Consider the following 1,098,856-nt stretch of genomic DNA (forward strand, 5'->3'; position numbering starts at 1 on the left):
CATTTAAATATCAAAAAATAACACTCTATGATATATTTAAAAAAAAAATGTTTTATCACGTTTAAAAGGGTTGGTCTTTTTATATTTATGTACGTGATATTCCACAACCATTTCTTTTGTTTAAGTTAGATCATACGTTATTGCCTAAGTACTTTGATGATTATATAATGAGGAATAGAGATAAACATAAACAAAATAAGGACAAACTAGTTGTAAGTAGAGTAAGAAAAAATAAGACAGCTGGGGGTGTTTTTCACAGGGGTGTGTATAATGCCCTCCCTGAGTGCATCAGGTCTGCTAAGACCATGGATGCATTCTTGCGAGGTGCGAAGAGACACCTCTGTGAGGGACAGTACATATACTGAGTTAAGTAATTAAGATGTATTTTTAAATTAGCTTGATAGCTAAGATAATATATAAATAAATAAATAAAATAGCCGTGCTATGATAGGAGTGTGAGTCAAATTTGAAATCCCGATGCATACATAGTCTTTGGATGCGGTGCATCCGCTCTAAAATCGCCAGACAAATTGAACGACAGATTAACGGACGGCTGCTTTAAATGCAATTCTCATCTTCTCGAATGATAGATTGCACATCAGATGACGGGTAACCTTTCGATGTGCACAGATGCAATTATTAAAATGGTGATTATTAAAATTGAGTTGGATCTTTCAGGCGAGTTTAATAAGGCAAGATTCGATAAGTTCCAAATATAATTGCATCTGTGCACATCGAAAGGTTACTCGTCATCTGATGTGCAATCTATCATTCGAGAAAACGAGAATTACGTTTAAAGCTGGCGTTCTGTTAATCTGGCGATTTTAGAGCGGATGCACCAAACCCATAGTCTTTGGTTAGTTCAAGCCTTAATTCAAAACAAAATCATTATTGTTTATTCAATGGAAACTGGTTTGGACAGACGCGTAGTAAAAGTGTCAAGCGAACGTGAGCGAATCGCGAATAGTCGTGATCGCACCGAACTACTTTTCGCGAAATCTCACCCGGAGACAAGTTGGCGAGCGAGTGCAACGGCAAGCGGTGCAAGTCCGATGCAAAAGCGCAATCGTTGCACAACAAACCCAGGTGCTGTTACATGCAGTTTCGCAGCGGATCGACCTGGCTGAGGCCGCTTCTGGGCCACTCTTCGACCCACAAGTGCACTGCTGTGGATCAAACGCACATTGCAAAACGCACCCGTTTGCAAAACAATGAAGCGAAATTATTAAGGGCAATCGCAAACTCAGTGTCAAACGGACAACAGGTGTCTCGCAATAGGACAGCTTTGGTACACACCCTCGTCGAACGACGCCAAGGATATGCCGCGTATAAAAAGCGGCGAGATGTTGTAATTGGTGTCAATATCTGCACCATTATGACTTGGCTAGAAAAAAGCTCAATCACGGTTCATAGGTTCGTATCGCTAAAAAAATATATATTACAAATTAAATTTTCGCATTGTAATGTATTAATATAATGGCATTTGTTGAAATGTTATTAATTCGTCGCAGCGCCCCTGACATTTTTCGCGTGTCACAACTTCACAAGCTTGAAGTTATCGATACATTTTCGGTTTTGTTCACAGATTGGAGTTCAAAGCAATACAACGATTATTTATTCAAACATTGTTTTGAGTTTTTGCTTTATAAGTAATCAGTTATTTTTTTTATTATATATTATATTATTAAATATGCACGCAGATTATATTATTAAAAAAATGACAAAATAAGTTGGTGTACTTTGTAGGTTAAGAAATTTATTAAGTATAAAAAGTAAAATATTGATATATAATTGTATTGTACGGCCTCATACTATATATTGCGCTACAGTGCTCAATCTGTTTAGTGGATTGTGTATTGATAAACTGCAGAAAGTGCAGAATAGAGCAATGCGTGCAATTTTTAATGTGAGGAAACGTAAGAATGTAAGAAGTATGTTAGATGAATTGAAATGGTTGGATATTAGAAATAGTCTCAAATTAAGCACTTTAAAATTTGTATATAAGCTAGATAAGATAAGAAGCCAAATATTTTAATAATCATATAATTAGGAATAGAGAATAAAATAATTAAAGGTAGAGTTAAGAAAGCTAAAACTGCAGGAGGTGTTCACATATATAATGCCTTTCCTGAGAGCATTAGAGGTGCAAGTAAAATTGGTGCTATCTTGAGGGGTGTTAATGGATACCTCTGGTAATAATATATGTTAGTTTGATAAAATGTTTTATTATAGTTTTTAGTTTAAGTTTGAAATTGTTAATTGTAAATAATTCATTAGCAATTTGCTATTTAATAATAAATAAATAAATTAATATGTATAAGTGAATCGGAAATTGGAACAGGAATTCGGAACGGAAGCAGGAATCAAGAACCGGAATTGAAAAAGGAATCGGAATTCGGAACTAAAACAGAAATCCGGAACCGGAACTGAAAAAGGAATCGGGATCCGGAACTAAAACAGAATTCGGGATCTGGAACTCAAATGCAGGCTGTAAAAATAATGCCGATTCAAAGTAAAGCAACTCGAAAATGCGTTTTACAAAAAAAAAAAAAATATTTAAGTAACAGTTTTTTGCTTAAAATCAGAAAAAAATTAAATTGTTGTGTTTTTTTATTAACTGATTTAAAATATAATTTATTTACTTTAAAGTATTACATAACATATATTTTCATTCAAATTAAATATCATTTAACTAAAAATTTCATTACAGAACTGAATAAAAGACAAGATTTTTTTTACCAATAGCACTTATGTACTTGTTCTGTAATCCTTCAAAGTGTTAGAGTTGAAGAGTCCTATTAGAATCACTAAACTTTAACTTAGTGTAGTTTGCCATCATGAAAGAAATGAAAGAAAAAAGCAAACGCGTCAATTTAATTTTAATTTTATCAATTCCAAAGTATACACAAATTTGTTTGAAAAATATACATAGATAGTTGAAAAATATACGAAACTCAACACCCGAAACTTCGATCTGAAATGACGTACTAGTGGAAAAGAAGAAAAAGCAAAAATAAATAAAAACGCACGCAACTAAATATAAAAAGTCAATATAAAAAACTGTTTTATTGGGTTTGCAAATTTATGAGACTCTTTGTCCAAATGTTGAAGGTTGCATCCGTGTGAAAATCAATAACGTGTTTGAAAATTTGAGCCCACTCTGAAGTGTCCCATTATTGAGAATTATTTACATATCCATATTAATAAAAAAAAAGAAGCGCGTTGCATAAAACCAGTATAATTAATCACGTCTCGAAACTAGCAAAGTTCAAATTTAAACGCAGAATGTGACATTGACTTTCTAGTCGGGGCGATCGATCGAATAGTGCGTCGTCTTATGTAATTTCACGAAAAAAAGAACACAGTTGTGAATTGACCTTTACTTTCTTGAATTCGCTCAGTGCGTTTGTTATTTAATAAAATTGCAAAACGAGCTTTTATACCTACTTCGATTGATCTTCAAAACTTATCTTCACGAGCGTGGCTTATTACAAGTTTCTATCATTTTGCGTGATTAAAAAGTGGAATGTAAATGATTTGGTATACTTATTGTGTATGCATATATCTTGATATAATTAATAGCCGAATAGTGAATAGTGAATAAAAAAATCATCACATATAAATACGTAGTACTACTTTATCTACCTATATAATATTATATATGTATGTTACAGTGTAAGAGTGTAAAGCTCGAATCAGTATACACTGACTAGTAAGTATATGCATCATCAAAATCACACAATAACAGTAATACTGTTACAGTATACACGTAAGAATTAATGAACACGTTTACTAGTAAATTCATACACTAGCTATTCGTACGTAGTAAATGCTTAGTAGTGAATAACAAGTTGACATTCTTAACAAATATGTATACATAAAATTAAACTAAAAACTGAAAGAATACGGAATTATTTCGAAGAACATATTATGTATTAATGAACAAAATAAAATGTAACATAACCTTAGTAAACTTTTTTTATATATGTTTAAGCTAACACACATACATATTTAATTTAATTTAACACATACATATGTATATGTATGTATATGTACATACATGATACAGTAATAGTGTAAAGCTCGAATCAGTGTACACTGACTGTTAAGTGTATGCATCATCAAAATCATCCAGTAACCATATACATGGGAGAATGAATGAACACGTTCACTAGTAGATTCATACACTAGTAGATTCATACACTTTCAGTACGCAGTAAATTTAAAATTAAACTTAAAACTGAAAGAATGCGACATTATATCAACGAACATATTATTAATGAAGAAAATAAAAGTAGCTTAACCTTACCCAACCTAAAATCGTAGGTAATATGGATGTACGTAATTGTAAAACTTCTGCAGTGGATTTAACCTTGTTAATTATTGTCCATTTCGTATAAATTCAACAATAAATTAGTTATTTGAACACAACTAGTTACATATACATACATATTCTTCAGCATAAAATTCATTGGAAGAGCGACGTCAAACTTTGGTCAGCTGTCAAACCACTAAAATTTCATTCGTTAGCAGATTTACTAACGAACAGCAGAAATTGCACGAATTTGCGCGTCAGTGTATACTTTTTCTAGTAAGAGGATCTGCGGAATATATCATCGTAAGCTTTAGCTAAAAACTAAAGCTAGTGTACACACCTAATAGTCAGTGTATATTTAGTTATTTTTTAAATATGCTCGGAAGAACATAGTATATGTGCATCATAATCAAGTACATACATATGTATATGTATGTCATCATAATCTTTATTCATTGAATTATCAGACTGCAGTTATAAAATAATTAAATATATAGAAATTAATACAATACACATTTAATATGATATCTTACCGTTATTTTGTTAGGAATTTTGGTCAAAATATAAACTAATTTAAAAATTTAATTGGATTATGACTACATGTATGTTACAATCAGACTTTGTGTCGAGGTTTCAAAAAAATTACATCGATAATAGACTTACATATCTATGTACATAATATGTACATTAGAGCTCAATTGGCTGCAATATTTGACACATTTTCTTGGCCAATTTTAAACACCGTGAATGTGTTTACATCGATTTCTTCAATATGAAGTAATTATCATGACTTTGTAGTATTGTTTGTTTAGTATAATTTTGCAAATAAACGAGTGTCATATTATTTAACACCCCAATAATGAAATAGCATCAAAATTTCGACGAAATTCAAACGAATGCGGCGTGCTAATGTTAAAGTAGCTTTCAAATGATACCTCTATTTGAATACAAAATTTAATATGTGTAAAGTATCGTTATGACATTGATCTTTCAATCAGCGCTCAATTACATATTCGAGTAAACGGTTTTCAATTTCAAAACTATTCACTAAAAATTTCAGATTACCAAACGTGTTGATTCAAAACATAAAACGTCAGAATTTGAATTTCACCAGATTTAACGCATCGTCGCTAAAGATCATATGAAAATAAGTCAACAAATATATCAATGCTGCTTTCAATATACTTTTAAATCGTGACAGATAATTAAACAAACACACATGAAGGAAATTGTGCATTAAGCGGACAATAATTTTAAATTTAGATAATTTATTCACATGAATGCAATTCAACTTGCGATTTTGTAATCGAGCGAGTGTCTCTCGAGATTGTGACACAAAACAACACTAGTGTTGCGCCAATTACGTCATACAATTTCGGTGAAAAAGGCCATTTTTCATAATGTCGAATTTTCCACACTTGACCTTCGCGCTATGTGGCTTTTGATTTCAATCAAAATCGCAACACATCTTCGACAGGCTCTCGACATAACTTCAATGTGTAGAAAAATACACAAAAATCCACTCCAAACTTATCGTAATTGCAATCGCATTGAGTAAGTTTGCAAATTTGGACGACTTGTTTGATCTTATCGTTTAACATTCGCGCGCGAATTAGACAATTCTAACTGTCGTGTTATACATACATACATAACAAGTCATAAAAGATATTAAGTGCACTTTTTTAAAAGGATTTTTTATATAATTTTATTAATGACATGTAATATAATATTGTCATATGTTCATTTGTCATTCAAATTCATAATAATCAATAATGCAGATAGTGTATTTATTTACGTACAAACATGATTGAAGTTATTATACATAATTAATCTTCTTGTTTACAAAAGTACAAAATCCACATGAAGTTTAATCAACCTGTAATTTAGTTGAATTGATAATTTTACAACGTTTCCTTTGAGATAATTTCAAAATCTCGGGATAGGGAGAGTTGTGCAATTTCCATCGTACATATAAATTTATTTTATTTATTTATTTATAGTTTTGGACCATTGTGGCATTACAGGAGTTCCTAATGCGCCACAATGGTCGAAAAAATACATATATACACGGACAAAAAATACATGTATACATAATCTTAAAAAACAATAGGATAATAATAATAGTAGATAAAGTAAAAATATCAAATAATAAAATACATAGTAGCGAATATCTTGCACCTATAGCCAGCACCAATATATGTATAATATAAGAACCAGCCGCAAATACAAAACATCCCTGCGAGGCCCAAATGGAAGAGATACGATCAAAACTTCACTCATACATCACATTAAATTATGAAAATAATGATGAGCGCAAGCTACCAGACAAACAGGTTAGAACAATCTCCGATAACCTACGCTCAATAAGGTGAAAAATATCACATTCAGGCTCAGCAGCAACAATTTCAATGAAAAGTCGGATAGCTCTTGGAATAGGAGCCATTCGATAATGTCAATTAATGGTGATCGGTGGAGTAGCTCCATCCAGCGAACATACAGAGAAGAGCGGAAATTAAAAGACATGGCAGCGAGCAAAAAATTTGACGATACAAATACACGATGACGTAGGGAGGCTGCTCTCATCCTAAGAATGGCCTCAAAGTAAGGCACGTACCCTTTTTCAAACATCTGTGATACGCTGCAACCCCTCGGTAGCCCGAAAAGAGCCCGGTAGCAGTTGTTACATTGTAACTTTATCCTCTTCATTGTCTTCTGCTTGTATTTCGTCCTTATGTAGTTCACCAGTATATGTAGAGACTAGTACAAAAATACATAAATAATTGTATGTTCCTCTACTCTGGAGTGATAAAACCGTCTTTCTAGCATATTTGCTCTTCTATTCTACATATGTATGTAGATAGTCGGAGATATTCAGATTTTAATTATGATTTGGATACATGGATTACATATATCAATATCCAATATTGTTATGATCCAGAGATCCGTGCACAAAATCTAAAATAATTCAGTCTCCTTTCAGTTGAATCAATGATTTTGAGTGAAAATTTCACACTACTGAAACCCACTCACTTTTTCAGTTGGGCCCTTCCTTAAATTCTCTTATAATGTTTTGGGTACCATTCAAAAATATTTTCTCCCACATGAGCTACTCTAGTCATATGTGTATTTTGTTCACATATTTCATTTCCTGTCTCTCCTCGTCATACCAAGTTTACAACATTCCAATACTTATCTGAATGCATTAGACTTTATGCAACATGTCGACGTTCAATACCCAAGTTCTGCATCCACACGTCATTACTCGCAAAATACATTGATCAAAAACTTTCTTTTTCAATCAAAGCAACTGGCATTATGCATCACATTATTGGATATTTTTGTAGTGTTAAAAAAACAGATCTATTCAAAACTTTCAGCTCTATCTGCCTCATTTTCGCATCAGAGCAGTATTTATTTGCTGAAATACATTCTTTAATCTCTTTATTATTTCAAGACACGTCGATGACTCTCTTTACTGTACAATTAGAATGTCTGTCTGACTCCTAAACCACGGAACTTTCAGGATTTGTTGTATGCATGTACGGGAGGATTATTGTTAAAAAAACGCCCAAAAATGGGAAAAACGGGAATGAGTGTCATTGCAACGCAATAATTTCAAATGTGTGCCTGCGTTTTTTCGACAAATGGGAACGGGAACGAGAACGGGAAAGGGTTTTTGTGGCATTGCAACGCTAGCCGGGTTCAACTACTATACATATACATATATGTATATAAAATATTTGCTGAAATACGTTCGTCCATATCTTCCTTGTTTCAAAGCACGCCGATGACTGGCCTTACTATGTAATGACTTTCATTGAATCTTTTCGTATAGCAACATCTGATCACTCTCTCTCTCTCATAGGCCTACATATGTACATATGAACACATGCGTATAGTACATAGACCGCAAAATATCACATCTGCAAAACGAGTGAGCGTCATTGGCCACTGTTACGTTGGCACAAATTATCTCTCCACATGTTGCAACCACTCATGATGTTGCCACCGGTTCCTCCTAGGTGTGCTCAACCCTTTCAAGGAGATTTGCGAAGGTCGGGCCTCCTCCTATGTATGCCACTGTCACGCATCTCAACACCACTGGTCCATCTCGTCGAACTTTGTGCAGTTGCACAATTGGATGAGCTGCGGGCGTAAACATGTATGTACATATGTACATACATATTATATTTGGCTTTCGTCACCGGACCGATGTTCCCTCGGACATGAGGTGTGTGCAATAGGCAATAGTGCATTTCATGGGCGACAACTTGAACGGTGACACTATGGGAAATATTTTAATAGACATTTCGAAAAACAATAGCAACATGTAGGTGGACTTTGACTTTTGTTTGCTGTTGTAATCAACTTTAAAAGTACTTTTGCATAGTGTGCTTCTCGTAATGAGTTTGTGCTAATCCCAAAAAGAAGCAGAACACTGTTTACTTGCATTCAATACGGTGACCGGAAAAATTCACTCGAGATAGTTGCACTCTCGAGACATCCAAACTTTCAAAGATGCTCAAGGAGAACTAACGCAGTAGAATTTCACAAAAAAGCGTCAAGGGGTATTTGTATGTATCCGAGGGTGCTAAACTTTTGTTTTTTATGGAATTCTATTGCATAAGTTCTTTTTGAGCGCCTTTGAAAATTATGACTTCTCGAAACTGTGATACTATTCAGTGCAATTTAGTGCATCTTTCCGGGAACCGATTTTCAACGCTTTTATATATGTACATACAAAACACATACTGAACATATGTAAAGATAGACACGAGATTGAGTTTATTCAAAACATTGAGCAGGAAATTTCAAAACTGGCTATTCAGATACACTTGCGATCATCGTGCTGACTTATTAATTTGGAAAACGTGCTGGATTACACTGTTCGACAAATGACGACTTTTTTTTGGTACAGAGACGAGTTATTTATTTTATTTTATTTAAATAGGCACACATACAGAATAAAATATAAAAAGAAAGTTGTATAATGAGACAAAAAATAATAATAAACATAAATAAAAATATAATATTCCATTTAAAGTGAGCACCACATGGTGAAATATTATGATATTATGAAAGTTGGTTTCCCGGAAAGATGCACTAAATTGCACTGAATAGTATCACAGTTTCGAGAAGTCATAATTTTCAAAGGCGCTCAAAAATAACTTATGCAATAGAATTCCACAAAAAAAAAGTTTAGCACCCTTTCCTGCTTTCCTGCATAGTTTCCTGCTAGATGTTTTGAATAAAGTCAATCTCGTGTCTATCTTTATGTTCAGTATGTGTTTTGTATGTATGTATGTATATAAAATCGTTGAAAATCATCTTGTAGAGATACGTAGTGATTAACGATAAAGTAAAAATTAATTTATCAAGATTATTGACTTCTTTCAGAAAGGAATAGGATAGATTTTGTATCAATACAGCTTCTTTTTCTGTAAACTTGTGGAAATACGGTTTAAATGACTTTCAAAGAACTCAAAATACCTAGGAATTTCCTATTTATTTTTGAGTGTTGTATGCTGGAAGATATATGTAATGTATATAATACATATGAACTTTAGACTGGAGTGAAAAATGTGAATTTCAGATTTTTCGACGGATCTAGTGGAAAGATTTAATCATATCAAGGGAACATTTGTTTTGACGCCAAATGTCAATTTTTACGTCAAAACATTTCATATTGGCCTCTTAATATTTCATAAAATTCTTAATTTTTTGTGTTAAGATTAAAGGTAGTATACTCAAGAAAGCTTTAAATGATTTTTATTTTCAAAATAATAACGGGAACATTAAAAAAAAGACGATTTTTCTAAAATACCGCTTTGCCATATATCTACATATGTAAACACCCATTGCGAGGGCGAATTTGAATTCTCCTTAATCAGTCAAAATTTATTACAATCGATTATCATAATTTGTAACTACAAACAATATTAAGCGTTATTTTTTTAAATAATAAAAAATCGAAACTCTTCTTGAAAAAACCCAGTCATTATAAAAATTTGCCGACATAAATCGATTGGTACAGGACATTGTTTAAAATTAATGATTTTTTTTTATTTAACGTTCCTTTGATACGACAAAAGTTTTCCACTGGGAAAACTATTGAAAATCCAAAATTAGCATTTTTCGTTCCGGTCTAATGGTCATACATATACACATACATATGCATGTATCATAATAACGTAGTTGGTGACTCTGGTGAAGCAATTAGTGAGCTGTTTGCAGACTATTTCTATTCAACATTCTTAAATGTATGTACTCCCAGTGTCCCGAATTTAGATGATTTCAATGATGTTATGGAGAGTTAGGTTATATGTTCCCTTAATGATATCTCTGTTTCACATAATCATGTGAAATCATTATTATCAGCTCTCGATACAAACAAATCTGCAGGATCTGACGGCATTCCTCCGTTGTTCATGGTGAAGTGTTCGCATGAACTAGCCTACCCCCTAACGCTACTGTTTAAACGATCAATGCGGGAAGGCGCTATGCTAAATATATGGAAATCAGCATTTGTTAGTCCCATACACAAAAAAGGACCCAAAAATCACGTTGGAAACTACAGACCATTTTCCAAAATATGCATGTTTGTCAAAACGTTTGCAAGAATCGTGTATAAACAACTGTTTGCCACCTTCAAACAGCATTTTAATCCAAGCCAACATGGGTTCCTTAAGAATAAATCAACAGTCACTAATCTGACTCTCTCTAATGACTTTATTACTGAGACAATGGACAATGGAGGAGTCGTTGACGTAGTTTTCACGGACTTCAGCAAAGCATTCGACAGGCTGGATCATGTTATCCTGCAAACTATATAAAGCAGGCATTCATGGTAATCTTTTGAGATGGTTAGCATCATATATTGACCAGAGGTGCCAAGCTGTGGTAATAAATGGATTTCAATCCAGCTGGCGACAAGTCCCCTCGGGCGTACCTCAAGGCTCACTTCTTGGTCCTTTACTTTTTGTATTCTTTATAAATGATATTGGTGATTGCTTCAAGAATTCCGTTTACCTCTTATTTGCCGATGATATGAAAATTCTCAAAACTATTGAGTCGATTACGGATGTCATTTTTACAAGAAGATCTAAACAGACTTACTGACTATTGCCTATGTAATAAATTATATCTTAATGTTTCCAAGTGTGCCATAATGACTTTCTCGCGCAAAAAAGGTGCTCTTAATTATGTCTACTATCTAAATAATCTAGTTATTCGACGAGTTGATTCTTTTAAAGATTTAGGTGCTATACATGATTCTAGAATGCTTTTTGATATGCATGTTGATCAAATCGCTGCGAAGGCATCTAAAGCATTAGGTTTTATTATCCGATGCTCTAAGGAATTTAGATCAATTAAAACCATCAAAATTTTATACTGTGCGCTAGTTAGAAGCCATCTTGAGTATGCCAGCCAAATTTGGAACCCTCATTGCATTATTTATATTGATCGTATTGAAGCTATTCAAAAACGTTTTCTTAAGTATATATCATTAAAATTTGTATTATCGACGCAATGTGGCTGATGTAACTTTTCTTTCACGGATACTACGAGGTGACATCGACTGCTCTGCTATCTTAAGTAAATTTTATTTATATGTACCAAATCGGTACCTACGCAAATGGTCCCTTTTGCGTGCTTCCATTGCCTCCACTAATTATCGTCGAAACTCTTATATCGTCAGAGTGTGCAATTTTTACAATGACTTAGATGAGAATATTGACCTATTTTACGATAGTTCAATTACTATTAGGAACTTATTTGCAAGATTGTTTTTTTTTAACCCGTTCTTTCTTCTTTTGTTTTGTTTTTTTTTTACCTTAATGCTTTTTGATTAATTTTCTACTGTTATTCACCATAATCTATGTACTATTATTTACAAATTTGTCACCATTTTCTTTTTGTATTGTTATTTTTTTTTTTTTATTGGCCTTCATAGCAAGTTCCATTTTTCATTTTTATGCTATTTGAAGAAACTTTTAATTGGCTTATGTTGAACTATTTATTTTATTATCTTTGTTGTAGCTGTAAGTTTCTCTCTGTGTATTAAATAAATAAAATAAATATAAAATATGTATATATGTAGATAGAAGTATGACAAGTTAGTTTAGATAATAGATCGATTGATAAGAGATTGAAATGTCAATGGACAAAAGGTAAACACCATAATCACTCGAACAGTACCTAAGAGAATTTAAAATGAAACAAAGCACTCCATTTTGGACGAAATAAGTTGTTGCCCAGAATATATAATATAAGAATGGAAATATGTTTATAAGATACGCTTATGTTGGTATATTGACCAACTCTGAATTGTGTAAATATGTATACAAGTAAACAAGCAAACACTCTCGATTGATCAAATATACCTGTTTCATACCCACTATTAATAATAAAAAATGCTAAATCTTAATCTCATAAACTGAAATCTTTTTTGACCATTTTACGACAACTAAGCACTTTTTGTATTTTTACAAAATTCTTCGACCGAATAAATGGTAGAAATACATACAGAAAAAGATTCATTCAATTTTAATTAGCAGAATGTGACAACACCATTAAAATCCACAAAACTATGTATGTAGTCGCCTTGTGGGAATTGGCACATACAAAAAATTTACGAACCGTCAAGTATTTACATATGTACATATGCATCATTAGAAATATATTTCATCTTCTCAAATATTACAACGTTGACTCAATTTTAATATGAAAAAAATCATTATTTTTTTATCATTCCATACATACTAGATTAATTAGCCGTTTAAAACGTTTAAATATCCACGCACGTCCTTCGGCATCTCTCGAATACAAATCTGTACAGTCAAAAGTACAAGTTTTACTCGTGTATAAATACGAATGTGTATTCTAATAAGTGCTAATATGCGAAAGTTGCGTACGGACTCTCAAATAAACATATTATATTTAAACGCATTATGTTAGAGCAAATATTTAAAATTACGCTCAGACACAAGGATGATCCAGACGATTGAATGAATATTAGTTATATATTAGCTCTGGTTGCTTTTTTTTGATATCCAAGGTCCAAATTGTGCTACGCCAAACTTTCTAGGCAATCTGTGAACCACTCATGCAGTCATTTATCATAACTATTATATAACATTTGAAGAGTAACGCTCATCGTTTTTGTTCAGACGGTCGATCTTTTTATTTTTTTTCGCGCATGTGCGTGTATATGTTATGTATATTTTTTGTGAAAGCGAAATTTTGTCCAAATGCCTTTCGAAAAATAGATCGGAGTAAGTCCAACAATTCGGTTAATATTTTGCGAATTGTTTTTTTTTTATTATTTACATACATACATACATGGTAAGTAATTCTAAACAATTGCAAAAAAAATATCCATGCATGCGTGCGGATAAGAAACAATCACAAAAATTGAAAAGATTAAAAAACATTAACATAGATTATATTTACAATATTATTTCATTGCATAATTTATATAAATTGCAAAATAAAGTATCCCCGAAACACATATATAAACGAAAACAAACACAAAAAAAAACATGTTTACCAAACTATGTTTGTATTTAAGAAATCCATTTGAAAGTCAGAAACTCACTGACTTTTTTTAGTCATATTTTAAAACTTTCGTAGGTTGTAAAATATAGTCTTGATTTTACATGATTATATGGTTTTTTGTTCTTTTAACTACAGATTTTAAATGCACATGTAAATGTAAAAACCAGTTGCATAATTATTATAAAAAGGGAAAATACGTATTCAAATAATACATAGGTAGAAGGAATTTAATTTGTTATAATTATATAATATTATATCAAACTCATCCCATGAGCCGTTATATTTGAAAGTGATGGAAATCCAATTTTCATTTCCAAAAAAACGATTTCTGTTTGACTTATTCATAAAATGTTATCACCTATTTTAATTTGATATCTCCAGAATCTCGGAAAAGAAAAATAAATGTATTACAGGCTACCAGTATCTTAAATATTGTTAAACGCATAACATTATATTAAATGTTTTGTAAAATATTTCTCGAAATGAATAAAAGTGGACATATACGTGGATTTCGGTGATTTTTGTTTTACCTATTTTTCAGTTTTTTTTATTCAAAATCATGGTTAAAAAAAGCTATGAAAAGTTACAGTTAGGTAATTATTTCAATCTAATTTTCCTGATACTTAAAGTCGTCTTAAACAAGCAAAATACTAAAAAAAACTTCAAAGTGTGTCATGTCCAATTTTTTCTTGTGCACTCATTCGCGAGTAATATTTAACATCCTAAATTTCGTGATATTTTTGCACAAAATATTGTAAAAATAATTATATTAACAGTAAGTAACGATATAGCGTACTGTTTTTTAAAGGAAATATTATTTTAAACATGATTTTATATTGTACAAAAAATACGCCGGGACTGAAATACATAGATTCGCCCCACTTATTTAAACGTAAAATTACTTTGGATTGAAAAAAAAACCTATTTAAATGATTAGAACTTTATAATGATTTATTTGCATCACCTTTGTCTTGTACACTTATTACGTGAATGTCATTGGAATAAACAAGTTTAAACCTCATAAAAAATTTGCAGTTCAAGAATTGACCGCCAATCCACAACTGAATACTCCCTAATTATTTTCATTAAAGCATTTGTTATAAAAAGTATTTTATTTATGATGTTTTTTTTTTACTAGGGGGTAGCATTCTGAACTTTACATAGTGCAAATTTATAAATTGAAATTGACAAAATGTTTAAGTGATAAACACAAAAACTATTAGATCACTAAAATTTCCGTTCCAACAAAAAAACAAGCTCAATGTTCGTATTAAATTTTGTTATACATACATATATATATTTTTTAATATCTCTGATTTTCTATTTATTATCTATATAAATATTAATATGTTTATATTTAATTTTTGATTGGGATAATACACATATTTTGTTATTTGCCCGACAAATGGTGAACGACAAAAAAATCTAGTGCCGCGACATTAAAATATCATCAGCGCCCATCATTTGACCCAAACTGACCTTCATAGTACTTAAAAATATTCCAATTTGGTCCTCAGCCTAAAGAGTTTGGGGACATCACTGCATGCAATATGTACATATGCTCACTACTTCCAAGATCCTAGTATAATCCTAGCTTTATTGTTCGCTTGTCCGGAGCATATTAGAGTTTGGGTCTGTAATTTGGAGTCCCACTGAAATAAAATTCTCTGTCTTGATAGAAAGAGTTCAAAAAAAGTTTCTTAGATTCCTTAAATGGGGAAATATAAATATTACCCCACTGCCTTTTCACAAGGTATGCTCACTATCTTCGAGAAGAATTATTGCCATTTCCAAATATGTCTTTGGAGTATTAAAGGGAAGAATCGACAACCCTTCGATTTTTATTTTTTATTTATTTTATTATATTATATTTTATTAATTGAAAAATCAACAGACAGGATATACATAGATATGTATAAAAAAACAAATAGTAAATAAATAATATATGTAACATCCGAGTCCAATAATAGATTTTTACAAAAATGAAAAAGATAAATATAAGGAAAACAAATTAAAAAGTAAAGAATAAAGGCATGACAAAATATGTAGAACATTGCATAATTAAACTATAGTATTAAAATATTTGGAAAAGGTTATAAAATAGAATATAAGAAGAAATTGAAATTTACAAATATAAAACAAATGAAAAAGGTAAATACAAAATAAACAAATGAAAAGGAAAATAATGAAAGCTATAATATGATTAAATAGCACATTACATAACTAAACTAAAGTATAAAAATATTGAAAATATTGGAAAAATAGAATAGGAGAAGAAATGAATCAATCAGTCAATTTAAATTTTCGGCACCTGAATGTGGTAGACCCTTTTGTCATCATTTACTTTTCCAACCTATTCCTGCGGAAACGTCTGCTTTCAATAACTGGTCTCTTTTAAAGGCTTTCCGGTTCCTTAAGTTCCTTAATGATGAACATTTGGGCCTGTTCAATTGTCATGTTGATGAGCTGGTCAGTTTCATAAGATTCAACACAAGCCTATTTGAATGAGATGAATGATTGGTAATTTTATTGTTCTTTTCTTTTTTTGTAAGACTAGTGTGACACTTTGGGGCAACCTGTCAGGTCACATTGGTCATATTATTGTCATTATTATTATAAAAATAATAAATTAATATGTACATACATCCGATTGCAGACAAACCACACAAAACAAATGGAAAGCTCACATCTCAATTGACATTTCATTGCTAAGATGAGATGAAATTCGCGACAAAGAGAATCATCAAAGCGTGCCAGTTGTCCTTGATTCGGCATAGGCGTACGTGTTTGCACTGAAGAGACGCTGTGACGAAACGGCCTGAGGAGCGCCTGTTGTGAAAACGGCCAGTTTTCACTGAAGACATACACACACATCATTACGCCATTTTGGGGCGGGGGATGTCGACAATGGCCACGGCGACAGCAGCAGCAGCAGCAGCAGCCGCTGACCGACAGCAATCAGTCGCCTCGGGTGCGCCGTGCACATTGGTTTACCTCAGCCGATCCTTTTCTATCCGCGAAACTTGTAATAAGTTTGTTTTGTTGAATTTCATAAATACAAAAACCGTCAGTTGGTTCAGTTTATAATTGCCGTGCCGAGGAATGTGACGGTCGTGTCGGCCAATTCAGGTGAATTGCCATCACTTTATCATTACCTATTCATTTAAATAATACCTCTTTGTAACGTTGCGGTTATCGTGAGGAATCACATTATTAGAAGTGTCACAAATACAAAAGGTCATAACCATTGCATTGAAAAAAAAACATGGACACTAAATATAAAAATGGCAAAGTTTCAAAGCGATTTGAAGACTGTAGGAATTTTAAAACATAGAAGAGGCTTGTAAAAAAATGATAAGTTTTGATTCACTTCAGTTAATTATCTTTTATTCATACATATTTACATATGGTACATACATACATTCATATATTCCTGGATTTCAACATTTCAATGAATGGTTCTGTAAAGGAATTGATAAGAGATTTTGCATATTATTTTTCTTGTTTAGTATTCATAATCTTATTTTAATCTTAGTGCTTAAAGCATAATAGAAAAAAAGGACAGAAACCTATTAACAAATAATTCTTATTCGTAATACATTTTATATTATTACGTCAACATTTTAAAGTTGACGATCTAAATCAAATAGTATTTTGTATTCATACCTGAAATGTATAGACATTTTATTGTAATCACCGAGACTCTTCACAAGTTTATTAGTATGTTTATGAGTGATTATTTTATAAACTAAATATAAAAATGGTAAAGTTCAAAACGATTTGAAGACTGTAGGAATTTTAGATCAATGTTTTGCGAAGTAAAACATAGGAAGAGGCTTGTGAAAAAATGATAAATTTTGATTCAATCCAGTCAATTGTCTTTCATTCATACATATGGTTTGATTTTGATTTTTAAATGCTTTTTATTATTACGAAATTATGTTCACAATACATCTTATATCTATTTTAATAGCTACTGATCTACTGATCATTTTCTATTTTACAATTTAATTTAATTTGGTTAGTAATCATAGTACATACTACATATGGTATATATATACATATATTCCTGGCTTTCAACATTTCAATGAATGATTATTTTTCTTGTTTAGTATTCATAATCTTATTTTAATGTTATTGTTTAAAGCATAATAGAAAAAAAGGACAGAAACCTATTTACAATAATTATTATTCGTAATACATTTTATATTATTACGTCAACATTTTAAAGTTGACGATCTAAAGCATGTAGTATTTTGTATTTATACCTGAACTATATAGACATATTATTGTAATCGCTGAGACTCTTCACAAGTTTATTAGTATGTTTGTGAGTGATTATTTTATAGAATCTCCTAGTTAATTTGTTAGTAATATCTACGACTAAAGGAATGTTATTTCGGGACTATCTTTTCAGATTAGTATATATGAGCGTGTTATAAACGATTTATTTTTGATCACTTGGAGCTAGTATTGGAGGTATTATTCCATACAGATGCAGCATTAGTTTTATATGGATATATTTTTTTTTCTATTTTGTGAAATAATAAGCTTTGACGAATAAACATTGAGTTTATTAAAACCATACCAAAATATGGATACGAAAACTTCATTAATAACTCAATTTAGTGGAACTGTGGTAAAATAACCTTTGCCCTCAAAGGGCGTAATGTGTGCTAAAATTCAGTGTCATTTATGAGTGGCTTTTTCTGTATTGAGTAATGTACATATGTATATATAGTACATACGTAAGGCGGTTTAGTTTATGAAGTGGTCCAAAAGAAATACATCGACAATTTCAATTATTAAAATTAAATTACATCGAAGATTTCTGAAATAAATTGTATATTTATTGCAACGTTATCTACCTTAGATATCAACTTTGCTCTCTGAGTAAATTCAAATCCGTATACATACCGCGTGGGTTTAGTTAAATATCCTTATTTTATTATATTTAGAAAACTTAGCTGACTCTCCATTCTGAAATCATTGTCTTAAATTATCGTATGAAAACATGGAAAATTGGAATTTAAAAGATCATCTTCATTCAGAATAGATCTTCGTTTTTATATACATATGTACATCCGGTTATAGTGTTTATCTTACACAGTATATAAAAACTAACAATGTATACTTATTATATATGTATGTGTGCATGCACGCCTTGAACTTGAATTTGAAATTATCACTACAAATTCCCAGTGTTTAAGTAGCCTTTTATGTTTTTTCGCAGCTTCTAATGATTCAATTATCAGGCATTTAATTTAATTTCTAACCATAGATATAGAATAACATTATTCTATATCTATTTTTCTAACTTCAAGAATACACGAGTAAATATAATACTACTACAAAGTATGTATGAATATACAATCGCTCTATTATCGAAACACTCACGATAAAGTATTTAAATATTTATAACAATAGTGGATCCCATGTAGCGTGATACTTGCGAGAACAAGCTGAGAGCAAGCAACATTTTAATTAAATTATTTCTTATTTAATTACATATATAATATTATTACAATATAATTCAATGCAAGGTCTTTAATAATATTACTGTAAGTTTTGCTGTCCATAATGTGATATTGACAATTTATTTTATCGTCTAAAAAATACATTTTTCCATTAATATAAAATATATACGTATTCCATGAATAAATTAATAATATCAACAAATTATGTATTTTATATTAAAATTTTATTTATATAAATATTTCAAAACACAAAACACAAACTCTAAACTTTCAAAAAATATAAGTTATATTCTTTGGAAAGCTATAGGCATGAACAATGTTGTATTTCTTGACCAAAATGGAATGCGAAACGAAACGAAATGTAATTGGCTATCGCGGGTCGAGTGGGGGAGGGGGGGGGGGTGAATGCGATAGCATATATAAAATATACATATTATAAAATATTCTACGATGACTTTGATTGAATCTCAAAATACAATGTATTTGCAGTAATTCTATAATAATCTAAACGCTACATCGTGATCGCTGTAATGAATTGACGTGAATGTGACGAGTTCCTTGGGCGTTTGAAAATCAAAACAATTTGTTTGTCAATAAAAGGAAAAAAATAACACAAATTCTAATGCGGAACAGAAAAATGCAAAATAGCATTTTTTGGATGACAATTAGATAAATATTCACATATATGTATGTAGCTTGCGATTGGTTGGTTTTTTTTACATATTTTATTCGATGGAAATCCTTGAGCTTTAAATTTAAAATTTTTATATTTTTATAAGCTATTATTTTTATGTATTTATTTATGTATCAAAATACACCTTTTCCGTAACTATACATATGTATAATAATCAAATTCAGAACAAAAACAACGTGAAAACGATCGCTTTTAATTACAGTTGATCTGTACCTTCAAAATAAATGGTCAGTAAACATATACTAATTTAATCAGATCATTCACCAGTTTGCTCAGTAATAAATACTCGATTGAATTATATAAAATATAAACCATATAAGAAAAATCATTTCACTATGCCTAATAGCACAATTGAACTTTTCGTACGTAAAATCACGAACCAACTGTGAAAATAAAGTGACCAATTATTATAGTGACTCATCAAAAGGATTTAAAATTACTTACCAATCATATTATATATAGGTCAAAACGATTCATGTCTTATATATAATACATACGTAGTGACTTTAATTAATTTATAAATGTGAACGTGAACACATGTAGTACGTATTTACATACATACATACGTATGTACTAAAATTTATATTTTCCACCCCCATAAGACATAAAAATACATATGCTATTAACATAATACCATTTTGCATATATAATTAGTACGTATAAAATATTAATGATTCAGATAACCGTGAAAATATATCGTAGCAATTTATTAGATCCTAATATTTAATACTATATAATTTTTACAATTAAAAGTGAATCATTACAAATTTCCACTATTATATTACAGACGTAACTTATTAATTGACATGATCCGTGTTCACCGAACGATGCAATCACTCATTTGTTATGCACACAATGCAATATGCAAATTTTCCGGTGATTTTTCACAGGGGATTCCTCGGGTTGGAAAAACGCGTCGCGTGCCGTCAAAATTGACGGACACTTACGTACACAGCCATTATGTCAGCTCTCCTCAACCGTGAACTAACGAATTGGAATTTTTCAAATTTGTAGAAAAAAAACCCGCTAAAATATGTTTGAATCGACTAGGGGGAAAAAAAGTAACGATTCTTTGGTGATTCAAGTTGTTGCGGTTAACTTTTACTTTTCACCGAGCTCGCCGAAAACGCTGTCCCACATACGACCGGTTTATTGGCTACCGGAATCGTTATGCAACCGGCGAATACCTGTCGAATAATGCAAAAACCGGATTTATCGGATCGGCTAGTGCATCGCTGCATTTCTCGCTATGCGTCGGCCTACAAATCCATGCCATTTTCATACGCTGACCTACATGCATGAGTCGCCTACTTCCAAACTACAATAAATACATAACATATTCATAAAAAAAAAACGAAAAAAAATTATGTTAGATCCTAGGAATGTCATCCTATGACACATAGTACTTGGATCGTTCTTAATGTTGCTAAATATGGTTCCATGACAATTCAACTGCACACATGACAACCATGTAAACACAACAAAACTGAACCAATATGATACTGTATCTCTATATTTTGTTTATTATTGATGAAATGAAGTGTTAATTAGTTAATAAGACTGTTCAACACGAAAAATGGTTCAGAGACGAGATATGACTATTATTATAGATCTATACCCAGTAAACACGAATCTGGTAATAAAAAACGTTGATTGGCTGGAGATTCGGATATATGTGTTTTTAAATAGCGGGATTTTTATATACATATGTATATTGGTGTTGTTCGGTCATTATTTATTGGGATAGTGTTTTGGCGTTTATTTTATCGAGGTAAGCCGGCTATCAATAGAATTTTTGTTATTAATCCACAAGAATAGTCGAAATATGATGTGGAATTTTATTTAATTCTCATATAAAGACAAGTTAATATATTATCCCTATTAATTCAATTTAGATTCGTGTAAATACTAGTACGAGCTTTTAGCTCGCAATTTTAGCGATTTAAAATTCAGTACACTTCCAATTAACCCTTTTAAATGAACAAAAAAATAGTGTGGCCAGAACATTACCCTAATAAACATGTTTCAATAGAAAAAACTCAATATAAAATAGTATTAACAGTGGGAAAAAATCCCAAGTGAAAATACGTACTTTTGACTTGTGATTTGAACTGGACGACTACTTAGAGAGATTTGAAAGCTGAAAAGTACTACAAATGAAAGATAAAATACCCGACTATAGATTCCAATATTCATTTTGAACAGGAAATTGACAGATTTTGAGACATCGACCGAACAACACCAAGATATACCTTAAACAGATCAAGAAGATCTTTAATTCTGTACGTTTGATCGTAAGCGGCTAATTCTTGAAGATCACCGTGGGTCATAATTATTAGAATCAAAGCGTCATATTTTTCCTGGTTCTTTAACACTATTCATTTTAAAATTAATATATTGACATATATATATATATATATATGTACATATACGTATATAATGTAGATATTTATACAACCTGTATGTAATTTTAAATCATATTGACAAGTGCTATAATTATACATTATATTTTGAAAATACTCCGTAATATACAAATGTACATAATAGAACAAGCTATTTTATGCTGTTATATTAATTACGGTATGTAAAAATAACTTAATAATTAAATAATAATGAGTTACATGCTCAGATTTTGATACAGAACATTTTCATATTGAATATATCTCGGATTATTTACTAATAACACTGTCTGACACGAAAAAACAGTGGGAAAAAATCCCAAGTGAAAATACATACTTTTGACTTTTGATTTGACCAAGATATAGAAAAATCCGGCGATTTAAAATACATATATATCTCCGAATCTTGAGCCAATCAACATTTTTTATTACCAGATTCGTGTTCACTGGGCATAGATCTATAAGAAAAGTCATACTTCGTCACTGAACCAAAAAAAAGTCGTCATTTTATATCTTATATCATATTATATGTGTAAATTTCAATTTCTTCTTATATTCTATTTTATAACCTTTTCCAAATATTTTAATACTATAGTTTAATTATGCAATGTTCTACATATTTTGTCATGCCTTTATTCTTCACTTTTTAATTTGTTTTCCTTATATTAATCTTTTTCATTTTTTTAAAAATCTATTATTGGACTCGGATGTTACATATATTATTTATTTACTATTTGTTTTTTATACATATCTATGTACATCCTGTCTGTTGATTTTTCAATAAATAAAATAAATAAATAAATAAATAAAAAAATATCATCCATTGATATAATATTTGATGAAAGCCGACAAAGTAATACATATGTATGTATCAGAAAAAATTCTTTCCCACAAAGTGGGTGATATGGATTTATTCAAATTGCATTGAAATTGTATTTATCGCGTTTTGAATTTAACCGACAGTAATCCCTGAGTTGGTAGGACAGTCGGTATTTTCCAAATACGGTTATTACATATGTTGTTTTCTAATGTTAATAAGCGGAAAGCGATTAAATATACGTACATATTTCTTAATGCACAATATTTATAGTTCAATTGAGGATTCTATGATGAGATTTGCGCGTATACATTTTCCGAATATTTGAGTAATTAATTATAATATATAATTAATAAATCATTTCAAATGTGCAATCACAAAGTCATAATCATAATACGTCATCATTATTAAATTAAAAAAATATAATTTTAGTAATTGAATCTAAAGTCACTAATACACTAATCTTCTTAGTAATAAAATCTAAGATTTTCGTAAATAATAGAAAAAAATCTTTACCTATTGAATACCCCTTAAAGCTTCTCATTTGTAAAAGATAATTCGTTTTAAATTTGAAGATCATTAAATAAAACAAAAACTATTTAGAAAACTTTAGATTTTACAATACAATACAGTTTATTATATTTTTTTGCGTAGTTAAATAATTATTAAAAATGCTCTATCTAAAAATAATACTCTCAATATCAGTGAATAACTAACTAAAAAAATAATAAAAAACACGAAGTGTATAAAAAATCTTTTGCAATATTTTGTTATTTTTTTAAAGTTCGATACCTTTAAGCCTTCTTTCAACATTTAATAATATATTTTAATGCGCAATATACTCTTCTTATACGTTGCATGTTTACATCACAATTTGATCTACAATTTGTTTACAATAATAAATCAAACGTTGTATTCATTTACATAATATTGCATGCATTCTTTGTTTAATCTCGTTTTCTTAGTAACGATTGCCAACATACGTATTTTTATTATTGCATTTCGAATATATTAAATATGTATGTTGAACTTGTCTGTCAAAAGGTAAAATAAAAAATAGCTAATAAACATATTGCGTGTCTCCGAAAATTCCTACAAATATTTTCATTCAATGACATAATACCGTAAATACAACGTTAGGTTTTCAATGATACATTCTAAATACATAATCAACACTTTTTATATTGGGTTCGAAGCACTCATACTTGACTATCGCCTTGTCAGTGACTAAACACAATTAAAAGTGACCAACCACCGTATCAGAAGTGAAAAAAAGTGAAATCTACTTGTGTGATAGTCGATTTTTAACGATAGTGCGCTTAAATTAACAACTCTTAATAAAAGTGTGTTGATAAAATGCATTATTTTCCATGTCGATCACTAAATTTTCCCCTTTTTAAAAAGACATTTCAAAATGATAATTGCGCTATAGTAAAAATATTGCGAAAAATAATCATTTCTCGACACGCTCCAACCTTGATGTTGTAATATATACTTCTTTCATGTTAACTGGCATAGCATCGCGTTTTCATCGTATTTATTCTGTTGTGTTTACTTTATATATTAAATAGGCGGTTAAAAGAATAACATACACATAATAGTATTTATATGTATTTCCGAAAATAAAATTTCCCCGTATAGATTATTTTAAAATTATCAGCTTTTCATTCTTCCTTGTTGAATAATTTGATAATAGCGACTATATGTATGAATATGTGTAATAAATGAATGATGATGCATTGAGAAAACATCGAGTAAAATTCGTACAAAAACTTTTATGCAATACTTTCAAGTACTTTGCCAAACAGCCGTCATCATTACTTAATTATTTGAGTGACTTTCTCCGTTAGAATTCGGGTTTTACTTTCGTTTCAGTTAAAATTATTTTCTGACGCGTAATCTATGACGTATGTGTTTTTAAATAAATCAAATGCAAAAATTATGCGTTTTCTATGATTATAATATTTTTTAAACTTATTTAAAGCTTCTCACTTTATTTATTTATTTAAATATTGGTCACATATTTTTAATATACTTACGAAACTTTGTATATTGTTATTCTAATACACGAATTTCTTCTAATTGAATAATAGATTTCACTTTCACCTTCTCCTTATTATATTCAATTACATACATATAATTCTCATTGATTTTTTTTTAACAGATATGCATCTTTAATATACAAACGTTATATCACAGTTCAATAACCATAAAATCTGATATAAATGTGTCCACCAAAACCAAATATCTTATTTTTAATTTTTAATTCAATAATTGAAAGGATGTAAGCTTGAAGTCGAATTAATTTTAAGTACATAATTATTGAATTCGTCACGGAATGTTTTATTCATATGTGACTTTTGCATCTAATAAATATACATAAATATAATAATAATGCCTCTGTTTTTATACTCAAATCAAATGCCATTGGAATTCAAAAACACATGTTCTTCGATTTTTGTTAATTACTTACACTTTCGAAATACAATGAGTGACAATCAGTGACTACACATACCTTAGGCTATTAAGAAAGTGAAGTATCTTTTCCTAATTCTGTTTTATTTATACTATTTAAATAAAATCAACATTACCGTTCTTCCTCTTCTACACGTTGATGACCACATTCACCTTCATCAAGATTCGTTCGAATTGCACAAGCGATTTGAACGGTCAAAAATGATGAAAAAAAAAAACAGCAAACAAACCGCATCTCCGATGAGAATCGGTTGCATAACGATAATTTTCCGTCACCAAAATATATTTATTTGAAACTTACGATTACCTCTTCTTTTACGATGTTAAATAAAACGTGCGTGTATAATGTGAGGATTGCGAAGGCTAAATGTGTGACCTTTGACTTATCTTTGACACTCTCTGTACAGAGAAGCATTAATAAGGATGGTGTACTTATGAATTTATTTACATAATATTCCAATTTTTTAAATCATACTTTTTTGACATATAAATAATCTCTTAGTTAAGACATTTATACAAAAGACTTTTATTTGTTCCTTTTACAATGCTATGCCGTTCTACCGATCTCAACCAAATTTTGAACTGTTTCCGAGTTAGTTTTAACCATTACTGGCCATATAAAATCTAATTCACCACCCTTATCTCCAGATGTAATCCAGGGATAGAAGTGAAACGATTGCCTAAAATCTGAAAAAAAATATGTAACCCAAAATGATAAAAACTATATTATAAAACACCGAGAAAAGTCGTACCCCTCTAGGTATGTTTAAATATGCGTACATACAAGTTTAAAGTTTTAAATGTATTTGTATGTTTTAAAATTATTTTATTTTAATTAAAATATAAAACAATACGTACGTGTATAGAGGGGGCTTAATTTTGCTGAAAAATAAAGTTTGTTTAAACTTTTCAATAAGTACTAGCCTATTTATAAAGGTCTTGTAGTACAATATTAAATTTTAACTTTATTTGTTTTAGTATTGTAGAATAAGGAAAATTATATATGCATAGTATATTTTGACTCTATATTGACCATAAATTTTGATTTTTTAAGAAAATCACTTCTATTTAGAGATGAGATAGTATTATTATTATGCATATTCTCAATCTCAAAACGAAATAAAAACTATAATACTTTCACAAAGAGAATAGTCCTTATTATATAACCGAAAACGTGTAGGCTAAGAATAGTACATACATACAAATATGCAAGACCGTATATTTATATATAAATTTTATTATTTTTAAGTATATATTTGCTTGTTGTAACAGAGCCGTACCAAGGCATTGACAACGGGACATTTTCCAAGGGCGCAAAAATCTATATGGCCCAAAAATGATCGATGGTTTTGAAAATTGTTATATAAATTGATATTTTCAAAGCAATGTCATTAAAAATGATTTCGAATCTAAAATACATGATCGCATTCATACATTGACGACATTCGTTATTCGTTATTCGACAGTTTTGATAATCAGTTAGATCAAGTGCGATGAAAAATACTTTTAAATATTTGTGCGATGAAAAATACTTAAAAATATCACTGGATAGCTTCTTTTTAACAATTTATCCATAAATATTTAAATGATTATGCGAATAAACACTATGAATCATATGGTTATTTGAAATGTACCGAGCTAGTGGGATTTCTACTAACGAGAATATTATTCAAGTATTTTACAAGCTATATGCATATTTCTGACAAAGTCGGCGACTATAACCTCGGCTAAAGAAGTTTCAGCAAATTGTATTTTTTGTTAGCATTCTACATATTTTACATCTATGATATTTATTTTATTTTACATCTATGGTATTTATTTTATTTTACATCTATGGTAAAATTTTAAAATTTGCAGCATTTTAAACAATTCAGTAAATACATATCAATTAATATCCACAGAGACATTTATGGTCAATTTTTTTATACAAAACCCGAGATTTTGCGAGAAAATGGGTAAATTTGCCAATTTGTTGGAACCGTTTCAACGAAAATCAGATAAATTGGCAAACGATCGACCTGGAGTCACAAATCCAAGGTCTCGCCAGCAGAAACCAGTGGATTTGAACCCGTGACCACTCCGTTCAAAGCATTATATGCTAACCACTAGTCTAATCCGCTGATTGAGAATAATAAATTGAGAATAATCCAAAAATATTTTAGATATATAAGTAATCAAGCTCGCACTTATGATTTAAGCCTTTTGTCAATATAACATAAATTAGTTAGTGATTTAAAATTTCACGATATTGCTAATTTAAAAGCGAGAAAAATAAAACTATAGGTGCGGTTTTTGTTTAAATTTTAAGTATTGATTTAGATTTTTAAATGCTTTTTATTATTACGAAATTATGTTCACAATACATCTTATATCTATTTTAATAGCTACTGATCTACTGATCATTTTCTATTTTACAATTTAATTTTATTTGGTTAGTAATCATTGTATTATATTATTCTAATGTTAATCTACAGCATAATAGGAAAAAGAGCTCAAAAACCTATTTACAATCCTTATAAATGTTCATAATACATCTAATACATAATATTAATTAAAGACTCTCTAAAGTCGATGACTTAAAGCAGATTGTGTTTAGGTAATCTGTGTTTAAAATTTTAAGTATGAATAGTTTAATTCGTACCACTAATAAATATTATGTTTTATTATAAATTTATATTTTACATTTCTATTGTTTTAAAAAAAGCAATTAATTAAGCCCGTAATTTTAATACAATAAATAATTTTCATAATAAAATGGTTTATTTAATTATTTTTTTGTAATTTAGCTCTTGTCTCTGTGTACATGCATACATACTGAATTAATTTTATTATTATTTTTATTTATTTACATATTAATCACAGTGACAAAAAAGAATACTCAAACGCGTCACTGTGACGAGACATATAAGCATAATACAAATACTATATATGTATAAGAAAATTAGCAAGACATCCATGTTATCGATAATACATTTTTGAAATCATATTCAAATAGTGGTGACATAATGGGTAGGATGGTTTTGGCCAATTTGATGCAGGAACCGCTTCAATAATGAAACCAGACAAGTCTGGCCAGCAGCATTAAAGATTATACTCAGAATAAATTATTTTCAATCCAGGTCAGCTCACGGGATCGAACCCAGCGACCACTCAGTGCTTAAAAAAATTAGGCATGCAATTCCCGTTCCCGTTCCCGTTTCAAGTGATGGTTGGAGCTCTACTAACGTCTCTTCAAACCAACTGGTATCGTGGTTACCAACAAACACATTTCCTTAACTACACAATGGCACTTCATACTTTCGCTTCGGTGAAATCGTAATTACGAATATTTTTATTAAGAGGATTTTTCCCGGTTTTTTTTTACAGTTATCTTCCCGGACATGCATATAACAAATCTTTCCTGGACATTCATATAACAAAAGTTCCAACGTAATCGGTTGAGTGGTTTAGGAGTCTATACGAGATAGACAAACAAACAGATATTCAATTTTATATATATTGACAAGTTTTGTGCCCGTTGAAATTTCAACGGGTGGTTTCGGAAACAAATTGATACATGATTAAAAATAAAGTTACAATTCGTATAGTAATAATTAATCGGAAGCGGAACTAAAACAGAAATCGGTATCCGGAAATGAAAGGAATCCAAAACCGGAAATGAAAAAGGAATCAGGATCTAGAAACGGTAATCGGGATCCGAAACTGAAACACCCTGGCCGCCGCCACCCCTAGATGGCTGCCGCCCTTGGTTGAAATGAAAATCGAAATCGAAATTAAATACGAAATTAAAATCGAAATCGCATTCGAATTTGATTCACTCGATCCGCGACAGTCGAGGACTGCCGACAACTGACGAAGATACATGACTACGCACCGAATACTCGGCTATGATTGGTTCCCCATACGTTCTGTACGACTATTAAATATTACTGCGTAGGACACACACACGCAGATTACCGTCTTTATATATATAATAATAATAGATTCAAAATGACTATTACTATCGAAAACATACATATTTTGATAATTTATTGATTTTCATCGGGCGCTTTCGGGTGTGCGTTAGCTTTTTCCCGCATCCGGGATTTTCCACCTTCACGCGATTTTCCCACCCCAAAAAGATCTGCACACGCGCACAAACCACCCTTTCAGATGTCCCTCAGTCGACTGTGCGATCCAGTTGAAATCGCACGCGATTCACATTTTACAATTTCTGACATGTTCGCGAAACCAACGATCCGTCCGGCGATACCGATCAGCACGCGATGACAGTTTTCGACAGAAATTCGCGCAATGAGCCGGATCCGACAATAATAAAAATATGCGAAAATCAACACTGCCTCCACACAAGTCTCTGGGTACGTCAGTCTCGAAATCTTGCCGATTTTTTAGCCGTGTCGACATTAAACTGCGGTACCGTGACCCGTTTCGGTCGGATAACGATCGCCAGTCAGATAAGTTCTGTATTATGGCCCGTTTTGCACGCAATAAAACGCCAACAACTACCAAAAGCTTGGTTTTTTTTTTGTGGTTTTAGATACTGGATTAGGTTAAAAATGTCGAATTGCGTGTGAATTTGTTGCAACGATCTGAAGATCGTTGCAACAAATTCACATTAGGAGTAATAACATTACCGTTTTCATTCAAGGCTAACGAACAATATGTGTATTTAGTTAGTTTGTTGCGGTATGATTGCAAAATTGACGAATCGCATGTAATTCCTTGAGTTGTACTAATTTAATTTTAATACGTATCTGAATATACAACTGATGTTATTATAATCCATATAAAAATGTATACAATTGCAAAGGAGTAAAGGTTACATAATTGAGTATTCCAGTAGCCAAATCAACACCGTTTTGCAAAAAGGCTTCGGATATTCATATGTATGTATGTATATATGTATAATCAATTGTTCGTTTAAAAGAAACATACTGTCAACATAGTATGTAGTAGTGTGTATGTATTTTTTTTTACTTTATACTTAATAAAATCAATCATATGCTGTTTTCAAGTCTCAATTTACCTTGAAAATGAGATTTGTCTGCAAACAAATTGGCAATTTGTCTGTCGTAGCTATTTCTCCGAGATTAGCAGCACGTCTGCTAACAGATAGAACTTTTGTTTACAACATAAAACAATAAATTGGGTGTTATAACAATAAAAGTTATATTGGGCTTCGTCTTTCGTGACACAAAATTCATTTTGTTTTACAATGAAAATATATTTTTTAATATGTACATACCTATACATGATACATATGTAACGATAACTTTTTGTTTTTTTTTTTGTATCCCAAATCGTATCAAACAAAATTATTTTTTCATTCGATAAGATTCGAAAGATATTTTTCTTCCATACGGTTTGTCGTAGGGTCTATTGCTATAAAAAAAATATGGTAACCAGAGACTCTACCCTAGACTTACATATTGACTGGCAAACCTTTCCGTCAATATTCACTTTAACATACGACCTTCGCCACATTAGCATAATGTGGTGTTTTATTAGGGTGTAGAAAACGCATTAAAATATATTTCATAGTATAATTATGACTGAATTAAATTCGAACAATGGATTTGATTTTATTTTTAAATATATGTATGTATATATAATATATATGTATGTATACCACGAAGATCTAAAAGGTAAATCGATTGCGCTTTTACTGAATCGATAAACATTTATATGTATATAGTATACTAGTGGATTTACCCGGTTTAAACCGCTTAAACATGGTTAATCTAATAGTATACAGTATTTTGTTTTTTATTAAATTTATTTGAATCGAAAAAAAATTAGCATTCAACGATCTTCATAGTAACTTCGATTTTTTTTCGATGCTCTCAACAAACCTTACATAGTTACAAAGCCTCTTTCGAAATTATATATTAGATATAGAGATTAGCGAAGCGGAGGCCGCGTTAAAAACTGCAAAGAACGGAAAAAACCCAAGGGAGGATAATATTCCCATTGATTTGCTTAAATGAGGAGGCTCTCCCCTAAATAAAATCTTAGCTAGGCGTTTCAGCAAATGCATCCAGAACCAAACCATACCAGAAGAATGGAACAACGCGACGATAATTTTAATCCACAAAAAGGAGATAAAAGTGACATCAAAAACTTCCGAAACATTAGTCTACTTTCAGCGGTTTAGGAATGGGATACAGCATCAACGGTCGCTTCTTGAGTCATCTTCGGTTCGCAGACGATATAGTCTTAATAGTTCGTGATCCAGATGACCTACTTAATAGACTAACACAGCTGGATAGGGAAACTAGAAAAGTAGGATTAAAAGTTAACGTAGATAAGACCACACATAATGTTCAATAGCATCACAATAGATGAATAAAATAGTAATAGTCGCTAGTTATTTATATTTAGGACAAATAATAGACATGTCCTGTAGTAATAAAGAAGAAATAAAAAAAAGACGTATGAAAATAGGATGGAGTGCATTTGGACGAATGAATGCGGTTTTTAAATCAAAATCAATGTGTTTTGCCAGTGATGACGTATGGATGCGAAACTTGGACATTGAACGCTAACAAAGACGCTACACAAAGTCCAAGCACTCAAAGAAGTATGGAACACTGTATGCTTGTAATAACGAGGAAATACAGTAAACAGAATACGTGGGTGAGAAGTATGACAAGAGTAGTGGATATATGTAGTGAATAGAGTGAAGAGATTGAAATGGCAATGGGCGGGCTACGTGGCTAGAAGAATAGACGAAAGTTGGACAAAAGAAGTCTAGAATGGTACCCGAGAGAATGCAAAAGGGTAAAATAAAGACTGCAGGGAAGATGGGTAGACGAAATTAGGAAAATGTGTGCGGTGAGATGGATTAGAGTTGCGCAAAACAGAGATGAGTGGAAGCGTGTTGGAAAGGCCTTCATCCAGCAGTGGATGGTGGACGGTTGTAGATGATAATGCTGTTGATGAGTATATAGAGACATCTATGGAAAAATTCAATAGTAGTAACTAATATTTCAAAAAATATATACATAAAGTTTACAGTGTGGGTAGCATATTTTTATATCATAATCAACAAATTCGAAACAGTATAGGTTGCCAATTTCGGTGGAACCGTTTCAACAATGATATTAGATAAATTTTCAAACTCTTATAAGAAATGATCGACCTGGAGTATCATATATCCAAGGTCTGGCCAGCAATACCGGCCCAGGGAATGAATCCATCAGTTGAAAGCATTACATGCTAACCACTGAGCAATTGTGCTGGTTTTGTACTGATGAAGGTTCTTTTCAATATACTCATTAGTCTTTCAAATTATTATTATGCTAAATATCTAGGCACTGATTAAACACAATTGCTTATATAGCATTTAGCATTGGAGTTGATATTCTTTTCATTTTACTTTTTATTTTTTGGTGACTGGTAGCTAGCAGCTCATGCTATTATAGACCAAATGAATAATTTTATTGGCATTAATTTTTTTTCATTATTGAAATGTATGTAATATTATATTCTCAGGTAATAAAACTGATTTATTACATCTTACGCGATACATATTGCATATGAATAATATCTACATACATACATATGTATGTAATAGACTAAGTTGTACAGATTTATTAACGTTTATTAATTCTAAATTTTGTGTAGTTAAATTTATGTAATAATAATATTCAATTAATAGCTAAAGAGCTTAAAAAAAAAACAATACATCATATAAATTTGGAACATGCATATGTGCATATTTGGATGGTCTGTAGATAAAATAATGTTTACATATTAACATGAAATCTAACAATATATTACATGAAATATTATTTATTTTTATAACAGTTGCTTTAGTGTTTTAAATCGATAAATTTGATCGATTGTTTGGTTTGAAAAAACTTGCATAATGTGATTGCAGAATTTATTTGCCACTGACAGGTCATCTTTGCAGTTTAGCTGTCGAACACACGCAATGTCGAAATGCATAAAATACCTTTGTTAAACCGATGCATTAACCTAAATTTCTATATAATTCACATTAATATTCACGTTTAATATAAACATTGATATGAAAGATATAAAATACTAAAAAAAAAAAATGTTTATTATTTTCAGATACCCAAACAGTATTCAAGTAGTCATGAGAAGATAAAACAAATACGATATCTTGGATTTGAAATAGAATACGATCCATCAAACAATTCCATTAAATAGACTGAACATTTGTAAGACTTAAAGAATCAACATGACGTCGTTATATAATAATTCGGTTACAAAATTCTACGACTTCGTATTCACAGATTTATCTGGTAAGCTAAAGCTTTTTCCAACCTTTCATATACATGTGTGTACAAAACTGTTATATACCTTTATATAATTTATGACTTTGAATTATTTCAGATACCCGGACAAATCATTGGTTCCTCATAGGTGATCCGATGCCGGGATTGACAATACTAGGTGCCTACCTTTACTTTGTAAATAGCTGGGGGCCAAAATACATGCAACACAGAAAACCATACTCATTAGAAGGCTTACTTATTGTCTACAATTTTCTTCAAGTTTTAGTCAGCACCTACCTATTTTATGAAGTGAGTATTTTGCATTTTTCATATCTAAACATTATTATGTATATATTTTTTAATTTTCATAGTTGAGTAACAGTTTCATTTTAAGTAATTTATTCTGTATAAATCTTTAATAGAAAAAAAAATAGTGTTTAAGATGTATGTATAGTGAATTTAAACTTTAACATATGTATGTAAGTATGTAGTTAATCAAATCAACGAGCAACTATTTCACAAATTAAATGTAAATACTGAGTTCTTTAAAACAAGTAGTAAACTCTCTCTAAAATATATGTAAAGCTACATGCATAGATAAATGTATAATCTGTTAAAAAGCACTCAGTATAAAATTTGTGCTTAAGTATTTATACATATATGTATATATATATATATATATATATTTTTGTAAAATACTTAGCTTTTTACTATTATAATATAAAGTAAAAGTATAATATTGACTGTTAAACTGGAATATTTGTTACATTTCAGGGCTTAGATGGAGCATGGTTAAATAAATACAGTTGGAGATGTCAGCCGGTGGATTTCTCGGAAACTGAAGAAGCTATGCGGGTAAGTGGATGTATTCATATATTATTCTAAATATATACAATACTTCAATCAACATAAATATGAATTCATACATAAATAAGATCACAGATTTTGCAGTAAAAATCAATAGTACGTGTTTCTGTTGCTGTTTAGGTAGCCCGAGGTTGCTATGTTTACTTCCTAGCAAAGATATCAGAGCTTCTTGACACTGTATTCTTCGTGCTGAGAAAGAAAGACCGTCAAATAACATTCTTGCATTTGTACCATCACACTGTCATGCCGATGATATCGTGGGGTGCCACCAAATACTATCCCGGCGGACACGGAACATTAATCGGTGTCATAAACTCTTTCGTACACATCGTCATGTACAGTTATTATATGCTCGCTGCAATGGGACCTAAATATCAAAAATACGTATGGTGGAAGAAGTACATCACCACTCTCCAAATGGTAGTTTGAAAAAATAATTTAATAGAAGAAAAGTTTTGAGGTTATATATTGGATTTTCTCATGTATTGATTTTATTGTTTCAGCTGCAATTCTGCTTAACTTTCATACATTCATCCCAACTTATCTTCAACGATTGTGGTTATCCTCGTTGGTCTGTATTTTTCACGATGCCAAATGCAATCTTCTTCTACTACTTATTCGCCGACTTCTATAAGAAATCATACAAATCAACGGTACCAAAGGAAGGGCCAAAAAAGATTAACGGTCATGCAAATGATATTTCGAATGGATTAAATAATAAGTATGACAATGATGAAAATAAAAAGGATAAGCAATCATAATTTTACATGAAATATCTAAATGCAAATATTACAAAATGTACAATTTAATTTTTGTATTGTATGCTATTATTCATCTCGAAACTTAAACGTTTCATCAAGTACAATATTATTGCAATATACATAGAAGTATAATAAAAATTCTTATATATTTTTAACTTTCATTATTTTTTCAATAAATTTTATTTGAAAAGAAATCAAATTTAAGAATTGTAATGTATGTAATATATTATTCATATAGAATATTAATCTTTTGCTCAAGTCTGTGAGAATTTAAGAATGAACAATAAGCAAAGTAGTGTACTTAAATTCTAAATAGCTCACATGTTACCTTTTTGTATAATACAATACAATATTATGCGATGCGTATTTAAATAAGTATAATTTAGCGTTATATTTATAACGTCATAAGCTTCTGTCTTCCAAATAATTGATAAAAGACTTGATGCGCTTTTGCAGTTATTGTTATGACAATTTTAACAGTATGTATACATAATTATGTACGTCTGTTTTATGCCTGAATCGACTGTTGAAATAATTAGTGCTTCTAGTGATAAAATGTTACAAGGTTCAATACAACACGTACTACTTCCATTTACCTTATATTTATATAGCATATAAGGAGCAATTGTGGAACTTTTATAAATAAATAGTAGATATATTTGATTTATTGAAATATGTATGGTAGCTATCGAATTACAATAATTTATTTTAAAAATAAAAAAAATCTTTTCGTTACATATTATATTTATAATTGAATAAAACAAAATATTTTTATCATATAAATGTTGTATTTCTCATACACATGTAAACTATTCGCAATCATGCTTTGAATCCACAGTTCTATTTCCACACAAACACCACATCCCAATCCCAGGCTGTAAAAATATGTATGTAACTTTAGAAAAAAGTATAAATACAATTTTTGAAGTATCGAGCAAAAAACCCACACACGTATTTAATCATTTAAAAAAAAACAATATCAATTCATATAAATATTTATTCAACCCTTATAAACTAGTCACAGTTTTTCTTAAAACTATCATATAAATAAAATGAAAAATAAACTGTACATGTACTACTTACATTATGTAACTTTTTTTATTAAATTAAGCACTAATTAAATTTATTTTACTGTCTATTTCTTATTTGCATATCTTCGTTCGACATGGCTACATCATTTGAAATTTTGGAATAAATTTCTTCATCAGCATTCGACGACTTGAGTATAACCTTTTCTTCAATTGGGTCATGTTTTTTAGTATCATCGACGTTCTTAGATTTTTTGTACGATTTTCGGTAAAAATCAAAGAATAGATAAAAGAATATGGAAGTGTTCAAGATAAACAAATATGAAATCGTACGCGAAAATCCACACTTTGAGAACATCGAAAGTCCCAAATAAGCTATAATAATACTAAATTGAGTCTAAAAAAGATAATAATATTCAGTTATAAAAAAGTAGTAATTTTTAAATAACATTGCATTATATATGTATGTAAAACTCACCAATTGCATGACGGTAATATATCTTTTCCACCAAATGTACTTTTGATATGAAGGTCCAAGAGCTGACACCATATAGTAGAAGTACATTATAACATGAACACCGGAATTGATTAAACCAATCAAGGGTGCTTGCGGAGTTGGAGAATACTTCAGGAAACACCAAGTGAAGAATGCCATACTTGCGTGATGATACACGTGAAGAAACGTCACTTGGTTCATTTTTTTCCGCAATACGAAAAATACCGTATCCCAAAGCTCAGATACTTTCGCCATGAAATACCACCAAGTTCCATCTAAGAACTGTCAATATAAAAATATATCAATATATGTATGTACATATGTTCATATAATACTTACAAACAAAATTAATTTTATAAAACATATTATTTGATTGATTTCTATACAAACTAGGACTGAAAAATTTTGAAAATAAACACTTGAAAAATAAATTTTCGCTAACTAAATTTCAAAACTTTTTTATCAACTATTTACTATAAAACTTACAGCCAACTTGAATTTATTGCTTTGAAACGTGTGTGCACAGGACGACGAAAAAAGCGAAAGGATTGGAATTTCTGTGAATGATATCTAAAAATTAAAAAAATATATATATACATATATAATAATCAAACGTATTTCAATGTTTTTATATGATATATATGTATAATATTCACCTTATAAACGAGGTACATAGAGAACAATACTTGGATACCATTATAAGCCACTAGAGTCTTCTTCAAGCCTAATGGCTCTCTATTTTTCATAAAATCTGGCCCAACTCTGAGCACAAACACTAAATAAGCCAAAACAATACCCGTGATTGCACCGGGACCATCCATAAGCGACCAACCATCGACTAAGGTATCTTAAAATATATATTTTTTATTAGTAAATGCATAATTATATTAAAAATAAATAAATAAAACATCAACTCACGAGCTCCGATGCGCCAATCCTTATAATTCTCTTGGAATGATTTAATTAAGGAATACATTTTTGTACTATTGAGTCGAATCAAAGCTGAAACAAAAAAAAAGAAACATTTACCTACATTCATTGATCAAACTGATTTTGTTAAAAAGAAATTGTTTGAATCTTTTGCATGCGTTCATTATTAATTCGCTATATTATCAGTTGATTCTCCAAATTTACGACAAAGCACTCTACTTAAGAGGGCTGGACAGCAGCGCCTTGTCCATACAAACGTACTATACTTCTCCCTTCCTCAATTATGGCACTAGAGAAATTATTTTTTAATATGCTATGGATATCCACCATTGGGGTGCATCTATCGTTTTATTTTTTTGATTAATTATTTTTTATAGGAGCCAGGAGCCGCCAAACATCTATAAAATCACCTCTTTTTTACACCCACGAAACGAGTCCAGCGTGCTTATTAAACGGTCGATTTAAAAAAAAAATACGCCAATAGATGCACAGAAAGTATCTTTCTCATACCGATGGTGAATTTTTTTTAAAAATTGGTCCAGTTTTGGAGGAGAAAATAAGAGAATACGACACCTCGATTTTGTCAATTTAAAATACGTTTTATCTGGTCGAAGCGCAACTGTCGCATTCACTCAATATATATATTGATATATATTGTCGCATTCACTCAATATATACATACACTCAATATATATATCGAAGAAAGGAACGGTAACAAAATTAAGGTTTCGGGTGTACAGCCCTCTTAACCATTGAGCGCAACTGTGAAAAAAAGTGGCCCGGTTTTTACATATATTAAATTTTGTCTCTTTTATTTCACTACCCAGCACGTGTTAATCGGAGTGCTAAATGTATGCAGGCTCGTGCGAATTCAGTCAGCCGAAAAGCTTATTGATATTAAACGAGATAGTTTAATTTAGAAATTATCGCATTGATTTAACCCACATACGAAACAAGCGACAAAAAAATCCTAATCTATCACTCAATCATTTCCACTAGTGACACACTTGACTGACACTGATGCTTCTTGCAGGTTTGCATAGCACTACCTGTCCAAGCACGGAAACACGAAAAAAATGCTTCCTTCAAGAAGTAGTTCAATGAACAGAAAAAATTCGAACAACTACTCGGTGATTTTACCTCTCGTTACATTTTATAACCGGCACATGCAGTTCGAGATGAGCTTTAACCGCACACGTGGGTGTAACGACCAAAATTCGATCAAATTATTCAGAATTAGAGAGGAAATTGTGCACTTGTGACACCGGTCACGCAACATTCACCCATGCACAAGTACCACTTGCTGCATGGTCATACCTAAATTGTACAGTTTCCGGTTTTTCCTCTTCCACAGCCTGTCCCGTTTCGTCTAATGCCCAGCAGTACATCAAATTCAACTAGTTTTTTTTTTGTTTGTTTTTTAATATATACGAACATGAGCAACCGCAACCGTGAAAGCACTCCAAAAAGATACACTCTAAAATTCCACTGCACATGTGGCGTACTCAATGACACTTTATTGATGTTTAAGCATGTGAAATATCAAATAATTATTATTTTTAAACTTTCACCTGTCACCTTGTGAGAAAGTTCATACTATTGTACTCGACAACAACGCAATAAGCAAGTACACCATGTCCTAGATAAATTAATCGGCGTGTGTGCAGTACCGTTCTGAATACATTGACAATGAACTTGATTTTCAATGTATCTATTCAGATTCAATGATTCTTAAATTTTAATTTAATATACGAGTTACATACATATATCTAAACTTTCTTTAGTGTGAAATGTATAGTTACTTAATTCCACCACCAATCTATGTACTCATAGCATTTACTAGTAATAAAACAAAATTTCCATTTTAAACCGATTCATACTTATGTATTTACACATTTGCTTCCATAGCAACATGGCAGATTTGTACAAAACATTCGCATGACCAATTTCTGTTCTGTGCAATAACCATCTATGTACATATCTACCTGAAACATTCATCATATACTTGAATATATCCAGACACATTTTTTTTTAAATTTTTATCAGTACTCGGGGTATGATTCGAGCAATTAGGTACAAGCAGATATACATTTGTACATATGTACATACATAACTGGAGCTGCGATGTTCTATAAAAGAACACTATGCTAATAAGAAATGGACACTAACATTAGACTAATCTACCACTGTCATAAAAATGCTATGCATGAATTGTTTACACCATTTTTAAAGTCAAATAACCCTTTAATCGCTCCACTATCTCCACATCTCGTAACCATATGCTTCCCATTATATATTCTTCTCATTAAATCGAGCATATTACATTCCACCCTTCTGTAAGCGTATTAGACCTTATGCAATACTTTGGCGTTCAATGACCGAGTTTTGCATTCATGCGCCATTGCTGTAAAAACATTGATCGAAAACTTTATTCATGAGGCAAAACGGCATTTTTTTTATTTAAAAAAGAATTCATTCGCCCAATTTACCTATACATATATCTGGGAGCTAAGGGCTTAGAAATTAGGGCTCTAAGTGCTATAAAACCCCGTCGTTTTTAATAAAGAATTATCAAATTTGGTATACAATCTCATGAACCGTATTCGTTTTTTTAATGTTTTTAACCGCCTAATCTAATTTTAACCTCCTGAGTAACGCCGGGCAAAGCTCAGAAATTTCCGGCTTCACCTGGTAGTGCTATGTAGTACATATTTACATACATATGTTCGTATGTGTATATGCCATTAATAATAATTAATATATCTACCAATAGCATGCCGTGACCTATGAAACAGTGCATGTGGTCAACCGCAAAAACATAAACAGCATATTATATTATCTATTCTTTGAAATTTTATTTCACCCCAAATTAGTATAAGCAGATATGGTTGTACTTAAAAGGATCAATTATGTATGTAATACACTTTTTTTCCATTCCAGCTTAGGCTTAAAACCCAAAGTTGATAGAGACACACGTTTCTTATATGTGTATGGAAAAAATGAATTGTGTTAATTTAATTCAAATACATACAATATTAACTGAGTTTTCTGAATTGAAATTCAGAAAACTCAGTTCATAAGATGAAGATTTAATAAATACCCCGATAAAATATCCCAAATCTAAATAGTCCCGAATAAAGAGCACGATTATTTACTCAAATAATCATTTCATATAAAAATGTTTTTGAAAGTAACATGTAAAATAGTGCAAGGTAAAATAGCCCCAATAATAAAATATCGCAAGACTAAAGAATTCCAATCATTGATTTAAATACGAATTTCATGAGTATCTTACATGTTTACAAAAAATCTTACACCGATTGTATATTCTATATTTCGATCTCTTATCAGACTTTTAAATAGGATTGTTTAAAAAATTAATCCAAATTGTAATACGATGATTAAAATTATTTACGATTATTATATATGAACATGGTTACACGATTTGTTTCGTCCTATTTAAAGCACTACATGAAATGCATATTTCATTATAACTATTTAAACTTAATTAATAAGATTTGAGCGTTGATAATGTGGAACATATTTTTAAAAATTAAAAATAGTACCCCGACAAAATATGCCAAAACGAAATAGCTCCGAACAAACAAAACAATTATTAATTGAAATGATCATTTAATTTCAAAACGTTTGTGGATTTGGCATTTCAAAATAGCCCCAGCAAAATTTCGCAAGACTAAAGAGTTCAAATCATCGGTTTACATTTATACGAATTTCATGAGTATCCTACATGTTTGTGAACAAAGCAATAGTATATTCTATGTATTGATCTTTTATCGGATTTTTAAATAGGATTGTTTAAAAAATTAGTCCAAATAATAATACGATACAATGATGAAAACAAATATTTACAATTCCTATACATACACGGTTACCCGATTTGTTTCGTCCCATATAAAGCACTAGATAAAATGCATATTTCAATATATAATTATTTAAATTTTGGCTATGTATTTTATCATGCTATGTGTGTATTAGGAGTGTACTGACCTGAGTGTACTGAGTGTTCACCAAATTTTTCAAACATTGTCAAAATCAAGCGCTATACGCATGCAATTAGCCCCATTGAACCGATAAATAGCATTATTAATGGGACTTTCAATTACTCTATCTTAGTCACACTTACATATATTAGCTTAATTGGCTTAAACCACACGTTTAAAGAACGCACATTAATTTTTTTCTCGCAAACTATGTATATAGGTCCGGGTGCACAGTGCGTGAAGCGATTACGCTAATAGATTAGTATTAGAACACGCTTAAAGCTCGTTTACTGCAGAATTGTTTAGTTTAATTCAATTGAAATGACTTGTCATACAACCTCCTTGAGCTTAGACGAATTTTAAATAGGTGGAGAAATGACACAGTTACAATTATGTGTGTTAATCCTCTCATACCTTTCACTACTCCTCCCCCTACCGCCCCTTATACCCTCGATATAATTCGCACGTTCAAACATATAAATTAGAAAGTATGCATTATGTTGCATGCAATATATTTAAATAGTTATTTTATTGTTAAAATATATAAATATACATAATATTTCAAATACACTTTGCGCTGTTGATTTACCTGAAGCAATTGGACATGGAATCCGGATAATCCAAAAAGTGGCTGAATTATGTAAATAAAATAGCATCTGAGACATAACTGAGAAATAATTTTCCCGAGTACATTGCAAATGATGGGTGATGATATAAATTTGTAAAAACATAAACGAAAAATATAAACGATATGACGAAAAGTATAAACGAAAAATATGAAATATAAACGAAAAAATATGTAAAAAAATTATTATTCATAACAATTTATATGCATATCATATTTTTCATTTTTAAATAACGTTTTTAAATGTAGGAGTAACGTTTGATAAAAGAATGAGATGGGCACCTCACATTGAGGCAGCGAAATGCAAGGCGATGCGGGGTATATCCTCAATATATCCAATATTTAATCACCATAGTTCTTTATCAACGCTAAATAAAATAAAATTATATCGCGCGCTCATATTACCATTATTAACCTATGCTTCACCTGTATGGAATAACGCCTCGAATACTAACCTTTCCAAGCTCCAAGTAATACAAAATAAATCCCTAAAAATAATTTATGATACACCCATATATAATAACCTGAAAAAACTGCATGCCATATATAATATTCCGTTTGTTACAGACATTACTAACAAACTAACCAGTAGATTCTATGACAGAATCACTAATAACCATACTAACACACTTGTGAAGAGTCTCGGTGATTACAACAAAATGACTATACCCTTCAGGTATAAACACAGATTACCTAAACACAATCTGCTTTAGGTCATCGACTTTAGAGAGTCTTTAATTAATATTGTGTATTAGATGTATTATGAACATTTATAAGGATTGTAAATAGGTTTTTGAGCTCTTTTTCCTATTATGCTTTAGATTAACATTAGAATAATATAATACTGTGATTACTAACCAAATTAAATTAAATTGTAAAATAGAAAATGATCAGTAGATCAGTAGCTATTAAAATAGATATAAGATGTATTGTGAACATAATTTCGTAATAATAAAAAGCATTTAAAAATCAAATTTTTAAATAAAGTCTAGACGAAATTTTTATCTATCATACACACAAAAAACTGAACATATCTTCAGAAAATGTAATTTCGTTCAAAAGGCACGATAAATTGAAAAAAAGCTCGTGATAGAAGTATTAAGCTGACAATTAAAGTAGAAATTCATTTATAAACTAGCTGAACCCGGCATGCGTTGCAATGCCACAATAACGCATGCAATTCCCGTTCCCGTTCCCATTTGTCGGAAAAAACGCATTTGAAATTATTCAATTATTTGTTTATTTTACCCTAAAAACATTTGAAATTATTGCGTTGCAATGCCACTCATTCCCGTTTCCGTTTCGATAAGTGAATGTTTCAGTTTCAAATGAATACTTAATAATGAAATTAAATTATAGTTAAGTATAGGAACATTATAGTAAAGTTGGCAATGCGTGCGCGCAAGTTGGTTACCAACGTAAACATTTCCTTAACTACACACTGGCGCTTCATACTTTCGCGTCGATAAATCGCAATTACGAATGTTTTTATTAAGAGGTTTTTTCCCTTTTTTTCCACAGTAATCTTTCCGGACACGCATACAACAAATCCTGAAAGTTCCATCGTAATCGGTTCTTTGGTTTAGGAGCCTATTCGAGACAGACAGACAAACATTGATTTTTATATATATATTACATATATGTATAGATTGAATGTCATGACAGTTTTTGCTTTTGCTCACTACAAAATACAATCAATCCTAATTGCATGCATAGGTTTTACGCATAGGTTTTATTTGTTTTTTATATATCAACGGTTGTATTAAATATTGGACCATACACTGTAATCATGTTGCTTTATTTACATATATATTTAATGACGAAGTTTTGTTTGATTTAAAGTTTTTTGATTTGAAAGATGATATATTACAAATTTCTGCAATAACGTTCTACATACATATATAGAAACTAGCACAATTAAAGAACAAATCGAACAACGGGCAATTGTTAAAGCAACGTATGCAAAGGCGGAAAACGGATTATTCTAGCATTGACCCAGGATTAACCCAGCTGCTATTGAACTTTCCCATGATTGACATTGAATAGTGCATAGTAGTTGCACTCTCCACACAATTAACCATTATGCGGACATCTAAGACCTGTCGTACGAAATTGCAATCGAATTGTGCCAGTAATGATGATGACAGTAGATACATAATAGAGGAACGCAACGGAAAAGTGGACCAACATCCAAGATGCATGATTTAACCGAAAATCTCTTATAATTACCAATGTGAATAGATTTCGAAATATTGACCGAATTTCAGACCGACAACATGTGTTCGACTCTAATACTCTAAACCGATTAATTATAACAGTTGTCAAACGGCGAAATTCGGTTAGAAAACAAAATGAAAACTTTTTCCTTGACGCAATATACATATGTATGTATGTATGTATAATTCATCGAGAATATTATAATTGTTAATTTTCTATCATATTATCGGTATTATAAATTCAATTTGTTATTAATTTTTGCCGCGACCGGTATTTAATGTATTTTTCGCGAGGTGAAAAGTTCCAACCACTTCATCACTATCATTCTTTTTTTATTGTCCTATAAATCATAAAAATTATCTTACTAAGTATGAACACTATTTTTTGTGTGAAGCATTAAATTTTAGAATTTTCAATGAAGGAATACAAAATGTTCATAAAAATAATAGACGACGGGATAAAATAAGCTCATTAAAATGCTCGATCTTATTAATATCACTTTCATTCATTCTGTCTATAATCAGAAAAAATAAAATGAGACAAACACTGACAAAAAAATCACCTCACAAAAATTGGCAAGTTCACAAACATCTAGTGATACTAATAAAATGCTTGTACATAAAACTGAAATATCACTATTAGCTGACTCAATGAGTATAACATAGCGAAGATTATACACTTTTGAACAATTAAAGAAACTTTTATAAATCAAAATTAAATCTATATAAAGTCAAGATTCATTCATTGTACGTTTTTATATTAAACAAATACAAACTAATTTGGCTTATTCTGTAAGTACATGTGACATAAAATGTATTACAAAACCGTCTTTCTCAATAGTGAAATCAAAATCAGTACAAACAGTAGGAAATGAAAAGTTTCAATGTACATATATATGTATGTATGTACGTGACGTTTAAGTTATTAAGACATGTTATATTTGGAAAATTCATAACAATTAGTCACAATAAATACAAAACACTAAAATTTTAAACACTTTAAAATATTTTGTTTTTATATATAATATATGTATATGCATATATATTGTAGGTTATATATGTTTGTATGTAGAAGAGATACATACATATACGTAGGCAAATTTAACGATCGTCAAATCGAACAGTTAAGAATAGAACGAAATGTTGACTCTGTGTTGTGAAAACGCTATGTATGCGCGCGTATAACTCAAGCTGTATATTGATGCGGAAAACTGTAACGAGTCACGAATTTTCCGACAACGCATTAATGTTTCACGAAACTTTTTCATACATACACTGAAAATCAATAACGAAAATTAGATTTGATATCAAGTCGAGCCTAAAATTAGAATCGGTTCGCAATATTATTTTCTGACGGCTTACTTTTATTCACTAGGGGTCTGCGGGGGTTGATTCCTCGGCGTCAGACAGACAGAGGGTGGGTTGTGGAGCTCGTTTCCAAAGCGAGGGTGTCACTAGTGCTCCGTGTCCATCAGACCAGGTCTACAGTCACCAACAGACTAACTCTGATGACCGCATCATCCGCTCACCAAGCTTACGTTACGTTTGCACGCTTTATTTTTCCACGCTTGAAGCACTTTGCCTGCCAAATTTTATACACGCTTCATCCGACGGCCAGCTGTTGTCAAACTGTGACACGCGTGATGTCCCCCATCGGCACGTCTGCCAAATTAAATATTGAAACTTACTATTTTCTCTGTATAGCTTTACTTGTGTTCCATATTTAATTTTTTCGACTTACATACATACATACATACGCCAATACCTCCAGTGATGAAATATTCATACATTCTTGAATGGAAAACGAAATTAGGAATTTCTGATAAGAAAAATAAATTTTCAAATTTCAATTTTGACTATACGATAATGAAATATGAAATAAATTTATATTTGTAAATATTATTTTTAATTTTCTTTATTTACTAGTGGCCTGTATGCACATAATTGTGCACTCGGTAAAATATCGCAATTCGGACCAACGGAATTAATAATTTATTAAAAATTTTATTAATTAAAAAAAAAAAAATTAAATGTTATGCCGCGTCTCTTTCCATGATATACGATTCCAAGACGAGAATGAGAGACGGTGCATGGTGAGTGAGTACTTTGTGCACACTCGCCATGATCCGTCTCTTTCCACGATATACGATTTCAAGGGGAGAAAAAGAGATGGAGCATGGTGTTAACAGCAAGTACTTCGTACACACGCACACACGCACGCACGCACGAATTTCATAATTATTATATACGATTAATTTAATTTTACTTTTTAACTATTTTTTATTTACACTATTATATTTTTTTTTAAATTTTAAATTTTTAAATTTTATTTTCATAATACATATAAAACTGTCCATTAATAAAAATAAGTCTGCCGATATATCTCTGGCTACGAAAATCGCCTTAGCGATAATACTACGAGGGTAGCACTCGATTTAGTTTATAAAAATCTTTTCTGAAATACAATCATTGAGATCAAAAAAAAAAATTATAAAAAGTTTTCAAGACATTATTTAATTATATTTATAATAATTTTTGAGAATATTTCTCCCGATGAAACAAAATATGTTGGCAAACATTTTATTCGTCTGTTTAGAAACATCTACAACATAATTGTCGGCAAACTTGTCTGTCATTATACAATTTTTATTATTGTTAATATAAATTTTTATTATTGTTAATATTAATCTCTTGTTTATTGTTAATGCTTAAAGGCATAAAAGGAGAAAATTTGTTAAATGCTATATTATTTTTTACTTTTCTTTTTTTTTTGTTTTCTCCCTCTCTTGTTTTATTATTTTATTATGTAGGCCATTGTGGGGCATAAGGTTCTTCCTGTAAAGCCACAATTGTCAAAAACGTCAAATAAATAAATAAAATGCTCTAAAACTAAGTTCTTACAAATTGTTCATAAAAATTAGAATTCTCTTCAAATGTTCTAAAAGTTATAAAAGACTCTTTCATTTCTCAAAATAAAAATATAAATATTTACAGTTAAATTATTTTTAAAATAATAAGCATTAAAAGTAGCAGTAAATTTTGAGTGACTTCACATTTTAAATAAGAGATATAAAAAATGACCACTAACACGAAAACCATGTGAACTGTATAAGAGGTAAGTAAAAAATGACAATAAAACATACCTTTTTTTCCTTTAGTGCGTAATTTATCGAGTCAAATTCCACGAATAGAGTTTTTCTCGTAATATTTCGAAAAAAATTTCATTTTTTACATTTTTCTCGTTTATTTATTGATAAAAAAATTTAGTCTCAATGGACCTAATATCTGTAATCAGAGATGTTCAAAATTTCAGTTGCATGCGTAATTGTCATCGTTGGAAATTTGGCAAGTATGTATAATTTCAAGAACAAGACTTATTGACTCATCGAGTTTCATATCGAAATTACTAATTATGTACCTGACTTTTGAATATCCAAAAATGAGTCATGTGCATATGGGCATTTATTCCATTTGTTTAGTCGAACTACATATTATACATACATAAGTACATACATATAACGAGGCTAGTCTTTTCAAACATAATCTGTCAACTGAAAATGATGGCAACTTAAATTTAGATAACAAGCAAGCCAATTAGATCATAAACTTATACATAAACATGTATGTACTTCTTATAAATCCAATTTGGTATATTTTCAACTTTGAACTTTTGTTTCATTAAAAAATCCGATTTGCCTTATATGATAGGTACATTATTTTGCAATTTTAACCCATTTTGTATTATATGTATGTATATAAATTTCAAAAGCAATTATTTCAGTCTTTTAGCTCAGATATTTATAATGCATTCAAAATCAAAGGAGCCATTTATTCCTATAGTTTAATATTCAACTTGAGGTCTCACTGTCATCCTGTAATGTTTTTATATCTTTTCCGAGAGATTTTGATTTAGTAGCGTAGCTTAAGTATGTAAAATATTGTTTATATTCTTATAAAATATTTAATAGTTCCCATAATCGGCAGTCTATTTTTTACCGTTTTACTTGAAATTTTGTGATCATGCGAATTTGAACTCGAGATTTTGACTGATTTGATCTCGGAATCGATCACTAATCACGTTTTCATGATCTAGAAAAAATGTGTGTGTGTGTATTTTGGGGATTTTTTGAACACCGTTTGTCCTATCGAACTGAAACTTAGTATCGGTTACTGAAATTCTTATCGATACGACGTTAATTTTTTTCTAATTTTTAAGTTGACCAGAAAGGGTACTTCCCCTTATAGGTGTGATCGTTTTTTTAAGTTTTTGAATTCAATTATCTCCCAAACTGCTAAGCAAATCAGACAGATATTTTTATACATGTAATATAAATTATAAATCTTATACCTTAATATTTTTACCTCAACCAGAAGTAGTACTTTTACTCTAAAGAATGGGGGTTTTTTATGTCTTCCTCAGAAACCTTTTAGTTTATTGAACTAAAATTTCATATCTAGAAGCTTAATCTTAATACCAAGTTACATATAAAATTTAGAGAACACCCATCAACCGGAAGTGGCAGTTTACTCTTGTTCGATTTTTCTTCCACTATTTTTTTCGACCATTTAAGCATGTGTGCTCTTCTCAAGAAAATTCAAGTATGATATTTGTATCAATGTGATGAAAAAAAAAAAATTAAATTTAATAAACTGGAAGTGGGATTTTTTCCTCTTAGTCAAAAATTTTGTGACCACACGTTTTTTTCTACACCCCTGAATGCATCAAGCTGAACTTCTTATGTACTAACTTATGTAGAGTTGATAAGGTTTTGGTCAGAATTCATAAACCGGAAATAGTAATTTTTATTAAACAATATTTCATTATTTTATTTGGACCTTTTACATTATTTTTATATTTTTGATATTTATTATGTATGTATAATACTGATTCTAAGTAATAAAAACAAATTGAACAAAATCCAACAACCGGAAGTAAAACTTTTGTCCTGTGTAAGTTTCCATACATTTGTGCTCAATTTGTATCAGAAATGCTGTAATAGCTAGTAGTATTTCATAATGCTGCCGGTATGTGTGTATGTTTTTGTACGGTTAAATATCTAATTTTGTTTTGTGAACTCCTTATATTCCTCAAATATATAGATAAAGTAATGGGTTGGTCACATCCGAATTTTTTGCAAAATGTGTTCTTTTGATGGTGACAATTGAGCGTTTATTTTCATTGAAAATAGTAAAAAAAACTATTCTAAAAAGAATATAGGTTTAATTATCGAATTTTGTTTTTTTTTGATTTTTATATTCCTCAAATACATAGATAAATTCGTGGTTTGGCCACATCCGAATTTTTTATCATAAATACTTGCAGTTATCCATTCGTTGGATGAAGCAGTCCGATCGGACGATCGATTTCAGAACAACACTCCTTACGATGACGTCACTTATATTATTAATCATTCATTTCTGCGTTAATTTAAGGAGTCGCCGCTGTTAATAACAATACGTATTTGTTGTTACGAATTAATTAAAAGTAAGGATGTAACGTAAGGTACGTTTCTTGCATACAGAACGAATTACATAGGTAGTACAATTTGTCATTTGACGCACGCTCTTTCGTAGGAATTCACGTTTGAATTTTTTCAATCGAGTTTTACCAGAAGACCTTATTCACAATCTGTAATTACAATCTTAACTCTACGCTCAAATTAAATTAGAGCGTTTTGCGTTTGCACTTGTCTCGCCCAACACAGTTCTTCCGATTTATGAAGTTGTTCCACTTTTCTCCGCAAAGTGAAAAAATAATAAAACCAAACTGTAATATCGTGTAACATACAATTGTTTGCCTTTATTTAGAGAGCACGAATTTTTCATAGGATATTCGGCAATAACTGTTGACCTGAATGTATATATCAATATAATTGTTTTCAAATAGGCCGGCAATAATTTATTGCCCCTTTAGAAAAGGTTTAAAAAATCGCAATCAAAACGAAGAGTAGCGTAACCTTCTTCCAACTTGATAGATGGTCTTCGATCTGTACGATAGTTACTTAGAAAGTAACTTCTACTAGTCACGTTACTTACTAAAGCTTTTTTATTTATATTCATTTTATATTCTATCGAATTTTAAACGTCAATAATCGCCCGTACGAAAATACGGATTCTACACGGTACAAGTTCTATAATTCAAACTGTATAGCAACTAGGCAGCAAATATTTACAAATTCAGACCAAACTATTGCAAACTATTGATATTTCAGATTTTTAAAGGTAGAAATTCACAAAGAGATTTGTTTCCAGACAAGTATCCTTCTATGTCAAAGCTTCTATGTAGCTATGACGTTTGTCGTAGATAGAAACATCTAAAGACATCTTCTTTTTAAGAATATTTCATTATTATTTGCTCAAATATAATTTAAGAATTGTATTTAAAAATACCAAACTTTCTCGTTATATAATATAATACCAATATATAAAACTCATTATAAAAATAACATGTTTCGTCCATTTTTTAGTAATATTTTGTTTTTTCGTCCATTTTTTAATAATAACTGTTTGTTATGTTTCAAAAAAAAAAAACTTATCTTTTAACAAACAAGTTGTTGGTCTTTGAGAATCGATTATTAGAAATAAATTGCTTTGGAAATTATTCTTCCCGAAGTGTTTCTAACTATGACATTTGTCATAGATAGAAATGGTACGACAGACATTACGAAAAACATCAAAAGACACCTGTTTTTGTCAAATACAATTTAAGGATTGTATTTACAAAAAAACTAAACTTTCTCGTTATATAAATATGTAAAATATATTAAAAACATTTTTGGTCCATTTTTTAGTAACATTTTGAGTTCTTAAAAATCACCTAACTGTTTGTTTTGTTTCAAGCAAGTAACAAGTTTTTGGTCTCTGAGAAAAGAATGCGAGAAACAAATCGCCGTAGGCTTTTCTCCCGATTTACATCCAGAAAAATATTTTTTTTCATTTCAATCAATATTTGGTGGGTTTCTCCTTCAACGTTGATATATTATATTTTTAAATAAAATTTTCAAATTAATTGATTGCCAAATATATTATTAAAAACTATTTTTTCAGGGTGATTAATCATTTATTCAATTTGCGTTTGAATCTTAAAACGCTCACAGAAAAGAAAGTGAAAATTGTAAGAATAAAACTTAAAACTTGTTGGTAGAATAATCAATGGTAAACAACTTATGGGCAGAAATCAAAATCTATGTCAGACTTGTATATAATACCAAACTTTTTTGGGTAATTTGGTGGAATTAACTTCTTATAAAATCAGTAGTATGCAGATATATAATCCGTATTATCCGATGACTACAAAAACTAATAAAGAAATGAGACGCATTCATCATAAAAGCCATTATCTAAACATCCACGCACTGCAGACCCGCATATATGAATAAATTACATACATACTGCAATTGTTCAACGCTTACTATCCTATTGCTAGCTAATTTGGATTTTGAAAGTACTAGCACATAAATATTTTTTTATGCAAGTGGGAAGATATTAAAGTGTCGATGAAAAAAACATCGGGAAACTGGAACATGGAAATATAATATGTAAAACACATCGCCTAAGGAAACGCATTGCTTTGGGTGCTAATATCATACATATTTTGTTCTTGAAGCCGCTCCGATAAAATAAATTACCAGAAACTATTAAGATGCTAACTTATCGCCGAATCGTTACACTAAACGATTAAAAACATCAATTAAGTATGTCGAGCACATACACACTCTTACCGAAATCTCTAATGCCTTCATTTCGTGTCCATCGCCTTATTTTATATTAAAAATTAAGATTTCATTGCTGATTTATCAATGGAAACATGTTGTGTACGTTCAGTATTCATTATATGTATTCATTTAATTCAATACATGTGTTGAATACCTTTTATACGACTCACGACTTAGTCCGAATCCAAATTATCCAGTGCGTTTATAAATCACAAGGAAAATCGTTAATTCAATCATTAAACAGCAAATGCGTCAGTGATATGTAAAATATTTGTCAGTCATTAAACGTGGACATAATTTAATTATAATGCAAACTAGTGAAATTTGCTTATTGAAAAATTATGTAAATTTTATATGCAAAAAATTTGCATTTGTTTCGATAATCAAATGATTGTAAAGTTTAATGTAATTTTGTCAGTTTTGGAATTACAACTTTGACACACTTTCTTTTATTATAAACGACGATGATATGAAATAGATTCTGAAACTTTTTTTAATATTTACATACATATTTGTGTATACATATTAAAATGTATTTGAAGGAAAGCCCTTATTTCACTGTCGTAAATTAAATAAATAAAACCAGCTAATTCAAACATGTGCTTTCACTATTCTTGACAACCGTTAGAATATGTACGCTCCTCATTACCACTTTCTTTTAATCTGAAATTAACAAATAGCCCGGTATTTGTAGATCGTAAAAAAAAAAAAAAATAATTAAAAAAAAAAAAAATATATATATATATATATATATATATATATATATATATATAATATTATATTTACTATCAAAATATTATTTACATATATGAACGATATCATTGCAATATTCTTATTATTATTATACATATTATTTTAATACTAATTTTGGGATGGGAAAAAATTTAAAAACCCGATTATTTTATTAATGGAACAAATTTCATTGCAAAGTTCAAATAAAGTAACAATTGATGATATACTGTAACCATTTATAAATAATTATCATAATTTGCATTTCTGGATTTGTCCATCTTTTTCCATTCATTTTCACTATTTTTTGCCTTGATAGCCTTGATGTTTTTACTGCATCATACAGTTCTGTCAAGCAGCATATTTTAAATGACTTCTTGCTACATATTTACACATGTTGTATTCATTTTGTAATATTATCATTTAGCATAATGTGTATGTACATATGTTGGTTTTATCTTTATTTAAATATGTATGCTATTTTTTATTTTTATATAGGTAGGTACAGTCGCGGTTTCGGAAACCGGAACACCATAGAAAAATGTGATTTTGCGTGAAATTTCAGTGATCTTAAATAAAATAAACACCCAAAGTCATTAAAATGGTAGATTATATCATAGTGCTTTATTTTAACGACAATCGTTAAGAAAATAAACAACAAAAAAAAGGTGAGGAGAATTTTAATCTGAGCCGGTTTTTATGACCAAACGCAGTCTCCACAGTTGAATGAAATTTTGAATGAAAAAACACAGTTGAGCGTAAACTTTTAATTTTATTAGTCACATGGTATTATTTACAAATTATAAAAACTTAATTAATATTTTGTTGCGGCTCCTATTAATTTTATGACGGCTTTTATACGGTAAGGCATCGAATCTATTAGGTTTCTTAAAATGTCGATGGGGAAGTCTTCATACCATACTTTTTCAATGGTCTCTTTTAATGATTGATGGCTAGACACATTTGTTTTACTAACCCTATATTTAATAGCCATCCATAAATTTTCAATTGGGTTTAAATTGGGACTATTCCCAGGCCATGTTAATGTCTTTACACCCAATTCCTGCAAATAAACCCGAACCTAAAAAAAAGTAACAAAAATATTTCAGTTTTTTGATCGAAGTATTATTAATTACATTCAATATCATTAAATAAAACTAATACTCACTAATCTGGCTCGATGACAAGGGGCAGAGTCATCTTGGAATATGACATCATCAGAATTTGAAAGATGGTTTTCCATTGATGGGATAAAACTTTCTCCTAGAATTTTTTTATATGCTATTCCGTTAATGGAACCTTGCACAAACTGTATTCGACCAATTCCATAATAAGAAAAACATCCCCAAACCATGTGGCTTGGGGGATGCTTCACTGTCTCAGGGTACATTTTTGGTCGAATCTTTCTCCAACTTTTCTTCGAACATACGGAAAACCATCGGAGCTGAAGAGGTTAAATTTCGACTCATCAGAAAAAATGACTTGTCGCCAATCCGATGTCATCCAATTTTCGTGATATTTCGACCACTATAATCGGTTTTTCATCATTTTCTTCGTAAGTAATGGTTTTTTCGCAGGTTTCCAAGCGTGCAGTCCAGCTTCTCCGAGTCGTTTTCTTAAGGTTAAATCACTAATTTCAATTGAAAATTGATCCGAGATCTCTTTTATTATCTCTACAGTAGTTTTGAACCGTTGCCGTAATGATAATAGAGCTATCAGGCGATCTTGTCTCTCGGATGTGCATCTTTTCGGTCCTGTCCCCTTCTTACGAGCAAAAATTCCAGAATCCTTTTTATTTTTCATTGTTCTTGACACAGTAGATACAGAACTTCCCATTTGTTGAGAAATTGATCGCAATTAAAGTCCAGAGTCTGCCAAAGCCGCAATTTTTATATTCTCCTCCAATGATAGTTGAGTGTATTGTTGCATGGTATTTTTATTTTCAACGATTTCGATCCGTACACCTCGAAAACTCACACTAAACTGAACTCAAATCGTAGAAAACAATCATATTTAAAAGACCCGATCGTTAAAAACCACACACCTAAAGGGACAATATTTTTATTGCCCAAAAATCGTAAAATCCCAAGTCTTCCGGTTTCCGAAACCGCGACGGTATATGAGTAATTTATCTTTATATACATATGCGTATTTATGTGTTTATATGTATAATGTATGTATGTATATGGATGTATGTATTTGTATGTGTATGTATGTATGTGTAGGTGTGTATGTATGTGTATACACATATATATGTGTATTTTTATATTTATGTATGTATGTATGTGTATTTGTGTATTTGTGTATACGTGTAAGTACAATTTGTGTATATATGGATGGTGTACATATATGTTTATATAATTGTCTTTGGCCAGGAAGGCGCATTGGGTTTATCTGTTAGGTCTTCCTGGTATAAATTAAATAAAAATAAAAAATAAATAAAAATAAAATAAATGTGTACTAACTATCAAGTCACAGTATAGATTTTGAGTTACCTATAATGTCTATGCTCCAATTTGAAAAAAAAAACTGTTATATGGATTATGTGAATTAATCCGTTTCCCAATAATACCTTAAGCCTTGATAATACCAAAAACTTTTTGTTTAAAATTTTAATTAAAGTATTATTTATATAAAAAAACATTTCTTTAAAAAAGTAATATTTTCGAAATACGTAAAATGTAATCGACAAATTCAAAGGCCATATTATAATGTGTAATTTTTTCAGTCAAGAACAACAAGTTGATTGAAATTTTAAAAAATTAATCCAAGTAACTTTGTGTTTATTCAATTAATTTTTTTTTTAATTTTTAATGAGCAACTATTGTACAATGGACCCGAATTTCTCCGCCAATGGTAATTTGCCGCCTTTTCACGCCTAATGATATTTGGACGCAAAGATTTAGCGGAATCCGACACGGATTGCACTGGAGGTCATCAGCTGTCAAAAATACATAAATATATAATCTTACGACTTGAATTTCTCTTCTAAAAAAAATTAGAATGTTTAGTTATCATTGTGAACTTTTGAACACGAATTATCATCATTAATTTCTGCTCCTAGCCAAAATGATGACCGAGTGTAAATAAGTACAATTACATTCACCGCTTTTTGTAGTCGTTTATCAGTAGAGAGTTCAAAAAAATAAAAGAACTAATCAAGGTTAACGTGAACAAAGACCCATTTCGAGTACGATGAGTGTCGAGATAAAGTTCGGTTAAAAACGATATCGATGAATTAAAAAATTCCATCAGATTTTTATTTCTACTAAACTTTCGTATTTATTGACTTTGTATATAGTACCGTTTTTGAAAGAGTTCTGGAATTGTGTCATGTTGTTAAAAAGTAAGATAAACCACTTTTAGTACTTCGCATTAAATATTCGACTCGTTCATTCAAAATATTCATATTTTTTTCAGTCAATATAAAACATAACTTTTTTCTTTACAAAAACTTTTTATCGAACTGAATTTTTTCGCCATTCAAAATTATGGTCATTACTTTGAAATTTTAAAACCTGTATTTATACATATGTTTGTACTTACATATACATATACAAATACACAGAAAAAATTAAGTAAATATGTGCTTACACTATTGTCAATAGCAAATATAAGTTATTTAAGATTGTACATACTTATTTTAATAAAAAATTAGCAAAATAAAAACGTGTGAATTTATGGGTACACACACATACTTTCGCTTCATTTTCATGAATATAAATGTTTATTTTATGCATGTAATACGATAGTGGTAACTTGTTTTCTAACTGTTATTATGAATTCATTTTTACGTATGAAGAAATTTAATTTTTATTATTTCGTGTTAATCCTATTAGACATGTTTAGATATCAGTGACTTGTCGGTTGTGTTCATATACATAATTCGCAAAATTTTTCGGCATTTTGTGTTTAAAATAAAGATACAAACCTAAAGAAACTTTCTACAACCTTTATTTTTAAAATAATGAGAGAAACACGAAAAAAAACATGGTTTTCTGAAAAGACATGATGGCCGTTTTGAGCGTGTCGCGCTTTGTATTGGAGTTTCTGGCATAACAGCGACTTTGAATTATCGTTAATCAGTCGAAACTCATCATAGTCGACTTGATTAAACTGCAATAGGTAACTAGCTTTTAAGCGGCCATTTAAAAAAAAAAATCAAAACTATTCTGAAAAAAAAAGACAAATAAAAAGGTCACTTTTTCGAAAATTTCGTCGAGATATATAGATTCTTAGACAAAATGAAGGACATTTCTTTTTGTTTATGAATCGAATGAATCTATGAATCCCTTCTCAACACACGATATTCCATGCTTTTCAACAAAATTGACATTAGCATTTTATGTCCATGTTTGGCATCCACACATCATCAAGACCATTACTCTTGTATACATATATAATGAACTTTCCCTTGATAATTAGTACTAATGATACTTACATTTTATAATGTCGATAATTTATTTTAAAAACAATACTTAATAAGTTTCCACTCAAATAGTCATCAAACTCACAGCAGAAAACATATGTACATATGTAGACCAATATATTTTAGATTTAATTTGTCATTGATTATCAATATTAGTCACCTAATTTTCCAATCATATACATATTATAGTTGTATCGTTTCCTCGTATGATTTTTCAGTCACTTTGCATTTGAATGAAATCGAACGTGGTGCAATCGAGTCATTCGAGACCATTAACACATTGTTCATTGTTTGCGAACAATGATCATATTTAATCATCACTATATGTATATGTTCATATCTGAAGTACACAGTTGTATGTAGTTATTGTTCCAAACTGACCCGTCGCCGATCGCAATACAGATTGGCCCACTTTGTCGATCCGACTTTGATGTAATCATGTCAAATTTTACCGCACACTTTTACATTGATGATTTTTTTTGATTCGCAAATTTGTTAACGACATACGCCGGTTTGTTTTTTCCTAGTATAATTTCGTGGCTTTCTATTGAACAAAGTAAAAAAAATAATCTCAATTTCGAGCCATTTGAATATAATTCGAATCTAATTGGCAATCATGTGTGAGAAATTTATCGGAAACGTACACGATTCCGTTGTGTTGTCATAAAGTCGATAATTTTTATGTAAAATTTCGAATTTCGATAAGCTCAAATTTGAATATAAATTTGCACAGATGACATTAAATTATTTTCATACAAGTTTCACTTTTTTTTAATATTAAACAAGTTGAGCTTGTTAAATTAATTAAAAATGAAATTAAATAAGGCAAGTAATTACACCTTATTTAGGTCAATTATTTGTGATTTGTAATAAAATAAAAAAAGTAATAAAAGTAAAAGTACTGGTAATGGCGATTTAAATTATTTTAAATACTTACATACATATGTATGATACGGTTCGGTGATTACAGGTCACAAAGTCACTAAAATCTCTATAAGGCAACATCTGGCAGCCGAAAAGTCCGTCATACTAACGAGAACTTGAGTGCCAAATATTGTGTATTCGAGATTTTCATGGCAATTTCATGTCTTTGTGACCACCGCAATGTGACGAATAGTCCAATTACCGTATGATATATGTATCAAGATAGGTGAAAATTGAAAAAAAAAACGGAACTTTTAAATTAAAAATTGTAGTGTACGGCCTTAAATACCGTAAAAAAAAGTACGGTTAAAATACCTTGCGATAGTATACCAAATTTGGTGATTCTGAAATAAATAAAATAACTAATGATTTGCATATCGAACAAAGAAACATTCGTCTTTATATAGTTGATATGCATATATTATCTTCAACTTCTTTCAAAATCAAAATTGCATGACTGATGAAATAAAATAAAATCATAAAAGTGACTAAACATCAAAATACATTTGAATATCATATTATGTAAATGTAGGTCAAAAGACTGCAAGCATAAAAAGTATATTAACAAGATCAATTTGATTGATCGCAAAATAAGTGTAGGTTCGTTTCGAATACAATTCGAGCAAATTCAGACTTTTAATGAATGGAACGTGTCTAATCGATTTTCCTCCATTTTTCATTGGACGACATCCCCAATTATTGTTAGATTTTAATCTGGAACTACTGCGTCAATGGCCTCAAAATATTTTATATTTACAGGCCAGACTAATTAAAGCAAAATTAAGAACTCGTAACAGTGCTTTCATAGTGTGAAAACCTAATTTATTTAACTTTCTGATTTATAAAGAAGCACTTGCTCAACAAGTATAACATAAATGTAACGCATACTGTTTTTTTTTAATAAAATAAAATTAAAAGCGATAGTTATTTGTATATATAAAGATAATTATTTATTTACATTAGCATATTACAATTTAATCTTAGTTCAGAATACATTTCAAATAAACATGAATAATATATTTAATAATAAAATACATTTTAATCATCGTAATGACTGAGCAAAACTTTTCGTCTGTGTTGCTTGTCTCCATAGCCGTTTTTGACACTAGAACTGTTTTCATTTTTCACATCATTCTCCGTAGATGATTTTCCAAAGTAGGCTTTCCTATAAAAATCTCCAAAAAGCATAAACATGAAGAGATTCTGCGGTATAATCACAGCCGCTAACCAAGGAGGATATTCGCAATCCGGAGTTATAGCCAATGTACTGAAATGCACCACGTTAAACAAAAACTGCAACTGAAACGATTAAAATAGTATATAGTATAGACAGACTGGAAGCCTCCGAGATGATTTATAACTGCAAATGATGATGATGACTATAAAAGTATATTCAAAAGAGAGAATTACACATTTGGGAGAGCGACTATTGACACGGTTACATTCATCGTATGGCGTTTCTTTCCAAACGAATTTTTCATTCGAAATTGGGTATGTGATGATTTGCAACAATGTCACGAGTATTTATCTCAGTAAATCATCATAATTCCTTTCGCACAACAATACCCCTAAATATAATATTAGCGTATGACAAATTGCAACTTTCTAAACGATGCACTTACCATCTGTAATTGGGTGATGTGCTTCTTCCACCAAGGTGAATTCTTGTATTTGGAATCGATCAAGCTCAGCAGGTAATAGCCATACATGACTATGTGCACCATGCTATTTATGACACCCAGAGAAGTTCCGTGTCCTCCTGAAAACGAAAATTTTAATCTCGTTAACTTTTTGGTGCAATTATTGTGCATTACATAGAATCGTGTCGCGTGACTTTTTCGGTGAAAGTGACCGATCAAAAACGAAACCTACTTCGCAGTGCAATGCAAAAGACAACTTTCAAAATTTAGGGCCGGCCTCCCAATTAAATGGTGAATAAAAACCTAACGGACAATTCGACCCACCATTGTATATAAAATCATCGACGGCGTATCGAGACAATGGTTCGATGATGGTTTCGCACGCAACAAAGATACGTGTGATGCTTTTGTCGAAGATACGTTTCCCTTTTACGTGTACATACATAGATGGATTAACTTGAATTGATCAGATCGTGCCAGTCACTTTGTTATTAATTATATATAATAAATCTAATAAAACGTATTTGTATTTGAAAGCGGCAATGATATATTTGTCAATGGAGCAATTGTGATAATACTGATCCTATATTTCGTTTGACTGCTTACAGTAGGGAGAAAAATCAGTCAGAACGAACATATTCAATGATTGCATAAATTCGTGCCTAATTTTCATACATGGCGGTAAACATTTTTTAGCAGTAAAAGGGTATTAACTTATGGATTCAGCTTATATTTACGGTTTATTGGAAAATATTTCAACTAATAGGAATCTATATTTAAAGCCTCCCTATTGAAAAGACTACTGAAATGAATTAAATACCTATAAGGGAAGGTACATATGTTGACCGTGTCCCGGCCTATAGAAACACTGTGTTTGGAAGAGGATCTTCATTGTTCAGTTAATACAAGTGCTATTGCATGTACGTCGAAGGAGATAGTTGCTTGGCTTCGGATGAGCGAGCAGGCTGAACTACTGAAGCTCACTGGCATCCGGGGATGATGCGATGGTTTATATTCTAGTTGATTATGCAACGGTGAGATCATATTCTGAAAGATTCCTGGGGGGTCGAGGTTATCCTTTGTGTAGCTGTGCCTCAAAGTTTGGTTGGTGCGTAGCTATGTGGTGAGATCATCGTCTCTGTTGACTTAACGTGTTCCTACAGGACGCGATGATGTATGTAATAGTACAGCGCGAGTTCGATGGGGAAATTGGTGAGAACATCGGATTCGATTCGGGATAGTACAAGTTGTGCTATATTCCTACAAACTCAAGTTGTCATTATTTTTTTTATGTTTTGGTAAATAAAGGCATTCATATTACATATCAAGCACATTTCAATCTGTCAAGTAGTGATATGTCTAAGAGGAAGTAGTGAAATGTCGCAGTGGGCATGGAGCGGCGTTGTGACGTAGAGTGGCGCGATTCGTGTCGACGACGCACTATCATCCAACTGTCAAAAAATATAATTTCACAATACAATAACCAAAAGTGGTTTGATGATAATATTGAAGAATGAAAAGTATACATACATAGGAGACATAAAAATTATGAAAAAAATATATTCATATATGGCAGATTTTAAATTCTCATTCGCGACACTGGCTAGATCGTAAAATAAATTGTCTACATGAATTTTTTTTTCAAATTTCGTTCACACCATATAATCTTAGAAAATAGATTCAACGATGCACCTATTTCGAAACATTCATAAAATTGAAGCTGTAATCATTTGAACTCGACCGGTATTTTCTTCTAATAACAGGCCTGTCGTTCAATACCATACTGGAAAAAAAGCTGTATAATCAAACACTTTGTAACTGAAATTTTCTTTTCGATACTAACCACAAGCACGATTCAAACATAAGCATAATATGCGATTCAATTAAGTCATTTTACCTCAAGCGTCACGATCGCTCAACGTCATTAAAATTTACACTAAATACACCCACATAATTAAAGCGTATTTTGACCATTCAATAGGATATCTAAATATTATATTTTTGCACCATAATTTCGACCGACGATATATTTAAACTTGTCAAACTTTCACGCTGAGCTATTTTCCTTTAGCAAACAAACAAAAAAATTATAAGTTGTTATTTAAACGATCACTTCCGAGATGGCGATAGAAAATGGTTTATAATACCTACATACATACGTACATAGATACATACATAATTTTAAAATTTCGTCAATTTATTCGTTTAACATTTGAACACATCATTAAAATCAAAATTTGATATACGATTCTTAAAATGTGTATATGATATACATATATATGTATGTTGATTTATGCGTTTAACAGCATTATTAGACGCTACTTTTGGCCTTTTTGTAGAAAACCAATTTAAAATAACTGAAATCTACATATGGTAATTTGACCATATGAATTTTGTATTGACTTATTTATGCGTAAAAGAGTTACTTGTAGGGATTGAATTACCGGTTTACTGTTTTACAGATTTACCAGTAAATCTCCAAAATTTCTACAGGCATAATACTGCATTAAAAATCGATTAAGATAGCGAATTGTGGAGTAGGTAGTCTGAAATGTATTTATCTTCAATATTAAATGTCGAAAATGACAAAAATAGGATGTATACAAGGCTGTAAACTCATCATATTTCTCTTTTGTTATAGGTCTTGAAGTTTTATACAGTGGTAATCGGAGCCTTAATATATTTTCATTACATTTAAATAATTTAGAATTTCATTTTAAAAAATACACATTTATTGAAATATTTAAATTAAACATTTTAAAATGCAAAATTGTCAATGTGGGACATTTATAATATAAATAATAACTATTTTTTTTTGGAATTTTATTTTAAAATGTTTAATTTAAATAAGTATCATATTATAAAAGGAATCGGTGCAATTAAAACACAATTAAAATTTGATGATTTTTATTTTGTCGTTTGTTTATCATTTATTTTAATTTTTATAAATGGTTGTTTCAAATAAATTTTTCTTTATCTAAAACCATATACATAGCTGTCTTGACCGGTAACCAATAACATTTTTAACAAATTAACTATTAATTATTACAGATATAAAAAAGTAAAGACGAATTTGGTGTTAGCAAAGTCTGTTATTCTATTATCAAAATTTATATTTATTTAATTTATATTATTGTAATATATATTATAATATATTTATAATATGTTGTAATATATTTACTCTACATATTGTTATATATTTTTTATTAAAATATTTTAAAATTTATTTTATTGTTATATATTTTTTATAATAGTATACGTAGATATTTTTTATAATTCGATATAGAATGTTCAATAACTTTTACATAAACTATTTACTCGAAAATTCCTAAAATCACTATCGAGCCCCTGAATTAATAACGATGATCTCTAAATAAATTTGCTCTTCACGAGAAAATTCAAGTACATATAGCCGTTGTATCAATGTGAATATAAAAAACAAACAAACAAAATCCGATAGCCGGAAGTAGAACTTTTGACTTGTGAAAGATTCCTTACATTTGCGCTCAATTTGTATCGAATATGGTCTCATAGTCAATATTTGTGAACGTTTGTGTATGGTTATTTATCGAATTTTGTTTTTTATCCTTATTATATTCATTAAATACATAGATTAAGTCGTGGATTGGTCACATCCAAGTTTTTTTACATTATCTACATATGTACATACATACGTAGTAACAATAGATTAAGTTTTGTGATCATGCGAAAATTCGAACTTGTTTTATATACCCTATAGGATTTATATACCTATATACTATATAGGTATATACATGAAATTGCTGAAGAAAATAAATTTGAAGAATATGGTGAAATTATCAACGATTTAAGTGGTGAGTTTCCATGAAGATTTGGCGACTTCCGAAAAATTGAGATAGGCTTGGCAATTATACGAAAACAATTGCAATATATATTGATAGCGTATCGACGGAGATATAAATTAAGATTATATATTTACAGTGGGATGCTAATTTAAGAGAATTACACCGTCATGAAGAAATTTGAAAAATTTTACAACACCCTAATACGGAAAAATTCGACAAACTTAGAGATTTTGGTCAAAAAATGCTGGTGGTTTTTTGATCAACCTACATATGTAAACAAACATTTTCAATCGTGAATATTAATAAAAATTCACGGATGAAAATTTACAAGCATTTTTAAGAATTTCAACTACAAAATTTTCTCCTGAAATTAAAAAACTGTTAAAGATGTAAAACAGTTTCATTCGTCAAATTAAATTATTTTTTTGTATGTATCGTCAAATTTAAATTTAAAAAAAAAATGTTTTAATTCCTTTCACTGTAATGTACATATATCTAAAAATAGCATTTTACTTGCGGCCCGCTGCTCATTTTTAATTTCTAACGTGGCCCTTCATCCAAAAAGTTTGCCCAGGCCTGTTATATAGAATTATACCCAATAAAAAAAGTTATGCATAACTTAGACCACTGTCTGTTTATGCCCTTAATTACGTCGAAAAAAATCAAATTAATTATTGTAGACAACCATTTAACACGCAATTATTTAATTAAAAAAAACCATCAGCACCTACGAATAAAAGGCAAATCAGATACCCAAAGAAACAGTTATCCAATGTTATGAAGCAATTATTATAATTAACGAGCCGTCAACAAGCGCATCACTGAGCAAGTGTGGATGTCCGTCAACGGCCTATAGCCCTGACTCAAAAGTGCATCATCTCTCATTGGACGGAAATGCACTTATGTACTTACACACCTCTGATAAAAGTCACATTATGTCCCTAATCCAATCAATGATGACCGTATAAAAGCAAACACTCGCACGTCTAGCGATGACCGGTTCCGCTTTGACTCGAGTTTAACAACACCGACCTTACACTTGACACAGTTTAATTTCACTTGATCTTCAACGTGTATCGTTACGCCTCTGTATACAGCCAATGACGTTCACTGTCAATTTGACGTCATACACTCCCATTTTATTGACAATCGGTCGGGTGAAATGATATTTATACAATTAAAATCAAATATTAAATAAAATTCGATCAAAATCAGCTCACATGCATGAGACTCGCATGCAACAGCTTCGATTAAAATTTTGAATTGATATTATATTTATTTAATCTTTAGAATTTTTACATACTCGTACCACTGGCCTACAGAGACGTTGAACAATTATAGCAGTAATCAAATAAAAGCGTCGTTAATCTTATTTTTTTCGCTACTTAAACGTAAATGGAGCACACGTGAAAAAACCTGTATTTTGACTCATGCTTTTGCGTATTCTTGAATAACGAAATTTGACTGGCTACTCTTCCTTCAATTAAAATATAACTCTTAACTTTTTATGGCTGTTTATTCATGTGTGATAAAAATATTTATTAAATAAAACTTCTGTTTTAAAAACATGCCTAGAATAGTTTCAAAGAAGAATTGCAAAAATGGCTTCCGAGTTTAAATCAATATTAAATACTATATCAAAATAGATTTAAAAAATAATTTAATTAACACAGATTATAGAAGGCTGAGATATGATTTTACAGATGTCTACAATATTATTAATAAAAACCTGTTGATGTTTAATGAAAAAACTCATCTGCATATGTAAATGGTCGTATTCCAAAGTCGTCGATTTTTTTTAACATGCTCATGACATACCCAGTTTGATCATAAGATTAAGGAATATTTAGTTAAAAAACACCAATAAATTCAAACTAATGTCATATATTATAATAGCCTAGAGAATCTTAGATGGAAATCAAACAAAGTAGACACTTCAAATAAAGTGGTTAACCCAATTTGAGATCACGACTATTGTAAGACGTGCTGAAATATTGCAGATTCCACAAACAAAAAAAAAATCTACATTTGAATTGCTTGTCAGAGATTTAACCTTTTTTTCCAGCCGAATACAAGATATTTTTTGCAAAAGCCTTATGGTTTAACAAATTAATGATATCTTCATATGTAGCGGTCGAGCCAGGTTCGACCCCGCGATCTGAAATTAATTAGCCAGCAGCATAGCTCGGTCGTTAAGCTTCTACCTAACATCGAGAGGCGCCTGGTTCGATCCAATGAGCTGACCTCGATTAAAAATAATTTTTCTGAGTATATCTGTAGTGCTGCTGGTCACACTTGGATATTTCTGCTCCAGGTCGATCGTTTCCTATCAGAGTTTGCCAATTTTTTTGATTCCATTGTTGAAACGCTTCACGATTAACTTGGCTAAACCCTTCCTACCTACTATGTCACCACTATTTGAGTATGATTAATGTACAATTCATAGATGTCTCGTTAATTTGCAAAATTTCAGCGTGTAATTTTTTTTTTGATTTTTAAATGCTTTTTATTATTACGAAATTATGTTCACAATACATCTTATATCTATTTTAATAGCTACTGATCTACCGATCATTTTCTATTTTACAATTTAATTTAATTTGGTTAGTAATCATAGTATTATATTATTCTAATGTAAGTAAGATTAGTAATCACGGCATAATAGGAAAAAGAGCTCAAAAAAATATTTCGACTTGCGTAATAAAAATGCTGCATTGTTTGTAATTGGCCAATAAGGCGCATTGGGGTTTACGTGCAAGGCCTTCCGGGTATTAAATGTAATAAAAAAAATTTGCTTACATTATATGTACAATTTCGTAAACAAATTTAATTTTATCACGTTTTTATTTATTTTTGTTACATATTAAGTTCTTTAGATGTGACAGATTCCTTACGCTCAAAGTCAGCTGTTAATCCAGCTCAATAGTTCGTTAAATTAATAAATATCCCCCGACGATTCACATTGATTTTTGAATATAACAAATAATAATTTACGAAGCTGTAGATATCTTAAATGAAATTCAAGTGTGAAATTAAATTATCGAAATCGTCTTTTACGTGCTTAAATTTTCATATTACATTACAAGCGTTGTGCAACAGACAAAGAATGGAATCAAACTTAAGGTGTTGTCACCACGCACCGCGAATGCTAATCAGGACAGTGTCCAATTATGAAGATTGGCAAAGTGTCCTCGTGTTTCATGGTCACAGGAAACGACCGGGTCAGACTCAAATCGTTGCCACACGAACCCAGTGCTAAAAGTCCCCAAAAATATTGCAAAATATTACATTCAAGTACATACATACATATGGATGTATAAACCGGTGAAATTTGCATTATTACATTATTTTCAATTTTTGAAGCACCTGTATGTATAGGTATATTAGACCGGAGTGAAAATGTGACTTTTACATTTCCCACGATGGACCTAGTGGAAAACTTACATACGTCATATCAAGGAAACGTTAAACAAAAAGTGTCAATCGATTTTTTTTTCATATATGTATACCTATACACACATGCATACATACATATGTATGTATGTCATGACAGGTCACCCTAAATCGTCACTATGGGAAACTGTGTACATATTTGTACAGTGTGTGCTAGTGCTTCCAATCCCGGAAGATTACTTCAGCAACGGGATTGCGGTGCTAGGAATTTCCGATCCCGGGATCAAATGTATAACAAAAAAAATGTTCAATTGCATTTTTTTTTAATTTCAAAACCGTTCAATTGCATTTTTCAAACTCTCTCAATGTTTCACGCAAAAAATACTCCTCATATTGGCGTTCTTGTTTTGAGAGTTGGGCTACATTCTTTAAATTTTCGGTTCGAATTCATTTCTAGATTTCTAAGATTAAATAAAAAGCATCCTTTAATGTAATCAAATAAAGCAAAAAACATCACTTTGATTGAATGATTCGTTTTTTACAAATAGTTTGTACCGTCTAGTAATTATTCATAGAAACAATCCACCTAATATAAAAACTGCAATTACATTGATTTTATGTAAAAAAATTCGGATGTGACCAACCCACGACTTTATCTATGCAATCACACATATTGGCTATGAGCATTTTCGATACAAATTGAATACAAATGTTGGGAAACTTACGCAAGATAAAAGTTCTACTTCCGGCTTACGAATTATGAGCAAAACCTTATCAACTCTACATAAAGAATACACATATAAATTTTCAGCTTAATATGTTCAGAGGTGTGAAAAGAATCGTGGTCACAACATTTTTGACTTTTCTAAGAGAAAAAATCCTTCCTCTGGTTTATTGAATTTAGTTTTTTCGCAAGCCGGCGTCGAAACGGGTCAGAGAAAACAAATCTAGTATGATTGTCATTGTTCATCCCACTATTGTTCATTATATGTAGTTTTACGTTTTTTCCTTATTATTTTTGTAAAAATAATAGTTTTAAAGAAATTTCGCTACCACCGTAATCCCAGTATTCAGACTAGTTTCAGCACCGGGATTCACGGTACCAGAAAACGCTGGGATCCCGGAATTGGAAGCCTTAGTGTGCACAGTGTATGTAGGTATACAGATATTAATTACAAACCGCGAGCATACATACGTATGCTTCCAACAACCAACAAATTTAGACTAACTAAACTAGCGAGAAAGGCAGGGGATGTCAATTTTATTGGAAACGTTACCACAATTAAGTTAGATAAATTGGAAAATTCTAAGAATAGATGTTAGATCTGGGTTTAAAAATCATCCAAATCTTGTCAGCAGCGATTGACGTACTTGTAATCATCGAGAAAATCGAATATTTTTTTCGATTCTGGCTGAGATTTGACCTGCGTTTTTCTAAAAAACCTTTTGGTTTATTGAATTGAAATTTCTTATCTAGAAGTTTAAGCTTAATACCAAAATATTTATAAAATTAAGTAAGCGTCCGTCAACCGAAAATGGCAGTTTACTCTTGTTCGATTTTTCTTCCACTATTTTTTTCGACCCTTTAAGCATGTGTACTCGTCATGAAAAAATTCAAGTGTTCTTGTATCAATGTGATGAAAATAAAAAAAATCATTGAATTTTATAAACCGGAAGTGGGATTTTTTCCTTTTAGAAAGGTCAAAAATGTTGTCGGCACTACATACTTTGTCCACACCCCTGAATGTTGAAAATTTATATTTGTCTTTTTTATGTACTAACTTAGAGCTGATAAGGTTTTGGTTAGAATTTGTAAACCGGAAGTAGTATTTTTTTATATTATATATTTTTTTTTTTTTTTTTTTTTTTTAATTATATACCAGGAAGGCCTTACAGGTAAATCCCAATGCGCCTTCCTGGCCAATTACAAATACAAATGCAGCATTTTTTTATTATAAGTCGTTGAATTGCGAGACACGAAAAAACTCGCAAATTAACGAGACATCTATGAATTGTACATAAATTTTTATTGTACATCCATCAAATTTCAAATAGTGGTGACATAGTAGGTAAGAAGGATTTTTAGCCAATTTTTTTTTCCGGGAACCGTTTCAACAATGAAATCAGAGAAAATTGGCAAACTCTGATAGGAAACGATCAACCTGGAGTCACAAATCCAGGTCTGACCAACAGCATACTCTGAAAAATTCATTTTTTCATTCAGGGATAGAACCCGGCACCTTCTTGACGGTAAGCAGAAGCTTAACGTCCGAGCTATGCTGCTGGCATAGCTCGGACAATATTTCAAACAATATTTCACTATTTTATTTTGACCTTTCAAATTATTTTAATATTCTTGATATTTATTATGTATATTTAATACTGATAGTGATTCTAATAAATAAATTTTTTTTTAACAAAATCTGACAGCCGGAAGCAGAACTTTTGTCTTGTGCAAGTTTCCATACATTTGCGCTCAATTTGTATCGAAAATGCTGTCATAGCTCGTAGTATTTCATAATGCTGCCGGTATGTGTGAATGTGTTTGTACGGTTCAATATCTTATTTTGTTTTGTGACCTCCTTATATTCCTCAAATACATAGATAAAGTCATGGGATGTTCACATGCGAATTTTTTTTTCAATATAAACAGAGCAAAATGTATTTTTTGATGGTGACAATTGAGCGTTTATTTTCATTAAAAAACTATTCTAAAAAGAATATATAGGAAAAAAATTAGCTTTTTCGTGATTTGTCAGATGTATAATATTATATATCAGGTTTTACAGGTATATGTTTTTGTATAATTGAGCATTCATTCTCATTTGGTAATAAAAGTTTTGACGGTCCTGAGATCGCTAATGCTTTTGCTTCATTTTTTAGCTCTGTCTTTGACCAGAGAAAACCATCCCTTAATGCTAGTTTGGCTTCACAAATTGGTACTGAGGGTTTTGGTATTGACATTCCGCGGGTCTCGCTTGGAGATGTTAGGGTGGCTATTATGAAGCTGAAGGGGTCTGTTGGGCCTGACGGTGTGCCCCCTGATGTATTAAATGCATGCTGTAATTCGATTTTAGAGCCTCTTCAGTTTATTTTTAACCTTATTCTTGCTTCTGGTAATTATCCTGAAAAATGGAAATTATCTAGAGTCATTCCTATTCATAAAAGTGACTCTAAAAATGAGGTTTAAAATTATAGACCTATTGCTATTATCTCGGCTATTCCCAACATTTTTGACATCATCCTTCACCGTTTGATTCTTACGCAGCTTAAAAGATTATTGTGTGATGAGCAACATGGTTTTACACCATGTCGTTCCACTACCACTAATCTCGCCTGCTTCACACATTTGATCATGTCTAAAGTTGACGTTGGTCAGCAAGTTGATGTAGCCTACTTTGACTTTCGTACAGCCTTTGATCAAGTCAATAATGACGCTCTTTTGATCAGGTTATCTGAAGTGGGCTTTTCAACGCGTCTTCTTAAACTCTTTGTTTCTTATCTTAGTGATAGGAAGCAATTTGTTAGATATGTTATTTATGAATCTCCTTCATTTTTTACTCGTTCTGGTGTTACTCAGAGGTCCACTTTAGACCCATTACTATTTACAATTCTTATTAATAACCTCCCTAGAGTTTTATGTAATGCATCATGTCTCTTGTTAGCTGACTAGTTCTAGTTTAGGCCTTGAACTTAATTTAAATAAATGTGCAATTATGAGCTATGGACGTGCACATTCGCTCTATTGTCACGGATATTCCATTAGATCCGTCTTGTTGAAGCGTGTGGAATCTATGGTCGATTTGGGTATCACTTTTGATCCTCAACTCACCTTTCACAACCATATTAAGATAGTCGATGACGTTTCCTTTCGTCGACTTGGATTTTTCTTGAGATATTCTAGGTTATTCTCCAATCCTTTGTCTTCTCGATTGCTTTTCAATTCGCTTGTGAGAAGTAAGTTAGAGTATAATGCGATTGTGTGTAATCCGCATGAATCAAATTACTCTCTGATGATTGAGAAAGTGCAAAAAGCATTTCTTAGTTTCCTATATAGGAAAAAATATGGGTATTGGCCATATCTCTACCCTACTCCTTTCCTTTTGGACATGCTTGGGTATAATTCCCTTGAACTTCGGAGAAACTTCTCATTAATTCGTTTCGTTCTCCAGCTCCTACGTGGTAATACGTCATGCCCGTTGTTACTGGAGCAGTTGGGACTTTATGTCCCTAATCACTATGTGCGTGGTAGACATAATCATTTGATGGCTGTACCTCCTGCCTGCACAGTTCTTTTTCGAATGGCTCCTATTCCAAGAGCTATTCGACTTCTCAATGAAATCGTTGCTGCCGAGACTGAATGTGATATTTTCCACCTTAGTGAGCGTAAATTGTCGGATATTACTCTAACCCATTTATCTGGTAGTCTGCGCTCATAATTGTTTTCATGATTGATTGTGATTTATGAGTGAAATTTTGATTAACTCTCTTCCATTTGGGCCTCACAGGGATGTTTTGTATTTGTAGGTGTTTCTTATTTATTGGAACTGGCTGTAGGTGCAAGGCATTCCTTATGCTATATTTTTTTTATTTGATATTTTTACGTTATCTGTTATTATTAAATGCTATTTTTTATGTTTATGTATGGATGTATTAATGTTTATGTTCAAATGTATTTTTTTTTATGTATAATTGATTTGTATATTATTTTCGTTATAGGAATTCCTGGAATGCCACAATGGTCTGTTTAGAATAAAATAAATAAATAAATAATTGAATCATTGCTTACAGAACAGACTTCTTTAAGTAATTTTTTATTTCAAATTAAATTCACTTTTTTAATTTATTTTGGTCTGGAACTGAATGTATTGCGTCATTGGAAATTTCCACTGATTACAAATAATATTTAAAATAAAATTAATGACCTTGTCGAATTGATGCTGACGATAATATTTTCATAATTTCTCAAGTTTCCGAAATAAAAAATTCATTTGCAGAAATTATTTTATTTTTACACATTTGTGAAATGAATAGTATTTAAATTTTTGCGAGTGAAGGTCTTTTATTGACCCTGTTAATAAACACGTTTAATTTTGCCCATACATAAAAAAAATGTAAGCCTATATTATGTGGCCAAAATGGTTGAATATCGCCGATTTAAGTAATATGTCACACAGATTACCTAAACCCAATCTGCTTTAGATCGTCTACTTTAGAAAGTATTTAATTAATATTATGTATTAGATGTATTATGAGCATTTATAAGAATTGGAAATAGGTTTTTGAGCTCTTTTTCCTATTATGCTGTACATTAACATTAGAATAATATACATAATACTATGATTACTAACAAAAGTAAATTAAAATTGTAAAATAGAAAATGATCAGTAGATCAATAGCTATTAAAATAGATATAATATGTATTGTGAACATAATTTTGTAATAATAAAAATCAAAGTAATATGTCATAATTTTTCCAAATCACACAAAACGAGTGTAAGATTTCCTGTCGAAAAGTGTTACATATTCATAATATGAAAAAATTATATATCAGTTCCTATATTTCTACCACAGTCAATTGCCATATAATTTGTGCTAAATTTTTAAATTGCAAGAATTAAATTAATTAAAAATAATCGTACTGTAAGACTAATTGAGACTACACACAATTGACAACATACATATGTCCTTTTACTTTTGTTAGTTTTACGAACGCGTAATTGCTTGTATAAAATTGTAATTAAGACTGTTAGTGTGGATATTGAATTTTTTTAAGTTTATTAATTTTGAATGCTTTCCAAACTCATAAATTCGCCCTTTTTGTTATTAAAATAAATGACATTCATCTTTTAAAACTACGTATATATATTTTTATAGCTATAACCATGATAGCCTTCATTGATATTTCTTGAGCGTTATGCATGTTTGTAGGTATATCTCATCAGCAGTTATAATTTTATTCGAATATTTTGAAATTCGAATAATATCATATTACTGACTGATTTCGGGTTTCTAAATAGCCAAGGTCAAATAATTTGCAACTTCATACAACTCATTAGATATTTGGTAATGAAATTATCATAAAAAGCCAAAAAATACCGTACGTTCAATACTTCTCAAACAACATGAAGAATCCAGTGCAGTATTTTTTTTTTAAATTTAAGAAGTATTGTAGAACAGATTTCATTCAAATATACATTAAGATACATATACATACACATAATAAAGTGGTCTTCACTAACTTCACGAAATGCTTTTATTTTTTTAATTTTCTTGAAGTGTTTTGGTCAAAGTCCTATAGTCTTCGTTTTCTACATTCTAAGTAACAATTCTTATATGTATGTATGTATAGTACTGTATTCTTTTGTAGGGAATTCCTAGTTAGTGGGAAATAACGTTTACGGGGATGGCCTGTTGTTGGCCTGATGATCTGTTTGGACTACTGCATGTCCGAACACCCGGCTACCTGCCTTTAAAATTAGGATACGAGCGGTGTGGACCTCCTGAGTCGTAGAATAAATGCTGTGAACTAACTTTAGCTTATAATTTGGATCCCTGAACCTACCCCTACGCAACAGTACCAGTTGTATTTTGTTCGTTAAAAATTTTGACTAATACGTACTCGGTATTGATTCCTGATCTCATTTTATTGGTTTTTAGAAAATGAACCTTCATATTGGTAAATAAACCTAAATCGTTGCATTTTTTTCTCTTTTACGGAATTACATATGTACCTTTACATTGATCTATGTACATACATTTTAACCAAAAGGAAACAAGCACTTTTTTCAAAAAACAATAAAATATTTCCTAATATAACTGAGATAAAATTTTTTCATAATTCTACTTTCTTTAAAATTAAAAATTCCGTTATGAGCCTTTCATCAAGAGACTTGTGCTTTTTGTAAAATCAAAGTGCAACGTGAGGACCATTATAATTGAATATTGATAGTAATTTCACTAATGGTGTCCCGAAAAAAACACACGGGACAAAATCGCCTGGACGAAACCGCGCAGCGACAAAATCACGCAACGCATATATGTATAAACAAATATAAGCAAGATGATATATACAAAAACAAGTTATATGAATATTAAAAACAGGTCTAATGTATAATAAAAATCCCATAGAACACAGTTATAATAAAATAAGAATCGTTTATTTATTTTGAAAGTCTACTTTTGAATTTGTGCTGATCCTTCGATATTATTTTAAACTTAGAACATATAATTAATTATATTTAATATGTCGATTATTGTTATTCAAGTTTAAAAAATAAAGTGTGAATAAATTTAAAAGTACACTAAATTCTATATATTTTTCTTATATGTACATAAGACATGTTTTTAATATTTATATTAGGGTACCATTTATTGGGATGGCAAATAAAAAAATGCCCCTCTCTATAATAGCTCGCACGACAGATTCCGTTTTCGCCCGGCAAATCAAACTTCAAATGCGTTGCCAGTAACAAAAATAAATATCGACCCCAACAACCAAATCTCAAATGAATAGGGCCAACCCTAACTTAACCTAACCTAACCTAGTTCTTAAATAAATAAGTGTTGGCTGGTAAGATGTGTTTGGATGGATATTACGACGTGTGGACCATGAGGCGAGTGGGAATGGACAGGAGAGGGGCAACGCGCTGTCATCATGATTTCACTGAACAATACCCACTGAAAATGTAACTGTTTATGATTTCACTGAAACGTCAAATTTCATTTTTGTTACTGGCAACCCATTTGACGTTTTATTTGCCGGGCGAACGCCGATTCTGTTGTGCGAGTGTATTTTAGAGATGTTAATTTGACATTTGCCGTGTAATTTATTTTACAGCCATGCCAAAAGAATTATACCTTTATATTACTTGTTTTTATATTATTTACTTTCTTGTTTATTTTATTTATAGAAAAATCAACAGACAACGGATGTACATAGATATGTATAAAAAAACAAATAGTAAATATATAATATATGTAACATCCGAGTTCAATTACAGATTTTTACAAAAATTATAAAAAAAAATGAAAAAGATAAATATAAGGAAAACAAATGAAAATTTATATTCGTTTATATATGCGTTGTGCGATTTTTTTGCCGCGCGATTTGTCCAAGCAATTTTGTCCCGCGCGGTTTTACAACAATGCCTTAACTTATATAGATTGACCGAATTTTACTCAATTAAGCAAATAACAAAAAATTATCGTTTTAAATGTAGGAAAAGTACATACACATATATGCGAAATTTATGTATGCCAAAATTTAACAAGAAGACATCTGGTTAATTCCTAAGCCTCAAGCGTCCATTGAAAACAGTCGTGCAGGTTTTAAGCTGTAGGCTTAGAACATCTATTTGTCGATCCATAAATTGGACGTACAGACATATAAAAACATAAATAAAAATTCAAACGAAAAAGGACAGTTTTTTTGCATACGAATAAGACTTCGATCACAATAAACTAAAAAAAACAAAAATATTTTTATTTGTACGTAATTGAGTTTGATGTCAACTCGCAATCTCATTCGCTATTCACAGGCCAAAGGGCGACACATAAAATATTTATACAATACACATGTATTTAAAAAAAAAATGTATATGAATACAATCGAATTTCAGCCACATTACGTGCAAAGGTGAAAAATAATGTCATTTTCATACGTTACTACACATAAACAAAAATAATACAATTCGCATAATTCATAATACTATTCATATTCATTGACTCGCGATATTATTTTGACACTATTATATACAAATGTATGCGTTTTAAAAAGTACGAACATATGAATGTACAAATATCATGATATACGCATATCTTATCAATCGATAAGATACAATTTCGCTCACCATTCTTTATGCATTCATCGAACAGAAATAGCTTCAAAATAACGTCTAGAAATACTAGTAGTAAGTTCTTGTTTTACTTATTTTTATATAATTATTTAACCGTTCATTTGAAGTATATTACTCAAAATGCCAATGTGGAACTCTATACTAAAATGATAAACGGTTAATTCTAACCAGTGCATGTAAAATGATTCGCATAACCTTATCATTTACGTATATTTGTCAACCAAATCGTTAGGTGGGCCAATTTTTAAATACCTCTAGCTTATAAATATTAATAAATGATTTAAATACGGCATCGGAGTCGGGGTCGACTCCGATTCTAGCTAAAAAGTCACAACTCAATCTACGCTGGCTTGATATTGACATTTTCAAATATACGGTTAGGATTTAATGCTTTCAAACCAAACGGTTACGAGTTCAATCCCTGCCCGGTGCTGCTGGCCAGACCGGGCCGGGATTGAATATGATAGATAGAATATGTAATCCCAGGCCGATCGATTTCTATCAGAGTTTGCCAATTTATCTGATATCATTGAAATTTATTTATCTGATATCAATTTGGTTCCAACAAATTGGCAATGTTCTATTTCTCGCAAATTTCGAGTGTTCAGCATCACAAATTCGCTGATTTATAAAAATTGTTGTCAAATTTGTCCATAGATGCCGTATAAAAATTGTGTCTCTATGATGCTGTGTAAAAATTACTCTAATTGTTTATTAGAGTAATTCTGGCCATTCCTGGCCAGAAAGGCGCATTGGGGTTAGACTAAATAAAATATGAGTTTATAAAACAGTTCAAAGGAAAGTTAATTGTAATTCTTTTTTTTTTTTTTGAAAGGTTAACTATTACTAAGTTAGGAAACGATTTTTAAAAATGACTCGGGTCACCTTTGTGAAATTTAGATATTTTAGCACATGAACTCAAAATAGTTTGGCTATCGATGAAACAAAATGTTTATTTTTCGAATGGTATATTTTAATGTTGTAATAATTTAAATTATTTTTCGATTCACCTTTTTAATAAATGTCTACAAACATATGTATATGTATTAAAATATACAGAATTTTCCAAAATTTATCATTATGTTAATAAAACTAAAAATGTATGCCATAAAAGTTATTTTTCCGAAATAATATTTTTTTCAGTGCGTTTCTTATCATGTTGACAAAATTATTTTCGATAATAGCTGTTGATTTTACAAACAATTAAGATGTTCCTTATACAATAGTAGAGATTCATTTTGTTTGATTGTTTTGTTTATATGTAGTACAGTTTTCGATTTAGAATAACTTAATTTAGTAATACTTTAACTTATGTAGACTGTAGCCTAAAACTCTTTATTTACTTTTCACTTCAAATTTCATATGCCTGAGCAACGCCGGACAATTCAGGTCGTTGTTTAATTGTTTTTCAAAGCAAAAAGCTTTTCATTTCATTTAAGTTTCAACAATACTTTGATCAAATGTATCAAATGTTCTTAATAAAACCACTTGCTCATTTCAGTTCAGTTCAGTTTCAACCTACTCTGTATCATACATATATGTATTTTGAATTTATAAATGAATTTGAAAATTGTAATAATTTTGCTTTTTAGTTAATTTCACCTTATTGATGTTTAATTTCACCGTCTTGATGGTTGCGGCAAAAAAAATGCTCCGGATATGCATAAACCATAAATTACCTACCACAACTGAAATAATTTAATGATTAAAACAACAAAATCATACCTGGTAAATATTTCGAAGCGCACCAACTCAAAATCACCATCCCAGCATGATGATATACGTGTAAGAACGATATGTGACTTTGCTTCTTCCGAAAAACAAAGAAAACCTGAAAACGACAAACGCCCAATTTAGCACACGACTTTTTATACATCATCGATCATTTTCATTCGGCCTCACCGTGTCTAATAGATCAGTCAATTTAATGACAAAGTACAAATAAACAGTCCTAGCTACTTCTATGGCGTGTTCGCTGTTGGAATAGTCGACTGGTTGGCATACCAATTTGTAATTGCCTCCCCAAGCTAATCTGAAAGACTGGAAAGCACGTTACTAATTTTTTTTTTCAGTTCCAAATTATTGAAATATTAACGAGTCTGCATATTCAATGGTACAAACCTTCCATACTAAAAATGAACAAGCTAATATTTGTATTGCGTTGTACGCCATCATTAGTTTGCGCAATTTGAACGGTTCTCGGTACATCATGATTTGGGGTCCGATTCGTTTCACGAAATACAAATAAAATATCAAAATGCCCAGAACGGGAAACAGTGAGCCCATGAGTGACCATCTGGAGGTTCTCGGATCTGAAATGTAATTGGAAAAAAATAGCATAATAACAATATCCAGTTTACCTATATGTACATATATATGTATGTATGTGCATAAATAAGTTTTGATACAGATATGTGCGATGACGATAAAATATTCAGAATAGATTGTAACCACACACATACACGTGTGTTGGACTAAATTACATATAAATTTTTAGATACATATGTGTAGGTTTATGAACGTTTTACGATACAAAACCAAACGAAAAAACGTTTGTACTAAATAGCATATATTCGATTTTTGGCTGATTGTGTATAAATATTTTATAGGTACACGTGAAATTTGAAACAAAAAAATTTAATACCACAAAATCACTAAATCCTGGTGTAGAAAACACAAAACAATAAAATATGTGTACCTATAAAATGTTCCAAATACAATTGAGCCCTTATATTTGAAAGTGGCATAAGTCTTTTCTTATTATTATATCGAGAAATATGAAGGACTTAAAATATTGAACAAAGCATCGGACGTACTAGACTAAAACTGTAACCGTCATAACGCTTTATAACGGTTGTAGTTTTAAATTTTTGAATTTGATAAATTTTACAAATTTACCAAATAAATTTTATAAATTTAACACTTTCACCAAATAAATTTAATAAATTTAATAAAAATTGAACTCACGATAGTTTAATTTTGGCATTTTGTCGGCACTTACTTTATATTCCCCTATAAGTAGTTTTTGATACACTTTGAAAAAAAAAATTCTAATTATTTTGATTGTAATCGAAAACTTTCACAAAACTACTATTTTACAATTTTGTGAAATGTATAAAGCCGCCAATTAGGCTTTAGCTAAAAAAAGTTAATTTTGCGCCCACGTGACCCTGATGCCTATGAGTATGTCTTAATTTTTATGTATACATACATATATACATAAATCAATGTTTGTCTATATGTCTGTCTGTCACATATGCGTTCCCTAACCATTCAACCGATTGCGATGAAATTTACATGAGTTATTGTGTGTATGCCCGCGATGGTTTCTGTAAAAAAAATCGCCCAAAAACGGGAACGGGAACGGGAAAACAGAAATGAGTGGCATTGCAACGCAATAATTTCAAATGTGTTCAGGTCGCTACCTGCGTTGTTAGGTTAAAATCAAAAAAATATTGAATAATCAAATTATCATTACTGTTATTTAATTTGATTATTAAGTATTCATTTGAAACCGAAACATTCACTTATCGAGAAACGGGAACGGGAACGGAACAGGAACAGGAACGGGAACGGGAACGGGAATTGTATGCATTAGGGCTGCATTTTTAAACAATAAAAGCTTGAAATCCTTAATGTTATTTTAATTTCGTACGATCCTATTATTTCAAATATGGGATACACTGTTATCGATCACTGTCAAGCAAGGATACAATTTTATCAAAAATGGTCCAAAGGGTCGTTTTGGTATAGATCACTGTCAAGCAAGGATTAATACTACCATACAATTTCAACGAAATAGGTCGAAAGTGTCGTTTTGAAACGACGCGTTCCACCACGTGCCATGCATCCGTACCATGAACGTCAAATTTTTTCCATACTATCTAAAAATAAATCTTTAAAACTGGATAAACGTCAGGCACTTTCAAATTTCAAACGCGTCAAAAACGATATCTCCATCGTAATGGCGGAGGATACATTTAATTATATTGATGATCAAAATGAGCAATATGGCAAAGTATGAAAACGATCGGATAAGAGGCAATTTTTTTCCTGAATTTTGTTTTTTAAAAATATACCAGGAAGGCGTAACTGGTAAACCCCAAATGCGCCTTCCTGGTCCACATAATTATTACATAGATACATGTAAATCCAAACAATATCTGACATCTATGGTCAGATATTACAAACATTATATGAATACGATAAATAACGATGAATAACTTTCATGTAAGAATACGAATTTTATATTCGATAAACAACCACAGAGACATCTATAGTGAGCAATATGGCGAAACCTAAGATATAGCAATAACTAAAGGTTCGCAACAGAAAATTGGGAAGAAAACGCCAATTTTTACAGGAACCGTTTCAATGAAAATCAGAAAAATTGGCAAATTCTGATCGACCGACCTCGACAAACCAAGGTCTGGCCAACAACGAGACTTAGCGGGAATCGAACTCGTAACATCAAGTACGAAATAATTCACTTACGATTACAATTAACCACGCTGCTGGTTAATTGTAATCGTAAGTGAAGCTAAAAGGAGGTATGCAAAAACCACGTGCCACATTCACCGCTGTGTTATTCCGCCCTTATTGTGGCATTGCAACGCATGTCGGGTTCAGCTAGTTGGATTTAAAATACAATATATAGGAATTTATTTTTGTCCTGCGCGTCTATATCAGCGCGATATTGTCGTGCGCGGCTTTGTCGGGAGGATAATGAAACAAGATTTCAAAATAAAATATATACAAGGAATTCCTGTAATGCCACATTGGTCCAAACTTTAAATAAATAATATGTAGTTCTAGTCACGATAGTTATTGAGGAATTCATTACCACTCACTGATCTAAACGGGCACAAAACTTGATCACAGAAGATGACCAATTGTACATATGTATGTTCATTCAATTCAATTCAATTATTCTTCGACTAAAATTTAGTATACAAATATGAAATCTTACCGGCCCAAACGTTAAGCACCGTATCGTATCCGACGAGTAGCTTTCTCAATACGAGCATCATTTCACATGTGTCGATGACAGTATATTATAATAGCAACAGTGAACTTTTGTGCCTGAATGGCATGTCGACATGGCAGTGCTATTGGACACTTTCAGCCATCGATTGCGGAACAATCACAACGAATGTCTGCCTAAAACAGGCCCATTTCTACTCCATTATTCATGACCGTCATGACCCCCAGAATGTTCAATTCATTGTTGTCTCCCGTTTTTATTGTCGCCGAGGTCAAATCCGCATCGCAAAATGTGTTCCTTTCCTAAATTTCAGTTTTTACCATATCCACCTCATTCTTTGCATTTAAGCTGAATTTATTAAGCCAGCATTTAAAAATTTTAGCTATACAATTTCGTATCTAATGAAATTCAATGTCCCCGCTATTTGCTTTTTTTGTTTTCTTAATTAAAAATTCGGAAAAATCAAAAAAATGTATTTTATTTCAGACAGCCGCTATTTTGCGAAAAAATTTTTTTTAACTTTTCTATAGTTTGGACGATTGCAGCATTTGTTTGGATTAAGAATTTATTTTGGTTTTTTGATATCAGATTAATAGGAGGGTTGCAATCGTGACAACCAGGGCGCGCCATTTTTTTGAGAGTCCTCACTTCATCAGCCTGTAACTTTTTAGATTTTTAATTTTTTCCTTTGATTTTTTTTGATGTAATGGTTGCTAAAAATATTTTTTTGGTTTTTTTTTATTGCATCTGAAAAAATACCTTCAATTCATGCCTCTAGACTAGAATACTTCCTTAATTATTTCAATAGTACTAAATATCGATTACATATCGTGAACAAATGTTATTCATTTTTGTATTTAACAAAACGTTATTCAATGTTAAATGTCTTTCTTAAACTTTTAAAAATGATTTTTGTATTTCTTCTTTTTCAATTATTGTTCTTATCCAACATCTTTTCCATATTTTTGTTTTCTTTTAATTATTATGTTAACGTTCCAGATATCTTTATTTTTATCTTTTGATATTTTTTCTTATTTCATATTCACTTTTTACTTTATCTATGTACGTAGTAACAATAGATGAAGTTTTGTGATCATGCGAAAATTCGGACTCGAGATTTTGACTGATTCGAACTCAGAATCGATTACTGATCACGTTTTCATGATCTTGAAAAAATGTGTGTGTGTGTGTGTGTCTGTGTGTGTGTGTGTATGTGTGTCTGTGTGTTTTGGGGATTTTTTGAACACCGTTAGTCCTATCGAACCAAAACTTGGTATCGGGTACTAAAATTCTTATAGACATGATGAAAATTTTTTTCAAATTTTTAAGTTGACCGGAAATGGTACCTCCGCTTATAGGTGTCCTCTTTTTCTTAAGTTTTTGAATTCAATTATCTCCCAAACCGCTGACTAAATCGGATTTAATTTTTTTTACATGTAATAGAAATAATAATTTCTAAAACCTTATATTTTTTAAATATTTTTATCTGAACCGGAAGTAGTAGTTTTACTCTGGAGAATCGAGGTTTTTTATGTTTTTCTCAGAAACCTTTTGGTTTATTGAACTGAAATTTTATATCTAGAAGTTTTAGCGTAATAAAAAGTTATGGATAAAATTTGGTAAGCATATCTCAACTGGAAGTGGCAGTTTACTCTTGTTCGATTTATCATCCACTATTTTTTTCGACCCCTTAAACATGTGTGATCTTCACGAAAAAATTCAAGTATAATTTTTGTATTAATTTGATTAAAATAAAAAAAAATCATTAAATTTAATAAACCGGAAGTGGGATTTTCTCCTCTTAGAAAGGTCAAAAATGTTGTCGCCTGGATCCTGTCCACACCCCTGAACGTATTAAGCTTAAAAATTATATTTGTATTCTTTATGTACTAACTTAGACTTGGTAACGTTTTGGTCAGAATTTGTAAACCGGAAGTAGTATTACCTTTTAAATTATTTTAAGCGTCTTGATATTTATTGTGTATTATAAAAATACTGATTTTAAGTAAAAATAAAAAATAAAATCACCAAATTTAGTGAACCGGAAGTGGGATTTTTTACTTTTATCTTACGTATATTTTTATTTTTATTTTATTATTTATATTAAATCAATCCCCGAGGATCTATATATGCATCGGCTTTTCCGCCTTCCCCATGTACATATGTAATTTAAATAAATAAACAAATAAATAAAACATTACCCAACCATATATTTCTTATTTTCGAATAAACATATTAATGGTTTGTCGAATAATCAGGGCTTCAAATTCAAAAATATACATATTTTTTATTTTATTTTTATTTATATCAGGAAGCCTAACAGGTAAACCCAATGCACCTTCCTGGCCAATAACAATTACAGAAACTTTTATATATATGTATTCATATATGTATTCATATATATATATATATATATATATATATATATATATATATATATATATATATATATATATATATATATATATATACATATATACATATGTAAAAATATATATACGTAAGTAAAGTAGTCAAAATTAGTTGAATTTTTAATGTATCCGACTTCACAACCTTATTGGCTTATTTTATACCTGATTAGATTTGTTTCTGAATTGTATGTACAAATAAAATATGTTTATCAAGAAAAATTATGCTCGAAATACAGCAAGATAAAGAAGAAGATTGGACAATTTTTGAAGTGTCCACGTCATCTTTTCAATCATCCACTATAACGCGGCCAATATAAAATCGCTTGAATATGTATGTACATATGTTATATGTAAATCAATTTTTTACGTTTAGTAAAAGTGAAAATTATGGATTTCTACGATGAAGAAGTATCTGACGCTGCAGTAATGCCTAGAGGAAATAGAATACCAAGAGTACCTATCATCGCTAACCACACTCAACCGTAAAAATATAACTTATATTATTAGTAATAAATATGTATACTAAAATGTTTAATGCAATTTATATCTATTCCAAATACTCCAGTCTCACAAATTAATGAATAATTGTTTTTTTTTCTTATCTTAGCACAACATATTCGAACATTGATGCTCAATGGGAGGAAGAATTTAAGTTATCGGAACCATTAAATTTAGACAAAGAAGAAGAATCATACCCAGGCCAAAGATATAAAGTGATGATTTTTAACAACTTTAAATTTTTCGAGGGACTAGAACTCGGTTAGTATTTTGTAAAAACATTGTTTTATTCGATGCGATTACCCAAATATTTATCGATCACTACGAGGTCAATCACAGAATAAAATGAATCATTAATTAAGTTTTAAGCGGATAAGCTCCACACGAAACTGCAAACCAGAAGTTTTCCATTTTACCAAACAATTTATCAATAATATATATATATATATATATATATATATATATATATATATATATATATATATATATATATATATATATATATATATATATATATATAAATGTATTTATATTACATAATATCATAATAATTAAAAAAAAATAAACAAACAAAATTTCAGACGAACGGTCAGGATCAATAATAGACAGGGATGATCTTGAAAAAAAATTCAGTGCACTTAGCTCTGATATAAAAACACACATGCATTCTGAAGGTGATTTTACAAAAGAAAAGCTATTCAACACCATTGAAGAAGGTAAAATTTTTCCACACGAAACTGCTGACTTGATTAGAATATCAGAAGTTTTCCATTTTACAATATAATTTATAATAGCATAGATGAAGTAAAAAATAAATAAACAAACAAAATTTCAGAAGACTTGAAAGGGTCAAAAGAAGATATGGATGATCTCAAAAATAAACTCCCCGAAATAAGATATGACATACAAACACACAAAGAGGAATTAGAAGGTGATTTAACAAAAGACAAGCTATTCAATACCATTGAAGAAGGTGATATAAACCATTATTTTTCAGTTATCGGACAAGAGACTCTTGTGGAAAATATTTGTTCAATTTTCCATCCATCAGTTCAATTTTTACTTTATCTGTGTACGTAGATTTAGATGAAGTAACAATAGATGAAGTTTTGTGATCATGCGAAAATCCGAACTCGAGAATTTAGGTCAGAATTCATAAGCCGAAAGGAGTAAATTTTTTTAAAACAATATTTGATTACACTGTTCGACAAATGACGCCTTTTTTTTGATTCAGACACGAGATATGACTTTTTATATAGATCTATGCCCAATGAACACAAATCTGGTAATACAAAATGTTGATTGGCTCGAGATTTGGAGATATATGTGTTTTTTAAATCGCCGGATTTTTCTATATCTTGGTGTTGTTCTGTCGATGTCTCAAAATCTGTCAATTTCCTGTTCAAAATGAATATTGGAATCTATAGTCGGGTATTTATCTTTCATTTGTAGTACTTTTCAGCTTTAAAATCTCTCTAAGCAGTCGACCGGTTCAAATCAAAAGTCAAAAGTACGTATTTTCTCTTGGGATTTTTTCCCACTGTTAATACTATTTTATATTGAGTATTTTCTATTGAAACATGTTAATTGAGATAGTGTTCTGGTCATATTATTTTTTGTTTCCGTTGAAAAGAGTTAATTGGAAGTGTGCTGAATTTTAAATCGGTAAAATTTCGAGCTAAAAGCTCGTACTATTATTTACTCGTATTTACACGAATCTGAATTGAATAAATAGGGATAATATATTAAATTATCTTTATATGAGAATTAAATAAAATTAAACTTAGAAAAATCATATTTTGACTATTCTTGTGGATTAATAACAAAAATTCTAAAAACAGTGTTATTTTATTATGACATTTCCAATTGTTTTTATTTTCTTGATATTCAATGTGTATATTATTTGAGTTTGGTGCATCCGGTCTAAAATCACCAGATTAACAGAACGGCAGCTTTAAACGTAATTTTCGTTTTCTCGAATGAAAGATTGCACATCAGATGACGAGTAACCTTTCGATGTGCACAGATGCAATTATTATTAAAATTGAGTTGGATCTTTCTGGCGAGTTTAATTAGGCAAGATTCGGAACTTATCGAATCTTGCCTTATTAAACTCGCGTGAAAGATCCAACTCAATTTTAATAATTACCATTTTAATGATTGTATCTGTGCACATCGAAAGGCTACCCGTCATCTGATTTGCAATCTATCATTCGAGAAGACCATAATTGCATTTAAAGCAGGCTTCCGTTAATCTGTCGTTCAATTTGTCTGGCGATTTTAGAGCGGATGCACCACATCCATATTATTTATAGTATAAAAAAATTTGAACAAAATCAGCCGAAAGTAGAAATTCTGTCTTGTGTAAGTTTCCCTACATTTGTGCTCAATTTGAATCAAAAATGCTCTCGTAGGCGATATGTGTGAACGTGTTTGTATGTTTAATTATTGAATTTTATTTTATAACCTTCTTATATATTCCACAATTACATAGATAAAGTCATTTTCGGTCACATCAGAATTTTTTTATTTAATTAATGATCTCTATCTACCTACATATTATAAAGAGATTATCTCACAGAAAATGAATATTTTCCACAAAGTATTTTCGTCTCACAACTGATTTACAATTCATATAATATTAGCATATTAATATATAAAATTTTATAATTCAACAGTCGTTAGGGAACACGAAAAATTCGACGCTTTTATACTCGTAATAATGACACATGGTAATCTTAAGGAATTAGCCGCTCACGATCAAATGTATAAAATTACAGACCTTCTCGATCTGTTCAAGAGTAAAATGAATGACAAACCAAAACTAATCGTCCTGAATGTTTGTATCGTATTTTATTATTATCGCAATACAATATATGTGTATATATATATATATATATATATATATATATATATATATATATATATATATATATATATATATATATGTATATATATATATATATATATATATATATATATTTTATATGTATGTCTATGTATTTTATTTGACGTTGCAGGCGTGTCGAGGACAACAAAACTACCACAGCTTCCAAAAACAAAAATCGGGATTTTTCTCTGATCTATCAGTGAATAACTGCATGGTGGTTTACACTGCCTACCCTGGATTTCTTGGTTATAGAAAGGTAGATAAAGGCAGCCGACTTATTCGTTCACTACGAAAAGCTCTCCAAGCGCTTGCTGATCAGAAAAAACAACGACTATTGATCGATCTGTTCACAGATATTAAAAGGCATGTGTCCACAAACCCGAATCCAAATAACCCGCAAATGCCGATCGTTCAACACAATTTGGAAAAAAGGTTTTTCATTGGATAAAAAAAGACATTTATTAATATTTATTTCAATAATAACGTGTGATTTAGAGACATCTATGTTTTGATTGTGAATGTTTCATACGTTATTTGCCACGTAACGAAATATGTAGGTCTTCAATTGAAGCATTTCTCTTTTTTCGAAAATACATAAATACAAAAATTTTACTTCTCGATATCCATTTTCGAGTCTAAAATAATAAATAGAAAAAGTGTTTTATTTTTTGTTTTTCACTATGCTCCCCTTCATTTTCGGAATGCAAGTACACATGTGAATGCACAATATACGTGATTGATAAAAAATAAATCTGTTTGTCAAAAGAAATTATTATTTATTCAGATACGTAAATTGTAAAGCTATGTTATATTATAGTTGTTAGTTTTAGTTTAAAATTGTTAGTTGTGTAATAATTCATTAGCAATTTGATATTTAATAAATAAATAAATAAATAAAATAAACATATACATATGTATGTAGATACTGGTCCAGTTTTATTTGACTTGTAAAAATAGTGGAAAATAACACAAAAACATTCGATATATGAAGTATAAAAAACAAAATTCGATAATGAAATTAATTTAAGTAAATACACTTTCACACATACCGGTTATAAGACCATTTTCGATATGCATATGTATGTACCCACAGAAATTGAGCGCAAATGTAGGGAAACTTACACGAGACAAGAGTTCAACTTCAGTAGTCAGTATTTTTTCCAAATTTTTGCATTATTTAACATTACTATAAATATTATAAACATAAAATATCAAGACGATAGAATTAATTCAAAACATTAAAATAAAATAATGGAATATTGAAATAATGAAAAACATAATAAGTGAAACGTAAAGGAGGTTTGTAAAATACCTCGATTCTCTGGTACTAATAATAGGTAAAAAATGTATGAAATTTATAATTTCTATTGCATATAAAAGAGTTTCAGTCGAATGCGTTGAGCAGTTTGGAAGATAATTGAATCCAAAAACTTCAAAAAAGAGGACACCTACATATGTATGTATTCATATATGTACATATATGTAATACATTGGGAGGTACCATTTCCGATCAACTTAATCATTACATCTTATCGATTAGCATTTCATAAACCGATACTAAGTTTCAGTTTGACTAACGGTGTTGAAAAAATTTTGGCTGTATTGATGTACATTAAAATATATGGAAATTATCAAATTATATATTAAAAAAATATGTAAAATGTGATTAATAGTTTGACATAATTTCTGAGAACGATTTCGATATTGTTGGTTATGATGCATTTGATAGTTTTTATTCTAACTGCATCGTATCAATTTACAACTAGTAATTTGTAATCAATGTTTATTTTTTATAATAAATTCACTGTCAAATTTTATTTTTGTTACTGGCAAACCAATTTGACATTTGATTTGATGGGCGGACCCCGATTGGATCGTACAAGCTATTTTAGACACTCTTTTTATTCGCAGGACGAAATGTTTTAGAGATGGTTATTTGCATTATGTCGTGATAAATACCTAATTTGTCTGGAAAGAGGGCTATTTTGCGCAACCGATTATTGCTACCCGTTTTTTTTTAAATATATGTACATAAATACATACATACATATCTATTTTACTCAAACAAAAATATTTGCTTTAAATACAAATTTTGGCTTCCTGGGTACTAAATAAATTAATTAGAATAATTTATATATCAAAAACAGCCACATATTATCAATTTTTCGTTTATTGTATATTAGTTTACTGGAAATAGCGAATTCGATAAGATAATCGATAAGACGATTTTCAAGTGTCGTATTTATAGCTTTAAAATATATTCGCTCTACAATATTCATACAAAGATGTCGTCAGGAAATGGTAATTATATACTTTTCTAAAATTATTATTTCATGTTACAGTTAATATTGTGTATTTGTTTTTATCAAAATCCAAAACATTAAATTATAAGTTATACAACTATGGGAAACATGATCGTTATCGCTAGACTAACCCTAACCTAATTTATCAATATGAAATGATTACTCATTAATATAAAACTGTTGATTTATAGATCCATTCAAATATTCAATTAAAATTTTCATTTGTTAGTTTCACATTTAACAACACTGACAACTACATTTTTTAATTATTTATAAACACTGACAAGTACATATTAACAACACTGATTTATAGTATTTGTTTCATTTTATTTTTATTATTAAACAACATTGACAATTTTTATTGTTTAACATTTTTGACATATTTCAACATTAACATTTTTCACATATTTCTATGACTTAACAACACTGACAAAAGTACATTTTTTAAATGTACAAATTACATTTTTCTGAAAACTGTCAATATTTGATTCAATCAAATTTAGAATACTATTTCGCTATTTTGGAATTGCATAAAAAATACATATGGCAGATTTTTTTTTTTGTTGTTCACATTAATCCTAAACTCGCTTTTCACCATCACATTACAACATTTGCAGACTTTTCCTTTCGTCAATCAATTGAAATATGTATTATCCCATTTGTCTGATGAATGAACTTTTTTGGAATGGCTTGATAATTCAACCCTATATGTTTGTCTCGTCTCTTTGTCGCTTTTCTTAACCTTTGTATATTTTTATTTCGAGCATTGAAACAAAGTACAATTATCCGTCTGCCGCAATGGTCAGAACTTTTAATGGTTTACAGTTTAATGGTTTTTATTTTAAGAAGAAAAGCTATATGATATTAACAAATGGATGGAAGGATTTAAGTTGTCTAAACTACTAAATTTAGACGAAAAAGAATCATACACTATCAATAGATGTAAAGTGATGATTTTTAATCATAATAAATTCAAAATCCAGGGATTAGGTTAGTATTTGTTATACTCCTCGTTTTATTCTATGTGATTAACCACATATTATCGATCGATATGTGGTTAATCACTGAGTAAAATTAATCAAATTGCTTTTTCACATGTTTTAAGTGGGCTGTTCCATTCGAGACTGCTGATTTGATAAGAATATCACAAGTTTATCATTTCAAAATACCATATCTATGTATTTAATATATGTACATACGTAAGATATCATATAATATTTCAGACGAAAGGAAAGGGTCTATACTAGACAGGGATGATCTTAAAAAAAAATTCAATAATCTAAATTATGACGTACAAACACACAAAGAGAAACCAGGAGATGAATTAACCAAAGAAAAGCTGTTCCAAACCATTGGAGAAGGTAAAATAAATCATTATATTTCAGTTAGATTTTATTTTTATTTTATTACATTTTATACAGTTAGATTTTATTTTTATTTTATTACAAGGAAGGCCTTACAGGTAAGCCCTAATGCGCCTTCCTGGCCAATTACAAACAATACAGCATTTTTTATTATACAAGTCGCTGAATTGCGAGACACTGAAAATTCGAATATTAACGAGACATCTATGAATTGTACATACAATTTTATTGTACATTAATCATAGTCAAATCGTGGTGACATAGTAGGTAGGAAGGTTTTTAGCCAATTTTTAATCGGGAACCATTTCACCAATGACATCAGAGAAAATTGACAAACTTTGATAGGAAAAAATCAACCCGGAGCACAAATATCCAGGTCTGACCAGCAGAAATACAGATATACTCAGAAAAATTATTTTTCAATCGAGGTCAGGTCAATTTTCAATCGCCTCTAGATGTTAGGCAGAAGCTTGATGACCGAGCTATGCTGCTGGCTAAATATACATATAAGTTAATGATCAAGAAAATCTTATGGAAAATATTTGTACATTTTTCCATATGTGAGTTCGATTTTTTATTAAATTAAACGTCAGTATGTATGTAATGAGACTATATCAGAGAAAATTTATATTTTCCAAAAATGTGTACTTCCTGTTCCATATCTGGATTTATATATTAGGAGCATATATTTGAAGGATGTTTAGTTTATACGGATGCGTGTTGAGTTTTAAGTGTATAAGTCTGTCACTTATGGGGTTGTAGCCAATTAGTGCACTGGTTAATTTAGATGCTAAGATCACCGCGACACCGCTATGTGACGAATCTTGGTTACCAGAAAAATATATCGTATTTCCATTTGAAGTTTTATAATGGCCGTTGTTCTTCCAGTGCGTTTCCGAGATTCCGAGTATATCTAGCCCATGACTGTACATCTCTTTCTCAACAACCAGTGTTTTCCCAGGATTCAGGAGTCCTCTAACGTTCCAAGTACCTATTTTGGATTTGTTCCGTAAAGTTTCTCCAGTCGCATATTTTCCACATGATGCCTGGTGAGTCACATGCATGTGGCCAGTAGCCAATTTCACACCGTGAGACCTGGAACCTCGAAGGCGCCGGGTGTCAGCCGGAGAGTCAGACTTCTTCACACTTTTATTTTTGTACATCATAGTTATCTTGGGAGAATACTGCAGTGGATTCCCACTTCCTTCTACAGAGATATTAAAATAAATGCGTTCTATGCTTCACTACTCGATACATTGTCAAATATCTCAAACAAAGAAATGACCATCATTCTTGGTGATTTTAATGCCAAAGTCGGTAATAATAGCAACATTGATAACATAGTAGGTAAATATGGATTGGGTATTCAAAATGAGAGAGGAGAGAAACTTATAAGTTTCTGCATTGAAAATAAAATGTCCATTATGAATACTTGGTTTCAACATCATCCTAGGCGATTGTACACTTGGATATCTCCTGGGGATCGTCACCGCAACCAAATCGATTATGTATTAATAAATTCTAGATGGAAATCATCGATACATAACGTCAAAACATATCCAGGTGCAGATTGCGGATCGGACCATAACTTACTTGTTGCTAAATTTCGACTGAAATTGAAAATGATTAAAAGACATCAAAATAAAGCAATTAAACTCACCAATGATGATGTAATTAATTTTGGCAATGTAATCAGAGAAAAAGATGCAGAATTCCAAATAAATCCTAATGTAGATGTAGAAGAGTCTTGGAAAATTTTTAAAGATCTCATAATTCGGTATGCCAGAAAACATCAAACACCGCAAAATGAACATCGTAAGTCTTTTATCTCTGATTCAACTTGGGTTAAGATAAAAGAACGTAAAAGACTTAAACAAACTGGCATAACATCGACAGAATATCTTGAAAGGTATGCAATATTACATAAAGATATTCAAAGGAGTTGTAGGCGGGATAAAGCTAAATATATAAATGACATATGTGAGGAGATAGAAAAACACGCATTAAAGAATCAGGCAAGGGATATTTTTCACAAAGTAAAAATCGTCACTCAAAAATTTTCACCCAAAACTTGGACAATAGATGATCAATTTGGAAACACGCTTACAGATATTGATGTGATACTCAACCGATGGAAAGAATACTGTTCGGAATTGTACAGTGGTAGTTCGTCGACCTCAATTGTTTCCCTAATTGATGATGTCAGGGAGCCTGACATCTTGACATCTGAAGTTGTAAATGCCATAAAGAAACTGAAATGTAAAAAGTCTCCTGGCAGCGATGGTATACAAGCTGAACTTCTGAAAGAGATTGGTGAAACTGCGATAAAGGCGCTATGTAATATGTGCAACAAGATCTGGGTAAACGGAGTATGGCCGAAAGATTGGGTCAATTCAATATTCATTCCCTTACACAAGAAAGGATCTACAAAAAAATGCGAGAATTACAGGACCTTAGCCTTAATATCGCACTCTAGTAAAGTATTGCTGTATATAATTAAAGATCGTTTGAGCAGTTACCTTGGATGGCAAATACCGAACGAACAAGCAGGGTTTGTAAAAGGCAAAGGGACGAGGGAACAAATACTGAATATACGTCAACTCATTGAAAAATGTCGGGAGTTTCAAACTCCAGCCGTTCTTTGTTTTATAGACTATAAAAAAGCTTTTGACTTTGTGAACTGGGACTATCTGTGGAAAGTTCTACTGGACATGGGAGTCCCCATGCATCTTGTAAAGATAATACATAACTTGTATAATGATAACAATGCAGTAGTTCGAATCAATTCGCTAAATTCGACAATTTTTCGAGTACAACGTGGAGTAAGGCAAGGGTGTATATTATCTCCAGACCTATTTAATATATATGGAGAGTATATAATGCGTAGAGCACTGGATGGTTGGAAGGGTGGAGTGTCCATTGGTGGAAAAAAACTATCCAATCTTCGGTATGCGGATGACACAACGCTCATAGCTAATAATCATGAAGAAATGGCCGAACTGATCCGTCGTGTTGAGACAGAGAGTAATGTGCTTGGCCTCCAGCTAAACCGCCCCAAAACAAAAATTATGATAATTGACCGTCACCAACAGCTGCAAAACAACAACTCAGCTTTAAACGGTATAGATGTGGTTGATAATTTTGTCTATCTGGGGTCACTCATATCTAACAACGGCGGCAGCGAATTGGAAATACGGCGCCGGATTACATTAGCAAAATCGGCAATGTCACAACTAACGAAGATTTGGAAGAATAGAGCCATTACAACTGCTGTCAAAATCCGTCTCGTGAAGAGTCTCGTTTTTTCTGTCTGCCTTTATGGTGTCGAGACGTGGACCATGAAGGCGGCGGATAGACGGAGAATCGATGCCTTCGAGATGTGGTCCTGGAGACGGCTACTGCGCGTGCCTTGGACCGACAAACGCACGAATGTGTCTATTCTTGAAGAATTGAAAATCAAGGATAGATTGTCAACAATATGCCTGAAACGTATATTGCAGTTCTTCGGCCACATTGCACGAAGAGGTGAGGAGAGCCTGGAGCGGTTGGTTGTGGTTGGTAGCGTCGAAGGCAGAAGAGCCAGAGGCAGATCCCCCGCACGCTGGACTGACCAAGTATCTGCAGCGACGGGCGCTTCCACGGTAGCAAGTCTTCGCCTGGCCGAATTTAGAACTGAATGGAGGCAGCTGGTTGACCGCACATCATAGTCACGATCCTCAGTGATGAGGGAACCGACAGCAATATATCTGGATTGACTGATTTACGGTCAATTTAATATTTACATAATAGTACACTGAATTTTATATTTCAACAGTCTTAAACAAACCTGAAAACTTCGACGCTTTGGTACTCGTAATAATGACACATGGCAGACTTGGCGAATTGGCCGCTTACGATACACTGTACGAAATCAAAGATCTTCTCGGTCTATTCAAGGATAAAATAAAGGACAAGCCAAAGTTCATCATACTGAACGTTAGTCTTAGTGCCATACTTGATTATTATCGCATCTCATTTCAGTATTTTTCATTAAAATACGAATTATATTAATTGAAATTTCAGGCGTGTCGAAGACCCTCTCAAACAAAAATACCTCTCGAAAAACTGCGAGTAGAAAATTGCTTAATTTTATATGCATCTTATCCGGGGGAAATTGCACATAGGGGAGAAAAAGGCAGTCGACTTATTCGCTCGTTACGAAAAGCTCTCGAAGAGCTTGCTGTTCAGAAAGAACCACGACTATTGATTGATGTATTAACTGATATTAAAAGACATGTATCCTTTTACCCATCTCACGATCGCCAGCAATTGCCAGTCGTTCAACACAATTTGGAAAAAAGGTTTTTCATCGGAAAAATAAACAACAATACCGCGGGAAAGTGATTTTTACTTTATTTTAAGTTTTTCGTGGGTATTAAAAATTCATCGTGATTTCTAAAATAATAATGTATTATGAACATGCAATAACATTAGAATAAGATAATACTATAAATACAAACAAAAAAACGAAATAATTTTTGAATAATTAAATGATCACTGGATCTATTAGAATAGACCTAAGATCATAAATTAAAATTGTTAAAAAATCAATATAAATCTTAGTACTTTAAAAACCTGTTTAAAGTTGTTGTCAAATGTTCACTATACTTGAATATTGTTGATTGTTAAATGCTTTTTATTATTACGAAATTATGTTCACAATACATCTTATATCTATTTTAATAGCTACTGATCTAATGATCATTTTCTATTTTACAATTTTAATTTAATTATTTTAATGTTAATGTACAGCATAATAGAAAAAAGAGCTCAAAAACCTATTGAAAATTCTTATAAATGCTCATAATACATCTAATACATACATAATATTAATTAAAGACTCTCTAAAGTCGATTACCTACAATAGATTGTGTTTAGGTAATCTGTGTTCATATATACCTGAAGGTTATAGACATTTTGTTGTAATTACCGAGACTCTTCAAAATAATTTTAGTATGGTTATTAGTGATTCTGTCATGGAATCTACTGGTTAGTTTGTTAGTAATGTCTGTAACAAATGGAATATTATATATGGCATGCAGTTTTTTCAAGTTACTATATATGGGTGTATTATAAATTATTTTTAGGGATTTATTTTGTATTACTTGAAGCTTGGAAACGTTAGTATTCGAGGCGTTATTCTATGCAGGTGAAGCATAGGTTAATAATGGTAATATGAGCGCGCCATATAATTTTATTTTATTTTGAGTTGATAAGGAACTATGGCGATTAAATATTGGGTATTTTGAGGATATAATACTTGAATTTGTAATAAATGTATATTATAGAAATGAGTTTGTACCGTTTATTTTGTAAATTACGAATTTTCTAGTACTTAAAAAATTATATTCATAATTTCTTTAATCAAAGCGATCAAAATAATCCATTTTATCGAAAAAAAATCATTCTGTTATTTCATAAAGTTTATGCCATAAACATATCGAACGAAAATATTTGATTTTGATTTTTAAATGCTTTTTTATTATATTATTACTAAATTGTGTTCACAATAAACCTTCTATCTATTTTAATTGCTGCTGATCTACTGATCATTTTCTATTGTACAATTTTATTTTTTTTAGTAATTATAATTTTAATAAACTAATGAACTCTTTTATGTACACAAATTAACTATTCAAATTATGGAAGAGGTTCATTTATCTGGCATGCAAGTTCCAACATTAATACACTCAGTACTGCTACTTATGACTTTGATATATTTAATGTAAACGCAAACCAAGCTAGAATGATTATTACCAATTTATTGTAATATATCAGAGTGTTGTTAATTCAGTTGATCACTTGAATTGTAAATTTAAATTATTTTACATACTCTAATGTGTTTTGTTTCATTTTTTAAAATTATTTTACTGAAATATGGAATTTTAATAATTATTAGTATTTTTTGTTTATTGTTATAATTGTAATCTACGTTATTATTAATATTATTTTTTACTGATCATTAGTCCTACTGTTATCAATATTATTATTGTTGTTATTTTTTTAATATCTAATTTTTTTTTCTTATCTACATATGTAAATGTGAAATTTTTTAAAAATGGTTTTCTTTTGAATAGTTATATTTTATTATAACTGTAAATTTTCCAAAATAAATAAATGAATGTACAGTATAATAAGGTAAAGGAGCAAAAACCTACATATTTACAATTCTTATTAACGCTCATTATACATTTTATACATAATATTAACTAATGACTCTCTAAAGTAGACGATCTAAAGCAGATTGTGTTTAGGTAATCTGTATTCTTTATTTTTATTATACATACATATGTATGTAGTTTCATTGTCTCATTTATATTATATTATTCAAGTATATCTATTGTAGGCTTCGAATATAATCACAATATGTATTGAAAATTTAATATTTAAAACAAATCTAATTCTAAATCGGTCAAATTAACTTATATATTTTATCTATTATAATATACATAGGTTAGATGTATCAGTGAATGGCCTCTAAATAAAAATGATGGTATTACTTTTGTGTCTATTAATTTCATTACTTCATATTTCACAATATATTTGACATATCGTTAATCGTATTTATAATATTCTGAAATACCCCGTTATAAAACAGCCTTTTATTACATTGGTCGAAATTCACAATTCGTTAGCTTAGATTTTTACAAACCTCCTTTACGTTTATCTTATCTTATCTTATCTTTATATTAAATCTTATATGCTACTTGGTACTAATTTTAAACTTCTATATGTATGTAGGTATTTGAAATTTTAGTCCAATATACCGAAAGGTTTCGGAGAAAAACTCAAAAAACCTCGATTCTCCAGAATAAAAGTACTTCTTCCGGTTGGGGTAAAAAGATTCGCTCATGTAATTTATTATACCTATTGTATTTGAACTGCTAAAACTCACCTGTCAAAGGTAATATATACATACATTGGTTTAAGTAATTTAGTTGATTTATGTTCGAATTTGAATTATCTAAGATGCCAGATGAAATATATTTCAACTGGTAATACACTATGACGGTAGCATATATATATTTATGTATGTATTTACATTTACTTATTTTTACATATATACCAGGAAGGCCTTACAGGTAAATCCCAATGCGCCTTCCTGGCCAATTACAAATACAAATGCAGCATTTTTATTATAAGTCGTTGAATTGCGAGACACTGAAAAAACTTGCAAATTAACGAGACATCTATGAATTGTACATAAATTTTTATTGTACATCAATCAAATTTCAAATAGTGGTGACATAGTAGGTAGGAAGGATTATTAGCCAATTTTTTTTTCCGGGAACCTACATACATACATATTACATATATCCAGTGGCGGCTTGTGGATAAGATATCTGGGGGTGCTGCGGTTGATTAAAAATAAAAATAAAATGTTTATTTGGATTATATTTTACTATTAACATCAAAATTAAACATTATATGTATTTTATTTCATTAAAAAATTGATTCTTCTGATCACCTATTCGTTGAATTTTTCACTGTTCATAATCATTTTTTTCAATTAACAGCATAGACAACTCCGTCAATCTTTCCTGAACCATTGTGTTTCTTATATATGTATGTATGTCTTTATTCTATTTATTGATGAAAAACACCGTTCTGGCTCTGAGGTAGTTGAAGTTGTAAGCAGAATTTGAATAAGTTTTTTTATTTCCACACGAACTTTACATAAATTGATTGCAAAAATAAGTTTTAAAAATATTAATAAATCATTAATACTATGCATTTCTTTCCTTGAGTAAAACACTTCTAATTCAGTTTGAAGTTTTTCTTTATCTAGCATTGGATATGATTCGACGGTTAGTAGTAGATATTCCATTGGCATTTTTTTTAGTACTTTTCAAAATTTTCTTTATTAAATAATTTCACAGCTATTAATCGATTAGAAAAAGTATATTTCTCTGTTATATCCTTAATAATAACATCGCACATATTTTTGGCTTCTTGAGACTGAGATGAAGACAATTCGCTGTAATAATCTCGTATTTACATATATAATGGCATTAGTAAAGCATTTTGAATAAAAGTTTTCTTTGATTCAAAATGCATCGATATTACTAGATTGCATTTGGTTGTAAATAATTTCTACGTGCGGTATTAATTTGTAAAAAAGTTCTAACCAAAATAAAAAATTGTCATCATTTAATGTATTCAGTAAATTGGTAGAATCTGTTATTGTTTTATGGGCATTTTCGGAAAAAGATTTAAGGTCTTGAAAATATTGCCTCAACTTCTCTTGATTTTGATACACTTAATTAGCCATGATTCTGTTAAAAAAATTAGTTTGCCAAATAAATTAGAAGAAATAAAACTGTTACAGTGAGGTTTAGAAGGAAGATTAGAAATGTAGAAAGTGTAAGAGGTGTAGAAGGAAAGACGAAAGCAGAAGGAATGACGAATAGTGAGAGGTGTCGGGCGCGCGCATACGACGCAAAATACGTCTCGTAAAGCCGGGAGTGGCAGGCAGTACAAGAAAAAGCTTCTAGCGCGAGCTCCCTCCCCGCGCCCCTCCTTCGCCCAATCGGCATATTCCAACGAAAACCGTACTGCACAAAATCATAAACGATGCCTCACTTTCTGATACTAGTACCGCGATGTATGATCATTATTGGATGTATCGGTGTGTGGGCGAGCTTAATACATGCTTAAATAATATTAATATGTTCATATAATATACATACATTTATGTACATATATAATAATATTAATTTTTCTCAATTTCCTTGGGGGTGCTGCAGTACCGCAGTGCGTATGGACGAGCCGCCACTGCATATATGTATCTATATGAAGTATGAAACACTTGGGTAAATACATATGTATGCGTATATCAGCAATATTGAATAAAACATATAGATTGCTTATCAATTGAGTAGATAAAAGTACATATCTACACATGTATAAAAAAATCATTTAACAGTTTCATTTTCATCGCACAAATATGTCGGACGAAAGTAAGTTTTATTATTACATTATTACTACGTATAGCTTCCAAATTGATTATGGAAAAACTTGTTTTATAATTTATTTACTATGTTTGTAAATAGTTACTGAACAGTTATGAATTTAACTACTGACCAAATAATAACGTATCTTTATTATCATAAAAGCACCACTCAAATATAAGTTAATCTTTAAAAAAGGTTACGGAATACGTTCTATTTGGTATAATTTTCTATTATATTTATTTTACTAGTGTATTTTTATTTAACAAGGGGAAATAGCAAAAAACACCGATGAAGCACCATCACACGCCAACCCATTAAGGTAAAAATATAATATTTTATTCGATCAAATCCAAATACGTGCACTGTATGACATAATTTTTTCAGTAATCTCGATGCTGAATGGGAGGAAAATTTTCAAATATCAAAACAGCAGCCACTTGACAAAGATACAGAGACATATCCCACTGAAAATTTTAAAGTTCTTATTTTTAATCACAAAGAGTATTCGAAAGATTTACTACTTGGTTAGTATTCACAGTTTATGTATATTATTCATTAATTTGTTAAATTTCCCATAACTTTATTGAATATTTAGTGCAAAGAAATGGATCAGAGAATGACATAAACGATCTTGGAAAACAATTCAATGAACTTAAATATGACGTACAGACATACACAGATAAACCAGATCGTTTAACGAAAGACAAACTTTTCAGCATTATAAAAGAAGGTAAACTGCCATATATTTCAATTGCGTAAAATACAGTCAAATTTTACAAATGGACAAGAGAATCCATCAATCTCAATGAAGACTTTTTTTGGTTGAGAGACGAGATATGATTTTTTATATAGATCTATGCCCAATGAACACAAATCTGGTAATAAAAAATGTTGATTGGCTCGAGATTTGGAGATATATGTGTTTTTTAAATCGCCGGATTTTTCTATATCTTGGTGTTGTTCTGTCGATGTCTCAAAATCTGTCAATTTCCTGTTCAAAATGAATATTGGAATCTATAGTCGGGTATTTATCTTTCATTTGTAGTACTTTTCAGCTTTCAAATCTCTCTAAGTAGTCGTCCAGTTCAAATCAAAAGTCAAAAGTACGTATTTTCTCTTGGGATTTATTCCCACTGTTAATACTATTTTATATAGAGTATTTTCTATTGAAACATGTTTATTGGGATAGTTTTCTGATCATATTATTTTTTGTTTCCGTTTAAAAGGGTTAATTGTCAATATGATTTAAAATTACATACAGGTTGTATAAATATCTAAATTATATACTTACATATGTGTACATATATAAATGTCAATATATTAATTTTGAAATGAATAGTGTTAAAGAACCAGGAAAAATTTGACGCTTTGATTCTAATAATAATGACCCACGGTGATATTCAAGAATTAGCCGCTTACGATCAAACATACAAAATTAAAGATCTTCTTGATCTGTTTAAGGATGAAATGATAGACAAACCAAAGCTCATTATACTAAATGTTAATATCGTGACTCATTATGGTTATATAATATGACTTACATATGCTATGGTTATTCATTGGAATATTTTAAATATTGCAGGCGTGTCGGATACCAAAGACGGATATAAGTACAGAAATTTTCCCTGAACTGAAAGTGGAAAATTGCATGGTGGTATATGCGGCTTACCCAGGACAACCAGGAAATAGATCAACCAAAGGAAGTCGACTTGTCCGCTCGTTGCGAATAGCTCTCAGGCAATTGGTGCAATTGAGAGAAAAGCGACTAGTACTTGATATTTTCACTGATATTATGAGACATGTCTCCACAAAAAGTATTCCAGGCAACAGACAAATGCCCATGGTAGCATTTAATTTGGAGAAAAATTTTTTTATTGGAATTGACAACGATGATATTGTACAATAAATAAAAATAAATTCGGGCGTGACTAACCCTTGACTTTATCTATGTATTTGAGGAATATAAGAAAGTCACAAAAAAAAATCCTATGTTGAACCGTACAGACACATTCACACATACCGGCAGCATTATGAAATACTAATAGCTAAGACAGCATTTTCGATACAAATTGAGCGCAAAAGTATGGAAATTTGCACAAGACAAAAGTTCTACTTCCAGTTGTCGGATTTTCTTCAATTTTTTTTATCACTTAAAAACACTATCAGTATTATACACAATAAATATAAAAAAGATTAAAATAGTGAAATATTGTTTTAAAAAAAAATATTACTTCCGGTTTACGAATTCTGACCAAAACCTTATCAGCTCTAAGTTAGTACATAAAGAATACAAATATAAATTTTCAGCTTGATACGTTTAGGGGTGTGGACAAAATAGTGGGCACAACATTTTTGACCTTTCTAAGAGGAAAAAATCCCACTTCCGATTCATTAAATTTTGTGATTTTCTTTTATTTTTACTTAAAATCACTATCTTTATTATACACAATAAATATCATGAATCTTAAAATTACTTAAAAGGTCAAAATAAAATAATGAAATATTGTTTAAAAAAAAAATACTACTTCCGGTTTACGAATTCTGACAAAAACCTCAGCAGCTCTAAGTTAGTACATAAAGAATACAAATATACATTTTCAGCTTAATACGTTCAGGGATGTGGACAGAATCGAGGCGACAACATTTTTGACCTTTCTAAGAGGAAAAAATCCCACTTCCTGTTTATAAAATTTAATGATTTTTTTTTATTTTCATCACATTGATACAAGAATACTTGAATTTTTCATGACGAGCACACATGCTTAAGGGGTCGAAAAAAATAGTGGAAGAAAAAATTTAGGTACTTTTAATTAGATATTATTTATGGAAGAGCTAATACCGGTGTGAATGGGTCATCGATCGACAACGATCGACGGCGAACTATTTTAATTTTTAATATGAATCGTGACATCTATGTATGTTTTAAATATTTCTATTTTAGCACATTATTAGAAGTTTATATATAAATCTACAGATGGTAGTAAAACATTTATTTTCTTCAATAGTTTTTTATAAATGAGATTCCTTGTATTTAAGGATTACAATTTACCGTCAAATTTTATAAACCGGTAAACGGTAAATGATTATTCCTACTACCGGTATACCGGTATTTACCAATAAATAAAAAAATGTTGTTTTTTTGTGTATTAGATATAATATAACTGTATGTGGTTTATTTTACTAAAAACGTTAACCTAGATTGAATCATAACCAGGGACCCGAACCGTTACTTTTTTCGTTCCGGTTCGATAAATATATCAATCTTAGTTCAACTTTCGTATATACATATGTACATACATACATATGTACATATAAATATAATTATAATAAGATAAATATTTAGTATTACTTTTGGTTTATAAGATCCATTCAAAATATTGTTTTTCAATAATATTATGATTTTACTATCTTTCTTTTCTTTACTTTATGTTTTTTTGTCATATAAGTGTGTCATGTGATAAAAACACATATTATTTTTTTCACTACTTTTTTATATTGATATTGTTTTCTTTTAATGTTAATTTTTATATTAAAAGATTTATATTTTATATTATACGATTTACTTAAATGGGTTTTTACCTGTACAAATAAATAAAAAAAGATAATAATTTTTTTAGGATAACCTAGTAAAAAAATATATAATAGGATATTTTACTGAAAGAACATACATATGTATGTTATATGAACTTACTTTATGTTATTTTTCCATTTCTAGTTGAATACACTCATTTTCGCACATTAAAAGAAATATGTCCGAAAAATTAATTTAATTTATTTACTCAATTAAACACCTTTATTTAATTCTCAACTCATTGGCAACGATTTTCAATATTTCAAATTCATTTTCAATCAACTCACAACATATTGAGTAAGGCTTCCAATCCCGGGATCCCGGAATCCCGGTGTTTTCTGGTACCGTAAATCCCGGTGCTGATACTGGTCTGAATACCGGGATTACGGTGCTGGTAAAAATTTCTTTAAAAATATTATTTTTACAAAAATAATATGGAAAAAAAACAAAAAACGACATTATATAATGAACGATGGTGGGATGAGCAATGACAGTCACAGTCCATTTGTTTGTCACCCGTTTCTTCCACCCGCTTCTTCCACCCGTTTCGACGCCGGCTTGCCGTTTCCACGAAATGGTATGAACGGCCTGTATTGTGTCGCAGATATTGTGCTCAACCACAATGATATTTGAAGCATATTTTAACTGATTTGAACTCAGAATCGACCACTGATCCCGTTTTCGTGATCTAGAAAAAATTTGCGTGTGTATGTGTGAGTGTTTGTATATTTATTGTGTGTCAGTGTATTTTGGGGATTTTTTGAATACTGTTCATCCTATCGAACTGAAACTTAGTATTGGTTACTGAAATTTTTATCGATACGCCGTTATTTTTTTTCAAGTTTTTAGATTGACCGGAAATGGTATCTCCCCTTATAGGTGTCCTCTTTCTTTTTAAGTTTTTGAATTACATTATCTCCCAAACCACTCATCAAATCAGACTGAAATTTATTACTTGTAATAGAAATTATTAATATTATACCCCAATATTTTTTCCTAAACCGAAAGTAATACTTTTAATTTAGAGAATCGAGGTTTTTTATGTTTTTCTAAGAAATCCTTTAATTTATTGAACTGAAATTTTACCTATATGTATAAAAGTATATTTACAATATATTTACAACTATATGTATAAAAGTTGATAAGCACCCGTCAACCAGAAGTGGCAGTATACTCCTGTTCAATTTTTTCTTCCACTTTTTTTTTCGACCCCTTTAATATGTGTGTTCTTCACGTAAAAATTCAAGTATAATTGTTGTATCAATGTGATGAAAATAAAAAAAACACTAAATATAATAAACCGGAAGCGGGATATTTTTCCTCTTAGAAAAGTCAAAAATGTTGTGACAACGATTCTTTCCACGCCCTGAACATATTTAGCTGAAAATTTTATTTGTATTATTTTTGTACTAACGTAGAGTTGATAAGGTTTTGGTCGGAATTCGTATGCCGGAAGTACATAGAGCTTTAGTCTTGTGGAAGTTTTCCTACATTTGTGTACAATTTGTATTGAAAATGCTCAGAGCCGGTATGTGTGAACGTGTATGTAAATACATATGTTCGATTATCGATTTTTGTTTTTATCCTTCTTATTTTCCTCAAATACATAGATAAAGTCGTAGGTTAGTCACATCCGAATTTTTTACATAAAGTAAATGTAATTGGAGTTTTTTTTTATATTAGGTGGATTGTTTCGATAAATAATTACTAGATGGTACAAACTATTTGTAAAAAACGAATCAATGAATCAAAGCGATGTTTTTTTTACTTTATTTACATTTTATTTTATTTACATTAATTACATTTTCGGATGTGTTTTATTAAATCTTAGAAATTTATGGATGCGAACCAAAAATTTGAAGAATGTAGCCAAACTCTCAAAATTAGTATGCCAATATGGGAGTATTTTTTGCGAGAAACATCGGGAGAGTTTGCAAAATGCAATTGAACGTTTTTGAAATATTAAAACATGCAATTGAACTTTTTTTTCTTATATGTACATTTGAAATCCCAGTGCTAGCACCGGAATCCCGGGATCGGAAATTCCCAGCACTGCAATCCCGGTGCTGAAGTAACCTTCCGGGATTGAAAGCAGTAATACTAAGTATTTAAAATGAACATCAGATTATTAAAGGATTTTTTTTTAAATCATTGAAAACGAATAATAAAAGTTCACAATAGATAAAGTTTATCAATGGGATGAATTTAAAAAAATAATGATGATTTTTTTTCAAAAATATTTATTTAATTTTTTTCCTTTATTTTATACGATGTTTTCTACTTATGTAGATTATTAACTTGTTTCAATCACTAATAAGGAAATTATTATATAAATATGTATCTACATATTATGCTGATTCCTTTGCTGCATTTAAATATAATTTTTCTGTTTTATAAAAGTAAACAATATACATATAATCGTCATACATACCATTATCCATTTAATTTAAATATTTCCTTCTACTAATAAACACATGATTTGACAACATAATTTGCAAACCTTTTATTACCCAACTATGCAACTATCAAGCTAAGACTAGATTAAAAACTAATAAACAGAATTCTTCATATAATATGTACGCCGAGTGGGATTTTCTACATACTTAATTACTTATTTAAAATGTATGCAAATACTCGTGTAGTTATTTAATTTTTTTAATGTACATAAATGTAAATCCTTATAAATATAATGACAATAATTTACAAGATGTCTTAAATACTCATTTGAATATTAACATGTAATGGTTTGTGTTCGTTTATTTACAACATTGGTGTTTATTTAAAAATAAAAATATTAATAATATACACTTAGATCAATTATCAGTTTTGTTTGAGCCTCTGCAGCTCTTCGGTTCTACCTCTCGATTCTTCTTTCTGACGATTGTTTTCGATTTCAGCCTTTTTTGAAGCGTCCAATGCTTTTTTGTACGTCCTTACGTAAAACGAGCCGAACAGGTAAATGAAAAGTACGGCATTGATCGTCAAAAGCGTGACAATGAACTTTGGATAGTTGCAATCCCTCGGCAAGATTTGTAAATTGTGTATCAAAATTATCGAGAATTGTACCTAAAATTGAATAAAAAACTTTTCATACACGTATTTTGTATATTACATTTAGAAATCCGAAAAAATAACCGTCGATCGACTTACAAGTTGCAACCGAGTTACATATTTTTTCCACCACAAAAACTTTTGATATTGAGGTCCTAGTCCTGCTATCAAATAGTACGTATACATAATTATATGTATGAATGAATTAATTATGCCTAAAAGAGTTCCATGTCCTCCTGCAAACAATATACGATCAGTGAACTTGATCTAACTTCGTGTGCATATTATTAAATCATATAGAAAATGCATACCTGGTAAAAACTTGACACCAATCCATGAACAGATCGGCATCATAGTATGGTGGTATACATGTAGGAAAGTTATTTGGTTATTCTTCTTTCGTAAGACAAAGAAAACTGTATCTAAAAGTTCTATAATTTTCGCTAAAAAGTACCACCAAACGGCTGCAGCCATCTACAAGACAAGTTTGTCATAAGATTATTCAATTATTTTAAATATAAACATGAGATAAAGCAAAATTCAAAATACTCACCCTGTCACCTGTCGGACTGTAATCGACAGGTTGACAAGTAAAACTATAATCACGCAACCATCCAGCTTGCAAGCCCTAAAAAAAAGTGAAAATCAAATAACGAAAAAAACCGTTATTTTAAATAAAAAAATATCCAGGCAAATTGCCCTGCGTTGCTTGTGCCAATGAATGAAATAAAAAAATAGCCTTGTAAAAAAAAATTGTTTACAAACAAACCTCTTTTTTAGTTTTGTATATAATATTAAGATATATAAATTATTATTTTGAAGAAAAATACCAATAATTTTATTTTACTACCACCATCTATGTATAAAACAAAAGACTTCATAGACGTCACCCAAATTTCAAATTTGCAAACTTCAAACGCGTCTTAAACGATATTTTATCTCTATCGTAATGGCGGAGGATCAATTTACTTATATTGATTACCAAAATGAGCAATATGGCAAAGTATGAAAACGATCGGATAAGAGGCAATTTTTTTCCTGAATTGTAATCGTAAGTGAAACGTATAGGAGGTTTGTAAAAATAGAAATCGTTCAGAAAATAATTTATGTATAAGGTAATAAAATACCATCAGGTTGGTTACTAAATTTGACGGTTTCAAATTGAAAACTGAAGATTTAATAGCGAGCACACGAATTATAAAATTGTTGTATTTAAATTAAAGGTATTGCCCAGCATTGCTCAGGTAAATAAAATTTAGAAAACATCAATTTCAAACAACTAAAAATTCAATCAAAAGTCGAGGAATGTCCATTGTTTTTCACTGGTCAAACTATAATATATTATGCAAAACGTAATACTTCTCAGCTATTCAAAAACTTCTAATACTACTTACCTCGTAAACGATATAGATGCTGTACAACACTTGAGTGGCATTATAAAATATCATGATATTTTTCAGATCATATGGCTTTCGATCTCTCATATATTTTGGCCCAACGGATACCGAAAAGTATACGTAAGTAATAAGCAGAGTAATTAACGGTCCAGGACCGGACATCATCCACCAGTCTTTAGTTCTTGGATCTAAAATATATAATCAATAAATACACATCAAAATAAGAACATGAATTTTACATTTCATCTTGAAATGTATGTAAATTGATACAATTTTTGATAAACATAACGCACAAATGTTCAATTGTGACGTAAACTGAATGCAGACATACACGCTTTATTATAATATAAGTAATAAATCGCAAAAGAATAATCAATGAATTACGTCAAGGAATTAATTATTACGCCATCGGTGTCCTTGTGATTACACTTGCATATGCAATTTGTATGCACTCACTGAATCGCATCGAAATACACTGCCAATCGCATTACCCTAAAAAAGACCTAATAGTATGTATCTATTACGTGTATAATTTACATCAAAAACTACACTCGGATGGATTATTTTGTTGATATCTGTTACATAAATGGAACACATTCGTAATAACTAGAGTACGGATAGCCAAGGTGCCGCTTATTGTTGAATTGTTGTAAATTGTTTGTAAAAAACGTTCAACAATGCATTTACAACATTTGAACAATAAACGGCACCTTGGTTATCCGGGCTCTAGTAATAACCCAAAAATCCACTTTTATCCATAAAGCCAGGGACCTCTCATATAGCCTTATTGGAAATCAGTCAATTTCGAGTTTTTGCTCTCATACTTAATTTCAAACCCAGATTAGACTTCTGTCAGGGAATATCAAAATTACCCAAGACTTTTTTTGTAAAACTATATATAGATATATATGTATATATCTTAAATTCGACACATTTTATAACGTGAAAAGGGGATTACGGGCCTATAGCTTATAATATACAGTTTTGTAATATTTCTAAATGCTAACAGGTGGGTGTTCCCAAAACCGAATTTGAAACCAAAACCAAACCCAACCGAATGTAATTGCACGTGCAGAATGCATATGTTTGGGATGTCGCACGTGTATGCATATCCATATGCAACCGACAAGTTTATCCTACATTTTTTCAAATATGGGATTCACCGTTATCGATCACTGTCCAGCAAGTACAAATACAAGGATAAAATATCACTGAAAACATTCCAGGGGGTGATTATTGGGACTGTGTACCATGTATATGAGCTAGGGATGCTGCTTTTTTTCGCATGTTTAAAAATATCTACAAAAAAACACGTACCATGTCCCATTCAGTGTGTTTTCTCTCTTATTATCATCTGGGATCTGGTGGACAATCCACTCCTATTCCTTCCGGTCCAATGCCAAATGCAAGGCTTTAGGGAATCTGTTAGTCAGTTCTTTGATTTGATCTTATTATCTTGTGAAAGACCTTTCTCTCGTTCCCTTTAGTGTTCCAGTAACTACCAGTAACTTCTCGAAACTCTTCAAATTCATCCTGACAATATGACCAAACAAGGAAATTTTTCTATATGTTGTGGATGTTGAACTCTTTGTGGGTGGTGATTTGCAGTCCATGGAATACGCAACATCCGCCTCCATCACCACATTTTAAAGGCATTTAAATTCAGTTTTCAGCTTGCATGTCTCAACTCTATACAATGCGATAGAGATCGCCAGAGATCGCACCATATGGATTTCTTCCATATCTTTGTCAAACTGATCAGCCCTGATTTCGCCATTCCTGTTCTACTGATTGAGATCAAGGCACCTAGGGAAATAAAAGCGTTGACTTTCTCAATGCATTGAACTTTGTGAGTGACTCGAATCTATCAATGAATAAGATTTTCGTTTATCTCTAGACTCGGATGTTAACTCCTTATTTCTATTCTACGAAGTATTTCAGCCATTTCTTCCTCACTGCTGGCCATAAGTGTCTTGTCATTCAATATAGTGGAAATCATTGTCTTGTCATAAGTGTCTTGTCATTCACTATAGTGGAAATCAGTGTCTTGTCATTCATTATAGTGGAAATCTGGCTCCTTTTCCATTGTTATACCACTTTTCCATCCATCCAGTAATCTTCTTATTAACGGTACATATTCACGTACATACTCACTTAATTTGCGCGAGCAGAATACAACAGGAACAAGAGGAACAGGCTTTTCCTCCCGTATTCTGCGCGCGCACATTAATACGGGAGGAAAAGCCTGTTCCTCTTGTTCCTGTTGTATCCTGCTCCCGCAAAATAAGTGAGTATGTACCGTTTACCATGCACCCTTTTTTTTGATCTTTCGACTTAAGATCTTTCGATTTTCGATCTTTGCCTTCCGATATCTGGTTTTTCGTGCATTTCACATTCGATCCCGTGAGGTGCACCTATGTACATATGTATAATATATATTTTCTCCATCTTAGCAAAGCATTTCCTCCAACCTTGTAAAGTATGAACATAAACCCCTGGAATATTTCCATGGACCCCAAAAGATCCGTGGACCATACAATTGTATGTACATATATTGTATTTTTGAGTCTTGATGATATTGTAAAATGTTAACAACTAATTAATAGAATTTAAGAGTGTTCAGTGAAAATTTAGAAAACTTTGATTTGTTACACTGTTGTCACAAACATATGTTGAAATTCGGTATTACAAGTCTTTTTATACTTAGATATGATGATTAAATTTAACTAGACTTTTCTACAATTTAATGGGAGAAAATGAATAGCGGAAATTGCCATATGTCTAACAAGGTCGATGTTTATGTGCGTTTTCTTGAATGCGATTGATACCTTATAATTATTCATTGTATACGTAATATTAATTATTCATGCTCTTATGTCTTACGTAAATGACGTTTTGTATTATCATTTTATTTATTCGATGCGAGTCCGTTGAATTCATTATTATTATAAATACTATATATGAAAATTAATATATGTGTGTAGCATTTTCTTTGTTCAGAAAATTTTCCAGTCCATATATATTATTTATGTACAACATTTTTTTTCTACGTATTGCATAATTGAGTATATGTCAGTATAAATTTAATTATAGTTTTACTCACCGCTTTTCGTTTCCATAAAATTCCTATACGACTCCATTATGTTAGTCATTCTGTTGCTATTCCTGTAAACATATTGTAATTATCAATAATTACATAGAAAATAGGCTTAAAAACAAAAACAAAGTATTACGTTTATTTTACTTATAATTGAGTATTGATTTTGTTTGCTAAATTTTAGAATATTTGCGCAATGCGTATCCTTAATATTTATTCAAAAAATATGCATATTTACATTTCTTTTTCGATCAACTCTCATTTGACACGGGTATAAAATTACAATTTAAAATTTTTTTTAAAATCCTGACTAATTCACAAAATACATTCCTTCAAAATTCTTACTTAAAAATGAGTTTTAATATATTCACTTACGGAATAGTGCAAATACTAGAAAATAATTATTTTCCCTTGCTGTATACAAATGTATAAAATATATACATACAAATAAATAAGCTATTTTTTATTTCTAAAAGAATATAAGTTTAAATCATTATACATAATTTATACATAGAAATATGTACACACATACATATAAATATTAAATATATATATTTTTAATTTAACTTTGCTACCTAACCGATGAACTATCTAAAATATTTCTATTAAGGTTGAATTTTAAAATGTAATAATCCAAAATCTAAATACACGAAATTTCCCAAATCTCACAACACACATTATCGTACACTCGCCACGATTCCCTCAGTACAAGATTTCTATACAAGAAGACATACAAATATGTATATACATATGTAGACATATTGGACGTATCACAGTCAGTATCTGTACACATTCAACGATTGAGAGTGTAATCAAAATACCGTAACAAGCGAATCAATATAAAACGTACACGTAGCCGTGGAACAAGTTCGGTTAACGCTTTTCTATGACGAAAAGTTGTGAATAAAAAGCATACGTATGTATGTATATACATACATAAGTGGGTTAGTGTATCGCCTAAAAGTAGAAAAAGCATTGTGTGTTCGAAAATATGCACAGACACAAATGAAAGTAACGACTTCTAAGCGAATGATCGTTTTCGATTTCCACTCGTTGTCTTTTAATCTAAATCAATTTTATAAATGTGTGACAAAAATTCAAAAAAATTCAGTATAGAAAATACAGTTCGATTTTTTCAGGATTTCATTCCACAAATTGATATGTTTATATGTATTAGAATTGTGTTGATGCCTTCAAGATAAATCTTGAAAGCTTGATTTTACCGAGATATAAAAACCGAAGTTTGATTTGTTGAGAACAACAACACAATTTGTATGTGAATCAAATCTCAACTTCAGGTCGATGAGTTAATGAATGCCATTTGATATTTTTAAGATTTCTAAGGAACAGATGGTGTCGTTAAATTCGATGGAATTTCCATTTTAATTTTAATTATTTTTTGTACCTGTATATTCAAAAAGAAACTATGATAAATGCAACTAACTTTCGAAAAGTTGAAATCTTTAACGTTACAATATGAATGATGATTTCTCTTTAGAAACACCATTTTTTTAATGATTTTTAAAATTTCAATTATTTTTTTGAAAGGAGAAACGTTCTCAACTTTAATCCTCCTTTTCTTCAAGCTAAATTGTAAAAAATCGTTTAAAATATTTAAAATCCATAGTTATCTTGTCTATCCCGATTGAAATAGACATACATCAGTATGTTATTTTAATCAACATCTATTCGATTTTATCAATAAATGCAAAATGAGAACAACACTGATTTAAAGTAAGTGCAAAAATAATTGATTTTATCGAATCCAATTTTTTAAAATACAATAAAAATAGTCATATTTACATATGTATATTCATTCAAAGTAATTGGCAATTATTTCAAACACTTCATCGTTTGCAAGTTTATTCAAATTGACATACTATGCTGGAATATTACAATAACAAACTTTATTTTTGAGAGCAAACAAATTTTTGATTTTTATTTCAAACACGCAAGATGTTTGCATTCAACTAACAGCTTAAATACGCATCTAAATTTTTTTGCAAATTTTACTAGAGAACACAGTATATGTATATGTTTAATATTGCAAACAATAGAGCTACTTATCAATTTTAGACAATAGAAATTGTTTTGCCGTTTTTCAATTAATATCCATATATGTATGTAGTACCCACCCTTGCATAGTATAATTAAACTAAGCACATTAAGTTACTGTTTAGGTGATTCATAATAAAAATTCCTTTCGTTTTACACTTTGCACTTGCACTTATATATGTACATACAGCTGCATATTTGCCAGTTTCCGTACATAATGAGATAATTATCGACGCAATAATGCACCATTATGCACACGATCTGAGAAAAAGCATGCAGTTTGCAATTGCATCATAATATAACCAGATCAATTTCTAATCGAGGTTGCGATCGCACATTTCATGTGATTTATTCAACATGCGAAAACGAATTTTCTCAAACTATCATCATCTTGGAATATTTTAATTACACTCTATTCGTGTCAAAATTTGATTATTCATTATTTTGTCGCAATAAGCAAACGAATTAACATAAGCAATTACATCTGCTAGTTTCATAATTGATAATTTATAAGTGATGCTTTAACATAATATGATACATATGTAAAAATTACTATTATAGTATTTTGTAATATGATTAAATTTAAAACAAAGTCACTTTCACTCATTATATGTAAATTCGTTATTTTTTAATTGAAATATTTAAAACAACCATTTTATTTCTGACGATACTATCAACATGATGATTAAAGTGTAAATTAATACATATTACTACAATGATTTAAATGTATAATTTGAAGCTCATAAACGATTAAAGAATTCGTATTGAAACATTAATTTTCAGTAGCGAACAATATAATGACAATTTTCGAATATATTTAATTACAATTAGTATTATTGATCGAATGCCATCATAAATGACATGATTTTCATCGTCAAACTAATCACCCATCAGTTGAAAATATGCATCTTAAGTGAGTGTAAATGTGTTTTAAATTACGCACGCCGTGTAATATCACTCAAGTATGATACATATCTTACAGTACTTAATAAATATTATGTATTATGAGCATTTATAAGAATTGTAAATAGGTTTTTGAGCTCTGTTTTTCCTATTATGCTGTACATTAACATTATAATAATATAATACTATGATTACTAACCAAATTAAATTAAAATTGTAAAATAGAAAATGATCAGTAGATCAGTAGCTATTAAAATAGATATAAGATGTATTATGAATATAATTTCGTAATAATAAAAAGCATTTAAAAAAATCTAATATCTTACAGTAAATTTCGAATGCTGTTATTTATTACCTGTTGATGATATCGGTCCAAAAATTAATCACAAATCACAAAAATCACACACAAAACACAAGACACGACAATTCTTATTGTACTGTATTTTTTTTAATATAAACAATCCGCTCGAATAGTCACAATGACAGGTGATAGGGGTAGTTTCGCGCGCAATGGTGATACATCATAACAAAGCCGCAGCCAGGGCTGGCTATCACCATAGACTGAACTACACCAGTTGTGTTTTACATCTGATATGGTCCCCCTACCACCCACCGACACCACAGCCTCTCAACCTGCCCACTTGCGTCAACGATGCCTACCAATGTTTGGCCATGAGAAACTCGTATCAATGAACAAAACAATCGTGAATGTTTACATTGGTATCCGCACCATTGACGATCCAAGGGGATGAACAAGCCGGCCATGACCACCCCCTTGAACATACATATATATTTACATAGATACTTTTATATATTCAAAAGTACTTTAATATATTCAAAATATTTCGTCCATTTCGTACCAACTTTTGTCAGACATCGCCAGAATGAGAATCTAATGCTCAATCTCAAGAGAAGGGTCCACGTGTTAGAACTCCAATATGAAACCTTTTTAGTGGCCTGTATTTAACCCTTACAGACCCAGTGTACATTGCAATGTACATACAATAATTTGAACGTTGGTTTTGAAGGTTATTTTTCGTTTTATTATCACTGGGACCTTTTGCACATCGTAGTGTACACACTATTTATTCATCTGGTGTTGCCAGTGCTGCTACGGTATATTTGTTACATGACAATTTCCCTATGATTCCGCGGCCCACCAACGCTTCTGCTTGTATGTCACATTTATCTTTATTGTTTTGTTATGAAAAAATCAAATATATTACATTGTTTTGTTATATTCTTATTCAAAAACACTTCTTTTATTGATTGAACTCAATATTTTATTGGAAGTTGTGAATTTTTATACTGTAATTTGAGGTTGAAGTTTGTATACATCACAATGTACATACGGTTTGTAGGTTAGTCATATGTCAGTTTGTAAATTTTTGTTGTCGTCAAAAATTTAATTGTTATATTGTAATGTAGATTATTTTCATAACAAATTTTAAGAAAACTATTATTATTTATCCGTACATTTCAATTAAATCTTTTCATATTTTTTATATATACATTTTGAGGCCCTTCAAATCAGATGACGATGGAGAAAGATGATATTTGGGGGCAATTGTTGATTGGGGATGTTTCCGAGGTTGAATCAATCGATAGCGACGATGAAGACTTGGAAATGCCAATTAATTCACATGTATACTGTGGAAAATGCAAAATTCATTTGTTTTACTAGAAAAAATTGTTTCACTAATTTCCACTCTACTAATACTGGTTTTAATATTTTTAATAAAAACTATTAATGTTTTATTTATTATTACTATTTACTTGTCATTTCAGGATTTTTATAAACTGCTTAAAATTTTTGGTAAGATAATTTTTACATTTGTAAATTGCAATGTACATACTGTATTTTCCAAAAAAAAATCAAAAATTTTTTTTTTCTCATCTGTGTTGTCCCGCTTAATAGAGTTCTACAAAAAATAATTTTTTCATCCAAAGATAAAAAGTCAGGCCTGTAAGGCAGTCATAATTAATCCTTTGAGTATTGACGTATTTTCTGTTGAAAGGCTGCCACGCTGAAAATTTCGCCAATATATCCAACTATAATTATTTAGAAATCCAATGAAAAGCAGATATAAACATTGTAGCTAATCCAAACAAACCCTAGATCACTACCGCTGAGGATATCGAGTTTTATAAGGTATGTTTAGACACTCTAATATACCTATATAATGCAACAATATAAAATAAGCAAAAGAAGTCTATTGATGAATATATTTTTTCAAAACTAGTTACATCTTCTTCATTGTTGTTAAAATGTAATTATCACAATGGAAATGCCAAACCATAATCTAAAATACTATCGGGTTATTCTGCTATGGTTATCAATTCAGAAATTCCGGTGAAAACGTATGTTTATAAACGTTGACAAATGAATGACATGGATTACATGTTCAATATTTTTTTTTTAATACTACCTTTAAATGCTTAGCAGGTAGTATTCTTGTTTACCTTACTTTATTTAAAAATATTACCTTCTCAATATACAACGCCTATCAGCATTTTGCAGGCCCATGTACTTGTTACGTATATTTAATGAGATGATTGTATACGGTGATAAAAAAATATTTTTTATGTAAATTTTAAATTTGGAAAAAGTAACCTGTCTCTGTCAGGTTTTTCAAATTTCACCGAAAATATTAACTGCTCCTCATTCGAAAAAATTTCTATAAATAATTCACATTAAAAATTGAATTAAGGAAAAATTAACAAGGATTAGAAAAAAATATATAATTTTTCCGAACTTAATACAAACTTGATAAAATCCCCTTATTAAAGATAATCAGCTTTTTTATCATCACAAACGTACTCACGCGGCCCAAACCTCTTAGTAATATATTTAATTACATTAGTTTAAGCCGGGATCATAATTTTGATTGAAATTTTAATCATGAAATGTTGTTGAAATATTGTTTAAATTGCCTTTTCCTTTATTCAATCATTTTATTTATATTTTAGTACATTATTTTTTCACTACAGTTATTTTAAATACATTTATTTTTTCACTACAGGTTTTTTTTACTTGAGTTTTTTAATTGAATTTTTTTTAGATATTTACATATATATTGTAATAATTTTATATACAAATTATAGAAGAGGTATGTTTTTAAAAAACTTTTTTTTTATTACTGGTTTTTTTTAGCTTTTGCATCATTTTATCTAGATGCACACATATCTACATATGTACATATGTGATAAAACTATTATGTTTAAACTGATACTATATAATTTTCGTGGGGATTTTGTATTAAATAAAATTTTACATACTTACGTTCAAATATACATACATATCTATATAATTATCAAAAAAATCGATGTCAATTTATGATGCATTTCTTCTAAATGCGAATGCAAATAAATTTAAAACATAAATAATGCATCATTTTTTTGTTTATATATAAAAAAGCCGTCTATAACTTTAAATAAATGAATATCTGTTGATTTTATAAAATCTTATTCTGATTTGGAAACCATTTTTAAGTCTGATTCTTCTTTGACGTGCACAAATATTTACTATTCAAATTTACATTCATTTGTAATATAATACACAGCGAAAATGTCTTTATTTATTTTTATAGACATTAATTTCCTAGCTTAACACATTTTTTCGTTGACTATGTATTTACATAGCAAGTATAATAATATATGTACATATGAAAGTAATTATAACATGATGTTACGTATAATTTCATCAGAAGAATCTTCGCTATCGTATCGCTAGAAATCGAATCTACTTTTAAAGTTTCCCTAGCGTTTTTTATTATACAAACATAAAGAACAGATTCATATTGAACGGAACCTGATTACATATGGGTTGATTTTGATCGCCAAAACTATGTATGTATGTATGTATGTATACTGGAGAGATTATCTAAAAATATTCAACCCACATATTGCGTGAGTAATGGTTTTTGTTTCTCGTTTCTATTCGCGAATAAATTGATGATACAACTCAAAATAAACTAAAAATTATATTATAAGTAGAACAACAAACGAAAATATACTAATTTAATTTAGAAATATTCACCAATTCAATATGTGAATAAGTTTAAATAGGATTTTTATTATTAAATGTACATATTGCTTCATAAAATTACATGATGATTAATTAATTAAATAGTTTATCCAAATTTATTTAAAAATTACTTCAATTCAATTAAAAAAAATTAAGCTCTCTCTGAACGTTTATTGGAAACTACAACGAGTAGGCTCTAATGAAACCCATATTAGATTTAATTGTCGATTGCAAATTATTGTATTAAATCATAATTTAGTCAAATAACCTTAATCGTTTAATACTACGTTATTATACAGAACTGTACAATACAGAGTTAATAGAATCTAACATATGCACAGTGGTAAAATTTTAATGTGTTACTTTCTCTGCTAATTTTCATACACAAAGAAAGTGAAAATATTTCGACATAAATAAAACCTTCAATATAAAAAATAGCATGAGATCGACTCGACCTTAATTTCATTGAATCGTTGCAAGTTATTTATATGTCATATTTTTTAAATGTAATAAAAACAGTTTTCGATCATTTTATACATATAATAACGAGGTTGTAAAAACAAAGCACTTCGTAAAAATTGGGTCATTCGTTCGCCCTTTCAGTGAATTATGATTTTCATCTACCAATTTATTCATGAAGTACAGAGTTACCCACAAAAATTATTCAAAATCTTGCGAAACCGTTTACAATGCGGCAATTAGTCACAATTAGCTCATATAACATGCATTAAGCCACAACATCGTTTCGATTCTGAAATTCAGTCGTATTCTGAAATTGTAAATTTCAGCAAAGGATAAACGAAACCAGTGCATTGTGAAATTTAGGTAAATTTGTGGTCAAAATACGACCAGCAGTGAGATATAAATTATTTTTAACGAATTACAATTGTGAGATGAGACCATGTGCGAAATTGTGTTTTACTTTCTAGTTTTTTCAAACGTGAACGCGGTACTTAATATAATAGCAACCTGTTTTCATTACTTTTACCTTCATTGTGCGCAATTAAAAATAAATTAATGTCACTCAATCATTTCCGGAATGATTGATTAATCTGCGTGGAGGATGATGAGATTAGCCTATTTTATTAAAAATATTTATACTTCAAATGTTGATTATGAGTTATAATTAACACAAATTTTGAATAGAGACAAATTAAAGTCAAAAACATTCGTTATTTACATTTGAAAGGTTCACTTAACACTAATTCAATTTACGAAATCGTTTTTATTAAACACTTTATTTGTTGATGCAACATATAACATTTTCGTTTCGTATCATCTGTTCAGTCAATATTGGAGTTCAATGTTGTTTTTTTTTTTTCAATTGCTGTGAAGTGGCAGTTGAAAGTAAAACTTTCGTATGAGCATTAAGTACTTATATTATTCGAATGCTTAATTCAAACACTCATCTGTCATTCATTCATACAAAATTGAAATAAACCTTTTCATTTTAAATGTCGTGCGTTTCTTCAAATTCTAAAACCTTGTCATTCTTGAGCTATGCTATTACGAATTTTAATATAAAGTCCATATAGAATCTATTATATTGTAATATAATCTTCGTTTTCTAATATAAAAATTCAATTGCAAAATCTTATATTTAAATATCATTAATTGTGACGATAAAAATCGAATTAATAAGTCATTGTGACGATATTAAACGAAAGTAAATACCAATATAATACAGGGAAATATCATATGTAGTTAAAAATTTAATAATAAAAAATATTATTAGAAATAGAATTTCGATACCGGAATCTGTGCAACAGATCCACTTTCCTCCTTTTGAATACAAGTTTTTTTTTGTCTCAGTAGAAAGAATTTTCAAACCGGTGTGTTTTAGTTTTTTGCATTGGATGAAATTTGGTGAAATTATATGTAGATGTTTATAACATACCGTCAACAAAACGAAACGTGCATTATTCGTTCTGTTTTTTGTTTTTATATAGGATATCTTTTAAAAAGCAAATCTAAGCTTATATTTGCTTTAGTATTTTATGAATCAAATACAATATTCTTAGGTAATATGTACAAACATACAATTGTATGTATGTATGTACATATGTACATCATAATACTATAAAGTATCCACAGATATTTTTCAAACGCTTTTCGGTTCTGAAAATTTATACCAGTACATAATATAATTATATGTAATTATTGTATAAATTGCAAATATACAAATCTTATACTCATCAAACATCTTTAACTTTTCACCATGTATACGACGATGTGATGATGAGAAGACACTCTTCCGTCTTGATTACAAAACGGTACCAGTCCTACGCGTTCATGACCGACTTTCGCATTCGGCCTAAAAATTTCTATGCTAGAAAAAAAAATTTAATCAGTCTGCTCGGCAAACGGACAAAAACCATATGGAAGATGCAAGTAGTTTGACCAAACCTGTTTATCCTAGGAATATATATGTGTATGTTGAACTTATAGGATATACTAGCTGTATTACCCGGCTTCGCTCAGTGTTTATAATATAAACCGCTTAAACATGACTAAGCTAATTTAATTAAAAAAAAAAAAAAAATTAAAATTTAACCCTTTGACTGCTACAACAACGATAAATCGTTGTTTTGAAATCGGCGAAGATTGCTACGACGATCGTTGTTGACGTCATTAATTGTCGTATTTCGATACTTTCTTTGAGCCACCAGCGCATCAGTGGCACGAAACATTTTTTTTATATACGTATTTATATTTATTTTTCAATCAAGCTTTATAAATATTTATCAATTTTTTAAATAAAAGCTCTTCAATTTCGGGTTCATCATCAAAGTAAATTTCGGGTTCGTTGTCAATGTCATATAAGGAGTTATTACTTGGGAATTGATTATTATCGATAAATTCATTTTCAGAATCAGTAGAGCTGCTGATTTGTCGAGTTCCTCGGCGAGGAGCTATTATTTCGCTTTCATCACTTTCACTGTCCGATATCATTTTGCAGAGTTAAAATAAATGGCAAAAAACAATAGAAATCCGCTTTCAATTATATAGGTCACGAGACGTCACGAATTCATGCAATCAATCAAATGCAACTGAAATGCATACAAAATGTTTATGATACATGTTGAAAAATTATTTGATTATTAGAAACTTCGCATCCTTGTGTGTCTCGCTCATACGTACACAATTAAAACCAAGAAAGAAAGAGAGAGAGACCGCTAACTGTTTCGAATATATCGCATGTTGTAAGGATACATCGATATCTAAAAATAGATTATTGAAAAGAATAAAGCCTCGGAAAACAATCGTCAAAACTTATTTAGTGTATATATGTAGGTATCTCTTTCGCACGCACGCATGTAAAAGCAAGACAGAAAGAGAGAGCACGAGTCCACGACTGCTTCTTAAAAATGTATATAAAGTATTATAAAAATTACGAGTGTTCGGCGAAGTAAGTATGTAAAAAAAAATATTATATTAATTTTTTTCAAAATAATTACAAATGTTAGCATTTTTCGCTTGGACATTGAAAAACCTCGTAGCAGCCAAAGGGTTAAAAAAAAAAATTTAAAAAAAAATTTAAAAAAAAATTTAAAAAAAATAAAAAAAAAATAAAAAAAAAATAAAAAAAAAATAAAAAAAAAATTTAAAAAAATTCAAAAAAAAAAAATCAATTTTTTTTTTTTGCCTTCTAGGGCTTCGCCCTCGGCACCCCCCTGAGCCTTTGCCTTCTAGGGCTTCGCCCCTCCACGCCCCATGAGCAATTGCCGTTTAGGGCTTCGCCCCCATGATCAGTTGCCTTTTAGGGCTTCGCCCCTCCGCGCCCCCATGATTCAAAGCCGTCTAGGGCTTCGCCCCCCTTAGTTAATGCCTTTTAGGGCTTCGCCCCCCGCACCCCCAAGATTAATTGCCGTTTCGGGCTTCGCCCCCCTTAGTTAATGCCTTTTAGGGCTTCGCCCCTCCGCACCCCCATGATTAAATGCCGTCTAGGGCTTCGCCCCCCCTAGTTAATGCCTTTTAGGGCTTCGCCCCCCGCGCCCCCAAGATTAATTGCCGTTTAGGGCTTCGCCCCCCTTAGTTAATGCCTTTTAGGGCTTCGCCCCTCCGCGCCCCCATGATTAAATGCCGTCTAAGGCTTCGCCCCCATGATCAGTTGCCTTTTAGGGCTTCGCCCCTCCGCGCCCCCATGATTAATTGCCGTCTAGGGCTTCGCCCCCCTTAGTTAATGCCTATTAGGGCTTGCGCCCCATGAGGCTGGGCCCCCCGGGCCCCCTTCGGGGCCCCACGGGGCTGCGCCCCTTGTGGCGCCCCCTTTTGAGCCCCATGGGGCTGCGCCCCATGAGGCTGGGCCCCCCGGGCCCCCATTCGGGGCCCCACGGGGCTGCGCCCCTTGTGGCGCCCCCTTTTGAGCCCCATGTGGCGCCCCCTTTTGAGCCCCATGGGGCTGCGCCCCATGAGGCTGGGCCCCCCCGGGGCCCCACGGGGCTGCGCCCCTTGTGGCGCCCCCTTTTGAGCCCCATGTGGCGCCCCCTTTTGAGCCCCATGGGGCTGCGCCCCATGAGGCTGGGCCCCCCCGGGGCCCCACGGGGCTGCGCCCCTTGTGGCGCCCCCTTTTGAGCCCCATGGGGCTGCGCCCCATGAGGCTGGGCCCCCCGGGCCCCCTTCGGGGCCCCACGGGGCTGCGTCCCTTGTGGCGCCCCCTTTTGAGCCCCATGGGGCTGCGCCCCATGAGGCTGGGCCCCACGGGGCTGCGCCCCTTGTGGCGCCCCCTTTTGAGCCCCATGAGGCTGGGCCCCCCCGGGGCCCCACGGGGCTGCGCCCCTCGTGGCGCCCCCTTTTGAGCCACAACTACCACCATCAACCACATCTATACCGTTTAAAGCTGAGTTGTTGTTTTGCAGCTGTTGGTGACGGTCAATTATCATAATTTTTGTTTTGGGGCGGTTTAGCTGGAGGCCAAGCACATTACTCTCTGTCTCAACACGACGGATCAGTTCGGCCATTTCTTCATGATTATTAGCTATGAGCGTTGTGTCATCCGCATACCGAAGATTGGATAGTTTTTTTCCACCAATGGACACTCCACCCTTCCAACCATCCAGTGCTCTACGCATTATATACTCTCCATATATATTAAATAGGTCTGGAGATAATATACACCCTTGCCTTACTCCACGTTGTACTCGAAAAATTGTCGAATTTAGCGAATTGATTCGAACTACTGCATTGTTATCATTATACAAGTTATGTATTATCTTTACAAGATGCATGGGGACTCCCATGTCCAGTAGAACTTTCCACAGATAGTCCCAGTTCACAAAGTCAAAAGCTTTTTTATAGTCTATAAAACAAAGAACGGCTGGAGTTTGAAACTCCCGACATTTTTCAATGAGTTGACGTATATTCAGTATTTGTTCCCTCGTCCCTTTGCCTTTTACAAACCCTGCTTGTTCGTTCGGTATTTGCCATCCAAGGTAACTGCTCAAACGATCTTTAATTATATACAGCAATACTTTACTAGAGTGCGATATTAAGGCTAAGGTCCTGTAATTCTCGCATTTTTTTGTAGATCCTTTCTTGTGTAAGGGAATGAATATTGAATTGACCCAATCTTTCGGCCATACTCCGTTTACCCAGATCTTGTTGCACATATTACATAGCGCCTTTATCGCAGTTTCACCAAGCTCTTTCAGAAGTTCAGCTTGTATACCATCGCTGCCAGGAGACTTTTTACATTTCAGTTTCTTTATGGCATTTACAACTTCAGATGTCAAGATGTCAGGCTCCCTGACATCATCAATTAGGGAAACAATTGAGGTCGACGAACTACCACTGTACAATTCCGAACAGTATTCTTTCCATCGGTTGAGTATCACATCAATATCTGTAAGCGTGTTTCCAAATTGATCATCTATTGTCCAAGTTTTGGGTGAAAATTTTTGAGTGACGATTTTTACTTTGTGAAAAATATCCCTTGCCTGATTCTTTAATGCGTGTTTTTCTATCTCCTCACATATGTCATTTATATATTTAGCTTTATCCCGCCTACAACTCCTTTGAATATCTTTATGTAATATTGCATACCTTTCAAGATATTCTGTCGATGTTATGCCAGTTTGTTTAAGTCTTTTACGTTCTTTTATCTTAACCCAAGTTGAATCAGAGATAAAAGACTTACGATGTTCATTTTGCGGTGTTTGATGTTTTCTGGCATACCGAATTATGAGATCTTTAAAAATTTTCCAAGACTCTTCTACATCTACATTAGGATTTATTTGGAATTCTGCATCTTTTTCTCTGATTACATTGCCAAAATTAATTACATCATCATTGGTGAGTTTAATTGCTTTATTTTGATGTCTTTTAATCATTTTCAATTTCAGTCGAAATTTAGCAACAAGTAAGTTATGGTCCGATCCGCAATCTGCACTTGGATATGTTTTGACGTTATGTATCGATGATTTCCATCTAGAATTTATTAATACAATAATTTATATATACATATAGGTATATACATATGTATGTATGTACATACATACGGGTCTACCTCACGGGCCCGAAAGTGAAACGCCCGAAAACGCAAATATCGGAAGGCAAAGATCGAAAATCGAAAGATCTTAAGTCGAAAGATCAAAAAAAAGGGTGCATGATAAACGGTACTATGTATATATATAATATATGAGTGGCATGCGGTGAAATTATCTCTCTTTTTGTCATACAGCCTTGTTGAATACGGGAGGAAATGTTGAATCGTTGAATACGGGAGGAAAAGCCTGTTCCTCTTGTTCCTGTTGTATCCTGCTCGCGCAAATTAAGTGAGTATGTACGTGAGTATGTACCGTTTACCATGCACCCTTTTTTATCTTTCGATTTTCGATTTTTGCCTTCCGATATTTGCGTTTTCGGGCGTTTCACTTTCGGCCCCGTGAGGGAGACCGCATATGTACATATGTACATACATACATACATATATTTCATGATCAAAATGTGTCATATTTATTTATTTATTTTTGAATCCATATCTGCAATAAATGAATTAATATATCAATTCGTTTTCGTTGTTAAATGTCCATATGTTAAAATTTACCTCAATATTATTATGTACTAGTGGTTTTACCCGGCTTCGCTCGGTATTTGTAATATAAACCGCTTAAACATGGCTAATCTAATAGTAAACAGTTTATTTAATTTATTCGAATAGTTTTATTTTATATAAATTTATTTGAATGTTCGTTTGTTTTTCTTTTACAAATGACTGTCACGAACAAACAAAAACATATAAACAATAAGTCTCTTTCGAAATTATATGTATACCAGAATCCGGCGCCCCCCCCCCCCGGCACCCTCGGTGCCTTCGCCCCCTAGGCCTTCGCCCCCTAGGCCTTCGCCCCCTGGGTCTTATCCCCGGGGCCTTGGAATCCTTTGAATCGAAAAAAAAACGAATGTCTTGTTTCCAACCAACCAATCAATGTAACATATATGCATATATACAAAGTCTCTTTCGAAATTATATGTATATTATATTATTTCTCAAAAAAGTTTATAATACTTAAAAAACAACCAGATACAAAATTATCAAATCAAAATAATGTCTTTATCTTATACACAAATTTAAATCCTAAAATTTATATTGTCCTCAAAAATGTCTACATACATATGTACATACATCTATACATAATCTCAAAGTTAACGTAAGTAGTTTATACATTATTAAACTTTATGATTACACCAAAAAATGGAAAGTATTATTGCACAAAATGTCAAGGCGATGAAATGTCATTTATTTCGTGTCGAAAATGATCAGTCAAAATGTTACAATGGTGGCTGTAGACATATGCATACATATGTATGTACCATATACCTATGTATGTATGTATATATATATATATATGTGTATATATATATATATATATATATATATATATATATATATATATATATATATATATATACATATATATGTATATGTGTGTGTATGTGTACATACATTCTATGTGTAGATGACTTTCATTGAAATCTATGTTAATAATAAAATTAATATATATGTATGTACATAAAACTTTTACAGGCATTATTATATGAAAAATTTACTTCAAACGAGACATTATCCCCGTATCAAAAAACTAAATAGAAAATTTTACTTTTTGAGGTGCCTACTCTCAAACAGGTTTGATTCAGCGTTTGACAAACTGTTTTTGATTACTGAGCACTAGCAAGAATTTCAATATGTATTTTGGAAATCGTTTAAAAACTCCATTTTCCACCCACAACACTTTTTTTTTAAATTGAAATTTCCCAAGGGTTTCATTTAAATGTTAAAAACGTGCCGCATGATTTTTTACATACATACATACCTCTTCTTATGGTCTGTACGCACCAAACCAACGACGATTTTGGGCCAACTTTTAAAACCAGTAGCGTACAAAATATCGAAATAAAAATTAAATTAAAAAGTTGAAATTAAATATCAAAATTAAGCTAAAGAGCGAGATTGAGCTAAAATTAGATCATCGTTGATGTTTTGAATTACAACAATGTTTTGAATTACAACAATGTTTTGAATTACAACAATGTTTTGAATTACAACAATGTTTTGAATTACGACGATTCGCATTTAAAACCAGAGAAATATTATAATTTCATCTTGTTATAATTTCTTAAAAGTCGTAACGATATGTTACTGTATTTCGACCATCGATAATCGATAAAAAAAAACAATTCATAAAAAACCGCTGTGTCGGTTGTCGGTGATTTGTCCGATAAATTTTACCTCTGAGATGGATTTAATTATTTGATTTATTTCGACGAGAGAAACAATTGAAGACATTATCCGATAAATTTTACCTCTAAAATGATTTAATTAATTGATTTATTTCGACGAGAGAAACAATTGAAGACTAAAAAAATTTCGATTGATGTACCGACAACGCAACGGATGGGCGACAATCGTTGGATCACCCATACTAATACATGAAATATTCTCAGTAACTGCGCATTATGGGGAAGTAAAAATAATAATTCTTTGATTTTTTTTTTCGATCTTAGTGCGTATCTTCGTAAGTCAAAACATTTTAAGTCGAGGATTACCTGTATGTGCTTGTTGATAATCTAATTTTAGGTCAATCTCGAAAATTTATTTGAATTGGGCATGTTCTGTTTTAACTTTCAATATTTTATTTTAATTTTAATATAATGATTATAATTTTATTTTGATATTTGAATTTAATTTTAATATAATAATAATAGTTTTAATTTTGATATTTAATTTCAATTTTTAAATTTAATTTTTATTTCGATATTTTGTACGATACTGGTTTTATCCTGCTGGTTAAAAAGTTGGCCCAAAATCGTCGTTGGTTTAGTCCGTAAGCACCATTAGCTTGCAAATGATTTGGTCGTGTGACAAAGTTTGGGTTTTTATCCGATCGTTTTCAAACTTTGCCATTTTTATTAATTATCAATAAAAAATATACGCATTTTTCCGTAAACTCTTGATCAATTGAAACATCCACATTTTATAAACCTATGCAATATGCAAAACATTTGTGAAACGCATTTTGATTCTGGGTGATGTTTTTTGTTTAAATCTCGCTTTTGATACATCTCCATCTGCCAAAGGAGAAGTTTCATTCACCGAACCAATACGCCCACCAATATGGACATTAGAAGGCATGGTAAACGGATGGCCGACCGGTGGTGTCGAAACCCAAAGTCACCGGTACAAGTTTGATTTGAGGTTCCGGTTCAAGGACACGTGGCGCAACGCGTGCACGTGTATCTCAGACAAGGCCACCTGGAAACGGTCACTTCTGTTCTGTATTCGGGTAAAGCCTAATGCCAACGCTTCGGAAATGATGCAACCAGCCGTTTGGCTACATCTGGCCGAAGCTGCGTTGACCGTCTGCGAAGTGTACCAAGATCAAACTGTTGCACAAAACCCCGAATGTCGGTCCCGAGCAATGCCACGTTCCTAGCACCCAAAACACACGGCTCTTTCCCAACGCAAGTTTTCTGAACTTGATTGATCTATCAGTGCGGACCACTTGTGCAACGGTCGATCGCGTGCACACGTGTGCAATACGCACGAGAGATTAAACCTCATTAAAATATCTCAAAATACACGTGTTATGATGTCAGGGTCGGATCGAGTGATTTGTAAACCCCTATGCAAAATCAAAATGCAATAACCCCGTTTATTTAAATTGATTTTGATTTTTAATTGCATTTTATTACTACTAAATTATGTTCACAATACATCTTATATTTATTTTAATAGCTACTGATCTACTGATCATTTTCTATTTTACAATTTTATTTCATTTGGTTAGTAATCATAGTATTATATTATTTTAATTTTAATGTACAGCATAATAGGAAAAAGAGCTCAAAAGTCTATTTACAATTCTTATAAATGCTCATAATACATCTAATACATAATATTAATTAAAGACTATGATCTATAACAGATTCTGTTTGGGTAATCTGTTTATTTAAATAATATTATTTGTATGTATATATGAAAACCAAAACATATGCATACATGCAATTTATATCGAATGGCTCCTATTCCAAGAGCTGTCCGAATTATCAATGAAATCGTTGCTGCTGAGCCTGAGTGTGATATTTACCTCTATGAGCGTAGTTTATCCGAGATTATTTTAACCAATTTGTCTGGTAGCCTGCGCTCATCATTATTTTCATAATTGAATGTGATGTATGAGTGGAATTTTGATCTTCGTTCCATTTGGGCACCGCAAGGATGTTTTGTATTTGCAGCTGGTTCTTATATATGTATTAGTGCTAGCTTATAGGTGCAATACATTTTTATTTTATTATTTGATATTTATCTGCTATTATTGTAATGCTATTATTTTTTATGATTATGTATAAATGTATATTTTGTCTGTGTATATAATTTTATTTTTCTCATCTCTCTGTATTTTTTCAACCATTGTGGTATTTTATTATTTGTTATGATTCTGCTATTATTATAATGATACTTTTTTATAATTATGTATAAATGCATTATTGACTGAGTATAGATTTTTTCGACCATTGTGACGCATTAGGTGCAAACGTAAACTAAAATAAATAAATAATTACAGTTAGAATCGAGATGGGTTATGGGTAAATGTTTGTCGGCATTAATTGCAATGCAAATTATAAAATTATTGTGCAAAAATGAGCCGCAGGCATTTTTTTTTAAATTGCATTAAAGTACAACCATTAGATTCAATCGTTTTTAGATATTACACAGCGAAATAAATTTCGTAATATTTTTACATGTATTAACTACAACCCGTGCCATATACATATGTATTTATACACATATTATTTATAAAACCCAATATAAATCATGCTATAAGATCGATCACGAAATACTTTTATTCGTCTAGTATATGCAATTTAAGATAATTAAAATTGCTTTTATTTTTATACTATGCATTAATATAACTACTGTATGTGTCAGTCTCGTATTTAAGAAATATATATGTGGCTTCTGTACCGTGTTTATAGTATAAATACATCGTAAAATATCATGTTCATATTTTAAGAAATTTAAATATCTCACAGGGGAATTTTGAACATTTCAAACTTATAGCTAATTTCAGATTTAGCCATTTAGGTCATCTAGAAAATGTGTGAATAAAATTTCAAATACGATTCAAATAGTCATGAAACCCCCTAAAATACGAATTTAAGTTGTATTAGAACTTATTTGCCTATTACATAATATGAATAATTCCATTTATGATGCATTTTAATTTTAATATTATTTAATTTAATTTTTTAAATCTGCATAGTTTATATTTATACTCTCAAAAGAGCGGAATAATTAAACACAGGAAATAATGTTTATTACAGACGAAAGAATCGATTTCGTTTAATGTACATACATAAATAAGTGCAGCCTAAATATAAAAGTAGGTATGTATGGAAGAAAGATAAAAAAAAAATGACGACAAATAGAAAAAAGGAACGACAGATCTTATCTAAAATATTTAACACGAAAATATAATATTTAAATAGATTGTTATTGATTTATTTTATTACAATGAATACAAAGTACTTGTTTATTTCTTTTATTGTGATTTATTTTTTCAAAATACATATTATATTTTATAATGAAAACCCCTGTCAACTGCATATATAGATAAAAATAGGCCAATAGGATAATAATGGGAAAACAAACTACGCCAAAAATTGCCCGCGTGGCCACCACTGATGTACACATTATGTGTCTATTTACATATATGTACATATAAATTTATAAATATGAACTAATAGGGATAGCATACAATACATATGTAATAGAATCAAGTTTATTATTATCTTTTTTATCACAGAAACCAGTCAAAAAAATTAGCTGAATCTTTTTCACATATGTATTTTGTGGTGTAAACAGATATGTACATATGTACATACATATATAAAATTGAATGTCTGGTTTGCCTGTTTGTCTGTCTGTCTGTCTCGTATAGACTCCTAAACCACTCAACCGATTACGATGGAACTTTCAGGATTTGTTGTAAAAGTTCAGGAACGGAAAAAAATTTCTTAATAATAATAATATTCCTAACTACGATTTTACCGACGCGAAAGTTTGAAGCGCCATTGTGCAGTCAAGGAAATGTATTTGTTGGTAACCACGTTACCAGTTGGTATATGACGACACGGCGTTGAAGAGGCGTTAGTTAAGCTCCAACAATCACTTGAAACGGGAACGGGAACGGGAACGCAACGGGAACGGAAACGGAAACGTGAACAAGAACGAGAATTGTATGCCTTGGGGCGAAATCACACAGCGTGGGATGAGGGATGTGGTTTTTTTTTAGATAAACACTACTATACAATTTCAACGAAACAGCTCAAATGTTTCGTTTTGAAAAGACTGTACCAAGTATGGTACCATGTACACCACATTTTTATCTATATGTTTAAAACATGCTGTGTGATTTCGCCCTAATTCTGTCATTGCAACGCATGTCGGGTTCAGCTAGTTAATCATAAAATCATATTTAAAAAGTTATAAATTGACATATTCATCTCAACTTCATTTCATATGCACATGAAGAAGATAATTGACCATACATGGTAATTTCAGATGAGTTTGCCGATTTTTCTGATTATCATTCAAACGGTTCCTGTAAATTGGCATCTACTTGCCAATCTCTCTTGCAACCTCAAGTTATTCAGCGTCTTAAGGTTCGCCGTTTTGTATAATAAAATACTAAAAAAATGTATCCACAGATGTCACTGTGGATGATGTGTGTATGCATTTGCATTGTATAAATGGTTGTGTTTATTGTATTGTATCTGTATTAGGACACTCGTCGCTTTGGAGCGATCTGTAAAGGCGAGTGTTCGATTTAAATAAAAAAATCAATTGAAAACCAATTAAATTGGAATACCAACCGCAGATAAAATGACCTCATACAAGGCATATTTCGCACTGAAGATGATGCAAGGCAGATGACCGTCAGTGTGCATTAGAAAATCGAAAAGTTCCTGCATACATACATATTTATACTAAGATCATTTGACGCATAATTTCTTATTATTTGTTATTCATTCTCGATTACCAGTAGTTGAGTGTCATCGTAAAACGCCAGAACAATAACAATAATTTACAATTTATAAATATAATTTAGTAAATATAAATATAAATTAAAATAAATATGAATATAATAATTTATAACACACCCATATATACTAACTTGAAAAAACTGCATGCTATACATAATATTACTAACAAACTAACCAGTAGTTTCTATGACAGAATCACTAATAACCATACTAACACACTTGTGGTTACAACAAACTCTCAGTCTCTCTATTCCAGTGATTACAATAAAATGTCTATACTCTTCAGGTATAAACATAGATTACCTAAACACAATCTTTAAATAATATTATGAGCATTTATAAGAATTGTAAATAGATTTTTGAGCCCTTTTTCCCATTATGCTTTACATTGACATTAGAATAATATAATACTATGATTACTAACAAAATTAAATTAAAACTATAAAATAGAAAATGATCAGTATTGTGAACATAATTTAGTGATAATAAAAAGCATTTAAAAATCAAAAATTAAAAGCCGAGAAAAATTACCGATTCGTATTTTATTTCGAAAATCAGGCACATGAAAATTGAGATCGGCGTTAGTAAAAATGAAAGTAAGTATGCACTTTCATTCGCAAGCGATTCTGAAGGTTCGTGTGGTATTATTTTTCGCCAATTACATATCATCAACGATCGTTAGCCTTTGTATTTGAGCATCGATCGCGAAACGGTTTGGCAATGTCTTGGACACGCACTACTATCCATAAATGTTAATTTCTCAGCGACTCGCATACATGTAAAGTGCTTTATTAAAAGACAAGAATGCTCAGAATCAAACTCAACCTTTGCTTTTGTTTACACTTCCTCAAAATATGCCTACCTGTGCTGGACATTCTGATTGTCTCATTATTGGGTTTGAACTCTTTGTTCGCTTGTTTTCTTTCTGTATATTGTATACTGTTTTTAAGCCTTTGCAATTCATTCGTCGATTTAAAATTCTTATCGCGTGAATCATAAGATATTGCGTTTGTTAATCGACATATGACGTCAATCATTATTGTTGTAAAAAGTCGATGCTTTCGCACAGAACTGGTTTATCTGTTATTATTTTGTAAACTGCATATGTATGTGATAAATGTCTTAAAAGGCTTGCGAGGAAATTTAATCAATTTAACACAACATTGTGTAATACGTATTGAACTCAAATGGGACAAGGGTATAAATTGATTGAATTGAACTTCAAAAGAAAAAAAGAAAAGGTGTCAGAAATGAACTACTAAATGACGAAAATGTTTCTCAAACAATTCCACGTATTCCAGTATTATAGAACATCCGTGTTTCTTCACTACGAAGAAACGTAAGCCTTCATTATGAAATTACGAAAAATTTCAATACATTATCATTATCATTATACATATTTTAAATTCTTAGCCCTTTTTATATTCCTCTTTAGAAGCACCTTGACTGATACCAAAAAATGGTAAGTATGATATGTAATAACTAACGCATTGCTCACAAAAGTGTGTGTAAAATTAATCTATATTCCATGTATTTCGTACAACAATTTTCAGTATAAGCATATGTTTGGAAATGTAATTTTTTTTTATTAAATATTTATGTTAATTTTTCGGAATAGCTTTTTCAATTTATTAAAAAAACAAGTATCATCTCCTTTTTAAATGAATGTTCAATGCCAAATAGCAGTAATACTCAACCTACGGCCCTTGGAATTGATCATTGATCTTATTTATAATACTTATTTTTTATTTTTTATTTTTTTAGATAGATATATACCAGAAAGGCCCGACAGGTTGACCCCAATGCAACATTATAAACATTGCAACATTTTTATTACATAAATCACTGTATTTCGATAGGCTGAAGTACACGAAATTAAAAAATTAATCAATTAATTAATTAATCCATTGAGACATATATGGATTAAGACTTGTAAATACATTTTTACATATTATACATAAATCAAATTCAGATATTTGTGACAGCAGGTAGGATAATTTAGTTTGCCAATTTGAGGAACCGTTTGAATGGAAATCAAATAAACATATGTGATATTGTTTAATAAAAGAGGTACTTTCTGGGAAATTTATAAACAAAATAAAAAAAAACTTTCCTAAACACAAATAAATAAATAAATAAAAAAAAATTAAGTTTCGTAATGTCGTAATTTTTTGTTTGACTTGTCTACTTTCTTACATGAATTTATTTTCTGACTAATTAACAATAGAACCTAAGTTCACAGACTCCCGAAGATGGGCTTAAAATCCGACATAATTTTTTGTTAAATGTAATACTTAGTGTTGTAGTACCTTTTAGGCATTTTTTTTATATTAAATTTCCAGTTTTATACAAAAATAAAAATCCCGCATTGTAAGCAGAGAGCCGGTTTTTTAAACACTTCTCAAGGCATCACCGTATCAATAAACATTTAAACTTTTTTTGAAAATTCCAGTGCTCGAACCCATCATCCATACATATTCATGAGAAATCTAGCCGACGAAACAATTTTAGCTGATATTCAATAACCACTAAAAAATAAAAGCAAACCACAATTCGACACTAGCATTCTGATCCCTGTCAAATATTCACAACAATAAAACAGCAGTGGGTGTATATTAAAATTGGCAATAGGAAATTACCTGTCGTGTTAACGCATAATAGATTATCCCACGCAATGAGGAAAACGATCAGTACTCTTCGTCAAATAAATCTAAATAAAATTCATTATTAATCAAATAAATATATATTTATATTACATCGACGCGTACCGAGGACATTCACTGATATATGTATATTTAATATATCTACACATACCAATCAAGTTGATATGGAAATATTTGGCAGACTTGCTAAAGTTCGCATATTCGTATAACGTGTCGAAAATTGTATTCATAGGCCATAAAATATACGATCACCGAAAGTTGTGTTGAAAATAAGATCGAGGAAAACCAGTGTCGTACAAAATGGTCAAAAATATAAAATATTTATAATATGCGTACATTAATTAGGAGGCCAATACGCACTGGATAATAACATTATATTATTGTAGTGTCTAATGGACGCATTTGAAATACTTTATTTTGGAAATAAACGCAGATAGCGATTATTGAAACGGGCTAGAAATTTTGAATTTATTATAATATATTATAGGCATATTACACAAATACACATGATATATAAAATTAGTCAATTTGTATGTGTGATTCTTAAGGTGATGACCATAGATTTTTCTCAGGGACTGAAAATTTGCTAGCCAACAAGATTTGCTATCATACTACTTTTGTTCAAAGACACAATGCAGTCAGTCGGATAATCCAAGTTGTAATTGTCACTGTTTGTCAACGACTCAAAATATGGATTATTAAAAAACAGTAGTACGGGCATTGTGATCGCAATACTTCGTTTTACAATGAGCTTTATTTATTTTATATATGTATTATATATAAAGACCAGATTCATTCTCAAAAACGCAACATCTATATTCGGAGCTTCTCTTGCTACGACGAATTTCGTAGATAAAAGCTCTATGAGTAGCATGAAGTGGTTGAAAAATCTCCGAGTGAATGCCTACTTGTATATAAACATCATTGAATTAGACCCTTGTTTTATTTTATTTTATTTATTCAATCGAACATGTAAATACACTCGTCTTTACAGATTGCTCCAAAGCGACGAGTGTCCTAGTACAGGTCAAGAAACATTATATTTTATATAAATACATAATTATATTAATACAAGCATTGATGTATATGTCACAGTGAAATTATATGTCAAGTGAAAATATATTTTCACCGACGTTTCAGTGTAATCAAAACCGGTTACATTTTCAAGGTTGGTTTTATTCATTTAAGATAAGATTGTAAGGGTTGGTATTGGGTGGGTGGAGGATCCAAGTAAAAGGCCAAAGTCGTGTCACAGCATTTATTGATGATTAAGGAGATACACACACTGGCAGTGCTCCGTCCAGAATGTCTTGATATCGCCTAAGTACCTCCTTATAAAGGAAAGGTCTCTCAGGGCATCTTCGACGTCCGGCTACTTCCGTATTGTTTAGGCATGTACCCGGATATGTATCCCTACGACACTCAGTCCCACTCTATCGGTCACTTCTGAGAACTCCACGGGAATGCGACCGAGTGCCGCTACTACGCCAATTCGGTGGCCATTGTTTAGCCTACTTGCACTTAATCTGCAGATAATCCTCGAAACCAATTATAACGGTCCAACAGTGTCAGGGATGCGCCTCGGCCTAATCCGATTGCACTTAACCGGCGGCTTTTTATAGTATACGCTACAGTATTATTTAAGGGTTAGGATAGGTTAGGTTAAGTAAGGGTTGGCCCTATTCATTTAAGATTGGGTTGTCAAGGCTAAGTTTATAGAGTTAAACGTTGTAAATTCATTATTTGATACAGTTTCAATGCTTGAATTGGTGAAATTATATTTTCACTTGAAATATGCTTTCACTGTAACATATTGCCTAATATACATAATAGATATACAACATATTGCAAACAGCATAGCTCGGTCGTTAAGCTTCTGCCTAACACCGAGTGGCGCCGGGTTCGATGAGCTCAACTCGATTGAAAAAAAAATTTCTAAGTATATCTGTAGTGCTGCTGGTCAAACCTGGATATTTGTGACTCCAGGTTGATCGTTTCCTATCAGAGTTTGCCAATTTTCTCTGATTTCATTGTTGAAACGGTTCCCGATTAAAAATTGGCTAAAAACCTTCCTACCTACTATGTAACCACTATTTGAGTATGATAAATGTACAATAAAATGTATGTACAATTCATATATGTCTCGTTAATTTGCGAGTTTTCAATGTCTCGTAATTCAGCGACTTGTATAATAAAAATGCTGTATTCTTTGTAATTGGCCAGGAAGACGCATTTGGGGTTTACCTGTAAGGCCTTCCTGATATAAAAATGTAATAAATATATATATAAACATCATTGAATTATGTTATTTTATTTTATTTATTCAATCTAACATGTAAATACTCTCGTCTTTACAGATCGCTCCAAAGCGACGAGTGTACCAATACAGATCAAGAAACATTATATTTTATACTATCTGAACCCGGCATGCGTTGCAATGCCACAATAACGCATGCAATTCCCGTTCCCGTTCTCGTTCCCGTTCCCATTTGCCAGTAAAATCAGGCAGTGAACACGTATAGATAAATACATAATTATATGTATACAAGCATTGATGTATACAATGCGAATTCATACAAAACATCATCCACAGAGAAATCTAGTCAAACGTAAAAAAAAATGGCTAACTCTGATAGGAAACAATCGACCTGGAGTCACAAACCAAAGTCTGGCCAGCAACCACTAGTGTGAATCGAACCGTGACCACTCGTGCTTGAAAGCATAATATGCTAACCACCAGTCCACGCTGCTGGTTGAATTATGAACATGAATTGCATTTTGATTTTATAACATTTGATGATAATTATATCAATCAAATTATCGTCATCATAATCTACAGCCGCTCACCATCCACTGCTGGATGAAGGCCTCTCCAGCACACTTCCACTCGTCTCATCCTTCTCACCCCACATATTGTCCTAATTTCGTCTACCCATCTTCCCTGCCATCTTCCTTTTACCCTTTTGCATTCTCTCGGGTACCATTCTAGCACTTGTTTCTTCTAGCCACGTGGCCCATTTCCATTTCAATCTTTTGATCTATCCACTATGTCCACTACCCTTGTCATACTTCTCACCCACGTGTTCCGCTTCCTGTCTTTCCTCGTTATGACGAGCAAACAGCGGTCCATACTTCTTTGAATGCATTGGACTTTGTATAACATCTTTCGATGACGTTCAATGTCATCACTGACAAAACGCATTGATCAAAGATCTTTTTCTTCGGACAGAGTGAAATTTTGGCATTTTTTATTTAAAAATATCAATCATTTATATTTACATATATTATTTTATTTCAACAATTCCAATGAAGACACAATAGCAATTCCATTTTGTTCGTTTTTTTTTTTAATTGAAACAGTTTATGGCTTGTTGCAAAAAAACTATGAAGAAAAAGCTTTAAAGGGATAATACTATGTACACGTGTTGAGAAATGAACGATGAACAAAAATTTTAAAAGCTTCCAATTATACACCTTGAAATTTATTAGCTACATTGTTTCACCAAATCGCAGTTGCAATTCGAACAAAATTGCGTAATGTTTTGTTTCATAATTAACCATGAACTCTAATTTGCACTCTCGCCCAATTCAACATATTTTATGAGATTTTGTTTGTCTGCCAGTACGCCAAAACACGGTGTTAATTTACCGTGTTAATTTTTCAATACATCGTCCAATTAACCGGTGCATTATTTGCATTGCCAAACTTGAACCGTGAAAGCATACGTTTAACTTTCGCTTCAGTATTGTTATCATATACATATGTACGCTTGTATTACGTTTTCATGTGGTTTCTGGCTGATTGACACGTCACGGTCACCAATAGAAATCACTCTAATAAATAATACTGATAAATTAGCACATCACTTCTGCGATGTTGTCGCAAATCGTTATGCCGAAATATGTTAATACGCTCTCAAGGAGTACGTACTGGGATTTTTGTTTTGAAAATTTTGCCTACTCATCCTAAGGTCGTGGATAAATTATTTCAATGACTACATTGCTGTTTTCGCGGAACTGATATGTGCTAGGCTAAAGTTGAAAATGCGTATTCGCATTTGTAGAATATTCAAAAGACACGTTCTTACCGTGTATGTACCTATCTTAATATAATATAAAAATATGAATGTTTTTATATCAAGTATTTAACATACGTTTAAGCCACTAAATTTGGTAGGCTACTTTTATTTCATAATAACACCAATTTAAACTGACAACTGTTTTTACATATTATGTAAAAGGGGTCACTTAATATTTATATATAATATATGAACCGTAATATTTCAAAGTGGCGGAAGATCAATTTTCAGTTCCAAAAATACTGTTTCAGTTTAACTTAATTCACAAAATGTTATCACTACTTTTAATTCCGATATGTTCAGAATATTTTGTTTAGCCATAATGGCGACTTGGAACTACTCTGTAATGTCACTATGGCAAAATTGTAAAATATAATAAATAAATAAATACATAAATGCATACATTGTAGGTATATCATATAATACTTCTCACGATTAACTCATTCATAAGCTCTTTATTAACAAAATACCAAACTTCCTAATTCTCATCATCAAATTATACCTAACTCGTAGAAAGCTAGTGGTTAACGTAAATAATGAATTATCGTCTCCGAAAATAATCGCAGCTGGCGTTCCGCAGGGGAGCTTGCTTGGCCCACTCTTGTTCTTCATATATATATATATAAATGACATACCTATTCCAAAAAACTGTCACATAGCCCTATATGCAGATGATACCGCTTGCTTCCCAAGTAGAAAAAAACCAGACATAATTCGTAAAAATCTTGAATTTGCAATTAAAACAATGACGGAACACTTCTCTAAGTGGAAAATTCAAATTAATCAAACCAAAACATTCTTTAGTGTTAGAAAGCATACGCCAAGTTCAGATCTGAAAATCCCCTCTGGAGAAAGTCTGAAATAGCATTCAGTATAAAATATTTAGGAGTAACATTCGATAACAGAATGAGATGGGCACCTCACATTTATTCAGCGAAATGCAAGGCGTTGCGAGGTATATCCTCAATATATCTAATATTTAATCGCCATAGTTCTTTATCAATTCAAAATAAAATAAAATGATATCGCGCGATCATATTACCATTATTAACCTATACTTCACCTGTATGGAATAACGCCTCGAATACTAACCTTTCCAAGCTCCAAATAATACAAAATAAATACTAACTTGAAAAAACTGCATGCCATAAATAATATTCCGTTTGTTACAGACATTACTAACAAACTAACCAGTAGATTCTATCACAGAATCACTAATAACCATACTAACACACTTGTGAAGAGTCTCGGTGATTACAACAAAATGTCTATACCCTTCAGGAATAAACATAGATTACCTAAACACAATCTGCTTTAGGTCATCGACTTTAGAGAGTCTTTAATTACTATCGTGTATTAGATGTATTATGAGCATTTATAAGAATTGTAAATAGGTTTTTAAGCTCTTTTTCTTATTATTCTGTACATTAACATTGAAATAATGTAATACTATGATTACTAACAAAATTAAATTAAAATTGTAAAATAGAAAATGATCAGTAGATCAGTAGCTATTAAAATAGATTGTATTGTGATGTATTGTGAACATAATTTAGTAATAATAAAAAGCATTTAAAAATCAAAGTGTTTCTCATGAATCGCATATGAATCTCATAATATATATGTATTCATAAAATCAAAAACTCTATATACTTATATATACGATCAAGAAACACTGATTATGGTGTTTCGATTTCGATTGTGCAATTAGTCCACGTGTCCCTCCGACGCGACTAGACAAACAACATTTCCAAAAAAGTCGACGTTCCATTGCAAAACTACAAATTCAGTTATATGTATATAGGTATCCAAGAGTCCTTGATGTATTTTATAATGTGTCGAAGAATTTTGTAATCGTCGCACAGCCTCTTTCAATTCAAATCATAATTGGCCGAGGAAATCTGTAATGACCGCGCCATTTTGTGACCCCGCGAAAAAAATATCGAAAAAACTAATGCATTCACAATATTAATCACACACTGGCTGAAAACTCCCTATAATTTATTTTCAAGATGAGCTCGCAGACACTATTAAAATCTAAATCAAGATGAAACGAATTAAATCACTGCAACTATACATACATAATATCGATAGCAAAATTAAGCCCCGTTCAAATCGGTCTTTTTTTCTTCTTATGTGTCGAATTAGTCTCAAATCCGAATCAAACCAATTTTTGATCAAAGTAAATCAACGGCCTTTGATTGGTTGCGTTTCAAAACGCCTCGTATGACACTCGGCAAAAGGTTTTTCGATTAAATTTATAGGGCCTGCTTAGTTTGACACGAATTTATGGACGTTTCGCGTGAATTTCTAACTACGACATACCTTAGTCAGCCTTGACCGAAACTGAATGTATTCGGCAAATGTCAGCCCGAAAAGTAGATATGTTTGGATCATCGTCGGATCGTTTCAAAAGGAAAACCTGTTCAAAATATTCGAATTCCTGCTTTGAAAAATATATGTAATTCCGTAACAATCTACTCGAAGGCAGGGTCGTCGATGTGAACTTTGTACGGTTCGAACACGTGCAAAACTGGTATGTGAATTTGCATAGTTGAAAAGTATCATTATAAGGAAGAAAACGTATCCTAAATATGTTTAATACCTAATAATATTTTTTTTTTAATTTTAAGTCGATTCAATGTACATAAGATAAATTAGAAAGAAGTGAAGAATGAAGATTTGAGCTAGGAATGTTACAATTGGCCATAAACTTTTGAAATAAAATGTCTGTATTTTATGGTTATTATTAACTACTGTTGTACCCGTTGATTTAAACGTTATTAAAATATAGTTATATCTAATTTATAATTTCGAAAAAGTCTTTGTATGTATGTATGTATATAAGTTTTGGTTCGTAGATTCCGTGACGTCAAATTTAATAAAAATACATTTTATTCAAATAAATTTAAATAAAATAAAAATATTCAAATAAATTTAATAAAACGTTAACTGTTAGATTAGCCACATTTAAGTGGTTTATATTACAAATACCCAGCGAAGCCGGGTAAAACCAACATAAAACAATAAAAACTAGTGCATATGTTGTAAATTGCGTTTATGTTTAGCAACTAGAGGTTACCGGGTTCGATCCCGTGCTTATCTTTAATACTGGTGGTCAGACTTGGATATTTGTGACTCCAAGCCGATCGTTTCTTATCAGAGTTTGCAAATTTATCTAATTTTATCGTTGAAACGGTTCCTCCATCAAATTGGCATAGCTATGTCACAAATATCTGGATTTGATTTATGTACAATATGTAAAAATTTATGGACATGTCTAAATCCATAGATGTCTCTATGGATTCATTAATTGTTAATTTCTTGTTCTTCAGCCTATCGAAATAAAGCGATTTATGCAATAAAAATGCAGCAATGTTTGTAATTAATTGTCTAGAAAGGCACATTGAGGCCTACCTGTTAGGCCTTCCTGGTATATATCTATTTAAAATAAAAATAAATATAATATAAGGTTATTTATGGCTGCGCGAGCGTATTATGTAATACTTTCACCGTTATCGATCACTGTCAAGCAAGGATAAATACAAGGATAAAGTATCACCGAAAACACTCCAGGGGTGATTTTTGAGACTGTATACCATGTATATGGTTTAAAAGTATCTAAAAAAACACGTCCCAAGTCCCACTCTGTGTGTTTTCGCCCCTAGTGTGTACGCTCCCACGCATTTGGAAGCGCATCTGACGCTGACGCCACCCGTTTCAACTCAGGCGCTCAATATCAGGAGCACATGTCAGACGCTTGGTCCCCACTTCCCCGCTACCCCGCTTCCCCGCGTCTCCTCGACACGATCGGTCATCACGCCACATCCTTATGTATAACGTATACTTCTGGCATTCTAAAATTTGTGTTTTTGAAATCTCCATACTTGTGCATCTGCCACATACATGAATACCCACATGTATGATCATCTAATATATAATTTCGAAAGAGACTGTATGTAAGTATGTATACATATATGTATGTACGTAAATATCTTTGGTTGGGAACTACGTAAACAAAGCAAAGTTTCTATGACGACAATTCAATTGGTTGAATATTATATTTATTTCGATTCAAATAAATTTAATAAAAAAAACAAATGAATATTTACTATTAGATTCACCATGTTTACGCTGTTTATATTACAAATACTGAGCGAAGCCGGGTAAAACAACTAGTTGATTATATGTATGACAAATTTAGATGCGTAACTTTTGATATCGATTGTTGATAAACAAGGCCTTGCAATTTCCGTAGAATTGAATATTTAAGATACATACATCAATATTGCAATATTATCATAGAAACAGGTTATATTTATTCACAAGTAAAATAACATGTTATAAAGCAAACATGTTTCTGGTGTTCTCATCTTTTTTTTAAATGTACCTAGTATTTATTTATTTATTTATTTACAAATTTGCCATAGTGACTTTACAGATTAACTCCAAATCGTCACTATAGCTACATAAAAAGAAAATTAATTATTATCATTTATTATTTATTTATTTATTTATTTAATAGTTTTGGACCATTGTGGCATTACAGGAAGAACCTAATGCGCCACAATGGCCTACATTTGAAAAAGATATAAAAACATGATATAAAAACAAGTAAACTGTAAATAAAGGAAAAAAGCAAAAGCAGAAAACATGGTAAAATAAAATAATAAAAAAAAGTAACAAAAGGAAAATAATACATCATTCAGAGAGAAAAAAAAAATAACAAAAGTGTAAAAATTAAAAATAAAATCCATAAATCCCATTCTTTGTTTACACTGAGCAAAATTAAAATAGTATATAAAAATGTACAAAAGAGAAAGAAAAAATAAAATAAAATAAAACAAAATATGAATAAAAAATAAAATCACAGCGAGGCCCAAATGGAAGAGAGTAGATTAAGATTCCACTCATTCATCACATTCAAATTAAGAAAGTAACGATGAGCGCAGGTTACCAGATAAATATGTTAAGATAATATCTGACAATCTACGCTCCCCAAGGTGGAAAATATCACATTCAGGGACAGCAGCAACGATTTCATTGAGAAGTCGAATAGCTCTTGGAATAGGAGCCATTCGAAAAAGAACTGTGCGAGCAGCAGGTACAACCATTAAATGATGATGTCTACCACGCACATAATTATTAGGGACATAAAGTCCCAACTGTTCCAGCAACAACGGGCATAACATTACCACGTAGAAACTGGAGAACAAAACGAATTAATGAGAAGTTTCTCCGAAGTTCAAGGGAATTATACCCAAGCATGCCCAAAAGGAGAGGAGTAGGGTAAATATATGGGTAATACCCATACTATTTCCTATAAAGGAAACGAATAAATGTTTTTCGCACTTTTTCTATCATCAGAAAGTAATTTGCTTCATGCGGATTCCACACAATCGCATTATACTCTAGCTTACTTCCTACAAGCGAGTTGAAAAGCAAGCGAGACGAGAAAGGGTTGGAGATTAACCTAGCATATCTCAAGACAAATCCAAGTCGACGAAAGGAAACGTCAGCGATTGTCTTGATGTGGTTGTGAAAGGTGAATTGAGGATCAAAAGTGATACCCAAGTCGACCATTGATTCCACGCGCTTCAACAATACGGATCCAATGGAATATCCGTGACAATAGAGCGAATTCGCACGTCCATAACTCATAATAGCACATTTACTAGTATTCAGTTCAAGCCCTAAACTGGAACTGAACTCTAAAACAGCGTTAATATCAGCTTGAAGGAGAGAGGCTTGCCTCTCATCCTTAACAGCAAAGAATAGTTTAACGTCGTCAGCAAACAAGAGACATGAAGCATTGCGTAGTACTTTTGGGAGGTTATTAATGACTATTGTAAATAGTAAAGGGCCTAAGGTGGACCCCTGAGTTACACCAGATCGCGTAAAAAATGAAGGAGATTCATAAATACCATATCTAACAAATTGCTTCCTATCACTAAGATAAGAAGCAAAGAGTTTAAGAAGACGTGGAGAAAAGCCCACTTCAGCTAATCTGATCATAAGAGCGTCATTGTTGACAAGATCAAATGCTTTTCGAAAGTCAAAGTAGGCTACATCAACTTGTTGTCCACGGTCAACTTTAGACATGGTATAATATGAAAAGCAGGCAAGATTAGTGGTAGTGGAACGACATGGTGAAAAACCATGCTGCTCATCACACAACAATCTTTTGAACTGCAAAAGAATCAAACGGTGAAGGATATTATCGAAAATTTTGGGAATAGCCGAGATGATAGCAATAGGTCTGTAATTTTCAACCTCATTTTTAGAGCCACTTTTATGAATGGGAATGACTCTAGATAATTTCCATTTTTCAGGATAATTACCAGAATCCAGAATAAGGTTAAAAATAAACTGAAGAGGCTCTAAGAGCGAATTACAGCATGCCTTTAATACGTCAGGGGGCACACCGTCAGGCCCAACAGACCCTTTCAGCTTCAAAATTGCTATCCTATCATATTATATTATTATTACATATTAATTAAAAACAAATATGGATAAAACAAATATAAAAATATAAAATTGTAAAAATATGAAATATAAAAATATAATATGTTATAAGGTGCTACGATCTCAAACTAAATAATACTTCAACCAGATCAGTATATTTTAGATTAAACAAATCCAATCTAATAGAAATCCGGTTGAGAAGCTTGATGCCCCTGGCGACAGGGGACGAAAGCATTAAATTGGAACGTGCCTCAGGTGAGAAGAACAATTCGCGGTATCTTGTAGATCTGAGTTTGCTGGGAACATTGAAGTTCAACTCAACAAGAATACGAGGATCGCATATTAATCCAATCAGAAGTTTATAAAAATGTTTCCCCAGATATACTGTACGCCGTCACTCGAGGAAATTATAGCCTAGTGCTCCCAGTAGATAGGCACTTGGATAGAGCCAGGGATAGCGACCATAAACAACCATGTAAGCATATCTGAGAAACCTTTTCTGCACTCTTTCGATTCTCAAACAATGAACCCTATCACTAGGGCTCCATATAATTAGATGAGAACTCGAGAATGCTTCGTACAAGTGAATTATATAGGATACAGAGTACCAAGGCACTCTGGAACAGTTTACTTGCCCGGAGTATGAAACCCAACATTTTTAGAGCTCTAGAACAAATATTATCAATGTATGTATGTATATATGTATATCAAGTATGTATATACATATATTGATTTTGATTTTTAAATGCTTTTTATTATTATAATATAATATTAATTAAAGACTATTTAAAGTCGACGATCTAAAGCCGATTGTGTTTAGTTAATCTGTGTTTATACCTGAAGGGTATAGACATTTTGTTGTAATCACCGAAACTCTTCACAAGTGTGTTAGCATGGTTATTAGTGATTCTGTGATTGAATCTACTGGTTAGTTTGTTAGTAATGTCTGTAACAAATGGAATATTATTTATGGCATCCAGTTTTTTCAAGTTAGTATATATGTATATATGGGTGTATTGTAAATTATTTTTAGGGATTTATTTTGTATGATTTGGAGCTTGGAAAGGTTATTATTCGAGGCGTTATTCCATACAGGTGAAATATAGGTTAATAATGGTAAAATGAGCGCGTGATATTATTTTATTTTATTTTGAGTTGTTAAAAACTATGGCAATTAAATATTGGGTATATTGAGGACTAGCTGTATTACCCGGCTTCGCTCAGTGTTTATAATATAAACCGCTTAAACATGACTAAGCTAATTTAATTAAAAAAAAAAAAAAAATTAAAAAAAAATTTAAAAATTAAAAAAAAAAATAAAAAAAAAATAAAAAAAAAATCAAAAAAAAAATTAAAAAAAAATTAAAAAAAAAATTAAAAAAAAATTAAAAAAATTTTTTTTAAAAAATCAAAAAAAAAAATCAAAATTTTTTTTTGCCTTCTAGGGCTTCGCCCTCGGCGCCCCCCTGAGCCTTTGCCTTCTAGGGCTTCGCCCCTCCACGCCCCATGAGCAATTGCCGTTTAGGGCTTCGCCCCCCTTAGTTAATGCCTTTTAGGGCTTCGCCCCTCCGCACCCCCATGATTAAATGCCGTCTAGGGCTTCGCCCCCCTTAGTTAATGCCTTTTAGGGCTTCGCCCCCCGCGCCCCCAAGATTAATTGCCGTTTAGGGCTTCGCCCCCCTTAGTTAATGCCTTTTAGGGCTTCGCCCCTCCGCGCCCCCATGATTAAATGCCGTCTAAGGCTTCGCTCCCATGATCAGTTGCCTTTTAGGGCTTCGCCCCCCACGCCCCCAAGATTAATTGCCGTTTAGGGCTTCGCCCCCCTTAGTTAATGCCTTTTAGGGCTTCGCCCCTCCGCGCCCCCATGATTAAATGCCGTCTAAGGCTTCGCCCCCATGATCAGTTGCCTTTTAGGGCTTCGCCCCCCGCGCCCCCAAGATTAATTGCCGTTTAGGGCTTCGCCCCCCTTAGTTAATGCCTTTTAGGGCTTCGCCCCTCCGCGCCCCCATGATTAAATGCCGTCTAAGGCTTCGCCCCCATGATCAGTTGCCTTTTAGGGCTTCGCCCCTCCGCGCCCCCATGATTAATTGCCGTCTAGGGCTTCGCCCCCCTTAGTTAATGCCTATTAGGGCTTGCGCCCCATGAGGCTGGGCCCCCCGGGCCCCCTTCGGGGCCCCACGGGGCTGCGCCCCTTGTGGCGCCCCCTTTTGAGCCCCATGGGGCTGCGCCCCATGAGGCTGGGCCCCCCGGGCCCCCTTCGGGGCCCCACGGGGCTGCGCCCCTTGTGGCGCCCCCTTTTGAGCCCCATGGGGCTGCGCCCCATGAGGCTGGGCCCCCCGGGCCCCCTTCGGGGCCCCACGGGGCTGCGCCCCTTGTGGCGCCCCCTTTTGAGCCCCATGGGGCTGCGCCCCATGAGGCTGGGCCCCCCGGGCCCCCTTCGGGGCCCCACGGGGCTGCGCCCCTTGTGGCGCCCCCTTTTGAGCCCCATGGGGCTGCGCCCCATGAGGCTGGGCCCCCCGCGCCCCCTTCGGGGCTTCACGGGGCTGCGCCCCTTGTGGCGCCCCCTTTTGAGCCCCATGGGGCTGCGCCCCATGAGGCTGGGCCCCTTGTGGCGCCCCCTTTTGAGCCTCATGGGGCTGCGCCCCATGAGGCTGGGCCCCCCGGGCCCCCTTCGGGGCCCCACGGGGCTGCGCCCCTTGTGGCGCCCCCTTTTGAGCCCCATGGGGCTGCGCCCCATGAGGCTGGGCCCCCCGCGCCCCCTTCGGGGCTTCACGGGGCTGCGCCCCTTGTGGCACCCCCTTTTGAGCCCCATGGGGCTGCGCCCCATGAGGCTGGGCCCCACGGGGCTGCGCCCCTTGTGGCGCCCCCTTTTGAGCCCCACGGGGCTGCGCCCCTTGTGGCGCCCCTGGCGGGGCCCCATGAAACTACTCGCCTTGCGCCCCCGCGGGGGTGAATCCATTGAATCGAAAAAAACAAATCGGCGCCCATGGATCGAAAAAAAAAAAAATCGAATCACGTGTTCGATGACGTCACCGATCTACGGACGACGACGACGACGACGACCAAGGATATTTACATACATACAAAGTCTCTTTCCAAATTATAGATTAGATGGGTGCACCTCACGGTATCGAATTAGAAATGCACGAAAAACCAAATATCGGAAGGCAAAGATCGAAAATCGAAAGATCTTAAGTCGAAAGATCAAAAAAAAAGAGTGCATTGTAAACGGTACATACTTACGTACATCCTCACTTAATTTGCGCGAGCAGGATATAACAGGAACAAGAGGAACAGGCTTTTCCTCCCGTATTCTGCGCGCGCACATTAATTTCTAATTCGATCCCGTGGGGTAGACCCATTGAGGATATACCTCGCATCGCCTATATACATACATATATGTAAATCGTTGTAGTATGTACCGAAAATGAGTGCCAATGCAATATTGAAAAAAATATATTTTGATTTTCACAATAGCAGAGCCATAAAAAATCAAGGTAAGATTTTTCCAAGACAACGTTATCTATAAATACCAATCAAACAAAACAACAAAATCGACACTCGGATGAATACTCATGTGTATTTTTTTTTTGGTTTGAAATCTGCTCGCGTTCTCTTCTACAAAGGTGAAAAGGTCAGATGTGACTTGTTGGAATATTAAAATTAGTACTGAATTATAAAGAAGTCCTTCAGAGTGCTGCAACTACATAGTACTAAATTGGTGCGAGGCGTATATATTTCATCACGTTTTAACGAATTTCAAAATTTGACCAAATATATTAAGCGTTTCCAAACGGCACGAAAGAGCCACAAATCAGTATCATACATACATTTATTTGTGAATATAAAAATTCATTATCATATCATTTTAATCGTCGGAATAACCAAGTATTTGCATATAAATTTCTCGATTTATTTATTATCTGAATTGTGTGCATATTACATGCGTTAAAAAGCCGATCAAATTTTCTCATATATCATATTTATTTATATAGGTGTGTAAATGAACATTAAAACGAGGCTGTTTCATGAGAAACTATTTCACAATTCCGTTTGAAAGTCGCAATCTATAATATTGTATCTTGAAAAAAATGTGTGTGTGTGTGGGAAAGAGTTTTTCTTTCGCCGCGTTCGCTTTTCTTTCCTACTCACTTGCAATTATTAATTTTCTTTCCCCACACATGACAAAAAAACAATATGTACAAAATAACTCAAAGCAATTTGTCGCACTTTTTAAATGAGCACATAAATGCAATGATTTCAAATTAAAACGGTTTTACATTTTGTTTTAATTTAATCCCTGCTGAAATTTAAGTACTTACGTATATAACAAGTAATTGAACAGTGATTTTTGTGGAATATTTTTTACTTGGGCAACGCTGGGTATATCCGAAGTAAGTCCAAACAATACCATTACTAAGTAAAACCTTCTATAACTATGACATGAACTTTTATTCAACCAAAAATTGATGATTGATTGATCACGCACGAGTTTAGGTTTGACGCATTGTGATCACACCGTACTTAAAATGATTGCGTGTGTGAATATTATATCATTACGAAATGGTTGATTATCTTTAAGGCATGATTTAGACTTGATGTATCGATGATAATTTAAATTCCTTCACGCAACAGGATATAAATCCACTTTTTAAAATTTACTGGTATTTTCAAAGTTGAACGATAAAATTTTACATACGTATCTCTTTTTTTCCTTTAAAGTATAAAAAGGAATTCGCCAACATTTTACATATTACGTTTCAAAGGTGACATTTTATATTCAACTTTACGTCATCGTTGGTATTTTAATTTACGCCTACGTCCAGTGATCCTACTGAGGTACCCCTCAGACCTACATATAATAAATGTATAAAATGTGTTGATTCTATCAAGAAGCTATTTTTTTTAATTACTACATCAAAGCAATCAGAATTTATCATCGTTGCATTTTTTAAATGATTATAATATGAAACGTGCGCTTATCGCGCAATTTTGTACGCCGAAGGGAAAATTTTTGATCGTGATTTTCAACAAAAGAATAGTCATCGCAAATTATGAACAATGCACGAAAGAAACCGCAAAGTGCAGTCGTCTTTTAGATAAAATCCTTGACTTTCGTCATGCAGAATTCATCTGCAATCTTAGGTTTAAATGTATGTATAATTTAAATTATATATGGCCACAAATAGAAAATGAGGCATGAAAAATCCCATTCCTGAGGTCAACAATCATCGAAAAAAACGCTTGCCATATAATAATATATTAAATCAACTATACTAAATTATTGTAGAACAGGTATATGTATACAGGATGGCGTGAAAACAGTTAGATGATTCTCATCTTTAAAATTGAAATGAAATAAATATAAAAGTTCTATTTTTTAAGACGTCATTCAGAATAGGTCAATGAACGCTATATAATGAATGGGCTTTGGTCAATTGGTCAAATAGTCAACTGAGCGTAAGATAAAATAAATCAAATTAAATCACATTTTATTTCAACAAGTAGGCTGGCCAAATATGTATAACATCGATAAACAATTAGATTTATACAATAGCATAGAGACATCTATGGACAAATTCGATATACAGCAAGAATTACATATTCAAAATGCAATAAACTTGAATTTGCGAGAAACGGAATAGGTTGCCAATTTGGTGGAACCATTTCAATAATGAAATCGGATAAATTGGTAAACTCTAATTGGAAACGATCGACCTAGAGTCACATTCATACATATATCCAAGGTCTGGCCAACAGCACTGGGCCAGAGAATGAACCCATGATCCCTCAGTTGGTCGGTTTATCAATGTTAATATATATATATATATATATATATATATATATATATATATATATATATATATATATATATATATATATATATATATATATATATATATATATATATATATATATATATATATATATATACACCAGCAGTCACATAAAACGGAACGCATGTGAATTTTACGACTTCGAGGCCATTAAAGGATTATCCCTTTATGTGTAGGGTTTTTAACGACCAAATATTCTAAATATGATTGTTTTCTAAGATTTGAGTTCAGTTTAGTGTGGGTTTTCGAGGAGAAAGCATCAAATTCGAATTTTAACACGTCAACATGAAAAAACGAGCTCAGTTATCATTGCAGAAGAGTGTAAGAATCGCGACATTGGCGAGTTCAGGATTTTCCTTTCGGTTAATTTCCAAGAAAATGGGATGTTCTATATCGACTGTTTCGAGAATACTGGAAAAAAAAAAGAGAATCTGGAAGTTTTGATCGTAAGAAGGGGACCGGACTGAAAAGATGCACATCGGAGAGGCAAGACCGTGTAATAACCAGATTATCTTTACAGCAGCGATTCAAAACTGCTGTAGAAATAAGAACAGATGTATCTTCACAATTTTCCATGGAAATCAGCGACTCAACAGTAAGAAGTATGTATATATATATATATATATATAAAGACGGTAAACTGTGTGTGTGTGTGTCGTAACGCTAGCCGACCATAATGAATGAATCGATAAAAAGCCTAAACATTTTGTATAAATTCATTCGTCGAGATTTTGCCGCGGTATCGAACCAGTCAAAATATCCTCCTATAGGTATATCTGAGTTCAATGGTCTCAACCACGAAGCCAAAAGTCGATTCTGAAAATGGCCTTTTTTTAAACATTAATTGAATTTTTCATTCTCGCCATATGAAAATACATAATTATAATAATTTTACTTAGCGAGGTTTTGAACCATTTTTTTATTTTCATATTAAACAATTAAATATATATTTTTGATTGAAATAAATTTATGTTTAATGATATTTTAAAAATAAAATTAATTTCAGATAGCGGGATCGAACCTACATACAACCTGCGATTCTAGAGCACTCTTCGCTTCAACCGTTTTATCTATTATAGTGGCGATAAACAAAATACTTTATATAACACAATTTAATTGCGATCTACATATATATATATCACGCTTCATCTGGTGTACCACAAGGGGCCAACCTTGGTCCATTATTGTTTCTGTTGTTTGTTAATGATATTGGTGTGTCGATTGATCACTCTGGATTTCTCCTTTTTGCAGATGACTTGAAGATTTTTAGAACGATCAGTTGTCATTCCGACTGTGTGGGATTGCAGGATGACTTAGATTTACTATCTGAATGGTCTTAAAATAATAATCTACCATTCAGCTTGACTAAATGCCATTTTATTTCCTTCTCAAGGTCTCTTTCCCCTATTTTATAGCCTTCAGAACTATCAGTTAACGCGAACTGACTCAACTGTTGATATTGGTATACTGTTTAGGAGTGACTTCCAATTTTCGACTCATATTTCAGATATGTGCTGTAGGGCTACCAAAATGCTTGGATTTGTTTTGCACAATTCTCACTACTTCCAAGATCCGAGTATAATGGTGTTACTTTATTGTTCGCTTGTCCGGAGCATATTGGAGTTTGGGTCTGTAATTTGGAGTCCCACTGAAACTAAATTCTCTCTCTTTATAGAAAGAGTTCAAAAAAAAAAAATTCTTAGATGCCTTTATATGAAGAAATATAAATATTACCCTTATATATTTCCCAATGCTTTTTTACAAGGTATGCTAGGCTTTGACTCTCTATCTTTGAGAAGAATTATTGCCATTTCCAAATATTTCTTTGGAGTGTTAAAGGGAAGAATCGACAACCCTTCGATTTCATTGGAATTTAAATTTTCGGTGTGGTAGAGTTTTGCGTCATCATTTACTTTTCCAACCTATTCCTGCGAAAACGTCTGCTTTCAATAACTTGTCTCTTGTAAAGGCTTTCCGGTTCCTTAATGTGATAGATGAACATTTGCACCTGTTCAATTGTCATGTTGATGAGCTGGTTAGTTTCTTGAGATTCAATACGAGACTGTTAGAATGATTGGAATTTTTATTGCTTTTTCTTTGTTATTTTCTTTCTATTTTTTTTGTAAGACTGGTGTGACGCTTTGGGGCAACCTGTCAGGTCACACTGGTCATTTTATTATTATTATTATTTTAAAATAATAAATTAAATTAAATAAATAAATATATATATATATATATATATATATATATATATATATATATATATATATATATATATATATATATATGTATATATATATATATATATATATATATATATATATATATATATATATATATATATATGTGATTTAAAATATTCAAGGTTGCGAGGTCAATGACCGGGGTTTGTTTATACATAATTGTGGGTATTGGGTTTTGTAAATTGAATATATATTTTTGCTTACGTCAAGTGATGTAAAAATACATATTTTTTTCATATTATCCTTCCGATTCCGATTTCGACTTCGATGTTTTATAATTTTATTATTAATTTTTATTGCATAATTTAATTGGCATAACTGATTCCGATTTCTGTTTCATTTCCGATTCCGATAAATTATCACTATTTATATTGTAACTTTATTTTAAATCATGTATCAATCCGATAGCACCCGTTGAAACTTCAACGGGCATAAAACTAGTATATCTATAATATAACACTCAATTCTCTAATTTAAACCAACAAATTCTCAATATTTAAAATGATTGGTTCCAACAGAACATATGTATATACATTATTAACAAAATTTCATCCAAGGTTTATAAAAAATTCAAAGATTATGTTGATAAAAGAGATGGACAACATTCTGAGTTCACCTAAATTACATTATCTACCAAAAATGACTTTCTGGTTTGCGCTATCCTATGCTTAGTCGTGTTTACCTGAATTTATTTTCAAAATACCAATCGCACAATTGTTTCCGTCCCACCCTATACATATGTATATAATATTATATTATAAATTAACATATATACATGACTATCAAAAGATCACAATTTATACACATGTATATTTTTTTATTCACACGAAGAAGCATCAAAACAATACCTCTATTATAAAACCTTTTTTAAATAACATTGACGACAAGTTTTCACGATGTGATGATTTAGCAAACCTTGACAGTTTAGCAAGGTCAGGTCGAGTCATCCAAAGCTGATTAATTAAATACATTGTTTATAATCGCACATAATCGTTTACAAATCCGTTCAAGTCCGGGAATATAAGCTCCCAGCCTCGGTTGAATCAAACTCATTTTCACTGAACCTTGTGTAGAAGCTATTGAACTTTGAGATTAATTATATACATATAGACTGGTCGAATTAACCTTGCGTCGAAAAAGTTAACTATGAAATATGTATGTTGTTTAGAAATACATATGTGTTGCCTCACATGCAGTTTGGAAACATTCAAATTAGGCAAAATTCGATCGCCGGGTAAAAAAATTTGATAAACCTATGTATATTTATAAATTTCTAAAATCCAGTTACACATTTATTAGCTTCAAAAATAATAAGTTAAGGTGCATGGTAAACGGTACATACTCATTAAATTTGCGCGTGCAGGATACAACAGGAACAAGAGGAACAGGCTTTTCCTCCCGTATTCTGCGCGCGCACATTAATACGGGAGAAAAAGCCCGTTCCTCTTGTTCCTGTTGTATCCTGCTCACGCAAATTAAGTGAGTATGTACGTGAGTATGTACCGTTTACTATGCACCCTTTTTTTTTGATCTTTCGACTTAAGATCTTTCGATTTTCGATCTTTGCCTTCCGATATTTGCGTTTTCGGTAATTTAACATTCCGGCTCGTCACGTAGACCCATATAATTTACATGTATTATATGTATTTCGTAGCAATATATGTACAGAAGGTTCTTAAAGTTGGTCAAGCCGAAAATTATTTCTAAACTATCGTCAATTTCAGTATTATATTACTAAACTTTTGTGCATATATGCTTAGTGGCAAAAAAATATGCCTATGTATGTATGTATAAATGACATACTATAGACAAATTATTCTATATTAATCGCGATTTTTTTTTCTGAATTAACATATTACCGACATATCTTTATGTATGAACCATTTGAATGTCATACTTGTATTTTATGTGTTTACTACAGTATATACAATATATGTTGAAAGGAGGAAGCTTTTTATCGAATGTTGTAATATAACTTATAGACTTGAACGCATAAATACTTGATACAATTAGGTTGTATGTGAAGATTATTAGATAGAAGTATAGGTACATGGAATAACAAAAATAGTTTCGTGTTAGAGAAGCGTGACCAAAGTCCATACCAGATATATGTAGCTGAACAAGTAAATAGGTTAATGTGGCAATATGCGGGATTTGTACACATCGTGTGCAATGAAAGACGAAAGAATGGATAAAATTATATAGAAAAATAATCATGGAAGCTTTCATCTAGCAATGGATGAAAAGCTGAAAATGATAATTAATTTTTAAAGAGACATCTATGTGAAAACGTATTCACTATTTTGAATAAAATATTTAAAAAAAAGTTTTAAAAGTTTAGTTTTAATTTTTTACAGAAGATGTCAGGACTACAATTTCAATTTGTGGTTGTTTTAAACAGTACCTCGTATAAATTTATAGCAATTATTACAGCTATCGTTTGATGTATTGTTAATAAAATTTTATTTAGTAGTGTCAAAAGCCCGTCAAACAGATTTGTACTGCGTGCGTTTGCTACATCCAGATTGTTGTTCAATTGTGGTCTAATCGAAGGCTTTACTGATAAATTTTTGATTGAATATTATTCAAAAAGGTATTTTCTAAAACATTTAATTAAAATGTTAATAAAAATACAAACACTTTTGTACAAATTTTGATTAAAATATCCAACCCCCCCGAGTTTGATATTTTTTGTAATAATAAAAAACTTCCCGAAAGTTTTCAAAGTAGACCAATGATTTTAATCAATTATTAAAGTTGAACTATTCAAATATAAGACAAAGAAAAAATTCTCTGCCACAAATTGACGCAAAGTCTTAATTTTTTTATGTTAAACTTGCATCTTTATTTTGTCAATTGTTACACCGATAAACAAATTTTGGCCTTTTTACAAGCCTCTTACCAGTTTTCAATTAAGACCATTATTATTTCAATTCCAAAGTGATAATACAAAGCTAAAAAACGCTGGTCATGTAAACTCTTAAAAAATTTGGAGCGTATAATTTTTTAAATATAATTTGAGCATTTATTTTACATTTTTTTCTGAGCCTGATACCGCAAACGAGCAACGAAATTCATCTTTTTATCCCAATTTAAAAATCGTCTCGCATACATTCACTTAATTTTTTTATTATTTTTGAATATCTTATGATTTCACCGTTTTAAAGAATTTTTTAAACAAAACAAGACTGATTTTTCTAATACTACTTTTATTTATTTGAACGCACTCACCAAATATTTTTGCTGCTGGATTGATGCTTATTAGAAATAAATACAAGTAGCATAAAAACTAAATATTCCCATACTCGTTTCATATTTTCAATACCTACTTATGTATTTTGTTTATACTGAAGTATACCATCAATCTATTATTGTGTCAAATGTATCTGTTTATAGTTGAAAATTTATATTATAATAATATTGTAGATTTCCTTCATTTGTTTATACTCTTTCCTTACTGTTTTCTTCCATATAGTTGTCATTAGATATTTTTTCATTTACTACATTAAAAACAATTTAAATAAAACAATTAACGATAACGTTTATTTGTATAAAAATAAAATGATTTCGGGATCGAGTCCTTGTAAATTTTACAAAGCCAATCCAATAAATAAATACATTTACAATAAATAAATAAGTAACACTCAGCCGTTATATTTGGAATCTTTGTTTCTGTGAACACCTCTCCTGAAATTGTTCACTAGATTCGACCCAGAACGATCGAAACTGTCCCCTCCAAAGTGCTGACCAAATTGTGGGTGAGAATTGTGACCAAATTGGCCTTCTTCGTGAAACTCTTCTTCACCACCAAACTCCTCATATCCTCCATTAGACGCGTGGGGAAACTGAGGTGGTCCATGGAACTTATGCTCGTGGTGTACATTCGGAGATGGTTTCTTCTCGTTCTTATAACCACTGTTTATGTAGATTACCTTCTTCTCGTAGGTGTCTTGGAAAGCGTTGTTCCTCATAAGTGTGAAGACGGCCCCGACCAAAGCCATCTGGTTTAACATTCCCACCCCTAAGACCATCATCTTCATGGCTGGCAGGACGAAAGGCAATACTGCCGACATTATTAGAGGTGGTATCAAAAGCATAGGTACAATTCTGTAAAATGCCTTCTTTGGAAACTTCATCCCTCTAGGAAGCTGTAGCTCTGGATCTGAAAAAAAAACGATCGGATAAAAACCCAAACTTTGTCTCACGACCAAATCGTTTGCAAGCTAAGAAGAGGTATGTAAAAAGAGTATTTGGGTTAGTATTTAATATTTTGATGTCACAAAATTCAATCTTTTTCAATGTTATTTACGATTTGTATACATATATATTTCTATAGATACATATTTCTAAACAAAACAGGAGAAGCCCTTTATACAATTCAATAACGACACAAGTTTTATGTGTTCAAGCCGTATTTGATTGAAATTTTTGCAATAACTTATTCATTTTATATGCCTTGGAGTTAGTAGAAGCTCTGAAGAAAATCCAGGATTGATTCAGAGACATTTTTATTGAGATTTTAGCCAAATATTTACATAAACCATCAGAATAGACAAGTGGATAGCATATAATGCTTTGAACAGAGTGGTACGCGTTCAAATCCCACTGGTTTCTGCTGGTCAGACTTCGGATTTGTGACTCCAGGTCGATCGTACTCATTTTCTCGCAAAATCTCGACTTTTCAGCAATCTCGAATTTCGCTGAATTGAATAAAATGCTGCAAATTTTCAAATTTAACCATAGATGTCTCTGGATATTAATTGAAATGTATTTATGTACTTTCTAAAATACTTATAATATTTGTATCAAATGTACAATGTTTCTGACCAAGAAGGCGCATTGGGCTTACCTGTTAGGCCTTCCTGGTAGAAATTAAAAATAATTTTTTTTTTTTTAATAATTTTTCATTGTTTATTTTAATGCATGTTCAGCATATTTTATACAAATGCTTTAAGAATATTTTAGGTTATGTTAATTATTTTTATATAAACTGGATACTATCAAACTTTTGCATAAAAATACTGATCTTTCTCGAGAAAAGTACTAACCTAATAAATATACATATATGCATATTTTAAAACACTTATAATATATAATATTTAATAAAATTTAATATTATACAAACTTTCAATGAAAATACATTGTATTAATAATAAAAAAGTACGTATGTTTTTCAAAATGAAAAGTTAATTCGTTTTAAAACGTATTTTATTTTACCATTCAATTCAAATTTAAATATATGTACATACCTTCGATCGTGCAAATATTTTATTAAATAAATAAATATCAATAAAATTATTTAAAAATACACTCACCCTTTTTGATATTCAACATCAGTGTTCCATTCTTATCAGGAACGACTTCAACATCAATTCCAGGATGTAAGACCAACCTCGTCCTCTTGCCTTCGAACACACTTTTAATACTCCTGAGCATACGACTGTCAATATCATTTTCGCTCATAGCACTATAGCTTTCCCACGGAAAACCATGTTTGATCTCATCAACGACATCAAAATCAACAGACACGTCATTCCCACCGGCCAAAACACTCGACACCCTATCGATCCTATTCATCAAGAATATCTTCAGACATTTCTGCAAGCCAGTGGTACCCACACAATTGAACACTTTAACGGGCCACAGGTCTTCGACAGAGTCCTCCCTGGTTTCGTTCGCCGTTCTTTGTGTGGTCGATGTGGTATAGTCGGCTTCCTTATACTTCGAGGAGTATTTGGCAGATTCTATCGTGGTCAGCAGCAGCAGCAGGAGCAGCAGTAGGGGCTGTTGTTTAGACATGTCTTCGGAAACATTTGAGTGGTATGACTTCTGCGGCCGTCTCGGTCGAACTGGTCCAGCGTCCTCCGAAGCGAGACGACCAAGTCTGTTTACCCTTTTTGCCGATCCACTTGTGCTTGGTTTCGTCGTCGATGGTGGACTGGTATGGACTGCAGCCAGAGATGTTGCCAACGCTATCGCTCGTCTTAATTGTACAAGAAATGCTTTCGAGAAAAGCCTCCCGTCTCCGATTGCTCGACGTCGCGTGCAAGTCTCTAAATTAAAAGTTTCACTGACAATTGTATCGTCTTTTATTGTATCGTGGATTTTCCCTGCCATGAATATGAATAAATGTGAAACTTTGGAACGTAGAAAATGTTGCAAAATACATATACACCGGTAACTTATTTTATTTCATAGAACATGAACACTCGCCTTTACAGATAGCTGCAAAGCAGCGAGTGCACTTATACAGACACAATCAATCAATACAGTCGATATATATTTCCACTAGTGTTGTGCCTGTTGATTTCAACGGGTGGCTTCAGAGAGGATTTTATTTCTATTTTACATAGATATATACCAGGAAAGTCTAACAGATAGACCCCAATGCGCCTTCCTAGATAACACTGAGCAACAAAAAAAAAATACTAGAGCGGAGATTAATCAATCTTTACTAAGTTTGATCCACTGAATTCGAATATGATAATGACGTTTTGTAGGGTCGCTTTCATTTATGAGATATAAGCGATTTAAAAAATGTAAAAAAAAAAAACATTTTTTTTGGTTATTGCGGTCTTTAACTCTGAATCTAGTATTGCTGTGTTGAAAATGAGTACTGGAATCAATAGTCGGATATTTTTCCTATTGATTATGATATTTCTTTCCTTCAAATACTTATAATTAATTATCTAGTCAATTTTAAAAGTCAAAAATATATTTTTTTTTTCATATTATTATGTGTTTATTTGGCCAGTTTTTTATTTCACCACGTTTATTTTATTTTATTTTATTTTACAAAATCAATTAATCAAGCACACTCGTCTAACAGATTGCTCCAAAGCGACGAGTGTGCTAAAAAGATTAAGAAGTACAAAAGGAAATAATACAAGTTAAATAAACAAATTATTTATACAAATATACAAATTAAATAAGGAAAGGATAACTAAATAAAACATGAAATCATAATAAAATCATAATTAAAAACACTAGCTCAACCTTTCTAAATGGTCGCGACCTCCATAACTTAGGAAGTGGTGCAGATAATGAAGAGAGACGTGACAAATGTCAATGGCATATATAAGGATTGGTTTTCTAACTCAATATTTTTTATCCAAACGTACTAAATCGAGCAGCATTAAAGATTAGCACGGGATCAAACCCGGTAACCTCTCGGTACTAAACATAAACGCAACCAGAGAGCCATGCTATTGGCTGATACATGAATCAAAATAAAGTTATATGTAAATATACATAGGTAATATGTAAAAAATAGTCTAAGGTAAATTATAGGCGTGCGCAAGTATTAATGCGATATTCGCCCAGGTCGAAATGATGAATGAATGTGTGTGTGTGTGTCTTCGTGGATGTATGTATGCTTCCGCGCAGCGCATCTGAAGCTGGCGTCACTCGTTCTAAGTCAGGTATGGTGATAATAACATCCAATCCATTATTTAACAATGTTTTAATTCCTTGAAAAACATTGACCACTACAACTAAGATTACCCGTCTGGTTGTATTGATTAAACTCTGATTAAATCTCGGGATTTTGCTGTAAATATGTATAGTCACGGTCACGGAAACCGGAACGATCAGTTTTTCGATCTCTGGGTAATAAATCCTACATATGATCGTTTATTATTTCAGTGTTTTACTATGTTATTACTTAAATAGACATCCCATCTTCGATTTGAGCTCATGTTACTATTATAAAAATAAGTATTGCATTTTATTTTATACGTTCAATATTGCGGCAAGAAGAAATCTAGTAGTAAAACATCCTTCACATATAATCTGTTCCAGTTTTTTTTGTGATCGCTACATTAGGTCACAAAACAAACAAACCCATAGATCGCTACATTAGAATACTAACCACCACTTTCATGAATCATTTTGGCGTGCTTTTGAATCCAAATTTACGCGTAACTTCGTATGTTTGTAAGTCGTTCCGTTTTCCGTGACCGTCACTGTATATTTAAATAAAAAATCAAACAATAATTATATTTTGACTAATATTTATCAGTTTTTTTTTTACTTTTTCTTTAAACCAACACACAACCTAATCCAATAAATTTTAACACGTGAAAGCTTGAATGATTTTAAATTTATATTACACTGTTCGACAAATGACGACTTTTTTTTTGGTTCAAAGACGAGATATGACTTTTCTTATAGATCTATTTCCAGTGAACACGAATCTGGTAATAAAAATGTTGATTGAATCGAGATTCGGAGATATGTATATGTATGTATGTGTTTTTTAAATCGCGCAATTTTTTATATCTTGGTATTGTTCGGTCGATGTCCCAAAATCTGTCAATTTCCTGTTCAAAATGAATATTGGAATCTATAGTTGGCTATTTTATCTTTCATTTGTAATAAATTCTATTGATAACTGGCTTACCTCGATAAAATAAACGAATTTTTGTTATTAATCTACAAGAATAGTCAAAATATGTTTTTTTAAGTGTAATTTTATTAAATTCTCATATAAAGACAATTATCCCTATTAATTCAATTCAGATTCGTGTGAATACGAGTAAACACTAGTACGAGCTTTTAGCTCGCAATTTTACCGATTTAAAATTCAGCACACTTCCAATTAACCCTTTTCAACAAAAAACAAAAAATAGTATGACCAGAACACTATCCCAATAAACATCCTAATACGAACACTATCCCAATACGAATAAATTTCGCTACTTGTATATATGTATGTAATTGGATTATTGTCCAAGCTTTTCCAACAATATTTAAAATTAAAATTATAAACATTAAAAAATACTGTAAAGTAAATGATCAAGACGTCGAGCCGAGCTTTGAGACATATTGAATCGACTACTTTTCTATATCAGACGCAATTTCCGAGCAAAACTGCAACAACCGGTCGAGTCAGCTATGCATTAGCCGACTGCACATGCACTTGACCAGTTTGATTTCAACGATTCGATAAATACATGTATCTGTAATTTCTGCCGGCACATTCGCATTCGCACTGGCACAGTCGTTCGCAGAAGTCACATTTCTAACGGTTGATTTTATTAAAGAGAAAAAACAAAACACCAGTGGGTCAAACCGACAAAATACATAACGACTCCAGCGAACGATCCAGATCGTCAAAATTGGAACTGTTTTCCAACAATTGATTTTTCTGACTTTATTTTGATTTCTTTTCCCTTTACATTTATGTACATACGCGTGTTTTTTTTTACGTAGTAACAATAGATGAAATTTTATGATCATGCGAAGATCGGAACTCGAGATTTTGACTGATTCGAACTCAGAATCGATCACTGATTGCGTTTTCATGATCTAGAAAAAATGTATATGTATGTTGCTGTGTATTTTGGGGATTTTTTAAACACAGTTAGTCCTATCAAACTGAAACTTAGCACTGGTTTCAGAAATTCTTATCGACATGACGTAAATTTTTAAGTTGACCGGAAATGGTAGCTCCCCTTATAGGTGTCCTCTTTTTTTTAAGTTTTTGAATTCAATTATCTCCCAAACCGCCAACTGAATCGGACTGAAATTTTTTACATGTAATATAAATTATAAATTTTATAGCCTTATATTTTTTAAATATTCTTACCTGTACCGGAAGTAGTACTTTTACTTTAGAGAATCAAGGCTTTTTATCTTTTTCTCAGAAACCTTTTGGTTTATTGAACTGAAATTTCATATCTACAAGTTTAAGCTTAATACCAAGTTACGTATAAAATTTGGTAAGCGTTCGTCAACCGGAAGTGGCAGTTTGCTCTTGTTCGATTTTTCTTCAACTATTTGTTTCGACCCTTTTAACATGTGTACTCTCCACGAGAAAATTCAAGTTTAGTCCTTGTATCAATGTGATTAAAATAAAAAAAAAATCATTTAATTTAATAAACCGGAAGTGGGATTTTTTCCTCTTAGAAAAGTTAATAATGTTGTGACCACACGATTTTTTCCCCACCACTTAACCTATCAAGCTTAAAATTTATATTTGTATTATTTATGTACTAACTTAGATTTGATAAGGTTTCGGTTAGAATTTGTAAACCGCAAGTATTTTTTGTTTTTAAAACAATATTTCATTATTCTGACCTTTTAAATTATTTTTATCTTCTTTATATCTTATGTCAATGATATTTATAGTAATCTGAAGTAATAAAAAAATCTTTTGAAAAATCTTCTGAAGTAATAAAAAAAAAAGACCTTTTATTATATTATAATCAGAATTTCCTCACAAGTTACGTGCTGGTGCCCACATACCACTCATCATCTCCACGACATTGATCTAGGAAATGGTTGCTATGCAGACCGATTTTCACGCTTGGACAGTTTCCTTTGACCTGATAGAACGAATATTTATGTATTATATGTTCTAGTAATTGACTCCCCTATATACATACATTGTAGATACATATCTACAGAGTGGAGCGGAAAAAATACATGATTAGAATATTGAATATTTATTTTATTATTTTTATTTTTACATAGATATGTATATAGATATATACCAGGAAAGCTTGACAGGAAGACCTAAATGCGACTTCCTAGACAATTAATTACAAACAATGCAGCATTTTATTATTACATAAATCACTGTCTTTCCAGAAGCTGAAGAACACGAAATAACAATTAATTAATTATATAATACAATAATTAAGCCATTGAGACATCTATGGATTTTAGATTTGTACATATTTTTTACAAATTGTACATACAATAAATACAGAAGATTTTTTGCCAATTTTGATGAACCGTTTTAACAATGATCAGATAAAATTGGCTAACTCTAATAAGAAACGATCGATTTGGAGTCACAAATACCCCCAAATCTATGAAAACTTTAACTAGATATACATATACCAGGAAGGACTTACAGGTAACCCTAAATGCGCCTTCCTGGCCAATTATAAACAATGCAGCATTTTTATTATACAAGTCGCTGAATTACGAGACGCTGAAAAACTCGCAAATTAACGAGAGATCTATGAATTGTACATTTATCATACTCAAATAGTGGTTACATAGTAGGTAGGGTTATCATACTCACATAGTGGTTACATAGTTTTTAGCCAATTTTTAATCGGGAACCGTTTCAACAATGAAATCAGAGAAAATTGGCAAACTCTGATAGGAAACGATCGACCTTGTATCACAAATTTCCAGGTCTGACCAGCACACACTACAGATGTATTCAGAAAAAATCTTTTCAATCGAGGTCAGCTCATGGGATCGAACCAGGTGCCTCTCGGTGTTAAGCATTAGCTTAACGACCGAGCTACGCTGCTGGCGATATGTATATTTAATTTAAAGTTCGGATCATAGTGGCATTACAGGTAGTTCCTAATGCGACAAAATTGTCCAAACAAAATCAAAAAAATATATAATACTGAATATGAAGATAAATAGTAGTATGAATAATAAGTTATCTTAGCTTCTTTTATTAAAATTTATATTTTACTATGATTCCATTGCGGTTTTACCCTTGAGCGACACCCATGGTATTGAACTTGCACAACGAGCAGCGTGGACTAGCGATTAGCATATCATGCTTTCGAGCAAAGTTGTCACGTTTAGATTCCCACTAGTTGCTGTTGGCCAGACCTTGGTTTGTCGATCGTTTCCTTTCAGAGTATGCCAATTTTTCTGATTTTCATTGAAACGGTTCCTGTAAATTGGCATCTCATTTCCAATCTCTCTTGCAAATCTCAAGTTATTCGGCGTCTTGAGATTCACCAATCTCTATAATAAAACGCTGCAAAGATTTCGCTGTCGATGATGTTTATATGAATTCGCATTGTATAAAATGCTTGTATTGATTGTATAATTGTATTGTATCTGTTTAGTACACTCGTCGCTTTGGAGCGATACGTAAAGGCGAGTGTACATGTTCGATTGAAATAAAAATAGATAAATTTAAAATCATATTCAAATAGTGGGGACAAATAGTAAGTAGGATAGTTTTGCCAATTCGATGAGGAATCTTTTCAACGATGAAATCAGATAAATTGGCAAACTTTTTTTATCGAAAACGATCACAAATATCCAAGTCTGACCAGCAGCACTGCAGAAATACTCTGAATAAATTCCCTTCAATCAAGGTGAACCCAGGGCTTGAACGAGAGAACCTTTTAATGTTTAGCATTAACACGACCACTAAGCTATACTGCCGTAGTTTCAAATTAACAAAGTGATTCATCACTTTAAACATCACTCAATTATATCATTAACACAATATCCGGATAATTTTTAAATCAAAATTCTGGTAATTTGGAATTCATTTGGTTCAATGTCATCCGAATGACATCATCTTCAAAAAATGACTCTGTGGTGTAATGGTATACTACACAGTTCGGATTAGCTTCAGTAGTGAATATTTATTACTTAAATATTATGTGTATTTTCAATATATTGTTCGTCTGATTGTTTTTGCATATACCTATATAATGTGTGTACAAATTTACTGGCGTGCTCCACATTCCCAACACGTTATAATATAATATAAAAAAGTCCCACAATTTCACGTCAAAACAGTTTTCCTTTGACAGCTTCTGTATGTATATTATACTCGTATGTTGCTGTGATCGTGCACGTCAAAGACACGTTTTGCATCATTAAGGTTGCGAGTCGATGATCTTTTAATAGCGTGTTATTTGAAGCACGATCTTGTTATACATAATTTCGACCCGTTATATATAATATAAAAATTATCATTTAAGTAATCGAATCAAAGCCGTACGTTAGAAATAAAGTGAAAGGCCAGTTACTGACCATTATATCAACTTGAACTGTTGAAATTTTCTCAACGTTTGTAGTAATGCATCATCAAAACTAAATTTAGCATATTTACATTTTAAGATTCATAAGACATTACTTATTATATGACGTTTATATGCCCAACCTGTAACACCTGAGAAAAAGCCGGATACTTCATCGATTATGAAACAAAACTTATTACAATTTCCTTATGAAACAAAACTTATTACAAGCTTAATATAGAGTACATTTATTTTATGCCGGGAAGGCCTATCAGGTAACCCCAATGCGCCTTCCTGGCCAGAAACGTTGTACATTTGATACAATTATTATTAGTACATCAATTACATAATATCCACATATACATTTAAGGTCAAATTTGTAAACTTGCAGCATATTATACAATTCAGCAAAATTGCTGCAAACTCAAAATTAAGAAGAAAATGGGTAAAATGGCCAACTTGTTGGAACCGTTTCAGGTTCCCGGGTTCAAGCCCCGAGCTGTTCTCGATTGAAGGGAGTTTATTCGGAGTATTTCTGCAGTGCTGATGGCCAGACTTGAATATTTGTGATAAATCAAGTCGATCGTTTCCTATAAAAGTTTGCCAATTTATCTGATTTCATTATTGAAAAGGTTCCTTGTCGAATTGGCAAAACCATCCTACTTATTACATATTTGTCATCACTATTTGAATATGATTTCAAATTTATCCTTTTTTATTCACTCGCCTTCACAGATTGCTCCAAAGCGACGAGTGTACTAATACAAATTCAAGACGATCAATACAAGCATTTTATAAAATGCGAATTCATACAAACATCATCGACAGTGAGGCGTGTAGAAATTTTTGCAGCATTTTATTAATGAAACTGGTGAATCTCAAGACGCTGAATTACTTTAGATTTGCAAGAGAGATTGGAAAGGAGCGTTTAAATGAAAATCATAAAAATTGGCAAAAAACTCTGATAGGAAACGATCGACCTGGAGTCAATATTCTGTTATATAAAAATCAAAGAGCATTGTTTTTGTAAAAATTACACACTTATGTATGTAAAACCATTTGACAATATATAAACCAAATATTTTAATAATCATATAGTTAGGAATAGAGATATATGTACATAATTATAAAACTAGAAATAGGAATAAATTAATTATAGGTAGAGTTCAAAAAGCAAAAACTGCAGGAGGTGTTTTCCACGGAGGTGTTCAAATATACATACAATGCCCTTCCTGTGAGTATTAGAGGTGCTTTACAGGTAACATTGGTGCTTTCATGAGGGGTTTTAACCTGTGTGGAAGATGACGTAATTATATATTAAAAAGTGCAAAAAGCATTTCTTCGTTTTCTTTATAAGAAAGAGTATGGGTACTACCCATATATCTATCCTACTCCTTTCCTTTTGGGCATGCTTGGGTATAATTCCCTTGAACTTCGGAGAAACTTCTCGTTAATTCGTTTCGTTCTCCAGCTATTGCGTGGTAATACGTCATGCCCGTTGTTGCTGGAACAGTTGGGACTTTATGTCCCTAATAATTATGTGCGTGGTAGACATCATCATTTGATGGTTGTACCTGCTGCTCGCACAGTTCTTTTTCGAATGGCTCCTATTCCAAGAGCTATTCGACTTCTCAATGAAATCGTTGCTGCTGTCCCTGAATGTGATATTTTCCACCTTGGGGAGCGTAGATTATCGGATATTATTTTAAAATATTTATCTGGTAACCTGCGCTCATCATTACTTTCTTAATTTGAATGTGATGAATGAGTGGAATCTTAATCTACTCTCTTCCATTTGGGCCTCGCTGTGATTTTATTTTTATTCATATTTTGTTTTATTTTATTTTACTTTTTCTTTCTCCTTTGTATATTTTTATATACTATTTTAATTTTGTTCAGTGTAAACAAAGAATGGGATTTATGGATTTTATTTTTAATTTTTACACTTTTGTTATTTTTTTTCTCTCTGAATGATGTATTATTTTCCTTTTGTTACTTTTTTTTACTATTTTATTTTACCATGTTTTCTGCTTTTGCTTTTTTCCTTTATTTACAGTTTACTTGTTTTTTGTATCTTTTTCAAATGTAGGCCATTGTGGCGCATTAGGTTCTTCCTGTAATGCCACAATGGTCCAAAACTATTAAATAAATAAATAAATAAATATATGTAAATTTAATGAAATGCTATGTTTGGAATTATATTATATTATTTTATGATTACTAATTATAGTTTTGTTAATTTTTTTAACTGTGTTATTGTTGTTAGTTTTAGTTTAAAATTGTTAATTGTGAAATAATTCATTAGCAATTTTCTATTTAATAATAAATATACTTCGAACTGCTTTGTCTCCAAAACTTTCCTTCGATTTCTACTCATACGCGTACCACATATGATACATAATCAACTAAATGTAGATCACAACAATGCGACAGTACGAAATAACATGAGAATATATTATCATTGTGACATCTGAGGCACACATATGTACATAGACGATTCCGTTCAATCTCGAATGCAATTTCTCAGAACCGAATGGAGGCGCATCCGCTTATTGCCTTATATAGTAGACAGAGTGCATGTTGCATTTTTCAACAAAACGACCGATTGCGGCGATAAGTGCAGTGTAATTTTGGCATACAACCAGTGCACCTGAGTAAGTAACAATACTCCATAATACCAGTGAACTGCTGGGAACGCTTTCTTTACATACATGCGAAAGGTCATGGATATACATACATACATATATAAACTGCATGAGTGCATTGTTGCGGTGTAGCGGATGCTTTCGTTACGCGAGCGTGACAAGTGCGTGATGGACAGCTACAATGGTAGCAATTAAAAGGTTAACCCACTTGTTAAACGTATCGGCTTTTATTCAATTCATCATTTTAAGAGCATAAAGAAGTGGCTCTCAAACTAGAGGCATGCCATTGTCTGAAGACCGTGCATGCATTTTTTTGTTCATAGGAAACCTTGTTAAACGGTTTTAAACATCTGTTAACTTGGTGACTTCAAATCTCGATAGTCTCTGTATTCAATAGAATAAACTAGTACTGGAAATTACCGTAAAATATTTTGGCATAGTTCATTCCGTTGTATGTGGTCCATTTTGAATGTTCACAACGCGAAGTAATGGCGAAAGCACACAGAATAGTACGGAACGTCGCGTCCTTGGCTCTACGCTGTGACATTGGGTGTTCCCCAAACTGAATTCGGGTATAGTTACACGTGCAGAGTGCATATTTTATTTCTCCTACATTTCTTCAAATATGGGATTCACCGTTATGGATCACTGTCAAGCAAGGATAAATAATCAAGGATAAAATATCACCGAAAACACTCCAGGGCGAAATTTTTTGGGCTGTTTACCATGTATGTATATCGGTGCTGCTTTTTTTTCGCATGTTTGAAAGTATCTAAAAAAAAAACACGTACCACTAAGTGTGTTTTCGCCCTAAGAGATATGTAGCAGTGGCGTGCCGTCATTGGACTAGATAGAGACAAGGCTAGTCCCCAAAAATCTTTAAGCTAAAATTTTAAAATATCAACAATGCAATTTCAATAAATTCAAATTGCTATCTATATTGATATTGTTCACTCGGATAAGCAACATTCACAAACCGGAATCTGTCCTACCTGAGATAGTGGTAGTGGATTGGTATAGTATGGTCCGCCGCGTCGTTTGCTTGCACGGACTTGATGTCTCAATTCTGTTCCCTTCGCTGTACTGATTGTTATTTATGGGCGTTCCGTCGAAGTCAAAACATTTTTTAATTTACAAAACGTCTTTTCAAGCATCTTCAAGTAATTTTCTCTAAGAGTATTATGATTTGTGTCTACCAAACATCATTCTGAACTTTTTTTTTTTAAATAACAAATATTTACACAGAAATTTTTGAGAACAAATCTGGTAAGGGACTCGGCTTGTGAAACGATTCCCTCAGAACAAATCAGAGCGAAATGTACGTTAACAAATAACGACACCTTGGAATGTTGCATTCTCAATCTATTGTGCGACAAATCATTCAGAAGATTCAGTTTTGATATATTTTCAATCAATATGTCATTAAGAAAGGTAGGGTACTTAAAGGTAGGGATATTTTTGTTAGACTTCACAATTCATACTACACTTCAAGACAGATTATTATAATTCAAAAATATTTTTTTTCCTTTACGTTTACGTTTCACACGGTCTTCGTTTAAAACATAATTTTTTATTCAGTCACGGCCCACCACTGTTATGTAGGTAAATTTTTGGGTACGATATTTTGATGAATTAAAAGAAATAAATTATAACAAGAATTTCGTAATAGAAATAGGAATGTTCTTAAAACATGATTTTTCAAGAGTACAAGAAATATTAGGAATTTAACTGTCGCCTCTTCAGAGTAGATCCATTAGTAAATACTTATGAATTTCAATGAAATGTTTACTTTATTAAAATAAAAACAGCCTCTTTGGAGAACTTTTCGAATATATTAGTGGTTAATGCTATTTTTTTATTAATTCAAAATTATATATACATATATATATATATATATATATATATATATATATATATATATATATATATATATATATATATATATATATATATATATATATTGTTTTAAAGTTGACCATATGCGACACCATGCTAAAAATAAATATTTAAATGTAAAAAATAAAATTAATTAATTCGTCTGAAATAAAAGTGAATTTTTAATTGTCTAACCATTTAATGTTAAATAAACTACACAAATCACACTCAAAACTTAACCAGAGACAGACGAAAGATTGAGAAGTCTTAAAAGATTTTTCCGAGATATATTTTAAAGTACCATAATTTCAGACAGATAAAGCAGGTGCTCAAAAAATTCCACTAACTCGAATTGCGTAATTAAAAGCGTTGTTCACCTGAACGAATAATGTAGTTTGAAAATGAAAGCATTTCCGTTCAATCGACTCCTTTTACTTTATATGTATTCTGAACGTGCTAATTGTTTAGGTATCTGGGTCACTAAGGAAAATTAGATTTTAGCATTGCGGCTGAAACGTGCAACTATTTTCAAACGCCTAGTAAAATGACAATTAATATAATTTTTCTATAATAGATCAGGTTTCTCTTCATAAGTAAATAATAAATGTACCTTATTAACGCGATCTCTAATCGGAGAATTCCACATTTGAGCCGATTAATCATCATCGCATGGATGAATCTTTTTGCAACATAATCTAATGGAAATTTCTCATCTGATTCTAGGTTGCGTTGAAATCTTCATACTAAGTAACAATTTAATGTATTATTAGTCGAATTACCGGGCGTTGCTCGGGTAGGTGAAAGTCGCAAGTAAACATAACAAAATGAACTATTTCAGAAAATTTTGTAATCAGCGGAAGGTATACATCAAAACACTGTAAAATTTCTAGTGCTTCACAATTTCTAGTGCTTCACAACCCCTTATGTAATAACATTGTACTGAATTACAGAAAATGTAATTTTGGTAATTGCAGAACTAATTTATCATTAATAGATTGGTCTGATCTTTTTAATAATTTGAGCATTGATGAATCGGTCAGTGTATTTTACAACACATTATACAGTATTATTGGTGACAATACACCTACAAAGAAAATTGTATCTGACACTGGCCGATATCCAATCTGGTTCAGTAGATCATTGGTGAAATGTCTCAAGGAGAAAGCCAAAGTACATAAAAGGTACAAAGTCTTTGGTAATCCCAGAGATTACGACACCTTTGCATTATTAAGAACTCGCTCCAAGAGACTGTTGTCCAAATGCCATACTGACTACTTGTCATATATTGAATCCCGCATTTCATCGAACCCTAAATGCTTTTGGTCTTACACCAAGTCTAAATGCAAGGGTAATTCTTTGCCCGAAACTTTAAGATTTAATAACATTTGTGCCTCATCCGGCTTAGATATGTGTGAATTGTTTTCTGAATATTTTTCATCTGTGCATAACAATGATGATTGCTCCCTTTCATATGTGGACGCTCACATTGACAATTGCTCGTACTGCCTTGATAAAATATATGTTGAAAAAAAGGAGATTACTTATGTCCTATTAAATTTAGATGTAAATAAGGGTGCTGGACCTGACGGCATACCTCCATACTTTATTAGAACTTGTTATTTGGAACTTGTAGAACCCTTATTTATAATTTTTAACAATTCTTTATCTGCTGGTGTATTCCCTTCTAAATGGAAACTAGCCAATATTGTACCTATTTTCAAGTCTGGCGATAAATCACTTTGTAATAACTATAGACCAATAAGTATCTTATCCTGTTTTGCTAAAATTTTTGAATGTTTAACTTATAATCATATTTATTCTCATGTAGTGCCTAAAATTGCACAGGAACAACATGGATTTGTTAAAAAAAAATCAACCGTTTCTAATCTTATTGAATTCACTACCACAATTTATAAATATCTTAATACTCGTACACAAGTAGATGTTATATATACAGACTTTCAAAAGGCTTTTGACAAGGTTAATCACGGTTTGCTAATTCGTAAATTATCTAAATTTGGAATTCATGGAAATTTACTTAGATGGTTAACTTCTTATCTTAATTTGAGAAGTCAATTGGTTACAATTAAAGGTTTCTCATCTGCCCCTAAAATAATCCTTTCAGGAGTTCCTCAAGGTTCTCACCTTGGACCACTTCTGTTTATTATTTTTATTAATGACCTAATCCCCCTACTGAAGTGTCAATGCTTACTTTATGCCGATGATCTTAAGGTTTTCCATCCTATCAATAGTGAGTCGGATTGCTTAAAATTACAATCCGACATTGATATAATATCTGAATGGTGTAATGTAAACCTTATGCATCTCAATATTTCTAAATGCTTCTCAATGACACTTTCCAGAAATCGTAACCTAATTGACTTTACTTACAATATTAATAACGTAGATCTTACAGCAAAAAATTGTGCCAGAGACTTAGGTATACTTATAGATTCCAAACTATCATTTAATGAACATATTAATCATATTGTTACTAAATCTTATAAACTATTGGGATTTATTTGCCGAGTTGCGAAGCCCTTTAAGAATCCCCATACTCTGATTCTACTCTATTACAGTCTAGTTCGTAGTAATATGGAGTATGCCTCAATCATATGGTCTCCCTATTACCAAACTCACATTGAGCACTTAGAAACAATCCAGAAGCGTTTTCTGCGCCATTTATCCTATAAGACTGGTCTTAAAAAACTGTTACCATCTTATAATGACAGACTTTCTTTTTTCCATATTGCAAGTTTGTCTCAGCGTAGAAGGGTTTCTGATTTGTTAATTTTATATAAGATTGCTAATGGTATTCTTGACACGTCTGTTTTAAGCGAGATTAATTTTAACGTTAATGCCCGATTCACCAGATGCACAAATCTTTTTTATCCACCTATTTGTCAAAGCAACACCTCTTTCAATAGTGCAATCGTTCGTATATGCCGTATTTACGATAGCTTAGATGATTGTCCTGACCTCTTTAGAGACTCTTTTAGTATTTTTAGGACAAAGGTGAAGAAAATAATATGTGGTTGATTTGCTTCTTCACCCTTATAGTCTTTCTTTTTCTTTTTTACTATATCTGTATCTTTTTCTTTATCTGTTTCTTTTCTTTTTTTTAAAATCTTGATGTTTTTGTAATTTTACTTTTTTATATCACCATGTGGTGCTCACTGTAAATGGAATATTATATTTTTATTTATGTTTATTATTATTTTTTGTCTCATTATACAACTTTCTTTTTATATTTTATTCTGTATGTGTGCCTATTTAAATAAAATAAAAAAATAAAATAAAATTGGAAGTTGTATATTTGAATAGCAGACAATCAAACATTAATTTCTTATTTTAGGCTAGTTAAATTTTGAAATTACACTTTAAAACCCTTCAATTTATGCCGAAGTCAGGATCACCCAACCAATAAGAATGTCGCTTTTGATTTTTGATTTTTAAATGCTTTTTTTTATTACTAAATTATGTTCAAAATACATATTATATCTATTTTAATAGCTACTGATCTACTGATCATTTTCTATTTTACAATTTTAATTTATTTTTTTTAATAATCATAGTATTATATTAATCTAATGTTAATGTACAGCATAATAGGAGAAAGAGCTCAAAAACCTATTTACAATTCTTATAAATGCTCATAATACATCTAATACATCATATTTATTAAAGACCCTCTAAAGTTGACGATCTAAAGCAGATTGTGTTTAGGTAATCTGTGTTTATACCTGAAGGGTATAGACATTTTGTTGTAATTTTGTGTTAGTGTGGTTATTAGTGATTCTGTCATAGAATCTACTGGTTAGTTTGTTAGTAATGTCTGCAACAAACGGAATATTATTTATGAAATGTAGTTTTTTCAAGTTAGTATATATCGGTGTGCTATGAATTATTTTTAGGGATTTATTGTACATTATTTGGAGCTTGGAAAGGTTTAGTATTCGAGGCATTATTCCATACAGGTGAAGCATAGTGGTAATATGAGAATGTCGCTTAGAAACAAACAAGGATATGCCGGTTTGTCTGCAGATAAATATCTCTATACGTGCCAAATTTAAGTAACTTAAAATTGTTGTTTTACATATCAAACCGAAAGACATCAATTTTTATATGAATAATGCTAGCTAAACTTCCCTACACCGCTCTAACGAATTAAATTGAAAAACATATGTAATATTCCAAATTTGGTGAGCCTAAATTAATAACATTCTTCTCGAAAACTGTACCGATTCAGATTGCTTTCGTTACATGTATGTGTTTAATGTATTTTTTTCTTATTTCCACTGGTTTTCCCGATCCGGAAAAATGGCACTGTCCCTATGTTTCGGGGTCAGGGTCCGGCTGTGTGCCAAACGCGTCGTGACACTGTTCCGGTGTCCGACACACCGACGAACCGGGCAAATCGAGAAATAAGTGGGTTAAGCCCGGACACAAACCGGTACCGAGTGACCCGCAAATGCATTCCTGATTATGCCCGTTTCGAGGGGAAAAAGTCTCGAGCGAAAGGTCAACCCCAACACCATAAGAAACTTGAACGAAAACAGCTCCAACGTCTATTATCTTCATCAAAATCATCTCTCAATTGTACATATGTACATACATACATACATATGTAATCGACTTGCAAATTGTTTTTCGAGATAAATTTCCTTCAAACGCTTTCCCTATATAATTTAATATAATTTAAATCTATTTTTGATACTATTCACTAAGTACATGGAACTTAAATTCGACTACTTTACACTTAAAATAGATACTATTCACTCAGTACATATTAACCTAAATTCCAATACTTTGCACTACTTTAAATTTAAATAATTCTTACATAGTATCACGAACGCTTAGTTGAATAGTTTTCAGTTGGAAATTTAATGTTTCAAGATTTTTTTTAGAAAGATAATTTTATATTTTATTAGCTGAACCCAGCATGCGTTGCAATGCCAGATTAATGCATGCAATTCCCGTTTCCGTTTCAAGTGATAGTAAGTGATCAAATAACGTATCTTCAAACCCGTGTCGTCATAAACCAACTGGTAACGTGGTTACTAACGAACACATTTCCTTGACCTCACAATGGCGCTTCAAACTTTCACGTCGGTAAAATCTTAATTGCGAATATTATTATTAAGAGTTATTTTTTCACAGTAATCTTCCCGGACAAGCATACAACAAATCCTGAAAGTTCCATCTTAATCGGTTTAGTGGTTTAGGACCCTATACGAGACAGACATACAAACCAACAGATATTCAATTTTATGTAATAAACATATGTATGTATATATAGATTATTGATTTGATTTTTTGATTTTTAAATGCTTTTTATTATTACGAAATTATGTTCACAATACATCTTATATCTATTTTAATAGCTACTGATCTACTGATCATTTTCTATTTTACAATTTTAATTTAATTTGGTTAGTAATCACAGTATTATATTATTCTAATGCTAATCTAAAGCATAATAGGAAAAATAGCTCAAAAACCTAAATATAGATTATTGAGTTATCAAGGATCGTAAGGAAAAGTAAAGAAAAAATATGGTTGGTTTAAGACTATTTTTATTAGGAAAATTACAACCATGACAAGAAAAAAATAGGCAACTCAAAAATTACATGGAAAATTAAAATTACAATTTGTGTCCATAATTTTTGATACATTTGTAAAATAACAATTTGTGTCCATGGTTTTTGTTAAATTTTTAAAATTACAATTTGTATCCATTACTTTTGTTACACTTGTCAAATTACTTAAAATACTTTGTAACAAAAATATATAGACACAAACATGCAAAGTATCCGTTTTAAAGTTTAAATAAAGTAATAAAAGTGACAATAATTTTGGCTCGGGTGCAATATATTTGTTGAATTTTGAAATTTATTTAATGTTGAATACATTTAACTGAATTTGAATAATTTAATTTTTGTGCGATATACGTATGTATTTATTTTGAAAAAAATCTGGGCTGTTATGATGGCGTGAAACAACAAAATGAAATTAGCAATAAATTTTTGAAAATGATTTTCGGAGAATATTATTTTTCCGCAAAATTAAAGCACATTTAATAAAATGTTCATATACATACATATATACATTTCTTAAACATAACATACGTGTAGTTGAATTTTTATATAAATAAAATTTAATCACACTGAATGAAAATTATTAGAAAAAAAAAACAAAATCAAAGTAATGCTCGACTTTATTAAAGTTGTCTATACAAATTGTAAAATAGCTTGAACATACATACATATGTACATATACCTAACATATGGTAAAAATATTAAAATTTTAAATATAGTTTTTCCCTTTCAATGCATTTCCCCAGATTTTTATAAAATTTCTCCCAATTTTTTTTTTAATAATGATTTTAACCATTTTTTGTAGAATTTCGGAGTTCATAGTGTTCTGAAACTAGCTATTATATAATATATTAAATATTTTAAATGTAATTGAAGGATTGAGAATATCTATGTACAGTTAAAAAAAAGATGATGTATTTTCAGGAGAAAAATTTTGAGTTTTTTCACCATTAAAATAAAATAATATATCTATGTATATAATAAAACGATACGCAAAATGAGTAAAACATCAAATTATCACGTTTTGTGAACTTATGAACAATAGAAATCCATCATTTACAATAAGATATGTAAGATTCTTAAAGACATTTATTTATTTGTATTATAAAATGCTTATAGATTCCTAAAAAGTTTTGTTTTGTTTCATATTACACATTATGAAAAAACTATTTGTTCTACATACATACATAAATGCTGCTTTGGGTAACTTGAATATGTCGCTCTACTTTTTGCAAGAGCAAATTATCAATTCCGGTTTATTTTTTATTAATTCCAACTGAAACACGTTCAGTTAAAAAAAACATATGTAAAAAACTTTGGAAAATTAACACAATAACCACATATATAATGTAAGACAATATATGGTAGATCTCGTGTAGTAAAAATCCCAATATTCAATTAAAACTTGTCCATTTTAAAACCTCTTATGCTGGCACGATATCAAAATTAATTAAATTCAATATCTTTGAACATGTCTGTATTGGAACTTATCACGATCAAAACTGCGTACGTGATTTGCTTACAAATTGAAAGCATTGTTAAAGTTTACCTCACGCAAGCGGTAAATCAGTACAATTTTAATTTGATTTATTTAATTCAAAATAAATAGACAATTGAAATAATTGGAATATCATCAACATTTATACAGCATATTCTTCTTACAAACATTCCCAAGACAATGTAGGAAAATGGTTTTTAATTATTTAACCAGTCAATTCAGAGTATGGCATGCATTACCGGCTTTCGGTAATCCGGTTTACCGGTAATTATGACCAAATTCCATTACCGAATAATTTTTAAATTCCTGGTAATACCAGTAAAATAATAATCTCAATAAAAAAAAGTCTTAGCATTAGTTTTGGAATTTTCAATAAATTCCAATAGTAAAATATTAAGCAGTAACTCGCCAAAACAATATTTTTATTTTTAAAAGCTTAAGAAATTCGCAAATGAGCATACATATATACATACATACATATGTTCATACGTACAGAATATTATCAATGAAGATGTTAAGATGGTTCGTTATTTAGCTTTGAACGTCAAATTAAGAAAGAAATTCAGGTTTGTATATGGGTCTACGTGACGAGACAGAATTTTAAATTACAGAAAACACAAATATCGGAAGACAAAGATCGAAAATCGAAAGATCTTAAGTCAAAAGATCAAAAAAATGGTGCATGGTAAACGGTACATACTCACTTAATTTGCGTTAGCAGGGTACAACAGGAACAAGAGGAACAGGCTTTTCCTCCCGTATTCTGCGCGCGCACATTAATACGGGAGGAGAAACCTGTTCCTCTTGTTCCTGTTGTATCCTGCTCGCGCAAATTAAGTGAGTATAAACCGTTTACCATGCACCATTTTTTTTTTTTTTTTTTTGATCTTTCGACTTAAGATCTTTCGATTTTCGATCTTTGCCTTCCGATATTTGCGTTTTCTGTAATTTAACATTATGTCTCGTCACGGAGACCGAATATAATTTTATAATATTGTTACGTACGCCGCGGATTGAGCGAATTGCACTTAGACTAACGGATATCTGTTATCGGATTAACTAAATGCATGCACTTACTTCCGAAGATTATATCTGGACTCTAAGTGCATTTAGGCTAAACAATGACCGTTATTAGTTATTTCTCAGAATCAGTACGGGAAGACCCAATGTCTTGGAAATACATATCTGAATACGTGACTATACAACAGATAAACAGATTAGGCGTCCTGAGAGATCTACCCTTTATAAGGCGGTACGTAGGCGATATAATTCATTCTGGACTTAGCCGTGACACTGCGTGTATCTCCTGAATCATCAATAAATGCTGTGAAACGACTGTTGGCCTTTTACTTGGATCCTCCACCCACCCCTACGCAACAATATTAAATTTTTGATATTTTCACATTCTCGGCAAATTACCGATAAATAACCGGTAAACCGGTAATGAATAATATTTCTTACCGATTCCATTTTCTGGTAATTTGCATGCCCTAATTGAGTGCACACTACATATACATACATATGTACAAGCACGAATTAGTTTACACTTATTTTTTATTCGAATTTGTCTTTGCAAATTTTTCATATACCGTTTTATCATAAAATCGATAGTTACAATAATACTTCCAGTTTAAGTATCTTAAACAAATTTTGTTTTAAAAACCTACTCAAGCGAACACGTAAACTATACCTACATATACAATAGCGATTTTTATTTGTTTGATTTCCTTTATTTTTCCGTCGATTGATAAACAGATGCGAAATTCGGTTCCTTTCAAACAGTCATTCTAACGGTATTGCTAGTCGAATTTCAATACAGTGCGTCGAGGAATGCTTTGACAAATTACTACAGAAGCAGTTCAATGCGCTTTCGATGCAAACATTCGAGTCACTTTTTGCTTCCACCAAACCATTTGTTCCTATTACAAGAAGTCAAATGTGCAAATTCTCAATCAACAAAGGCTTCCGACACAATTTTGATGCATACACTTCTTACCTATGAGTGAAATTTTTTTTTGGTATTCGGCACATCATAAAGTATGACTAGTGGCACCCTTTCGTCGCCGCATTAATTAATAACGTTCGTTTTGGCTGACGTGAATTCTAATCAGCTGGAGCCTTTATATCGGCGGGTGCTCCTAGCAAAAGGATCAGTGCAATTTTGACAATCGTCTAGCGAACACTAACTACCGATTCGAATAATTCGAGGAAGATGGCCAACATAAAGGATTTGAGAAGGTTGTTAGTTGTAGTGCTAGTGGTTTTGGCAGTCACAGCCCAGCCAGCAAATTGTGACGAGTCCCACGAGGAGAGCCAAGATGTCCAAGATGGCAAGTTCAAAACCTTTTCCTAAATCATCAACATCAAACTTAAAGTTCCTACATTTTTCGTACTTCTTATGGCACTCGTTTCCTTCTACACACATTCAAGTATCTCGCACATTCCACTGAAAGCACATTCATTCACTTTTGTCTGATTTACAATACATATGTCCTTATACATATCTGTATATTCGGTGTTCAAATTTTACATCAATACCTCATTGATGACTTTGCTTTTGAAATAATACACAAATTTTAACCATTTGACGCAACCAAAGTCATTTCTAGTATATGAGTAATCATATAAAAGTGGTTCACTTTTATTGAAACTATCAACCTAAATATTTCTGTATTATCATATAATCTATTGCTATTATACATTTCTTACTACCTACATACTTAGTTTGTACAATTTTCATATGTATATTTCGGCATCTTCTTACTATTTGTACCATTTGACCTATTCTTTTGTACTTCTGTCCATCATACATTTTTAACTAGCTTTTGCCATTTTATTATATATGTATGTTAGAGTAAGAGTGTAAAGCTCGAATCAGTATACACTGACTAGTAAGTGTATGCATCATCAAAATCACCCAGTAACAGTATTCATGAAAGAGTGAATGAACACGTTTACTAGTAAATTAATACACTAGCTATCCGTACGCAGTAAATGTTCACGAAAGGAATAAGAAGTTGACATTCTTAACAAGTATAAAGTCGTCCAATGATGGATTTAACTAAAAACTGAAAGAATGCTACACTATATCGAAGAACATACATATGTATTATGTATTAATGAACAAAATAAATTGTAACCTAACCTAAAATCTAAATAATACGGATATACGTAGTTTTAAAACTTCTACAGTAGATTTAACCTTGTTAATTATTGTCTATTTCGTATCAATTCAACAATACATTCGTTATTTGAACACAAACAGTTATATTCTTGAGCATAAAATTCATTGGAAGAGCAAAGTGAAACTTTGGTCAGCTGTCAAACCACTCAAATTTCATTCCTTAGCAGATTTACTAATGCACAGCAGAAAGTGCATGAATTTGCGCGTCAGTGTATAATTTGTCTAGTAAGAGTATCTGCGAAATCTTAATCGTCGTAAGCTTTAGCTAAAAACCAAAGCTACTGTACACACTTACTAGCCAGTGTTTACTGATTCGAGATTTGATGCTCTTATTGTGACATATATGTATGTATATGTAATAACTAGACACCGGATAGTCACAGTGTTATCCATTGTTGTAAATCCTTTGTAAAAAAGGTTCGGCAAACCTTTAACAATGCATTTACAACCTTTGAACAATACGCGGCACCTTCTGGGTCCGGTGACTAGTAATAACCAAGGTACGGATATTTATTAGCGAAATATGCTTGTGAAGCATTTTGGTATACATAGCGTCAACTTCGTAGAAACCCTTTTTATCTTTTGTTTTCAGCACTGTTGAAACGTGTATTGTTGTTTAGGATTATCATAACGACTATCCTTAGTCTACTTATAACTCTCTTACATTGAATATAATTATCTTCTTAGTGCACTTGATAGACGGAAAATTTTATCTGAAACAATTCTCTCATAGACCATAGGACACTATATTGTTGCACAAAAATTACTTTGCCAGATATAAGTGAAATTGGAATATATTGTGATTAAAATATACATACAATTGCTAACATTGCAATATTTAATTAGGATTGTTTATAACTCAATAATGGTCTTAATATAATGACATTACCTTAGTGTAATTTGGTATAACTTGAATAATAAGCAAAATAGTATATATAAATAAAAATAGTGTATATAAATAAAATAATATCAACTTCAAAAGTAATTTGAGGCAGAAAATACATAGTTAGCCAAAATTTCATATCAATTTGAATTGTAAATAGGTTTTTGAGCATTTTTTCCTATTATGCTGTACATTAACATTAGAACAATATAATACTATGATTACTAACCAAATTAAATTAAATTGTAAAATAGAAAATGATCAGTAGATCAGTAGCTATTAAAATACATAGATATAAGATGTATTGTGAACATAATTTCATAATAATAAAAAGCATTTAAAAATCAAAATCAAAAGATCACTTTGACGATTGGTCAAAGTGTCAAAGTGACCCAACTCGAGACCTAGCTTTTAAAAACTATTAACTAACTACCCATATAAAACAGCTGTCAATTGTTAAATAATACTATATCTATTGGCAGACCAGTTGGTGGTCTCTATTTAAAAAAAACACTATAGCAGACAAAGTGATAGACATTCGTCTATCCATTTCGTAGCATCATTGTCGATGAACTTACTTTAAAAAATGTTTTTATATATATGTATGTATACACACTTGAATACTTTTGATTGAACTCACATTTTGAATACTTCAACAGAAGGCAGGACATTCGGACATCACTTCTTGAAGAGAATAAGCTTCGCAATGATACCGATGGTGTTCAAATTGGGCATGATGACTACTCTATTAGTTACACTGACCATCATGTCAACTAAAGGATTAGCAGTGGGTGTACTGCTTCTGATCTTAGCTATCAGCCAAGTGAGTTTCTATTTTGACACATTTTAACCATTGCATTGACTTTAAATAAAAATCATCATCATCGCCTCCTTTCAGATGATTTCGAGAACGTTCACAGTCCAAGCTGCAGCTCCAGCAATAGCTTACCAAGCAGCTCCAGCTATAGCTTACCAAGCAGCTCCAGCAGTACAGCCCGTGATTCAATACTCTCAAGCGCCTATAGTGCACAAAACTATCCCACATGTGCATGTACAGCCTGCACATGCACATGTACATTCAGCACACACCCATGCATACCCCCACGGTTGGGAAAACAGTCCTTATGCACGTGAAGACACCGGAGAAACTGAATACGAAAGAAAGCAATAAAAATTTCGATATTTTAGCTAATTTAAAAAATGCTCTATGATTAAAGAAGCACAGAAGATCTCTTGAAAAAGATAATGGGACTTGCGAAGTATTTTTCTATGACTTTCTTAAATGTGCCATTGAGAAATCAAGTGAAAATATTCTTCAAAGTAAGACTTCTTATTGTAATTTTTCAAAACAGGTGACTTTCATACATTAATTGTAACGATAGTGCACTTGCGTCAGAACAATGCAATTCTTTACACTTTCACACATTTGACGTGTATTATTTATTTATTTATCACCTTCAACGTCCTATTTTCATTTTTGAATGATCTTCATAAAAAATTGCACGTCGTTCAATTTCTAATTTTATTTATTTATTATCAATGAAATTTGATAAGAAAACGCATCGTCAAATTTTGAATCTTTAAATCGTCTTGAGATTGTGATACACTATATTCATTATGTGCGTTACAATCAAAACTACAAATGTACGATATATTATATATTAATAATAAATTATTTATTTCGAACCGCTTATTTTTATTAATAATAATTGCATGTATTTCCATTGTCCAGCTTTGCATGCACCGTTTAAAATTCAACCGTTATATGTACATACATTCATATATTACGTAGCGTGTATTTAAAGCCACTTTCTCGAGTTAAATTTAACAAGGGCTCGTTCTGATTTAACAAGGATAAGTAGGCTAACTTTGAATGCACTTTGGTGCAATTTTAACGGGTGTGACCCCCTTTTTTAAACGAATCAAGTGCATGCGAAAGTTTTTATAGACCTTAAAGGTCGAAAGGTTCGAGACAATGACAAACGATGAAACTTTAACAAGATCACAAATATACATACAAAGTAATGAACAACTTATAAGTAACAGGACCTTTAGATTGGATCAAACGGTATCGAGTAGCGTCTTTATGGATCAAATACGTATTAACCAGTCTGATTCAGATAGTATGTATAACCTCAATAAAATGCGCTTTCGAAGAACGAAGTCTTACAACAGTACACTCTCGATTATCCGGGCTAATGCTAGGGAGAAAGGGCACGGATAATCCGAATCATTAAATCTTGACTTGGTTTCGAATATAATATTATATTTACAACACAAATTTTCATAATTTTAATACTCATTATTTATTAAGAAAAACGCTCATAGTTAAGCAGTAAGTGCCTGTTAGTAGTTAGTACTACTCTTTTACCGTTTTATGACTTATTTAACCACTGGTATCTTCTTCATTTGTAGTGTCACTCTCATTTTCTTCCTCTTGAGAAACAAAAGAAACGATATCTGCATCATCCATGCGTTTAAAACCTGGATCACTTAAATCATGACTGAGCCACTCCTCGATGTTTTCCTTATCTACGTTTTCAAAACATTTTAAATTTTCCAATAATCCACATATTTCAGATATATCATTTGCTTCATTCCTAATATCAATATCGTCATTTTTTCTAGAAATTGATCAGGTTGTCATCTTCCTCAATAAGAGTTTTTAGAAGAATTTGATAAATATAAAGATGTGTCATTGATGATATAACACCTTCGTCCATGGGCTGAATCAAATATGTCACATTAGGGAGTAAAAATTTTGTAACTATAAGTCTATCGTTTGTTTTCAATATGCTTTCGTTCGGATGAGAAGGAGCATTATCTTATAATAATACTGCTTTCTATGGCAATCCCTTATTTTTATTAAAATCTTGCACTTCTGAAACCTATTTATTTTTTAACCAATTTTCAAAAATCTCTGCATTATACGTATGTATAGATTTGATCGGATTGCAAATTTTCTCTTTGCAAATATTCTTGAAATTCGATGCAGAATTCATCAGCAAATGAAAATAATTGAAAATAATTAAACATAGTTATGTTAAGAAAAAATCTGCTCTGAATACACGCACTTGTTACTTCTTCGCTGATCAAAAGCGACTGAAAGAATCACCGCAATAGTAAAAGACATTTAAAAATGGAACGAAAAATATTTATTTGTGACATCATTTGTTTCAAATAACACGCGTGTTTACGGTCGCAATCAATCTCATAATCATATAAGAAAAAATATAAATATTTTTCAAGCACAATAATCCGCAAACCACATAATCCGCGCCCAGATAATCGAGAATCTATTGTATATAATTTCGAAAGAGACTTTGTATGTAAGTTTTGGGTGGGAAAAACCGAAGAAATCAAATTGTCTATGACGACGAACGATATCGATATCGATTCCTTTTTCAGCTCCGGTTCCAGATTCCTGTTTCAGTTCCGGTTCTAGATTCCTGTTTCAGTTCCAAATTCCAATTCCTTTTTCAGTTCCGGATCCCGATTCCTTTTTCAATTCCGTTTCCGGATGCCTTTTTAAATTCCGGTCACCGGTTCCTGTTTTAGTTCCGGATCCGGATTTGAGTTTGTTCCACTTCTCGATTCCTTTTTCAGTTCCGGATCCCGATTTATTTTTCTGTTCCAGATCCGGATTTGAGTTTCAGTTCATGTTCCATTATATTTATAAAAAAAATCATTCGTTGTGTGTGTCTGTAATTCATTTCTGATTGGCTGTCATTATATAATACTTTTTTTCGATTCAAATAAAATGAATAAAAAAACAAATGAATGCTTACTTTTAGATTAGCCATGTTTAGGCGATTTTTATTAAAAATACCGTGCAAAGCCGGGTAAGACCACTAGTGATTCTAAAATTACTAACAAAATGAGAATCAACTAACAAAATGTTACAAAAAAGTAGTAAGCTTCATCCTAACTTTGACGGGACTACATATGTATGTATATACATAATTAAGAAAAACAGAAAATGAAACAAATCTGTAGGTGAGAGATATGACTAGAATACATTGCTAAAATAGAGCAAATGAAGAAACTTGAAAGAAACGGGGACAAGAAAAATACTCGAATGGTACCCAAGAGAATATAAATGCTTACAAGAAAAGCCATGTGGACGAAATAAGGAACAGAGATGAATGAAAATAATGCTGTACCAATTATAGGTACACATTATGTTACAACGCTAATGATTATAGGTATACATTATGTTACAACGATTATATTCTATTTTATAACCTTTTCCAAATATTTTAATACTATAGTTTAATTATGCAATGTTCTACATATTTTGTCATGCCTTTATTCTTTACTTTTTAATTTGTTTTCCTTATATTTATCTTTTTCATTTTTGTAAAAATCTATTATTGGACTCGGATGTTACATATATTATTTATTTACTATTTGTATTTATATACATATTTATGTACATCCTGTCTGTTGATTTTTCAATTAATAAAATAAAATAAAAATAAAATAAAATAAATCGCTCATTGAAAAGTGAAAAGAACTAACGCTCAATATGAAAATAGTGTCTGAATTTGGGGCTGCAAAAAAACTGCTTTCTCTGGAAAAAAACTGATCTTCCACACGTCTGTTCAACTTGGGCCGAGCATAACTTACAGCCTCGGCATTCGCTGTGTTCTCTCGTCGACTTTTCCACGGTTTATTTCTTGTTGGCTTCGCCTCTGGTTGGGCATCTGGTTCAGCGACAGCCAGTTCTGGTCGAACTGCCGACGAAGACGGTGCACACAGCATGCCATCTTCAATTTGACCTTGAATCTTCAATCAGAATGTCCCCTCACCTTCGTCCCTCTGGCCTGGCGCTCATCACCCTAGTCCTCGTCCACAGACGTGTGGTGTTTTGCGCCAACACCGAAGGAAAGCTCACAGATGCCATCGCGCCAGGAGGAAAAGCTCCCGAGGAAAACTTTGAACTGATTGACGGGGTGAATTTGAACGTCAAAAATGACAGCTCCATGATGCTAAACCTCAACTTAGGCCAATTAAAAGACAGATTTGAAGGTAAATTTATTTATTATTGATTGCTTCATTTACAGCTAATGCCTGAAACTCATGTTTAATTTCCTTTTGATAATATACGGTGATCGGATAAATGCACTCAAGAGAGCCGCACTCTCGGGACGTTCAAACTTTCAAAGATGCTCAAGAAGTACTAACGCAATAGAATTCTACGAAAAAGCGTCAAGGGATATTTATACATATGCTATCCGAGGGTGTAACCCTTTTTTGTGGAATTCAATTGCGTAAGTTCTTTTTGAGCGCCCTTGAAAATTAGGATTTCTCGAAACTGCGCCACTATTCAGTGTAATGTAGTGCATTCTTCTTGAAACCATAATATGCATACATATGTATTTAATCAAAGTTTATTTTTATTATTATATAAAATTCATTCACCCAATTTCGTTCAAATATGTATATGTATATACATATATGTAGACAATCAATCAAATATTTTTCATAAACTCTTTTTAACGATCAGTATGTTATTATATTATACACTTGCTGTATTACCCGGCTTAAAAAAATTAAAAGAAATGTGACGGTCCTGTGTTTGATCCATGCACTCTTAGTTTTTACTTTATCTATGTGCGTAGTAACAATAGATGAAAGTTTTGTGATCATGCGAAAATTCGAACTCGAGATTTTTTCAAATATCTTTTAAATTAATATTTATATTTAATTGTTTAATATGAAAAAAATGGTAAAAATACCTACCTACATATAAACAATATAAAACACAAAAAGAAAAATTAATTATTTAATTAAATAAATTTTCAATAGATGGCGCTAAATGCTTATGTCCCTAGAGGAAACCTTTACCAATGTAAACAGTATATATAGAAGTTTTTTTATCTGTTATTATGTTCGTGCGTGTTGTTGGCATGTTATAACTGTGTCGTACATATGTCGAATTATTTCACACGAATTATCTCACACGAGCGTTATCTCACACAGACACACAGTCTAGCGTGTCTGTTTGTCTATGAAATATTATATATGTATGTATGTATATCATATTATATTTCAAATCAATTTTTGCAATTTAGCAATTCAATATGTAACATTTCCGATATGCATGATCATTTCCGTTACTCTTAGTAATTAAATAAATCATTTACAATTCAGTTTTTACATATGTACATAACAGATTGACCATGCAAAGTAGCGGTAAATCGTAAATTTATACATATTTGCATATTTGCACCGTGGAAATTGAAACGTAAAAAATATTATTATTAAATGAACATAGGCTCAACCTGAATCATATACTGACTTATAAATAAGAGCTTCACATATATTAACCCTTTGATTGCTGACGTCTTTTCTGTTGAAAGCCCGCCACGCTGAAAATTTCGCCAACATATCCAACTAGAATTATTTAGAAATCCAATAGAAAGCAGGTATAAAAATTGTAGCTAATCCAAACAAACCCTAGATCACTACCCTAGATAAATACCGCCGAGGATTTCGAGTTTTATAAAGGTGTGTTTAGACTCTCTAATATATCTTGCAACAATATAAAACTATTAATGAATGCATTTTTCCAGAACTAATACCATCTTCTTCACTGTTGTTAAAATGTAATGCTCACAATCCAAATGCCAAGCCACAATCTAAAATACAAAGCAGCTAGGGATTTCCATCGAGAAATTCTGCTTTGGTTATAAATTCAGAAATTCCACTGTAAACCAGTCTTTGTAATCATTGACACGAATTCCACGACCCATGTTCAATGCATTTTTTTTCAATGCTACCTGAAAAGGCTTAGAGGGTAGTGTTCTTGTTTACTTTGTACGTACTCAAAATACAACGCCTATATACAACGACTTGTTGGCACAACGCCGATCGGCGTTGGTGAGCATTGAAAGAGTTAAAGAGGTTTTACTTAGGTCAGCATTCAAAGGCAGCTTGGGATTTCCATCGAGAAATTCCGCTATGATTGTAAATTTAGAAATTCCGCTGTAAATCAGTCTTTGCAATCATTGACACGGATTACACGACAAATGTTCAATGCATTTTTTTTTTCAATGCTACCTGCAAAGGCTTGGCGGGTAGTATTCTTGTTTACTTTGTACGTGCTCAAAATACAGCGCTTATATACAACGACTTGTTGGCACAACGCCGATCGGCGTTGGTCAGCATTCAAAGGGTAAAAGAGGTTTTACTTAATCGATTTTTAAAATTTAACTTTCAGGTAGGCGCAAAAGTGGTGGTGGTGGTGGGGGTGACAAGAAATTGCTGAGACGCATCCTCCCATTGTTCATAATGCCATTTTTGATACAATCCGCAATCATACCGATGTTCTTGAGCACGCTGAAGATGATGCTGGTAAAATCAATGATGGTGGGTAAATTGGCGCTACTTCTGATCGCGTTCAACGCTTTCAGGACCAGTAACGCTTTCAAAAGTCGAGGAGATGAGAGACTGGCCGATTCTCATTACGGATACCATGGATCTGGCATGGAAGAATACGGAGCCTACGTCAACGGAAGACACCTGAAGTTGACGTGAAACATAGACTGACACATCCCTATTCTATACTTATTTATTGTATAATTTTAACAGTGCGTACTCTTATGTTACCTGTTGCTACATACATATAAGGTTTATGTATTATTTATTTATATGGAGCATGTAGGGGTGGGGCAGAAGCAATTGAACGGTTAATAGCTTGATTTAAAAATAAATATTCACCAGCTAAATAAAAGTAAACTATGTATTTAAGATTGCATTATGTCACAGAATATATTTTGTAAATAGTGGCACTTGCGTGAGCTGTCAAACTTTGTCCATTACTTTCTTCAGCTCTATCTCTGTTATTCGTTAATTTCTTCTCAGATGCTTCTCTCCAACTATTGATTAGTAAAAAAATCAGTGAATGTGCACACTAGAAATTGCAAAAATACCGAAATTTCCGATATCGGTATTATCGAAAGAAAAAAATAATAATGCCAATATTACCTGGAATTTATTTTATTTTTAAATTAATTATTAATTTATAAAAAAAACAGTGCACCGCTTGAATGTGAACATGTTTATTGAAAAATACGCCAAACCCAAACATTCAAATATAGGATATTCGGGTACAAAACTGTGAAGTAGGTACGTCCCAGGTATAGAGGATTATAATGTTTTGTGTTTTTTTTTTTTTTTTTTTTAGTTTATGTTTTTTGCAATTCCGACTTAAGTCTATAAGATATCCAAGCATCGCTCACTGGAGACGCAAAATCAAAAAAAGGCATCAGATTGAGAATGGGGAATAAATTATGAAAAAGACGCATATGGACTATATTTCAAAATTAAATTGCCAGTTAAAATATTCATAGAGTATCTCTATTTTAATTCATGCTATCGGTATTGCAGTCCCTATCCCACACACATGAAAAACTCGCACATTGATAGATCTGATGAGATAATGTCATCAAATTGAAACATTTTTTGGAACATCTATTAGAGCCCATTCTTCTTTGAACAAAACCATTCCTGAATTTCGGAAAAAAGCCAAAGAATACACTATGGTAAGTGATGAACTATGGTTAAGAATGTTTAGAAATTTAATTGTCCAATAAAGCTGATCTGGGCAATGCTATCCTATGTATGTAGGTATATCTAATATATAATTTCGAAAGAGACTTTGTAACTATGTAAGTATGTAATGTTGGTTGGTAACATCGAAACAAATCAAAGTTTCTATGAAGACGATTCGATATGGTTTCCAATCGATCCTTTTTTTTTTCGATTCAAATAATTTTAATAAAAAAACAAATTAATATTTACTATTAGATCACCATGTTTAAGCTTTTATATTATATTAATATTACAAATACTGAGCGAAGCCGGGTAAAATAACTAGTAGTATACATACATATATACACTAAGTGCTCATTTTCAAAATATTAATCATCGAACCCAGTAACTGATCCGGGAATTTTTCAAGGGGTGGGCGATATTTAAAAAAAAACATATAAAACAGGGTTGCTAACTGAGAATTAAAAAAAGAGAACATTTTTGAAAAAAATATTTAATTTTATACGAAAAATTCAAAATGGTTTAAAAATTAGAAAAATTCAGATATTAATAAAAATTAGTGGCAGTTTTATTTAATACAAACTCAAAAAATATTATAATACAGCGCCACAGGCGAATTTTTTTTTACTAATTCTTGAAGTCTCATCTTAATTCAAATCTTATATTTGCTGGTGTAATCACTTTCACTTTACCATTAGAAATATCTAATCTACTAAGAAGCGTTTTGTTTTACAAAATAGTATAACGTAAATCATACACATACATAGTTAACACTCATAAGTCCAAAATAATCAATAAAAATAAATATTGAATCAGATTTTAATTTTTGGTAAATGCTTATTCAATACTTACAAAATGTATTTGAAAAAATAAAGAGAACAAAAAAAGGGGGGCGATTTTCCCCCTCTCCTCCCCCCTTGGATCCGTCCCTGAGTCCCCAGCTTGTATTGTAAATTGATATGGTTCAAATAGTTATTAACTTTTTTCGTATATTTTGGAACTTATGAAGATAATTATAGAAAAATTTCAAAATTGGCTAATCTAATTATAAAAACTTTTTACGAAAATGTGGTTCAGTAGAATCATAAGTTCTTTTTTACATCATTTTTGGATAAAATTACAACTTTTCATGTTGAATTTGGCTTGAAACTGAAGATGACCTCAATGTGTGGGGTGTAAAAGTAGGATCTTGTTGTCAGGAGACGTAAACGGTACAGTAAATAATACTCGGTCAATTATTTTAATCGTTCTTTATCTCTCGAGACGCCATGACATACTCTCGTACATGTACAAGATTACAACCTAACTATTCTTCAACTCATACATACCAACCATTCATATATGCATTCTTCTACTTCAGAAAAACTAAATTTTAATAATTATTAGTAATATTTTTCAAATCACTGTAAAACTTTTATATTATTGTTATCGACTATTTAAACCATATACGCAATGTAAATACACATATATTCATATCCGCCACCATATATCTAGTGTGAAGAATTAAATGAATTATTTCAATATTTATATTTGTATGTATGTATGTATTATATTTTACAATCAACAAAATGAAGAATATCAATGTTGTTATTAAACTTAAATACACGATATCCTTTCCTTAAAGTTTGCTCATTATTCTAGTCTCGAGGCAAGCCAGAAGATGTGAGGTACTTATCAGAGAAATGGTTATCAAAACAAACAAACTGGCTTTTTTAAAATAAGAATTTAAAAAATTAGTGAGATTATTTGATAGACCAAAATTGGACAATTTCTGAATAAGAATTGAATGATCAACTTCATCAAAAGCCTTCGCAAAATCGGTATAGACCTACATAGGGTTCCAAAAAACCGTCCGAAAGAAAAAGCCGGTTTTCGGGCTTTTGGGCTTTTGAGCAAAAAATTTAGTAGGCTTCCAATTCCTTCGAAGAAAAATCATTTATATTCCGGAAATTCCCATGCATTATGTCTCCTTTTTTTGTTGATGTCAAGTACAAGGTTTTGCGATATTAAAGTTTTCTAAACTTTTATACCTGAGTTTGTGTAGGTCATTGAAACTATTTTCAATAATATTTTATTGGTTTCTGACCTGGTCTTCATCCATTACTAAATCTCAAAGAAAGGGCTACGTGCTGTACCTTTTTTTTGATGTTCAAAGAAATATACGCCCATTACCTAAGAGAGTTTAAATTTTTGATCTTTCATAGAAATTTGAAATTCATAATTGTTGGTTTTAAGGAAAAAAAACATTAACTGAAGAAAACTTTAAAAAGCCGGTTAGTTTGAGCCAAATAGCCGGCTTTCAGTATTTTTGGAAAATGGTCAAAAAGCCGGTTTTTCGGTTTCGGTTTAACGCCGGCTTGGAAGACCTAGTACATACAGACCACATCAACTTGATGCCCTGAATCCAGAGACTTAGTAACAAAGTTCGAGAAAAACAAAATATTAGTTGTCGTAGAGCGTGCTGAACGGAAATGTTGTTTTTGTTGGAAACGGAGCATGTTGATCAATGAGAAACCGATCACAATGATTATAAAGTAATCTATGCAATATATGTAGTTTCAAACAATTTGGCTGGTGCCTAAACGATAGCTACCGGTATGTAATTATCAATACAGGATTTATCGTCTATTTTATGAATAGGAGTGACTTTTGTGCACTTCCAAGAGTCAGAAAACAGAGAAGACTTCAAAGATAAATTATAGATATGTAAGTAAAGGATATAACAAACTGGACCTTCATCCCTTTAATACAAAATCAGGAATTAAATCAGGACCAAAAGATCTATTAGGTTTCAGATTGTGGAACTCATAGTCCACTGATTTCTAATTCGAATATTGACAGAATAGAGGAATAACTTGATTGAAAATTGCTATTCGAAGATTGAGTGAAGGAGTCTACAAATATAGATTTAAAATGCTTAGCAAAACCCCTAGCAACGTCTTTCGAATCTGAAAATGACTCATCACCATTAAACATCATTGTCAATTTCAAATTGTTAATTCGTTTAGATTAAAAATATTTGGAACATTTGTTCAAGGTTCCAAAATATTTTTGGAACCTTGAACAAATGGATTCTTTGCATATTTTAACGAAGTCAGTGTCTTTAACGACACATTGAAATTTACTTTTTGGATTGAGAACGCAACAGACAGAATTCATCGTAGTCATGCGAGTCCGTAGTAAACTTCCAACGTTTGTGTAAGGAACATACATATATGTCGAATCGAAACGACTATTATAGTACGGCAAGCGTTATCTCACACAGACATACACACACAGAATATCATTATTACATACATGATGATTAACTAAATTTCTAAACAAATTGCTCTTTGCTTGGTGAGGTTTATTCAAATACTTGAAACTATAATAATACCCATTTATATGTAAAATAATTTGAGTGTTTGATTGTATTTGATGAAGGTGGAGTTAACATAAACAACACCCATTAGATGATGTTTTAGAATATGATAATTAAAATAATATTGATAACATTCCGAGATATAGATTACCCTAATCTGCATTTGTAATACCATACAATTCTAAAATTTTATCTATTTTAAGTAATTGTTATCTTCAAACAAAATAAAATAAATTAATTATTTCTTAATGAACCATGTTTATATGAAAATTTACTTAATATAGGTATATATATATATGTACATAAATACTATTAAAAGTAACTTTTTTGCATAAGTAAAGAAACGCTTAATTTCATTTATAATTAAATAAACAACGTAGTAGTTTATAGTACATTTAAAGTTAAATCAAAAATGAAACTTAATTTCATTAAATTCGTCTGTATAATAAATTGCATAATATCAGGCGCTTCACACAGAGCAAATTGCGACTTAACTACATTATTAGATTATTAGTCACATTGCGATCGCCCAAAAGACAATTTTTGGCACTCGAGTTCGCGTAAGTATGTAATTATTGTTAGTATGATGGACTTTTCGGCTGCCAGATGTTCCGTTATAGAGATTTTAATGACTTTTGGGCGAGCGCTTTGTGACCAATAATCACCGAACTATCTACATATGTATACACATTAATAAATCCCCTCATTAATAGATAACAATTTAACTAATATTGTATTAATACCTATGTATATTTTTAATAATTTGTATATAATAATACCTACTACATACATATATAATCGTACTACATTGATCCCGAGTATATTAAAATATTATATTATTTCACCTGGCAACACGCATCAATTAATTTCATTCAAACAAAATCATAACCAAAATAATATTCATATGTAAATATTAATATAACAGAAACTTACTCTATGTAATCTAATCAATATATATTTTTAAATGTTCTTAGATTAAATATCTAACAGAAAACTCGAATAACGTATCAAATTCGTGACTAGACAATAAAATCATTCATAAAACTGATTATTTTCAGACAAATTAATTAAACATACGTAAATTACCGTTTAAACAACAATCCTGAGGCAATGATGCGCACAATACAAGTGCTACAATAAAACAATTACACCGAACAAATATTTGATCTCAGAGATAATCCATATGAATTTTACATGTACCAGATTACATCAGCATACACTGTTCAAAAATTACTAATTCAACAATTGCTTTCAAATAATATAAAATGCTTATAATATAATAATATAAAATGCTTTCAAATAATAAAAATAATATAAAATCCTTACTATTTAAAGTATATGTACTGCTATCTGTTAGGAATACTTTGAAGATACTCTTTAACTCAATAAGATGGTATGAAAGAGATCAGGGGCGGTTCGTGACCTTAAAATCAGGTGGGGCACGAGAAAACTAAAGCCGCCCCCTATGAACTATATTTTTTTCCAAAAAATCAAACTTTATATATTTTTAGTAAAATTATATGCTCTATTCAGCAAATTATCAACTTCGTTCATTATGCGTTCTAAAAAAATCAAAAATGTAATAAGTAAAAAAATATTTAATGATACAATTGAAAGAATTGACATATTGTGATTGACAATTTAAGCACAACTTGCAAAATATAGTTGAAATATCGAAAAAAATTCGAATCGTATGGAAAATATAGACGACCGGGTCTGACGTATTCTGCCCCAGATACACCTTTACGTAGCCAACTAAAAGCAACCCTCTGTATACGGAAATACGGATCATTTTTCTCTGTCTCGACCGACAGTCTACACACAGTACCTCTCGCAAGTGTCAGAGTAGTTAGCAAACCGAAGCTGGCGACCACGGGACCACGGCAGATAAACGACTGCCCCGGACAGAATTACGACCGGGTTCAACTCATCGCATGGAAAGCGGGATAAATAAATACTTCTTGATTCGGGTCACCAACAATATACAAAATTTCTTTTCTTTTTTTTATTTAGGAGAAATTTGTGTGGGACATTGACCCGGTTGCCCTTAAAGACGAGCCGCCCCTGAAAGAGATACTCAGGACTAATTAGGCTATATTCATTATTCTATTGAATACACATATTTAGTGATCTTATAAACGAGTGATATTCGTGTGATTATACAACAGCGTAGCGTTAACAACACAGGTATTTCTATCTTCTATGTATATCTGGGTACAATAACAGAACACGCAACTTCTTCTTATACAATACTTAAACGACACTCTCTAACATGTGCTTATTTATTATGCAATGATTTTCATCAACGAAAATGGATCAAATTTCAAGTGGAAATTTTTCGAAACACCTTATATCCACGTTATCGATAGATAGCGAGCACTTCAATCTATTTACCATTTGACCATTGTTATCACAATGATGGTTTTTAACAATACCTACAGAAGGCAGGTGGACGAGCGAGTGGTAGCACCGTCGCCAAGATGTTGCAGTCGATCCTTCAATGGATCCTAAACAACAAGCTGGTCACCTGTTTGAGTGTGGTGTCCTTTTCGTTCATCATAGCCACGATTGCCGTAGCCGTCGAGAAGTCCAACCTCCAGGACGATCTTAGTCTATGCCGAAGCCAACTTAATTCAATTACAACTCTTGCGACAGACCTTCCACCAACTACACCAAATACACCAACTACACCAAATGGAAGCACGGTAAATTTAATATTTGTTTATCTTGTATGTATGTAAATGTATAAGTATAGAAATTAATGTTTGTTTGTGATCTTAACCTGTTTGTTGGCTATGCAATTCAGGACAACCAAATTTGGTAAATCAAGAATCACGATGCTCTAATTTATAGGTAGACCGTAGAAGCTCTGAAATCTGAGATCTTGGTCAAAGGGCATATAAAATGATCTGAAACAGTTCAATTACTTATTTACAACTTTCAACCCGCCCAAACAATGCCGGGCAGTTCAGTCGGTTTTCTACCACATATGTAAACATAAATGTTTGTTTAGTTCTTCTATAGAAATCTACAGATTTCAACTTATAACAAAACAAATTTGTTATTCCAACTTAAACTATCTCGCAGTTTTCTAATATCTAAAGAAATCATTTAGATACCATGCATTTTTTCAACAAGTCAACTACACAGTCCAAGCAATTCAACTAGTCTACTATTACGAGTTTTTTGTTTGCACATCTAAAATTTGGTAAATGTTTCTACTACGTTGTAGGAATATAGCACAACTTGTACTATCCCGAATCGAGGTCGATGATTTCATCTATTTTCCCATCGAACTTCAGTTGTCCAATTACATCATCGCGAACACGTAAACTCTACATTGGCCGAAATACCCTCGTTCGAACTACATAGATCAAAAACACCATCAACTCGCTCCAGATACGCAATAACGAGTACACGGAAACCCTGTGTACTGGTGATTGCTGATGATCACTAACGATGATCTCACTACATAGCTACGCACCAACCAAACTTTGAGGCACCACTACACAAAGGATAACCTCGACCCCGTAGGAATCTTCCAGAATATGATCTCACCAGCCAAGCTACGCGTTGCACACTCAACTAGTATATAAACCAGCGCATCATTCCCAGATGACAGTGAGCTTCAGGAGCTCAGTCTGCTCACTCCTCCCAAGCCGATAGTCTACCTCCTTCGCCGTACATACAAACACACCTGTATTAACTGAGCAATAAAGATCCTCTTCCAAAAACACACGTGTTTCTATAGGCCGGGACACGATGAACATACTTTTCTCATTTTTCAACTTTCAGCCGCCTGATCAATGCTGAAAATTACATACATACGTGTTCGTAAATACTGACTAGAATCTTTGTAATGTATCAATTACATACATTCAACAAAGTAATCATTGACTTATTTTACAGGACTACAGACTGCCCTTAAGCGTGGAGCCGAAACATTATCTCGTTCATTTGAACCCCAATTTGAAAAATGAAACATTTGAAGGCTGGGTCGACATTGAAATAGATGTTCTGAGCCCAGTTGACCAAATTATCCTGCACAATAATGGGCTTGAGATTGTAACAGTGGCACTGGCTACGTTGATCTCCAACCCTATACCGATGGAATTTGAATTGGCTGAAAATGACACAGAGTTCTTCTACGTGTTTCTGAAAGAAAAAATCGAAATCGGGTCGTATACTTTGAAAATATCGTTCAAAGGCAGCTTGGAGGGCATCGTCGGATTCTATTCGAGCGTATATGGAGAAAACAGGTGAGACTCGTTTATTCAAATATGTAGCTGATATATAACAATTAGATAGTGCTAAAGTTTACATGTAAACAATTAAATGGTGACCATTGTCGAATAATTTATTTCGCTTGGACGAAGTCGGATATACATACATACTATGTTTCTGCGTATAAGATAAAAACCATCCTGGGATCATGACTAAAGATAGGCGTTCGATGGATGCTTTTCAAATAACAATAGATCGCTCCATTAGTGTTCAAAGCAAGAGAACAAAAAAGCATGGTTTTCTAATAAATTGACAATAGTGAACTATTTTGTGTGCGAAAGCATCCATTGAACGCTGATCTTTGATCATGACGTAGTGTCTTCTACAAAATGCAGTGGTTACCAAACTTTTTTTATTCGTATACCTTTGGTAACTCATTTCTATTTACTTAAATTAACACCTCTTATCAAAATACATATAATTTATTCGATTGTTGATATTTCAAACAAAAGATATAAATCGTTTAAGCATGTGTTTGGCACAAATTTAAACACGGTTTTATATTTTTCACCATGATCGTAATAGAGAATATCGTAAGAGTCGTAAAATGAATGCATATGTAAAGGAAGCCGTCCTATGCAGCGTTTGGCAAAAAATACGAAAGTAAACAGTAAATATAGAGGTTCGCAAAAAATGTTCGCACTATTTTGATTTATATATACTTTTCAACGTTAATATCTATGTATTTATTTTTTCGCAATTATTTGGTGTTATATGTACCATCAGTTTGGAATCGCTATTATAATATAATCACATTCGTATTTATGTATGAAAAATTGCATTGAGTCGCATTAACAAGTCAATTTCACAAAATATGTCAGTTGATAAATAATCATTGAATATATGTATTAATTTCAATTTGGGGACTTTTTTGAGAATTATCATAATATTTTTTTTTATCAAGAAGTCGAAATATGCTTGCGTAAATGTACATAACATATGTATATGTAACTACTTACCGGAATTATGACAAATTCATTGGACTTACAGTGCGGTAAAATCAATAAAACTCCTGAAAAATACGCTGTCAATAATACATTATTAATATAAATGCAAATCAATCACCTGAATTGTGGATTTACAAGATAATCTGCTTATCAGGTATCAACCATCTCTTCTTAGCCCTACTGTATGATAACCGTACCTAATCAGAAAACGTATAAAATGGTTGTATATTTTATTCAATCTAGTGATAAATAGCAGATGGTTAAATTGGATTCATACTATCATCTAATTGCCCTACTAGTGCAATATTATGTACATATAGACTAATATTATAATGAGATTTTTTTTAATAAAACATCTATCTGAAAGTTTCATTCATGGCAGGTACTTATGTACATTTGGAACAAGATATTGTATATATGATCACCATACGTTTCATATATGTATGTATGTATATAAATAAAATCATAATTTTTTGGGCATAAATTCAAAGCAATGGATGCAAATCTGCTTGTGTATGTGTGTAATAGTCATCAAACAAATACTTCATCATGCTCGAAGTTTAATGATCTCATCGTTCTCAGAAACTCCAAAATCATGCTATAAATTGATATGTTAGATAACCAATGTGTATTCTTATAGTCCACATCCACAAATACCTGAAAGATAACCACAAACCACTGATAGACTTTGACACTTGCCGTATTGTGATGAATAGTGAGTGACCAGGACTTATATTTTATTTTAATTCTCCAAATATACTGAATGCAGGGACTTCATATTTTATGTATTCCTCGACAAAACCTCTATGATTCGAATGATGTCATTTCTAAACAAATACATTAATCCAATATCAACATAAATAATTATTTTTGCGGGAATCCCCTTGTACACGTGCCTCGCAGATGCGAGAGAGATAGAAGTGAGAATAAGTACGCGCCGCACTCAACGCTCAGTGTGAGAATGATATCTCCCTTGAAATGAAGGCTCTTCAGCTATTATTTTGTTCATTCCTTGCACTTGTTTTATATTATTCGATGTTTAATACATGATAAAATTATTTTTATGGCTAATTACAATAATGAACTTCGTAGATTTTGCATTATTTTAGTTTAAAACACACATTTTTAGCTGGGCGCAGTGGCTAGCGGATTTTTTTAGACAATAAGAGTAAAAACACACTGAGTGGTACATGGTACGTGTTTTATTTTTTGATCATTTTAAAGATGCGAAAAAACGCAGCACTCGTAGCCCATATGTATACATGGTTCATAGTCCTAAAAATCACCCCCTGGATTGTTTTCGGTGATATTTTATCCTGTGTTTTTTTATCCTTGCTTGACAGTGCCCGATAACGGTGAATCCCATATTTGAAGAAATGTAAGAGAAACTTGTCGATTGCATATGGATATGTATACACGTGCGACCTCCCAAACGGTTAAGTGATTACTGGTCACAAAGTCACTAAAATTTCTATAACAGAACATCTGGCAGCCGAAAAGTCCATCATACTAACGAAAACTTGAGTGCCAAATATTGCGTATTCGCTATTTTAATGGCAAAAATTGTCTTTGTGACCACCGCAATGTGACTAATAATCCAATTACCCTCCCAAACATATACATTCTACACGTGCAAGTACACCCGAATTCGGTTTGGGCGACACCCATTGTTTACGGTCACAACGGGAAGCCAAGAACACGTGACGTCCCATACCGCTCAGTGTGTTTTCGCCCCAAGGCATGTGTTAAGCCATGTCAGTTATTTGAAAAATATTATGCTCTACATATATGTACATAACTATCATAAATCAACATGTATATATGTACGATGAAAACTTCCGATGTTCATTTATAAAATGGGTATTTTAGCCTTGTAAAAACATAATGAAATAGACTATAAGGTATATAAAGTTATCAAACACGTGTTGCCGAGATAAAATCAAAAGAACAATTTTAATTGTTCACGATAGCCAGAAATGTAATTGTATCCTCATAAAATTGTTAAATATTGGTACCTTAATATAACATATTGTCGTATTGAAAAGATAAATTGTTTTATATCTTACGATCGAAGATTAAATGCCGTCATTAATATATCATCTTAGAATTACTGATAGTAAATTTTGAATCAACTATTAAAATTCTAATCATAATTGATGGATACAATCTGTCAATAAATTTTGTTATCAATATTTATTGTCATTTTTAAAAAATCCCCATTTGCCCGTATATTATTTTTAATTACTATTAGTAGCCGTCATCAAATATTTGGGTTAATCATAGGCGTATTTGCATATTATAATATTGTTCGTAATAAATATACTATCGAGTGATATATAAATAAGAACACAGTTGAAGCTAATGAATAAAAGGCAGATAAAAATGTTTTGCATTTGTATTTATAGGTTATCGCCGGTTAATTAAACCTAAAGATATAATGAATATACTTTTTTCAAAACGTGTTCCGTAAAATCTTCGAGTTGTGGAAAATTCAATGTTTTTATCATAATTAGCGATTTTTATTACGAAAGATAAACGTCTAGACTGTTATTTAATAACAAGTGATAATTTAGATGAAACGTCATCGGGTGCATTATTAGAATAAAATTTTAAAATTTAGATGCATATGAACAAACAACTTCTTAAACTTTAATCAAAATATGTTTTACTAATAATATACATACAAATGAACGAAAATAATATACATATGTATATTATTAACTTAAGGCCGTGATTATGTCAATGGTAACGCGTTCGAGACCTACCCAAGGCGAATATTTTTTCTATGGTTTTTATATCATACCGTATATCATAGTATGTATCTAAGGCCGAAAACACACTGAGTGGTATGTGGTACGTGTTTTTTTTAGATACTTTTAAACATGCGAAAAAAACGCATCACCCTAGCCCATATACATACATACATGGTACACAGTCCCAAAAATCACCCCCTGGAATGTTTATTTTACCCTGTGATATTTTATCCTTGCTTGACAGTGATCGATAACGATGAATCCCATATTTGAATAAACTTGTAGGTTGCATATGGATATGCATACACGTGTGACCTCCCAAACATATGCATTCTGAACGTGCATCCGAATTCGGTGTGGGGAACAATCACTGTTTACACGCCAGGGACGTGACGTCTCATACCAATCGGTGTGTTTTCGCCCTAATGGTGGAACGCCATTTCAGTGCGTTACATTAAAAAAATGCCATGGTTATACAACTTACTGACGTACAAATTTACAAATAAAATTAATTGACTTGTTTGTTTGAGTATACTACGTTCTTTTTATTCGAAAGTTTATATTTTTACAATATAAAATGACAATGACGAAATTGATTTTTTTGTACAAGTGAAAACAAAATCATGACATACATTTTGTGAAAATCCACGTATACATTTGAAAATCTTAATTCAGCTGCTTTCATACTAAGATGAAGGCCATCATACATGATGTGAGACAATAGAGCACATATCTTCTACGAAAGTTGTGACTTTACCTTAAATTTGTTACGTTAAAAAATAAATTATTTGACATGTGTATATGTTTGAAATATATGGGTCTGGCTCGAGGGTATATGGCGTCCCTAGGTAGATTTATTTTCAGCCCCCCCCCCCCTTAATTTTTTTAAACAATAATTTTAATAAAAGGTGTTGTAATGTTGGTGATATGTTGGTGATATTAAGAAAAAAATTAAATTACATAAATTAAAAAATGTATTTAACATTAAAACATGTTCTAGTGGATACTTGACAGTCGACTTCCTGCGTTCCTCGAAATTATACTATTTTATACTCAGTATTGTTCCAAAATTTGGTTGAATATAAAATGTTTTATAAGTTCAAAGAAAGCTAAACTTATTTATAATTTGAAATTTATAAGTTATAACCAAATTAAGAATTTAATTTAAATGTAACATGGGGAGAAGATCGAAGCCATGATATTTGTATCTTTCCCTTAAACATTTAGTCTTATTTGAGTTGTTTCAAATCTACTGTACAAAAAGATATCGACATGCGTATAATCAAATTATTATATCTTCGATTATATACATATACATGCATACACACATGTTTATAATGTAGGTAGAATATATGTATACATATGTACAACCTTATACAGTTATATATCGCGAAAAAATTAAACAATCAAAATGAACTCTCTGAAACAGATAACTGAAACATCATTAAAGGATTTTAAATACTACATACATATGAATACATATATATTTAACCAGTAGTATAGACTAGTGGTTAGCAGTGATCGGATAAATGCACTCAAGAGAGTTGCACTCTCGAGACATTCAAACTTTCAAAGATGCTCAAGAAGAACTTAACGCAATAAAACTCCACAAAAAAAAAACAACAAGGGGTATTTAGATATCATCCAAGGTTTCTAACCCTTTTTTGTGGAATTCTATTGCGTAAGTTCTTCTTCAGCGCCTTTGAAAATTAGGATTTCTCGAAAGTGCGCCACTATTCAGTGCATTCTTCCGGGAACCGTGGTTAGCATATAATACTTTGAACAAAGTGGTCACGGGTTCAAAGCCCTCTGGTTTCTGCTGGTCAGACATTGAATTTGTGACTCCAGGTCGATCGTTTCCGAGTTCAGAGTTTGCCAATTTATCTAATTTTTATTGAAACGGATCCAACGAATTGGCAACCTTACCCATTTTCTCGCAAATCACGAGTTTTCAGCAGTCTCGAATTTCACTGAATTGTATAAAATGTACAAATTTAACCATAGATATAAATTGAAATGTATTTACTTTGTTTATAGGAATTCATAATTTCGGTTTTTATATACAGGAACTTCATAAAAACAGTAAGTGAGGGCTAAATTTAAATAAATCAGACTTCGTTTACACGAAAATTTCTATATATATATATAAAAAACTCTTATATAACATAGAATTTAAAAAGGTTTAATTCATCAAAGCAATCGTTAAAACTGTATATACAACAAGCAAACTGACAAAACGAGATAGAAAGTGAATTACATACGTATAACTGACCGTTTTTGCATTGCAAGCTGTGTGTTGCAATTTGTTTCATTGATTTTATACGCTATACAATTTAAATACATATAATTTGATTTTAAATTTATATACATGTATGTATGTACATCCATATTATGTATACTCGATCAAATCAAAGATCCAACGTTTTAATAATAATACAGGTTTAATCATTCCAAAAACATATCCCTATACTAAAATATTTAAATTTTCTTGAAATTTTCGAACCGTTTCGAGAAATTCTCTGGGAAATTGACTTAGGCGTTTTATTTTACTTTTATTTAGTTATGTATATAGAATTATATGTATGAATATAGAAATATATGTACTAACATAGCTCTAGCAAAGCTGCGCATTCACAAAACATTTGTCGTGCAGTGTAGACGTGTCGTTTTCAATTTTCGAAATGTTTTTGAGTGAATTGTTCTGATTTTTTCCGAAAACATAAGAAAGGAAATAGTGTTTGTGTATATATTTTTAAACCTATCCAAATTGTGTTATTTTATATATGACTTGTTGTGCCTTATCAATCGTTCAACGCTAGTTTAGTCTATGACTGGAAAACTTTCGATTTTGTTCTATAACACACTTTTATTATGTAACACACTTCGAAGATTTCTCGCAAGTTTCCGAAGTTTACTTCAAATTTGGTTGAAGAAAAACAATTAATCGTATTTTGAAAGTGGAGCTGTTTAAAACGATTTCAAATTCAATTTTTAAACATCCATACACAAGTATGGCGAACGGAATAAATAATACGTACAAAATTTGTCAGACCACTTTCTTTGGCCTAGATTTTTTCATCTTATTTTCTCGCGAATCTGCATTAGATTGTCAATTTATTAGGTTTAATTAGGTGTCAATTTTATGCGTGATGATTATGTTTAAAATCTTTCAATTGATTCAATATGACTGAAATGAACCTTCATAAATAAAATTTGCTCTCGCTTTTCTGAAAATCATTCAATTTTATTAAATGAACCACTCTATAATATTCATAAGTCATATATATTTTGTAAAATCATTGGATTTGATTTACATTAATCTGCTTTACATCTTGTCGGAACGATTTTTAGCCCATCACGTGCTTAAAGTTACGAAATACATTGGTTTTTAAGAATTCCAAAGGCGTACGAATTGTCATTCAAAGCAAAAATGGAACAACGCTTTGTTTATGTATCCATCATGGCCGTTCACCTTTTATGATGTCTTAAATTCGCAATAGTATTTTCCTTCGTTTATATACATATTTATTTTAAAAAGTACTATACATCTAAAGTCGATCCGATGTAAGACCTACGAAAACCGAACATGCTGTCGCATTCGTGCACTGTGATGTAACATTGTAAGGACGTAAGATAATTTCTTTAAATTATTTCTTATTTAACTATATAATATCATTACAATATAATTCAATGCAAGGTCTTAAGTAATATTACTGTAAGTTTTACTGTCCGTAACATAACGTTGACAATTACTTTCATCGGCTAAAAAATATAAATTTCCATTCATATAAGTATTCCATCACATAATTAATAATATCAATAACTTGCTTTTTTATATTAAAAATTTATTAATGTAATGGTGCGTACGCACCAAGCCAACGAACGGCCCACAGGCCAACTTTTAAAACCAGTAGCGTACAAAATATCGAAATAAAAATTAAATTTAAAAATTGAAATTAAATATCAAAATTAAAACTATTAATATTATATTAAAATTAAATTCAAATATCAAAATAAAATTATAACCATTATGTTAAAATTAAAATTAAATATTGAAAGTTAAAACAGAACATGCACAATTTAAATAAATTTTCGAGATTGACCTAAAATTAGATCAACAACAATCACATACAGATAATCCTCGACTTAAAATGTTTTGACTTACGAAGATACGCACTAAGATCGAAAAAAAATCAAAGAATTATTATTTTTACTTCCCCGTAAAGCACAGTTACTGAGAATATATCATGTATTAGTATGGGTGATCCATTGTTTCTCTCGTCGAAATAAATCAAATAATTAAATCATATCAGAGGTAAAATTTATCGGATAATGTGTGATTATTAATTTTATTTCGACGAAAGAAAAAAAAACCCTTTGGCAAAACACCGACCGCAGTTTTTTGTTGTTTTTTTTTTTTTTAGATCATCGACTGCCGAAATCCAGTAACATGTCGTGACGACTTAGAAGAAATAATAACAATATATTTTTTCGCTCGTAAGCAGAGAAATTATAATATTTCTCTGGTCTTAAATGCGTATCGTCGTAATTCAAAACATTGTTGTAATTCAAAACATCAACGATGATCTAATTTTAGCTCAATCTCCCTCTTTAGCTTAATTTTGATATTTAATTTCAATTTTTTAATTTAATTTTTGTTTCAATATTTTGTACGCTACTGGTTTTATCCTGCTGGTCGTTGGTTTAGTCCGTAAGCACCATAACACGAACTCAAAACTAACAAAAAATAAAAGTCAAATTCTACCACCCGCTATAATACGCACGAACAATGTTGTATATCTTGACCAAAATTGCAATGCGAAACTGAAACGAAATGTAATTGACCATCGCGGGTCGAGGAGGGGGGAGTGATTGCGATAGCATGTACATTTTACGTAAGTCTAATGTTGGATCGATTAGAATATATCTTCATTGCTTACTCATTTGGGTATTTTCACTTATAAACTCGTTAAGCTCACCATACACAATATGCATGTTAAATTGGTTACTTCTTTGGCAAAATTTATATTGTTTTGAACAACAATATAAATTTGGTCAAGATCTATTAACCGGAAGTGACTGTTTATTCTTGATCACATTTTCTTCTATATTTTTTGAACTTCTTTCATACAAAATATTATATCACAATCCCTATAACAAAATGAACAAAGTTGGTATACCACAAGTGAGTTCTTATTTCTATTCAAAAGGTCAAAAAACGCTGATACCATACAATATTTCCGAAAATTCTTACTGTAACAAGCTGAAAATTGATATCCATGTTCTTATCAATTTCAAATCTTCTGGCTAGTTTTATTATGTTGTGAATAAAATGTGGTTGCTCATCGTTAAAAATATCGACGAATGGTCGGTGGTGTCCTGTAGTGTCGCTTGTAGCATTGCCTGCAACGATAATCAGCGTAGCGATCTCGTACACGTCACTAAAATTTCGAGCATGGAACATCTAGCACCCGAAAATTCCATCCATCGAGAGTCACGCACGCGAACTATCATAATAACGAGAACTCGAGTGTCAGATATTCCGTATTCGCGATCGCAATGTGCGAAATAGTCCGTGTACCGTTCTTATCAGGGCTGTAGAGTCGAAGTCGGAATCGTGGAGTCGGAGCATTTCAAGTGGAGTCCAAGTCATTTTATTTTTTTTTTCAATTAATGGTATTACGGTATGCGTCAAATAGAGCCTCTAAGTTAATGACTAATAAATTTAAATTTAATAATTTCTTCATAAAAATCATACATTTAAATTACATTATTGAAACGGTTCCTTGCATCAAATTGACAAAAACCATCCTACCCGCTATGTCACAAATATCTGAATTTGATTCATGTATAATATGTAAAAATATATATACAGGTCTAAATCCATTAAAGTTAATTAATCAATTAATTGTTAACTTCGTTTTCTTCAGACTCTAGAAATACAGCAATTTATGTAATAAAAAATGCTGCAATGTTTTTAATTAATCGTCTAAGATAGTGTCAAATCAAGTTATATATTTATTGGAGCGCTAACGGAGTAAATTTAAAAATGCACTCCAAAATCTATGCCGGATCCCAGGAAAACGGTAGATTTTGCCAGATTTTCGATAATCGATAGTACATATTGACGTCGACTATGATTAGTTAAGATGGTGTTTATTAATTATATAAATATATTTCTATTTTTATGATTGTAAATCATTCATTCCTGCATTTCCACCATTACTGATTTTTTTTCGCATACCACTAACCATCAACCGCGTACCACCAATTTTGGTTGCCACAGGTTGGTACCGCTGGTCTAGGAAGACGCATTGGGGTTTTCCTGTTGCCTTCCTGGTATATATCTACGTCATCATCATCATCATCTACAGCAGTGGTTCTCAGGCGAAATTTTACCGTGGCCGCACAGGTGATAATAGTGGTCCCATGGAAATGTCTGGTGGCCGCACCAAATTTAATCAAATAAATTAAAGTCACAAAAAAAGTGGATCAATTTATTCATAAAATAAAAGAAATTTTAACATTTTGGTATCTATTTATTTAATAATAATGCAAATGGAAATTGCTCAATACTCCTTTCTTCCAATGCAAGCCGCATTGCTGCTTCTAAGTTTGTGTCTGTCAGCTGGTTTCTAAATTTGTTTTTAATAAAGTGCATTACACTGAATGATCTTTCGCAATATACGGTAGTGGGAAAAATAGACAATATTAATAAAGCAATTGTTGCCAAATATTTATATTGGTTTGTTTCATTGTCAACGTATATTTCCGACCAAAATTTTTTAACCGAAATATTATTAAAGATGGAAATGGTTATTAAGTACTTGATCATGACAAATTTCTAATAATGCATATTTTACGTTAGCCCAGTTAATTAATCTCAATACTGAAAACGATTTTAATCTATTTTGTAGTACTATGAAATTTTCATTTGTCATAATAAAAGGGGAAGATACAAAAGAAACAGTTTTAAAAAAAAATAATTTAAACCTTTTATCAAGTTCCAGATTCAGAGATTCAAGACACTGTATTATTTTAAATTTAAATTTAAATTTTGAAGTTGTGTCTGTCATCTTATCTATCAAATCACTAACAGAAGATAAATTTGTAAAAATTGTCATTTTCTACTTCTATCACAAGGCTTTTCTCTATATTTTTACATACCTCCTTTACGTTTTTAGTTTGTCAATGATGAGCATGGTTTCTATTATTGTTAAGTTACTTTTTTGTAGTTTTTAAAATATATTTAATTTTTTTTAAATATTAGTATTATTTACTATTAAATCGCTGGTGGCCGCAGTAAAATCCACTAGTGGCCGCACTTGAGAACCACTGATCTACAGCCATTCACCATCCACTGCTGGATGAAGGCCTCTCCAACACACTTCCACTCATCTCTGTTTTGCGCCACACTCATCCATCTCACCCCAAACATTTTCCTAATTTCGTCCACCCATCTTCCCTACAGTCTTCTTTTTACCCTTTTACATTCTCTCGTGTATCATTCAAGCACTTATTTTATCCATATTTCGTCCATTCTTCTAGCCACGTGGCCCGCCCATTGCCATTTCAATCTCTTTACTCTATCTACTATGTCCACTACCCTCGTCATACTTCTCACCCACGTGTTCCCCTTCCTGTCTTTCCTCGTTATGCCGAGCATACAGCGTTCCATACTACTTTGAGTGCATTGAATACGTCATCACTGGCAAAACGCATCGATCGAAGATCTTTTTCTTGAAATTAGGATGGAGTGCATTTGGACGAATGAATGTTGCTTTTGAACTGTTAACCCTTTGGCTGCTACGAGGTTTTTCAATGTCCAAGCGAAAAATGCTAACATTTGTAATTACTTTATAAAAAAATAAATATAATATATTTTTTTACATACTTACTTCGCCGAACGCGCGTAATTTATTTAATACTTTATATACATTTTTAAGAAGCAGTTGTGGACCCGCGCTCTCTCTTTCTGTCTTGCTTTTACATGCGTGCGTGCGAAAGAGATACCTACATATATACACTAAATAAGTTTTGACGATTGTTTCCGACGCATTATTTTTTTCAATAATCTATTTTTAGACATCGATGTATTTGTCGTTGTTAAAACATGCGATACATTTGAAACAGGTAGCGGTCTTTCTCTCTTTCTTTCTTGGTTTTAATTGTGTACGTGTGAGCGAGACACACAAGGATGCGAAGTTTCTAATAATCAAATAATTTTTCAACATGCATCATAAACATTTTGTATGCATTTCGGTTGCATTTGATTGATTGCACGAATTCGTGACGTCTCGTGACCTATATAATTGAAAGCGGATTTCTATTGTTTTTTGCCATTTATTTTAACTCTGCAAAATGTTATCGGACAGTGAAAGTGACAAAAGCGAAATAATAGCTCCTCGCCGAGGAACTCGACAAATCAGCAGCTCTACTGATACTGAAAATGAATTCCCAAGTAATAACTCCTTATATGACTTTGACAACGAACCCGAAATTTACTTTGATGATGAACCCGAAATTGAAGAGCTTTTAAAAAATTGATAAATATTTATAAAGCTTGATTGAAAAATAAATATAAATACGTATATAAAAAAAAATGTTTCGTGCCACTGATGCGCTGGCAAAGAAAGTATTGAAATACGACAATTAATGACGACAACGATCGTCGTAGCAATCTTCGCCGATTTCAAAACAACGATTTATCGTTGTTGTAGCAGTCTAAGGGCTAAATAATATATAAATAAAATATCGGGCCGATAATTCAATCTTTATTTCAATCTCAATTCAGTTGATTTGACTTTTTAAGTCGTCCAATAAAGCATTTCATTTAATCGAATAAAAATCAGGATCAAGACAGTATTTTTTTATTGTTTATTTAAAATTGAAATATGGCGCTGAAAGTGCGCGAAGATAAGCCGGCGACGGTGGCGCCATTGCGCAGAGAGCGGCGACGAGCGAAAGATGGCGGGCCAATAGTGACACTAGGAGTAGTCGTAGTGTTGTCGTTCGCGTCGATCATGTCTGCCGTCACCTGTCAAATGACCAGCGCTAACTTTAGACTGGACGAGAGGGTGCGTCCGCTGGCGTATCGGCTGCGGCTGCATCCAGACCTGAAAACGGGACTGTTCAGCGGTCACGTGGACATCGACCTGGAGATCGACGGCCGGCCCGGTCGCCATTTGCGACTGCACTCGGCCAACCTGACCGTGTCTTCGGCTCGACTGACCAATGGAAGCGGCCAGATCGCGGTCTCGGAGATCCGCTCTCTGCCCGTGCAGACGCTCGAGCTTCAGCTCGACGAGGAGTTGGAGTCGGGGCGGCACACGCTGCACCTGGAATTCTCCGGAGACCTGAGGAACCGCATCGTCGGTATCTACCGCAGCACGTACCGGGACGCCGGCGGCCGTGACAGGTGAGCCAAGTCTGCCAACATTGCCTTCACACTGCTGCCAACTATTGCCCTCGCTGCACAATAATCATTAGAGGTAGGACCGGAAGCGCGCCGTCTATTGTTCCATTATTGTAAATGGTTTGTAAAAAAGGTTCGGCAAACCTTTAACAATGCATTTACAACATGTGAACAATGAACAGCACGCTCTGGGTCCACTCTTTAAATTAATCACAGATTGCAATTTAATACATACTTCCAGTGCTTTTTTTTCTGTTCATACCTATCCAGCACGACCCGTATCCTGCAGGTGTCATGCAAGTGCGGATAGGCATTCTTTGGTACATTCTATATGGACGCGCATGAATGCGTAAATGCGCATGCGCGAATGGAGTATGAATGAGGCAAACCTTTAACAATGCATTTACAACATGTGAACAATGAACAGCGCGCTCTGGGTCCACTCTTTAAATTAATCACAGATTGCAATTTAATACATACTTCCAGTGCTTTTTTTTCTGTTCATACCTATCCAGCACGACCCGTATCCTGCAGGTGTCATGCAAGTGCGGATAGGCATTCTTTGGTACATTCTATATGGACGCGCATGAATGCGTAAATGCGCATGCGCGAATGGAGTATGAATACGTCCATACAATGTACCAAAGAATACTATCCGCACTTGCATTGACACCTGCAGGATACGGGTTGTGCTGGATAGGTATGAACAGACCTTAACGCGTTCCGGCCCCCCTTTTTCTCGGCATTTTTTATGCTTCAAACGAATATTCTATATAATATAATTTGAATATAATTTTTTTCTAATAAAAAACTTGATGAGAAGTGAGTTCCGGCAGCTTTTTTTGGTTCGGTGATTACTAGTCAAGTGTGAACCGGTCACAGGATAACCGGTCGCTTTAGATCGGTCACACGTGATCACCCGTCACGAGAAAATTGGTCACTCCCTAAAATCGGTCAATCAGTTTTCTCGTGACCGATTTTAGGGTGTGACCAGTTTTCTCGTGACCAGTTTTAGTGTGACGGGTGATCACGTGTGACCGATCTAGAGCGACCGATTATCCTGTGACTGGTTCACGTATGACTAGTAGTCCGTTTACCCTTTTTTTTTTTCAAAAAAAAAGCCCTGCATACTTCCATTATTAAGGTCTGACCGCACTATGCGTCAACCGAACGATACGACCCGACACAACAATGTGCGACAATATGAGGTAAACCGCACTTGAACGAAAGCGATGCGACACTACGCAGTAAATTATGTCAATCATTCGTTCGGTACCTCGGAGCAAGATGGACGAAACGGACGCTATTATAGTATCTTTGATATGCGAGGAAGAAGAACAGTCGAAAAACAGCAGAAGATTTTGGCTACATGTTATTTCAAAGTCACGATATGAAGAAGGAGAGCACCACAAACTTTTGCCACGGCTTAAGGAAGCTTAATTTACTTTTGAACTTAATAATTGTCGCAAGGCAACCCGCAATCCGACGACACTGCGTCACATTGCGAACGACACCTTGCGTCAAAGTTGGTCCTAAAGTATCATACAATTTCATACAAACAATATTTGGTCGCGTACTGTTGTGTCGGGTCGTATCGTTCGATTGACGCATAGTGCGGTCAGACCTTTACACTCATTATATGGAGTTTACGAACGAGGCGGCCCTTCTCCACTCGCTTTCCGCTGCTAGCGGACCCACTGGCCGCTGTCATTGGCTGCTGTATGAGAGTACTCGAGTATTGCCGTGTCGTGATTAAAACGGTGCGCAATTATTATAACGGTGCGCAATTTGTTCGGGCAGTTACTGAGTATCGTTAGCCTAATCTGGGGGGGGGGGGGTCTCTATTGTTTACCCACGAATTCACTTAGACAGTGGATACTCTCTCTTATGTTCCCACGTTACAGTATATTTACTAAAAGTGACTCTGATACCCAGTGTGCGCATATCTGAGACAGTGTTTCTATATTTGTCTTTTTCTCGTGTTTACATCAAATTGGGGAGAAAACCGATATTTAATAAATACGTATATTTTATTAGTTTCCCGTAAGTACATGTAAGTAACGGGTCTGTTACTGAGAGTTGGCGCGTTCTTAAACTCACACAGAAGCGCGCGAAAGGAACAGAGCGTGTTTTTATTATTGAATCGACACAACACAAGCGCATTTGTTCGCGCCAACTCTCGGTAACAGACCTGTAGATATGTATATTTTGCCATGATCTAATGTCATTAGATCATGGCAAAAAACGCAAATTTTGGATATCCATCGATGGACCTAATGGAAAACTTGCGTCGTATCAAAGAAACGTTACGCATGTACAAAAATACTTGTTCTCTTGTCTAAAAATGACATTTGATTAAAATCGAAACTAATCTGTACGTTGCCATCATATGTACATATGTACATTAATCAACCATTAGATAAGTCTATCTTTGATGTAAAAACCAAAACTTATCTCATCAAAACCTACTTAAATTCAAGGTTCGACAGATATGTAGAATCGCTTTCAGCGAAGTATGAAACACTAATCAGGAATATTCAAAGTATTAAAATCAAGAAAATATATTATATTATCATTTCATATACATTTGTATATAATATGACTATTTAGTGTGTCTGTGTGTGTATCTGCGATAATGCTCGCCGTACTATAGTCGTTTCGTTTCGACATACATATGTACGTCACAGCTAAAACACTGCCAACAAAATGTACGAATATAATAACGAAAGAAAAAAACTTCTATATATACTGTGCTACCAATGTTTCCTCTACGCAAGCCTCTGAGAATTTAGCGCCATCAATTTAAAATGTATTTAATAAATTAATTTTTCTATTGGTGTTTTATATTGTTTATATGTAGGTAGGTAGGTATTTTTTACCTTTTTTTTCATATTAAACAATTAAATATAAATATTAAATTAAAGGTATTTGAAAAAAATTTTACCGCGTGCGGATCGAACACAGGACCGACAAATCTCTTTCATTTTTTTTTTTAATTAATAACTTAATTTGCCCATGCGATGATATTTCATCAGGTACAACACTAGTTTAATATATAAGTATGTATGTACAATATAAAAAGTCGACTTATTACTGGAGATCAGACTGGAAGCGTGCCGTGAGTTAATAGTTCGCTGGGCTTTGTCCAATTTTATGAAGAACCTTTTTTTTTGCACTCTAGCTTTGTAAATAGACCCAAAACGCCCTGGTTCCTGGAAAAAGCACGCTTCCTATCCGCCCTTTACTTATTACTGTAAAATATACCAGAAATTATTATTTTCATTTTATTTTTTTATTATAAAATACTAGTGGCGCTACCCGGCTTCGCTCGGTAAATGGAAATAAAATAAAAACCTTGAAAAAATATTAATTTATTTTATTATTAGATTTATATATATTTGAATCGAAAAAAATTAATATTATTTAACGATCGACCAATTACAAACGTCACTGACCGATCCAGCCAATCAGAAACGACTTTAACGACAGCCAATCAGAAACGACTATGACGACAGCCAATCAGAAATGAATTACAAACACCGTTTCAGTTTTATACCTATATATGTATATAAGATAAGATAATCTAATAAATCATTTTATACATATATTTATATATTTCAGAGTCATCGCAACATCCAAGTTTGAGCCGACCTATGCGAGACAAGCCTTCCCGTGCTTCGATGAACCAGCAATGAAAGCTAAATTTACCGTAGAACTGATAGCACCACCTGATTACATAGCTCTTTCAAATATGGAAGTCGGTTACATTTGTCTTGAAATATATTATAATATTTTAAAAACCAAATAATTATGTTCATTAATCAATTTTTTCTAGGAATCGGATAATATAATTCAATCAGATGGAAATCATCTAATTAAATTCACTGAAAGTGTACCCATGTCGACGTATTTAGCTTGTTTCATTGTGTGTGATTTTAAGTTCAAAAATAAAACTGTAGCAAATATCAACGGTACATTCCCGTTTAAAGTTTATGCTACTGCAGATCAACTCGATAAAGTGGATTTCTCTTTGGATGTTGGAGTAGCTGTAACTGAATACTATATTCAATATTTCGGAATTGATTATCCACTGCCAAAATTGGGTAACCTTTATTTGTGTAACCTTTCTATGCTTGCATATGAGATAAATATTTGTATGCTGATTTTGATTCACATTTTAGACATGATTGCAATTCCTGATTTTGTATCTGGGGCTATGGAACATTGGGGTCTTGTGACTTACAGAGAAACCAATTTGCTTCATAGCGATTCAACGACGTCGCCTGCAAATAAACAAAACATAGCACGAGTGGTCGCACATGAAATTTCTCATATGTGGTTTGGAAATTTGGGTATGTTTTTTATTCACTTGGTTAATTTAGTTTACTTTCCAGATTAAATTATTATTTATTTTACTACACACATACATACATCATATGTGCCATGATAGGAATTACCCTAAAGCGAAATATGTGATTAGGTTATTTTTATACCGAGAATTTTTCAAACAATACAATAGAGACATCTATGGACAAGCCACAAATTTTTGATACACAGCAAATTTGCAAGAAATTCATTATGTAGGTAGCATATTTTTATAAGATTCAACAGATTTGAGGTGCTAATAACTCGAATTTGCTAGAAACTGAGGGGGAGAATATCGATTTATTGAATTTGTCACAAAAATTAAGCTAGAACAATCGGAAAATCCTAACTCTCGACCCCTCTACTGGTATGCAATAAGCTCTACCAGTGCCCTACGCTGTGTCTTAAAAAGTTTATTATATCAATTTATCGTTAGCGAAGTCTAGATAGGTGGGATATCTTAACCCTTTGCCCGCGGCAATAAATATAGCGAACAAGCTTTGTATGTGGTACCTTTTTCGCGAATTTGGCAATCGAGTTTTCGACCTTAAATATAGATTTTAATATTTACTCAAGTAACCAGATATGTTAATTAACATAAAAAGTATTATTTTAAACAATAAAATACATAATATATCTCGTAGTTTTGGATTAATTGTCAAATAAGCATTCTTCATAATTGTATGAAGACGTGACGTCACATAAACGAGGTTTCAGTATGTTTCCACAAAAAACTAATTTTTGACTGGTATATATTCATTTTAAGCAAATTGAATAGATGGCATTCAACTCACTAATATATTCAACCAATTTTGAGCCTTAAAACAGTCGAAATAGGCGCATATAAGCCTCAAAATCCCGTGCAAAGTTCAGAAATTCTATGGAAGACAGCCGCGCTACAGACTTGTCGCCCAAAGCTTCCATAGAAGACAGCCGCGGGTAAACGGTTAATTACTTTATTTTATTACGCGTTTAATACATACTCGATGTGGTGATTTGAATGGATTAGACTTGGTATTGTCCGAGCATGAGTCTGTTTTCAATTTGAATCGGGCCTGAGATGGAATGTGAACTGATCTTACTTACGTATTTTAATGGTATTCTGGTCTTATAATTATGCGTAATTTACTTTCAGTCACTATGAAATGGTGGAACGACCTATGGCTGAATGAAGGCTTTGCATCGTACATGCAATACAAAGCATTAGATGTTTTGCATCCGGAATGGAAAATGGTTTAAATCTTTCAATTAAATTTTCAGTTAATTGTATTGTTCTACATACAACATATAAATAATCAATAATAACTTTCAGCTTGACCAATTTCTTACTTCGAACACACACAGTATACTCTCGTTAGATGCAACGTTGAATTCTCATCCGATCGTTCAAACTGTTGACACACCAGATGAAATCACAGCTATTTTTGATAGCGTCACTTATAATAAGGTAACCTTTAAAACATGCGAATCCAAAATAATTAGTGAAAATATATTTGTAAGATTTTTTTTACGATTCCAGGGTGCGGCTATCATTCGAATGTTGGAAGAATTTATAGGTGAAGATAAATTCAGGGAAGGTATCAGTGCATATCTCAAGAAACACAAATACCAGAATACAGTTACCCAAGATTTGTTAGACGAACTTGAAAAAGTGTTTGACAATACAGCGGTAGCTCCTCAAACTGTAACGTTAGTGCTTTTCGTGTGAATTTTCTTTTTTCTTTTTCATATTATGTGTATGTATGTGTACTTTTTGCCATTAGGTACATTATGGATACATGGACGAAACAAATGGGATTTCCAGTGGTGCATATAAAATACAACACAGCAAAATCTGGATACGAATTGACCCAACAAAGATTCTTAGCAGATCCGGATACCAAACCGGAATCACCTTCACAATTCCAGTATTTAAAAATATATATTATATAATATTTAATATCAGTATAGAATATTCTAATCGATGTTATTTAAATTTCAGTGATAAGTGGTCTATCCATGTGACGTATCTCTCAAAAGACAAAAGTACTGGTTCCGTTTGGTTCCTAGATAATCAAGATAATGGTAATTGTTTTTATGCTTTCATTTGATATTATTTTCATTTATTTACGACACTGTTTTTATACTATTGTTATATTTTTTAGCCTTAATAGAAAAACCTCAAGGATCCATTTTAAAGTTGAATAATGATCAAATCGGATATTACAGAGTCAATTACGAAGAAAGTATGTGGAACGATATTAAAAATGAACTTAAAAATTTGACCACATCCGTTGTAAGTATAGACATGTGTTATTGCAAATCACATTTAAAAATGTATATGGAAGCAAAATTGTGTTTTGTTTTTCCAGTTGACACCTTCCGATCGAACAAACATAATAAACGATGTTTTCACTCTCGCACAAGCCAAAGTCAATTCGTACAATTTAGCCCTTGATATATCCACATATTTAAAAATTGAGAAAGAATATGTTCCATGGTCTGCTGCCTCTTCACAATTCTCATCGCTGAAAACGATAATGTCCAATTCAAATGCCTACATAGAATTCAGGGTATTTTTTTTATTATTTTATAATAAAATAAAATAAAATATGTAATTAATTGTAAATTTTTAAAAACCTAAATTTCAGAAATTTGTTAGAGGCCTCTTAATGGATGTGTACGATGAAATGACAAAAATTACAGAAACTGATGATCAAGTTGAAAGGTTTTTTCTTTATTTGATTGTATAAATATTAAGAAGACCAATTTTCGCTTGATAAAAGGGAAATATGTAGTTTCAAATTTATATAATTCGTTTACTTTAAAATTTTACATCAATTGTTTGTTTATTAATGATAAAGTTATTCATTATAATAATAAAAATAGCTATTTTGAGCCTAAAAAAGGTAGTAAGTGTAATTTTAACAAAGCCTTTGTGCTTTGAATTTTACAAGAATTGCTTATTTACTTCAGGGGTTTCCAAACTTTATAGGACAGAGATCAAATAGGAATCTTTTAAGTACTTAAAGGAGCTGGACCAGAGTTTAGATTTTGTCAGACATTCTAGAGATTTTGTATAGTTTATGTTTACTATTAAGTTTTTGTATAGATTCGTGAAAATTTTGATTCAATTACAAGCCGGACAAAAAGCAACCACATGTACTAATTAATGAAAGATAAACTAATACTTAATTGTGGTTTTTAATTGTATTGATTATTCATCGCAGGTTACTTCAGTCTACTATTTACAACTTAGCTTGCTCAATGGGTCACAGCCCATGCCTACAAGTGGCTGAAACAACTTTCTCAAAATGGCTAAAAAGTACAACAGACACTATTGATCCCAATTTAAGAAACACCTTTTATTATTATGGTATATTTTTTTAATTCATTTAAAACGTATTAATTGTTTATTCATTTTCATTTTGTTTCATAATATGTATTATTTTCAGGTGTGCAACAAACGGGTGAAAATGAATGGTTGGCTCTTTGGGATATCTTCGTCTTGGAAGATGATGCTCAAGAAAAATCAAAATTAATGCAAGCTTTAGCAGCTTCGACCGATCAAGCAATTTTGAAAAGGTTTAAATATAATGTGAATATGTACTCATATGAGTTGAAAGATATTAATATCTGTATTTATGCTCAATTATATTGCAGATACTTGAACTTAGCATGGGACGATCGCTACATTCGCTCTCAGGATCATCTCAGTGTCATACAGTACATATCGTCTAATCCTGTTGGAACATCTCTGGTTTGGGATCATGTAAGGGAAAATTGGCCAAAACTTGTCGAAAAATTCACATTAAACAGTCGTACACTAGGCACCATGATACCTGCCATTACAAGAAGCTTTGCCACAGAGCTAAAACTTCAAGAAGTATGTATAAAATTAATTTTAGTTATAGCTAATATTAAAAGTGTGCTGATTTCGGAAATTTATTCTTTAGATGGATGTATTTTTCACACAATATCCTAATGCTGGTGCCGGAGAGACCGCCAGAAAACAGGCCAGAGAAAACGTTAAAAACAACATCAAGTGGCTGGCAACACACGAAGAAACTGTCAGATTATGGCTTGAGAGTCAAGAACAAACAAAAACTAGCAAATAATAAATAAATTTGTGTATAATTACATTGCATTTTTAATTTCATGTGTTTAAATTATTTTCAATGTATGTATGTATTTACAATTGAATATTATACGTGAACAATCTCAATAAGAACGAGTATTTTTATTTATAACTTCAACTTCCTAATTTATAAATAAATAGTTATATAAATTAAATTTAACATAATCTATAAAAACTTCACTGATTTAAAGTAATGCAGGATGACATCTCGTAATTCGTTGAACTACAATTCCTCAAACTCGAACGCCATACTATACTTGTATATGAATGTGTACTATTTTATATATATTCTACATACAGTCTATATCACGAGCTATTTTTGGTTAATATACAATATGTACATCAAGTAATTTCAGCTTTGATACAACAAATTTAATAATAGTTATTTGATTATTCACTAAGCCTGTCGCACTTTAGTAGCATGCTTCATTTAAAACAAACATTACTTTTCTCCATTCAAAATTAAAACACTATCGTTGTCTTCGGTAGTCATGTCTTTATCACCGTAGCCCCATATTTGGTTTTCATGCGAATGATGCTTGCTGCTCTCATGTGATCCGTCTCCAGTTCTTAACGCTCTCTTTTTGATAACATGTGAAGGAACACATTTCAAATCGTGAGCCCAACCTGCAACAACGATCCACTTGTTAATTTAACATTATCATATATAATAATACCGTACAATGAGAATCAAATTAAAAAAAAACATGCCTATGTAAGAAAAGAAGTCTATGAAAGCAGTCGTAATGTTTGTTTTGTAATTGCCAAACTCTCCAGCTTTGTAATCCCATGGAAAAACATGATGATAGTTATGCCATCCTTCGCCGAAAGCACCGAGAGCCACCTTCCAATTGTCAGTGGGTCCGATGAATCTGTAGTACGATAAAATCGTTGATTCAAAGACAAAAACTTGAAATATTTACTCAACTCGTGCAATAGTTACCTGTCATAAGGTTTGTTGCCCCATAAATGTGCCGCACTATTTACTAACCACGTCATGTTAAGAGATAATGTGAACCTTAAGACGGCTGCCACGTACCAAGATACCCAAGGGTCCTCGTTCCACAAGTAGCACGGTAGCCATGTCGGAATCACAAAAGATAATAAGGGCATCAATAGAAGATACGTCCTAAAAAATATCATGAGAATTATAAAGACATTCATTCAGTTTAATTATAATACTTTCTCAAGGTAGCGTTTGGAGTGCGTACTTCTTTTGAAACATAACAATGGGATCTGCTTCTAAGTCGCTCATGTCGATAGTTTGTCCTTTTTCTTTCACTTCCTTTTGTTTGCGTAACATAAGCCAGCCTATGTGTGCAAAGAAAAAGCCTCTCTTTGCATTGTGAGGGTCTGCATCCGTTTCAGCAAATTTGTGATGTACTCTTAAAGTTATATTGAAAATTTAAATTAAATTATATGCATACGTACATATAAATTTTATTTTATATATGTATATTATATATTATGAAAGCTTTATATTATAGCCGTTTTCTTTATCTACCTGTGATCGCGAACCCATTCGTATATATGATTTTGAAATGCCATTGTTTGTAATAGTGTTAAAAATAATCGCAATTGCCATTTGGCTTTATATGCTCTGTGTGCCCAAAGTCTATGAGCTCCAGCTGTTATTCCAATTCCGCTGAGACAGCCGAATGTCACCGCTAGAATAGATATTTTTGTTTTGAATATTATTATAAAGATATCAAAAATAACATTATTACATATGATTTTAATTTAAATACTTAAATCTTACCAAAAAGAGAGGTTTGCCATTTCGCATAGGTATATGCCAGATATATACCATAAATCGTTCCTAAATGCAAATATATAAATGCTATCGTATTCCTCCACACGATTTCCCATCTAAAAGCAATGCAAATATTAGAAGACGAACTATACATACATTTTTAAATCAATATTTCACTTTGTTTGCATTTCTCAAACTCACTTGTATTCTTTGGTCGATGTTCCTATAAAAGTATTTTCCGTTATATTTTCATCCTTTGCGCTATTTTTCGTTTTGACTTCTTTAACTTTCAAATTACTTGAAAACAATGGGAAAATCATTTTTAAAGTTGACATATCTGAAAGGTTGTTAATAAAAAAAAATTATGTTGTAAAATAACCAATGATTTTGCCAGTATGAATTTCATTTGAATTTATTTCAAAATTTCAATAATTTATTTGGTGTTATGACAATGTTTATACAAAAAAAGTCTTCATTGAATTTTCTTTTTAGGTATTATGCTTAAAAAATGCAGGAAAATTCTAAATAAAGCATTTTTCAGTTGTACAAAATTAAGACCATTAAATTATGAGAATTTTTTTTTTATTTATTTCATCATATCTTCAGATGTGCGTGGTTTACCCTAGATACATTTGTAAATGATGTTTGAAAAATACGTTTGTTTTCTAATTAAAAAAAAAAACAACATAAATTGTCTTCTATTCAAATCATGAAAGTAGAAATTGCAGTCAATGAAATTAATTTTTATTAAAAAAAAATCCGAACAAAATTCAGGCTGTGAACTAAAATGATGAAATAAAAATCAAAAATCCATGTACCTATACACAAGGCTGAAAGGGGGGGGGGGGGAAGCTGTAGGTAAAGTTCGAGGGTCTGGACTACTCGAGGGGCCCCTTATCGGGATGTATGACTGACCGATATTGATTATTTTATATTATTCTACATAAAAACACATGTATTTATTTAATGCTAAATGTTTATTATTTTTCGATCCGTGCATTCTTCATTCTTTGTAAAATCGTACCTGTTATCATACTTTCCTATTCAATTATTTTTAAAAATAGCAATCAATATATAGGTATTTTTCTAATAGTTCTCATAGAATTTTCGCATATTAAAAATATATCTGTAAGGTATTTTTTTAAGTTTGTCAAAGGGCCCGGAATTAATTTTCCAGGGCCCGGGATTTCTCTCGGTGGCCCTGCTTAAATATATATATTATACATATATCTGAAGTAGATGGCATGCAATAATAAAAGAAACGACAGTTAAATTGTCATTATGAATCAACTAATACATTAAATATCAAATTGTAAATTATGTTAATAACGACACGTTCTATTAAGAATGTCTTCAATAATAAAGTAATTACATACTATATATGTACATAATTACATGTAATAATACAAAAATTGAATAGTATTCATTGTTTACATTACTATTACATTCTCGTAATGGTGACCGGAAAAATGCACTCCAGATAGTTGCACTCTCGTGACATCCAAACTTTCAAAGATGCTCAACGAGAACTATCGCAATTGAATTCCACAAATAAACGTCAAGGGGTATTTGTATGTTGTCCGAGGGTTCTAAACTTTTTTTGTGGAATTCTATTGCGTAAGTTCTTTTTGAGCGCATTTGAAAATTATGACTTCTCGAAACTGCGCTACTATTCAGTGCAATTTCGTGCGTCTTTCCGGGAACTTCTCGTAATATACATATAATCTATTCATTTATTTATAGTTTTGGACCATTCTGGCATTACAGGAAGAACCCAATGCGCCACAATCGTCTAGATAAAAAAAATAATAAAAAATATAGTAGGGAATGTTTTGCATTCACAGACATATGTACATATTTATATATAAGAAACAGCCGTAAATAAAAAACATCCCCACGAAGCTCATATGGAAGAGAGAATATCAAAATTCCCCTGAAACATCACATTCAACTATGAAAATAATGATGAGCGCAAGCTACCAGACAAATAGGTTATACATTATATCATATATACATATATAATAATATTATAATCAGAGCCGCCAAGAGAAAATCCGAGCCCTGGTTAGTATCGTAACTACAAACACCCTGTTTTTTTTTATTGCACATACGTAAGACAATTTTATTTATGTTTTCAATGAGTGCAAGTTGTTTCAAATTTTCCATGTTTATTAATTACTAATGGTTTTACCCGGCTTCGCTCGGTATTTGTAATATAAACAGCTTTAACACGACAAAACAATCTAATAGTAAACATTCATTTGTTTTTTTTTTATTAAATTTATTTGAATCGAAAAAATAATAATATTCTACCATAGTCAATAGTCAACCAAGTCATAGAAACCTTGATTTGATTTCTGATGATGCTCTCACCCAAACCTTTAAACCTTATATATGTAAAAATTCTCTTTCGAAATTATGTATATATTATACATATATTAGAGTACTTTTTTAGAAAAGAAATTCACCATAATTCAAATTTTAAAATATGACCCGGGCCCTGGTTACTAGCATCGGGCCTGATTATAGTATAATATATGTACTGTACGTTAATTTTCCAACGGAATTTTCAAGTAATTATTAAGATTAATCATTTTAAATTGAATTACTTCATACTATGAACATTTGAATATGTTTCAAATGAAGCACAACGTGACTTTAATAGCCTTATAAATTTGAATATGATATTTTATTAACAAAACGTATCAAATCGAATTTATGTAAAAGTACAAATTATTTTAGTGATTCACAACCAAATGACAACACAAAGACTCTCAAACCTTACCATGGTTAATTTCCTAAGACTACAAAGATTAAATCGTTAAGAGGGCTGTACCCTAGCGCCTTGTCCATACAAACGTATTAGACTTTATTTTTTAACACACCATAAGCGGGTCGCGTAGCACTACGTTTCATATGAGCATGACGAGAAATGCGGGATACTTAGTATTACGTTTGATATTGGTTCATCGCGGAAGGCGGGATACGTAGTACTACGTTTATTTTAATAGAAAATGGAGAGTTTGAATGTTAAACGATTTTTATAATCTATTGTATTTATTCGCGCAGCCTTGTGATTTTACCCGCTACCGCTAGTCGCCGCAAAAAAAAAATTCGCCCGCCCAAGGTGATATCCATCATAGGCATGGTTCTATTTTTTATTTTTTTGATTAATTTGATTTTTTGATTAATCAAAAAAATACAACCATGCCTATGATGGATATAAATAGCTTATTAAAAAATAATTTCTCTAGTGCTATAATTGAGGAAGGGAGAAATCTAATACGTTTGTATGGACAAGTAGCTGGGGTTCAGCCCTCTTAAACATGTATGATTTATGGTTCGAAATTTTCTTTGCTTTGATAAGAAAAAAAATTTCATTGATAAGAAAAAAAACAAAAATACAAAAAATATCCATGAGAATTATAAAAAAATAAAAATTGTATCTTTGTATGTATGTATATACATAAATAAATATTTAAAAAAATTCAAATACAGTACTTACATCGTATATCTAACAGTCGTTCAGCAATATATAGATGAAAAATCTCATAAAAATGATTCCATCAAGGTACATATGTATATTGAAAAATATACTGTTCCTATTTTGAATCCACACTTGTCCACTTTCGACTTATTCCAACGGCTGTCCTAAGCTGAATGACGAATTTCAATTGTAAATGCGTTTTCACAAAAATGTGAAAACTAGACACATCATCATACACTCATTGGTCAATCGATGCAAATCGCCCGATGACAATATTTTAAATCACGTACCGTTTAATTTTGCACACTGCGTACTTCATAGTGAATATCCATTGTAGAAACTCGAACAATGGACCGTGTCTTCGAGGCGATTTCGCATCGTCAAATGAATATTGGAAACTTAAATACCCAGAAGTTGTATAAAACGAACGGTCAACATTTACTCGACCGGATACTGCGATGTTTTCCTAATCTTTTGAACACACACACCTCTTCATACGTGCCATTATAAAAACAAAATTGATAATTTCAAATTGGGTTTCGCAATGATCCCGCTTTTTTAGTGGTCTGCTTCGAATATATATCGCTCCCTTATGAATCGTTAGTCTTGATTTATAGTTGATTTCTTCACAACCTTCGCCGAAACTGCTTTATGGTGTATCGAAGAAATGTCTACAATAAATTCAACCTATCAGCAATTTGTGTAAATAATTGATAGTCGTTGTATGCCGTAAAACGATCGTTGACAAGTTTCTCTGCAAAAAAATGCAATTTTATGATTCAAAAATTTAAAAAAAAAACCTTTATTTAGATACATTTATATTCTCTAAATTAATTACATATTTTTTTTATAAAAATACACATACATTTTAATACATATTCATTAATATTTTATTTAAATTACCATCGATGACTAGAAAATCAAATACATTTATATATTTTATGTACATAAATATTACACTGAGCAACAACAAAAAATACCGGAGTGGATACTAATCAATCGTCACTAAATTTGATTCACTGAATTCAAATATGACAATGATTTTTGTTGGATCTTTTATCACTTATATAAGCGCTTAAAAAAATGCGCAAATTTTTGGCTTTTGCTGTCTTTAACTCAAAATCTAGTATTGTTGTGCCAAAAATGAGTATTTAAATCAATAGTCACATGTTTTTTCTATTGATTGTGATTTTAAATTGATTTTAAAGTACTAAATGAGCGGCCCCACCTAGAAAGTTTCATAATTTAACAACTACTTATCGTCAACGTAGTGATATATAAAACTGGCCCAATAAATGCATGATAACTTATGAAAAAAATGTGTAAAAAAAAGTATATGTTTGACATTTAAAATTCGCTAGATAATTAATTATACGTATTTTAAAGCAATAGAAAATTAAAATCAATAGAAAAAACATCTGACTATTGATTACAGTACTCACTTTTGGCACAGTAATACTAGATTTTGAGTTGAAAGCTGCAAAGCCAAAAATCTGTAAAATTGCGCATCTCTTTAAACCCTCTTATCTTATAAACGTAAAGAAACCAATAAAAACCATTTATAATTTAAAAAAATAGATTATTCTCCGCTCCGGTAAGTCAAAAACATGATTTTTTGTTGCTTAGTGTTATTAAAGATTTAATCGTACTTTATTTTTTGTTAAATATATTCTAAATTTAATAAATACATTAATACATACATGGAAGATGAAGGGGGCCGAGGGCATACAAAATTTTAAAATAATTTTATAATCAATTGATTCGTATTAATTTTAATAATGTTCACCTTCGTTTAGTCTTAAAATGGGATTTCACAAAGTCGACACCTATTTCAATCGTTACTTTTTAGGACAAAAAGGGGTAGTTAGGTTAATTTCATCAAAATCGTAGGGTTAGTTTAAGTTAAGTTAAAATTGACAAATATACTAGAGTTGTTTGTTTAATGTAATTACATATATGTAGCATAAGATACACAATATTTATTACATGTTTTCAAACTACGTATGTAACGCTGAGCTATTAAACTATGTATACATATACATATAGTCGTTGGGTAATTTTACACTTAATTGTAATCAACACTATTCAAAACTGAGTTTCGCGTGCATTCTTCAATTCACAATCAGTCGATTGCTAAAATTAATATCATTGACAGATATTATTATTAACTTGTTCCATGAAAGAAACCAACTCCTTCCCAGTAAACTCTTCCCCTTCCATGTCCTGCAAGCTGGAGTTACTTATAGAATGGCTTCTTCCACTCTCTGTGGACTCGCATTGTATCCTCCTCGAGGTGTGTTTGGAGCTTGGAATGCTGCTGACGTCATCTATTTTAGGTTTGAAAACAGCCCTTGTGCTTTTGTACAACCTGTCCGATATAGAATTTAATATCCCCGACTCTTTAGACTCGTGCAGATCGTTTTGAATCATGGATATGGTGGCAGCTCGATCGGCCAGCTCGTGCTTTTTCATATTGTTGTTGCCCTCTCCTCTCTGACCCTTGGGAAGGACGTTCAATATGGTCAACCTTGTGCCTGAATTCCTCAAACGACCGTTTTTGTTTCGATACACACTCTTTGACAGGTTAAAAGTACGCTTCTTTCTGCCCCAGCAACAGCGATGCGCTATAGTGCTCTGAAATCATAATAAAAACACGTCACAAAGTCGTATATATTATTATAGGCCTCTATTTAACCGATCAGTGAAAAAAAACATTTGGTAGGTAAAAATAATGGATTGATCAGTGAATATAATAAATGATCAGTTTGTATTGATCAATTGCTATGCAATTAGTTAATAAATAGAATGATAAGTATTGAAATAATATGAGCAACAATTAAACTAAAATGATCAGTTTATAAAACGAAATGATAAGATTTTAAAATAAATGATCAATTACACTTTTCGACAAATGACGACTTTTTTTTGGTTCAGAGACGAGATATGACTTTTCTTATACATAGATATATGCCCAGTGAACACGAATCTGGTAATAAAAAATGTTGATTGGCTCGAGATTCGGAGATATATGTATGTGTGTTTTTTAAATCGCGCGATTTTTCTATATCCTGGTGTTGTTCGGTCGATGTCTCAAAATCTATCGATTTCTTGTTCAAAATAAATATTGGATTCTTTAGTCTATAAAATATAGTATTATATAGAAAGATAAAATATAGTATTTAATCTTTCATTTGTAATACTTTTCAGCTTTCAAATCTCTCTAAGTAGTCGTTCAGTTTAAATCAAAAGTCAAAAGTACGTATTTTCACTTGGGACTTTTTCCCACTGTTAATACTATTTTATATTGAGTATTTTCTATTGAAACATGTTTATTGGGATAGTGTTCTGGCCACAAGATTTTTTATTTTCGTTTAAAATGGTTACTTGGAAGTGTGCTGAATTTTAAATCGGTAAAATTGCGAGCTAAAAGTTCGTACTAGTATTTACATGAATCTGAATTGAATTAATAGGGATGTGTGTGTGTGTGTCTTTTTGGATGTGTATATTTTTATTTTATTTTATTTTATTTAACATATTAGCCACAGTGACATTACAGAGAGCTCCAACGTATCACTGTGGCCAGTCATTCAATAATAATAACATGATAACAATAATAATAGCTTATAATAATAACAATATCTATGTACGCTCCTGCCCATGAATCTGACCCTGACGCCATCCGTTCCAACACGATCAATATCAGGAGCACATCTCAGACACTCCACAACCTCCCACTTCCCCGCTACCCCTGTCCCCTGCTTTACCTCGACACGATCTGTCGTCTCGCCACATCCCTATGCATAACGTATACTCCTGGTATTCTAAAATGTTTGTTTTTATGAAATTCCCATTCCTATATACCGCAGATACATACATACATACAAACATCGCGTCTTTATATACTTACATATACATATATTATTGAAAAAAACTTTTATAAGCAAAAAATTTCGTAAACATGGAGTTGAAGCTTTACCTTGACAACTCGTTTCTACTCTAACATACATACATATGAGAATGAAACACGCATAACACTACATAAATTTCACTCAAACGTACACCATAACAAAAATATGGTCGAGAGAATTAGAGGAAATACGTGATGTGCAAGCGAGAGTCCTGATTGAGTGTTTTCATGTTAGTAAATATATATACATATGTACATATATTTATGTCAAATGTGTGTGCTACCAAATTGCGATACACAAACTTCGTGAAATTTTCATGAAAAAAATTACGCTTTCAACCAGCGTTTCAGAATCGCAAACTTCGGTTTCGTATGCAAAAATATCCACTTTCCCTTTTTCAGATATAAATATTTTTCCAAGCATCGTTACAATATCTCACAAAACGTGATAAACTCGGTCAAATCGTGTGTGCATAACGAATTTTCACATCACACGTTTTCAACTGTGACACTTGGTATTCTATGTACGTGGCGGTTGAATTTGGCGAATATTGGCCATTAGCTCTGTCCGTCGTCGTAACTTTAACGTAATTCAGTTACGGAAGTTCCATTGTGAAAAAGCCTGGCATTTCGGACTTCCGTGGGTAGATATTGCGATGATTTAAGTACTTTATTATATATATATAACATGTGACTATTATTACCAACTAAAATATATAAAATAACAGTGAGAATGATGGCCATTTCATTTTGTACGTAATATATACATATATCTCGGTTAAAACAGTTCTGCAGATGCCGTGGAACTGTTTAGCTTGGGAAATCTTTTCAATATCGCGGGTCATAAGTCATATCAATGGATTCGTCATGAATCATGACATATTTTGTAATATAATGGTCTTAAAATAAGCATCTCGTATAAATTAACCTAAAAATACATTCGTTCTGGCAAGAACGGAAACTGTTTTATCGACATACATACATATATAATATTATATGTCTACCCTTTTTTTCTTTTTTATTACATTTTAAGACCTTATTTACGGTTATAATTTTAAATGTTTAACAGAAAGCTAGGTTTTAAACAGTGGCGTAACTACTATGTAGCAGGGGTAAGCAATGCTTACGGGCCCACGGAGATAAGGGGCCATAAATCGACAAAATAACTGTTCAATTTAAGACACGTTTTGCGGAAGTACAATATGTAGTGAAAAACTATTTCGGTTTTCTTGAACCTAGGAAAATTATTAATATGCCACAAAAAGATATTCCAGATCATTGTTTCAATCTCAGAAAAAAATATTCATAAGTTTTCTCAGATCAATTCGAATCTCAATTTACACATGTACTTTTATTAATAAAGAAAGATCTTTCTGAAACAATAACCATAAAGCAATTTTCAGAATTACTTATTACCAAGTACAGTTGTTTGGAGAGTGATTTTTCGGAAGTACACACATATATACCACATTCATATTATTTTTTACTCTTGCGGTAACTGTGGCTAGTGTAGAATGAACATTCAATAAATTAAAAATAATTCTGTCAATGAACTATCTTTGCTTACAATTGAGCACAAAGAAGCAGCCAAAATGGACCTCAAACAACTAATTCATGATTTTGCAAACAGTTAGGTTTGAAAGGAGAAATTTTAAAATAAGCGTTAAATTAAGAAAAGAGTTAAATTAAGAAAATTATTATGTACCTACATATTAACAATAATTAAATTTATATTAATACTGCGTTGTGAAACCAAAAATTTGGCATTTCGATTTAAATATTCGAGGGGGGGAAGGGCCCTTGATGATTTTTTGCTTACGGGCCCAAAATTTCTAGTTACGCCACTGGTTTTAAATAGTTTTTCAACTAAAAATTGGCCAGAAAAGCGCACTGGGGCTTACCCGTTAGGCTTGCTTGGCATATACGTATATGAATAAATAAATAAATACCGATATACATTAATAAATAAATAAATACCGATTATGCATGTATTCGTCTTCCAATGAATTTTTGTTTTTTGGCTGCGCAAATGACGTTTTCAAATTAAAAAAAATTGGTTATAATTCGAACATAGTGGTGACGGGTTCTAGTCCCATTGGTTACTGCTGGCCAGACCTTGGTTTTTGACTCCAAGTCGATCGTTTCCTATCAAAGTATGCCAATTTATCTGATTTTTGTTGAAATTGGCAACCTTTACCCATTTTCTTGCAATTTTCATTGAATTTTCAGCATTTCGAATTTCGCTGATTTGTATGAGAAATGGTACAAATTTGTCCATAAATGTCTCACAAATTTCGAGTGTTTCAGTATATCGAAATTTGATCATTTATATAAAAAAATACTCCGAAAATGTAATTTTATCAAAAAACTAATCCATCTCTATGATGCTTCGTTAAAAATTATTCTAAAAATTGTATATCGACGTTTGTAATTGACCAGGTAGGTGCATTGGGGTTTACCTGTGTCCTGGTATGTATGTAAAATAAGAAAAAAATAACATATTTTTTTGTATATGCATATTAACAGACTATGTATCTTTTCATATACACATTATTATATTTTGTTCGGATAAACCAAAAATGGTTTTTGTACGCCGTTTTTTTCTACTATATGTATTTTATTAAATACAATGAATAAATAAATAAAAAAATTGTATAAAATTCCAAAAAAAATATATACATATAAATAAATGTTCAAATATATTCATATACATATGAGCCATTATATTATATTTGAAAGTGTCCAAAGTCCAATTTTCAGTTCCAAAAACACTATTTCAGTCTTAATTCACAAATTGTTATCGCTTAATTCGTTTAATTCGATATGTCCACAATCTCGGAAAAGCAGAATAAACTGAAGGCCATGAATATTTAAAAATTTTGTTAAATGCAAAACATTATAAGATATTTCCCGAAATGAAGAAAAGTGGACTTCCAATTATGTATAACGGCTCATATGTTACATACATGTATATAATTTGCTGGGTTTTACATGAACTACAATAAAACTAACAAAAATACAAAGACATTTTAATTATACGTATATTATTAAAATCAAAAATAAAAAAAAAACAACGGAAAATTGTACAATATATGTAACTATGCGATTGTTTCGTTCGTTTTTCGCGAATCCAAACCAACCCCAACAATTTAGATAACAGTTCTGAAATAAGGTCACGTTGTTTTCTGTACACAAGTACGAAAGTTATTTCATATATTCCAGTTATCCATTCGTTATTTTTTCTTCGTCCGTATTAGTCAAGAAAATGCACCGGAAACGGATGCAATCTCAGTGGTTTCCATTTTCCGACGACAACTTCGCATTCTCAACGGCGACGAATAAATACATATTCAATAAGACAAGATCGGATCCGATCGAATTTTAAAGAATAGACCGACGAGCAAAGAATCCAAACCTTATTTGTAAAATAAATACATAAAAAATAATACTTCGATCGAATTATTTATTATTTATATAAAAAAATATTTTTCGCTCTATCAAACTTTGTACATGTGTATATTTCTTACGTAATTTTTCTGCCTCATCTGTATTACATGAATGTTATTACCTCTCGTGCTCGTTTACTGCCATATACAAGTTATCATATCATATAGTATAAGTGGAATAACTACACTGTTCGACACGAAAAATGGTTCAGAGACGAGATATGACTTTTCTTATAGATCCATGCCCAGTAAACATGAATCTGGTAATAAAAAAATTTGATTGGCTCGAGATTCGGAGATATATGTGTTTTTTAAATCACGCGATTTTTCTATATCTTGGTGTTGTTCGGTCGATGTCTCAAAATCTGTCAATTTTCCGTTCAAAATGAATATTGGAATCTATAGTCGGGTATTTTATTTTTCATTTTTAGTACTTTTCAGCTGTCAAATCTCTCTAAGTAGTCGTCCAGTTCAAATCAAAAGTTAAAAGTACGTATTTTTATTTGGGATTTTTTCCCACTGTTAATACTATTTTATATTGAGTATTTTCTATTGAAACATGTTTATTGGAATAGTGTTCTGACCACAATATTTTTTGTTTTCGTTCAAAAGGGTTAATTGGAAGTGTGCTGAATTTTAAATCGGTAAAATTGCGAGCTAAAAGCTCGTACTGGTATTTACTCGAATCCGAGTTGAATTAATAGGGATAATCAAATAAGATTCCACATAAAAAAATCATATTTCGACTATTCTTCAGATCTCGTCTCTGAACCAAAAAAAAAAGGTCGTCATTTGTCGAAAAGTGCTATCGGCCCAATACGTGTAGTACATATGTATTACATATACCAATATCATCCACATTGCTGAGTATGCCTATTATATTTATGTACGTATAAAATTCTTGTCCATTGATCGAACATTCTTATGGAATTTTGTGTAAGTCTCTAGTAATTTGTGGTTTTTCAGAGACCTGCAACTTTTCTGCCAACAGGTAAGGATTTTCTTCACAATACGATACAGTCGTATTTTGTTATTATTATGATTAGAGTTATTATTATTATGATGTTATGATTGTATGACTAGCCATAGTGACGCGTTAGAGCTCTCTGTAATGTCACTGTGGCTAGTATGTTAAAAATAAAATAAAATAAATCAGTCGGGTGATCCTAGTTGTCGTCTTCGCCACCTTTCGAGGATTAAAAATATTACCAAATAATAGATTAGTTATTATAGATACATATGTATGTAAGTGCATAGGTATAAAATTTAAGCATGGAGCTATTCCTTCAAAGTGATCTCGAAATTGCATTTGATAAAAAGAATTACACTGACCCACAAAAAAAGTTATCGGAACGGAAACTTATCAATATTCACTAAGCTTGAACCACTAAATTCGTATGTGGCAATGATTCTTGTTGGCTTTCTCTCGTTTAAGAGATAAAAGCGTTTAAAAAAATGGACAATTTTCGCAGATTCTTGGCTTTTTCAATCGTTTATTAAAAATCTAGTATTGCTGTGCCAAAAGTGAGAATTGAAATAAAATCGAATGTTTTTTCTATTGATTGGTATTTTTTACTGCTTTAAATAGGTACTTATAATTAATTATAAAGCAAATTTTAAAATACACATTTCTTTTGTTATATTTTGAGCTAATTTCGCTAGTTTTTTACTTTATCACGTAATGAGGGATTGGTTTTTTATATCAATATTTTTTTTTTTAATTCGAGATGTAAATGATTTTAAATTGAGTTTAAAAATGCATACAAATGGATGCTGCAAAAGTGAGATGAAAAAGGGAGAGCGCATCACTCCATCTCACTCGCTCACGCTCGCTAACTCTCAATTACGAGCGATGAATGATGAGCGTACTATATTTCATATTGTAATTTAAAATCATTTATCGGTTGAATTAGTAAGTTTAGATATTGAGATTGAAAACCAATCCTTGTAAATGTAGCGATATATAAAACTGGCCCATAGGATATACCTATACACTACTATAGTAGCTCGAGATAGAATGTGTAAAGAAAAGTATATTTTTATCTTTTAAAATTCGCTAGATAATTGTAAGTATAATATTTTAAAGCAATAAAAAATCACAACCAATAGAAAAAATATTCGACTATTGATTCCAATCCTCACTTTTGGCACAGCAATATGTACTATGTGGATTTTGAAAAATGTGTAAAATAAAATGCCCATTTTTTTAAACGCTCTTAACTCTCAAACAAGATTAAGCCAACAAAAAATATCGCCATATTCAATGGCTTAAACTTAGTAGAGATCGAATAGTCTCCATTCCGGTCAGTAAAATACGTGATCTACGAGACATCTGCCGATGAATCTCTTTATGTTCAGTCACATTTGACTATTCGTCAAAATTACAGATTATTATTATTATATATGGCAAAAGATCTATACCAAATTTATAAAATGTAGTAATACTAAACAGTAGCAATGATATACATATTGTTTATTTTTATATAATTTTTTCAATTTCACTTTCAAGTCAGGGATGTTTAACTATTTTATAAACGAAATTTTTAGCAACATTTTAGTACGTTTTTAACAGGTTTTTTTAATTGCTACTAATAGCATCATGAATCACAAACGTACACATTTGCTGTGTATTATCATTCAAAGCACTATCGTATTTTGTACATTTTTCAAATAAATTGTGCTAAATGTTATGCAAATCTGTTTTTTCTTCCACTCGTAGTAGAAGCAGTGATTCTAAATCGATATTGATTCAATCAAATAATACGTTTTTTTTTCGATATAATATTATTATAGTAATATTCACGAGTGTTTGATGTTAATATTTCATAATGTACATACATATGTATTTCAATTGACGTCTCACATATAAATAATCGTAAAATTTTGTTTGCGTGTGCAATTTATGTGAATTTATGTCAATTTCGTTCATTAGTTTCGTCATATTTTCAAATTATTTTTATTATATTCATAGTAAACAAATAGTACACGAAAATATAATAACGAAATACATGATTTTTGTCAATGTTAAATTATTAATCGGAAAATTGTTCCGTGAACTTAATATCAAATTTCACTGACGACTCATAAAAATATTACATATTTTCTGAAAGTCATACTGCAATTATATGTACTTCGTAATACCCCTTTATTCGATATATATTGTTTGTGATTCTCAAAGGCGATTTTTTATTATTTTTTACCGTAGAAAGTATTTCATACAAAATAAAACGATAAAAACTCTGAGATTAATTACCTATTGTTCTTAAATTTTAGCAGTGTAGCCTCGTATAAAAATCCTTTTGGTAAAAATCCAAACAGTCATCGTTTTCGTAATTATATAATTCACTAGCCGACTTGCCTGGCGTTGCTCAAACGGGTGAACGTTATAAAAAATACTCTTCCAAAAACCGTCTAAGATCCATATTAACTAAAAAAAACTGCAGATTCATTTGACAAAATATTAAATATTAACTTTATATACTAGATATATTTTATGGCGTTGAATCTTGCACCATTAAGAGGGCTGGACACCAGCGCCTTGTCCATACAAACGTATTACACTTCTCCCTTCCTCAATTATGGCACTAGAGAAATTATTTTTTAATATGCTATGGAGATCTACTATAAGCATGTTTCTATCTTTTTATTTTTTTGATTATCTATTTTTTATAGGAGCTAGGAGCCACCAAACATCTATAAAATCGCCTCGTGTTTACACCCACGAAAAGAGTCCAGCGTGCTAATTTACCGGTTGATTTTTAAAAAAATACGAAGACACAAACATAGAAAATATCTTTCTCATACCGATGATGAAATTTTTTTTTAAATTGGTCCAGTTTCGGAGGAGAAAATTAGAGAATACGAAACCTCGATTTTGTCGATTTAAAATATGTATTATCTGGTCGGGGCGCAACTGTCGCATTCACTCAATATATATATTGATATATATCGTCGCATTCACACAATATATACATTCACTCAATATATATATCGAAGAAAGGAACGGCAACAAAATTAAGTTATCCAGCCCTCTTAAGGCCAGAGAAATAAAAAATATAATTATGTTTAAATATACAAACGTACATATTTCAACATTTAAGTTTAATGGAACGGACACATGTATATGTACATACATATATACATACATATGTCAAATATGTGTATACACATCCTCTGTATGCACATTAAGATTAATCCATATTATGTATAATCCTCAACAGCTGGCAGTACGAATTGCACAATAAATTGCAACACAACATACGTTTCAGGACGAAGCGCATACCGCAAAAGTACATACATAATTAGATTTACCGATGGCAATATCCTGTCACAGACGAAAAACCACCGTTTCCCATAAATAAACCACCGGCTTAAAGTCAAACAGTGATTCTCAATTTCAAATTAACAGATGCTTCACATGTCCAAACCGCAAATCCATTTGGCTTTGACCTGGATACACAGTCGATGATGTTATATATATTTAAAATTGAAATTCTGTTTGTCTTTATTTTTTAAATATCAATCAAATTTTATTTTAGCCTCAACATACATAAAATAATACGTCATGATCGCAAAAAGTTATGAAGTAACACTACATTATGTTATGAAGTACTACATTATGAAGTAATACTACATATATACATACATACATATGTATGTATGTAGAAGACAATATATTATGTATGTAGTTTTTTTTTTCATTTTTGCCATAGCTTGTACAAATGTATATATATATACATATGTAACGTAGGAATTCTGAAGCAAAGCAAAGTAAAGTAGAGAATTCCAAATTGATAAGGAGTTCCTAGTTTGTGAGAAATAACGTTTATGGTAAGTGCCAGGGCTGTTCGGACTACTGCATGTCCGAGCACTCGGCTACCTGCCTTTAAAAAGAAGTGCACACGGTAGACTCGACACTGTTGAGTGAGCGGTGGTTCCGATTTGACCCTTTAATCGTAGAATATATTCTATGAAGCAGCTTTGGCCTATCACTTGGATCCCTGAACCCGCAACACGTGTAAACTATAAATTTTGAATTATATTCAAACCGGAAGCATTGATCAGTGGTTAGCATATATTTATTTCAACTGAGTGCCCGGTGCTGCTGGCCAGGCCTTGGATATGTGACTGCATGTTGATCGTTTCCTATCAGAGTTTACCAATTTATTTGATTTTATTGAAACGGTTCCAAAAAATTGGCAACCTTGTTGTTTTTCTCGCAAATTTCAGATTTTCAGCATCCCGAATTTGCTGATTTATTAAAATGATCCAAAAATGTTTGTCAAATTTATCCATAGATGTCACTGTGATGGTAAAAATTACTCTATAAATTGTTTATAAATGATTATATTATTTATACTTACATATGTTTATAATCTCCATCTAACATATGGATTTAACAAAATTCCTATTTTTCAATTTTTAATGTTGTATTATTTTTATTGTTTCTTTACTTTTTCCAAATTATTTTATTAGTATTATTTTATCACTATTTTTTTATGAATCTTTTTAAAATGTTTCCGACGCTTTGAAGTAACCTATTAGGTCACTATGGTCTAAACTTAATTTTAAAATAAATAATAAATAATTGGCCAGAAGTCACATTGGGGTCTTCCTGTTAGTGACAAACAGAGGGTTACAGCATAACTAGAGGTAGGACCGGAAGCGTGCTTTTTCCAGGAATCAGGGCGATTTGGGTCTATGTACAAAGCTAGAGTGCAAAAAAAAGGTTCATCATAAAAATGAACAATGCACGGTGAACAATAAAAAAAGAACGGCACGCATCCGGTCCTACCTCTAATCATAACCAATGGCGTGGACTAATAATTAGCATATTATGCATTCAAGCAGAGTGGTCATTAGTTCGAATCCTACTAGAATCCCACTACTGGCCAGACCTTAGTTTGTGACTTTTTTATCAGCGTTTGCCAATTTTTCTGATTTTTATTGAAGCAGTCCAGTAAAATTGGGATCTGCTCTGCTATCTCTCTTGCTTATAAAATGCTGCAAAATATTTTTATAAAATGCTGCAAAAATTTCTCTATATATGTTTTTCCCAATTTGACGAGGAACCATTTCATCAATGAAATCAGATAAATTGGCAAATTCTGATAAGAAACGATCCATTTTGAATCACAAATATGTAAGTCTAACCAGCAGCACTACAGATAACACTCGGAATAAATTATTTTCAATCGAGGTCAATCCACGGGATAGACAGTTCCTGTAAAATTGACATCTCATTTCCTATTTATCTTGCTAATCTCAAGTTATTCAGCGTCTTGAGGTTCGTCAATTTGATTATAAAATGCTGCAAAAATTTCTCCATAGATGTCACTGTGGATGTTTGTATGAATTCGCATTCGCATTGTATAAAATGCTTATTGATATTAATTGATTGTATTGTATCTGTTTAAATGTACCCGATCGCTTTGGAGCGATCTGTAAAGGCGAATGAATGTTCATGTTCTATGAAATAAAAAAATAATAATAATTACCAAATATTATGAAACCGTTCGGAAAAACATTATTATGTGGACGCCATTACTCGGAAATTAGCTGTATATGTGTATGTATGTAGCAGTTTATTGTTTAGCTTTGGCAACGTGTATTATGTACATATATTATATACTCGGGCGACGCCGGGCTTATCTACCGGCGTAATAATAATACGTCGAGACGTCGCGTCAGGTTGAGCTGTAATAACTTCATACAAGTCACTAAACGTATACGATATGCAAGATAGATGTTTCTGCTACAAAATCTAATTATTGCACGGATGCTGGGTCGTAATTAAATTGGGATAACATTGAACGACTGCCACAATTCCCAACGACTAAATTAAATTTACGGAAAAAGGGCGCGTGTTGTGCGTTATGAAGCCTCAAAAAGGGTCCCAAACCTTTACGGCGATATGCAAATTAGATGGTCTCACTAGGGGGAACAAATTGTCCCGGCTCCACGTTTTTCTTTAACGTTTATTACATCTGAGTAAGATTATAATGCATCGAGGTTAATGTGCTTTTTTTCGCGCACGAAAAAAACGCTGGAAAATTCACACTGGGTATACACACAAACTGTGTGTATGCTTTTGCGACTATGTTTATGTACATAAATGTAAATATCGTGAAGACCGAGCAGCTTTTCTCGGTAAATAGGTGATTAGGGAGAGGGTGATTTATTTGCAACATACGCAATTCATAATAACATAATAATGGCCGAATTTTCGTACCTTAAAGCCTCTCTAACATCCTGCAGCACGCACACCCACCAGTAAGGCACGGTGACACGACAACTCGTTCACAGATTTTCCGTAAACCGAGGATGCGCTCCTGGCATTACGTATACGGCCATCTCTTTCTCACCCCGTCTGTTCACTAAAATCTCGTTTACTATGCCATTGCGTATGCAGCCATCTCTTTCACAGACCGTCTGTTCACCGATAACACTGTCTAAGTGTATTCATCCACGAATACACTTAGACAGTGTATACTCTCTCCCATGTTCCCACGTTACATTATGTATACATAGTTCTGTGAAAACTACTAAATGATTCCAATCCAGACCAAACTTTCAATATATTTACATTATATGATCTTCTTAATGCGTCAATTATGAAATTAAATTAATATAGTATTGTTGCGTAGGGGTGGGTGGAGGATCCAAGTAAAAGGCCAACAGTCGTTTCACAGCATTTATTGATGATTAAGGAGATACACGCAGTGTCACTGCTAAGTCCAGAATGAATTATATCGCCTACGTACCGCCTTATAAAGGGTAGATCTCTCAGAACGCCTAATCTGTTTACCTGTTGTATAGTCACGTATTCGGATATGTATTTCCAAGACATTGGGTCTTCCCGTACCGATTCTGAGAAATAACTAATAACGGTCATTGTTTAGCCTAAATGCACTTAGAGTCCAGATATAATCTTTGGAAGTAAGTGCATGCATTTAGTTAATCCGATAACAGATATCCGTTGGTCTAAGTGCAATTCGCTCATCCGCGGCGTACGTAACAGTATAATAGTAAATAAAATTATATTATTTTACGTGCTTGTATTTTGAAACTGAAGGTTCTGAAAATATATTAAAGAAATTTAAATATGGGTACCAAAAGATTTTTAATCTCTGAGTAAGTCAGTAATTGTAAGTAACCTTCAGTTAACCTTACATATAATATATGATGATTAAATATCCAAAAAATACACAGATTTTTGTAGAAAGAAAAAAGAACAAAAAGTTAAAATTTTACTTAAGAAAAAATTTTAATTTATAAAAATCTTCGCTAACTTACTTACAAAATGTAAGTTTAAGACATAAATTTTTATACCCAGGCTCGAATAAGTTGATATTTTCTTGATTCTTATTGAAAATAAGGAAATGAATCAAAGTACTAAAATTCAAATGTTTACTGATATAAAGTAAATATTATAGGAATAATAGTTTTTGGCACGGCTGTAAAATAAACCACACGACAAATGTCAAATTAACATCTCTAAAATAGCTCGCACGACAGAATCAGTGTTCGCCTGGCAAATCAAACGTCAAAAGGGTTGCCAGTAACAAAAATAAAATTTGACGTTTCAGTGAAATCATAACCAGTTAAATTTTCACTGGGTAATCGTAATATATTAGAAGTCGACACATTTATTTAAGGGTTGGGTTAGGTTAGGTTAAGTTAGGGTTGGCCCTATTCATTTAAGATTCAGTTGTTTTTATTGCTGTTACTGACAACCCATTTGACGTGTGATTTGCCGGGTGAAAACCGAATCTGTCGTGCGAGCTAATTTAGAGAGGGGCATTATTTTTATTTGCCGGGACGATAAATGGTACCCAATATTATATAAAATATTGTAAGTTCCAATAAAAACAAAATTGAATGCCAAATAAACAACTTGAATCATTTCAATATATTTGAAATATTTAATATCGAATTACTTATACTTGACTGAATATAAAAATTCAATATCTTATACTCATATATTATACATATTAGTATACTAAAAATGCCTTTCATGTATATTAAATTCTGTCGTATAAATTGAGAAATCAAATTTTCACGAGTTTCTAAATAAATAATTTATTATTTTGTTCGACATATTAGAATTTTTCCGAACAGCCCGACCAAATTTAATTTCACTTTTTATTCTCACCGTCGACAAAAGTTAATAAATTCATTTCGTCTTGTTCGAGGACAAGCAAACCGTACTATCGAGAGCAAAAAAAAATGCCAGAGGGGGTAGAAAAAAGCTAAATTCTCAAAGCATAAAATTCGGGGACAACGTGATTAAATTTAATGGGTTATTCGATCGAATGACTCGACTTTATGGTCACCGGGTTCCAAACCATTAAACATAACTCTAGAAATATATACCCTTAATTCAAAATATCAAGAAAAAAAAGTGATATTATATACAGAAATTAAAAAAAAAAAATAACGAAAACTTAATTTAATCTCACGAAAAGCTTAGCTTGAAACTCTTTAAAGTATAAAGTAAAATTATTTCATTCGCGAAAAATCGTATTTTAATTTAATTTTGTACCAGACTTAGTTACAGCTTATCTTGTAGAAGTTTCTTACTCCAATCCAGACAAATGCTTAAATTTATACACTGAAAATAATCCCACAAAGTTATTAAACCTCATATTAAACACACACACACATACACCTAGTTGAATTATTTATACTCGCAAGTTATCATAATTTGACATGCGAAATTTATATATATTTTTTTTTTTTTACACATATACCAGGAAGGCCTTACAGGTAAATCCCAATGCGCCTTCCTGGCCAATTACAAATACAAATGCAGCATTTTTTATTATAAGTCGTTGAATTGCGAGACACTGAAAAAACTCGCAAATTAACGAGACATCTATGAATTGTACATAAATTTTATTGTACATCCATCAAATTTCAAATAGTGGTGACATAGTAGGTAGGAAGGATTTTTAGCCAATTTTTTTTTTCCGGGAACCGTTTCAACAATGAAATCAGAGAAAATTGGCAAACTCTGATAGGAAACGATCAACCTGGAGTCACAAATCCAGGTCTGACCAACAGCATACTCTGAAAAATTCATTTTCATTCAGGGATAGAACCCGGCACCTTCTTGACGGTAAGCAGAAGCTTAACGTCCGAGCTATGCTGCTGGCTATATATATTCTTATATTTTAGTTTCGTAACCTGAAAGGTCACATCTTTACGATTGGAACAAATCATTTTGAGTATTACATTTAACGGCAAAGGACTCCATTGCTAACAACTGTCGTATGAATTTTATATGTACTTTCCGGATAGATTATCGACACAACAATCTCTCATAGAGTCTGCTTACGAATTTGTCCCAGCTAGAGAATTTTTTTCATGAATGAATCCCATTTTGAATTTTCAAAAGCGATATTGACTCATACAATACATACATATTTACGACTGGGTTATATAAGTAATATGTATATTGGGCGTATTATTTGTCGCATAAATACGTACACATATTTGCATGGAAATCCGTTCAAAAAGTAAACAAACCACATTTCTAAACAGAACACTTCATATACCTACATACATACTTACTATAGATATGCGTAGCGTGAATATTCAATGAGTTTCCCGAGAGCTTTTTTCCGAAAGTTTCCTCGCACACACACACACATACAATATAGAGGAACGTTGTCCCATTGGCAAACACAGATATTGAGTTCCAAGTGTTCCAAGGTCCTGCATATCATTTATAATATATAATTTAACCCCAGAACAAAAACTAGTTCATTCGAGAAATGAATACACGAACAATGCACATTCCAATATATAATCGTGTAGAATGTAGATCATTGAACACCGATTTATAACTAACTTTTATATGTACGAATATTGAATTTGTTTCTGAATTAATCCGAACAAAAATATCGGACACTTAATATAATCAGTTTGTTATTTAAATGAAAGCTCTTTGTGCAGAGCACACACAAATACTCGTAAGTATCAAATTTACATACTATATATGTAGGTTGTAATCCCATCTTATGACAGCTTTAAGAATTGTAAATAGGTTTTTGAGCTCTTTTTCTTATTATGATGTACATTAACATTACAATAATATAATACTACATATAATTACTAACATAAAATAAAAAAATAAATTGTAAAATAGAAAATGATCAGTAGATCATTAGCTGCAAAAAAACATATATGAATTTGGTATTAATGAAAAACATTTAAAAACCAAAATCAATGACAACTGATGTTTAATATTTTTCACTTTTTGAAAATGTTATCCCTTGTTTTAAAAAAATTGGCTTTAACTCTCATCAACGGATCTAATTTCAAACCTTTCATACATATGTACATAAATGCTTCTCGTATGAAAGCCAAACCAACATTATAAAATTTCCCATTTTTTTAATATATTTAAGCTCAAATACATACGTATTTTATTTTATTTAACACATTTAAGCCAGCAGTATGGCTTAATGGTAGCGTGTATATTTAGCACCAAGTGATCAGTGGGTTCGATCCGCCATACTGCTGGTTAGATTTGGGGGTATTTGTGACTCCAAATCAATCGTTTCTTAACGATCGATTTGGACGATTGTTGAAACGGTTCCTCAAAATTGGTAAAAAATCATCTTTCCTGTTGGCACAAATCTTCTGTATTTATTGTGTTTATAATTTAAAAAAAAGTATGTACAAAATCTAAATCAATAGATGGCTCAATGGATTAATTCTGTAATTAATTAATTTTTATTTCGTGTTATTCAGCTTCTGGAAATACAATGATTTATGTAATAATAAAATGCTGCATAGTTTATAATTAATTGTCCAGGAAGGCGCATTGGGGTCTTCCTATCAAGCCTTCCTAGTATATATCTATGTAAAAATATAATATATGTATATACCAGGAAGGTCTAACAGGTAAACCCCAATGCGCCTTTCTGGCCAATTGTAAACGTAATTTTTACAGAGCGCAATAAGACATGTATAGGTATATGGATAAATTTGTATTTTATGAATCAGCGAATTTTAGATGCTGACAAACTCAAAATTTGAAAGAAATAAGTCAAGGATGTAAATTTGTTGAAATTTTTTCAATGAAAATCAAATAAATTCGCAAACTCTGATAGGAAACGATCGACCTGGAGTCACATATCCAAGGTCTGGCCAGCAGCACCGGGCGGGAATTGAGCCCGTGAATACTCAGTTTGAAAGCATTACATGCTAAGCATTAATAATTTTATTCTACTCCTGCACGACTAGAGCAGTGTGCGCAGACCGTTCGACTTTAGTTGAGATAGAGAGAGTGCTTTAAATAACACAATTTGATTGCGATCTACATGTGTAATTTATAATATTCAAGGTTGCAAGGTCAATGACCGGGGTTTGTTTATACATAATTGTGGATATTGGTTTTTGTAAATTAAACATACATCTTCGCTACGTCACGCAATGTAAAAATACGTACTTCATATTATCCGATTCCGATTCCGATTTCGACTTTGTTGACTTCGGGTGTTATAATTTACTATTATTTTTTATTGCATAATTTAATTTGCATAACCTATTCCCGATTTCTGTTTCAGTTCCGATTTCGATTAACTATTACTATTCATATTGTAACTTTATTTTAAAACACGTATCAATCCGAAAGCACCCGTTGAAATCCAACGGGCATAAAACTAGTTTTAAAATAAAATCCAAAACTCCTCACGAATTGGAGAGAATGCAAATTCGAACATACGACAATATATATGTACATACAAACATACATGCAGTATTTACAATCGTTCCAATAGCAAATATTGGAATATGAAGTTCGCATGAACTTTTTATATTATCATATCTGCCAAAAGCATACATAACAAAGCTCACTCGAGCTTTCACATAATGCACGTGCTCAAACATACATACATACATATGTACATATGTACATATATTTACACACGTTTCAAAAGCATTTATTTATAAATTCGCAATTGTTTTCAGTTATCGCGTTTCCCTGTTGACAACCCTCATCCAAGCATGAGAGGACAATAAATGTATATTACATATATAATATGAACATAGAATTTTATACAAATACAAAATACGAGTAATTTTATAAATGCACTAGCTGAACCCGGCATGCGTTGCAATGCCACAATAACGCATGCAATTCCCGTTCCCGTTCCCATTCCCGTTCTCGTTCTCGTTCCCGTTCCCGTTCCCGTTCCCGTTCCCATTCTCGTTCCCGTTCCCATTTGTTGGAAAAACGCAGACAGCGAACACATTTTAAATTATTCAATTATTTGTTTATTTTACCCTAACAACGCATGTTGCGATGTGAAAACATTTAAAATTATTGTGTTGTAATGCCACTCATTCCCGTTTTTCCCTTTCCGTTCCCGTTTTTGGCCAATTTTTTTTCACAGTAAGCTTCCCGGACATGCATACAAAAAATCTTGAAAGTTCCATCGTAATCGGTTCAGTAGTTTAAGAGCCTATTCGACACAGACAGACAGACACACATTCAATTTTATATATGTATGTATATAGATTTACTATATTATATTTTAAATATTGAATTTACGATGTGTGTGGATATGTATGTGCATATGTAGTGTCAAGGAAGGAAAAATCGATACATTACAGTTTATTGCCCTATCAAAGCCTGTCCTTTCCGATTGACGACCCCCCAGCATCCCATCAGAAAATATTTTAAAATATATATTCACTCATACTTTACATGTATGTATAGGCATTATGTAAAAGAGATTGATTCCAGAAACCGAAAAGCTTACTGAGCCGAAAATATACGCTGCAGTTTAAAATTGTGTAGTTTTTCTGTATAAAATTATATAAACTGAAAATATTCATCAAATAATGGATAAAATTGTATCGAAGAAGATACATTTTGGAGTGGTTTATTTTATTTTCAAGAGTCTATCGATGTTTCGGAGAAAATTTCAAGTATGACGAAATGTTGAAAAATAAATATTGAAACAAATGAACGTTATTTTTATTTTCAAAAATGATATAATTATTAAAATTTTCACTTCGTACATTCGGATTTGAAGTTCAATTTCATTTTTTTTAATTATTAAAAAAACCTTCAGACAAAAATGCACTGAATCTAACGGCACGGGCACGTTCTTGGCCTCCCGTGGTGAAAAACGCAGGGGTTGATATGTTCGACAAGTTTTTCCTACATTTTTTCAAATATATAAATCACCATTATCCATCACTGTTAATACAAGAATTTAAACCTGGGTGCCATATTATAGATTATGTGTGCTAGCGTTTTTTTTACATGTGGAAAACTATCTGAGGAAAAAACAAGAACCACGTGTTTCTCTGTGTGCGCCAAAATGGTCTATATAATAATAAAAAGAAAAAAGCAAAAGCCAAAATATACGATAAAAAAAAAACAAACAAATGAAAAATAATACATAAAAATGGACAAAAAAAGAAAAATTTAAAATAAATAAAATAAAATTCAAAGAAACATAATAAATAGTAGGGAATGTCCAACAGCCAGCACCAATATATGAGCCGTTATAATTGAAATTGGCATAAGTTCACTTTTATTTATTTAAAGAAATATCTCTCCAAACAAATTTTTTGTGTTTAACAATATTTAAAAATACTGGTGGCCTGTAAAAATAAGTTTATTTTGCTTTTCCTAGATTCTGGACATATTGAATTCAAATAAGTGATAAAATTTTGTGAATTATGTTAAACAGAAGTAATGTTTTTGAAACTGAAAATTGAACTTCCCCCACTTTCAAATATAATGGCTCATATAAGAACCAGCCCGTAATACAAAACATCTCCACGAGGCCTAAACTATAACATACAATTGTGAAAATAATGACGAGCGCGGGCTACCAGACAGATAGGTTAAATTAAAAAAACCATTACTTAAATTTTTCAGTGTATTGTGTATTCAATAAGACTATCAATAACATTCTTTATTGCATGAATTAACACTACTTATTCATCAAAAAAATCTAATCATGTTTCTTACTTGTTCAACTGAGCAAAACATTGATCTATTTGAAATATATTACTGAAAGGGCAGGAAAAGACTAACATCAGTTGAATAATTTACGAAATTTAAAATTAACTAATTCTAAATTCATTTTATGTCGGAACAAAAATTTCATGCGAAAATTATGTTTGGCTGTTTGTTTCTACATACTTGGCAGGTATATATTAAAACTTCAATATACCCATATACATATGCATGTATGTATGTATGTGTATCATAAATTATAATCATAATTTATTTATTTTTATATATTATACATATATTGAAATTTTTCGTCAAGTTGCGAGCGTCTACTTTTAAGTTTAAGAGCATCTCATCGGTTATGTATACGATATTAGTTGACAAGATTACGATTCGCGAATGACAAACTGCCACAATCTGTCTTCGCAATGTCCCACTTCGCCGAGAGACTTGACATAATTTGCCAAATAAATTTGAAGCGAAAAATATATCTAAAAAAAATACTCAATCAAATAAAATAAAGTGAAAAAAAACCCGCTCGGTGCGAAAACAAATCAACGCGTACACATTTCAACATTTCTCAAGACGCGCGTATCGTTTTTCTAATTTTCGCGAAACGCGTGTTTATATTTTATTTGACACCGCGTCAAAAAGAAAATTCCGGAAAACCTTTCGGTCGAAGCACTCGCATTTCAAACGAGCCGTTTGCACACAGACAAGTGTACGTGTTTGCGTATGTAAATGAGGTTCTAGAACGTTTACAATTTTATTAATTGCTCCCACGTACATGTCCGAATGAGGGTGTGTTTATTTTTTCGCTCCAAATCTAGGCGAATGGGTGTTTTGGTACAATTCCCAATGGGCTGACACCAAAAAAACACACACACACACAAATGTCTTCGCATCACAACAAGGGATACCCATAAATCTTAGTCTCATGCTTGTGTTTACCTACCCGAGTCGACTATTTTCGATATAAAAAATTGTTACTACGTACTTACTTTAAGAACAAACTCTACAAGCCCAAATTAAGTACTCTGCAACTCCAAAACTAAGAAAAAAAATACGCTTCATAATGGACTTACTTCTGTTAGGTAATTTTACATTATATACGAATGTAGGTATAATCTAATAATTAATTTCGAAAGAGACTTTGTATATATGCATGTATGTATGTAAGCTTCGTTCGTTGGTTCGTAACGTCACATTCGATTTTTTTTTTCGATTCATAGGCGCCGATTCGATTTTTTTTGTCCCCGGGGGCGAAGCCCTAGCGAGCAAAGGCACAGGTACAGGGGCACAGGGGCACAGGTGCCAGGAGTGTAGGCGCCGGATTCTGGTATACATATAATTTCGAAAGTGACAGTATATATGTTTGTTTGTTCGTGATAGTCAATTTAATAAAAAAACAAATGAGTATTCAAATAAATGTATATAAAATGAAACTATTCAAATAAATTTAATAAAATGTTTACTATTAGATTAGTCATGTTTAAGCGGTTTATATTACAAATACCGAGCGAAGCCGGGTAAAACCACTAGTGAAGAAATAAAGAGACGTGTGAAATAAGGATGGAGTGCATTTGGACGAATGAATGCGGTTTAACAATATTTAAATATACTGGTGGCCTCTAATACGTACATATATTCTGTTTATCCGAGATTCTGGACATATCGAATTATAAGAAGTGATAACAATTTGTGTCAAACAGAAATAGGGTTTTTGGAACTGAAAATTGGGCTTCAAATATAACGGCTCATATGTTTGTAAAGATCTAGCACATAAGAGTTGTTGAATTAATGTAAAAATTAGATTGTAAACTTGAGTTATTCATAAGTAAATTAATAACCAAGTCGGCATATCCTGAAAATGGTTCCCCACAGAGTAATTTTTGGATATTTGTTCCTGTGCTTTAAATTTTATACCTTTGTATATATAACTAGCCGACGTTTCTCAATAAAGTCAAACATTTCCATTAAACAAACATTAAAAATGGTAAAGGTTGGGAAAAACATTCAAAGATTCTCGCATTCTCGTCCAAAATCAAAATAAAATGTTTTAAACTGTAGATTAGCATCACTGACAAACAAAAATAATGAAATACAAATATACACCTATACATACATACATTGTATTTGTATACAATAGATCATTTTCAACATTTGAAACTTTTCACAACATATGAAAAGTTTCATCTCAAACAAAAATTTCTCATCTAATCACATTCTCATTTTTAAAAATGTTATTCTCACTACTTTCGTATATAAATATGTACTTATTTATATTTTGAAGTGCTGTATTTATATATTAAATGCAATTAGGGGCATTGAAACTTTCCCGTGATCAATTTACTTCGCAAACAACATACAAAGAGAACAAGTTGCAAAATTTACTTTGAGAATTAGATTAATCAGCAGAAAGCAGCCGATCTGGATTTATGTAGTAGTAATGAAATATGTATACGTTTTTCGTACATATGTACATAAATAGTTATTACACATTGGTTCGTTAAAAACTAATAATTGAATACTTTTTCTTACGAACTTTTTCGTTCAAAAAAATTATAACTTTGCTTTAATCAACAGCGTCGAAGAAAATATTTTAATTATTTATTCACTACTAGCATACGTTGCAATGCCAAAATAAGGCATGCAATTCCCGTTTCCGTTCCCGATTCAAGTGATGGTTGGAGCTCAACTCGTGTCTCTTCAAAGCCGTGTCGTCATAAACCAACTGGTGACGTGGTTACCAACGAACACATTTCCTTGACTACACAATGGCGCTTCAAACTTTCGCGTCGGTGAAATCGTAATTGCGAATATTATTATTAGAGGTTTTTTCCCGTTTTTTTAACAGTATGCTTCCCGGACATGCATAGGTACAACAAATCCTGAAAGTTCCATCGTTATCGGTTGAGTGGCTTAGGAGCCTATACGAGACAGACGAACAGACAAACAGACATTCAATTTTATATGCATATATATGTATATATATATATATATATATATATATATATATATATATATATATATATATATATATATATATATATATATATATATATATATATATATATATATATATATATATATATATATATATGTGGGATTTTATGTGTGTGAGTGAATTATGTAATGAGTAATGTTGAGGAGTGATGTACAAACAGTGGTACACATGAGTGTACACGGTTTGGGAGTTGGCAGAAGTGTGACGCCAACTGACAGTTGGTAGTAGAGCCGCTGGCCGGACGGCCACCGGTAGGTGCATACGCGCACGTGTGTATACTTAACGTACAATAAACGTACATTGATGGACCAACATCGTCTTTGATTATCTCTCCCGCAACCCTCCCTATATCTCGAACTCTACACATATATGTGTAGATTTATAATGAGCGTAAATTGTCGGATATTATTCTAACCTATTTGTCTGGTAGTCTGCGCTCATCATTACTTTTATGATTGATTGTAATTTATGAGTGGAATTTTGATTTGCTCTCTTCCAAATGTATTTTTGTCTGTATATATACATATGTTTATATTTATTTTTCTTTCTCCTTTTTCTTTATAAGACATTATTATTATTATGATTGTGTTAAATGTGTTTGTGTATATGTTTTATTTTTGTCATGTCCAATTTCTTTAGTTATTATTTTGTTTCTTTTCTGTTATATTTTTGACCATTGTGGCGCATTAGAAATTCCTGTAATGCTACGATGGTCCAAACTTTCAATACATAAATAATAAAAAGAATACCGACAGATAATATATTCGGATTGCGGTGTATGTAATGCAATATAGTATCCAACAGTATCATACACCAAAGTTCGAAAACACCTTACGAATTTATCACCGTCGACAAAGTATCTTTCTCACCGTTGCGGGAGAAACGATCGTTTATCAATCCACCGCGACAGATAGAACCGGTCGTTAAAAACTCGCAACACAGTTTAGGAAGCGGTGCGCGGCTAGCCTTTTGGTGGAAACGAATTAATTTACAAAGTACACGCACCTTAAAAGCCTCCCTAAACTTGTTCGACATGATGCTGTACAGGAAGGGGTTGATTGTAGTCGACAGGAAGTACAGAACACCAGACAGATACGTCAGCACTTTGTAAACCTGAAACACACAAAGGGACAACGTCGATTACAAACTCGGGTACATGTGTGCTATATACAGGGTAGGTGAAAACAATTACACAATTAGGTAGGGAATTACAGTATGTTAGTGATTGGTTATGTGAGAATAAACTGAAAGTGAACTTAAGTAAGACTAAGATGAAGTGGATGAATAATAAAAGCGTTCTGAGTGATGTGATTGTGGATGGGAGAGTGGTAGAAGTACATAGTAGGTGATATTAAATATTTGTGCATTTATTTGGATTGTAAATTAAGTTTTAAGGTGCACGCAGTTTATGTTATTAAAAAAATGGCAAAAAAAGTTGGTGTACTTTGTAGGTTAAGTAATTTATTAAGTATTAAAAGGAAAATACTAATATATAATTTTATTGTACAACCTCATATTGTAATATATAATTGTATTGTACAACCTTATATTGCGCCACAGTCTATTTAGTGGATTGTGAATTGATAAACTGCAGAAGGTGCAGAATAGAGCAATGCGTGCAATTTTGAATGTGAGAAAACGTAAGAATATTTAGGGTTGTCTATTTCATGCAAGTCATACCGGGACACCCCCCTCCCCCCCCCCAAAAAAATTAGATCTTTGACTTTTCTATAGATATACATATTTTCAATTGAATTGATAAGGATTGTAAATAGGTTTTTGAGCTCTTTTTCCTATTATGTTTTAGATTAAATTAGAATAATATAATACTGTGATTACTAACCAAATTAAATTAAATTGTAAAATAGAAAATGATCAGTAGATCAGTAGCTATTAAAATAGATATAAGATGTATTGTGAACATAATTTCGTAATAATAAAAAGCATTTAAAAATCAAAAAAAAAAATTGAATTGATAATATTTAGAATATCTATAATTGATTTTTTACCCTTTTATTTATAATATATGTTAATTTAAAGTGCTGCAAACACAATGAAGAAACCAAAGATAGACTTCACTGAGAAGATTAGTGAAATAATCTAATAAGGTTTTTGGCACTTTTTCTTCAGCTAAAAAAAAGCTTTTAAAGCTTCATATAGCTTTATAGTGCGTTCTATTGCAGGTAATAGTGATAGCCACCTAGTTTTGAATGTGAGAGTAAATTTTTATATTCAATATTAGCAAAATCACAAAAACCTTTTAGTATTTCTGTTCTGACAGTGTATTCCGCATCTGCATTTGATGAATCATTCTAAGTGTGAGAAAATTATCGTTTCAAGATAAATTGATTGATGCCTGATTTTTGTCTCTCTTCTACACACTACTCCAGAAAGTATAAGGCAGAGACAAATAGTTCATTATTGAATATTGCTGTGTTTACTAGACTGCCTGGTCCAGACATAGACTTTTTGTTTTAATAGAGTTAAAAACTTCTGCAGGAATTTAAAAAGTAGTAAATCGGGACATTTGGGCCACCCGAAAGGTTTGTTCGGGACACCGGGACACGAGACTTCAAACTGGTTAAACTTCCCGATTAATCGGGACGTCTGACAACCCTAAGAATATTAGATGAATTGAAATGGTTATGTATGTTAGATGAATTGAAATGGTTATGTATGTTAGATGAATTGAAATGGTTGGATATTAGAAGTATGTTAGATGAATTGAAATGATTGGATATTAGAAATAGTCTTAAATTAAGCACATTAAAATTTGTATATAAGCTAGATGAGAATCTATTACCCAAATATTTGAATAATCATATAGTTAGGAATATAGATATACATAATTAGGAATAGAAATAAATTAATTATAGGTAGAGTTAAGAAAGTAAAAACAACAGGAGGTGTTTTCCACAGAAGTGTTCAAATATAAAATGACTTTCCTGAGAGCATTAGAGTTGCTAGTAACATTGGTGCTTTATTGAAGGGTGTTAATGCATACCTCTGTGGAAGATGACGTAATTATATACGTAAGTTTAATAAAATGCTATATTAAATTATATATTATTTTAGGTTTACTAATTATAGTTTTGTTAATTTTGTTAAGTATGTTATATTATAGTTGTTAGTTTAATTAATAAATTAGTAACTTGCAAATGAACACCCTGGCTAAATAAAATCAAATTATTCTACGAAAATATGAACCTGAATTTAAATTGCACTATTAAATTAAACTAGATGTGTAACTATTCTATCGCATAAACAGCCTATCATTTTTTTCAGCATAATCTCTGTATTTTGATTAATTTTCACTCGGATATTATCCTAAAACTCTTAGATTGTTTGCAATCGGAAAATACAATTTATCTATTGAAATAAATCGCACGGTAATAAATCAAGCAAGAGGACTATTCAGTTGTATCTCATCCTGTTGGAATCAAACCATTCCAAAGCTTCCATTAATAATTTTAGAAGTTACAGTTATGAAAAGTGATTTATTATGATTTAAATCGTATTGAGCTCACATGCCTATTTATGTATGTTGTTTGATTTTTATTTTTCAATATACTTTACATATGTATATGTAGTAGAACCGATCTGACATTGCATTTTGGTCAAGAAATACAATATTGTTCGTACGCATGGCGGTCGGTATAATTTGATTTTTATTTTTTGTTAGTTTTGAGTTCGTATTTTATATTTTGAAATATGAAATATGTAAATATAATTTTAATATAAAACAGTAATATTATTTTTTAATATATTACAATAAATATATAGTAATATTATTATAGACCTTGCATTGAATTATATTGTGATAATATTATATAGTTAAATAAGCGACATTTCAAGTCTCATGGTACATCGTATCAACTATAGTATTTCTGTATAAGCTTTGGTTTGCTAATAATATGTATTGAAATTTGCCATAAAACTATTATAATAATCTGCATTCCATCTGAATGACGATGTAAAATCGATAGCTTCACGCTGAATTGCATTGTGTATACATTCACTGAATCCGTTTTCAGATAAATAGTATATATATACAGTTTTTCGTATACGTAATATATGTATGAATCGGATATGCGATTGTGAATATGAAATTTTCCATATTTTTCCTATGTCGAAACTCGTGTATCCAATAGTGCGATTTAGAAAAATAAGAAATACATATTTTCATTCGCCGAATCAGCATGGTGAAATGGAAAATTCTTAATGGATTGGTGCGGGAGGAAAAGCCCTGACGGAAAGCCAGCCCTTCGCCGTGCTCGGATTCCAATGTGTGTTTTCGTTTGTATCTATCTGTGAAGCACGCGAAAAGCTCAAAGAGCTTTTCGCGAAGTTTCAACGCGCGAAAACTTTATAGTTTTCCCGAATGGAATCTAATTCAATTTTATGTTTCGCTCCGAATCCCCCCTTTTACTTCGATCTTTATTCAAAAAATTTAATTTACTTTTACATTTTCGTGTCACATCGGAGCAGTTTGGTAGCTTTTCAAAATTTAACTATTGAAAATAGTTTTCCTTACAACACAATTTTTTTCTCACAAATTACTATTTTCATTTTACACATGATGCTTATAATTATATAAAAAAATATGTAACACCAAAAATTTCTAATTAGAAAGCAAATTTTTTTTTGGTTAAAGTCGCAGTCTTTTAATAATGTATACAGAATGAGCGTTAATTTTTAAAAATGTGTATAAAAAGCGAAATTATTTGTTTTCTTCATAAAGACATTAAAAAAAATGCTGTATTCAAAGAAAAGTCGTTGTAAAAATAAACATAAAAATCATTCAGTTGAGATAAAATTTTTAAGTTTTATACACTTCTTTTACTAAAATATTAAACTACGAAGCTTTCACTGAAAGCTTATTTTTCCCTGTTTTTTTAAGACCCCTATAATATTAAAACTTTATATACAGAAAATATATATTTTATACACGCATAAAATTCATATCTATTCCTACATAAATAATATGTTATCTATGAAAAAAAAATGGCAATCTTAACTTATTACAGTCGACAATTTTGCATCAGATACCCATTGTATTATAATGGGGAAAAGATGTTGTATCTCCATAAATATAATATGATATATTATATTCAGATTGACATTATCAAAAATATATATTTGCTTTGACAGAAGACTCGTACCCTCATACGTTTTCATTACATCTTCACGTAATATTCGCATTACTTTCTTGTACATATTTTACAAGCTTAATATAAATATACACACATATGTACATATAATAGAATATTCGATTTGGAGTTTTTTTACAGATCACAATTTAATGAAAAATATATTCAGCAGATTTGAATACCAATTTCAATGGAGACATCTCAATATCTAAATATTCTAATATAAAAATATACATACATACATTGTACATATGTATGTGTGTATAGGTACATACAACTGCCACTAGGCAAAACTAACCGCAAAAGCTATTCAAATAAGTATGTAGATGGCCGATCTGAGCTTAGTCAGCAACTATTGAAATATTTTATGCCATCGGAAAAGTGGAATACATTTTCCGGACACAGGTGGAAATCAAATAAATTACCTGCATTAATAAATGACTCGGTTCATCCGTATTTTTTCCGTAGACGGCCAGCAGACGTTGTGCATGAAACGGAGCCCAGCAAATGAAAAATGATACAGCAACAGCAACTGAAAGATGAAATTTATTATTAACATATAATAAGGTTCCAATCTGGATATACACTAAATATTCTTAGACTATCGATCTCTAAGGAGTCTGGGAATTTTCTAATAAAATAAATTCTAGTAACAGCGTAGAGTGGAGCATCTGTTTCTCCTCGAAAATAAAATAATTACAAATAACACCAAATATATGTACATGCATATGTATATGACAAATTCATTATTGCAAACTTTTATACAAAATTTGTTAAAAAACCGAGTGTCAACCACATGTGTCATTTTATTTATTAATATTCACGAAATGGAAATGTGCTTTAAGAGGGCTGTACACCAGAAACCTTAATTTTGTTGCCGTTCCTTTCTTCGATATATATATTGAGTGAATGCGAAATATATATATATCATCATTTACAGCCATTCGCCATCCACTGCTGGATGAAGGCCTCTCCAACACGCTTCCACTCGTCTCTGTTTTGCGCAACACTCATCCATCTCATTCCGCACATTTTCCTAATTTCGTTCACCCATCTTCCTTGCGGTCTTCCTTTTACTCTTTTGCCTTCTCTCGGGTACCATTCAAGCACTTCTTTTGTCCACCTTTCGTCCATCCTCCTAGCTACGTGACTCTATCCACATTGCCATTTCAATCTCTTCACTCTATCCACTATGTCCACTACCCTTGTCATATTTCTCACCCACGTGTTCCGCTTCCTGTCTTTCCTCGTTATGCCAAGCATACAGCGTTCCATACTTCTTTGAGTGCATTGGATTTTATTTTGCATCTTGGCGTTCAGTGTCCAAGTTTCACATCCATACGTCATCACTGGCAAAACGCATTGATCAAAGATCCTTTTCTTCAGGCAGAGTGGCATTTTTGATTTAAAAACAGCATTCATCCGTCCAAATGCACTCCACCCTAATTTCATACGTCTCTTTATCTCTTCATTTTTACTACCAGACATGTCAATTATTTGACCTAAATATAAATAATTATTTACTACTTCTACTGGTTTATCATCTAAGGGGATGCTATCAGGCATGCAATAACTATTGAACATTAGTTTAGTCTTATCTACGTTAATTTTTAATCCTACTTTTCTACTTTCCCTGTCCAGCTGTGTTAGTCTGATAAGTAGGTCAGCTGAATCACGAGCTACTAAAACTATATCGTCTGCGAACCGAAGGTGACTCAAAAAGCGACCATTGATGCTTACTCCGGCTGTATCCCAATCCAATTTCCTGAAAACTCCCTCAAGCACCGCATTGAATAACTTGGGCGAGATTGTATCTCCTTGTCTTACTCCTTTTCCTATGCTAAATCTATCTGTACCTGAAAAAATTTTAACCGAAGCTGTGGCATTCTTATATATTGCAGCTAACAGTCCCACATAGGGTTCCGGCACTCCCTGTGTTTTTAGAGCGTTAAGTACTGCATTATGACTAACTGTATCGAAGGCTTTCTCATAATCGACGAAACCTAGGCACAATGGCCGTTGATATTCGTTGGCGCGCTCGATTAGTTCGCCAACTACTTGGAGGTGGTCCATTGTGCTGAAATTTGCCCTAAACCCTGCCTGCTCTATAGGTTGGTTCTCGTCGAGGATATTCTTCAGCCTTTCTGTAATAACCTTCGTGAAGAGCTTGTAGACCGCTGAAAGTAGACTAATGGGTCGGTAGTTCTTGATATCGCTTTTGTCGCCTTTTTTGTGTATTAAAATGATAGTTGCGTTATTCCATCCTTCTGGTATAACTTGGTTCTGGATGCATTTGCTGAAAAGCCTAGCTAAGATATTAATTAGGGGGGGGCCGCCACATTTTAGTAAGTCAATGGGAATATTATCTTCCCCTGGGGTTTTACCGTTCTTTGCAGTTTTTAGCGCGGCCTCTACTTCGCTAGGCAATACTGCAGGAACCCTTTGGCCGTGTGTCGATTCCAGAGCGGGGAATTGGCCGTTGTCGTTCTCGTATAGTTTTGCATAGAACGTGTAAACTCTGTCTATGATTTCTTCTCTATTCCTAATTATTACTCCGCTCTCTGATCTGATTGCGATCATTTGGTTTTTGCCTAAGAAAAGATCCTGTTTGCACTTTTTCAGGCTACGGTTATTCTTAATGGTATTTTCTATTAGCTTGCTGTTAAAATCCCTGACATCCCTGACTATTCTCTTTTTAATTTCCTTATTTACTAGATTGTATTCTTGCTTATTATTATCCCTATCTAAATTCCTTTTATGCTTAATTAGGTTTTTTGTTTCCGCTGAAATTTTGCTTAATTTAATCTGTTTCCTGAATCCACCTAATTTCTTACCTGTTGAGGTTAGAACCGAACTAATTACAGTGTTCAATTCCTCGATGTCTGCTTCTGGGTTTAATTTCCCGTATCGATTTCCAAGTTCGAGTTCGAATTCCTTTTTCCTAGACCTTAGTTGAGCGAAATCTGGAGAGTTACTGCATCCTTTTATTAATTTCCTACGTTCGCAATTTATATTAATGGCCATCTTGGCACGGACTAATCTGTGATCGCTACCTATATCTACTTTACTTAAAACACTAACGTCTTTAACGGAGTGCAGGGCATTTGTTAGGATGAAATCGATCTCGTTTCTGTCTCCTTTAGGACTCTCCCAAGTCCACTTATTGTTGGTGTTTTTCCTGAAAAATGAATTAGTGATAAAGAGCCTGTTGTGTTCTGCGAATTCTATGAGGCGATCGCCTCTGTCGTTTCTTTGGCCGGTACCAAAATTGCCTACTGCTCTTTCAGTATTTGCCTTTTGTCCTATTTTTGCGTTAAAGTCGCCCATGATTATTTTAAAGTGGTGACGGCTATTATCGTATGCGTCCTGTATTTTTTCGTAGAAGTCTTCTATTTCCTCGTCTGGGTGGCTAGATGTGGGGGCGTACACTTGGAAGATTTGACAAGTGTACCTGCTCGAGATTCTTAATACTATATAGCATATACGTTCCGATATGTCGCTTATTTCTATAATATTTCTTTCTATTCTCTTATTGATAAGAAACCCTACTCCTCCTATTCTACCATTTGGTAGCCCTCTCCAGTAGAGACAGTTACCACTTTTTAGGATTATTTGGTTTTGCTGTTTTCGTCTTACTTCACTAAGTCCTATTATATCCCATTTGATATTTTCTAATTCATTCTCTAATGCAAGCACACTTCCTTCACTCGATAACGTTCTTACATTGTACGTGGCTAAATACAGGTTTCTATTAGCTAAGCTATCATCCATCGTCCCTCTTACCTTGTTGGAGGTTTGGATATTATTTTTCTCGCATTTATCCAAGATGTGTTGAGAAAAAGGCGGTACTTGAGAGAGATTTCCATTCAAGGAGTGAGTTCTTACCGCCATAGACTCTTCTCTGTGGTCAGCTTTGACAGATAGTCATCCTAGGTATCACTTGGATCACTTATGAGTTATTACATGCCATTTAACAGGGTTACTTTGTAAGTGAAAGTAGTTAGTTATGATAATAATAGATTAGCAATTGTTATACTACTTTTTTACAGATCTTTATCGTGAGACGCCTCTTTGGAGACAACGGATTTATATATGTAAGTGCGGTTTGCAATTTAATATTTTAATAATAAATTTAGTAAAGAATATAAAATTACACGAATTACTTTAATATAAATTAAATATGAAAAAGAACTATTAGACAGTTGGGAAACACCGTTTCTGTTTGCTATTATTCTATTAAGTAAAGTTCGTTAAAAATTTTTGTCTGAAAGCAATTATGTGGAAGATTTATTGCTTCTGTGGGACCGAATTTTGACTGGCGAGCAGGGACCCTTATTTTTTTTTTTTGTATTCAGGTAGGGAGATGTATCTCGTTCGTATACGCTTTTGTAACTGACACAAAATTAACACAAAATTTTTCGCAATCACTGATATTAAAAACGCTGTTAACGGCCGATCGTCTGTTTATTTTTACACTTAAATTATACTAGGATGCAATTAGTAAAATAAGTGATTAGATGGTTAAATTTTTAGATTAAATTTCGTGCAATAGCCGGGTTTAAGCGAGTAATAGCGGGAAGAACGCAGAAGCACGTCTTCCCCGCATGACACGAAAGACCGAACTCATATATATATATATATATATATATATATATATATATATATATATATATATATATATATATATATATATATATATATATATATATATATATATATATATATATATATATATATATATATATATATATATATATACATATATATATATTTTATTTTATTTTATTTTAAAAAATCAATACCACAGAGACTTGACAGGTTGCCCCAAAGCGTCAATGTGATTTTAATACAAATAATAAAAATCATAAAAATTACAAAAAAAACATCATAAAAAAAATAATAAAAATCATAAATAAAAAAAAACATAAGAAAATAATAAAAATCATAAATAAAAAAAAAACATCATAAAAAAATAATAAAAATCAAGTAAAAAATATGTACACAAAATAAAAACAAAGAAATAAGATTGAAAAATTTATATCGTGCTATTTAGGATGTGTTCCACCAACTCAACATAACTGGCATCGAATAGGTCCAAGTAATGTGCCAGTAAGTTAAGGAGTCGAACAGCTCTCGAGAGGGGGGAGTTCATGAGCACGTTTGATTTAGCCCTAATTGGCAAAAATATATCATGTTTTCTTAAAACTCTACGATTTTCCGGGGCCCAGAATTTTAGTTTCTCCAGGATAGTGGGATTGTGAATCTCTCCTCTAAGTAATTTTACGAAATGTTTCCCAAGAAATAAATCTCTTCTCTTTGCCAGGGAGTTGAAACCCAAAGATCCCAAGACAAAGGCACTAGGGAACAGATATGGATAAAATCCAAATGTCTTCAGATATAAAAATCTAAGGAATTTCCTTTGGACTCGTTCCAACATTAGAGAGTAACGAAGTTGATAGGGAGACCATATAATGGAGCCAAACTCGACCACACTGCGAACTAATGTACAATATAAGAGACGAATGGCAGTGAGCCCTAGTTCGGACGAATTACGGATTACGAATCCAAGGATTTTTGTTGCCCTATCACAGATATTCTCAATGTGAATGTTGAAACTCCAACTATTTTCGAAGACTATTCCCAGATCAGATATAAATAATTCTCTCTGAAGAAGAGAATCATGAAATTTATACGGATATTTAATAGGAGAACGAGAACGAGAGTAAGAAATGACCCGACACTTTAGGATATTGAAGGGAAGTTTATTAACATTAGCCCATTCATAAATAGAATTCAAATCCTCTTGCAAATAAAGAGCGTCAGGTAAATCAATTATTCTCTTATAGATTTTTAAGTCATCCGCATATAATAAAAATTTAGAATGGTGAATAGAAGATTGAATATCGTTGATAAATATTAGGAATAATAAAGGGCCAAGATTTGATCCTTGGGGAATCCCAGTAGTGGCAACATACTCATAAGAAAAGCAACTCCCAAACTTAACGAATTGACGTCGATCCTGTAAATAAGAAATAAAAAGACCAACAAGATTATAAGTAAATCCAATAAAACTTAATTTACTAACCAAAATTTTATGATCAACTTTATCAAACGCCTTCTCAAAATCAGTATATATTACATCCATTTGATTATTACAATCCAAAGTGCTGGTTATGTCATTAGAGAAACATAACAAGTTGGTAATAGCTGATCTGGCCGGACGAAAGCCATGCTGCTGATCAATGAGCATACTTTGAAAGTGATTAAAAATGTATCTGTGTAATATTACCTCAAACATTTTGGCTGGCGCTGACAAGATAGTTATAGGTCTGTAGTTCCTTACACAAGATTTATCGTCCTTCTTATGAATAGGAGTTACTTTAGAGCATTTCCATAAATTGGGGAATGAAGAGTTCCTTAGAATTAAATTAAAAATGAATTTTAAAGGTTCTAAGAGACTAACCTCACATCCTTTTAGGATGTAATTAGGGATGGAGTCAGGACCGGAAGAATAAATATTTTTTATCTTTAGAAAGCCATATTTCAGATCGGAAGAGTCAAGATGATTAATCGCTAAAGTGGGGAAAGTAAATTCCGAGTCATTGGTAGATATATATATATATATATATATATATATATATATATATATATATATATATATATATATATATGTCTATATATATATATATATATATATATATATATATATATATATATATATATATATATACACTACCGTCCATATGTTTAAGACCAAACCTATAACTCGATTTCTAATGTCCATTAAAATAATTTAGCGTAAAATAGTTCAAAGAAATGGGTATCATTTGTTTCCCTACACCCTTGGATTTAATTTGAGCAAAAAAAAGCAGGGATTATCCCATTGGTTTGTTGTTTTTTTTATATAAGGGTTCAAAATGGGCTCAAAGACGCCGCGTGACGAATCGACACATGTTGCAATTCGACAACTCTACTATACGCAGTTTAAGTTACGAACTTTTTTTGTTATTTTATCCTGCTGATATGACATCGAAACAGTTCAAAATAATAAACCCTAAATGAATTTGGTTCAGTTTAATCTGACCAGTCAGACTTTGAAGTCGTATTAGCGAAAAATTTATAATACATAAAGAGGACAAAAATTTTTGAAGAAATATGGGAAAAAATAAAAATCTCACCATGGAAACTCGAGGAGCCATTATTGCTCTTTACAAACAGCAAAAAACCCAACGATATATCGCCGAAAATCTGAATATTTCGAAGACTGCAGTACAACAGACGATAAAAAAATTCCAAAATTCTAACAACATTATGGATTTATCAAAATCAGGACGTCCCAGAATCACAACACAAGCATTGGATCAACAAATTATATTATTGAGCAAGCGAAATAGAAGGATAACGGCACCAAAAATCGCCTCTGACATAGAAAAGACAGCCTTCAAAAAAGTATCGGTCACCACGGTTAAACGTCGGCTGATGGAAGTGAAGCTGGGAGGGCGCATAGCAGTAAGAAAACCATTATTAAGAAGAAATAATAAAGCGAAAAGACTAGCTTGGGCTCTTCAGCATCGTAATTGGTCAATTGAAGATTGGTCAAAAGTGATTTGGTCCGATGAATCGAAGTTTGAATTGTTCGGTTCGAAAAGACGAGTTTACGTCCGGCGCACTCCCCAAGAAAAAATGATGCCAGACTGTGTGCTGCCAACAATCAAGCATGGTGGTGGATCCATAATGATATGGGGATGTTTCTCAAGAGCTGGAGTTGGGAATTTAATCAAAATTAATGGAATTTTAAAAAAAGAAGGGTATTTGAAAATTTTAAAAGAACAAGTTTTGCCGTGCGGCCGGAACTTATGTGGGCATGATTTTATATCCCAACAAGATAATGACCCAAAACATAAATCAAAGCTATGCATGGACTTCTTACAACAAGAAGAAGAAAAAAATAATTTAAAAATCATGAACTGGCCTCCTCAATCCCCCGATTTAAACCCAATAGAACTTTTGTGGGACGAATTGGACAGACGAACCAGAATCCATCGCTCAACATCCATAAATAAGTTTTGGAATCATCTACAGGAAAGTTGGAAGTCCATACCTCACATCACACTTCAAAATTTAATAAATAGAATGCCGAGACTATGTGCAGCAGTGATTAAAAGTAAGGGTGGGTTTTTTGACGAAAGTTCAGTTTGACGTTTTTATTTTTTTATAATTTTATGTTTATTAATTGTTGTAATATCTTTATTTATTTTAATAAATGCGTATTTTTTTAACATAACTGAGTTTATATTTTTTAAATTGGTCCAAAATTGTGTAAAATATGCTCCAAAAACACTTTGGTCTTAAACATATGGACGGTAGTGTATATATATATATATATATATATATATATATATATATATATATATATATATATATATATATATATATATATATATATATATTGAGTGAATGCGACAATATATATATCAATTTACATATTGTTACGTACGCCGCGGATTAAGCGAATAGAATCCCAGAGACTATGTGACCGTTCAAGGGTTATCTGTTAACGGATTAACTAAGTGCTTGCACTTAGACCAACGGATATCTGTTAACGGATTAACTAAGTGCTTGCACTTAGACCAACGGATATCTGTTAACGGATTAACTAAGTGCTTGCACTTACTTCCAGGATTATATCTGGACTCTAAGTGCATTTAGGCTAAACAATGACCGTTATTAGTCCTTTCTCAGAATCGGTACGAGGAGACCCAATGTCGTGGGAATACATATCCGAATACGTGACTATACAATAGGTAAACGGATTAGACGTCCTGAGAGATCTACCCTTTATAAGGCGGTACATAGGCGATATCAGGTTATTCTGGACTGAGCACTGCCAGTGCGTGTATCTCCTTAATCATAAATAAATGCTGTGAAACGACCATTGGCCTTTTACTTGGATCCTCCACCCACCCCTACGCAACAATATATATATATTGAGTGAATGCGACTTTGCGCTTCGACCAGATAATACGTATTTTAAATTGACAAAATCGAGGTTTCGTATTCTCCAATTTTCTCCTCCGAAACTGGACCAACTTTTGAGAAAATTTCATCATCGCTATGAGAAAGATATTTCCTATGCAACTGTGTGCGTATTTTTTTTTAAATCGACCGTTAAATAAGCACGTTGGACTGTTTTCGTGGGTGTAAAAAAGAGGCGATTTTATAGATATTTGGCGGCTCCTAGCTCCTATAAAAAAAAAGTAATAACTAATCAAAAAAATAAAAGCACAGATGCATGCTAATGGTAAATATCCATAGCAGATTGAAAAATAATTTCTCTAGTGCCATAATTGAGGAAGGGAGAAGTGTAATACGTTTGTATGGACAAGGCGCCGGTGTTCAGCCCTCTTAAGGTTTTATGATTGCCATACAAAGTATTCCAGAAAGAATTCCAGAAAGAAAGATTGGAAAAATCCATGAAAACGTGAATTGAAAATATTGTACGCCATTGCCCTAAATTTCTCTCACAATTTAATATATGTACAATCAATTTATCGCTTACCGGCTAATAATGTAATGGCATTTAAACTTCATGTAATTTTAATATAACCGATTGATTTACTTCTTATCGTATATCCCATCGATTAATACAAAATTGGACTTTTATCCAAATCTAAAAAGCGTATTCATGTAAAATTTCTTTTTTTTTGTTATTTTTCCCTTCACATATTGAAGGGATTGACCTATTCTCGGGGGATTGTTCACTTTATTTATTTCCAAATAAAAATGTAGATTTGAGCACAGTATTGCGGATAACGTTCACGGCACATACGAAGGTATTCGCACATACAGGATGGGTCCAAATACACCGAATCAAAAACCCACGGTTTGAAATGAAATGCCTTCGATGAAAATCGGCATCTCGGTGCGAAATTACTCTATTCATTCGAACGAATCGCGATTGATTAAGTCGTGGAGACGTTTTGCAAGACAAGTTTGCATTCCTTGGGGGAATTTAATTACTTACGGTCGGATCGCGAAAATTTATTCATTTATTTCGAAACGCGTCTCGGCCGTCCTTTATGTAATGAAAGTGATCAGGGACGATACACACATTAGATAAAACGTTATTACAATAACCTATTTTATTTTATTGCATTTCATATGGGCTTACTACACAGCCGTCGCGAAATGTATGTAACCTTCGAAATGATGGTGGAAATCTTATTTGCTCGCTTTACTGCAATCTTGTTTGCGTCGTAACGTTTAAGTACATTATAACGACTTTAGCAGAGTACGTGCACTATTCGTTCCGATTATGCTTAAAATATATAATTCAATTTTTATATTTTATTATTTACCGCATGCGAAATATATCGAGTCAGAATACCGAACGTTACAGCTCTGGTTAGGTACAGATGGGTTCAAAATAACTTATTTTATTTTATTACATTTTATACCAGGAAGGCCTTACAGGTAAACCCCAATGCACCTTCCTGGCCAATTACAAACAATACAGCATTTTTATTATACAAGTCGCTGAATTACGAGACACTGAAAACTCGCAAATTAACAAGACATCTATGAATTGTACATAAATTTTATTCTACATTAATCATACTCAAATAGTGGTGACATAGTAGGTAGGGAGGTTTTTAAACAATTTTTAATCGCGAACCGTTTCAACAATGAAATCAGTCAAAATTGGCAAACGCTGATAGGAAACGATCGACCTGGAGTCACAAATATCCAGATCTGACCAGCAGCACTACAGATATACTCTCAGTCTAGTCCGCTCATGGGATAGAACCCGTCGCCTCTCGGTGTTAGGCGGAAGCTTAACGACCGAGCGATGCTGCTGGCTAAATAATAAAATATATAAAATAGCTCGCAATCCAGCTGATCTATTTGACATAATAACGCAGCTGAAAAGGTAGACGATAAAGCCAAAGATACCCAGCATTGCTCGAGCTGAAAAAAATCGAAAATAAATTGATTTGTAACTTTGTAATTTGTAACCAGCAGCGTAGACTTGTGGTTAGTATAGTATGCTTTCAAGTAGAGTAGTCACGGTTCGATACTCACTAGTACCTGTTGGCCAGACCTTGGTTTGTGACTCCAGGTCGATTGATTTCTCCTTCTCGCACAGTTCTTTTTCGAATGGCTCCTATTTCAAGAGCTATTCGACTTCTCAATCAAATCATTGCTGGTGAGGGTAGATTATCGGATATCATTTTAAAATATTTGCCTGGTAAGCTGCGCTCATCATTGTTTTCTTAATTTGAATGTGATGTATGAGTGGAATCTTAATCTACTCTCTTCCATTTGGGCCTCGCTGTGATTTTTTTTTCATTATGTACATTTTTATGTACTATTTTTCTTTTGTTTTATAGTATTTTTCTGCCTTTACCTTTTATTTCTTTTTAATCTATGAATTTATATTACTATTATTATTATGATTTTTATTTTTCTCTCTTATTTTCTTATGTAGGCCATTGTGGCGCATTTGGCTCTTCCTGTAATGCTACAACGGTCCAAACTAATGTTTAAATAAATATTATACTCGGTTTATATTCAATGTGAAACTATGAATAGGATTAGAGGATTTTATTTATTCTTTTATTTGATTTTTTTTCACCTTATCTTCATTTTTATGTATTATTTTTCTTTTGTCTTTTTTCGTTTACAATTTTTTTATCGTGTTTTTCTACTTTTGCTTTTTTCTTCATATTTTATGCATGTTATTGTATTTTATTTTTGTGTTCTTCTCTTTTTCAAATGTAGGCCATTGTGGCGCATTAGTTCTTCCTGTAATGCCACAATGGTCCAAAGCTATAAATGAATATAAAGTATGACTAACGTAGATGAAATAGTATAAAAATTTAAGTGGCGGTGTGATAAGAAGATCATGTGAACTAGAGAAGTGCTCGAATGGTACCCAAGAGAGTATAAGGAAGGTCACAAAAGAGATGAGTTGCTTAAGTAAAGAAAATGTGTAGGGTTGGAACAAGGACCCCTATTATTAGGTATTAAGGATCCCTAGGTATTACCACAAAATAAATTTTTTTCATGACGAAATCTGATTTGAAATGAGATTTTTATTCTAAAGATTTCGGTAAACTCACTCAAATAATAATAATAACTTTTTATTCCAAACGATAGGGAGAATAGTGCAATCCCCATCGTCCATATAAATAATATATAGATAATACATATATTTATTATTAATAATATATGTACGTTTGATAATTATATTAAATAATTACAATAATAATAATTAATTAATTTATCAATTTATGGCGGTTAAAATTTATAATACAATGTATTGAATATATGTATGTATTTGTAAAGAGACTAGTCATAGATTTCAAAATGATATACGATATGTTTGAAACCTGATTGTTTACAAAATCTTCATTTTCACTCAATTTGGGATAATTTACCTCAGATTCGAGATCCTTTATGTACGAATGTTTCTCAGAACAGAGAACAATAAATATGTACATCGTAGAAGCCTCGAAACTATGTATGCATATTGTTGTACATATGTACATATGTACTTTGATAACAATTTATTGATTGAAATTCTCGTTTTACCGTAATTTTTATATTAAAAACCCTATTATAACTAATAATTATTAAAACCGCAGAAAAAATTTCAATGTTTCAAAGTTAAAAAAATACATTAAAACTTGATGTCTAATTTTTGGAATACTTTGATTATTACAGCTATCGTAATCTAGACGGAATATATTATATGCAATAATTAGAGACACGTATTTTGGGCATTTTGCTATTAATGCTTAATTGATGCTAAAATTCGGAATAGATGCTAATAGATACTAAATTCGTAAAATATGCGAATAGATGCTAAAATAACAAGCAACAGTGAAATTTGCATAAAATTTATAAAATTAATCGAAAATTTAGAAGGGTCTTCCTATTTCTTTGCCCATTTATTATGTGAAGAAATTGAGGGGATAAAACAGAGCTTGCAGTTTACCATAGACAGTGTTTTCCTGTAAAAATCAACCTACTGCTTTTGTCTACTATCTAGCTGTGTATCCAAAAGGCTGCTCAAAAAAGCGTCTTAAAACTAGACTCGCACTCAAGACTAAATGAGACAAATATATTCCTCCAAACATTGAGTAAACTATTCAATCCATCTGTGGCAGGTACAAAATCTAATATTAATTTTCAATAAACAGTGTTGTTTTTTAGAAACCTGCCATTGTTTAATGTATGAGTATGTAATGAGCCTCTGTTTAATGTAAACAGAGGCTCAATGTTTGGAAGGATATCAGCACTTTTTTAGACAATTAATAGAGAATATAAAAAGTGAATCCACGCCGGATATATTTCTATTATTGATGGCAACAAAAATTAAATATGAAGAGTTTGGTTGTGCAACTCTAAAATCTATTTGGTGTCCCGTCAATATTGTGCATGCTGAAAGGTATTTTAGTAAATACAATATAATTGTTACCGATCGTCGCACGAATCTCAAAAAAGAATCTTTAGAAATATGCTCCATGTTGAGTTTTAATAAATTTTAATTGGTATTATATTTTTATATTCATATTTTTTGTCTTTGTATTTTTATATTCATGTTTTTTTCATTGTAATTTTAATTCCAAAACATTTTGAATTTTTCTATTATTTTTTAATTGTTGTGTTGTCTTTAAATTGTATATACATACATATGTATATGAATTTTATTAAAATTCATCGAAATTTTTTATTATTTAAAATTAAACTCTTCATAAAAATAGATGCTAAAATTGAACATTTGAACAATGCCCTAAAACGCTAAAATGCAAAATGAAAATCCTAAAATTGACAAAAATAGATGCCCAAAATACGTGTCTCTAGTAATAATTAACAACAAATGAGCAATATCAATTTAAAAATCTGCTTACTTACTGACGTATCGACGACATTATTCGATCGTAATTTTATCGTGACAATTTTCTATTTACTAAGAAATTGCGCTTTTCCATTCGGAGCTTAACTAAATATTATATAAGCTACGACGTAAAGGAAAGTTCAATAATCCCGACTGTTCTCACTAAATGTTTTCATCTCGAAATTTAATTCGATAACAGAAATCGTCCTCTGGAAATATTTGTTTTGATGAAGTGTCTGAAAATCTTGTTCACAACGCTTTAAATCTCTTAAATGGAAGCAATTAAATTTTCAAACTCGTCGCTCGTACGAAACTCAGTTAAAAAATTCCCAGACATATTATGTATCTATTAATCATACACAACCCGACATCAATTTCACTTACAATATTATAATCATATTATTTATATATATATGTATGTATGTATGAGCATATTATACATACGTATGTACATGTTAACAAAGGTTACAGTTACGAGACAATTTATTCTGCGACAATCTCGGAATCGGTCGTACATTTTCCGAATAATATCTCATCCTTTGAGAAAACGCCGGTTTAATTATAGCGGAAAATGAGACGATCTCTTCCGGAGAGAAAAAGCTGGATAGATTAATCACGAAATCAAGCATTCAGCTGTCTTCAGCAACATTTTACTGAAACGCTTCTGAAAACCTCTACAGAATTCGTTTGCATCGCAATGCCATTAACTGCGCACGACTTGTCAAAAGTTTACTCTAACAATTTACTACCAAAGCCATTTATATGTTGAACCGTTTTTAATAAAACGTCAATTCGAAATGCATTCATAATATTTTGCCTTGCGATTTACGGCTTTCAACCGAGTTTGACATTCAAATCAAACCAAAGTATATCGCGACATTGAATTGGGTTTTCTCTTTGAAATTAAATCTTATTATTAAATTTCGTTGGAAATATATGAATAATTTGATTTGATTTTTAAATGCTTTTTATTATTACTAAATTATGTTCAAAATACATCTTATACCTACTTTAATAGCTACTGACCTACTGATCATTTTCTATTTTACAATTTTAATTTAATTTTGTTAGTAATCATAGTATTATATTATTCTAATGTTAATGTACAGCATAATAGGAGAAAGAGATCAAAAACCTATTTACAATTCTTATAAATACTCATAATAAATCTTATACATAATATTAATTAAAGACTGTCTAAAGTCGACGATTTAAAGTAGATTGTGTGTTATACCTGAAGGGTATAGACATTTTGTTGTAATCACCGAGACTCTTCATAAGTGTGTTAGTATGGTTATTAGTGATTCTGTCATGGAATCTACTGGTTAGTTTGTTAGTAATGGAATATTTTTTATGGCATGCAGTTTTTTCGAGTTAGTATACATATATGGTTGTATTATAAATTATTTTTAGGGATTTATTTTGTATTATTTGGAATTTGGAAAGGTAAGTATTCGATACAGATGAAGCATAGGTTAATAATGGTAATATGAGCGCGCGATATAATTTTATTTTATTTAGAGTTGATAAAGAACTATATCGATTAAATATTGGGTATATTGAGGATATATCCCGCATCGCCTTGCATTTCGCTGCCTCAATGTGAGGTGCCCAACTCATTCTTTTATCGAACGTTACTCCTAAATATTTTATTACTGACTGCCATTTCAGACTGCAATATATGAGCTATTTTTCCTATAATGCTGTACATTAACATTAGAATAATATAATACTATGATTACTAACAAAAATAAATTAAAATTGTAAAATAGAAAATGATCAGTGGATCAGTAGCTATTAAAATTGATATAAGATGTATTGTGAACATAATTCAGTAATAATAAAAAGCATTTAAAAATCAAGTGTATTTTCTAGTTGTAATATATTTTTACTAGTTGGAATATTTTGCATCTAACCTGGTACCAACTAACGTTATAGTTGAAGTGTATTTTCAGTTGTAATATATTTTGACTGGTTGGAATATATTCGGTCTAACCCACGCAAATTGATTCATATGGTGAATATTCCAACTGGTAAAATATATTACAACTGAAAATACAGTTCAACTTTAAGTTGATACCAGGTAAGATTAAGACTAGTAAATTGAGCGGGAAAGTCACATTTTTGTTTGGAACACATTCTTTGAGTTATCCTAATACGATACTCATTACTTTATTCGTAATATCTAGCAAATATTAACGCATTATCGGATTCGAAAACATTCTTAAAAAAATCAGAGCTGTCAAAACTCAACTGTTATATTACAACTGGCGCACATTGTTGAAAGTGTATTTGCACTTATTATATCTCTACAAAGTGTATTTGTAGAGATATAATTCAATGGTTGAATTGTATTCGAATATGAATGACCTAAAACGTCAGTTGGAATATATTACATGTGAAAATATACTTCGACTGTAGCATATACATTATAAGTATATAATATTATTAATTTTTTAAAACATTAAACCAGCAGCGTGGACTAGTGGTTAGCATATTATGCTTTCGAGCGGAGTGGTCACGGCTCCATTCTCACTAGTAGCTGTTGGCCAGACCTTGTTTTGTGACTCCAGGTAGATCGTTTCATTTCAGAGTTTGCCAATTTTTCAGATTTTCATTGAAGCGGTTCCTGTAAATTGGCATTTTCTTTCAAATCTCTCTTGAAAATCTCAAGTTATTCAGAGGTTTGCCAATTTATATAATAAAATTCTACAAAAATGACTCAATAGAATAGATAAAAAAGCTTGTATTATTGTATTGTATCTGTATTAGTACACTCTTTGCTTTGGAGTGATATATTAAGGCGAATGTACGTACATACATGTTCGATTTAAATAAAATACATCAAAATATGATAAACGGAAACTAAGGTTTTATTGTATATAATATTATTCTAACAATACAAATTCTACTCTAATGTTATTCAATTTTGATAGCATCATAAAAGAATGTTTGTCTAACCTGTCAATAATGAATAAAGCTATACTATATCAATCCATATACCGAAAATAGCTGTAACAAGCATATACGAGAGTGTACCACAGCATTGTGTTAAAGAATTGTTTGAGTCCTATCAAATATCTCATCTCATTCAAAGCAAGAAAAAAGCATCTCACGGACGCTCCTCGGATTTCTACGTTAAACTTTTTCGCAAATAAATATGAAATAAGCACGCCGAATAAACAGCGCTTTTCATTTGATTTTCCGGCCAATAAACCGGTATCGCTGCCTACACGAAAAACAGCGACGGGCGATAAACCAAAACTACGATTAAAACTAAAATAAAGGCCTGCCACGAAAGCGAATTTCCCGTCATATTTTCACGTCGTCCTTTGTCTTCAAATCAGACTTCGAATTCACTCGATTCGAAAGTTTCCAACCGGATGAAACTACCGGTCGAAGTTGCGACTCACCACAAAGTGCCATTATCGTTAACCATAAATTAAAACGGCACTAAAAGGGTTTATACTCGAGGTTTCAATCTTACATATTGAAAATTGTTTGCGCGATAAATACTCGCTAGTCTTCTTTCCGGAACTCGACTACATACATATCCGGCCAATCGTGAAACATTAGCTTCGAGCAATTGGTCTAAATATTACACATACATACATATATGTACGGGTTGTGAAGAAAGTCTAGAATGCCAAAATGAAATCAAAGCCTATATCACGGAATAAATAAATACCTAAATATATCCTATAACACGGCTGATTGCGTATCAATTCCATATGTTTTTAAGCATTCCGGGGATACTTTATCGAGTAATGCGAGCAATTTTTATTTTTATGCTTATTTTATATCCCTTAAATGATCAATCGAATTTTGTTACTTTCATTAATTAACTTCCGCTTTTTAAAAAAACCAAATAAAATTAAAACTTCAGCAAACTAAGAACCACTATAACTCGCACTACTGGCTAAAACTTTAATTTCGCTTATATTATATTTATATTTTCAAAGTAACATTATTAAACTATTTTTTTTTAATCCAACATAAATTATCAAGTCTTTAGCTTTAGCTTTAGTAAATAAATAAACGAATAACTTTTACCACTGATCAAGTTTTTAAGTTATGAGTTACAAAAGGGAGGTAGAAAACCGTATTTGGATAACTAGCTGTCATCGCTTCGATCTGACACAAGATTCCGATGTAATTTTTAATGATTTCGTTAATGATTAAGCACCTTTAGCTTCATGTTAGAGACATTAGCTTAGTACAATGCTAGCTAACGCCCCGTATGTCGGTAAAATATAAAAGCACTCTAAAGAATGGCAATCATCCAAAATCAGATCACAATTTTTTGATGGGCAGGAATTTCATGGAACAAACAGAGTGAAGCTAATAAAAAGATTGTAAATAAATAAATAAATAACTTTTACCACTGATTAAGTTTTTAAGTTATGAGTTAGAGTTATGTTAGAAAGCCGTATTTAGATAACTAGCTGTGATCGCTTCGATCTGGCATAAGATTTTGGTGTATTTTTTAATCAGTTCGTTAATGATTAAACTCTTCCAACTTTATTAGTTTACTTCAATGTTAGCTAACCCCGTATGTCGGTGAAATATCAGATTGAAAGTGATTTAAAATCAGATCACAAATTTTTGACGGGAAGTCAAAATTTCATGAAACTAAAAAATATTTACTTATATTATATATTATACAACATTTTTAAAAAGCTTGTAAAAATATGGGATATTGAGTTTTAAAATAAAATACTATATCTATAGAATGTCAAAACACATTTAATTCAAGAACAGTGCAAGCCCGTTACTTTTTTATGAACCTGTCAAAATCTGTTTTAAGAACCTGCAAAAAGTATGACATTTCACCCAAAATTAAAAAAGAACATAAGGGTATAAAATTTACAATTTCTATTACATCTAAAAAAAATTCAGTCCGATTCCGTTAGTGATTTGGGAGATAATCGAATTCAAAAACTTAAAAAAGGGGATGTACCACTTCCGGTCAACTTAAAATTTAAAAAAAATTAACGTCGTAGCTATAAAAATTTTAGTAACCGATACTAAGTTTCAGTTCGATAGTGCTAACGGTGTTCGAAAAATCCCCAAAATTCAAAGACAATTTTTTTCTAGATCATGAAAACGTGCAGTGATCGATTCTGAGTTCGAATCAGTCAAAAACTCGAATTCGAATTTTTGCTACGTACATACATAGATAAAGTAAAAAATCTGTCCTTTTAGTGACGATCATTTCAACTTACGTAAGTCTGCAATATGACGTTCATGAACTGAGATTTTTTTTGTAAATAGTAAAAAATTCCTATCATCCATTATATACATAGTTTTTTTAATCAAATATTTGCGATTTTTTATATTTTTAACATTTTAGATGAAACAGTAATTTACATATAACCAAATATTTCCAATACTGTACTATTACATGTACTGGCAGTAAATAAACACAAACTAATATAGAATTTCCATGTCCGGGTATAACATTATTAAATTTCCATGAAAGCGCCAAGTTACACACAGTACATGTGTACGAGCACTCTGCAATAATGCACACATAGAAACGAAACGCTTGCCTTTTGCTCAAGACCAAGTTTGCCAATTTTTTCCGACCTTCGAAAGTCAATCGCATCGCTTACAAACCAATCCATTTATATAACCCGCACTCGACGTCTCAATCAAAGGGACTTTGTACAGAGAACACACGTTATGACACACGACAAGCAATAATAACAGCGATCAAAGCATACGACCTTTGCATCGAGAACTTAACGAACTGCAATCCAAGCACCCCATCAGAATATCGAGTTGCACTTGAACCTCCCACACAACCCAACGTAATCGAATATCATGTAAAGCAAACAAAACACTGACCCAATTGTAATTTCAAATCCTCACCTAGCATTTTAATGGCACGACTCTGCGACACTCCATTCTTGTAACTCTTGGCACTTCCGTTCTGCTCCTGCTGGCTGCTCTGCGACGGGGTCTTGGGAGGCCTCAACAGCCTAGACCTCTTCAATTTGATCCCGATAAGTACATACAGAACGGTTATAGCCGTCATTGGGCCTACGAAGAAGACGAACCCTGATATTTCAAAAGCATGCTCCATTATAGTCTCCTTAACGGTGCAGGAGCTTACAAGTCGTCCGTTTTCTCTAGAATAGACGACTCCAAATTGGATGACTTGAGGCACGGCCAAGCACAAAGCGACCACCCAAATGGCTATAATGAATTTAACCACCCTGGACAACTTGGACATGGTGTGCGACAAAAATGGATGACATATAGCGATGTATCTCTCAATTGTGAAAGCAGTTATAGTCAGAACGGTAGCATTAGCAGACGTTTCAGAAGAAAGGCTCAACAGCCTACAAGCAGCTTCGCCAAATATGTATACATCCGGATACCACATTCTATACACGTCAGTTGGTAGCCCACTTAGCAAGAGTAGCAGATCAGATATGGCCAAACTGAACAAGTAGTAGTTGGTTGCAGTGTGCATGCTCTTGTTGCGGACTATCACCGTGCAGGTGCTCACATTCCCAACGATCCCAGCTAAGAAGATTAAGATGTACAGGGCCGTGATGGGTATGACTATGTACAACTCGTCTCTGTCAGGAGCCGACCTATTGTTTCTGAACAACACGTCGTAAAGTTCGCCATTGTTGAACAGTGTGTGCACGGTTGAGTTCAACTTTTGAAAGGTGTCGTAGTCCAGGTTGGTGTTGAAATGCAAAGGGAACATGGAGCCAAAGTAGAGTGAGGCGAAGTCGCTCAAATTGTGCGATTCCATCTCCCGTTTCAGACGTGATCGTATCTACGGTTTGAGAATCGCTGTGCACAGTTGCACGGCGACGGGTTCAATTGTATGCTGTTGTCGTGCTCCATTAAAGTTTCGATTCGCATCTCGTCCCTAGTCCTGCTCTCAGATCTCGTGCTCCTCCGGTACGTGTTTCCTGAGACCTCTCGTATCTGTAATACTGCCAGTGATGAGTTTCATTCTCGCGCAGCGTCGAAGCCTTAACCTGTTGAACATACAAAATATGTCTGTTAAATACGGCACCAAAGTACATACGTATATAATCAGCTTTTAAGCGAGGGGAGTAGTCAATACCGGATGTGAAACAAAACGCTTTGACTTAGGGCAAAATCAGACAGCGGCATTGATGTATAATACACTAGATCCGCCCTCACGCTTTATACTGGTCTCCCTTTTGGCGCATGCAAAATACATGGCGCATGCACAGTTTCTCTCAGTAGGTAGGTACTTTCCCAACTTCCCCGCTAGTTAAACCCCCCGCACCCCTCAGTTAGTGAAGACAAGATCTCCGATCAAAATCACGCGTCAGGGCCCATCTAGTGTATTATATATTACTGGTACTGGTACTGGCTGTACCTCCTGCCCGCACAGTCCTTTTTCGAATGGCTCCTATTCCAAGAGCTATTCGACTTCTTAATGAAATCGTTGCTGCCGAGACTGAATGTGATATTTTCCACCTTAGTGAGCGTAAATTGTCGGAAATTACTCTAACCCATTTATCTGGTAGTCTGCGCTCATCATTGTTTTCATGATTGATTGTGATTTATGAGTGAAATTTTGATTAACTCTCTTCCATTTGGGCCTACAGGGATGTTTTGTATTTGTAGTTGTTTCTTACATATTTATTGAAACTGCCTGTAGGTGCAAGACATTCCTTATGCTATATATTTTTTTATTTGATATTTTTACTTTATCTGTTATTATTAAATGCTGTTTTTTATGTTTATGTATGGATGTATTTATGTTTATGTTCAAATGTATTTTTTTTATGTATAATTGATGGGTGTATTATTTTCGTTGTGTATTGATTTGTGTTTAATTGTTATTTTGTTTTTTTTTTGTGTTATGTTTTTGACCATTGTGGCGCTTTAGGAATTCCTGTTATGCCACAATGGTCTGTTTAGAATAAAATAAATAAATAAATATATCTATGGGCAGCGGTGAATGTAGCACGTGGTTTTTTTAGATAGTTTTAAACATATCTATTACTATTTCTCTATTTCTGCCTATTCGGGCCAGAACTAATGTGTTTGATGACTCGCCCCTTTCAAGGGCCATTCGATTATTTAACCTGCTTTCTGGGAGCCTTGATGTGTTTACTGCATCATACAGTTCTGTCAGGCAGCATATTTTAAATGACTTCTAGCTACATATTTACACATGTTGTTTTCATTTTGTAATATTATTATTTAGCATAATGTGCATGTATGTTTGTTTTATCTTTATTTATATATGTACGCTATTTTTATATATAACGGGCTGAAAACCCGACTGGTACAAGTGACACTTTTAAAAAAAGCTGGTTTAAGTGCTAAAAGAATAGCATTTCATATATGTGCTAAAATAATAGCATATATGAAATGCTATTATTTTAGCACTTAAACCAGCTTTTTTAAAAAATGTCACTTGTACCAATCTGGTTTTCAGCCCGTCATATATGTATGAGTAATTTATCTTTATTTATGTGTATTTATGTGTTAATGTGTATATGCATGTATAATGTATGTATGTATATGGATGTATGTATTTGTATGTGTATGTTTGTATATGTATATATATATATATATATATATATATATATATATATATATATATATATATATATATATATATATATATATATATATATATATATATTTACATTTTATACCAGGAAGGCCTTGCAGGTAAACCCCAATGCGCCTTCCTGCCAATTACAAACATTGCAGCATTTTTTTTATTATACAAGACAATGAATTATGACACTGAAAACTGAATGTAATTAAAGAGACATCTATGAATTGTACATTAATCATACATATATAATTATATAACGGAATAATCATACATATATATATATATATATGTATATATATATATATATATATATATATATATATATATATATATATATATATATATATATATATTTATATATATATATGTATATATATATATATATATATATATATATATATATATATATATATAAAATGTGACGTTCATGGCACGCGTGCATGGGATATTCCTTTCAAAACGACACATTGAACCGGAATCGAAATCAAAATTGGAACCAAAACCGGAATCGAAATTGGAATCGACCGGAATCGAAAGTGAAATTGCAATCGAAATCGCAATCGATATCGATATATAAACTTAAATTTGGTTTTTTTTAAATCTCCATACTTTGCACATATGTACATCTTTTCCATTTTTATATATGTATATATTATTAATATCAATATTTTCAGTTACTGTGGGATTGCAAGGATAAAAATTACATAAATAAAAAAAGACAAAATAAAATATGACCCCTGAAGTAGTGAATAAAAAAAATAAGTGTCTTCGGTCATATTATTAGGTAAAGAGAAAACAAAAAGAGTGGCGATGGCATTGATGAAATATATCCAATTCTCAATTAATGGTATTGAACAAGTGTGGACGGTTGATTGCATGAGAAACGCATACGCCGTAAGGCATGTATCATGTTGAATGTTTGCAATGAAAATTGAAAGCGAATGTTGAAAACGAAAATGACTAATTGGAGACAGCTAATCAACAGCAGACAAATCACGTATAAAACATGTTGGATACAATCTCTATTTTTCTAAATTTACAACAAAAACGAGTAGGCACTTCTATCGAGCGTTGCCTTTCATACTTTTTATGTGGTTTTATTCGACTTAACAGTTCTATTGATGGATCGGGATTCTCAGCATCAATTTTTGCATCACGTGCAATTTTTGTCGTAAATTCTTCCATACCTCAATATTTTTTATGAACACCAAAAGAGTTACATCTTCATATACATCGGTAATATTCAATCTTAGGCGGTCGATGGATGCTTTTCGCACAAAAAATGGTTAGTTATTATCAATTTCTTAGAAAAACCATGCTTTTTTGCTCTCTTGCTTTGAACACTAATGAAGCGGTCTATTGTTATTTGAAAAGCCGGTCTTTGGTAGTATCAAAGTGACAAATTCTTTTCCCAATATATTTGTTCCTATTTGCAATTTTTGCGGTATTGCAATCTCTATTATAGCAAGTATAAATTTAAAACTTCAGACAACAAACTATTTTCTAAATAACAAATTAAGAGCAATATCCAGCAGTATAGCTCAGTGGTTGCGTTAGGTCAAACCACCGAGACGTTCCCGAGTTCAAGCCCTGGGTCGACCTCGATTGAAAAGAATTTATTCCGAGTAATAATCTATAGTGCTGCTGGTCAGACTTGGATATTTTTAACTTCAAGTCAATCGTTTCTTATCAGAGTTTGCCAATTTATTTTAATTTCATTGTTGGCACAGTTACTGATAAATTGTCAAAACCATTGTACCCACTATGTTACCACTTTTGTTTGAATATGATTTCAAAATGTATAATCTATAAATTTATATATGTACAAGTTTAAGAACATATAATTTAAAAAGTAAATAAATTAATTAATAAATAGGCAAATGAAATAATCAGATTAGCCTGATTAACAACATATATTGAAATACATTATATTATACATCTTCAATCAATTTCGAGTTCAAAAATTCTAGTCCTTTATATGTACATATAATTTTGTATCTAATACTTTATGTCTTTCCTTCAGAAGTGCTTTTCAATTACATATGTACATACATATAATAGAATAGGCATTAAAATAGATTATGAATAAATTTTCACAATATAAAATATGAGAAATACTCACTTAATTACCTTCAAAAGCATTCGATCTGTGATTAATAAGCCGTTCGTAATTAGAAAGCTGTAACCATTGTATAAGAACACATTCATTTTTTGTCAAGTTTAATCTGAAATCAGACCTTTTTAGCTTCGAGTGACTAATTAGTAAATTAGACACATCTGAGCTTTGTTTTCGCCATTCAAACTTCTCATTTCGAAGCCTATTTTTCCCATTAGCAAGACCACTAAGTCTGGGTGCTATCTGATGTAATCTTAAAGCCGCACTATGTTTGTATGTACGTAATTCGAATTTAACCGAGCTTTAGTAGAAAATCGCACACACGCAAGATAATACGTCTACGGTGAAATTATGCTTGAACAAAGACAATTTCCCAACTTTAGAGTATCCAGTGCGAATTAAATTAACCACACATTAAACTAGCACTTTAACCAAAATACATAAACTTGAACTGAAAATATTGTGAAACACTCCAGTGGCTAGAAACATACATATTACAAACATCGCAAACAATTCGATACGTTAACCGAAACCGATCCTTTAAAAACTCGTAAACTCGTCGAACCGGAGTGCAATATTGCAGTGGTAAACAACTGCAATTCGATCTATACATGCAAAGTCACATCATGGCAAACTGCTTCGGTCAAATCGATGTTTGCTCATTTGTAGAAAGAGTCTAAATGTTAATATATGTACGTATGTACATATATTAAAATACATGTGTGTATTTTACAGGTAAAATTTTCCCGACTTCAAAAGCCGTCAGCTTCAACGTTGATAAGACTATCACCCGAGGGAACAGAGCCTGTCTTTATTTTGGGCATCTATTAACTTGAAAATGGAATGAGATACGAAGCAAAGCACCCCAAGACTCTAAGGCATGCACGAACTATGCATAACATATCGCAAGTCCTAAACTTAATTAACTTTTAGTGGAAATAAAGCCTAACTCAAAAACGTTAATGGTAATATCTAAAAATAAAAATAAAAAATTTCAAAAAATTTGCTGTCAAATATACAGCAAAATGTACATATATTCGACTATTGGTTGAAAAATTAAAGACTCAAACTTTAATCAAAAACATTTTTTTTAAACGCAATTTTCTTTAATAATATATACTAATATCCGAGTGAATTATTCATATGGTTTTTTATTAACCAAAATAATGACTAAAGTCAAATGAAAGGGTTTTTTTTCATCCAAAAGGCAAGGGGGTTCCACTGGATATAAACTTCTCCAAATATACTGTTGCGTAGGGGTGGGTGGAGGATCCAAGTTAAAGGCCAACAGTCGTTTCACAGCATTTATTGATGATTCAGGAGATACACGCACTGTCACTGCTCCGTCCAGAATGACCTGATATCGCCTACGTACCGCCTTATAAGGGGTAGATCTCTCAGGACGTCTAATCTGTTTACCTACTGTATAGTCACGTATTCAGATATGTATTCCCACGATATGAGAAGTGCAATCATTGTTTAGCTTTCATGCACTTAGCTTGTCGCTAATCCTTAAAACCACTTACACCGGTCACACGGTCTCTCAGGACGCTACCCGGCCTAATCCCATCGCAATTACTCGGCGGCTCTGTTTAGTATACGTTACAATACTTTAATATTATATACATTGGCATGTATTATATATGAAGTAAAAATTACATGGGGGAGTAATCTACATATAATAAAATATATATTACAAGAAAAAATCATTGAACATAATGATTTTCTTTCAATCACTTGTCAAGAATAATCAATTACTTATAATCTTGCCGAGAAAAAGCAATAATTAGAAATCAATAAATCAACCAAGTCAAGTCGATTTTCGATGATAGCATTATTTAATCACCGAAGGTCAGTTCAGTATATTTTAATGAAATTTAAATGTATTTATTAATTAATACATAATCAAATAGCTGTATCCTACCAAATTTGCTGAAGCAGTTCCAAACATTATTAATAAATTACATAATTGGAAGTGGAACAAGTCCACTTTTCTTCATTAAGAGAAATATCTCGCAAAACATTAAATATAATGTTTTGCGTTTAACTATATTTAAAAATACTAGTGGCCTATAATACGTTTACTCTGCTTTTCCAAGACTCTGAACATATCGAATTAAAATATGTGTTAACAATATGTGAATTAAATCAAACATAAATAATGTTTTTGGATCTAAAAATTAGACTTTCAAACGGCTCGTATAATATTTAAACTAAGTAGAATTGAATAGTAACAATATAATATGTATGTATGTATATACTTATTGATACTAAAATAATATAATATAATAAAAATGTATGCGAACTCAACTGCATACTATGTAGTTTGAAATTACAAACATATATACACACATATGTACTTTCAAAGTACAACTAAAACATTCTTGTATTTCGTATTGATTTAGATTTCAACATTTCAATACTACATAGATATACAGCTGTAAGTACATGTAAGAAAGTCTACATTCGTCATTGAACAATATGAACGAGAAACCAACAAAAAATAAATTTCCCTGGATACTTCACGGTAATCTGTAATGAATCGACAAAAAAATCAACCCTTTTCTTCAAGACTGTCTATTGTATGACAAATTTCACCTTTCGGTTTTATTTTTTCGCAAAACGAAAAAGCAACTCACGAACTCCATTACATAATGTATAGGTACACACATACATATGTATCTAAAAATTAAATTCAATCTAATGAAACATACCTGTTTTTACGACATTTTAATATACACACATATGTACATACATACATCTGTGTAATTTAATGTCTCAATTCTCGAAACGATATACGTATGTATTATACATACATTCGTACTATAAAAATAAACAAATGTCGTTATGCAACTGTACTAAAGTAGGGTAAAGAGCATTCAGTTTTAACTACATATACTTGTACAGTACTACAATTAGACGAAACTTTAGTGCAGAGGTCACGTCGTGCAAAATGCAACAAATTGCAGTCGCATGGCCAGTATAAATACACACGGTGAGATGCACAAGACCATTTCGCTTTCCAAACAGACGTCGTTGAAAAATCGCAACTCGACTTGCGAATGCGACCTCGAAAAATTAATTTGCAAAACTCGAGCGAAAAATTTGAAACGAAAAATTCATGTGATTCGATTAAATTTTAAACCGAGAAACGGAAAACTCCGAGTTTTATATAAAAAAAAAATCAGATGTGACCAACCCACGTCTTTATCAATATATTTGAGGAATATAAGCAGGATATAAAACAAAATTCGTAAATGAAACATATGTACATATATACATACACATTCACACATACAGGCTATGAGAGCATTTTCGATACAAATTGAGCGCAAATGTAAGGAATCTTACACAAGACAAAAATTCAACTTCCGGTTATCGAATTTTGTTCAAATTTTTTTTATTACTTAAAATCACTATAAATATTATACACATTAAATATCGAGAAGATAAAAATAATTAAAAAGGTCAAAATAAAATATTGAAATATTGTTTGAAAAAATATTACTACTTCCGGTTTACGAATTCTGACCAAAACCTAATCAACTCAAATTTAGTTAAATATAGAATATAAATTTTCAGCATGATACGTTCTGGGGTGTGGAAAAAATCGGACATCCGGTTTATTAAATTTGATTGTTTTTTTTATTTTTTTCATGGTATTGATACAAGGATTATATTTGAATTTTCTTGTGAAGAATACAAATGTTTAAGGGGTCGAAATAAATTGTTGAAGAAAATTGAACAAAAGTAAACTGCAACTTCCGATTGACGGATGCTCGCCAAATTTTATATAAAATATAACTTGGTATTAAGCTTAAACTTTTAGATATGAAGTTTCAGCTCAATAAATCAAAAGATATCTGAGAAAAACATAAAAAGCCTCAATTCTCTAGAGAAAAAGTACTAATTCCGGTTGGGGTAAAAATATTAATGTGAAAAATTTATAATTTCTATTACACGTAAAAAATTTCATTATGATACTTAGAGTCTTTTGGGAGATAATTGAATCCAAAAAAAAGGACACCTATATATAAGGGGTGGTACCATTTCTGGTCAACTTAAAAATTTGAAAAACATTTACGTCGAATCGATAAGCCTTTAAGTAACCAATACTAAGTTTCAGTTTGATAAGACTAAAGGTGCTGAGTTCGAATCAGTCAAAATCTAGAGTTCGAATTTCCGCATGATCACAAAACTTCATATATTGTTACTACGGACATTGTACATATGGAGATAAAAACATAATTCGATAATAATTTAAATACTGAAAGATATTTCGAGAACCTTCTTTGTTTGAATATATGATATATGTACATATGAATGTATCTTATAAAATCGCACTGGCGCTTTCTCATTATTTGCTAAATCTTTTAATGTTTTGCGTCTGTCCCATGGCAAATTAATTCCCGTCAAAATTTAGACGTAATCCGTTTGAACATTAATTCATATCCCGAGTTACATTAAATTTTCCAAGCTCCAAATAATACAAAATAAATCCCTAAAAATAATTTATAATACACCTATGTATATATACTAACTTGAAAAAACTGCAAGCTATATATAATATTCCGTTCGTTACAGACTCTACTAACAAACTAACCAGTAGAATCTATGACAGAATCACTAATAACCACACTAACACACTTGTGAAGAGTCTCGGTGATTACAACAAAATGTCTATACCCTTCAGGTATAACACACAATCTGCTTTAAATCGTCGACTTAAGACGGTCTTTAATTAATATTATTTATTAGATGTATTACGAGCATTAATAATAATTGTAAATAGGTTTTTGAGCTCTTTCTCCTATTATGCTGTACATTAACATTAGAATAATATAATACTATGATTACTAACAAAATTAAATTAAAACTGTAAAATAGAAAATGATCAGTAGGTCAGTAGCTAATAAAATAGATATAAGATGTATTTTGAACATAATTTAGTAATAATAAAAAGCATTTAGAAATCAAAATCCCGAGTTACATACAATAATACGGTGGATTTGTAAATAAAATAATTCAAACACGACTTTCCTTTGTGGGAAAATCAAAAAGACATACGCGACTTGAATACTATAATGTTATACTCCATTGGGTCTAATCAGTTCACGGCTTTAATCCAACGAGCAAACCTTCCAATTTCTTTTCAGGATGTGTCCAAATTTCAAAGAAAAGAACGGCTTTTGTTATTTTATAAAATTAACCGCACATTCGTTGAATCTTTTGCATGGTAGAGTGGTCTTACATACCTATGTACATACTTTCACCGATATTTTTTTTATATTTTACAATTAAATACAAATATCATAATATATCCTTTATTAATTTTCCTATTACGTAGATAATTGTCAAAATGATTGGCAAGTATCGAGTTGAAAACAAAAAGGTTAGTTTTAGATTACTAAAACATAATCATAATATCGACTATCGTTAAAAATTTACGTCGAAATATTTAAAGATACAATTTATAAATTTTATCACACATGTATTGATTTCACCGCGCAACAAAAAAAAATTATCGAAGCGGTAATTTATCAATCTTTATTAGTTTGACCCACTAAATTCGAATATTACAACGATTTTTGTTGGTTTATTTTTGTTTATGAGATGAGAGTGTTTAAAAAAATGCGCAATTTTTACAGTTTTGACTTCTACAGCATTTAACTCAAAATCTAAGACTGGTATATATGTATGTAGGTACAAAAAATGAGTATTGGAATCAATAGTCAGATGCTTCTTATATAGGTTGTGACTTTTAAATGGTTTAAAATACTTATAATTGATTTTAAATGTAAATAGCTTATTTCGATATTTTTTCGCTTACTACGTTTATATCGCTCAATATCGCATCAGTTTTTATATATATGTACATATACTACAAGTGTTGTACCCGTTAATTTCAACGGATAGCTTCAGAAAGGAATTCTTTTTTTATAATATATAAATATAATGTAAGGTAATTTATAAGCCCGCGCACGTACTAGCAATAAAAAGTTGAGTGCACGCATTACACGCTCGCCGATCCAACCCGTTCATCCGTTCGAAATGATGAATTAACGTGTGTGTTTCCTCGTGGATATGAGTATGTGTGTACGCTTTCGCGCAGCGCATCGGACGCTGACGCCACCCATTCCATGTCAGGTGCAACTCAATATCAGGAGCACATGTCACACGCTCCACACCCCACCCACTTCTCCACGTCACATTTCACACATTCGCGTAATGTATACTCCTGGCATTATAAATAATTTTTTTTTGAAATCTCCATACTTGTCCACGTTTCTGCCACATATGTTCATACCTACATACATCGCGTCCGTTTTTATATGTATACTAGTGAATAGCCCGATGAAATTTCATCGCATGGGTATAAAATTATTATATACTCGTATAAAACTAAAAAAAAAATCCGGAACCGGAACTGTTATTTTCGTAGACTCTCATAAATACTTTTCAATTCTATATTTGTAATAATTTTCAACAAAATTTTAATTAAAGTTAACAAAATGTAATATTTTCCGATTATACACAAACGGTCATTAACCTCGTAACGTTGAATATTATTATTACACATAACAAATTACGTGCATATATGTACATATGATGTGTATTTACAACACGTATTCTGAGCGAGGATATGGCGTGCGGCGCGGGCTCGTGAGAACATTTCGTTTGGATCGAAGGGTCCGAGGTTCGATTCCCGGCGCCCGCGGTGAAGGAAATCAATTTTTTTCTCGAATATCGTCAAAATATAAATAATTTAAATTTAAATTTAAATTTAGATAAAAATAGATATATAAAAAAAATGGTTCAAAACCTCGCTAAATGAAATTATTAAAATTACGTATTTTTATATGGCGAGAAGGAATATTTCAATTCATGGTTAAAAAAAAAAGGCGAAATGAATAATTGGATTTGGCGTGATGTACGGGGCTCAATTTAAACCTACATATATTCAGGCTATTTGGGGTGATCGGTTCGAGTCGCGACAAAGTCGTCTCGTCGAAAAATTAATTTATCGATTCATTCATTATGTTCAGCGAGAGTTAGGACACACACACACCCCCCCCCCACACACACACACACACACACACACACACACACACACACACACAAACACACACACACACACACACACACACACACACACACGCGCGCGCACGCACACACACGCACACACACACAGATTACCGTCTTTATATATATGATTATTATTGTACCTCACACAACTTATACAGTGGACGACAAGATTTATTTTTTTCCAACTTTCACCCGCTCGAACGACGCCGATCAATTCGGCTTTATTATATACACATGTATGTACATATGTACAGTCGAATGCTCCCTCTTTACGTTTTCTTTAATTATGTTAATTTTATTTCACTGAAAAAAAAATTAAGGCTTAGAATTGTGAGCCTTTGTGCGTCATTCGGGGAACGGCTTTCAGCAGACGGCTTAATTCTGAAGGACTTTTTCATTCTTTAGCAAACGTACATATTATATTTCCGAATCATGTCGAAACTTTTGTTTTTTTTTGCGAGCAGGAAGAGAATAAGTTTCATAGAAAAACGATAAAATCACGGAAAAGATCGCTACTTGTATTAATCCAACAAATTGTATATATATGTATATATATATATATATATATATATATATATATATATATATATATATATATATATATATATATATATATATATATATATATATATACATATATATATATATATACATATATATATATATACATATATATATATATATATATATATATATATATATATATATACATATATATATATATATATACATATATATATATATATATATTTTTTTTTTTTTTTTTTTTTTCCGACGCTCAACTTTTTTAGACGTGTATTTAAAAGAATCGTTCAATATTTGATGTAAACAGTATCGGACAGTGTAAATTATAAAATTTGATAATTCAGTAAAGAAATTCATTTTTCAAAGTACATATGACTGTTCAATTATTTGATTTTTTTTTGCATTTTTTAAATAATAATGAACAGTATAGTATATGTCACAGTGAAATTATATTTCAAGTGAAAGTATATTTTCACTGACGTTTCAGTAAAATCATAATCAGTTACATTTTCAGGGTTGGTTTTATTCATATAAGATTAGATTGTTAGGGTTGGTATTATTTAAGGCTTAGGATAGGTTAGGTTACGTAAGGATTGGCTCTATTCATTTAAGATTGGGTTGTTAGGGTTAAATTAATAGACTAAAACTGCTTGAATTGGTGAAAATATATTTTCATTTGAAATATGTTTTCACTGTAACATACACATACATACATACATATGTATATATTCAAGGCTGGATTGAGTCTGAGTAATATTATATTAAAAGCAATCATACAATTGGGTTAGTTATTAAATACGGTTGATATTTAATAACTGGTATCAAAATAACCATTTTATAAAATTGATCATTTCATCAAAAACAGAATTATCATGTCAAATTATGATCCAATAGTCAAAATAATAATTTAATTAAAATTCTGACCAATCGTGACTGATTATTATATATTTATATAACAAATAACTTACTTAAAAAACATTAAAAGTTACTGAGCAGTTAAAATAATCCACTTCTATCCAATACTGAACAAATAAATATACTCCATAGTATGAAAAAAATCACTTTTCAATACCATATGTATGTATGTATGTACATATGTACACACATATTATATATTAAAACTGAAACAACAATATTAATTACAAACATAAATTTAGCATATTTTTAATCAATTCAATAAAATCGATTAGAACTTCACATCAGATATCAACATACGAAAGTTTTAAACGGAAAAAGTTTAAATTAAAGCAAAGTTCACAGTTTATACGACATAATTAAAGTTAGAATGTTAATTAAAACTTTATTTTATAATATACGTATAATATCATATTAATTAAAGTGCGTAATCTTAGAACTTCATTACCAACTTTACATATATCGATGTAAAATGCGATAAACATAATATCGTAACATCCGTTATCCGAATTTGAACTACTTGTAACGTTACATATAAAACACATAAATCAATTGTAATACTATTATATATTAGAAATATTGCTAAACTTTTTCCGTGATTTATTTTCGACAAAGCCATGGTGGTTTAATAACACAATACACCCATTGTATTTCATCTACAAATCGCAATAAGATGTGGCGAAACCCATTTAAATTTCATATCATGAAGTTAAACTTAGGCATGAATTATACATGGACATAACCAAAGTTTAGGTGACTAAATGAATAATGTATTTCATTTACAATAAAATTTAATTTCATATTGAATTAAAAATTCGCTTCATTTCCACTCGCGTCTCGCATTATTTCGCCCGAATTTATTTATCATATTTATTTATCCGACGCGTTGTGTTCAGGATAAGGTCAAGTTCATCATACTTTATTGTGGTTTTATATTTTTTAGCCAAAAAAATACCCCTTTTCTAATAAAGTTGGACGGAAAAGTTTAACCAAAACACACATTACTAGCTGGCGACTCGGCGCAGCATTCACTGAAACAAATAAGCAAGTACCACCATAAAACGAAAATAAATTTCTTTCATTATTTTTCATCCCCATAAGAGAAGTCAACAGGAAAAAGAAAAGTTTGTTAGCCATTCAGCGAACAACTTTTCTTTTCGATATTAACTTTTTTTTTTACTAAAGACGAACAACAGTAATTGTTAATCAATATGACTAATACAACGTAGCGAGTGTGCATGAAAAAACCTTTGACACATATGGATCGTTTTCGTTAAGCCTGACGATTTTTTTCGTATAAAAGGCGTTATCGAGTCGATCATGTCATTAGGTGGTATCTCAGGTGCCACTTTAGAATATTGCTCGATAGATAAGAGAGGATAGAAATGGAAAGGATCGTGAAAATCTAAAATATAAAGTAAAAACGTCTCAAATATCCACAGTGTTCGGTTTGAATCTCTATACTTAATGTTAAATCGTTAATCAGTAATTGGCGTAATAAATGGGAAAAAGCATTTCGATAATGAATATGATAGAGGCATTAACTTTAATTTTCCGGTAATGCTTTTTATTGCTTATTATCTAACTGTTTCCTAATTGAATTGTGAACAATCTTTACCCCCCTATAAGACATCCTAAAATTACCTACATAACCCAAAACAGTATTCGATAAATTGACTAACCATTTTATCAGAAAGCCAATGATAATTGAGTAAATGTAAAACAAATAAAACTGAATTAAAATACGGATGCGACCAATTTTTGAACCCGTGAAATTATCTATGTATTTGAGAAATATAAGAAGTATAAAAACAAAATTCGATACTGAAACATACCTACATAAAAGTACTACTTCTGGTAGAGGTAAACATATAAGGGTATAAAATTTATAATTTCTATCTATACACATATGTATATATACAATTGAATGTCTGTTTTTTTGTCTGTCTGTGTCGTATAGGCTCCTAAGCCACTCAACCGATTACGATGGAACTTTCAAGATTTGTTGTATGCATGTCCGGGAAGCTTATTGTGAAAAAGAAACGGGAAAAAACCTCTTAATAATAATATTCGTAATTACAATTTTAGCAACGCGAAAGTTTGAAGCGCCATTGGGTAGTCAAGGAAATGTCTTCGTTGGTAACCACGATACCAGTTGGTTTATGACGACACAGCTTTGAAGAGACATTATTTGAGCTCCAACCTTGAATGCTTGAAACGGGAACGGGAACGGGAATTGCATGCGGGTTCAACTAGTTACATATAAAAAAAAATCAGTCTGATCTGTTGAGCGGTTTGGGAGATAATTGAATTCCAAAACATAAATAATAAAGAGGACACCTATAAGGAGAGGTACCACTTCCAGTCAACTTAAAAATTTGAAAAGTATCGATTAGCATTTCAGTAACCGATACTAAGTTTCAATTCGATAGGCCTAAAGGTGTTCAAAAAATCTCCAAAATACACAGACACACACATTTTTTCGAGAACATGAAAACATGATCAGTTAGTCGTGAGTTTGAATTTTCGCATGATCTCAAAACTTAATATATTGTTACTATGTAAATATGAAGATAAAGTAAAAATCATATGATTTATCTTTTGGTAATATATAATTTACAATAGATGTATATTTCATATTTAATTTGTAGTCTGGTGCACTTGATAAAAAGCTATCATCGTCTAAAGAACTGTCGGCTGACAGAAAATTGCATTTTACCTGTATGTACATATAACATTTCAATTTTCTTTTCAAACTATCAATCTCAATTTCCCTTCGTCAAAAAGCTTTTCTGTGATCTTCTAACATACAAACGCGAACATCAAAATACGCTATTTATTCATCAGAATTTTTCAACTGACAAATAAGAATCGCATATATTTTTCTCTACTGCCAACAGCCATGGAAAAAAATATAAGAAATTAAGAATATATATATATATATATATATATATATATATATATATATATATATATATATATATATATATATATATATATATATATAGTGAAACTAATTTTATATTTTATATACATATGTTACTGATGAAACTGTTATTGTCAGTGAAATAACTTCACTGACTTAAGCAGTGAGTACGGATATAACAATAGAATTACAAATTCACTTCTCAATTACAATGATTTTGTAATTCGAATTACAACGTACTACCAAACCTAACAATGCTAATCTATATACAATATATAAAAATCAATGTTTGTCTCTCTGTTTGTTATGCATTCCTATACCATTCAACCGATTGCGATGAAACTTACAAAAGTTATTGTGCGCATGTCCGCGATGGTTTCTGTAAAAAAAATCCCCCTAAAAAAGGAACGGAAACGGGAAAATCGGGTATAAGTGGCATTGCATGGCAAATAATTTAAAATCAGTTCGCAACCTACGTTGTTAGGGTAAAATAAACAAACACTTGAATAATTAAAAAAGTGTTCGCCGCCTTCTATTGTTTTTTTTTTTAGTCAAGTCAAATTGTGTGTCAAATTGTGTGTCGCCGCCTGTGTTTTTCCGACAAATGGGAACAGGAACGAGAACGGATTTCCTATCAGAGTTTGACAATTTCTCTGATTGTTGAAACGGTTCCTTACAAATTGGCTACCTGCCCTCTATTTGTCACCACTATCCGATTGAATATAATTCCAAATTTATATGTATAAATACCTAATACATACATACATATGAACAATTTTTGGCATAAGTGTGATTTAGACCAACCTATTTTGGCACTAACGTAAAAATGAAATAAATAATATAAATAAATGTATCATTATAAACTTATTCATATTCACGTACTTCTAATTGTGTCTTTGAACCAATACCAAATCAACAAAATTTTCAAAGCTTCTCGAAAAGTTATAATTAATACCAAGAAGATTTTTTAAGCATCGAGTTTTTTTATAAAACGTCCATTAAAAACTATTTAAATTTAGCAATTCATTTTCAGAGTCTATACTAAGGATCTAGTTAGAAGGCATGTATAATGAACGACATTATTTATAGTCGAAGCTTCAAGCTTCAACCCTTTTTCACGGTCGAACTTTTCTTAATTACGGGCCGATGCAAAGCTCCCGTTTCATCCCGTTCATTAGGTACAAAAAGCTCAACGTGGGGTCATAATCACCCCGGTCGTGATCTGGTTACCAGGTGAAAACATTTCCCACTCCAAAAAAAAAAAAAAACATTTTTGTCAATCACCATAGTACCACCCACATAACATCACCATAAATAAACAGTTCCATGATTTCATTTTATTTATTTTATTTTTCAATTAATCATGCACACTGGCCTAACAGATTGCTCCAAAGCGGCGAGTGTGCTAAACAGATTAAGTCTAAACAGAGTGTGCTACACATGTAAATCGAAGCAATACCTGACATCTATGATCAGATATTACAAACATCGTATACAATAAGATCAATAACATTATTCATGTAACAATACGAATTTTTACATTCAATAAACAACCACAGAGACATCTATGGAGAGAAATCTGGCGAAACCTGATATATAACAATAACTCAAGGCTTACAATAGAAAATTGGAGAGGAAAAGCCAATTTTACAGGAACCGTTTCAATGAAAATCAGAAAAATTCAGGCAAATTCTGATAAGAAACGATCGACCTCGACAAACCAAGGTCTGGCCAACAACGAGACTCCAGTGGAAATCGAACCCGTGACACTCTGCACGAAAGAATACAACACTCACCACTAGACCGCGCTGCTGGTTAGTGATAAAACCGAAAATGCTAACACGAAAGAGGCGCACATACCAGAGAATTCATTGATCAAAATTGTTACGGAAACGGTGTAACAATAAAATGTGCGTATTATTCGTGTACGGTTTTATCCGATCAATAAATTAGCGCGGCACGTCAAAGTGCGGACGTACACTTGAGTCAGAAAACAGTCGGGAAATCGACTCAGTTTTCTTGAAATTGATTAACAGTTATGTCGATCGATTCTGTCGATGATCGATTCGTATCAATAACATTTACGTTCGCGTTCGCTTTAACAATGCAATCTATTGCACAACAGCGCAAAGCACGTGCACCATAACAAACGCGAGTAATGCACTAACAATTGTAAATTTTAACGACAAAATCGCTCATTCAATTAACCATACATCCTATTTCCTACATAATCGGCAATCGGTGTTCTTATATAGATTTTTTATAGCCAATCTAAAACAAAATTTTGATATTTTCAGATATCGCCAAAAATATACCAAGTGATTTCACGACAGGATTTTTAAATGCTTTTTATTATTACGAAATTAGGTTCAAAATACATCTTATGTATATCTATTTTAATAGCTACTGATCTACTGATCATTTTCTATTTTACAATTTTAATTTAATTTTGTTAGTAATCATAGTATTATATTATTGTTCTAATGTTAATGTACAGCATAATAGGAAAAATAGCTCAAAAACCTATTTACAATTTTTATAAATGCTTCATAATACATCTAATACATAATATTAATTAAAGACTCTCTAAAGTCAATGACCTAAAGCACATTGTGTTTAGATAATATGTGTGACATGACAGGATCACCAATAACTACATATGTATGTACATTGATCAGATATTTTTGGAGAAAATAAAGGACGCATAAAGAATCGTTTTATAACTAAAAAAAATGCTTATAGAATTATTATACACTAGTGGTCTTACCCGGCTTCACTCGATATTTACAATATAAACCGCTTAAACATGACTAATCTTATAGTAAACATTTTTATTAAATTTATTTGCTATAATAATAGCTTTATTTTATATGAATATTCACTTGTTTTTTTTTATTAAATTGACTGTCACGAACAAACATACATATATACTAAGTCTCTTTCGAAATTATATGTATACCAGAATCCGGCGCTTGCACACCCTGGCGCCGGAGGCGTTTGTCATCATGGAAACTTTGAATTGTTTTCGTTCCCCACCCAAACTATAGTTACAAAATCTCTTTCGGAATTATATATTAGATTATTGAAATTTCAAGAAATTTGCCGCTAGAATTAATACGTTTAGTTAAAAAAATATTGAGATAGAAAACCAATTTTTATAAACGTGGTTAACTGAAAAATTAGCGAAATGACCAGCAGCGTAGACTAGTGGTTGGCATATATGCTTTTGAACATAGTATTCACGGGTTCGAGTCCCACTGGTTGCTGCTGACCACACCTTGGTTTGTAGCTGATTCAGGTCGATCGTTTGTTATCAGAGTTTGCCAATTTATCTGATTTTCATTCCAACGGTTCCAACAAACTGGAAACCTTTACCCATTATTCGCAATTTTCGAGTTTTCAGCAAATCGAAATTCGCTGATGCGTATTAAAATTCTGCAAATTTGTCCAAAATTGTCTCACATATTTCGATTGTTTCATCATCTCAAAATTTGACGATTTATATAAAAAAAAGTACTGTGTTAAAATTATTCTAAAAATTGTATATCGATGTTTGTAATTGGCCAGGAAGGCGCATTGGGGTTTACCTGTTACCTGGTATACGTATATGTACGTATGTAAAAATAAAATAAAAATGTACAAAAAAGTTTATTTTAGACTTTTAAAATTCACTAGATAATCAATTAAAATTATAAGCATTAAAAAGTGACAATCAATAGAAAAAACATCTGACTATTGATGTCAATACTCACTTTTGGAATAATTTTTCGAGTCAATACTGCATTTCGAGTATAAAGCCAAAAAATTGTAAAAATTGCGTATTTTTTACACGTATATATATATATACATATATATATATACATATCTCATGAACAAAAAGAAAGCAACAAAAATCATTGCCATATTCGAATTTAGTGGGTCAAATTTAGTTGATTATTAATTAAAGATTGATTTATCTCCGCTCCGGTAATATTTTTGTTGCTCAGTGTAATTTATGAATTGCATCTTTAAATATTTCGGCGCTAATAATTTCAGCCATAGTCTATATTACAATATAAAGAACAAAAGGGCAATTTTAGAATGTAATAAATATAAAATTCTTGTCCTTTATTGCAGTGCAATAAAGGACTGTCCTCTTAAATAAAGGACGTATGGTCAGCGTACCAATAACCACGCTAACAAAATGTATATCTATCTAGCCTTCAGATACAAACACGTATTACCAAATCGTTACATGTTTTAGACGTCTATCCATAATAACTTTAATATCCATATTATCTGGTACACAGATTACCTAAACACAATCTGCTTTAGGTCATCGACTTTAGATAGTCTTTAATTAATATTATGTATTAGATGTATTATGAACATTTATAAGGATTGTAAATAGGTTTTTGAGCTCTTTTTCCTATTATGCTTTAGATTAACATTAGAATAATATAATACTGTGATTACTAATCAAATTAAATTAAAATTGTAAAATAGAAAATTATCAGTAGATCAGTAGCTATTAAAATAGATATAAGATGTATTGTGAACATAATTTCGTAATACTAAAAAGCATTTAAAAATCAAAAATATTATCTGGTGGTACCCTAACTTATTCCATAGACGAGTTTTTTAATAGCTTGGAGCTCAGGGTTGAGGGGCTCTCATACAAAAAGGCCCGGGCAACGCTGGACATGTTTATTCGTTCGCTATGCAATTCCACAGTTTTCAATACCACCAAATTCTGTTAACTATTTCTATAAATTCACACCTATGTAGGCATAAGACGTATTATGACTAGAAAGTTTTTAAAATCAATATCAATTTATCGCCAATCTATTACAGTTTTATTATTCATTCTCTACAAAAATACTTCATGGTTTTTCTAGCGGGGGAAAATGCTCTGTTGGAAATTTTCAAATCGGTAAACAAACTAATCTCGTTACAACTCGAGCGGTCGGTCGAAGAATATAAATTGACAGTTTATTCATTTTTGAATTGAAGCGACCAACTTTTCCGTACAAATTCACAGCGACATGATTTACGACTCCTGAAATCCTTTCCGTGTCATCGACGTAGAATTTTAACAAGAATTATTTGGGACTTCGTCAATTCTAAAATATGCAAAACGCTTTTGAACCAAAACAAACGAGCCACTAAACCATGGCAATTTTACCGAAACATTTTCATCACCAATCGAACAAAACTCCAATATAAACCGCCTGAACAAAAAGACCGAGGAAATTAAACAACGCTGATCGTAACCCATAAACAAATTAGGTTGCCCAACAAAACCGCGCGGCACACCACGCAGCGAAAAAGTCGCGCAAGCCAAAATAGCGCGGCGACAAAATCACAAGACGCATATATAAACAAATATAAGGAAGAAAATACATACACAAACAAGTAATATAAATATTAAAAATAGGTTTAAAGTCAAAGAAAAATCATATAGAACAGTGCTACTCAAACTTTTTCAGTTGGCGGACCAGCATATATTTTTCAGTAATTCTCACGGACCAGCATCATATTTTTAAATAAAACGGTTATATATGTATGTATGTATGTACATACATATATGAGTCAAATATTGTATAACAAATAAAAAAAATTTGGATGTGACCAACCCATGACTTTATCTATGTATTTGAGGAATATAAGAAGGTCACAAAACAAAATTCAATATTGAACCATACAGACACATTCACACATTCCGGCAGCATTCTGAAATACTAATAGCTATGACAGCATTTTCGATACAAATTGAAGGCAAATGTAAGGAAACTTGCACAAGACAAAAGTTCTACTTCCGGTTGTCAGATTATGTTCAAAATTTGTCCAGAATTCAAAAACATAAATAAAAAAGACATCTATCTATATCAATTCTGGTCAACATCAAAACATCAAAAGTACACTTTCAAAATTAATAAACGCTTCTTATTTTATCATTACTGTGTTCTATCGGATTTTTATTATATATTAGTAATATACCTGTTTTTTAATTATTTTTATTACCTTTTTTATATTTACTTTATTGCTTATGCATTGCATTTGTATGCGTTTATTTACTTTCTTGCTTATGTATGCGTTGCGCGATTTTGTCGCCACGCTATTTTGTCCCCGCGATTTTGTCCGCGATTAATGATAAAATATGATTCGTTTATTAATTTTGAAAGTGTACTGTTGAATTTGTGATGATCTTTCGATATTATTTTTAATTTAGAACACACAATTATATTTAATATGTCTATTCTTGTAATTTAAATTTCAATAAAGTGTGAATAAATTCAAAAAGTACACCTTCAAAATTAATAAACGATTCATATTTTTATCATTACTGTGTTCAATCGGATTTTGCTTATACATTAGACGTGTTATTAAATTATTTTTATTACCTATTTTTATATTTACTTTCTTACTTATGCATGCGTTGCGCGATTTTGTCGCCACGCTATTTTTTCCCCGCGATTTTGTCCGCGATTAATGATAAAATGAGATTCGTTTATTAATTTTGAAAATGTACTTTTGAATTTATTCACATTTTATTCAAACTTGAATATCAAGAATAGACATATTAAATTTGTATAATTACTATATGTATATGTATGTCCTAAATTTAAAATAACATCAGCACAAATTCAAAAGTACACACTCAAAATAAATAAACGATTCTTATTTTAACATTAGTGTGTTCTATCGGATTTTTATTATATATAAGACCTGTTTTTAATATTTACATTACTTGTTTTTGTGTTCATTTTCCTGATTATATTTGTTTATCGTTGCGTTGCACGATTTTATCGCCGCGCTATTTTGGTTTGCGCGATTTTGTCCCAGCGGTTTTGTCCCGCGCGGTTTTGTGACGACGCTAAATAAGCCGAAAAATTTAAATTTTCCATCTTTAATAGACTTTGGTTCTATGTATATTTTCAAAACCACACTCTATCCTTCAATTAAGACACGTACCCAATATTCGAAAGCAAATTATTCACACCAAATGAATCCTAATAGTGTTCAAAGATAACGACCTTAAACAAAGTAAAGGACAAGCAAAGAGTAAATAACAACCATCTCTGGTATATTAACAATTTGAATAATACATATCTCATTTAATACACAAGGACATGCATTAGCATTGAAGTGTCCTCGTTCAAATTTGCCGATTGATAGCACATTTATGAAAGTGGATCATTGAGGAATTATGTAGACGTCAAAACGTATTAGCATCTCATTAAGTGTACAAATTTCCACACAACTCACCTCAATGTATACACGAAAGTACATATGTATATACTTTTCGGATTATAATTTTATACTACGTGAGAGGACATAACCCAAGGAACACTTTCATTTTACGCCGTATTAACCAATTCAATTCGGGATGCGAATAATTTATCTACAACGATATTTTACACGTACAATATACTCTCGATTAGTCTGGTGAGGATTATCCGTGCAAGAATCCAATATTAATTTAATTAAAAGTATATTAAAAGCGTGTTGAAAAATAGCGACTGCCACATGCTAGAACGATTTTACTTTAATTTCAAACTACGGATCAATGAATTATTTCATGATTTCAACAACGCATTTTTTTAACAAATTTTACAGCGAACAAACGTGCCCAGCATTTCTCGGGCACTTTTATATGAAAGCACTTGGTTCCCAAGCTCCGAGCCTTTCCAAAAATCGTCTATAATCTATGTACAAAAGTTGTGGTACCGCGAGATAATATACTAAATTTTATGGCATCTAAAGTAAGTTATGCTTTGGTAATCTTTTAATATGCCCGAAGGGTAGATATATATTTTTATTTTTTTGTATTTTTATTTATGCTTATGATTATTTTTATTTTACCAGCAGCGTAGTCTAGTGGTGAGGGCTATATTCTTTCGTGCAGGGTGTCACGGGTTCGATTCCCACTAGAGTCTCGTTGTTGGCCAGACCTTGGTTTGTCGAGGTCGATCGTTTCTTATCAAAATTTGCCAATTTTTCTGATTTTCATTAAAACGATTCCTGTAAAATTAGCCTTTCCTCTCCAATTTTCTATTGCAAACCTTGAGTTATTGTTATATCTCAGGTTTCGCCAGATTTCTCTCCACAGATATCTTTGTGGTTGTTTATTGAATGTAAAAATTAGTATTGTTACATGAATAATGTTATTGATTGTATTTTATACGATGTTTGTAATATCTGACCATAGGTGTCAGGTATTGTTTCAATTTACGTATGTATGTATGGGTCTACCTCACGGCACCGAAAGTGAAAAGGTCGAAAAAGCAAATATCGGAAGGCAAAGATCGAAAGTCGAAAGATCAAAAAAAAGGGTGCATGGTTAACAGTACTACATATGTATATATAATATATATATATATATATATATATATATATATATATATATATATATATATGCGGTGAAATAATCTCTCTTTTTGTCATACAGCCTTGTTTAATGTGCGCGCGCAGGATACGGGAGGAAAAGCCTGTTCCTCTTGTTCCTGTTGTATCCTGCTCGCGCAAATTAAGTGAGGTTGTACGATGGGGGGGAGAGAGAGTTTTACCGCACGCCACTGATATACATATATACTAACCGTTTTTCATATGTATGTATGCATGGTAAACGAATATTTTCAACTTTTTCACTGTTGACTATTTCACGGTCACCCAGAGTAATGTAATATTGTTCCAAAGTAAGGCAAGCAACACTAAGGGCGAAAACGCACTGAGTGGTACGGGAGGTCACGTCCTTTGGCTCCCCGCTGTGGCCATTTCACAGTGGGGGTCCCCAAACCGAATTCGGGTGTAGTTGCACGTACAGAGTGCATATATTTGGGAGCCCGCACGTTGCATATCCAGTTTGCATATACATACATATGCAAACGAGATCAGACAAGTTTCTCCTACATTTCATCAGATATGAGATTCACCATTATCGATCAGTGTCAAGCAAGGATAAATATAAGGATAAAATACCACCGAAAACACTCCAGGGAGGTGTGTTTCGAAAACACTTTTGGGACTGTCTACCATGCATATGAGCTAGGGGTGCTGCGTTTCTTTCGCATGTTTTAAAGTATCTAAAAAAAACACGTACTACGTTCTACTGGTACAAGTGTTTTCGCCCTAATTCAATCGTGAAATTCGTTTTCCAAGTGTAAAAAGAGATTTATTGGATTCTAGTGAGCCTGAAACGAGTAAAAATACTGAAAAGTGTGAATTCACATACAAGGCTTTGAAAATTTCGATAAAGAAAATATTTACAAGAGTTAAAAAAACGACTGAGATACTGCAACACCCCAATCAAACCAGTTTTGCATGAAAAAACCAAAGAAGGGTATTTACAGTACACCCAAAAACATTTTCTACTCGAATGTTCACTTGTAACCGCCACTGGTTACAAGTTAACATTCGACATATGTACGTACAAGTAAAGGAAAATCAATTGCATTGGTCACAACACGACACGTTTTCTGTTGGCAATTTATTGTAGCGAATCGATCAATAGAGATTCGAATATGGCAGATTAATAGCACTTCGGAAAATTGACATTGACATACGAAAATCTTTAAATGAAAATATAACAGACCTTTTAAAAATGTTACGCAGTAAAGGTGTAAACCTGTCATCTGCACTAAAATTGGGTTATTGTACCTACTCTAAATCGAAATAAGAATTAACAGTTGGGTTTATCCACGTTTTCGATTATCCGTGCCCCCTTTCCCATTACTAACCCCAAATAATCAGGAGTATGCTGTATAATTTACGTTTCATTAAGAATAAGAAATTTATTTGAATTCGTCGCTTTTTCCAAAGTTCAAACAAATTAGTAAATACGTTTGGCGTCGTTAATTTGAATTTTGTCTTTGACGAAAACTTGAAACGAAACCATCGGTTAAAATTAGCCCTTTCTTGAACAGAATTAGACGTGTGTATCGCGGAACGGGTGTTCTCGTTGTTTCTAAATTAATTCTCAACGACGATAATTCAATTATCCGTGTATGAAGGACGAAATGGTTGATTTGTCAAGTGTTCATAATTTCGTTTGCCTCCTACCGAATCGTCTACTTCAAATGGAAAGTTAATAATTTCGTACATAATATTTCTTTTATACAATAATCCCAAATTGAATTGTATTGGACTCTTTTAAAGAAAATTGCAATTACCTTATGAAAAGATTTCTATCCATTCGTTTTTTTTCTTTTTAATTTAAAATAAAAGCTGCAAGGCGCGTGCAATTAACGATTTTTACCGTATTAATTTTTATGACGCTCGAAATGGAACCAATCTGTTTTAATTAAATTTGACTTCCAATGTTGACGTTTAATTAATTTAAAAATAAAACGATCTTATAAATGCGAAATTTTTTCAAAATCATTACCCGGTCTCTTTTTTTATTTCCAATATCGAAATAATACAACATAAAAAATCAATTTCAAAGTTTATCGATTTCTCATTCTTTTTATAGCGATTATTTAAATATTTCAACCAATTTTTTTTTGCATAACACATCATCGTAAATAAATATTATAATTCACACATACATACATACTATGTAAATATAAATAAATTCACAAAAAATTTCCTTGATGTTAATATATAAAAGAACTTCCAAAACTACATATTAGGTTTTTGAGCTAATTTTATTCCTATTATGCTGTACATTAACATTAGAATAATATAATACTATGATTACTAACCAAATTAAATTAAAATTGTAAAATAGAAAATGATCAGTGGATCAGTAGTTATTAAATAGATATAAGATATATTGTGAACATAATTTCGTAATAATAAAAAGCATTTAAAAATCAAAAATCAAAATAACTACATACAATGAAATTTACCTAAAATGCGTTTTTAAATTTTAAGCATACATACATACATATAATACTGTAAATACATACATATATATTACAAACCTAATCACGCATACAAACCCCCTAAATTCATCCCCCCCTCCCCCTTTCCTCTCCCCAAATCAAAATAAAAATATACAAGAAGTTTTTCCATAAAACTATCAACGATCGAAATCAAGTGCATGGTAATAGTAAAACTAAGATTTTTTAAATAGTTTTTTTTAACCACGAAATGATTTTTATTAAATTTGAAAGATCATCAACGCAATTAAACCGGACCTTCAAATTAAAATTCGAACTGATTCAATTAAAAAATAAATAAACTTCATATTTACAGAGCAAAAAAATATATAAATATGTACGTACATAAATAAATTTACCTTGTCTTCTAGTTGAATCCTCAATTTTAAAACAAATTTGTCAAATAATGTTCAAAACTACTCATATACACTGAGTAAGTACATACATATACTCGAAGTTAGTTTTACAGTCTGTCTTAACAGGTCACCAAAACCGTACACATTCATTAACTTTCACATTTTCACAAGTTTGAATGGCCGTCGTTAGTTCAATGTTGGATTTTGAGTTGCAAAAGTGTGGGTCGAGTCGGTGTCGCAAGTGTGGTGCGCGCGGTCGTCGGAAAACCACTGAACGTGAAAAGCTATCGGCGCGCAGCTTCACCGCACCGGAAATCACTTTTCCGACGAGCGTTTCCTTATTCTGGCAACTTTCCCGGCACGCAGGGCACGTCGTTATAACAACGATATTTTCCCTTACAATTGCATAGCTAACTTCGTACACTATGCCTTCCTGCAATTTATCGAATGTAAAGCCAATTGTTATACCTGTCAATGTGTCGCATAAAACTAGGAGAAAATCTCTATTGCATACATATATACATACGTACATACATACATACATAGCCAGCAGCATAGCTCGGTCGTTAAGCTTCTGCTTAGCGTCGAGAGGCGCCAGGTTCGATCCCAGGGCCGGGCCTCGAATGAAAATGAATTTTTCAGAGTATGCCGTTGGTCAGACCTGGATTTGTGACTTCAGGTTGATCGTTTCCTATCAGAGTTTGCCAATTTTTTCATTGTTGAAACGGTTCTCGGAAAAAAATGGCTAAAATCCTTCCTATACATTAATGTCACGTATAATTTGTAATTGATTAATGTGCAATAAATAACTTTGTGTACAATTTGATAGATGTCTCATTGATTTGCGAGTTTTTCAGTGCCTTGTAATTCAGTGACTTATATAAAAAAAAAATGCTGCATTGTAATTGTAATTTGTAATTGGGCAGAAAGGCGCATTGGGGTTTACCTATAAGGCCTTCCTGGTATATATGGAAAAAAATACATTCATTCATGTAATTTATCGAACCAAAACAACAAAACGCGTCAATAATCATTCCTTAAATCATCTACAAAAAAATATCAAGTGCCATTGCAACGCAATAATTTCAAATGTTTCCGCGTCTCCACCTGCGTTGTTAGGGTAAAATAAATAAACAATTGAATAATTTCAAATTTGTTAGCCCCTGCGCTTTTCCGACAAATGGGAACGGGAACGAGAACGAGAACGAGAACGGGAACGGGAATGGGAATTGCATGCGTTATTTTGGCATTGCAACGCATGCCGGGTTCAGCTATTAGCTTATAAAATACACTATAAGTCCAATACCATTTTTTTTACAAAATGTTAAATTCAAAAAATCATACGTAATTTCAAAGCATTATCTCAATCCGAACAATCTTGATTCAAACAACAAGAGTATTAAACGTTTTTACCAACGAAATTTTGAATTTTACTTTTTTTCTAGTATTTCACACATTTTTCTGCATTTATATTTACATAGGTACATATGTACATATATATGTATAATGTTTAGGTGTCTGAGAAAAAAATTTTCTTGCCAAATTCTATCGGTGCCAATTTTTTATAGAACTATCATAATTTAAAATCGACAAATCCCGACACATATGTAATTATGCAATATAAAGTTATAGACATACACAAATCTATCAACAATATGTATTTACGTACTTAAAAGTATTCCCATTACTTTTCAAATACCCACAAAGAAGTTAAATCGCTAAATTTTATTATCAATTTCTGGAAATTTTGTGATGATTGACCTTCGAACGCAATAAAGCGATCCTTTGATGACTTGTAAGGGATGTGACACAAATTTGTTGAATCCAGAGCAGATGTCATTAAATTAACGTATAATATTGGTTTCACTTATTATAATCGTTAATTAAAATTAACGACAATAACCGTTGGATCGCCTTTCGTAAATGACTTGATTGCATAATTACTACAGACTCATCATTTTCTTTGCTCGTCGTCGATTAATTCTAAATTAGGTAATTTGTCTGGGTAAGTTACCTAATTTAATCAATCCCGCTGAATCAGGATATTTAACAATAAGTCCGGTCGATGACTTGTTACATTATATGTATAATAATTCCAAAAGGGTCTAGTCCTACTTTCGTATCAATGATCCTTTTTGGGCCAATTAGCCTTTCCCCCAATTTTCCCTTAGATACGCACCGTCTGTTTATTGTTTCTATTTGTACCTGAATCAATTATACAACAAATGATAATATAATAACATATCAAAGCTTTCCTCAATATATTTTTATTATTAATTATATATGTACAAAAGTTTCATAATTTCCGATATTATGTACATGTATAAAGGAAGCTTATTCTTTTGAATTAAATAAGGGAAATCTAATGGGTTGAAAATTCCGAATAGTTATCTACACAGATGATGTCTTATGCACATGTGTATTTATATGCATATTGATCTCAAAAAACCACCTAACATTCAGTATTTAATTATTAGTTTTTAAATTAAGCCGTAGTCAAATTACTAAGTCACTGCGGCCATTCAACCACGAAATATAAATTTAATTTAATATAAAAACTCTTGAAAAAATATTTTTAAATTTCGTCATAATTGGTATATTTTAAAATTTACATACATATAACTAACATTCATATTTATAAAAACAAAACACTCAAATTACATACATATTAAAGATATAAAAACGAAGCCGTCATAAATTTTTCGTCACAACGGCTTGGAATACAACATAATTTATCTATTTAAGTAAGTTTTGCACCATTGTGGGATTACAGGAGTCCCTATTGCGCCACGATGGTTGGAAAAAATAATTTATACATTATCATAAAAAACAATAACATTACAATAATTGCAGATGGAGTAAAAATATCAAGTAATCTAATATTTAATTTCGAAAGAGACTTTGTATGTAAGTATGTATATATTTAAGTATCTTTGGTTGGGAACTTCGTAAATAAAAAAAAGTTTCTATGACAACAATTCAATTGCTTGAATTTTATATTTTTTTCGATTCAAATAAATTTAATAAAAAAACAAATGACTATTTACTATCAGATTCTCCATGTTTAAGCTGTTTATATTATAAATACTGAGCGAAGCCTGGTAAAACAACTAGTAAAATATAAAGTAGAGAATGTCTTGCACCTACATAAAGCTAGCAACCAATATATAAGAACCAAGCGCAAATACAAAGCATCGCTGCGAGGCCCAAATGGAAGCGAGAGGATCAAAATTCCACTCATACATTATATTCAATTATGAAAATAATGATGAGCGCAAGCTAACAGACAAATAAGTTAAAATAATCTCCGACAACCTACGCTCACTTAGTTGGAAAATATCACAATCAGGCTCAGCAGCAACGATTTCATAGAGAAGTCGGATAGCTCTTGGAATGGGAGCCATTCGATAAAGAACTGTGCGGGCAGGAGGTACATACGGGTCTACCTCACGAGCCGGAATGTGAAATTACCGAAAACGCAAATATCGGAAGGCAAAGATCGAAAATCGAAAGATCTTACATACTCACTTAATTTGCGCGAGCAGAATACAACAGGAACAAGAGGAACAGGCTTTTCCTCCCGTATTCTGCGCGCGCACATTAATACGGGAGGAAAAGCCTGTTCCTCTTTTTCCTGTTGTATCCTGCTCGCGCAAATTAAGCTAGTATGTACCGTTTACCATGCACCTTTTTTTTATCTTTCGACTTAAGATATTTCGATTTTCGATCTTTGCCTTCGGATATTTGCGTTTTCGGTAATTTCACATTCCGGCCCGTCACGGAGACCGGGTACATACAACCATCAAATGATGATGTCACATAATCATTAGGGACATAAAGTCCCAACTGTTTCAGCAACAACGGGCATGACGTATTAACAAGTAGAAGCCGCAGAAAAAAACGAATTAATCAGAAATTTATCCGACGCTCAAGGGAATTATACCCAAGCATGTATAAAAGGATAGGAGTAAGGTAGAGATATGAGTAATAACTAAGGGCCGGATAACCAAGGTGCCGTCTTGAAAAAAACGGACCCAGAGGGTGCTGTGTATTGTTCATTGCATTGTTAAAGGTTCACCGAACGTTTTTTCTTTGGACTCTAGTTTTGTAAATAGAACTAAACCTCCTCGATTCCTATAAAAAGCACTGTGACTATCCGGTGTCTAGTAATAACCATTCTCTACATAATAAATACAATATGCAATTTTCGAAGGATCTTGAAATATCCATTAAAAATCTACTCTAGCTTACATATACATTACATATATACATATATATATTTACATATCCAAAATAAAGCACTATAAAGATAAATATACAGACATATATAGCTTCTAAAGAATATCACACTGTCATAGTGCGTTCACGATCGGCCCGCGGGCAAACCAGCGTTTGTAAACACGTGTGTCGCCCAACTTTCCCTACTACAAACAAGGGAGGTCCTCGCCGAAAATACGACACCCCCGGGGGAGTTTTTAGCGCAAAAACGTCGATCCATAATAAGCCCGGCAAAGAGTGTCACCCTACTGAAGTGACAGCGAACCTTTTTCAGTCCGAAAATCCTAATTTTGAGTTTGAAATGGTACAGTGCGTCGTATAAAAAATCACAAACAGTACAAATCAGCCAGCAGTATAGCTTTATGCGTTTAGCAGCAAGAGATTATTGGGTTCGATCCCGGCCAAATATTTAATGTACTGCTGGTTAGATTTGGATGTTTGTGAGTCCAAGTCGATCGTTTCGTATCAGAGTTTGCCAATTTTATCTGATCATTGTTGAAACAGTTTCATAAAATTGGCATACAATAATACAAATCTTCTGTATTATTGTATGTACAAGTCTAAAAATCCATAGATACATATCTCATTGGATTAATTAATTAATTAATTGTTAATTTCGTTTTCTTCAGCTTCTCGAAATACAGTTATTTATGTAATAAAAATGCAGCATTGTTTGTAATTAATTGTCCAGGAAGGCACATTGGGGTCTTCCTGTCAAGCCTTCCTGGTATATATCTGGGTTTGCTATAAATCGCTGCAAAGGACGCGGCTGCATGCATGCAACGAAATTCGCGATTGTTTGAATTTAAGCATTTACGAAAGACGCGAGATATTCATTGGGTTGCGCAGATGATATTTTGATGTGCATTGATGATTTGCAATTATTAAAATTTGAGTTGGATCTTTCTGGCAAGTTTAAAAAGTATGAAATGTGCATTCAGCCGCTATCGGACAATCACTCGTCTTATTTATTTATTTTTTTAATTAATCATGCACTCACCTAACAGATTGCTCCAAAGCGGCGAGTGTGCTAAACAAATTAAGACTCGAGAAATTATATATTACATACACAATTATTACATACATGCACATGTAAATCGAAACAATACCTGATATCTATGGTCAGATATTACAAACATCATATACAATACGATCAATAACATTTGTCACGTAACAATACGATTTTTTACATTCAATAAACATCCACAGAGACATCTATGGAGATAAAAGTCAATTTTTACAGGAATCGTGTCAATGGAAACCAGAAAAATTGGCAAATTCTGATAAGAAACGATCGACCTCGACAAACCAAGGTCTGGCCAACAACGAGACTCTAGTGGTAATCGAGCCCGTGATACCTTGTACGACAGAATACAACACTCACCACTATACCACGCAGCTGGTTAGCTGGTCTTAGAATAAAACAGTGTATTTTCTTTCCATCATTTCCATAACGATATATCCATAAGTAAATCGTTCTCAAAGAAGTTTGCATTTCAAAAATGAATACAATAGTTGAAAATTCGAGTGCCGAAAGTATTCTCCGTCGTGCCACAGGTTCACCACAGATGCTCCAGTGGAAAGCATACCCAAGGGTTGCTTATTTGATCCTGCCATAAACATCACTATTTTAAGGGCCCGGCCCCTAAAAGATCTTCGATCCTGGTGAATACAGACGATTCCATATAGTGTCGAATTTATTTAGTCGCGTAATAATCTGGAACGCATTGTTTCCTTAGGACACAATATGTGTATATGTATGTACGTACATAGGTATATAATACATATTGGATCTTTGGTCAGATCTGTTCTTCTACTTTTTTTTTGTTTTTCGTATATTTTTTGCCCTCTCTAGATATACCTATACACGAACGCTTCGGTGAATTTGGACGGTGCGATTTTCCTCAAAATCAATTAATTCGAACGGTCTGTCGACACTGACTGAATACCCTCGTCAAAATGAGAAAATGGTAGATAGAACGTTTTCAATGCACAGGGTGGGTTAAAAAAACAGATGACATGCTCAAAATAAAGTGTGATGGTCGTAAGAAAAATTCTTTCTGCGTTAGATGGAAAACGAAGTAGATACTATATTTATAATATTTCTATTTAATGTTTATTATATTTTTAAAACAAAAACTACTTTCGGGTACCCTTCGTACGTATAATAAATATCAAAATACCTACGATCATGCATATGTACATACCAACATATGTACATACAGTAATCGTTCCATATAACGAGATTTGACTGTATCGTTTAAATTTAATAAAAAAATATATATAAATATATATATATATATATATATATATATATATATATATATATATATATATATATATATATATATAATATAGGGAGAGGTAGTGTATTAGTTCTAAGAATAAGTATATATTTATGTATATGTGGATATGCAAATATGTAAAAATAAAGATAAATATTCTAAAAAAATTGAAAAACGATACTTGTACTATATTCAGGCAATATTAAATGAATAAAATCTTCAAATTTGATTTTACGACAGTGATGTACAAAAAAGTTCATAATTCACAATCATATCACATATTCTGTGTGTCTGTCTGTCCGTCTGTCTGAGATAACGCTCTCCGTACTATAATAGTTGTTTCGATTTGACATACATATGTACGTCACAGCTAAACCACTGCCAACAAAACGCATACGAATATTATAATAAAAGAAAAAAAGTTCTATAAATACTGTTTGCTACCAATGTTTCCTCTAGGCAAATAGACGGCGCTATGTCTCTTACTTATTTAAAATTTATTTAATTCATTAATTATTTTTCTATTAGCGTTTTATATTGTTTATATATAGGTAGGTAGATAAACAATTAAATATAAATATTAAATTAAATATATTTACAGGGTATTTGAAAATAATTCGACCGCGTGTGGATTGAACACAGGACCGACACATTACTTTTTTCTTTTTTTTTAATAACTTTATATACCAAGAGACCAAAAAAATATCAAATGAAGCTGTCCTCGGCATGATATGGAGAGGCAGAGAACTTGTTTCTGTCATCAAGCGGAGAAAGTTGGAGCACCTCGGACACGTAATACGGGGTCCAAAATACGAATTTCTCCGTTTGATAACCATGGGGAAAATAGAAGGTAACAAATGGAAAAAGTTATCTTGGCTTCGAAACCGATATGAGCGCCGATGAGGTGTTCCGAGCCGCTGAAGACCGATGCGGATATCTTCAAATAATAAACGAGGTGGTCGCCAACGTTATTGAGAGGACGAAGGATATACCAACACTAGTAGATATATTATATTTGCATATGTTTTTATATTAGTACATAATGTCTACTATGAAGTGTTTCAAAGACAGGGTAAAATTTTCAAAAAGGGTGAAATGTTTGAAAATCAACCGTCGTATGCACAGCTAACTGCCTAGTTAAAATATACATATAAAGCGTACAAATAATAAAAGTATACATATTCATATTAGCACACTGCGTACCGGCAACTGCACGAAACCAGCAGTATGAAAAAGATTCATTGATACATTTTATATGGACATATTCAGATCAGACAGCAGTAAATTAACATAGAAGTAACAGCAAGAAACGGGAGAAACCGACAAAATCTATTCATGCTATGCAGCAGTACGTGTCACCGTAACGTATCAGGCAGAACCAGGTTTCTTTGGTCACTTGCTACTATGACATCACGCACGACGTCATGTCATAGTAGCAAGTGCATGCGCACTCATGAAAGTGCGCATGCGCTTATGAATATTTTCAAAGACGTCATATTGTAACAATATTGACTCGATGATACGACGTAAGCAGTATTGTGCCGTATCGTCGCACTCGCAGCTAGCTAGCAGCATGGCTTGGTGGTTGGAATTTTTAAACTTGAATATTTGTGAATACAAGTCGATCGTTTCCTTTCGGAGTTTGCCAATTTTTCTGATTTCATTGTTGAAACGGTTCCATTAAATTGACTATAATCCATCCTACCTATTATGTCACCACTATTTGAGTATGATTAATGTACAATAAAATTTATGTAAAAGTTCAAAATGTATACATATCTCGTTAATTACAAGTTATTTAGTGTCTCATAATTCAGCGACTTATGTAATAAAAATGCTGCACTTTTGTGTAATTGGCCAGGAAGGCGCATTGGGGTTTACCTGTTAGGCCTTCCAAGTATATATGTATAAATAACGTACCGAAACTTGCGCTGCTGTATAGTGTGAATAGAAGCTGTCGTTTACGTGAGCTCTTGTGCTGTGCTGTTGCCTTGAACTGCTGGATAGTATGAATAGACCTTAATACGGCGAAGTATAAATATTTATGAAAACGGCATAAGAAACATGATTAAAAACTTGGAAATTGATTTTAATGCAAAAAAATGTTGACTTTTAATTAATTTTGTTTTGTGATTTATAAAAATCGCATTATTCAGTTTTAAAAATGTGCGTCTGTTTCGCATCCTGCATAATTTAATATTATATATGTTTATTTTTCCATCTCCCTCTCCCCTTCTACAATAACAAACAGAGATAATTAATTTTGTGCAATCATTTTTTTGTAATAAAGCTAACACATTATTGGATTCGACGAAATAAATTTTCGAATATAAAATTACAATTTTTTATTAAACCGACTACACGGTTCATTGCTACTTTTTGTTAGAAGAAATGTATCATTTATTTTATAAAAAGTTATACAGACGAATAAATTTATCGTATTTTGATAATAGCAAAAAAAATCATGCACCATGTATAAAAGAGTAAAAAAATACCATAAAACTGTAAAAAATAACACTATAAAACTCCTTGAAAAAATACTTCGACAGACAAACAAATTTATTGCTTATCTTCGACGATTTTTTACGTGAGAATTCGTCTTGAAAATCAGATAATGAAAAATCAATCGACACATTTAGCTCCATTATTGCGCAATCGAAGGTTATATTGCCAAATCTGTTCACTTTCAACATCTATAAATATGGGCAATGGTCTGCGATGAACTCTTATCAGATTTCTATCAAAATGAGTTTCGTTCGTTTCAGTGAAAATCTATGTATATCATCTTAAATTATTCATTTTTAGAAGAATGAAACTCAACGTACAAAAATATATACACAGTTTGAGCTCTTTTCCTATTATTCTGTACATTCACATTAGAATAATATAATACTATGATTACTAACAAAATTAAATTAAAATTGTCAAATAGAAAATGATCAGTAGATCATTAGCTATTAAAATTGGTTGTGGCTATTTGTAGGTACTATATCTGCGAATTATTGGCTATTTGCAGGTACTATATCTGCGACAGGCGCAAAGCCTTCTGCGCATGCGCGTGAACTTATAATCCGATTATAATTTCTTACATTTAATGTATGCTAGACTTGTTTAATCAATCGTTAATTATACATGACGCAAATAATTTTCACACTTTATTATAATAGATTTATATCATTTAGCTAGTTCGCGGATTGTACTTGTATGTAGGTATTATACGTTGTATATGATAATAATTTTTTAACAATTAATAATATTAACTAATTTGGATTATATTTTTTACTCTACGTCACTTTACGAGTTCTAACTAAATTTTAAGAGGTTTAAAACAAATTTTAACAGTAAACTCGCTGACAGTGACAGTTCACGCGCATGCGCAGAAGATTTTGCGCCTGTCGCAGATATAGTACCTGCAAATAGTCAATAATTCGCAGATATAGTACCTGCAAATAGCCACAACCATTAACATATACATATATAAGAGGTATTGTGAACATAATTTAGTAATAATAAAAAACATTAAAAAAAAACACAGTTAAAACGTTAAAAGTAATGGTAATAAACAACAACCCCAAATAAACCCCAACATAATCTAATATATAATTTCGAAAGAGAATTTGTATATATGCATATATGTATATTATGTAACATTGGTTGGTTGGTTGGTTGGAAACAACACATTCGATTTTATTTTTCGATTCATAGGCGGCGATTCGATTTTTTTTTTATTCAAAGGATTCGAAGGCCCCGGAGGGCGAAGGCCCAGTGGGCGAAGGCGCCGAGGACGAAGGCGCCTTCACGTCGGGGGGGAAGGCCCCGGAGGGTGCCGAGAGGGCCGCCGGATTCTGGTATTCATATAATTTCGAAAGAAATTTATTATATACATATGTTTGTTTGTTCGTGACAGTCAATTTAATAATAAAAAAAAAACAAATGAATATTCAAATAAATTTATATAAAATAAAACTATTCAAATAAATTTAATAAAATGTTTACTATTAGATTATTCATGTTTAAGCGGCTTATATTACAAATACCGAGCGAAGCCGGGTAAAACCACTAGTTAAATATATTTTTTTAAATGTATCTATATATGTATGTACATATATTTTGGTAATTGATCTTCTTGATACATATAGATACATAAATACGTATAAAATTATATGTATGTATGTATTAACATTGTACCGCAAAATTGGCGAGGCTTGGCACAGAAACATAAACTTGTATAATAGATATATGTATGTAGCTTGTGCAGGCGAATGCAATCTAAGTGCAATTTCACCTTCTGTCGCTAATAGCAGACAAAATGGCGGTCGTTTTAATGGCGACTGTGACCCGGAAGATGCTCACATCCGGAACATCAGCTTCACTGATTCTTATTTATGGAGAGCAATCTGAAAATGAAGCCCTTCTTACTAAACCTATTATACCCGTTATTGCTACCATTAAAAACAGTTCATGCCTACCACTCAATATATAAAATGGCCTAATTTAATCGCCCAGTTTCGCTCGGTTAAGTTTTTTAGAAAATATTATAACACTGGAATCTGATCCATTCCAAATACCGTCTATTTACACATTTGTCTTACCGTAATGAGTATTATAAAATAGAATTCCAAAATCGGTACATAGTTCTAAATTGAAAACTATAGATTTACATAGCGAAAAAATCTTTTAAAAATAAATAAATTGATTTTATAAAAAAAATAGCAATCACTAATATGATTGGAATTTTTTTAAGCGTGTCATAATGCACATTTTTTAAATAAGATTTTAAACATTAAGGTGAGTATTCACGAAGGCATTTATTGTTAGCAGGTAAGTCTCTTTCTGATAAGCTATTATAGAAATTTCATATCTAGAAGCTTGAGCTTAATACTGAGTAATATAATATATTAAATGAGTGAAGATCTGTCAATCATAAATGGCAATTACTCAATTTTTCTTCCACTCTATTTTCGACCCTTATGTTATTTTAACAGCGGTGTCATCCCAAGCTCGAAACAACGGGTTTCCGATCTATGATATGTACATATGTACATTAGAATTATAGTTAGTCATACAACAAACAAACAAATTCGACAGTTACCATAAAAAGACGTGAAATCAGTTCATACAAGCATTAAAGATTTAACGTCTTAAATTTTATATACATAAAATCTAAATCTATGTAAATGTATACATATTTTAATATATTTAAATGAAAATATTTAAACAATTCAATGAAATAAAACTGAAATGAAAACACGTCCGGTTTGAATTGAATAATATGCCAAACTGAGAGATGCATAAAGTTTGCGAGTTTTAAAAAATGTCGAGTTTTCGGCTTCCTTTGGGTATTTCCAGTTATAGGCAATAAAGTTTATGACTTTTTACCAAGAAGGATATCGAGTGCAGCTGTGCAGTTCATATTGAATGGCTAGCAGTTATTTTTTCAAGTGCATAACGGAAAAGAAGGTCCTTCTTGATACCTGCTATGTATTCGACTACGGATAAAACAATATTTTCGAAGTTGTTTGAAAATTTGTATATTTTTTAGCAAAAATTGCATGATTTTTTATTTCAAACTAGCTGAACCTGGCATGCGTTGCAATGCCAGAATAAGGCATGCAATTCCTGTTCCCGTTCCCGTTTCAAGTGATGGTTGGAGCTCTACTAACGTCTCTTCAACGCCGTGTCGTCATAAACCAACTGGTAACGTGTTTACTAACAAACACATTTCCTTGAATACACAATGGCGCTTCAGTAACTTTCGCGTCGGTAAAATCTTAATTACGAATATTATTATTAAGAAGTTTTTTCCCGTTTTTTTTCACAGTTCGCTTACTGGACATGCATACAACAAATCCTAAAAGTTCCATCATAATCGGTTGAGTGGTTTAGGAGCCTATAAGAGACAGACAGACAGAGACAAACAGACATTCAATTTTATATACATATGTATATAGATAATGGGTTTCCGGTAACACTCAGCATTTTACTATTAATACGTGTGCGGGCCTGTAAATTACCTTACATTATATTTATGTACTAGCTGAACCCGGCATGCGTTGCAATGCCACAATAACGCATGAAATTCACGTTCCCGTTCCCGTTTGTCGGAAAAACGCAGGTGGCGAACTTGACTTGACTTGACTAAAACAAACAATAAAAGGCAGCAAACGCTTTTTCGATTATTCAATTGTTTGTTTATTTTACCGTAACAACGTAGGTTGCGAACTGATTTGAAATTATTTGCCCTGCAATGCCACTCATTCCCACTTTTTCCGTTGCCATTTTTGGTGGATTATTTTTGCATAAACCATCGCGGACATGCACAGAATAACTCTTGTAAGTTTCATCGCAATCGGTTGAGTGGTATAGGAACGCATACGTGACAGACAAACAGACAAACATTTTTTTTTCATAAAGAGATGTACATATAACATGTAACTTTATTTTAATTCGTGTATCAATTCACAGATTTGAAATCAACGAGCGCAACAATAGTATATAAGATGTATATACATGTAACCCATTTATCTGGTAGTCTGCGCTCATCATTGTTTTCATGATTGATTGTGATTTATGAGTGGAATTTTGAGTTCTCTTCCATTTGGGCCTCACATGGATGTTTTGTATTTGCAGTTGGTTCTTATTTATTGGAACTGGCTGTAGGTGCAAGGCATTCCTTATGTTATATTTTATATTTGATATTTTTACGTATCTACTATTATAATTGCTATTGTTTTTTATGATTATATATAAATGTATTACTGTCTGTGTATATATGTATGTACATATGTTTATATTTATTTGTCTTTCTCTCTTTTCTTTTATAAGACATTCCCTTCTTTGTAGTTTTTTTATAATTTGTAATTATTATTATCAGTTGTTTGTGTATATACATATATGTTTTGTTTTTGTTATGTCTAATTTCATTATATTATATCTAATTTCATATTGTTTCTTTTCTTTTCTGTTATATTTTTGACCATTGTGACGCATTAGGAATTCCTGTAATGCTACAATGGTCCAAACTTTAAATAAATAAATAATTTAAAAAAAAAAAATATATATATATATATATATTTAAATGTATATATAATAAATATATTTAAATGTACATATAACTTCCCATAATTGAAACAATCGATTGATTCAAATGTGTTGATATATATATGTATGTACGTAAATGTGATATAAAAATGAACAGTAAGCAAATTTATTTTATGCAAACTTTAAAATTGCACGTTTTGATTTATTTGTACGCTCGTACGAATGCACTCGTTCTCAAGAAAATGGCACGATAAGTACACAACACGCCAAATTTCCTCTCATCTTCAGCACGATTACCCCAGTTTAAAACTGCAGCAGTTAGTTTTAAACTGGCTCCTCTTGCGAGAACAACGAATATTACTACTATGACAACTCCGACAAACTACGGTCATATTATATATGTATGTACGATACGAACTGATCGACGCATTCATTTCGGAAAGGCCTGCTCGGCGAGCGGTCGTGTCATTATGACGGCAAACTCGAACGTGTTCGGAATTTTGTTATTCGAAGACTGCATAAATTTGGCTCGTTTAGAATTTTTGTCCTTTGTCAACCATTTCGATTTTCAGACAAGCGTACACTACAAATGTGTGCCAAAAGTTACGACAGCGTAATAAATATAATGCGCGTGTTGCTTCCACAGTGTTTTCCATCGTAAAGGTCTGAGTTTGCGCTTTTTTTGCGGCAATGTCGCAAAACGGCTTACGATTCTAATAAAATATTCACTTAACACTTCGCCGCTGCAATAAATTACAGCTGACTTTGTATTATTCCCAGACGTTTCTGTTATTGTTACTAATGCTATGTGAAAATGACTATGTCAAGTCTCAACCAATTTATACATAATAGGGGGGGGGGGGATTATTACACGAGTAGTATCTTGAAAATGAACACTTTAAATTTTTTGTAGCAAAATAAAACCAAACTGTATAGTATAAAATTATACTATAAAGTCGCTTATTTTAGATAATGTCACTCGGGAGAGGACAGCATTTTGCTATACATTTTCCATAACTTCGTTAAATTTCCACTCGGGTGCTTATTGTGCCTTCAACTCCTGGATAGTGCTCAGACAGGTTCCACGACAAAACGTCTATGGACACAACGTCTACGACAAAATGATAACGCGATACAATGTCTACGAACAAAATGATAACGTGACATAATGTTTACGGACAAAATGATTTCGCGACGTAATGTATGTACATACACAAAACCTCATATAGATTTTTATAGATGTTTATTTTATACCAAGAATCCTAATGAACCTTCCTGGCCAGAAACATTGTACATTTGATACAAGCAGTATTATATAAATAAAGTAAATACATATTAATTAACATCCACAAAGACATTTATGGTCAAATTTGTAAATTTGCAGCATTTTATACAATTCAGTGAAATTTGAGATTGCTGAAAACTTGAGATTTTGCGAGAAAATCGGTAAGGTTGCCAATTTGTTGGAACCGTTTCAATGAAAATCAGATAAATTGGCAAACTCTGATAGGAAACGATCGACCTGGAGTCATAAATCCAAGGTCTGGCCAGCAGAAAACCCATGACCACTTTGTTCAAAGCATTATATGCTAACCACTATTGTATTCTGCTGGCTATACGTTCTAAAACGAATGTCTACGGACAAAATTTTTTTTTATATTTTTAACTAAGATCAGTGTTCGACTTTTATTAGTTTGTTTGATTGTTGCTTCATCGTGTGGACGATATCTCCCATTGGAGATACCGTCCTTTATATAGGATTTAATTATTATTTATCAAAGGCTGTTTCTTTTTAATCTTTTCATTGATTTCTTCTTTAGCACACCATACGCCAAAGGATTTGGGTGGCACGCAAGACGCTTTCTATAACCGATGTTAAGTTTCACGGCTACTACCTTGATAGTTGGAGTATTAAGATACTCGTGTATCTCAGTATTTTTTGTGAACCACGGGGCTCGAGCCCCGTGGTTCGCAAGGTTTTGTTCTGGAACCGTTGTAGGATTTCAATGTTGGAACTGCTAGCGGAGCCCCAGAGTTGTATTCTGTAGGTCCATATGATTATGTTATACACGAGTATCTTGTTTTCCAATGATAAAGCAGAGTTTCCACCTATTAGCCAATGCATAATTTTAGTTCTTAGACTAAGTTCATCGCGTTTTTTCTTGATGTGAGTTTTCCAGACAAGGCATCTATCAAAGTGTATTCCCAGATACTTAACTGTCTCTATGCGGAAGCATTATGTTTTTCATCATGAAGGGTAGGCAGTTCCCTTTTCTCAATGTAAATGTTACATGGACCGATTTACTAGTGCTGGCTTTCACTCTCCACTTCATTGGCCATTGGACGCACTTATTCAACTGAAATTGAAGGATTTTAGAGGCTCTTCTGCATTTTTGCTGCTGGCGAGTAGGGCTGTGTCATCTGCAGAATTACATAGTTGTCAGTACATCTTTTGATACAGGGACGTCTGCCATATATAATGTATATATGTAGTACTGGTCCCAATACAGATCCCTGTGGTACTCCGACTTTGATCTCGTGAAATTTAGAGTAGTCCTCCTGGTGTTTTATTCGTAAAATTCTATTTTCCAAGTACAAATTGATGATAGCATAAAACGTGTTCGGAAGGTTTTTCTTGAGCTTATATGTATTTCAATCCTTCAATTTATGCCAAACCTTGTCGAACGCCTGTTGGATGTCTAAAAAGACTGCAGAGCAGTATTCTCAAAACGAATTAATGTCTACGGACAAAATGATAACGCGACATAATGACTACGGACAAAATGATTACGTAACATAATGTACAAACACAACAGATTCATATGTTCAAGGACAATTTTTGTTAAAGACTTCATAACATTCACACTAACATTATAATAAGATAATACTATGAATAATACAAGAAAAATAATATGTAGAATAGATAATTATCACTGGACAACTACATATTAAAATAGACTTACTGTACTGATATATTGATATATTGTGTATATACCTATATGTATAGAGTCATTGTGAATATAAAATATGAAATTTCTATGTAGTTTTATTTTATTTAGCTAGCGAATATTTACTTTTCAAGATACTAATATTCGAATTGTTTCCAACCCACTCTGCAAAAAAATTGAACAGTAATAAAGATGTCTGGATATGAAATTTCTATAAAGAAAAAATACCTAAAGATTACTTTTGAAAATTTGTTTTGGCCCCTGCGTACAGAAAGTTTCAATCGTGAAATTTCCAACGACCAGTTTATATGTGAATATGAGAGTCTGGAAAAAACTATTTTCCTCTCGCGTAATCCTAGAGCTCGCCACCTTTTGAAACTTTCCATGGCTTTATTGAAAAACCGCTCTATTTTCTCGCCGTCGTACATTTAAAACATTTCATTTATCTTTCGACTACATTTATTATTTTCTCGTGTATTCGCGTTTTCATTCGCGTCGATAAAAGAAACGCTTTCCCGACGCGAAGATAAATAAGCACCGTGGCTCTTTATAAGCGACCGCAACTCTGGTCAACAAAAGGAAGCAAATAAAATAAAAAAGACCAACAACAACACCCAACGATAAGGAAAGGGACTTTGAGCATAAGCAAAAAAGTCCTTATTTATGCTGTCCGAATGTATTTATCTGACGTTTTTATGGCGTGCACGCAACAAACCCAGTGCGATTTTGAATTGATTTATTGAAACTCAAGGCAATTTATGGCTTTAGAAAAAGCCACTCGTGGTCATCTATCGATGAATGAAATCCTACTTGATAAATTTATTTATAAATACAATCATAATAAAACGTTCAAAAAAAAGTCCAGTTTCTTTCTAATCGAACATAAACTACCATACACATACATGTATGTACATCATGGATTTAACAAATTCTTAAATAAATACTGTCACACGTTTATTCTTCTTCTTCTTTAATTAATATTATGTATTATGAGCATTTATAAGAATTGCAAATAGGTTTTTTAGCTTTTTTTCCTATTATGCTGTACATTAACATTAGAATAATATAATACTATGATTACTAACAAAATTAAATTAAAATTGTAAAATAGAAAATGATCAGTAGATCAGTAGCTATTAAAATGCATCAGTAGATCAGTAGCTATTAAGATGTATTGTGAACATAATTTCGTAATAATAAAAAGCATTTAAAAATCAAAAAAAATTCTTCTTCTTCGTCATAATCTTCACATTTTTATGTGTATCTACATAAAATACTTTAAAATAAGCACTATTACATTATAAATTAATGAAAACTCATGAACATAGGTACTGTAAAAAAATGTAAAATGTAATGGCCTATTTTAGAATGATTTAGGAACCGTTAAACATGAATCTAAGGATTGCAATACCGGTATATTGGTTTTCCGGTAAATACCGATAAATCAAAAAAAATACCGGTAATTACCGGAAAGTCAAATATTTTATCGCAAATTAAGTATTTATAATATATGTACGTGCATTTAAATGCATATTATTACATTAAAAATCGATGGAAATGACGTATTGTGGATTAGGATGCCTGGAATTTGTTTATTTTCAGTATCAAGTGTGATAATTTTATATTGATAAATTCACTGGCAACACAGACCAACCAAATCGTAATAAATGTGATCAGATTTAAATTATGGCCCAAACTTTTTTCATTTTCCCGTAAATACCGGTATACCGGTAGTAGGAAAATCAATTTACCGTTTACCAGTTTATGAAATTGAACGGTAAATTGCAATCCCTACATGATGCTTTTATGGTCCATCCGTTGTGGGATGACACTGAGTAGTCATTCCGCAATATCATCTCAAAATGCATAGTTTGATAGAAGGAGGACTGAAGTATTATATATGTATGTAGTTGGTCCGTTGTAGGAAGATACTTAGAAAAAACGCACCTGCTGTCCCTTTCACCTCCTCTTGACCAATATCACTTTGTACGTACAATTTTCTATTGTCTACACAAAATTCTATTGGTTGAGAGACGGTGAAAGGGATAGCATGTACATATGTACGTTTTTCTTAAGTGTCTTCATAAAACGGACCAACTACATAATACAAGATATTATATTTTAGTCCTTCTTCTATTAAACTATGCATTTTAAGATGGTATTGCAAAATGACTACTCAACATATTTACATAATTTCAAAATCACCAAAGTAATCGCGATTTTGAACTGTAAAATTATTGCAAATGAACAAAACTCCATTATTTTTTTCGCTGTTCGATTTAATCATTACACTGACTCAGCTGAACTGACTAATTATAAGAAAATAATGGATATGATTACACGTTTGAAATTTTATATAACAGACTGTACTATTAAAATAGCAAGCAAAACTTCAAATAGCAAATTGTTAGGTAGCCTATCAATAGCTATTTATATAATAAAAAAATAATAGAATTGAAATAATTATTTTTTAAATATCGTACACAAATATAATACAATATGGTACATTCATTTCTGATATATATTGATATTGTAGTGTTTTGTAGGGAAACAAATATATTCAAGTTAATTAAGATTTTTAAACTACATATATGTACTTATAAAAACGCTTTGATATAATAAATATTTATATTTAATGGTACATGCTTTATAGTTTACATATTATAATACTATAGTAAAAAGTGACATCTATGAAAATTCGAATTAAGTGCTTCACCTTATTCAATCAACAGCTAACAATTAATATAAAAAACTCAAAAAATATTTTCAATGCTGAAATTATTACAAATGCAATCGACTTAAATGTAGCAATGCAAAAATAATTTTTAAAAGTGACACCTATGAATTTTTTTATATCAATATTTTTTATCGGCAGATGTCACTTGTCATTTTATTTTTTTATTAAAACTAAGCTTTTTAAAATAAATTACAAGGAAATTAAATACTACTTAAAAACAATATGGTTCATGCTTGTCTTCATAGAGGACATTTATGCGATCATTTTTATTTGAATTTATTCCAAAATCTAAATGATTTCATGATTTTTTTTATTATTACTTAAAAAAAAAAATAAAAAAAATTGCAACGCTACATAGTTTACACTATTTCTTATCAAACAAGTAAGTCCTCATATCCAGTGCTTAGTGATCCATCAGGACGACGATTCCTAGGTGAACTAGAAGTACGACGACGAGACCTTCTTCCGACAACCCCAGGCAATTTATAACGTTGAGCTCGATCACTACAAATCCCATACCTAAAATCAAATTCAAATATAAACCAAACCATACATAAAGTGACAGCACATTTTCTAAGAAATACCTGTCCAGTAAGAGATATAAGTCCTTTCGGAATTGATGAGTCAGTATGGCGTATAAAAACGGATCTGCAAGAGCGTTCAATGGATATATGAGAACGAGCAAAAGCTTGGCACCATGTACACCAAGTATAGGATGACCTATGAGAGCACCAAAGCCAACAACTGCCACAGGAACACAGCACGACATGTGAATCAAGATCTAAAATTCAATACGTCTACAATCTATCTCAATATTTTAGATATGATCTATTCAAAGCTAATTTCCATACTAGTATAGCCATTTTATTGGCAACGCTTGCATCTCCAGATCTAGCTGAGCAACTCGAATCTTTGGCCAGCGTGAAGTAGATGTGGACATAACATCCTATGACTGCAAATAGGCAAAAGAGACCACCACACAAAAGACTGCTCAAATAAAAAATATCTGGCCAATTTTGACGTCTCATAGGTAGGCAGATGCTATAAATAAGAAATATCTTAATTTTTGACAGTTTATAATCAAAATATTTGAAGTATATTGAATTTACCTCGTTGCTGAAAAGTGACTAGCGCCAAAGAGTGGAGCAGACGCTACTAAGATTGAGTATAAAACGGAAGCTACAAGAATCATTCGTGCTCCACGTTGAGATAGTCGACCTTGAGGAAGCATAGCCCTTGTAATAGCCAACCACCTTTCTAACGTCAAAGCAGCCAAGGCTAACAAAGACGCTTGAGCACCCCAGACTGCTAGAAAGCCGGCGATACGACATCCTAAGCCTGAAAAATGGTTGAAATTTAAACAGCTGACTCACTAATCAGTGCTCCTTTTAATTGTTTTGAACTTTTAGTAAAATTTTACGAACCGTATTGCCAATCATAAGCATAATTGAAGTAGTTGTCTGCTGTGTATGTGTCAACAGCTGCTACCAACAGTAAATATAAGGCAGTAGCCAAATCAGCAACAGCAAGCAGAAGAAGCAACAATCTAGGAGGTGCTAAAGGTCTCGTCAAAAGCACAGCAGCCACTCCTAAGTTGCCAAAAGTCGCTGCTATACTTGCTCCCCAACCTATAACTCTTGCACCAACACTCCCCAGGACATCCTCGCATGGATTCAGAGCATCTGCCTCGGGCCAACACTTCACCTCTCTCCATCTGTTCAAACTAAAGTAACCAGTTCCCTTTGAAATGTATGCATAGTTCGTTAATAATAACTAAATAATGCTAAATTACTTTGTAAATTTTTCAGTTTCATTGTTGCACAGAAAAGTCACGTTGTTATCTGCTGGAGCTGCAGCTGGAGTTTGATGAAATACACCATCGTCGTAGAAATCATCGACGTCATCGTATATTTCAGTGGCTTCGTCAGCTTCTCCATTATCACTAGGATCTATCACTAATTCGCTAAAATAAAAATAAATTGTTAAAATCTTCTCAATCGTATCAAACTTTTTCTGGGATGAAATCACACCTCCAAGGTCCAAACAAATCGTCCTGCAAATTGATTGGAGGAAAGTCTATCTCTGTTGTTGTCCTTAAGGTTGACGTGCTTTCGGCGATCCTCTTGGCACTTCTTCTTTTCCGAATGCTTTCACCTTTCCTTAAACACAACTGAGTTTCTGGCTTATTCAACTTAATCAACAAAGTACAGAGCATCGGCAGAAAGCCTTGCTTTACACTCCTACTTTAAGTTTTAGCTCTTATATTATTTTAATTGTTAATAATACCTTTTGAAGCTCCATAACATATGCTAAATGCTGTTCGTGTCTTTGAGGATTGTGCAGTTCCGGATAATGAAAAGCACAACAGTGGAAGTGATGGGTCAATCGAGCCTCTCGTAAATGCTAAAAATATAATTTTATAGTCACCAATTATTCATTAAATCATTTTAAATATTTTATGTACATAGAAAATGATCGGTTTGGACTGGAATTTTCATATGATTCAAAGTAAAAAGTAAATTTAAAAAATCAAAGAAAATATGTAACTACATAAATTGATTAAAACTCTGACCAATTAACCACCTACAATAGATTCTAATTTTCTATTTAATTATATTCAATTATATTAACCTTAAAGTCGTGAATGGATGGTATTGTTTTCATTGTAATCACATTTTCCACTCTCAAAACTTCCATAGAAGAGAGTCCATTTGCTGGAAGCATCGTTATAGAAGTACCACTAACGTCTCTGAAAAAAAATTAAATTTTTACCGTACATATTGGGTACATTCGAATTCTAGCCGTTCAATTTCTAATTTGGAAGCACTTACAACTCTCGAATGCTTACAATCCCCGCAAAACTATTCTCATGAAGTATCTTCAAATTATAGTTGCCTTTCAAACTTCTAAAAATGAGAGTAAAAGTTGAAAAAACGAACAATAAATATTCTATGGTAAAAAAAAATCTTACAATTCAGCCAACTCTGAACCTTCAAAGGCAAAATCCTCAACTTCTTCTATCTCGTTATTATCTAAAATACTATAAAATTCCGTTAATGAGTTAAATATATATGTAGCAATGACTATTGGATTCATAATAATTACAGTTGATCTGCTCGTACACGAATTCCACGAGTTTTTATCTTCTGCAATTTATTCCCCTCAAAATCTCTACAATAAATAAATATAAAAATACTGCTTAGAATAAATATCAAATGGTTATATGACAATTTAAAAAAACCTTCACGAAAAATCCGTGTATGATTTTACTATATCTTAAATATATTCACATTATGTGCATTAATTGTCCTTCATCAGCTAAAGCAGTCAAATCAGGCAACTCTTCCAGTCCACTGTATATAACTCTCCTGAAATTTAAAAATCATATTTTAATTTTTTATTTATAACAGAAAGGCCTAACAGGTACCCCCAATGCGCCTTCCTCGCCAGAAACATTGCACATTTAATACAAGTACTCACAAAGTAAATGCATATCAATTAACACCCACAGAGACATCTGTGGTCAAATTTGTAAATTTGCAGCATTTTAAAACAATTCGAGATTTCTGAAAACTCGAGAATTGTGAGAAAATGGGGAAGGTTTCAATCAAAATCAGATAAATTGGCAAACACTGATAGGAAACGATCGACCTGGAGTCACAAATCCAAAGTCTGGCCTGCAGAAACCAGTGGGGTTTGAACCCGTGACCACTTTGTTCAAATCATTATATGCTAACCACTAGTCCATTCTGCTGGTTATCAAATTCATAATGCAACTTATTTAAAAACTTACAAAGACCGAAAAAGAACAGGAGCTGGTCTAAGGAGATTGTACGGTAGTTTTTGCAATTTGGGAGCCCTCCAAATGTATCTGTAAGTTATGAAAACAAAACGTCTCGATGAGAAAAGCACATGTGTATTATTTACTGAAAATATAAACCCAATACTTAACAACGAACGCAAAAGTGACAAATCTTGCAGACAGTCGGATTCAACTCCATGTAATTCTGGAACATCCACAAGAGATCTGAAAATCGACGAAAACGATTACATAAGTCTATTTTGGATTCCCAAACCCGGTAAGAGGATGCTAAACAAAACGAATTTCACATGCAAATCGTCAAGTTGGGTCGTATTTTTATTTAAAAACACGTGACTGTTTTAGAGAGCATTTTGACTTTTGAATCATCCATAATGATTATAAGAACGTCACGTACAAACCCAGTTACGAAACGTGTTTCAATTATGTATATGCCTTTCAAATTAGCACAATCACAAATTCCGAGTGATAATGTGCATATACATATTATTAGAAGCACTTGTGTCATATTTAAGTTCGGATGCTTTTACCGAATCATATGTTATATGTATATAAATTTTAGCCCAGTCTTCCGCAGTAAGATTGAACATCAAATATAATATTAAAGTAAAATTATATAGTATATAATAAGTTTGCATTTTAAGAAGAATGTTAAATGCTAGTTTTACGACATACTATTCGTGCAAAACTTAGAAAAGATAGTTGAAGCTTTGATTAGTTTTGTGCAATACATTAAATAATTAATGCAATACGTGGAAAATGCATAAGTACGGGTGATGATATACAATTAGAGCTAAGTTTTAAATATGCAGGGCTTTTTTGTAATTTAACGCACTGGAACGACGTTCAGGAACCTTTTATTATTTTAAAAAAAAATTAGATAAATTATGTTTAATTTTTTATTCGTATGTAAGCCCAACCGGCCTTGTTTTGTGCAAACTCTGGCCGCAGTGACTACAACGTGACCCAAACCAGGCGAGATTAAACATTCTTGAGCGATTAACCACTATCCCTCCTTTCCAAACTGACCAGCACAATCGAACGTATTCCCATTTTCTCTTGAAAATTATGGAACGTAAGTATTTTATATGTAAGCCGTGTTTTTTATGTGGTATACCGTGGATCACATAAAAATATCAATGTGATTTTCCAGTTATGACGTAAGGATGTGAAACTTGGACATTGAACGCCAAGTTGCTACACAAAGTGCAATGCACTCGAAGAAGCATGAAACGCCATATGCTTAGTATATTGAGGAAAGACAGGAAGAGGAATACATGGGTGAAAAGTATGACAAGGGTGGTGGATATGGTGGATAGAGTCCAGAAATTGAAATGGCAATGGGCGTGCCACGTGGCTAGAAGAATGGACGAAAGGTGGACAAAAGAAGTACTAGAATGGTACCCGAGAGAAAGCAAAAAGAAGACCGCAGGAAAGATAGGTAGACAAAATTAGGAAAACGTACGGGGTGAGATGGATGAGAGTTGCGCAAAACAGAGACAAATGGCCTTCATCCAGCAGTGAATGGTGAATGTATGTACGTAGATGATGATTATGATGTATGCACAATTGATGCACGAGTTCACATAATGAGTCAATAACATACAAAATTTGTAGAAAATAGGATCAAATTTTCAAAATAGCCAAATTTTTCGATGAAGGTAAAACGTCAAAGCAATAACCGTAGTATGACGAGTAAGCAATTTGGTGAAAAATTCAAGAAATAATTATTGTATGAAAAACTATATAGCGATTCATTATACTTACAGGTGTTGCAAATCTGCATCGTAAGACTTTAAGTGATGTCGTGTAAGAAAGTGAAGATTGGGTCCTCGCACCAATAGTTCTGAACGAGGATGCTGACCTTCTGCAGTAGGACTCCATAAAATGCAACCACATAGACATATGAAAAATCTGAAATTATGTAAGAGTGGTATGCAATGGGTAAGGTCAAGTTGAAAACTAAGCATCAAGTTTAGAAATTTTGGACAAATGTACTCAAAAATGCTTATATCAAAATTTAACCAATCATATCAGATGTGGGAGGCACGACTTAAACGAGTGAACCGCGCGTGGATTCATCAGCTTGACGCAATTGACACGGCAACTTAACTTGAGCAAGTACAGAAAAAAAAGAGAACATCCCCACATTGCATGTAACTTGATTAGCCTTGATCATGGGAAATAAACTGCCTCTCTACTTGCATCGTTGATCAATTATTATCCTATGTATTTTGCATTATTTATTATGCATCGTTGAATAGATTTCCGTTCAAAATAAACACAAATAAAACCCACTTAACGCGTGCAATAATATTTATGCCACCGCAAAGATTTTTAGGTAAGCGTAATTTCGAGAATAGAATAACTATTTTCGAAAAATCGCTTCTGCTCGTAAACATCACTTTTTATATTCGACAATATCGTAAAAAAATCAACTATAAACTTATCATCGGAATAATCTCACCACGCCAAGCGAGCCAACCTCAAACGCTCATTTTTAAATCATCGTTGTTGCTTTTATGCATTCGTAATAAAAAATTCAATAAACAGACAATACTTGGTTGTAATAAAAACGTATCATAATATAAATAAACACACCTTCTTAAAATAAAACCGCACTGAGTTTCAAAACGATGATGTTCTTATAAGACATCACTTCTACAGACTGTAGAAGTGAATTTACATTGGACGTTACACATTTATATACATTTAAAATTGTCACTAGGCAGACCCTAGTTCTACATTCTTATTGGTAGACGAACCTTGTAGGTAAATTTTATTTTTATTTTATTAATATATAACCAGCAGCATTAACTAGTGGGTTGCATATAATGCTTTGAACAAAGTGGTCACGGGTTCAAATCCCACTGGTTTCTTATGGACAGACCTTGGATTTGTGACTCCAAGTCGAAATTTTTTGCCAATTTATCTGATTTTAATTGAAACGGTTCCAATGACTTGGCAACCTTACCCATCTCGAAATCTCGAGTTTTCATCAATCTCGAATTTCACTGAATAAAATGCTGCAAATTTACAAATTAACCATAGATGTCTCTGTGGATGTTAATTGACATGTATAGCCAGCAGTATGGCTTAACCGTAGCGTATATATTTACCACCAAGTGATCAGTGGGTTCGATCCACTATACTGCTGGTTAGATTTGGGGGTTCTGTGACTCCGAATCGATCGTTTCTTATCAGAGTTTTCCAATTGTATCTGATCATTGTTGAAACGGTTCCTTAAAATTGTCAAAAAATCATCTTTCCTGTTGTCACAAATCTTCTATTTATTGTATGTACAATTTGTAAAAATTATGTACAAAATTTAAATCCATAGATGTCGCAATGGATTAATTCTGTAATTGATTAATTAATTGTTATTTTGTGTTCTTCAACTTCTTAATACAGTGATTTATGTAATTATAAAATGCTGCATTATTTGTAATTAATTGTCCAGGGAGGCGCATTGGGGTCTTCCTGTCAAGCCTTCCTGGTATATATCGATGTAAAAATAAAAATAAAAATAAAATAATACTTGTATCTAATGTTTCTGGCCAGGAAGACGCATTGGGTTTACCAGTTAGGCCTTCCTGGTATATATGTATAAGTGTAAAATAAATTACACACAAAAGTACATATATCGTATGTGCTATAACAAGAATTACCTCAAGGCGACACAGATGATTCAATTATTTTTGTGCATAAGTACTAACAGTTTTTCAAACTTAACAGGACATTTAATACAATAAAGACATATATGGACAGTCATAATTTTTTTTGATACAAATCAAATTTGTGAAAAATACATTATGTAGCATTTTATAAGATTCAACAAATGTAAGATGGTAATGGCTGGAATTTGCGAGAAACTGAGGGGGGAGGATACCGATTTATTACTGAATCACAACAATTAAGCAGATAAATTGGAAAATTCTAACAGGAGATCGATCTATGTTTTAATAACCCCAAGATCCAGCAGCATATTTGGCCGGCACTTGAACCTATGACCTCTCTGCGGGAATGCAATGCACTACACGGTGGCTGGTAGAGCTATTGGAATGAAGTCAATAGGGTGAATAAAGAAGAATATGACAGCACTATTAGATAAAGCACATGTGTTCATTTGACATTTTATAAAAAGTGCGAAAAGGACAGAGCTAGCGTATTTCCACACATGTTAGAAATAAACAAAACGCACTTTCCACTGTCATGTCTGCAACCAATTCTGTAAAGTTGCATCAAAATTAACACAAAGACACAAAGTACGCACCAAGACACTGTAAGATGTATGCCTTGTGCAAGACGCGCACAGAAACACAACTCGCCGTGTGTCTCCATGCGCACCATGTATCCGTGGGCGCGTTGTGTTTCCTTGTGTATAATTTGAACGCAACTTGCACCAAATCGCTAAAAATGAGAAGCTCAATAATTTTAGGAATAAGTGTAACTTTCCTCAGCCTCCTTAACCCTTTGAGTGCTGACGTCTTTTCTGTTGAAAGCCCGCCACGCTGAAAATGTTGCCAACATTTCTCACTAAAATTATTTAGAAAGCAAGTATAAAAATCGTAGCAAAAATATCAAACACACCCTAGATCACAACCCTAGATAGCTGTAATGCTCACAATCTAAAGGTGTGTTTAGACTCTCTAATATATCTTGCAACAATATAAAATCAACAATAGAAGTCTATTTATGAATGCATTTTTCCAAAACTAGTACCATATTCTTCACTGTTATTAAAATGTAATGCTCACAATCCAAATAACAAGCCACAATCTAAAATACTCAGCAGTTAGGGACTTCCATCAAGAAATTCTGCTATGTTATAAATTCAGAAATTCCGGTGTAAACAAGTCTTTATAAACATTGACACGGATTACACGACCCATGTTCAATGCATTTTTTTTCAATGCTACCTGGAAAGGCTTAACGGTTAGTATTCTTGTTTACTTTGTACATGCTCAAAATACAACGCCTATCGGCGTTTTTCAGGACCATGGACTTGTTGGCAAAACGCCGATCGGCGTTGGTCAGCATTCAAATGGTTAACAATTTCATTGTGGATGAATAATATAATAAGCTGATAATTTATTATCGCGGTCCTGTTTTAAATTCTAATAAGATATATAAATTATGTTTTTGAATAAAAATAACAATAATTTTATTTTACTACCGCCATCTATGTATAAAACTAAAGACTACATAGACGTCACCCAGATTTAAAATTTGCAAACTTCGAACGCGTCTTAAACGATATTTTATCTCTATCATAATGGCTGAAGATCCTTTACTTATATTGATGACCAAAATGAGCAATATGGCAAAGTATAAAAACGATCGGATAAGAGGTAAATATTTTCCTGAATTGTAATCGTAAGTGAAACGTAAAGGAGGTTTGTAAAAAATGACATAAATTTATAGTTTCAAAAAGATTTGTACGATCAAATTTGTTGTGAACACAAACGAATCCCACTCATCATCACCTCTAAACGCTTGATGAAATTTTGGCTGTCATAATAATAATAATTGATGGTAATTAACCGCTCGACCGGTCGCCAATTTTACCACTTACAGCCAATTATTAACAATTTAACAGCTCTAGAGCACTTGCCCCATTATTTATAGTAGCACGCGTAAAACGTTTCACAAAATCCCAAACAAAAAAAAAAAAACCTACAAACAGAGAATTGCAAATCAATCGCATCAATAATTCTGAACACCGTTTGTCAAAGTATTTACGACGTGTTTAAAAACGTCAGGCGTTGATAATTCCGTGTCAATTGGGGGTGTTTGTTCGTAACGCGATCCGTTTCCGCTTCAGTGGAAAATTTTCCAACCGGAAGTGCGTCATTCGTATCATCGTCTGTGAACGCCGAGCGATTTTGAACTTGTTTGCCCGCGTCCCTGAGGTTGATTGATTTATCATTTAATACGTATAGTTTTGTTGGCCAATATTAACCAGATGGTATTTTCGGCGCCGCTTATTTATCGGCATTTATAGACGGAGAATTTTAAAAAATTCCACTCTGAATCTAAATATGTACCTATGTATGTAGTTTAGTATCGATTTTATGTTGTTTTGATTTTGTTATTGAAATTTATTTCAATTGCCTGACTTTTTTATTATTTTATAACAACATACAAATGTGATGTTTAAAAACTCCGATGTTTCATAATTTTGAAGTGCTTATTAATAGAACTTAAAATTTACCATATTCACATGTACAATCATAACAAATATGTTTAAATGTATTCTGCATTCAATAAATTATTACCACATTCAACAAATCCATACGTATATGTATTGCACATGAGAAAAATTATTATCACGTGAATTTATTTATTTACACTTTAAAATCACTAAATCACACAAAGTCGTCAGTATTTCTTCTAACCAGGATTGTATTTTTCCTACTTAGATTAATTTAACTGTGATATTTGTTTATACCGTGCTTGTTTTTTATTCATCAATATTTTTTTAACCTTGTTTGAATGTTTTCTAATAAAGTTAGTTTGTATAAGATAATGTGTTAAAGTATTCAAAATAAAGTTAAGGTATACCAAATGAAGAGATCTTAATTCTGTCGTGAAGTAGATGGATTAAAGTTCAATGTACTTAGTGAATACTATCTAAAATAAAGTTTAATTATATATTCCCCTTAGAAGAGCTGAGAAATCAATTTTCCAAGACATTCCAAAAGTGTTCTCGATTTTCCGTTATACATTTTTTATTTCGTTTAAAATCTTTAGTGATTGCATAACAAGATACTTTTTAAAACATTTTTCAAATTCAAAACTATTTTTTCTCTCTTCTATTCGTGTTTAAGGTGAGTTTCCGTAGATTAGAACTTGACTTTTTTTGCATTGCAACCATTTTCTTTTTCATAGATAACTAACATTTGACATATAGTTCAATATGTCTTGATAACCTGAATTGCCACCCCTACAAAAATGATTGCAATACAAAAATATAGATAGTAAAGTAAAAATGCTCCGGGAACCCCAGAAGATTTATAAGGCAACTTATAGTCGCAGACTACTTAAACGAATTGCTATTGTATATTCGGCAAATATATGAATGATAAATATCTATTTTTTAAATTATTCATCATTTTTTACTCGTAAATGTATCCGAATTCTAATGGGTGTTTATTTCGAAATGCAATGACTCAAATTAAATTTTTGCGTCGGGTTTTAATTTTTAAAACCTCCCCGATATTGTTTATAAGATTTAAAATATTTCGGGTTAAATATTAAATATTTTGTCCAAAACAAAAATACAAACACATCAGTTACTTTCACTTTCTATTGAACAAATCCTTAGTTAATTCAAATTTAGTATTTTTTTTATTATCTTAAGTTACATACGAGTTAACAGTTATTTTATCTCACAGTGGCGTATTTTATTCCATAATTTGCATTATTTAAGGTGGTGTCTTTTCTCCCTTCAAATAAATTATTGTTGTTTGAGGTGTTTACAGTAATGTCACTAACACAGTTTCAATGTGCACATAATTATGTTTACCATATGTATGTATATCAAACAGAATTTTTAAAATACGCTTTTGTGAAATAAAACCACTGCAACTAATATTAGAAATCTTTGATCTATAAATTCATTCAAATTTAAAAATTGGAAGTTATTACATTAAAACTATACCTTGTTGACGTACGTTTCGATACGGTGCTTGGCACCTCCATATCTCCAGATGACGTCTCTGTATCCAATGATTCCGGTGATGTTGTGATCCAGACGGATGTTTGGAGCAGACTGATAGACGCGTCAGTCAATCGCCAGAGCAGGCTCAGTAGAATCAATCAATTAAGAGTAGCAGTTGACACAAGCTAAACACCCAGACCCCACCTCCAACTGCGAGGTGCTAAATTTGGAAGACGCCGATAATTACATTACGGTCAAGTTGACCAAACAAACATCAATGGTTTAAGCCTGAAGAAGAACCAGTCAAATGCAATCATGAATAAAAACCAGGCGAATGGGATAAAGAAAAGATGCTCCAATTTCGTACCCACCAGAAGAGTATGCTTTCGTGGAAACCCTTGTTAAATAAAGTTTCGCTTCGCTTTGGAATAAAACATGTCTACCTGAGTGCACGATAGGTATTTATTTACAAAAGGAGTTTGCGTGCGTAGCTATTTAAGGATATGGCCATTAGTAAACAATAACATTACGCACATAATATGGACTATTGTGTGAGCTACCTTAATTTGTAGCAAATCTATTTAATATCATTTTGATGTTCGTAATATACATAAGAAAAAATATGGACGCACTCGTAAATACTATTGTAGGTATTATTTGAAAAATAAATCCTATACTGTTAAACGAGCTATAGTCGCATTAGTCTAGCTTGAGGCTTCAAATGTATGTATGTACATGCTATCGCATTCGGTAATTGGACTATTCGTCACATTGCGGTGGTCACAAAGACAATTTTTGCCATTAAAATCGCAAATACACAATATTTGTCAATCAAGTTCTCATTAGTATGATAGTTATCGTTAGTATGATGGACTTTCCGGCTGCTAAATCTTCCGTTATATAGATTTTAGTGACTTTGTGACGAGTACTTTGTGACCAGTAATCACCGAACCATCGCATTCACCCCCATTCGACCCGGGACGGCCAATTACATTTCGTTTCAGTTTCGCATTGCATTTTGGTCAAGAAATACAACATTCATGCGTATAGCGGTCGGTAGAATTCGTCTTTTATTTTTTGTTAGTTTTGAGTTCGTGTTTCGTATTTTAAAATATTTATATTAATAAAATTTCAATATAAAATACGTAAGTTGTTGATATTATTAATTTATTTATGGAATACGTATGTATATATTTTATATTAATGGAAATTTATATTTTTTAAACGGTAAAAGTAATTGTCACCGTCATGTTATGGACAGCAGAACTTACAGTAATATTATTACAGACCTTGCATTGAATTATATTGTAGTAATATTATATAGTTAAATAAGAAATTATTAAAAAAAATATGTAAAGAAATTATTTTACGTCCTTTCAATGTTACAATACATTGCACGAATGCGACAGCATACTTGGTTCTAGTCTCACGCTACATCGGATCGACTACGTATATTGTTGTATACATTTGGCAATTTTTCCTGTAAAACTAGCGATTTTGATGAATAAAGTCTAAAAGGGCGAAATCACACAGCGCGGGATGTGGTATGTGGAACGTCGACAAGTTCTCCTACATTTCTTAAAACCATTATCGATCACTGTCAAGCAAGGAAGAATACAAGGATACAATTTTACCGAACACACCCAGGGGATCTTTTTTTGGACGTTTTCAAAAGAATATACCTTTTACGCATCCCATGAACGCGACATTTATTCTATATGCTTAAAACTATCTAAAAAAAAACCCACGTCCCACATTCATCGCTGTGTGTTTTCGCCTAAAATCTCGATGAAATATGTAGGTGTAAATTTTGGGAAAAACTCATTTAGGGGGTGAAATTACCCAATCCATTCTCATAACAAATAGCGCCATGGCAATGAACAAGATACTCGTAAAAAAAATATTATCAGTTTGAAAAAATACGAATTATTTATTGCATAATCTATCTGTCTATCTTTAGGCTTCAGAATGTAGACTACAAAATTTTCTGGGAAAGTTAAATTTCTTACATTATTTTTCAACTGTCTCTCGCCCGAACAGCGTCGGGAAATTTCGCATATAATACGTATGATATTTACATTAAAAATTAACATACAATAAATATAATTATTTATTAATTTCATGAACAACGGGGTTGGTCCGCTACAGCCCCACGCCACGCCCAATTACATCACCACGCCTCTCATCCCGACTACCAACGTTAGTCATTCTCAAACATTTAATAAAAATATGTATTCATCAATCGCTGAATTTTCAGTCGTTAAAAGTATTCAATCAACTCATTTCAATATTCTAATTTTATTACAAACATACTGGGTCGATGCGAACTTGTTTATTTACTTAACGATATCTTTGAGTCCATAATTATGTTTGTTTTGGAAACCTCATATTTCCTAAAACTAACATTCCACTTGAAGAAACATGCTCTATTTCGGTTGAAATTGCTTCATTCCGAATAACTTCTTAGTTTTGCTATACCTATATTATGTAAGTAGTTGTCTTATAGATTAGCAGTTTCTAAACTTTTGTGACAAAAATGTTTTTCCAATCATTACAATTTTTTGCATACCCCTCTCTCATAGTTGACAATCGCAATTTAAGAATAGAAACAATAGATTAGAATTAACAGTACAAATAATGTGAATTAGTTGGAGCTGGCACTCCGACAAAGCCGCGCAGGACAAAAGTAAATTCCTTTTATTATAATATTATATATATTATATTATATATCCAATAATAATTAAAACATATTCATAATCAGACATTGGAATCATAGGTGAAATAATTTAAAATTAAATTTATTAAAAATCTGTTTTCGAATTTTGAACATTAAGCGTTTTTTAAAACCGACAAACCCAAGTTATCTAATTTATTTATTTATTTAAAGTTTGGACCATTGTAGCATTACAGGAATTCCTAATGCACCACAATGGTCAAAAATATAACAGAAAAGAAACAAAATAATAACTAAAGAAATTAGACATAACAAAAACAAAACATATATGTATATACACAAACAACACATTTAACACAATCATAAAAATAATAAGCTATATAATAGCGGATAATAATAATAATTACAAATTATAAAAAACAACAAAGAAGGGAATGTTTTATAAAAGAAAAAAGAGAAAGAAAAATAAATATAAACATATGTATATACACGGATAAAAATGCATTCATACATAATCATAAAAAAAACAATAGCAATTAATAATAGCAGATAACGTAAAAATATCAAATATAAAATAACATAAGGAATTCCTTGCACCTACAGCCAGTTCCAATAAATAAGAAAAATTGCAAATACAAAACATGTCTGTGAGGCCCAAATGGAAGAGCTAGTAGCTCAAAATTCCACTCATAAATCACAATCAATCATGAAAACAACGATGAGCGCAGACTACCAGGCAAATAGGTTAGAATAATATCCGATAATTTACGCTCACTAACGTGGAAAATATCACATTCCGATTTCATTAAGAAGTCGAATAGCTCTTGGAATAGGAGCCATTCGAAAAAGAATTGTACGAGCAGGAAGTACAAACATCAAATGATTATGTCTACCACGCAAATAGTTATTGGGGACATAAAGTCTCAACTGTTCCAGCAACAACGGGCATGACGTATTACCACGTAGTAGCTGGAGAACAGAACGAATAAATCAAATAAATCCTAATCAAAAATCAAATAAAGCCGAACGAATAAAACCAACTTCTGTTTTTATTTATTTATATAATTTTAGCTATCTAACTAATTTAACTTAAATTTGTTTTGTTTTGCGCGACAATGTCGTGCAGCGGCATTGTCGTGCGTGGCGTTATCGTTTGCGGCATTGTCGTACGTGGTGCTATCGTGCGACATCCAGAAATTTCAACACCGCTAATTTTACAACTTTCCACCGGTATTTTTCTGACTTTTCCGTATCTGAATACTGGAGCGAAACCTAATAAAATTTAAAACAGGTATATTTTTTATTTTATTTTATTTTACATAGATATATGCCAGGAAGGCTTGACAGAAAAACCCGTTGTGCCTTACTGGACAACTAATTACAAACAATGCAGCATTTTTATTACATAAATCACTGTACATTTTTCAAGAAGCTGAAGAGCACGAAATTAACAATTAATTAAATTAATTAAAGAATTAGTCCATTGAGAAATATATGGATTTAAGACTACAATTTTTTTTTATATTTTACATAAATTTTTACAAATTGTACAAACATAATACAGAAGATTTGTGAAAACAGGTAGGAAGATGCGTTTCAACAATGATCAGATTAAATTGGCAAACTCTGATAAGAAACGATCGACTTGGACTCACAAACACCCAAGTCTGACCAGCAGTATAGTGGGCTCGAACCCAATAATCACTTGGTGCTAAATATACACGCTACCACTGAGCCATACTGCTGGCTGACCATATAAAAACAATTCAAACTTAAAATAGGACCCCCACAGTGGATAGCATTCAATAAAACCAGGAAAGTAAACAAATTCATTTTCAAATAAATTGAGAAGTTTGAGAATCGAGGCGTCAAGGATAACAATGTAGGCGTGTCGAGGATTACTCGGAGGGGCAAACAAACGGCAGCAGGAAGAGGAGCCCTCACAGTTTATCCTACGAGCCCTCAATCAGTGACCACCTGACAACAGAGACACCCGGTGACATCCACGACGCACGTGGCATGTACATAACAACTTAAACCTCAAACTCGACCATGATTACACCAAAAGCCATCGCCTACCCCTTACCAGAAACACAAGCCACCATAATCAGCAACCAAACTACCCAAAAGACCCCACTCGTGACACCAACACCATCATCTCCACGAGAGTTCTTCGCCAGGATATACGGACACTTGGAGTCCGAGAAGCCGAAAGTTAAAGAGTTAAAGTGCGCCAATGTTGAAGATGAATCCACGCGTTGTAAGAGTGTTTCGAACACAGATTCCTCGTCAGATTTTGACGTGAACGATGCACACAATCAATTAAGATTGTCCGATGTGAAGACTCCCGATGATGCATTTCAAGAGAAGCCCGCTTCAGCAGCTCTGGTCCAGTTGGCTGCTGGAAGTCTACCACTTCAACAAGCACCACCGATCATCCACAGGATCCCGGGATTTCCCGGAATGTCCGGATTTCCTGGTCTGGGAGCTTTACCCGGAATTATTCCACCCCGACCGCCGCTTCTCTTCACAGGAGATATTCCGTTTCATTCAGGATTTTCCGCTTTTCGTGAGTACATTTTTTTTATTTATTACCAGTGATCTGTGTGCACATAATTGTTCACTAGGTAAAATATCGCAATTCAGATCAACGGAATCAATAATTTAAAATTTAATTAATTTTTGATAATTTTTTTTGGCGGCCGATCATGTGAATGAAGTGATATGCCGCGCCTCTTTCCACTATATACGATTTCAAAGGAAAAACAGGGACGGAGCGTGTTCGCGAATATTAACACGCACTTTACACGCACGCACGCAATAGACAATAGACAAAGTTAAATAAACATACATATTTATATTTATTTAACTTGACAATTCTATTGGTGGAGCTGGATTCTTGGATCAATTTTTAAACAACTCAAACCGACCCACATTTTTTTTTTAATTTTGCATATATGTAGATTTCCAATGTCAGTAGTACATATTCAAAATTTGAGTTGACTCCTTGTATTTACAATAAGTTATTTTAAGTCTTTGAATCATAAGCAAAATTGTATAAGAGCTAAGTAGGATTTATCCATTTATAGTGTATGTTTATTTGATTACCATCTAAATTGATCTACGTATGTAAATTCAGTACTTGCATGATAGTTTATGGACAAAAATTAATCTTGATGTATGTAACTTAAAAAGTATTTTTACACTATAATTATACCTTACTAGTGGTACTACTCGGCTTCGCTCGGTAAATGGAAATTAAATGAAAACAATCTTTATTTGCTTTTTTATAAAATTTATTTGAATCGAAAAAAATTATATTATTTAACAACCGAACAATCACAAACCAATACAGCCAATCAGAAACGATTTTTAAGGACAGCCAATTAGACATTTTTTTTTATTTTTAAATGCTTTTATTATTACTAAATTATGTTCAAAATACATCTTATATCTATTTTAATAACTACTGATCTACTGATCATTTTCTATTTTACAATTTTAATTTAATTTTGTTAGTAATCATAGTGTTATATTATTATAATGTTAATATGTACAGCGTAATAGGAAAAATAGCTCAAAAACCTATTTACAATTCTTATAAATGCTCATAATACATCCAATACATAATATTAATTAAAGACTCTCTAAAGTCGATGACCCAAAGCAGATTGTGTTTAGGTAATTTGGGTTCAATTAGAAATGAATTACAGCCACCGTTTCGGTTTTATACATAAGATTACACTGTTCGACACGAAAAATGGTTCAGAGATGAGATATGACTTTTCTTATAGATCTATGCCCAGTAAACACGAATCTGGTAATAAAAATGTTGATTGGCTCGAGATTCGGAGATATGTATATGCGTTTTTTAAATCGCCCGATTTTTCTATATCTTGGTGGTGTTCGGTCAATGTCTCAAAGCTTATTGTTCGGTCGATGTCTCAAAATTTTTTTAGCTTTCAAATGTAGTCAAATGTAGGCTTTCAAAAAGTAGTCGTCCAGTTCAAATCAAAAGTCAAAAGTACGTATTTTCATTTGGGATTTTTTCCCACTGTTAATACTATTTTATATTGAGTATTTTCTATTGAAACGTGTTTATTCGGATAGTGTTCTGGCCACACTATTTTTTGTTTTCGTTTAAAAGGGTTAATTGAAAGTGTGCTGAATTTTAAATCGGTAAAATTGCGAGTTAAAAGCTCGTACTAGTATTTACTCGTATTTACACGAATCTAAATTGAATTAATAGGGATAATATATTAAATTGTCTTTATATAAGAATTAAATAAAATTCCACTTAGAAAAATCTTATTTCGACTATTCTTGTGGATTAATAACAAAAATTATATTGATAACTGGCTTACCTCGATAAAATAAACGAATCTCGAGCCAATCAACATTTTTTATTACCAGATTCGTGTTCACTGAGCATAGATCTATAAGAAAAGTCATATCTCGTCTCTGAACCAAAAAAAAAGTCGTTATTTGTCGAACAGTGTTATTATTATTTTTATTTTATTAAAAATATAAATAAATCGAAGTAAAATTTTACATTATAATAAATAAACATAAAACATTCATCAATTTAACAACACAATATTTAATACTAATAAAATATCATAATTAAATTTTTAATTTATGTACACATGTGAGTACCTACATACGGGTACATATGTAAAAGTACTATGAATATAAATTCATCATTTATATTTAATTTTGTCTATTATGTAAGGATTATTGATTTTTTCACGTAACCAAAAGAAATACCCCTTTTTAATAAAGCTTCGCCATTTTTTGTTGAAGTTGTGATAATTTTTATTTTTTTATTGTATTTTATAATTACAGATTTGCTAAAAATATATAAATAGATATTACGCCAATTAATTAACATTTCATTATTATATGTACATACATATGTACATATATGAACGAAAATAACTATTAAAATAAAACGACTTAAAAAGACTTCCAAAATATCAAAGAATATCTTCTATTAGAGTGAAGCTCGTATGAAGGATCAGATTATTTTTTGTCAATTATATCGCTCTATTTATCGTAAGAATTAAACATATAATAGATAGACATTTAATAAAAAAAAATTCAAGAAGTGCCAATATATTCTATGCAAGTGCTAATTTAAGAAATTAACCGTGTACATTAAATTAATATCTCGTATTAATAGTTTGACATTTAAAATATCATATTTTACATCATCCATACTAACTGAATAAAATTTTAAAGATATATAATAGCAATAAAAACATAAATCAAGTTCTTTGCAATTGTATATAAAGACCCGAAACGATTTCGTCTTGAAGAAAAATAATAATAATATGGATATTTTATCATCAAAGAAAAAGGGAACAATACCGACTGATTTTATTATGTATATGGATATAACATTTTATGAATTTTCGTTTGAATTGGTATTTAATACCGTTGTATGTATATCTTGATATACCATTGAGTGGACAGATAAATACGCCGGACCCTCAACATCAAACGCAATACGAAAAGAAAAATGTGCTTTTCACCTGAAAATTTCCATAGAAACCTTTTACCCAGCTTATCTCCAATCTTATTACAATTAAATAGGCAAATATTACGCGAGATCTAGCGAACGCCTTAAGCATGTCTTATTCGTATTAAAAGAATTCGATTACATCTACAAATTTCTATTGAATTTATTTTTTTGTTTATAAATATGAACAAAATTATTCGAATACAAAATCATCTTATACGTTAATACATTTCGAATATTAAATTACACACAACCACCCCACCCCTCCCCTTGTTGTTGTCGAATTATAGGGTTGTAATAAAAACCATATTTTACACATAACATTAACGAGGGTTACACCCCAAGCATGGGATCACTTCAAATCCTAAATAGGCATGAAGTGATTCTGAATAATCATCACAATTAATTATAATAAACAGATTAAAGTGCTCATGAGAGTATTTATACAAATAATTTAAATTTTTTTCAAAAACAAATGAGACTTCATTTATTCAAATCCCTTCTCAAAATGGCGCTTTGAAACTTCCTCTTTCGAATACCGAAAACGTATTATGCTAAATTTACATAGAAAATATGCGAAATACGCCAAGTGATATATTATCATGCGCTCGCTAATTTTAAACACTCAAAAAACATCAGTAAACAAATGTAGACTAATCGCTTTTACAAATAATACTGAATAGTTTGTGGCCATGATTTTAAGACTAAAAAAATTCAAATAATACATTTTTAACAATATTTTAAATAATAATAACAATATATATTTGATTAACAATTTTAGTGACTATGCTATGCCCGTTCCTTAAGAGGGCTGGACAGCAGCGCCTTTTCCATACAAACGTACTATACTTCTCCCTTCCTCAATTATGGCACTAGAGAAATTATTTTTTAATATGCTTTGGATATCCACCATTGGGGTGCATCTATCGTTTTATTTTTTTGATTAATTATTTTTTATATGAGCTAGGAGCCGCCAAACATCTATAAAATAGCCTCTTTTTTACACCCACGAAACGAGTCCAGCGTGCTTATTAAAAAAATACGCCGATTGATGCACAGAAAGTATCTTTCTCATACCGATGATGAAATTTTTTTAAAATTGGTCCAGTTTTGGAGGAGAAAATTGTAGAATACGAAACCTCGATTTTGTCAATTTAAAATACGTTTTATCTGGTCGAAGCGCAACTGTCGCATTCACTCAATATATATATTGATATATATTGTCGCATTCACTCAATATATATATCGAAGAAAGGAACGGTAACAAAATTAAGGTTTCGGGTGTACAGCCCTCTTAAGTCTGTTTTTGTATGCAATTACTGTTAACAAGATTCTTTTTTCTCTAAGCAAGACATTATTTAGCTGCCAGCAGGGATGTTCATTTTATTTAAAAATATTACTCTCAAAGGAACCGAATAGTTAAAAACAGGAAATAATGTTTATTACGGATGGACGGACCAATGTCGTTAATTATAAATGCAAGCTTAAATACAAAAGTAGGTATAAACATCCCCCGATAAAAATGAAAAGGAAACGACATTTTTATTAATTTATTTTATTACAATACATAGTATTTTTTTTTTTTGTTTATTAAAATACATATATTTTACATTGAAAACCCTGTCAACTGCATCTATAGAAAAAAAATACCAATAGAATAAGACTAAAAAAATCAACTATCCCCCAAATGTAGCTCGCGTGACGAACACTGCCTTAGAGTCTAAAATCAGTCAACAATTTTATAAAATTAAAACAGAATCTTCCAGAATATGAGAGGCAGAATAATCACATAAAATTTCCAACTGCGGAACATGTTTAATAAGTGCGTTCAATTTGAAAGATAAATAAAATCATATTCGATCAATAAGAGCATTGCTAAAGTCACCGGCAAGTATTGTTATTTTAAATTCCAATGAAGCTTAACAAACGACCAACATGTTGAAGAATGCTAATTTGTTTGACAAAATTAAAAAAGGAATATGATGGAATGACTTAAGCCCATAACTATATAATTTATCAGTTCAATGTAATTAATGTTCAGCTTGTTCAATAACTATCTGCTAAGGCTCATTGATCACATTTGTTTATAGAAATTCATTCCAACCCATTATATGATACATATACACATTATAATAATTCTCTCTATAGTAAACTCTACCCCATAAAGATTTCCTAGTTATTTCTTTAATAATACCGCCAGATGTCGATGAGGTTCGTCCCATTGTTTCCTTGTTAGAATTTCGAATTGCCCAAGTGTGAAATATCGCCAAAATGTTTGTTAAGTCTCCGAACGACAATGGCTCGAGTTTTCCCGCCTCGAACATAATTATTGTTGTGTCGTTTTTCCGCTCGCTTTCACTTCAACAACTTAAAATATTTGCGTTCGACTCGCGGCGTACTATTACGCATCAGGGACCAAATATCGGTGGGTTTCCACGACGATGGACCGCACAAATGGGACTCAAATAACAATAATAAACGGGAATATATTTATTGGAGAGTGTCGTAAGTCCCTAGGAGAGGGTCACCCTAATAAATTAATATAGATATTATAATACATATGTACACATGTAATACCTTCAACGTGCAAAAGTACTCAGTTAGTTACCCAGACTAGTTAAGAAAAAAAATATTTCAAAGAATGTAGCGAACTGTTCTAACACACTGAAATGTAGTGAACTGTTCTAACACACGTCACTAAAATCTCGATCACGGAATATCTGGCCCTCAAAAATTCCACCCACTGAGAGTCATCCACGCGAACTATAACATTAACAAGAATTTGATTGCCAGATATTCCGTATTGGTGAGAACGATTGCGGTGTGGCAGATCGCCATGTGCGGAATAGTCCGTATCGAACACATTTAAAAGATAAAAGATGTATGGGTAACTTTCTTATATCCATTTTAGCCAGATCGTTGATTTATCACCAGTGTGGTCTAAGGAAGCGATATACTCGTTGGTTGTAGGCGGTATCGATGACGTCTAGGCACATGGTATTCAAATACACATTTACATATGTATATTTTACATATGAACCGTTATATTTGAAAGTGGTGGAAGTTCAATAATCAGTTTCAAGAACACTTTGTCTGACTTAATTCACAAATTGTTATAAATTCTTTCAATTCGATATGTCCTGAATCTCGGAAAAGCAGAATAAACGTATTTTATGCCACCAGTATTATTAAATATTGTTAAACTCAAAACATTACATTTTATTTTATTTTTACATACATATATATTCCAGAAAGGTCTAACAAGTAAACCCCAATGCGCCTTTATGGCTAATTACAAACATACAATTTTTAGAATAATTTTAACAAAGCAACATAGAGACATCTATGGATAAATTTTTGACTAACTTACATTTTCGAAGCATTTTCTTTAATATCAAGTTTTGAGATACTGAAAAATTCGAAAATTTGCAAGACATTTATAAGACAATATGCAGCGAAATTTGAGATGCTGACAACTCAAAAATTGCGAGAAACGAATACAGGTTGTCAATTTGTTGGAACCGGTAAAATTTAAAACAAGTAAATTGGCCAACTCTGATAGAAAACAATCGACCTGGAATCATAAACCAAGGTCTGTCCACCAGCAACACAGCAACCATTATGTTCGATGGCATATATGCTAACCACTATTCCACGCTGCTAGTTTTATGAGATATTTCTCGAAATTAACAAAAGTGGACTTATGCTACTTTCAGTTATAACGGCTCATATGTACCATGACAGGAATTACCCCAAGTCGACGCACATGGTTAGATTATTTTTGTACATAAGTAGGTACTAACAATAATTGAAACATAGCAGTAAATAGAATTCAACAAATTCAAGATGCTTATAACTCAAATTTGTGATATAAGGAGGATGCCAATATATTGAATCCGTCACAATAATTAAGCTAGAAAAATCGAAAAATTCTAACAGGAGACAGTCGATCTGTCTTTCAATAATCACAAATACTCACCAGTAGCTTATTTGACCGGGACTTGAACCCACGACCTCTCTACTGGTATAAAATAGCTCTACCAGTGCACTTCGCTGTGGCTATATATAAATATATATAAGCCATGGCTATATAAATGTATATATGCAAATTATACAATGTTTCCAAGCATACGAAACCGTCAAGTGGCGCTGCAAGCAACCTAGCGCCGCCATTTTGTTTAATTGTACACCTATACAATACCATATCGTACACATACAAAGGTAATAGAGTCCGAATTGAAATGCTAACTATTATAACATCCCTCACAGTATACCAGGACCGTGCTGGGGTGTTCGTGTCGTCCCATTGTAACGCGAGGGAGGAGAATCGTGTTTTCCCGCATTTGATGCGATTAAGTACACATACACCGTCACTATTGTGTTCAACACTCATCTGTAAAAATATCTTGAGACAATCTTCAATTATTATTACTAACTAGCTATTTTTGATGGCATCTACACTAATATTTAAATGTAATAAGCCTACAATTACTATATGTATACATTGTAAATTCCTATACAAAATACGCGATTCCTACTGATCGTTAAATTTTATTAATATTTTCTTCCTACTGCAGCCGAAAATTTAAATTAAGTCGATCATAAAAGCTTGCATATTTTGCTATAAATATGCCTAGAAGTTGTAATCATAATTTAAATATAAACTTAAACATGATAAAACACGCCTTGAGCAATACACGACCAATGTCCATCGAAAAGGAAAATTCTGTCATTTTTCCAATTGGAAAATTTTCCGGAAGCAATTCCAATAAATAACACTCGAATTCGCCACAAAAGAATTGGGACAGCTTATTTCACATCAACATTTACTCTAACCACAATATTCACATTTTTCAATGAATCGGTGGTCTACACACACATCACATATGAGTGGTTATATATTTTTATTTTGCATATATATTTGTTTAGGTCTATTTGTATTAGCGCAGCACATACCGTCAACTGCACGTAACCAGCAGTACGAAAAGTAGTCGTTGGTACATTTTATATGGACAAATTCATGTCTAACGTGGCGTAGATATTACAGCGGTAGCCGACAAAGTCTATTCAAACTATACATATAACAGTACATGTCACCGTTATGAACTTGCCGAAATTGTACCTTACTGTATAGTATGAATAGAAGCTGCCATTTATGTGAGTTGCTGTGCTGTGCTATTGCCGTGAACTGCTGAATAGTATGAATAGACTATTATTCGTTAAAACTAAGCTATTTAGCTAGCATAAAATGAATTCGGCTTTATTTAAATATGTAAAACATGAACACAAACGGGAACGAAGCAAAGTTCAAATTAGAATAATGTGTGTTCCAGTAAGCACGTATGGCCATCAGATTAGAAATCATACTCGGACTCGTTCTATCATCTGATCATTGATCCCTGCAAATACGCATCCAAAAACGTATTCATGTGATCAGCAAATAATGGATGGAGTGCGTCAAAATAGAGTGACAAAACTACTTTCCAATACCAGGTCTAGCCTTTGCCGGAAACATCTGCTAAATCGGACTAAGTCTTGCAGACATTTCAACAAATTTGGCAGTATGTTTGTATGATACGAGGTTCATAATCAAAGATCGGCGTTGGGACGATGCATTTTTCACAAAAAAATGGTTCACTATTGTCAATTACTATTTTCAGCCATGTTTTTTTGCTCTCTTGCTTTGTACGGTAATAGAGAGGTCTATTAATTCAACGCCGAATCCCATTCATAACAAGGCAGTAGTATTCTATTGGTCGACAGTAGTGTCACCCCAATTTTGGAACAACGGATTTCCAAAATAAAATTATTTTGAAAATATATATGTATATATACATTTTTTTTCGTCCAAGGCATTATTACATGAAAGTTCATTAAATTTTCAAGACTTGTACAATGTTTGACAATTATATGAATTTTAGATTAAATAATGATTTTTAACAACGGGTTTCCGGAAACCTATGGAAACTATTAGGGTAACACCACTGCCTGTCGACCAATAGAAATCAAGATCTAGAGTTTGCTTATCGCCAAATCGACTTGGATAGGTGTAATATTTATTTTATTTATTAATAGTTTTTTGGAATATTATGGCATTACAGGCAGAACCTAATGCGCCACAATGGTCTAAATTAGAAAACAAATACATAAAAGAAAAATAGCACAAGGAAAAAAAAGAATAAAATAAAATGTATAACATAGTATATGACAAAACATCCCTGCGAGGCACAAATGAGAAGATCAAATTTCCACCCATACATCACATTCAATTATGAAAATAATGATGAGCGCAGGCTACCAGACAAATAGGTTAGAATAATATCCGATAATCTACGCTCACTGCGGTGGAAAATATCGCATTTAGGCTCAGCAGCAACATTTAATATACAATTTGTGTGATCAGCAATGAGCTGATGGTTCAAATCCGATTTACCACATTTGCTAGGCTGATAGCTCTACATAGAAGCTGGTTTTAATTTTATAAGAATTGCTTAAATCATTAAGTCACTGAACAAATAACCGATGATAGATATACATACTATGGTTGGGTCTTCGCCTCTTTGCCCATGGGTCCTTCCTCTCCTCCGACGGGAACCCCGTCAGCTGTTGTCAGGATTACCTACAGGGCGAACCCAGAGGGTGGGGGGTGGGGGGGGGGGGCGGAAATCCCTTTTTATGTTGTTGCCTGTTTTACTTTAACTCGCATCGCCGTTTTTTTACGGCATATTGAACGGGCTTGCATACAATGCGGTGGATTATGTCGCGGATCCGTTTTGACGCCAAATTTGGTGTCCGTCCGTCCGTCCGTGCCTGTTAAACGGGGATTTGTCGAAATACAAATTAGCCATGCTCCATCAGACGCATTGTGCGTTCGCACTACTCCGAGCGCGTTTATTTAATTGACAGAGGATTTTGCACGCACTATAAGCATAAATATTATACGTAATTTGTCATACGAATCATTTACGCAAAATAATGTAGATAATACATAATTATATTTTGTAACAAATATGATATATTTATATGTATTCCAACAAAACGATTGATTGTTTATTCATTGAACGTATATAAACAGTTCTTAGTTAGTTGAGAATACAATGAACATTGCCCATTTTCATCCAAGAAAAATCGTCCTTGAATCAATTAATGCTTTTTATGTACTCTTTTGTTTGTATTGTTTCTTTTCTCATTATATTCCAAATTAAATATTATTTTTATTTTTTATACCAGAAAGGCCTGACAGGCAGACCCCAATGCGCCTCCCTAGACAATTAATTACATGCAGCATTTTTATTACATAAATCACTGTATTTTGAGAGGCTGAAGAACACGAAATTAATTAATCCATTGAGACATCTATGGATTTAGACTTGTACATATTTTTTACATATTGTACATAAATCAAATTCAGATATTTGCGACAGCGGGTAGAATAATTTTTGCCAATTTGAGGAACTGTTTCAACAATGAAAATTAGATAAATTGGCAAACTTTGATAAGAAACGATCGACTTGGAGTCACAAATATCCAAGTCTTACCAGCAGTACTAAAGATTAGCACGGGATCGAACCCAATAATCTATCGGTGTTAAACGTAAACGCAACCACCGAGCCATACTGCTAGCTATTTCTATTTTATTATCTTAAAGCATTTTCAGTGTGATCCTGGAAATATAATTCTATTTATGTATCTCATTTTTAATTTCATTAATAATAATAATTGGTTCCGATTTCAAAATGTAATATTACTTTCTAGTGCTTACGCACATAAAATAAACATTTGTCGAACTCAAACCCCAGTCATCGTTAACAGATATCAAAGGGTGCCACGCAAAGTTTCGTGCTACAAATATTTGCCAAATCGAACAATAATATATACAGACAATGGCCATCGTTTCGCTCGTTATCCTCCCACTCCTATTTATCAGACCAGGTGTTCTCATCAGGGGAAGAAAAACGCGCGTGACGAACGCTTTGTAGGACAAACATTTGGCATATTCCCACAACCCTTAAAAGGGATTTGTAACCGAATGCACTTAAATAATACAAATTGCAATATGATGAGTTCGACGACAAAACGGACAGGATGAGGAAGTGTTCTCAAGTGGAGAGATGCCCCTCAACATCTGTTGAACGTCCTGCAATCCTTGAAAATCGCAATGTGTAACAAAGCGAAAAATAATCATCGGAAGCACCAGCAAAGATCTATTAAAATAGTGTTTTAACTTAAAAAATAAAAATAAAATCTGTTACTACTGGTAATAACTACATAATTTGAATATCGAACATATTAAAATGAATTGAGATTTAGCTCTGCATGGTATATTGTATGTAGACATTTTTTTTTTTTTTTGTGAAACCCTAATTTAAGTGCAGAAATTCCCAAATTTATGGGGACGTTAACAAAACAGGGCATAAACGAATCACTTAAAATGTAATAAGGGTATCAATCACGAGAAATCGTACAGGGGACTAAGCGACATGCGATACGGCTCAAGTGGCCGTAATTAATTGGAACAGGCATGCCCCGGATAAAAGGTTTCGCCGCACTTCCTCATACCCTTGCCGACATATGTTGCACTGACTAAGTTGACCTGAAGTCCTTTTTCCCACAAAAATTAGCACAATTGATTGCCCTTACCAAATATACCTTTCTTTTACGTCATTTATTCCCTATGTCCTTTATTTCCAAGATTACTGCATTGCGTACCTACATATATAGACACATGGTATTTAGTTTGGTAATTTCCTCAACGAATATTAATTACTCGCAGTATCCTGACTCGAGAGACACCGGTCAAAGTTACATGATCTTGAGGGGTACCAAACCATAACGTTTAATAAAATAATAATAAAAGTGACAAATATGCTCGAATGCGTTTTACTCGTGATTTACATTATGTGTCGCCTTCACTCGCACCCTTAAAATCATTTTGAAATGCCGTCTCTTAGGGGTAAAAGCTTGAAGTGCCGACTCATAACGTTGTTAAGTATTAGTTACATTATCACATTTACTGTCAGTATCTTAAAGATGGATATATGTACAGCAGTGGCGGACTGGGACTGAAATTAGTGCATGCCAGGAGTTAAAATTTGTCCACTCTGTCCCCCCCCCCCCCATATAACAAAATTTTCTTCTTTCCATCACGCTAAAAATCAAGGGTAAAAAATAAATAAAATTTTCAAAAATGGGAATAAACAAATTTAGGTACAATAAAAACGGCAAAAGCAAAATAGATCCATAAATTACATTGTATATTTCGTTTTAACCCTTGTCCTAGGTAAATACAATGCATCATAAAATAATGCGGCATAAAACCGGCTTTTACTTTCGGTAGAAAACAATCAGGGACGTCATTTCAGCTTTTTCTTGGGGAGGGCAGGCAAAGATTTGTCAAATTGAATTTTTTTTCAAAAAACATTTTTTATATCGGAATAAAAATGGAAAATATTCTTTGCATACACCTTATTGAGTTATAAATATGAAAAAAATAAGTTTATGTTTGAAAAAATAATTATAAAAAAATATTATGCAAAGCGAAAAAAGCGCCGCAGACGAAAATTTTTTTCCAAAAATCTTCACATAATCGATCACTGATCACGTTTACATAATATAAAAAAATGTGTGCGGCTCTGTGTGTCTGAGTGTGTTTCTGTGTGTCTTTTTATTATTTTTACTATTTTATATATGGATATGTATGTAAATAAAAAATTATTTTTATCTCAACCAGAAGTAGTACTTTTACCCTATAAGATCGAGGTATTTTTATTTTTTTCTCGGAAACTTTTCGACGTATTGAACTGACATTTCATATCTATAATTATAAACCTAATGCCAAGTTATATAAAAAATTTCGTGAACACCCGTTAACCGAAAGTGACAGTTTACTCCTGTTGGCAGTTTACCGGATTTTTCTTCCACTATTTTAATCGACCCTTTAAATATGTCTGCTCTTCACGATTTTATGTATAATTCCTTGTATCAATGTGATGAAAATATAATTAAAAAAAATCGTCAAATTTAATTAACCAGAAGTGGAATTTTTTCCTCTTAAAAAAGTCAAAAAAATTTTTTAGCACACCCCTGAACGTATCAAGCTGAAAATTTATATTTGTATTCTTTATTTACTAAATTTGATAAGGTTTTGGTCAGAAAGCAATTTTATTAAATAACTAAAACTTTTTTTGGACCGAATCTGTTACACATGAAGTTTAAATTCATCTCATTCATTGTTTCGTGAGAGAATGGACGTCTGCAAATACATAAAATAAAAATACGACAAAAAATAAAATCAATTGTGATTGAACCGATTCAGTAAAATATTAATTTAAAATCTTTCTTGAAAACAAAAAATATACAAACTTTCGAAAAAATAAACGTTACACATCTGTTTTTGTGGCGAAATAAAGTAAAGGGGACCTTTCTATAGAATGAACAATTTCTAAGAATTTTACCCACGGCATACCACTTAAAAACCAAAATATACTTGCTTTGAAAATTTTTTTTTTTCAAAGCACATAGCAGCGATTATTTTATTAGTTACCCAAAAGTAACATACATAAGAAATAAACGTAGCATTCATAGATCCATAGAATCTCATTAATCATTAAATTCATAATATTTTCTAAATTCACACTATTCCTTAACTTAGGGGGGTGAGTGCCCTCCTATGCCCCCCCCCCAAATTACGTCCCTGAAAAAAATGCATAATATTTTCAATTAATGTTAATCGAAAATCGGGATTTTGGGGAGGGGGCCCCTATCCTATATTTCTATATACATGGATGTGTGGATGGAAACTGTTTAAAATTGTGTATTTAAATCTTACTACATATATCGTCGAAGTATAATCAAATGTTATTTTTAAAGTATGAACTTAATTTAAATCGCTGGTTGATGATGAGTTAATTTAATAAAAAGTTATTTAATTTTACTGAGGGCCCATATTTTCTAACAGATAGTGGGGCCCACATGCCATCGGGCATGTTCGCTTGTATGGCCAGTCCGCCACTGTATGTACATATATCATTATATTTAGTCCTACGACATTCTGCCATTGCATGAATACTAATATCTTAAGCCACCATCGTCAGGGTAATATCTGAGAGTTGAGAAAGATGACGCTATAGAAGTTGTCCATTTATTATTATGAAAGTGATACATACAACATTGTTATGGCACTTAATGACACTGAATAAACGTTTTGATCTTTTTTTCTAATATTTATTTATTTCTCACTGAATGATTATAATACCTCACTGAAGAATTATAGTTTATTAATAAATGTTGCAAGAATGACTTTATGCATCATTTATTTATTTAAACAGTTTTAAGTCTTGAAACGTTATGGTTTGGTACCCCTCTTATTTTTATTTTATTTTATTTTATTGTTACAATCAATATACACTCGTCATTACAGATCGCTCCAATGCGACGAGTGTACGATAACGGTCAGAAATATAATAATACATATACAATCAGAATACATAGCGTATAACAATTAATCAGTACAGAAATAATAATCATAGAGACATCTATGGATTATTTTTAGATTTTTGTGTACAATTATTATTACAAATTTTATACATATAATAAACTCGAAATTATAGAGATATCTATAGATTTCAGATTACTGTGCATATTTTTTACAAATTATACACACAGATTTTGTGACAACAGGGAATGATCTAATACCAATTTTCAGGAACCGTTTCAACAATGATCAGATAAAATTGGCAAACTCTGATAGAGAAACGATCGATTTGGAGTCACAAAACCCCCAAACCTAACCAGCAATTTGACGAGGACTCGAACCTTCGACCTCAGTGGTGCTAAATATATACGCTACCATTAAGCCAAACTGCTGGTATGTATGTATGTATGTAGTAGTATGCTTTAAAAATATAAAGTTAAATAAGGGCCAGGGGGCACAAAGTTTTTCAAGGAGCTTTTTCAATGTATTTTTAAATGCTATTCAAATTATTTCATTGTCTCATTTTAACTTAGACGCGAATGTTGACTGACGCAATTTTACCATCAGCTGGGGACGATAAATTAATTCGCTGCTCTCCTATTCATGTAACAAAATAGCACTTCAATGTTTTAGTCTCGCGAAGGTATATTTTAAAAAGTATCTTATATATTGAGAAAAATTATGGAGATTTTTTTCGGAAAACTAAAATACGCCCCTTTTACGAGTTTGAATCGTCGTATTAAATAAGCCTCCATGAGATAAAAATAATGTACGTTTTTATTCCTAAAATGAAGAAACGTGGTTATGTATGTAGAACTACATATGTACAGTGACTTACCGTGTTTAATAACTTTTAATATGTGATATTTTCAGTGTCCAGACGTCGTCGTGGATCTGGAAGAGCTCGAAGACAGAGAACAACGTTCAGTGCAGCACAAACTCTGAGATTGGAAGTAGAGTTTCGACGTGCAGAATACGTAGGAAGGCCGAGAAGATTGGAGCTAGCGGCCGCTTTGAGACTTTCAGAAACCCAAGTAAAAATTTGGTTTCAGAACAGACGCGCCAAGGACAAACGAATTGAAAAAGCACACCTAGACCACCACTACCGGTAAATTCAAAACAGTGACATCCTCAAAACAAAAATTTCAACTTCAAAATCTAAATTGCATTATTTGACTTCAGGGCTTTGGCCGGATTGCCGTCGGAGTACTACACTGGATTTGCATCCGGATCGTGCGGTCTTTGCCTGTACAAAAGAGAACCTTGTGCGCATTTTCTCGTCCAAGGAACGAAACCCAGGGATTCTCCTAGCTCTGAAGCGCACTGTTCGAATGAAAAAAATCCCGAGCAGACGGAGGCTATCATAAATTAAATAGAGATCATTGTGTATATCTAGTCATTGCGTAATGAAAAACGGACGCCCCCTCGGCGCAAGACACGGTCAGGTGGACGTGAATTGCGCGAATTATTAAGGAAACAAATCGCTTCCGGTCCAAGTATAAAATAAATACGATGGGTGAATTGCTTCTTCCAGCATCTCAGATCCCACTGATTAAGAAATTCAACGAGCGTGAACCCTCCCTCCCGTTTCACTTCGATTGTTTGCATGCTCGCGTCTGTGATGAAAACAGTATATTTATTCAATATTACTAAAAGTCGTTCATGTTATCATAATTTAAAATAAAAATTCATATAAATCAAACAAATAGAAAATAAAAGGACCATAAATTTATTATTTTCTCAAATTCAAAATTCAGTGCAAAAAATACCAAGCACGGTAAGGGCGAAATCACACAGGAAAGAACGGCACGTCGTATGCTTGGCTCCCCGTTGTTGTGTTCTCCTACATTTCTTCAAATATGGGATACACCGTTATCGATCACTATTAAGCAAAGATAAAAAAATTGATAAAATTTTACCGAAAACACTCCAGAGGGTGATTTTGGGTGTGTGCAGGGCGACTGCATGAATATGTGCAAGGCATGCTACATTTTTTTCGCATGTTTAAAAGTATCTAAAAAATACCATGTGCCACGTTCCTTCCTGTGTGATTTCGCCCTAATACCTCAGTTATCATTAAAGCCCGGATAACCAGCGTGCCATTCATTGTTCAAATGTTGTAAATGCATTGTTAATGGTTTGCCGAACATTTACAACAATTGAACAATGAGCGGCGCGCTTTAGGTCCGTACTCTAGTTACCATTATCAAAGGTAATCCTACTAGCTCAGCGGCCCCCAACCTTTCTTGACTCACGTACCCCTTTGCAGCCTATTTCCAAAAAATGTATCATTAATATTAGAATTTTTGTAACTAAATAAGCCCTCTAACGCTCCCCAACCCCTAAATACACTTACGGGCTCATACATATTTAAATTTTTACTATACATGTGATTTAACAACGGTCATCGATAAAATATACCAGCGGTTCCCAACCTTATTTTGGTGTTGGACGCATTCGAGATTTAGAAAAAGTGGCGGGTGCAAGCCAGATTTTAAAAAATAATAATTAACATTTTATGTATATATTTGAGTGTTTTATTTTAAATTAAGTTTTAAATAAAAAATAACATGGTACAATTAGTGCAATCATTGACATTTCATTTCACTTGCTAATTTCTCAGTTGTAAAATTAAATTAAAGGTTGGTATTGGTAAATCGAGATCTGATTTTTCATTTTATGTTCATGTCCAAGGTGGAAAACGAAGATTGTGAAACCAAAACAGAATTTGATTTTGTAGACTCCTTTTCAAGAGTGTACTTTATATGGTCAGCTAGATTCAGTGGCGTAACTAAGAATTTTGGGCCCGTAAGCAAAAAGCCATCAAGGACCCCCACCCTAAAATTTTTAAATCGAAATACCAAATTTTTGGTTTCGCAACGCAGTATAAATATAAATATAATTATTGTTAATATATAGGTAGGTACATAATATAATTTTCTTAATTTAACTCACCTATTTTAAAATTTCATCTTTCGAGCCTTACTGTTTGCAAAATCATGAATTAGTTGTTTGAGGTCCATTTTGGCTGCTGCTTTGTGCTCAATTGTAAGCAAAGATATGTAGCTCATTGAGTCCGGTTTGACCGATCGAATTTCGTTTTTAATCTTTAATTATTTTTAATTTATTGAATGTTCTTTCTACACTAGCCACAGTTACCGGAATAGTAAAAAAATAACATGAATGCGGTATATACTTCTGAAAAATCACTCTCCAAACAACTGTACTTTGTAAGAAGTAATTCTGAGAATTGCCTTATGATCATTGTTTCAGAAAGATCTTTCATTATTAATAAAAATGCACGAGTAAATTGAGATTCGAATTAATCTGAGAAAACTTCTGGATATTTTTTCTGAGATTCAAACAATGTTTATCTGTTTCCGGCATATTAATAATTTTCCTAGGTTCAAGAAAACTGAAATAGTTTTTCACTAGTTGCATTTCCGCAAAACGTGTCTTAATTTGAACAGTTATTTTGACGATTTATGGCCCCCTATCTCCATGGGCCCGTAAGCATTGCTTACTGGCTAGATTCCAAAAGTTTTCACCCGCAAACGTGAGTTTTGATGTAATTTTAAATTTCCAAAAACTATTCTTCAATATTTGATGTATCTGTTATGTATATACAGTGCCGGTTTCAGGGGGGGCTGGGTCGGGTGGCGCCCGAGAGTGCCGAGTTATTCACATTTATATTCGATGCTTTCATATTTTATATTTGCTTTTATATCACGTGCAATTATATTCCTTAAATAATTCCTTATTATCTGACACACGATGGGAAACGAAAATGGCAAGTGTCAAACCAGTTCGTAATCAAATTTTTGACGTTCGTAATGCTTTAATTACTTTATCTTAAACTGAAAGAAAGGATCCAGGTGTGTCGTGAAGCAACCGCATTAGCGGATCAATTAAAAGATTTCAGCTTTCTTGTTTCATGAATTGTTTAGTACAATATTATTTTTCAATTAAATTCATTTTTTATTCTTAGATACAACATTAGTATCAATGAAAGAGAGATTCGAACAGTTGTTCAAATATTCAGAGACGTGGGTGGGGGCTTTGTATATTTTGTAAACAATCTACCGGAAAGAACCGATCTTCAAATTAAGCTCACCACGAATCAAAAATCTGACATTATTAGTAATGAACTTAGCGATGAACCTACATATTAATTTAAAAGTCTTCCTTTCAAATAAAGTTTAAGGTAAAATTAATCCACTCATTAAATTTTATAAAACAGCATAATTTACAAGAATTGTATCCGAACATTTGGGTCGCTATGCAAATTTTGCTGACACTGCCTGAAACTACTAAGTGGTGAACGTAGTTTTTTGAAACTCAAAACTTATATCCGGTCTACAATGTCACAAAATAGACTTTCCAGTTTTGCTATATCTACTGAAAATAATATCGCTGAAAATCTTGATTTTCCACCTTTTTATATATTTTGCTGAAAGAAAGGCTCGGAAAGTTTACTTCTGAATTATCATTTTATTTGTTTATTTTTAACTCTACCTGGAGTTGGGAAATCTTGTTAACCACTTTGCGGCCGGTCCCAAGCCCGGAAAAAGAGGATAGTAACCCATTTTTTTAAAAATATTCTAGGAGCGATTAAATACATCGCCACGGGTTCGATAATGTTAAATTGCTGGAATCTATGTACGTTCAAATTGTTCCAAAATGCTGCGTTCACCAATCCCTTTTTCATAATTGGAAAGTGTATGTATGAGAGAACGTTTTGAAAAATTATGTTTATCCAAAGCTGCATATTAGCTTTGAATGCTCTTCCAGAACGAATTATTAATCGGGCACAGGCCAGGGAATTCCTGAAATATACGAACCATGGATAAAAAAATAATAATAGAAAATTCTCATATATTGAAACTAACCTACAAATTTGAAGCCAGTTTGTCATACTTGATGTCAGTGACATATTTTCTTTTCTTTCTTTACATGTGCAAAACTATCCAAAAAACGAATTTCGCGTACCCCTCTGTGCGCCTTTGCTAGGTAAACCGGATGGCCAGAAACGATGTTTTTCGTTTACCACCGGTTGGGAAACGCTGAAATAACTTAATCAAAAATTTATGTGACTTCATAATCAGCCCTCTTTTAAGTACCAATGCGAATAAAACCACCATAGCAGTTTCCTTACTATGTACACATCAAGACCGGTCAGGATTATTTTTAAATGGGGAACTGAAATAGGTGTAGTTGATTTCAAAAAAATATTTCATTTAGCGATTTAAAAAGAATGCATAAGCTTATTTTCGTTCCTAAAATTTGCCAGAAATTAGAATTAGTGTAAATAAATATTAGGTAAATAAATAAATGTACATACATACATATGTATTCTTCGGCACATTTAAAAGAAATATTTATTCAGGGAATTACGGGTTTCTCCTTTATTCAATAAAATAAATAAAACATGCGTGCAAAGAATTCATTCACGATCTTGATATAATTAAGATAAACATATGTATCCACATACATATACACTTGTGATGCTACTGGGGATTGCAATACCGGTATACCGGTAAATCTGTCAAAAGTTCACCAACGGTAAATTTTAATATTTACCAACAATTTTATTGCGAATATAAAGTATATTATATTATAATTTATAATATACTTTTATAATCTATGTACACTACATTAATTAGCTCAATCTTTTGCGAAGTGAAACATGCTTGTATCCATGCAAATGGAGTATTGTGGATTCGATTATCCGGAATTTGTTTATTTTCAGTATTTAATGTGGCAATCTCAAATTGATTAATTCAACACAGACTTAACTAAAACGTAATAAATGCGATCAGACGGTTATTTCAATTATGATCGAAACTTTAAAACGGTTCAAACTTCAAATAAACGATTGGTTAAAAATTTAATTTAATTATCATTACGCATTTACCTAAGTGGGTTTGACATTATTACCAGATTGATTTATAATTATTCACGATTGAATCTAGGTTAATTTTTACAGGAAAAGCAACCAGCTTTTTTTTCATTTACCGTTCACCACCGGGTTCATAAAATCTGACGGTAAATCGCAATCCCTAGAACAAATCATTTTATCTGACCGACAATACAATACTGAAAATTTAATTTCCATACCGAATCGCTTACCCATTCAATGATGGTTACAATTACATAGATCAATATCTGGAAATACTATGAATCTCATCCTCAAAATGTCTGCCTATTGATTGTTGGGCTCTCATGTAAAAGATCAATTATCCGCACCTAACCAACTGAACGTCAAAATGCAATATGTATTCCGATTGAAGCGACGCGCTCATCTTACAAGCGTAACGCATAACTCTATCGACCTCTAGTATTCCCTTGACTCTCACCCTTGACCCTCAAAATCCAATCCACGCAAGACCTCGTTCGCTAGGCCGTCGATTTTATTCTGGAAATGGCTTACCACTCGGGATCTCATTGTTAAGAGGTACACATATGTGAATAATAAAAAGACAGTAATTTCGATAAATGATTTATTAAAAATGTTATCAATACATTGTAATGATAAATAAACGTAACAGTTGCATTCAGTCACCAACTGCAAAATTAACCTAAGGACACAACCAGTTTTATTCCCAGACACACTCGACATACTTTGGTACCACAATGACACTTCACACAAACCAACGCCAGAGTCATTCGTCAGACCCGAAGCACCACACACCATTCGTATGAATAAATTGAAATGTAACTTACCATGCAGAAACCAAAATTCCTGTTGGGGATCATGATCAAAACCAGTGATACAAGTGCTCTGTATTCTTGGCGGATAATCGAGGACATAACCACCGTTAAAGAAAATGTACGTAATTCCAAAAGCGGCACAAACAAACTGCACAATGTGGATGAGGGTGGGTGGGTGGGAGCGTAGGAGGATCGTGGAATGGAGTACCGAGTAGGATCTCGTGATCGGATATATGTATATATTAATTTGGGCGCAAACAAAACATTAAAGTTCAAACACCCCAGTGCAGCGTTTACTTACCCAAGAGTGCAGCGCACGACAACCTCTGATGTTAAAAGGCCGCGGCCAGGTTGCCTCATGCAAAATAAATAATATTAAATTCGATCGATGCAAGACAACTAAGGATAAAGAAAATTGAACAAGCAGTTTTGTGTGTTTTTCCTGAGATCTCTCAATGTTTCTTTTTTTATTCATAATATTACATAACTAGTTGACATATTACTAGATATCCTACCTATAATTAAATACGTAATGATTAACAGTGTTAATTAGTTCTCATCTTTCCATTGAACTCCTTAGCTACCCAGAGAGAAAACTAATTATACTTACACTATGAAATACAGTTTAAAAATATATTATAAAAGATTTTTTAAGATTACAAATTTAAAGTTACATTATTCATTAGTGTGTTTATTACTTTATAACTCGTTAAATTATCCGTAACAGAAACAAGAATACTGGCTCGGAAAACTAACTCGATGCAAAATAACTAATCGGTATAATGCAGTGTTCCTGTCTTCGTTTACGGGTAACTGACTTTTGCGAAAGTTAACCTGCAAGTTAGCCTTAATCAATTTATAGTATATAGTAATTCTAACTGGACAGTTTAGTACATCTGCCTAACACAGAAATAGTCACATCTGAATACAACAGACAATTTCACAAACACTATTGACACTTTTTATCCCTACACTGCTTAGGCAATTGTTCTCAAATTCTGTCATGTAGTCAAGCTTTCCTATTTATTCCTCTACTGTTCGAGATGTGCTTCACTAGCCGCGTTATTGAGGAGCGAAGAACTAGCTTGATTCCTGATATTCATTCCACTAAACTAGATGTTTCTAAACCATAGCTGAACTTCTGACTGCCTGACTAGCCTTTTAGCAAACGGGACCTATAGGTTTAAGAGAGCTATTAGTCACATGAAAATACATAATAAAGCGAAACAAGAATAAATTCTACCATAGATTAAATATAATTAATTCTTTTTCTAATGGGTGAACAACTCAATGCTACAAATTCTATTAGATTATGGTGGAATGTGTTCATTAAAAATTAAAAGAAATAAATCAAAATGTATCACAATTAAACAACGAAAGCGTATACTCACGTAATATAATTTGTAGTAACTTAGTATCGTCTTCCACCCATGTTGCCTCCCATATTACCCCCCATGTTGCCGTAACCGCCGCTGTTTCCAGATCCGTAGCCACCGCCACCACCACCTCCGCCGCCGCCGCCACCACCCATTTGATTATTTCCCATGGGGCCTCCGTACGGAGCAGATCTACTTTGGTTGTATTGGTTGCGTACTGGACCACCCCCGTAACCTTGCTGGTAACTTCCGCTGAAGTTATCTTGGTTTCCCCAACCACCACTCTGTCCGCCACCACCATACCCGCCGCCCCCTTGGCTTCCGCCCCACGAACCCCCCGAATTGTTCCCAGATTCCCATGGATTCTGATTGCTCCAACCTTGGCTGTAACCTGGGAAAGAAAATTCATCGATTAGACTCCATCAATCGAATCGAATCGAATCGAATCACCTTAAAAACGTTATCGAAAACTGAATGTCGAAAGGCTGCGTATTGCAAAGGATATATGATCCCAGACAACATAGTAAGCACTTTCATTCTATCTCCACAGCAATAAAGGAAATCATCACACAACATCCAGTCGTGTATGAGGCAAGTTCTGTGGAAACTTCACAATAGTGAAATTCAGACGCAACAAACATACCTTGATTGGAATTATTCCAGTCTCCATTGTTTTGATTGTTTCGGCCGCCCCAGCCGCCGCCACCGCCACTCCTAGACATGCTGCGGCCTCCGCCGCCCCCTCCACCCCCGCTGCCGCCGCCGCCCCCACCCATGCCACGCCCGCCGCCCATCCCACCCCCTCCACCGCCGCCGCCTCCCCTTTCCATTTCCTGTTTGGAGATGGCTTTTTTCACGTCCACAGTCTTGCCACGGATACAATGCGAGGTCTGAACTGAAAAATTACAACCGTAATAAATACACAAGCGCCAACTCTAAGACTGATTAAATTAAATTACATTACATTAAACAAGAGATGTCGCTACTGACAAGTCTGTTCAAGAACAGATGTTCAAAAACATTCCTTGCTACACAGCTTTAATTTATGCAGCATAAAACGATATTTTGAAAAGAACATATTCAAAATATAGCTGGACTGCAAAATTAAACTGAAAAATACACGCATTTGATGACGTATATTAATAACTTACGGCATATTTTATCGACTGGGTCGTAGTCGGTGAATTCCACGAATCCGAATCCCCTCTTCTTGCCGGTTTCCTTGTCGGTCACGATGCTCACGTCGATGATCTCGCCGTAGCATTTGAAATACTCGCGGAGATCCTCCACCTCGTGCTCCTCTCGCAGACCGCCGACAAACAGTTTCTTAACTGTGGCGCCGGCTTCCGGCCGCTTGATATCCTGCCTGGGCACAGCACGCTTAGGTTCCACGACCCTACAACAACGAACATACAAAGATAAGACACACACGCTCCGACAAACAGCAGGTGGAAAGTTATCAATTTGTTGCAAGGCATTGTATTGTTAAGGATATTAGATCCAAACCAACATAGCGAGCGATTGCCTACGATCTCCACAGCATTAAATAGGAAAACATCACAGGTTACATGAACCTGCATGCGGCAAATCTGTGGTAAAAGAGTGAGAAGCTGCAGCGAGTGAATTACCTGCCGTCCACTTTGTGAGGTCGGGCATCTTGAGCGGCGTCGACCATGTGGGCTCGGGAATACGTGATGAAGCCGAAACCTCGTGAGCGTTTGGTTTTCGGATCTTTCATCACTACAACGTCGACGATTTCTCCCCAATTTTCGAAATGCTTCTTCAACGAGTCATCAGTGGTGCGGTAGTCCAAGCCACCGATGAACAATTTTCTAATATGTTCTGGCTCCTTATCCTAGAAAAATAAAACGATTGTTAGAGACCTGTTAGTTTAAAATTTGAAATTCATCAAACGTAACCTAAAAAAAAAACCACGAGGTTGTATGCATTTATTTCAATTGAAAAAACGTGGTTTTTTTTTATTTCAAAACAAATGAATCGCGTTTCATATAAAAAATAATTGAAAAAAGACCCGCCATTACAAAATCGATATCTGAGACGAGCCGGCCGGCTTTTGTAAAATTTGAGAGCCGGCGGCAAAACACGTGCGAGTTTACAATTAGGTTTACGTGCGCGAATCGAATCAAATTAAATCAAATCAATAATGGCGGCTTAATCGAAGCGTCGGCGTCGGCGTGAAGGCGCGTAAGCGTCGGGTCGCCATTTTGGAAAATCGGCCGACAATGGCGTCGGTGGCGGTGGCGGTGGAGGCGTCACTCGGAAACGAAAACGCGTCGAATCCGCTCTAATCTTCGCCATCGGAGACGGAACCAACGCCCGCCCTAGCGGAAATACATGTCTGATGGTAAAATGGCAAGATGGAGGCATCAAAGCTTCGAGGGACGCTTCGCATCTTTATACCATACCAAACAATTCCGACCTGGGATGTGGAGATGTGGAGTTGTATGTCGTGCGGTGCGCGATTCCTTCGGATTCGATTGGATTGGATTGGATTCGGTACTTACATAGTCGTTGTCTCCGTTCTCTCCCTTCATGGTGGCTGGCGTCGAGAAGTCGGCCCAGCAGAGGTAGGTTAGAGAAGATGAGCACGCGACCGACTCGTACGACCGGCAGCCGGCGAATGATGGAGCTACGATCGCCACTCAGAGTCGTGCGCAAGCGCTTCCGCCGGAAAAGACGCCCGACGCTCGACCATAGACACGCTCTCTCCTCTTCTCTTTTCTATCTATGGTGCATGCTACACAATCAATACGACTCGTGATTTTAGTGGTAAATTGATTATTTTAGCCAGCAGTATGGCCAGTGGTGTCACCCTAATGATTTCCAGAAACCCGTTGTTAAAAATCAAAAGTTTCCAGAAACCCGTTATTTAATCTAAAAATTCATATAATTTGTATCAAAAATTATACAAATCTTGAGAATGTAATGAACTTTCATGTAATAGTGAATTGGATGAAAAAAAATGTATATATTTACATATATGTACATATATTTTCAAAATAATTTTATGATAATAAAATTGGGGTGACACCACTGCGTATGGCTCGGTGGTTGCGTTTATGTTTAACACGAGAGACTACCGGGTTCAATCCCGTGCTGATCTTTAATACTGTCAGTCAGACTTGGTTATTTGTGACTCCAAGTCGATCCTTTCTTATCAGAGTTTGCCAATTTATCTGATTTCATTATTGAAACGATTCCTCCATCAAATTGGCAAAAATCATCCTAACCTCTATGTCAGAGCATCGTAACCTTTGGATATTCGCGGCACACATTTTTTACGACTCGTAGAGTTTGTCAGCTACGTACATATATATATAGTTCATCGGCAGTCGCTAGTTATTCCGTATATGCGTAGTGACAAAACACTTACTAACATCGGTTTTCTCCCTCACACGCAATCTCAATCGCACGCATTAGGCCGAAGTGCTGTTCGGAGATCACATATTACCGCGGTGCATAGGTTACGATGCTCTGCTCTATGTCACAAATATCTGATTTTGATTTATGTACAGTATGTAAAAAATGACGTACAAGTCAAAATCCATAGATGCCTTTATGGTTTAATTAATTGTTTAGAAACTAAATAAGCTACTCGTTTAGGTTTTAAATTTAAAACCCTATCGAATAAATAACTCACTAAAGTCGTCAGTCATCTAAATTTAAAGTTGAGATTCGCATTATTTAAATTAGCTAAAAATCCCACCGAATGATTATTTTTTATGAACAATATGAAGTTCAATGATAAAATGTAATTGAATGATAAAACTGTAAAATTTTTACTAATCACTAATTATAATTTTAACCAATTTGGGTAGAATTTTATAAAATCATTCAAGAAAATTAATAGATTTTTCCGCAAAATTAAATATAAAAATTTAAAGGACGGCATCGAGAGTTTCGCACGTAGACGTCCGACAATCTTCTTGAAACGGGCCTAAACACTGAAAAAAAAATTTTATATATAAATATAAAAAGCTTTATAATTTATAATTTAAATTTGCGTTTATAATTCTCTAACGATCGTTAACTAATTAGAAGCCTCATTTACTAATTAAAGTATATATATAGTTAGAAATATTTTTAGAATAAATGCCCTTATTTTAAATTAAAAAAATGGTCACCTTAGTTTTGTTTATAAAACACATTCAAACGAACATTATCGGGGACCCGAAATAAAATCCAAAAAAAAAACCATTATTTTTGCCAGAACAAAAATTGTGTTCGAACCGATTTTTTCTTTTAATTTTTTCGATACACGAGACTATTAGAAAAAATAAATAGTTAAATTGTGTTTTTGTCTTTATTTAAGCTACATACATTAGGATCTGCCCTATGTTCCAGCGGCAAGCCGCACATACTAGAATTCTCCTTGGAATTCTCCTTGGACAAGTATTCTCCTTGGACATTTTAATTTCATCCTCCATAAATTATATGAACACCTCAAGTTATAGCGAACTGAACCGATATGATTTTTTTGTTGACGAATCGGTACGAAAACAACGGTTCGGGTCCCTGGATATTACAATCGTTGGCTTCGGTTTGCAAACCGGTCGAAATTATCATTCCAACCGGTACCATTTTCTATCCAGTGAGTAAGCGAGTGCCTTCTTTTTTGTCAACATATCGATGGCCGAAATTATAGCGCTTCTGATCAAAAACTGAAATGTCAGTTGTCGACGCCGCTGTCATGGAAGGCTTGTATTATTTTTAATTTTTCTCGAATGATACAGTATAATATTTTATAAATTTGGAAACACCATTTTTGCAGGACCCGATGTTGAACTTCCCGCCCAAAATAACGTCAACACTGAAACCCTAGCTCACGAAACCGACACTGGAACTGAAAACGTTTCCATGCTCCCGGGAAATCCAGTACGGGAACTTTATCCCGTTGATAATGTGACAGATATTCCAGAACGAGGCAATCCGCAGGAACTGATCGACAATCAAGTTATTCAAACTACCGCGGAACCCACCGGACTTCCGTCTTCCGTTCCGACTGCACACACCAAACCTGAGGAATTCTCAGTTGAAAAAGTATTAGACAGAAGAATAAGAAACAGTCGGGTAGAATACCTTTTGAAATGGAAAGGATATTCTGAGTAAGTTCATTAAAACCAGAATCGGTGTATGAAGAGAATGTTTTTAATGTTAATGTCATCATTTTTTAGTGACGACAATACTTGGGAACCCGAAGATAATTTAGACTGTCCAGAATTAATATCGGCTTACGAAGAAGCTCGTACTAAAAGAGAGGCCATTGAAAAGAAGGAAAGAAGAAAACGAAGCTTTGCTGAAGATAAGTTCAAAAAAAATAATTCAATTGAAGTTAGTAAAAAATAACTGTAAATATTACATTTTTTTATAATAAAACTTCCATTTAAAAAATTTTTTTAATTTTATATAGGAAGTCATAAAACCTCGTGGATTTGATCGAGGACTTGAACCAGAGAAAATCGTCGGTACAACCAATGTAACTGGAGAACTTATGTTTTTAATAAAATGGTATGATTTCCTTAATTTAAAACAATTATCTCACTTAATATTTACATGATGATGTACATATTGGTTGTATGCATTGTTTTTTTAGGATTAATTGTGATGAATTGGACCTTCTTTCTTCGAAGATTGTAAATCAACGTGTGCCAGGATTTGTAATTAATTATTATGAAAATAAGTTGGGTTGGCAGGGAATTAAAACCAACGCACGCATTCCAAAAGAAATTCCAGATTTACCTCTGGAAGCCGCAATACCCAAAAAAATTGAGGATGCCATCAGTAAGCAAGAAGTGAGTGCAATTACAATGTTAAATATTAAAATACAACGATGTAACAATGATTTTTCATTCATTTTTAAGGCTGCGGTTGACGCGGATGAAATGGAATCCGCCCCAACAGATATCGACGGTGTGGATAATCACATCGATAATTCAACAAATTTACCAACGGACCACTTAACACAAAAAGAAGACGTTTTATAACTCATAAAATATTTGTTTCTTATGATGCAGCATGTTGAACTATTTAAATACATGTGTACAGGGCTTTTTTTTTTTAAAGAAAAAGGTGCCAGGACTCACTTATTGTCAAGTTTTTTATTAGAAAAGATTATATTAAAATTATACTATACAGAATATTCGTTTGAAACATTAAAAATGGTGCCAGAACGCCGTTCCACCGCATTACATTTGTATATATAAAAAAGCCCTACATGTGTATATATAAAACTTATTTTATAATAATTTTCTTCATTTCGAACATTATATATAAAATAATAATTTTTGACTGAATATTTGTTTTGGAACTGCTTGTATTTTTTTTTGTTTAATAAAAATTTATTATATTTTTACATTTTCTATGTTCACCTTTTTTTTATTTTGACTTCACTTAGCAACGAATTTATACAAACCAGTTTTGAATTAAACCAAAAAAACCACAATTATTGCAATTTAGCTGTTCCACTAAAAACTACCCATTATCATTCATGTCATATTTTGAAAAAAATTCAAAACAATACAAATGTGAGAAGTCAAAAGTTTAAAAATATTTTGGATGATTTACAAATCCATTTAGATAGGTAGAAATTTATACTTCAATGGCGTGCCGTGGAAATCTGAAAGGGAATAGTACTTGTTTTCCATTTCTACTTATTCTATTTTAGACACATTAGTATCAATTGGTTACGGTCAATAATTAGTGCACTACATAGAATCCTTTATGCAGAAAACATCTTTGTCTGTTTATTTATGAATGGTATGTGTCGTTTCAAATGAGTATTTAATTCTTAAACCCAACCGGAAATATTAGTCAATTGTTGTTTACAAACGGGATACTTGTTTATCTATTTTTGTTAATTGTTTACTAATTAACTTTAAAACTGAATTATTAAACAATAAAAGCTTGAAATCTTTAATGTCATTATTATTTCGTAAGATCTTATTATTTCGACAAGTTCTCCTACATTTCTTCAAATATGGGATACACCATTATCGATCACTGTCAAGCAAGGATAAAATTTTACGGTGTGTGCTTGGCGTTCCATGAATATGTGCTGGGCATGCCACATTTTTTTCGCATGTTTAAAAGTATCTAAAAAAAACCATTGCCACGTTCCTTGCTGTGTGTTTTCGCCCTTACGTGCGCGCTAGCACGATACAAAGGGACTCAGCATGACGTCACATAGTCCCTTTGTATTCTGATCGCGCACACTGAAACCTGTGTAATGAAAACTGGGAGATTTCCACGACACGTCACTGAATTACTTATTATAAAATATAACCATATATTATACTTATTATAAAATATAACCAGTGGCGGCTTGTGCATATGAGCTGTGGCGCTGCAGCACCCCCAGAAAAATTAGGAAAAATTCGCATTTACCGCTTGCATTTAAATATTTGACATACTTATTAATAATGCGTATGTTAAAAATGTAATCAATTTTATTTTAATCATATTCACAAGTTATAAATTAATACAAATGCGACTTTTTCTTAATTTTTCTGGGGGTGCTGCAGCACCAGAGCTCCTATGCACGAGCCGTCACTGCTTATAACATTAAAAAAACTGAAATTATACTAAAGCTATGCACATATTTATAATAATTTCGAAGCATCAAACTCTCAAAATTTCTCTTTTCAAAAATGTATCCCCTCATTTAAGTTAAAGTTTCCTATTCATTTAAGAGATTTCACACTCGCTCCATGCATTATCTAATAGTTTTGAACGCAAATTACATAACGACCTCACCAAATTTCTCCCACCATTTTCGAAGGTCGTAATGAAGTACGTGTTGAAGTTAGGCGGAAGTAGTGAAGGGGAACGGAAGTGTACAAAGATTTAAATTTGGCGCCATTGGGCCATCTGACAAGTTGACGTCCGAAACGTCAAAGTTTACAAGGTGACCTTGCGACTTGGGCAGATAACAGTAGAGTTGGTGTCGTCGTGCGAGCTCTCCAAGTCTCCAGAGGTCTCCAGGCTGCAACCCACCTCCAGACCCTCGATCTTCCACCAGGTGCTGACTACCTTTCACAACTGCTCGTTACCTAATACTAAACTTCATATCTAAACGCCGATTACATATACCTACATACATTAACAGCATAATATTTACATACATACATCATGTTTATCTACTGCAACTGGTGCAAATTTTCAAGAATGACCTTTGATATAGAAAAAATACGCGATTATTATATATGCACTTGTTGTTTCTGCATTTATCGCATCAGTACTTAATTGAGTAATTAAAATTTGAAATTATGTTATTAATTTGCACATGCAATACAAAAGTGATCCAAATTCATATATGATTATAAAAGTAATATAAATATTCGTAAGACTTTTCTTATTTTAATCAAATATATGCAATATCCAGAAGCTATTCAAGGAAAATTTTAACAAATTTAAAATTATGAAAAAATTTAATCTTAGATTTTTAATAAAATCGATGTAATCATTTATAAAATTTTACTATTTAAATTCTTAAAAGATATTTTTGATTTTATTTGCATACTTACATACATACATCAAACCAGCAGAATAGAACGGCATATAATGCTTTGAACAAAGTGGTCACGGGTTCAAATCCCACTGGTTTCTGCTGGCCAGACCTTAGATTTGTGACTCCAGGTCGATCGTTTCCTATCAGAGTTTGCCAATTAATGTGATTTTCACTGAAACGGTTCTGAATAATTGGCAACCTTACCCATTTTCTCACAAATCTCGAGTTTTCAGCAATCAGCAAATTTACAGATTTGACCATAGATGTCTCTGTGTGGATGTTAATTGATATGTATTTACTTTGTGTAATACCAATAATACTTAACAATGTTTCTGGCTAGGAAAGCGCATTGGGGTTACATGTTAGGCCTTCCTGGTATAAATTTAAAAATAAAAATAAAATACATACATATATATGCATACGTGAAGAATCAATAGATGAAGTATCGTGATCGTGAGTAAATTCTACCTCGGGATTTTAATCGATTTGTAATCAGAATCGGTCGCTGATCACGATTTCATGGTTTTAAAAAAATTTGAGTGTTTGTGTGTATTTTGGAGATAGCTCAAACACTGTTGATATTGCACCGAAACTTAGTATTGATTAATGAAACTCTAGTCGTTATGTTATAATTTTATATTTTATTAACAATATGTAAATATTTTAAATCTAAAATAAGAAGTATATAGGTATGTTTGTAAAATATCAAATATATATGTACATTTGTGATATGCAACTAACGAATATACCCAGCGTGAAACATTCAATTTCAAACTTTATCATATCAATGCCCTCAGTAGGGTTTTAGTTGTATTTTTAAAAGCACCCAGCGTCACAAAATCCCAAATTATTCTCATAATGAATATTGTTTAAACGTTTGCATGTTTATCCGTGGCCTGTAAATTTTTTTTTTACAAACATATGTAATATATTCTTCAATTTTTGGTTGAATCTTCATAATAAGACTTGGTTCATTTTTTCACGTTGCGTGTGAGTTTTATAAATAGTGATTACTTTCTTTAGAACATACCATATGTATTTCTTGGCTTCGATCACAAGTCGTCGTAGCGGTACAGTATTATTATTTTCACTTGATATCGCTTGTTTCTAGCCAAAAGGGGGTCAACTTAATCATTTTAGTACCTCTCCATTTATCAACAACATTAGGAATTTAAACAGTGCCTATATGGTATGAGATATCGTTATTTTTAAAAGCCTTTTTTACCATGATTTAGCACTAATTCTTTTTCCCAGAAATTTTCTGATTTTACTTAACCATTTTTGGCTGTGAACATTCGTTATTATAACAAATTCTTTTTAATAACTTAATTTACCTTCCTTTATTTTTTAAAAATTATATTTTCTCTTAAGAAAAATTTTTAAATTCAAGAAATTAGATTTTTTTTTTCTTTGGTAACATCTTCAAAAACTCGATTTTACTTAAGAAAATCCGATTATTTTTGAACAATTTTGCAATTTCATTATTTTTTATGAGGAATTTGGCATTTCTTTTTTTTATTGCCATATTCTTAGAGAGCTTTGAAATACACATTTAAATACTTTTCAATGGATGTGTGAATTAAAGTTCAAATGAAAAACAAAAGGTTTGTCTAAAACTTTGTAATTTTACTATTTATGATTTTGATTTTAAATGCTTTTTATTATTACGAAATTATGTTCACAATACATCTTATATCTATTTAATAGCTACTGATCTACTGATAATTTTCTATTTTACAATTTAATTTAATTTGGTTAGTAATCATAGTATTATATTATTCTAATGTTAATCTACAGCATAATAGGAAAAGAGCTCAAAAACCTATTTACAATCCTTATAAATAATCATAATACATCCAATACATAATATTAATTAAAGACTCTCTAAACTCGATGATATAAAGTCGATGACCTAAAGCAGATTGTCTTTAGGTAATCGGTATTTATACCTGAAGGTTATAGACATTTTGTTGTATTTATGTATATAAGACAACGTGAGATGATCATACCTGTTCATACTTCCGAATATACCTGATCAATGCATCACCAAATACATACATATATTCAGAGTGGAAGTCATTCTGCTTGGCAAACATTATTTAGATAATTCTAAATAAAATTTAATTTATATATAGAATAATCACGCAACTGATGCATGTTTTTACTTTTATACATATCTAACCTCGAGCCTTTTAAACGTTTACAAAACAATATCAAATATCGTACCATTGTACTCAAAGCGACACAATCTGGTTTTAATTGTCAAACAAACCAGTTTTATATACAATGGAGTAGAGAATTGTTGAAAATCTTCAAAGTATAATGTTTCATGCAATTGTTTCAATGTATTCTCACTAAATGGACTTCTAATGCGAGTGAGTTTAATATAACTGCATTCATTTTGGCAAATTAGGGTTCAGATTAGCCAAAATTAGATACCATTAGAGCTTCATTACCAGATATGAAATCTTTCTTGATATTACTAACAGATATACCCAGCGTTGTCTAACTAAATGTAATATTATACTTATGTATAAAATCATATTGTTGCTAAAGCTAAATAATGGACAACCAGTGATATCACATAGAGGGCTTCGACAAGTTTAGATAACGTTTTAAATTGTAAAATGTGTTTATTAAAAATATTTCTTTACCCGAGATGTGTTTTTAAGTTATTGACAGTGAAATATTTCTGAAGAAAGATAAATGCAACGTGTTCTTGAATCTAAATGGGGGATCTAGATCTTGAATATTCCCTTATTATTAGTTTTTCATTCCCGAAATTACACAGATTACCTAAACACAATCTGCTTTAGGTCATCGACTTTAGAAAGTCTTTAATTAATATTATGTATTAGATGTATTATGAGCATTTATAAGAATTGTAAATAGCTTTTTGAGCTCTTTTTCCTATTACGCTGTACATATTAACATTATAATAATATAATACTATGATTACTAACAAAATTAATTTAAAATTGTAAAATAGAAAATGATCAGTAGATCAGTAGCTATTAAAATAGATATAAGATGTATTGTGAACATAATTTAGTAATAATAAAAATCATTTAAAAATCAAAAAATCAAATTCCCAAAATAGCTTGTGCTAAATTGTAGATGAATTTATAAGAAATTGAACTCAATGTGAACCACGCCGAGCATCATCCATAAAAAAATCAAGTTTCTAGGGATATTTTGGTATTTTTATAATAGAATACGATTAAAAAATGTATAATCAATAGCTTTTAATCCAATTTTATATTCATATACCTGTTCATTCAACAACGATCATTAATAAATTATAATTTAATTACAAAAATGTAAGTAGTGATGATTTTATGTACATACATACATGGATATGACTGCCCCCACTTATGCATTTACTTCAGTCACGGTACAGCTCTTTCATTGTTAATAAAAGGGCTTTCATTTATTCTCCGGGAGTTATTCAACTCGGGATCATTGTGTGTGAAGTATCCTCTCGCCGCATTTCGACCGAAATCGTTGATTCCACTTAAAAATGTTCAATATTTCCAACACTTTGCACATTTCCAACTGAAACATTCATTTTTAGATCGTTGTACTCGCCTACGTATCAAAATGAAATCCAATCTTTCGTTCACCAAAGTTTGTGTTCTACCAACCACTTGCAACTTTTGGTTAAACTACCATTACCATTTTTTGCTCATTTGGATTTATTCATTGGCAGATGCAGAGTGATATGCTGGAGTGCCGAGGTCGGACCAGCCCCGTGATGCTCGGCACGAAAATTCCAGCGCCTCAATCGAGCCCTGCACTTTTAACTTCCAAACAGCAAGGAAGTCAAATCAGAGTTCTCACTTTGAATCATGGAGAACACTTGGATTCTACTCTGTTCAGGTATATTTTTTACAAGTTTTATCATAGCTTTTTTAACTTTATAATAATACATTTTTAATAACATTTCAGACTTGAAAAGGGATGGATTTTACATCTATCGCCAGGTCCTAGTCTAATGGGTCACAAAGTGTTAGTGTATTGTAACTATCCAGACCAATCAAGTAGTAAGTGGACTTTTTTCAATCTTCCTTTCATGAAAGTCATTGTGTTCAATCTTTTTATAATACAGTACACTCTCGATTATCCGTGCTAATGCTGGGGAGGAAGGTCATGGATAATTGAAAAACACGGATAATCCGAATAATCAAATTTTGACTTGGTTTCGAATATAATATCATATTTACAACGCAAATTTTTGTTTCATAATTTTAATACTCATTATTTATTAAGAAAAACGCTCGTAGCTAAGCAGATATGTGGCCGTTAGTAGTTACTACTAGTGTTGCCAAAATATAAAAAAGTGTATACGAGTATAAAGACGTTTCATTGATGATATAAAACCTCGGTCCATGGGCTGAATCAAAGATGCCACATTAGGGGGCAAAAATTTTGTAACCATACGTCCATCGTTTGTTTTCAATATGCTGTCGTTGGGATGAGAAGGAGCATTATCTAATAACAACACTGCTTTCTGTGGCAATCCCTTATTTTTTAAACAATCTTGCACCTCTGGAACCCATTTCTTTATGAACCAATCTTCAAAAATCTACCTGCCCATCCATGTCCCTTTTTTACTATGTATAATAATATCGACGGAGAGATTTTTCATTTCAGTTCCCTTAAAAGATCTAGGTTTCTTTATTTTCCCAATCACCAAAAGTTTCATTTCATAAGTTCCTGATGAGTTTCAGCAACATATGACAGTTAACCTTTCTTTGGACGATTTATGTCCAGGAGCGGACTTTTCTCTCATGGAAGCCAGCGTTTTTGTCAGCAAGCTCTTCTAGTACAGGCCTGTTTCATCTGCATTACAGATTTGATCGGGTTGCAAATTTTCTCTTTGAAAATATTCTCGAAATTATACGCAGAATTCATCAGCAATTGAAAACAATTAAACATACGTATGTTACGAAAAAATCTGCACCGAATACACGCACTTGTTACTTCTTCAAAAGCGACTGAAAGAATTAACGCAATCGTAAAAGACGTTTAAAAAGGGAAGTAAAAACATTTCTATGTGACATTATTTGTTACAAATAACACGCGTGTTTATGGTCGCAATCAATCGGTATGTCTCATAATCATATAAGAAAAAAATTAAATTCATTTTATAAAAATAATTAATATTTTTCAAGCATGGATAATCTGCAAACCGGATAATCGAGAGTATACTGTACATTTAAATTGAAAACCAACATTTTCAGACAATGACCAATTCGAATTCATCCGTAATCAATATTACGCATTGCAATGGAATCGAGCCCATCCAGATAATCCATTCGGCCCACCTACCGTTCTCGGCACAGGAATCATCGTTCAAGATACTGACATATTTTGCGAAATAAATGCCACCAAAGCGGGAACGTATCATTTTTACTTCATATATGATCATAAGTAATTTTACAACTTTTTTTGCTATAATTAATTACTTCAAGAACATTTTGAATCATATATTTTTTCAATTTTAGCGAAAGCAGAGTCGGACCACAAGGTTCTGGATTCTTCCAGATTGCACCGACTCTTCGCCTCGGAAGAAATAATCAAGAGACTCTACCTCTAGACTGCATTCAATGCCAAACAGTACTTTGTAAATCATTAGGACCGTTCATTACATGGGAAAACAAACTGAGAGTAGCTAAAGAGAGTGGATATAATATGATTCATTTTACTCCAATACAAGTATGCATCTTTTGTATATTCTGTTATAATTATATCTAAGCGAAAACTAACTACAACACATATTTAAAAAAAAAATAGGAATTAGGTGGATCCAATTCTAGTTACAGCATCTCCGATCAATTAGGTTTGAATCCACTATTTAGCGCTGAAGCAGGAAGAGAAATATCCCATTTGGATATTGAAAATTTGATAACCAAGATGAGAACTGAGTGGAAGGTAAGCTCTTATACCATTAAAACAATTACATGTTAAACTCTATTTAAATTTAGAAACACTACATTTTTTTAAAGTTCTATTTATTTCTGACCAAATAGCTTGAGCAACGCCGGACAATTCAGTTAGTGATTAATACATTTTATACTTTAGGTCCTATCTTTGTGTGATATTGTGCTAAATCACACAGCCAACGAATCTCCTTGGCTGTTAGAACATCCAGAAGCCACTTACAATGTCTACAATTGTCCTCATTTGAAGCCAGCTTTCCTTCTAGACGCTATTCTTGCTAAGTTGACAGACGATGTTGGGCGCGGTGATTATGAATCGTGGGGCATACCGAGCAAAGTCACCCAAAATCAACACTTGGACGTAAATATTCATCAATAGATATAAATGTATACATACATATGTACATATAAGAATAAAATAAAATATTTTTCAGTCGATTAAACAATTATTGATGAGCCAACTATTGCCTGAAGCCAAAATTCACGAACTGTATCTATGCAATGTCGCTGATATCGTACAAGAATTTTTCATTGTTGCTAGGAACAAGTATACATTTTGATTCTTCCAAATTTTTTTTTCACTTAATAATAAACGTTTAATTCAACTTTGATCAATTTTAGAGTTCCTCCGATTAAAGCTTCAGACGAAGAAGGAAAGGAATTGAAAATCGTTCAAGATTCGCAATATCGTCGTCTCAAATCTACAGTCGACATGGAATTGGCACTTCAAAAATTTAATACATATAGGTAAATATTTTGTTTTATCAATGTGGTTAGAAATAATATAATTAATAATTTATTTATTTTCAAATTCAGATCCGAATGTTTCGATGAGGATACTCGTCTCAAAAAGTGTAGCGAAGATCTTAAAACTGAATTGGAAGCGCTCAATCACAAGATGTATGAAGAAATACAAGCTCATTTAAATTATGCCGTCGATAATTGTCTGGCTGGAATGAGGTATAAAATTTTCTAACTTATCTCACATTTGTTGCATAAATGCCACATGTATTTTATTGTGAAACATTCATTGCAGGTATTTCCGTATACAAGCTGACGGTCCAAAAATCGAAGAGGTGACAATTAAAAATCCACTAGTACCCAGGTATTTAAATATACATAGGTAATATGTTCAATAACATCATAAGTACTCGATCTAATGCACATTAAATTGAAACTCCAGGTATTTTACATATCATGGCATCGTCGGCAACATAAAAGAAATAGAGAGTAAAATGTACTCTTTCGATGCACGCTTCATGATGGCTCACAACGGTTGGGTAATGAATGCTGATCCTCTTAAAGATTTCGCCAATGTGAAAGACGGAACCGCAAATGTTTATCTTCGGCGAGAGCTCATTGCTTGGGGTGACAGTGTAAAATTGAGGTGCTTTTTTTAACATATATTAAACATAAAATATTTAATATAAGAATCAAATTTCAAAAAACACACCTTTTCAGATATGGTGATAAGCCTGAAGACGTTCCTTTCTTGTGGAAACACATGAGAGAGTATGTTGAAATGACCGCAAGAATATTTGATGGCGTTCGTCTTGACAATTGCCATTCAACACCATTGCCTGTAAATTTAACGTCACAATTATATTTCAGTCATTGTGATGATTTTAATTAATCAATTTTTATATTATAGGTGGCCGAGTACTTATTGGATTGTGCACGAAAAGTAAAACCTGATCTTTATGTCGCTGCAGAACTGTTCACCAACTCGGATCAAACGGATAACATTTTTGTCAATCGACTCGGAATCACGTCTTTAATAAGAGGTCAAAAAAATATGTTTTCTTATTTATCATTGTCGTTGACAGTAATTTACCATATACTGCCGTACAAAGTCCTTTCTTTCTATCCCCTATTCTGGACTATACTTGCCTATCTAGCTCCACACACCTTTCTTACTTCATTACATCAGCCTGACAAACTTGTGGCTTACTTTACTTCCTTTTGCACTCTTCAAACTTGCTTTTACATTCTCTCGAATACATACCATCCTTTTGCTTGTTTGTAATAATAATATACTACTAATGATAATTTACAGAAGCACTTTCTGCTTGGGATAGTCATGAATTGGGACGTTTGGTCTATAGATATGGAGGCAAACCTGCAGGAGCATTTATACAACCACCTCAAAGACCCGTCACTCCGTCAATTGCTCATGCTCTATTCTTAGATCTAACTCATGATAACCCATCACCTGTTGAAAAAAGGTATCTCTCACTTCTTTCGATCTAATGTACATATCTACATGATTCTTTACGTATATATATATATATATATATATATATATATATATATATATATATATATATATATATATATATATATATATGTATATATATAATTTTTTTCCTATCAGATCAGTGTATGATCTATTACCATCAGCAGCATTAGTTTCGATGGCATGCTGTGCTTCGGGAAGTAATCGAGGATACGACGAACTTGTACCACATCATGTAAGAGCACTTAAAAATATAAACATCTATATTTCTTAGCTTCTTCTTACATTTTTTTATGTATTTTGTTCAGATACATGTTGTCGATGAACATCGTCAGTACTCCGAGTGGTCTTCGGAATACGGTGTGTCTAATCCAAAGGATAGCTTGACATTGCAAGTTAACATGCAAACTGGGATTATATCAGCCAAGAAGGCTTTCAATCAATTACATTATGAACTTGGATTTAAAGGATTTGATCAAGTATGAAGCTAGTTTTATTTTATTTTTGCTTTTTAAATGTTTAATTCAATGTATATGATGCCGATTTTATTTAAGGTTTACGTCGACCAAATGGATACAGATATTGTAGCAGTTACGAGACACAATCCAAGATCTCATCAAGTATGCGTTTTCATCTATCAATTTGAAATGTGTTATAAATTTTTATATTAATCTGTGTGTTGTATTATTTCAGACTGTTATACTAGTTGCATTTACTGCATTTTCTCAACCAGATCAAAATTATGCAGGAAGGTCAATCAAACCTCTTCGATTTGAAGGCAAACTTGATGAAATTATATTTGAAGCAAGCATTAATCACGTTGAATCTAGGTTAGAATATATCCTGAAATATTTATAGTTGATGTATGTAATTTAATTAAATTCATATATGCATAATGAAATTTTGTAGGTTTGGTGAACGTGTCTTCCATAAGCCGAAGATGTATTCCAAAAATTCGACTTTTATAAATGGATTGAATGAGTATGAGACGACGGTGAAAGAAAACATACAACTCAACCAATCGACTGTATTCCAAAATCATGAAAGACATGAGGGAACTTACACCATCCTAGAATTTAAGGATTTTACTCCTGGAAGCGTTGTAGCTATTCGTGTATCTACACAAGAAGAAATTAAGACCGCATTCTTAAAGCTACATCAAATCGCAGACGCTTTTCACGTGTTGCCTTATGAAGGTATCATCAATCAAATAGGACTTTCAAGCATCATATGTAACTTGAGTTTGTCCGACTTGAACGTTTGCCTATACCAATGCGACCAGGAAGAGAAAGACAACGGTGGATCTGGAGTTTACGACATACCTGGATATGGCCCATTATTTTACTCTGGTTTACAAGGATTCGTTTCCGTCCTTAGCGAAATTCGTCCAAATAACGATTTGGGTCACGCATTCTGCAATAATCTTCGCGAAGGAAACTGGATGATCGACTATGTCTGGCAAAGACTCGAAAAGTATCCAAACTTATCTGAACTTTCCAGGTGGTACCAGTCAAATTTGCAAACTTTGAAAGAAATCCCTCGATTCTTAATCCCCGCTTACTTTGATATGATGATAACTGGTATATATCAGGTGTTGGTAAAAGCTTGCTTCGCTCAAATGGCGGATTTCGTCAAGCGCGGTACTTCTTTTGAAAAAGCACTCGCACTCGGAAGTGTGCAGTTCACCGGCGAAGTAAAATCAGTAACGTTGCCTCCAATGTCTCCACATTTGCAAATGCCCCGACTTTCTCAACACCCGGCTACGATGTCTGCTGGACTTCCACATTTCACAACGGGATATATGCGTTGTTGGGGCCGTGACACGTTCATAGCATTAAGAGGAATGTTGATCCTCACCGGAAGATATCAAGAAGCACGTCAACACATTCTTGCATTCGGATCTTGCCTACGACATGGTCTCATTCCTAATTTGCTCGATGGAGGTAAAAACTCTAGATTCAACTGTCGAGATGCAGTATGGTGGTGGTTGTACAGTATCCGCTGTTATTGCATTGAAACACCGCAAGGCTATAACATTTTACAAGATCCGGTTTCCCGCGTGTTTCCGACTGACGATTCTCAACCTTGTGGTCCAGGACAGGTCGATCAGTTGTTACAAGACGTAATTCAGGAAGCTCTGAACGTCCATTTCCAAGGAATTATGTTCAGAGAACGAAACGCAGGACGAGCAATCGATGCTCACATGTCAGATAAAGGTTTCAACAATCAAATAGGTGTCAATCCCGAAACAGGCTTTGTTTTCGGCGGCAACGAAGCTAACTGTGGAACGTGGATGGACAAAATGGGCTCATCGGATCCTGCTGGCAATAGAGGAAAGCCAGCCACTCCGAGAGACGGTAGCGCCGTTGAAATAATAGGTCTATCTAAAGCCGTAGTAAGCTGGTTAGCTTTTGCACACAGTGATGGTAAATACCCCTATTCCGGAGTTCAAAGAAAACATCGCGATGGCGCAATAACATCATGGACGTTCATCCAATGGGCAGAACGAATTCAACAGAACTTTGAGCGATACTTTTGGATTCACATCACTCCAGCGGCCAACGATATAAGACCTGATCTAATTCACAGAAGAGGAATTTACAAAGATTCCTATGGCGCCACTCAAGCATGGGCTGATCATCAATTGAGATGTAACTTCGCAATAGCTATGGTCGTCGCTCCTGAATTATTTGACCCTCAACATGCCTGGATCGCTCTTGATAATATGAAAACTCTGCTTGTTGGGCCGTTGGGTGTGAAAACTTTAGACCCAGAAGATTGGGCTTACTGTGGAGACTATGACAATTCGAATCAAAGCACCGATCCTAAAGTTGCACATGGTTTCAACTATCATCAAGGTCCGGAGTGGGTTTGGCCTATTGGATTTTTCTTGCGTGCCCGTTTGCATTTCGCCCAAGAGAACAACTGCTTGAGGAAAACTGTTGCGGAAACACAAGCTGTTCTGTCTCGACACTTGGCCGAGCTTCAAAGCACGCATTGGAGAGGTTTGGCCGAGTTGACCAATAGCGCTGGTGCTTTCTGCTCGGACTCGTGCCGTACTCAAGCTTGGAGTATGGGATGTGTCTTGGAAGTTTTGTATGAGATCAGACAGTGGGAAAATAAACAACCCGTCATCCTTTGCGCTGAAGATAACTGACGCAAACACCGCATCGTAGTCCACACCGTAGCATATCCTCGGAATGTAGCTCGTAAGAGATACCATAAAAAGAGTAAAAGGGGCGATTACTCACCACAACGCAGCAGTAGTGAACATAGTTTTATAAGCGAAGGTGAACATTTTTATTCAGAACCCTACCCAGCACTTAATGGAAAGAAAAGGAAATTAAACAGCAAAAAGAAAAGAAATAAAAAGTATTCAACAGTTGATGAGTTCTGTACAAAAAGTGAAAACAAAAGAAACTTTTTTTGTTTTCGCAAAAGAAACAAGATCAAATCTAAAAAATTATTTCCAGACGCCAGAGATTGTAATGCTAAAAATGGATCCGATAGAGTTTCATCGACCTTTCAAAACATGTGCCAAAAGCATTATAAGGCTGCTAAAGACGTATCCAAAAACATTTACAATAAGTTGTTGCACCATTATAACTTTACTTACAGTTTTTCAACTGTTGTTTACAGTGATAGGTATTTTGTATATGATTTAACACTAAATACTAAAATCGTTCCAGCAAAGGGTCTGATGATAGATGACTTGAACAATCTCACTCTCTACAAAAGATTCGCCCGGAACTGTAACAATTACGTCGACGTGCTCAATTTATGTGAATCAAAAGATACATACACAAAACATTACATGCCAATGTTCACTAATTGGTCTATCCAACCGTACTCTCCGTCTTGTGGTATCTTGTACGACTTCAACGATCGTCTAAATCCTTATTTAAATGCCGATCGTCGCCACTACTGCTACTCTATTATGGAAAACATTCAACACATGTACGAATTCAACCGTTCAATATGCCCCGGCTACAGATCAGCAATCGATATGATGTCCTGTAGCAAAGATCTGCTGGACTACGATGACTATGCGTATACGCATTCTAAAGTAAACGAAATCACACAAAACCAAATCAAATCATTCTTCTATTGTGAAAGAAGATCTTTCGAATATAGGCTGTCGTCCAAAGGAGCCTCACCTCTCAGCAGGTTCACCGACAGCGAAATAAAAAGCAATAAGAAAGCTTTCAAAAAGACTAGTTCTTACGGACAGATTTATAATGTTAAATATATTTCTAAATTTCCAGTGCCGGATTTTGCGCTGTCGCAAGATGAGATCGTTAACAGATGGAGTAACGCTATCTACGAAAAGAGCAAAGCTCTCGACGGCAAGGAAATATATGAAAAATTATACAAATCAGATAGACACATTTCAATATCCAACTTGGTTCGATCTGAATCCGAGTTGAAGACAAAAATATACTCGGATAAAAAGAAAGCTCTGTTCAATGAGAATCAAAATAAGGTGAAAAATAATAAGCAGAATTTTGATTACGAAAATAGCAAGAGTAATAATTTCGATATGAGAAAGGATTTGAAAAACACTGACATTACTAGCTTAAGTAGAAACATGAACAATATGATCAGAACTTCGTACCAAGACAGAAGCAACGTATTAGTCATGGAGCCGTTGCTTTTTATACGGAATATGAACGAAGAACGTCTTAAAAATAAGATGATTGCATCGAAGAAAGCCCAGAGGCTTATGGTCCATGTAATAATCGGTTATACTATTTCATTTTTAATTCTATCCCTCATTTCTTTCTATGTATTGTACTTTGCATGATGACTCACAAAATATTATATGCACTGCCATTTTTTTAGATTATATTTTATCGAGTGCCATATATTTATAATGTAAAAGAGTTACATTGATTTGTATGTCTTTTAAATATTGATATAAAACTATATTTAGAGATTTTTATTAATATACTAGGATTTGTGATCATTTTGTGTGATAAATTTGATGTTGCTTTGATTTGCATCTATATCTTTTATATATCAGTTGTGCTTACAAGCTTTTATACAACTTTCAGTGAAAAATTTTCACTTGAATATTTTGAAGGCCGCTTTCTTTATTGTGTTAGCTTTAAAAAAATCGAAATACATATTTACATATGTATATGGCAAGCTATTGTTGTTATTTTTTTACTATATAATACATAAATTTATGTAATCAGAATTATAAAATGTTGTATATGGGCTAATAATAAATGTTGAGTATTTAAATATTTTTTTTATATAAAAGTGTACTTCCTTATTTCCTTAAATAGTTTTCATTTTCCTACTTTAATTTGTATAAAACACTAGCTGAACCTGGCATGCGGTGCAATGCCACAATAACGCATGCAATTCCCGTTCCCATTTGTAATTATTCAATTTTTTGTTTATTTTACCGTAACAAGGCAGGTGGAGACACATTTGAAATTATGGCGTTGCAATGCCACTTATTCCTGTTTTCCCATTCCAGTTCCCGTTTTTGGGTGATTATTTTTTTACAGAAACCATCGCGGGCATACTCACAATAACTCATGTAAGTTTCATCACCATCGGTTGAATGGTATAGGAACGCATACGTGATAGACAAACATTGATTTTTATATACATAGATAGATAAAAGATAAATATATATGTATATATATTTATCTTTTATGTATAAATACATATACACAAAAAAAAACACAATATCCCAACTACTTTAACATACATATATAGGAAAAATGTGTATATCTGCTAGTTGTTAACCGTTTGCCCACGGCCCTCTTCTATGGAAGCTTTGGATGACAAGTCTGTAGCGCGGCCGTCTTCCATAGAATTTCTGAACTTTGCACGGGATTTTGAGCCTTATTTCAACTGTTTTAAGGTTCAAAATTGGTTGAATATATTACTGAGAGTTGAATGCCATCTATTCAATTTGCTTAAAATGAATATATACCAGTCAAAATTAGTTTTTTGTGGAACCATACCGAAACCTCGTTTATGTGACGTCACGTCTGTTGAACAATGACGGCGATACGTCTCAATTGTATGAAGAATGATTATTTGACAATTAAGTCAAAACTACGGGAAATATTATGTATTTTATTGTTTAAAATAATACTTTATGTATTAATTAACATATCTGGTTACTTGAGTAAATATTAAAATTTGTATTAAAGGTCGAAAACTCGATTGCCAAATTCGCGAAAAAGGTGTCTCGTACAGGGCTTGTTCGCTATTTATTGCCTCGGGCAAAGAGTTAAGGGAAAATAAAAGCCATTATCTAGCAATGAAATTTTTATAATAATTTATATTATAAAGTTGAAAAGTATGTAATCAATAAAAGCTGGCACAATTGAAAAGAAAAATAATTAAAAAAATATAGACAGACATTCAATGAACATGTGTATTTAAGAATATATATTACACATTTAATTAGATGATTCTTTTTTAATTTTTTTCTTTTTAATAATAGGTGAATCAAAGAGACTCTTTTCAATCGAAGTTTCTGTCTCCCACATTTTTTGAGCCATCTTCATTTTCTTTGATTTAACAGTATCGTCTAATAAACCGGGAGAGCCCTTCCTCTTTTTATGTTGTTTAGTCACCGTCGTATCATGCACTTCCTCCTCCTTCACCACGGGCTCTTGGACCGTTTTATATTTTTTATGACTCTTCAAAGATCTAGTCGGAGGATTAGCTAGCCTTTCACACACAACACTCGGCAATTTAATATGTTTTTTATAATCCCCACCGAAAAGTGGATGTCGAATCTTCAAATTATCTGGAAAGGGTACAGTGGTTGTTTGCTCTTCTTCAGGTCTTACTGAAATGGCAGTTTTCATTCTTTCCCTAACAACATATTTTCCTTTTATCGTGTAATTATTTATTGTGCATGGCCTTCCAGCAGTGGCAGGTAATATCATAGTGATGTCTTGATTCGAATCTTTGTCAATGTTAACGCATTCAAGTTTCGAATTAGGTATTTTAAGTTTACTCTTGTCGTGGTCTAAGATTCTCAGTCTCACCAACGAATCTACATCGAAACGAGGGGGACATTGTATCAGCCATAGATCGTCGTTTTCCGTTATTAAGTCGGTTTGTGAGACGGGTGTTGGTCTCAAATTTGGATTTTCGTCTAAAAATTTTTTTAATACTTCTTGATCCAAAGCATTTTCACCATCTTCGATACTATTGTCTGCTGAACGTTTAAATGAATATCCATTTGAAATATCATGTCCGTTATATGTTTCATTGTAAAAAGACTCATCGACTGGTGAATCCTCTCTTTCTTTCTTGACCATTATATTTGCAGGTGTAAATTTTTCACTTGAACGAGATACTATATTTGAAGATTCTTCCTCATCACTATTTCTGAAAATTAAAAAAAATAAATTAATACATAAATATGTGCCATATCATATCCTTAAAGCTCACTGGTGACCAATCTACGATTCAGCTAAATTAAATTTCTTTCTATTTTGATTTTCTACGTAAGTACACTGGTATATTTTCAGGAAAGAATACAATAATAAGCAAAATTAAATAAAGATTTATTGTTAAAAAAAAATTAAATATGGTCTCAAATAATACTTACGAGTCTTTTTCATCATCGGAAGTCCAACCAAAACTATGTTCACCGTCAGACATGTGAGAAGCTAACAAACACGTGCCTTCCAGCTAAACGTCAAACTGACGTTTGGCCGTAACCGAAAATATGTGATTATTCGTTTTTATCATAAGCAACCAAAAAACGGCCATAGAGATTCAATTTTTAAAAACCATTTAAGCAAAAGCGCAATCAGAAAAGAGTGCAAGAGTGTAATTTTTTCGGCCCTCAATAAACTAAGGAAAATATTAACTTCATATAGAAATAAAATTCATAATTAAAAATAATAGAAATTTTATGGGGAAAAATTCAGGGCTCCATGCTAACTAGTCATTGCCCACTTGAATTTTTATTTAAAAAATACGATCCCTGTGACAATACCGAGTTCTTTTTGTGCCTTTAGTGATACTCCTGCTTGAAAAATTGTTATACAATTATTTTCCATGTTTTCGCGACGGTAAATGAATTATTTCGCATACAACGGTTGCCACAAAAATCGTGAATACTGAATATCTAGCACTCGAATTCTCGTTAGTATGATAGTTCGCGTGGGAAGCCTTCGATGGATGGAATTTTCAGGTGCCAGATGTTCCGTGATCGAGATTTTAATGAGGTGTCAGATCATTGATGTATAATACACTAGATGGGCCCAGACGTGTTATTTTGGTCGGAGATCTTGTCTTCACTAACTGAGGGGTGCGGGGGGTTTAACCACCGGGGACGTTGGGTTTTTTTCCCTACGACGCAGTGGTACCTACCTACTTACTGAGAGAAACTGTGTGGGCCCCAAAAGGGAGACAAGTATAACACGTGAGGGCGGATCTATTATATTATACATCAATGTGTCAGATCCCTTTGTGCGGAATAATCACAAAACCTTTGGCGACATAGGTACTAGCATATTCGACCAACGAACTTTTCAACCTTGAAAACAAATGTAATGTAACCTCAGTTGTATCGTACATTACATCCACCTAACATATTCAATAAAAAAATATCTCCAGTGAGTTCGTGATACATTACCTTCAACGTCGATCTCTCTTAAGAAATTAGCCAATAATTAATTGCAATGCACTTATGTATTTGTTTCTGTTGGGAACACTTTCGACACATTACTAAGCAAAGCAATTAATTATTAACTCTCACACAACGCAAATAATAATAAGAAGCAATAAAGTAATCATAACTTATGTATAATAATTTATTTGACTAATGAACCAGGCAATGCATTTCAGACAAACTCCATATTTTTAAATAAATTTAAAAATCTGACTATTGCGATAACATGTAATATTTTATATTACAGGTTTTTTTTTGTCAACATTATGTAAATATAAATATAATATGTGTAGGTACAGTACAAATACAAATTTGTTATATAAAAATCAATATTATATAAATTAGAAACTTTAAAACAATTAAAGTCATACAAATATCCAACAATGTTTACAGAAAATGCACACATTTGGATACTCTTCCAAAAGTCAAAGTGAAAACAATTTATTTTATTTTGTCAACGTCACCACAACACAATTATCATTATTCATAAAATATTTAAAATTGAACATCGGACTCAAATAATTTATAAAATATCTTTCTAATATGAAACATCATATATTAAACTTAATTATCTATAATAGTGTTGCTGAGGCGGGGGCTGGTTCGGTTGAGGAGGCCACGGCGGTTGTGGACCTCCTCCTCCGACATTAGTGGGGCCACCGTACGATTGATCATACACTCTAGGATTTGAATTATTCGAAACTATCATATTCCCAACTGGTGGAACTCCCATTTGATTGTTTTGCGATACGTAAACCGGCGGGACGGGATACACAGGCGGACCATTGGGAGGACCCGAAGCTACACCATAAAATGAAGATAATGGCACTGGCATATTGTGTCCAATTGTCGACTGGACCGTGTTGATTTGCATTGGAGGTGCAGTATTCGGCGGCATCGAATTGATCTGAGGGCTGGACATAACCGGAGGTGGTATAGTGGTCGTCTGCGGCGGATAATATCCATGAGGCGGGTAATGATAGTTCTGAGGCATGCTCATATCAGACATGTTATGTGAAGGTGGCGGAACACTGTGATTGTCTTGAATGGGAACAGTGATGAGGTTAGTCCGTCCAACTGGGGGGGCTAATTGCCGCACTGGTAAATGAGAAATTCCCTGTTGCATCGGATGACCGAGTCCATGAGATCCAGCGTTGACGGATCCGACATTGGATGCGCCCGGAGGGATGTGAGTGTTGATACTTCCAGAGTTGTGAGGTCCCATGTTTTGGGGCGGGCCTTGAAGACCAGGCGTAGATGTGTGACCCACACCATGCGAACGAGGATCAGAAGCATTGGAGAGCTGAAAAATGGAGGTAAGAATATAATAATGAACAAACATTGAAAGAGAACTTAACATATGTATATTAATACTTACGCCTAGAGGTTTAACAATGGCGATCGCTCCCTGAATGGACGACACTAACGAATTTCCGATTGAGGATTTAGTTTGTAAATCTAAATTTGTACAATTTGCTTCTGAAGACAATACGGAAGACAGTTTGTTATTGAAATCCAAGTGTGGATTCTGTTGATTTCCAGAATTCGCATTCGAACCTGCAATTCCACTCGATGACAAGTGTCTATGATTTATGTGTGCTTGTAGATCTCTCTAGAATATAAATAAATATCAAATATCAAAAACAATTTGTATATTAAGAGGAGTTTGTTTTATTCGTATAAGCGAAAAATTAACTTAAAAATCCTCCACTAAATATATTACTATTTTATTGCATTGAAAGTATGAAACTTTCATTGCAATTCTAATTTATTAAATTAACTATTGAAGTGAATTTGAAGCTTAAGAGGGCTGGACAGCAGCGCCTTGTCCATACAAACGTACTATACTTCTCCCGTCCTCAATTATGGCACTAGAGAAATTATTTTTTAATATGCTATGGATATCCACCATTGGGGTGCATCTATCGTTTTATTTTTTTGATTAATTATTTTTTATATGAGCTAGGAGCCACCAATCATCTATAAAATCGCCTCTTTTTTACATCCACGAAACGAGTCCAGCGTGCTTATTTAACGGTCGATTTAAAAAAAAATACGCCGATAGATGCACAGAAAGTATCTTTCTCATACCGATGATGAAATTTTTTTAAAAATTGGTCCAGTTTTGGAGGAGAAAATAGTAGAATACGAAACCTCGATTTTGTCAATTTAAAATACGTTTTATCTGGTCGAAGCGCAACTATCGCATTCACTCAATATATATATTGATATATATTGTCGCATTCACTCAATATATACATACACTCAATATATATATATCGAAGAAAGGAACGGTAACAAAATTAAGGTTTCGGGTGTACAGCCCTCTTAAGAAAGTAATACATATGTAACCTTCCAAAATAGACAGACTGAGAAAGTACAACTATTCATATCATAGATAGAGCTCACGCTTCATTATGTAAACTAAATAGAAAAAAAATACGATTTTAAACGCAAATTTCTCAGTAACTTGGAGAGCCGCATATGTAATAATACATAATGTATAATTAATAATTACCTGAGATAAATACGTGCGCCGGCATCCGGCATTTCCATACCGTGTTCCGGCATGAGTGCACATAAACACAGTTCCGAGACCTGTTTGTTCAACTCTATTCACCTGAATATAACAATTCAACAAATTAATATTGAAATACTTGAATAAAATATTCACATTCACACCAAAATAACAAACAAACCTTTTCTCTACATCGTGGACAGTGAGTGTGATCTGCACGAGCACATTGAAGACAAAAAACGTGCTTGCAAGGAATCTGAAATTGCATTAACAAAATATTAATAGTTAGTATAAGTTATCGTTGATATACCAAGATTAAGCAGAAAACGAACCATTCTTCCATATATAAGAATGGGTTTTTGACATGTGTCACAGCAATATATCATAGGGTTCAACACTTTTTCGCCGATCAGCGTCGCGCGATGGTTCCAATGTAACCTCAGCATGGGTTCTGGAGGTCCTCGATGCAGTGTAGTGAACACTGGCGGCTCCAACTGAGATATATCCGTAGGAACTTCCACTGAAACAACGATATACACATATAAATTGCGAGATTATACTATGAAATTAACCTGTCTTGTGCATGTTTGCTTCAAAAACTCGATTATTTTTGAACCAATAATAAATTTAGTGAGTCCTTAGAAAGTTACATGTTGAGTAATTCTTGTATTCAAATGCAATCACCAGAACATGCTCAATTTTAAATACAGTAAAACCTCGATATAACAGACAAAATCTTCGGTCATCTATCTATCGAGGATGCCGGGTTCACTTTCATAAACTTTTTTACTTTGAAAACTCGAAAAATATACAATGTACACATCCCATATATAACATCAAACTTCGCTGAACAATAACAAATAAAGCGAAGTATGGTAACGCAGGACTCACTGTTGGGATATTTAATGAATCAAATCAGTAACGAATCACTTTTTTTATGAATTGAATTAACATTCCAAATTGAAATATTTGAAATTGGTACAGCCGTCATGGCTAAGTTCTACTACATGTATATTGGGATACTATTATATATGTATGTGGATGTACATAGAGGTTAAATAATGCGTGCTCACATTTAGGAGGTTCGTTCTCGTCGTTGACATGCTGGTGATGGGTGGAGTGAGGGTCTGAGGGGTTTGGGGGGGCGTTGTTGACGGGGGGGGCGGCCTCTTCTTCGGCTTCGGAATTGGAGTCTTCGTGGTCCGGCGGTGAAGTCGCCTCTTCTTCGTCGGAAGAGACCACCTTCAGAGCCTTCTTGGCGCGCCCCCTGCCCCTCCCCCTGCCGCGGCCTCTGCCCCTGCCGCGCCCCCGACCGCGACCCCTCTTTTCCCCGTTCATCACCCCTCCTTCGCTTCGCCGCCAACCGGCTGCAACTCCCGCTAACTTGACAGCTATCAAGAGTATTGCCGGCTGAGGCCCCAGCACCTCAGAACACATCCATACTCGTACATGTTTAAAAAATATATCTGAACGAAACTTTTAATTTATACACTATTATTAATACCGTTTACTTATCTAGAGAGTGCAGAAAAAGCTTCTTCACTACTTATATATGAATGAGTATGGTAGTTCTTCTTCTTCTAAGAAGCTGTAGGACCGTTTCGTTCCTCACATGGTATTTACGCAGTGCCGGTTTTAGGAGGGGGCTTGGTCGGGCGGCGCCCGAGGGCGCCAAATAAGTTAGGGTGCCGCTCGATGCGTCAAAGGTGCTTTAAAATTTAAAATTAGAGCGCCAAAAGCCATACAAAATAGAGTCATACAAAACAAAAGCCATACAAAGGCGAATTTTTTTTCTAAGGGTGTTTAGAAAAAATTGCCCGAGGGCGCCATTGGGTGTAAGGCCGGCACTGTATTTACGCATATGCATATGATATCAATTATATCCCACTGCATTACTATTAGCAATGCTGGAATATAGATCATTGGAAACTCGAAGGGGAATTTGCTTAGTGAAACATTTTATCGGAATATTAAAAAGCCAAGTAGACAATCCACAAATTCTCGAAAAACTCCGTTTGTGAACTCCAGAATGTTCCCATATATCTCGATTGGGCTGTCTCTTCTTGCCTATTCGGGTACCTGAATGCTTCCTCCAAAACTTGACGGCATCATGTGCGATATGTCCAGTGCCGGTTTTAGGGGGGGGGGGGGGCTGGGTCGGGTGGCGCCCGAGGGCGCCAAATAAGTTGGGGCTCGATGCGTCAAAGACGCTTTAAATTTTAAAAATTAGATTATAGCGCCAAAGGTGAAATTTTTTTCTCAGGGTAGAAAAAATTGCCCAAGGGCGCCATTGGGTGTAAGGCCGGCACTGCATATGCCTTCTCAATGAAATAGCAATCAATGTTAGCCTTTTTTCATCTCACATGTGGACTTCTGTTTTAAAATGTTTAATATTGTATTATTGTTTTTTAATATTCTTTCATTGTTATTATGTTTCATTTTTATTTTTATTTTTTTCATATTATTGTATTGTTTTTTTACTATTTTTTTTTAATAAATATTGTTTACATGTTTCTACCGATAGTGGCGGCTTAGGGCAACTTATGAAATCATTATGGTCTGGATTTGATTTGAAATAAATAAATAAATTTGCCTAACAATTCAATCCAAATAAAATTAACTATATACTTTTGAAAAGTTGGATTAGTAATTTAACTGAAATTTGAGTGTAAAATATCTTAGTACATACAATTCTCTAGCCTAGTAACGTAAATGTTACACTAAAGTAATTAAATATCTTAAAGTTGTTTGCCACTTCAATTTTAAAATTAACCGCCAATTTTAAAATTAAATTAATTAACCGTCACATTACTAAATATCTTTTATAATTTCAATGAAACTCATGTTAACTATTAATCGTTAAAAATATATTAATTGAACGTCAAATGACCAACGAATGTTTCCTCTACCTTTTGTTGGCAATTCTGTTACGTGAAAATTTTTTGCAATGTGTCCGATGTAGTTTATCAAATCAAATAAAATTTCACAGAATTCACCAGATGTCGGTATATTTAATGAAATTGTTTTTAAATTTAAAAACTGATAAAGGCTTTATTTACAGTCAATAGTTTAATCTACGTAAGCATATGCATTACTATCTTAGCCGATAAGTAACACGATTAAAAAAAACGAGGTCAAGGAATCGTGCTGAAAGAAATATTTATAATAAAATCATCCGCATTACAAACTAATCTGAATTAAATTTAACGTGCATTAAATTGCACTGTGTATTTGAAACTCAATTTTTGAGGTCATAAAACCAGGAACACGTAGTATTGCCAATTTTTTTATAATTTACTAATATAGTCTAACTAATGAACTGAAAAAAAATTGTGTGCCAAATTGTAGTTAAAAACAAACAGAATTTATTGTAACATTTGCCATAGCTTTGTGTTTTCAAGAAACCGGCGTTATCCAAGAGTAAACAATGGAAGTTTTGGGCCATCAGCAGACAGTCATTTTATTTTTATCATTTAGCACTTCTTCATTGCTCACCCTCTTTAAATACTACCGAAATTATAAACATAAAACTTAAAACCATTATTCTGAAAAACATGCCCTTTAACGGTAGATTCCACTGACCGCTCAGCTAAAATTAATCAGATTAACAGTAAAATTCGGCAACAGAAAAAATATTTACGTTTTTGTATGAAGGCCCAATTCCCCCATAAAATATTCTTAAAAATCATCAATAGTTTCTGTCACAGAGATTAATAAACCAAAAGTGGGCCACGACCAAAGGACGATTCAAAATGCTATGCTACAAAGTTTTCTTTTTAAAATCATGTGTTTTCAAGCCTTTTTCTTCTATTTTTCACATAGATAGTCGAACAGCAACATTACAAGCACTTGGAGAAAGTGTTAGTAGGTGGGGGTGCTGTCATTGTCATGACTCATGACTCGTTGACATTGGTACCCACGTCTTCCAAAGATTAGAGACCAGTTTAAAACGAATAATCGTGACACTGTTATTTGTGTGATATCCAACAATTTGCAAGCCGAGAATGCAATTCGTCTGACAGTCTAAACATGTGGTTAGTGGTTAGTCTATTTAAGAGGTCAAAGCGAAATTTTCGAGTCTGACCTCAGTGGTACGATGCTACGTTACAAAACAATGTCTTCGCATAGATTACCGTAAGTGCGCTCTTGCACTAGATTTGCAACGAATAAGTGTAACTGGTTGAATTTCAAGCATCGTGTTGTTGTTTTGATATTTTATTTTAATTGAATTCAATCGTAATTTAACTGTGTGATGATTTTCAGCATGTCTGACCTTGATTCACCGCTCGAACGTCCCAAATAAATTGATTTGAACCAATTTAAACCGTAGATCTTAAATGCGATGGACTAATTTGTCTGACGGCACACTCGTTCGATAGCGTTAGGTCACATTGATAGCTGTCTGTATGACTAAAAAAGTATTATATTACAAAATAATAAAAAAATGAACTGCCGTCGCGATGACGTACACTACTCAGGATCGTTCGAAGCCATTGTGATAGAAACACATTAATGTAGATAGACCCACTCTGCTAGAGCTGTCAATTTAACAGCATTCGTGCAACAGCATTCACAAAAATTGGTTCACTTTTTTCAATTACTATTGTCCTACAAAGCAAGAGAGCAAAAAAAAGGTTGACAATAGTGAACCATGATTAGTGCATAAAAGCATCCTCGACACCGATCTCCGTTTATAATACATGATATCATATATATAATATCGCTATTCTGTGTGTCTGTGTATCTGAGATAACGCTCGCCATACTATAAGGGTGAAATCACACAGTAAGGAACGCGGCACGTGGTTTTTTTTTAAATACTTTTAAACACGCGAAAAAATGAAGCATGCCTTGTACATATTCATGGCACGCCCAGCACACACCGTCCCAAAATCACCCCCTGGAGTGTTTTCGGTAAAATGTTATCCTTGCATTATTTGAAGAAATGTAAAAGAACCCCCACAGCGGGGAGTCAATCACACGACGTACCGTTCTTCCCTGTGTGATTTCGCCCTTGCCGTGCGTGGTATTTTTCGCACCGAATTTTTAATTTGAAAAAATAGTAAATTTATGGTCTTTTTATTTTCTATTTGTTTGATTTATATGCATTTTTATTTTAAATTATGTGTGATTTCGCCCTAATAGTCGTTTCGATTCGACATACATATGTACGTCACAGCTAAAACAATGCCAACAAAACGTACAAATATAATAACAAAAGAAAAAACTTCCATATATGTATATATATATATTGTTTTGCTACCAATGTTTCCTCTAGGTTAATAGATGGCGCTAAATTTATCCATCGATTGAAAATTTATTTAATGAATTAATGAATTAATTAATTTTTCTATTGGTGGTTTATATTGTTTATATGTAGGTAGGTAGTTTTTATCATTTTTTTTCATATTAAGCAATTAAATATAAATATTAAATTAAATATATTTAAAAGCTATTTGAAAAAAATTCGACTGCGTGCGGATCAAACACAGACCGACACATTTCTTTCTTTTTTTTTTAATAACTTAATATGTCAATACCCATGAGATGATATTTCATCGGGTACAACACTAATATTTATATGTACAATATACATATGTAAGTGCATAGCATGTATTCGAAACATTTTTTGTTGAAGGAAACGCTGTTACAAAAATTGGATAACATCACTTCTTAAGTTACATATATCACATGACTTATCTGATAACATACATATGTATATACATATGTACATATATGAATATGAGATCCTCCAAAGAACATAAAAAATGCCAAAAATAAGGGACTGAATATCTTCAGTTTGAAGTCGTAGTGATGGTAGTATAATCGCTATATAAAAACCCCTTTCATCCAAACTTGTATTTGTATAAAAAAAAAACAGACTTTAACAACGTCGCAAGTTCCCCAAATTCTTAGAACACGCAGGTGTATCGTTTAGTAGTTTAGTTCACTTTGAGCCAGATGTAAACCAAAAAAATAAAAGTTTAAACATAGACAATCTTGAATTGGAATGAGCTTATTACGCCGTTGGCTCTCATTTGAAAGCGGTGGCACAAATTGATCAATGGAGTACGAGCCCATTTAGCTGTGATTCAACTCTTGAAATCCGGACAAAGGAACTTGGGGCCTCTGTTTGTGTAGATTGCATCACATTTTCGAGATCGGTAACTGTGCACTTTCACAAAGAATCACAAAGGTGCGCCCTTTTGCAAAAACCTATCAAGGATCCGTAGATTTTATCTGCAGTATTAGAATCGAAAAGGAATGGATCCGAGCTTGCGTTTTATCCGGTAGTATTATAAAATCTACATATGTACATAAGGTCGTAAGATTTAAATTCGTATTTACAAATACATACATAGTGAATTCTCCGGTCAAAGAATATCTCAAAGAAATTAACGTCACATACACATTATCTGCAAAAAGTGACGTGCGTTTCAAAATCCATTTTAAAATATGCGCAGTTAATCAGTAAACATACTTTTTTATCTGTTATTTGGTTTCTTTCGGTTCAGATTTGTGGTATTTCCTAACACATATATTGTTTTTAAGCTTCAAAGGTAACGAATTACTTGGTGACACTGTAGCGCTAATGTTTCTCAAGATACAACGATGCCCAAAAACGAGCGATTTGTCCGACAATTTATTATTCATAGACTTGTATTTAATGACAAATTATACGGTAGGTAATAAGCAGTGGGTCTTTCAACGACTTCAAATATTATTAATCATTAAAACAGATGTTTAATTGGTTAATTGAAAATCTTCAATTAAAATTGCAATTAGCAGAAAAATCAGCAAGAATTTTAAGTTCCTTATGTAAAAAAAAGAGGACACCCATAAGGGGAGGTACCATTTCCAGTCAACCAAAAAATTTAAAAAAAAATTGCGTCGTGTCGATAAGAATTTCAGTAACCGATACTAAGTTTCAGTTCGATAGGACTAACGGTGTTCAAAAAATGCCCCAAAATACACAGACATATAGACACACACACACACATTTTTTCTAGATCATGAAAACGTGATCAGTAATCGATTCTGAGTTCGAATCAGTCAAAATCTCGAGTTCGAATTTTCGCATGATCACAATACTTCATATATTGTTACTACGTACCAAGATAAAGTAAAAATCTTTAGACGTTTGTTTATGTAAACAGTAAAAAGCCTTTAGAAAATCCAAAATTCTAAAATTCTTTCATTGAAATTGTTTCCTATCTCTGGTTTGTATACATTAAATTTTATTGTTGTAAGAATTGCGTAGCAGTCGGTTTGAAGAGATTCGTTGAATAACAATCATAATAATGGCTCTGTGCTGTTTTATTTTTGACCAAATTTTATTTTGCGTTTCTAGGAGTGCCATCTCCATGTATTTTTTGGCCGCTTTGTCCACGACGTTCATATCATAGTTCAAATAGTCTTCAAAGTGGCGTAAATTTTTATAAAAATACCTATATTTAACATATTACATACATATTATGTATTATAACAAATAGATATGCAAATATGCAATGTATAAATGACCCAGGAGGATTAAAAGGGTCTTTTATTTCCTATCTGAACGACAAATCAAAACGAATCGAACTATTATATTTCCTGATATGTTATAATATTTTATTAAATAATAAAACTATTAAAAACCTTGTTAAAATGGTCACAGTGCAAAAATAATCTGTGGAATTTTGTGAGTGAAAACAAACCCTATGTTGACTATTATTATTAATGTGGTTGTTTGACAATTATATATACATATCACGGCTGTGGAGAGGGGAGGGGGAGACGGTGGGGGTGCCAAATAATACATTATATAAAATTTACAAATTTATAAATGAAATATGCCCTAATCCTAATTTTCCGCGAATTCTAGAGGTTAAAAGCAGCATATATTTTTTTTAATAAACGCTTTGAGGGGGTGTGTGTCTATGTTTCAGCCCCCCCTTAAGATTCAACAATCTAATGGTATAATTTTGAAAAAGAATATACATACATACATATATTTACGTTAATATGTACATATTTGTTTGTTAGTTTTTTCGATATACAAATTACAGATTTCAATTTAGGACTACCTAATTTGGTATACTATCTCACAATCCATACTTAGTTATTAAGTGATATCATAGATTTTTTTCGAAAAAATATCATTACTTTTTTTTGTATCAACTTTCATTCGTCCGAGCAACGCCGTGCAATTTATTTATTTTTTTAATAATAAAAAATAAAAGAAGTCATTACGTAATTACATATACTACATTATATTAGTGTTGTACCTGTTGATATCAACGGGTGGTTTCGAAAAGGAATTGATACACGAATTAAATTAAAGTTATATGTTATAAATAAATATAATGTTAGGTAATTAATAGGCGCGAGCGCACGTATTAATAGAAAAAGTTGAGAATGCGCATTACACACTCGTCGATCCAACCCATTCACCCGTTCGAAATGATGAATGAACGTATGTGTGTACCCTTCCGCGCAGCGCATCTAAAATCCCCATACTTGTCCGTGCGCCCGCCACATACATACCCATATACACACATTGCGTCCGTTTTTATAAATATTATTATTATATAATCAACAGATATATGTACATATGTATATAAATTTATAATATTATTATAAACTTGAAATTAAATTCAATTAATAGTGACAAATGAGAGTAGTAGGCCAATCGGGTAGGAATCGTTTCAACAATGATATCAGAAACGATCGACCTGGAGTCACATACTCGTACATAGCCAACATCCAAGATCTAGCCAACAACACTGGATCAGAGATCGAACCCGTGACCCGTCAGCTGTTAGCATCATATGTATCCGTATCCGTTACGTATCCGTATTTTTACTGTTTTTTACTTTTTATTCAATTTAAACTATTTATATATTTGATTTTTCAATTTTTTTTAATTCTCAATTTTTCAATTTTTAATTTTTATGTACAATTTTTTTAATGTTTTATTTTATTTGTTTTTCTATTATTGTTGTTTTATTTTTTCTTATGTTTTTGATCTTTTATGTATTGTCTGGCCACAGTATCATATTGGGGTGACCTGTAAAGACACTGTGGTATACTTGTATATTAAAATAAATAAATAAATATGCTAACCATTGAGCTACGTTGCTGTTTATTTGACCACTAGTGTTCTGCCCGTTGTTTTCAACGGGTGGTTTCGGAAAGGAATGATACACAAATTAAAATAATGTTATACAGTGTAAGGTAATTTATAGGCGCGCTCGCGCACATAATGTAAGGGCCGCACCGCTCAACTCGCGAACAACTTGGTTGAGGGCTATCAGACCAATGCATGCAGGTAGATGGGACATGCCACACCCGTCAACTTGTTTGTCGCACACATTTCCATACATTTTTTCGTGTCGCGCGACTAGTCGGCCGACAAAGTTGCACGGTGCGGCCCGGCCCTTAATCGTCATAATAAGAAGAGTCTAGTAAAAAGTGCGCGAATCACACATTCACCAATCGACCCCGTTCGAAATGAGGAATGAAGTGTGTGTGTGTGTGTGTGTGTGTGTGTGTGTGTGTGTGCGTGTGTGTGTGTGTGCGTGCGTGCGTGCGTGCGTGCGTGCGTGCGTGCGTGCGTGCGTGCGTGCGTGTGTGTGTGTGTGTGTGTCACCCATCGCTCAACCCGACGTCACATGACGTGACACCCCCCCCACTTCCCCGCTACCACGTTTCTTACGGCGAGCGTTATCTCAAACAGACAGACACACGGACGGAATAGCGATATTATATGTACATATATATGATTTCACACCAAAATTAAGTGGGATACGTTTGAACAAAAACTCTAACGTACACTAACAATGGTACGAAACTCCATGGTGCCTTTTGAAATATGCAAGATTCAACCAAACCAAAAATAGGCCAGACCCCCGATTTAAAAAAAGTGTCATGCAGCACTCTTTCTCTCGGTTGGACCGCCCCAAAAAAAAATCCTGCGCGCGCCCATGCATACCGATTTTCTTCACGCATAGTAATTTATTGTGAACTCACAATAAAACAAAAGACAGCTTAGGAAATGCATTGTGGTCAATTTGTTGCTTGAAACGGTAAAATCTTCTAGTCACATTTGCCATTGACGCACATATAATGTTAAAGTGCGCAGTACCGGCGACCGCAAGCTGACTCGAGGACGCCGGGTGTGCTGTGTGTTTGTTTACTAACACCAGAACCGATTGGCCTTCGACGGGAGCAAGATGGACTAAAAGCTCCAGGAGCATAATGGACTAACACCAATTCACGACTTTTCAAAACGAGATATAATGCTGATGAAAAGAATAGCATTTTTGAGTGCCTACTCGCAGGGGTCAGCCGCTCTCTGCCCCTCAATTGATAGATCGTACGGAACCAAGCTTACTATCATCGCTGTATAGTTTTGAAACATCCAAAAGTACTTTTAGATTATACGCATTGAAGTATAATGTATAGAATAGTCATTCCTAACAAAAGTATCGCTTAAAAGCGAGCCATCGAAGAGAGAGACGGAAAGTCAGAAGAGAGACAAAAGAGTGAGGAAAAAAAATTCGTGGAAGTGATCGTCCCTTACAACAACTGGACAAAACAGCTGACATCTCCGGGCACACGGATTTTTTGTGGCAACATTTTTAGGGGCTGAGAGCAATTCTATGCATACTACTTCAATGTAGATAAAGTAATAATTAGAGGTAGGATAGTCACAGTGCTATCCATTGTTCGGCAAACCTTTAACAATGCATTTACAACCTTTGAACAATACACGGCCCCCTCAGGCTCCGGTGACTAGTAATAATAACTGTTTTTCAATGAGTGAGGATGGTCCGAACATCTAGCACGTGCACATACAGATGTTCGGACTTTGTCGAACTAATACTACCACACAATTTCACTAGTAGAGCCTATTTCAAAGAGATCCTACTGTTACAGAGATCCTACTGCAACTGAGAAAAACAGCCGAAATCTCCGTCTGCACGGAGTTTTAGTAGTAACATTTTTGGAAACTGAGAGCGCTTCTACCCATTCTACTTCAATGATTATACGGTATTTTGTATACAATTGTATCATGAATGGGTGTGCCTCTACCGACGAGATGAATGTGCTGGGTGGGCGGACTGCGACTCTATTAGCTATGTAGCGGGTTTGCGTGTTGTGTCTACTTCTTGTTTTCAAAACAAAAAATAACAATTAAATTATTGAAACATGTTTTCTCCAATGAACTCACACTGTGAGTATAAGAAAAGCTATGTCTATTCAATCGCACGTATCGTTAATCTTAACGACAGTTTGAAATATACAGTAGCACTGACCAAGTATTAAATTCACAAATACATTCTCTGGTTAATATATAATATGTGTCGGTATATATAATATATTGTTATATACATACAGGGCTTTTTTTCCCCATGTAACGCGGTGGAACGGCGTTCCGGCACCTTTTTGTTTCAGCATTTTTTTATGTTTCAAACGAATATTCTATATAATATAATTTAAATATAATCTTTTCCAATAAAAAACAAGAAGTAAGTTCCGGCACCTCTTTTTTTCAAAAAAAAGTCCTGTATTCATACATACTTATGTATATTTTATTTATTTATTTTACATACATGTATACATACAAATATCCGAGTCTGGCCAGCAGCATTACAGATAATATACTCTTAATATAAATTCTTTTCAATCGAGGTCAACTCACGGGATTGAACCCGGCGCCTCTCGCTGATAGGCAAAAGCCTAACCACCGAGCCATGCAGGGTGGACGAGAGGGGGGGGGGAGAGGCTGGGGTAAAGTTCCAGGGCCTGGACTATTCGAGGGGCCCCGTGTCGGAACGTTCGACTGACTGATATTGTTATTTTATATTATTTTACATAAAAATACATATATTAATTTAATGCTAAATGTTTATTATTTTTCGATCCACGCATTCTTTGTGTCCATGTGAAATTGTACTTGTTATATCATACGTTCTTATTGAAAAAAATAACAACCAACATATATGTAGGTATAATAATAATAATATACATATATAAAAACAGACGCGATGTTCGAATGTATGTGGGTATGTGCCAGACCGTGGACACACAGCCAATCAAAGTCAAGTGGTCGAGGAGATGCGGCGAAGCATGGTAGCAGGGAAGTGGGGGGGGGGGCGTGTGGAGCCAGAGAAATGTTATAATAATAGAAGCGTCTTTACCAATACATTTCTTGTGTCAATAACTACAGATGCACGCACGGAATAGAACCGGGGTCATCACATATTCACTACAGAAATAAAAGTTTTATTTTGATATAAATTTATTTACAATTTGAGCATATGGCGGTGTTGGGCATTGGTAGCCAATCCGTTCTTTTCTCAATTGGCGGATTATTTTTATCCACTTTTTTGTCTTTGGGAACTCTTAAATTAACGTGTAATGTATAGTTTCAACAAAAATATGTATAATATAAAATGAACGATGTTTATATAATTATTAAACTTAAATAATTGGTTATTAATATAATTGAGTATTCGGTGCCAACAAGAGAAATGTTTTTACATTTATTTACAATTTTTTTTTTTAGTGCCACCCCTGAAATTGTATGTATACTGCATGCAGTCGCCATGACACTTTTAAAAACTGTCAAACCACGATGTTAATTGAATAATATGTTACTTGAATGATTAATTTATTGTATCTGTACTAAAATGTATCCCATGTTGTTTATTGTGTGTTTTTTTAACGATGCACTTGCCCATCTTGCGAGTAAAATTAACAAACAATCAGACATACGTCGAGCACTAAGTCTCCACAGACCTTTGCCACTTGACAAAATACGAAGCCTAACGCCACTTCTATTATTATAAAATTTCTGTGTGGAGCGTCATGTGACGTTAGGCCGAGCGACAACAGGCATGTGCGAAGTCAGGTCGAGCGACGGGTGAAAAACCATACTTTTTTACTCTCTTGCTTTGAACACTTATGGAGCGGTCTATTGTTATTTGAAAAGCATCCGCGCATTGCCGATATCTGCATATAATAATATTATAGCCCACATCTCCTGAATCTGTATATAAGTCACGAGTCATAGGAAACTCGCCATAAGTATGAAACTCATAATGTGTATCATAAAAATAATCATAAAGATAATCATAATGTGTATCATCACGCTAATCATTAACAGAAATCATTTTTCACATGCGGTAATCTTAAATACATTAAATTTAGTGTTGTTTTCATATTTACAATAAAATGTACATTGTATGTACATATGTACATACTCACGTGTTGACACGTGCTATTTTTATCCGTTACAATAACAACTATTGCACGCATTTTTGCATTTTAATGAGAGCAAAGCGTAAATAAGTGTATAAACCGGCATGATTTGCATTTTGAAAGTGACATTCCCATTTAAAAACCCAAAACAGAAATTAAAATTTTGTAAAAAGTACACCGTCATTCGATTTCATTAAATATTTTGATAAGATTTTATTTAAATTTCCGAATGGAAAATCAATATCTTAAGTACATATTTTAAACATGTGACAAACTTTGGAACAATGGAAAAACTTTTCCATTTCTTTTTATTATCTTAGTCTTCGTGAGAAAAGGCACGTACATATTTCATTCAACGAAGGCTGCCAAGATGTATTCTTGAACTAATGGAATGATTTCCTTGCCATTGCTAACCTTCTGTTTCTTAGACAGTTTTTTTAATAAATGTCATTGTCATGAAAAAATGTTAAATAGGTAGATACATAGATATCAAGGTAGCCGACGTATCAGTATGGATAGCTGTAGAGAATTTGGTTGTTTTTTTTACCAATGCTTTAAATTGTGCAAGTTTATGTTATTGTATTCATAACTGTCAGATATGTATAAACATCGTCGTCCAAGGACAACCGTTAAATATAGACAGTCAAAACATTAATACAATCTGGGCGACGCTGGGTATATTTGACAACTCTCCAGATCATCAATCTATTGATGTTGATGATCTGGATGATCTGGATGATTTGATGAAATATGCTATGGGGGGAGGGGGGGTGGTTGGAGTGTAACGAAGGAATTGTTGGAGACACGACTTTTTAACCACTTACGCCACGCGTTTGTAGAAACCAATTCGTCATGTGTTTTATGTCAACCCTTGACACTACCACTTGAATATATCACAAACTAATGAAAAATATTGACATTTTTCAATTTCATTAGGATATTTTTAGATGTCACTGTGAAGAAACCAAAATTAATTTCGAGTCATAGCCTTAAATACGAAGGAGCTCGCACCGGTGCGCTTATGGCGATGAAGTGGTTAATATGACGAGCGGGAAGGAAGTAAAGTAGCTCCACCAACATAGTCAAATCGGTCCCGACTCACAGGACGGTGACCCAAACTCGACTATGTCGTGGGGCTCCTACAATGGGGTCTACCTCACGGAACCGAAAGTGAAAATTTTGAAAAAAGCTGATATCGGAAGGCAAAGATCGAAAATCGATAGATCAAAAAAAAGTATGCATGGTAAACGGTACTATGTATAATATTATAATATACATATATAATATTTTCGACTTTTTCACGGTCACCCTACTATACCATTCATAGATAGTACCGTTTACCATGCATAATGTACATTCTTTTCGATCTTTGCTTTTCTATCTTTCGGCTTTCGACTTTCGATGCAGTGACCCAGACCCGTAGTACGAATTTTTTTTTAACACAAGCATATTTTTAACACAAGCATATTTTTTTAACACAAGCACAAGAACTTTTATTCTTTTTTTTTAACACAAGCATATTAAGAGGCCGTACACCCGAAACCTTAATTTTGTTACCGTTCCTTTCTTCGATATATATATTGAGTGTATGTATATATTGAGTGAATGCGACAATATATATCAACATATGTATTGAGTGAATGCGACAGTTGCGCTTCGACCAGATAAAACGTATTTTAAATTGACAAAATCGAGGTTTCGTATTCTACTATTTTCTCCTCCAAAACTGGACCAATTTTTATAAAAATTTCATCATCGGTATGAGAAAGATACTTTCTGTGCATCTATCGGCGTATTTTTTTTTAAATCGACCGTTAAATAAGCACGCTGGACTCGTTTCGTGGGTGTAAAAAAGAGGTGATTTTATAGATGTTTGGCGGCTCCTAGCTCATATAAAAAATAATTAATCAAAAAAATAAAACGATAGATGCACCCCAATGGTGGATATCCATAGCATATTAAAAAATAATTTCTCTAGTGCCATAATTGAGGAAGGGAGAAGTATAGTATGTTTGTAACAAGTTTGAGAAGTATAGTATGTTTGTTTGTACAAGGCGCTGCTGTCCAGCACTCTTAACATCAATCAAATGTTGGTGCACTGATTCAAGACAAGTAAGTTTAAAGGTAGATATTGTAAACTCATCAATGACGTTGAGAATTAGCTATTATGAGGAAATGTTGACAGTTCCTTAAGTCTCGTAATAGCCGTGTTTATAAACAGTAGTTTTTACACAATTTTTAAATCCAGTTTATTTACAGAAAAATTCCGCGTAGTTTTTTTTATCTAGATATTGTTTATGCACATTTCACTGTTTTTATCAGCAAATATGTAAGGCCATAACTGTATAATACATAAACAGTTCTAAAAATAAATTAGTAAATTGGCAATAAATAAAACACAATGATATCTAAAACGACTTTATTATAGACTTTGACTCAATATTTAATTTATTTCATTTAAAATGCTATTATATATATTTTGCATATTATGTACATATGTACATATGTATGTAATAGGCAATGTTGAATGATATCAACAATCGCAGACAATTTCATCACAAGACCGGTTTTTTATACCCCTTTTTGTATGTCCATTTTTTTTTTGAATTATTTTTGCAAACTTTGTTGTCATTCTCTGAGAACGTGGCCTTGACCAGAAAATATATTGCGAACGTTGACAGATAATGCGCAAAAAATATTCTTCCTGAAAACCACGATTCTACAGAAATATATGTAGTAAAATTTTCAGAAAGAACATTGTATTGAATGATTATATTCCTAGTAAATTTATGAAACATATTTGCAAATATAAATGATATCTTGTTTAACGTTTAATGAAGTTTAATTATTAATAGATAGTTATAATACTAATAGATAGCGACTGCTTACATTATGACAAAGTAGTCTTAATTAGTCATTTATATGTATATTCAGGTCATAAATACAATATAATTATACATAGTTTTAAAATAAAGATACAACATTTACAGAATTTCCGGTTTGCTTTTAAATCTGCATTTTTAGTGCAACATCATGTCTTAATATGTACGTAATTGCATAATAAATTTTGAATGGAATTTAGCCCAGTCTAATTTTGGTGCCCTCTAATTATTTTTGACCGTATGTACGCACTGTCATTGGTTCACCTTTTGGTCTTGTGTACACATGATGTGTGCAATGTTGTTTTTATCAAACTTTTTTGATTACCGGATACTTTTTAATTACAATAAAATATAGACTTTGTATGTATGTTGTAAGTATGTATATACATATATATTTTGGTTGGGAATTTCGTAAACAAGTCAAAATTTCTATGACGATGAGTCGATTTTTTTTCGATTAAAATAAATTTAATAAAAAAACAACTGAATATTTACTGTTAGATTCGCCATGTTTACGCTGTTTATATTACAAATACTGGCCGAAGCCGGATAAAACAACTAGTAGCGTATAAAATGGCTAGTGCAACTAATAATAAAAATCATGGAAAAAAATAAGTTTTTTAAAAACTATTTTTTGTATACAAAAATATAAATCTCGTAAAATTTTGCAGATCGGTCTCTTCGAAGAACAACCAAAATCAGATAGTTGTAAACAAACTCCGACTGTCAGACATGAATGTCAACAATAAAGTCTCAACGTTGGGCCATAAGACGAATATCGAATTATAATATAAACATTTTAACATTCATTATACAACCTATTAGTGAAGTATAAATATATACATATGCCTATAATGCATATTTTATAAGATATAGTGTGAAAAAGATGAAGTTGTAGGCGTTTAAACAATTAAAATCTGACAAAATGAGAGGGTGGTGGGGGAAAGTCAAGCATATAAGGTTACTGACAACTAAACGTCAAGATGTCCAAAATCTTTGCATTATTAAACGTGTCTATTACGATTATTTTTCACCATCGAACTCATATCTCGAAACGCTCATATCTCGTAAACGATCACCCACCAACAAAAATCAATATCATATTCGAATTCAGTGTGTCAAACTTAGTAAAGATTGATAATACGCTCTGGTAACTCAAAAACGTGATTTTTTGTTGCTCAGTGTTATTTATTACAGATAAGCAGCAACAATTTTAATTGGGTAGGTATCCTAGTTTTCGGTAGCTTTAAAAAATCCACGTCTTTGATCTCATTATTTTTTTAAATGTCTTTGAATCATGAATTGAGGACATTGCAGACAATATTTTAAGCTGTGCGTCAAATTTGCTCTAATTATTTTATTTTTTCCTATTCATAAATTTATTTAAAAAAAATTTTAATTCATAATTATTACAAAAAAAATTATATACATTTATACATTCTTTTATAAATGAATTCGGAGTTCATAAGCTTATACGAGTACAATTTGAAAAGCGCTGGAGAGTCACAGAATGTGCGCAGTTCCGACTTACGGAAACGTGATTTATCAACAACTTTTCAACAAAACAAAATATGTATGCAAATCAGAAACGTGCGATTACATCAGGTCTTGAACGATATTATGTGCGTAACAAAAACAACAGAGTGCAATGACGTGGCCTTAAACTGATATTGTTGTACTCGAAGATTATTTAACAAATAAACTACTTATACAGTAAACCTCAAAGGTCAAGATATAATAATATAATTAGCAATCTGGTGTGAAATATCAAATATTAACCAACGCGATAAATCAACACTGTAACGAACGGATTTACGCGCGCTTATCTGACCTCAGTGCAGGAGTGCAGAGGGCGTTTACTCCGTTATTCTTCCAAGGGTCGGGTTATGTAGAAACGTGGACTAACCTTGGGATAGTGATATATATGTATATAGTCGGGGAGGTTCCTGACTGCAAGTCGTCTTCGTTGATAACAGCTTTCTGGTCGTCTCACGACTGAGGTATCTCCGGAAACAGCGTGAGGAATGCAGGGGAAGTTGTGCTGGAACTCAGGGGAGGGAGTGATGCTACACTCTACCTCGCAGCGGTTCTTCAGCACTGATGGTGGATCTCTGGGCCCCGTCTCCCCCTGGAGACGTGCACAGGAGAGATCTTTCTTCAGCGGTGGATGGCGGGTGAGAGAGCGCGCTCTACATGTGCGCGCGCCTACGAGGCTTTTTTCTGGGTTGCCACTCGAAATAAAAGGCGAGTGTTGCCCTATGGGACGATGGGGAGAACGTCGTGTTACATCCTCCCCCTCGAGTTCAGAGGGAAGCGTCCCTTTCTCTGGACTTGAAGAGTCATCGCCGATTACAATTGTGCAATCGGCGCGTTGGACCGATTATCTCTTCTTCGTCTCGGCACGCCCGGTGTTGGAACGCCAACCAGGTGTGGCATCCGCTCATCGGCCAGCGTATTGACAGCTGTCTTGACGAATGTTGATGGTCTTCGCGGCCTTCCTTTTCTTCGCCTCGGCACGCTCGGTGCTGGAACGCCGACCAGGTGTAACATCCGCTGATCGACAGGCGTGTTGACAGCGGACATGATGAAGGTGGTGGGACTCAGGGTCTCCCTGATCCAAAAGGGCCCCTCTCGTACGGGGGCGAACGTAGCGCTCCGCCCCTCTTCAGCGGGGTTGATGTATGGCGGCAGCAGCACCAGATCAGCGGTTCGGTATCTGGTGTGGGCTCTTCGGTCTTGGTCCGCGTATCGTCTACTCTGGTCCGGGCGCTTCCTCCAATCGAGGATCGGTGTCTTCGAGGGAGCTGGTACCTTCGTGGCCTTCAAGACAGACGATAGGTGGGTCACCGGGGGGTTACAGGTGCGACAGTTCACCTAGGTCACACCTGCTGCTCCGCATCCGTAACACGCGATCGGTGGTCTCGCCTGTGTTCTTTGTCTTTTCCGGCATTCCTCAGAAACGTGTCCGCGCCGCTGACAGTGCGAACAGGTGTCTATTGCGCGAGGTTGCACGGCATTTATTTCTCGAACAAGATCCAACTTGTCTCGAGCGGTAGTGTACTGTGGAATGTCGGGTCCCATTGTTCCACGCTCGGCTATTGTCACTCGGGTATCTTCGGTTTGCATCTCTTCTATGATGCGTGCGCGGAGACATAATTCTCGGAAAATTTCTACCTGCTCTCGGGATATTCTCTGGCGTAAGAAAAAGGACAATAAGCCGTACACCATATCTAGCTGCATCTCTTCTGGAATGCGGTACGGTATCTTTGCGAACAACGCGCGTTTTTGATTAATGAAGAGGTCCGTCGATTCTCCTTCCTGTTGTCTCGTAGCGCTAATGTCGAGGAATAGTCTGTAAGCTGGTCTACGTTCGCCGTAACTGCTTCGTAGCGCCTCTATCGCCATGGACCAGATGGGGATGGAAGGTTTCATACCAATCCACCAAATCGCTGCGTCTCTATCGAGTAGCATCGGCAAACCTCGAAGCGCGTCCTCGTCTCGGATGTGGCAACAGTTTTTATAAAGCTCGATGGCGTCAATAAACGCTTCTACTGATTCGAATGAGTCGCCAGCAAACCGAGATTTACAACTCGCGAAATTTCCCGCCGCGACCGGGGCAGGTAGAATGACGGGGGGGGGGAACAGATACGGTTCGGGAAGCTATAAGCTGCTCCATCATCAGCTTCATCATCTCCAACAGCACTGCGCCGTCTACTGAAACTGGTGATGGGGGAGTCGACTGAACTTCCGGTGGGGAAGTCGACTGACCTTCCGGTGGAGAAGTCGACTGACCTTCCGGTGGGGAAGTCGACTGTGAAGAAGACGCATCTGTGGCCATCTTCGTGATGAGTCGACGTGAACGGACGAGCGACTTGCTAATCAGGCCCCACGTTGGGCGCCAATGTAACGAACGGATTTACGCGCGCTTATCTGACCTCGCTGTGGGAGTGCAGAGGGCGTTTACTCCGTTATTCTTCCAAGGGTCGGGTTATGTAGAAACGTGGACTAACCTTGGGATAGTGATATATATGTATATAGTCGGGGAGGTTCCTGACTGCAAGTCGTCTTCGTTGATAACAGCTTCCTTGTCGTCTCACGGCTGAGGTTTCTCCGGAAACAGCGTGAGGAATGCAGGGGAAGTTGTGCTGGAACTCAGGGGAGGGAGTGATGCTACACTCAACCTCGCAGCGGTTCTTCAGCACTGATGGTGGATCTCTGGGCCCCGTCTCCCCCTGGAGACGTGCACAGGAGAGATCTTTCTTCGGCGGTGGATGGCGGGTGAGAGAGCGCGCTCTATATGCGCGCGCGCCTATGAGGCTTTTTTCTGGGTTTCCACTCGAAATAAAAGGCGAGTGTTGCCCTATGGGACGATGGGGAGAAAAGCGTTACAACACTTATATATCTCCATTATAAACAAGCAATTAAAATAATATATGATTATTTAATACCATCTATTACTAAAAGATGATATACAGAAAGTACGCTCAAGCATCAACCGTCGTATGACGAGCTAAACATCTAGTTATATGCAGTGGTGTAGTCGGGCCAGGTCGCCGCCCTGGTACTTCTTTTTGAGCCAGGTCGTCAAAATATAAAAAAAACATAATAATTTCAACAAGTAAGACTATTTGTTAATTAGCATTTGATTTTTTTTTATAAATATTTGAACTACCAATATTAGGACACATATTTTTTAAGTAACATGAAAAAGTGGGAGGGGGGGGGGTTGTAAAAAATAAACACCGTCCTGGTTCTTTTTTTATTTAGCACTACACCACTGGTTATATGATGACTCAATAATACCAACAGGTGTTAACTTCCATCGTACGATTTCATATGACGTCATCTAGAGCAGATTAAATCTTCGCAAGTAGTATTGAAAATGGTTAAATAAAGTTGCTAAACAAGTTAAATCGTTTTCAGAAGTGGGGGGAACGACTTAAGCCAGTAGACAGTGTGTGGGTACATCGACTTGCCTTGACTGATATTGTCATTTATACAGTTCCACTTAACTTTCCTCTTTTTAGTAATCGTTGGACTTTTTTTTGGTTTTTGAACAGGTTGTTGATCAAATTCAGCAATTCGATGATTCATAGGATTTGCACAATGTGTAATGAAAGAAGGATCATTAACCATTTTATCATCGGCTGTCTCAACGGTATCTGAAAGACCCACGCGAAAATCCAAGGCAGAATGAGTAAATTAACATAAACTCGACTTTTTGTGCAAATCAAACTACCAAACTAGGCAGTGGCGCTGTAGAAGTTTAGAATACCGCTAATTCATGTTTATTCCGCTTCATACATACAAAATTAATTCTATTCAATGACATCGACAGTGAAAAACCTTCTGTGTCATCAGAAGGCGTTCGTTTCCAAATCCGAGTGGATTCGAATCGTTTGAAGCAATTTTACGATCAAAAAGTTTGGGGACATGAATAATGACATGCAATATTGCATTGAGCGCATAATAATAGCGCAAGTTGCATATTTTCATCGACAGCTATTTTCGTTCGAAAATCTTTGGCTTAGCACACGCCAGTGGACATCTCGAGCTTTCCCAAACAGTTCAATCACTGCTATCCGACGAAAACACGTTCTCGTTTGCGTCACAGCATTTTTGACTGATAATCGAAATCGTACCACAAAATAAACTATCTAAGCATTAGCATATGCAAATATGAGAGAGGCAGATGTACTTTATGACCACACGTATAATAAGTACATGTGTATATATTTGTATATCTCGTTTTGATGCGCGTTTATGATCACCTGCTCCACTACAGGAGATGCAGCTGTCATATTTCTACTAGAAAGGTGAATTAAAAATACTACAATTTAACATTTCAACTTGAGTTTTACTATAATGAATGTTTTCGTTGATAAAAAAATTGAATGTCTTGGAAATGGCCTGATCTGGGACTTAAGTCTGGACGCTATGCATCTCATGGAATTAGGGAAGTCTGAAATTTTCACCAAAATCTAAAATATGTAAATAAATATAAGACAACTCAAGTGCTTTGGTCAAATTATGGCACATGGCAATAAAAGCACAAAAAGCGACTTGCAACAAGATGCAAGAAGTATTCTAGGAGGTCGCCAAATTTAAAGAGTATACTTCAAAAAAATATTGACTATGATGAAAAGTTTACGTTTGGTCAGTGTACTTTTAGAAGAATCTGAAGGTGAACTTACTGAGAATTTAAAAGAGGAGTTTATTGAGTACCTTGGGAATCTGTTCGGAAGGAATTTCAGTGGTACTTCCTTGAGCTTGCAAAATACGTACTTTTATGTACTTTTTACTTCGACTTACATACTTCTGTAAGAGTAGATTTTTAACTCTTCTACATATGTATAGTACATACATATATACATATCAAAACCAAGACCTGAGGTTAACCCTGTAAATTTTGAAGTAATCGAGCAATACTCAAAGCATTAGGCAGTACTCGAAGTAAAATCATTATTATGATCACCAAGCGTCAATAGAAAAACAAATTTGAAATTTGAAGTAAACTGGCCAATTTAAATCCAAGAAGAAATGAATATTTCATTACTTTTGTGAATCGGCTCAAAAATCCTTACTAATTTGGATCAGATGACTACTGATTTCAAGACTCATTTTGACAATATGAAATCACACCACCCAGTGGCGTAACTAGGAATTTTGGGCCCGTAAGCAAAAAATCAAGGCCCCCCCTCGAATTTTTGAATCGAAATACGAATTTTTTGGTTTCGCAACGCAGTATTAATATAAATATAATTATTGTTAATATGCAGGTACATAATATAATTTTCTTAATTTAACTCGCCTATTTTAAAATTTCTTCTTTCGAACCTTACTGTTTGCAAAATCATGAATTAATTGTTTGAGGTCCATTTTGGCTGCTTCTTTGTGCTAAGCAAAGATAGTTCATTGAGTGTGGTTTGACCGATCGAATTTCTTTTGTAATCTTTAATTATTTTTCATTTATTGAATGTTCTTTCTACGCTAGCCACAGTTACCGGAAGAATTAAAAATAACATGAATGTGGTATATACTTCTTAAAAATCACTCTCTGTACTTGGTAATAAATAATTCTAAAAATTGCCTTATGGTTATTGTTTCAGTACGATCTTTCTTTATTTTAAATCTTTTCGACCGATAGGAATCGAGATATTATTTTTATTTTTTATTTTATTCAGTCAATCAATCCATGTACACTCGTCATTACAGATCGCTCCAATGCGACGAGTGTACTATATAGATCAAAAAACACACCAAATTATATAGACAATTATTACATAATTCGAAATTATACATAATATCTATGGTCAAACATAGCAAAGTGCATTTCAAACATCTTATACGATCAATAAATATTTATACGAAAATACGAATTTTTATACAACAATCATCCACAGAGACATCTATGCAGTAGAGAAACCTGGTGAACCTTGAGATATAACATAATAACTCAAGATTTTGCAAGAGAAATAGGGAGGGAAAGCCAATTTTGCAGGAATCGTTTCAATGAAAATCAGAAAAATTGGCAAACTCTGATAGGAACCGACGGTTCGGTGATTATTGGTCACAAAACGCTCGCCCAAAAGTTACTAAAATCTATATAACGGAACATCTGAAAAGTCCATCATAATAACGATAACTATCATACTAACGAGTATTCTAGTGCCAGATATTCCATATTCGCGATTTTCATGGCAAAAATTGTCTTTTGGGCGATCGTAATGTGACTAATAATCCAATTACCGAAACGACCGACCTGGTCACAAAACAACGTCTGGTTAGCAGCAATCAGTGTGACTCGAACTCATAACCACACTGACCATAGCAAGATCTGCTAATCACTAGTCCATGCTGCTGGTTATGACTGGAATACAACACAAATGATTCCTACATGCATAGATCGCATCCGCCAGATAACACGTCCAGTTTATAAATAAATCAGAAATGGCAAATGACATTTGATAAGGCATCTCGTTGATATCGAAGAGGATTGACCTCCATGGTTACACAGCAGTTCACCAGCATCCAAAAGCCCTCGGACTAGGTATAACCGGATCGAATCGAACCGCTGATGCTGTGGCGACGTCAGCAGATTGGCCAGTTGTAAAATCACACGGCCATGTGCGAAAGTGAACGTTTTCACAGAGGAAATCTCTGTGGCCACGTGCTTACTACGCCCACGCTTGGCTGTCGCCCACGAACGCCACTGGACTGAAGTTGTCCATGCGGAAGTCGTATACTCGTGAAGCTGAAGTCGCCGAAAACTGAACAGTAGACTAACCCGTAAAATGAAAACTCAGAACTGACAAATTGTATTTTTAGGCAATTTCTACATAGAGCGCGCGTCAGACCTCGTGGCTTCCGATACAGTCGTCTGAGACAATCGCCACCGACCGAAATAGCACTAGCCTAAACTTTTCGCCGACACTTTTTCTTTTTTTCGAAAATTTCCACTGGATTTTTCCGAATGATGGCATTAAACCAGGCCTCGACAGACCTTTGAGTTCACGAGATAATTCTAACAATAGTATTCCAAGAAACCGTAGCAATACACTAAATATTATCTTATGAAAATCTTCAAATCATCATTACAGAGACTATGCTAGTCCCCTGAAATTTTTTAGCTAAAATTTAAAAATACCAACAATTCAATTAAAAAAAATTCAAATGGTTGTCCATATTTAGTGGTTAGCATATAATTATCACTTTATTTTTCCCTTGTAAGGACAAGGGAAAAATAAAGCACCTTGAATTTGCCTCAATTATCTGGTCACCTTTTTATTTATCCTATATTAATTGTATTGAAAAAGTACAAACGTTTCATCAAAGAAAAAACATTTTTTGATTTACCCCTGTCTTCAAGCATTCTGTGTATTCAGACTTTGTGTATCAAGTGTATTCTGATTTTTAACTATCAAACATCATTCTGAAATTATTTTGTTGTTAAAATAACACATTTATTTATTTTTGAGTAATAATATGGTAAAGGGACTCGATTGGCAAAACGATTCCCTGGCAACAAATCAGTCCGGAGAATGTTGCATTCTCAATCGATTGTTCGACAAATTCAGAAGATTAAGTTTTGAAGACAAGCAAAATGTTATTAAGAAAGGTAGACTTCTTAGGATGTTTCTTTAAGCATAAAAATATACACTAACATTCATGACAGCTTATTATTGTAATTCAAAATAAAAAAAAATATTTTTTGTCCATTTCTAATCTATTGGTTCACATCCTAATTTATATGTAAATTTTTTATATCGTCACACATCACACTGTTCGCACAGGCGTTATATCGACAATGAGCATGCGCAATATCAACTGACACATTAATTAATTCATCAAAGATGAGTTTCAACGTTATATTTTGCACTTGTTCACGGATATGTGTTATGTAAAACATATCAAATAATACAGTATGTATCATGGGTTAGTCAAAGTAACGGTCAGGTGTAATTGTAGAACGATGTGTCATGGGTTTACCGCGAAGTTAAAAGATCAAGATTGCGCATACATATGTATTATACAGTTATATGTTGATATAATAAATAAAATTGTACATAAAATCATACGCTGTGCAAATTAGACAAAAGTTTTTATGTATACATACATAATTTTGTAAACATTTTTTTTGTACGCCGTGAACATTTTCTACGCAATAAACAGATACGAAAATAAAATTTTGGGACGCAATAAAAAGTTGTTACTTATAATCATGTTTATGAATAAAATTCGCATTATTTAATAATGTTAACTCATACATACATACATACATAGGATCGTCGTTAGTATCGTTATTTTTTTACGTTTTAAGCCGAAGTTTGTTTATATATTTTTTTTAGTTTATATTCGAAGTACAAGTATCAATAGATAAAGTATTGATTCAGCCAGATATGTATTATTAAGTATCGATCCCTGTACATATTACATATACTGTAAATTATTTTACCTGAAATGTAACATTTTCGAGAAAAGAATGAGCTTACATTCAATATTTAAATTTCAGTCATCGTTTATGCAATAACGCGTATAAACATACAAACTCATTGCCATTCTCGTTCATTTTATCATAATTTCCAATTCAAGGCCTCTTTATCGGCCTCTATATCGTCACTGTTCAGGTTATTTTAACTGTTTTCAATCGATGTATGTACATATGTATATACTTACTGAACGAATTTGAAAGATTATATTTAAAAGAATTAATATATGATCACATCGAAATTTCCCTACTAATGTTTATATTTTTAGACGTGAGGCATTCCAATATTTTTCGAAAGCGACTCTTTGTTTGTCCTGAAATATCTAGCTGAATTTTACTCGGCTCTTCGACGATTTTGTTTTCACGAAAGCAGAAATTATTTCAGTGCAAACAAATAATGCGTCCAGTTGGAATCTCATAACGTTTTATACTCTTTCTATTAAAACGGGATTCTATTTATAAACGAACGCATACAAATTCAACTTCCCCTTGAGTTTACCATGTGCATAGGGGGGTAGTTGACAATAGCTCCCCATATAGAACTTGCGCAATACACCGTCGAGGGACGACTTTCTAGAAAATATAATGCGATTCTGGTACAATCCAGCTGTGTAAAAAGTATACTAACCTAACTTAACTGGTCTTCGATATAACCCGAAATGAGAGCAACGTGGTGCCCGTGAACATAACATTACAAACTCTGCCTACATTTATGGTATGAAAATCACACTTTCTAACAAATGAGAAAGGTGCAAAGTGTCATAAAAGCTTTTTTTTCTGGCACTTCTCCAAGTACATATTTGAATTTTCTTTATTCACAATGTTCTGTTCTGATCAAATTCCACCTTCACTCAAAGCCGTTCCATGTTAGATTGCCGTTCGCAGCTCAGCAACTTCTTGGATCTTCCTCAACTGGACTTCCTTCCAGACTCTTCTTGTACCTTTCTAACAAGAGATATCTGATTTATCGTGTTTCTGTTTAATTTTGTCTAATTTTATAATACACAGATGCCATAAAAGTATACAGAAGAAGAAGCTGAACATCTTTGAAGCTGATACTCCGCTATTAATTATGTGTTAATACCCTATTAAATCACCATTGTAAATTACTACAAAGAACATTTGTCTTTATCTATCTCTACAAATAAAATATATTATATATAAAACGCTTATTTCATCACACAGATTTTGTTCTTACAGACATTACACCGACAATGTGCATGCGCAGTCTGTCAACTGACATTGCTGATTAATTATTCGTACAGACATGTCACAACGACAATGCACCGTTTTTAATGAATGTATTTTTCTCCAAAACTAGTTTCATCTTCTTCATTGTTGTTAAAATGTAATACTCGCAATCTAAATGCCAAGCCACAATCTAAAATACTCGGCAGTTAAGGATTTCCATCGGGAAATTTTGTTATTGATTTTTAAATGCTTTTTATTATTACTAAATTATGTTCACAATACATCTTGTATCTATTTTAATAGCAACTGATCTACTGATCATTTTCTATTTTACAATTTTAATTTAATTTTGTTAGTAATCATAGTATTATATTATTCTAATGTAAATGTACGGCATAATAGGAAATAGAGCTCAAGAACCTATTTACAATTCTTATACATATGAATTATATGTACTATGTCTTGTAGAATACGTCGTAGCATCTCTAGCTTTGTATGTATGTAACGTAACCAGAGACCCTGCGAGATAATTGTGTACTGATTAATCTCTAGGGTAACGATATCACTACTTTACACTAGTTATTGCTTTCTAATCACATTATTTAATTTTAAGACATCAATTAATCAAGCACACTCGTCTAACAGATTGCTCTAAAGCGACGAGTGTGCTGAAAAGAAAGAAAGGGTACATGAAATACAAGTAAAATAAATAGAAGTACATGAAACACAAATAAGTACATGAAATACAAGTAAAATAAATAAAAGAAAAGTTCTTAACTGATCAACTCAACCGTTCTAATTGGTCGCGACTTCCGTAACTTAGGAAGTGGTGCAGAAAATAACGAGAGATGTGACAAATGTCAATGGCACCATCCAGTGAATTTAAGAAACGGAGGCCACGAGGAATGGGAGAATTACTATAAGCCACAGTTCTAACCAGAGGAGTGTGAAAAAGGGGACGATGGCGGGTCCATATCACACTCTCCGGAGCATGAAGGCCCAACTCAGCCAGGATAGACGGACAGGAGATATGTAAAGCCTCTAAATATGGAAAACAAGAACTTGATGAGGGCAGCATTCCTCCTGTGTTCAAGAGAAGTGTAGCCGACCATACCCATGACGAATTGTGAAGGAAATAAATATCGGTAAATCCCATATTGCTCCTTATAAAGCAGTCGAAGAAAGCGTCTTTGGATAAGTTCAAGATTGATAGATAGAGTTTAGTGGAAGGATTTCAGATCATAGAGGCCAGTGGAAAGATTCCAGATCATTATAGTTTACAGATTAAGAACAACATTTTTAAAACACAATAATTTTATTTAAAATGTATGTCCAACTGTTCGACGCCACGCTTTAGTTTGAATAGCCATGTGGCCGTTTTCCATTGGTTGAAATTTTCCGGAAGGGTGAGAACGCACTGGAGGACACACAAAGGGGCGGAACGAGGGAGGGTATGACGTCAGCCATGCTCTATTGAACTTGAACTTGGCCCTAGTTACTCTCGGTTCTCCCTCCTCCCTTTCGCCTCCTTCACTATAATACATGTACATACAGTAATATGTAGTACGAACGATTCGATACTGGGTACGCGTGCACTCTCAAAATAATGCGCAATAACCGACACGCACACCTGACTTCATCATTATTTTCCATAAACGATTCCAATGATCTAATATGGCGATTTCACGCAAGCCAGCAGAAGAATCGCGTCAAAACACGGCGCTGAGAAAAAAAAATTCATACGAAGCAATTAATTGTGAGATGAGAATAAACACTTCCGAAGTATAGCCAAGGTTTGTTATTTATCGATATTTGTAAATTCATACAATTTATTCCTACTGCTCATATTCTACTTTTTCGACGCAAATAAACAAACAAACCAATTCGCAAACATACACATATGTATACAAAATTCAGATTCTAAAAGAGGAATAATTAAATGTCCACGAAGAGTGATTGAACAGGAAGTTGACAGTAAAATTACACATTGCTATAGCCAAAATTACATATTATTTCATATAATTCAACAGTGGCCAATAACGAATAACAATTTCAGCTTGGGCGACGCCTAGTATACATATCCATAAAGAATCCAAGAAATGTAAACCAAAAATCATATAATTTATTGTTCTTCTCATCATATTTGCAAAACCATCCTACCCACTGTCACCACTATTTGAATACGATTTCAAATTTATAATCTATAAATTGTCGCTCAGGTGCAACCCGTAATAGCATCATGGGAAAATATAAATTGAAATGTATTTCTAAATAATTTTATCTTGGGCGAAACTCAAAAATGAAACGGTCAAATGTTAAACCACATCAGAACACATGTCAAACTTGTCGTGCTGAAATTTTCAATATAGGCTTAACACTACAGTTAGTTAGGTTAGGTTATCAGTTATTAGCATACATATGTATGTATGTACATAAATACATGAAAACTGGTAAACAGATTATTCCGCAAAAAGCGATCTCGCGCAAGTCACTAAAATCTCGATCACGAAACATCTGGCACTCTAGTTCTCGTTAGTACAATATTTCGCGTGGCCAACTTTCGATTGATGAAGTTTTTGGGTGCCAGATGTACAGTGATCGAGATTTAAGTGACTTGCGCGAGATCGCTTTTTGCGGAATAATCACCGAACCATGAAAACCATCGAGGGCAGAAAATATTCTCTATATAATAGGGTTATCATTTAAGTTTAAAATCCATTGGCCAATAAGTGTACATACGCTGGTCAACAACTGTGGCATTTCCTTTATACATATGTATATATATGAAATTTTTTAATTAATTTTGTTTTAAATTTATAAACTACTAGCTGTATAATCCGGCTTCGCTCGGTATTTGTAATATAAACCGCTTAAACATGACTAATGTAAACATTTTATTAAATTTATTTGAATATTCATTTGTTTTTTTTTATTAAATTGATTGTCACGAACAAACAAACATATATAGTTAGTCTCTTATAAAAAATGATATGTATACAAAATTATATGTATACCAGAATCCGAAACCTGCGCCCCCCGCGGCTGTTCCCCCTAGGGCTTCGCCCCCGGCGCGAAGGTGGCTTCGCCCTCGGCGCCTTCGAATCCTTTGAATCGAAAAAAATCGAATTATTTGTTCGATGACGTCACGGATTTACGACTCAACGAACAAAGGTTATATACAAAGTCTCTTTCCAAATTATATATTAGATGGAACAAATATTTATATATTTATTTAAAAACATTTTAAATATTTTTATTCAATTCAAGTTAAAGTTAAAACGAACGAAACATTTTATTTTGTGTAAAAATTTATATTTCAATTTGAATTTTTTTTTATTTAAAGGTAATAACAAAATGATAATATGCTGTTTTTATTTTGGCATGTTAAACTCAAATATGTATTTACAGATTACATATTATCATACATTTACCTATTAAAGAAGAGCATCGTTACAAAATATCCGGATTTTGAAAAACCGAATAAACGGCTTAGGTCGAATTAATCCTTCATTAAATAGATAAGGTATGTATGTGAAGCTTTCGTGATAATCCAGCGCGATTTGATGTTATTGAAACGACAACAAGAGGTTTTCAAAATATCTCGATTTTTATCAAGAAAGCAAACAAATAACATCACGCCATTTGCGTCAGCTCATTGTTGACGTTTTGGATATAATTTCAATATTTGCTGAACCACTTTATTTTCGATACTTGCATACACAGCAACTGATGCATTATCCAACATAATAAAGTAAATTTAACCAGTACTGTTTTGAATTTGATATATTGCTTTGTTATTTGAATGAAAATATTGATTATAATCACGTGGGAACTGCCAATCAGTTAGTGCAGTTGCACTTAAGTTTGATTATCTTATCACAACAAACTATATATTGATCGTTAGGTAGAGGTCAATTCAGCTTTGCATATGAACGTACACGTAGCGTACTACTTTCTAGCAATAGGAATCCCCCTTCCTAGTTTTGATCTGATCTGATATAAGACTTAAGGGTTAAGACTTAAAAATTATTTTCTTGAAATTTTTCGCCGGAATTATTTTTTACAAACCACAATTTTTTTCACGAAAAAGCAATTTTTAAATCATGTTGACAGTTGATTGATAAACTATCGGCAAAAAGGCGTTTACCGTAATAAAGATAAAAAATCCGATATATGTATTATTTGATAATATTTTGATAATATTAAGATCTGTAACGATTAATTTATAAGAACGAGCGATAAATCGTTCAACTTATTGTAAAAATAAATTTGAAAAGGCATTTATAAAAGTAAGTTCAGATAAATACTGAGATTGATAATCAATCAATATAAAACTGGCCCGATGGAGAAAAAAGTTCGAGAAAAAAATGTGTGAAAAAAATATTTTTGACTATTAAAATTCGTAAAAATTGATAGTAATGTTTTCGTGAGAAATTACAACCTCGAGACTAACTGATATGCATTCAAATTCGTTTTTAAAATTGTTTTTAAAATATTTATTTCGGTAATCGTTACAATTGGGTACCATTTATTGGCCCTGCAAAATAGCCCCATTTCCAGACAAATTAGGTATTTATCATGACATAATATGCAAATGACCATCTCTAAAACAATTCGCACTGCAAATAAAAAGAGTGTCACTTTCTAAAATAGCTCGCACGACCTAATCGGGGTCCGCCCGGCGAACCAAACGTCAAATGGGTTGCCAGTAACAAAAATAAAATTTGACAAAAATAAATACCAACCCTAACAACCCAATCTTAAATTAATAAAACCAACCCTAACCTAACCTTAAATAAATAAGTGTTGGCTGCTAAGATATTAGCTGTAAAATACAATTTTTATTTTTAATTATGACATATGCATGTCATAATTAAAAATAAAAAAAACCGATGGGAAATTTCATCAAACTGTCAAATGCATCATAACCTACATACAATGTCAAAATTGTTCTCAGAAATGAACTATTAATCACATTTTATATATTGTTTTAATATATAATTTGATTATTTTCATATATTTTAATGTAATATAGCAATTTACAATTAAAAAAATATATTTAATGTTTAGTTTTTATAATAAGTTAACTGTCAAATTTTATTTTTGTTACTGGAAACCCATTTGACGTTTGATTTGCCGGGCGGACCCCGATTGGGACGTGCGAGCTATTTTAGAGATGTTAATTTGACATTGTCGTTTTGACATATGTACATATGTAGTGTAATTTATTTTACAGCCGTGCAAACAATATTATCCCGTTACAATTGTTATTGACACATTTTTCGTTTCATTTCTCATGACTTATATCTAATATTTTTATTAAATTTATATTGTTTACATACATAAATACTTCAGAATCAAAATATTTTCAGCACTCGTACTAATTTTATCACTTTATCAATCGAGATAACCATGTTTATATTTTTTTCTCAGTAGACAAAGTGTTTCGAAAGTTATCGCTAGTTAAGTAGTATTTGTGTTGTTGTCTACGTATAATTTCAGCTCATTGAAAATTTATCGATTTTATCTGTGTATCTGTATTCGGAATAACAAAGCATTCCATTATTTATAGCAATTGAATACAAATATGAACACACATATAATCACTTGATTTTGCCGACTGCTTATTTGTGTGTAATTACTACGGAAAACTGATTAAGAAAAATATGTATATATGTATGTATATGCAACTATGTAAATATTTCATTGTATATCAAATGACTGATAAATTGAGACCACTTTAAAATCGCATTTTTTTCAAGGTATTAATTACATTAAAAAAATATACGACAAAAGTGCAGTGGTGTGATTTCTATTTAAAAATAAAATTGTATTTAAAGGGTTTCTTCAAATCACACGAAGTGTTCACATTTATGGACACACGAGTGGATAACGAATAATAAATTGTATGTAGAGCCACACTTGTTTACACACTGAACGTACAAGTGTACTTGTTCACGTAAAAATGGCGGTTTTCGAATCAAAAATAAACATTTAAACTAGAGTAACGAAAAAACGTTACCACCGGACATTTCCACTCGTGTTACAGCTGAAAATTTAATTGAACATAATATAAATTCAGTTAAAATTAGCTTGCAAATGAGCGTGGCTAGCAGCACGTGGCTGAAACTTACGTATTTACATACATACAGACGAGAGCACGTTTGCTTTTAAAATCCATTTTAACACTAGATACTGTTGTATTATATTTCATATATCAAGTTCACAACGCGTGTTTTCCGAGCTTATAAACATTTAACCTAAAAAAATATCGATTTTCCAATTTTCCACCAGGAAACGTCAACATAGATCAGCGTTGACATATGTGTGGAAGCATACATTTGTAGAAAATTACATCGAATGATTTAATGATACCGGAAGAAATGCTTACGCGATATGATATAGCGTGTCGTTCGTGATTGACCGTAACACAAAACACGTTGTGTTACACATTTACATAAATACAAAATAAACGTAACACTCGACTATAGATAACTCCTGTCAGCGATAACTTCTAAACCCCTAAAAATACACATTTGTGGGTCAACGCAGAAAAGATTGCTAAATGCAGACGACATACCGGTGATCTACATTTTGCTGACGGATCTCTCGAAGACAATTCCATCGACGAGGACAACAGGAGACAAAATAAATAAATTTTGAAACTATTGACTGTGAACGAGATCTTTTTTCGAATCTTGCACAAGACTAGTCCGAAAAAATGTTAAAAAATTTTATATTTTTTTTGTTTAGAACCAATTTCATTATCTATTTTTTGTTTATACGTATGTATTTATATCGAAAATTTATGACTATTTTTGTACACATCTATAAATCTTGATAAATTTCAACAATACAAACACATGATTTTGTACAATTGATAAGGCTATAAACAACATTCAATCTCAATAACATCCGGTTAAACCAAAAGATGCCTTTGTATAAATTTTAATATTTTACGTATGCATGAAATTAAGATTTGCCATTTACATATGTAATGTATATATTAAGTATTAGTTGTACTTGGGGATGAGAAATGAATGTGCCATTTTCTCTATTTTTCTGTATTTTTTTTATGAATTTATTATCAAAAGCAAACACATTGAAAAAAAAGTTAAATACAAATGTATAAGTAGCAAAGCATCGAAAAGTTTCAACTCCATCAACACAAAAAAATAGAAGGGAATATACCTATAATAATAGCGCTATTCTGTGTGTCTGTGTGTAGGCGATAACGCTCGCCGTAGTATAATAGTCGTTTTGATTCGACATACATATGTACGTCACAGTTAAAACACTGTCAACAAAATGTATCTACGGATCAAGAAAAAACCTGTATATATACTGTTTGCTACCAATATTTCCTCTATGAAAATAGTTTCACATTCATTGAAAATTAATTAATTAATTTTTCTATTGGTGTTTTATATTGTTTATATATAGGTAGGTAAGTAGTTTTTTACTTATAATACATCCGATTAGATTTTCATCGGGTCAATCACTGTATTACAGGTCTGTTAGCGAGAGTTGGCGGATGTTTTTATTATATGTATACAAAAAGTTTTACTCTGAAACAGATCCTTTAAAATTATTGAGTCAGCATAAAAAGTTTCATAGGCATTAAATGTACATAGGTATTCTTGTTGTTTCTCATAATTGCATCAGCTGGAGATAGCACACTGATCTATTGCTCCTCGCTTATCTTAACAAGGCCGATGTATGATAGTAAGTCTGAACGAAAAATATTTAATCAATTATCACCCATTTAATGAGTCGAACCAAATTGAATGGAAAAAAAAACTCTAGTATGTTGTGACAATATGTTTTCTAGAACGAAATAAAAGCACCTGCTTCCGCAGCACCCACATGTTTTTTAAACACATATGCATACTTAATGACGTATATAAAATAGTTTGTAGTTTGTCCGCTATTTAAATTAACAGTTTTCAATTTATGACTACCACATTTGGTATACTACATATCTCGGAGTACTCTAACATAGACTTTAGACGATTTTTTAAAAGTGTCGGAGCTCTTTGAAAGGTTTTTTACTGACTTTCATCTGCCTGAGCAACGCCGATTATATTACCTAAAATTCAATGCACAAGTATTTAACGGTAATTGGATTATTAGTCACATGGCGATCACCCAAAAGACAATTTTTGACATGAAAATCGCGAATACGGAATATTTGGCACTCGAGTTCTTGTTAGTATGATAGTTATCGTTAGTATGATGGACTTTTCGGCTGCCAGATGTTCCGTTATATATGTAGATTTTAGTGACTTTTGGGCGAGCGCTTTGTTACCAATAATCACCGAACCTATTTAACATTGTTCAGAGGAGATACAAGAAGCTATGTAAACACATAGGTGATAAATGTGAGTTGTTGACATATTGAATCGAGTTTACAGATTGAATTGGCCATGTCGCTAAAAAAAATGAATGAAGAGTAGTGTTCGAATGGTACCCAAGAGAGTGTAAGATGTCACAAGTGAGAGGGGTGGAGGAAAATGAAAGCGTAATTGATAGGCTTTTGTCCAGCAATGAATGATGAACGGCTCCTAATAATGATGATGATGATACCTAATATCCAAAATAATAGATACCAGTGAGTGTAATCTCTATAATTAAATGTGTGTACCAATGTACTTGCAGGAACTCTTGGCGCAGTTCGGATAAAAATTTCTTGGCGCCTCACGTGCACCGACCCAGTTTTGGGTCGCGACCCAAAGGTTAACAACGTCAGAATTTCGCAGACAAAAAACCCAAAAAAATTATCAAAATTTGAGACGGCTGACGCAATATGCGTCGTCGTTTCAATCACACCTATGTATAATCAGGACCGAGCCTAACCTGCGTACTATGCGTGCGGGCGCACACAGGCGGCTGATTTTAGAGGCGGCAGGAAATTTTTTATAAAATGTACATATACATACATATAGTATAATTTTCCGGGGGCTCGTAATAACTACCAACTTGCTATTTCTCGAGACTCGTTTTCTCAACTTTTCATCTGCTTGAACAGGAGTTTGTATATTGTATACAAAATTGTATACATGTATTAATATACAAGACATATTGTAACCATTTATAGGTTTTAAGTTATGAACACAACACGCCATTAAAATATTTAAAAACGTTTAAAAATCAATTCTTACTATATTTTTTTATAGTTATAGTCATCTCGTAAAATAAGTCTTTCACTATATAAAACATTTTCGTATAGGTATGTAGTATTATACAAACTCGACGATGAAATACGCCGAGAAAGTTGGGCAAACGAGTCTCGAGAAGTTTCAAGTTGGTAGAACGAGATAGACCCATAATTTTATGTTTGCTTACTTATTTAATCTAAAAAACTGAAACATCAAGCGTATTAAAAAACTAGGTTAAAACCTTATTTGACACCATGTTTGTTTTCCTTTTAATGGATTTTTTTCATAAATTTTTTTGAACTTTTTTTTCTGTTTTTTTTTATTTAATTTTTTTGAATTTTTTTTGTATTTGAACTTCAATTGCAATTTTTTTATATTTATTTTTATACTTTATTTTTTAACTGGACAACAGTCTGAAAATAAATAAATAAATTTTAATAATTAAATTTTTATAATTAAATGTACATTGCAAATATTTTTTCTTTAAATATCTCGTAAATAACCCCCCCCTCCCCCTTGATAAAATCCTAACTACGCCACTGATATTCAGTACCCGCATAAGCATTTTTATTAAAAATAAAGGAGTTGCATATTTAAATATTTTTTTATAATACGATGCATCGCGATGAGGGAATTAATTCAAATTTTAAAAAAATCTAAATAATATCAAATAAAATATCAAAATAAAAAAAAGGATTGAGAAGTAAATAAAATAATATGTACATTTGTCTCCTTTTAAATCTCGGTTCTGATTTTATGCTTTTTTTTTTTTAATGAATAAACCAATGAGGGGGGGACAGTCGTTCAAAACATATTTATGTACACACAGGCGATCGAACTTCGAAGTCGCGGCTCTATCTGTAATTCGTAAAAACTCAAAATCATAACAAAAATACACAATTAAAGGTGGCATCGCAGACCGGAACGGACGCGATAGCGAAACCTTGACCTTCGTTGTCCAATTAAACTTTTTCGCTCAGCTATTTTGGCGAACTGGCCGCACTGGAGCATGACCGATACGCGTTCGATATTTTTATTTTCCCTGACAAGTGGTAATTTTAATCCACGATCAGAAAGTGGTGAGCATTTCCACACGCGGAACCGTCCACGGCAACCTTGGACTGCGAAGACGACTTTATTCCGTGTTGGGGGCCCAACTGATCGACCAAAACTGAACGTCGACTTTATAAATAGCATCATACCAGAATTGAAAATAAACCCAAGAGGAGATTCGAAAAGTCATCTTGAATTGATCAGTATTGAACTTGAATTTACGTTGACGTAGCTCTCTACAATGATCGCAAACGTTCTGTAGTCCTAAACTTCGGAATTGAGTAGGTATTATGCAGTGTCTCCTGTCTGATGAGCACATACGTATGTACATATGTAAAAATTTTCTCTAGATTTAATTTTCATTTTTTTCTAGATAAACGGCCTGTCATTGATCGAATTTTGTCAGTCCAATGTGTCAAAGATATGTACATACATACATACATATGTCCCTTCTTTTCTTCTTCAATATCATTATTTATTTACTAGTGGTTTTACCCGGCTTCGCTCGGTATTGGTAATATAAACCGCTTAAACATGGCTAATCTACATAATATTAAACATTCATTTGTTTTTTTATTAAATTTATTTAAATCTGGAACTGAAACAAGAAAAAGGAATCCGGAACCGGAACTGAAAAAGGAATCCGGATCCGGAAATGAAACAGGAATCCGGATCCGGAACTGAAACAGGAATCCGGATTTGGAACTGAAAAAGGAATTCGGAACCGGAACTGAAAAAGGAATCCTGAACCGGAACTAAAAAATCAAAATCGAAATTGATTTTTGAAAATTATTTTTTTTCGATAACGTCACGGATTCTACGAACCAAAACTTCATACATAAATACAAAGTCTCTTTGGAAATTATATATTAGAGACTTGATATTCGGTTGTTCATTGATTATTATTGATCCAATCTCGATTTTTGAAGTTCAATTCAATCTTTTCAGTCCATATTATAATTTCTACGGTTAAAGGTAAAATGATAAGAAGAACGATCCCTTTCCTGAGTCTGTGGACTAAAGTTAATATCCATTCATATTTATGTTTCTATGTATTTAAAAATAAAGGCGACAAAGTCGGTGAATCCAAAGGGTGTTCGTCACTCGTTAATAAACAAAACAAAATTCAATAAAATAACAATAGTATAAATATAAAAAAAAAAACAAAGGAAAACAGCAAATAAAATTTGCAAATGAAAAATTAATAAAATTGAAAAATAATAATAACAAGAAATAAAAGAATAAAATTTGATTTACCGAAAAATTTATGTATAGGTCAAATTATAATTGTTATTATTCAGATTGTATATGTAAATATTGGCATTGTATCTATCACAACTAACGAGCAATTACTGGTTTCATTAATCAACAAAAATTACTCAATTGAATAATTTTTTATGTCATTACGTGTGTGATAAATTCAAACGAAAACAATATTGGTGCCATGTTTACGAGACGCCATTTTAATTATGCATTTGACATTATTGTTTTGTGTCGGTGGCGATCCGATACGGAAAACAGGAGTTACGGTTCTGTAAGCACACCATTTTGAAAATGTGTATGTACTTGTATGTATTACTATCAAATCTATCGATAAAATTCAACTCGACTCAACATCACTGTTTATTTCATTCGTAACTGAGTAAACTCCTCAAAGGACAGCGTGAGCAAACACGTGGTATTAACGAGCTACATACATATTAAAGTGTCTCGCCATGTTGTGTCAGATGGTTCCATGTTGTTTGCCATGCCGATTATAATGTTATTACCTCGAGCGCATTTTGAATTCTTTACATTTTTTCACTCTTTCAGTTTTGATTCAAAATTGCTAATGTTTTGTAAGGTTTCGCAAACAAAGTGTGAATAACGAGGCCAACAGACGAAGAGATTCATTCTCTAACTACAATGTAGTTGTTTTATCGCCTGTAGACTTTGTTCACTCATAAGTTCTAGTAATACAATGAATTATAAATGTAGTAGGTAACAAATATTTCAAGTCCTAAAAAGCTAACTAATGAATTACAAAAAATGTAAAAAATTGGACAATTTAGTGTTAGATAGTTCCAGTCGCGTAACTAGAAAAATTGGACCCGCATGTTAACAAAAGGCCCCCTCTTTAGCATTTTTTTTTATTAAAATTAAATTGATTATCTTAATTAATAGTTTTATCGATTTTTTCGACGCTTTCTTCAATTCTGCGTTGAAATTTTTTTTCTTCAACTTTCACTTAAAATTGATCAAGTTTTGGAAATATTATTAATAAATACATACATGTTGTTGTTTCATTTGTCTTTTCTGTGCTCCACTCAATGTTTTTTCAAACTATACATTTTGAATTGTTGCAATTACTTTTATATCACAATTGATTTATTTATTTACCCAATTTTATTCGTAAACTTAATTAATTCAAAATGTCCGATTAAAATTGAAGAAAAGGAATTCAAAAATTATGTTCTAAAAATCACGTTATCGAATATTTCATTTAAAATTTAATAACAATCCTAAAATATCGAACGATATCAAATGCCAGAAAGTGTCTTTAGCCTTTCTGAAAGAAAACTGGAGATGCTCAATACACAAATGAAACGAAGATATTTTACTAATTGTTTTTTTTCCACATAGTTTTTATAGATCATTGCAATTATTATTACTGTAGTATAACGAAAAACTATTAAATGTCGTGCGAAGGAGTACAAAAACGTGAAAATTCGACACGCAAAGTGTTGCGTATTAAATTTGGATTATAAACTTTTAACTAGTAATTCCTATTAGTCATATGAATAATTTTTATGACTTCCAAGATTTTTATTTGAAATATGTCAAGTGTTTTTATTTAAAAACCTTTCCCCTAAATCTAAAAGGCCCGCATGTACCGCATGCACGTGCGGCATAGTATTTACGCGCCTGGTTAGTTCTAAAACATGCAACAAAAATAATATTTTGGCCAAAACTGGATTTACGCACTTTACAAGACAATGGTAACGATAAAGGTCTGTTCATTCCTATCCAGCATGACCCGAATCCTGCAAGTATCCTGCAAGTACGGACAGTATTCTTTAGTACATTCTATATGGACGCGAATGAATGCGTAAATGCGCATGCGCGAATGGAGTATGAATACGTCCATATAATATACCAAAGAATACTATCCGCACTTGCAGGACACCTGCAGGATACGGGTCGTGCTGGATAGGTATGAACAGACCTTAAATCGGTTATCCTCTGTCCTAGAGCGGTATCAAACTTGGCCACGTGTCAGAGAAATGTACACGGTTCCCTAAATAGTAAATACCTTACCCGTTGTAGTTTTATCTCATCAGTTGCGGCACGTTTGCCTGAAATTATCAAGTAAAAAAAAGCACACATGTCGCACAAATCGTGGTGAATCAGCGCGAGTCGCGAACTGTTTGCGAACGTACTCCGAACCGTGACGCTGTTCCGCTTAGCAAATGCGCATTTTGTGCAGAACAGAGATACCAATTATTACGAGTCTGTTGTATGCCTGGATATTGAAGTGTTTATAATATATAATAATAAAAAAAATCGAACACACCGACTGTTATCTCCAGCCAAACTCGAAAGTTCGCGCCTTTTTAGCGTGGAATCATTCCAGCGGTCTCCCCTTCTTGATGGAATCTTGATGGATATGTTGAAGGTTAAAATTCGTGTAAGAAAAGGATGAAAATCAAGGTCGTCGTTGGCAAAATGTGATCTTCGATTGTAAACATCAGTGAAAGAGTTCATTCGCAACACTTAAATATGTAGCTATATCAATACACTCAAATACATGTGGTATGTTTACTGTTTTGAAACAACACGTTCAAGGTCAGCGAAAAATGTATCCATGCTTAATGAGAGCGAAAGAGATGCCGATACGATTTTGGATTACTATTGGACTTGAATACTCGGGGATTAATTTATAGACGATATTTCTATGGCGAACAATTACTCTAATTGACAAATTAAAGTAATTAGGGTATTGATTTTGCTATGAAAACATCGAAGTAGCGACCGGTGGCTTGAATTGCGTATTACTTTAAAATAATTGATTTTTTACTACATTCCTTGTTTTCATATTTACAAATATGTACATACATACATAAATGGATTCCAATTCGAAATAAATTCTGCATTTTGCAGACGGGTGTGTAGACTGGATTGACATGCTTTCAACGAACTTACATACTTACATACATACATAGATCCAATAAATATGGTCAATACAGTAGATACATATTTGATTAGTTTCATTCATTTGAAGGTTTGATAACCTTCAAATCAAATTAACAAAAAACTAAACTTTGTTATTATATGCATTTTTTAAATCTATTTGGTCCTTAATATATAGCGACCACTACAAATGGATCACCCGACCGTTTGCATAAATAAACCTTTTTAATTTTTAAATAACCCTTTGAATGCTGACAAACGCCGATTGGCGTTTTGCCAACAATTCCATGAGCCTGAAATACGCCGATAGGTGTTTTTTTTGAGTATGTAAAAAGTAAACAATAATATTACTCGCTAAGCCTTTCCAGGTAGCATTGAAAAAAAAATGCATTGAACATGGGTCGTGTAATCCGTGCCAATATTGATAAAGACTGGTTTAAACCGGAATTTTTCAACTTATATCCATAGCAGAATTGCCCGATGAAAATCCCTAACTGCCGAGTATTTTATATTGTGGCTTGGCATTAAGATTGTGAGCATTACATTTTAACAACAATGAAAAAGATCGAACTAGTTTTGGAAAAATACATTCATTAATAGACTTCTGTTGCTTATTTTATATTGTTGCAAGATATATTAGAGAGTCTAAATACACCATTACAAAACTCGAAATCCTCGGCAGTAGTTATCTAGGGTTTGTTTGAATTAGCAACAATTTTTATAACTTCTTTCTTTTGGGTTTCTAAATAATTCTAATTGGAAATGTTGGCGAAATTTTCAGCGTGGCGGATTTTCAACAGAAAATACGTCAACACTCAAAGACTTAACTCTTGCCAGTTATAATAAATATTTTGTCGCTGAAGAACAATTACAACAAAGAAATTATTTGGCGTATTCTATTATGGTGATATGTTATCTCTTGAGAATTAATTCTCTGGTGATATGTCTACAAGAAAATCTTTCCGTCAGAAGACAACTTATGTAAAATTTGGAAAAAATAATGAAAAATGATTTTTTTTTGTAGATGAAAGTTTAAGTGCGTTTGTATTTTCATGCGATCCATTTTACATAAAGTAAAAATCATTTGGACAGACAATAAAAACCTAATTAATTATTGATGTTTCGACTATTTGAATTTTTCGTTTAACTGTTCATTGATTCCTTATTTAGTCCGGATAGTTGGAATTTTACTGTATATATGTGTATGTAACTACATGTGCTTTGGCGTGTTTATTCGCCAGACGATAACGATTTTTCAAAGTGTCGTATTTGCTTTAAATATTCACCAGGCAGTAAGAATAGACAGAACTCTTCAGAATCTGTAATGCAACAGTGCGATTTGTCCTGTTGTGTGCACTAAACTTTGTTTGTTATGCAGAACAAGTTCAATTTACCGGGAAAATGTTGTATACATTGTTATCAAGTCAATTCACGCTTCGAACGTACAAAAATGCTTTGAACATTCCATTTGGGTACATATGTAAGCCTATGGGTACTATGTATGTTTGTTTTGTTTCGTCGAGGTTAACTATAAACTCCTGTATTTATTATCAGGAAATTATCAGGAAACCAATTAACAATGCTCTCATTGTGAATCAAAAGCTACATATAACTACGATAATGATACTGAAAACGTGAGGACGTTAATTTGATGGAATTCACGTAAGTAATTTTACGATATAATTTTTGGTATCCACGATTAAATGGATCTTTTAATACCAATAGGCAAAACCGTTTCCATACTACAATCTAAAAGAAACCATAAAAAAATTGTAATAAAAAAACTAATAAAACCAATAATGACAAATTCCAATAACATTTTTAGTAAAATTATAAATACAATTCGCAACACGTGTAATCGTGTACTCGTGTTTACAGTAATTAAAATTATATGATACAATTTATTGTCCATCAATTAGAAGTGCTATTAAAATGACATAATCTTTATGATAAAATATATTTATTTCAGTATGTATGTAGAATGATTAAAATTATTGAAAGCCGATGACTTTTTTCTTTACATACATATGTACATATATACACCTTCCCATCTACAAAATTATTAATCTAATGATTACGAATATTTGAGCGAAAGTAATTCCAACTCTTGGTTTTTATTACATGTTCACATGCCGTGGCAGAATCACATGTTCGATGTAAAATTATGTATGTATGTATAGTGCGTGCAAATTGTAAAATAATTATCTTAATTTAATTTATTTTAACAACTATAAATACTTATACGTACATTCGAATGAGTCATTCGAAAAATGTGATTCAACGTATTAAATGAATATTTAATTTTAAAGAAACTTATTTTCAGAAAAAATACAACTTTTTCACAATGTTTTCAATTTGAATTAACTTAAATAAAAAACTGAGATATTTGATTTTTATTTTCTCATACTAAGCTGGGAATTAAATGCATAAATGTCCCATTAAGATTTAAGAGACATGAACTTAATATACTTATTCTAAAACTTTTATAAAAACATTTGATTATTTGTCTTTTTATATAATATTATTGAAATTTTTGTCAGAAAACAAGGGTGATATAAAGAGAACGCTAAATTTTTTTTCTGCTTAGTTATTGGTCATTTAAAAAAAAAATTAATAGCGCCAATTAATGACAAAATAATGTTCTAATTCTCAGTTAGTATTGAATAGTAGTATCTTTGAGGCCATAAAAGCTTTTCAATAATCTCACAAGATTTTTTTTTTACTTTAACATCAAAATCAAAATTAATCATTAAAATCTTTGTAATTTCAATTCTATCCATCTATATATCAGACATCAAAAAGCAACAAATCCGACTAAAAGTATCTATCACGATCGCCAAGTTAAATTTTACGTTTCAAAATGCCATTTAATAGTTTTGACTAAAAATTATAGGCAATAGACCGTATTACAAGATACGCTTAACCAAGGATGTGTCAGAATCGTCGAGTCATGGTTTTGTGGCTTGAGTCGGAGTTGTTTAAAATGAGAGCAACTCCGACTCCGATTTCGCAAGTAAATCACATTTATTTTTTTACTTAAAATAAACTACACTGTGCTATTGTCCTCTCCAGCACACATCTACTTTCTTGTTCTTCAACTAGCTGCACGCAGTATCCACATATGTAGATCAGTGTTCGCCACGCGAGCTACATTTGGGCTCAGTTCATTTTTCTAATGTTATCCTATTGGTCTTTTTTTCCCATATATGCAATTGACAGGGGTTTTCAATGTAAAATATTATATATTTTAGTAAAATAAATCATAAATAAATAAACAAGTACTATGTATTATAACTTTTATTTAAATAAAATAAATCAATAACAATATTTTCGTGTTAAATATTTTAGATAAGATCCGTCGTTTTTTTTCCGTGGCGGCTTTTTTTCTTACATTATACAAATAATAAATTTATTTAAAAAAAAAACCCCTTTATAATATATAATATTTTATTTTTTTATTTTCAAAAACCAGCTCACAAAGTATGCAAATATATTTTTAAATCATCCCAATGGGAATAATGGAAAAATAACTACTTGTTAATAAATTTAAGCTTTTTAATTTTTTTTAAATTATAGACTGATTATAGGCAGGCCGGCCCGAGGGTATATGGTGCCCCTAGGCAGATTGGTTTTTGCGCCCTCCCTCCCCTTAAATTTAAAAAAAATAAATTTCATGCAAGTTCTTGAAATTTTATGTTAAAAGAAAAATATACATACATATTAAGACAAAAACAAAAAATTAAATTTAAAACTTTTATTCAAAATAGGCACGTTTTATACATACATACATATATGCAAACGAATAAAATAAAATACAATACGGATAACTATGAATAAATTCGGTAATGAAGACATTAATTTAAATTCAACAATGAATTGAACAATTTTATAGACTAAAATTTCTTCTTTCGAATATAATTGATTAAGATATTTAATTTCGTGAAGCAAATGGTATATTTTATATAAAATACAATACCAAATTACCATTTATACTGACGACAGTTTGCTGGTTTACAAATTTTATCCGTGAGTCGTTGATATTTCGCAGGCAACTTCCTGCGTTCCTCGTAAATTATAATATTTTTCAATCAGTATTGTTACTTCAAGTAGGAAAATTAAGGTGAATATAAAATGTTTTATAAGTTCAAAGAAAGCCAAATTATTTTTTCAATTTAATAATCAATAAAATATAGAGTGAAAAAAGAAAAAATTATAGGCGTTTAAACGATTAAAATCTGACAGCGAGATGGCAGGGCGAAAAGTAATGAAACTACCGATTTGAATGATGTATGTGACAGATAAACGTCACCGTGTAATACGATGCAGTATTTTCAAACGTGTCTATTACGATTATTATTATATTATAATGGCGGATTACACTTTCACTTACATATATTGATGACCAAACCGAGAAAAATGGCAAGTTTGAAAACGATCGGATAAAAACCCAAACTTTGTCTCACGACCAAATCGTTTGCAAGCTAAGAAGAGGTATGTATGTATGTAAACATGAGAAATAAGGGCGCCTCGCAGCGCCCTTTGTCCATGGCGCCCTAGGCACATTCCTAGTCTGCTGCACCTTTGAATCGGGTGCACCTCACGGGATCAAATGTGAAATGCACGAAAAACCAAATATCGGAAGGCAAAGATCGAAAATCGAAAGATCTTAAGTCGAAAGATAAAAAAGAGTGCATGGTAAACGGTATATACTTAATTTGCGCGAGCAGGATACAACAAGAACAATAGGAACAGGCTTGTCCTTCCGTATTAATGTGCGCGCGCAGAATTAAGTGAGTATGTACCGTTTACCATGCACCCTTTTTTTTATCTTTCGACTTAAGATCTTTGCCTTCCGATATTTGGTTTTTCATGCATTTCACATTCGATCCCGTGGGGTAGACCCCTTTGAGTCGGCCCTGGTTATAGGAATTGTCGGAGTCGAAGTCGTGTTTTGTTTACGACTCCACAGCCCTGCATTTAAATTTTAATATTGCGTTTGGTAAACAAAACAATTGCTATGAATTGCAAAACAAGTGAATCGATTCGAAATAAAATTCCCGCCGTTAAATGTGATCACTCGTATCGCTAGTCGAGATATGTGCGATCCGTGTGGTACGGACTGCAACCGGCAGCCAATTTCACCCGAACGTGGACGTAAACATCGACTTCAGTGCAACGTTGCCGAAAACACACACAAATACGTGCACAAACACGCGCACGCACACGCAAGCCTAGCAAAACACTTCGATATATAGGAAGAGGCGTTCGGAATCATAGTACATACACATGTCTATTGTACAGTTTCGGTCATTGAGAACTCTTTTATTTTGTATCTCGCATGATTGAATTCAACATCGAACATAATATTTCACGATTTATTTCAACTTTCAAGAGTACCAATATACAGATTTTATACACACGTACCTGTTTGATCTTTGTTTCAGTATCGTCGTTCTACGATGAGAAATGCGTATATACGAACAAAAATGAAAAAAAAAAACTCAAGGTATAGCCGATACTGATAGAGACACGTATACGATACTGAAATTCGTATCGATATACATACATAGATATCAATGTGTATGATATTATTTACTTTGTAAATTGTATGCGTCGCACTATATGTAGACCGACTGATGGCCGATCGCATGTTTTTTGATTCCATATGGTTCAGTGTAAGATTATGTCTGGTTTTGGATTTGAATAATTATCATTATCTTATTACTATACGTGTGATTCCAAAACATAACAATCTAATGAAATCTTGTGAAAATTGATTTTCATTCGATGAATTTATTTATAATGGAGTTTAACTAATTATTGATACATATTGTATGTATTTTGTTACCGTATTTATTTATTTTTGCCGTCTTTTTACCTTATTGTTTTTTTTTACTTGCCCAATGAATTTAATGTATTTGATTAAATTAGCACATACATGCGTATCTACATATATGGCTGTCTAGATTCAAGTCAACCTACACTGTAATTTTATGTTATTTTTTTCCTTCTGAGTTTTGCCTCGGCTCTTGCTGCACTATTGCATCGGTGATATGCAATTTTTGATGTAACTAGTGCACAAATGAGAGTGCTTCTTTTCAGCGTTGGTTTTTGAACTGTTGCTTGCAAAATGTTGGCCAATTAATGCTGAGTTGTAACATTTTTCTTCAGACATGTCTGAAGAAAAGAATAAATCTCGCAAAATATGAATTTTAATTAAAATCTAGCGTCGAGTTGGATTCCAATTGGAATTAAGTGCTTTTCGAAGAATAAAAATGGTTTTCAAATGAAACTTTTAACAAACAATGCATTTTATCCGTAATGGTTTAATTTTGAATGCACATAAATGAATAAGCAAAGGATATATTATTCATACATCGACCATACATTAAAAATAGAACCTCTTTTCAGATCTAACAATAAATCGATATATCATTTAAAATATTTAAACCCAGAATAACGGATCTAAAATAATTCTTGAGATTACTATGTATTCTACCCTCCACTATTTTATCAATAAATAGTATAGTTTTAGTTTCTAAACAATAAAAAGCTTGTCTATTACTATTATTTTTCACCATTGTACTGGCGGATTTGATTTGAATATATATTGTTGACCAAACCGTGCAAAATGGCAAAGTTTCAAAACGATTGAAAGAATTTAAGATATCAAATCCAAATGTTAGACGAACGAGCGAAGGCAAACATAGAAGAGGCTTCTAAAAAATACATATTATATATTCTCATCGTTAATGGTTCAGGCGATATTCCTACATTCTTCCGATTGGTTTGAAACTTTGCCATTTTGCGCGGTTTGGTCACCGATAAAAATTTTAATCACTTTGGATAGTTCGATGGTGAAAAATAATCGTAATAAACACGTCTAAGAATACAAATTTTTTGGAGACGTTGACGCTTAGTGGCCAGTAGCCTTATATGTTTGACTTTCCACCACCCACTCGTTTTGTCAGATTTTAATTGTTGTTTTTTTAACATTTAGTGAAGGGTATTACGCTATCATTCTAGTATCGCGGATTTCAAAACAACCTGGATTCACTACTAATTATCACGATACTAACCTATTACAATCTTGTTACGTAGGGGTGGATGGAGGATCCAAATAAAAGTCGCTTCACAGCATTTATTGGGTGATTAAGGAGATCCACGCACTGCCAGTGCTCCGTCCAGAATGCCCTCATATGGCCTTAGTACCTGTTTATAAAAGGCAGGTCGCTCACTGCATCTTCCTCGACACGTTTGTTTACCTATTGTTATAGTCGCGTACCAGCTATGCAGTCCCACGGTCTCGCGTTGTCAGTTCTGAGAACTCTAGCGGGACTACTAAGTTCATTCGGGGGTCTCCATTGTTAGCCGACAGCACTTAAGCCTGGAAATAATCCTCGAAAACCAATTATAACGGCGGCTCATTTAAGCACATGCTACAATATCAATACGGATCGCGTGTGAATATTGATAGTGTGATAGGCCTCAATTGATGGATTTGATCGTTGTTTATACAGTTTTATTTCAATTTGTTCATTAATTTTGCATTGTATATTGTTCCTCGTGATGAAAAAAACTAGATATGAATGGATGAGAGGTTTTCATCCAACAGTGGACGGTGAAAGGCCGATAGTGACGATGATAGTTGAATTAGTAAATAATTGTACAAGTTTAAAACTGCATTGTAAAACACTCAATCAATATCATGGAAGAGTCTCGAAAAGCCGGTATGTGTACGTGAAAGTCCGATATTTCGACGGAGTTCTAGAAATGATTCTAGAATAGTAGTTGTACAAGGTGAGAGTGGGTTGTGTACCGCTGACGCGTTTTACGTGCGCACGCGCATTCGCAACGCGTACACCTCAAAACCCTTTCTCCGCAACATCCAATTCAACAACACAAAACATATGACCGCGTGTCAGCTTCAGCTGGCCCCAACTCCGACCATCGCCGGCCATAATTTCAACTCAACATTCGACAATATTTACAATGACGCATTTTCTACACGTCACTGACACCCACGCGAGAATCGCCTTTTCAAACAATAATGATGAAAGTTTAAATTGAAATTTCTCGACACGAATTGATACAGTATCAATTAAAAACGGCCATTGTGACTCACTATTGTCTATTGTAAGCAAAATCCACGGGTGACGCAACGCTAGCGTTAATTTAGGCAATATCGACACGGCTGTACAAGCATGCAAAAATATATAATACAATTAAAATAAGTCGTAGTATGCAGATAAGTGTTTTTCATTATTTATTTGTAAACAGGTGAGTATGCAGGATCATAAACACAACGAAAATTAGAAATATATACGTATGCGTATAGTAAACAAGGACGTTATAAAAGGGTTCCGGTAGAAATCAACAGCCCATATACTTATGCATACGTATATAAGTATGTATGTGTACGTATTTATATGTGTTTTTTTGTCCGTTTCCTCAAATGTTTTGAGTTGTTGTTTATGCCGGCAAAACGAAACGGTGGGGGAAGAGGAAAGGGAGTGTAGTGAGCGACCAGGTGCTGTCAACTGACGGAACGCGAAACACTTAATGCAGGAAGTGCTGTTAGAAATTTAACAGTCGGAGAGAATCGTATTGAAATTTTTTGTTGTGTTTGCTGAGTAGATTGGATTCACAGAGTAGAAGTGAGTAGTTCTATCTGTAATCCATTTATGTTATCACCCCGAGCCAGAGAAATGTTATTATATTAATGGAAATGGCTGTAGGCTTGTTGTTGCATATCGTTGTCAAATGACCATTGTCCACAGACAATCCTAAATAATTTTAGCATCAGTCGTATTTGAAACGAAATCGCAGAGAAATGTAATATTAATAGAAGTGGCTTTAGGTGTTCTTTTGTTGTCAAGTAACATTCTGTCCACGGACATATCTAAATAATTTTTGCATCAGTCGTATTTGACGCTTGTTGCTCGACGTATGTCCGATAAAAACTTCTCTATTTGTTTATATTACTCGCAAGATGGGCAAGCATCGGTAAAAATTGTACAATGCATTCAAAAACATACAATAAACAACATGGGATACATTTTTATAATCATATAGTTAGGAATAGAGATATACATAATTATAAAACGAGAAATAGGAATAAATTAATTATAGGTAGAGTTAAGAAAGCTAAAACTGTAGGATGTGTTTTTCACAGAGGTGTTCAAATGTATAATGCCCTTCCTGAAGGCATTAGAAGCTTTTTTTTTTGCTTTTTTGCTTTCATGAAGGGTGTTAATGGATACCTTTGTGGAAGATGATTTATAATGTTTTGTTGTTATTTTGTGTTATATGTATTAGCAGTTTGCTATATAAATAAATAAATAAATACGTCGAGCACCAAGCGTCAAATACGACTGATACTAAGATTATTTAGATCTGTCCGTGGACAGAATGTCACTTGACAACAAAAAAACACCTAGAGCCACTTCTATTAATATTACATTTCTCTGGCTGATGCCCTATATGTCGGAGTATTTTATCAGGTAAAAGTCGAGATAATTCAGGGTATGGCAATACTTAGAGTACTCGCAAAGAGCAACCAATGACAGGAAGGAGCGGGCGACCGAGCCTCGCTTTCGAGCCTAGAGGGTCCGCCCAGTCGAGAATTCAGACTTTTACCGTATTATCTACTAGTTGTTTTACCCGGCTTCGCTCAGTATTTGTAATATAAACAGCGTAAACATGGCGATAAACATAAAAATGTATCCCATGTTGTTTATTGTATGTTTTTGAATGCATTGTGCAATTATTACCGATGCTTGCCCATCTTGCGAGTAATATAAACAAATAGAGAAGTTTTTATGGGACATACGTCGAGCACCAAGCGTCAAATACGACTGATGCTAAAATTATTTAGATCTGTCCGTGGACAGAATGTCACTTGACAACAAAAGAACACCTAAAGCCACTTCTATTAATATTACATTTCTCTGACTGAGGCTAGGGTTGCCAGATGATAATTTGATAAAGGAGGGCAGATGGGTCTAAAAAGGAGGACATTCAGAAATTAAACGAATTTTTTATATTAATTTACTTTATTTTAATCATATTTAGTTGAGCTGTCAATTTTGGAAAGAAGTTCTTGTTTTTTTAACAAATGATTATAAAAATCATCACACGTCATGTTTTTGAAGTTGTATTGAGAAAGAATTAAAGATTTAACTGACTGCACACTTCGTCTATTCCTCTCTTTGCTCCACTGAGTATTAATCAGTGAAAAAACTCTATCCACATTTGCGTTATGTGCGCTTATACAAAAATAAAACTCGCAGATCTGAGAAACATTCAATGTTTTTAACACTTTTGAAGTAGATTGTCCACTGCTCGTGCAACTTCAAATCATAATATGCTTCATCTTCATCTGATTTTGATTTAAGAAATTAAATCAAGTTACAAAATTGATCGTGTAGCTTAACATCGTCAATCTCTACACCCTTTTTCGCCTCCCACCAGTCCCGCTCGATGTTTAGCAAAAAGGAGGACTTACAGTAGGTAAGGGAGGACAAATCATGGAAAAGGAGGACATGTCCTCCTTTTGGATACCATCTGGCAACCCTAGCTGAGGCCCTATATGTCGGAGTATTTCATCAGGTAAAAGTCGAGTTAATTCAGGGCACGGCAATACTTAGAGTACTCGCAAAGAGCAACCAATGATGCTGCGTACGGACCAAACCAATGACGATTTTGGTCCAACGTTTTAACCAGCAGGATAAAACCAGTAGCGTACAAAATATCGAAATAAAAATTAAATTTAAAAATAAAAACTATTATAATTATATTAAAATTAAATTCAAATATCAAAATAAAATTAAAATCGATATATTAAAATTAAAATAAAATATTGAAAATTAAAACAGAACATGCCCAATTTAAATAAATTTTCGAGATTGACCTAAAATTAGATCATCAACAATCACATACAGGTAATCTTCGACTTTTGTTTGTCGAAGATGTTTTGACTTACGAAGATACGCACTAAGATCAAAAAAAAAATCAAAGAATTATTATTTTTACTTCCCCGTAATGCGCAGTTACTGAGAATATATCATGTATAAGTATGGGTGACAGAGCGATGGTCCCAATCCGGTACGTTGTCGGTTTATCAAACGAAATTTTTTTAGTCTTCAATTGTTTCTCTCGTCGAAATAAATCAATTAATTAAATCATTTCAGAGGTAAATTTTATCGGATAATGTCTTCAATTGTTTCTCTCATCGAAATAAATCAAATAATTAAATCCATCTCAGAGGTAAAATTTATCGGATAATGTGTGATTATTAATTTTATTTCGACGAAAGAAAAAAAAACCCTTTGACAAATCACCGACAGTTTTTTTGTTTAATGTCTCATCGGCGGCGGAAACACAGTAGTATATCGTGACGACTTTTAATAAGAAATAACAACAAGGTTTTTTTCGCTCGTAATCATATAATTTCTCTGCTTACGAGCGAAAAAAAATATTGTTAAAGTCGTCACGAGATGTAACTGTATTTCCACTTGGATGATCGATAAAAAAAAACAATTCATAAAAAAACGCGGTGTCGGATGTCGATGATTTGTCAAAGGGTTTTTTTCTTTCGTTGAAATAAAATTAATAATCACACATTATCCGATAAATTTTACCTCTGAAATGATTTAATTACTTGATTTATTTCGACGAGAGAAACAATTGAAGAATAAAAAAATCCGTTTGATGTGACCGACAACACCCCGGGTTAACAAAAATCGTTGGATCACCCATACTAATACATGATATATTCTCAGTAACTGCGCATTACGGGGAAGTAAAAATAATAATTCTTTGATTTTTTTTCGATCTTAGTGCGTATCTTCGTAAGTCAAAACATCTTCGACAAACAAAAGTCGAGGATCTCGAAAATTTATTTAAATTGTGCATGTTCTGTTTTAACTTTCAATATTTTATTTTAATTTTAATATAATGATTATAATTTTATTTTGATACTTGAATTTAATTTTAATATAATAATAATAGTTTTAATTTTGATATTTAATTTCAATTTTTAAATTTAATTTAATTTCGATATTTTGTACCGGCTCGACTGAGCCTCGCTTTCGAGCCTAGAGGGTTCGCCCTGTCGAGAATTCCGACTTTTACCCTCTGGTTGTGGTCACAATTTGGCGAAGCGTCGCGTCGAAAGATCGAAGCAAGAAAAGGTTGACGAGACACGAGCGGCGCATGCGCGTGGAGTGGTGGGGGGGCGGAGAAGGGAGGGTGGGCGCTGCGGACGTGTCGGCCGGCAGTCGGACTGCAACAGCCGGGCGCGAGATGGGCCTCTAGCGCCGCCGACCACCACTCACCAACACCACCACCACACCACCACCGCCACCAACATCACCAACATCACCAGTACCCCTCGCCCACACACCCCACACCCCACACCCCATACACCACACCGACATTCGACCAACCCGCCGCCGACATGGTCGAGAAGATCCAAGAGGAGGCGCACTGCGAAGGTGAGCCTATTCCACCACACCTCACCCCACCCCACCCCACCCCACACCTCACCTCGCCTCACTTCGCCTGTACCAACATGGCGACTCCTCGCACGCCGCGTTGTGTAACCGCCGCACTACATCCCGACTGCCCAAATGCGCAATTGTCGCATCTCCGCATCTCCACAGCTACCTCGGCCGTTTGACGTTTCCGCTACGATCCGATTCTACAACCCGCCCCTCCCCACCTGCCGCCCGCTGACGTTGCCAACCTTTGACCGGCTCTCTCGCTCCTCCGTGCACGGACGATCGGTCGGCTACTGTAGCGTGTGCCGGTGTGTCCGATGTGCGACTTTGTTATGCTTATGACTGTTTCGACTCGGGCGACGCCGGGTTGTTATGGCGTGCGCTCTGCGACGCACCGAATTGTCATGTTTAGATCGGGACTGATGTTTAATGATTTAATGATGTTTGGATCTTTTATGAATAATTGTGCAAATCTTTTTTTTTTAATATACTTTCCGGCTTCCCGGTAGTGCAGTCCGCTATATTTTTTGTTAACTATATCATCATCATCATTTACAGCCATTGGCCATCCACTGCTGGATGAAGGCCTCTCCAACTCTCTATTTTGCGCAACACTCATCCATCTCATTCCGCACATTTTCCTAATTTCGTTCACCCATCTTCCTCTTACTCTTTTGCCTTCTCTCGGGTACCATTCAAGCACTTCTTTTGTCCACCTTTCGTCCATCCTCCTAGCTACGTGACCCGCCCATTCACTATGTCCACTACCCTTGTCATACTTCTCACCCGCGTGTTCCGCTTTCTGTCTTTCCTCGTTATGCCAAGCATACAGCGTTCCATACTTCTTTGAGTGCATTGGATTTTATTTAGCATCTTGGCGTTCAGTGTCCAAGTTTCACATCCATACGTCATCACTGGAAAAACGCATTGATCAAAGATCCTTTTCTTCGGACAGAGTGGCATTTTTGATTTAAAAACAGCATTCATGCGTCCAAATGCACTCCATCCTAATTTCATACGTCTCTTTATCTCTTCATCTTTACTACCAGACATGTCAATTATTTGACCTAAATATAAATAATTATTTACTACTTCTACTGGTTTATCATCTAAGGGGATGCTATCAGGCATGCAATAACTATTGAACATTAGTTTAGTCTTATCTACGTTAATTTTTAATCCTACTTTTCTACTTTCCCTGTCCAGCTGTGTTAGTCTGATAATGTTAACTATATATATGTATATAAACGGAAATCAGCTAAGAAGAACTAAAAGTATTCAACTTCATACTATTGTTTATCATGCGTGCGGTATGATTTGATACGATCTCCTACAAAATTGAAAATTTTGAACAACGCATGAACGTTTGTTGTATGAAATCGACTAATAATCAAAAATATTCAACTTCATACTATTGTTTGTCATGCGTGCGGTATTATTTGATGCGATCTCTCACAAAACTGCAAATTTTGCGCAACGCATGAATGTTTGTTGTATGACATCATCTGAAAAATCAAAAATATGCAGCTTCATGCTAGCATTTATCATGCGTGCGGAATGATTTGATGCGGTCTCTCACAAAACTGCAATTTTGCACAACACATGAACGTTTTTTGTATGAAATCATCTGAACAATCAAAAGTATTCAACTTCATATTAACGTTTGTCATGCGTCTCCCGTAAAACTGAAAACTTTGCACTACGCATGAACGTTTTTTGTATGAAATTTTTACGATTTCATCAGATTTCACTACAAAATATTACAAACTTTACACAATACGTAAACGCGCGTCGACAAATAATCTCCGGTGATATGAAATCATCTGAAAAATCAAAAATATACAAGTTAAAACTACTGTTTATCGTGCATGCGGTACGATTTTATCCGATCTAATAAAACATTGCACATTTTGCATGAGAAATGATCGTCGGTAATATGAAATCATCTAAAAAATCAATAAAAATATTACAACTTCAAACTACCGTTTATCGTGCGTGCGGTACAATTTGACCCAATCTCTTAATAAAACATTGCAACTTTTGCTTGAGAAATAATCGTCGGTAGTATGAAAAAATCATCTAAAATATACAACTACTGTTTATCATACGTGCGGTACAATTTGACCCAATCTCTTAATAAAACATTGCAAATTTTGCATAATAAATAATCGTCGGTGATATGAAATCATAAAACTACTGTTTATCGTGCATGCGATACGATTTCAATCCAATCTTTCAAAATTGAAAATTTTACACAACGCCTAAACGTCTGAAAATATCAAAAGTGTGCAGCTTCATGCTAATGTGTGCGGTACGATTTCATCCGATTCTGATTTGCACAAATCGTACCAATACGACCGTTCAAAAACCAAAATCGGCGCTGCCAACGTACCGGGGTGTAAATAAATACAAAACGCGTGTATTTATTTACATCGGAGATAAACAATCGAGTGTTTACAGTCTGCGCAAATTTCGCACGCGCCAGACGCACTCTCTTGTTTTTGCGTCGCCGGCAAACCGAATGACGTCACGGTGCGAGAAGCCTTGAAATTAGGGGATGGGTGGGGGAGGGAAGGAGGGGCTCAAAACAAACGGTTTCCGGCTTACATTACGTAACATAGGGGAGGGGGAAAGAGGTGCGTCGACTTGGCAATGCGTGTGCGTGACCAATGATTGCCAAATGTTTAAATGGATGAGGGGGAGTTGGGCGTTTAAGAAAAATTTACTCTTGGTCATATATCTCGATTGGTCAATCTAAAATTTGCTTGCACAATTTCCTCGAGAAGGTCTACGAAGTACGTTGATCTGATGAACGAACGCATTTTCCCAATTTCGTTAATTGTAATGATAGCTCGGAGCGATGAGTTCATGATTGAAGGTCTGGCGTTTATTCAGGGTCGACTAATTATCGAGTTTATTAGGAGACCGAATTTTCTGTCCGGTTGGATATAGGATTAGTGTATTTTTTAGCAGGGGAGTTCCACGTGGTCTTTCTATATTATATATATGTCTGCAGAATGTCTTGAGACGAAAACAACGCATTGAGCATCAGACAAAACAATAATTTGGTAGAAAAACATTGAATACAACCTCTATCCTTATTTTATTTTTACGTATATATATACCAGGAAGCCTGACAGGTAGACCCCAATGCAGAGAAATGTAATATTAATAGAAGTGGCTTTAGGTGTTCTTTTGTTGTCAAGTGACATTCTGTCCACGGACAGATCTAAATAATTTTAGCATCAGTCGTATTTGACGCTTGGTGCTCGACGTATGTCTAATAAAAAATTCTCTGTTTGTTTATATTACTCGCAAAATGGGCAAGCATCGGTAAAAATTGCACAATACATTAAAAAACACACAATAAACAACATGGGATACATTTTTATAAGTAAATTGATCTGATTGTATTCCGTGCGATGTAGCGTATTTATAGAGACGTACCGCGTAAAATTGACAACAATTATTTATTCGTAAGGGCCCCTCTATTCTTATTACATCTCTCCGCCCCAATGCGCCTTCCTAGACAATTAATTATAAACATTGCAGCATTTTTTATTACATAAATCGCTGTGTTTCGAGAGGCTGAAGAACATGAAATCAACAATTAATTAATCCATAGAGACATCTATGGATTGAGACTTGTACATAGATTTTTACATATTATACATAAATCAAATTCAGATATTTATGACGGTTCCGCGACAACTGGCTAACGAACCTTTCACTCAACGGCGTTACGCGCACAAAATTTCACTCACGCGACAACTGGCTCACAACAGTCTGCGGATTTTCAAAAGCATTTATTTAGTTTTTAGTACCGGTAGTTCCAAAGGTTTGTTTTCGGTCAAATACTGATACCACCAGTATCGGTACTTTCGGTAATGCCCGTGAGCCAGTTGTCGCGTGAGTGAAATTTCGTGCGCGTGACGCCTTTGAGTGAAATGTTCGTGAGCCAGTTATCGTGACACTGGCTAAGTAGGATAGTTTTTGCCAATTTGATGGAGGAACCGTTTCAACAATGAAATCAGATAAATTGGCAAACTCTGATAGGAAACGGTCGACTTGGAGTCAAAAATAACCAAGTCTGACCAGCAGCTTTAAAGATTAGCACGGGATCGAACCCGGTAACCTATCAGTGCTAAACATAAACGCAATAATCGAGCCATACTGCTGGCTTACACGTTTATGACTCAAAAGTTAACACTTCTATCATGCTTGTCCTTCCACACACAGTTTTATTCTTCTTTAGTCTGTTTTGCTGATTAAAATCTACGTTATATTATATGTAGCTTTAACCATTTTCTAATCTAATCCAATTTCATTGGACTGAAGTTTTCACTGCTTTCTGATAATTTGACGATTCTTTAGGTTGTTTGTGACTTGGAATTGTTATCAAATGTTCAAAACTGAGCCAGCTCTTTAATCCTCTAGTCTTTAAATTGATTGCTAGGCTTTGACCTTATCTTTTATGTGATTGTTTTTACTGTTAATATAATAACACATAGTGCTCTCTCACTGGCTTCTTAAATCCTCTGCACTTTGAAGAGATGAATTCAGACGTGGTGATATCTTTCCTCAACTTTATTCTGTAGATGTAGACGTTCTGTGCGTGGTCTTTTATTTTGTATTAATGGTGTACTTTGAATGTTTCAGGATATGAGGGCAGTTTCAACAGCAATTCCGGTAGCGAACGGGAGGGTGACGGGATGCACGGAGGCGGTGGAAACAGCAGCGGAGGCACGGAGGTGGCAACGGCCGCTATGCCCGCCGCCCAGGAGACTGCCGAAGATTTGCAACGTCGAAAGGAAGAGGCCCGCAAGCGACGCAAGAAGAAGAAGCGTGCCGCCAGCTCAGTTGTGTCGTCGTGCTTCCAAGAACTGTACAAACTCACCGGTGAAGTGTTGGGAGAAGGAGCGTACGCGTCGGTGCAGACGTGCATCAATATATACACCGAGATGGAGTTCGCCGTAAAGATAATTGACAAGGTGCCGGGACACGCGCGCGCCCGAGTATTCCGAGAGGTAGAAACATTCCATCACTGCCACGGCCATCCCGGCATCATTCAGCTGATAGAATTTTTCGAAGACGACGACAAATTCTATCTAGTATTTGAAAAGGTACATAAAAATCTCTCTACGATGCATCGAGTTGTGTGTGATTTTATATACATATGTATACTGATATCTAAATTGTGCTTTACAGATTATTGGTGGTCAACTACTGACGAGGATTCAAGAGTATAGTCATTTCTCCGAACAACAAGCTGCGGAAATTGTTCGAGAAATTGCTGTGTCTCTTCGTTTTCTACACGGCAAAGGCATCGCTCATCGTGATTTAAAGCCTGAGAATATTTTATGTGTCTATCCTGATCGTTTATGTCCTATTAAGATATGCGATTTTGATCTCGGTTCCGGGATCAATTTCAGCAATTGCTTGACTAGTCCTTTAGCAACGCCTCAACTTAGAACTCCGGTAAATTTCGTTGACATAATTTGATTGCATTCATATATCGTCACAAAATGCTTATTGTTTTTATTTTGTGAATAGGTCGGAAGTGCTGAATTTATGGCTCCTGAAGTTGTGTCGTTGTTTGAGGGGTCTTCAGCATGTTACGACAAGCGTTGCGATCTGTGGTCCTTAGGTGTGATCACATACATTCTTCTGTGCGGTTATCCGCCGTTCTATGGCAACTGTCGAACCGATTGTGGCTGGGAACGCGGGGAGAATTGTCAGGAGTGTCAGCAATTGCTTTTCGATTCGATCCAGGATGGAAGGTTTGTTTTGTCTCATATATACATAAATGTATGTAATCAACGTGATGGTTTTTATAATGCTGAACTTAATATTTAAAGGTACAATTTTCCGGTGGAAGAATGGCTCAATATATCCGAAGAAGCGAAGGATCTCATCGATAATCTTCTTGTGAGGGATGCCTCTTGTCGATTAAGTGCTGCTAAGATCCTCGAGCATCCGTGGCTTAAAATTATGAAAATAGATGATCAGGATACCAAAGCAGCTATTTTGAGCACTCCGGGCAACATTAGAAAGTATGAATTAGTTTTTGTTTTAACCCTTTGAATGCTGACCAACGCCGATCGACATTTCGCCAACAAATCCTTGAGCCTGAAATACGCTGATAGGCGTTGTTGTATTTTGAGTGCGTAAAAAATATACAAGAATACTACCCGTTAAGCCTTTCCTTCCAGGTAGCATTGAAAAAAAAATGCATTGAACATGGATCGTGTTATCCGTGTCAATGTTTATAAAGACTGGTTTACACCGGAATTTCTGAATTTATAACCATAGCAGATTTTCTCGATGGAAATCCCTAACTGCTGAGTATTTTAGATTGTGAGCATTTTAAAAACAATGAAGAAGATGGAACTAGTTTTGGAAGAATACATTAATTATTATACTTCTTTTGTTTATTTTATATTGTTGCAAGATATATTAGAGTCTAAATCCACCTTTAAAAAACTCGAAATCCTCGGCATTAGTTATCTAGGGGTTTGTTTGAATTAGCTACAATTTTTTACCTGCTTTCTATTGGATTTCTAAATAATTCTGGTTGGAAATGTTGGCGAAATTTTCAGCATGCCGGGCTTTCAACAGAAAAGACGTCAGCACTCAAAGGGAATTTGTTTTATTTTTATTTAACAATCAAATAAATAATGTCAAATATATGTTGTTTTTCTGTAGGAATCAGTCGGCCCACGATTTGTCAAGGTTTGCGGAATCCGCTATGGAAGTGAACAGGGTTATCATGCAACACTTTTCTATGAATTATTCCTACATGGAACGTCCGAATATTTATCAGCCTAGATGTGATACTGTGCGCGCTACCCAATCGTACTGTCCGACTAAGAAGCGGTCTATCGGAATGTTCATCAAGAGCGGCAAAAACATGCCCAATGATGCCGACAGTATATATCACGTCGAACTGCACAGTGAGAACATAAACACCCAGGATTTGGAGGACAGGATCAAGGCGAACGCCGCTATGAACAAAGACCAGTGCAAAATAAAGAACAGTAGGAAGGACGACGAAGTCGTCATCGAGAGCGATGAAGTCGTCATCGAGAACGATGATAAAAAGTTTTCAAGTGCCAAAAGCGAAATGGAGAGTTGGAGGAAGTCTTTAAACCAGGACACTTGCAACGATCACGTTAAGATTGTGGATAGGGTTAACGATAAATTGGACGGTTTGGAGTTGTCCGGTTGCAGGAAGGCGAACTATGAAAATTGGCGCGAGAGACCTCCCAACCAAACGAAAGAGGAGTATTCTAACTGGCGGGCGGGCAAGCGAGAGTACGTCGAGGAGTTCATGCCCATCGGGCTGTCTCCTCCGAACGAATCGCTGCTGATGCAGCGGCGTCTCAAACCTCTCGGCTCTGTTGATAAAATTATCGTAGGCGTTTACAGCACATGAACACGTGTGCTTTGCCATTTGTCTCGACGGAATGTAATCTCATCTCCCCAACTGATTTTATACGACCAAAGTTCCAACTGTAAAAGTATTGCCTCTTTTGTATATCAAAATCAACACCCGTTCGTTTCAAATCGTCAAGCAGTGTTTTTCTTTTTATTCAATTCAACTTACAATCGCAAGACAAATGGACGAAAAACGCTTACGTAATTTTTACAACATTGTTTTTATTCCTTCCATTGTTTCGATACTCTGTTCTAATTTAACTTGTTTGCAATTTCAATGATCGTAAATTTATATGTATAAATGGTTTAATTTTTTTATGATTCATCTATCATATTGAATTATTTAATTTTTTTAATATGTAAAAGAAGCCTATTCAAGCCACCAATTAATTCTAGATTTTTATAATTTTTTTATAATTACTACTTATACATTTTGTCGGTGTTTGCTGTCGAGCAAGTTACTTCTTTAAAAAATCAGGCTACGCTTAGGGGCCATTATTATGCTGTGGATTTACTCCGATGCGTATAAGTTGTTCGTGCGGCAAACACAACACATTTAAATGTGTTAAAATACATTCTCAAAATACACACACACACACACACACACACACACACACACACACACACACACACACACACACACACACACACACATATACACATATACACATACACAAACATATAACACAAAAATGCACTTCCATCGCTTGCTGTTTATCCAAAAATTGGAGGTTCTCCTTTTTATTTCTCGCCGATTCGATGTTTCAACTGATCCATTTTTTCAAGATATAACAGCAATGTGTATTGTATGATGCATGCATGTGCGTGATATGCACATGATTTAATTTTTGTATTCAAATCAGTTTATTGTATGATCGCTTACAGGGTAAGCGTCGTACGAATAATTCGATGATTTAAAAAAAAATTGTGATAAAAAAAACATTAGGGGTACGATGTCCACACACCCGTGGGCTTATACTGTAGTGTTGCTGATGTGCAAAATGATAAAAGCGCACTTGTGATCATTATGGTGTTTTTTCGACGAATGGGAAATTTATTGGCTCTAGAGATTTGAAGGACCGGATGGCATTTATTACTGTTTAAGTTGACCGGATTTACAATAGTAGTCTCTTTTTTTGTTGATATGGTCTCGTCGTGGCTTTCGCGTTTCTTTTGAAGCGTATTTTGTGAATCGACGTCGTCGTACAGTAACAGATTTTGTAAGAAATAATAAAAAATTTGACGCAATCCATATATATATATTTCTATATATTGTAAAAGGGTAATTTGGCAGTATTTTGTAAAAATTGATTTGTTTAATTCTAAGCGTTAATTGGTCAGATTATTTAATTTTTCATTGTATCATTAAATGATTATTTAATTTTTCATTACAAATCACAAGATATTATTAATTTATATATGTGTATAGTTATCGAAACCCATCTCTACTTGTATATCTATATAAATTCGCTTATATTATTTATTAGAATCGCATTTTGAATCATTATCGTTTGTGAATAATCATTGTATTCTCTTTTTTTTTTGTTTAATTTTTATGGTTAAAAAGCAACAATATATTATAGTATGTTCGGTGCTGTGAAAGTTTAAAATTAATAACTACTTAACTTGCTGATGAAGGCCTAATGTAACGTTAACTTTTTGAATAGTGTTTTTTTTTTCTTCATGATGATCTTATTTGGTCAAATTGTGATGTATAATTTTTGCCTTTTTACAATACATAATGTATAAAAAAAGATTGCACTTTCCAGGTTGGAAAAAAAATATTTTTAAAATTATATAGCATCGTTGTTGCATTTATTACTAATGGAGCAAAAATACATTTGTCATATATTTTTTTGTTGTATATTTTTATTTCTTTTAATTGTCACACTTCATCATATATTTCATACCCCTAGATTGTTTGCTCTCACCAAGTGATTTGTTATAATGTGATCATCTTTGTTTTTTGGATACGCCTCGAAAATGGTATATTCCATCTTGTAATTATTATTTTTTAGTTGTAACATTTGTAATCGTCATATTACAATCACCATCTGTCTAGTTTTGTGATATAAGTATAAGCAATAAATGAGGAAAAAAATCCGATTGAAAAATTCTATTTAAGGAATGATCAATTGCTTTCTCTATCAGTATAGTATTGTATAGCATTTTTAGATTTAAACAATCCTTTATACTACTTTCTCACAATGCCATAGATTTAGATTTTTTTTTTTTTTTTTGTAAAGTAACTCATAAATTTTGTTATCTCTATCATCTTACTCTATACAGAAAAAATATTTTCAATGATTGGTATTTTTTTATGAAATGGCTTTTAAGTCGTGGGATGAAATCCATAGTATTTATTTTTAATCCTCGACCGCCTGGGTTCAAAATGTTAATAAACTTTGAGTGAAAATATTGTATTTTTGAAATTTGGGTTTTGTTACTGACATTTGAAAGTTCATAGTAATTTCACTACTGATCGATTCAGCTAACAATAAAATGTATTTATTTATGAATTATATATACGTATATCTATATATTTATTTTGAACACGAACATTGTCCATTTTCAATTATTTTAATTCAATTTGGATAATCGGTAAATGATGATTGGACTCTTGATCAGTTTCAAAATGAATGCTTGTATATACATATACATATATATAAAAATATAATAAACATTTATTACGTTTTCACAATTTTGAATTTAAATGTTGGTTTTGTTCACTTTCTAATATGTTGGTTAAATAATGTAAAATAGTTTATTGCAGAAATTTCCCTAGAGATATAAAACTAAAGGATCATGATGGATCTTCAAATGATTGAATTACGTACCTTATCGATTACTATATATTGAGTCTTGGGTAACTGAGCGTGTACCTGCCCCCGAGAAGTTGATCAGAATGCTTGTGTTATTTAGTACTTTAATGGAATCATTAATTGTGAAAATATTATATTGAGTCTTATAAATTTCGATGAATTTTAAAGTGATGGTTCGTTTCGATCTATAGAACTTTTTTGTTTTTGACGAGTTTCTTTAACATTATATAAACAAACCCCTCCCGCACCCCCCCCCCCTCTTCTTTTTGAAACAAACCAAACGTTTGCATGTTTGTGAGAAATGAATTGAATGTGTTTTCCAAATAAAACAAAAAATCTGTTAAAAGCCGTAGTTTTAAGAATAAAAGTGTACAAAGATATTTTTAAAAATGAAGAAAAAACTTTTATATGAAATTTAAAGAATTATTTCAAACTTAAGCTCGAATGTTGTTTTTAGTCATCATGTAGAGAAGGCGATGAAAAGTATTTATCTCAAAAGTTATTTTGAGGCATAGAATGCATTATTGTATTGCAGTGCACAATAGCAAAGAGAAGTGTCTACACTTTATTAATTTGTCATGTTTCAAAAGTTTAAATTTTTATCTGAGTGAGATTGTACATCGGTGCCATTATGTAAAATTTTTTTTGTACCGTCCAGTAAATGGTTTAGTACTGATATTAAAGTTTTTATTTGTTGAATACCATGTTGTCTTCGTCAGATTTATGTAAAAAAAATAATAATCTGAAGAATTTTGCTTTATTTTGTATATTTTTTTATTAATAAAGCTATTTCTACTGGGCTGCAAATGATTTCGTTTTTTTATTTAACCTTTGAAAGATGGAGCGTCGAGATTGAACGAGTGTCCTGAACCGGGGTCGAGTAAGACCCCAGTATTTTTTAATCAAAATACAGATGGGTTCAATATATATCTTATAAATCATTTTATACACCAACAAAAACAAGTTTTAGTCCTGTAGCATGTTTATGACTATTTTTGTATTAAAAAATAACTACAACCATCGACATGCAAATGCACATAGGCGACTGCATGACTCAATAGCCACGCGCCAAAAGCGACGAAAACATTGCTTACGAAAATATAGTCGTCTCTTTCTCTCACATTGATTCATCGATTAACAAGAATATGCAAGCGAACAGTCAAAAACATGACTTATCGCTACCGCCTTTAAATCATACTTTGGAACGTAGAAATGTATTTTTTTACGATGTACCCCTTTTCTAAATCATAAAAATTCTATTAAAATAAATTTCTTGTAGTTCATTTTAGGAATACAAGAAATATAGGGTGTATAGCTTTGAAAACCAGATAGTTATTACGAAAAACGTAAAAATTGGGGCACTTGCATACCCCGCTTCGGTGAGGGAGGGTTAAAAAAGTCAACCTTTTTTTCAGCTGCAAGATGCAAGGATTGAATTGAAATACAGTATTTTTTTATGTAAATATATATTTTGTCACAGGTTCTAATTGATAAAAACTTATTTTCTACGTTTGGATTTGGCGTTCATTCTGTTGGATTTTCCTGGTCTTTTAGCTTTGCCGCCACCACCCGCTTTATTCTTAAAAGCATTCTTATTCTTCTTCACACCGCGTAGATCGCTGAAATCTGAAGAGGACTCTCTCGTGTTTAATTTGCTGCCCCGTTTTTTGCCACCGAATCCGAATTTCTGATTCTTCATATTCCGCTTTATCATGCCTCTCTTTTGGAGGGCTTCGCTCTTTTTATTTGACTTCTCGTCCAATTCAAAATCATCCTGTCCTTTAAGACCTTTACGGTACTTTTTAACTTGACTCAATACATTCTTCTTTTCTAAAGCTCTCTGCTCTTTTGTTTGCGCCTGTAATGATATTGGATTTTAATACATATATATTCGTGGTGTAACTTTTTATGATTTCAAATTATTCAATATTAAAAAGTTTACCTGTAACTGTTTAGACATTTTCTTTTGTTGCCTAATTTGCCTAACTTTTTCAGCTCGAGCCTGTCCCGCTTGTTTGGCCATCAGATTTTGCCTTACTTTTTGCATGTGAACATCGGTTTTAGCCATTTCGGCAAAATACGTTTCTGGTCTGCGAAAGAAAGTGTTAAAAGATTATGAAATTATACCTGAAAAATAAGAGCATCGCTCGTTAAAGATGGACTGAGAAATAATATTTTATAATTCAGTTGTTGAAAGCCTGCCACACTGAAAATTTCGCCAACATTTCCAACTAGAATTATTAAGAAATCCAATAGAAAGTAGGTAAAAAAATTGTAGCTAATTCAAACAAATCCTAGATAACTACTGCCGAGGATTTCGAGTTTTGTAAAGGTGTATTTAGACTCTCTAATATATCTTGGAACAATATAAAATAAACATAAGTCTATTAATGAATGTATTTTTCCAAAACTAGTTCGATCTTTTTCATTGTTGTTAAAATGTAATGTTCACAATCTAAATGCCAAGCCACAGTGTAAAATACTCAGCAGTTAGGGATTTTCATAGGGCAATTCTGCTATGGTTATAAATTCAGAAATTCTGGTGTAAGCCAGTTTTTAAAAACATTGACACGGATTACACCACCCATGTTCAATGCATTTTTTTTCAATGCTACCTGGAAAGGCTTAGCGGGTAGTATTCTTGTTGGTTGGCGTTGGTCAGCATTCAAAGGGCCAAGTTATTTAAAAATGAAAAAGATTTATTTATGAAGTACCTTTTAGTGACGATGTTGAGCTGTTTCATTCTTTGAATACCTTCAACGACGGCAGCTTGTGCTTGTCTGTGGAATAATGTTTCGCGTTTGAACTCGTTCAAAACTGGATCGTCGCTGATTGAAATCGACGGTATTTTAGCATTATTTTCTCTGATATTTCTGTAATTAAAAGAAAATTAGACATTATTAAACGGCGAAACGTGGATATATTCTGTTGAGGTTATTAATCGGTCACTGTTTACATTTGTCTTTGGGTGGTTTCCTGGAGTTGTAGGGCGACGTCTGGAGCCATCGGTGCGGGGTTGTTGATCAAATCGACGGTTTCTATCCATGGCAGGTTTAGATGTATTTCTTTGATTTTTAATTTGATATCGGCGATATTGTTTGCATGGGTTTTAGTGGATTTTTCAATGATTTTATTGAGGCCCGGTTTGATTAAGCCCTTCGCGAACGCTTCCTGCAACTGTGTGTACAAATTCGATCAGAATACTTTGATGGTAAATTGAAATCGCAACGACATAAGAAAATCATAACCTATAAAATGATATAAAATTCATGTGAATAGCTAACCTCTGTTTCTGAAGCATTTGAGTCTGATTCGGAATCCGAGCTGGTAGATGTTGAGCGACGACGAACCATCGTATTATAAGAGTGTCAGGTATTTTTGATGAGCACGTTTCGTTGTATTTTTCCACGCAAAACGATGCAAACTGCGCACTGACAGCCGCAAAACTTCAACACGTGCTCTTACCTTTTCGCCAGTGTTTATAATAGAGCTGGAAATTGAAAATTTCTGTGCTAACAATTACATATTTGCAGGGGTAATTGGATTATTAGTCACATTGCGGTGGTCACAAAGACAATTTTTGCCATTAAAATCGCGAATACGTAATATGATGAACTTTTCGGCTGCCAGATGTTCCATTATAGAGATTTTAGTGACTTTGTGACCAGTAATCACCGAACCATTTGCAGGGCGTTTTTTTTCATGTAACGCAGTTGAACGGCGTTTGGCACCTTTTTGTCTCAGCATTTTTTAATGTTTCAAACTAATATACTATATAACATAATTTGAATATAATCTTTTCCAATAAAAAACTTGACAAGAAGTGAGTTCCGGCACCTTTTTTTCAAAAAATAAAAGCCCTGCATATTTGTAACATCTAAGTCAATCCTTTCCTATCAGAGTTTGCCAATTTATCTAATTTAGTTATTGAATCGGTTCCTCAGAAGCTTATATATTTCATCGTTTATTTTGTAGGAATATAGCACAACTTGTACTATTAGGAAACTAGGTCGATGATATCACCTATTTCCCCCATCGAACTCGAGCTGTACAAATGACATAATCGCGTCCTGTTCAAACACCTAAAGGCAACCTTGGCTGAAGTACCTTCGTTCGAACTAGTTCAAAGGCACTATAAACTCGCTCCAGATACGCAATCAAGAGTACACGGGAACCTCCATGGAGCTGTGGCGGCTCGCTTATACGACATGGTCGAGTTTGGTTGCCTTCCTGCGAGTGGGGACCAACCCGGCTGGGTTCGGACAGCTGCTACCCACTCCGTCTTCAGCTGTCATATAATAAACACGTGCATTAACATGCCAGTCGTCTCATTCGTTCATCCCCTATACTGGTGACCCCCGACATCGAGCCACGCAGCCTCGATCAATTTCAACATGCCGCTCATCCCTGCCTCGCCGAGCCAGGCGGGGAAGCTACCCGCCGCGCCCCCATCGCCATCAACACGCGTCGCGGCCCGCGGGTGACAATAAACGAGCAGACACGGCTACCTACCTATCTACCTACCGACGTCCAGCCACAACGTCGACGACAGGTGCTTTTAAAAAATGGGGGAGCGAATGAGACGACGATCTTGACAGCTGGATGTGGAGTCATGCGCGATCCACTACACATAGAACGGTCATCCAGCACCACAAGATTCGTCACACACCACCTCAGCACCATCATCATCATCATCATCATCAAGGCCCCGTCCGTCCCCACGAGCGTCGTCACGCCGAGACGGGCGGTAGCGCTACAACACCTCCACGAGCCACAACGACTCACAGTCCAGCTCGGAGTATCATCAACCACATCGATGCCCCTGCCGCCCCCGCCGCCCCACCAACCGACATCAGCCTCGGAAGAGCGGCGCCGCCGCAGCATCGCATCTCATCGGCGCGACCATCGGACCACCCACCGTCCTGCTCGCGACGTCACCGCCCTCGAATCTACCGACCATTCAGGGCGGTACACCTAGGTACACAGCGGATGACCCACGTCAACAATTTTTTTCTCCCCACGTAATATTTTTTTCTCTTTGTGTAACAATAATTTTTTTCTTTTGTAAAATTTGTTTCTTTGTAATTTTGGTATCGCTGATGCTGGGGGGGGAGTGATGTGGCGGCTCGCTTATACGACATGGTCGAGTTTGGTTGCCTTCCTGCGAGTGGGGACCAACCCGGCTGGGTTCGGACAGCTGCTACCCACTCCGTCTTCAGCTGTCATATAATAAACACGTGCATTAACATGCCAGTCGTCTCATTCGTTCATCCCCTATAGAGCCAATTAACTACGCACCAAACACAGCACATAAAAGGAAGACATTGACCCCGTAGGAATCTTCCAAAACGTGATCTCACCAGCCAGCGAGGCGGGAAAGAATGAGCGGCATGCTGAATTAATCGAGGCTGCGTGGTTCGATGTCGGGGGTCACGAGTTATGGGGGATGAACGAATGAGACGACTGGCATGTTGATGCACGTGTTTTATTTATGACAGCTGAAGGCAGAGTCAGGTAGCAAACTCCGAGCACAATCGAGTTGGTCCCCACTCGCAGGAAGGTGACCAAACTCGACCATGTCGTATAGCGAGCCGCCACAATATAATATGGGAGCGAAAGGAATGAAATGGCGGTATTATTATAAACACGACTATTTGATATGATGGGCGAGAAGGAAGTACAGTAGTAGCCACCAACATGGTCGAATTGGTACTCACATAATGGCGACCCCAACTAGACCATGTCGCGTGAAACTTATTAATATTGATAGTGTAGCATGCCCCAATAAGTATCTTAATTATATATGTAGTCACTAAATCATACAAGATGTTGGAATATATTTGCCGAGTTGCGAAATCTTTAAGTTTCCGTAAACTCTAATATTGTTCTGCAACAGTCTAGTTATGGAGTTTGCTTCGGTCATATGGTCTCCTTTTTACCAAAGTCATATAGATCGCTTAGAGACTATTCAGAGGCGTTTTCTGCGTCATTTATCCCATAAGGCTGGTCTTATTAGATTAATGTCAAACTATAAAGACAGATTTTTTCATTTTCTCATCGCAGAAAAGTTTCTGATTTATTACTCTTAGATAAACTAGCTAATGGTGCCGTCGACACATCTGTTTTGGCAGATATTAATTTTGTGGCAACCCCGAGGTACCGGCCGTAAAACCATCGGTTCGACAAGTGCTTCGCCGGTAACCACCATTTCATCCCCGGCTGCCAAATTAAACAATTGTGCATTAACAATACGGTCGTCTCATTTGCCCTACCCTCATAATTTTATCAACACTCGGGTCACTAGTATTCAAATATTTTTTATCCACCAAATTTTTATAATAATACTTAATTTAATGACATAATTGCATGGATATGCTGTATTTCCGATTGTACGGAGGATTCCTCCGATTTATTTTCTAATTCTATCAATATTTTTAGAGCTGAGGTGAAGAATCAAATCTGAGGTGAAGAATCAAAGTATTTTGGATCAGTTTGATCTCGAATAGATCTGTGTCTGTGTAATATATCAATAAATGCTTCTATATTCATGATGTGTTATATGCGTATCGTCGTACGACGGTACAACTTATTATCCAACAGGACAGGATATAAAGCTCACTTTAAAGGGTCAAAGAATTCACCCCTTAAAACATTAACATGAGATCATCACCCCCAACGAATATAGTCTGAGAAACCCTTTTGTCGGGGAACGAAACGGTTATCCAGCAATATTGCACAAAAATAACTGCATATACAAATACAAAAAATAAACAACAATGCATCTACACATAAAGGTGCACATGTGAAGAAAATAGTGACAGGACGGGATCTCATTTGATTAGGGCTGCCAGATTTATTGATATCTAAATCGGGACATTTAATTTCAACTGTAATTCTCCCCCTCCCCCCTCCATATAACATGCGAAATCGTTGTGGCGGCTCGCTTATACGACATGGTCGAGTTTGGTTGCCTTCCTGCGAGTGGGGACCAACTCGGCTGGGTTCGGAGAGCCGCTACTCACTCTGCCTTCAGCTGTCATATAATAAACACGTGCATTAACATGCCAGTCGTCTCATTCGTTCATCCCCCATATCGTCTTTGACAATTTGGTTGTAGAAATCTTTTTTTTTTATAATTTATATTTTACAAAAGATTTTGGCGTTGTGGCTTTTATATAGTGTTTCCATTGGTTCGGTGATTACTAGTCAAATGTGAACCTGTCACAGGACAACCGGTCGCTCTAGATTGGTCACACGTGATCATCCGTCACACTAAAACTGGTCACACCCTAAAATCGGTCAACCAGTTTTCTCGTGACTGATTTTAGGGTGTGACCAGTTTTCTCGTGATCAGTTTTAGTGTGACGGGTGATCACGTGTGACCGATTTAGAGCGACCGGTTGTCCTGTGATTAGTTCACATATGACTAGTAGTCCGTTTACCGTTTCCATTATTTTTTTCCAGTTTATTTAGTTACTATTATTTTGATATTAATTATATCGTATTTGTTAAAGAAGTTTGCGAAAAACGTGGATTCAGTTGTTTGATAAAATTAAAAAAATGCCTTATTTTAGGTTATGAATAATTTCAACTCGTTATAACAATTGGAAATAAATTGCTGATAGTGATAAAAAACGTTTGTAAAAGATTCATGCATATTTTTTGCAGTTTTGTAACTGTGGGTTGTCGGTTTTTTGAACAGCCATTTTAAGCAATTATCTAAATCCGGGATATTTAGCTGTCTCGAAAGGTTCTTTCGGGACGCCGGGATTCGTAAAACCGGGATGTCTCGCAGCCGTTTATTACGGGGTCGATTTGGACATCGCGAGTGCATCATGCGTGTATACATACGGTCGACTCGCCCCACTTCGAGGTTCGGGAATTTTCAGCGCCATCGTACGCACGTGGATTATTCGATTTCGTACGTATCGAATAATCCATCGGGCGTTCGGGTCGAGATTTAGGGTCGTCGAATGCGGGGCTACGGCCGGTTCACGGCCGGCGTCCGCGTCGTTTGGGCCGGAATTGTCTATGGATTCGGATGAACCCTTTTTAAAATTCGTATTTAAATCGAAAAGAGCGGCGGGCGCTCGGCGGAAAAATATTGCGCAAGTTTTCGAAGACGGGGCGCGTTTGTTGAGGCCATTCGAGGAGGGGTTTTTGCAAAAATTTGAAAAATAATTCGGAGCGTTTGAGGGTTTTGCGGATGGATAGAGGCGCGATTGTAGAAATGTTAGTCGAGGCGAATATTCGAAATGAAGTTTCGGGTAGTTTGGCGGCGTAGATTTGGAGGGAGAGGTCTGATTTGAAGAGAGGGTCGTTTCGGGCGGTGGATGGCGCGTGGCGAGCGGCGGCGAATTGCGCAGCGGCGGGTCGATACGAGCGTTGTCTATGCGCAGCGGCGGAAGCCGGAAGCGCGGCGCGTCGGGCTCCGCGTCCCGCCGCCTGCGCCCGCTCGCCGCCCGCTCCGCCCTTCGCCCCGCGGGAGATGCGGTCGCGCGCGCCTCCTCACTCGCCCTCCGCACTGCCCCGAGCCGAGCCGCCGCGCCCCCTCCGCCGGCCGCAGCCCAGCCCGCCGCTGCGCCCCGCCCCCGCCCCTGCCCTCCGCCGAGCCGCAGCCGCCGCCCCCCGGCCAGCGCGCGCCCCCCGCCCGGCCCCCGCCGCCGCCCGCCGCCGCCCCCGACCTCGCCTCGGCCGCCGCCGCCCCCACTCAGGTGCCGCCCGACCCTCGCCGCCCCGTCGCCTCGACGCCCGCCACCGCTAGCCGCCATGTTTACGTTTACGTTTGCGATCGCGTCGTGTTTCCCTGTTGTGCTGTCACCGCGCGACGTGTTGTGACGTCCCCCCACCTCACCTCACCTCACCTCACACGGCCTGCGCCCCTCGCCTACTCCCTCCGCGCCCCCGGCCCGTCCCTTCCCCTCACCCGCCCCCGCCCCCGCCCCGATCTCCGCTCGCTTTGTCTCGATCGTCGTCCAAACGTAGACGGAAACGTGTCAGCATCACGCCCACTTTTACTTCAAACCGAATTTTCATTGCACATTTCAAAAATTGTACAAATTTTGCGCAACCCCCCCCCCTCCCTCCTGAAAAAAGATTTACAAATGAAAATAATAAACAAATGAAAAACAAAAAAAATAAAACAAATGAAAATAGTAAAGATGCGCTTCGATTGTTTTCGTTTAAATTTTGTAAAACCGTCATAGATGAGTGCGTGTGTGTTATTTTTTTTTACTTCTTACTTTTTGTACAATATATAATGACAGCAATGAAGCCTTCTGTGGCGAGTTTTATCAATAATGTTTTGAATAAAAGTTGTAATCGCCGAACGCTCACAAATGACAGAATCGTTCAATCTTGTAATACGAGAAAATACACTCGCATATTACAATTCAAGTGTCCACTTAAGTTCGTTCACAAACATACTAACTAAAAGTCGAAATCTTCAAATAGATCCCCACCACGTTTCATATGTAACTTTTAGCTGTCAAAATTGTTATAATTTCCATTTTTGATGATTTTTTTTTAAACATTTCAACCCATTGTACAACCCTAAAGGTGACCGGTTGTTCAGTGTGCAAGTGTGTATTTGACAAAAGGTACTAAATGACTACCATGACAGTTTTTGTTTGTTTTTCAATCTGTTGTGGTTCACCAAGAAAGCTTTGTGGATCCAAATGACAGTGAATTGTATTCGCAAAATGTTTAGAATATGTGAATGCGAGCGAAACGGAAGCTCAAATGTCAAATACACACACACACACACACCAATTTATGTTTTTAGTTTCTGTGACAGAACCAGAACATTTCTTTCAAAATAATTTTTCTAAATATTTTAATTATTAAAAACGTTCATGAACATTAGAAAATCATGGATGCACATTTATATATATATAAATAAAATCGATAGATACCTAAAAAATGTACTGATAAAACGAATGGCCACCATAATATAAAACAAAATGGAAGATGAAACAAACAATTAAAAATACTTGCATAGTTTGTGCAGCAACAGACTAATTTATTTGTTCTTGGGTGTTGTAACTTTGGTACAAACTATAGTATGTTCACGAACGAACGAAATGTACACTTGAAGTGTAATATATGTATTCACCTATTATTTATAGTGTTATGTATTTATGGATGCGTCTCGCTTCACTCTCTTGTACAATATAAAATAATAATGCGAGTGTTGTATCTACATATCTAATGTCTTTTTAAATCTTGCTTATTCTCCAGGAAATCTGTCTAAATGCGCTCTATATAAAATCCCGAGTGAAGCTTATTTTTGAGTGCATTTCAAAGACGTGGAAATATGAAAAGGCTTTTGACACATTCGTGTGAAAAATTCTTCATTATTTATGTGCGAGCCGGATCGAGAGAATGACGCCCCGAAGAACTTAATCAAGAAGTACGCTCGTTCAATCGAATCTGGCATCTTTTCGATGCACAAAAATAAGATAAGGTGGGCTAAAATAACCAGAAGACAATTCTCCTTACACTTGTGATAAATCGATTGATATTGTTACCGCCGTCGCCGAAAGTTTGCTTTTATATTGTACAAAAAAAAAGAGTAAAGTTTGATTTTGATGTATAATGTCCGCGAGACGACATTTCGTTAATGTTTGTATGAAACCAAATACTCATGTTTATTTCATGTGAATTAATAAATAGGTTTTGAATTGATTCGTACGTTGAAAATTTTTCATTCCGTATTGAAATATATTGAAATGAATTCTCGATGTTTGGAATGCGTTTGTTTAAAAAACAAGTCTGTCGAAATTAACAAAATGTATTTAAAAATTCGTTCTGAAGTAATTGATGGAAACACCTATGCATAACATAACCGATGATGATCCCCCCACATTCATTCACTCAAAGAAGGCTGTCTGTTCTCCGATTGTGTACTCATTTTGGTGTTTGTGATTATTTTTCAGTTGACTGGTGGGCCTTATAGCTGTGTTCCGAAGATCCGCGAGGACTCGCGAGTTTTTAGTTTGTTTGAAAACAATCGTCACAAAATGAATATATTGTCAAAATGTTCGCACACAAAGGAAAGTTTGATTCAAAGGTCCTACTGGTAAGTGTGCGACGAGTGCGATTTTGTAATTTGCGTGAGTGTATTTCGTAATTGAGAACGTTGTTTGTGTGATTGTAGGACACCGGACCGGTTGTGTCCCAAACAAGAGCATCTCTTTCAGAGATGTCGTTCGTAAATGGTATGGATCAACGCATTATGGAAACTTGTGCCGACAAATCTGTACCCGTACTCTCCGAGGAAACAAGTACTGAGCCCGATTCGAGTGTCAATTATGCCGATGAAAATTCACTTTTTCAGCCCACTCGCAAAAATGTGAAGAGTCAGTCGCAAACTGTTTCAACCGAACTGTGCTCCTCGATCGAGTCGATCGAAAGAGTCCAAGACGTTCCGTTGCACAAGGCCGCGAACGCTCTGGACAGAAAGTCAATGAGGAAAGCGGACGTCGAGACCAATTTGGATCGCAGCAGTGACCCTAGTAAGACTTACGTAGCCTCCATTAGGTCCGGTTGTAACGTCATATCTGAGCCTATCGAAACGTCCATCATACAAAATGTTTCAAAGCTTCCCAAAAACTACACATTCAACGTCGGCTCGGGAGTGAACAATCTAGCGACCATTCAAAATGTAGTGCAGGGTGTGTCCAGCGGCAACCAGACACTCTGGTTACCCACGATCATCACTTCCAGTACGATCGCAAACACCGAAGACCACCTGTACGAGGACGAAGTAGACATTCCGCCGACCACCGTACCTCAGTTTTTTTTGGCTGGTACCGGTCAACACTTCTCATCGCACTCCGTCAACAACTCACTGATGTCTTCTTCCAAATCTTGTCACATTTCGAATCACAAATTCCCTCCCAAGGTACAAATCTTGGGGGGCATCGCCATTCCTAAACACAACTCGGCAACGGCTGTCGCCCAGTCGAACGTCGCCTCGAACATCAAGTCAATTCATGCGAACTATTTGAACCAGAGCGAGATCTCCAACGTGAACTCCTGCGTCACGTCCTCGTCCACCAAGCAGATGTTGAATAATTCCATTCTCAATCAGATGTCGAACAAAATGCACCCGACGAATATACCGTTCGTCGGCGCCCGAGCCCAGTCGGGTCCCGTGCAAGTAAAGTGCTCTTCGGTCATCAACTCTGCCAACTTCAAAGGAATCCCCACGGCCGTAAATAGATCTTTGAACAAAATCCACAACAATAACAATAACAACACCAAAATTGAAAGCTCTACGGTGCTACCCGATCAATCTGGTCATGTGTTCTCTCGGGTTATTCCGGCGCCGAAAATATCCCTACAGTCCACCGGTCGAGTGGTGAAAAGCGGCAATATTCAATACGGCCAGAAACCTGGCAACATCGATTCGCAGCAAACTTCCAACATAATCGCTCACAAAGTACAATCTGCGATGCCGGTGAAGATTTTACAGCAGCAGACCATAGCTCCGGGTCACAAAGCCAGCTTCAAAACTGTACAGACGGCGAGAGCAACCGTCAGCGCGTCCAAGAATCTGACATACAGCTCTCTGAACTTGCCCGGAAAGAGCTGGTCTCAGACATCGTCGCAGAGTTTGAACCACATGACCAACCAAAGGCCAAACTCGTCGTTCACCAAAAACATCACGAGTGTCGTCAACGTTAAAAAAGTCAATTGCAAGAATCCCACACAGAACGTTCTGCTGCATCAGCCTTCCAATCAGATGATCGTGTCCAACGCGGCGCAAATGAACAGGATAAACTCACAGCACTATCAGCAGCCGTCCGGAGACTCGGGCAACGCACTGCGCTATGTGCAAAACTACATGGGCATGGAGAACAGTAATTCGTCGACAATGTCGTCAAACCAAAATCTGACCGCTCAAATTCTTCAGTCGCTCTCGCAGCCCAAGATTCTCCTCCCGACTGTGCATCACGTGTCGCCAACGACGACCGCCAACCGAAGGCCCATCATATCCAACCGGCAGTTCAGCATGGAGGACGTGTTCGTGAAGAAGTCCTTTGAACAGAAACGTCAAATTCAGTGAGTATTTATTATGAATGAAATACGGAGACAGAATTCGGTGGACCCAATTTTGAAAAATATAATGAAAATACTAGTATTTGTAGGGAAATATCAAATTTAAATTTGGCGCCCTCCAAAGAATGGTTGAAAGTGAAAGTCAGACTATGATGTATCGAAAATTCTTCTCGAAAGATTAATTTTCTTAATTTTCCTTAACTTGGATGGAACGATTTTCCACTGTTGGTAATGCTTTGATGCTGATATCTCATTTATTATTAGCATTCCCATGATTGATCTCAGCAAACTGCAAATTTATTTATGCTATTTTAAAGAAACAAGACTTTCACCTTCAACTATTTCTAGCGTATGATTGGAGTGTATTATTAATCTTCACTCAAGTAGAAGAATGAGCTGAAAATAATCTTACATACATATGTTAGACTGAACGAATAAATTTCAATGTAAATTTCAATGTATATAGTGGTGTCCGCTCAATTTTGTTCGGTTCTCATACTTCACCAGTAATATTATAAATCTAATTGTGTGTGTGTATTTCTTGCAGTGGCGATCCCAATACAGTATTAACCACTGACGACATACTAGGCACCGAAGAACGGCCCACTCTCTCCGACGATTCCTTACCTTATCATTATCACAGCTTGCAGTTGGTGATGCTGGATCATACGTATGCCGTGTCGCCTCAAACTATTTCGTCAAACACCGTCAACGGAACCAGTGCTGTAACCAGTAACTCGCCTCCAGTGATAAATAACAATATCACAGTTAGTTCGCCTGTAAGCACCACTAAAGTAATCCCCCATAGTACAAATACTCCAGCAAACGGGACATTATCGAGACAATCTCCAGTATCTGTAATGCCGACGGTGTTGCCCAGTAATAATACCCCCTGCATCGCACAAAATGTCCCCAGTTATCAGTATAACGTGATGCCTGCAGAAGACGACGACGCCGCCTCCATTATATCGTCCATCGAAGGCGACAGGGATGTCGAAAGAAATAACGAGAGGCACGACAGTGATACCGAGACGGCTCCCGAAGGCGAGGAGGAAGGTAAGACGAGATGCGTCTGTGAGTTTACTCACGACGACGGCTATATGATATGTTGCGACAAATGCGGAGAGTGGCAACACGTCGACTGTATGGGCATCGACCGACAGAATATACCCGACGATTACATGTGCGATAGATGCGAACCCAGATTGATAGATAGAAAGCGAGCTCGCTCCATACAAATCCGCAAGCGTGAAGAGCTCACCGGCTTGGGTTCGTCTGGCAGTGACTCCTCGTCCGGCACCTCCATCACTAACCACCGAAACAAGCAAATCCCCCTAGGTGGATCGCTGAGCGCCCATAAGAAGAGACCCCTCACTGTGACCACGTATAGTAACACGATAAGCGGCGTGAGTCGCACTGTACCGACATTATCCTCGTTTTCACCACCTTACGGCGTTTCAAACGCCTCCCCGTTGCTCAGCACTAAAAAGGTACCCAAACGGTCGCGAAGAATCGACAACGGCAGAAAGGGACCCAAGAGAAAATTACCCGAGAAGCGAAAGCGGAAAAGCAGCGAGGTGTCCAACTATCGTACTAAATTCTGTCCCCTGTCCACCTCTCATCAGGTGAATCAGTGGTCGGAGAGCTACGAACTCGCCATGACCAACCATTACAGTCCCGAACTCCGAGCCAAGATGGCCCGCTATTCAAACAGGACCGGAAACAACTCGCCGAACCTGGCGATCGTCCTGACGGCGCACATGTGCACCACCGTACCGCACGCCGGCAGCAAAATCCTCATTGCCACCAAAGACATGGCCGATGACTCTCCGATCATTGAACTGAGAGGCAAATACATGTTGTCCACGCAGCACAAACCACAGCCGCAACTCTCCAGTAGAGTGGGCAGTCAGAGACCGGGCCCGTTCTTGTTCTTCTACCGCCTGCCCCAAGATTCGACGCAGATATGCATCGATACCAGGACGTACGGGAATGAAGCTCGTTTCATTCGCCGTTCGTGTAAACCGAATGCCGAACTTCAGCATTGCATCATTAAGGGGGCTTTACACGTTTATCTGGTGACTGTCGGTTCGGTCCAGTCTAACACCGAGATCACCATTCGCCACGATTCCACCGGGGTGGTACAGCCGTGCGCGTGCGGCAACCCCAAGACTTGCAAACAACCGGGTGTGAATAATACCGCAATTGTTCATAGAAGTAACGGTGCTGTTACTGATGCAAATCACGAGAGGCGGGGACGTACCAGGTACTCGAGCTTTTCTTCTGTTAATTATAACACGAGTGCTTTTCCGAAATACGACGAGTTTCTCAAAGCCGAAAGTCCAGAGCCTGAGAAAATTGAAGAACCTGAGCCGGAGCGTGTGGAAGAGATGAAACGTGAAGTGATAGAAAGTTTTATATTTGAAAAGAGTGTCGATACTCCATCACCACCGGTTAGCGGTAACGAGTCGCCCGTCATTGAAAAGAAACCTGTGGTTGAAACTGTGGTACCAGAAACTGCTGTCGTTGAAGAGCCCGTCGTTGAGAAAAAGTTGATCGAGTGTGTTAAAGAGGAAGTGGAAATCAAACCCGAAATAAAAGAAGAGGTTTGTATCACACCGGAGATTCGTCCTTTGACTCCACCTGTTGAGGCAGAGAGTGAAAAAGTAATAATCGTCAAGCAAGAAGAGGTTGTCATCAACGAGCCGATGAGTGAAGTCGAATGTAAGAGTCCCGTTCCGATCGTTTCGAAGGCTTCGCCGATTTTAGTTGCGAAAGTCAAAGATGTCGAGAAGACATCCTCGACGACGAAAAAAATTGGAAATTCTCGACGTACGTCCACTCATTCGATTCGCTCGACCAGAGCGTCCACCTCTAATGCATTTTCTACTTGCGAGTCTGCCGACGAGAAGAGTGATACTCAAAGCGAACCGAAAACTCAGAGTTCGAAGGAAAAGAAGAAATTGGTAAGGATTGTTTAATATATATATTTTTTTTATATTGCAACATGTAAATGATATTAATCTTTGAATTGCAGACACGCGAAGAGCGTAAAATGGAAGCTATAATGAAAGCATTTGAAAGAATGGAAAAAGCAGAACTGAGAAGACAGGAGAATCGAGATAGACAATCAAGACGACGCGAATCAGATTCCCAACCTTCTAATATGACAGAAAAAGACTTAAAGGACCAACAAAATGATGATCAAATTGATGATATCGGAGAATCGAGCTTGAAACGTAGACGCAGGTTTTTTTTTTTTTTTTTTGTAATATGAAAATCATTATTTCACTTTGGTTTTTGTGCTTTTAATTAAAATAATCATGATATTTGCAGGAAAAAAGGCAGGGCAAGGACGGTCAGTCAAAGTAATTCACAAAGGAACAGGAATCGATTGAATTCTATTGATAGTGATATGGTGACTTCGGGAGAAGAAAGTACTTCACTTTTGTCCCCTCCCGTGTCGAGCAATAACGTGATAGGCAGTACCTATTCAGATATGGTGTTGTCTTCATCCGAAGATTTGTCGAGTTACAGAGCTCAAGATTTATCAGATACTATAGCTTTACGAGAATCTGTAAACGTTAGTCATTTTGATTCTAATCATTTTTTAAATTAAACATTGCACTAGTGTAATGTACAATTTTAACTGTTAATTTTCTCATTGCAGCGGCTAAATGTGGGATTGAGTTCTGCGTGTTTGCTGGTCGAGGCCGCAGTGGGTCCTCTGGAATCGACATTTAAATTTCCCAAAACGAAAAAAGATATGATGAATGAGTGGCTTAATAAGTCTCCAGATAGAAATTTAACGTATGATGTGGGTCATCATGGCATAGATTACGCAAATACCGGACACAATAACAATAGCACTCGCTCTTTTGTGAATAAACAATCATTTTTAGAGGAAAAATCACTGGAGCATATAATGAAGGCTACAAAAACCATCATCGGCACATTGAGCGCGAGTACAATGAGCGTCGAGTCGACCCCGGAAAAGAATTTCGCCATCGAACAATCGGAACCGGAAAACCTCGCGACATTCAACAGCGTCGTGGATTCTTCCGGATCTTTGTCCCCATCTGCGAGTCCCTTACAGTCTTATTTTCCGAAAATCATCAAGAAGATCGAAAATGATGGATGCCGTGAACTGACATACGCTTCATGTGAAAAAAGAGTGCCTAAAAGATTTCGCAAGGGTTTCAGGAGCGTCTTTGAGGAACATTGCAGTCCGATTAAGCGTTCTTTGAGAAGTAACGCTGGGACAGAGAACGTTTACAATGTCGATCCAGTCACTTACGGGAATGTAACTCCTCCTCATGATGAGTCGAATGTCGTTATGCCAGCTATCGATGAGATTCGAGATGTTGAGACTTTGAGTGCGCCTCAACCACCACAACACAGTGCTAAGAAACGTTGGTTACGTCAAGCTATAAGCGAAGAAAGCGATTCTCCAACTGCCGGTATGTGAATGGGGTTTTTTTTCTTCAAATAATGATGAATAAATTTTTAATCAGACTGCTTTTCTTTTACAGAATCACCTCCCAATGAAATGGTTACTCCTTTGAAAAAGAGAAGGTTGGCACGTGAATCTCTATCAATGGAACCGCCTTTTGTAAATGTAAGATCACCGTCATCTATGTGCTAATTAATTCACATGTCCGATATTGACAATTAATTTAAATTTTTTTACAGTGTGAAGATACTCCGTTTTCTGGTACTCTGAAAAAAGACGCCAATTTAATTATTCAGAATGCAATCGTTCCTAAGCATGTAGACAGTCCACAGATAATAAAAAGTATAGAATTGAAAGTTGAATGTCCTCCGACTGTAGATTTGAAGTCGAATGTTATGCAAGATTTGACACCGAGTGTAGTTCAAGATTTTAAACCGAACATACTTCAAGATTTGAAACCGAGCGTGTTTCAAAATTTGAAACCAATTGTATTTCAGGATTTTAAACCAACTGTTATTCCAAATGCTATTCCAAATGCTATTCATGATTTGAATTTAATCGTTCATGATTTGAATTTAATCGTTCATGATTTCAAACCGAGTGGTGGTGTTCATGATTTGAAACCAAGCCCTGTTCATGATTTGAAACCAAGTGGTGTTCAAGATTTGAAACCAAGCCCTGTTCATGATTTGAAACCAAGCCCTGTTCATGATTTGAAACCAAGCCCTGTTCATGATTTGAAACCAAGCCCTGTTCATGATTTGAAACTGAGCCCTGTTCATGATTTAAAACCGAGCGTTGTTCATGATTTGAAACCGAGCGTTGTTCATGATTTGAAACCGAGCGTTGTTCATGATTTGAAGCAGCCAAGCGCTGTTCAAGATTTGAAACTGAGCACTGTTCATGTTGTGAAACCGAACACTGTTCATGATTTGAATCCAAGCGCTGTTCATATTTTGAAACCGAATGCTGTTCAAGATTTGAAACCAAGCGCTGTTCATGTTTTGAAACCGAGCGTTGTTCATGATTTGAAACCGAGCGTTGTTCACAATTTTGAAACGAATGTTGTTCAATATTTTAAACCGTGTATATATCGAGATTCCAAGTTAGAAATTACAAGTGAAAGTTCTACTGATAATTTAAAATCACATTCCAATACAGAGGCTGTAAACGATGGGGAATATATTAAGGAGCATATAGAAACTGAGGTGGTGGCGTCTCCTATAAAGAAAGATGAGAATTTAAGTATTGAAAATGACAAGACTTCCATTTTATCAGATTTGAAGTTTAATCTTTCGCAATTCTCGAAAATAAAAGGAAATAAAGGCAAGATTGATTCCAAGGACGATGCTTGTTTAGAAAATATGAGTTCCAATATAGATTCTCACGATTTAGTTTCGAGGGACGTCAAAAGCGAACCGGTCAGTAATATAAACTCAGCGGAAACCAGCGGAAATTCTTCGCCAGTTTTAGACGACATCGACGACATTAAAAAGAAAATTCATTCGTTTCACACGGAAAACATTCAAATTCTGAAGATACGCAACAAGAAGCAACCGAAAGAGAAACGAAAGAAAGTAAATCTCAATTTCGATTTGTGCGTCTTGGACGACCAGACTGTCGGCGTTAAACTCAAATCGGAGAGGGAGCCGATGATGGAAACTCCCCGCATTGAAATCAAACCCTTTGAAGTGCTAAACAAAGAATCTCCCGAGACCCCGTCGAGACCGCTTGAACCCTGTAAGACAACTCCAGATAGAACTTTAGCAGATAGCGCACCGTCCAAGGAATTCTTCCCTTCGGCCAGTTTTCAAACGGACAATTCAGGCGTGTCGACGGAGAACATCGCATTCAAATGCGCTTCGTTGTATTCTGATAGTTTCACGGAGGAACCGAACCCGACAGTCTCACAGATGCCCGACATCAATGTCATCAAGAATGCCATCGACATGACTATCGGTTTCAAAAGCAATAGCATATCCAATTCCGTCGACGAGTATAAAAACGTACAAGAGATCCTCAGCCACGTGAATCAGATGGACTCTCGGAACAGTGTTTTGCTATCGGGTCTTCTTAGGGATACTAATCGATCTACTTCCTCGGATCTCGCAACAGCCCTTTCGCCTAGTAAGATGTTCATCGGCAGGTTGAACGATCCACGCCTTAATCCACCACCTGCAGAAGCTCCGAAACCGATTAGAAGAAAGGTTTGATTTGTTCTTGTTAGGATTGTTGACGGTTTAGTTTGTTCGGTGTGTAATTTTGTTTTTTTTTCTTATTTCAGCTCTCAATAAGCGAGTATAGGCGACGTCATAGTATGGCGTCGAATAGCTCAACGGAGCAGGAGCCATTGGGAGAGTCAAGTTTGTGTCAGAGTACCAGTGTGAGTCAAGATAGTAATTGCAATTCTAATTTATCTTGCGTCTCTGATGAGATTGGCAAAAGCATCGAAGACTCCATTTCTATAGAAACTGAAACTGCCGTACAAAATGTTTCCGGTGAGAATACTTTAAATGTAAATTTCATCAAAATCATTATGACTAGTTTTTTCTAGATAAATTGCTTTGATTTTAAATGGGAAAAATTTAAACGTCCATTTTATAAAATAAATGTGCATTTAAAAAAATTTTTGTACATTAAAAAAAGTTTTAGTACATTATAAAAAATTTGTGTGCATTTCTAAATGACGGATACAGATTGCATTAGAAAGTTTACTGTGATCATTGAAAAAATTATTTGCTACTTAAAAAGTGGATGAAATGTGCATTAAAATGACAGATGAACGTCGCGAATACCAAAATACGAACCAACGTTTGGTTAGGTTTTATTTATTTAAGATTACATTTCACTAGTGAGAAACAAAAGTAAACACTTTTGACAGTTCACAGTTGTCAATAGCGGAAGACTGCAACGTTGCCACTTTTTGTATCCATTCTAATGCTAAAATCTATTTTTTCGAATGATTGTTTCATATATTTTAGTGGTAAAGGACTTTATAATGCCAAAATATTTTATTCGATGCATAATATACGAGATTATCTAATGCACCGAAAACGCACATATATTTTAATGCACAAGCATTTTTTTAAAGATATATACAAGTATTTTTTTCAATGTACAGTTAAATCGTATCCATTTTAAATAGTATAAGATAAATACACGTGTATTTAATTTGTTGTAAGAGTATTTTTCTTTGCCGATTTGTAGGAAGCTCGCCGAAATCAATGGATGATGTGAGCTCCGTCATCGGATGTTTCCCGATCGCTTCGGAAGTCTCGACGATGGAGATCGAAAATGTGTCTCTGCAGCTGGTCGGTTCGAGCGATGCAACTTCGGAATCATCCCCTAAATCGATAAGATAAAAACAGAGTTTAATAAATATTTTAAGAAGAAGAAGAAGAACACTGTGACAAATATTTTTTAAATACGTTCAAAAGTGCATTTTTGTGAATAAAAGTATAAGTACAGAGGAAAAACAAAAAAAAAACTAACGTGAATTTAAAACTTACAATCTATATAAATATATTCGAGTTGAATATGTAAAAATGAACTGTGATTTTGTAGATTCAGATTGGGTGTTTCCACAAATGAATTTTATTTTAAATTTATCTTGTAATAAAGATCTTTCTATAATTAATTATATTAATAAATATAGCTTTTTTCATATTTCTGCAAGTACAAAACATTTAACTTTTTTTTTAATTTTTTTGTATATAAATATGTACATATATATATGATTCACACATGTTATATCTACTTTTTATTGTAAGTAATATAATATGAATAATGTTATATTGATTTTTTGAGTTAAGAAATTTAATTTATGATCCACAGTGAGATGCCAGTTTAATCTTTTATTTACATGTCACATTAATATAGATCTTTTCCATTCGAGCTGGTAATGTTTCATTTCCTACGTAGAAGAAATGCATATGTTCATTTTGTTTTGCCACATATGTATACATACATATAGACATGCATGTGTGCCCCTTCGAAGCAAGTTCAGGATGCGAGAGAAGCTTATAAATCAGTCCACTTATGTTTATCTCTGACGTTCAATATGTATATACGTGTGCTTACGTTTGATTAGTTTTAATTTGACATTTAATGTTTTCGAATGCATCGTCTTTTGCGTTGTTTATTTTTTTATCGATCGCTTTTCTGTATATGAATGAATAATGGTTCATGCTGTATATTTTTGTATTTCAACTTTAATACGTTTATATATATTAAATATTATAAACGTTTAAGATCAATTAATAGGGAGTAATCAATGTTAAATGTGTATATTTTTACAGGAATACATTTTTTAAAAATTAAAGTAGTAATTTAAATTTGACGATAATTGGTGTGTGTTCCAACGCATCGGTTGACTTTCCTGTGTAATGTGTGCAATACTTTTTTTTTATTTTTTTAATAATAATTAATGAAATAGGAATTAAACGAGCATTATTGACAAACTTCAAAGCATGTAATGTTTGTAAAGCTTCTTTCGTACTGATGACATCATCGTTAAACTGTGCATTTATGTGAAAATGCTCCATTAATTTTTACAGGGATTCCTCGAAAACAGGTATTTTTATATATTATTACTCTATAAATCATATGAAGTTACAGTCGAGATTGTGATATTTCATTGAAAATTATTGAGAGCTTTATTTTTGATATTTTAATTTGAGTACGTGCTGTGCGTATATATATATATATATATATATATATATATATATATATATATATATATATATATATATATTATTTATTTATTGTCTATCTTCTAATATTTACTTTCGTGTATTTATATTGAGATGTAAACGTTTTTAAGACTAATCTCTGTATCGATATGGTTTTTTTTTTTGTCGAAGGAAATTTTGCTGTTTCAATTGAAATGTTTTTCTATTCTCTCTGTGATTTTACATAAGCAAAGCAACACTTTTTTTTTTTGTTTTTAATTTTAAGTCCCGTATCTATTATTTTGCATCTGGAATAAAGTTCTTGCAATGCTAATTATAGAGTGCCATTTTCCTATGTTATTATGTGTCGTATATATTATTTTCCGGTGTATATATACATATATGTATATATTCAAATGCACACATACATGTCTCGAGTTTCCACGATGGAGCAATTTGTAATATTTTTGTATATATACATACATAAGGTAGAATTGTAGATTTTTTCGATGATTCTGTGCATCAAGGCGAAAGTGCGAAATTTTTTAAAAATACCACGCTGTTTATATTTTATATAATATTGCATATTAAAGATGAAAAAAAAAGAAAAAAAAGTGGATTACTCGGTATTAAGACGATGTAAATGAATGTGTTTTATTTATTTTAAATGAAAAGCAGTATTAATGTGACTTTTTAAACTTGTGTGTCTGAAATTACACATTGTTAGGGTTTTAATGTTATTTCATATATATTTATAACGTATAAAAGAATTCATTAAGTAAAAAAATACAAATTTGTTATATTTTTCATTTAAAAAAAAAGAGTATTTAAAAATTTACTACTTAATTAAATAACATTCACACTTTGTTTTTAAGAAATATTGCAATAAGTCCTAAAGACAAATTAACAGTTATCAATTTTTACACTTAAATATTAACTTTGTTCTTTGTTTTGTAATTTTTTTTTTGTTTTACGATAGATACAAGCGCATTATCAATTTTTGCACTCTTTTAAAATAAAATGTTTGAGATTTCGACATTTCTAAATATTTTTTTCGTTTCCTATAATAAGATTATCTCATTGTTCTGTGATATGTCATGTATGGCTTTACATCTATCTGTAGATGATGATTTTATGTAATTTCCAGTGATTAAATATTTTTAAACGGTAACAAACTCCGCATTAGCCGAACCTTTAAAATTTGCAGTTACTTTGGTTTTCGTTACAAACCAAATATTACTTTCGACCATTGATCGCATCTACCGATTTAATGTTTGGCTAACTATTAATGCAATCGCTATATTTTAAAACAATATTCCAACAAACGCAACATACACCTAATTCTGTTTTTATACAGTGGATTGAATCAAAAAGCATGAAACGGATGTGCTATCCTTTTTTGATAATTTTATATATGATTGGAACATGCAATGTGTGTGTATATACTTTTTAAAATTGTGGCTGTTTTAAAATTAAAAAAGAATTGGGTGTTTTTATTATGAATAGAGATTTGATAGCTTAGACAGGCCTGCTCCGAGAGCTAAAAATCAGATCGGAAAATAAATTGGACTCGAACCTTGATTTGTGTGATGCAAAAAGTATATCGTGTGTTGATTCGAGTCCGATTTATCATGATGTTTTCGTCTAGGTTTGGGCCTGATTTTATGTGTGAATATGAATCATCATTACATATCTCAATATATTATTGGCTGCTTATTGTAATAGTTCGGGGAAAATATTTTGTTTGTTTTGTATATATATATATATTAAATACGGCGTTTTCTACCTCACGATGGCGTATTTTATTCCAAAAATTAAAGCTAAAGCTAAAAATACATAAAGGGAGAATTTTCATCAATGTAACCAAAATATATAAGATACGGTTTCAATGTAAGCATAATTGTTTCCTATACATTTAAAATCGGCTTATACGCCCTCGTGAGATGGAAACGCTGTGTATTATATACATAGGTGATTGTGTGATACCAGTGCATAATGTTGAACTAAGTGCTGCAATTTTTAACTTTTGTTTACTGTTGAAATAATTAATAAATTATTTTGTATATTGTGTAGAATGTGTAGTTGGATAGAAGATGATGTATTGAAAATTACATGTGCGAGTGTGCAAATCGGCCATTGTTTCATTGTTTCGTTAGCAACAGCCGCTGGCCGTCTCTGTATATGTAGATGTTTTTAGCGGCCGGGATGTGTGGATTTAATCTAATCTAACGCAACTTTGATTTGATGTAGCTTAAAGTTCGGATTCTGGGGAGTTTGTGTCGAAACACACAGTTGAGTGTGCTGTTTTTTCATATTGCAATCGAGATTTCTCTTCACCGTTTGCAACAGGGTTGTACAATAAATATGTAAGTATATAAATGGGTTGAGCTGTGGGTGGCCCTGAGATTTAATCTTAAAACCGTATATATTTTAATATATATGTATATATATCTATTTGGCGTTCTTTTAATAACAAGTTTTCATTCTAATTTTATTTTTATTTTAAAGAAACCATATTGGAATCGTATTGAATTCAGTATGATGTTAATGAAGATTCCGTAAAGGTCTGAATCCGATTGTGTATTCCATACATACATACATTGAAAAAAATCAGAAAATTTGCAATATTTCTTTTGCGTTAGGGGCGAAATATTACCAGTTATTTGGCGTTTGGTTTTTTTTTTTAAATTACCTTTTTTAGATACAATGCGATTTTGTAATGTGTATTCAGATTTTTATGTAAAGAGTTGTATCTTCGGTGTAATATGTAAATATTTTAATGTGTAGTAATTTTTCGGTTACTTTTGTAGAGCTGGGACGGCATACATATATTTGTATCATAAAGATATTAATAATTAAAAGCGTAATGTATACATACTTGATACATATATATTTATATATGTATATATAAAATAAAAATAAAATAAAATAGTAAGTAAACAAGTGACTGGTTGTGGTCTTTACGAATTGAGTATTTTTCATTATTCATATTGGCCTATGATTAAAACATAGATGTGTCCCTTGCCTCAGCAGCTCAACAAACAGATTGTTTCTCATTTGTATAATAACTTATTATAAAAGAATCCTAGATAAAAGAATATATATATAAATATGTAAAAATAAGTTTTATGAAAAGTAGACAGTTTATTGTGTATAAATTAGAGAATATGCATCACATTATATGTCACGAATAAATGTTTTGAGTATATTTTATTCAATAATTAAAAAAATAATTCATTTGTTTTCACTATGTTACCAATCCCATTCCATTTTATTTTTTCATTAGTAAATATGCCCGGGCCAAAATTACTTCGTTTATTTTATTGAGGTAAGCCAGTTGTCAATAGAATTTTTGTTATTAATCCACAAGAATAGTCGAAATATGATTTTTCTAAGTGGAATTTTATTTAATTCTCATATTAAGACAATTTAATATATTATTCCTATAAAATTCAAATTCGTGTTAATACTAGTACGAGTTTTTAGCTCGCAATTTTACCGATTTAAAATTTAGCAAACTTCCAATTAACCCTTTTGAACGAAAATAAAAAATAGTGTGAAAATAAAATAGTATTAACAGTGGGAAAAGATCCCAAGTGAAAATACGTACTTTTGACTTTTGATTTGAACTGGACGACTACTTAGATACGTTTGAAAGCTGAAAAGTACTACAAATGAATGATAAAATACCCGACTATAGATTCCAATATTCATTGTGAACAGAAAATTGACAGATTTTGAGACATCGACCGAACAACACCAAGTTATAGAAAAATCGCGCGATTTAAAAAACATATCTCCGAATCTCGAGCCAATTAACATTTTTTATTACCAGATTCGTGTTCACTGGGCATAGATCTATAAGAAAAGTCATATCTCGTCTCTGAACCATTTTTCGTGTCGAACAGTGTTATTATTATTATGATCATTTAATTCGAGGTCTAAACGGGATTTGAACCCGAGACCTCTCAATCGGTAACCGGCCATGGATATGATGGAGGTAGATATTATTCCGGCTCGTCACGGAGACCGGTACATACATATGTATATCTGCACCGAGCGCATACATACATGCATAAGTATGTATGGTTTAGGGGGGTGCAGAGGGCGTAGCCCTAGACGGCAAAAGCTCAGGGGGCGCAGGTGGCGTAGCCCAAGACGGCGAAGGTTCAAGGGGGCGTAGCCCTAGACGGCAAATGCTCAGGGGGGCGCGGGTGGCGTAGCCCTAGACGGCAAAGGCTTAGGGGGGCGGAGCCCTAGATGGCAAATGCTCAGGGGGGCGCAGGTGGCGTAGCCCTAGACGGCAAATACTCATGGGGGCGTAGCCCTAGACGGCAAATGCTCGGGGGGCGCGGGTGGCGTAGCCCTAGACGGCAGAGGCTTAGGGGGGCGGAGCCCTAGATGGCAAATGCTCAGGGGGGTGCAGGTGGCGTAGCCCTAGACGGCAAATGCTCATGGGGGCGCAGGTGGTGTAGCCCTAGACGGCAAATGCTCAGGGGGCGCAGGTGGCGTAGCCCAAGACGGCAAAAGTTCAAGGGGGCACAGGGGGCGTAGCCCTAAACGGCAAATGCTCAGGGGGGTGCAGGTAGCGTAGCCCTAGACGGCAAAGGTTTAGGGGGGCGTAGCCCTAGACGGAAAATGCCAGGGGGGGCGCAGGTGGCGTAGCCCTAGACGGCAAAGGTTCAGGAGGGCATTTTATCAATTTTTATTTATTTTTTATTTTTTTTGATTTTATTTAAATTTTTTTTTCTGTTTTTTTAACATTTTTTTTATTTTTTTTATACACCCCGGTCAAAGCCAGGTAATAAAGCTAGTATATACATAAAAAAGTCTCTTTCGAAATTATATATTAATTGAAAGTTTCTGCATGGCACATATTTATATCTGAAAAAAAAATTAAATGAAAACAAATAAATGGAAATTAAAATAGCAAAAATTGTAACTACGCAATATTCTACTAACCTATATATTACATAGTATGCAATGGCGCGACGCCAACTCTTGTTTGTCTGGCTGGATATGGGTGAGGATAGGCAGTGGGAGGAGGCAAGGGGGGTTTGACGAGTCTCACGTGCAGAGTCGTGTGTCGGATTGCCGCACGCTGATCGGCCAATATCGAGTGGCAACTGGTAAGTGCGCCTTGCCACCTGTCATCTTGCCACCTTACCACCTTGTCCCCTTCCCACCAATGCATCAAGCAATTTTCTTATCCTCCCCGCACTTCGTGGGATGGAGGGGTTCGCCTCGGTCCCCACCCTCCTGTCTACAATGGCAATAGCATCGAGTTAGCATGTCGATTTTGTCCTTCCTTCGCCAACTTAAACACGTTTTAAAACGTGATGAATTATCGCGTGCAAAGGTACATTCCTTTGATGCCCTTTTCTATTCCAAATTTTATATTCAACTAGTGTTGTGCCCGTTGATTTCGGCGGGTGGTTTCGGAAAGGAATTGATACACGAATTAAAATAAAGTTATATGTTATATATATAAATATAGTGACCGTGAAAAAGTCGAAAATATTCGTTTATCATGCATACATATGAAAAACGGTTAGTATATATATATATATCAGTGGCGTGCGGTAAAAGTCTCTCCCCCCGTCGTACATCCTCACTTAATTTGCGCGAGCAGGATACAACAGGAACAAGAGGAACAGGCTTTTCCTCCCGTTTCTGCGCGCGCACATTTAACAAGGCTGTATGACAAAAATAGAGATAATTGCACCGCATGCCACTGAAATATATATTATATATACATAGTACCGTTTACCATGCACCCTTTTTTTATCTTTCGACTTAAGATCTTTCGATTTTCGATCTTTGCCTTTCGATATTTGCTTTTTCGACCTTTTCACTTTCGGTCCCTTGAGGTAGACCCGAATATAATGGTAGCTCGACGACTTAGCGCACGACAATTCAGCGCAAAATCAATTTTTTCAAAAAGTTTTAAATGCGTTTTCGAAAATAAATACTCTATTGAAATTTTAAGCCATAATGTATCTACATAATAATTTCATAAAATGCGAATAAATATATTTGTTAATCTTTATGCCCTTATGATTTTCTCACTGGGATCCACGAAATATTACGCAAGCAGGGTTTCTAAACCAGCAGTAATTTTTTACCTATTACGTTTTAGTTATCCAAAATCTTACGTATCCAGAGTTTCTAAACTGGGGTCGCAAAAAATATTTCTTAAGAAGTGTTTCCACACTGGGATAGACAGCAAAAAATCTTGGGTATGAACGGTTTCTAGACCAAAGTTCGCAAACCCGCCATCATGGGTTCGTTGTTTCCCTTGTATCCTGCTCGCGCACACGCAAGTAAGGCTGTGTGACAAAAACAAATAGAATTTCACCGCAAGCCACTGCTATAATTTGGTTTTTTGAAATTTCATGAAATGCCAGTGATGACTTATGGATATGAAACTTGGACATTGAACGCCATGTTGCTACACATAGTTCAATGTACTCAAAGAAGTATGGAACGTTGTATGCTTGGTATAACGAGGAAGGACATGAAACGGAATACGTAGATGAGAAGTATGACAAGGGTAGGGTAGTGGCTATAGTGGTTAGAGTGAAGAGATTTAAACGGAAATGGCCGGGCCACGTGGCTAGAAGAATTAACGGAAGGTGGATAAAAGAAGTGTTAGATTGGTACCCGAGATAATGCAAAAGGGTAAAAGGAAGACTGCAGGGAAGATGGGTAGACGAAATTAGGAAAATGTGTGGGGTGAGATGGATGAGAGTTGCGCCAAACAGAGACGAGTGGAAGCGTGTTGGAGAGGCCTTCATCCAGTAGTGGATGATGAATGGCTGTAGATGATGATGATCATGATAATATTGAAACCGTTATTCAAATATATGGAGCAATGAATTATACATATGAAGTTACTTTTTAAAATAGTTAAATCTTATTAAAAAATAGTTAAAATCTTATGAATAATGAAATCTGTCGGCGAATTGTCCCCGCGATGAAATGTCCTAAATTCAAGCTTAAGATAAAAGGATAAAGCAAAGCTCTCAGAAAGTTTTGTGGCCTACATACATACATATGTATATATGTACGCTCTAAGTTAAAATACCATCAGTCATCAAATTTAGTAATTTTAAATAAATTGCAAATCGTAAATTTTGTATATCATTCATATTTATGTATGTAGATATGTATACAATATTAAATATATGTATGTAGTGTATTTTTAAATATGTACGTAATTATTATAATGTGCGCAAATTTTTTTGCCACACTGACAAAAAAATTCGTTTGCTTCTGCTATAATATGATAATTAAAATTATATTATGGTCCGTACGCACCAAACCAACGACGATTTTGGGCCAACTTTTAAAACCAGTAGCGTACAAAATATCGAAATAAAAATTAAATAAAAAAATTGAAATTAAATATCAAAATTAAGCTAACGAGCGAGATTGAGCTAAAATTAGATCATCGTTGATGTTTTGAATTACAACAATGTTTTGAATTACGACAAAACGCATTACAACCAGAGAAATATTATAATTACGAGCGAAAAAAACCTTGTTATTGTTTCTTGTAAGTCGTCACGATACACTACTGTGTTTCCCCCTTCGGAAATATTTAACCAACGAAGATTTTGGGCCAACTTTTAAAACCAGTAGCGTACAAAATATCGAAATAAAAATGAAATAAAAAAATTGAAATTAAATATCAAAATTAAGCTAACGAGCGAGATTGAGCTAAAATTAGATCATCGTTGATGTTTTGAATTATTTTATTTTATTTTATTTTATTTATTTGGAAAATTTACAGTTTACAGTTTATTAGATTGATAGTAAAAAAAATATAATTATGTTAAGTAAACCATTAATAATTTTCACATATAGGTAAAAAAAGAAAAGCTCAAACATTTAAAATAAGAAACAAAAATGATAATAGAGTAAGATAGTTAAAGAAAACAAAAAAAGAAAAAAAATAGAAATAACAGTATAATAAAAATATCAGAATAATAAGAATAATAATATGATAAAAATTATGAAATAATATAAAAAATATAATATATAACAAAAAACAAAAAGACAAAATAAATACATCAAAATAAAAATTCATAATCATAATCATAAACTTTCATTAAAATTAATCATCGAAAAACAAATTTGCAATAATTACTCTAGCTTGTATAGCATTAATATTAAATAAGTCAAACATAGAAATTGTTAAGATTAGTGTGTTGACGGTGGAGCTTGCACGCCAGATGAATGAGCTTCTTCCATAATTAGAAAAAGTATTAGGTATGTAAAGGAGCTCATTACATCTAGTCATTCTATTTGGTACACGCAATGATAGTCTGCTCAATAATTGAGGACAGTCAATCGAGCCGTTAAGGATGTTCAAAATTGTTGAGATGTCAGCTATCTCCCTTCTTTTGACAAGAGGAAGTAGATGCTGACACCTACAAGCATCTTCATAGGAAGTATAGGTTAATCCAAAACGGCTACTGACGTACCTCAGGAATCTCTTCTGAATGCGCTCCAATCTGTCTCTTGCACCAGAGTAATCTGGGTTCCAAACTTGGGATGCAAACTCAACAATACTTCTTACGTATGCACAATATAGTATTTTGTATGATTTTATAGAAGTAAAGCATTTGGAGGACCGGATGACGAACCCGAGGGCCTTCGACGCCCGAGCTACAACATTATCAATATGTTTACTAAAGGATAGATCAGAGTTTAAAAAGACTCCCAAATCCCTAATTTCCGATACCCTTGTGAGTCTATGTCCGTTAATTGAATGAGGAAAGTCAACTGGACATAGTTTTCTGGTGAAGGTTATGCAGGAGCATTTTGCTACATTAATAAACAACTTATTTATGCTGCAATAAGCCTCTAGTCTGAACAAATCATCTTGTAGGGCCAAAGCATCATTTCGGTTGTCTATTCTCTTGAAAATCTTCATATCATCAGCAAATAATAGTACATTTGAATTCTGAAAACATTTTTCAATATCGAAGATGAAAATATTGAATAATAGAGGTCCCAAGAGGGAGCCTTGTGGAACACCAGAAGGAATATTCATCCATTTCGATATAAATCCATTTAATGAGACAGCCTGTGATCGACGCGTAATGTATGAGGTGAACCATCTATAGAGATCACCATGAATACCGATCTGTAAAAGTTTTTCAAGGAGAATATCGTGATCAATCTTGTCAAATGCCTTACTATTAATTACAACAATGTTTTGAATTACGACAAAACGCATTACAACCAGAGAAATATTATAATTACGAGCGAAAAAAACCTTGTTATTGTTTCTTGTAAGTCGTCACGATACACTACTGTGTTTCCCCCTTCGGAAATATTTAACCAACGAAGATTTTGGGCCAACTTTTAAAACCAGTAGCGTACAAAATATCGAAATAAAAATGAAATAAAAAAATTCAAATTAAATATCAAAATTAAGCTAACGAGCGAGATTGAGCTAAAATTAGATCATCGTTGATGTTTTGAATTACAACAATGTTTTGAATTACGACGATATTTTTTTTATTTTTTATTTATTTATTTAACATATTAGCCACAGTGACATTACAGAGATCTCCAACGCGTCGCTGTGGCCGGTCATTCAGTAATAATAACATGATAACAGTAATAATAACTTATAATAATAACAATATTAACACAACATCATTAAAATCATAAAATCATAAAAAAAAGAAAAAACATAGATAAAGTAATAACAATCATTAATATTTATAATAGGCAAAATCAACCACTGGCATTCCTCAACAACCACTCAACCAGATTAGTATATTTTATATTGAAGAGGTCAATTTCACCAGAAATCCTGTTAAGCAGATATATCGCTCTAGATATAGGAGCCGTTGACAACATATTTGTGCGAGCCACAGGAGGAACAAACAAATCACGATTTCTCAAGTCCCTGAATTTACAAGGTGCATTAAACCTAAATTCCTTTAGAACCTGACGATTGTGTATTATCCCATTCAACAGCTTAAAAAAGTGTCTTCCCAGTAACATATTCCGACGAGACTCCAATGAGTTGAAACCTAACGCCCCTAATAGGAATGCACTAGGATATAGCCAAGGATAATAACCACACTGTTTCAAATAAAGATATCTGAGAAACCGTTTTTGGATTCTAGAATACTACGTACTAAAGATTCATAAAGAATTTTAAGCACCAACGTACTCTGGAAAGATTTGCTAACTCTTAGTAAGAATCAAATATTGTCTATGTGTCGTTTAAATTGAAAATTATTCGAGAACAAGACCCCCAAATCACAATATTCATCTACAAACTTTAATTCAACACCACTTAGGCGATATGGATAAATCAAGCGATTTGAAGATCTTGTCACATTGAGAACACAGCATTTTTGAATGCTAAAAAATAATTTATTATCGACAGACCAACTTGACAGCGCATCTAAGTCCAATTGGAGAAGGGCTGCGTCACTATGAGACTTAACTGTCATAAAAAGCTTAAGGTCATCGGCGAATAAAAGATAGTCTGAATACTTAATTATTTTTGAGATGTCATTAATGTAAATTAAAAAGAATCATGCACAGAGTCGTCAAGCCAGGTTTCCGTTAGTACCAGGATGTCAGCACATTGAATAGCCGAGCTAGAACCTAATTCATCCAGTTTAGATTTAAGGCCTCGTACATTTTGATAGAAAATGCTTATATTATGCATTACAACCAGAGAAATATTATAATTACGAGCGAAAAAAACCTTGTTATTGTTTCTTATAAGTCGTCACGATACACCAATGTGTTTCGCCGTCGATGAAATATTTAACAAAAAAAATGTCGGTGATTTGTCAAAGGGTTTTTTTTTTCTTTTGTCGAAATAAAATTAATAATCACACATTATCCGATAAATTTTACCTCTGAGATGGATTTAATTATTTGATTTATTTCGACGAGAGAAACAATTGAAGACATTATCCGATAAAATTTACCTCTGAAATGATTTAATTAATTGATTTATTACGACGAGAGAAACAATTGAAGACAAAAAAATTTCCTTTGATTAAACCGACAACGTCTCGGGTTGAGAAGACATCGCTCGGTCACCCATACTAACACATAATATATGCTCAGTAGCTGCGCATTACGGGGAAGTAAAAATAATAATTCTTTGATTTTTTTTTCGATCTTAGTGCGTATCTGCGTAAGTCACAACATCTTCGACAAACAAAAGTCGAGGATTATCTGTATGTGATTGTTGATGATCTAATTTTAGGTCAATCTCGAAAATTTATTTAAATTGGGCATGTTCTGTTTTAACTTTCAATATTTTATTTTAATTTTAATATATTGATTATAATTTTATTTTGATATTTGAATTTAATTTTAATATAATAATAATATTTTTAATTTTGATATTTAATTTCAATTTTTAAATTTAATTTTTATTTCGATATTTTGTACGCTACTGGTTTAATCCTGCTGGTTAAATCGTTGGACCAAATTCGTCGTTGGTTTGGTCCGTACGCAGCATTATACATATGTATTATATGTGTGTATTTATATTTTTATAATAAAAATATAATTAGACGTTATCATGTTTGAGGAAAATCACGTGTTGAAACACGCCATAAGCGTCTCGTAACGTTTATACAGCTCTGCGATTCGAATAATAGTGAAAACGTAAACAGTAATTAGAGACATCTCAATTTTGCTCTTATTTATTTTACATATCAGTGTTATATATTTTGTGTCATCACATGCACACCACCACGCCTCTGAAATTAGACGATTGATGTCCTCGAAGAGTTGCTAATCGTATTTAAATGCTCATCATTATTTATTTTATATACATGTACGTACAATGTACATACATATGTATTTACTGGTTACCTGACAACTTGTTCACAGATTTTCCGTAAACCGATGATGCGCTCCAGGCATTACGTATACGGCCATCTCTTTCTCACCCCGTTTGTTCACCATGATCTCGTTTACTCTGCCATTACGTATGCAGCCATCTCTTTCACAGACCATTTTTTCACCGATAACAGACGGTCTGTGAAAGAGATGGCTGCATACGTAATGGCATAGTAAACAAGATCATGGTGAACAAACGGGGTGAGAAAGAGATGGCCGTATACGTAATGCCTGGAGCGCATCATCGGTTTACGGAAAATCTGTGAACGAGTTGTCGTGTCACCGTATTTACTAAATGGAAATTTATAATTTTTACATCGGACTGAAATGTGATATTTTATGACGGAAACGAGTACAATTATTTTTTTTTACTTTACAATCATTTATTAAGTTGTATGCATGTACATACATATATATTAAATGTATTATATTTGGAATGGTTTTTAAAGAAAATTGATATTATGATTGCTATTAATGTAATTCATATATGTATAGTCGAGAATGCTGTCGCATTCGTGCAATGTGTTTTAGCATTGTAAGGATGTAAAATTATTTATTTATTTTTATTAAATTATTTCTCATTTAACTGTATAATATTATTACAATATAATTCAATGCAAGGTCTTAAATAATATTACTGTAAGCTTTGCTGTACATAACATGACAATTACTTTTATCGTTTAAAAAATATAAATTTCCATTCATATAAAATACTAGTGTTGTGCCCGTTGATTTCAACGGGTGGTTTCGGTTATTACAACGTGGTATTTCGTGGTACTGTAATTTGTTGTACAATATTTGAAACTCCATCGATCGAGAGTTATCCACTCGAACTGTAATACTAACGAGAACTCAAGTGGCAGATATTCCGTATTCGCGATTTTCGTGGCAAAGATTATCTTGTGCGAAATAATCCGTTTACCATATCCCAGAGATCATAAACTAAAACTTCTGCTACGTAGGGGTAGGTGGAGGATCCAAGTAAAAGGCCTTAGTCGTTTCACAGCATTTATTGATGATTAAGGAGATACACGCACTGGCAGTGCTCAGTCCAGAATGACCTGATATCGCCTACGTACCGCCTTATAAAGGGTAGATCTCTCAGGACGTCTAATCTGTTAACCTATTGTATAGTCACGTATTGGGATATGTATTTCCACGACATTAGGTCTCCCCGTACCGATTCTGAGAAAGGACTAATAACGGTCATTGTATAGCCCAAATGCAGAGTCCAGATATAATCCTGGAAGTAAGTGCAAGCACTTAGTTAATCCGTTAACAGATATACGTTGGTCCTAAGTGCAAGCACTTAGTTAATCCGTTAACAGATAACCCTTGAACGGTCACATAGTCTCTGGGATTCTATTCGCTTAATCCGCGACGTACGTAACACTTCTTATATCATATGTATATATGTAGGATTTAGTTTATAAAACTAAAAGAGTGCATGTATAAATGATTAAGTTGGCATGCTTTAGTCGAGTGTATGTTTAAGTTGGTATGCTGCGTAAACCGAGCCACAATGACTACCCGCACCATGCATCCCTTCACAAAGTTTGCTATTAAGTTGTTATTTTCAATCATTTTGGCAGATAAATTGTCCCATTATTCAGTGATTTAGTTAAATATTACTTTTGTGTTCAGCTTAGTACCATTATTCTCATAATGTTGTGATATTTATTAAAATATTATATCTACTATATAATTATATTTAAATTGAGTACTGAATATTGTCTTAATGTAATAATTTAACTGTATATTTTCACATTAGATACAACAAAATAATTACAAATAAAAATTTGTTTTGCTTACTATGAGTGATAATTGCATTTAAGCACAATTTTCCAGTGTTGTTTTCAAGACGGTATGTTGCGAATTTGTACTGTAAGCTGACGTGTTTGCTTGTTGGTAGACCAGCTTGCAATCAACAAGCTGCGTTAACAAATTGTATACGATGTAGCTGACTTTCTTGATACTTAGTAATGAGGTTTAGCAATTCATTCAAAGATATTCTTGACATTTACTACTTCACCAACAGTAGTTTCACTTCTTCCGTGCATGGCCTCACTCTCACACACACACAAACACACACCAGTTTTCAAGCTCCATATTTGAAATATCATCAGTGAGGTCATGAGAGATGCCCAGCTTATAAGCTGTTGTCGAAAGTTAGCTGTCATATCCTATATACCATGCATGGCCACGAGGGTTCGGTGATTATTCGCACACGTCATTAAAATCTCGATCACAGAACATCTGGCACCCAAAAATCCATCAATCGAAAGGTACTCACCTGAAATATGGTACTAACGAGAACTCGAATGCCAGATATTGCGCAATCAATTTGAAATCAATGAATGAAATCAATTTTTTTCTCGAATATCGTCAAAATATAAATAATTTAAATTATAATTATAATTTAATTGAAAATAAATACATAAAAAAATGGTTCAAAACCTCGCTAAATGAAATTATTAAAATTACCTATTTTTATATGGCGAGAAGGAATATTTCAATTAATGTTTTAAAAAAAAAGGCGAAATCAAAAATTGGATTTGGCGTGATGTCCGAGACCGTTAGCTCAATTTAGACCCATATTCAGGCTATTAGGGGTGATCGGTTCGAGTCGCGACAAAGTCGTCTCGTCGAAAAATGAATTAATCGATTTTTATCGATTCGTTCATTATGTTCGGCGAGAGTTAGGACACACACACACACACACACACACACACACACACCCACACACACACAGATTACCGTCTTTATATATATGATGACACAAGATTTGCATACTTTCAGTTTTGCAATTTTATGACAAGCAACTGGCATGCGTATTCACATTTTTATTCTCGTGTATTAGTCACGATACATCATGAAATTGTTTATCAATAGGTTTGATTAGATGTTGTGGTGACCACGATGCTAACATTATCAGGTCGAAGACACGCTGGCTACAAACAAAGTACTGTTACGTTTCCAAGTGAAGTGTGAATACAATTGAGCGGTGCATCACTGCAGTTGATTGCATCGGCGACACTTTGGTGACTACTTAAGAAAGTGAATCTCGCTTGATTGATGATTGATATGTTTTGATTCAACATCGGATGTCTGTTGAGAATAATTGCCTTTTGTAAAGACTCGTTTTGTACACGAGCGAGAGTGATTATATCGATATTATACTGTCGCACGTGCAATCGCGGAAAAGTACCCATTAACTTACTTTATTCGTTCCTGCGCACATTGTCAGATATTGTATGCAATAATTATGGGTAATATTTCATTGCAATCGGACATATTATTACATATGTAAATATTGGTTGACTCACAAGCGTAGGCACGTGTGAAACGTTTTAACGTTGATTTTATTCGTATCGCGTCGCGTCGCTCCACTATCAACACAATTTGAAGCATTGCTCGACCTTTCAATACTATTTATTGAAAAAATAGTCTAATCTAGTTACAAAGAATGTGTAATAAATCACATGCCGAAGAAATCAGCTTTATTTTCAACAAATCGATTAAATAGATCACGAAATTTTCTTCAAAACGCTATTTAATTTTGTAAAAAGTGTGACACCCAATTAGCAAAAACTAATTATGAGTATTGTTGCGTAGGGGTGGGTTCAGGATCCAAATGAAAGGCTAAAGTCACTTCCCAGCATTTATTCAACGATTCGGGAGTTCCACACGGAACTACCGCTTACTCCAGAATATCTAATCTACTGTGTTTACCTCCTTATAAAGGACATGTTGCACAGCACAGCTTCCTCGAACCGTTAGTGTGTCTATTGTCTAAGCATGTGAAGGTCTACTCTGGCGAGTCTATTGTTTACGCATGAACTTATCCAGGTCTGTCAGAACTCCAGCGTATACTTTGTTCGGACACTTACTGAGTCCCGTTAGCCTAATCCGGGGTCTCTATTGTTCACCCACGAATCTACTTTGACAGTGGATACTCTCTTTCGTGTTCACTCGTTACAGTATGTTTTATTTTTTTTTATATGGAATATGTATAATACATAAGAATTTACTTTTGGCAGCGCGGCACTATCATGCGCGGTTTTGTCGGCGCGGCATTGTCGTGCCCGACTTTGTCAGGGTGTCAGTTTAGATACATAAATTCGAATTGACCGAAAGGGTTATGCATGTTATAACTAGACTACGGACCCAAAGCGCGCCGTTCATCGTTTTCCAAACCTTTTTTTTTTGCACTCTAGCTTTGTAAATAGAGCCAAACCGCCCCGATTCCTGGAAAAAGCACGCTCTCTATCAGCAGTCTAGTTATAACTAGAGGTCGGAATCTGAAGGGGTCGGAAACGTACCGCCTATTGTTCCATTGTTGTAAATCCTTTGTAAAAAAGGTTCGGCAAACCTTTAACAATGCATTTACAATCTTTGAACAATAAACAGCCCCTTCAGATTCCGGGCTCTAGTTATAACTAAAGGGCGGATAAAGAGCGTGCTTTTTCCAGGAATCACGGCGTTTTGGGTCTATTCCAGCGGTTTCCAAACTGGGAGGCGCGCCTCCCTGGGGAGGCGCGGACTATTGCCAGGGGAGGCGCCAAAACTTTTTAATAAAAAAATAATTTTCATACCATAATATCTACAAATAAATAAAACTTCATATCGTAGCTTAACAGTAAAATTCAATGCATGAATGTTTATTTTTGTTTTTCTTTCGTTTTTATATACACATTTAATTAGCAACCTTTCTCGAAGAAAACCAACATGAAGAGACATGAACTTGCCTATTTGGTTTAAATTTTTGGAAAATTGAGCGGTTTAAATAAAGCAATGCAGGAATCACAAATACAACCACTTGTTCAAAAAGACAAAGTAAAAGCTTTCATTAAAAAGTTGAAGTTATGGAAATCAAATTTACAAAAGAATGAGTTGGATATGTTTTCACTTTCCAAAGATTTCTAGGCCACAGTCAATATTGAAGCAAGTAAAAATCTTTTTATTGACCACTTGGATGGTTTAGTGCTGCATTTTTCCAATTATTTCAAAGACCTTGATTTCTCAAAATTTTTGAGGATACAGAATCCATTTAACCACAATGAAGAAGACGAATTCGAGCTGACAACCATCGAAAAAGAAAAATTGATAGAATTATCATGCGATAGCTCACTAAAACAAAAGTTTCAAAATTAAACCATAATTAAAATTTGGATGAATCTAAGTGGATAGTATGAATCTTTGTATTGCAAAGCAATGCAATTGCTTCTACCGTTTGTAACGTCTTATTTATTCGAAACGGGCTTTTCGGCACTAGCTGCAATGAAAACCAAATATCGAGCCAGGTTAATAGTCGAAAAGGAGTTACGAGTGGCACTCTCCATATTGCCCCCCAAGATTTGATAAACTTTGTGCCAATAAACAACAACATCCTTCGCACTAAATTTTGATGTGTTAGACGTAGTTATATTAGTAATTTAATATAAAAATAAATATAGATGTTCGTATAAATTTATGTTATAGCAAAACCTTTTTATTATTCTGTCTATTGTAGTGTTCAGTATTTTTTTTTAAATAAAGGTTTATTATTTAAAACATGTCTATATTATTATAACTATTAAAAAATAAAAAGGAAGGGAGACGCGGAAAAAAAAATTTTTTTTAGGGAGGCGTAGTAGCATAAAGTTTGGAGACCGCTGGTCTATTCACAAAGCTTGAGTGCAAAAAAAAAGGTTTGGCGAACCTTTAACAAAGGTTCATCATAAAAATGAACAATGCACAACGAACAATAAACAAAGAACGGCACGCTTCCGGTCCTACCTCTAGTTATAACCGTTAGCGACAATAGCATCGGGTGTGCTTTATGTAACAATTTCTTTCTAAAACTACCCGTTGATATACTTTTCATAGCTATTATAAACTTTTTGACTATTTTTTAACTTTTACCATAATGTGAAAAATAGTTCTTACCTACAATGCTGCTAACCTGTTATGCAATTCGTCAGGAAAAGCATTAGGGCGAAATCACACAGGGAAAACGACACGCCGTGTGCTTGGCTCCCCGCTGTGGGGGTTCTCCTACATTTCTTCAAATATTGGATACACCGTTATCGATCATTGTCAAGCAAGGACAAATACAAGGATAAAATTTTACCGAAAACATGCCCGCCCCACTACATCACTACATCAACATTTCTCTGACTGGGCATGTCTGTCGTAGATAATGTTTGTATCTAAACTTATGATTGTACAATGACAAATCGTGAGACTTTGGTTGGTTTTCGAAGAATTTTTTGCAATATTTAAAGAAGTGCAATATTGAAAATCAAAATATTTCAGAATATAAACGTTAAACGGTTAATTGTTGTAGGTTCAAATCTCAGTGGGAATTGAAAAATCAGTCAATGGTTATCGAATCCAGATCGGCCGTCTCCTGTTAGAGTTTGTCAATATATCTAATTTGTAATGTTGTGACGATTCCGATAAATCTCCATCCCCTCCCTCTATCGTTAATTTAGCTAGGTTGAATTTGGTGATTGTTGCAAGCGTTCTATGCTTGCGGTTTGCTATAAAAATATTTGCAGAACTTACAAATATTTATGAGATATAAAAATTTGGCCTCAAATAAACAGTTCTGTTTTTTTAAGATTATCTTTTTTATTTTACATTTCATGTTTATTATTATAATTTTTAATTAATTTCACTTTACTTTAGCTTCATAGTTTTGTTTAAACATTTTCAATATAATTCTTGAAAGCTACTTTTTTCTTCATTAAACACTCCTTGGAACGCCTGACATTCAGTAAATAAATATTTGGAAATTTTGGCACGCGGACGTAAAAGGTTCACAACCCCTGGTTTACACGGTTCAATACAAAAACGTTTTACCCTACCTATTACTATCGCAATAAGCATTGACGTCAATTTTGATTTTAAAAAGCCTTTTATTCCTAAGTTATGTTCTCAATATGTTACAGTGAAAGCATATTTTAAGTTAAAATATATTTTCACCAATTCAAGCAGTGAAAATGTGTCAATCAATGAATTTACAACGTTTAACTCTATAAATTTACCAACACTAACAATCTAATCTTAAATTAATAAAACCAACCCTGAAAATGTAACTGGTTATGATTTCACTGAAACGTCACTGAACATACATATATTTTCACTTGAAATATAATCTCACTGTGACGTATGTATGTACATATGTATATCATGAGTTTATTCTAGTAGTTACTGGTGCAGTGATCAATATCTAATTTATGCATTTTTTCTTTCTGTTGGTATTTATGATGTTTCCCATTTTAATGTTTGTGTATTTCATTTTAGTGTTCATTTTAAACTGATTCACATATATTTATAAAACAACTTTAAGTAACAATTAAATAAATAGATTAACGTGTATAAAACCGACTGTCCTATGTCATAGTTCGTTCTAGATAATGTGAGATAAACTCAGGGCATTGGGCAGATGCGTGATATTTCATAATTTAATATTGTTCTCAAGTGTATGTATGTGATACGTAGATATGTACTTATTATCACATACATATGTTACATACATCTGCTTCATTTTGTTACTCTGACGTCAAATGATGATCGGTGTTTTCATCATACCGTGATTTTGGCAAGTTTATATGTTTTCAATTAGATAAGTGTTGTAGATTGTCGATAAACTCGCTCGCATACGTAAGTGGTCTAAAGTGAAAGTTATAAAAAATATACTTGTAAACAATTATATATTACACATTATCCAATAATTTGTTGGTTAGCCCGTTATAAGACGATCGATGTTTGAATATATCAGTCCATGAAAATCGCTACGGTAGTGAATTTTTAAATAATATACTCTTATGTATAAGTTTTTGTATTCTCTCTGGAATTGTGAACTTCCACACTTGCAGTAGAAACTTTTTAACCTCTTACATATGTACATATATTATAATATTTAAGAAACTGCATTACATATTTTGATTTTGTACGTGTTTAACCTTTTCGTTGCCAAACTCCGTTGAAATTTAGTCTAAACCAGGGGTCACCAACCTTATTGGGAAATGGGCCAGTTTGAACAAATTTGCACATTTGTAATAATTTTGCATAAGGAATTTATACATTGTGTACAATTTTTACCTTGTGTGTGGAATTTGGAAGCAGCTTAAGTTGGAAAAGAAGTTCTGTATCATGGTAAGTAAATCCCTATAAAATTTTGTAAACTTTATTTGCACTGCCCATTAAAGTTTATGAAAACAGTGATTTTTACTGATTTCCGAAGTTTTTTTTGTAATTTAAACACTGCTTTAGTAGTTTCTTATTTGTGGATGGATGCTTTTCAAACAATAAGACCGCTCGATTAGTGCTCATAGCAAGACAGCAAAAAAAACATGGTTTTTCTAAGAAATTGACAATAGTGAAGCCTTTTTGGTGCGAAAAGCATTCTTCCAATGCCAATCGTTGCTTATTACCGGGTAGGAGTCGTCTGTTCTTGGGTCGAAAATATATTTTTGGAATAATGATATTTTTTACTTGAATATTTATTTATTTATACTAACAATAAATACTATTGAGTATTTTCCAGAAAATATAAGTAACTAATGGTTTTACCCGGCTTCGCTCAAACATGACTAATCTAATAGTATAACATTTTATTAAATTTATTTAAATAGTTTTATTTTATATAAATTTATTTGAATACTCATTTGTTTTTTTTTTATTAAATAGACTGTCACGAACAAACAAACATATGTACTGTCTCTTTCGAAATTATATGTATACCAGAATCCGGTGACTGCGCCTCCGGAGCCTTTGCCCCCTAGGGCATTGCTACCTAGGGCTTCGCCTTCTAGAGATTCGCCCCCCGCGGTTGCGTCCCCAGAAGCTACGCCCCCTAGGGCGTAGCCCCGGTGGCGCCTGCGCGCTCGGCGCCTGCGCGCTCGGCGCCTTTGCCCCCGGGGACTTCGAATCCTTTGAATCGAAAAAAATCGAATAGGCTTCCATGAATTGAAAAAATAATAAATCGAACGTGTCGTCTACGAACGAACCAACGAATGTTACATTCAAAGTCTCTTTACAAATTATATATTAGATATAAAAAAGAGCCTTGTAAAAAATCAATCATTCATTAATTCGATGAAACGTGGGGTGACAAAAAATTACATACCTAATGTTTGTTCTTTCGCAGATTAATAAATACTACAGTGCAGATAAATAAATCTCAAGTATAAAGATTATCAAGAGAGTTCCCGAAGTTAAATGATTTCAGTGCTATAAGGAGAACAATGAGTTCAGAAATTTTGGATTTGACATAAAAAGAAACAGTCATAAACCCTAATGATTCATGGCGAATTGTTGGGAAGCAATCAAAATGTTGTTTGTTCGTAAATAATAATTTGAAATTTTCGTGGATTAACCAATAGTGGGGTATAAAATACCCCGCCTCATTTTTTTAACGACTCGCTTAAAATAGTCAAAAAATCTGTCGCTTAAGAATAGGAATTATCCTATTTATTTAAAACGTTTTTATAGTATTGTTTATGGATTTTGAGGTTTTGATTTGTTTTGACGTTTCGCCAGATGTGAAGTCTTAAATAAATTCGAATTTTCTTGCTCAGTTTTAAACTTTCAGAAAGATCTTATGCATTTTGAGTATACAAACATATTATACATATGTAATTTACGTGCTCTCAAAAGAGTTAATTTGAGAACAAAGAATATCACGTTTTACCCCTTCGGTGAAATAACGTGCTATTTAAATTATTCTCGGAATAAATTTATTTTTAATATATATATAAATAAATTACGTCGATATCTCGGCATGTTTTCGTGTTTTAACAGAATCCTGAGTGACACAAAAACATTCAACGTATGTAGAACTATACATTGAACTAGGGATTCCAAATAACCGGAAAATAATAAATAATAATAAAAGCGTTTTAATAAATTTATGTAATAAATAAATTAATAACATTGATGCAAAATGATTAGAGTTATGTATTTATGGGCTGAAATTAAATTAGGTATTTTATTAAATAAATAAAAAGTTGAATAAAGAATGAAATTCGAAAAAAATGTTTGGTTTCAATTTAAAATTTACTTTCTTAACATGTATGTATATACAATAGCGCTATTCTGTGTGTGTGTGTCTGTGTGATATAACGCTCGCCGTACTATAATAGTCGTTTCGATTCGACATATGTGAAAACACTGCCAACAAAACGTACGAATATAATACGAACATAATAAAAGACGAACGAAAAACTTCTATATATATACTGTTTGCTACCAATGTTTCCTCTAGGGAAATAAGTCTCTGAGCATTTAGCGCCATCTTTTGAAAATTTATTTAATTAATTAATTTTTAAATTGGTGTTTTATGTTGTTTACATATATATACATATATGTAGGTAGGTAGGTATTTTACCATTTTTTTCATATTAAACAATTAAATATAAATATTTAAAAGATATTTGAAAAAATACGACCGCGTGCGGATCGAACACAGGACCGACATATTTCTTTTATTTTTTTTTATTTAATAACTTGATATGCCATAGCCTATTTTATTGAGCACAACACTAGTTATTGATATTTTCGGCCACATAAATATAATATACGTATAGAGATAAGCTCGACTCGTATGAAGAAAATTATTTTGTTTTTAAAATGTGCCTATATTAACGTCTATACCCACATACATGGCTTTTTTTTGTAATGGAATTGCGTTCCGGTATCTGTTTCATTAAAATGGCTTTAGAATATAATGTTCTTTAATAAAACGCTAGACAAGAATTGAGTTCCGGTACCTTTTTATTTAAAAAAACCGAGCAAAATGGCAAAGTTTGAAATTTAAGTATAAAAACTTATGTCATCTACCACTATTAACACTATTAACCAGCAGCGTGGTCTAGTGGTGAGTGTTGTATTCTTTCGTGCAAGGTGTTACGGGTTCGATTCCCACTAGAGTCTCGTTGTTGGCCAGACCTTGGTTTGTCGAGGTTGATCGTTTCTTATCAGAATTTACCAATATTTATGATTTTAATTAAAACGGTTCCTGTAAAATTGACTTTTCCTTCCCAATTTTCCGTTACAAACCTTGAGTTATTGTTATATCTCAGGTTTCGCCTGATTTATCACCATAGATATCTCTGTGGTTGTTTATTGAATGTAAAAATTCGTATTATTACATGAAAAATGTTATTGAACGTATTTATACGATGTTTGTAATATCTGACCATAGATATCAAGTATTGTTTCGATTGATATGTGTATGTAATTGGCCAGGAAGGCGCATTGGGGTTTACCTGTCAGGCCTTCCTGGTATAATATAAATGAAAAAAACATATTAGGAAGTTCCTAGGGACATTTTAACCATATTTTTATGTACATGTACATATGTATTACTGTATAGCAATCAGCTGCAAAATATATATTTATATTTATTAATTAACCTATTAATCAATCGAAATTCACCGGTTTCTCGGTGACGTCAAAAAAGACGGTTTTGGAACTACCGGTTTTGGAGCCCCTACAGTGAACCACAAAATGGTCACATGTTTTTGGTATACGATTAAACTCATGGCCGTTAAATTTTTTTCCATTCTTTGTGTTTTCATAAGTTTCAAATAAATTTTGTTTTATTCAATCGAAAAGTTTACCCGACAATACAAATATATTATATGTAATTTATGTATTGGACAAACACTACTCGAACTTTCTCAAATGGCGGGTCAGAATGTGGTCGCAAACGAATCTTACATAGATCGCAATAATTTCTACTAAATTCATGAACACAATTAGTAATGAAAAACATGATTTTATCGATTGTTCAAAAAACTTAAAAATATTTATATTTGTTTTTCGTTTATATAAAACGATGAAAATCAATAATTGTGTATTAAAATGACCAAAAATCCACTAAGGGGTGATACATTCTTCGGAAAATAAGTAGACATATTACTCAAATTATTTTTTCAATTTAATTTTGTCATAAATTTTTTTTTAAAATTAATCAAATTATAAAATTGCTCGAAAATAATATTCTATTTAGTAAATATTAGAAATAAAAAAAAGATTAAGGAACATTGATGATGGGCTGGAGACGCATCGATACTGGCGTTTGAGGTACGCGCGACAAAGTTTTTTTTGAAAAAACATCCCATGTGAAATTTTTTTAATGTAAAATTATTCCGTTTATATGATAAGGTGAATAAAAAATAAATAAACTGCTGAAGCAATGTTCAAATTTAAGAAAAACCTTAGAAAATCAATGAAAATTACGATAATGCAAGTAATTTTTTTAAAATTTTAACGTAATTTTTTTTTTAATTAATAATAATAATTATAATTATAACTTTTTTATTCCAGACGATAGGAAGAATAGTGCAATCCCCATCGTCCACATAATAAATAATATATTGATAATAAATACAATAGTATTGAATAATGATAAAAAATAAATAAATATATAAATAATAATAATAAATAATAATACTAATAATAAATAACAATAATAAGAATTATAATTAATTAATCAATCAATTAAGCTGTTGCCGAATTCCAAAATTCTATGTTTTCGATGTACCCTAATGCTGTCATATTATTATTTCATAATTTTTGGCAACGTAAGTTGAAACATACATCACATTTGGTTTAGTTTCAAAAAAAATCACGAGAGGCGCCACTCTCTGCTTTACTCAATTCGTGAGCTAAGCAATCAATATTTCAACGACTTCACGAAAAAAGCAAGTATTTTTTTGACGATTTCATGAAATCAGCAATTTTACGAATTTAGTGTAATACATTACATATGTACATACTGGCATCAAATTCGATTGTTATCGCATTGTTTGCACGACCGGGCTATTTCTGTCTGCCGTTACTATTTCGAGCTGTTTGTTTAGTTTCCCTTGTTTTCCACGCTCACGTTTCCCGGGAAATTTCCCCTTTTTTTGCTGGAAAAACTGGCTGCGAAGACATCACGTTTTTCACCGATCGATATCCAAAGCGTGTACACGCGAATATGACGACGAGCCAATTATAATTGACACGTGGCTTATCCGAAAATAGTCTCGGGCCATTTTTATATCGCTAATTTTATAACGCAATGAATGTACCGCACTTTCGGTCAATGCCAACTCGTTTTGTTTACACGTGCGCCTACTGTCATAGAGAGATAAGATTTATATAATCGTTTTCGATTCACAGTTGACAGTTCCAATATCACTAATGCATTAGTACTAGGGCGTCCAATCCCGGGATCCCGGCGTTTTGTGGTACCGTGAATCCCGGTGCTGAAACTAGTCTCAATACCGGGACTACGGTGCTGACAGAAATTTATTTAAAAATATTAATTTTACAAAATAATATGCATCCGCTCTAAAATGTTGTTTTTTATACGGATTTTTGAGAATCAGTTGTGTTTCACACATTCGTCTGAACACGTGTTCTGGACGCATGCACTCTTTGTCGTCAACTTCAACATTATTTTGCCAATGAAAATATTTTTTATTTTTCATTTTTATAAAAAATATTATGAATGATTTCGTGCCGAACAAATATTGTAGCATATTGTATGTATTGAACAATACGGAAAAGAAATTCTATTAAAAATTGACGTAAGAACTCGATGAAACAGGATGTTTTTTATGTTGCAGCGATTTTTTGAAGTTAAAAACTGTATATTAAAGTCATCGATTGATGTGGATTTCATTTGAAGAGAAAGAATTTGAATTGATTCATGATTTAGTGAAAACGCTAGAATCTGTATATTAATTATTGTTTGAGATTGAAGTAAGATTATGTTCGGGATCCAGAATGTTCAAATTAAAATCGTCTCTCTTTTCCTTGTCTCACATTTATTGTACATACTTTAAAATACACTTTCCTTGATTGCTCCATAAGTTGCGGGCCGACGACTGAGTGGGCTCGAGTGACTGATTTCACGTATTTGTCTTTCGAACTGCTCAGTAATGTGAACAGTTCGTCTAAGAGAAATGTCTCGGTTAACCACTTCTACGTGTCTCTAACGTGTCTATACGTATATCCTACGTGTATCTAACTGTGCGTGAGCATTGCAACTTATAGAGCATTACAGTGAATGGAAGGGGAAATAGGTCATAACTAGTCACCGGAGCCTGAGGGGGCCGTGTATTGTTCAAAGGTTGTAAATTCATTGTTAAAGGTTTGTCGAACAATGGATAGCACTGTGACTATCCTACCTCTAGTCATAACAGTTATAAACACAAATCTGTCCAATTATAATAATAATAATTAAATTCAGTACTATTATATAGAATAAAAATAACAAATATAATAGTATCTAAATACATAAATACTGTGTACTGTATTTTTTTCGTTTTATTTTGTTATTTTTACTTGTGTTTTATTATATATTATTATTGCTAATATTTTAAATATATTAGTACTAACGTATATTTTTTAAATAAATACAAAAATATTCAATTGATTTTTTTTTCTTATACATTTTATTTCCCGGTGCTAGCACCGGGATCGGAAATTTCCAGTACCGCAATCCCGGTGCTGAAAAAATACTTGATACTAAGCACCGAGAAGTCACCGGGTTCGATCACGTGAGCTGACTTCGATTGAAAATAATTTATTCCGAGTATAATCTTTAAATCTAATAATGTGTTTCGTTTCATATCCTGTCTAGACTTTCTCCCCTTATAGCCAACTCTGAGGAATACCATCTTTTAACACTACACCACCAACCAATGACTTACAATGAACCAATGAACCAATGAATACACCACCAACGAATGACTTTTTTGCTACCAGGCGTTGCTCAACCCAAATTGTTTGTAATGAGCTATTGATTGCTTAATCACACATATGTATTTCGGCCTAGAAACAAAATAAGATTATTTGAGTTTTATTTTTAACATAAATAGAAATTTGAATAAGAAAAGTCTTAATTGTCTAATTTTATTTTTATTCCTGCCTAAAAAATGATATAAGCTCCATTTTTACTCGTTGTTATTATTATATTTAGACCAAATCTACATATAGTATTTATAAATAAACATATCGCTACCTTGAAACGTTTTTAACGTACATATGTACGTCTAATTTAATATAAATTTCTCCTTCGTATATATTTGGATGTTTTACGTAAAGGCTTATTTATGTAAGATTCTTAAGTACATATACATTTGTAGAGCGAAAACGGGTTTCCTTTATTTTTGTTCGAGATTTTATTTACGACCCTAATTTTCCACTGTTGCTTAATTTGAAGGTGTAACATAGGGGTTCCAAAAAACCGCCCGAAATAAAAAATCGGTTTTCGGTTTTAGGTACATACGTGCCTCAAAAAGGGCTTCCAATTCCTTCGCAGAAAAATCAATTATATTTCGGATATTCCCATGCATTTTGCCATAAAGCGACTACTTTTGTGTTGTTGTCAAGTTACAAGGTTTTGCGATTATAATGTTTTCTATACTTTTATACCTGAACTTGTATAGGTCATTGAAACTACATACTTTCAATAATATTTTATTGGTTTATGACCTGGTCTCAAAGAAACCGCTAAGTGCTGTACCTTTTTTTGTGTTCAAAGATATATACGCCTATTACCTAAGAGAGTTTAGATATACACATTTATTTTGATCTTTCATAGAAATTTAAAATTCATGATTGTTAGTTTTGAGGAAAAAAACATTGATGAAAGAAAACCTTAAAAATCTGGTTGATCGAGCCAAAAAAGCCGGTTTTCGGTTTTTTGAAAAATTGTTAAAAAGCCGGCTTTTCGGTTTCGGTTTAAACCGGCTTGGAAGCCCTAGTGCAGTGGTTCTTAACCTGGGTTCGATCGAACCCCAGGGGTTCGGTGAGTCAGTCTCAGGAGTTCGGTGGAAATTCAGCAGAGTCAGGTTCAACAGCAACTCTTCAGAACAACAACGCTCTCAACGTTTTGGTGTCAACAAATGGTAACGTACCCTGTTATTGCCAAGAAAGCTCTGGACATGTTCATACCGTTTGTTACAACATATCTTTGCGAGCAATCCTTTTCGAGGATGCTGGACATAAAAACGGAGAAAAGGAACAGACTTTGTTGCGAAAATGACACGAGAGTGGTACTTGCCAAGGTTTCTGAACTGGTCTCTGAAAGGCAACAGCAGAAGTCATACTGATTTGCAGTAAATATTCATTATTATGTTTTTGTTTTTGTGTGAAAATCATGTTATAATGGTTTTGTTCTTTGAACACAGTGATGTTGATTCACGGTTCATTTTGTGCACCAGTAAAATATTTATTTATTTATTTATTTATTCTAAATAGACCATTGTGGCATAACAGGAATTCCTAAAGCGCCACAATGGTCAAAAAATATAACAAAAAAAAAATAAAACAAAATAACAATTAAACATAAACATAAATACATCCATACATAAACATAAAAAATAGCATTTAATAATAACAGATAAAGTAAAAATATCAAATAAAATATAGCATAAGGAATGCCTTGCACCTACAGCCAGTTTCAATAAATATGTAAGAAACAACTACAAATACAAAACATCCCTGTAAGGCCCAAATGGAAGAGAGTTAATCAAAATTTCACTCATAAATCACAATCAATCATGAAAACAATGATGAGCGCAGACTACCAGATAAATGGGTTAGAGTAATTTCCGACAATTTACGCTCACTAAGGTGGAAAATATCACATTCAGTCTCGGCAGCAACGATTTCATTAAGAAGTCGAATAGCTCTTGGAATAGGAGCCATTCGAAAAAGAACTGTGCGGGCAGGAGGTACAGCCAGCAAATGATGATGTCTACCACGCACATAGTGATTAGGGACATAAAGATATACCTATGTTTTGAATTTGAAAAAAATCATATTTTATTTTTCCAATTAAGAAGGGTTCGGTGAATGTTCATATGAAACTGGTGCCCTAGTGTAACACTACGTCCTAATCATCCCGTCAGTTGGCAGCAATGCCAATGTTTAGCGTGGCAACCCCAACCCCCCCTCCCAAATAAAATAAGATAATAAGGAAACAATATTTAATAATGAAAATACAAATCGTAATATATAGTTAAAATTATTAAAGGGCGTGATGATAGATGAATAAGTATACATAGACATACGTACATACATAAATGAACACGTACCTGCAATCAGGCCTGGCGAGAAGGGGGGGGGGGAGGGTATGCAAATAACCCGGGGCACGGCTTTTGAAGGGGGCCGGGGCCCCCGCAAAAAATATGTAAATTTTTAGCAAATGTATAAAAGCATTATTTTGAATTTATACTCTTAGGGTTTTTTGGACACTAAGCAAAATGGTATAACTGTTTTCGAGTGACGGATTTTACCTAATTTTTATGGCATAATAAAATTTAGGGACAGATTCGTTCTGGTGTTCAGAATGGTCAGTTCCCTCGTTACAATATCCAAAACATATTAGTAAAACAACCCTTGGTCGATTCAAGCAGGTAACAAGCGGATAGTTAAAAGTACGATATTAGTGCATTTTTACATCGATAATAAATTATCCGTTTGCCTTTCGATTTTAGGAAAATACGTTATTCAAACAAGTTAAAATTTTGCTGTATAATTGCGAACGGTAGACTGGATTTAGAATATTTTAAATCAAAGTTCGTTTTTAAATTAATAATATTTGCCGTTTAAGAAATTAATTATTACTATTCAACTGTTTTCCATGTTGATTATTTTAACCCATAATGAACATGTATCAATCTGAAGTATGTATTTATATGTAAATATATAGAGACATTTTAAAAAGCTCTCACAGAAAAAAATCATCCCATATTCAATACATTATTACCTAATTTTCCATAAATAATATAAGTTGATATTAAACGGTTTTTTATACTATACATATAATGTTATATGTTTAATTTTAATTTCATGTACTAGCTGAACCCCGGCTTGCGTTGTAATGGTAAATAACGCATGAAATTCCCGTTCCCGTTCTCGTTCCGGTTCCTATTTGTCGGAAAAACGCATGCAGCGAACACATTTGAAATTATTGCGATGACATTCATTCCCGTTCCCGGTTTTTCCCGTGTTTTTTTCACATTAATCTTCCCGGACATGCATACAACAAATCCTGAAAGTTCCATCGTAATCGATTAAGTGGTTTAGGAGCCTATTCGAGACACACACAGACATTCATTTTTATATACATACATATGTATATGTAGATGACAGCATTATTTTTTAAAATGAAACTATTTTTTAACGTGTGTATAATACATATGTATGTTTTAATTATTTAATTTTTCATTTTATGTGTTGTTATATTTTATTGTTGTATTTAATTCATTATATTTGTTTCACTGTATTGTATTTATGTATATAAATTAATATGATAATATGATATTTTTATTAATTAGCAACGATTTTAATTGAAATGCCCACATCACTTATTTTTTTTTACATATTTTGAAATTTTTTTGTTTTACTAAAATGGTTCAAGGGAGGGGGTGGCCGATTTTTTTTCTCAGCGGCCTTGCGTAGGACTACCCACACTCGCCCCATTCTGTGAGAACACCAGCGTATCATTTGTTTGGGCACTTACTGAGTCCCGTTAGCCTAATCCGGGGTTTCTATTGTTCACCCACGAATTAACTATTATGGATAATCTCTGCCATGTTCCCACGTTACGATATAAATTAGGTTCTTCCTGTAAAGCCACAATGGTCCAAAACTACTATAAATAAATAAATAACTACATCTTATATAAAAACAATGACTCCATTTAAAATTACTTTAGTAAATTTGTACTTGCGCATATACTTATTTGTATGGACCTACATATCTACGTGTAGCGTTTTTGTCTCACGACTGTTTATTTTCCCTCCACGATTCCCTCTAGTAAAAGAAGTGTAAAATCTCCTCTCGCAAAATATTTTATCTGTGAAAAATTTCAATGTAGTTATCTAAATGTCACTACTGCAATTTCAATATACACTATTTCCTATATATTTAAAATTTGCAAAATAAAATATGTAATTTTCACCTTCATGAGACAAAAAACACGTTACATATGTATCTCAATGATAAGTATAAGTTGTTACAAATTAAAATACTTTGTAAGGGCTTTTCGCTTCTCAAAAAAATCGTTTGTCATTATGTACATAAATTTAAAAGTATATACATACATACGTACATATGTATGTATGTAGAAAAAAGGAAAATTTCGATTATCGGCAATTTGCAATTTTATGTTTTTCAACACGATCGTATAGATTATGTGTGGACTTTCCTTTTACGCCTGAGTGGAATTCGCCAATTTATGTAGATCACATTTGACTGTTACGCGTCGTAGAGCACGTGGAAAACACGTGTTAATGTTGCGCTTACGGCTATTTTGGCGAGGGATCACGTGGCTCGCATGCTTTTCCAACCCCCCATTCAACCCCTAAATATAGCAACTGTGGCACAACCAGTCTATGTAACTCACCTTCCATAGTCGTTTTATAAATAGCCAGGTTTTATTTAGCTATCGAACTGGTCTTGTATAATTGAACATATGCATCAGTGGCGTGCGGTCCATGGATGCGGTGGATGCGGCGCATCCCCTATAACTTTAAAAAGCCAAGAGTATTTTTAATAAATATTTGAATTTCGCTTCGATGTATTCTTAGTGATGTACGTGATTATGATGTAGTATATGATATATATTTCACATATCACGTGTTTTTTGTTACATGATGCATTATATAGGATCTTTTGATAATTTTTATTAAGGATTCGCATAGGCCGCATTCGCATAGGCCGGCCACAGGCGAGTGACGCTGGCGAGTAGACGCTGAGTGAAGTGCGCGCGCGTCATGGATTCGGAGTTCGGACCGATCCCATTTGCGCATGCGCACTATGAGGCTGTCATATTCGCGCGGACGCGTTGACACTTGTTTAACCTCTACGGTGGATTCGGTTTCTCTGTTTGCTTATCTATTGAGTTTCACTTGGAAGCCGCTGTTGATCGATATTTCCGCACGCTACGCCCCAAGTTATTTATCAAAAAGCTAGCCGATTCATTTCTTTAGACGAAGTTAATCATTTATACTGTAAGTTGGTTATTTTTTACTTTTGAATTAAGTTTTCATTTAAATTAGTTTCGTCTAACTTTATTTTTAGTTTACTGTTCCACTACTTACGAGTTTTCATTATTGCCTTTAATATGGATATCGAAAATAACAATGAGAGTGGACTTGTCGTCGAGATCAATAATAATTGCAATTGTTTAATTGAAAATGTGCTGAAAAGAAGATTTGCTTCTCTCCCATTTAATGAAAAGGAGATTATTGTTAAGAGCCCCAAACCCACACCAATATTAAATATTCAGTCTAAAACAAAAACATTTAAAAGGTATTTTAACACAGAAACATACGAAAAAATTTCATGGATTTGTGGATGTGCTCACTTAACGAAATTATTCTGTTGGCCATGTATTTTATTTTCTCAAGAAGTGAATGTCTGGAGTAAATTTGGATTTTCTGACCTAAACAATTTAAGTAAATCGCGCAAGAGACATGAATGTTCTCAAGCTCACATATGTTCTGCTGCTCAATTTAAAAAATTTGGAAAGGGACCTCGTATAGAAAATTTTTTAAGTGCTCAATTTAAAGCAAATATTGAAATGCACAACAAAGAAGTTACTGCAAATAGATACATTTTGTCGAAATTAATAAGCGCGATCTGTTTTTTAGCAAAACAAGAACAACCTTTACGAGGACATTTTGAACACCAGGAATCGGAAAATAGAGGGAATTATATTGAGTTGCTGTATCTGTTGAGTGAATCAGACATAAAATTGAAAACTCATTTAGATAACTCTACGGTGTTTACTGGACTATCGAACCATATACAAAATGACTTGGTATCCGCAATATCAAAAGTCTTGCTAGATGAGATTAAAACTGAAATACGTGCATCAAAATTTGTTTCCATAATTGTGGACGAATCTACAGATATCAGTCGCAAAGCTCAGCTATCTACTATTTTTAGATATGTAGATGAAAACAATGAAATTCAGGAGAGATTTGTTGGATTTGTCGATGTTAGTCCCAATAGAACAGCTAATGCTCTTTTTCAGCACATACGTGAGACCTTGGAAGAATTTGGTTGTTTGGACAAATTAATTGCACAAACGTACGATGGAGCGGCTGTAATGTCCGGGGAGCATAATGGAGTGCAACGAAAAATTCGAGATATTTGTCCTAATTCTTTATTTGTCCATTGTTACGCTCACAGATTGAATTTAGTTTTGTCGCAATCTGTTAAACATATATCCGGATGCAAACGTTTTTTCAGCCGTATGTTGTCATTTTCAACTTTTTTTTGTAAGTCTTCAAGAAGAATTTCCCTTCTCGATTGTCAAATAAAAAAACGATTTCCCACTGCTGCCCCTACACGATGGAACTACAATAGCAAAATTTTAAATATGATATTAGAATATCAAACAGAATTAATGGAAATATTTAATCAAATAATTAATGATGAAGACGAATGGGATACTGATGCTGTCATAAATGCTGAAGTCCTTCATCGTTATTTAAAAGAGTTTGAATTCAATTTCAATTTGCATTTATTTTCTGCAATATTTAATTCGGCAGATTTTTTATTTGAAATTTTACAAAAAAAAACCTTTGACATATCGTATTGCGTAAGTGAAATTAAAAAATTTGTAAAATATTTAGATAACAAAAAAGACGATTTTGATTCATTGTGGAACAAAGTAATAACTAAAAATTTTAATAGAAAAAGAAAATATGCTGAATGTGAAGAAGATGTGAAAACAACGTATAAACTTCACTATTCTGAAATTTTAGAAACTCTTTCAGTAAATACAACCAATCGATTTCGAGATATCGAAAATTTAAAATTTCTCGAATTTTTTGACGTCAAAAAATTTAAAGAATATGAAAATAATTTTCCAGATTTCCTATTTAAATCACTCCACCTAACTTATGGAAAATACTTTGATTTTATGAAATTAAAAAGCGAATTAATTTACATGTACTCAACGCAAGATTTTCATTTGAAATCTATAAATGACGTAAAGGAATTAATTGTGAAAGATGATCTAATAGACGTTTTGGAACAAGTATTTAGTTTAATACAATTAATTTGTACGATACCTTCCACGAGCGCATCGGCTGAACGATCATTTTCGACTATGAAAAGAATTAAAACGTTCACCAGAAGTAGTCAAAGTGAAGAAAGACTCTCTGGTCTTGCTTTAATTGCAATCGAAAAGAAAATAATGTCAAATTTAAAAAACAATAAAAAATTCTATGATGCAGTTATCGATGAATTTTGTAAAAAGGAACGAAGAATAAAATTAAATTTTAAAAAATAAATTGGTCGGTTTTTTTTTTCAAACAAGGGACAGCATCCCTTGTTTGAAAAGTCACCGCCCGCCACTGATATGCATATATGTATGTACATACTCAAAAGTTAATATACATATTAATTTAACAGTTAATATACATTAAGCCAGCAGTTTGGTTTAATGGTAGCGTGTATGTCTAGCACCATGTGATCAGTCGGATTAATTTTCTTTTATTATAAATAAAGCATCCTGTTTGCGACTTGAGTGTTGACTGGCATGCAAGTGATGCGTACGAATCAAACGTGTGGTAAGTATATTTTTATTATTAGAAACCGAAAACCGAAAACCGGTTCAATATCTCGCAGTTTGTACTCACTTATCATGTGCAATTGTCAACGTAAATAGTTCGATAAGAATTTACTCACGTTTCTACTATGTACATTGTTTTCTGCGAAAACGTGACGTTTGAAGACATTGTGTTTTAAGATAAGGTTGATTTTAAACGACAGATGATAAATCTATACACTATTTTCATTTCATTGAACTTTATCCGTTCACTTGTGTTGCTGTCATTTTAATATGAAGCTCAATGTTATTTATTTATTTATTTATTCTAAACAGACCATTGTGGCATAACAGGAATTCCTAAAGCGCCACAATGGTCAAAAAATATAACACAAAAAAAAAACAAAATAACAATTAAACATAAACATAAATACATCCATACATAAACATAAAAAATAGCATTTAATAATAACAGATAAAGTAAAAATATCAAATAAAATATAGCATAAGGAATGCCTTGCACCTACAGCCAGTTGCAATAAATATGTAAGAAACAACTACAAATACAAAACATCCCTGTAAGGCCCAAATGGAAGAGAGTTAATCAAAATTTCACTCATAAATCACAATCAATCATGAAAACAATGATGAGCGCAGACTACCAGATAAATGGGTTAGAGTAATTTCCGACAATTTACGCTCACTATATATTTAATGTTATAGTAAATGGTGTTTGTTTTCCGTAAATAAATACATTTGTGTAACACCTAGTGATGAAAACTAATATATCGATGATGATTCAAAGTGCGATTATATCTTGAAAAAAAATAGCGATCGTTGAAAATATACATTTTTATTCGACTATTTTTGAACCAAATTCAAATTCAAATGCGTTCATACACCTCTATGAAAAAATTAACATAAAAAGTTTTTGGGTTTCTAATTTATGAATGGGGACCAATTTATGCATTTTCAATATTTTTTCTTTGTTTTTTAAAACGTTTTTATTTTTTCCTAATTCCTAATTATCTTATTTTAATGTTAATGTTTATGGCATAAATGTATTTTTTTAGAAATAGTCTGGAAAAATACATTGTCTTTGTTGAATATGACTTTTTGTACACCAGATGACACATTGTTTCGTGGAAAACAAGGATTTTTCCGTATAAAACTTGGTATAGTTAGAATTTTCAGGTATTCAAATACAACCAAAGGCTTTTAAAAATATAAAAAATAGTTACAAATTAGGATATTTTGCTTTTTTGTATGGGAAAAATGTATTTTTTCACAAAGTTGTCTCGAAAATACAGATGATTAAATTTTTAAACTTTTATATAAAATTATCCGTATAAATTAAAATACCTAAATAATAAAACTATCTAAATAAAATTATCCGTATAAAACATAATATGGTTAGAATTTTCAGGTATTTAAACACAGCTACAGACATTGGAGATTATAGACATAATGTAATTGAAAATTAGGAATATTTTGTTCTATTTTTTCCCAAAGTTGCCTCAAAAATACAAAATAATGTTTAATAATATAAAATACCTGTTTTTTTTTATTCTCAAATATTTATTATACTCAAACGTCTTATGCAGTCGAAGAATCTTCATTCTATGCCAACAACATATAAAATTCATATGTACGAATTTACACTGGAGTTTTATCTATGTATTGTATTTTATTTTAAGTTGTTTAAAATTGTATTAAATTTTTTTTATATCAATTGATTTTTCATCAAGCTTAAATATTATAGAAAATAGAAGGATTGTGCAAGGAAATATTGAAACTATAAAATGGCCACGATCTGATCGATTTTCATAAAAGTCATGGAAAGTTCGTCTATTTTACGTAATAGTTTGTCGAAATGATGTTGATTTGTATTTTTAATAATTCTTCAAAGAGTCATGTTTCTTTATTAAGTCAGGGTTTCATCTATTTCCATTTTCTTTCTCCTTTTCCCACTTATTTAACTATTCAATATATGTATATATGTAGATATAGAAAACCGTCAAATGTAATGTTAAAGCTTAATATTAATACCTAATATACTTCCATTATAATAACGACTTTTTTTTTGGTTCAGAGACGAGATATGACTTTTCTTATAGCCCAGTTAACACGAATCTGGTAATAAAAAATTTTGATTGGCTCAAGATTCGGAGATATACATATGTGTTTCTTAAATCGCGCGATTTTTGTATATCTTGGTGTTGTTCGGTCGATGTTTCAAAATCTGTCAATTTCCTGAATATTGGAATCTATAGTCGGGTATTTTATCTTTCATTTGTAATACTTTTCAGCTTTCAAATTCGTTTATTTTATCGAGGTAAGCCAGTTATCAATAGAGTTTTTGTTATTAATCCACAAGAAGAGTCAAAATTGATTTTTCTAAGTGGAATTTTATTTACTTCTCACATAAAGACAATTTAATATATTATCTCTATTAATTTTTCGTGTCGAACAGTGTAATTAGAAAATAAGACGAAAATAATCATAAATTTTTACTCAGAAATAATAGTAGCAATGTTTTTTCGCCGTTGTAATTTTTCCGCATATATTTAAACGCAAGCCCTAGTTGGGAATCACCGTTTTTTGATAAAAAATTCCATTTCCGGCTTTTCAAATTTGATATATGTATATTTTTTTCTAATCTTGATACTGGTATAAGGATTATAGTATTATTTTATAAATTATATTATAATTATAAAATATTATACCGTTATATTATTTTATTATATACATACATATAATAATTATAATATTATCATATATGTACTTTTATATAATTTCGAAAGAGACTTTGTATGTATGTATCTTTGGTTGGGAACTGTTGGGAAAGTTTCGATTCGATTTTTTTTTTCGATTCAAATAAATTTAGTTAAAAAACAAATGAATATTTACTATTAGATTCGCCATGTTTCAGTTGTTTATATACAAATACTGAGCGAAGCCGGGTAAAAGAACTATTATAATATGATTGTTCAAATTGATACATACATATGTACATATGTACATTAAGCCCGAACAATCCCCATATAATATATACATAGATGATACAGATGAATGATATAATAAATAAATATAGTATAATGATATTGTAATAATATATGTACGTATATATATATAATAATAATATTAAATAATAAATAATTAATGAATGTTGTTTTTAAATCAAAAATTCCACTTTGGCCGTAGAATAACATCAATAAATGTGTTTTGCCAGTGATATGGTAGGAAAATTGGACATTGGATACCAATATGCTACTCAAAGTCCAATGTATTCAAAGTAGTATGGAACCTTGTATGCTTGGTATAAAGAGGAAACACAGGAAGTGGAATACGTGGGTGAGAAGTATGACAAGAGTAGTGGATATAGTGGATAGAGTGAAGAGATTGAAATGGCAATGGGTGGGCCACGTGGTTAGAAGAATGGACGGAAGGTGGATAAAAGAAGTGCTAGAATGGTACCCGAGAGAATGCAAAAGGGTAAAAGGAAGACCGCAGGGAAGATGGGTAGACGAAATTAAGAAAACGTGTGGGATGAGATGGATGAGACCTGCGTAAAACAGAGACGAGTTGAAGCGTGGATGGTGAATGGCTGCGAATGATGATGATATACACACATACATATATGTTTTAGAAAAGGTTCGATTTATTAATTAGTCACACATTGCAGTTTAATTGGGTCGATTATGATTAGTTTTGACTGATTGATAAATGAGCCGTTGTATTTGAAACTGAAAGTCCAATTTTCAGTTCTAAAAACGTTATTTCTGTTTGACTTAATACAAATATTGTTATCATATATTTTAATTCGATATGTCCAAAATCTCGGAAAAACACAATAAAAGTATTACAGGCCACCAGAATTTTTGAACTTTGGATTATCTGTCGATTTTTAATACTAAAAACGAAGAAAAAAAATTACGAATATTATGGAATATCAGGCCATTGATTTATTGATTTATTCATTTAAGTTTAAGTTTGGACCATTGTGGCATTACAGGCGTTCGTAATGCACCACAAAATACAGAGAGATGAGATAAATAAAAATATATACATTTATACACAGACAAAAAATACATTTATACATAATTATAAAAAAAACAACAGCATTATAATAATAGCAGATAAAGTAAAAATATCAAATAATAAAATACAAAGTAGGGAATGTTTTAATTATGCCGTTATGTTTGAAAGTGGTGGAAGTCTAATTTTCAGTCCCAAAAACACTATTTCTGTTTTACTTAATTCACAAATTGTTTTTACTTATTTTAATTAGATATTTTCAGGATTTTAGAAAAGCAGAATAAATGTATTACAGACCACCAGTATTTTTAAATATTATTACACGCAAAACACTATACATATCTAATGTTTTGCGAGATGAAGAAAATGAAGAAAAGTGGACTATTTCACATTCAATTGTAACGGTTCATATATAATTTCAATAGCTAGTTAGCATATTAACTCATTGAATGCTGACAACGCCGTACGCCGTTTTGCCGACAAGTCCATGGGCAATAAAAACGCCAATAGGCGTTGTATATTGAGCATGTACAAAGTAAACAAGAATACTACCTGCTAAGCCTTTCCAGGTCGAATTGAAAAAAAAAATGCATTGAATATGGGTCGTATAATCTATTAGGTGATTACTAGTCAAATGTGAACCGGTCACAAGACAACCGGTCGCTCTAGATCGGTCACACGTGATCACCCGTCACACTAAAACTGGTCACACCCTAAAATCGGTCAACCAGTATTCTCGTGACCGATTTTAGGGTGTGACCAGTTTTAGGGTGTGACCAGTTTTCTCGTGACCAGTTTTAGTGTGACGGGTGATCACGTGTGACCGATCTAGAGCGACCGGTTGTCCTGTGACTGGTTTACATTTCTAAGCCCGCTTTACCGTATAATCCGTGCAATCGGGGGCGCTAAGGGTGAAGGCCCCGGGGTGCCGGAGGCATCGAAGGCACTGGGGGCGCCAGAGGCGTCGGTGCCGCTGGGGGCGAAGGCCCCGGAGCGTCGGAGGTGCCGGGGGCGCCAAGGGCGAAGGCCCCGGGGTGCCAGAGGCATCGAGGGCGCTGGGGGCGAAGGCGTCAGGGCGTCGGCGATGCACAAAACGTAATTCGTAATTCGTGCAATCAATTTCTTTCCGAAATCAGTCGTTTCAATTTCTTTAACTTTATTTTTATTCGTGTTTCAATTCCTTTTCGAAACCACTCGTTGAAATCATCGGTCACAACTCTATTTTTCAATAATATTGTATTAGCCAGCAGCGTGGCTCGGTCGTTAAGCTTCTGCTTAACACTGAGAGGCGCCGAGTTCGATCCCTTGAGCTGACCTCGATTGAAAAGAATTTTTCTGAGTATATCTGTAATGCTGCTGGTCAGACCAGGATTTGTGACTCCTGGTTGATCGTTTCCTATCAGAGTTTGCCAATTTTCTCTGATTTCATTGTTGAAACGATTCCCGATTAAAAATTGGCTAAAAATCCTTCCTACCCACTATGTCACCACTATTTGAGTATGATTAATGTAAATATTACAATAAAAATGTATGTACAATTCATAGATGTCTCATTAATTGTCGAGTTTAAGTCAGTGTCTCGTAATTTAGCGACTTATATAATAAAAAAAAATGCTGTATTGTTTGTAATTTGGCCAGGAAGGCGCATTGGGGTTTACCTGTAATGCCTTCCTGGTATGAAATAAAAAATAATAATAAAATAATAATTTATTATTTATTATTATTATTATTATTAATTGAATTAGTGGATTATTTTATCGACTAGCTATGGAGCTATGAATAACAACCCTTAAAATAGGAGATCGAATCTCAAACGGGCGAGGAATCAGGCTGACCTCGGGGGACCCTGACCTTTTTTAGGTTATGGGGGAAGGAAACGTTCCGAAAGGCTATTTGTGTCGGCGTGGTTATTGTTAGAATCGGCGTTGTTTCGGGATATTTTTAAGAGTACGTCTCGTGTTGGGCCTCGTGCCGAGGCGTATAAAAGGAGAGCGGGATTTGCGCGCGCCTCCATTCGCGTCACAGCGACGCAACTCGACACAACGCGACGCGACTAGACAAACACAAATGCCGGTTCAGTCTGTGTCCAACACTTAACTCTCGCTATCGTCTCTTATCGAAGCCACTCGACTCCGAGTCGTCGGGCACGACACACTCTCGCCGGAGTCGCTTCGTGCGGTTTAGTGATTTTGCGTGTTCGCACGCTCTGTGCTTGTTTTTGTGATTTGTGCTGTGTTTTGTGAACTTACACGATATGGTGACCGTGTTGAATTTAGTCAACGGCAAACATAGCATGGATTTTCCGAAGAAGCAGTCTACATTTGCTCCAAAAGAAGTCAGTAATATTTTATTTTTTTAATCACAGAATTATTACAGGGAATTGTAAATGTTTAGAATTCGTTTTTAGTAATACATAATAATAATCATGCTACTTGTTGATTTTTGACTGAAGAAGAGTTGGTCGTATGTATGCATGTTGAAGAAGTCAATTCTAATTCTGTCGGTGATTAGACGTTGTGGTTTTCTTCGTTGAATTGTTCGTTACATTATTAATGGGATTTCTAAAATCAATTCGGCAATTTAATTGGATTAAAGGATGAGATCAGTGTTGCTCTTGTAGTGCTATAATTTAAATACAGGCATTCATAAGTAGTTCAGAGTTCAATCAACGAGTGTGTTAAAATTTTAGTTTTTGATTAATTTCAAGTAAATTTTACTCTATCATTATTATGCCAGTTCTCCAGGAATATGACTTTCCAATACCAAATCTGCAATTTTGGATTTGAATCTTATATTTAGGCAATTGAATTTGGCTTCTCAAGCACATTTTATTCCATTGGAAAATTAATTGGAATTCAATTAAATTTAACGTTACACCTATCTTCTTCAAAATTCGAACCGATTGACCACAAGTGGCAGGAATATTTTGTATTAGATTTGTGTTATTATCAAAGCTCGTAGACTTCTTCAAGTACAAGAAACAACTTTGAGCAACTTTGAAACACTTCCTCTTCATTAGAATTAATAACTCCATAAAATCTACATATGTAGTTGTACAGGGAAGCACTTTTTACATTGCACATAAAACGATAATTTTTCATAATTTACTCCAGTTACATAACTTTCTTTTAAATTGTTATTGTAATTGATTAGTCTTCATTTTGGAGTAAAACTTATTTAGGGAAACTTACACAAGACAAAAGTTCTACTTCCGGTTATCGGATTTTGTTCGAATTTTTTTTATTACTTAAAATCACTATATTCATCATACACAATAAATATCAAGGAAATCAAAATAATTTAAAAGGTCAAAATAAAATAATGAAATATTTAAAAAAAAAAATTCTTCCGGTTTACGAATTTTGACCAAAACCTTATCAGCTTTAGGTTAGTACATAAAGAATACAAATATAAATTTTCATCTTGATACGCTCAGGGGTGTGGAAAGAATAGAGGCCACAACATTTTTGACCTTTCTTAGAAAAAATCTCACTTCCTGTTTATTAAATTTAGTGATTTTATTTTATTTTCATCACATTCAAAAGGTAAAAAAAAAGTTGTGGAAGAAAAATCGAGCAAGAGTAAACTGCCACTTCCGGTTGACGGATGCTTACACAATTTTATACATAAACTTAAACTTCTAGATATAAAATTTTAGTTCAATAAACCAAAAGGTTTTTGAGAAAAACATAAAACACCTCGATTCTCTAGAGTAAAAGTACTACTTCCGGTTGAGGTAAAAATATTCAAAAAATATTAGGGTATAAAATTTATAATGTCTATTACATGTAAAAAAATTCTGATTCGGTTAGCGATTTGGAAGATAATTTAATTGAAAAACTTTAAATACAGAGGACACCTATACATAAGTGGAGGTACCATTTTCGGTCAACTTAAAAATTTGAAAAAAATTACGTCGTATCAATAAGAATTTCAGTAACCTATACTAAGTTTCAGTTCGATAGGACTAACGGTGTTCAAAAAATCCCACACACACACATTTTTCAAGATCATTAAAACGTGATCAGTGATCGATTCCGAGTTCGAATCACAAAACTTCATCTATTGTTACTACGTACAATGTACGTCGTACATACATAGATAGAGTAAAATTGAGACGATATTTTAAAAGTCCAACGAGCATTGATAGAGTATGAAAACAGGAACAAAACTGCATTGATAACTGAATACAGTCAAACTATGAAATTATCTCCTCGGTGATAGCTTCAAGCTCCAAGAACGCGATATCAACGCGTCTAATCACAATAGATACGTATTTGAGGATACGATGGATCTCACAAGTTCAATAAGGTTAAATAGTCGACGCCATGGCGCGTTTAAATATAGCACAGTCCTCTCCACATTGTACATTTATAATTTAGTCGACACTTGTCAATATATAAGTATATATTACATGTAAATTGTGACGCGGTGAGTCAAGCGAGTTTCGTGCATGTGTGCGAGAGTGGTCCACGTGACCGGGAGTGCAGTGAACGTGCATCGGGTCATTATCGTCCAGAGTGCAGGTGACTGCAACTGCAACCACCTCATACTACGTGCTCTGACTAATTCTTTATCGGCTAATTCCTTCTACCGGTTTAACAACGTGACCTAAGCATCTGTGCACGTGTTTAGGTGACCTTTTAAAATTCACTCGAGTGGCTAGTGTGCGTTCATTTGGGGAACTGATTCGACTCTTCAGTGCTAGATTTAATTTTCTAGATAAATCTTCGAATGTATGTATGACTTTACCTCTAGAGTTTGTTAGAGCTACGACGGCCCACCCCCACTCTTCGGAAAGGGTGCGCATAGACACCATTTGGTGCGCGATCTCAGCGTGCGCATCTATTCCGTGGAGTGGGGGTAAGCCATCGTATGCGGAGCGATCTCTACAGGTGAACTTCTGCTATATACGTACATACAGTGGCGGCTCATCTTCAAGGGCAACCGGGGCACTTCCCCACACACATATCTCTTAACCAAAAAAAACAAACAAATTTTTATATATTGTTGGTTTCTTGTCAAGAGACATCAAGTGTTTCTTTATCCCACCCACCACGCTGTGAGCAGATTCGGTTCATAATCCAGTTGGTTTATAATTCGAGGCAGTCGCTTATTTACCGTGGTCCCGTGGTCGACAGCTTAAGTTTACCTGCTACTCGGCACTTGCGAGTGGTACTGTGTGTAGAGTGTAGACAGTCAGTCGAAGCAGAGAAAAAAGATCCGTGTACAGAAGGTCGCTTTTAGTTGGCTGCGTTAAGGTCTCTCTGGAGCATATATGTATGTACGTCATCAGTCTCCGTGACGAGGCAGAATGTTAAATTACAGAAAACGCAAATATCGGAAGGCAAAGATCGAAAATCGAAAGATCAAAAAAAAGGGTGCATGGTAAACGGTACATACTCACTTAATTTGCGCGAGCAGGATACAACAGGAACAAGAGGTACAGGATTTTCCTCCCGTATTAATGTGCGCGCGCAGAATACGGGAGGAAAAGCCTGTTCCTCTTGTTCCTGTTGTACCCTGCTCGCGCAAATTAAGTGGGTATGTACCGTTTACTATGCACCCTTTTTTTTGATCTTTCGACTTAAGATCTTTCGATTTTCGATCTTTGCCTTCCGATATTTGTGTTTTCTGTAATTTAACATTCTGGCTCGTCACTTAGACCCATTTTTCGTCAGCTAAAACACTTAAGTTTGTTCGTATATGTATGTATTTATGTATTTATGTATTTATGTACCTACGTATTTTTCGTCAACAGTCTGGGTATTTTTCTGACGTCATCGGACGCTAAAATAATTCGCTTTTTTCCGATTCAAAGGATTCGAAGCTCCCGGGGGCGTAGGTGCCCCCTAGGGGCGCAGACGCCGAGGACGGAAGCATAGGGGGCGCAGAACCCGGGGGTGCACATATAATTTTTTATAAGAGACTTACTATATATGTATGTTTGTTTGTTCGTGACACTCAATTGATTATATAAAACAAAAGAGTATTCAAATAAATTTATATAAAATAAAACTATTCAAATAAATTTAATAAAATGTTTACTATTAGATTAGTCATGTTTAAGCGGTTTATATTAAAAATATGGCTCGTCACTTAGACCCATTTTTCGTCAGCTAAAACACTTAAGTTTGTTCGTATATGTATGTATTTATGTATTTATGTATTTATGTATTTATGTATTTATGTACCTACGTATTTTTCGTCAACAGTCTGGGTATTGTTCAGACGTCATCGAACAAATAATTCGCTTTTTTCCGATTCAAAGGATACGAAGCTCCCGGGGGCGTAGGTGCCCCCTAGGGGCGCAGACGCCGAGGGCGGAAGCATAGGGGGCGCAGACCCCGGGGGTGCACATATAATTTTTTATAAGAGACTTACTATATATGTATGTTTGTTTGTTCGTGACAGTCAATTGATTAAATAAAACAAAAGAGTATTCAAATAAATTTATATAAAATAAAACTATTCAAATAAATTTAATAAAATGTTTACTATTAGATTAGTCATGTTTAAGCGGTTTATATTAAAAAATGGCTCGTCACTTAGACCCATTTTTCGTCAGCTACAACACTTAAGTTTGTTCGTATATGTATGTATTTATGTATTTATGTATTTATGTATTTATGTATTTATGTATTTATGTATTTATGTATTTATGTATTTATGTACCTACGTATTTTTCGTCAACAGTCTGGGTATTGTTCAGACGTCATCGAACAAATAATTCGCTTTTTTCCGATTCAAAGGATTCGAAGCTCCCGGGGGCGTAGGTGCCCCCTAGGGGCGCAGACGCCGAGGGCGGAAGCATAGGGGGCGCAGACCCCGGGGGTGCACATATAATTTTTTATAAGAGACTTACTATATATGTATGTTTGTTTGTTCGTGACAGTCAATTGATTAAAAAAAACAAGAGTATTCAAATAAATTTATATAAAATAAAACTATTCAAATAAATTTAATAAAATGTTTACTATTAGATTAGTCATGTTTAAGCGGTTTATATTAAAAATACCGAGTGAAGCCGGGTAGTAAAGCTAGTAGTCTATAACTCTATACGATTCGAAAAATACACGACACCATCAACGTTTTTTGACATTTCAACTATATTTTAGAAGATATGCTACAATTGTCAATCCCAATATGACAATTTAATCATTAAATATTTTTTTATTAATTACATTTTTGATTTTTAGAACACATAATGATCGAAGTCGATAATTTGTTAATAAATGTATAATTTTCCTTGCATAACATGTCACTAAAAATATATAAATTTCATTTTTTTGGAAAAAAAATATGTAGGAGGAAGGAGGGGGGGTTTCTCGTACTTATAATATTCGTTTAAATGTATAAAATAATTAATAATTTAAAATGAAATAGCCTTCTCGTTCCCCACCTGTTTTTAAATTCACGAGCCGCCCTTGCATACATACATACAGATATGTAATTACTAGTCACCGGAGCCTGAGGGGGGCGTGTATTGTTCAAAGGTTGTAAATGCATTGTTAAAGGTTTGCCGAACAATGGATAGCACTGTGACTATCCTACCTCTAGTAATTACATATTTTTGGAATAGGTTTAACTCTTTGAGTGCTGACTCTTTTTAGTTGAAAGCCCGCCACGCTGAAAATTTCACCTGCTTTTCCAACTAGAATTATTGAGAGATCCAATATAAAGCAGTTATAAAATTTTAGCTAATCCAAACAAACCCTAGATAACTACCGCCGAGGATTTCGAGTTTTGTAAAGGTGTGCTTACACTCTCTAATATATCTTGCAAAACAATATAAAATAAACAAAAGAAGTCTATCAATGAATGTATTTCTCCAAAACTAGTTCCATATTCGTCATTGTTGTTAAAATGTAATGCTCACAATGTAAATGCCAAGCCACACTCTAATACACTCAGCTGTTAGGGATATTCATCGGGTAATTCTGCTATGGTTATAAATTCAGAAACTCCGGTTTAAAACAGTCTTTATTAACATTGACACGGATTACACCACCCATATTAAATGCATTTTTTTTTCAATGCTACCTGGATAGGCTTAACGGGTAGTATTCTTGTTTACTTTGTACATGCTCGAAATACAACGCGTATCGGCGTTTTTCAGGCCCATGGACTTGGTCAGCATTCAAAAGGGTTAACTGCATGGTTCAGAAATTTCATTGTATAACGTGCTCATGCACCGGCAAAGGACTAAAATCAGACCGGTGCACTTCCGCAAGCAGAATTGCATTGAGTGCAGCGTTGCAGCCGTCACTTTCCATTTTCTGTTCGGTCGTTATCTTTGTCCAGTGGCGTCACGAGGCGAATGAGTAAACAGGCGCGACACAACGTGAGGCGACACGTGACTGTTGGCTATTTGCGTGACACACGCTAATTCGGCACAAGATTTTCTTTTTAATTTTATCACGGACTGGCAAATACACCAGGCGTCGCCCGAGTATACATATAGAATAGCACATTGTAATCATTTCTGGGTATACATACATACATATCTATGTACATATGTAAATATCCTTTAATACCTTTACGGAGTCATGACAAATGCTTTGATAATAACATTGATTTTAAATCGGATACACGTAAAACACAATTTTAAATATACTTTTTATACATATTAAGTCGTTGAATATCACATGGGATGCACAAGGATTGTAAATAGGTTTTTGAGCTCTTTTTCCTATTATGCTGTAGATTAACATTAGAATAATATAATATTATGATTATTAACCAAATTAAATTAAATTGTAAAATAGAAAATGATCAGTAGATCAGTAGCTATTAAAATAGATATAAGATGTATTGTGAACATAATTTCGTAATAATAAAAAGCATTTAAAAATAATAAAAAAACGTGGGATGCCCTTATGCAATTTCGCAGGTGTTTAACTTTCATTAAAATAGCCTACCTCTTCAATTATATCGCTTTTGAGCAATTTGTGTATTTTTTAAAAATATGTGGTTGTTTAAAAATGATCGAAATTTAACTTGTCCGGCTTTAGAGGCTGTACACCCGAAACTTTAATTTTGTTGCCGTTCCTTTCTTTGATATATATATTGAGTGAATGCGACGATATATATCAATATATATATATATATATATATATATATTGAATGAATGCGACAGTTGCGCTTCGACCAGATAATACGTATTTTAAATCAACAAAATCGAGGTTTCGTATTCTCCAATTTTCTCCTCCGAAACTGGACCAATTTTTAAAAAAATTTCATCATCGGTATGATAAAGATATATTCTGTGCAACTATGCGCGAATTTTTTTTTAAATCAACCGTTAAATAAGCACGCTGGACTCTTTTCGTGGGTGTAAAAAAGGGGCGATTTTATAGATGTTTGGCGGCTCCTAGCTCCTATGAAAAATAACTAATCAAAAAAAATAAAACGATAGATGCATCCCAATGGTGGATATCCATAGCATATTAAAAAATAGTTTCTCTAGTGCCACAATTGAGGAAGGGAGAAGTGTAATACGTTTGTATGGACAAGGCGCTGGTGTCCAGCCCTCTTAACGACTCGTGTTGTCTATCGTAGTGCTAGTCATCAGATTCTGAACTATGTATATTTAAACGTCATTTACATTCTCTTCCCATTTTATAATCATAAACAATGACTTATTTTATAGCTAAAACATTATTTATTTATTTTTAATTTATGGGAATTATACTGTTACTAGTGTTGTTCCCGATAAAATATCATCGCATGGGTAATATGTGTTCTCCGAACAGCACTTCGGCCTAATGCGTGCGAGTGAGATCGCGTGTGAGGAAAAAACCGATGCTAGTTAGTGTTTTGTCCCTATGCATATACGGAATAACTAGCGACTGCCGATGAAGTACATATGTATGTACGTAGCTGACAAACTCTACAAATCGTAAACAATGTATGCCGCGAATATCCAGAGGTTACGATGCTCTGGGTTATGGCATATTAGTTATTAAAAAAAAAAGATAAAAGAAATGTGTCGGTGCTGTGTTCGATCCGCATGCGGTCGTATTTTTTTCAAATACCTTATAAATATATATAATTTAATATTTATATTTGAAAAAAAAATAATAAAAACTACCTACCTACCTACATATATACAATATAAAAATTTATTAAATAAATAAATTTTCAATAGATGTCCGTAACTTATCAGTAGCAAACAGTATATATAGAAGTTTTTTCCTTTTGTTATTATATTCATACGTTTTGTTGGCAGTGGTTTAGCTCTGATGTACATATGTATGTCGAATCAAAACGACTATTATATTACGACGGGCGTTATCTCAGATACACAGACAGAATAGCGATATTATATATAATATATACATATACAATTATAATGTTTATTGAAAAAACTGTTGATTCAATTTGTTAAAAAAAGCAAAATTTTCCAGTATTTGGTACAGGTTACTATTTTTGACTCTATATATACATACATACATATGGATTTTTTGAGTATTCATCTGTATGTAGTTTTGCTTATTGGATACAAGAACGCGAGGCAATGATCCCGGATTCTGTTTATTTCGGAAATACCTCCGGACGAATTTTAGACTATTTTAGAACTGTGTCAACAATAGTCTGCGCTGTCTCGCCAACAATGTTTACATTGTGTGACAGCGCATTTCCAAGTTATGCAAATTGAATTGGTGTGTTGAAACCGACCGAATTTTAAGCAGATTGCTGTCGACGATCTTGAACTTTAGCGATTAGACTAAACGCAAACATAGACTGAGGTCATGGTTTTTTTTTCAACGACGTTGAATATGTTTTTGGTCTTGTATTCTCGGTCGAAGGAAACACGTGACACCTGACAGCAATATTGAGGTTTATCAGTTTGGCATTGTCATTTTAGGTTCACGTTTTCCTTATCATAAGGTGTTTTCGATTGTTCTTATCAATTAATTATTGCACGTGCGGAAACCCTAATTAGTCGTCACAAACATGCGATATTCACGTGAATGTTTCAAATATTGACTTATCATTGATTGCATTATAATGATGTAAATATTACATACGTAGTTGTGTATGTTGCAATGAGGCGAGTTTGTACAAAGTTCCTTTAACTAAATTGAAAATATAGGACACTAGAATAATTAATTAATTAATTCGTACAGACACACAGAATAGCGATATTATATATATGTATGTATTATAATAGACTATATATTAAATCTAGTGACACAAAAATTAATTGAATATATAAAACTTGGAATTATTTTTAGTTGTGGCTATTTGCAAGTACTATATCTGCGAATTATTGGCTATTTGCAGATACTATATCTGCGACAAGCGCAAAGCCTTCTGCGCATGTGCTTGAACTTATAATCTGATTATAATTTCTTACATTTAATGTGTGCTAGACTTGTTTAATCAATCGTTCATTATACATAATGCAAATAAATTTCGCACGTTATTACAATAGATTTATAACATTTAGCTAGTTCGCAGCTTGTACTTGTATGTAGGTATTATACGTTGTATATGATAATAATTTTCTAACAATTAATAATATTAACTAATTTGGATTATATTTTTTACTCTACGTCACTTTACGAGTTCGAACTAAATTTTAAGAGGTTTAAAACAAAATTTTAACAGTAAACACGCTCACAGTGACAGTTCACGCGCATGCGCAGAAGGCTTTGCACCTGTCGCAGATATAGTACCTGCAAATAGCCAATAATTCTCAGATATAGTACCTGCATATGCACACGCCACGCTCCAACCCAGAAGGTATATAAAGCGATACGCTAGCCCCAACACCAGAGTGAGCCTCTGGAGTTCAACCAGATCACATCTCCGAAGAAACCTCTTCGTACATACAATAACCATTGTAACAATTGAACGAAAATAAACGATCCTCTTTCAAACTCAACTGAATTTCAATATGCCGGGAAACGGTCGAAACCTTTCACCCGTCCTATAATTGGTGACCACCGACTACTAAATTGGCGATCACTAAACTGGTGACCCCGATAGTTGGTGATCACTATAGTAGAATATTTAAATAAATTCTTGATTCTATACCACTTTTAAAATTTATATATGTAGTATATTTACCAGCAAATGTAATAATATGCCTATTTTTTTATTTCCAGCACGACCCAATGTCGCATAGAATTATAGAGAAGAGGAGGAGAGATCGGATGAATAATTGTTTGGCCGATCTTTCACGTTTGATACCAACAGACTATCTGAAAAAGGGCAGAGGACGCATCGAGAAGACTGAAATTATAGAAATGGCAATCAAACATTTGAAATACTTACAAGAAAAAACCAATTGTAAGTCAACAACGATCACAATAATACATTGTAATATAATTCGACGTGTTATATGCTCATACTTTGTTAAATTTAGGTGCCGAGCAACGCGAGAATGGATCCATATCACCCGAGCATTTCAGATTGGGATATCAGGAATGTTTATCAGAATTGATGCGGTACTTGGTAGAAGCCCAGGGTTTTTTCCCAAGGGATTCTATATGCGTTCAACTGATAAATCACCTCCATCATCATTGTGATACAATTATGAAAGGTATTTGTTTTTCAATAAGGCGATTCACTTGCTGTAGTACCACCAATTATGTAATGTATAATATGCTGATGATTCATTGTCAAGTTTGTATATTTTGAATATCTACATACATATGTAGCTAGTAAAAAATAAATAGTATATAACTAAAATTTGGTATTTAGAATAGATTGTGGTTGCTTATAAAATTGAAAGTGAGAAAATCTGTTTGTCTGGGGTTTTATAAAGCTCAATATATTATATGTATATTAATTTTGTCACCACGATCGTGGAAAGGTATTAGATTAGGTTGGACATGCTCTCAGACTAGGTTTTAACATAAATGTACTGAAATGAAGTGTTACAAAGTAAAAACTTTATGCAGACAACATTCTGATGATAGAGTAATGCACATAAAGTAACAAAATATAAAATAAAAATACAAAATTTTTGTTTTGAACCTAGTTCTAGGTATTTTGAATATCTTGTATAGGAATATAAATGACTGCTAGTATTTTAAATTCGCTTGTCCCATTAAAGAATAGTTGAGGGTTTTCAATTGCCCCGTGGATTTTTTCTAAGGAGGACAAAAGGAAATGTTGGTGTAAAAATATTAAGAAATCCATAGCAGCGATTGGCTATTTTTACATGCCGTTTAAATCAACAAAACAACTCTTTCAGGTGTCCTCTTTTTTAACGACCAGGATACCGTAGCCCTAATACAAATGCGTAGAAACTTTTAAAATGATTAATTATAATCATATCTTTACTCGATAAAGGGTTGTACACATGTGGTTGCTTATTATATGGTCTTTAGCATCTATAAACCATCATTAGTACCAAATTTATTCAATAATAGGCAGTATTTTTATAATACCAATTACTCCTAGTTGTCAATAATAGTATAATAGTTTCCAAGTCTACAATTTTCTCAGTTAGTCAAATCGTATTAATCTCATAATGTTGTGATGGTTGAAGCAATGTAAATCATATAATATTTACTGGGTTGGGTTATTTTATATTTTTATATTAATTTTATTTTTGATTCCAGGAGATGTAATTAATAAGCCAAGGTGTAACATAGACAGTAATAGTAGTTCTAGCGGAAGTTCTAGTAATTATATGACTCAAAACCAATCCCCTGTATTGAATATGCAACGACCAAAGGGAAAGCAAATAGAGATGAATATCAACGATATACATCATCAGCATTCCAATATTTTCGAAGAGAAATCTACCCTATCGACTAAAGATAAGAAACACTCGAGGCTCGCTTCCGAGTGTGTAAATGAGCCGTCAGCCGACACAACAAATGAACCACAAGATGTATATCCTGAGCGAAATGTATCCTCCTTGTGTGTAAACGACAATGGTGGTTTTTCAGGATTAAAGCTCGTCAAAGGTAATACGGATGAAGGCGGAGGTCAGAATGAATTTCTCCAGAACAATATGCAGAGCGATTGCCAAACTGGACAAGATGTTCGAATTCCAAACGAATTTTCTAGATCACCATACCATTATCAACGCGATCATTGCGAACTCAATTTGCGCAGTATCAGAGAGAAAGGAGACTCTTCGCAGCTCGTAGACAGCGGTCTCAGCAGCAACCAAGGCGACAATGATAACCTTCACTCTTACAAATTTAAAAATAACATAAAGAAGCGATTCTCCCAATCACAATCCACTGACTATTTATCGTCTAGCCCTAGTGATAGTACAACCAATGTAAATTTGTATAATAGAAATGAGTTTGTGCGCCGTGATCAGTACGCTGCCAACGGTAAGTTGTCATATAAAAAGCGAAAAATTGGCAGTGAACATCAACCGCGACGTATTAATGATTGTTACGATAACAATCAGATATCCTCGTCCGAGACTAATTCTAGTGAGAATAACACAAGTGTCTCTCAAAATTCGGAGTATCAGTTAAAAGATGCACCCGAAGAGGATATGCCCAATTATGTTGAATATCATCAAATGGATCAAAATGCTCCAAATATTATAAGACAGAAAAAAAATTACAATAATCATGGCGAAAAGATTGAAAACAAATTTCCAAAATTTTCAGGTGTGGGTGTGCCCATATTTGCCCTCCATGCGAAAGGATCGTTTTACGTGCCGTTGAATATTGATTACGAATCCCTGATCCCTTTTCTAGGACCTTATGACTTGTTAGATGCCACTTGCCTCGACACAAACATATCCTTGCATCCAGTCACTATTAGCGTCAATTGTCAACCAATACATTACAACAAACATGTGTCAGTACGAACCAAATCTGAACTAAAAGACTGGCAGTAGACTTATGTGTAATATTGTTTACTCATAACACTGAGCAACAAAAAAAATCACGTTTTTGAGTTACTAGAGCGGAGACTAACCAATCTTTACTAACTTTGACCCACTGAATTCGAATATGATAATGATTTTTGTTGGTTGGTGATCGTTTACGAGATATGTTTGCGCGATTTTTACAGTTTTTTGGCTTTTGCGGTCTTTAACTCAAAATCTAGTATTGCTGTGCTCAAAGTGAGTATTGGAATCAATAGTCAGATGTTTTTCCCATTGATTGTTATATTTCATTGCTTTAAAATACTTATAATTAATTGTCTAGCGATTTTTAAAAGTCAAAAATATATTTTTTTTACGGATTTTTTTCCGTGTTATTTTTCATTTATTTGGCAATTTTTTTATTTTACCACGTTTATAAGGATTGGTTTTCTATCTCAATATTTTTTTTATTTATCTAAACGTTCTAACTCAAGCGGTAATTGCAATTTAAATGCTTTTGTTGTGTATACGGTTGTAACGCAAAATGTGATGGTGCAAGCGAGATGGGATGTAATCCACCTCAATACAACGCTCATATCTCGTAAACGATCACTAACTAACAAAAATCATTATCATATTCGAATTCAGTGGGTCAAAGTTAGTAAAGATTGGTTAGTCTCCGCTCTGGTAATTATTTTTGTTGCTCAGTGTAATTCGTCTTTCGTTTATCCATCTACCATATATACATACATATGTAATATTAATGCATTTTGCACCTACGCTTATGATTGACTTAAATATTGAATATTACGTTGGTCAGTTGTTACTAGATTGTTTATATAAATGTATATGTAATTCATTGTTATAAATGTTTCTCTATATACATATATATATGTATATAGAGAAACGTTTCTATAGAAATGTTTCTCTAAATATATATATATATATATATATATATATATATATATATATATATATATATATATATATATATATATATATATGTATATATATATATATATATATATATATATATATATATATATATATATATATATATATATTAATTGCAACTATGTAAATGTTGTGTAAGCAAATTATAAAAAAACCGCATTGACAAATGTGTCGAAATTGATGTTACATACATAAATGTGCTTCTTTGTCGTTTAAAATAATTGTCATGAAATTAATGTGTCGTAATTTGTTTTAATCTATAAACATGTCTGGATAAGTTAATTAGTAAATAATATTATGTAATTTTCATAGGTATTGAATTATCCAATGGCAAAATTTTTAAATCTTATTTTAAGTTTTGAAATAAGATTGGTTTATAATTAAAAACATGCCATTTGTATATGAAAATCATAAATTACCAACTGAGTTACATACATACATAAGTCACAAATGTTTTGATGCGTGCCAAAATGTTCTATTGATTCTGAATCAAGTTTTCTATTATTTTTTAATTCTATATACATATAACTTGTATTCTAATATACAAATTAAATGACTTAGCCAAATTTCTAGTCATACTCCTAATATTCTTTATAATTGTTAGTAAAATATTTTTTTGTGTATTGTGATATTTATTCTATAGTAAATCTATGCTGTTATGTGAAGACGTGAAAATTTGAATATATATGGAAAAAGTATGAATATGATATTTTCATTTGAATGTTTCATTCAATTAAAGTTTTCCAGGTTGTTATTAGATACGTATGTACATATATCTAATATTGACGAATTGTAAAGTGGGTCCAAAATCCGATTAAATAATGTAAACAACTTTTTCATATTATATTATGTAGTATGTACATATATTTATAAACTACATATTATGTATGTTTATATTCTATAAATGTTGTGGACAAACTTTGTGTTTAAAGTAAAGTTAAAATACATGAATGTGTTGACAAAATTTGAATGTTTAAAATAACACGTTTACATGCATTTATTACATATATTCATTCCACTCTTGTAACTTTTGTAATGGAAATGTTAAATCTGTTTACATTTGAAATATATTTTATAAACGTGCTATTTGTATTTTTTTTTTTTTGTATTTTAATAATAAAATAAATTGTTTTTAACATATGTATATGCGTTTTTATTTGTCTAATTAACAAACCTTTATATAAAGTACCAAAATTGTGAGAAAAATTTACAGACATTATTTTATTTTCAACATATTAGCCACAGTGATATTATAGAGTACTCTAAAGTATCACTGTGGCCAGTCACACAATCATAACACAAATAAAGGTATAGAAAACACCCCTGCTTGACATTAATTGATATAATCAACCACGGGCGTTGCTCCACAACTATTCAACCAGTTCAGTGTAGCTTACATTGAACAGGTCAATTTCACCAGCAACCCGGTTGTAAGATATAGCCAAGAATAATAACCATATAATTTCATATAAAGATATGTGAGGAACCGTTTTTGGATTCTCTCGATCTTCAATGAATGAGTCGTATGAGTAGGACTGTCGAAGTTTACAATTTTAATCCTGTGGAAGTTAACAATTTTAAAAATATGTTATTTTAAAAAATATACATATTTTTTTAATTAATTAAAGTGATGACACGGTATAAATTGTGTATACAAAGTCATAAGTAATGTGTAATGTGTCATTCATTGCAAATTTGATTATTTTATTAGTGTCCACCATTGATAAACGTCGACTTTTTAGTTATCACTTTAAATATGACTATCAGAAGTAATATTCATACTTTATTGAAATATACAAATCCAATTTATGCTATATTAGGGTTGAAAAAAATTGATTTACGTAAAAGCCAAATTCAAGAGATTGGATTGATTTACAAAGTTTACGTTTTCTTTTTAGCACTAGTTTCAAGCGGTTGTTTAGGTTTCCTCGGATTTATAAACACAAAAATGTTATATATTATGTATAGATCTCTATCTATTTTGATGACATATTCCCTTTCACAAATGACATTAATTATTAGCACTTCAACCACGATTCTATATAATTTGTTAAATGGCTCTAAAATTCTAAAAGAAGTATATGAAATTATATTGAAGGTAGATTCCACTTTGAATTTTAACAAACAAAATAATACATTCAAGAAAAACTTGATGGTAATTTATGGAACATACACTATAGCTAGAATTATTCAATTGTATCTAAATCAAATGGTTTGGGTTTGTTTAAATGAAAGGGCGTATAACATATGTGGTATCATTATGGATTTGGAACTAATACGATTCGCAATAGAAATTAACATATTAGCTAGGCAATTCGAATTATTGAATCGTCACTTGAACTCAAGTTTAGGAATGAAACTAATTAAATTCACCAAGTATGATGGTGTGTTTATGCAATTTTGGCGGAGGCAAACTTGCAACAAATACAGAAGATCATATGAAAATCGCAGAAAATTGAATGAACTCCTATCTGTGTACAATCAGTTGGAGGATTGTACAGATAAACTGAATACTTACTATGGTTGGACGGTAAAGCTATGAATTGTTTTAATTAACAAACAAATTTGACAATCTTCTAATAAGAAGCAATAGCTCTGAAAAAAATTGTTAAACGAGCTGTAAGCTTCCATAAGATTTTAATTTTAGCTTCTTTCAATGGGGATTACAATATTTTGTGGATATCTTTCAAATATAGCACCTGCTGTTGCTTTTGATTATATCAATAAACAATATGTGAGTAGGTCTCGTGTAATATACATATGTATGTGACCTTATACATATATGATTATTTAATGAAATGTAAATTCCTTTTAGGATGATTACAGAAAATTGACATCGATTTTATGGACAACACATCATACTTTTAGGCTAATAACATTGATATGGAGTAGTGAAATTTTGCAACATCAAAGTAAAGAAACGGTTGTTATTGTCAGTAAATTATTTCTATCCATCGATATCGGTGAGTCAATTGCGACAGAATTTATAATAATATATGAAGCTTAAAAAAAATGTCAATTGTCTATTTTATATTGTGATTAATATTTTCAGATAGCATAGATGGACTTTTACTGAAAAAATTTGCACGGATTTTAGAACATAAAGATCTGAGGATTAGAGCTAAAAATTTTTTCGTTTTGGACTGTAGCTTTTTCTTGAGTACTTTCATGGCTTTAGCTTCTTATACTTTCATAATTATACAAATGAAATGAAATACGTGTTATGAAATTGATTTTTCTACTACATTTTTAGTATTAAAAATTTTTCTAATTAAAATCAGATTAAATTTTTTAATTAAAAAATAGTACATGTTTTTCATTCCAAATTGACCCTTTTTCATATCAAATCGACTCCTTTTTAATGTCAATTTGAAATGAAAAAGGGTCAATTAGAAATGAAAAAGGTTTAATTAGAAATGAAAAAGGTTTAATTAGAAATGAAAAAGGGTCAATTTGGAATGAAAAATCTATATCAAGAGTAATAAATACACATACATATGTTAGGTTATATTTTTTGCTACAGTCATAATCGCAATTTCATACATTCATATAGTGTTTTCATTTCTCAGTAAATAAGCAGGGCTTTGGAGTCGGAGGCTTTTGGCCAGTGTCAGAGTCAGAGTTGATAAAAATCTCACATCTCACAAAAAAACAGAGACAAAGAATTTCTCTTACAGAGGTAGTTTTATATATTTTTATAATTATACAAATTAAATGATATATCATGTGAGTATTATCTAATTGATTAGAAACCTGAATTACATTAGTTGGTTTGTTATTATTTGAAAATTATAGTGACTCATTGGGGTTACCTGTAATATATGTAGCTTCATTTAAAAATATAGATAGCAAAATATTACTCAAAAGAAACCTCATAAAGATAATTAATCTATGCAATTAGCATGTGACTAACTATTATAATAACTTTCAATTCTAATCAACTAAAAGTGACTTGTAAAAAATTAATTTTTTAATTCATAATTCAATATTTTAATATCTATGTACATATGTATATGTACATAGATATTAGTTATTAGTCGTTATTTAATATCTATGTACATATGTATATGTACATAGATATTAGTTATAGATTTTAGTCGTATGTACTCATAGGCCATGATGGGTCTAGAAAAGGCAGGATTATTGTATTAATCATTTAAATAAAAAGATGATTGTCAAAAGCAATATATTTACTTTTTTAAAGTACATAAACGCTGCCTCATACATGTTTGGCTTAAAAAAAGTTGATGTCTATAAAACGCATATAAGCCATATTGATATGAAATACAAGATATACTCAATAATTTCTTTGTTTCCTATAACATTTTTTTCAATTTGGAGTATATATAACAATTTTTTCATTATATTAAATCTTGGCCTGTCTGCAGCAAGAATATTTGTATTAAATTTGATAATTACCGTTGTAGCATATGTTATAACGGTGTTTAAAAATGTTGTTTTCAATTCCAAAATCAATAATGATATGTACAAAATTTTATTAAGTATCGATTCAAGCATTGATTTTAATAGCACAAAACAAAATAGAGGTATCAAAAAACTGTTAGTCGGCACCTGTCTTTTGTATGTCACAATTAGATTCATCCTAAAATATATATATAGTATATCTTGGTATTGTTTTTATATTTTACACTATAATATATGCTTAACAACGTTGGATCTTCAATTGATTACGACCATTTTCGAAATTAATCTATTGGCTCGAAGATTTGAAGCTTTGAATTACCATTTAAAAAGAATTTCGTTACGACGTATTAGTGTTGACGAACAAGATGGTATATTACAACGTCTCTGGAGGATTGACGATGGCTGTGATACTAGATTCACTCTAGATAGATCTGATCGGATAATCGAGGAAGAGTTGAATGAATATATTTCTGTATATAACAAACTGGTGGAGGTGGTTGAAATGATGAATTCAAATTATATTGAGGTGAGTTTTTATTGATATAATAATACAAAATCGAATATCTGTATTTCTTTCTAAGATTCTTAAGAGGGCTGACACCAGCGCCTTGTCCATACAAACGTATTAGACTTCTCCCTTCCTCAATTATGGCACTAGAGAAATTATTTTTAACATGCTATGGATAACCACCATTGGGTTGCATCTATCGTTTTATTTTTTTGATTAGTTATTTTTTATAGGAGCTAGGAGCCGTCAAACATCAATAAAATCGCCTCTTTTTTTACACCCACGAACAGAGTCCAGCGTGCTTATTTAATGGTCGATTTAAAAAAAAATACGCCGATAGATGCACAGAAAGTATCTTTCTCATACCGATGATGAAATTTTTTTAAAAATTGGTCCAGTTTTGGAGGAGAAAATAGTAGAATACGAAACCTCGATTTTGTCAATTTAAAATACGTTTTATCTGGTCGAAGCGCAACTGTCGCATTCACTCAATATATATATTGATATATATTGTCGCATTCACTCAATATATATATTGAAGAAACGAAAGGCAACAAAATTAAGGTTTCGGGTGTACAGCCCTCTTAATACAATAATTTATACTGTAAACGAAATTTTGCTTTGAATCAAATACAATTTGACTCATTAATCAAATATAATTACAACAAACACAGAGAAGAAAATAAGCCAGTTAACTTTAGCTCCCCTATTGCTAAATAAGTATTGTGACGAACACCGCTATACGCGGAAATGACTCCAACGTTGGGACGCGTAGGGCGAACAGGTGTCCTCCAGAAACACGTTCTAAAGGGAATCCGTGTACTGACCTGGACGTGTCGTAGGGTTCTCCTGGTTTAATACTACCCGTCGAATCGCAGCCAGCTGTACGAGCTGGCGGGAGAAAAAGTGAAGATCTGGTCACGAGGTCCTTTCTCTACGTAGACGGCTTCTGATTGTTCCGTAAACAGTGGCGTATGAAAAGGGCGGGAGCTCCAGGAACTGTACAGCTACTACTGTGGCTCAACCGCATGTAGACCGCTCGGTTATCGGGATGCAGGGAGACAAACGACTGTGTCTCTCGAAGGTCTGGTGATAAGAGAGGCGTCTGGGACGGGAAATCTGAGCTCAACCATCTCCGAAGAAATTCTGATGGCAAGAGAGCGCTTCTCTCCTAGTGCGTCGTCCAGGGAGTGGGGGTTGGTCGGATGCCAACCCAACCATTGGCATTTTTGCAAACTGAAGGCACGAAGAGGAGGACGTAGTGTTACAATATACATATAATATTTGTGTCATAAATCTGAATTTATGTCACAACGTTGTTTTTGATGCATTAACATAAATGTCTAATTGTGAAATGTTTTGAAGGGAGATATATTATTATATATATTTAGAAATCAATTCAAAAGTTAATTTTGCATGTCGCTTAAATATTATGATGCTTATTCGAGACGAACAATTTCAAGATTTTTTTTTAAATAAACTAAATAAGTTTTTATGGAGAAAATTATTGAAAAGTATTTTATCGCTTTTGTTTCAGATTTTACTAATTCAAATTTCCATCTTTTGTGCATTACTTGCAAATATCAACCCGGCAGTAATTTTTGATTACATGAATAAAATCTATGTAGGTGTTAAGCTCATTTTTATTTCACTTGTTTGCTATGAATTTTGATCACTGTCAAAATATGAATTTATAATAGATAATAGATAATGACAATTAAATAAAGTTAATTTTTAAATAATTTAAGGATGACTACAGAAAATTAAATTCAATTTCTTGGATCGTATACCATTCAATAAGAGTTATTACTATGACTACTGCTTGCGAAATTTTACATACTCAGATAAATAAAACAACAGTTATTGTCAGTAAATTATTTTCTTCCATCGATATCGGTAAGAAGAAGTTATTACGTATACGGGAAGAAAGGTTTCCAGATTGGAGTGAAATACGCAGTGAGTAGTGGTAGTTAATTCTTCAGATTTGTGGACAGGAAGCTTAGAATTAATCAATCGAACAATCTTCCGGTATAATATACTCAATGCACTTATTGGTCAATGCAAATTATTGGTTGATTCGTCGCGATTGAAAAAATTATATCTATATCTATATATATAAAAATGAATGTCTGTCTGTGTGTCTCGAATAGGCTGCTAAACCACTGAACCGATTACGATAGAACTTTCAGGATTTGTTGTATGCATGTCCGGGAAGATTACTGTGAAAAAAAATCGTCCAAAACTGGAACGGAAACGGGAATGAGTGTCATAATTGTCGCAATAATTTAAAATGTTTTCGTGTCGCGACCTGCGTTGTTAGATAAAATAAACAAACACTGAATTTATTTCAAATGTGTGCGTTTTTTTGATGTAATGGGAACGGGAACGGGAATCGCATGCATTATTGTGGCATTTCATCGCATGCCGGGTTCAGCTAGTATATATATGTATGTAAGGTATATATATTTTCAAAATAATTTTATTGAAAAAAAAATTGGAAAGCCGTTGTTCCAAAATTGGAGTAACACCACTGGTGTTAGCTAATTAAGTTATTAAATAATAAAAAAAAATTAAAAGAAATGTTTCGGTCCTGTGTTTGATCCGCACGCGGTCGTATTTTTTTCAAATATATTTAATATAATATTGATATTTATTTGTTTAATATGAAAAAAATAGTAAAAACTACTTACTTACCTACATATAAACAACATAAAACACTAATAGAAAAACTAATTAATTAAATAAATTTTCAATAGATGGCGCCAAATGCCCAGAGACTTATTTTATTGCCCTAGAGCAGCGGTTTCCAAACTGGGAGGCGCGCCTCCCTGGGGAGGTGCCAAAACTTTATAATAAAAAATTAATTTTTATACCATAATATCAAAAAATAAATAAAACTTCAAATCGTAGCTTAACAGTAAAAATTCAATGCATGAATGTTTATTTTTATTTTTCTTTCATTTTTATATACACATTTAATTAGCAACCTTTCTCGAAGAAAACCTCTCGATAATTTAATTGTTAAACTTGCCTATTTGGTTGAAATTTTTGGAAAATTGAGGGGTTTAAATAAATCAATGCAGGGATCAAAAATACATCCACTTGTTCAAAAAGACAAAGTAAAAGCTTTCATTAAAAAGTTGAAGTTATGGAAATTAAATTTACAAAAGAATGAATTGGATATGTTTTCACTTTCCAAAGATTCCTGGGCCACAGCCAATATTGAAGCAAGTACAAATCTTTTTATTGACCTCTTGGATGGTTTAGTGCTGCATTTTTCCAATTATTTCAAAGACCTTGATTTCTCAAAGTTTTTGTGTATACAGAATCCATTAAACTACAATGAAGAAGACGAATTCGAACTGACAACCATCGAAAAAGAAAAATTGATAGAATTATCATGCGATAGCTCACTAAAAAAAAAAGTTTCAAAATGAAACCATAATTCAATTTTGGATGAATCTTAGTGGAGAGTATGAATCTTTGTATTGCAAAGCAATGCAAGTGTTTCTACCGTTTGTAACGTCTTATTTATGCGAAACGGGCTTTTCGGCACTAGCTGCAATGAAAACTAAATATCGAGCCAGGTCAATAGTCGAAAAGGAGTTACGAGTGGCACTCTTCATATTGCCCCCAAGATTTGATAAACTTTGTGCCAATAAACAACAACATCATTCGCATTAAATTTTGATGAATATAATAATAAATATACGTGTTCGTATAAATTTATATGTTATAGCAAAACCTTATTATTATTCTGTCTATTGTAGTGTTCAGTACTTTTTTTTTAAATAAAGGTTTATTATTTAAAACGTGTCTATATTATTATATATATTAAAAAATAAAAGGTAGGGAGGCGCGGAAAAAAAATTTTTTTTAGGGAGGCGTAGTAGCATAAAGTTTGGAAACCGCTGCCCTAGAGGAAACATTGGTAGCAAACAGTATCTATAGAAGTTTTTTTCTTTTATATTACTAGTAAATGCGAGCGTTATCGCACACAGATACGCAGATAAACAGACTCACAGACACACAGACATACAGGCTCACAGAATAGCGCTATTACATAATATATGATCTTAAATTTTGGATTTCAGAAATTTGATTCCGTGTTAATACGTTTTATAATTTCAGGAAAGTATGGTTTTGTAGTATTGAAGAAATTTGTAAAAATTCTAGAGCACAAGAATTTGAGGATAAGAGTCAAAAGTTTTTTTGTACCAGATTATAGTTTTCTTTTAAGTGTCATTATCACATTGATCTCATACACATTTATATTAATACAAATTAAATAAATTATTTATTTAAACTGAATATGTATATGGAAAATAGTATGCCTATGTACATTTGTATATGTATGTATAATAAAAATATGTAATATTTTGAAATTATTTTAATATATTTGTAATTTTATGAAATGAAGATAATGTATCACTGATTTTCATGTATTAAATTGTTGTAAATCTATGTACTTATATTTAAATTCAGTGAAATGCATATTTACACATGTATGTATATGCATACATACATATACTCAGGGGCGACTCGTCTTTAAGGGCAACCAGGGTACTGTCCCAGATAAATTTTTCAAACCAAAAAAAAAAAAGAAAACTTGTATATTGTTGTAGACTCATCAAGAATCAAGAAGTGTTTCTTTATGCTTCTCACGACGAGGTGAGTCGAACCGGTTCTTTATTCAGTTCGGGGCAGTCGTTATCTGCCGTAGTCCCGTGGTCGCCAACGTCAGTTTTCCTACTACTCTGGCACTTGCAAGTGGTACTAGGTGTATAGTGTAGAAAATCAGTCGGGGCTTTTTATGGAACACATAATTAACTAAGTTGATAATTTTCTTTAAAAAATGCACTTTCCTTGCATAAAATGTTACTAAAAATATATTAAGTTCTAAAAATATAAAAATATATTAATTTTTTGTAAAAATATATGTAGGAGGAAGGCGATTTTAGCTTCCTCGTGACCTACCTGTTTTTAAATGGGAACTTATTATTTGGTAGGTTAAAAATAACTAAAATAATCAGTTAAAATTTAAGATTAATGATCAGTAATTTATTAAATAATTGAACAGTTAAATAAAATAAATGATCAGAAAATATTCATTTTTCGATCAGTAAATAACAATTTTTCGATCAATAATTAATTAAATAAGTGATAAATAATATAAATGATACGTAAAACCAAATAAATTATAATTTTTGACAGTTGGATGATAGCGCGTCGCCCATCTAAGATCTTAGCAGCCAACACTTATTTATTTAACGGTCAGGTTAGGTTAAGTTAGGGTTGGCCCTATTCATTTAAGATTACGTTGTTAGGGTCGGTATTTATCAAAAAAACATCTTAGCAGCCAACACTTATTTATTTAAGGGTCAGGTTAGGTCAGGTTATGTTAGGGTTGGTCCTATTCATTCAAGATTAGGTTGTTAGGGTCGGTATTTATTAAAAAAAACATATCTTAGCAGCCAACACTTATCAGTTAGTCCAAGAGAAAAAACAAAAATCAGGAAGCCAGTAGCGTCAGCAAGTGAAAGACAGCCAGTTGAAAAAAGTCCAGGTGAAAAGCGAGAAATCAAAACACCAGTGAATGTCAGATTTTATCAACGTGTGGTCCGGCGTAAACAAAGAAACGCACGCTTGTGGAGAGTACACTACCGAAAACGATCCAATATGGCAGCATTGGCTCTACTTCATCTGTCAGAATTCGTAAAACTAATCGTTTCATTTAATAATCGATCATTTATTTTTAAATCTTATCATTTCGTTTTATATACTGATCATTTTGGTTTAATTACTGCTCATAATATTTAAATACTTATCATTATATTTAATAACTGATCGCATAGCAACAGATCAATACAAATTGATCATTTATTATATTCACTGATCAATCCATTATTTTTACCTACCAAATGTTTTTTTTACTGATCAAAATGTGAATTTTTTACTGGTCGGTTGAATAGAGGCCTTTTTAAATTCACTAGCCGCCCCTGCATATACTACATACTATCATAATATTCTTTAGTTGTGTATAAGCTATATATGTGTGATTTTAGCATTATTTATACAGAAAATTAATTTCTTCGTCATTCACTTGATTAATATTGTTGCGTAGGGGTGGGTGGAGGATCCAAGTAAAAGGTCAAAGTCGTTTGACAGCATTTATTGGTGATTAAGGAGATATACACACTGGCAGTGCTCCGTCCAGAATGTCTTGATATCGCCTAAGTACCGCCTTATAACGGATTGGTCACTCAGGGCATCTTCGACGTCCGGTTACTTCCCTATTGTTTAGACATGTACCCGTATATGTATTCCCACGACACTCAGTCCCACGATATCGGTCACTTCTTAGAAGTGACTAATAGCGGCCAATTTGGTGGCCATTGTTTAGCCTACATGCACTTAGTCTAGAGATAATCCTTGAAACCAATTATAACGGTCACATAGTCTCTGGGATGCTACTCGGCCTAATCCGATTGCACTTACTCGGTTGTGTACGTAACAATATTATATGTTAAATAAATTGTGAATATAGAACATGGTAGAGATTGTCAAACATATTTACATGTATAACAATTTTTGTGAAAAATAGAAGTTAAGGTATGTATTTTCAATTTTGGGCAAAAGACATATTATAATTAATTAAAAATATATGATTGTTGAATGTTAGTTAATTTAAAATGATTTAAAAAACATTCAATATGTAGTCTCATCAATTTTAATTTTAATAAAATCATTTCTGTTTCTATAAACTGTTGTAATTGTCGTTGTAACCGAAAGTATGACAGAGTATCGATTGAAGAAATTATTTATTAGTTTTCAGTAATTGCTCAGTAATGGAATTTTTATTTGTATTTATTTTTCGTACACAAAATTTATTCATCATAAATTACAAAGTAGTCGATTGGTTTCGATGAAATGGGCCAAGACAATATTTATACCATTTTGAAATGGACTAATGCAATTCATTGGATTTTTGGATCACAAAAAGTAAAGATCGAAAAAAATCGAATAATAGAAGTCAGAAAAACGTATAAAGTTTGGGGTTTGATTTTCAATCTTATTTTAAATTCGATATATATATGGGACATAATTTTCAATATTCGTTTGATAAATACTATGTACAAAACAATGTCACTAACGATGACTTACACTGTGTTCCAATTTTCCTTTCTTATGCTATTTTGTACTAGTCTATTTAACTCTATAGTATTTCAAACTAGAGTGACAAAAAATACGTATTCTTTGTTGTTGAAATTTGATTCACGTATTCAGTTCACGGAAACTCAACAGAATGAAGGAATCAAAAAGTCAATTATTATACTGTATTCTATATATGGGATTTTGAAGACTATGCAAATATGTTCAAATTTGGCTTGGACCAAACTATACAACCACAGTCAAATCATTTGCAGTGTGAGCTTCGACTTATTGATTATTAGATTTATTCTGGAAATCAATGCAGTATCTAGGAGATTTGAGGCCTTGAATCAATTTTTAAGTAGATATTGCACTTTGGAGAATGAAGTTGATAAGCAAGATGGTCCATTGATACGTGTATGGCGAGTCATTAGCATGTCAGAAAGCAGAACAAATAAAAAAGCAATGGAATCAAATGAAGAACAGTTAAACCGTCTATTATCGAATCACAATCATTTGGTGGAAGTTATCGATAGTTTAAATTTATGTTATGGTTTCATGGTAAGCATGAATACAAATCAATAGACAATGATATTAACCAGATATATCAATCAGTTTTTGTATAAATTATTATAAAGAGTACTTTCTGATCATAATGTGATTTGTTTTCCAGATTCTACTTTTTCAGATTTCCACGTTTTTTGCAATTCTTTCAAACATCAATTCCGCCATAGTTCACGATTATTTTTCTAATTACTACGTAAGCTTTTAATATATTTTCCTTTAATTCGTATGATACAAATTATAATATACATATGTAATTTTAAATAATTTAAGGACGATTATAGAAAGTTCAGTGGAGTTTCTTTGTTTATAAACCATTCTTTAAGATTTATGGTACTGACAACATCATGCGAAATTTTGCATAGTCAGATCAACAAAACAACGGTTGTTGTTAGCAAATTATTTTCTTCAATTGATATTGGTTAGTAAATCCACTTTACCAGTGGCGTGTCATCAATTTTTTATTGTGTTTTTAATAGGTTTTTAATTTTAGGAAGTGAAAACATTGAAGTGTTGGAGAAATTTTCAAAAATTCTAGAGCACAAAGATTTGAGAATTAGAGCTAAAAGCTTTTTTATATTGGATTATACGCTCTTAAACAATACGATTCTTGCTTTGGTATCTTATTCATTTGTTTTAATACAAATGAAATAAGTTTTTTTATAACTGATTGTTTCATATTATTGATATTCATATTACTAATTTTACAAAAGTTGTAATAATGTTCGAATGTTACACAGCAAATTCTAACATATACGTACACATGTATGTAAATATGTATATGTACATATATGTATATTTATATTAAGAAAATAATGTAGCTTAATAAATGTAATAAAATTTAATATACATATGTTTAATAAGTGTTTATTACCAATAGCTGCACACAACAAAAGTAAATTCCTATGTATTATACGCATTTCATATAAAATAAATAAAACATACTGTAACGTGGGAACAGTGTTTAAGTGCATTTGTGGGTGAACAATAGAGACCCCGGATCAGGCTAAGGGGAGTCAGTAAGCGCTCGAACAAATGAAACGCTGGAGCTCTCACTGACCTGGGTGAGTGCGTGCGTAAACAATAGACTCGCCAGGGTAAAACTTTACGTGCCTAGACAATAGACACACTAACGGATCGGGGAAGCTGTGCTGTTCAACTTGTCCTTTATAAGAATTAGATCAATTTATTCTGGAGTGAGTGGTGGATCCGTGTGGTTCCACCACTGCATACATATATATTTAATATGAGTAATAAATGAATTTTAAATATTATATGAGATATGTGCAAATATGTATATTATTGATAAGTTGAATGGGACAAAAAAAAAGATGAAATATTTATACAATAAACATTTTAATAATTTATTTAGATTTTTTCAATAATTATTGTTTCTCTTTCCTGTCCTTTCCATCGACCCAATATTTATGCACCACGTTTGAGAAAACATTTTTCCCGGATGAAATGAATGACTTTATTCCTAATAAACATTCTAAATGTTTAAATTTCTTTATATTTCTTAATTTTGATTTAATTGTGTTAATCAAACTAAATTCTCGCCTATCATCCTTTTAAAGCCTCATACTTAACTTCATATCACCCCGTATATATTTCACAATTTTTTGAATAGATTTAATTTCAATTACTGGCCCTGTTTGAATAATTGATTCAATCGCATATCGCAAATTGAATTTTATAATGAATATCCATTAAATGTGTATTGATTAAATTATGTGTAATGAAGTGTGATGGGTAAAGTAATTCACTATAGAAATAGTTAGCAATCGCTATTTGAAGAAATGGGCAAGAATAATATTTACACGTTTTTGGGTTGGACTAATGCAATTCATTCGATTATTGGTTCGCAAAAAGTTAAAATTGAGAAAAATCGGATTTTAGAAGTCGGAAGTAGATATAAAGTTTTGGGGCTAATTTTCAATTTTATTATGACTTCTATATTCATATGGAATACATATTTAAATTTTATAATAGTTATACATAAGTACAATTCCAAATCTTTAATGATGACTTACATGCTGAGTCAAATATCATTTGTCGTTCTTTTTTTTATCAGTTTTTATAATTCTCTGTTATTCCAAACTGGGAAAACAAAAAACATGTATAATATACTGTTGGAGTTTGATTCGTGTATTCAGTTCTCTAAAACCCAACAAAATAAAGGAATTGAAAAGTCAATTATAAGTGTTTATTTCATATATATGATATTCAAAATTTCACAAATGTGGATAAATGGGTTTTTCGCATTAGCATACAACCACAGTTACAACATTTGCTGTATGCTTATTGACTTAGAGGTTGTAAGATTTACATTAGAAATAATGGTAGTATCCAGGAGGTTCGAAGTCTTGAATCAGTGTTTAAATAAATATTGTACACTGCCAAAGGAGGTTGATAAGCAAGATAGTCCACTGACACGTGTATGGCGAATCAATGATACAAAAGTAGACAGATTAAATAAAAATTCAAAGAAATCGAAGGAGCAACAGTTAAATCGTCTACTATCGATGTATAACAATCTGGTCGAAGTCATCGGTATCTTAAATTCAAGTTATGGTGTTATGGTAAGCATGAATACAAATCAATAGATATTTTTAACGTGTACGTGCGTAGTGATTTATTGGGAAATACTAATTACAATATAAGGAAAAGTAGACTGCTTTTATTATATAAAAATTGGTTTAAATAGACACATAAATAAAATATACATACTTTCAATTCGGATGAATTCTGTGTTTTAGATTTTACTACTTCAAATCTTCATGTTTTCTGCATTTCTCTCTAATATCAATCCGGCAATAGTTTACGATTACATCAATAAAGATTACGTAAGTTTTTGGCCATTTTTCTTTTATTCATAACGCTGTAAATTATATTTAATTTCAAATAATTTAAGGACGATTATAGAAAGATAAGTTCAATTACTTGGTCTCTATACCATTTTGCAAGAATTATGACCATGACCACATTATGCCAAATTTTGCATGATCAGATTGACAAAACAACCGTCATTGTTGGCAAATTATTTTCATCCATTGATATTGGTAAGTAACCATTATAATAAATTAAAACTTATTAGTTCAATAACACAAACTAACGTGTGTAGTAATTGAAATTGCTACAGATGTTAAAGTTGTTTTAAAAATAATTATGCAATACAATATACTCTCGATTATCCGGGCGCGGATTATCTGTTTTGCGGGTTATTCGTGCTTGAAAAATATATATTTTTTAAATTAATTTGATTGAGACGCACCGATTGATTCTGACCGTAAACACGCGTGTTATTTGAAACAAATGATGTTACATAGAAATGTTTTTCGTTCCCTCTTTAAATGTCTTTTACAATTGCGTTAATTCTTTCAGTCGCTTTTGATCAGCGAAGAAGTAAAGAAGTAAAGTGCGTGTATTTATAGCAATTTTTTTCGTAACATACGTATGTTTAATTATTCTCAATTATTTTCAATTGATGATGAATTCTGCATCGAATTTCAAGGATATTTGCAAAGAGAAAATTTGCAACTCGATCAAATCTATAATGCAGATGAAACAGGCCTGTACTGGAAGTGCTTGCCGACAAAAACGCTGGCTTCAATGAGAGAAAAGTCCGCTCCTGGAAATAAATCGTCCATGACTGTGATGTGTTGCGGAAGGGTCTACGTGAAGAGACAGAATGTTAAATTACAGAAAACACAAAAATCGGAAGGCAAAGATCGAAAATCGAAAGATCTTAAGTCGAAAGATCAAAAAAAAAAATGGTGCATGGTAAACGGTACATACTCACTTAATTTGCGCGAGCAGGATACAACAGGAACAAGAGGAACATGCTTTTCCTCCCGTATTCTGCGCGCGCACATTAATATTTTTATTAGGTATTTTTAATATAAACCGCCTAAACATGACTAATCTAATAGTAAACATTTTATTAAATTTATTTGAATAGTTTTATTTTATATAAATTTATTTGAATACTCTTTTGTTTTTTTTAATCAATTGACTGTCACGAACAAACAAACATACATATATAGTAAGTCGCTTATAAAAAATTATATGTGCACCCCCGGGGTCTGCACCCCCTATGCTTCCGCCCTCGGCGTCTGCGCCCCTAGGGGGCGCCAACGCCCCCGGGAGCTTCGAATCCTTTGAATCGGAAAAAAGCGAATTATTTTAGCGTCCGATGACGTCAGAACAATACTCAGACTGTTGACGAAAAATACATAGGTACATAAATACATAAATACATAAATACATAAATACATAAATACATAAATACATAAATACATAAATACATAAATACATAAATACATAAATACATAAATACATAAATACATAAATACATAAATACATAAATACATAAATACATAAATACATAAATACATAAATACATAAATACATAAATACATAAATACATAAATACATAAATACATAAATACATAAATACATAAATACATAAATACATAAATAAATTGAATCGGAAAAAAGCGAATTATTTGTTCGATGACGTCTGAACAATACCCAGACTGTTGACGAAAAATACGTAGGTACATAAATACATAAATACATAAATACATAAATACATAAATACATAAATACATAAATACATACATATACATAGCCAGCAGTTTGGCTTAGTGATAGCGTATATATTTAGCATCACTGAGGTCATAGGTTCGTGTCCTCGCCACTGCTGGTTAGATTTGGGGGTTTTGTGACTCCAAATCGATCGTTTCTCTATCAGAGTTTGCCAATTTTATCTGATCATTGCTGAAACGGTTCCTGAAAATTGGTATTAAAAAATCTAATCCTGTTGTCACAAAAATCTGCCTGTGTATAATTTGTATTAATTATACACAGTAATCTGAAATCCATAGATGTCACTATGATTATTATTTCTGATTAATTGTTATATTCTATATTTTCTCATTGTATATGTATGTATTACTGTATTTCTGATTTCTGATTGTTTATGTATTTCATTAACGTACACCCGTCGCATTGGAGCAAATCTGTAATGGCGAGTGTGTATTGATTTGTGACAATAAAATAAAATAAATAAAAATATACGAACAAACTCAAGTGTTTTAGTTGACGAAAAATGGATCTAAGTGACGAGCCAGAATGTTAAATTACAGAAAACACAAATATCGGAAGGCAAAGATCGAAAATCGAAAGATCTTAAGTCGAAAGATCAAAAAAAAGGGTGCATAGTAAACGGTACATACTCACTTAATTTGCGCGAGCAGGGTAAAATAGGAACAAGAGGAACAGGCTTTTCCTCCCGTATTCTGCGCGCACACATTAATACGGGAGGAAAAGCCTGTTCCTATTGTTCCTGTTGTATCCTGCTCGCGCAAATTAAGTGAGTATTTCCTTCCGATATTTGCGTTTTCTGTAATTTAACATTCTGTCTCGTCACGGAGACCGGTTGCGGAAACGCATCAGAAACTCATGAAATGAAACTTTTGATGATTGAGAAAGCAAAGAAACCTCGGTCTTCTGATGGAACTGAAATGAAATTTTTTCCCGTCGATTTTTACTGTCAGAAAGGAGCATGGACGGACAGGGAGATTTTGAAGATTGGTTAAAAAATAAATGGTTTCCATAAGTGCAATATTTAAAAAAAAATAAAGGATTGACATAGAAAGCAGTATTGTAATTAGAAAATGCTCCTTCTCATCCGACCGAAAGCATATTGAAAACATCATGTGACATCGTCAATGAAAGTCTTTATCGTCAAAGTCTTCTGAAAACTCTTGTTGAGGAAGAATACAACCTGATAAATTTCTGGAAAAAAAATGACGACATTTAATGCTATACACGGAATAAATAGCATAATATTGGTCAAAAGTAAAGCCAGAAATACTTGTTCGATCATGGAGAAAGATTCTTCCTGACATGGAAACAGATTTAGTGGATCCCGAAGAGAATGAAGCAAATGATATATCTGAAATATGTGGATAATTGTAAAATTTAAAATGTTTTGAAAACGTGGATAAGGAAAACATCGAGGAGTGGTTCAATCACGATTTTTAGTGATCCAGGTTTTAAACACATGGATGGTACAGATATCTTCTCTTTTGTTTCTCAAGAGGAAGAAAATGAGAGAAACACTACAAGTGAAGAAGATACCAGTGGTTACATTGGTCATAAAATGGTACAACACTAGTACTACATAACTACTAACGACCACTTATCTGCTTAACTATATATTCTTAATAAATAAAGACTATTTAAATTATGAAACAAAAATTGTAAATATGATATTATGTTCGAAACCAAGTCAAAATTTGATGATTTGGATTATCCGTGATTTTCAATTATCCGCGACCTTCCTCCCTAGCATTAGCCCGGATAATCGAGAATGTACTGTAATACTATTTTTAGATTTTTTTTAGTTTATTTCTTAATAGTTTTGTAATTTTAGGAAATGAAAATGTTGAAGTATTGGAGAAATTCGCAAAAGTTCTAGAATTCAAGAATTTGAGAATCAGTGCTAAAAGTTTTTTTACATTGGATTATAGCCTGCTTTATATCATGGCTATTGCTTTGGTGTCCTACTCATTCATTTTAATACAAATGAAATAATTTTACAGACATTAAAAAAAAAACTTTTTTGACGGATTAATATTTCACCAAACCAAATACAAGAGAGCGGCCTCCCTACGTCTTCGTATATTTTTATCGTCTAATTGTCTTCTTGCTGCCGCGTCTTCTCATTTTCACTCTTCAATGTATGTTCGATGGCCTAGTCTAGAGTATATAAATACATGGAGAAATAGCTTGGGCAACACTGACAAATTACAATTTGTCAGTGTTGACAAATTGTAAATTGGGCAACAGACTTTACTAAAGAATTGACCTGAATGGACCGAAATTCAGTTTCAGTTTCGACAAGCAATTCATCACATGAACGGCAATAAACGAAACTTGCTTATTTGATCAGTGAGCTCATCTAAAATTAATAATTCCTAATTATTTAAAACAAATGTTTAAATTTTCAAGACATGAATAATATTGTAGAATTCATACTTTGTCTTCCTGGATGTACTGGTCTGTAGAGAGAATCTTTTCTATAATGAATACGATGTGGACGAAAGAAATCAAGATTAAGTGTAGACCCCCCCCCCCCCCCCCCACCCCCAAAAATGCGTCCCGTTTTTGCCCAAAAGAATTATACTTAGTCAGCCTAATCATGACTAAGCATTTGCGATTTATAACAGGGGCGTCATTTCAGCCATGTTTCTAGAGGGGGGGGGGGGTTGTAATATGTTTAATAATTTTAAAATGTATATACATATTGTTATGTACCTTCTTTATCAATGACAGGAGTGCCGGACTTTGCTCAACCCAGTGTTACATACCTCGCTTATCAATTTAGCTGACGAACCAGTAGGAATAAGACACACCATTAATTTTTGACACACGTTATTTAACAAGTAACCCATTGATGTGTGACACACCTAAATTAATAAATAGAACCATTGATTTGTGGCACACCCAATTCACTGACTAACCGAAATTGTACGACACGTGTCTTCAATACTTCATTGTCTTAAAGAAAAGTATATAAACTTATACTGATAGAATTCAAATCAGTCATCACCATCGACTCCGAGAGATGACAGTCGTTAGTCATCACCATCGACTCCGCAGATGACAGTCGTTAGTCATCATCATCGACTCAGAGAGTGACAGTCGTCATCATCAAGACTCCGAGAACGCGTCCGCAAATGACGGTCAGCACAGCAGCAGAACAAAATTCAAAGTGAACCAAAGTAAAAATTAAAGTGAAACAGTTCTACGTATCTCATATTAAATTATCATCGTTCCATAATCTGTCGTTTTTCGAATATATCTATAATATAAGATACATGTAACATTTTAATAATAATAAATAAAACTTGGTTAATTAACCAAGTAGTTTAAAATATAAATAAAAACTTTCATTGAAACGCTGCAATGATAATTTTGGTGGCAGCGGTGGAATGAGTAAACTAAAATTTATTAATCTTTCATTGGAACATGACAATATGTATATGAAAGTGAATTATTTTTTTTAACATTTATTATTATCAGAGGCATGCAGAGGGTTAGTGATGCCCACGAAAAACTCTTCAATTGTACATACATATGTCGTTACAATTTTTTTTCTAAATAATTAGAAAATCAGGGTCCCACAATTGATATATCTATGTTGAAATTAAAGTGCAAATTTCAATAGATTATTCTTTAGACACACTAACGGATCGGGGAAGCTGTGCTGTGCAACTTGTCCTTTATAAGAAGGTACACACGGTAGATCAATTTATTCTGGAGTGAGTGGTGGATCCGTGCGGATCTCCCGAATCGTTGAATAAATGCGGTGAAACAACTTTGGCCGTTCTTTCGAATCCTGAACCCACCCCAACGCAACACATACATATATATTTAATATGAGTAATAAATGTATTTAAAATATTATATGAGTTATGTATATTATTGATAAGTTGAACTGGGACACAAAAAAGATGAAATATTTATACAATAAACATTTTAATATTTTTTTCAATAATCATTGTTTCTCTCTGCTGTCCTTTCCATCGACCCAATATTTATGCACCACGTTTAAGACAACATTTTTCCCGGATGAAATGAATGACTTTATTCCTACTAAACATTCTAAATGTTTACCTTTCATTATATTTCTTAAATTTGATTTAATCGTGTTAATCAAACTAAATACTCGCTTATCATCCTTTTAAAGCTTCATAGATATGTAACTTCATAAACACCCTGTATATATTTCACAATTTCTTGAATAGATCAATTACTCAATTACTTGCCCTTTTTGAATAATTGCTTCAATCGCATATGGTAAATTGAATTTTATAATGAATACAGATTAAATATGTATTGGTTTTAATTATAAATAATGAAATTTTAATTTGATGGGTAAAGTAATTCACTATAGAAATAGTTGGCAATCGCTATTTGAAGAAATGGGCAAGAATAATATTTACACGTTTTTGGGTTGGACTAATGCAATTCATTGGATTATTGGTTCGCAAAAAGTTAAAATTGAGAAAAATCGGATTTTAGAAGTCGGAAGCAGATATAAAGTTTTGGGGCTAATTTTCAATTTTATTATGACTTCTATATTCATATGGAATACATATTTTAATTGTATACTAGTTATACATAAGTACAATTCCAATTCTTTACTGATGACATACATTCTGAGTCAAATATCATTTGTCGTCCTTTTTTTTATTAGCTTTTATAATTCTCTGTTATTCCAAACTGGGAAAACAAAAAACATGTATAATATACTGTTGGAGTTTGATTCGTGTATTCAGTTCTCTAAAACCCAACAAAATAAAGGAATTGAAAAGTCAATTATAAGTGTTTATTTCATATATATGATATTCAAAATTTCACAAATGTGGATAAATGGACTTTTCGCAAGAACATACAACCACAGTTACAACATTTGCTGTGTCCTTAATGACGTGGAGGTTGTAAGATTTACATTAGAAATAATGGTAGTATCCAGGAGGTTCGAAGTCTTGAATCAGTGTTTAAATAAATATTGTACACTGCCAAAGGAGGTTGATAAGCAAGATAGTCCACTGACACGTGTATGGCGAATCAATGATACAAAAGTAGACAGATTAAATAAAAATTCAAAGAAATCGAAGGAGCAACAGTTAAATCATCTACTATCGATGTATAACAATCTGGTCGAAGTCATCGGTCTCTTAAATTCAAGTTATGGTGTTATGGTAAGCATGAATACAAATCAATAGATATTTTTAAAGTGTACGTGCGTAGTGATTTATTGGGAAATACAAAATCACAATAAAAGTAGAAGTAAACTACTTTTATTATATAAAAATTGGTTTAAATAGACGCATTTATAAAATATACATACTTCGAATTCTGATGTATTATGTGTTTTAGATTTTACTACTTCAAATCTTCATGTTTTGTGCATTTCTTTCAAATATCAATCAGGCGATAGTCGACGATTACATCAATAAATATTACGTAAGTTTCTGGCTATTTTTCTTTTACTCATATGCTGTAAATTATATTTAATTTCAAATAATTTAAGGATGATTATAGAAAGATAAGTGCAATGACTTGGTCTCTATACCATTTTGCAAGAATTATGACAATGACCACAGTATGCCAAATTTTGCATAGTCAGATTGACAAAACAACCGTTATTGTTAGCAAATTATTTTCATCCATTGATATTGGCAAGTAACCATTATAATAAATTACGACTTATTGTTCAATAACACACATTGACGTTTGTAGTACTAATTGAAATTACTACAAATGTTAATGCTATTTTAAATTTTTTTTTAGTTTTTTTTAGTCTTAATAGTTTTGTAATTTTAGGAAATGAAAATGTTGAAGTATTGGAGAAATTCGCAAAAATTCTAGAATTCAAGAATTTGAAAATCAGAGCTAAAAGTTTTTTGACACTGGATTACAGCTTGCTTTATTGCATGGCTATTGCTTTGGTGTCCTACACATTCATTTTAATACAAATGAAATAAGCTTTTTGTGAAAAGCTTAGAAATTATTAAAAAAAGATTAATATTTCGTTACAAAAAATTTAACTCATCTCAGATTTGAAAATGGATTGTAGTCTCGCAAAAATATTCAGTTCTTTGGACACGTGGTGAGAAGTGGGGACACAGACTTGAGACACTAAGGGCCGGGCCGCACCGTGCAACTTTGTCGGCCGACTAGTTGCGCTACATGAAAAAATGTATGGAAATGTGTGCGACAAACAAGTTGCGGGTGTGGCATGTTCCATCTACCTGCATACATTGGTCTGGTCACCCTTAACCAAGTCGCTCGCAAGTCGCACGGTGCGACCCGGCCCTTATAGTGACTAATGGTGTTGAGGAGGAAAATTTGGAAGAGAGATATTTCCCACACGTTGTACCAACCAAGTCATGGATGCATGATGCCTTTACGATTTTGCTGTCGTCGTAATGGAGACATAAATATATTCAGCAACACCACAGTAACAACTTCATTTTGGAGATCACGGTCGACAGCCACGGATCAAAGTCCTTATTGTAAATATATGAAGATTGCATTCAATGTAATAAATAGCAATATGCTTTTAATTATACATGTATTAGTATTTATGTATATGTAAATGTGTGTTTAACAATTCATTTTGATTTTCGTTCCATCAAATACAATTTGAAATGCTAATTATTATGTGTCTTCATGGATATGTATGTATGTGTAAGCTCCCGTGCAGCGCATCTGACGCTGACCCCACATGTTCCAACTCACTCAATATCAGGAGCACATGTCAGACGCTCAGATCCCCACTTCCCCGCTACCCCGCTTTCCTGCGTCTCCTCGACACGATCGGTCGTCTCGCAACATCCCTATGCATAATGTTCTGGTATTTAAAAAATTGTTTTTTTTTTAAATCTCCATACTTGTTCATGTGTCCGTCACATACATCGCATCCTTTTTTATATACATATATTATATGTATTTTTATGATAATATATTTAAATTAAATATTATTTAATTGAATACAAATCAGAATTCCATTTAATAACAGAATATTATTCAAAACATCATAATCAAAATAGCTAATGTATGAAATTAATTAATGCTATACAATTACTTGGTGATCAATAAAATTTTAATTTAATAAAGGGGACTTTTATTAGTAAATTTTCGTTTGAAATATTGACATATCACTTTGTGCTCTTAGGTCATGATGGGCTTGTGTACGTATAAAATGCAAAAGTATGCAGTAATATTTGTGTAAATATAAAAATAATTTGAATTAAAAAAAATGGTTATCAAAAGCAATATATTTACTTTGTTAATGTGTACAAATGTGATTTCATATATCTTTGGCTTAAAAAAAGTTGAAATATACAAAACACATATAAACGATCTCGGTATTAAATACAAGATATACTCAATATTTTTTTTGTTGCCTGTGACCATTCTTTCGATTTGGAGTATATATAAAGACTTTTTCATTATATCGTGTCTGTCTATAGCGACAACTTTTACACTAAATTTTATTACTTGTTTCGCAACATATTGTTACGTACGCCGTGGATTGAGCGAATTGTACTTAGACCAACGGATATCTGTTATCGGATTAACTAAATGCATGCACTTACTTCCAAAGATTATATCTGGACTCTAAGTGCATTTAGGCTAAACAATGACCGTTATTAGTTATTTCTCAGAATTGGTACGGGAAGACCCAATGTCTTGGAAATACATATCCGAATACGTGACTATACAACAGGTAAACAGATTAGGTGTCCTGAGAGATCTACCCTTTATAAGGCGGTACGTAGGCGATATAATGCATTCTGGACTTAGCAGTGACACTGCGTGTATCTCCTGAATCATCAATAAATGCTGTGAAACGACTGTTGGCCTTTTACTTGGATCCTCCACCCACCCCTACGCAACAATATCTTACAACTGTGTTAATAAATATTGTTTTTTGTTCCAAAAGCAATAAAGATATGTACAATACTTTATTAAATATTGATTCAAGCATTGATTTTAATAGCACAAAACAGAACAGAGGTATTAAAAAACTGCTAATCGGCACTTACCTGTTTTACGTCATAATTAGATCTATTCAAACGTATATACATAGTTTGACTTGGTCTCGTTTCCATATGCTACATTATCAAGTATGCCTAACAACATTGGATCTACAATTGATTATGTGGATTTTGGAAATTAATCTAGTGGCTCGAAGATTTGAAGTTTTAAATTGCCATTTAAGAAGAATTTCGAAACGGCTCATCAATATCGACGAGGAAGATGGCATAAATTGACTCCAAATAGATTAGAATGTCTAGACAGTGAAGATGTGTACAAATATATTTCTGTGTACAGCAAACTGAAGGAGGTGGTTGAAATGATGAATTCAAATTTTATTGTGGTGAGTTTTTGACTGATATCTACATATTTACGTTTTTTATACAATTACTATATAATATTTTACTTTTTGGCGATTGGCAATATTTTAACTAAAGGAGAAGTTTTGTTTTGAATAGAATTATTTAAAAAGATTGGATTAATTTATGAAGAGTTAAATTCGGAAAGGGACACGTGGTACAAATGGTCACTAAGGGCGAAAACACACAGCGATGCACGTGGCAAGTGTTTTTACTTTATTTTTATTATGCCTCGATTTTGAATAATCGCCAATATGCACTGATTTCGTACAGTGACTTTAAACATTCCATCGTAATATCATTCTCCCAAGTTTCGGTTATATTTTTACGCAATTCTACGACATTTGATGTCCGTCGTTTTGCCAATTTTCTCTTTAAAACGCCCATAGGTTTTCGATCGGATTCAGATCTGGATTGTTTCCCGGTCATTCTGGTGATTTTATGCCTAGTATATTCTTTTGTACACAATTCTGTGATATGTAAGTGAAAAGGGATATTATGAATCATTTAGTAAAAGATTTAGACACAGAGAATCGAAATTTTACTCGAGGCTCGAGCGCGATGGCATGGTGTAGAATCGTTTTGATAAATCCGATTTTTGAAGTTGGAATTTCAAAATTTAAAAGTACATTTTTGTACTTTTCTGCATTCATTATTCCCTCAATAATTGTCAGGGATCCTACACCATATGCGGTCATACACCCTCAAACTATTAAATAAGGTGAATGCGCAACGACCGGAGAAATGCATTCTGCGCGGTATCTTTCGTCAACTTTCCGACGAACCATGCGCATCCCATCCTGCCAAAAGAAATTAAACTTCGATTTTTCAGAGAATACAACTCTTTTACAATCATCGACAGTCCAATGCCTGTCGATGATTGTAAAAGCAATTAGATTTTAATTAGAATTTTAAGCGTAAAAACAGCTTTTTGGGAAGGCTGGTGTGGCCGATATTCATACTCCGATATTCACCGTTATCGATCACTGTCAAGCGTCGTCCGAGGGTCGACGAATTGGTATATATCACCGTCAAGTTAGTATAAACAATTCTATAGAATTTCAACGAGACCGCTCCGATCCCGCACGATCCCGCAAGATCCGGCGTATCATACCGGGTATGACCCTATTTTTTGTGTGTGTTTAAAACTATCTAAAAAAAAATATCCTGCGTACAGCATACCGCTCCCTCGCTGTGTGATCGCGCCCTAACAGTTTCTCGATATTTTTTCAAAAATCGACGAGCAAAGCTCTCTCCAAATCCCACTCGACGAGATATTTCACGCATAGAAAGATTTTCTTGGAATAACGTAATAATTTTTGATTTTACAACAATCGACATCTTCGAGTTATCCATTTTTTGCGAAATGTTTGCGCGGTGGCGTCTAACAAAAAACTACCGAACTTTTAAAATTTGCATTATCTCAAATATCAGGCACCTGCAGTGTGCCATACCTAGGGTTGCCATACGTCCCGTATATACGGGACATGTCCCGTATTTCACTACTTGGTCTCGTATTACAATTTGTCCCGTTTTCTCCCTAATCTTTTCTACAAAAACAGACTGTCGATTTCTTTAGCACTGCTGTGGAATACATTGATAAGTGTCCCAATAATTCAAAAAAATTAATGCTTTCGATTGGATGACTCTCACGCAAGTTTCTGAATGGGGGGAAATATTACGAACCGTTGAATACTTGCAAGTAAGGAACATCGATGTTGGAAACAATGACCTTCTTTTCAACCAGTTTGTATATTTAAAAGATTATTTAAATAAAAATAATACCAACGAAAACTGGGAGACAACGCTGAAATTGAGTATGGAAGAGAAATGGCTGAAATTTTTTTAGAGATACCAAGTATATTGAACAGAAGTCATGTTTAATAAAACTATGTGAGTATATATTTGCCATTCCAGCCCACAATGCCAATGTGGAGAGGATATTTTTTCTGATGCCAACACAATGGTCGGATGAAATAAATAAGCTGGCAGTTGAGACAGTTGAGGCAATTTTGGTTTGCCAGTATAATTTTAAAATGACTTGCGCCCAATTTTATCATCATGTAAAAGAGGAAAACGATTTAATTGAAAAAGTTAAATCATCGTTAAAATACGATTGGGCTAAAAAAGGCTAATTTTTTAAAATAAACTTTTACCTACCTACTTTTCCATGTTTTATTTATGTAGCACTTAAATGTCCCGTATCAATGCTTGACAATTATGGCAACCCTAGCCATACCCCAAAATAAAAATGAAAACAATCGAGACATAATTCTGGGAAAAAACCCAAATTGAATGTAATATGCAGTCATCCGGCTTTTTTTATGTCCACGACTGTATGCATGTATATATAATGCTGTTGCGAAGGGGTGGGTGGAGGATCCAAGTAAAAGGCCAAAGTCGTTTCACAGCATTTATTGGTGATTAAGGAGATACACACACTGGCAGTGCTCCGTCCAGAATGTCTTGATATCGCCTTGATAGTACCGCCTTATAAAGGAAAGGTCTCTCAGGGCATCTTCGACGTCCGGTTACTTCCCTATTTTTTAGGCATGTACCCGGATATGTATTACCACGACACTCAGTCCCACGCTATCGGTCACTTCTGAGAACTCCACGGGAATGCGACCGAGTGCCGCTACTACGCCAATTCGGTGGCCATTGTTTAGCCTACTTGCACTTAGTCTGCAGATAATCCTCGAAACCAATTATAACGGTCGCACAGTGCCAGGGATCCGCCTCGGCCTAATCCGATTGCACTTAACCGGCGGCTCTTTTTAGTATACGCTACAATACTAAATGGTACCAATGTTATCTCTAGGGAAATAGTAGGATTTCACTCACAAATGTGAATAATGTATGAAATACATTATTTGATTTTTAAATGCTTTTTATTATTACGAAATTATGTTCACAATACATGTTATATCTATTTTAATAGCTACTGATCTACTGATCATTATCTATTTTACAATTTAATTTAATTTGGTTAGTAATCACAGTATAATATTATTCTAATGTTAATCTAAAGCATAATAGGAAAAATAGCTCAAAAACCTATTTACAATCCTTATAAATGTTCATAATACATCTAATACATAATATTAATTAAAGACTCACTAAAGTCGATGACCTAAAGCAGATTGTGTTTAGGTAATCTGTGTTTATACCTGAAGGGTATAGACATTTTCTTGTAATCACCGATACTCTTCACAAGTGTGTTAGTATGGTTATTAGTGATTCCGTCATAGAATCTACTGGTTAGTTTGTTAGTAATGTCTGTAACAAACGGAATATTATTTATGGCATGCAGTTTTTTCAGGTTAGTATATATGGGTGTAATATAAATTATTTTTAGGGACTTATTTTGTTTTACTTGGAGCTTGGAAAGGTTAGTATTCGAGGCGTTATTCCATACAGGTGAAGCATGAAATACATTATGATAATAATTGCTTGTACGATAGTACATCGATTAAATAAATTATTTAAAGTGTTCAATTACATATGTAAATTTTACAAATTACCTAAACTTGATTATATGTATATACATATACTAATATATTATGCATGATATAATTTTTTTACATTTCTTATATTGTCACTAGAAAAAATATTTTTTTTATTGTGTCCTCAACAATTTAATTTCAATAATGGCACTTTTTAAAATACATATCTAATTCAATGGCATGTTGTTGGAATCATGATAGAGAATTGATTAACGAAATTACTTATTGATTTTCTACCAATAATAAAAAAAATAATATCTTTATATATCAAAAAATTTTTTAAAGTAGAAATAGTCAGTGATTGACATTGAAAGAAATGGATCAGGATAATATATATACAATTTTGTACTGGACTAATGTGGTTCTGTGGATATTCGGGTTGCAAAAAGTTAAAATCGAAATGCAGGATATAATAGAAGCCGGAAAAAAATATAAAGCATTTGGGCTAATTTTTAACTTCATTATGACGTACACATTCATATGGACTACAGTTATTAATTTTATAATATTTAACAAGAAGTACAATTCCGATTCTTTAAGGATGACTTATATTTTGTCTCAATTGTCTTTTCTTGTATTTTTTTTTACCACTTTGTTCAACGCCATGATATTTCATACTGCCGTAACGAAACATATGTATTCATTGTTATTGAAATTTGATTCACGCATTCATTTCATCGAAACGCAACAGAATAAAGGTATACGAAAGTCAATTATGAGGGTTTATTTCGTATATTTGGTATTGAAGATTTTTCAAATTTGGATACATACTTCTTGGTCAAAACTTTACAACCAAACTTACATCGTTTGCGGTGTAATAATGGACATACAGGTTATAAGATTCATATTAGAAATCAATGCAGTGTCTAGGAGATTCGAAGTGTTGAATCAGTGTTTGAATAGATATTGTTCAGTGTCGAATGAGGTTGATAAGCAAGATGGTGTATTAATACGCGTATGGGCAGTCAAAGACATACATGCAGATAAAATAAATAAAAAAAAAATGGAATCAAAGACAGAACAGCTACTGAAGCTATTATCAATGCATAATAATTTGGTTGAAGTTATTGATAACTTAAATTCATGCTATGGTCTTATGGTAAGCTGGAATTCAAAACAATAAACAATGAAATATCTATGTCTACCTCACGGGACCGAAAGTGAAAAGCCCGAAAAAGCAAATATCGGAAAGCAAAGATCAAAAATCTAAAGATCTTTAGTCAAAAGATAAAAAATGGTGCATGGTAAACAGTACTATGTATATATAATATGCGTGGCATGCGGTGAAATTATCTCTCTTTTTGTCATACAGCCTTGTTTAATGTGCGCGCGCAGGATACGGGAGGAAAAGCCTGTTCCTCTTGTTCCTTTTGTATACTGCTCGCGCAAATTAAGTGAGGATTTACGACGGGGGGAGAGAGATTTTTACCGCACGCCACTGATATATATATACACTAACCGTTTTTCATATGTATGCATGGTAAACGAACATTTTCGACTTTTTAACATTCGGTGCGGTGACGGTCACCCTATATATGGATGTATTCACAAATACTACATTTACATAAATGTGTCTTAAGTGTCAATTTTTGTTTCAATGAATTTTTTAATTGATGTCACTCAGTGGCGGCTCGTAAGAATTCATAGTGGGAGGGCTGCAGATATTAATTGGGCTGTAGTAGTTCGTTGAACATACCAGTGATCAAATTCAAACAAAAACGATCGGATAAGAGATAAGAGATATAATAAATGACCATTTAAACGAAAACCATGTGAAACGTATAAGAGGTTAGTAAAAATAGCATGCATATGTACTATCCTGGGAGGTTGCAGCCCCACAGCCTATATGGCCAAAAAAAAAATAGCATAAATTTGTACTATACTGAGAGGGCTGCAGCCCGCAGTCCATATGGACAGCAAAAAATAGCACGCATTTGTACGTTATTTGGGAGGGCTGCAGCCCGCAGCCCGTATGGACGAGCCGCCATTGAGTCATAGATCCTGAAAGTTGTTTATGTATTTATCAAATGTATTTTGAGCTTGAGCCCAAAGCTTATTTCTTGTCATTTAAATATGATAGAGCTCTTATTACAATATTTGTAGTGAATAATTTTGTTTATTTTTTTTATATATATTTATATACTTGAATAAGGTATCTTGTGGATACGTTTTTATACATTGTAATGCCGTGTTTTTTTTTTCAGATTTTACTAATTCAGATTTCCATATTTTGTGCGTTTCTCTCAAATATCAATCCGGCAGTAGTTTTTGATTATATTAATACATATTATGTAAGTTTCACCTATAATTATATAATAATGTCTATTATAAAGTTTAATGATTTTTTTATTATTACTTTTTGCTATGAAGGATGACTATAGAAAATTGAATTCAATTTCTTGGACTGTGTATCATTCTGTAAGAGTTATTACCATGACTACAGTTTGCGAAATTTTACATAATCAGATTAACAAAACAACAGTCATTGTAAGCAAATTATTTTCTTCTGTCGATATCGGTAAGATGTTATAAATGATTTTAAATATCATGAAGATAACTTCATATTCATACAAATTTAATGTGTTGTAATTTCAGCAAGGGAAGATATTGTAGTGTTGAAGAAATTTGCGAAAGTTTTGGAACACAAGGATTTGAGGATTAGAGCCAAAAGTTTTTTTGTACTGGATTTTAGCTTTCTTTTTAGTATGATCGTCGCTTTGGTATCATACACGTTTATTTTAATACAAATGAAATGAATTTCATCATCACTATATATATACATATACTTATATTCATATTTCAATTGTTGAAAGTCTACATAATGTGGATTCCGGCTAGTAAGAATATGATTTCATTTTAGTGTACATATTTATTCTAAAATTCAAATGATTGTCATTCAAAATTAACTAAATTAGAAATACAAGTTATGAGTGACGTGTAAATTTAAATGTATTTTATTATTCCATCCAATCCATTATCTACTATTAGACATCAAGAATAATTATAACATCTACTTATGGAAAATATGAAGCAATTAATTCATTAAGGTTTCAAATAAAGAAAAATATTCAATAGTAATATAATTTTAGTTATAAAATAGGTTTATAAAACACGATCTGCGTTAACAATGAATGAACAGGACAATATATACACTTTATTGATATGCACCAACATACTATACACCGTAGTGGGTTTGAAGAAAATTGAAATCCACAAAAATCATATAAAAGAAGTTGGATTGTTATACAAGATTTATTCTTTGGTTTTGTTATTATCATTGGCCATTATTTTTAGTTATCAAACAGTCTTAAATATGAAGGAATACGAAATTTTTGGATCTATGTGTTTGACGTTGACTTTTGCTTTGTGTCAGTATTCTTGTATCATTGTTTTGATCACGACTGTAGTCAGCAATCTCTTTTTCACCTCTAAAACAATGAAATACGTATACGAGATACTTTTAGAAGTTGACTCGCGTATCTATTTTATTAAAACTCCTCAAAATAAAGACTTGAAACTATTCATATGCACCGTTTATTTTCTATATGGCATATTGAGATCAGCTCAAATTTATGCGAACCAGTTGGTTTGGTCACGTTTTTATTCAGTGACTTACAATATTAGTTGCATTGCAATGGACCTACACATCATGAGATTCATTTTTGAAATCAATTTGGTGGCTAGACGGTTTGAAGTACTGTCCTATCGATTGAAAGGTACATTAAAATCGAAACAATTGATTGGTTTCGACGAGCAGGATGGGATATTGTTGAGACTTTGGAGGATCAGTAAATTTACAGGACACTATAATAGTGATGAAATAAATTTGCATACACTTCTTTCTGTTCATAATCGATTGGTAGAAGCTGTGAATGAATTCAATACATGCTATGGCCTTATGGTATATTAAATATTGTGGAATTGATAAATAAACTTGTGTACATATATATTGTAATTTGTAAATTATCAAATTATAGGCATTGTTGATGGGAATCGTATTATTTAGTGCTTTTCTTTCAAATATAAATCCAGCGGTTGTATTTAATTATGTATCTGTTCATTATGTAAGAAATGAATGTGCTGTGTTTGTTCTGAATATAGGATTTTTACGTGTTTTTCAATTATTGCGTGTAATAATTTTAGGAGGATTATAGAAAGCTTAGTTCTTTGACATGGTCTATTTACCATATGTTTAGATTAATTGCAATGACAACGGCTTGTGAAGTATTACATGATCAAATCAACAAAACTACCTTCATCATCAGCAAGTTGTATACGTCGGCAGAAATTGGTAAGTTATTTGTCAAAATTAAATGCACATGTGAAATCTTATTAGAGTTAACTTAATGACATTTATAATTTTGTAGAAGACAAGGACATTACAGTGTTGGAAAAATTTGGAAGAGTGGTTGAACACAAATACTTGAAAATAAATGCTGTAAGCTTTTTCTCACTAGACTACAGTTTTCTTTTCAGCGTTATAATAGGTTTGATTTCATACACTTATATTCTTATTCAAATGAAACAATAATGTACTAAAGAGCAGTAGATATACATATTTTATTATAATATATCATATACTAGTTGTTTTACCCGGCTTCGCTCAATATTTGTAATATAAACAAATTAAACGTGGCGAATCTAATAGTAAATATTTATTTGTATTTTTTATTAAATTAATTTCGATTGAAAAAAAATATATTGAATCGTCGTCATAGAAAGTTTGATTTATTTTCGATATTACCAACCAACATTACATATTTACAAACAGAGAAATGTTTATAACATTTCTCTGCTCACAAAGTCTCTTTCGAAATTATATATTAGATGTATATAAATTTGAAATTTGATTGTTTAATTTAAAATTAAGAAAGTCTATAGGTCCGACCGCACTATGCGTCTGCGACACGAACGGCAGCGTGCGGCCAAATATTGTTTGTATGAAATTGTATGAGATATAACGCACTACGTGTCACGCGACAGAGTTGCCTTTTGTATCAACTTTGGCGTGTTGTGTCGTGCTGCAGCAGTCGACGGCCGTATAGTGCGGTCAGACCTTATGAGTGAACAAGAAATATTGTAATAATATTATATGTATGCTAATGTTGTACCCGATGAAATATTATCGCATGAGTGTTGGCATATGAAGTTATTAAATAAATAAAAAAAATTAAAAGAAATGTGTTGGTACTGTGTTCGATCCGGACGCGGTTGAATTTTTTTCAAATACCTTTTAAATATATTTAATTTAATATTAATATTTAATTGTTTAATATGAAAAAAAGGTAAAAACTACGTACCTACCTACATATACCGTTTTACATATAAACAATATAAAACACCAATAGAAAAATTAAATAAATTTTCAATAGATGGCTCTAAATGCTCACCGCCGTCCAGAGAGATGTAATAAGAATAGAAGAGCCCTTGGCAGAATGTCACTTGACAACAAAAGAACACCTAAAGCCACTTCTATTAATATTACATTTCTCTGGCGCCGTCTATTAGCCCAGAGGAAGCATTGGTAGCAAACAGTATATATAGAAGTTGTCTTTCGCTATTACATTCGGACGTTTTGTTTGCAGTGTTTTAGCTGTGACGTACATATGTAGAATCGAAACGATTATTAAGGTCTGAACGCACTATGCGTCAGTCGACCGCTACCGCACGACACGGCACGGCAAAGTTGATACAACAGGCAACTCTGTCGCGTGACGCGTAGTGCGTGATGTCTCATACAATTTCATACAAACAATATTTGGTAGCGTACTGACGTGTCGTGTCGTATCGGTCGACTGACGCATAGTGCGTTCAGACCTTTAGGGTGAAAAATACACAGCGATGTACGTGGCATATGGTTTTTTTTTAGATAGTTTTAAACATGTGGAATGCCTTGCACATATTCATGGAACGCCCAGCACATACCTTCCCAAAATCACCTCCCTGGATTGTTTTCGGTAAAATTGTATCCTTGCTTGACAGTGATCGATAACGGTGTATCCCATATTTGAAGAAACGTAGGAGACCCAAAACCCGGGTACCCAAGCACACGACGTGCTATTCTTCCCTGTATGATTTCGCTCTTATAGTACGGCGAGCGTTATCTTACACAGACACACATACACATACAGAATAGCGATATTATATATATGATGATAATTATTTATAATAAGTTGTATACATGAAATCAAAGTTAATAAGCTTCCCTGAAAATAAGAATTAAAGTGTAATGCGCTTGCACACAAATAATTGAATAACTCAAATGAATCATTTTTAAATTCAATATTTCCAAATAAAAAGAAGAATTAATCTATAACACTTATTAGAAAATCAATGCAATGAAACTTCTACAAAGCGGGAGCCACTTCCAAGTACATACATAACACTCACATATGTACATTATTAAGTAAAATAAAAAATACGATTTAAATGTGGAATGTGGAGGGGGATGCTTTGGAATATTTATTTATTTCATTTCATTTGTATTAATATAAATGCATAAGATACTAACGCAACAATCATGCTAAAAAGGAAACTAAAATCCAATACAAAAAAACTTTTAGCTCTTATCTTTATATCCTTGTGCTCTAAAATTTTTGAAAATTTTTCTAGTACTGCAATATCTTCTCTACCTAAAATAACAAAACAATTAATATTTTCAACAAATTCACTTAGTTAAAACTTTTTATTCCTACAAATATAAAACGACATGTTTATATACAAATTTAAGCATCATGGTACGTATTTCATTTATATAATTATATCATGACTACTTACCGATGTCGATGGAAGAAAACAATTTGCTGACAACGACCGTTGTTTTTTTTATCTGACTATTTAAAATTTCGCATACTGTAGTCATAGTAATAATTCTTATAGTATGATAAATTGTCCAAGAAATTGCATTATAATGTCTATAATCATCCTTGAATTTTTTTAAATTTAACATTTTTTAATTATTATACATATATAAAGTACATACATACATATATGTAGGAATTGACGTATAAATAGTTATACTAAGAGTAATGTCAAATAGTTGTTACACATTAGTGTTAGTTTTTAAGAGTTGGTACCCCAGATACCGATTGAGTGCGGCTGAACTGTGATTGGTCGGGAATGTCAGCGAGCCAGTCATGGCATCATGCTTGGTGCGAATGGAGTACTGGATTGGCTGTATAAACATTACAACGAATAAAATACTTGCTATAAAATCGCGTATAATTTCCCTTACATGAATTCCCACATATACATATATGTACACTATTGGTTATATAATATGAGGAAGAAATAATAGTACATATAAAACTTACATAGTACTCGTTAATGAAGTCAAAAACTATTGCTGGGTTCATATTTGAGAGAAATCCACAAAATATGGAAATCTGAATTAGTAAAATCTGAAAAGCAACTTAATTTAGAGAGTAGATTTTTCAATAGCAATGGAAAAAAATATGTAATTTGGTTTCATTCAGCTAGTGAATAATTTACTTCTCAATAAAAGTGTTATTTTTCTACAAACTAATTATGTTATTGTTTCAGCCCTAACCTGAATTAATATCAATTAAATAAACATATGTTATATTCGATAAAAAAAAAATAGCTGTAGATAAAGCATTCCATTCCAGCTTACCATTAGACCATAGCATGAATTTAAAATATCGATAACTTCAATCAGATGATTATGCATCGATAATAGATTCGATAACTGTTTAGTCTTTGATTCCATGTTTTTTTTATTTATCTTATGTGTGTCATGAATTCTCCACAACCGCATTAGTGTTCCATCTTGAATATCAACTTCATTCTGCATGGTGGATAATCTAATCAAACGCTGATTCAAAACTTCGAATCTCCTAGACACTACATTGATTTCCAATATGAATCTAATAATCTGAAAGTCTAGGATGACGTAACAAATGTTGTAACCATAGTTGTATACGCTTGTTCAAATCGAATTTATCAAAATTTGGATAGTCTTCAGTACCAAATATAAAAAATAAACACCAATAATTGACTTTTCAATTCCTTTATTCTGTTGGGTTTCGGTGAAATGAATACGTGAATCAAATTTTTCGTTATTGCCGTATGATATATCACGGAATTGAACAGGGTGATAAAAAAAACTATAAGAAAAGATAGTAGATAGAGATAAGGCATAAGTCAACGCTAACGAAATGGAATTGAACGTATATTTATAAGTTTTTATGTTGACGATTGTATTCCATATGTATAATGAAGTCAAAACGAAGTTATGAATTAGCCTCGAAGTTTTATGTAATTTTCCAATTTCTATAATTCGTATCCCGTCAATTTTAACTATTTGCAACACAAAAATCCAATAAATTCCATTAGTCCAATTTAGAATGGTAAAAATATTGTCCCGATCCATTCTTAACCGTTTCTATACATTTATCGTGCAAAATGCAAATTTAATTCCGGTATAAAATTAATTAATTGATTTAATTACTTTAATTGGTATGCTATCGTAAATTTGAGTGCATATTTTTTCTATTCCAATGACTTAAAGTAATAAATTAAATTAAGTTTTTTTAACATTTATTTATTTTCCGTATGACAAACAAGTATCTGTTTATCGAGCTTATAAATGAGTTCCTTTCAAATAAGATATTCCTTTATATGCAGAGAAATGTAATATTAATAGAAGTGGCTTTAAGTGTTCTTTTGTTGTCAAGTGACATTCTGTCCACGGACAGATCTAAATAATTTTAGCATCAGTCGTATTTGACGCTTGGTGCTCGACGTATGTCCGGTAAAAACTTCTCTGTTTGTTTATATTACTCGCAAGATGGGCAAGCATCGGTAAAAATTGCACAATACATTCAAAAACACACAATATATAAATTGGGATACATTTATATAAGTAAATTGATCCGATTGTATTCCGTGCGATGTAGCATATTTATAGAGACGTACCGCGTAAAATTGACAACAAATATTTATTCGTAATGGCCCCTCTATTCTTATTACATCTCTCTGTTTATTTGTTTTTTTTGGATTCATACCTATTCAGATATTTATGACTCTAGAAAACATTTAAAATACAAAGTTCGGATACAAATAATATTGAATAAAATCTCGATTTGGATGAAATGTCTATTTCAGATGGGAATTAAGATATGTTATGAAACATTTTGAAATAAACAGTGGTATTACCCCAATTTTGGAACAAGTGGTATCCAAATTTTTTTTCAAAAAATTTATTTTGAAAATGTATATACATTATAAATGTACATATGTATGTATATAATTTTTTTTTCGTCCAAAGCACTATTATGTACATGAAAGTTCATTAAATTTTCAAGATTTGTATAATTTTTGATAAAAATTATATGAATTTTTAGATTAAATAACGGGTTTCCGGAAATTTTTGATTTTTAACAACTGGTTTCTGAACACCCATGGAAACCATTAGGGCGACACCACTGGAAATAATCAATATTTCTTTTTTTCCGAGAAAAACACATAACACAAATTGGCAAAAAACATCCTACCCACCATGTTACAAATATCTGAATTTGATTTATGTACAATATGTAAACATTTAAATACAAGTCTAAATCCATAAATGTTTCTATGGATCAATTCATTGTTTAATTAATTGTTAATTTCGTGCTATTCAGCCTTTCGAAATACAGCGATTTATGTAATAAAAAAAATGCTGCAATGTTTGTAATTAATTGTCTAAGAAGGCGCAATGGGGTTTACCTGTTAGGCCTCCCTGGTAACATTATTCGTAATAGAGGGCATAAAAGTAAAAGTTGGCAAAACTTCTGTAAAAATTCGCAATTGATTCCGTCGTCGCATTTTAACATGTTGCAGAAATGAAATTGGATAAGTATAGTCTTAATTTCGTATATTCCCTTCTCCTTGGAGGAGAACGAGAACGTACAAGTTTGGACAGCGGCTGAGTGATATGCATACGACTAATATGACAGATTTCAAACTGCATAGTGAATGGCGCCGTCCATACACACGATATCTATGTACATACGATATTTCCATATCCAGTTCCTTAATAGCAACCACAGGTTGCAATATGGGAAATGGATATGGAAATATCGGCAGTAGATATCGTATGTGTGGACGGCGCCAATTACCCGCCCCGTACATTCATACCAACTTGACGCATAAACACGCTGACTACATCGGCCGACGATGCGGTTCGATGCAATCAGGAGAACCCCTACCCCTACGACACTTCCAGGATTTTCCCACGATTAGTCAACGATTTTCCCTTTGTATCGTACTCCTGGAGGACACCTGCACGCCACCTGAACATTCTACGTGGGAGCCATTTCCACGCTTCGTTTGTTACAATCGTTACTTCGTTCGTTTCGTTTGTTACACGTGTTCGTTACAATCTATGTACATATATAAAATTGAATGTCCCTCTGTGTGTCTCGTATAGGCTCCTAAATCACTGAACCGATTACGATGTAACTTTCAGGATTTTTTGTTTGCATGTCCGGGAAGATTAATGTGAAAAAAAATCGCCCAAAAACGGGAACGTAGACGGGAAAAACGGGAATGAGTTTCATTGCAACGCAATAATTTCAAATGTATTCGCTGCCTGCGTTTTTCCCACAAATGGGAACGGGAACGGGAACGGAAACGGGAATGGAACGGGAATTGCATGCGTTATTGTAGCATTGCAACGCATGCTGGGTTAAGCTAGTATTTCAACGGATCAACGGCCCGTTGATTTCAACGGATGGTTTCGAAAAGGAATTGAAACACGAATAAAAATAAAGTTATATGTTATATGGTAAACGGACTGCTAGTCATATGTGAATCAGTCACAGGACTGGTTGTCCTGTGACCGGTTCACATTTGACTAGTAATCACCGAACCATGTTATATATAAGTATAATGCAAGGTAATTTATAGGCGCACGCACACGTAATATTAATCGTAATAAAAAGTGGCACATTATACACTTAGCAATCTAACCCGTTCGAAATGATGAATGAATGTGTGTGTGTGTGTGCACCTCTAGAATCCAGAATTGAAAGCGAAACGGCTGGTTTCGGAAAGAAATTGATGCATGAATTAGAAATTACGAATTACGAAGTGATACATTTTGTGCATCACCGACGCCCTGAGAGCTTCGTCCCCCTGCGCCCCGGACGCCTCTGGTGCCCTGGGGGCTTCGCTCCCAGCGCCTGCGCCCCCAACGCCCAGAGCGCCTTCTTCCCCTCCGCACCCCCGAGACGTCCGGTGATCCTGGCCCGAATGCGAGGACCCTCGAGACCCCCTCCCTCCTCCACTTCCCCACTACTAAGCTTCCCAGCGTCTCGAATACTCGAATACTCGGCTGTGATACTGCTCCCCTCGTCCTTCACATACATACATATTTACCGACACATTGCTTTTATTATATACGATATCGGTCTTCATTACGGGCCCGAAAGTGAAACGCCCGAAAACGCAAATATCGGAAGGCAAAGATCGAAAATCGAAAGATCTTAAGTCGAAAGATCAAAAAAAAAAAAGCGTGCATGGTAAAGAGTACTGTTACGTACGCCGCGGATTAAGCGAATAGAATCCCAGAGACTGTGTGACCGTTCAAGGGTTATCTGTAACGGATATCTGTTAACGGATTAACTAAGTGCATACCGTGCGACTGGTATAAGTGGTTTCAAGGATTAGCGACAGGCTAAGTAGAGATAAGCTAAACAATGATTGTACTTCTCATACCGTGGGAATACATATCCGAATACGTGACTATACAGTAGGTAAACAGATTAGACGTCCTGAGAGATCTACCCCTTATAAGGCGGTACGTATGCGATATCAGGTCATTCTGGACTTAGCACTGACAGTGCGTGTATCTCCTTAATCATCAATAAATGCTGTGAGACGACTGTTGGCCTTTTACTTGGATCCTCCACCCACCCCTACGCAACAGTACTATGTATATATTATATTGTAGGCATATAGTACAACTGAAATGATCTCATCAGGTCACTGCGACACATATCCAGGAAAGTAATTAACGCATGGCACACGCTCGCCTCGTCAAAAGGTCGACACGTGTTTCTATACACGTGTCTGGGAAACAAAGGAAGAACACACTGAACCCATAAAAACCACGAACTACGTCCAGGCGTATGGACCCATAAAACCACGCTCGCAGCATAACTAGGGCAGCGCGAGTACCAAGAACAAAAGATGTGCACACGACACACTTCAACCCAAAACGTTTATAAAGCAACGCAGCAACCTTCACCGGCAGAGTGAGCCTCTAGAGTTCAACTAGATCACATCTCCGAAGAAACCTCTTCGTACATACTGTGGCGGCTCGCTTATACGACATGGTCGAGTTTGGTTGCCTTCCTGCGAGTGGGGATCAACCCGGCTGGGTTCGGAGAGCCACTACTCACTCTGTCTTCAGCTGTCATATAATAAACACGTGCATTAACATGCCAGTCGTCTCATTCGTTCATCCCCCATAATACAATAACCATTGTACCAATTGAACAAAAATAAACGATCCTCTTTCAAACTACACAACACGTGTTTCGTTAGACCGGGATACGGTCAACATACCTTCCCTGTCTTACACTGGTGACCCCCTCAACGAACGTCGCAACTTCGCCGCAGCCAGCACTACCTGTCTTACACTGATGACCGCCGACTACTAAATTGGCGATCTTACAATATAATGTTGCGTAGGGGTGGGTGGAGGATCCAAGTAAAAGGCCAACAGTCGTTTCACAGCATTTATTGATGATTAAGGAGATACAAGCAGTGTCACTGCTAAGTCCAGAATGAATTATATCGCCTACGTACCGCCTTATAAAGGGTAGATCTCTCAAGACGCCTAATCTGTTTACCTGTTGTATAGTCACGTATTCGGATATGTATTTCCAAGACATTGGGTCTTCCCGTACCGATTCTGAGAAATAACTAATAACGGTCATTGTTTAGCCTAAATGCACTTAGAGTCCAGATATAATCTTTGGAAGTAAGTGCATGCATTTAGTTAACCGATAACAGATATCCGTTGGTCTAAGTACAATTCGCTCAATCCACGGCATATGTAAAAATAATATATATGTATATGAGTGGCATGCGGTGAAATTATCTCTCTTTTTGACATACAGCCTTGTTTAATGTGCGCGCGCAGAATACGGGAGGAAAAGCCTGTTCCTCTTGTTCCTGTTGTATCCTGCTAGCGCAACTTAACTGAGTATGTACGACGGGGGGAGAGACCCTTTTTTTATCTTTCGACTTAAGATTTTTCGATCTTTGCCTTCCGATATTTGCGTTTTCGGGCGTTTCACTTTCGGGCCCGTGAGGTAGACCCATACGATATATACGATATTGACAGAACAATTGTAATGGTAAGTTGCCATCAGTGTTTACAGTGCGGACATGGTGGGCGTGCGAGTTGTTTAGTTCGCGTGACACAGCTTGTCAGTTGTCAGTTGTCAGCGGTCGGCGTTCGACGGTCGGCTTTCAGGAACTACTTTCGGGACACCTTCGACTCTTGGCAGGATGTTGGCGTTAATTAACCGCATCCTCGACTGGTTCAAGTCGCTCTTCTGGAAGGAAGAGATGGAGCTGACTCTGGTCGGCCTGCAGTATTCCGGCAAAACCACATTCGTTAATGTCATCGCTGTGAGTTCCCTCCCCCCCCCACCCCCAACCCCCTACTCCTTACAAACGCACATAAAAATGTACTTCGGATATCCAAGAATCATTCACACCTCAAACGAAACACCAACTTTGCATCAAATTCTGTCACAGTATCCCCTCGCTCTTATACTCGTGATTAGAACATGTCTAATTTTGCTCTAATACCATGGATCGCCAACAAAATATTTCAACAGTATATATATACCGAGCCAATCAAGTTTTCCCATAGTGAGTTTGTTAACTGGTGCGCTGTGCTATATCTAGGATTATTTTCGACTATTCTATATGCAAGGACTACATATTTCTCATTGATACGGATTCGCCACTTTTGATTCTCCAATGCAGAGAGTTTCCGTAATACATAGTAGATATACTGTAAAATTTTGCCCGAGGAAAACATGCATAATATTCGTATTGTGGAAATGAATATTATACAGCAAATGTGCCGGCTGTTTATAAATATCATTTTAATTCGTCTAAATGAGATGTTTGACCACCACACGTATTGAGGATTATGAAATTTCTTTGAACAATTCTTGTAAAATGAAAACGTTCCCCTTATACTATCAAAAGTCAAAGTAAAGACACAAAAATCATTGGAGTATAAACAGTGTGTTTATTTCATATAAATATTATTATGCATGTTTAGTATATCGTTATTTATGCATGTATGTACGTTATCGCTAATTAAATGTGGGTAATTCAGCAATAAGTACCAATTGTTAGTCGTGAACATTATTTAACGATGGGTTCTCAGAAGAAATCGTCCCCTCTCGGAAGAGATTCTTATTGATATGTTGACAAAAATGTGATTGAAAATTTTCACTCCGACCAATTGTACGTCTAGTTATCGTCGCATTTATAGGACTATGAACTGTCTCCAAATTACCTCATGTAATTAAATACATTCTTGTTTAAACAATCAAATTGAGCTCGATTTGATTAGATGCCGATATTATGAATGAATCTTTGGATCTCGGGTAATAACCACGTTGCAATTCGCCTAATCCTTTATAATAATATAAAGTCGTGGTTCCGTGGTGTTACAATATGTCCATTCATCGGTTCAGACTTTATCGTTCAAATTACTCTAGATGCTTTCTATTTGGTGCAGCGGACGATTTTATATGTAAATAAGACAATATAAATATACCTACGTGATTGATAATGGTGGAATCGATATGCAATTGAAATTGTTATTCAAACAGTTCCGCTTCTTGGGTGCTATCTAATTAGCCTAATGTGAACTGGCGTGGATTTTGGGTTTTGGGTTCCGTATGATCCATTATCTCTGTTTAGTTTTGTTACCATTTTAGTTTTGTATGCATGTGTGGAGAATGGTGCGCTAGTGTAATACGATTACTCTTTTCTTGATTCTGTTTGCATTGATGTGAATACGATGAGTAATCCTAAACCACTATCACAGTCACACAGTTATGAATAATTTCTTCAATGCGGATACAATGTGTTTCCCAATCGGCAATCCCTTGTTTAGAGATTGGAAAATTTTAGTTTGGATTTTAAATTAAATTATGTACATATGTAGCTCAGGTCGTATGCGTATCTTCTGCATTATCGTATTACATTTTAATTTTGTCTATATGTACGTAGTAACAATAGATGAAGTTTTGTGATCATGCCGAAAATTCGAACGCGAGATTTTGACTGATTTGAACTCGGAATCGATCACTGATCACGTTTTCATGATCTAGAAAAAATGTGTCTTATCTTTTCTTATCGATACGACGTTAATTTTTTTCAAATATTTAAGTTGACTGGAAATGGTACCTTCCCTTATAGGTGTCCTCTTTTTTTTTTTAAGTTTTTGAATTTAATTATCTTCCAAACCACTAACTGAATCTGACTGAAATTTTCTTACATATGATGGAAATAATAATCTTTATAACTTTATATTTTTTAAATATTTTTATCTGAACCGGAAGTAGTACTTTTACTCTAGAGACTCGACGTTTTTTTATGTTTTTCTCAGAAACCTTTTGGTTTATTGAACTGAAATTTTATATTTAGAAGTTTAAGCATAATACTAAGCTATATATAAAATTTGGTGAGCATCCGTCAGCCGGAAGTGGCAGTTTACTCTTGTTCCATTTTTCTTCCACTATTTTTTTCGACCCCTTAAACACGTGTGCTCTCCACGAGAAGATTCCAGTACAAGCCTTGTATCAATGTGTTGAAAATAAAAATTAAATCACTAAATTTAATAAACCGGAAGTGGGATTTTTTCCTCTTAGAAAAGTAAAAAATGTCGTGACCACGCAATTTTTTGTACATCCCTGAACTTATCAAGTTGAAAATTTATATTTGTATTTTTTATGTACTAACTTAGAGTTGATAGGATTTTGGACGGAATTCGTAAACCAGAAGTAGTAATTTTTTTTAACACAATATTTCATTATTTTATTTTGACCTTTTAAATTATTTCTATCTTCTTGATATTTTATGTTTGTAATATTTATAGTGATGTTAAGTAATAAAAAAATTTTGAAAAAAATCCGACAACCGGAAGTACATATAATTTTTGTCTTATGTAAGATTCCCTACATTTACGCTCAATTTGTATCGAAAATTCTTTCATGTGAACGTGTTTGTACGTTTTCTTATAGAATTTTGTGTTTTTATACTTCTTATATTCCTCAAATACAGAGATAATGTCATGTGTCCAAATTTTTTTTATTATTCTTTTTTATGCACAATTACATTTTAATTGAAACGATAAAAACCTCGAGTATTATATATACGAGGGTCGTTTTTTAAGTAAGAATCGTTTGCATATATTAATTTGAGCCATTTGAGGTTGTAAATACACAGCTCGAGGTGCAATTACATAGCAAGTCTAATTGGTCTAATTCATAATAAACAAAAACCCTCACTTTCACTGACCGAAAGTGTATTTGTGTAACATTGAAAACATTATTTAAATAAATTTTTATACCAAACTTCATGGCAACTTCTTCTTCGTGTGCCCTCTTTTTCCAGAACGTCGGCAACTAGAATTTTCATCCGCTCTGTACTCGGGTGTTGAGGTCGTACTACTGCCGAAGATTCTTTAACCACGATGTCAACGCGAGCTAAAACCTACTTATTTGCCACTTCACGTGGGTTTTTGATGCTTAAGAATGCTTTGAGTGTCGCAGATGTTCGTTTTCAATAACATTTCGTTCACCATGTCGATCATAATTTCAGCCAATTGATTGTCTCCTCAAATAACTCTTGATCATTACAAAAGTTTCGATGGGTGGTATTGGACCATTCTCCGTTTAGTTGGGATCTGGCACCATCTGAATTTCATCTCGTGCCGAAATTAAATGAATATTTGAGTGGAAATTTGAGTATGCAGACCAATGACGACATTTACTTAATTGTAAGGAACAGGTTCAAAGAGCTGTCGACAGACAGACATTCGGGTAATCGTTTAAGGTCGTTTAAATCGTTTAAGGTCGTCTTCCAATGGAATTTATTTTGAAAAATAGTTTTCTATATAAAATTTGCAGTTTCTTTGTAAAAATAAGGAATGTAATCTATCTACGATGACTGGGACATAATGCTATTTTATTTAGATATATTAAGTATTCCCGGAATTAATTTCGTTTTTGTAATATGCAATTTTGACTCGGTCTCTTTTCAATAACCGAAATTTCAGTAACCGATACTAAGTTTCAGTTCGATAGGACTAATGGTGTTCAAAAAATCCCCAAAATACACAGACCCACGTACATTTTTTCTAGATCATGAAAACAGATCAGTGATCGATTCTGAGTTCGAACCAGTCAAAATCTCGAGTTCGAATTTTCGCATGATCACAAAACTTCATCTATTGTTACTACGTTCTAGTGCTTCCAATCCCGGATGGTTACTTCAGCACCGGGATTGCGGTACTGGGAATTTTCGATCCCGGGATCCCGGTACTAGCACCGGGATTTCAAATGTATAAGAAAAAAAAGTTCAATTGCATGTTTTCATATTTCAAAAACGTTCAATTGCATTTTGCAAACTCTCCCGATGTTTCACGCAAAAAATACTCCCATATTGGCGTACTAATTTTGAGAGTTTGGCTACATTCTTTAAATTTTCGGTTCGCATCCATAAATTTCTAAGATTAAATAAAACACATCCGAAAATGTAATTAAATAAAGTAAAAAACATCTCTTTGATTCATTGATTCGTTTTTTACAAATAGTTTGGACCGTCTAGTAATTATTCATCGAAACAATCCACCTAATATAAAATAAAAACTCCAATTACATTTACTTTTGATTTGATGAGTGTTTTGGGAGATCATTTAATTCAAAAACTTAATTAAAAAAGAGGACACTTATAAAGGGACGTACCATTTCCGGTCAACCTTAAAATTTGAAAAAAATTACGGTGTATCGATACAAATTTCAGTAACCAATACTAAGTTTCAGTTCGATAGGACGAACAGTTTTCAAAAAATCCCCAAAATACACTGACACACAATAAACATACAAACACTCACACAGAAACACACATTTTTTCTATATCACGAAAACGTGATCAGTGGTCGATTCTGAGTTCGAATCAGTTAAAATATGCTTCAAATATCATTGTGGTTGAGCACAATATCTGCGACACAATACAAGCCGTTCATACCAATTCGTGGAAACGGCAAGCCAGCGTCGAAACGGGAGGCAAACAAATGGACTATGACTGTCATTGCTCATCCCACCATTGTTCATTATATAATGTTGTTTTGTGTTTTTTTCCATATTATTTTTGTAAAAATAATATTTTTAAAGAAATTTCTGCTAGCACCATAATCCCGGTATTCAGACTAGTTTCAGCACCGGGATTCACGGTACCAGAAAACACCGGGATTGGAAGCCTTACTACGTACATAGACAAAGTAAAAATGGAAATTTATCCATAGATGTCTCTTTGATGCTCTGTAAAATGTATTGTATATATAAAATTGAATGTCTGTTTGTCTGTCTGTCTCGTATAGGCTCCTAAACCACTCGACCGATTACGATGGAACTTTCAGGATTTGTTGTATGCATGTCCGGGAAGATTACTGTGAAAAAAAATCGCCCAAAAACGGGAATGAGTGTCATTGCAACGCAATAATTTCAAATGTTTTCGCGTCGCGACCTGCGTTGTTAGGGTAAAATAAACAAACAATGTGATTATTAAAAATGTGTTCGCTGCCTGCGTTTATCTGACAGATTGGAACGGGAACGGGAATTGCATGTGGTATTATGGCATTGCAACGCACGCCGGGTTCAGCTAGTTTCTCTATAAATTGATACAAGATAACTCTATTAATAATACAGGATTCCTATTGGTCAACTAAGACGTTCCGACCAATAAATATTTATTTTTCAATCCGTGTTCCTCTTCGGCTTTAAGCTCTTAGGTTATGGTAATGAGTTTTTTTGTTGTTGTTAATAATTTTTTTCCATTTTCTTTCAGTCAGGACAATTCAATGAAGATATGATACCAACAGTTGGATTCAATATGCGTAAAATAACCAAGGGAAATGTAACAATTAAGGTAAATTTTATTGACATAATATATATATGTGTATTTACTAGGGCTGTGGAGTCTGAGTCGCAGAATTGTAGCATTTCAAGCGAAGTCAGAGTCGTAAAAAATCAACCGACTTTGACTCTTTTTTTATATTTTTATATAACAAACAAGCTCATATGTCTCATTAGTTTTTTTTTTTTCATTTTCATCTTTATCTACATAAGTATATATGTACATATTGTACTTCTTTGAATACAGTAAAATAAAATTTACTACTTATATTTTATTTTATTTTTATTTGTTATAAAAGTTTTCACTCATATACATACACATATACACTTTATATTTAAAAATATGATGCTGGTCTGTGAGAATTACTGAAAAGTATATGCTGGTCCACCAACTGAAATAGTTTGAGTAGCACTGAACTAGAGTCTCAATTTTATTGTCGTAAATCCGCTAATAAATTAAAATTTAATAATTTCTTTATTTAAAATCATGAATTTTAATTACATTATAAATAAAATGCAAGTACTATATTGATTTTTTGTGGCCAACACTGGTTGTTTTCTCGTCTCTTACTTTTTTTTGTTTTACATACCTCCTTTACGTTTCACTTACGATTACAATTCAGAAAAAAAAATTGCCTCTTATCCGATCGTTTTCATACTTTGCCATATTGCTCATTTTGGTCATCAATATAAGTAAATGGATCCTCCGCTATTACGATGGTGCAAAAATATCGTGTAAGACGCGTTTGAAATTTGAATTTCTGAAAATTCCCCGACGTCTATCCAGTTTTTAGTTTTAAACATAGATGGCGGTAGTAAAATAAAATTATTATTAAATTGATTTGTTTTTGTATGAAATTCATACACATACATACATGCACTATGAATATACTTACTCTTACTTATACTTACTTCAATGAATTGGGTTATATGTCAATTTTCTTAATTCCTTTATTTATATTTTGAAAACCTCTATTATTTTTGGGGCTAAAAATTTTATAAGTTGGCAAGAATAGTCGTTCAATTTGGAGTCGGTAAATTTTGAAGCGACTCCACAGCCCTGATATTCACTATGAAAAAATACAGATCATTATGTATTTGTTTTGATTTTTTTAAGGTTTGGGATATTGGAGGTCAACCTCGATTTCGAGCAATGTGGGAAAGATATTGTAGAGGCGTTAATGCCATTGTGTAAGTATTATAATATTTGTTTATGATTTCATTTATCTGATTTAATATTTGCACTATTTTGGTACATATGTACAGTGGCGGACTGGGACTGAAATCAGTGCATGCCAGGAGTCAAAGGGGGCCCCACCCAGGGTTAAAATAATTTGTCCCCCCCCCCCCCCATATAACAAAATTTTCTTCTTTCCATAACGCTAAAAATCAAGGGAAGTTTTTTTTTTTCAAAATTGGGAATAAACAAATTTAGGTACAAGAAAAATGGCAAAAGCAAAATAGATCCATAAATTATATTGTATATTTCGTTTTAACCCTTGTCCTTGGTAAATATAATGCATCATAAAAGAATGCGGCATAAAGGCGGCTATTACTTTCGGTAGAAAACAATCAGGGACGTCATTTCAGCTTTTTCTTTGGGGGGCAGGGCAGGCAAAGATTGGTCAAATTGAATTTTTTTTCAAAAAATCTTTTTTGTATCGGAATAAAAATGGAAAATATTCTTTACCTTATTGAGTTATAAAATATGAAAAAAATAAGCTTATTTTTGAAAAAGTAATTATAAAAAAATATTATGTAAAAAGAGAAAAAAGCGCCGCAGGCGAAAATTTTTTTCCACAAATCTTTACATAGTCAACATTAATCGACCATCAAACTGATTCTCCAAAAAACTATCAATTAACTTAATTTCTACCGACTGTCTTGTCACTTTATCTATGTACATATGTACGTTATAGCATTAGATAAAGTTTTGTTTTGTTTTTTTTCAAAGCACATAGCAGCGATTATTTTATTAGTTACCCAAAAGTAACATACATAAGAAATACACGTAGCATTCATAGATCCATAGTATCTCATTAATCATTAAATTCATAATATTTTCTAAATTCACACTATTCCTTCATTTAGGCGAGTGCCCCCCTATGGCCCCCCCAAATTACGTCCCTGAAAAAAATGCATAATATTTTCAATTAATGTTAATCGAAAATCGGGATTTTGGGGAGGGGGCCCCTATCCTATATTTCTATTTACATGGGTGTGTCTAGATTAGGAATAGATTTTATATTCGGAAACTGTTTAAAATTGTGTATTTAAATCTTACTATATCATCGAAGTATAATCAAATGTTATTTTGAAAGTATGAAGTAAATTTAAATCGCTGGTTGATGATGAATCGTCCTATCAAAATTGTTTTAAGCAATTCAGTTTATATTATTCACGAAAATTTGTTTATTCCCATTTTTATTTCAGTAGTTAGTTGTTACATAGGTATTGGTATATACATAATCTTGACGTTGGAATAGGCCCGGCAAAAGGGCCCACACAAATGTTGAAACTTACATTTCAAGCCTAATAAAAAAAGTTAACCGATCCTTGGGCTGTTAAAGCAGGTATTAGTTATTTGTGTATATCGTAAGAAATTTGTTTTGTTGAAATACCCAAACTTTAGGTCCTAAAGTTGCAATATCCTATACATTTTTACACACGTGAAATAGTTAAAAAGTTATTTAATTTTACTGAGGGCCCATATTTTCTAACAGATAGTGGGGCCCACATGCCATCGGGCATGTTCGCTTGTATGGCCAGTCCGCCACTGCATATGTATTTCCCCGGTGAAATAATATATGATGTGACATACATAGATGAGAACTTTTTCGTTTCGTTGCAGATATATGGTAGATGCGGCCGATGCTGATAAAATTGAAGCGTCTAGAAACGAACTGCATAGCCTTCTAGATAAACAGCAGCTCACCGGTATACCAGTATTGGTGCTCGGCAACAAGAGAGATTTACCGCAGGCTCTCGATGAGAACGGCCTTATAGAGAGAATGTAAATATTGCCATTGGTGTAATTTTCATTGTGTGCACTTGTTTGCATTGTGTGTACTTAATGTGTTATCTGTTCATTTCAGGAATCTGTCAGCCATCCAAGATCGCGAGATTTGTTGTTATTCAATCTCTTGCAAGGAGAAAGATAATATAGATATTACATTGCAATGGTTGATTGCGCACAGTAAGTCGGGAGCAACGCGTTAATGAGATAAAAAAATTTAACTATAGTTTTCATATATGAAGCATATTTTCTTTGTGAATAGTCACTTGTTATGAGGAACAGTTATCATGACAATGAAATCTTTTCTATATTATTACATATTATTGTTTTATGTAATCATTTTATATTATAAAATTCATTTTATATTTATATATACATATATATATATATATATATTGCGTAGTTCTAGTATAATTATCGTAATTAATTTAAGAGATTGAAATATAGCTAAAGATTTTTGCTTTTCATATGCTTTGTTTTTAATTGCTGAATGATTGATAAAATTTATCGGAATCGTAAGGAATATTTTTTATATAATTAAAGTTTTTTTTTTTTTTGTGATAATTTAATGTTTCAATTTTGTATGATTTTTAAATTAACTAGCATAGTTTGTTGCACATTTTATACTCATTGTGAGTCATCGAGAAAAAATTGACATTTTAAATGGAAATTGTTGTTGAACACATTTCAATTGCATTTTTTTTATGAATTCATATACACATGTGTCTAAAATTGACGTACAAATTTATATTTGTATTTTTTTTTTGAAAAAGGGCCTATAATACATACAATAGTATTGACTTGATGAATCTCAATTCTTAATTTTATATTTTTATTTCATAGCTCTCTCGTTTTTCTCTCCCTTGCATGAGAAATTAGTCGCATAATATGTATTTTCTTGGCTATTTTTTCTTCAATTTTGAATTCTGAACACTTTCAAGTATTAGTAATGGACCATTTCTAGCCAAAACTATATAATAAAAATACACAAAACTAATAAAGATAATAATATTTCACATTTTAGTATAACGCTTATATGTATACTTAAAATTTGCGTTGTTTTTTTTTTTTTAATTTATTTTCAATAGCTACGTTCAAAATATATATATACATGAATCCAGTAGTTTGATTTTCAAAATAATTAGAATACATATATCAAATTAGAATTAGAATTTTTTGTAACATTAAATATTTGTATGTGCATTGACATTTTCTTCAGGGATATATAAGAAACTTCAATTTGTACACGATTGTATTGTTATGTATGAATAATATATACATGTATATAAATAACGAAACGTTATGTTACGTGTGGTGAAGATTGTTGTAAGTTAAATCTATCAATCTTTCAATCTGTATACACAGTTTGGAACATTTTTCGATTGAATATAATATCGTGTGCTTTCTGCACTTAAACTTACAGATAGTTTAGGATAAATACTTGTGATTTTTCGAATTGTGCCCACTGTTTCTCTTGAACTCTGTTATCTATACTTAACGTTACCAGTGATGGTTTTAAAATGAAACTTATGGACGATGTCGTACATTGAGTCAAAGTTCACTATTCGTTTTCCTGACAGACTTCAAAATACAATATGATAATTAGTTATCAATACTTGCCGTAATCGATAATTGAAATTGTAGACATGTAAACTTTGTTTTTGTTGAAAAGTGTGCTAGTTTTATTGTGGCTTGAAGATCGTATTACACGCCTTAAAATAAAATGTATTCTGCATGCCGAGAAGGTGAAATCGCTAAATATTAGTAAACATTTTAACCAAATAGAAAATATGTCAAATTTATATTTTAAACATTTAATTTTTTAATAGCAATATGTGTGTTACTTTTGTAGGTCACAGGATATTGAAGAAGATTGCAATAGCTAATTTTTATTTCAGGAATACTTTTCTTCAATTCATTTCGCTAAATATAATATACATAAGTAAATATGCAATGTGTGAAAATGTCGGTGGAATTTGAGATTATATTGTGTACCCAGACTTATTTTGCCATTTCTTTTAAACTAAAAAATATAAACTCATATTTTTTTTGTTGTTCGGAGTAATTATATATATAAACATTTTATTTAGAAAAATTGAATCTGGTCATTTTATATTGTAAGTATCTATATTTTTGTGCACAACTGCGTAAATCAATTTAAAATAATATTATATTAAAAAAATCACAAAGGCACATAGCTGTACCGACATTAAGAGATATGTCTTATAATATATTAATGTTAAATATGTATGTAAAGTTATTATAATATGTATTGGCATTCCTCATAAATATTATCAAAAAGTAATCATGTAAGTTTATTAACAGTACGTTTGTATAAAGAGCTCAATGTTTACTCAATAAACTATCAAGTAGTGAATGTCGTTTTATTTCATTGATTTACTATCATGAGTGGTATAAATACATATCATGAATCCAAGTTGTAATAAGAAGTTATCATAATTCACTCGAGCCGATGACTGGTATTGGCTGGAATGATAGCCTTCTATATATCTTCACTCTTGTTTCTGCGTTGTATCAGGATATTATTTATTTAATTTATTATTTTAAAATAATAACAACAATAAAATGACCAGTGTGACCTGACAGGTTGCCCCAAAGCGTCACACCGGTCTTAAGTTATATGTAAGTCACTGTAAACTTCAGAGCTCAGTATACAGATGAATACGCCAAGCAATAATATTATACTTATACTAGTGTTGTACCCGATGAAATATCATCGCATGGGTTATGCCATATTAAGCCATTAATTAAAAAAAATTAAATAAATGTGTCGGTCCTGTATTCGATCCGCACGCGGTCGTATTTTTTTCAAATACCTTTAAAATATATTTAATTTAATATTTATATTTAATTGTTTGATATGAAAAAAAAATGATCAAAACAACCTACCTACCTACGGGTCTATGTAACTTGACAGAATGTTAAATTACAGAAAACGCAAATATCGGAAGGCAAAGATCGAAAATCGAAAGATCTTAAGTCGAAAGATCAAAAAAAAAATGGTGCATGGTAAACGGTACATACTCACTTAATTTTCGTGAGCAGGATACAACAGGAACAAAAGGAACATGATTTTCCTCCCATATTCTGCGCGCGCACATTAACACGGGAGGAAAAGCATGTTCCTCTTGTTCCTGTTGTATCCTGCTCGCGCAAATTAAGTGAGTATGTACCGTTTACCATGCACCATTTTTTTTTTTGATCTTTCGACTTAAAATCTTTCGATTTTCTATCTTTGCATTCTGATATTTGCGTTTTCTGTAATTTAACATTCTGTCAAATCACGGTGACAGCTACCTATGAATAATATAAAACACCAATAAAAAAATTAATTATTTAAATATTTTTTAAATAGACGGCGCTAAATGCTCAGAGACTTATTTCCCTAGAGCAGAGCATCGCAACGTATGTGCCGCGGCACACGTAGAAGCATATAGTACCATTTATGTACATAGATCTAACGCTTGCGAGCGAGATCGCGTGTGAGGTTGTGTGGCTGTGCCCTAGAGAAAACATTGGTAGTGTTGCGTAGGGGTGGGTGGAGGATCCAAATAAAAGGCCAAAGTCGCTTCACAGCATTTATTGGTAATTCAGGTGATCTACGCACTGGCAGTGCTCCGTCCAGAATGCCTTGATATCGCCTAAGTACCGCCTTATAACGGATCGGTCGCTTAGGGCATCTTCGACGTCCGGTTACTTCCCTATTGTTTAGACATGTACCCGTATATGTATTCCCACGACACTCGGTGCCACGGTATCCGTCACTTCTCAGAAGGGACCAATAGCGGCCAATTTGGTGGCCATTGTTTAGCCTACATGCACTTAGCCTGGAGATAGTCCTCGAAACCAATTATAACGGTCGCATAGTGTCAGGGATGCGCCGTCTCACGCTCGTCTGGATTTTGGGAAATAGCGGGGATGCCAGTGGTCCTAATCCGATTGCACTTAACCGGTGGCGTATGCTACAGTAGCAAACAGTATATATATATATATATATATATATATATATATATATATATATATATATATATATATATATATATATATATATTTATTTATTTTATTTTATTTATTTTTTATTGTTACAAATCAATACACACTCGCCATTACAGATTTGCTCCAATGCGACGGGTGTACGTTAATGAAATACATAAACAAGCAGAAATCAGAAATACAGTAATACATACATATACAATCAGAATATATATAGAATATAATAATTAATCAGAAATAATAATCATAGTGACATCTATGGATTTCAGATTACTGTGTATAATTAATACAAATTATACACAGGCAGATTTTTGTGACAACAGGATTAGATTTTTTTAATACCAATTTTCAGGAACCGTTTCAGCAATGATCAGATAAAATTGGCAAACTCTGATAGAGAAACGATCGATTTGGAGTCACAAAACCCCCAAATCTAACCAGCAGTGGCGAGGACACGAACCTATGACCTCAGTGATGCTAAATATATACGCTATCACTAAGCCAAACTGCTGGCTAATATATATATATATATATATATATATATATATATATATATATATATATATATATATATATATATATATATATATATAGAAGTTTTTTCTTGATCTGCTATTATATTCGAACGTTTTGTTGGCAGTGTTTTAGCTGTGACGTACATACATATGTCGAATCCAAACGGCTATTATAGTACGGCAAGCGTTATCGCACACATAAACACAGACAGAATAGCGCTATTATATATATATGATCGTTTCAGTCAATAACATTGGAACGTAATCTTCATATTAATATCCATCAGGCCAAAGCATGGCTAAAGAATATCTGTTCGAATGACTCAAAATGTTAAGTCCAGTATAGTCCCGCATTTAAACATGTATTTGTAATTTTTTCAATATGTTTGCAGGAGTACAAAGTTGTTGGTTCTTCTGGTAATATTGGGATTTAGCGTTATTTAATAGATATCGAGTTTCCCCGAAAATATGACCTACCATTATTTTTAAGAATGGTTTAAATATTTATTTAATATAAGACTTGTGAAAAAGCATACACAAGCGTTGTGTGACTGGTCATGTGGATTCACAATAAATGGTTTTTCACAATCCTTTCCTTTTACATGATGACTTTATTTTGTCTTTTTGAACTTTTACCCGCAAACATATTGTATAAGCTCTAGTGCATTTACTAGGTACAAAATTAATATGAGACCGGGTCTTATTTTCCGGAAAACGGCAACACTTAAATTTTACGTGGAATCGTCACAGTTATTGGCCACTTGAATTTTTATGTTAAAAACCAAGAACTTTATGAAATTATTGAGAGCCTTACGTTCTTTCAATGATGTTCCCGACTAATACTAAGTCTAATTCACTGTTTCCTATGGTTAACGGATTATTCCGCAAGAAGTGATCTCGCGCAAGTCACTAAAATCTCGATCACGGAACATCTGGCACTCGAATTATCGTTAGTACAATATTTCACGTGATTGATGGAGTTTTTGGTGCCAGATACTCCGTGTTGTCACAAAGCGCTCGCCCAAAAGTCATTAAAATCTCGATCACGGAACATCTGGTAGCCGAAAAGTTCATTATACTAAAGATAACTATCATACTAACGAGAACTCGAGTGCCAAATATTCCGTATTCGCGATTTTCATGGCAAAAATTGTCTTTTGGGCGATCGCAATGTGACTAATAATCCAATTAGCGCTTTTTGCGGATTAACCACCGAACCGTTTCCAATATTTTTACACAAGGTATTTTTTAGCACTGACAGCATTGATCAAGTGGCAACACTGGTAGTTGTCAAAGAAGTGAATTGTATGAGGTTAGGTGTCAAATTTAACGTAATATAAAAGTATTTAGCATGAATATGTTCTGAATTACTCTTTTTTTTTTCCTCAAATATATGAATTATAAAATGTGAAATTCTCTTTCTTATTCTGTGTGTGCTAATATTAATATGTATGCTTTTAGATACAATATCGAATAGCGAAATGTTTAAGCAACTGTCCACAGTGAATATAATGCTGTTGAATAATATCAATGCAATCAGCACCAGAGGTCTGAGTGCTGTAACGGCAAGTATTACTCGTACTAGACGTGCTATTGCACCTCGAATGTATCCAACCGTTTTGGTATTACCTGATGGTGCGAGTATAAATATACGCTATCACGAACCCAGGAAGATAGTCAGGGTATGCACAATTTTTATTTTTTAAAGTACATATCTTAATAAGCTCTCGATTGCATTCAAGATGTTGAATTTCAGTTGCCGTTAGACCTAGCCAATTTGACCGAAGATGAACGTAAAGTCAGACTAGAAAGTAGGAAACCAAAGAAGAAGGTCAAAATTTCGGAAGACGTTGATGATAATTTCGATGCAAACAAATATTTATCACGATCCAAAAAAACATCGAAACGATGAATTTTGTATTTAATAATTTTATAATTGTTTCAGAATAATAAATTAATACTAGATAGCATATTGTTGTTTTTTTATGTAATGTGTATGTAATAAAAAAATTGTTAAAATTTATTTTAAATTAGGATTTATTTTTTTGTTAGTAGTTTTTGATGGAAAAATATATTTGTAGTTTAAAAAGTATACATGGATAAAAAGTTTGAAATTTGGTGAGTGATCGTATGAGTCCTAAAAATATTAAGTGGTTTCATACAATTTTAAAGGTTGAAAAACTATACACACGATTGTAAAAATAGCACACACGATTGCAATCAGTAGAGGTTTCAGTGAGTTTAAATAAATAGTATCAAAAATGTAATAGCATATTATCAACACTGGGCCCTGATGTAAAACTTGTAAATTTCGAACATAATAAATTCGATACATTTGAAATCTTTTGTATGTATGTAGTTTTTATGAATTATTTACATGAAATATGATTAAAGCACCTCCTGACTCGAAATCATAGGGGTGCTGCAACTCTCGAAATAGTTTCAAAACAGTTTAAAAATAAGAAAATTCTCGTTAATTTAGCTGATACTTTAAAGCAGCGTTTCTCAACCTTTTTTGGATCGAGGCCCCTTTTGCGTTTAAAATTTTTCTGTGCCTCCCCCCATATTTTCTCGAGAAAAAAAGTAAAATATATTAAAAATATTATATACAATTATATTTATTTAACGTTTTTTGACCATTATGGCATTACAGGAAGAACCTAATGCGCCACAATGGCCTACATAATAAAATAAGAGTGGGAGAAAACAAAAAATAAAATAATAAATTAATAGATACAACAAAAAGAAAAGTAAAAAAAAAATACAGCATTTAACACAATCATAAAAGACTTTATAGTACATAATTAAAATTTAAACATACATAAATTATATAAACATACATAGGTAATTTTTTTTTTAAACAATAAATTGAAAATTTATTTATTTATTTATTAGAATACATGGGGAAGGCGGCAAAGCTGATAATCCCATGGGGATTGGCTTAATATAGATAATGAGATAAAACAATAATACTCGTAACATTAATAAGATAAAAGACAAAAAAAGTAAACACTATAAAATATATGATATAAGAGAGAATACCAAAATATACAAAGAATAAAGATAAAAAATTCCTGTAACAGTAACATATTAAATAAAAGAAAGCATATTAAATAAAAAAAGTAACATATTAAATATATAACAAATGTTGGGAAAGAATAATTACAGAAATCCTTTAAGTTTAAGAAATACATCTAGCTTGTTTTTAAAAATATTAAGGTTTTCAGAAATTCTATTCTAGACTATTCCAAACTGTATTCACTCTGTTTGAAAAAAAGGAATCTCTGATCAATTTATTCGATTTTTTATTTTTGGAGTCCTCGAGAGTGACCTCTGAGATCAGTGTTTTCATTGAACATAATAAGTTTGAACATATGACAATTATAATGATTATTTAATATTTAAAAGATTTCGATTAAGTCGTCTCTTATTCTTTTCGTCTCCAAGTACGCTGCCCAACCGTCCGAAATTATATGCGAACCAGGCAGTATATGTCGGAGTATTTCATCAGGTAAAAGTCAAGTTAATTCAGGGCACGGCAATACTAGAGTACTCGCAAAGAGTGGGTCGACCGAGCCCCGCTTCCGAGCCTAGAGGGTCCGCCCTGTCGAGAATTTCGACTTTTACCCATCTGGCACCCAAAAACTCCGTCACGCTAAATATTGCAATTTTTGTACGATTTTTGTCGCAACGAATGTCGTGCAATTTGTACAACAATCCGTTTACCGAAACGTAAATACGAACGGCGATGGGCGCGCACAACGCAGCTGTTACGGCCTGCGACAAAAAATTGTTTACGGGTGAGGAGAGTCGCGGGGAGGGGAGGCTCGTGTGAATTGTGTACGAGTGGCGACTGGCAGAGCTGGTAGAGTGGGAGTACCGGCCAGTGGACTCGCACGCACAGCGCCAGTAGTGCCAGTGGCAGTGCCAGTGCGAGGAGTCGGAGTGCGCGGTCGTCAGTGCGAGTCGGAGTCGGAGTCAGAGTCGAGTCGAGACATGACAGGGCCGTCGGCGGCGTGAGGGCGCCCCCATGCCGCGGCCGCCGCCCCCCGTGGCAGCGGCGCCTGCGCCCCCTCCCCCCGCCCCCGCGGCGCCCCCCGCCCGGGACCGCCTCGTCACGGGCTCCTCCTGCCGCGCGCTCAGGACTGCCGTCGCCGCGCTCTACCCCTTCGACGACTTCACCCCCGAGAAGATCGGCGCTGGCTTCTTCTCCGAAGTCTACAAGGTATTGGATTTCACCACACCCACACACTCACCCACCCACCCACTCACACACACACACACGCCACCATCTGACAGCTGAACCCCCCCCCCCCCCCTGTCTTGACGTTTGTGCAACTCTTCATTTCGAACTCCTCATCCGACTGTCTATTATGGTTTCGAATGATTGAAGACTCGCGCACTCCTTGCAACGTACTGAAAAATTGCGTTCAAACTCGGTGTTAAAAATTCATTTCATTCCATACATATTTTGAATTCCTAAAATAATAATAATAACATTGGTCAGTAGATGATTTTAATTTGTTTATAAAGATTTGTAACGGTCCACTCCTCAATTTCGACTCGTTCAGTTCGACTTCTTTTAATAAATTCGCACAATTTCGACTCGTCGATTCCGGAACATTCAAAATATTTCATCACCGTACATTTTTGTCAACTGACATACATACATACATAGTTTGGCCAGACGGAGCCGACTGATGTACGGAGCCGTAGTCTCCGATGGATTAGCAGACGTACCGAGATTTTCCACTGAATATTTCACAATTTATTAAAAAGATACGGTGACTTTTAGTTTTATCTCACGGAACTGATCAATGTACCATTTTCGATTAATAACCATTTTAATGTATAATTTGTCCCGTGTTGATGTTTTTATTTTTCTATACAATGTAATAGGAAAGTGTGAAATTTGTGCAGTGATTGTAATGCAAATGTTTAATTTTGTTTTATTATAGATTTTTCATTCCAAATTGAAGCTTTTTCAGTTCGGATTGAGCCTTATTCATTTAAAATTGACCCTTTTTCATTTCAAATTAACATTGAAAAGGGGTCTGACTTTAGACATACAAAATTACATATATTGTACGTCTAAAGTTATACATCAAAAATACCTAAAGTATTATATTAAATTAACTATTATACATATTGACAGTAAAGACAGTTTCTTGTTTGATTTTTAAATGCTTTTTATTATTACGAAATTATGTTCACAATACATCTTATATCTATTTTAATAGCTACTGATCTACTGATCATTTTCTATTTTACAATTTTATTTAATTTGGTTAGTAATCATAGTATTATATTATTCTAATGTTAATGTACAGCATAATAGGAAAAACAGAGCTCAAAAACCTATTTACAATTACAGTTTCTTGTTTAGTTAACTATAAATCTAATAGTTTTATTATATTTGTTGTATTTTTTTTTAGTAAATTAATAAAATAATACAATTTCTCTTAAGTTTTCAAAACAAATGCTATATCAAGCTCATCCTTATTATGTTGGAATGGTTATTTTATATAAATACTGTAATTTAAGTATGCATTTCGTTTGATGTGTGTTCGCCGTATGCCGAATATATTTGCTTATAATAAGTCGGTTCACAAATTTTTATAAAAAATGTCAAACATTCGTATACAAAGAATCGTTACTGATAATTGAATCAATATCAATTTTGTGATGCGGATCAAGTTGACACAATATAATTTGATATGAGTCAAGATAATTTAATTTCTGATGATTGAATACGAGTCGAGAGCATGTTTTTGTTTACAATCGAAAAATTTTTCCAATGTTTTGTGTTTTTCCAGTCATTAATCTCTACGAGGACTGATGTTGAATGAAAATTTTGCATTTCTTATCAATAATATGTACATATTATTGTTTATCTTTTATGCATTGCTAAAAATATCTACACTCATTTAGAATGTCAATACGAATATTGATATAAATAATGCCATTGCTTGAATTTGCTATCTATTGAAGAGACATTCGATAATATTTGGAGTCGATCCATTTTTTTTTTACTAATTAATTCCTATGCACTATGTGCAACATGGAATATTAAGCAATTCATTAAATATACAATTCTAATTCCATTTTTTTTATGTTGCATCATGTTTTCTGTTAAAGATTAGCCAATTTTCTTCTTTAAATAATCTATAACGTTAAATGTCAAACTTTTTAGGCAATATAATATGGGATGTTTACTTCTTATCTTAAGTTCTTTGACTTTGCTTTTGATTCATGACAAATTTGTTCGGACCAAACCATAAATGGTTCTATGTATGTCATAGCGACTGATGATAACTTAATGTACACTAATTCAATGAGGATTATGATATTATAAAGCAGTAATAAAGTCCTCATATGGAGCATACCAACTATATTATTGAAGACTGGTTATTATTTTTGAAAGTCGTCGATAGAATTCAGCGCTTATGAAATTGTAACAAAACTGTCGATGTGTTTATAATCTTATTTATATTAAATTATACAACAAAACTTCGAAAATCTCAATTTTTATTGTCTAATTAAAACGTAAAAATTAATGTTAACATCTTTCGTGCCATTTGCATAATTAATATTATATATTTTTTTTCGTTCTTCAACTTTTGAAACGTCTTATTATTGATGTTCGGTTTCCATATAATGCATATTCTCTTTCCGATTTGCATACTTAACACTTTGCATGTGAGAGACGGACGGACTGTGAACTCACTTTCGCTCGTATATTTAAATATATCGCCGAGCAACTTTTTAATTTCGCATTGCATTTGAATATGTCAAATCTTGCATTGTCCCACTTAATAATCCAAGGAAACCGGCGACCTGCATCAGACCGTTCAAGTTTGCAAAAGACACCCGTCTGACGAAAGGTTACAAACGTAATATTTATATACATACATACATATGTGGTTATGTTGTTTATATTTGTATAATATTATAATACACTCGATTATCCGTGTTTTTATTTTTAACACATTAAAGCATATTGAAAACGAAAAACTGCCTTATGATGTTAGCATTAGAAAAGAATATCTTGATACATTTTATTTATTATTTATTCAATCGAACGTATACACTCGTCTTTACAGATCACTCCAAAGCGACGAGTGTACTGATTCAGATACAATACAATCAATACAAGCGTTCTATACAATGCGAATTCATACAAACATCATCCACATCTATGGAGAAATTTTTGCTTATTTTTATATTATATGAATTATTTTTTAATTAAAAAAATTTATTTGAATTTATTCTCTAGTGGGACTCAAACCCCTGACCATTCTGCACGAAAGCATAATATGCTAATCACTAGTCCACGCCACTGGTTATGGTTGTTTTATTTTATTTTATCTAGGAAGGCCTAACAGGTAACTCCAATGCGCCTTCCTGGCTAGAAACATTGTACATTTTAATAGAAATATTATTAGTATTATAAAAAATACATATCAATTAGTATCCACAGAGATACTTATGGTCAAATTCGTAAATTAGCAGAATTTTTACATTCGTAAATTTGCAGATTCAGAAACGATCGACCTGGTCGTCACAAATCAAGGTCTGGCCAGCAGCTTCACTCTAGTGGGTCTCGAACTCGTGACCACACTACTCAAAAGCATAATTTTATTTTTACATAGATATACATATATATCAAGAAGGCCTAACAGGTAGACCCCAACGACGAAAGGGTCTCTTAGACTGTATTCGTTGGGGGGAGGGGGGGTGGCCTCATGTTGAGGCCACTGAGGATCTTTAAAGTGGGCTTTAACCCCAATGCGCTTTCCTAGACAATTAATTACAAACATTGCAGCATTTTTCAATACATAAATCACTGTATTTCGAGTGGCTGAAGTACACGAAATTAACAATTAATTAATTAATCCATATAGAGATATCTATGGATTTAGACTTGTACATAATTTTTTACATATTGTACATAAATCAAATCCAGATATTTGTGACATTACGGGTAGGATGGTTTTTGCCAATTTGATGGAGGAACCGTTTCAACAATGAAAGCAGATAAATTGGCAAAAGCTGATAGGAAACGATCGAGTTGGAGTCACAAATATCCAAGTCTGACCAGCAGCATTAAAGATTAGCACGGGATCGAACCCGGTAACTTCTCGGTGCTAAACATAAATGCAACCTAATATGCTAACCACTAATCCACCTTGCTGGTTAATGTAATAATTGGAAATCCGAACTTGATAGTTCGGGCTATTCGTGCTTTTCAACGATAGCCCGGATAATCGCGAGTGCACTGTATGTGTAGTGCCGTAAGTTGAGTTTGTTTTCAAGTGAAATTTCACTTATGGAAATTTTTAGTTATTTTTTTTTTTTAGTACTCTCTGTTGTGTTGTGTTCACTTTGGTGTGACTAGATTTCGGCCGATAGTCCAAAAATGAAATGGCTAATTTATGATCATTTATGTTTGCATTTAAATTGAGCGTAATCATCCCGTCGTGATTTTGTCGTATGTGACGAAATTATTTGTCGACTTTTTTTTTTGTGGTAAATGGATTGTGCAAATTTAATTAGTGTTAATCTTCGATAACCTTTTTTCTTTGCCGGGCCCGGTCGTCTCTTCTGTTTGTCTTGAGCGGCTTGTGAAACTTCAATTTAGATAAGATAATATTGTTTCGCAGATAAAAAAAATATGCTTGTTCTCTTCTATAGCGATGGAGCTGTGTGGTTGCGATTTTTTTAAAATAACATAATAATCTGAACTACATATTTTCATTGTGACACTTTCGCACTCGCATATTTCTAGCGTGTACGATTCGTTTTATCTTAAACGACGCTTATTTTCAAAATTGTTCATGCGATTACCATCTTTAACATCTGATCGGTTCGAAAAACGCTTATCAAAAAATGCTACTTATGTACATACAGTGCCCGACAGAATTAAGTGGACACTTTTTATGTGTACACAAGAACGCGGTTTTCTCAAAAAGTGCTTAAGAGGGCTGTACACCCGAAACCTTAATTTTGTTAGCGTGGAAATAGCGGGGAAATTAAAGAAAACCTGTCGTTGAATATCTTGGAGAAGACAGTGTCGCGTAGATTAAAAGATGCTGGCTTACAAAAATGTAGAATGCGGCGCAAACCTTTAACCAGCAAGGTGAACCAAGCGAAGAGATTAAAATTCGCCAAAAAATATATTGCAATGCCTTTATCGTTTTGGAAACGAATTGTGTGGAGTGACGAACGTAAATTTGAGCTGTTCGGCACAAAAAGTAAAAGAAAAGTATGGAATAAATTCAGTGAAGCCCTCAAAAACAAGTGTGTTGAGAAAACGGTGAAATATGGTGGTTGCTCAATTATGATATGGGGCTGTCGGAGTCCAGCCAAAATAGAAGGAATAATGGACTCCGATATATACATCGATATAATCAAAGATAATTTGGAAGAATCAGTCGAAAAAAATGGGTCTGGGGAGTACTTTCATCTTCCAACAGGACAACGACCTAAAACACAAATCGAAGAAAACAATAAAATTTTTCGATGAAGATACAATTTAATTAATTGAGTGGCCTCCCCAATCACCAGATATTAATCCCATAGAAAATGAGTGGTCTATAATGGACCAAAAAATTTTAAAAATTAAAAAATAAATAAAAAATGTTTTTTGATGAATTGTCCACTATTTGAAAAAATTTAGATGCTGACACACCAAAAATAAGTTGAAAGCACACCCAATAAACTGCAGGCTGTAATTCATTCCAAAAGATCTCATACAAGTTTTAAAAAAATATATATCTCAATTTCTCTCTGTCCACTTAATTTTGTCTTTACTGCTCATTCCCGTATTTTGCTCATTTTTTTTTTTTTTTTTAATAAATGGTATTGTTTTTTCAAAATATTTTTGTATAATTTTTTAAACCTTAGTATCATGAATATTACTGATTTATTTCTCTTGTGTAAAATGTATCATAACAAAAATATTCTGTTTTAAAGTTATTTTTCTGAAGTGTCCACTTAATTCTGTCGGGCACTGTATGTTCAATGTTTTTTCGCGTAGAGTATTTCGCATTCGTTCAAAAATTCGATGTACATATATATGTAATGTAAAGACAGTTAATGCCCTTCTCCTTTAGGATGTATCTTGGATACGTCTGGAGTCTGTTCTTCCAACTGCTAGTTGCATGCCCTTGGTCGTTAGAACTGTACACCAACTTATTTTAGTTAAAAATTTACTTGTATGGTCAGTATATGCACGCCGCACATGTTTTGCATATGATTGATAATTTTCTTCGTTTCCTATATAGGAAAGAGTATAGGTGTATATACCCATATCTCTACCCTACTCCTTTTCTTTTGGTTATGTTTGGATATAACTCCCTTGAACTTAGGAGAAACTTTTTGGAGTCGTTAATTCGTTTTGTTCTCCAGCTTCTACGTGGTAATACGACATGCCCTTCGTTGCTGGAGCAGTTGGGACTGTATGTCCCTAATAATTATGGTAGAAATCATCATTTGATGGTTGTAACTGTTGTTCGCACAGTTGTTTATCGAATGGCTCATATTCCAAGAGCTATGCGACTTCTCAATGAAATCGTTGCTGCTGAGCCTGAATATGATATTTTCCAGCTGAATGAGCGTAGTTTAACGGAGATTATTTTAACTTATTTGTCTGGTAGTCTGCGCTCATAATTATTTTCATAATTGAATGTGATGTATGAGTGGAATTTTGTTCTTTTCTCTTCCATTTGGGCCTCGCAGCGATGTTTTGTATTTGTGGCTGGTTCTTACATATATATTGGTACTAGCTGTAGATGCAAGATATTCTCTACTTTGTATTTTATTATTTTATATTTTTACTTTATCTGCTATTATTATAATGCTTTAGTTTTTTTCATGATTGTGTATATGTATATATTTTTATTTTTCTCATCTCTCTGTATTTTTTCGATCATTGTAGCGCATTGGGGACTCCTGTCATTCTACATTGCTCTAAACTTTAATAAATATGTAAAAAAACGCCCGATCATATGCTATGGAAATCCAGGCCAAAACTCACCCACTGTAGTGTTTTCGGTGACATTTTTTCCTTGTATTGACACAAGTTTTGACAGTGATCGATAACAGAGCATATTTGAATATATATACGAGAGTCTTGTCAAAATAATAAAATTGTGTGAATTGACAATGACGTGAGGATACGCCCATCATCACACCTAGGGTAGCCGTGCCGTACGATTCAATGTGTCTGCCCTTAAACTGATATTCTTCAATCACCAATGATTCATTGCTCTTCTCTAGTTCAGCTCATATTAGGCCTGAATCTGTTCTTTTATTTGCCAGTTCTATGTCCTTCTTAGTATTTCAGTTCAAATGGAAGTCTTATCTAGCAGTTTCACGTCCGTTGTCTTCTCAATCTGTAGGTCTACGAACGCTCAATACTACCATACTAACCCATCCTGGACCCGTTCACAAAAAGTTTATCTACCGATTTCACATCTGATTTAATCAGTTCAACTGGTGTTTTTTGATCTAGGAGTTTTTCAAAAGAAGATAGTACGTACATAACTCGGAACAGTCAATCGTTTTAAAATTAGAGTGGGATGAGACAATGAATTGGATAACAAGTATATAAGAAGTGTCGTCATTGAAAAATGGACCAATGATTCGAAACCGCACTCATTAAAAAAAAAAAAAAAACAACAGATTATGTCTGCCTCCGTTCTAGAACTCCAAAGATTTCAGCTTCCTGAAAATTCATTCATTGGTCGAGGCTGGGTCGTGTTGCGAGTTTTGCAGCTCGGACTTCCTCGCAGCGGAGATTCAGTTGCTTTTCAGCGCTCGTGGCCTTTCTTTTTCTTTTTTGCTGGTGGATTTTTCCTCGAGGTTCTGTCACCGTTTCGTAAGATCGTTTTTGCACGCCGAGAGGCAGGTTAGTTCTGAACAGAGATGTGCAATCTTCACCTATAGCCACAGTGTTTGCTGCTGCCCGAGCGGTCACGCTCTATATGGCTGGGATGGAAATTTTTTAGAAATTCACTACTCTCGTTTGATGCTCACACATGTGTGTATGTGCCTAACTCACTTGGGCACATTAGTATTCAGCTCGTCTGTCCGAAGATTGTTTCGTCGTTTTTTGACCTTCCATACCCTTTTTTTTTGCTATTATTTTTATTTCCCTCACTCGTGACATCCTCAAGAGCTTGACAATGGTCGACAATGTCTCGTCTCGAAGGTTTACGACGCGTTTGTTATTTTTTTTATTTCATTTAACTCACACTTGTTTTATAACGCCGGTGAATTCTATTATCGGACTGTGTGTTATTCTAGTTTGCACAATTGCTGTTTTATTATGCACGGTTGATTGCGAGCTAAATAATGGCCATTGAAGGTATGAACAATATTGTGACGTATGATAAGACTTGACAAGCGGACTAAGATCAAAGGCTGGTAATGGTGCTTTCGTTTCAGAGTGATAGTTTTGCACATTTAAAAATAACGCTAGCACGCCTGATCTATGCCAGGCCAAAATTCACCCGCCTGGAGGATATATTTTCCTTGTATTGACAGTGATTCCCATATTTGAAGAAACGTAGGAAAAACTTGTCAAAATAATACGACCGTACGAATTTATAATGACAACTAGTGGTTAGTATATTATGCTTTCGAGCGGATTGGTTCGCAGACAAATTTCTATATTGATAAGGGTTGCATAAACAGTTTTTATAATAAAATCGTACGAATTAACAATAACATAAGACACACCCATTCACAGATGGAGTCTACCTAGGCATACCGTGCCGTACGTTTCAGTTTTTTTTTGCGCCATAACCAGCTTTGTGTACTAGTGATTAGTATAGTATATTCTCGAGTGGTCACGGGTTCGAGTCCTACTAGAGTCCCGCTGCTGGCCTTGGTTTGTTTTTTAACTTCAAGTCGATCGATTCTTATCAAAGTTTGCTAATTATTCTGATTTTCATTGAAACGGTTCCTGTAAAGTTGGCATCTTTCCTATCTCTCTTGCTAATTTTAAATTATTCAGCGTCTTGAGTTTCGATGAATTCGCATTTGTATAAATGCTTATGTATATTGATTGGTTGTATTGTATGTGCATAAGTACGCTCGTCGCTTTGGAGCGATCTGTAAATGCGAGTGAAATGTTCGATGAAATAAATAAATAAATTAAGATACGCCCACTGACAGCTGGAGCCAATCTAGGCATGCCGTGCCGTACGATTCTGTGCCTTTGCGTGCTGACGTCTTTTCTGTTGAAAGCCCGCCACGTTGAAAATTTCGCCAACATTTTCAACTAGAATTATTTAGAAATCAGGTATAAAAAAATTGTAGTTAATCCAAACAAACCCTAGATAACTACCGCCTAGGATTTCGAGTTTTGCAAAGGTGTGTTTAGACTATCTAATATATCTTGCAACAATATCAAATAAACAAAAGAAGTCAATTAATGAATATATTTTTCCAAAACTAGTTCCATCTTCTTCATTGTTGTTAAAATGTAATGCTCACAATCTAAATTCCAAATCACAATCTAAAACACTCAACAGTTAGAGATTTCCATCGGGTAATTATGCTATGGTTATAAAGTCAGAAATTCCGGTGTGAGCGAGTCTTTATAAACGTTGACAAATGAATGACACGGATCACACGACCCACGTTCAATGCATTTATTTCAATGCTAACTGGAAAGGCTAAGCAGTTAGTATTCTTTTTTACTTTGTACATGCAAAATTTACAACGCCTATCGGCGTCTTGCTGGCCTATAGACTTATCAGTAAAACGCCGATCGGCGTTGGTCAGCATCCGAAAGATTAGGTGAGAAATAAATTAGGTGAGAAAGAAAATCACCACCCTAGATAACTACCACCTAGGATTTCGAGTTTTGTAAAAGTGTGTTAATACTCTATAATATATTATGCAACAATATAAAATAAAATAAGTATATTAATGAATATATTTTTCTAAAACTGGCTCCATCTTCTTCATTGTAGTTACAATGTAATGCTCACAATATGAATGCCAAGCCACAATCTTTTTTTGATTTTTACATGCTTTTTATTATTACTAAATTATGTTCACAATACATCTTATATCTATTTTAATAGCTACTGATCTACTGATCATTTTCTATTTTTACAATTTTAATTTAATTTTGTTAGTAATCATAGTATTATATTATTATAATGTTAATATGTATGTACAGCGTAATAGGAAAAAGAGCTCAAAAACCTATTTACAATAATTGTAGCCACAATCTAAAATACTCAGTAGTGAGGGATTTCCATTCGGAGATTCTATCATGGTTATAAATTCAGAAATTCCGGTGTAAACCAGTCTTTGAACAGACATGGATTACACGACCTATATTCAATGCATTTTTACTTTATCTATGTACGTAGTAACAATAGATGAAGTTTTGTGATCATGCGAAAATTCGAACTCGAGATTTTGACTGATTCGAACTCAGAATCGATTACTGATCACGATTTCATGATCTAGAAAAAAATGTGTGTGTGTGTGTGTGTGTGTGTGTGTGTGTGTGTGTGTGTGTGTGTGTGTGTGTGTGTGTGTGTGTGTGTGTGTGTGTGTGTGTGTGTGTGTGTGTGTTTGTGTGTGTGTCTGTGTGTCTGTGTGTATTTTTTTAAATGCTACCTGGAAAGGCTTAGCGGGTAGTATTCTTGTTTACTTTGTATAATACATGCTCAAAATATAACGCCTATCGGCGTATTTCAAGCCTATGGATTTGTTGGCAAAACGCCGATCTTCGTTGATCAGCATTCAAAGGGTTAAGAAGACCTACACCCCCCCAACTCCACGGAAAAGACATGCGCTCTTCTGTGGTTTCTTTTAGTATGGGTGTTTAAAGGCAGACCTTTCTTTTTAGTCCAAATAATTAACTATGTCCTCGTTTTCAAACTACTGTTTCCAACACTTTCATTAGTGCGTACCAATTACCGGGTACACTTGGATCGAATTCGGCCGCATTAGGATCAGTTTCAGCTTGTGAATTGCGTAATTTCGGCCGGAAGTGACAGTCGGACACATCGTCCTATTGGTAGGTCAATAATAAATGTGCTAGATGGTGTGTATTGTCTGATGGGGATGCATTTTGGATGCAGTCGGGAGATCGGTGTGTGTGTGTGCCGTTGACTGGTACCGTAACAACAACCGTAGTGGATGCCGTAGTTGAGGTTGCCTTGCACAAGGTCACTCACGGCCACCGCTGTTGCTGTTGCTGATTCGGATGACGATGATGATGATGATGATGCTGCTGCTGCTGCTGCTACTGCTGCTACTACTGCTGTCGACTCTTCGGCCACTTTCTATTTCTCGTTGGTCGTTTCCGTTGCCCACGTGCGCTGTTGACATTGGACCGCAACGCATGCGCACTGCGTCAAGTGCGTCTCCTCGATATTTGTTTTGATTTGTTTTTAGACGTAGTTCTGCTTAAAGGAACCAAGCCGATCGGCAGATTACTACTTTTCATGAGAACGGTAGTGGTACAATGTGCTGTTGTTTGGATGTTTTATGACTAGATCAAAGACGGATTTAGGATTTTTTCAAAGGGCGTGGCGGGGGGGGGGGGGGATATTTTGATAAATAACATTAAGAAAACATACAGTGATGAACGGCACACCGCGTGCATGGCTCCTCGCCGTGGGTGGTCTCCTACATTTCTTCAAATATGGGATACACCGTTATCGATCACTGTCAAGCAAGGATAAATGCAACACTGAATGGCACGCATAATTTTTTTCGCATGTTTAAAAGTATCTAAAAAAAAAACCACGTGCCACATTCACCGCTGTGTGATTTCGCCGTAAGGCTAATATAGGTTCTAGTCTCTTGCCAGGTTTCGCTTAAGAATAGCAACTGTTCTTGAATCAAAATTGATTGGCCCTATCCCCCCCCCTCCTAGATTCACCCTCGCCCAGATTAGGATAATGGCTGATCTTCTGGTGAGAGTTTTTATTTTCGTTTCTTCTTTGATGGAAATGTACCGCGATAAGGTATATTTATCCAGACGGAAAATATCTTTAGTGGGTGTGTTCACATATAACTTGGGTACGGGCATTTAAGGCGCAGACACACTGAATCGTACGGCACGGCACGCCGGCAAGACTCCACCTGTGAATGGGCGCGTTTTCATTTCATTATTAATTCGTGCGATCCTTTTTTTTTTTATAATTCCCTATGATGTCATTACGGGTTTTCCCCTGAGCAACGTCTATGGTACTGCTACATATATAAATTTATAGATTATAAATTTTTGAAATCATATTCAAATAGTAGTGACATACATAGGATAGTTTTTGCTAATTTGATGGAGGAACCGTTTTAACAATAAAATATATTGGAAAACTCTGATATGAAACGATCGACTTGGATCACAGATATCCAAGTCTGACAGGTAGCACTACAGATTATACTCAGAATAAATTCCTTTCAATCGAGGACAGGTCACGGGACCTCTCAGTGCTTAGCATTAACGCAATTTGTTTAGTGGCCAAGATTTAGAAAAAATGCAAAAACTACAGAATAAAGCTATGAGAGCTATTTTGAATGTGAGTAGATTTAAGAGTATTGGAAGTATGTTAGATGAATTAGGATGGATGAGTATTATAATTAGTCTAAATATTAGTACATTGTCTTTTGTTTATAAGTTAGATCATAAGTTATTAAGTATTTTGATGATTATATAATAAGGAATAGAGATAAACATAGTTTTTATACTAGAAATAAGGACAAACTAGTTGTAAGTAGAGTAAGAAAGAATAAGACGGCTGGGGGTGTTTTTCACAGGGTTGTGCTCATGTATAATGCCCTCCCTGAGTGCATCCGGTCTGCTAAAAACATGGATGCATTCCTGCGAGGTGCGAAGAGACACCTCTGTGAGGGACAGTACATATAAGTTAATTATAAATTTTAGAGTTAAGTATAATTATTAAGATGTATTTTTAAATTAGCTTGATAGCTAAAATATATATAAATAAATAAAATAAAATAACCACCGAGCCATACTGCTGGCTAATCTTATTGCTTCGACAATTCATCAAATATGGGAATCACCGTTATCGATCATTTTCAAATCAATGTGAGTACAATTATAAAATATCACCGGAAACACTCCAGGGGGTGAACTTCAGCCTGGATTGCGATAGTCCAGGGCATCGCAACCCGTGTACCGCGGTAGCGTAGAAGTGTATAGCACCATATAGATCTAACGCGTGCGAGCGAGATGCGTGTAAAGGTTGCGATGCTCTGCGATAGTCTAAATAATATATGGCGTGTTAGCGTGTTTTTAACATGTGCAAAGCTATCTAAAATATAAAATTCAAGTGAAAAAAGTAACTGACCACTGTCTAAGTGAGTTGTGAAGGGGCGGTAGAAAGCCGCGTTTGGATAACTAGCTGTCATCGTTCCGATTTGACACGAGATTTCGATGTAAATTTTAATGAGTTTGTTGGTGATTAAAATTCTCTAGCTTAGTATCGGAGAAGTTAGTTTACTTCAATGTTGGATTTCAAAGCGACCTGTGGTTCAAAAACAGATCACAAATTTTAGACGGGCAGGAATGTCACCGAACTAACAAAGTGATGCTAATAAAAAAAACTTGTAAAAAAACAAGTGCCGGTATCTGCGATATTTACGATATTTTTCCCATCGCATCGATATTGCTGTTTATATACATATAAACTGATCGGATTTTGAAACCCTGCGGCTCCGGAGCCGTATGCGGCTCTTTTCATGAAACGTGAAATGTATGTATATAACTCTCTAATAATCGAATTACGTGTTCTCTCTATTTGACTCTGCTCGAAATACACACGTTCCCAACCACCGTTTTAAATAATCGGTTGGGCCTACAGACTAAATGATCTGTCTGTCGTAGAGATCGCTATGAAATTACTGATTGTGACATTTCGTCATCATCTATTTAAAACATTGGACTTCGCGCGCGTTTCTTTTTTGATATTTGGGTCTTATCTACCGTTCGTATTCCGGGTGTCTGTTTTAGTTGAGCCTTTTATATATGTATGTACATAACATGCGGAAAATTCGAAATATCGAACGATGCGCTCATCGTGTGGAACCGTTCGATCATTTCCGTCGAAAAGAAGAACATATACGATAATAATAGTGGAGAGAAACGGAAGAAAGCACCGCAAACGTAATGATGTGTTACGCCATGATTATCGTTGCTCGAAATATGTACATGTGTATTGCCAATACTTATGTATGTGCTTTTTATTATTTTTTTTCGTTTGCAAAGTTTTATTTATAGACGTATGTGTGTGTGTGTGTGTGTTTGTATTTATTTATTCGTGTGCTCGGATTCGGTGGCGAAGAACCGGTCTCGATTCTTCGCGGATTCTTTCGACGGGGAAAAAGAAGAAAAGTCGTCGTCGTCTTCACGTTGGCGAAATTGAAGATATGTGGTGCGGTGGAAGGTCGCCCACATTCACATTTTTTCGTCGCCGTGAACAGATGGTGTTTCACCTTTCGAACGTGTGCCCTTTTCCGTCGTCCGAAACTCTTCAATCCGTGTGTGCGGTTCGTGTTAAAGTTTGATGACGTTTTCGTTAGATTTGACATGTGTTTTGCACTCTGGGACTGGTCTGTAGGGAAAAAATCAAATTATAAAAAAAAGTTTTTTAAAAACAAACCTCTTTTTTAGTTTTGTATATGATATTAAGATATATAAATTATTATTTTGAATAAAAATATCAATAATTTTATTTTACTACCGCCATCTATGTATAAAACTAAAGACTACATAGACTACATACCCAGATTTCAAATTTGCAAACTTCAACGATATTTTATCTCTATCTTAATGGCGGAGGATCCATTTACTTATATTGATGACCAAAATGAGCAATATGGCAAAGTATGAAAACGATCGGATAAGAGGCAAATTTTTTCCTGAATTGTAATCGTAAGTGAAATGTTGGAATATTTTTCCTGCGAAAATGTGACACAGACTCACGGTACGTGGCACGTGTTTTTTTGTAGTTTAAAAACAACGGTAGTACGCCTAATCTATGCCATCGTGATCCTTGGCAAAACTCACTCCCTACAGTGTTCTCGGCGATGTTTTTATCCTTGTATTGACTTATATTTGACTGTGATCCACAACGGTGATTCCTATATTTATAGAAAGTAGCATGCCTAGGTAGATTCCAACTGTGAATGGGCTTGTTGATTCGTACGATCTTATGATAAAAACTGTTAGCCCTTATCAAGGTCCAAATTTGTCTGCAGACTATCGTCTGCAGAAATCTATCGTATAATTTCTGATTGTGATATTTGTCATTGAATTCTACCGAAGAAAAATTATCTTTGTTTGTTTGTGAGAATCTTGACTTCTTCTTTTGTCGAATAAAGTCTTTTGTCAAATGCAATTTTAAGAACATATTGACAAAACAGCTTAACTGTATCTCAATATATACATATGTATGTATGTATTTATTTAACGGTGTTAAAAATATGTACTACACGTTATGTTAATTGACAGTTCGTTAGACGGGGCTCACTTTTTTCAAGTGCAAAAATTCAGGCCACTAGTTGTGGTTATAATATTTGGTTTTTGAATGACAGCGACTATTCTTTCAACTGATGTGTTGCTTTTTTTTTACATACCTCTTCTTACTTTCATTGTTGATGAGAAAACGCTACGACAGATAAACCGCTAGACAATTTTCTGTCCTTGGTCACCGACCTTTCTTTTTTTCTGTCATTTATAGTAGTACAATCTAATTAAAAAAAAAAACAGGATGTGGGCAGTCTATATCCGTAAGCAGTGTGAAAATAGAAACAACCACAAATCTAATCACACCTGCAACTGGGTTAATTAGAATGATTACAAACACATTTTTGAAGTAGGTACGTGCGGCTCGATTTCGATAACAATTGAGGAGGAAAAAAAATTGTAGAACATGATGTCTTATCGCATCTGGAGAAGTGTCAGTCTGTTGGTCAAGTCAACGCCAGTCGCCGGCGAAAGTGAAAAGCGAGAATGGCGGCGCATGCCATCGAGATTACTGTGCGAATAATATCAAATCGACATATTCTACATAGACCTTAAGAAAATTGCAGAGAAATTTCTACGCGAAAACAAACAAAAAAGAAACAAAACAACCAAAACACGTCCATCTTCGTTACGAAAACTACTAAAAGCACATTCTTGACCGTTAAAAAGTAGAGTTAGGCGTTGCTTTCCCTCTCGCACGAACCAGAGCGTCACAAGACACGACGAGCTTCGACAAAAATTATTGCCTTAGCCCACTGTTAATTAATACCGCAACATATGGCCCAAAGCTAATAAATAAAACGACATTCAAATATCCAGATTATGTTTATTACATTGGGAACTGATCCCCTTTTGATAATAACACAATAACGTTGACGTCAACCAGTGTCATCAATAGTCACTTTTTTATACATATGAAGTTTAGCTATTGTAGTCGAACCGATCTTATAGTCTTATAGTCTTATCTGTTGTAGTCGAACCGACCTTATAGTCTTATAGTCTTATCTGTTATAGACGAACCAGACTTACGTAAAATGTACATGCTGTCGTATTCATCCCCCACTCGACCCGCGATGGTCAATTACATTTCGTTTCAGTTTCGCATTGCAATTCTTTTCAAAATATACAACATTGTTCGTGCGTATAGCAGTCGGTTTGAATTTGACTTTTATTTTCTGTTAGTTTTGAGTTCAAGTTTTGTGTTTTGAATCATTTACATTAACACAATTTTAATATAAATTACGTAAGTTGTTGATATTATTAATTTTTTTATGGAATATGTATTCGATTTGAATTCACTATTATATCTCCATATTGTATTTGCTGAAAAATATTTTCTAAAAATTGTTAATGTTGTTTGTCCACATCTGTACTAATTGATTTTTCTATATGTATAACCATCTATATTGTATAACCAGCAGTATAGACTAGTGGTTAGCATAAAATGCTTTCGAGCAAAGTGGTCACAGGTTCAATTCCACCGGTTGCTGCTGGCCAGACCTTGGATATATGACTCCAGGTCGATCGTTTCCTATCAGAGTTTTCCAATTTTATTATAATTATTGGTCATGTATTATGCTAATTGGCCAAAAGTATGTAAGACAACTTAACGTTAAAATCAAATATAACCATTAAAATCAAAACAAAATAATTGCAAAACACACACAAACAGTTTCAGGGAATTTATTTTATACACCAATTTATCTATATATGTATATAATAAAAATGAATGTCTGTTTGTCTGTCTGTCTCGTATAGGCTTCTAAACCACTCGACCGATTACGATGGAACTTTCAGGATTTGTTGTATGCATGTCCGGGAAGATTACTGTAAAAAGAAATCGCCCAAAAACGGGAATGAGTGGCATTGCAACGCAATAATTTCAAATGTTTTCGCGTCGCGACCAGCGTTGTTAGGGTAAAAATAAACAAACAATTGAATAGTTTCAAATGTGTTCGCTACCTGCATTTTTCCGACAAATGGAAACGGGAACGGGAATTGCATGCGTTATTGTGGCATTGCAACGCATGCCGGGTTCTGCTACTATTTTATATTATTGGAAATTTATAATGTTTATAGAGGATTAAAGTAATTGTGAACGTCATGTTATGGATAGAACAACTTAAAGTAATATTATTAAAGACCTTGCATTGAATTATATTGTAAAAAAAAAACGTAAATTTAAAAATACGTAAATAAGCATATTAGTTGTAGCGAGTAGTCAGTTTGACAGTTCTCTTGTAGCAACACTAATGCATTCCCAAGAGTGGCAACACACACCGACCAAGTCGTAATAAATGCGATCAGATGGTGTTTTCGATTGTGATTATTAATATTACGAATGGACCGGCCCTTATGTATTTATTTATTTAAGAATACTTGGGAAAAGCGGCAAATGGACCCAAGGGGTTTTGATAATTATACAGTAGTTCAGAAATACAAATATTAATTAAGTCTACGTAGGCATCAAAAAAAAAAAAATTCTACCCTTCTAATGAAAGTGACACAGCTTGGATAACCTGTGGGAGGCTGTGGTGGAGATGTCTCTGGTTTTTGCATGCACAGTTAGCGTTTTACTATCACATCAGTTTCGATTTCGACGAGTTAACAATCGGAAAGAAAGCATGGGAATATTCGCCGTCGACCTTCGTCACTTTTCACATTTTCACTTTCGCTGATGTATTTCGAGAAAAACGACCTTCTCAATTAGAAGAATCAGAGGTTCCACACATTTTTTCCCAGCATTGTGCGTGCACTTTCATTGTCGGATGAACTGCGCGGCGTCTCTCTCTCTTTCTCTCTCTCTCTCACTCACTCTGGACGATGATTTTCACAATTTTTTTCGCTACATTGCCATTTGCACAATGACTTTATAAATATTCATCGTTCGACCTGGTGTATGTGTGTATATCGACGGGTAGATTGCGTCGGAAAGCTGACTGCCGGATTGAAATGATCACTGTAAAATGGAAGGGTTGAGAATAAATAGTTTATGCGGTGTCGGTTTGGTCTGCCAAAGCATTTGTGGCGGCCCTGAAAAAACAGTGTCCTATTCCAAGAAATGTGTAAAAAGGTTATTTGCGACTGTTGCACCTTGAAATTATAACAATTGTAGCTGATTGTATGGCAAACGTTAGTATAGTATTTACTTTTTAGATGTAATTTGTGTAATTGCTCATTTAACGTATTTAGCATGCAATTCATGGACTTCTTAGAGGTCGTGGACTTGGATGGGAAAAATTTATGTATATATGTACATACCTATATGAAATACATTTTTAATATGCATTTTAATGATCTCGGAAAGTTTTTATTATTTTTTTTATTGTGTGTATGTTTTGACACTTATTATTTAGTTTCATTCTATTGATGGTAATTTTTATGATTATTTTTTTTTTATATGCAAATAGTAATATTAACATTAAATTAAAGTAACACTAAAAATTTTATCTATGGCGTATTTTTATGATTCGAAGGAATGTTTTTATTAAATAAAACTAGTAAAAACATCGCATCCAAAAGTATAAATTCGATGTTAAATTACTTTTTTTTTTTTTTAATTATTTACACTTGCGGTGCATTTTATCATATTTTTATCTGCATTTAGATTATGTATTATACGAATTTTTTATTTGAAAAATATCATTTCCAAAAATATTGGTTATAAATTTATTATAAAAGAAAGCTAATTATTTTTAAATTAATTTTATCTTCGGCGCACTTTCCTGATTCGAAGGATGTTTTTAGTAAAAAAAAAACTCTCATACAAAAGTATAAATTTGATGTTGAATTATTTTTAATTAATTACACGATTTTTATGTGCATTTATATATATTTACTTATATATTTGGACACTGAACGCCAAGATGCTACACAAAATCAAATCACTCAAAGAAGTATGGAACGCTGTATGCTTGGCATATCGAGGAAAGACAGGAAGCGGAAAACATGGGTGAGAAGCATGACAAGGGTAGTGGATAGAGTAAAGATATTGAAATGACAATGGGTGGGCCACGCGGCTAGAAGAATGGACGAAAGGTGGACACAAGTGGTTGAATGGTACCCGAGAGAATGCAAAAGGGTAAAAGGAATACCGCAGGAAAATGGGTGGTGATTTTTTTTGTCATTTACAGCCATTTACCATCCAGCAGTGGATAGTGAATGGCTGTAAATGACGATGATGATGATGATTTACTTATATTATACGATTTTTTTTTTGAAAAATATCATTTGATCCAATAATTATAAAAAAAATCTAATTTTATTTTTTAATTATTTGTTTCTTCGGCGTGTTTTTCCGATATAAAAGTAAACTGCAGGATTTTTTGTATTTGATGTACCAAAAAAATAATACTTAATTAAGGAAGTTAAATGATATTTCTTTAAAAAACATATTTTTTGCGTGAAAAATATTAGGTTTGTGAGGTAATAATAATCAAGAGGGAAAGTCAGAGGGGTTCGATTAGGACTAGTTTTAGGCATTACAAATTTTCGTGACGCCTTCAGTTACATCAAAGCTTTAAACTACATATACAGTCCCTGACCAGAATATTACGCCACCTAGTTGTACTGTTGACGTAGATATTTCACGTTTTCGTCCTTTAATTGTTGTTGAATATTTTTTTTTTGTAATAAATCGATTCTTGGGAACAAGCCTGGCGATTTTTCGATCCACACGAGGGCCAAATTTTTTGTTAGTACCACTATTAGCTCGCCGCTTGAGTGTGGGGTCGCAATCAGTCTCCAGATTTTGTTTTATTTTTCTAATAGACGCCCTACTAACACCCTCCATTGTCGCGATTTTGTTTTGAGAAAACTTTCCTGTATTTAATAATGATGTAATGCTTGCAATTTTTTCTATAGAAAGATCTGATTTTCTACCCATCTAAAAAAATCCAATAAAAGTTTTACAAGCAATTTAAATTATAAACAAAAGTAAAATTTCGAGATATTAAATACCAACTTACCTTAGAAATATGATAAAGTTGCAGTAAAAGAGAAAAAAACACAGTGCTTTTCACAAAATAATGAATGATTTTAACGGAAACGCACGTCAATATTGAACAAAATTCAGACGCAAACCGATTTCAAACATCTTTCTTTTGTTTTTGAAGACCTTTTGAGGGATAATCCACCGATATTTTTTGCTAGTGAATAGAGTTGCATTTAAGGATAAGATCACAAAAAAAATGAGGCCAAAAGTTCCCATAATGAGTTATTTACGACCGTGACAAATTTACCCAAACGCATCTCGAGAGGGGTGGCGTAATATTCTGGTCAGGGACTGTACATGCAGCGTATTTTAAACGTGAAAATTAATTCTACACAAATTAGAAAAAAAAAACCACTAGTGCTTAATACTTTAGATTGCTATGTACTGATTCTGAATGGAAAGATTAAGAACTGTAGATGTTTTCTAATTTTGAACGAGTCGAGCTTGCAGCGCGTACCTGGTCCACGTCGAACGGGCCTAAATTAAACCGCGCTATTTTCAGCCACAGGTGTCTCTACAATGTCGCCGCGTAGGTAAAAAGATGTGCATTCGCTGCAACCGAGGAAACTGCAACGGCGTGATGCAACCGAGCGACCGGAAGACCAGAACCGAGACCGCGTTCGGCACGAATTTCGCAGCCATCCATTGTGTTGCAAATTTTAATACCCGAAATTTCATAGCGTCCGATTGTGGAATTTTCGCGGCGGAATCGATTCCGTCTCTGCGAATTTTCAATGCGGTGGAACAAATCGTTCTAGGTCTTTTCCGCTCCGAATAAGGAATCCGTTTTCTGTTCCGTTCGGGTTTTCTGGCGGTTTCGTCATGAAAATCATGCGACGGAAATCCACCAGGTGTAAATTTCGCCTAAGGTAACTATTTCTCTGACGTACGAAACTCAATAAATGTGCTCAACAGCTCGTGATAGCTCCCTGGAATCTGAATGCCAATGGGTTGCCAAGTTTTTGATTTGGTGTGTGTACGCGTGTGGAAATTATGAATATGGTATTTATATGGCGAGAATTTTCGACAAATCAGTGATCTTGGGTAAATAGTAAAACATCGTTGATATGACCGAAAGGTTATGAAATGGGAAAAATATAATGAATTCTGCTCGACAAACACGTCAGATAAAATTGATAAATGGTATTTAGTCATAGTTGACAGTTTTTCGCTTGATGATCTTGTCGTGTCGCTTCACTTTGCACGGTGTCTAAATTTGCTTGCAAACTGTTTCTTCCCTGTTGCTTTTAATAATGATTTGTTCCGGGTTTGATGTGCAAGGATTTCATAAATAGTCAGGTTCATATACACACTATAAATACATAAAATTTTACAAAATGTAGATGCAGAAATCAAACCGAAGAATGTTTGTTTGCTAGTCCGTTATGTAAATTTATAGTTCGAATTATCGAACTATCAAAATTGTTCTAGCGTTCTATGGTATTTTTTTCGACATTCGCCCGCCTGAGCAATGCCGGCCAATTCGGCTTGTTAATTAATCTTGTTAGTTGCATGTTTGCTTATTCACAGAATAACAGCTGCACAATTCACAGCTTTTGATTTAGGACTAGGGATTGCAATTTACCGTCAAATTAAATAATCCGGTAAACGGTAAATGATTTTTCCTACTACCAGTATACCGGTAAATGAAAAAAAAAATCGTGGATTACATAACTGTATGTATGTGGTTACTTTTCCTAAAGATGTTAACCTGCATTGAATCGTAAATAATTAAAAATAAATCTCAAGTGAATGATGTCATATAAAGTAAATTAGTAATAATAAATAAATTTTATATTTAAAAAAAATTTTTTTTTTAACCAATTATATTTATTTATTTAATTTGAAAGTTTGGATCATAATTGAAACAGCAGTCTGATCGCATTTATTTCGATTTGGTTGGTCTGTGTTGTCAGTGATTTAATCAGTTTGAAATTGCCACATTTAATACTGAAAATGAACAAATTACAAACAACCTAATCCACAATACGCCATTTGCATCGATTTTTAATGTAATATTATGCAATAATGAACTTAATTCGCGATAAAATAGTTTCCGGTAATTATCGGTAAAGTTTACCGATATTTTACAGGTGGCGAAATTTTGGAGATTTATCGGTTAACCGGTTTACCGGTATTGTAATCCCTATTTAGGACCACAACATTTGGGAAAAATATTCAAAATTTAGAATGGAGGAAATGTAGATGTGCTATAATTTATAACAACAAAATTTTGCGTTCATTTGATTTAACCAGAAACATAGGTCAGTAGTTAGCGTGTAATACTAACACTCAATCATTGGGGTCATGTGTTTGAGCCCTGATTTGTTGTTGCTGGCCAGACCTTGGATATATGTGACTCCGGGTCGATCGTTTCCTATCAGAGTTTGCTAATTTATAATTAAAAAGTTCCCACGAAATTGACCACCTACCCTTATTTGTCATTTTGACATTTATACATTTTCTGTGTATTGCCATTCGGTATTTTGTACACAAAATTTGGCCATTTAACTATATTTTTATAACTTTCAGCCGTTAGAGCAACGCCGGGTGATTCGATTGAGCTAGTTTTATTTTTTATCTATACTAGAAATGCCTAACAGGCAAGCCCAATGAGCATTCCTGGCCAGAAACATTGTACATTTGACAAAAGTATTATTAGTATTATACAAAGTAAATACATATCAATTAACATCCACAGACATCAATGGTCAAATTTGTAAATTTGCAGCATTGTTAAACAAGTCACCGAAATTCAATAAAAACATATCAATTAACATCCACAGACACATCTATGGTCAAATTTGTAGCATTTTTTAATAACTCGGCGAAATTTGAGATTGTTGAAAACTCGAAATTTTGCTAGACAATAGCCAAGTTTGCCTATTTGTTGGATCCGTTTCAATGAAAATCAAATAAATAGGCAAAATCTAATAAGAAACGATCGATCTGGAGTCACAAATCCAAGGTCTGGCTAGCAGAAACCAGTGGGATTTGATCCCGAGACCACTATGTTCGAAAGCATATATGCTAACCACTAGTCCACGTTGCTGGTTGCGATCGCGCACATGACATGACAATCGTGAATAACTATGAGATTAACAAGAGAGATAGGAAAGGAGATGCCAATTTTTTACAGGAACCGTTTCAATGAAAATCCACTAGTCCACACCTCTGGTTATGACGCAAAAATAAACTGAAACGTACGGCACCGTATACCTAGGTAGACTCCATCTGTGAATGGGCGTGTCTTATGTTATTGTTAATTCGTACGACCTTATTATAAAAACTGTTTGTCTGCACCCTTATCAAGGTACAAATTTGTCTGCGAACCAATCTGCTCGAAAGCATAACATGCTAACCACAAGTCCACACCGCTGGTTGTCATTGTAAATTCGTACGGTCGAGAAAATGGGTAAGGTTGCCAATTCGTTGGAACCGTTTCAATGAAAATCGGATAAATTGGGCAAACATCTGATAGGAAACGATCGACCTGAAGTCACAAATCCAAGGTCTGGCCAGCAGAAACCAGTGGGATTTGAACCCGTGACCACTTTGTTCAAAGAATTATATTATAAACACTAGTCTATTCTGTCGGTTGTGTTAGTTATGTAATACCACCTGAAAACAGCTTCAGAAAACATTGTTTTGACCTTTCACAGCCGACAGCACACAAACATTGGAATAGCACACAGAGTACCATAATAAACAGACCGGGGGGGTGTCGTCGCGAGCGAAGGACATCCATTTTGCATCGTGTGCTAATTTTGCACCGGTTACCTTATCTTTCAGTGGAATGAACGCAAATACGACATTTGCATTGGTATGATGACTCCCACGCTGGATCCACCTCTCGCTCCCCCGCCGAGAAGTTTTGGCACTGGGGTATTTATTTACGCCACCCGCTGAATCATCCGTCACCTTTTCCAATATTCTCGAATCTGCTGGGCTTCGCCATTTTGCACCCCGCGTCCGCACTCTTGGGTCGGTCCGTCTCCGTCCTTTGTTTACGCTTCGAATGGTCTTTCCCAGCTTTTGACCCATTTTTTCGCGGCTGTTACGTCATTCTGCCGCTGAAATTATTAATTGGATTGTAATTTGCGAGTGACGATATGAAATCGTTCGATAAACAAGCGTGTGTCACTCGCTTTTTTTGCCGTAAGCATTATCGGTTATTAGAAATCACACGTGACGGTTTCTGGTTGAAATCTTGAGAATGTTTACTTTTATCTACATTTACACATCATGAAGTAATCATTAGAGGCCGGAATCTGAAGGGGCTGTTTATTGTTCAAAGATTGTAAATGCATTGCTAAAGGTTTACCGAACCTTTTTTACAAAGCATTTACAACAATTGAACAATAGGCGGCACGTTTCCGGCCCCTTCAGATTCCGACCTCTAGTAATCATAGATGACTATTTTTTTCTCGATAATTGGAGTAACGATTTTGCATACCCACTATTTCTCACCTAACCCTTTGACTTCTGACCAACGCCGATCGGCGTTTTGCTGACAAGTGTAAGGGCCTACAAGACGCCGATAGGCGTTGTAAATTTTGCATGTAAAAAGTAAACAAGAATACTAAGTGCTAAGCGTTTAAAGGTAGCATTGAGAGAAATGCATGGAAATGGAAACAGTAGTTTGAAAACGAGGACATTGTAGTTAATTTGGACGAAAAAGAAAGCCTTTAAGAGGGCTGTACACCTGAAACCTTAATTTTGTTACCGTTCCTTTCTTGGATATATGTATTGAGTGAATGCGACAATATATATCAATATATATATTGAGTGAATGCGACAGTTGCGCTTCGGCCAGATAAAACGTGTTTTAAATTGACAAAATCGAGGTTTCGTATTCTACTATTTTCTCCTCTAAAACTGGCCCAATTTTTAAAAAAAATTCATCATCGTTATGAAAAAGATATTTTCTGTGCATCTATCGGCGTATTTTTTTTTAAATCGACCGTTAAATAACCACGCTAGACTCTTTTCGTGGGTTTAAAAAAGAGGCGATTTTATAGATGTTTGGTGCCTCCTAGCTGCTATAAAAAATAATTAATCAAAAAAATAAAACGATAGATGCACCCCAATGGTAGATATCCATAGCATATTAAAAAATAATTTCTCTAGTGCCATAATTGAGGTAGGGAGAAGTATAGTACGTTTGTATGGACAAGGCGCTGCTGTCCAGCCCTCTTAAACACCCATACTGAAAGAAACAGAAATTTTCAGCGTGGCGGGCTTTCAACAGAAAAGACGTCAGCACTCAAAGGGCTAAAATGCCAATGAAATAGGTCTTAACTTTGGGAAAAGTCATTTAAGGGTGGAATTATCCGATTCAAATTTCATATAAACTAATTAACTTCAAACATCGTATCTCAAGCACTAGCGGACTGTCCATATGTATACTTTGGAGAGGTGTTGAGAGTTTAGGTTCTCCGTTCTCGCAACATCATTTGGCACAAATATGACTGATGATTTCAGGGGTTTCAAATATCTGAGCCCATTTTCTTTTTAGGTTTTTTAGGTTTCTTCCTATCACTTTAAAACTTTGCCATTTTGCGATGTTTGGCCGCCAACAGAAATTTAAATTAATTCTAATTCGCTAATTCGATGGTGAAATATTTATAATCGTAATAGACACGTTTAAGAATCCAAAAATTTTGGAGATGACGATAGCTAGACATACATATGTCACTAGCCTGGAACTTCATATGTTTCACTTTCCGCCCCCTACTCGTCAAATTTTAATCGTTTAAACACCTATAATTTCAGACTATTGTAAGTCTGCAGAATTGCTTCTTCCACTACTACGGTCAATCTTGGGTACCATTCTAGTACACCGCCAATATTTTGCATCATCTGAATATTGCCTTTTCAATATCTAAACTCGCTCCACTATGTCAGGTATTCAAATCGCGTGTTTCTCTTCTATATATCGAGCATATAATGTTCCACACTCTTCTGAGTGCTTCGAACTTTATGCAACATGGTAGCATTTTATTAGTCATTACTGGCAAAACGCATTGATCGAAAACTTTCTTCTTCAGACCCAAGTACCATAGTTGAATCAAATACAGTTTTTGATCGTCAAAATTCACTGCATAGTATAATGTTCGTCTTTTGATCTTCTGAATTGCTGTCCTTCTTAGTTTCAGCGTTGCAACGCTTCATGATGCTGACAATGAAAGAAATTCGTTTTAAGTTAAGTCTTTATTTTACTTAACAAAAGTAATATATACATATGCTATAGTAGCACCCAAACAAAATTAATAGTAAGGATTGAAGAGTTAGTTCCATGCCCTTCTTCAACACGCATCTCGTCTATTTCAAATGCGTTTTTTGAACAAACAATACTTAAAGCTTCAACACCGACTTTCTTCTCGATTCAAAGTTTCGGCACAACTATGACTCCTTTTGTCGAATCGAAACTTGTGTGTTTCAAAGCTGGGTTACCTTGCTTTGTGGAATCGCTTGATTTACAACGCTTTGTTTGTCCCATTGATCGTTTTTGGTCATGCCGCGAGCATATGCTACGGAGACACTCGGCAAGGATGCAGTCGAGATGCTGGGAACGAACAAGGCTGCTGCACATTACACTGCATTTCGATGCGTCGACGCTCACTCCCACCCGGCCACCCACCCACCCACCCACCCACCCACTTTACGCTGCACTTTCGTCCGTCGAAAACGCTTGTCCTGAAAATGGGTCCAGTAGATAGGCATGCACACGTAGTAACTCTGCGTCTGGGTGTGTGTGTGTATGTGTGTCAAGTGGTTACTAATTATCTATACGTGAAAAATCCGATCGTGTGCTAGATGTTTTTGTAGATCGCGATTTCACATCACTTTCGTAATTCTGTGCGTTTTCACTCGCGTTTATGTACAGCGTCGCACGAAAGTTCGGCAACTGTCGATTCCTGAACTTTTCTAATGTATGTAGGTACGTAGAACTGCGTCTCTTCATAGGTGCGTAATTAGGGTAAGGGTGCGTATTAGGGGTAGAATGTCGCCCTTAAAATCGCTATATGTCTGTATTGGAATCGTTGAATAGAGTTAGGATGAGGCTTTATGTTCTCAATACACCTTATATATATTTTAATAGCTCCGATCTACTGATCATTGTCCATTTTACAATTTTAATATAATTTTGTTAGTAATCATAGTATTATATTATTCTAATAGGAAATACAGCATAATAGGAAAAAAAGAGCTCAAAAACCTATTTACAATTCTTATAAATGCTCATAATACATCTAATACGTAATATTAATTAAAAATTCTCATAAGTCGACGATCTAAAGCAGATTGTGTTTAGGTAATTTGTGTTTACACCTGAAGGGTATAGACATTTTGTTGTAATCACCGATACTCTTCACAAGTGTGTTAGTATGGTTATTAGTTGACCTGGTGGCTTACAGTCAGTCCGCAGTTTTGCATCAAATTAATCCTGGAAAATCTATGAAAGCATCGTAAATTTCATGTATATAACCAGCAGAGTGGTTAGCATATTATGCTTTCGAACGGAGTGGTCACGGTTCGATTCCCACTGGTAGCTGTTGGCCAGACCTTGGTTTGTGATTCCAGGTCGATTGCTTCTTATCAAAATTTGCTAAATTTTCTGATTTTCATTTATACGGTTCCTGTGAAAAATGGAGTCTCCTTTCCTATTCTCTCTCGCTAATCTCAATTTGTTTATAAACTGCTGCATAAATTTCTCCATAGATGGCACTGTGGATTTTTGTATGAATTCGCATTGTATAAAATGTTTATGTATGTATATTGAATGTACATACTGATTGATTGAGTGGCCACGATTCGATTCCCACTAGTACCTGTTGACCAGACCTTGGTCTTTGACTCCGGGTCGATCGTTTCCTTACAGATTTTGCCAATTTTCATTGGAACGGTTCCTTTAAATTGGCATCTCCTTTCCAATCTCAATTTATTCAAAATCTTGAGGTTCACCAATTTCTATAATAAAAATGCTGCAAAAATGCCTCCATAGATGTAACTGTGGATGATGTTTGTATGAATTCGCATTGTTTAAAAGTATATATACAAGCCAGCGGCGTGGACTAATGGTTAGCATATTATGCCTTCCTTGGTTTGTGACTCCAGGGCGATCGTTTCCTTATAGAGTTTGTCATTTTTCATTGGAACGGTTCCTGTAAATTGGCATCTCCTTTCCAATCTCTCTTGCAAATTTCTTGAGAAAATGCTGCGAAAATTTCTCCATAGATGTAACTACAGATGATGTTTGTACGAATTCGCTTTGTATAAAATCTATTAATTGTATTATTGTGTTGTATTAGTACACTCGTCGCTTGGGAGCGATCTGTAAAGGCGATTGTACATGTTCGATTCAAATTAATAAATAATAAAAGTATTCTGTATAAGAATTCTCCAATGATAAATAAGTCAATACATCGTCGTAACCAATTTCTTTTAATCGAAATTCAATACAAGCTCAGATGGAGCTTGCGTAGTTCTTCCTTTAAACGAAGTGGCCTCGGTAATATTTATGTTGTGAGATTTTGGTGCAGATTCGGCCGACTGAATGTTTCAATTACACGTAAATTGGCAAGCGTTGCATCGATGAGTTGTTATGACACGTTTTTATTTATTTATGTAAATTTTGCTTTGAGCGGATTTTTGGTTTGGAGCTATGCCGGATTCGTCATTCTTGGATTAATTGAAAGTGCGCTTATATTTGGCAAAACAACTGGATTTTGTGGTTCGATACATTGCAGTAAACAGTGGTCGGGAACTATCCGTCTCATATTTATTTATTTTTTTTGTTAGAAATTATATTTAGTTTGGTTTCGGTTAGCTTTGATTCACTTCAGATTTTCTTACATAATCAATTAATAATGAATCGAAAGTCAATAATGACGTAATAGCATTTTATTTTCTATTAAATCGGTACAAATAATTATACAACATTTTTAGCGTGGTCTGAACGCTTCTCACGTTTTATGTAAGAACGTTTTGTATTGTTTTACGAGTGGTTTGAGCACGGCTTGGACCCCACGACTTCAGACCGCACCTGACTGTTTTCATCATTCACTTTGGAAAAAAAATCCTACTTCTATTCGTCAGCTAACATGTCCATAGCCAACAGAAATCATGATCTATGCTTTTTGTGAAGGTAAACAGAATGGGTTGTAGAATAGTATAACCAGCGGAATAGACTAGTGGTTAGCATTTAATGCTTTGAACAGAGTGGTCAAGGGTTCAAATCCCACTGGTTTCTGCTGGCCAGACCTTGGATCGACTCTAGGTCGATCGTTTCCCACCAGAGTTTCCCAATTTATTTGAAACTTTCATTGAAACGGTTCCAACAATTTGACAACCTTACCCATTTTTCCTCGCAAAATCTCGAATTTCGCTGAATTTTATAAAATGCTGCAAATTTACAAATTTGACAATAAATGTCTCCGTGGATATTAATTGATATGTATTTATGTATTTTGTATAATACATACTAATAATATTTGTATCAATATGTACACTGTTTCTGGCCAGGAAGGCGCATTGGAGTTACCTGTTAGGCCTTCCTGGTGTAAATTAAAGATATTTAGCCAGCAGCATATCTCGGTCGTTAAGCTTCTGCTTATCACCGAGAAGCGCCGGGTTCGATCACATGAGCTGACCTCAATTGAAAAGAATTTTCTGAGTACATCTATAGTGCTGCTGGTCAGACTTGGATATTTGTGCTCCAGGTCGATCGTTTCATATCAGAGTTTGCCAATTTTCTCTGATTTCATTGTTGAAACGGTTCCCGTTTAAAATTGGCTAAATATCCTTCCTACCTACTATGTCACCACTAGAGTATGATTTATGTACAATTCATAGATGTCTCGTTAATTTGCGAGTTTTTCAGTGTCTCGTTATTCAACGAATTGTAATAAAAATCTGCATTGTTTGTAATTGGCCAGGAAGGCGCATTGGGGTTTACCTGTAAGGCCTTCCTGGTATATATGTAAAATAAATAAAATAAAATAACCATAATCAGTGGCGTGGACTGGTGATTAGCATATTATGCTTTCGTGCAGAATGGTCAGGGGTTACACTAGAGCAGTGGTTCTCAGGCGAAATTTTACCGTGGCCGCACAGGTGATAATAGTGGTCCCATGGAAATGTCTGGTGGCCGCACCAAATTTAATCAAATAAATTAAAGTTACAAAAAAAGTGGATCAATTTATTCATAAAATAAAAGAAATTTTAACAGTTTGGTATCTATTTATTTAATAATAATGCAAATGGAAATTGCTCAATACTCTTTTCTTCCAATACAAGACGCATTGCTGCTTCTAAGTTTGCGTCTGTCAGCTGGTTTCTAAATTTGTTTTTAATAAAGTGCATTACACTGAATGATTTTTCGCAATATACGGTAGTGGGAAAAATAGACAATATTAATAAAGCAATTGTTGCCAAATCTGTATATTGGTTTGTTTCATTGTCAACGTATATTTCCGACCAAAATTTTTGAACCGAAATATTATTAAAATGGTTATTAAGTACTTGATCATGACTAATTTCTAATAATGCATATTTTACGTTAGCCCAGTTAATTAATCTCAATACTGAAAATGATTTTAATCTATATTGTAGTACTATGAAATTTACATTTGTCATCATAATATAAGGGGAAGATACAAAAGAAACAGTTTTAAAAATATTCAATTCGTCGAACCTTTTATCAAGTTCCAGATTCAGAGATTTAAGACACTCTATTATCTTAAATTTTAATTTTGAAGTTATTTCTGTCATCTTATCTATGAAATCACTAACATAAGATAAAATTGAAAAATTGTCATTTTCAACTTCCGTCACAAGGCTTTTCGCTATAATTTTAGTTTGTCATTGATGAGCATGGTTTCTATAATATTATTGTTAAGTTACTTTTTTGTAGTTTAATTTAATTTTTTTTTAATATTAGTATTACTTACTATCAAGTCCCTGGTGGCCGCAGTAAAATCCACTAGTGGCCGCACTTGAGAACTACTGCACTAGAGTCCCGCTGCTGGCCAGACCTTGGTTTGTGACGACCAGGTCGATCGTTTCTTATCAGAGTGTGCCGATTTTTCTGATTTTCATTGAAACAGTTCCTGTGAAATTCTCCTCTCCTATTCTCTATTGCTAATCTCAAGTTATTCAACGTCTCGAGGTTCGCCAATTTGATTATAAAATGCTACAAAGATTTCTTCATAGATGTCACTGTGGATGTTTTTATGAATTCGCATTGTATAAAATGCTTATGTACTTATATTATTGTATTGTATCTGTATAAGTGCACTTTGGAGCGATCTGTAAAGGCGACTGACTGTTCTTGTTCTATGAAATAAAATAAAATAAAAAATAAGACTTATCATTGTCGATTCATTACATTTCTTTGCTTTAAGTCGCTCAACATTTTGGTTTTTATATATTTTTGAAACCTTCTGTGTAGATATCTTTGAAAAAAGGTTCACGAACTCTGATTCAAACGCTCATTGGCTTCTTGCTCATACGTTGCGATGTATCTGGTGTATGTAATTCTTCCCCCACTTTTTTCCCATCAAATTTGAAGTTGCGCTCTCATTTGATCAATAGTGAAAAAAACTACACGTTTCAATATATTTTATATAAATCTAATTAGTTTCGTATCGTTTCTTGGCAAAACGTCAAAGTAGCGCATATCTTTGGCCGCCATTGCTCGTGCGTGCAGTGAGAGGTTCGGAAAACATAATTTTCATAACGATGCACACACTAATCGCCGGTTATTATGATCGATCTACGTCTAATATGATCACATCTTTTATACATATGTATATGAAATGGAAAGTGTTCGTGTTTGTCCGGATTCTTCACGTCGATTATCCATAGTCTATAGAAATCAATCGTCCTTGTATGAATTTTTTGAGAAACAGCTTGTTTAAAAATTTTAGCCAGCAGCATTGAGCACCGAGAGGTTGCTGGATTCGATCCCTTGGGGTGACCTCGATTAAAAAAATATATTCCGTATATTATCTGTAGTGCTGCTGGGCAGACTTGAGATATTGACTCCAAGTCGATCGTTTCCTATCAGAGTTTGTCAACTTATCTGATTTCATTGTTGATACGATTCCTCATCAAATTGGCAAAGCCATTCTACATATGTCACTACTATTTGAATATGATTTCAAAAAATTATAATTATAAATTTATATATGTACAATTTTAATACCGTAGATGTTACTCAGTGGAAAACCCGTAATGAAGTCATGGGGATTATAAAAAAGAAGGATCGCACGAATTAATAATGACATGAAGACATAATTTCTGCGTTTCATAAGCCAGCAGCATGGTTCGTTAGTTGGGTTGGGTATTTGCACTATCAAATTTTATTTTTGTTACTGGCAACCCATTCGACATTTGATTTGCCGGGCGGACCCCGATTGGGTCGTGCGAGCTATTTTAGAGAGGAGCACTATTTTTATTTGCAGGGCGAAATGTTTTAGAGGTGGTCATTTGCATATTATGTCATGATGAATACCTAATTTGTCTGGAAATAGGGCTATTTTGCCGGGCTGATAAATGGTACCCTTAAAATTCATAGATTGACTCGTTAATTTCGAGTTTTTCAGTCTCTCGTAATTCAGCGACTTGTGTAATAAAACTGCTGCATTGTTTGTAATTCGCCAGTAAGGCGCATTGGGGTTTACCTGTTAGGCTTTCCTGGTAATATGTAGGTTAGGGGTTTCAAAAAACCGCCTGAAAGAAAAAGTTGGTTTTCGTTTTTTTTTTACAAATAAAAAGCCGGTTGACCGGCTTTCACCGGTTCCAGAAAATTAAGATTTTTTTGAACTTTTAAATTTTTATATCGAAAAAAAAATTGCAAATATTTATTTATTTATAGTTTTGGACCATTGTGGCATTACAGGAAGAACCTAATGCGCCACAATGGTCTACAATATATGTATATTATATTATGCAAAAAAATACTTATAAATTATTATAAATTAAATTGAGTTATAAACATTATGAACTTTCATAAGATCATTATTACAAAAATCAAAGCCGTAAAATGGCAGATCCTGAATATGCACAAAGAAATAAATAAATGATTTAAATAAGCTACTATCAAAAACTACAAATTATGGAAAACCCAATTTGTTGAAGTTCTGAAAAAGGCCTTGTGTAGGTTATTGAAACTACTTTCTATCTTTCATAGAAATTTGAAATTCATAATTGTTGAAACCTTAAAAATCCGCTTGATCGAGCAAAAAAAGCCGGTTTTCAGTTTTTTGAAAGATGGTCAAAAAGCCGGTTTTTCGTTTTCGGTTTAAACCGGCTTGGAAGCCCTAGTATGTATGCAATATGTATTAAACATCCTTTTTATTATTACATACCTCCTTTACGTTTCACTTACGATTACAATTCAGGAAAAAGTTTGCCTCTTATCCGATCGTTTTCATACTTACATCGCCACATTGCTCATTTTGGTCATCAATATAAGTAAATGGATCCTCCGCCATTACGATGGTGCAAAAATATCGTGTAATGGTGCTTACGGACTAAACCAACGACGATTTTGGGCCAACTTTTTAACAAGCAGTAGCGTACAAAATATCGAAATAAAAATTAAATTTTAAAATTGAAATTAAATATCAAAATCAAGCTAAAGAGCGAGATTGAGCTAAAATTAGATCATCGTTGATGTTTTGAATTACAACAATGTTTTGAATTACGACGATGCGCATTTAAAACCAGAGAAATATTATAATTTCTCTGCTTACGAGCGAAAAAAAAAATTGTTAAAGTCGTCACGAGATGTTACTGTATTTCTACCGTCGACGATCGATAAAAAAAACAATTCATAAAAAAACGCGGTGTCGGATGTCGGTGATTTGTCAAAGGGTTTTTTTTCTTTCGTCGAAATAAAATTAATAATCACACATTATCCGATAAAATTTACCTCTGAAATGATTTAATTAATTGATTTATTTCGACGAGATAAACAATTGAAGACTAAAAAAATTTCGTTTGATAAACCGACAACATACCGGGTTAGCAAAAATCGTTGAATCACCCATACTAATACATGATATATTCTCAGTAACTGCGCATTACGGGGAAGTAAAAATAATAATTCTTTGATTTTTTTTCGATCTTAGTGCGTATCTTCGTAAGTCAAAACATCTTAAGTCGAGGATTACCTGTATGTGATTGTTGATGATCTAATTTTAGGTCAATCTCGAAAATTTATTTAAATTGTGCATGTTCTGTTTTAACTTTCAATATTTAATTTTAATTTTAATATAATGATTATTATTTTATTTTGATACTTGAATTTAATTTTAATATAATAATAATAGTTTTAATTTTGATATTTAATTTCAATTTTTAAATTTAATTTTTATTTCGATATTTTGTACGCTACTGGTTTTAAAAGTTGGCCTGTGGGCCGTTCGTTGGCTTGGTGCGTACGCACCATAAAACGCGTTTGAAATTTGAATTTCTGAAAAGTGACTGACGTCTATCCAGTTTTCAGTTTTAAACATATGTAGATGGCGGTAGTCAAATAAAATTATTGGTATTTTTTATAAGTATTTCAGTATGCTTTGCAGCGTTTCAGCTATTAGAGGTTACACGTCGAGATAAATGACACGACATTTGTATGAACGTATGTATGTATGTAAAGTAGCATGCTGGCACGCGTCTCGAGGTGCATAGTAAGCGGGTGCATTTCCGGTAAACCGTTTCCTTCCTGTTTATCGTCGATTTTCCCACTTCGTCAGTCAGCGATCAATCAACATTCATTCGCCTTGATCCGGTTTTTCGCTTCTGTTCTTTCACTTTCGCTCATCGCACCGGTTCGCATGAACACCGTTTTTCAGCCATCGACGACTCTTCAGCACCACTGCTGGAAGGTCGCTCTGTCGTGATGTGCACACACACCCACACACACACATACATGTGCATATTTTCGCATCATTATCTCGTCGAAACACCTCGTTTATGATGTTAATTGCGTGCGTGCGGTTGTGTGGGGCCTCTCGCGGTAATTATACACGTGTGGGCCCCACACGTCACAAGTTCGTGACGTCACAGTTTTGTTCAGATTATATATGTAAACAAGTAAACGTGCACAGGCGAGATCCGAGGTTCTGGTACCCTATCATGGTAATAAATACTCATTACTTATATAATATTAGCAATTGGTTGCTTGTATTAACAACAATTCACTATTTAATAGCAGACCACAATACAGTTTGCTTCGAAAGGAGACATACATATGTATGTAAGTTGGTTGCTACGAAATTTTTCGTAGCGGGATATGCTCCGAACGATTTATAATTACACTGTTCCTCTCTTGCTTTGTACGGTAATGGAGAGTTCTGTTGTTATTTAACAAACACAAGTCGACGCCTAAGTCTAGTTATGACTAAAACCCGGGCCCAGAGGGTGCCGCGTATTGTTCAATTGTTGTAAATGTATTGTTAAAGGTTCTAGATTTGTAAATAGAACTAAACTCGCTTCCAGGAAAAAGCACGGTGTCTATCCGAAGTCTAGACACTAGTTTCAGCGGTCAAATGGGTACCTGATAAACTCATAACTAGACTTCGGATAGACACCGTGCTTTTTCCTGGAAGCGAGTTTAGCTCTATTTACAAATCTAGAGTCTAAAAAAAAACGTTCGGCGAACCTTTAACAATGCATTTACAACAATTGAACAATACGCGGCACTCTCTGGGCCCGGGTTTTAGTCATAACTAGACTTAGGCGTCGACTTGGTGTTTGTTAAATAACAACAGAACTCTCCATTACCGTACAAAGCAAGAGTGGAACAGTGTAATTATAAATACGTAGCATATCCCGCTACGAAAAATTTCGTAGCAACCAACTTACATGCATTATATATTATATATATTACATTACATAACTTATGACTTTATTTTATTTTACCTTACTAGTATTGTGCCCGTTGATATTTCAACGGGTGGTTTCGGAAAGGAATTGATATATGAACTACACCGAGGCTATTGTCGCTAATGGTTTCAGCATGCATAGCCTCTGCAGTCAAGTCGCATATATGTATCTACACTGTATAATACTCATTATTTATTGCTACCATCGCCCCCCACTCCACCTCTCGCCCTGTCCCCTCATTCCATCCCCGCGACTCGCCCGGCCGTCCGCGTATAAATGAACTTGTATGCGTGTTCATGATATGTACATATCATATATTATACTCGGAGCACACGCTATAGTTTCACAGAAAATTGTCTGTGTTGTTTTGGTTCCGCAATCGTTTGGCCTTCCCAAGGCAAACTCATATGAATGAACTTCTAGTAGGTTTACGTCATTTGGCTCCTTTTTTCCATGGTCTATTTTTGTGTGACTTTTGCGGTGCGTTTGACATTTCGTCTCCCCGAGGAGTTGACATTTTCGAGTTTTCGGCGATACAAAGTAACGACGCCACTGCGACATTTAGCGCGTCATTTTTTAATGCTCGGTAAAATATTTGAATAAATATACATTTTTTCGGTCTCCATGATAATCTTTCGCGTCTTGTATACAATTTTTTTTTTTTTGTATTCTAATGAAACTTTGGATTCGGTTCAAGGAAAAACGCTTGGACTTCGTCACCTTGCGAATGGAGCGATGTCGTCTAATTAACCCGAGATTCATAAATTTTGCAAAAAAAACTAATTAATTCTAGACGTCATTGTGTGATGAATGACTCTTTCTTGCAAATCAGATACAAATGAATGCAAGTCTGAAGAGAAACTGTACAAGTCAATGTTCAGACATAAACCTATTTTTATATACTACATACATATGATTAACTATTGAACTACTATTTTTTCTGTTGAAAGTCCTGTGATATATACATTTGGAAATATTATTTAAGGACGGACCCTGTTTTATCAGGCTTTTCTATTTCACTTCGCTAACGATTGAGTATATATTCCTACATTCTTCCGATCGCTTTGAAACTTTGCCATTTGCGCGGTTTGGTCAACGATGGAAATTTAAATCGATTCTGATAGTTCGACGGTGAAAAATAATCGTAATAAACACGTGTAAATTTGCGTAATTGCGTAGTTTAATAGATAGTAAGCTTATACATATATTTGAGTTTCCGTCTTGTCTGATTTTAATTGTTTAAAATCCTATAACTTTTTATTTTTCACACTATGTCTTATTTTCTACTTACCTGAAACTAATCAACTACACAGCAGAAAATAATAGTTAAAAAAATGTTTTTGAAAATTCGCTAGATAATTATTTATGCGTATTTAAAGCAATAAAAATCACAATCAATAGAAAAAACTTCTGGCCATTGATTCCAATACTCACTTTTGGCACAGCAATGCTAGATTTTGAGGTAAAGACTGCAAAAGCCAAAAATCTGCAATAAATTGCGCACTTTTAAAAGGCTTTTAAACTAGAGAAAACCAAGAAAAATCATTCTCAAGTTCGAATTCGGTGGGTCAAACTTAGTCTCTGATCTGGTAAGTTAAAAACGTTATTTTTTGTTGCTCAGTGCTATTGAAAACCCTTCGTTTATAATGACTTAATTTAAGGCTTGCATTTAATTGGTCAGTAAGATTTTGACCAGCCATAAGTACGTAAAAAAAACGGTTTGTACAATTCGTATTAGTTGACACGAGCAGTAGGTAATTATGTTAAATGGTCAGTAGTATGTATAATGTATAGTAATATGTTAATATTTTATATTTAATGGTCAGTTTTTAGATCGTAATTTGACATATGAAGCCTAAAACACGTGAATATTATAGAATAGACATTTACTAATTATAATAAATTAATAACTAACTTAGGTTAGGGATTGGATTAATTTCAAAAAACCATATGATCTTTCCATCAGTGTTCAAAGCATGAGAGCAAAAAAGTTTGCAAAAAATTATTTTTCTATAGAATTAACATACTCTGTATTTTAAAATATTTTAAAATTTTATTATGAAATACATATTAATTTATTTATGGAATATGTATATATTTTATATTAATGGAAATTTATATTTTTTAGGCGATAAAAGTAATTGTCAACGTCATATTATGGACAGCAAAACTTTCAGTAATATTATTAAAGACTTTGAACTGAATTATATGTATTGTACTAATATTAAATAGTTTAAAGAAATAATTTAAAAAAAAATAAAGAAATAATTTTATATTATAATTATATATGCACGAATCCGACAGCATGTTCGGTTCTCGTAAGTCTCACGCTACATCGGATCGACTATAGTTATGAATTTATTACAATCGGTATTCATAACTGACCACAATCCAGTTAGCAACATAGCAAAATTTCCAACTGTTTATTTAGACTGGAGCGAAGTTGAAATTTTCGAATAGTGCAAAACGTTGTAGCATACGCCGTCGCGTGACGGGCAAACCACCCGATTATAAACATCTTTGTAATCTTAATTGCTTTGATTTTTCGTTGATACGAATCGTTTCATTTGCGCATTGCGATGTGCGTGCCCGCGGTAATGACTCTTCTTTTTTGAGCGATACTGTCACGCGATACTTTTGTTTGTCCACGCCGAACTTCGCTTCGTCCAGATTGATTTAATTCGTATTTTAAATCGGCCGTATTATGCATATTGTAGGCGTGTATGGGCCGCGTGCCGCGTGTTGAACACCGCATCGGCTCATAATGCCAGACATGTAGAAAGCGAAACGTGTGTTCTCACTGTTTTAAATATTAATTGTAAAATGTTAGACAATAGAAGAAAGCACGTCGAGCCGAATCATGTCAAGACTGGGGGAGTGTGGATCACACGATTTTACTTTTTATTAAAAAATATATATATAAACAAAAACAAGTCTTCTAAACTCTCACTGTAATTCGACCTTTCTATGCACTCTGCAATCAAGGAGTTCAAAACCAAGAAACGAAATACTATGGGTACGATTTAATTGCACGTTCAGAAAAATACTTTGTCTCTTAAAACAAATGTTTGTACATTAAACATTTGTATTATTTTCGGTGCATTGAACAATCTCGTATTGTGCATCGAATAAAATATTTTGGCATTGTCAATGTTGTCAACGTTGCAGTCTTCCGCTATTGACAACTGTCAAAAGTTTTTACTTTTGTTTACGTATTACGTATGAATATGAATGATGATGTCAGGTCGTAAGTGTCGAAGGTCGCAAGTCGAAGAGTAAAAAATAAGGAGTCCAGTAGAGAGAAGTGTTGGTCATTGTCGGTTCGTATTTTGGTCATTGTAATGCACATTTAAGTAGCAAATATTTTTTTCAATGATCAAAGCAAAGTTTGTAATGCTTTGATTTGATTTTTAAATGCTTTATTATTACGAAATTATGTTCACAATACATCTTATATCTATTTTAATAGCTACTGATCTACTGGTCATTTTCTATTTTACAATTTTAATTTAATTTTTTTAGTAATCATAGTATTATATTATTCTAATGTTAATGTACAGCAGAATAGGAAAAAGAGCTCAAAAACCTATTTACAATTCTTATAAATGCTCATAATACATCTAATACATAATATTAATTAAAGACTCATAAAGTCGATGACCTAAAGCAGATTGTGTTTAGGTAATCTGTATTTATACTTGAAAGGTATATACATTTTGTTGTAATCACCGAGACTCTTCACAAGTGTGCTAGTATGGTTATTAGTGATTCTGTCATAGAATCTACTGGTTAGTTTGTTAGTAATGTCTGTAACAAACGGAATATTATATATGGTATGCAGTTTTTTCAAGTTAGTATATTCAAGTTAGTATAAATTATTTTTAGGGATTAAGTTTCTAATGGCACACAAATTTTTTGGAACGTACTAAATTTTTTTTAAATGCACATAGGGGGGGAGGGAGGGTCTGTAGTAGCTCGTTGACCATACCGGTGATCAAATGCAGACAAAAATAGCATGCATATGTATTATACTGGGAGGGCTGTAGCCCCGCAGCTCATATAGACGAGTCGCCACTGGTCTTATCTATATTTGTTTTTTGTTCAAAAATTTAAAAAAAATCGTTGTAAATGTGACTTTACTTATTTTGAAATTTATTGTTTCAGGTCACCCATCGTACAACCGGTAAAGTTATGGTACTAAAGTTGAATCAGCAAAGATCCAACAGGCCGAACATGCTCAAGGAAGTGCAACTTATGAACAAGCTTAGTCATCCTAATATATTGGGGTAAGTCCAAAGTACACAGTGCCATTATTGTACAACGAAACTCCATTAATTATTCTTGTCAAATTGACTTAGGAATGTCGTTGAATGTAATCTTATCAAATGTTATTTCATTATAACAATTTTTTTAAATTATTTTATAGTATGAAGCATTATCTAAAATAAAGTTGTAACCATTTGTTTCATTATTTTAGCGCTGAACATTACTCCATATATGTATATGTTTCAGTCGTAATATATTCCAACTGGCGTTTTAGGTAATTCATATTCGAATACAAATCAACTAGTAAATTATATCTCTACAAGCGCAAATACACTTTCAACAATGTGCGCCAGTTGTAATATAACAGTTGAGTTTGGACATTTCTGATGTTTTTTACAAATGATTTAAAATTCAATAATGCGTTTATACTTGCTAGGTATTACGAATTACGGTAATGAGTATCGTATTACGATAACTCTAAGAATGTGTTCAAAACAAAAATTTGACTTTCCAACTCTATGTAATAGTCGAGTGACGTTGTCATGAAAACCTAACCTTTCCATCAAACCTGGTACCAACTTATAGTTGAAGTGTATTTTCAGTTGTGATATATTTTGACCGGTTGGAATGTAATTCGCCATATGAATCAGCTTACGTGGGTCAGACGGAATATATTCCAACTATTCAAAATATATTACAACTGAAGATACACTTCCACCATAACAGTAGTTGGTACCAGGTTAGAGGTAATATATTCCAATTAGTCAAAATATATTACAACTGAAAGAGACACTTCAACTGTAACATATGTATATAATTCTATTTTAATATATTTTTTTAGCGCTTTACTACATTTTTCTAGCCAACGCTTCATATGATGCATTCCGTGTTGTATGTCTAAAGATTTTGATGAAATGATGAATCTACTATTTTTGAATACTAGAAAGTGATTTAGCTAAGAATTGATTTTGGCAGAACTCATTTATGAGTTAAATTATTAGATTGATTGCTATGAATTAATAATTTACTATTAAAAAAATAAATCTGAGCTGTATTATTGGACAAAACCGTGAATTTTTGTTAAACCATTCAACTGTACTCTGTATATAAATTTTGTTATGTCTTCAGCTTTCCTTTGCCGAGCGATGCTCGGTGTTTCAGATTATTTGTAATCATTCATAAAGTAATGCCTTATTGATATAGAAACGTTTTTATTACCAGCTTTTTATTAGTTTCACTGACAGTATGTACCTAGCGCAATATTTCTGTTTTTGAACCAATTCCACTCTTCTGATCGCTTTGGTATTTTACCGACATACTGAGGCTATCCTTGATTAAAGTAATATTATGTTTCCGACATAGCGCTAGAAGAATTTAATCATTAACGAAATCATCAGAATCGTCTGTCAGATCGACATGATGACATCTGGCTATTAGTGCGCCTGCTCGCCACCCCCACTTAACTTAACATTTATAACAGTTCCATTTCTAGTTACTTTTTTCTCCTATTAATATTATTTCTATTTTCAAAATCAAATTTATGTTTCATTCGATGTGTATTTTTGCTTTAAATTTATTTTAAATATTGATTTTTTTAATATTTGCAGATTTATTGGAGTTTGTGTGTACGAAAGTCAACTGCACGCCCTCACCGAGTTTATGAACGGCGGTTCGCTCGAGCAAGTTCTGCAAGGAGGTGAAGAATTGCCCCAAGGAGTACGCATATCTTTGGCATTGAACGTCGCTAACGGAATGCGCTATCTTCATTCATTTGGAGTATTTCACCGGGACCTTACCAGCAAGGTTAATATTTTACAACACTTATCGTTTGTATAATTGCATTAGACGCTTCGGAATAACCTTTTCTTTGTATAATTGCAGAATGTCCTAATCAGAATAAACGAAACCTCCAATGAAATGACGGCCGTCGTTGCGGATTTCGGTCTCGCTGCTAAAATACCTATGTTGGTTGATTTTATTAATTTTTTTTCAATATGTTTTATCGATGTTTTATTTACGTGATGGTGTATTTTGACTTTTATAGAAATGGCTATCGATTGCCGAGTGTCGGTTCTCCTTGGTGGATGTCTCCGGAATGTTTGAAAGGCAATTGGTACGATCACCGCTCGGATATATTCTCGTACGGCATCATACTGTGTCAACTCATTGCAAGGGTGTGTATATGTTTGTCGTAGAAAGTGTTATTTCATTACGAGCTATATTTTTAATAAATTTTGTAATGAATCTCTAAGCAGAATTTTCGCCTATAGTGAATATAATTACCGAGCTTGTACTATAATGTGTGTTTTTTTAGTTGGATGCCGATCCAGATATTTTACCGAGAACTGATAATTTCGGATTGGATTATCTCGCATTCATTCAACTCTGCGACGGAGACACAATTCCTGATTTTTTACGGCTTACTTTTCATTGCTGTATTGTGCGTATACAATTGCTATCATTTTATATTGCTTTTTCATTGTGATTTTTTTGTATAATCTAATGTTTTTATTTTCGATTATAGTTCGATCCAAAGATGAGGCCGCTGTTTCCTGAAATCGTATTAAAACTTGAAGGTATTATAGAGCAGTTAAATAATAAAAACACTTCACAGTGTTCCAAAATGGATTCTTCTAGTTCTGAAAATAATTCTGTATATAGGTAACGGTTTGATATTTATTTTAATTATATAAAAGTGATGTTTGTTTTTCATTTCAACTTTTTTATTCATTTTAGTTCTCCTGTTCGAAATTCAAACACTAAAATTGAAGTTTCCAAGCGAAATTCTGTCGACGTGTCAACGTTGAGAGCGTGTAATAATAGTATGGAATCAATCGAAGGTGAAGATTGTAAGAGCTTACATTCGCCATCTAATACGATTGTTGATGAAAGTTTAACATCGGAATATGATATCAATGATGAAATTTTATTAACTAAAAAGAACTTGAATAAAAGTGATACAAAAAAGTCTGGATTTTATGCAAAACGTTGGTATTTTCATAATCTATGTGTATATTTAGAGTTTCTCACTTTTCGTCAAAGCTTCTTTTCGATCTTGAATCATCGTTCGTTGTGTAGTTTGTGGATAATTTATATTAGACACTATAAAATACTGACTGGTGATATATCTTTTTCAGTGCAACATCGTCGATCTTTGTCAGAAACCGTCAGCGGGTTAGTTTTCTGGCCGAACACGGCGCCGAGCGATAAAGCCCGCTGTCATATGCTTCAGCGGGCTCTGGCACCGGCTCGGACACACACCAGCTCCCTGCAACCGCTCTCAAACTACCTTATCTTGTACAAGATCGGCGAAATTATGAGACTGAAAGACCAACACTACAAACCCAGATACGAGCCAAAGCTCGGTGACGATTCTTTGATTCCGTCGACGAATCCGTTCACCACCCTGGCACAATTCAGAGGTGTCAAGAAAATCTTAGGCGGCTCGCCGAACTCTTACACGACCGGAGTGGGAAATTTATTTTCATCGTGTTTCGAATTGCCGTCTAATCACGGCGCCGAGTCTAAAGTTTCTACAGCTGTCAATAACATTGAAACGCGGAATAAGAAACAGGTGCATAACAGCGGAGGCAGTGGATTTAAGACCAGCTCTTTGCCCGCATCACCTGTACTCTCTCGGCAGAATAGTTTCGAATGTGTCGACTCCAAAGATGTCACCGTTTCATCGACGAGTGAAAAATCCATCGAACAATGCATTAATAAATTGGTAGTTTTAAATAGTAGTAATAAATGTTACGGTACCTCTGATAGAATAGATGAAAATAAAACTAAGTTAAGTCAGACTAATATGAGTGAAACAAACAATCTAAGAAGTTCAAAGTGTGCTAGCGATACAAGTCGAACTAATGATTCTAATAATATAGTAGAGAATAAAATTGAGTCAGTTAATAATAGTTCTATACCAAGAACGTGTAATAGTGGTGCTTCAAATATCCAAAAGAATTCACAGAATACGGCAAAAGTAAAATCGTTATATTCCCATCCATTGTTTAAAACTACGCCTGATGGTTGTTCTTTTGGCGACCGGGCTCCGGTGGACTCGATTTCAAATGCTAGTGATAATTCTGTTGAAAATGTTACGTATAAGAAAACATCCCCGATTTTGTTACAAAAGAGCAATTCTAATATAGAACTTTCATCTGACAATCCATTTTCGCCATCAGTATTAACGTTAAAAAGTGGTACGAACACTATGAGAAGACGGGGATCTTGTGAAAGCGGTATTTTTTCAGTCGTGAATGAAGATTTTTCTTCGCCCAACTTTGCGCTGGACTGCTATCACTCTCCGTTGATATGTCCGTGTGTTCTCAGATTCTTTTGCCACTGTAAATGTCCTGCCACAGATAAGTGCCTTTTTGCTAAGAATTTGCATACGCTGTCTAGTGATTCGTCCGGAACTCAAACCGATAAAATTTCAGACAACAGTGATCATTTTGAATGTAATTGTAAAACAACCTGTAATTCGTATTTACAAAACGCGACTAATTTAGAAGACTTAGACCCGGAGTCAGATCCGTACGATCGCAACGAACTTTACTGTAGCAATAAGAAGAAACCCGTAGATAGATTAGAAAATAAACGAGACGAGGTGGTCGAAGCTGAGGAGTTTCACGCTCGTCGAGAGATGCTCGAGAAGAACTACAACAGAAACGACGGCGACAAAAACGGTTGTGATCATAATCTTTCGCTGTGTCAAAATTGCTTGGACAATTACTATCGGATATTGCATAATAAGTATTGTCATAAAAATATGAGCGTCGGTCACGCTCTCAGCTGTCGCACGTTTTCGAGCAGTTCGGCGAATTCTAGTCTTTTTCTCCTCGACGATTCTGCAATGTCGACGACAACTGTCAGCTCCCTCAGAAGCTTAGACGATCTCGACTGCCTGAACCAGTCATCGTCCAGAGAGCATCTACGCCACACCCAAGACATGGAAAATTTCTGCCTGTCTCATTGGCAAAGAAAGACCGACGGGGACGAAGAAGACAACAACGAGCTCGACACGTTCGGCAAGAAGCAAAACGACGCTGAATCAGTGTGCTCAGAAAGCGACGGCGGCACCATATGCGTCCAATGCAACTCGTATAAAGTCTCCGGAGACATACTACCTCTGAAAGAGTGTCAATTGATGAGTCGGTGTTGTTTATTATATCACAACAGACGCAGCAACCTTTGTCCCATACACAAAGTCAACAAGAACGTAGACGTAGACACCCGCAGCGTCAACCTCGAACTGATCAATAGACTGGCCATGGACGAGGAGATACATAACATCATGCTGCGAGCTCCGATGACCAACCAGCTCTTGTACTCGTCGAGCAAGCGCGCTTCGAGTATTTACACCGATAGCTCGGACGACATATCATCGTTGGCCGGTTCGGATTCGTTGCACTTCGACGAGAGGACGTACTCCGGCATCAGCAACGCGCGCTCGGCGCAGATATCCAAAATAGTGGAGTACTTCGAGAGAAAAGGTGCTAATTTTAAATCTCCAGCGTACAAGACGAACATAGGCTACTCGTCGAGTACGCGCTTGAAGATGGCCGCCAGTCCTTCGATAACATCCAAGTTTGCCGGCGACGCTCTGTTCTCGAGCAAAGTGCCCAGGAAGATCCAGACTGACTTTTTGGATATTAGAAAGCATTTCGACAGCGATGTTAGAAGCATATCCGACAGTCAGAAGGAGTATTCGTTCGGTGAGACGGGACGCAAGATGGCCGAGCTGAGGCATCGAATGAACAGTCAGAATAAGTACAACGAACTTTGTACAAATGCCGACGTAGCTGGTAACGTGAAGAGGGAGGACGTCGCCTCTCTTCCATCCTGCAGTCGAAAGTGCCTATCTCAACAGCGGTTGATCATTTGCGAGGGTGCGGTGAAGTCGAAACTTTCACTCTTCGATAGGAAGAAGTAACGAGTGCAAAAACAGAAACGTGTTGTATATTTTTTCTATTCATTCGGTCGCTACAGTATAAATAGGTTTTTTTTTTATTAAAACACCATTCGGACCCATTTGTGTTCTGAATCATTCGTTATAGCAGTACAAAATTATTTATATCCCATCTCGTAAGTCTATAGGAGGCTATGAAACTATTTATGTAATGATCATCATCAGCGGTGTCGCCGACGATGGAGCCTGTGCTTATCGAGCGTTTCGCTCTTAGTATCATCAGCTTTACGTTTTCCTATTCTGATTAAGTTGCATCTGTAAGACTCTTGTCAGTTCGTTTTTATTATAATATATGTATTTAGAATTTATATGAATAAGCTTATGATTGAAGCAAATATTACGCTGTCGATGTTGGGCCGTTTCACACGGAATTGGCCGATTTTGTAAACCATTCATGGTCAAATTCTTCACAACGAAAATTTATATTCACAGTGGCGTTGCTAGGGGTGGTGTCACCTAAAAATATTTTTTATTAATTATTAATATTTGTTCATTGTTATGACTTACGAGAGAGAAGCGCCAATAGAGAAGCTAAGTTGACACGTTGTTTCTGGATTGCGTCTCCGTCTGACCGAATCAGTTAACCTTCTTACCTTTAGGTACATACCTACACTGATTTCTCAGGAATTCGAACAAAAACTCATATTTGATGCTATATATGTATATGTAGCTGCACCAGACGGATTTCGCGGTAGCTGTATAAATACAGAAAGCTGTATATATAAAGAAAGCTGTATATATACAGAAAGCTGTACTTATACAGAAAGCTGTACTTATACAGAAAGCTGTACTTATACAGTCACTCTCAAAAATGGTGTCACCCAGTGCAGACCGCACTCCCTGCACGGGCCTAGCGACGCTACTGATATTTAAACTATATATATATAGCAGTGGTTTTCAACTTTTTGTATTTAGTTCTTGTTGATTTCAAAGAAAGAAAGGTTTTGTTGTTTGATTTTTTGTCTCCTTTTTTTTGTAAAGATTCAAATCTTTTCAAACACAAAGGACCCAAGAAATGGCTTGCTTTCTGAAATATTACAGGACTGGAAATTTGAAAACTATTGCTGTACAAGTTTTGGGTCGGTCTTTAAGTAATTATGGTTCTATTTGGATACGTTGTGTGAAACGACCATCTCTCATCCCGTTTGTGGCGGAGATTTTTAAAGATAATCTGTTATATTACTGAGTATGTACAATGTTATAATCTCGTTGAATTGAAATGGTGGTGAAGAAATAGTGTAAGTCAATTAACAACACTCATCCAAGTGTCTTATTTCAATTGATTTGTAATTATTAGGTAAATTATACATGCAATGCGACGACGTACAGAGCGTCCATTTGAAATTAGAGACTGATTCGTTTTTTAAACACATATCTGTTATTTCGTTAAATCGACAATATTTCATTCGTTCTTCTTTGTCGGTTAAGCTTCGTTAATATTATTATAATAATGATAATGTTGGTTGGCCGTCGTTCACCGTTCAATCAAGTTTTGCAATTTTTCGAAACTGCAGCAATTCAACGATTGTATATTTTTTCTTCTTCATAAAATCAATTATTTTAAAAATACGAAGTTCCTTATAATGAAATATATATGTATTTAATTTGTGAAATGATTAAATATGATATTTATACGCGTACGTTTAGACATACGTATTGTGTATGTATGAATCACAGCTATGCATATTTGTATACGAATTGTATATTTCTTTTACCCCTAAGACAAAATGATTGTTTCTGTTACATTTGAAGTTAATATATTCCTTATAAACATTGTTGTACTTCGGAAAAATCGATATATTTCTTAACTACATATAAATATGTATGTATATATTTATATGTATATATATATTTATATGTATATATATATTTATATGTATATATATATTTATATGTATATATATACATTTATATGTATATATATATATATATATTTTTTTTTTTTTTTAATGATAATAATACTCGAAAGCCAAATAACATATCTTCCTTGAATGTTTCAGTTCTTCCTCCGATTAATAGTTAATACGTACGAACTAGTGAAATTCACTTTTGCATGTTAAAAAAAAGTATTTTTTTGACTTAAGAGTAAATAAAAAAATATATAATATTGCATAGCTTGGAAACGGGATTAAAAAGAGCAAGAGTGAACTAGTCTTGTTATCTTATATATATATATGTATATAATATATATGTAGCTTTCATCTTGATTGAAAGTTTCTATGGCGCGATGCCACAATTTTTATATATGTATAATTATATATATATGTGGGCTGATTGCAATAAGTAATGAATAACATATTTAATAATTTAGATTTGTAGATTTATAATTGTAAATAGGCATTTAAAAATAACATTCTGTTAGTATGATACCAAAATTATGTATTTCCTCAAATAAATGCTAATGTAGCTAATTGATATTTTTTATTGTTACTTCTTTCTTTAAATATGTATATTTTTATATACATATTGTGTTTAAGTGATGATAATTTATTTGTTTCGATCAAACTTGAGAGTTTTTGATCAATTTTTTTTATATATTAACATACATAAATGTCATCACTTAATGAATATGTGTTTAAAAGTATATAATAGGTGAGTGCATGCATGCGTTAGGTGCGATTTTTTCGCATCGTTGTGCATATTTTTTATTGAATTTACTAGGCTTTTGGATAGAACCACCGAAATGTTTTTATATATTTTTGTAATTTAAAAAAAAGAAATTGATATTGCGACGGTTTGTGTTTCGAATATTCAAACACGTTTCAATAAGTTAAATTTTTAAATAAAAAAAAAAAATGTGTATATATATTTTTTTAACATGGAATAAAAATAACTGAATAATCCCGAGGAGATTTGCGCAAACGCGTGCGAATTTAACTCCTCGGCGGTTTGATTGTGTATGTATGTATTGTATTTATTTTTCGTTAATATATTTAATGTGATATCGATGACCTGTGACGAATGTGTCAGTTTTACGATGGTGAAAAGTTTGCGTATATATTGACTCAATCAATTGTAATGAAAATAGATCAATTATATTAAATAAATAAATTATTGTTAATCTGTAACACAATATTGGCTCGTAATTAGATTTTTTACCTGGCAGCTGAAATGGGCATCTTTTTTTTTGTCATACGATCTTATGTAAATCTTCGTACGAAGGCATTTTGCACATTTTTTTCAATTACCTACTATTTTTCTCGATTTCAAACATTGTTATTTGTAAGGAAATTATTTTTTAGTGATATTTGTATAGTTATAAAACAGTATTGAGTTTTTTTTTTTTTAATTTTAACTGTAACTGTTTTTATTTAATTGCATTGATAATAAAATTACTATATTTTTGTCTTGAAATTACATTTATGCATTTTATTCAGTAATAATAATTTGAAAAACTTTTCATATTTCATTTATAATTCCTAGTCAAAAACTTCCAGTTTATAAATTTAGAAAAACAAACATCAAATTTTTCCCTATCCATAAGATACATACGTGTATTAGTTATAATACAAAAAAAAACACGATTCTTGCACTCGATAACAATCCATTGGGATTTGTTTGCCGTATACAATACAGTCCTTTCCTCCTATAACACGGTAGATAAGTTCCGTGCTGTAAAAGAAACATGTTATAAGAGACTAAAATTTGGAATTATACAAATTAGATTATAAACTGTGCTATAGAAAAATGTGTCTTAAGGAAGTATGCAATAAGAGGATTACTATATTTAAATCAAGATAAAAATAGTTTTTTTAAAAACATACCTCTTCTATAATTTGTATATAAAATTATTATTTTGAATACCAATAATTTTATTTTACTACCGCCATCTATGTATAAAATTAATGACTACATAACGTCACCGAGATTAAAAATTTTCGATCTTGAAACGCTTCTTAAACGATATTTTATCTCTATCGTAATGGCGGAGGATCCATTTACTTATATTGATGGCCAAAATGAGCAATATGGCAAAGTATGAAAACGATCGGATAAGAGGCAAACTTTTTCTTGAATTGTAATCGTAAGTGAAACGTTAAGGAGGTATGTAATAATAAAGAAAAGGTAAATGGTAAAAGGAAGACCGCAGGGAAGATGAGTAGACGAGATTAGGAAAATGTGTGAATGATGTACAAAGATGGATGAGAGTTGCGCAAAACGAGGAAAGACAGTAAACGAATTACGTGGGTGAAAAGTACGACATGGGTAGTGAATAGAGTAAAGAGATTGAAATGGCAATAGGCGTGCCACGTGGCTAGAAGAATGGACGAACGGTGGACAAAAGAAGTGCTAGAATGGTACCCGAGAGAATGCAAAAGGGTAAAAGGAAGACCGCCGGGAAAATGGGTAGATGAAATATTAGGAAAATGTGTGGAGTGAGATGGATGAGAGTTGCGCAAAACAGAGGCGAGTGGAAGCGTGTTGGAGAGGCCTTCATCCAGCAGCGAATGGTGAATGGCTGTAGATGATGATTGCTTACAAACAATGAAATGTCACTAACTTTTTTTAAATACCTCCTTTACGTTTCACTTACGATTACAATTCAGGAAAAAATTTGCCTCCTATCCGATCGTTTTCATACTTTGCCATATTGCTCGTTTAGGTCATCAATATAAGAAAATGGATCCTCCGCCATTACGATGGTGCAAAAATATCGTGTAAGACGCGTTTGAAATTTGAATTTCTGAAATGTGCCTGACGTCTATCCAGTTTTTAGTTTTAAACATAGATGACGGTAGTAAAATAAAATTATTGGTATTTTTATTCAAAATAATAATTTTATATACAAATTATAGAAGAGGTGTTTTTAAAAAACTTTTTTTTTACGACCGTAATTTTTCTAATGATTAAGATTTTTTATTGCTTTATTTTTAAATTGAATTAATGTGGAAATTAGTAGTACCAAAACATAACGTTTCAAGTGCCAGAAAACTTTATTTTTCTGGAGAGAAATAAAACTTTAAATAAATAAATACTTTTAACAATACTTGCAACATTTATTAATCGACTGTAATTTTTCTGCGTGGTATCATTCAATGAGCAATCAATAAATCTTAGGTATTAGAAAAGATACAAAAGAACAAAACGTTGTAAGTGACAACATTTGCGTCATTATTAAATGCAATGATAACGTTGCATGTACCACTTCATAATAATAAATGAACAACTTCTATTACGTCGTCTCTCTCAACTCTTAGATGTTATCCTGATCATGGCTAAGATATCATCAGTTTTTTGGTGTTGATCATCTCTTTAGCAATATGCATCCAGTAAAAGAATATCGTAGAACTCACTAAATATTCTACTGATATATCAATCTTTACGAAACTGACAGTGACTTTCTACCCCTAGGAAAGCAGCATTTCAAAACTTTTAAAAGTATAAGTAAAGGTCGGCACATAAACTACAAATCACAAAAGAAACCGATTCTGATTTTGATTATATTTTTTATATTTGATTATATTTTGATTTTGATTATAACGTTACTAATTTTGTACCTGATTTTGGCATATTAAGTTATTAAAAAAAAGAAATGTATTGGTCCTGTGTTCAGCACAGTTCCAATTTACCCTTTTAAACGAAAACAAAAAATAGTGTGGTCAGATCACTATCCCAATAAACATGTTTCAATATAAAAAACTCAATATAAAACAGTATTAATAGTAAGAAAAAATCCCATGTGAAAATACGTACTTTTGACTTTTGATTTGAACTGGACGACTACTTAGAGAGATTTGAAAGCTGAAAAGTACTACAAATGAAAGATAAAATACCCGACTATAGATTTCAATATTCATTTTGAACAGGAAATTGACAGATTTTGAGACATCGACCGAACAACACCAAGATATAGAAAAATCGCGCGATTTAAAAAACACATACATATATCTCAGAATCTCGAGCCAATCAACATTTTTTATTACCAGATTCGTGTTCACTGGGCATATACATATCCATAAGAAAAGTCATATCTCGTCTCTGAACCAAAAAAAAAGTCGTCATTTGTCGAACAGTGTATTTATAGTACGGCGAGCGTTATCTCGCACAGACACGCACACACAGCCACTCAGAATAGCGCTATTATATACATATGTATATATGATGATTTCGCACAATATTATCGGTTTGTGTAAACTTCTAAAATGAATCAAAAGCAAATCTATCTATGAGATTCAATATTGGAAACTACGGAAAGTTAACTCGCGACTTAGAATTGGTAGAAGACGTAGAGAAACATCTCAGCTGTTATTTCAGTCCAATTGAGACAGTTCATCTCTATTATATGGCTATTTTTACATACCTCCTTTACGTTTCACTTAAGATTACAATTCAGGAAAAAGTTTGACTCTTATCCGATCGTTTTCATACTTTGTCATATTGCTCATTTTGGTCATCAATATACGTAAATGGATCCTCCGCCATTACGATAGAGATAAAATATCGTTTAAGAAGCGTTTCAAGATCGAAAATTTTTAATCTCGGTGACGTCTCGTAGTCATTAATTTTATACATAGATGGCGGTAGTAAAATAAAATTATTGGAATTTTTATTCAAAATAATAATTTTTTACAAGATTTTCACTAGCTTCACTCTGTTATTTACTAAATAACATCTGTATATATGTAATTCGTATTGTCATAAATCTAATCTTTATTGAAATCATCTGATTAGTAGTGATATGTACATATCTTGACAACAACATATGTTCTATTATTCAGCAATCGTTTTGCAGTGGGTTTTGAATTTCGGTAATTTGGGCCAACCGGAAGTCGTCAGGTGGTAAATCCATAAAATGGCGCGCATGCGCGTTCGTATTCTCAAGGTTCTTTTCGCGCAGAAATGTCACGCGGAACACCACTCGAGGGTTGGAACTTCCACGTCCAGGGACCACTTTTAAACGAGCTGAACACCAGCTGAGAAGATTTGCAATCGCAATCATACATCGCTTTGATGGCAAAACTCGTCCGATGACATCGGAAAATGTCCAAATTTAAAAATCGAGGTTAGTCTCCACCCCTGCGGGAAAATTACTAACCCTCAACAAGTATTAAAATATTGTAGCTTCAAATATGTGCACAGAATATTTCCATTGATTTGGTCATTTATAATTTTCCAATGTCTGGCTATAAGATCCTAGTTAAAAATGTTCCTACAATCTTTCAGATTATTAGCTTTTCTCACAATTTTTATTATTCTATTAGATTCATTCCATTATTGGAATATAATACATATGTAATATCGAATGTATTTTGATCTATCTTGCAAACATCAAAATCTTACATTAAATTATTTTTGTTTTATATAATTTGATGCAATACATACATACATACATATGTAGATAAATTACATAATTGACTTGATATTTAGCTCGCAACAGTTTCAAAAGTGGATCATATGTTTCCAAATTCCTTTAATTTTTCATTCCTGTAATAATTTTTCGACTACATATTTACATATGTATATTAAGTAATAATTACACATACAATTCCAAGATTTGACTCCAGCATAGAGTAGCAATCTCAATTACATTTTAGTGCACTTTACATATATAACGTTACGGAAACTGTGTACATACTTGACGAGATACCATAGAAAATCATTAGGAATTAACGCGTGATATGAATTGTCGTGTGTTGGTCACGCCAGATGCTTTAAATTGATTGTTTCATAAATTATAGATCGATACAATATGGTACATAAGGTATTATAGTGTGTATGTCCATTAAATGCATCAAAACGAAAGCTAGATTAAGCGCTAACTCCATTTGAATGGGTTTCAATTGGATACATTATTATTAACCTTAAGAATGAGTGGATATGAGATAATAATCACGTTGAATTTGTTTTACGTAATGCACAAGTGTAGACAGATATTGCGTGTAATGTTTTCCGACATATTTTCAAGGGGTAAATTGTAGTGGAATATGTAGCTTGATTAATGGAAGGTAGGTGGACAACATGCTCGAATGGTACCTAGGAAGGTGCATAAGAAAGCGATGAAGGTACATATTCCTGTCTTGTAGATGTAAATATGGAGGTTGAAAGCAAGATTAGAGGAGAATGGAATGTTTTTTGCTTAGGTTAGCAACAAGTAATTGAAATAGAAACATATGGGTTAGAAGCGTGATGCATATACCGATTAATATGGGTATGGGTGGTACTTGTAGCTATATAGAAGAATTGGTGGCAAATAGATAAAGTTCATCTTTTCGGTCGCTTTCCTCATGTCTGAGGGTCGTGACTTTCCCGTCTTTTAACTTCCATAATACGTTCCATCATGGTACTCCAGGTCTATCGACATCCCGAAAGTCGCAGTGACTCGAATACCGTTTTCTCAGTGGCAGCCTCCATCTTGTTGGTGATCGTCCTCTTCCTCTGCTTTCCAGCCAATTTTTCCAGATTGTTCTGGTCTCGCCTCGCGATATGCCTAAAGAACTGGATGATAGTCTATCTCCTATCCTCAGGTCTTTCAGGATGGAGGCATTGGTTCTTCTAACTATCCGGGGGATCTTAAGCATCCATCTCCAACATAAAAGTTATGATACCAAAGATAAAGTTATAGCAGAGCAAAATAAGGAAAGCCATGACATGGATGTAAAACTTTGAAGTTGAATTTAAGATTTAGATGTATGCAGAAGAATATACACATATAAAGTGCTATTATCTTGTAGCTGGACGTATTGACGATATATGAACGATGGTTGTCCAAGAAGAACCAAGCAAGGAAATGCAAAATTATATTAGAATAGCAATTAGGAACCAAAAGGTAACTCGTGCAAGCGTGATTAATAGTGTGGAAATTGTAGCTAGACGAATTGATGAAGGTACACATGATACCTAAGATGTAGAATTAAGCAATCCAGGCTAAGATACATCATATAATTTCTTTTGTCCCGAAGAATATCATAGATTGTTGATGGAATGTTGCTCGAATTGTATCCAAGAGGAACTTATAGATTGCAGTTTATTAAGTATGTAGATGAGTTGTGGTATTCAAGATAGAGTAGCGAGACAAACACGTGGATGGTGTGAAAATTTCGTAACAATTCATGGTAATGTGTCCGGAAAAGCAATTTTTTCTAAACTTATAATAAATGGAATTGTCAACGGAAACCACACGTTCTCATTAAATTGTTAGTCAAGGAGCAAAGGAGCAGGAGCCAGACGTCCAGTGGTGCACGTGGGCCGCGTGGACCAGTTAGCCAATTCCAACGAGCACCAAGTGGATCATTGTAATCACTACTGACCAACGTTGCACATCATTAAGATCATCGATGATGAGCTACTACGACATCGATGGTCTTGTCACTCGACACCGGTAAGCCGTCAAAGAAACGAAGGACTTCCAAATACACTGGATATGGGTCTACTTGAATATTTTACATGACAACAGCTCATTTAATATTTATAATTTCTGCCGCATATTAGCGTTGGTCATTCGATGTTGATTGTGGTTTGCGTTGTATTATATTATACCTGTTCTATTTACATCTTAAAAGATCTGAAATGTTTAAAGTTAATTTGTGTTTTTAGATTCTAATCGATTATAATGGATCACAATGAAAACGAAGAACGGTCCAATTTTATTGAACATCATCAACCTAGTGCGAAAAAAAATGCTTCCAGGAAGAAAAGTGAGTTAAAAATAATTCAAGGTTATAATCTTTTTGTGTATTTCGACCATTCGGTAGAAAATATAAAGTAATTCTGTTGTTACTTAATAGTAATAGTAAAATAATTTAAAATATAATAATTTATTTATTTAAAGCTTGGACCATTGTGGCATTTCAGGAATTCCTAATGCGCCACAATGGTCAAAAATATAAAAGAAACAAAATAAACTAACTATACAGAAATTAATAATAATATTTTTACCTTTTCAAAACTTTATCTAAATAATTTAAAGCTACTATTCGATATTCAATATTCGAATATTTGGTAACCCTAATTCAATTCATTCTAACTATAGTCAAATCTATGTATATGAAGCTAACTTATATAATATGAAATACATAAGTTATGTTTATACAAGGATTTCTCGTTGAATATCTTAATTTCTCTTACAATGATCTTGAATACACACGTAGATACCCCACACCTTTGCAATAATTGCGGAAAATGATTGTTTGCTGTGTGTTAAGTTTACATGTGATTATGAAATAAAATACATTATATTAAATACGTAAATTATTGTTTGTTTAAAACGTGGAAAAGCGTACAATTTACGACAAAAGCTTGACATATTTGAGTTTCTTTGTGTACTCTACTATTACATGTAATAAATCTGTTGTTAAAATCAGTACTTCTAGTTGCATATACAAACTTCAGTCTCAGAACCCTGAAATTAGTTCGAACACTCCAATCCAAGATCTCTAAACAACCGGTCCGCTGTGGTGCGATTGACTCATTTTCAGGCAGAGGGATGTGCAAGGTTTCCACGAGGTCAGTGCTATGGTGTCTGGTGTTCAGTGGGTTTGCAGTCAATTACATGATCCGCATCAACCTGAACATAGCTATCGTGGCTATGGTGAAACGTAGAGACCCTTCGCCAGATGGCTCCAGCTCCTCGACCGGATCTTCTGGAAGCTGCCTGCAGCAGAAGCAGCCGCTGTACTCAGACTCGACAAGTGTTTCTCCTCTGGACGGGTACAGCACGCTGGAACCGGTGATCCAACAAGATGTAAGATCCCCTATCGTGTAAAATCATCACGATGGATTCTATATATCTGGTCTGTGTTTCAGACTGAGGGTTTCTCGTGGGATGAGAGGCAGCAGAATCTCGTCCTGGGCGCGTTCTTCTGGGTGAGTTGGTTGATGCAGCTGCCAGGAGGAGTGCTGGCGCACAAGTACGGGACCAAGCTGGTCTTCGGGCTGGCTAACTTCGCAGCTGTTCTATGTTGCTTCATTATACCACCTGCTTCACACATTCATTACTCAGCAGTCATCGTGGTGCGCTGTCTTCAGGGAATGTTCAGCGTCAGTACACCCATTGTTCATTTTCACGTTTATTTTTGAATCTCACATATACATACGTAATATAATGGCTTGACTCAAGATCACCAATACTTTGATTGCAAAAATTTTACTGAGTTCATGTTTGAAATATGTACTTTAAGGATTGTTTTTTCTGCGACTGCGAACGAACGCATTATTTTTCATAATTTATTTATTTTTAATCTATACCAGGAAGGCCTAGCAGGTAACCCGAATGTGCCTTCCTGGCCAGAAACATTTGTATTTGTATTAAACAATTGTACATTTGATACAAGTATTGTGCGAAGTAAAATAGGTCAAATTTTTAAACAATTCACAGATACATTAATGGTCAGATTAGTAAATTTGCTGCATTTTATACAATTCAGCGAAATTCGAGATTGCTGAAAACTCGAGATTTGCGAGAAAATGAGTAAGGTTGCCAATTTGTCGGAAGCGTATCAATGAAAATCAGATAAATCGGATAAACTAATCTCTGATAGGAAACCATCGACCTGGAGTCAGAAATCCAAGGTCTGGCCAGTAGAAACCAGTGGGATTAGAACCCGTGACCACTCCGTTCAAAGCATTATATGCTAACCACTAGTCTATTCTGCTGGTTATTATATTATACAAGTGTTGTACCCGATGAAATATCATCGCATGGGTGTTGGCATATTAAGTTATTTAATAAAAAAAAATTAAAAGAAATGTGTCGGTCCTGTGTTCGATCCGCACGCGGTTGAATTTTTTTCAAATACCTTTTAAATATATTTAATTTAATATTTATATTTAATTGTTTAATATAAAAAATATGGTAAAAACCACCTACCTACCTTAACAATATAAAACACCAATAGAAAAATTAATTAATTAAATAAATTTACAATAGATGGCGGTAAATGCTCAGAGACTTAGCCTAGAAGAAACATTGGTAGCAAACAGTATATATACATAGAAGTTTTTTTCTTTTGTCATTATATTCGTACGTTTTGTTGACATTGTTTTAGCGGAGACGTACATATGTACATATGTATGTCGAATCGAAACGACTATTATCGAATCGAAACGACGAGCGTTATCTTACACAGGCATAAAGGCATGCAGACATACAGACAGATAGACACACAGAATAGCGATATTATATATATATATATATATATATATATATATATATATATATATATATATATATATATATATATATGTATGTATGTATGTATGTATGTATGTATGTATGTATGTATGTATGTATGTATGTATGTATGTATGTATGTATGTATGTATGTATGTATGTATGTATGTATGTATGTATATATATATATATATATATATATATATATATATATATATATATATATATATATATACAGCGGTATATATATATATATATATATATATATATATATATATATATATACAGCGGTATATATATATATATATATATATATATACCCGAAGTCCTGACATACTTACCCTGTATACGTTCTGTGCTTCTGATACTTTAGTTCCGAATTTTGCCGTATTAAACTCGCCAGAAAGATCCAACTCAATTTTAATAAATGCATCTGTGCACATCGAAAGGTTACTCGTCATCTGATGTGCAATCTATCATTCGTGAAGTCGAGAATTGCGTTTAAAGCAGCCATCCAGTTAATCGGTGGTACAGTCTGTCTGGCGCTTGTCGATCGTTTGCACCAAATCCCAATTTGCATATCATGATCAAGTAGTGGTTTTTTTTTAATCAGGTTCAACCTTAGATATGAATATATATTTTCATTTAAGTATTTTTTAATCATTTTTAAATGTTACATAGTGAAGTACATACATATGTATGTAGCTAGTCATTGATAATGTGTACACAGTTATCTCGCATTGTTATGTTGTTATTTTATCAAATATGTACACACATTTTTTCAGGGGAAGTACCGATTTATATTGTTTTGCCAATTTTTAACTAAAGGATTGTGTTATCTATCTTTAAGTATGTTAAGGGTACTCCCTGGAAAATTTTCATCAGAGATAAACCATGTGATGTAGAGACAATACACAATAGATAATAATGACTACTAATGTTATTATATCATACATATAATTATTTTACGATTCCGTTTTTATTTAAACAAAAAAAAAAGCGCAGCAAATTATTAATTTAATTTTAGCTCTAGCGGTTAGTGAAATTAGTCGAGGTGCGCCCGGTTAAAGTGATGGCTCTCGCAAAATCTCTTGTCTTAAGTTTATTTTGCGCTTTTGCAATGCAAATCGTGTCTGTTTTGCTTCTTTGTACACATTACATATTGCTGGTTTTTTTACGCCTCCTCAGGGATTTACTTGGCCGGCTATGCATAGTTTAACAGCGAGATGGATTCCACCCAACGAGAGGAGCAAATTTGTCACAGCTTACCTTGGTATAAACAATACACTGTCATTATCAAAAGCACGATTCCTTTTTTTAATTTGGGCTGCATTGCTTTAAATTTTGATTTTCAAGTCTATGTATAACTTATATGTACATATATCCAACTTAACATATGAATTAATGTAAAAATGTTCATACAAATCTAAAAAAGTCGTACAAATCTTGTTGAAAATATTCATAATTGTCATATTTTTTGCTATATTAAATCTTCCGAACTTCATTTATATCATACAGTTAAATTGAAATGAAGGAATTAATAATGAAACAATCTTCGATGGAGAAAATTTCAAGTTTCTATTTTGTCACTGTGATTCTAGGTAGTTCTGTTGGAGCAGCGTTGACGTTTCCAATGTGTGGTTACGTTATTCATTGGGCTGGTTGGCCTTTGGTGTTTTACTTGAGTGGAATACTTGGCACAATATGGTTCATACTGTGGTGGTGTTTAGTCTACGACTCCCCAGCTGAACATCCTCGTATCACCGACAAAGAAAGAGACCACATTGAGAAGCAGATTGGCAGTGCAATTTCAAAACAAAAGGTACATATGCAGAAATAAATGTGGGTATATTCCATAGATGTAGAATAACCTTGATATGCCATTACATACAAATTTCGTTGGAGATCTTGTCGCCACTAACTGAGGGGTGCGGGGGGTTTAACTAGCGGGGAAGTGGTGAAAAAAAAAGGAAGGAACGCAGCGGTCGGCAGTGGTCAGCAACCAGTTTATGTACATATTTACATGCACTGAAGTTTTATTTTATTGGACACACCGCGTGACAGTAAACCAATCTAATAAAGCCTAAAAAAAATATTTAGCTATACACACTATATTAAACTAAAAATGTATGTCACTATAATAAAACTATCATTAACTATTACAATATTTAAACATTAGTAACATCCACAAGGATCAATTTTAAAGCTGACACTTTAATATTTAGTTCATTGTTTGTAGGTTGAAACTTAATGTCGATTTCTGAATTTCCTTCAGTGCCAACAAGATATACGCGTGCATTTAGTGATACCTGTGGCAGAGGTTGTCGACCGCTGTTCCATCAGTACATAGAACACTACATACATCGCGCCGATATTTTATTAATGTTAAAATACTACTATAATTGAAGACATTATATATTAATTCTTTCTTATAATATGTGATGCCATCCGCCTTTTTATGTTTTCTTGAGTAATTGTAACACAATTTCACTGAACACGTTGGCATTTTCGAAAAATGTCAATCGACCTTCCTACTTAGAAGCTTCCTACTTAGAAGCTAAAACTAGCTACTGAGAGAGTATGCATCCTCTGTACTTATTTTTTTGTGTGCATCCTCCAACAGGGTGACCGGCTTAGAGCGTCAGGGCCTATCTATGTATTCTATATCTATAGTATATTCACAATATATGACTTTATATATACATATTTGAGGGATATAAGGAATATCAAAAAATAAATAACAACATTCGGTGGTATATTTTTTTATAATTGCCACTTCATTAGAAAAACATGAAAAATCTAGAAACCCAAAAGAAAAAGTACGATGTACTTTCCGGTGGGAAAATAATTGAATATGCATGTACATATCAAACAAAATTACACTATAAATGTACATATTCTTCGTATATATATATTTAATGAGTTTAATAATCATTTTTGATCAGGTAAAACCACCCTGGGGGCGCATTATGACTTCACGCGCAGTCTGGATGAACACTCTGGCTCAATGGGGTGGTATTTGGGGACTCTTCACCTTGATGACTCAAGCTCCGACATACTTGAAACAGATCCATGGTTGGGACATCAGATCGGTAATTTTGAAAACGTTTTCTCCAAAAATTTATATGCGGAACGTCTCCGAACAATCGATGGAATCAATCCACCATCTATGCACATATTTTAATTTTGATTTTCAGACGGGAATACTTTCAGGTATACCGCATCTCTTACGCATGGGGTTTGCCGCTATTTTCTCGCAATTTGGTGATTATTTGCTCAGAACAAACAAACTCTCCCGCACGAACGTGCGCAAGATGGCCACCGCTGTTTGTGAGTAACCATTCTAAGTCTTCAGCAATGCTCAATTTTCTTGGCTGAAATTCTCCATTTACAGGTTGCATCGGTCAGGGAATATGCACGTTGGGTCTGGCTTACGTCGGTTGTGATAAGATAGCAGCTGTTGTCCTCATAATGGCCGCAACGGCTACTAACGGTGCCGTTTCCACAGGACCATTAGCCTCATTCATAGACATAACGCCGAATTATGCAAGTGAGATAAGAGAAGATGCAGCTGTTTGCATTGCATTAACGCATATAAAAATCATAGATGAATTTTTACAGGTGTAGCGATGGGTTTTAGCGGAATGATATCAAATATACCAGGATTCATTTCGCCCGCAATCGTCGGGTGGCTCACTTTGAACAATGTAAATATTTAATAATCATAAATCATTGAGAAAATTCTTTTTAGTTTTCGGTTTGATTGTAGTTTTTTTTTAAATTTATGTTTTCAGCAAACTACTGAGCAATGGCGGTTAGTGTTTCTTATATCTACGGCACAATTGTTCATATCTGGGATTGCATATGTACTGTTTGCTGATTCTAATATTGCTTCTTGGAACGACTATGGATTGACATCTAAACAAGAGGTTTCGATTTATATTAAAATTATTTATTCTTTTAATCAACATATTATAATGCTAAATTTATCAGATATAATTTCTGCGTGTTATAATGGTACTGAATTTGTTAAAATAATATTTTTTAGAATAACAAAAAGTACAAGTCTAATTTTTGTCTTTTGAGATTGTAAAATAAGCATACAGAAAGTAAAAATTATATTCCATCCCCATAAAAGATCAATGGATTATGTTACTTTCAACATGACAATTGTACTTATTGTAATATAAAAAAAGGTTGTGGCTATTTGCAGGTACTACATATATCTGCAAATTATTGGCTATTTGCAGGTACTATATCTGCGACAGGCGCAAAGCCATCTGCGCATGCGCGTGAACTTATAATCCGATTATAATTTCTTACATTTAATGTATGCTAGACTTGTTTAATCAATCGTTCATTATACACGGGGTGAATAAATTTCGCACGTTATTATAATAGATTTGTATCATTTAGCTAGTTTGCGGCTTGTACTTGTATGTATGTAGGTATTATACGTTGTATATGATAATAATTTTCTCACAATTAATAATATTAACTAATTTGGATTATATTTTTTACTCTACATCACTTTACGAGTTCGAACTAAATTTTAAGAGGTTTAAAACAAAATTTTAACAGTAAACACGCTGACAGTGACAGTTCACGCGCATGCGCAAAAGGCTTTGCGCCTGTCGCAGATATAGTACCTGCAAATAGCCACAACCATAAAAAAATGGAAAAATTATACATTAACTTATTTACCAACACCAATTTTTATTACTAAATGTTTTAGGAAATTGAAGATATTCAAGAGAGTGAAATGTGCTTAAAGAAACCATACATAATAAAAGAAGATGGGTTTGACTCACTGATGGGTCACACTCCCGACAGTGATATCGACGAACAAACAAAAAACTAAAAGTGCCTTTGATGTAGTGCCCTCAATTCAATTTAGATAGATGATTAATGTTTAATAGGCAGATTTTGAATATATAAAATATGTTGAATCGTTAAATGAAATATTTATGATAACACTAATGAAGCACACAAGATAAAACCAAAAAAAAAGTATATGAATAGCACATATGTATGTATTAAGTTGTGATTATATTTTTAACTTATAAGGTTCCAAGATTACAATCTGTGATAGTTATGTATTATATTTAGACTTGCTCAAAATGACGATGTCTAATCGTCTCGGCCACGAAAAGCACGGTATAGCATGAAGCCGCCCATAACGGCAGCGGCAGCAGCCCCAATCCCCAAAGCAATGGTTTCCGGGGCTATAGTTTCCAAATGCCCTTCGTTATCACCGTGTGAAGATGCTCCAGGATTTTGCCATCGATCCAATTGATGTCTGTCCGAGTCAACGCTATTCCGATATGCATTCTTTTCCTCGGAAGTTAGTAGAATCTCTATAATCGATTCTGGTCGTTGTTGAACGCAATATAATTGAATATTTTTCATTATTGTGTTCAATTTACGTTGACAGTCTTGTATTTGAGTAAGCTTCAGAGTGTTCAACAAATTTAGCCTGTGGTCCCAATAGAAGGAAACATCTTGGGTATCGATTGCATTTTGAATCTTCGCAATTGCACTCACCATGAGACAACTTAAACTCTGTTGCCAATAATTAGCACTACGGTTATCGGTTTCCCAAAGAAAAATGGTTTTTATGTGATAACTCGTCAAATATGGCATTTTGTGTATATCGCAAAGTTTTTTTATCTGAAATGTTAATAAAAAAAAACAGCATATTAATTTATTGTATGTATATAAATGAACCCAAAATAAAAATGAATATTTTATTTTCCTGCATTATGTGTATTTTGTTGGGTCTGATTTTACGATTTTTTTGTGAATATGGATAAATAAAATAAAAAGCGGGGGAAGGAAACCAAAATAAATATATTTGAACACCGGTGGTTTACTAGAACACCGAAAAAATCAAACTTTTTCAGCAAAACAAGGGCCACTTTGATGAATATGAACATTTCAAACAATACTTACAAGTCTGATGGTGCTCTTCATGTGCTCGCAATTTGCTATTGCCTGTTTTTCTGCTTTTGGAAATGTGTATCGCCAACCTCTTTGATTAGGATAGTTGGTTGGTTCTTTGGGCTCTGCCAACCACTCCTTGTTACAGACATCCTTGTCGAGACTGCGGAATGAATCCACAAACTCCAAACACAACAATATATCAACGTCGATTTTAATGTTGGTGTTCAATTTCTCCACATGTAATGTGAAGGAAGGATCCGATTTAGACATGGAGAACAAGTAATCGCCATCTCTTCCTTTTATCAACCTCTCGGAACCGAACTGTTCAAGATTGTTCATCGATTTGGTAATTATACTCTCGCCCCAAATACGGAATTTATTCGGCATGATGTAATTTTCATGGTCCAACCAATTCTTGAAGGTTTGATGTATGTTCTTTGGAATGTTTTTCGGCATATCAAGTGTGATGTTTACGTGTCCGGGTGAGGAAGTTTCAATTTCGAAAGACTCCTTAGGCAAACGGATCAATATGGCTCCGTTGAATTCTTTATACATGTTGCCAATTTGGAGGTGATCAGAGAAACTGCCATAATATTGGATCTTCAAGATGAAAACATCATATAAAACGGTATACATACATGCATATATGTACATAAATAAATTATTAAAAACAATAAATACCTCCCGATAGGAATTAATGACAGGATCTTGCTTGCACAAGTTCTGTTGAAAGTGATAAAAAAAATCAATAAAAGATCTCTTGCATTCGTTGACAATTTCATCTGATGGATTTATAAATAGTGAATTCAGTCTTTGAATTACAGGATCAAATATTTTATATCTGCTTAATCTCTCGTCCATGTTTAAACTGAAACACAATTTAAGTGTAAGTGCATATATGTATGTAAGTATGTATGTATGTACCTATTTTTTTTTTTAAATGCTTTTTATTATTACGAAATTATGTTCACAATACATCTTATATCTATTTTAATATCTACTGATCTACTGATCATTTTCTATTTTACAATTTAATTTAATTTGGTTTGTAATCATAGTATTATATTATTCTAATGTTAATCAACAGCATAATAGGAAAAAGAGCTCAAAAACTTATTTAAAATCCTTATAAATGCTCATAATACATCTAATACATAATATTAATTAAAGACTCACTAAAGTCGATAACCTAAAGCAGATTGTGTTTAGGTTATCTGTGTATATGTACCTATGTATAGTAATAGTATGTGTTTCCAAGAAAACGCATATTTCTACATGCATAAAAAAACAGCAATGAACACGTACACAAAACAAATAACACAAATGAACACAAAATAAATAAAATATGTAGTCTTATATTTTTTTGAAGAACAAATTTGTTCAAGTATACATATTTGGTGTTGATTTCAAATAAAAAGCAATTCTTGACAGGATTTCTTAAAATTTACTTTGGTAATTATTAGCATTGCTTTAAGAACGGCGACTCGCAATAGTGTTTTTCACTTATTACGGAATTATCATCGAACCAAAAGTTCGTATGATTCAAATTATTGGTGTGAGTGTGTTTGAACAATTTCACCAGCGACCTTCGATTGAAACATTCACACCGTTCAATTCTGTCACTTTTTCTGCTGTAATGAAGCTAAAAATAAGCGAATACTCATCGAATACTTCTCTGTGCCTTGGTTACAAATAAGAAATTGTTACTGTGGCATGCTCTCTTTCTAATAAGGAGACATAGTGTTAACTAAAAACAGGATGGTTTCTAAAATGATTAAATAATATAGTTGAAAAATACAAACTGGATTGAAGCGTGCAACAAAGGTATGGAGAAGTTGTCGACGAAAATACCACTACTCAACTCAACCGGTAGGAGACAACAACGCACTGTCGAGGAAACGTTCTGTATGTATGTATGTATGCATACGTTTGCAACATCTGTTTTTTTATTGCAACCAATATAGGGCTGCCATAAGTGACAGACATCGATACGGGACATAGTGTTATTTATTTATTTTTATTTCATTTATACCAGGAAGGCCTAACAGGTAAACCAATGCGCCTTCCTGGCCAAAGAATATAAACATATATGTACACCAACCATATATATGTTACACCGAATCCGTGAAATTGTCTATTACACGCATTCGGCAAGAGAATTGCCGAATGCGTGAAAAATGCGAGCATGTTGCCCAGTTCACGGATTTGGCAAATTTTTTGGCTAATGCGTGTATTCGGCAAGAATTTGTCTGCTCAAAGCATGGAGTCGGCAAATAGACAGCAGCGCTCCGGTGTTGTTTTTTAGAACTGGACAGCGTGGACAAGTGTCAAAGTGACAGCTGAATGAGAATGTTTAATTTAGTTTAATTTACATATTATTATGTATAATATGACTACATACATATGTTTAGATCATCTCATATGACTTATACATAAATTAATGCCATTTTGATACATTTTGATCAATATTTTAACAGTGAAACATATGAATGTAGTCATATTATAAATAATAATATGTAAATTAACATCTTTATTCAGCTGTCACTTTGACACTTAGTTATAATACACGCTGTCCAGTTCACGCATTCGGCAAAGAATTTACGGAATCCGTGAACTGGGCAACGTGCTTGCATTTTTCACGCATTCGGCAATTCTCTTGCCGAATGCTTGTACATAATAGACAATTTCATGGATTCGGTGTAACATATATACACAAATACTTACACGTATACACAAATACACATACATACATACATAAATATAAAAATACACATATATTCATATACATATACATACATACGCACCTACACATATATATATATTCACATATATGTACATACATACACACATATATATATATATATATATATATATATATATATATATATATATATATATATATATATATATATATATATATATATATATATATATATATATATATATATATATATATATACATATACACATACAAATACATACACACATTATACATGCATATACACATATACACATACATAAAGATAAATTACTCATACATATATGTATATAAAAATAAAAAAAGCATACATATATAAATAAAGATAAAACCAACATACATACACATTATGCTAAATAATAATATTACAAAATGAAAACAACATGTGTAAATATGTAGCTAGAAGTCATTTAAAATATGCTGCCTGACAGAACTGTGTGATGCAGTAAAAACATCAAGGCTCCCAGAAAGCAGGTTAAATAGTCGAATGGCTCTTGAAAGGGGCGAGTCATCAAGCACAGTAGTTCTGGCCCGAATAGGCAGAAATAGAGTTCTGTAGCGAGTTCTCTCAGTTTCTCAGGTACCCTAAGTTTAAGATTACACAAAACTTCAGGAAGATGACTTTTAACCCCTTAGAATTTTTAAAAAAAGCTTACCAAGTTGATTGTTTCTACGTGAAGCCAAGGAGTCAAAGCCCAAGGATAAATAAAACAAGAAAATAGTAGGCAGGTAATGTTTATTCTTATAATAATCCAAGAGAGTATCTGAAATCAGATCAAAGTGCGTATAAAATTATTCGTAAACAATCGGCTTTGGCCACAACAGTAATTGAATTATTACGCACATTGCGATCGCCCAAAAAGACAATTTTTGCCATGAAAATCGCGAATACGGAATATTTTGCACTCGAGTTCTCTTTAGTATGTTAGTTATTGTTAGTATGATGGACTTTTATACTGCCAGATGTTCCGTTATAGAGATTTTAGTGAATTTAGAGATTATTGAATTTCAATTTATTAGAGGATTCACTTCAATAAAATTGGAGATTCTAGTTGACACATATTGTAATACTATTAATGAAAGAAAATAATGAAAAGGAGTCGGAGTCGTTTGATTTTGTATGACTCCTACTCTGTTTGAAATGCTCCGACTCCACAGCCCTGGTACATACAATAGTACTTGAATACTTTCACGACTATCGACTAGCGGCAGTTGAAAAAGCGTTTTTATAAATGGGAATATGGCAAAAAATGGGACAGACAATAATACAGGATTGGGTAGTGTACGGTGACAGTCCCGTTAAATCGGAACGTATGGCAGCCCTAATCTCATATGTATAATTTGTTTGTGTATGTATGACAGCGCGCTCCAGGCGTTTTAAATCATTTTTATGAAATACAATTTTAATTATTTAATATTAGATTCATTTTGGCATTATAGGATGTACATATAATACTATAATATTAGGTGCTCCCAACCTTAATAGTGGCCGGCACAATGCGAATTAAATAAAATGGAATATAAAAAGGAATATACATAAGTGTTTTATATTGAATTTACAGATTTTGTTTTATTTTTTAAATAAAAAAATAGCAGTACAATTAATGCGATTATTGAAATTGCATTTCAATTGCTGAAACAGTGAAATGCAATTTGATTATGCAAAACACGATTTGATTTTGTAGGTCTCTTTTTTTAAAATAGTGTAATTTCTATGGTCAGCTAAATTCCAAAAGTTTTTTCTGTATTTTTCCGAAATCTTTGCTTCAATTTTTGATGTTTCTTCTTGAAGAAGTTTTGCTATCATTTAGCAATTTCAGTAAAAATGTGCCTCCAAATTGTTCCAAAAGTTTTTTAAGATTAGTAATAAATAATGCTCAAAACTATTTTTACAAATCACTTTTTTTATCCTTGGTACAAGAGAGCTTTTTGAAAAATTACTTATCCAAAACTGTGTCTCAGCTTTAAATGCTCTTATGCATAGAAGTAGTCATTTTAGCTAAATGTTTGTTTTTAAAAAAATCCACTTTCTTTTTTATTAAATTCAAGATTCAATTGATTTTTTTACGACTAATATTTTGAAGCGGGCATATCCAAATAACTCCACGTGCACCCGCAGGCACAGGATTGGGAATCCCTGTAATCTATTATCCGGACTGTGCAGTCGTTAAAAAAAATCATGACTAGAGCCCGGAATCTGAAGGGGCTGTTTATTGTTCAAAGATTGTAAATGCATTGTTAAAGGTTTGCCGAACCTTTTTTACAAAGGATTTACAACAATGGAACAATAGGCGGCACGTTTCCGGCCCCTTCAGATTCCGACCTCTAATCATGACTCAGGTGCCGTTTAAAAAAAGTAAAATTTTCAAATTTGGTTTTTCGGTATATTTGTAGGGAATTAAAATTGTATTTCTATATTGCAGGGGTTCCTAACCTTATTGTCGTGTGAGCGCATTCGAGATTGGGAAAAATAGTGGTAGGCGCAAGCCGAATTAAAATAATGTAAAAAAAATATTATATTATACAAATAATAAATTTATTTACATCTAGGAAGAATACATATAACTTGATTATTTATTCATAGATTTGATAGTTTTTTTTCAGTTATTTAAACGAATATAAAGTGACCTACATACATACATACATATGTATTATATTATATATACATATATGTATTTGGAGTAAGATTAAAAGGAATAACATTAAAAAGATTTGGAAAGAGACTTTGTATGTAACATTCGTTGGTTGGTTGGTTAGTTGGGAACAACACATTCGATTTATTTCTTTTTCAATTCATAGGCGCCGATTCGATTTTTTTTTCGATTCAAAGGATTCGAAGCAGATAAATGTAATAATAATATTACATTTCTCTGATTCGAAGTCCCCAGGGGCGAAGCCTCCGGGTGCCATGCTCTAGGTGGCGAAGCGCTACCCGATTTCTCTTCGGATTCTGGTATACATATAATTTCGAAAGAGTATAAATGTTTGTTTGTTCGTGAGAGTCAATTTAATAAAAAAACAAATGAGTATTCAAATAAATTTATATAAAATAAAACTATTCAAATAAATTTAATAAAATGTTAACTATTAGATTAGTCATGTTTAAGCGGTTTATGTTACAAATACCGAGCGAAGCCGTGTAAAACCACTAGTATTCTATATAAATTGGAAAAAATAATTTCCTTTTGTAAGTTGGGAATTAAAAAACATGGAATCAAGCCCACGGTTATTTACATATATATTGATGAGTAATAATTAAATAAAAAATAATATTAAAAATCGGGATAACGTTTACGTGCTATTTTGATATTTATTGTACCTATAATATAAAATTAGGTCGAACAATCAATATCATTGTGTATTCATTTAAAATTATCGTTTTTGAATATAATTTAATTTTAATAATAATATAATATTATAGACAGCCATTAACATTGCGCTAAATTGAATATAAACCCTAATCAAAATAAAAGGTAATCAAACACGAAAAGATGTCAGGTGAATTGGCTGAAGACGAATCCCGAACTTTAACTTTAAAAAATTCATGTTATAATATCATTTATAATATTATTATGCAATTACGGCAAAATAATTTTATTTGTTAACCGGAGATGGCTTATTAACTTTATCTGAACAAAATTTAGAAAAAGAAGGGAAAGAAAAAGAAAGAACTTTCACAAAAATACTAAATTGATTTCTAAATTAACTTAAATGTTTAAAACATCAATTACAAACTTTTTGCAAAGATAAAAATCCCAGAAGCATGTGTTACATTGATATTGTTGCGCGGACGTGAAGAGAGGGCTTCCAGGATCGGAGAGAAAGACGCAGGAGTATTGTAGAAGTCATTTATTGGTCTGCTCTCGTCGGCGCTCCAGGTCGGAATGGCTTCCAGGCCGAGAGCGCCCCATATTTATACCCGTTGGGCACAAAACACATACATACATACACATGTAATAAACTATTGGTCGATGAGTCAGGCGATCCCATTGGCCGTTACTTACGGCTTATTCATTCGGCGAGGACATTTTGGCGCGAATGAGAGATCAGGTGATAAGCGCTCGTAAACCATCGGTCCACGAGCGCCACCCACCTAATCCCTACGTTACAATATTTTAAATATGGTAGATGGGATTTATAAGAATCCTATCCCGATATCGAATTAGCGATACGAATATTCATCACAATACCTATGCCTGTGGCTTCGGCAGAAAGGAGTTTTAGTATATAAAAAATATTAAAAAAATATGTGAGATCAACCAGCGGTCAAGATTATTTTAATTTTATTTTAAAAAGTGGCATTTATATATTTTGATAAATATATAATGTTTAAATGAAATATATTCTTTTAATATAATGAAAAAATATTAAGGGGGCGACAAATTTGATATTTGCAAAGGGCGCCAAAAAGTGGAAGAAATAAAGTAATAATATATAATCTGGAAATTCAATTTCATGAAGGTTATTCATTACTTTGAGCCAAACACATTTAATATTCGTCAAAACACTTTTTTTCTGAAATTGGGTTGTAGAATTAAGACGTTGTGAAATTACATAATATGTAGGATTAGTAGATTAGGATTAGTAAGATTGTTTAATAAAATGCAAAAATTAATTAAATACATTTATTTTCTGTTTATATAATCTAAATTATATAACGAACCATTTTATTGTATTTAAGCAAGCTTCTTTTCATTTTCAGTAAGCAAAATTTTCCTTATAGCATCGGGCGTCTTCGCTTCTGCAAACGTTTCGATTTGTTCGAGTAACCTCTTCAGAGTAATTTTACAGTTTTCCAATTGATTAACTGAAAGTCCCGCTAGCAGGTTAACTTCGTTGTTCCAATAAAAGTCCAATCTTTTATTCTCTACAGCTTTATGCAATTCACCCACCATTTTAACGAAAAGATATCCCAAATTTTTTTGCCAGAAATGGGGCCCTTGCTTATCAACTTCCCAGAGAAACAGTGTCTTGATATAATAACTCGCCAAATAATTCATATTATTTGCATCACGAAGCTTTTTCATCTGAAAGTAAAAATAAAAATTGTTGATTACAATAGATCATATTTGATAATGTACATATGTACATATTTACATATAATACATTTTATAAGTAAATATGTACATGTGTAGTTTCTATAAGAATATAATACTAGATAACTAATTAAAATTACCATTCTTATGGTATTTTTCAAATTCATATAATTTCTTAGTTTATATTTTTCTGCTGGTGGAAATGAATATCTCCAATCTTTGTATCCTTGATTAACTAGGTTGTTGGGAGTTTTGGGAACTGCGAGCCATTCATTCACGGTGACATTATTGTTGATCTTATGAAAAGTGGCCGGCCATTGTTCAAAGACCAAACAGAACACAATATCAACGTCAAACTGAATGGCAGAGTTAATCTTTTGTATATTCATGGTGAAAGCAGGTCCTGATTTTTTCATTTTAAGCTTATATTCACCCTTGGATCCACGGAGTACATGATTATCTAATTTGTTCAGACTCCTCGTCATCAAGCTCTCTCCCCATTTTCTAAAATTATCTGGGGTAATGAAATTATTTTTGTCTAACCAACTTTTCACAATTTTGGTCTTTTCGGCATCCAGTGTCGGTAATATATCCAATTTTATTTGCACGTGTCCCGGTGTGATAATATTCAACGTTCTGTTGCACTGGGCAGGTAAACGTACCAGGATATTCATGTCATATTCCCTGTAAGAGGTGCCAATTTGTAAATTGTCATAATTGCTTCCGGTATATTGAATCTGCAACAACAAATATAGTAATGATGAATATTTAGTGGACCAATATACATTACAGTTGAAGAAATGGTAAAAATTTCAAAAACGGTCAAATGTTTGAACATCAATCGTTGTACAATGGACTAACCGCTTAGTTTTCAATCATATTTATTAATCACATTTACCGGAAATTATTAATAATAACCTGATTTATAACGTTGATCTCAATTATACAAATGTACATACATAAACATGTATTTATAAAATATAAACCTTTTTATATTTGGCAAGTATTGGATCTGTTTCGCAGATATATTTTCGATAGGAATCGAAAAAATCTTGAAAGCTCGTATCAAATTCCAATTTAACATGACTAGAAGGCTTCATGAACTTTTTATTGATGTCTTGAAACACTTGCTCGAATAATTTATACCGTCTCTCCAAATATTGCTGATCGGTCATGTTGAAAAAAATGAATTCACAGCACAATATCAAAGTTATAAAAGTAAACCGAGATTTTCTCTTAATGATTTCGTGTACTCGAACGTCTTCTTACACTTCTGGGTCATTTGTAGTCAAGGCACTGAATAAATTTGATTCCGATGATCCCATATGTATGTTTAATATTTTATAGAGAATCGATGTATGACGCGATTAAACATTTTGCAAGTAATCTACCTACATCAACAAGTTAAAATCGGACACCCTTTCGTATCGGACGTGTTCCATATATTAATTTAATTTTAATTTAAATTATATAAAATAATTATTCCTCGTGATAATAATTCTAATTTTTGATAATAATGTTATGTTCAATGTGCAATGGTTCCCTCAATAGTGGTGTGATAAAATGCACTGTATGCAAAAAGTCATTCGACTTAAAGTGCGCGAACATTTCAGAATCTAACTTTAAAAAATTGAGCACTGATCGTAAGTCGTAAGACAGGTGTTCAAAAGTTCAAAAGTTTTCATTCAAAAGTTCAAGTTACAAAACATCGGCAGTTCAAAAGTTTTTTTTTAAATTATCGTCTTGCATTTTTAACTGATATCTGTGAACATCTCAATGTACTAAATAAGAGGCTACAGGGGCAAGATAAACTTGTTATATATCTTTATTATGGGTCCCGGAAAAATGCACTAAATTGCACTGAATAGTAGCGCAGTTTCGAGATTTCAAAGGCGCTCAAAAATAACTTACGCAATAGAATTCCACAAAAAAAGGTTAGCATCTTCTGATAACATACAAATACCCCTTGACACTTTTTTGTGGAATTCTGTTGCGTTAGTTCTCTTTGAGCATCTTTGAAAGTTTGGATGTCTAGGAGTGCAACTATCTTGAGTGCATTTTTCCGGTCACCTTTAGGTTTCAGGGCGGTTTCAGACTAGCGTTTTTTTCTGCGCGTATACGGTCGTTTCGGCATACGTGCAACACGCGCGCTACTTTTCGTGCTTCAAAAAACCGGACGCTCGAAGAAGATTAATTAAAATTAGAATAAAGCGAATGATGGTTTGATGTTAAGAGGGCTGTACACCAGCGCCTTGTTCATACAAACGTATTACACTTTTCTCTTCAACAATAATGTCACTAGAGAAATTATTTTTAATATGCTATGGATATCCACCATTGGCTTGTTTCTGTGGTTTTATTTTTTTTGATTAGTTATTTTTTATATGAGCTAGGAGCCGCCAAACATCTATAAAATCGCCTCTTTTAGATTTAGATTAGATTCCAGTGTGTTTATTTAACGGTTGATTTTTTTAAAAAATACGATCACACAAACATAGAAAATATCTTTCTTATACCGATGATGAAATTTTTTTTAAAATTGGTCCAGTTTCAGAGGAGAAAACTGGAGAATACCAAACCTCGATTTTTTCGATTTAAAATAGATATTATCTGGTCGAGGCGCAACTGTCGCATTCACTCAATATATATATTGTCGCATTCGCTCAATATATATATCGAAGAAAGGAACGGCAAGAAAATTAAGGTTTCGGGTATCCACCCCTCTTAATATTAAAAAAAAATTTTAATCATTAATTAATTTTTATGCCATATTGGAGGAGTCTGATTATCCAAAAATAAAAGCATTTGCTAGAAAAATCATATCAATTTTTGGTAGCACATACATATATGTATGTATTAAATCGAAAAATCGATCACGCTTAACCGATCAGCATCTATAAATTTTTTTACAAATCGGAACACCAAATTTGAAACCAGACATTATGAAAATTAGTTCCTCAAAAAAAAGCGCAATTATCGCACTAATAATATAAAATATTAATATATTTTTCTTCCATATGCACCTGTATGTAAAAAGAATGAAATAAATAAATATAATAATTTTAATGAATTTTTAATAGCTATCAACCTTTTTATTTTCAAATTTTTACATAGTTACAACACATATTTACATACATACATAAACATGTAGGCATAATTAAGGTATGTAATCCGTTAACTTTATATACAAATATCCAAAAAAAAATTTTTTTAAAGAGTTTATGTGCAAATATAAAAATATATGCAAATTTGTTTGAATTGGATTCCAATAAGATTTTTTTCATCCGGTCCTCCATTAATTTCAAAGTTCTGAACCGGCCCATTTCTCAAAAAAATTGGAGACCCCTGGTGTAGATAGTAGTACATACATACCTCGGCTGTAGAGTCCGTTCAAAATTTAGCGAATCCGACTTTATCTTATAATTTGACTCTATCTTATAATTTTTCTATCTTATATTTTTGACTTTATCTTATAATTTTATCTTACAATTTGACTCCAGCTTGATCAATTTTAGTATGAACGACTTTTCTAGCCAACGTACGAGTATCATTTTTTTTATACGATGCGATTTTCAAAACATGAAAAACTAAAAGAATTAACAAAATCATTAAAAATTTTAATGTGTCCCAATTTATTGAATCATTAAATAAAAAGTAAGCAACATGGACTAATGTTTAGCATACTATGCTTTCGAGCAGAGTGGTCACGGTTTGATTCCCACTAGTAGCTGTTGACCAGACCTTGGTTTGTGGCTCCATGTCAATCATTTCCTACCAGAATTTGCCAATTTTCATTGGAACGGTTCCTGTAAATTAGCATCTCCTTTCCAATCTTACTTCCAAATCTCAAATTATTCAGAGTCTTGCGGTTCACCAATTTCGATAATAAAAATGCTGCAAAAATTTATCCATAGATGTAACTGTGGATGATGTTGTATGAATTTGCATTGTATAAAATGCTCGTATTGGTTGTATTGTATCTGTATTAGTGCACTCGTCGCTTTGGATCGATCTGTAAAGGCGAGTGTACATGTTCAATTGACCTTAGAGCCATTTAAGTAGAGTCGAAATTAATTATGTAAAAATGCATGTATTGTAAAAATTTTGCAAAATCGAGCGTACCGACACCTCAAAATTTAGCACTACACCACTAGTTGACACATATCGTAATACTATTAATTAAAGGAAATAATAAAAACGGGTCGGAGTCAGTTGATTTTGTACGACTCAGACTCTGTTCTATGGGGGGGGGAGGGGGAGGGAGTAGTCATGTAATAGTCAGTAAAGACACTCGACTATTTGTCTTTAGCAACTACCAAATATACCTAGTATTTCTTAGATTAAAATAAGTTATTTTATTTTAAATTTATTTAGTCTTTGTTACTAGAAATTTTGATTTGTATATTTATTTGAATTTTTATACGGTATCAATTACCTTTTGAAGAACATGTGGGTATTGAGTGGAAGAAATAAAGTAATAATATATATAATCTGGAAATTCAATTTATTGAAGGTTATTCATTACTTTGAGCCACACACATATTCAAAGTAATGAATAACCTTCAATTAATTGAATATTCATCCCAACTAAAAAAAAAACCTAAATTTACAGTGTAACGAAAATAAACTTTTTTGTGAAATTGGGTTGCTAATTTTTTTGGGAATGACAGTAGTGTAATAATGAAGGCACATTGATAGGCAATAATGATTATACAAACAAATTAAGTATATTTACAGTATACTTACATATTGTAAATATACTGTAGGTTTTTTGAGTTGTGACGTTATTCTCGCCGGTGTGCGATATGTAAATATGTAGGATTAGTAAATTAGAATTAGTAAAATTAGGAAAAGGTGAAATGACTATATCATTTTGTTTAATAAAATTAAAAAATTAATTAAATATATTTATTTTCTGTTTATTATACTAAATTATATAAGGAACCGCAAAAAATAGAGCCATTTTATTATATTTAAGCAAGCTTCTTTTCATTTTCAGTAAGCAAAATTTTCCTTATAGCATCGGGCGTCTTTGCTTCTGCAAACGTTTCGATTTGTTCGAGTAACCTCTTCAGAGTAATTTTACAGTTTTCCAATTGATTAACTGAAAGTCCCGCTAGCAGGTTTACTTCTTTGTTCCAATAAAAGTCCAATCTTTTATTCTCTACAGCTTTATACAATTCACCAACCATTTTAACAAAAAGATATCCCAAATTTTTTTGCCAGAACTGGGGTTCTTGCTTATCAACTTCCCAGAGAAACAGTGTCTTGATGTAATAACTCGCCAAATAATTCATATTATTTGTATCACGAAGCTTTTTCATCTGAAAGTAAAAATAAAAATTGTTGATTACAATAGATCATATTTGATAATGTACATATTTACATATAATACATTTTAAAAGTAAATATGTACATGTGTAGTTTCTATAAGAACAAAATACTTGATAGCTAATTAAAATTACCATTCTTATGGTGTTTTTCAAATTCATATAATTTCCTAGTTTATATTTTTCTGCTTGTGGAAATGAATATCTCCAATCTTTGTATCCTTGATTAACTAAGCTGTTGGGAGTTTTGGGAACTGCAAGCCATTCATTCACGGTGACATTATTGTTGATCTTATGGAAAGATGCCGGCCATTGTTCAAAGACCAAACAAAACACAATATCAACGTCAAACTGAAGGGCAGAGTTAATCTTTTGTACATTCATGGTGAAAGCCGGTCCTGATTTTTTCATTTTAAGCTTATATTCACCCTTGGATCCTTTGAGCACATGATTATCTAATTTGTTCAAACTCCTCGTCATCAAGCTCTCTCCCCATTTTCTAAAATTATCTGGGGTAATGAAATTATTTTGGTCTAACCAACTTTTCACAATTTTAGTCTTTTCGGCGTCCAGTGTCGGTAATATATCCAATTTTATTTGCACGTATCCCGGTGTGATAATATTCAACGTTCTGTTGCACTGGGCAGGTAAACGTACCAGGATATCCATGTCAAATTCTCTGTAAGTGGTGCCAATTTGTAAATTGTCATAATTGCTTCCGGTATATTGAAACTGCAACAATAAATATAGATTAAGTAATGATGAATATTTAGTGGACGAATATATATTATGGTTGAAGAAATGGTAAAATTCTCAAAAAAGGTCAAATATTTGAAAATCAACCGTCATACAACGGACTAACCACAATCATATTTATTAATCACATTTACCGGAAATTATTAATAATAACCTGATTTATATCGTTGATCTTAAGTATAAAAATGTACATACATAAACACGTATTTATAAAATATAAACCTTTTTATATTTGCCAAGTATTGGATCGGTTTCGCAGATATATTTTCGATAGGAATCGAAAAAATCTTGAAAGCTCGTATCAAATTCCAATTCAACATGACTAGGAGGCTTCATGAACTTTTTATTGATGTCTTGAAACACTTGCTCGAATAATTTATACCGTCTCTCCAAAGATTGCTGGTCGGTCATATTGAAAAAAAATAAATTCACAGCACAATGTCAAAGTTATAAAAGTAAACCGAGGTTTGCTCTTATTGATTCCGTGTGCTCGAACGTCTTCTCACTTCTGGTTCATTTGGAGTCAACGCAATTAATTTATTTGATTTCGATGATCCCATATGTATGTTTATTATTTCAAAGATAATCAATGAATGAACAATTTGCACGTAATCTACACAAATACGCATATATGTATGTATGTACGTATCTCATTCTGATCACAATCGTAAAACGACTCAAATAACCTAAGTAAAGATCAATCACCGTGTGAAATTCAATGCATAAGAATTTTAACGAATGAAATCCAATATTCAAAACAATATTAATAAAAATGACGGTGTATTGCAGCGTTTCCCAACCTTTTTTGACTCCCAACCTTTTGTAGTACATAACGCCAAATTGTACCACCATATAAAAATGATTGTATTTCATGAAATTTGTTTTTGCAAGTGTAATTATTATATACTAGCTGTATTACCCGGCTTCGCTCAGTGTTTATAATATAAACCGCTTAAACATGACTAAGCTAATTTAATTAAAAAAAAAAAAAATTTTTAAATAAATTTAAAAATTTAAAAAAAAAATAAAAAAAAAAATCAAAAAAAAAAAAAAAAATCAAAAAAAAATCAAAAAAAAATCAAAAAAAAAATTTAAAAAAATCAAAAAAAAAAAAATCAAAATTTTTTTTTGCCTTCTAGGGCTTCGCCCTCGGCGCCCCCCTGAGCCTTTGCCTTCTAGGGCTTCGCCCCTCCACGCCCCATGAGCAATTGCCGTTTAGGGCTTCGCCCCCATGATCAGTTGCCTTTTAGGGCTTCGCCCCTCCGCGCCCCCATGATTAAAAGCCGTCTAGGGCTTCGCCCCCCTAAGTTAATGCCTTTTAGGGCTTCGCCCCCCGCGCCCCAAAGGTTAATTGCCGTTTAGGGCTTCGCCCCCCTTAGTTAATGCCTTTTAGGGCTTCGCCCCTCCGCACCCCCATGATTAAATGCCGTCTAGGGCTTCGCCCCCCTTAGTTAATGCCTTTTAGGGCTTCGCCCCCCGCGCCCCCAAGATTAATTGTCGTTTAGGGCTTCGCCCCCCTTAGTTAATGCCTTTTAGGGCTTCGCCCCTCCGCGCCCCCATGGTTAAATGCCGTCTAGGGCTTCGCCCCCATGATCAGTTGCCTTTTAGGGCTTCGCCCCCCGCGCCCCCAAGATTAATTGCCGTTTAGGGCTTCGCCCCCCTTAGTTAATGCCTTTTAGGGCTTCGCCCCTCCGCGCCCCCATGATTAAATGCCGTCTAGGGCTTCGCCCCCATGATCAGTTGCCGATAAGGGCTTCGCCCCTCCACTTCCCCATGGTTAATTGCCGTCTAGGGCTTCGCCCCCCTTAACTAATGCCTTTTGGGGCTTCGCCCCTCCACGTCCCCATGATTAAATGCCGTCCAAGGCTTCGCCCCCATGATCAGTTGCCTTTTAGGGCTTCGCCCCCCACGCCCCCAAGATTAATTGCCGTTTAGGGCTTCGCCCCCCTTAGTTAATGCCTTTTAGGGCTTCGCCCCTCCGCGCCCCCATGATTAAATGCCGTCTAAGGCTTCGCCCCCATGATCAGTTGCCTTTTAGGGCTTCGCCCCTCCGCGCCCCCATGATTAATTGCCGTCTAGGGCTTCGCCCCCCTTAGTTAATGCCTATTAGGGCTTGCGCCCCATGAGGCTGGGCCCCCCGGGCCCCACGGGGCTGCGCCCCTTGTGGCGCCCCCTTTTGAGCCCCATGGGGCTGCGCCCCATGAGGCTGGGCCCCCCGGGCCCCCTTCGGGGCCCCACGGGGCTGCGCCCCTTGTGGCGCCCCATGAGGCTGGGCCCCCTGGGCCCCCTTCGGGGTCCCACGGGGCTGCGCCCCTTGTGGCGCCCCCTCTTGAGCCCCATGGGGCTGCGCCCCATGAGGCTGGGCCCCACGGGGCTGCGCCCCTTGTGGCGCCCCCTTTTGTGCCCCATGGGGCTGCGCCCCATGAGGCTGGGCCCCCCGGGCCCCCTTCGGGGCCCCACGGGGCTGCGCCCCTTGTGGCGCCCCTGGCGGGACCCCATGAAACTACTCGCCTTGCGCCCCCGCGGGGGTGAATCCATTGAATCGAAAAAAACAAATCGGCGCTCATGGATCGAAAAAAAAAAATCGAATCACGTGTTCGATGACGTCACCGATCTACGGACGACGACGACGACGACGAAAACGACGAAAACGACGAAAACGACGAAAACGACGAAAACGACGACCATGAGGCTGGGCCCCCATGAGGCTTGCGCCCCATGAGGCTGGGCCCCCCGGGCCCCACGGGGCTGCGCCCCTTGTGGCGCCCCCTTTTGAGCCCCATGGGGCTGCGCCCCATGAGGCTGGGCCCCCCGGGCCCCCTTCGGGGCCCCACGGGGCTGCGCCCCTTGTGGCGCCCCATGAGGCTGGGCCCCCTGGGCCCCCTTCGGGGTCCCACGGGGCTGCGCCCCTTGTGGCGCCCCCTCTTGAGCCCCATGGGGCTGCGCCCCATGAGGCTGGGCCCCACGGGGCTGCGCCCCTTGTGGCGCCCCCTTTTGTGCCCCATGGGGCTGCGCCCCATGAGGCTGGGCCCCCCGGGCCCCCTTCGGGGCCCCACGGGGCTGCGCCCCTTGTGGCGCCCCTGGCGGGACCCCATGAAACTACTCGCCTTGCGCCCCCGCGGGGGTGAATCCATTGAATCGAAAAAAACAAATCGGCGCTCATGGATCGAAAAAAAAAAATCGAATCACGTGTTCGATGACGTCACCGATCTACGGACGACGACGACGACGACGAAAACGACGAAAACGACGAAAACGACGAAAACGACGAAAACGACGACCAAGGATACATACAAAGTCTCTTTCCAAATTATAGATTAGATAGTATTTGCATGGTAAGGAATGTGAAGACAGGATACACGCAATATTGATCTGTTTTGGTAAGAAATTTTATGGAAATTTTTTTTTTGTGGAGTCACAATCATAATATGCTCAAAGTTTATTATATTTATCTACTATCTTGCCATACTTCTATTATTGATACTAAAAATATTATTGATTGTTTTAATAAAAACACAAAATTTCAAAGTACATATATATAATTGAGATCCTTGTACTTAGCTTTTTTAAATTTGGTCCAAATGATGCGAGATTTACCCTTAAGTCTGGAGCTGGATTCAATCAATTTCTATATTTGTCTTATTAAAATATATGAAGAGAAAGCTCTCTTAACCAGTTCAGTGCTAGTAAACGGCGACAGAAATTTAGACGCTATGTCATAAACCTATTCGTATTCTTCACTAATACCTAGCCAAAAATTAATAACCTTATTTATTTCAAATTCAGTTTTTAAATGCTATGATTTGAAAGTTCAATCACGTTCTCTTTTTCCTTGGTAGCTGTCCGAAAATGTTCATTATCAAAGGGGTTTGAATTCAAATTGTTTGCTTCTAAAAGGTTTCATTAAAAGACGATTTCAGCCCTATTAAATATTCAATTATTTTTTCACGTACAAATATCCCGAGACATACGACTGTTGTTTTCAGATAAGAAATTAGGTAAAGTTTCAAATACTTTAGTTTGATTATTTTCGATAAATAAATTCTAAAAATCTAATTTTCTAATCATATGTACTTTCAATTTTATCTGATCAAGATTCAATAAAAAACAAATAAATTTTTAAAAGGTTTATTATTATTTAAAATCCAAATATAATCATAAATGAATGAATGAAAAATGCAAAAAAAAATATACAAGTTTATAATAAATTCTTAGTAAATTTAAAAACCTAAAACAAAAGTAACTTATATTAAACATAATCATGTTTATTTAATGTGAAAATTTAACATTGATTGTGAGAGGATATCATCATCATCCTTATTTACTAAGAAATCATCAAGTTTGACATGCGGTTTGACAGTAAAACTCTGATGTATCTTGTCGATGAAGCTGGTGAGCTTTACTCTACAATCTTCCACTTCAGCTACGGTGAGGTCGTCTAGTAAGTTTGCGCTCTTATCCCAATAGAATGGTATTTCTTTCTTGTCCAGCGCCAACTGAAGCCTACATATCATTATTATAAAGAGATAACTTAAACCTTTCTTCCAAAAGTCAGTCTTTTGACTCTCCACTTCCAACAAAAACACAGTTTTGATATGATAATTGGATAAATGAGTCAAATCGGCCGCTTCGCGTAGGATTTTAACCTAAAATCAATATAATCAAATTATAAAATATAAATTTTAAGTAAATACATACAAATTGTAAGTACATACTAATCTTAGAACACATTTCAAGTAGTTCAGATCAGTCAAATCTAATTTTTCCGCGTTGGGAAATGAATATCGCCAATTTTTGTTATCGGCTTTGTGCACAATAGGTACAGCAACCCAATTTTCTCTCGCCATTTCTTTGTGTTTTAATATAAACGCTCCTGGAGTGGTATTAAAGTTGAGTGTGAAAGTTATTACCACATCGAATTCAACGAGCGTTTCCACATTTCGCACATGCAAGTTGAGTCCACCGCAGTCTTGCCTTTCAATTTTGACTGAATGTTTTTTAAAAGTCTTTTCAGAGTTGTTATTTCCGAAGCATTTCTCAATCAAATTTTCACCCCACTTGATGAAATTTTCAGGCAGAATGAAATTTTCATCGTTGGCCCAATTTTGAAGAACGGCAGCCACATTGTCTTGTTGGATTTTATTATCTGATAATTGCAATGTGATTAAGCCCGGTTTGGAAATCTTCACGGTGTATAAAGTCGACGGCAGCGGTACTTTGACTTCATAATCATATATGTTATAGCACCTACCAATACGAGATCTGAGCGTTTTCAATTTAACATCTTCAGTCTAAAAAATTCAAAGGAGGTATGTAAAAAAAAGGGATCAAATTGTAGGTAAACTCTTTTAAATTTGGGTTGTGGCTATTTGCAGGTACTATATCTGCGACAGGCGCAAAGCATTCTGCGCATGCTCGTGAACTTGTAATCCGATTATAATTTCTTGCATTTAATGTATGCTAGACTTGTTTAATCAATCGTTCATTATTCATGAGGCAAATAAATTTCGCACGTTATTATAATATATTTAAATCATTTAGCTAGTTCGCGGCTTGTACTTGTATGTAGGTATTATACGTTGTATATGATAATAATTTTCTAACAATTGATAATAATAACTAATTTGGATTATATTTTTTACTCTAAGTCACTTGACGAGTTCGAACTAAATTTTGAGAGGTTTAAAACAAAATGTTAACAGTAAACACGCTGACAGTGACAGTTCACGCGCATGCGCAGAAGGCTTTGCGCCTGTCTCAGATAGAGTACCTGCAAATAGCCAATAACACTGTTCGACACGAAAAATGTTTCAGAGACGAGATATGACTTTTCTTATAGATCTATACCCAGTGAACACGAATCTGGTAATAAAAAGTGTTGATTGGCTCGAGATTCGGAGATACATATATGTGTTTTTTAAATCGCGCGATTTTTCTATATCTTGGTGTTGTTCGGTCGATTTCTCAAAATCTGTTAATTTTCTGTTCAAAATGAATATTGGAATCTACAGTCGGGTATTTTATCTTTCATTTGTAGTACTTTTCAGCTTTCAAATCTCTCTAAGTAGTCGTCCAGTTCAAATCAATGTATACAATGACGCACATTACCGTAATGTGCGTCATTGTATACAACGATATAGAGGTAGGATAGTCACAGTGCTATCCATTGTTCGGCAAACCTTTAACAATGCATTTACAACCTTTGGACAATACACGGCCCCCTCAGGCTCCGGTGACGGTACGCTGTAATGTGACATTACAGCGTACAATGATGCAGCGCACACAACACAAATTTGTGCTCTACTAATACGAAATTTGAGCCCTACTAAGAGAGATTTGAAAGCTGAAAAGTACTACAAATGAAAGATAAAATACCCGACTGTAGATTCCAATATTCATTTTGAACAGAAAATTAACAGATTTTGAGAAATCGACCGAACAACAACAAAATATAGAAAAATCGCGCGATTTAAAAAACACATATATCTCCGAATCTCGAGCCAATCAACACTTTTTATTACCAGATTCGTGTTCACTGGGCATAGATCTATAAGAAAAGTCATATCCCGTCTCTGAAACATTTTAAAAGTCGTAATTTGTCGAACAGTGTAATTCGCAGATATAGTACCTGCAAATAGCCAATAATGTGCAGATATAGTACCTGCAAATAGCCACAACCTTAAATTTAAGTATCAGGTGATTATCAAATTTGTTGTTAACTTGCCTTATGGTACTTTGCCAACAACGGATCATTCTGCATGAGGATTTTATTGAGGTTCAGAACAAAGTTCTGGTACGCCAATTTGTGTTTACGTGTTATATTTTCGCTTGGATTGACATTGTTTTGATTTATACGTAGAAGCACAGGCTCCAGTGTCGTATAATTGATTTCTTCAATCAGTTTTTTCTCCATGTTCTTTTGGCACTTTCAGACGTAAAGATCTAAAAAAAAAATCTATGAAATTATTAATTTTATACTATTAATTTAAAAAATCACATAAGGATTGTAAATAGGTTTTTGAGCTCTTTTTCCTAGTATGCTGTAGATTAGCATTAGAATAATATAATACTATGATTACTAACCAAATTAAATTAAATTGTAAAATAGAAAATGATCAGTAAATCAGTAGCTATTAAAATAGATATAAGATGTATTGTGAACATAATTTCGTAATAATAAAAAGCATTTAAAAATCATAAAATCACATGATTTTTGTTCAGATAATAATAATATTGAGAGCGAAATTTGAATTTGAATTGAATCAAGTATCATCAGCACAAAAAAGTTAAATAATTTATTTAATTATTGAAAAATCAACAAACATGCATACATATATAAAGAATAAATGTAACAAAATAACATCTGAGCCCAATTTTAGATGTTTACAAATTACATTAAATGATATATAGAGACAAACAATTGAAAAAGAAAAGAATAAATACTAAAACATGACTAAACAAAGTGATATTATATTGGATAAAGATTATATAATAGAAATAGAACTGAACCAATCAATCAAAACTCTCCCGATGGCAGTCCTGAATGGATGCAAGGAAATACCGAATAGATCAACGTCATTCAGCTCCCCGTTAAACATACGATAAACACGCTGTAGATAGGAATATTTTAGGGAATTGGTTTTGAAAGGATTAATTGAAAAGAGTGCAACTGTCCACATAGTATATCTAACTGGGATCCTGAAACAAACCTTACTCAGTGAATCGGGACAATAAAGGAAACCATTTAGGAGCTTAACCGTTTGCCCGTGGCCGTCTTCTATGGAAGCTTTGGGCGACAAGTCTGTAACGCGGCTGTCTTCTGATCAGAATTTCTGATCTTTGCACGGGATTTTGAGGCTTATATGCGCCTATTTCAACTGTTTTAAGGTTCAAATTTGGTTGAATATATTACTGAGAGTTGAATGCCATTATTCAATTTGCTTAAAATGAATATATACCAGTCAAAATTAGTTTTTTCACAGCATAGTACATATGCATGGTATTTTTGTCTGAATTTGATCATCGATACTACTGACCGATTAATCTTTGCAGCTTCCCCCCCCCCGTCCCCCCTATGAATTCTCACGAGCCGCCACTGTTGGGAATCCAAGAGATTTTATTTTTTTATTAATTCGTGTCACTATTATTGTTATTGTCTAGGAAAATGTTTATTTACACAAGTATATACACACAAACATGCACTAAAGAGCAAATGTAAAAATAGTCGATTTCACTCGTTGTTTTATACCAATATCTATGATAAAAATATGGTGGAACGTTTACAAATAGTTAACACCGGAAAATAAACATAAACACTTACGACTTCAACGTTCGAAATTCGCTACTTACAGACGACCGACAATTGCAACGAATGAATCGCAGCTCAATCAGAATCCATATGGAGTATGAAAGAGATAAGGTCATACGATTCAGTGAGTCATCAATATCGAATAGCTCAACTTTGGAATTATTGCAGCGACCAGACGAATGAGATATCTGATATGAACTCACTTTTCGTATCGAGATTTCAAAGGGGAACCCCCTATATTGGAAAGGAATGTTTTTTTTTTTATCTTTTGTGTGTGTGTGTGTTGATGTTTTTCAATGGTAACACGAAAATCAAGTCCAGAACCAGTAATGGATTGAAAGATACTAGAGGGAAACTAATGAAAGGAGTTCTCACCGGTAGCAGGAAGTGACCCACCGTCCAAAACACTGCCAAACTGCAACGGGAGATCAGAAGAATTGATATTTAAACAGAGTTGCCACTTCGCTTACTACAACTGAAAATGGCATGACTTAGTTAGGGTTACCATATCCTGGTCACTTGACAAGAGGATATCCAACATGGTTAATGTTATTTTTTTATATTTCTCTTCCTGTGTTCGTTTGTATCACTTTGACGATTGTAATTTTTTAGTTTGAAAGTTTTGACGTCTTTAAAATATAAGGTGACCATTTTTTTAAGTTCACAATCAAGACTTTTTTTTCAATAAAATATTTTTTAATTTGTTTGTGTACCTACGTAGTAGGGCTTCTAAGCCGGTTAAAGGTCTGTTCATACCTATCCAGCACGACCCGAATCCTGCAAGTACGGACAGTATTCTTTAGTACATTCTATATGGACGCGCATGAATGCGTAAATGCGCATGCGCGAATGGAGTATGAATACGTCCATATAATGTACCAAAGAATACTATCCGCATTTGCAGGACACCTGCAGGATACGGGTCGTGCTGGATACGTATGAACAGACCTTAAAACTGAAACTGGCTTTTTAAGATTTTCTTTAATTAATGTTTTTTTAACTCAAAACTAATAATTATGAATTTCAAATTTCTATGAAAGATCAAAAAAAATCGGGTATTTGAGAAATATAAGAAGGTTACAAAACAAAATTCGATATTGAATCGTACAGACAGATTATGAAATACTAATAACGATGACAGCATTTTCGATACAAATTGAGCGCAAATGTATGGAAACTTAAGGTTTTGACAAACTTCCGGTTGTCAGATTTTGTTCAATTTTTTTTTTATTACTTAAAATCACTATCAGTATTGTACTTATTAAAAATAATGAAATATTGTTTAAAAAAAAAAACTACTTACGGTTTATGAATTCTGACTAAAACCGTATCAGCTCTAAGTTAGTACATAAAGAATAGTAATATAAAGTTTCAGCTTAATACGTTCAGGTGTGTGGACAGAGCAGTGGGCACAACATTTTTGACCTTTCTAAGAGGAAAAAATCCTACTTCCGGTTTATAAAATTTAATGATTTTTTTTATTTTCATCACATAGATACAAAAATTATACTTGAATTTTTTTGTGACGAGCACACATGTTTAAGGGGTCGAAAAAAATAGTGGAATAAAAATCGAACAAGAGTAAACTGCCACTTCTGGTTGACGGATGCTTACCAAATTTTATAAATAACTTGGTATTAAGCTTAAACTTCTAGATATGAAATTTCAGTTCAATAAACCAAAAGGTTTCTGAGAAAAACATAAAATACCTCGATTCTTTAGAGTAAAAGTACTACTTTCGGTTCAGATAAAAATATTAAAAAAATATAAGGTTATAAAGATTATTATTTCTATTATATTTAAAAAAAAATTCAGTCCGATTCAATTAGTGGCTTGGGAGATAATTGAATTCAAAAACTTAAAAAAAAGAGGACACCTATAATGGGAGGTACCATTTCCGGTCAACTTAAAAATGTTAAAAAAATTTACGTGGTGTCGATAAAAATTTCAGTAACCGATACTAAATTTCAGTTCGATATGACTAACGGTGTTCAAGCAATCCCCAAAATAAATAGACACACATTTTTTCTAAATCATGAAAACGTGATCAGTGAACGAATCAGAGTTCGAATCAGTCAAAATCTCGAGTTCGAATTTTCGCATGATCACAAAACTTCATCTATTGTTACTACGTACATAGATAAAGTAAAAATGTGTATATCCAAACTTCCTTAGGAAAGTACAGCACTGGCTTTGAGATTTAGTAATGGACGAAGACCAGGTTATATACCAATAAAATATTCATCGCAGCAATTTTCTTATTCACGATTCCACCATTACACTTTTTCTACGAGGTAAGACATTGACAGTAGCTATTTAATTATTTGTGCGTATTCAGGACCTGTCATTTTACCGCTGTGATATGTAATACTGTAATGTGACGTTCTCCCAACCGTCCCAGCAGTGGCAACATTAGCCCTTATTTCGGGTGGCCGCACTCAGGCCAATAGTTTACCGCGAAAAGCAGGAGACGAGAGCCCGACTCGTCCATTTCGCATTTCGGTCGTCACGGGGTACAGGCGTACCCCCCCCCCTCGGTCTCTCCCGAGCCATCTCCATCGAAGACGTGCCCAGAGATCAGCCATTTTGGAAAGCACCTGTATCTCCACGCAGCTTCTTACCCCTGTGCGGGTTAACCTTTCCGTGGTAGCCAAGCGCTCCGGAAAGCCCTAGAAGCATCAGCCGCTGGAAGACAGACCAGATGACCCGAGAGCCAGCTTCCCAACAGCTGCCGCATCTATAGACGAGACGAGGATTATAATCAGGACCCTTCCGAGTCGGTCGAGGCTTTCGTAGACGCCGTGGAAATATATAAAAGCTTTTGCCGAGTTTCCGACGAAGACGCTCTACGAGGCTTGCCGATGCTACTGGATAAGAATGCGGCCATCTGGTGGGTGTTTTGAATGCAAGTAGGTAAAGTAAAAATTGAAGCTCACAAATGATTCAACAGTCATTACATCAATTGCGGATTGTGCTGTTGAATAAGCAGATAAAGTATAAAATTAAATAAAAACTGCAGTATGTGAATTGTACTTTAGATAATGCACAGTTTAATCAGTTTTGTGTGGCAAGCATTTCAGGTAATTGATCCCATACAAGTATAAAAAAAATATATATATCTCAAATTTTCTCTGTCCACTTAATTTTGTCTGTACTGCTCATTTTTTTGTATTTCGCTCGTTTTTTCTTTTAATAAACGGTATCGTTTTTTCAAAATATTTTTGTATAATTTTTTAAACCCAAGTATCATGAATATTACTGATTTATTTCTCTTGTGTAAAATGTATCATAACAAAAATATTCTGTGTTAAAGTTTTTTTCTGAAGTGTCCACTTAATTTTGTTCACTGTATGTTCATATATATATATATATAGCTTGATATTTTATCACAGTAAGGTTTGGGAAAACAATGAAAATCAGCATAATTTTAAGAACAAATCCACCATAACTGGTTTATATATATAATATATTTAACTGTTTTAAAGATATTTTTACACAATAACTTATAATTTATCAATAATAATTATTTTTATATTAATTACATACAAATATACACAGAATTCACTTATATACAGTCACTTATCGAACTATTAACTATTGCCGTACATCTGCTGATTCAACGACGATGACGTCGGCGTCGTCGGCGTGTCTATGTTTATGAGGGTAGTCTCCGTGATACCCGTTGGAGACAAGCCACCCATGTAGTCTCTGTGAGAGGATTTCCCCGAGATGTATGCCATGCTCGTGTCGATCGACGCGTCGCCTTGGATGTTGACATCGGGATTTTGGAATGAAGGCACTTGTGTGGTTCCTTTCGATGAACGAGATTTGTGACGTGCTTGATCGCCGGTTTTCGACAGCCTTTCACTCAAAGCTTTGAGCGCAATTTGTCTGCGGTGAGAAAGACCAGGAATGAGTAAAATAAAAATTAACACACATGAAATACAAACATGTACATATACAGAGTGGCAGCACTTTAATGAAAAGTCTATCTACATAGATAAAATTAAACTGCACAGTAAAGTATGGCAGTCATGTTTTGAAGATAGTAGATGGTTCAGATAATATCTATGTGCTTGTTAATTCAACCTTTTCAAAGGTTATTCGGCTGGTAAACATGCTTTCTAAGCGTCTTACTATTGTTAATGCCTCATAGCCTTGCAATCAACATCTTAATACCGATTTAATTTTTAATTAACCCTTTGAATGCTAAACATCGACATATCGTTGTTTATGAAAACGGCGAGAATTGCTAACAACGATCATTGTTGACGGCATAATGGTTGTATTTGAATCACCTACTTGTGAGCCAGTGCATCTTTTTATATATACATACATATATATTTATATTAATTTATAGATATTTAAATCAATGTAAATTTTTTATTTGCGCTTGGGTAGTTTTCGAATACCACTATTTTGTATCTATAATAATATACAATATAGAATAATTACAAAAAAATAATATAAAATCGTTTTATATTATAGAGGTCATGAGCCGTCGTGCAATTAAATGTATTGTTTCAAAAACAATGCACAGTTAAGTATGGCACGCTCGGCCAATGAAATATGTATGTACGTTATTGTCCAACTGGTGTAGTATGACACTTAACCCTTTGAGCGTTGACGTCTTTTCTGTTGAAAGCCTACCATGCTGAAAATTTCGTCCACATTTCCAACTAGAATTATTTAGAAATCCAATAGAAAGCAGGTATAAAAATTGAAGCTAATCCAAACAAACCTTAGATAACTACCGCTGAGGATTTCGGGTTTTGTAAAGGTGTGTTTAGACTCTCTAATATGTATTGGAACAATATAAAATAAACAAAAGAAGTCTATTAATGAACGTATTTTTCCAAAACTAGTTGCATCTTCTTCATTGTTGTTAAAATGTAGCGCTCACAATCTAAATGGCAAGCCACAATCTAAAATACTCGACAGTTAGGGATTTCCATCGAGAAATTCTGCTGTGGTTACAAATTCAGACGTTCCGGTGTAAACCAGTCTTTATAAACATTGACACGGATTACACGACCCACGTTCAATGCATTTTTTTTCAATGCTACCTGGAAAGGCTTAGCGGGTAGTATTCTTGTTTATTTTTTACATACTCAAAAAACAACGCCCATCGGCGTATTTCAGACTGATGGAAAAACGCCGATCGGCGTTGGTCAGCATTCAAAGGGTTAAGTAAAACGCATATGCTGTCCTCTTCATCCCATTTATACCAATAGCATTTCGCACGTACAATGTTCTATTATCTGTACGAAATGTTATTGGTCGAGAGGCAGTGAAAGAGGTGCCACTTTAGTATGCGGTCTACCTTAGCATGCGATCTACCTTTGGATCGCAGTCGACTATTTTTTTTTATTTGTATCGTAGCAACGACCTATTTATTATAATTTTTGTTTTTTATAGGGCCAATTCTAACTTAACCTAACCTAACCTGACCGTTAAATCAATGGCCACTAAGATATATTTTTTTAAAGTTTTATTTCATCAATATTTTAACAAAAAATCATATCTTAGCAGCCAACGGTTCCGCGACAAATCACTTACAGACTTTACACTCAACGGCGTTACGCGCACGAAATTTCACTCACGCGACAACTGGCTCCCGGACATTACACTCACAGATAAATCACGCGTGAAACAAATCACTCACGCGACAAATCACACAGATAAATCACTCACGGGAAAAATAAACGTTTTTGTATTTTAATAATTCCGTGAGCGTAATGTGGCGTGAGTGATTTTTCCCGTGAGGGATTTATCTGTGATTGTAATGGCCGTGAGCCAGTTGTCGCGTGAGTGAAATTTTGTGTGCGTAACGCCCTTGAGTTTAACGTCTGTGAGTGATTCGTCGTGACACCGCAGCCAACACCTATTTATTTAAGGGTCAGGTTAGGTTAGGTTAAGTTAGGGTTGGCCCTATTCATTTAAGATTAGATTGTTAGGGTCGGTATTATTCAGTCTCACTGTCACACGCGAGAACTGAGACCACATATTAAAGTAAAAACGTGAAGGTAGATCGCATACTAAAGCAGATATGTAAAGGTAGACCGCATACTAAAGTGGCATTTATACACAGCGTGTACGCTCAGCACAGAGAGATCATTGGTGGATGGGTCGCGAGACCTGATTGGCTGTTGTATACAGCTTGTTCATATGTACGTCTAGGGCTATTTTAGCGATATCAGGCGATTAGTGATGGTAAACCAGCCGTTCGCGAGCACCGATTACACTGTTCGACACGAAAAATGGTTCAGAGACGAGATATGACTTTTCTTATAGATCAACACATATTCGTTTATTTTATCGAGGTAAGCCAGTTATCAATAGAATTTTTGTTATTAATCCACAAGAATAGTCGAAATATGATTTTTCTAAGTGGAATTTTATTTAATTCTCATATAAAGACAATTTAATATATTATCCCTATTAATTCAATTCAGATTCGTGTAAATACTAGTACGAGCTTTTAGCTCGCAGTTTTACCGATTTAAAATTCAGCACACAGTCCAATTAACCCTTTTAAACGAAAACAAAAAATAGTGTAGCCAGAACACTATCCCAATAAACATGTTTCAATAGAAAAAACTCAATATAAAATAGTATTAACAGTGGGAAAAAATCCCAAGTGAAAATATGTACTTTTGACATTTGATTTGAACTGGACGACTACTTAGATATATTTGAAAGCTGAAAAGTACTACAAATGAAAGATAAAATACCCGACTATAGATTCCAATATTCATTTTGAACAGAAAATTGACATATTTAGAGTCATCGACCGAACAACACCAAGATATAGAAAAATCGCGCGATTTAAAAAACACATATATCTCCGAATCTCGAGCCAATCAACGTTTTTTATTACCAGATTCGTGTTCACTGGCCATAGATCTATAAGAAAAGTCATATCTCGTCTCTGAACCAAAAAAAAAGTCGTCATTTGTCGAACAGTGTTACCTAATCTCTGTTACAATACTAGTCTATTACATTGTATTTTCGTCTCCATTTCAGAAATTACCTTCGCCGTTCCATGTCTTGCGGTTCTACTCCGGGTAGTGAAATAGTCAATCCTCCGGGGCTCAGAGCCAAGTGGACTCGGCGACGAGAAGCGGGACAGATACCCAGTCGCACCAGGCACTTCTCAAAAGGCCTCCAAATTGCTCTTATCAACGGTTGAAGTATATTGGGAAAAAAACTAAAAACACAACAAAACAATATTACAATGCATTATAATCAAATTGGCGATACGAATGTTATGTAGTTACATACTTATCGAAACTGAAATTTTCTGCGGCGTCCCCGCGGGTGCCGTTGTTATGTCGCTGCCAAAATCGTAAATACACCCACGATACTATAGATCCGCTAGCCCACATGCAAGGATAAGTGCCTTCCAATAGTCCGATAGCCCATAAACATAGCGCGACAAAAAATACCAACAGCGGAATTATTCGATTTGTGACCTTTCCTGAAAGAAACAAACAAATAAACAAGTTACTATTTGATTAAATGTAATACGATAAGATTAGATTATTAAATTAGATTATCGACTTGTATGTAATATATAATAATATATGACACGGGAAAAATTTTTGAAGTAAAAGGATTATGATTTTTTGTTATTTTAGCCCTTTGCCCGCGCCAATAAATATAGCCCTATCTTTTTCGCGAATTTGGCAATCGAGTTTTCGAAATTAAATACAGATTTTAATATTTACTCAAGTAACCAGATATGTTAATTAACACATTAAGTATTATTTTAAACAATTAAATACATAATATATCTCGTAGTTTTGGCTTAATTGTCAAATAATCATTCTTCATACAATTGAGACGTATCGTCGCCATTGTTCAACAGACGTGACGTCACATAAACGAGGTTTCAGTATGGTTCCACAAAAAACTAATTTTAACTGGTATATATTCATTTTAAGCAAATTGAATAGCTGGCATTCAACTCTCAGTAATATATTCAACCAACTTTGAACCTTAAAACAGTTGAAATAGGCGCATATACGCCTCAAAATCCCGTACAAAGTTCAGAAATTCTATGGAAGACAGCCGCTGGCAAACGGTTAAGACGATACGTGCGGAGGTTTAGCGACCAACCGCGCGGAGCACAGGTCCAACTGCAACTAACCGTTACATCTCTACCCCTTTCCATCCCCTTCTCACAATCAGTCGTAACATACCCTTCATCAGCCTTTTGTTCAATTCCAACCCTACAAACCTTTCGTTCAATTCCAGGTTTTGTAATACATATATGTATTACAAAAGAGTGTTTTTAATTGGAAAATTCACTTAAATGATACAATTTGATGATGATGACTACAATGATGCCAGCAGTATGGCTCGGTGGTTGCGTTTATATTTAGCACCGAGACGTTACCGGGTTCGATCCCGTGCTAATCTTTAACATCATGACTATTTGTATCATGTTATCAACAAAGAGTTAAATTTAGCGTATTAATTGAATTGAGAATAAATATAGCTACATTCCGGAGAGGTTCCAGGTTCGAGCCCTGGTTTGACCTCGATTGAGAAGAATTTATTGCGAGTATTTCTGCAGTACTGCTGGTCATAGTTGGATATTTGTCACTCCTAGGCGATCGTTTCCTATCAGATATATCTGATGTCATCGTTGAAACGGTTCCTCACCAAATTGGCAACCACCCACCTACTATTTTTATATAATTTATAAGCATGTATAAATTTAAAACTATAGGTGTCACTTTGGGGCAGGCACCATGGTAAAAATATAATAAAAATTTGTTCAAAACATTATGAAAAGATTGAACTGGCAACAAAGATATTTAAAATTGAAACACACTGGTCTCAAAAGTTGGGTGAATTAATTTTTGACATACATCCAGTTTGAAAAAAGCAAATTTATACCATAATTTTATCTAAATTATTATTGTATGAATTAAATTATATCTCTTTATATTAATCAGTTTGATAAATTTCAGTTAGCGTTCTAATAATAAGCCTTAAAAGCCTGTATTTGATCAATGATAAACGACAATATTTAACAATTACATTATAATCTGGGATTTTAAGATATGAGACAACTCGGAACGATTGCGTCATTTCTAATATACATTATATATGTATATATTTTATTGGCCTGTTAACAAGAAACACTTTCACAGCAATGTATTGCTGACAATTTGGTTATGTGGCTCGGCAATATAGCCGTTTTCTATCATATTTCCAATGACATTGTTCGCTATACGGCAATATGTTTCTTTCCCGGCATCCTGTCGCCGAGAGATGGGCGAGTTCTTTATAAACGATAATAGATAATAGAGTCACCAGCAAAATAGTCTAGTGGTTATCATATCATGCTTTTAACAGAGTGGCCATGGGTTCAAATCCCACTGGTTTCTGCTGGCTAGACCTTGGATTTGTGATTCCAGGTAGATCGTTTTCCATCAGAGTTTGCCAATTTATATGATTTTCATAGAAACGGTTCCAACAAATTGGCAACCGTACTCATTTTCCCGCAAAATCTCAAGTTTTCAGCAATCCTGAATTTTTCTAAATTGTATAAAATGCTGCAAATTTACAAATTCGACCATAAATGTCTATGTGGATGTTAATTGATATGTATTTATTTACTTTGTATAATACTAATAATATTTGTATCAAATGTACAATGTTTCTGACAATGTTAGCCTTCCTGGTATAAATTAAAGATAAACTAAAAATAAAAATAAAATATTATTGAAAATTTAACAAAGTTTATAAACTTTTTTTGGATAGACTATTAAATTAATATATTTCAGTGAATAAGTTGACCAAATGGTAGAATTGTATTCTAATTGATTTCTTACTATAGTAGTATATAAAAAAGTGGGTTAAGTTTCTCATTAGGAAACTCAGTGATTTGATGGCATTTTTGTAATATAATTTATATGAGAATTGAATGTTAATTTTTCATCAAAAACAAATTTTATTTATATATTTGATTTGCGATGATGTCGGTGAGGTTTCATGACAATAGAATATTGTTTTATATTTAAAAAAAGTTTATTGGAAGAACACCAATTATCAAACTAATTTAACCATATAGTCACTAGTTCATACAAGCTATTGGGAATTATCTGCCGAGTTGCGAATCCCTTTAAGAATCCGCATACTCTGATATGGCTCAATAACAGTTTGGTTCGTAGTAATATGGAGTATGCTTCAGTTATATGGTCTCCTTATTACCAAACCCATATAGATCATTTAGAGACAATTCAGAAGCCTTTTCTGCGCCATTTATTCCATAAGATTGGTCTTGAAAGATTGCTGCCAACTTATAATGACTCTTTTTTTAAGATCGCTAGTTTGTCTCATCGCAGACGGGTTTCTGATTTGTTACTTTTATACAAGATCGCTAATGGTATCCTTGACACATCCGTTTTGAACGAAATTAGTTATAACGTTAACGCCCGATTCACTACATGTAGAAATCTGTTCTATACACCAATTTGAACAACATTTCATTTAATTGTACAATCGCACGTATATACCGTCTTTACGATTGTATGTATGACTATCCCGACTATTTTGCCCGATTCTTTCAGTACTTTTAGGGCTAAGGTGAAGAAGCAAATCTGTAGTTGATTTGCTTCTTCACCTTCATTGTCATTCATTGTTTATTAATTTTAATATGTTTTTGTATTTTTCATTTTCGTTTGCTTTATATTACCATGTGGTGCTCACTGTACATGGAATATGATATTTTCATTTATATATTTGTATATTTTATTATGTACAGTGAGCGACAAAAATAGGTACGCAGTAGCAAAATTTCATTTTATTCGTGTATATCGCAATATTTTTGAATTAAAAGTTTTTGAAATCATGACTAGGATCATTAAGATAATAAAACAAGACAAATTATTAATTATATTGATGTATTTATTGAGATATTGGAATTATTTACGAAATGGACAAAGTTGGGAAAAAAGTATTGGCAGTTCTTCGGGCGTTTTTAATTTAATTTAAAGCGGTTTTCACGGTATAAATTTTTTAAATGTTTCCTATTAATAATATATACATAAAACAATAATATATAAATAAAATAAAGCTTAATATTTAGTAATTCCCCCTTTGTTTTTGATTACTGCTTCAATTATTCTGGGCATAGAATAAAACAATTTTTTTATAACATCTGGGGAAATATGCTTTTCCCATGCCTCTGTTATTATGTTTTCCAGCTCTTAAAGCGTTTTTGGATTGCAGGCTTTTACTTTCCTCTTCAAAATCGCCCATAAATTTTCGATAATGTTCAGGTCTGGACTGTTTCCGGGCCAGGTAAGGGATTTAATTCCCAAACTTTCATTATAATTGGTTATCTAAAACAAGTCGATGATATTTACCACATAAAAAAACAAATTAAAGATAGAAAAACGGTTAGATAACTTACAGAACGAGCTCGATGACAAGGTAAAGAGTCGTCCTGAAATATTGGTTCAGCGACGAATTCTGTGAGTGCTTCGATGGTGGGTAAAACACGTTCCCGTATCGTGTTTTCGTATTGGATGGCATTCATGGACCCTCGGACGAACTCTAGCACCCCCATTCCATATCCTCTAATGCACTCCCATATCATGACATATGGGGAATGCTTCGCGGTCGCGAAACACAACTTGCGTGAAAACATTCTCCACTTATACGGCGAACTGTGGTCTTCCCATCTGATCCAATAAGATTCCAATTAGATTCATCTGAGAACACCACCCTGTACCAGTCCTCTGATATCCAATTCTTCTTGTCCTTGGCCCATTTCAACTGCTTTTTCTTCATTGAAACCGCCAGAAGTGGCTTTTTCGCGAATTTGATCGCTCTAAACCCTAATTTATTCAGCTTCCTTTGGATCATACGGGTATGTACTGCTGTGGATGTTGAAGTGTAAACCTCATCCCTGATTTTAGAAGCAGTAATAAATTGATCTTGAAGAGCAGCACGTTTTATGACACGATTTTCACGTTCCATCAATTTTGACTTCCTTCCAGATCCTGGAGCCCTTGTTAATAATCCTGTATCACTGTATTTTTTGATGAATTTTCTCACAGAACCCCACCCGACGAGCAATCTCTCGATACGCGATTCGCTCTTTCGTAAGAGCCAAAATTACCGCTTTTTCATCGGTCGACATTTGGCGTGCGGACGACATTTTTCTGATGCGATGCTATTGCAACCAAAGTTAACGCGAAACTAAATAGGGAATTGACCATCAGCTTTGTAAATCTTTGTACCAATGGTACATAGAGTTGTGTAAAAAAAAAAAAAGGTTGTGGTCTCATTGTTTACGGCAGGTAGAGAGGTTTGTTTCGCGCTGTTTGTCCGAAATCTATGTGCGTACCTATTTTTGTCGCTCACTGTATGTGTGCCAATTTAAATGCAATGAAATAAAATAATCGTAATAAACGTACAGCTTTATCTGAACAGTTGGTATCGTCGTATATCGCAGATTGAAGGAGTGATAAGTGAGATTGAAATGGATGTGTGATGTGTGATGTGTGATGTGAGTGAATTCACCGAGAGAGGTTTTGATGAGGAGATGGTCGGGCATGACTTGCTTGACGGCGACGCTGACGGCGGCGATGTAGCCGGCGAGGCCGCGGATGCGCACGTCGAAGAGGTAGTCGGGGTTTCGCGTGCACGTGTAGAGCAGCAGGTAGTAGGCGGTGGCGACGAGTGCCACCCCCACGTTGGTGACGGCGAAGAAGAGCAGCATCTCCTTGCGGCCCCAAAGCGGCTCGACGAGTTTGCCGCAGAGGCCGACCGTGACGACGTCGGCCACCACCGCCCACAGGTGCGCCTCCAGGAAGCAGAAGGTGAGCGCCGTCCAGAGCGCGCACGTGGGCGGCAGCAGCAGCCCCGGCGTCACGGCCAGCAGCGGCGCTGCGCCCTCCCACCACGACACCCCCCACCCGCACATCACGCACACGCACACCGCCTTCACGGGCCGCGACGCATTGCCCAGCAGCGCGCGGAAGCACCCCCACACGGCGCTCCCTCCACCCCCGACCCCCGCACCCGGCGGACCTTCGACCGCCATTTGACAGCCGCGCTTTCTCGCTCGCCCGCCCACTGACAGTTCTCCACGGCTACCAACTGACGGATGATTCCAACTGCCCGTCCGTCCCCCCACAACATCATGTTTTGCTACTTCTTTACACTACATACTTTCTATCGGGGATTCTAGACGCCTCGATTTAAACTCGGAAAAAATACATGCCTTGTGCTTAGAACATATAGACTGCAGAAAGTGTAGAATTGAGCAATGTGTGCAATTTTGAATGTGAGGAAACGTAAGAATGTGAGAAGTATGTTAGATGAATTGAAATGGTTGGACATTAGAAATAGTCTTAAAGTAAGCACTTTAAAGTTTATATATAAGCTAGATAAGAATCTATTACCCAAATATTTTAATAATCATATAGTTAGGAATAGAGATATACATAATTATAAAACGAGAAATAGGAATAAATTAATTATAGGTAGAGTTAAGAAAGCTAAAACTGCAGGAGGTGTTTTTCACAGAGGTGTTTGTAGGCGGGGTAGGTATGTGTTGACCGTATCCCAGCCTAACGAAACACTGTTGTGCTTGTTTTTATAAAGTTTTATTGTTTGCCTATGGTTGTACAAAGGTATGATATTTGGGCAAAAGTATGTCGTTCAGCGGTCTCTGGATATGGTAGAGTGTCGCTGGCTCGGCATTCAGCTATGTTCAGAAGGTCTCTGGATGCGGCAGTGTGTTACTGGCTCGTTGTTCGGCTATGTGCAGAAGGTCTCTGGATGCGGCAATGTGTTGCTGGCTCGTCGTTCGGCTATGTTCGGAAGGTCTCTGGTCTGCTGCTGTGTGTCGACGCTTGCTGCTGTGGGTCGACTGGTCTGGTGCTGTGTGTCGACGCTTGATGCTGTGGGTCGACTGGTCTGGTGCTGTGTGTCGACGCTTGATGCTGTGGGTCGACTGGTTTTGTTTCCGCTCGACTGGTAGGGGCGTTCCGCTTGAGTGTGAGGGGTGGAACTGTCTCGAAGGTTTTGGCGATTGATTCCAAGAAGTGCACGTGTTGTTTACGTGTGTGAGTTCTGCGCGGAATGTGGTTTGTTGTTGTGGAATATTCTCGAATGTTTCGATGACGATGACGATGACGAGATTCCTACATGTTCAAATGTATAATGCCCTTCCTGAAGGCAATAGAAGTTCTAATAACATTGCTGTTTTCTTGAAGGGTGTTAATGGATACCTTTGTGGAAGATGATTTATAATTTTTTTTTGTTATTTTGTGTTATATGTATTAGCAGTTTTGCTATTTGAATAAATAAATAAATATGTACATGGTCGGTCTCCGTGACGAGCCAGAATGTTAAATTACAGAAAACGCAAATATCGGAAGGCAAAGATCGAAAATCGAAAGATCAAAAAAAAAAGGGTGCATGGTAAAGGGTAAATTCTCACGTACATACTTACTTAATTTGCGCGAGCAGGATACAACAAGAACAAGAGGAACAAGCTTTTCCTCCCATATTAATGTGCGCGCGCAGAATACGGGAGGAAAAGCCTGTTCCTCTTGTTCCTCTTGTTCCTCTTGTTCCTGTACCGTTGTAAGTGAGTATGTACCGTTTACCATGCACCCTTTTTTTTTGATCTTTCGACTTAAGATCTTTCGATTTTCGATCTTTGCCTTCCAATATGGTAAACGATAATTTCCTAGCGAGAAATGCTAAAATCTATCTAATATATAATTTTGAAAGAGGCTTAATAACTATGTACGGTGTCTCAAAAGAAAGTTTATATTTAGTGGATCGATTAAAATAAAAGTAAGCCGTGTATCGAAAAAATGTTTATTAATTATTAAAGTACACAATTTGGGAATTTATTTCTTAAAAATAATACCGTCCAAATGTAGACCCTCGCGTTCGCGGCACTCATTTAATCGAACGGTAAAATTACTTATGACGGCTTGGCAGGTGGACTCAGTGATGGCTGCCATTTCGTGGCGGATATTTTCTTTCAAATACGCCAGGGAAGTCGGTTTATTGACGTAAACTTTAGATTTAAGATAACCCCATAGGAAAAAGTCCATAGGGGTTAAATCAGGACTGCGTGGAGGCCAATTTATGTCACCTCTCCTGGAGATGAATTTGCCTGAGAAAATTTCACGAACTCGTGGCAGAGACGTATTGGACGTGTGTGACGTTGCTCCGTCCTGCTGGAACCATGTTCTTTGGTTATAGCCAGGAAAGTTTTGCAGTTCAGGCATCAATAAGTCGTCTAACATCTCCACATAACGCTCTGAATTCAATTATAAACTTTCTTTTGAGGTTTGTATTTATGTAAGGTTTTTTTTGTGTAGGAATATAGCATAACTTGTGCTATTCCGAATCAAAACCTGTGATCGCATATATTTCATAACAATACACAAGTCTTAAGATGGCATCATCGTTGTTCATATACAAAAATGCAGAACTAATCGCTACTCGAGGATATAGGGCGGGTTAAAGGTTTGGACCGTTTCCCGGCCTGTGGAAATTCAGTTGAATTTTTAAGAGGATCTTTATTTGCTCGATTAATACAGGTGTATTTTTTATGTACAGCGAAGTAGGTAGGCGATTCGCCGAAACCAGCCAGGTCGAGTTCCTTGGTTTATAAAAGTGTTGCTTGAGCAACGTGTAGCTGGGCTGGTAAGATCACGTTCTGGAAGATTCCAACGGGGTCGAGGTCTTCCTTTGTGTTCTATGTTTGATGCGTAGTTGCGTAGCTCCTTAGGATTTCCCGTGTACTCGTGATTGCGTATCTGGAGCTAGTCGAATCGCCTTTATGGTTAAGCTAGACAAAGTATTTCGGCCACGGCTGACTTTCGTGTACGAGAACAGGACGCGACGATGTCATTTGTACAGATTAAGTTTGATGAGGGAAATATCATCGACCTAGTTTCGTATGGTACAAGTCGTGCTATATCCCTACAAGGACAACGTCCCCTTTGACAATTCCAGAAGAAAGAGTTCGTCGCTCGATCGTAAAACGAACGAAATAGATCCAGCACGCGTCCTATAGACAAAGGCATCTGCACACGGCACGCGTGTAAAGATACATTGTATCTGCATTGACCACATTCTTAAGTTAACGATGTTTAGAAACATGTGTCCTGAAGACAGGTCAACATACGGATAAAACACGTGTCCTGAAGACAAAGACGTCTGACTCAGCAGAACTTATCTTCGCTACTCAAGGGCAACGTCCTATTTAACTATTCCAGAAGAAAGAGTTCATCGCTCGATCGTAAAACGAACGAAACCCAGCAAATCAAAGTTTCTATGACGACGATTCCATATGGTTTCGATTCGATATATATTTTTTTCGATTCACTATATTTGTATATGACATATAACTTTATTTTAATTCGTGTATCAATTTCATTCCGAAGCCATCCGTTGACATCAACGAGCAGAACACTAGTGCCAAGTTAAAGGCAGTGTTTAGAGACGATTCCACCAGTTCTATGATTTGGTCAAACCATTCATTTCTTGTGCGACCGTTCCCTTCAGCGTTCCGGTGACTACCAGCCTCTCCAGACTGTCCACATTCGTGTATATTTGCTACAGTCGAAGTATATTTTCAGTTGAACATAATATATGCCAACTGGCGATATTGGAATACAATTCAACTAGTAAATTATAGATCTTCAAGCCCAAATATACTTTCAACAGTGTGCGCCGGTTGTATCTAATATTACAGTTGAGTTTTGACCAGTTCTAATGTTTTTTACGAATGCTTTAGAATTCAATAATATTATACTTTTATATTTGCTAGATATTATGAATGATGGTAATGAGTATCGTATTACTATAACTTTAAGAATGTGTTCAAAACAAAAAAAATGTGATTGAAAATATACTTCAACATATATATTCATATACAATATATTCATATACATACATGCATATATGTAATTGAACTATTTTTTTATATTTATTATTATCAGGGTTAGTGGATCCTGGGAAAAACTCTTCGATTGTATGTCTCTACAAAAAGTCTTTAATTTTTTACGAAATAACTAGAAAATTAGCGTCGAAAAATTATTTATTTTATTTTATTTATTTATTTAGTTAAAAACAGTCACATACAATTATTTAATAAACACATGTAAACAAACAGACCTAAATTACCATAAATTTTAACAATCTTATAAATATAGTGAAAAAGAAACATAAATGGCAATCGAAATTAAAACTGTATACTTAATAACTAATTAGACTATGTTGTTTTTCGAAACAAAAACATAAAATGAAAAAAAGAAACACAATAAATGGCAGTCGAAATTATGAAACTAATGCAACAAAAAATCACCTATTTTTTTCCTGAAAAAAAACAAATGTATCTAATAAGAGATATAAAAAATGACTTCTTAAACGAAAACCATTTGAACTGTATAAGAGGTATGTAAAAATATATCAAGGTCATTCAAAACTTTATTATAATGTAAACAGGAGCGTCTGAAAAATATATTTTTCGTGAAGTTCGTATGAAAAGAGGTGATATACATATGTAGATCAACTTTTCTTTCAAATCAGCATTGAGCATAGTATAAATAGTGTAAATGTAATTGTATTCATTTGTGATTGTAAAAAAATTGGCTTTTATTGCCTTTAATGTTCCAAAACTGCTTTGTAACCCATCTACACATGTAAAGTTGTAAGGAACAACTTTTCATCAATTGAATTCAATTGCGACACTGATTGTATTTATTTCCAAATCAATTGTCGCACTAAGTTTACCTTTCATACAATCGATCTTTCGAACAAGGCGACAATAAATCATTGTGGACTTTGATCACGCACTTTGGTCCAATAAATCTCAAATAGCATGGTTGAGTTACAACGATCATTTAATGATTACATGTAACGCACCTTTCGGCTGTTGTCAGAGGAAGTTTTTAAACGTAAAATTCTGATTAATGTCCCTGACACGGCTATCTCAAAAGCATTATCATTTTTTCGAACATCAACACGACACGCAAGCTCATTACAACGCGTCACCATGGCGATGCCATCAACAGTGTTGTTTGTAAACGAGATGGCTGATGTCACTCGATGTAATTTTTGACGAAAACAGTATTTTACAAAATTGCAAACGTATGACGAAGGACTGTGACTCTTGGACGGATGCGTTTCTGTTGGATGGTTGTGTTCGGTGACCTCTGGTGATATATTTGCTTGGAACTGGGTCGAGATGAGTCTGTTCTTGGGTGGGGGGGCTCAGGAAGTGGCTGCTATGATGCAGGGAAATTCTTCACAGCCCTATGTCTTCAACAGCACCCCCAGGGCGCTGTACTGCAACATCAAGATGGAAAAAAAGTCAACCTGGTATGGATGATGTTTTTTTTAAATGCTTTTTTATTTTTCATACATTATGTCCACAATACATTTTATGTTGGTCTATTCTAATAGCTACTGATTCAGTGATCATTATCTATTTTTTTTTATATATAGTGTTATTTTAATCTTATTTTAATGTTAGTGTATGTATATATCATAATAAGAAAAAAAAGCTTAATATCATATTTACAATTTTTTATTGAATTATTAAATTTTGTACTTATTTTATTATTTTTATTTGAAAAGAAAAATGAAATAAAAGACAATTAATGTGCATATTTTAAAAACAAATCATATGTAATCAAGTATTATTTGTTTTGATAATAGAGTGGTTTAGTCTGTCATATCAAATGATAAATATAAATTTAAAAAAAAATACATAAATATTTAAAAAGAATATCTATCTATTCTTATAGATCTATTAAATGCATTTTTCTTTTTTCTTTTTTTATTGATGACAACTTTGGTAGTTTTTTAAATGCGAATAAAACTCATGGTTTTTAGGTTTTATTTTTATTTCAAATATAGAAGGATTAGTTCCTAGTCATCATTTACATATAATTATATAAGCTGTTGTGTTGTACCCGATGAAATATTATCGCATAGGTTATGGCATATCGAGTTATTAAATAAAAAAAAGTTAAAAGAAATGTGTCGGTCCTGTTTTCGATCCGCACGCGGTCGTTTTTGTCAAATATATTAAATTTAATTAATTAATTAATTTAATTAATTAATATATAATTGTTAAATATAAAAAAAATGGTAAAAACAACTACCTACATACCTACCTACATATAAACAATATAAACCACCAATAGAAAAACTAATAAATTAAATAAATTTTCAATAGATGCTCAGAGACTATTGCCCTAGCTAGAGCAAACAGTATATATATAAGTTTTTTCTTGATCTGTTATTATGTTCGTATATTACATATATTCATACATTTTATTGGCAGTGTTTTAGTGATGTACATATGTACATATGTCGAATCGAAACCACCATTATAGTACGGCTAGCGTTATCACAGACAGACAGACACACGCAGTAACCATTAATTTTAGTTGGAAAAATCTTTTTATAGATTTTATTAAATATATGTAATAAATAAAATTTCAAGGTCTTTTATAGTAAAAAAATCGTTGTTATTTAAGATACGATATTGAATTGAATATTAAATTTCATTGAATTGTCATAAATAAAGGCATAAAATAAAAAAAAAGTATTTTAATTGTATGAAATTTAATTTTCGGTAATATATTACTGTTAATGACTTTCTTGTTCAGTGAATTGGCATAAAGTGATTGCGTGAGTAGCGCTGAAAGTCGTTAGTCATTTTAGAGAGAAATCGAAATTTCGACAAATACACACAGTCATAACAAATTGACCTTTACGTTTCGATTTTTATCGTGAAATACACTTTTTAATTTTAGTTAGAATTTAAAAACGCAATACGTTATTCAATTCTATAATATATGACATAGAAAAAAGATATGCAAGTAAAAAATAATAATCAGTATGTGGGAAGGTCAGAAATAATGATTGTAATCGCGTATTCTCGGAATCACTGATTTAAATTTATTTATTTATTTGGAAAATTTACAGTTTATTAAGTTACATAGATTGATAGTAAAAAAAATATAATTATGTTAAGTAAACCATTAATAATTTTCACATATAGGTAAAAAAAAGAAAAGCTCAAACATTTAAAATAAGAAACAAAAATGATAATAGAGTAAGATAGTTAAAGAAAACAAAAAAAGAAAAAAAATAGAAATAACAGTATAATAAAAATATCAAAATAATAAGAATAATAATATGATAAAAATTATGAAATAATAAAAAAAATATAATATATAACAAAAAACAAAAAGACAAAATAAATACATCAAAATAAAAATTCATAATCACAATCGTAAATTTTCAATAAAATTAATCATCGAAAAACAAATTTGCAATAATCACTCTAGCTTGTATATCATTAATATTAAATAAGTCAAACAAGGAAATTGTTAAAATTAGTGTGTTGACGGTGGAGCTTGCACGCCAGATGAATGAGCTTCTTCCATAATTAGAAAAAGTATTAGGTATGTAAAGGAGCTCATTACATCTAGTCATTCTATTTGGCACACGCAATGATAGTCTGCTCAATAATTGAGGACAGTCGATCGAGCCGTTAAGGATGTTCAAAATTGTTGAGATGTCAGCTATCTCCCTTCTTTTGACAAGTGGAAGTAGATGCTGACACCTACAAGTATCTTCATAGGAAGTATAGGATAATCCAAAACGGCTACTGATGTACCTCAAGAATCTCTTCTGAATGCGCTCCAATCTGTCTCTTGCACCAGAGTACTCTGGGTTCCAAACTTGGGATGCAAACTCAACAATACTTCTTACGTATGCACAATATAGTATTTTGTATTATACACCAACATTTCAATTATATTTTATTATATTTTGTATATTGATACACCAACATTTCAATTGGGGGAAAAATTTCACCTGCGGCGCAATTTTACATATTTCGACCGATTTCTAGAATGTATCAAATTGTTTTGAACAAAATTGCTTCTCTGTTTTGAATTTTTTCGGAGAAAGTATGTTTTCAACTAGTGCACGTCATGGTCTGTAACTAATTCGAATCTGTGCGACATTTAATTTGAAAGTTTGGACGCCATGAATATTTCGCTCAAAATGCGAACGCAGCGCCATCGTTGAATTGCGGTGGCCGTTGTGAGATACAATTTATTCGCATTGGAACATTCGCTAGGTTAAAACTACATATGTACATGCGTTGCGATTCTGTTTTTTTTTATTGCATATTCCATTCGAAAAGTGTTGTAATTATGTAATCTACGTTATATGTATGTTCGTAACGTGTTATGGTGTTCGATGGCGACTGGCGTGACGATGCCTTATAGAGTTATAGGCGAGCAAATATTTATTTTTACACGGGAGGTGAACGACTGTGTGCCGAGTGACCTTAGTCCATTCGCGAAAGGGCAATAACTTCCACTTAAAACCCCCATCACCCCCCCTCCCCCTCAAATGTATCAACCCCTAATCTCACACACGCGCCTTGTACAGAGTTCCCAAAAATTAGCTAAAATTTTTTTTTTGTTTGTCACCGGTTTTTAGTATGAGTGAGTCAACTTTTGCAACCTTTGCACTTACTGAGTTTGTGGAATCTTTTCTTTTATACATAATGATGTAAGGTTTCAATGAATTATTTGAGTGGTTAATTTTTTAAGAACTAATTGGTTGAGTCTACGCGATATCACAACAAGTTGATGGTTTGGTTGAAAATAGTGTTACGTATACTACAAAGAGCCGCCGAGTAGTTGCAATCGGATTAGCCCGAGTAGCATCCCAGAGACTGTGTGACCGTTATAATTGGTTTCAAGGATTATATCTAGACTCTAAGTGCATGTAGGCTAAACAATGGCCGCTATTTGGTCCCTTCTCAGAAGTGACCTATACCATGGTACCGTGAGACCGAATGTCGTGGGAAGACATATCCGAGTACGTGACCATAACAATAGGTAAACAAATCAGACGTCGAAGATGTCCTGAGAGACCTGCCCCTTATAAGGCGGTACTTGGGCGATATCAAGACATTCTGGACGGAGCACTGCCAGTGCGTGTATCTCCTTAATCATCAATAAATGCTGTGACACGACTTCGTCCTTTTACTTGGATCCTCCACCCACCCCTACGCAACAATAGTAATAAAATAGTTGTTTGAAACATTTCTGGTTCTGTAAAGTTTGTCAGTTGGTTTCATTGGTCGTACGTCATCAGTTTCACTACTTTCATTAATTTCAATGTTTTTGTTTTAATATAATATATTGCACTATTTGTAGTGATCTGGGCTTCCGTGTCGAGACCTGGAATATCCCATTTTCCTATTGATTTATTTTTTTCGATTCATATGCGCCGATTCGATTTAATTTTTAAAGGGCAAAGGCTCAGGGGGATGCCGAGGGCGAAGCCCTAGTAGGCAAAGGCTCAGGGGGGCGCCGAGGGCGAAGCCCTAGAAGGCAGACTCAGGGGGGCGTCGAGGGCGAAGCCCTAGAAGGCAAAGGCTCAGGGGGCGCCGAGGGCGAAGGCTTAGGGGGGCGCCGAGGGCGAAGTTCTAGAAGGCTAAGGCTCAGAGGGGCGAAGCCCTAGAAGGCAGAGGCTCAGGGGATGCCGAGGGCGAAGGCTTAGAAGGCAAAAAAAAATATATATATATATTTTTTTTATTTAAATTTTTTTTTTTTTAACAAAATGTTTACTATTAGATTAGTCATGTTTAAGCGGTTTATATTACAAATACCGAGTGAAGCCGGGTAATACAGCTAGTATTTTATATTTATAAAATTACTCTAAAAAGTCTTAATAAAAATGAGTAATCTTCATTTGTAGTGACAAAGTTGCAAAAGCATGTTCCACAAACATATTAATCGTGACTTATATTATCATTCAATCGTGATGAAACACATCGGGCAAACGGAAAAAGGTTATTATTAAATATTATTATATATATAATATTTAATCATTGATTTTTTCTAATTAGTCGTATTTTTCATCAGTCTTTAAGTTAACGTTTTATGTTTGTATTATTGCTCTTCTTCAAATTTTTAATTGATTTTTTGTTCAATCTGTATAATATCTACATTAATTATAAAAAGTCTATTCGAGGGGGTTTCTTTCGTATCGTTTGTTTCGTGCGAATAATGAGGATTTAATTTGTTTGCGTCGAAACTTTATTTAAGACTAAATCTATGTAATATGTATGTACATACATACATGCATATATGTACATATATTATACAGTGCAAGCCAGAGTTCAGGGCTTTCGTACTGATTTTCGGAAACAGATTTTGTTGATATTTGTGTAATATAATAGGTAGCACAGTATTTGGATAGCGTAGTACTACATACATTAGGTACATAATTTTATTGTTACATAAAAAATATCGATTTTGAATATATTTTAATTATAATTATGATGTTTCGAAATGTTTAGATACATACGTCTAGATATGGTAATGATTTCGCTTTTTTCTCCACCATTTTTTAGATTAAACTGTATGGATTTCACTGTTGAAATTTAAGCCGTTTGACGGTCAAATTTTCATTTATAATTAATGAATATATACACTAAATTAAGTGGTAATATATGTATCTACCGATAGAAAAAAGTTTTTGGTTTTGAAAAATGCTTTTCAAGCATTTCAATATGTATGTAATATGTTATTCAATGATCAGCGCGATGATTATCATTGCACTTTTATTAAAAAAGCGTGCATCGACAATTACGTGCGTGATTGCTGAAAGCGTTATATTAATAAATAAATAAGTGTTAGGTTTCACCTTGGATTTATTGATTGTGAAAAGCTTTTGTTTCAATATAAACCATTGGCTCTAATCGTGCATATTTTAAAAGGGTTAAAATATGTAGAGACACATTTAAATCGCGTTACACAAAATTTTATGGGTCGCTAAATTTTTAGTGCAGCTGCTTTATTTTCTGCTAGAGAAGGCTATTTCTCATGAAGTTTTTCGTTTTTTTTTTGTTGTGAAGTAAAACTTTTTATTAGTGTTTACTGAAATCAGTAAAAAGCAAATTATATTATTATATTATATATGTATCCTCTTATATTATAATTATATTATATATGTATCCTCTACTAGTCTACTGATCTGAAGTATTTTTTCAGTGGTTTAGTGCTAAATTAAATAGTGCAGGAACGCTAGGAACGCTTTGACCTATGTAACTCCGCTCCCCCAGATTTTATTTTAATTTTATTTCACATAGTTATCAGGAAGGCCTAACAGGTAAACCCCAATGCGCCTCCTAGACAATTAATAAACAAACATTGCGTTTTTTATTACATCAATCGCTGTATTTTGAGAGGCTGAAGAACAAAAAAATAACAATTAATTAATTAATTAATTAATCCAATAGACACATCTATGGATTTAGGGTTGTGCATATTTTTTTTATATTGTACATACATCAAATTCAGATATTTTTGACATAGCGGGTAGGATTATTTTTGCCAATTTAATGGAGGAACCGTTACAGCAATGAAATCAGATAAATTGGCAAACTCTGATACGTAAAGATCGAATTGGAGTCACAAATATCCACGTCTGACCATCAGCATTAAAGATTAACACGGGATCGAACCCGGTAGCCTCTCGATGCTAAACATAATCGCAACCACCGAGCCATACTGCTGGCTTATACCATATATGTATGAATATGATTTTCAAAATTATGAATTATTTTACAACAAACTAAAACCATCAAATCTAACACAATATGTAGTTTAAAATCCGACTTTTAATTTTAATAAATACTATTTCAATTTTCTTACAAGAGTTCTCAAACGTCATCCTCTTCGACTTCTAGAAGTCTGTTTATACATGTCTGTGTATCCACAGATGATCGATAATTTTTAAGCCATAACCAAAAATAGTACCGGAACGCGTTCCGGCCCCACTACAATACTGATCCCTTCAGGGGAAATCTGAGGATATACAACTTCATCTTGACTGAACTATGATGCTTATTTCATTTATTGTTATGTAACCTATACAAATTGATGAAATTGAAGAGAATTGCTTATATAACTTTCATGTTTTTTTTTTATTATTACATACATACATCATATGTGCCATGACAGGAGTTACCCCACGGCGACATATATGGTTAGATTAATTTTTTGCACATAAGTACTAACAATATTCAAACATAACAATACATATAATACAATAGAGACGTCTATGAAAAATCAAACCTTTTTTTGATTCATAGCAAATTTGCAAGAAATACATTGTGTAGGTAGCATTTTGTAAGATTCAACAAATTCGAGACGCTAATGTCTCGAATTTGCGAGAAACTGAGGGGGAGGATACTGATTTATTGGATCCGTTACAACAATTAAGCTGGAAAATTGGAAAATTCTTACAGGAGAGGGTCGATCTGTGTTTCTAATAACTTCAAGACCTCACCAGCAGCGTATTTGGTCGGGACTTGACCCACAACCTATGTACGTATATACTAATATGTAACAGCTCTATTAATGCACTACACTGTGGCTATATACATGCATATGTATGTATTTATACTATTTATTATACATATAGTTTAAAATCTCGACAAACAAGATTTTTTCTAAATCTATTTAAATTGATACACTCCATATTCTAGAACTAGGAAAATTCGTAGAGACAAAATTTCTAATTGTCTTGTTTTTATTATTTTTTCTCTTTGAAGTGTATAATATAACCTTTTTTGTATAAAACTTTTGCCTAAGATATTGAAATTTAATCTTGGATCCTCAAAGGGACTATCTATCAATCTATTCTTGTACCATCAAGGGGCTATCTATCTATCACTCTATTCGTAGACCCCTCCACGGGTCTATCTGTTTATCTACCCCTGTCTCCACAGACCCCACCTTATGATACGAGACCGTCAACATGGTCAAGAAAATCCTATAGCATCCTGCACGTGAAATACCCAAGTTTCTAGTGTATCGATGTATGTATTTTGTACAAAGATTTGACGGTGGGAAAATTAAGAGTCGCTATTTTTGCCGCCTCAGCTTTCCAATCGACGATCGCTTATCGCAAAATTTTCGCGTGTGTATGTACGTTCACATTTTGACCTTGCCGGTCATTTTCAAGGGCTCCGAGGGTGAGAGCACAGTTCGCCGTTAAAAATGGAAAGTCGCCTTATCCGAAGGTCATCATGAGGGGGTGGTACAGGGTTGGGAATCTCACGCGAGGTGGTTGTGACCCCCTCACCTCGCCCTCTCCCCCCTCTGGGGATGGGGGCTTCGGGGCTCCGGATCGCGTGAGCTAAGGTCCGAATTTTTTTTTGTGGTGACCCTAGGCGAGTGTGTGTGGGAATTTTCGAAGGAAATGTAAATTAAGCGCGCGCGACTGACCGGACATTGGGTTGGGTTTTCAAACTGTGGGATCGTGTCGTAAATTCATGAGTGCCGATCGACACTCTGTAATTAATCCCAATTAAATGTTAAAATATTAAATTTTAATGTTAAAGGTGTACATAAAATATATGTGTATGTATGTCCGTGCGTCATATTAGTATTTTATTCATTTATTATGTACGTACGCATATGATACGTTTTGTAATGTGTCACTGCTATGTCCAAATGTGTAACATATCATACGTGTAGGACTAAGTTTTCAAAGCTAGAAGAGTGAATGTATAAATGATTAAGTTGGCATGCTTGGGTTGAGTGTATGTTTAAGTTGGTATGCTGCGTCACGAGCACATCACAGTTCATTTCGGCGCATCGAGTAATAAACATGATTTAAAGGGTTAAACAAGTCTCATTGGCTTGTACCACATGTCCCTTCACGAATTGGATTCTACATAGATACATACAACTATTTAAGGATGAATGTTTGGTTGTTTTCCGTTTTGTATTATATGTACCGAATTCTATGTTTGTACCTTATATATGTACATACTTTGATTTAAATCGTAAGAATCTACTAATACAATAGAGTTGGAAAGATTGTATACGCCTTTTGAGATAATCCTCGGAAATATTTATTATATCAGCGGAAGCCTTTCGAGCTGATAGTTCGAGTCTTTTTTACAAGGCTTTTTGATGTGTTAATGATTCGTAAAATGGTTAAGATCTAACGTAAATGGTTCTGGAATGTTTCGGAGCTATGAAGAGGAGGATCCGTATTAATAACTAAATAATATAAATAAAAAAAGCTTTATAATAACTTATGTATGTCAAACGGCAGCCATGTCAGATAGGGTGATCGGATAAATGCACTCAAGAGAGCTGCATTCTCGAGACATTCAAACTTTCATAGATGCTCAAGAAGAACTAACGCAATAGAATTCCACAAAAAAACGTAAAGGGGTATTTGTATGCTATCCGAGGGTGATAACTAGTCACCGGAGCCTGAGGGGGCCATGTATTGTTCAAAGGTTGCAAATGCATTGTTAAAGGTTTGCCGAACCTTTTTTACAAAGGATTTACAACAATGGAACAATGGATAGCACTGTGACTATCCTACCTCTAGTGATAACTCTTTTTTGTGGAATTCTATTGCATAAGTTCTTCTTGAGCGTCTTTGAAAATTACAATTTCTCGAAACTGCGCCACTATTCAGTGCATTCTTCCGGGAACCGTCAGATACATATGTAGGTCCTCTTTTCTCAGTCAGGTATGTTATATCCGAGAATAATGATGGTTGTTTTGATAATTTGATGACTTTTCTAATTGTTTCTGACCGTGAAGGATTTGATCGGGTTAGTGTGTATTGGATTTGCCTCTTCTTCATGTTCTCTCCAAGCCACTGTTCAATGTTTTAGTCTCTTAAAACTTTTTGTTCGGATACACTGGTGGTACGGTGGGTTGACTTTATGAAAAAAATATAAATTAGTTTTGGGTAGCTTTGGCAATCGTTCGACACATTCATATTCCAGCTCTTCAATTACGTTCAGTGCAAAATGCTACAGCGATTTTCGGAAAAATCGTTTCCGGGAAATTGGCGGAAGAAGTGATGTGATTGATGATGTGTGGTTTTACACATGCGGTTGGTATAAATACAGTGTCCTTGGATAAGTCGTAAGTTTTAATGTTGAGGAAGAATGGTTGGTTTTTATTGTTCGTAATTGTAGCTCAATTACGCTACATAGTACGTAGAACTTTACTAGAATTTGGTAGGGGTGTAGTAATTTGGAAAGGGGAGGTACGAAACGGTTTCAGATGAAAAATTTATTACTTAGCAATCGAAAGCGTTTATAATAAATACACCTGCCTTGAACCAATATTTAAATATTTATCGAGACAGTAACGTCTTTGTTTCTTTCTACTTATAGTGAAAATTTGACTGTTATTTGTTAAAATTGTAGTGTATGTAGTGTTTTCACTTCACGGTATTTTAAAAGCCGTATTTTAAAATCTCTATTGGGCGGGTTTTACAAAAATATACGTGAGTATTTATAGAAAAACTCCTTTAACAGTGTATAAATGCAAATTTTTTTAGTTGAGAAACTTGTTGAATTTTATTATAATAATGTCGTCTAAGATTAGGGATGATTTTTTTATTCAAAATATAATATTATTTACCTATTAATTCATTGAGCTAATAAAGCATACTATTTACTTTCTTTTTTTATTAAGTGAACATTCTGTTGTCGTATGTGGTTTGTTGTCAAAATTCGGCTCGGTCAGTAGGTAAGTATTCCAATAACAAGCCCTACTAGTCTGATGTAATATTGAGCACTTTCTTTTACCATTAAATTTCATCCATTCGAATTTGACACTTAATCAACAGAGTAACTATTCATGGCGGCCAATATAACAAGAAAGTAGATTACGATTTTAATAACCCTCCACTGTGATATTACAAAAATGATGTGAGATGAAAATGGCTTATAAAATCTAGTATGGGAAAAGGTTCGTAAAATACCATAGATCGGAATAGACGCTCTCAGTCCAAAATCAATTCAAAAAATCGAAATCAGAGAGTTGAAAACAAAAAAAAAAAGATGAAATCGAAAAAATTGAGACGTCAAACAAGTGGCGAGAACGCCTTGGCCAAAGAACGAACACCGCATCGGCCATTTCAATTTTATAAAAACATATTTTTATCATTTATTATATAATCTATTAGAAAAGTAAAAATATATATATGTGTGAAAGATAAAGGTCTGTTCATACCCAGTCGGCACCTACCGACTTCAGCAGGTATCCGGCCGTACGAAAAGTATTCTTTGGTACATTTTGTATGGGTATGTTCATATCAACCGTCACGTTTACGCCACGGCAGGCTTACAGCAGTACCCGACATTTCCTGTTCATACCTTACAGCAACAACCGTCAACGTATCGTATCCGTCTTTTTGGCCACCGTGGAGATATACACGCGAATTACGTGCCATGAGTCTGCCGCTTTGCTGTTTTGGACCAATTATCGATAGTGACAGTTGACAGCTGTTCAATTTTTCGACATGGTTTTGGCGCTGACAATGACTTTTTGACAATGCTTCCTTAATTTTTGTAGATTTTTTGGTGATTTGTGTTTTTATTTTATCCAGTATTGTTTCAAATTGGTATCGGTTCATACGGAAATATTTAAAAAAATTTTGTCCATCATCTACAAGCTCCTTATACAGTGTCCAAAACTCTCCTTCGGTTTTTCTATTTTTTAACATGGGATGCACATTAAAACGCCTCCGTGCTTTTTTATTGCCTTCTTGAGCTTCTTCTTCCAACAACAACGCGATTATACATAATTTTTCGTTCGATAAACACCGAAACATTTTTGCCGACTTGTATTCTGACGCGTAGCTACGAATGCACGTGTATGCATTCATATTGTAAGTAGTCGACAATACGACGTAAGCAATATTGCGCCGTATCGTCATGGCCTGTAATGTATAAGTAAGCCGATTTTGCCTTACACTCGGCCAAAGTGTTGTGAACGTGACGTGACCGCGACGTGTAGGTAGATATGAATAGAAATGTAATAAAATGACATATTTGAAACGGAGTCGTGCAGTGCTGTTAAGTATGAACAGACCTTAATGAGAAACTATAATGCAAATTTTATAAGATATAGTGTGAAAATGTTTATGTTATAAGCGTTTAAACAATGAAAATTACACAAAATGGGTGGGGGGCGGAAATTTAAATACCGATATCTGGTTATGACCAGAGGTAGGCGTTGGCTGGGTGCTCGACAAATAAAATAAAAATATACAAGGAAGTATGGTTTTTCTAAGAAATTGACAACAGTTAAGCATTTTTTTGTGCGAAAAGCATGCATCGAACGCTTACCTCTTGTTGTGAGTCATGACTAAAGAGCGGACCCAGAGCGCGCCATTCATTGTTCACATGTTGTAAATGCATTGTTAAAGGTTTAGGCTGAACCTTTTTTACAAAGCATTTACAATAATTGAACAATAGACGGTGCGCTCTGGGTCCACGCTTTATTCATGACAGTTATGAGTAGACACCGGATAGACACCGTGCTTTTTCCAGGAAAGAGGTCGTTTTGGGACTGTTTTCCAGGAAACAGGGCAAACTAGAACTATTGAGCAAAAAAAGCTAGAGAGCAAAAAAAAGGTTCACCATAAAAATGAACAATAGTGTGCAGGGTCGTGCCGGCCTATGCTTATGACTTAGAGGTAGGATAGTCACAGTGCTATCCATTGTTCCATTGTTGTAAATCATTTGTAAAAAAGGTTCGGCAAACCTTTAACAATGCATTTACAACCTTCTGGGTCCGGTGACTACTTATGCCTCTTTTACGCATGTACTTTTTACGCATGTCTTTCCAGTCCAGAATTACATACATACATATGTCCACATAAAGACTTCCTTTATATCAGTTCTATATTCTATTTTAATTTTAATGTCTTTTGGCGGATAATAATTAGCACTGTTTGTCGGATACTTATCCGGCATATACCTTTGACTGGCAGTAGCATTGCTCGTGCATACTACTGCCGGTTTGCTTTAAATTTAAATGTACGTATGTATGTATTCCAATTAAATGGTACGTTTTTTATACATATGAAAATAAAATTTCATACTGGAAAAATGTTCCCGCCTTGTTCGAAATTTTATCGAAGGTGTAGCGGTCGGGGAATTTGCGCCATTTGACGTCACACCGTCCGAGGTAAACTTATGGGGGGTTTTGGGGGGTCGATGGGGTGGTTTCGGGGGTGGCACCGGCGCTCTGGCCACCGGTCAGTTGGCGTCCGGCCGCCCACTAGAGGCCCTATCGATTAGTGCGACCGGTCAGAACCTCACAAAGCCTCACCATCATGACCGGTCGACGGGTTGTCAAAATCACGTGACGCGATGTGACACCCTCTCGATTTTACCGTCAAAATGCCGTCAATCTCGACGGCTCCCTCCGACGACATCTTCGAGCCGTCGGAGTCATTTGCCGTCATCAACGGGGACAACCTAACCGTGGCCCCGACGGGAAGACCCCTCAAGAACGTCAACGTGGTGAAGCCAGTGCTCAGGACCAAAGTCGACGATGCCAACGAGTTCGTCTTCAGGGTCAACTTGGACGATGAGGACTCCGAGCAGGAGAACAGGAGGAGGAAGCGCAAAACCACCGACCCCACAGTCCATTCCCAGACCATTTTGGATCCTCACTTTTCGCGACACTTGGATTTGAAGCTGAGGCGGCTCAAGGAGAAGGAGATCATCGCCGAGAGGCTGTCCAAACGCTCCAAAGAGCAGCGTCAGCGTGAACCAATCATCACAATTTCGAGAGTCAATAAGACCATGATGGCACCGCAAGGCAACGCCATGAAGCCGAACGTCATCAATATGACTTACAATGAGGAAAAGCAGAACTTGGCTACGCGCAAGAAAGTGCTGACTCCTCAGGATAAGCCACTCTTCATAACGACCGTAAAGAAGGGAGAGTTTCTGCCACCGCCGGCTTCCATGGCGTCTTTGTTGGGGATGTCCTCGTGCGAGAGGCTGGTCGGAGTTGGTGCACCCACCCTCCTCTATTCTTATGCCAGCAAGCCTAAAATGGTGGCCCTTGCTGGGGGCAATACTCAAATGTCAAATTGTGAGGATGCAAGGGGTGCCCTTGCTGCCCTCGCTTCGTTGGCTGTAGCCACTACTGGGTTGCCGTCTCGGTGAGTTCTACCTCCCCCCCATTACATAAATCGTAATCTTAATTTACATATAAACCTCGTTAATTCATGTTTTAGAAACACTCCAAGACGGTATAAATTTTTAGCATCATAATTGTAAAAATAAAATAAAAACATTAAAATGATATTGCATGCTATGTATATATACATAGGTTCATAAAACTTTTTCCAGTATTCCAAAGACAAAATGTAACTGGCTGATTTTATTGACCGACCATCCATTTTTTTTAAAATTATTTATGATTATAATTAATTTAGTGTTAATTACATTGATTAATTATAATTAATTTAGTGTTAATTACATTGATTAATTATAATTAATATTACTTTAATTAATCAGGGTATTTTGAGGTATTATTTTTGCTGAAAAACATATGTATTTAATAATTGAGTAATTGAATAATTGATTAAGAATCGTCTAAAAGGGTCTACCTCATTCCACCAAATTGCAATAAATATCTCAAGACTCGTTTTCCCAACTTTTTTGGTGTATTTCATCGTCGAGTTTGTATATCTATCTACATATATATATATATATATATATATATATATATATATATATATATATATATATATATAAAATTGAATGTCTGTCTGTGTGTCTCGTATTGGCTCCTAAACCACTTAACCGATTACGATGGAACTTTCAGGATTTGTTGTATGGATGTCCGGGAAGATTACTGTGAAAAAAATCGCCCAAAAGCTGGAACGGGAATTGCATGCGTTATTGTGGTATTGTAACGCATGCCGGGTTCAGCTAGTATATACAATATATAAAAATGTATTGTATAGTGAAATATTTATTTTACGAGATAAACATTAACTATTAGAAAAATGTACTAAGAATTTTTTTAAATATTTTAAACGTGAAAAAAAAAAATCTATGAATGATCACAATGTGTCTCGTACACCCAGCGCAAAACGAAGCTTATCAGTCACAAATTTTACCGGAATGGCCCATTTTTCGCCCTATTGGGTCTCACTTTCTGTCAATTTTGTTTTTATACTTTTACAGTTGTTTTCAGCATACCTCAACGTATTGTTGCCAAAAACTTTTAAAGTCAGTTTCCCCCAGACTTTCAAGTAGTGCGTGTCTTTTTTTAGTGTTGTGAGCGTTGAGCGTAAAATATAAATTTTTGTCGATCGCCGAGAAATCAAAAATTGTCACTTTCTGGGAGGAAAATTATTATTCTTTTGTGGAAATTTATCGACGAACGGGGACGTATTCTACCTACAATAACTATATTTTTTAAGAAGTATAAAAAAACAATGGACATAACACCTGTCGAAAGAGGAAAAATGGCAAAAAAACTGATTTCTCGAGACGAACGGATTTTAAAGAGAATTTCATTGAAGTTGGAAAAAACAGTAAGCCTTAGAACAGTTCAATATAAACTAAATGAACTTGGTCTATTTTAACGGGCCGAGCAAAAAAAAACCCTCCTCACGAAGAAAATGAAGGATACTAAGGAAAAATTGGACAGTTCAAGATTGGGAGACGATTACTTTTTCAGATGAATCCAAATTCATCCTGATTGGATCAGATGGGATGGCGCTAGTACGACGAAAATCAGGCGAACGCTATAAAGAATCGTGATAAGCGCTGACTGTTTAACATTCGCCATGGTATGGTATTGGGGGCCATCACACGGCATAGTGTTCGGTCAATCATTAAACTAGATGGGATAGTCAACTCACAGGAGTATAAAAAAATAATCGACAAAAGCGTTATTCCTACATTAGAAGGCTTACCGAAAATGGTTAAGGATCTTGTTTTTCACGATGATTCAGCACCGGCGCATCGTTCAAAATTTTAGAGTATTCAAATTGTTTTCACAATTATTTTAATTATTTTTAATGCATTGGTATATCACCATTAAGTTTTTTTTAATAATCGATCAAGATAAAGATAGTTTAGGTATAAACTTCATTGAATGGCCAGGAAACAGCTCGGATCTAAATATAATCGAAAATATTTGAAGCAAAATAGGCAAAAAAATTAGAGATAAGAAACCAAAAATGATAAAATAATTAAAATACATTATTTATGATGTATGCTACAATGAAATTAGTGATGAATTATTGAAAAAATAATATGAATCACTACTTAAACGAATAAAACTATTTATTAAAAACAAAGGGGGTCCCATTAAATATTAAAATAAAAAAACATTTTTATTTGTATTCCCTACTATTATTTGAAATCCCCTTGATATGTTGAAAAGCTTGAAAAAGAAAAAAATCCGTTTTTATCGATTTTTTTATTTATGAAATCTACTCCAGGTATAAAAAAAATGATCATTTTTACTCCAAATTTACAATGATTCCCCTCATAATGTTATCTATTGACGAAATCGCTTTTTTTTGCTGCATATTGACGAAGAGGAGTTGTAGAAAATAATACGAAAACTGTTATTTTAAATTCCTTTCCTAGTCTTTAAAAATATATCGTTATTTGCATGTGATGCAACTGATAAGCTTCGTTTTGCGCTGGGTGTATATTAAAGATATTACATATGAATGTATGTATGTATATGCATATGAAAAACATTTTGTAAAATAACATCACATGTGTGGATTATATTTTGAGTAAAATAATAATAATATATCGTGAGTAATTTTAGATAGCTTCTAAACGTAGGGAAATCCCTTTTACTGGGAAGAAAAAATATTATCACGATAGCATTATCATTAAAATCAAGAAAGTCTGTCGCACCTACATACATAATTTAACAACAACAATAAAAATTTTCAAACAAACGATGACTTCATGCTAAACAAATGTCATTATCTTGAAAATATAGTCGATCGATATAAATATTTTCAATAAACCAACATATTTAACATTATTTCACCGTTACTTCATACGTTAAAATTGACTTGTGACATGATATGATATAATGTTTTTTTTTTTAATTTGTATATACACTTTCGTTCTAGTGGTGTTTTAGCGACCGTGGTTCGTTAAATACATAGTACATAAATACGTCGAAAGTTTTGTATAATTAAATAAAGCATTTATGTCATTGACGCAACACTCGGAAGAATCGTTAGATATTCATCATGATCGACAAGGTAAATGACCATAAAGTTGGCCGACGAATCGATACAAATGTATGACAAGCTGATGTAATCGAATCAACGGCGATGACCCTTCTTGTTTTGACTGACGAATTATCATTACGGTGTCTATGGAATATCGGTAAAAAAAAATAGAGTAATAAAAGTTTGAGGTTGAGTGTGTAAATTCGTTCCGAAAATTTTCAATATGCATTGTTTCAAGTATTTAGAATTAGACTATTGGATTGGAAGGCCGTCAGGTTGACTTATAATTGGTTGAATCACAACAAGTGGATGGTTTGGTTGAAAATAGTTGTTCGAAACATTTATGGTTCTGAAAAGTTTGTCAGTTGCTTTCATTGCTTCGTACGTCATTAGTTTCACTACTTTCGTTAATTTCAAAATTATTTTTAATATAATATATTGCACCATTTGTAATGATCTAGGCTTCGGTTTAGAGAGTTGGGATATCCCATTTGCCTATTGACTTCATAATAAATTGAAGCTTTATTCAAAATGTTTAAATTTATTTAACTTGGCTTTAACCTAAATTAAGCCTAACTCACCGGTTTTAAAAGTGTGAGTGAATCAACTTTTGCATTTCGTACTGAGTTTGTGGAATCTTTTCTTTTATACATAATGATATAAGGTTTCAATAAATTGTTTTAGTTGTGAATTTTTTCATGTGGAAATATTTCATGTCAGTCGTTGCTGGAAGAGTTGAGAATTTATGTCCCTAATATAATTACATATGTGCTTGGTAGATATCATCATTTGATGGTTGTACCTATGCCCGCACAATTATTTTCGGATGACTCCTATTCCAAGAGCTATCCTACTTAATGAAGTCGTTGCTGCCGTGCTTGAATTTGAATGTGATAATTTCCATCTCAGTGAGCGTTAGGTTATTAGAGACTATCTTAGCCTATTTGTCTGGTAGTCTGCGCTCATCATTACTTTAATAGTTGTATGTGATGTATGAGTGGAATTTTAGTCTTCTCTTTTCCAATTGGGCCTCGCGGGGATGTTTTGTATTTACGGTTGGTTCGTTGTTTATTTGATATTTTTTATTGTGTATTTTATTTTATTATTATCATTTTTTCTTTTAATTCTAATATATCTTTATTTTTTCTTGTTTTCTTATGTAGAGCATTGTGGCGCATTAGGTTCTTCATGTAATGCCACAATGGTCCAAAACCATAAATAAAATAAATGATTAGGAATGATATTAGACATATTATACAACGAATTAGCATTCCATTCTTTAGAATTTCCGCATCTTTATTCTTGTGCTTTGATTATTCTAAAGCTGATTCTTTCCACTTTGCAAATCTAAATTTCATAATTTAGGATTACGAAATTCGGAATATGTATAATACTATATTTAATTTAGACTGTGGAAATTTTTTAGAAATATTTCAACTTTTATTCATGCGAGCGATTTTGGGTAATTCGACGAGAATTTAATAAAATAAGTGACCTGTTGCTAATTCTTCTCTATTATATAGCAAATAGAATATTTCATTCATTTGTACTAACTTTTGCCAAACATGAATGATCTTTATATGTACATTAATTCAACTTATCTAATGTAAGCAATTAAAATAAAACTTATTTTTAATTAAATAAATTTTGCGATTCCGATGCCATCTGTCGGATTCAAACTGGTACTAGAAAATGTAATTTTTTTCCACATTTAAACAACACATGAAAATGAATAATCTGCGGAATTTTCAGTGTATTCGAGTTTGTAGTAGATACGACGATAAGATATGCGAGTAGTACGTGTCGATAATTTTCCGATTTTCCAGCGCTCGTCCCCTTTTGTTTTCACTCGTTTTCCAACCCTCTGATTTGTTTTTTATTATGCATAGGGGGGGGGGGGGGTATTTTTTCCACCCACATGACGATTAGCAGAGTCGTCGAGGTCGAGATTGAACTTTTTAAAACGATCGCCATTATCTGTTGGATTGGAAATTTTAATATGTATGTCTCGATTACCGTCAAGCGTGTCGACCGGTTAACTTTAACCGCGATCGCCGTAAGGTCAACGTTGAACATAAGATCTATTTTAACCACCCCGTGGAAAAGGTGTGTCTTTCGAAACGGTGTCGGCTATAAAATGCGCTTATCTTTATAGGATGTGACGGAAAAGTTTAATTTTCGCAATGCAAAAGTAGAATTTTTGTAGGTTCGTTTGCATGCTATGAAATTGTGTTCAGTTGGGTTGTATTTTATTTTAAATTTATGGCCTTTGAGATTATGCTTATTTTTATTGAAATATTACGTTCATAAAGGGTGATCAATAATCGAGTGAATATGTAGGAAAAATTTGCACGGCGAATTTAGGTCACAAATGGACGTTAAAAGCGCTCGAATGTTATGTCTGATTGATTATATTGATATCGAATGTATCAAAATTGTTTTTGAATTTGACAACGCATATGTGTATGTTCAAGTTATACCAAATGAGTTAGTATTTGCTCCAATGTACTATGTAGATATATTTGCTTTCGCGATTGGCAAATTTCATAGTGTAAATTTCAATTATTATAACTTTCAAACATATGAAACGATAGATAAATTTAGTTTATTTTATTTACTAATATTTTTTTTCAAATATAACAGTATATACATACATATAGAATAAAATAGAGAAATCTATGGACCATCAACATTTTTTTTTGATACCCAACAAATTGGCAAGAAATATGTTAATTATGTAGGTAGCATATTTTTTTATAAGATTCAACGAATTTGAGATTTTAATAAATTGAGTTTGCGAGAAACTTAGGGGGAAGTTACCAATTTATTGGATTCGTCACAACAATTACGCTAGAAAAATAGGAAAATCCTAATAGGAGATGGTCGATCTGTGTTTTGATAACCACAAGATTTCGCCAGCAGTGTATTCGGGTGAGAGTTGAACCCACGACCTTTCTACTGGTATACTATTTTTTTTTTTTTTTTTTTTTAAGATATTTGCAATCGACCCGTCGGTCATAAGCAGATTTTATAACTGGTATACTATAATTGCCCCACAAGTGCTATAATAGCCCTACAAAGTAATAAATAATAGCTCTACAAGTGCACTAGGCTGTGGCTAAAGAAAAAATAGTTCTTTCTGAAGATGACCCACCAATTTTCGATTGGACACTATTTTGTTGGTAATATTTTACAATTCCGTGCTACATTGATGTCTACTTATGCATATAAATATATGTAAATGGACGTACATACATGTAGTTCTGCATAAATGATCTACGCCACGTGATGAATGTATCGACGATCGCAATTTAACGAAACATATGTATATGGCATGGAGAAATAAGATGAATTCAAATTTTCCATTTTCAAAATGTTTTGTGTGGAACCATTTCCACACAGTGTGTAATATTAATTATTTTGTTGATTTCAGCGCAAGTCAAGCGGCACTTTCGTATGGCAATTTGATGACAGATCGACGAATCGTTCGAGGAAGTACAACAGTTTACCAAGGGGTCGGTGGTTGATCAATTTTTACATTTTCTTTTTTTTTTATTTTGAATTGGGATTTATATTTGCCATTATTATAGGGTGTCAATGGAGATGGGGGCGACGAGGCGATGGCGGCTGCTCGGGGGGCGCGGGCGGCTGCTGCTCGACGGAGGGCTGTGGCACGTAGAAGGGGCGCAGGCGCCCCTGGGGTACTTCCTGGAGGAGTCACTCGAAGGCACGAGCCTGTACAAACTGAGCCCTATTTAGAAGAGGTAATCATTGTATGATTTTACGATTCGTTAGTATATTTTTTCTCAAGGGTATGGAGCAGGTCAGGTGAAACTATTTAAGTTTTACATATTTTCAATTTCATCTGATGCTCTTATACATAATGTACGTGGTTTTTAATATTGAGCGTAGTTGAAACAATGAGCATATGTCGATGATGATAAATTAGCAAATTTATTGAGATTAGTGCAGTTTTCTTGTACAAAAACACTGAAACGGCCTCGATTAGTGGTTGTTGACGCGTTGACCCAGTAGTTTGACTGGTTTGACCTGGAACTGGATTCGCTCTAAGGAATATACTATTTTAATATTTATGTTGATTGCAGCTGTACGATAAAGGATCTGAAATGGAAATTGGCGTTCAGACAGATATTTTACTAGAAAGAATGGAAACACCAGTATACGTCCCGGTCAAGCCAGGTTGTGATGTTGAAACTCAGATAATACCCGGCGAAGTAAGACATTTCATATATCTATTTATGTGTAAAAATATATATATACATTATTAAGAATTTGTTCAAATTGGATTTGCTCGTTTTGCAGCTGTTCGATTTTGAGGTTGAAGTGGAGCCCATGCTCGAAGTTTTAGTGGGAAAGACAATAGAGCAAGCGATTGCAGAGTGTCTCGAAGAAGAAGAACTAGCAAATGCTAGGAGACAAGCTGCTGCTGCTACGGAGCTGAGAGCACATGCTGCAGCATCAGCTCGGCATAGGCAGCGTCATCTTTTGAGAGTTCACAACGAAAAGGTGACTATTAAAAATATGTACTGAGTTTTGATATTGGAATGAATCTAATCGAAAGTGTTACAGGATAAAAAGTATGATGATGATGAAGAAAATATCCACGCCGAGCAACGCGAGATGGCAACCGCTCTGGTGAGGACCCATCTGCCACCTCTACTGCCAGAGCTGTTGACTTCTCTCAAAGATCAAGGATATATTGATGAAGCCAGTGAAGGTAGATATTGTTCCATTTACGAAGGCCTCCTCCCACTCCACGGAAAAGATGCAAATGAGAACTGGAAAGTTGCTTTTGCGCATCTTTTACGAGGAGTGGGGATGGGCCGTCGTGAATGGGATAAGCTATATATGTAGTACTTCAATGGTGAAATTTTGAATGTGTTTTGAATTATGAAGTTTTTATTTTCTTGTAGAATTAGAAGAAACATTCTTGCCGTGGTTGATGAGTGAGGTCACACAAGAAGTTGAAACCATGATAACTAGTCGCGATGTTCTTATGGGTATGAAATATATTATATATTTAGGTTGTAAAAGTTTTTTCCGTATGGTTATGAATATTTTGTTTGTTTTTTTTGTCCAGATATTGTTAAAGAAGTGATTGAAACCAGGGCAGAATTGTACAGAGCCATGGGTGAAGATGGAATTGCTGAAATTAGCAGCAGTAATAACACTAGCACTAACTTGAGCGATGATTCCCAAAAGAATGACGTTGAAAGACAAGGTTTGAAATCCGCTTTAAAATGTTCATACATAATAAAAAAAATATAATAGAATGTTTAATTTTGAATTTGTTTTTTTTTTTTTTTAGAAGAATTAGAACACGAGTATTGAACGAAGAGTTTACGATAAATAAAAATTTCCTACATTTCTTGGAGTTTTAAAAATTGGCTCGGAATTGCAATGTTGCTAAAAAGTCCGTCCGATTGAAGTGTCCGGATTTGCCCGGTTGCATGATCTGGTTGTTTTTTGTGATTTAAAAACCATATTTTTATAAATTTTCATCGTTGTTTAACGGCTCTTCCGGATGCTTGACGTAAAATTTTCCTATATTTATAAATGCTTCTCAATTAAACTACAGTGAAATTCACAATATATACATAGACATACATGAATATTAAAAACATTATCTAATATATGTACTATTATAGTGCATGACTCAAGTTATGGCGTTTGAAACATTCGAACGTACTACAAAAATGACCCCTGTCATGCACAAAATGAAATGTATATTATTATTTAATTTAACAGATTTTATTGTTATTGTTATTTATATTTTTAAATGTGTCTATTTGATTTTCTTCAAAACATTTAGTTGTTTTCAAAATTTAATGAATCCAGTAGTACATACATATAATAATATATAATATATAACTAGCATTGTTAGAATTTTTTAATTACTTGTCTATAATTTGATGGATATATTTGTATTAAAAAATATGTTATGTACCATTTTAATGATATGTGTATAAAATTTATTTTGGCTTTGTATTTAAATTATGAAAAACGCTATAAAATTGTATAATGAGGAGTAGTGACAAATAAACTATGAAACTTATGTATAGTTGATAGATTCTTAATAAAATTTGTAATACAAAATATTTCTATAACTTATATGTATGTAGACCTGTCAGTGTCAACAATATATGTTAAATAGGACTCAATCGTCAGCTGACATTACGTTATTGGAGTAGATGTTTCAAATTTCAAATTTCATCACATCACAGAAGCTACTATTTGAGTATGATTAGAACAGCTAATTTCAGGTTTTGTTCGATTTTCGCCTTATTGAAGTTAAACATTGAGCATTTGATAGCTCATCGTAGCGTCCTGTTGACTAATTGGATTTGCTAAGTCTAAATTTGAATGTTTGCCATCATCGGATTGAGAGCTCAAGATCGACGACGATAAGTGCTCAATGTAATGCTCGTTTAGATCTGATAACACCGTAATCCAAACAGTTGTTTCAGCTCTAAAATAGGATCAACTCTGAACGAGGTTGGGGGCAGTGCATGGACTTTGTTGACGCAGCTGCACCTGGTTGGTGCACCCCAAAAATCACAACCATTGGGGTAGCCCTGTATAGAGCAATACACCATAATGTATACAAAGTGTCCATTTCTGGGCTAGAACTTGAAAATAGTAAATGTAAGGAGACTGAAATCAATTTAGACAACGGAGTCGATACTTTCGGGATGTGTAATTAGATATGGCCAGGTCAGGGCTTTCCGCACACCCCCCAATTTGAGGGGGTGGTTCAGCAGTTTAATGTTGGGGTATGAGGGGGATTAATCTGGGGGTGGGTTGACAATCGTTCTGCTATTTGATTTTATTTACCGCCCGCGAATTAAAATAATATTTCAAACAATTTATAATAAACCGTGCCACCTCGATTTGGCACGGTTCGATGGATTTATATACGAGGGATACTTATGTATATGCAGTGACACACCACGTGTTTCTGTCGTATGAATGTACCTCAAAAATGTTTTTGTATGAGGTTTAGTTAAAGTATATGTTTTTATATGGTGATGCATTTTCAATGATGCAAAAAATATTAAAAACTCTTTGTGCGATACTTTGGGGTGTAAAAAGTGTATGGGCAGTGAATGGTTTAATTTGTTTTTGTCTTCTACAAAGAATTGTGTTAATGGTCTGCAGCTAAAAGGAAAATGAGGTAGAAGAGAAAGAAAGCAATGTCATATTTTGGTCATTTTTATGTACAGTTGTTTTTTTTTAAATCTTAGTATGGTATGAAATTTTATTGTTGAACAACTTATCGCAACTCTTTCCTGCTCGTAGATTCAAACTAGTAGGCGGAAGGTTAAGGGCTTAGCATATTTTTAAACAATTAGCTAATTTCAGGGGCGGTTCGTAACTTTAAAAGTAGGTGGGACACAAGGAGGCTACAACCCCCCCCCCCCCAAAGTGAACTTAATATATTTTTAGTAGAATTTAATGTAAGGAAAATGATTTTTTATTAAGAAATTATCAACTTCGTTCATTATGGGTTCTGGAAAAGAAAAAAATGTGATAAATAAAAAATATTTAATGATAAAATTGTCATATTGTGATTGATAATTTACGCATAACTCACAAAGTATAGTTGAAATGTCGAAAAACGTTTACGTTGTCGTGTATTTTTCGAATCTTATAGAGAATATACATAGATGACCGGGGCTGGCGTATTCTGCCCCAAAGTGACTTTTACGCAGCCCACTAAAAGCAACCTTCTGTATACGATAATACGGATCTTTTTTATCTGCCTCAACTGTCTGTCTACATTCTACACACGGTACCACTCCCAAGTGCCAGAGTAGCAGGTAAACTGAAGCTGGCGACCACGGGACCACGGCAAAAAAGCGACTGCCCCAAACTAAATTACTAACCGGTTCTACTCACCGCATAGTGAGCGGGATAAACAAACACTTGTAGAATCTTAACGAGACACCAACAATATAAAAAATATATTTCCTTTTTTGGTTAAGAGAAATGTGTGTGGGGCAGTGCCCCAGTTGCCCTTAAAGACTGGATAGTTTTTAAGTCCACTGAATAATTCTATTCGTTTTATTATGGTCAATGAATTTTTTATTTGATTTAGTTTTTATAATTGTGGTCCAATTTTGTTGAAGATTTGAAAGTTTTGTTTGTACCATTTTTTTCCGAAAATTATTAAGGAATTTATCTCTCAATTTAGAAAAGTAATTTCAACATCAGACAAGGTATAGGACCTTGACTCCACCCTGTTGTTAAATTTTAAAATTATAATCATACCATATAATTGGATATACATAAATACATGTTATTAATGAAATAGCTACCAATCAAGCAACTGGGAAAACTTCCACGGCCAAATTATTGCTTTATTACCAAAGCTTTCTACCAAGTCAAGTTCATTTTCCGAGGTGTCAATTGTTTGCGAATTAGTGGAAAACGTGCACGTGGCCGACATTAAGCAAATTATCATCGAATCGATCGAGGAAAAAAGTGCATGTTTCATAAATGGAATTCAATGGGCTACGAGATTATATCACCCCAACAGTTTGGAGCATTATGTTGGGTTTTAATTCTGGCGCATTGTGATTACACAGAGACGTCAGGGCCGCATCGACCCCAAATCGACCCAAAAACCGACCCTTGACCCAAGACTGACACCTAAACGAGGCTGAAATTAAACTGATAAATCACAGTTGAAGTTTCTTATGACTTTTTTTCACACAAACCATAGTCTAGTTTAGCGAAGACTTGATAAACAACGAACCTTGTTCTTAATTTATCACAATAAGCACGCCCACTACATAAACTCTACCCAACACGTGTACCCTAGTATGTAAATTTTATTTCAGCTAAAACTTCTGGCACTGCTAGAAAATTCATTTGAACAATGCTTACTTCCAATCCAGTCCTGGTAGGGCAAGTGTGCCCACACCAATGGCAGATTAATTTAATAAAAACCGTGACAGATCGAGGTGCGGAACTGATGCAGCTAGAGCGCAAGGTGCACTAGGTCCCATGTTGACTGCACTTGTGCACCCCGCACTACGCAAATTTTTCACGGTCATACACTCACACCACAGATTACTATCAAACGATGAATCGAAGCGTAATGAACTTAGTTTAATAAAAAAAAGACGTCTAGGTTGATATATGTTGGTAGGAAGTGGTGAAGCTGGCAGAAACTCCTCATCACCACCGATTCCCATTTTTGAGAATGTGTAAGCTCTAGTTCAATTGCTTAGTGTGTTAAAATAAAAATAAAAGACGTAAAATAGTCGAGGAAATTTGTATTATACTTACTCGAATGGTACCCAAGAGAATGAAGAAGGAACGAAGGTAAGTCACAAGTAGGCAAAGTGTATCAGATATATGAGTGTATAGATGTAAACCAGAGAAAGGAAGAATTAGTCGTGAATAGAGACACTAATGGAGTAACAATATAATTAATAAGAAAGGCAAGTAGCCCCAGAGTCAAGAGTAAGGCAAATTAAACAAGAAATAACCAAAGAAAGAAAGAAAGTCTTGAACTGAAAAAACTATTGAAGAGTCTGAGAGTTTGTAACGTGCTTTAACCATTTTTGATATAAGATGTGCCAAGAAAATTAAAAATTTTGTTTAGTGATAATCAACCAGTGGACCACAGGGTTAAAGTAGTTGCACACGTGCACATGACGCGGTCACCGGAGGCTGCGCACTTGTTAGACAAACACTTTCATATAATATTGTGGGACATTTAGCAGATGATTCGCGATGGGGTGTCGTGGCCCCTTTCTACAAATTCAGTCCCTATCGGTTGAATAAAAAAATATAGTCATGGACTATATGAAATGCTATTTCATAAACGAATGAAACTCAAAACCAACAATATATCAATCTGAAAAAGTTTTTGGTTGGTAAAAGATATGTGGTGGCAGGAGTTCGGCCACCTGTGTGAAAACTTAAATCAGTCGCTCATTAAATTTGTCAGCATTTGTATAAATCATATAAATAAAAATAAAAAATTAAGTGTATGCGAATAGTGCATAAATCTTATACCTTGTATTAAATATTGTGTGGGAAATATAGTGTTGAAAATTCACAGTAAAAATTAACCAGAAAAACAGACAGAAAACCATAAAAGCTTAGTTCCGAACAAGACCAGACTGTAAGAGAGACTTACAGTCTGGTCTTGTTCGTACTTAACTCCCAACCCCACATCTAGGATATTGTTTTTTCGATGAACTAATACTCAACTTTTTTTTTTTCCGGCGGGGGGCAATCTTCTAGAAGACACCACCAACGAGTTTAATTCCGATGGTAGTGTGGGATTTTTACCCACTAAAACCCCCCTCCTCTTTAGCCACCACCCGGCTACTAATTAAGTATTGCTCAAGGGTGGCAGCCAGGATAGCCATCTAGGCTCTCGTCATTTTACAAAGTCCGACTTCTTTTCTCTCGATCGCGTTCTGCCTCTTCTTTCTCCTGCATGATGCATACTGCAAACGTAGTGCACGTTGTCCACGCCTCTGCACTCTCAAGCATAGCAGGAATCATGTAAGTCGTCGTTACATACTTGAAGAAATATGTACATCTGGGAGTCGCAAAGATAATAGAACATAAAAGACCTAGCTCTATGCGGACCGAAGCTATACTTGCTATCCCGTTATTTCCCTGAATTATAGTTTGGGTGTGTTATAACGTCCGAGCTATGCCAGCAGCATAGCTCGGACGTTAAGCTTCTGCTTACCGTCAAGAAGGTGCCGGGTTCTATCCCTGAATGAAAATGAATTTTTCAGAGTATGCTGTTGGTCAGACCTGGATTTGTGACTCCAGGTTGATCGTTTCCTATCAGAGTTTGCCAATTTTCTCTGATTTCATTGTTGAAACGGTTCCCGGAAAAAAAAAATTGGCTAAAAATCCTTCCTACCTACTATGTCACCACTATTTGAAATTTGATGGATGTACAATAAAAATTTATGTACAATTCATAGATGTCTCGTTAATTTGCGAGTTTTTTCAGTGTCTCGCAATTCAACGACTTATAATAAAAAAATGCTGCATTTGTATTTGTAATTGGCCAGGAAGGCGCATTGGGATTTACCTGTAAGGCCTTCCTGGTATATATGTAAAATAAAATAAAATAAAATAAAATAAGTAGAAGTAGGACCGGAAGCGTGCTTTTTCCAGGAAACAGGGCATTTTGGGTCTATTTTCCAGGAGACAGGGCAAACTACATAGCTAGAGAGCATAAAAAAAGGTTCATCATAAAAATTAACAAAGCACGGCGAACAATGAACAATGAACTGCGCAAAGTTCGTCCACTCTTTAGTTATAAGCAGTCTTCGGCGGTCCAGCATGCTTTTTCCAGGAAATAGGGTATTTTGGAGCTATTTTCCAGGAAACAGGGCAAACTGCAAAGCTAGAGAGATAAAAATTAACAATGGTGCGCAGTGTCCGGCGCGCTATAGTTATAAGTAGAGTACGGATAGCCAAGGTGCCGTTTGTTATTCAATTGTTGTAAATCCTTTGTAAAAAAGGTTCAAAAAACCTTTAACAATGCATTTACAACATTTGAACAATAAACGGCACCTTGGTTATCCGGGCTCTAGTTATTAGTTGTAACTTGCAACAGAAATTCACAAGTATACAACAAGATATCCTTAAATGCATTTTTAATGGTACGATGTCTTTTTTCGTATTTTTTAAGGAATATAATTTTTTTCTCTTTCATTTCTTTCGGATGCCTTTATATTTCGGCCGCCTGTGTGCGTTGCACGCATTTGTACATATGTGTGAAGAAACACACAAGTTCAATCTGTAAAAGGATGAAACTACATAGGTACAAAGAGAGCAGATTCCAGAAGATTCTTCTAGAAAATTTTGCTAGGACGTTGGGATCAGATCTTTGATAAGAAGATAAGATCTTTGACATTGGTAACGAAGAAGAAGATGCTTAATGGTATTTATATTTTTATTATCAAAAATAAGCCTCTATAAAGTTATGTATAAACAAAATGAGTATCAGATTCAAGATTCAGAAGGGGTTGAAAGAATGGATGAGCTCAATCTGTGAAAAATTGGTACAAACACGACCCAAAAGTAATGGAATACAAGTTCGTCTGCAGATTTTAAAATTTGAATGTATTAAAGATTATTGGAAAGGCGAAGGAGAAGAATGTTATAATTTTACTTCTGGGTATGAAGTTGTTAGTTCGTATGAATTTAATAAAGTGATAAAGCTGATTGTGTGATGTTTCTGCGCTAGTGTAGGGTGTTGGGGTGTCACCCCACTCACTTTAGCCAGCATCCCTAGCATTTCAATAACAATGCCCTAATCACATTGTAAAGCGATATGTCCGCACTCTTAATTCAGTGGGCAAAGCATATTTTGAGTAGATTATAAATATGAGCGGGGCGCAGGTCTCGTGTTGCAGTTTTAATTGGACCTGCAGCGATGCAGGTCACAGGTCCTTCGTCGTCTTGACCCATACCAGACGAGCATGTCATCAGAGATGGTCGAGAAGTTATTGGAGAAGAGGAATTCCTCGAGTAAGCTGAATTGGAAAAAAGCGGCAAAAGTTAAAACTTCTACGATGGCCGTAGAGCAGTTGGCGAGAGGAGTCCGTACTTTGAGTTTTGATGTTGAAGATTTGCCAGTGCAAGATGATGATATAGACCGAGTAAGTTTACTTATTTAGACTAGATTGATTTGTTTTGAATCTTGTAAACTAGTCTACACTTAGAGCGTATTTTATAATAATGATTAAAATTTGAGAAGATTTTGACTGATTCGAATTCAGAATCGATCTCTGATCACGTTTTCATGATCTAGAAAAAAAGGCCGTGTGCCTGTGTGTAGGTGTATTTTGGTGATTTTTTGAACAACGTTAGTCCTATCGAACTGAAACTTAGTATCGGTCACTGAAATTCTTATCGATACGAGGTAAATTTTTTTCAAATTTTTAAGCTGACCGAAAATGGTACTTCTCCTTATAGATATCCTCTTTTTTTTTAAGTTTTTGTATTCAATTATCTCCCAAACCGCTAACCTAATCAGACTGAATTTTTTGACATGTAATATAAATTATAAATTTTATACCCTAATATTTTTTGAATATTTTTACTACTTTTTTGAGTACACTCCAGAGAATCGAGATTTTTTTATGTTTGTCTCAGAAACATTTTGGTTCGTTGAACTGAAATTTCATAACTAGAAGTTTAAGCTTAATATCAAGTTATTTATAAAATTTGGTAAACATGCGTCAACCGGAAGTGGCAGTTTACTCTTTTTCGATTTTTCTTCCACTATTTTTTTCGACCCTTAAACATGTGTGCTCTTCACGAAAACATTTAAGCACATACATATATTGTATCAATGTGATGAAAATAAAAAAAATCACTAAATTTAATTAATCGGAAGTAGGATTTTTTTCTCTAAGAAAAGTTAAAAATGTTGTGACTACGATTTTTTCCACACCTCCGATCGTATTAAGCTGAATATTTGTATTTGTGTTCTTTATCTACTAACTTAGAGTTGATAAGGTTTTGGTCATAAGGTTTCTTATATTTCATTATTTTATTTTGACGTTTTGAATTATTTTTTTTCTTTTAATATTTAATGTGTATAGTATGTATAGTGATTTTAAGTAATAAAAAAATTTTGAACAAAATCCGACAACTGGAAGTAGAACTTTTGTCTTGTGTAAGTTTTCCATACATTTGCTCTCAAATTGTATCGAAAATGCTTTCATAATCGGAATATGTGTATGTTTAATTATTTATCGAATTTTGTTTTGTGACCTTCTTATATTTCTCAAATACATAGATAAAGTCAAGAGTTTTTTTTTATTCATTATTTTCAATTAGGTCAATATCAATTCCAAAATGGCCACCACCTTGACCATTTTCTGGATCCGCTAGTGATTCCTGTCATATACTACAGTATTTGGCTTGGTCTATTGTAAGTTGCTACATACATATGTATGTATGTATGTATGCACATATATTGTAAAGTTTAAACATAATTTTCAATAAGAATTGTAAATAGGTTTTTGAGCACTTTTTCCTATAATGCTGTACATTACCATTAGAATAATATTATTGCTAACAAAATTAAATTAAAATTGTAAAATAGAAAATCATCAGTAGATCAGTAGCTGTTAAAATAGCTATAAGATTTATTGTGAACATAGTTTAGTAATAATAAAAAGCACTTAAAAATAAAAATAACATAATTTTGGTAGCAAACTTATGTGTCCACAGAGGTATTCTTATTCACTTTTAATTTAAAGAAGTATCCAACTTTAAAACCTAATTGGCTAATTATATCTTATTTTTGTTTAAAATCTTTTCAAGATCATAGTATTATATATGTAATTCATAAGTTATGTTTTAAATAAGGCATACTATGTATGTACATACAATACTTATGTATATTTTACCCCGAATATTATAATCAACATGTTCATATAAATTTATAAAACATTGGATTAATGAAAGTTTTGTTAAATTTCAGAATTTACTAGCTAGGATAGACAATAAAGGATTTTTAAAATTAGGTACGAGCGAAGATAAAAGTTCATTCAAACGCATAAACTTGGCTCCGGACATTCACAGTACAAATATCAAGCTGGAAATAGCTCAAAATACAATAAATAGTACAAAACTTTATTTAGAAATTACAAAAGATGTAGAAAAAGGAAAAGAACTTCTACTATGGTTCTCGGAAGACGTATTAGCAATTGTTAATATGCCGTTTTTAACTCCAATCAATATAACAGGTATATTTCACTGCCATTTAAACTTATTTATTATATGTACATACTAGTGTTTGGACAATAAAACATTTAATTATATTTCCAGGTCATAAAAAGTACCGATGTCACAAATGTGAAGAAGCATTCGAATATCCAAATCCACTTAAAATACATTTGCTGCTTTCATGTCAGGTGCAACCAATATACATTTTATGGCAACACATATCAATGAGTATAAATTCAACCAGAAGATCTGAAAACCTAAACACACTGAACCCATACACGAGAAGTGTCTCCGAGCCGCCTTCGTCAGCATTCAGTCCGTACAGGAAAAGAGAAATCGAAGTCACGAATGTAAATTTACTTCCATTGAATCTCACGGTGGGTACTTCCATGCAACAGCTGAACCCGCACCAGCAATGGATGAACAACATGCTGGAGTTCAAGACATCCGGATCTCTCGACGAAATATCAAGCAACTACGCAGCCGATGTGGAACTCTTCGCCAGCAACTGGGGCAAGTTGAAGCAAGGCCACATGTGCGTGTACTGCGGCAAGATCTATTCGAGGAAGTACGGGCTGAAGATACACATCAGGACCCACACGGGCTACAAGCCGCTGAAATGCAAGTTCTGCCTGAGGCCGTTCGGAGATCCGAGCAATCTGAACAAGCATGTGAGATTACACGCTAGTGGTCTGACTCCTTACATGTGCTCGCTTTGTGGGAAGGTTCTAGTTCGACGGAGGGATCTTGAACGACATTTAAAGTCGCAGCATTTGAATGAGGATGGATGCTCCATGGTTGATGTTAAAGAAGCTAATAGTGATTAGTTGGTCGAAGATTTAGTTGTCGTTTGAGTTGATTTAGAAGATATGTATCATACAGTTTAAATGCCAAGAAAACTAGTCCATATGTTAGAGCCGGCTATCCCAGGTGACATTGTTGCTCGTGGTCACTCTTGGTCACCCAACTCGGGCAACCAGAAGCGACCAAGAATTCACTCACCAATACTATTCAATACGTGACGACAGTTACGTGTTCATAGTTCTTTCATTATATACATAGTTGCAGGCAATTAATCACCGAGAGTGGCACTCCTCAATATGTTGTGAGGGACCGAACCAGTCACTCAAGCTAGAACATCACCGTGACCAGACCTAACACCTGGCTGGTCGGGTTACTTTATAGTTTGAGCAACCAGTGAGTTGCCTGGTGTGGTGTGCTCCATACAACTGTATAAATTTGATCTGGTCGCGCAACAAAGTCACCCATTGTGATTGGGAAATGTAAAGTATTGTTGTGTAGGGGTGGGTGGAGGATCCAAGTAAAAGGCCAAAGTCGTGTCACAGCGTTTATTGGTGATTAAGGAGATACACGCACTGGCAGTGCTCCGTCCAGAATGTCTTGATATCGCCTAAGTACCGCCTTATAACTAGTCACCGGAGCCTGAGGGGGCCGTGTATTGTTCAAAGGTTGTAAATGCATTGTTAAAGGTTTGCCGAACAATGGATAGCACTGTGACTATCCTACCTCTACTTATAACGGATCGGTCACTCAGGGCATCTTCGACATGCGGTTACTTCCCTATTGTTTAGGCATGTACCCGGATATGTATTCCCACAGTATCGGTCACTTCTGAGAAGGGACCAATAGCGGCCAATTCGGTGGCCATTGTTTAGCCTATATGCACTTAGTCTAGAGATAATCCTTGCAACCAATTATAACGGTCACACAGTCTCTGGGATGTTACTCAGCCTAATCCGATTGCACTTACTCAGCGTTGTACGTAACAGTATGTTATAATTACACCAAAAAGCCTCTTTAGAATTCTTTTGTGCAAATAATTTGCATTAGTGGTAGCCTTTTATATCTACAATGGGGCTCTCTTACACTACTGATTGATAGCAATGTGATTTCATATTTAGATTGTAAACCGAATCAGTCAATTATTGCAGTTTTCATCTAATGAAAGCGTTTTGTAAAATATTATCAAGTAGATTTTAAATGTTTTCTTTGATAACTCTGTTTGAGAAAAGAAAAAGTTTTTTTACTAACTATAATGTGCCATTGTGAATTAAAAACATTGTTTTTGACTATATTTAATTATAAAATGTAAATTTATATAAGATTTTATGCGTGTTTCATATATATTTTTATATTATCAGACTTTTTATGTATACATATTTGGGTATAAATAAATAAAATCCAAATGTTTTTACGAATATTTTTTTTATTTTATTGATATATCATATAAACAAATCTAGGCAGCGCTCTTGGCGGCTAGTCTCTTATCACGTTCCTCAGCAACGGAGAGCTTCACACCCTTGCCTCTTGGCAGGGACACGTAAGCCTTCTTCCTCTTACCGATGATGAAGACGTTGTTCAATCTGGAAAAGAAAAAATAACAAATATATCATTCATTCATTCAATCACATAAAAAAAAAAACAATAGAACCAATACAAACCTTGTGGCGAAAGTATGATCCTGAGAATCCTTGATGTGAACAATGTCGAAAGAGCCGGGATGTCTTTCACGGGACACGATTGTGCCGACACGCCCTAAATTACGGCCTCCGGTGATCATGCACAAGTTACCGGAATCAAACTTGATATAATCGATAATGGTAGACGTGGCAATGTCAAGTCGGATTGTGTCATTAACTTTGATCATGGGATCCGGGTAGCGAATGGTGCGTCCATCATGAGTGGTCAAGAACGGTACGTTCTTCGGTCCCATCTGTACTTTCTTGACTTTGCAAAGCTTGTACTGCAAAAGTAAAAATAAACACAAATAAAATCTTCACACTTTCAAACTATATAAATAAAATCATAGTACGGAGCAAGTAACAACCTTAGCTTCTTCAGGGGTAATACGATGAATGGTGAATCTGCCTTTGACATCGTATATGAGACGGAAGAGCTCACCAGTCTTCTCAATACTGACAACATCTGAAATAGAGATAGCGTTGTGTTAAAAGTCAGCGGATACTTGTTAGTGTATGGCGATTTTGAGGTTATCGTACCCATGAATCCAGCTGGATAGTTGGGATCAGTTCGCACTTGTCCGTCGACTTTGATGAGACGCTGCTTGACGATTTTGGTGACTTCGCAGTTGGTCAGCGCGTACTTCAGACGGTTACGTAGGAAAATAACGAGCGGGAGAGATTCCCGCAGTTTGTGAGGACCGGTGGATGGCCGAGGGGCGAACACACCCCCCAACTTGTCCAACATCCATGCTTTGGGAGCATTCAAACGCTTCAAATGCTTCTTAGGTCCTCGAGCCTGTAACACATTAAAAATATTTTAAAACAAATGTAACATACCTAAACTAGGATCACACCATATAATGAATCAATGGGATTTACACTACTTGGAACAGATTCGCGGAATTTTTTGACAGGATTTACAATTTGCAATTAAGCCTGTTGATAGTATCATTGAAATGATTCAACGAGTCCGACTTTTTGGAATAAAAATTCTCATTGAACTGTCATTGGTGCGAGTATGTTTTGAGGTTATGTATGCGATGTGAAACACATCAACACAAGTCGAAATAGGCTGGTCAAAAAAGAATGATGATAGTCGATGATGGATTTAGATTCCATTATCAATATATTTGACATAGTCTTCAGTGTGGGGCGCACGCCCAGGGGGAAGAAAGGTGGATCCCAAATGTCGGTTGACGTTTGATGGGGAATGCGCGAGGTTCGCTCAAGTTGGGGCTCCGCCCGCCAAATTTCATGGGGGCGCAGGCTTACACTTGTTGTGAGGATTTTGCACTAGGTTTTGGTAATAATAAACGGCGGATGACCCGAGATTCGACGGGTAAAACTCACCATGGTGCCGGCTGACGGGGAAAGGCCGGAAGAGAGGAATGATCACACGCGCCAACTGATCGCAAGCTCGCCGATTGCGGCCATAACAACGTTTATATTTATTTGCATGTAAAATGTTGAAATTGCGAATTTGTGTTCGTATTATGGTTTAAAAATAACAATATATTATTATTTACGTATAAAAGTTAGATTTGTATTTTTTTAGTATTCGTTTGGGCAGAAAACTGGAAGTATGTAATATACGTATGTATGTATGCCACCTTTTTTCAAACATGTTTATAAAATAGCATCTGTAGTATTTTAAAAGTTTGCTCCAATATATAATGATCAATAAACTTAAACTATAATTTATTATATAGTTAAATTGATATAATATATAGGTTTTTAATATTGACCCTTTTTCATTTAAGATTGACCCTTTTTCATTTAAAATTTACCCTTTTTCATTTAAATTTACCCTTTTTCATTTAAAATTAAACCTTTTTCATTTTAAATTGACCCTTTTTCATTTCCAATTGACATTAAAAAGGAGTCGATTTGAAATGAAAAAGGTAAATTTTAAATGAAAAAAGGTCAATTTTAAATTGAAAAAGGGTCAATTTTAAATGAAAAAGGTTCAATTTGGAATGATAAACCCATATATTATATCAATTTAACTACATAATACATTATAGTTGTTGGGCAGTTTAAGTTTATTGATCATTATATTTTGGAGCAAACTTTTAAAATATTACAGATGCTATTTTATTAACATTCTTGAAAAAAAGGTGTCAGAATTCATTCAAAAAAGGTGCCTGTGAAGCTTTGTCTTACAGAAAATGATATTCAAATATCAATATAATGAATGTTAAAGCAGCTTTCCCCATGTCAAAGCGCGCATAAAAAATTAAATATAATTTATCTAGTTAAAATAAGGTTTGAATAAAAAGTAAAAAAAGCAAAAAAAAAGACCGGAACGCAGCTCTAGTGCATTATATTACAAATCAAAAACATCTATTATTACTACATACATACATAGAAAAAGTAAAAAAAAACATTGATACTACACAAATGAATGTTTGCTTAACCTTTCCACACGGTGCTAAAAAATCGCTCGTGCACCGGTGAAATAAACTCAGTTTACCTGCAGGAATTTGTCATTTTACCTAAGTCGGATATATACGAATACTTAACAATCATTACTTCTATTAATGATTATAGTAATAGTCCGTATCTATAAAAAATAATATATGTATGTATAAATAGTGATAATATAAGTAAAGAAAACGACATAAAACCGTATGAAGATGAAGACGGCTTAATAAAAATTGATGAAAATTTTATGATAATCTTAAAATAAGTAATGTTGAATTTTCATAATATTGAAAAACTTATTTACATTATTTAATTCATTCATAAATGTGTATAAATGGATTTTTTTCGTAAATTAATGACATCTATGAACTAAAAGTAAAATTTATTTAATTTAAAATTCGATGATAAACTATTGCGCACAACTTTTATAAGCTATCGCTAGATGCTGCTATACAATTAATTTGAAATATATTTCCGCCTCCAGAAAATTTAGAAAATTTGTTTCACACAATCAACAATTAATTCCTAAATGCAAAAACGAAACTAAAAATAAAATAGTTATTTTTGACGCTAATAATAAAATAATTCCTAATAATAATATTAAAGTTTTATTTGATTTTTCTCCGAATAAGGTCTTACGTAGAATATTTTATTGACGCATTTTAATAGGCACTCGGTTCGTATGAAGACGAAAACAGGCATATAAACTCGGCAGGCTTCGAGCCGTTCCTTACTTACACGACTATAAATAAGTTCACACTCGGCATGTAATTGGCTTTTGACGTGTATACACGTGTGATATACTGCCGGGGACGGTTATCAAAGTGTGATGGGCGATGGGCCTAAACAAAAAAATAAATATAATATAAATATACGAAGAAAAAACGGCGGGTACCGGGGTGCTTGGGGGACCCCCGTCGCGTGGGGTAGCCCCCGCCGATAAAAAAGGCAGTGATAAATGCGTATTTGTAAAACAGGGCCGTGATTAATCGACCTGCATTCCACAATTCAAACATTTTGACCTGTAGCGCGCGGGAAGCTCCACTCTTGACGTCCGAGTATCACTTCTGTTAACTGACATCGGGCAAACAACGGCTTAAAAACATTCCTATAATATATTCATTCATAAGTTTATATTACATTATAGGATGTTAAACGCTCAAGTTTAATTTCCCCTTTGTCCCGGGGTCCGTTTTTTATACATCATTCGATTTGAATCTACAAATCTGCCATAATAGATAGTCTCATATAAAATTACCATGTTTATCGACGACGTTGTATATAAATTGGCAGTTATGAATCGTCGCACGAATAAAAACAATGAGATTCCGTTGAATAATCACAGCATCCATTCAAGAACAATATCTTATTAATATTGATAGGAACAAGGTGTTGATTCAATTGGTGCCGAGAGATAGAAGATAACTTTGACAAATTTGTACATAGGAGTTTTAAAACGCCAAGATCTGATCTCGTGTCCCTCGACACCAGAAGCAGCAGCAGCAGTAGCAATCTTTAATCTTATACCTGGAGAAAATTAATGTCTCCATACCTGATGGCTGTAAACACATGTTATATCGGACGTTATACATCAATGACGGTGGCGGTTGTATGTCTTGTATTTTTTTTGTTTTTAATTTTTAATTTTCAAAAATAATACAGAAATATGCATATCACTCTGACTTTTCGATCTATTTACATATACTTATTTGTTTGTGATAGTTTGAAAGGTTTCGCTCAGGTTAGGGTATTTTTAAATGTATGTACAGATTAAATCAGAGTCACATTCTAGGAATCCGCCTTTGGAAAAGAGTTCCCCAAAAAGTAAGAATATTGTAAAAAATATCCTAAAATGATTTATAGACAGTTGACGTGTTCAGGTCGAAGCACTAATTTAAAAAGAAACAGCAAAAAAGGGCAGTGAATTTATGGGATCCGTTTAAGTTTTTGCTTGAGATTTGTTATTTATGTATATGTGCCTTTTTAAAATTGATACATTCATAAAATTTATGAAAATAATAATGCTAGTTTATTGGGATATAATTCGTAATCATACTTAGCAACTATTTATTATATTATTAGCAAATATATATTCTACACCTTTAAATGCCTACTTAAACCATTTAAAAAGCTCCTGCTTATTTTTATATCTGGGCTTATAAGATACATACATACATATAAGTAGTCACCGGAGCCTGAGGGGGCCGTGTATTGTTCAAAGGTTGTAAATGCATTGTTAAAGGTGTGCCGAACAATGGATAGCACTGTGACTATCCTATCTCTACATATAAGCATATGATTCGAACATAACTTATATACATACATACATACATGCTGTTAGCTTTTTGATAGGATAAATAAACAATCAACAATTAAGCATTGCTCATAATTGAGTAATGCAATTGTCATATTAATATTTATATTAAAATTTCCAAATGCTTTTGTTTTATATGTATGTAATAACTTTCCAGAAGCAATAAGAATTTATTGCATGTACTATGTTATGTTATTATGTAGGTTAAACACGAAGGAATATTGATAAAATTCATTTACATTATTATATATTTCAACTATGTAGTAGTATACATATATCAATGGTTAACATGAAATGCTTTCAATTGTGTGGTCACGGGTTCTATCCCATATGCAGCTGGCCAGACCTTGGATATGTGACTCCTTTCCTATCAGGGTTTGCTAATTTATCCGATTTCATTGAAACGATTCCAACAAATCTCTTTCGCAAAAAATTGAGTTATTCAGTATCTCGATTTTGGCTGCTTTGTATATGCTATAATGCTATAATTCTGCAAATTTGTCCATATATGTCTCTGTAGCTGTTAATCGTTTGATCATAGATGTCGTGTTTAATAAATGGGTTTATACCTGTTTATTTAATTAATAAATAATTATTAATGTGCAAAGCACACTCGTCACGTTGGAGCGATCTGTTAGACGAGTTTGCATGATTGATTGATAAAATAAAATGTAGATATGTATATGTACGTAGATTAAGATTGAAATTGCAATGAGTGGGTCACATAGCTAGAAGAACGGATGATGCATGGATGAAAGAAGTACTGGAATGATACCCGAGAGAATGCAAAGGATTCTAAGGAAGGTCAAAGGAAGATGGGTGGATGGAATTTAAAAAATATGTGGGATGAGATAGGTGAGAGTTCTAAAAAATAGAGACGAATGGAAGCTTGTAGAATAGACCTTCATCCAGTAGTGGATTGAGACTGGATGTAAATGATGATAATGATAATATCTAGATTAACAATTTCTTTAAATATATCACATATGTATGTATGTATTTATCTATGATAATGTTATATTTAATCATACTTGCTATTTTTATTTTTAGTTTGGTATTATTTTGTATTTGACATTTGTTATAATAATAAGTAAATCAGGTGGGTATATGTATAATATGGTGGCGCGACAAATCAGCGCAAACCAACTCAGTGCAAAATCAATTTTTTCAATAAGTTTTAAATGCGTTTTCGAAAATAATTACTGTATTGAAATTGTCGGCCATATCTACATGATAATTTCATAAATGCGAATAAATTTATTTGATTCTCTTTGTGCCTTGAAATATTACGCAAGAAGGGTCTCTTATCTAAGGCCGCAAAAATTTATTTTTAAGCAGGGTTTGTGAACCGGGCAGCAATTTTTTTTTCAATTTATTCAATTTATAACGTTCTATTTGAACGCTACTAATATCTTTTCTAATGAATCATATACATACTTAGTTCAAACATTATTATACACATACTTAGTTCATTTATTTGGATTGTAAATTAAGTTTTAAGGTGCACGCAGATTATATTATTAAAAAAATGGCAAAAAAAGTTGGTGTACTTTGTATGTTAAGAAATTTATTAAGTATAAAAAGTAAAATATTGATATATAATTGTATTGTACGGCCTCATACTGTATACTGCGCTACAGTCCTCAATCTATTTAGTGGTTTGTGTATTGATAAACTGCAGAAAGTGCAGAATAGAGCAATGCGTGCAATTTTGAATGTGAGGAAACGTAAAAATGTAAGAAGTATGTTAGATGAATTGAAATGGTTGGACATTAGAAATAGTCTTAGAGATATACATAATTATAAAACGAGAAATAGGAATAAATTAATTATAGGTAGAGTTAAGAAAGCTAAAACTGCAGGAGGTGTTTTTCACAGAGGTGTTCAAATGTATAATGCCCTTCCTGAAGGCATTAGAAGTTCTAATAACATTGCTGCTTTCTTGAAGGGTGTTAATGGATACCTTTATGGAAGATGATTTAAATTTTTTGTTGTTATTTTGTTATTTTGTATTGTATGTATTAGCAGTTTTGCTATTTGAATAAATAAATAAATAAACGAAATGATTATGTTTCGATTTTTAAATGATTTTTATTATTACTAAATTATGTTCACAATACATCTTATATCTATTTTAATAGATACCAATCTACTGATTATTTTATATTTTACATTTTATTTTTATTTTGTTAGTAATTGTAGTATTATATTATTCCAATGTTAATTAATAAACAGCATAATTGAAAACAAGGGCTCAAAAACCTATTTACAATTCTTATAAATGCTTTAAATACATTTTATGCATAATATTAACTAAAGACTCTCTAAAGTCGACGATCTAAAGCAATTTGTGTTGAGGTAATCTGTAATCTGTGTTAATACTTGAAGGGTATAGACATTTTGTTTTAATCACAGATACTCTTCACAAGTGTGTTAGTACTTATTATTATACAGCTTATGACAGCAAACTAATAATATTATTACTAATATTATTAGTATGCTGTCATAGAATCTACTGGTTAGTTTGCATGCAGTTTTTTCTGGTTAGTATACATGGGTGTGTTATAAATTATATTTAGGGATTTGTTTTGTATTATTTGGAGCTTGGAAAGATTAGTATTGAAGGCGTTATTCCATACAGGTAATAGATATGGATTAATATTGGTTATATATAATTTCATTTTATTTTGAGTTGATAAAGAACTATGGCGATTAAATATCGGGTATATTGGGTATATTGAGGATAACGTTACTCCTAAATATTTTATTACTGATTGCCTTTTCAGACTTTCTCCAGAGGGGATTTTCAGAACTGAACTTAGCTTATGCTTTCTTATACTAAAGAAGATCACGTCTTTTTTGGTTTGATTAATTTGAATTTTCCATTTAGTAAAGTGTTCCGTCATTATTTTAACTGCAAGTTTTATAGAAGATTTATTGATTAGCAATATATTTTATTTTATTTATTTATTAAATTAATCATGTACACTCTTATTACAGATGGCTCCAATCCGACGAGCTTACTATGCGAATCAAGAAACACACAAAATGTATTTATTTACATACATACATCGGCTTTGCCGCCTTCCCCATGTATTCTAATAAATAAATAATAAATATTTTTACATACATATATATGTACATATTTACCAGGAGGGCTTAATAGGTAAACCCCAATGCGCCTTCCTGGCCAATAACAAACAATGCAGCATTTTTATTACATAAGTCGCTGAATTACGAGACAATGAATAAAAAATTAATGAGACATGTATGAATTTTTAACTTGTACATACATTTTTTTGTAAATAAATCATACTCAAATAGTGGTGACATAGTGGGTAGGATGGTTTTTATCCAATTTAATGGAGGAACCATTTCAACAATGAAATCATAAAAATTGGCTAACTCTGATAGGAAACGATGGACTTTGAATCACAAATATACAAGTGTGACCAGCAGAATTACAGATAATATACTCGGAATAATTTCTTTTCAATCGAGGTTGACTTGCGGGATCGAACCCGGCGACCTCTCGGTGCTAGGCAAAAGCCCAACTACCGAGCCATGCTGCTGCCTATTATATATTAATATATAATTATTATATATTAATATATAATTATTATATATTAATATATAATTATTATATATTAATATATAATTATTATATATTTTTATATTATACATGACATCTATGGTCAAACATTGCAAAGTGCATTGTAAATACGATTTCTTTATTCATACGATAATCATCCACAGAGACATCTATGGAGATAAATTTTTGCATCATTTTATATACAAACAGGCAAACCTTGAGACGCTGAATAGCTCAAGATTAGCACGATAAATAGAAAAGGACATGACAGGAACCAGATTTCAATGAAAATCAGAAAAATTCGCAAACTCGTAAACATACATTATGAATGTACTTTTTTATTTTAAATTGAACATATACACTCGTTTTTATAGATCGATCCAAAGCGACAAGTGTACTAATGCAGATACAATATAGTCAATACAATTGTATGAAATATACAATGCGAATTCATAAAAAAATCATCCATAGTTACATCTGTGGATACATTTTTGCAGAATTTTTATTATAGAAATTGGTGAACCTCAACACTCTGAATAGCTTGAGATTAGTGGCCGGACCGTTTTTGTACAATTATTGTAAATGCTTTGTTAAAGGTTCGCCCAACCTTTTTTTTTGTACTCTAGCTTTGTAAATAGAGCCAAACCGCCCCGATTCCTGGAAAAAGCACGGTCTCTATTCGCAGTCTACTTGAGATATACAAGAAAAAGTGGAAAGGAGATGCCAATTTATAGGTACCATTCCATTGATGTATAATACACATAGATGGGCCCTGACGTGTGATTTTGGTCGGAGATATTGTCTTCACTAACTGAGGGGTGCGGGTGGTTTAACTAGGGGTTTAACTAGGGAAAAAATGGTTTTTTCCCACGCGCAGCGGTACCTACCTACCTACAGAGAGAAACTGTGCATGCGCTATGTTTTTTGCATGCGCTAAAAGGGAGACCAGTATAAGACGTGAGGGCGGATCTAGTGTATTATACATCAATGTACCATTCCGATGAAAATTGGCAAACTCTGGATTAAGAAACGATCGACCAGGATTTAGCCAGCAGCAGGACTCGAACCCGTGACCACTCTGCTCGAAAGCATAATATGCTAACCGCTGGTTAAAACAATAGATATACTGATTTATTATTAAACGTAAAAGAAAAAAAAAATAGTTCGATTCCATTATGTGTTCGAAACGAAAACAATTTATATGAATTTTATAAATAAAATTACAGCGCCACGTCGAGAGATGTCATCGATGATTGTCAAACTGTCACATCACAAAGCTGCCTTTGTCGACGAAAGGTGACAACATTAATTCCACATGCTATATTCATGGAAGCGATACTATCGAAGCGGCTAATGACGTGTGTATATATATCAGTGGGAAAAAAAAATGTTCATCACCTCTGTCAATGTCGATAGGAACTCTCTTTCGGAACAAATCGAGGGTTATTATTCATTGGGACAATTATTAACTGGCACGGAGAAACAATCGCCGTGCGCCCTTTCGCGCTGCATAATGACGCTATTGTTTTGATTGTGATTTTGATGATTTTTATTGACGATTGTCGATCAAGAGCGACACACTCCCGATGCTTTGTTCCTTGGTGGGGGCTCTTGACGAACGCCCCGCGCGCCGGAAACGTCACTTTTGACGAAAAACCCATTCTGACGCCGTCAATTGTACTGAGAAACGTGATTGTGAATAATGTTCGACGTTGAAGTGTCCCATATATTAAAATAAAAAAGCATCAGCGTATTTAAAAAATAAATTCGAAACGAGAAATCAATTCTTGAACCCATACAATAATGCTCGAGTACTTTGAGCAAGTGCGCAGTGCGGCGCAGAAACGGGCGATTGTCATATTTAAATATTTACGCATTAAATTTAAATTGTTTAAATTCATTTAACAATTATACGTAGAATGTATTTTGACTAGTTTGATTTTGTATTTATTTATTATTATTATTAAATAGCAAATGGCTAATGAATTATTTACAATTAACAATTTCAAAGTTAATCTAACAACTATAATACAGTAATATCTATTGATAACTGGCTTACCTCGATAAAATAAACTAATTTTTGTTATTAAGAGGGCTGGACAGCAGCACCTTGTCCATACAAACGTACTATACTTCTCCCTTCCTCGATTATGGCACTAGAGAAATTATTTTTTAATATGCTATGGATATCTACCATTGGGGTGCATCTATCGTTTTATTTTTTTGATTAATTATTTTTTATAGGAGCTAGAAGCCGCCAAACATCTATAAAATCGCCTCTTTTTTACACACACGAAACGAGTCCAGCGTGCTTATTTAACGGTCGATTTAAAAAAAAAAATACGCCGATAGATGCACAGAAAGTATCTTTCTCATACCGATGATGAAATTTTTTTAAAAATTGGTCCAGTTTTGGAGGAGAAAATAGTAGAATATGAAACCTCGATTTTGTCAATTTAAAATACGTTTTATCTGGTCGAAGCGCAACTGTCGCATTCACTCAATATATATATATATATATTGATATATATATTGTCGCATTCACTCAATATATACATACATACACTCAATATCTATATATCGAAGAAAGGAACGGTAACAAAATTAAGGTTTCGGGTGTACAGCCCTCTTAATCCACAAGAATAGTCGAAATATGATTTTTCTAAGTACAATTTTATTTATATCTTATATAAAGATAATTTAATATATTATCCCTATTAATTCAATTCAGATTCTTGTATATACGAGTAAACACTAGTACGAGATTTTTGCTCTCAACTTTACCGATTTAAAGTTCAGCACACTCCCAATTAACCCTTTTAACCGAAAACAACAAATAGTGTGGTCAGAACACTATCTTAATAAACATGTTTCAATAAAAAATACTCAATATTAAATAGTAATAACAGTGGGAAAAAATCCCAAGTGAAAATACGTACTTTTGACTTTTGATTTGAACTGGATGACTACTTAGAGAGATTTGAAAGCTGAAAAGTACTACAAATGGAAGATAAAATACCCAACTATAGATTTCAATATTCATTTTGAACAGGAAATTGACAGATTTTGAGACATCGACCGAACAACACCGAGATATAGAAAAATCGCGCGATTTATAAAACACATACATATATCTCCGAATCTCAAGCCAATCAACATTTTTTATTACCAGATTCGTGTTTACTGGGCATAATTCTATAAAAAAAGTCATATCTCGTCTCTGAACCAAAAAAAAGTCGTCATTTGTCGAACAGTGTAATTGAAAAACCCGGATAATCCGAATCATGAAATTTTGACTTGGTTTCGAGTATAATATCATATTAACAACACTAATTTTTGTTTCATAATTTTAATACTCATTATTTATTAAGAAAAACGCTTATAGTTAAGCAGATGTGTGGCCGTTAGTACCTATAGTTAGTACTACTGTTGCCAAAATATCAAAAAAATCTAGTCAACCAGCCAGACGAAGCATTGAATTTGTCTACTAATCCTAATTTTTCATGGAAAAACTTGACTGTTTACATACACATTTGACCGCTAATTGGTATTCCTTCTGCTCATTTTTGATTTAACTATATGAGTACAGTTGCAACCAAATCTTTGTGTCTTGACATTTTTATACTTTTTCGTTTGGAAGGACTTGTAGAACTATCAAAATCGCTCGCGGACGCCTATAACTATTTTTTTTGTTTAACTATATTTCGAATAGGTATGTATGTAAATCTGAAATATTTTCGAGTTAATAGCACAGAAAATAATTTCACATAAAGTATTATAATTGATAATAATTAAACATACGTATGTTCGAAAAAATCTGCTCTGAATACACGCACTTATTACTTCTTCGATGTTTAAAAGCGACTGAAAGAATTGACGCAATAGTAAAAACATTTAAAAAGGAACGAAAAACATTTCTGTGTGACATCGTTTGTTTCAAATAACACGCATTTTTACGGTCGCAATCAATTAAAGGTTTGCCGAACCTTTTTTACAAAGGATTTACAACAATGGAACAATGAGCGACACCTTGGCTATCCTACCTCTAGTTATGACTAGTCACCGGACCCAGAAGGTGCCGCGTATTGTTCAAATGTTGTAAATGCATTGTTAAAGGTTTGCCGAACCTTTTTTACAAAGGATTTACAACAATAGAACAATGAGCGGCCCCTTGGCTCTCAGCTCTACTCATTATCATATAAGAACAAAATTTAATTGATTTAAAAAAAAATATTAATATTTTTCAAGCACGGATAATCCGCAAACATATGAACATAAACACATAAAAAGATTTAAGAATATTTTTCATTTTTAGTAAACCAAAAATGTGTACTTTTCATGTTGTTTTTGTAAAATAGCAACGGTTATTAATGGAGAAAGAATTTTGTATATTTGAATCGATAGGCAAGAGAATAGATGATTTATATACAGTGCTTATTTGAAGCCTTGTTGTCTAGCTTATTTAAAGCCTTGCTGAAAATTTCTTGAACAAAATAAAGAACCAGGATTTCTGTCTCTACTTGAGATGGCATGTGTTTTTTAAATGAATATTTTAAAAATAATATGTAATAATGTATCGAATATTGATTCATACATATGTAACAATAAAATAAAATCAACGTTATAAGAGATAAAGTTATAATTAATAAAATAAAATTGAAAAGTTTTACTATTTTTCTAGTTTTTATTTAATTATGTATACACTAAGATAATAAATACAGAAATTACATAACTATAATGCCAAAACATATATTTGTATTCTTGAATCCAATTATGTCGAATAAACTTCATCTGCCATAATGCGTAAAACTGATCGTTTCATTTAATAATAATTGATCATTTATTTTAAAATCTTATCATTTCGTTATACATATATGTACATATATACTGATCATTTTGGTTTAATTTCTGCTCATATTATTTAAATACTTATCAATATATTTAATAACTGATCGCATAGCAACCGGTCAATACAAACTGATCGTTTATTATATTCACTGATCGATCCATTATTTTTACCTACAAAATGTTTATTTTTACTGATAGGTTAAATAGAGGTCATAAAAAAACCTTTATATATTCATAATACTAAACATGCATGCAGTATATACTGTCCTTGTTATACCGACATAGACACAGTAATGGATTATAGACACAGAATATGGAATAGAATAATTATTTTCGAGTGAAGCGAGACCTTAGACTCAGTGTCCACGTCTTGGAAAATTCAAAGAAAATCCTCCTGTCGAACAAACATTCAACGGAAGTGACATTTGGATATTTATTTTCGTTCTACGTACACAATATGTATGTATGCACGTTTGATTGTTTATGTAGTTGAGCTCGGACGTCCATAAGAGTAACGTTGCATTATGCATGCAGTCGATTAGACGAAGCAAAAAAATGGTATCACACGGACATTTTTATGTAAACGTATGCGATTTGCCACGGGTGGAGGGATGGGTGGCGTTTGGGGGGGTCAAGGAGCGAGGGGAGGGGGTTTTCTAAAGCCGATAAACTTAATGTATGTTAACAGAGACAAATTTGTATTCGGTAAACACGGCTTGGATAGATTTACTTATCGACGCGTCGTGCATTATTCATACTATCGATCGTGTGTGTGTGTGTGTGTGTGTTTGTGTGTAATATATGTTTAATGTTCGATGTTGAAAACGTCAGGAAAAAAAAAACATTGTCTGATGCTGCCAGGAAATACCGTGAAAACAGATCAATATTGATCCGAGGAGAGACCCAGTTGACAAGCGGTGATCTTGGTCCGATAACGTTTTGACTAATACTCGGGTCACATTGTCTAACTATACGTGTGTGTGTGTGTGTGTTCGTTTTAACACTCTCCTTATATACATAGTGGGTCAAAAGCTAGGCGATCTCAAAACTTTGGTACTGGTCGATCTAAATTAATCGGTTATGATCTGGAGGATGCGATTTTGGGGCTTTTCAGTGGAAAAATGTTTCACCTGTATGGAATAACGCCTAGAATATTAACCTTTCCAAGCTCCAAAAAATTCAAAATAAATCCCTAAAAATAATTTATAACACACCCATATATACTAAATTGAAAAAACTGCACGCCATAAATAATATTCCGTTTGTTACAGACATTACTAACAAACTAACCAGTAGATTCTATGACAGAATCACTAATAACCATACTAACACACTTGTGAAGAGTCTCGGTGATTAAAACAAAATGTCAATACCCTTCAAGTATAAACACATATTACCTAAACACAATCTACTTTGGATCGTCGACTTTAGAGAGTCTTTAGTTAATATTATGTATTTAGATGTATTATGAGCATTTATAAGAATTGTAAATACGTTTTTGAGCTCTATTTCCTATTATGCTGTACATTAATTACCATTAGAATAATATAATACTATGATTACTAACTAAATTTAATTAAAATTGTAAAATATAAAATGATCGGTAGATCAGTGGTTATTAAAATAGATATAAAATGTATTGTGAACATAATTTAGTAATAATAAAAAGCATATAAAAATCAAAAATCAAATAAGCAATTGTGCGTTTCATTGAAATATTTTGGAGTCTATGAAAATTTTGGAGTCAATGAATATTTGAAAATATGCACTGGAAATTAGTCCTTGCGATAAAAACAGCAGCATATATTAATGGTTTGCATGTAATGCTTCCAGTTGTATAGTGACGGATTCTATCCCTGGTGTATTCTGCTGGCCAGACCTTGGACTTCAAGTTTGATCGTTTCCTATCAAAGTTTGCCAATTTATATGATTTCATTGAAACGGTTCCATCAAATTAGCAACCTTGTCCAATCTCGAGTTATTCAGCATCCCGAATTTCACTGATACGTATAAATGGTGCGAATTTGTCAATAAAAAAATGTTTCTGTGGATGTTCATCGATGTTTTTATTTTGTATAATATGTACTTACAATACTTCTGTACAATGTTTGACCATAGATACAGTGTTTGTATCTATGTACAGTGTTTAATATAAATAAATCGGTGTATGTATATGTATAATTAATAATTCTTAATCTGTATAGCATAATCGTCGCGTTGGAGCTATTAATGGGCCATTGTTCGAAGAAGAGTACCTTAATATGTGTGTATATTTATATATCTATATATATATATATATATATATATATATATATATATATATATATATCTATATACATATATATATATATATATATATATATATATATATATATATATATATATATATATATATATATATATATATATTATATATATATAATAAATTACACGACATATGTCAAAACGACATTAAATGTCAAATTAACAATCGGGGTTGCCAGTAAAATTTGACGTTTCAGTGAAATCATAACCAGTTACAATTTCACTGGGTATAGTTCATTGAAATCATATTCAATTACATTTTCACTGGCCCCTATCAGTGAAATTATAATTTTTGAAAGACGGATGATAGCGTGTCGCCCCGCTCCTGTCCATTCCCACTCTTCATGGGCCACACACCGTAATATCCATTGAAACACGTCGTAATATTTTAGCAGCCAACATTTATTTATTTAAGGTTATGTTAGGTTAGGTTAAGTTAAGATTGGTTTTATTCATTTAAGATTTTATTTTTGTTACTGGCAACCCATTTGACGTTTGATTTGCCGGGCGGACTCCGATTTTTATTTGAAGGGCGATATGTTTTAGAGATGATCATTTTTATATATATTATGTCGTGATAAATACCTAATTTGTCTGGAAATAGGAATGCTATTTTGCCGGGTCGATAAATGGTACCCATTAATTATTATCAATTTATTTGATAAATTTGTTAAAATAAATCAGAGAAAATAAAAATAATATAAATCCTGGAGACAATTCTGATATCACACATTTTAACATCAAACCTAGAAGAAAATAGCTAGAGATCTACAAAACTCAGTTAAATGCTCATAATCCATTAAACTCAAGATCTATCTTAACTTCTATTCTATTTTATAACCTTTTTCCAATATTTTAACATATAAATAGTTTAGTTATGCAATGTGCTATTTAGTCATGTTATAGCTTTTATTCTTTTCCTTTTCATTTGTTTATCTTGTATTTATCTTTTTTATTTGTTTATCTTTGTAGAAATCTGTAATTGGACTCGTATGTTATATATATTATATAATTACTCTTTGTTTTTATGCATTTCTACATCTTGTTGTCTGTTGATTTTTGAATAAATAAAATAAAATAGCTAAAAATATGAGGCTGTTGTTTGCTTTTTCGCTTTTTAATATATTTCTTATTTTTCCAAATTGGCTACATATGTACATATATATGCCAGCTTCGGCAGCGATGATTTTTGTTCTTTGATGATAAAATATTGATTTTTTTTAATGTATGGAAATACTAACATTTTTGGGATCGATAGCGGCCGTCAATTGTGACAACAGGCGACTTGTGCGATTTGTTTGAAACGGTACGTCGTTGCATATTTATCGACCCCTGGACGTCCAAATTTGAATTTTGATTTATTTATGTCGAAAGCGGTCGTTATGTGTCATGTGGTACGCGACAAACTGTTTATCGTATTTATGTATTTAAGTCCGAGCGTGAAGATGGAAAATCGCTTTCCCTAAAAGGGATATTGGGAAATTGTCGAGAGGTATTTTTTTATTGTGTGTTTCAGTATGATAATGGCGGTATCGAATCGTAAAGTGCAGCAATAAAAGGAGTTGAACGCTTTTTAGAACGCGATTATAAAACAAAAGTTTAGATGAGATTTGATAAGGACGCTGGAATGTAGTCCTGTGGATAAATAAAATTAAACGGGTCGTTCAGATTCGAAACTGGATCTGTCGAAATCGATTTTAACCCTGTCAGCACATCAACAATTAAACTATGTACATATATCTACAAATAAAATATTCATTCTCGTCTATATTTTCAAGAATCTAAGTGAATACGTATGTATGAATAATACATGCTCGAGTATTTTGCATGTACTGAAATTTAAATTTAAATTTATTATTTATTTATTCAATCAATCATGCACACTCGTCTAACAGATTGCTCCATTCGACGAATGTGCTATACATATTTATTATTAATTATTCAAACAGGTAAACACCCATTTATCAAACACGACATCTATGGCCAAACGATTAACAGCCACAGAGACTTGTATGCATAGATTTTTGCAACATTTTTAAACAGCGAAAATCGAGATGCTGAATCGTTCAAATCTTTGCGAAAGGGTTGCCGATTTGTTAGAATCGTTTCAATGAAATCAGATAAATTGGAAAACTTTTAACCAATCAATCATGCACACTCGTCTAGCAGATTGCTCCAACGTGACGATTATTTATTAATTTATTAAATACGACATCTATGATTAAATGATTAACAGCAACAGAGACATGTATGGAGAAATTTGCAGCATTATAGAATTATAGGATATACAAAGCAGCGAAAATCGAGATGCTGAATAGCTCAATTTTTTGCGAAAGAGATTTGTTGGAACCGTTTCAATGAAATCCGATCAATTGGCAAATTCTGATGAGGAACGATTGACCCTGGAGTCACATATCCAAGGGCAGGCCAGCAGCACACACACACCAGGGATAGAACCCGTGACCACACAATTGAAAGCATTACATGCTAACCATTAATATATGCTGCTGGTTTAAATATTCAATCATTCATATTATTGTCAAAAATATAATCAAAATACTCTCCAATTATATAGTTGCCAAAGTTTAATCAAATTTATTAGTATTCATAAGTATTTAAAGACACTTTTCTACATTTCTATGATGTAGACTCGTCAATTTGGTCTCAAGTCGCAAAAATCATTGTTTAGATAAAAAGTATAATGATTTTAATGTTCGGTCTCATTATCATCATTCTGAGTCATTTGCCATCCATTGCTGGATGAAAGTCTCTCCAACATGCTTTTATTCGTCTCTTGTTTGAGCAACTCTCATCCATCTCATCCCACACATTTTTTTTCTGATTTCCTCCACCCATCTCTCTTTTGGCCACCCTTGCACCCTTTAACATTCTCTCGGGTACCATTCAAGCACTTCTTTCGTCCATATATCATCCGTTCTACTAGCTACGTGAATGTCCCATTGCCATTTCAATTTCTTTATTCTCGACATTTTACATCAACCACCTTTATCATACTTCTAACCTAGGTATTCCGTTTTATAACCTCGTTATGTCAAGCATACAACGTCTCACACTTCTTTGAGAATATCTGGTCTATTATTTAATAATAAACTGAGTTCTTGAAAAACAGTGAATACACGAATACAATTAAGACAGACAAATGGTCTGTAGTCAAATTTGAAATACTTTTGGATTAGGCTAGGTTATGAAAAAAAGTTTATACACTCATTATAATAAAACTGACTTAACTTTAAAAAATCTAATATATAATTTCGAAATAGACTTTGTATGTATGTAAGTAAGTATCTTTGGTTGTTTGTTTCTATGACGACAATTCAATTGGTTGAATATTATATTCTTTTCGATTCGAATCAATTTAATAATAAAAAAAACAAATGAATATTTAATATTAGATTCGCTATGTTTACACTGTTTATATTACAAATACTGAGCGAAGCCGGGTAAAACAACTAGCGTGCTTATAAAAGGAACTACTGAAATAATCTAATTATATAACCTATTAGTGAAAAAAAAATATATAAGAGATAATGAGAGCCTATAATGCAAATTTTATAAGATATAGTGTGAAAATGATAAATTTATAGGAGTTTAATCAATTAAAATCTGAAAAAACTAGTGGGGGGCGGAAATTCAAACAAATAAGGCTACTGTCCATTGGCAGTGGGTAAGCCGTCACCTTATCCAAAATTTTTGGATTCTTAAAAGATTATATTTCACCAATTGAAATCCTTATCGGCGGCCAAAACTCGCAAAATGGCAAGGTTTCAAAGGGATCAGAAGAGTGTAGGAAGTTTGTCAGACTAATAGATGAAGTGAAACTAATAAAAGCCTTGTAATAAAAAGGACTGAAATTATTCGAGTTAAGATCGGATGACTCGCTTTTAGAAAGCTAATATGTAGAGTCGAATTGGCAACAAGTCTTGAACTTTCTAGTTTGAAGTACAATTATTACAGAAGGCATTAAACATTGTTAGGTAGCAAGATTCGGCTTCGAAGATTATTTGGGTCAAATTTTCCGGTGCATTTTTCGGTTTTAGACTGTGTTAGGTTTTGAATATCGAAGACTGACCGTCGAAAATGAATAAAAAAGAAACGGGGGGATGGTGATACGCCTTGGGCTAGAGTCCATCCATCGTGTCGAGGAGATATTCGACAAGAGTGGGAGGCGGTTGAGGGGGAGGAGGGGGAGTTGGTGATCACGAGGTGAGCTGACGGTGTGCAGTGGAAGAAGGAGAAGGAGATCAGAAGAAATGGATATGATGTTTCTCTCGACGGCAGTAGATTATAGTCTGCCACCTCCCGAATTAAACGGGGTGAGCACTACAGTACCTGAACCTGTGGACCACAACTACAAGACTCACACTCACATTTTAATATATATTTTAAATACAAGTATAAATTTTCCTAGTATCTTAATGATAATCGAAGTCAATTTTGTATATCTTCATATTGTCGAAGTAGGCTGTTTATTTACATATGACAAATTACCGAACTTTGATTGGGTAAATACATAATATTGATAAGAAAAATAATATTTTGAATACAAGTTCTGATGTCATTAAAGCTACAATATTATTTAATAAGGTGTAGTTCTCGAAATGTTGTCTACTAAATATTTATATACATCTACTGATGATTGTATCGTGTGTGGACAAAGCCCACGAGCGATAATCGTCTCGATTAGTTGTGCAACCAGTTGGAAGATAAATTGCAAAGTCAGCGAGTTTCATTGGTTGTTTGAAAGATCAATTAATCTTAATCACTATAATATCCATTTTGAGTATACTGCATCAAGATTTTTGGAAAAATTTTCTGGTTGAAAGTTAATCCCACATATTTACCCTATTTATTTTTTTAATAAAATTATACATGTACACTCACCTTTACAGATCACTCCAAAGCGACGAGTGTACTAATATAGATACAATACTTTTTATAGAATGTGAATTCATACAAACATCATCCACAGTAACATACATATATGTATGTATGTAGAGTTTTTTGTCGCATTTAATTATAGAAATTGGCGAAACTCAAAGTCGCTGAATAATTTGAGATTTAAAAGAAAGATTGGAAAGGAAATGCCAACTTACCGAAATCGTTTCAATGAAAATCAGAAAATTGGCGAACTCTGATAAAAAACGATCGACCTGGAGTCATAAATCAAGGTCTGGCCAACAGCTACTAATGGGAATCGAACCGTGACCACTCTGATCGAAAGCATAGTATTCTAACCACTAGTCTATGCTACTGTAGATATATTATGTATATTATATAATCCAATTTTTTTTTGTCGTTTTCCGTTAATTGAATGAAATATGTACTTTTCCTGATATGAAAAATCAACTTGAAATGAGTACACTACCATTTTTGAATGTTTTTTGTTTAATTTTGCTAACAATAAAATAGATATTATTTATATTCTACAGTACTGCTTAAAACTGTTATCTTTCAATAAAGCTGAAAAAATGTTTGAGTTACTTCATAGATACTTTATCATTCATCACAATATATATGTTACAATATCCTATTCATTCTTTGATTTTTACCAATTTTAATTAAATTTTTAGCCGTTTTCAAACTAACTATATAACAAAAATTCTCCCGGAGTTTAATTACAACACGTTTCCAAACACTTTTGTATATTTTTTTATAGTAAAAAAGCGTAAAGATGTATCTTCCGTCGAGGTAGGAGGGGGCGTGTATCTCGAAACGCCGGTAGCAAAAGCATCCTTAGATTCATGCGCATTTTGTTCGTAAAGCTTTTTTTATTAATTTTATTTTGACAAACTCAGGTAAAATTTATGGATTGAATTTAAAACGCTTTATAAGACGCCATCGTATAGTGTAGATATCTGATTCGAAAGATATCTACGTATATATTGGACACTTGCATACTTAGCAACACATCATATTGACACTTTCTTTTACACTATGCTTAGTTTAGTTTGATGTGTAGATTCCCGGATATATCTTGCAATTTTAGTTGTTGCTATATGTATGTATGTATATATGTACGTCGAGCTTCTTGTGTAAATGGGCTTGTCTGATCTGAAGAAGTATCTCGACTTAACGCATGATCCAGAGGCGTGTATCAGTTTTTATGATTGCACGAGGGTCTGCCCAAAGCGTGGGCGCACAAAATAATTGAGTATAATTTCGTTCCGAGAACAAAATTAGTATCGGCTCGATAATTAATTGAAAATATGCAACGTTCACTTACAAACTTGCCAAAGTGATTTTTGCGTCCGATTTGTTCGAAGTTTGGGAAAATTTGACTGATTGGATTCGACTTGAGATTAGGTATTTTGGAAAAGAGGAGTTTAATTGACACATCGCTGCATCGAACGAGGTCGTATCAAAGGTACGATATAATGATAGTGATTTTGTCGTGGATTTTTTTTTATTTATTATTTATGCTTGTGTAGGTACCTACCCGACTTCTGGTACACACACACACGTGTCGTCTGTTTGATAAAGTTACACAAGAGGCGTACGCAGGAATTCCAGCATTTGTCCGTACCAATCGTACGTCGAACAATTATAATTAAAAATTTATATGAAAAATATGTGAGCTGATCGCAACGGCAGCCGCCTCTGCCGGCCGCCCAGATGAGAAATTGGATAGGCGTAATACGCATACCCAGTGGCGTTACTCGAATAAAATATATATATTATATTTATGTAAAGCATCGATCGTAAATGCCTGCATTAGCGAGAAATAATCAGTACTACATAAAATGTCACTTTGCACTTGCAAAGTTGGAATAATGATGATTTCACAACTTAAAATGCCATGTTTATCCCACTATCTACTACTGATTTCAGTTCAATTAGTTTTTAAGTAAAGCTCAAAAGGTGAATGTTTCAAATTTAAAATAATTTTTAATGAAAGTTAAATAAAAATGTGCTTATTCGAATTTTAGTGAAAAAAACTGCTGTCTTGGTATGGTTTAACAGTGGTGTAGTCGGGCCAGGTCGGACCAGGTCGCCGCCCTGGTATTTATTTTTGAGCCAGGTCGCCGCCCTGGCACTTTTATTGATGTAAACATTGTTTTTCGAGTACAATTATAAAATATTGTGACTAAAATTTCATATAAAATGTGGTATTCCAAATATTGTGAGCAGACTCTCGTTCTAACACTCGATGACCACAATCGAATAGTAATCTGAGCACATTCAAAACTTAAAAGACGTTTAATGAAATTTATGGGTATTTTTTATCTAAAAACAACCAAAACTTCGAAAGAAAACATTCTTTGAACTATTGACCATACGCATTTGAGGATAGATAAAATGAGGGAACTCAGCTTAAATGAATAGTCATCTCTAAATTCGCATGTTATAATTTGATAGTTTTTTGACATATGTATGTACATGGTGTTAGCATTGCTAAAAGGAAATGTTGCTGTTGACACACAAACACGGGTTTTGCAAAATCAAAGATGTTGAAAAGGATGCTTTATGGAAGTTTTAATTAAATATAAGAAGAAATATAAGAAAATACATCATAATTTCAACAAGTAAGAACATTTGTTAACTATTATTTAAGTATTTGAACTACCAATATTAGGATACAACCTATTCTTTAGTAAGGAAAAAAGCGGGGGGGGGGGGGGGATCGTAAAATTTAAACATACTACTGAAAACGGTGCATGGTACCATTATTATAGTAATTTTATTTGAATATACATACATACATATATACCTATATAAACCAATGTATTTCCCAAAGTATTTCCCAGAATACTGGAAAACAGCCAACGTAATTCCCATACTTAAGCCCGATAAAAGCTCAAAAAACCCGGCCAATTATCGACCCATTAGCTTACTTTGCACGCTTTCAAAAATTCTGGAAAAAATAATCTACACACGTTTACTTAAAGTCGTAAATAAGAAATTAATAAATGAACAATTTGGATTTCGCACTGGACATTCCACGACCCAACAACTAACAAGACTAACTGAACACGTGACGAAGAACTTTAATATGAAGAGATGTACCGGAATGGTATGTCTCGACATAGAAAAGGCCTTCGACACGGTTTGGCACGATGGACTCATTCATAAGCTCCTTATTAACAAAATTCCAAACTACCTAATTCTCATCATCAAATCGTACTTAAATCGTAGAAAGCTAGTGGTTAGCGTAAATAATGAATTATCATCTCCAAAAATAATCGCAGCTGGCGTTCCGCAGGGGAGCTTGCTTGGCCCACTCTTGTTCTCCATATATATAAATGACATACCTATTCCAAAAAACTGTCACATAGCCCTATATGCAGATGATACAGCTTGCTTCACAAGTAGCAAAAAAACCAGACACTATTCTTAAAAATCTTGAATTTGCAATTAAAACAATGACTGAACACTTCACTAAGTGGAAAATTCAAATTAATCAAACCAAAACAGACGCCATATTCTTTAGTGTTAGAAAACATAAGCCAAGCTCAGATCTGAAAATCCCCTCTGGAGAAAGTCTGAAATGGCAGTCAGTAATAAAATATTTAGGAGTAACGTTTGATAAAAGAATGAGATGGGCACCTCACATTGAGGCAGCGAAATGCAAGGCGATGCGGGGTATATCCTCAATATATCCAATATTTAATCGCCATAGTTCTTTATCAACGCTAAATAAAATAAAATTATATCGCGCGCTCATATTACCATTATTAACCTATGCTTCACCTGTATGGAATAACGCCTCGAATACTAACCTTTCCAAGCTCCAAGTAATACAAAATAAATCCCTTAAAATAATTTATAACACACCCATATATACTAAATTGAAAAAACTGCACGCCATAAATAATATTCCGTTTGTTACAGACATTACTAACAAACTAACCAGTAGATTCTATGACAGAATCACTAATAACCATACTAACACACTTGTGAAGAGTCTCGGTGATTACAATAAAATGTCTATACCCTTCAGGTATAAACACAGATTACCTAAACACAATCTGCTTTAGGTCATCGACTTTAGATAGTCTTTAATTAATATTATGTATTAGATGTATTATGAACATTTATAAGGATTGTAAATAGGTTTTTGAGCTCTTTTTCCTATTATGCTTTAGATTAACATTAGAATAATATAATACTGTGATTAGTAACCAAATTAAATTAAAATTGTAAAATAGAAAATGATCAGTAGATCAGTAGCTATTAAAATAGATATAAGATGTATTGTGAACATAATTTCGTAATAATAAAAAGCATTTAAAAATCAAAAAAATATAAACCAATTAAAATATGCATTTTTCAAGGACTAAACTGACAAATTCAAGTGCCGATTACTCCTACTACTTAACATTTATGGCACTATAGCTAGCTCAAAAATGAAACCCGGACACTAGAGCTTTTTTATTCGATTTTCAATGAACAAAGTATCAAAGATTGTGTGATGTCCCATTACCTTTCTAAGTGGCATTTTGACAGATTGGTATTTTATACCGATCATAGTAATACAAACATTTGTAACAGTGTTAGATAGATTTAGCTCAAAAACTATTTATTTTCTACTATTTGATATTTTATTCAATCAATCATTCACGAGTGTACAAAATACAGATCAATAAGTATTAATTATATAATAATGTAAATTAAACATATCTATGATCAAACATTGTACATAAGTGTTTTGAGTATTATAGAAGATAAATAAAAACATCGATTTACATCCACAGATACATCTGTGGATAAATTTGCAGCATTTATACAAATCAGCGAAAATCAAGATGCTGAATAACTCGAATTTTTGCGAGAGAGATAGGAATGGGATGTAAATTTTTTTCAACAAAATCAGATTAATTGACAAACTCTCAAAGGAAACTATTGACCTTGGAGTCTGGCCAGCAGCACACACCGGGGATAAATCCCGTGATCACATAATTGAGAGTATTACATGCTAACCATTGATCAATGCTGCTGGTTATTGTGGATGGAGTGAATAGATTAAAATGGAAATGGGTGGGTCACGTAACTAGAAGAATGGACAAAAGAAGTTCTAGAATTGTACCCTTGAGAATGTATATGGAAGGAAGATGGGTAGACGAAGTTAGGAAAATGTGTGGGGTGAGATGGATGAGAGTTGCGTAAAAAAGAGACAAGTGGAAGCGTTTTGGAGAGGCTTTCATCCAGCAGTGGATGGCGAATGTTTGTAAATGATGTTATGTTTATATATGTACTGTATGCAATAAATATTTACTGATCGAATTTACTGAGGCCTATTATTAAAGGGTGTGATACAGATATAAAATTGGCTTTTATTATATATAAATATGTGCATATTATATATGCTTTGATAGTCAAATACCATTATATACATATAAATAATAAGCAATGAAAAATTTTGAAACGATAAATTGTAGGCGAGTGTGTGCCGCCGCTGGTTTATGCCTGGTCGATTTAATATTGTATGTAGGTAGTAGTTTAATATTCTTAAATCATAGGCCTGTGTAAGACAGAAGCCAACTTTAATTTACAATAACATGTTTCGGTGGAGACGAAGAAGCCGGTCTGTCGGTCGGTCGAGTCCTGAACGGACAACCGAACCCAAAAAGAACACTGAAAATTACCAAATTGCCCGTTTTCAAAGGTAATTTGACAATATCGAACAAATTCGGGAGCGAATCTGTCTAATTTGACGGTGAAATGAAGAAGGAGATGTGCTAGTTGGAAACCCTAAAATCAGTACTACCAGTAGTATCATTAGGTGAGCCACTTTTGAAAGAATCAGTAGTCGGGCCATTTTATTGGTGCAAAATTACTGTAATTAATTAAAAGATCCTTGTATTTATTTATAATGTAACGTAGGTATTTTTTTAAGAAAAACAATAAACACTACATATGTTTTAATTGCATGATAGACACAGACAAACCGAAGCAAAATACTGTATAAAATTATAGTTCATATCAAATTTCTATACGCAAGAAGTAAATATTTATTTTTAAAAGTATAAATACATATAAAATATATATAAGTATGTACATTGACGATAGTTTTTTCTGTGTTTAAGAGGGCTGGATAGCAGCGCCTTGTCCATACAAACGTACTATACTTCTCCCTTCCTCAATTATGGCACTAGAGAAATTATTTTTTAATATGCTATGGATATCCACCATTGGGGTGCATCTATTGTTTTATTTTTTTGATTAATTATTTTTTATAGGAGCTAGGAGCCGCCAAACATCTATAAAACCGCCTCTTTTTTACACCCACGAAACGAGTCCAGCGTGCTTATTTAACGGTCGATTTAAAAAAAAATACGCCAATAGATGCACAGAAAGTATCTTTCTCATACCGATGATGAAATTTTTTTAAAAATTGGTCCAGTTTTGGAGGAGAAAATAGGAGAATACGAAACCTCGATTTTGTCAATTTAAAATACGTTTTATCTGGTCGAAGCGCAACTGTCGCATTCACTCAATATATATATTGATATATATTGTCGCATTCACTCAATATATACATACACTCAATATATATATCGAAGAAAGGAACGGTAACAAAATTAAGGTTTCGGGTGTACAGCCCTCTTAAGAGGGCTGGATACCCGAAACCTTAATTTTGTTGCACTTCCTTTCTTCGATATATACATATATTGAGTGAATGTATATATTGAGTGACTGCGACAATATATATCATCAATATATATATTGAGTGAATGCGATCGTTGCGCCTCGACCAGATAATACCTATTTTAAGTCGACAAAATCGAGGTTTCGTATTCCTCAGTTTTCTCCTTCGAAACTGGACCAATTTAATAAAAAAATACATCATCAATATGAGAAAGATATTTTCTATGTTTGTGTGCTCGTATTTTTTTAAAAATCAACAGTTAAATTATCACGCTGGACTCTTTTCGTGGGTGTAAAAACGAGGCGATTTTATAGATGTTTGGTGGGCCTAGCTCCTATAAAAAATAACTAATCAAAAAAATAAAAAAAATATAGAAACATGCCTATGGTGGATATCCATAGCATTTAAAAAATAATTTCTTTAGTGCCATAATTGAGGAAGGGAGAAGTGTAATACGTTTGTATGGACAAGGCGCTGATGTTCAGCCCTCTTAACACTTGTCATTCGGTGATTGATAGCGAGTGACCTGGATTTATATTTTATTTTATTTCTCCAAATATACTGAATGTTTCATATTTTACATATATAGTCCTCGTCAAAGCCTCTATGATTCGAATTATGTCATTACGAAACAAAAACATTTATGAATATTAACAGAAATTATTATTTTCACAGGAAACCCCTTGTACACGTGCCTCACAGATGTAAGAGAGAGAGGGGGAATTCAGCACGCTGCACTCAACAGTCAGTGTGAGAATGATATCCGTCTTGGAATGACGACTCTGTTTCAGCAGTTATTTTTTCATGTTTTACACTTATTTTATATTATTTAAAATTTAATATACCATAGAATATTTTTTATAGCTAATTACAATAATACACCTCGTAGATTTTGCATTACCTTTAACTTTCTAGCGGATTTTTTTTAGCACAATATGGCAATTTTAATGTAATAATTTCTCAATATTTAGATACAAATAAGAGTTCCATATGTATGCATTGTACATAAATGTATTATAAGAATGTTCTTTATTTTGTCGATATATTACTATCATTTATTAAATTTATAATTAGTACGAATCTTTTGGTGAAAATCTTATTTTCTATTTTTTCTTCAAAAATGAAAACAAATATGTATCTTAACCCTAAATGAGTGCAGTTGTTTGTATTAATCAAAAAATAGCAGTGTGTTTTCAACGACTCCAATTTTATTGGTTGAATATGAAGTATGTTGATTATTCGTTTGAATTTATGTATTTAAGATTTGTAAGGATGAAGAAAATTATTTAAAATTCTAATTTCAACATAATAACTTGCCTACTCCAATCCCATTCATCCGTTCAATAAAATTGTCAAATTTCATTAAATAGCGGTTAAATATGAGACATCATTTTAACTTTTCGAATCACATCTTCAAATGTATTAGTCTAAGCATTATAATTCTTGCAATTAGTTTATTTTATGTAAAAATGTTGTTTTAAATAATGTAAATTGATAATAGTCTGAAAGGAAAAGGTATTTTTATGTGAAAATTTTGATTTTGAACGGAAAAAATCCCTAAAAATCTTTCATATATAGAGTGGATAAAAATACCAAATGGTTGAAGAATTTAAAGTCTTGCTTTGAACAACTCAATGGGGAAAGCGTGATACTTAACCTTTGAAAGACGGAGCGTCGAGATCGAACGAGTGTCCCGAACCGGGGTCAAGTAAGACCCCAGTATTTTTTAATCAAAATACAGCTTTTTTCAATACAAATGGGTTATTAATCATTTTATACGTCAACATAAAAAAGTTTTAGTCCTATAGCATGTTTTTGACTATTTTTGTATTAAAAAATAACGAAAAGTATCAACATGCAGACGCACATAGGTAAGGCCAACATGCGACTGCATGACTCAATAGCCCCGCGCCAAAAGCGACGAAAACAATAGCTTACGAAAATATAGCAGTCTCTTTCTCTCGCATTGATTCATCGATCAATAAGAATATGCAAGCGAACAGTCTAAAACATGACATCGCTACCGCCTTTAAATCATACTTTGGAGCGTAGAAATATATAGATGTATTTTTTTGCGATGTATGTACACCTTTTCTAAATCATACAAAATCTATTAAAATAAATTTTATTCTGTTAATACAAGAAATATATATATATTTTTTTTTGATTTTTAAATGCTTTTTATTATTACGAAATTATGTTCACAATACATCTTATATCTATTTTAATAGCTACTGATCTACTGATCATTTTCTATTTTACAATTTAATTTAATTTGGTTAGTAATCATAGTATTATATTATTCTAATGTTAATCTACAGCATAATGGGAAAAATAGCTTAAAAACCTATTTACAATACAAGAAATATAGGGTGTATACATTTGGTGTATACAATATACATATGTAGGGTGTTACAGCTTTGAAAACTATATATTTATTACGAAAAACGTAAAAATTGCGGCACTTGCATACCCCACTATGGTAAGGGAGGGTTAAAAAAGGCAAAAGAAAAATCAGTATGTTGATTCAGAAGATTTTGAGCTAGCCAGTTTCCCTGGAGGATCATTCATCAATAATCTTCGTTTGAAGACACTTTACCTGGAAGATTTTGAAACAGTAAGTTTCCCTGAAGTATAGCACATATACATACATAGGATCGTCTGCTCTTCCAATTTCCAATCTACGACCAGTCGAATCACTAGCTCGATCTTCATTTCCACGTGTGTCTTGGGGTGAATATCCCTCATAGTGTTCGTCGATCGTTTTAAAACGTGTCCACGTTGTCGTCGTCGTTTTTCGTTCTGGCCTGCCGGACCGGACGAGGCCGTCGAAAACGTAAAATATAATTAGTGGGTGGAGCTCAATCATAACACCGATGGCTTACATGGCTTCTGGAATCTACCGGGTAGAGGATGCTGGACGTACAGGCCACCAATTTGGGCTATTGCGACCCGAGACCGGTCTAAACCCGCCGGCGAACCGAGATTCACTCTCAACACGCTGTACTTTAATATATTCAAGTTATGAAAACACGCTGAAAATTCCACATGACGTCGCACAACTCTCGACTAGACCAAACCTATAGCTACTTTTGTATGTACAAATGTTGTGGGTACCAGTTGTGGTATTTTTAAATATAATGTAAAGTTGAAAAGGGTTTGAAGAGCGATTTAAATATGTTGATATGCATCTGATATACGGCTACTTACCATTCAATTAAGCATTCATTATGTGAGCGTGTTTATTTGCATAATTGACACCCTTATAAGTGATAACTTGCCTATTCTTAAGATAAAATACCCTTTAGTAACCATTGATTAATCGATTTTTTTATTCAATTAAAGTTTGGACCATTGTAGCATTACAGGAATTCCTAATGCGCCACAATGGTCAAAAATATAACAGAAAAGAAACAAAATAATAACTAAAGAAATTAGACATGACAAAAATACAACATATATGTACGTACATATATACACAAACAACACATTTAACACAATCATAAAAATAATAAACTATATATGTAATAGCGGATAATAATAATAATTATAAATAATAAAAAAAAAAACAAAAAAGAAGGGAATGTCTAATAAAAGAAAAAATATATGTAAACACATGTACATAAACATACATATACACAGACAAAAATACATTTATACATAATCATAAAAAAACAATAGCAGATAACGTAAAAATATGAAATATAAAATATAATATATTATAACCACAGTAACGCTTTGGGGCTAACTGTCAAGTCTCTGTGGTATTGATTTTTTAAAAATAAAATAAAAATATATTTGGTAAATGTTATATTATTCAGATTAGCATTGAAGTGTCAGTATATTAGTTTTGATAGTATAATTTTATGGAATGAACATTTTGATAAATTCAATAAAAACGTTGAACAAATTTATAAATTAGCTAGCCAATTTGTATATACATATGTACATACATTCGTATGTTTGTAGTTACTGAGGATAAAATGTAAAAGTTACTGATTTTATAACTGAATTTATTTTATTTTCAAATGATTTTTAATATAATATAACTAAATTTTGTTCACAATATCTACATCATATATTAATTTTAATAGAAAATGATCTACTGATAATTTTCTATTTTACATTTTTTTCTTTTGTACTATCAGGTCAGTCTATAAGTTCGCGCGCATTAATAACATGCACGGGATTCGCGATGACTCATTACTAAACCAAAAAGATTTCGAACCTGTCGAAACTTGTCATCGCTTGACCAATGTATTAGTCAGTCTGTCACCAATTTTCGTAAATATCGGACGCATATTAGTACCCATAAAAAATGAATATCGATAATCAATACAAACGTGCTGTTTTATACTATTTATTTTCGTGTGGCAAATCTGCCAGATCTGCAGCGATAAAAATTAATAGTGTACATGGTGAAAATACATACTATCAGTATAAGGACTGTCCAGAAATGGTTTAAAAAATTTTAAGTTGGAAAAAGCAGCATTTATGATGAACCCCGTTCAGGACGTCCTGTTAATTTTGATAACGATTTATTAAAAATCTTGTGGAGTCAGAGCCACAATTAACAGTGGATCAGAAAGGATAGATTCATCTCATGGAACATATTTTCGTCTTTTATCATTTAAAAATTTCCTGGAAATTTAGCACGAACTTATGGACTGACCTGATAATTGTAGTATTATATTATTTTAATGTTAATGTACAGCATAAAAGGAAAAATAGCTCAAAAACCTATTTACAATTTATATTTATAACTGTATAATTATTTAGCTGCCTAAAAGAACTTCATTTTTATTATTGGTATTACATTTTTAAATGGTTTACGTAAATATTTATATTTTAATAAAATCCTAACAAGTCAAATCTTATCAATATATAACTCAATTAAACATAATTATGATATCTATTACATACATATGTATATGTATAGTTGTGTCTAAATTCAGATACACATATGTATATGTAATACAAATCTATTCATTTTTTTATCTTTACTTTTTCAATTCCAATTTGAAAAATGATACTTTTTTCGATTACACTGATCAACAAAAATCACGTTTTTGACGTACCAGAGCAGAGACTAACTAATCTTTACTAAGTTTAACCGACTGAATTCGAATATGATAATGATTTTTGTTGTTTGGGTCTCCTATACGAGATATGAGCGTTTAAAAAAATGCGCAGATTTTTGGCTTCTGCGGTCTTTAATTCGAAATCTAATTTTGTTGTGCTCAAAGTAAGTATTGGAATCAATAATCAGATGTTTTTTCTATTGATTGTGATTTTTTATTGGTTTAAAATACTTATAATTAATTTTCTAGCGAATTTTAAAAGTCAAAAATATATATTTTTTTACGGATTTTTTCTCTGTGCTATTTTGCATTTGTTTGGTCATTTTTTTATTTCACCACGTTCATAAAGATTGGTTTTCTATCTTCATATTTTTTATTTTAAATTTGCAAACACGTAAATGTGAAAGATTTTATCTTTATTATCGATGTAAAAATGCACTAAATCTCGTACTTTTAACTGTCCGATGGTTACCTGCTTATTTTACTAACTTGTTTTGGATATTGTGACGAGGGAACTGACAGATCTTTCCCAAAATTTTATTATGCCATAAGTACATAGGTAAAATCCGTTACTCGAAAACATTTACACCATTTTGCTTAGTGTCTGTATACATACACATATATCGAACATTTATGTGGTTCATTAAAATAAAAACAATCATAATACTCAATATGTGGTTCAAAATTTTAAAAATTTCACCTGATCACTCAAATCTAGTGCTACATATTTGAAACGATTCTTAGGATATTTTTGCACCCACAAACATTGTATGCACGATCTTGAAATAAACACCGCATAACATGCAAATATCGCATTCTAACGTGCACTTTATTAAATAAAAAAAACTTGTTTTATTTTCAAAAATGGTCACAGACCGTCTTTGGTTTTAATACGACGTACTTACATACATAGTTAAATGCACTTGATCATTATACAAATTAGTATGTTGGCACAGTAATCACACTGCATAGAGTTACCATGTCCTAAACCGTATTACCTGGACTTTTTAACCCCTTTTCTCCGCATGCACTTTGTCGTTAATGGGGGAAATTTTGCATTACGAATCATGTCATCGTGCATAGCTTGCAAATGCATAATTGCACATGGATTGCGATTTTTTTTCATTCACATCCTCAACGTCAAACCTTGAAGCTAATATCATACTAAATATTTGAATAAATTTCAGTATTTATTGAAGTCATTCAATTGCCCAATAAATAAAAAGCATTTGTGGAAAGTTTTGTTGGCTGTTGAGTATCTCGTATGGCTTCTGGTTTCGTTTATTTAATGTTTTGTAATGAAATCGACAATTTATCGACTCTCGACTATCAAATTAGTGTATTAATATAGACTGTATATTGGTGTATGAAAGTTGTAAATCGAACCAGCAGCGTGGACTAGTTAGTGGTTAGCATATTTCGAAGGGAGTGGTCACGGTTCGATTCCCACTAGTAGCTATTGGCCAGACCTTGGTTTGTGACTCCAGGTCGATAGTTTCCTATCAGAGTTTGCCAATTTTTCTGTGGATTGGCATCTCCTTTCTAATCTATCTTGCAAATCTCAAGTAATTCAGAGTCTTGTGGTTCGCCAATTTCTATAGTAAAATGCTGCAAAAACTTTTCCATAGATGTCGCTGTCGGTGATGTTCGTGTAAATTCGCATAGTATAAAAATAATGTTAATTGTATTAATTGTATTATTGTATTGTATCTGTATTAGTACACTCGTCACTTTGGAGCGATCTGTCAAGGCGAGTGTACATGTTCGATTGAAATAAAATAAAAATGAATATTCATGAAGAAAATTTCCTTATGAAATTTCATCTAAATTTAAAATTGAAATATATTATATTGTAATTTTATATTTATAATATAATAGAGCCGTTATATTTGAAATTGATAACGTCACTTTTCTTCATTTTGAGAAACATCTCGAAAAAAAAATTGAAAATACATATTATATTTTGCAAAATAATAGTTTTGTGTAAATTAAATTGAGTTATAAACATTATGAACTTTCATAAAATCATTATTATATATTATTATTACAAATATACAAAATATTACAATTTCACAGCCGTAAAATGGCAGATCCTAAATACGCCCAAATAATTAAATGATTTAAAATAAACTACTATCAATATAATATTAAAACAATAATGTGTTATCTCGTAGAAAAGCTACCATTGTGGAATCGTGAATAGATATTTCCATCTATTTTACATTAAAAATCCAAACTGTTCGGAAACAAATTCATTAGAGACGGCATTTTAAAACCATAATAAAAAGTAGGTATGTGGCCTCAAAATTTAAAGGGCTTCCATTCCTTCGAAGAAAAATCAATTATATTCCGGAAATCCCCATGCATTTTGCCATAAAGATTTGAGTTTACGACTACTTTTTTTGTTGTCAAGTACAAAGTTTTGCGATAATAATGTTTTCTACACTTTTATACCTGAACTTGTGTAGGTCATTGAAACTGCTTTCAATAATATTTTATTGGCTTATGACCTGGTCTTCATCCATTACTAAATTTCAAAGAAACCGCTAAGTGCCGTACCTTTTTTGTTGTTGTTCAAAGAAATATACGCCTATTACCTAAGAGAGTTTAGATATACACATTTATTTCGACGATATCCTCTCGATGTTGAGTGTCAAACTGTGCGGCGGGTGCCATTCATAATATCTTGTTAAATTATCGTTTTCCATAAACGCTGCGTATGTAGATACTAATTAACGGGGATAAGCCGTGGCCTGAAGCCATTTGATCGGTCTGTTTATCCTTGGCGATTGTGTGGTATCGGTTATGGCTGTGCACTCTTGTGATATATCACGTATGGCAGGGGTTTTTAACTGAGGGTCGCGGCCCGCCCGTTCATCGTGTTCTCGTCGAACCCTCGAGCTACCGATCGGTCGGATTTCAAAACCAATAAAATCCATAAAGGATGAGCTTTCGTACTTGTATATTCTTTAAATACAGGCTTCTATTCAATTATGTGGATGTCGAATATTGTTGTGTAATCATTAATTTAAATTTCATTGTGTTTAATTTAACATTTGTTATTTTTTTTGATTTTTAAATGCTTTTTATTATTACTAAATTATGTTCATACAACTATATCATCATTTTCTATTTTACAATTTTATTTTTTGATGGTAATTATAGTAATATTATTTTAATGTTAACGTACAGCGTAATAGGAAAAAAAGCTCAAAAATCTATTTACAATTCTTATTCAATAATAGTAAATTCTAAAAGTATAGCGTATACATTAGGAATTCTAAAATATAAAAGATACCCGTTTCACTTTGACATATGTATGAATATATGTGTGCATATTGGTTTAGGTACATCAAAAACACTGAATTCTGGAATTAAGAAATAAATTATGTTGGAAAAGATGTTTTGTATTACGAGGAGTTCTACATATTTAGTAAATAGTAATAATTGATATTTATATATTGATTTATTTGGTCAGTACATATTGACTTATTTAGTCAGAAACAGGCCTGTATTGATTTGGTCAGTAACTTCGTTTGATTCGGTCCGAAAATAGATGATTAGTAAGTTACGTATACATACGTATTATCGGTCGCTGACTGCTTGAAAAGATGATTATTAAGTTATATATTACTGTCTGTTTGTCAAAAACTATGTACTTAGAATAATAAACGGTTTACTGACCGTTCATTTATATCTACATATGTATATAGTGCCGTATTATCACCAAATTTTCGTGACCAAAGATAATGACCGTTTATTAAAAGAAAATGACAATTTAAATTGTTTCAATTGATTAATGTACCGGAGACGTACTTTTACTAAGTTTCAGATTTTTTTTCATACCTTAGCAATAAATCTCTGAAAATTGTTAAAATTTACAATTTTCACAAATATTAACTCGAAAAAATCAACTTTTTTTCAACTTACGCTGTTTCTAATTTTCAAAATTCACTATTTTTTATGTACCCTAATGTAAATAACAGTATAAAATTACATATACATATGTATATGTATATGAAGGACATAGCGTTATAACAATTATTACTTATATGATATGATAATAAGTTTAATACATTTATACATACATATGTTATTAGTTGGACAATTTATAGCACCGATTTATATATAGACTTGCAGCAAAGTAGGTAGTTTAATGTAATGAATCTAACTATTCTATTAAGGTACTGACATCAGTGTTATGCTATACTATATAAAGATTCGGTGAAGAATTAATTCCAAAATTTATTTTAAAATATAGTAGAATAAGTTGCTCATTTCAATTCTGATACAACTTATTGAGATAATTTGTCGTTAGGAAGGTTTATTCATATATTATTCAGCGGTAGACAGTATGTATGCATGTATGTAGGTCTTTTAAAATATTATTATATAACAGAATAGTGATCATTGATTTATTGATTTGACCAATTTAATTTTGCCAAATATTCATAAAAAAATTATCCAATTAAATTTGGGCTATATAAAAATATGAAATATATATTAAAATATCTCACTTTGTTTTTTGTGTTGCCGTCAGTAGGCTTCGTCTATTTAATTTATAGATTAGAATGTACATAGGTATATTTAATGCGTTCAAATATCCTAAGTTTATGTTCAAGATCCAAATAGCAGGTATCTATGTAAATACTTGTAGATATGTATAGGGTTTTTGATTTGTGATTGGAACTTATCTAAAAATCAATATTTTTTGCGGTAAGTAATGCTTTTTTGAAAATCCGACTCATAAACAATGGATCAGTTTACATTATCGATTATCGATCGAATCGCGAAATGAAATATTCGCGATTTGCATAGATCGTATCTTGGAGTTTTTTCTTCTGGCCCGTAAGGTAGGAAGCCGCATAACAACTTTTTATGGTCAATTATTACGTTTTTTTCCCGGACAAAAATCGTTATGATACACACACGCATAACATACCATTGCACGTGTAGTGGGCTCACTTTTTTTGGGTATTATTTTGGAACAGGTGCATTTTTTCGCGTGCCGCCCATCGTCGGCAGAGAGGCAGGCAGTGGCGGCTCGTTCATGCGTGGCGCATTAATTTTATCGACAAAATTACATATAATTATTGCTTTATCATAGGCACTGTACGTCCGAGCCGAAGCTGGCCGGATTACACAAAAGCGGATCCGTATAATCACGGGAACGGAAACGGCCCTCTGCTTAGGGATGATTTTCAATTGAGATTTGTAAGCGTTTCACGATTCAATTACCTGTATAAAATGTTTTTTTTTTTCACACGCTGAAGCGTAAGTTTAATTGTTCGAAAACTGGTTGTAACAGGAACTGAATCATAATGGTTAATAAATCCTTTAAGTGTTAATAAATTTTTTATGGTTTTTTCTCATACGTATGTATGCAGGAAGGTGTGTTTGAATTGAGCTTTTGAGTTTAAAACTGATCAAAATATTTGAATTGGGTGATAATGCAAACTGTCGAATAAATCATATTCAAAACGGTATCCGAAGCATTAAAAATAGCCGTAGAAGTGTAAGTACTGACGTGCCTATTTTGAATCAAGTGCCGTCGGTATATGACAGGTGAAAATTTCGCCATGAATTCGTAGCTATGAATACTTTAAATACAAATTTATTATCATACTTTAATAGGAGGTACATTTTCATTTTGCCTAATGGGACTTAAATAAATATTTATGTCTATCAATAGCAATATTTAATAAGTGCATTTGTGTATGTTAAAAAGCGAAATTAAATTGAGGAACCATTTATTTATTTTTTCAAATAAATCGAACTAAATATATACAAATTTTAAAAAGGATATTACATGTATTGAAAGGGTTCAAAGGAGAATTTCAAAGATTCCTTCTGAACTCAAATCACTTTCTTATAATGAAAGATTGAAAATAATGAATCTCACTACATTGGAGACGAGAAGATCTAGAGGTGACTTAATCGAAGTCTATAAAATTCTTAATAATCACTATAATTGTCATATGTCTAATGTTATTTCATTCAACATAAACACTCACCTCAGAGGTCACACGCTTAGACTCCAAAAAGATAAATCTAATAAATTGATCAGAGATACATTCTTTTCTAACAGAGTGGTTTCAGTTTGGAATAGTCTTCCCAACGATTTAGTAACCTCTATTAATATTAATATTTTTAAGAATAAACTTGATACTTTTTTTAAAACCAAAGGATTTTTGTGATTCTTCTTTCCCATAATCATATTTCTGTATTTTTATCTTTTTTTGTTTATTTATTTTATATTTTTTTTTCTTCTCTTATTTTATTTTATTTTAATATTGTTTTTTTTTAATGTATTTAAATTTTTCTCATTTTTTTATTGCATATATGTATAATTTGTAAAATAATGTTTATTCAAACCCCTTGGGCCTATCGGCTTTGCCGCCTCCCCCAAGTATATTAAATAAATAAATAAAAATAAATAAATATTTAGGAAGGCATTAATTGTATTTTAATAAAATGTTGTGATGTATGAATTATTTGAATGGTCATTAGATGGTGCGAATACTATAAGTAAGTATTTTACGTATTATTAATTGAAAAAATTGAAACTGTCGAAAAATTTGTTTTAAAATTATTATTTTAATGAGTTTATTAAGTAGCTAACAAGGAAAATTTGTCGCTAAAATGTTGTGTTATTTTGAGTGAGAATTTACGGGAAAAACTCGTTTTAGCGAAGAAAAGCCCGGTTTGTATCTTAGGTTTCTAATCGTTGCCGTCTAGTGCTGCCACACCGCGGAAAATATCGGCAACACTCTCTACGCATGGGGTTTTTAAATCACAATTATTTTAGTAGGGGTTGGTCTCAGCTGAGGGGTCGCTACATTTCAATGCCTGACACAAATTCGATTCGACGTGTATACAATTTATCTTCACACATTCATGTTGCGAACATTTATAGCAATACTAACGTTTGATGTTCGATAGTCATTTTAATTTTCTCAAAAATATAATTAATACAGATAAAAAAAGAAAAATAACAGAATATTTAAAATAAATATCTATTCTTATTTGATTTAAAATGAAATCGTGCTTTGATTGTGTCTATTTTTCGATAAATATTATGTTCATATGTGTATTTGAAATTTGTCAGCTTATCAATGCCAAAATCAATTGGATTTTTAGTATTTAAAATTATTTAAATTTTGGATAAAATGTTTAAAGTGACAGATTAACTAACTTACACGTAAAAATACGAAAATAAAACAACGTTATGAAATAATTTTTATTCAAATTAAAAATAGATGCAATGAATTTTCCATCTCGCATTTCATCGGCATTTTGAATCTCGAATAGAAAAAGGTTATAGTTTTCACACACAGGAGGCTTACCATCCACAACCGATATTCATTCCGGAAAATTTCAACAACTTATTATTAAAGCCCGGACCCTAAGGGGGCTGTATATTGTTCAAATGTTGTAAATGCATTGTTAAAGGTTTGCCGAACCTTTTTTACAAAGGATTTACAACATTTGAACAATCAACGGCACGCTTCCGGTCCTACCTCTCCTTATTATATTATAAATTTGCGATTTGATTTAATCGTTCAAACTTTACATAACAATCGAATGCAGCAGAAATATCAGCCAATATTAAGATAGTATTGATTAGTATTTTGAACATTTTTTTCAACGTATCATTCATTTATTAGTATAAAAAAATGTGATCAAACAAGGAAATCTTCTGCACTTTCGGAAAATTTTCAGTTTCAGTAGAATCTTCGGAATAAATTAGATATTATAAAAAAAAATCGGCTGATAATTTACCCAGTTTTTGAATGTAAGGCTTTGATTTTTCACGAATGCGGCAATTTTTTGTTTAGGTTAAGTTCAAAACCAAAAATAAATAGTTAGCTAGGTATAAATCTATTTTAAAATACATATTACACCACCTGTTTTAATGAGAGTAATTAAAATGCACTCATTAAGATCAATTGAGTATAGGCGGTCAATGATTGAATGCAACGAATTAATAATTTCAATTAACAATGATTTTTTTGCTTCTTTGGTTTACCGCAAATTACCCGAGAGTAATGAAATAATTACCTAAACGTGAAAAGGACGGTCTTCTGAAAAAATTAAAGAAATGACCGTAAAAAGCGTGTTGTGCTTTGATGTGAGTTTCTAGCAAAACGACAACTCTTACTAATAATTAAATTCAAGAAAAAGATCATCGATCAATGTATTTTACCAGTGGATAGAGTGAAGAGATAGAAATGGTAATGGGCGGGCCACGTGGCTAGAATAATGAACGAAAGGTGGACAAAATAAGTGCTAAAATGGTATCTGAGAAAAAGCAAGAGGATAAAAAAAATCTCTTGTGACTATATTTAAAATTTGAGAAGAAATTTGTTTATAAGCATCTCGAATTTGCTGATATTATAAAATGCTACTCACCCTATCTTTATGATACTGTATAGTTGTTTGTAATTAGCCAGGAAAGCGCATTGGGGTTTATTTGTTGAAATTTTCTTGCATATACATATGTATGTATGTAATTACGTATAGTCAGTCCGAAAGAAAAACGTCCTAAGTCAAAAAATGTATTTTTACAGTAGAGACGAATGAAGTTTGAAAGTGGGGAACACTACCCTGCAAGTGAAAAACGATTCTATTGTGTCAATCGTAACTTGAACTATGTACGTTTTTTTTTACTGACTGACGATAAGTAATTACAAACATATGTATATACTAAATTTATATTCACTGTCCCTCACACCTTATCTTGAATGTTTTTTTTCTCATTTAATTTATATTTATTTATTCTATTCAATATACCTATGCAAGAAAAGCCCAACAAATAAATCCCAATGATTTATTTTATTTTAACCCCAAATAAACGAATAAAATAGAAGTATGTTTTTAAATTAGCTAACTAGCTACAATTATATAAATAAATAAGAATAATAAAATAAAAATAAGTAGGAAAGAGTAAAAAAAAACATGATATAACGAAAAAAAACAAGTATAATGATAATTTTCAACACTTCATTTAATAGTACAATCGCACGTATATGCCGTCTTTACGATGGTATGGATGATTGTCTCGACCTTTTTGCTGGCTCTTTCAGTACTTTTAGGACTAAGGTGAAGAAGCAAATCTGTGGTTGATTTGCTTCTTCACCTTCATTGTTTATTAATTTTAATATATTTTTGTAATTTTTCTTTTTTGTTTGCTTTACATGGAATATAATATTTTCATTTATATTTTTTGTCTCACTGAACTGCTTATTTTTTATATTTTATTCTGAATGTGTGCCAATTTAAATAAAATAAATAAGTACCGAAAGAATCAGCAAAAAGGTCAGGACAATCATCCACACTATCGTAAAGACGGCATATACGTGCGATTGTACCATAAAATGAAGTATTGTCATAACAAATTGGTGGATAGAACGGATTTCTACATCTGGTGAATCGGGCATTAACGTTAAAATAAATTTCATTCAAATATTTTATATTTTTTTCTTTCTCCATTTCCATTATGTAAAATGGTCAAATTTTTACCGTAAAATAAATAAATAAATAAATATGCGGTGCTCACTGTACACGGAGTATAATATTTATTTATTAAGCCAAGAACAATCACATACAATTATTTAATAAAAACACACACAAACAAACAGACCTAAATTACCATACATTTTTACAATCTTATAAATATAATCATAAATGGCAGTCGAAATTAAAACTTTATACTTAATACTGCTTTCTTATATGTGTGCTATGTATAACAAATCAACCAATGTAATATTTTCATTTATATTCGTATATTTTTCGTCTGCACTGTACTGCTTTCTTTTTTTTTATTTTTGATTCCGTATGTGGGCGCCAATTTAAATAAAATAAAATAAAATTCGTATTTTTGCTCCGGTTTAATTTTGACAAACTTGTTGCATTGTAATCGTAAGTTTTATGAGTGTGTGTGTGTGTGCGTGCGATTTGATGTTTGAGATCGAACGCGGTGCATAGAGTGGTAGTCGGGTGTTTGGTGAATCTGCCTGCCGCTTCGGAAAAGCATTGTGCCGTGATTTGGTGTCCGGCCGGCATCGGAGCCGCGGTTCGACTGGTGGCGGACGAGTGGCCCCGCCCCCCGAGTCCGGGGCGACCAATGGCGCGGTGGTGGCGTGACGTCACGCGCGCGTGCGACCAATGGGCGAGTGGGGGGGCGGCGCTTGCGTGTGTGTGTGGTTGCGCGGCTGTCCGGGGTGCGGCGGTGCTGGTGGCCAGTCCCGCTCGGCGCGTTGTTCACGCCGCACCGTTCGCGCCGCACCGCACCGCACGCCACTAACGCGCCGCGTCTGACAACACACCGTCAGTCAGTTTGAGTGATGAGCGAGAGTGCATGCAGCAGCAGCAGCAGCAGCATCAGCAGCATTGCAGTCGCACGCGAGCGACATGTGAGCGCGGCTCCGCTTGATGCAACGCCATGAGTGGCCCCCGTCTGTGACCCAAGTTCGCGCAAACCGCTATCATAGATTTTTCACAGAGAGACGGAAGGCTTATCAAAGCCTTCGAAACATACAAGACGCCTTCCCCGGCGGAGCTGCGGTACGGCGCCATGGCGGCCACCACGTACATGTCGGCGGCCGCACCCGGCGAGCTGGACGCGCTCGGGATGCTGCCCGGCGGCTACCACTCGGCAGCCAGCCCCAGGTCAGCCGCCGACGCCACCGACATGAAGTACGCCCAGCACCACCATCTCCATGGACACCCAGCCCATGGTCAGGGCTCGCCGGGACATGCGGGCGCCCATGCCGGACACGCGCTGGGACACTGGGCCGCCCTGCCCCCGGCCGACCCCTGGGCCGTGCACCACCACCACGCCCATGGACATGCCCATGCAGACGTGAAGCCCCCGCCGGCAGAACCTCGCCACCACCAGCAGCCGTCGGCCTCTCACGGCCATGGGGCGCACGCTCATCCCCACGCATGGCATGCCCCTGTCGTCTCTCACTACGGCGGTGGATCTCCCTTACAATACCATGCCGTCAACGGGATGCTTCACGCTGCCCACCCTCAACACGGCCACCCTTCGCCTTTGCATCCCTCATTGCGGGACTTGCAACCGTCTCCGGCGCTCCACCACCACCTACCCCCCGAGAGAGATCTCAGCGGCGAGGAGGACACTCCCACCTCGGACGACTTGGAAGCTTTCGCCAAGCAGTTCAAACAGCGACGTATCAAGCTCGGCTTTACTCAGGCCGACGTGGGACTTGCGCTCGGCACTCTCTACGGCAATGTGTTCTCGCAGACCACCATATGCAGGTTCGAGGCGTTGCAATTGAGCTTCAAAAATATGTGCAAGTTGAAGCCGCTGTTGCAGAAGTGGCTGGAGGAGGCCGATTCGACGACGGGATCGCCGACCAGCATCGACAAGATCGCGGCGCAGGGACGCAAGAGGAAAAAGCGCACCAGCATAGAAGTGTCGGTGAAGGGTGCTCTGGAGCAGCACTTTCACAAGCAGCCGAAACCGTCGGCGCAGGAGATCACCTCGTTGGCGGACAGTCTGCAGTTGGAGAAGGAGGTGGTGCGGGTGTGGTTCTGCAACAGGCGGCAGAAGGAGAAGAGGATGACGCCTCCGAATACCCTCGGTGGAGATATGATGGAGGGCATGGGGGCTCCGATGCATTACGGTCATCACGAGCTGCATGGAAGTCCTCTGGGTCCTCATTCGCACTCGCACTCTCATTCTCCGCCGATGCTGTCGCCTCAGGCGATGGCCGGCCACCAGCTCGCCGCGCACTAACAGTTAGCCTGCTGGGCCCCGCTCGACAGACACTTCTTGTGCCAGGACGATAATGCACCACAGCTCTAGCCGAAAGGTGAGCACCGACCATAGTTTCTTTGTTAACCGGAGGCTTAGCGCCGCACGTCCTCGAAAAACTCGCGCGAGTGGCATCCGAGCACACCAGCGGGGTCCAGGCTGTGTCCCGACGGACACGCATGTATAATATTAAAATGTAATTAAAACAACAACAACAACAAACTTTTTACAAAGACGGATAGTCATAATAACTAAGGTGTAAATAAATGGATGAATGTACATAATACATTAATATTAATTAAAAAAGGCATAATTGTAAAATTGTCAGATTTGTGAAAGTAGTAGGTATATTGTTGACTTGTGTAATGATATTTAAGGTAAAAAAATGAAATAGTTAAAACAAGTGTTTATAAGGCCAGATAAAGAATACCGAACCAAAATACATATAAGATTTTTTTATTTTATTTTATTTTTTTTGTAAAACGAAGTAAGAGAAAGATCATCATGTTTTGTTATCGTTGTTATTGTGACGACTAATAGTGCATTTCGGTCAGTAAAAATGATGATTTCGATGAATGCAATCGGGCACCACCTTGTGCAAGGGTGCACCGGGGACTGATACGGACCATTACAATAACAATACCGTTTTTTTTTTATTCGTACATTAGATTTTACCTGCATTGCCAAAATGGATTTTAATGAAAGCGCGCCGCCGGACTTTTGTCGTCACCCTTATTAATTTTGTATATAAACGCGCGCGGTATTGTGTTGTATTAAATTCGGCATAAATTTGCACAACGAGTCATTTGAGGACAGTACACAGCAATATTTTTATATAATAATATATATATATATATATATATATATATATATATATATATATATATATATATATATATATATATTATATGCGTACGTCAAATTCAATCATTTTCTAAAGACAAAATGCAACTGTGGCTAAGCAAAATTTTATGTATTTAATAAAAAAAATTATAAACAGTTCATGCTGAAAACAACGATATTTTTGTTTAATACCTAGTCACTCGATGCACGATCACACTTTATATTATTTTGCTTAAATTTAGTTATTACTATAATAAAAATATCAAAGTTTTTAAGGTTTAATTAATTGTAATTTAAATAATCTCAGTCGTAAATTACATTGTTGATTTTGTGATAGTTGCATTAAAATTCATTATAATATAATGAACGAATGAATTCATTATTGTAGTTAATTTTATTTTAGATTAATATATATTTTTTTATATATATATATATTATATATTTACCTACTATATGTATATATATACATATATATACGAAAAGTGCAAGTTGAAATAATTATTAACAGGTTAAATCGGTTCTATATTATTTATGTCTTTAAAATATTATAACTTTGGTGATTTACGTTTATATGCAACATACACTATTTTCCCTTCCGTGAGTGAAAAGTTTATCATTATAAATCCAAGAAAATTGAAGAGTGATTCAATATATCAGTGGTATAGTTAAAATCAGTTGGAATAAACCGATACTATTAAATTAAAGCCATTTTTATGCGACCCGTATTACCGTTTATTTATTTGTGTAAAGAAAATAATGAAAAAAATCGTGTTAAACATAATTTAAACATAAAGTGCTATAGTGTATAAATGTCGTTTGATCTGTTCGTATATTGTGCAAATATTTGATCGCCAAATTTAACGCATAAATATTTATTATAATCGGTCCATTAAATTGTATAGTTATTGATTTTAAAAAAAATGAGCATCGTTAATAAAAATATTTTTATTTTTAAATAACAAACAAAACGACGGAAAAATATATGAAAATTGAAAATTTTTGCTCAAGTGTTAAAAAATGCATCATACCTACTGATAAAATTTACGCTTATTTCTTTTTAATCTCAAATATCGAATAAACAACGATCGCAAAAAACTGTAGTAAACAAATATTATAAATAAACAATCAAACAATCAGTTTAAATATCGATTATAACTTCTTGCCTATTTAACCGATGAATCAGTGTCTCTTCAGTGAAAATATAAATTTACAAATACGGCGAAGTAATTTTACAATTCTTTAAATTTAATGTAGGTACATACGATTTCTTTTTGGAATTGTCTCTATTACGATAATCTTTCTCGAGCTCTTAATTTAATAATTAAAAATGTGTGAGTTGATTCTAAGCCACATTGAAATGTATAAGTTTTTCATAAAAGTCATCAAAGTATAGTCATGTTATAGTGTGTTTTTTTTTTAACGATTTGCAATAAATATGCATATATATATATATGATATATATTTACGAGTGTATAAATTCACATTTTTTCGCCTCGATTTTATTTTAGTGCAACAACAGTGTTGAATGTTCCGAAAATCGGTCTTGTAATGCCATTTTTAAATTTAGCATTCGTATACGTTGATTTAATTTTTGTAATGCCGATTTTTATGTTGTGGTTTAAGTTATTTACGCGTTTGGTAAAAACCGTAGGCGCAGTTAATTTAACGTGTAAAGTGTTCGTTTAAAGATGGCAAACGTGTGTGCAATTTTCACTTAATTCTCTGTTTATTTTATCAATTTGTTCGGGGGTAGTTTTCTTGTGTTTTTGGCAGCCATTGTATTCATAAGACGAGGGTATATAATTATTAATTCTTTTCTTTCGGTATACCTATATTAATATATCTATATAAAACAGAGAAATAAAAAAAGAATTTGTATTTATTACATGTTATTATGACAGTTATGTGTGTCGACGATCATAATTATATATTATTTGGTACTTAAATATGTAGATAGGTAAAATGAAAAAATGTGATATTGCATATGGATGTAGCTTAAAAATCGCGATCATGTTGTGTCTATTTTATTTGCGGTTAACTATAATTGTTTATGTTTTATTATTTTTTATTATTATTAATATTTAGACTGATTGTGTCCTTTTTGGCGCGTATAGGATTTTTCTTTGATGATGCGTTATAATTTTATATAACATATAAAATAATAAAACGATAGTTTTCCGCGACAATTAGGGATTATCTATGTACTAATTTTTTACATCGTAGTATAACTTAAAAATACAACAATTTGAATGAAATATTTACGTCAAAAAAACTACGAATATTAATTGGAAATGTATTTTATTAAAAAATCTTGAAATTGAGTTAAAAAAAAATCGCGATTAAACGTTTATCATCAAGGAAATCTTCTGCACGTTCAGACAATTTTTAATTTCAGTAAAATCATAACTTTGGAATAAAATTGTTATTGTAAAAAATAAACTAAAAAAAAAACAATAAAATTGATATGTTTATCAAAAATAAAAAAAGAGTAAAAATGAAATGTTACCATCAATCGAGGAAAAAATGTCACAGTTTGTGTAATAGTTTTCAATTTGTAAATACAACAAGATAAATTTTCAGTTTTTATTATTGAAAATAAATAAAAAAGTAAAACACAAAGTGAGAAAATGTGTGTAAATATACAATGATGAAATAAATAAATAAATATATATATTATACATATATGAAAAAGTCACCCTACGGATGCAGGGATGATAAATTAAGGGTAGCATTAGGACTGATTATTATTGATTCTGTTTCATAATAATAATTATTTTTTGTTTTAATTTCTCATCTATTATTATTATTATTATTATTATCATTATTTTTGTATAATTCTTTATTCTTTTAAACGGCATTATTTCTGATTGGTGCGTTGTATATGTGTTATTATATATATCATATTTACTATACATATAATTAAATAAAAATACGAATTACAATAATTATAAAATTGAAAGGAAAAAATAAAATGACACTTTTATTAAATATAACCGTTTTTTATTTATTTTTATTTTTATCATAAACACCAAAAAACCATCGAAATACACGAGAAACGTAAAGTCTTAATAACGTAATGGACATGTTTTGGCGTCCGCCGTTTTAACGTTCACGTGACATATCTACATATTAATTTCAATATGAAAATATTATTTAAAAAAATCAAGGTCTGGCATAACATAATGTCTTATATTATGAGCGTCCTTTGGTGACATCGATTAAATCAAAATAGTGATCATTGTTGTATTCAAAAGAACCACTTGCCGCATTCAAGCATCGATTCGACTCCCCCCTAAGGTTTAAAATGTTATTTAATATTTTTTTCAGGTGTGAATAAACCGACAACCCCACACCGAAAAAACCCCTATACGTTTACAATAGCCAGTGAACGGCCAAAATTGTGCGATTACATAACAAAGTGTGAATCTGACGTTGTTTTTCCGACTGAATAATTACGCAAATTCTACTATAAGTATGTACATATGTTCAAAAATGAGGTATCCAATTATTACGTTTCTTTTTGATGGAATATTAATCAGGTTTTATTACCATTAAGCTCTTTTATGCGAGTAGTAAACGTCGATCATTATCGTTACTTTGCTTAATTAGAACCGACTTTACACAAATATAAATATGATTATTTGTATCCACATATGCGTACAAATATTTATGTTCTTATTTACAACGTATGTATAATATAGAGGCGACATGTGACATCAAGGAAAATACTTAAAATAAAAATTAGACACGCGTAAGCGTACAAAATATTGATACGATTAAACTTATTTTTAAGACACCGAATTAAATAGTTTTAATTATGTATTTTATGTTTTTTGAATACTTCATAATATGTTTTATCTTATTTTATTACAAACTTGTTCGATTTCGTATAAATATTTAGTCTTATACGATGGCTTTCACGGCATTGCGTTGCGGCTTAGTTTAGACGACGCGTTCCGAAATATCTTTGGGATTTGCAATGTTTAGGATGTTTATTTGATTTTTATTGCATTTCTACGTACCTATGAGTATGATTTATGATATTAAAAAAAATGGGAGTGCACCGTAACGAAATTAGCATTTCGAAACAGCGAAATTCGGACGGTCATTATAATGGTTAAGTTATGCGCGGTTCGCGCACGCGCATATCCACGTACACACGCGCGCGAATATAAATGTATAAATGTATTTTTTTTTTTGGGTTTCATAGTCAAAGTTGAATCGAACTTGACCTTGAATTAAATTAACATTAATTAGCATAAATGAAAAATGTGGGCCCAATTGAGCGCTCCTGCACTTGCCACCGGGTCGGCTTTGTAGGGCGACCACGCTTTCGAGCTCTCCAACTTTTGGCCGCTTAAAAATACATTTGTAATTTTTCTAAAGCGCATAATCCTTTTGAGAAGAGTTTATTTTTTTGTGTGTGTATGTTGGATTGTATCGTTGATAAGATCTGCATTGTAAATTCGACGCGTTAACATATTCAAATTTAACTTAATTTATTACCGATAATTTATTTAAATTTACGTACCTACCTGTCTGTATGTTTTTTAATAGAATTGATCATATGCAGCTAATGATTTCAATACTAAATGAATGAATGAGTGTTTTTTTTTCAATTTTAATTGTTTTACTGGTATTTTATATAACTAAATAACGATAAATAACAATAAAACTCTTTTATAAGCAAATATTCAAATATTTAAATCATAATTACATGTCAGTGTACACTTATAAGCCATTTTGACATACTTAAATATATATTAAATGGTAAAACTATAATGCAAATTAATTGCAACCCTCGACAATACGAAATCATAAAAAAAGTCACTAAATGTGTGTTAGATAAATATTCTATTGTGCTTAAGGTATTATTCTTCTTTATATTTTTTACGTATTCATTGCAGTTGTTTATTTAATTAGGTTTGGTTTATATGAATAAACAGATAATTATACGCACAATTTCTTTATTGCATACATATTACATCTATTTATTATATACATATGTATGTATGTATCACAAAACATAAATAATCTACGAACTATATAATCAAATGCAATGAATGATAATATAAATAAAAGTGTCTTTAAAATCGATGAGGACAATGCGTTTGTAATATGTATATGTAATAATAAAAAGTATCTATAAATTATAGACTTTATTGATACTTTTTGCATTATTATATTTCACATTGTATTTAATTCTATACTATTAAATAATACATTTTAAAGAAAAAATTTCGTATGCATTTTACGAATAAACAGATAAAAAAAAATCAAAGTTCATATTTGAAGTAAAATATGAAAAAATTTGAAGAGCTAACTAATTTCAACTTTAATTGATTTTTAGCATGCATATATGTATGTAATGAATTTATTTTGTATCTACAAATTATATATTTATGTCAAACATAATATGTAGTTAGCATTCATATACATACAAACATGCGTAGATAGTGCCGAATATTTCTATATTTTTGCTCTTTTTCATAACAGTATGCAATATTTAATTGAGTTTTATTTATTTATTACATATTCACAGTGGTGTGGTTGGGCCAGGTCGCCGCCCTAATACTTCTTTATGAGCCAGATCGCAGCCCTGGCACTTTGATTGATATAAACATTGTTTTTTGAGTACAATTAAAAAATATTTCGACTAAAATTTCATATAAAATGTGTGGTATTCCAAATATTGTGAGCAGACTTTCGTTCTAACACTCGATGACCACAATCGAACAGTAATCTGTGCACATTCAAAACTTGAAAGACGTTTAATGAAATTTATTACCTTTTTATCTAAAACCACCAAAACCTTTGAAAGGAAACTATTGAGCATACGCACTTGAGGATAGATAAAATTTGGGAACTCAACATAAATTAATAGTCATCTCTGATTTCATATGTTAAAATTTTATACTTTTTTGACATATGTATACATGTATGTATGTTCATAGTTTTGCCATTGTTAAAAGCAAATGTTGCTGTTGACTCACAAACACGGGTTTTGCAAAATCAAAGATGTTGAAGAGGATGTGCATTATGAAAGTTTTTATAAAAATACATCATAATTTCGACAAGTAAGAATATTTGTTAATTATTATTTGATTTTTTTTATAAATGTTTGAACTACCAATATTAGGATACAACTTTTTTTTAGTAAGGAAAAAAGTGGGGGGGGGGAGGGGGTGTAAAAATTAAACACCAACCTGGTTCTTTTTATTTATTTAGCACTACACCACTGTATGTATATTCATTTATATGTAAGGGTATTTATTGTATATGTATGTATGTATGTTTGGATCGAGCGGGATGAAACAGTGTGAGTGATGAAGGAATTTATAAGCGGTATAGGTTCGCGTTCCTACAACAGGGGTGGCCAAACCCGCCCACGTCGAAAGCGCAATCGCAGGCGATCGGTCGCCGATTGGCCACCCCTGGCGATGTTCCGCCCACTCGATTGGCCGCCTCAGTAACAGGGTCAAAGGATGCTGTCACGGATTCGGACATTTGACCCATAAATTGTATCACATATGCGACTGCCTACTTGGCAATTGGCACTGTCGTTGGAGCACGTACTATATATTATAATATTTTAAGCTCGTCCGTTCGTTGACCAATTTCGGTCAACTTTGACACACTATCGACTTTCGATCGGGTTTTTATATTATATATATGTATTAAATTTTATGATGCTTTTGCTTATTTTGGGATTTTTTATGGGCGGGTGAATTTTTGCGAAATTATAACGTAGGTGCCTAGCCTAGTCTGGGCTATTGAAATTATTTTGTTGAATTAATTTCGAATAATGTGCTTCTATTATTATTGTTTTTTTTTATTGCTGGAATAATGTGTTGATTGATTCTATTGAACTTTATGATAATATATAATTATTGACGGTTTTTAAAACTTCACATTTTTTTTTCTTCAACCATGTGTTTTTTTAATGTCGAATAATGGCTTCAAATTATCGTTGAATAATATTAATATATTATTATTATATTTTGGAATGAAAAAAAAATGTCGTTGAAAATGAACACATGTCGAAATTAAATCTATTTACATATTTATAAGAATATAAATATAAAACATTGAAATCTTACATATCTTTAGCGTTTTCTAATTCATGTTTTAAATTAAGTAGTCAAAAAAGTTTACTTTAGCGCTTGGAAATTTATTCAAAATAATTCAATTTAAGCATCCGAATAATATAAGAAATAAATTTTGATTTAATTTCAATGAATATAATTTATTTTGATATACAGTTAACTCGTTATATTTATATTAAATTTAGAATTTTTTTCAAATGGTCAATTACTACATATACATATACTACTATTGTATTGTAGATATCAATTATTTACTCTACACCTTTATACATCGATAATTGAGGCTAGGTTGGGTTAGGTTAGTAATCAAATTGCTTATAATCATTAGAAAATATAATCCACATTAAAAAATGTACGTTTAGCTTAGACTTTATTAAAAAAAGACCATGCTATTTAAATTACTGACCATGAATTGATTAAAAATTCTGACCTAATAAAAACATTATTGTTAATTTATATGACGCCTTTAATTATAGACTGTAAAATTTTATTAATTTAAAGTTTTTTTCCAAAGCTTTCTAATCGTCAAACGGAAAATTAGTATGATTAAATGTTTCTATAAATAAGTTTTATGAGTATTTTTTTGATATCCTAAGCTTTATGAATCTTTTTAGTACAATATAAGAAATAAATTCATACAATTTAATGACATTAAAACAAAAGTATAGGTAGTTTAAATTTGTCTTTACGCCGAAATTTGGCTTACGAGGGAAAAAACTGTGTTTATGCCTCAACTTGACAATATGTAGAAAATAGTTCTAATACGTTATCGTATGATAGTTTGCCTACTGTTAAGTTAACAAGAATAAGATATAATTAGAATTTAGCACAAATTATTTCGAACTGACTTGAGTTCGTTTATCGTGCTCGCTATTTACCTAACGTATTGATTAAAAACAGGCATTTTCGTCGACGTTATCGTCCCACAAAGGAAAACTGATACAGCGCCATTTAAAATACGATCTCTACGTGACATTAATTAATTTACGATAAACGCTTTTGTGAAGCGATTATCGCACGCTTTGTGCGCCCAATATTAAACTTTTATCGCAAAAATACGTCGAATATTCGACGAACAGAACAGAATACCCCACTAAAATGTCGTTTGCGACTCGCTACGGCCACATCATCGCACAATTGTCCAATTAGCAGTGTGGGCCAGTACTGAATGTACGTACGTACGTATGATTTGTCTTAGTCTAGACTCATAGTCCTGGTCAATTGCTCGATTTAGATCACCAGCGCATCTCGAACTTTCTCGAATTTTGGATGTTCGAATTTTTAGAATGGGTGTCTCTCTGCCCACTTCCCGCCCGGTTCGAGCGTTCTTTGTGAAATATGTACTTTTATTGTGTTTATAAATACAATTTATGTGCCCGGGGCTTATATAGAGGTAGCAGTTGAATATCTACGTGTTTCCGGTCCACGCTCGTAGAGGAAGTATGCGACAGAAATGTCACGTCCGAAGCATCAGACGGCACACCGGCTTCATTATAACGCGATTGAAATAAGAATATATACGTATAATATCTATGTGACATATATGCTTTTATATCTATCTCTACTGATATAAATGTATGAGAGATATAAGTACAGTCGTGTAATGGTTTGAGGGATGAAAATAATCGGTAGTTACTTCATACTATACTAAAGGTTTGATTTTTTTGATTTTTAAATGCTTCTATTATTAAGAAATTATGTTCACAATACATCTTATATCTATTTTAATAGCTACTGATCTACTGATCATTTTCTATTTTACAATTTTAATTTAATTTTGTTAGTAATCATAGTATTATATTATTCTAATGTTAACATAATAGGAAAAATAGCTCAAAAACCTATTTACAATTCTTATAAATGCGCAAAATACATATAATACATAATATTAATTATAGACTCTCTAAAGTCGATGACCTAAAGCAGATTCTGTTTAGGTAATCTGTGTTTATACCCGAAGGGTATAACTGTCTATATAAGTGTGTTTATACCCGAAGGGTATAAACACACTTATATAGACAGTACTAAAGGTGGCAATTAAAATTGATACTGGTTCCCTACTATTGTTTTGTATTATGAATAATTAAAATATAAATATAAAATTTTCATAAAATATCATCAATCCGTATGCTTACAAATTAAAATTTATTTACAGTTCTATGAAAACATAGGGAATTCATTACATTAATAATGTAATATGTATTTGTCTTTCAGAGCTTGTAGTATTTTTAATTGAATATGAATATATTCAGAAATTATTCTTCTACAACAAACAATATGGGATTGTGTCACCATCATGACTTCCACTAATCGTATCGATTAATGATTATTTTGTTATGATGATCATAACTCAATCTTCACCATCTTAAAAAACGCATCGTGTCTTCTCCATTCAATGACTTGTATTGAACCTTCTGAAGATAAAGAGATCTTAAATGTATAGATTTTGCATATTTGCAAATGTACTTATGTGCCGTTTGTATAATTTTAGTGTTTCAAGTTCGTTAAATATAAATTATGGCACATTCTAGGCTTTGTCCGTAATAAAACTTGCTTTGCAATAAAGATGTTGTTAAAATCTTTGTGAACGTTTTACGTTGCAATTTTTTTCACAATAAAGTAACTACAGAATTATTTCATTTCATATCTAGTTGATCGAAAGAATATTATATATTGCAATTTTTGATAGAAATGAATTCGATTTTAGATTTGTTTGTAGAAACTGCAACGTAGATTTCATTTGAAACTTTCCCAGTTCGATTCTTTATCTTGGAATATGTGTGTGCGTTGAGTAATTTATTTGATTTAATAAATTATTAATACAACACAGGTGCACAGCAAGTCACAAGACAGATATTTAAGTTCTTCGATTAATTCCAAAAGATTTGCGTGCACGGTTCGAGTCCCTTTTTAAATGGCGACAAGGAAACCTTTTATACAGTTCCGCTACGGGCACGTGTCCCACCAGTCCGGCGTTTATTTATCTTCGTGCAAATTTTGACGTTTTGTCGTGGTAATAAAACTTAATCAAGAGCATTTTGGAGGCTCGTGTCATGGCCTTAAATGCAAAAAAAATAAAAGCGAAACCGTCGTTAAATTAAGTGCAATTACGTTAAAAAGTCACGGGTCGCATGTGACACCTGCCGCAAGGACTTTTTCTTGACTACACCAGTCGTTTTGAATCATTTGAAATTACATATTACATCAACTATTTGAAGAGTGAATAGTTTACTCGGAAGTCCTGCATTATTTTTATGTAATTTTTTTTAATTAGAAAGAGCATACATATATTTTTTTAATTAAACCTATGCATAAAGAGTAAGATTTGAGGTGATAATTTTTTTTTTATATAAATAAGTCATTATTTTTGTATTTTTTTCCATTTCATAGCTTATGTAAATCTTAGGGAATTTATCATATGCAATTTCATCAAGGCACAACTAGTGCAAACAGTGGAATTTTGTTTCCAAAGTGGCATACTCATTATTTTGACAGCTTACCACCGGCTTTTTAAATCCAATCCTGACATGTTTGTTTGTTAATTTGTTCACTGTGCACAGGATCACTAAATTTAATATACTATCTCATGATATCTTAACTTAGACTGTAGGTGGGTTTTGAAAAAAGGCTTTTTACAACTTATGTACATCCGTCTAAGCAACGACGGTTAGTATTGTATAAAGATGAATAAAGCTACATTTTTCAATTCAGTTCCATCATTTTTGACTTTTCCAAAAGGGGTGCCATGGGGTGACATACATATATATGTTTTAATTTTTTCCAAATCCTCATTTTAACTTTCAAAAATCTATACAAATAATAATTCCTTATATTACTAACTTTAAAAAAATGATTCCTAAAAATGTATGGGGCAGGACTTTTAACAATATATTTTTATGTATATATTTTCAATTTGTATGCCCCCCCCCCTTGATCATTTTCTGGATCCATTAGTGTGTTATTCATTATACATTTCATGTCAATTAATGACATTTTATGAAAAGATCGGTTAACTCAGTTGGTGTCTCACATCACCTACATATGTACATATAAAGGTGTATTAGTTACATTGATATATTGAAAGTATCAATTGTAAAGTACTAGTTAGAACATAGTAGTGTCGAGGTAGCATTGAAACGATCAACTTTTTTTCTTTCGTGAAAAAATTGCTAAATATTTCAAGCCACATACATACATATCCTTCGTACGGGTGTTGCAAAATTTGCACTTGCCTTGAATAATCTACGTAGTTTTTTGACAGTTCTCGTAATAAATCTTTTTTGTTGCACTAGTGTAATGTCCAAGTACGCTGATCGCTTTGATTATATTTTCAACAACGTACCCACACACTAGTCAAATTTTGTACTAAAAAAACAGACCGAAACTATTCGCTCGAGCGTCGAAAAATTCGCACGCATGTCACGCAGGAATTCGCTCGGTTTGCGCCCCCCCATTTGGACACCCCTGGCGTAAAACGTCGTATCCGAAACGGTGCCGTGTAATTAGACAACGGTTGGTCGCAGGACGACCGTAAAACGTTAAAAATGATAGCCGCAGCCGAACACAGATTACGAGCCAGCGATAAGCTCGCACCGCCACGCATTATTTCCCTTTTGGTTGTTCGTACACCGGTCAAATTCGCACAGTCTACCAAATAAATACAACCAGATAATAATAGACCTTCTGAGCTATAATTGCGAATATAAAAGTTATTGCAAAACGATTTCCTTTAACGTGCAAAGTGGGTCTGAATAGGACAAGGCGTCAAGTTGGTAACAAGATCTAAAAATGATCAATAGCTACAAATATAAAAAAAAGATTTTATTACAGAATTGAAAACAACAGATGAGCCGTTTTACAAAGATTATTTTTATTAATTTTCCTGTATGTAAATTTGCTTCCTGAATTAACAGCAGTTTTGTTTATTGCAGTTATTTACAAAATTTCATACATTTCAGCATAAGTTTGAACACTACGAACTGACAAAGTCAACTAATCATTATTTTTAAAAGGCACCATCTTTCTTCTAAACAGATCTATTAGTATTATCAATATGCAATAGATAATATTAGATTTATACCAATTTTAAGTGTAACATATGTTGTGTGTCTAAAAATGTGAAGTTCTATATTTCCATCAAATTTTTGGACATTCTACGTCCGAAATTTAAATCAAATATTTATTTTATACATTTTGACTAGATATTATGAACAAATTGCTTACAGTAATAATTGCATTTAACTTATATATAATTATATACTTGTTTATCAAACTTTGTTGTATATATGCATGTACATACATTTTGTAAGAATACACATATGTACATTTTTATTTATTTTTATAAATTTAATACATGCATAAATTTATTTCAATATCAGTATTAATATATAAAAATAATATTGATATTTTAAATGTGTTTGCGTACTGTACCCGTGTGTTGAGTGAGGACGGGATGCCGCAGAAAGGTGTCCGTTACAAGTAGCTCTGGAGCAGGTGTCGCACAGGTAAGCCTCACCTGACCCACCGTAGAACTACAGAGATGGACTCAAATCATAGAAAACCTTCGATTTGAAGACGTGAATAAGAAAAAAAGTCGGAAAATCCAAGGATTTCGCAAGAGACGCAACGCCAGTTAAAAGCTCGCTCTCAATAATTTTCACAAAAAATTGTATTTATTTCAATTATATACCAATAAAGGTTCATATGCGATCACATTAAGATAATGCATAACAGTCGACAGCTTAAACGTCCATAAAGTGCATATACAATAAATAAATATAATAGCAAACAACGGTCGAGTAATTCAATAGCGAACGATCGATACGTAACATTACGTATGCGGTTAATTATGAATAATTGATAGTTCTACAGCTGTCCGATTAGTAATGTACTAGCGGGCGCCTATATATGTATGTATAAGCAATGCAAATCGTATGTAAAATATACGCAGATTTGTTTGTATACGTTTATTATTGCGATTACGAATTTACGAACCGCTAATCGAATCACTCTCGTTCGTCTATGTACTGACATACGAAGCGAATAAACTATTGTATATCAATATATATCAGATATAATAATCTATTATAGTAAAGTTCTAATCCGACCCTGACGACTTTGCGTTATGGTGACCAGCTGATTCGAGAATTCCACGCTTATATGTCACTTTGTATTATTACTAGAATTAATGAGCCAGTGCTAAACAAGTTCTCTACAACTTCGTTCCTGTAAAATTTTATTTTTTCCACTTCAAATTCAGGGAGCGTGTTTCTTTAGTATACGAATCATATTTTTTTTTACTAATTTATTAAATGGATTCATGTGTGTGTGTTTCTTTTATGAAAATAAATAATGGTGTCTTAATACGGTGTATAGCTTTTACACGATTATTAATCAACGTTTACAAAAACACCTGCTCGAAAGCATGAAAAGTACCTAAGCATCTTATGCTTTTATGGCGGTTTTGTCGTCGGACAATAATTGCATCCGCAGCGAACGATTATTTAAAATTATTTAATTGAGTCATTCAAATTGACATTATTTTATGCAAGTATGTATGTACGTGCATTTTAATACAACCACCTAAGGCAAGTTAGTACAAAGTTCTGCTGCTAATTTTTAAAATCGATTTATTTTGCAATGAATCATTAAATGGTTTTCATTTATTTGGTCAGTAATTTCTTTTGATTTGGTCAGTAAATAGATACCCAGTAAATTATATTATCGGTCACTCATCACTTGACTATTGTCTATCAAAAAATACTCAAAACATGATCGTCCAATTATATCTACATATATACTACATTAATATCACAATATTTTTTCGGAAAAGTTACTGACAAATAATTAAAAAAAACTCACCATTTAAATTGCTATCTTGTCTATACTCAAATCTGATGTTCAAAAATTACTTAGAAAATGGACTTTTAGATAAAATATGTATATAAACATGAGCCGTTATATTTGAAAGTGGCGAAAATCCAATTTTCAGTTACAAAAACACTATTTGTTTGACTTAATTCACAAATTGTTATCACTTCTTTTAATTCGATATGTTCTGAATCTGGGAAAAGCAGAATAAACGTATTAGAGGCTACCAGTATTTTTAAATACTGTAAAACGTAAAGCATTATATTTAATGTTTTGCGAAATATTTCTCGAAATGAAGAAAAGTGGACTTATGCCACTTTCAAATATAACAGCTCGTATACATACATACATACATAATTATATAATATGTAGTCATTGTGTCGTATATGATTATATGTAGCTTTGATAATATACACTTAATTTAGTTTGTAGAATATGTACATATTAAAATTATACAAATTATAATTTAATTGAAGAAAAGTTTTTTTATGAAACAAACATTACTGGCAGCAATTTTCTTCGATATAAATACAAATTTTAAGAGTTGGACGAGGGTGAAAAAGGTATGGGGGGGGGGGGAGTTTATAAAAGGTTTTATTTTCAAAGGTTACTGTTTTATGGGAGTCTAATAAAATAAAATGACAAAATACTGTATCGGGGATATAAACGGGGAATTGTATCATTAACACACACATCGTGTAAAAAACATGATGACAATAGCAGTCGTGCAATGATGAGTTGCAGACCTTGACCTCGTGATCGTCTCAACGAGCGGCACTTAAAAGGTTAAGGGCACCATTTATTAGGGGACTCTTCGAGCAGCACAGATTTACCAATCAACACGTTCACTTGTCCACCAGCACACGTCACACCGTAAAATAAAACACCACTGAAATATACACACATCTAGGTCTTCTGTCATATCTTCCTAGATCCTAGGAAGATACGAGACACGATTTAGGAGTCACATCACAGACGGACAGGATGTCGGATTTCGTCCTTCGCTGCCATCGCGCTCGAAATCTCTAATATATGTATGTATTTGCCACATCCGAACGGGGACAAGTCGTATGTGATCAAACTTGGCAATACGAACGATTAAAATATGCAAGATGTGTGGACGTTGGCGTCTTCCTTAATCGCTCCGAAGACGTACGAAGACATTGCTGGACATCCACCATATTCGTCCTGACGATGACAAGGCCCCATAGTGACGAGCAAGGACGAGAGCCAGATCTTTTGCATGTGAGTATGACATATTTAATTTTTTATTCTACTATATAAAGGTGAATGTTTGTTTGTACTCTATGCAAATCAATTTAGAACCACCGAATTTGGCATGCCATCTTATGGTCCCGTAACTTTGAGCGTACACGGTTTTTGAATGGGGTCGATGCATTGTACAAAATTTATAGAAAACATATTACGTTTTTAATATTTTATTTTGAATTTGGGTATCTTCTATCTACTACATACATCATATGTACTAGATTTTCAACTGTAGTTTTTATTATTATTTAGAACTACCATATTTGGTGTATCATCTCATGGTAATCTCAGTAGCTTACACTATGTACATACATATATGTAGAGTACAACGTCTTTTTAAAAAGCTTCTTTGTTATATGTTTAATTTATATTATATTTGTATACCTACGTATTAACAATACATAAATTAAGTTTTGTGATCACGCGAAAATTTGAACTCGAGATTTTGACTGATTCGAACTCAGAATCGATCACTGATCACTAGAGGTCGGAATCTGAAGGGACCGGAAACGTGCCGCCTATTGATCAATTGTTGTAAATCCTTTGTAAAAAAGGTTCGGCAAACCTTTAACAATGCATTTACAATCTTTGAACAATAATCAGCCCCTTCATATTCCGGGCTCTACTGATCACTAGTCACCGGAGCCTGAGGGGGCCGTGTATTGTTCAATGGTTGTAAATGCATTGTTAAAGGTTTGCCGAACCTTTTTTACAAAGGATTTACAACAATGGAACAATTGATAGCACTGTGACTATCCTACCTCTACTGATCACGTTTTCATGAACTAGAAAAAAATGTGTGTATGTGTGTTAGTATGTATGCATATGTGTCTGTATATTTTGGAGATTTTTTGAACACCTTTTGTCTTATCGAACTGAAACTTACATACATAGTATTGGTTAGTACTGAAATGTTTATCGATTATTTTTATTTATTTATTACGTTATTTTTTTCCCCTTTTTTACTTTATCTATGTTTATTTATGATGTTATTTTTTCTCCATATAGGTTTCCTCTTTTTTTAAGTTTTTGGATTTCCAAAGCCACTCAACTGAAATTTTAAATTTTATTGTTAATTTAAATTTTTTATTTTTTATTTTAAACAGCTAAGCCCAATGCGTCTTCGTGGCCAATTACAAAAAAAAAGTAATAATTATTCAATAAATGAGAAAAACCACGAGTACATACACAAAAACATACATATGTATATGCACACACACACACACACACATTTATACATATACATACATACATATACATATGTACATATATACACATGAAAGATTTCAAGTTTTCCAGGTAATGCTTGGCAATTCAGTTTGTTTAAATATAGTCACATCCAATCACAAAGAAAACCGTGTCCATAATCGCGTATCTATATTAGAAATATAATTGGTTTTTGAGTCCCGAACGGAAGTCTACTATTGATTTCAACAACGAAAGATACTCGAGCCTTCTTTTATGTTTGAAGCTTTAAGGTACATTTGATTTCCGCCTATTGTTACATATTATACACGTGTGCATGTGTGTACTTCTCTTTTTTTTTAATTGTGCTATTGAACTTGCCCCGATAGCCGTCAAAGTTATTATTTTAACCGGTTGTAGATAAGCCGATCGTACCGTTACGCCGAACTTGACGTGGCCCTACTAATTGTCGCAACTTTTGGACAATCTTTACGCGCAAATCGAGCGGATTTTCGATGCGATTTTTCACGGTATAATATGTTGTGAAAGCTGACGGTTAATTTTCGAAATATTTTCGGTACGTGTCGGTGATTTTTGTGGTTCTTTTTTCGGTAATTAAACGCGATGGTCGTCTCGCCATTTTTGACGCGCGAGATAATGTCCAGTTCGTTCGCGGTACACTGAACCGACTACAAATTCTAACGTTACGCTAGAAAGATCCACTATCGGCTCGGAGATGTGTGGGTGTGTTTTTATTTGTGTGTTGGAAGAAAGAAAAAACATTATCTGACGATCGATATATATATTTTATCCTCGGCGGAATCGTCGGAGCAAGAGTTGCACAACGCGTTAAGAACACGTGAAAATTTTCGGACTAGAAATGTGTGTACGAAATTAATTTTTACGTCGCTCATTAAACCGTCAACAATTAAATTTATTAACGAAAAAAGTTAATTAAAACCTAACGCTAATTATGATAGGTTTTTACAGTATTATTTAGAGCGTAATAAAACAAGTGGTGTTGACCTTAGATATTGTTATGTAAGTACATATGTGCATAAAGAAAATGTATTTGTTGTAAAAATCCTACATATTTTGAACATATGTATTGTATATCTGATCTATATAAGTCAAAATCTACAAGAATCCATCGTTATAATTGATAAAAAAAAACACATCAAGCAATGAGGCAAGACATTTCTAGCCGCGTACGAAAAATGACACCGAGGTATTTTTCTGTGTAAATATTTGACATGTGGTATTTGCGCAAAACTACCGTCGATCTACTACTACAAAGGTCGTTGTTCACCTACCGGGTCCATTGGGTCCTCTTCGTTTTTACTTGGTTTTAAAAAAAATTTTCGATCGAAGATCAAAGTAGTAAACAGTGTGTCGAAAATTTCATTCCGCTCGAAATCGGCTAAACGATGATCTTTCGCGCGGCGCTTACTTACCACGAATCAATATTGGAATTAAATTTGGATATAGGTATAGTATAAATCGATTTAAATAATTCGACGTGTCAATATTCGAATTAGTAGCGATAATATCTTACATATTTTTGAATATGTTGAATAATTGAATTCGTAATAGCCGAAATTCCGTAATGTGATTTTTAAGTTTGCATAGCGATTCCCGGCCACTAAACGCCTCATACATTATAAATACACGCGAAAAAAATATAAACATTTAATTTGAAATTATAATTTGCATCATTTTGAAAACAAACATTAAATATTTAACTTTGAATTGTGACAATGTCGATTTTGTTATGTGTTTGCATACACTTTAGCATAATAAAAACATGGATACAAATCAGTAAAATAATGTTAAAATATACAAACAACGCAATATTTAACATATGTACATACATACTTTTTATTATGCCACGATTTTCAATCATATTTCTTTCTCTACTCTCAGTATATAAGTATGTCTTCACCTTATTTATCGTCATTATCATGTCAAACAATCTTTAATATATTTTATACATACATACATATGCACATATATATGTACATACATACATATAAATTTTCTTTTGCCATGAAAATTTACGTTTTTCAATTTAGTATATTAGTATGCTAACTTTGGTATATTCTATACATACTATCTCATGTAGAAGTATGACAAAGGTAGTGGATAGATTGAAATGACAATGGGCGGGCTACGTGGCTAGAAGAGTGGACGAAAGGTGGATAAAAGAAGTGCTAGAATGGTACCAAAGAGAATTCAAGGGAGTAAAAGGTAGACCACAGGGAAGATATGTAGAGGGAATTAGGTAAACGTGTGGGGTAATGGATAAGAGTTGCGCAAAATAAAGTCGAGTGGAAGCGTGTTGGTGAGGCCTTCATCCAGCAGTGGATGGTGAATGGCTATAGATGATGATGATGATGACGATGACTCATCTCGTGTAGATTATAAATGTTTTAAATATATCCATTAGTGGGTTATTTTAAAGCTTACCTTAACTCATTCTCAACATTTATATCGTTTCTAGTCATTGTTTTGATAGCAATTGTTCATAAAACAAACTACTTGTCAAATAATCTTTCCACAGATCAATGAATTCCTCACCATTCTCACCAATCAGTGCAGCTTCTTCAATAATAAGGAAGCTTCGCTGAAATTGCTGTTCAAGGAATTCAAAGTTATCAACAATCTTCTCATTAAGATTATCATCTTAAAATTCACTTAGACATTGATTTTTATGTTTTATTTTGCATATACATAGTACATAGTACTTGGACGTATTCTGTAGAAAATCTATTGTATCTTCTTGGAGGACGCTTTCCTTTGGTTTGAAGTTCATGCATTATACAAAATAACACAAGACACTGTACTCCCAACAGTTACAGGTTTTAAAGTATCGAATTCTACTCTTGTGTAGTATCGAAACGACAAATCTAGAGTGCATCCCACTCCTTTCGGCGCATTTCCTGTTCTGCGTTGTCGATTTTTTTTCGACCTTTTTTCACAGTTGTTCTGTTTCTTGTACTGTGACCGGTACGCGAGCTGGAGGAGACGGGCTAATGAAGTTGAACCCAATTGAAGGAGACGATGTGTGTAGGCCTTGTGATTACTATAAATTACTATAGTCGGCGTTGCAAGTTGCCCCTCGTTAGCGTTTGCTGTCGCCAAGACAACACCGGGCGGGACTTATACAATACATACATAAATGGGAGGAAGACAACTTCGAAGACCCACAACTTGGAACTCGGAACACGCTACATGGAAAAGGACTGGCGATATTTATTATTGCGGGGTTGACTTCAAATTTTAGTATCGCCACGTCTAATGTAAACCTCGCGGAAGAATCACCGAGACGACAGATTTTGAATCAATTATTCAATTATCGAAATAAAGTTTGAAGCATAATGAAGATACGACGTTTGAAATTGAAAAAATCAAACAAGGGTTACTGCATACTAAATAAGTAAAAACCTTACGTAAATTCTACTACATACATATCAAGTAAGGTTTGTGGTTCTCAGAGTGAAAGTGTGAATTAGAACGATGAGATACCTTAGTTTCGTGCAATGTTTCAGCGTTTTAGTTACATGAAATTCACTAAGCCTTTCGTAAAGAGGTTTTAATATAAACATCTGGAAAAGAAGTGGCCGTTTTAAGGTAATTACGCGACATTTGATTAAAAATAGTGTTCAATTTGTAATGTACATCGGTTGTCATCACAGCAGCTTATGTGTTTTTTGAAAAGGTTCTGAGTGAAAGTGTGAATTAGAACGATGAGATACCTTAGTTTCGTGCAATGTTTCAGCGTTTTAGTTACATGAAATTCACTAAGCCTTTCGTAAATAGGTTTTAATATAAAAACTCTGGAGAAGAAGTGTCCGTTTTAAGGTAATTACGCGACCTTTGATTAAAAATAGTCTTCAATTTGCAATGTACATCGGTTGACATCATAGTAGCTTGTGTTTGTTTTTGGAAAGGTTCATTTTGAACAAAATACCATCATCATTACTTCTGATTTATCATCATTCAATGCTGATTGAAAGTTTCTCCAATTCGTTAACACTTCTAAATTCCACGCATGTTCCTTAATTTTATCTGTCCATTTCTCTTGTGGTCTTCTTTGTATCCTTTTACACTCTCTTGTGTATCATTCGACCACTTTTTTGTCAACCATCACTCTCTTCACTATAATTGTTCTACATATAACGCAATGCTAAACAAGTATTGTACATAAACGAAATAATATTCAATTTTAATACGACAACTCTGCGACTTTAATTTTTGTAGACCTACTTGATTTTTTAAAAATAATGTGTTGCATTTATGAACACCCTATATGTGTGCGTTTTAAGTGCTTAAGTGATATTACATCAGTGACCCACTAACACAATCGACCATTGGAAATGACTACGAGAACGCGTCACCGAAGTATTTATCTGGCTTTGAATAAGAAAAATAAAATACAATGATTGATTTCAGGACAATGCTTTCAGGGCAATTCAGGGCTAAAATTTACATGAAAACTGCAACAGCACTTTCCTTCAATAACTTATGTCATAGTAGGTTAGTAGTTTGAGAGGATTTGCAAAATGTCAGTGAAAGTCGATCGAAGGTTATATCGGTGTTCTGTGAAGCGCCTTGTCTCTCGTGAGGAGGTCTCGTGTGGTGCTTGGAACGAAACAATCATAGCAAATTGGGATGAGGAGGTCTGCCAGTGGTGCTCGAGGAGGATTTTTTGCTTGGTAGTGGTTGGCGTTGGGCAGATAGCCGCGTGCTGTGTGACCATCTTTCGGCTTCAGCCCCGCAGGGGGTCTCCAGCTCGTTTGTAGTCCTCTACCACCGTAGGAAAGTCTTTGCGAACAGGTGCTCCACCCCAAACGTGCTCCAATAGTGCTTCTAATTATTATAAACCATCGCTCGATACATTCTTTCTACGTACGTTTGAGCTAGAGCTCGATTTCGGACAAAAAGAGAGCGATGGGCGCGTCTTCATGCTCAAAGCAAGTCTTTTACTCCAGATACATTATTAGAAGTCACCCTATTCGTAACGGTCACCCTCTTCATGAGTTTTTCACAGCGGTCAATTGTGTGAGTTGTACTCAACTTACATTATTTTCTCCACCCACGTAATTTGTATGAGGTCTAGCTTAATGGAGTAACTTGATACATACATATATTGGTCAAAAACTTCTACATATTTTTTAATGAATAATCAGTATCTACATACATATGTTTACATTTGTTTTAAATCTTTTTTGTCTGTTGTCTTATGTAAAAGCTAAGACGGAATGAATCGATTATGATGTGGTTTTCTTCAGCAAACTCACTTGCTAATTTCCCTTGACTTGGGATAAGCTAGGTTTTATCTCAAATATTGTTCTATATACATACATTTAGTTTGATTCTAGTTTAGGTTAATTATTAATACAATTAATTTATATTAATTATTGACAATATAGGTGCAATTTAAATAAATCCAATATCACGTTTTTTGATGTGCATATAATATAAGATAGAAAACTGAATACGTTTAGCTGGATGAGAAGAGATCAAAAGAGTATTGTGTGGGTGAGAATCATGAACTGAATAGCCGTTAGATTGAAGATAGTCAGAATTGAATGATACTTGAAATATGTGCTTAGTCTACTTCACTACAGTATGACAAAATATTTAATCGCTTAACATTTTCAAAACAAGATGTTATGTACATTATGATTTGATTTTATTTAGGTAGAAAAAAGGTCTTCTAACAACATTGACACTATATGTAGGTTCGTAAAATGGTACCCAAGCGCTTCAGGCAAGGTAAAGTCGTTGGTGAAAGGATGATAATTACAATTACCGTTTAATGTATTAATAAAATATTTTATTACTTGCAATTAGCATCGAGTGACGAAGAAACTTTGGCGAGTGAGACTGCCTGCCGTGGACCGGTGAAATGGTAAGTTTTTTCTTTTAATTGCAATCAAATTAAAATCTCACACGTACGAGATTTAAAAGTGAATTAAATTTATACGTAATAAAATGAAACGTATTGAATTAAAATGATTCCAATTAAAACGAAACGCAGTGTGCTTTAACTGTACGGGCAATAAACAACGCGAGGTGTGTGCGCTCCAAACAAACCGAGACCGGGCAAACTGTTTTCTCAACTTTTTTTCGCTCGCGCCCATTTTTCATTTTACGATACTTTTTGGACCTTTTTTACGCGGATTCATCCGGTCGCATTATGAGATCGTGACTGATTCATTCCATTTTTCTAGGCCGAACGGCGCGGCGAATCGCACCGCACGAAATGCACCCATAAATGCATGCGTGCTTATAATATCTCGTGGGATACTCACAATATACCCAAGGATGCATATTGAGCCATATCAAATACTATCAAATTGAAACTTTGTGAAAATTGGTTTATATTGATTTTTTCCACGGATTGTGCGATGTTGAAAGGTCCATCATTGAAATGTAGATTTTCAAGATGCTACGTCCGATTTCGTGGTATCAAAATCTTTTGTCTGGCCCGTCAGACTTGCGTGCTACTAATGCTCAGGCAAAGTGGCTCTTAAAGCAGGATAAAACGAATAGAAAAAAGTCGAACAAGTTCCAAAAAAAGAAAGAAAAGAAAAAAGGAATAATAAACAAAATTAAAGAGCGAGAGTCCGAGAGGTCTGCAGATCAGCCCCGGGGGATGTAAGGGTTATCCGAATAATATTGGAGCCGCTCAAATATTAAACCGATGTAAATGTGTGGGTTATTTTAGTACATACATTTTAAATTAATCTTTATTACGTACAAATTTGAAGCACTCAAAGAGCCACTGCTCTAATCGGGGTCTGATTTCCGTTTTACGTGCATATTTTTGAATGAGTCAATCTTTACATATATGTGAAAAAAACCTTTTTAAAATTAGACGAATGCAAAAAGATGATATTTAAAATGAAATGAACAGCATTCTTGTACGTGACGTGTGGATTTAGGTTTGGGTTGTGTAGTTTTGTAAACTGGCCCAGGGGAAAAAAATCTAAAAATATGGGACGTCACTAAAACAGTTCGAATAAAACGACAAAAATTTCTCTAACAATAGGGGAGCACATTTTTTTGCTCGTCTGGGTTTCGCGAAACACCTTTCGGGGTTTTGCAATTTTTTTTTCTCTCTTCATCTTCATTTATTTCGTTTCGATTGTGTTGTATGGAACGCGTGCCGCAAGCTACGCAAAATGTCGATTCAAATTTAATTATCAAAATAAGGACATTCGAGTAAACAGAATCGTACAGAATGGACCCCCTTTTTTTGATAATCCTCTCGTTGGGGAATTTCGCTAAAAAATTTGGACAAATAAGTAAAGTGCCGTTCTCTTTTGGGATATTTGATATCACCCGAATTCATTTTGTATATGTATGTGTGAGCTTTTTGCTTGGATCGTGTTTGTAGATGTTTTTGTGGTTTGTTGAGCAATCGACACAAGCGAATATGAAAAGGGAAGGTTCGTCATATCTAAAAGAAAACATCATCAGAAGTTAGCCGTGTCAACGATGACTGTCATAAAAGACCTTTCACTTTGTCCAAGTATCAAATTTGGCATTTATCTATAGATATACTCGTGTATGCCAATGCAACAAGAATATTATAGATTTTTTTATATTATTTATATATTCTCGCATGTCGATTTTGTATTGTTTCCCTTGTTAATGTGCGTACAAAGAAATACACGACAACGATTTTGCAGGAAAAAAAGTCGACAGAAAACACAGAGGCTATTGTCTTTCAATTGCAAAAAAATGGCGGATGAACCGTCTAAAGGCAAAGGTTGTTGCAACGATCAATTCCGTCAACGTTATTATTATTAATAACGGCTGTATTTTTTTCGCTTCGCTTTCATACACGATGTTTGTCCTCATTATTGTTCTACACCGGATGGTTCTGAAAAAAGAGATACCCTTTGGTGCTAATTATATAGTAGGTAATCCTCGTTTTTGGCGTGACACAAAGACCTCTACGACAAAGAATGGTGTAAAAACGAACGTGTAAGAAAAACAGTCACATCCAAAGGTTAAATGTACAACAGCTACCTTTTCTTTGACGGGTGCAAAGATCAGTCTGGGTCATCGCGCGTATCCCGAAGAACAATATTGTGATGAGTAATTTTCGAGAGCATTTTACGTGTGTTCGAATGTCTGGATACGGCAATAGCGATAGAACACGACGCAGTATGTGAATTGGATGGTTTAAAAAAGGAAAGAATAAATGGAGAAGGGTGCACAAGGGCTGGGACAAGAGACAGCGAACACAATGGGAGAAATCCCATCCATCATTTGGCGCAGAAGAACCGATCGCGATGGGTACAAATGTTTTGTGTGTGTCTGGTCCATTTTTTGATCTACACCAGTTTTATATTGAAACTGTTTTTTTATTCGACATATAAAATTTTGAAAATATAAAGCGTTTTGTTATAATAAGCGATATAATCTAGAATAGAGTAGATCTCACTCAGCAACAGAGACTTGTGGACTTGTATCTACTTACAAATGTTAAGATATTTTGGAACTTGGGAAAAGGCTTGGAATCAGATAAATGTAATATATTACATTATACTGCTTGGAGTGGCTTAGTTCAGAAGTGATTATTTGAATGGTTCAATATCTAATTATGTTTTTAATGCATACGTTATCTCGAGCGTAGATGACTTAATTGTGTCAAACATTTGTAGTATTTGTTATATATACTTGATAATTTCTGATTTCCCTTCAAGAGCAGAAATTGATAAAAGTGGAAATAGATTATAATTTTGGCGAGTAGCTCAAAAATTATTGTTAAATAAATCTAGCACAGGAACTATGACAGGAGATAGTCGATTTGGAATGTATAATGATCTAGGATCATTCCAATAGTGATGATTAGTAGATATTCGAACATTTTAAAAGTACTTCCTAGCTGATTTTTAAAAATACCTTAAACAATTGCTTCATTAGTGACTTATGTTTTATTTATTTATTAAAAAAATAAATTAAAAAAAACAACATTACAATGTATATAACATTGACACCAAAAAGTTTCTAAAAGATAATAACAATAATGAAAAACAAAAAAAAAAAAACAAATAAGAAAGGAATTAAATAATGGTATATAGTAAATATATACAGAAAAAGAGTGTTCAAGTTAAAGCAGAGTAGTCGATGAAAATATAGGTATGAACAAAAAATCAAAGGACCATTTTGAATCAAAACTTAGATCTGATAAGGACTTGCTATCATCAAATCAAAACAGGCGTGTAAAAAATAAACCACCAAAGAGGCGCATTGTGATGCAGATTCGTTTTTAAAAAAATACCTTCCAATTCCAGCATATTGAGACACACAATGAGAATTATGCTAAGATGCACGTGCATTTGCATAAGAGAAGGAGCTGCAACGATACGAATCTCCGTCGGACAATATCAGGTTATCCTTGTTTTTCTGGTCCAGCGAAACTGTCCAAATCTCTCCGATCAAAATGGGTCAGGGTCGTTTCCTTTTCATCTCGTCGTAGCTGATTACAATGCACATTGTACAAACTAACTCCCGGGATACAACAATATCGAATGCAGATGTGGACTTCATTGTATGCTGTTCTAGTGCATTTTTCACTCGCCGAATGTCTCGGGAAGCTTTTTTAATAAACGATGATGAAAGTTTTTTGATAGTTCGTATTAAAAATCTAATGTTTCCAGTTTAGATGTGACGCAATGCTGTTAGCTGCTCCACATTGCGCTTTTTCGTCAAAAGGGGTGGACTCACCCTTTTGTCGGTCCCAAAAGGGATGAGCACAGGAGTCTGGCTGTCTTTGGACAATGGCTGCTGGGGTGCTTCTCACCCCGGACTTGAATCAGACGTCTTCGTAACGGAATTCACCCCGTATTATGTTACTGCCGGGATATGAGATTACGACAGAGAGATGCGCCGTGAGAAGTGTCTTTGTTAACGCTCTTATGCACTTCGTGCTCATGCACAAAACTGGTCAGAACAAGCGGGTCGTACAATTTACAAAATTGAACCGATAAAATACCGATTATGTTGTATTTAATGAGTCTGTGTTTAATTTATCGATGCCGGTTACTTTTCATAGCGTTTTGTGTGACAGTGCTATAAAATTTACTTCTTTTCATGTAAAGGGAGATCAGTGTGCGTACGTGGACGTTGATCTTAAACGTTCTTTTATTCGTGGTCTCGGAAAAAAAACGACGGTTAACAGTAAAATAGTATGTCGTCGTCTGAATGGATAGGCAAACCCGCCGAGAAGAACTAGTATTTGGAAGTTGTTGGGACGGATCGAATCCCGCTGGACCAAAATATTTGTCCATCTTCTTCTCGTATACGTGCATAGTCGAATATGCGAATGTAAATGTGTGGGTTAAATTCATTCCGTTGAATTTCCATTCAAATTTGAATTAAATTCAAAAAGTTATGCACTGAAGTATTGAGTCGTCATGCTTTTGGTGTAATTTACACTTGAATTTGATGCTTTGTTTATTTATAATGCTGTCAAAAGTAATATTATTTGTTTCAAACGTATAAGATTTAATGTCAGAATGAATTTATTTAACAGCAGTCGACCACAATGGGCCAAATTTTGCACAGACTGTTTTTTACTTAGTTTATTATATCGTCAAAAGCTAAAATAATCTTTCTATTCGTTAAAATACTCATTTTAAATGTAAGATTTAGAAAAAAATCAACTTACTATTATGTATATGCCCTTGACCAGTGAGATTTACTTCAATTTATCATTCCTCACATAGATCAAGGAACTTAAAGCTAGTGGGGTAATGTTTAAAAATTTCGATCCACCCCTGATTATAAATTGAGTTCCCACGTTCGATTTAAAAAACGGTCACTCCTAGTATTCCTATCTATTTTGTGTGTGTCGACTTTGAAGCGCATATAATTTAATACTAGTATTTCGGGATGCTGGCAATAGAGTCCGGTCACACAATGCGGGACAATCTCGATTATTCAACTATGTACTACAGCAAGTCTTCTTTTTATACTATTATTATACATCTTCTTATTATGATTTCATTGAATCGAAGCTTCCTTTCACCCAGCATCCCTTATATAATAAAATATAATCGATGGGCTTAGTAAAAGGGGTTATTATTCGACAGTGTCCAGTGGAAGGATGACCAACGGTCGAACGAATGCGTACTTTTTGGATGGTTTCGAGACCGAAAAAAATGACCGTTATGCAAGGTGTGTGACCATCCGGTTCTGGTCCAACATCCCGTGGACCAGTTGTCGTCAGACGAATCAGCTGTAGGTCTATAATATCTGAAGAAGATGTTATGAATCATATACATATGTATATGCGCATATTCCGTTCTGAATGAAGTTTTTTTCGATTTCCGCTTTCTGTATTTGGGTTTTTATTTTGGCCACCCCCGCTTTTCGCCCTTGCTGGGGTTCATTTTGAGCTTAAGCTGCCGTAAAGCGAGATTCGTCACCGCAAAATTAAAAGCCATCTGGCAGAATAATTCGCCACATATGTGGATTTCGCGGTGTGACCCTCCGCGTTCAAATCGCCTATAAATCCCCGTGATTAAATGTTCTGATTAAATTATATATACAGTCGAGAATGTGCATTAACAGGTTCACTATCGTACTTGTTACTTTAATTTGTAATACATTTTACAGCTCGTAAAGGACTATGAATCGTAAGTGTTATTCCACTACCTTTTAACTTTTGAAGAGATCGAAATGTAACTTTTCGTCCATATAACAGTTGAAATATGTATAGTAAATTAAATGAGATCTAAACATGTTCTCGTTCTCGGATTGTATTTTTATTAAATTTTCGCCAATATTTTGAAACCTCAATGAAATTGAGGTTTCTAAACTTTTTATGCATAGAAATTTGGAACAAATACAAATTCCACCTGCAAAGTGTTGTTTGGAAGAACTTTGTCTTTATTTTTCAGATCGTAAACTAATACTTTATACGTATATGTACATATGTACATAGATTGAACTAAAAGTATCTAGGATTTTTAATGAAAATATACAAATACTATATATACATATGTATTGTAAATATTTTCTCTGAGCTATTATTTTAATACTCGTTGTACTAATTGAAATTTTACATATAGAAATTTAACAGAAAAATATATAAATTTACGAGTTTTCAATAGTTGATATTTTTGAATATTTAAACGTTTTGCTTTTCAATATAAGAATTTTTGTACATAGATGTATAGTAAAATATTCAAACAAAATTTTTTGATTAGTATTACATAAAGCTCAATCAGCACTGTCATGAGATTTATAGCATTTGTACTTACCTTTCAAACTACATAAACACGATCAATCCAGATTTCATTTTGCAAATGAACATGTGAAAGTCTAGTACTTTCATTATTTTTTTCTTCAATTTAAGAAAAAAATATAAATGGTTTTTTCTTGACTAAAAATGCAACGAAAAAAAAACCAACGTTTAATTGGCAAACAATGTTGCTTAATTGATTCATACACATCAGCGACTTTCAAACATTTTCTCAACTCAAACACTCTGATTATATATTTTCGGACTTGTAAGAGCTCATTCAATAAATACCACAAAACAATAAGGGACAAATTGTCGGATAAACCCGAGTGCAAACTAGACGGTCCAGTTAATATAATACTATTACGATGTTTGTCCAAATATTTTTTCCGCACTTGGGGTATGTAAGTCACGACGAGCTTTAGTGTAAATAGAAGCAGATGTCGAGGGTAGGTTTTGGGGTCAGAATCCGGCATCGAAAATCATCCCCTATTATATGTGTGTGTGTGTGTTTTATCGCGATTCTTTGTAGGATCTTTTTTTCGACATCTATAGAATGTCGTATTGTATGTGGAAGTACACCGAGAAGTTTCATATGTAGTTTAGTTTAATTAGTCCATTAGGAACATATGCTCCATGCTTCTTCCCCTCTTTGTGGCCACAATGAGATGTTGCGTGGGTGAGGGTTGTGCCCACCCAAGTCCAGAGGTCATCGCAATCCAACGCTTTGCTAATTTATTGCCATTTACTGGCAATAAAACGGATATAAAATCCTTATTGAACGTATTTAGGATGCATCAAGTGATAAACTATGCCATATTTGAACCAACTTAATAGTAATATTTTGTCACATATATTTTGCAATACCTACTATTTTGTAAAATTAAATGTGGTTTAAGGTAACATAGAAACCAACTAATCCGATAGTAACAACACAGATTAGTGTTTAAAACAATCTTAATTACAAATATATTTGAAAATGTAGCTTAAGTGTCTTAAATGAGCATACGTAGAGATTTGTCTTCAGACAAGTTGGTCTTCTCGATATATTTTTAACATTAAATTTTACGAATTTTAATAAAGCAGATTGATAAAATATTTTATATCAAATACAAGATCCTCAAAAACGAAATCGAGATTATCCTCTTAAGAGATGTGTCTTGTAGAGTCTGTCTTGGTTTTTTCAATCTACATATAACAAATGTCGTAGCCAGGGATGACCGCACTTATCTGCTGATAAATATGCCTTTAGAATTTAGAGCTTCTAAATATCCGATTTTTTTTGGTTAACTCGTTAATTGATTGTTTTTAACTCGTACACGCAATGCACATATAAGCCATAATGACGACTTGGAACTACTCTGTAATGTCACTATGGCAAAATTGTGAAATAAATAAACATGTAACTATTGTTTTGATTATATATGTTGTAGGCAGCGTGAATTGATTAAATGCAAGTAATAGGAATATGGGAGGAAAGTAAATTGCACGTGCAATATCCAAGACGGGCGTCACAGTTTGAGAAGCTCGTTCGCGATGATTGTCAGTGGGTATCGTTCACAGTGCGTGATTTACCGTTTCGTTGTTCGGCCACAGTTAATAAAGTGCCAAGATAGTTAATAATTAAAGCACGATAGCGATGGCCGGCTAATTAACGCCATTCCAATTAACAATAAGCGATCGTTCGAGTTCCGTTTCTTTTTCGTGTCGACCCGCTTAATTTCGAAAATGTATTGTCCGAGGGGTTTGGGGGACGGTCACCCCAGTCGTCGGGACTGTCGCGTTTCGTGTCAAAACAATTGACACTTGACATCTTCGAGGGACGCCCCCAATGATGCAATAACATGGAATAAAAGCAATACGGTCAACTTATAGGGTCTTGTCGGTCGCCGATGATACACAGAATCGATTATCCGTAGTGATTTGAAATCGAGGGTCGACGGGTAATTGAATACTTACTTATAAGTTGTAGAATCTATGGTCGACTTGGGTATCACTTTTGATCCTCAATTCACCTTTCACAACCTCATCAAGACAGTCGCTGACGTTTCCTTTCGTCGACTTGGATTTGTCTTGAGATATGCTAGATTATTCTCCAACCCCTTGTCTTCTCGCTTGCTTTTCAACTCGCTTGTTAGAAGTAAGTTAGAGTATAATGCGATTGTGTGGAATCCGCATGAAGCAAACTACTCTCTTATTATCGAAAAAGTGCAAAAAGCATTTCTTCGTTTTCTTTATAAGAAAGAGTATGGGTACTACCCATATCTCTATCCTACTCCTTTCCTTTTGGGCATGCTTGGGTATAATTCCCTTGAACTTCGGAGAAACTTCTCGTTAATTCGTTTCGTTCTCCAGCTATTGCGTGGTAATACGTCATGCCCGTTGTTGCTGGAACAGTTGGGACTTTATGTCCCTAATAATTATGTGCATCATCATTTGATGGTTGTACCTGCTGCTCGCACAGTTCTTTTTCGAATGGCTCCTATTTCAAGAGCTATTCGACTTCTCAATGAAATCGTTGCTGCCGTCCCTCAATGTGATATTTTCCACCTTGGGGAGCGTAGATTATCGGATGCTATTTTAACATATTTATCTGGTAACCTGCGCTCATCATTACTTTCTTAATTTGAATGTGATGTATGAGTGGAATCTTAATCTACTCTCTTCCATTTGGGCCTCGCTGTGATTTATTTTTTTTATTCATAATTGTTTTATTTATTTGACTTTTTCTTTCTCCTTGGTACACTTTTATGTACTATTTTAATTGTATTATTATTTTCCTTTTGTTACTTTATTATTATTATTTTATTTTAACATGTTTTCTGCTTTTTAATTTTTCTGTTTTTTACTAATTTTACTTGTATTTATATATTTGTTAAATGTAGGCCATTGTGGCGCATTAGGTTCTTCCTGTAATGCCACAATGGTCCAAAACTATTAATAAATAAATAAGTTGAAGAAACCTTTATATAACTATTATATAATGACGGAAAATCGCAACGTTGAAATCTTAGTCTACTTGTACAAGCCACTTTAATAGTATGGAATGGTATACGTTCGATATAATATATGGGTGAAAATTATTATTAGTGATAGCTGATATAATGAAATGAATTTGAAATGATGATGGGTAGGTTACGTGACTAGAAGAAAAGATAATAGACGATTAAAAGTATTCGAAGTGTACACAAGAGACTGCAAAAGAATGAAAGTGAGACGAATCGATGAAATACGGAAAAAGTATGAGGTTAGAAAGTACATACATATGTAGTAGCTCAGCAAAGTGAAAATTTGAAGTTTCTTGGAGAAACCTTCATCTGGTAGTGGACGCTGATGTAAATGATGATGATAAACAAGGTTTAAGTATTAGAATTATTTCTAAAATATAGTCCATATTGAGGTTGGAAGTTGAATGGTTTAATTTTTCAATATATGTATGTACATACATATGTATATACAAAAATTCACTTATGAGTAGAAGATCTTGGAGATAAGAAGTGTAATATGTGAGTGAGAGTATGACAAAGGTAGCGGATATATGTAGATGAGAGTGAAGACATTGAAATGACAACGGGCGGGTTATGTAGCTAGAAAAATGGACAAAAGAAGTGTTAGATTGGTACCCAAGAGAATGTAAAAGCGAGAAAGGAAGGCCGCGAGGCAGATGGTTGTATGAATTTAGAAAAATGTGTGGCGTAAGATAATATGAAAGTTGCACAAAACAGTGACAAATGGAAGCGTGATGGAGAGGCTTTCATCCATCAGTAGATGGACAATGGCTGTAAGTGTAAGTGATGATGAGATGATCTTGATGATATAAAACTATGCTTTAAAAACTTAATTTATTTAAAAAAATTGATTGGAGCTGCTGCTTTTTTTGAAATAGGTTATATAACTTCCTGGTATTATTTTCAGTTGGCGAGAAAGAAAATGACATATTTTCTACTACCTTCTGAAGATTAGATATATATGTAATAGGATTGATTCTAATTTGTTCTAGAATGTCTTCGATCATTTTGAAAACATTACTATTTAATTATTTGTCCTATAACAAATTGGGTATTATATTTTGTAGAAAGAAATAGGCAGGGCTTTAACATGCTGAACTTATCAGTTGAATTGTGTAACGGGCTAAATCATTGATAATATTCTAAAGACAATTATGTAGAGATTCCCATACAAGCTGTGCAATTTTATGAGTTTTTATATATTTTGGGACTTTTTATTGACAAGACTTACTGTTCAGAAAATGTCAAATGAATAATATCGAAGTCAAATGATGATTATATGCATTCTTGAAGTACAGAAGATGTAACGAAACCGCAGAAATGTAAATTTCGCCGATATGTCGATACGTATGTTTCGAGTCCGATAGGGTCAGCTTTTTTTCGAGGTCACAGGGTCACAAGTGGGGCATCCCTGGGGCGATTTGTCGCACAATGGATATAACTAGACCCCAGATTTATAAGCGCGAGCGATTTTTAACCGCGCCTAGGTGATGCTAGGTGATGTTTAGGGGCGCTTTTCTGTTGCATTGACACAAATGTTGCGTCAGGAGACACGAGGGGTGCTCGCCGTGGGGTGGGTACCTTGGCCAGGTGGTGTGCTTCGGGTGCAACACAATGCTGACGATGGACCACGGGGGAGATGTGTACGGGTGTGTGTTTGAAATGTGAAACCGATTCCGTAAATGCACTACTTCAATCGAGTTGATTTCTATGTAATTTTATTTCATGTGATATTTAATTGGAAGACGTTCTGAAATATGTTAATCTTTCCATGAAATTGATAATACATATTGTATGTATGATGCACAGGGAACTGCGCTGTTAATGATGGTATATACTATTTTAAAATTACCATAAATCTTAGACTATATAATAAAAATAGTACTTACATATTTCGTTAGCCTGGTGACTACATATGTGTATAATAATGGTAGAAGTAGTAAATAATTATTTATATTAAGGTCAAAAAATAGACATGTCCGGTAGTAAGGATGAAGAAATAAATAGTGGATTTGGACGAATGAATGTTGTTTTTAAATCAAAAATGCCACTTTGCCGGAAGAAAAAGATCTTCGATCAATGTATTTTGCCGGTGATGACGTATGGATGTGAAACTTGGACATTGAAAGCCAAGTTTCTACACAAAGTCCAAGGCACTGAAAGAAGTATGGTACGTTGTATGCAGGAAACGGAATATGTGGGTAAGAAGTATGACAAGGGTGGTGGATATAGTAGATAGAGTGAGGAGATTGAAATGACAAAGGGCGGGACACTTGGCTAGAAGAATTGACGAAGGTGGACAAAAGAAGTGCTAGAATGGTACCCGAGAGAATGCAAAAGGATAAAAGGAAGACTGCATGGGAAGATGGGTAGACGAAATTAGGAAAATGTGTGGGGTGAGATGGATGAGAGTTGCGTAAAACAGAGACGAGTGGAAGCGTGTTGGAGAGGCCTTCATCCAGCAGTTGATGGAGAGCGGCTGTAGATGATGATATATCTCTTAGTATACTTTTTGACCTTGCGAAGGATCAGACTTGAATGTTTCTGTTTAAAGTTCAATAAAAAAATCAAAGGTTGCTTGTTATGTTGTACAATTTGTTGTCGGACGATTGTGTCTTTAAATTTAAATCAGAATAATTTCTTAATATTGCATCAAGTATTGATGCAATCAAACAAATAATAAAAAGTCAATTGACTCATTACATACTGATTATAATAATCAATATCGGATAGCGGTCGCTTGAAAGATCAATATATAGATTAAGTAATCAGATTTTTTTAATTGAAAATTTTTACAAGCGCATTGCATTTTTTTCACGTTGACCCTGTAATAGATTTCTTTGAATTAATTAAATCTCTCAATGTTTTGGTCCGCAAGTGGCGTCAGTCTGTTACTTTCAACCCCTTCGCGCAATAATTCGCCAAGACGGGGGCGATTCGACGTACGAAAGAAGGAAAAAAGGCGTTAATTAAATATGCCCCGTACGGTGGCAAAAAAAAAAAATCTGCAAAATTAAAGTGTTAAATGTGAGAGCGAGCGAGCAAAGGGTTGAATAAAACCCGGCGTATAATTGCGGCCGAGTGATTCTTTTTTTTTAACCCTTTCCTTTCGCCACCGATTTCGAGCACGCGCTCGAAATTACATCATTACGCCGCATTTTCAATTTTACAGCAATTTCATATTTATAAAACGTCGACTTGTCAAAGACCACTATAATTTCAATCAATTTAATTCTTATCCACCTCTTATCGTACAACGGTACTTAGTGTATAATTTGATTTTTTTTTATCAAGGCTAAAATCGAACGAATTTGACCATCCACCGTGTGTTGACATATATGGTTTGAAATTTATAATGTATTGAAATATTTTATTTTATTTTAGATTCGAATCTGACGAGTGGTAATGACTAATGAGATATTGACCAGAGGTGGATCCAAAATGATACGACAGGGGTACAAATATATGTACATATGTATGTGTGTATTTCAGAAATTACATACTATAATATATTGCAAGATTAAATTTGGAATAGGGGGGGGAGGGGGGCTAAATATTATAAATATAAACAAATTATTTTAGAAAAAAATGCTTTGTTTTCTTATCATGAAGGTCTTGTATCACTTGAACCTTTTTTTTTAAAAAACTTTTAGTGTTTATAATTTTTATTTAGTTTGGTTTCTTCCACCCCCCTGAGTTTAATATTGATTTTATTTTATTTATATATTTATTTATAATATTAGTTAATATATTTTAAATATTTATTTATAATATTAATTAATATATTTAGTTTTGTTTATATATTTATATATTGATGTTGCTATTGAGAGTTTTCTAATAAAATTTATAAAAATTTTAAGCCACTCTAATGAAATAAGCGAAGGGGTAGGCTAAGAGGATGAGGTAGGGGAGGGGGTAAAGGAGACGGACAACAAAATCTTTAAAATTTAATGCAAATTCCAAATTTTTTCCCGCCTTTGAATGTTTAAATTCAGGCTGTGGATGGAAAAAAAATTAAAAATATGATTTTTGAAGGGTGAGAGGGATGGTGTCAAATTCAGGCTTTTGCCCAGGGCGTAACTTTATCTTCACATGGCTCTGTAAATACATATATGAATGTATACTATTTGTTAATATGGCATAACATGATATTTATAATGGATTTCCAAATTTTCAACGATTTATAATGAAATAAAATGACATTTTTTATGTTCAAATACAAACATATAATAATTATTTTATGAAAAAAAATGGAACTATAGAACAAATATATTCCATAAACTGTTAGGCTGTGGTGTTAATTATAATCAGATGAATAATATATACATATGTATGTACGCACAAACATGGATAAAAATGTCATGCAGATGAAAAAATTATTCAATATTTAATTCGTGGCATAAAAGATAATATCAATGAAAAGCATTTAAATGTGCCGCAGGGAAGATTATTTTTGAAATAATTGAATATGTATTAAGCCTATACTGAAACGAACTTCTTTAAACCAAAACTTGTTATTACAAAACTAAATATCGTATCCTTGACTTCTACTGGATGTATTTAGATTACAAACTACAATTTACAAACAAACACAAGATCGGCGAATATTTTAAACGCCCCTACGGGAAAAAAAAGTGTGACATCATAATTTTAAGTTGACGTTGATAGTTACGGATTAACCCTTTCGCTCGCAGTGAGCTACGCGCCGGGGCAAAACGGCCTCATAAATTAGTCTGAATTTTTTAATTGTTTCTCTAAATTAAAAATAATAATGTGACGGGCTAAATAGCAGTAAAATATTAGATGCTTTCCTGTCTGGTTATTATTATTTTTAATAATTAGACGTTGCGCAACGCGAGCGATGCGTGGGTTAGAATGTCGCCTAAGAAATGTTGCTAAATCACACCCGGCCTATAAAACACAAACACACACATACATACATATATCGGCCTTCACCTGGAAGATGGTCTTCTTGTGGGACACGTGCCGTATGACCTCGGAAGGTCAATTTGACCTCGGCATTAATGCCTTTTTTATTCCCGTCCTTTAAACGGTTAACGCTCGTTTTATTACAGCGCTTACAAATCAGCCGAAATATTAACAGTAGTACGACCGATCGAAAGCGATTTCAGCCTTTGATTTTTTTTATTCAGACGCAATCATGTGTTCTATCGTTGTTATAGATATATTTATTTGATTTTTAAATGATTGAGTATATATATTTTAACAGCTACTGATTCAATGAACACTACTATTTTACACATTACTTTTCTTGTTAGTATCATATTGTTAGTGCTTACAGAATAATATCAAAAAAGCTCAAAAACCTATCTATAATTCTTCTTAATGTTCATAATACATTCTTAAGATATATTAAATTTTTAACTAAAGCCCCTCTAAGTCGAAGATCTAAAGCAATTTATAGATAAAACAAACGTATGTTTGCATAATTTTTTATTTTCAATGAAAGTTGACATTTTTCATCCATACTTTGAAGCACTTTATAGGTTTTTTTTTATCAAATTTTACCTGCCCGAGCAATTCCAGTCTACGGTTTAAGTTAAAGTTCATTGAAATAATAATAGCAATAATATTTTTTTATTACAGACGATAGAGAGAATAATATCCATATAAATAATATAAAATAATAAATAATAATAGTAAATAATAATAATAAATAATAATAGTTAATTATAATAACAATAATAATAATAAATAATAATAATAATAATTAATAATAATAAATAATAATAATGATAATACTAATAATAATAACTGGAGTACGGACCCAAAGCGCGCCGCTCATTGTTCAATTAAATATTAAATTGAGAATTCTATATTTTCAAAGTGGTCAAATAAAAAAATACGCATTAAATTTTATATATACATAAATGTAGTAAAAGACTGGCCGATTTAATAAAAAATAACAGTAAGGTAATTTTAAAAAGAACTGTAAATTTGCAGGTATGATTTGGCAATATTGCTTAGGGTAGGTGTGAAAATTAGGTTTTTTATGAAGCTATTGACAGCCTGTGTTTTTGCTGGGAATGGGTATTTTATAATTAAAGCTATTTCAAGAATTGAACTTCTTTAAATCTTTACGTTAGTCTCTATGAAAGTCTCTCGTATGATCTCTGGCTACGAAATTTTGTCTTAGTTGGCGAGTCTAAGACATTCGTGAACAAACAATTATGAAACGAAATGTAGATATTGACAAAATACTTTTGAGTCTTTGAAAGGCAGTGATTTAGTTATTTTGTTACAAGTTACCGGTCTCTGAAAAACTGCTACGACAGTCAAATTACTCGAGACTAGTCTGTACAAATCTCCACGCCCACCTCGAAACAAATAATCCAATGCTTCTTTTCGCATCATAGATAGTAACATCGAAGTGTTGCCCAACGACAACAATAGTCAATTGTGACACAGAACTAACAACACTTTTCCAAAACGACGTGTAAACGTCTCTTTTGCCGCGTAATTGTCACCGAGAGACGGCAGCCGAGTCTCGACCTTACGCCCCGTCGGACAGTGCGTGTCTTAAGGTCGAAAATCGCTCGCACACCCCGCGAAGGTGACCCGCATGTCGCCAGCTCGTACATTTGCGCGCGTGTCGATGGCAACGGCCCAATTACAAAACGTCGCAAGTGCGTTAGAGTAGCGAAGGGCGCTTACGCCGTTTCGATCCCGAGGCGGTCGTGCGCGTGCGTATCGTCGAACGTACGGACTGTGGTATATGTATGTACGTGTAAGTACATAGTTTCTCAATCGCTATCGTCGACCGTTTTCACCGGCGAGTATGCCAAGTATTCGCGGATTTTTCGAGTTTGAATAATGGTGGCGATAACGCTGGTTATAATGGCCCCGCCGTGCCGGAAAAGTGGTGTCAGTCTTTTGCAGACATTTTTTCCAGCGTAAATAGTATGGGGGTTTCGGAATAGACGGCGATGAGCGTGTTGAAGTATCCACTGATAGTGAAAATGCATCTGCGAATTGGTTCGGATAGTTTTCTAAAGGACAGTTAGGAATTTCATAATAACAGTGACCATTCGTAAAGATTCGTTTTATAATTTAAAAAAATGCTTAATAAGTTTATAACATTTATTATAAAATATTAGCATATAAAATTTAAAAGTTTAAACAATCACATTCATTATTATTTCGCAGGTTCGAGCTTAAAAAAATCAAGAAATGTAGACGGCTCATTTTAAAGTTGCATTTGGTATAGGTATAAATGAATGCTTCTATTGTGTCAATTTTTAATTGGTCCAAATATTGTTTGCTGACAATAATAAACCTTAAATGGAAGCATTAGATCCTGGGAGACATAAGGAAAAGTCAACGTTTTTTAAAGGATCTTTTTTATCTGTGAAATATTCAATACTTTAAACCCACATATGTTGGCAGCGCTTGTTATTTTGTGACATAACTTTTAATACACGAAACTTCATAGAATACTTTGCCATTCAAGTGTATTATACCAGTGTCTAGAAATAAACAAATAGCTTTCCTTGATCTTCGTCCACAGATGGATTTCTCGTAATTCCAGAGAGTTCCCGGGAATCCTATGTACGAACACGAGTTTCATCTAATGTCTCGGGAATTGTCGGGAAAGTTCGGGAAATCAGAAACCCTAGTTAGGAGAAAAGTTTGATAGTATTTTGAATCAAGAGTTTCTACATACTACCTACTAGTTTGTCGTTGCGATAAATTTCCCAATTTATCGTTTGATTAATCGCCGAGCTACTTGTCGCTATCCATACTATCATATCACTGAGCTTTTGCACTATTTGTTTTTTTTATGGGTTGCCCCTGAGCGACAACTGTAGTATCAAACTCGTATATATATACATACATTTATGGATTGTAAATTTAAAATCATATTCAAATAGCGGTGACATCGACATGGTGGATGGAATGGCTGTGCCAATTTGACGAGGAACCATTTCAACAATGAAATCAGATAAATTGGCAAACTCTGACAGGAAACGATCGACTTGGATCACAAATATCCAAGCCTGACCAGCAGGACTACAGAAATACCTACAGAAATACAGGTTAACCTAGGGCTTGAACCCTAGAACCTCTCGGCAATTACAATTAATGCTACCACCGAACTATTCTGCTGGTCAAATACGAGATTTTTTATTCTTATATATAATTTGAGCACTTATACTGTCCATTCTTCCAGTCACATGATCCATTGCCGTTTAAATTTCTTCAATGTCAGCTTGTCTATCTACGTATGTAATTTTGTCTACCTTTGGTACATCGAGCATACAATGTTCCACGCATCTCCGAGTGTGTAGTTTTTTACAACTTTGGTTAGTTCAATTTCTGTACGACGATCAAAAAACGAGATTAGGCTTGATTTATTTTTGATTGCTTGCAGTTAATGTAATGATAACGAGCTGTGGCGATTTAATATTGGGTATATTGAAGATATGCCACGTATGGCCTTGGGTTTCGCGGCTTCTATGTGAGCAGTTCATCTTATTCTCTTACCAAACGTTATTCTTAAATATTCCAGACTTTCTAAATTGTGTTTTTGAGATCTAAGCTTGATTTATATATTTTTACACTAAAGAAGATCGCGTTGGTAGATTTAGCAGAAAAAGTCGGGTTTCTAGACGAAGCGGACCCAATAGGCTCGGTCGACCCGCTCCTTCCTGTGATTGGCTGCTTTTTGCGAGTACTCAAGTATTGCCGTGCCGTGAATAAACTCGACTTTTACCTGATGTAATACATATACTGCCTGGTTCGCATATATAATTTCGGACGGTTTGGCAGCGTACGGAAATATTCCGAATTCCGGTAAAATTGGTTATAATTTCGTGGCTCCAAATGATAGTGAAATACATACGCAAAATGTGGAAAATATGTGGATGCGTGTGAAAAGAAAGATGAATCGTCAATTTGGCACAACGCGTGCCCGTTTTGATTCCTATTTAGATCAATTTGTATTGAACCACAAACGAATGCGTGTATATTCCATTCGCAATATGTGGAATATTTCCGTACACTGTCCAACCTTCCGAAATTATATGCGAACCAGGCAGTATATATAAAAGTCGAGTTTATTCACGGAACGGCAATACTTGAGTACTCGCAAAAAGCAGCCAATCACAGGAAGGAGCGGGTCAACCGAGAAGGTCTAGAAGCCCGACTTTTAACGGTTTAGCTTTACATGGTAGATTATCTAGACATTATCTGTTTCTGATCTATGGAATTGGACTCGAGTATTTTTAGTGAATTTAAGTAATTTTAGCCCAAGTTGGAACAAATGTTCCCGACATCGAACATTTGAATGCGAGTGAACTTTAAGCAGTTTAATACTCCGATAGATCGGATAGATAGGGGCGCCATCTTTTCTTTCCTGTCCAATCTTCCCGGTCAAAAAACGTGGCGCCGACGATGGGGGTGGGTGGGTGGGTATGCGGGTGGGAAGTGGGGTTGTTACGAAGGGGATGGAGTTTCATTCTACCCGTTCCCGCAGTACCCCTCACCCGTCGCTAATCGTGTACATACATCCACTCTCTGGCGGAGAAGCACGTGACCGGAGTACAGAGTGGCCTGCGAACGTTGGCGGGAGCGCCATTACCGGCATTCCCCGGCTACTGCCGTAATCAATATTGATCGAGACCACACTGTACATTATTTTGGCAGCGCAGAAACGAACGCAAACGGTCTGAACACCTGAAAAATCGGCCAAACGCCCGTTCGACCGTGATTATGAAAATCGAAATCGATTACGCCAATATGTCGTCGTATCTCCAATCCGGTATGGAGAGAATATGATATTAGCCTTGGAAACCTTACACTGCAAAGATTGTTCCTGAACTATGTGCATACCACAATTTGATATTAGGATCAGTGTTGTGCTCGTTGAAAATTGGTCTAAAGGGATGGATGGTTTAAAGGCATTCGGGTGGACCTTTCACATGGGTAGAAAGCTTGGGTGACACGACAACTCGTTCACAGATTTTCCGTAAACCGAGGATGCGCTCCAGGCATTACGTATACGGCCAACTCTTTCTCACCCCGTCTGTTCACCAAGATCTCGTTTACCATGCCATTACGTATGCAGGCATCTCTTTCACAGACCGTCTGTTCACCGATAACATTTGTGTATTGTGGATTAGGTTGGCTAGAATTTGATTATTTTCTGTATTAAATGTGGCTATTTCAAAACTATAGATTCACTGACAACACAGACTAACCAAATCGTAATAAATGTGACCTGAGATTTATTTTTAATTATTTATGATTCAATTTAGGTTAACGTTTTTAGGAAAAGTAACCACATACAGTTTTTTTTCATTTACCACTAAATACTGGTATACCGGTAGTATTTAATATTATATAGGTATATGTAAGCTAGGAAGGATATGTATATGTAAGCTAGGAGGTATATGTAAGCTAGGAAGGATATTTAAAATTTGGAAATTTATTTATTTCATTGAAAAAAAAATGGGGGGCTCTTTTTTTCTAGCTACGCCACTGAAGATAAGATCCGAATTTACTCATACATCACATTCAAGTATGAAAATAATGATGAGCGCAGCCTGCCAGACAAATAGTTTAAAATAATCTTTGATCCTACGCTCACTGAGGTGGGAAATATCATATTCAGCCACGGCAGCTACGATTTCATTAAGAAGTTGGATAGATATTGGAATAGAAGTCATCCGATGAGTATAATCATTATGAATAGTCATTGCATTAACAGTAAAAATGCTAAGAAATGAAAGTAAAATCAGTATATACATACCTATGTACATATAATCACTATCCGATAGGCAAGTCAAAAAATAGATTAAAGAATAGGATAAGAGCAAATTTAATCTAAAAATGAACGTTGGATGGTAAAAGATTTTTAGAAGACTAGCTGAAGTATTCAGTATAGCTCGGGTTTGATTTATGGTTTTAAATTTTCGTTCTATACATTTTAGTACTTTGTCGAGTGTCTGTGAAGAAGGATGAAATCTGGGTTTTTTGGAGAGGTGTCCAAATATCTTGTAGTTAGTAATGTTTTTAGGGTTACAAAAAGTAACTTATGTTATATACATATATAGGTAAATGTATATAAAATGTAGGTGTATATCAATGTGCAATAAATACAAATTTGCAAACAAATAAATATTCTTTTTGCATTATATGAGATGTGTTATTGATGGAGTTGAAAGGTTAGAATAAATTGACTTTTTGATCGAATCTATGTATGTATATATATTTTTTCGTTGATTGAATTTATTCAATAGAGTACCTACGTATAATAGTGGAGCTAAAACAATCGTCAATTTAATTTTATAATTGCTTATTTCTCATTCTGCATAGGTTCTTTTTATTAAAAATTCACTTTTAAAAGAAAATTTACATAATATTCATATACTAACGGATCGATCTGTCATGAAAATAAAAAAAAACCAGAGATGGACCATATTTACAACATGCCTAGTATAATTTAAACACACTCGTCTTAACTTGAACAATCGTTTCGATTTGAATACGTCTCTTGCGTTCCACAAAAATGGCAAGCAACATGTTATAATTTTTTATTGTTCTTATTATGCATCTATGCGGCATACAATAATATTTTTAACATAAAAAATTGTTACTTTACCCCTAAATAAAAGTCAGTCATCAGTCTCGATAACATTTATTATTTTACCAAACGTCTAATTTACTATACCTATATAATGTGTAGAGTCACGTATTGGAATGTATTTTTTTTTATTTTGTAGAATTATTCTATACATATAGACGAACATACTTTACAGCATACATATGTACATATATGTGTGTATGCGACTTTTTTCGCCCCGTCTGAACCGCCATTGTATGATAATCGGAGACCTTCTTAAGTCAAATGTCACCAAACTGTCTTTTGTTATTATCGTCCTTTGTTTGCTCACCGTTCAAAAATGAATTGTTCAATTTTTATCGCGATAAATATATAAATACATATATGTGAGTGCGTATATATTTTACTATTGTGATTTATTTACACGCGTATGTACAATATGGTATAGTCATACACTCGAGGCACTAACTACATACATACATACATATTTGTTCGAAACCGTTTGAAATTGTTGAAACTCAGCCAAAAAGCGTGTACTTGCTTGTTTAAATGTATTTATAAATAAGGTCACGCGTTTCATCTATGATGTAATCTTCGGGAAATTCCGATAGGTACTTGGATGGATGATTATAAATGCTCAAATGCACTAATGCATCTACTAACTACCTAAGAATGAGTACTTTTTTTATATACACCTACTTATAGTATTTATATTTAGGGCAAATAATCTACATACATGTCTGGTAATAAAGAAGAAGAAATAAAGAGACGCATGAAATTAGGATGGAGTGCATTTGGGCGAATGAACGCCGTTTTTAAATAAAAAATGCCACTTTGCTCGAAGAAAAAGATCTTCGATCAATGTGTTTTGCTGGTGATGACGAATGGTTATGAAACTTTGACAATGAACGATTAAATGCTGAAGTCCAATGCACTTAGAAGTATGGAACGCTGAATACTCGGTATAATGAGGAGAGATAGAATATGTACGTGGAATACGTGGGTTAGAAGTATGACAAGGGTAGTGGATATGTATATGTACATATGTAGTGGAGAAAGAGAAGATATTAAATGGCAATGGGTGGGCTATATAGGTAGAAGAATGTACAAAAGAAGTGCTAGAATGGTACTCGAGAGGATGTAAAAGGGTATAATGAAGACCGGAAGGAAGATGGGTAGACGAAATTAGGAAAATGTGTGAACGAATTCAATTTCATATATAATTTTAATTTTTCATATTTAAATATGCATATTATTCAAAATATATTTATATTTTTACGAATATATTTTAGTTCCGAGTACCTTATATTATTTTTGCATATCTACACTACCCTTTGCATATCTGCACCTCCAAACGTATCCAACTGGATATTTATATTTGTATTCTTTATGTACTAACTTAGAAACAATATTTCATTATTTTATTTTGACCCTGTAAATTATTTTTATTTTCTTGATATTTAATGTGTATAGTATTTATAGTGATTTTAAGTAATAAAAAAATTTTGAACAAAATCCGATAACCGGAAGTAGAACTTTTGTCTTGTTAAGTTTCCGTACATTTGCTCTCAAATTGTATCGAAAATGCTCTCATAATCGGAATGTGTGAACGTGTGTGTATGTTTAATTGTCGAATTTTGTTTTGCGACCTTCTTATATTCCTCAAATACATAGATAAAGTCATGGGTTGGTCACATCCAGAAAGATGAGAAAAATTAAAATATATATGTACATATATATTTATATACATATATACATATGTATACATAATCATGAAAAACAATAATATCAGAAAAATATCGCTATTCCGTCTGTCTGTCTGTCTGTCTGTCAGACATAACGCTCGCCGTACTATAATAGTCGATTCGATTCGACATATGTACATATGTACGTCACCGCTAAAACGTATACGAAGATATAATAACAAAAGAAGAACTTCTACATATACTAATCGATGCCAATATTTTCGCTTGGCAGAGAATTCACCATATATTGAAAATTTATTTAATTAGCTAATTTTTCTATCGGTGTTTTATATTGTTTATATGTAGGTAGGTAGGTAGTTTTTCCCATTTTTTTTCATATTAAATAATTAAATATAAATATTAAATTAAATATATTTAAAAGGTATTTGAAAAATATTCAACCGAGTGCGTATAACGTTTGGGAGCGCGCGACGACACGGCGCGAGAGCACGCGGCGACGCGCGGGAGTAGGTTTCAAATTATCTTAGCGTCGCAATTTTTTTCATTAATTTACGATTTTCGAATACGTTTACGATATACGTAAAAACGAATAGCGTCAAAAAATGAATTAATATTTAATTGTTCAATTATATCGGTTAGGTACATATTTCGACACACAGGGCCGACACATTTCTTTTAATTTTTTATTTATTTATTTATTTTTTTTTATTTTTTTTTTTTTTTTGGTGCCATCTTATCGATTTCCGATAAATCATCACCAGCGATATCGTTGCTCTTCAGATCATGTACGGGCACTACGGAATCATCACTCCGTCCCCAAAATTGTGAATTGGGCTTCTGAATCTCTCACATTCAGAACACCAATTCGTGAGGCTTTTTTCGCTTTAAACGCCTCTGCTGGTGAGTTGTGTCTAATAGCTGCAACGCTTCTATGTTAGGGTGACGGTGCAGTCTCAACTCGTGCCTCCCGGCGCATTCTCGGATGACTTCTTTTACTTTTTTGATTTTAAGGTCCTTGTGGATCTCTTCATTTGTGACGAAGCGATATGCATCGGTGATAATCCTCAAAAACTGGTTTTGACATCTTTGCATTTTTTCGATATTGGATGGCTTACTGCATCCCCACAGTTGTATGCCATATGTCCATATTGGCTTCACGATTGCCTGGTATATCAGTTTTTTGCATTGTAGGTCTAATTTGGAGTGTCTTCCTATTAGCCAATGCATTTCTCTTTGTTTAATTCGAATCTGTTCTATTTTTTTTTTAATGTGATGCCTCCACGTAAGCCTTGAGTCAAGATGCAGTCCTAAATATTTAGCTGACAAAGCTTGTGGAACTTGGATTCCGTTTATGAAAGTCTGAGTGCTGACACTATTTCGTCGCAGTGCAAATGTGACCTGCATTGATTTTAGCTCGTTGAGTTTCATTTTCCAGTCCTTGGTCCATTTGCTGATCTTGTCCAGTGCACGCTGCAGGCGTTCGAATGCTTCCTCCTGTGACTCGCTCGATGACATAATGACTGTGTCATCTGCAAATGTTCCAATGAATGTCTCTTCGCTTGTCGGGATGTCAGCAGTGTATATCAGGTACAGTATAGGCCCTATTACGCTTCCCTGTGGTACTCCTGCAGAGGCTGTGAAAAAGTTAGAGAATGCCTCCTCATGAGCAACTCTGAATTTGCGTCCGGATAAGTATGATTCCAGTAATTTGACATAATTTCCAGGTAATGACTTGCTGATTTTGTGGATAAGTCCTTCGTGCCATACCCTGTCGAAGGCCTGTGAGACATCAAGAAATACAGCCGGACAATACTTTTTTTCCTCTAACGATTGCTCTATTTTTGAAATAACACGGTGCACTTGATCGATGGTAGAATGTTTCGACCTAAATCCAAATTGGAAGTCGGGAACATCGATTAAGGGCTTGAGTCTTTTTAATAATAGTTTTTCGAATAGCTTAGAGATTGCAGGCAACAAGGATATTGGTCTGTATGATGTTACTTGTTCGGGTGACTTTTCTGGTTATTTATTTAATAACTTAATATGCCAACACCCATGCGATGATATTCCATCGGGTACAACACGAAAGGCAATAATAGCAGATAAAGTATAAACATCAAATAATAAAATACAAAGTAGGGAATGTCTTGCACCTATAGCCAGCACCAATATACATATATGTATAAGAACCAGGCGCAAATACAAAACATCCCTGCGAGGCACAAATGGAAGAGAGAAGATCAAAATTCCACTCATGCGTCACATTCAATTATGAAAATCATGACGAGCGCAGGCTACCAGGCAAATAATGATCAATTTTATGTGTAGGTAAATCTTAAATGCTTCGGTTCAAAACAGTCTAGCTTGCATTTGAACTGGTAGCAGTTAGGGTAGCACTTGCTGCTGAAAGTTTTCTCACATTTCGGTGGGGGCGCTAGTTTCGCCACCTCAGCCTAAAACACAGAGGAGTCAATAAGGCACAAAACACGACCACCTGGTGATTATCTGTATCGGGCCAGCGGTAGCCGACGAACAGCGTTCGTTATCGCACTTCGTTTGCCGGTTAAGTGGTTAACTTTTTTTTCCAACCAATTAGCGTTTAACCGACAGATAAACGCAAACACACACGCGTATTGTTTCGTCGACACAAAGTATGTACATGCATACACACTGGGTTCCGCGCACGCGATCTACCGATGGACCGCGGTCGAGCTTTTGGAAGCGCACGAATTATGTATGTAAATGTTTAATGCGGGAAATTATATGAAAAATATATATTGGGTATATGTATGTATGTGGTATGTGGAAGCGTTACGAAAACGGCCAATGTGGTAATAACGCGCGTCGTTTATTCGGCCGGCGTATCGCGTCTCCTCATCAGGGCAATGACGGTAAAGGTACCGATTACAATAAAATAGTGTGGATGTATCCACAGGTATCGGTGTATAGTATAGGAACACATAGGTGCCGGCTGGACAGGTGCGAGCATACTATATACATCGCGAGCCAGACGTTCTCAACCGCTGGCCTCTTCCTATCTCTGCTCGTGGAAAACTTCCCGAAGCGTAATTCAAGTGGTAAATTGTACATTGGGGTAGTATTATTAACCAGTGGCTAGCATATTATGCTTTCGAGCAGAGTGGTCACGGGTTCGAGTCCCACTAGAGTCCCGCTGCTGGCCAGACCTTGGTTTGTGACTCCAGGTCGATCGTTTCTTATCAGAGTTTGCCAATTGTTTTGTTATATATATGTAGTAAAAAATATGTATATTTAGGTCAAATAATTGATATGTCCGGTAGTAAATACGAAGAAATAGAGAGACGTATGAAATTAGGATGGAGTGCATTTGGACGAATGAATGTTGTTTTCAAATCAAAAATGCCCCTATGCCTGAAGAAAAAGATCTTCGATCAATACATTTTGCCAGTTATGACTAAAGCCCGGACCTAGAGGGTGCCGCGTATTGTTCAAATGTTGTAAATGCATTGTTAAAGGTTTGCCGAACCTTTTTTATAAAGGATTTACAACAATTGAATAATAAACGGCACGCTTCCGGTCCTACCTCTAGTTATGACTAAAGCCCGGACCTAGAGGGTGCCGCGTATTGTTCAAGTGTTGTAAATGCATTGTTAAAGGTTTGCCGAACCTTTTTTACAAAGGATTTACAACAATAGAACAATGAGCGACACCTTGGCTATCCTACCTCTAGTTATGACTAGTCACCGGACCCAGAAGGTGCCGCGTATTGTTCAAAGGTTGTAAATGCATTGTTAAAGGTTTGCCGAACCTTTTTTACAAAGGATTTATAACAATGAGCGGCACCTTGGCTATCCTACCTCTAGTTATGACGTATGGATGTGAAACTTGGACACTGAACGCCAAGATGCTACACAAATTTCAATGCACTTAAAGAATTATAGAACGCTGTATGCTCGGCATAACGAGGAAAGACAGGAAGCGGAACACGTGGGTGAGAAGTATGGCGAGGGTAGTGGATATAGTAGATAGAGTAAAGAGATTGAAATAGCAATGGGCGTCCCACGTTGCTAGAAGAATAGACAAAAGAAGTGCTTGAATGGTACCCGAAAGAATGCAAAAGGGTAAAAGGAAGACCGCAGGGAAGATGGGTGGACGAAATTAGGAAAATGTGTGGGGTGAGATGGATGAGTGTAGCGCAAAACAGAGATGAGTGGAAGCGCGTTGGAGAGGCCTTCATCCAGCAGTGGATGGTGAATGGCTGTAGATGATGATGATGATGACGACTTTTTTTAAAACAGTTCCTATAAAAAATTAGCATCTCCTTTCCTATCTCTCTTTCTGATCTCAAGTTATTCAGCGTCTTGAAGATCGCCAATTGATTATAAAAATGCTGCAAAAATTTCTCCATAGATGTCACTGTGGATGTTTGTATGAATTCGCATTGTATAAAGTGCTTGTGTATATTAATTGTATTGTATCTGTATAAGTACACTCGCCGCTTTGAATCGACCTATAAAAGGCGAGTGTACATGTTCGATGAAATAAATAAATGATGTAAAAATGGCTTAAAATAAGCTTAATATTTTTGTATTTCAGTAAGTAAAAGTTCCATTATATTATTTTATGATAGAATGGCGATGAAATATAAATAAATGATAATTTAATTTCGTTGTGAAGGGGCGGTAGAAAACCACGTTTGGATAGTTAGCTGTCCATAGCTTCGATCTGACACAAGATTCCGATGTATTTTTTTAATGATTAAACTCATCTAAATTCATGTCTTACTTCAGTGTTAGCTAACTTCCGTATGTTGGTAAAATATCAAATAGAGAATTTCAGCAATTTCATGGAACTTGCAGGCTAAGAACTAAGTAACTAATGAAAAGCTTCTTCGAAACTGCCTTACCGATAAAAATCACTCAAAGCAAATCGGTTAATTGATAATAAATTTGAATTGAATTCATATAAGAAAAAAGAAGAGTTTTAAAAAAAGGTTTATATTAGTTTTGTACAAAAGAATATTAAAACAATATATAAAATGTAAATATAAAAAATGTGCATATTTATATATGTAGGTACTGAAATATTAAAAATAAGTATAAAAGTACTTCAATATAAAAATTATAGTCCTGGCTTAAATGATAATCTTAGAGAAATTTCTTTACGTGAATCAAAAATGATTAGCATAAAGGATAAATTTAATAAAATATATTACTTCATATACATAGAGTAATAAGTATACTAGAGGATTAATGTAATTAAATATAATACCAAAAACCTTGGGTCACCTTTATATCATACCTTTCTTCTGCATATCAAGGTTTTAACTAATTAAGTTAATCAGAATATTCTGTCATAGAATTTATATTTACAACAACTTTCCTTTGTATGTGTATATTTCGTTAAACGATTTTCGATGAAAACGAAATGATTTCACGTGGCTTTGAAGATTGATTGTAATGATTGTGCCATCCCTAAAGAAGTTTAATCTAAAAAAAATGGAATCGTCGGATATATAGTTTATCTTTAAGAAGTCATTGACAACGGCAGATAAATTTGTGAAGATTTGTTATCTTTCTTTCTGCCAAATCTGTAGGTAGGTCATTATAAAAAAAATCAATACTTACACTTTGAAAATTTGAAAGCTTTCTACTACCATATGTGAAAAAGATAACATTTGATTGTAAACGTCAATATATATTTATGTATAGTATACCTACTTCAATTCTGTTTAATATAATATTATGATACTGACATTTGCCGAAGAATATTTATAAAATACTAGCTGAACCCGGCATGTGTTGCAATGCCAGAATAAGACATGCAATTTCCGTTCCCGTTCCCGTTCCCGTTTCAAGTGATGGTTATAGCTCTACTAACGTCTCTTCAACGCCGTGTTGTCATAAACCAACTGGTAACGTGGTTACCAACGAACACATATCCTTGACTACACAATGGCGCTTCAAACTTTCGCGTCGGTAAAATCGTTATTACGAATATTATTATTATTAAGAGGTTTTTTCCCGTTTTTTTTTCACAGTAAGCTTCCCGGACATGCATACAACAAATCCTGGAAGTTTCATCGTAATCGGTTGAGTGGTCAGATAGACAAACAAACAAACAAACAGACATTCAATTTTATATATACATTTATATAGATATAGATATTCTAATATAGTCATAATCAGTAAATATAAAGCCAAATTTTGGTACCATTTCCAAAATAATTAAACAAATATTTCTTAAACTACGTATGAAAATTATAGTATCTGCACTTCCTGACGTATTTACTCTTGACTGGCTCATACGTGATAGATGCATCCTATTGATTATCAATTCGATCCGATCAACGATAAAAGGTTGTCGATCTGCGTCTCGCAGTATCCGCCGATATTTCAAAGGGATCTTATACACATATACATTGTATAAGTATGTGTGCGCGAGCGTTCGGAGAAGAAGAAAAGGGGATCGGTACCATATTTTTGACACCCACGCATTAAATGTTAGTTTTTATTATTGGTTCGAGTGCCCGAGGTGCCTGGGGTGCTCAAGACCCGTACTCGACCGCAAAATATCAACACGAATCGAAAAATCACCGTGAAATTCGACCGCGGGGTAAGCATACCGGTGAGCGCACCCGTACTGGATGATCTCACCGTGAGATTACACACACTCACATTTGAACATTTTCGTCTAATTTTGGTACTATTCTTTTAAGGAAACAACACTTGAAATACAATTGTTCAACTAGAGTTACCACATTTACTCTTATCCTCGTACAAGTCTTCTTTTTGAGCTGGGTTTTTGAAATGTGTAAAACTGATTTGCTTACTGATAAATCAAGATTTTATGTAAAAATGTATAAAATGCGAAACTGTTGTTTTAAAATTGTGACCTTCTATACACATAGTTCTAGGTATATGAAAGCTCAATGAAAAACCAAAGGAAAATGAAGAGAAACAAATTTACTGTTAGTCTGTTGAGGTGCAATACAATTTCAAATATACATTTATCATGTCAACTTTTATACCTCCTTCATCATCATCATTTTTAATTGCTTGTCATTTATTTCTGGATGAAATCCTTTCCAACACGCTTCCATTCATCTATGTATGTATGATCAAATTTTCTTAAGAACAATCATCCATTTAACACACATTTTATTTATTTAGTTACCCATCTATTTGCGGCCTCTATCTTTATATCTTTCTTGTTATATGATTTGCCCATTGTCATTATTAGTAATTTGGATGTGTCAATAATTAAATAAATTCTAAAAGCATTTTCAGTGTCTTCTTACTTAGTGAACAGGATATGTTACCTGATTTAACCCCTTGAAGGTCACTAATATTCATACTCTTCCTGATTGCGCGCCTCGTTTATCTAAATTCTAAAGCGGTTCTTGATAGGTTGCTGCTCGACTTTTCGGGCAATTACTCAAATCCGCCATTGGCTAAGGTGTAATTTAGATATGGCAAATCGTAAAGAATACGTTCGATGGCAAATTATAGTTTGATAGACGTAAATATTGCCACTGGCGACATCTTAAGCGATTTTTCACGGATAAATCGTCGAAGCATCAACCTTGACCTTAAACTGTGAAAGTTATCAGTGCGATTGAATGTTTTGAAGTGTGTACCCAAGGTGATCATTAATTTTGATCTTAAAATATATATAACATACCTGCTCGTCATGACTGACTTATTAGTCAGAACATGACGCAGAATCATCTTTTTGATTGACACTTTGATATGACTGTGTTATTTTAACTATATTATAGATCTGTTTACTAATATTAGTATAATTTTTTTTTTATTATTATTCTGTACTTTTGTAATTATAATCTATATATTATTTATATGGACGATGGGGATTGCACTATTCTCCCTATCGTCTGGAATAAAAAAGTTTTTATTATTATTAATAATAAAATTAGAGGACGATGTATGTAGAATCTTCATTTCAATGTGATCCATTTCATATGATAAAAACCTTATAAAAAGTAAAAACTTACATATATTTATGTTTCCTAAAACAAAAGGCATAATCTAAAATGTAAGATATTACGCAATCAATTTTATTATAACTAAACAATTTTATGGGACACATTAAAGTTGATTTTATTATTAATACTTACAAGCGCAATTAAAATAAATTTGGTTCAGTGAACATTTAAACTATGAATCTTTAAGCTATTGTTTCAAACAGAAAAAAAACTAAATAAACAATTCACAAGTTATTATATAAAAAAAACTTACGATATGTTTTGAAAACGTAATGAAAAAAGTAGAGGTCATTATTTTTAATGACTAATTCAAGGATAAACAGCATATTTTTATGTTTAATCGAACGGATCAAAATTAATCTAATAAAAAATTTGCATCACTCTTGTGTCCATCCATCATATTAACTTCAAATGTTTTAGAACATTAATACATACTTCAATATACCTATACATAAGTAGTATATAGAAATCCTTAAATACTTCTAATTTATATGTATGTATGTTTGCATTAAGATAGTAAAGATTGGATTGAAAAAAGGAACAACGATTTGAAGTCAGTTTTTAAGCAAAAGCTCAACTGTCTAATTGATATGATAGTAATTGGACAAGATATAATATTTTGACTGACTTAAATCACCAATACGAGTTGGAAAACGAAAATTGAAAACTCGATCCGCACTACGACAAAAAACATATTATTAATACAAGCACACGTACATAGGTTAATTTTAATTGATTTGTTCGCTTGGTTCACGTTCGCGATAGTGTCAATCGATAGTGTCAACCTGTTATTATAATTGATTTGCCTTTCGGGACATTCTGATCTATAATAATAATAAAAACAACGACCAATGGCAAAAAAATATAATTATAATTGAACAAATAGCACCGCGAATGGGTATCCTTTCGATAGCACTCAGCGGTCGATCGATCCGCGCGAGAATTTCGCAATATCTCGCAGATCAATTATTTTCGTTGAGTATTCGTTCGCGTATCGATAAATTAAATATTGAAAAATAAAAAACGATCATTATTATTAGCATAAGCGGCTACTTTATAATTTGCGATCGAAACGTGCGATTAAAACGCTGTACGTCCCACTCAATAATAAATATGCCGAAATACGTCAATGGGTTAACGCGTGCCTTATTGTTTATGCGGAATTATTATCGATTCAGTTAATTGATTGATTAATAAGACCAGTAGGTTAATCGACGAATATTTACCGGCCATTTTAAAGCTTTTTCCAACAACTCAATTAGGTATATTATACGTGTATAAGTATATACGTATAATATACCTAATTGAGTCGCAAAAATTACCATACCGGCAATGTAAATGAAACTCTACATTCCGATACTTGATATGCACTACAAATGGGGTGTATTCAACCCATGTCTATATTTATGTATATGTTTTTGAGGAATTAATGAGTATACAATTTCTGTATACAAGAGTTAAAAACCTATTTAGATAATGATTTTTGTTTGGAATTTCTTTGATTACACACACAAGTGTTGAAAGCCTAATAAGATGATAATTTTTGTATGGTATTGGATAAAATCGTATTAGAATTTCAGTAAGAAAAAAGTCTCACTTTTAGTCATCTGATTTTGCTCTTTGATACAAAATTAAAAAAAGTCCTACTTCTAGTAAACATTGCATCAAACTACGAAAGAGTTAAAAGTGTTGGGGTTAAAGGTATTTGATTTATTTAAGTTTGGACCATTGTGGCATTACTAATGCGCCACAATGGTAGAAAAATATAATATAATACTTAAATTTTCGGTTTCATATGTAGTTTTAGAGAACTGGCGTAATTATAATATCTTTGGCTTTTGACTTGAAGCGGCTAAAGCTCTACTTCTGGCTTAGCAAATTTGTTAATTATTATTTATTAATTTGTTATTGGTAAATGTACTCAAATCAAACTATATTTTTAATATACATAGAAAACATGTTAGAAAGTTTAAAAAAAAAAACATAAGAAGAAAATATGTTCAAAAATTAGTTATTACGTCTAGTTGGTGAATCGTTATAGAATTTATTTTAACATTTATTTGTTTCTAATACGTATGAATTTTTGAAGTAAAAACTGAAATAGCATAAAATGCGAAATAAAACTTTCGACTTCAAAAAATATTTTTTTTAATATGTACCTCTATATATATATATATATAATTATTTGAAGTATATTTTATATAAAAACTTTCAATGATATATAATATGTAGATCCATTCAACATTTATATAAAAACAATTTGTAGCAACTGAAAAATATAAAGTTTCGTGTGATCAATCAATGATGTTGATTCATAAGAAATCATTTTACATACGTACCTATGTATATACATACAAATACAAATGCTAATATTGAATGCGAAAATATTAATTTGTGTCTAATTGAAATTTGACACATATTAATATTTTCGCATTCAATATTAGCATCAAGCGCACTTGCATCATTGCAAACATAACACTCAACACTAATTTGACTGTAGGTAAATATATAATATATGTAATACCCACAACTGAATTAAAACATGCACATATACCGGTCCCAGATTATATAAATATATTATAGATACAGCCAGATCGATTTAACAGTCACACACTACAGGTGTATAATATATCTTTTTATTTGGCTTTGTGTGACTGAGCAGGTTTCGCCTATTCGCGCGATGCAGGACCGAAATTCCAAATGCGGTAAGGACAGGTGCCGCTAGAAAATGTCATAACATCTCCTGCTGTTGCTTTGTATGTATAAGAACTACCAGCTTTTTTTTATCCCACCTCCATCCTCCGAATCGTGGGTATCAGTGACGTATCAGTACGTTTTTGGAGATCCTTCCATGTGCAAACGAACAACGGTATTCAAGTTCAGGTCCCATACACTCTCGAGAACGGTTTCAAAACGTGTGGAGGGGATGGTCTGGAACTGAAATGTTCTAAAACTTGTCAAGTTTCGGTGATTGTTTTAGTGTGTGAACACAATGTACAGGAAATTCCATCGGTCGGGTTTGGCGACTCGGTGTGAAGCAAACAATGGCGACCTTGGCAAAATGAATATTCAAATTTGAAGGTCCCCGCCACTGGCGACTGCGATGGACCCGTACACGTTCCGCATTTTACGCATTGGTGGTAAAATTCTAATTTGAAAATTTCTATGAGTATTTGCGCAGATAAGATTTTGATGAGTCGGTTGTGTATTTGCAATAACTGGCGCCCATATAAAGTTTGAATAAATTTAAGTTGAATTTGAATGGTTTGCTGTTAAAATGAGTATTTTTTTGCTGTATTCTATGCAGGAGGTATTAATGGAATTTAAGCACCCGCCATATACAATGCTTTGAAATTGGAAAGGAATTTTTTATCGATCGTTTCCAATATACCAGATTGTTTTGCTTCCAAGTCAATGAAGGCACATAAATGAATCTAAGCTGTATATATGTATGTACATATGTACATATATGTAGTTTAAAATTTATTTCCAGTTATTGAATTGTTTTTGAAGCTGATTAAGAGATCCTTAGCGGTTGAACTTTCATATTGAAATTTTGTGATCATTTTGATTTTTTAATTTGGCTATTGAGCTTTTTTCCTATTATGCCCGAAATACTTACATAGTAAGAAAATATTATAAATACTAACAAGAAAAATAGTTTGAATAATGGATAATGATCACTGAATCAGTGACGTAATAAGTACAATAAAAAGCTTTAAAAAAATCTAAATCAAAATAGAGTCATTAAAAAAGCTGATACTAGTTACCGATTAATTTTTAACTCGTAAAATTGTATAATAGTCTGAAAAAGTTATATAAAAAGTAATAAAATGAATCAAATCATATGTGGAAGTGTAGTATTAATATTTTAAAATAGTGTACTACTCTTTTATAAAGCATAAATTTTAATTATAATTCATAAAATTAGTCATTTTAAATCAATCATTTTATAAGGACAAAAAAATTCAATTGACAAAAAAAAAAGTGAAAAAAACATACTTTCAGAAATGCTTTTACTTACATTTTTTCTAATATCTGCTGAAAATGTTGATTAAGCTTCACGTAATGTAATATTTATTAGTTATTTCCTTCGTACAAGTAAAAACAAGATCCTTTTTATAATATATAATGGTTTTTGATTTATCAAAAGACTCGATTGAATATCTTAATATTATAATAGAATCACCTGCATATTATTATGACAAAAAAAATCAGGAATAAATTTACAAATCACAGTATCTATTTAAGTCATATTTAAGACTCGGCGTATGCATAAATAATTGAAGGGTCATAATATATACGTATAATTGAATGAAGATGAGCACACTCTCGAACGCATGCCCACAGAGAAAAAAAAATATTTAAATTTAAATTAGATTAAATCGAGTGCTTATCTGTGATGAATATGTATGCTTGCGAGTAGACATAATGGATAAGGTGTTAAAAAATTTGACGTATTATACACATACACTAACCGCACAATCGAGGGGCTTATAAATATGGATATGCGGTTGTGTGTATGGGGGCTCAATATTAGGATCGGTTGAGATCCACAGGTTCCAAACAGGCGGTTCGCAAATTAGCATGCGTGCACGTATGCAAATGCGTCTAGGCGCGCTTTACCTAACCGAATCAACCGGAATAAATGTTTAGCTAAGCAGTGCAAATGCAAAAAATCAGAATCAGGTCGTATTGTTTGACTTTACACCTGTATTGCGGCTTAAAAAAAGAGCATTATATGTACATATGTATATATTTTTTTATTTTGCAGGAAAGTCTTCAGAAGACGGTCTCTAATGGTCGTATTTGGTAAGGTTTTGTTAGCTAAATTTGAGTAACGACTACTGAAGGTTTTTGGGTGTGTTTGTTTTAACAGAAATACGGATGTGGCCGTCGATCGAACGTGAATAAACAATACGTGATGGTATTGACAATACGTCTTCTACACCTTTGACGTGTGTGTGTGTGTGTATGTGCGTTCTATTAAGTCTACAATGCCGAATTTGTCAATACTTACTTATCTAGGAATACATGTATTTTATTTTAAAAAATATATTCGAGTGCGCTCGAAACACTCGACAATTTTTATTTTAAAAGGTTTCAAAACGTTGTTATAAAATTTCAGGTTTCGCGCTTATATTATCCACTCGTTCGAATCTCTGATTATTGTTTTTGTAAATTGTTTAGTTTTCTTCTTTCTATCGTGAGAGACTTTCTGTAATCAATTTAATAATATGTCACTGCATAATAGAAATTCCAATTATAAAGACAATATCTATTGGATAATTAAAAAAGAGATTTTTATGATTGAGTCAACGACGATTTTATCTTGAATCTACGTATATGATTTTAATGTTTTTTAATAAATAAAATTTCGGTATGTTTCTATTGACTTATTGGATTAGAACACTTGGATATAGTATATATACAAATAAATTTTTAAAGGCTTTTATTGATCCATTAGATTAGAGCACTTAGATATCGTTTACATACGATGAAAACCCATTAACTACCTATATATGTATGAACCAATATTTTGATAACAAAAAAAATGTTTTCTAAGAAAAATATTCAAGATTTTTTTTATTAATACTAAGCATTATTGTGTGTATTTTTATATCTTAGATATATGTTTATTGTAAACCATTTAAAAATAATACAATAGTGGTGTCACCTATGTAGTAATATGTTTTTCAATGTTGCATTTGGTAGAATTAAAAAAAGCTTTATTAACGGCATTGAACATTTGATTTCATAAAGTTTGATTATTAATTGATCAATATTAATATTAATTGAACAATTTTTTTTTAAAGCATGTTTTTTATCTACACATACATGTTGTACATAGAATGGGTTCTATACAAATTTTTTTTACATTTTATTTGTCCCTGCGTTTCGGTCTTATTGAATAATTAATTTTACTATTTAAGGTTCTTTATACATTTTTTTTTAAATAAAACTTAAATAAATCAAGAATGCGTTAAAAAATGTTCCGATACGAATTTCTGAGCCATCTAAGGATTCCGAGTGTGCGTCCGTCGGAATTGAAATGCGTTGGCACGCGTTTACAATCTTCCCACACATATGCGAGTCTTCCGACTAATTGTAGACGGATTTACCTAATTTGTCATATTTAAATTTTCCGATTATTACGTTTGGTATAATTGTCGGGAGCACGCTGTGGCGCACGCTGCGTGGCCCAAGGCGGCTCAAGTAGCGGACCCGGCCACCTTCACTTGTTGTTCCATTTTTTTTTTTACCTCTTTTCAATTATCATAAGCGAATGAGCACGAGCCAATCGCGGAGATGAATTTCCGGTTTGTTTTGAATAAATGCCTGAATAAATTTGAATTAATGCGAACCGCAGGTAGAGAGTCGTTGTCGAACAACGGAGATCTCGTTGTGGCGCTACGACCCGTTGTATTCGACGCGTCAATGCATCATCAACACGATCAATTGCGACGATCCGATGGAAATATTTATTTGTTCGTATTTTTGATCATTTGAATAAATCATCGACAACCTTTTAATTATGAGTAAATCAAATTTTATGCGGAAATAAAGACTAATTCTAATAAGATTCGTATCATATTGATATTGAGGCATTTTCAAAATGCATGTTTATTGACCGTGATTTTAAATGCTATATTATACTGAATACAATATAGTAGGTAATTAAAACCAATTAGAAAACATTCAGAGCCTAAATTCAATCCAATATAAACAAATCAAGTGACAATGTGTAGTTATAAATTCAATGATCTCAGTACAGTTAATACGACCGAACACATTTTTCAAATTGAAATGCCGACGTAGCTAACTTAGAAAAGGTTAGGCTAGATTTGGTTAGGAAATATTAGGAAGCTGAAGTTATGATATTTAAAATAATAATTGATAAAATTTGTAAGGATTCTGTAGGATTTTTTTTAAGGATTTGTAATATTCAGATTTGGATGAAAAAATGTTGTTGATTGTGTTCTAAACTTTCTTCAGTGTGTAAATAAATAGTAAAATTTAACTTAAACATTAATATGGTACATATATATGATTACGACTGGATAAATATGACAATTTACCGAATTTGGAATATTAAAATGTTGAATAATTACATCGTAAGCTCGTGCCCGATTTTCATAAGGTGCAAAAGTTTTTTAGCGGCAAACGGACACGGACTAATGTAATCATATATACATACATAGCTATATGTACATATATACAATAGAAATAATAGGTAGATATTTTGTCGATTTTACCTCATTATAATATTTTATTAATATCAAAAATTGTTTAATTTTATAAAAAAATGTGGAGATTATTTCAAATGTCACATTTTATAATATATATATATACATATATATTAGTGATAAAAACGTCCATGCTACACAGTCTTGCTATCGTGAAAGCGGATTTTTATATTATAGCCAGTGACTCTTGAACTTTGTGGTTTTTGGCAACTAAGTAATTTCTAGAAATTCGCATATATTAAACAAAAAATATGTCATTAGTTTAGAAATGCATTTTGGCTACGGTCGACAGGTCAACGGTATAATCAAGTTGTTATTGCGAAGCATTTTTTCATTGCTTTTTTCATACCATCAATGTTACAAATAGTGCATAAATAAATTAAACGGCATAGAAACCGAGAGCGATGCACGTGGTGTATGCAAAACAATGCACAAAAAGTGAAGATAACATAGCGGTCCGCTTGTTTACATAATACGGATCTGAACCGCACTTGCTCTCGTATTTACATATATACATAATTTTTCATTCGTTTAAATATTCATTATAGCACACTGACCAATTTGCGAACGATACACGCCCACAGATCCTCAAACTGTTCTGCGAGCAAAAAACAAACGTTAATACCGTATCAAATCACACTCGATGCTGGGAATAGTTTCACTCCATCGTCGATCGAATTTATGACAATTTAATTGAATTTTCATTAAAATATTGATGAATCGATCTAGATATAATTTCATAGTATTCACGGTACCGGAAATTGATATTTTTGCATTAAATTTAAAGCCGTGCCGAATTTAATTTGATTGGTTCGTATGAGAGGTGATTGATTGCTTGGCGTTGTACTGGGTGTGATTTTTCGATGTTGGGTCATGAAAAGTTGAGAATGGCTGGTGTTTGTGTCGGTATCGGGTTCTCGGGCATCTTTCGGACTCTCGACCGGCCTTAAACAAATGTATTTATGAAATCGTTAGCATAAAATCAAGCGGTTTATTCGCCGCCACTGGAGTGTATGTTAATTCGGTTTCATTCATAAACTCGCCGATCTTATGCTGAGAACCTGCCGAGAACGGATTCATACACGCGTTGTGTTTATAAATATTTAAAAAAATATGTATTATACATTCGCGTATAATTTTATTTATGTAATGTTTAATTTTTTTGTGTCGTCGTTATTATTTTTTGAGTAAATCTGCTTATCTCTAGTCAGATTTTAAATACGGTGCAAAGGCCGTTTGTAATATTTTTATGGAACGTTGCTCAAGGCGGTTTGTCGCTTGATAACCTTGATGTTATATAAAATTATAAATATATTATATAAAATAATATACATACGTACATATGTAATGCAAGAATTCAATCTAACAGGTGCTTATCTATCCAAGAAGATAATGACTATTAGCAAAGAAATAATGATAGTGAGAGCATTAAAGAAGGCTTCAGCTTTATTGGATTTCAAATTTCAATCTCATGTTTTAGAGAGATTTTTCGGCAGACAAGTCTTTTGTAAAGTCTTTGGGTGACATAGAGACTCTACTACAAATCCTACTAGAAATATTTATATAGTCAAATCTTCTAATTTCAATATTGACAATATAACCAAAATTCATCGTTTCATCTGTATATGTCTGTATGTCTGTCTGTCTCGTATATGCTCCTAAACTACTCAACCGATTACAATAGAACTTTCAGGATTTGTAGTATGCATGTTCACCCAAAAAAAAAAAATCGCCCAAAAAATGTAAACGGAAACAGGAAAAACGGGAATGAGTGGCATTGCAACGCAATAATTTCAAATGTTTTTGCGTCGCGACCTGCGTTGTTAGGGTAAAATAAACAAACAATTGAATAATTTCAAATGTGTTCGCTGCCTGCATTTTTTCGAAAAATGGGAACGAAAACGAGAGCGAGAACGGGAACGGGAACGGGAATTGCATGCGTTATTGTGGCATTACAATGCATGCCGGGTTCAGTTAGTATGTGTATAAAAAATAAAGTTCTTGATTTAAAAATGTGCCTATAGTGTCCGATCAATTATTTAATAATATACTGGGGTCTTGAAAGACAGTGATTGTATTGTATTAAAAACAAATAGTTGTTCCTGAGAAACGGCAACGATCAACAACCCGATTAGTTTGCAGACAAATCTTTATGACATTGGCCATCTAAACTTATCTAATATAACCTTGATGTATTACGAAAAGTATTGTGATCATCGTATCATCGTAGCATTGTGATTCTTTAAACAAAACAAAGAATGTAAGACTAATTATATTGTGTTGTGATTAAAACCCCCATTTGTTGGCAGACAACGCTCTTCGTACAATAACTGAACTTGAACTGTTTCATATAATATTTTGAATTATGAAACTGTGGCATTAAATGGAACAGTTCCATGTCTAAACGAAAATCGAGGTCTGAGAAGAAAAAAAAACAACATAAGAGATGCAAGATGTTGTATCGCTCAGGTAAAAGAAGTAATATTACGTTTTTATGACAAAAGGAAGGACCTTATCGTACGTGACCCACAATGGATGCTTCTTCGTCCACACATTTTATTATGTATTACATTTTTCGTATTATTACTACTATGCTTCTACTACCGCCACCAGTTTTTTTTAGCTTCTTTTCTATAGTTCTTCGAGTCCCAGTCGGAGATTGCATCTCCGTGAGGCAGATCGGATCCCATTGAACACGATATTGAATAGCTTTTGACAAAACAGTAAAACACACGTGTTTATGCCTCGGGTCAAATGTTAATTGTATTCGAAAGACTTTTTGACCCTTTTTTTAAGCTCGTGAAGGAAAATAAACGATCTGACGTTCAGAAAGATTGACAATCGCTGCACGTATATATGACGCGAATGTAATCTTTTAATTAATGGACTCTGAGCTTAATCCCATGCGTAAAAACAACGTATCGGTGACTGGCAAAAGGTTAAATTGATTTTTTTTATTTTAAACTTTTGAGGTTAAAACGTTTTGAACGGCGTTGAATTATAATAATTTTTTTTTCAAGTTACATACATATGTAATTATGAAAATCATCATAATTTCTAGATGTTCACCATTCATTATTTGTTGACGCCTCTACATTGTTTGTTCACACTGATCAATTTTTATTACACTTTCTTATTACTGTTATCCCACTTTATTTGATACTCTTTATTCATCCTTGGGTACTTTCGAATACTTCTTTTCTGCACCATTTGTCCATTCTTTTAGCTTAATTTCAATTTATTTACTTCGACTTCTTCAAGTTTCACCTCGACAGGTGTCACAAAATTGCTTCTTCGAAAATCAAAAAATTAATTAATTATGTAATACGGTTTTTGAAGAATTTTGTTAAGAAAAAGGGTCAAATAAAATTATATTCAAAAAAATAATATATTGATAATGTTTTGCTCTGGTCACATGCCATAACTCAAAAAGGACATGTACACGCTACCGTTATGTTTAAAATTATAATGAAAAAGACATGGATTTATGATGCAATATTTTATTTCAACAATAAAATATAATTTGTCATTACTTAGATATACCAAAAATGACATTATTTTATTCTGGGAACAACATTTTTTTCGGTTTTCAAACGGCGTATGCCTTAATACAAGAAGTGACAACACCCTTTGCAATAAAATTTACATCCGTTCTGAAATCTCCGTAGATAAAAGTTCCAGGTAGTTCAATTTAATCGATCATATAATTCTTGACCAGAAGCGCTCCCTGAAATATCATCATTTAAAATATATGCACATTAAATTGTCAATATATTTAAATGTAATCGAGATACACACCTTTTTTATAAGACACTCTTCAGGCATGTTCGATTCCCTGATAATCTTCTTGAAACCATCTCCAACTTTATCCATCAAGAATCTACAACTATTTTTCTCATCCAAAATAAAATAGTTAGGTTTATAACCACCGTCACCCCATTTAGCAACATTCATATACAACTGAAAATAAATTATCAATTATATAATACGTTTATTTTAGTTTAAGTTGGACTAAATAAGATGTTTGGCACCTTCTGGGTCCGGGCATTAGTCATGAGTTCTATTCAATTTGCGACGAGTTATATAAACTTTGCTCGTGTATCGTTCGGGCTTCACACTGTTTGAAATTTTTGATCACCATTTCAGCTGGACTCTAAGATCGACAGGAAAATTATCGTTAATCGAATATGATCGATTCTAACTAAACACACAACGGACGATGTTATAAAAACTAGCTAATTGTTCGTGTATTGAAATTGTCAGAATGGCAGGTGGATAAATTCCACAAAAAAACCTATACGAGAGCTCATCGACCGCATATTGTTTACACCTGCCTTACAAAACAAATATAAATTCAATATAATAAAATACACTAGTATACGCCTACGTGTCTAGCAAAAGTTACCTAATTGCTAACTTCGAAAAGCTGTTTGCAATAAATAGTCTATTCAAAGGTTAGTATAAAGTACCGGTAAATTTTAGAGTAAACCAGTATTAAATGTCTTAATTTGATAAAACAGAGGAAATTTAAGTAATAGATTTATTTTTGGTAAAATGTTTTAAAGTTGTCATTTTCAGTAGCATGCATGAAAGAAAATAATAATTACTACATATCTATCGAGTCTTCAAAATATGTTTTTGTATTGTTTATTGAATACGCTATCTATTGAACAGATTAAGCATTGAATAAAGCTACGATTTGATTTTTAAAGTATAGGAATAATTATGATTATGATGGATAAAAATCTAACGATCGAGTTAAAATGGTTTTTTATTTATTTTTGCTTTAGTAAAAGTATGATTTTAATTTATTGTTGCTATCAACTAGTGTGTTATAAATTAAAAATTTAATTTGATAGTTAGAAAAACAAGATTTTTATACAAAGTAAATAAAATTTTAGTAAAAGAAAAGAAAATGGAATGTTAATTTGACTGTGGGCCGTACTTGGCGCCCGTTTTTACTTTCAAAATAATCTTAAACTTGTTTTCATAATATTTTATTTAATAAATAGGTATTTTTAATCTTTATTATATCGTGTTAGAATGTGAATTAAATTATAAATGGATTGAAAGGCAAAAAAAAATAAATATAGGTCTAAATACATACATATGTACATACATACTATTTAAAAATAGTTTAGAAAAATTTAACACATCGATAAACAATGCAATGTACTAAAACTTATACTTATAAGTTGAGAAAAAAGGCTCTAAATGGAGTTTGTATAGCTTTAACACATTTTTTAATCAATAATAGATGTACGTAAAAATTGACAGGTGTGCCATTTTGCCCCGACAATTTACACTCTTAATTTTAAACATAATTATAATATTTAGTCGTAATATCATTGGCGTACATATGAGTGTATTTTAAATTAATTTAAGATGTTTAAAAAAGTATTCAATAATAATAAATTGCTGGCGTGTTGTTTTGGCCGGCACTTTAAATTCGTTTACGACGATTTTAGAATTCGTGATTTGTTTCCAATCGAATTATACACCATAAAGTGGGAAGTAATATATCAGCGAACAGTTTGTAATGTGACGCGTCCAATTGAATGCATACGGTGGTTAATCAGGACATCAAGGATGTACGGTGAGCGTGACGCATCCATCATCGAAGTGCAACGCGCAGATACCAAACCAACGATCAGATATCGACGACAGTCCCTGAATACAAATCGGGGACAGTTCCATTTCCAGGAAGTCCAAGAGATTGACTTACGAGGATGTCTCCTTGGGCTTCCACTTCCCAGTGACGTAGCAACAGAGCTAGCGCAAACAGCAGTAGCACCTTCATGACGGAACAAGACAAAATGATCGAAAAAGCATAAAAATTATCATATTTTCGCATTGATATAAATGAACCATTATGTGGAGTATCAGATGTGAAACCAATATATCTGGAACAATAAACAATGAGCGACCGCAATATTATCAACCTTGTATGTTCATATGTGCGACATTTTTTTTTCTAAATTGGTCCGTTTTAAAGGTACATCTGCGGTCGGTTTGCGATGCGAAATACCTCGGTGTCCGTCACATTGTTCCTCAATTCGAGGACAATAGTGTCTATTTAAAATGGAACCATGTTCGTTGCAACGGCGCATTGTGAAGCGAATCAAAGTCGCGTGTAGTATATTACGGGACATTTCCACTCACCCACATACTCTTTTATAGACGACGAGCTCTAAGGTCAACGTGGTCAAGCATTTGCTCGATTAAATGCATTCGAATGCAACAACGTCGTTGCCGTTCTGCGAAGGATGCGACCTTGAGCGTTTCCTTCTCTCGAGAAAATGATGAAAATTCGCATAGTTGCAGATTTGGAGTGTGCCCCATCGTTACGAAGTAACGATGTAGCGCGAAATTGGGCAATGCGGCAGAATAACGGGCGATTTTATTTAATCGAAAATATATTACAAACACTTTAATTTGAAATTAAAATTATAATGTATAAAAAATGTAATACTTCAATATGACGAATCAATTTAATTTTTTTTTAATTATTACTTTTTTGATTGTAAAATTATATAATAAGTATTTCAGTTGGGCTAGGTTAGTTGAGTGTTGCATTATTATAGGTATTTATCGCATTGATATTGTCTACATATATACACTGTCTAATTTAAATAATATAATGTATAAGCCCATCATACAATGGTTGACGTTTGAATATTAAATACTACTCGATAGCAAATGATAGTTGGTTTGTCCTTCATATGATGATTTATACCCTAATATCTTTTATTTTACTGTCTTCTAACTTACATCTTTTTATCACTTTTTTACCTATACGTCGTTTTAACTTTTCAACTCTGGCTTTTTTTTCCCAATACCAACCAGCAGCTCTGGTTAAAAAAGAAGACTTATTAAATACGATAAAATTAAGAATTTTGTTTCTTTTGCTCTGGTACATAGTACCTGATCATTCATTTGGTACATTTCGCATAAAAATATTTGCTTTATTGCACTTAAATAAATTAATAGGAATACATATGCTCTGAATTTGTTTTATATCCATCATTTCTATCGATTTCATACAAACAATAGTGTTGTTATATAGGCAATAGAAACAAAAATATGAATATAATTCATTTGAAAAGTTTCTTTTTCTGAACAGCTTTATTTATTATAATCATCATCATCATCATCTACAAAACTTTATCACTCATTGCTGGATGAAAGATTCTCCAACACCCTCCCATTCGTATTTATTTGGAGCAACAATTTTCTAATTTCATCCATTCATCTCCCTTGTACATGATTGGCCTTCTTTGCATCCTTTTACATTCTCTCGGGTACCATTTGTACAATTACACTGTTCGACACGAAAAATGGTTCAGAGATGAGATATGACTATTCTTATAGATCTATGCCCAGTAAACACGAATCTGGTAATAAAAAATGTTGATTGGCTCTAGATTCGGAGATATATATATGTTTTTTAAATCGCGCGATTTTTCTATATCTTGGTGTTGTTCGGTCGATGTCTCAAAATATGTCAATTTCCTGTTCAAAATGAATATTGTAATCTATAGTCGGATATTTTATCTTTCATTTGTATTACTTTTTAGCTTTCAAATCTCTCTAAGTAGTCGTCCAGTTCAAATCAAAAGTCAAAAGTACGTATTTTCACTTGGGATTTTTTCCCACTGTTAATACTATTTTATATTGAGTATTTTCTATTGAAACATGTTTGTTGAGATAGTGTTCTAGCCAAACTAAAATAAATTTAAAAAAATAAATCGAATGTGTTGTTCCCAACCAACGAACCAATGTTACATACATATATACATACATACAAAGTCTCTTTCGAAATTATATATTAGATGGACATATGTACATATCGATGATTCAAACGTTGATATCTTCGGGTAGGATTTTCAGTCGTATGCAAAGTCTCCATAGAAGCGAAGATTGACGGAATCTGTGCCGCACCTCGCATCTATTGAGTCCGATCGGCAAGTAAACCGCCGAGTTCGACATTTCATTTTCGGCGACACCTCGACTTAGTATGTACGCGATGACGTTTCGAATGACATTTTCATTGTAAAGTGTGGGAATGACTGTTGAGTCATGTCTCATGTCGGGTGACGCCATGTCGGGACGAGCCGGGTAGAGTGTGTGCGTGTGAGCCTGCTACGTGCCACCTCCGTATCCTGCTCCGTGCTTCATCGCGAACAACCTCAACTGATGATGGAGAAGACGACGTCCTTTGGTCCTGCCCGCTACTGCTGATGACCCCACCACGATGACTCCTCCTCGTCCCGGCAACAGTTTCCGGTTCCCATCCCGGTGCGACACACCTACAATGTATCATAGAACCTATCCAAAGTTCCACAATTGCATTGAAGTCTGTATCACGTCGAATTACGTGATACACGTATACACTTTCATAGATTGAGCTTAGCTCCAATCTAAAACTGAATTGAGCAGTTTGTATCATCATCATTTATTATAGCTGTACACAATCTTGATAGACGAAGGCATATATGTACCTAAGGGCCGGGCCGCACCGTGCAACTTTGTCGGCCGACTAGTTGCGCGACACGAAAACATGTATGGAAATGTGTGCGACAAACAAGTTGACGGGTGTGGCATGTCCCATCTACCTGCATGCATTGGTTTGGTCGCCCTCAACCAAGTCGCTCGCAAGTCGCACGGTGCGGCCCGGCCCTAAGTCTCTAACTCATTTTCATCATGTACATTTTGTCTTTGATACCATTTGAACACTTCTTTTGTACACCTTTTATACGTTATTTACCCTGAATTGTCTATTGCCAGGAGGGCGAAATCAGACAGCGGTGAATGTGGCACGTGGTTTTTTTTTAGATAGTTTTAAACATATAGAAAAAATGTAACGTTCATGGCACGCGTGCATGGGATAGTACTTTCAAAACGACACATTCGACCTATGTCGTTGAAATTCTATGTTAGTATCCTTCAGCGATCTATACCAAAACGACCCTTTGGACCATTTTCGGTAAAATTGTATCCTTGTTTGACAGTGATCGATAACGAATATGGGATGCACCGATATCGATCACGCTTGCCGATTCAACCCGTTCACCCGTTCGAAATAATGAATGAATGTGTGTATGTGTGTACGCTCCCGCGCAGCGCATCTGACGCTGACGTCACCCATTCTAAGTCGGGTGCTCAATATTAGGAGCACATGTCAGACGCTCTACACCCCCCCACTTCCCCGCGTCTCCTCGACACGATCGGTCGTCACGCCACATCGCAATAGCGGATGCTTAAAAGGTACCCATTGGTCAGAATGTATCATCGTTGCTCTAATTGCTCAAATGTTTTAGTCCAATCACGTTGATTGGTTGTGTGCCTCGTTTGCGTGTATTTATTTTATTAAATATCTCTAGGCACATATTCCTGGCATTCTAAAATTTGTTTTATTTAAATCTCCATACTGGTCGACGCATCCGCCACATACCCACATATGTACATACATACATCGCGCCCGTTTTTATATATTTTATATTTTGACTAATATGGTCGGGTAAGCTACATATATGTATGTCCATAAATGTGGTCAAATATTAGAAATCAAGCTTTAAAGTTTGCCTACTTCCAAGACTGCGCTTTGAACCCCTATCCAAAACTGTAAAACCATCCATTGTTATATGAAATCTTACCTTACATATTTTCCTCACTTCGCCTAATCGTCTCTCTTGGTTATACATATGTATTTTGTTTCATTCTGACTTGTGCGAATTTGATTTTATATAGAATTCAGTGCCAAAGTTTCGCAAAACACGTCGATGAAAAACTTATTCTTTCCATTTGTTTTGGTCTCCATGCAATTGATCAACGGATATGCAAAATTCGCATGCAGATTATCCTTTGCGATGAGGCACTCTATGTATCTGTTTAGAACGGCTACTATTTAGCGACGGTTTCAAGGAGATCGCGATCTACCATTTTGTCGGATGAAACGTCGGTGACGCATTCAGGTGTAATGATGAATCATTAATAGGTAACGCGATTTTGGCCACACCCTGTATCGTCATTGTGGGGAAAATTACATATAATTCGGTGAAAAAAAGGCTACGCTGCAACGTTTGAAAATTGCGATTGTCAACTGTTAAAAAAATGCCAATTAAAATTACATACGTATTCTATTGAGTGCGTGCAAGTTTTTGTCGTGCATTGAAGCGTTTTTTTTTTCAACGAATGCAAATAAATGTTCATAATAAAATTAATATTATAGAATCTAACTGTTTTGTATTGAATTATACAGTGCAAGAACTTGAGCTATCTCTAGAAAATTTATTTTTGTTGTTAATATATTATGTTCACATTACATCTTAGATATATTCTATTAGCTACTGATTAAGTGATTATTATCCATTTTACATATTATTTTTCTTCTTAGTATTCATAGTATAATCTTATTTTAATGTTAGTGTTTCAGCATAATAGGAAAGAAGCTGAAAAACTTATTAACAATTCTTATAAATGTTCATAATACATTTTATATATATAATGGCGACCCTTCGGTGACACAATTTTTCGATCATCAATAAATAATGTAATTGATAAACAATATATGTATCTTTAAGTTGATTCAAACGGAAAATACTGACGTCACAGAAATAATAATGTAAAAAATAATAGGCAAAGTAATTTTAGAAATTGCAATTTATCAATAGATTATGTTTTTTTAAAAACTTCGCCTGCACAATGACTGAAAAAAATTTGAGTTGTGTTGTTTTATGTTTTAAAATATAAATATACATAAAAAGGACGGCAAAAATAATTTTTGTCCAGGACGGCGAAAATTAGAATACTGATTGAACTGAATTTCAAATCAAATCAAATCATCATCATCATTTACACCCATTTGCCATGCAGCCCTCAAACACGCGTCCACTCGTTTCTGTTTTGAGCAACTCTCATCGATCTCACCCCACAGATTTTCTTAATTTCATTAATCCATCTTCCCTTTAGACTTCACTTTACCCTTTTATATTCTCTCGGGTTCCATTCTGGCACTTCTCTTGTACACCTTCCTTCCATACTTCTATGTAGCTACGTAACCTGCCTATTGAAAATTCAATCTCTTCACACCCTCTACTTTATCTACTACCAATATATTTGTATGCCCGAAATGTGTACAGAATAGGTCATTTACATACATATATAACGCGACCTGACTCAACTGTTGATCTTGGCATACTGTTTAGGAGTGACTCCAAATTTTCGACTCATATTTCAGATACGTGCTGTAGGGCTACCAAAATGCTTGGATTTGTTTTGCGCAATTCTCACTACTTCCAATATCCAAGTATAATGGTGTTGCTTTATCGTTCGCTTGTCCGGAGCATATTAGAGTTTGAGTCTGTAATTTGGAGTCCCACTGAAATTAAATTCTCTCTCTTGATAGAAAGAGTTCAAAAAAAGTTTCTTATATGCCTTTATATGAGGAAATATAAATAGTACCCCTATTTATTTCCCACTGCCTTTTTACAAGGTATGCTTGGATTTGACTCACTATCTTCGAGAAGAATTATTGCAATTTCCAAATATTTATTTGTAGTATTAAAGGGAAGTATTGACAACCCTTCGATTTTATTGGAACTTAAATTTTTGGTGCCCGAATGTGCTCGAGCTTTGCGTCATCATTTATTTTTCCAACCTATTCCTGCGAAAACGTCTGCTTTCAATAACTCGTCTCTTGTTAAGGCTTTCCGGTACCTTAATGTGATAGATGAACATTTGGACCTGTTCAATTGTCGGTTGATGAGCTGGTCAGGTTCATGAGATTCAACACGAGTCTATTTGAATGATATGAATGATTGGTAATTTTTATTGTTCTTTTCTTTATTTGTAAGACTTGTGTGACACTTTGGGGCAACCTGTCAGGTCACATTGCTCATATTATTGTTATTATTATTATAAAAATAATAAATAAATAAATATGTATTAATCAAAAATGATTTAAAAAAATAATTTTATGAATAATTTATAATTTTTATTTTAATAATTTAAAATGATAAAATATTTAAAAATGTATTGGAAAATGGCAGGAAATTTCATCTTACGTTCAATTCGAAGTGACAGAATATGAGTTTGACGTCGAAAGTGACCGTGATGCGAAAGGTTGACGACGCATGTCTATGATTTCACTCGGACACACGATTGACACATTGGTCGCCAGCGCCTGGCACACTTTTTTTTGGTCGTCTTGCGATTTTCTCGACTTTCACCGGTAGCGTCGACGCATACTGGCGTCGCTTAACCCATTGGCTGTGGCAGTCGCGTGCCGAGCGAAAAAGCGAGCGTTTCCGTAGCGCGCGCCATACGTCAATGTCGCCAGTCAAACATTGCAAATCCGATATGGACGATTTAAATTCAACCCGTTGAGTGTTAACTTACACATATAATATGACCATTGCCCGAATCATAGTGTCATCAGTGGCCCCGTGCACGCACTAGCACACTTGATAAATAGTGGTCATCGCTCAAAGAACTCTAAGTTGACAATCCGAGCATACTTTGTGACAAGTGTACCTAAAAAATCCTTAGTATTTCATATAAGGGTAGCAACCAGATGCAATTGTTAAAAAATTTGCACCGTTTGAAAAACTGCGCAATATCTGTACGAAAATGTGTGGACTAGTGGTTAGCTTTATTCTGTACTAGCTGAACCCGGCATGCGTTGCAATGCTAGAATAAGGCATACAATTCTCGTTCCCGTTCACGTTTCAAATGATGGTTGGAACTCAACAGCGTCTCTTCAACGCCGTGTCGTCATAAACAAACTGGTAACGTGGTTACCAACGAGCACATTTCCTTGACTACATAATGGCGCTTCAAACTTTCGCGTCGGTAAAATCGTAATTACGAATATTATTATTAAGAGGTTTTTTCCCGTTTTTTTTTTTCACAGTAAGCTTCCCGGACATGCATACAACAAATTCTGATAGTTTCATTGTATTCTGTAGGAGCCTATATATATAGACAGACAAAGAGACATTCAATTTTATATACATATAGATTATGTCATAACGTCATGCCCGTTGTTGCTGGAGCAGTTGGGACTTTATGTCCCTAATCACTATGTGCGTGGTAGACATCATCATTTGCTGGCAGTACCTCCTGCCCGCACAGTCCTTTTTCGAATGGCTCCTATTCCAAGAGCTATTCGACTTCTTAATGAAATCGTTGCTGCCGAGACTGAATGTGATATTTTCCACCTTAGTGAACGTAAATTGTCGGAAATTACTCTAACCCATTTATCTGGTAGTCTGCGCTCATCATTGTTTTCATGATTGATTGTGATTTATGAGTGAAATTTTGATTAACTCTCTTCCATTTGGGCCTTACAGGGATGTTTTGTATTTGTAGTTGTTTCTTACATATTTATTGAAACTGGCTGTAGGTGCAAGGCATTCCTTATGCTATATTTTATTTGATATTTTTACTTTATCTGTTATTATTAAATGCTATTTTTTATGTTTATGTATGGATGTATTTATGTTTATGTTTAATTGTTATTTTGTTTTTTTTTTGTGTTATATTTTTTGACCATTGTGGCGCTTTAGGAATTCCTGTTATGCCACAATGGTCTGTTTAGAATAAATAAATAAATAAATAAATGTATTATTATGCTTTTGAGCAAAGTGGTCACGGGTTCGATACCCATTAGAGTCTCGCTGCCGGCCAGATCATGGTTTGAGACTTCAGGTTGATTGTTGCTTATCAGAGTTTGCCAATTTTTCTGATTTTAATTGAAATGGTTTCTATATAATTGGAATTTCCTTACATTATGTCTCTTGCTAATCTCAAGTTATTCAGCGTCTTGAGGCTCGCCAATTTGATTATAAAATGACTGCAAAAATGTCTCCATTGTGGATGCTTGTAAGAATTCTCATTGTATAAAATGTTTATGTATATTGATTGTATTGTATGTATCTGTTTAAGTGCACTCGTGGCTTTAGAGCGATCTGTAAAGGCGAGTGTTCATGTTCTATGAAATAAAATAAAATAATATTCAGTACGAAAAGTATTCTTTGGTACATTTTACATGGAGACATTAATATCTAACTGCTGGCGTAAACGTAACAGCAAGTAGACAAAAATCTATTCATGCTATACATCAGTACATGTCACGCAAAACCGGTTTTCTTTAGCCACTGTGGAAATATTCACGCACGAGGTGACGTCATAGTAACGAGTGTACTAACAAAAGTGCACATGGATATTTTTAGAAACGTCATATTTTGACGATATTGACTCTACGCAAACTATATTGCACCGTATCGTCGCGTCCTGTAATGTATGTATATATATATATGTAAGCCCACTCGGCCAAAACTTGTCTGAACATACGCTGCTGTATACTGTGAATAGAAGCTGTCGTTTACGTGAGTTCGGGGAGTATTCGTGTTTACTTTGTACATGCTCAAAATACGACGCTTATCTAGGGTTGCCATAATTGTCGAACCATAGACGGGGACACCCCCCCCCCCCCCAATCATACATTTCTGACTTTTTGGTTTTTGAAGGAGTTCCTTTTTCTGTTTTACATAATTATAAAATTCGATGCATGTCATTTTATAATTGAAAACGCACTGAATTATGCTTTCTACTGTTTTCTAGCTTATTTCGTTCATCTGTCCACTGAGTATTAATTAATGAAAAAACGTGTACTCAACGTGTGCATTATGTGCTGGGATAGCGTGCAGGTATTGGCACAATTTTGGTAGGTTAGTTTTTCTTTCTGTTTCTTTAGTATTTTTAAAAAAGCATAACCATTTATCATGTACATCTTTGGTATCCCATTCTTCACGTGTTTCATTTTCAATAAATTATTTCATGTACATTACTTCCTCGTGAATTGAATCCGTGAAATATATACTGTGTACAAACATGGTGTAAAGTTCTGACAAAGGATTTTTAAAGAAATCAATTATCGCTTTTGGAGCATTTTCTTCTTTTAAGAAAACGTCTTTCAACGTCTCCCACATACTTAGTATCCTTGTAATTGCTGGAAGGAGTGATAACCATTTGCTTCTTGTGCAAACCCACTTAATTATATATTATCGGAAAGATATATTTTTAAATAATATCTATGGAAAACTGGGACAAATATCCTTCTGAAGGGGACACTGGGACGCAAGCCTCAAAACGGGGACATGTCCCCGTAAACTGGGACGTATGGCAACCCTACGCTTATCGGCGTTCGTCAGCATTCAAAGGGCTAATAACGATTTTGGACGATGTTAATAATAACAAAAAATCTATTTGCCCCAATCCGCAATCCGATGTCTAGTAATGATCCAGTGCAGATTTTGCAGTGTTAATGGGGAGGTTTTGTATGAGGACGAAATTGGCAAACTCTGGGTGGGGACGGTCGATTTGGATTTAACAACCTTGACAGGATTCATTGGTGTAAAATTTACCAATGAGTTCTGGTCCGGGATTGCGCGTTCCTTACCGCCAGGGCCGTAGTCGCAATTAGTGCCACATAATTGAATACGGGGCATGTTCGGCCGCTCGTAAGTTTGTTGGTTTTATACGGCGGGGCCGTTATTTACGAGCGCTCGCCGCGGGCCGTAAACGTCCGTCCGTCTGTCCCGGTAAAGTTCCCGGCAAAAGGTCCCGGTAAAGTCCCAGGTAGCATTCCAAACACGCACACACTCAACACACACCAAATGTCATATAAGGGCTGTAGTGGCTATCGCTTTCAAAATTATTGATCTCAGCTGCACAGGTGTCGATGCGGCATAAAAGCGTAACGATATCCAGTGAAAAGATATCGTTTTCAGAGCTTTTGAGATTGGAGGGGATCGATAGCAAATAAAAACAAAATGTACATAAATGGATTCACTATATAAAGAATTCGGTGTCATATTCTAATTTGGACTACATACAGAGTTTGGAAGGAGTCAGAGACTAGAAGCGATACAAACTTATCTGAAAGAGCATTTTTATTTATTTATTTCACCAAAAGAGACATGCCAAGTAATTCTGCAAGTAAAGTATCGAAGACGCATTTGCTAAAAAAGTAATAAAAGTAAATAAATCCATTTTTTTTTAATTAAAAGTAAATCTCCGATTTACATGGTAATTGTATTATTAGTCACATTGCGATCGCTCATAAGTATGAATATCGCGAATACGGAATATTTGGCGACTTGTTAGTATGATGGACTTTTCGGCTGCCAGATGTTCCGTTATAGAGATTTTAGTGACTTTTGGGCGAGCGCTTTGTCACCAATAATCACCGAACCGATTTACATATAGCCCCCCCCCCCCCGCCTGTAACACGATATTTGAGTAAGAAATCGTGTTATAGGAGGGGAGATTTGTGCCGTCACAAAATCGCTTGAAAAAAAAACACGCGAAAACCACGTGAAAAAATCGCACAAACCAAAATAGCGCGGCGCTAAAATCGCGCAATGCATATATAAATAAGAAAATAAATTTAAATGTAATCAATATAAACATTAAAAACAGGTTTAATGTATAAGAAAAATTCGATAGAATCCCGTAATGATAATATAAGAACCGTTTATTAATTTTCAAAGTGTACTTTTGAATTTATTCGCACTCTATTGTAACTCGAATAACAAGAATAGACATATTAAATATAATTATGTTCTGAATTAAAAATAATATCGAAGGATCACCAGAAATCCATTTGATAAACGGACAATTTCGCACATGACAATCGACAATTGACAATCGATTTCTCATTAGTGTGGTGGTTCACGTGTGTGACTCTCGGTGGGTAGAATTTTTTAGTGCCAGATATTCTTTTATCAAGATTTTAGTGACGTGTGCGAGATCGTCTTGTGCGAAGTAGTCAACGAACCATGTAAAACTATGCAATTCTTCCTCTATAGCATGGTAAGTAAAATTTGCTTTTTTAAATTATATACATACAAACGTATAACTGAAAAAAAATGAAATATGCGAAATGAACATAGAAAAGCGTTGTAAAAAAGAAATAGCTTGTTGTAAGAAAGTCACGTAGTGAGAAAGCGTGTTATATGAGAATGATTGTTGATATGTTGGAATGGTAGGTTGGTGACTCTATAGATTGGTAGTTAAATTATAATTTTTTAAATTATATAATCAAAATCTAATATATAATTTCGAAAGAGACTTTGTATGTAAGTATGTATGTATATTTAATTATCTTTGGTTGGAAACTTCGTAAACAAAACAAAGTTTCTATGACGACAATTCAATTGGATGAATATTATATTTTTTTCGATTGAAATAAATTTAATAAAAAAACAAATAAATATTTACTATTAGATTCGCCATGTTTAAGCTGTTTATATTACAAATACTAAGCGAAGCCGGGTAAAACAACAAGTAATTATTAAAATAAAAATCTAGTAAAAAACGTGCTATATGGAGAATTTTTTTTAAAGAAGCGTATAGGGTAGATAGCTTTACTTGTATAGGGGGGGGGGGGGGCTAAAGCATGCTAGGTAAAATATATTATAATTATATGACCGAAATAATACATATAAAATAAAATAAAAATAAAATGACTGATATTAAGAAAATCGCGTAATAACGCGAAAACGTGCTATATAGGGAATGAAAGCGTGTTATAGAAAGAAGGAGGGGGAGACTATGTCTAAATAATTGATATACATATGTATGTACATATACATATATACTAGACAATGGCAAGATTACAAGATCTCTAAAAATTATTTTAAATACGATCAAATATAGATAATTACATTATATTGGAATATTTGTATAATGTGTAGTTGATTGGTTAATTCATACATTATATAAATATATAAATCATTTTCACTTTATTTTATATATTTATGTATTCTTTTCATGATTGCATTTATCTACATATGTGTAGAACTAAATATACAAAAGAAGAAAATTTCTGATTAATCTAATGATTTACAGGCGGCCCCAAAAGTCATGCATCTATTGTATATATGAAAAAAAATTAGATTTACATTCCGAAAATATTCGTACGGCTAATTTTTCACGGTTTTAACAATACTAATAAATTACGTTCGATAACTGCATCACAACGCACCTAATTTTAATAAAAAATCTATACATTACGCAAATATAATATACAGCGCGGCAAAAAAGACCGCGCGCGAATAAATTAAGCGGACAAAAATCGTAAAGTATTATATTATTTTACATTTTTATAGGCGAAGTGCAGTTACATATGCAAAATATCCAAAGGATAACAAAAAAAAAGTCATAGTCACTGCAACGGCACCGTTTTTAACCCGTTGCGGGCGCGCGCGATCACACTTTTCCGTAGAAAAAAAGGTCAAAAGTGGCATTTAAATAATTTTGAATAAATTTAAATAAAACGATAATATATCAGCGGAAATCGAATGGGCGCCAAATTGATGCGGATATATTTCGTATCTGTTTCCTGTGCGATTGTTCGCGTATTAGCAATAAATTATCGGGGCGCGAAAGGGTTAAACCTTTCAAAAGCGTCCGATAACGGTTTGCGTCCTTTTGAGAAACGGTGACATAACAAATGATCCAACTATGCAAATTGAATCGTCGCACCTTTAATGCCCTAAATAAATATATCGGAAATGTGCATCCGGATGCATTCTCTGCCCGTATGCACACTTCTATATAAATAATTTGAAAAATTTTAATACTTTTTTTTAACGTTGAAATGTATAATAATTACACGTATTATAATATATTTGAATGTGTCCATTATTTTTATGTAATTTGTTGACATATGTAATTGATTTATTATGCTGATGTATGGATAATGAATATTTATTGTACATTATAATGTGTAAACTGATTTTATTTGTATGCAATAAAATATTTTGACGCATAGTTGAATATAATGTATATTATTAAATGATTTTGATTCGGAAATGATTGCTGTAAATGTACAATGGAATAATTAAGCTTATTAGTTCATAAAAATATTTAAATATTTAGAACAGGGGTTCTGAATCTGTGATCAATGAAGCAATAGATTGATTTTAGAGGCTTCATGAAATTAATTTCAGTTAAATTAATAATTATTTAACGTTTTTATATTCGCATGTGTCTATTTTTGTTCATTTTTATCGTGGAATTCGTTTTAATGATACAATGTTTGTAAAAAGGGATCAAAGTATGCTTTTGGAGTTATAAAAAATGATTAAACAATATTTTGATATGTAAGGGGTTCATTTCTAGGAACCAATAAAAAAAATATATAAAATCCAAATTAATTGTTACATAAAATTATTAAAACATATTTACATAGGTACGTATAACGTTGGCACACAACGGAAATATTTTAATTAAGCAAATTATTATGAAATATTTCGATAATAAAATCGATGGCTTGGTGCACATATTATACTGTATATAATTCAGGCTTTTTCTTTCAATTTAATTTTTGTATACCACATAAATTATCTTGAATGGATAAACCCGAGTTATTCCAGTATCTACAAATTTAAAATTCGATACAATATCTGCGCACCAAGCCATTGATAAATTGGATTGTAAATAGGTTTTTGAGCTCTTTTTCCTATTATGCTTTAGATTAATATTAGAATAATATAATACTGTGATTACTAACCAAATTAAATTAAATTGTAAAATAGAAAATGATCAGAAGATCTGTAGCTATTAAAATAGATATAAGATGTATTGTGAACATAATTTCGTAGTAATAAAAAGCATTTAAAAATCAAAAAAATCAAGCCATTGATAAAAAAGATGAAGTATTACTTAGAAAATACTATAAAAAATATTATTTCAATTTTTTTTTATGTACATACATGTTTGTTTGTCTGCTTTACAAAATTACAGTTTTTAATTTAAAAATATAAAATTTGATATAAAAAAACACATATAAATAATGTATTGTAAAAAAATAGTTTCCAAATAAATTCAATGAAACGAAGACATGTTTGTTTTCAATTAGTAATGTCAAACATTTCAACATAATTTTTCATAAAATTTAAATATAATAAAATGGGGATTTAGTTGAATATAAATCACTAAACGTTGCACTGAATCGCATATTTATAATTATATTTATTTCATAAAAAAAAATACTGAAAAAAGAATGAATCGTCAATAAAGTCACTGTCAACATATAAGCAGCAACTTATCCATATGTGGGTACTGATAGGGCAATTGCGGTCGTCTTCGCGGTTAAGGGATACGCTAAAGGGTTGGTGAATGTTAAGGGTAAAACAAACACGAGGCCAGGGGCTCTCAAACGGCGTTTGCCTCGACCGCAACTGGGGCTCGCGTGCCAGTAATGAGTGCGTGTCGACCGCGTGACTGACGGCTGCTTCTCAAACGCTTACCGCACTCAACACTAATGGTAAATTAGCGTTGATTTTCGGCCTTTCGACAATTTCAAAGGTAAATATAAGTACTGTCGAAAAAATCGTCGGTTGATGCAGGGTTGAATTCGAATCGTGCTTTCTTTCGGGCGAATCTTCGCGTGAAACGTTGACCGAATCTCACTTTCTACTGTACGATCAGATAGTGCCAAATTAATGTACGTATACTCGTTTAGATGAGATTAGATTTCGTTAGAAAGGCACGTGGCTTGTCATATCTGTGACATATAATATTTGACTAATGACCGTCAATTATATAAACTAGTACTATGTATGCAGTTTGTATACATATGTACATAGGTAAAACAATATTTTAATTTTTGATCAAATAACTCTAATAACAAAGAATTATTTTCATGATTATCATGAAATTCGTCTTCCAATTTTATATTTTTTCGTCTCTCGTCTTCGTATTCCAACTTTCAATTCGTCTTACAGGAAACGTAAGAATGTTAGATGAATTGAAATGGTTGGATATTAGAAATAGTCTTAAATTAAGCACTTTTAAATTTGTATATAAGCTAGATAGGAATCTATTACCTTAATATTTTAACAATCATATAGTTAGGAATAGAGATATACATAATAAATTATAAAACTAGAAATAGGAATAAATTAATTATAGGTAGAGTTAAGAAGGGAAAAACTGCAGGAGTTGTTTTGTACAGAGGTGTTCAAATATACAATGCCCTTCCTGAGAGTATTAGAGGTGCTTTAAAGGTAACATTGGTGCTTTCTTGAGAGGTGTTAATGGATACCTCTGTGGAAGATGACGTAATTATATATGAAAGTTCAATAAAATGCTGTTTGGAATTATTTTAGGGTTACTAATTATAGTTTTGTTAACTATGTTATATTATAGTTGTTAGTTTTAGTTTAAAACTACTAATTGTGAAATAATTCATTAGCAATTTGCTATTTAATAATAAATAAATAAAAAATAAAAACTAATTGATCAACTTATTGAGACGATTTATTCTATTTATTGAGTGGTAAATTTTTTTATAATAGGTAAATTTAAACAATTTGACTTGAATAGACGCTTAAAAATAATATGATTCCAAAATAATTACGACCAACAGTGGTTAGTGTATAATGCTGACAACGAAGGGGTTACGGGATCGAGTCCTGATCCAGTGTTGCTGGTCAGACTTTGGATATATGTTGATATATGTTTCCTATTAAAATTTTGTCAATTTTTCTGATTTCATTATTGAAATGGTTCCTACTAAATCGGCCACCTACTCACATTTCTCACCATTACTTGAATTTAATTTCAAATTTATAATAATATTATATTTTTTATATAACACACATTTATATGGTAAACAAAGTTATATAATTTTATTTTTATTTTTACATATATTTAAAAAACAAAAAATTTAATTTGACAAGAATTTTTTTTTGATAAATTATTGTCCGAATTAAAGTTGGGCAATGTATTTATTGATTTGGTGTAATGAACAATATAACTACTATATATGTACGAAATCATCTTAGGTAGCCAATCTCTACGATCGAGAAATTGGAGAGATTATAGTGGGCCTCTTTAGACACCATTCATCTTACAAAAGTTCTCTTTGTGCCAATCATTCACACTATTTAAATCTTTTTACAATACAATGTAATAAAATATATCGTATTTTAAAAACTTAAAATAATAAACTATATAATATGGAGACGTTTAGGATCAATTATTGCAAATATATGTTAACAATTATTTGTTATTATTAGCTTAAGTTTGAAAATCTTCGACAGTAAAATGTTTGTATAAAAAATATTGTTTGAAACAAATTGTTCAAGCAAACTTGTGTGATTTTATCCCCTGATTTCTGCGGTCGATAAATTGCTCTGTCGTTAGGTCTCACGAAAGGAAGAATTTTTTTAAAAATATAATAGTATACAAATGTACATATATTCATATCAAAATGAGTTGTAATTACTACACATATTTACGTTCTATCTACGATCTTTTAATGTTTTCATTTTATTTTTGTTTCTTTATATCGATTATTTGATCCGTTATTATCGATTGTTGGAGGTGAGCAGAGAGGTGAGCGGTGGCTTTTTTTTAATAATATAGAATATAAAATTTTAACGTACGTCAACACGTTTATTGAACGCTGAAATGAGTTTAAAAAATATATGTATTTAACACGCCCCTCGAAAATTTTGCGGTTGAGCGTAAGTGCATAATGCAGTTTTAATATTATGCACTTTTTTGTGTTGCTCCGCCTAATAACCACCTGTAAAATATGTTAACAATGGTAACTACTTACGAAAAATGTGCACAACCGGTGAAAAGGTTAAAAAACGGATACCCCACCGGTGCGTATTTTTTTCTCTCGAAAGGGTGTGAAAGTGCGGGTTTTTTATTTCGGCAATTTTTTTTTGCATTTTGTTTGTAAACATGCTCCACAATACTTCAAAGTTTACAATTTGATATTTTGTTGGAGATTTTATCTATTATGATTTTTTTGACGTGACGATAAGGTTAAGCTTCAATATACCGGAATTGACATTTGACATTTTTTATAGTTTCTTATTAGTTATTTTTAGATATCCTCTCGTCTGATATGATGTTTGTTTGTTCCCTATGTAAATTTATAGCTTTAAATTTATAACTCTCAAAAATTTTTTACGGAACTGAGACTATTATTTCGAATTTTTTTACTTATTTTTCTTCAACTTTCGATTCAAAATTCTGATAATATGACTATCCGTTATGCAAATATACAGTTTTAAATTTCAACTACCAAATTTTCTATATTATTTCATGATATATGTATATGTATGTCATATGTCACAATTCACTTTTTATTTTTTATTTCTATTTTCAACGTAGGTACATCCGCTCAAGCAACGCCGAGCAATTCCATTTGTATATATTTAAAATACATATATGTATGAATGTTTGATTTTATCGTATTGGACTTTTTATGTGAAAAAGTTTCAATTCGAATTTCTGTAATGGCCGTTATTTGGACGAATGTTTCCTGGCGAAGGATTATAATCCGTTAGATTTCCGTTTCAGGGCACTCTTCCTATTGATTTTTCACACAAAATGCTAATGCCGTAACGGGATCGATACCCAGACGAGCCACTAGAGAAAAGGATAAGAATAAAAAAGCGTTACGGAACCGTTTTTTTCCATACCCAATATCTATTCACACGCCGAATTACGTATGCAGAAAAAGACGCGGTGTCCTGCGAAAAAATGAATACGCGCCCATTCCGAAAGGATTTCTTTCGGGCAACCCTCACGATTGTTGTCGGCCGTGTTACCATTTGCATAAAAAAGGACAAACCATGAGAAAAAAAAGAGGAAACGCGAAATAAGTAACGGGAATCGAATGTGTGCCGCGCCAAAGTCGACCTTATGCAACTGGCTCGCAAGAGTCTCGGGTGCAACAAATTTTATGCATACATTAACATAAATGTGCACGGCCCCCATTCAACCTTAAAAAAGGATGGGTTAACCCCTTCTTTGCATAATGTCTGAGAGGAAAAAATCGTCTTTGGGTCCCCCATTTACCCCATGTTTGTTTTCCGGGGGCAGCGCGTGAAAAAAAAATGCAGATGATAACAACAAAGCACAGTCTACCTGACCTGATAATTTATGCGAAATCATTCAAAAGAGTACCTGCCCTCTTTGAATATTAAGTGTAACCTTACCCCACCCTATTTTTTCATCAAAGGGTTGAGACTCTCCCCTGTGTGCGAAAAAAAATGCAAATATACAATATTGTCCGCTTACAGGTATTCTTGCATAGAAATCCGATGCACCCAACAATGATGCAATTTCACAAGGTCCCACCGGTAGTTAGGGGTGCGTTTTTTGCCTATGCCATTTGCATACATACACTTGCGCTAGGATGCCGTATTTTTTTCGGGCCATGAGAATTTTACCTTTTTTTATTGTTGTCATATTCAAATGGAGATAGACTGAAGGATCCATCAAAGGGTTGTATCATTCGGTTTACCGATTTGCAAAGATTTATCGATATGAGCGTGTGAATAATTTGAATAGGGGATTCCTGCTCCGTACGCCTAGGTGGCTTAAGGGTTATTTCTGAGCTATTAATCGAACCAATATTGAAATTTTCATGGGAAAGTGTCGATCGATAGATTGTAATATACAGAAGAGGATCTCTTTGTATGCATACGCTTTTGAAAGAGTCTGAATATATTAGTTTTGGCACAATTGGAGATACGTTAAAACGACGGTTGGAGAATGAGATACTGATAACCGTTATTCGATTGAAGATGCTAAAATAAACTTATGTATACAAAATATACGATTCCTACGACAGATGTGAAAAAATAATATATTGCTTGAATTTTCAGTCACGTATTTCAAATCCGTAAAAAAGATGTCAGATCAGAAAATAAATCGTACAGATTTATTTTTTTTAAATAAACAATAACTGTCTTAATAAAGTGCTCTCGTTAGTCACGAGATGGTAAGGGATTGTCCGAACGATAAAAACTCCTTGCCACGTGCTTCTCTCGGGGTTGTTGTATTTTCTAAGAATTTTCGTAGATTGTATAATGTCGTATCGTATGAAAAAATCGAGATCACGTAGAGCGGTGGTAAAAGTGTTAACAACACTAAATTAAGTGGCGGATCCGTTTTACAGAGCCACAAACATTTTACACGCTGCTTCTATGTAGATTAAGGTAGGTACAAATAAAAAAATGATTTATATGTTTATTTGTCGGATATGAAAATCTGAAGTTTTAAATTAGGATTCCTCCGAATAATAGTGTTTAAAAAAATGCTTTTGAAATAGCATTTGAAATTTAGGCATATATGTTTCGTATCGATGGATCCGAGAGACAAGAGCGACTTGGCAAATAAACGAATTAAAAAAATAATCTATCGACGCAAAAAAATCGGGGGCCCCAAAGTCAAAATAATGGGGGCCCTAAGCGGGCACAATAGGTAGATCGAAACCGCCAATAAAACATATAATGAAATGCCCTAAATAAAGAAGAGACGAAGGGCCACGAACAATGGCCGCATTATCTGGCCGCGCGCATCTACTACGAAAGCCGCCAAAGGTATACGCCAAGAACCGGTCAAAAATTTATTTATTTATTTATTTATATTTCTGAGTATCCCGCGGCGAAAATGGACACAGAAAAAAGCGGTGACAAACGGTGCATCGTCGATAAATTATTAAATCCCTGTTTGCGCGCACGGGGTTAAGCCGTTTTTGTTTCAGACGCGTCCGCTTTTGATTTTCTAGAAAAAAATATAAAAACAAATCTCAACTCATCAAATTACGAATGTATGTATACTTCGAGATGTATACTCTGATTATGCCTCGGTAAAAAAATTCGATGGAATTTATTTATATAAATAATCTAACATCACTAATTCTCCTTCAGATAAACAACGAAAATATTATCAAGAAAAAAAGCGAACAAATAAAAATGAAGGAAAATTCATTTTATATAAACGAAGTTTGTAATTATCCCACGTACAATGAACGAGATTAGTATCAGTTAACCTGGATACGTTCTTAAAGGTGAATCGTACGAAAACAGGACCTATTACCGAACAGCGTTAATTACTTACCATCCTATATATATCTTCCCTTGCCTCTCGTTACTCTTATTTTCATTTTACTTTGTTTTTTCGGTAGGTTTTCGACTTGGGTCGTTTTGTTCCCTTTTTCAGTCATAAAAGGTTGTCCGCAGCGAACGGGCTACCGTATTGCCTGGAACCCGAAAACGAAACCATCAAAAAGAACTACACATGGACAATTTATTCTTTCATTGAATCTGAAAAAAAAAACAGTTCGAAAATCTAACCGTCAAATATCGACGTCAATGTTTTTCGAAACACGTGTGAATAAACGGGCAGTCAAAAAGTATTTATCGATCGTAAATAAATTAACGAGCTACATGTAAAACGAAGTGTCGTGCGAAATTGTTGTCGTATTTTATTATATTACTTATGCATGTATCGAACGTGTATGGTAGCCGATGTTGGAAAAAATTTAATCTCGCGCGTCTGATAATTACGAGCCATAAAGTAGTCTCGAAAGGGCCCTCGTCTTATAACTTTTTTTTTGTTAATTTTATTTTCAGTTCGTATTATTTCGATCGAATTTCTCCGATAAGAAGAGTGGTTAAAACGTTCAAATTGTCGTTACGTTTGCGCTTAGTATGAAATAGTAGGAACATTTGCGTTGATTCAAGATAAATCATAATTTTATGGTATATCATTGCGTTAAAGGTTATTCCAAATATAATTTATGAGAATCTTAGTTATCCTTGAATATGCCTGCTATATTAGTGTATGCATGCGATTTCGATTTTGATATTTATGTGACTTTTAATTAAAAATCGTTTTAATTTCATCATAGAGTTACATATATGTATGTATATTTTAAATTGAATTGGATAAAAAACATTTCAGCTTAAGTTACATTAGCAAAAAAGTATTAATGTGGATTTGACCTTACAATATTGTTTTTGAAAAACATCTGTCATTCTTCGAGTACGACTGATAATAGCAATCTTATATATGTAATATCTATCCCGAATATACATATGTAAGTAGACTCAAAAATTCCATCAATTAAAGCCATTAGTAATAAACTAATAATGTATGGGAATGAACTCTTTTTTTTACCCAACTATAACAAAATAATAAATGCGTTTACCATAATAATAAAATTGTTATTGACAGCAGATTCAGCAGATCTGGCAGAAAACAGAATCTATAAGAAAAATTCGTCTCATCATTCAAAAAGTCGTCTCATGTATACTTTCATTGGAATGTCGTGATTTCATACTAGCAGAGAAAGTATACTTTCATTGGAATTTAGGGAATTCATATTCTGAATACTTTACATTTACTTCTGATACTTCTATTAATGTTGTATCTTCTTCTTCTACCTCCAACAAACTTTTTCGATTTCTTCTGTAGTGTATAAATGATTAATTACATCAGAAGACAAATTTGATGATTTTAAATCAACTTTTGCAATTTGTTTGAATACAGCTTCATATTTGATGATTTTAGACCAATTTTCGCAATTTGTTTAAATTCAGCTTCATATTTGATGATAAATACAGGTTTATATTGTAAAGGAACGCCTTATTGGTGGTGTTATGATCTAGCATGTTTTGATTTGTGTGATATGCTTTCGAACTGACCGATTGAGTTGGCGAAAGTATACTTCTACTAGTGAAAGCGTAATTTCACAGGGAGATATATATGTACACATTGTATATTGAATATACAGATTACGCATTAAAATTTTGTATTTGATCTCAATGTTATATCTACATGTTATATTTAGAACATTTTTCTTGTTATCTAATATATAATTTCGAATCTATAATAATATATAATTTCGAAAGAGACTTTGTATATATGTATGTAAGTATTTTTGGTTGGGAATCGAAAACAAGTCAAAGTTTCTATGACGACGATTCGATTGATTGATTGTTCTTATTATTATTATTTATTATTATTATCATTTATTATTATTATTTTTCAATAATGTTATTATCCATATATTATTTATATGGGCGAAATCGACGAATGCAATTCCATAGAATATAGAAAGGCTTATAATGAATTAAATGACATATATATGTAGATAGTACCAAACTACATAAGATAAGTCCATAACATTAAAATGCTTACTAATGCAGTTTTCCATTACATACATACACACAGATTACCTAAACAAAATCTGCTTTAGATCGTCGACTTTAATTAATATTATTTATTAGATGTATTATGAGGATTTATAAGAATTGTAAATAGGTTTTTGAGCTATTTTTCCTATTAGGCTGTACATTAACATTAGAATAATATAATACTATGATTACAAACAAAATTAAATTAAAATTGTAAAATAGAAAATGATCAGTAGATCAGTAGCTATTAAAATAGATATAAGATGTATTGTGAACATAATTTAGTAATAATAAAAAGCATATAAAAAAATGACAATTCAAGGATTCAAAATATTATGAAATAATAGACGAAATGTTTTCTTTGTCTTTACGACAGTCACTCGAAAGTTTTGTCAATATGATCCCAAATTTACGAAAGATTTTTGAAAATATTTGTTTCTTGACAAATCTTTAAGTCGGGTTTGGTGCATCCGCTCTAAAATCGCCAGACAAACGAACGACAGATTCTCGTTTTCTCGAATGATAGATTGCACATCAGATGACGAGTAACCTTTCGATGTGCACAGATGCAATTATTAAAATTGTTTTGGATCTTTCTGGCGAGTTTAATAAGACAAGATTCGGAACTTATCGAATCTTGCCTTATAAAACTCGCCTGAAAGATCCAACTCAATTTTAAAAATTACCATTTTAATAATTGCATCTGTGCACATCGAAAGGTTACCCGTCATCTGATGTGCAATCTATCATTCGAGAAGACGAGAATTGCATTTAAAGCAGCCGTCCGTTAATCTGTCGTTCAATTTGTCTGGTGATTTTAGAGCGGATGCACCGCATCCCTTTAAATCACATGCATTCACTGATTTCCTATAGTTTTCACAGTCGAATTTTTGAATTGCTATGTTTGCAAGTGTTGGAATCGGTCCCACATACACCCATGCAGTTTTCCATGATGGCCGTTTTAAATTCATCATAGTTTTTCTTATTGTCTGGCGGGCGATCGAATGCCGATCACTTGCGAAGGAGATCGATCCTCTGGTTGTTTTGTCGTGGTCGTGGTGCAACTGCACCGGTTGCAGCGGCGCAGGTGGCGAGGAATGCGCCCACGCCCGGCTACCGTGTAATTCCTGACTGCACCTGACCGGCACTGCGCCCTGTTCGTTAACGCCTAATGCTCCATATAAATTACCACCGGTCAGATACGCCGTGACCAACACATACCCAGCAATCGCCCACTCCACCTACAAACCCCTCCCACCTCCCCCTAACACTGGCTCGCTAGAACAATTCAGACGACACTCTTCAGACACGCATGACACCTGCCTGACATACATATATACATACATACACGTATAAAAACCTCATTAAAAGCAAACAAGACCATGACAAAAAAATCATAGCAATGGGTGGCCTGACGAAAGTCAAATTTTGATCAAAACAAGAATCGACTTTTTCGAAGGCAAATTTCTCGTATTGGCTCTAGCTATAAAACGGTCTTTTTCTATTTATTATTTGGCATGAAATTTGTCGTCGAGACCTTAAACGACCGGAAAATCTTTGCATTTTATAAATGCAACTAGCTGAACCCGGCATGCGTTGTAATGCCAGAATAAGGCATGCAATTCCCGTTCCCGTTTCAAGTGATGGTTGGAGCTCAACTCGTGTCTCTTAAAAGACGTCAGGTCATAAACCAACTGGTGACGCGGTTACCAACGAACACATTTCCTTGACTACACAATGGCGCTTCAAACTGTCGCATCGGTAAAATCGTAATTGCGAATATTATTTTTAAGAGGTTTTTCCCCGTTTTTTTTCACAGTTAGCTTTTTGGACATGCATACAACAAATCCTGAAAGTTCCATCGTAATCGGTTGAGTAGTTTAGGAGCAAATACGAGACAGACAAACAGACATTCAATTTTATATACATATACATATATAGATTCAAATCATATTAAAGGAAAACTTTTTTGGGTTTTTGAAAGGCTGCGAATAATTCAAATAGGATTTGTTTTTTGTATGTATTGGATAGAAAAAGCTTATTTGAAGATTTTAAAATGGAATATGATTCGCTGCTTTCTGGAAAATTTATCTTTTTTGAATTGTGTATGTACTTTCAAGGCTATCAAAGATACATATTTTTCATAGTTTATGTCGCACGCTGACCGTATGCGGAATACGACTTTTATCGTTTACAAATCACCATTCAATATTATCAATGTCCACTTCGTCGATGGAAACTTGTTGAAAATATTGCATAAACTCACACGCTAGTCTCTCAAATGTCTATCGATTACTTTTTATCTATTTTACAGATCCTCTCGTGAGCATCTGCATCGAATGAGGATGAAGATGATCCTTGTGCAGCCTCTCGCCGTTGGATTCTCGCCGTTCGACGTGTAAAATATGGAAAGTGTTAAGTTGTAAATAGGAAAATGTTGACATTGACCCAATGCGATAGAGTGAAATATTTATGAGCGCGCATTCGGAATAAACAGTGCTGTTTATGAGCGGGACTCGGGCGTTCGTTTTGTGCTTAGAAGACCATTTGTATTTTATATTATATAAAATACGCTTTTGGAACGATGAAATTTTATTGCAAATGTAAATCCGTTACGAAATTACATGTTGTAAGGAAAATATAAAAATTTCTTTGGAAAATGTGCAACTTTGTTTGGGTTTTGCTTTTGACCCTTCATCGATGTCTCTTTCATTAGCCTAATTGTTCTCTAGTTCTATTTCGAGAGCTTTTGCAAAAAAATGTTTGGATTTAATTTTAAAATTAATTAAGTTTTAAAAATAAGATCCAAGCCACATAATAGTATAACCATTTTTGTTTCTTCAAGATTATTGTTTCACGTTTGGATTGGATAAGCAAAATACTATTAATCTTAGAAGGACGTGTTTTAATGTCAGTATATAATATACAAACATACATATTATGTATGTTTGTACATATGTATATTGCTTTATTGATATTAAATTTCTATTTAGTGCGTGTATAGATAAGTATCTACCGTGATCGAATTATTATCCTTAGAAAGCGATCGATGTGATAATGAGCAGATTAATATCCTCTTCAAAATTAGCATAATATACATAAAATTAATAATCTGTCTATTAAGTAGCCAAAAAAAAATTGTCGTTTTTAGAAATTTAATAAACGACAATTTTTTGAGGTTGTGCTACATCGGTCCGTAAAATAAATTACAACATAAAAATCAGCATGTGCAGTAGAAAAAATTCACCGTAGTAAAAACGACTATTAATTTGAATAAAACTAAAATTTGCCGATTTCCTTCGAAGCACTTGAATGCAAATTATATTCAAATTTATCTTATCCACTTTTGGCCAAAAAAAAAAATAAAAGTTGCATAACAAGCACATCTGCAACAAATTAAGCGTATAGGTTAATTATTTTTTTAACTCCTATAATGTCCTTCGCATATTTGAAAATTTGACATAATTTCCATACGAACACAAACCACAGATAAAATTCACATTAAATTAATGTCAAACGTTCTCGGCTTTTTTTATTTATATATTTTTTTATGTTTTTAAAAACCGACCGGAAGTCGACAGCGATATTGATACGTATCTTTGTACGACAAAATTTTCAATACGGTATTCTTGTCCGAATTTACATAATACACGGTCAAAGGTAAACCGAATGGAATTTTTAACCGATTCGAAAAATCAGTGTGGGAATTAGTGGATTAGGCTCGGCCGTTAACGACACTGCCGGTGAATGGGATCGGACTGTTTTGTCTTATTTGGTCTGAACACAAAACACGTCACCGTTATTTATTCGACAGATTACCCGGTAGTTACAAGGCCGCTAATGGTCCGATAAACGAGAAAGTGAGATCTGTCTAATGGGCCCAGACCATACGAGCCACAATGATACAGCTAGCGCTAATCAAACACCATTTTTTTCTTCCCAGCATTCAATCTTTTTTTTACACACGTATTAATAGACCGCGTCGAACGGGTCGAAGGAGGTCTACAAGTGGATAAATCGAAACAATGAAAAAAATATACCGGGGCCTGTTTAAGCATAGATCTTTGTGTATATGTAAACCCTTTTTTGCAGAAACGAAAACACCACAGGAGCTTTTTTACAAAGGTCAATTCATTTCAACCTTGTCCTTTTATTTCAAAACATCATTGGAATTAACAATGGTTTAGTTTGATTTTTTGATTTTAAATGCTTTTTATTATTACGAAATTATGTTCACAATACATCTTATATCTATTTTAATAGCTACTGATCAACTGATAATGTTCTATTTTACAATTTAATTTAATTTGGTTAGTAATCATAGTATTATATTATTCTAATGTTAATGTACAGCATAATAGGAAAAATAGCTCAAAAACCTATTTACAATTCTTATAAATGCTCATAATACATCTAATACATAATATTAATTAAAGACTCTCTAAAGTCGATGACCTAAAGCAGATTGTGTTTAGGTAATCTGTTATAGTTTAGTTTGCGCAATGACTAAGTATCCTGGCTAATAAATTATGGTAAAAACACACTTAATATTACGGCACAATATACTCTAGCTGTAATAGGCACGCCTTCATATTATTGCTAATTGATACGATATTATTATTTCGACAAGTTTCTTCAAATATAGCAATCACTGCTATCAATCTCTGTCAAACCTATGTCAATAAAAGGACGAAATATCACCGAATACACTCCAGGAGGTAAGTTTTGCCAATGATCGCAATGGCATAGAGTGGGTGTGCTAATTTTTTCCTGCATGTGCAAAACTATCTAAAAAAACACGTACCACGTACAACTCTGTTTATCTACAACTTAAGCATCCACGAGAAAAATATCTGGCTAACCATTGATCAACACGCCATTAGATATAACTAACGACCAAACTAAATTTTTATACCTGCTTTCTATTGTATTTCTAAATAATTCTAGTTGGAAATGTTCGCGAAATTTTCAGCGTGGCGAGCTTTCAACAGAAAAGACGTCAGCACTCAAAGGGTTGATTTTTCTGATTTTATTGTTGAAACAATAGATGAAGTTTTGTGATCATACGGAAATTCGAACTCGAGATTTTGACTGATTCGAACTCAGAACTGATCACTGATCACGTTTTCATGAGCTAGAAAAAATGTGTCTGTGTATTTTGGGGATTTTTTGAATACCGTTACTTCTATCAAACTGAAACTTAGTATTGGTGACTGAAATTTTTATGGACACGACGTAAATTTTTTTCAAATTTTTAAGTTGACCGGAAATGGTACCTCCCCTTAAAGGTGTCCCCTTTTTATTAAGTTTTTCAATTCAATTATCTCCCAAACCGCTAACTAAATCGAACTGAAATTTTTTCACTCGTAATAGAAATTACAAATTTTATAACCTGATATTTTTTAAATATTTTTATCTGAACCGGAAGTAGTACTTTAACTCTAGAGAATCGTGGTTTTTTTATGTTTTTCCCAGAAACCTTTTAGTTTATTAAACTGAAATTTCATATCTATCAGTTTAAGCTTAATACCAAGTTAAGTATAAAATTTGGTAAGCATCCGTCAACCGGAAGTGGCAGTTTATTTTTTTCGACTCAAATAAATTCAATAAAAAAACAAATGAATATTTACTATTAGATTCGCCATGTTTAAGCTGTTTATATTACAAATACTGAGCGAAGCCGGGTAAAAACACTAGTAAATAACAAGTGTCAGTTTTCGGCAACCAATCAAAGCGCTGTGGTAAAAATGAAAATTAATTAATATTTTTTCAGCTTATTTATTATTCGAGCCCATTATTCTATGTGTAGAAAATTGCATACCGCATTAATAGTAGACTCTTACAAGAATCTAATAAGATGCTTCGCGTGTTATACATATACATATGTGGGTATGAATACATTTCGGTTGTTGTTTTGTGCATTTTGTTGGCGAGATAATTCACGAGGCGCCGCTGCATCAGCGGTGCAGTCGGAGGCCCAACACAGATCGGGTGCAGCAGATAATGCACTTACGCTGTACAACCTGCCGCCGAGTTACGTGCCACCACACTCCATTCAACAACACCAACACAACACCATAATCATCACAGTATGTACACGCTCACAGACAATATTATCGACTTGGTTCATTTTTTTCAAGACGAATTGTACCCACCAGTTTGTGGGATGTACCTACATACATATAAACAAAATTAACAAAACTATAATTAGTAACCCTAAAATATAAATTTAATTCCAAATATAGCATTTTATTAAACTTACGTATACAAATACGTCAACTATGTGAGTGGTAGACATCATTATTTGACGGTTGTACCTCCTGCTCGCACAGTTCTTTTTCGAATGGCTCCTATTCCAAGAGCTATTCGACATCTCAATGAAATCGTTGCTGTCCCTGAATGCGATATTTTCCACCTTGGTGAGTGTAGATTGTCGGATATTATTTTGACATATTTATCTGGTAAGCTGTGTTCATCATTATTTTTATAATTTAAATGTGATATATGAGTGGAATCTTAATCTACTCTCTTCCACTTATTTTTATTTAATTTTTTTGCTTTTTTTCCTTATGTACATTTTATATACTATTTTTCTTTTGTTCAATGTAGAACTATAAATGGGATTTAAGTATTTTATTTATTCTTTTTATTGATTTTTTCACCTTGTTTCTTTTTTATCATGTTTTTTTGTATTTTATTTTTTGTTTTTCTTCTCTTTTTCAAATGTAGGCCATTGTGACACATTAGGTTCTTCCTGTAATGCCACAAAACTATAAATAAATAAATTTTTCATAGAGGTATCCATTAACACCCCTCAAGAAAGCACCAATGTTACTAGCATCTCTAATGCCCTCAGGAAGGGCATTGTATAGGTATATTTGTTCAACTTCTGCAGTTTTTCCTTTCTTAACTCTACCTTTATATTCATTTATTCCTATTTCTAGTATAATAATTATGTATATATCTATTCCTAAATATATGATTATTAAAATATTTGGGAAATAGATTCTTATCTAGCTTATATACAAATTATAATATATTAAGTGCTTAATTTAAGACTATTTCTAATATCCAACCATTTCAATTCATCTAACATACATCTAACATTCTTACGTTTTCTCACATTCAAAATTGATAAGAAAAATAGGTTAAAATAATCTCCGATTTATATTTTCGATATACATATATACAATATTTATTATATATGTACATATATCTCTCATATATCTTCTCGTTTGAATCGTTTCATCTAAAATGTGCAATAAAACGAATGGCTTAAACATAACTAAGAAATGGTTTGTCTACGCAATTAGTTTGACAATTTATAACGACGACTTATCGTTCGTAGACTCCTAGCGACTGACTTGTGGGCATTAGGTAGTAGGCCTTTCAAGGACTCAAAATATTATAAAAACACGATCTGTTAGCTTTACGGTCTTTTTGACCTTTTTATAAACTTCGCTTGATCTGAAGTTGTAAAATTCACGACTGCAATATTGTAAGAATTCATTTGAGGTTTAGTTAAATTGAATAGTAAACGAGATGTAATGAAAGAGCCTGTTTTGATGTGATCGTAATTCATTTAATTTTTATTGGCAAATCACTAGATGCCTATACTAACGATACATTGTTCGTATCGTAGAATAATATATGTATGTACATTATGTTGCACTTTATTTTATTATCATATTATAGCTTTGAATCGGAATTTTATGCTCACAGTTCTCAATCTAATTTAATAGATCGATAAACGCCAGACATACTTTGGCTCAAAAGATATAATTGTTGCGGGCCGATAACAATCTATGTTAATTAATATTGGATATAATCAACATAAATTAAGATAATCAACTCGCACACATTGTAAATAAAATAAAAAAGCGGTATATATTATTAAGTACGGAACGTTGTAGTGCTGTTTGAGTTTCGGCAGGCGACTTTTTCGTTAATTAGTTATTTGTTCGACCAGAACAACATACCATATACACTTACTTACATTTTTGCGAGAAAAAATCGTGTGATACGCCAATGTGTGTGCTTTGTAAAAAAAATATTTTTTTCCATTGATACCGTTGTCGATTTTCAATAATTTTCAAGTCAAACATCATGAATATACATGAAGTATTGTAAAAACGTCAATTCGAAATAAATCAAATTGACACGTTTTCACCCAAGTCTTTCTCCGCTCATTATAACGAGCGCAATACCGATATAACGAGTTTTTATACATTTTTTTTCGAAAGACCGGCGCTCGTATAATAAATAATTCAGAAAATACACATTCTGGATGTGTGTATTTTAGTTTTTTATACTACTATTATTTAAATATCGTATGCAAATTAATTTTCAGCGATAGAAAAATGGATGCGTGTCATCGTTTTGAGTTTGCATCGTTTTATCGAAATCGTCTCAATTAATTTGGCAAAGATTTAAATATATGTTCTATAATTAATTTATCTAAAAAAAGGCGTATAATTTATAGCAGAGGTTCTGTAATTTATTGCACGCAAAACAGAGCCTATTGATAACTTCATACGATCCGGAAATTATTTAATTGCTTTATAAGAATCTTATTGGAATATATTTTTGAAGCAAAAAAGCATGTGTGTAAATTGTGTAAAGTGTGGCTATAAATTTCAAACCGAATACCACGGTAAATACGAAAGGTTTTCAGACGAAAATGAAAGGTCGCTCGAAAAATGGATTTATTTAAATATACTTGAGAAAGGCGGCAAAGCTGATTTACCTAAGGGATTTGATAATCATACATTAGCACAGAAATACAAATATTAAATCATCATCTATAGTCATTCACCATTCGCTGCTGGATGAAGGCATCTCCAACAAGTTTTGCACAACTCTCATCCATCGCATCTCACACATTTTCCTACTCATCTTCCCTGCGGTCTTCCTTTTACCCTTTTGCATTCTCTCGGGTACCATTCTAGCACTTCTTTTGTCCACCTTACGTCAATTCTTCTAGCCACGTGGCCCGCCCATTGCCATTTCAATCTCGTTATTCTATCTCAAATATTTAATCATATAATGAAAAAACAAAAAATAAAATGAAAATAAAAATTAACAAGGCAACCGAAAATAAAATACAAACCACTCAAAGTAGATGAAAATAAAACCAACACGGGAAAATACAAAACACAAACTTAACTTAAAAAAAGGAAGAACTAAAAGAACTAAAAAAATAAATAAACTAATTCATTGGACAATTCCAAACTTTAACCACTCTATTTGAAAAGAAGGATTCTCTAATTATTTTGTAATAAATATTTTTTGGATAAGTATTATTGTTAAAAGTCAAGAGGTTTATGATAGGACAATTGTAATGGTTATTTCTAATTTTATTTTCATATTAAATTATATTATTATTATTTTCATATTAAATTATATTATTATTATTTTCATATTATTATTATTATTATTTTCATATTAAATCATATTAAATTATTAAAGATGATTAATTTTAATGAAAATTTACGATTGTGATTATGAATTTTTATTTTGATGTATTTATTTTGTCTTTTTGTTTTTTGTTATATATTATATTTTTTTTATTATTTCATAATTTTTATCATATTATTATTCTTATTATTTTGATATTTTTATTATACTGTTATTTCTATTTTTTTTCTTTTTTTGTTTTCTTTAACTATCTTACTCTATTATCATTTTTGTTTCTTATTTTAAATGTTTGAGCTTTTCTTTTTTTTACCTATATGTGAAAATTATTAATGGTTTACTTAACATAATTATATTTTTTTACTATCAATCTATGTAACTTAATAAACTGTAAATTTTCCAAATAAATAAATAAATAAATAAATAAATATTCAATTAGATCGCCTCTCATTTTTCGCGTCCCCAAAGTGTAAAGATTCATTATTTTCAATCTCATATCATACGAATTTAAATTTAAATTTAATATTTTAAAGCGTACGTTTACATTATCTATTCATAAATGTCTATTGCATGTATATATGTATATTTAAAAGGAAAATTATTATAAAAGGCCTGCGCAATAAATGTCGTAGACGAGCTATCGTTATCTGTGGCCCGTGGAAAATTTCCCAAGAGTTGACAACCTTGCACGGTCCATTAATAAATTGATTTTCAGACGATCCTTGAAACGATATCTACTAATGGTCATTTCTTAATAGAAAAAATCCAGTAAAATAAGCCCGGCCAGCAGGCTCCAGCATAGCGTCTACTAGTATATTAGAACTTAATGGTTCAGATAAGACGGCGAATCGTAACGACTGTTGACAGTTACGCGGCGACATTTCAACGATATTATGTTGTGAAAATTTGTAGATATCGTATTAGTATTATCAGGAGTGTTTGTCGTCATCTCCATTCCGTGTCGCGAGTTTTTCTTCTGTGTGTCGAAACACAGTTGTCTTGTGATGTGGGGACTAATTGCCCTTCAATTAGACGAATCCGAGCGACATTCTCTCGCACGCCGGCGACAACTACCTTACAGTGTGTTTTTCATCTTATTTAATACCATTTTTTCTGTTTTCCTCGATCGTTTAGTGTTGTCGTTTCAAGGTTGCGAATTCCTAACGCGACCGGCCTCTACACCGCGGGAATATTTAGCGACAGGCTGACATTGCTCGCGAATGCGATTCGACCTGTCCTCAAACGGATCGTTTGGCTTTTAATTAAAAAAATTACACAACACTTGTCCGTTCAGTTAGAATTTTTTTTCAAAAATACAACTGTGGAAAAAAATCCCAATTGGATTATACGTATCGCAGAGGATGTAAAAGCATGGGACGCTTCCATTGAATTATATTTTGACAGTCATACCACTGTTACTAATGATACCTTAGAACCCAACAAAAACTTACAAAAAAGTGTATAGTAAGTTTCATCATAAAATTAGAAAACTGATCAGATACCTGTTCGAAAGAATCACGTAACAAATGCGCTTGGAACGAAACCTTACTTCACTAGGTTGACTCTGGGATAAATATGTATAATTTTGGAATAATTCTGATTGTAATTACACTGCTCAGTTCATTTTGGTTTTAGTTTTGCAAGTGATGAATATACATAGTTTGTAAAATCTACGAAACTAACAGTTTAATTGGTAAAATTCATTGAATTTTAGTTCCAGTTAGAAAATAATAATTCAATCAATTTGAAAAGCTATACGATTACTTTTTTTATAATATATAAAAAAAGTATTTTTATTTTGTATTATAATTGTCTTGGTTGATATTTTATATTATTATCTTTGATTAAAGTCATTGGAAAGATTAAATACCTAGTGGATTAAAACTATAATCACGAAAGTCAAGGATTTTGCAATTTTTTTATAAATCCTTTTTAACAATTGAATAGAAAAATTAATAAAGAATATTATATTAAATAAAAAAATTACAAAAATTATAGAAATATTCTAAATAGTCAAGTTGACCCTCTTTCGTGTAAGAATTAAGCAAATGCTTAAATAAATCTTTGTAAGTTTTGATTATTATTATATTGTGTCTAAATTTTGTATTTTATTTTTATAATTTTTTATTTTTATAATGACTTAAAACTATTTCGAATATTTAAGAATATTTTATGCTGAAATTTAATTTGCAGCTGGAAACTACGCCAAAAAAAAAATACCGAGAAGTCGGTCATGCTAAATTACAAATTCCACTTGAATAGAATAGAAGCAGGAAAAAAGAAGTAGCAAGAAAAGATTCTTATCAGAATTCAGTGTGTGCCATCTCGTTGTTAGTATTCAAGCATCGAATACTATAAAGCCGTTTTATAAAGAATATTTGAATACAACTAATCTTGATTCGCGGTGAATCTTGTCACTAGATTACACATTTAGCTATAAACCGCCGAGTTTATTATACTGTCCTTGCAGAATTTGCAAAATTTGACACATAGAAACCATCGAACAGTTTCAGCTGTCGTCCATTCGAAGCTCGACAATCGCGTGGTCGTCCTGCGATACGACAAACGTGTTTTTCCTCCATTTTTTTCGAGACATGATAGCCCCAGTTTCCGATGTGAGTGGCAGGTGTGTGTGAGCTCGTACAAAATGCCATCCAGCGGTTTGTCCTATTGACCGAGCTCGTTAAAAGACACTTTTCTAGCACTCGTTGACCTTCTGGCTGCTAAAACTAGTACTACTACGAGTCTGCACATATAATTTGTATATCGTAGGTAAACCCACGTCAGAGATGCTTCGGATCGTGCATATTAAGTTCCCTTCGAATCGATTCGAGTGAGTTATTTTGCCAGATGAAAATGAATTCGGAGGGTTTTGGGGTCGTCGCATAATGTCGCACGTTTTTCCGAATTTTCGTTCGTATTTATTTATTTATTTATTGCTGTCGTGTCGATGTTTATTTGACGGTTCTTGTCGTGCGTTTGTTTGTGTTTAGTAGGAACTGTTGAGATTCTGATTGGAAAACGAGGATTGGCATCCAGTTGCGTGTCACGTTTTTCCACAAGATTTATTGGAATTCGTCGGTTGCGAGCCGACAATGTCGATATTTCTAGATATGATACAAAACCGATTCGATTAACATTATCAATCCGACTATCAGGTTCTCCTTCGATGTTGTATATTTATTATTTTATATACATATATTGTATTTTTTTATTCCGTTTATATGTACGTACATACATATGTGTGTGGGAGAAGTGCTATGCGCATTACATTGAACGTTTATGCGTTCACATAAATAAATCGTTCACTTTGTTAAGGAAAAACTACTCGATTTTTCACATAAAATTACGTATCACGTGTTCTTAGAATTATAGGATATAATTTGATTCGCATATTTGAAGAAGGAATGTTGTATTTGAATCAAAAATACCACTTTGCCCCAAAAAGAATGATTTCGATCAAGTGTTTTACTAACATTGACGCAAGGATGCAAAATTTGGTCATTGAATTCTGAGATGGACTAGAGAAGTACTCGAATGGTACTCAAAAATATGAAAAATGACTCAAAGGTGGCCATAAAAGAGATGAATAAGAAAAATATGCGAGATTATTGAGTGTTGTTCAGAGTAGATTGAAGAATGGAGTGTTTAGAAATAGATGGTGAATTGTTTTAACTGATGATGATGATTTAATTGTAAGCCTAAACGTATGTCAATTTATTCGATTTTTGCATGATTTTAAAATTATATCAAGTGCATCGTTTAATGGAATAAAATTTCTGGGCAAGGCAACAACCGCGACAAATCGAGGGTATCAAATATTGAGGCTCGCGGATTTGGAGGGGATCGTAAACCGGTGGGCAGGGGTCGTAAATCAGGGCCCGTGGCCCTCTGGCATGTTTGATTCAATAACCCAGAAGGACGACGCCTCGCGGATATATCTTATCCTCACGGTGATCGATTCGTCCTCACACCACCATTACACACCCTCCTGGGTGGTTTACAGAGAGGAAGGTGGCCCGGGGGGGTGGAGAAATTGGGAGGCACAGACTGGGGAGCGTGTATATGTGGAACTGGGGAATTCTCGCGCACGTGACCAAATCAATGTGAAAGCTTCCCGGCGAAAGCTCCGGAGAGGGGTGGGGCTGGGTGATAAGGGGGGTTGGGGTAGCTGTCACTTGTTGTACGCACAATTTACCTCCCACCTCCCCCTTTCAGCCTTACACTCACCCCTTCCGCTCGGTTCTGTATCAAATCAGAATTTTCGTATCGGATTTCATCACTCGGGATTCGTCGTCGAAAGGGTTAATAATGTATGGAGGAAGGATCTATTAAGTACCATGTAGGTCTTGATTTAATTTTTTTAGGAGTAGCTTAAAGTACATATGTCCTATATACAATAAGAATAATTAAAGTATTTTATGATTTTAACATGTAACGGTGCAGCAAGTATTACCAGTTATGTGCAACAAGCCATGATGCAAACGTCCTTTGTGCATTGAAGTTCACGGTTATTTAAAGTCACCCACAAAAACTTTTGATATAACGCGTTACTTTTACTTGCATATATTAAGTCTAAATGAAAGAAGCTTATAGGAAATATTTGACCCACATACATATACATATATGTAGTACATATGTATAAGCAAATATTTTGCAAACAGTTGATACGCTGATGTAACAAGATGAATAGTAATACATGTCAAATAGAAACTCAATTTAATTGCCGTATAATTACCAAGCTAAAATTTTAAGTGGAAATTAAGCATAAGTTTTGGAAGTCAGATTCAAAATAACGTTAAATTAGTTGATGTTCGGTCACTCGAGATATGTATGAATGTACGTAATACATTAGGGATGCCAATACCGGTACTACTGAAACCGATTCTACTAGTTTTTGATCAAAATGTGACCTTCAGTACTTCCGGTAGTACAAAATAGATCATCGGTAGTACCGAAATAAATAATTCCAACGTTATATCAGGTTAATTGTTTTGCATTGAGAAGAAAACCGTATATTGGCTGGTTTATGGATTATTCGAAGAATAAGTCAATACTCAATATCCTTTTTGATCTGCTATTGAAAGAAGCCGCTAAGTGGATTATAAATTTTAAATTAAACATATATCGAGTATGCCAAAAATATCGTACTTAACCACTTAATCGCCATAAGCCGTTCTTTCGTGTTTAAGGCTATGATTCGAAATTAATTTTGGCTACTTTACATTGACATTTAAAAAACTATCCTGTGATACTAATGAAATTGAAAAAAATCTATATTTTTTCTTAGTTTGTTATACATATATTCAAAAGGTAGTGTCAAGGGTTGGCACTAAACACAAACATAAATTAAAAACGCGTGGCGATTAAGTGGTTAAATATCGTAAGTAATAAAGTAAATAATGAATTATTAATCGAAAATTAGCCTATAATTAATTAATAACTGTTTTATTATATTGCTCAAATATATAGATACCGGTATTATCAACAGTAGAATATAATATTTTTTTATTATGGTAAAACCAGTAGTGAAAAGTTTTAGTATTTTTGGAATTAATTGTCTATGCTTGTATAATATCTGCATTCACTATTTCTATAGTATAATACAAAAACATAAATAAACATAATAAAACGACAATTTTTGGAAAGTTAAAACATATTTACATATATTAAATAGCTCATTAAATGCACTTATCCGAAAAATTGAGCACAATTTTTGTAAAATACAAAAGAGATTGATTTTTCAAAGTTCAGACATTTTTCTCTCCGGGGTACAATATACTCACAAGCACTTGAAATCATTGAGGAAATATTACTATATACCACCATGGTTTAAATTATGAATGTTTACACGTACAAATATGTGAGAATGCGTATATAAAAGTATAAGATCTATTGAAAAATAGTCCCTCAGAAGGAGCGCACAAGAAACGCTGCGAAAAATTTTCCCCGCAAAGGCCGTTCATTCATTCAAGTCGCGAAATATTTTGGAATTGATCAATTAGCTTTTTATTGAATCGTTGCAAAATCCAAATGAACAATCCGAGGAATTCTTACGACGTCAATAAAACGACGAACGGCATTGAAGACGACACAGTGGTGTTTTGCAAAATTGCACGGTACGCACAATCGCCGATAACGATATCGATGGGGTTCCGGGATATTTGCATAAATTCGATACGTCTTTTCGGCCGGTATTAATTAATTGATACCGGTGTTTGTCCAGCCGTAAAAACCTCGTTTTCGGCCATGCCACATTTACGTAAATGTCAATGTAAATGCTGTAAAGACGACCGCGATGCTACTGAAAATTATTAATAATAAAAACCCGACATTATTTGCGAGATTTGACTCAATATTAGCATACGTACAAAACACGACCGACTTCAACAAGTACATACACACAATAGACGATTATAATATATTCGATATTAAATTTAATATCAATGCATAAATCATGTTCAAATATGAAATTAGTATTTATTACGCGGTTTGATCATTTTTGCGAATTTGTGCCGAATCGATGGGGAACATCATAACTGCGACCGCCTAATGTGACCACTTTTTTTATTATTTTTTTTTTATTTTTCTTGCGTTTTTTTAGGCAATCTCGAGAAAATAATGCGATGCAAACGACGTTCGTTTATTTCTCAAGGAAATTTTAGTGTCCTTGGAAATTGGACGATTAGCCATTACGACGGCCATTACAATTCGCAATCGCTCGCATGTTATTGCTAAAAAATAAAAACATAAAGATTTTTCGCCGACAAACTCAACGGTGAAACGTTTCAGATGACCGACTGATCGATTCATGAAATGATTTGTAAGTCGTGCTATAATGCAAAGTGATTCATTCAAATTTTCGCATTTGGCAGTGGATCTTTCGAAAATTTCCAAGTTAACAGTATGAGTGGTCACTTAAAATTCTTACAAGGAACGATTGTTTCTAATGTCTTCTTCATGTTCTTTCCAAAGACTATGACTTATCGCTCAAGACTATTGCCAATCTGTGTAACATGTTTGAAGAATTGTTATTGTAAAATCGATTCATACACAAGGAAGTAGATTCATCAAGTTTGTTCAGTGGTCCCAATACGTTTTTAATAATTCATGTTTCCATTTCAATAAGTCATATGGAGTTGATCAAATCTAAAAAAATATATTCACATATATTTTAATTTATATAAAAATATATTCACATACATATATAGATCTATAAAATAAAACTATTCAAATAAATTAAAAAAAAGTTTACTATTAGATTAGTCATGTTTAAGCGGTTTATATTAAAAATACCGAGTGAAGCCGGGTAATACAGCTAGTTGATCTATAAAAGATACAATAGAAAATAACAGAATTAATTTAAATTTTGTAGTTGTTTTGCGCGGTTGTTCTGAGCGGTATTGTTATGTTCGAGTTTGTAAGCGCGGCAATGTCGTGCGCGCCTTTGTCGAGTTCCCTTTTCTCTTTTATGTTATTTTATTATGTACATATGTACACCAGGTATACCAGGAAAGCCCAGCAGGTATACCCAATACGCCTTCCTGGTCAGGAAAATTGTACATTTGATACAAGTATTATTAGTAAATACATTACAAAGTAAATAACTGTGGCGTGCGTTAGTCGAATCAAACGACTATATATAGTACGGCAAGCGTTATCGCACACATACACACACACACATAATGCCGCTATTATATCGTAGCATATGCTAAAAGAAGCCGTCGTTATAATTGGTTTTCGAGGATTATCTCCAGGCTTAAGTGCAGTCGGCTAACAATGGAGAGCCCCGAATTGACTTAGTGGTAAGTAACAGCATTCGGTAACTTCCCGCTAGAGTTCTCAGAACTGACAGTTCGAAAGCTTGGGACTGCATGTCGAGACCGCGGGACTGTGTATCTGGTGTGTGACTATAATAATAGGTAAATAAATGCGTCGAGGAAGATGCAGTGAGCAACCTGCCCTTTATAAGCAGGTACATAGGCCATATGAAGGCATTCTGGACGGAGTACTGGCAGTGCGTGGATCTCCTTAATCACCCAATAAATGCTGTGAAGCGACTATGGCCTTTTATTTGGATCCTCCACCCACCCCTACGCAACAATATATATGATTTTAGAAGATTCATACAGTCAAATTAGGCAGAGGACATCAAGCCTTTCGTTGCAATTAAATTTTTTCTTTGGGTTAGGGGTTGCTTCCGGTTCACGGGGAATGCCACGAGCTTTCATCGCGATTTACGCGTCTCGCGATAACCGGTCACACTCATCGGCCCTTGCGTGATGTACGAGCGACTTGTATCGCGCGAAAATTTCTCGTCGCGAACCTACAACAACAGGTCCGCAAAGGGCCTGGCAAATTGGCTGCGCCTCTGCACACGCTGGACCCGGGCCCCATAAATTATGAATATGTGGAAATGGGCCCCCATAATTCCGCCGGCTAACAACGGCCAGAACGGCGGGCGCCCCTCGGCGGCTGTTAACGCCTCGCGACCAACAAACATCAACAAATCGTTAAACCGCTGGCAGATTGGCGCTTGTGACGTTTCATAGCAGAGTCGCCTAGTACGTCCTAGTAAACACCTCGGCGACTCAACGCTCGCTCGAGAAACGTCGTAAGCGTCGCGCATCTACATTCAAACTTTAAACCACATTTCTACATATATTCATAGCTGATTCTGAAAATTAGATACTGCGTACTTAGAGCACAATGGCGATAATTTCACGAAACTTAATAAATCAGAAGACTGAATAGAAAAATTTTAACCAGTGACGTAGCTATGATTTTTGCCGCCCAGAGCTGTTATTGAGTTTTTTACGCCCCCAATGATTTTTAATTTAAAATATAATTTTAGTATGAGGTCGCGGATTTAAGGCTTTTTTTTAACTAGCTTATATAAAATTTAAAGAAAAAAATTTAATTTTTACAATTCTGTCTTTTGCAAATGCTTTTTATTAATAATATATGTATTAAAATAGGTTAAAAATCTATAAGTCATGGCTTGTTTTATTTATTTTGGGGAATTTAAAAAATAAGCAAATACAAATTAGTCCGAAGAAAGATAACAATTTTTATTTGCTTAAGATCTCTGAAATTTTAAATAAATTTTTGAAAATTTCACCCCCACCACCTCATTCCTGCTTCTCCAGTGATTTATTTGAAGTTAATGGAAGTACTGCTTTTAGAAAACTCATCTTATATTATATGGTTTTCAAGAAAAGTTAACTTTTACATTACATATAACCGTTGATATGATATATTGTTATTAAATTGATTTTCTTATCATTATCATAATTTATTTTTAATATTATTTATTAAAATGATTATTATTATTACTTCTTATTGCTATTATTATCATTATATTATATTCATTTATTTTATAATTTATTTTTCTAGTTTATATATTATATTATTTATATGGACGATGGGGATTACACAATTTTTCCCATCGTCTGAAATAAAATGTTATTATTATTATTATCACCGTTGTGTTTTAAGGATGCGATGTGAGTTAAGCAAGGTGACGATATAACGAGCTCGTAAACTGAAAATGGATAGTTCAAGTGGTGTACAAGTCTGAAAAATGTCATGATGCATAGGCGATGTTCGTTTTAAATATTCTAACTTTTAAGTGAGTGTTGTAGTTTGCAGTCCCTGGCTGTCTGGGGTATCCCCCGCCAGGCTGAGGCTGTTGCCAGCAATAAAGCATTTATGCGCGGCCGGCACGCAACCGGTGGACGGGCCTTCATCCACCAAATTTATTGGGCGTGTGGGTCGAACAAACACTGCAACGGACCCGTACAAATCATACGAAATTGAACGGGCGAATTAACACGCTTTGAATGGATGACACTTTGAGAACCATTGTTGAGTATCGAGGAACCTTCGAATTCAGAAATCGACGGATGCAATTCCATAGAATATAGAAAGGCTTATAATGAATCAAATGACGTATATATGTAGATAGTACCAAAGTACATACATAAGATAAGTCCATAACATTAAAATGCTTACTAATGCAGTTTTCCATTACATACACACAGATTACCTAAACAAAATCTGCTTTAGATCGTCGACTTTAATTAATATTATTTATTAGATGTATTATGAGGATTTATGTATAAGAATTGTAAATAGTTTTTTGAGCTATTTTTCCTATTAGGCTGTACATCAACATTATAATAATATAATACTATGATTACTAACCAAATTAAATTAAAATTGTAAAATAGAAAATGACCAGTAGCTATTAAAATACATATAAGATGTATTGTGAACATAATTTAGTAAAAATAAAAAGCATATAAAAAAATGACAATTCAAGGATTCAAAATATTATGAAATAATATAGACGGAATGCTTTGTGTTTACGACAGTCACTCGAAAGTTTTGTTAATATGATCCCATATTCACGAAAGATTTTTGGAAATATTTGTTTCTTAACAAATCTTTACATACATACATATATACGTACGTACGTAAAGTATCAAAAATCAAATTATATACATTCATACGTACTTGTTTGATCCCGTTTTATCAAATAGATAATATTGTATTAAGTAATCTCAACTTAATTTGGTAGTATATTAAGATATCGACAATAGAAAGATGAACTTACGGTTGTTTGGTGTTAAATTGGTGTTCAATAGATGATCTAAATATATTGCATAAGTCCATGCCTGATTTTCATACAGAGTAATAAACGTGTTTTAATGGTAAACCGGCATGAACTTATGCAATCTTCTAATAATTACTATCAAAGGTGATCATATTCCTTCTTTCATAAATTGATCTTTCTCAGTGACGTGACGTTTTTATTTATTTCATACAAGGAAAAATGGATTGAAAGCATATTTTACTCAAATTCCTTTGCTGGATTTTGATTTTGGCTGTAATATTTTATATAAGTATTTTTTTTATATTCTTTAAATATAAATTAGGGACAATTAAAGTATCATGTGAAAACATTCCTAAAGTCAGAAATTTGGGGAAAAATGGTGACTGAAATGATGTGACGAAGTGCGCAAGGTCTGTTTATTTTAATACATGGTCGAATGCACGGCTATCGTCGTTTGGTAATATGGGACTCAATTTTGTAAATAAAGTTTGAAAAGCTTAGAAATATATAATTGGATGACAAACAAGGTTTGGATTGCACGTACTATTCGTTTTCAAACTATGTATGTACATACATACATACATACAATAGGATTGAATGTGGGTACAAAATGCAGGTGAATTGCTAATCTGCACGCATCGAATGCGGGCGAATGCAACGATGCAACCCGTCGACCAAATAGTACATACACATATCCTCATATTTTAAATACAACTTTTTACAACTTCATTTATCGACTGTTGGCCATTTTATGAGCTGCTTCCTGCTTTTTATAGCGACACGAGGTAAAGTGTGTAGTGACGATTTGCCAGTGTGGCGACAAGGAGTTCGACTTGTTATTATTAAATACGAATATTTTGCAAGGTGTGTGTGTGTGTGTGTAAAAAATAAAGACTGGTTGAAATTTGCCGTTAATTATCGTAAATCACAAGGTATTGCGTTTTAATCGCGCTGCTCATTCGAGGAAACGATGTTACAAAGGCCAATAAATCAAACGCCCGTGTGTTGTGTGAGGTTTTTTTTTATCTTTCAACTCTAAGATAGTGTACTAGTAGTAGTCTGTGCGCGAGGTCTATTATTGTTATTAACATTGTTCTTGCCGTTTAATAAATAAATAAATAGGACAGACTCAAATGAGGGGATTGTAGCTACAATAATAATAAAAAAATAATATGTAAAAAAAACTGGAAAGAAACCCGCTGAACAGTCAGTTTGGGTCTCGTATACTAAATTATGATAAGACAAGCGCCGACGTTTTCAACAGCTCTGGTAATTGATTTTGTATATACGCACGTAAGTATATATTTTATATTTACGATGAAAAATTGGTCGTACAGTGGATATTCGTTGTGTAAAAAATTAAAGGTTATATAAATGATTTTTGACTTATGTATGCTATGTGGGTTTGTGGGAATGTACGTTTTTAACAACACGTTTATAGCATTCATCAATTTTTTTTAATTTTTTTTTATTAATTTTGCTTGCGTTTTGTTACAATCTGGAGCAGTGATCAACAACCTATGACCCAACTGACCTATGCTAAAAATTTCTCTGACCTACTGACCACAAGAAAAAGCTCAAGAAATTAAAGAATACTAAAATTTATTATCATTTTTTTTTTTGTAATACTTTTGAACATATTTTTAATTAGTATAATTTTGAATATTGAACTATTGATCGACGACTTTCAATAAAAAATACCTATAATAACTATTTTACAGACACTGCACAATCTGATCCTGTTAAGTTTCTAAAGAATACCAAAATTTATTATCATTTTTTTTTGTAATACTTCTGAACATATTTTTAATTAGTATAATTTTGAATATTGAACTATTGATCGACGACTTTCAATATAAAATACCTATAATAACTATTTTACACACACTGCACAATATGATCCTGTTATGTTTCTTGAGTAGATATAGCACACTTGGTAATGAAAGTAAATCTAGAAAATCGGTTATCTAGTTAAACCAAATCCGACAAAAAAAGCATATGTAGTCAGAACTACATACATAATTTGGATTATTTTCACAACACGTTCATTTGATATTTTCTTATCATTTTTTGATTGACGTACATAATTCGATTTCTGTTGAATTACACAAGTCAAATTAGCGGTATAACAACTCGATCACTTTTACAACTCGGACACTTTAATGGTTTTGAAAAGCTATAAATTTGTTAAGGTAGTCATTTTGGAATAGCATCCCATTACAGTTCGCTATAATGGAGTCTCTATACGATCGTGTACAGTATATTTTTTTGTGGCTTCTTCCAGACAACTTAAAACCTTTGAACATTATGTCGATTCATTAAAAATATATGCATTTATTGTTGAGAACTAATTTTCAAAGCCCAAAATCAAATTCGGGATCGCATTGCCTATGTACTTTGAGCCGATTTGAAACACTGTCGACAACCCGAGCAAACGCTTCTAAAAATGCATTCCCAAGCTATGTAAGCCGTTTTATCCGGCTTCACACCGTCCAATGGCTTTAATCCGGAGGGTCGACACTCGGCGCATTAAATATGAAATTATCTAAATAAAATATTACGCAGATATCGTCGCTATTGCAGGAAGAATCTGGTTTTCCGAAGTGGAACGGGTCTGACGGGTGCGTTTCGCAAGTTCGGCGAGTTCAGCTCACCAAAGCCTCCAAAGTGTCGGAAAACCTCGGCCAATCTAGTCAGATGTTAGATTGTCAATTTGTGGCGTCTTCTGAACGCCTTCAGACGTATTCTGGCCTTCGTGGATACGACATTGCCGACACTTGATGGCCTTCGTGTCGTACATATTGTTTATGGTTAGACGACTGCACCATATCCCGCATTTCAGGCCTCTCCAAGCCGCTAATTAATTATATTTTTATTTTTCAATTGAACCAGAATTACTTCAAATTTGGCCAACATGACAGTATGACGAGAAAAAAAAAGTTACGTATCATAATTTTAATAATAGTAAATACAAACTATAATCATACCACAAATATCAACAATCAACACATACATATGTACATTCGAGCTTAATTTGTGAGAAAAATATATTAGCACTGAGCAACAAAAATATTACCAGAACGATAACTTGTCAATACTTATCTTATCAGCTAAGTTTGAGCCACTAAATTAAAATATGACACTGATTTTTGCTGGCTTTCTATCGTTTGATGTACATATAAGCGTTTAAAAAAATGGGAAATTTTTTACAGATTTTTGTCTTTTGTAGTCTTTAATTCAAAATCTAGTAATACTGTGCCAAAAGTGACTATTGAAATCAATAGTCAGATATTTTTATTATTAATTGTATTTTTTCATTACGTTAAAATACTTATTATTAATAATCTGGTGAATTTTAAAAGTTAAAAATATGCTTATTTTTAACACATTTATTTCCGTAATATTATCAGCTAATTTCGCTAATTTTTCACTTAATCATGTTTATAAATACTTGTGTACAAAAAAAATTATTTAAATATTTTTTGTTTTATGGAAATGTACACATTTGAGTGGTAAATGATTTTAAATTCAGTTTAAAAATGCACACAAATTGATGTGCAACAGTGAGATGAAAAATGGAGAGCACATCACTCCATCTCACTCGCCCACTCTCGCTTATGAAGGACGAGCAATGAGCCTAGAACATTTCATATTGTACTTATAAATCATTTACCCCTCAAATAAGTACGTTCATATAAAATAAAGAAAAATGTATGGATTGAAAACAACTCTTATAAACGTGATAAAGTGAACAATAAGTGAAATTAACTCATAGTATTATGGAAAAAAAATATTTTTGACTATTAAAATTCGCTAGATAATTAATTATGTGTTTTAAAAAAATAAAAAATTACAATCTATAGAAAAAATATTTGACTATTGATTTTAATTGTATCTTTTGGCACAGCAATACTAGATTTTGAATAAAAGACTGCAAAAACCAAAAAATATGTGAAAATTTCATACATTTTTAATCGCTCATATACAAAAATTTTTGATAAAAGAATGAGATGGGCACCTCACATTGAGGCAGCGAAATGCAAGGCGATGCGGGGTATATCCTCAATATATCCAAAATTTAATCGCCATAGTTCTTTATCAACGCTAAATAAAATAAAATTATATCGCGCGCTCATATTACCATTATTAACCTATGCTTCACCTGTATGGAATAACGCCTCGAATACTAACCTTTCCAAGCTCCAAGTAATACAAAATAAATCCCTTAAAATAATTTATAATACACCCATATATACTAACCTGAAAAAACTGCATGCTATACATAATATTCCGTTTGTTACAGACATTACTAACAAACTAACCAGTAGATTCTATGAAAGAATCACTAATAACCATACTAACACACTTGTGAAGAGTCTCGGTGATTACAACAAAATGTCTATACCCTTCAGGTATAAACACAGATTACCTAAACACAATCTGCTTTAGGTCATCGACTTTAGATAATTTTTAATTAATATTATGTATTAGATGTATTATGAACATTTATAAGGATTGTAAATAGGTTTTTGAGCTCTTTTTCCTATTGTGCTTTAGATTAACATTAGAATAATATAATACTGTGATTACTAACCAAATTAAATTAAAATTGTAAAATAGAAAATGATCAGTAGATCAGTAGCTATTAAAATAGATATAAGATGTATTGTGAACATAATTTCGTAATAATAAAAAGCATTTAAAAATCAAAATATACAAAAATTATTGTCATGTTCGAATTCAGTGGATCAAGTTTAGTAAATATTGATAATTATCCGCTCCGGTAAATAAAAACGTGATTTTTTGTTGCTTAGAGTTATCATTTAAATATTATATTTGTTTCCTACATACACATGTAGATAATATTGACAAACTCTAACAGGAGAAGACAGCACTATAGCTAATGTTTTATTACACGTTTTAACGGACTTATACGTAATAGGAGATGTGAATGCAATTTCCGGTGGATTGATTTTAGCCGTATGTATCGATGATAATAAAAATAAATTAATCGTGAAAAGGAAAAAAAAACGCAAAGGAAATTTATCGTGTAAACACGAAACTGTTAAACGTGTCACATTATAAATTGCCAACGGTAGTGCTAACAACTTATTCGTTTTTTGAATAATCGCATTACACAATCGAAACGTATACATATATACATAAATGATTAATAATTTCGCGAATTTGTTTATATTCCTGCATAATGTGTTTTTATTAATTTATTATCTCGTATTTACATTATTATTTATTATATATATATATGTATGTACATATATATATATGGAGAAAATGAGAAGTGCTCGTGATTAATAGCGCACGATCGTTTTAACAATCAATTAGAACTATAATGATGATTGCGCTTATCTGTTTAAAACTTTTTTTTATCGCTGATTTAAACCAGTGTTTCGACAGGTATTATTCAATACGACCGTGGTAATGATCGTGCAAATTTATCACATGCTTATTTTTTAATTGAAAATTTCTACGGTTGAAATTATAGGTCCGGTCAGTGAGATATTTTATATGAATCGCCCAGTTTTTAACTACGACAAGTCCATAACATTCGCTTATGTATTGGGAAATGCGTTTTTTTTACATCTGACCTATTTGTTTGACTATTTTGAAACATATTTTAAGTTTATTTTGCCATTAACAGACAATATATTAGGATTAAAAAGATGGACTTGTGTTAGGTTGATTCTAAATATGCACATATATAATTTCGTACAAGGAAGTTTTGAACAAAATTTTATCTTATTTACATTTGCGATGTCCTTTCATTATTAGAATTGAATACATAAGATTAATATTCTGTATCAGAAAAATATTAAAGAAAAATTGAATACACAAGATTAATATTCTGTATAAGAAAATATTAGAAACCAGTCAAATATTTCTATAAAACATTCTAAGAACCATAAAACATTTTTGAAACATACATGTCTTTGATAAATGATTACAGAAATGATGTAACGAAATGCTCTGTTTCTTTCTAAAACGTTTATCTGTCCCTTTTGGAACCATTTTTAATGTCAAATACGCTTTTATATTGTTTGATCAGAATATAACCCCCAATTTTCTTCCTCTATCTTGCACCATTGATCTTCCCCCCGAACAATCTATTATAGTTTTAAATACCTCTATCTAGCAGAAGTTTCATTTATAACGTGCGTGATCTTACACACATCTTTTTCTTATTTTTTATAAGCTTTTTATTAGTTTCAATTGTCTGTTAGATGTGGTTTGACATTTTTTGAGTTGATTTTGAACCAATTCAACTCTTTCGATGGCTTTGATATATCAACATACGAGGGGTAACTGTCAATAAAATAAGCAAATGTCTCGGACATGAAGATAGTGGAATTAAATCATTAAAATTCTCATCGAAATCATCTGTCAGATCGACGTGATGACACCTGGCCATTCAGACGCGCATTCTCGCCACCCCTACGCAACTTCACTATAACATTTACTTTTTTCTCACAATCTGATATCATTTTTAATAAATTGTGAATCTATCGTAGTTTAGGACCAGGCGAATTATACAATAAATACATTTCAAGAAGATTGCTCAAAAAACGACTCAAAAAGACTCACCTTTAATCTAAAACCTTGAAAATCGGCACCGATTTCTCCAGTTGTTCGGGCTATCGCCCCTGGAAAACATTGCCTCACCCCAACCAGCCTCTTTCTACAGTTTTTCCGGGAAAATCCTCCACCCCCTTCACCTCCCTTCCACCTTCATCATGTTATTCAGGTCACGTGCGCTCCAAGAGAAATTACTCCAGTCGATTCCTTTTCGTCCCGGGCACGGCATTGTCTAAAAACCCTGCCGCGACCGAGGGGTAGTTTTCACCCCGCATTTCTTCTCCTAGAGCATACACATTCAAGTATTTCTTACCCGCCGAGGGTTTTCCGTCTCTCGCTTGAACGGTCGGCAAAAATTTCAGCCGGGAAAAGTGCGAATATTTAAAAAAAAAAAAAAAAAAAACAAAACGCATGTGCAATATGTCGATATGATAATTAGAAACGTGAGCCAAATCGAAATGTGGTTATTAAGCGTGATACTGTTCAACTGTGATTTATTATTCGCAGTGATTGAACGAGTAATTATTCTAAACGCATTGTTTTGATAGCTCGCCGTGTTTGAGCCTGCAAACAGATTTATGCAATATATTAATTGTGAAAAATTCAAATGATTTAATATGTATGTATGTATGTATGGTATATAATTTATGTGATTAAATTTTAAATGATTTTATAATTTTTAAAATGTTAATGATATGCCGTTGTCGTGTTGCAAATTATGGTATTGCTGCATATTATGTTCGTCATTTGAAAAACTGATATTAAATAGTGTTTTTAATATAACTAATTGAACATGATCGGCACATCTGTGTACGTGATTGCTCTTCTGATTTCACCATATAATGATTCAATATAATGTTATGAAATAACAAGGTTGATTATCGATGTCAATGAACTGTTTTACCTTTGAACAAGTACTTGATCTTTGATACGAAATACTTTAGTTATCATTTAACATTTATTGTCAGAATATTAAATTTAAATCAAACTTTAATGGAAATTAATAAATTATTTTGTTTAATGTTTATTTTGTTTAATTTTGTTGTAGATTATTAGATATCACACACATCTTGTAAAGTATTGAACAAATTGAAAAATTTGGATCATGAAATTCTCAATAAACCCAAATACACGACTGGGTTACGCTGAGACTTCCAAAAGATTTAATAAAATTATAAGTAGGTACTTATTAATATAGCGTTTGAATCATATTGTATAGTTTTTTGTTAGGTTGGGTTATGTACATATGTAGATAATAAAATTAATCCTGGCTAAAATTGGAAATTAATATTGATATCTTTAGAGCCAATCATGTTGATATTAAAAGCAAATATTATATATTTTTTATTAACACGATTTCCACTAATACATATACATTTTATATTAAGTGAATAATTTCAATTTATATTTTAAACTTATCTGATCATTTGGGTAAAATCACATGTCGCTATTGCTTACTTAAAAAAATAATATAGTATTATTAATTTTATATTGGCCAGTTTTGAAAACATTTGCCACATTTTTATCAATTAGTAATTAAAAATTATTAATTGACTAATAGTTGGCATATTATGATTTCGAGCAGAGTTGTCACGGTTCGATTCCCACTAGTAGCTGTTGGCCAGACTTTGGTTTGAGGTCGATTTTTTCCTATCAGTTTGCCAATTTGTCTGATTTTCATTGAAATGGTACCTGTAAATTGGCCTCTCCTTTCCAATCTTTTTGGAAATCTTAAGTTATTCAGCGTCTTGTAGTTCTTCAAATTTCTCCATAGATATTACTGTGGATGATGTTTGTATGAATTCGCATTGTATTATTGTATATTCGCATTGTATTCGCATTGTATGTTTGTATTATTGTATAGTATCTGTATTAATACACTAGTCGCTTTGGAGCGATCTGAAAAGGCGAGTGTACACGTTCGATTGAAAATAAAATGAAAAAATGTATAAATGTCATGTTGTAAAACATACAAAATGTGTTTGAACTAGTTTTGTATAATGGAAATGTTATGATAAACGTGCAAACATGCTAATGCATTTGATGAAATTATGAAAAATCATATTATAATATAATATTCGCAGTTTATAAACCCTTTGAAATTCTTACTTCATGTTATCCTGAAAAGCAAATACATATGTGTGTGACTGCATAAATTGCAATAATTATAATTGCAAATATGCATATATGTATGTTCATCATCGCGTTAAAAGACTCCAAAGTATACTCAGAGATTATTTTAATTTGATTTTTTTTAATAATATATTTTTTAGTCCTTGTTGCTTTGAAAATATAACAGGACGAACAGGATGCTCAATAAATTTAATTAAAAAAAAACTGTATTTCGAGATCCGGCAAATCGAGATCGCACAACAGGGACAAGTCGGCAATTAACCATAATAGTGCCAAGACACTTTTTTAATTACGTCGAATAAAAATTATAATTTTTATAGCCTGACAATATCCGCGACCGATTTGCATATTTCGACGATTTTTATTGCGAATTTGCAAACTTTAACGACCGTCCAAAAACTAATAGTGTCTCCTATTTCTCGGAATCGATCGGTGGTGTTTTTTTTATTTTTTTTCGCGCAATAACCCGACTATTGGCGTCTTTGCAAAACCCCTCCTCAACTTCATACCTCCCCCTTCCCACCCCACGTCCTCTTTTCTATGTAGTTTTTCTTCGAAAAGTCGCAAAGGACGAAGAAACGCACGTACGCACTGCATAAAACAGCATTACGACAATAGGGGGTGTGTTTCGTTACGACCGAACGGCATTTTAAGGCAAATTTTCAGGCAAAACAAATCAAATCGATGATTTCGTCAAACGAAATTGATTGAATAAAACGTATATACACAAAGATCAGTATATGCCGACATTACTCACCGTATTAATGCAATAAAAACTCACCCCAATCCGGTCGTCGAATTATTCCGGCAAAAACGGCCGTATAGGTAATGCGGAGTGTCGTTCGTTTGACGGCACAGTGATCGAAGTGTTAATAATAAATATTATTTATTGTCAGTTTCGGACCCCTGCTTTACTCCCGGCGAGCCAATAACGCCGTGGTGAAATATGAAACGCGATGTAATCCTGAATTATTGATATTGTGTGAAATCGGTCGACTATCGGTTGTATATGTTCTTGGACGGAAAGGGGTTGACGGATTTTCCACGGGGGTGAAGATGGAAAGTGTAACTTGTACGTATGCATAATGCAAATTAAAGAAAGCGAACAGTGATAGATACATATAAGCGGTGGTTAAAATCTGTATTTATTTATCAATAGAAAATCGCAAACTTGACGGGTCAACTTAGTTTTGAATTATTCAAATCTTATTAGCGCTGACTTGTTTGTGATTTTGCATATTTCAAATTTAAAGTTTGATCTGCACAAAAGGTAACCCATTTTTGAAGACTAGACTTTCTATTTTGGTATTATTCGAAACAACTTTTGAAGGACGAACTGAATGGTTTAACGGAAACTTGTACGTAAAATTTGCTCTATGTTGTAATCGTTAACTTAACTTGGCTCAAAAGTAAGTACGTACATATATTGATTAGGAAGTGACATTTTCACAACCCTCTTTTACCTCATATTATCCTTGTCACATACCAATCAATTAGCAATTTATGATATCAATAAAGAGTCTTTCTTATATTTTTTTAGTACCTACATTTTGTGAAAAAGTCCTGATTCATGATATGTATTCAAAAAATACATATTTAAACGTAATTTTTTTAGCTATACATAAGTGAAGCTATAATTGAAAGGACGTAAATTACGTCTGGAATAATCTTAAGGCTGAATTGGCAAAAAGAATACTACATATATATTTTTCTGAAAAAAATTTATTGCTCATAAATTATGTTCTCAATATATATTTGTTCTATTCTAATAGCCATTGATCTAATGATGGTTATCTATTTTACAAATTATTTTATACCTTTATAAATATATATTAAATATATTTTGGTATTTTTAGTACATATTATCTATTTTTAATGTGAGTGTTTACAACATTATAAGAAAAAAGTCTAAAAGCCTATTAAAAATTCCTATAAATGTTCATAGTATATTTTATACATATATAAATACATATGAGCCGTTATATTTTAAAGTGGCAGAAGACCAATTTTCAGTTTCAAAAACACTATTTCTGTTTGAGTTAATTAAAAAACTGTTATTTTATTTTTATTTATTTTATTCTATTTATTGAAAAATCAACAAACAGGATGTACATAGATATGTATAAAAAACAAATAGTAAATATATAATATATGTAACATCCAAGTCCAATAACAGATTTTTACAAAGATTATAAAAAATCACTTCTTTCAATTCGTTTATTAATTATTTATTTATCGTTTATTTATTTCTATTTATTTATTTTTTCTTTCTTTCTATTTATTTATCACTTCTTTTAATTCGATATGTCCAGAATCTCGGGAAAGTAGAATAGACGTATTACAGGCTACCAGTATTTTTGAATATTGTTAATCGATTAACATTATATTTAATTTTTTGTGAGATATTTATCGAAATGAAGGAAAATGGACGTATGCTACTTTCAATTATATACTACTTTTAACTAAATATTATTTAAATTCGTTATTATTATTATTATCATTTCCTTAAAATAGTGATCGATGTATCAATTGTGTGATCAAATAACAATTGTGTATTTAGTTATAAGGACAAGATATGACAAGGAATAAGATTAACCGAAGGAAGGCTAATTTTTTAATTCATAATTTATGGTCAAGAATTTAGTGAGCGGAGGTAATCGGACATTATTTTAATCTATTTGTCTGATAGCATGCGCTCATCATTATTTTCATAATTGAATGTGATGTATGGGTGGAATTTTGATCTTCTCTCTTTCATTTGGGCCTCGCAGGGATGTTTTGTATTTGCGACTGGTTCTTATATGTACGTACATACATATATTGGTGCAAGACATTCCCTTCTTTGTATTTCATGATTTGATATTTTTACTTTATCTGCTATTATTATAATGCTATTCGGTTTTTTTATGATCATGTATAAATGTATTTTTGTCTGTGTATCTCTCTGTATTTTTTCGACCATTGTGGCGAATTAGGAAGTCCTGTGATGCAAAAATGGTCCAAACTTAAACTTACATAGATAAATCAATAAATATTTTGATCTTAGCTCTGAACCATACAAATTAACATTTGCATTAAAAATAAATGGCATCACATATGTATTCATCTTGTTCATTAATTTATTGAAATTAATCAAGTTTGCTATGCTTGAAATTTGACATCAGATGAAAATTACGTAATTTTCCCTACATAGAAAGCAATCGCGTTCGGCACCCGTTCCATTTATGCGAAAAATGGAAAACGAGTATAATATATAATTCACATTAATAGAAGTGGGAGTTTAAAACAGGGGGGGGAGAAGGGGGAAGTTACGCCGATAAGAGTCCGCGTTATATACATTCGTAATTATTTTATATAGTCGAAGTTGTATCTGCGAATTTGCGTATTAAACCGCTCGTCGTATCTGAGATTCGATAAGGAGAACCTGCGTAATTGCCGTTGGGGCGGACCTCGTAATTGCTGCGAATTTTATTAGACAGAACCCTCTACCCCTTCATCGGGGTGGGAGGATAGGGAGGGGGGGGGTTGGGTGGCGATAGGAGGAGGCTCTATAATAAGCCTTCTATCTGCACCCCTCCCCGTGCACGGTAACCCTTGTGGAAATAAGACGTTTTTAAGGCGTCTCGCAGTGTTCCCCGTACTCAATATCTTAATGCCGTCTAAGCCCGCAGATACAGTCGGAATAATTAGGCGAGTTCGCCGGTGTAAATGCGACATAACTTTACGGACCCCCGCCAATTTATACGAGCGCTTTCCACCAAAGCTGGAAAATGCGTTTTTGCGGCCCCGCCAACGACTTTATCAGTCTTAAGCGTATCTGCGGAATTACCGCGAAATATTGTCACACGTAGATACGATAACGATACGATAAGCTGTTCTAGGATGTATGATGCGTTTGATTTGGTTAGTCAATGCGATGTTTAGTGACACCAAATCAGAGAACAATAATCCTTCCTCAACGAAGTGGGGTATGCAAGTGCCTCAATTTTTACGTTTTTCGTAATAAGTATGTCGTTTTCAAAGCTATACACTCTATATTTCTTGCATTCCTAGAATGAACTACAATAAATTTATTTTAATAGATTTTGTATGATTTAGAAAAGGGGTTAATCGTTAAAATATACATGTATACATTTCTATGTTCCAAAGTATTATTTAAAGGCGGTATCGATAAGTCGTGTTTTTGACTGTTCGCTTGCATATTTTTGTTGATCGATGAATCAATGCGAGAGAAAGAGACAGCTGTATTTTCGTAAGCTAAAGCTTTCGTCACTTTTGGCAAGTGGCGCATTGAGTCATGCAGTCGCCTGTTAGCCTTACATATGTGCGTTCACATGTCGATGCATGTCGTTATTTTTTGATAAAAAAATACGACTAAAACTTTTTCATGTTGATGTATAAAATAATTTATAAGATATATATTGAACTCATTTGTATTGAGAAAAGCTGTATTTTGATTAAAAAATACTGGATAAAGTCGATAAGCTTCTTGTTAAATTAATCCAATATTTCTTGTTTTAAAACCATTCCTTGTTTCGAAGATATGTTGCACTGTTATCCTTTCTGTCAATTAAAAATGTTCTTTAGAGTGTATTCTTACTATAAAGCCGACGATTGGTCCTCACCCCATTAGATTGAACGTCATAACGGCCACAAACAAAATGCTATGCTTCACACCAAAATATGTAGGTGATTTTGGCCTCATATTTCTAAAAATTGGTTTTTCGGAATGTTTTCTATTGAAATTACAGGTAATATACGCAAGGAAGCTCCCAATGACTTTTATTTTAAAAATGATGACAGGTATTTTATTTTAAAAATCAATACCACAGAGACTTGACAGGTAGCCCCAAATCATCACTGTGGTTATAATATAAACCAACAATAATAAAAATCATAAATTCATAAAAAAATAAATAAAAATCAAGTAAGAAATATGTACATATAATAAAAAACAAATAAATAAGATTGAAAATTATATCGTGCTATTTAGGATGTGTTACACCAATTCAACATAACTGGCATTGAAGAGGTCCAAGTAATGTGCCAGTAAGTCAAGGAGTCGAACAACTCTCGAGAGGGGGGAGTTCACGAGCACGTTTGATTTTGCCCTAATTGGCAAAAAGATATCATGCTTTCGCAAAACTCTATGATTTTCCGGGGCCCAGAATTTTAGTCTCTCTAGGATAGCGGGATTGTGAATCTCTCCTCTAAGTAATTTTACGAAATTTTTCCCTAGAAAAAAAATCTCTTCTCTTTGCCAGGGAGTTGAAACCCAAAGATCCCAAAACAAAGGCACTAGGGAACAGATATGGATAAAACCCAAATTTATTCAGATATAAAAATTTAAGGAATTTCCTCTGGACTCGTTCCAACTCGTAACGAAGTTGATAGGGTACTTGAAACGTATCTTACAAATTAAGATAGTACGAATTAACAATGACATGAAGATACGTCCATCATAGTAGGAAGCCACGAGCACGTCCATGCCGTACGATTCAGTGTGTTCTTACAATCGTCTTTTTATCCGTATAAACAAATGGGATGAACCATTTACCCACGAACATTCGCAGAGGGGTCTGACCGTTCAGGTCGCAAATTTGAAGATTGCCTCTAAAATTTTTTATAAAAAAACAACACACACACACATATGAGATGACGTCACGACTCGTTATCCGACACCATAGCGCGATTATAGAATCGTAAAAGCTTTTTTAAAGCACCGTGTTCTTCTAGGTCAGCAGCCGATCCTAGCGCACGCACACGACCACAAGGCACAGATAGACACAGACATAAACATGTTTACAACCGTCATAACATAAACAACACACCACCTACTTTATAAGCCGGTGTCATTTTTATGTCAGTGTTGGCCGTGTCCCACGTAGCGGGCGCCAGGTGCTCCCAACGCCCGGCCCGGGACCCTGGACCAAACCTCTGCGACCCGTTATTTTGTCCCGAGCGTTCGTGAGCGGCATAAATGTCCCGAAAAGCCGGATGAAATGGGCCAGTGTTGTCGCTGTAAGTTATTAAAAAAATTCCATACAAAAATGTCGATTCGAAAGTGTCGCGTGTGACGATGCCTGCTTAATCCGAATTGCAGTTGACAATAAGGAAAAATGTGGCACGGTTGTAATGATTGGTGACAAACCTACGCTTCCCAAAGTTTCGTCATGGTCTTATTGAGGCAGTTTTGCAATACCTTGACGCGTTGGGTTATTGATAGGTGATTTCTATTTGGATTATTTATTTCATTTTAACATAAAACAATGCAATCAAGAGGTTTTCTCGTTGAAATCACTCAATAATTCAATTAAATTTTATAAATACAAGGAATAATCATTTGGTGAATTTGCTAATAAATTTTAATACTAAATTAGTCAAATAATAAACAATTCGATAAAATAAAGTGTTGCTAATTATTGGAAGAGTTTTATTGGTCCATTGCTCGAGGCTTTTATTTTAGTCTATTTTTGTCAGTATTTAAATATGAAAGATCAGTATTTATATTAAACGGCAAGTATACATGTGGTCAGTATTCAAACATATATGGTCAGTATTAATGTTTTATTTTGACGAGTGGCCAGTATTCCTTTTTTTTAGTTTGTATCACTACAAGGATGATAATTCCACCCAACAGGTATTGCTATTTCAGATTTTTATACTGTCCATTTGTTATTTATACTGACATTTAATGGTAATACTGACCATTTAGCTAATGAAATACCTGGCCGAAAACTGATTTATATACTTATGAAATTGATTAAAATACTGGCCATTTAATTTGTTGCCATTGTTTTACACTTGCCTTACTGTGCTAGAAAAAATCCGGTAGTCACTGTGCTGGACGCTAAGCGTCAAAAATTTGTATTTTAAGTTAAAATAATGCAAAAAATCTGCGAGGTTTATTATTGAAATTAGATATAAAAATGAGTTTATCGTATATTAAACGTCAAATAATATATAATAACTGCAAGAAATGAAAAAGAGGTTGATGCAGAGTTGTAATTCTAAGGCGGATATCATTATCCCACTGAACATTGAGTGTAGCGTACTGAATTACCTTTCTCTGACATCTGTGAGGCACGTGAATAAGGAGCTTCCCGCAAAAATAATAATTTGTATTGATATTGATCAAAGTTTTTATTTCCTAATCAAATAATTCAAATTATGGAGGCTTTTATAAAATATGAACTCTGCACTCAGTATATTTGGAGAAACAAAACGTGTTAATAACGCATATCAAAGCTCACTGGTTAAACAATTGGTTACCAGTAGAGAGGTCATGGGTTCAACTTTTGACTGAAATCGAAATAGTGAATCAAAATAAATCATGGGAATTAACAATGACATGAAGATACGCCCGTCTCAGCTGGAAACCACAAAAAATACATAATATGTATGTATGGAAAAAATGTCCTTTGAAGACCTCTTTTTATACTAGCTTTTGGCCAAGCCAAATCTTCGTGCTTGTCGCTACGATAAATTGCACAATTGAACTAGTCTACATTTTGGATTTATCTATAATAGATATGTTTATCATTATTTAATTCTTAAACTGCTAGAAAGTCTATCTCCGTAATGTTATCAACACATTTTGCTCAATTGACCCAACTGTCATCCACGCAACCTTCGTTTATATCTTTTTGAATACTTCTATTGTTCACCTATCATCAACTTGTCACATTACATGGCCCATTGCCAATTCAAACCTTTTACCCGATCAGTGACGTCTGCTACATTGGTCAAGCTTATCATCTTGTTATTCTAAGCATACGTACAAGATCCATGCTTAGCGTTCACCTTGTTTTATGAAACATTCTCGCGTTCAACGTCCGAGCAAAACGAATAGCTAAATACACTGTTGTTAACTTCAGCGAAGTGCATGTATTCTTACAATGGAGTAAATATTTAGGCATAAATTTCCATCACTGTCGACGTAGGACAGTTCGTGCCAATTGACCCATACGACATAGTGAGTGAAAAAAAATGGCGGAATTTGAGCATTTGTATTCTTCTGGATGTTTGCGTTTAACATGCACTTAGCACCCATGACCCAGAATTCGCCATTGGCGGCAGTAAAACTTCTCGTGACAGGCTCGATCCGAGTGGTCTTTATGGGTTTTTCGGATAGATAGGGTTTCGAATCCGCCATTAGTGATTCGTGACGTTTCAATCGAATCGGTCGGTTATCGGGGCGACAAGCGTAAACACTTGAATATTCATGGCGTGTGCGCTTGTTTGTTTGTTTGTGTGTGTTTGCGTTGTCTTCTGGACGTTCGGTGATGCCTCAAGGATGCTCCGTGTCCAAATGGACATATATTGGACTTCCTGTTATGAGCAAACTTGTCGTTTGAGGCTTAGTCGTGTTGAAAATCCTTTTCAAAATAAATTTATGTCAAATTTGCAATACATTTCATCAAAATTTAATACCATTGTCCTTTCATTTTAGTCATTTCAGCATATATTGATAGGAAAATATCATCTTAGTATTGTTTTGATTTTTGATTTTTAAATGCTTTTTATTATTACTAAATTATGTTCACAATGCATCTTATATCTATTTGAATAGCTACTGATCTACTGATCATTTTCTATTTTACAATTTTATTTTATTTTTGTTAGTAATCATAGTATTATGTATCATTCTAATGTAAATGTACATCATAAGAGGAAAAAGACCTCAAAAACCTTTTTATCTATTACAAGTATTGTAAAAACCTATTACAAATATTGTGAAAAAATGATAATGTATGGAAAAATTCTTCAGGTAAGTCTGTCTGATGCTGCATACGAAAGAAACAAACCTCAAGTATGTGATGATGTTCTGGAAGTTTATTAAAATTTAATTTCAAAATTTCTAGATTTCATTTACCGCTCGAATTAGTACATACCTACGTTAAATATAAAACTTGCCCAATAAATATATACATACATATGTACATAATAGCTCGATAAAAAAATTATATATTTTTGACTTTTAAAATTTGTGAGATAATTAATTATTAGTACATACTTTAAGGCAAAAAAAGTCACAATCGAGAGAAAAAGTATTTGCCTATTGATTATAATACTCACTTTTGGCAGTGCTAGATTTTGAGTTAAAGACTGCAAGAGCCAAAAATCTGCATTTTTAAGCGCTCATAGTATCTCATATACGAGGGGAAACCAACAAAAATCATTATCATATTGAAAATCAGTGGGTCAAATTTATTAGATATTTAAAGCACTTAATATCCATGTACAGTATAACAAAATATTGAAGATTTGAACTGTTTGAATCATACATAATATGTAAATCCACTATTGTTAAAATCATTGGTATTGACACTCGAGCTGGTTTTTTTCAATGTACATATACATATAACGATAATTTTCAAATGCATTATAAATTGAAACTCTGAGTAACGAAAAAACAAAAAAGCTTTTGAAAGAACAGAGGTGACAATTTTTGTTGCTCCACTTTGCCCCAACTCCAGGAAAAGTCTATAGCTTTTTTACAATATGATCTATTAACATAAGGTAAATTAGATGTATTTCTTAATAAAAGGCACTTAAAAGGGAGATACTTAGTAAAAGAGCCGGAAAATTTTGGAAAATTCGGTGTCATTGAATTAAAAAAAATATGTATTTTTATCTGTAAATACAGTTGTTCACTTTTAATGAACGATTCTATTTGTATGGAAAAGGTTAGTGTTTTAAAACGAATAAATAAAATTGAGAATGTGAACGCTAGACCAATTTGGTTTCGTAGTGTGCGCTTTATGGGGTTGAATCTTTTTTTGCTCGCCCCAAGATTAAAGCCCCGCGCAAATTCTAACACTATTTAAAGCCATGAAAACAAAGGTTTATTTAGGTACATATATATAAGTGCAATGTGCATGCACAGAATAAGGAATGCTTTTTGCATTCATACGGCGTTGTGCAAGAAACTGTTTCGCTGGCAGCTCGCCCCAATGACAGTTAGCTAGTATGTAGCGTATAAACACTGGCAAAAAAAGATCGCAACAAACAGGGTATTCATTTTACACGGGAGAAGATTAAATGAACGGCCGAATTTATAGTGGAATAAAAATAAACGGCATCCGGGAGTGCTCTTATCGAATACCAATTAAACCCGGTGATAGATGAAAGTTAGCTGTAGACGTGCTTTTACGACGAACTCCCGACACAACATGTGTGTCAAAAGGCTAAAGCCGGGCCATCTCGACGTGTTTTATGAGATGGCGAGGACGCTGTCAGATGGACCCAACCCTGGAGGTGACTATCGGGGTCAAAAATGACCGAAAACTTGGGAAAAATTTCATGAAACTACTCAAAAGTGTGAATTCATTGATGAATGTCAATGGTGATGTGTGATTGGGTTTTCATTCAAGTTTTTTATAGTTGAGTGAGTTTTAAATGATTTATTTATAAAGGAAACGTTTATGTTTGGGGTATTTTAGTCTGTGTGTTCGTCGTGGATAGGTTGGTGTAGTAGAAGCACCCGCGAGATGCGGAATCGATAGCCAAATCTGTTTGGAATTCAGAGATAAGCGGCTTGAACCCGGTAACCTTTCGAGGACAACATTTCAAGTTTCGGAACTGGTCGCTTTGGACCCGTCTTCTTCTTCTTCTTCTTCTTCTACTTCTACTTCTTCTTATACAAATAAATAAAACAACGTAATAAACATGTCAATTTCGACACACGACTCTGCGCGAACTGGAGAGATAGAACGCGTCGACGGCCAGTAAAATAAAAAAAATATATATATACACATATACTTATATTCTGACACGACTGTTTGCCGAAATATAATAATAAAAATGTTTGATAAAAAAAAATCTAAAAATATGTGTGTCTCTGACGATAAAAAACCTAGACGAATGTCGCGTAAAAAACGTGTCTTCTTCGTTTGTAGATTCCGTGTCGTATCGGTTAACGTGGAAGATGTTGTCAAAATATACCCAACGTTAAATTTAATTCAAAACGTTTGCAAATCTTAATATGAGTCGCTAAATATTATATTTGATTTTAAATTAAATTTAATACACATACGATAGATTTTTACGCTATTTGAAATTCAGATATTTTTATAAACTTATGCATATGTTACAGTAAAAGTGTATTTTTAGTTGTAATATATTCCAACTGGCATTTTAGGTCATTCATTTTCAAATACAATTCAACTAGTAAAATATATGTACCTCTACAAGCGCAAATACACTTTCAACAATGTGCGCTAGTTGTTATATAACAGTTGAGTTTTGACAGCTCTGATGTTTTTACGATTGCCTTAGAATTCAATAATGCGTTAATATTTTCTAGATATTACAAATAAAGGTAATGAGTACCGTATAACGATAACTCAAAGAATGTGTTCCAAACAAAAATGTGACTTTCCAACTCAATGTACTAGTCAAGTGACGTTTTCACCTAAACCTAATCTAAGTACCAACTTATTGAACTGTATTTTCAGTTGTAATATATTTTGACCAGTTGGATTGTAATTCGCCATATGAATCAACTTGCCTGGGTTAGACGGAATATATTCCATCTAGTCAAAATATATTTCAACTGGAAGATACACTTCAAATGTAAAATATATACATACAATAAATGAGTCGAGGTAATACAAGGTCTGAAATCGTTGGTTTTTTATCTAAAACTATCCTGTATTTTTTTAATATTTGGTTAACTTCAACTCTTTATATGTCCAATTTAATAAATGGCAATGGTTCTATGATTATTCCTCACAAAATTTTAACCCACACGAGTATTTTATCAAGAGACCAACAATATATAAAATCAAAACCAGTAGTAAAAAAAACATAAATAAAATAGAAGTGTGATTAGAAGATTCTTGTGAGAAATAATCCGTTCATTCCTTATCACACGTTACTAAAACCTCGATCACGGGACATGTGCTTCCCAAAAATTCCATCCATCGAGAGTAAGATACGCGAACTATCATACTAACAGGAACTTGACTGCCAGATATTCCGTATTCGCGATGTGGTTACGATTGATGTGCGAAATAATCCATTTACCGTTTACTTTATATTTTTTTAAATGACAGATTTTTCTAATATATTCTTCCTGTATATTCATATGCACTTATGAAACTCTCGTATCATGTTTTTATTTTACATAATCTAAATGATATTTGTTTTAAGCGGCTTGCCGACAAATGCCGACTATCACAAACATATATATGTACATATGTACATAGAAGGGAATACATTTTGTAGTCAGTGGATTGGAGGAAACAAAATCAGCTGATAACTAAAAATAATTGTATGTGATGTATGTATGTAAGCTTATTGTAAAAAACTAAATGTATGTAAGCTAATTGTAGATCATATTAACAATTAGATACAACATAACTTATTATTGAATACTTATCTCGCAGATAAAACCCAGTGAAGAGATATACTTTTAGCCGTGAAATGTCAAATCTGACATATTTGGCCAAAAATCAATATACATCGCGTATTACCCTACAAGAAGCTACACGCCAAATTTGAAATTTATATATACATATGAGAGTTAAAACTATAAATATTTATATATTAGAGATAACGAGAACCAATAGAGCAAATTTCATAAAATATAGAGTGAATTATAGGCGTTTAAACAATTAAAATCTGATAATGCTGTGTCATGGCGAACAGTTTACGCCTTGTTAAACAACGCTTGTTAAACGTCAGGAAGATTTACTTTCTCCGTTTTAAAAACGCGTTGTATACGATATTTTATCTCCAAAGTAATGGCAGACGATACATTAACGTGTATTGATGACCAAAATGAGCAATATGGCAAAGTATGAAAACGATCGTATAAGAGATAAAAATGACCACTGACACGAAAGCCATGTGAAACGTAAAGGAGGTATGTAAAAAGGAGATATATAATAAATTCAGAAAGCAGGATTTAATGGTTAACTATGAGAATTTACATACTTATATAATTCTGTACTGCATTCCTGTTTTTTTGTATCGATATGTATGTACATACATACATGGTTGCATTTGAAAGTAATTATTATTTTTTTTTAGATATCTGGAGCAGCTTTTAGTGATTAGTGGCGTTAAGTCAATAATAGTAAGAGATAGATTATCATAATCATGAATCGATTATATCTCGATTCTAAATTCAAGAATCACTCGAAAAGATCCTCAGTGTGTGTAGTAACGAATTGAGTAGGATGTCTCGTCATCGTTGACGTTTTCGAAGATTTCGCCAAGACGACGCAGAGGAATGTTTTCGCCATCTAATTAAGGAGATGCGGCGTGATGATACATGTGCATATAACTCAGTTTCGGTCGTGTATCTAGTATAGTGTGTGTCGTTTATGGGTGTCGAGCAACTGTAGGTGTCTGGGCCGGGTGGCCTATATGCCAGCAAGGCCGTGCGTGGGTCAGCCTCGAACAGCAAATTCCTCAGCCGAGGTACGGCAGCCAGCCGTTGGCAAACAACACCCAGGGCTACCAGAAGTGGACTCCTAGATTCTAGAATATCGACCTATTACGTCATCGATCTCCAAACGGACCATCGCTTTGGAGGAGGTGTTGGGTCTCGAATGGCTTGGATCTGAGAGCAAATGGTATTAAAATTGCACCTGCTACGAAAGATACGAAAGGTAATATGGAGTAAAATGCAATCGGTGCATTTACTGCGCCCACATACACTGTGTGTCTGTTTTGAGTGCAGTTGAAGGAGACAAATTTGATGTTGGCTTTCCGTAATTGTATTCAAACACTGCGTTTGTAGTTTTTTTCGTTTGAATTAGTCAACTTTTCTAATCTCAGGTGGTATTCATTTTTAAAGGTATAAAATTTTATTTTATTTTTGAATGAGGATTTGATTTGCTTTCTGGCGTTCATTTTGATGTTTCCCATTACGGGTTGTAATATCTAGAATATACGTACATTTCTAGTGAATTTTACGGTTTGACAAGTTTTTTCTATGCAGATTTGTACAAATGTATCTTGTATAGTTTTGAATGTAAGAGATGCACTTAAAACTAAAACGGTAACTGCAAGAGAAAGAACTATTGGAGTATATACAACATTTTAGCAATATAAGCTCCAATTACAATAATAATGATAATTTTTGGAAGGCACTTAATGTTTTGCTTATGAGCAGTTTCTTATCTGAAATGCCTTATATGTATAAATGCATCCTTTTTCAAAATGTATACATGCATGCGATAATTTCACTTTGGTCTTGGTACAAGTTTGTGTTAGAGAGGAATTGTTACTCATTCCTTTATTTTTTGTAAGGAATAGTATCCAGAGAGCTATCGAAGGCCAGACTTACATATATGTATGTATATTCTAGATATGAAACCTTTGAAATTTTGAACTTCAAATTTGTATGAATTCTTTGAGAAATACCTACTTTTTGTTTGTCTTTTGATGAATGAAGATTTACAAAATTTGAACGGTTTATTTTATACTGCGTTATTCGTTCAAGTTGAGCCAGTTTTATAAGCAGGTATATGGATCTGTTATTGACAACATCAAAAGATATATCGATATAATGTTGTATTGAATTATGTACCTACTTCTTCTTCATCTTTCAAAACCTATTTAAAATTTTCCCATTAGGAAAAATCTAAAGAGATAGGACTATATTGTGTGTAGTATATTGTAGCATTTGGATAAGCGTTTATTATAATAATCATTGCCTTACATTGATAAGGATTTTTTTTTTGATTTGATGTTTTATATCCAATTTTATAGTAATGAGAATCTATTAAGTTCAACCCTGTTGCAATCAAGTAGGGTTACTGGTTTGACAATGCAATGCGCAGTTGCACAAGTTGCACATGACTCAAAGGATTATTATTAGACGGGCGTTTGACAGTGACTACAGTGCATTATGCACGATATCCAGTTATCCTTCGTTTGATTAATTCTCTAGAAGACGATCTGAGGCGCCAGCCACAGCTTCTTAAAGATGAAAAATGCGAACAGGAAAAGTCACACGTACAGGAAGTTTAATACCTTGGATGCCCACGGGTGAATTGCACTGCAAACTTCTGGTTCAAAGTTGACATTGAATGTGCGTCATAGGTATGAATTGAATTTGCGTCATTTTCAAGCCGAGATACGTATGATATAAAAACACCATAGAAGGAATTTTTTATTGGAATATAAATGAGACAGATTCCTATAATAATAGTAATATAAATGACAATTTAAACCCCCCCCCCATTGTTCGAAATATACAAGTGTACAATTACATGGGCCGTATTGTCTTAAATTAGGCGATATTTCTAAAAGAGATAGTTAAGCGAATCAACCCCAAGTCTAGGGGCTTGAAATTACACAGGGGTGGTTTTCTTTTAACCGTTTTAATTTTTCAAATCGCCTCATTGAACGTTTAATTAAATCGAACGCTCGAAACTCGTTCGATTTTGAACGCGCGTTTGCATCAATAAAATTAGGGTAGCTTTTTAACTTTTTTTAATTCGAAAATAAGTATGTAACTTAACATGGTTTATGTTTAGGTAAGTTACAAGGATAAAACAAAAATATTTCAAAATAAGTTACACAAAAAGAGGATCAGGGAATATATGACGTATGGTTAGCTTAATAAAATGATTTTTAAATTATTCAATAATAATTTGAATGCTAGGGTATGTTTTAAATTTTAATTTGAGCCGCACACAATTTGAAACGATCGGATGTATAATTTATCCGTGGGCTTAGTGATCGTATAGGGGGTGAGAAATACCCAAGCACCCACTATAAGTCGTAAGGATACGTTCAATACGCAACTTACCCCTGACGGCAATAATAGTAAAAAAGAAAAAAAAAACACATTCTGAGCCCCCTGACTTTTTTATTGAAGTCACCGCCGACCGACTTGGCACCCCCCGCGGGGGCGCTTTGCGTAATTTAAAATAGTGAAATAGGTGGGAGATGTGGGTGGGGTGGAAAGTTGGAAAGCAACTATGGAAGGGAATGTAATGGCTGGCAATTTTTCCGGCAGCGAAGTAGTGCAATTAATTTAAATCGCGTTATTGGCGTCTGCGTATCATATGTTGGGATACTGTGCGACAGTGGTTCTCAAGTGCGTTCACCGACTGAGCATTATCGTTGAGAACTGTCCTCTTGACAATTTTTTATGAGGTAGAATTTTCGTCTCAAAAGCTTTTTAAAGTGTTTGTACGTAATTTTTGAGATGTTTGATCGAATGCTTAAAAACCAGGTGTGTCTAACTCATTCTGATTAACGGGTTGCTTTGAACTTTTTCCATACTTTGAGCTACATATTTACATATATTCATAAATATTGCTTCTAAGATTTCCATTGCTTCTGAAGCCTAATTTATTTGAAGTCTGATTTGTTTCATTTACATAAATATACACATGTATTTATAGATATATTCTCGTGATTATAATTTGAGCATTTAATATGTTTGTCATCATCTAGCCATCATTATTTCACTGTTTCATTATAATTATTCGCATTTGGATAAAGGTGTATGCAATAATTTTCCACTATTTTCTGTTCTAAAACATTCATCCATCCAACTTTGTACATTTTCCTTACATCCATTTTCATTTTCTTGGGAATCATTTGAACCCTTCTCTTGTTTTCTTTTGACCATTTTTCTAGTCCCATGTTTTGTTTATTTCAATTTATTCACTAATTCTTCTTATAGAGACTGTCATTTTCATTTTAAATAATTTTAAACTGACTTACTAACCATCTATAGGACCTAATCAGTTAAATAAAAAAAAAAAATGATGAAGAGAATCAAACGTTTGGTATCAAACAGAGACTCCTCACCTTTTTATTATTTTCTGTATTACAGTATGTGTCAACTAGAGTCTCAAATTTTATTGAAGTAAAATCCTCAAATAAATTGAAATTTAATAATGTCTTTGTAAAAATCTTGAATTGAAATTGAATTATAGATAAAATCATTGAATTGCACGTATTTTGACGCGTTGTCATCCATTTTATTTTAAATTTAATTCATTTGTGTATGAAATTCCTGCATGAACGTACTTACTTTTTATTTATACCTGTTTAATTATAATATATAATTTTTCCACTATGAATGTACTTACTTTTTATTTATACTTATTTCATTACTAATAATTCAATTCATTGGGTAACGTGTCAATTTTTTAATTCCTTATATCTTTCATTTTTTGAAAATTGCCACTATTTTGATTACTTATAATTTTATACGTTGGACGATCTTTCTAATATCGTTCAAGTTATAGTCGGAGTTTGGAACTGCAGTTGGAGTGAGAGTCGGTGTCGAAGTCAGAGTGGAATCATAAGATAAAGTTGGAGTCGGTAAATTTTGAACTGACTTGTGGAGTCAGTTCAAAATTTCAGCCCCTGATATCGATCGATTTTCAAATACCTCTACATCTTTCTTCTTTGACTTGATGGTTTTGACGAGTATTCAAAAGTGATATCCGAACGGTTGAAAATTATCTGTAATTTGAGTTGATCAAATTAAATCATATGTATTTATTTCGGGTAGTTATTAAATATGACTCAAGCAACTACGATTGTAATGAAATATAGTAAGCATAGACTGATTGTGTAAGACCGATATATGCAATGCTTTGCTTAAATTACTTGACAAATAAGACAAACTAATCGATTGTTTTTATTATATAATAGGTGTATGTATAAAAATAGTTGAACAAATCTTAAAAAATATGCATTTAATCATTACGTTTAACTTCGCAACTATTCATTTAATAGATTTGAAATATTTTGATAGGGTTAGCACTATCGTCGAGTGTCAAAATCCCTTGACTTTTGAGCGGCACGAAAATTGTGTCCGCGCAAAGTCGTGCGGTGGATTATGGGGTGTGGATGTGGAGCGCCACGTGGCCACGTGTCAAAATATTGCGGGCAAAACCGCGAAAACTGCTTTGTGGTGCACGTGGCGGGGCTTAACCCACCCACCCCCCTGGCCGTCAACTTTTATTAATAAAAAAGTCCGTCATAACTTTGCGAGTCCTCTCTCTCTCTCTCCGTGGAGTGGTGGATCAACGTCTACTGTGGCGGTCGCTCGCCGGAAAGAGCAACCGCTGCTTGACGTGCCTTTAATATGGTTGGGGGAGACTTTCCCAAAACAAAATTCCATCAATGTGAAGATATAATATACGATTATAAAAATATCGGGTGTATCGAAGAAAAATCGGATGGAACGTCGTGATAAATGCACGCCTCACTAACCACAACATGAAAAGTGCTAATGGTGATTTCTAGATTTTTTTAAATATATTTCTAAATACTTTTTACTAAAATTATCAATTGGAATTATATTGCAATACAAATTGCTACTTTATAAAAAAATATATTGAAAAAAGTTGCACATTAAAATTTTTCACAATATATTTGTATATTTGACTCACAGAGTTGCAGTGAAATTTAGGATTGATTGCTTATGAAATCGTTAAATTAAAATTAATATTATTAAACGTATTTATAAATGTATACATGTCTGCTATGCAAATCTACAGTTTTTAACATAGGACTATAAGAACCTAATCTAACCTAATTTAAGTCATAGGCACATTTTGGAAGGCCTTTTAATATACATTTGTACATGTGTATATACATATGTAGATGAATAATTGTAAATCCGTAATATAAATCTACAGTTATCACTAATTTTAATATATTTTATTTTTAACATATTAGCCACAGTGACATTACAGAGAGATGTAACGCGTCACTGTGGCCAGTCATACAATCATAACATCATAATAATAATAACCTTAATATAACAACCTGCTATATCATTAATAATGTATAATAATAACAACCTGCTATATATCGATGGAAAAATCATTGACATTTATAATTGATAAAATCAACCACTGGCGTAGCTCAACAACCACTCAATCAGTTTAGCACAGTTTATATTAATAGTAAATAATATGTTTGTATGTATATTAAAGTTAGCGAAATATTATCCCAAGGTTCCTTAACTTACATAAAAATGTCTATTTATTACTGGTTTTTCCAACTTTCCAATTTAAATAAAATCACCAAATATTTCATTACAGTCTAAATAAATAATGTTCATAATAAAAAAGACTTGTATTAAATATAGTAAAAGTTTCATTAAGGTATTAGTTTTTTTTCGGTTGAATACTTTAATTTGAAAATAAATATGTATGTATATGGATTTTTATTTCAACACTGTTTTGTATGAATGTATGTAATTGTGAGATCAAAATAAAGAGTAATTTTATGTTATTATACTTTTTATTATATATATATATATATATATATATATATATATATATATATATATATATATATATATATATATATATATATATATATATATATATATATAATATATATATATATATATAATAAAAAGTATAATAACATAAAATTACTCTTTATTTTGATCTCACAATTACATACATTCATACAAAACAGTGTTGAAATAAAAATCTACAACATTTGTTCCAGATTTTTATATATATTTTAAAATAAATTGCATATATTGAACATTCAATTAGTTATTTGTGAAGATTTAAATGCGAACGTATGCACATATTTCGTCAATTGTCCAACGAGTTGTGTATAGTCCGCTTCGTTAAAAGTGACTGGCGTATTTCGAGAGGAAAACCACTATTGTTGTCGTCAGGGTTGAACCCTTCCGAGATAAAAAAATATACATATACACACATACGAAGGACTAGAATAAAATAAAAATATATATGAGGGTTCCCGCGGCGACGGCGAAGGATACGCCACCCCGTTGTTCGTCGGCAATCACGTATGCAATCGATATTGTGTTTGAAATCCGACGGTAAATAGGGGAGGGGTCCTAGCTGACCCACCACCAGCCTACTTAGGGGTGACTTAAATCCCAAATTGGGTTTTTGAAACGTGCACGTGTCATTTATCACGGGGTTGCCCGTCCACCCACCGACACATGGTGTCGATACGCATACAACGGGGCGGTTTGGGGGTGGTTCGGGGGGGCTAACTATAAACCTATTATATTCTGCTTTTTTCAATATAGAAGAATAATTCTCCCCCACCCCATCCCATCTAGGATTTTTGGACAAAAAGCTGGGAGTTAATCCGGTCGCGGTATAGGCGGGTAATGATCGATGCATCATTCGCTAGATTAGATCGTCGGAAACTTTTGTGCAGTGCTATTGTTATTACTATTATTGATATATATTGCAGACGGAGATTTAGATGCTACAATGCAGCTTTGTTGCAATTTTGATGACGGCGTGTGTGTCGACAGGAAACGTTTTATTATATTACATATAGAATCCACTGACGATGCATTTTAGTATATGTAATTTAATTTTCTTTGGATTTGCACTAGTTTTTTTCAACGAATAGTCAGTGCACTGTGTATGCATTTCAATAAGAATAAATTTTCAGTTAACTGTTATTTTCAGTAAAAATTTTAATTAAAGGCGAGTACTTTTTTTTTGAATTTGTGAAATAAAAAGATGCAATTAAAATTTGATAAAACGAGTGGGGGGGGGGGGGGGGGGCAGAAAGTCAAACATGTTTATTACGATTTTATTTCAGTGCTGACATAACGGATACAATTGAAATCTCTATCGGGGATTATATTAGTTGTAAAAAAATTCAGTCTTATCTTTTAAGTGGTTTGGGAGATAATTGAATCCAAAAACTTAAAAAAAAAGAACACCCAAATATAAGGGGAGGTATCATTTTCGGTAAATTTAAAATTTTGAGAAAATTTATTAATTTATTTTATTTTATTTAAATTGGGACACATACAGAATAAAATATAAAAAGAAGCAGTACAGTGAGACAAGAAATATAAAAATATAAATGAAAATATTATATTCCATGTACAGTGAGCACCACATGGTAATATAAAGCAAACAAAAAAGAAAAATTACAAAAACATATTAAAATTAATAAACAATGAATGAAAATGAAGGTGAAGAAGCAAATCAACCACATATTTGCTTCTTCACCTTAGCCCTAAAAGTACTGAAAGAGTCAGCAAAATGGTCGGGACAATCATGCACACTATCGTAAAGAAGGGCATATATGTACGTGCGATTGTACTATTAAATTATGTGTTGTTATGACAAATTGGTGTATACAACAATCTACATACATCTGGTGAATCGGGCATTAGCAATCATGTATAAAAGTAACAAATCAGAAACCCTTCTGCGATGAGATAAACTTAGCGATCTTGAAAAAAGAGAGTCTGTCACTATAAATTGGCAGCAATCTTACAAGACCAGTCTTATGGGATAAATAGCGCAGAAAACGCTTCTGAATTGTCTCTCAATGATCTATATGAGTTTGGTAATAAGGAGACCATATAGCTGAAGCATACTCCACATTACTGCGAACCAAACTGTTATAGAGCAATATCAGAGTGTCCGGATTCTTAAAGGGCAGATAAATCCCAATAGTTTATATGATTTAGTGACTTTATGGTGAATGTTTACTATTAGATTGTTTTGCCATGTTTAAGCTGTTTACATTACAAATACCGAGCGAAGCCAGGTAAAACCACCAGTGTATACTATTTGAACATTCTAAAAATACAGTCTTGAACAGTTTTCGAGTAGGTATACGAAGAAAAGATGATCCTCAGGGGAAAAGAGGACTAGGCTTGTATGATGCGTGAGCGTGACGTCAACCCCGAGGCTGAGACCCATATTGGTCGATGATTTCGGCTTGTTGGATGATTTTGCGTCGAGGCAGAGTAACGGTGGTCCTCCGGTCTCGGTCTGTTTGGTGTTTGGACCCGAAACAACCGCCGAAAGAGATATCACAAGCGAATCGTGACGTTGTTGGTGAGCGCGAGCGTAATTAACAGAGGCGTCACGGAGGGCGAGCGCGAGCGTTAATTGCAAGCGCGCGGATTTAACAGGCCGCAAGATATTCGGAGTGATTTGTGAGCTCGGCCCCAATTAGCGAGCTGGCCCTCTATCACAATTTCCTCGAGCCAGAACTTCCTCGATTCCCCCCCCCATCCACCTCCCCTTCGCCTTCTGTCCGATATCGAATGATCGGATTTCGAAAAGCGGCGCCGGACTCGCCACGGCTGCTGATTGAGTCGAGGACTTACGATGATGGGTCAGAAACAGCAGCGTGGACTAAGGGCCGGGCCGCACCGCTCAACTCGCGAACAACTTGGTTGAGGGCGACCAGACCAATGCATGCAGGTAGGTGGGACATGCCACACTCGTCAACTTGTTTGTCGCACACATTACCATACATTTTTTCGTGTCACGCAACAAGTCGGCCGACAAAGTTGCACGGTGCGGCCCGGATCTTAGTGGTTGGCATATGGATGACCGTAAAAAAGTCGACAGTGAAAAAGTCGAAAATATTCGTTTACCATGCATACATATGAAAAACGGTTAGTATATATATCAGTGGCGTGCGGTAAAAGTCTCTCTCCCCCCGTCGTACATCCTCACTTTATTTGCGCGAGCAGGATACAACAGGAACAAGAGGAACAGGCTTTTCCTCCCGTATCCTGCGCGCGCACATTAAACAAGGCTGTATGACAAAAAGAGAGATAAGTCACTGATATATATTATATATACATAGTACCGTTTACCATGCATCCTTTTTTTTTGATCTTTCGACTTAAGATCTTTCGATTTTCGATCTTTGCCTTCCGATATTTGCTTTTTCGACCTTTTCACTTTCAGTGCCGTTGGCGTATATTCTTTCGAATATAGTGGTCACGGGTTCAAGTCCCACTGGTTGCTGCTGGCCAGATTTAGGTTCGGGACTTCAGGTCGATCGTTTCCTATTCGAGTTTGACAATTTATTTATTTATTATTTATTATTTTTTACATATATACCAGGAAGGTCTTACAGGCAACCCCAATGCGCCTTCCTGGCCAATTACAAACATTGCAGCATTTTTTTTTACTATACAAGTCGCTGAATTATACGAGACACTGAAAAATTCGCAAATTAACGAGACATGTATGAATTGTACATAAATGTTATTGTACATTAATCAAATAGTGGTGACATAGTAGGTAGGGAGGATTTTTTTAGCCAATTTTTAAACGACAACCGTTTCAACAATGAAATCAGAGAAAATTGGTAAACTCTGATAGGAAACGATCGACCTGGAGTCACAAATATCCAGGTCTGAGCAGCAGCACTTTAGACATACTCATACAGGAACAATAGGAACATGATTTTCCTCCCGTATTCTGCGCGCGCACATACGGGAGGAAAAGCCTGTTGCTCTTGTTCCTGTTGTATCCTGCTCGCGCAAATTAAGTGAGTATGTACGTGAGTATGTACTGTTTACCTTGCACCATTTTTTTTTGATCTTTCGACTTAAGATCTTTCGATTTTCGATCTTTGCCTTCCGATATTTGCGTTTTCTGTAATTTAACATTCTGTCTCGTCACGTAGACCCCAAACGCACATTCACAGATTATAATATATATATATATATATATACATATATATATATATATATATATATATATATATATATATATATATATATATATATATATATATATATATATATATATATATATATATATATATATATATATATATATATATCATCATCATCATCATTTACAGCCATTCGCCATCCACTGCTGGATGAAGGCCTCTCCAACACGCTTCCACTCGTCTCTGTTTTGCGCAACACTCATCCATCTCATTCCGCACATTTTCCTAATTTCGTTCACCCATCTTCCTTGCGGTCTTCCTTTTACTCTTTTGCCTTCTCTCGGGTACCATTCAAGCACTTCTTTTGTCCACCTTTCGTCCATCCTCCTAGCTACGTGACCCGCCCATTGCCATTTCAATCTCTTCACTCTATCCACTATGTCCACTACCCTTGTCATATTTCTCACCCACGTGTTCCGCTTCCTGTCTTTCCTCGTTATGCCAAGCATACAGCGTTCCATACTTCTTTGAGTGCATTGGATTTTATTTTGCATCTTGGCGTTCAGTGTCCAAGTTTCACATCCATACGTCATCACTGGCAAAACGCATTGATCAAAGATCCTTTTCTTCAGGCAGAGTGGCATTTTTGATTTAAAAACAGCATTCATCCGTCCAAATGCACTCCACCCCAATTTCATACGTCTCTTTATCTCTTCATTTTTACTACCAGACATGTCAATTATTTGACCTAAATATAAATAATTATTTACTACTTCTACTGGTTTATCATCTAAGGGGATGCTATCAGGCATGCAATAACTATTGAACATTAGTTTAGTCTTATCTACGTTAATTTTTAATCCTACTTTTCTACTTTCCCTGTCCAGCTGTGTTAGTCTGATAAGTAGGTCAGCTGAATCACGAGCTACTAAAACTATATCGTCTGCGAACCGAAGGTGACTCAAAAAGCGACCATTGATGCTTACTCCGGCTGTATCCCAATCCAATTTCCTGAAAACTCCCTCAAGCACCGCATTGAATAACTTGGGCGAGATTGTATCTCCTTGTCTTACTCCTTTTCCTATGCTAAATCTATCTGTACCTGAAAAAATTTTAACTGAAGCTGTGGCATTCTTATATATTGTAGCTAACAGTCCCACATAGGGTTCCGGCACTCCCTGTGTTTTTAGAGCGTTAAGTACTGCATTATGACTAACTGTATCGAAGGCTTTCTCATAATCGACGAAACCTAGGCACAGTGGCCGTTGATATTCGTTGGCGCGCTCGATTAGTTCGCCAACTACTTGGAGGTGGTCCATTGTGCTGAAATTTGCCCTAAACCCTGCCTGCTCTATAGGTTGGTTCTCGTCGAGGATATTCTTCAGCCTTTCTGTAATAACCTTCGTGAAGAGCTTGTAGACCGCTGAAAGTAGACTAATGGGTCGGTAGTTCTTGATATCGCTTTTGTCGCCTTTTTTGTGTATTAAAATGATAGTTGCGTTATTCCATCCTTCTGGTATAGCTTGGTTCTGGATGCATTTGCTGAAAAGCCTAGCTAAGATATTAATTAGGGGGGGGCCGCCACATTTTAGTAAGTCGATGGGAATATTATCTTCCCCTGGGGTTTTACCATTCTTTGCAGTTTTTAGCGCGGCCTCTACTTCGCTAGGCAATACTGCAGGAACCCTTTGGCCGTGTGTCGATTCCAGAGTGGGGAATTGGCCGTTGTCGTTCTCGTATAGTTTTGCATAGAACGTGTAAACTCTGTCTATGATTTCTTCTCTATTCCTAATTATTACTCCGCTCTCTGATCTGATTGCGATCATTTGGTTTTTGCCTAAGAAAAGATCCTGTTTGCACTTTTTCAGGCTACGGTTATTCTTAATGGTATTTTCTATTAGCTTGCTGTTAAAATCCCTGACATCCCTGACTATTCTCTTCTTAATTTCCTTATTTACTAGATTGTATTCTTGCTTATTATTATCCCTATCTAAATTCCTTTTATGCTTAATTAGGTTTTTTGTTTCCGCTGAAATTTTGCTTAATTTAATCTGTTTCCTGAAACCACCTAATTTCTTACCTGTTGAGGTTAGAACCGAACTAATTACAGTGTTCAATTCCTCGATGTCTGCTTCTGGGTTTAATTTCCCGTATCGATTTCCAAGTTCGAGTTCGAATTCCTTTTTCCTAGACCTTAGTTGAGCGAAGTCTGGAGAGTTACTGCATCCTTTTATTAATTTCCTACGTTCGCAATTTATATTAATGGCCATCTTGGCACGGACTAATCTGTGATCGCTGCCTATATCTACTTTACTTAAAACACTAACGTCTTTAACGGAGTGCAGGGCATTTGTTAGGATGAAATCGATCTCGTTTCTGTCTCCTTTAGGACTCTCCCAAGTCCACTTATTGTTGGTGTTTTTCCTGAAAAATGAATTAGTGATGAAGAGCCTGTTGTGTTCTGCGAATTCTATGAGGCGATCGCCTCTGTCGTTTCTTTGGCCGGTACCAAAATTGCCTACTGCTCTTTCTGTGTTTGCCTTTTGTCCTATTTTTGCGTTAAAGTCGCCCATGATTATTTTAAAGTGGTGGCGGCTATTATCGTATGCGCCCTGTAGTTTTTCGTAGAAGTCTTCTATTTCCTCGTCTGGGTGGCTAGATGTGGGGGCGTACACTTGGAAGATTTGACAAGTGTACCTGCTCGAGATTCTTAATACTACATAGCATATACGTTCCGATATGTCGTTTATTTCTATAATATTTCTTTCTATTCTCTTATTGATAAGAAACCCTACTCCTCCTATTCTACCATTTGGTAGCCCTCTCCAGTAGAGACAGTTACCACTTTTTAGGATTATTTGGTTTTCCTGTTTTCGTCTTACTTCGCTAAGTCCTACTAAATCCCATTTGATACTTTCTAGTTCATTCTCTAATGCAAGCACACTTCCTTCACTCGATAACGTTCTTACATTGTACGTGGCTAAATACAGGTTTCTATTAGCTAAGCTATCATCCATCGTCACTCTTACCTTGTTGGAGGTTTGGATATTATTTTTCTCGCATTTATCCAAGATGTGTTGAGAAAAAGGCGGTACTTGAGAGAGATTTCCATTCAAGGAGTGAGTTCTTACCGCCATAAACTCTTCTCTGTGGTCAGCTTTGACATATAGTCATCCTAGGTATCACTTGGATCACTTATGAGTTATTACATGCCATTTAACAGGGTTACTTTGTAAGTGAAAGTAGTTAGTTATGATAATAATAGATTAGCAATTGTTATACTACTTTTTTACAGATCTTTATCGTGAGACGCCTCTTTGGAGACAACGGATTTATATATGTGAGTGCGGTTTGCAATTTAATATTTTAATAATAACTTTAGTAAAGTATATAAAATTACACGAATTACTTTAATATAATTTAAATATGAAAAAGAACTGATAGACAGTTGGGAAACACCGTTTCTGTTTGCTATTATTCTATTAAGTAAAGTTCGTTAAAGATTTTTGGCTGGAAGCAATTATGTGGAAGATTTATTGCTTCTGTGGGACCGACTTGGCTGGCGAAGGACCCTTTTTTTGTATTCAGGTAGGGAGATGTATCTCGTTTGACACCGATTTGACACAAAAATTAGCACAAAATTTTTCGAAATAACTGATATAAAACCGCTTTTTACGACCGATTTGCTGTTTATTTTTACACTTAAATTATACTAGGATGCAATTAGTAAAATAAGTGATTAGATGGTTAAGTTAAATTTCGTGCAATAGCCGGGTTTAAGCGAGTAATAGCGGGAGGAACGCAGAAGCACGTCCTCCTCACATGACACGAAAGACCGAACTCCATATATATATATATGTATATATATATATAAATAAACTCATTAATGGTTTTGTAATTAAGTGGAGTAGTAGCATCCAGGGTAACACAGCTTCCCAAAGCATTCCGCGAACTTTTCGAAAGCTCTAAACGATGTTTTTCCATAGAAGAATTTCACTGGTTCGTATAAAAAAAGTTTTTCCATAAATAAAGTACAATTTTAGTCTATAATATAATTGTCTTGCCACACGTGGTTTATTGTGCCACTGTGCTTAACATGTTTAGTGGCCAAGATTTAGGAAAGATACAAAAATTACAAAATAAAGCTATGAGAGATATTTTGAATGTGAGTAGATTAAAAAGTATTAGATGAATTGGGGTGGATGAGTATTAGAATTAGTTTAAATCTTAGTATATTGTCTTTTGTGTATAAGTTAGATCATAAGCTATTATCTAAGTATTTTAAGGAGTATACAATAAGAAATAGAGATATCCCTTGCCAGAAAGATCCAACTCAATTTTAATAAGTGCCAATCGTCTCTTCAATCTCTTTAATTTCTCCATTATATCAATGATAAGACCTTATAATAGTCAAAAAAATCATAACATTATAGCGCAAAGGTGTTAAATTTATAATACCCAATTGCTCAATACATAATTATGAAAATTGCAACAAATCCGATGGACTAAGTTTAATATGTAATAGTCCAATGTAAATCATTTGACAAGACAAATATTTGGCTGTAGAATATTTTTTCTAGCAATTTGTATGTCATTGACGTGTTTGTTGTAAGTTTCATCCAGATTGGGCGATCTGGATGAAATATTCATTAGTATACATTTCAAGGACAGGATGCTCTTATCATTGTGCATGGTGAGCACAAGAAGCGTAAGACAAAAACAGATTTACAAATGAAAATCATTAAACCATAACATGCATTGTACCGAATATAGACGTGTTTGAAATTACGCAATTTTGCATACGTAACTTTTGATTATTTAGCCTTATTATTATATGTTATTATCTGATTCGCCGTTTAAATATGCTAAAATCAAATTTAACCGTTAAAACGATGAAAAACCAGTCGAGATCGCACAGCTGAAAGCCTGATTGCAAATTAGATTTTATTCGCGTGAAGCTTTACAGTTATCAAAATTTTCGGATAGACCTGTATAATAGACGGTATATCGCGAAAATATTGAAATTTCAACATTCAAAATGAGAAAAAGAAGTTTATATGTCATCATACGATTACAAATGCATCGATTATATCGTTTAACAGGTTGCCACTCGTTCAAATTTTCAAATATATTATCATTATTGCTAACAACGGTTTCTAAACCGATGTTGTTTTGCATATTTTCGTGAAAAGATTTCAACGGCTTTTTAAAAGTTTTAACCACTGGAAACGAGAGGCCGAAAATGCTGATTATATTATTATATTACATTATACATACATACATATCCGTCATAAAAACGAGTTTAAATATTTTTAATAACGTGTCCGTTATGTTAAAAGTATTTTTATTGATTATTTGACGCGTACGCCGCAGTAATCTCTTATAATAAAATTAAAATAAAATATTTCGCAAGCTTAAAAACATAATACAAGATCTTGATTTATGAGTGAAAACACACCTGCTCACAAAAATATATTTTTTACACGATTTTTTTATTATTATTTATAAATTCGCCATTTTCACCGATTTCGAATATCAAAACGAATTGATACGGCTTTGCTGCACATATTTAATTAGCGACTGTAATAATCGACTCAAGCTGTATGTATTTACGTATATCAGGGCTTCTTAACTCTGATAAATAAATAAAAGTAAACGAAATACATTATTTATATCATTAAAACATCTGAAAGGAATGCTAACCATTTTGAACTGGATTTGTAACGTATATTGTAAAATAATTTGCGACCCATTGAAAATGATAGTCGATCCCAATTTCGATCTATAGGTTGAAAAGCCCTGTTGTATATATATATATATATACACATGTGAAAATTTTAATGCAGATATACGAGCGTAGAGAGCGAGCTCAATTACTTATGTACTTGGCAACCGAAAAGCACGAGTAAAAGTCAAAACAATAACGTAACAATTAATAAATAAATAAATATTTATTTAGTGAGAATGAAAAACGGCGGTGCGACGATAAACTTAAATAATACTTTACTTAATTAACGCTGTTATGAATTTATTAATATGGGAACGAATTTTTTCGCATTGTCTACACACGTTTATATGCGTATTTTTTCGCCTATTTACAAAACACGTACACATTTAACAACGCATTGTTAACCCTTTAATCGTCCGATCTGCGTTTTCGCTTAATTTAACTACGACCGCTGCGTTTATATGCAAATCGGAATTTTAGCAACATTTCGAGTGAACTTATCGAATTTTTGTTTTCGACGCATTAAATCAGTGGTCGGAAATCAGCGAATTTGGAGCCGCATGCGGCTCTTTGAACAATAACATCTGGCTATAAACATTACCATTACATTCTTTACATTGAAATTGAAAATGTATAATAATATTTAAACGTATTTTTCTTTCAGCTTCAAAATATAATAATTAGCTAGGAAGGCGCATTGGGGCTTATCTGTTAGGCCTTCCTGGTATATATGTGTATGTAAAATAAAATAAAATATGTAAAATCGCTCTCTACGCAAGTATATTTTTTATATATTTATCATATTCCATAATAATTTATATATTTTATGAGTGACTCTGTTATAACGATAAACAGAGATAGGTTAGTTGTTAGGGCACTACTGTTAATTTCTTAGAAAAAAAATGTTTTTACAAGCTTTTTGCTCTCTTGCTTGTCTGTTGTTATTTTACAACTGCCCTGAAGTGAACCATATGTCTAGTAAATCATAATATGTACCCTATCTCTAGTAATTCAAACTAGTAGTTATTGGTCATATTTTGATATATATTTGATAAATTCCTAAAATTATATGTATGTATAACTGAAAAAAAGATATATCGCATTTTTTATATACATACATACAAATACAATTGCTCAATGTTTATGTCATAGGTTCTATCCCTGGCCTGGCGTTGCTAGCCAGATCTTGGATATATTTGACAGCAAGTCGATCGTTTCCTATCAGAGTTTGCCAATTCATCTGATTTAATTGCTGAAACGGTTCCAAACAAATTAGCAACCTATCTTCATATTTCATTATTATTTAAAATTTATAATAATAATGTTAGAAATTCACTCGCGTTTACGCATCGCTCCAAAGCAACGATTGTACTAATATGGATACAATACGATCAATAAAATCAATACAAGCATTTATGCAATGTGAATTCATAAAAACATCATCCACAGTGACATATATGGACAAGTTTTTGCAGCATTTTATTATACAAATTGGTGAACATCAAGACGCAAAACAACTTGAGGTTTGCAAGAGAGATTGGAAAGGAGATGCCAATTTACAGGAATCATTTCAATGAAAATTGTAAAAATTGTCAAAGTCTGATAGGAAACGATCGATCTGGAGTCACAAACCAAGGTCTGGCCAGCAGCTACTAGTGGGAATCGAACTGTGACCGCTCTGCTCGAAAGCATAATATGCTAACCACTCGTTTAGCATATTAGTTTACTAAAATGCTTATAAAATTATTAGGATGAACTTATGTATAATAATAATAATAACTTTTATTCCAGACGATAGGGAGAATAGTGCGATCCCCAACGCCCATATAAATAAGAAATAGATAGTAAAAACAATATTATTGAAAAATAGTAAAAAAAATACATAAATAAATATATAAATAATAATAATAATAAATAATAATAATAATAATAATAATAATAATGTAACTTTCGTTCGTTGGTTCTTAGACGACACATTCGATTTTTTTTTTCGATTCATAGGCGCCGTTTCGATTTTTTTCGATTTAAAGGATTCGAAGTTCCAGGGGGGAAGGCGCCGAGGGCGCAGGCACCGCCGGGTGCGCTGGCGCCAGAATCTGGTATACATATAATTTCGAAAGAGACAGTATATATGTTTTTTATATATGTTCGTGATAGTCAATTTAACAAAAAAAAAACAAATGAGTAGTCAAATAAATTTATACAAAATAAAACTATTCAAATAAATTTAATAAAATGTTTACTATTAGATTAGTCATGTGTAAGCGGTTTATATTATAAATACCGAGCGAAGCCGGGTAAAACCACTACTAATAAATGATAATAATAATAAATAATAATAATAATAATAATAAATAAATAATAATAATAATAATTAATAATAATAATAAGAATAATTATTAATTAATCAATTAATATATATTTATGTATGTTTTTTGGATGTCGGATGGAATGACAAAAACACACATACATATCTACATATTATGCACATTTGTATGTATGTAGATGACAGGGTGAGTTTTAGGGTTGAAAAGAGAGGAAAGTGCTGGGGGTGGATTGAGAGGGCCATGCGAATTGACCGCAAGGGTTGTGCATGCTGAAACTGCTAGCGACAATAGCCTCGGGTGTGATTCGTGTATAAATTCCTTTCTAAAAACACTCGTTGAAATATCAACACAACACAACACTACATAGTTACACCTGTGTATATGTAAAATATATTTTACGCGTAAAGTTCAGATGTGGCGAATTTTAATCGGAGCCGATGAGATTTCGACGAAATGGAAGTGACATTTAAGTTGAAATATTGAGACTTTAAAAAAGCGCGCGAAAAAATCGACACTTTGACACTGAACACGTCTGCAGATTGTTTTTGTATTTATTTATTTGTTTTTTTTGCTGCAGCACTATACAAATAGCCTTGTTGAATATTTATGTCAGCGTATGTCACACCAGATTAATGATCGTTCTCTATCTAAAAACCGTATACTTATAAGGATTATTTATTTATTTGAAACTATCTGATACGCGTCAATATCAGGGAAGTGATTTTGATGAATAACACGTTGAAAATTCTAGTGGGATTGGCGTTTAAAGTTTATATTCGCAATGAGTGATATTTTTGTCCGCTCAAAGTACTGACTGTTAATTCTTAAAAATTTGAATAAAAAAAAAACAAAATAAATAATAATTATTGTTTAAAATAGTTGCTATGTTGCTTTTCAACTAAATAGTCGGTCTTTCTATCATTCGTTATTCGGGAATAAATTGACGCTATTTGAATATTTTACAAGTGTCTGTGTTTAACGAAATATAAATTATCAATATTGCGCTATATTTGCTTATTTTTCATTTGAGTGCGGTGATAAAATTGTGTTTGAAAATCGTGACGGAATTTTCACTCAGATTTCATTTATTTATTTTTTGTTTTATTTATTTTATTTAAAATTCATAAAATATTGTTCGTGTTTAAGCTTGTGTGTTTATTTAAGAAGACTTAAAATGTTTCAAGATTTTCTTCAGCAGCTTGCAGCCCTAGCCGAAATGGATGACAGGTTTAAAAATGATTCATCAATTTTCAAAGGTGTGCCTATATTTTTTTTTGTATTAAAATTGAATAAACGACCGTTGAACTTATTAGTAGTATGAGTATGAGGCGGTGAAAAAAACCTGCTAATATTTTAAATCAATAAATAGAATTTGAACGTTGGAGTTTCTTGGAAAATATTAGTAAACTTTGCCTCCGACTTATACTCTTACTACTTAAGGTCCAAATACTAACTAAAAACAACATGACATTTTTGAAACTGAATCAATAGTTTTATAACAGATATGGCATTGAAATTTATGTCAAAAAAATGGCCATTGGTTTTTATTAACTTTATAAATTATTGTGTTTTGTAACTTTTTTTTATTAATAATTGTGTTGTTTGCTCAATCAATTTTTGACCCACGAATTTTCTTTGATTTGACATCTCTTCCTTCAAAAAGTTTTTGATTCGTCGGCGAAGTCATGGTAAACGAGTCATATTTGATATTTGCATTATAATATGTGAAAACGTTGTTATTTTTCAATAGTTGAGGTATGAAAAACGGAACCAATAGTAATAAATGCAAAATTGTAGTAACAATAAAATGACAATTAATTAAATGTTATAAATGTATAATTTTAATAAATTGCCATTCATAAATTTTTACCGAACGAAGATTAATCAAACTTTAAACTTATTTAACTTTGACCCATTGAATTAGAATATGATAATGATTTTTGTTGGTTTATTTTTGTTTATGAGATATGAGTGCTTAAAAAACGGCGCAATTTTTACAGTCTTTAACTTAAAATCAAGTATTGTTATGTCAAAAGTGAGTATTGGAATCAACAGTTAGATTGGATTTTACTATTGTGATTATTATATGCTTTAAAATACTTATATGGTAAATTTTAAAAATCAAAAATATACAGTTTTTTTTACACATTTTTTTCCGTGATGTTATCATTTCGCTCGGATTGATTTTTTATTAAATGTCGTATTAAATATTGTTTTTATTTTTTATCTAAACGTACTAATTATGTTTATTACATAAAATTTCAATAATGTGTAATAAACATGATTACTTTAAATTCTAAATTCAGTATGCTAATATTTCATAATAAACTAGTGTTTTACCGGGCTTCGCTCGGTATTTCTAATATAAACCGCTTAAACATGGCCAATCTAATAGTAAAAAATTTATTACATTTATTTGATTAGTTTTATTTTATTTAAATTTATTTGAATATTCATTTGTTTTTTTTTTTAAATTTAATTCACAGATTTTACGAACCAAACAAACATACATACATAAAAAGCCTCTTTCGAAATTATATATTAGATATTATAAACTTGTAAAGCGTTTTTAAGTTATACCTATATGTATAATGCAACTGCATTGATTGCTCTTTCTCATTCATCATTAAATATAATAAATGCAAATTAAACAGTAGGATAATATTTATCGATTTTGATTTTTAAATGCTTTTTATTATTACTAAATTATGTTCACAATACATCTTATATTTATTTTAATAGCTACTGATCTACTGATCATTTTCTATTTTACAATTTTAAATTAATTTTGTTAGTAATTATAGTATTATATTATTATAATGTTAATATGTACAGCGTAATAGGAAAAAGATCCCAAAAACCTATTTACAATTCTTATAAATGCTCATAATACATCTAATACATAATATGAATTAAAGACTCTCTAAAGTCGATGACCTAAAGCATATTGTGTTATGTAATCTGGGTAATGTTTATAAAAAGCTTATAGTTAGGCGTTTATCTGTTTATTACTTATTTGATTAAAAAGGGTGGTGGGGTTTCCTGATGTCTCGACCATTGCAAGTCTAGTCTAAAAGTACGATGAAATAAATCACATTGCAATATTTGTCGTATTAAATATATTTTCAGGGTACGTTAATTCTCGAAGACTGCAGTTTTTAATTGCGATTTTCTCTTGGATTGAGACAAACTTCAGACGAAATGACTTTCGTCTGAAGTTTGTCCGAATCGGTGTGGTCGTAGATTGTTAGTGTTGTTATCTGATGTGGCTGATACGCCTTTGGTCAGTTAACGATCGGTATGTGCGTTTATTTGCCACGTCCAGGCCAGATTAAAAACGCTAACTGTTTTCGGGCCGCATCAGGTTTCGAATGGCCCGAATGGCCAACAGCACGTGACCCACACTGGTCAGATCGCCCCTTTTGATATATTCAATTGGGGAAAATTGGACGAAACTTGGACGTCACGGTCAGTTAAAGACGCCGTGTACAAGCGCTCGAAACGCGGATTGATTGCGCGCACGGTTTGGCAGATATGTACGTACGTAAGTGTACGTGTATATAAATTAGAAATAGAGTATGGTGCTCGGAACAGATAATAGGATGTGCTTTCTTGCAAGAGATGGGTTGCTATGTATATAATTTGAACGTGGCCCACTTAAATCGTATCAACGATATGTGTATGCACGTATATGTGTGGCTGTGCGTTAGATCTCTGCGAATGTATGTATGTATGTATGTAATAGACAGTTGGCAAAATTTGGCAAGGTTATTTTTTGGCGACATATTGAATTTATGTACTAAATTGGTATAACATTTTGATCGTATCTGGTTCATTAGCAACGTTCATAAAAAATGAATTGATTTAATTAAGGCGAGTTGTATTGCCGCACGCAAGTTAGTTTGGATTGATATCTCATATGTACTCATACGTATATGTGTGAAATGTGTTTGTCGAATGTCTTTCTTGTGTTGAGGTTTTTATGGTTGATATTTTGATTTGAAGTTTGTACTACATATACATATGTAGTAGAGAGAGAGAGACGAATGGCATTTTCTTGTATGTACTTTTATTTTGTTTAATTGGAATTCATTTTTGTAGTGTTATTTTCGTATGTTACTACGTATGTACATATGTATGAAGCAGATTTTGTGCGATATTTCTGGTACTTGAGTAATGCGTTACATAAGAATATCTATTACTATTGTTGCGTAGGGGTGGGTGGAGGATCCAAATAAAAGGCCAAAGTCGCTTCACAGCATTTATTGGGTGATTGAACAGATCCACGCACTGCCAGTGCTCCTTCTTGTATTCTTAGAATGAACTACAAAAAAATTATTTTTATAGATTTTGTATGATTTAGAAAAGGGGTACATCGTAAAAAGTGTATATATTTATGCATTTCTACGTTTCATGTTATGTTTTTGTGATAAGTCATATTTTTGACGGTTCGCTTGCATATTCTTGTTGATCGATGAATCAATGCGAGAGAAAGAGACAGCTATATTTTCGTGAGCTATTGTTTTCGTCGCTTTTGGCGCGTGGCTATTGAGTCATGTAGTTGCCTGCTGGCCTTACCTATGTGCATGTTTGCATGTCGATACTTGACGTTATTTTTTAATAGTAAAATAGTCAAAAACATGCTATAGGACTAAAGCTTTTTTATGTTGATGTATAAAATGATTAATAAGATATGTATATATTGAACCCGTTTGTATTGATAAAAGCTGTATTTTGATTAAAAAATACTACTACTAATAATTAAATAAGGTCTTACTCGACCCCGGTTCGGGACACTCGTTCGATCTTGACGCTCCGTCCTTCAAAGGTTAAACGTACAACTTCTCTGCTTGTAAATAATTGCCCAACCTGTGAGCTGCGTTGTGGCAGCAAAAGAAGGATTTTCTCTAAATTTCAGTATTTTCTTTATAAAAAATTAGTTTACATGCATATTTACGTATGTATGTACATACATGGGTGTAGGTTACATTTTAAACGGAAAATAATAGCGGGTTTGGCTAGCACCACCTTTGTATAAAATTTGCAGCAATTTTCACGACAATTTGTGCATCGGTAATTGTTGATTTTAAGTGCATACACATGTACGTGTACACACTTTCGGCACGCCACCATGATTTATTTTGATAAGCGATGCGTGCTCAAGTGTGAGTATGTGTGTGCTCACGCTTATGTATTTTAACACAGTTAATTGTTTCGGCGATTTTTTTGTTAATTATTATTTTCTACACCATAAATTCCCATTAATGAGGCTAAGAGCGATTATTACCTTCGCGCTGCGCTCGCGCTACAACACTTGGTCTTTTCTTACCATTTATTAATATTATTATTGTTAATTTTTTTTCTTTGGTAACGATACGCGATGGGCCACTAGCCGAGGTCGTTGTCAGATTAAACTACTTAGCCACGGTGCAGCAGAAATGAACACTTTTTAATTTTTTTCGTTGTTGTTGTTGTTTTTTACTTTTTCGGTTTTCGGCCGAACGAGAAAGCGTGAAACGCGAACATTGCCGATTTGACAGATTTTTTTTTTTTTTTTTGAAAAGAAGACTCTTCTTCTTGCACGTGTGAGAGCAACCGTTTATGAAATAGAGAACAAGCGCGATTTTGATTCAATTACAGCATTCGAAATGTCGTAAAGTTGGCCGTCTTATTGGAAATGTTAGGCAAACGGTCACTCCAAAGGGTTACACGACAATTGGTGCAAGTCCAAAAGGTTCAACGACAAAATGTACCCGAAAATTAGTGCACTGACAAAATGTACCCGCGACAAAATGTTCACGCGACAAAATGTCCACGGAAATAATGTTCAAGCGACAAAATTTTCAAAAATCCTAAATTTTTAAAGTTAATTATAAATTATTATTATTTTTCAATTTAAATAAGTAAATATTGCATACGGTTGAGAAAACCTGTCATTTACACTAATTTAATAACGCCCGCGATGTATACGATAAAAAGTAAATTATTCATTTGAAATAAAGAAAATTTTGGAGACGGTTGAGAAGCCCTGCCATATAAACTAATTCAATGTAATCTGCAGTTCATACGTTTAGAATTTTTTTTTTTCAATTTAAATAAGTAAATATTGGATACGGCTAAGAACCCCTAACATTTAAACTAATTCAATGACATCTTAAAATGATATTCAATGAGTCACAATGACATTCGCTTAAAATGTAATTGTTGAATTTAAATAAGAATATGTTGGTGCAGTTGAGAACACCTGTAATTTATACTAATTTAATAACATCCGCGATCTATACGATAAAAAGTACCATATACATCCATAAATATAATACAATAAAAAGTTACTTTTTCCATTAAAATAGGAAAATTTAGGATTTTTGAACATTTTGTCGCTTGAACATTATTTCCGTGAACATTTTGTCGCGTGAACCTTTTTTCGCGGGTACATTTTGTCAGTGCACTAATTTTCGGGTACATTTTGTCGTTGAACCTTTTAGACTTGCGCCAATTGTCGCGTCCCCCTCCAAAGATCTCTCTGGTTACGACTATTTGGGTATTTATGTAGAGATTAGACGACAACGAATATAGAGACAAATCTTTCGAACTATGTATGTATGTACATATGTACAAGTATATATCGTTTATATACATTGTATATCGTTTATGAGAACTAGGGATTGCAATACTGGTATACCGGTATACCCATTTACCGGTGAAACGAGTAAATTTCAGTAAATACCGGTATGTTTTAAACTTTAATGGTAATTAACTTAAATTATTTTATCGCGAATAAAGTACATATGTATACCGGTGTACATATGTATACCGCGAATATACTACATATGTATTACCGGTGAATCGAGCAAATTTCAGTAAATACCGTTATATTTTAAATTTTAATGGTTATTAATGTAAATTATTTTATCGCGAATAAAGTGCATATGTATATACATAGGTAGACGCATTTAATTGCACAATGTTACATTAAAAATCGATACAAATGGCGTATTGTGGAATTTGTTTATTTTCAGTATTATGTAAATGTGGCTATTTTAGATTGATAAATTTACTGGCAATACAGACCAACCGAAATGTAATAAATACGATCAGACGGTTGTTTCAAATATGTATGATAGAAAATTTCAAATGGTCCAAACATCAAATGATTAAATATGATTGGTTAAAATAAAAATAACAAAAATTTAATTTATTTCTTGTTATGAATTTACTTTAATGCATTTATATGAGATTTATTATTAATTATTAAAGATTCAGTCTAAGTTAAAGTTTTTCGGAAAAGTAGCGTTATCTAATGTACGAAAGAAACTTTTTTTTAATTTACCAGTAAATACCGGTATACCGGTAGTAGAAACGAAATTTGACGGAAATTTCAATCTCTAATGAGAACGATTTTTAGAACGAAAAAATTCAATCTAATATAATATTTATTACAGATATTCAAAAATAAATACACAAAGTGATTTTTTTTTTTCAGAAACATGTAAAATGAATCATGTAATAAAATATTTAAATGTTAATTTGAAATGAATATATTGTATGTATCTAAATGTATGTGTATTTATAAAATAATATTTGTTTATGTTGGAAAACAAATTAATTTGGAAAAACAAGGAAATATACATATGTATTGGAAAATTTTACAAAAACTACGGAATGAATGCAAAGCACGTAAAAATTGGCTTTCTAGGCCAAAACAGGACGTTTGGTCACCCTAGCAAATTTCTAGAGTCATGCTCGCAGAGTTTGTAAAACTTATTTTAGTAAAAAGTATTATGAACATAATATTCGGCTTTTATTACATTTGAATCCTTGAAAAACAACCACTGTTACAAATATGAATATCAGACTAATTGTATTATACCTATATTATACTAGCATGTTTCATGTCAATAGTTTCACCTTAAGGTAGTGACCATACACACTCGTTCGCACAATGAATTGAGATAATTAGCGATTTTCCGCCAATTAAAAAAAAAACTGTGGACCTTCTTCTTCGTTGGCCAAAGCTAAAGCGACCTCGGTACCGTCCGGTGACCGTAAATTCCGATTTTTATTTGACTTCCCGCCGAAATATAATACACGTATGGTCACTATGCATGTATGTATGTATGTACTTCGTTGACCAACGGAGCGCGATGGCTCGATTGTTATATTTTTTTGTAATAAAAAAAAATTGTTTTCGGTCAAAAATTGCGTTCGGCGCAATCAAGGCTTATTTTTCGATTTCGATAGTTGCTAATTAGCGCGATATATTAAGCGAAATACCGGTATTCGGAGACGTTTCCTAGTGTTGCTTTTTTGCATTTTTTAGTGCGTTTCTGGGAAACTTTATGATACTGTTTGTTTTTATTATTATTTTTAAACACTTTGTTTTATTTTAAAAAGGATGTTTCGATATAAAAATTGGAATGGTGTGGGATTGTAATTTATCTTATGCTTTGTGTGTAATGTCGTGTTTTAGAATGATATTCGATCTTCTATTTTTGAACGATTGTAAGTATTCTTATTGTGACATTATTGAATTAAAAAAAATATGTATATGAATATTGTATCTGGGAGAGATGTTAAAGTCTTTAAATGTTATCGCCGTAATAGTATATTCGATATTTATGTTAAACAAAGTGTTGAATTAATATTTTCGAATTAGTTAAACGTTCAATCGGGGCCACCCGAATGAGTGTTGCTTTTTTTTTTAATTCGTACGAGGCGCCATTATCACAGTAATGTATTCGTACGTTTATATAATTTTGCATTTATATATGTATTAAATAAATATCAGTGATACAATGTAATCGAGGTGTATTAAACCGTTTCGTGAATGTCGAAACCTGTTGTGCTCTCGCGCGCGCGCTCCTCTGACAATTTCAATAAAAATTAATTAACACGTCTCCGTTTCGTCTCTTTATTCCGCTTTATTACGAAAACGATACTATGGTGTGTATAGTAAAATGAGCGGAAAGACAAAACGAATTAAAAAAAAACATCGAACGAAAGGGGAAGGAGCACGCGGAGGTGCATATAAAAGCGCAAGGTGCATCTGAGAGATGCAAGGTGCAACTTTGTCTGGTGTAAACGAAGGCACTGGCGAGGTTACAAACAATCGGCTATCAAAACGATCTCCGATATTATTTTTTAATTTAAATATCGTTTTAATATACATATGAATGTACATACTGTGATGCCATTAATTATGCGTTCGTGTGAAATTTTCAATCAAATTTTTGGACCGGTAAGATTGGACAGTGGGAAACATCGAATAGAGACGTACCATTTATGAATAGAGAGAACAAGACTGCAACACGGTATTGCATCGACCGCTCTTGTTATTGCATGTATGATGTTTTTATCTCTCGACGGCGTATTTATCTCACGCTTGGCACTAGCAAATGATGTGTATTTTTTTGTCTCGAAAAAAATCTATCAATGTACCGAATATGTATGATTTTTATACACATTGTTATAAATTTTTTAAATATTTCCTAATAAAAGGGCATTTAAAATCGGCCCAGTGAAATAAAAACACTATATTTATGTTGAATTTTTGGAGTCTTTGTCCATTTCTGATGATAGTTACATATTGTACTAATGTATTTATCTATAAATTTTTTTATAGTAATTTGATTCCACTGAAGAACATACATATGTATGTTACTGTCATGTTCCAAAACGCAGTTTATATATTTTTTAAATTACTTGGTTAACGAACCAAGATTTCTTTATTATCATAAAAACGTTACATTTATGTTATTGGTAGATATATTCGAAAACTACAGATTTAATTATGGAACGATGATGAATTTAAAATGAGATACGTAGAACTTTGTTCCACTAATTAACTTTGGTTCACTTTGTTCTGCTGCTGTGCTGACCGTCACTTGCGGGGTCGATATTAATGACTACCACTCTCGGAGTCCCGATGGTGATGAATAACTATTGTGATCGAATCGTGATCTATATAAATGATTTTTATCTTTTGGGTTGGGCAAAGTCCGGCATTCCCGGGTTGTCTGTCTTATCTGACTATCCCTTTACGGGGAATTTAATGGACTTGTTACTCTCGTATATGAATGAGAAAAAGTGAATTTGATTATTGTGGGAACTACATTGATAAGCGAGGTACATAACAGTACATACATATGTATTTATCTATATTGAATTTAAATACAATTTTCTAGATTTCAATGAATCTACAATACGTATCTAATATGTAGAGAGACTTTGTATGTAAGGTTTGGTTGGGAGCATCGACAGCAAATCAAAGTTTCTATGACGACGATATCGATATCGTTGAATATTATTTTTTTTCGATTCAAATAAATTTAATAAAAAATTAAAATGAATGTTTACTTTTAGATTGTTTTGCCATGTTTAAGCTGTTTATATTATAAATACCGAGCGAAGCCGGGTAAAACCACTAGTAATATATAGGTAACATACTCGTAATATAAAATATTCATGACAATGGCTGTTTCATATATTTTTTATGGACAGTAAAAAGCAAGCTTACAAAATGTAGTAATAGAAGACTGTTTACTGTATTTAAAATACACGAGTTTGCTCATATTGAGTTCATACATGTATGTACATATGTAGATTCAGCGATATGTTAGTCTATTTGCCTATCGTAGGGTGCTTTGGGAAATTTGCTATTCAAAATTGAGACTTTATATTTCAGATGTTTGATCTTCTTCTATTCGCTTAGTCTCAATCTTTTGATTTCATATTTTTGGAATTGTAACATCAGCGATTACAATTAATATACTAAGTCCGGAAATAATTCAAAACTGATTTATTTTCTAGACTAAAACTATTTATCGTGCAGAAGTTAGATTATTTTTATAGAAGGGATAATAGTACTAAATTTTATTTAATATGCAATGCATTAGTGCAAGACTCTTATTTTATTTTATTTATAACATCATTTACAATATGAAAACATTGACAAGACAAGACAAATTACAGCTTTCAAGTAAATATGTATTTTACTTATCGTATGCATGCAAGTTCTTCATGCTTACTGACCGCATCGAAAAAACAAGACGACGTTAACCTTTACTTCTTTCTATGAAGTCATTAAATTTATTCACGATAACATCGTATAAACCACTAATCTTTATTACGCTATCGCATTTCACGCAACATAATATCACTTACGATATTTATTTCGAATTTTCCTCATGAATTCGAATGCAAAATTGGCTAATTTTCCCATTACGATATTTATGCGACATCGATGCGCGCGAAGTGACTAGTCTTTGGCGACCTTACATATGTACGTCTTACATAATGTCATATATACGTCAAAATTTATCTTGATTTCGAGCTCGAAAGGTTGTCGATCCACGATCGGCGAAGATCCGATCCCCGAGGCGCGCGCGCGTAAAATTCAAAAAAGCGATCGTTCCGTGCGTGCGTAACAATTTATACCCCATTTATCCAGGTGGTGGCCAACACTTTCATTAGGACATACATGTATATATGTATGTATGTATGTATACCTGTCTGTTACTTCATGGTCCTCGTAATCTGATAAAACTGCAGTCGTCCGTTTGAATAATGGACAGGCGCGATTACGGGCCTGTTAAGGGTTAACGGACAAACGAACGTCTCAATCCGATCACACGCGCTCATTGTCATTATTTTACGTTAAAGTGCTTATTATATGTACCTGTATTATCGTTGTGTACAGTGTATTTTTACAAGGCTTTTATTATGGTCTATATTTAACCGATCAGTAAAAAATTCACATTTTGATCAGTAAAAAAAATCATTTGGTAGGTAAAAATAATGGATTGATGAGTGAATATAATAAATGATCAGTTATTAAATAGAATGATACGTATTTAAATAACATGTTTTCTTTTTAATAAATATCGAGCGTAACAACCTAATCTTAAATGAATAAGGAATACCAACCTAAAACTTAAATGAATAATCTTAAAGAAATTTATATTTTTATTTTTCATGTACTAGCTTATATAGTATGTAGAGTTGATAAGGTTTTAGTTAGAATTCGTAAACTAGAAGAAGTAATTTTTTTTTTAAACAATATTTCATTATTTTATTTAGAACTTTTAGATTATTTCAATCTTCTTGATATTTTATATTTATAATATGTATAGTAATATTAAGTGATAAAAAATATTGAATAAAATCCGACAGCCGGAAGTAGAACTTTTGTCTCGTGTAAATTTCCCTACATTTTCCCTCAATTTGCATCGACAATACTATAATAGCCGGTGTGTGTATGTTTCATTATTGAATTTTGTTTTTTATACTTCCTATATTCCTCAAATACATAGATAACATCGTGGGTTGGTGACATCCGTTTTTCTTTAGTCTGACCATCTTTCGGCATCATCTACCATTTGAATATTAAATTAAAATATTATATTAAAAATGACAACTCAATTAAAAAACTGAAAAATATAATTATGTAACTCCATATTAGGAGTGCAGTCACAGTATAAGGCAGATACTGGTATTCAAATTAACAATTTTGCACTCATCCAATTTGATTTATTTATTAAAGGATGTTTCGTATGTGTATACATATATGTATGTAATATGAATCGGACAAATACATCTGACTTCCTGAAGTGGTAATTTTACGATCAATACCAACGGGGTCCGGAAGTGTAGTTTATTGCGCGTCAAGGTCAATTTAAAAAGTGTATGTGCGAAAAGTATCAAATTTCAACGGGACTGTGGAGGCATAAGAGGACGTGGCCCCTAAAGGGACGTTTCTCAAAGTGGCTGCAAAGTGAAGGGACACTTTAGCAGGACATTCCCACATGCTCCAAAGAGTACCGAAGAAGATGGGAGGTAAGGGGGTTGTGTAGTTTAGGGGTGGTAATGGTCGACTTTAACACCCTTTCTCCTCCACGCGTGTGTGCATCGTCTGAGGGTGCATCTTGACGGCAATAAAGGCCGGGTCAATCCGCGGACGGGTGTTTCGTACCCCATCCCCCCGCCGCCCCCGATACCCCGCTAACCCTCTCCAGTTGAATTATTCAGATAAAATTCGAAAGGGCTTCTCTTTTTTTTCGTTTACGGCCGCGCCGGGCTTTGCGGGGTTAAGCCTCGCGATAATGGGCGCGCGAGGGTTGACCGAGGAGGACCACTTAAAGGGGTCGATATCGGACAGGGGATCAAATTGACTTGCGAATCCCTATATGCCGTTTAAAAAAAGTTCGAGGAAATTGGACGTTGTGTTATGTAACGTTAGAACTGTTGGAACTGAAGGATCAGAGTGTTGTGTTTGATGACAATTTTTTTTTGTTGATTTTTGGAAAAGTCATCGTGCAAACCATGAACCTTTCTCAAAAAAATGATTCTTTGGTATAAATTATTTTTGGGAGTAAAATTATGTACATACGTATGGCAGAAGGAATAGCTATGATAATAAGCGATACTATAAAAACGGCCATACAGACAAGTTAACCGTTTTCAAGATGGACAAGAAAGGTACTCGAATGGTACCCAAGAGAGTGTAAAAGACTAGGTGAGATGGGAGGACAAAGTATGGAAAATTTGTGGGGTAAGAAGGACGAGTATTGTCTAAAATAGAGAAAAATGATATCAATCTAGAAGTTGAAAGACTGTAAATAATAATGATAGGGAGCGGAAATCGGTTTTGGATATTCGACGAGTAAGTAAAAGGCTTTTCATGCAATGAAAAGAGGTAGAATTAAAAAATATTCAAAAGCACTTTACCCTCTTTCTTGAATGTGAAATGAGGTTCCGAATTAAATTATGTACGTAAGATTTATAGAGGGAAAAGTTTAGTGGGGTGGTCCAGAAGTACTAGAAAGGATGCATCGAGATGAATGAATGTGCCGATATAAAACTTAGAAGGTAATTGGTATAGGTATTGGTATAGGAATTGAGGGTAAAAAAGTTCTTATCTTGTGGTTTACGAAACGTAAGGGGATCTGTGAACTTTCACGGGAAAAATATTATGAATTTATATATCCAATTTATGGAGAGGTATCAATTAAGCTATCACATATCCAGAGACATGCTCTATGTTTATGGATATGTAAAGGATCAAACGAGTGGTCTTACTAAATTTGAGAAGCTTGGTAAAATTTGCAAGAAGGGATGAAAGCCAGGAGATGTGTAAATGCTTTAATAAGGAATGACTAAGATTAAACGAGTAAAAAATAGTATAATATATATTTGTAGAAGGTTTGTATGTTAGATTAGCCAAATTATAAGTGGATTCTGGAGAGTTTATAATATAATACAGCAATTCTAAATGATAGAATATTTAGCTCACTTTAGATTCAGTTCAGCTCTTTACATTTAGTCATAATATAGCATTAAAGACTTAAACTGGTACATCGTTTCGGAATCGCATGCAAATGGCAGGTAGTTCATAATTAGATTGTAATGCAAAACAAATACATCAAACAGATAATCGACTCAAATTATACACATTAGAACGAAGCAGTATCGATTGATCTCTATTATTATTTATGCATAATTATGCCGTTTAGAATAAATTATAATAACAAGCAGGCGCATTTTTTTTATTTAATTGTGAATTATGATATTTTTCTACGCATCTCAGACGCGTTGATCGGTTAATGCTCGCGTCGAGCATTTATATTATAATATTTTTACTAAGTGATTGAAACTTGTATGAAATTTTTGATTAGGTTTAGATCTGTAGTATGTACATATGTAGGTTTGTCTATTGGCGACATGATTCTCAAGAAGCTGTCTGTGTTTGAATCAAGGTTTTAGCAGAATCAAACCGCAATTGCGATTTATTATTATTTTATATGTGTGTGGCATAATTTACCGGTTTTTCTTCTCACCGTTGTCGTCACGTGTCTGGCGATTCTTCAACTTTTCCGTTCTCGGACGCCTCTCGCAAATATTTGGAGGGTTCTTCGAGGGAAAAATCGCACCCCCGTGTCTTTCAGGAATGTGACATAATAAGGGATAGTGTACGGGTTTCGCGATGGCATCCTGTTTATTCGAAGGGTCCAGAAATTGTCCCGACGGACGTCCTTTCTCGTGACAGATAACCCTAAGGAATTTTCCTTCTTTTTCCTCGCGGACGTGTATATATTGTGTGTGGGAGAAATCCGATGCATCATCCGCCGAATGAAGGGTCATTTCGCATGCTATCGTATGTTGTCTGTATTTATTGCGCTTCGGATGAATTTCAATATATAAAAGTCCGTTTAATTGAGTCGGTGATTTAATTAATAATTCAATACAATGTATTTGTAGGAATGTTAGAGTGCGACTCAAAGTTGACGCCCTTGAATTCCTTTAGAAAGGATTTTCCGATGGCTTTTTTAATTGTAGCCAAGAATTTTCTTAAGGTGAAGGTGCATGTGAGCATGCATTATTCAAGGCACAGTGCAGTGTCTTCAAAACTGTGGTATGTGAAAGATTTTTCACATCTTCCGTTATGTGATGTTGACATATATAGTTGTAGTTGTCTGCAGATAATTCTTACGAAGGGTCTGTGATTATGAAATTTGTCCGAAACTAGAGTTGAGACAACTTATCTTTCGAGAGACAATTCTATTGAATTTTTTCTATGTAAAAAAATGTACCCGTTTCGTTGTTTATTAATATTTTTGGTCCTTGAAAGACAGCGACGGACACAGTGAGGATCACTCGATCGATTGTATTGTATTGTGAACAAAGCCTTATAAATATATGTACATATGCAGTTGCTGAGAAACGACAGATAAATTTCTACCCACTACCTCTCTTTACAGTTACACATGACCCTTCTCTTATATACATTTGTACTTCAATTATTTATTTAAAAATTGGAAAACAGTGTCATAGTGCATAATATTCGGCCTCAATCATACATTTGTACGATGAGATTCGGTGTAAAAAAAAAAAATAGGCTGCGTATACGGAGTGTTGTTGGTCGTGTTCGAAATTCCACACGAGGCGGGCGATTTTCCCCGGGAAAAGCAATCTCGAGTCGGATGCTTGACCCGTGTAGGCAGCGGGCGTCCATGCAAATCCTTAAGTCCTCTTGTTGTGAATTATTGTGATGGACCGGATCCTGGCCGGCGTAATCCCGCAACGGTCAAGCAAGCGTCCCCTAGTCTCCTGCCCTCCCCGGCCCCCTCATGGGAAAATCCCGTGGACATTCCCGGCCACTTATTTAGAGATCCCGCAGGACATCCGTCTTGTACGAGTCCCCTCTCGCGGGAGATTTGTCTTCTAAATTGACCGTTATCCTTGCGGACCCATATCTCAGCGAAACCTTCAATCAAACTTTGCATTCCGTACAAATCCAACGCGCACGGTATCGTCCCCTGAATTCAATTATTCCGGTAATCCAATCTATTTAATGACTTCTAAAACATGTGTATTTATTTGTTCATTCAGATGTGATGGGAAATGTTTTGTAATATTTTTTGTGCACTTTATGAGTGATTTTTAGCATTGTTCAATACAAAAGGAGAAGACAAAATTTATGATAGTAGATATAATGCAAACAGACACCGGTCATCTAACGTTGGATGGAGAAGTGTTAGAAAGAGTCAAAATATGCAAATACATGGGCACCTCGCTAAATGAAGAGTTTAGATTTGGAAAGCAGACAGACACGTTTGGACGACAAATAAACTCTAGCTGGATGCATAACATAAATGCCCGGATTTCCTTGGGAATTTTCGAACTTGAGACTTTTCGACTCTGAGATCGAAAACTCGTTCAAAGCCTGTCTACAGTTTAAATTGATATATTGGCTGATATTAAATTTAAAACTGTAAATTTTCATATCGAAAGGAAACATACTCATATTTATATCATCATAATCATCTACAGCCGTTCATCATGCATCACTGGATGAAGGCCTTTTCAACAATCACCTATTCATCTCTGTTGGGCGACTTTCACCCATCTTTTCCCTCACATTTTTCTAATTTCTATAGCCCTTGTGGACTTTAAATTTTCTATTTTATCAGGTACCATTGGAGCACTTTTCTTCCATTTTTATACCTACGTGACCTGCCCATTGTCATTTCAATCTCTTCATTCTTTTCACTATATCAACTACCCTTGTCATACTTCTCACCCACTTATACCGTTTCCAATATATCACCAAGAAAGCAATCAAAGAGATGAAGACTTAAGACTTAAGAATCCGCATCGAGATGGCTAGAACAGCGTTTATCAAAATGAAGGCGGCGCTTACAAACAAGCATCTCAATCTTAGTACGCGTTTGAGATTCGCGAAAAGCTACGTCTGGACAGTGTTACTACATGGATGTGAAACGTGGAGTCTGAAGACCAGGATGATCAGCCGCATCGAAGCTTTTCAGATGTGGATCTGAAGATCTCGTGGATTAAAAAAAATATTGAATGAAGCTGTCCTCGGCATGATAGGGAGAGGCAGGGAACTTGTTTCTGTCATCAAGCGGAGAAAGATGGAAAACCTCGAACACATGGGATACGGGGTCCAAAATACGAATTTCTCCGTTTGATAACCATTGGGAAAATATAAGGTAGAAAATGGATTGGCAGGAAAAATTTGTCTTGGCTTCAAAACATGCGCATGTGGACCGATATGTACGCCGAAGAGCTGTTCCAAGCCTCTGAAGACCGATGCAGATATCTTCACATAATCGACGAGGTGGTCGCCAACGTTCGGATGCGGACAGGGCATTGAGAAGAAGAAGAATAATAATATAAAAGGAAGCTCGTTAGATTTAATGGCATTAAATAACAGTTATTTATATAATGTTATTGAAACTTATAATTATTTAATTACGTATTTATTTAAGTTTAAGTTTAGACCATTTTGGCATTACAGGAGTCTCTAATGCGCCACAATGGTCGAAAAAATACAGAGAGATATACATATATGTATACACAGATAAATACATTTATACCTAATCGTATGCAATAGCATTGTAATAATAGCAGGTAAAGTAAACATATCAAATAATAAAATACAAAGTGGGGAATGTTTTGCACTTTTAGCCAGCACCGATATGTAAGAACAAAACATCCCTGCTAGGCCCAAATGAAAGAGAGAAGATCAAACTTATATTCATACATCACATTCAATTATGAAAATAATTATAAGCGCAGACTATCAGACAAATAGGTTAAAACAATCTCCGATAACTTGAAAGCTCACTGAGGTAGAAAATATCACAATCAGGCTCAGCAGCAACGATTTCATTGAGAAGTCGTTATTATTATATTATTATCTATTATATATATATATATATATATATATATATATATATATATATATATATATATATATATATATATATATATATATATATATATATATATATATATATATATATTATATATTATATTATTTGTACAAAATAATTGTGAAATTGTGGATGTTAGATAAAAACAGAAATAAAAAAAATACGCACCAGATTTAGATCAATTGCATAAGACTATATCTAATTTATTTTTAATATGCACATACATACATATGAATAATACGTACATAAGATGTATGCATTCGTATATGTATAGGTATAATTATATCAATCACTGAATATCAAGTTCCAATTATTATTAATTATTAGTTTGTAATTTGAATGAAAAATGTGCCCAGGGTGAGATAGTCTTCAAGTAGGTACTACTTTATCAAGGAAAATAACCTTTAAATTAAGTCATTGTGTAATTTTAAACAGTAAATCTATTCTGGTACATATGTATGTACATAGAATGAAGGAAAAGTCAATAGAATGTCGAATTGTTTTTTTTTACGTTTAAGATTTAATTTTTACACAAAGAAAGTCTTGCTTACTCTAAAATGTACAAGTATTGTTTGCTTAATTAATTTATTAAACAAATTTTAGGTTTTTTACCCGTTTGATATATAAAAATGGGATGTGTGTATGTATTAAGTACATCGATAAGTATGGAGATTTAAAAAATAAGTATTTAGAATGATCAAGAGTTATTTTATATCGATTTTGATTCCGATGATAACCTCGGTTCTGACTCTGGTTTCGACTTCGGCTACGATTACGATTACTCCGACATTTTTTGTTGTTTACAATGATTATTATATGTACATATAAATTAATTTTAATGCATCAATTCATTTTCCAAAAGCACTCGTTGAAATATCAAAGGGCAAAACACTAGTTTTAATATATTGTTAGTAAATGACAACGTTAGTATCACAAATCAAAATTTGAGACGTTTTTAAAGGTTTTGTGTAAAATAAATTTGTTAGACACTTATTTCACAATACTATCAAATACTCGGAAACACTAGCTTTATGGTGAAATGTATAATAATAGCTTTATGGTGGCTTCTCTCATATTACTTTGTGTAAAATGTATGAATTGTGACCATGAGCAATTCTGTATACCTATTTAAAGTAGACATTTTATTTATTTTTTCGTATTATTTTGTTTTAAGTAAATATATATACCATTTGAAAAGTAACGGTATAATTTTTCAATAACGCACCGCCTTCGCAATAAATTGATTACGAAATTCTTTCGGAAACATCTTCTGAAATACACATAAATATAACGCACGGACCGGTCAGCGGCGTACGCGCGGTTTTCCCTATAAATCTAGTCGGCAACTGTAAAATTAAAATCTGGCGATGCGCAGAGAAGTCTGAGGAAAAAAAAATAAAAAACAAAAAAAAAAAAACCAGCTCCCAACTAATAATGTCCATAAATATTGTTGTGCGTTTGAAACGGCGTCAAGGCTGTTGGCATAAATTAAACCGCTGGGAGTCGCGCGGTTTAATGGACTTCTTCATAGATATGCGCAATAAAAGATACCTTGATGCCACTATAGTCGGAAAAATATGGGAATGTATTATCTGACGTAATTTATCCATTCTCCCAGGATCGTCTTCTTTTGGCAGGGCCCTGGCGAAGGTCGAAAATCGCATCGGACAGAACAATAGGCCCAACGATAACACTGACTGTTTAATTAAAAACAATGAAATCGACTTGAATCTATATTCTATACCGTTTGATTTTTTTTTAGTACCTATGTATGTATTATATGTGTATGAATTCATATTACATATTGAAAAATGGCCTCTATTATTTAACCGACCAGTAAGAAATTCATATTTTGATCAGTAAACAAAAACATTTGGTAGGTAAAAATAATGGATCGATCAGTAAATATAATAAATGATCAGTTTGTATTGATCAGTTGCTATGCGATCAGTTATTAAATAGAATGATCAGTATTTAAATAATATGAGCAGTAGTTAAACCATCAACAGATCAGTATATAAAACGAAATTATTTGTTTACACCGGACCACGCGTTGATAAAATCTGACATTCACTGGTGTTTTGATTTCTCCTGTAGTTCGAATTCGATTTTCAACTGGCTTTCTTTCACATGCTGACGCTACTGGCTTCCTAATTTGTGTTCTTTCCCTTGGACTGACTTTTTCTCGGATATGTGTTTGACCCGGCTTTAACAACTTTCATAAACAAATATTGACCCCCTCTCCGTTTACAACCCCCTCGGTCCTCGCCCCTCGCTCCAGGTTCATTTCAGTCTCACTGTCTCAGTTCTCGCGTGTCTGTTAAATTAATAAATACCGACCCTAACAACATTATCTTAAATTAATAGGGCCAACCCTAACTTAACCTAACCTAACCTGACTCTTAAATAAATAAGCGTTGGCTGCTAAGATCTAAGATGGGCGACGCGCTATCACCCAATTGCCAAAAATTATAATTTATTTGGTTTTACTTATCACTTATATTATTTATCTGACTAATTACACTGTTCGACACGAAAAATGGTTCAGAGACGAGATATGACTTTTCTTATAGATCTATGCCCAGTAAACACGAATCCGGTAATAAAAAATGTTGATTGGCTCGAGATTTGGAGATATATATTTCTGCTATTCTTCAAAAATTCTATTGATAACTGGCTTACCTCGATAAAATAAACGAATTTTTGCTATTAATCCACAAGAATAGTCGAAATATGATTTTCTAAGTGAAATTTTATTTAATTCTCATATAAAGACAATTTAATATATTATCTCTAATAATTCAATTCAGATTCGTGTAAATACGAGTAAATAATAGTACGAGATGTTAACTCACAATTTTACCGATTTAAAATTCAGCACACTTCCAATTAACCCTTTTAAACGAAAACAAAAAATAATGTGGCTAGAACACTATCCCAATAAACATGTTTCAATAGAAAAATCTCAATATAAAATAGTATTAACAGTGGGAAAAAATCCCAAGTGAAAATACGTACTTTTGACTTTTGATTTGAACTGGACGACTACTTAGAGAGATTTGAAAGCTGAAAATTACTACAAATAAAAGATAAAATACCTGACTATAGATTCCAATATTCATTTTGAACAGAAAATTGACAGATTTTGATACATCGACCGAACAACACCAAGATATAAAAAAATCGCGCGATTTAAAAAACACATATCTACGAATCTCGAGCCAATCGAATTTTTTTATTGCCAGATTCGTGTTCACTGGGCATAGATCTATAAGTCGTATATTGTCTCCGAACCAAAAAAGAAGTCGTCATTTGTCGAACAGTGTTATTTAACTAATTACTGATCGAAAAATAGTTATTTACTGATCGAAAAATAGTTATTTACTGATCGAAAAATGAATATTTACTGATGATTTATATTATTTAACTGACCACTTATTTAATAAATTACTGATCATTAATCTTAATTTTTAACTGATCGTTTTAGTTTTTTTAACCCACCAAATAATTAGTTCACTTGAAAAATCAATAGCAAATTGTTCATATCAGGCGTAAATTAATTTTCTTTGACATGTTTGTATTTCATTAAATTTATCATATTCAAATTATAGATATGAAAGTTGATGGTATATTTGAAATCGACGATTACGAAATAAATGATGATTTTATTGACAGAGCGTTAGATTTATTATTTATCTACATATGTACTACTAACTGGTGTTGCTCGGAAAAGTCGAGCGTTTTTAAGCTTTGTCTGGCGTCAGGTACCTACATACTTCAGCGGATGAAAAGAATCTTAATAATACTTTGATTCCATCTAGAACAGTCCACAATTAAGATATGGTACAATGAGGTGGTATTATAAAGAATACAATTGAATTGCATAGCGGGTAAATACACTTGCCAGGAACTGCTCGGGTGTTTTCGTATGGGAGGTCTTCGATCCCCGGTTCCATGCCCTTTCAAAACACGTGTATAGTCTAAATGTGCAATGAGATAGTAGGTATACTAAATTTGGTGGTCCTGCCATTTGAAAACTGTGAATTTATGTACATGGGCTATGGATTATATGTACATACATTATATAATACTAGTGTTGTGCCCGTTGAAAAATGTCAACGGTTGGTTTCGGAAACAAATTGACACATTAATAACAAAAATTCTATTGATAACTGGCTTACCTCGATAAAATAAACGAATTTTTGTTATTAATCCACGAAAATAGTCGAAATATGATTTTTCTAAGTTGAATTTTATTTAATTCTCATATTAAGATAATTTAATATATTATCCCTATTAATTCAATTCAGATTCGTGTAAATACGAGTAAACACTAGTACGACCGTTTTGCTCGCAATTTTGCCGATTTAAAGTTCAGTACACTTCCAATTAGCCCTTTTAAACGAAAAAAAAAATAGTGTGAACACTATCTCAATAACCATGTTTCAATAGAAACTCAATATAAAATAGTATTAACAGTGGGAAAAAATCCCAAGTGAAAATATGTACTTTTGACTTTTGATTTGAACTGGATGACTACTTAAAAAAATATTTGAAAGCTGAAAAGTACTAGAAATGGAAGATAAAATACCCGACTATAGATTCCAATATTCATTTTGAACAGGAAATTGACAGATTTTAAGACAACGACCGAACAACACCAAGATATAGAAAAATCGCGCGATTTATAATACACATACTATATATCCGAATCTGTTCGTGTTCACTGGGCATAATTCTATAAGAAAATTCGTATCTCGTCCCTGAACCAAAAAAAAGTAGTCACTTGTCGAACAGTGTAATTAATCGGAATCGGAACTGAAACAAAAAATTTCGAATCGGGAATTGGAACTGAAACAGGATAGGAAATCGGAATTGAATCAGTCATCGGGAATTGGAATTGAAACAGGGATCAGTAATCTGAACTGAAACAGGGATCGGCAATCGGAATTGAAACAGAAATCAAGAATCGGAACTGAAACTGGAATCTGGAATCGGAACTGAAATAGGAATCGTGAATCCGAATTGAAACAGGGATATTATTTTATATAAATTATCGTCCGTTTGTATGGATGTATTAAATGTTTGCTTATCAGTTGAAAATAATCACAATTGACTAATTTAAAGTTTAAACTATAATACAAGGTAGCTGTTAATAAAACACTCAATTTTCTGTGTCCTTTTTATAGATGAACTTTTGTCTTGATATTATGTAACTTATCAATTTGCAGGAAAGCTAGAATTTTTACGAGCTTCACGTCTGCTAAATTCACATACATATATGCCGTAAACTTTTCAAATAAATTGTATTTAGATATACGCAGAAAACTTTCACAATTTTAATCTGCGGTATCACGGTCGGGGTATTAATTATGTGATTATATCGAACAGTCGAATTGAATACCGAAAACAGTGTATTATGTGTAAATATTTTTTTGTACTAAACGACAATTCGGTCCGAGAGATCTGTATCTCGCCGCGATTATGACGGTAATAAAAAATATAATTATTAATAGTTATAATGGCCGATATAATGGTGATTTTGCGCAATAACCGCATTATGCAAATACATAGTGTGTGTATTATATTATACACATATTATTATCGAGTGGTACAAAAGCGACGAAATTGGAATCGTAATACGCTCGTTAAATGGTCGAAACGATGCAATTAAACTCGGTGTGTATTATATTATATGTACGTATGTGTAAAAAAACGAGGTAAGAAATTGTAAAAAATTATGTTATTATATTAAATTAAAAAATAATTGAATAAATTTGTTGTTTGGTTTCACCGGTCGATTAGAAACTTACTAATTAGCGGATTGAAATCTAGTGACGTTAACTTTTGAACTCTATTTGAATATTATCAATTTCTTTTATAGATGGATTGATATGGAGAGAGAGAGAGAGAGAGCGGAAGAGTTAAATTGAATTATGCCACTTTTAAATGCCGTTCATCACAGCTTTTCACAAATTTGTACTACTTTAGAATACGTTGATGGTTTATATTTATGATTTGATTATTTTTTTACTGTAATTTTGTGTATTTATATACATATGTTATAGTATGTTCTGTATGGTTATAAATTTTGAATTGAAGTTCACTTTATGAATGATTTATCTTGTCAGTCTTGTACTTTATATGTATGTATGTATGTAAATTCTACATGCTTAGTTGTGATTGGTGCGATTTTACATAATAGAATTGTAGTGGGGATGGTAAATAAAAAAAAATAGATTCCTTATCTACTTCGTGTTAGATAGAGATCCAAAAAATAACGGGATTAGACCCACGCCATGTTTTAAGAAATCTTTTAACCACACCAGTTGTCGCAACACAACAGATTTTTTAACAGCTCTATAGCCAGTTGGATCTGCGTTTTTTTTCTTATACAAACATATATGTGTGTATGTACATATAATATCATAGCATTTAAAACGCCCACACACAAAAAATGGTTCAAATTTCAAATTTACGCGCACGCATAGCTTATCGACAATTTTGCTCGTATTGAAATGTTTTTATTGAGAAGAAAATCTGAAAATACGACAGTTTAAGATTGGATAATATAAACTATGAAACTATGAAGCTTTGTGTTTTTTTTTTAGTCGAAGTTTAACGTTTAATAAATTTGGTTCTTTATTGTTGTTATAGAGCAGTACTACTATGTACATACATATATAATGCGTATCAAATTTATGGATCTGTATATCGGTTATAGCTGTATTTTTTTATATATAATTTAATTCACAAAATCAAGGCACAGTCAGCCTTGTCAAGAGTGATGCTCGATTTCATATTCGTTACGACCACACCTACCGATAGTGATCTTTCCGGTCAAAAAACGACAATTTTCGTCCTTGGCGTAGGTGATTTTTTTTCTCAATCGACTGTTTTGAAAAACGGATTACGAAAAGAATAAATAAAAGTGGCGTACGTACGATATAAAATAATAAATTAGACGTATCGGCGATACGAAGTCGAAAAAAAGCGTTTCGAGAAATGCGAGTACGGTTTTAAATCTCGGTTGTTCTTCTATATTTGGGAGCCAAGATGGCGTCACGATTAAAAATACGCGCGTGCAAAAAAAAAAAATGGTTTCTAATGACAATTTTGTTCTGTAATCCAAAGTGGAGCGGAAACCAAACTAGTATTTGGCGCGAAAAAAAATCCCCCTCGTTACTCTTAACACTTTATGAGCGCAAAAACATTATTTTGTTATAAAAAGTGTGTGGTACAAGCATTTGCTTTTATGTGCTCGGGCTATGATATATCGGATCAGAAACTGGATCATTCGATAAGTATCCCAATGTGGCCAACCCACGACTTTGTTTCATGTTCATGAAGAAATTTTGCAATCTTTCTCATATGTGTAGGTATGTACATATGTACGTATGAATGTTGATTTTTTGTTCCGTTTCGGATAATCTTCGTTGATTGGATTGAATTCGGACTTTTGATCATGTTCTATTAGGTATAGTCTATAATTTAAAAATTTTACAAAAAAAGTCTGCGGAAAAACAAAATTTTACATAATAATCAAAAGTATTTTTCTGCTAATGCTCATATTTACGACCGAAACATATGAATTTAATTTAAAATTTTTAAATTATAAACGATATTTTTTTCTATTAACTTCTCGAATATATTACATGTATGTATCTATTTAGATAAAATAAAAATACATCCACTTCATTATAGGAAGAAATTATCCGTGTAGCTACTAAATTAATAAGATCCATCGAAATGTCAGTTCGCTATCTCAGCATGAGGTTCGTTCGGTTTTTTTCTGTTTATAATTTATAAGAAAACATATATTTATTTTATTTTAAGAAAGATTTTTAGTTAATTGCCGCGATTAAAAAATGTCAAAGTCCATAAATCGCGCTAATGGTTTTTCGCAGTGGTACCCAAAAGACAGGTTGCGGTAAAAATTTTATGATGTTTTTCGATTATTTTAAACAAACCCAAAAAACAATATTTCGACAATGTTCGTATGTGTGTGTGTTCACGCACATAAATTAAAATTAATGTGTAAATTATACAAGGTCATCCGCATACTAAATCTGGCAGATATTACATTATCACTTTGATGGTATAAAGATGATTTGGCATTTTCCTAGATGCATGTAAAATTTTATTAAATTGATTCGTCACATTTACAACGTGCGATATGCATTGTATATATATATATTTTTTTAAATTCAAAATTGGTCAAACTTAATTTTAATGTATTCACTTTGTTGCATGTCTCTTATAATGGTAAACTTAAATATGCACCTGGGTTTCATAAGAAATATAATTTCATCTTTGGCAGCGTCTTTATATGTAGGTATATATATATATATATATATATATATATATATATATATATATATATATATATATATATATATATATATATATATACTGTATTTAGAGAATCATATATGTAATAACTGAAAGGGATATGTTTATTTAGGGTCTAACGGGACCGAAAGTGAAAAGCCCGAAAAAGCAAATATCGGCAGGCAAAGATCAAAAATCGAAAGATCTTAAGTCGAAAGATCAAAAAAAAAAGGGTGCATGGTAAACGGTACTATGTATATATAATATATATGAGTGGCATGCGGTGAAATTATCTCTCTTTTTGTCATACAGCCTTGTTTAATGTGCGCGCGTAGGATTCGGGAGGAAAAGCCTGTTCCTCTTGTTCCTGTTGTATCCTGCTCGCGGAAATTAAGTGACGATGTACGACGGGGGGAGAGAAAGTTTTACCGCATGCCACTGATATATATATATATATATATATATATATATATATATATATATATATATGTATATATATATACTAACCGTTTTTATATGTATGCATGGTAAACGAATATTTTCGACTTTTTAACATTCGGTGCGGTGACGGTGGTGACGTTTATTTATCATGATTGCCGTTTTCACTTTATTTTAGATGATGAATTTCGTTCAGAAGTTCGATTTCAATCCCTATAAAATGAAATAAAATTTATTGATGACCATTTTATTTGATAAATATATTGAATCTTATAAAGTTCGGCTCGTTTACTATTTTGTTTTAAATTCATATACATATGTATAATAATTTTAAATTTATAAATATATTTTAGTGTCATAACACTCATAACTTTCAAGAACATTTCAGTATACATTTTTCGTGTTTTTTTTGTTTTTTAAGTTAAGGTTTTTACTCATACATACATATATTCAAATTATTTAATAAATATCTTGTGCTTAAATCATTTTCCGTTTTTAATGGTATTAAATATTTTGTGGAATTTTTTGTACATACATATGTACGTACAATGTCTATGCTCTCAATTTGAATTTTATATCATTAAAAAAAAACAAATATTAAGGATACATTCATACAAACATATTATATTATGTATATGTATATGAAGTATTCCTATTTTTTTTATATCGCAATGAAATGTGATATCTAATTATGTTGAAAGCACAATAGATATATTGTACATATGTATGTAGATATTTGAAAATATTCTTGTTCGAGTCAAAGTCGTATAGATCAAATATTAGAAAAATAATCAACCTTTCTATGTATATCAGTTAACTAAAAGTGAAAGAAAAATTAAAAAAGAGCAAATACATTATTCTGCTTTTTTATTTTATTTTCCGTTCCTAATTTTATTTATATTTTATTACAGAAACAATTTAGTCTGTTAAAAGGGGTTTGATTCAAAGGTGACATTAACATTGATTTCAAGATATGCATAATGATATGTAGGTCTGTGCATATGATGTTTTTTTTAAGTTTGCTTTTCAAAATAGCAACATATTTTCTAGTGACAGCTAATTTGACTGTTACTGTTTGTGCTTAGTTAGCTTTGCCATTTTTTCATAAATTGACTTACACCAGAAAACGCTCGAAAATTGTACAAATTTATTTCAAAAATCGTCACGTTCGTGAATTAGCTTCCAAAATCGTGTGGTTAAACACTTTTGGATTATTTTCTGTGGAGATATGTGAAGTCGCTAGTCTACGCCAATAAACCTGAAACGATGGGTGACTTGGAAGCCTTCGCCGCGTTATTGCCGATATACGGCCGCAGCTGCTCGAAAATTAGAATTCTAGATTGCAATATGCTCTATATGTCCGATATTATATAATATTTAAACACTAATTGGCATAATATTTTCTTCTATTAAAACCTGAACCATGGCTATTACCACAATTTGTTTGTATTTTATTTCATTTTATAGTTTTATACCACTAAAAAAAACATCCTTTATAACCGAATTGATTTATCATAATGTACATATGTATAATATATGTGTGTATTGAATCTTTAATAACCTGGTTCTTTGGGTGATGTTGTGTATATAATTAATACTGTAATAGTTCTTATACAAAAATATCCTGTTTACTTCACACATATATGTATATGTAAACATCTCATCGCTATATATGTATCTCTTGATTATTTAACGACGAATGAAATATACATAGAAATGATTGCATTGGTGTTAAATATGTACATATTATATTGTAATTGAACGGTGTTGAAATTTGTGTGTAGATACGTTTTGTTTGTTTGCACTATCGTCGAACGACGTCGCATTGTCTGACCGAAAAATGGCGTGGGAAGTGTAACGTCCGCATATTTATCTCTTTTTTCCCTCGTCAAAGATTTGTTGACCTTACGAATTGTACCATCCGAATTGGTATTCGTGAGACGAGTGTTTGCTCGGTCATCAGATAAAATGATAATTAGCCGCCCCGGGTCAAGTGTACCTAATGAGCGATCATCGCACGCCACTGGAGCGTTTTGTAACGGAGGCGCGAGCGCAACCGTTCTATCGTCGATTCTATTAATCACATACAGTGAAATTATTTTCGTCAGTGAGATTATAATTTACGTAATTCGGGTAGTGAGTATGGATCTAATGATATTGAAATACAGAATATAAAGCTATCAGACGAAATCAAAGGCCTAATGTCACATATGTATGTATATATGTATGTTACAGTGAAAGCATATTTTAAGTGAAAATATATTTTCACCAATTAAAGCAGTGAACATGTATCAAACAATGAATTAACAATGAATTCCTGAGACCATTAGAGGTGCTAGAGTAATATTGGTGCTTTCTTGAGGGGTGTTAATGGATACCTCTGTGGAAGTTGACGTAATTATTATTTATTATTTATTATTTATTCTAAACAGACCATTGTGGCATAACAGGAATTCCTAAAGCGCCACAATGGTCAAAAAATATAACACAAAAAAATTATATATGTAAGTTTGATAAAATGCCAGTTTACGTTTGAAATTTTTAATTTTAAATAATTCATTAGCAATTTGCTATTTAATAAATAAGTAAATAAACAACGTTTAACTCTATATTTAACCCTAACAACCCAATCTTATTTATTTATTAAAAGTTTGGACCAATGTAGCATTACAGGAATTACTAATGCGCCACAATGGTCAAATATATAACAGAAAAGAAACAAAATAATAACTAAGGAAATTAGACATGACAAAAACAAAACATATGTACATATATACACAAACATCACATCTAACATAATCAATGAATCTTAAATGAATAGGGCCAACCCTTACTTAACCTAACCTATCCTAAAATACGGTCTCCGTGACGAGACAGAATATTAAACGACAGAAAACGCAAATATCGGAAGGCAAAGATCGAAAATTGAAAGATCTTAAGTCGAAAGATCAAAAAAAAGGGTGCATGGTAAACGGTACATACTCACTTAATTTGCGCGAGCAGGATACAACAGGAACAAGAGGAACAGGCTTTTCCTCCCGTATTAATGTGCGCGCGCAGAATACGGGAGGAAAAGCATGTTCCTCTTGTTCTTGTTGTATCCTGCTCGCGCAAATTAAGTAAGTATGTACGTGAGTATGTACCGTTTACCATGCACTATTTTTTTTTGATCTTTCGACTTAAGATCTTTCGATTTTCGATCTTTGCCTTCCGATATTTGCGTTTTCTGTCTTTTAACATTCTGTCTCGTCACGTTGACCCCCTAAAATAATACTGACTCTAACAATCTAATCTTAAATGAATAAAACCAATCCAGAAAATGTATGTAAAGGTTATGATTTCACTGAAACGTCATTGAAAATATATTTTCACTTGAAATATAATTTCACTGTGACATATCAGACAACACTTGTCATAATTTAGGTACGTACTACATATGTAGCTACCGTGTGTGTGTGTGTGTGTGTGTGTATGTGTGTGTTTGTGAGTGGTTGTCAAAAAGTATAGTGTGTGTAGTTTGTCGTGGCCCCGCAATTATGTATTATTTAACGTCGAACGGCGATCCGTTGAACCCGAAGCTCGGCTCTCTCGGTCAAGGACGCTCTTACTCGCTTTTAATATTAAATTATTACTATGAATAATTTATTAATAATTCATCACGCGCCGCACATGGATCTGCGCCATTCCCGCTTACGATTCGAAACGCGTCGTGCGACTTTTGTTTCGCCGTATAATATAACAATTAATACCCACTACTGCGATGATTTAGATATGCACACTTCGATTTCGCTGAAATTTTCCTTTCCTTCGTTTTTCGCATTCGATTGATATGCCGGATAAATAAATCAATTTTATGATTTTTTTTTTGTATTGGACGAGTTAAAATTTCTATGGACATTAATCAAGATAATAAAAAACTTATAGTCCTCGGGATTCATCTTGATCCTAAGATTTAACTTTTTTTTTTAATTTTATTTTGTTTAATTATTTAATATATTGCTTTATTTCATTTCAATTGAAAGAGCCTTTGTTTTGAAATATTAAAAATAAATTAATAGTTTTATATATTTGTTTCCAGTACGTATTTATTATTATAAAAAATTTGCTTGCAGCGCATTTTATTAGTTTATTTATTTATTTAAAATAAATGTGACAAAACCGTTAGACTCACGGGGTTTGACTTAATATCTAATATATAATTTCGAAAGAGACTTTGTAAGTTTAAGTATATTTTGTTGGGAATCGAAACCAAGTCAGTTTCTATGACGAGGATTCGATTGGTTGAATATTATTTTTTTTTCGATTCAAATAAATTTAATAAAAAAAACAATGAATATTTACTATTAGATTCGCCATGTTAACGCTGTTTATATTACAGATACTGAGCGAAGCCGGGTAAAACAACTAGTGCTATATAGTTTATTTTGATTTTTAAACGCTTTTTATTATTATTAAATTAAGTTCACAATACATCTTATATCTATTTTAATAGCTACTGATCAATTTCCATTGTACAATTTTAATTTAATTTTGTTAGTAATCATATTATTATATTATTCTAATGTCAATGTACAGTATAATAGGAAAAAGAGCTCGAAAATCTATATATTTTATACTTTAATCAGAAGGTTTGAAATCTTGTACATGTTTTTGGATGAAATTCTTAATTCAACTTACGTATTTTTGTATAAATTTGATTCAATTTCACGAAACAGATTCTTAAAAAATGATTTTTGTGCAGAGTAAACACAGTGAGTAAATTAAAGCACTTATTTAAAAAAAGTTTTTATAAATAATATACATATGAGTAATCTTATGTATGTATATACATAGGTATCTGTAGTATGTATTTAAAATACAATTGGGAGTATAAATATTCAATGAGATATTTATCCCCTCCCGTTTTGCCAGTGAAAGTCTATTCGTATGTGTGGATATTTGTTTATTTCCGGTGTGCGGAATAAACATAATAGTTTTTTGCGTCTAAAACGCCATATACGGCTCAAAGATTAATGAATAATTTATGACGTACGGTCCAATGAGTGATTCGATCTTGATCGCTACCGTTTTACCGCAGTGTAATTAACGATAATGAATACATAATATTTGGGTTATGCCGTCTAGACTCGCGCCGTGTGCTATTGACGATGATAAATGGCATTTTTACGGATCATTATGACCACTGCCTCGATTTGACAAGATATTCGCAAACAAAAAATACAAAAATGTACCTACTACAAAAAAAGAAAAAGAAAAACAATAGATCGATTCGAACGCTTGGGGTTTTGTCGAGACACCCGTGAGGAAAAATTGCGTAGTGATAAGAGAGACGTCAGTGTTTGAAAAAAATCGTCAACCTGTATTTGAAACGAGTCTAATAACGGCCCCACCCATGTATGATATTGTTACGGAATAAAAACAGTCCGTTATTTCAGATATTTGGAACCTTTTGTTTTGTCTGTTTTTTTTCTCATTGAAGGCTAAATATGTACATAGTAAGTACATGCATAGAAATGGTTTACTATTCTATATGTACATATATACATACATATAAAAATCAATGTTTGCCTGTCTGTCGAATAGGCTTCTAAATCATTGAACCGATTACGATGGAACTTTTAGGATTTGTTGTATGCATGTCCGGGAAGATTACTGTGAAAAAAACGGGAAAAAAACCTCTTAATAATAATATTCGTAATTACGCTTTTATCGACGCGAAAGTATGAAGCGCCAGTGTGTAGTTAAGGAAATGTGTACGTTGGTAACGCGCACGCATGCCAACCCTTACATTACGTACCACTGATAACAATCCTACATACATATATATCGATCGATTTGGAGTCACAAATACCCTCAAATCTAACCAGCAGTATGGCGGGTCGAACCCACTGATCACTTGGTGCTAAACATACACGCTATCATTTAGCCATACTGCTGGTTATTTAGTTAAATAAGAAATAATATAAAAAAAAGTCCTTTCAATGTTATAACACATTGAAGTTCGGTTCTCGCAAGTATCACGTTACATTTATAGTATGTATTTGAAAATCATTTGAAACATTGTTTATATAAACAATGTTTATAATGATTTTAAGAATAATTAACTAATATAATTATTCTTAAAATCATTGATACATTTAAATTTTTTCTTTTAATAATAATCGATATCTGAGAATTAGGTAAATTTTCTAGTTGTATACCAACACATATATTTGTACATATGTATATGTATGTAAATCAATCAAATTATTTCCATAATCATTTCCTTTCAAACCAAGCATTTATATTTTGGACATACATACATATAAAGAAATATTGAATTATTAGAAATATTTCCATGCTTAAAAGACATTTCGGAGGAAAATAATTTTTTTTTTCCATTTTTTATGCGGTTTTTACGTCATCAAATCGATAGACAAATCGTGCTGCTTTTTTTGGTCAGTATGTTTGTATAATACACTATTCAATCGAATCCTATCTTTTAATATCGTTTCGACAATAAGCTGGACCGTTTAACCAAAGATTTATAATTGAAAATAAAATTTTCAACATATATGTAACTAAGCTTCTGATAAATTTAATAGTCATTCAAAACTTTCTACCTACTAATTGAAGGACATGTGTGGTCAAATCTGACAAGCGATAGGGCAAAAACACACAGCGATGCACGTGGCACGTGGTTTTTTTTTAGATACTTTTAAACATGCGGAAAAAATGGGCGGTGCCTTGCACATATTCACAGTGAGTGATCGATAACGGGGTATCCCATATTTGAAGAAATGTAGGAGACCACCCACAGCGGGGAGCCATGCACACGACGTGCCGTTCTTCCCTGTGTGATTTCGCCCATAATCCTCTCGACAAGTTGCACAGCTAATTGGAAGTCAAATCGCACCATGTATCAGCGGGGGAGGGGGGGGGGATTGTCGGATCAATTGTCGGATCATCATAAAATGGTTCCATGACATTCATATTTTCACTTGGAATATTTTTGATTTGTAAATGCTTTTTATTATTGCTAAATTATGTTTACAATACATCTTATATCCATTTTAATAGCTACTGATCTATTGATCATTTTCTATTTTACAATTTTAATAAAACTTTTTTAGTAATCATAGTATTATATTATTCTAATGTTTATGTACAGCATAATAGGAAGAAGAGCTCAAAAACCCATTTACAATTCTTATAAATGCTCATAATACGTCTAATAAATAATATTGATTAAAGCCTCTCTAAAGTCGACGATCTAAAGCAGATTGTGTTTAGATAATCTTTGTTTATATCTAAAGGTTAGAGACATTTTATTGTACTCACCCAGACTCTTCACAAGTGTGTTAGTATGGTTATTAGTGATTCTGTCATAGAATCTACTGGCCAGTTTGTTAGTAATGTATGTATCAAACGGAATATTATTTATGGCATGCAGTTTTTTGTATTATAAATTATTTTTAGGGATTTATTTTGTATTATTTGGAGCTTGGAAAGGTTAGTATTCGAGGCGTTTATTCCATACAGATGAAGCATAGGTTAATAGTGGTAATATGACCGCGCCATATAATTTTATTTTATTTTGAGTTGATAAAGAACTATGGCGATTAAATATTGGGTATATTGAGGATATACCTTGCATCTCCTCGCATTTCGATGCCTCAGTGTGAGGTACCCATTTTATTATTTTATCGAACGTTACTCCTAAATATTTTATTACTGATTGCCATTTCATTCTCCAGAGGGGATTGTCGGATCTGAACTTGGCTTATGTTTTCAAACGTCACTTGAAATATGAATGTGCAATGTAATATAACATTTAGGCTTGAATTTGATATCGTAGCGTTTCTCAAAGTGTCTGTTGAAGGGAAAGATGTACGGGGGGGGGGGGGGTGGGGGGCACCGGTCAAGGTCACCGTACGAGTGCCGCGCTTTGACAATCCCTGGCCCGTTCGACTCGATCCGAGAGATAAATCTATCGAACGTATCGAATTAAACTTTCATTCGTCCCAATTTATCGCTTAGGCGATTTTCACGAACGCGCCGCAATTATGCGCTACCGAATTGTCGTTATCTGGCCGTGCGCGCGGTTTTAATTTAATTTTTTTATACGCCCGTTTTATCTCCGAACGCACAGGTGCGTCGCCAGTGCTTCTGAATTTGAGGCGCGCGCGCAATTAATCTCGCAATCGGCATTTTCGCGTAATTGACGGGCGGGCATGTTGGGTGGTTGGGCGTTGCGATCGCTTTTATTTATTATATATATGTACTCGTGTGTGTGTGTGTGTGTGTGTGTGTGTGTGTGTGTGTGTGGGTAATTTTTAACTTTTTTTTTCTCGTTTCGATTTTCTGGCGTGCCATAAAAAGTCGTCTTCGAGAGAATGAAGTGAGGATAAAAAAAAGTGTGCACGATGAAAAAATTACTCCTTGGACATTGCGATACAACGGTGCTTGATTCATTCATACGATATTGTGTGCGAGCGAGAGGTAGTACGATGCGTGAACGAGTGAACGACTGCTCGAGTGTATTTGTGCATGGATTAAAGTGGTTTGGATAGCAAATAGTCGAGACTATGATTTTTTTTTTCAATTTGGTTTTTAGAATTTTTTAAATAAATTGTATAAAAATATAAAATTTAAATCATTCTGTTTGATAGCTTTGACAGCTTGAATAATATTGAGAACTGCTGGATTTCAGTATGTTACATATCAACTTTTTTTTTTAGTTTCATTTTATATAATAAAATAAAAAAATATATAATGGCTCACATACAGAATAAAAACACAATAAAAGAGAAGCCTATTGATAACTTCATACGATCCGGAAATTATTTCATTGCTTTATGAGAATCTTATTGGAATATTATTTCGAGGCAAAATGGCATGTGTGAAAATTGTATAGAGTGTGGCTACAAATTTAAAAACGAATACCACGGTAAATACGAAAGGTTTTGAGACGAAAATGAAAGGTCGGTTGAAAAATGGTTTTATTTATTTATTTAAGAATACTTGGGAAAGGTGGTAAAGCTGATGGACCCAAGGAGTTAATGACAATCATACAGTAGCACAGAAATACAAATATTACATCATCATTTACCATCCACTGGTGGTGGATGAAGGCCTCTCCAACACGCTTCTGTTTTGCGCAACTCTGATCCCACAAATTTTCCTTATTTTATTCTACACACCTTTCCTGTGGTGTTCCTTTTACCCTTTTTTATTCTCTCGGGTACCATTCGAGCACTTCTTTTGTCCGCCTTTCGTCCATTCTTCTAGCCACGTGGCCCACCCATTGCCATTTCAATCTCTTTATTCTATCTACTATGTTCACTACCCTTGTCATACTTCTGACCCATGTGTTCCGCTTCCTGTCTTTCATCGTTATGCCGAGCATACAGCGTTCCATACTTCTGTGAGTGCATTGAACTTTTTAGAGGGAAATAAAAAAATACAGGAAAATATTGAAATTCCTATTAAAGTGAGTAATATGTGAGTACAGTGAGTAAAGTGAGTACTGCATGGTAATTTTATGTACTATTTTATTTGTATTATTATTTTCCTTTTGTTACTTTTTATTATCTTTTTACTCTGCTTTTTAATTCTTTGTTAAATGTAGGCCATTGTGGCGCATTAGGTACTTCCTGTAATGCCACAATGGTCCAAAACTATTAATAAATAAATAATATAAAAAAAACATAAAATTACAAAAATATAGTAAATTTATTTATTTTAACATTGTTGATATATCAGGAAGGCTTAGCAGGTAAACCCCAATGCGCTTTCCTAGCCAATTATAAACATCGATATATGTACATACAATTTTTTTTTTTTATTATTTTAACAAAGCATCATAGAGACATACATCTATGGATAAACTTTTGATAAAATTACATTTTCGGAGCATTTTTATATAAATCGTCTAATCTTCGGGATGCTGAAAAACTCGAAATTTGCAGTATTTTGATACTAATCAGCGAAATTTGAGATGTTGAAAACTGGAAAATTGCGAGAAACGGTTAAAGGTTGCCAATTTGTTGGAACCGTTTCAATGAAAATCAGAGAAATTGGCAAACTCTGATAGAAAACGATAAATATAAATAAAACAATGAATCAACCACAGATTTGCTTCTTCACCATATTCCTGAAAGTACTGATAGATTTAGGAAAATTAATCAGGGAAATCATCTGTAAAATCGCAAAGATGACATATCCGTGCAATTGTACTATTAAATGAGGTGGTATTATTATAAAAATTTGATGCATAAAAAATATTTGAATATCTATCTAGTGAACCGAGTATTGATATTTGCATTTGATGTATCAAATGCATCATTAACTACCTTATATAAGATCAGAAACTATTCTGAATTCTGAATTCAAATGAATTGAAATCGAGTGAAAAGCTTCGCAAGGCCCCACTAATTCACACCTGAAAACCGTCATAGTGAAAACTGTAAAAGTAAAGACCATTCAAATTGAAGATTCAAAGTTATCGAACAAAATTGTGCACTTTCGAACGCACGCAAATCTGCATAATTTTCAAATAAATCAGTTAAATGCGCACTCATAACGAGCGCAGCGACACAAAGCGAGTCGCGAAACGAGCACTGCAGGTATGTATATTGACACGATCGTATCGAATCAAAAAATAGTCCAGCGTCGCTCAAACTGTATAGGAGCGTTTATCGTATCGCTTAATAGAACAATAATAATCATAATAATCGAGTCTGAGTGCATAATGTCGAGTGCGACGCCGATTAATCGATTTGATGCCGTCGATCGCGATCGAACAAGGTTATATCGATTATTGCTATTATATTATATTATATTATTAACTCGATATGCTAAATATATGTATACTTTGTTATATTGTTGTGAAGTGTGCAAAGCGTGCTGTTCGTTTAATGTGCAATTTCAGCACTCGCTCATTTGCGCTATGTAAAGGCGAACGGATCACGCAATATGCGTCTGTTTTTTTTTGTTATTATTATTTATTATTATTTTTAGTTATCGATCGTTATCTCTCGAGGTGTGTGTATGTTGAGTTGGTACAGAAACGACTTAATTTATATCAATGGTTTGATCCGTGACCGATCACATTCAATTACGTGTTTTTTGTGGCCTAGTAAGGTGTAATTTTAGCCTTGTGTGTGTGTTTTGGGCGTACTTGACTCGAGAAATGCATTTTTGTAAATGTGATGGGTCTATGAATTTATTTAAAACGACTTTTTTAATTGAAATAAAATGTTTATGAATCGATTTGTAGTCATTGGAATGATTTGCATCATAAGTATGTACATATTTTAAGAGACGCTTTCTATATTTGTATATTTGTATGTATGTATGTATGATCTGAAGAATGAAAATTGGAACTAAATATATGAAATAAATATATGGAACTAAATATATGAACTAAAATTGAATTTTAAAGGCATTGTCAATTTTATCATATCAAACAAATCACGATTCCTCAGGTCCCTGAACTTACTAGGCGCATTAAACCTAAATTCATTAAGAACCTGAGGATTGTGTACTATCCCATTTTCTTTTTTGTGTTATATTTTTTGACCATTGTGGCGCTTTAGGAATTCCTGTTATGCCACAATGGTCTGTTTAAAATAAATAAATAAATATAAGTAAATAAATATAAGTAATAGCTTAAAAAAGTGCTTTCCCAGAAATATACCACGACGAGACTCCAATGAGTTAAAGCCTAACACCGCTAATAGGAATGCACTAGGATATAGCCAAGGATAGTAACCATACAATTTCATATAAAGATATCTGAAAAACCGTTTTTGGATTCTCTCAATCTTCAATGAATGAGAAATATGAACGATATTGTTAAGGTAATTAAGAATTGTAAAATACATCTGTTTGCAGATGATACATTTTAAATATATATATTTATATATATATATATATATATATATATATATATATATATATATATATATATATATATATATATATATATATATATATATAATATATATATATATATATATATATATATATATATATATATATATATATATATATATATATATATATATATATAATTGGAAAGAATGTAAATGTAATGTCTGAGATTTTAAATATAGAATTAAATTATGTGAATGACTGGTTGTGTGAAAATAAATTAAAGCTGAATGTGTGAATAATACAAAAATGATGTGGTTGATTGGTAAAAATAAAAATATATTGAATGAAATTTGAATTGATGATAATTTAATTGAAAAAGTTGAAAATATAAAATACTTAGGAATATACATAGACTCAGGACTAAATTTTAAGATATGCACGCTGATTATATAATAAAAAAAATTGCGAGAAAAGTTGGTATATTATGTAGATTAAGAAATATTTTAAGTAAAATTTTAGTGTATATAATTCAATTGTCTTGCCACATGTGGTTTATTGTACCACTGTGCTTAATTTGTTTAGTGGCCAAGATTTATAAGAAATGCAAAAAATACAGAATAAAGCTATGAGAGGTATTTTGAATGTGAGTAGATTTAAGAGTATTGGAACTATGTTAGATGAATTGAGATGGATGAGTATAAGAATTAGTCTAAATATTAGTACATTGTCTTTTGTTTTTAAGTTAGATCATAAGTTATTACCTTAGTACTTTGATGATTATATAATAAAGAATAGAGATAAACATAAAGACAAACTAGTTGTAAGTAGAGTAAGAAAAAATAAGACAGCTGGGGTTGTTTTTCACAGGGGTATGCTCATTTATAATGCCCTCCCTGAATGCATCAGGTCTGCTAAGACCATGGATGCATTCTTGCGAAGAGACACCTCTGTGTGTACATATAAGTTAATTATAAATTTTAGAGTTAATTAATTAAGATTTATTGTTAAATTAGCTTGATAGATAAGATAATATATATAAATAAATAAATATGGTTAGGACTCCATATGTGTATGTATATGTAGGTACATATGTAGAGATGGGACGACGACGAATCTAGAGACAAATTTTTCGACTTATGTATGTATGTATGTAGGTATGTACATGATTCTTCAGGTCCCTGAACTTACTAGGTGCATAAGATCTAAATTCATTAAGAACTCGAGGATATATGTCTTCTTGAGGAGTTAAGCCTATGTATGTATGTATATACATAGAAGATTGTGCAGTGGTTTTGATTGAGTATTTCGTGTGCGGATTCGGAGCGAATAGATCGAAGATTCCACGATCTAGAGAAGACCTTCTTCGGTCGAAAGTGTCTCAGTAGCGACGTCGGAGATCAGATCTGGCTGCAAAACCAGTTGTCGATTGCGACACACAACAGTTGTCCAAGACACGGGCTCATGTTCAGGTATTTGTCAAATGTGTTCACACCCACCGCGGGGGACAAACGAGCCGGTGCAGTGCACGCGCCCATGCACTCGTTGCACTCGTTGCACAGGGTTCGACTGCTTTCCAGCATCCTCCTCCCGCCCCCTCCCGCTTCGTAATCGGATCTTATAAACGACTCCATTCAGTCGAGATCGTTTGTCAAGTCGGTCTCTATTTTCATCCGATCCAGATCTTGTTTTCTAGAGACGGGTATCTCGTCGAGATTAAAGCCTCGCACTTTGTGGCGATCGATGCTGAAATGTAACGACCGATACTCAATTCTGCCGATTAACCGAGGCGATTGTGTCGTTCCGTTTAACGTACACACATATTTTATTTCTTCGTTGGGGATTTATGTTTTTATTAATCTTTATTGGTATCGTGAGAAGTTTGTTTACTTTTCGCGGATAAGTTGTATGTATGAAAAACACGATTGTAAATACAGCGTGATGTTGATTTCGTTGATTTGCCATAAATTACTGGCGAAAAATGTATTTGGCTTAATTCGAACCGACGTCGAATTAATGACGGTATGCTAATCGAGACATGTGTTAGTTTTCGCGTTGTTCTTCATCAACCGTGATGAGCTTTTGAGGCTTTTTTTTTTTCCGAAATTGTTCATTCAGTGTGACTTTTGGATTATTATGCCACCATCGATAGGTATTATTAAAATATATGCAATGCTTGTCGTTTTTTTTTTGAGGCAAATATGAATTCAGGTCAGATTTTTAGCGAACGAAGAATTGAATGCGTGGGTTTGAAATAACCGTGCGTCGATGTCACTTTTCCTCATAGGCAAACGTGTCGCTTTATATGTAAATATTTTGAATTGTTTTCGAAGTTACACATACTTCCTAATGCTTAACGATTAAATATATATTTTTTGAAATATTAACTGAAACATTTATCAAATATCATAATAAGCAAAAAATATATGTAGTACTTACAATATATATGTATATAAAAATTCATTTCGTTCAGATTGGACTGAATGATTAGTATAATTTTTAAATGATTTTTACTGTCTATTTTTATATATTCATAAGGTATTTTAATACTCAATATTTTATACTGACACCGACTATTATTAATTGTACTTAAACTTTATGTTTGTTTTGTTTTATGAATAGGAGAATTTTAGCGTAATAATATGATCATAAATTTTGCATTTTATATTTAGTTTGTTTATATATAATTGCACGTTGTTATAATCGTGAAGACCTTTAAACGGTGTGATACAACATATATTTAATTGTTTTATGAGTGTAGTTTTAGCATTTAACATAATTTCGATGATTTAAAGTAAATTAAGTATCACACTATTATTTAGTTATAGCTGATAATCATTTATGTAAAATCAATTTTATAGTCTCCGTTTTGTATTATACCACAATGTAAAAGGTCAAAGCGTGTAAAACGTGAACTATCATGCATTTGTCCAATAACAAAACAGACAGAGAGGCATTTCATGTCGTGAAGTTTTCCATTTCTTACACAAGTACAAAATAATATATCGCTTGTCTTCTCTCTCGTCAGTTAGATGGTTATCTGCGCAGCTTCCCAACATACATACACGTTTCCGCGTAAAATAATCTATAGGAAAAATCTAATTAAACACGTCACATATACCATATTTTTTTAGTTTTTAACCACACCGTACAAAGCGTCAGCCGATACGAAAATCGATAACGCTTAGATTTCTCAAATAAGGACAGACGGGTTTTTGAAATCGACTGACGATTGATCACAATAGTCCAACCATATATAAATGACGTTAACAATGCGCGGAATTCGACGACTTACCGTTTTCATTGCGATTTGACGCGAGGCAAAAACTCCGATTGTAAAACCAAATATTGCGAAAATGAATTCAATGAAATATTGTCTCGTTTACAGATTAAAATATGTTTGCGTTTGTTGTGTTGTTTTTTTTTTCGATATTGTTTTGACGTTCATTGTATGATTGATGACATCAATAGCGAAAGAACTTGTTTTATAACGAACTTTTCAACGTCAAACACTCGAGCACTAGTTCGACGAGCACGAGTCGTCTTGTCAATATTATGAAATGTAAATTTGAGCCATTTATATTAAGTTGGGCTACAGCGTTGCTCACTGGTTAAGCGATTGTTTACCAGTTGAGAGGTCGCCGGTTCAAATGCTGATTGAAATTGAAAATTTATTCGATTTCATCGATGAATAAGTAATTGCTGTTGGAGAGATTCTGTTGATTTAGATCAGACTTTGCCGATTTTGTTAATCAATACTCAGTAAATGGCATCGTTTTAAAGATCAAACCTATCCAATGAAACCATTATATGAGCCTTTATATTTAAAAGTGCCATTAGGCCAGGAAAAATATTTCGCAAAGCATTAAATATAATATTTTCCGTATTGCAATACAAATTTGGACATATCGAATTATAATAGGTGATTTTTTTTACAACTTAAGTTCTTGGAGCTGAAAATTGGACTTCCGCCACTTTCAAATATAAAGTCTCATATATTAATTCTGCATTAGAAGGTAAATGAAAAAAAAACAGCCTTTTCCAAAAAAAAAGGTCAAAAATCATATAAAAAAAACATCAATTGATGTTTGTACCTCCTGCTGGCACAGTTCTTTATTGGATGGCTGCTTTTCAAAAAGCTATCCGAATTCATAATTAAATCGTTGCTGCAATGCATGAATGTGATATTTTCCACCTCAGTGATTATTTTACTATCACAGATTATTTTAACCTATTTGCCTGGTAGCCTGCACTCATCATTATCATCATAATTGAATGTGATATATTTATTGGTGAATTTTGATCTTCTCTAATCCATGTTTTTTTTCTGTACATATTTTATTTATTTTTTACATACATATGTACATATGTATATACAAATATATCAGGAAGGCTTAACAGGTAAACCCCAAATGCGCCTTCCTGGTCCACATAATTATTACATAGATACATGTAAATCTAAACAATATCTGACATCTATGGTCAGATATTACAAATATCGTATGAATACGATAAATAACGATGAATAACTTTCATGTAAAAATACGAATTTTTATATTCGATAAACAACAACTGAGACATCTATGGTGAGCAATATGGCGAAACCTAAGATATAACAATAACTAAAGGCTTGCAATAGAAAATTGGGAAGGAAAGGAAGGAAGCGCCAATTTTTACAGGAACCGTTTCAATGAAACTCGGCAACTTCTTATAAGAAACGATCGACCTCGACAAACCAAGGTCTGGCCAACAACAAGACTCTAGTGCGAATCGAACCCGTGGCACCTTGCACGACAGAATACAACACTCACCACTAGACCACGCTGCTGGTTAATATATACTTATATACTATACTTTTTTCTGTTATATTTTCCCATTGAGCTATATTGCCATTGAGGCGCATTAGGATTTCTTGTAATGCCACATTGATCCAAACTTAAATAAATAATATATGTAATATTGAGTGTATGTTATTGTATAAAGTTTGATTGTGATGATAATAAACTGAAAAAAAAGACAATTTATTGATATTTTTCGTTTATAAATAAAATAAAATTTTTAGTTTGCGGAAAAACCATGAATTTTATTGTATTACACGGTAAATTGAATTAGCCATCAAGTAAATTTGCAAACATAGTTATTGCGTCACGTTTATTAATAGGTATAGCTGCATTCCTGCACCGGCCTTTCAAGGAAACCAATGTCACATCTGGTTCGACCGGTTTGCGGAAAATTTTTGCGGAGTTTTCCGGGACTTTCCGAAAAATTTTCCGACGCAATTCTTTTGATTTTGATTTAAGAATCGTAAGTTAGTTTTAGTGGAGCTTTGGGTGGTTGATAACGAGTTAAGCTACCGGCGAGCTTTCGGCGCTCGAAAACAATCGAACCGGTAGCCGTCGTAAAATCAGTGCCTGTTTAATGCCGCACGCGCTATACTGATTTATTTTTCGATACATAATGAGATATGCCCGGCACCGCCCAGTGTAATAAAGCCATAAACGAGTCGGGGCATTCTGTCGGATGCTTACTATTTTTTCTTCGCTCTCTCTCTTTCTCTCTCTCTTCCTCTTTAATAACGATAACTCGCGTCGCATCCCATTTCGAGGAAGCAGTGATAATTGCGGGACGGGTCGCAATTAAGACACATGTGGTCGGATGTGGAAGTGTCGTGATACATTATTAGTTTTTATTATGGATTTGTTAATGCGTCCGGATGTTAATGGGCTAGTGCGCGGAAAGAGTGGACTAATCCCACTTTTGCACTGCAATTATGTTTGTGTTTGAGAACACTTACGCTAGATTTAGAAGTCGTTATTGTAACTGAGCACTGCCGGGATATAGGCTATGAAAAGTAATGGGCTTATTTATACAATATTTATTTGGCGCAATCTGTCATCTAAATATGTATGTAAATATTGTATGCATATACTACAATACACTTAAAGTATATATGTGTGTGTGTGTGTAAAAATTGAAATTAATACCACACTAGTATGTACTACCTACATTTTTGGACAGAATTGGATTAGTGCATATTATCTATGCTCCGAAACGCAAGGTGGAAACTGGTTTTGTAAAAATATTTATTATGGTTTACATCATTCAATTGATCCAATAAATTTGGGTTATATAATTGCTTTATCAAATATTTATGTATGTAGTATTTAAATATCAATTGTTTTTTGTGTGAAATTTCAATTTTGGGGTTGTGATTGATATGTATTCAGTGCTAACTCGTGTTTTTGGTAATTATTATTTTTTTAAATATGTATAATAGGCTGGAGCAAAAACGAAATTTTTTTTGATTTTCATCGATGGAACTAGTGGAAAACTTTTGCCGTATCAAGGGAACGTTAAATAAAATGTGTCATGTTTTACGTCAAAACAGGTAATTTTTGCCTCTTTACATTTCATAATTTTTTTTTTCAGATTAAAGGTAATATACTCAAGAAAGCTCTCGATGACTTTTATTTTAAAAATAATCACGTAAACGTGAAAAAAATTACGATTTTCTAAAAATAATGCTTTCCCCATACAAACACACATTGCGAGCGCGATTTGATTTGTATGGGGACTTGAATTTTGAATTCCCAGTTAATTAGTCAAAACTTATCATAATCGACCTAAATAAACTTCGATAGGTGAATATTATGTGCCTATTTTTTTTTCAAGTATAAAAATCGAAACTTTTCTCGAAAAGTTTTTTGAAACTTTTGTCGAAATAAATTGATTGGTTGAAGGCACAGGACAATGTTTAAAATCGATGTTTTTTTTTAATTTAATATAACGTTTTCGACTAGTTTTATTCGCCTTCTTAGCTGCGAAAAGCAGACAATTCTCTGAAAAATGACAGTTTGGATTCTTTAATATAAAATGTGCGCATATAAAATTTGACATTTAATGTTAATAAAATAGATTTTTATAATGTTTCTATATCTTATTTTGAGATTTATAAGGGTTGATTTAATCGTGCGACTAATCAAGTTTGAGTTTTGAGTCGGCGTCGATGTTCGAAATGGCGTCGGCGTCTGCGTCCGTTCGGAGCCATCTTCGTAAATTGCGAACATAAAATTTTATGGTCGCAAGAAGATATCAGAATTGTTTTCTTCATCTCTTTCTTTCTCCACATAATTTGTGTGTATTTGTGCGTTCGTTCGCGCATAGAAAAACCTGTCTACGGAGTTAGAGTCGCGGGCCGCATTCCAAAAGTTCCGGTTTGACAAATGGCTCGTACTTTTACAAAGAAGTGATAGTTGTTTTACCGAGCAACGATACTTGCGCCGCAGTTGACGCCAAAAATATATATGTATAATATAATATATATATGTATGTACAATATAAAAAGAACGGTTTTTTCCCTCGCACATGTTTAGAAGTTGTGGAAACTTGGCCGGCCGGCCGAAGCTCGCACGCCAGTGTCGAAATATTGTCACTTAATCATGCGAATGGACCGAAAGTCGGCGAAAAGCGAGAGAATCTTATTCAATCTTTGTTATGGGGATGGTATCGTAACTTTTCCGAAGCCGGAAGGGGGATGAAAAACGAAGATTTACTATAGGAAAAGCTTCTCGAGGGATATCCGACTGTGCCACCCCTACTACGGCCGTTTAACGCTACGGAATATAAAATAATATAAAAAATATATATTTGAATGAAAAATTCAAAGCTTTTACATTAAATATCGCCAGTAGAGAATACGAGCTTTGATAAGCGACGAGAAAAATCCGGATTTTTCCAAAGTTTTATAACAAAGTTGTCGTCGTAAAGTGGAAGTGCATCGGCGCTAGATTATGACATGAAGCTTTCAACGTGCGATTGCGCTAATGGTATTTTATTGAACTAACCGTTTTAAACTTATCTTTTATTCTTAATTGGAATACGGAAAATTATCATAAAACGAAGCTTTTCAAATAACTCGGAAATAAAACTAAAATATGTGTGTTTCAACATATCAATGATTTTTTTAGGTATATTTTTGAGAATAGCATAGATATATGTATGTGTATGTTTGAAGTATATTTTTTGCCTACGGTATAATGTAACATAAGAACATATATGGCATACGTGAGATATATAGCCTCAATAAATAGATCAGTCGAATTAATTTACAGCCGGTCGTTATCTAAGCATTCGGTACGGATTGATTGGTGCTACCGAAAAACAAAGTTATCTTTCGTTATATATCATAATGACACACCCAAACTCCCATTAGCTAATATGCAACGTGCTTCTGTTGAAGGCACACATTTGCATATACACAATACTTGTGCAATTTTAGGTAGCAAAAAAAAACTGGTATATTCCGTAGCAAGACGACTAACAGGTCTGAGGAAAATTTTGATTTTTTTAAAGAGTAATTTTTGATAAAGATTACGACCTCTGGTCTAGTGTCAACGCGTAAGTTCAGTCTAGTAATTAGATAAGGTCAAAGAAACCGGTCGGTCAAAGATGGCCTATATAAACGGGTTTGTGTTTAATGCGGCTCGCCGCCGAGATAAAATCTCAAAATACCTCCTATATTTTACGTTTCGATTTCTCGAAAACCCATTGCCGACCCGAGTGCTATCTTCTTATCTCGCGTCGGCTTCTAACGAGAAAAAAATGTCGTCGTTTTGGCGCAAAAAAAATACGATAAACTTATGAGGTATGTCAAGGTGTAATTCGTAATTAAACGGCGACATCCATTCGAAACGTCCGTTAAAAATACACTTAAAAGCAATGGCGAAAGTTTACGAAATAACCACTTTACATACAAACGCATCTAGCCTATTGCGATAAACGTCATATTCAAAAGTTAATTATGATATAAATTATTTTGTATGCATACGGATAAAACCAACAAGCATTCGAGCTCATACTAAAAGGCCTTCGTACACTACTAGACATATTCATCTGCATCATATTCATCTGAATAGAACACCTTAATAGAACTTCTCAAACTAAATCCTACTTGGGAAAGTGCGACAGTCTCGTTTGTTCCATATTTCTTTCATAGCCATTGGGTTGGACAAACCAGAAAATTGATCGGGTATGATACTTTTAATATGTGTTGATACATACGTGTATAGGGATATAAATGATACAAATTTCAGATACACTTGTCGCCACTTGTATCATTACGGATCTCAATGTGAGTGGGGGGCTCTTTAGTATCGAATATTATGCAATTTAAAAGCAATGCGTTATTAAGAGGAGGTACGGTTGAAATGCACACGATTTAACTAGTGAGTGGCCTATCGATGCATCTGTAAACACGTTGGTAAAAAAATATTAATAAATAAGATATTACAATCGCGTAAATTTTTGATTGCTTATTTATGATAAGCGTCGGAGTTATTACACGCATTTGTGTCGGTTGTAATAAGTGAATATATGAGTGATGAATAAATTTACATAAGCCAATGTTGGATGATGTTATTTTTTTGTGTGAGTGTGTGCGGTGCCGGTGAGCGATGATAGGTGAAAATTTGTAAATGTCTGGTCGATCAGTAGCTGACGACATTACAGCAGAAGGTCAAGGATTATGGTCGTCTGCCGAAATTGAATTTACTACGACAGTGATTGTCAATCGGGGGCCAGGTGGTGGGTGAAGTTTCAGAAGCACTGAATTTATTAAATCGTTGACGGAAAAATATTCAGTATTGTGTCTGTATTCGATTTAATTGATATTGGATTGTGTATCATGTATGTTTATATGATTTGATTGAGACCGATCTTGATGTATCAGCAGCAAAAATATATGTAGGATTTGCATGATGTTGTGAGGTTTGCATGAAGTTGAGGAATGGACGTAGCAGTTTTGAAACAAAAAATCGACTTTTCGATTGATTAAAAATCGAAATTAGACATCTGAATATAGGGATTCTTCTTGTGTGGAATAGTAATATATCCTTTTGGTTGTCTTTAAAACATAAAATTCTACATTTGACACAATTGTTGAAACAAAATGTGAAACATTGTTTTTTTCCCACATCGATCTTCTTTTCTTGTTGGCCTCAGATAGCCAAGATTATTTTCTAGCCTTGCGGCATTTTAATCCAGCTTCGTTAACTCGTTTTTTTTACTGTTATTGCAGAAATTTAAATTTCCAAAATTTCAGCAATGACCTCCGAAGACGCCATTTGGGGTATTTTTTAGACATAGGCGTTCCAAGTCGCCATCTTTTGCTACTGTTCTAATACTTATTCTTTCAGATCGAGGCTCGGTAATGGCTTTATATAGTTGTTCTTAATTGTTTTAACGTGTTTTGAGGTGCAGCGCGTAAACAGTTCAATTTTTGTGCAATTTCAAACTGACTCACCTGACTTGCAAGTTGACTAAAGCAATTTCCACCCTCTTGGATTAATTTTTTCAGGATTATTCTATTGGCCTATTTTTTCTATAGATGCTCTTGAAAGGAGTTGAAGGTGAAATATAAAAAATAATATCTATTTTAATAAAATAAATCACAATAAAATAAGAAAGTACTAAGTAGTGTAACAAAATAAATCAATACATTCAATATTGGTCAATATTTTCGTGTTAAATATTTAAAATAAGATCTGTCGTTTTCTATCTTTCATTTTTCTTTCTTTCTTGCTTTATTTGTTTATTTTTTTTCTCTGTTGGGGAGGTTTAACTCTACATACTTTTGTATTTAAGCTTGAACTTATTTCCTGTTTTTAACCATTCGGCTCCTTTGAGAGTATTATTTTTAAATGAAATGAACATCCCTGCCAGGAGCTAAATGATATCTCGAGAAAAAAGTACTATATATTTATATAAACAAATAGTTAACAGTAATTTCATACAAAAATAGTCTCAATGAATGGGCAGAGAAGGTACTAAAATAACATAAGTATTAATTGCAGTTTTTTATTTTCAAAAGATGCGAGAACAATATCAATTTCTTAACTAGTATTCGTCTTTTATTAGTCGAAAAATAAACTACGTCCAAAAACAGCTCACTTGGCAAACACTGCTGTACCTAGATAGACGAACAAAATGATATGGATTTTTCAATGAAAAAGTTTAAAATTTGTAGCAGAAGTTGTCGGTTCGCATTTCATCAACAAAATTGCAACGATCATTGGCAATGTTGCGTCATTAGGGTGATGATCATTTCGAAAGTTTTTTTTTTCATTTAATTTCGGAAGATGGGCGAAAAATCGACCTCGAATTTGTGTGTTCGAAAATGTTACACGATTACGGTATGGCCAAAATTTATAGTCGTTTTTTTATGGTCGTTCCAAGCGTACGTTTCCTAATCAACCGACGAAACCAGTCGTCGAACGGACAAATCCCAATATTTATACGTTTATATGCCCATTTTTTTTTTCGGGGACACGCTGGGCTAGAAATGCTCATCTTTGTGTGTTTATTTTGGTTTTGAGGTGAGACTCGTAAGAGACTCTAAAGTCGCAAGCACTCGGGTTCATTTTGGGTCAGTGGAACTTTATGTATGTACATACTTGCCCGTACGAAACGATCGCTTAACTTTTATAGGTAAATTACTATTAAAAGATTCAATTTGATTTAACTTAAGTTTATATATGAAAAAAATTAAAATAGGTTTTAATGCATTTTATTTATATCGTATCTTATACAAGTCTATTGATACTGACAAGATTCGTTTTGTTGTAAAATCTAATTAAAGTTTGCCAATTTCTAACTTAAGTCAAATTAAAATTGGCTATCCAACCGTTATTCTCATTAATTCAGTCTGTATTTTTTTGACTGTTGATAAACTTTACAGGATGTTTTTGATATGATATGTAACTTTTAATATACATACATGGGTAAGTTTATCTGGTCATAGTGATGTATTGGCTAACTGTTAAATCCACTAAAGTATAATTGTAATAAAAATAGATACGTATGTTTAAGAATATATGTATATATGTACATATGTGTCTAAAATAGTATCACTGTCATTTGGCAAGTGTATATCAATATATCTAGAGTGGATTGAGAGCGGTTCTCGGTACATCTTATTAGGCACGAGCCGTTCGAATAAACTTGTCTATATAAACTTCAGAGAACCGACACATTTTTGTCAAATAATCGATGTGCTTGTCACTATCGAAACTGGTCAACACGGCTATAAATATCGGGGTCAAAACTGCTATAAAATCCACTATACGTACACGTCTATAGACACTTACATGTGATGCAATCGACGAATTAATAAAAATATCCAAGACGTCAAAAAATGATATATAGTATACCAGTCACATTGTGGTGCCCGTTTATTTTGCCTGATTTATATCTACAGTCCGTCTCTGGTTTAATGGCATGGTTTTTGCTTGTATGGTGTTATTATTTTTTAGGTAACAATTTCGATAAATGTGTTGGTTTTTTTGATGTCGGTCGTTAGCATGTGCTTGAAGGGCGTTTTCATTTTGCAATGTCGGTTGGAAGTAGGGATTGCAATACCGGTATACTGGTATACCGGTAAATTGGCAAAATTTCGCCATCGTTATATACCATTCAATTTTAAAATTTATCGGTATTTATAGTAAATGTTATCGCGAGTTAAGTATATACATACATACATATATCCAGGCTTATTATTGCATAACTAGTGTTGTACCCGATGAAATATCATCGCATGGGTGTTCGCATATTAAGTTATTAAATTTAAAAAAAATAAAATAAATGTATATGTAGGTCCTGTGTTCGATCCGCACGCATTCGAATTTTTTTCAAATACCTTCTAAATATATTTTATTTTAATATACAAGTATACCACAGTGTCTTTACAGGTCACCCCAATATGATACTGTGGCCAGACAATACATAAAAGATCAAAAACATAAGAAAAAATAAAACAACAATAATAGCAAAACAAATAAAATAAAACATTAAAAAAATTGTACATAAAAATAAAAAATTGAAAAATTGAGAATTAAAAAAATTGAAAAATCAAAAATTAAAAATTACAAATTGAAAATAATAAACAAAAATCACATATATATATATATATATATATATATATATAAATATATAAATAGTTAAAATTGAATTAAAAGTAAAAAACAGTAAAAATACGGATAGATTATCCAGTGAAATATGTATTGAAAATATCAATGTGATTGCTGACCAAATTCAAGCAGCGTAAAAAATAATGAAAATAATAAATATGAAAAAATAATGATAAAAACTACCTATCTACCTGCATACATATATAAACAATATAAAACACCAATAGAAAAATTAATTAATTAAATAAATTTTCAATAAATGGCGCTACATGCTTAGAGACTAGGATATTATATATGTAGGATATAATATTTAAAATACATATATACAAATGGCGTATTGCGTATTTAATGTGGCAATTTCAAATTGATAAATTCACAGGCAACACAGACTAACCAAATCGTAATAAATGAGATCAGATATGTAGTTGTTTCAATTATGATCGAAAGTTTAAATAAAAAAATATCATTGGTTTAAAATAAAATATAAAATTGATTTATTATCACGAAATTAATTTAATATATTTATATGACATTAAACACCTGATATTTTTTAATGGTATTTAAGATACAATCTAGGTTGAAGTTTTTAGGAAAAGTAAGCACATGAAGTTATCTAAATCCAGGATTTTTTCATTTACCAGTAAATACCGGTATACTGGTTGTAGGATAATAAGTTATCCGGTTTATGAAATTTGACGATAAATTACAATCCCTAGTTGCAAGTGGAGCTTTAGGGTATTACTTTGAATGTGTAATTAGCCTTGAAAAATTGAACTGCCCAAGTTAAATTAAATTAAATTATAAGCGATAGTCTGAAGTTGGATATTTCGCCAAATCGTATCTGAGGAAGAAGATCGAGGTTAATTTGAATAGCCGTGCCTTATTAGCCATCTGCGATTTATAATCGCCTGTAAAATCCGGATGAAAGTTGACCACGATCGTTTTGCACGATAGAGAGAAGAGATAAAAAAAAGTGATTATGTCGACTTTTTAGAGAGTCGCAAAAATCAATAAAAAGACATTAACGATCTTTACGACGGAAACTACTGTTAGATTGTTCAGGTCATTCAATGACATTTCCCGCAGGTTTTTTTTTTTAATTTTATTTAACTACTCTAGGTTGTATGCTAATTGGCTACTCATATGTTTAGTTTCACATTTCACCGAATGGATATTGTTTCTTCACGAAAGATGCCACCGAACGAACGAACGAATGACCTTTCATAATTATGCGCGTGATTTATGCGTCTATGTGAAAAGCTGGCGCGTTTAAAAACCATTGAGAAACATTAGCGATCGCGCATATAAACGGTCATGAATTGCAAATGCGATGTTTATCAACTTGTAAAACACAGAATTCGATTCGATAAAACACAATCGAACGGTTAAATCGACTTTCAGTGTGTGTGTGTGTGTGTGTGTGTGTGTGTATTGGGGTATGAGCAGTTTGAGGATGTTTGAGGAAAGCAAGCGGATATGTAGTACACACGTAGGCAGCTAAGTGTAAACACAATGGTATACCGCAGTTTGTCCACGGTTGTGTCATCTGCGTGTTTGTTTTCCGATCTGGCAAACTTCAAGATGACTTCTTGTCCACACTTTTGACGTTTCGAGTGCAACACGTGCACAAAAAAATATTTAGGTTTATTTAAAATCGATTTCCTTATATGGTAACGCGCCTAATCTACGCATCTTTAAAGGTCTTTAGTCATTTTAATTTATTTATTTTTTATTTTTATAATAATAATAATAATATGACCAATGTGACCTGACAGGTTACCCCAAAGTGTCACATCAGTCTTACAAAAAAATAAAATAACAATAAAAATTACCAATCCTTCGTCTCATTCAAATAGACTTGTGTCGAATCGCATGAAACTGACCAGCTCATCAACATGACAATTGAACAGGTCCAAATGTTCATCTATCACATTAAGCAACCGGAAAGCCTTTACAAGAGATGAGTTATTGACAGGAGACGTTTTCGCAGGAATAGGTTGGAAAAGTAAATGATGACGCAAAGCTCTACCACATTCAGGTGCCTAAAATTTAAATTCCAATATAATCGAAAGGTTGTCAATTCTTCCATTTAATACTCCAAAGAAATATTTGGAAATGGCAATAATTCTTCTCGAAGATAGTGAGTCAAAGTAATAACTAAATTACTATCTAAGATGTATGATCTATATCATCTAACATATTACATATGTATGTATACTGGCTTCCGACATAAACATTGGATAGTAAAGGAAGTCTTTTTCTTCAATTTCTGTATGAACTTAATATTTATTTATTTATTTACATATTTTTTCCACAGTGACATAACAGAATACACTAGCACGTAATTTTGGGAATAGGTTGGAAAAGTAAATGATGACGCAAAGCTCTCTACCACATTCAGGTGCCTACAATTTAAATTCCAATAAAATCGAAGGGTTGTCAATTCTTCCCTTTAATACCCCAAAGAAATATTTGGAAGTGGCAATAATTCTTCTCGAAGATAGTGAGTCAAAGCCTAGCATACCTTGTAAAAAGGCAGTGGGAAATAAATAGGGGTAATATTTATATTTCCTCATGTAAAGGCAGCTAAGAAACTTTTTTTGAACTCTTTCTATCAAGAGAGAGAAAATTAATTTCAATTTTAATACACGTGTATGTAAAGGTGCTCATTGACCAAGAGATTTGCTTGCAAACAAGTCTGCAAAAATGCAAATATTTCGAAATTCGTCAAAATTTATCCAAATCTCTATGATGCTCTGTAAAAACTTTCATCTATGTTTATAACTTGCCAGTTGGGCGCATTGGTGTTTACCTGTTAGGTCTTCCTGGTATACATATATAAATATGTACATATGTATAAAATAAAATAAAATGAATAAATAAATAATAAAAAAACAATTGTCAACCTTGCTGAAATATTTTCATTCACACAAGGGCAAAGACACAATTCGACTCTCTCTACATTAACAACTTCGAGCCCATACGAACCCAGGAGAGCATTAAATCAATCAAAATCTTCAAATTTCATAGATAATTCAAATCAATCAAAATTTCAAATCTGAAGTCGTAAATGACTAAAAAACTTAAAGTTAAAAAGGAATTATTATTATAATATCCTGTCAATTATATATTTAATACTATTGTCAGTCCTTGAAATACAGCATTGAATAAAACTAAGATCACTAGACCGATTGTATTATTTTGTTGACAAAAACCTTGTCTGTTCGCATAGTTGTTGTTGGTGTTTGAGAAACCGATACGACAGACAGTTATATATTTGTTTGGCGATTTGTCTGCAGACAAATCTTTAGATGATTGGCCACCTTAAAAGCTGATCTCGTTGTGAGTTATTGAGTTATAAATAAATGGAACGAAAGTGATGTTTCGGGTACTTAAAAGTTATAACGCGAGTTAAGTATAGGGAAATAAATGTATGTATGTAAATATGTAAGATGGACGCAGATGGGAGGTTCGTGTGTCAGCATTATTCAAATTTTACCATATTACAAATTGAAAATTACCGGTTGCCATATAATGACAGGTCAATCCGACTGGAGATTTTTGGCACAAATCAATACAAATTGTGATTAGCGGTGATTTAAATCGCCATTGTGTTGTATGGTGTGGCATGGCAGCGTTCGATAAATCAAGTTCGCGAATTAATTGTAGTATTTATTATATTAAATATCCGTGTTTGTTTGTATGTGAGAAATACACGCGATGTTCTTAATAACACGAAATGCTTAATATTCGAAAATGATGGAAATTCTGTTGCATTATTTTTAGATTTGAAGAATAAATCCAAAATGATTCAACATTTTTTAAATATAAATGTTTGAAGATCACCGATGCAGATAGTACAGATTCGAATGAGATGATCACTGGGTTCAAAGGTTTAATAAATTAATTCTGAAACGCATGGGAGCTAATTAAAAATTACAATTGGATAGAAATTACCTTAAAAAATCGATAAATACCATAATATTATAAATTAGAAATAATGTATCAATTATTCAAAGCAGACTTAAAGATTCAAATAATAAATCGCATTATGTAAAAATTTACATTGCGCTGTTAATCAAACGATGCTCGTAAAATGTGGGCCCACGCACACGTTCCAAACAATCTAATTAATTAAATACGTTTATTATTTATTTGCTATTTCCGATACATAATATTAATTATTATTAAGTTGTACCTATCGTTATACTAATGCGCGCATTTTACGACCGTTTTATTGGAATTTTATGAAAATTTTCTAGCCACGTGTGCTTTTAACGAACACGTGTTTTTGACGCTTTGGAAAACATACTTAATTGTAAAGCAGGGCACAAATTAAATATTCAAACACTAATTAAGTTTCACACTCAATTATTCTTGACTTCATCCCCGTATGAATTTTATTAATTATATGCCGGTGTTGTGCCCGTGGATATTTCAACGGGTGTTTTATGGAAATAATTTGCAATATGTGATACGTCGAATAAAATATATACCACACAAGGATCGTGGTTCGAGAGCTACCTTGGGTAAATATATTTGATTTTAACACAAAAAATATACGCAAAATGTCATTTTCACGTCAAAACAGGTCATTCTGGCCTTCTTACATTTCTTAAAATTCGTAATGTTTTTCGGATTTTTTTGTATTCAGATTAAAGGTTTATACTCAAGGAAGCTCTCGACGACTTTTATTGTCCAAATAATTACGGGAACATAAAAAAAAATTACCATTTTCTGAAAATAACGCTTCCCCCATACAAAAATCCATTGCAAGCGTGGCGCGTTTAGTATGGGGACTTTAGAACGAAACGGCGACTTTGAGTTCTTGTTAATCAGTCAAATCTTATCATAATCAACTCAAATATACTTCAATTGGTGAATATTGAGTCTTTATATTTTTGAATAGTAAAAAAATTGAAACTATTCTCGAAGATATATGAAATAAACCAGCATTTTCGAATTTTTTCGAAATTTGATTGGTTGGAGGCATTAGGACATTGTTTAAAATCAATGATTTTTTCTATTTAAAGTTTTCCACTAGGTCCATCTATTCAAAATTCGCGTTTTTCGACACATTTCTCATACAACTCACCCAGCGTTGCATCGGAGGATTGTTGAGGAAAGGATTGAGGAAATAAAAAAATAAGAAATGGAACAATGAATATATGTACCTTATGTAAATTAAAGTGCCATGATTCGATATGCCAAATTTGAAATTATATTTTAATAAGAATAGCCGAATTGCGTGGCATTATTTAGGCAGTTTAAAATTTAGCTATTTAAAGTATTAAAAATTCAAATTAAAAAAAAAATTAGCTTAGTCTAGATTTAGAAAGCAGACAGACACGTTTAGATGACAAATAAACTCTAACTGGAAACATAAACGCCCGGATTTCCTTGGGAATTTTCGAACTCCAAAACTCTTTCAAATCCTGTCTACAGTTTAAATTGATATATTAGCAGATTTTAAATTTAAAACTGTCAATTTTCATATCGAAAGGAAACATACTCATATTTATATCATCATAATCATCTACAGCCGTTCATCATGCATCACTGGATGAAGGCCTTTTCAACAATCACCTATTCATCTCTGTTGGGCGACTCTCACCCATCTTTTCCCTCACATTCTTTTTTAATTTCTATAGCCCTTGTGGACTTTAAATTTTCTATTTTATCAGGTACCATTGGAGCACTTTTCTTCCATTTTTATACCTACGTGACCTGCCTATTGCCATTTCAATCTTTTCATTATTTTCACTATATCAACTACCCTTGTCATACTTCTCACCCACTTATACCGTTTCCAATATATCACCAAGAAAGCAATCAAAGAGATGAAGACTTAAGATGAAGGCGGCGCTTACAAACAAGCATCTCAATCTTGGTACGCGTTTGAGATTCGCGATGAGCTACGTCTGGACAGTGTTACTTCATGAATGTGAAATGTGGACTCTGAAGACCAGGATGATCAGCCGCATCGGAAGACCAGGATGATCAGAAGATCTCGTGGAACAAAAAATATTAAATGAAGCTGTCTTCGACATGATAGGGAGAGGCAGGCAACTTGTTTCTGTCATTAAGCGGTAAAAAATGGAGTACCTCGGACACACGATACGGGGTCCAAAATACGAATTTCTCCGTTTGGTAACCATTGGAAAAATATAAGGTAGAAAATGGATTGGCAGGAAGAAGTTGTCTTGGCTCATTTTGCTCATATTGCTCATTTTGGTCATTAATATAAGTTAAGGTATCATCCGCAATTACGATGGTAAAAAATATCGTATTAGACAAGTTTGAAAATACTGCATCGTATTATACGGTGACGTTTATCTGTCACATTCATCATTCACATAGATAGTTTCATTACTTTTCGCCCTGCCATCTCGCTGTCAAATTTTAATTATTTAAACGACTATAACTTTTTCTTTTTTCACTCTATATTTTATAAAATTTGCTTTATAGGTTCTCGTTATCTCTAATATGTAAATATTTATAGTTTTGTGGAGGCTTGCTGAGCCAACGGTCTTGGGTGTTGCCACACCGGCATTTATGCAGGGTGGCAACACTGTTCAGTGAATCTGACAGAATGACGTTTAACCCATAACCTCAAATCAAAACAAACTTTCTAACCAATACAGGCTTCATATATGTACACAGATCAAATAGTGATAGTTTTATTTTTAGTTATTAGTTATTTTTATTAAATTGACTGACACGAATAAACAAACATATTTACTAATTCTCTTTTGAAATTATATGTATACCAGAATCCGACGGCCCCCCGACGCCTTCACCCCCAGCGCGAGGGCGCCTTCGCCCTCGTCGTCGTCGCTCCCGGCGCCCCCCGGAGCCTTCGTCTCCTAGGGCTTCGCCCCCGGGGACTTCAAATCCTTTGAATCGAAAAAAATTGAATGGGCACCTATGAATCGAAAAAAAAATCGAATGTGTCGTCTACGAATCAAAGAACGAAGGTTACATATATGCAAAGTCTCTTTCGAAATTATATATCTGATTAATTGCTAACTACTGCTATTGTCTTATTATTTAATGTAACGCTATCAGACTGTTATTACAGTTTGTTACGCATTTCTTCGGTCACTTCGCGATGATGTTTCCCAACGATCAGAACACGTACGAGTTACGAGATTGTTTATTTTTTGTTGTTGATCTCCACGTGACGGCAACCGAGTGGAAGCTTCATTCACCACTTAGAAATTCTACTGTCATTGCTGAGCTGTTATCTCGACTGGTGATCCGTTGGTATCTGCTGGTGGTTGCCGGAGGCCTCATTGTTTTTGTCCGTTTCTTATCTCGACCGACTGATCTGGAGGCACTCGGAAAGGGACGGCGATACTGATGTGAATAAATAATAATAAAAATGTGGGGGGAAAAAAAGCTCGAGAGAACACTTTGGTGATTGACACCGGGCAAGACCGGTAGCCGGTTAAGAGATGTCGGTTCAAGATCGCCGTTGACCTCAGCCGTCATCGGCGCGATTGACGGCAGATAATTCATCACGTGGTAACTGAAGTACATATATATGTACATACTTGTTATTGGGTCTCTGGAAATGATGCATGTGAAAGTGTTGCAAGTTTTGGTATCATACATATATGGGCGTGTGGAGATGTTCCGTTGATGGAAAAGCGCAAGTGAGCATCGCTGTCTGATTGAAATTTGCATTTACATATATGTTTTAGTTAATGAGTTTCCATTGTGTGGACCAGGAACTGTTTTCTGCTAAGAGTTAAATAGAAAAAAATGCATCGTTTTTCGTGACTATAATAATAGTGAGAAATATTTTCAATCTATGTATATTTGGATACTTAATTTTTCGTGCTAAAATGTTATATTAAATACTTTATGTAAATATTGAAGGACGTAACCTTTGAAGGACGGAGCGACGAGATCGAACGAGTGTCCCGAACCGGGGTCGAGTAAGACCCCAGTATTTTTTAATCAAAATACAGTTTTTCTCAATACAAATGGGTTCAATATATATCTTATTAATCATTTTATACATCAACATAAAAAATCCTATAGCATGTTTTTGACTATTTTTGTATTAAAAAATAACGACAAGCATCAACATGCAAACGCACATAGGTTAGGCCAACAAGTGACTGCATGACTACAATAGCCACGCGCCAAAAGCGACGAAAACAATAACTTACGAAAATATAGCTCTTTCTATTTCTCTCGTATTGATTCGTCGATCAACAAGAATATGCAAGCGAACAGTCAAAAACATGACTTATCGCTACCGCCTTTAAATCAAACTTTTGAACGTAGAAATGTATAAATGTATTTTTTTATGATATACCCCTTTTCTAAATCATACAAAATCTATTAAAATAAATTTTTTGTAGTTCATTCTAAGAATGCAAGAAATATAGGGCGTATAGCTTTGAAAACCACATAGTTATTACGAAAAACGTAAAAATTGGGGCACTTGCATACCCCACTTCGGTGAGGGAGGGTTAAATGATTTTGTATATGCCGATTCTGAATCTAATGTCATTTGATTTGGCGTGAAATTTGTCTCTTTATTCTTGGAAATTGGAAATTATTTAGACCAATTATACTTGGGAAATGCCAGGTGTGCTAGTTGTTACGGTCATAAAATGAACAACTATTTAAGGTTCATTATTGCGTAGTAAAATTATCATACAAATTCAAATTAAAAGTTTAAAAAGCTCTTAGATATACGTATATATATATATATATATATATATATATATATATATATATATATATATATATATATATATATATATATATATATATATATATATATATATATATATATATATATATATATATATATATATATATATATATATATATATATATGCTTAATAGCTTTATTATGATATTATATTTAAGAGATTAATCTTTTAATATAGATATAATACGTTGGCCTTGAAATGATTGATTAATCCCTGGCCAAACAATTTATAATAAAATGCTTCTTAAGAATACGTACGAAAATATTTATGATACGTATGATATTTATAAATTAGACAGGATAAATATAATGCAAACATCGAATACTTCTTGTTATATGGAGCTTTAGCTAGATTAACTTTGTTATATTTTATATGTTATATGTTAGATTAACTTTTTTATATACATATATATGTTACAGTAAAAGCGTCAAGTCTAGTAAGTGCATATACCAGCTTTGATTTTTAGCGAAAGCTTATAACTAAAGCCCGGACCCTGAGAGGGCTGTATATTGTTCAAATGTTGTAAATGCATTGTTAAAGGTTTGCCGAACCTTTTTTACAAAGGATTTACAGCAATTGATCAATAAACGGCACGCTTCCGGTCCTACCTCTACTTATAACGCAACGTACATTCTCACTTAATTTGCACGAGCAGGATACAACAGGAACAAGAGGAACATGCTTTTCCTCCCGTATTCTGCGCGCGCACATTAATACGGGAGGAAAAGCCTGTTCCTCTTGTTCCTGTTGTATCCTGCTAGCGCAAATTAAGCGAGTATTTACCGTTTACCATGCACCATTTTTACTTTATCTATGTACGTAGTAACAATAGATGAAGTTTTGTGATCATGCGAAAATTCGAACTCGAGATTTTGACTGATTCGAACTCAGAATCGATCACTGATCACGTTTTCATGATCTAGAAAAAATGTGTGTGTGTGTGTCTGTGTGTGTGTCTGTATGGATATTTTTAACACCGTTAGTTCTATCGAACTGAAACTTAGTATCGGTTACTGAAATTCTTATCGACACGACGTAAATTTTTTTCAAATTTTTAAGTTGACCGGAAATGGTACCTCGCCTTATAGGTGTCCTCTTTTTTTAAGTTTTTGAATTCAATTATCTCCCAAACCACTAATTGAATCGGACTGAATTTTTTTTAAATATAATACAAATAATAATTTTTATAACCTTTTTTTTTTAAATATTTCTATCTGAACCGGAAGCAGTACTTTTACTCTAGAGAATCGAAGTTTTTTATGTTTTTTTCAGAAACCTTTTGGTTTATTGAACTGAAATTTCATATCTAGAAGTTTAAGTTTAATACCAAGTGAATTATAAAATTTAGTTAGCATCCGTCAACCGGAAGTAGCAGTTTACTCTTGTTCTTTTTTGATCTTTCGACTTTCGATCTTTGCCTTCCGATATTTGTGTTTTCTGTAATTTAACATTCTGTTTCGTCACGTAGACTCATATAAAATGTAACGTCTGTTTGTCTGTCTGTCTCGTATAGGCTTCCAAACCACTCACCCGATTACGATGGAACTTAAAGGATTTGTTGTATGCATGTCTGGGCAGCTTACTGTGAAAAAAAAACGGGATAAAACCTCTTAATGATAATATTCGTAATTACGATTTTATCGACGCGAAAGTTTAAAGCGCCATTTTGTAGTCAAGGAATTGTGTTCGTTGGTAACCACGTTACCAGTCGGTTTATGACGACACGGCGTTGAAGAGACGTTCGTTGAGTTCCAACCATCACTTGAAACGGGAACGGGAATGGAAACGGGAATTGCATGCCTTAACCTGGCATTGCAACGCATACCGGGTTCAGCTATTATATGTATATTTTGGATAAAATTTTAATGCGCATTTTGTAGATGGTAATACAAGGTCTTATCTCAATCATCAACTATTTATAATAATAGAAAAGTTATCTCCTGTGATGTATCTCGGAGCCTCTTCGTATGTACTTGGCAATGTACATATGTATGTACTTGTTAGCATTTTTGTGTGCGATTGTTGCGGGCCACCGTGTATACATAGTATGGCTCGGAGCGCGCGGCCACTAAGCCGCTAATTAAAATTAATACATAATTGCTGGATACGGAAATATTAATTGCCGGTTTGATTCGATTTATGTGGCCGCCATGCGCAAAACAAAAGGCACACCCGCCACTAGACTCGTGCGCCACAGACGAGTGTTTTTAAATTTTAAAAATAAATGCGCAAACATGCGAGAGAATCGTTCTTCACAGTTTGCACGATGTTTAAGCACCTCTTGATATGCAATCGTAAACTCAAAAGGGTCTATTCTTATGGTGGTGATTGACAATTGTTGATAGCTAGTGTTGTACCCGATGACATAATATCTTCGCATGGGTGTTGGCATATTAAGTTATTAAATAAAAAAAAATTAAAAGAAATGTGTCGTCGGTCATGTGTTCGATTCCCACGCGGTCGAATTTTTTTCAAATACCTTTTAAATATATTTAATTTACTATTTATATTTAACTAGCTGAACCCAACATGCTTTGCAATGCCAGATAATAGATACCTTATCTAGATCCAAAAGTCTTTTGATGAATTTTTATTTATTTATTAGCTAAACCCGGCATGCGTTGCAATGACAGAATAAGGCATGCAATTCCCGTTCCCGTTCCCGTTTCAAGTGATGGTTGGAGCTCAACTAACGTCTCTTCAACACCGTGTCGTCATAAACCAACTGGTAACGTGGTTACCAACACATTCCCTTGACTACACAATGGCGCTTCAAAACTTCGCGTCGGTAAAATCATAATTACGGATATTACTTTTTCCCCGTTTTTTTTATCACAGTAAGCTTTCCGGACATGCATACAACAAGTTCTGAAAGTTCCATCGTAATCGGTTGAGTGGTTTAGGAGCCTATAGGAGACAGACAGACAAACAAATAGACATTCAATTTTATATACATATATAGATTGTTTAATATGAAAAAAAGCTAAAAACTACCTACCTACCTATCTACATATAAACAATATAAAACACTGATAGAAAAAATAGTTAATTAAATAAATTTTCAATAGATGACGGTAAATTCTCGGCCAAGCGGAAAGATTAGTAACGATCAGTATATATAGAAGTTTTTTCTTTTGTTTTTGTATTCGTATATACGTTTTGGCAGTGGCTTAGCTGTGATGAACATATGCATGTCGAATCGAAACGACTATTATAGTACGGCGGGCGTTATCTCAGACAGACAGACAGACAGACAGACACACAGGTGGAATAGCGATATTATATATATATATATATATATATATATATATATATATATATATATATATATATATATATATATATATATATATATATATATATATATATGATGATATGATTGTTTGCAGTTGGTATTTTTATTGTGTCGGGCTGATTGAATGAATTATTTTATGTATCAAAGATCCGAAGCATCGTATCATCAAGACTCGGTAGTTGCATTGACACTAAGCTGACTTTGATTGAAAAGAATTTATTCTGAGTATAATCTTTTATGCTGCTGGTCACTCTTGGATATTTGTGACTCAAAGTTGATCGTTTCCTATCAGAGTTTGACAATTTATTTGATTTCTCCATACTTGAACAGCTTTAAAACTAGACAGCAGAGGGTGATTATGAAAAAACCTTTTTTTGTTAAGAATTGCTTTAGTTAAATCAGAATATACTTATTTGACTTTTTATAAAAAACACTAAATTTTGAACTCATGTTAGGAAAACTAGTTCTACTATATACATATGTGTACACGTACATATACATATATGTATATGTACATAAATATAAATATTGTTAAATTAAGTATTGTTTATTCTGAAGTATGTTTTGTTTTCAGTTCACACCATTTATCAAGAGAATTCGCTTTTTCATGCAATTTATTTTAGTTTTTTTTTTCCTATAAAATTTTTACTACCTTTGATACAATTTAAATTACTGAAATACATACTAGCAAATTTGTTAATCCGATTTTGAATAATCCGTGTAAAAATCTCAAAACATATTGTACTCAATCTGAGCCGCTGAATACGATAAAATCGTTCATAAAAAAACACATACATAATAGCAGACTTTGAAAAATGATAAGTGCATTTATTTAGCGAGCAATTTTTAAACACTATTATCTCAGTTTCAGCGAAACATTATATTATAATTAAATAATAATGAGAACAATACAATGTGCAGACAGAAACCGAGGAAAATCTTACGATTTAAGACGTCTCGAATATATATGTGTATATGTATATATTTTGAAGGAGTGCTTTATGCATCAGTCATGCACAAACACACCCAATTAATAAAAGGTTTGCATTCGTTCACGACAACAACATCGTATAATAATTACAGCTGCAGAAACTCGCCTCTTCGACGATCGACGACCATTTTGTTTTGAGACGGTTTTGCAAAAGTATACACTTAGACACACACAGAGCTTGCAAAAAAAAAACAATCCGAGTGTCAAAAACGGTCACCGAAAATTACAATGCGAATATGTGTATGCATAATATACAAGTGGATACCTACGCTAATTAAAATTCCGAGTACGTGAACGTGTACGTGGGCGTACGTGGCGAGTTTCATTGATAGAAACTGAATTTGACGCGAGTTCGTAGGGAAAAAGAAGATTTATCGCTTTGAATCCATCGTTTAATTAAAAACAATAAAACTGGTTTTTGCAATTAACGCTATCATCGGCTGCTGAGCACGATTTTTTTGTTGCTTTTCATTATTGAACTTGAACGCATACTTGTCTGAGTGTATAAATATACCTATACGATATGTGTGTGTGTGGAGTTTTACAATACGTCCGCGTTTTTAGAGGGTCGTTATCCGTCCGTGGAATCATCAAAGGCTTCCGTGTCGAGTTTTACGTTCTATGCAAGCTTCGAAGTCATCAGCAAAAGTTAGAGATTTTATCGGAAATTTTAGGAATAACTCTCCTCGACTGATTTATCGAACGCTTAGGATGATTTAAGATTGAAAACAAACAGTGATTTTGTGTTAGTCATTTGGAATATTTTAACGCTAACATCATATGTATGTACGTACAATTTTTGTCGTGTTTTTTAAATTACATACATACATGTATGAACGTGTAATTTAAAAATATTTAATGAATCGTGACTTAAATGAATTTTGAAGATATATGTATTCCTTATAATTGATATAATCGTTCGTATGAAATTCATCTCATCTCTTTGTATGGTCATTAAATTCAAACAAACCAGCTCTTGTTAGAATTTGCTAATTTATTTATTTTGATTAATATGACGGATCCTAAAATCTCCTCGGAATTCCATTTTTTTTTTTTTTTGGCAAATCCGGCTAGTTCTAGTTTGTTGATTGTTCCAAGCATACATATGCTTAACGTGTGTAAACTTACGTTCTACAACATATTTCGATATGTTCACAGTTGGCCATATGTAGTGTCGAATTAGGAAGACCTGTCATAGGACTGTGACAAAAATAATTCTCTTTGATAGACCTGCTACTTATACCTAATAGTATTGGCTACGACAAATCGTCGTCTTTGTCACTGCGATAAATTGTACAACTGATTGTCTGCTATACATAGTAGACTTCAACTGATGGAAGAAACTCGACAACATCATCGGCACATTTTCTTCAATTAATTACAGCCAGCATACATTTCCTTGCAATTTGTTATTAGTATCTGTAAATCTACATTGTATAATGTGTTTGATACATAGGATTAAAGTTAACCATAGGCGCCGAGGGCGAAGCTCTAGAAGGCAAAGACTTAGGGGGGCGTCGAGGGTAAAGCCCTAGAAGGCAAATTCTCAGGGGGGGCGCAAAGGGCGTAGCCCTAGACGTAAAATGCTCAAGGGGGCGCAGGGGGTGTAGCCCTAGACGGTAAAGGTTCAGGGGGGCGCAGAGGGCGTAGCCCTAGATGACAAAGGTTCAGGGGGGCGCACGAGGCGTAGCCCTAGGTGGCAAATGCTCAGGGGGGAGCCGAGGGTGAAGCTCTAGGGAGCGCAGACGCTGGGGGCGTACATACAATTTTTTATAAGAGACTTACTATATATGTTTGTTTGTTCGTGACAGTCAATTAATAAAAAAAACTAATGAGTATTCAAATAAATTTATATAAAATGTCTACTATTAGATTAGTCATGTTTAAGCGGTTTATATAATAATACCGAGCGAATAATATGTTTAATACCGAGCGAAGCCGGGTAAAACCACTAGTTTGTTTGTTTAAATGTTTAAAGACTAAATCATTCCAATGTTAGAGGAAATTATGGAAAATGAACGTCTTTTTCAAATCCATAATGCAACTTTTAAGAAGATCTTCGATCGATTTATTTTCTAGTGATAGTTAAGAGGGCTGTACACCTGAAACCTTAATTTTGTTACCATTCCTTTCTTCGATATATATATTGAGTGTATGTATATATTGAGTGAATGCGACAATATATATCAATATATATATTGAGAATTGCGACAGTTGCACTTCGACCAGATAAAACGTATTTTAAATTGACAAAATCGAGGTTTCGTATTCTACTATTTTCTCCTCCAAAACTGGACCAATTTTTAAAAAAATTTCATCATCGGTATGAGAAAGATACTTTCTGTGCATCTATCGGCGTATTTTTTTTTAAATCGACCGTTAAAAAAGCACACTGGACTCGTTTCGTGGGTGTAAAAAAGAGGCGATTTTAAAGATGTTTGGCGGCTCCTAGCTCATATAAAAAATAATTAATCAAAAAAATAAAACGATAGATGCACCCCAATGGTGGATATCCATAGCATATTAAAAAAATAATTTCTCTAGTGCCATAATTGAGGAAGGGAGAAGTATAGTACGTTTGTATGGACAAGGTGCTGCTGTCCAGCCCTCTTAATGGATGTGAAACTTAGGCATTGAACGCCAGAATGCTGCATCCATAAGTACAATGCACTGGAAGGTTTAAACTATTCAAATAAATTTAATAAAATGTTTACTATTAGATTTGTCATATTTAAGCGGTTTATTTTACAAATAACGAGCGAAGCCGGGTAATACAGCTAGTATATTATAAATAATACATTATGTATTTATATTTTACGTTAACGCTATGGGCAATGGGCCGCCGATACGTTTTTGCCGAACTAGTTGCAGTTTTGACGCAATCCGATGTCTTTTTTTTCCGGTTGGAACGGTTTCGCAGTCGGCTTGGTTTTCCAAAAAAGGCAAATAAAAAGGCTTGCGAATGTTGGTTTGTTGTTGCAGTCGCTTGCCACTTGTTGCAGAGCTAGGAGAACAAGCGGGCCAACAGATGCGTTATGTATGGCGCGTCGCGTCCCAAACCGTACCGGCGACTGTCTCTCCCGCCTCTCATTTGAAATTCAGATTCGCCGTCGGGTCGATATGTTGTGCGGACGTGCGACGAACTTTCGAAACGTCCACAGACACTCGCCCAGGGCGCGTAAACTCGAGGGGCGCCCTCACAAAGCCGGCCGAGCCAAGGGCGCCACCGCGCCAAATTCAAACTGACGGTGGTATCGATCGACGTAATTGCGATGTTTATTTATATATTACGTGTTCTTTTGATTTAGTTGATTTGGATGTGGGAAGAAACATTGGTCAGCTGAGATGTTCTGATCAATATCAGTCCATTTGAAACGAGATCCAAAGATTTCCCATCGTTGAGTTGATTGAAATGAGGTGTGGGTCAATGCTATAAACGCGTTGCCTATTTGTAAATTTAATTTGGCATGATATTGTTTTGATTAATTAATGGTGCGATTTCTGGTTTTATTTAGGTATGATTTTGCCTAAATTTTTGTAATAATAAAACGTATTAATTTGAATGGTACGAATTTGAAATTCTTTTTGAAGTTCACAATACATTTTGGGTCTATTCTATTGTATGCTACTGATCCTGTGATTATTCTGAAAGAATGCTCAAAAAGCTATAATTCTTATAAATTTTTCTTATATATTTTATATTCATATATTTATTATGTATATAAATATGTATATGTGTTAGTTTTAACTAAAGAATCTTTAAGTTTTACGATCTAAATTGAGAAAATTGTCTTTATGTAATCTGTATTTATAACCTGAAGATGATAGAAATCTTGTCGTAATCACCGAGACTCACAAGTATATATATATATTAGTATGGTTATTAGTGGTTCTGTCATTTTGACATTTTGACATTCTGACAGTAGATATCTGGTTGTGAACGGTGGGTACGGTTGAATATTGCAATTCTTAAGTTTTATTCATTTTTACAAGCTATTTATTAGCTTCAGTTTTATCTACATATATATCTTTATGTATTGATTACATTTTGAAATCACAAATAAGTATAATTTTGTACAGTTTATTATTGTAATTTGATCTCACAGAAATTTATTAGTATTCTTTAGTATGAAACTGTATTTTTTATGATTTTCAAAATGTTTCAATGACTTCCAATGGGTTATTTTTGATGTTTTAATGTCATAGTTGAAATGCCGATATCTCTTATTTGCACGATCAGTGATATTGGATACTCTTTAAAGTTTGTGATATGCTATAAACTAGTCATTTATATACGTGTGTTTAATTTCTTCCAAACTCCTTTATAAAATCGTTTGTAAAATTTTGAGTAGTCATACTGTTACGTTGATTCAAATTCTAAGAACTAATTAAATTTAAGACTATTAATTGGGTTTAAATCATTCTTGAGTGAGTTTAAATTGAATTGAAATACCATGGTAGATTATTAAATAAATTTTGAGAAGGGTTTATACGGTAATAAATTGAGTTTCGATTCTTTTGATCAAATAATTGATATTCAACATCGTTACATATGCAGCACTTTCATTCACTTTAATGAATCTATATATATAAAACAAATAAAAATTCAATGAATGATGGCAATAAAAGTGCGTGTTCGATTTGCAACTATACTATTTTTCAGCATCAAAGTACCGACAGGTGGGTCGTCGACTTTACAATTTTCACTGATCGACTTTCCTAAGTCGCCTACTGAATGACAATCATCGCAATGGTAAAAATAAAAGGAAATTATACTCGAGTACTACTAATCGAGCTCAGAGTGTTTTCGCCATTAATTTACACATGCTCTCTGCGTAGTAATTATTTATTATTGCGCTTTCGTTTTCGCAACTAATCCCCATTCATGCCCAGTCTCATCTGATTGTGTTCCGATCGAATAAATTAAACTCGATCTGACGTTTTTGTATAGTGAATTAAATTAAATTTAAATAACAATATGAATGAAATAAAACGATGAAACTTCAATATATGTATTAAGCTATAAACTAAAATTCAGAAGACATTTTTAAGTTAACTGCAATATTTTTAATACACGTCTACTTAAAAAAAATGGAACGGATATAATACATATGCTTTAATGTATTTTGAATTTTAGCATGACAATTTGAAAAATTATATTATACCTACTTAGTATTCAAAAATGAAACTTTTATGACAAATTTTATACGCGCCTAAAATGTTTCTCATAGATAACTTGTTTTCATTTTTTACGAAATAAATTTTAGCACAGTAGTAAAATCAAGTGAGTTTTATAATACGGCACAACTAGCTAACTATTGTATATTTCGATAATTTATAGAAAATTAATAATTTACAAATTAGCATCACGAATACCTACTTAAAATTTCTAAAATAAATTAGACGACGAATATATTTAATGCAATAAATATCGATTTGATTGGACTTTTTTATATAAAAAAATAAATTAAAAAAAACTTTTATCGCGAATATTACGCGTAGGTTCCGTTAGCGAAAATAAAATTAATTTCCCATGCAAATGACATTACGAGTTAATTATACATTTTTTTACGACAGTAACTACCTGTCGCATTCTCTAATTGGATATGCTTGATTTTATAATCTTGGAAGGACGTTGTGAAGGAGACATTCCTTCTACAGCGTGAAATTGTTAATTTGAGCCATGAGAAGCGTTTAAAAGCTACTTTTTCAAATATGAAAACGATAACAAGAAGTGCGTGCATCTTAAATATGCATTATATTTAATTGACTGACATGCAATGTAGAATTGACTGACATAATGTGTATTCCGTTTCGCCTAGAGGCTTTGAAATTAAAGTGGATGACTATGATCTGTTCAATTATGACGTAATGAATGATATCACGTCTATACTGTTGACTATGAATATGACTATGAGGAACATTTGAGGGCATGTATGAAACAATTGCTAAAATCTTTGCGATGATTTTACATGAGTTTGCAACAACAGTGGTTTTTTTGAGATAAATGTTTTGTCTCAAGAAGAGGAACAAGTATTTTACTAGTATTGGCGAATGAATGTAACTTGTCCAATGTAAATTGCCAAAAAGTCGAATGCACTCACAGTATGAAACTTTGTATGCTCAGTATATCAGTGTAGCATCTTGGCGAGCAATGTCCAATTTCCACATCCGTAGGTCATCACTGGCAAAACGCATTGATCCCATACGTCATCACTGACAAAACGCAAGATCTTTTTTTTCAGGCAGAGTGGAGTTTTTGATTCATGATATACATACATATATCAAATATCAAATATTTTAATGGTTGCTCCAGATTTATTTTATTTAAATATTTTATTTTATTTAAATTGGCACACATACATAATAAAATATAAAAAAGAAGCATTACAGTAAGACAAAAAATATACAAATAAAAATTAAAATATTATATTCCATTTACAGTGAGCACACCACAAGGTAATATAAAGCAAACAAAAAAGAAAAATTACAAAAACATGTTAAAATTAATAAACAACGAATGACAACGAAGGTGAAGAAGCAAATCAAATACAGATTTGCTTCTTCACCTTAGCCCTAAAAGTTCTGAAAGAGTTCAGCAAAAAGGTCGGGACAATCATCCATATAATCGTAAAGACGGCATATACGTGCGATTGTACTATTAAATGACATGTTGTTATGACAAATTGGTGCATAGAACAGATTTCTACATCTGGTGAACGGGCATTAATGTTAAAATTAATTTCGTTCAAAACAGATGTGTCAAGGATACCATTAGCAATCTTGTATAAAAGTAACAAATCAGAAACCCTTCTGCGACGAGACAAACTAGCGATCTTGAAAAAAGAGAGTCTGTCATTATAAGTTGGCAGCAATCTTACAAGACCAGTCTTATGGAATAAACAGCGGAGAAAACGCTTCTGAATTGTCTCTAAATGATCTATATGAGTTTGGTAATAAGGAGACCATATGACTCCATATTACTACGAACCAAACTGCTATAGAGCAATATTAGAGTATGCATATTCTTAAAGGGCTTCGCAACTCGGCAGATAAATCCCAATCAGTGGCGTAGCGTGAATTCCTGGTGCCCCCCCCGCAAAATAATTTAAGGCGCCCCCCCCTATTATTCCTATTATTTACTGACAGCAAAATAATTTTCCAAATTAATAATTTATACCTTTTTTACGTATCGGTATATGTACCTATATATCGAAGTGCATTAATAGTTTAATCTGGACGACCAACAAGCAGTGCACAATCTGTTTAAAGTATCTGATGATGAATTTTCCTTAAAAACTGAAAGCGAAAATTTATAAATTTATAAATTTCATTGGTTTTAATCATATAATTTTGTTTTATTGTTTACACATTGAAAAACGATGCGGTGCAAACGATTGAAAAGCGCCAGACAGACTGAACCACAGATTAACGACACGTGTACCTTATGCGTGCGCACTGCTCGCACTTAAGCTAAATCTACCCAAAGTCCCGACATACCAACCCTGTATACATTCTGTGCTTCTGATACTTTAGTTCCGAATTTTTCCTTATTAAATTATTAAAAACTCGCCAGAAAGATCCAACTCAATTTTAATAATTACCATTTTAATAATTGCATCTGTGCACATCGAAAGGTTACTCGTCATCTGATGTGCAATTTTTCATTCGTGAAATCGAGAATTGCGTTTAAAGCAGCCATCTAGTTAATCTGTGGTTCAATCTGTCTGGCGCTTTTCGATCGTTTGCACCAAACCTGTTAATAAGGAATAAATAAGATTAACGAGTAAAACATAGTATAATATATATTTGTAGAAGGTTTGTATGTTAGATTAGCCAAAATATAAGTGGATTCTGTAGAGTTTATAATATAATACAGCAATTCTAATTGATACATAGAATATTTACCTCACTTTAGATTCAGTTCAGCTCTTTACATTTAGTCATAATATAGCATTAAAGACTTAAACTGGTACATCGTTTCGGAATCGCATGCAAATGGCAGGTAGTTCAATCTGTCTGGCGCTTTTCGATCGTTTGCACCAAACCCATTGAAAAAATATATACAAGAATAAGAGAGAATCCTCAGTAACTAGGTTGAAAAGTGGCACTGACGTTCAAAAGATGGAAAAAGACGGCAGTCTTCTAGCACTATTGGCATAGATCAATTACACAATGAGGATGAATTCAAAATATGTATAATAATGTATGTACATATAGTACGTATATTACAAATAGGTTGAAAAATAAGAAAAGTTTTTAAAAAAGTTATTTCAAAAAAATTACGGAACAAATTAAAAAATCAGTGAAAAAGGCGCGCTTCGTGGCGCCCCCCCGCATTGCGGGGTCTGCGGGCGCGGTAGCTACGCCACTGATCCCAATAGCTTATATGAATTAGTGATTATGTGGTTAAAATGCTCATTAAATATATATAACAGATTTCTACATCAGGTGGATCGGGCATTAACGTTATTGTTAATTGTTCAACAACATTGTGCGTATGCTCGTGTTCGAGGCAACCACCCCACGAGGCAATCTCTGATTTCGCTCGGAGGACCTTCCCCAGTCAGACTGCGGGTCCTCGGAGGCAGTCTGCGATTCGTCCTTGAAAAGACGAGGAGTGTTAGGAGGAGTAAAGTGTCCGACAATGAACTCCGGAATCGATCGGCGCGCCCTCTAATACGAATGCGGCCGGTGTTCGGGGCGAGTGTGGCGTGGCGTAGGTCATGCGCCGCGCTGAATATGTATGAGACCACCGACCCAAATTGCGACACCGACTGCTTTCACCGACCCCACATTTTTAACACCTGGGATGTGCACTGACACCACTCTGACACATCTATCGCCAGCCCCTAATCATCCCCACCCCCCCCCTCCCCGAGATTCGGGTGGATTCTGGTGGGTGGCCGCGAGCGCTCGCTGATATGTTCCAACGTGTGTGATTTTGTTATGGACGAGATGTATGTATATGATTGATTGTGATTTATGAGTGGAATTGTTCACAGGGATGTTTTGTATTTGCAGTTGGTTCTTATTTATTGGAACTGGCTGTAGGTGCAAGGCATTCCTTATGTTATATTTTATATTTGATATTTTTACGTATGCATCTGCTATTATTTTTTATTGATTTTGATTTTTAAATGCTTTTTATTATTACGAAATTATGTTCACAATTCATTTTATATCTATTTTAATAGCTACTGATCTACTGATCATTTTCTATTTTTCAATTTAATTTAATTTGGTTATTAATCACAGTATTATATTATTCTAATGTTAATCTAAAGCATAATAGGAAAAAGAGCTCAAAAACCTATTTAAAATCCTTATAAATGTTCATAATACATCTAATACATAATATTAATTAAAGACTCTCTAAAGTCGATGACCTAAAGCAGATTGTGTTTAGGTAATCTGTGTTTATACCTGAAGGGTATAGACATTTTGTTGTAATCACCGAGACTCTTCACAAGTGTGTTAGTATGGTTATTAGTGATTCTGTCATAGAATCTACTGGTTAGTTTGTTAGTAATGTCTGTAACAAACGGAATATTATATATGGCATGCAGTTTTGTCAGGTTAGTATATATGGGTGTATTATAAATTATTTTTAGGGATTTATTTTGTATTACTTGGAGCTTGGAAAGGTTAGTATTCGAGGCGTTATTCCATACAGGTGAAGCATAGGTTATTTTTTATGTTGATGTATAAATGTTTTTTTTTTCAAAATTTTTTTCCAAAAATCTTCACATGATCAATCAACAAAAATCGACCATCTAACAGAGTCACTAAAAAACTGTCTTAATTTCTACCGAATATCTTTTCACTTTATCTATGTACATATGTACGTAATAACAATAGATAAATTTTTGTGACCATGTGAAAATTTGAACCAGAATCGATCACTGATATACATTATATATCACGTTAATATACGAACTTTCGGAAAAATAAACGTTACACATCTGTTTTTGAGACAAAATAAAGTAAAGGGGACCTTTCTCACGATTCGCTCTATAGGATGAACAATTTCTAAGAATTTTACCCAAGGCATAACACTTCAAAACCAAAATATACTTGTTTCGAAATAATAAAATCATTATTTTTTCAAAGCACATAGCAGCGATTATTTTATTAGTTACCCAACAGTCACATACATAAGAAATAAACGTAGATCCATAATATCTCATTAATAATTGAATTCATAATATTCACACTATTCCTTAATTTAGGGGGGTGAGTGCTCCCATATGCCTCCCCCCAAATTACGTCCCTGAAAAAAATGCATAATATTTTCAATTAATGTTAATCGAAAATCGGGATTTTGGGGAGGGGGCCCCTATCCTATATTTCTATATACATGGATGTGTCTAGATTAGGTAGATTTTATATTCGGAAACTGTTTAAAATCGTGTATTTAAATCTTACTATATCGTCGAAGCATAATCAAATGTTATTTTGAAAGTATGAAGTAAATTTAATTCGCTGGTTGATGATGAATCGTCCTATCAAAATTGTTTTAAGCAATTCAGTTTATATTATTCACGGAAATTTGTTTATTCCCATTTTTATTTCAGTAGGTAGTTATTATATAGCTATTGGTATATGCATAATCTTGAGGTTGGAAATAGGCCCGGCAAAAGGGCCCACGCAAATGTTGAAACTTACATTTCGAGCCTAATAAAAAAAGTTAACCGATCCTTGGGCTGTTAAGCAGGTATTAGTTGTTTGTGTATATCGTAAGAAATTTGTTTTGTTGAAATGCCCAAACTTTAGGTCCCAAAGTGCAATATCCTATAAATTTTTACACACTTATAATAATTAAAAAATTTAAAAGTTGAAATAATTAAAAAGTTATTTAATTTTACTGAGGGCCCATATTTTCTTACAGATAGTGGGGCCCACATGCCATCGGGCATGTTCGCCTGTATGGCCAGTACGCCACTGCATATGTTCACATATATGTATGTACATAATAAAGAATTGGAAAGCTTGGCAAATGGGCTAGCCTTTCCCATCCTAATTTTCCTTCACGTCATAGTTAATCGTATAATAAATTATACCTTACTTTAAAATCAAAATTAAAAACGAAATTTAAACGATTCATACAATATTTTACCTTCCAAGAAATGACAGTATAATTTGATGATTAATTTAAACGATTAAAAAGATTAGAGTATTATATAAAATTTAATTTATCATTTTCATTTATCCGGTAATGAATTTATAGAGAATCTCATTAGACTTCGATCCTTAAATAATCTAAATAAGGCGTAAGGTAATCGCGTATATATATATATATATATATATATATATATATATATATATATATATATATATATATATATATATATACATATATATATATATATATATATATATATATATATATATATATATATATATATATATGTATATATATATACATATATATATATATATATATATATATATATATATATATATATATATATATATATATATATTTATATATATATATATATATATATATATATATATATATATATATATATATAGAAAAAAGTTTATTAATATGAATTGTTAATAGTATATTTCGGATGATGTAATAGTGCATTAAATTTCGTACGCAATACAAATTCATTTCATACTGATGAATTATTTTAAGGTTTACGGATTTCCAGTACATTTCGTATAATAAATTATACCTTACTTTAAAATCAAAATTAAAAACGAAATTTAAACGATTCATACAATATTTTACCTTCCAAGAAATGACAGTATAATTTGATGATTAATTTAAACGATTAAAAAGATTAGAGTATTATATAAAATTTAATTTATCATTTTCATTTATCCGGTAATGAATTTATAGAGAATCTCATTAGACTTCGATCCTTAAATAATCTAAATAAGGCGTAAGGTAATCGCGTATATATATATATATATATATATATATATATATATATATATATATATATATATATATATATATATATATATATATATATATATACATATATATATATATATATATATATATATATATATATATATATATATATATATATATATATGTATATATATATACATATATATATATATATATATATATATATATATATATATATATATATATATATATATATATATATATATATATATATATATATATATATATATATATATATATATATATCATCATCATCATTTACAGCCATTCGCCATCCACTGCTGGATGAAGGCCTCTCCAACACGCTTCCACTCGTCTCTGTTTTGCGCAACACTCATCCATCTCATTCCGCACATTTTCCTAATTTCGTTCACCCATCTTCCTTGCGGTCTTCCTTTTACTCTTTTGCCTTCTCTCGGGTACCATTCAAGCACTTCTTTTGTCCACCTTTCGTCCATCCTCCTAGCTACGTGACCCGCCCATTGCCATTTCAATCTCTTCACTCTATCCACTATGTCCACTACCCTTGTCATATTTCTCACCCACGTGTTCCGCTTCCTGTCTTTCCTCGTTATGCCAAGCATACAGCGTTCCATACTTCTTTGAGTGCATTGGATTTTATTTTGCATCTTGGCGTTCAGTGTCCAAGTTTCACATCCATACGTCATCACTGGCAAAACGCATTGATCAAAGATCCTTTTCTTCAGGCAGAGTGGCATTTTTGATTTAAAAACAGCATTCATCCGTCCAAATGCACTCCACCCCAATTTCATACGTCTCTTTATCTCTTCATTTTTACTACCAGACATGTCAATTATTTGACCTAAATATAAATAATTATTTACTACTTCTACTGGTTTATCATCTAAGGGGATGCTATCAGGCATGCAATAACTATTGAACATTAGTTTAGTCTTATCTACGTTAATTTTTAATCCTACTTTTCTACTTTCCCTGTCCAGCTGTGTTAGTCTGATAAGTAGGTCAGCTGAATCACGAGCTACTAAAACTATATCGTCTGCGAACCGAAGGTGACTCAAAAAGCGACCATTGATGCTTACTCCGGCTGTATCCCAATCCAATTTCCTGAAAACTCCCTCAAGCACCGCATTGAATAACTTGGGCGAGATTGTATCTCCTTGTCTTACTCCTTTTCCTATGCTAAATCTATCTGTACCTGAAAAAATTTTAACTGAAGCTGTGGCATTCTTATATATTGTAGCTAACAGTCCCACATAGGGTTCCGGCACTCCCTGTGTTTTTAGAGCGTTAAGTACTGCATTATGACTAACTGTATCGAAGGCTTTCTCATAATCGACGAAACCTAGGCACAGTGGCCGTTGATATTCGTTGGCGCGCTCGATTAGTTCGCCAACTACTTGGAGGTGGTCCATTGTGCTGAAATTTGCCCTAAACCCTGCCTGCTCTATAGGTTGGTTCTCGTCGAGGATATTCTTCAGCCTTTCTGTAATAACCTTCGTGAAGAGCTTGTAGACCGCTGAAAGTAGACTAATGGGTCGGTAGTTCTTGATATCGCTTTTGTCGCCTTTTTTGTGTATTAAAATGATAGTTGCGTTATTCCATCCTTCTGGTATAGCTTGGTTCTGGATGCATTTGCTGAAAAGCCTAGCTAAGATATTAATTAGGGGGGGGCCGCCACATTTTAGTAAGTCGATGGGAATATTATCTTCCCCTGGGGTTTTACCATTCTTTGCAGTTTTTAGCGCGGCCTCTACTTCGCTAGGCAATACTGCAGGAACCCTTTGGCCGTGTGTCGATTCCAGAGTGGGGAATTGGCCGTTGTCGTTCTCGTATAGTTTTGCATAGAACGTGTAAACTCTGTCTATGATTTCTTCTCTATTCCTAATTATTACTCCGCTCTCTGATCTGATTGCGATCATTTGGTTTTTGCCTAAGAAAAGATCCTGTTTGCACTTTTTCAGGCTACGGTTATTCTTAATGGTATTTTCTATTAGCTTGCTGTTAAAATCCCTGACATCCCTGACTATTCTCTTCTTAATTTCCTTATTTACTAGATTGTATTCTTGCTTATTATTATCCCTATCTAAATTCCTTTTATGCTTAATTAGGTTTTTTGTTTCCGCTGAAATTTTGCTTAATTTAATCTGTTTCCTGAAACCACCTAATTTCTTACCTGTTGAGGTTAGAACCGAACTAATTACAGTGTTCAATTCCTCGATGTCTGCTTCTGGGTTTAATTTCCCGTATCGATTTCCAAGTTCGAGTTCGAATTCCTTTTTCCTAGACCTTAGTTGAGCGAAATCTGGAGAGTTACTGCATCCTTTTATTAATTTCCTACGTTCGCAATTTATATTAATGGCCATCTTGGCACGGACTAATCTGTGATCGCTGCCTATATCTACTTTACTTAAAACACTAACGTCTTTAACGGAGTGCAGGGCATTTGTTAGGATGAAATCGATCTCGTTTCTGTCTCCTTTAGGACTCTCCCAAGTCCACTTATTGTTGGTGTTTTTCCTGAAAAATGAATTAGTGATGAAGAGCCTGTTGTGTTCTGCGAATTCTATGAGGCGATCGCCTCTGTCGTTTCTTTGGCCGGTACCAAAATTGCCTACTGCTCTTTCTGTGTTTGCCTTTTGTCCTATTTTTGCGTTAAAGTCGCCCATGATTATTTTAAAGTGGTGGCGGCTATTATCGTATGCGCCCTGTAGTTTTTCGTAGAAGTCTTCTATTTCCTCGTCTGGGTGGCTAGATGTGGGGGCGTACACTTGGAAGATTTGACAAGTGTACCTGCTCGAGATTCTTAATACTACATAGCATATACGTTCCGATATGTCGTTTATTTCTATAATATTTCTTTCTATTCTCTTATTGATAAGAAACCCTACTCCTCCTATTCTACCATTTGGTAGCCCTCTCCAGTAGAGACAGTTACCACTTTTTAGGATTATTTGGTTTTCCTGTTTTCGTCTTACTTCGCTAAGTCCTACTAAATCCCATTTGATACTTTCTAGTTCATTCTCTAATGCAAGCACACTTCCTTCACTCGATAACGTTCTTACATTGTACGTGGCTAAATACAGGTTTCTATTAGCTAAGCTATCATCCATCGTCACTCTTACCTTGTTGGAGGTTTGGATATTATTTTTCTCGCATTTATCCAAGATGTGTTGAGAAAAAGGCGGTACTTGAGAGAGATTTCCATTCAAGGAGTGAGTTCTTACCGCCATAAACTCTTCTCTGTGGTCAGCTTTGACATATAGTCATCCTAGGTATCACTTGGATCACTTATGAGTTATTATATGCCATTTAACAGGGTTACTTTGTAAGTGAAAGTAGTTAGTTATGATAATAATAGATTAGCAATTGTTATACTACTTTTTTACAGATCTTTATCGTGAGACGCCTCTTTGGAGACAACGGATTTATATATGTGAGTGCGGTTTGCAATTTAATATTTTAATAATAACTTTAGTAAAGTATATAAAATTACACGAATTACTTTAATATAATTTAAATATGAAAAAGAACTGATAGACAGTTGGGAAACACCGTTTCTGTTTGCTATTATTCTATTAAGTAAAGTTCGTTAAAGATTTTTGGCTGGAAGCAATTATGTGGAAGATTTATTGCTTCTGTGGGACCGACTTGGCTGGCGAAGGACCCTTTTTTTGTATTCAGGTAGGGAGATGTATCTCGTTTGACACCGATTTGACACAAAAATTAGCACAAAATTTTTCGAAATAACTGATATAAAACCGCTTTTTACGACCGATTTGCTGTTTATTTTTACACTTAAATTATACTAGGATGCAATTAGTAAAATAAGTGATTAGATGGTTAAGTTAAATTTCGTGCAATAGCCGGGTTTAAGCGAGTAATAGCGGGAGGAACGCAGAAGCACGTCCTCCTCACATGACACGAAAGACCGAACTCCATATATATATATATATATATATATATATATATATATATATATATATATATATATATATATATATATATATATATATAGAAAAAAGTTTATTAATATGAATTGTTAATAGTATATTTCGGATGATGTAATAGTGCATTAAATTTCGTACGCAATACAAATTCATTTCATACTGATGAATTATTTTAAGGTTTACGGATTTCCAGTACACATAATTTTACAGTTTAGAATTTTGAAGATTATATCGAACATCAAGGTTCAAGTTTTTAATTTTTTTTTTATAGTAAAATAATATTTTTTTAATGTAATTTAAAAAAAAGTGATAGGATTATAAAATTATGATAAATTTCCGTAATTATTGAACAAAAATAAAGTTTTCGGTTTTTCTTCAAAATTATGCATAAAACATTAGCTATACAGTATCATTCATGTATGATATCATAAACTGTTTTGAATATGGGACAACGTTTTCACGCAGAAGGAGCACACGTTTTGCGAAAAGCCATTTTTTTTCGTCTTCAGCGTACATATCCACGGGTATGTATGGGCGTAAAACGTGAATTTTGTGTTTTTTTAAAGGTATATAATATTTTCGCATCGAGCTCATTGTTTCTTTATTATTTGAAACACGTAGATAACTGTGAGCGTACTCTGATCGCAATTCAAAGGTCGTATTGAAATATCAAACCACGTGCGCTACATAAAACAACGGGCTCCAAATAAAATAATGTTTTTTTTTCTCCATTACACTTTTGCATACACCCGAAAAATATATTAAAAAAAGGCACTGCGCAAGTTCAAATTCGATGCGAAATTAACTTTTGCGACGCGCGATATTTTTCATATGGAAAAATTGTCCTTGTAAAGAAATCGTATGAAAAAAATCGTGAAATATTGTTATACTTTTGTTTTTTTTTGTGTTGAATCATAAACTTTGGTTTTCGGATATATTAGATTGTCAAATTGTATTTGAAAATACATTGTACATATGTATACGAGAAATATTTAAAGTATCTATACTTTTTTATATCAAGCATGCAAACTCAAAATGTATTAGATGATTGCATGATTTCATGACCAATTTTCATAAATATATTTTAGCGATAAACGGGAATGAATTTATGCAATCATCCAATATGTGAAATTCTATTGCATTATATATTTTATAATTATTTTTGTTTTATAAAAATGGATTAAAATCAATACATACTATAATAAACACTATCTTTTGAATATAATTTGATAGTACAGAATTTGCCACAAATATCATAAAAATTTGCAATACTTATTAATTCATTTTTAAACTGTTATATAAAAAAAATATTTAAAATCTGTTTTAATGTAGTGATAAATTTTCATGCTCTGAATTTTAATCTGTGACATTTATGAAATATTCAAAGATAATTAACGTAGACTTTAATTTTCAAACAGAATTAAAAGCTTTTTCTTTTGTAAATAGTACACTTAATTTACAGCTTCAGTTTATTTTTATTTAAAATAAATAAATAATTGAAATAAATGTACTGATGTACGGACGAGCTTTTCGTATGATCCTAAATTTATATCTACATATGTATATATGTTACAGTGAAAGCATATTTTCACCAATTCAAGCAGTGAAAATGTATCAAACAATGAATTTACAACGTTTAACTCTATAAATTGAACTCTAACAACCCAATATTAAATGAATAGGGCCAACCCTTACTTAACCTAATCTATCCTAACCCTTAAATAACACCAACCCTAACAATCTAATCTTAAATGAATAAAACCAACCCTGAAAATGTAACTGGTTATGATTTGGTTATGAAAATATATTTTCACTTGAAATATAATTTCACTGTGACATTTATAAAATTGAATGTCTGTTTGTTTGTCTGGCTCCTAAGCCACTCAACTGATTACAATGAAACTTTCAGGATTTGTTGTATGCATGTCCAGAAAGATTACTGTGAAAAAAAACGGGAAAAAACATCTTAATACCTAATAATATTCGTAATTACAATTTTACCGACGCGGAAGTTGTAGTCATTGTGTAGTCAAGGAAATGGGTTCGTTGGTAACTACGTTACCAGTTGGTTTATGACGACATGGCGTTGAAGAGACGTTCGTTGAGCTCCAAACCATCTGTTGAAACAGGAACGGGAACGGGGACGGGAACGGGAACGGGAACGGGAACACAACATATGCCCTATTCTGGCATTGCCGGATTCAGCTAGTACATTTTTTTTTTTTTTTTTAAATGCTTTTTATTATTACGAAATTATGTTCACAATACATCTTATATCTATTTTAATAGCTACTGATCTACTGATCATTTTCTATTTTACAATTTAATTTAAATTGATTAGTAATCATAGTATTATATTATTCTAATGTTAATCTACAGCATAATAGGAAAAAGAGCTCAAAAACCTATTTACAATACTAGTACAATATAAGAATGTGAATATGTCATGCTTTTACTTATTTAATGAAAAAGAAAACATCTTAATTAAAAAAAAAAATAGTATTATTTTCAATAAATTAACATCCCATCAGGTGTATAGGCACGTCACGTCGAACGTAAGCGAGCACATAGAGAAGCTTAACCTTTCCAAGTCCAATTCGAAACACATTTTCGAGCAATAAATATCAGACGGAGCGGACATCGAAATCCGACGGCTCTCAAATGTCAAAACAGTGCAGCAACTACCGCAGAATAAATCAGTATACGTAGAGATTTCAACAACGACAACGTCCCACTCGGTCGCATCAATAACGACGACGAAAATGACGTCTCCGTCCCCCCAACCGCGATTTTGTCCCGTTAAACAACGTTTATTGTCCCAACGAGTGTTGTGTACAAGTATCTACAATACCAGAGTACATAGGTATACACACGAGCCAAGTCGCGACAATGTTCACACCCATCCACCCATCGGCCGTGCCTTACATCACTTTCTAACAATTACGAACGGCCCACGCGCCAAAGTCCCAAGACTCAAGTCTCAAGTCAAGACACGCGACTCGCCCGCCGTAAATTGTCGTTAAATGCAAATAGCCCGCCCAACTAAAGGGTTAAACATTTTCTTTTCGTTCTTTTGTTTCCGATGCTGGGTGTATTCAAAGACGGAAATAAATTTATGGCACCTATAAGGATGCGCCCATATGATGAATCCGATGATCGTTTTTCAATATTGCCCCAAATCCACACTGTGGCCATATATGCAATAACCAGTAGATATAGCAAATAATTATTTATAGGTATATTTAGGTCAAATTATAGACGTGTCCGCTAGTAAAGAAGGAGAAATAAAGACACGTATGAAATTAAAATGGAGTGCATTTGGACGAATGAATGTGGTTTTTAAATAAAAAATGCCGCTTTGCCTGAAGAAAAAGATTTACGATCAATGTGTTTTGCCAGTGATGACTAGAGGTAGGATAGCCAAGGTGCCGCTCATTGTTCCATTGTTGTAAATCCTTTGTAAAAAAGGTTCGGCAAACCTTTAACAATGCATTTACAACATTTGAACAATACGCGGCACCCTCTGGGTCCGGGCTTTAGTGATGACGTATGGATGTTAAGCTTGGACATTGAACGCCAAGTTGCTACACAAAGTCCAATGCACTCAAAGAAGTATGGAACGTTGTATGCTTGACATAACGAGGAAAGAAAGGAAAGGGAAGATGTTGGTGAGAAGTATGAAGTAGATGAAGTGGAAAGAGTAAAGAGATTGATATGGCAATGGGCGGGCCACGTGGCTAGAAGAATGGACGAAAGGCGGACAATAGAAGTGATTTATCAGTAATTATATATGAAAGTTTAATAAAATGCTATGTTTGGGATTATATTATATTATTTTAGGGTTACTAATTATAGGTTTGTTAATTTTGCTAACTATTTTATATTGTAGTTGTTAGTTTTAGTTTAAAACTGTTAATTGTGAAATAATTCACTAGCAATTTGCAATTTAATAATAAGTAGGTATGGATGTGAAACTTCAACATTGAACTCCAAGTTGCGACACAAAGTCCAATTTCCTCAAAGAAGTATGCAACGTTATATGCTTGGCATAACGAGGAAAGACAGGAAACGGAATACGTGGGTGAGAAGTATGACAAGGGTTGTGGATATAGTGAATAGAGTGAAGGGCTTGAAATGGCAAGGGTGGGCCACGTGGTTAGCAGAATAGACAAAAGGCGGACAAAAGAAGTGCTAGAATGTTACCCGAGAGAATGCAAATGGGTAAAAGGCAGACGACAGGGAAGATGAGTGGGCGATATTTGGAAAATGTTTGGGGTGAAATGGATTAGAGTTGCGCAATTCAGAGACGAGTGGAAGCGTATTGGAGAGGCCTTCATCCAGCAGTGGATGGCGAATGGCAGTATATCATGATCTCCCATATAAAAATTGAGGTTATAATCAGACAATGGTGATTATAATTGGAAGGCTTTCTAAAAATTCTAATTCAATTTTTTTTCTAAAAATTCTTAAGGGTGAATGTCACCTTCCAGAAGTTCTGTTTAGCCTTAAACTTTGGGTACCTGGGAAGCTGAGAGAATCTCGCTCCAGAACTCTGTTTCTGTCAATTCGGGCCAGAACTAATGTGCTTGATGACTCACCCCTTTCAGGAGCCATTCGACTGCTTAGCCTGCTGTTTGAGGGTCTTAATGTTTGTACTGCATCATACAGTTCTGTCAGGCAACATATTTTGAATGGATATTTATTTACACACTTGTAATTTTATTATTTAGTATAATTTGTATATACATACGTGTGATAGTGATAACAATTTGTGGAGTAAGTTAAACAGAAATAGTATTTTTGGATCTGAAAATTGGACTTCTGCCGCATTCAAACATAATAAATAGCCTATTTTTTAAAAACAATTATTCAAATCTAATAATAGTTATATTCAAATTGACAAGGAATGTCGGTGTGTTAATACCATTGTCCGACTACATATGTACCTATATACATAGTATGTAGTTTAATGTCCTTCAATTTCGGTCGTGGGTAGGTTAAATAAGTTATAAAATAATGCTAGATTAATTGAAATGGATGTGTATTAGAAATTGACTAAAAATGGGTATGTTGTGTTTTGTATATAAATTTAATAGTACGCTATTGTCTAAATACTCTAATGATTATAAATTATAAAGAAATTGTGATATGCATTGCTATAATACTAGAATTTGATTGTAAATAGGGTTAAAAATAAAAATATGGAGATAGTGCAAATTTTTAATTGAAATTTAATGACTGAATGCGTCAGAAGTTCTCAGATTATTGAAACCTAAATTGTGTCAAATGTGTATAGTTTTGTTGTGTAATATAAAATTAAACTAAATAAATAAATCCGACCTGCGGCACCATAGAAATACGAGGATCTTCTTCTTTCTGTCTTCTTTCGTTCGTCTTCTTTCTGATAATCACACTATTTTCTTACTTCATTCATCCATCTCACTTGTGGCCTGCACATTCTTTTGGGTACCATCCGAGCACTTTTTTGTCCATTATAATACCTATTCAGATTGTCATTTCAATATTTTCACTCGTACCACTATGTCAAGTTTGACACATGTAAGTTTATTTATTTTCGATAATAAGAAGATTTTAGAGTTTGTAGAAGCTTACAGTGACATTAATTTCAATAGTTAATAAATAAAAAGTTTAAATTATTCAATTTTACGCAAAATTTTAGTTACTTTTTTACAAAAAACCTTATTTTATTATTAGATGAATAATATTTCAATTGAAAAACAACTACATAAAATGAAAATATATTAACATATGTATGTAGTTTGTACTTTATACATGGACTGACGATGTTTTTGCCGTGATATCTATTTATTTCATCCTTATTATCTGAAGCATAAATATTTTCTTCTTTTAGTAAAGGTACATGGAAAACCTTTAATAATATATTTATATCATGAAATATGAGTGTTCGAAAATTTCACTTAATTTTAATTAATATTTAAAATTCGCAGTTCAATTGTAGTTGATGTTATATAATATTATACTCCGAAGTTCAAAGGCGAAGTTTCGACGATCAAAACACATCCTTATGTTTTGTATTACGTCAACGCCGATTTTGCACGTCAATTTCGCAGTTAAACTATAATTAAAACGGTCGTGGACTGCAGAATTAATTTAAAAAAAATGTCAGAGACGGCCCCCAGAGTCGGAGAGATAAAAATGTTAGATAAAATCCTTGAAAACGAATTAACCGCAGCAATAATGCACATATGGCTTTCGTCGCATTGCAAACGGTCAAAAATTTATGGCCTATTAGGCCACTCAATCGAGATGCGTCCAATATCTTCACCTGCTCGCAGCGGCGATTAGTATGCTAATGCAGCTTAATGAATTTGCCAATCGACGAAAATTTATAGCAATCAATTTGCCGCGTTGAATAAACATTTTCCAATTGAAAGGGGGTGGCCGCGTCGCGAAAGTTTGAGAATGCGCTGTTTTTTCGAAGCGCGCGCGCGGAGGCAGTGGCAGGTTGTCGCGACATTTTTTTTTTTATCTCTACATTGAATTTATTTTTATTATTTTTTCTGTTGGCCAACTATTGGCCTTGATACGCAGATGAAGATGGTTATCTAAACCAGTATTGGTATTTAATCAACTCGTCTCTCTCTCGTGCTCGAACATGTCAACGGTGCCCAACTGGACGTGTAAGTGAAAGACGTTGTTAACTGTTTGGATCAGATAAAGCTGTTCGCTGCTTATTTATACTACAATTTTGACGAAAAATAGCCGACCAAGTCCCGTAAGCGTCGAACATGGACACTAGTCTAATTTTATTCATGTATTCCATTATGGAAATTCAGTTTTTAGTATAAATTTCGAACACATATGGTGGATTCCCTTTTGACTTTCGATCTCATCTCACATTACGTATAACTTTCATTGTGCAATAATTGATTGTATCACCCAATCAGTTTTTGTTTAGAGCATTTTAAGTTTTATCTTTATTTCATTTCAAAAGCATATCTTGCAATTAATTAGATTAGCCAGATCAAACTGAGTAATAGCGTTCAAAGATAGGCTTGATTTATACGCGCTAGATCGCTATCAAAAGCAAGTCGATATGCTCGGTAGTTTTACTATCTCGTTATTGCGAATTGTGTTCATCAGTTAAAATGATCAAATCTTTGCAGAACTAGATCCGTTATGTAAGTTTCGTCTTCGGATTGAATTTTTGGGTCATTCGGTACGTTAGATTTGTCAGCTTTGGAAGCTGTCAACCCGATCGACAATATTTATATGTCATATTGCAGTCAGCCTTGTGTGTCGATGTTTACGTAACGCCACTGGCCCGTATACTTTTTTCGAGTCGAGAGTGCGCTACGCCCACAGTGCAGTGGCGTGTCGTGATTCTAAGCATTCTATATGTGTATATTCGTTTGTTTATACATGTATATATATTTTATACAATGTTATTGGAAGCGTCGACGATTGAACTGGTTCCATCAGGATTGATCTGCTTTGGAAATATTTAATGTATTTCTATGTAGCATACTTACAAATGTATCTGTATCGCAATAAGAACAAGATTGACTTTTTCAATGAAATTTATCACAACGATTCTGCTTCTTAATGATCAATAATTACAACTGAGTATTTGCTAATTGCTTTAACTTATATCAAATGTTGACTAAGCTGCACAAAGTTGAGTCTATAGATATGTATGTATGTTCTTTAGACTGAACGTTTCATAGATCAATTTATTAATTGTCTTAATGATATTGATACAAGTTTAACTGCCTTTTCTTGGAATGCTACGATTGTATCTAATTATTAATATGAAGTCATTATTTTCATCATGGTTTGCAATCGTTTTTTATTGGGCTTCCTTTCTTTTCTGGGCAACAATCAACTTTTCTTTTTAATCTTTCAATTTTCACATTGTGAAAGTTAATCTCATCAGATCTTCATCCCTTTTCCTTTTGTCACTTTCAGTTTTACGAATAATACAACGTTCCTTACTTCTCTGAATACATTGATCTTTATGAATAATTTTGGCATTCAATGCCTAATTTTATCATCAAAATTATCCACTCATTGCCATGCTATTAAATGGCAATGAGTTTTTAGCAATGACACTTTGCTAGCCATATTGTGACAAGTAATCTAGTCATATCTCCATATTTTTGGTTTTCTGTCTCTCCTTGTTATATAAATAATACAACGTTCCGCAAATCTCTGAAAACTAATCTTTATACAATATTTTGGCATTCAATATCTAATTTTATCATCCAAATTATCCACTTATTGCCATTTTAGCTTCTTGAATACCCATATTGTGACAGTCAATGCCATCGTACTTTCATCCCTTTTCCTGTTGTCTCTTCTCGTTTTACCAATAATAGAACGTTCCATACTTCTCTCAATGCATTGATCTTTATGCAATATTTTGGCATTCTATGCCTAAGTTTCTCATCCATATGTCATTATAGGAAAAACACATTCTACATACGTAGTTACAAAATGTGTTACTATGTACATATGTACATACAATACGTTGTTACTAAATGTTTTGTACACAAGAGAAGTAACCTTTTTAAAAGACTGTTATTGAATGATTGCCAGCACATATTATTACTTTATTTGAGGATTTGAAATTTGGGACTGATTTGAAGCTTCTTCAACGACTAGTAAAAGTTTGACATATGTATATATTCCAAAGCATTCCTAATATCATTTTAAATGGCACATTAGACAATCTATATATGTATATAAAATTGAATGTCTGTTTGTCTGTCTGCCTGTCTTTCTGTCTCGTATGGGCTCCTAAACCACTGAACCGATTACGATAGAACTTTCAGGATTTGTTGTATGCATGTCTCGGAAAATTACTGTGGAAAAAACGGGAAAAAATATCTTAATAATAATATTCGTAATTACGATTTTACCGACGCCAAAGTTTGACGCGCCATTGTGTAGTCAAGGAAATATGTTCGTTGGTAACCACGTTACCAGTTGGTTTATGACGACACGGTGTTGAAGAGACGTTAGTAGAGCTCCAACCATCACTTGAAACGGGAACGGGAACGGGAATTGCATGCCTTATTCTAGCATTGCAACGCATGCCGGGTTTAACTATATGAAGCGCCATTGTGTAGTCAAGAAAATGTGTTTGTTGGTAACCACGTTAACAGGTTGGTTTATGACGACACGGCGTAGAGCTCCAACCATCACTTGAAACGGAAACGGGAACGGGTATTGCATGCCTTATTCTGACATTGCAACGCATGCCGGGTTCAGCTAGTTCTATATGTACATACATAAAATATGGTGACACGACAACTCGTTCACAGATTTTCCGTAAGCCGAGAATGCGCTCCAGGCATTACGTATACGGCCATCTCTTTCTCACCCCGTCTGTTCACCAAGATCTCGTTTACTATGCCATTACGTATGCAGCCATCTCTTTCACCAACCGTCTGTTCACCGATAACAGACGGTCTGTGAAAGAGATGGCTGCATACGTAATGGCATAGTAAACGAGATCTTGGTGAACAGACGGGGTGAGAAATAGCTGGCCGTATACGTAATGCCTGGAGCGCATCCTCGGTTTACGGAAAATCGGTGAACGAGTTGTCAGGTAACCATAGAATATGTCACGATGAAGATCAATGTGTTCGAAATCGAATTTGGTACTCGAAGAAATGCCGGCACGGTTGACATTAAGGTCTTTTTATAGGTCTTAAAGATAGGCAGTTTGGATGTCTTCGACGTTGGATTAAAGTTGATTGTTTCTGAAATTAATCAATCAAATGCAACACAGTTAGCATGAGCACAGTACGTGTCGACATCCCAGTCGTGTCGACCTTGGCGCAGTGAGACTGTGCTCGCTCACCTTCCACACCTTCCATCTCCATCCCACGACTTCTCACGACGACTAAACGATCTCGAAAGCAGATCGTGTTCCTCCGTCGACAATTTTTTCAAATCGGTCTCGTTTTTCCTCGTCGTCGAGTGTGGCAAATCTATCGTTTCCCGATCGGACTGAGGTGAGACACCCAGAGTTCGCCTTGGCACACGTATGCGTAACGTGATATGTACGTACGTCGCGTTGCGAAACAGTCGCAGGTTTTAATTGGTTTCATAATCCGGTGGCCGTTGGCGATTTTTCCAGCGTTGGAAAAACCGGTTGACCGGTTTCTCGGATCAGGTTTTGAACTGTTATCAGAAGAGACGTCATTGAATATATGTCGTCGCCGACGATGTGTACCTACACGTTGGGCACGTGCTAACGCTCATGTTCACCTTCGCTAATATTGCAATCATATTAAATACAGGATGTTACGCTCGAGATGTGCGCAATTTGAAATGAGTCCTCTTGTCCAATGTCTCGCTTTTCTATTACACTTGTCGGCTATTAAGTTATCTTTCGCGCCAGCTTCTTACGGCAATCGACAAATTAACGATCGAATTAGATGCGGGATATTTTAACACTCGTCTAAAAACCGGTGAATACAATTAGTCGTTACAACGATATATGTAGGTGGTTGTTACATATTTAGAATAATAGGATCATAATATCCTAAACAAGGTTAGGTATTCATGCAGTGGAAACTTGTACTGTAATACAGTAACAATGAAAAGTTTTTTAGAATAACAAAACATTATTAAAAGTTAACAGATATGAAGGAGACGACTTTGAAGATACTATTCAGGTTCACGAATTTCGGTTAACCCTTTGAGTGCTGATGTCTTTTCTGTTGAAAGCCCGCCACGCTGAAAATTTCGCCAACATTTCCAACTAGAGTCATTTAGAAATCTAATAGAATGCAGGTATAAAAATTGTAGCTAATCAAAACAAACCCAAGATCACTACCACCGAGGACTTCGAGTTTTGTAAAGGTGTGTTTAGACTCTCTAATATATCTTGCAACAATATAAAATCAATAAAAGAAGTCTATCAATGAAAGTAATTTTCCAAAATTAGTTCCATCTTCTTCATAGTTGTTTAAATTTAATGCTCACTATCTAAATTCCAAGTCACAATCTAAAATACTCGGCTGTTAGATATTTCCATCGGGTAATTCTGCTATGGTTATAAATTCAGAAATTCCGGTGTAAACAAGTCTTTATAAACGTTAACAAATTAATGAAACGGATTACACGACTCATGTTCAATGCATTTTTTTCAATGCTACCTTTAAAGGGTTGGCAGGTAGTATTCTTGTTTACTTCGTACATGCAAAATTTACAACACCTATCAGCGTTTTGCAGGCCTATGGACTTGTCAGCAAAACGCCGATCGGCGTTGGTCAGCATTCAAATGGTTTACCGGTTACTTCCGAAAAACCAGTTAATTGAAAACCACATTCTTTAATTCATTAACCAAAAATCACTTTATTTGATTTATTGCGTATCTGAAAGGTTCCTGCTTTCAACGCTCATATTGACCGTATCCAAAACCCTTTACACATCAAACAAATCAATTATAATATTAAATTTAAATAAAATCTCGTCATTTAAATAACAAATTGATCTACTCGACAGGCGACCGTCGAAAATTTAGCCGATAAAATTTAAATTTATTCAATCTCAAAGAAAAAGCAGCAATAAAGCGATTCGTCACATCGGCCCGAAGGGGTTAAAACGAGCTGCGGCTATTAACGCCTCGTGGAAGATAACGTCGGCGAGCCCACTCTTGGGGTCTCGCTGACCCCCCCAGGGCTGATTTCTCGCATTGGCTGATTCAGGAGTTAAGAAACAACCCCTGCGGCCACTTGGCGACTCTCCCGCAACCCTTTCAACCCCTTATTCGCACGTACGTACATTCACTTAATTGTATCATCTCAATTAAGTCCGGAGTGAGCTTTTCAACACTGACGCAGTAAATATTATATCGCAAGAACGCGAACATAAATATTATACTTTTTAAAACTGGACGATGTAAAGAAACTTTCGTTTACTATCTTCCATACATTTTCTTAGTTCACTTCTGTCTCTGCTTTACTCTATACCTACTTCCATTGCAAAGTAAGTCTTTAGATCGACCATCAATATCCATTTGTTTTTCCTTGATATATTCTGTCTCCACTTTCATGCTGTAAGAGCAACTTATGTGTCTATGTATTTGACATAATCACTATTCACTTCTATTTCAACTGCATTAAATTACTTCCACGCATTTTCTTCAGTTCACCTATCAGTATTAATTTGCCTTTCGTTTGTTACAGACATTACTTACAAACTAACCAGTAGATTCTATGACAGAATCACTAATAACCATACTAACACACCTGTGAAGAGTCTCGGTGATTACAACAAAATGTCTATACCCTTCAGGTGTAACACACAGATTACCTAAACACAATCTGCTTTAGGTCATCGACTTTAGAGAGTCTTTAATTAATAATATGTATTAGATGTACTATGAGCATTTATAATAATTGTAAATGGGTTTCTGAACTCTTTTTCCCATTATGCTGTACATTAACATTAGAATAATATAATACTATGATTACTAACAAAATAAAATTAAAATTGTAAAATATAAAATGATCAGTAGATGAGTAACTATTAAAATATATATAAGATGTTTTGTGAACATAATTTCGTAATAATAAAAAGCATTTAACAATCAACAATATTCAAGTATAGTGAACATTTGACAACAATTTTAAACAGGTTTTTAAATTACTAAGATTTATATTGATTTAGTAATAATAAAAAGCATTTGAAAATCAAAACCAATTAACTTGCCTTTCTTTGCCCTTTTCTGTATTCAATTTCACACTATTTGAGCAATTATTATATGTCTCATCTGATTCACCTTCATTATATCTTTAATCATGTGCCCCCTACCCGCACAGTGCTTTATCGGATGGCTCCTATACCATAGCTAACTAACTTCTTCATGAAATCGTTGCTACCGTGCCTGAATGTGATATTTACCATCTCAGTACGCGTAGGTTAACATAGATTATTTCAACCTATTTGTCTGGCAGCCTGCGCTCATCATTATTTTCATGATTGGATGTGATGCATGAGTGAATTTTGATCTTCTCTCTTCTATTCGGGTATCATGGGTATGCTTTGTATTCACGGCTGGTTCTTTTAAAATTGAGCTGTTATATTTGAAAGTCACATAAGTACGCTTTTCTTCATTTCGAGAAATATTTCGCAAAATATTAAATATAATGTTTTGCGTTTAACAATATTTAAAGATACTGGTACGTTTATTCTGCTTTTTCGAGATTCTGGACATATCGAATTAAAATAAGTGATAACAAATTGTGAATTAAGTCAGACCAAAATAGTGTTTTCGGAACTGAAAATTGGAATTCCACCACTTTCAAATATAACGGCTCATAAGTATGTTCATAATATTGGTGCTGACCGTTGATGCACGATATATTCATTTTTTTCCTGATATTTTGTGACTACTTCTATTATTGCTTAAACTTTTGCTGCTATTGTATTTTCATATATATTATGTATTAATATAAAACCCACGACCAATTGGGAGAACGATCGAGTTGCTGATAGTATATATTATATATAATATAATGAATGTATATATGTACATAATACACGTGAGGGTGGGGAGGGGGGGGTTTGATTTGGTATTCCGAGGGTGGTCCAGCTAATGCAATTTTCCACGTCTTGGGGGCAGGTAAGCGATTTGCCGGCGCAAGGAGTCCGATGCTGGGTCAGTCCGGTTTTCGTCCGGTAATTCCCGAGCCGGTAATCACGGGGCCCGCAATTCTCCATCGACGTTTATCTAAATTTGCCCGGCAATTACTTACCGGACGGACGGCTACCGTGGATCGTCGATCAATAAGTGCAATAACGATCGATGCAGTTGCATATGCGCGCACTTCAACTTATATATAAAGACTCTGAGCCTGTGACGTTGATTTACGACATCAAAATGCGTAGGAATTCCTCGTGTCGTCGTTCAGTAAATATACCCATACATACATATAGGTATGTATATATGAATCAAACTATAGTTAGATATTTTTATTTTACTAAGATGTTTTTGTTTCCCTAATGCAGCGGTTGGTAACTTTTTTGATTCGCGTACCACGTACACAATTGTACCACCATATAAGCTAGATAAGAATATATTACCCAAATATTTTAATAATCACATAGTTAGGAATAGAGATATTCATATATAATTATAAAACTAGAAATAGGAATGAATTAACTATAAGTAGAGTTAAAAAAAAAGCAAAAACTGCAGGAGATGTTTTCCACAGAGGTTTTCAAATATACAATGCCCTTCCTGAGAGCATTAGAGGTGCTGGTAACATTGGTGCTTTCTTGAGGGGTGTTAATGGACACCTCTGTGGAAGATGACATAATTATCGGTCTCCGTGACGATCCAGAATGTTAAATTACAGAAAACGCAAATATCGGAAGGCAAAGATCGAAAATCGAAAGATCTTAAATCGAAAGATAAAAAAAGGGTGCATGGTAAACGGTACATACTCACTTAATTTGCGCGAGCAGGATACAACACGAACAAGAGGAACAGGCTTTTCCTCCCGTATTCTGCGCGCGCACATTAATACGGGAGGAAAAGCCTGCTCCTCTTGTTCCTGTTGTATCCTGCTCGCGCAAATTAAGTGAGTATGTACGTGAATATGTACCGTTTACCATGCACCCTTTTTTTTAATCTTTCGACTTTAGATCTTTCGATTTTCGATCTTTGCCTTCCGATATTTGCGTTTTCTGTAATTTAACATTCTGGCTCGTCACGTAGACCCATGTTATATATTATAGTTGTAAGTTTTAGTTTAAAATTGTTGATTGTGTAATAATTCATTAGCAATTTTATATTTTATTATAAATAAATAAAAATTATTGTATTTCATGAAATTTATTTTGCATGGTAAAGAATGTGAAGACAGGGTAGACTCAATGGATCTGTTTTGTTAAGAAATTTTGTTGAAAAAAAGTTATTTGCAGAGATAACTATTGGTCAGCCAAGATATTGCGATCAATGGGAATCGGAAAATTTGAGAGCATGTTTGAGGTTCATACATAATTACATAATTTCTTGACTATTGTGAATCAAAATCTAAGGTTTTTTTACTTCTAAGTTGACTAACCTAGCCTCTCCATCTATCCTGGTATCAACTTATAGTTAAAACTGTATTTTCAGTTGAAATATATTTTGATCAGTTGGAATGTAATTTGCCATATAAATCAACTCGCGATGGAATATATTCCAATTAGTCAATATATATTACAATTGAAAATATACTTCAACTATAACTGAAAATAAACTTCAACTGTAATATATACATCAACATAATGAGAACTTACATATTTTGAATTGGAGTATGTACATATGTATATACATCCATATAAACGATAGTGAAAAAAGTAACCTTAACCACTGTTTAATTGAGTTGCAAAGGGATGGTAGAAAGCCACGTATGGATAGCTAGCTGTCATCACTTATGTACATCAGATAAAAAATTCCGATTTAATTTTTAATGTGTTAACCGTCTATCGCTTATTAGAAATAGCTTACTTCAATGTTAGCTAACCCAAATTTTTATCGGGCAGGAATTTCATTGAACTAAGAGAGTGATAGTAATAAAAAGCTTGTAATAAAAGACGATGGTTGAAAAATAGAATATTTCGGATTGTACAATGTATTCATTTACATTTTGGATTAACAGTAGAAGTAATTTCGTCTATATAACTGCGATATAATACGAAAGCTGCGAATCGCTCCGTATTGCATGACAATATTTCTAGACAGAACGTCCACTTTGACATTTCAAGACATGCTCACTCGAAACAAGATTCCATCCTATCAGTTCCAATTTTGAAAGTCGTCCTTGCGATAAATTTGCGCGAAATACGTAAGACTCGCAGAATCCATCGTAAAATAATACGAACGATCGTTTTCGTTATGATTATACTGATTTTATGCTAAGCCTACACGCGTACCGATGTTGCACGAACTTTGACATTACACCAATGTGTCGTACCCATTACACGACATTCAGATTATTTATAGCAGTAACTAAAGAATATCTATCATAGCTTATACAGGGTGGGTTGGAAACAACTAAACGGTTAGCATCTTGAATATGAACCCTGTAGTTTTAAAATAATATTCATGCTCAAATGTCATCCTAATACTCGTATTTATTTTATTCAGCTTTTCTTTCAAATAGACCTTTTGGAAGATATTGCATGCCGGTAAATCCTTCTCCTTATGTCGTTATCCTCAGTGCCTCAGAGGGTCGTGATCTTCCAAGTCCATCAGCTTCCTCGTTGTTCGTCTCCATCTTTCAAGATTCTGCCAGTCTAATTGTTTCACTCATAGAGTCTGGTACAATGAGTAAGAAACCTTCATTATTCCCCGAAAACTCTCCACATATGCAGTCACAAGTAGTATTTCCAAGTTAGCAAGCCCTATTCTAAATATGTGTCTAAAAAAGCCAAGGATTCTTTAAAGATAGACTGATGACAGTCTATTGGTGAACTTAACTTCCTAGAAGACAGACACTAGTTCTTCTGGCTACCAAGGATACTCTCAACATTTGCCATTACATCTCAAAGGCCGGTAAATACGACATACCATCATCATCATCATCTACAGCCATTCACTATCCACTGCTGAATGAAGGCCTCTCCAACATGCTTCCATTCGTCTCTGGTCTGCGCAACTGTCATCCATCTCACCCCACACATTTTCCTAATTTCTTCTACCCATCTTCCCAGCAGTCTTCCTTTTACCCTTTTGAATTCTCTCGGGTATCATTCTAGCACTTCTTTTATCCACCTTTTATCCATTATTCTAGCCACGTGGCCCGTCCATTGCCATATCAATCTCTTTACTCTATCCACTTCATCCACTACCCTTGTCATACTTCTCACCCACGTATTCCCTTTACTGTCTTTCCTCGTTATGTCAAACATACAACATTTCATACTTCCTTGAGTGCATTGGACTTTTTGTAGCAAATTGCGTTCAATGTCAAATTTTCACATCATAAACACATAAATAAAGATATATATATATATATATATATATATATATATATATATATATATATATATATATATATATATATATATAAAGATAAAAAATATCATACATATATAAATCATACATATATTGCTGACGGAGGATCTATCTGATGACCGTGACATCGAAAGACATTTGTGTAAGGGCAAATATGCTGGCTAGACGATTTTTCCACTCCAGTGTAGAGGTTAAGAGACAATTATTTATGTCCTTTTGTACTAGCCTCTATACTGGTGAATTATGGACCAGATACAAGCGGGAGACGATGAGGAAGATAAAAGTACAATACAACAACTGTTACCGTGCTCTTTTCGGGTTACCTAAGAGCTGTCGCGCGTCGCAAATGTTTGTAGAAGGGCATGTGCCTCATTTTGAAGCCATTCTCAGGATGAGAGCGGCCTCTCTACGTCTTCGTATATTTGTATCGCCTAATTGTCTTCTTGCTGCTGCATCTTCTCATTTGCATTCTTCATTGTATGTATGTTCGATGGATGGAACTGCTACACCGACCGCCTTGAATAGACATAAAATTATTATTATTTATTATTATTAGACTTATTTATTATTATTTATTTATTATAATTATTATTATTATTATTTATTATCAGTAATATTTATATATTTACTTATGTATTTATTTATTTATTTTTTGTTTACTATTTTTCAATACTTTTTTTTTATTATCTATATATTATTTATATGGGCGTTGGGGATTGCACTATTATCCTCTTCGTCTGGAATAAAAGCTATTATTATTATTATTATTATTATAAATAAAGATAAAACCAACATACATACACATTATGCTAAATAATAAAATTACAAAATGAAAACAACATGTGTAAATATGTAGCTAGAAGCCATTTAAAATATGCTGCCTGACAGAACTGTATGATGCAGTAAAAACATCAAGGCTCCCAGAAAGCGGGTTAAGTAATCGAATGGCTTTTGAAAGGGGTGAGTCATCAAGCACATAAATTCTGGTATATATATCTAGTCTGTCACTGTCAAGCAAGGATAAACACTACTACACATTTCAACGAAACAGCTGAAATGTTTCCTTTGTACCAGATATGGTTCCACGTATGCCACAGTTTTTCTATATGTTTAAAACTATCTAAAAAAAAACCCACATCCCACATCCCACGCTGTGTGCTTTCGCCTTTATGGTATAATGTATTAGCTTTTATTTGGCTGGTGAATATTTATTTTTAAATTTTATGTTACTAATCGAGTATCATTTTCAACCCGCCCTGTATATGTACGTGTATGAAGGAATATTACGCGAATACATGCGAACGAGCAATTTTGCTTAAATTTAAGGTTAGTTTTGGATCGGTCGAGTTTGTCGAAAGGAAAAGCGAAAATGGTTGTGATTTCGATGTCGGAGAGCGAGAAACTCGGTTGGTTTCCCGTCCAAGTAGCCAAGACGGGGATGTCGAGAACTGGGAACTACCGCCACCTCCACCACCCACAAAGCAACCACCCAGGGTTGCCTCCACAGCCACATTTGTATGCAGCTCACAGGATTCCAAGGAAGCGGGACGGGCAGGCGAGAAGGGGACGATCAATACCGGCCACCGTCTCTGAACAGGATGCTGGATCGAAACCAGATTCACCACCAAGAAGTCCAAAGACGAATTCATCTAAAACTTGGCTCGAATGCAACGCCGTATCAAAGTCAATATACTTTCGTCAAACTTGACAGTGGTCGAATTGAAAACTTGCGAGGCTGTGAGTGACGATCGAACAAAAAGGTACGTGCAATAGTATTCGGATATGCACATATGTACCTATGCATGTAGTACTTGTTTTGTATCGTGTATATTTTGATAGATTCACAATTCAGTCTTATTATATGATGTTTTGAAAGAAAATTTGCAAATAGTGAATTTGATTTGGTATTACGAGTATTGTGTGAGTACTTTTTAAATATTATACATATGTATGTACATATGCAGCCAGCAACATGGCTCAGTAGTTGCGTTGATACTAGGCACCGAGAGGTCACCAGGTTTGATCCCGTGAGCTGACCTCGATTGAAAATAATTCATTCTGAGTATAATCTTTAATGCTGCTGGTCAGAGTTGGATATTTGTGGTTCCAAATCGATCAATTTTCCTATCAGATTTTTTTTTATTTTATTTATTTTCTTGAGAAAATTAACAGTTTATTAAATTACAAAAGAACATAATTATTTTAAGAAAAACCATTAAGAATTTTCGCATATACGATTTCACATTGCCAATTTATCCAATTTCATCGTTGAAGCGGTTGAAAGCTGAAAAATACATACATATACATATGTTTAAAAAAATGCGCATTTTTGGCTTTTGTAGCCTTTGGCTCAAAATCTGGTAATGTTTAAAAAATAAAAGAAACTACGTACATGGATAAAGTAAAAAATCATCGTCAATAGAGAAAATATTTGACTATTGATTCGAATACTTACTGTTAGCACAGAAATACTATGTAGATTTTGAGGTAAATACTGTAAAAGAGAAAGAGCTGTAAACATTGAACAAATTTTAAAAAGTTCAAATTTTATAAGCAAGAATAATCGAACAAAAAAATCATTGTCATATTCGAATTTTGTAAATATTGATTAGTCTCCGTTTTGGTATTTTTTTTTGTTAATTAGCGTATTTAATTTTTGGTAAAGGATATTTAATTCATATGTGGGTAATTCGATTGACTTAAGATCCCCAAAAAATTTGGTGATCTTAAGTCAATCGAATTTTTGTCAATCATATAAACCTAAATACAAACATTAATTTTTGTGCATGTATGTACATATTTATTCTGCTTTTCCGAGATTCTGGAAGTCAAACAGAAATGGTGTTTCTGGAACTGAAAATTGGACTACCGCCACTTATAAATATAACGGCTAATAAAACATAGAAATTGAACCTACATATGTACATAGACCCTGAGAAAATATTAGTTCTGTACTTATTTTAAAGGGGGAGGATTTATTTTAGAATTAAAAAAATAAGATATTTTTCAATGCTTTTAATAACTATAAAAGAAAAAGCATGCGCTACAGACATTTTTTTTGAATAGTCTTTAACTACCTATACATATTATTTAATGACAAAATCAATAGTATTTAAATACTTTCAAGCTGTGCGCGGAAAAAATTCTTTAAAAAAAATCATTTTTTGATAAAAAAAAAGCTTTTTTTTATTATATTTGTACATACATACATACCTATAGATTTCAGTTTGGATACCCAGGTGAGTAGATTTTTTATTTGTGGTCGGTTTTAATTTACTTTTATTTTAATATATTCTTGTTATGATTTTCCACAGAATTGAGGCTCTACAAATAGCACGGACCCTGGGAATTTATCCCCCCACACGTCATTCCCGTAAATAAGTATCCTTATATTTAGAAAATCATTTTCCTCCGTTAACAAATATTTTCCTTGTTATTTTACATAGAAAGTCGTGTAATAAGATATTGCTAATGGTTTTAAACTTGTAAGCTCGTTTCAACATCAATGTTGACTCCGCGCTTCATATATTTAACACTATGACGGCCGCTGACTCATATTTGTATCATGTTAGGTGCACAACGCTTATTGGCCGATGATACATATATGATTCACGACTGCGCGAACGGTTTCAGTCCGCTGATATTCCAACATGACTCCAGTTGGAATTTTATTTACTATCATAATAAAGTTTTTTGGGAAAGCCTTTTTTTCATAATAAATTTATGCTTATACATGCTTAGACTGCCTCAACGACTGTGCTTAGTATTAACACTATGACGGACGCTGACTCATATTTGTATCATGTTGGGTACACAACGCTTATTGGCCGCTGATACATATGTATATGATTCACGACTGTTCGAATGGTTTCAGTCCGCTGATATATTTTTGTATCTCGTTTTCATCAATTATTTGTATATAAAATAAAAAAATGAAACATAATTGTATCATCGGCCTCAAACATATATGTATGTAGCCAGCAGCATAGCTCGGTGGTTAAGATTCTGCTTAGCGTCGAGAGGCACCGGGTTCGATCCCATAGCTGACCTCGATTGAAAAGAATTTTCTGAGTATATCTGTAGTGCTGCCGGTCATATTTGTGACTCCAGGTCGATCGTTTCCTATCAGAGTTTGCTAATTTTCTCTGATTTCATTGTTGAAACGTGTCCCGATTAAATTGGCTAGAAACCTTCCTATCTACTATGTACCAGCACTATTTGAGTATGATTAATGTACAATAAAATGTATGTACAATTCATAGATGTCTCGTTAATTTGCGAGTTTTCAGTGTCTCGTAATTCAGCGACTTGTATAATAAAAATGCTGTATTTTTTGTAAATGGCCAGGAAGGCGCATTGGGGTTTACCTGCAAGGCCTTCCTGGTATAAAATTTAATAAAAATAAATAAATAAATGTATCAGCGGCCAATAAGCGTTGTGTACCCAACATGGTACAAATATGAGTCAGCGGCCGTCATAGTGTCAATACTGAGCACAGTCGTTGAGGCAATCTAAGCAGCATGTATAAGCATAGTTTTATTATGAAAAAAAGGCTTTCCCAAGAAACTTTATTATGATAGTAAATAAAATTTTTATGAATGGAAATACGAGTGTCACTACATCACCGCGTCCGCAATCCCACCAATCATGTCCGCATTCAAATTTATAATTAAGTTAAAAAATACACGCTTCGACGAGGGTTAAGAGGGAACTGAGGCTTGGGGTGGATGGGAGGCTGTGTCTAGAGAGGAAAGTCGACTAAAAAAAAAAACGATGACACGTATGTCAACCGCTCGCGGGCGTTGATGTTGACAAATGAGAGAGACGCGCCGGTCGGGCTTGGCTCACCCCACCGGTGCCTCGACGGTTAGGGCTTCACCCTCGCACGGACGCTAAGACAAGGGCCGGTGGATGAAATTTGTTTTCAGAAGAAATTAATTTGACTTGACAGATATGAGAATATTTTTTTCCTTCAAACTCGGCCCCTCCCCCTCTCGCGCGCCACGGAGAACATTCCCCGGCTCAAGGGATGCTATTTGGGGGGTTGGGAGGCATGTTGGAAAAATTAAAAATTCGTTCGCTTTGTGTCGATGGGTTGTTGTTTTCGGTTTGCCTTTGAGCGATCGATGTTTAAAACGTAATTTTTTTGCATATATTTTTTCGATGACTCCATTGTTTTACAAACCTCTTTTATGTTTCAGTTACGATTACAATTCTGAAAAAATTTGCCTCTTTTCCGATCGTTTTCATACTTTGCCATATTGCTCATTTTGGTCATCAATATACGTATAATGTATCCTCCACCATTACGATGGTGAAAAAATATCGTATTAGACGCGTTTGAAAATTCTCCTACGAATAAGTGACTGACGTTTATCCAGCATTTGTTTAGACTCTTCTCAGTTTTCGCCATGTCATATTTCAATTGTGTAAACGCCTATAACTCTTTATTTTTTCACTCTATATTTTATAAAATTTGCTTTATAGGTTCTCATTATCTCTCATATATAAATATTTATAGTTTTAACTCTCATATGTATATATAAATTTAAAAATTTGGATTATAGCTTCGTGTAATGGCATATAGTCTCTATATATCGATTTACGGCCATTTATGTCAGATCTGACATTTCAAAGCTAGAACTACATCTCTTCACTGAGCGTTATCTGAGAGATAAGTATTCAATAATAAGTTATGTTGTATCTAATTTTTAATATCATTTATCAATAAGTTTTCCACCAACAAACAAAGCTCCGCATTTGAAGTTTAACCCTTAACCTCAAACTTCAGTTGTTTATTCCTCCAAAACAAACTTTCTAACCAATACAGGCTTAATATATGTACACAGATCAAACAGTGATGGTTTTATTTTTAGTTATCAGATGATTTAATTATGGAATATGTATGTACCATACTTTTTATTACTAACCTCTTAGTTCAGAATCGATTTTGTCGTCTGACGAAGTTTGAGTACTTATCCGATCGTTTTCAAACTTTGCCATTTTGCTCGGTTTGGTCATCAATATAAGTGGAAATTGTCATCGACTTTAGAGAGTTTTTAATTAATATTATGTATTAGATGTATTATGAACATTTATAAGGATTGTAAATAGGTTTTTGAGCTCTTTTTCCTATTATGCTTTAGATTAACATTTGAATAATATAATACTGTGATTACTAACCAAATTAAATTAAATTGTAAAATAGAAAATGATCAGTAGATCAGTAGCTATTGAAATAGATATAAGATGTATTGTGAACATAATTTCGTAATAATAAAAAGCATTTAAAAATCGAAAAAATAAGTGGAAATGACGTCCACCATTACCATTGACGTTTGGTGTTACAATACTTTTTTATCCTTTTTGACATTTCCATCATTGAAAATTTTATTGTATTTACTAGCTGAACCCGGCATGCGTTGCAATGCAACAATAACGCGTGCAATTTCCGTTCCCGTTCCCGTTCTCGTTCCCGTTCCACAGACATGCAATTTTATATATATAAGGATATAAAATTGATAAGTGTGTCGACACTTTTATGTGAAAGACATTTTCATTTTACTTTTTCTTGTATACATATGTATATGTGGGTTAAAGGTAAAGGACTTTAGAAAGTCCATTTCCGTGGGATCTCCTTTTGATAAATTTGAAATCGGCGGTTAATCTTCCGGAAGGAATAAGGTCGATTTTTGACCTCAAAAGTAATTTCCGCACTATTACCATATTTGTATGCGTTAAGTTTCGCCTGATAGACGTTCGAACGTTTGTCAATGCAATCGTCGGGATGGAAATGGCGCATTGTTAGTGTCTTAAACAAATGTTGGCCAATCAAGTTAACGGCGTAATATCCCCGTAACCGGATTGTTATTGCAGAGGGATGAAAGAAGGGTTCATCGGGAGAGCAAGTCAAATCGAAACCACCCCCTCCGATAATAAAGCGGTAACAAGTTATACACTGCGGTGCACACATCACTGTATAACAATATTGAACACGTGACGTAAATATTATTTTTGTATACGAAAACGTAATGGGATTTGTGTGACGATTCGACATATTATATACAAGTACCAATACCCAACACTTGCATTCTGAAAGTTCCATTTTGGTTTAAATTTCGGTCGAAAATTTACTTTTAATGTTATATTTATGTATAAATTTTATGACACTGTGACATGCAATTAAAATTTGAGCTTAAAATTGAAAAAATATTATTCGGGTTATATTAATGTTCATTTAAGACTTTGCTCAATTGATATTTTTGTAAAAAGATCAAAAAAATATTATTTTTTAATTGTTATTATTATTATCAAAGATTGTTAAAATATTATTATTATCAAAGCTTTTGTAAACTTATATAAAAAGAAAAAAATATCTACTTAAATATCAATTTGACATTCAAACACTGAACAGTTTCATAGTGTTGTTTACGACGATGAAACATTATCTGAAAACTGCTCAGCAACATTTATCAAGCATTTGATGTATACAATTCAATCTATCATCAACGTGTTACATATTTTTGAGTCATTGTTAACGAACAGACAATATTTTTTGTTTAAATGTGATTTTGATAAAATCTTGTGTACCTCAGGGATGCATTCTTGGACTATTACTATGCACGCTATGCTAGTCACTTATAGTACCAATCTATTCAAGTTCGTTTTTCAAAACGACACAAAAATACATTGACATTCCTAGACTACATATTTGCCGTTCTATTTATTTAAAATATGATACCAATGACAAAATTTAATATAATAATTCATAAATCATAGTATAAATTGCATTTTATATATGTACATATATCATATGTTTTAATCACAGTAATTAATATGAACACGCTTAAATCAGTTGACGATTGAATTTTGAATAACAAATGAATCTTCTGTTCGCCGCCCATCAAAATGTGCCGCCCTTATGCATTGCCTTAATGTCAATGATGTCAAAATAGAAACCTACTCATGCACGAGTTGAATTTTCTGTTCCGATTATGCGAGCTAAAAAAGCAAACAATCAATTTAAAATGTAAAGATACGTATCAATATATTCTCTGCATAAAAAAAAGGGAAATGTTTTGAAGCCGCAAACGTACACGCAGTTGGAATCGACAGGGTTGTTGCGGTGAAGGGGTGGCTTTATTTCGAGGCAATATTTCAATGTTCGACGTTATGCTATTTTGTGCAGATAACAATGTGCGCACGCATTAATATAAAACTACCCCCAAACAAAAATATATCGAGAGCTTTCCGCGTACCGACGAATCGCCCCTACCGCAAACGGCATAACCGACACCGAAACTCCGGGCGCGAAAGGGCGTATGTGCCGTAGGGAAGTATGGCGCTTACGTCGCTTTGCACCGCGAAGGTTGTGTTGTTTCGATGCCTTTTTCCTGGATTCCTCCTCGTCCGACAAGCTGTTACCGAAAACCGCGTCGCCACAATATGGTTTAAACACGCGCGTGTGTGTGTGTTTGTGTGTCTGTGAGGTTTTGCGTTCGCAGGGGTAGCGAATGCCGGTGTGCGAACTTCTCTCGCCCCTCAGAGTCCCGGAAAAAAAGGGAAAATCTGAGGCCCGGCATGAATATTTATAAGGTTTCGCGTCATAATATTATTGAATGGCGCACACTGCCGATTCCAGATTTTTGACCTGAGCTTTTCTTTTATTTTCAGTGTTGCTGTATATTGAGCATTTTTAATTAAATTGCACTTTTTGCATTGTAGGGAAGTTCCAGGAAATAAATAAATATGAAATTTTATATCTTAAAAAAAAAACCACACGAGTCCAATCTACATACATATATATATTTTTGTATCTATATATATAAAGATAAGAGATATAATAAAAATGACCACTAACACTAAAACCATGTGAACTTAATAAGAGGTAAGTAAAAATGAGTGTCTGTGTGTGTCTCGAATAGGCTCCTAAACCACTGAACCGATTACGATGGAACTTTCAGGATTGGTTTATGCATTTCCGGAAATATTACTGTGAAAAAAAATCGCCCAAAAACGGGAACGGAAATGGGAAAAACGGGAATGAGTGTCATTGCAACGCTATAATTTCAAATGTTTTCACGTCGGGACCAAGGTGTTAGCCGCCTGCGTTTTTCCGACAGATGGAAACGGGAATAGGAACGAGAAAGGGAACGGGAACGGGAATTGCATGCGTTATTGTGGCATTGCAAGGCGTGCCGGGTTCAGCTAGTACATACGTATATAAAATTGAATGTCTGTTTTTCTTTTTATTTGTCTGTCTGTCTGTCTGTCTCGTATAGGCTCCTAAACCACTCAACCGATTACGATTGAACTTTCAGGATGTATTGTCTGCATGTCCGGGAAGCTTTCTGTGAAAAAAAAAGGGAAAAAACCTCTTAATAATAATATTCGTAATTACGATTTTACCAACGCGAAAGTTTGAAGCGCCATTGTGTAGTCAAGGAAATGTGTTCGTTGGTAACCACGTTACTAGTTGGTTTATGACGACACGGCGTTGAAGAGACGTTAGTAGAGCTCCAACTATCACTTGAAATGGGGACGGGGACGGGAACGGGAACGGGAACAGGAACGGGAACGAGAACGGTAACGGCAATTGCATGCCTTATTCTGGCATTGCAACGCATGCCGGGTTCAAATGGTATATTATATTTGTCTGTAATTATTATTTATTTCATTTTATTATCATAGCAGATATGTATGTATGTATACTCATTTCATCGCTATGAATCGAAAAAAAAAACACGAAAAATGGTTATAAAAAATAAAGTAACAAAATACACAGAGATGCGATTTATATATACAATTAGTTGGGCACTAAGATTTGTAGTGACATGATATAGTCGATCCGATTAGCGTGAATTTTACGAGAACCGAGCATGCTGTCGCATTCGTGCAATGTGTTGTAACACTGTAATGACGTAAAATAATTTCTTTATTTTTTTTTAATTATTTCTTATTTAACTATATAATATTATTACAATACAATTTAATGCAAGGTCTATAATAAAATTATTGTAAGTTTTGCTGTACATTACACGACGTTGACAATTACTTTTATCGTCTAAAAAATATAAATTTCCATTAATATAAAATATATACGTATTGCATAAATAAATAAATAATATCAACAGCTTAAGTATTTTATATTGAAATTTTATTAATGTAAATATTTCAAAAGACAAAACACGAACTTAAAACTAACAAAAAATAAAAGTAAAATTCTACAGACCACTATACGCACGAACAATGTTGTATTTCTTGATCAAAATGCAATACGAAACTGAAACGAAATGTAATTGGCCATCGCGGGTCGAGAGGGGGGGGATGAATACTATAGCATGTATGTATGTACATTTTACATAAGTCCCATGCTAGATTGGTCCGTATGTAGCACAATTTTAAAAGTCTCAGTTTATTATTACATATTTAGCTTTTATGGAAGAAGCAGGCGTTGCTCAAGTACATAGATGAAAGTTAGAGAAAAACTTTCAAATGTCTCCAAACTTTTCCAAAACCCACCTATGGTCTAATATAGACTACTGTCTACCAAATTCGTTAGTTCTCAATAGAAATCTGATGGATTTTTATAAGTATATTCGTATGATATAAATGCAAGATTATTTATTCTAATACGGTCCATAGATAAAGTTTTTTACGATTTACCGCCCGTAGACATTATTTATATAATATAAGATAAATTGGAAGGTATGTAGTTGAAAGCATAGTGAGAAATTTTGTCAAATATTTACTCAATTGAAGTCTAGTTTTTCTCTTCTACGTGATCTTACTCCATGTACGATTTATATATCGTTTTTCCGTAGTACATGTCAATAGTGATCTCTACGATCGATGAATTGTTCAGTTTGTGGGCACTGTGGTTTGGCGATGATGAAAACCTCAAGTCAATTAATCTTCAATATATTTAGATATGCATATAAAAATTACAGACATCCGTCTGATGACTAAACAATAATATCGTTATAAAATTACGATCGTTAAATCTGACGACGCATTCCAAATCGACCGTAAAAAATGAGGAAAAATTTCCTAAATTCAGTTTGAAAAATATTTTTTTATATACAATTTTGATCCTTTCAATTTTAATTTAACAGTACGAAAATAATGAAGGGTAATAGTTTTGAGATAAAAATTGATTAGGTCGTATACCTATCTATTAAGCGAAATTGGGGACGATTCATTAGACTGTGAGAGACTTTTGCGAATGCTGCACGAAGGGGTGACTCTCCCTCAAACCCCCTGTGTATATTTATTAGTAAGTCTCGAAGTAGAACCCAGTCACTTGTAAGTCGAGCTCTCGACAACTACCTAGGATCTAGGTACCACCACTAAAGGCCAAAACTACCCGGAATTGCGTCGTAGTTGAAGAGAAATGTAAACATAGTCGTAGCACAGAGCTCACTTCCTCGGGGAGAGATTACCCAGCAAATACACTGCAAAGTTGCATCATCAACAAAAACTAAGAAAAACCTCCTAAAAAACAGCTTAAATACTCACACACACACAAGATTTCCGCTATTAAAATGTGTACGTACCTAAATTTTTAACGTCCGTTAATGGCCGTGTTGGGCGACCGTTAAAAGCAACAATAAAACTGTTGAATTAATCGCTCACATATTATGTGAATATTTTAAGCGTTAAATCGTGTGTTTTATCGCCAATTGATGATACGGATAAATTTTACATAGCTTTATTCGGCTGTAAAACAAAATGTATTCGGAACACATCTCAAGAAAAAGTCTTGCTTGAATATTTGGGTACAGTTCAGGGGCATGAAAAATTTGGTTTTCGGAAAGCATGCGGTTCAATCATTTTCATTATTTGATCTACGTGATTATAGACAATATATTTTAATATAAATTTCATATAAAAAAATCATTATTTTTTAGTACTTTCAACTAATCTTTTAATATTATTTCAGAATTAAAAAAAAAAAACTACAATCAAGGACTTAGTAGTCTTGAGATTAACGATGAAATTTTTGAGAATAATTAATAATATAACAAAGCTTTGTAATTGTACAATCTATTCAATTCCCAATTATACAATCCATAATCTATAGAGCTTTTAGATTCAGAGCATTTTTTTAAAATACATAATTTTTTTTCTTATAATTTCTAAAAATACCAATATACTAAATAAATAACAAATAGAACCAAATAATAAAAAATAAAATACCGTTATTTTTTTATTCATTTTGTAACATCCTTCTCAACCCTTTTCCCGCGGTACTTTTTAGCGAATTTATAAATCAAGCTTTCAACCATAAATATATTATACATATAGACTAGATGTTTTACCCGGCTCATTCGTTCAGTATTTGTAATATAAACAGCTTAAACATAGCGAACCTAATAGTAAATATTCATTCGTTTTTTTATTAAATTTATTTGAATCGAAAATATATAGGTATATTCAACGAATCGAATCGTCATAGAAACTGACTTGTTTTCGATTTCCAACCAACTATAGTTACAAACTTACAAAGTCTCTTTCGAAATTATATATTAGATGTATTATATATTATACCAGAATCCGGCGGCTCCCCCGGGGGCAATCACCCCCAGTGCCTCCCGGGCTTTCACCCCCGGTGCCTTCCGTCCCCCGTCCCCATGTCGTCATGAAAATTTTGACTTGTTTTCGAAGATCCCAACCATTTTCCAATCAAAAATACTTACAAACAAAGTCGCTTTCTAAATTATATATTTGATTGTAAGATTTATTGAACTGATCAAATATGTCAACTGACACCTGAAGTATTTTTATTCATAGTGAATTATGCCTGAAGTATTTTTTTAGCACAGAGTCACGCCATTGTCGCTAATGGCATTTTACACATGACGTTTATAGCGGTCATTCACGGGTAAAGGGTTGAGAATAACGTACAATTGTAATGTTTTACACATAAAAAGTCAAATGAACTTTTGAAAATAACTTTTGATCGAATTAGAAAAGAATTGACTGGAATCTGATTCATGAATATGAGATATGATAGATAAATATGGTAAATTTTATGGAACAACTATGGACATTTTAGTTGACAACAGATTTTCGTTGAATTCCGGTGCTATTTTGTTTTTTTACAAGGCTTTTATATGTTTCACTTCACTAATTAAGAAAGTACAAATATATAAAACACTGGATAGTTATGAAGTCTCTAAATGACATGTTGTTATCTAAATTGTTCAACTGTGTAACATGTGAAGAAAAGTAGGGACGGCAAATAGACGCAACTGTTAACCAGGTGTCATCACGTCGACCTGACAGTTGATTTTGATGATTTCGTTAGTAATTAAACTCCTCAAGCGTCATGTTGCAGATATTTTCTTACGTAAACACCTGTATGCAGGTAAAATATAAAAGCGATTGGAAAAGTGGAAGATCAGCTCATAAATATTTCTCCATGTATATATGTATGTAGATACATAGTCAATGAAAATAATAACAAAGCTCGTATAGAACAGTTCGGACGCACTTGATTTATTTCTCGCGCACGGAAACGAAGTCGCGAAAGGGTTAATTAAACCCGAACATGGTTATGCGGATGCGAAAAAAAAATCTCTTCAAAATTGAACGAATTTATATTTTTCCCCGCATCAGAGCTATGCTGTTGTTCGCTTGTCCGATTTCATCGGCGTCTTCGCTCTTTTCTGCGTCGACGGGTGGTTCTGGGGGGCTGAGGGAAGTCGGGGTGGGGTGGGTTGGGGTGGATTTTACCCTCGGCCTGAGGGTCCGTGGGAGGCGGACGTGCCACCCCACACACCCCACTTACACTTGAAATAATAATTCTTATATCACTCAGTGGTGCAGCCGGATACGCGTATACGTGGCCTTCTGATGATACAATCGAATCAAATAAACCGGCAATAAATCAACGTCTGCACGGGATTCCCTGCAATCCCTACCCCTCCCCTCCTCTCACCCCCTCGCCGTATCTGGAAAATATATCGTTCATATCTGATAGATTGGTGGGTGGATAGGGGAGGATGTACAGTTTTTCCGCGACACCTCGATTATACGAACGCGCTGTTTTGCTAAGCCAACGACGACATTTCACTATATTATGTGCGTGCTTTTATGTGAATTTTCACCTTGGTATGTTTATAGAGAGTCGTTGACAACCTTTCTATACTGTTATATAATTGTAAGTAATGTTATATGAGAACTGAAATGTGTTGTATTTAGTATGGTAGTTTTAACTATTGTATCATACATTAAGCTGGGGCGAAAAATGCGAATTTTGGATATTCATCGATGGCCCTAATGGAAAACTTATCATATGGTGGGTGGAGAATCCAAGTAAAAGGCCAAAGTCGTTTCACAGCATTTATTGGTGATTAAGGAAATACACACACTGGTAATGCTCCGTCCAGAATGTCTTGATATGGTCTAAGTACCTCCTTATAAAGGACAGGTCGCTCAGGGCATCTTCGACGTCCGGTTACTTCTATATTGTTAAGTCACGTACTCGGATGTGCAGTTCCACGCTTTGGAGTTGTTAGTTCTAAGAACTCCACGGGAACGACTGCCGCTATCGCCGCTAAGTACATTCGGGTGTCTCTCATCGTTAGCCGACTTGCACTTAAGCCTGGAGATAATCCTCGAAAACGATTATAACGGCGGCTCCTTTTAGCATACGCTACAATATCAAGGGAACGTTAAATAATAAAAAACTTTCATTGATTTTAAACAGTTTTATATGGCTCCCTGCTCTAACCAATTAATTTATCTCGACAAAAATCTCTTTTTTGAGAATAGTTTAATATTGACCTATTTTTATTTATGTCGAGATCAACGAGATTTGACTTTATTAAGTATAGATAGCCAAAGTAACAATGCAAGTGGATTTATCTCCATTGCTAATAATAATTACAATTGTTTAATTAATTATAAAATATAGAGTGAAAAAAGAAGAAGTTATAGGCGTTTAAATAATTGAAATTTGACAGCGAGATGGCAGGGCGAAAAGTAACGAAACTACCGATGTGAATGATGAATGTGACAGATAAACGTGTAATACGATGCAGTATTTTCAAACGTGTCTAATACGATATTTTTTCACCATCGTAATTGCGGATGATACCTTAACTTATATTGATGACCAAAATGAGCAATATGGCAAAGTATGAAAACGATCGGATAAGAGATAAGGGATATAAAAAATGACCGCTTACACGAAAACCATGTGAAACGTATAAGAGGTTAGTAAAAATGTACTAAAAAGGACATTTTCTTCTCTACCATATAATGAAAAAGAGATTATTGTTAAGAGCCCAAAACCCACACCAATATTGAATATTCATTCGATAAAAACGAAAACATATCAAAGACATTTTAATAAATATAAATATGACAATGTTTTGAAGAATAAAATAAAGTTTAAAATAAGCTTATTGTAAAAAACTAAATGTATGTAAGCTTATTGTAAATCATATTAACAATAAGATACAACATAACTTCTTATTGAATACTTATCTCGCAGATAAAACTCCGTGAAGAGATATACCTTTAGCCGTGAAATGTCAGATCTGACATATTTGGCCAAAAATCAATATATTTCGTGTATTACATTACATGAAGCTAGACGCCAAATTCGAAATTTATATATACATATGAGAGTTAAAACTATAAATATTTAAATATTAGAGATAACGAGAACCTATAGAGCAAATTTTATAAAATATAGAATGAATTATAGGCGTTTAAACAATTAAAATGTGATATGGCCATATCAAGGCGAAAAGGTTGAAGATAGATTATGGTAGCTTGCCGTACCGTCATAGACGTCACCGTACCCGAGATTCTGGATATTTGATACGCATTGTATACGATATTTTATCTCCAACGTAATGGCAGACGATACATTAACGTATATTGATGACCAAAATGAGCAATATGGCAAAGTATGAAAACGATCGGATAAGAGATAAGAGATATAAAAAAAATTACCACAAACACGAAAACCATGTGAACTGTATAAGAGGTAAGTAAAAATAAACTGATCGTGTTTTGGACAGCATCCTTTGGTTGAAAAGTCACCGCACGCCACTGATATGTACATACATACATACATCTTATCGTTTTATTTCTCGCATTTGATGAAATCTCCATCGAGTCGTACGCATTTCCACCGGGATTGAAATTCAAACGTTTTATCTCCGATAAATATCTTTCAAAAGTGTGTGCATAGCGGTGAAAAGCGATACACAATGCCAACGCGTGTTATTTATGATCGTGCTGAAAGCATCCACTAATCTTCCTCCACTGACGTTTTCTCGTCTTCAAAATACACTTATTCATACATTCGGGCATATGTTTCAATCTCGCCATACCGATCGCTAGATTTATCGCCAGCCGTCTTGTCAGGGGGCTGAAAAACTCGCAAATATAACTGATACTTGGGAAATTGCCGAGAAAAAATCATACCCAAAAATAAATACAAAAAAAACCTGTTTAATAGTGAGCGTCGAATAAACAGTGACCCTCTCATGTAGCATTCGGCCAGTTTCTTTTTCGGAGGAAGATTGGACAGATACGAAGGGGAGAAGTCGAGAGGTCAAACATGAAGATAAGCAAGAGGTTATCGCCTAAACATTCAGTCCACTTCTTACCGCCTTAACTACTGCACAATTTATTTTATTCACCCTCCTCGCAGAAGGGAGATTTTCGGGTCATATTTAACGTGTCCGAACCCTGCCACGTTGATCTGATATGTGGAAGCTACGACGTTTGAGTAGCTACGAAATGAAATACTTCGTAGCACTACTTCGATTCCCCCTACGACGATTTACTTAAGATAATAACATACTCGTTCGCACAAAATTGATAACCGTTTCATACCTATACATATTGATCATAATTTTATAATATAAATATAATCAATATCTGAAAAGTTTTGATATCTATGTATATTTGTATAATTGAATCCTTATCGTAGTTGTTTTCCTTATCGTAGGCATATAAAAAAAATCACTTAACTAAGATATGTATATTATTTAACCTTTAACGTTAACAACTTTTAACAAATTTACGTTAACGGTATTCCATTGTGTGGACCAGGAGCAGTTTTCAGCTAAGATTTAAATAGAAAATAAAATGCATCGTTTTTCGTGACTATAATAATAGTGATAAATGTTTTCAATCTATATTTGGATACTTTATTTATCTTTAATTTTATATTAAATACTTTCTGTAAAGATGAGATATTAACCTTTGGAGAACGGAGCGTCGAGATCGAACGAGTGTCCCTAACCGGGGTTGAGTGAAACCCCAGTATTTTTTAATCAAAATACAGCTTTTCTCAATACAAATGGGTTCAATATACACATATCTTTTTAATCATTTTATACATCAACATAAAAAAGTTTTAGTCCTATAGCATGTTTTTGACTATTTTTGTATTAAAAAATAACGACAAGCATCAACACGCAAACGCACATAGGTAAGGCTAACAGGCGACTGCATGACTCAATAGCCACGCGCCAAAAGCGATGAAAACAATAGCTTACGAAAATATAGCCGTCTCTTTCTCTCGCATTGATTCATTGATCTTGCGAGAGATCACCAAAAACATGACTTATCGCTACCGCCTTTAAATCATACTTTGGAACGTAGAAATGTATAAATGAATTTTTTACGATGTACCCCTTTTCTAAATCATACAAAATCTATTAAAATAAATTACTTGTAGTTCATTCTAGGAATACAAGAAATATAGGGAAATTTGAAAAACATATAGTTATTACGAAAAACGTAAAAATTGGGGCACTTGCTTACCCCACTTCGGCGAGGGAGGGTTAATGAATGTTAGTAAGTGCAGTTTTTGGGGATACACAGACCCCAATTTTATTCCATTCCAATTCGATCAAAAGTGATGTTGAAAATAATAATGATAATTAATTAATTTAACTTTAATTTTGACCATATTCATTTTCAAAAAAATAATTTACACTCAACAAATATATCGCACGAAAAACACAAATTATTCAACTTAAATGTATTCAATATTAATTAAATTATTCCAACATTCAACAAACTTATTGCATATGAGAAAAGTTAGTATCACTGACATTTATTTATTTTCACATTAAAATCGTCAGTACTTTTTAACCATGTTTGTATTTTTTCTACAAAATTTTTTTTTTTTTGGGATATCTAATTTACAAAAGACAAAAGTTATTTTTTATTTGGCTATACATATTTATTTAACCGTGTTTGTATTTTATATAAATAAAATAAACTTTTGATAAATTGAGTTTTTACAAGCTACATAATGTGTACCAAATGAATATATACATATATTTTAAAGTTAAAGGTATTCGAAATAAAGCTAAGGTGTAAGGTGTAAGGTGTATATATATTTAACCTTAGCTTTTTTTTTGTCAAAATCTATCTGTATAAATAATGAAGCATGAAGTTTACAGATTTTCGTTGAATTCTGAAAATATACATATATGATGCAATTTTTGTCTTCCCTTTTCCGTCTATTTTATGCAATGATTTATTTATTTATTCAAAGTTTGGACCATTGTAGCATTACAGGAATTATTAATGTGCCACAATGGTCAAAAATATAACAGAAAATAAACATATACATATATACACAAACAACACATTTAACACAATCATAAAAGTATATTATTATGCCTCAATTATCAATGATATATTACTATGTCTCATCTACTTCATAAATATCAAATGAAAAATTGATTTATAATTTATGAATATATTTTAAAGCATAGATGATATTTCAGTACCTTTTTTTAGTATAATAAGATTTTATTAAAAATAAAATAATTCTTTTTTTTTATCGATTTCTGCATATGTCGACGAAGTACTGGAGATGGAAACCAATGGCAAATATAGCACGTATTCGATGATTCAAGCTTTCAATGGTTTCTGTGCAAGTATCTACATATGTATGATATTATGTACTAAATACAAGTCGTAAATATTTTACGTCATTTTTTATTGTAAACGGAATTATTCCACAATGAAAATATAATAAATGGTTCATATACTCGTACTAGTAGGTACACATTGAAATTGTTTTTATACGTCGTTTATCAATATTTCATTCCAATGCGAATCTTTTGTCTCAAAGGATCATTCCTGTCGTAAAAGAGGAAACTTCACGCAATTCCCAATTTATGGGTCTTCATCCTTTACCACTTTTTTAACGACTTCTTTCCGCGTCGAGTTTGTCGTTAATGAGGTCGTCGCGGTTCCCAAACCGGGGTCCGCGTTCTGATTCATCGTCCCTACCCACCCACCCACCCACCCACCGCCCCGGTGCGGGTGTTTGCTGGAAAATTAAGTTTCCAGCTTAAATTGGTTTGATAAGGAACACGGAGCGGGTTTATGGACTATGACGGTCTCGATCGTTCCCGTCCAAACAAGTGGAAGGGTTCAGACTTTCTTTTACTGGATTTTTATTGGATTCAATCCGTGACTGCCGTGTGTAATAGCCGCCACGTCTTTTTTCCAAACCACCCACCCACCCACCCACCCTCGATTCACCCCCTTTTAAAACGCTCGCCTGAAATTTGCGGCAAAGCGTACACGAATATCGTTATAGGTACATATGTATATCTATCGGCTGTAGATTCTACATAGAGCTACGCCTCTACGGATGTTCATGTATTTTTTTTATTATATATGTATGTATGTACGCAAATACATATACATAAGTATGCTATGCATGTACATATATCTACTGTACATATACTACAAAATTTCTAAATACATAGGTACATAGATTACCTAAAGACAATCTGCTTTATATTGTCGACTTTAGAGAGTCTTTAATTAATATTATGTATTAGATGTATTATAAGCATTTATAAATTGTAAATAGGTTTTTGATCTCTTTTTCCTATTATGCTGTACATTAACAGTATGTGGAATAATACAATACTATGATTACTAACAAAATTAAATTAAAATTGTTAAATAGAAAATGAACAGTAGATCAGTAGCTATTAAAATATGTAGATATATAAAATGTATCGTGAACATAATTAAGTAATAATATAAAGCATGTAAAAATCAAAATCAAATAGGTACATAGATACAATTGAAATTTCGATAGCTTAGTGCACAGATATTGTATGTTCATTTTTGAACTTGGATCCAGTTTTAAGTTTGTTGATGCTGGAATAATTGAGGTTTTTCGTTTCAAGGTATATTATATATACCACATAAATTACCTTGACAGAAAAATTCCAGCATCTATGTACGAAAGGAGTTATTCCAGCATTTACAAACTTGAAATTAAAAAATGGACATACAATATCTGTGCACCAATCCATCAACATATGTATATATATATATATATATATATATATATATATATATATATATATATATATATATACTCATAAATATATTCAACATCTTCAATGTTACAATTGGAACTTTCATTTCATGTTTGATCTTAAATACATTTAAATAAGTGGCGATTTATATGATTTGTGATTTTCCAGATGAATCATAAGTGAATGGTCTGGGGAAGAATATTTTCTAGAAGCATTTCGCTGTTTTCTGGAAGGAGCAGTAATTACGTGTAGAGGAAAATGCAATGAGTAGGAAAACTTTTGATGTGCATAATTTTGCATGATTTAACAACTGACGGGTTTGTAAATGGATTCGAAAATATTTAATTTGTACTCAATTGAAAATGTAATTTGTTGGCATAAAGGTAGCTGAAATATAATTTTTTTGCACCATAAAAATCCTCCATAAGCGAACGGCAACTAAAAAATAGCTTTGCACACGTACGCCCTAGCACAAAATCGTAGGGTTGAACCGGGACAAGGCGAAAGCGAAAAAAAAACTATAAAAAAGTCTTCCACCCTTCATTCAGAATATATGAAATTTTCTCAATTTTCATTTAAATCTCCTGGGAAGTCACGCCCTTGTCTCTTTTTGTTAGGTTTTAAGACCGCACCGGCGCGTTTCGCGGCAGTCACCCACCCTTTCCACCCCATCAGGGGCTTGGGGTGGCCTCGGGCGTCGAAACAGGGGTAGTTCCTCTGAATTCTTGCACATTTGGATATTCGACAACAATTCCAAAGCATCAAAAGCAAAGGGACGCTGCAGCGTGGGAATTGGGAGTGTCGCTTTTATGATCTTTTATTGCCGAACCTTCATATTAATGAGCGTAGGCTGACAGATTGTTACATGAATGGAAACGCGTGGAAGGATTGTATGAATGTGCCAAACTTCTGGAACACTCTCCACCATATGCGATATTTTTCACTATCTATTGGAACCACAATACATTGATGTTGGCAGTAGTAGTTGGCTCTCGTTGCCACCCCCGTTTATTTATTTATTTTATTTTATTTTTACATATATATATATATATATATATATATATATATATATATATATATATATATATATATATATATATATATATACCAGAAAGGCTTGACAGGAAGACCCCAATGCGCCTTTCTGGATAATTAATTAAAAACAATGCAGCATTTTTATTACATAAATCACTGCATTTCGAAAAGCTGAAGAACACGAAATTAATCAATTAATTAATTAAATAACCATCGAGACATCTATGGATTTTTAGACTTGTAGATAAATTTTTACAAATTGTAAATACAATAATATAGAAGATTTGTGACAGCAAGTAGGATAATTTTTGCCAATTCTTAAGGAACGTTTCAACAATGATCAGATAAAATTGGCAAACTCTGATACGAAACGATCGATTTGGACTCACAAGCCTCCAAATATAACCAGCAGTATATTAAATATTAGCCTGGGATCGAACCTAATAATCTCTTGGTGCTAAACATAAACGCAACGACTGAGCTATACTGCTGGCTATTTATATTTATTAAACATATTCTCTAATTGTACAACGATATTTATTTACTTTATTTAAATTGGCACGCATACAGAATAAAATAAAAAAGAAAGCAGTACAGTGAGACAACAAATATACAAATATAAATGAAAATATTATATTCCATGTACAGTGAGCACCACATACATACATGGTAATATAAAGCAAACAAAAAATGAAAATTTCAAAAACCTACATATTAAAATTAGTAAACAATGAATGAAAATGAAGCAAATCAACCACAGATTTGCTTCTTCACCTTAGCCCTAAAAGTACTGAAAGAGTCAGCAAAAAGTTTGAGATAATCATCCATACCATCGTAAAGATGCAATTGTATGTACTATTAAATTAAGTGTTGTTATGACAAATTGGTGGATAGAACAGATTTCTACATCTTGTGAATCGAACATTAACGTTAAAATTAATTTCGTTCAAAACAGATGTATGGCGAGTGAAGGCTAGCACTGGCAAATCTGTTCATGTCACATTCACACTTCGACGAAGGAACTGCCCAGTAGTCAGACTGAAAAACGATGAACTGACTGAAAGTACCGCAGCAAAATACCTGGGTTTCACCATTGACAGGAGACTGACATGGAAAGATCACATCAAAAATAAAAGACAGGAACTCACCCAGCGGCTACACAAAATGAACTGGTTGATAGGAAGAAAATCCAGTCTAACATTACAGAATAAAATTTTAGTATATAACTCAATCCTAAAGCCAGTCTGGACATATGTTATCCAACTATGGGGAACGAGTAGTAACTCTAACGTGGAAATCTTACAACGATTCAAAAATAAAGCCCTTAGAATAATAACAAATGCCCCATGGTTTGCGAGAAACACTGAAATTCATCAACATGTATACCATCAATTAAAACGGAAATAGAAAGTTATACAAAAAACTACAAGCGTAGACTCGAAACCCACTCAAACGAGCTGGCAAAAGCTCTTATAAAGTCTAGTGCAAAAGACACTAGACTAAAGCGCCGCAGAGTTCTCGAGTAATGGATAAAAAGTTGGCAATTAATGAATTGCCAAATCTTCTGATAAATTAAATTGTTATAAAATCTGCTTATGACCGACTGGTCGATTGCAAATAACTTAACCAGATGTGTCAAGGATACCATGAGCAATCTTGTATAAAAGGCTCAATTCAGAAACCCTTCTGCGACGAGACTTACTAGCGATCTTGAAAAAAAAGAGTTTGTCATTATAAGTTGGAAACAATCGTATAAGACCAGTCTTATGAGATAAATGTCACAGAAAACGCTTCTAAATTGTCTCTAAATGATCTATATGGATTTGGTAATAAGGAGACCATATGACTGAAGCATACTCCATATTACTATGAAGCAAACTGTTAGGGCCGGGCCGCACCGTGCAACTTTGTCGGCCGACTAGTCGCGCGACACGAAAAAATGTATGGAAATGTGTGCGATAAACAAGTTGACGGGTGCGGCATGTCCCATCTACCTGCATGCATTGGTCTGGTCGCCTTCAACCAAGTTGTTCGCGAGTTGAGCGGTGCGGCCCAGCCCTTATAGAGCAATATTAGAGTATTCGGATTCTTAAAGGGCTTTCGTTCAAAACAGATGTGTCAATGTGATATATTCCGGTGATTTACAAAATATCATTAAACGAATAGAAAAAGGAAGTCGTCGAATGTCGAAGTATGTTAATTTGAGTCTTTTTTCTGTCATTTTTATATGGATATTACGTACATATGTACCGTCTGGGTCGGAATCAGTTATATATTCTATTCCCATTTCCCGCTTAAATAATATGTTATGCTGCGAACATATTTAACGTTGTAAATTGTCCTTGGACAAGGGTGACCGTGGCCGTTCTAAAGTCGATCGCGGGCAGCACCGGGTGACAAGAGGTCTAGGTGGGCTCGACTAGGTGCTTCCTGGGGTGACGCGGTACCTAGGCCATTGTTCTTGAGCATTGTCACCATGGAGCCCATGAGTAACGGTGGGCCAGACGGACAGACCCCTGACCCCCATTGTTAGCCAAAGGAAGTTGATACGAGGTTTTGAGGACCCGGCTTGCATTCATTAGCGACGATCCGAACAGTCGTCGACAACCGTTCTCAAGACTACTTCTAGCAGGTACCCACCTGACTCAAAAGTGGTTTCGGTTAATTGGAACCGAAGATTTGACAGTATTATGGACGCCTATATATGTACAAAGTTTGGAAAGTGGGCAAAAACATACCGAAGACAAGACAAAGATAGTACGAAGTATCACATAATAAGTTTTACGTTCACCATATGAATATAACAGCTCAGGATTAACATAGTACGAGTATACATAGTATGCATGATATGAGAAGTATGACATGCATAGGTAGTAAATTTACTGAAGTGAGTGAATATATTCGTAAATGGACAGTGTCTAGAAGACGAAAGACGGACATACAGTCAAGATAATGCACAAGGAAGCAAGTGAGTTGGATTGATTAATAAAAGTGTGTGGTTTCAGATGGATTACTGCATTGAGACTTCTTGAAGATAAAATATGGCACTTCTAACGATATCAATACACGTTAAAGGGCCGATAATAGATGGAGCGATAGTCTCGCCGATTTATCGATAGATAGATCGCTGGCTACTATATTTGTATAGTAGATATTTATTACTTCATATTTAATTCAATTCAAAGGAACAAAAATTTATTTCATCGATTTTTTTTATAACTTAAACATTTATAATTATAAAGTTATGTAAATTATGTAATAATATTTTGGGTCATTGAAAAACTTGCAAACAAAAATCTACTGGTGATAAATCGTATCAATAATTTACGATACTTTTCTAGTTGCATCGACTGTGAGCCAAATTAGAGTAAAGAATCTCTTATACAGCAATACCATCAATCCAAATTAATGCTAAAATACGCTTTGTGTATAAAAAAGTTGATGTCAGAAGTGGGATAGACATACATTACATATACATATGTAGAAATATGATGCAAAACTACTATTATATTAGTGATATTTTAAGACATTAGAATAAATAATCTATTCTATATTATTTTGATACCATCAATTTAAACTAAGTGATAAAATACACTTGAAATAAAATGTTTAACTTTGCTTCGTTGGTGTCAAAAGTGCGATAAGCCAAATACGAGTAAAGAATCTCTTATACATCAATACTATCAATCCAAACTTATTGCTAATAAAATACGCATTGTGTAAAATGAAATTAGTATCAGAAGTGGGATAGACATATATACATTATATACATATATGTATGTAGACATTACATACATATATGTATATACAAAATTACTATTATATAAGTGATATTTTAAGATATAATAAGGAATCTCTTATATCATACTTTGATACCATCAATCCAAACTAAGTTTTAAAATACAATGGTTAACTTTGCTTAGTTGGTATCAAAAGTGGGATAAACATACTAATTACACGATAAAAAATTACTACTATAAAACTGATGTTAGCATAATATTTCAAGAATACGATATACAAAGCTGTATTGATAAGTGATAAGTGATGACCGTAGCAAGTTCTAAAATATAATAAAACGATGATAATTATAACAATGTGATTCAAAATAGTTATACAATGTATGAAAACAAAGTAGGTCATGATCATCAATGAATGTTTTGACACCTTTAACCTGACTACTATTGTTTTAACGAAGTCCAGATAAAGCTATATTTAATTTTTATATTATATACAAGGAACCATGAGCCAACCTGTACGTAGGTGTATGTATATATATATATATATATATATATATATATATATATATATATATATATATATATATATATACATATATACATGTATTTAAACGAAAACTCTTCCATTACATTACATAAGGCGAAGACGATTTTATCGACAGTTTTTGTGCAGAGAGCGCTCGAGATAAAAATTACGAAACATCATTTAATTTTTTTTCCCAACGCCGTATATAAACTGTCCTATCCCGAGGACGAACGGCCAATCCCAAAATATTTATTAGAGCCGTAGGAGATACACATAGGTACCGGCAAAGAGAGAAAAAAGGAAGAGGAAAAAAAAAAGAGTACAAACTACCGAAGCCGATCGACGGTAATGCTATAATTAATTTCGGTCGTAGCTAAACGCTTAAATTTTTATATTATATTATTATGAGCGTCTAAACATCGATCCCGTGGAGATATAATGACGATATCGAATACATTAAGCGGCGGCGGGTGATAACGCTATATCAGTGATAAAATTTCCTCAACGGTCGGTCCAACCGTTGTGTTGAGGCGATCTGGGGCGAAATTGCTTTTGAGTGGCCCCGGGCCAATCGGACATTAGTCTTGGACCTGCTGTACCCAAATATATATTTTTCATACCTGTAAATATAGAGAATGCTTTTAAAGTATTAAAAAAAGTGACTCTACAACACATATTTCGTGCGTTGTAAAAATAAAATGTAATTAATGATTGGTTTTGATCGTTTGAATTGATTGTAGTAAAAGATACGAATTTGCGTAGGCTTAGGTCACAATTTCCGATTAGTCAAAATGACGTGATGATGATGTGCCTTTATGTTTTATATTAACGTATTGACAGTTGACATTATACGGGTGGTATTAACCTTAATGAAATTATGCATTGGACCATTTTGAAAACTTCACTTTTTTTGGGATCGCATAAATATGTAGTATTATATATATAATACATACATATGTAAGCCTCTTGACTGTTTTTTTATGTTGAGATTTTTAAATCTTGAAAATAATCAACATTTTATTTTTCGTATTGATATGCACATCATCATTTCCATCACCATCCATTCAAACACTCTCCTGTATTCTGAGTAATATTCATCCATTTCCTTGAGCACTTTTTCACTGACGTTCAATTCTACTCTTTTGGTTATCGTTTGACCAAATCTTCCGTCCACAGTTTGGTCCATTATTTTATCCACATGATCTGCCATCATTAGTATGTCAATCTTTTCATTCGCTCCTCACATTCCAAACTACATAATTCACAATCGCCATTTGCATCATTTTTTAATGCACGATTACACGACAATATGTCTCTATGTGCACTTAATTCGCGATATAATAATATTGTTACGTATACTAAAAAGAGCCGCCGAGTAATTGCGATCGGATTAGGCCGGGTAGCGTCCTGAGAGAGCGTGTGACCGGTGTAAGTGGTTTTAAGGATTAGCGACAAGCTAAGTGCATGTAGGCTAAACAATGGCGACCGAGTTGGCTGGTATTGGTCCTTTCGCAGAATTGACCTGTACCGTGTCGTGGGAATGTCGTGGGAAGACATATCCGTACGTGACCATAACAATAGGTAAACAAATTAGACGTCGAAGATGTCCTGAGAGATCTATCCCTTATAAGGCGATACTTAGGCGATATCATGTCATTCTGGACTGAGCACTGCCAGTGCGTGTATCTCCTTAATCATCAATAAATGCTGTGAAACGACTGTTGGCCTTTTACTTGGATCCTCCACCCACCCCTAAATTTGTAAAATTGTAAAAATTTACCGAAAATTACCCATGGCGAAATTATGTTAATTTACCGGTAAACTGGTATTCCGGTATTGAAATCCCTACATCTCACCATGTATCTGTCTCTCATCATATCGAGTATATACTTGCAGCGTGAACTAATAGTAGGCATATTATGATTTCGAGCAGAGTGGTCAAAGTTCAATTGCCACTGGTAGCTGCTGACCAGACCTTGATTTGTGACTCCAGATCAATCGCTTTTTATCAGAGTTTACCAATTTTTCTGATTTTTATTGAAACGATTCCTGAAAATTGGCATTTCCTTTCCAATCTCTCATTATAATCCCAAGCTTTTCAGCGTCTTGAGATTTGCCAATTTCTATAATAAAATTCTGCAAATATTTCTCAATAGATGTCAATGTGGATGATGTTTGTATGAATTCGCATTGTATAAAAATGCTCGTATTACTTGTATTATTATTAACCTCTTTGTCTGGTAGCCTGCGATTGTTTCTTATGAGATTTTGTCAAATTTTCTGATTTTCATTGAAACAGTTCCTGTAAAATTGGCATCTCCTTTCCTATTTCTCTTGCAACTCTCAAGTTATTCAGCGTCTTGAGGTTCACCGATTTGTATAATGCTGCAAAAATGCCTCCATAGTGTCACTGTGGATGATGTTTGTATGAATTTGCATTATATAAATGCTTGTATTGATTGCATTGGTCATATTGTATCTGTATTAGTACCGTCGTCACTTTGGAGCAATCTGTAAAGGTGAGTATACATGTTCGATTGAAATAAAATAAAATAGAAAATAAATCTTCTGAATACATTGGACTTAAATGCAACGTTTTGGCATTCGATGCCCAAATTTGCAACTAGATATATACGGGTTTGGTGCAAACGATCGAAAAGCGCCAGACAGATTGAACCACAGATTAACTGGATGGCTGCTTTAAACGTAATTCTCGACTTCACGAATGAAAAATTGCACATCAGATGACGAGTAACCTTTCGATGTGCACAGATGCAATTATTAAAATTGAGTTGGATCTTTCTGGCCAGTTTTTAATAATTTAATAAGGAAAAATTCGGAACTAAAGTATCAGAAGCATAGAAGGTATACAGGGTAGGTATGTCGGGACTTCGGGTAGATTTCGCTTAGTGTAAGTGCGAGCAGTGCGCACGCATTGGGTACACGTGTCGTTAATCTGTGGTTCAGTCTGTCTGGCGCTTTTCGATCGTTTGCACCGCATCGATATATACATACCTATATATTCATCATTACTGACAGTAGCTTTTTGTATTTTTTTTATCCAAAATAGTATTTATTTGATTTAAAAGTTTTTGCACCCAACATTTTCATGCGTTTGATCTCTATTTATGAATTTCAATTTGATCTTCGACAACTATACATTTACCGATTAAGAACTGCGTTCTTACGCTTAGGTGTAATTGGTCAATGATTCATTTCTTGTTGTTTTTTTTTTGTGTTAATAAATGGACTTCCTACCGTTCAGACTCCAACATCCCGGAGTAGCGGACATCGTACGCAATTTATGCGCATAACTTATTATTACCGACGTACGGGCCAAATCCGTACTAATTTTCCACATATTTTTTTTCTTTCATTCATCTCAAAGAAAGTGCTGGAGCACGTGCCTGCGTATATTATTTCTAGACGTATGTACGTACGTTCGAATTTCAATTACCGTTTAATTTGGGCAATAAATTCGCCGACAGCGTAACGGTACAGGTGTTGAACGGCCCAATTGGCCCAAGTGCATCCTTTCGACTATGTGATCACATTAATTTTCGGTCGTAAATTACGCTCGAAGTGTTACGAATTTCCCTGGGCATAGCGCGTTTTAATTGTCGGCTCGCCCAGAGCGAAACGCGAAGTGAAATCGCGATCTAGTGAACCAACTCGTCTCAAATTTTAAGAAAATAGAATTAAATGCCAAAGGTTTGGGGGTGTCATGTGTAGAATCGATAACTTCGGTCAGACTTTTGGGGTTTAGAGGTACAAGGACCCACCCCGAGGACATGGGACCCTTTCGAGGGATAACTACTGTGACGGAGGGCCGTCTGGAGGGCCGCAGGCTTTTTGTAACCCGAAAAATTTCGGAAGAAACTGGTCCATCGATGATCGATCCACCTTCCGGCGCAACACGCGAATTTGCATGATAGCGGACGGCAATCACGATAATGGTTAAATTAGTATAACGATACGATTCCGGCGATTGTCCTATTGCGTTTTTTTAAAACTTAGAAGTATAAGGATTACACTTGAAACATCACTATTGTTGATGATTAAAGTTAAAACAGGAAATTGGACTTGAAGTTGGAACCTTACTTACATAATAAGACTGAGCTTGTTTACAATTTTTTTTATATAAGTTGGCTGAGATGTTGGTTTTATATAAGTTGAAATGAGAGGTGGTAAAATTCAAAATCTATGAACATATGTACATATGTATATGTCCTGAATGATAAGTAGATTCTTATTAAACATGCAGGTTGCATCACTCGTGTAAAGATATCAATCAAGTGAGTCAATTTTTGGATAGTCAAACAGTGCATGTGATTTCCTTTACGATTTTGTATGGTTTATATGTATGCATATAAATGTACTCGAATCAATTATCTCAACATTTTTGCAACACTAGGCGATGACGATGACGATGAAGATGCTATGTCGGGACAATGGATCTTCCTGGTTAAATTAAGTGAATTAGCAGCAATATTGAGCCGTTTTGCAATCGACTATTCAGTTTTGCTCGATTGAACTGGGAAGAGGAATATCTACATATGACGGAGCAACTATAGCTGAAGAGTTGAAAGGGTTGTCCCTACAGTGTTTTCAACTCATACATATTTCGTTTATAACCATTATGGTACTTGGTACTTATGTACAAAAATTTGATCATAAGTGTCACCTTGAGCTACCTATAGAGAAACTTATAATCGAGGCTAATATATAATGGATAAATAAACAAATATATAGAAACTTTTTTAGTGTCAATGTTTCGAAAAAATATTTTAATACTGTATGGTTCTGTTTTTAATAAAAAAAATACATGATAAAAGTAGATACTTCAAGTTGAATGTGAAAGCTGAACTTATACAATGACATATTTTTCAATGCACTTGAACCAATTAAGTGGCCTCAGATCACATGCAAGTAGATGGCGCACAGATCCGTCAGATTAACTAGGCTGATTTTGTCACTAAGTGCAAACTTTAACAATAAAACATCCATAGAATGTATTTAAACTTTGAGAGATTCATTTTACGTTTTTACTTCCCTTAAAGGTCGCACTTATTAGAAGAAGCTGTAACGTATCAAAAGTGAACCAACTTATCGACAGATTTCAAACTCCAAGATTGTGAATTCAGGGGTTAATCGTCGTGTTCGTATGAACAACAAGGTCGAACAGTACATATGTAAATAATACTCGATACATACCCAAGAGGTGCAATTTTCAGTACTTCGTTACATTCAAAATATAGTACTGAGATGTTGTCGACATTAATTGACGGTTCGGAAGCAGCAGTATTGAAATTCTTAAATAGACAGATAGACAAGTCTATTACGAAGACATGCGGGGAGGGGGGGGGGATTGCTTCAAACGACGAACATTATTTAGAGTGTGTAATCATCGCGAATCGGCCAACATTGTAATCACGCTATGGGTACCAACCAACTGAAAGGGTTTAAATATAATAAAATGGCAATTTGGCGGGGCGACACACCGCTCTAGGGCTGGCCGAAACCCGAAACCCGAAACGCTCACATACATACAAACACGTTAATGGCCGTGGTCGTTGTCGACAAAAAACTAACTGAGCCACGCTTTCCGATCGGCGTGGCCTGTTATTATTTTAGGAGGTCGCCCCGGGGCGGCACACCGGGCACACCGTCTCGTGTCCCATTTAATAGCTCGACGGACAATTTGCTGCCACGCTCTCATCTATATTCACAATTTGCCACATTTCTTGCCACAAAATGCCCAATGCTAAAAAATATAGCCCATAAGGCTGGCGTTGGATGTGTGGCTTGCGCCTAAAGTGTCGATCTTGCCTAATACGGATGCGGCTGTAGCGAAATCTCGGCTATTGCACTGAAATGGCTACAGTCGATATATTGAATAATTTTAATAAGTCGAATGGATTTTAACAGATAGATGAAAAAATTCTGATACATACAAATATTAACATCGTCTACAACCATTCGCCATCCACTGATGGACGAGTCTATCCTATACGCTTCCATTCGTTTCTATTTTGGACAACTTTCATCCATCTCATCCCATACATTTTTATAATTTCATCCACCCATCTCCCCTACGACCGTCCTAGTACCCTTTTACATTCTCTCAAGTACCATTCGAGCATTTATTTATTCCATTCTTCTAGCTACGTGACCCGTCCATTGCAATTTCATTCTAGCTTGAAATAGCTATGAACTGTGATCTTCTTCATCAAATTGAAGGTGATATGTTTAATAAATCAATATTAGATTAGCTTAAGAGTTCACTTTAAATTCAAATGCTGCTTCTAGTATATTGTGATGGTAAACTTTCAAAAAGCTCGTAATTAAATATAGAAAAATTTCATGATATATAAAAATGGTTGGAAGATGGTTATATTACAGGTTTTATCTCTTGTAATATGCAATTCTATATTTCTTGTTTAATAAAAAATGAAAATTTTGATATTGTATAATATTTCATGATTGACTAAACTACATATGTATATGTATGTATATTACAACTGTCCGAGCAACGCCGAGTATTTCACCGTGTTAAATATAAAAAAATAAACATAAGTTAATCAATAATATATGCACATATGTACATAAGTTTTTGATTAAATAAAACCTGGTAATTTTGATCATTGAATGGCTGGAAAATCATCTGGTGTCAAAATGGCTAAAGATTTCTTTCAAGTTTTGACGGGAAATACTTTGATATTAAATTACAGTCAAAATTGTATCGCTAAAAATGCCGGTGAAAAATTGATCATATCGTATTCTATAATAAAAATTAATCTATCGACCGGATTTGGTCAATTTCCGAACATCGATTTAATAACACGTATATGTTTTGCGATAATTCATATATCGCTTTTACTTTCTTAATAATATATAGATTTTTAATTGCTCATAAATTAAATCCATAAAATATATACGTAGGTGTTGAATCATGAGGCTATATTAACCTTGTAGATTTTTTTAAAAATATTTTTTTATAGTAAAGGGCTCACGATAGAGGTCATAACGATTCTGAAACCCAACATTAAAATGTTGCAGTTTATACATACGTGTGTTCATGTGGGTATTATTTCGTGCAAGGGACACACAGGGCCGCCCAAATTTTATCCTTTCGTTTTGTTTTCATTTTTTATTTTTATCGTGCAGGATAATTTGCGAGGACCCGATCGAGGATAGAGAAAGTCTCGAGGCGGTTCTGGGACGATTTTTTTTTCCAGTCGCAGGACCGCTCCTTAAATTTTGAAAATATACGAAAAGAGGAAAAAAACGTGTGTTTCGAAGAGATCATTGTAATTATATCATTTGAGCATTCTTAAGCTATTCATTTTGTAACGTCGAACGCTCAAGGGTTAAACACGAGTGTAAACAACCTGTGACTTGTCCATGTTGGAAATATATTATATTACAATGTTTATATGCAACACAGATCAATATTAATATTTATATAAATTATACTCATATAAACATGTTTACATACATATATGATCCGTTATATTTGAAAATGGCACGAGTCCACTTTTCTACATATCGAGAAATATTTCGCAAAACCTGGCCTGTAATACGTTCATTCTGTTTTTCAAAATTCTGGACATATCGAATTAAAATAAGTTTGTGAATTAAGTCAAACAGAAATAGTGTTCTTGGAACTGAAAATTTTCCGCTACTTTTAAATATAACGGCTCATATATACATATATTCGGAATAGATGTATGTATAGTCATGATCCAGGGGTTGTTTTTATTTTTAAAAAGTTCATTGGGAAAAATCAATATCCCAATTAATATTATTAAGTTCACAAATTTTTACAAATAAAAGAGGTTATTAAAGAGATATTAAACCCTTGTATTATGCTTTTATTTATATACTTTTTAACTATTACTAGTATATAATTAAAAGAATACTGGTATACAACTAATACTCGAACGACACTTTGATCTCCAAATTAATATTGGAACGATGAACTTGAGAGAGGCGTAGAACTGTTTATTTAGACGTTTCGCTCAAACTGTTTTAAATTACTGTATTGAAATGCTGTTTATATACTAAATTCTTATTGACTTGTTATGTACAATGTCTGATATTACTGTCTTTTCGCAAATATTATTATGGATTTGACCTTAAAGTTACATATCCAAGGTCTGGCTAGCAGCACAGCCAGGGATTAAGCTCATGACCCATAAGTTGAAAGCATTACATGTTAACTACTGAGTATATACTGTTATACTCAGTGGTTGAGTATATACTGTTACTGGTATATACAAACATGTAGTACCCATGTATTTGAATTTGTTGTTTAGCATTTGATGCAATTAACAAGCTTATGTATGTTTTTCTCATGAAAGCGTGCACCGTTTTAAAATTCAAACTGATACCTTGATATGAACTAAAATAAAAAATGAAGCATTTCAGTAACCGATACCAAATTTCAGTTCAATAGGACTAACGGTGTTCAAAAAATCCCCAAAATTGTTTTTTCTAGAGCATGAAAACGTGATCAGTGATCGATTCTGAGTTCGAATCAGTAAAATCTCAAGTTTGAATTTTCGAAGTATGATCTATTGTTACTACATACGCACATAGTACAAGTAAAAATGTGCCGTAGTTGAAAATTTTATAACAATAAGTGAGTTTTTCTTAGGAATGCAATGAAAAAATTGGCCGCACACGATGTTAATGAACTAGCGAGTTGTTTCTCTACAGCTGGTTAATTTACAAGTAGCGGTGCGGGGCGAGCGGGTGACCGTGCTCAACAGAGATTACTTTCGCTACCAATTCCGTAACTAAGCTGGAGAAGTTTACGCTTTAAATATGAAATACTTATTTTATTAGTGGGAGATTTGACTTTAATTTTAGGTTGTATGTATATATGGGGTTTGGTGCATCCGCTCTAAAATCACCAGATTAACAGAACGGCAGCTTTAAACGTAATTCTCGTTTTCTCGAATGATAGATTGCACATCAGATGACGAGTATCCTTTCGATGTGCACAGATGCAATTATTAAAATTGAGTTGGATCTTTCTGGCGAGTTTAATAAGGCAAGATTCGGAACTTATCGAATCTTGCCTTATTAAACTCACCTGAAAGATCCAACTCAATTTTAATAATTATCATTTTAATAATTGCATCTGTGCACATCGAAAGGTTACCCGTCATCTGATGTGCAATCTATCGTTCGAGAAGATGAGAATTGCATTTAAAGCAGCCGTTCGTTAATCTGTCGTTCAATTTGTCTGGCGATTTTAGAGCGGATGCACCGCATCCGTATATATGTCGATACAAAGGTTCAATATCCGAAAGACCTCATACTAAGTCGAAGTTTTGGAAGACTACAGATGGTGTTGGAAGCGATCCACGTTCGACATAGTTATTTTGTATCGTCGGTAAACGGGGTACCTCTCGAAGGGGTTCTGATTATAGTAATCTGGAGTCGCAGGAATGCGCCAAAAATGCTGTTCATGTCGCGTCGGGGACCCCCAACTTACACACGTTTTCGTTTGTGTGTCTGTGGACCAGGAATTCTGACCATTCCGACGATGACCTCTCAATCCGCTAACGACCTCTCTATCCATCTAGGGTTCGTTTCGCTTTAAATTTACGAATGCATGTAAAATTTGCATTTAATGTGAAATGTGCGCGACAAGTGCGGGGCTTTTGCAAGCTGCACTCAAAAGCTGCATGTCACCGATACGGCTTTTAAACTTGCACAGAAGTGCATCCAGTTGCGTTTGTGGCGTGTTCTAAAAAAAATGTCACCCACACGCTCTTTTTCAACGGGGGTGGGGTGACCCCAAATCGTGCAGTTTTTTTCGAACGGTGAGGGGGTGTATTTTTTATTTGCGAACGATGCAATTTTAATCGGTATTATTTTTTTGAGCCAAATTTGTCAAATCTTATGATCACTCTATTTTAGCTACATATACTGTACTTATTTAAATTTGATTTTGATTTTTAAATGCTTTTTATTATTACTAAATTATGTTCACAATACATTTTATATCTATTTTAATAGCTACTGATCTACTGATTATTTTCTATTTTGCAATTTTTTTATTTAATTTTGATATTAATCATAGTATTATATTATTCGAATGCTAATGCACAGCATAATAGAAAAAAGAGCTCAAAAACCTATTTACAATTCTTATAAATGCTCATAATACATCTAAAACATAATATTAATTAAAGGCTTTCTAAAGTCGACTCTCTAAGTGTTTGGGCTCAAATTAGTACTTTTTTAAGGCTTTGTAGTGTTATGAATTTGTTAAATGTGCTCTATAATACATGTGTTACAGTATCTTTTTGGATAAGTATCACTGGAAAGTTATTTTTAAACTTTTGGTACTTACAAGATAAATCAATCTTTGAGTCAACCTGATTTGAATCCTCCGAGTTCGAATATGGTATTGAAATTTGACTATTAAATATAAGTTTTGTAGAAAAATGTGTAATTTAACTACATTTAATTTTGGATTTTGAATATAAATGTTTTTGAACATTTGACATTTATTTGTTTTGGAATATAAATGTTTTTGAATATGTATGTGTATAAGATATGAGAAGTAGAAGAGAAAACTTTTAATCCAAATGTTACAAAATAACACAAGTCAAATTCTTTGTTAGAACTTTCATGAAATTTAAATATCACATTCATAATTGGGGAGTCTAAAATAATGCATCGTAAATATTCCAGTATATTTTTTATTATTATATTTTAGTGTCCTTGCCTAGTTAAAATGTTCTTTAAAAAAAAAAATCGATGCAGAATTTGCATTTAAAGTATTTCTTATGACCCTGCAGGTGTTTGTGAAGTATTTTTTGAAAAACATTTATCGGTAATAAACAACTCTTAATGCTTTATTTTTTATAAGTGCAAACAAAATTATTAATTCATAATCATTAGCATTTGTTAAATTGGAATCGAAAAACTACATTTCCGCCAATTCCATTATAATTGGAATTGGCGGAAGTCCAATTTTCAGATCCAAAAACTATATTTCTGTTTGACTTAATTCACGAATCATTATCACTTTAATTCGATATGTCCAAAATCTTGCAAAAGCAGAATAAACGTATTACAGGCCACTGGTATTTTTACTTTATCTATGTATGTGCATATTAACAATAGACGAAGTTTTGTGATCATGCGAAAATTCGAACTCGAGATTTTGACTGATTCGAACTCAGAATCGATTACTGATCACGTTTATATGATCTAGTTTTTTAAATATTGTTAAGCAATAAATAAAATATTTTGCGAAATATGTCTAGAAATGAAGCAAAGTGGACTTATTCCACTTACAAATATATATTAATAACTATAAGAATTGTAAATAGGTTTTTGAGCTCTTTTTCCTATTATGCTGTACATTAACATTAGAATAATATAATACAATGATTACTAACAAAATTAAATTAAAATTGTAAAACAGAAAATGATCAGTAGATCAGTAGCTATTAAAATAGATATAAGATGTATTGTGAACATAATTTAGTAATAATAAAAAGCATTTAAAAATATATTAATATTCAGAAATATAATATCCTAATAATTATGTAGCGCTGAATTCATTCCATACGTTTGTTAAACATTCACTAGAACGAATTTCAAGAATATAAAATCAAAAATACACCCCTGCTTAGCAAAATGGGTAATGACGTCTCGGAGAGCATTACGCCGTAAAACGGCTGTCGTTTAAAATAATTGAAATGCGGAAAAGTGCATTGAAAAAAAAGTCATCCACCCACACCCAGATACCTAATTTCTGGGGACGGCAGAGGGAAAAACCTATATATATATTTTTTTTTAGTTCTTGGGTATGTCGACTTAAATGAACGCGAGGGCGAGGAAAATCACCCCAATAGAACAACGAAAACCACCCACACATGTACACATTTGATAATAGCATAAAAAATAAAAGCAAAAACACAATGGTCTATTTATGCATACGATCGTAGGTATACAATAACGTCCGCTACAATCACACGTCCGGTTGTTTCATTGTTATTTCCGTTATTATTAACGTGTCATCATCGATTTTAATATGGCGAAATTTCATTGTACTATTTTTTTCGCTGATTTTGCCAACTATGACAAACGGTCGGGTAAAAACCGACGCGTATTTATTATTTTTTTCTTTCGGATCGAGCACACACGTCCGTACGTTAAATATTTAATACACCAATATAGTATAGAGCGGAAAGCGCGAGGCACGGCTATTTAGGAGTTATAACCCTCGCGCGACCGACGAGATTTATTGCGCCATCGGAGAGAATCGCACCCCGGAGATTTCGAATCTCTCGCCCGCCGAAATTGATAGAAACCTCGAATTAATTGGAAGGAAGAGTTTCGGTTCATTTTTTTTTTTCGTTTTTTTGATTTCTTTTTCCTTGGTGAATTTATGAGTTGTCAGGACCCTCGCAGTCGTCGGAGAAGGCAGGGCTGAGCTGTCTCGGTGTCCTGCCCACGTGGATGACATATCACAAAGTTGAAGTCTGTCATTACCGCCTATTTTATATCTCCGTGAACGCACGACAGATCTGCCCACAGTGCGGTAAGAAAATATCGTACTTGTGTATGTACCTGTAGATATCGCGCCGAAAGAGAAATTTCATGTGTACCCATTTGTATCGTGATGAGTCTGAATGATGTTTGAATTGAGTGCGATTATATAAAAAAAACTAGAGTAAAAAGTACTACTTCCGGTTCATATAAAAATATTTAAAAAATATAAGGTTATAAAGATTATTATTTCTATTACATGAAAAAAAATTCAGCCCAATTCAATGAGCGGTTTGGGAGATAATTCAATTCAAAAACTTAAAAATGATAACTAAAAATAAAACTATCACTGTTTGATCTATGTACATATATGAAGCTTGTATTAGTTAGATTGTTTTTTTTTTGAGAAATAAACAATGAAATTTGAGGTTATGGGTAGCTGTTGAACTAATTGTATGTGATGATGTATGTAAGCTTATTGTAAATCATATTAACAATTAGATACAACATAACTTCTTATTGAATACTTATCTCGCAGATAAAACCCAGTGAAGAGATATACTTTTAGCCGTGAAATGTCAGATCTGACATCATCATCATCATCATCATTTACAGCCATTCGCCATCCACTGCTGGATGAAGGCCTCTCCAACACGCTTCCACTCGTCTCTGTTTTGCGCAACACTCATCCATCTCACCCCGCACATTTTCCTAGTTTCGTTCACCCATCTTCCTTGCGGTCTTCCTTTTACCCTTTTGCATTCTCTCGGGTACCATTCAAGCACTTCTTTTGTCCACCTTTCGTCCTTCCTCCTAGCTACGTGACCCGCCCATTGCCATTTCAATCTCTTCACTCTATCCACTATGTCCACTACTTGTCATATTTCTCACCCACGTGTTCCGCTTTCTGTCTTTCCTCGTTATGCTTTTGGCGCGTGGTTATTGAGTCGTGCAGTCGCCTGTTGGCTTTACCTATTTGTGTTTGCATGTCGATACTCGTAGTTATTTTTTAATACCAAAATAGTCAAAAACATTTTTGATTTAAAAACGGCATTCATCCGTCCAAATGCACTCCATCCTAATTTCATACGGCTCTTTATCTCTTCATCTTTACTACCAGATATGTCAATTATTTGACCTAAATATAAATAATTATTTACTACTTCTACTGGTTTATCATCAGATTTGGCCAAAAATCAATATATGTACTATATAGTGTATTACATTACATGAAGCTAGACGCCAAATTTGAAATTTATTTATACATATGAGAGTTAAAACTATAAATATTTAAATATTAGAGATAAGGAGAACCTAAAGAACAAATTTTATAAAATATAGAATGAATTATAGGCGTTTATACAATTAAAATCTGATATGGCCATATCAAGGCAAAAAAATTGAAGATAGATTATGGTAGCTTGCCGTCACCGTCAAAGACGTCACCGTATCCGAGATTCTGGATATTTGATACGCATTGTATACGATATTTTATCTCCAACGTAATGGCAGACGATACATTTACGTATATTAATGACCAAAATGAGCAATATGGCAAAGTATGAAAGCGATCGGATAAGAGATAAAAATGACCACTAACACGAAAGTCATGTGAAATGCAAAGGAGGTATGTAAAAAAGAGGACACCTATAAAAACACCATAGTTGTCAAAACTCACTGCTATAACAACTGCATATAACAACTGCCGCACATTGATGAAAGTGTATTTGCGCTTGTAGAGATATAATTTACTATTTGAATATTGTTTTCGAATATAAATGACTTAAAGCGCCAGTTGGAATATATTACAACTGAAAATACACCTCAACTGTAATATACCTATACATATGTATATATTACATAGATATGTTTCCAATCTGAATTCTATCATTTGGATTATACACGAGGCATTTTGTATGTATATATGCAGTGTTGTGTACCTCGCTTATTAATGTAGTCGACTAACAAGTAGGAATAAGACACACCATTGAGTTGTGGCACACCTCATTTAATAAGTAGCACCATTGATTTGTGGCACACATAATTTAAAAAGTAACACCATTGATTTATAGCAAACCTTAGACACCGACTAACCAAAATTGTACGACACGTGTCTTTAACACTTCATTATTTTAAAGTAGAGTATATAAATTCATTACTGTAGAATTTAAGTTAGTCATCACCATCGATACTCCAAGAGTGGAAGTCATCACCATCGAGACTCCGATAGTATCAGTCAACACATCAGTAGCAGAACAAAGTTAAAGTGAAACACTTCTACGTATATCATTTAAATTCTCCGTTCCATAATTAAATTCTACCAATAAGATAAATGTAACGTAATAATAATAAAGAAATCTTTGTTAGTTTAGCAAGTAGTTTTAAAAAAAAAAAATCTTTCATTGGCACGTGACAGTACATATGTTATATTTATTTATTTTATTACATTTTATACCAGGAAGGCCTTATAGCTAAACCGCAATGCTCCTTTCTGGCCAATTACAAACAATGCAGCATTTTTATTACACAAGTCGCTGAATTACGAGACATCTGTGAATTGTATATAAATTTTATTATATATTAATTATACTCAAAGAGTGATGGTACATAGTAGGTAGGAAGGTTTTTAGCCAATCTAATCGGGACCCGTTTCAACAATGAAATCAGAGAAATTTCTATTTTATTTTATTTCAATCGAACATGTACACTCGTCTTTACAGACTGCTCCAAAATGACGAGGATACTAATACAGATACAAGACGACCAATACAATCAATACAAGCATTTATATAATGCAAATTCATACAAACATCATCCACAATGACATCTATGGAGGCATTTTTGCAGCATTATACAAATCGGCGAACCTCAAGACGCTGAATAACTTGAGATTTGCAAGAAATATAGGAAAGGAATTACCAATTTTACAGGAACCGTTTAAATGAAAATCAGAAAATTTGGCAAACTCTGATAGGAAACGATCGACCTGGAGTCACAAATATCCATGTCTGACCAGCAGCACTACAGATATACTCAGAAAAATTCGTCAGCTCATGGAATCGAACCCGGCGCCTCTCGGTGCTAGGTAGAAGCTTAACGACCGAGCTATGCTGCTGGCTTATATGTATGTATTTTCGAAGATTCTGGAACTTCGTTCATGACCCAAAACTTTGCTGTTTTCAGGTACTGTTGAAACTTTTGACTATTTTTTTGACAAATTTGTGAAGTCTTATATTACTCTATTTTACCTACATATGTATATGTACATATATATACTGTACTTATTTAAATTTGATTTTGATTTTTAAATGCTTTTTATTATTACGAAATTATGTTCACAATACATCTTATATCTATTCTATTTTAATAGCTATTGATCTACTGATCATTTTCTATTTTACAATTTTAATTTAATTTAGTTAGTAATCATAGTACGATATTATTCTGATGTTAATGTACAACATAATAGGAAAAAGAGCTCAAAAACCTATTTACAATTCTTATAAATGCTCATAGTACATCTAATACATAATATTGATTAAAGACTCTCTAAAGTCGATGACCTAAGGCAGATTGTGTTTAGGTAATCTGTGTGTTATACCTGAAGGGTATAGACATTTTGTTGTAATCACCGAGACTCTTCACAAGTGTGTTAGTATGGTTATTAGTGATTCTGTCATAGAATCTACTGGTTAGTTTGTTAGTAATGTCTGTAACAAAAGGAATATTATATATGGCATACAGTTTTTGAAGTTAGTATATATGGGTGTGTTATAAATTATTTTTATATATTTATCTTGTATTACTCGGAGCTTGGAAAGGTTAGTATTCGAAGCGTTATTCCATACAGGTGAAGCATAGGTTAAGAATGGTAGTATGAGCGCGCGATATAATTTTATTTTATTTTTAGTTGATAAAGAACTACATATGGCGATTAAATATTGGGTATATTGAGGATATATAGAGAGTGCTTCCATTCATCGTCGAGGACTTAGGCGCGAATTTATCACATACAGACTTTCGAACGCCATGGTGAGAAGGTAGACGTCGTAACAGTTGTGGGCGCACCCCTCACCACCAGAATGGCATTCTTCATCTCATGGCATTATCATTGTTGTTGTGTCGTTATTGTGCTGCATCGAGTTGTGTCGGCGAGCTCTGCCATTGTTGAGTCTGTGAGGGCGCGCCAGAGGACCATCCGTCCATTCATGCCTCGCTCGAACCAGATCTTGCTCTTTTTTTTGTGCTTTCCCTCTCTCCCTCTCACTCGTTCATCCTTCATTCATGACGGCGATGATGATGGCCTCGACATTTTTATGAATTGGACTCCGAGAGGCATCGTCGACTCACAACAGTCCCAGAACGACTCGCAACGCACGTACATAATCGAATCGATGTATTTTTCGATAGCACACTGCTGAGATGATTTTTGAGTAGTGTATAATATGTACATACATACAAACCAGTATTCTTAGATTATATCATTATAATTTTTTGTTTTCTTTTACGTAAAATTGCACCCAAACGCGAGCGTAGCTTTGACACGATAAATATCGTCTTCTTTAGTATTCTTAAGACCTTATACAGGTAATTTAAATTAATTAATTTAATTTCTATCGGCAGTATAAGTTGAAAAACTAATTGAGTATAAAAAACACTATTGTATCTATTGTATTGTAATTGAATCAAATTTATAATGCGAAAATTCGAACTCGAGATTTTGACTGATTCGAACTCAGAATCGATTACTGATCACGTTTTCATTATCTAGAAAAAATGTGTGTGAGTGTGTCTGTGTATTTTGGGGATTTTTTGAACACCGTTAGTCCTATCGAACTGAAACTTAGTATCGGTTACTGAAATTCTTATGGACATGATTTTTTTCAAATTTTTAAGTTGACTGGAAATGGTACCTCCCCTTCTGATTAAAGTATAAAATATATAGCACTAGTTGTTTTATCCGGCTTCGCTCCGTATCTAATATATAATTTCGAAAGAGACTTTGTAAGTTTGTATCTTTGGTTGGGAACTTTGTAAACAAAACAAAGTTTCTATGCCGACAGTTTAATTGGTTGAATATTATATTTTTTCAATTCAAATAAATTTAATAAAAAAACAAATTAATATTTACTATTAGATTCGCCATGTTCACGCTGTTTATATTACAAACACTGAGCAAAGCCGGGTAAAACAACGAGTGTTATATATTTTATACTTTAATCAGAAAGGTTTGAAATTCTGTACATGGTTTTGGATAAAATTCTTAACTCAACTTACGTATTTTTAAATAAATTTAATTCAATTTCACGAAACTATTTCTTCAAAAATGGTTTTTATGTACAGTAAGTGAGTAAATTAAAGCACTTAGTTAATAAAAGCTTTTAACAATAATATACATTTGTATTTGTATACTTATGTATGTAAGTATCTATGAAATGAAGGTCGTCAAAGGTGATCAAATTGGCAAAAATCATCCTACCCGCTATGTCACAAATATCTGAATTTGATTTATGTACAATGTGTAAATATTTATGTACAAGTCTATATAAGATTAATTAATCAATTAATGAATTGTTAATTTCGTGTTCTACAGCCCTTCGAAATACAGCGATTTATGTAATAAAAAATGCTGCAATGTTTGTAATTAATTGTCTAGGAAGGCGCATTGGGGTCTACCTGTTAGGCCTTCCTGGTATATATCTATGTAAAATAAAACAAAAAAATATGTGCATATGTGGGCTCAATTTGTATCAAATTAGTATCAATCTCATCTCACAACTTCACTCATCACTGTCAAAGACATTAATATCAGTCAAATCCTTTTAGATCTTTCAACATTTCTATTTATTTATTTTTTGTCCCTTCTTAATCGTTTATATTAGTGTATAAATGTCCAAATATAAATCCAAGAATCATGGCAATAATAGCAATCATATTTAATTATATTTTTGAATGATTTTTTTAAACATAAATACTTAACCTTGTAACTTAACTGGAAGTCCTACAATAAACTGTCATTAAATCGTCAATTCCACCGACAGACGAAACAAATCAAGCAATGAAATTAATTAATTTTGCAAAGCAGTAACTCTGGTATATTCTTTTCGTACGCACGTATATACATATTTATGTATATGTATAGTTCAGCTTAAAAACATATCAGACGAGTCTTCGGCTCGAGATTTTAACTTTTATGACCATTGGTAAATTGTCATTATTGAGGTGCCACGTATGCTACGTATTTCTGAAGAACTATAAAAGACATTTTCGTGCAAATAAATACCAATATAAAAATACCTGAACGTGCTTCGATACTCAGAAGTGGCGTTTGTGGTTTTACCAAGTCGACAATATAACGGAATGACAAACGTTGACGCGTGTTTTGTGTACGCGAATGTGTCATTAGGTACGTACAAGTTGACAGATTAATCATAGATCAATCGAGAATTAAGAAAGCACGTATTTGAATGTGACATGAAATCCTTTAAAGTTAATCCTGCACTCTTGAATGAATTTATGCGTGCAAATTCCGGTCTGAGTCTTCGGGCACAAAGGCTTTTGTTATGGTTTTTATTTTTGTAATAATTTCCAGACGAACTCTTCCCGGCGTTTATTAAGGCATTTTATTGCATCCTTTTGTTTCTTAAGGCGTTGACATACACACACACACGCACACACATGATAAAAGTGCATTGTCTTCGAGCTATTAAAGTGCATATGAACGATGATTGTGTCGCGTGGCGACCTTTGTCTCCAGACACGTATGCTTATTTATGATCTTCGGATTTTAATACTATTAAAATAATTAAGCTTTTATCATTTATTTAATACTAGCACGCACATTGTGGAAGACGACTTTAAATTAAAATGTTTAATACGTAATTGAAATCAAAAGTACCTATTTCTGTTGTGTACTGAAACTTTGACAATCATTGCCATATTTAAAAATTTACAAATAAAATTATCCGACTCCGAATTTCATGATTCGAATCCAACTTGCAAAATTTTAGTAAGATCGACTTTTTTTTGGCAACGTTAAAATTATTATTAATGAAAATAGTAGCGAAATTTGTAGCGAATTAAAAAAATCCATAAAAATTGACATGTATCCATAGTTATTGAATTTTTGATAAAGAATTAGGTATAAATAAGAAAAAAGTACATTCATAGATGTGTATGATTATCATACCCAACAAATCGTTTTAATAAAAAATTAAACAATCAGTTTTGGCCATAACACATCAAAATACGTGCAATTTAACGATTTTATTTATATTGTAATTTCAATTAACTTCAATAAAGTTGGAGACGCCAGTACAAGACGCATTCCGTAATACTATTATTAAAGAAAATAACAAAAAAGAGTCGGAGTCTGTTGAGTTTTTACGACTCCGACTCCAACTTTACAGCCCTGATGTTAAGTATTAAAATCAACGATTCTTGCCGCCATCAGTCTTAAGAAGGTAATGTTATGTCAATTATAAATTCTGAATCTATTTTGGATTTTTTTGATTAGAAAAAATTTTCATACCTGAATATACTTCAATTGTAGTCTTTGCAAAATATGCGATTCGATTATTTAATTTGAATTTTGAGTTTCTGTGGTTTATTTATAACTTGGCGATCATTGTCAATATTTGATTATTTAATGTAAATAAATAGTTGGTTTTAATAACAATGCTGAAAAAATAATAAAGCCCATTCAAGTATAGTAATTTATTTAAATTTAATTTAATATGCATCTGATACGAGTTTTGCTAAAAAAATCATTTAAATTACAAAAAAATCTGGTATAAAATCCTATAAGCTACATTTTGTAAAATTATATTCTTCTTGAACCTTCAGATTGATTGTTGATTTTGAACATAACATATCGATGAGATTTGATGAGATGTTCATTCCCCAAATCATACAATATAGTTCAGTTTTTATAAATTTAATACTATTTGGATCTCAACATATTGGAAAAGGTTTATTTTATATAATGCTTCGGCTTATTACTCACAGTTTCAATCAAAATAGTCATGATTAGTTTGCTTACCACACGAATCACCAGTTACAGTTAAGATATATTTTGTAAAAATATATGCTTTTTAAACCATCAAATTGATGGTTGATTTTGACCATAAGATATCGATGAGATCTGATGAGATATTCATTCCCCAAATCATACAATATAGTTCAGTTTTTATAAATTTAATACTATTTGTATCTCAAGATATTGGAAAAGGTTTATTTTTTATAATGCTTCGGCTTATTACTCACAGTTTCAATCAAAATACTCATGATTAGTTTGCCTATTAGATGAATCACCAGTCACATAGGCATCTTCTCCACGTATTGATTTCCGATTCTTCCAAATAAAAACACAGTTTGATTGCACAATTTCTTAGGATTGTAATGGCATCGTATTTGGAGAGAATCGCGTGACGTTCACACGGCATTATTTTTTGCAAGGCATTGTGCAAACGAAACTAAATATAATATTGACGTGGGTGTGCAAGAATGGTATTGGCACTTTGCACCACCCGTAATTATGTTGACACGTTTGAATTATCGAGACCAAACAATGTCATACATTTCGACAAAAGGACGCGACAATTATAGGTCTTTAGCGTTGCGGAAAATCAAACAAATTACACACATCAATATTCTCGTGCCGGGCCAAAAAAAAAACAACACATTGAGCACACCCAATACCACGAAAAAAACCACGAAGGAGGAGTGGAAAAAAAACTGAAGACAATTCCAAGACAATCGCGCCACGCGATCGAAAACATTGTGTTGTTACATCACAACAAAAAAGTCGGGTCTGTAAGATGAAGTACTGTGGTAAAAAAAAATAAAAAATGTAAAAAATGGATCCCGATCGCGCTTTCGAACGTCCTGATCGACACGTCTGTACAAAAAATCAAATATTGACCATATCATCGTGGCCGCGGCGTGAAATCGTTCCCATTGTCCGGGGCCTGAGGCCTAAGTGGGCTCCGTTACCGGCACAAAGGAGTCGAGGAAGAGAAAAAACCCCCCCGGTTTGATATGACGTGATGAATGATAGTTGGATGCGGGTTAAATGACGGCTAATTGATTTTTTCAGTGAAACGTACTTAGCGGACGGACGATTGAGATTGTTATCCCTCAGATGATCGCTACCGTTGCATTCGGATGCTGAGATACAACATCAGACGCATGTACTTCTGAGAACTTCGCTAGACACGCTGATGATGATGAAAAATCACTACGTATTGATTTTGACGTATAGCCACATCTATACGTGCATATAGGCACACTGGACTCGACGCGTACATAAAAAGAATCGCTTTGAATCTATTTTCTTTTGCACTGCGATGATACAACGATGTCGTTTCGTCATAATAATTTATTTATTTTAAGTTAAAGTTTGGACCATTGTAGCATTACAAGAGTCCAATACAAAGAGATGAGAAAAATAAAAATATAAACATATATACACAGACAAAAAATACATTAATACATTATCATAAAAAAAACAATAATAGCATATAAAGTAAAAATATCCAATAATAAAATACAAAGTAGGGAATGTCTTGCAACTATAGCCAGCGCCAATATATAAGAACCAGTCGCAAATACAAAACATCCCTGCGAGGCCCAAATGGAAGAGAGAAGATCAAAATTCCACTCATACATCACATTTAATGACAATAATGATAAGCGCAGGCTATCAGACAAATAGGTTAAAATAATCTTTGATAACCTACGCTCATTCAGGTGAAAAATATCACATTCAGGCTCATCAGATACGATTACATTGAGAAGTCGGATAGCTTTTGGAATAGGAGTTATTCGATAAAAGAATTATCGGGCAGGAGGTAAAAAATCAAATGATGATGTCTACCATGTAGATAATTATTAATTACCAATTGTTCCAGCAACGACAGGCTTGACGAATTACTACGTAGAAGCTGGAAACCAAAGCGAATTAATAAGAAGTTTCTTGGAAGTCCAAGGGAATTATACCCAAGCATGCCCTAAAGGAAAGGAGTAGGGTAGAAATATGGGTAATAACCACACTCTTTCCTATATAGGAAACGAAGAATTGCTTTTTGCACTTTCTCAATCATTAATAATGATTAGTTAATCTATGTAGTCACTTACAGTCAAAGTTAAGATCTACATAGAGATTAATCTTTGGACAAGTCTCAGAAACCAGCAATTTTTCTGTCAATAGATGAAACTCTTTCATAATAAAATATTTTGTTCTGAGATTTGCAGTGATTGATAAAGCCATGCTTAAAATATTGATAATTTGACTGTAATAAACGAAACTATGGTTGACTTTAATGATGTTCACAGTGATTGAATAAGTGAATCTTTCTAAATTTTTCGTTTCTGAAAATGTATAATTCTTCAGTCAAATCTTTTATTGGAATAGTTTTTTTTGAAATTTCAATATCATGCCAAAAGTAAAGCGCAGTGGTTGTGTTAATGCTAATCACCGACAGGTTTCAAGTTCGAGCTCTGGTTTTACCTCGATTGAAACTAATTTATTTTGAGTATTTGTCCAGTGCTACTGGTCAGATTTGGATATTTGTGACTCAATGTCGATTGTTTCGTATCAGAATTTGCCAATTTATTTGATTACATTGTTGAAACGGTTCCTCACCAAACCATAGATGCCGCTTTGTAGCAACCTTTAATGACACAATGGTATGAATATAAGAAGCTAACAATGCAATCGATTTAAGCGGTTTCAAAAATAAATCGCTCCAACATTATAACGAGCTCACTATCTTGAAATAAAGTATAAATTTTCATAGATAAATATGCAAAAGCACCGGATGTAATTTGTATATATTGTTATTCAACTTTTGATTCACGAAATAATTTATTGGTCTTTCTCAGAACAAACTATTGCAAACACATTGATAAAAAAAATTATATATTCAAATAACTCGTCAGTAGAAGACATTTAAAGATATGATTAAAAATTAAATGTAGATATGTATGTATTGATTTTTTTAAGTTATTGCTGATATTGCGAAGACATGTATGTATGTATGTGTATTGAATGGTTCCACGACAAAGCGGCGAACGACATAACGTCCCCGACAAAATTATAACGCGGCATAATGTCTATGGATAAAATCATAACGCGACATATGTAATATGACATTCATATGTTCAAAAACGATTTTTTTTTATGAAAAAAACAAACAAGAATTCAATAAAACATGCGACGACGAAGATCTATATGCACACTTTGACATACATAAATATTATATAATATTAGTTTTCGTTTAGACGTTTCAGTGAAATCATAACCAGTTACATTTTCTGGTTTGATTTTATTAATTTAAGATTAGATTGTTAGGGTTGGTAATATTTAAGGGCAAGGATAAGTTAGGTTAAGTAAGTGTTGGCCCTATTCATTTAAGATTGGGTTGTTACGGCTAAATTTATAGAGTTAAAATTGTAAATTCATTGTTTCATACATTTTCACTAGTTGAATTGTGGTGAAATGATATTTTCACTGTAACAAGTACACTAAATTAAAAGTGTCAGACGTGATAATTATTTTTAGTGTAAAAAAAATACATTGTTTCATTGTTACAAATTCATTTTCGAATACATCTAAATGTCGTATATATTATGTCGCGTTATCATTTTGTCCGTAGACACTATGTCGCGTTGTCATTTTGCCGGGGACGTTGTGTCGTTTGCCGTTTTGTCCGTAAACTTGTACAGTGATACCGTATTAAATCTCATTACAACCAAATTCTACTAACTGTACTATTTTAAATCTTCGCATACGTATTTACATTTGGTTAGAATGCAACGAAATGCACGCACAAGTGGAACACTTGCATTTTTCAATACATAGCCTCAAGTGTGAGCGAACACAAAAACAAAACAACAACAAAAAAAGATGAAATATTAAAACGAAACAAAAGGAAGCAGAAAAAAACAACGAAAATGCCTCGGAGGGAATCGATCAAGATCACGAAAGTCATTTTCCCTCTCGTTCCGTAAGAATGATCTATGAACGTGTCGATCCCTGGGTCAGCCTCGCCATATAGATCATCCCGTCTTTATTGACGGACAACCTGACCACGAAACGTTCGGGATCTTCACGCGAAGTCTCTGGGATCTTTAAGAACTTACATATTATTGCGGAATTCGAACACGGACGGTTTCTAATGTGATTTCCCTCCGACGTACATACATATGTATGTACCACATTTGGGAATGGCACAGCGCTATGCGCCTAAAAAAATCGAAACGAAGGATCAATCACCCTTTTGACCCTATGCAAGCACCTCTGCGTTAATTACTTTTCTGAAATATTTTGCGCGCAGGATACCGTTTCACGTTTTTGAAAAATACATTTAGTTGGCATTGAGTGATGTGCCTGGGGTGAGCTCTCGTGGTCTGCCTTCTTCATTGTTTTGCTCCTTTTAATTTTTTTTTCTCCTCCACCACGCTCGTGTTCGTCCACGTCTCCTTCGCTTTCTTAAAAGTTAAAAGCTTTTAATTTGTTTCGTTTTTTTTCTACTCCCCCACAACCTTCCCGCTGATATTTTCTAGTCGGACTGATGCGTTAATTTTCGGACCGGATATTGTCTGCTAACTTTGGGTTGATCTCTGCTAAAAAGACTGTCAATTACGTATATCTACGATCTATTCAGAGCTTTTAATTTTTTACCCGAATTTATAGCGTTTCTCGTTGGTTAAGCATTTATTTGCCGGTTAACTGTCAAGTTCATCGTTGATGATGTTGGAAGACTTAAATATGAAATGAGACATTTTTAAAACACATTGTTGATTGAAAATAATGTTTAAAGTTACCCTAACTATATAAATTACTAATTATATTACGATTTTTTAACGTGCTGAATGCTCTTTGATATTATATAAGTGTGTATTGGTGTCACGACGAAACGTCCCCGGATAAAACGGCTAATGACACAATGTCCCCGACAAAATGAATACGTGACATAATATCTACGGACTAAATGAACACTTTTGATTTCGTGTACTCAAAAGAAGAAAGAAAACAGCGCCCACTAAATTTAACAATAAAGAAAGTGAAAAAAATCATTGTTTTCTTATTATTAGTACGAAGAATTCGAAAGTAAGAACTCACTTACGAATAAATTTCAATTAGACTGACTTATCTGAAATATTTATGTATGTCAAAGGGTATGTATAAATCTTCGTCATCGCATGTTTTATTGAATCTTGTATGATTCGTACGTTAAAAAAAATTGTTTTTGAACATATGACTAGTGGTTAGCGTATTGTGCTTTCGAGCAGAGTGGTCACGGTTCGCTTCCCACTGGTAGTTGTTGGCCAGACCATGGTTTGTGACTCCAGGTCGATCGTATCCTTTCAGAGTTTTCTAATTTTTCTGATATTCATTGAAATAGTTCCTTTAAATTGGCATTTCCTTTCCAATCTCTCTTTCAAATCTCAAGTTATTCAGCGACTTGAGTAATAAAAATGCTGCAAAAATTTCTCCATATATGTCACTGTGGAATATGTTTGTATGAATTCGCATTGTTTAAAAATGGTTGTATTAATTGTATTGTTGTATTGTATCTGCATAATTTTACTCTTCGTTTTGGAGTGATCATGTTCGATTGAAATAAAATAAAAATAAATATTATTTCCTGTTATCATTTTGTCCGTAGACATTATGTCGCGTATTCACTTTGTCGGGGACGTCGTGTCGTTCGACATTTTTCCCGGAGACGTTTAGTCGTGGAACCTGTAAAATTATACATTAAGATCTTTTACTTATCATCGATATGTTTGACAGTAAATAAATTCAGGAGTTATAAGTTTAAAGTCAAAATGAAATCTCGATGACTTCGATTTGCAAGCAAGATCTGGATGATTATATGTTAAATTCAAATCTACTGTCTCCTGACACGGTTTGTTATTATTATTTTATAGTAATTGTTGAGATGGTTTAAAAGTCATTCCCATTTTTCCACTTGAGAAGACAAATGAGAAGCCGCTGGAGATAAAATCCTTTCTCAAGACAACGTCACTACATGCCAAATAGTTAAAATGTTTAACATGTTGAAGTCGGATCTAATATGTATTAAAATTATAAATAAATAAGTCCTCATTACGTAGTGTAAGATATCACGTTATTAGAAATGAACTGTTAGCCTCGAGTCTTACCAATTACTTTCATATGTATATGTACATGAGTGTTACACGAATAAATGTTTAGCCATTATTTATCTTTAGCAGTATGATTTATCTATTCGTACGCGGCTATTGACTGTGCAAATTCGAATTTTTAAAGTGTTGTTCAATCGTACCAATAAATGCACGTTTTATTTCACGGAATTGAATGTGTAATGAAGCGGTCGTCAACCGCAAACGATTCCAAATTGATCTCAAGCCACAAAGCTAACCGCATTGTAAATAAATTTATTTTATAAAAATACTGGGACGTATCAATTTACCGATTATACAAATATAAAAAATATACACCGTTAATGTAAGAGTTGTATAACATAAAATTCGTTGTAAAATTTGTGTAAATAAAATAACAATTGTGTGAAATAAAATTTCAGCTGATCCTTCGATAATATTTAAATTTAGGACACATAATTATATTTAATATGCCTATTTCTGTTATTCAAGTTTCAATATAGTGTAAATACATTCAAAAGTACACTTTCAAAATTAATAAACGATTCTTATGTGATCATTACTATGTTCTATCAAATTTTTCTTATACATATGTACATTAGGCCTGTTTTTAATATTTATATTACTTGTTTTTATATTTATTTTCTTGTTTATATAGGTTTTGCGATTTTGTCCCGCGCGGCTTTTTGACGGCACCATTACAGAGAATTTTAGAGACATCTATGGATAAATTTGCATTTTTATTAATCACGAATTCGAAATGCTCGTAAAACTGGAATTTTGCAAAAAATAGAACAGTTATTTTATTTATATATTATCTTAGCTATCAAGCTAATTTAAAAATACATCTTAATTACTTAACTCTAAAATTTATAATAAACTTATATGTACTGTCCCTCACAGCTGTGTCGCTGTGAAAAACACCCCCAGCTGTCATATTTTTTCTTACTCTACTTACAACTAGTTTGTCCTTATTTCTAGTATAAAAACTATATTTATCTCTATTCCTTATTATACAATCATCAAAGTACTTAGGCAATAACTTATGATCTAACTTATAAACAAAAGACAATGTACTAATATTTAGACTAATTCTAATACTCATCCATCCTAATTCATCTTTTTTTTTTTTTTGATTTTTAAATGCTTTTTATTATTACGAAATTATGTTCACAATACATCTTATATCTATTTTAATAGCTACTGATCTACTGATCATTTTCTATTTTACAATTTAATTTAATTTGGTTAGTAATCACAGTATTATATTATTCTAATGTTAATCTACAGCATAATAGGAAAAAGACATCAAAAACCTATTTACAATCTTTATTAATGTTCATAATACATCTAATACATAATATTAATTAAAAACTCTCTAAAGTCGATGACCTAAAGCAGATTGTGTTTAGGTAATCTGTGTTTATACCTGAAGGGTATAAACATTTTGTTGTAATCACCTAGACTCTTCACAAGTGTGTTAGTATGGTTATTAGTGATTCTGTCACAGAATCTACCGGTTAGTTTGTTAGTAATGTCTGTAACAAACAGAATATTATATATGGCATGCAGTTTTTTCAGGTTAGTATATATGGGTGTATTATAAATTATTTTTAGGGATTTTTTTGTATTACTTGGAGCTTGGAAAGGTTAGTATTCGAGGCGTTATTCCATACAGGTGAGGCATAGGTTAATAATGGTAATATGAGCGCGCGATATAATTTTATTTTATTTTGAGTTGATAAAGAACTATGGCGATTAAATATTGGATATATTGATGATATACCCCGCATCGCCTTTTCCTAATTCATCGAACATACTTCCAATACTCTTAAATCTACTCACATTCAAAATACCTCTCGTAGCTTTATTCTGTATTTTTTGTTATAGTTGTTGGAACCGTTTCAATCAAATCCGATAATTGGCAAACTCTGATAGGAAACGATTGAGCTGGGAGTCATATATCCAATCAATTATGAAAGCAATGATGAGCGCAGACTACCAGACAAATACATATGCAGGTTAGAATAATATCCGACAATTTACGCTCACTTCTATCTTCAAGAGTGAAAGATGATTACGCTCACTTTTATCTTCAAGAGTGAAGATTACTATTATATGCCAGTGCTTCATAGTAGTACAAAGCAACATTTGATATAATATAATAAAAAGTGATAACAAAACAAATATTTGTCATCGCCATTTATGGCTACATACATATACATATGTATATAGGTATGTTCTAAGCTTTTATATATTTTTTGTCAAAGCTGGAGACCAAGAGCAGGTGGTTGATTAACAACTGCAAAGGTCGGCTGGCAACGCTTGTTACATCAATAAATCGTCGAGCAACAATTATTACAAGCGACCTCCTCCCGAGTGCGGCCCTGGACCGCTCTCCACTTGACGCACAGACCGGCCCTGTGCTAACACTTACATTTTTGAAGAGTTAATATTTGAACCTTTGTCTGTTGTTTTTTGTTTTGGCTCGCGTCTCGACTTTTTCGAGGTGTCGGCCGTACAGGATAGACCCAGACCACCTCTCGGGCATGTATGCTGCCCATTTTTTTTTCGATTTTGGTTTTAGTCTTTGCTTAGATGAATGGGCGCTCAGCTCTGTAGTCACACAGGTAAAATGAGATGACTAACGATTCTATATGTATGTACATATCGAGTCTACGTGACGAGACAGAATGTTAAATTACAGAAAACACAAATATCGGAAGGCAAATATCGAAAATCGAAAGATCTTAAGTCGAAAGATCAAAAAAAAATAGTGCATGGTAAACGGTACATACTCACTTAATTTGCGCGAGCAGGATACAACAGGAACAAGAGGAACATGCTTTTCCTCCCGTATTCTGCGCGCTCACATTAATACGGGAGGAAAAACCTGTTCCTCTTGTTCCTGTTGTATCCTGCCCGCGCAAATTAAGTGAGTATGTACCGTTTACCATGCACCTTTTTTTTGATCTTTCGACTTAAGATATTTCGATTTTCGATCTTTGCCTTCCGATATTTGTGTTTTCTGTCGTTTAACATTCTGTCTCGTCACGGAGACCGGTACATATCATACATATGTAATATCAAAAATTTAATCACAGATACAGTACAGACCTACATACATTGTACATATTATTTTTATTTTTACATAAATATACATATACCAGGAAGGCTTGACAGGAAGACCCCAATGCACCTTCGTGGACAATTAATTACAAACAATGCAGCATTTTATTATTACATAAATCACTGTATTTCCAGAAGCTGAAGAACACGAAATAACAATTAATTAATTGATTAATTACAGAATTAATCCATTGAGAGATAAGATGGTTTAAGATTTTGTACATAATTTTTACAAATTATACAGAAAATAAATACAGAAGATTTGTGACAACAGGAAAGATGATTTTTTTTGCCAATTTTGAGGAACCGTTTCAACAATGATCAGATAAAATTGACAAACTCTAATCGATTTGGAGTCACAAATACCCCCAAATCTAACCAGCAGTATGGCGGATCGAACCCACTGATCACTTCACGCTACATAAACATAGTAAATAAAAATATAATAAAGTGTATAAAGTTCATATGCAAAATATGTATGTACATGTACATAAATATTCAAATTTTTTAAATATTAAATTTTATCATGTCCATTATTTTTTCTTACGATAAATTACAATAAAGTTGAAATAAATTCATTTAATTAGGAAGCTTAATTTTTCGAATATTTTGTTGATCTATTTTCTTCCCGATGAAAGTTTTTATAAAATGGGAGGTATACTTTGTTTAATGCAACAAATTAAACCGTATTTTTTTCAATAAATGGTCAGTAAATATTCAAGTAGTCAGTGAACGACAATATACCTTAATTATCATCTTTTTACTGACCAAATCAAACAGGCATTTTATTTGTCTGGATAATATGATATGCAGGTGAGTTATTCTCATCTCAAAATATATAGATCAATTACCTTTGTCATACATCCCACCCGCGTATTCCGCTTCCTGTCTTTCCTCGATATGCCGAGCATACAGCATTCCATACTACTTTTAGTGCTTTGGATTTTGTCTGGCATCTTGGCGTTCAATATTAAAGTCTCACATCCATACGTTATCACTGTATGGATGTGAGACTTGAACTATTTGTAAAACGCATTGATCGAAGATCTTTTTCTTCATTCGTCCAAATGCACTCCATTCAAATTCCATACGTGTCTTTATTTATTTTTCTTTACTGCCGGATATGTCTATTATTTGATCTAAATATAAATAATTATTTACTACTACTATTTTATCACCTAATGAAATGATATCAGGCATGCAATAACTATTGAACATTAGTTTGTTCTTATCTACGCTAATTTTTAATCCTACTTTCCTACTTTCCCTGTCCAGGTGTGTAAGTACATTATATGTATATGGATGCATATGGAATATATGTATGTATGAATGTGTCCAAATAGATTGTACCAAAGAATACTTTCCGTACGTTGCGTACATGTAGTTGCTGGTACGTGTTGTGCTAGTATCAATAGACTTTTATTCCGATATATGTACATAGTAGAGGTAGGATAGCCAAGGTGCCGCTCATTGTTCCATTGTTGTAAATCCTTTGTAAAAAAGGTTCGGCAGACCTTTAACAATGCATTTACAACATTTGAACAATACGTGGCACCCTCTGGGTCCGGGCTTTAGTACATAGAATAGTTAAATTCCCATATAGAATAGTTATTTATTTTTATTGCTTTTTCCTTATGTACATTTTATATACTATTTTTCTTTTGTTCAATGTGAAACTATGAATGGAATTTAAGGATTTTATTTATTCTTTTAATTGATTTTTTCACCTGTGTTTTTTTTTTATCATGTTTTTTTTACTTTTGATTTTTATTTTATGTATTTTACTTTATTTTATATTTTTGTTTTTCTTCTCTTTTTCAAATGCAGGCCATTGTGGCGCATTAGGTTCTCCCTGTAATGCCACAATGGTCCAAAACTATAAATAAAAAATAATAATAATAAATAAAATCAAATATCGAATACGTTACCTTTAGATTTCCTGAATGATAATTTCGTGTTATTTTATTTGAAATTAATATTGAAAATTAGTTTGCCAGAGCGGCTATCGACAAGGGAGTGATGATTTAAGGGAGTTGCATTCAGTTTTTGAAGCATTGATTATAAATATATCTGTGCGGGCGGATTATTGTCTGGTCCCATTGTTCCCGCTGACAATCCGGGGCTGGGACGTCCCGCCATTGTCGGTACACCCCCATTGTGTCCCGGGATTTCGGGATATACATTACATGCAAAACAGCCACGACGATGATTTGTACCTTTTGTTGTTCACAATTTAACTTCAATTAGTGTTAACAGTTGGACGCTGTCGCCGGGTCAGTCTTTTTTCACGCCACGCGACCGACAGACAGACGGACGGACGGACATCCTGCTGGGCGACAAATTCGTACTTGGAAAGTATATATGTATATACATACATGTATAGATACTTTTCAGCAAAGTATGTACTACTAAATTTTATATGATTCCTACTGAAAACAAAGGCACTTTCGGTTTAAATGAAATTTTGGAATATTTATTAGGCAGGATGCATTAATTGTGCATTCTAGTGGCATTCCGATATATATATATATATGTAGGGGAGTTGGAAAGCTACTTTATTTATATATGTATATCGTAAAGTTGCTTTCTTATTACGGGTGGGTTTGGGTGGGGGGTTAATTGCTTGTAATGACGGGTTTGGGCGAACTATTTAATTTGGATAAGGTTCTTAAGAAGAGGCAGAGAATGCGCGGGCAATCATAAAATATGACGGAATGTCAGGGTCAGATCATAAATTATTATATTGAAATTTGAAAAAATAATAATAATAAAAAAACGGCATTTTCCGTTGTATACTTTCGATCGCGCTCACAAACACAGGTAGTGGGTATACTTTTTTTAATAATAATAATATTCAGACGAATTTAGGCAGAGGTTATTAACCTTTTTCTGGTATGGGATCCGTGTAAAAAATGTGTTTTAAATAAGACAACAACGTAGTATTTTTTTTGGCTAAGGAATTTTTTAATTATAACGTTCGTTCTTAAAATATAATAATATAAGTAATAACATACATTAGTAAACATATTGTTTTTTTTTTCAACTTACAAGTTTGTACTAATGTGCATTTGTTTTAATGATTATTTTAATATAATCGTCATCACATTGGACACACGTTTCGTACGTACATATGTACATACTTCCATATACATATGTACATTGGTGTGTATGTTGGTGAAAAGTTTCGATTATTTTAGCATTTCATTGATTTTTGTAAAAGTGTCATTTTAGCTATTTATTTATTTTGAATATATTATAGAAGAAGGATAAAAGATATACGCTAACCGTAACTATTATTTGTAAAAATTAAAGTTGACGTTTCATAATCGATCATACTATTCAATATAAACACACTTTTTCTTGTATGTTATTGTGATTTTTATTTAAGGAAAATTTTACCGTATAATATCATCTTATACATAAGGTCATTATTGGAAGGGTATTTTTAATGTATGTTCATATATGAGCCGTTATATTTAATAATGGCGGAAGTCCAATTTTCAGTTCCAAAAATACTATTTCTGTTTGACTTAATTTACAAATTGTTATCACTTCTTTTAATTCGATATGTCCAGTATCTTGGAAAAGCAGAATAAACGCACTACGGGCCACCAGTATTTTTTTTTTAGTTTTATACGGGTATATAATAATTTTATACCCATGCGATGATATTTCATCGGGCTATTCACTAGTGTATGTAGAATGTTCAAACAGATCTTATGGATTTTCCTCATAGCTTGCACATGGTCTGAAACTTTGAAAATTTGGCATTTCCGTTGACATTTTAAATGCATACCCAACCAAATGCACTGCAGGTAAAGAAGGTTCCTGTTTTAATAAAACGGGGGCGGGTCCGAGGGGTGCAGGGGAGGGACGAGAGTTGGTAACACAACCAGATGATGATGGTCATCATGCCTGCAACAAGAACTCAACACCAAACGGAAATTCTCAGCTGCAAACTGCACTCACATAAAAATCAATATCATTGAACACAAGACAAGATCCAACAAGCAAAAACATGGATAATTCATACAATGGTGAAGTTATTATTTTCTTCAAAATTTAACGTCACCTATGCATATTTAAGGATCGTAAAAACATATGTAAGAGTACCAATTTTGACAGTACATATGTATGCTTTCTGAAATGTAAATCATGAAGTATATTAGCACATCACCTATAGGTAAATCTCCTTTCTTATTTATTTTTAATTTTTTGTATAAGTTGCGAATGAAATAATCACACTCATAAGAGTTTGTTTTATTTGTTTCGGTTCATGTTTTTATTTATCAATTTTCAATTAAATAAATATGTAATATATGAGGTTGTCCGTTTGCCTTAAGATGTGTCCACTTCAGACTTGCTCTACATATTTTTCTGAAATTTCTTTACCTTTCCTTCGGGTAAGGGCTACGCTCATCCGATATAATATGAGCACAGCATCGTCCAAGTCTATAAATATACAGGTAAGACCGGGAGCCCTTCTGTCTGCCACAAATTTAAATGATAATTACAGTGTTTAACCGCGGCATTGCTCTCCGACGAGAGCCGATATTGCAGATTCCTGCTTTTGCCGGCGCCGAAGCCACTTCGCACTATATTACCAGTTTTATCGATTACCCCGACATTGATATTCACTTTGTGTTTCAAAATCGAAAATTACCCATAGAAATTTCCAACAGTATTTACTAAACGGTCGTCCGTGCCTCTGCCCGCAAACTTTTCATCCAAAAGTCAAAGAAAATCTGAAAAACTTTCCTCAAAAGTGAACACAACACATTAACAAACTATCGAGCGTTGAAAACGAGCACTTAAAAGTCTTGTAAAATGAGTTGTAATGCGATTCAGAGTTAATTGAGTGTCTAATCGTCGTATGCAAATAGCGATGTATATTAAAATAACGCGCCTCTGTGAATTATACATTTAAATTTATATACGAATACGTTCATTCTGTATCAACAGTATGCATGTACATTCGCTCGTCAAATAATAATAGTAATGTGTATGTATTAAAACAAGAAAAAAACGATAGTGATCGATAATATTAATGTAATCATAAGGAAAACTTCCTGTCCCGAGATGATTACACGTAACGATCTAGAACAAATTGTACGGCAATTTGAGAAGCGCTCTTCGACGCGCACATGTTGAACCGTTTGTATTGATTCGACAATAAAACGATCGATTAATGGTTAGTGGAAAAAAATCAGACAGCCTCTCAAACTGTTGTGTTTATTTTTTAAATCTTCGTGGTTCCGTGTACTTTCTTCAATAGCAGCTGGTTTTGATGTTCAAATTGGTCGTTTCCTATTAGAATTTGCTGATTAATCCTGATGTGACGGTTGTAAAGACCTTTTCCATTATGTCGTTTTCGGAAAGCCAGGGAAACGAGTGGAAAAAAATCATTTCCGAAACACTTCACTACATGATACACGGTAAAAGTGTCCGTCATGGTGATGCAGCCATTCTTAATCGAGTATGAATTGAAAAAATAATAAAAAGATAATCGTCGTCTCATTAGGTATATGTATATGTACGTGTGTGATACTTACCTAATGTATATATTTGTTTTTTATTCATCTAATCATTTAGATGACGTTTGAATTTTCATGTATAATTGTGCATTGAGAATTTGATGACTAAAAACATTAAAATTTGAATTCGCTTAAATCTATTTTATGTAGAAAAACCAGTAAAGAATTTATCCACATGTATAATATTCAGTATTGATACATAGAGTATTGTTTTCGTGAGATAATTCAACCTCACATATTGAGTATGTACTATGTATGAATCTAGTATGTACTATTTTTGTAAAATTGTAAATGTTTTTTGAGGAACTTTGTATATTGTAATTGTTTTAAAATGTTGTATTTGCGAGTAATATTATTTTATTCAAAATTTTAAATTAAAATGGAACCTATACATATGTATATTTCCTTTTTAACTTTTACTCGATTTTTTAGCTCTTAAACTAAAGCATAGATTGAGCTCGAAATTTCTATACTTAATAAGAATGAATTGTCAAATTCTAAAATTAGTATTATATTTAATGATAAAATATTAAAATAACTATGATACAAATAAAGCTGTGAGACTTTCAACAAGAAACTTTTACGTATTGGATTTTTTTAAAATTAAAACTTATTTGAAATCAAATTTATTCTTTAAAAAAAAGGGAACACTCTAATATATGTACATATTTACTAAATATATATTTTTTTAAAACAGAAATAAAACAGCATTGCAACGTATGTACTTATGTACATAACATTGACACCAAAAAAAGTTTCTAAAAATTAATAACAACAATAAAAAAAATAAAAACACAGAAGAAAAGCATTAAACAATGGTATGTGTGGGTTATTTTTTATGAAATTATTAATTTTTAAATAAAATTTTATTTTAAATTTTGAAGATTTTTGTACCATTGTACCAAAGTCGTTATCAAAACTATCAAATTTATTTAATGAATTTTGGTTTTTATTTATTTGAAGGTAAGCATTATATGTACATTTGAAATAAATAAAAGATTTTCCAAACTTGATAAATCCCCACATAATGAAAATCAGGCTAAGAAACATTTATTGGTATTCTTTTTTCTATAAAAAGGACTATTTGCCATAAAAGGAAAAAATATCATACACTTTTTATAGGTCCAATAAAATATCAAGGAATGCATTATTTAGAATAAAATTTTTAAATTTCATATAAACTTATTTATATCGTAACTTATGTATGTATATCAAAAGTACGGAAACGACATATATGTATATTATTATTTATAGCCAAATTTCAAATCCGTGATGAGCTCAACGTGAACGTATTTGAGTCATCAGTAAGAGGCTCATAGGTTCAAGACTCACCTAGGCAAAAAAAACTTGGTTTTTTTTTTATCAAATCTCATATTGTGTATCTAATAGCGTTACCACAAACAAACAAATAGAGCTATTACACACATATAAAATATATTCGAAATCACTTTCGTCAAATCTGTACCCCGACATTCGAACATCAAAGCTCCGATGTGGCAGCAACGTCGACGCCAGACGGGACCAAAAAAAGTCCCTTATCGTCGACGGGATCGTTTGGTCACTTCCTGGTCCCGCAAATTTGTGGAGGTTGGAGCGCGACCGCGTAATTGAAAATAAGCACCCGCACTAATTGTTCTTTTAACACCATTGTCGAGTTTGTTGGCCGTGATTTCACGGACGTAGGAAGCGCTCAATCTCACTGTCACGCCGGCCTAATCATTATTACGCTTTTATGTATTATATTATGTAGGTATGTCACGGTGGGGTCCCGTCGATTTCTATTCTACGTTGCATTTCGGGCGTTTCGGCTAATTTTTGTTTTTATTATTGTTCGAAAATTAAACTAATTATAGCGATAGCCCGTGTGTGCGCCGACGCGTGGTCACACCGTCGAAAATTCGATTGTTGATCCGGTGGCTAATATGCGGAACGCTTTTGTCCGAACGTGAAAATGTTTGATATAGATACTATATACCCAGTATATAGCGGGCAGGGGGGTCAGATAAAATGAATACAATTAGAAATATAAAAATATATATAGACAATTAACCTTTTTTAATCAGATTTTTTTTTAATTATTTGTTATGAAACGGCAAATGGCAATGGCTGTGCTGTGACTGCGCTTGCATGCGCACGCAAAGCATTAGCGCAAACTCCAATTGAGATGCATATTTTGCGCATGCGCTCCACGGCCTACATAGTTACGACAAAAGCTCCACGGAATTTAAGTCCAACGACTATACGTCCACGGCCGACAAAAGATCTCGCCGACTAAAGCTCTATTTGAGCATTTGTCCACACTGCGTTAGATCCAATGACGCACGCTCATATTGCCATTATTAACTTATGCTTCACCTGTATGGAATAACGCCTCGAACTAACCTTTACAAGCTCAAAAATAAATCCCTAAAAAGAATTTATAATACCACCATATATACTTACTTGAAAAAACTGCATGCCATAAATAATATTCTGTTTCTTACAGACATTACTAACAAACTAACCAGTAGATTCTATGACAGAATCACTAATAACCATACTTACACACTTGTGAAGAGTCTCGGTGATTACAACAAAATGTCTATACCCATCAGGTATAACACATAGATTACCTAAACACAATCTGCTTTAGATCATCGATTTTAGAGAGTCTTTAATTAATATTATGTATTAGATGTATTATGAGCATTTATAAGAATTGTAAATAGTTTTTTGAGCTCTTTTTCCTATTATGCTGTACATTAAAATTAGAATAATATAATACTATGATTACTAATAAAATAAAATAAAAATTGTAAAATAGAAAATGATCAGTAGATCAGTAGCTATTAAAATAGATATAAGATGTATTGTGAAAATAATTTAGTTAAAATAAAAAGCATTTAAAAATAAAAATCAGATCCAATGACATAGCGACCAAAAAACAAACTGTGGAGCTTTTGTCGTGAAACCCTCTACGACTGTCGACAATAACAAAACATACATAGATCTCTGGTTATGTGACTGTTGCAAATGTGAAAACAAAAAACATGTTTGATTTTCTCGATGGTTATCTCGATGGTTTTCCCTATCTGCTAGGAAGATCTGGGTGTTTCTCTGCTGGAGATCGACCGCTCAGAGCTGTTTAAGTTTGCCAATTTATTTAACTCAATTGATGCGACTATTTAATAAAATCTCTCCCTTTTTCTAGGCTAGTCAGAATTTGTCAATTGTTGTAAGCAATATATGTGCTTGGGGCTTGTAATTATTATCTGTATACCAACATTGTATAATGTTGGTCAAAGTGTCGATTTAAGGCGCAAACAAACTAAATCGTATGGCATGGGCACGTTCTAGGTCTCATGTGGTGAAAAACTGTAATTCACGCCACAGGCGGTTTTTTTTTTGATAAGTCTCTCCTACATTTCTTTAAATATGGGAATAAATGTTACCAATCACTGTCATATACATACATACATGTCAATACAAGGATTTTTGGGCTTGTTGTCATAGCATAGAAATATTAGATTGGAAACGGTCGGAAGCTTTTGATTTAACTTTCAACATCGGGCAATGCTGAGCAAGTGCATTTTCCAGCTATGGAAATTCCACAGTTTTCAGTTCAATATAGAACCACCAGCTTTTGGCAGTGGTTGAAGCCCTTTGAAAATTTGTTTCTCCAAAACTTACCCTCAAAGCTATTACATATAAATTTGGCTCTCTAATATACATACATACATACATACATCATTCCTCATATCTTTTAAGATTTTGGATACATCATTCACAAATCTTCTAAATAGGAATTCTGCAAATGCTACTTGGACCAATACTAAAAAAGTGGTCACAGTACATAGAATCCGGTGAAAAAATCGTCACATTTGTAAGATAGTTTCGCAGACACTTGTTGAGGTCGTCCAGGTCGAGGGGGTCACACATAGATAGATACCCACCCCGTGAAGATTATCGCCATGGGAGATGTGTTACGTCACCCCATGACCATATGGTGCAACCGGCCTCCTGGCGTCTCCAGCTAATTCAGATTGATAAGGGATAACACACTGGCAACACCCCCTCGTCGTTTTCCCTTACATTTTCTTTGTGGATCGTTTACTTTCCCTCGCTTTCCCCAAGTTTTGTCATTTGAAGGCTCGCCTTCAGTGCACCCTCTCATGGTGACATTGAGCTTAATCGGCTAATTAAGACATAGATATATCATATTTTGTTGGACAAAGTCAACTTTTATATGTCGCTTATGGGCGTGCAATATATAATATGTATGCACTGATCGATTATATCATACTTTTTGATTCGATGATGCTTATTCGTATGTTTGTTATGCTAATAATAACCGATAGTCTCCACATGTTCATATTTTCGTTGGTGCATATGTATGTTAAATTACTTAAAATATGCACTCGAGTCAGGATATGATGTGCATACAGGGTTTAAAAGTATATATTTAACTAATTTTTTTTTAAATTTCAATCGCACATGTACACTCACTTTTACAGATCACTCCAAATCGACGAGTGTACTTAGAAAGATACAAAACGATCAATATTCACTCATACATAACATTCAAATGTGAAAATAATGATGAGCGCAGGTTACCACACACATAGGTTAGTAATAATACAATTAATACAAGCATTTTTATACGATGCGAATTCATACAAACATCATCCACAGTGACATCTTTTGAAAAATATTTGCAGAATTTTATTATAGAAATTGGCAAATATCAAGACGCTGAATAGCGTGAGATTTGCAAAAGAGATCGGAAAGGAGATGCCAATTTTCAGGAACCGCTTCAATGAAAATCAGAAAAATTGACAAACTCTGATAAGAAACGATCGACTTGGAGTCACTAACCAAAGTCTGGCCAACAGCTACTAGTGGGAATAGAACCGTGACCACTCTGCTCGAAAGCATAACATGCTGAACACTAGTCCACGCTGCTGGTTATATGTATGTATTTACATAGATATACATTATATTAAATTCTCCTGGAATATTATTGATTCTACTTCATCCCCAATTATATAAGTTTTTCATTTCAAATTGACCCATTTTCATTTAAAGTTAAAGCCTTTTCTTTTAAAAATGATCCTTTTTCATTTCAAATTGACATTGAAAAGAAAAAGGCTCAATTTGAAATGAAAAAGGGTCAATTTGAAATCAAAAACCTGTATATTCTAGTATATAAAACAAATAAACAATTAAATATTATAAAATCCGATAACAATAGATGTGTTCGATCATATAAAGCGGCAGTTGATTGTATCTGTTTTATAATAACAAAATCATAAAAATTCCTGTAATAGGATATTTCAGATAATATAGGAATACCAGTAATTGTGTTACCAATTTCACAGAATATAATTATAGGAATGTGTAGACCACACTTTTTACCCAATAGTCAGTCAGAACACCAGACTCCACAGTGATAGTAAAAATCATCGATTCAACCTGATAACAATAGATGTGTTCGATCATATTAAGCGGCAGTCAATTGTATCTGGTACAATATTGAATTTGTCATGTTCCCTAGTAATAGTTATATAGTGCTACGGTCGAAGTATTAGTACTGCATATATGTATGGTATATTTTTTTGTTATGGGTTTATTTTCCCCCGTTTCTGTCGGCCAGGGGTTGCGAAGGCTAGGGTCCCCTAATAGGTGGGGTCCCGAGGTCAGGGCGTCCGCAGCAATAAACATCGGGAAAAGGAATGAAATAAAGCTGGTCGGTCGGTAGTGTGGTGGGCGGAAGAGGAAACCCCGGGGATGGGCGGCAGTTGTTGCGGTCGCCCACCCAGGAACTGACCAACATTTGTTCTGGTCCAACACCCAAACCCCACTACGACCGCAGTTTAGTCAACCACTACAATTTAGACCCGTATAGTGGACATTCCCTATGGTCGACTCTGGCGACACATTTTAAATACGCCCTTGTACCGTTACTCTTACCCAAATTTTCATATGTTTAGTTTCTTTTGTTTGTTTCTTTTTATTTATTTACATATTATTGGTCATTTCTTAAGAGGGCTGGACACCAGCGCCTTGTCCATACAAACGTATTAGACTTCTCCCTTCCTCAATTATGGCACTAGAGAAATTATTTTTTAATATGCTATGGATATCTACCATTGGGTTGCATCTATCGTTTAATTTTTTTGATTAGTTATTTTTTATAGGAGCTAGGAGCCGCCAAACATCTATAAAATCGCCTCTTTTTTACACTCCAAGAAAAGAGTCCAGCGTACTTATTTAACGGTCGATTTTAAAAAAAATACGCGCATAGATGCACAGACAATATCTTTATTATACCGATGATGAAAGTTTTTTAAAAATCGGTCCATTTTCGGAGGAGAAAATAGGAGAATACGAAACCTCGATTTTGTCAATTTAAAATACGTTTTATCTGGTCGAAGCGCAACTGTCGCATTCACTCAATATATATAAATTGATATATATTGTCGTATTCAATCAATATATATATATCGAAGAATGGAACGGCAACAAAATTAAGGTTTCGGGTGTACAGCCCTCTTAATAACTGGGATTCGTTGGAGGCTCCATCACTATTTCTTCCGGTCCTATGCCATGATAAATTTGCTGCTGTTGTGTTTGCCAAGTTGCTGCTGTGCCGGAATGCGATATTTTCCACCTACATAGGTGAGCGTAGATTATCGGATATTATTTTTACATATTTGTCTGGTAATCTGCGCTCATCATTATTTTCCTAATTTTAATGTGATGTATGAGGGGAATTTTAATCTACTCTCTTCCATTCATTTGTAGCTTGTTCTTATTTATCGGAACAGGCTGCAGGTGCAAGACATTCCATTATTTATATTATTACTACTTATTAAATTATCTTTGTATTTTATTACTCATTTAAATTTTCATTTATCCGCTATTTTATTACTTTACTGTTTTTTTATGATTAAAATGCTGTTTTTTTATCTTTTCTTTTTTTGTAATTTATTTTTTTAATCTTATTTTTTGCTTTTTCTTTTTGTTACATCTATTTATTTTTTGTTTTTCTCCCTCTCTTGTGCCATTGTGGTGCATTAGGTTCTTCCTGTAATGCCACAATGGTCCAAAACTTTTAAATAAATAAATAAATGCAGTGTTTAGGGATGATCCCGTCAGCTCTTTGATTTGATCTGTTCATCTTGTGGGAGACTGTCCTCTCACTTGCTTTCCTTTTAGTATTGCGGTGATTACCAGCTTCTCTAGACGCTCCATATTCTTCCTGGTAATATAGTCAAAGTAGGAAAGAATCATTTATCTCAACATCCACCTCGCGTCAAAATCCACCTCCAGCTCCAGGTTTCAAAAACATCTAACATAATCCTGTCTCTCTTTTTCAGGGTCCATGTCTCGACTCCATACAATGCAAAGAGTATCGCCAAATATCGCGCCAGATCAATCAAATATCCTAAGCTTTTTGTAATTCAATTTGAAGCTTGAATGTCTACTCTATTATGATAGTGGTCTGGTGCATGCAAATTCGTATACTTGGAAAAAAGTTGATACCACCTTATAAATTTTTTATTACAGACAGAAGTTTACGTATGCTGTGACGCTTAAGACTTCAATATGAGTATGTTTTATAAGGATTTGGTGCATCCGCTCTAAAATCGCCAGACAAACGAACGGCAGATTAACAGAACGATTTTATAGCGGATGCACCGCATCCATTTTATAAGGATTTTTACAAACCTCTTTTATGTTTCACTTATGATTATTTGTTTAAGGTTTTTGAAAAAAAAGGGGTTGATATTTATAATGTTTACTTTATGATCATTTTATATGAAAAAAACTATGAAACTATGAAATTTATTGCAAGGACTAATGAAATTGGAAATAAATTTGAAAATAGGAGTCAATCAAAGTATGAGGGTATTTTGCATTTTTTTTTTCTATTAGTAAGTTTTAATAATATAAGAAAAAAATAAATAATCACTAGCAGTTATCCTCTGCTATTTTATTAGTAGAAAAACGATAAATTTTAAGTTATTAAAAGGAAATAATAAAGTATTAAAAAAAATAATGTTTTCCGTTCAGTAATTTTGCATATGCATAAAGATATATGTGCATTATTTTATCTAAAAAAAATATTATTTTTTTCGAATAACGTGTTTTTGTAATGATATTCAATATAAAGATTATAAAAATAAACTTCAAAACCAGCGTCTAAATACAAGGCTAAATTCACATAATCATTCCATTTATTATACATACAAAAAAAATATTAAATAAAAACTTTGCTCATTTAAATATTCCCTTCTAAATACACATACATATATGTATGTACTATTTCCAAAGTGAAAACGTTAAAGACTATCCTTATTCACTTTACCGTGACACAGGCAAAAGCATTTGTCAAAAAAGAGCCTTGTAAAAAGAATTGCACTTTATGAAGAAGTTTCATTGAAAAGATACTCGTATATCAAAACTTTTTTGTCACCTTTATAAAATACTGAGGGAAAAAATACGGCACACAATTTTACAAAAAAACTGTCTCGCTAATTTATATATTTGGAAGTTGATACAAATTAAGTTCACACGATACGATACCTGACATGGAGTGTCGCATTGGAAAAGTCGGTGAATTTTCTTCGATTTTCACCGACCCGAGAGTTATAGATGAAAATTCCGATTCTGCAGCCTCTGGAATAATGGCAGTGGCGATAATAATTTCGGGTCGGCGAATCCATTAAGCAACAGGCAGGCTGACCAGGGAGGAAGCCCTCAATAAAACACATTATCCTTGGGGTCCCGGAGGTGATGTACGAGCAGGACTCGGGCGATTTATGTATCGGTGCAGATAAACCGGCGATTTATTCGCGGCACGCCGCTAATACAATCACACGCCAGATACACTGCTCGCGTTTATCGACACCAAGACGAGATAAATTAAAGGAATAGGATAATTGAAATTGATCGGAAGGGACCCTACAAAACCGAGAGATGTGGATCTGCACAGAATTCAACTTCAGACGAGGAAAAACTTCGAGGGGCTTACACTCTTTGGCGATATTTGATAAATAGATATATTGCTACATACCTCTCTTAATCATTCAAGTTCCCTGTCTAAATTTCACTTTTCGCTTTTCACATGAATAACAAAACCATAAAAGTTCCCATAATAGGATATTTCAGGTAACCTGTTCACTGAGCTATACTTCTTAGTGAATCTTTGAATACCTACAAAGAAATCTTAAAATTTTTGGACACATAAGGCGTAGACAATAGGATAAACTTTTATTATACAAAGTGTTTCACATAGTAGAGGAAACAAGAAGAAAATGCATATCTCCAATATACTGGTCCAAATCGATTCAATTACTATCTTAAGAGGAAGGCTTACTCAGTGTATTTACTCATTACTCCTTCATGGAAAAATAAGTTTGAATCACTGTCAATTTATCTTATCAATAATACCACCGAGTCATATTACTGGCTATACATATTATCCATGGTATCCGGACATGTACCCCTTGGATACGTACCCCCAGCCAAAAAACCCCTGAACATTAACCCCCCGTGCAAAAAACCCCCACCATGGACAAAAATTGTTTAAAATAGTAATAAATAAAAATAAATTGAGTGTGGTAGAGCATATTGAATTTCAATTTATATACAATATTTAATTTCAATTTATTGTTGTAAATAGAATAAATATCAATTTAAAAGACTTTTAGTCACCAGTTAGCGTTTGCGTTCAGACAGTATTGAAAGTAAATTTTAATACAAGTATATATTATTATTATTATATATTAAATATTTGACTATTCATGATGGAATTTGTAAAATCGAGAAAAGGAAAAGAAAAAGAGATTAAAATACAATTGATTTTGAAGTTTTGTATATTTTAAATTATTGTTGATTACTGATTTTTTATTATTGACTAGCTGAACCCCGGCATGCGTTGCAATGCCATAATAACGCATGCAATCCCGTTCCCGTTCCCGCTTCCGCTCTCGTTCCCGTTCCCGTTCCCGTTCTCCTTCCCGTTCCCATTTGTCGGAAAAACGCAGGAAGCGAACACATTTGAAATTATTGCGTTGCAATGACACTCATTCCCATTTTTCCCGTTTCTGTTCCCGTTTTTTCCCGTTTTTTTTTCACAGTAATGTTTCCGGATATGCACACAACAAATCCTGAAAGTTTCATCGTAATCGGTTCAGTGGTTTTGCAGCCTATTCGAGACACACACACACACACACAGACATTCATTTTTATATATATAGATTATTGATCATTTATAAAGAATCAATAATTAATAATAAAATAACTCCTGTAAGTTAAGTCACTGCAATCGGTTGAATGGTATAGGAACGTGACAGACAAACAGACAAACATTGATTTTTTTTTATATAAATATACCTAGATTGGTTATTTGCACGGGGGCTTAATGTCCAGGGATTTTTTGGCTGTGGGTATGTGTCCAGGAGGTATGTGTCCAGGGGGTACATGTCTGGATACCATGTATTATATATATGTACATATAGCCAGTAGTATGAATTTTTGTGATTCAAACTCATTTTTCTATGAAGGAGTAATGAGTAAATACACGGAATAAGCCTTCCTCTTAAGATCGTAATTGAATAGATTTGGACCAGTATATTGGAGATCTGCATTTTCTTCTTGTTTCCTCTACTATACTATACTCTACTATGTGAAACACTTTGTATAGTAAAAGTTTATCTTAGTGTCTACGCCTTATGTGTCTAAAAAATTTAAGAATTCATTCCAGGTATTCAAAGATTCATTAAGCAGTATAGCTCAGTGAACAGGTTATCTGAAATATCCTATTACGGTTACTTTTATGGTTTTGTTATTCACGTGAAAAGTCCAGGGGGTTTTTAACCGGGGGTATGTGTCCGGGGGGTATGTGTCCGGGGGGTATGTGTCCAAGGGGTAAGTGTCCTAGAACCACAATACATATGTATGTTACATAATTGAGTTGCTCGAAAAGACAAATTAAATTTCAAATCCTTAAAGTAAGTCCAGGATATTTGCAGAACAGATCTTCAATTGAAATTTGCAGACTTGATATTTTTTCGACTTTTTTCAGATCTTTTCACAAGCAGATTACCCAACCGACTGGGCTATGGTTATGTCTCACTTAGACCGAGCAGGAACGAATTCGTCACAACGTTGTGTGGAATTTGAAGGGTGTGTGTGTCACTATCGACCGATTCGCCTTGGGTGCATCTCGGAGCAGATCCATGGGGCTCGACCAGGATGGGCTCGGCTTAGTCGGGCCGAGTCCTTTTGTGAATTCGTATCGCACGTGATGTGAATTTTAATTCGCGACTATTGATCTAACCGGGCCGATTGTGCAGAGGAAGCAGACACGTCATAACACACACACATGCATACATTCGTATCTACGAACATACATATGTATGTACATACTCCCCCCATTCAAATTCGTACACGAGTGCATACGTGATGAATAAGAAGATTCACTCTACTGCGAAATTGTTTTTATTTTATTTAATTTTTTCAAAAATATTTATGTGAAAAGTGGTTGCTGCAAAGCAACCACAATTATGTGATTGTAAAAACATGTATGTATGTAGCTTAGTGCACTAAAGAAAGTGTAGGCTCAAATCCCGACCAGAATCGTATCATTGATGATTTCGAGTACGTAAAGATCTACATAGATGGTTGTTGTTGTTGCTGGAGCAGTTGGGACTTTATGTCCCTAATAAAACGATACTCTGTTGTAAGCAAGTGCACGAATGTGTACATCAGTTCGTTTCCTACATATATAGGAAAGAGTATGGGCATTATCCATATCTCTACCCTACTCCTTTCCTTTTGGACATGCTTGGGTTTAATTTCCTTGAACTTCGGAGAAACTTCTCATTAATTCATTTTATTCTCCAGCTTCTACGTGGTAATACGTCATGCCTGTCGTTGCTTGAACAGTTGAGACTTTATGTCCCTTATAATTATGTGCGTGGTAGACATCATCGTTTGATGGCTGTACCTCCTGCCCGCACAGTTCTTTTTCGAATGGCTCCTATTCCAAGAGCTATTCGACTTCTTAATGAAATCGTTGCTGCCGAGACTGAATGTGATATTTTCCATCTTGGTGAGCGTAAATTGTCGGATATTACTCTAACCCATTTATCTGGTAGTCTGCGCTCATCATTGTTTTCATGATTGATTGTGATTTATGAGTGGAATTTTGATTTAATCTCTTCTATTTGGGCCTCACAGGTTTGTTTTGTATTTGCAGTTGGTTTTTATTTATTGTAACAGGCTGTAGGTGCAAAGCATTCCTTATGTTATATTTTATATTTGGTATTTTTACATATCTATATATTACCGCTCCTCCCTCTGCATGCCATATATAATATTACGTTTGTTACAGACATTACTAACAAACTAACCAGTAGATTCTATGACAGAATCACTAATAACTAAAGAGCGGACCCAGAGCGCGCCGTTCATTGTTCACATTATGTAAATGCATTGTTAAAGGTTTGCCGAACCTTTTTTACAAAGCATTTACAATAATGGAACAATAGACGGCGCGCTTCCGGTCCTACCTCTACCAATAACCATACTAACACACTTGTGAATAGTCTCGGTGATTACAACAAAATGTCTATACCCTTCAGGTATAAACACAGATTACCTAAACACAATCTGCTATAGATCGTCGACTTTAGAGAGTCTTTAATTAATATTATGTATATTATGTATTAGGTGTATTATGAACATTTATAAGAATTATAAATAGGTTTTTGAGCTCTTTTTCCTATTATGCTGTACATTATTAACATTAGAATAATATAGTATTATGATTACTAACCAAATTAAATTAAAATTGTAAAATAGAAAATGATGAGTAGATCTGTAGGTATTAAAATATATATAAGATGTATTGTGAACATAATTTAGTAATAATAAAAAGCATTTGAAAATCAAAATCAATTATTTGCCCTTTTCTGTATCCTCTTTCACACTATTTCCCTGAGCAATTATTATATGTAAATGTCTCATCTGACTCATCTTCATTATACCTTTAATCATGTACTCCCTAGTATCAGTACTTTAATCAGTAGATCTGTTGCTATTAAAATATATATAAGATGTATTGTGAACGTAATCTAGTAATAGTAAAAAGCATTTAAAAATCTAATCTTTCACTTTACTATAAGCTATTTCACTTTACTATATTTAAAATAAAATATATTTTTAAGAATATGTTTATATGTACGTTTCCTTTTTGTTTACATGTACCTACGTATGTAAAGTTCCACGAGTTCAATACTGAACGACGAGCTTTAGCTTTCAACTCCAACAATACGTTCGAACTCAACTGATCGTACAAAGGGAAAGTGAAATGAGTATCGACTATACATACATACATACATACCTACATATATAGGCACATCAGGAATTCCTTTTCGCGGATTTCGCCCGGAATTTTCCGGTTTAAATTTTGCAGATTTATGCAGTCTCGAGTTCAAGTTCACCAGTCCGTCTGAAATATTGAGACGAGGCAGGAACGAAACTCAGACCGCGTGCATGCACCGGATCGATGGTGGCCGGATAATGAGATGCACCCCAAATCCGGAGATGGGCCCGGGAGATACCCGGGTTTGCAGACGCGCACAGACAGACACACGGACAAATCGATACCGCGCGCGCAATGCCAACGTCGGTTTTTCTTTCGACACGCACTCTTTGACAAACTCTGTTTTGAATTTTTGAATCAGAACTACTCTAAAGTAACGCTTTGAAACGTCGAAAGACCCGCTACGATCGATGAATCGTCACTATAAGTTGTGCAACTAATTGCGGAAACCGTTACACCTGCGAGACCAATTCGAATCAAATAAATACTTACATTTTATCTTCATCCATACCAAATTCAAATCATTTTTTTACTTAATAATCACTATACTTGTCATATGTCTAATCTTATTACATTCAACGTAAACATTCACCTCAGAGGTATACAAAACTTTTATCAGATCTAAACTACAATACACTTTTAGCATATGGAATCCTAATTTTAAAAAATATGTTATATGTATCGAAAGGGTACAAAGGAGAATTACAAAGATTCCTTCTAAACTTAAATCACTTTCTTATAACGAAAAATTGAAAAAAATGAATCTCACTACACTGGAGACGAGGAGAGTAAGAAGCGACTTAATCGAAGTCTTTAAAATACTAAATAATGACTATAATTGTTATACATATGTCTAATCTTATTACATTCAACGTAAACACTCACCTCAGAGGTCACTCGCTTAGACTCCAAAAAGAAAAAACTAATAAATTGATCAGAGATTCCTTCTTTTCAAACAGAGTGGTTTCAGTTTGGTTCCATAGTCAATTTTTTTTTTGCTTTCTTATTTTTATTTTAGTATTGTTTTTTTAATGTATTTTAATTTTTCTCATTTAAATTACATATGTATAATTTTTTAAAATATGTTTGATCAAACCCCATGGGTCTATTGGCTGTGCTGCCTCCCCCAAGTATATTAAATAAATAAATTTTGCTTGAGAGAAAGAGAGTGGTTCTAATCATTTATCAAAACGAAACGTTGCTGGCAAGATCTGGATGGTAATGAAATCTAAATCAATAGTCTCCAGCCCAAATTTTTGCGATTAATCTACCTTAATTGATGCGACGCACATACAAGTATTTTGCCTCAAAAGCTGACCAAAAATCAAAAATTAAATTTTTTACAAATTGAGTTTATGTTGGGGTCCCAAAACAGGTAGATAAATATGACGTCACACTGTGGAGATTATTTTTATGCTAAAAGTGTTTTTGGTAGACAAACTTACATAGTATAGACGTTGAAGAACAAGATATGTATATACACTAGATTAAACTAAGTTTCATTCCTTTTAAAATTTTATTTAACGTGTTTCGACCTGTTAACAAACACTATGTTTCACTTAGATTTTCTTTACTTTTTTGTACAAACTGATGTGTTTAAACGTGTTGTGCTTATTTTAGCCGAATCAAATTTATGTTATATGAAACTTTAAGATCCCTACTATTATTCTAGCAAAACAAAGTTTGCACTAATTTGCACTTTAAAAAAATAATCAATAATAATTAAGCGTACTTTTTGAACTCAAATTTTTTACGTATTTTCACTCTTTATTTGTATTCCAGTTTATGGGGATTCTGTCATGTCTATGAATCGAAATCAGCTATATACATACATGATATAATAAGAGGAGGCACTGATAGGCTTTTTATTAAAAAATTCAAAGATTTAGAAGAAGAAAACTAGTAACTAGCACAAAGTGCCCTCCTCTTCTGTCTTGAGAAATTTCGAAAAATTATTAACAATTTTAAGATTGTTTACAATCGTCAATGGCTCGCATGTAGTATTATAGAAAGCTATGTTCAGGTTTTCAGGCCAAATACCACTCTGTGCGACGGTTCCAATAATATGGGCATCCTCTGTTGCTTTATTGTGAATTCGGCTATACCGACATTGCAAGAAATACATATGCTTGCGGTTGATATTAATATCTGAATATCTACATATGTATATATGTAAATACATTGTGTAGTGTGTTTGTTTACACAGTAAGACATAGTGTCAATTTTTAGAGACTTCTCATAGCGCTTTATATTATAAAATAGTTATTAATAAAAGAATAAAACTGACACTTAATTGTCACATATAAAATTACTATAAATCCAAGATTATGTATATCTCACATAGTTATATGTATTGTAATTTATGCAAAATTAACAACTTAAAGTCAACTAAAAAAAGTTAATTAAAGTTAATTAAAGTCAACTAAGGATCAACAAATTTGAATAAGTATCTCACAGTATCCTAACTTAGATTTATATTCTAGTCTATTCTAGATAGAAATCCTTTTGAAGGTGTTTTTATCAATATTTCATTTGCTCGAGCAATGTCACGCTGTGCTTATATATATGAATGGACATATCCCTTTGGAAAATAATAAAATTAGCGTTTATAACAATAATAACACTGAGCAACAAAAAATATTTTCACTTGGGATTTTTTCCCACTGTTAATACTATTTTATATTGAGTATTTTCTATTGAAACATGTTTATTGGGATAATGTTCTGTGAAAATACGTACTTTTGACTATTGATTTAAACTGGACGACCACTTAGAGCCATTTGAAAGCTGAAAAGTACTACAAATGAAAAATAAAATACCCGACTATAGATTCCAATATTTATTTTGAACAGGAAACTGACAGATTTTGAGACATCGACCGAGCAACACCAAGATATAGAAAAATCGCGCGATTTAAAAAACACATGTGTTTATCTCCGAATCTCGAGCCAATCAATTTTTTTTATTACCAGATTCATATTTACTGGGCATATCTCGTCTCTGAACCATTTTTCGTGTCGAACAATGTAATTATAATGGGTCTACCTCACGGGCCGGAATGTGAAATTACCGAAAACGCAAATATCGGAAGGCAAAGATCAAAAATCGAAAGATCTTAAGTCGAAAGATCAAAAAAAAAAGGGTGCATGGTAAACGGTACATACTCACTTAATTTGCGCGAGCAGGATACAACAAGAACAAGAGGAACGGGCTTTTCCTCCCGTATTAATGTGCGCGCGCAGAATACGGGAGGAAAAGCCTGTTCCTCTTGTTCCTGTTGTATCCTGCTCGCGCTAATTAAGTGAGTATGTACCGTTTACCATGCACCCTTTTTTTTTGATCTTTCGACTTAAGATCTTTCGATTTTCGATCTTTGCCTTCCGATATTTGCGTTTTCTGTCATATAACATTCTGTCTCGTCACGTAGACCCGTAATAATTATGTATTTAATATGCATATGTAATATACAATTTGTCGAGTCTTAATCTGTTAAGAACACTTACCGCATTGGAGCAATCTGTTAGGCGAGTATGCATGATTAATTGAAATAAAAAATAAAAAATAAATTATTATATTTTTTTATGATAATGTATAAATGTATTTTTTGTCTGTGTATATATGTACATATGTATGAATATATTTTCATTTTTTTCATCTCTATATATTTTTTCGATCATTGTAGAGCATTATGTCCGGACTCCTGTAATGCCACAAGGTTGCAAACTTTAACTTTAAATAAAATAAATAAATGTTTTAAAATTTCATCTACATGTACATACATTGTATATAAAAAAAACCTCTTGAAATTAACGCTTTGATGCAGTATTCTGCGTTAATTTTGTTGAAAACATTTCATTGTGGAGCTTATTGGGGTCATAAGTCGGACACAAATTAGTATGTACGTATGTACTGTTTACCATGCACCCTTTCTTTTTATCTTTCGACTTAAGATCTTTCGATTTTCGATCTTTGCCTTCCGATATTTGCGTTTTCGGTAATTTCACATTCCGGCCCGTCACGGAGACCGAATTATAATACATATGTATTATTGTACATAAATCAAATGTTCAAGACAATGATGAAATAAATAAATAATTATATAGCAGCAACTCTGTTTTATTTTCCTTTTAATTTTTGTTAGAAATCTTAGAATGTCCTATACGTATTTCTGGGTACCTATACAGCGGGCAAATCCACTTTTTTTTATAAAATTCGAATCTGCCTATCAGCTTGTCTGGCTTGAAATCTCCATAAAGGTAATGTTTCTATGGGTGATTCGATTGAATCGATCGCTCTAACGATTTCGATGCGACCGCTCGTTCAGATCGATAAAATTTTATGTAAAAGCTATTGTTGGGAAGCCGCGTTATGGTTACGGATGACTATTGGTCATATGGTCGTAAAAGTTATAATAACAGTAAAATTTCGAACGTGTGATTTAACTTTTCAAAGGAATCGCTTCTTCGAGCGAGCATCTACCTAGTAATTTTATTTTAATATATTAAACATACATTTTTAAAATTTAACAATGTATTGAAAATTTTATAATTAGCAATGAAGTTCCGTACTACATAATAATCTAATACTAACAGGTTTATGTCTTGGAAAATTTGCATTCATGTGAATGTATGAACAATTGAATATCGCTTATTTTATATTGCAATCAGTAGCATAGAGATCAGTGGTTAGCGTGTAATGATTTCAACTGAGTGGTCACGGGTTCAATCCCTGCCCCATTTCTGCTGGCCAGACCTTGGATATGTGCTTCCAGCTCGATCATCCTATCAGAGTTTTCCGATTTATCTGATTTCATTGAAATGATTGCAAAAAATTGGCAACCTTGTCTTATTCGAGTTTTCAGAATCTCGAATTTGCTGATTTATAAAGGAGTACAATTTTTTTTGTCAAATTTATCAAAAGATGACTCAATGATGCTTTGTAAAATTGCTCTAAAAATTGTTTATCGATGTTTATAATTGATCAGGAAGGTGCATTGGGGTTTACCAGTTAGACCTTCCTGTTATACATAGGTATATATAAAATAAAATACACTGAAAAAACACAAAAAAAACACACACACACACACAAAAAAAACACA

General features: G+C 33.3%; 33 protein-coding genes and 1 long non-coding RNA gene across 44 annotated transcripts; 17 read left to right on the forward strand and 17 right to left on the reverse strand.

Annotated features, from left to right (window-relative positions):
• The first annotated feature begins 16,833 nt into the window (after positions 1 to 16,833).
• Positions 16,834 to 36,387, forward strand: sit (ELOVL fatty acid elongase stuck in traffic). Its single transcript, XM_077429090.1, has 6 exons — positions 16,834 to 17,002; positions 33,815 to 34,008; positions 34,100 to 34,290; positions 34,756 to 34,836; positions 34,969 to 35,268; positions 35,352 to 36,387. Exons 2-6 carry the CDS (start codon positions 33,945 to 33,947, stop codon positions 35,607 to 35,609), a joined length of 894 nt encoding a protein of 297 aa, XP_077285216.1. The 5' UTR covers positions 16,834 to 17,002; positions 33,815 to 33,944; the 3' UTR covers positions 35,610 to 36,387.
• On the reverse strand, positions 36,340 to 46,569 carry LOC143910562 (very long chain fatty acid elongase 7-like). Its single transcript, XM_077429088.1, has 6 exons — positions 46,268 to 46,569; positions 38,052 to 38,135; positions 37,790 to 37,980; positions 37,620 to 37,703; positions 37,116 to 37,415; positions 36,340 to 37,034 (listed from the first exon to the last, which is right to left on the reverse strand). Exons 2-6 carry the CDS (start codon positions 38,107 to 38,109, stop codon positions 36,738 to 36,740), a joined length of 930 nt encoding a protein of 309 aa, XP_077285214.1. The 5' UTR covers positions 38,110 to 38,135; positions 46,268 to 46,569; the 3' UTR covers positions 36,340 to 36,737.
• Positions 46,570 to 59,631: 13,062 nt separating this feature from the next.
• On the reverse strand, positions 59,632 to 81,553 carry LOC143910564 (very long chain fatty acid elongase 7-like). Its single transcript, XM_077429091.1, has 6 exons — positions 81,387 to 81,553; positions 78,539 to 78,729; positions 78,320 to 78,457; positions 78,143 to 78,248; positions 60,325 to 60,461; positions 59,632 to 60,001 (listed from the first exon to the last, which is right to left on the reverse strand). Exons 1-6 carry the CDS (start codon positions 81,445 to 81,447, stop codon positions 59,741 to 59,743), a joined length of 894 nt encoding a protein of 297 aa, XP_077285217.1. The 5' UTR covers positions 81,448 to 81,553; the 3' UTR covers positions 59,632 to 59,740.
• On the forward strand, positions 76,392 to 88,124 carry LOC143910561 (uncharacterized). Its single transcript, XM_077429087.1, has 7 exons — positions 76,392 to 76,471; positions 84,186 to 84,294; positions 84,420 to 84,571; positions 84,892 to 85,026; positions 85,146 to 85,283; positions 86,989 to 87,149; positions 87,331 to 88,124. Exons 1-7 carry the CDS (start codon positions 76,420 to 76,422, stop codon positions 87,646 to 87,648), a joined length of 1,065 nt encoding a protein of 354 aa, XP_077285213.1. The 5' UTR covers positions 76,392 to 76,419; the 3' UTR covers positions 87,649 to 88,124.
• A 1,301-nt stretch (positions 88,125 to 89,425) lies between these two features.
• LOC143910569 (caspase-3-like) lies at positions 89,426 to 517,379 on the forward strand. The gene is made up of 9 exons (XM_077429099.1): positions 89,426 to 89,501; positions 90,350 to 90,493; positions 90,727 to 90,864; positions 100,128 to 100,179; positions 100,245 to 100,384; positions 100,456 to 100,590; positions 101,200 to 101,360; positions 101,443 to 102,642; positions 517,137 to 517,379. The coding sequence occupies exons 1-8, from the start codon at positions 89,486 to 89,488 to the stop codon at positions 101,764 to 101,766; spliced, it is 1,110 nt and encodes a 369-aa protein (XP_077285225.1). The 5' UTR covers positions 89,426 to 89,485; the 3' UTR covers positions 101,767 to 102,642; positions 517,137 to 517,379.
• LOC143910534 (very long chain fatty acid elongase AAEL008004) lies at positions 105,664 to 114,499 on the reverse strand. The gene is made up of 7 exons (XM_077429043.1): positions 114,290 to 114,499; positions 110,983 to 111,044; positions 107,877 to 108,067; positions 107,036 to 107,110; positions 106,794 to 106,956; positions 106,582 to 106,718; positions 105,664 to 106,497 (listed from the first exon to the last, which is right to left on the reverse strand). Exons 2-7 carry the CDS (start codon positions 111,029 to 111,031, stop codon positions 106,252 to 106,254), a joined length of 861 nt encoding a protein of 286 aa, XP_077285169.1. The 5' UTR covers positions 111,032 to 111,044; positions 114,290 to 114,499; the 3' UTR covers positions 105,664 to 106,251.
• On the reverse strand, positions 156,316 to 158,773 carry LOC143911054 (uncharacterized). Its single transcript, XM_077429776.1, has 2 exons — positions 158,109 to 158,773; positions 156,316 to 156,955 (listed from the first exon to the last, which is right to left on the reverse strand). The coding sequence occupies exons 1-2, from the start codon at positions 158,590 to 158,592 to the stop codon at positions 156,438 to 156,440; spliced, it is 1,002 nt and encodes a 333-aa protein (XP_077285902.1). The 5' UTR covers positions 158,593 to 158,773; the 3' UTR covers positions 156,316 to 156,437.
• Positions 195,517 to 219,111, forward strand: LOC143911129 (aminopeptidase A). 2 transcript variants are annotated; one of them, XM_077429891.1, is made up of 17 exons: positions 195,517 to 195,843; positions 197,048 to 197,397; positions 214,159 to 214,294; positions 214,373 to 214,640; positions 214,719 to 214,889; positions 216,038 to 216,135; positions 216,215 to 216,349; positions 216,422 to 216,591; positions 216,666 to 216,809; positions 216,884 to 216,966; positions 217,047 to 217,177; positions 217,254 to 217,454; positions 217,533 to 217,609; positions 218,112 to 218,257; positions 218,337 to 218,466; positions 218,545 to 218,767; positions 218,838 to 219,111. In XM_077429891.1, exons 1-17 carry the CDS (start codon positions 195,619 to 195,621, stop codon positions 218,997 to 218,999), a joined length of 2,850 nt encoding a protein of 949 aa, XP_077286017.1. In that variant the 5' UTR covers positions 195,517 to 195,618; the 3' UTR covers positions 219,000 to 219,111. The 2 variants fall into 2 exon arrangements, with proteins under 2 accessions (XP_077286017.1, XP_077286018.1); XM_077429892.1 differs by lacking the exons at positions 195,517 to 195,843; positions 197,048 to 197,397 and adding exons at positions 203,750 to 203,858; positions 209,917 to 210,540.
• Positions 219,462 to 221,103, reverse strand: LOC143911130 (acyl-CoA Delta-9 desaturase-like). The gene is made up of 7 exons (XM_077429893.1): positions 220,974 to 221,103; positions 220,779 to 220,888; positions 220,524 to 220,686; positions 220,231 to 220,404; positions 219,963 to 220,148; positions 219,731 to 219,891; positions 219,462 to 219,646 (listed from the first exon to the last, which is right to left on the reverse strand). Exons 1-7 carry the CDS (start codon positions 221,090 to 221,092, stop codon positions 219,462 to 219,464), a joined length of 1,098 nt encoding a protein of 365 aa, XP_077286019.1. The 5' UTR covers positions 221,093 to 221,103.
• Positions 250,166 to 275,662, reverse strand: LOC143910194 (pyrokinin-1 receptor-like). The gene is made up of 3 exons (XM_077428566.1): positions 274,533 to 275,662; positions 255,181 to 255,287; positions 250,166 to 250,718 (listed from the first exon to the last, which is right to left on the reverse strand). Exons 1-3 carry the CDS (start codon positions 275,428 to 275,430, stop codon positions 250,437 to 250,439), a joined length of 1,287 nt encoding a protein of 428 aa, XP_077284692.1. The 5' UTR covers positions 275,431 to 275,662; the 3' UTR covers positions 250,166 to 250,436.
• Positions 321,280 to 332,835, reverse strand: Lgr1 (Leucine-rich repeat-containing G protein-coupled receptor 1). Its single transcript, XM_077428678.1, has 14 exons — positions 332,795 to 332,835; positions 324,602 to 324,679; positions 324,417 to 324,482; positions 324,283 to 324,351; positions 324,143 to 324,217; positions 323,943 to 324,060; positions 323,598 to 323,714; positions 323,342 to 323,481; positions 323,104 to 323,274; positions 322,736 to 323,034; positions 322,421 to 322,649; positions 322,163 to 322,352; positions 321,896 to 322,092; positions 321,280 to 321,830 (listed from the first exon to the last, which is right to left on the reverse strand). Exons 1-14 carry the CDS (start codon positions 332,833 to 332,835, stop codon positions 321,686 to 321,688), a joined length of 1,935 nt encoding a protein of 644 aa, XP_077284804.1. The 3' UTR covers positions 321,280 to 321,685.
• On the reverse strand, positions 360,200 to 363,230 carry Hrb87F (Heterogeneous nuclear ribonucleoprotein at 87F). Of its 2 annotated transcripts, none has more exons than XM_077428551.1 (6): positions 363,075 to 363,230; positions 362,178 to 362,404; positions 361,701 to 361,945; positions 361,193 to 361,444; positions 360,565 to 360,940; positions 360,200 to 360,348 (listed from the first exon to the last, which is right to left on the reverse strand). In XM_077428551.1, the coding sequence occupies exons 1-5, from the start codon at positions 363,102 to 363,104 to the stop codon at positions 360,585 to 360,587; spliced, it is 1,110 nt and encodes a 369-aa protein (XP_077284677.1). In that variant the 5' UTR covers positions 363,105 to 363,230; the 3' UTR covers positions 360,200 to 360,348; positions 360,565 to 360,584. The 2 variants fall into 2 exon arrangements, with proteins under 2 accessions (XP_077284677.1, XP_077284678.1); XM_077428552.1 differs by having other exon boundaries at positions 360,561 to 360,940.
• LOC143911370 (uncharacterized) lies at positions 365,212 to 367,484 on the forward strand. Its single transcript, XM_077430243.1, has 6 exons — positions 365,212 to 365,267; positions 365,342 to 365,675; positions 365,745 to 365,901; positions 365,981 to 366,078; positions 366,164 to 366,362; positions 366,432 to 367,484. Exons 1-6 carry the CDS (start codon positions 365,237 to 365,239, stop codon positions 366,552 to 366,554), a joined length of 942 nt encoding a protein of 313 aa, XP_077286369.1. The 5' UTR covers positions 365,212 to 365,236; the 3' UTR covers positions 366,555 to 367,484.
• Positions 368,468 to 380,606, forward strand: LOC143911369 (glycogen debranching enzyme). The gene is made up of 20 exons (XM_077430242.1): positions 368,468 to 368,587; positions 372,786 to 372,955; positions 373,025 to 373,119; positions 374,320 to 374,509; positions 374,584 to 374,794; positions 374,873 to 375,010; positions 375,161 to 375,379; positions 375,453 to 375,565; positions 375,640 to 375,765; positions 375,835 to 375,978; positions 376,055 to 376,123; positions 376,202 to 376,405; positions 376,480 to 376,600; positions 376,670 to 376,802; positions 377,075 to 377,243; positions 377,393 to 377,489; positions 377,563 to 377,733; positions 377,809 to 377,874; positions 377,948 to 378,084; positions 378,164 to 380,606. Exons 2-20 carry the CDS (start codon positions 372,786 to 372,788, stop codon positions 380,409 to 380,411), a joined length of 4,821 nt encoding a protein of 1,606 aa, XP_077286368.1. The 5' UTR covers positions 368,468 to 368,587; the 3' UTR covers positions 380,412 to 380,606.
• On the reverse strand, positions 383,535 to 384,968 carry LOC143910330 (uncharacterized). Its single transcript, XM_077428760.1, has 2 exons — positions 384,849 to 384,968; positions 383,535 to 384,625 (listed from the first exon to the last, which is right to left on the reverse strand). Exons 1-2 carry the CDS (start codon positions 384,899 to 384,901, stop codon positions 383,683 to 383,685), a joined length of 996 nt encoding a protein of 331 aa, XP_077284886.1. The 5' UTR covers positions 384,902 to 384,968; the 3' UTR covers positions 383,535 to 383,682.
• Hakai (E3 ubiquitin-protein ligase Hakai) lies at positions 386,034 to 390,675 on the reverse strand. The gene is made up of 6 exons (XM_077429094.1): positions 389,511 to 390,675; positions 388,770 to 388,957; positions 388,619 to 388,693; positions 388,438 to 388,539; positions 387,298 to 387,531; positions 386,034 to 387,222 (listed from the first exon to the last, which is right to left on the reverse strand). The coding sequence occupies exons 1-6, from the start codon at positions 389,872 to 389,874 to the stop codon at positions 386,488 to 386,490; spliced, it is 1,698 nt and encodes a 565-aa protein (XP_077285220.1). The 5' UTR covers positions 389,875 to 390,675; the 3' UTR covers positions 386,034 to 386,487.
• On the forward strand, positions 442,229 to 453,055 carry Lk6 (MAPK interacting serine/threonine Lk6 kinase). Its single transcript, XM_077429093.1, has 6 exons — positions 442,229 to 442,623; positions 447,289 to 447,752; positions 447,838 to 448,107; positions 448,183 to 448,409; positions 448,488 to 448,682; positions 449,335 to 453,055. Exons 1-6 carry the CDS (start codon positions 442,587 to 442,589, stop codon positions 450,062 to 450,064), a joined length of 1,923 nt encoding a protein of 640 aa, XP_077285219.1. The 5' UTR covers positions 442,229 to 442,586; the 3' UTR covers positions 450,065 to 453,055.
• LOC143910570 (putative rRNA-processing protein EBP2 homolog) lies at positions 453,668 to 456,380 on the reverse strand. Its single transcript, XM_077429100.1, has 5 exons — positions 456,173 to 456,380; positions 455,845 to 456,065; positions 455,603 to 455,761; positions 454,831 to 454,978; positions 453,668 to 454,746 (listed from the first exon to the last, which is right to left on the reverse strand). The coding sequence occupies exons 1-5, from the start codon at positions 456,239 to 456,241 to the stop codon at positions 454,387 to 454,389; spliced, it is 957 nt and encodes a 318-aa protein (XP_077285226.1). The 5' UTR covers positions 456,242 to 456,380; the 3' UTR covers positions 453,668 to 454,386.
• Positions 463,125 to 474,040, forward strand: upSET (SET domain-containing protein upSET). Its single transcript, XM_077429092.1, has 11 exons — positions 463,125 to 463,353; positions 463,826 to 463,968; positions 464,047 to 465,956; positions 466,501 to 468,919; positions 468,991 to 469,202; positions 469,290 to 469,536; positions 469,624 to 470,413; positions 470,486 to 470,571; positions 470,646 to 472,613; positions 472,691 to 472,904; positions 473,614 to 474,040. Exons 2-11 carry the CDS (start codon positions 463,927 to 463,929, stop codon positions 473,766 to 473,768), a joined length of 8,043 nt encoding a protein of 2,680 aa, XP_077285218.1. The 5' UTR covers positions 463,125 to 463,353; positions 463,826 to 463,926; the 3' UTR covers positions 473,769 to 474,040.
• LOC143910568 (uncharacterized) lies at positions 480,102 to 528,411 on the forward strand. Of its 3 annotated transcripts, XM_077429098.1 has the most exons (5): positions 515,588 to 515,914; positions 525,696 to 525,879; positions 525,956 to 526,132; positions 527,160 to 527,888; positions 528,177 to 528,411. In XM_077429098.1, exons 1-5 carry the CDS (start codon positions 515,834 to 515,836, stop codon positions 528,407 to 528,409), a joined length of 1,404 nt encoding a protein of 467 aa, XP_077285224.1. In that variant the 5' UTR covers positions 515,588 to 515,833; the 3' UTR covers positions 528,410 to 528,411. The 3 variants fall into 3 exon arrangements, with proteins under 3 accessions (XP_077285222.1, XP_077285224.1, XP_077285221.1); XM_077429096.1 differs by lacking the exon at positions 515,588 to 515,914 and adding an exon at positions 480,102 to 480,205 and having other exon boundaries at positions 527,160 to 528,411; XM_077429095.1 differs by having other exon boundaries at positions 527,160 to 528,411.
• Positions 506,726 to 511,025, forward strand: LOC143910819 (zinc finger MYM-type protein 1-like). Its single transcript, XM_077429415.1, has 4 exons — positions 506,726 to 506,989; positions 507,060 to 508,764; positions 509,502 to 509,563; positions 510,968 to 511,025. Exons 2-4 carry the CDS (start codon positions 507,103 to 507,105, stop codon positions 511,023 to 511,025), a joined length of 1,782 nt encoding a protein of 593 aa, XP_077285541.1. The 5' UTR covers positions 506,726 to 506,989; positions 507,060 to 507,102.
• Positions 528,412 to 560,093: 31,682 nt separating the features above from the next.
• On the forward strand, positions 560,094 to 561,415 carry LOC143911060 (uncharacterized). Its single transcript, XR_013260525.1, has 4 exons — positions 560,094 to 560,259; positions 560,676 to 560,762; positions 560,842 to 560,989; positions 561,067 to 561,415. It is a non-coding gene; the product is annotated as an uncharacterized LOC143911060 (long non-coding RNA).
• A 10,496-nt stretch (positions 561,416 to 571,911) lies between these two features.
• On the forward strand, positions 571,912 to 580,880 carry Arl8 (ADP-ribosylation factor-like protein 8). Its single transcript, XM_077429282.1, has 5 exons — positions 571,912 to 572,118; positions 577,588 to 577,668; positions 578,773 to 578,846; positions 580,507 to 580,668; positions 580,751 to 580,880. The coding sequence occupies exons 1-5, from the start codon at positions 571,996 to 571,998 to the stop codon at positions 580,872 to 580,874; spliced, it is 564 nt and encodes a 187-aa protein (XP_077285408.1). The 5' UTR covers positions 571,912 to 571,995; the 3' UTR covers positions 580,875 to 580,880.
• Positions 580,881 to 586,453: 5,573 nt separating this feature from the next.
• mRpL55 (mitochondrial ribosomal protein L55) lies at positions 586,454 to 587,549 on the forward strand. Of its 2 annotated transcripts, none has more exons than XM_077429224.1 (3): positions 586,454 to 586,512; positions 586,662 to 586,882; positions 586,957 to 587,549. In XM_077429224.1, exons 2-3 carry the CDS (start codon positions 586,682 to 586,684, stop codon positions 587,110 to 587,112), a joined length of 357 nt encoding a protein of 118 aa, XP_077285350.1. In that variant the 5' UTR covers positions 586,454 to 586,512; positions 586,662 to 586,681; the 3' UTR covers positions 587,113 to 587,549. The 2 variants fall into 2 exon arrangements, with proteins under 2 accessions (XP_077285350.1, XP_077285351.1); XM_077429225.1 differs by having other exon boundaries at positions 586,487 to 586,542.
• Positions 587,550 to 589,230: 1,681 nt separating this feature from the next.
• On the forward strand, positions 589,231 to 635,819 carry cdi (serine/threonine kinase). Its single transcript, XM_077429416.1, has 9 exons — positions 589,231 to 589,425; positions 629,783 to 629,904; positions 631,492 to 631,687; positions 631,766 to 631,848; positions 631,929 to 632,058; positions 632,199 to 632,324; positions 632,409 to 632,545; positions 632,621 to 632,871; positions 633,022 to 635,819. The coding sequence occupies exons 1-9, from the start codon at positions 589,231 to 589,233 to the stop codon at positions 635,817 to 635,819; spliced, it is 4,038 nt and encodes a 1,345-aa protein (XP_077285542.1).
• Positions 635,820 to 646,133: 10,314 nt separating this feature from the next.
• On the forward strand, positions 646,134 to 653,723 carry NaPi-T (Na[+]-dependent inorganic phosphate cotransporter). The gene is made up of 10 exons (XM_077430130.1): positions 646,134 to 646,536; positions 646,599 to 646,832; positions 649,153 to 649,237; positions 649,566 to 649,786; positions 650,910 to 651,056; positions 651,162 to 651,294; positions 651,359 to 651,514; positions 651,586 to 651,671; positions 651,759 to 651,893; positions 652,700 to 653,723. Exons 1-10 carry the CDS (start codon positions 646,279 to 646,281, stop codon positions 652,823 to 652,825), a joined length of 1,581 nt encoding a protein of 526 aa, XP_077286256.1. The 5' UTR covers positions 646,134 to 646,278; the 3' UTR covers positions 652,826 to 653,723.
• On the reverse strand, positions 652,733 to 655,841 carry LOC143911291 (cyclic GMP-AMP synthase-like receptor). Its single transcript, XM_077430131.1, has 4 exons — positions 655,710 to 655,841; positions 654,589 to 654,775; positions 653,917 to 654,507; positions 652,733 to 653,634 (listed from the first exon to the last, which is right to left on the reverse strand). The coding sequence occupies exons 2-4, from the start codon at positions 654,766 to 654,768 to the stop codon at positions 653,095 to 653,097; spliced, it is 1,311 nt and encodes a 436-aa protein (XP_077286257.1). The 5' UTR covers positions 654,769 to 654,775; positions 655,710 to 655,841; the 3' UTR covers positions 652,733 to 653,094.
• Positions 655,842 to 661,341: 5,500 nt separating this feature from the next.
• Positions 661,342 to 662,876, reverse strand: LOC143910821 (cyclic GMP-AMP synthase-like receptor). The gene is made up of 4 exons (XM_077429418.1): positions 662,688 to 662,876; positions 662,492 to 662,557; positions 661,842 to 662,438; positions 661,342 to 661,692 (listed from the first exon to the last, which is right to left on the reverse strand). The coding sequence occupies exons 1-4, from the start codon at positions 662,874 to 662,876 to the stop codon at positions 661,342 to 661,344; spliced, it is 1,203 nt and encodes a 400-aa protein (XP_077285544.1).
• Positions 662,877 to 666,596: 3,720 nt separating this feature from the next.
• On the reverse strand, positions 666,597 to 668,564 carry LOC143910659 (cyclic GMP-AMP synthase-like receptor). The gene is made up of 3 exons (XM_077429229.1): positions 668,010 to 668,564; positions 667,167 to 667,763; positions 666,597 to 667,025 (listed from the first exon to the last, which is right to left on the reverse strand). Exons 1-3 carry the CDS (start codon positions 668,196 to 668,198, stop codon positions 666,675 to 666,677), a joined length of 1,137 nt encoding a protein of 378 aa, XP_077285355.1. The 5' UTR covers positions 668,199 to 668,564; the 3' UTR covers positions 666,597 to 666,674.
• Positions 668,565 to 671,900: 3,336 nt separating this feature from the next.
• On the reverse strand, positions 671,901 to 676,592 carry LOC143910371 (cyclic GMP-AMP synthase-like receptor). Of its 6 annotated transcripts, none has more exons than XM_077428805.1 (4): positions 676,471 to 676,592; positions 674,512 to 674,729; positions 672,503 to 673,078; positions 671,901 to 672,433 (listed from the first exon to the last, which is right to left on the reverse strand). In XM_077428805.1, the coding sequence occupies exons 2-4, from the start codon at positions 674,698 to 674,700 to the stop codon at positions 672,053 to 672,055; spliced, it is 1,146 nt and encodes a 381-aa protein (XP_077284931.1). In that variant the 5' UTR covers positions 674,701 to 674,729; positions 676,471 to 676,592; the 3' UTR covers positions 671,901 to 672,052. The 6 variants fall into 6 exon arrangements, with proteins under 6 accessions (XP_077284931.1, XP_077284929.1, XP_077284932.1 ...); XM_077428803.1 differs by lacking the exon at positions 676,471 to 676,592 and adding an exon at positions 676,108 to 676,296; XM_077428806.1 differs by lacking the exon at positions 676,471 to 676,592 and adding an exon at positions 676,137 to 676,187.
• A 2,932-nt stretch (positions 676,593 to 679,524) lies between these two features.
• Positions 679,525 to 689,216, reverse strand: LOC143910694 (transmembrane protein 115). Its single transcript, XM_077429279.1, has 4 exons — positions 688,642 to 689,216; positions 683,380 to 683,575; positions 683,129 to 683,305; positions 679,525 to 679,986 (listed from the first exon to the last, which is right to left on the reverse strand). Exons 1-4 carry the CDS (start codon positions 689,162 to 689,164, stop codon positions 679,686 to 679,688), a joined length of 1,197 nt encoding a protein of 398 aa, XP_077285405.1. The 5' UTR covers positions 689,165 to 689,216; the 3' UTR covers positions 679,525 to 679,685.
• Positions 689,217 to 723,710: 34,494 nt separating this feature from the next.
• On the forward strand, positions 723,711 to 726,904 carry Prdm13 (PR/SET domain 13). The gene is made up of 4 exons (XM_077429419.1): positions 723,711 to 723,890; positions 725,726 to 725,990; positions 726,073 to 726,796; positions 726,853 to 726,904. Exons 1-4 carry the CDS (start codon positions 723,711 to 723,713, stop codon positions 726,902 to 726,904), a joined length of 1,221 nt encoding a protein of 406 aa, XP_077285545.1.
• A 1,279-nt stretch (positions 726,905 to 728,183) lies between these two features.
• RpS4 (ribosomal protein S4) lies at positions 728,184 to 729,917 on the reverse strand. The gene is made up of 5 exons (XM_077428770.1): positions 729,804 to 729,917; positions 728,991 to 729,249; positions 728,819 to 728,916; positions 728,433 to 728,734; positions 728,184 to 728,354 (listed from the first exon to the last, which is right to left on the reverse strand). The coding sequence occupies exons 1-5, from the start codon at positions 729,804 to 729,806 to the stop codon at positions 728,228 to 728,230; spliced, it is 789 nt and encodes a 262-aa protein (XP_077284896.1). The 5' UTR covers positions 729,807 to 729,917; the 3' UTR covers positions 728,184 to 728,227.
• A 40,950-nt stretch (positions 729,918 to 770,867) lies between these two features.
• On the forward strand, positions 770,868 to 864,171 carry vvl (ventral veins lacking). Its single transcript, XM_077428689.1, has 2 exons — positions 770,868 to 772,464; positions 863,816 to 864,171. Exon 1 carries the CDS (start codon positions 771,201 to 771,203, stop codon positions 772,386 to 772,388), a length of 1,188 nt encoding a protein of 395 aa, XP_077284815.1. The 5' UTR covers positions 770,868 to 771,200; the 3' UTR covers positions 772,389 to 772,464; positions 863,816 to 864,171.
• The last annotated feature ends 234,685 nt before the right edge of the window (positions 864,172 to 1,098,856 follow it).

The sequence above is a fragment of the Arctopsyche grandis genome, chromosome 4 (assembly GCF_051622035.1).
Source record: "Arctopsyche grandis isolate Sample6627 chromosome 4, ASM5162203v2, whole genome shotgun sequence".
NCBI classification, from domain to species: domain Eukaryota; kingdom Metazoa; phylum Arthropoda; class Insecta; order Trichoptera; family Hydropsychidae; genus Arctopsyche; species Arctopsyche grandis.

Coding starts and splice junctions, on each gene's coding strand:
- sit (XM_077429090.1), top strand. CDS start 33,945: ATGACGTCGTTATATAATAATTCGGTTACAAAATTCTACGACTTCGTA. Junction 34,291..34,755: donor GCACCTACCTATTTTATGAA/GTGAGTATTTTG, acceptor GTTACATTTCAG/GGCTTAGATGGAGCATGGTT. Junction 34,837..34,968: donor AAACTGAAGAAGCTATGCGG/GTAAGTGGATGT, acceptor GTTGCTGTTTAG/GTAGCCCGAGGTTGCTATGT.
- LOC143910562 (XM_077429088.1), bottom strand. CDS start 38,109: ATGTATTCCTTAATTAAATCATTCCAAGAGAATTATAAGGATTGGCGC. Junction 37,981..38,051: donor GGATTGGCGCATCGGAGCTC/GTGAGTTGATGT, acceptor ATATATTTTAAG/ATACCTTAGTCGATGGTTGG. Junction 37,035..37,115: donor ATATTACCGTCATGCAATTG/GTGAGTTTTACA, acceptor TATCTTTTTTAG/ACTCAATTTAGTATTATTAT.
- LOC143910561 (XM_077429087.1), top strand. CDS start 76,420: ATGCATTCATCGAACAGAAATAGCTTCAAAATAACGTCTAGAAATACT. Junction 84,572..84,891: donor TTTCGAGGGACTAGAACTCG/GTTAGTATTTTG, acceptor ACAAAATTTCAG/ACGAACGGTCAGGATCAATA. Junction 85,284..86,988: donor ATTCAATACCATTGAAGAAG/GTGATATAAACC, acceptor ATAATTCAACAG/TCGTTAGGGAACACGAAAAA.
- LOC143910564 (XM_077429091.1), bottom strand. CDS start 81,447: ATGATGCTCGTATTGAGAAAGCTACTCGTCGGATACGATACGGTGCTT. Junction 78,249..78,319: donor TGACTGATCTATTAGACACG/GTGAGGCCGAAT, acceptor TGTCGTTTTCAG/GTTTTCTTTGTTTTTCGGAA. Junction 60,002..60,324: donor ACATCACCCAATTACAGATG/GTAAGTGCATCG, acceptor TAATCGTTTCAG/TTGCAGTTTTTGTTTAACGT.
- LOC143910569 (XM_077429099.1), top strand. Junction 90,494..90,726: donor ATTCAAAATCCAGGGATTAG/GTTAGTATTTGT, acceptor ATAATATTTCAG/ACGAAAGGAAAGGGTCTATA. Junction 90,865..100,127: donor GTTCCAAACCATTGGAGAAG/GTAAAATAAATC, acceptor TTATTTAACAAG/GGGAAATAGCAAAAAACACC.
- LOC143910534 (XM_077429043.1), bottom strand. CDS start 111,031: ATGACTAACATAATGGAGTCGTATAGGAATTTTATGGAAACGAAAAGC. Junction 106,957..107,035: donor ACAGTCCGACAGGTGACAGG/GTGAGTATTTTG, acceptor CTTGTCTTGTAG/ATGGCTGCAGCCGTTTGGTG. Junction 106,498..106,581: donor ATGTAACTCGGTTGCAACTT/GTAAGTCGATCG, acceptor ATTCAATTTTAG/GTACAATTCTCGATAATTTT.
- LOC143911054 (XM_077429776.1), bottom strand. CDS start 158,592: ATGTCTAAACAACAGCCCCTACTGCTGCTCCTGCTGCTGCTGCTGACC. Junction 156,956..158,108: donor GATGTTGAATATCAAAAAGG/GTGAGTGTATTT, acceptor TTTTTTTTTCAG/ATCCAGAGCTACAGCTTCCT.
- LOC143911129 (XM_077429891.1), top strand. CDS start 195,619: ATGTTGCAGTCGATCCTTCAATGGATCCTAAACAACAAGCTGGTCACC. Junction 214,641..214,718: donor TTATCCACTGCCAAAATTGG/GTAACCTTTATT, acceptor TTCACATTTTAG/ACATGATTGCAATTCCTGAT. Junction 216,810..216,883: donor GAATCACCTTCACAATTCCA/GTATTTAAAAAT, acceptor TTTAAATTTCAG/TGATAAGTGGTCTATCCATG.
- LOC143911130 (XM_077429893.1), bottom strand. CDS start 221,092: ATGATTTTCCCATTGTTTTCAAGTAATTTGAAAGTTAAAGAAGTCAAA. Junction 219,892..219,962: donor GGCAACAAACCTTATGACAG/GTAACTATTGCA, acceptor ATCGTACTACAG/ATTCATCGGACCCACTGACA. Junction 219,647..219,730: donor AGACTTCTTTTCTTACATAG/GCATGTTTTTTT, acceptor TCGTTGTTGCAG/GTTGGGCTCACGATTTGAAA.
- LOC143910194 (XM_077428566.1), bottom strand. CDS start 275,430: ATGGAATCGCACAATTTGAGCGACTTCGCCTCACTCTACTTTGGCTCC. Junction 255,288..274,532: donor TCGTGCCATTAAAATGCTAG/GTGAGGATTTGA, acceptor TTCATCTTTCAG/TTGCTGTTGCTGTATCATTT. Junction 250,719..255,180: donor CGAGTCATTTATTAATGCAG/GTAATTTATTTG, acceptor TGTGTGTTTCAG/GTTTACAAAGTGCTGACGTA.
- Lgr1 (XM_077428678.1), bottom strand. CDS start 332,835: ATGGAGGTGCCAAGCACCGTATCGAAACGTACGTCAACAAG. Junction 324,680..332,794: donor TCGAAACGTACGTCAACAAG/GTATAGTTTTAA, acceptor TTTAAATTTCAG/GAGAGTTATATACAGTGGAC. Junction 324,218..324,282: donor GGTTCAGAGTTGGCTGAATT/GTAAGATTTTTT, acceptor TCTCATTTTTAG/AAGTTTGAAAGGCAACTATA.
- Hrb87F (XM_077428551.1), bottom strand. CDS start 363,104: ATGAAGGGAGAGAACGGAGACAACGACTAT. Junction 361,445..361,700: donor CCCAGTCGATAAAATATGCC/GTAAGTTATTAA, acceptor GTAATTTTTCAG/TTCAGACCTCGCATTGTATC. Junction 360,941..361,192: donor CTGGAATAATTCCAATCAAG/GTATGTTTGTTG, acceptor TTTCTTTCCCAG/GTTACAGCCAAGGTTGGAGC.
- LOC143911370 (XM_077430243.1), top strand. CDS start 365,237: ATGTCAGTTGTCGACGCCGCTGTCATGGAAG. Junction 365,902..365,980: donor AAAAAAATAATTCAATTGAA/GTTAGTAAAAAA, acceptor AATTTTATATAG/GAAGTCATAAAACCTCGTGG. Junction 366,363..366,431: donor ATGCCATCAGTAAGCAAGAA/GTGAGTGCAATT, acceptor TTCATTTTTAAG/GCTGCGGTTGACGCGGATGA.
- LOC143911369 (XM_077430242.1), top strand. CDS start 372,786: ATGCAGAGTGATATGCTGGAGTGCCGAGGTCGGACCAGCCCCGTGATG. Junction 377,734..377,808: donor GATTTAAAGGATTTGATCAA/GTATGAAGCTAG, acceptor ATTTTATTTAAG/GTTTACGTCGACCAAATGGA. Junction 378,085..378,163: donor ATTAATCACGTTGAATCTAG/GTTAGAATATAT, acceptor GAAATTTTGTAG/GTTTGGTGAACGTGTCTTCC.
- LOC143910330 (XM_077428760.1), bottom strand. CDS start 384,901: ATGTCTGACGGTGAACATAGTTTTGGTTGGACTTCCGATGATGAAAAA. Junction 384,626..384,848: donor TCCGATGATGAAAAAGACTC/GTAAGTATTATT, acceptor TTTAATTTTCAG/AAATAGTGATGAGGAAGAAT.
- Hakai (XM_077429094.1), bottom strand. CDS start 389,874: ATGTGTTCTGAGGTGCTGGGGCCTCAGCCGGCAATACTCTTGATAGCT. Junction 387,532..388,437: donor GGCGCACGTATTTATCTCAG/GTAATTATTAAT, acceptor TTTATATTCTAG/AGAGATCTACAAGCACACAT. Junction 387,223..387,297: donor CCATTGTTAAACCTCTAGGC/GTAAGTATTAAT, acceptor TCCATTTTTCAG/CTCTCCAATGCTTCTGATCC.
- Lk6 (XM_077429093.1), top strand. CDS start 442,587: ATGGTCGAGAAGATCCAAGAGGAGGCGCACTGCGAAG. Junction 442,624..447,288: donor AGAGGAGGCGCACTGCGAAG/GTGAGCCTATTC, acceptor TGAATGTTTCAG/GATATGAGGGCAGTTTCAAC. Junction 448,683..449,334: donor ACTCCGGGCAACATTAGAAA/GTATGAATTAGT, acceptor GTTTTTCTGTAG/GAATCAGTCGGCCCACGATT.
- LOC143910570 (XM_077429100.1), bottom strand. CDS start 456,241: ATGGTTCGTCGTCGCTCAACATCTACCAGCTCGGATTCCGAATCAGAC. Junction 455,762..455,844: donor GAAACCACCCAAAGACAAAT/GTAAACAGTGAC, acceptor TTTTAATTACAG/AAATATCAGAGAAAATAATG. Junction 454,747..454,830: donor AAATGTCTAAACAGTTACAG/GTAAACTTTTTA, acceptor ATATCATTACAG/GCGCAAACAAAAGAGCAGAG.
- upSET (XM_077429092.1), top strand. CDS start 463,927: ATGTTCGCACACAAAGGAAAGTTTGATTCAAAGGTCCTACTG. Junction 469,203..469,289: donor AGCTTGAAACGTAGACGCAG/GTTTTTTTTTTT, acceptor TGATATTTGCAG/GAAAAAAGGCAGGGCAAGGA. Junction 469,537..469,623: donor CTTTACGAGAATCTGTAAAC/GTTAGTCATTTT, acceptor TTCTCATTGCAG/CGGCTAAATGTGGGATTGAG.
- LOC143910819 (XM_077429415.1), top strand. CDS start 507,103: ATGGATATCGAAAATAACAATGAGAGTGGACTTGTCGTCGAGATCAAT. Junction 508,765..509,501: donor AAATTTTAGAAACTCTTTCA/GTAAATACAACC, acceptor TTATAAATAAAG/CATCCTGTTTGCGACTTGAG. Junction 509,564..510,967: donor GCGTACGAATCAAACGTGTG/GTAAGTATATTT, acceptor TAGAATTTTCAG/GTATTTAAACACAGCTACAG.
- LOC143910568 (XM_077429095.1), top strand. CDS start 515,834: ATGGTGACCGTGTTGAATTTAGTCAACGGCAAACATAGCATGGATTTT. Junction 515,915..525,695: donor CTACATTTGCTCCAAAAGAA/GTCAGTAATATT, acceptor TTTTATTTCCAG/CACGACCCAATGTCGCATAG. Junction 526,133..527,159: donor TTGTGATACAATTATGAAAG/GTATTTGTTTTT, acceptor TTTTGATTCCAG/GAGATGTAATTAATAAGCCA.
- Arl8 (XM_077429282.1), top strand. CDS start 571,996: ATGTTGGCGTTAATTAACCGCATCCTCGACTGGTTCAAGTCGCTCTTC. Junction 572,119..577,587: donor CATTCGTTAATGTCATCGCT/GTGAGTTCCCTC, acceptor ATTTTCTTTCAG/TCAGGACAATTCAATGAAGA. Junction 580,669..580,750: donor AACGGCCTTATAGAGAGAAT/GTAAATATTGCC, acceptor TGTTCATTTCAG/GAATCTGTCAGCCATCCAAG.
- mRpL55 (XM_077429224.1), top strand. CDS start 586,682: ATGTTTAAGCAACTGTCCACAGTGAATATAATGCTGTTGAATAATATC. Junction 586,883..586,956: donor AACCCAGGAAGATAGTCAGG/GTATGCACAATT, acceptor GTTGAATTTCAG/TTGCCGTTAGACCTAGCCAA.
- cdi (XM_077429416.1), top strand. CDS start 589,231: ATGCCGCGGCCGCCGCCCCCCGTGGCAGCGGCGCCTGCGCCCCCTCCC. Junction 631,688..631,765: donor ACCGGGACCTTACCAGCAAG/GTTAATATTTTA, acceptor GTATAATTGCAG/AATGTCCTAATCAGAATAAA. Junction 632,059..632,198: donor TGTGTCAACTCATTGCAAGG/GTGTGTATATGT, acceptor GTGTTTTTTTAG/TTGGATGCCGATCCAGATAT.
- NaPi-T (XM_077430130.1), top strand. CDS start 646,279: ATGTGCAAGGTTTCCACGAGGTCAGTGCTATGGTGTCTGGTGTTCAGT. Junction 646,537..646,598: donor AACCGGTGATCCAACAAGAT/GTAAGATCCCCT, acceptor TCTGTGTTTCAG/ACTGAGGGTTTCTCGTGGGA. Junction 646,833..649,152: donor GTCTTCAGGGAATGTTCAGC/GTCAGTACACCC, acceptor ACGCCTCCTCAG/GGATTTACTTGGCCGGCTAT.
- LOC143911291 (XM_077430131.1), bottom strand. CDS start 654,768: ATGGACGAGAGATTAAGCAGATATAAAATATTTGATCCTGTAATTCAA. Junction 654,508..654,588: donor TCATTAATTCCTATCGGGAG/GTATTTATTGTT, acceptor TTCATCTTGAAG/ATCCAATATTATGGCAGTTT. Junction 653,635..653,916: donor TGAAGAGCACCATCAGACTT/GTAAGTATTGTT, acceptor TTAACATTTCAG/ATAAAAAAACTTTGCGATAT.
- LOC143910821 (XM_077429418.1), bottom strand. CDS start 662,876: ATGACCGATCAGCAATATTTGGAGAGACGGTATAAATTATTCGAGCAA. Junction 662,558..662,687: donor TACTTGCCAAATATAAAAAG/GTTTATATTTTA, acceptor CTAAGCGGTTAG/TCCATTGTACAACGATTGAT. Junction 661,693..661,841: donor TGAAAAATACCATAAGAATG/GTAATTTTAATT, acceptor TTTTACTTTCAG/ATGAAAAAGCTTCGTGATGC.
- LOC143910659 (XM_077429229.1), bottom strand. CDS start 668,198: ATGACCGACCAGCAATCTTTGGAGAGACGGTATAAATTATTCGAGCAA. Junction 667,764..668,009: donor TACTTGGCAAATATAAAAAG/GTTTATATTTTA, acceptor TTATTGTTGCAG/TTTCAATATACCGGAAGCAA. Junction 667,026..667,166: donor TGAAAAACACCATAAGAATG/GTAATTTTAATT, acceptor TTTTACTTTCAG/ATGAAAAAGCTTCGTGATAC.
- LOC143910371 (XM_077428805.1), bottom strand. CDS start 674,700: ATGGAGAAAAAACTGATTGAAGAAATCAATTATACGACACTGGAGCCT. Junction 673,079..674,511: donor TGTTGGCAAAGTACCATAAG/GCAAGTTAACAA, acceptor TGAATTTTTTAG/ACTGAAGATGTTAAATTGAA. Junction 672,434..672,502: donor TGAAATGTGTTCTAAGATTA/GTATGTACTTAC, acceptor TATTGATTTTAG/GTTAAAATCCTACGCGAAGC.
- LOC143910694 (XM_077429279.1), bottom strand. CDS start 689,164: ATGGCGGTCGAAGGTCCGCCGGGTGCGGGGGTCGGGGGTGGAGGGAGC. Junction 683,576..688,641: donor CCTCATCAAAACCTCTCTCG/GTGAATTCACTC, acceptor TGTTTCTTTCAG/GAAAGGTCACAAATCGAATA. Junction 683,306..683,379: donor GAAAATTTCAGTTTCGATAA/GTATGTAACTAC, acceptor TTGTGTTTTTAG/TTTTTTTCCCAATATACTTC.
- Prdm13 (XM_077429419.1), top strand. CDS start 723,711: ATGTCATCAGAGATGGTCGAGAAGTTATTGGAGAAGAGGAATTCCTCG. Junction 723,891..725,725: donor AAGATGATGATATAGACCGA/GTAAGTTTACTT, acceptor GTTAAATTTCAG/AATTTACTAGCTAGGATAGA. Junction 726,797..726,852: donor AAAGAAGCTAATAGTGATTA/GTTGGTCGAAGA, acceptor TGTATCATACAG/TTTAAATGCCAAGAAAACTA.
- RpS4 (XM_077428770.1), bottom strand. Junction 728,917..728,990: donor CTATCCAGCTGGATTCATGG/GTACGATAACCT, acceptor TCTCTATTTCAG/ATGTTGTCAGTATTGAGAAG. Junction 728,355..728,432: donor GATCATACTTTCGCCACAAG/GTTTGTATTGGT, acceptor TTTCTTTTCCAG/ATTGAACAACGTCTTCATCA.
- vvl (XM_077428689.1), top strand. CDS start 771,201: ATGGCGGCCACCACGTACATGTCGGCGGCCGCACCCGGCGAGCTGGAC.